Source organism: Lissotriton helveticus, chromosome 2_1, assembly GCF_964261635.1.
Source record: "Lissotriton helveticus chromosome 2_1, aLisHel1.1, whole genome shotgun sequence".
Classification (NCBI taxonomy): Eukaryota; Metazoa; Chordata; class Amphibia; order Caudata; family Salamandridae; genus Lissotriton; species Lissotriton helveticus.
The window spans coordinates 1,146,018,065-1,146,925,701 of NC_136059.1; the positions used below are offsets into that span (position 1 = coordinate 1,146,018,065).

The 907,637-nt window shown below is 46.2% G+C and overlaps 3 protein-coding genes across 6 annotated transcripts in view; all 3 read right to left on the bottom strand.

Annotated features, from left to right (window-relative positions):
• Positions 1 to 123,786: 123,786 nt before the first annotated feature.
• Positions 123,787 to 692,260, bottom strand: RIGI (RNA sensor RIG-I). 3 transcript variants are annotated; one of them, XR_013607126.1, is made up of 20 exons: positions 691,664 to 692,260; positions 654,410 to 654,541; positions 631,517 to 631,698; positions 527,835 to 527,985; positions 487,498 to 487,611; positions 469,367 to 469,417; positions 468,062 to 468,166; positions 444,463 to 444,616; positions 431,989 to 432,247; positions 406,504 to 406,666; positions 387,363 to 387,467; positions 380,066 to 380,223; positions 377,843 to 377,978; positions 355,810 to 355,958; positions 330,981 to 331,071; positions 315,237 to 315,407; positions 272,460 to 272,611; positions 238,555 to 238,701; positions 125,639 to 127,935; positions 123,787 to 125,499 (listed from the first exon to the last, which is right to left on the bottom strand). XR_013607126.1 is itself a non-coding variant. In XM_078675991.1 (19 exons), the coding sequence occupies exons 1-19, from the start codon at positions 691,767 to 691,769 to the stop codon at positions 127,615 to 127,617; spliced, it is 2,847 nt and encodes a 948-aa protein (XP_078532117.1). In that variant the 5' UTR covers positions 691,770 to 692,260; the 3' UTR covers positions 123,787 to 127,614. The 3 variants fall into 3 exon arrangements, 1 of the variants encoding a protein (XP_078532117.1); XR_013607125.1 differs by having other exon boundaries at positions 125,583 to 127,935; XM_078675991.1 differs by having other exon boundaries at positions 123,787 to 127,935.
• LOC144818507 (uncharacterized) lies at positions 488,411 to 509,008 on the bottom strand. Its single transcript, XM_078675992.1, has 6 exons — positions 508,920 to 509,008; positions 500,726 to 500,786; positions 500,012 to 500,045; positions 489,296 to 489,733; positions 488,987 to 489,202; positions 488,411 to 488,889 (listed from the first exon to the last, which is right to left on the bottom strand). Exons 4-6 carry the CDS (start codon positions 489,731 to 489,733, stop codon positions 488,593 to 488,595), a joined length of 951 nt encoding a protein of 316 aa, XP_078532118.1. The 5' UTR covers positions 500,012 to 500,045; positions 500,726 to 500,786; positions 508,920 to 509,008; the 3' UTR covers positions 488,411 to 488,592.
• Positions 692,261 to 897,191: 204,931 nt separating the features above from the next.
• Positions 897,192 to 907,637, bottom strand: part of TOPORS (TOP1 binding arginine/serine rich protein, E3 ubiquitin ligase) — a 53,037-nt gene continuing 42,591 nt past the window's right edge. For both annotated transcript variants that reach the window (XM_078675994.1, XM_078675993.1), the window contains exon 2: positions 897,192 to 901,067. In XM_078675994.1, the coding sequence (XP_078532120.1) occupies positions 897,627 to 901,064 (3,438 nt within the window). In that variant the 5' untranslated portion in view covers positions 901,065 to 901,067 and the 3' untranslated portion in view covers positions 897,192 to 897,626. The remainder of the gene's footprint in view (positions 901,068 to 907,637) is intronic.

Consider the following 907,637-nt stretch of genomic DNA (forward strand, 5'->3'; position numbering starts at 1 on the left):
TCGGAGGGCTTGCCAGTTCAGGATGATCCTTCTCCTGTACACGGGACTTAACCTGTGGCTCTGCCAGTGGATTCGGCTGTTCCGATGTCGGATGCTCCTCGTCTGGAAGCAGACTCGACTCCGTATCCTCAGTTTCCAACTCCAGGTTCAGACCCAACCTATTTTTTAAATGCAACGCATGGCTTGTTTGCCAAGCCAGCCTTCCCCTCCAGAGCACCTCCGGGTTCCGTGGGTCCGCTGGCCTTCAATTTGGACGTGTCTCAGTATTATGCCCAGGCACCCTTCGTGCCTTTCATGCCGACGGTGCGGTCATGGCAGTTTCCGGCTCCGAGATTTTCGACGTCATATATAGAGTCTCTGGTGCCATCTAGTGTGCCCTACTCTGTCTTGTACAGCGAAGGTTCCACCTTCGGATCCTCCTTCGATGCCGGCTCCGGAGCTGTCTGCGCTGCGTGTGGCGCCACCGAAGGTGCAACCGAGGTTTCCCTCGAGGAGAGAGAGAGGCACAGAGACTGCTGGAGGAAGAACAGTATCAGATTGAGGAGGTTAAAGAGGGGTAGATAGAGGATTCTGTGGATTGATTTTTGAGGTATTCAGGAGGCAAGTGGCCTGGACACTCACCAGAGAGGGAGCTTTCTTCAACAGCTTCTCCACCTCAAGAGGTCGCTCCATATCATACTGTTATCAGAAAGGCGGCGGATTATTTAGGTTCGAGGCATGTGGGCTGCTAAATTCATATCTTAGCATTAGATCGCCGCCTAGTGTTGGGTCCGGATGATCGCACATTGTTGTCCTGGAAGAGTCTTCGAAGTATCCTGAGATAGGTGGCTCCTCCCCTGGACTACAGTGCGCATGGGCATCGGCTCCATCCCCAGATTGTTTTTTTCCGCCATTGGGTTCGGATGTGGTCTCGACGTCTTTCTGTCGAAACCGAGAAAAACGAACTCTTAGCGGCCAAAAGGCCTCGCTTTTTTTGCGTCGGTATTGTCTGCGCACGGTCTCGAGTCTTCCGTCTCTTGGAGCCGGAATAGGCGGAGTTTTCTTTCGCTCTTCGGACTTTGAGGCCTTCTCATCGCGACACGACTGCAAAACTTTTCTGAACATGGAGCGGAGCCCATTTAAGTACTGCCCGCTCTGTGGGTCCAAGTACCCACACATCGATCTACACCCCGTCTGTAACAAATGCCTTTCGCCTGACCACGACGACGGCAAGTGCAAGGCCTGTGCACAGTTCCGGTCTAAGAAGACTCTCAAGCTTCGGCGCGCGGTGCGCATGGAAGCTAGACAAGCGGCCCCGGATCCGGAAAACATCTTCGGCGACCAAGATGAAGAGGACCAGGGTCATCATCTTCAAATCTCCCCACCCGAGACGGAGGTCGAGGCGGATCCGGTAGACGACGACGGAGTCGTGGGTCAAGGCCTTGAATACGTCGACGAGGTAGGAGACGACGAAGAGATTTATGGGGCCGCGGCAGATAGCTCAGGGGACGAGCTCTGCCCCGAAGGTTTCGAGGATACCGACCGGGTCACGGGATCGCCTGTAGGCCTTACCCAAGACCCAATGCCGCAAGCCACAGCCCCGCCTTCTGGCCCGGCCACGGACTTACTTGCTGAGCAGGCTGTACCGAAACCGAAAGCATCGGGATCGACTACATCTAAAATGGCCGACCCGAAAACGAAACCGAAACTTAAGGACTCGAGTGTCCCTAAGATGGCTGCCGTGCCGGCGAAAACGACTGTACCCGCTACTCCATCGACTCCGTCGACCTCTGGTCCGCAGAAGTCGAAGAAGTCCGTCGATTCCGCTGCTGCACATTCAAAATCGACGCCAGAGGAGGGGTCCTCTAAGAAAGATGGTCGGCACGGGTCAACATCGGCGCCGCCGTCCAAGCACGCCAAAGCCGGCTCCACGGAGTCTACGCAGGCGCACGGATCGAAGACTGGCACGTCTGCGCACCGGTCCCAGGACTCGGGGTCGGTGACAGCGGGATCCGCGTCGAAAGCCCACAAGGCCCACAAAGACGTCCGATCCGAGGGAAAGGTCAAAACATCCTCGTCGGCGCCAAAACCAACTGAGAGTGAGACGTCCCTCATCGCCGCATCACTACAGAGAATCAGGGAGAAGGCCTCTGCTCCGTCGGCTCCGATATCATCGCCGCAGGCGCAAAAGGACAATCCAGCAAAGCCTTCTGGCAAACTTCTCTTTGTTTTGCCGCCAAAGGAGGCGCCGAAAGCCTTTTCCACCAAATCGGCACCGAAGAAGACGGTTTCTTCAACGGCTGGCCCACTTCCACGTCGGGTACTCGAATCAGAGGATGATTCAGAGCATTTCATCGACGCTGACACAGGCAAATTGACCCTCTATAAGAGAAAAATATCTTCAGAGTCAGTGGACTCATATGTCATCCCACTGAAAAAGAAAAGGGTGCCCCTTGATGCTTCAGGCCTCATGGAACCAATCCAGCCTCCTCCGAGACGGAGCCCTACTCCCTCACCAGAACACTCTGCGGGTGAGGGGTATGATGAGGATGAGCAATACAATTTCCCTATCAATGAACCAGATGCACAACCGGATTCATATGATGACACTGGTGACCAGGGCACCCAAAGTGTGGGGCAGGACCCGCAGCTTTTTAATGCACGTGCATCCCCAACTGAGGATTCAGCAGGTTTTCATGCGCTAATTGAGAGGGCAGCGGCCAATCATGATGTGGACATGCATGCTGACCCGATAGAAGAAGACTTCCTTTTCGACACATTTTCAGTCTCTGAAAGGACAGTAAAGACGCTGCCTATGCTTAAAGGAGTCCTCAAGCATGCTGGGGATATCTTTAAGGAGCCTACCAGAGCACGAGTGGTCAATCCACGCATTGAAAAGAAGTACAGACCTGCACCTGCGGACCCCGCATACATTCGGGGACAGTTGCCACTGGACTCTCTTGTGGTCGCCAATGCCAGGAAACGTGCCAACTCCCAGACAACGGGTGAAGCTCCTCCCCCGGATAAGGAGTCCAAAGTGCTAGAGGCAGGGGGCAAAAGAGTAGCTGCGCAGGCCGCAAACTTTTGGCGCATTGCCAATACACAAGCACTCTTAGCACGTTACGATAGGGCGCATTACGACACCCTAGAACAGGTTATACAACACCTGCCTCCAAAGTTCCAAGAAGGCACCAAACTGCTTATTGAGGAAGGGAAGCTAATCTCAAACGCAGCCATCAAGTGTGCACTTGACGCCGCAGACACAGCTGCTAGAGCTATCAACACTAGCGTTATGCTGAGACGACAGGCGTGGCTCCGCATCTCGGGGTTTAAACCAGATATTCAGACAACCATTCTTAATCAGCCAGTCAATCCTGATAGTCTGTTTGGTCCAGATGTTGACACCACCCTAGAAAAAATAAAAAAAGACACAGAAACTGCAGTCCATGGGGGCCCTACAGTCACAACAGTTTCGTGGCAGCAATTTTCGTCGCTCAGGTGTACGTGGAGTCACCAGAGGACAAATGGGCCAACAATCTCAGTTCTCAAGAGGTGGAGCACAATCCTCGTTCACAAAACAGAACAAGGGAGGTTACAGGAATAACAGCAACAGAGGTCGCGGCAGAGGAAACAACAGCTCCCGCTCCTCTACCCCAAGCAAACAGTGACTCTCTGTCGCTGCCCCCCGACCACTTAACACCTGTCGGGGGGAGACTGCAGCACTTCCTGCCCGTCTGGAGAAACATCACCACGGACAGGTGGGTGCGACAACTAGTCCAGTATGGTTATTGCCTAGAGTTGAAATCCACTCCACCCAACATCCCGCCAAGGCAAAGGCCTATGTCCGCAGAGCACTTGCTCTTATTGCAGCAGGAAGTAGTGGTGATGCTGCAAAAAGGCGCAATCGAGCTCGTGCCGGTGGGAGAGGAGGGCACAGGGGTGTATTCCCTGTACTTCCTTATTCCAAAGAAGGACAAATCTCTCAGACCCATTCTGGATCTACGTCCCCTCAACCTGTACATACTATCAGAACACTTCCATATGCTTACACTGCAACAAATTCTTCCCTTGTTAAACCAAGGGGACTTCTTAGCAACCTTAGATCTCAAGGATGCTTATTTCCACATTCCACTACACCCGTCCCACAGGAAATACCTCAGATTCACTATCCAAGGCAAGCATTATCAGTTCAAGGTCCTACCCTTCGGAGTGACCACAGCACCAAGAGTGTTTACCAAGTGTCTGGAGACAGTAGCAGCGCACCTCCGGAGGCAGAACATTCATGTCTACCCCTACCTAGACGACTGGCTCGTTCAGGCCAAGTCGGAACAACAGTGCGCCGCAGACATGTCAACTACCATTCACCTCCTTCACGATCTGGGCTTCTCGTTGAAATACCCAAAGTCGCATCTTCAGCCGGCACATGTCCGGCAGTTTCTAGGTGCAACGATCAATACCCTGACGGCCATGGCTCAGCCAAACCAAGTCAGGATAGACAGCATGCAGTCTCTGATCCAAAGGTTCAGACCACAACACTCACTCCCAGCGAGAGTGTTCATGCAGTTGATTGGCATGATGGCCTCCTGCATCTTCATAGTCCCGCACGCACGGTTGCATATGCGTCCGCTCCAGGAATGCTTAGCAAATCAGTGGACACAGGCTCAGGGACAATTGACAGACCTAGTGTTGGTTACCAGTCGGGCATACGACTCTCTGCATTGGTGGACTCCACACAACCTTTGCAAGGGCCGACTGTTCCAGGAGCCAGTGCCACAAATTATCCTGACAACGGACGCATCTCTCCAGGGATGGGGAGCTCATCTGCTCACTTACACAGTGCAGGGACTATGGACGACGCAGCAACAGAAGATGCACATCAACTATCTGGAACTGATGGCAATCTTCATGGCGCTCAAGTCCTTCATTGTACATCTGTGCAACAAGGTAGTGTTAGTCCGGACGGACAACATGACCGCGATGTACTACATTCAAAAACAGGGGGGCACCCACTCGCCACAGCTGTCTCATCTGGCTCAGGGCATGTGGAAGTGGGCCATTCAGAGGAACATTTTCCTCATGGCGGAACACCTCCCGGGCAAGGACAATCAGATGGCGGATCTGCTCAGCAGATACAGCCATCAAATGCACGAGTGGGAGTTACACCCATCTGTACTCCACCCGTACTTCCAGCAGTGGGGTCATCCAGAGATAGACCTGTTTGCCACAAAAGAAAACGCAAAATGCCAACACTTTGCCGCCAGGTTCCCTCACCCACAGTCGCAGGGCAATGCGATATGGATGAACTGGTCAGGCAAATTTGCGTACGCTTTTCCACCAGCCCCTCTGATACCGCTGGTCGCGAGAAAGCTAAGGCAGCACGCGATGACTCTCATCCTAGTTGCTCCAACGTGGGCGCGCCAAGCATGGTACACCACGTTCCTCGAACTCTCAGTGGTGCCGCATCAAAGACTACGCCTCACGCCCAGTCTTTTGACGCAGAACCATGGAGAAATTCAGCATCCAGATCCGCAACAGCTCAACCTGGCAATCTGGCTCCTGAAGTCCTAGAGTTTGGCTACCTTAACCTGCCTCCGGAATGCATGGACATCATCAAGGAGGCTAGGAAGCCGACTACCAGAGCATGCTATGCTGCGAAATGGAAGCGTTTTGTCATTTACTGTACAGCCAATGACATCAACCCGCTTGATGCATCTATCCCTAACATCATTTGCTATCTGTTGCATCTTTACAAGTGCAATCTAGCGTACACTTCCATTCGGATACATCTATCCGCCATAGCGGCTTATCTTCAGAACAGGCAGCATCTCTCTGTCTTCAGAGTGCCTGCCATTAAGGCTTTCCTTGAAGGTCTGAAGCGAGTCATTCCCCCAAGAACACCACCAGCTCCGGTGTGGAACCTCAATGTGGTCCTCACCAGACTAATGGGACCACCTTTTGAGCCACTGCACTCGTGTGAACTCCAGTTCCTAACGTGGAAAGTAGCTTTCCTAATCGCTATCACGTCGCTACGGCGTGTTAGTGAGCTGCAAGCGCTCACAATCCAAGAGCCATTCATTCAGATTCATCCAAATAGGGTAGTGCTACGTACTAACCCCAAATTCCTTCCGAAGGTGGTGTCACAGTTTCATCTCAACCAAACTATTGACTTACCGGCATTCTTCCAAAACCCACAAACGGTGGCGGAAAGAATGCTCCATACGTTAGACGTACGGAGGGCGTTGATGTACTACATGGACAGGACACAACCCTTTAGAAAGACAAAACAACTTTTTGTTGCCTTCGCACCACAACACAAAGGCAACCCTATTTCCAAAGCAGGAATAGCCAGGTGGATTGTTAAGTGCATCCAAATATGTTATCAAAAGGCCAAGCGCACTTTAACAATACCCCCAAGGGCGCACTCCACACGCAAACTGGGGGCATCCATGGCTTTCCTGGGAAACATTCCTTTAGAAGATATTTGCAGAGCAGCCACGTGGGTTACACCACATACCTTTACAAAACACTACTGTGTTGACGTACATTCCAAGCAGCAAGCTGCTGTAGGACAGGCTGTTCTCAAGACACTCTTTCAGGTTTCTGCAGCTGGCACGGGCAACCGCCGCTAATGGAGGGACTGCTATGTATTCTATGCTAAGATATGAATTTAGCAGCCCACATGCCTCGAACTGAATATGCTACTTACCAGTATGCATCTGTTCTTGGCATGTAGGGCTGCTAACATTCATATCGCCCACCCTCCTCCCCGGTGCCTGTCGCAGCTGCAGATATACTATTGTATTCACTTATTAGCATGGACATCCTTTACACTTTTCACTCCATCTTCTGCCACAATGGCGAAAAACAATCTGGGGATGGAGCCGATGCCCATGCGCACTGTAGTCTAGGGGAGGAGCCACCTATCTCAGGATACTTCGAAGACTCTTCCAGGACAACAATGTGCGATCATCCGGACCCAACACTAGGCGGCGATCTAATGCTAAGATATGAATGTTAGCAGCCCTACATGCCAAGAACAGATGCATACTGGTAAGTAGCATATTCAATTTGCAACTACCTACAGCCGAATGTAAGCGAATTTGCTCACGTAAGTTTTGCATTAGACTTCTTCTGTAGTTGAGCCATTGTTGCCCTTCAATGAAGTCTTAACTGAACCTATACTGGAAGTGTGGCATAAACCACTATCTGCCCCTGCTGTTTCTAAATCTGTGGCAAGGAGGTAAAGATCTGCTCCAAGAGACCCTCTATTTCTTTCTACACATCCGTCTCCCGAAAGTTTGGTAGTACAGGCTTCCTGTTAAAAAGAATCAACAGGTGCTTTTCCTCAGGCTCCTGCCGACAGGGATGCAAAAAAGTTGGAGCAATCGGCTCAAAAGGCCTTTTCTTCATCTAGCATGGCTCTAAAGTCAACCAATACTACCCGTTTATTGGGACGTTACATTAATGCATTGATGGATTCAGCTAAGCAATTGGCACTAAAGTTGCCTGACGAAGAGCGTGGAAATTTTATGGAGTTTCTGTCGGATGCTCAGGCTGCTGCTAGACAGGTTATACAGTCTGGCCTGGATACAGCTGACTCAGTGGCCAGAGTTATGAGTTCCTCCCTAGTTACCAGGAGACAGGCTTGGCTTAGATTCTCTGGTTTTTCTCCGGACATTCAGGCTACCCTTCTTGATTTGCCCTTTGATGGTTCAAAACTTTTCGGGGGCAAAGCTGATTCTGCTCTTCAAAGGGTCAAGGATAGCAAAGCCACAGCGAAATCTTTAGGATTACAAACCCAGTCAAGGGGGTTTGGATATAAAAAGTATAGAGGATTTTAGAGGTCTTCCTATCATAGCTTGCAACAACCTCAGCAGCAAAATCCTCTTTACAAGTCCTATAGAGGAAGAAGCAGAGGTCACCAACGTGGGTCTGCCCGCAATCTCTCCTCCTCCTCCTCTACCTCCCCTGCTTCCCCATGTAATGCAGGAAAACGGCCCTAGATCCCCCATCCTAGATCATGTGGGTCCTGTAGAGGGCCATCTATCTCACTTTCTAGAAGGTTGGAAATCAGTCACGTCAGACCTTTGGGTTTTAAACCTTGTAGAGAAACCTTCCCTTTCTAGAATTTCCTCCTCCTTAACCTCCTTGCCAAGGTTTTTGTTCGGAGGTCCATTTACTTTTTCTACAGAAGGAGGTCCTGGCTTTATTACAAAAAGGTGCGATAGAGATGGTTCCGGAGCAGGAAAGGGGTCAGGGATGCTACTGATCTTTCCTGATCCCAAAAAAGGATGGCCGGTTACGTCCGATCCTGGACCTCAGGGTCTTGAATTTTTACCTCAAACAGGAGAAATTCAAGATGCTGGCCTTTGCTCAGGTTCTTCTAGCACTGCAGAAAGAGGACTGGATGATGTTGATCGATTTTGCAGGATGCGTATTTTCACAACCCCATCCTGAAGTCGCACAGGAAGTATCTCCTTTTTACGGTAGGGTCACAGCACTACCAGTTTGCGGTCCTTCCGTTTGGACTTACTACTGCACCTCAAGTCTTCAAAAAGGTAATGACAGGGGAGGCAGCTCATCTCAGGAGGTCAGGGATCCCGGTTTTCCCTTACCTGGACGACTGCCTGCTCAAGGCGGAGTCGCTGGAGATGGTGCTTCATCATCTGCAAGTGACAGCTCAACTGTTCAATTTAGGTTTTTCAATAAATGTGCCCAAATCTCACCTGGTGCCTTCCCAGCACAACCTTTTCATGGGGGGGGGTACTGGATACTGTGTCGAGCTGTCCACCTCCTCAGAGGATTCTCGACATTCAGGAAATGATTCCTTTGTTTCACAATGGGTTGGTTGTTCCAGTCTTGAAGGTCCTTCGACTGGTTGGTCTGTTCGCTTACTACTTTCTGTTGGTCAACCATGCATGCTGGCACTCCAGTGGTGCCTCCGCAAGCAGTGGTATCAACACAATGGGGATCTCAGGGAGTCAGTCAGAATCTCCAAAGAAGCTGCTGCGGAGCTGACTGGAGTGTGCAGGGCAACCTGTCTCAAGGAAAGCACTTTTTGCCTCCTCCACTGGTGGCCACAGTGATCACGGACGACCCCACTCTAGGGTGGGGTGCTCATCTGGGGGATCTGGAGGTCAAGGACTTTGCTCTCCAGAGGAAAGGTTGCTTCACATCAACCTTCTGGAATTGAGGGTGATGCATTTGACACTAAAGGCTTTCCTTCCTTCCCTTTGTGGTTAGTCGGTACAGGTCCTGACAGACAACACTACCGCAATGTGGTACATCAACAAACCGGGAGGTGTAGGGTCGTAGAGAGGCTCTGGGGCTCTGGTTCTGGGCTCTGAACCATTAGATTTGTATGTTTGCAAATCATCTAGCTGGCGTGCTGAATGTTCGTGCAGACAGTCTCAGTCGGCATTACTCGGCCGATCACGAGTGGCGGCTTCATCCGGTGGTGGTCAATCACATCTTCCAGATGTGGGGGTCTCCTCGGTTGGACCTATTTGCCACTCACAAGAACACTCACTGCCCGCTGTTCTGCAGTGTCCAGTATCCGATGCAGGGAGCGTTGGGGGATGCGTTTCAAATGAATTGGAGCTTGCATCTCCTTTAAGCGTTTCCTCCCATACCCTTGATTCCTCTGGTTCTGAGGAAGATTCGCCAAGACCGGGCCCAAGTTATATTGATTGCCCCAGATTGGCCTATAAGGGTGTGGTACACAGATTAACTTCACCTCTCATCGCACCCTCCGCTCCGTCACCCTCTCGGGGCAGTTCTCCTCTCGCAGTCACAGGGGCAGGTTCTTCACCTCCAGAGCCTGCACCTTCATGCCTGGAGATTGAACAGGGCAACCTGAGTTCCTTCTCCCTCCCGCCGGATGTGGTGGGTGTTATTTTATTGTCCGGGCGACATTCCACTAAGTCTATTTACTCCTATAGGTGGTCTAAGTTTGTTAAATGGTGTGGAGAGAGATCTGTCGATCCTTTAAAGGCCCACATGTCATGTTCTTCAGTTTTCACTTTTCTTGGCTCAGCAGGGTTGTGCTGTGGCCACTGTTAAGGGCTATTTGTCGGCTTTATCTGTGTTTGTTTGTTTGCCGGATCAGCCGTCTTTGTTTAACTCTCCCATTGTTTTGAGATTTATGAAAGGCCTTACCAATAGGTTTCCGCCTTCCTCCTTTGTTATTCCTCAATGGGATTTAAATCTTGTTTTGACTTTCTTGATGGGTTCCCCATTTGACCCTTTGCATAGTTGTCCTTTGAGACTCCTGTCTTTTAAAACGGTCTTTCTTGTGGCTATTACCTCAGCCAGGATGGTGAGTGAGTTTCAGGCTCTTAGTTCAAAGCCCCCGTTTTTGCCCATACGTGCAGAAAGGATAGTCCTCAGGACCAGGGCTGCTTTTCTGCCTAAGGTGGTACTCCTTTCCATCCCGGACATTCCATTACTCTTCCTGTATTTTATCCTCACCCTTCCAAGAAGGAGGAGAGACTTCACCGCCTAGATCCAAAGAGAGCGGTGAGATTTTATTTGGATAGGACTAAAGACTTGCGATTGGATGATCAGCACTTCGTGGGCTCCATTGGAAGCATGAAGGGCAAGGCTGTGCACAAGCGCACTCTGTCCAGATGGACCATCTTGTGCATCAAGATCTGCAACGCCCTAGCTGGTAAGGAGCCTCCTGAAGGTATTAGAGCTCATTCTACCAGAGCCAAGTCATCAACTTCTGCTTTGGCCAGAGGAGTACCTTTAGTGGACATTGGTAAGGCAGCGACTTGGGCCTCCCTCCACACTTTCGCAAAGCATTATTGCTTGGACCCCGAAATGAGGAGGGAGGGCAACTTTGCTTGCTCTGTACTACAGGACTTTTTGGTATAAAAGGGTGGACACCCTCCTCCGGGAGTGGGACTGCTGTGGGAATGTATTCATAAGGTGAATCCACAAGCAGATTTATCCATCAGAAGAACAAGTTAACTTACCTTTGGTAACGCTTTTTCTGGTGGATACAGTATCTTCCTGTGAATTCCTCACTCACTCACCCACCCTCCTCCCCGATGTCCACCCTTGTACATCTTAAAGTTGGCATTGTTTAACATGTTTGTTTTGCATTTGTTTCTTCTATTTGCAATCGTGTGGTTTATAGGAAATGCTTTTACCCTTTGGTTTTCCTTTTGATTTTACACTATGTGTATTTCTGTGTATGCTTTGAGTCTGTTGTCATTCCACCTGTTTGCCTCGGAGGCACGGACAAAATGGGTGGAACTGACGTCATCACGCCGACGAGGCTCTCTTATGGCTCCAGTGACATCATATGGACTCGCGAGCGGAGCCATGGTATTGTTACAACCTCGTCGGCAAGGAGAGCTAAGTTTCCGCGGAATGTTGGCACAGGGGAGATTCATAAGGTGAGGAATCCACAGGCAGATACTGTATCCACCAGAAAAAGCGTTACCCAATTGGTAATACCTTTAGCACTTCCTGTAAGTCCCTAGTAGGTGGTACCCCTGGTGAAGTGAAAACACAACCTGGCGCACATCCCTGTATGCCATGCCTGCAGACACTGCATGCAGTATAGCTAAGTCAGTCCACAGCAGGCCATACAGTCCTAAGGCAGGGTGCACTATACTACATATGTGGGTATAACTGCATGAACAGCTATGCCCCTGGGCTAATCAGTACAATTGCTGCCAGTACAAGTGATCAAGAAAGCCATTTTATGTACATGTACTGTACACTGGTGAAGACAAGTTCCCCAGCTACATAATAGCTTCACTGGAAACAGATGTTTGGTACATACGTCTTGTATTAATACACCCCCACTGATTCCAGTGTTGAATTTATTAATACCTGCGCCCTGAGGGTACCTTAGTGGAGGTCCCTACAAACCTACCAATTACTGGTGTGCCAGTTGACTCGTTTTCGCCAACATGCCACCAGAAACGAGTTTCTGACCCCCAGGGGTTTAGGGCCTTTGCTCATAGGAGTTCAGGAACAAAGCCTGCTCAGGCAGTGGGTGTTTACACCCCCTCCCACAGGATGACCTGTAAATTTGCATTCCAAGGCAGGGAGCTTCAAAGAGCCCGTCGTCTTTGGTATGCAAATCTGGCTTGCCTTACAGGAGTGAATGATGCTCCCTTTTGTCCAGAACCCCTTTGGCACCTGGACAAATGTGAAACTTAGTAGTTAGGGAGCTGTGCCCACCCTCAGGCTAGTACCACCCCTAAGATGGGCTACCTGAAGTGGATACAGGTTTTCAGTCTGCCATCTTTGTGATGCAAACTTGGTAATTTTGGGACAGGGTTATGCCCACTTCCCACGGGAAGTGGTCATGTAAGGGGGTTTAGGGACCGCAGAGATGGGTAGCCCATTGGCTACTATCCTACACTCCCCTAACACCTCTAACTTTATTAAGGGGAGCCCCTGTCACCAGGAAATCAGATCCTGACGACCTGTTAGAATACAGGTGTGACAGTTCGCAAGAACAGAAACCCCAACAACTGACTTGGTGCCAACCCTGCCAGCCTGCCTGTTGACTGGTACAGTTGTGCCAAAAGACTATGTTCGAGGCATATGAGCTGCAGAGATACACACTGTGCATAGATGGCCACCTAGTGTTTGACCCGGATGTTTGCAGTTTGTTTTGCTGTAGAAAAGTCTTTGGAAGTCACGGGATAGGTGACTCCTCGTTTGGATGATACTTCGCATGGGCATCGGCTCCATCCCCAGATTGTTTATTTCCGCCACCGGGTTCGGATGTGTTTCCAGCGCTCCGTGTTGGAACCAATTTCCTTCGGCGCGCAATCCTCACCAACTTACAATAAATCAGTTTCGAACGCTTTCCCAGTCGACGCTATTCTTCAACACCGAAGATTTCGATTCCGGTCATCGTCGACGGCCTTCGGGCCTAACTAGGCCTCGACTCCAGCTCATGGAAAGGACGCCATTTAAAAAGTGTCCTCAATGTGGGTCGAAGTTTCCCCACACCGACCTTCATGAAGTGTGTAGCCTTTGCCTCTCCCCGGAGCACGAGGCCAGAGACTGTTCCGCTTGTGCCTCTTTCCGCTCCAAAAAGAGTATCTGGGACCGAAGAGCTAGGAGAACAATGGCTCGATCTTCAGCTCCGATTCCGGACAACATCTTTGAAGAAGGCGTTGACGTCCTAGAACAACACGACGTCAACAGCAATTCCGAGGCAGAAGATTCAGACGTCGAGGACATCACTCCAGCACAGCGGGTCGTAAGTAAGACCGTCGACCCGACCCTTCCTCGACACATTTAAAGAAGGCCCCGGTCACACCCTCGCCCTCGGGCTCGGGTGGACACCGACACACTGCTTCTCTTGCCCCACCTTCAGGCCCGGCTAAGAAGCTAACTAAGCCTTCAGGCGACTCAGGCTCGAGTCGGCCTTCCCACGGTGCCAGCACACACCTACCGGCACCGAAAAAGACAACGTCACTGGCCCCGTCGACATCCAGACCTCCGGCGCCGAAGCGTACCGGTACTCCTTCTGCACCGAAACCCAGGTCGGAACCAAGCACACCCGCATCAGATTCAAAAAGACCACCGGAACCGAAAAAACCATTGGATCCAAAAAATATACCGGAGCCGAAAAAATCATCAGCCGAAAAAATCTTCGGAGCCAAAAAAGACTCCTTCTCCGGTTAAGTACATTGCCAAAAAACCAAAAGAGACCGCTTCGGTGCCGAAGCCTCCCTTCGCACCAAAAGATCGACCTCCTGCAGAGGACTTATTTCATCCAGACCCTACACAAAAGACTCTAGCTAAAGACCCAATCACTGGGCAGCTAACTTTAGCTTCAAAAAGCGACCACTGGATACACCAGCGCCAGCTCCTCATTCAAAGAAAAAGGACATGGCTACCTCGCCTTTAAGACTTCCTTCCCCTCCTCCTCCACATATTATTATTATTATTATTATTATTATTATGCGTTCTTATATAGCGCTCGATTACCCGTAGGCATCTCGGCGCTTGCCTTGGGAACCCGTCCTGGCTTCCCCAAGGTGAAAGCCAGGCATCCCGCCGCGGTGGGGCCGTAGTGGAGATTAAGCAGGCTAATGCCCAGAGCTGCAGAGTGTGAACCTGTGATTCGAGTAGGCACCGAAACGAGAATTATCGAGTCCGTGGATATTTGGGCTCAAGACCCTGCCGCGTCGGGAATTGAACCCTGGTCCCGGGTCTGACCTCTGCTTCAGGTCTGCCTCCTCTAACCAGTGAGCCACACTTCTCTCCATATACCATCACCACCTGTTCCCCTACCACAACATTCCCCTGAATCCTCTATCATACCAGACGATGACAATAGGGATGATAGCTCTGATGATATAGGGGCTAACATAGATGATCCATCTATTCCTCCAGGCTCATCTGCCCCGTGGGATGATTATTGAATTGAATTGAATAAAAACTTGTAATGCGCGACTTTGCCAAGAGGCATCAAGGCGCCTATAAAAAAAGATCATGAAAGGCAATCCAGTGACTAAGGATAAGCTTTGACAAAAAGCCAGGTCTTCAAGGCTTTTCTGAAAGACTGCATCGATGGCAAAGTCCTAATGTCACAGGGTACAGAATTCCACAATCTAGGGGCGAGGCTGGAAAAGGCTCTGCCTCCACATTTAGCTCTTCGCACTCGAGGAACCGAAAGAAGACACTTCTTAGAGGAACGAAGGCTTCTGGAAGGAGCATAGGGAATCAGCAGATCTTTTATTCCTCCTGTTACCTTTATGGACAGGGCCCCGTATACCAAACAGAGGACCTTAAAGGAAATCCTGGCTTCAATTGGGAGCCAGTGCAGGGATCTCCTGGCAGCAGTGGCTGACGACCTCCTAGGCAGATCTAAAACAAACTTAGCCGCAGCGTTTTGCACAATTTGTAATCGCTGTAGCAAGCACTTGTTTAATCCCGCATATAGGGCATTACAATAATCAAGCCGAGAGGCTATCAGTGTAACCACAGTTTGCTTACGGGCTTGTGCGGATAGATAATGCTTCATCTTCCGCAAGATCTTAAGGGTGCCCCAACAGGTGGAAATTGTCCTATGGACTTGAGAATCCAATGCAAGGGCCAGGACAATCATGACCCCCAGATTTCGTGCTAGGAGAGTAGGCACAGGGCAAGTCCCCAGGGATGTAGGCCACCATTCCGTCGACAAGATGTCATCTTTCCCGCCGAACACAAGGATCTCCTTCTTCTCGCCATTTAGCCTCAATGAATTGTTGATCATCCATTGAGCAACGGCCTCCATGCAGTGTCTAAAGTTGGAGGCAGAAGAGCTAACAGACTGGGCGAGAGACAGCAAGATCTGGGTGTCATCGGCATAGGAAACTACCTCCATCCCAAATGATCTAACAGGCCTGGCCAGAGGGGTCACATAGATGTTAAACAGGGTCGGACTTAACGCCGACCCCTGTGGGACCCCATACTTGACCGGCAGGGATGGAGATAGAAACTCCCCCAGCTTCACCCTCTGCTCCCTCTGGCCCAGAAAGGAGGCCAAGAGCCTAAGAGCAGGCCCCTCCACCCCTATCTCCCTCAGTCGAGATGTTAACACGAGGGGAGATAGGGTATCAAACGCAGCCGAAAGATCTAACAGGATCAGCAGAGTACTTATGGCCTTGTCAACCGAAGTGCGGATGTTATCAAGCACCACAGTGAGGGCCGACTCAGTGCTGTGTCCCTTCCGAAATCCGTGCTGCGAATGATTCAAGTGACCAGAGGCTTCAAGAAAGGATGCAAGATGCTGGTTAAGATAGATTTCCAGCATCTTTCCTGGGGCAGGGAGCAACGAAATGGGGCGGAAGTTTTAAAAAATCTCCGGGTCCAGGGTTGGCTTTTTCAAGAGGGGTTTGACCACCGCTCTCTTCCATTGAGAAGGAAAAATGCCATCCAGCATTGCCCTATTCATAATCTCCAATAAGGGGGGCAAGAGGGTGTCCCTTACACTGCTTGGGGAGTTTAAGGGGGCAAGGGTCGAGAGGGGAACCCGACCTAGTCTTGGCCAGGAGAGCATCCAGTTCCTGCAAAGAAAGGGGGGGGGGGGGGGGGGGGAGTTAGATAGGCCGATCATAGTAGCGGGTCTACCAGCGTCTTTGATGGCCATAGCCTGTGATGTGGCAGCCTGGGAAATGGGAGAGGATATCGAGGTCTTTTGTAGCTCTAAAACCGAGACAATATCAGCAATTTTGGTGTGAAAATAGAGGGCAATATCATCACACAACTTCCGAGTACAGATGACGGGATCCGGGGTCTGCAAGGTAGTCAGCGAATCCACAATATTGAATAACTCTTTCGGCGAGGTAAGGGCAGCAGTGAGATTCGAGAAATACTCCTGTTTAACTTTTATCACCTCAGCCTTATATTCCCTCAGAAGAGTTTTATGGGTATTCCTATCCTTCGTATTCCAACTAGCCCTCCAAAGTCGTTCTGCAGCCCTGTCTTAGAAGTCTTAATGACTCCGAAAACCATGGGGCCGACGGCCTTTTCCTGGCCGAATAGCGTAGGGAGGCAGGTGCTAATTCATCCATGGCCACTGTGATGGCACTTTCTAGCTTACTGACCGCTAAACCCACATCCTCCTCTGAGGAGATCACCGTAATTGGAATAAGGGGGGGCCAGTAAGTCATTTGTTATCCTCTTCAAGTTTCGTCTTGATTCCATTTTACTAAAGCCCTTCGGGATCTTATCTATAGGAGTAATGTCCAATATCAAGGGAACTGCAGAGTGATCTGACCACGTAAGCGGAAAAGGAGCTTCTGTGGACAACCGACTATCGTTTGAAAAAACCCCATCTAATGTGTGGCCAGCCTGGTGAGTGGGACCCTTAACTAATTGCTGCAGGCCACAGGCCGATAGGGTATCAAGGAGAGAGAGGGTTTCTTTCACCTCTAAATCTTCAAGATGGAAATTCAGATCTCCCAGAACCGTGACATGGTCACAACCAAAATAGGGTTCTAAAAGACTAAGCAAATCTTGTCCAAAAGCTACTCTGGACCCAGGCGGTCTATATATAAGAATGCCCATAAAGGGCACAGCATACGAAGCATTTATAGAAAAATGTAAAGCCTGAAAAGGATCACAAGGAGCCGATAAAGGGGTAATGCAGCAAGAATGAGAGGCCCTATACAGAATGGCCAGCCCCCCTCCTATACGACCCACTCTATCCTGCCTAACTAGGGTATAGCCTTCTGGCACTGCTTCCACTAAGTCAGGACCCGATGATTCCTGGGCCCATGTTTCTGTAATGAAGACCCAGGCGGGTCTTCTATCTAGAACAAAGTCTTTAAAGGAGACATTATTCTTAACCAGAGATCTTGCATTGATCAAGAGACCATAGTCCCTATTTATACTAGTTGAGGGTATGCCTGTAGAGCCTACCTTCCAAGATCCAGGGGATAGCACAGCTCCCGTAAAGGTTGACCTGAAGCACCTACAGACAGGCGAATTTTGAAGGGCCTTGGGGGTGAATGAGTGATGGCACGATAACCGCTGAGGTTTAAGTTTCCGTAGAAACTGATGTGAGTACCTGAGGCGACCACATCCATCGTCCATCAGGCAGGGCGTCCCCTCGTCCAGCCCGTCCTTAGCGCGGACGGGCGCAGACGGGCTGGACTCTGGCGTGACTCTGGCGTGACTCCGGCGTCACTACGGCACACACGCCGTGCGCATGCATATTAGGAATTAAATAGTCCTCTAGCCAGTCAACCTGACTGCTAGAGCGCTAACCGCAATGGCGTTCGACCGCTGTCCTCTTCCGACCCCCCAAGATGGCGAGGAGACTCCGAAGAAGCACGCAGGTGAAGCACTAAAACCACAATGTGGGGCACAAATTATGGTGCAAGTATGTGGAGAATGTTTTAAAACCAGGGGAAACAGTAAAGAATATTTAAATTTAAATTCGACAGAACGGGGCATTAAAAATATCGAGCAGCGCTAAATAGTCCCAGCGTTACGCGCAGTCAAGGGTGCCTTATCAAGACTGACCTCGTGTTATACTGCGCCTTAAATAAGCCTTTAGGTTTCCTCTAGCCAGTCAACCTGACTGCTAGAGCGCTAACCGCAATGGCGTTCGACCGCCGTCCTCTTCCGACCCCCCAAGATGGCGAGAAGACTCCGAGGAAGCGCGCAGGTGAAGCACTAAAACCACAATGTGGGGCACAAATTATGGTGCAAGTATGTGGAGAATGTTATTATAACACCCCAGACGTCCCAAATGTCCCTCAAGATGACATATACCCCTCAAGGCCTTTCCCACCAGAAGACACTATGGGTTTTAATCAGTTGATACACAGAGCCGCGCAATATCATGGAGTAGATATGCATACAGACTCTGTAGATGAAGACTTTCTAATGGATGCCTTTGATAATGCACAAAGGTCCTCATCCATTTTACCAATGCTTAAAGGAGTGATTAAGCTTGCTCCTGAAGTCTTCAAAGACCCAGTCAGAACTCGGGTCATTAACCCTCGAATAGAGAAAAAGTTTAAAGCTGCCCCTTCAGACCCAGCTTATATTAAAGGTCCAGTACCACTAGACTCACTTGTAGTTTCCAACGCATGCAAGAGAGCAAACTCACAAACATCAGGTGAAGCTGCCCCATCAGATAAAGAGTCTAAGCTACTTGATGCATCTGGGAAAAGAACTGCGTTTCAAGCAGCAAACCTGTGGCGTATTGCCAATACACAAGCATTATTGGCCAGATATGACAGGGCACATTATGACGAATTAGAATCACTAATGCAACACCTCCCTGATAAATACAAAGATAGAGCAAATGAACTTATTCAAGAAGGGAAAAATATTGCAAACACCTCTATTCGGTGTGCACTTGATGCAGCGGACACCGCCTCCAGGGCAGTTAACACCAGTGTTTTATTACGTAGACATGCCTGGCTATGCATATCGGGGTTCAAACCTGAAGTCCAAAGTCCTATACTTAATCAACCCTTCGATGAGCAACACTTATTAGAACCCAATGTAGATGTATCACTGGAAAAAATGAAAAAGGATACAGATACAGCCAAATCTATGGGAGCGCTGCAGTTGCAGTCTCTCAGACGTTCATTTCGCCGCTCATCTTATCGAGGCTCCAACCGGGGATACTCCTCAGACACACCTTCTACCTCGTACAAAGCCCCTACACAATCCACATATAGTAAGGGCTACCAAAGGGGAGGTTACAGGGATAATAATAACAAAGGCAGAGGTAAAAACAACAACTCCCGCTCTGCCTCTACCCCTGCCCAATGACTCCCCTTCCCGTCCCATTCCACTCCTGTCGGGGGAAGACTACATCAATACCTACCAGCCTGGGAAAACATCACATCAGACAGGTGGGTGCTTCAAATAATTCAATCAGGTTACTGTCTAGAGCTAACACCCCCCCCCCCCCCCAAACATACCACCCAGGCAGCGTCCAATGTCACAAGAACATTTAACACTACTCAGACAGGAAGTAATATCCCTCCTGCAGAAAAATGCAATTGAAATAGTCCCAAAGCATCAGCAAAACAAAGGAGTATACTCCCTATATATTCTAATCCCAAAGAAGGACGGATCTCGAAGACCTATCCTAGACCTCGGACCTCTAAACATTTACATACAGTCGGATCATTTTCATATGGTCACACTCCAACAAGTCCTTCCACTGCTGTTACAAAACGACTTCCTTGTAACTCTAGATCTCAAGGACGCCTACTTCCACATTCCCATCCACACAGCGCACAGAAAATATCTCTGATTTCTGCTAGACGGGCAGCACTACCAGTTCAAAGTGCTCCCATTCGGGGTCACAACAGCTCCAAGGGTGTTTACCAAATGCCTAGCAGTAGTAGCAGCACACTTAAGAAGACAACAGATTTATGTCTTCCCTTACCTAGACGATTGGCTCATAAAAGCCAGATCATACAGCCAGTGTGTACAACACACTCACGCTACTATTCAACTGCTCCGCGACTTGAAATTCACAGTAAATCACACTAAATCACATCTGTGACCTTCACACATACAACAATATCTCAGCACTACAATAAACACCCAACTAACACTAGCATATCCTTCTCCAAACAGGATAACAAGTGTACAAACTCTCCTAACAAAATTCAAACTGCAACACTCGCTTCCAGCTCGAGTGTTCATGCAGCTCATAGGAATGATGCATCTTGCATATTTATAGTACCTCACGCAAGACTGCAAATGCGTCCACTTCAAGAGTGCCTAGCACGCCAATGGAACCAGGCTTGTGGTCAATTAACAGACCTAGTGTTGGTAGACAGTCGGACTCATCGCTCTCTGCAATGGTGTAGCACCAAAAACCTTTCAAAGGGCCGACCGTTCCTAGAGCCAGTTCCTCAGATAATCCTGACAGCGAACGCATCGCTCTCCGGCTGGGGAGCTCACCTACTGCATCACACCATGCAAGGCAGGTGGACACTGCAACAAAAGTTACTCCACATCAACCACTTGGAGTTACTAGCTGTTTTCCTAGCCCTAAAAGCATTCCAAAAACAAGTATCAGGCAAAGCTGTCATATTCCGCACAGACAATATGACAGCCATGTACTACATAAACAAACAAGGGGGAACACACTCTCTGCAGCTCTCTGTTAGCACAGCAGATATGGAGATGGGCTATACCACTAAAAATCTTCCTCTTAGCCCAACACGTTCCTGGAGCACAAAACACCATGGCAGATCTGCTAAGTCAACAGACACAGCAGATCCACGAGTGGGAACTTCATCCACAAGTTCTTCACCCGTTCTTTCAAATGTGGGGACAACCTCAGATAGACCTCTGCGCAACCCACGAAAACGCAAACTGCCCAAACTTCGCCACCAGATATCCACACCGCTGTCCAAAGGCAATGCGATATGGATGAACTAGCCTGGAAAATTTGCGTGCGCTTTTCCTCCTCTCCCACTACTTCCGTTAGTGATACACAAGCTACAGCAACATTCCCTAACACTCATTCTAGTAGCTCCAACTTGGGCCAGACAACCGTGGTACACCACACTGCTGCAACTATCTGTGGTACCACACCAAAAACTAAGCCTATCTCCACGTCTCTTGACAAAGAACCATGGAGAGATCAGACACCCGGACCCAGCTCAGCTCAACCTAGCGATCTGGCTCCTGAAGTCATAGAGTTCGGTTACCTCAACCTTCCTCAGAATGCATGAACGTCATTAAAGAAGCCAGACGTCCCACTACGAGAGCATGTTTTGCTGCTAAGTGGAAGCGATTTGTAATATACTGTCAAAACAACCACATAAATCCTTTAGATTTGTCTATTCAGCACATCATAGGATACCTATTACACCTTCAAAAGTGTAATTTAGCTTACACGTCCATCAGACTACACCTTGCTGCCATTGCAGAATATTTACAAAATAGACATCTATCTCTGTTTAGAGTACCTGCTATAAAAGCTTTCATGGAAGGACTCAAAAGAATAATCCCTCCCAGATCACCACCGTCACCAGTGTGGAACTTAAACCTTATTCTTACACGGATAATGGGACCTCCCTTTGAACCGTTACATAAATGCGAATTACAATTCCTAACTTGGAAAGTAGCTTTCTTAGTAGCTATTACTTCTCTCAGAAGAGTCGGTGAACTGCAAGCATTCACCAGTCAAGAACCCTTTTTGCAAATGCATCATAACAAAGTGGTTCTACGCACTAATCCTAAATTCCATCCAAAAGTAATTTCACCATTTCATCTAAATCAATCTGTTAAACTGCCCGTTTTTTTTCGCGCAGCCACAAACAGTCGCAGAAAGAGCTCTACACACCTTAGACCTCAAAAGAGCATTACTGTACTACATCGAAAGGACACAAACTTTTCGTAAGACTAAACAACTTTTTGTGTCTTTTTCACCACCACATAAAGGCAACCCCATATCCAAATCAGGGAAAGCTATGTGGATTGTTAAATGCATACAAATATGTTACCAGAAAGCCAAACGTACTTTAACAATTCCTCCAAAAGCCCATTCTACAAGGAAAATAGCGGCTTCAATGGCATTCTTAGGGAACATTCCCCTAGATGATATATTCAAAGCAGCTACATGGTCTACACCGCACACATTCACAAAACACTATTGTGTAGATGTGCAAACTAAACAAGCCACTGTGGGCCAGGCTGTACTAAAAACTCTGTTTCAAACTACTGCAACGGATACTGGTGGTCGCCGCTAGGTGTGGGTACTGCTATACAATCTATGCACAGTGTGTAATCTGCTGCTCATATGCCTCGAACGGAAAATGCTACTTACCAGTATGCATCTGTTCTTGGCATGTAGAGCTGTAGAGTTACACACGCCCACCCGCCTCCCCGGCTACCTGTATCTGTTTCATTGTTATCTTAATTAGATACAAATCACATGGACATCACTACTTCTTGTACAACTCCATCACTTCCCTAATGGCGACAAACAATCTTGGTATGGAGCCGATGCCCATGCGCAATATCATCCAAAGGAGGAGTCACCTATCCTGTGACTTCCAAAGACTTTTCTACAACAAAACAAACTGCAAACATCCGGGCCCAACACTAGGTGGCCATCTATGCACAGTGTGTAACCGCAGCTCTACATGCCAAGAACAGATGCATACTGGTAAGTAGCATTTTCCTTCTCCTGCGGCTGCTGTGTCTCCAAAGCTACTTAGAACTACTAGAGAACTACCAGCACTTTGCCAAAGAACCAGGAACTCCAGTGGAACAAAGGCTGAACTGGGATGCTCCAAGACCATTAAAACCCGCTTCTTAAAAGCACTCCTGTACCAGAGCTGCCTAGCCTGAGCTGAAGTGGACCAGTGGTGCCAGTATGGTGCCCAGACCCTCCAGACTCGAAGCCCACCATTGGTTTCCCCGCTGTGGACTTATCAGCACCACCTGCAGCCTCTGTTTGAAGGCCCCCTCTAACGCTCCCAGTGACAAAAACCCAACACCTCTGCACTCGTCACACATGGAAAAGAGTACAAAAGGCGTCCCTGGGCATCGTGCAGCCTGAGCGCCTTGTTGGTTCAGTCTGACAGGCCTCCCAGTCCATACCTGTAGCCTCTTTTCATGAAGACTGATCCTCCTACACCAGTGGTTCCCAAACTGTGCATCGCGGCACCCTGGTGCGCCACAAAACCAGCCAAGGGCGCCCCACGATCGCTGATACTGATCATAGTTGATTATTAGGTACACCAGCATCTGGAATGCGCAGTGCCTGGCGACCGCTAGGTGGTGCACTTGCTGCCTCGTAGCGTAGTAGGAATTGATCTGAAGAAGCACTTGAGAGAATGGGAGTAGCAGGGCAATCAAGTCGGCCATACATCATCAGCCAAGGTCATCTGCAGGTTAGATCAGAAGCATTTGTTTGTAGTTACCTTTCCTAGATTCATAGAAAACTTTAGGTGTTTTTATCTGGATGGTTAAATTGTTAACACAGGCTAGAGGCTAATAAACAATGCTAAGCAAAACCGACTGTTTTGGAAACACTTACTGCGTTATTACAATTGCAGCATGCCATGTTGAGCAATGACACTGAATGCAAAAATCCTTTATCGTGACAATTTCAATTTACTTATTTTCATTTGAGATCAATAGTCAGTATGTTGGCCATCCTGAAAACCGAATGGATTTAACACTAGGCTGTCTTGATGGATTCAGGCCCAATTACAACTGACCTGTATCAATTCACAGTACTTTGGCACAACTCGAATACCAAAGGCCGATAGATTTCTGCCTGGAAGAATGTCTTTTATAAATCCATATTTATAAATGGTTCAAATAGAAATGGACGTGGGCATCAAAATGTAAAAGTACGTTTTGAAAAACCGGGCAGGTGACTGCGAGAGACAGATTTTTTTAATGCAAACATTTATATACTATTGCTCCCAAAGAACCTTGTCCTAAACTCCGGTCATATGATTCAGCAGACTAAATTAGCATTCCCAAATAGGCCCTCGCCAACTTCATCTTTTCTTAAGCACTTTAACTACCAAGCACCTTGAGTGGGCGCAGGGGTCTAGATTGCATCGACTGACCTGCATAATTCAGCGCCAAACTCTCCTGAATTCACACGTTGCTTAGGCTCATTTGAAATTCAGCACTTACATTTGCAACACCTGACAGCTGCAGTTATGACATTTAAAGTGAATGACGAGTTTGAAAATAACATTTTGCACTGGTTAATCCAAATGTTGGTGCACTATCATTTGGAAATGTTGGTACACGCTTACCCTTTCGCTGGTGCAAGCTAAATAATCTACTCCTTTCTGAATCACCTGGCATTTTTTGCATGAACACACATATGTTCATTCCCATTTGAAAGCACTCATGTAAATCAGGCACATATAAAGTAGATACTATCCGCTTGGGTCTCTTGAAACTGACTTGGAGCGTTTTCACGTTCAGAATTTCAACTCACATTTTGCCTCTGTTTTGCCTTCCAGAAAAGTCCAAATGGCAAAGGGTGCTAGATTAAACCTGTCCGTAAAGTAGGCATAAAAGTAAAAAAAAATCCTAAGAACGTCACATTTGCCATCTCCACATTTATTTCTATGACTAATGTACAGTTATTCGGTGTAGTGTTGGCTTTAGAGACTGGCATGTTGTGTGGTTGATATCTCTAGCGTAAATGTACTACTCAATTTCGCCACTCTATTGACCAATGAGATTCACCATTCACTGACCACATTAACAGACCAGTTATTGCTGACTTCAAATTAACCTAGAAAAAGAACAATCTACACAAAAAGCCTTATCGTATTGTGAAAAGTGGGAGTAGACATATCTTTGCGTTCATGCACTATTCTCCCTACCTTCATCCCAATTATTTACAGGGATTAAAATGTAAGTGCTACCAAGGCCAGGATTACACGCACACACACACAAAAAATTTAATGGGGAGCTGCGGTCAATGATCAAGGGAGCCATAGGTCAAAAAAGTTTGGGAACCACTGTCCTAGACTAATATTGGGCACCCAGAGCTGTTATGCACCACTGCACCCGGTGGCCCTAATGCCCCTGGAAGGTGACCTGCTTGTGCTGCCTTGGACCTTGCCCCATCACCTTAAGTCCTGGAGATTCACGTAAGTCACTGAACTCTACCTCTATGCCCTATATGAATTTCCGCCTATAGTATAACATTGCAGCCACTGAAAAATGCACAAAATGTCGACTTTTGAAAATTCAAGAATTTCTATCTTGAAACGTATTTACCTGATCGTATTGCTTCTGGTGCCTAAAAATATATAAAGGTATGTGTTTTTATAAATTGGTGTGCATCTCCTATTGAGTCATGTGCTTCATTTATTGACTGTGTGTATGTTGCAGATCTCTAACACTCCTTTCTGATAAGCCTAAGGCTGCTCGAATAAACTACCCCCTGGAAGAGCGCCTGGGTATTGCTAGAGCAAGCCCCTGTCCACTAGTAAGGGACTACCTGGACTCTGCACCATTTTTGTTTTCATATATTGATTCAATAAGCTTTATTCGGTTAAAGTGTAGCAACCATAAAAGCAAAAGTACATACACAAATAGTAAGATCCAGTTACAGCTTCATAAAAGTCGGAAAAATGTAATCACAGTTCATAAAACATTAAAACACCATACTTTTCCTTGCATGGATTGATCTTAAAATAAATGTTGCAGCATGAAAACAAATCTCTTGCTCTCTTAGTGTAAACAGTAGACTCATAGCAGCATTGGTGGTTATGACGTGATATTTTTTAAAGAGGTGCTTTGTTTGGTATGCCCATCACATGGACAAGGGGAGACAGGTCGCCGTTCCTACTAGGAAACGCTACTAAATGATGGACAAGGCCTAGTCTCATTCTTGTTAAAACAAAGATGGGAGGGTCTCGGAACCAGTGACAAATAGGTTTGAAAACCATCAAAATCTATGTAGGTCTGATAAAACTGGTATGTTATTTGCTTCCCTGCAGATATGAATCTACACTCCTTATGGAACAGAAAAGTCTTTATCTCCTGGACAGCCCTGTTACTTCATTAGGATTTTCCAGGATCATAAGTTTAAATAGGTCTTTGGAAGCATTAATTATGTATTTGAGCCAGTGGATCTTAAGGCAGTTGTCCAGTTGCAGGCAGTCCTTAATGATGGATTTATTGAATGTTGTTCCTCTTCCGACCATATTGATCTCCAAAGTAGTAATGGTCTGAGCGCAATCAAGTCTGACAGGTAATTAAGCTCCACTTCACAGTGTATTGGTTCAGAGGATGCTGAAGCAGGCAGACATAGAAACTTATTTCAGTAAATAATTTTCCTCTATTTGCAGTTCTTCGCTGGAATGATATCCGCATACGCCTGCGCCATTTAATGCAATAGAGGTGCATCTAGCTTTGTAAATCTGTGTCATGTCTTTTTAAGTCTGCGATCCCATAGTTTAGAAGCGAACCTGAAGACCCCATGCACACTTTTTGACATCTTAGCCCGGACGTTAGACATTTCCTGTGTCCATTTACCATCACCAGTCAAAGATATCTCCAAGTAACAGAAGTTGTCTACGGTTTGCACTTTTTTACCCGTCTATAAAAAAGATTTCACATTTCTGGGTTTCGGACCGCAGACCATAGTGTATATTTTGGCCTTGTTAATCAGCAGCTTCCTCTCATTAATAAAAACTGCGAACCTGCCGATTAACCGCTGTTCTCGATAAGAGTACGGCGTCATCTGCATAAAGCAGAACCGGTACATCCTGGCCCTCGGCTTGGGGGGGCGTCCGACTGGACCAATTTAAGGGCTGCATCTACTTCATTAATGAATAGAGTAAAAAGCAATAGTGCTAAGATACAGCCTTGGCCGATGCTACGTTTTACTTTAAAATTAGGGGTACATTCGTCCCTTTGGCCAAACCATACTCTAGTCGATAATTTTTCATATAGCCTGGCTAAAAAGTAAATGATGGGCTCTGGGGCACCAAGTTTGAGTAGGACAGGCCAGAGTATAACGAGGTTCACTAGGTCAAAGGCGCTGCTAAGATCAGCGAAGCATAAAAAGAGGCACCCTTGCTTAGCACATGTGTATTTTCCGATTAAAAGCTCTAAATTCCATGAGGTAAGCTTATATGTGGAAGACATCATCCTCTCCCTCGCGCAGCCACTTACTTCACTTCCTGCACTGTTGGATGACCTCGGGGCCTTAGGACGAATTTCGGCCTTTAAAGTAAATCTCACCAAATCCCAGGTACTTACCCTGTCCCTACAACAGACACAGATGGAGGCACTCCAACGATCTCTTCCTTTGCAGTGGTCAAATGATCCAGTCCCATATCTGGGCATCCTCCTGACTCCATCGATTCCACGCATGCTTGAAGTGAACTATACGGCACTAGTGGCACAGACGCGAAAAGCCCTAGACGGTTGGGCTAAACACACACTATCGTAGTTCAGTCGCATTGCAGCGGTCAAGAAGACGCTATTGCCTCGTATTTTGTACTTATTCCAGACCCTCCCATTAACCCTGCTGCCTGGTACGGTGCGAACCCTACAGCTGGCTTTAAATAATTTCATCTGGGACAAGAAGAAGGCGCGCCTTTTCTTGGCGCAACTCTCACGCTCCAGGGACCAGGGAGGGTAACGGTTACCTCTCATTCATAGATATTTGCAGGTGGCACATCTGCGCTATGTGCTGGAATTGAACCGCCCAATGTCTGAGAAGCACTGGACCTTCATGGACCAAGCGGTAGCTGGCGAGAACTTTGGCTTCCCCGTCGCATCCGCTCTCGGGGCCTTTATACATCCCCGGTTACTGTGGCCACCCTGAAGGTGTGGGATAAAGTAGCAATCGCGAAAGACCTCACAGCATTTCTCTCCGCTGTGACGCCCTTAGTAGATAACCCAGAATTTCCTCCTGGTGTGAAATCCGCAGTCGCACAGAGGTGGAGAGAAGCGGGCTGTAAGAGATTGGGACACCTTTTCAATCTTCAGGGCATCATTCCGTTTAGCCGTGTGCGCTCCGATCTTGACCTCCCCCGCTCCGACAAATACTATTATTTACAATTGCGACACCGGGCTACCTCTAGAGTTTGCCTTTCGCAGGCCTCACGCAAACTTACTCCTTTCGAACAATGGGTAGCAAAGAAAGAAGATGATGAACACCTCATAACAGAACTTTTCTTGCTCCTCACTCCAGGTCAGTGAGGGACTCGCACTCGCGGACAACTTAGGTTGGAGGCAGAATTGGGCAGGGCTCTCACAGACAAGTAATGGGATAACATACATTATAGAGCGCACCATACAGCATATAATACAGCTGGGACGGAATCGGCATTTAAAGTCGCAACCTATTGGTATCTCACCCCCGCTAGGATTCACCAATGGAACAAAAATCCCACTGAGGAATGCTGGTGTGGTTGTGGGATGTCTGGCTCACTAGCGCACCTCCTCTGGCACTGCCCGCGACTAAAGCAATTTTGGTATTTGGTTCTCAATGATATTGATGCCGCATTTGATATAGAGAGATACCTTGCTTCCCAGCTTATACCCTTTAAGAGCTCTCCAATCCCCTTACCTTTCCTCTGCAGTCACTGCGCGGCAGACAAATGGCATTGGCTCTCCTAGCAGCATGCCAGGCGATCCTACTACACTGGGGCACCACAATGGTACCAGAACACTCTACATGGTTACATAGGCTGTGGATAACCTTGGCAATCGAACGGCTCTCCCTGATTCAGACTCAGAAGAGCGAGAAATACTCTGAACTCTGGGCGCCTTTTATCGCCTTGCTGTCTAAGGATCTCCGGGAGGTCACCTGTCCCAAACTTTTGCAGGTCCTGCACTTGATACCTTGCCCCATCAGCTGAACAGACCACTACAATAACATAAAGGGGAGTGAGTGGAATAGCGGAGCTCGGCTCCTCTATAGCCCCTGTCACCTGGATGCAGAGTCCCCTTTCTTTTCCATTGGCTTCTTGTTATGGGAGGGGGTGGGCGTGGGTTTCTTTTTTTCTTCTTATTATTGTTGTTTCCACCTCTAGTTGACTCTTATTTTGCGCCACACTGATTCTGACGATACAGGCCACATAGTGGGCAAAGCCTTGACTCGACTTGACGTCTTCCTCCGGGATGTTGGCCCAACTACAGCGCCTCTGGTATGCCTTTGATAGCATTGTTGGTAGCCTCCGGCCCTTGTGGTTGTAGATAGAAGGCTGTGCATCACATATGAGTCATCTTTCCAATGTCTAATAACAGATTTGTTCCATAAAAGCTCTAAATTAATGAACGGTTCGAACGTACCCAACGCCTTTCTAAAACCGTATTGGGCCTGAGTCAGTGTCCCATTGTCCTCAGCCCACTCTTCCAATCGTACTAATAAGACCCTGCTCATCACCTTTAATGATGAGTATAATAAAGAAATTGGCGTATAGTTCTTTGCTTTGGATTTGTTCCCCTTTTTATAAATGGGGATAATAACAGATTTGCCCCAAGTGGTGGAGGCTCTCTCAGTCACTACGGCATTAAAAACTCTAATAAATATCGGGCACAGAGAACTGGCACAGTTTTAAAAACATCTATGGGTACACCATCCGGGTCATGGGCTTTTCCTCCTTTGCTGCATCTAATTCCTTGCTCGACCTCCTCAAGGGTGATATTTAGGCGTATAGCGGTCCATATACTGGGTTTGTAGATTTCTCCATATTGTTATCACATGGGTTAAAAATGCTGGAGAAATATGCCACCCACTCCTCACTGCTAAAATGACACAAAAATTCAGGGTAAGATTATTTTTTAAGAATGACAAATTAACAGTTTCCCAAAACAACTTATTAGATGAATCTGCAGCCAGCGCAAGTTTATCCCAAGCCTCCTCTTGGAGTTCCTTCTTCCTTTGTTTTAGGGTTATTTATATTCTAATCTTAGTTTATTAGCTAGCACTTAATCCCTGGGACTGCTGGCGAGTGCCAGTTTTAACTGGTTCAGTGAGGCGGTACAGGAATGGTTGAAGCAGCCCCTACTCTGAATATGTTGCAGTTAGTAACTTGTCATTGGTAGCGCTTATTTTACAAAGATTAGTTAGTATCAAGGCTGGTTCAGCTTCAGTTTCTAAACTGTCATGTATCTCATTACCACAATCTAAAACAATATTTTATTAAAACTTAACAGGGTTAATACCTTTCCATCTGATTCTATTACCGTTGGGTCTATGTGGACGATATTACCTGTGGCCGTTTGATGTACTATAGATCTATTGCCCCACACAGCTATTGGCATGAGAATGTAATTGTGGTCACTAAGTAACAGTTCGTCAATCTACGGGGTTGAACATAGGTGTACAATATTAGCGGATACCAATCCATGATCAATAATGCTGTTAGCATTTCTTCCAGTGAATGTTGGTATCCCCCCCCCCCTCTCATGCCCATCCCTTGCACATTGCATTATATCAAGGTCGTATTTAGCCTAAGCAGTGTTTAAGGTATTCCCATAAGTGTTGTGTGGGAAATGTACACAGTCATCACCTTCGTCGCTCCTAAGCCCATATACTTTAGTCATGGACATAGTACAAATAGTGATGTTAAAATCTCCGACCCATACAGTATCGAAGTTAGTATTTACTTCTTTAACCACCTTATCTACTGCCATCTCTAGTTCGATAACTACATTGTGGCGAGTAGAATAAAATGTTATTGTAGAAATTAAACCGTAAAACTTCCCGTCCTTCTTTGTCATACAGCCACAATAACTGAGTGGAGCCCTACATGCATGGCCCTTTTAACTACTAAGGGCAATTTATTTGACAAAATGATTAACAGCCCGCCCTTCTCTCTGCCAACCGTGGAGGGTGTCCTAATTTTCCATCTGGGTTGAACCCTGGCACCCTATTTGATAGGTTTGGAGCAGGCAGAATTATATCCCCATCAGTGTGGAGTACACTATCTACTGATGACCCTGCACCCGTCTGCCCGATACCTACGGGTCCCACCTTCCCAACGGGTAGATGGGCAGTTCTCGGTCAATCGTTTTCATTGAGTGTGGTTAGTGGGTGAAATCTGTTGGATGTAGGTAATGTGTAATGTGACAGGGGTAACACTGCTAATTTAGTTCTGCATGGCTCCTAGTCAGCTCCCATGTTGGCTGAAGGTCTTAAGTGTCTGTAGAAGAAGCCTAGAGAAAAAAGTGATACTTTAAAATCGTTTTGTGGTAAGGCAGCTGCTCTGTCCAGGGAAGTCCTAGCCCAGTTGGGGTTCCTAAAATGAATAATTACGCACTCACCTTACAATGTTTTCCTTAAGGGTCCAATCCAGTTTACTCTTCTGGTCAAGAGTATCTGGTCTGCATGGTCCACAGGGTAACCACAATTTTGATTTAACCAGTGCACCACCTTATTTTTCAAAATAAGGGGTGTCTCCTTTTGGCCGGGCTCAAGTTGGGGTACATTCACCAAAACTGCCACATTTGGGCAGCATTCAGGGGGTAGATTAATTGTCATGCCAATTCTTCCCTCTAGGCCCTCCTTCTATCTTAGATTTTTAGGGGCCTGGGTCTTCTCTGCGTTTACAGTCCTATCCCCTCTATTTTTGCGGAGATTGTTACTCGTTGTTACTGTCTGTCTAAGGCCCAATGGTGTTGTGTTAGCCCCAGTTTGGGGAGCATGAGAGTTGGTACCTTGCTCCCCCCGGTCCCTTGTGTTCCTATCGGTGGTGGGTATGACGCTAGTTGATGTGTTAGCAGTAGTTGTTTCTGGTTTTTGGTGTTCAAGTGGGCCATTCGCATTCTCACTTGGGTATTCAGTAATACGTTTTATAAGACTACTAAGTTTAGTAACTTCTCCATTAAGTTTATTTATTTCATCGTGTGGTGGTTTAGTAAAAGCTTCTAGTTTTAAGGTTATGAGGACTATGATGTGGTTAACTTGCGCATCGTTCATAGGTCCTATACTAGGGGATTTCTCTAATACCATAGTGGAAAAATTAGGTGGTTGGACTTTTTTGGCTTTACTAGTGGTCCCTACTTTTACTCTACTTTTTCTGCAGCTCCTTTTCCTTTTTGGTGTAGGTGAAACACTAGGTGAGTGCAATCGTGGTACTTCAGAAGATACAGGGAAATCTGGGTTGGGATCCAGGGTCCCGCTATTCACAATGGGGACAATATTTTGCACACTACTTGGGGTAGACTCAACTTCCAATTCAGTAGTTTCTTCAATCACTGAGCCAACACCTAGTGAGAGGCGGCGTTCTGCCCTATCTATTTCAACGTTAATAGCGCTAATCGCCCTCACAAGGTAGGAATCAATGGTGGAGCACGAGGGATCAGCAACAGCTTTGTGGGTTTTTTTTTTTGTGGTTTGCGCTTCGACATCCTGGCAAAAGGTACTATATCACCACGACCTAAAGTAAGAGGGCCAAAAGGACACGTGGCAGGATCAAAAGGAAATCTAATTCGATACCTGCAGTGTGCAAAATTGCAGTATGCACGCCTATAAAGTGCTAAATGCCAATGATCTAGGATGAGAGTAGTACGGGACAAAATGCAAAGATACATGCACTGCTACCCCGGGACAAAAGGTAATAAAAGTGAAAAGGTGGCCGCGTACCAATATCACAGTAGGAGCATGTAGAATAAAAAATTAAAACTAATCAATTTATGCTAGTTATCAAAAATATATAACATGGACAACAATACTAAACACACGACAATAATGGTAACTGGTATGTTAATAACTATTACGCTATACAAACTCTAACTAAGACTTTTATATATCCAGCTTATTGATCATCACAAATAAAAGCAATTAAAATCGCAATAACCCAGTCTCTAAAGGGGAAGGTTCAAAGTGGTGGATTCAGGGGAATTAGTTATTTCAATGATTGTTTCACCCACCTTTAGTTCTTTTAAGGTGGTTATGGATGGTTGCACTATCAGCAATCGGATCACTCCACAAAGATATTCTGGACGTTGTCCAGATCTGGTACCACCCTGGCACTGTTTTTCCAGACCTTAGGTGGGTGGCCCTGCCCTGCCTGGCCGGAGACAAGCGCAGATGGGCCTGTCCTTGGCCCGGGCATGCCCGTTCCCCGCTGCAGGAGTGTTCAGGGCCTTTAAAGTACCTCGCGGCGCAGCGGGAGATCGCCGGCGGCCTTTTCCTGCCGCTAAGGGTGCAAGGCGATGTAGTCCACGGGCCCTCTAGCACCCGGTTGTCATGTCGTGACAGCAATGATGACAGACAAATGTATATATTTGGAAGAGCTTTATTCTATGCTTCTTATCGTGTCCCTGTCCCTACTCTCACTGCCCCTTTCCTGTTGCTGCCCCTCCTCTTCCTCCAACCCCGAAACTCCTCCCATCCCAACTACTAGAACGTATACAATATCACACCTCCCCCTTTGTTAACAAAAAAACTTGAGCTATTCCTAATTCATTTCCTCAATCAGTCTTTTAGGCTTGAGTATGTCTCTTCGTGGTCGGAGGTGTGTTCCAACATCTATAGGCCCGTCTTCCTGTGGCCTGTCAAGTCTCAGGGTTGGACTTGGTTGACTTAGTCCGCCACCATCTCGTTGGGCTGTGTCCCTCTCGTGTTTCTTTCATGCCTGGTGTGCATTTCTGAAAATGAGACACATTTCAGGTAATCCTTCTTTGCTCAGACTCGGCGGTTATCATGGTGCCTTTGTGTTGAGTAAAAATTAGAGGCTCGTCCTTGAACCGACAGTCCGTTTTCTTGGTCTGCTCCTGTTTAACCACTACACAATCTCCGGTCTGAAAGGAAGGACTTTGCGCGCCGTCTGGCGTCCGCATATGTTTTCATCCTGTTCTTCTCCGCTTGGTCGGCCCTTGCTGTTTCTCGGTGAGTGCTTGTTGGGGACACCGGTGCCAGAGCCCCTTCCCGCGTCGGGATCCTTGTCCTGATGGGTCGCCCTAGCATGAGGGTGGCAGGACATTTTCCAGTGGTGGCGTGCGGAGTGGTCCGATACGCTCTTAGTACTTCGTTCAAAGCTATTTGCAAGTCTTTCTTTTCTAATGTGGCCTGTTGAAAAGTCTTTTTCAAAGTGGCCATGAACCTCTCAATGGTGCCATTGGCTTGAGGCCACAACGGTGTAACCTTTTGATGTCGAAAGTTTAGATGCTTCGCAAAGTCACCGAATTCATGGCTATTGAAAGGAGGACCATTGTCTGTTTTGAGTTCCTTGGGAACGCCCCATGCGGCAAATACTTCGTCCAACACAGCAATTGTGCTGGAGGCATTGGTGGAAGGCACAAACTGAGCTATCGGGAATCTTGAATATTCGTCCATGATAGCCACCACATACCGGCCTGATTGGAGGGGGTCCATAGAAGTCCATGGCAAGTTCCTGCCATACCCCTTCCGGCAATGGAGTCATTTGAAGAGGAGCTGGAGGCTCTCCTGATTTCACCAGTTGACATTGGGGACAGTCTTTCAAGGTGAGCTCAACCATTTGATCGAGTTGCGGGAACCATACTCTCTCCCTTAAAGCTCTCTTTGTGGCAACCACTCCTCAATGGCCCTCATGCGCGAGGTTGACTACTCCTTGACGTAGCTGCCTCGGAATGACAATCCGATGGTCCCTCAACAGGAGCCCTTCTGAGGTGGTTGACAGCTCATCACTGACATGTCGGAAAGCCTGTATTTCCTGACGTATTTGGGGGTCACTCGTTTCGTCCTCGCTCTCATGTCTCCAGCGATGTGTGTGCAGTCGGCGCACTACCTTCTGAAGGATATTGTCCTGCGCCGTAGCATCCTTGATTGCTTCTAATGGGACTGCTGGTGGTCGGGCTACACCTACCACAAAGTGTATATATTCCTCAGCCATCGATGGATGTGATTCATGGGAGGCCTGGGGGTGTCTGGACATGTAGTCCGCCGGATTCTCACCTTTCCCAGGTTTGTGAATGATGGTGAATGTGTATTCTTGCAATCTCAGACCCCATCTTTCGATGCGGCATCTTGGCTTTGGGATTGCTGAAAATGGTGACAAGGGCTTGGTGGTCCGTGATCATGGTGGTTGCCGAAGATGAACACATGGAAATGTTCACAAGCCCACACGACCGCTAGGCTCTCTTTCTCGGGCTGAGAATAATAAGCCTTCTCAGTGTCGGAGAGGCTGCGGCTGGCGTATTCCACGATGTGACGCCGCTCAGTGTCATTGTCATATTGAGCTAAAATGGCACCCAGACCCACTGGACTGGCATCCACCGTTATTTCCGTCTTCCTTTTGGTATTGAAATAAGCCAGATTGTTCGCCGATTCCACCGCTTGCTTAATTTCTTGGAAGGCCCGCTCACACAGAGCTCCACACAAACGGTTGTCCTTGCTTCGTGAGGGCACGAAGGGGGTGACTGATATTTGCATAGTCCTTGATATATCTGGAGCAATAGCTGGCCATGCCCAGGAATGATCTTACATCGGTGACATCTTGAGGGCTCTTGGTGGTGTTGAGCGCAGTTACTTTCTCGGGGTCGGGCTTCATTCCAGCCCCTGAAAACACGTGACCGAAGAACTTGAGGGTGGACTGATGGAATTCACACTTGTCCTTGTTCAAAGTTAGGTTCGCTTCCTGGAGAGCATGACACACTCGATCCAGGGCTTTGTCGTGCTCTTGTGTGTTTGATCCATACACCAGTATATCGTCACTGTAGTTTAGGGAATTCGGGATGTGCCTGATGGTTTGGCGTATCACCTCTTGAAATATTTCCGCTGCGGAAGAAATTCCGAAACTCAGTCTTTTGTAACGAAATAGGCCCAGATGAGTTGCAAATGTTGTAATGTATCTTGATTTTTCGTGCAACTCCAGCTGATGGTATCCCTTGTTGAGATCTAGCTTTGAGAATACCCGGGCTCCATTCAGTGCCGCTATCATGTTGCTCAGGTGAGGCCCTGGATGCCGATCTCGTTCTATGGCTGTGTTGGGAAGCCTCATATCCACACACAGCCGTACTTTCTCAGGGGTACCCTTTTTTGGGACAATTTCGACTGGTGACACCCATGGTGTGGGACCGTCCGTCTTTTCGATAATGTCCGCCTGAAGTAGTTCCTGAATCTCGTCCTCTACCGCCTGCTGAAGGTGGAAAGGTACTCGCCTTGGGTGCTGAGCAACAGGGCGCACTTGGTCGTTTATGTGTAGGCGAATCAGGCACTTGTTCATCTTGCCGAGCCCACTGAACAGCTTGGGAAACTTCCGGACAATGTCTGGGTTGTCATGTACCCGATATAGTATTTCAACCAGTCTGAGTCTCTCTGCCGTGGGCAAGCTGAGGAGGCAATCAGCCTCCGGTCCTTCAATGACGTGGATATATGCTGGTACTGCTGTGGACTCATGTTTGAGCGTCGTTACAAATTTGCCTAGACAGGGAAGTGTTTTTTTCGCCATCCAGGTAAACACCCTGCCGTGTACAGGACTCAGTGCAGGCGGCGGTCTCATCTTATTGTATTCGGTCATGGACATGTAGTTTAATGATGCCCCACTATCAAGTACAAATTTTGTGGCATGAGTCCCCACTTCAATATCTAGCGGAAGATACTTTTTTAGTTGATCCGGGTCGGCTACCATACATATATATTCATCCGTGTATGTCGTCTCTTGAGAGTTCGACCTCGACTCCCTCGACGGTGATCTTCTGGTCCATTGAGATCTGTGAGATTCTTTGCTGGAATGTGACGAGCCAGACGACGACAGTGCTCGGTCTTGCACCACTTTCACGTGATGTCGCTTTCCTTCTGGTTGAGATCTGGTTGTCTCGCTCCTTCTCTCCTTGTTGTACACTCCGCACATGACTTCAAAATGGTTCATGCGCCCACATTTCCGGCACTGTTGGCCCATCGCTGGACAGGTGTCTGTGTGTGGAAAGTCATAACCACATCTGTAGCATTTCCGTGAACGTTCTGGCTTTTTGACATAGTTCGATTTCTTTTCTCCTCTTCTTGATTCATAGCGTCAATGACTTCGGTGTGTGTGTCGGGACGCTGGACGGGACCTTCTCTGATGATCACCTGAACTTCTCTGACTGCTGCAGCTTTGAGTCCAATATGCTTGCTCTTTTCTGTCTCCCTTGCCGGTCTCCATGTTTTTTGCGTGTTCTTCCGCCTGGTCATATACCCTCGTCATTTCCTCAATCTCGTCGAGATCATGGCTCTTTCTTAGCAAACGCCTGCGGAGGGTCTCTGAATGACAGCCTTCAATGACTCTCAGTCGGATGGCATCTTCCGTTGAAAATGAGTCAAAATTGCAGTACTGCGACAGTCGGCGCAGTCGTGAGATGAAGGTGCTCATTATTTCATCTTTGTCCTGATGTGCCTGATGAAACGCATACCTCTCATAGTCCACATTTCTTTTGTGCACAAACTTCCTGTTGAGTGCATCACGCACCTTGTCATAAGTCCCTTTGTCATCCGTCAGTAATTCTTTGATTACCTTCCCAATCTCCTTGCCAACAAGATTGCGGAGTGCAATTAGTTTGTCTCTGTCTCCTGTGACTTTCGACCCTTCTAGGTAATCCTCAAAATCCTCCGGCCATTCCTGCCACCGAGGACCCATATTTCCGCCTGCCACCAGGGTCAATGGTTCCGGGGGGCGTAGATGCGAGACGATGGATGCAACCGGGGCAGCCGCAGCCGCTGCTGCACCACCTCCGTTCCGAGCGGGTGAATTCGACATGGCTGGGCTGACGTGTCAACGACGCACTTGTATTCTGACTAGTGCTCGCCTTTGCAGTGTTCAATGCTTGCTTCCGCAACTGTCACTTTTTTTTTCTTGCACTCGCCAGTGCTTGTTTTGCACTTGTCAATGCTTGTTCTGTACACTCGCCAGTGCTTGCTTGGCAATCATCACTACTTGTCTTTGCACTCACCAGTGCTTGTTGCATCTATTAATGCTTGTTTTTGCCTTTTCAATGCTTGATTTTGCCTCACGCTGGAGATGCCTGACTTCAAAATGGCCGCTCATGTACTTCACAGGGGTGTCCTTCCCACCCGCCTGACTCTAAGATGGCCGCCGCACAGGAGTTATCACCCACGAGGTTTCATTCACTTTCTAGCTCACTCGGTCTCACTGGACACTCATCGAGTATCTCTCTTCCAGACAACAGGACTTGCACAGCCCCAGCTCCGACTTCCAGGCCACTTTCACCCTCCGGTAGGCCAGGGACGAGCTCCGGCTTCTTCTTTCCGCCGCGTGCCGTTCCTCACACATCGGGGGTGAGACCCGATGGCGGCAAACTCGGCGCTTTCCTGCTGGCGCCTCCGCGGGCTTCGCCCGCTTCACCACATGCTCCCCACTCTTGCAGGGCACTTCAGGAGGGCTGGGTGGGCTCCCAGTTCCTTCTTTCTCGGCCCATCGTTCAGGACACGCTCCCGATTTACTTTTGGCGCGAAGGACCGCGTCTGGCACCGGAGAGGCAGCGCTTCTATTACGCTGCTCCGGAGGGGCTCTACACGATCTCCTGGTCATGGAGCGAATCATCCACCACTGGCCTTGACTGTAGGCGGCGGCGGCTTCGGGGCACAGACGGCGCGACAGCGACCACGTCTTGCTGGTGCCCGGGACAGGGCAGTTCTCGCTCTTGCTTTTCAGCAGGAATGGCAGGTCACCTGCATCCCACCCTCGTCGCCAATTGTCATGTCGTGACAGCAATGATGACAGACAAATGTATATATTTGGAAGAGCTTTATTCTATGCTTCTTATCGTTTCCCTGTCCCTACTCTCACTGCCCCTTTCCTGTTGCTGCCCCTCCTCTTCCTCCAACCCCGAAACTCCTCCCATCCCAACTACTAGAACGTATACAATATCACACCGGTGTCAGCAAGCGGTTTATATATATATATTTGAGTTTTCATCCATATAACATCTCAGTATTGTATTGATAGCAATTACAAATCATATACGTTCAATCTGTCCCCAATCCACAAACTAAAACAACAGTACACTTCCCGTTAAGAACTGAAGCACACCTAATATCCGGTGCTATCCACCTCATACTAAAATTACTACAATTATCTATGGAAAACAATGTCCAAGAACAAATCTAGATAATTTAAATTTAAACCCCCCAACCTTTCCGGGTCACCTTGGGATACACCTCCCGGCACCATGGAGTATTTAGCACCAGTCTCGGGGGCTCACCAGTGGGCCTACTTAATCAACATTTTTCTGCGCTCATGTTCTCTCCTCCGACCCATGTCCAACCAACTGCGTTTCCCCAGTAGCGTGTGTGAGGGGACTCTCCTCCACCTCTAGAGGGACATCAGAGATCATGCAATCAATTCGTCCTTTAATGTATTGTTCCTACGGTCTCGCTGCTTGCGGATTAGTTACGCTGTGGCCTATTCCCCCAAGTCCGTGGTCCAGTTTGTCATCGTGGGCGGCAGCGCGCTCATCCAGCTATTTGCCTGCACTAGCTGCAGAAATCTTCTTGTAAGCTTCTTGCCCTTAGGCCTTGGAATACGACCCAAAAAGTACTTGCTTAATCGAGTGCGGAATCAACCACCCTGTTATCTGCATTAAGTGGTCTAAAACTGCCTCCAAAAAAAGTTTCAATTTCGGGAAATCCCAGGTCATATGTAAAAACACAGCGTCCTTTGAACCACATTTGGGGCAGTGAGAGGAACGGTCTGGATAAATTCTATGTAATGTATGTGGAGTCAAGTATGTTTGATGCACAATATTAAATTGAGTAAGCTTAAATTGCACATTTGAACTAATGTGTTTGACCTCTACATGTACCTTTCCCCATTCTGCATCTGATCAGGCCTCTTCTAGTAGTCCATCCCATCTGCCTGCACTGGTAGCGGGGCTGTGACAAGGTCCTCCCTTAACGCCCTATAGACATGGGATACCAATCTGCGGCCCCCTGCCATCGCAATGAGGGTGAGCAACGTGGCAGTTATGGGAGGCTCTTCAGGGAATGTTGGCCATATCTCCTGTGCGACCGCCTGGATCTTTGCATACTGAAGATATTGTCACCAGCCCAAATCGAACTTCGATTCGGATTCCTCTCTTGTGAGGAATCGTTGCCCGAGTTAGAAGTCCCCCATATTGGCACAACCTATGTTGGTTTATTCTTTTGAATGTTATCACCGCCCATAGCGGGGCCTCCAGGGCATACGGTGCTCGTTTCACTTCGGTTTTGATTGCATACTCCCATATTGTAGCCACATGCCTAATGATAGAGGGAAAGTGTGCTGGCATCCTTTATCCCATCATGAGGCACTCCGGGAGGGGAGTCTCCCCATAGGTACCCTCCAGCAGCCGTTCCTCCCAATTGTCATTGTCATCCAGCCAATGTATCGCATGCTGGAATTGTCGCCATTTAGTAATATGTAAACCTGGGCACTTCCAGCACCCCCGATCCCACGTTCTCTGTAGAGTATGCAGCTTCACTTTCTAACGTTTGGATCCCCACAAGAGTTCTACCAGCAGTCGATCCAGCCTTTTAAAATGCACCCATGGGATACGATAGAAAGAGTTCTGGAGGACATTTAGGTATAGTGGAAGGACCACCATTTTAATTGGGGCAATCCACCCCATCAGGGATAAGGGGAGGTCTCGCCAGAACCCAATGGAGTTTTGAACACCCTCCATGCATCTCCCCACGTTGGGCTTCAGGTATACTTCCTGCGTGTGTGCCAACCTGACCCCAAGATAGCGGACCATGTCAGTGACCCAACTCATTCCCACTACAGGCAGAGCGGCCATCCCCACATCCCGTAGGTTGCCCATGGGGAAAAGTTTAGTTTCTCCGGGTTAAGGCACAGTCCAGAAATCTTGCTGAAGCTAGTGAGCTCCTGAAGGAGCTCAGGGACAGCCGATTCAGGGTGTCGCAGGTATACCATTGTATCGTCGGCGTACATAGATACGACATGAATTGAAGTCCCCAGCCAAACTCCCCAGCCTTCCATTCGTCGTCTGAGGGCAATCACCAGAGGCTCCATTACGAGGGCAAAAAGGAGCAGCGACGGGCAACCCTGTCTGGTACCTCGTTGGAGTTCCAGTCTGTCCTCTTTGCACGACAGAGGAAGAACCCCTTACTGGGCAGGTGGATGATAGAGTAGATGATGATTCCAGCAGCATTCCCCCTGATGGTAGTGCTGTGAGTACTGACCGTGATGATTCAGAGCTTTCAAAACTAGCCAAGAGGATAGAATTAGAGGCTAAAATCTTGGCTTTGGAAAAGGAAAGAGCTGAAGTGGGCCTAAGACCCATCTATGGAGGCAGCAAAGTTTTAAATAGGGTGAAAGATGAAGCTTTTGACTCTAAAGTCCCCAAAGGGATTGTCCCTAAATATGTAGAGGGTGATGACATCACCAAATGGTTTACACCCTTTGAGAGGCCTTGTATAATGAGGAAACTCAGCCAGAAGTATTTGGGCTCACTTCTCTGGGAGCTGTTCTCAGGAAAGTGTAGGTATAGCCTCCTGACACCGAATGAGACAGATGCGGAGTCCTATGACCTTATGAAGGACACCCTGGTTGAGGGCTTTTGACTCACCACTGAGGAATGCAGGATCCGGTTCAGAGAGCCTCGAAAAACTCAGAGTCCAACCTGGGTAGAATTTGTAGTCTTCTCAGTGAAAACACTAGGTGGTTGGTTGAAAGCTAACAAGGTGAAGACTATGATGGGCCTTTTAATCATATTATCAAAGAGCATATGTTGAGTAACTGTGTTCCTGAACACTGGTAGACCTAGGTCCACTTTATCCTCAAGAGTTTGGGAAGAAGGCAGACTATTTGGTCAAGACTAGGGTAGTCAAGACAACTCATGGTGGGGGTGACCAAAAGAAAGGGATAACTAACCCCCCTCCAAAAGGAAAGATGGTGACCAGTCTAAAGACAAAAAGAAAGTCTTCTCAACACCCACAAAAACCTGTCCTGGAGGGTGGGCCCCACCTAGTAAGCAGTGTAAGGGTGTGTACCAGGGTAAGAACTGGAATTCCAAGAAGGCTTGGTGCTTTAGTTTTAAGGTCAATGGGCACCAAACTGGAGACCCTGGCTGCCCCCCCCCCAACAAAAAAAACCCTGCCCCTGCAGTGGTAAGTCAGCAGATGGAATCCCAGGTGAGCCCTGACCATGTCCGAGAGCTCACTGAAGCAACTTCAGTCTCAGGTGGTGAGGTGGGTATAGATGCCCTGGTTGTCTAGCCTGGAGAAATACAGACAAAAGCCTCATGGGATCAGAGTTGAAGCACTGAGGGATACAAGTGCAAGTGTCACTATGGTGACTAAAAAACTGATATTCCCAGAACAGTATCTGACTGGTGAGACATTCTCAGTCATCAGTGCTAACAACCAAACTAAGGTCCATTCCATGGCAATGGTGTCCTTAAAATGGGGAGGGGTTACTGGCCAAAAGAAGGTGGTGGTATCCTCTGAAATTCCTGTAGCCTGTCTGCTAGGAAATGATCTGGAGCCCTCCGCATGGCCTGAGGTCGAAAGAAAGACGTATGATTTATTCATGTTTCAGATGACCAGAGCAGAGAACAAGCAGTGCATAAAACAGAGAGCCGAGTGGTGAGGAGACGCAGTGAGGCGAAGAAGGCAAAGATGAAGGGGTTTGTTTGTACCACCTGTCCCCCGTTCCGCTCCCGTCGCGTATCTTCTACTGACACCCGATTCCTGGCAGTGGCAGTTCCCGCCCCCGCAAGGAGGCAAGAAGGAAGTGAATTGTTGGTGCGCCTGTCCCCCGGCCGCGGATCTCCAGCTCACTCATGCAGATTCCTGGCAGTGGGAGCCCCTGCCCCCGCAAAGAGGCAAGAAGGAAAGGGGTTGTTTGTGCCCGGCAGTGGACCTCCAGCTGACGTGGGTTTGCCGGGGGTGAGCGGGTAGCTGTGAGCAGGCAGCTGTGGAGCCATTGCTGCCCCTGCTGTGCCCCTTGTCCTTAACCATCTCTCACTGTCTCCACCATCACAACACCCTGGGAGAAATACCAATCCCACCTGACTCTCCTGGCTCGCTTGGAGGAGGTCGCTCCCAAGGCTTGGTGACTTGCTGACTACAGAGCGCCTTGAAGCTGTCTAGCGCATTGTTCTGAGCGCATTGCCAATTTAAATATACTTTTTTGCCCGAGTGTGCCCTGATTGTGCCCCAGTCTCGCCCAGTTTCGCTTTCCATCTGGTGCAGCCATTTTGTTGGTGTTGTGCTTGTTAGCCGTAGCTCCACCCCGCTCCCGCCTCCCAGCTGACCCTCCCTCCCACAGATAGTTGCAGACCACCACCTCCATCCCCGCGCTGTGACTCTCCTGGCTCGCTTGGAGGAGGTCGCTCCCAAGGCTTGGTGACTTGCTGACTACAGAGCGCCTTGAAGCTGTCTAGCGGTATCGTAGCGCCTCCCAGCTGACCTCAAGCACCGCGTCTGCGCTCCGCTCGCTCTGCTGCCATCCCTTAGAGATATTATACCCCCGCATTGCTGCATTGTGTGATTGCCACCTTCAGTGCAATATACTTTAATAAGCGCATTGTTCTGAGCGCATTGCCAATTTAAATATACTTTTTTGCCCGAGTGTGCCCTGATTGTGACCCAGTCTCGCCCAGTTTCGCTTTCCATCTGGTGCAGCCATTTTGTTGGTGTTGTGCTTGTTAGCCGTAGCTCCACCCCGCTCCCGCCTCCCAGCTGACCCTCCCTCTCACAGATAGTTGCAGACCACCACCTCCATCCCCGCGCTGTGACTCTCCTGGCTCGCTTGGAGGAGGTCGCTCCCAAGGCTTGGTGACTTGCTGACTACAGAGCGCCTTGAAGCTGTCTAGCGGTATCGTAGCGCCTCCCAGCTGACCTCAAGCACCGTGTCTGCGCTCCGCTCGCTCTGCTGCCATCCCTTAGAGATATTATACCCCCGCATTGCTGCATTGTGTGATCGCCACCTTCAGTGCAATATACTTTAATTAGCGCATTGTTCTGAGCGCATTGCCAATTTAAATATACTTTTTTGCCCTAGTGTGCCCTGATTGTGCCCCAGTCTCGCCCAGTTTCGCTTTCCATCTGGTGCAGCCATTTTGTTGGTGTTGTGCTTGTTAGCCGTAGCTCCACCCCGCTCCCGCCTCCCAGCTGACCCTCCCTCCCACAGATAGTTGCAGACCACCACCTCCATCCCCGCGCTGTGACTCTCCTGGCTCGCTTGGAGGAGGTCGCTCCCAAGGCTTGGTGACTTGCTGACTACAGAGCGCCTTGAAGCAGTCTAGCGGTATCGTAGCACCTCCCAGCTGACCTCAAGCACCGCGTCTGCGCTCCGCTCACTCTGCTGCCATCCCTTAGAGATATTATACCCCCGCATTGCTGCATTGTGTGATCGCCACCTTCAGTGCAATATACTTTAATTAGCGCATTGTTCTGAGCACATTGCCAATTTAAATATACTTTTTTGCCCGAGTGTGCCCTGATTGTGCCCCAGTCTCGCCCAGTTTCGCTTTCCATCTGGTACAGCCATTTTGTTGGTGTTGTGCTTGTTAGCCGTAGCTCCACCCCGCTCCCGCCTCCCAGCTGACCCTCCCTCACCCCTCCCCTCCCACTATCCATTTATGACAGATGCATTTTCGCGCATCGGTCACGCGCAGCGGTCGCGCCCCATGCGCGCCGAAGGTGCGCCAAAGGTAAGCCCGTCTATGCCCGTCCGCGCCTGGACCGCACCCAGCGCCAGACCCCCTGGTCCTCGCAAATCTCACTCCACCCGCATTTCGTTTGACGCTGCTACCCTCCTTGCCCTTAACCCTGGACGCACACCACAATGCTGCGAAGCCGCCCCGGGACGCACCCATGGACCCTTCACCTGCCTATCCTGCAAATTCGCCTGCATCAGGACCCACACCAAATCCACAACCTCCAAACACAGCTCCGACTCTAACCACCTGAAGTGCATCCTGCTGAATACCCGCTCGGTCCACAGACACGCCACTGAACTCTGGGACCTAATCGACACTGCACCGCCGGACGTCGCATTCCTTACAGAAACCTGGATGAACGCCTCATCAGCCCCCGACATCGCCATAGCCATCCCGGACGCTTACAAGATCACCCGAAAAGACCGCACCAACCAAACAGGAGGAGGAATCGCCATCGTCCATAAGAACACCATCCGAATCACGACCAGCTCCGACGATAACCTTGCGACCGCCGAACACCTTCATTTCCAGATCCACACCGACCCCAGAACCACACTTAGAGGCACCCTCATCTACAGACCACCAGGAACCCGCACACAATTCAACGAAGACATCACTGACTTCATCAGCCCACATGCCCTCAGCTCCGAGAACTACATTCTTCTGGGAGACCTCAACTTCCACCTGGAAAAGAAAAACGACAGCAACACCACCACCCTTCTGGACAACCTGGCCAATCTCGGACTCAAACAACTTGTTGACACCCCCACACACCTTGCCGGACACACGCTCGACCCTATCTTCTCCTCCAGCAAACACATCTCCTTCGATCACACCACAGCTCTCCATTGGACAGACCACAGCTGCGTTCACTTCAGCTACATAAAGACCACGACCCACAACCCCCCACAACCTATTCCACGAAGAAACTGGAACAAAGTCACCACCGACCAACTCTTCACATCGCTTAACCACAACCCGCCTGCCATATCATCGGACCCAAACCATGCTGCCACCAAACTCACACAATGGATCACTCACAGCGCTGACGAATTAGCACCCTTGAAAAACCACCAGATCAAAGTAGGCAACAAAAAGGCCCCCTGGTTCAACGATGACCTTAAGAAATCCAAAAAGTTATGTCGTACTCTCGAGAAAACCTGGAGAAAAAACCCAACCACCGACAACCTGACCACCTTCAAGGATGCCTCCCGCAAACACCACCAATTAATCCGATCCACCAAGAAATCCGCATTCAAGGATCGACTCGACAACAACGCCCACAACAGCAAGGAACTATTCAACATCGTCAAAGAATTTACCAACCCCACCACCGGCACCAACGACATCACTCCTTCTCAAGACTTCTGCGACTCCTTATCCTCTTTCTTCCACAACAAAATCACCGACCTACATAACAGCTTTGAAAACCAATCCGAGGATCAGTCCACTCCACTCACCTCCGAACCAAAACAGCTCTCTCACAACCTTTGCGCCTGGAACCCAATCACCACTGAAGACACCATCCGCCTGATGAACTCCATCCACTCAGGTTCACCAACCGACCCTTGTCCCCACCACGTTTTCAACAAAGCAGACTCCATCATCGCACCCCATCTCTGCGATGTCATCAACTGTTCCTTCAACTCCGCTACCTTCCCGGAAAGCTGGAAACATGCCGAACTCAGCGCCCTTCTAAAAAAAAAACACAGCAGACCCCTCTGAACTTAAGAACTACCGCCCCATCTCACTCCTCCCATTCCCTGCCAAAGTCATCGAGAAAGCCGTCAACAGTCAGCTTGCCACCTTCCTTGAATCCAACAATTCCCTCGACCCATCACAGTCCGGCTTTCGAGCCAAACACAGCACCGAAACCGCCCTCATCGCAGCTACAGACGACATTCGAACGCTTCTAGACAACGGAGAAACAGTCGCCCTCATCTTACTCGACCTCTCCGCCGCCTTCGACACAGTCTGTCATAGCACCCTCATACAACGCCTGAGCAATGTCGGAATACAAGGAAAAGCTTTGGACTGGATCATATCGTTCCTCGCCGGAAGAACCCAGAGAGTCCGCCTCCCCCCTTTCAAATCAGAGGCCACCGAAGTCATCTGCGGCGTACCACAAGGATCTTCACTCAGTCCCACCCTATTCAACGTTTACATGAGTCCCCTCGCATCCATTGCGCGGCAACACAACCTCAACATCATCTCCTACGCAGACGACACCCAACTGATCCTCTCCCTCACCAAAGACCCAAACACCGCCAAAACCAATCTACACGAAGGAAGGAAAGAAGTAGCCGAATGGATGAAGAACAGCCGTTTAGAACTAAACTCGGACAAAACAGAAGTCCTCATCTTAGGACCATCACCCTCTGCCTGGATCGACTCTTGGTGGCCACCGGCCCTGGGTACAGCACCCATACCTACAGATCACGCACTTAACCTGAGCTTCATCCTGGACTCCTCCCTCTCAATGACCAGACAAGTCAACGCCATCTCATCTTCATGCTTCAACATCCTACGCATGCTCAAAAAAATCTTCCGTTGGATCCCCGCCGAAACAAGAAAGACAGTCACACACGCTCTGGTCACCAGCCGACTGGATTATGGAAATACCCTCTACGCCGGAACCACTGCCAAATTACAGAAAAAACTCCAACGCATCCAAAACGCCTCAGCCAGACTCATACTGGACATCCCTCGTCAAGCTCACATTTCCGGTCACCTGTAGGAACTCCACTGGCTCCCCGTCAACAAGAGAATAACGTTCCATCTCCTCACCCACGCTCACAAGGCCCTCTACGACCTAGGACCTCAATGCTTCAACACAAGACTGTCCTTCCACACACCCACCCGCCAACTACGATCATCCAACCAAGCCCTCGCCGCAATTCCACGCATCCACAGATCCACCATGGGAGGAAGATCCTTCTCCTACCTAGCGGCCAAATACTGGAACTCTCTCCCCACGCACCTCCGCCTTACCCAGAACCACCTCTCCTTCAGAAAGCAGCTAAAAATCTGGTTTTTCGAGAAGTAATGCACCCTTCCTCCCTCAAGCGCCTTGAGACCCTCTGGGTGAGTAGTGCGCTATATACATTTTGGAACTTGAACTTGAGTCACGCAGCGCGTGTGGAGGTAGAGCCAGACCGGAGTCAAACTCATAACACAGAGCAATGTAGCACAGCAGCACCGGCAGCACTGTGGTAACGAGCAGGGTGCAAGGTGTGGCCTGGTGGGGAGTGAGTGAGCGCGACCGCCATTAGTGGGTGGTCGCTGAGTGTGAGCCCAGGTGAGGCAGTGGAAGCGGCCCAGCTTGCTGCTTCACCAAGAGTGCCCTGCTTGCAAGGCCCCCTATGCCCATAGGGTCTCTCCCCCCTCCTACCAACAAGCAGTACAAGCACCACCAATGTCCACTGCTGCGTCATTAGAGCAAGCATGTGATCCAGATCAACTCCGGTCGACCTTACGACAGCTCCAGCGTCAAATCCACTGACTCCTCCTCCACCCCAACCAACGCTAGCTGTGTCCCCAGCCGGCGTCGACCCCGGCCTCCATCATGACCTGGACACAGAGCCGGACCGACGTCAACCGACCCTTGATCCGGCGCCGGGCTGTACGTTTGTACCATTGTTCTATCCTGGCGTTCCCTTTTGCCCTGAGTGGCAGCCAGAAGAGGACGAGGAGGACTGGGAGGGGTCTGGTGACCCTTTAGCTGACCAGTTGAGTGAACCGGACTGGAGAGAGGAGTTTGGTGATGCCAGTGGTCTGGATACCGCACCAGACCCTGGCATGCTAGTCAGCCTCATGCGTGTCAGTGGTGTTTGGTAGGCCGGCTGAGGCCTTGAACCTTGAGCTTCCTACGGTGGAGGTCAAGACCAACCTCCTGACCGAGGTGCTTCAACCGGCCGCGGCCTCTTCGGAGCCCCTACTGCCGTTCAATGAGACCCTTACTAACCTCCTTCTGGGCACATGGTCCAAGCCCAGCACAGGGGCTTCTGTAGATAGGATGATTGCCCAACGCCACCTCCCGTCCCCAGGCTACCCACTTTTCCTCTTCCAACACCCTACCCCTGAGAGCTTGGTGGTCCAAGCCTCTACTTCTAAGGGCGCATTCCCTACTGCTCCCCCAGAAAGGGAATACAAGAAGCTGGATCGTTTTCTTCTGCCATGTTGGGACTGCTGTTTGTGAACACTGCATGTCTTTTGGGCCGTTATTCCCACTCAGTGTGGGATATGATTGCACAGGTACTGCCACAGTATCCGGAGGAGACCCGGGCTACTCATTCCCGTGCAGTCGTTGAGGGCAGAGATGCAGCGAAGTTCGCCATTAGGTGTGGGCTGGACACCGCCGACTCGCTAGGCAGAACAATTTCAACGTCGGTAGCCCTGCAACGCTACACCTGGCTGAGGTCCACTGGCTTTCGGGCGATATCTAATTGACTCTTTTGGACATGCCCTTTGATGGCTGTCACTTGTTTGGCGTCAAAGCGAACAACACGTGAGAGCCCTTTCAGGATTATAGGGCTGCGGCCAGATCCTTGGGCCTCGCTACCACTTCTTGCCCGCTCAGTCTGCTTTTCACCCCTTTTGTGGTTACAGAAAGGGGTGCCCCACCACGTTCAGCCCAGAGCCACAGGCCTGCGCAAACAGTTCAGCCTCTGCGCGGTCGGGGACGTGGGACCCAGCGTCGTGGGTCAGGGGGACCTTGGGTGGGCCGGTCCACCAGCGTCCCCTCTGCAGCAGCCTCCAAACCCTCCTAGTCTGTCCTTTCAGGGTCACCAGTTGCCAGTGGGCAGCAGGATCTGCCATCACCTCCCCCACTGGCAAACCGTCATGTTGGACAGGTGGGTTTTGCAGATAGTCCAAAGGTGCTACTCCATCCCCTTCAAGACTACCCCTCCATTCCGGCCACCACAATTTCATTGTATGTCAGAGGATCACTGGGTCCTTCTCCATCAGAAAGTTACAGCTCTCTTGGCCAAGGGGGCTATCGAGTGAGTACCTGCCCCAGAAGTAGGTCGTAGCTGTTATTCCCACTACTTTCTGGTGCCCAAGAAGGACAAAGGCCTGCATCCTATCTTGGATCTCAGGAACGTCAACCGCTTCCTCCGGAAGGAGAAGTTCAAAATGTTGACAATGTCTACAACAACAACAACAAAATAAATAACGATCAGCAGTCGGAAAAGGACGACTCCATATATGAAGACAGCTTGCCCAAATCTGCCAGACTCACAATGGACTGAAATGAACAGAGGCCTTGACCACTATCCAACAATCAACTGAAAGGAATTATGAATCCAATGAACCTGACCTAAAATAGGAACTTCTTTCTTACTACCCTCAGTATGCAGTCTGACAAACTTGATATTCAAATCAATCTGATGAACATCATAGCAGATTACATCTCCGGTATAAGCGCCAAACTAGACTCATTATTGGGGCTAATAATTGCTAAGAACAACATAGCTTCCCCGGATCTGGTAACCAGTTGTGCATGTTGCCAAATAGTGGAAAAACAAAGTGAACTACCAACCATTCTAACAAATATTTTAAAGGAATGCAAGCAGCCAATCCTACTACCAGTACCACACAGGATAATAGCGAATTACTTACCAACTGGGAAAAAAACATCAAAATCATTAGCCTTTCCATAAACTCGTAGTAGCAATCTCTTAGCAACTGATAAACGCAAAACGTCACTGTTAATAGACGACAATGCTCTGTTACAGAACCATTTTCACCTGTTATTCAGGACGACATGCACCAAAGCTTAACGGACCAGCACAAGGCAACATCAAGGCAACAGACCAACTGGTAAATGGAATTTACCCAATTTTCAAATGTAATGAGGAAGAGAACTGGTCACCAGCTGCCGCCGTACCCAGTCGAGGCAATAAAGAGGAATGGGAGAAATGCTGCACTGTTCAATCAGTAGGAGAATCAGCAGGACCAAATGGCTTAAATACAACTACCAAGAGGTCTTTAACTAGAGGGCGCCTGCTAAATATAACTCAAGCAGAAGTAACAAAGCCCTTAGACAGAAGATCGCTGCCTCCCCCTCCCCCATGAATCATATAAAAACAACACAGGACACATTGAACAAATACTGTAATGGCTTAACAAGTCCCCGCGGGACAGTAGTTAACAACACAAAAGAGGCTTGTCGCACCTACAAAAGTCGAGCTGGTCTCAAGGGCCCACTTTGAGACAATCAACACCTGTATACGAGAACGAGAAATCACAGAGGTCACCAACCTGGCAGAGAACCAAGCGACCAGGTATTGATAAAAATAAATCTACAACGTGAAAAAGAGAGAGGCAAAGACCCAAATGGGCAGCCTGGAAATCCAAGTCTTAGTCCAACATCCGCATTTCACCTATTGTTGAATGACCCTATTCAACATTTAAACTACCGGATATTATTAACTCCACATTACATATCACAAGGACCACAAGACTATTTAAACAGAGAAAACGTCCGGAGCCTAATGGCAGCGATTCCAACACTGAAGCACCTATCATCAACAGACCTGTTAGCAATAGAGTTAATCGATCAGGAAGACAACAATGAAAGGGGAAAAACACTCGCAACCTGGAAGACGGAAGACATGGTGTTCGCTATTCTAAACGCTGGCCACAGTTTGAGGCTTGGGGTATATCTATGTCTATTCCTGTGAAATAACATCTGTGCTACTCCAAGTTTAATCATCCCAGCGTAAAGCCAGTTCACTCAGTACTACGAAGTGCAAGAGGTTAAGAGGGCAGTTGGCCCAAACATCAAAACCACAACATACAACACACACAGGACCATGCAGAATAATATCAGATTCACATAGAGAATGACCCGTAACAACACAAAGTACATCAGCGAACCCACCAATAAACATCCTGTCATGCATAGCAGGTGCAAAGCGTGACTTGCAGGACAATACACCTCCTGAGAACTGGAACAACTATGAAATAGTTGCTCTCCAAGAAACATGGCTAACAGCCCCAGTTGAGGTCCCTGGCTGTATCCTTCATCACTTAAATGCCACAAGGACCCAGCGGTATGGCATACCAAAGGGCGGCCTCACCGTTTACATTTCCACAACTTTAAAGATCACATCTGTCCAACTGCCTATCACAACAACAGATTTGCAAAAAAATATAAATGGACTTGGACCACAACTGTACTGCAAGTACCATCTTCTTCATTAACCTCTATGCACACCCAAAACAAAAGGTAAAACGAGAGTTATTCAAAACGCTAATTGCTACCATTGCAGGTTTCCGGTTCGAACAACCAACGTGAGAACTAATACTAACCAGAGGCTTTAACTCAAGTTTAATATACACCCCAGAGGAAGACGATCATATTACTACAACAAATGCAATCTGGGCTGTACAAAGGCAAGTCAATCCTACCTTCAAGCGGCGTGAATTTAGTCGTCATCAATTGGTGACAGATCTTGAACATTTAGGGATGCGAGTACTAAATTGTAGAGCGGCACAGGATAGACCTCAGATCTAAACCCATCACAGTCCCCACTTGAGCTCTTATATACACAATAGTCACTTTACCGCTGTTAGCACAAATAAAGATGTTCTTATGGATACATCTGCCAGTGGATTCCTCACCTTGTGAATATCCCCTGCGCCAGCAGCATTTGGGAATCTTTTGTAGCTCTCCACGCCGACGAGGACGACGTCACAGAAGCATGGCTCTGCATGCGACTCGGCTGACGTCACTGGAACCATAAGAGAGCCTCGTCGGCGTGATGACGTCCGTTCCCTTTTTTCTGCGCCGTCGACACTAACAGTTTTCTTAGGCTCTCCGTGGTTTCACTTGCTACTTTTTTGTTCCTGGATTGTATTTCTGGTCTTCTCTTGTTTCTTTCTCCAAGATGTCGTCGAGGAAGTCGGGTTTCAAGCCCTGTAGGGAGTGCGGAGGACACATGTCCATTACAGATCCTCACGAAGATTGTGTCTGGTGCTTGTTGTTGGATCACAATGTCGAGGGATGTGCCTTCTGTAGTAAGATGAACCCAAAGGCATTAAAGGAAACAGAAGCTAAACTGTTCATGGCGAAGATGAGGAAGGAGAAAAGAGGTCGAAGAAGGTCGAGGTCGCGTTCGAGGTCGGGCTCGAAGTCAACGTCGGGTCATGCTTCTAAATCAAAGAAGCATAAGAAGAAGAAGAGGCATGGATCTCTCCTACTCATCGACATTGTAAAGACTGTGTGTCGCCTTCTCTTTCGAATCAGGGTTTACCTGTTAGATCGACTTTACCAGCACAGTCTCTGACACCATCTCCTACTCCGGCTCATTCTCCGGCTCCAGTGGAAGAAGTTCCAGTGCCTGATGAGTTGACGACTCCATTGGCTCCACCGTCGGGCCTGTTGGCCCAAGTCTGGTAATGCCTGCGCCTTCTCCAGGCGCTTATCCACCTTTCCCGGGGCAAGATCCATCGCTTTATTTAAACGCGATGTATGGAGTCTTTCAAAGGGCTATGTACCCCTCTGGAGCACCTTCGGGTCCCATGGTTCCTATGGCATTTAATCTGGGGGTTCCTCAAGCTTCCGCTCAGGCTCCCTTTATGCCATTTCTTCAAGGGGCGCCGTCTTGGCATTCCCCGGCACGGAGGATGTCGACGCCATTCCCTTCATCTCCGGCGCCGTCAGCCCAACCTCGTTCTTCACAGGCTGTGCCTCCGGATCTGTGTTCGGCGCCGGATCTGTCGGAGATGTGTCTGCCTCCATCGACGGTGGTTCAGAGAATAAGATCGAGGAGAGAGGCTCAAAGGATTTTGGAGGAGCAAAGGCATCGAGCAGAAGAAATGGAGGAAGGTGAGCTTCAAGAGTCAGATGACTTTTTTGAAGATTTGAGGGAGGCAAAGAAGAAGTGCTTGGCTTAAGTGGTCGGAGTTCTCCCCGGATGTACAAGAACACTTTTGGACCTCCCTTTTGATGGTTCTGCGCTGTTTGGAAAGAAAGCAGATGCAGCCTTGGAAAGGTTCAAAGATAGCAAAGCCACAGCCAAGTTACTAGGCCTTCATGCTCAGCCTAGAGGTTCCTCTTACAGGAAATACAGAGGATTTGGGAGGTTGTCCTTTCGGACCAACAGACACCCTCAGCAGCAGCAAAACAACTTGTACAAGTCCTAGAGGGGCCGGAACAGAGGTCGCCCACGAGGTCGTTATCCCTCCTCCTCCTTTACCTCCCCCCTCTTAGCACATCAAAGCAGCCCTATATCGACCATTCTGGGTCATGTTGGTCCAGTGGGGGTCGACTTACTCATTTTCTACAGGATTGGGAATCGGTCACTACAGACCTTTGGGTTCTCAATCTTGTAGAGAATGGGTATGCTCTTCCCTTTTGGGAATTCCCTCCCAATTACCCTCCTTGCCAAGGGGCTTGCTCGGAGGACCAGGAGGAAGTCCTAACTTTTCTGAAAAAAGGTGCGATAGAGGTGATTCCAGAGCAGGAAAGGGGTCAGGGTTTATACTCCCGGTATTTCCTGATTCCCAAGAAGGATGGCAGGTTACGTCCAATCCTGGATCTCAGGATCTTGAAACTTTTTCTGAAGCAGGAGAAGTTCAAGATGCTCACCCTTGCGCAGGTTCTTCAAGCGTAGCAACAGGAGGATTGGATGGTGAAAAACCAAAGGTGATGATGGACGGAGCGTTGACAATACAAACACACACCCCCAATCAACTGATCTGGGTTTAATCAATCACCGTTCTTCTGCTCACTCCGCCACCCCAGTTCAGACATGGCCATATGCAAATCAGTCTGACCCTGTGCCTCATGGGAACAGTCCAGCCCGAACTGCCAAGCCATGTCTTCCCTGGACCAGAATCAAGCTTCCCAGGACCGGTTTCTGGCATTACAGCCGTCTTCAGCCAGGCTTGCTTGACTCCAGTGGTAAAGTGAGCAAGGGACTCACGTCTGAGCATACCCTGCCAACTTAGGGCGAACAAAGAATAACCAAAGGTGATGATGGACGGAGCGTTGACAATACAAACACTCACCCCCAGTCAACTGATGTGAGTTTAATCCAGCACCGTTCTTTAGCTCACTCCGCCACCCCAGTTCAGACATGGCCATATGCAAATCAGTCTGACCCTGTGCCTCATGGGAACAGTCCAGCCCGAACTGCCAAGCCATGTCTTCCCTGGACCGGAATCAAGCTTCCCAGGACCGGTTTCTGGCATTACAGCCGTCTTCAGCCGGGCTTGCTTGACTCCAGTGGTAAAGTGAGCAAGGGACTCCCGTCTGAGCATACCCTGCCAACTTAGGGCGAACAAAGAAAAACCAAAGGTGATGATGGACGGAGCGTTGACAATACAAACACTCACCCCCAGTCAACTGATCTGGGTTTAATCCATCACCGTTCTTTAGCTCACTCCGCCACCCCAGTTCAGACATGGCCATATGCAAATCAGTCTGACCCTGTGCCTCATGGGAACAGTCCAGCCCGAACAGTCGATCGACATGCAGGACACACATTTTCATATCCTGATCCTGAAGTCGCACAGGAAGTGTCTCAGTTTTACGGTAGGGTCGCAACAATATCAGTTTGCAGTTCTCCCGTTTGGACTTACTACTGCACCTTGAGTCTTCACCAAGGTGATGGCAGTGGTGGCAGCCCGTCTCAGGAGGTCGGGGAGTCCAGTTTTCCCCTATCTGGATGACTGGCTGATCAAAGCAGAGTCGCCAGAGAAGGTGCTTCATCATCTGCAGGTTGCAACTCAGCTATTGTACAAATTGGGGTTTTCGATAAATGTGCCCAAGTCTTACCTGGTGCCCTCTCAGCGCAACCTGTTCATAGGGGTGGTACTGGACACTACTGTGTGTCGAGCATTCCCACCTCCACAAAGGATTCTCGACATTCAGGAAATGATTCCCTTGTTTTACAATGGAGCAGTTGTTCCAGTCCTGAAGGTCCTTCGCCTGCTCGGGCTGTTTGCTTCCTGCATTCTGTTGGTCAACCATGCACGCTGGCACATGAGGGTGCTCCAGTGGTGCCTCCGCATGCAGTGGTATCAGCACAACGGAGATCTCAAGGAGTCTGTGGGGATCTCCAGAGAAGCTGCAGCGGATCTGTCTTGGTGGAGCGTAGAGGGCAATCTGTCTCAAGGAAAGCCCTTCCATCTACCTCCATCGGTGGCCACAGTGATAACTGATGCATCCACTCTAGGGTGGGGCGCTCGTATGGGGGACCTGGAGGTCAAGGGTCTTTGGTCTCCAGAGGAAAGGGTGCTTCATATCAACCTTCTAGAATTGCGGGCGATACGTTTGGTGCTCAAGGCCTTCCTCCCTTCCCGGTCAGTCGGTTCAAGTCCTGACGGACAACACTACCTCAATGTGGTATGTCAACAAGCAGGGAGGACTGGGGTCGCATTGTCTCTGCAAAGAGGCTCTGCATCTCTGGTCCTGGGTTCAGGACCATCAGATTTGTCTGATGGCAAATCATCTGGCCGGAGTTCTGAACATGCGTGCGGACTGTCTCAGTCGGCAGTTCTCTGCCGACCACGAGTGGAGGCTTCATTCAGAGGTGGTTCGTCATGTCTTTCGGACATGCGGAACTCCTCAGGTGGACCTGTTTGCCACTCAGGAGAACGCTCACTGCCCATCGTTCTGCAGTCTCCAGTATCCGATGCAGGAAGCTTTGTGGGACGCGTTTCAGTTGAGTTGGGGCTCACAACTACTTTACGCATTTCCTCCCATACCCTTGATTCCTCGGGTTCTGAGGAAGAATCGCCAAGACCGGGCCCAAGTCATATGGATCGCCCCGGATTGGCCAAGAAGGGTGTGGTACACAGATCTTCTCCACCGCTCCCCGTGTCCTCCACTCCGTCTCCCTCTCAGGGCAGACCTCCTCTCGCAGTCGCAGGTTCTACACCCCCACAGCCAGAGCTTACACCTTCATCCATGGAGATTGAACGGGGCAATCTGAATTCTTTCTCTCTTCCTTCTGACGTGGTGGAGGTTATTTTGTCCACCAGACGTCTCTCTACCAAGTCTATCTATTCCTATAGGAGGTCCAAGTTTGTTCATTGGTGTGGGGAGAAGTCTATTGACCCTTTGAGGGCTCACTTATCCAACATCTTTCAATTCGCTCTTTCTCTAGCCCAGCAGGGCTGTGCTGTGGCTACTGTGAAGGGCTATTTATCAGCTTTGTCTGCATTTGTTTGCTTGCCGGACCAGCCGTCTTTGTTTAAATCACCCATTGTGCTAAGGTTCATTAAGGGCCTGACTAATAAATTTCCGCCCCCTCCCTTTATTGTGCCTCAATGGGATTTAAATCTTGTCTTAACTTACTTGATGGGTTCTCCTTTTGAGCCCTTGCATAAGTGTCCCTTGAGACTATTGTCTTTTAAGACTGTATTTCTTGTTGCCATTACCTCGGCAAGGAGGGTAAGTGAGCTTCAAGCTCTTAGTTCAAAGTCCCCATTCTTGACCATTCATTCTGAGAGAATGGTACTCAGGACCAGGGATTCTTTTCTGCCTAAGGTGGTAACTCCCTTCCATCTGGGGCAATCCATTACCCTTCCTACCTTCTATCATCCCCCTCACCCTTCTAAGGATGAGGGGCAGCTTCACCGCTTGGACCCTAAAAGGGGCGGTGAGTTTTTACCTAGATAGGATTAAAGACTATTGTGTGGATGACCAGCTCTTCGTGGGCTTTGCTGGCTGCAGAAAAGGCAGAGCAGTGCACAAGCGCACCCTTTCCAGATGGATTATCTTGTGCATAAAGATCTGTTACTCTTTGGCTGGTAAGGATCCTCCAGAGGGCATAAGGGCTCATTCTACTAGAGCAAAGTCTTCAACATCTGCCTTGTCTAGAGGTGTTCCTATGGAGGACATTTGTAGAGCTGTAACTTGGGCCTCCCTCAACACGTTCCCGAAGCATTACTGCTTAGATTCCGAGGTGAGGAGCGATGGTCACTTTGCGCGTTCCGCCCTATAGGACTTTTTTGGAATAGAAGTGTGGACACCCTCCTCCGGTAGTGGGGACTGCTGTGGGACTCTAATCACAAGGTGAGGAATCCACTGGCAGAGTTATCCATCAGAAGAACAAGTTAGTTACCTTCGGTAACGCTTTTTCTGGTGGGTACAGTATCTGCCTGTGGATTCCTCACTGTACCACCCGCCTCCCCGTTGTCCACACTTGTATACCTACAATGATGTAATTTTATGTCTGTTTCTTCAATGGAAGTGTTTAATTCTTTTTGCTTTACTGAATTGATTTCACACTTTGTGTGTTGGTTTGAATACTGTGTACTGTGTATACAGTATGTATTTGTGTTGGTCCGTCCGTGTGCCTCGAAGGCTTTGAAAAAAAAGGGCGGAACTGACGTCATCACGCCGACGAGGCTCTCTTATGGCTCCATTGACGTCAGCAGAGTCGCGAGCGGAGCCATGCTTCTGTGACATCGTCCTCGTCAGCGTGGAGAGCTACAAAAAAATTCCAAATGCTGCTGGCCCAGGGGACATTCACAAGGTGAGGAATCCACAGGCAGATACTGTATCTACCAGAAAAAGCGTTACCGAAGGTAAGGAACATGTTCTTCTCGATTATATACACCACTGAGAGCGATCATTCACGTCAACATCTTGAACTAGTTACATTGTTTCCAAGGCATAGTAAAGCCTCAGCTGAGGTTGAGTTTACAACAACAATAAACCTTAAACGAATGCGAAGTAGTACACTCCCCCCAAATAGCCTTTAGGGCAAAGAAACTGATAGCAACCCAAGAGTCACAGTTTAATGATTGAATCCTGGGCCACCTTTTTAACAAACCTCTCCTAGGAAGCAGCAACAACAAAATCGCAACACAGTATAAAGATCAATCAACTCTGATTTCTCAGTCAAGCAGCTAGAAACTTAAGGAAAGAATTAAGAAGCTCTATCTGGTGCACAAAGGGACTCAAAACACCTACCGCGACATGGGAAGAAATACAACAACTCAAGAAGCAGTACAAAAAACAAATCTGGGAGGACAAAAGAACACAGCGGGACAACTTTTGAACAAAACTATTATACAATGCTAAACGATCAAACCCTAGAGCTTTTTGGAATTAAGTAAACTCCCTTGCAAGAACGTCAAAAGTAATAAACATGACCTGCGTAACAGAGCTAGCTTAGATGAGACACTTAATTAACACCTTCTCAAAAACACCAGAGCGAGAGAAACGCTAATCCCTCTTTTATCTAAGGTGCAAATCGCAATAACTCAGTCAAGTCCAACCCCGGCAGCCCAAATACCACCAGCAGGATTGCAGAAGCAGACCAACAGATCGCACACAATTTCCATGCATTACTCTGAAGAAGAAATCTCCAAGGTCATAGCTAGGGGCAGACTAGATGGGGCACCAGGCCCGAACGGCATACCCCAAACAATCTACAAGCAAGATTTCAACTTCTGGGCAGCACGGTTGTCCCGTCTGTTCCACATGGTGGGCACGATGAACTGCCTCCCAGAGAGCTGGAGAGGTTCTATAATCAATCCAGTATACAAAGGTGGGGAATTAACTGATCCAGCTAGCTACCGACTGATTGCCTTAATAGATGCCGAAGCAAAATATTATGCTTCGCTGCTCTTGAAAGATTTAATTAGCTGGTCTGTCAGCAACAAAATAATTCCTATTAACCAGCCTGGCTTCCTCCGGGGAACTGGTAGTATCACAAATGTCCTTGCTCTAGGCCTAATGGCAGATAAGTCTACAGCAGCGAAAGAACCTGTACCTATCCTAAAGCTGCATTGGATCTAGTCAGCAGAAGCATTGTATGGCCTTCCGGAAGCAATAGTAAGACCAATAATGGAACTGTTACTCCGACACATGGATGCAAGTTAAAATAGCCGACGGTAAAAGGCTCACCAGAAAACTCTTCACGAGTGATGGTCTAAAGCAAGGCTGTGTCTTAGCACTTCATTTATTCCACCTATTCATGGCGGACCTATCACCAAGGCTAGATGTGATCAACTTGCATACCCCACACCTGGGCACACTGCCAATTACACACCTGTGTTATGCTGACGGCATTGTCACAAGCAAATTGGCCTGCAAAGAGCAATTAACGAACTAGGGAACTCTGCCAAGTCTAATTCGTTAGAGATAATTGTCACAAAAAAAAAAGCCATGATCATAAGCCGTTGCGCCCTCAATCAATCACCTTTTACAATCACTAATGCAAAACTGGAAGTGGTTATTAGTTATGAATATCTAGGTATACACTGGGACAAAACGCTCACCTTTCAACAGCAGAAGGAAGCAATACCAAAAAAAAGGGAAATGCCCTAACATTTGCGTTCTGTACGATGTCAAAGAGTTTAAAAGGACCACTGTTCACTCCATTACTAGCGATCATTAAAGCAAAACTTATACCAACTGTAGCTTATGGAAGTGAAGTACAGCATGGGAAGGATGCTGTAATGTTGGATAGCCTCCCAAGGCAGGTGTACAGAACGGTATTTTCCTCACCACCACAGATCTGGCTGGAATTTGGGCTTCAATAGCAACTAACATACAGAAGATATGTAACCATAAAAACCTGGTACAAAATCTACAGTAACCGAGGAAATTATAATAATAATACACTCTGGAATGCATTACAAAGTGACCTTCAGTCCGCCTATACCAAGTACCTGCAATCATCTTAAAAGCTGACCAATGTGGCAAACCTTTGGCAGCTGAACCTACCATTTACCTCTTTTCAACAAATGCTAAAGATGGAGGCAAAAAAGCACTCACTAAAGGAGGACAAAGCCAGGCTAAGCAAGCGACCCCATGTATGGATGGTACTGCAATCGTATGAAAAATTGGAACCTACCTGGGTCTGTCCTTCTCTCCTTACTTAAAAACGACATTTTTAGCAGTATGACTAGGAATGTTGTCGTCCTATGTGGACCATCCCCGCTGGAAATATCAGGGCCCAAAGTCATGTACTCTTTGTGGATCACCAACACAGGAATTTATTAATCTAATATGCATTTGCCCAGTTCTAAGTCTACACCGTCCTAAATTACAACAACAGGTGCATTCGTTCCTGTAAAACTGCAATATTAAAATGTCTTGATCTAAATGACACACAGCTCAACTGTAATTTGATTTAAAAAAATTATCCATTGCGAGAAAGCATTAAGCATGGCTAGCAGGGGCGTGGCTTGGCCGGCTGCAAGATGGCCGCACTCTAAGTGGGCTCTGCTGGCCAAGCTCATCATCCTACATGATCCTGCAGACATCGGACTGATCGTCTCCTATCTTTGCATCACGGCTACTCACCAGCTTTGGCGGCCCCAACTGAGACTCTCACCACCTTCCGGGGCCGCTGTTTGGCCGAGAATTGCCGCTGTGCGCTGCCCAGACCTGGTCCTGTGGTGCGTACGGACATCTTGATCTCCCGGAGTTTATCACGAGCTCCGGACAAGAATTGAAGATTTTCCAGGAGTCGTCGCCTGCACCCAGTGGACGTCGGAGCCGGTAGGCACGCTGCTGCAGGGGTGTCTAGCAGCAGGGCTGGGGGCATGTACATCGTACCACCTGCTCTGCCCACAGCGTCCCTAGTGCGTTTGCTCCTCCGCCTGCGCTAGGGGACTAGGCCTCTGACATCTGGCCTGGCGAAGGGGGCGGGGCGCCTACCTTGATCCACCCTGCCCGCTGCGTCCTTCGGCTTCCCTTTGATAGCGACAGACTGCTCCTGGTCCAACCCGTGGGACCGCTGGCATCCTCACTGCGGGGCCTTGTAGTGCTTTCCTGCCTGCCGCCTTGCCCTCTGCTGGCTCGCGCAGCACCCTGACTCGCCCTGCTGGGGCCGATACACGCCACCACTGGTGCCCGACTGAGGTACGACCTTGCTGCACGGGATGATTCTTTCCCTGGGCCTGAGATTTACCTCCGCGGTCTGAACTGATGAAGGTCCTCAGCTTGCCTCCCACCTAAGGATCTGACCGCGTTGCCTCGTCCCCTGCTGACACTACTGCCCTTACATCCATGCTGATCGTGGCGATATGCCCTGCTGCTATCCTTGCTCACTGATGGATTGCTGCTGCGGTCAGCCTGCACTTCTGGGGCCCAACGGAGGTCGCGGTGGGCGGCCCCTGACTTGGCCCGGGGCCTCTGACATCCTTGTTTTGGTGACCTTGCGGTGCTTCTCGCCTCTTTCCTCGTCCCCCTGTTGGCTTATATAGACCACAGCCTCACTCCTTGGGGGCATACTAATGCTCTCTTCAGTGCCTGATTGAGAGGAGGCCCCACATGCTACACCTGTGCTCCCAGCTCTGGGCCTGCGCTCCGCCTCCTCCGTTTGGGGCCTGTCTGGGCTGCCCCAATCTCTGCTGGCCTGCCACCTTAACTCTCGCACTATTTACGGCACTACTCATTATAGCTGACTCCGCCTTTTCTGACTGACTGCTGTGGGTGGCTGGCACACCCGGGACCCGACACGTCTGCTGCGCCCCACGTTGACGCCCGCCAAAACCTAGATCATTGGGCCGCTGTATCTCCTTTCTCTTTGCGAGTGGGTCATCAGGTCTTCCACTAGCTGGCTACATATTCTCCATACTGGACAGTCTCCCTTCCTTGCTCCTACCGTTGCCTGCCCGGATCCCCCACAGCGCTGGCCATGGGCAGAACTGACTCCAAGCAGCCGAAGATTGCGTTTGACCAACGCCACTAGACGCGCTAGGAGGGTGCCGGGTCGGACGGTGTGGACCCCCTTGCAACAACAGAAATGGTGCAATCTCGTGAGGATGATCTGAAAGCCATTATGCTGGAAGTCAAGTCCACGTTTACAACCATAGTAACGCAGCTGGACCAACTGTCGGCCCGACTTGACACGGTGAAGACCCGGGTTGACTCCCACGATGCTCGCCTCTTACATGTGGAAACCAGGGTGTCTGATGTGGAGGATGCCACCGTCCAGGACCGCCAAAAACATCTGCACATGGACAAGCTACTTGCTGCCATACGAGATTAGAACGAGGATTTGGAGGCGCGCGTCCGGCGCAGTAATCTTCGCATCACCGGGGTACCCGAGTCCACCAACATTTCTTGTATGGAAGACTTTGTGGAACATTGGTCCGGGAGCTGTTTGCAGATGTGCTCTCGCCGGTTTTCATTGTAGAGCGCGCCCACCGTTCCCTTGACCCCTGGCCGGGTCCCCGATTGCTGGCACGTCCCATCATTGCCAAAATTCGGAACTTCCAGGATCGAAATGCAATCCTCAGGGCGGCCAGCGAGAGGGGGAGACATTCCCCACCAGGGAAACAACCTCTCATTTTCCCTGGACTACACCACCACAGTTCAGGCAGCACGCCGCAAGTTCTTGCCGGCCAAATGGATCCTGCAGAAACACTAGATCCCCTACTCATTAGCATATCCGGCTAAACTATGTGTTAAACAGGGCACCAAAACTCTCACCTTCCCGGATCCCAGTGAGGCACTGGCGTTCGCAAAAAAACTCGACAGATCCCATCGCTCTTCACCTGCGAATCCCCAGGCTGCCGCTGCTGAGAACCTCAGTGACAGAATTTGCATTCTGGTATCCGCAGGTTCTTTATGTCTTATTGGGCGGTACAACCGATTCTTGAAGTGCTATACTATGTCTCACACTTATCACTTTCTCTTCTGAATGATGTCTATCGCTACTTTAGCTTGGCCACCCTACTTTACTGCAGGGGAGTACGCCTAACTCTGCCATGCCCCCACAGGATAATTCCCCATTCTATTGCTATTTTTTCCCTTCCCAGTTGTGGGCTCTTTGGGTGGGGTGGGTTGGAAACTCAGCCTAATTGGGGGTTGGAGTGGGTGCGGGGTCGGGTGTTCTCCTGTTGTTTTTCTTCGGTTGCGGGGGTGGTAATGGGGTTGGGGTTTGAGGTCTGCTTGCGATCTCATTTGATCAACCCTTGCTTAGTCAAATCTCATGTTCTCTACTGCGGTCTCCGTGGGAGGGGAGGTCGGGTTGGGGCGGGGGTATCTTGGGTTTTCTGCATTCCTTTTCGAGTTGGGGTTCTCCTATACCATTGTTTGGTCAATTTACACAGTGTCCAAATGCTCAGATTATGATACTACACTGTGTTCCTGGTTGTTCTTTGAAATGTGCCTGCTGATGACACTCCCCTTTGTACAGATAGGCCTGCCGGTCCCTCCCCCCTCTGATTTGATCAACTCACTTCGTTGTTGCATATTAGGGTTCTCTGCCGTCACTTGGCCCACTTTGTCAATGCGCTTCATATGCGCCAAACCTGGTGTGAATTTAGAGAGAGAACAGCAGGGCTGTGGGTCTTATTAGCAGGCCCACAGCCACATTAAGTCGAAAACCAGTGAAGCAAAAAGCACAAAAATGGGGTGACTATAGAAAGGCAGACCCTACTCTCCTACATAACCCCCCCCCCCAAACGCAGGGACATTAGACTAACCTTGACCAGTTGTGTCTTCATGTTCTAAGTGGAAGTACCTGGAGAGACCATCTGCATTGCCATGGTCAGTCCCTGGTCTGTGCTCCACTGTTAAGTCCATCCCCTGTAGGGAAATGGACAACCTGAGCAGTTTGGGATTCTCACCCTTCATCTGATTTAGCCACAAGAGGGGTTTATGGTCTGTCTGAATTTTGAAGTGAGTGCCAAACAAGTATGGTCTCAACTTCTTCAGGGCCCAAACCACAGCAAAGGCCTCCCTCTCAATAGCTGACCAACGTTTCTCTCTAGGGGTCAGCCTTCTGCTAATAAAAGCAATGGGCTGGTCTTGACCATCTACATTAAGTTGTGAAGGCACAGCTCCCACCCCCAACTCAGAAGCATCTGTTTGGACAATAAACTCTTTGGAGTAGTCAGGACTCTTTAAGATAGGTGCAGAGCACATGGCCTTCTTCAGATCATCAATTGCCTTTAGACAGCTAACTGTCCACTGAACCTTTTTTGGCATCTTCTTTGAAGTCAAGTCATTGAGTGGTGTCACAATGGACCCATAATTCTTGACAAATTTTCTGTAGTAACCAGACCGGCCCAAGAAGGCTCTGACCTGTGTCTGGGTGGTTGGAGGAGCCCAGTCCTTGATGGTCTGGATTTTACTCTCCAGTGGTTGAACCTGACCCCTACCTACAAGGTGGCCCAGGTACACAACCTTACTCTGCCCTATCTGGCACTTGGTGGCCTTGATAGTTAGGCCTGCCTTTTGCAGGGCCTCTAACACCTTCTTCAGCAATATCATCAAGATAAGCTGCTCAAAAGTCATCCAACCCAGTGAGGACTTGGTTCACCAACCTTTGGAAAGTGGCAGGTGCATTCTTCAAGCCAAAGGGCATTACCACAAATTGATAATGACCTCCTGGGGCTGAGAAAGCAGTTTTGACCTTGGCATCCTCAGGTAACCTGATTTGCCAATGGCCAGCTGTCAAATCAAATGTGCTCAGAAACTTGGCAGAAGCCAATCTATCAATGAGCTCATCTGCTCTTGGAATTGGGTGAGCTTCTGTCCTAGTGACAGCATTGAGACCTCTATAGTCCACACAGAACCTCATCTCTCTCTTACCATATTGGGTGTGAGGTTTTGGTACAAGGACTACTGGGCTGGCCCAGGGGCTCTCTGATGCCTCAATTACTCCCAACTCAAGCATTTTCTGCACCTCAGTCTTTATACAGTCCCTGACATGGTCAGGTTACCTGTAGATTTTACTCTTCACAGGCAGACTGTCACCAGTGTCAACCTCATGGGTGCACCAGTTAGTCTTTTTTTTTTTTGCAGAGTTTTATATAGCGCGAACTAGACCCGAACCGAATCAGGTATCAGAGCGCTTTACATAGCACCAGTTACGTTACATGAGTACGGACACACATTCATTTTAGGCACGGGGAGATTACGTGATTTGCCCAGAATCACAGGAGGTGTTTTTTTTGGCGTCATTACCGAGACTCAAACCCAGATCCCCAGGTCCGAGGTCGAGCGCCCTAGCCGTTAGGCCAACTCCTCTCCCCAAGTCTGACTAGGTGTTATTGAAAACATATGTCTATAGGCCTGTAGAACTTGTCTGCAGTCCCATTGCTGCTGGTCAGTGAGGCTGCCAGCTAAGGCCACACCATCAGCTGAACCATCATTAGGGTTCTGAGTCAACAGGTCTGGGAGAGGGTCACTCTCTTCCTCCTGTCCCTCATCTGTAGCCATGAGCAAGCCCATGTCTGCCCTGTCAACATATGCTTTGAGTCTGTTGACATGGAGCACCCTGTGGGGGCTCCTAGGGGTGCCAAGGTCCACCAAGTAGGTGACCTCTCCCTTTTTCTCAACAATGGTGTGGGGTCCAGACCATTGGTCCTGGAGTGCTGCTGGGTCCACTGGCTCCAACACCCACACCTTCTGTCCTGGCTGGTACTCAGTCAGCACAGCCTTTTGGTCATGCCAAGCTTTTTGAAGTTCTTGGCTAGCCTCAAGGTTTTTAAAAGCCTTCTCCATATACTCAGCCATCCTGGAGCAGAGACCAAGTACATAGTCCACTATGTCTTGCTTAGGCTTTTTGAGAGGTAACTCCCATCCTTCCTTCACAAGACACAGGGGTCCCCTTACAGGATGCCCAAACAGAAGCTCAAAAGGGCTGTAGCCAACCCCCTTCTGTGGGACCTCTCTGTAAGCAAACAGAAGGCAGGGTAAAAGGATGTCCCATCTTCGCCTCAGCTTTTCAGGTAACCCTTTTATCATCCCTTTGAGGGACTTGTTGAATCTCTCCACACGCCCATTCCACTGTGGATAGTAGGGGGTGGTGAACTTATAGTTGACACCACACTCCTTCCACATTGCAGTCAAATATCCTGACATGAAGTTTGCACCTCTGTCAGAGACAACCTCCTTTGGAAACCCCACTCTGGAGAAAACTCCAAGTAGGACCCTTGCCATAACAGGAGCTGTTGTGGTCCTCAGGGGAATAGCTTCTGGGTACCTAGTGGCATGATCCACTACCACCAGTATAAATCTGTGCCCAGATGCTGTTTGGGGGTCCATTTGGTCCTACAATGTCTATCCCCACTCTCTCAAAGGGTACCCCCACCACAGGTAGTGGTATGAGGGGGCCTTTGTTGTGCCACCTGATTTGCCACTGGCTTGGCAGGTAACACAGGAGCGACAAAACTCCTTGGTATCTTCTGACATATGGGGCCAGTGAAAGTGAGGGACAAGCCTGTCCCAAGTCTTGTTCTGGCCTAGATGTCCTGCTAGGGGAATATCATGGGCCAAGGTAAGAAGGAAGCTCCTAAATTGCAGAGGTATAACCAACCTCCTGGGAGCACCAGGCTTGGGGTCTCTAGCCTCTGAATAAAGGAGCCCATCATCCCAATACACTTTATGGGTACCTTGAGCATTCCCAGCAGCCTCAGCAGCAGCCTGCTGTCTGAGGAGTTCAAGAGAGGGGCAGTCTAACTGAGCCTGTCTCAAGTCTGCCCTTGAAGGCCCCCCTGTCCCCAGAAACTCAACCTGTTCAGGTTCAAGCTCCTCCAGGACAGTTCCTTCAGGAGTCTCAGAATCCTGAGAAGGCTGATCCTCACTTGAGGTCAGGGGGGAAGGCACTGCCTTAACCCTACTTCCCTTTCTCTTGGGTAGTGTCTGGTCTATAGTTTAAAGATCCAGCACTGGTTCAGGTAAGCACTTTTTGGCCTGTGACCTGGTCACAGCAAGGACATGTGCTGAAATACCTAACATCTCTGCATGAGTCCTATACTCCACTTCTGACCATACTGACATTTTTTTATCATTGCCCAAAAGACATTCAAATGGGAGGTCTGCACTTACCACAACTCTTTTGAGGCCAGTTACCCCTCCCCAGGAGAAATTAACAACTGCCACACTATGTGTAGTAGTGACATTGCTAGCATTGGTCACCAGGTAATTGTCACCCAGTACAATCTGTCCATGGACCACAAAGTTAGGTGTCACCATAGTGACACTGGCACATGTGTCCCTGTAGGCCTGAGCCACTTTATCATTGATCAAAGGTGTCTGTCTGTACTTGCCCAAAGTATTGGGACTCACAGTAGTGGACATAGCCATGTCCACATCACAGATCAAGACAGCCTGGGTTGGAATCCTGACTAGGCCAAGATCCACCTCCGTACCCATGGTTAACCCCACTATAGCCTTGGGTTGGGAACTACCACTGCTGACTGTACTAGCGGGTGCAGTTGCCTTAGGGGCTGCAGTGGTAGGGGCTGTACCTTTCTTGGTACACTCACTAAACCAGTGAGAGGCAGTTTTACAGGAATTACACCAAGGTTTCTTTGGACCTTCTTTCTTCTTCTTCTTGGAAGTTTGGGACCCCCCTTCATTAGAATTTTGGTGGCCTGATGAAGACTTCTGGTCTTTTTGTTTCTGATCCCCCCCCCTTTTGGTCTGCCTTCTTCTGATCACCACCTTGGTTCTGGGGCTTCTGCTTAACCCTGGTTCTGACCCATTTGTCTGCCTTCTTTCCCAATTCTTGGGGAGAGGACAGATCTGAGCCAATCAGGTGTTGGTGCAACAACTGGTTCTGACAATTATTAAGTATTTACTCTCTCATGATCAAATTATACAATCCTGTATAGTCCTTAACTTTGCTTCCGAGTAACCAACCTTCCAGAGCCTTAGTGGCACAATCAACAAAATCAGTCCAGTCCTGAGTCTGTGTCTTCTGGGTATCTCTGAACATCAACCTGTACTGTTCAGTGGTTAAGCCAAACCCATCAATTAGAGCACTCTTCAGGACAGGGTAGTTATTAGGATCCGCATCACTAACTGTGAGGAGCTTATCTCTGCCTTTTTCTTCAAAGGAGAGCCACAAGATAGCTGCCCACTGACTCTGGGGGGCCTGCTGGACTTTGCAGGCCCTTTCCAAAGCAGTTATCTACTTGTGGATGTCATCCCCAACTTTGTAGGGGGACACTATCTTACTCAGGTGCCTAGAATTCTCATGGGACCTGTCTTTATCCTTATGGATATTGCTGCCACCAGTGGGTTGTGACCCACTCAACTTCTGCTCTCTAGCTAAGGCAAGCTTCTCTTTGGCAAGGGCAACTTCTAGTTCTTGCCTCTCAATCCTCAGTTTAGCTTCCCTCATCCTAGCTTGGTGCTCCCTCCTTTCAGGAGAGGACATCCCTCTCTGAGCAAGGGTATTGGATCCCTAGAGGCATTAGAGTGATGGGAGTCACCTGAGTGAGACCTCCTCCTCCCATACCCCTGGTTAAGTCTACTAATGGGTCTGTATGGGGCTTGCCCATGTTCAGCTTAGGTTAGCCTGGCTAAGTCTCCCAACTTGACCCTGGCTATCTTGAAAAACCTCTTCTTCAGATTCTTCTTCTGGCTCATCCTCATTCTCATCTATGATAGTGGGGTCTGTTGCATCATCTGTAGATTGCAAGACCTCTTCTGCATGCACTGAGGGACCTTGTTTAGAGGCCTTCTCAGCATCAGCCCTCTCTAGGACTTCTATCAGATGGGAAATGGCAGGGTTGGAACCTTGTTTCAATCTCCTTGAGGTACACAAGTGTCTCATCTCTTGGAAATTGAGCATTTCCTATCTAGATGGTGCCCTGGGAGGGTCACCTCCCACAGGGAGAGTCACACTTGGATCACCTGTGGTAGACATGATTCTAGTGAGGTGTGGTGTGTGCACCTATATACACTATGTGTTTTCCTACTAGAACCTCTCTAGGAGTTGTAGTCAGGGTGTGCTAAGCCCTTTGGTCTACAACAACTAAGTTCAGTAGAACTTATGTATTCTAAGTCTTTTTATATGTACCTATGGTACCTAATGTGATCTTTCAAATGATATCTCAAAGATTACAATTGGTAAAACAACAGCAAGCTCAAATCCCAACCGCTGCACACCAAAGTGAGAAGTTGGCCTGGTATATGATGTTCACTATTCTAGTGAGCACCTTGCACCAGTCCAAACAACCCTTATGGTGATGGTTGTAAAGTCAACCTTATAGACCAGCTATCCTAGTGGTAGCATGGACAAAAGCAGTCTTAGGCTAAACTCAAGAGGGCATGTGAAGCCAGCTGTTTTACCATATGCAATCCCTTTAATACCAAATGAAAGGACACCACACAGGTTATATATTCAAAATATATATATGTATTTATTTCTAAAACAACCCTCTGTACTCTTTATGAGGACAGAAGCACAAGCGCATTAACAAGTTACTTAATATAGCATACAATAAGTTGCACAAATATGGATAGGCCCTGGTGGCCCGTTAAACCATATACTAAAATAGTGGTATAAGAACCACGTCATGAACAATGGTAAGGCGTAGGGCCTTGGGAATCGCTGGGGCTACACTGTACTAACAATAGTTAGGGAGCAGGAGGCCCACGGGATGCGGGTGAAGTGTCTAAATGAACACGCGTGCACACATAGAAGTCAATAGGTGCGTAAAAGTTAGAAAGTTAAAGGTTTAGGAGTCTTCTGACTGGACTAGAAGCTAATCAATTGAAAATAGGACACTAGGAGAGTTACTCTTTACAGGAGCACCGCAGTACTCGCGTTACCTCACCCACAGGAAGCGGGTGCATAGGTGTCAAAGTGCATCGGGTTTCGTTGTGAAGTTCTATGGAGACTTGGAGAAAAGATGCTGCAGGCGACCAGGAGAGAAGGGTCCGGTTGGATCCAAGGGTGGATCAAGGATGAAGAGTACCTGAAAGCAGAGGGGACAGAGTCTGGGTCACTAGCCAGTGACCAGGAAGGAACCAGGAAGAACCAGGCGATGTCGGGAAGCAATCAGGTGATGTCGTGAAGCTTTTCTCTGCAGCCACGTGAACCAGGAGGTGTGGACGATGACCAGGAGCTGGATACGGACTGTCCCACGAAGGCTCTCGCTGTTGGCGGTGTCGGATCTTGATTCAGAGTCAACAGGCCTTAGCAAATGCAACCCACGCAGGGATCAAAGATGGCTTCTTACTCAGGCCAGCAAGGACTGAGGGGCTTCTCCTTCGCAGGGAAGCAAGAGCCAGTAGGGAGCAACCAGACCAGCAGTGTAGATTTCGGGTTTCGTCGTCACAGAGGCCACTAGCCAACGGGCAAGTGACCGGACAGACGCGTCGAGCAGGAACATGCAAAAGGGCCCCACGCAGCACTCGGTGAGTGTGGAGAGGTGATCTTCGGTGCAGTTGGTGCTCGGGGCTGGGGCTTCTCAATCCCCAATGCACAACTTCGAGGGTGCCTCAGAAGTTGCACGGAAAGCACTTTGCTGGCTTTCCAAGATGGCCAGTCCCACGTCTCCCTTCGCCTTCACGGGTCTCAGCTTTGCTGTGGCTGTGGATTGGGCTGTTGGATGTCTGGAAGTCCAGGTCTTGTCAGGCTCTGCATTCAAGCTCGGGCGGGAGCAACGACAAAGCAAACTGGTGAGCGCTTGATGGTGCCTGCTTGCACAGGGTGGTCACTCCTTGACCACAAGGGAGATTCTTCAGTCTTCTACGTCGAGTAGGATGTCGAAGGTCCAGAGTTTCGTATCAGAGTTTCAGTCAGGATATATCTAAAGTCTAAGGACACAGCTCCTACCTATATGCCAAATCTAGGGGATGGATTACCTGCTAGGTCACTCCTATGGGTGGGACCCAGGAAGGGGGTGGTTACACCCCTTTCCCTTTGTCCAGTTTCACGCCAGAGCTGGGGCTGGAGTGCCCCAGCACCGGTTTGAACTGGCCTATGCATGGGACACCTTGTGTGCCCCAGGCAGTGTCTCCTTTCATTCAGCCCTCCCTGCCCCAATCCACTATCTCCTGTCTGGGGTGGTGCTAGCCTGTGACAGGAAACCTATTGTCCAAGCCCCCCTCGCTGGAAGGACTAAAGCCAAACCGAAGATATCATTTAACCGCGAGGTTCATAATGCACTTAAGAGTATATGGTATGGCATTATCCTAGAACAGCTATAAGGACATGGTTCCGAAAGCTGCCGACAGGCTCAGCTCATGCTAGAGCACCATCTCACATAAAACCAAGCACTCTGCCTTCAAGATTGTTAAGGCCTGCCATAGGAGTGACCTATAGGTGTATATGTGTTCAGATATAAGGTTAGACATAGGAATACTATATCTAAGCAAGGGGTGATTACACGACCTTGCCCAGCCAGTTGTGTCAGTTTGGATGGCCAGCCAGGGGTGGCAAAAGATATGCTGCAGCCCCTGGTAGGCCTTGGGTGCACCTATGCCCTGGGTACCTATAGTACACTGTACAGGGACTCATAAGAGTGACCCAAATCCCAATTGGTGATGTACCTAAAGTACATGGTGTGAATTTAGAGAGAGAACAGCAGGGCTGTGGGTCTGATTAGCAGGCCTACAGCCACATTAAGTCGAAAACCAGTGAAGCAAAAAGCAAAAAAATGGGGTGACCATAGGAAAGCAGGCCCTACTCTCCTACACTGCCCAGCTCTACAACATTGGCCTCATACCCAGTGACGCTTGCATGCGCTGCCCCTGCCGCGGACTCCGCCCATTTAGCATGGCTATGCCCCAAGATGTCCGATTTCTGGCAGGCAGTATGCACCGCCATCTCTGAGATTACCTCTGTGACGGTGCAGCCTGACCCTCACCTGTGTCTGTTGGGTTTTTGTAAAGTTTTGCCCAGATGCCTCTTGCCGCTAATCAAGCTAATCACCCTTAAAAAAAGAAAGGAGAGTTTTCATAGTCCCTCATGAAGTGGAGAAACATCTCCACAAACAGCATTTGAGGTTTTCATTCCTTCCTAGAGAGCAGAGCCAAGAAACTCATCCTTCTCATGGCCACTTTTGACGAGCAACGCTTCTTCTAAAACTTTAAGGAACCACCTACGAGGTGAGCGAAGTGTATCCCTATTTTGGCTTATGTCTGACAAGAGACTAAAACTGAGGAATGCCCTGGCAACAGTGAGGTGATGTTACCCCCCACTAGGGAAAAAGTGCATGCCCCAGATTCTGCACCAGTTCTACTCATGTGCCACAACAAATGGGTTTGATCATGATGGTGGCAACCTGGAGAAGATCAAAAAACACATCTCTATTACCTCCTAATTTTTCAACATGGATTGTAGGTACATAGACGTCCTTGGCTAACGGGGTAGTTCCATGGCTACCACTTCTATAAAGGCAACAAACACACTGGCCATTTCTGATTCCCTTGAAACATGTCCTTTTACTTTTCCATGAATTTGGCATACCTACTCCTCTGTTCATTCAGAGGCCATCAGGAATTGGGGCACAGACGTTTTTGGCCTTGTTCCAAAAGGTACCCCTCAAATGGTCTCATACTTCAAAGTAAATCTCTTTCTAGGGACTGGTCCTCTGTGGGTTGTCTCATAAAAACTACGGAAACACCATTGGAAGGACAAGCCTCTTGTTCCACCACAGAGGGTTTGCAAAGCTGTCCTCCTCTTCCTCCGAGGCATTTATGGTTTTAAATACGTTTCCAGCTCCTATCCTGCCAGTGCTGTCTTTTCCGTATAGGCTTTGTCGGGCATTTTCAGGGTGGCTCCTCCTCCCTTTGGGCAACTTTTGGGGCTCAAGGGTGCACAAGCTGGCAGCTTTGGCTCGATGGTGCGTGAATCTGCACGCCCTGCCCTTGGAATTACTGATGCAGAAGCCACCTCCACCATCGAAGACTTTAGTTTGCACCAGTGCCGATCTCTACACCGTCGTAAATGCCGCTCCTGAAGGCATGTTCGGCACTGCCCGAGTCCTCGAAGACCGAGAAGGGCCTAACTCAATGCAAAATATCAACATTTGCTTGGAATGGTAAAACCCCAGGAATACCCATGGTCAAAATGTAGAAGAAACCACAAAGGGTGTATTGGGCTCCGCTAATATAAAACACTGCATGGTGGCCAGAGACCACCAGTTCGAGATTTGCACCATCTTGCAGCCACTAAACCCTGGGTGGCTTGTGAACAAGACTGTCCAACAATCAGGTGGTACAAGCACTGGTCCTACCGAGTCTAGACTACAGCAACGCTACGCTCTGTGGCCTTCCCAAATACACTTGGGCTCCATTAAGGGCATCACTGAACGCTGCAGCCAGACTGGTCACAGGTACCAAACAAAATGAGCACATATCCCCAATCCTTAAATCTCTTAAATGGTTGCCATAAAGCTCGAATTTAGATAAAGATTGCCATTCTGATGCACAAAGCACTACGTTTCAAAACTCCCAGATATTTAGTGCAAAAGCTTGAATTATCCTGTGGGGGGAGAGCCTCAAGAAGCACCATCACTCTCCTCCTGAAACCACCCATCCTTAGGAAAAAGAGAACCTGTCTCTAAGCCTTCTCTGGCGCTGCCTCAAGGATATGGAACTCTCTCCCAACGGAAGTACGCAGAATCTCTTCAACTACTGATTTCAAACTGGAAGCCAAAAGATTCCTAAAGAACACATTTTTACCTTAATTTGGGCTAGGATCAACTGCTCGAAATCATTGATCCTACATACATTGTGCCTTCATGAGATGCCGCTCTTCTGTACTGCATTGTGTGCCCCCTTGTAGCCTGTTATTTTCCTGCTTATTGTATCTCTCTCCTTGATTCATTTGTCTGGGAATCATGCGATTATTCATGTTATGTATTCCTACTTGTCGATACTGGATCTATGCTCTTCTTTTCCGCATAGTTTATCCCCTTTGGAATGTGCTATATACCTGTTTTTTGCATCACTCTCCCTGATTCTTTTGTCTGGGAATTATGCGATTAGTCCTGCTTTGTATTCCTACTTGATGCTCGATATTGGATTTATGTCCTTCCTTCCATTCGCTCTGATATCCTTCAGGATCTTGTTTGTGCTATATAATACTTTATAAATAAATAAAATAAAAATAAATAAGAGTGGCAGAGAGAAACTATGGCATTTCCTTGAGAACCAGACTCGCTGGGCCCTCTTCCCCATGTTCACCTGTAAGCTAGAACTCTATTGCTCACGTTCAGTCATGCAGGGCTATGCCAAATGTGGATTCCAGTGGATTGGGAAAGATGATTCATATTATACGGATGCTGACCTTTGTTTGGATATTTAAACCACCGTTGGCCTCTACACGTCTCCCAGGGGGGTTATTCCTTATCCCTCAGACCCTAACTCTGAAGACATTTGCTCATTCAGGGCCTGGGTAATAAAGCTAGGCATCTGCTTGAATTGCCCCTTCCAGCTGCGTAAGCTCAATTCAAACATTCTCACAGAATTTCTATTTCTGTCTTCTGTAGCTCCTGAACCTCTTTTACCGTTGCTTTAGCCATTGCTTGCTGCTTGCGAGAAAGCCATGTTGTGTCCAGTAGTCCATAGACCGCTTGCACGCTGCCAAAGACCTGCATCGTCCTATCTGAGGTTTGTTAGCTCGTACTCCCGCTGACAGATTGGTGGTTCAAGTGTCCTTAGCAGAATTGAATGCCGCCTTCTCTCTCCTCCCTCAAAGCAGGGAGTCCATGCATCCATATTCCATGGTATAGAAAATGTATGCACTGAGTAATCGAACCAAAAAAACGGCAAATCCATGTACCCTCTTGGGCAGTGTGTCCATGCCTTGGGGGAAATGGCTAATCTTTCTAACATTAGTCTGTCCCAACAAGCAAAGGGTCTTTTCTCTCAACATGTCAAGGGATGGGCTTGACTCTTCCAAACAAATTCTGAAAACTGCTTTTCTGGTGGCAATTACTTTGCTCTGTAGTGTCCTGAGTTGATTCTGGGGACGTGTCCCGCCTTTCAAAGGTGTTGCCTCTCTCATCTTCTCTCACTCCTCACCCTTCCTAGTAGGAGGCGGGACTGCGCAGTCTGGAGCATAAGTTGCCCGGTGTATACTACATTGACCTGTAACATTGGCTCATGTGGATGATCCGCATTTCCTCAGTTTGGCGGGGGGCAAAAAAAGGGTAAAGCAGTGACCTAGCATTCTATCTTTTGTTGGCGCACTTTGTATTAAGATCTGTCATGACTGTTCAAATGATGGTCTACCTGAATGTATTAAAGCACATTCCACCAAGATCCACTAGATCATACAACCCCTAGCCCCTCGGATGACCCAGACACCGCGGACAGAAAGTTCAGGGAGTGGATCTCCACCTCCCTCGACTCCATCCTCCCCATAAAAACTCGTGAGGACAAAAACGGGAAAACCAGATCAGCCCCATGGTACAGTCCGGAACTAAGAACTCTCCGCAAAGAGTGTAAAAAAGCGGAGCGACTATGGAGAAAGGACTGGCTCCATACTAGCAAGGACGCATACCGTAGCTCGGTGAGATCTTATAAAGCCACCTTGAAGCTCACTAAAGCCGCATACTACGACACCAGAATAAGTAATTCCACCAACTCGGCGAGAGAATCCTACCTCATCGCTAAAGAACTTCTGAAAATACCTGCGCCTCCTTCTTCCAACCCATCTTCGCCAGATAGAAGCTATGAACTGGCAACCTACTTTGACTCCAAAATCGCCCGTATCCTAGTCTCCCTCCCGCCTCCCAGTCTGCCTAACCCTAAGGACTTTGAGGCACTTACCAACCAGACAGGAAACACTTTGCACCCACAATTGACCACCTTTAGGGCAGTCTCACTGGACGAAGTAGGATCAGCCCTGGCCATACTGAAAAGCGGCTCTCCTCTTGACCCCGCACCTATCAGATTCCTGAAAGCAGTTGTCCCCACCATCCTGCCCACCATCACGGAACTGATTAACATCTCGCTATCCCAGGGCTCTGTCCCACCGAGCTGGAAGAGCGCTGTAGTTAAGGCTCTTCTCAAAAAGCCCCAACTGGACTCTTCCGACCTGTCCAACTATCGGCCAATTTCGCTCCTTCCTAGTATCAGCAAAGTAGCCGAGAAACTGGTAAACGCTCAACTGTCCCAATTCTTTGAGTCAAATAATCTTCTACGTCGGTCCCAAACTGGGTTCCGCCCGGGCCACGGCACAGACACCGCCCTCCTCGCTGTCATCGAGGAGGCTAGGTGCATTTTGGATTCAGGAGGATCAGTGGCAGTGATCCTCCTGGACCTCAGTGCAGCCTTTGACACGGTGAATCACCGTGTCCTACTCCACCGGCTGGCCGTGGCGGGACTCGCGGACACGGCACTTGCGTGGATAGAATCTTTTCTATCAGGTCGCTCCTTCCAGGTTTGGGACGGTAATTCCCGATCAGCCCCTCTCCCCCTCACTAGTGGAGTCCCCCAGGGGTCGTCATTAAGCCCTACCTTGTTTAACGCCTACATGGCCCCCCTCGAGGATGTCGTCTCCCCCTTCGGAATCAAGATAGTGAGCTATGCGGACGACACGCAACTGGTCGTCTCACTTTCTCATCTTGACAATCACCCGGACAATCTGTTGAACTGCCTCCAGGAAATCCACCACTGGATGTGCGAGTCATCTCTGAAGCTCAACGGATCGAAAACCGAAGTTATGCTCATGGGCAAGAAATGGACCACCATCCCCCCATCGGTCTGGCCAGACGTTTTCGGTGAGGTGCCCACCCCGAAACCAGAAATCAAGACCTTGGGAATCTGGCTTGAGCCAGAGCTGTCCATGAAGACCCAGGCAGCCAAAACAGCAGGCACCTGCTTCGGACTCATGCGTTCCATCCTCAAAATCCTCCCAATACTTCCGCCCCTATCTAGGAAACTCTTGATTCAAGGTTTGATCCTCGCTCGGCTAGACTATAGCAACGCTGTCTACCTGGGAGCCCCTGAATCCACCCTGGCCAAACTCCAGCGAACTCAAAACGCAGCAGCCCGGCTCCTTATGGGCCTTCCTTCAAGAACCAGCGCTCAAGGCCCTACACTGGCTTCCAGTGCGTCAGAGGGTAGAATTCAAAGCGATGTGTACTGCCCACAAACTCCTCAATGGGCTTGGCCCCTCTATCCTGAGAGACATGGTCACCCCTCACAAGGCCCCTAGACTTCTACGCTCGGACAACGAACGTTTGGCCATCGTTCCGAGATTTAGGAAGGCGCGCACCGGCGGTAGACGGTTCGCAGTAAAAGCTTCCGCAGGATGGAACTCACTCCCCCGCTGCCTGCGACTGGAACCCTGCCACCTCCTCTTCCGTAAAAAATTAAAAACGTTGCTTTTCACCAAATAAGCTCCCTTTTCCCCTCTGGCCTTCACATGTATCATTAGCGCGGGGATGCCTCCGGGTCACCAGGCGCTTTATAAATCGCTAAATAAATAAATAAATAATAAATAAATCTACAGCTATGGTGATTAGCATTGGGTAGCTGATGTTTGCGGGTTGGCTGCTTCCTCGTCTAAGAAAGGATGCCTATTTTGCCAGAACCATTTCGCATGACTAGCTTGTTTGATTAGCACTACCAAGTACAGCCTCCCAGCGTGCACTACCACAGATTTCTCAAGGCCCTCTCTCCTTCCCTTATGTCCTAATACTGTCTCTACTGTTAACCCTGTTCGGATCATTTCCACAGGCCTCTGTTGGACATAAACAAGTGAAGAAACTGATGCCAGGAGGAGAGTTGAGAGACTGGAGTCACTTTTGTGGTAGATGGAGTCACTTTTGTGGTGGATGGAGTAATGGCTGGAGTAGCATGGTGCCACTGGAGAGCTACTGCTAGGAGAAAAAGCTTCAGGGTTGAGTCTGGTGCCTGGCAATAGTCCCATGGTGAGAAATATGTGGGAAGATTACATATCCAACAGAGAGAATTTTACAGAAGGTAGGTAACCTATAAGGCATTATTATTGCCAGATGTGGAATATTTCACCTCATCTCTATGGACAGATGGAATGAGTGAATCAAAGGAAGTGATGGAAGGAGCAAATGCTTCAGCAGCCATAGATGATGTTGCTATGAATGAGTTTAATGCTGATTTCCGCTTAATCAGTAGAGGGAGAAAGAAGCTGAGATCCATTCGGCTTCCAGGCAACAGATAGATAATCAATGGAGAATGGATCACTTGTACTGTATTATAACCAGGATCTGAGGTTTTGACCATCTTAAAAAAAAACTCAATCACGTACAGAGGTGGCGGAGCGGTGTATCATGATTATCTGCTTCTGAGACTACGTGAAAGCATCATCATAGGGTCTTTCATGAAATATGCTTTCCTCCACCTGGAGGGAGACCAACTGGTGATTACAGTAGTGACCAGTAATCGTTTGAGTGCAAGTGAGGTGAGTTTAAAATTACCTACATTTCTCAACAACGATTTATTCAGTTGAAGATGGGGCAAGGTTAAAACAAAAGGCGGTGCATGTTTAGAAGTGTTACTGTTCTATAAAACCTATGAGTACATGTGAATGGTCAACATGTTTCAGCCCTTATGTCGCCTAGCTGGGTCGGGGGGCTTTTTTTCAGGACCAGTGTGAAGATCGTTACTCACTTGATAATGTGCGAGGGTAGGTTAGTCGCTTACCCTTCTTCTCAATTGTAACTGGTCATTAGTACCTGTAACTGAAAAGAGAAAGACCATGATGACAGGGTGTAATGTTAATACAAAACAAAGACAATCTAGATCTATTATGATCTATATTTATCAATGAGGATGCTGATAGTTGGTAGTTATTCGCTACCTGGAAATCAGTGCTAGGGAATAATGGAGAAACACATTCATAGTATAACTGTGAGAAGTTCAGGGAGTATCCAGAGCTCAGTTAAGTAACCTATTGTGTGTCGCAGCCATGTATTGGTATGGTAGGTAGTAGGAATGAATGCAGGTCGGCAGGTGGCGCCTGTGATTGTGGTTGAGTGCGCGCATGGTACCTTCGGGTCTCCAAACAGTCGATCGCGAGCTACCGGTAGCTCGCGCTGCATTGTGCTGAATGTGCCTTGTCATGGTGGCAATTATGCCAAAGCCATTGTAAATGCCCATAAAAATGTATTGTTCATGCACGGGTTGGAAGCAGGCATTTCCACCCGTGAATGTAGTAGGATTTTAATCTTATATTTACACTCGGCTATATTTACCGATGTCTGAGCGTTGCATGTTGTTTAAAACCCCCTCGAACAGTCTCTGCAGTCCACAGCACCCGCCCTCACCCAAACCAGCAGCTATCATTGGCCAAGAGCTTAGCTGGGGCGGGTTGAAGAGGATGACGTTCCTATCGTTCATGATCAGGGTCTCTTGACCATGTGTAAGCACCCCTTGCCTCTCCTTTAAGCATGGGCGTAAAATCCGCTCCGCTCGCGGATTTTTCGGATTTTCGGCAAATTCGCAATCCGCGAATTCGCTCGCGGCAGATTTTTTGCTTGGTGATACAATATTGCGGCGCGCGGCGTGGTGCACAGTGTTCACTTTCTGTCATTCAGCGTTTGCCGAGTTGTTTTTCTCGATCATATTTTGCGAGTGCTGCGCCATTTTGGATCTTGCTGCGGGATCCCGCGGGAGTTTGGCGCCTGCGAATACGTAATCGCGGCTTGCCACCCTGCACAGCACGCCTCGCGAGAGTTCGCAATTGCGAACACGTAGTTGCAGGGGAAAGGAACAATCTCGCACTCGCGAAATAGAGATTTAGCAATTCTGCACAAGAAATCCACCAGCAAACAGGATAAACCTTCAGAAAATGATGATTTTTATCAGAATCACTCCTCAGGTTGACATTTGCATGGCCTTTTTTTTTTTTGCAAGGAGTCCATTTTGGGGGGGGGGAGGGAAGGAAGTGCCCCACAGTCTCCAACTTCCTGTTCCTGTCCAGCAGGCTCCTCCCAGTGCTTTCTTCATGTGCTGGTCACTTTCATTTGGACCTTGACCTGGAAGGATTACTTTTTGTGGGTGCTGCTGGATATTTGGATTTGAGGCCTTTTTGACTTTCTTTGGATCACTTTTGGATTAGAAATCAACTTTCACAAGTAAGTTTGTTTGGGGCATTACAGTTGCTGCAACTACAATTTTGGAATTTTTTCAGAACATTAAATAAAATATATTGTGGGTAGCCTAGCCACAGTATCCAGTAGGACCAGTGTTGGTTATGGGTGCATGATACAACTGTTTTGTTGAATTTAAACACCATTGAGGCCATGGATGGGCTGGGATTGTGCTGATTTTTGTTGTTTTTGTCGTTTTTTTGGGGCTGCTGGTGGGGCCCTTTGCCCAGGGGTGGTGAGTGTTGCATGGGCCTAGTCTTTCTGTGGGGTGTCTTCTTGAATGTAAACACCATTGAGGCCATGGATGGGCTGGGATTGTGCTGATTTTTGTGTTTTTGTCGTTTTTTTGGGGCTGCTGGTGTGGCCGTTTGCCCAGGGGTAGTGGTGCTTGAACTGAGTGTGCCTGTGGTGTGGTCTCACTCTCTTTAATGTAAACATCCTGGATGGCATTGGATTGTGGGGATTTTTGGGTGTTTTTCTGTTTTTTGGGGTGTACTGTTGATGTGGACTGGCCATGTGGGTGGTGGTGGTGGCCATCTTGAGTGCTGGCTGGTACAGGCAACATGTGCTTGGGGTGCAAGGGGCCATTTTGAAGAGAGGCAGTGTCTGAGGCCTGCACTTATTTTGCCTGCTTTTCATCCATTATCCCCTGGGGTAGTGAGTGTTGCATGGGCCTAGTCTTTCTGTGGGGTGTCTTCTTGAATTTAAACACCATTGAGGGCATGGATGGGCTAGGATTGTGCTGAATTTTGTCGTTTTTTGGGGCTGCTGGTGGGGCCCTTTGCCCAGGGGTGGTGAGTGTTGCATGTGCCCAGTCTTTCTGTGGGGTGTCCTCTTGAATTTAAACACCATTGAGGCCATGGATGGGCTGGGATTGTGCTGTTTTTTGTGTTTTTTGTCTTTTTTTGGGGCTGCTGGTGTGGCCTTTTGCCCAGGGGTAGTGGTGCATGGACTGGGTGTGCCTGTGGGGTCTCACTCTCTTTAATGTAAACATCCTGGATGGCATTGGATTGTGGTGATTTTGGGTGTTTTTCAGTTTTTTTGTGGTGTACTGTTGATGTGGACTGGCCATGTGGGTGGTGGCGGTGGCCATCTTGAGTGCTGGCTGGTACAGGCAACATGTGCTTGGGGTGCAAGGGGCCATTTTGAAGAGAGGCAGTGTCTGAGGCCTGCACTTATTTAGCCTACTTTTCATCCATTATCCCCAGGGGTAGTGACTCAGTGTTGCATGGGCCTCGTCTTTCTGTGTGGTGTCTTGAATGTAAACATCATGGATGGCATGGGATTGTGCTTATTTTTCTGTGTTTTTCCATTTTTTGGGGTGTATAACTGAACTGATGTTCCTCTGTCTTCCATTGCTTTTAGGTGCACAAGACTCTAGAGAACCACGAGTGCCAGGAAGAAGTCCTGCAGCGGTGTGTGTGCAGCATAGTATCGACGATATACTAGTTGTTTGGAAGGGTTCAGAAGAAATGTTACGAGCACAACTCCATGAGTTGAATAACTGTCATGCCTTTATTAAATTCACTTACACCATCAGTTCGGCACAGATAAGCTATCTTGACATCTTGATCAAAAAAGAAGGAAATACACTTGTCACAAGCGTATTTAAGAAGCCAACGGATAGAAACAATGCTTTACATTATGATAGCTTCCATTCAGAATCACTAAAAAGACACCTACCACTGTCACAATTTATCAGGGCAAGAAGGATTTGTTCAGATGAAAAACAAGGGTTTGAGACTATCACTACTATGCGCACAGAGTACCGAACAAGGGGGTATCCGGATGCTATCCTTGATGAAGCTGAGAATAGAGTCAAAACCATGCCTAGATCTACTATGCTAGAAAAAAAAGAAAAGAGTAAAAATAAGAGGGAAGTTTATGTACTCAAATTTTCCACAGCCGCAGCGGCTATAAAAAAATGTGTAAAGAAACGTTGGGAAATAATTGAGCAAGAACCTGATTTCAAGCAGGTATTTTTAGACAAACCCTTATTTGCACACTCAAGATCACGGAACATTAAGGAACTCCTAAAGGATCGGAAGCATGAAAACACAGACCTAGGCCAAAAAGGTATGAGGAAGTGTTTAAACTGTGGACATTGTGGTAATGTAATGGTAGGCAATTCCTTTGCTCACCCTCAAACAGGTAAAAATATCACCCTGAGGCACACGTCTGATTGCAACTCGAGTGTTCTAATCTATGCAATTAAATGCCCATGTGGTTTGGTCTATGTTGGCCGTACTACTAGGAAAGTGAAGGTTCGAATGACCGAACATAAAAGTACGATACGTACAAAGAATATGAAATCGTGTCTGGCTGCACATTGGCATGAGAGGGGACACTCAATACCTCAATTAAAATTCACTGTACTAGAAAGACTGGTGGAAAAACCACATGTTGACACAGCCAAAATGTTGGCACAAAGAGAAACATACTGGATCAAGTCCCTTAGGACGCTGACACCCTATGGTCTCAATGATAAAATTGAAATGATTTGCTTTCTGTAATTTGTAATACTGCGCTGTAAAATATATGCTTAGGACTATGATATGTTTTAACTTTTACCCAGGTGGTATTGGTACTCATGCTCATAAACTCTCACCGTTTTTTGAGAAGTGCTTTTATTTAATTTTTTTGGCAATGGTAGTTTGTTATTAGCAGTTTATTATTTTAGTAACTCTTATAATTATGAGCCTAGTTTACTTTCCTATACTCGAAATGGGACTAGTTTACTTGAAGTTTTCACGATTAGGAATCTCACGGGTGCCATTTTGGATGAGGACGTTTCAGCCGCGAGTCCGTTTTTGATTTTCATGCACCATGACGTCAGACGCCATATTCAGGCGGCTCGCTCAGGGTTCGACCTAGCGAGAAAGCGGCATACTAGAGTGAACCAAGGAGTAACGTGGAGCGTTTCGATCTAACAGATAGAGGTAAGAAAACGTGGCAGACAGTTGGCATCATGATACTTGGCAATACAATTTGACCAGACATTAAGGAGTATTCTCCTTTAATATGTTACAGAACGAGAAACAACCTGAGTGAAATAGCGCTACAGTAATTCACTACTGGGGTCGTGAAGACTATGTAAGTACTGGCTTTTCATGCAAGATAACAGCGAGTCGTGTAGTAACGTATTTAGAGCATTAAAGGCATTATTTTGTTTTTTTAGAAAAGAGAATAGCACGGACATTGATGCTGGTCGATTTCTTAGCTTGATTGGTTTGACGAAGGTAGGAGTTGTGTACTTTTAGGTGATGCACATGGAATTTATGTTATGATTAGGCTACTTTTGGATCACAGCAAGCATGAGGTGGTGGTAACACTGGGTTGTGAGCACGTTTCCGGTTTGATTTAGAAGGTTGCAGGTGAACTTTTGTGAGCATGAATTCTTAAATACACACTAGATGTTAGAATTACATCAGGAGATCCTCTGGTTGTTGTTTAATAATAATTTTGAAACTAATGTATGTGCGATTGTAAATAGTGTATGTATTGGATATATACATGATACAATTTTTTGCAATTTTTGTTATTTATAGTGTATTCCCCTGACGAAGGTGCATACCGAAATGCATTGGGATATGTCATCATTTGTTGAATTATGGAGATTTGTTTGAAGAACATAGTTTGTCGTATTCATTGATGGACGATAAGAATAAAATCGTCCTTGAAGAAAGGAAATACGATCATCTTATGTTGAGCATTTAATTTTGAATTTGTTCAGGCTTTCAGTTTGATCGAAAAGACTGTGGACATATGAAGTTCTGAACTTGTGATGAAATAGAGACTGTTTAATTTATGATATTTAAGTTGAATTGAATATATGGATGAATAACAAGAAAAAACAAATCACGTTATTGTGAACAAGTGAACAGTGCTTCCCATAACACAGGCTTCTGTGGTTTTCTAATTATTATCGACTTGACTAGGAGCTAGTCAAGATATGGGTTAGCACCAGATAATATAAATTGTTGATATTGAAGTGAAACTGTTCTAACAAAGGAGTGCATATCGCTAACCATTGTTGTAAACATTGTGTGCAGCATAACGTCACGCGACGTCACGTCTGGACACAGACAACTCTGCAACTCGTGCAACTGCTGCCTGCTGTTCTGAAGAAGATGGCCCCAAAAAAAGTTACCCGTAGCTCCTCTAGCAAGAAAGTTGCCAGTAAGGAGCAGAAGAAGCAAGTTACCAAGGAGACTGGTGTGCCGGCCGCCCCTTTTTTGGGGAGTAAAAAAAAAAAGAATGCCTGCAGCAGCAGCTGGATCTGCTGGGGACCAAGCTGGGAGCAGCACCCCCACTCCATTGGGCTCAGTGCCACCACCACCACCACGCCAACTTAAGTCCAAGCCCTTCAGTGCTGCAGAGGCACTTAGTCTAGTTGTTCAATCACCATCGACCAGTGATGTTGGCTCATCGCAAGAACGTAGCAGCAATGTCCCTCAATCAACACAGGTTGTTGTAACTCATCTGACGAGTGTTGAACAACCACAGCCGCAACAAAAACCACATGTGCAAGTACAAGCCCAAGTACATGTGGAAGGAGAGGCAGCGCAAGGAGATGTGCATGCAGAGGTGCATGGAGGGTCACAAGTGCCCACAATAGTTGTTCCTCCCGAAGTAGGGGCACATCAGGAAATCGACAATCAAGGCGAGGTATCATTTGAGGAAGACACTCCTCCTGATGATCATTCATTGTCTTCCACACCCCTAGCAAGGAAGAGATCAAGGGTGGTGTCTACATCTTCTTCAAGCACACCTCCTTCTGATGATACGGATCAAAATTGGGAACCAGCACCACTGCCGTCTGAGAGTGAGGCACATGATCTGACAAAGGTAGTTAAGCGTAAAAGGAAGCTCGTCCAAAGTCTCAGAGTTATGGAGTGTGATGATGAGGCTCAACAAGAAGTGGCGGATACTGCTGCTGATGAAGACTCTGACAACGACGACCCAGTCATCATAAAGGTCACTGCAGCCCCAGCGGGCATGCAGCAAAGAGACATTTTGACCCTAGCCCGAAAAGCTGCTGAGCGTGATGATGATGATGATGTCGACGAGGAGGCAGTGGAAACATCACAATCATTGGAGTTAAGTACACCAACTCGTACCGCTTCCATATTTCTTTCTCACAAGAAGGGACCTCCATCCACCTCGACCTTAATTAGTGGCGGTGAAAGTGCACAATGTACAAAAGTTGGGCAATCCAGATCCTCCACTTCATCTGGCATTAGCAGCATGACCACCACCACCAGTATCGCCGCCTCCTCCAGGCCCCACAGACACTTCAAGTCCCCAGTTTGGGACTTCTTTACTGTTTGCCCAAAAAGGGAAAAGTTCGCCATTTGTAAGCTTGCAGTTAGTCGTGGTAAGTCAGGTACCAACTATGGTACCGGAGGCCAGAGAGGTCATCTTGAGAGACAGCACACTGTCCAATGGTTTGCGCACCTAGATGCGATCAAGGAAGCCCGAATTGGAAGTCAAGAAAACGTTGATGTTGCATCTGATGATGACGAGGAGGAAGAAGACGTGTCAAACACTTCACTTACACCCAGTACCCCTGTCAGCAGCACACCCCGTGTGAGGCACACTGAGTGTTGGAGCGAGTGAGACACCAACGCGCAAAAATTCACCAGCGAGCATAATTGGGTCAATGAAGTCATTATCATCCCGTAAATGCTTGGTCCAGGGCAACATTAGAACCATGTTTTCTTCAGACGCGCCATATGAACGCAACCACCCACTGACGCGTCTGTATAACACTAAGCTGGCTAAAATGCTAGCTGTGGACCTTCTCCCTTTTTCTTTTGTAGAAGCGGTAGGTTTTCTAGAATTAGTGGCAACGCTCTGCCCTAAATGGAAGGTTCCTAGCCGGTTCTATTTTGCCAGAGTTGCGGTTCCAGCACTACAAGAAGATGTGCTGGAGGCGATTGGGGAAGCTTTGCAGAAGAGTGCTGTTCACACAATACATCTGACAACAGACATGTGGACCAGTGGCGCAGGCGCTGATTACATGTGCATCACTGCACACTGGGTCTCTTTTTCAGGCGTTAAAGCAAAGCTAAACGCAGGTGTTGACCCGGACCAAGTTTTTAAAGCTGCTCGGAAACATGCAACACTAGCCATGTTTGGCTTGGAGAAAAGTCACACATCACAAAACATTTTAGACGAGTTTAACAAAAAGGTCTTTCACTGGCTGTCCCCAAAAAAACGCCAGATTGGTTATGTTTCCACGGATAATGGCGCCAATGTAGTTAAGGTCATGGCGCTGGGTGACTATTTCAGAGTGCCATGTTTGGCGCACTGTATCAACCTGGTAGTTCAAAAATTCTTGAGTGATAAAGACAGTCCAGCGTTCGAGGTAATGGCCACCTGCCGCAAAATGTGCAACCATTTCAGCCATTCTTTTAAGGCCCGGAAGCATCTGAGGAGCCTGCTACTTGAACGTCGAATGCCAGTGAAAGCACTCATCCAGGAGGTGGCAACACGTTGGAACTCAACCTTCTGCATGCTTGAGTGTCTGTATGAGCAGTATACGGTACTCGATCACTATTTCTTAAAAGAGGGTACAGCTCAGAAGGACCTGCGGATGGGTGCAGCGCAATGGGACATAGTTAAAAGCCTGACAGACATGCTTCGTCCTTTTGAGTTCTTCACGCGTGCAGTCAGCCAGGAGGACTGTAATTTGGGAAAAGCTATCCCATTGTTATGCATGCTGGAGCACCAACTGAAGGCGGTGTCTTCTGAGTTAGAAAAAGATGAAAAAAAAAAGACCCTTTTCTTTTGTCGGAGAAATTATTAGAGCGCCTACGTGGTGATGAACGTCTTAAAAAGATCAACTCAGAACAGCATTACATTTGTGCTACTATTCTGGATCCACGCTACAAAAAGGCGCTGGCAGGCCAAGCATTCTTTCCTTTTGCTGATGAAGATGTTAAAAAGTACAAACGTTGGCTAGCCTGGTCAGCCAAGAGGTTTGAAAAAGAACGGCAGGATATTGAAGGAGAAGGCAGTACATCAGCATCAGCATCAGCAGGCCATCCCCAGTCAAAAGAATCCACTTCTGCACCTGTGGCTGTGGCACAAGTGACCTCTCAGCCGTTAAAGACACCGGCAACCGGATCATCTGCACCACACACAAGAGTAACAGTGGCTGCTGAAGAGGATTGGCTAACTTTGCTTGGGTATGGTTCTCGAAAAAAGGTCACAGGCACAGCAAAAAGTAAGCAAAGTGGAGGAACCGTTGAGGACCTTGAGTCGATGGTGCAGGACTATCTGAATGACTCAACAGAGGTCTTTCTTAATGATGAGCCATTGCAGTATTGGCATGGGAAAAAACAATTGTGGCCACAGCTCTCCAACCTGGCTATAAACTATTTGTCTTGCCCACTCGCAAGTGTGTCTTCTGAACGTGTTTTCAGTGCTGCTGGTGGCATTGTAACTCCCAAACGGAGTCGCCTCTCGCCCAAAAATGTGAAGAGGCTAACAATGATCAAGATGAATCAGCACCTCATACCACCAGATTACAAAGTACGAGAAAGCACGCCGCATGAAGACGAGGAGGACGGCAACGTAGATGAGGGGATTTGTTCTCTGTTCGGTGACGCTGACCTCATCCTGTCTGAATTCGCAGAGTATGATGACGAAATCTTCTTCTTATTCCCTGACACCGAGCCCTGAAAATGAGACAATGAATCAATAACTTTCTTTTTCGTCCTTATTCACTTTTATTCCTGTGTGTCTGTCTTTCTTTGTTTTGCACAGTTAATTTAATTCAAACTTTAATCACCTAATCCCAAAAACAAGCCCATCAGCAGAACTGTCTTCACTTGTTTGCTTATTGATTTGAAGGTGCCGCAGTCTACATTCCTCAGGTTCACAAGTTCAGAAGAACATGCTCCTCTATCCTCCTCCTCCTATTTCCCTCAAAGCAGAGGGCTGGATTACACCCAATGAAGAAAGACTCAGCACTTGTGGGGGTGTTCTACTTCTTTGCGGGTGAGTTGACGGCTCTGGGCCCATTGCTGTGAAGCTCTAATAACGGATAAAAGTGTTTTGGACCAAATATGAGGCGGAAATTTCTTGCCGTTTTTGCTGACTTGCTTGCCTTTGAGGTGCTCTTTGGCGGGGTTCCGGGTGTTTGTGGGTGAGTTTTGGGGTCTGGGAGCACTGCTGCGACAGTCTAATCTTGATTGCATTTGCTTTTCAGGAAATCCGTGGTGGAAAACAGGAGTTATGATGATGATGACCTAGCTGCACAGCGCATTTGGACCGAAGGCCGAGAGATATTGTAAGTATGAGATTTTGCTTTTTGGCTGTTTGGGGGTGTTGTCGCGTGCTTTTTTGCGGGTGGGTTGGCGGGTCTCTTGGGGCATTCCTGGGAAGGTCTAATACCGGATAGAAGTGGTTTGGACAAAATCCATAAGGAAAAGCCTTTTTTTTGCTATTTCTTCTGACATCTTGCTCAATGTAGCGTTTTCGGGGGCCTGTTTGGGGGGCTTCCTGGTGTTTCTGGGTGGGTTGCGGGGTCTCTGTCGAAGCACTGCTGCGACAGTCTAATCTTGATTGCATTTGCTTTTCAGGAAATCCGTGGTGGAAAACAGGAGTTATGATGATGACCTAGCTGCACAGCGCGTTTGGACCGAAGGCCGAGAGATATTGTAAGTATGAGATTTTGCTTTTTGGCTGTTTGGGGGTGTTGTCGCGTGCTTTTTTGCGGGTGGGTTGGCGGGAATCTTGGGGCATTCCTGGGAAGGTCTAATACCGGATAGAAGTGGTTTGGACAAAATCCATAAGGAAAAGCCTTTTTTTTGCTATTTCTTCTGACATCTTGCTCAATGTAGCGTTTTCGGGGGCCTGTTTGGGGGGCTTCCTGGTGTTTGTGGGTGGGTTGCGGGGTCTCTGTCGAAGCACTGCTGCGACAGTCTAATCTTGATTGCATTTGCTTTTCAGGAAATCCGTGGTGGAAAACAGGAGTTATGATGATGATGACCTAGCTGCACAGCGCGTTTGGACCGAAGGCCGAGAGATATTGGAAGTATGAGATTTTGCTTTTTGGCTGTTTGGGGGTGTTGTCGCGTGCTTTTTTGCCGGTGGGTTGGCGGGTCTCTTGGGGCATTCCTGGGAAGGTCTAATACTGGATAGAAGTGGTTTGGACAAAATCCATAAGGAAAAGCCTTTTTTTTGCTATTTCTTCTGACATCTTGCTCAATGTAGCGTTTTCGGGGGCCTGTTTGGAGGGCTTCCTGGTGTTTGTGGGTGGGTTGCGGGGTCTCTGTCGAAGCACTGCTGCGACAGTCTAATCTTGATTGCATTTGCTTTTCAGGAAATCCGTGGTGGAAAACAGGAGTTATGATGATGATGACCTAGCTGCACAGCGCGTTTGGACCGAAGGCCGAGAGATATTGTAAGTATGAGATTTAGCTTTTTGGCTGTTTGGGGGTGTTGTCGTGTGCTTTTTTGCGAGTGGGTTGGCGGGTCTCTTGGGGCAATCCTGGGAAGGTCTAATACCGGATAGAAGTGGTTTGGACAAAATCCATAAGGAAAAGCCTTTTGGCACTTTTTGTAACTTAGGGTTCGTTAGGGTTAGCCCTAGCAGCAGGATTGCATGTGTTTCGGGGTGTTCTAGATTTTTGCAACTGAGTTCTGGGGTCTTAGAGCACTCTTGGAGCGATGCTGGCTATGGATACTTTTGCTTGCTTGCAAGTGGTTTGAATACAATCCACGGTGGGTAAGGGTGTATTTGGGCCTACTTTTACTTTCAAAGTACGTTTTGTCACCATTTTTCTGCTAGGCCTCGTTTTTTGAGATCTGATTGGGGGTCTTCTACATTTTTGCGACTGGCTTTAGTAAGGGTCTTGGTGGGAGCATTGCTGGGAAGGTCTAATTTTGTTCTAAAACACAGCTTGAGGGGAAAGATCCGCTAAATTAATTTGGCCATACTTATTTATCCTTAAAAAGGTGACTCAGACAGATTACGCAATTTCAAAAATATTGTACTGTCTATTAGGAAAATCAAAGTGTGACTTTTTGCACCACACAGCGTACATACCTTATATTTATTTATCAGTGGTATTGTAATAGCACTTCCTGTTTTCCGTTCAATAATTACAGGCCGGGTTTCAGTCAACATCCGCCAGGCAGGCAGTGGACAGGGTGTCTTCTGTCAGTGGTCACTGGTCACCAACATTGAGGGACGAAGCGTCAGCTGGAATGGAGGAGTGCCGCTAATAAGATGTATTGTTTGCTGCATGCAACTTACTTACCAAATTCAACAGGACAACTCCAACAACATACAGAATACAGATACAGTATCCATTGTTTTCTTCTATGAGTGTGACTGCATGTGGTTAGCTTTAGTTTGTACCCAAAGATTTCTTTATCTTCAATTATTGTTTGTCCATGCTGTGCTTTTTTTTTCTTCTCTCAACAAAACCTACCCAAAAAGAAACCCCCATTCCCATCCATTTTCCAAACCCTAACCCTCTTCCCCCGGGCTGTGTGGTTTTGCTTGATGTCTGACTAAATGACATCAATAATTCCACACACTTGCTGGGGAGGATAAGGTCATAGCAACAGGCTGGTGAAGGAATACGAGGATATATTCTAGACTTACTCAGCTTCAGTACTATTTCTTGTAGTAGTAGGAGCCAATGTCAAATAAATTCAACGCAAGTACTAGTTATACTTGCAATACTTTACCATTTGTTAGGCTACATTGTGGCACTGTTCTAGTGTACTGTCACCTGCTATATTCTCTATCGTACCGTAACCGTTGTAATGCTACAGTAAGGACAAACCAGGTTTCGTTTTCTTTTTTTCCATAGGCATGCAACTGCCACTGTGTCACACCACTAGTACCACCGCAACAAGGAAATTTCATCCGCCCAGGATTGCCAACCTTAATCCCCATTTCCCGTGGAGCCAGCCCTGGGCCTCGCCCTAATTTCTAACACAAATTACAGGTAAGATAAGCGTTTGGTGGGAGGTAGTATAATGGAGTATTAGGAGTAGACGAGAGATTGACGGTAGTACTACTAAAGTCCTAGGACTCTTCAGGAAAACAAACTTACTGTTAAACCCCCACCCACCAGACTGAAAAGCAGTAAAAAACAGGTATGGTCAGATAAAGTTTAAAAAAGTATATTTATGTAGCCCTAACAAAATAATCTCCCTCAAGACCCTCCCTAACCCCAACGATTGTCTTTGAAAAGTCCCAAAAAGAACCCAACTCCCAAATCCCACCCCCCAAAAGTCTCTAAAAAAGGGCAAGGGACACTCCACTACTGGAGGGTGCTGATGAATTTTGCGGCCAGGGCATCATACTCCTTGCGGAGGGTGGCATGGTCGAAGCGGAGGCCCTCCACCAAGTTCTTGTACCTAAGGACCTCCTGCTCCAGGTAGGACATTCTGACTCCTAGGCGGCGCTGGCGTGCCTTGCAACTCCTGTGGGGGGCAGCTGGTCTTTTTGCTGCTTGGCGGGGGCGGTTGGCTTTGTTAGCCCGGCTCCGTACCGCTGGAGCACTGCGCTGGCTGGCAGCCCGTGGGGGCACGGAGGAGGATGCAGCTGTCCCAGTGGAAGATGTTGTGGTTCCACCGGTTGACTGCGTGTCCTCCTCCTCCAGGGCCACCAGCCGCCGATATTCGGCGACAGTGGCATCCAGCCTCCGTTGCCGGGCCATTCGAGCCTGCTCCCTCCGTGATGTCGATTTGGAAGGAGCAACTATATGAAGAAAGAAAGACATAGTCTGTAACCAATGCTCCTTAACATTAATAACACAAAGTGATTGAGCCGAAAGTTGTGTCACAGTACAACTAGCAAATTGAAAGCACAGTACATAACTATTGAGGACAGTATCTATCTAACCTCCCACTTCTGCATCCTTGCTCTAACATTAGTGGGAGTTTAATGAACAAATTCTACGACCACTATGGACTTCCATTACAGTCGACTATGACAGTACACCAGTCTTATTCTTCTTCTTCTCTCTTGTTTAGGAAAATTGGTACGTTATCTTATGCAAGCCGGCAGAATGCCAGCGGAGTGAACTTGCACCCGAGAAAAACAGACGCACACCATGATGAGTGAGACAGACTTGCGTTACTGTACCGGTCCAGTACATGCAGGTGGTGAAGCTATTACTTTTCTATTAGGGGTGGCACTGAGAATACTCTGTTACAAGGGCTACTGCTTAATTTACCTTTCACCCTACAGTGCAAATGAGTACTAGAAAAGGAAAATGAAGAAGCTAAATAATTTGATTATCTATAACTTCACATGGGATGTATTTGATGACATATGGGATGACTTTAGGTGCTTTGCTTATTATTGAGTGAACAGTGATACACCCACACATGAATGACGTACTACTACTAAACTTAAGTTATTAAGAGAGGTACGGAGTGTCCACCGTAATAACCGGATATATGCTGTGCTTGCAGTTGCAATACAAACTACTGCTACTATTCATGGTAGTATTGGACAAATTTACAATTTATTTTCCTTGCCTTCCCTACACTGGAACGGACGTGCGGGTGCGGTGTTACATGCTCTTCAAGGTAACACTTAGTTCATCCAGTGACCATCTACTCTCTCTAGATACACATGTGCTATCTAAGAGTCAGATAATACCATGCTCCAGGCATCCATCCATTCAAAGTATATGCACACATACATGTTCTGTTTCACCCACCCAGGCTGTTGTCCTTCCACCCATCCTTGCTTCATCATTGACCCAGCCATGCACCATACCATATTCTTTCCTTCCCAGCCACCTCGGGGGCCAAGCAAACACATATCATTCTTCTTTGCCAGCCATCATAAAATTTCTCGTCCTTCCACACTTACTTACACCCTTCTTTCGCTTTTCGTTCATCCCATCCATCAAGTTAATCTAAGATCTTATTGGGATTCTTCTCACCAAAAACTTCACAGCTAAGTCGAAGTACATTTAGAGGAGGCTACTACCTGGTTGATTTATAATACAGCCGTGCAGAAAGCACACTATGCAGTCTTCAATCTCAATAAGTAAGGAATATATAGCTTACCTCTTCCCGCCACCACCGTGCGAACCCTCACAGGAACGTCCGGCACTTGCACCGCCTCCTCCCCAGAGTCCTCGCCCAACACCACCACCTCCGCGCTGGCCCCGCCACCAGATGTTCCACCTACAAAGTACATTTAAGAATGTTAGAATACACCACTCACTACTATATAATATTTGGTCTAGGAGGAATAAACAAATGTTAAAAAAACGAAATACAATGTAATAATTTGTAACTGTCTACTCTAAAGTAAAAATGTCCCTTTTTCCACAAGAAATGTGTCCAATTAATCGTTAGCACTAAGCACTTTTCCATTTTCAGTTAAACGTTTACTTTTATGACAAATTTGATTTTAATAAATGTGTTTACTTTTAATAAAGCTTTTAAACTTAAATAGACTCTGTGGTTTTTGGTCCTCCAGACTAGAGTGGATGAGCTAAAGGTTTTGGAATTTTTGCAAGCATGAGTGCCTCTGGCACTTCTTGACTCTGACTCCGTACTCTTGTCCTGCGTTGGATAATCTAATGATCATTGGGGATCAATCATCGGTGACTTTGGGAGCTAAATGACTCTGCCACACTATCTAGTCATTAAGGAGATTGGGGGGTTCTTCAAAGTCTGATATCACTGAAGTATGTGGAAAGAAAGTCTACCTGCGCCTATTATAATTGATAAACAATGCACTATTTAGTGTTCATAGTTCGGTTTGTGCAGATTTGTCCCTGCAACAGTAGTAGAATGGATTGTCCTCCTATCCAAACCAAAAGTAAAGTAGTATCTTATTCTTTCTTGGTGGTCATTCACCTTTTTATTGTTGGCAATTGTCAAAGCATAAACATTTAGAAGACTTGAAAATACATTATGGACAATCCCAGAGGACTGCACTCAGTGCATAGAGCTATTGCTGACTAGAATGGGAGTCCAATGGAATTGCCAAATGTGCAATCTTAGTTAGCTACACAGACAGACTAATAAGAATAATCTAGTAATACCACAGGGAGTCATAGTCGAGGCAGGATAAGAATTTAGATCCAGTCTACAAGAAGATAAAAGACGATTTAGAAAAAATCGAATGAGGAACGCTAGGAAAAAATAGGTACTCTATATCAAAATTAAAACTTACTGGGGCCAGCAAAGGAGCCCTCGCCTGCCCGATCCTGGCCTGCATCCTCCTGAACAGCACCCTCCTCCTCCTCCTCCTGTGTCCTCTTGCCCTTGGGGGGAGCTGATGTACAACATGAAAGAAAGAAAGACCAGAAAACATGGATGAGATTTGTCAACCAAATCAAACATTTCAAAAGAACAATAACAAAATATTTTGGAGAAATAGCAAATAGATAGACAACTATTCCACGGGATATATTGACCTATCTCATGTGGTATACTACGTTATTCGTATTGCCTGATTTGCGGACCGTTGACTTTGAAAGTTCCTATGTAACTCACTAAACAGAGTACTAAAAAGGTTTGCCTAGGCCTGGCAGGCAGCAGTCCGCAGCACGCGAAGTGACAGACAAAGTCCATCCTGCTTGCAGATCAGTGAATACTCAAACTATCAATCCACCGACCACCACCACTATTTCTTCTTATAGCCATGTGTCTAAAAGGAAGTACTGGACTTCAGTCTGTTGGGGCTGATTTAGAAGTCCCTTGCGGCTCACATTCCTCCATTCCTCCGGTGCAAGGGAGGGCGTTCCTGCGCAGGAACGAATCCTAAAAGTGGCTGAGGGAAATCTACAAGATGTCAATCAGTCACTTTTAGGACAATGAATGCGTGATTGAAACCCTGCGCCTGCTTGAAGCCGACGTACGGCTTGATGCAGCATTGGGGAGATAGGGCACCCCAGAGCATTGCTGGAGCTGCGCCATCGTTGGCACGCAACTCCAGCAATGCGCCGCCTTTACGGCACAGATGCGTAAGGCTTCTGTGACGTTTTGGGCCCATGGGCGGTGGTGGTGGCATGGCGCACAATTACTGCCGCATCCCTGCTACTTTGCAGGGATGCGCCGGTAATTGAAAATATGACCCTTAGTGTCTAGCATTACGCAGTTCTTTACACTACACTCATACATAATTTCTCAGGCCAATGAAATGAACACAAAATACAAAACAAATAAGCATAGTAGCAAGCAAGGCTGAGAAGGAGAGCAGTGCACCTGAAATGCATAGAAGATTTTGAAATATAATTGACCTACAATGTAATCGGCAGCATTATTGCTCTTGGTAAAGAACAAAGATTTGCAAATAACAGAGCCCCATAAAACATTGTAGTGATGAAATAGCTAGAAATAGCTACTACTACTCACCAAGCCCGGGGACCTCTACGCCGAGAGCGTCCAGCAAGTCCCGTTCCCGGTCCATGACATCCGTCCAGCGGTGGGTGGCCTGGTTATAGGTGCGCCGGACCCCAGAGATCTTAAACATGGCCCGGCACACCTTCTCCCACCGCTTCCGGCGCTCCCGGATGCCATAGCCAGTTGCGATCTTGCCGCCTCCCAGGTTGGTCTTGGGGAGGCGGCGCTGGACGTAGAAGATTAGTGCGCCCACCTCCTCCGCGCTAAAGATCTCCCGTGGCATCACTTGCTCCCCCCTCAAACGCCCGCACGGGAGCCGGGCACGCGGTGCGGGACCCTTCCCCTTCTCAGGGTGCTTCCCGGCTCCCTTTACCATGGTCTGGGCAGAAATGAAGTTAAATGATAAAGAAGAAATAGAATAGGGAAGAAGAAAAGAAAAGAGTTAAAAAAAGTAGTTTAAAATTAACTAAAAGTAGCAGAAAACACAACAATATAGAGCTAGAAAAATAGAGGGATAGATAATAAGTAAAATAGATCAAATAAACTTCAAACAAGCAAAGGATGGCAGAGATTCAGAGAGGATACAGAAAGCATGCCCAGAACCATAGCAATGAATGAGAAACAAGATGGCCGCGCCCATTCACGACCGCGTGGGTAAGTTCGCGCGAGATTTTCCTCGCGATCACGCGCGAAATTGTACTAGCGAGCAGCACACTTTGCGAGATTACACATAGCGGCCGGAAACGGAATTACGTCACGCAAACAAGATGGCCGCGCCCGTGTACGACCGCGTGGGTAAGTTCGCAAACGTATCACTACAAGCGCCTTGCGAACACGCAAAAAATCACGCGAACATACACGCCGCAAAAAAAAAAATAGTGTATTTGCACGCATTCGCGGCTTCTGAAATCGATCTCGCACGGATTCGCGCCCCGCAAATTGCGCGAAATTGCAGAAAAACGATTTTTGCTAAACTGAAAGCAATCCCCAGGTGCAAAAGTTCAAACTTAACATTAGTAACCATTCACTCTAGTGCTTCCTGAGGGGCCCCTCCAGAGTTCAGTTGCCTATTTGCAACTATTCTATGACCCTGCTATGACCCAAACAGCAGGCTCATAGAATAGCTACAAGTAGACCATAAAGGTCCTGTGAAAAAAAATTGCACTGCAACAGAAAGCAAATTACAGATAAGGAAGGAAGCAGGTGCCAGCCAGACTGGAAGTTTCAAAATTACTGACAAATTAATCACCCCCAAATTAATTCATGGCAGTTGAAGAAGGGCAGGTGTGCTTGCTTTCACTGCAACAGAAAGCAAATTACAGATAAGGAAGGAAGCAGGTGCCAGCCAGACTGGAAGTTTCTAAATCACTGACACATTAATCAACCCCAAATTAATTCATGGCAGTTGAAGCAGGGCAGGTGTGCTTGCTTTTTTTCACCCCCATAATCTACAGTGATAAACAAACCTAATGGGTGGCAGTGAGGATGTACCAGAGGGTGGCATGGGTGTACCAGAGGGTGGCAGTGGTGAAACAGAGGGTGCTGTGAACCTGTGATGATAAACCAGACGTAGAAACAACATAGTCGCGGCCGTTGTGAGCCGAAAAGTAAGTTCGCAATTGCGAAATGGTCCACAAATCCTCGCGAACGCTCGCCAACACAAAAACCGTAAAAATCCGCAAATCCGCGAGAGTTCGCGTATTTTTGCGGATTGCGAATCCGTAAATTCGCAAATTCGCATACGCGAGATCCGCTAGATCCGCCCATGCTTACTCTCCTTCACAGGCACCGCGCAGCTCAGTCACGAGTAGAAAGTGCGGAGCTGCAGCGGGCGTGGCAGGGCAAAGCAGCAGGTCGCTCAGGCAATTGATTTGAACTGCTGGGACCCGCCCCATCTGCCTTCAGTACAGCCTGCCGCCCTGCCGCCTTCTATCAACCGAGCAGCAGGTAAGGCAGGCAAACTGTGTGAGAGGCCTCTCGGCGGTGTTCACACGGATGTGTTAACAATCCTTGGTAGCGGGTCCGCCGCCCTTGTCTTCGTTTTTTCCTGGCCTGGAAGCTTATGTTGAATCCGTCTTAAAAAGAACCTGGTTGCCCCGAAAATCTTCTGCAAGGAGGATAAAGGGGCTGTCACATTACTGTACCTCGAAAAGAGGTGGTAGCGTAAAGGGAGACCGCTGAAAGTAATATTAAAAGTACTGTACATAATTACGTACATTTGAAAATAAATAATATTGGCATGGAGCCCTATCCCACTTGGAAAGACGGGAAAGGTCAATTCTGCTTCGTGCTAGGGCAGGCCCAGTTCATCATTTGGTTCTCTAGCCCTTGGTTTTCCTATTGTCGACCATCGAGGTGTCTATCCTTGTGACAATGCCTCGGAGCAAGCCTTGCTTCATTTCATTTACTTTCCTAAAATTGTATTTGTTTTTAGCTGCGCATATCTTGTTACCTTTTTTTTTAGAAACGCTGTTTTGCTCAGTGTAGGGTTGCCCTTTTAGATGAATGCAAATGTTAATATGTACAGACATGGGAGGCTGTTTTGTTGTATTTTGTGCTGCCGATGCATATTTACGGTATGCGAATAAAATAAAAATATTTCTGCACTGAACTCTCACACCTGCTCTGTCCCTCATAGAACCACAGTCAGCACTTCGAGGCCCTACGCCAGCCACAAGAGATACTAAGAATGTTGACAACCTTACATACAGATCCTCATAAGGCCCACTGACCATCCCCACAGGCACAGACAATCAACCAACCTACAGCCATTCTCAGACGGCCCACACATGCTCCTACTCTCCCTCGGTATCACTAACCACGATTAACCTGACCAGTTCAGGCTCAGTCTGCCCGCACTTTCTGCGGAACTCTCTGCACAGGGCCTCCTCAGATACACTGGTGCACAACTGACTGGTACCTGTTATAAAGCTTGTAGTACTGATGCTGCTGCCTGAGCATTATGTGCAGTACACGCCTTTAATGTTATGTTTTGAGCAGGGCTTTAAGTGGGATGAAAAAACTGGGGGGTCTCTCAGGCGCGGCCTATGTAATTAAGTAGGGCAAGCGTTAAAAACACCTAATAAAAGCTAAAAAACACCTGTGCTTAGCATAGTGTGCCAAGCGACTGGTATTTAGCTGCTTCCGTCATTGCATCCAGATTTCCAGATATATAACACTGAGTAGTAGACTAGTAACACCACTCGCGGACTCGTCCAGTTGGCTTCTGAGTAGTAGTAGCTGCTGGCTTGGCCAGTGATTAAAGCACTGTGTAATAATTATAATAGCTGTTAGTGGGCAGTCATACTTTTATGTTGGTAAGTGGAGTTTCATTTCTGTACAATGCAGCATGCACTGACACACACACTGCTGCCTAGTGCCAACACAGGCACCCATGTTCCGTGGTGCAAGGGTGCCTGGGTTGCAGACAGAATTTATCTGCGCAGGAAGGGGCACCTTCTTGCACCAAAAAAATCCTCTGAGGCATTTTCCTCTTTCTATGTGTGCTGCAGCACACATTTAAAAAGAGAAAAAAGAGAAGCAATAAAGGTATTTCTCCTTGTTACGCCTCACCTGGGGTGGCAAAGCATTTTTGACACATTCCCAAGTCCACCACTGATAGCGACTTTGAGAATGTGCTCCCCTGCTATTTTAATAAAGAGTAAGGGCCAGATGTAGGTAATCTTAATTTACCTATTCTTAAATACCGAATTTTACCGATTCGGTTTCAGAATAGGTAAATGGGATGTAGATAATTTTTCGGTAAAAATTACAGAATCGGTAAGATTCGGTAATTAAGAATCGGTATTTACCGAATCGGTAAATAAAGATTCAGTAATTCCCATTCATTCCTATAGGCCTGGAGTCCCATAGGGATGAATGGGAATTACCGATTCGGTAAATACCGATTCGGTAAATACCGATTCGGTAAATACCGAATCGGTAATAGGGGGAACCCTTTCATGGGTGGCAGGGTGTCACATTGACACCCTGTTGCACCTCTGAATAGTGCATGGGTGCACATGTGGCAGACATACATGCCCTAAGGGCATGTATGTCTGCCACATGGCACTGAATAAAAAGCAAAAAATTGCTTTTTAAAAGGAATTCGTTATTTACCACCAACTAATAGTTGGTGGTAAATAACAAATCCTTAATTGTAAGAAGCACTCATTTGAGTGCTCCCTACATTACAGATTCGGTAATTTACCGAATCGGTATTTTAAGAATTCGGTAATTTACCGATTTCTTAAATTACCGATTTGGTAAATTACCGAATCCTGAAATTTGGCCTCCTACATCTGAAAAGCCTAATACCGGTCGGTAACGGCCGAAATTCGGTAATTTCGGCCGTTACCGACCGGTGTTAGGCTTCCTACATCTGGCCCTCAGTCATTAACCCCTCCCCTGATGGTGACGGAACCACTCCGTCATCAGCTGCGGTCGCGCTGTGCTGATGACTGAGCGGTTCCGTCACGGCCCGCTCAGCACGCCTGTGCGGCGCGGATTCCGCGCCTGCGCTGAGCGTTCCATTGAGCGGGCGGGGCCTTGACGGAACCGCTCCGTCATGAGCACAGCGCAACCGCGGCTGGTGACGGAGCGGTTACGTCACCAGCATGCACCCACCGCGCGGCCGCCCCACCCCCTTAGCACTGCGGCGGAATAGCCGCTGCAGTGAAGGGGTAAACAATGCAATGCATTGGTGAAAGCATCTGTAACTACTCGGCCGCCTGTGTCAGGAAAATACCTCAAGGAGTCAGATGCATGACTCGTGTTTGCTCCGTCTGTTGTGCCCCAGTGACTGGGCCCGTTGTTAGCATTTTTTTATACTGTTATGACAAGTGATGGGCATGGTAAAGAGACTCAGCCCTGATTCTCTGACAGAGGAGTTTCTGCCTGATAAAGGTCGTATGTTTTCTCAATTGGTGCCTTCAATTGTGTTTTTTTGAATAGTTGGTCCTAAACAGAGAGAGCAGTGTTTAGCGGACCATTGAAATTGAAAATAGGTAGTCGTAATTTCAAGGCTATATCAAGGTATATATAGGAATTGGTGCTTTCACATGTGTTTTTTAAATAGTAGGTCCTAAATAAAGAGAACAGTGTTTAGCGTACCACCCAATTTAAACCCATTGGTGATAATGTTATGTAATTTCTTAGTGGAGCTGTGCCCAGTAAAGTTCGGTCATCCATTTTCACTCTGCCAAGGACCGAAGAGAGAGGAGGTGAAGCCTCAGTGTCTCATTCAATCATGAACACCAATGGTATATGTAGTCATTCATGAACCTCTTCATTGGGGTTAGTCTTTGTGGACTCCTAGGACTACCCAGTTTATCTCATCAATGGTATGGTTGGTGTTGATGAAATGGGTACTCATTTTTGTTGTTGCTTTCTTGCACTTAATGTTGCTTTTGTGTTCACAAATCCGGTGTTTAATCTTGCGACAGGTCATTCTTATATATTTAAAGGTTGCAGGGACAGACAAGTGATCATATAGATCACATGAGTGGTGTTGCAATTAGTGTGATGTCGTAAAGTCTATTCAAGATCCGGTGTAAGTTGTAGAACCTTGGTTATTTTAGTTAGCTTACACACAGAGCAAGACCCCCAGGGATTGTGACCAGTTATAGGCGCCAAATTCCAGGCACTTGTAATTGTTTCCATTTTAGATTTTTCCGTGGTTGGTCTAGTGTGCACAAGTATATCTTTTTTTTTTTATATATATTTTTATTATTATAACGCAAGAGAAATAATACACATATCAGTCGCCACCAAGCGAAACACAGCACAGTCGTGTACGTGGGAACGAAGATATGAAACACCATACAGTCATGAGCAAGAGAAAAATAAATACCAGCGAGGCTGGAGCGTACAGTTAAACGTCAGTGACCGCCGGCATCCCCCACATCATTCACCACCAAAATGACAGGGTATACAATAGGCATATGTGACACCCAGATATGCAGAAGAACAGGAGAATAAGCCACAGCTCTTGCGGAGAGGAAAAGGGGGAATAGGAAGGTCATAGAAATTAACAAAGGAAAAAAAAAAAAAAAAAACGCAACCCACCACCCTACACCCCTGCTTATGGCTACGACCCAACCCCACTCGCAGTGTGTCTGTCGCCCCCTAAACTACACCCCAAGGATAGGGAAAAAGGTGGAGGAGGAGAATAGTAAAGTACGATACGAGCTCCCAGACTCCCGCCCCCCCCCGCCAAAAGCAGACACCCCCTACCGGCAAGACAGCAAATCGCGGCAAATCAAGAAATAGTCCGTAGGGGAGCCGTAACAAAAAGAACATCCCATCCAACCCCGGCTCAGAAGAAAGAGCAAATCCCGTCAAGACACATCAGAAAAACAGTACCCAGGCCCATCAAATGTACAAGCGGTCCCGCTCCCACAGATACCACCCAGCAAAAACAGCGACAGTGCATTGAAGCGTAGCCAAGCTCAGCCCAGACCCTCGCGGTCCATCACGAAAAGTCCCTCCTGCACACAGAGATCGCCATGATTATGCACGTTGAGTAGTTCAATTCGAACCGCCATCATAACAGGAGTGCCAGAAAATCGTAGAACGTCAAAGGCAATGCAAGGAGAGGAGAAGCAGGATAAACGTACACAAAGTTCAAAAGTCAAAGCAAGTCCATGGTCCACCTGAGAGAAAGTAGCAAGGCGGTGACGATCGAGTACAGAAAGAGGCGAAGGTCGAAATTGACAAACGTTGCAGATAAAACATTGTTCCATAATGGCAGTAACATCCAGTTCGGGCGGCTTCAATGTAGGGCGTGACTCACATCCAGTCTTCTCGGCCTCGATAGCCGCCATCTTAGGGTTGCTGGGAGGGTCCAGGTCAATAGTCTGCACGGGGACCTCGGTGGCAAGAAAGACAGTATCCTCGGGTGGAGTATCTAGGCTTTCTAACAGCAAAGGGTCGGAATCCGGTCTGCAGTTACGACCATCCCTTGGAAGGCGGCGGTGAACCGTTCGTGGAGCTGCAAAATGGCGGTCAGCACAGTGCGCAGCGACGGTGTAGTTCCAGTCCGCCCCATCGCCCCTCAATGAGCAACCGGGCGGGTAACCGAACCCCGGAGGTCGACTTCTCCGGGGCTCAGGGCAGAATCGATGTAAAACCACAATTAAGCACGCACACAGCACAGTGGGTGCACCGTCGCCGCTAATGAGGAACCGAGCCCGGAGGACCACCGGGAGCCCAACGGGGTCTCCGGGAAGCGGAACCTCGAGCAAGCAGACAATATTTACAGGCCGCCGTAGTTGCAGGGGAAAGCCATCACCGGGGCATCATCCAATAGGGAGAAACAAAAAAGCCACTTCGAGAGACCGGATCCATCCACTTTTCGCAGCCGTTGTTGTTCGACTCCAACCCGGCCAAGTTGAAACTCGAGGCCCTGGCGTCAGAGCGGAAGCAGGCCAAGAATGGCGCACGGCATAACTTCGCCGTCCGGGCCGCCAGAGATGTCGGGGTAGCACCTTTCAAATCAGATGCTATTCACCAGCACGGGGGTCCGGCGGGATTTCAGGATAAAGTGCAGGATTTATGAGCTTCTGGCGGCGGTCGACGGAGCCGGGAGCTTATGCGGCCATCTTGTTTCAGGGCGTAGCTCCTCCTCCACAAGTATATCTTTGATGTTCTTGGTCCTTCTATTGGCGAATCTGAGTTTTGGCCATTTCAAGGAGCCTGAAGTAAGGATTCGCCAGTTTTTATTCATGATTTTTCCGCCGTGCTCGATGCTATACTGTTGGTTTTCACGCAGGTGAGAACATCTTCAGCCATTTCTTTTGTTATGGTCTCAAGAAGGCTATCCCTGGGTTGATTCCTAGCTCTTTTCTGGCATTTTAGTATTGTTCTTTGTGGATAGTCTCTGACCTCCAGATTTTGTCATAGGGCATTAGCTTGTGTTTTGCAATCTTCTAGTTTACTACATTTATGCCTGATGCGTAGAAATTGGCTGTATGGTAGATTGTCCCTCCAAGGGGGTGGGTGAACGCTCTTGTCTGAGAGCAGGCTGTTTTTTTATGTTGATTTATAGAACGTTTTTGTGTTGATGATGTTGTTCTCTATGTAGAGTGTTATGTCAAGAAAGTCCAATGTTTGATTGTCTGCTGTGTATGTAAATTTCAGGAATTCGTCCCTGGTGTTGATCCATTCATGGAAATCCAGCAGGCTGTCTGGGTTGTCCTTCCAGATCATGATCACATTGTCTATGTATTGCTTCCAGAAGAGTATTTTTGCTCTGTATGGGTTGGAGTCATTGAGGACGTGGGTGCACTAAAAATTACTCACTTACAGCCCTGCTACACTGGGGGCGAATGTGCTGCCCATTGAAGTGCCATGGCATTGTAAGTACAGTGTTCCATTGTGCTCAAAGAAGTTTTCAGTGAGGGCCAGCCGGCAACACTCTAATACAAAATGTCTTGGTGTTTTGGGCGCCTACTGTTGAGAATAGTATGTCCTCAATAGTCTCAAGGGTCTTCTGTTGTGGTAGGCTAGTGTATAAGTCAAGTCCTACTAAGCACACAGTGTCCTCCTGGAATGTCAGTCCCCTTAGTTGGTTGAGCAAATCCCGGTGCATTACAGTCAAAGTCCGAAGCTACCAGTAAGCTCCTCTAAAACTTCTCACGGGTGCCACTGCCTCATCCCTCCAGTCAGGTCTTGGACTGCTCTACTGGTCACAAGTGACGAAGTAGCACTGCCAACTCTGGGAGCCGTAGACAGAGACTGGCAGGAGCTATAGAATAGTTCCCTGAGAGGCAGGAAAATGTAGGCTTCTATTAATGATTCTTTCTGGTCAGAAAGAAGACCAGTGGATGGAAACCGATCTAAAGCATTCCAGAAAGCAACAAATTCCTGAAGAAACAATCCTTCTGGATGGACACCCTCTAGCATGCTCTCCAATTGCTGCAGTAACTTCTTACCACCCTTGTATGCTTCCTTTCGTAGCCAGTGCATTCAGAACATAGACAATATCTGAAAGGTTGGAATAAGGCTATCAATGCAAAGCATTTCAATTCGGACTAAAGTCTGCTTCTTTAATGTTTAGAAAGAGTATTGCTACTGTGGCAGCTTTTCTTCAGTGACAATCATCAGATGTTTCCATGCTAAGACAGCTGTCTTCCAAAGGCTCAATCTGCTTGAAATGTCAATGAACTTATGCAAATGCAATACCATTTCCATCTGAATGTACACATAGTTATCTGATAGAGACTTCTAGCCACAGATTCCTTACTTTAGAATATTCCCCAGGTGTCAGACTGGATCCTGAAACTTTTGATGAGCAGCACCCCTGTGCACCTGTAGGAAGTATCATCCATGCCGAAAGTGACATGCGTAGTGCCTATATATGTGCCACCCCAGCGCACTGATGTTAATTATTTCCTTCTGCGCCAGTCAGCGCAGATCAGGAGAGAGCTACTCCCAGTCACTTTTTGACTGATCTTTTTTCAACCCTTTTGTCAAATACTTTTGTGACTTTGTCCTCTGGGTATGGAGGGTGTCCACCAAGAAGGCAGGGTTTAAGCCGTGCAGCACCAGATGTCAGTGACGGACCCACATTTGGATTGCCTGTGGTGTTTGGAACTCTATCACAACACCAAGACATGCTGTGCCACGCACCCCTAAGGCACTGAGAGAGCAGTCCCTCAAGCGCCTTGCCACACAACATTGACTGATCCTGCGACATTCCAGATCTCGGTCCAGAGATCGTTCTCTGGGTTCCCAGGGATCGTTGTCACACTCCAAGTTGTCCGGAAAGCATATTGTGTACCACAAGAAAAAAAAAAGTTGTCAAAGAGGTCTTTGACTTCGCTGTGCAGGTCTTCGGACTAGTCGCAGGGCAGTTGACACTCTAGGCCTAGCTCTGTGATGGAACCTGCGCCTGGTCCATCTCTGCAGCTCACTGAGTTTCCAGAGCGACCCCCGCCCAACTAAGGGAATTTTATGAGGCAATGCACCTACTTGTTTGGTGACTCCACCCCTCTGGAGTACCCTCAGGCCACATGGCTCTGGTGGGGGCTCCTTCTGGCCTTCCAGCAATGGCTTTGCCCTTTAAGATGGTCGGGCAACAGGGATCCAGTGACTAATCCAGAGTGGCACCAGTCGAGCTACATCGACCTTCCCCAGCACCTGCTCCAGTGCCAACACCCATCGGTTGCTCCGACACCATCATAATTTCCAACTCCAATACAGACCTGGATGGGCTTTGTCTGAGGCAGGCTCCGACAGGGGGGAGACTCCCCATACCGAGCCAGCGCTTTATTCCTATGACAAAGTCTGGATTGGTTGATGATTGGGAGGGGTCTACGGACCCTTATGGTTAAAAGTCCTTAAAAGATCCAGAGGACAGCTGATGTGAGGATTTGGTGGATGCCAGTGGACTGGACACCTCCGCAGACACTACCTGGTCTCTCCCCCCTACCGTGGCTATGAAGGAGGGTACCTTATTTGCAATTGTGGTGTTGAGGACGGCTGAGTACCTGGACATTATGCTACCCCCAGTGGCAGTCAAGACAATTGTCTTGACAAAGGTGCGTCAGCCAGGACTGCCCCTAAGTACCATTACTCCCATTTAAAGAAGCTGTGAGGAAATGCCTCTTTTTGTATGGTCACCCAGAGATTTTTCGACTGAGGCTGCCGGTTTTTCGACTCTGAGAGTGCACTGAGGCCTGCTAACCAGAATGCCAGTGCCCTGACCCCAAAAGTGTAAATTGAATTTACTATACCCAATTGGAAATGGCTAACTTGTGTGTAAGTCACTTATCTGGCAGGCCTACCAAGTCATTAAGGCAGGGTGCAACATATGGCACAGGCAGGTCATATACTTTACATGTTCTGACAGTAAAGCTTGCAAAACTGCTGTTTCACTCTGGAAAGACGTGGTCGCTCAATTGGTGAGTGCAAGGTTACATGCTAACCCCTCAACTTTACTAACTCCTGAATGGTTCAACCAAAGTAAGCATTCCAAGGTATCAAAAAACTCATTACATTAAGCCTGACTTTTATCACAAACCAAAATATTTTTTGCAGAGGGTAGCTTTAGCAAAGCTGCCATTTTATTGCCTTTAAAACTCCCGTTCCTTCCTGTGTACACATGGAGCCTGACCACGTGACAGCTTTCCGCCCTCCTGAAGAGACGTGCTAACAACTCTCAGGAAAGAAAACTATGAGGTATCACAGCCATGGAGGTGTCGGCTCCCTCCTGCAGGATGCCACTTAGATGTTAGACCCAAAAAGTAGGCTTCAAATGTGAGCCTTTGAGGATCAGATGTGGGACACCAGGTGGAGGGCTACCCCATTGCTAAGGTAGACCGGCTAGCATGGGTCACAAAGAGTGGACCATAGTTGCCAAACAGGTTTCTCTAGGGGCTTGCAGCCCTGAGGTAGCCACACCCCGGCGGTGGGCTAGTGAGCTGTGTATACCCAGAGGCGGGTCTCGCCATCTCGGGAGTGGACTGAATTGGTGCATCCTGGGATGGCCACATGCCACACTCTACAAGAAGTGGTCACCATGTGGGGAGGGAACCTAGTAGCCCATTGGCTACCACCCACATCCTTTCCCGAAGGCACATTCCGAGCATAATGAAGGCACCCCTGGCACCCAGACCCCAGATCTGGATCGATTTGGAAGAAGGACCAAAGAAGGACTGTCCTCCTGCACATAGGGAACAGCAAAGAGAGACTGCACTGATTAAGACTTAACTGACGAGGACTGCACCTTCTGGCTAGTGAAGAGAGGGACTATCCCTGCTGCACCCTGCTCAGGGACAAGCTGTCTCCAGAGCCCAGTAAAGCCAAAAGAACTCAAAAGGTCAGCTGACTGGCCTCCAGTTTGCAGCACAGAGACACAACAACTGAAGAAGTCTGCTTGGTCAAGTTGGTAGCCCAAAGTCTTCAAGCTGCTACCATCACTGCCATGCAGCACGGAGGGACGGGACCTGACACACAGAGTTTCCCTCGAGTTTTCTGAGTCTGGGAGTGCTGTCAGAGTTGCTGGGACCCTCTAAAGCTGAGTTATCAACTCAGGAAGGAATGGCCTGTGACAACAGGCAGTCCAGTATCGACTGGACTTCGGCCAGACCAGAGGACCATGTAGGAAGATATCGACCCTGCAACCAGGACCCCCTTACCACCTTTGTGGACCGAGGAAGATGCACCCCCTTGTCAACCACATCTCCTCCACAGCATCTTTGGTGCATCTTCAGCATTCTTCATTCCTCGCATCAGGACCACTCCATAGGAATTCAAAGCAACTTAGATTAAGTGCACTGGCTCTCAGTTGCCAAACGAATTGAATTTAAGGCCTGGTGCATTTTTCATAAGGCACTTCACAACTCAGGCCCAAAGGGAGACAGTTGCTGGTAAACCCTCAGGTGGATTGTTTTTGTTCTAGTGTCTTTATTCTTATAAAAATAGTCTATTTGTATACATTTTTGTTGGATTTATTGACTGTTGTCAAATTTTTTTCAGTTGTTTTGGTTTTGTTTAAGTGCTTAACACTTGTTATTTTATGCAATCCTAGCGGCTCACTGCCACCGCTACCCAGGATTGAGCTCAGGGTATCACAGAAAAAACCAAAGGGTCCTATACGGGTTGATAAGTGTATTACATGGTGAGGTTGCACTACCATACCGTATAATACACCCAATTTCCTCACACAAACCCTTACCAATGTCCTACTCTGGCCTGGTCAAAGCCCTGCACAGGAGACCCTTTGCATAGGAAAATTGCCCGCCACCATTGCCACACACCAGGGCCCCCAGTTTCCTCACCCTGCACCCCACCTCAGAGAGCTTGGTGGTCCAGGCTTCCACCTCCAAAATCAACCCTGGTGCATTCCCTACCACTTCACTAGATATGGTATTCCAAAAGGCTGGATACCTTTTGGAAAGAGGATGTTCTCTTCCGTCTGCCTGACCCTGTGCTCAGTGAAAACGGTTTTCCTCATAGGCCGATACTCCCATACAATCCATGGGTAGTTCAAGTGCTGCCCATGGCATGGTGTAGGAAGAGGCCTGAGCCATAGTCTCTCAAGCAATTACTGATGGGATGGATGCAGCGAAGTTCACTATAAGATGTGGGCTAGGCATGACATCCAAGTTGGCCTTGCATGGCCTCATAAATCAAACTTAAGAGTTGCGTTGCTCTTGTGCCCCGTTACAGCTCTTGTGCCCCGTTACATAACACAATGGTGACGCAGCTTTTATCATACATATGCCCCTCGGTGTATGAAATTTGGGCCTAGGCATGATCTCAGAGTCATAAAAGGTATAGACCAATATATTCACTGGCATCTCAACGCCCTCTGCTTAAAGGTATCATTATGGCCTTAATGAAGAAAACATATTTTCTGATTGTTTTAGAAATGTAAAACTTGGTTTTCTGGCCAGCTGCCACAAGATACCGGTTCTCTACATTTTTTAGAGTAAAAAAGAGAATGGTCGAACCTTTCGAAAGACCTACTTCCAGTTTTAGCAGACTTTTGATGCAGCAAATTACATGTATTGCTCATTAGTGGGAAGCCTGGCAGAATGCACTGTAAACTAAAATAAGCACTTTATGCAAAAAATACAGATGGATATAGCATTGAAGGTATAGAAAAATTTGCTTAGAATCTACACAAAAATATGAATACTAGGGTGCCTTCAGTACGCTTCTAATTGCCCAAAATGTGCACCATCTGATGCCCAAGAAGAGACTCATCAGGATGAAAGAGTTCCTCCCTTCAGCACGTGGTCTGAGGGGTCCTCCCGAGTAAATGGATTCTAATGAAGAGTCCGCATTATGTAACACAACTGCAGCAAATCATGGGTTGTCACAAGGTCAGGAAGTCTCCGGCTGTGCAGATTTCCGAGTTGAGTTGCTACAAGAGCAGGTGGAAGAATGAGGTTTCAGAAGAGATAATTTAATGCCAGTACTACCTGGCAGTATTGTGGAGTGACTGCTCTCCCTTGTGTCCCACTCCCCAGTCTCCCTCTCAGACTCTTCTTTAAGGCTTACCAGAGTAGGATTGTTGACTCTGCATGTTATTTCCTGGGTGAACTCCTGTCCCCCCTGTAGATAATGTTGGTTTGCACTCTTACAGCCTGATTCATCAATCTCCCGTTTTGCGAGCCCCTAATAGCGATTCATAAGGAATCGCTATTAAGGACTTGCAAAACGGGATTCATGTAGGAATTGCTAAATAAATAGCGATTCTTACACAATCCTTATTTGCTAGTAGCAAATTGCTAATCGCAAATAAGGAATAACTCCCCATTCATTCCTATGGGCCAAAAGGCCCATAGGAATGAATGGGGAGTATTCCTTATTTGCGATTAGCAATTAGCTAATCGCAAATAAGATAGCGATTTAAAGGGTGCCAGGGGTGTCCAAAGGACACCCTGTAGCACCCCTTAAATGCAAATTGAAACAGGTGTTGCGCACACAAATGTCCAAAGGACATGTGTGTGTGCAACATGCAACTTAGAAAAATGCTTTTACAAGCATTTTTCTAAGTTTTCGCTATTTACCACGAGGTTTGACCTTGCGGTAAATAGCGGGCCTAAATTGCGAATTCGCAATTTTTAAATGGATGATGAATTGCATTTAAGGAATCTCAAATAGAGATTCCTTAAATGTAATTCCTCGCAAAATAGCGAAATCGCTATTACCGATTTTTGCATTTGGGATGATGAATCCCAAATGCAAAAATAGCGCTCGCAAAGGGCCAGATTCTCAGAATCTGGCCCTTTGCGAGCCGATTTCGGCTTGATGAATCAGGCTGATAATGTTTATCCAGCCAGTAAGGAACTGGATGAGGCCTTTCCTGTCATCTAACCACAGTTCCCTGAATGTGTATCCTTCATACTCTAACCCCCCTAGGCCTATTAGCTCGGAGCATCCTCAGATCCTCATGCGCTTCAATACCCGAGGACCATCTCCACCCACCCACTCTTCAATCACTAGCACAAGCCCCAGCTTCAACCAATTCCCGACAAATGAGGCTTGCCTTGCATACAACCAAACTGGCCAAGGCATACTGGCTCCGGCTTGCAAAAGCCACACTAGCTGTCGAGGAACTCAAGTCATGTAACAAAACATGAGGCCCCCCTCTAAATTTAGACTAATGCTGGTGGACTGAGGTTGTTCGTAGCCTCTAGTAATGGTGGCAAGCATCTTCATAGCTGGAGCTTTCTAGGCCAGAAGTATCTCCTCCCTGTGGTCTAATAAAGAGTCCTACCGTCTCCCAGTGATTGTCTGAGCGAGGCACGTGCCAGGGCTGCTTGAAATGGAAAGCAATAAATCTGGTGGTTGCAGGTAACTGCTAGATCCTAAAAAGCCTTCTGCGGTCTTTAGCGGCGGATTACCGATGAGCCCCCGCTTTACTGATTCCATTAAAGAGTTACTTCTCTGGGAACCGGTCTTATTAGGGGATTTTTGGCTAAGTGCTGCGGGTAAAAGGTTGGGCCCGTGCTTGCAAACTCAGCTCTGAAACAACCCATGTGCAGGAGAGAGGTGTCTGCGGATGAAAGATCGTTTTCTGAATGTGCTTTCTAACAATAACAACTGTAAATTATTTTGTATTTTTGCAGACAAGATTCATACAATTGGTAGATCCAGGCTGGGGAGAGTCTAGTTCAAATTTTACCGCCGCTCTGTCTGTGAAGCGAGCTTCGAAGAGCTTTCCTGGAGGTAACTTTGAAGCAGAGATTAACAGCCATCAACAGGATTTGCAGAAGAATGCACGTGTGTGTGCATGATGGCAAAGGAAGCTATGAGAAATGCCATGCTGGCATGTTTGTTCTTCTAATCATATCATACATTATAGCCTGTCTCTGTGGAAATAAATAGTATAATTATTGCTTGCGAAATCCAAAAATGCTATTTTGTAAACAGGGGTCTAGCGCAGATTGAATTGCATCCAGGAAAATAACAGCATGCTGAAATAAAACATTTTGAGAATGAGACCTTGTTACAGTCCCTAACCACCAAGTCGCCTATGAAAGCGTCATATAACTGGCATTCAAAATCTTTACTTTTTCAAGCTTTGAAACTTTAGCCCAGGTTTATTTACAATCAGCCAGTGCTTAATTTGCCAGGGCCCTCGTCAGGAGGCCACTTCACCCGTTGCCCCTTTCAGCGCCGCCAATCATAGAACCAACACTATTGCTAAACATCACACACAACAAATGTAACAGTTCAGACTATTTAAGGCCCCCAAAACTATAAGAATGCCTTGGGCGGCAAGTATCAGTCAATTTTAATATATATTGATGTAATATAAACAACTGTTGCTGTGTTCATCCCCAAGTTGGACAAACAGCGCCACCATGTGACAGACTGTCATAAGTGATGGTGTTGGCCATTAAGTGCCGGTGCCAGCACCGGAAAACACTGTCTCAAATTAAGCTGCACCAATCGTCAAAAGTCACTGAGAGCCAGCATTGCAAGTGTCACATGTTGATGCTGTCTCTCTGCCGTGCTCAAACTAAAAAAGCTGTTTAAGCGGTGCCTTCTGTGAGACATGTATTTGAGGTAAACACTTCAGCGCGTCAGTCCAAGGAGAACCGCGAAAGAGTAAGCTACGCAAGTTGTGTAAATTAAGTGCAATAAAACGTTTTAAACATAGAAATATCACACACTATTCGGCTTGTCCCTTGTTTGCCTGTAGTTTCCTTCGGCATTAGGATCGCAGACAATGCTGCTTTAAATTCCAACTCCTGACTCTCCTTTTTCTTTCAAACAATTCTCTGCTTCCTTTCCATACTCTTCATGCCTCTGCTCCCTGAGTACAACCTACTCTAAATTCCATGCACGTTTGCCTTAATACTCACTATTGCGTTTCTGCAAATTGTCCACACCTTATTTCAACCATCACGACCTCTCCTTTAAGAGTCATACCGTGCACCCTAACAATACCTAATCTTCTATAGCTCATCTCCTAATACTGCCAACCTGTGCATGAAATTTCCATATCCCTCTCTCCCTCTAAATCGAAACCTACCACACAGAAACTGGAGTAAACGCATGGAATGGTACCATAACACTCAGCAGTCAGTCTTTTTGTAGTTCAACCAGGCTGTTTATTAATTCTCTTTTACTGCTTCTCTTACGTTCACATAAGACAAAACTGCTAAAGGTAATATTCATCACCTACGATACCAATTCACAGCAGTAAGTTACCCATCACCAGCGGTACAAACACTGAATAACTGAAGAGATCTGCCATATGCCTCTGGCGAACGGGGACTCTAATGTAGTTCAACGCTGTAGGTCCCAGCTAGCATCATACTAAGGCCACTTCTTGGTATCTCACAATGGCAATCAGATTTGGGATGATATTACCAAAGGACATCCCAGCAGATATCTACACCACTTCTCCCTTTAAACTATGCCTGCTCAGGACCATAAGCTTAAAACATAATATCTCAGAATGAACAACCCAGTACCGTAACCAGCTAAGTGGACTATTTACATAAGAAATGCTAAATAAGGACCTGCAGAGCTGCTTAAAGCTGCCAGTTTACTGTAAACCATCTGCCTATCTGTCAGACTTCTTCATCCATCACACTGCTAAGCGCTGTGTCCCATAACACGATAACTGCACCTCAGTGGTCCTCACACACATCATAGAAGCACTTCCTATATAGGTTCAAAACAAACACAACACACTTCCAACCAAACACCCTACACAGTGTAGCTTGCTACCCATGTAGGCAAGCTCTTCTGTGCCCCACATAGGTTTAGTAAGCACTATATTAAATGTAGCAATACAATAGATCTGGCTTTGAATGAAACCTGACTCTTTTTGAACTTTTTTCCTCCCCATACAGCCCCTTTGAATAAAGTACAGAAGCGTTGTCACTTCGTGGTGCAAAATAATTTTGCACACAAAAGTTGATTAGTGCAACTGTATGCGCCTTGGATTGGTATCAGTGCTCACATAAAATAACGTATTATGTGCATCTTTTTCACTTGAAATTTTAAAGAATAGCAAGAAAAGAACAAAACGGTGGTGGCCAAGTATTAACTTCTAGCCCCTAAAGTTGGGAAAAAATGACCTGTCAGACTGTGGATTTTGCAACTGAAAAGCACAGGAGGCTGCCATTAGGCAGGCTCATGAGGAGCACATTGAAATAAATAGTTAAACTGCAAATATGGAGACCTTTGGAAGAAATACTGTTCGACCTAAATTCCCACCTTCCAGGATAGCTGCTTTGCTACACACCCAAATGTTTCACCATAGTGAGAGCATTTGAATAAGTACTGCAAAACGAGTATACAAGACTCCAGAGAACAGGGTACACCGAGGCACTAAATGTAGTATTGGGTAACGTAAGCTCCTCCCATTTTCATACTTCGCACACTCATGAACAAGTCTCCTGACACACCCACTTTCTTGTACTTCCTGCTTCAAATACCAATGGGGACCGACCTCATTGAAGTAATGACGCCATAGAAAGAGAAGGTAAGTTAAGTACTTCTGTACCAAGTTCTCATCCGAGATAAAAGATTGCCTCAGCATGAACATTCCATAACTATCAGAATATCCCAGCAGGGAAGGTGTTTGGAGAAGTAAACTCAAGGAGGTTGAGGGATAGGAGGAAATGGTAGAGTTTTGAAGGGACAGCAGGTGAATAAAGCAATATGAGGTAAGTTTACAACACATTTCCTATCGATCGACGAGCCATGGAAAGCAAAACGAGTGGGTCCTATTATACAAGAGACCATTTACCTTCTAGGAGAAGTTCTAAATCTCTTGGGAGACTGGTTACCTTCTTTATCAGAACGAACCATAGGAGATCCTTCTTTTACACCACATTGGTTCTCAATTATTACTGGGTATTTAACCAGTCTATCAGTGCCCCATGTGTCCATTGTTTATTATAGCAATGTTACATTTGAACTCAGCAATACATATTGGTTTGGAGAATTTACATACCCCTAAATCCGATTGCATCGGTCTTTGATCCAGCACTAAATCACCCAGTGCACAATATTGAAATTTCACTCCATGTTTAGGATCATACCAATTTTTATTTTTGTTTTGATGATTTGAGATTTTGTTTTTGCAAACTCCCTTGTCAAAGCCCATACGTACTCTCTTTCCCAAACAACTGGGGCCTAATGTTGTGCAAGGTTTCCTACCCCTGTGGGACAGACATGGGGACATACTTGTGATCAGGTTGGGAGCTGCGTAGTAAGTAACCCATAATATTACTTCAGTGATTTTCTCTACCGTGTGTCCATTTATAGAAACTAGTTGTATACATTTCTTTAACCTCCTAGTGGCCCTCCCTACCAGACAATTGGCTGCGGGCAGTACAGGCCGATTTCTGATGTCAAAAGGGAATTTGGTTAAAACTCTCTCATGGCATTTGAGGTGTACTGCGCCCCATAATTAGTGAATAAAGTGAAGGAATTCCTTAAATGGAAAGTGCATCTCTTAAGAAATCAATCTAACCATTAGTAGTATGGTTTACATTCTTGGACACAATCCATGAATGGTAGTCTATTAATACAAACATGAACTGCTTGGGTACATCTTTCTTATCAATAGGGCCAATAATGTCTAATGCTAGTTTGTCCCCTGGTGTCTCTGGAATGGACACTCAAGCTAAAAGAAGTTTACAGTTTTATTTTGTCTTATCACTAAGTTAACACCTGGTACACTCTTTTAATTTTTGTTCCACTAATGAATCCTTTATGAGGGTCCAATAATTACACCCTAGTCTGGAGCTGATAAGGTTTCTGTTCAAATGATCTTCATGGGCAAGGTTCATAATCTTGTTTTGCAGCTCAATAGGAGGTATGACTTAGGTGTTCCTAACAACTATGCCATCGATTAGGTTCAATTCATTCCTGGCCTCCCAGTCGTCTTTTAGTTCCTCACTAAGTGTGCTGCCCTTAGAAGGCCAACCATTGACAACGTAGGTCTTAAGCTGACCCATAACCCCGTCTTTTTTGTCCATTGCTCTCAGCCATCCTTGGAATTGGCTGAAATTTAAATCTTCAACACAGGGTATTTATTTGTCTCGTAATTATCCTCTACCTCTAATGGGGCCCTTGAAATAAATGAGCTGCTAGGTTGCATTCGCCAGGAGCACACCCACTTTGTAACAAAAACCCTCTAACCTCAAAATTTGGCAACACGTGGAGCTCTACATTTTTCTCTCTTAGATGAAAACATGTATGTAAGGCGTTAATGGTCCATTTCTACCATGAATTGTAGTCCCCATAAGATAAACTGTAAATGTTTGATGGCCTTTTTTCCACCAGCAAATAGTTACATTCAGTTTTAGAATGTGAACGAGAAGCAAATGCCACCATATTCTTTTTACCGCTCCACCATTTCATATAGAGTCGCCCCTATTCCTAACATCTGATGTAAGGACAGTTTTCCTGTTGGAATCAAAATTCCCTGGAGAAGGGGCTGAAAGGCTAGCATTTTTACACAATCAAATAACTCCTGACATCTGTCATCTCAAGTGAATGTATTGCCATTTTTCACTAACTCTTGAAGATTATAAGTAATTTCAGAAAATATTTTGACATACATAGACCTGTATACTACCAATCCCAAGAAGGATTTAAGTTCCTTCTTCTTATTGGGATGCGTAGTCTATTTTACAGAATCCAACAAACTCGTTTTTGGCATAATCCCATCTTTTGAGATATTATGTCCCTGATTGTCCAAGGAACCAACACCAACTTGGCACTTGTCTCATTTTAGTGAGACATGCAACCCTTAACTTGGATAAGACTAAACGCACTCTGTTGTTGTGCTCCATAATGGAAGTCTCATAAGCCAGAATATCATACTTGGAAGATATTGAAGTGTTTAGTTGAGAAGGGTGAGAACCCAACTCAAATAATAATGACAATCCTTTTCAGGGTGATCTACTGAAGTCACTAAATAAGCATAAGTTCAGAACCAGAGATAATTTTAACGTTTGTAATAAAAATAGAGTCAAAAAGCATTAAGTGCCAACCAAGGTCATCTGGTTGCTCTCGACTTCCATTTCTATCGGATGCAGGTGGTGGCAGTGTCCGGTGAAGCCTTCTACGCTCAGCATTATAAACTTTTCTGGAAGTCGGATTTAAATAGCAGGGTAAGGCTGCATGCTGTAGTTGAAGAAGGTTTGACGTCCTCAGATGGCAGTCCTGCTGAAATGGATTGCAGCTGTGGTGAAGAATGTAGCAGGAGCCCCAGCAAGCTTAATCTCAGCCGCCATGTTCACTAAGTGGACCTGCTTGGTAGGTTGGTCCCAGTCCCACACTGGTTCTCATGGCAAAAAGTTGACAAAAAGGTTTTAGGATTAGGCAGGGAGGAGTACACTCTGACACCAGCCAAGGGTCCGGGACCTCAGGGATAGCACATGGGGGTCATGACTTACTCCTGCCAAAACAAGCAGAAGGTGAGTCCGTCTGAATTTTCCACAGGACCAGAAGTGTTCTGAAGAGGGCACAGGGGATTCCACATTTATGCCCAGTGCCAACCTGTGGGTGGGGCCAACTCCTGGCTAACCATTTACCAATGGGGTAAAAGTTCCCAGGGGAGACCATACCTATAAGTGTGGAACTTCCTTTATGTTTTACAGTAAACTATTCCACAGTGACCTTCTCTCCCTAAATCCAGTATGTCAGAACCGTTCTTCCCCTTGTCAGAGCTCCCGCTCCCCACCCAGATGTGTGGCTGTGATAATGGGTATCCCCTCCCCTGTCGTCACTCCAAAACAGTTCTACTTCCCACTCCCCCCACACTGCAGTGAGTAGTGCTAGCCTAACTAGAAGGACAATAGAAGCGGCAGGTCCAGGTCTGAGCTACATCTGCCGGTGACAGGGTAGGACACAGTTGAAATTAATCACGTACCATGGCCCAGCCCAAGGCCATTTTGTCAAAGGAAGGACATCACCACAAGTATGCTTGAATGATTCCTTTTTAAGTGAAATATACCATTATTTGCATCTCTCGCAGCTTTCACAACTTCCATAGACATTCCTTGCAAAATGATGATAATTCCTTGTGTTTCTCCTCATGGAATTCACAGAACTAAGGCCTGAAGTAGAGATATGTGTCAGGTTTGTCCTCTGAGAATTAATCAGTTATGTGTCTAGTTTCAGGGCCCAGACGCCACATAAGGAGCTTGCACTTGCCTTCTACATATTTTAGGTCTATAAAAGGCCACCATAAAAATGTTGATGCAATAGCTCCACCTGGGGCAAGCTTTTTAGATCCGGAGGAGTTGAAATGTAGGGGAGCGCCAAGTACCATATTGTCACTGGATGTAGTGTAATTCACAGCACTGACCCCCTGGCCATTTGCAGCTTTGGTCAGAATACGGCACTTTAGTGCTTTCCAGAAGAAGCTATAGCTTTGCAACTGCATTGCATGAGCAAAGAGAATAACATTCACTGGCTCTTCACACCCTAGACACAATGCCATCAAACGTGAAGACAGCCTTATTGCCAGTGTAGAATCTTCATTAAAATCATGCACCTTAAGGCTCAACAGCAATTGTTTTGGCAATATGTGAAAATAGCTGAGTGAATTTGGCAATAAGCTGTCTGGAGCTCTGTCTGCTTTCTTTCATGCTCAGAATGTCTTACCAAGCACACGCCATGACTTCTCCTCACACACACACACTAAAAGTGGCTAAACAGCAATGATACATTTTCAAACAGGCGGGACAACTATAACTTTGACAGTTGTCCCTGACTCCACCAAAAGGCCTTTGAAATTATTCTCAGAAAATGTGTGCAAGGCCCATTTTTCACTGCTCGGACCAGCTGCCTTTCAATGTTGGACTTGTGGAACAAATCCATATGGTGAATTAATAAAAAGACAAACAGCTTTCTTCTACCTGCAGGTTTCAGGTTTGATAGAAATTCTTAAAAATTCCCCAGATCTTCTCACGAGACCTTCAACATTCCAAAGACAAATGAATAATACAGGGGTAGCATGAAATTACTTGATGACTTGGTTTACCTCAACAATCTGTCTACTGACAATTAAAAGAGTGACAGAGAAGCTATCTTCATCACTGCTTCTAACATTCAGTGTCCCATCAATTGCTGCCCTTCAGCATCGGTTTTGAGAGCCCACGAGCAATGTTAAACCAATGAGAGTGTAGCTCCTCCAGATCTCTCACTCATACCAACTGAAGCATGCCAAAGAGAAGAACTACATGATCTGCTAATTAGAATTGCTTGTCATGAAGTAGTCTGTCCCCAGAATGTGCCATTTGTGCTTTTACAGATCTAGATTCACAATGAGACCAACAGCTACCAGCAAATCTGATCTGAATTCACTTGTTAGGCCGGGTGGATGCAACTTGATATTCGGAGGGTTCCTGCCCTCAGAACAGCTTCCAGTACCACCATTGTGATATCAGGATTAATTGGCCTAAATGTCCTCTTCCAAAAATATTGTGTTGTAAATAGCATTTACAAAAATATTGCCCCATTGCTGCTAATGATAGAATATCTACACTCATTGGAGAGACATATTTGTAAATGAAATTTAGTCAAAGATATTTGTGGTATTTTTCAGTATCGATATTCTGACACCCAACCATCACTGCATGAAGAACATTGATACTGGTGTTCTTACTTGGTGTCTCAACAGCAGCGGACACAAGTCAACATAGGCATGACTGTCACCTGCTGGACTCGAGGTCTTTGCAATGTCAGGTAAGTCCAGCTTGTCCATGTAGTGGTAATCCATCTTTGCTTTGTTTTGGGTATGGGGACCACGGTCGGTCCAATCCACTCCTACTAAAGACTCCAATGTCACCAAATTAGATCTACTGCTTACAACGGCATCCAGAAGATATCAAAACAGTAACGCTGGCACACCCCAGTTTCTGGATGGTCCTGAATGGCAATACATTAGTCACATCCATAACCTGCACTCACCCTGAAACCCATAATACCTTAGAGACTAGGGGCCAGATGTAGGAGCCCTAATACCGGTCGGTAACGGCCGAATTCGGACGTTATCGACCGGTATTTGGGTTTTCTGATGTAGGGGGCCTATATTTTACCGATTCTGTAAATTTACCGAATCGGTAAATTTACAGAATCGGTAAAATACCGAATCGGTATATTTACTGATTCGGTAAATCCATATGTAAATGACACTCCTGAGAGTGCCACAGGCCCTTAAGAGTCGGTATTTTACCACCCAATCCTATTGGGTGGTAAAATACCGAATTCAGATGTGCATGCACATCTGTGCATGCACACCTGTGCAATGTGACACACAGACATGCCCTTAGGGCATGTATGTGTGCCACATGGCACACAAGCCTGTAGTTGGGGTGCTAGAGGGTGTCAAAGTGACACCCCCTGCACCCTTGCAGGATTCGGTATTTACCGATTCTGTAAATACCGAATCTGTATTTCCCATTGATTCCTATGGGCTTCAAGGCCCATAGGAATCAATGGGCCAGATGTAGGTAATTCTATTTTACCACTTCTTAAATACCGAATCATACCGATTCGGTATTTAAAAAGTTGTAAAATAGAGGGGGGGGTGTAGGTAATACAGACTCGGTAAATACCGAATCGTTAAGATTCGGTATTTACCGATTCTGTAAATACCGATTCGGTAATGCCCATTGATTCCTATGGGCATTGAAGCCCATAGGAATCAGTGGGCATTACCAAATCGGTATTTACAGAATCGGTAAATACTGATTTCAGCAAGGGTGCAGGGGGTGTCACTTTGACACCCTCTAGCACCCCAAATACAGGCATGTGTGCCATGTGGCACACAGACATGCCCTAAGGGCATGTCTGTCTGTCACATGGCATAGGTGTGCATGCACACCTGGATTCGGTATTTTACCACCCAATTGGATTGGGTGGTAAAATACCGATTCTGAAAGGCCTTTGGGACTCAGAAGAGTCCCACCTACATCTGGAAATTACCGAATCGGTAAAAATACCGATTCGGTATTTTACAGATTCGGTAAAATTACCGATTCGGTAAATTTACCGAATCTGTAAAATGATGCCCCTACATCTCAATCACCAAATACCGGCCGGTAACGGCCGAATTCGGCCGTTACCGACCGGTATTTGGGCTCCTACATCTGGCCCAATGTGAAATACAGATTCGGTATTTACAGAATCGGTAAATACCGACTCTTACAGAATCGGTAATTGAAATATGTAAATTACCTACATCTGCCTCCTTCCGATTTACCTACTCTTAAATACCGATTCGGTATGAGTCGGTATTTAAGAGTAGGTAAATCTGAATTACCTACATCTGGCCCTTGAACATTTTGAATGTGTGCAGAGGGATCCTATACTGACAAACAGGAAATAATGTACATTTCGAAAGCAGAAAGTCTGGAGTTCACTGGCTTAATGGGCTGACATGATGGCAACCAAAAGACTGTTTTTCAACTATTTGCAAAACCCTCACAGGGCCGGCTTTAAGGCAGTGCGAATTGTGCAGCTGCACTGGGTGCTGACCTGTTTAAGGGGCGCTGACCTCAGAGGGGAGGGGGATGCTCTGTTTAGAAATAACTTATGATTGGTGAGTTGAGGGACATGTTTGCCCAGTGGTAGTGAGAGAATCTGAGGAGGCGGTCATAGGGTGTGGGGGTGCCAAAAATGATTTTCGTGTTGGGCGCCAACAGCACTAAAGCCGGCCCTGCACCCACAGTTCATTGGTTGATGCTTCTGTGACACAGGTTAGTATTGGACAGATCTACAATATGAGGGTAGAGCTGACAGGAGAATATCATAAGGCAATTTTATAGGTAAGCCATCATATATAGACACATTCAAATTCTCAAATTCACACTTCACTACAATGGCATGAAATTAAGTTTAGTAAGCTAATGCATTTTATTTCATATTTTGGAATATTGTGATTAAAAGGGGCACGCTCAACGAGAACAATAGACGATGTATAAATAAAAACATATCTGCTACAGAAAGGTCAGTGGATCGCCAAAGCAAAATAATCTTTCAGGTATAGGTCCTATGCTTGCATTGAATCTAGGTCTTAGTCATAAAAATGGACCATGGTTTTCTGGATAGTCTGGTTGCCTGGATGACGCATGTCTGTGGTCTTTGACCAGCTGCCAACTGGGAAAAGCCCACACCACATAAGACCATTATAACAACTAGCACTATTGACACTCTTTTTGATCGTATCGAGAAGAAGCAGTTGGCATGAGTGAATAGTCTCACCCAACTGAATGCACACTAGCACTAGTAGTCATTGCTTGGAACCTTGAGTGCTCCAACACAGGCACCTTTAATGCTCCAGAAATTCACACTGTAAATTCACCCAAACACATAAAGGCGATTAGGAGTGTAAAGTGTGCTTTGCAAAAACAAACTCATTTATTTACTACCTTATCAGTTTTTTATGACTAGGAAAATATGAAAATTTAATTGGATGGATGGCAAGTTCTGTAAGGCCAATTTCCATCAGGTATTCAGGATTGGCTCAAGGGCAAGTAAAGACTAGGGGGCTGCAAGAGATTGCCTCCAGTAGGAAGCACATGAGTGCCCGTATAAGATTAAAGTGTTGTCCTTATGCCAGATGTGGTGTGGCATAATATGACTTTACCTACGGTAATATAAATCGTTGCCTTGTTCCTGCTGGTTTTGACTTTGGAGACTTTTCTTGACCCATAGCTTTGCTATTGCTTTTTCACTAGTATTGCTCTCTTGTAAGATGCATGAAATCCTATATGACTTGGGTGGTCATTTAAACCCTGGAGGATGGATCACCAGGACACCTGGGGATGGCAGACAGCATGCCTCCACCTGCCTGGCGATCGATCTTTGTCCCTATTTAGAGTTTCATGCCTGCCTTGGAGGGATATCTGTGTTGGGGACAGAGCTGCCACTTCTGCAGCTCAATTCATGCACTAAATTGTTGCCAAGCGGGCGCCATGTTTAAAGTACCTGCTCAGGAAACGTTTTTTATTTAGAGAAATCAATCCCCCGAAACAGGAATTTTTCTCTAAACAAATATATATATATAAAAACAAATGTATGTCTGTCTGTCTGTCTGTTTGCCCTTTATGTATTACTACACCATTCATCCGATCGCCATGAAACTTTGGGAAGTTGTTGAGTACACTCCCGCAAAGGTTTCTGGCATACATTTTCTTTAAAATATCGGCCCCCCAGGGCCCTCATAATCTTTCGAATACTGATGTACGCACAAGACGGAAAAACAAAAAATCGTGTATCCACAAGCACTCGAATAAATAAATAGAATTAAAACAGCATTCATCCGATCGCCATGAAACTTTGGGAAGTTGTTGAGTACACTCCCGCGAAGGTTTCTGGCATACATTTTTTTAAATATCGGCCCCCCAGGGCCCTCATAATCTTTAGAATACTGATGTACGTACCAGACGGAAAAACTAAAAATCGTGTATCCACAAGCACTCGAATAAATAAATAGAATTAAAACGACACTTTGAAATGTTTTCCATATTAAAATGAATAAGTTTCAATAAAAAGGACACAATGTAAATTGAATGTTATCATAATGAGTTTCCTTTCTTCGGAGATCGCAGCAACGCAGGTAAGCTAGCTAGTAAAAAATAAAATGGCAGGAGTGTTTTTTTCTCCGCACGTCGTGGCCAATTTACATTTTGTCTATAAGTGTCCTCCATCACATCCAGGGAAAAACAGCGACAATTGACGTGCCCTAAAAAAAGCGAGAAATTGGTCACTGTGGCCCTAAAGGGGGCAGCCAGGTCAGAGAGTTACACTGGTGGAGCCAGTGGAGACTACATCAGTGTAAACAAAGTTTGTACTGACTCTCAATAGACCTGGGGAACCACGACGTTGGCATGGCAGGGAATCTGCGATTTTATAGTGGTCCTCTAACAGAAGAATAAACAGATAGGAACATATGACAGAAAATCCTATCAGACAATTTTGACTTTACACTTTAGGGTCTGTGTCTCAGTTCTTCTTTTATGCTTACCCTTAAATGTCTATCTGTACCACTTATTGGTGGCCTCGGTCCTTTCGAGTCTCTTATTCCTTCATGCCTCACTGTGTTAAGCTTTATGACAGTTCAACTTTTAGTTATGGGTAATTTAAAAAAAGGCACTAATAGTATTCACATAAAAGACAATTGTGCACATGTTTATGATAAATATTTTTATTATTTTCGAGGCAGGATTTCAATATGTAAGACAATTTATAATACATATGAAAACTATTTCTGCAACTTCCATATACAATTACATGCTTATCTTTCAATATTTACTAATTACTATAATGTTTCCTAAATAAAAAAGTTATACAATTCCTAGACAATCAATAAGAACTTGATCAAAATGAAGCATTGGGTGAAGGGAAGTACAATTTTAAATAATGTATTGATTGCTTCACTCCTATGATGCACGTCTCCTAATATCCTGGTGTACAGCCACCTTTTTTAATACAATCCAATCATGTATTTTACCAATTTTAACTCTTTCATTTTGTATATCTTATTTAAGTATCATTGTTTTAAAAGTATTCCTAATGTACTTCCACAATCAGAAAGGGGACCGTCAATATTCTTATTTTATCTACTGTGAATAAGAGTTTTGACTGAGGCTTAATCTCTTGGTGACAGTCCAGGTCGATTTTCCCCACAAGCAGTATTTGACATACAACAGGACTATATTAGACATGGCAAGTTACACATCCCTTCAATGGGAATGCAACAGACTTTCTTCGGATAATGTTCGTTTATGCATTTTATTCCAAAATGTAATCTCATTTTTTAGGTCTGGTTTGTCAGCCCAGCAGTCTGCAAGAGGTATTGTTACAAATTCTCCAGTAGCCTCCTCTCACCATATGCTATCTGCTAATTGGTTGATTCCCAGCTGTTCTTCCATTAGAAAGCAGAGGGGACTATTATACATCTGAAAAGTACAATCATTACACTGTTTGTTACATTCATTTTATATATGCATTCTGTAGAGAAAGCAATCTTTATTACTCTTCCGCTTAGTAATGGCAAAGCCAACAGGGCAGGCTTTAATGTTATAAAGCATGTAAGCGGATTTTGTGAATGCCTGTGCTCACATGCATTGGTAAGGTAAAGCCACACCAACTGACTTTGCTAATGCTTGTTTTATCAGTTATCATATTTTCAAAACATTGGTGGCATCTGTATTCTGCTATTACTATACCAAGATTTAGTTTACATTCAGGCTCAGTTTATTAGGACTTTTGTAACTTGCTCAATCTGTTGTACATCTTCAGGACCATCAATGTGTTGTCAAAGAGTTCTGGAAAACTGCAAATTGTATGTCCTACCTTTTATGGTTAAAAGGGTAAAAGTCGTTACCAGGGACGCTTAAATCTGTTCCCAAAACTTGCTCAACACAACATTACTATTTATTCACCACAATGGTGTTACAGTTCAAGGAGGCAGTGCAGTCGCCATCTCTCATGTCTTTTCACACCTTCCCAGCGTGTGCATACACCAGGGAGGAGCGATGAAATGACCAATGCTGATCCATCACCCTCCACACCCCTGAGGGAAGCAGTGGGGTACTCTGGCGTTGCATCCCTCGGGTGTACACAGGCAGGAAGGAAGCACAGACTTCTATACTACGTTCTTCAGGTAGTGTAAAGCAAAGAGGGGTGAGGGGGTTGTCAGGAAGCTGGTGATTTAATTCTAAAGGAGGGGGGCAGAGAAAGCATACGGTAGGTGGGATTTTCGAGGTATGGTTGCAGGAGACCAGGGGCCTCATTTATGAGGCTGTGCGTCACTTTTACGCCGCCGGTGCGTCACTTTTTGTGACGCACCAGTGGCGTAAAAAATGCGCCTTGTTGCACCATATTTACAAAGTGACGCATCTACATAGATGCGTCACTTTGTAAACCCCTGCGCCACATTATACCTGCGCCAGGTATAATGTATGCAAGGGGGGCGTATTGACGCAAGGAAGGGTTGTAGAAGTGACGCAGTGAAATCTATGAGATTTCACTGCGTCACTTTTAGGACGCCGTTGCGTCAAAATCTTGCGCCTGCCTCACAGCAGGCGTAAGACTGATGCAGGCCCGTTCACATGGGGCTTGAGAGATTTTAGAGCAGGAATCTCTCCTTTCCAGTGGTTCATGTATAGCCGACTTCAGCATCTCCTGAAGTACTACGAGGAAGCTGCGGATTTAAAAAAGTGATCAGTTTCTGACAAAAGCCAATCCATCTTTATATTTCCCTTGTGGTTTTTAGGATGCTTTTGCTTTGTTTTGTTTGTGTGCTACTGTGGTACAGTATATAAGAGACAGCTCTGTCTTGTTATTGTTCTCTGTTTTAGTGTGCTTTATTGGGGTACCTGCCCACAGAAATATTGCATTCCCTTACTTTAAATTTGAGGCTTATTTAAATGTAAAAACAATACTTTTAAAAATAAAGGCATGTGTGCCTATGATTTAATCTAAAAGTGTTTCCAGATACATTTCACAGTTCTGAGTGAGTTTAACTGTTCCGTGAATAAATAGCACAAACATAATCTCCTAGTACAGTACATGTTTCAAATACTTCTGACACAGGGCACATTGCAGTTGTTTTATTCTCTCAACGGATGGGTCTCTCCTAGGATAATCTCTGATGAAGTGGGATGCCTTATATTCTGCAGGGGCACCCACCTACTCTGCATCACCAGTGCCTGCTTCACCAGTGCCTCCTGGAAGGTCTTCTTATAAAGGATATTTTAGCTAATGATGACAATAGGCAACATACAACTAAAGCAAGAAACAGTAAAGATTGGCTAAAGTGTTATGGCAACAAATACTTCTTAACTCTTTGCGAATGCCTCTGGGCTCTAAGAGAAAGGGAGAGGAGGGCGGGATGAGCGAAGGACGATCACTGCTGACGTCGGCTGTCAGCTGTCTATCACAATCTTGACTACCACAAACTTAACTCAGTGTTCCTTCCTTCCAAAATAGTTAAATCCAACACAATTAATTTTTTTGTAGTCATAATAATAGTAGTACCGGCAATATGCAGTGTTTACAGACATCAAAACTGTGTGAGGAAGAGCTATATAAAACATGCTGTTATTATTATGGTATTATTTTTATGATTATTTTGCAACTTCTCCAAAAATCAGATCGTTAGTAATGATCTCTTGCAGTCCACAAAGTTACAATAAGCCTTTGCTTCACGAAATGGAGCTGAACCTTACACCGTTCAATAGGTCTGGTAACTTATTCCTAGTGGACAACATTTACAGTAAAAAAAAAACGATGTCAAAGAAACAGTTGAGGGACTAAAGCCCACCCATCTGCCATCTTGATCTGTAATGGTCGAGCCATCTATATACACTCTGTGCTTTTTAAACCCAGGCACCAAGCAAAATGTAGTGCACCCAACAAACTGCAAAAAGAGCCCGGAGAAAAAATATAATTTCCTAGAGATTTTTTTCTAAATATATAATTAAATCCAAAAGAGAATATTGTAACAGGATAAAACTCTGGACTGAATAAAAAAATCCCACCAACTCGTACGAGAAAATAAGTAGGTACATTGCTGATGGCAGTTTTTGCAGGAAAAGAATTTAAGGTACAAAGCTGACGAGGGCAGCTTTATTTAAAAAGCCCCAACACAAAGGATCGCAAACTTGAATGCTTTTTCTGAAAGGGCTGTGGAATTCAACATTTTTGAGAAATATTATTTATGCGGTGGAGCTCATCATGAAGAAACCAACAACATAATTATTATAACGGTATGTCTTTTGTAAAAGCATTTAAAGCAAAAAAAAGTAAAATGATGGGAGATCAGTAAGGGGAGATAAGTATTTGCGACCAAAAAGTACATGCGAAAGCTTTGCAGGCAGAAAATAATGTACTAAAATACACAACTTTAACGGGTGCTGAGATGGATGAAGAAGCTCAACTTTTGTTTACTATTCAATGAGTACAGACTTCATAGTGTGCCTTTCAACTGCAATTTGATCAACAACTAATTGATCACTGCAGGCCAGTCGGTGATTTCTTGACCATTTCATCCATATTAAATTCCTTCATTGCAAAATTAACACCAACCCATTTGGTGAACATAATCTGTTCACCTGTCTCAATATCCTCAACCACAAAACTCTCAATCTTTATGATTGGGATGTCCCGAAGAGTGCGATAGTGTGCAGTGATCCCCCAGTCGTGGAGGCATTTCGGATCATTGCACATGAGCTTGTTCCTCTTTTGTAAGCCTTGAAATGATCTCGGTTTTGTGTGAGGCTTTGTGCGGTATCGTTCCTCAAACGTCTTGTCGATAACAGCGTGGTGCGCATTCTGAAACAAAAACGCAAAAATACTCAAATTACAATATGGACATCAAGGCAGATGTACAGCAACACTCAAACTGCATAATTATTTGACTACAGCATGTTAACAGAGGAATCCTAGGAAATAGTCTGACTTTTAGGCAGTGTTTAATTTGTGCTGATGGTTGCAGGCGGGGTGCACCGGCACTCATCTTTAAGGAACAAAACTTATGTTAAATTATAAGATTCTTACAGAGAGAAAGAATAGTGAAATAAATGATCAGATTTTGACTGCGAGAAAGAAAGAGAAGGGATGAAAAGGAGGAAACGGAGAAAGAAGGAAGACAAGTAAGTTATCCATAAAGGCTTAGTCAAGCATAGGCAGCCTAGATATTCAGCAAAGCTAGCATTCACTATTATGCCCCTAAGAAAAACTTTGGACCCCAACACTTATGCTTCTTATTTGTCTATGTATTTATTTATTATTTATTTACACATTTCTCACGGCTTTTATGTTCCTACATTTAGATCTCACCTTTTCCCACATTTTGTGACTTCATTAGCTTCCTCCTTTGCTTTAGAGCAATCTGTATTGAATTTAGTAGTTTTGTGATCCAGAAGAAGGAAAAGAGTACAATTTCAAACTAGGATCATGCTCTAAATATGTGACTATGGCAACTCGGTCTAGGCCAAAATAACAGCAGACCACAGGGTTAGAGCATACGGAGCAGAAGAAACCTGTGACTACATTCTGAGAAGAAATACTAATGATCAGCATATATACAGAGAACATCCTAAACCTCTGAGCGTAGGCGGGCTCTTATTACACGAGACACTCTTCGCTGCAAATGTTCATTATTATTAGTGACTGTTTCCTGTTCATCCTGATTCACTTCTAGCATGGCCCAGGGACAAAGAAAGCTCGCCTATAGGTGGACTAGTACAACAGACCCGCACTCGTAAAGATACTACTTGTAAATCTCTTAGTGAATAGCAAAAAAACATAAACGTACACAGAAGTGTAATTTTACCTTCGTGAAAAAGGCCCTTGGTCTCACCAGTCAAAAGAACGGTAAACGATTCAGGACCTGACCAGATCAGAACTATGCTTTACAAAAGCCATAGTATGCCAGAATATCAAGGATTAGTAATTTTTTTATGCATTAAAAAAGACCTTACATTTTTTGCCATTTTAAGGCTCTATGTTGAAGCTTAAACATGGTGCACAAAAAAAACCCGGCCTCAGGAAGGCAGCACTGAGGAAGGGGGGAAACAAAGAAAGAGAGTACAGGAAAAGAGAGAGTGTGCGAGAATGACAGACAGAATGTCAGAGAAGAGAAGGATGAAAAAGAGAGGAACAGAGAAAATAGAGGAGGTAACGGAGAGACAAATAAAGAATGACAGAGGGAGAGGAACACAGAAAGAGTCTGAAGGAGAGGAACAGACATATATAGGGGAGTGACAGAAAGAGGAAGCCAGACACATACTCAAATTTAGACAGAGACAAAGACCGAGGAACACAAATTAGCCTTTTGAGCTTCTTGGATAATGTTAGGAATTGCTCATCAATAAGAGCAGATGCACATTTTTTTTGATAATCAACTTTATTGGATTTTCAATAACACAAAAATTAATTGGCAGCAGATCATTAATCACGGAGAGAAACATGACATTGTATACAGTTGATAAGACAAGGGCGGCCCATCAGTACGAGGCATGGCAGTCCAGCTAATAAATACAGATGTAGAGAAAATAAAATATAAGACAGATCATCACAGTGATAGCAGATTAAACCATTTACCCCACACTTTACTGAATAAGTCAGGGCAACCCCGGGCTTCAAATAGGGATTATTCCTAAATTCCACACCAGTCCACTCCCCTCTTCCATCTCATTACAGTTGGCGCCTTAGCCTGGGACCAGTTCGCAGCTATATCTCTTTTTGCCACTGCAACAGCGATCCCCAGGAAGCACTTGTCTGCCTTAGAGCCATCTAGGCCGTCGAACACTCCCAGCAGCAAGCGCTTCGGGTCATGGGGAACCTCCCATCCCAGGGCCTGCATGAGTTCGAGTTCCACCCCTCTCCAGAACGGTGCCAAAGCCGGACAACACTATACCATGTGATAGAAATCGGCTGGGGCGGAGTCACAGCGCGCGCATGCTGGGGAGGATCTCATCTGGGCCCGGAATTAACGTTGTGGAGTGAGGTATGCTGCATGAAGGTAGTAAAGTTGGACCAGGCGCAACTTGGAGGATGTGGTCAGGATTTTGTGTGCCATAAGGGCATCTCGCCAGTCCGTCTCATCTAGGGGGCCCAGCCACCCCTCCCATCGAGCCCTGAGCCGATCCAGGGAAGCGGGACCATTGTTGACCAGTGACCGGTATATGTGGGACACTTCCCCCCTCCCCAGGTTCCCCATCATCACCTGGGCCTCCAGCGGGCTGAACTCCGGAAAGGAAACAGAGGGTGAGACATGTGTATGGAGGGCGTGTCTGAGCAGTAGATATTTATAGAATTGGGAGTGGAGAAGAGCGTGTCGCTGCTGCAGGTCAGCAAAGGATCGAATGTGGTCTCCCACCCATACATCTCCAAGCAACGAAAGCCCAATGAGGTCCCAGCGGCAGAACCCCTGCAGGGACGAGACCTCACACATTCAGGACCCATGCCAAAGTGCCGTCTGTCGGGTGAGCCTTCGGTCCCACTGCACGTGACGCAGGGTTGCGCGCCAGGCCACAAGCACCGTCCTAGTGACAGGGGGCAGAGCCTGTGGCACTGGGCTGCCATATTAAAAGGCCTGGATCTGCGTGAAGTCCATTGTTCCGAGTTCCACGCGGTATGCCGGGTCGGACCATCCGCCCGCAAACCAATCGTGGACCACGATGAGTCTCGTGGCCAAGTAGTAGAGGTGGTGATTAGTTACTCCCATTCCCCCATCAAAGGGGGGGGATGCGCCAGTGATAAACGCGGCCTCCCTCCTCCCCAGAGAAACTTGGTAAGAACACCGTCTAGTTCGCGGAACCAACTACCCGGGAGGTGGATGGTAATGTTTTGCAGTATGTAGAGAAAACGGGGAGTACCATCATTTTAAAGAGCGCACTCCTGCCCAGGGGGTTAAGGGGGAGGGTCTGCCATCTCTTAAGGTCCGTCTTCATCCTGACGACCAAAGGTGTGATATTCAAAGCCCATTAGAGCTCTGGCAGAAGGGTAACCCACACGCCTAGATATTTGAAGGATTGTCTCCTAAGGTGGATGTCCACCTGCCAGTCAAAGCAAGCCCGGGAGGGATGCAGAGGGACCAGAGTTGACTTCACCGGATTGAGGCGGAGTCCAGAGACCCGCTCGAAAGCGGAGAGGACCTCCAGGCACCTGGGGCCAGAACTATCTGGGTCCGCCAGATAAAGCAGGACGTCATCCGCATATAGGGCTATCTTATGGACCTGGCTCAAGTCCAAGGCCCAACCCCGGATAAGCGGGTCCTGCCGGATGAGCGCCGCCAGGGGCTCCATCGCTAGTGCGAATAATAGTGGTGAGAGCGGACACCCCTGAAGTGTACCCCTCCGGATTGGGAATGTCTCTGAAAGCTCACCGTTAACCAGAGGCGGTTTCTCCCCGAGGGCGTTGGGGCTCCGCCCTCGTTCCCAAAGCGTTCAATCATATTTTATTTATTTTAAACAAAAAACGTTTTAGTTTCTAATTTTGCCTCTGATGCCATTAGTGTGAACACAGGCACTGTCTGCCCGCAGCAGCAGCCAGCCACTCATCAATACTGCTGCCGTGACTGAAAGCGAAGCATGTCACGTGACGTGACTGACTCCCCTTCCTTCCCAAAGAAGCCTAAGTGTTTGCCGGGCCGACAACCTCACTGCCCTGAAGGCTGTGATGTCATCAGCTCGGCAAAGACATAGCTTCAGGGCCCAGTCTCCACCCCCTGATGGCGTGGAGAGAAAGTTAGCCCCGGGCGTTTTCAGTCAAAGCCCGGGATCGCTTACCCTCCATGTCAATCACGGAGTGGAGACTGTCACCCAGCCCTTTCCCAACTCATTACAGGGTGTGGTGAGACCCACCCTGTGACGAGTTGGAAAAGGGGAGTGGCAGGTGGGAAGCCAAGGGTTCGAGTCTGCGCAGACTCGACCTCACACTTCCTGCGTGTGTCTGCACTGCTGGTGGAACTTTCTGAAAGCAACTGCGTGACATCAACTGTCCGGGCAGCTAGATGTTGGACACGGACTGCAGGGATGACTGACTCGAGTTGAGTGCCCTATGACAGTCCATCGACTCGACTGCAGGTTAGTAGGAAAGTTATTTTCCCCGTTGTCGCTTCCTCCTTGTTGTAAGTGTGACCCAGAGAAGTGTGACCCAGATTGTCCTGTATAAATTGCTGCTGGGCTGTGAATGTTCACCCATGGGAGTGGGGCTTCGGTACATTATCGCCCTGTTCTTGTTCGTGATTTACAAGCACTCCAGCATGAAAAGTGCTGCCTGTATGCCAGGAACGCTGAAACGCGACTTTTCCTTGTTGTGATCGACGGATTTTCACATAGACTCACTGTTACATCTTGCAAACTCTGCGCTCGAGAGGGTGTGCTAGTATAAGTGTGACGGGAAAGAAAAGTGAAAACCACAGGGTGTCTGTGTGTTGCGCTCGGCCTGTGTGTATGCATGGATGTCTGTAGGTGTCCGCATGTGTGAATTTATGTGTGCTGTACTGTACACCTGCATGTGTGCCTGCAACATGCACACCAAATTCGGATTTATAAGGCGTGGGCATATCTGGGGTGCAACACTGATGGGAGAGGCGTAAAAACTGATTTAGGACAATAGTGTCACTACTGTATACTGGCTTGACTTGGCTCGGCTGCCTTGTGATGGGCAGGTGCTGGGCCTTGTTTTTTTTCAGTGTTTTCGGAGCATTGATTTCGGCCAACATTATGGCATCCCGTTTTTAGGCCCCTCCGCCAGCCTGCCGGCAGAGGAGCAATGGATGATTTCATTGTTATGCGTTGATTGTAGTTCGTTGATTGTAGTACTAAGCAAAGCTGGAAACTGCAGTTAAATGCACAGAACAAATAAATGGTACCTGATTGAAAAGGCGCTAGAAGTACATTGAAGGAGTTGCTGCTATCTTGTTATAAACAGGGGGAGTAGGCTCAGGTGTCTCATGGAGTGAATCGGGTTGCCGGGATTAAAGTACTAACTAAATAATTAACCCACGGCTCTGTTCGGTTGCTGGCGATATTAGACCTATGCTTTTATGTTTTTTCAATTAATTTAGTGCTGTTATCTAGACAAGTAAACCAGGAGAAATATATTGAATCGCAAGCTTGTGCCTCATGATTTCGGCCATGCCCCTAATTGTGTTGGCCACGTACAATTAACAGGTTTGCCACATCCTTTTTAGAGACCCCCCAGTTTTTTCATCCCACTTAAAGCACTGCCCCTTCCCTGTTCTCTGAGGACATGGTCAAAAGACACGTCACTGCGCCTCCAGTCCGGCTGCCGGCACTCTGCTTCCCTCGATGCGCCTCAAATGCTGCGACCTGCATGCGCTCACAAAGGCATGAGCACTCAGACTTGCACTGTAAATAGTACTCCGCTTTCTTTGATGCAACAAGACACGCTCGTCAGTGCAAATACCCGCTTGCTGTAAACTATATTTGTCAATATACAATAGAAAATAGTTATGGAGGCAGTGGTCCTTCGGCTCGCTCGCCGAGGTGCCCTCCACCGCCAATTTTACACCTCACCACTTTCAAATGTCACCAGCTGCCACTGCCGTTAACGAGAACACGGGCTCTGGGGTTAGTAGAGACAACGCTGATCAGGTGGCGGAAGGAGAGACCAAAACCCATCCTTTCCAGCACATCTGCAAGATAGCCTCAGTCCACCGTATCAAAGGCCTTTTCAAAGTCGATGAAAAGTAGTGCCAAATACGGGGTTAGGTGACCTCGGTGGGACAAAGCCAGGTGGAGGCGGCGAATGCAGTGACGAGTGCCCCTGGCCGGCATGAATCCACATTGATCGGGGTGGATCGAGTCTTGCAGAAGGGGTCGGAGTCTCTGAGCTATCATAGTAGCGAAGATCTTGATCTCCTTGTTAATCAGCGAGATCGGGCGGTAGTCCGCACAATTCAGGGAGGGCGGCTGCGTCTTTGGAATGACCACTATTGTGGCCACATCGGATTCTGGTGAGAAGGACCCTGTCTCCGCCACATGACGGAATAGTTCCATCAAATGGGGAGCCAAAATATCCTGAAAGGCCGGGTAGTACTCCTGAGGGTAACCATCAGGACTAGTCGTTTTACCGGGGTGTAATAATGAAATAGCCTCCTGGATTTCTTCTAGGGTGAAGAGGCGATCCAGAGCCTCTGTGGTCTCCTGAGGGAGACACAGCAGCTGGGTACCAGTCCTCTCCAGCAAATCCGCCAGAGGAGCGCCCGGTGGGCGAGCGGTATAGAGGGTCGCGTAATAATCTGCAAAAGTTTGTGCGATGGCTGAGGACGTCACTCGGTGGGCCCCGGTATCCGAGCGGATTTCGGGTGGACTTTGGGATATGACACTGGGTTGTGGAGGAGCTTGCCATTCTTATCACCCCACCCATAAATACGGGCCACGCATAAACACCAAAGCATTTGAGTAGATTCCAACGAGATCTGGCGAATCTCCTCGCGAACCGCTGCTAATTGCCGGGAGGAATCTCCGTGACCGTTAGTGAGCTGAGTTTTTTCCAGCTGCGCAGCCCGAGACTCCAGCTGGACAAGTTGGGCGTTTGCTCCGTCCGCTTCCCGTGGACCAATCCCCTGGCCACCCCCGGACAACAGCCTTGCCGGCCTCCCATAGCGTCCCCGGCGAGGGGACCGAGTCCGTATTAGTGGAAAAATAGTGACGAAATTCCTGACCGAGTGACTCCACTAGCTCAGAGTCCTGCAGGAACCAAGCGTTTAGCCGCCAAGTCGCCCTTGGACCCGCCGGGGAGGACCCAAGATGGAGGGAGATGGAAGAATGATCAGAAATCCCCCTGGGCAATATCGTGGCCCCAGATACCAGCTGGCAGTCTGTGGCAGGCATCAGGAGGAGGTCTATAGGGGAGTGAGTGTGGTGGGCTGCCGATGTGTGAGTGTATTGTTCCCTGCGGTGGTTCCAAACCCGCCATACGTCACAAAGGTCCGGGGCCGAAGACCAGCTCGAGAGGATCCTCGCGGAGGCGCCACGGACCTCCGATGGGGTTCCCGTTGTGTCATGCAGGGGTTGCAGGACAGCGTTGAAGTCCCCCCAACCACTGTAAGACCCTGTGGAAAGGAGGAGATTACCTGTGTAAGGTGGCGAAGAGTTGGAGACAGGAGCGCAGGGGGAATGTAAGTGCTTAGGAGGTTCAAAGGGCGCCCTTCAATGGTTCCCGAGACAGCCACGTAGTGGCCCTGTGCATCAGTCTTGGTTTTAGCCAGGGTAAAGGGAAGCCCCTTTCTGAGCAAGATAGCCACCACTCGGGAGCCCCGTGTAAAACCAGAATGCCATACCCTGTCAAATCCGTAGCGGGCTAGGAAGTTGCACTGTGTATCCAGGAGGTGCGCTGGAGGAAGAGAATGTGCGGTGTGTGGCGGTGAGCAGAGCGGAGGACGGCTGTGAGCTTGATTCGGTCCAGGAGGCCATTGACATTCCAGGAGAGGATGTGGGGAGGCCTATTGAGGGTGTACGTCATCTAGAGGAATGGGCTGCGGAGGGACGGATGTCGACTTGGGACCGTGCCCAGCCCAAGGGGAGCACCCACCCAGACCCGGGCGCAGGAAAGGGGGCCTGGGAAGTGGTGATCTGCTTGTCAACTGTTGAAACAATGAGGGTGACACTACTACCAAGGAGAACCTCATACAGCGGCCCGTAGGCGGCCAAAAATGACAAACTGGTGGGAGATGTGATCTGCTTGTCAACTGTGGACCAATCAGGGAATCATGGCTACCAATGAGAACTGCAACCAGCGGCCAGTAGGCAGCTAAAAATAACTGTCGGGAAACAACGGTCCCCCTCTCCTCCCTTGCCCCCCAACTCCCCCCACCCTACACTTCTGAAGTAGAAGCATATGTCGCCCCAAAAACCCCAACCACTAACTACCCCACAAAGAGGTGATTCGCTACTCTAAAACGGTTAGCAACAAACAATCCGGAGCATGGCTGAGTTGGACCCCCCTCCATGTATACAGATGAATGCCCACAGTAAAAAACAGGGAGAGGATAACGTAAGAGTCATAGGTTGGATCAGATCCGGGATTGCAATGAAAAGGTAAACCCTGGCCGGCCACCCAGATGGGCCAGGTAGATCCCTTCTCATGGGGTCGGGAGTAGGCCCGATATACAGGGTCTTGAAGGGTGAAATGAAGTTACACAAACTATAGCGGTGATAACACCCCCTCCTCCCCACCAGAGCCATGGATCACGGGGCTCTCAGACAGGTCAGAGTCCAACATGGCCCTCCGCCGGGTGACGTCTGAGCCTGGGGCACTACCCCTATCGATAAGTGAAGAGGCCAGGGTGGGGGAGGAGGCCCTTTGGTTCGAGGCCTGAGGCAGAGGGTGCCGGGAATGCGCCCCCTGCGAATGAGAGCTCCCTCCCCGGCGGCTGCCTCGTCGTCTAGATCCGGTTCGGCGCCGCTGGGCCTTGGGTACTTCCTGGCTAGGCTGCGTCGTTCTGCGGGCAGCGGAGGGGGCCGCACCAAGTAGGAGTGGCCACTCCTCCGTAAGCCAGGTCCTTGCCGCCTGGGGGGTGTCAAAGAAAAAGGTTTTGTCCTGGAAGAGCACCTTAAGTCGAGCCGGGAAGAGGAGACCGTATCGGAGGCCCATGGCCCTGAGTTTTTGCTTGACATCGTCATAAGACTGGTGTGATGGTGTACTTCTATTTTTATAACTGTACCTTTAATGTATTGGAATATCCTTCTCTGTGTATTCCGATCTTGTGTGAGATTCTGGAATGCATGGAGGTTCCTTTTGTCAGTTGCGAATTAGACCTGTGGCTGGGGTTGTGATTAAAGCTTACTCTTAAAACTAATATGTTCCTGACTGATAAATTCTGGATCCAGACACTACATTATTTGGCGACGATCGGGTGAACCCCACCCCAACACAGGCGGGAAAGAAGAACGACGCTCCTGCTCCTCCAGCGGCTGTTTTTTTTAAAAAAAAGGAAGTGGAGTCTTCCCAGTGGCGGAGAAAAGAAAAGGAAAGAAAGTGCAGTGAGGAGTTTGGTGGGGGGCGTGGATCGGAGCTGGGCCGATCAAGTGTTTATTGAAATAAAAAAGGAAATTAAGGATTGAAGAACGTTAGTTTCTCGCGCAGGGTCTCGTGCGTTGAAAGTAGAACTTGGAAGGAAAGAGACTCGCGTACATCTGACGTTGGGCTGCGCGTCGGAAGCGCTGCGTTCCAGACGTCTTACGTTAGAAGAAACAACGTCTGTTTGCGTTTCAAAGGTGGTAAACGCTGCGTTTCAGGAGTAGAATATAGAATTAAGAAAGTGAACTTTGGGAAGTGAAAAGAGAAGCATTGTACGCTGCGCTCCAAGCGTGTTAAAAAAAAATTGAAATTACATCACAAAGGTTGTAAGCGCTGCCGTTCAAGTGTGGAATGTCGAATTAAGAAGAAAAGCTTTGGGAAGTGTAAAGAGCAGCATTGTGACGTCAGAATAAAAAATAAAAAAAAGAAAGGAAAGAAAAGAAAATAAGAGACATTGTAATGCAATAGGAATCTTGTGGGACTAGCAAAGAAAAAGAATTGGAGAAGAAAAGAGAGGAGAAAGGTTAAAAGGAATACTTGTATAAAAAAAAAAGTATTCTATTTAATAAAAAAAAAGAGGAAGGAACATATATATATATATATATATATAAATTAAAAAAAATGCAGAATGTAACTCAGCCTGCTTTCTTTTTAACGAGTCCAGGAGAACCAAATATTAAATGGAAAAAATGGAAGAAAATATTTGCTAACTATGCGAGGGTGTGCGGAACTATTTTGAGTGCGGAAAGGAAACTTCGTCTTCTTCTTCATTGTTTGGGGGGGGGGAAGGTCAAGACGTTTTGGAACATCTACCTGATTTGTCAGCTGGAGAACAACGGAATTTGAATGAATACGAAATTGCAATTGCACAACTTGATAAACATTATCTGCCAAGGGTCAGTACCATTATGGAACGCTATCACTTTGGATTGAGAGAGCAGAAAAAGGATGAGACTGTTGAAGAATATGTTTCCTCATTGAGAAAGCTGGCCTCTTCATGTAATTATGGTCAGACTTTAGATGAACGGATTAGGGATCAATTTGTACTGAGGTGCGCACATGATGACATCAGAAAGGAATTATGGTTGAAGGATGAACCGCCTCTTGAGGAAGTGTTGGTGATAGCAAAACAAGTAGAACATATGACTAAGTGTGTTGGTGAGTTGAAGAAGGAGAAGGAAAAAGGATCTTTAAATGAGAAAAAAGAAGAAACAAAAGTAGAAGATGTGGTTTGTCAAGTAAAGAAAGATGAGACTTCAAGTAATTTTGAGAAACAAAATGCAGGATCTAATCTTACAAGTCAGAATTTGTATACAGGGCAAAGTAACAAATTTGCGTGTTTTAGGTGTGGACAAATAGGTCATTTGACGAATTCATCAATATGTCCTGCATTGAGGATTGTGTGTATCTCGTGTGGAAAGAAAGGTCACTATGCCAAATTTTGTAGAACCAAAGTGTTTAGGCCTGATATAACAAAGAAGAGATGGAGTCAGCCACAAGTTAGAACGATTACTTTTGAAATAAAATGTGAAGTGGCTGATCATCCAACACATTTAGTGAAAGTGGAAAATGTAATGATAAATTTTAAGTTTGATTCGTGTTCTCGCATAACATTGATTGATGAGGAGTTGTTTAATGCATATTTTGCGGGGAAAGTAAAGCTGATGAAATCTGATTTGAGACCACTTGGATATGGAGATAAACCAATTAAGATGCTTGGATGTTTTATGGCTGAGATAGAACTTGGGAGTAAGATAATAGTTGGTAAGATTTATGTTGCAAAGAAGGGTGATACATTACTGGGCTGGGTGCATCAGGGTAAACTTGGGGTGAGTTTGAATCCGAATGCTAATCCTCAGGTTCTGATTCAAGAAGTAAATGGTAATGAAATGAAAGAGAGTGAAGTGGATCTAGGAGGAGAATTAGCAGGAAAATTCCCAAAGGTTTTCAAGGAAGGTTTAGGGTGTTTGAAAGGGTATAAACATCACATTAGATTGAAGGAGAATGCTGTTCCTGTAATAGCGAAAGTAAGAAGAATACCCCTGATGGAGCATGAGAAAGTGAAGGAGGAAATAGATAAGTTGATGAAGAATGGAGTGATTGAGCAGGTGGAAGCTACTGAATGGTTGGCTCCGGTGGTTGTCGTTAAAAAACCAACTGGTGAGATTAGGCTTTGTATTGACCTGAGATCGTTAAATAAAGAGGTGGTAGTGGATAGATTTCCTCTACCAAATATTGATGAGATGGTGAGTACGTTGGAGGGGGATAAGTTTTTCACTACTCTGGATCTGGCCTCCGCATATCATCAGGTGGAGTTGGATGAGTCTTCTCAGGATCTGACAGCATTTATCACTCCCATGGGCACTTATAGGTATAAAAGGATGCCTTTTGGGCTTGTGTCCGCGGCATCTGTATTTCAAAGGATAATGGCTCGAATTTTGAGAGGGCTGGCTGGAGTGAGGTGCTATCAGGATGACTTACTGATTTATGGGAACAGTGTTCAAGAACATTATAGTCGTGTGTGTGCGGTTCTGAAACGCTTGGAGGATGCGGGCATGGCGCTCAAGAGAAGTAAATGTAAGTTTGGTGTACAGGAAGTAAACTACTTGGGACATAGAATAACTGGGGAAGGAATTTATCCCAAAAAGGAGTTAGTGGACACTATTAACAAGGTAAAGGAACCAGAGAACAAGGAAGAATTAATTTCCTTTCTTGGCATGGTAGAGTTTTATGGTAAATTCATTTGTAACTTTGCAGATAAAACTCAGTGTTTGAGGAGACTGACTTCTAGGAATATTGTGTTTGAATGGACGGATGACTGTAAAAGGGAATTTGATGGTATTAAGTGTGAGTTGAATAAAGCACCCTCTCTTCAGGCGTTTGTACCGGGTTTGCCTACAATTTTATTTACAGATGCGAGTGAGAAAGGACTTGGTGCTGTCCTTGTTCAGAAAAGGAATGGTAAAGACTTCCTGATTTGTTGTTCATCAAGGTGTTTAAGAGGATCAGAATTGAATTATTCTGTGGTAGAAAAAGAGTCTCTTGCTATTTACTGGGCCTTGAGAAAGTTGAAGAATTTGATTTGGGGCACGAAAGTATTTATTTTTTCAGATCATAAACCATTGAAAGAGATTTTTGATAAAAAGGGCTTGGATGCAATTTCGTCAAGGATTTGGAGATGGGTAATTTCTCTACAAGAATTTGACTTTGTTGTTGATTACATTCCGGGTGTGTCAAATAAATCGGCTGATTGTTTATCGAGGATGGTAGGTAAGGAACATTTTGATGATGAGGATGATTTTGATGAGTGTGATGACTGTATAAGTGTATGTGAGATTACGGAGGGGGCAATTGAAGAGAAAGAGTGGAGAGATGAGTTGGAGAAGGACGATGAGATTAAAAAAGTGATGTTGTCACTGAGTAATAATTCACGGTTGGAGAAGCCTTGGATGTTAGTTTCTGATGAGCTTTCAATGAATGGTGGTTTTTTGACTCGTGGTACAAAAATGGTGCCACCTTTGGGTATTAGAAAGAAGTTATTGTCTCACGCACATTCAGGACATCTTGGTATTGTTAAAACAAAGGAGATTCTACGAATGCGGTTTTGGTGGCCTGGGATGGACCTAGAGATTGAGAGATTAGTGAGGGATTGTCCAGAGTGCTGTGCTAGTGATAAGATCTTGAAGACGAAACAGATGCCCATGGTGAAGAGATTGCAACCAAGGCATCCTTGGGATGAATTGGCAATAGATATAGTTGGTCCTTTGTCAGGTGTAAGTGATACGCCTTATCTTTTGGTGTTAATGGATTTGTATTCGAGGTGGATTGAGGTGAGTGCTGTTAGGGAGATTACCTCGGAGGAAGTGATTAAGTTTCTGGATGCACTTTTTAGGAAGGAGAGTTTTCCTAATAGTCTTCTTTCGGATAATGGGCCACAATTTTGTTCGAGGGTGTTTGAGGAGTTCTTGAGGAAGTGTGGTGTGGTACATTAGAGATGTTCGTTGTATCATCCTGAGTCGAATGGAGCAGTTGAGAGAGTCAATAAAACGCTGAAAGAGGCAATACAGTTAGCTAGATCATCAGGGTTGAACTGGAAGTCTATTCTTCAAGAGAGAATTAATGCGTATCGCTTGGCACCACATTCAACAACTGGGAGATCTCCGTTTGAGTTGTTTAAAGGGAGGGCTCCCAACACTTGGTTGTGTCCTGGGTGGATGAAAGTTAACAAGGGTTTGGTGGATAATGGGATTGGTGAGTGGCGTTGTAAGGAAGAAAGAAAACTGGATGAAATGAAGCGGTATTATGATAAAAGAAAATGTGTGGATGTACAGAAGATTTTAGTGGGTGATCTTGTGAGAATAAAAGCTCCGGTTGGTTGTAGATCCTGGTCGAAGTATACTGATGTAAGAGCTGTGGTCAAGGTCTTCAGGAATGCTATTAAAACGGAGGATGGGAGGATATGGAATAGGAGTAGAGTAGTTGTGGTTAGGTCAAGAATTCCTGCACAAGATTTGACGTGCGGAAGAGAGGAATTACATCATCCATCTTTCAGTTCTGTTATTGGTTCTAATTTATCTCCATCTTCTTTCAGGAGTCAAAGGGTTCGTAGACCTCCTGTTTATTTGAGGGATTATTCATTGTGATTCTCTTCTCCCATACGTTTCTTTTTAATTTTATTCACTATGTTTTTTTCTCTTTTTTGATTGTTAAGTTTATTATTAATATGCTTTTGTTTAGAAGGGAGATGTGTGATGGTGTACTTCTATTTTTATAACTGTACCTTTAATGTATTGGAATATCCTTCTCTGTGTATTCCGATCTCGTGTGAGATTCTGGAATGCATGGAGGTTCCTTTTGTCAGTTGCGAATTAGACCTGTGGCTGGGGTTGTGATTAAAGCTTACTCTTAAAACTAATATGTTCCTGACTGCTAAATTCTGGATCCAGACACTACAACCGGCGCTGAGTCTGCACCTCTCTAGAGTAATCCGGGAAGACCATAATTTTGGAGTTCTGGAAGTGCAGCGGACCCCGCTCCCTGGCGGCCTCCAGAATCACATCCCTGTCTCGGAAGTTGAAGATTCGAAGGATAATGGGACGAGCGGGAGCCCCAGGAGGGGGTTTGGGAATGAGGGAGCGGTGAGCCCGCTCCACCGCAAACCAGGGGGAGAGTTTTTCTTTGGTAATCCAGGAGCGGATCCAGGCCTCAATAAAACCCAGGAGGCGCAAGTTGTTCCCCGGCCCTGCGATGTAGCTCCGAGGTCTGTGTCTGAAGGTCGGCCACCTGGGATTTGAGAGTGCCCACGTCATCCTCCACCGTAGAGATACGGGACTCCGCTTCCGTTATGCGTGCCGTGGCATTACGAAGGGCCTGTCCGATAAAGGCCACGTCCACCCTCACCTCACCAATCCTGCTCTCCACCGAGGCTTGGGACGCGCTAATCGCCTGCAGGATGGTGGAGAGATCACCCCCGGCTGCCCCAGGCGCCGCCGTAGATCCGCCAGCTGGGTCTCGATCGGACTTGGTAAATTGGTCCATTTTAGTTTGGGTTGGGGGAATGGTGGCCTGGGTGGCGCCGTTTCTGCCCATGTCCTTGAAAAGTCAGCGTGAGGGGGCCAAGGAGGGGGAAGGGGGAGGGGGGACGCAGAAGCGCCTCGGCCGCAGCCCCCGCCACACAGTATAGTGGCCGATCCCTCACCAACTCCCCGACGTTGAAGGAAGGAGGCCTCTCTCTAGGGGAGCCCAATTCTTAACAACAATGGCGGCCCTCAAGGCAGTTCCGGTGGCCTCAAGACCCCAGGGCCCCCCCAACAGGCCTCAGCAGCAAGGCCCCAGGCATCTAGAGGAAGAAAAAGGGGGGGAGGGGGTGCAGGCACATGCGTGCACCACACGACACAGTAGCCGATCTGCCCCCACACCAAATCACAGCACACCCCGCGGCCCGCAGATAGTGGGGAGAAGCGGACCCTCCAGGCAGCAAGTCCAGGGTAGGTCGGAGAACCTGCAGGGCCCTGGGAGTCGGGCAACCTCCGGCATCGGGACAGTCAATGGAGGCACCACACTCCGCAGCGGCTCAAGCAGCCCGCCCTCGGGGTCACAGGACGATCTGAGACCAGCCACCCCGCTCCTCGTGCGGTTCCAACAGCACACATCTCCCCACTGCACCCCAAGATGGCGGAGGGTGCGAGCAGCTGCAGCAGATCAAAGGGGGGATCAGGGTGCCCAGTGGGAGTAACACATAGGGTTGCATTAAGGCACAGGCCGCTCCAGTAGGAAATACAGCAGTCCCAGGCCCTAAGGGCGATCCATCCGGCCGGGCACCATCACGTCGGCCCACAGTCTCTCCGCCCGTCCGGGAAGCACGTCTGCGTGGTCCCGGTACTCCCACAGGGAAGCTCAGGGGGGGAGACAACACAAAGCCGGTCACTCCTTCTCTTCACACCCCCAGAGGAGCAGCTCAGGCCGCACCCGGCGCCAGGCACCCCCGCATCCAGCCAGGCCGCCGCGTCCCCCAGGCCCCGCCGCCCCTCACCACAATGACGCCCGGGGGCAGGGCCAGCCGAGCTGCGAGGCCTGGATCTGCAGTCCCGGCCTGAGGTTCCGTGAATCCTGAACCCGTTTCATAAAAGTCATAGTTTCGCTACGAATTTGATATTAGCGAACCGTAACCAGTTAGTAAGGCAAGCATGAGTGTTTTCGTCGCGTTACACCGATGGCTTCACTACGTATTTAGGGATTCGTTCTGAACCCTTGGGTTACATTTTGTGTATGGCAGCCATTTTTTGGTTGCCCTCACATAGGCCGATGACTACGGCCGAACGAGTCTTTAGCACACGTACACTTTAGCTGACTTCTGAATGACCTGAGCAAACTGACCCTCTTGCCTGAAGCCAAACTTGTTAGGCCAGTTCCTTTCTCAGTAGCTGATCAAGATTGAGGATCAAGGCACAGGACATCATAAACCTTTATTGGACACAAATATGTCTTATCTTACTCACACCTGTTTCTGCTCCTTTCTTTATGGTCTATTTACGAAGGGGATGTGCCCGTTTTTATTATGGGTTCGTTCGACCTGTCTGATGAAGAATGTTGGGTTCTACCAATAATTGATCATGGGCTGGGCAACTGAAAAGTGGGTTTTACCGTCATGCGAAACCTCTGATCTGGATGCATGTGATTGGACAGTTTGTAAATGTAAGGTATTTATCTGGAATGTGATTTTTGGCATAAAAAGGGATGGCCTGCTTTGTAAAATTGAGCAGTCTCCTGAGAACTCATACCGTGTTGACTTCTAGGACTTCTAGGACTTCTGTTACTGGCTGCAGCCAATAAATTCGATCTTTGACGTCACCAAGAAGATTCCGTGTCTCTGTGTTCTAAGACAGGTGATACCCGAAGACTTTGGGCATGCCCCTGGCGCCGCCGGGTGTTAAATTACCCGGTTCTTCAGTTGGCGCCCAACGTGGGGCGACTTCAGCGGTACTGGTCCAAGCCTGAAGATCGTGAGGAGCTTCGTGTGAAAATTCTGGAGGAAGGCCTACCACTTCATTGACCCCTGTATGTCATCATGGTCCGAAAGTCTTTGCTGCGAGGTTCCCCGCTTTCCGACGGCTACGAAGGACTGCTGCCCTGACTGTCGCCCTGTCTTGGAGCCTTTGATGATTTGTAGAGTGAGACGATAGACGGGTCTTCTGGCGACGTCATCGATACCTCAGTTAAGTATGAGTGGAGCGTCTCCCAGTCCTTAGTTTTTGGGTATCCCTTGGGATCTTTGATTTGGAACTTGCAAGCTCCAAAGCCGAGGGACTTGTGTATTCACGAGACTATTGTATTCGATACTCCCTTGAAGTTTGAAGCTAGACTAGTGAGCGAAGATGCCTGGTCTTAGCAGACTTGGAAGACTATTTTGTTGTGGTCGTAATAGAGATTCCCGATTGGAGGACTCGTGTCCGGTGCCTCTGATTGGAACTCCAACCTATGAGCTCTATGTGAAACATCGCGTGGGCCCCATCACGTATAATGAAGTGTGGATTTGCTACACTAGAAAGGATGGTGTCCTCAAGTGGCCCTAATATGGTAGTTATGACACGGAAATTTTAGATAATCTAGAGGTTAGACTTTTTAAGAAGAAAGCCCGGCCGGCGATGTTTGACTCTTTCCGCCTGTGGCGAAAGGAAGCCAAACAGAAAGAAATTAAATTAGCGAAGAGGAATAAAAGAGAAAAGGGTATTTCGATAATGCAAGCTGCTATACAGTTTAAATATAACGAAGAAGAACAAGCGAGTGAGCAGTTGCACAGGCAACGTAAAATGGAAATTGATAAATGCTACCCAGTTTTGCCACCTCTTCAGCGAGATGCGATGAAGGACCTTGGGAAAGATCCTTTGATGTCACATTTGTTGACTTCGCCACCCCCTTATGCGCAGAGTGCTACAGCACCTCCGCAACCTTTAGTTGCGCAACCTCCGGTTACTTTGCCTCTTGCTATTGCACAGCCGCCAGCTCGTCTTTAATTCCTATGACTTTTCCGCCTGTTCTCGCTGCCTCCTCTGCTACTGCTCCTAAATTAGCTTCCTCTCAGTCCGCTTTATCTCCTGTCCTGTCAACTTCTCCTTCTGTTCGACAGAGAATGACGGATACTGTTACTAGTCTTTTGTCTCCTTTCTTTGGGTCATTGAGCACGACCCCCGTTTCAGAGCGTACGCAATTGCGTAGCCAAATACCTGGTCCCACGGAGAGGACAGTATTAGATCATTTAGCGCGTAAATGGGTTACTGATTCTGCAAGATATGATTTAGCGTCTGTTATGGATGTCTTCCGCCAATGGGAAGCACCGAAGCAGAGATATGTTTTTGACAAGATGTGTGTGTTCCTTTGTGAAGACTGGGAAGATGGTGATCTGGGACAGACTCCGTCTGAGTTGTTCCGTGTACAGTCCGAATTTGCAAAAGGCACGATTGTGGGTCTCGACGTCGAAAGAGCGGTGGCGACACTGCTTTCGTTCAGGAGCGAGTCTCCTTCTCGGTCGTTGTTTGAGCCTGACCCTTCTGTTAGGAGGAAAGTGAGACCATGAGAGAAGTTCCTCCTGTATGGAAGGAAGCAGTTCAGGCTGATGCCGCTCATAACATTGATGCCGTACCGGCTCATTTTCAACGTGTTTGGGTGCATGTTCTGTGGAAACGAGCTGAAGTTTTGGCTCTTAAGCAGACTTTGCCTGACCCTCGTAAAAATCCTGCAGGGTATTATAAGGAATTATCACAGACTGCAGACTCATGTGTTATGAATCTAGCTGATATAGACATGTTGTTTGGAAATGTGGTCCCACAACCTTTATGGGGATTGATTCGTCATACTGATCATACGCCGGAGTTAGGTGATACATGGGTTAATATTGGTGCTGCGGATGGCCGACAAGTTGGTGGTGCTAAACCTGAGCCTTTAGTTGCAGAACTTCCTGGTAGGATCATTACTTACATGAAGACTTTAATGCCTGCTATGCGAGTAAATTGGGACAAATTGTCTGCGTGTAAGCAGAAGAAAGATGAAAGTGTATCTGATTTCTTCACTAGGTTTGAAGAAACGTTCATTGACCATAGTGGTCAAGACATGAGTACCGAGGGAGGTCAATGGTTGTTTGTTGATAAGACTATGATGTTTTACTATTCTATGTTTTAATACTTTTGAAATGAACTATGTATATCTTTTATGGTGATATAATTACCGAAATAAAGATTTTGATGATGATGATGATAAGTTTGTGCATAATTTACTTCCCGAGTTATGTACCAAGTTAAAGGATTCAGAGAGTTCTTGGGCTGTTTCCTCATCGGCACAGATATTGGCTACTGCACAATACTACGAAAATAGGGATAAGGATGAGAAGGATAGAGCAGACAAGAAGACTAAAGATTTGAAGACGAAGGTTCTTTTACAGCAAGCGTACCCGCCTCGTAATAACCAACGTGATTATCAGCAACCTCAGCAGTTTCAGCGGAACTCGCAAAGGTTCGAGCCTTCTCAACCGCGTTTTCCTGTAGGCCCTAATCAATGTGCTTATTGCAAAGAAGAGGGTAATTTTAAAAATAGTTGCTCTGTTTTGTTACAGCGTATGAATGGTGTTTCTGGTGCAAGAGGTCGAGGTGTTCCGCAAGTTTCTAGAGGTAGGGGACGTGGTGCATTCCCCCAGAATGCGCGTTCCTTTTCTCCACAAAATTCAATGAATTGTTTTGATCAGCAGAATAATGCGCCTGGTAGGACGACTCAGTACTATGCTGACGACTACTATGTCGAAGGTGAGAATATGGATGGTAAGGACTGCTAGGACAGCCATGGACAAAGAGAGGGAGTTGTTTCAGTTCCAGTAGATCAGAGTGGACCTTATGTTGAAGTGATTACATCAGGTGTGTCAGAGCCTTTTCTGTTGGATACTGGTGCTGCGAAGAGTTCTATTATGCACTCTAGACTCCCTGGCGCACCTTTGTTTGGCTTAACGAATGTTTCAGTAGGTTTTTCTGGTGCCCCAGTTAGAAACCCGATTTCTAGTCCTTTGTCTCTTTCTGTTGGACCTCGTAAATTCGAAGCACCCCTTATTCCGACGACAGGTTGTGGTGAGAACTTGTTGGGATTGGATCTGTTGAAAAGATTGTATGCAACGTTGTATTGTTCTCCTTCGGGAGTACAACTTACATTGGGTAAGAAAGTGGTCTCTTCGATGTATTTGTCGAAGGATCAACTTCCGACAGAATTGTCTTCTCTTCCTGGTACTATTTGGGCTACTGGTCCTAATGATGTGGGTCTTTTGGAGATACCGCCATATGTTGTGACGCTGAAAGCGATCGTTAAAATGCCACGTATTCCCCAATATAGGATCTCTAGTGATGGTGAAAGGGCGTTGCTAGCGATTATCCATGATCTAATTGACAAAGGCGTGATTGAGGAAACAAGAGGTAATGTGTGCAATAGTCCGGTTTTGCCTGTTCTGAAACGCACCGATGCTTCGCAACTGCCTGTATATAGGTTTGTGATCAATCTTCGCGAGGTGAATAAGATTGTAGTCCCACAATTTCCTGTTGTTCCAGATATCACTGCCTTATTGACCATGATTCCAGCTTTGGCCACTTGGTTTTCGGTAATTGATTTGAAGAATGCTTTCTTCAGCATCCCGATTGCCGAGGAGAGTAGGGATATCTTTGGCTTCTCTTTAGGAGGTCGAAGTTTCCGGTTCAAGCGCGCTCCTCAAGGCTATTGTGAGAGTCCGTCAATATATAGTCAGGCTTTGAAAACACAGCTTGATACGATTGTTTTACCCTGATGGTGCTGCTCTTATTCAGTACGTCGACGATTTGTTAGTCGCTGCCGATACTGAGGAGATTTATAAAGAAGCTACTTTGTCGTTGTTGCGTCATTTGTCTGACTTTCATCATAAGGTGTCTCTTTCGAAGTTACAGTATTATCGACAAGAAGTGACCTACCTAGGTCATCTATTATCGAAGGAGGGAAGAAGACTGACCCCAGAACGAATTCAAGCGATTGCGAGAATGAGTGTGCCAATTACACAGAGAGAAGTGCGTGCTTTTCTGGGTATTACGTCGTACTGCAGACAGTGGATTCCGAATTTTTCGCAGACAAGTTTTTCTGAATTGCGCGATGCATTGTGTTTGGCTCCTGTGTTGGGTAATCCCGACTACAGTAAGCCCTTTACGCTTTATGTCCACGAGAGAGAAGGATGTGCGTTGTCAGTTTTGACACAGCAGTTCGGCGATAAGCAACGTCCATGTGCGTATTTCTCGTCGACCTTGGATCCGGTAGCTAGAGCGTTGCCGAGTTGTTTGAGAGCCACAGCGGCAGCAGCTGTTTCTATTCGACAGTCTGCTGGTTTGGTGATGAATAATACATTGATTGTTATGGTTCCACATGCAGTGGACACTTTGTTAAACAGGACTAAGACACAGCACTTAACTAGTGCTCGATTGTCAGGTTATAAGTTGACACTTTTAGCGAGTCATGTGCACATAAAGAGATGCAATACGTTGAATCCAGCTACGTTGTTGCTGATTTCAGTAGAGACAGATGTTTCTGAACAGCATGATTGTTTTCTCAGGACAGAAGAGGAAACGAAAGGGAGAGTAGTTCTTAGGGACACTTCTCTTGTGAAGTGTGATAGTACCTTATGGGTGGATGGTTCATGCTTCAAGTTTCCAAATGGTGATACGACTTTGCATATGCTGTTACGACTTTGCATACGATTGTTGAAGCTACACGTATCCCACGTAATTCAGCTCAAGCAGCAGAGTTGATTGCACTTACGAGAGCGTGTGTGTTATCGAAGGGAAGAGAGTGACCATCTATACCGACAGCCAGTATGCGTTTGGTGTGGCTATGTACAATCCTGGTAAGGGAACTCCAACTCCAGCTGGTCATTTTGCGCCTCCGACGTATCCGTTTGAGGTTTTACAATTAGATTTTATCCATATGGAGAGATGCAACAACCTGAAATACGTACTCGTGGTGGTTTGTGCCTTTTCGAGATGGGTAGAAGCATATCCCCTAAAAGATAATACTGCCTTGTCCACAGCTAAAGCCCTTGTTAAGGAGTTTTTCCCTAGGTATGGTTTGCCGAGAATGGTCTGGAGTGACAATGGGAGTGAATTTGTGGGTCAAGTGATGAAGAGAGTGTGTGATGGTTTAGGAATCCGACAAAAGTTCCACGCTGCAAATCACCCACAATCAGCTGGTCTAGTGGAGTGCTATAATGGCACTCTTAAGTTAAAACTTCCCAAGATGCAGGCGAGCTCTGGTCTTAAATGGCCTGACGCGTTGCCATTAGCACTCTTGTCAACTAGGATGACTGTACATTCTCGAGTGGGACTTAGTCCCTATGAAATAATTTTTGGTCGCCCGGCAAACATATGGGGAGTGCCGAGGCCGACGAAATTCAGCGAGATTGAACACCCTGTATTGCTTGACTATCTGTATGATTTGACAGCTAAACTGCGTGTGTTACACCAACAGGTTCATGATACATTGCCTCAGGCTTCTGAAGATCCAGGACACGCCATCGATCCTGGCACCTGGGTACTGATAAAGAAGACAAAGAACGATCAGCCCCGTTGGACCGGTCCCTACTTGGTGCTATTATCTACGCGATCTGCAGTGCGAGTGCAAGGAAAGAAGAACTGGATCCACGGCGAACATTGTAAGAGGGTTCCTTTGCCTCTGCCGTACGACCGGTGGGTCCAGGAGGGTATTCCTGATTCAGAAACTGACACTGTGCCTCGTTTTCTGCCCTTTAGCGATGCACGTTTAATTGGGACAAGTTCTGAGCGTGAAAGCAACGATCTTCTGCAAGAAGCTGTGCCACCGTCAGTTCGATTGGACACTACTGAGCCTGAACTTTTATTTCGCGACCAGACATTGCCTGATAAAGGCCGTTATAATTTGCGACCAAGAGTCATGGGACAAATAAAATAAGAAATTTTCCTTTTTGCTATTTTTGAAATTCAGATCTCCCATCTGAGAAACTGTTTTGGCCGATTTTTGTTTTTCGAACCGCCATCCGGGTTCAGCTGTAAGGTCGCGGTGCAAAGACTTGGGAGTGCAAGCCGAAGACACAAGGTCGAGGTTCTGGTTGGTCCTAGGGCGTTCCCTGGACTGACAGACGCATTCCTTAGCACAGGAAGAACCAACAGCCGCGAACAGCACGGTTAGAGGATGGAGTTTTTCAAGATGGAGAGACCTGTTGAAGAAATGAGTTTCAAGAGCAAAATGTTTCGAATTATGAGTAGAAAGTGTTTTTTAATATTATGTCTTTTTATGTTACTTAGCTTGATGATGTTTTTAATGGGATATATTATATTCTCTTTTCAAGTGACGTTTGCACCCACTACACAGCCCATACCTTCTTCTACTGTTTCTTCGCATTCATTTCATCCTCTGCCTGAACATGAATCCATTAGAAGATTGGAATTCATTAATAACTCCTTTGTTCAGCTTCTGCACCAACACCAACTAGTAGTGAACATGACTAACTGTTGGGTGTGTGGTCTCATGCCTCATACTACTGATAAAGGTATTCCTTACATGCTCCTGCCATTCAGCTATAATGGTTCTGTGTGGGCATACAGAACGATGTTTATATATGCTCGTGAAGTCTACCCCCTACGTTCTGTGAAGGACAATCCAAAGAATAGTGCTCTAATTAAGGGTATAGTCGATATGAGTAGAGGAGTTAGTTCCTATGAGACAATCCCGAGAGATGAGACACTGGCGTATATTGGATGGAACGTGACTGGATATGGAGTTAGTCTGAGTGAGAACCAGCGAGCGAAAAGATCTTCTCCGATTTGGATCGTACCCCATCAGGGTTATCCTTGTCTGCAAGGTAATGGCAAGAATCCAAGAGCTCAGTTAGGGAAGAGTATCTGCACTGAGACGTATGTTTTTGCGTCCCAGACTTCCCCACCGTTTCTAGCAGCTAAGGGTACCTATTTTGTCTGTTACGATAGAGCGTACACATCGTTGCCCCCTGATTTCTCGGGCACATGTTTTGTCTCGTTCCTGTTGCCTCCCACCTACACAGCTGCGGCAGATTACCACAAGACGAGAGTTGTTAGAGGTGTCTTCAGTAAGGAAGATACTGCAGGACAAGAATTAGGAGATTTCTTGAAGGGGTTTCTGCCGTTTTGGGGACCGATGGTTAACAGCAGGAACATACGGCAATTGACGAGAGTGGTTGAGTCCACCGTAGTTGAAACTGCCGGTGCCCTTAGTAACTTGACTGCTGAGCTCCAGTCGGATCGTCTTATGACTCTCCAGAACAGAGTTGCGTTAGATGTCATACATCAGTCAGTCAAAATACGCTTTATTCGATTTTTGTTAAAATCATAAAAGGCAATACATACAGCACAATATAAAAATCACATTGCAAATTACATGCAAAATTCAATTCATAGTCATTTTATGTTAAAATTTAATTTACTTAAAACCCTCAAGGCCAACATTTAAAATAAGACATTCCCTGGGGCTTGTTTAATTCTTAATCTAAATGCAGCCGTTAGGTAAGAAGCCACGCGAAAGATGATTTGCGTGTTACCCAACATTTGAAGAAAAATGAATGCTGGCCTAACCTGAAGAAAGCCTGCTTCCTTCAGAATAGGTATTAGGTATTTTTCCCTAGCGGCGGCATAAAACCCACAAAAAAACATAAAATGAAGCGTATCTTGGGTAGAAAAATTGTCGCATTTGCAAGGTAAAGCGTCCTCGGGTTTTGCCCAAGTAGGAAAACAACCAAGTGTATAGGGGATCAAGTTCATCCTAAATTTTATAAGCAAGGCTCTGTGAATGGGATTAGTGACAATTTTTAAATAGGGTTCCAGAGAGGGAGTAGTACTTAGAATCAGGTAAGCTCTTACTGACTGTTTCATTACTTCCCTCTCTTCTCTCTCTAACCGTACCCTTTCAAGGAAATGTTGTTTAATTCACCCAATGTCCTGTTTTCTAATGCTTCTGAATAGATCTCCGGTCTCCCAAGCGCTGCAAATGAGGTTTTAAGATATCTCAACCATGGCATTTTCAAGGCGTGGTCCCTTGATACCACGTCCAGCAGAATGCCATGGTTCAGCGTCAACTCAGGGTTCAGCCATGTTTTAATCCAAAAGAGTAGGGGTGCCAACTTCAATCTGTCAGTAATATATGATAGACCCAATTCCTCATGGATGGATAACGTGGGAGTAGAATTTGGGACAGATAGAAATTGACAAATAAGCCCGTTTTCGACTCTCTGAATGCGATCCTGGTTGACGTAACCCCATAAAGCAGACCCATACGTTTGCAATGGGAACACACTTGCTATTATAAACTTTAACCAGGGCTTCCATTGGTTTGGCCCCCAGTCTTTTCGAAAAGCCCATCAAAGCAGCTGTTGAGCGAGCCAGAGAGACACTCTTTGCCTTTATCTGAGGGGCCCAAGAGCCCCTCTCATCAAAAAGGACCCCCAAGTAAGGGAAGACAGGGACCCTCGAAACCACATCACCCCCACAGGTGAAAGTTAACCGTATGGTCTTACTTCTCTGGTGACCTATGATCATAGTGTGCGATTTTGTTGCATTTACTTTCAGGTCAAGGCTCTCCATGAATGAACCAAAACGGTTGAATAGGATTTGTAAACTATTGCGCAATTAGTACCGCGCCGTCCGCGTATAAGAGGGCCGGTACCTGGGCTCCTCCTACACGCGGAACATCTGCCGCCCCTAGTTCAAGGTGTTTCCCTAAACCATTGATATAAATGGTAAAGAGAAGGGGGGCCAAGATGCACCCCTGTCGTACCCCCTTCTCTGATCTGAAACTATCAGTGCATCTCCCCTCCCTAGTGACCCTTACTTTAGTGAACAGATCTTGGTGTAAGCTGGCCATAAAACCTACCAACAGAGCCTCTATCCCCATCTCTTCTAGCAGGGACCATAACTTGGACCTGTTAACCAGATCGAAGGCCGAAGAGAGGTCCTTAAAGGCCAGATAAACTGACCCCTCTCCGACCACCGTGTATTTAGAGACAAGAAGGTGGAGGTTGGAACATTGGTCCAGGGTACCGCGCTTTTCCCGGAAGCCGTACTGTATGTTATCGAGCCCCCCACAAGCCTCCAAATTAGTCCTCAATTTACCCAATAACACTCTGCCCAGGATTTTAATCGCAGTGTCAAGGAGGGAGATGGGTCTATAGCACCCTGGATCCTCCTGATTGCCTTTCTTAAAAATAGGGACTATGATAGCGGTATCCCATGAATTTGGGAAAATATTATCATTTGCGGCTCTAAATACTCTGGTTAGGACTTGAGACCAAGTTTTCGGGGAATGTCTAAAAAAATCAACTGGTACGCCATCCGGCCCTGGCGCCTTATTGGTAGAGGAGTCCATTATGGCCTTAAAGACCTCGTCTTCCCCAAACGCTACTTCAGGGTGGGCCTGAGCAGTTCTTGTACCAGTCATGGATGTACCACCTTTATTACCATATACCTCTTGAAAATGGTCAATCCATTTCTCATCCGGGATAACACAATCAAGGGGAGTATTGTCAGTACCTGAAAAAAACGGGTTATTTATGATATCCCAGAAGTTTTTGCTATCTCGAAGAACATCTATATTAAGGAGATTATTCCAGGCCTAATTTTTAATGACATTTCTTTAGGGTAAGTTTGTGTTCCCGCCTCAGGCAAGTAATTAAAGCTTTATCTCTCGGCTTGGCCCTTAAGGCATCTTTTAGGGATCTATGTATGTGAGAGCACTGGGAATCAAACCATTTGTAGGGCCTTGGAGGGAACCGTGGTTTAGGTACCGTTAGGTCCCTAGAGACTTGGGCGCAGATAGACTCAAAGGCCTGTATGATTAGTTGGTTTGAAGAGCCTTGGGCCAAACAGGTTACAATTGAATCCTCTATTTTGGGCAGGATGGTGGCCATGAATTCTTCCTCGACTACTCTACCCCACTTAAGCCTTCTATCCTGGTCACTGGGCACCGCAGTGGCGCAAACCTTAGTTTGACCAACTAAGTTGCGCCGTAGGTCACTCCAGTGAATCGCTAATAGCAAGGGGTTATGATCGCTGTGGGGTGAGACAGTTGTCTTATATCCTTTTACCTTTGGGATGATCGAGGCCGAGATAAAAATATAAACTATAATCGTCCCCTGAACTGTCCCTTTGTATGTGGGTACCCTCTCCTGTATACATTGGTTCATATAGATTTATATTGGCAAGCATCATTTCAAGGGCCTCTCCTGATTTGGAATGTTCAAAGTGTGGAATATCTACGGCGCCCATACCCACTTCAGAATCTGTAAGACATGGTAAATTGCATTTGTGAATATTAAAATCGCCCAGTAAAATGAGCTCAAAGTTATTTTGCATGGATTGACTGTAATTAACTAAAAAAGTCTCTAAAAAAACTATATGGTCCACTTCGTTCGCCCTCACCCATGAGTTGTACACATTTATTATTAGGAGGGTGGAACTTGAAGAGACAGTCCATTCAACGGTTAAGAGGTTTTGTGAACCATGCTCTAGTTGCTTAAATGTCCCAGCTAGTTCTAGGGAAAATAGGAGCAGCAGTCCCCCTTTTGCTCTCCCAGTACTACTAGCGACCGCAGGGGTTACAAAACTTGAATATCCATCTAACCAAAACCCAGGCGAGATATCCCAAGTTTCTTGTAAGGCTATTACATTGTGTGCTATAATGTAATTGACCCATGATGGGTCCACACATTTGCCCTTTAAGGCAGCAATGTTCCAACTTGTCAATTTACAAAGTGGGATACCCTCCTCCCTTGTACCAAGACCTGTTACTGACTGCGTTGGAACTGGTTGTCAATCGTTAAGGTTCAGATCAGTGAGTGGGGTGAACCTATTCGCCAGTATAATGTTTGGGCCTGCATCTAAAACAGTTGATCTAATTTGTCGTTGACTATAGTGTACGACTTGCCAATCATTACCCACACGGCCTGCCGTCCAAGGTGTGTTAAAAGGAGTGTAGGTGGGCAAGGTTCTTAACTGTGGGGGGTAAAAAACCCCCAAAGGGACTGCTCTGAGGTGGCCATTTTCTTGTATATCAGAACCATCCCAAAAGAGTCTGTCAGACAAATGGGCCCTATCAAAATTCACAACTACACAATCGCCTTTCACCCGTTTGGGTCTATCACACCCATCCCACCCTTCTGGCTGTGATGATACTCGATGCGATATTTAACCCCCCACTACAGGACTCATCACACCATTTTTTAGCCTTCGCAATTAATGCTGCGTTAGTTTCAACTTCCCCCTCAATCAACCCGGGAACTCCAATAAAAACCGCCACAAAAGGGGCGGCTTCAGGGGGTAGCTTTAGGTGAGCTGCACATTCCACATGTTTTGGGGCCACTGGAGCAGTATGCACCTCCGGGGCCTCAATTCTAGGCTGATTGGTAACCAGGGTATTTGGAGTCTTGTCCTTCTGACCCTCCCCCAAAGACAATACAGGTCTCCCCTGGCTAGTTGATATAGGTATTGGTAACGGTAACAATGGCTGCGTTAGGGCAGAATTAAAAATGGGGTCCTCTATGGCCGGGCTAGCGGCTAGGTTCGGGTAGGGAATGCCCTCAAGTTTTTTAACCAGATTGTCACTAATGACACATTTTTTTAAAAGACCTTCGAGGCATGTACTCATTATGTCAACTATGTCCTTTCCAATCCCTACAAGCAGTGGTTCAATCCGCTCTACAAATAAGTCTTCCATATGGTCCTTCAAAATGTCCATGACCATATGCTTAACAGTGGTGTCTCCCTCGCCTTTTTTCCCCTTTTTGGTTTTGATTTTTGTGGGGGCAAAATGTTCATCTGGGTTACTTGATGGCACAACAGTGGGGGGGTCAGTTTGGTTCTGGGTAGTGGCTATAGATGGCTTAAGCACTATAATATCTGGTTCAAGTGGGACCCCCTGACCCTGTACAGTATGGGTCATATTAGGTGGAGCAACTGCCAGACCCAATTCCTGTTGTGCTGATTCAATTTCTTTTGATAAAGCCCCGACCGCTGTAGTTAGGTATGATATAATAGAATCAGAATGTCTCGCCACCTTGGGTTTTGTTCCCCCTACATCAACGTTGGGTACATGTTTACGCTTACCCATGTTAGTTGTAGGCGTTAGAGGGGGGCCCATCCCTGCCTCCTCCTGCCGACAACTGCCATAGACTGTCCCGCCCTTGTCCCGGGCTTCTCCCGCGTCGCGGGATTGACGTTAAGGTTTTGTAGGTTAGGCGGTGAGGGCGTGGCTTGCTCCCGGTCCAGGTGGTCCTTCAAAGGGTGCTGGCGATATCCCGTGGTCCCGCTGCGTCTCCTCACTGACACAGCCCCCTGCACACCCACACGCTGCGGCTCCCGCGAAGCGGGAGCGGCGAGGTCTTTTTCAATATGAGAGCTGTGGGCGCGGCTTGCTCCCGGTCCAGGTGGTGCTGCTGGAGGATCCTGGGGCTTGGAGTCCGCCTTGCTGGACTTGCGCGACTGCTACAAGCCCGCAACTCTCCTCATACAGGTGCCCGGTCCTTCAAAGGGTGCTGGCGATATCCCGTGGTCCCGCTGCGTCTCCTCACTGACACAGCCCCCCTGCACACCCACACCCCTCCTCTATCTGCGGCGGCAGATAGAGGAGGGGTATGTAAACTGATTCAATTGAGCTGCTGCGTTTTCATTCCAGACAATGCTCCGACAGTATACCAGGCCATTTCCAAGTTACATAAGATCTCTGAATCTATACACGTGGATAAAGGAGATTGGTCGTTGATGGGATGGTTCTGGGAACTGTTATCCACTTGGGGATGGAAGATTCTGATGATCATTGGGATGGCTTTAGCGATTCTTTTCCTGTTCTGTCTTTGTGTGCAGTGCACTCCTGCTATATGTGGCCTTTGTGCTACTGCGTGTGCAAGGAGCCCTGTCCCAAGAGAGGTACTAAGTAATAGGATTATGCTTCGTCAACATCTTGATGATCTGATGAATATAGACCTGGACTCAGATTGACGTGAGTGTAGGTTATTGCCTATGTAAGGGCAAAAGGAGGGTCTGAGGTTCCGTGAATCCTGAACCCGTTTCATAAAAGTCATGGTTTCGCTACGAATTTGATATTAGCGAACCGTAACCAGTTAGTACGGCAAGCATGAGTGTTTTTGTCGCGTTACACCGATGGCTTCACTATGTATTTAGGGATTCGTTCTGAACCCTTGGGTTCCATTTTGTGTATGGCAGCCATTTTGTGGTTGCCCTCACATAGGCCGATGACTATGGCCGAACGAGTCTTTAGCACACGTACACTTTAGCTGACTTCTGAATGACCTGAGCAAACTGACCCTCTTGCCTGAAGCCAAACTTGTTAGGCTAGTTCCTTTCTCAGTAGCTGATCAAGATTGAGGATCAAGGCACAGGACATCATAAACCTTTATTGCACACAAATATGTCTTATCTGACTCACACCTGTTTCTGCTCCTTTCTTTATGGTCTATTTACGATGGGGATGTGCCCGTTTTTATTATGGGTTCGTTCGACCTGTCTGATGAAGAATGTTGGGTTCGACCAATAATTGATCATGGGCTGGGCAACTGAAAAGTGGGTTTTACCGTCATGCGATACCTCTGATCTGGATGCATGTGATTGGACAGTTTGTAAATGTAAGGTATTTATCTGGAATGTGATTTTTGGCATAAAAAGGGATGGCCTGCTTTGTAAAATTGAGCAGTCTCCTGAGAACTCATACCGTGTTGACTTCTAGGACTTCTGTTACTGGCTGCAGCCAATAAATTCGATATTTGACGTCACCAAGAAGATTCCGTGTCTCTGTGTTCTAAGACAGGTGATACCCGAAGACTTTGGGCGTGCCCCTGGCGCCGCCGGGTCTTAAATAACCAGGTTCTTCAGGCCTGTCTCCTCTGCAGCCGAGGCGCGGACAGCGCCGCACCCTACATCGTCCGGCGGGCCGGTCAACAGCCCCTCGCAGTCGCCTCCACCTCCGGGAGATCGCAGGCGCCCCTCCACCCCTCAGAGCGCTTCCAAGATGCTCCGGGACTGGTCCCTTCCAATGCACAGGCACAGGGGCAGAAGTTCAAATGACGACTGTGGGCTCCGCAGCCCAACTGTCAGTCACCGGCACAGGCCGTCCCCGCCCGAAGTGTCCCAGGTGGACAGGGCGGGGAAGGGGAAGCCGGGGCGCCCAGGCCGTGATGTCAGGCCCAGGTTCCGGACGACGTGGGGGGCGCCATCTTGAGGAAGCAGGGCCGCCCGGAGGAGAGGGCCAGCGAAGGCGGCACGGGCACCAGGTAGTCTCTAAGGAGGTTCCAAGCGATGCAGGAGGGGTAGAGGAGTCGCCTCCGGCAACGTGGAACTTAGATGGCAGGTAAAAGCGGGCCGATGCTGGGCGGATGACGGAGGGGGTCCGGAAGACTCTTAGAGTGCGACCGCAATCTTGACGCCTCAAGCCACGCCCCGCAGATGCACATTTTAAGGTGTTTCATTAAGTTCCCCATGGTAGCTTTGCTACCTTTCCCTTAGGCACAGCTGATGATAGTTTAGCTTCATATTCGTTCATCATAAAAGAAAATAAGGTTTCCAGGAATTGGTGACATCTACTATCCATATTAAAGGTCACATGCTAGCTGCCATTTTCTCAAACAACACATATAACACAATTGCTAATATTTATCCTTTTATTTGTTCTCATCATTTCTGGTTCGAATTTCAGATATGGGTCTCGTTAGCCTGTCCTACAAATGTCTATGGTGATCCGAAAGTTAAACAATCCCAAATAAATCTCTGATGCCTTTTTTTATAGGTTTATTTGTATGAGATTTTAACACCATATTACATACCTTCAAGAATTCAGGTAAAAGGACTCATTGTCCACATTTATTGAAATCGCATTTGTCATTACTCAGTTTCTTTCTATTACAGCTGATGGCATTTTATATGTGATGTGCTACACCAGCTTAGGATGTTTGGCTTCCTTTCATCACCATATATTTTCTAAACTCTTTTTTCAATCACAATTCGGTGTTTGCAATCTAGTCTCTTATTATTGTATCAATTGTGTCTTTAGCATTCACGTTGGTCCAGGATCTTGTGTTAATTGTGTTAGCATTTTGGCCCAGCCATCTAAGGGCTTAATTACCATTTTGGCAGTCCTCGAGCTGGCCGGCACTTCAGCGCCCCACTCCAGGACCGCCAAATTCGACTGCCAGGCATCCTGCCAGATTACCAATTATATCATGGTCTGATGGGGTGGTCTTTTGGCGTTCCCACGGTGGTGCCTATTATAAAGGCACTGCAATGGGAACAGCAAAGCCTGTTCCTGCACGGCATGGACTGTAATGTCTGTCGTGCAGGAACAAGAGTGACTGCACACAGGGGGGCCCAACATGTGCCCCCCTGCAGGCACCCCTTGGCCCTGAGACCCAAAATGGTCTGACCGCCGTAGTCATAATACAGAAGTCCGACCACTGGTACGGCAGTCCCCGACCACCACCGCACCTCCACCACAGGTTCGGAACTCATAATCGGGCCCTAAGTCTTCAGTTACTTTCTCATCTTTTCTCATAAGCTTCATATGTTGCTCATATGCTAACACGTATTTCTTGAAATCTTTTTTGCATATATCATTTTTTGGTCTCCCAGTGCTCACCTAGTGAATAGCTATCCATCTCTTCGCCAAGAGAGTGCCCAAAACCACAAAAGTTATATTTCCATTTTGACAAGGAGTATCTCTAGTAGGCACTCTTTCATTTTCTTTTAAGGTATTGTTCATGTTGCTTTACTTATTGCCTCAATCACCTTGTCCCAGAATTCTGAAATCTGCAGGCAAGCCCACACCATGTGTAGGAAATCGGGAGTTCTACATCATCCACATGTTGGTGACCTTACAGAGTATATTTGATTTGCGGAGGTAGTGAAACTGAGGAGCATATTTACAAGCCCCAAATGCCGTGGGAGTGTCCCTTTTTTACGCTCTGGTGGTAGCACCTTTTCCCATATTTCCAAGGTGGTGCTAACCCATTAACGTGGCTTAACACCTCCTTTTAAATATGCACATTTTCACCACAGTCCTCCGCGGCAAAGGGACGTGCAGTGGGTGTTGCTGTGGACGTTCTACCGCAACACCCATTGCTTTTTTACGCTGCCCCAGATTTACAAGGCTGAGGCAGCGCCGAAAACAGCACCCCTCTAACAGCATGGAGTACCAGGTGTTAGAATGGCGATGCGAGGAAAAATTATTTATTTCGCCTACTTTTTTGCTCATTCCATGTGTGCTGCATTCTGCAGCATATATAGAAAGAGCAAATCGCCATGAATTATTGTGTGAAGGAAGGTGTCCCTCCCTGCACATAAAAAAATCGCACCTGCAGTGCAGACACCCCTTCACCATGGTGCCAGGGTGCCTGCCCTGGCACTAGGCAGCTTTTTTTTCCCAGCACTAGGGGAAGCACAAGTATTTGCCGTATTCTTGTAAATACAGCGCAACCCTGCATTTTAAAAATGTCGGAGCGAGTCGCAGCTGATTTTCGTACAGCTCTGAGCTCCGACATTTTTATGCAAATATGACCCACAATCTGTCTCGACCATGTGTTGTCTGGGATTGTTTTCACCTAATACTTGGTTTTTTCCAATCTGTGTCTGTCAGTGGTTCAGGGCAATCTCGTGACAATGTCTTGCATCCGGTTCAGTCTCCTGCTTCCTATCCTGAATCAGTATCATATATATATATTACCTACTGGCGGTCGCCAGTAGGTATATATAGTTAGGATTTTTTCTCTATGGGTTTTTTGAAAATTCTATGTCTAATAACTTTGGCGTTTGTGGACGGAATTGGCTGAAATTTTCAGGAAAATGGCACATTTTGTTTCTGAGCAGCCCTTGAAAATTTGGGGGGGGTTCGACCAGTGGGGGCCGAGAAAAAAGGGGGGTCCCAAAACGTGTTTTTAACATTGAGTTTTCCATAGGGCGGTTGGCCTCACTTTTAGCCCGAACGGCTGAATGGATTTGCACGAAACTTGGCAAAATTGTAGGGACTGGTAGCCCGATGTGCCTTTTGTAGGTCTCAATATATGTGCTCCAGTGGATTTTGAGAAATTAACGTTTAAAAAAAGATATATATCTGTAACAGCGGACCGGGCAGCGCACTGGTTCGCGGACTTTTCGCGCAACGGAGCTTTGTGAAGCGAAGCTGATTGGTTCTCCGGCGTCTGTCAACATTCCAAACAGTCCGTAGCGGCCGCCATCTTGTCTCTCGGTAGGATTGAGAGACAAGAGGAGGTCAAAACAAAGGGGGAAATAACTATAAGGGGGCATAGTAGATCCTCGCTGACCCCCTAGGTTTGATGTGGAGGTTTTAAAAGGGCCCCGCGGGGCAAAAAAAAATAATAATAATAATAATTGAACGGCTGAATGGATTTGCACGAAACTTGGCAAAATATTAGGGACTGGTAGCCCGATGTGCCTTTGCTAGGTCTCAATATATGTGCTCCAGTGGATTTTGAGAAATTAACGTTCAAAAAAAGATATATATCTGTAACAGCGCTCCGCTTCGCGTAACGGAGGTTTGCGAAGCTGATTGGTCATTCTGTCACTGGGCTATAGTTGGGCTACATCTGGCTGATATTTGGGCTACATTTGTTTTTTTGTGTGTCTGGCGGCCATCTTTGGGCTACATTGGGCTACATTGGGCTTCATTGGGCTACATTCGGCTAATTAGCAAATAGCTCATCGCAAACTAGGAATGGTAAAGAATCGCTATTTATTCCTTAAAGTTCGCTATTTAGGAAATGCAAATAACTTTGATGATACATATGGCGGTTCATCTCTAACAAGATAAGAAGCATAGGGATACATTTATGATGACTGGCGCATCACCAGGGATGTGTTAGTCATTCTGTGCCGCTGTTCCGTCACCTATGGTGTGCTGCATTTACAATGCGGCGCATCATGGGGCAAAAACAGCACAGATGCGTGATGTATCTGTGCCGTAAAGGTGGCGCATTGCTGGAGTTGTATCGCAAGTGTGATGAAGCTCCAGCAAGGGTCGGGGGTGCCCCTGTCGCAGGGTTTCTGTTCTCACACAGAACTGTGGACAGAGGATTGGAACCTCGGCGAATGCATTGCTGGAGTTGTATCGCAAGTGTGATGAAGCTCCAGCAAGGGTCGGGGGTGCCCCTGTCGCAGGGTTTCTGTTCTCACACAGAACTGTGGACAGAGGATTGGAACCTCGGCGAATTAGGGTGTCCCAAAACTCACGTTAGTAATCAAAAACTATTTAGCAAGCTAGGTACAGTGTCACATTGGATATAACAAACTCTCAATGTTTAGACAATCCAGAATATGAACTTATAGTACCTCAGGATACGTGGAACTCATGAACAGTCGGTCGTTATAGATTTCTTAGAAACCAGAACATGGAGTTAAGAAGAACAGATGTGTATTTGAAATGTTTATTTACTAATGCCGTCTTCTCAGGCGTAGTACCTTAGATAATAAAAGTACACATATTATCAGTAGCAAAATTACCAGCATAGTTACTAGTACATAAAAAGTGAATGGTGATAGTATGTTAACATGCTGTAAATGAATAAGAGTTAGCAACACTTATAAGCAGTCGCGGGCCGTGGAGGGAGTTACGGTGAGGCAGGGAGGCGGGGAGGGGGAGAAGCAGGGTGGAGAATACAAGTACACATATTATCAGTAGCAAAATTACCAGCATAGTTACTAGTACATAAAAAGCGAATGGTGACAGTATGTTAACATGCTGTAAATGAATAAGAGTTAGCAACACTTATAAGCAGCCGCGGGCCGTGGAGGGAGTTACGGTGGGGCAGGGAGGCGGGGAGGGGGAGGGGCAAGGTAGAGAGGGCTCCACCCTGCTTCTCCCCCTCCCCGCCTCCCTGCCCCATCGTAACTCCCTCCACGGCCCGCGGCTGCTTATATCTCACCCTCCCTAATACACATATTATATTATTTGCTAAGAAGGTCTCTTTGTGTTGGTTTAGGGCGTGCCCATACTTTAGTGTCTTAGATTTGAAGGAATCACATCAGCATACACCAGCTCTCTCTTCATGTGAACCGCATCAACTGTTGTGTATGTGTGTTCGGCAAAGCAATATAAAACCCGCCTCATGCCCAGAATTGGCAGAAGTTGCACTTATGTTATGAGTATGAAGTCGTGGAGATCAGACCTCATAACAATTCTGTATCGTGTTGTTCTTGAAACTTTAGCACTCGCTGTACAGATATAGTTTAACAAGTAAAGCAGATAGTAGACCAATAACATATTATTCTCATGTAAACCACGATGAACTACTAGGTGGAAAGCTAAAGCAACAACTAAGTGTCGTGTGCAGAAGTTGCAAAAAAGGAAAAATGGCGTTTAAACCGGTAATGAGCCCATGCTAACTTAACACGGTGTAAAGATATCCAGGACCTAGATGACACCTCCTCATGATCCGGAAACGAACTGAATAAGATAATAGAAGTGCCATCTCATGAGAGCAGATTGCAAGTTTATATGTGGACGGTCCGCAAGGTAAAGCATTAAAAACTAGGAAAATTTAATGCTAAAGAAAAATAAAACAGCCAAGTACTTTATCGAGTCTTAAGCCAATAGGCAAGGTAAATAATAAAAACTTGACAAATAAGTCAATGAATTGTCAATGAAATGCTAGTACTCAGCATATCAAACATGAAAAAGGTCTATGACATAACTGTGTATGCAAAATAAGCTGCAACAGCCTCCAATAGGAAGTCACCGTCTTCATCCGAAAACAGTTCAGCCATCCAATTTAAAAGCGGAAAAGAACATACGTGCTCTCCCAGCACCGGATCCTCTATCACCATCAGAGGACAGCTCGGTGGGTTTTCAAGAAAGCTCTGTTCCAAGAAAGACTGTGCTGTCGCCAGTAAATTCCAGGGACCAAGTAGTCCATGCATCAATGCCACAGCCATAATCCTTTCGCCAGGACAAACCAACTCGTGAGTAATGATAGGAGTCATCAGCTGATTAAAGTCGACGTCAGGAGAAACCGGTCCGCAGAGACACAAATCAATGGCCCAATCGAAATCACAGGTCAGGCAGTGAAATACAGGCTGGACACAGGTGAAGTAGGAGAACCGAAAAGATAATCCATATGCCGTGCTTAATATCGCCAACGGCATTGTGCCATAATATTCTAGCATGCGATTGCGGAACAGTGTCAGCAGCTGCAGGGTCGGAGGTTGCATAGGAGGGACATCCATATTTAAAAATGTAAAAAAGCACAAGAGCGTCCGCTGGTAATGCAAGTAAAAATGCCAATCCACGAACCAGAGTGCAGAAAATACAATGAAAGGAAGCAGGGATGACTCCAAAGATTTTATCAAATGAAGTCACGAGACCACTGGTAACAACTTTAAAAAAGTGTGCATGGGATTTTGTGGAGGATGCGTTAAAGATAGTCGGAAACATGTTGCTGAAATTGAAAGGCAAACCTGTGTACGGGTGTTCGCTATGTGAAGTACGAAAGTTTCACGGGCCGAACTCAAGGCCACCTCTCTCTGAGACAAAAGAGCTCTTATTCTTGCCATGCCGTTGAAACGTGTCCCAAGGTTGGTATTTGTGGCCAGATTGAAAACTCCCTATGTTCATGTGTGGGAGGAAATAGAACATTTCTGCAGCAAATAACCCGTTCACTTACTGTTACGATAAAAGGAATACTTTTAATTAACTCAGAACAATCTTCATTATTGAGCATCAAATAACTACCATTTTCCAACAACTTGAACGTGGGGATGATAGCAGGAACTGGCGTGCCTTGCAACACGCAAGCCATATTTGGTCGGTGTTTGTTGCATGAATCGTGTAACTGTATGTGCCTACACATTAGTGAATGATCTGGCGTCTCAGTGCATTCCTCTCCATTCAGATAAACTTCTTGATCATCTTTGAAACATCTGTATGTGTATGGAAGCGACCAGACCTCATGAAGAAAAGCACTACCTAAAGGTTCATAACGACCTATTGGTATATATTTCATACAATTTGAAAACTTATATAAAGCAAAAGGCAGCGTTATTAAACCGTGGATAAGGCATGTTGCCAAAAAACCCGCAATCCTCTGCTGATGATGTCACTGAGCATGTCATGAATGATGTAATATGTGACATCATCAGCAGTGGATTACGGGTAATGGTATCTCTAGTTTACTCCCCTATAGCTGTCTTTCTTTTAACATAAGTGTGTGTTTCCTTCCCTTATACTTACTGTTTTTGGTTCGCTTCCAGTTCGCGTACCAGCGAGCGAACTAGGAAGCGAACTAAGAGAAATAGAGGTTGGCACAGTTCCAAATATTGTACCAATTTTTTAATAACGGGGAGGTAGTTCTGAAAAGAACTTTTTTTTTTATTTTTCTGAACATTTTTTTACTGTTTTTGAATTTTTCGGAACAGTTTTATATTTTTTTGGGTTTTTCTTGGAGGGGGCAATGAAAACGATTCATTGTAAAGGGCTCAACAGGAGCAACAAAACAAAAAAAAGAAGTATTTATTATTTTGGGCGTTTCGGACAAACTTGCATATGATAGTCAATAGCTCTGTTGATCAGAGTGATGCTTTTTTCTCCGTAGGAAATGAATCCATCGCAAAATGCGCAGGTGTGTTTTACATCACCAAATCTCATTTGTATATTTGGCACCATCTCCCTGCCCTCTGGTCCCGTTACTTCCGGTACAACAGATCTTCTGGCCATAATAGGGAGATTATCTAGGTCGTTCCGAAACTGTGCAGCACTGTAGTTGTTAGGATGCCACCTAGTCATATGGCGATGCATTGTGTAGTTTCCGAAACTGTATTTTTTGTCGGTCCCTCTGGACAGTCTATCTTGACATATAAGGCAAGTTACGTATCTTGCATTTACTTTTTTCTGACCTTTGGGAATTTTAAAAAATTGCCAAATGAAGTTTTCTTTCCGGTGAGACGTCCTGGGCTGCTCAGGCAAAAACTGCCTCTCTTCGTGCTCGTCCTCCTGTTCCTCTTCTTCTTCTTCTTGTTGAATTACAACTTGAGCAGGTGGTCCACTCTTCCTTGGATGTGGTGGAGGTGGTGGGGAAGCACCAGCTGAAGCTACTAAAGAAGCCATTGCTCAGTGATCACAAAGGGTCTTTCTCTCACAATGATGAAAGTCAGAGTGAGGAAAGAAGGAGGGATTTTCATCATTTGGGAAAAACAAGAGTTCTCAACCAATCAAAAGTGTTCATTTTAGATTATATGACCTAGTCTTACATCATTAGGAAACCAAAAGTGAAATGAACCAATGAAAAGTGTTATTACCAAGTCACATGACTTGCTGTGTTTACGTTAAGCGCTTTGCAGGGCCTCCCGGTTTGCTTCCAGAAACCTGCGCTTTGCGACTCGCTTCGCGTACCAGTTCGCTAACGTAGCACGTCATATGACGTATCACGCGACAACGTGAAACGTCATGCGGACGGGAGGCGTCACGATGTTGTTTTCTAACGCGGCACTTGCGGTAAAGAAACGTTTACCGGCTCGTGGTCTATTTCGCGGCATCAAGGTCAGCTAACGGGAAGCTTCCCGATTCGCGAAGCGGGAACGAAGAAAAAAAAATATTTAAAAAAAAAATTATTCATAAACATATAAAATATATTTTTGGATTTAAAGAAGAATACATTTTACAGCTACAGATATTAGCTGTTAAAAAACCAATGAAATTCACAGAAAAAACCATAGGTTATAGACCATATATAGTTAGGAATTAGCATTTACAAAACCTTGAAAATTCACTGAAAAAACCATAGGTTATAGACCATATATAGTTAGGAATTAGCATTTAGAAAACCTTATTTTACTCACACAAAACCATTGAAATTCCATATATAGTTAGTTGCACTAACTATATATCGCGCACCCGCAATCCACTGCTGATGATGTCACATATTACATCATTCATGACATGGTCAGTGACATCACTGATGACATCACTGATGACATCTCAAATGACATCACTGATGACAACATCCAGTGACTGTATGTTTCTGTAAAGTTAAAATATGTCTTAGATATTGAAGAATGAGTGGATGTATAAGTGTCTGGATGAAGGATTTAGTAGGTGCGTGACTGACTGTATGAGTGAGTGATTAAATGTGTCTCACTGAATGCATGGGTTAGTGACTAAACTGTCTTAATTTGTGCATCATTATGTCTGTTGTGATGTAAACTGCTGCATGTGTTGATCATTAGCTATACGAGAGGCTATATGTGTTATTAATTGGTTGCCCAAGTATTTCTATGGGAGATTGAGTTTGTGTGGGGGTGGCTGGGAGGTGTGTGACTCTGTGCATAGATGTGTGAGCAGTTGATTCACTAGGTGTATGAGTTCAAGAGTGCATGTGGAAAAAGCTACATGGGCGGTTGACTGTGTGCATGAGTGTATTGATGAGTGAATGGATATCTCAATGCTACATGTCATAGTAAGTACATATGTAAAACACAGTACATGTGAGAGTTGGCATATATAAATAACTGTGCATGAGAGCCACTGAATGTGTGAGTGGCTGTATGGATCATTGTGAACTTGTATCAGGGATTGTATAAGAGAGTAAATATGTGTTAGTATATGTTTGAATAAGTAAGGTGTGTATAACTGTATAGTTGAGGAAATGGAGGTGAGATTGTTTCTTTGCATGACTGACTAGGTGTGTGAGTAACTCCATGGATGAGTGACAGTGTGTGAGTGTCTGTATACACTGAGTGTATCTAAGGTTATATTAGAGTCTGAAGAGGTTTATCGTATTAGCACAAGAATGATGTCAAATGAGATGTCATCAGTGATGTCATCAGTGATGTCATTTGAGATGTCATCAGTGATGTCATCAGTGATGTCACTGACCATGTCATGAATGATGTAATATGTGACATCATCAGCAGTGGATTGCGGGTGCGCGATATATAGTTAGTGCAACTAACTATATATGGAATTTCAATGGTTTTGTGTGAGTAAAATAAGGTTTTCTAAATGCTAATTCCTAACTATATATGGTCTATAACCTATGGTTTTTTCAGTGAATATATATATTTATATTTAGTCTTCTGCTGCCCATCAGACATGGTATTATTGTTGTTGTGTTAGTTGCTATCGCTGCCTTCAGGAATGTTATCCAGACCTCTCTTGTTGTGTGTGCCAATTTTGCATATAGAAAAATTGGACTTAGGACCACCACTAATACCTCCTGCACCTCAGTGAAAGTGACAAATGTATTATTTGGATATATGTCCCCTATGGTTTCAAGGCCTCCATCTCTCTATCTAATCCTTGTCATTGATTTTGTTGTGTCTTTAATGGGTTTATGGGACGTAGTGGAATATCAGGGGCAAATAGTGGTCTTTTAAAACACCATTGTTATTACTTTTTCCTCACAGCTGCCACCTATCGGACTACATATGGATAATAACTTGGGATAATGTTTGGTCACTGTAGCTGTGTTCCGAGGAGACCAATCCTTGTTTCTTGAGCTTTTGCTAGTTTTAAATCAAAGGACTTAGGGGCAGATTTATGATGACTGGCGCATCCCCAGGGATGCGCCAGTCATCCTGCGCCGCTGCTCCGCCACCCATGGTGCGCCGCATTTACAATGCGGCGCACCATGGGGCAAAAACGGCACAGATGCGTGACGCATCTGTGCCGAAAATGTGGCGCAGTGCTGGAGCTGTGTCGCAAGCGCGACGCAGCTCCAGCAAGGCTCGGGGGTGCCCCATCTCCACAATGCTGCGTCAAGACCTACGCCTGCTTCAAGCAGGCGCAGGCTTTTGACGCAGCATTGTCCTGAAAGTGACTGAGTGAAATCTTATAGATTTCACTCAGCCACTTTTGCGAGCACACCTGCCCCGGAACGCCCACCCTGCGCCGGAACGCCTCCTGATGGCGCAGGGCTTTACAACGTGACGCATCTCCTAGATGCGTCACGTTGTAAATAGGGCGCATTGTTTGCGCCGCCGTTGCGTCAAATAAAGTGACGCACCGGCGGCGCAAGGCCTTCATAAATCTGCCCCTTAGTATCTGGAATTGGTGGGTACCACGTTGCTCCCCGAGAGGAAAGCGATCAAAGTCCCAAAATTATAACGGTGGATCTAGCAGCTCAATATCAGACAAAGTCAAGAAATATCCAACAAATACTAACCACTTCCTTATCAGGCCAACTTATAATAGGTGGTATTTGCGCAAGTTATATGTTCAAAAGAACACTCTCAACAAAGCAACAAGGAAAATATATAAGCAACCACATTGTGCTTTCAATCTTTCCAAAATGCGCTCACTGAAATGTTTGAGAAGAACGTATAAACAGGAGATTTGGTAGGCAAAAATGGGCCCATCACGAGAAAATATGGTCAAAGCTGCATTACCCTTGAAAAACCAACAATACAAAAGCCTTTTGTGGAACAAAGATTTGGAATATGGTAGCAAGAGGGTGAACAGTGCTAACATTTCCGAATCTGGATGGAACACCTTTATCTCCAAGCTGTATGGGTCTCTGCCTGAAACTCATATAGGAACTAACGTCCAATGGATTAGTCCAGCCACCATAACAATGTATTTACAACAAGGGGTGGTGAGGGACAGAGTCTCTGAATTAAGCAGAATACTCTCACCCAGTCAAAAGATCAGGGCTAGATCCAACACCGTTTTTTAGCTCATTGCACCATCCCAGTTTCAGAACCTGGCTGTATGCAAATTAGTCTGTTCCTGTCCCAGTGCATGATGGGAACAGGGCAAACCAAACTACAAAAGCCAATTCTTACACTGGGAAGGAAACAAGCTTCCGGGGACCGGTTTCTGGCATTACAGCCGTCTTCGGCCCGGCTTGCTTGAATCCTGATGGTGCAATGAGCAAGGGACTCATGTCTGAGTATACCCTTCCACGCTTAGGGTGGACAAAAATATTTACAACAAGGGGTGGTGAGGGACAGAGTCTCTGAATTAAGCAGAATACTCTCACCCAGTCAAAATATCAGGGCTAGATCCAACACCGTTTTTTAGCTCATTGCCCCATCCCAGTTTCAGAACCTGGCTGTATGCAAATTAGTCTGTTCCTGTCCCAGTGCATGATGGGAACAGGGCAAACCAAACTACAAAAGCCAATTCTTACACTGGGAAGGAAACAAACTTCCGGGGACCGGTTTCTGGCATTACAGCCGTCTTCGGCCCGGCTTGCTTGAATCCTGATGGTGCAATGAGCAAGGGACTCATGTCTGAGTATACCCTTCCACACTTAGGGTGGACAAAAATATTTACAACAAGGGGTGGTGAGGGACAGAGTCTCTGAATTAAGCAGAATACTCTCACCCAGTCAAAAGATCAGGGCTAGATCCAACACCGTTTCTTAGCTCATTGCACCATCCCAGTTTCAGAACCTGGCTGTATGCAAATTAGTCTGTTCCTGTCCCAGTGCATGATGGGAACAGGGCAAACCAAACTACAAAAGCCAATTCTTACACTGGGAAGGAAACAAGCTTCCGGGGACCGGTTTCTGGCATTACAGCCGTCTTCGGCCCGGCTTGCTTGAATCCTGATGGTGCAATGAGCAAGGGACTCATGTCTGAGTATACCCTTCCACGCTTAGGGTGGACAAAAATATTTACAACAAGGGGTGGTGAGGGACAGAGTCTCTGAATTAAGCAGAATACTCTCACCCAGTCAAAAGATCAGGGCTAGATCCAACACCGTTTTTTAGCTCATTGCACCATCCCAGTTTCAGAACCTGGCTGTATGCAAATTAGTCTGTTCCTGTCCCAGTGCATGATGGGAACAGGGCAAACCAAACTACAAAAGCCAATTCTTACACTGGGAAGGAAACAAGCTTCCGGGGACCGGTTTCTGGCATTATAGCCGTCTTCGGCCCGGCTTGTTGAATCCTGATGGTGCAATGAGCAAGGGACTCATGTCTGAGTATACCCTTCCACGCTTAGGGTGGACAAAAATATTTACAACAAGGGGTGGTGAGGGACAGAGTCTCTGAATTAAGCAGAATACTCTCACCCAGTCAAAAGATCAGGGCTAGATCCAACACCGTTTTTTAGATCATTGCACCATCCCAGTTTCAGAACCTGGCTGTATGCAAATTAGTCTGTTCCTGTCCCAGTGCATGATGGGAACAGGGCAAACCAAACTACAAAAGCCAATTCTTACACTGGGAAGGAAACAAGCTTCCGGGGACCAGTTTCTGGCATTACAGCCGTCTTCGGCCCGGCTTGCTTGAATCCTGATGGTGCAATGAGCAAGGGACTCATGTCTGAGTATACCCTTCCACGCTTAGGGTGGACACAAATATTTACAACAAGGGGTGGTGAGGGACAGAGTCTCTGAATTAAGCAGAATACTCTCACCCAGTCAAAAGATCAGGGCTAGATCCAACACCGTTTTTTAGCTCATTGCACCATCCCAGTTTCAGAACCTGGCTGTATGCAAATTAGTCTGTTCCTGTCCCAGTGCATGATGGGAACAGGGCAAACCAAACTACAAAAGCCAATTCTTACACTGGGAAGGAAACAAGCTTCCGGGGACCGGTTTCTGGCATTACAGCCGTCTTCGGCCCGGCTTGCTTGAATCCTGATGGTGCAATGAGCAAGGGACTCATGTCTGAGTATACCCTTCCACACTTAGGGTGGACAAAAATATTTACAACAAGGGGTGGTGAGGGACAGAGTCTCTGAATTAAGCAGAATACTCTCACCCAGTCAAAAGATCAGGGCTAGATCCAACACCGTTTCTTAGCTCATTGCACCATCCCAGTTTCAGAACCTGGCTGTATGCAAATTAGTCTGTTCCTGTCCCAGTGCATGATGGGAACAGGGCAAACCAAACTACAAAAGCCAATTCTTACACTGGGAAGGAAACAAGCTTCCGGGGACCGGTTTCTGGCATTACAGCCGTCTTCGGCCCGGCTTGCTTGAATCCTGATGGTGCAATGAGCAAGGGACTCATGTCTGAGTATACCCTTCCACGCTTAGGGTGGACAAAAATATTTACAACAAGGGGTGGTGAGGGACAGAGTCTCTGAATTAAGCAGAATACTCTCACCCAGTCAAAAGATCAGGGCTAGATCCAACACCGTTTTTTAGCTCATTGCACCATCCCAGTTTCAGAACCTGGCTGTATGCAAATTAGTCAGTTCCTGTCCCAGTGCATGATGGGAACAGGGCAAACCAAACTACAAAAGCCAATTCTTACACTGGGAAGGAAACAAGCTTCCGGGGACCGGTTTCTGGCATTACAGCCGTCTTCGGCCCGGCTTGTTGAATCCTGATGGTGCAATGAGCAAGGGACTCATGTCTGAGTATACCCTTCCACGCTTAGGGTGGACAAAAATATTTACAACAAGGGGTGGTGAGGGACAGAGTCTCTGAATTAAGCAGAATACTCTCACCCAGTCAAAAGATCAGGGCTAGATCCAACACCGTTTTTTAGATCATTGCACCATCCCAGTTTCAGAACCTGGCTGTATGCAAATTAGTCTGTTCCTGTCCCAGTGCATGATGGGAACAGGGCAAACCAAACTACAAAAGCCAATTCTTACACTGGGAAGGAAACAAGCTTCCGGGGACCAGTTTCTGGCATTACAGCCGTCTTCGGCCCGGCTTGCTTGAATCCTGATGGTGCAATGAGCAAGGGACTCATGTCTGAGTATACCCTTCCACGCTTAGGGTGGACAAAAATATTTACAACAAGGGGTGGTGAGGGACAGAGTCTCTGAATTAAGCAGAATACTCTCACCCAGTCAAAAGATCAGGGCTAGATCCAACACCGTTTTTTAGCTCATTGCACCATCCCAGTTTCAGAACCTGGCTGTATGCAAATTAGTCTGTTCCTGTCCCAGTGCATGATGGGAACAGGGCAAACCAAACTACAAAAGCCAATTCTTACACTGGGAAGGAAACAAGCTTCCGGGGACCGGTTTCTGGCATTACAGCCGTCTTCGGCCCGGCTTGCTTGAATCCTGATGGTGCAATGAGCAAGGGACTCATGTCTGAGTATACCCTTCCACGCTTAGGGTGGACAAAAATATTTACAACAAGTAACAACTATTTGCTAGTTTTAAATCAAAGGACTTAGTATCTGGAATTGGTGGGTACCACGTTGCTCCCCGAGAGGAAAGCGATCAAAGTCCCAAAATTATAACGGTGGATCTAGCAGCTCAATATCAGACAAAGTCAAGAAATATCCAACAAATACTAACCACTTCCTTATCAGGCCAACTTATAATAGGTGGTATTTGCGCAAGTTATATGTTCAAAAGAACACTCTCAACAAAGCAACAAGGAAAATATATAAGCAACCACATTGTGCTTTCAATCTTTCCAAAATGCGCTCACTGAAATGTTTGAGAAGAACGTATAAACAGGAGATTTGGAAGGCAAAAATGGGCCCATCACGAGAAAATATGGTCAAAGCTGCATTACCCTTGAAAAACCAACAATACAAAAGCCTTTTGTGGAACAAAGATTTGGAATATGGTAGCAAGAGGGTGAACAGTGCTAACATTTCCGAATCTGGATGGAACACCTTTATCTCCAAGCTGTATGGGTCTCTGCCTGAAACTCATATAGGAACTAACGTCCAATGGATTAGTCCAGCCACCATAACAATGTAAGCTGTGGGAGCAATCGATTAATAGCTGAGTCTATAAATGAGGAAATGGTAAACACAGCAATAGGTGGGATCAGATCAAATGGCTCACCGGGCCCCAACGACATTACCAGTGCCGCTTTTAAAGCTAACACAGATCTGTGGCAAGAATCTTAACTCCATTATTTAAAGATGTGGTAACAGCTAAATTGATTATGATATCCCGGCAAAAGAGTATTATGCAACCGTTTTACAGGGGTGGCCCAGCAGATAACCCAGCCAATTATCAGATAATAGATCTAACCGATGTGGAGGCAAATGTTTTTGTAACACGCCCACTTAAGGATCTGACAGAGTGGGACACATCTTCAAATATAATACCAATTTTCCAATCTAGATTCCGAAGAGGACAATCAACAATCACAAATTTACTGCCTCTCACATTGCTAGTGGAGAGGGCAATACAGAAAAGCCAAAAGTTATATATTTGCTCTGTAGATTTGAAAGCAACTTTTGACTCTGTTCCCTGCAGTTTACTCTAGTCAAAGTTGGCATGATGGTGTGTACCAAAACAAAAAGAGGAAGCGTAGAGGTACTGATAGAATCACCCTCCTAGCCGTATCATATAACCAATGAGATTCTATCAATGTGAAGAGGTGTAAAACATTTTTTATTTTTAAAGTGTTTTATGATGATCCAGTGAGTTACTAGGCTCTCTCTTAGATGTGAAAAGACAAGAGCACAATGTGCTTGTTAAAATACCCCTCACACACTAAAAAAATCCTTTAGTGTCATGCTTCATCATAGGGGTCTTCCCGTCCCTATAACGGGGCGGGGCGTGCTACGACCAGACGAACTACGCGGGAGCACTTTAAATGTGACATGGCTATGTGTTGGTGTAGGGGTGTCAGTGAAGTGTAGGGACCTAACTAGTGAGTGCAAAAAATTACAAAAATTAAAAATTCCCTGGCTTAGTAGAAAAATATATTTTATTTGCTTCTCTAGCTGGGAACGTTAAGAAGGGGAATGTGAGGTAGAGCAATAGCTTGCTACCTAGTCAGGTAGGTTTTCTACTAAGCCAGGGAATTTTTAATTTTTGTAATTTTTTGCACTCATAGGGACAGGAAGACCCCTATGATGAAGCATGACACTAAAGGATTTTTTTAGTGTGTGAGGGGTATTTTAACAAGCACATTGTGCTCTTGTCTTTTCACATCTAAGAGAGAGCCTAGTAACTCACTGGATCATCATAAAACACTTTAAAAATAAAAAAAAATTTACACCTCTTCACATTGATAGAATCTCATTGGTTATATGATGGTGTGTACCACAGAAATTATTAGGCATGATTATATTGTTATACACGAATACATGGGTCCAGGTAAAATTGTGGGATGGCAGCCGTACAACTCACAGTTTTGAAACATTTAGTGGATTACAACAAGGCTGTGTATTAAACCCATGTCTCTTTAATCTTTTTATGGCCGATCTACAGCTCCATTTGCAAAAAGTTAATGCTCATTCGCCAAATCTCTCAGGTTCCAATAAAAAATAACTACAGTACGATGATGACATCATATTGCTCAGTCATACATAGAATCATTCAACAACTATATTATAGCCAATTGTTTACAAATGAATATAAAGCAAACTAAAATAATGACAATGGGTCAATTTAAACCTGGTACGGGAGAATGGAAAGTAAATGGGTTAATGATTGAATCTGTTATAAGTATCTAGGAGTTACATTTGATGATAGAGTAGCTTTTACAAATCATTTTACTAATGTAAAGGCCAAAGCCACGACACTCTCATTTGTTTTTAGAACACTGCGAGATAAGCTTTCATGTCTCAGCCATGAGCACTAGGAAAAAATATGAAGGCAAAGCTGATCCCCTCTTTGGCCTATGAGCCAATAATTTTTCTTGACATAGACTCAAAACATTTGACAATCTACAGATTAAAGTTTTTAAGTCTATTTTTAAGATTCCCAAAAATACTGGACATGCTAATATCCGACTGGAGTTTGGTCTGACCAGCCAAATTCTAGTGAGACAATCAGCATTTTTAAAATATTTATATTTCTTGTATTTATCCGACCCTGGGACTCTAGCACATCTGTGTTGGCAAGAACTTTTAAAACATGACTATGCAAGTGCTTGGAGAACCTAGTTATATGAGATCCTGCATACTGTTTAATGTTATGCCTTTTGATCATTTCGATATAAACAAAACCACTTTTAAAAAGATATTAAATCAATTAACACATTTGTTATCCTTATTGCTGGATAAAGAAGCCCTTGCAGTACTGTTATAAGGGATCAATTTCTCAGGTTAAAATTGGGAAGATACCCAAAAAAGGATGGAAAATGGTCTGCGAATATTTACTCAGTTTGTGGTGACCCATATGAAACTTTATTACACATTGTGTGCATCTGCCCCTGCTTACTACAAGAGCGGCAAGCTTAGCTGAAACCTGCTTTTATCAACCAGAGGGTGAGAACATGCAGCCAAGCTATAATATTTTGCCTCCCTGAGAAATCAGCGAGTCTAACCACCCAATTTGTTAAGTTCATTCTTATAGTAGATAACATGTTGAACCTGGATGTAAAACCCCATAGACTGTGTGTAGTGCAGTAATGATGTTTATGCACGTAGGCACTTTATTGTTTATGCATCAGATGATTGAATCAGTGTTTACAGTTTTATCTGATTCATGAAATTTGGTGTTATAGATGCATATATGTGGTACCCATACCCCAGTAGGGTTTGCTAATACACTGTATTCGGCCTCCAAAAAGTCTCATAGACCAAAATGGAGTGCAGTAACAAGATGTAATCATGGAGGAACTTTACTGATTAGGAATCAATATTAACACAGATTTAGGTTGAGTGCAGTAATGATTTGTACCATGGAGGCACTTTATTGAACATCCATATGCTCAGTGAACCACAGTTTTAATAGTTCTATCTGATTCATGAAATGTGAGTTTAATGATGTGTATATGTGGTACCAACGCCCCAATACGGTATGCCAATATGCAGAATTCACATTTAAAATTCTTGCAGACCAATGTGGAGTGCAACAGAGAGATATGAGCATAGAGACACTTTTTTTAATCATCCACCTGTTCATTTAATACATAAGAAATATAGTCTATGATGTTTATACGCTGTATCAATCTCCCAACATGGTACGTTACCTCCAAAGCATCATAATATTTGTAGCAGTATTGCTTTGAGCTCTATGGAACTTTTTTTTCAAAGATATTTTTATTGAATTTCCACTTATTAATCTGAAATAATACCAACAAAAGTTCCCTCACAGGGGAGTAACTTTCCCGAAGGACACACAAATAAATCAACGAGGTACGTTGCCCGTCCCACTTCTGACTCCTTTCTCAGAGAGCAGCAGAAATGGAGTGTACAGTTTCTAGCATGAAAGGAGTCCGGGGCATAGCCTTCCAGGCGTCAAGTCCAAACAGCACTTCTGGACGCGTTCCACGTCCTATTTGCCAATGCGCGTCCCGAGCTTCCCAAGAGGAATTAGTACACATAATGGACGCATAATCCAAGTGCAACAACCCTCCACCCCCCCCCCCCCCCCCCCAAGAGGGAACATAACCAAAGCCAAAAAGAATAGATAACAACCCCTTCCCTGATTCCCACCCCCCACCCCTACCGGGGTGGCGGCAACGTTCCTATAGTGGAATCGATCTACAATACAGGAGTTCTACTTAAAATTGAAATGGGTGAAGGGCCCTAACTGAGGATGGGCACACAGTCGATGGTGACCTAGGGATAAAAAAGAGACCAGGGGACCCCCAGCTGAACTCAAAATTCTTGTAATCATCTCTAAAAATGTCTGACATACGTTCTAGGCTAAGCAATTTCCATAGACGAGAGTACCAAAAAGAAATTGCTGGTGCTTCTCTCCTCTTCCCGGCGGCTGCTAAAGTGATCTAAGCTGCTCCCATACAAAGCCACATAATCATTTTATCTGCTCTAGTCTGGTGTTCTAGGGCAGGATCACGAAGCCCCAGCAGGACCCCTGCCATATTCGTGGGAATAGGGTAACCCAACATGTCCTTTATGTGTGCCAAAATCTCTTCCCAGAAGGGGCGGATAGTTGGGCAGTCCCACCAGATATGCTGAAAGTCCCCAAGTAGACCGCACCCCCTCCAGCATCTGTCAGAGGTATTGGGATTGGGAATGGGAATCATTTTCATAATATGGAAGGTCCGGTCGACCCATATAACCTAACCCAGAGGAACAAATGTAACAGGCCCCCTGTACCCATGAGGAAGACTATTAGCCAGGAACTGTATAACAGGGCAACATTAAAGACAAGCAAACTAATGGCTCTCCCCTTCACTATGAACAAAGGACACAGCAATAACTTCATATATAGAGTCCTCTTAGATTGTGACCAGTCCATATTTCCATGAGAGGGCCAAAACCCCCAAGATAGGAGCCAAGAAGGAGTACAAGTATAAAGATTCAGGATGACTGGAGCAACATCACTGCAGCCATCGGAATCATCTGTGCCACCAATTGCCTTAGCTATTGACCAGAGAGCTGCACAGCCCATCACTGGTACCTCCGGAAGGGCTCACTTCTGTCTCGGAGAACTCAAGAACCATCAATGACGTCCTCTACGTGTAGTCATCGCCCAAGTGGAGAGTGAGTGCTAGGTCTGAGGGCGATCCCCCGGCTTGCCCTGAGTGGGGCCGTCATCCTCGGAGGGGAGGCCCAGGAGCTCCAACCCCTCCCCCAGCTCAGTAATGTGGCGCCATTTGTTCTGGAATTCAAAGCTGAGCCCAAACGGATAGGTCCATCGATATCTAATTTTATCAGCTTGCAGCTTAGCAGTAACCGGCTTGAGCAGCTGCTGTCGCGCTAGGGTAGATGGTGCAATGTCCTGATATATGGTACAGGAATGGTCCTGAAAGTAGACGGAGGTCTTCTATCTGGCCGCCTCTAGGACCGCTTCTTTAACTTTATAAGAGTGGAACTTAGCCAGAATGTCGCGTGGTCTCGTCTTGTCACCGTTCTGTGCTGGACCCTCCCGGTGAACCCTGTCAAGCTTAATCTTGATAGTCTGGGGGCTCAGAATCTCCGCAAAGAGGCCCTCCATAAAAGCCTCCAAGTCTGGCCCTTCTGCCCCTTCCTCTAGGTCCCTGACCCATATGTTCTCCCTCCGTGCTCGGTTCTCCAAATCTTCAGCCTTAAGTTGCGTCAGGTGTAGCTGCTCCTTAAGTACCCGAACCTCGTCTCGAATCTCGGTGGTGCGCCGGCCCTGTTCTTGATATTGCGCCTCCAGGTCCAACACTCTAGTGCCCACAGAGTCCACATCATGTTGGAGAGAGGTTAGACGGTCAGTCGGGTCCGACCGCAGTTGGTCTATGGAAGATTTGATGTCCTGTGGGTAATTCAGATTTAAAGTCTTTGAGCATGGTCAGCAGGTCTGTTTTCGTGATAGCCATGGTTGCCCCTTCCGCGTCACCTCGGAGCGTTGGGCGCTTGTCGATGGTCGTGAAGAAATCTGACATTTTGTTGGTCGTCTTGCTCGTCCCTTTCTTTGGCGGCATAAGGATGAGGCCCCACAGATCTACGCAGCTCCCGCAGTATATTAGAGAGACTCCAGGTCCAGCCACCACCTCGTTGCCAATGGAGAGGTGTCAGCGGATCCCACCACCACCGGGACCCCCCAGCAAAGCCGCTGGCCACTGCAGGTATAGAGGAGGGTGTTGTGGTGTCACCCAGGAATGCCCCGGCCAGCAAAAGGGAGCCACACCGCGATGCAGTGCTGAGAGACCGGAGGAGGTAGCCAGGAGTTGGAATATGCGCCCCCTCGCCCAGTATATTGCCGCCAACCAAAAAGGGGGTTAAAGTGGAGACTTCCGCCTTCACTGTCGGAGGGGTTCTGTGTTCATGCCGTCTAAGAACACCCTCGTGGTGGTGATGAACCCAGGGTCCATCCCCTCACTCTGGTGTAATGGCACTCACCGATCCGCGGTAGAGGAAGAGGAGGTTCCTCCGCCCAACCCTCCAGGTGCGCTCTCCCGACCACACGGACAGTCCTCTATAGGTGCAGGGGGTCAGTGCTCAACAGTCGCCACCATTTGGGAGCAGTGCGGCCGCCATCTTAAAGTCAGGCATGCCGTGGGATGTTTGCCACAAGTCCCTCCGGTCTCAGACACCCCCTCAAGCGATCCCCGAGGCTTACCGCCGCCGCCTTCTGCCGAAGTCCGGGAAATCCACTGGGGGCCAGATCGCGCCGTGCCGCTCATGTGAGCCGTGCCGATCTCCGTTCACTCCGAGCCCCTGCCGCCATCTTAGCAAGCTCCAAGTTCCCTACAGGGGAGATCGCAGCAGGAAAGGGCCGCTGCCAGCACTCCGGGCACATCAGATCCAGCTTCACCAGTGCTGCATACCTTCCGCCGTAGGAGCACCTCTTTCTGAGTGATTCAGCCCGCGGGAGCCGCCAGACCTCCCCGAGATGCCGCGTGGACCAGGAGCCGATGCGGTCTACTTTCGATCAGCCATCTTGCCCGCCACACCCCCCTCTATGGAACTTTTAATGGTTTTATCTAATTAACATTATCTTTTGTAAGTCATTCTATGAATTAATGTGCATATGGTTTTATACTTCTCTTCAATTGTAATTATTTTTATTAATCAGACAATAAGGAAAATGCTGCTTGCTCAGTATGCATCTGTTCTTGGCATGTAGAACTGTATATTCACATGCTTTGAATAGCCTGCCATCTAGTGTTGGGTCCAGATGTTTGCACTTTGTTTTTCTTCGAAGAAGTCTTTTCCAGTCACAAGGTAGGTGATTCCTCCTTTCGGTGATAGTGTGCATGGGCATCAACTCTACTGTTAGATTGTTTTCCGGCAGAGGGTGATAATGGAGTTAGTGAGAGTAGTAGAAAGAGATGTCCATGTATATATGTATCTAAGTAAGATGTCACTGCAACAGGTATAGGTACCCGGGGAGGTGGGGGGGGCACATGTGAATCTACAGCTCTACATGCCAAGAACAGATGCATACTGGGTAAGTAGCATTTTCCGTTCGAGGCATGTGAGCTGTAGATCTCATGCTTTGCATAGACTATATAGCAATTATCTCCCAAAGCGGTGGCTAACCCGTAGCTGTTGCAGTCATCTGAAATAGTGTACGTAAAACTGCTTGGCCCACACTAGCTTGATGTCTTGCCAACACATCTACACAATAGTGTTTTCTGAATGTGTGAGGTGTAGACCATGTTGTAGGTTTACAGATGTCATCTATGGGTATATTTCCTAAGAATGCCATAGAAGGGGGCGTGGCTTGGCGCCGACAGTGATGGCCGCTTGATCCCGCGGCTCCGCCGACCCTATCCCCTTGCCTTGCTACAGCCGTCCATTATCCGTTAGTCCCACGGATCTCTTGGTGTTCGCAGGCTCCCCTGCTTGCGCGGCGCACAGCGGTACGGCTCCGGCCCCTCTACGACCTCCGGTAGCCGAGATACGCTACCTCCCGGAGCGGGCCGAGAGAAGGCCCTGAAGGTGCGAGTCTCGCGGCCGGCGTGCCGCATAACTTTAGTCCCCGGCTTGGGGCCTGGGCTTGGGCCGATCGCGGCAGACGTACCCCGGCCTCCGCCCCACGGAGCGTGCTGGGGGGGGGCCGTGCGGGCCGGAGACCCTGACCTGGAGCTGGTGAGAGCGCGCCGGCGACTGCTGCGGACGGCGGCTGCTTCCTGTCAAGTCAAAGCGCGCTCATTGCTGAAGACGCGAGGCCTGGCCTGTGGAGGGCGACATTGGCCGAGGGCTCGAGTGGGTGCGCCGGCGGACGCTTGGACACAGTGGCACAGGAACCTGGTTGGGGGCGGTGACCCCCTGGAGTGCCTGGAAAGGTGAGATGTGACCATCCGGACCTGAGGCGGTGCTCAGGCCTCGTGGTGCCTGGGTGATTGCCCGGTTACCTCTGCTGCTTGCTCGCCTGGGCCTACGACCTCGCTCGGCGGGAGGGTGTTGCCCTGGGATCTGGGCCGGGCCGGTCGCCTCACATTGCCCGACCCTGGGAGCACTCTCTAGGGCACTGCGCTACGCCCTACATCCTGGCGCCTCTTCTACCTATGCCAGCTTAGGTGAGCACCGACTTGCCCCACAGCTTGCCCCCTCGAATCGGACTTCAACATGAGGCCTAAGCAGGGCCAGGCCTCGCAAGCGAACAGTCTTGACAAATATACGGTGCAAAGGGGTGCGCCACGTGCGGAGCCGCCCGCGAGCGGCCAGCAAGCTCCGCAAGAACCTTATCTGGCTAGTATCATGACGGCGATTCAGGGACTGGGCACCACCCTAGAAACTAAAATCGACAAGATGGCCATAGACGTTAATCTCCTCCGGACGGACCTCAACAAAACGTCGGAAAAGGCCAGAGCCAACGAAACCGACATAGTGGACCTGCGGGCATCCACCAAACGTCTGGAGCAAAGGGTGGACGACCTGGTCCATCAACATCGCCAGATGGCGCTACGGCTGGACGATCAGGGAGGGAGGGCCAGAAGAAGTAACATACGCCTCGTTGGCGTTCCGGAGGATCTTGAGGGGCCCAGCGTGGAGCTGTTCGTGGAGGAACTCATTCTTCACCACCTCAAACCAAAGCGTCTGTCCACCATCTTTACAGTCGAACGCGCGCACCGGGCGCCCATCCCAAAACCTAAACCGGGGGCACCACCACGGACAATTATAGCTAAAATATTGAATTACAGAGACAGGGACGCCGTCCTTCAGGCAGCCAGACAATCTGGGGATCTGCTATATGAGAACGCTGTGATACGATTCTTTCCAGACTTCACCCTCCAGGTTCAGCGTGAAAGGAGGTCATTTTCGGGAGTGAAAGCGGCACTCCGAGAGAGGGGTCTCAGGTATAAGATGTTCTTCCCTGCGAAACTCAAGGTCCTCCGAGGAGGAAAGTCCTTCTTCTTCACGTCGCCGGCGGAGGTGCAGGACTGGATTGACAGAGAGGTGGCCTCGACGGGAGAGGGTGCGGAGGCCCAGAACTGGAGAGACACGCAAACTGCATCTCCGGGCTCTGCGACCGGGAGATCTGATCGAGAGGACCAAAGTCAACGCGCCTGGAGATCCCGCTCCGCGAGTCCAAGCTGAGGGTCGAGAGAGGGGATACGTGAGGACGGCTTCCGAGAACTCGAGAAACTGATAAGTGTCCCTGTATTGTATGGTTATGTTGCCCTACCTATTAGACTTTGCTTTGCTTGGAGGGGTTCGTTTCTAATGAGACATCACTCATGATCGTAGACGCCACACTTCTGGGATACAGGACTTCGGTACTATTGGCGGGGAGGTGGGGGGGGGGGCGGCGGGGGGGGGATGACGGGGCCTGCACACGCTTCCCGTGACAGGTCCTCCTCAAAAGGGGGTGGATTGTTCACTGTTGTAGTTCCTCTTCGGAGGCGTTTCTGGGGCGAAAGGCACTCTGCTAATTGGGATGTGGGTAGTTTTAAACCCGCGGAGCAGGGCGGCAGGGAGGGGGGGGTGCTCGGGGGGAGTTGGGGGGATGAGTGGGGAGGGACGGGGGGAGCCTGGGACAGTTGGGTGCCAGAGGGATACACTCATGCCGTACTGATCAGAAATCGTGTTGACATTGAATGTTGGGGGGGCGGCTGGGGGGACGGGGATGTTGGGGATGTTTTACAGTCATGTGTAGTCAGCAATGTCAGGTTTGTTCTCATCGCCAGTATGCAGAATAGCATCAGGTCACACAGCAATGGTTATGGCTAGCAAATGGGAGAAGAGCCTCAGGGTTTTGAGCTGGAACGTGAACGGATTGGGGGATAAACTGAAGCGCACCATAGTCCTGCGATTTATAAAGCGGCACCAGCCGGACGCAGTCCTGCTGCAGGAAACACACCTCATGGGAAACACTTGCCAGGCCCTCAATAGGTGGGGATACACCCTTGCAGTTCACTCCGGCTTCACTTCTGGATCCAGGGGCGTTGGGGTCCTGCTGCGCCGCGCACTACCCTTCCACATAGATCACACAGAATCGGACCCGCAGGGTCGTTTTGCAGTGGTGTCCGGTAGGTGGGAAGGCTACCGCCTCAACCTACTCTCGATTTATATCCCCCCTGGCTTGCAGAATCAAGCGTACACTGATTTGGGCACACTACTTCTCTCCCTCCCTGAGGGTCAACTGGTAATGGGAGGGGACTACAACGCGGTGGTGTCAGGGACCCTAGACAGACAACCCCCACGGGTCACACCGCAGGGGCAAAAGTGGTTGACTGACTTCCTGGACGCCTTCGGGCTCACGGACGTGTGGCGACTAATGCACCCCGCTGACACTCACTTCATCTTTTTTTCTGGCCCGCACAAATCATTCTCCCGCCTTGATTATATCCTCACAGTGCTGCACCATGATATGGCGATACGAGAAGCTGCACACCTTCCACGCGGCATATCTGACCACTCGCCGGTTAGTACCCACATAACGTTCGGGATTAGACGTGAGGGATGCATTGCACCAATCAGCGCTTGGCATTTGAAAAATGAGGAGCTTAGTGCGAAGTTATCTAAGTCAATAACCAACTACTTTGAGGATAACGTGGGATCGGTTGCCTCCCCTGTAACCCTATGGGAGGCCTTCAAAACCGTGATCAGGGGGAGGCGTTGTCAGCCATAGCGGGTGGGAGAAGGGATAGAGAACGGCAGGTTGCGACAGTGGAGGCGGATCTGGCAGGGTTGGAGAGGGAGGCGCGAGAGGAGGGAGCGGTTAATGTACAACATCGCTTGCAGATGAAGACTCAGGAGTACAGAGATTTAGTCGCACAGGAGGCCAGGACGGCGGCCATGCACAAGATGGGGAGGATATATGACCAGGGAGACAAAGCTGGGAGACTTATAGCGTGGCTCGATAAAAAACAACAGGCCAGTAGAGTGGTGCCGGAAATACGAACGACTGCGGGGACAGTAGTGACTGAACCCCGGAAGATAGTGGCAGAATTCGCCAGGCACTATAAACAAGTATACAGCCGTGAGTCTGACCGGCCGGAGGAGAACTCAGTGGCCCTCCTGGCGGATATCAGACTGCCTTGTCTGTCGGAGGAAGACCGGACTACCCTTGAGAGCCCGCTCGAAGCCTCTGAGCTTCAACGCGCTATAGCCGACCTCCGCCCGGGGAAGGCCATGGGACCTAACGGCCTCCCAATAGAGCTCTACAAGCTGAAACCTGATGCCCTTGGCACGCACCTTAAACGCATGTTCGATGTAAGTAGGGAGGCAGGGAAGCTGCCCAGAGACCAACGCATAGCAACTATAGTGGCGATACCGAAGGAAGGTAGACCTCAAGACATCTGTACCTCGTACAGGCCAATTTCGTTGCTCAACGCGGAGCCAAAGATTCTAGCTAAAACACTGGCCAATCGACTTCAGCCGGTCCTCTCTGCACTGGTCCACCCGGACCAGTCTGGTTTCATGCCCCGCTGCAACACCGCACTGAACATCAGGCGCCTCAACGGCGTACTCGGGCAGCGGCATAGGCTGCGGGAGGATGCAGTGGTGCTCTCCCTTGATGCCACTATGGCATTTGACACCCTTGAGTGGCCATATATGATCGCGGTACTTCGTAAATTGGGCTTTGGGCCTAATTTTATATCCTGGATCCGTCTCCTCTACGCCGAGCCGCTGGCCCAAGTGGTAGTCAACGGTAAGGCGTCCGAAGTCTTTACTCTAGGGAGGGGAACAAGACAGGGCTGCCCTCTCTCTCCCCTCCTATTCGCGCTTTCCCTGGAGCCACTAGCGGCCTGGATACGGCAAGACGTCTACCTCAAAGGGATAGCGTGGACGGAGGGTTGGGAGGACAAGATCTCCCTATACGCCGACGATATCCTCCTCTACCTCACTCGACCGAGTAGATCTATAGTGGCGGCACTTGACATCTTTGAGAGCTTCGGGCGGAACTCCGGGTTCCGGATAAATTGGAGCAAATCCCACTTTTACGTGCTCCGAGGGGACCCTCCGAGGCTCCCCGCTAACTGTCCTATTACAGTGACTGTGGACGGATTTAGATACCTGGGAGTCTTTGTCTCCACGGACAAGACTCTACTATACGAAAAGAATCTTCTACCGCCTCTGCAGAGATTCCAGCGAGATGTCGGGTCCTGGCGACAACTCCCGCTCTCATTGCTGGGCAGAGCAGCCCTCTTTAAAATGATGGCTCTGCCCAGATTTCTATATGCAGTACAAAACTACCCAGATTTAATACCAAACTCGTACTTTGCTGCGATCGAAGCGGCGCAACGTGACCTCCTATGGGCGGGGGTGCCCAGGATAGCGCTGCACAAACTCACGTTGGGATGGTACGACGGTGGAATAGCCCTCCCTGACATCCGCAAATACTACTGGGCTGCCCACCTCTCAGCGATAAACCATGGTACGTACGGTGATGGGAATGATCCCGGGTACGGGATGGACAGGTGGCTACTTCCTGGGGGAAACTACGAAATCGCTCTCTATTCTAGGCCGGGTAAACACCACCTCACGGGTCCGACCAAACACTCAGTACAGATATGGCATGCTGCGCAGCGGAAAATGGGATGGTCGGGTGTCCTGACTATGTTTACCCCACTTTGGGCGTCAGAAACACTGGGTAACTTGGGACGCACTAAGGGGTTCCGTAACTGGGACCTGATAGGGATCTCGCGTATTGGGGACTTATGGGGCCCCAAGGGAATCCACACTTTCGCACACATGCAAGACACGTATGCCTTGGCCCCCACAGAACACTTTAGATACTTACAAGTGAGACATTCCCTGCAAACCAACATCCAGCCGGACACCACACCGCCTCAGGCCTCACCACTTGAGGACAGACTACTTGATGGGTATATCCCAGACCACGCCATCTCTCTAACCTACAAAAAATTAATCAACAACCCCCCCGACATGCTCCTCTCCCTAAAAGAGAAATGGGTTGCAGATGGGCTTGAGATGGACGAGGAGGTGTGGATTTGGGCTCTTGCCTCCCCTAGGGAAGTGGCGATATCGGCCAGATTGCGCTTGATACAATTAAAAATTGTGCATAGAGTATATATTTCCTGCACTAGGCTGCAAGCTATGGGGAGGGGAGGAGAAGGTCTTTGCAGAAGAGGATGTGGAGGACAAGGCACCTTCTTCCACATACTGTGGGATTGTCCGAAGGTACAAAGATACTGGAGAAGGGTGGTGCAATGTATGGGGGAGGTATGGGAGACGGAGATCCGTTTGGAGGCCAAGAGATGTCTCCTGAACATTTGGGAACCCACGGACCTGCCTTCTAAAGGGAAGATATGGTGACACTTGGGCAGATAATGGCAAAAAGGAACATTGCCAGACTTTGGGGGGCCCCTAATCCACCGAAATTTGTGGACTGGCAAAGCGACATGGACTGGTGCATGCTGCAGGAAAAAACTGTGTATATAGCGAGAGGCTGCCCCCGCAAATGGGGAGAGGTCTGGTCCAGCTGGAACGTTTTTAGAGGCAACCTCTGTGAACCACCCCTTGTATCGCGGCCTGGCTCGGAAGACCTGGACTAAACTGTTGGTCTATTGCTGTGAATGCGGAACTGTCTTGATTTGCTTCAAATTGTATTTCTGCTGGGGTAACGGACATGAGCTGACTGTAATTGATTGCTATGTTTAATTTCTTTACTGAATAATGAAAAGAATAAAAAAAAAAAAAAAAGAATGCCATAGAAGCCCCTAGTTTGTGTGTGGAAGCCGCTCTAGGGGGAATTGTTAATGTTCGTTTTGCTTTTGCATAGCATGCTTGAATGCACTTGACTATCCACCGTGCAATACCTGATTTTGGTATGGGATTACCTTTATGCGGTGGAGCAAAAGCCACAAATAGTTGGTTTGTTTTATGGAAAGGTTTTGTCCTTTCTACGTAGTAGAGTAATGCTCTTTTCACATCTAGCCCCATCGCCGCGGGGCTAATTCCCCCGCAATGCGGGGGGAGGGGGGCCGCGTGCGGCACCACGGTGCTGATGGCGAGCTCGTCATGGCCACGCCCGCTCAATGGAACGCCCAGTACAGCGGGGTAATTATCCCCACGTGGGCGTTCCGCGGAGGTCATGACGAGCTCAGCTTGTCATCAGCACAGCGCCACCGTGCTGCATGATGAGCTGATCTCGTCATCAGGACGCAAGAGGCTAAGGTGTGTAATGCACGTTCTGCCACAGAATCTGGTTGAGGGAAGAACACAGGCAACTCAACAGCTTGGTTGATATGAAAGGCATAAATGACCTTAGGTAGGAATTTAGGGTTGGTCCGAAGAACCACTTTATTTTGGTGTACTTATAAAAATGGTTCTTCTATGGTTAGTGCCTGAAGCTCATCTATTACCCTCAGTTATGTGATAGCTATGAGGAAAGCCACCTTCCAAGTGAGAAATTGTAGCTCACTTCTGTGCAATGGCTCAAAAGATGGACCCATCAGGCCGGTGAGGACAATGTTGAGATTCCACACTGGAGCTGTTGGAAGTCTTGGGGGAATGATTCTTTTAAGTCCCTTCATTAATGCCTTAATGACAGGCACTCTGAAGAGAGACAGATGTTGTCTATTCTGGAGGTATGCAGCTATTGCAGCAAGATGTAAGCGTATGGATGTTTACGCTAAATTTGAACGCTGCAGATGTAATACATAGCATATCATGTTTTGAACTGAAGCATCAAATGGGTTGATTTGATTGTTATTACAGCATATCACAAACCACTTTGACTTTGCTGTGCAGCAGGCTCTTGTGGTAGGACCTTTAGCCTCTTTGATGATGTTTATGCAGTCTGGTGGGAGATTAAGGTAGCCAAACTCTAAGATTTCAGGTGCCAGTTTGCAAGGTTGAGATGACTAGGGTCTGCATGTCTTATCTCTCCAGGACTCTGAGTGAGGAGATTGGGTGTGACATATAGTTTTTGGTGAGGAACTACTGAGAGCTCCAACAGGGTTGTGAAGCAGGGTTGACGGGCCTATGTGGGAGCAACTAGGTTTAGTGTCAGGGACCCAGTCTGAGTTTCCAAACCACTCATGGAATGAGTGGGAGAGGCGGAAAAGTGTAGGCAAATATCCCTGAACAATTCATCCACAGTGCATTGCTTCTGGACAATGAGTGTGGATACCTGGATGCGAAGCTTGGGCATTTTGTGTTTAGGTTTTTGGTGAACATATCTATGTATGGAAAGCCCCACATCTGAAAGAATGGGAGAAGAACTGAGGGTGTAGTTCCCATGCGTGGATCTGTTGTCTTTGACGACAGCAGATCTGCAATCTGATTGTTTACTCCTGGAAGGTGTTCTGCAAGGAGATACATTTTGTGACTTATGGCCCATCCAGATGGTCTGTGCTGGTTGTGACAACTGGAGAGAGAGTGTACCCCCTGTTTGTGTATGTAGTACTTGCTGTCATGTTGTCTGTACAAATCAGGACAGCTTTGCCTACTAGATGAACTTGAAATGCTTTGAGCACAAGAAAAACCGCTAGCAGCTCTAGATGATTTATGTGAAGCTGCTTTTGCTGCAAGCTTCACATGCCCTGAATTTAGTACGTCTGGAGATGAGCTCCCCAACCGGTGAGCGATGCGTCTGCTGTCACCACTATCTGTGGAACCGGGTCGATAATAGACCGCCCTTTTGAAAAGTTTTGTGTATTTCACCAGTGCAGAAAGCAATGGGAGCGGCCATGCACCAACACTAGATCTGATAACAGCCCATGAGCCTGGATCCACTGAATTCAAATTCAAATAAGCTTTATTCGATAATCACAAGGATATCATAAAAGCACACATTACATTAATCGAATTGCAATTAAAAACCACATATAGGACTATAAAATGCCAGAAAAACGTAGCTTCACAAGAAACAAAGGAGTTGACATTAACAATAAAAGAGATATTAAAAAGAATATATAGACAATAAATAATTATAAAAATTCATGTATCATATCGACTTCCTGAACCTTAGCAGCAATTTTAAAAACTTTTCCATAATAGGTATCACTTCCCTGTTCTCCAATTGTTGTAAACGAACAAAAGCATCCTTACAAGACTGCAGTCCCCAGGTCTTCAGTAGAGGTTTCAGTAAAGATTTTCTGGGTACTTGATAGTATTTACAGAAAAGTATGCAATGTATATTTGTTTGGGTGCAATATCATCACAAGGGCAAGGGAGCAGGTTTCGGGACCAATCATTGCAAGAGGGGAAAGTAATTAGCCGAAAAAAGAAGCCCAATCTAAATCTGGAGAGGAGCATTCTTGAGAAGCAATTAATGTCAGTTGCCAGGTATAGTTGAAGACCCTGAACCTTAGTAATCCTTTGGAAAGCCAAAACAGTTTTATTGTCTTTTTGGGTAGACCATCTTTTGGCTTCCAAATGGTCCATTAAGAGCCTTCTCAAGGCTTTCCTCGATATTTGCTCCAGACTCGATGGGTCAATAAAAAACTCCGGGCGGCCAATGTCAAGACACATCCTTTCAACGAAAGACATCCATTTTATGTGTTTTGCCCCCTCCAATTTTTGGCAGTCAGCTATTACTTCACGATTAAAGGTCGTTTCTGGGGTGGTCCAAAGCTTATGCCATAAGAGAATGGGCTCAGTCTTAATAGTATCAGAGATAAACGGTAGTCCCAACTCTATGTGCATCAAATAAGTAGACGTTGACTTTGGCAACCCTAGGAGGTATCTGAGGAACTTATTTTCATCCTTCTGGATTGATGTTATTGTATCGATCCCCCAGAGCCCTGTCCCATAGATTGCCGTTGATACGCACTTTGCTTTGTAAATTGTAATGAGCTGCTTGACTGGTCTCCCCCCAATTTTACTAGCAAAATCTCTGAGTGCGCCAATCGCTCTTGAAAAAGCAAGCTGCCTAGCTTTTACAGCGGGTTGCCAGGACACCTTTCTATGAAAGCAAATACCCAAATATGGAAATTGTTCTACAGTGTCTATCTTTTTTCCCTCGATGAATATCGGGCATGGGGTTTTCTTTATTCCCTTGCTACAGGCCAGGGAAAAGGTCTTAGCAATGTTTACCTTCAAACCCTTTTCTTTCATAAAGAGAGTAAATTTAGTGACCGCCCTCTGCAGCCCCAACCTTGTTTGAGACAAAATAGCCGCATCGTCTGCGTATAACAAGATTGGGATGGCATGGCCCTCTACCTTAGGGTAATCACATTCAAAACTCCTCATGAAATCACCAACGGCATTTATGTAGAGCGAGAAAAGCAGGGGGGCTAAAATGCACCCCTGCCTCACACCTCTGCCAATGGTGAATCTTGAGGAGCACTCCCCTCTCTGTCCGTACCGCACCCTGGCCCATGCATCCCTATACAAAGCAATGATAAAATTAAGAATAGATAAGTTCAGTCCCAAGTCCTCCAAAACACCCCATAATTGCTTGTGGTCAACACAGTCGAACGCTGAGCTTAAATCTATAAATGTAACAAAAAGGTTACCATGTTTGGCCTCGACATATTTAGAGATTAAAAAATATAAGTTTAAACTCTGTCCGACCGTACCCCTACCTGTTCGGAAACCATATTGAAATCTAGAGAGGACATCAACCTCCTCTGTCCAATTATGCATACGTTTTAGGATGATGCGTCCCGCAATCGTCATTAGGGCATTAAGTTTTTAAGAAGGCCAGCAGGCTCAATTTTTCCCATTTAAGAGTATAGCCATTTACTGCCCCTATTGAAATTGGATGGTCATACCTTGCCGGATGAGTATGATTACTTATAATGTGGGATGGTAAAGAAATAGAAAAGGCTATGGGGTAATGATCACCATATATCTGATCTAGCGTATCCCATGAGGATATCAAGGAGGTGTGCCTCATAGAAAAGAGAACAAAGTCAATGGTAGAGTTTGAGCCTCTTCCATGAAAAGAGGGTTTAAAGGGTATCGGAGGTGAGCATATCTCATTTACAAAAGCTAAGTTAAAATGTGCTAAAAAACTATTTAGTGCCTCCCCTGTTTTTGAGTGCATGAAATGATTTGAGGTATCATCATTTTCCGGGGAGGAAATAAAGTCACAGAGTCCCCTTGAAGCATACTGGCAGGTGTAACAATTAAAATCGCCCATAAAGGCGATGGCCCATTCCCCCACAAGCAGCTCTTTGACAGAAACAACGGCGTGAAACAATTCATTTAACACCCTCTCCAGACCATGTAATGGCATATTATTATAGAAGTTTATTATTAGCAAATGCAAAGATTTACCTGTTTGAATGGAGATAATTTGATAAGACTCCGTGAAAGAATGTTTCCGTACACTCAAACCCCTAGCAATATTAACATAAACACACAGCCCACCCCTATTTCTTCCTTGCTTGCTCGGTAACGCCGGTGAGTGCAAGGTCTGAAAACCCAGAAGATGAACCGGGGTTTGTACCCACGTCTCCTGGAAGCATAAAACTGAAAAAGAAGTAACTAAATCAAGCCAAGATGATAAGCCTATTTTAGTGGAGATGCCAGCCACATTCCAGCTAAGAATCTGAATTTGGGAAAGTGTGGCACAATTCATAGGATGATTATAAGATGCCTCTGTGTTATTCTCCTGATTTACCCCAGATTGTTTGGTTAAGGGTTCCCAAAGTTCTGAAAGTTCTGTCCGACTTGTTAACCCACTAGCATCTGTCTTGGTACACAGAGAAACACTATTTAAAGGTGCTACGTCAAAGCTCGCAGCAGTTTCATTCCCTCTCTCAGGGCTATCCACCCTTGATAAAACCAATGTGCTACCAGAAACTTTTGTACCGAGCTCTGATTCAACTATAGAAAGGTGTACATTTTTGTATAAATCAAAAGACTCGAAAGCATCGAGAAGAAGACCTTTCTTCGGGCTACTGATTTTACCAAAAGGAGACCTTACACCCTCGCTGCCTTTTTTGCTCCCCGAAAATGTTTTTGTTCCACTGTCGTGCCAAGCATTCCTGCAGGGGACGCATTTGAAGTATTGTGTAAGGGACTATTAGGATGCAAGACTGCATCATCCCTAGTAACTGCATTAACACTTGAGCTGGCAATATGTGTTGAGGCTGAAACTGAGAGAGTAGAGTCTGCATATTGCACTCTGGGCGGATTGGGGTAGGCCAGAGCCTTTTGTGTATCTATAGTGCCTCCCAAAAACACATGTGTGTTGGATGCTTCGAGATGGGACTTGGCAGATTTACTGTGAATCCAAGATCATGGAGCAACTGCACTGTTTTGTGAATGTGACGTAGACAGCTTTGTTGAGAGCTGGCTTTTATAAGCCAGTCGTCTAAGTATGGGAAGACGTGAATGTGTTGTATTCGTAGATGAGCTGCGACTACTGCCAGGTATTTGGTGAAAACCCTGGGTGCAGTAGTTACTCCAAATGGGAGCCCCTTGAATTGATAATGCTGGCCTGCTACCATGAACCTGAGGTATTTGTGGTGAGCAGAGTGTATTGGGATATGGAAATAGGCGTCCTTTAAGTCCAGAGAGGACAGAAAGTCGCCTGGCTGAATGAGCAGGAGCACTTGTTGGAGTGTCACCATATGAAAGTGGTCCGACTAAATGTATAAATTTAGGGGCATATTACCAACGTTAAGCGATATTTATCGCTAACGATGCTTAGCAACGAATTTTTTAACGCTAAGCATCGTCAGAAATTATCGCAGATAAACCTTGCTATTATCAAGGTTTATCGCAAATGAGATAAAAAACGGCCGCAATGCATGAATATCGCTGAAAAGTCAGCGATATTCATGCATTACCGAGCTAATGCTCTTAGCCATGTTATCCACCTCCCATTGGATAACATGGCTAAGTACTGCTCAGGGCAGGTGTTAGTTTTTTGAGATATTCGCGCTTAGCGCGAATATCTCCAAAAGTTGGTAATAGGAGATAGCGATGTTAGCGACTGTTTCCAGTCGCTAACATCTTGGCACACCCACTTTGCATGTCATTAGTGATAAATATCACTGAAATGCAAAGTGGGGCCCAAGATGGTCGCTATCTCCTACTAGCTGTCGCTAACTGGTGTTAGCGACAGCTAGGTAATAGGGAGATAATTTTATCTCCGCTTTCTTGGCTTTTAGAGCCAAAAAAGCGGAGATAAACCCCCTTGATAATATGCCCCCTAGTTCTCTGAGGTCTAGTATAGGCCTTAGAGAGCCGTCTTTCTCTGGAATTAGGAAGTACAAGGAGTACACACCTGCCCCTTGATATGGTAAAGGGACTGGTTGTATAGCTCCTTTCACTAACAGAGAGGGAACCTCTTGCTTGAGAAGGGTGAGATGTTCTTGTGACATTGGGTGTGATCTTGGAAGAATGTTTCGGGGAGCGTCTGTAAGTTCCAGGCAGAAACCATATTGGATCATTTGTAGCTGCCATTTGTCTGGGGTGATTCTATTCCAGACAGGTAGAAATTGGGAAAGACATCCCCTGACAGGAGTCTATTTGCGGGGGAAGTGTGTGTTGAGTTGCCTCTGCCTCTTCCCTTACCGTTATTTACTGTAAACCCACCTCTAAAATAGCCTCTCGATGAGGGTGATTGGTTGTTGCCCATCTTGGAGCCACCCCTGTAAAAGGAGCGATGAAAGGATCCCCTATTGGAAGGTAACTGCAAAGCTCCCATGGGCTTGGCGACCTCAGTGTATTTTTTCATTTTTTACAGCGAAGTGTCAACTGCTGGACCAAAGAGGTGTTCTTTGTCAAATGGTTGGTTGTGAATAGAGACTTTCACTTCAAGTTTGAATCCTGAAATTCTCAAGCAAGCATGCATGCGTAGCAGTACACTGGTGTTTACTGCGCGGGCCGCTGTATCTGCTGCGTCTAATGCGCACCTGATGGAGGTATTTGTGATTAGTTTACCCTCCTGAATAAGGTCATTAGCCTTTGATTTACACTCATCAGGTAGAAATTGCATGAGCTTCTCTAACTCATCATAATGAGCCCTATCATATCGAGCTAACAAAGCTTGAGCATTAGCAATGTGCCAATGATTGGCTGCTTGTGACGCTACCCTTTTGCCCGAATCATCCATTAATTTTGAATTCTTATCAGGAGGAGGGGCCTCACCTGTGGTCTGTGAGTTAGCTCTCTTGCGAGCGTTGTAAACCACAAGACAATCGAAAGGCAGCTGACCCTTGATGTATGCCGGGTCTCTAGGTGCAGCTTTATATTTTGTCTCCACCCTGGGTGTAATGATTCTTGCCCTCACAGGATCTTTAAAGATCTCGGGGCATATTACCAACCAATAGAGATAATTTTTGTCTCTAACTTGTTTAGAGACAAAAATTATCGCCGCACATCGGCGATTTTTATCGCAGATAAACCTTGCTATTAGCAAGGTTTATCGCAAATGCGATAAAAAACGGCCGCAATGCATGAATATCGCTGAAAAGTCAGCGATATTCATGCATTTTCGAGCAAATGCTCTTAGCCATGTTATCCACCTCCCATTGGATAACATGGTGAAGAACTGCTCAGGGCAGGTGTTAGCTTTTGGAGATATTTGCGCTTAGCGCGAATATCTCCAAAAGTTGGTAATAGGAGATAGCGATGTTAGCGACTGTTTCCAGTCGCTAACATCTTGGCACGCCCACTTTGCATGTCATTAGTGATAAATATCACTGACATGCAAAGCGGGGCCCAAGATGGTCGCTATCTCCTATTAGCTGTCACTAACTGGTGTTAGCGACAGCTTGGTAATAGGGAGATAATTTTATCTCCGCTTTCTTGGCTTTTAAAGCCAAAAAAGCGGAGATAACCCCCCTTGATAATATGCCCCTTAGGGTTTCGAATATGAAATCCTCTTCTAAAGGCTCCTTATGCAGCCCAACCCCATGATAATGAGCAGCTCCGTTAAGTAGCTCAATATATCCTACATTGTCATCGGGTGGTGAGGGTCTGGACAGATATAAATCAGGGTCATTATCCGTGTTTGGGTCAGTGTCATAATCTTCCCATGGGTCAGTATCCTGTGGCCTATCCTCATCACCATCCCCTTCATCTTGTGGGTCAGGTGATAGATGTGGTGGTGAATTTATGGGTGTGATGAGTAAGTTTGGATCAGTGGGCTAAGGAGGTGGAATGTAAGGTGGAAAAGGGTTAGTACCCACATTTTTCTTCTTCAGGGGAATGTGGTAATCCTCCCGCAGGACCATTTTCCTTTTTTTCAGGCAATTTAGCACGGATATGTACAGTGTCTGGATTTATTACCAGTTCTTTCTGTTTTGGATCCGAAAGTGGAGCGTCGGAGCGAGGCTCTTTTGGGGGAGTCTTTTTGTCTTTGGTTGCCATTTTCGGCGTGGAAGTTTCGGCTCCGAACCCTTCGACTCCGAAGATTTACTCTTCCATAACAGTGGAATGGTTACCATGACATGCTTCGGTTTCAACACCGAAGGTTACAGCTCGGCACCATCATGGGGCCAACTTGAGCCCGAGCTGGAAGGCTTTTCCTTGTGTTCCGGTGCCAAGCCTGAGGGCGGGCGCCCGAAACTTTTTCTCTGTGCCGACTTTGGCCCGAAGGCAGAGGAAGGACCAGAGCCTGTTTGGACTTGTGGTGCTGGGGCAAGGGGGTTTCTGTACTCATGGTATGCTGACCCGGTGTAACTTGCTCCTCTTCTTCCATGTCGGAGTCTGCCTCGGAAATGGAGACATGTTCTGCTTCTTCGGCTCCTTGAGCATGTAGTTCTTCTCTGTCAGAATCTTCGCCGAAGATGTCTGGTGCGGAGCCGCCCTGAGGTTGCATTTCGTGATGTCGAGCCAGACGATCACGGAGCATCTTCTTCGATCGAAACGATCGGCACACGCCGCATCCTTTTTCATCGTGTTCCGGGGATATGCAGAGGTTGCACACTACGTGCAAGTCTGTGCCTCTGAAACTTAGCGCAACACCCAGGAGAGAGCTTGAATGGAGTCCGGTCCATCGACGGCTAGCCAGCCCGGCGTGTGTAGGTCCAACGGCCCTCCACAAGTTCTCCGATTGAAGTTCTTTGAGTCATAACGATACACAGAGAATGGGAAACAGCATAGAGAACAATACCGTTGAGGGGAGTTGAGTGTGTGTCGAAGGGAACCCGAGAAACGGTGCCGAACCGGAGCACAGCAATTCACATCCGAACCCGATGGCAGAAAAAACAATCTAACAATGGAGCCGATGCCCATGCGCACTATCACCGAAAGGAGGAGTCACCTACCCTGTGACTGGAAAAGACTTCTTCGAAGAAAATCAAAGTCCAAACATCCGGACCCAACACTAGATGACAGGCTATGCAAAGCATGTGATCTACAGCTCACATGCCTCAAACAGATATTTACAGTTTGCTCAGGATAGAACAAACAAAAAAGATGACTGTTAGAGTGTCTGATGAGTAGATTCCCCATAAAAGATCTTTCTCCCAGGTAGTTCTCTCATCAAACCACTGAACTGCATGCTATAATTGCGCTGCTATATTATAAAGGAATAAGTCACAACCCACTATTTGTTCATGGGAGTTTCAAAGTGCTCAGTTTAACTCAGGGGGCATTTGTTCGCCCAAACCAAAGAGCACAACAGAACATAAAATATATATTTTTTTTAAGTGGGATAGGCCAGATAGAGTTTTACAACATGTAATGACAATGTGGAAAGAAAACCATTTCTTCTACTGAGGTCCTCCCAATAATTGAAAAAAATAAAGTGGTTTCTAAAACACCCTACTGAATTTGAGGGGGACCTGCAGAGACCGACAGATTGAATGAGTGGCTTTGCCTGACCGGATGTACAGGCGCATCCTGGAACTCATGGTGGCGTCTGTCCGGGCCTCTGCTGGACCAACCAAAGGCATCCTACCATTGGCCTTCAGTCCCACCTGCCCGACACGATGTGTGCTGCCCGGACTCTGGGGTGTGGCTCCCCTGGGCTGCCTCAGGGTAAATCGCTGGTGCTGCCCATGTGACAAGTGACATTGTGAGTGCAGAGACCGAACAGCCTCCCCCAAACACATCGCCCTTTGGGACAGTGAACTACTGGAACCCCCTCCCCCCCTGCTCCTGAACATGGAGCCAGGTCCTGTGTACTAAATAAGACCCCACCTTAGCAGCTGTTGCAGTGGGAGCAACAGTGAATAACACATAAGGGGTGGGTATCCTGGAGTGCACTCCGGGAGAAGATACAACATCTTTCCGAGATTCCTGGCTGTGTACTGTGGTAGCCCCAGAGGAGCTCTTCACTCTGTACACGGTGGAATGGACCCACTGTGTGCCGGCCGGAGTCCTTCTACCTCATTGGTCCCACGTTCTATGGTTGCTAGACTCAAACTTCAAAGACCGAGATTTACTATTTCAGAGAGCTAGATTGATGTACCCAGTATGGTGGATTCCTCCAGGGTTATGCTTTCTTCCGACATTATCTTAGCGGTTCAAAACCGAATTGCCTCCTTCCTTGGCATCAAGAGGAAGCTATGTAACTCAATACTCAAATATGCCCTACCTTTTCCTTCACTGCTATGAGTGGTGGCTGAAGACCGCACACAATTTTTTGAGGAACCTGCAGAAGTGTGGTCTAGGTTGGATCAACCTCATGGCCCAAGGGGTCCACTGGATGGTCAAATGTCCTCAACCTCCTCTCATCAGGAGCTAAATCAGGCCACAACTGCCATGGATGCCTGTAACGGTTGGGTGCAGGGACTCCCATAATGGACCAAGCATCCAAGAGCTGGAATTGCCCTGAGTCCAGCAGCTGACCTTCGATCCACCATGGCTTCACCCCCTGATAAAGGATTCTTTGAATCATCCTCAGACTCAGGCTTGACAAAATCACTCCGGGAAGACCGCAAGTAACCTCTCAGACAGGGGACAGCCTAATAATACCCATATTGGAACACTTGATACCCTGTGGTCATTCCCTTCAATGTGTCTGTTAGGAGGCCTCAATGGTGGAAGTCCTGCCCCCTCCCACCTGACATGGTCCTTGGGAGACCGCCTTCCCATGAAGGCCCGACCCTCTACCGTTTTCTCTATCCTACCGGGCAGATGGGCCCCATTCACCGATAAGACCTGCTTTCTGTGGCAAATGCTTCTCTTCCCCATGCGATTGCCACCATCTTGTTTGAAGCATCTCTTTTTACAGATTGTGTAATTATAGGGTTTGGTCGGATGGCCCGTTTGCCTCTGTCCTTTCATTTTTGGGGGTTCTGGGATATTACTTTTCTTGAATCACAATGCTCAATCAGTCAATCAGGGCATTGTAAGCGCGCTACTCACCAGTGAGGGTCTCAAGGCGCTGAGGGGAGGGGGGGTGCGCAGGTCCGTTCAGCTAGAGCCAGGTCTTGAGGGTCTTCCTGAAGGTGTTCAGGGAGGGGGTACATCTGATGTCTGCCGGTCGCTCATTTCAGGGCTGGGCTGCAATGTGGAAGAAGGATCTTCCGCCAGCTCTGGTTCTGTGGATGCGCGGGGTTTCTGCCAGTGCGAGGTTTGCAGATCGGAGGTTTATTTGGGGTACGTGGAAATTTATCCTGTCGTTGAGGGATATGGGTCCATTGTTCTGTAGGCATTTGTAGGTCTGAGTGAGAATTTTGAAGGTGACTCTCTTCTCGACGGGGAGCCAGTAGAGTCTCTGCAGGTGTTGGCTGATGTGTTCGTGCAGGGGTGTTCGTGCCGGGGTGTTCTGGCCGTGGTGTTCTGTATTATCTGGAATTTGCTGAGTAGGAACTTGTTGATGCCGGCGTGGAGAGCATTTCCATAGTCTAGCCTGCTGGTGATTAGTGCATGGGTGACTGTCATTATTGACTCAGGGGGGATCCATTTGAAGGTCTTGCGAAGGATGCGAGGGAGTTTAAAGCAGCTGGAGGTGACGGCGGTGAACTGTCGGTTCATGGCGAGTGATGAGTCGAGTACGATGCTGAAGTTTTTGGCGTGGTCTGAGGGGGTGGGCGGGCGGGCTTCCGAGGGCGGTGGGCCACCAGGTGTTGTCCAAAACTGAGGGGGTAGTTCCAAGGATGAAGACTTCGGTCGTCTCGGTGTTGAGTGTAAGGCAGCTGTTGGTCATCCAGTCTGAGACATCTTGCATTCCTCTCTGGAAGTTGAGTTTTGCGGTGGTTGGGTCTCTGGTGAGGGACAAGATGAGCTGGGTGTTGTTGGTGTAGGATACAATGTTGAGGCCGTGTTGTCGGACAATGGCTGCGAGGGGGACCATGTAGATGTTGAAGAGGGTCGGGCTCAGGGATAACCCCTGCTGGACTCTGGAGGTGATTTCCGTGGGGGCAGAGAGGAAGGGCGGTAGTCTGATCCTTTGGCTTCTTCCGTTGAGGAACGATCGGAATCAGTCCAGGGCAGTTTCATTTATGCTGGCGTCATGCAGTCTGGCTACTAGTTTGCGGTGAGAGACGGTGTTGAAGGCTGCAGACAGGTCGAGAAGGATGAGCGCTACGGAGTGGCCTTGGTCCACGAGGGTGCGGATGTCGTCTGTGGCGGCGAGTAGGGCGGTCTCGGTGCTGTGGTTGCTTCAGAATCTGGATTGGGACGGGTCGAGGATGGCATTTTCTTTGATGAATCGTGTCGGTTCCCTGTTGACTGCTTTCTGTGCCACTTTGGCTGCGAAGGGGAGGAGCAAGATGGGCCAGTAGTTCTTGAGGTTGAGGGGTCAGCTGTGGGCTTCTTGAGCAGGGCCCTGACTTCTGCTTGCTTCCAGTCGTCTGGAAAGGTGCCTGTTGTGAAGGTGGTGTTGATGATGCATTGCAGTTCGGGTGCAAAGGTGTCTGTGGCTCTGTGGTAGATGTGCTGGGGGCAGGGGTCTGTGGGGGCTCCCGAGTGGATGTTTTTCATGGTCGTGGCGGTGTCTTTGGTTGTGATTAGTGTCCAGTTGGAGATGGTGGGCTGGCTAGTGTCTCTGGAGGGTCGGCTGTGGTGTCTTGTGGGGGGTTGAAGAAGTTGTCGTAGATTGTTCTGATCTTGAGGTGGAAGTAGGTTCCAAGCAGCAGAGGTCTTGGGATGGGGTGACGTCTGTGGCTTCGTTGCGTGGGTTGGTGAATTCCTGAATGACATTGAAGAGTTCTTTGGAGTTGGTGGAGTTGGCAAGGATTTTGTTGTTGATGAAGTTCCTTTTGGTTGTTCAGATTTGGTTGTGTTAGTCCGTCATGGTGTCCCTATAGGTGGAGTAGTTGTAGGTCATCTTGGTGTTCCTCCACTTCTTCTCTAGGCGTCTGCAGATGTGCCTGGCTTCAGGAGATCGGTGGTGAACCAGGCAGCCTTCCTGGATGCTGTTTGCCGGGGTTGCATAGTGGGGCAGGTTAGTCTGCACATTTGGGGATCCAAGTGTGGAGTCCTCTGGCTACGATATTTGCGTCAGATGCCCACCTGTGGTTGTGTCGGTGAGGGTGGGGTTCAGTTGCTCGTCGGTAACCTTGCTCCATTTTCTTCATGGTGGGGGCAGGCTGGTTTTGGTGCCTTGGGTTTGTTGAAGGTGAAGTGGACGCAGTGGTGGTCAATCCATGGTGGTTGCATTGTGTGGCTGTAGTGGACGCTGTTACCTGCAGCGAAGATGAGATCGAGGGTATGTCCTGCTCTGTGTGTTGGTGTGGTGATGAGTTGGTTGAGTCCGATGTTGGCGAGGTTGTCGCAGAGGATGGTGGAGTTGGGGTCACTGGGGTTGTCTAGGTGGAAGTTAAGGTCTCCAATGAGTATGTAGTTCAGCGATGACGTGAGGTGCGATGAATCAGTGATGGTAGTGGGGAAGGGTGTATGGGGCCTGGGGGTCCTGTAGATGAGGGTTTCTCGGAGTGTGGTGTTCTGGCTGGTCTGGATCTGGAAGTGCAGGTGTTCGGCGGCCGGGAAGTTTTTGCTGGAGGTGGTGAGGCGGAGGCTACTCTTGTGGGCGATGGCGAGGCACCCTCCCGGGCGGTTGGGGCGGTCCTTCCTTTGGATCCTGTATCCATTAGGAAAGGGAATGTTGATGTCGGGGTGGAGGTGGTGATGGTCCAGATCTCCGTGAGGAAGGCGATGTTGGGCGAGAGGGCGTCAAGAAGGTTCCAGAGTTCAATGGTGTGTTTTTGTGCCGAGCGCACGTTGATAAGGATGCATCTGAGGGTGTCGTCTGTGATGGCGTTGGTGGTGTTGAAGGCTGGGGTGGTGGTGAAGGTTCAGCAGCAGTGAAGGCAGGAGAACTGGCCGTAGGTGGGGTTTGGTGAGGCCTGCTGGCAGTCTCTGTGGGGTCCGGGATTGATTGCGTGGAGAGCGGTGGAGTCGTAGTAGAGGAAGGTCAGGTCGCAGGTTCAGGGTTCCTGGCTGCGGTCGGGTCCCGGACGGGCGCATACGGGCTTGCCTCTGGCGCGCCCGCTGTGCGTGTCCGATGTGCGACCGCGCAGCAGCTGCCATTAAGTAGGGAAGGTGGGAGCGGGGGTTTCCGGGGGGAGGGGCCGCAGGGGCAAAGGGCGAAGGAAAATAAATATAACAAATAACAGTGGTGGGGTTGGAGCAAGACGGGCACAATCACAGTACAATTACAATACCGGTGGTACAACAGGAAAAAAAGAAAAGAACGGCTGACAAGTTTACGTGGTTGCAGGCAGTCCCAGATGGAGCGGGCAGCAGGCGTAGGAGCGGACAGCAGCCTCAAACCTCCCAGGGAGGAGGCCTGGGTCTGGAGGCAGGAGACGGCATAGCGGAGCTGGGGTGAGAGAGTGGACCTGGACCGAGGGTCGGAGGTCTTACTCACGCTCCCCCGCAGCAGCTGCCATTAAGTAGAGGAGGTGGGAGGGAGGAGAGGCTGGGAGGTGGGAGCAAGTGGTTCCGGGGGGCAGGGGCCACAAGTGCAGCAGCGGTGAAGGGCAAAGGAAAATTAAAATAACAGTGTGGGGTTAGAGCAAGACGGGCACAATAATGGGCACAATCACAGTACAATTACAATACAAGTGGCACAACGGGAAAAAAGAAAAGAACGGCTAACAAGTTTACGGTGGTTGCAGGCAGTCCTAGATGGAGCAGGCAGCAGGCATAGGAGCGGACAGCAGCCTCGAACCTCCCAGGGAGGATGTACGGGTCTGGAGGCAGGAGACGGCACAATGGAGCTGCGGGGAGAGAGTGGACCTGGACCGAGGGTCAGAGGTCTTACTCGCGCTCCCCCGCAACGGCTGGGCCCTCCGTAGCACGCAATGCCAACATATTGGTAGTGTGGTTACTACACTGGTCCCTGACAGGCATGTGGTGAACTAAACATCCCCACGGAGAGTAATTCTCTTTTTTTACCAGCCCCATGGGCTACACCCTCGATTGGACTGCATGATATGCTCCAACTACCTCATTATCAAAACTACGCTCACGTCCTACCTCAGTAAAACTTTCTCGGACCACAACCTCCTGTATGCAGATGTACAATGGGAGAAAGTACCCACTCCGGTCCCAGCTTGGAAACTGCAGCCATTCTGGCTGGAGAATACCGCATTCAGATCAATATTCCTGGATGCGGTCACTACTTATTTTACTGAAAATACAGGCTCAGCCCCCTTCCCCACTGTAGAGTGAGAAGCCTTCAAAATCATCATACAGGAGAACTGTATTAGCACAGTTGTGGGAGCTGACAGGCTATCAACAACCAAATCGGAGACATTGATGGGTATCTGAGGGGTTGGAGATGAGAGAGGACCTAGACAGGGAGAGGGAGACCCATTTGACACGGATGCTGAGCCTCTGATCTCTCGACTGGACAGCACAGACATTCTGTAAGGCTAGCAAGCTGGGCAGACTCCTAGCCATGCTCATCAAGCCTCTCTGTTCAGTGACCCCTATACATGCAATCAAAGATCAGACTGGAATGATGCATATCTAACAAACAGAAATCAACACCATCTTCTGCTCATAATACACTAGACTGCACCAAGAGAGGACCCCCATGACGAACAACACACAATATCCTTTTCTAGAAAACATACCTTACCACAGATACTGTGTAACTGCCAGTCTGCCATAGATGGCCCAATCAAGGAGCAAGACATCGGCGAGCCGATCAGAACCCTTTCGCGAATCCTATCACCCAGGACCAACTGACTGCCTTTTGAATTTTACGCAGATTATGAGGTCTCCCTCGTGCTTCACCTCTTACAAATGTTCCACCAAGTTAGGGGCCTAGGATCCCTCCAGCCTACTCTCTGCGAAGCCTTGGTGGTACCAATACCGAAGCCCGGCCATAATCAACCCTTCCTCCTATAGAGATTTCCCTCCTCTCCTCAGATTTTTAAATTATTTTGAAAATCATAGCAGATTGTCTCCGTCCCATTCCATCTGAGTTGATCCACCCAGACCAAAATAGGTTCATCCGCCACCACAAAGCCTCTCGGAATATTCAACGCCTTTAAGCGGTCAAAGAACAGGCTCCCTGGCACTGACCGGTGAGGCCTCACTCTTTCTGGACGTGGAAGAGGCTTTTGATTCACTGAACTGGAACTATATCTTCTAGACCCTTTGAGATTTTTGCTTTGCCCTCCGGATCCTGGAATGGATCTGTCTCCTTTACACCCACACTACTGCCAATGTCATAATGAGCCTCCAAATATCTTAGGAATGCCCGGTGTCCAGGGGCACCCGATAAGAATGCCCCTTGTCCCCATTGCTGTTCATTCTGGCACTTGAACAGTTTGTAGTGCAACTCCAGGCTAGAGGTCGAGATTAGGGTGTACACCTAGGACATCAGACACACATTGTCTCCCTATACACTGATGCACAAGTTACTGCTTGTGTAATGATACATTTGTAAGAGACATTAGTTAGTGATAGATTCCTTACATTAAAATATCCCCTGGCGTCAGACTGGATCCAGAAAGCTTTCATCTGCAGTACCCCTGCACGTCGATAGGCATCATCGTACGGCTCCGCGTGCGTCGTTGGCGTCGTATTCGCCAAGATGACGTCACTGGAGCTACTTAGATGCGCCCACGCACACTGACGTCAGTTCTGTACACAACTTTCCGTGACAGGAATGCAGAGCCATGTAAGATACTGACCTCTGGTCAAACTAGGGCCCGTAAGGATGACCTTAACCCCAGTAATCAGTTAGAAGAAAGGGGAAGATGGGTGGGGTGGTGAGGAATCTATCACTAACTAATGTCTCTTACAGATATATCATTACACAAGTAGTAACTTGTGCATTTGAAAGAGACACGTTAGTGATAGATTCCTTACCTTAGAATAGATCCCCTAGCAATACCCACCCCGGTGGTGGGTCTGCGAATAAGATTACACCAGAAAGTCACAGAGAACAGAACGGTCAAAGAAGACCTCCCTCCGGACCTGGCTGACAAGGCAATAATGCTTTGTAAAGGTGTGCAGTGAAGCCCACGTGACAGCCTGACAGATGTCCTGCAGGGGGACACCACGTCCCAATGCCATAGTGGCTGCTGTCGCCATGGTAGAATGGGCATGCAGCCCCACCGGAGGTTCCTTTTTAGCCATAGAATAACAGGCATTGATACACAAGACGACCCAGCGGGAGATAGTCCTCTTGTGAACAGCCCGGTTCTTCTTGGCGCCTGCGTAGCCAACAAATAGCTGGTCATCCACCCGGAATGTTTGTGTGCGATTCAGGTAAAAGGAGAGCGCACGTTTTGGGTCCAGACAGTGGAGCCACTCTTCTTCTCTGGAAGGATGCGGAGGCGGAAAGAAAGTGGGCAAAGTGATAGTCTGCCCGATGTGGAAGGCAGTGACAACCTTTGGCAAGAAGGAAGGACAAGTGCGAAGCACAACCTTGTCCGGATGAACAAACAGAAAAGGAGGCTTACAAGAAAGAGCCTGAAGCTCACTCACTCTCCTGGCCCAGGTGATAGCCACCAGGAAGGCAGTTTTCAAAGTCAGAAGACGTAAGGGACAATTGTGAAGCAGCTCAAAGGGAGCGCACATGAGGTAGGTCAAAACAAGATTCAAGTCCCACTGAAACATTATGAAAGGAACAGGAGGGAACATATGCGTAATGCTTTTTAAGAATCTCTGTACAACAGGGGACTTGAAAAGAGAAGGCTGATCTGGAAGCCTCAGAAAGGCTGAAATGGTTGAAAGGTAGCCCTTGATAGTGCCCAGAGCAGAGCCCTGCCGGGCCAGAGAAAGAAGGAACAAAAGGACCTCAGTAAGAGGGACAGAAGGGGGATCCACAATCTTGGCTGTGCACCATGCCATAAATTTGTTCCACCTGCAGGCGTATACCGATTTAGTGGAGGGATGCCTGGCTGCCAGAATGACATTACAGACATCGGGAGGCAAGTAAAATGGAATCAACTGTCGCTGCTCAATCTCCACGCATGTAGGTGGAGGCTGGTCAGGTTCGGGTGGAGAATCGTCCCCTGCTGCTGTGACAGAAGATCCTCCCACAGAGGCAGTCGGATCGGGGGATCCAGGCTCATACTGTGTAGCTTAGGGATACCAAACTCTTCGAGCCCAGTCGGGAGCCACAAGGATGACTTGGGCCCGGTCGCGTCTGATCTTCAGAACTCTGGGCGGAAGTGGTATACACAGAAAGGCGTACAACAGATCACAACTCCACTCGCGACAAAAAACCTCGCCGATCGAGTGCTGCCTTGGAAATTCCAACGCACAGAACTGATGACATTGCGCGTTCTCTTCGGTGGCGAATACATCTAACCAAGGCTCTCCTTACTGTTGAAAGAGACCTTGTGCCACATCCGAATGAAGACGTCATTCGTGATCCATCAGACACCGGCGGCTGAGTTTGTCCGCCCTGGAGTTCAAAGAACCTGCCAGGTGTTGAACCGTTAAGGAAATGCCATGACGTTCCAGCCATGTCCAGAGGCGCAGAGCCTCCTGATATAGGGTCCACAACCCCACCCCGCCCTGTTTATTGCAATACCACATGGCGGTGGTGTAGCCCGTGAACACCTGTACTACCTTCCCCCTGACAGAGGGGAGGAATGCCTTCAGTGCAAGAAGAATCACCCGAAGCTCCAGAAGGTTGATTTGGAGCCGGGACTCCGCCGGTGACCTCTGATCTCCCCTCTCCCATTTGGCCACCCCAACCCTGGAGGGACGCATCTGTCACCAACGTGTGCTCCGGTTGGGGAAGAGAGAGTGATCTACTGCTGACCCAATGCTGATTCGTGAGCCACTACTGCAATTGTTGTGCAGCGCTCTCCGAGATCTGGACGTAATCGGACAGGTTTCCCTGATGCTGCGCCCACTGGAAGTTCAGGTCCCACTGCAGAGCCTGCATATGCCACCTGGAATGGGTAGTCATCAGGATGGATAAGGCCATGAGTCCCAGCAGTCTCAAGGTCTTCCTGACTGAAACCCAGGACAAGGGCTGAAAGATCGGAATCATAGCCCGAATGTCCTGGACTAGCTGTTCGGGAGAGTAAACCCGAAACTGCGCCGTGTCCAGAACCGCTCCGATGAAAAGGAGCTTCTGAGAAGGAATCAGGTGCGACTTCGGCATGTTGATGGAAAATCCCAACAAATGCAGGAGGTCGGCCGTAGTCTGGAGGTGGGAGATGACTGTCTGAGGCGAGCCCGCCTTAAACAACCAGTCGTTAAGATAGGGGAAGACTGAAACCCCTGATCTGCGTAGATTTATTTATTTATTTAGAAGTTTTCTATAGCGCTAAGAAGACCCAAAGGTAGCAGAGCGCTTTACAGTAAAAGGCGTGACAGGGTAAACAAAAAGACATGTAACAAGTAGAGGCAGTCCTCGAAAGACAATATTGGGGGAGGGAAAGTTCGTAACAGTGAGACTTTTGGTATAAGGATACATAGATAACACATAGTTCAGTGGGAGATCCTAGTTATCTGGGACCTAGGGAGCGGATGAGGAACAAGGATTTGAGTTGGTTCTTGAATCCGCATAGGACGGTAGAGTTCTGATATGCAGAGGGATAGAGTTCCATATTTTGGGGGCATTTCCAGTGAAGGAGCAGTCCGCCGTTTTCTTCTTTCTGGTTTTTGGAAGGATGAGCAGCAGGGAGTTGGAGCTTCTCAAATATCTGCTTTGGCCTGCTTTTTTGAGCTTGGTTGCCAGGTATTCTGGTTTACCGGTGTGGAGGGCCTTGTGGGTTAGGCAGGCCGTTCTGAAGGTGCTACGCATTTCCACCGGAAGCCATTCAAGTTCTTTAAGTGCTGGGGACATGTGGTCGAATTTTTTGCATCCTGTGATCATTCTTGCTGCCGCATGTAGTGTTGTTTTTAGTGGAGCCAAGTGTGATTTGGGGATACCTGTAAGGATTGAATTCCCATAGTCCAGTCTAGATAGAACTAGAGATTGTGTGGCTAGTTTAAGATCCTTGTTTGGAATGAAAGGTTTGATTTTGTTCAGCAGTCTGAGGTTGAAGAAAGCACTTTTTGCCGAGTTCTTAATGTGGTTTGTCAAGGTTAGTTTGGGGTCTAGGGTGAAACCCAGAGATTTGATGGAGTCAGTTGGCGTGAGAGAACCTTTAAGAGCATCGATCGACTTCAGCCACTCAGTGACTTGAGGGTTGTCTTCTTTGTTTGAGATGAGAAGGGTTTCGGTCTTGTCGGGATTGAGTTTCAGGTGGTTTTTTGTCAGCCAATCTTGAACATCTTTTAAGACAGCATTTAGTCTATGGATGTCGTTAGGTGAAGAGGTTTCCAGGTAGATCTGCGTGTCATCCGCGTAGACGTGGAAGAGGATGTTGGCATTCCTGAGTAGTTTGGCGAGCGGTTCCATATAGATGTTGAAGAGCTGAGGAGAAAGTACTGATCCTTGGGGGACACCCTTGTTGACTTGCTGTGTTTCGGAGGTGAAGTTCTTCAGTTTTATTATTTGTGAGCGGTTGTGGAGAAAGGAAGAAAACCAGTCAAGAACTACCTCGCCGAGGCCAGCTCTTACTTGCAGAGTTTTGATGAGGAGCTTATGGTCTACCGTGTCAAAAGCTGCGGATAGATCAAGGAGTATGAGAAGGCAGCATTTGTCAGCGTCAAGAGAACCGTGAATGTCGTCTAAGATGTTCAGCATTGCGGTTTCTGTGCAACGACCTTGTCTGAAGCCAGATTGGAGGGGGTCCAGGAGATTGATGTTATCCAGGTGATGAGTTAGTTGCAGGAGAACGCAGCGTTCCAGTGTTTTGGTGAGTAGAGGGAGGTTAGATATCGGTCTGAAATTGTTCAAGTCAGTAGAGTCGAGGCCGGGTTTTTTCAGCAAAGGGGTGACTTGTCCCATTTTGAGACAGTCGGGGACCACTCCGCTTTGTAGGGAGCTGTTTATGATTTTGCCCCAGATAGGTGCTAAGGTGAGCTTCATTTTTTTGACAAGTGAGGGGGGAATGGGGTCTGAGATGTGAGCTGATGGTTTGGAGGTCGAGATTAGCGAGATTATCTCCGTTTCCTGCACGTGGCGAAAGCTTAGCCAAGGGAGGGGAGGGGGGCCGGAAGGGAGGGCCTGAGGGTTGGTCGTGTTGCTAATGTCTAGAGATAGTTTGATTTTTAGGACCTTGTCGTTGAAGAAGCTGGCGAAGTTGTCGCATAGTTCTTTGGACGCCTGCAGGGGTGAGGGCAGAGGCTTGGATGTTTGATGTCTGATTATGTTGTAGAGTTCCTTAGGTCTGTTTTTGGAGTTGGCAAGTGCCTCTCGGAAGAAGTTGGATTTCTTGTTTTTGATGTGGTTGTTAGACTTCTTTCGGGCTGTTTTTAGTTGTAGGCGAAGGATGGTTGTTGGGTTGTTTCTCCACTTTCTTTCTTTGGCTCTCAATGTTCTTCTTTCTGCGTTGAGGTCCGAATTGAACCAGGTTCTAGACGGGGTGGCACGGCTTCTTTTGAGCTTTGGAGGAGCTAGATTATCGAGAATGGAGACTAGCTCAGAGTTGTACTGGTCAATGAGATCGTTGGTCGAAAGGTGTGGAGAGTTGTCTGGGAGAAGTGAGCTTAGCTGCCCTTCTAGAATGTCTAGGGGGACTTGGGAGAGGTTTCTTGACCATTTGGGTGGGTCTTGGGGAGGTTTAGGCGGGATGATGGGGTGATTAATGTGAAATAGGATCATATGATGATCTGACCAGTCAACGGGGAGTATGTGGTTGATCGTGATTGAATTCTTTTGTGCAATGATGGCGTCCAGTGTGGCGCCTTTGTAGTGTGTCTCCTCGGTGCAATGTTGAGTGAGGTTGTTATCTGCGAGGAGGTTGGATAGCGATCTAATTAGAGGGTTGTGGGTTTCATTCCATCGGAGATTTAGGTCACCAAGAATTAGGTTTTTGGAATCGCCGAGAGCGTCTTGAGCGATCAGGTTGGATAGTTGGTCTCCAAACTCATTGTTTCTGCCCGGGGGGTGATAGAGTAGATGGCAAAATAGAGAATCATTGTCTTTGGTTTTGATGGAAACGGATAGACATTCAAATGAGTTGTATTCAAAGGGGGAGGTTTCTGTGATGTTCCAGCGGTCCTTGTGGATGATAGCAACTCCACCTCCTCGTTGTTCTATCCTGTCTTTGGAGATGAGGGAGAATCAGCATGTCTAGGCAGGGGGGAGATGACTTATTTAGCCAGGTCTCAGTAAGGAACCCAACATCTATGTCGTGTGTAAGGATGGCTTCAGCTATGTCCGTTGCATGTAATGAGGCCGATCTGCAGTTGATTAGGAGGCAGCTGGAGATTCTCTCCTGCATGCTGGTTGTTTTGTCTTTAGCTTCTCTGGGTATGGCGGTGAGGACTGGTAATCTTTGTCGTTTGAGGGTGAGTTGATCTTTCCGGTAACCAGTGATTACTTGGATTTTAGATTTAGGTGAGACTGAGATGGGAGAGTCGTAGGTCGTGGCTAGTAATGTTGCTTCTCTGTCTGACATAGGCGCTTCTGATCTGAGTGGTCTGGTGGTCAGGTGTTTTGAGCATGCTGGGATGTGAGATGAGGTAGTGGTCGGGGGCCTAGTCCATGGGGCTCTGGAGAGTTCAGATTTTTTGGGACTGGAAGCCAGGCTCTTGGGATAGGGATCGATCGGGTGAGCGTTGAGGATACTGTGGGCCCCTGGGTGATGATGTCGTTGGCGAGGAGGGGCGTTTGGGGAGGGGTATTGGGAGGTTTGGAGGGATTATATTGTGCATTGTGGGGTACTGTGGGTCCCTGGGTGATGTTGTCGTTGGCGAGGAGGGGCGTTCGGGGAGGGAGTTTAGGGGGAATACAGGCTATACCGAGGTTGAGGAGGATTTCAATTAGGCCTTGGGTGATGGAGTCGACCTGTTTTTCCAAGGCTGTGAGCCGCTTAGTTGTGGAATCAATGGGGGGGTTGTGGGCAACTGCAGTGGGGCCGAGCGAGTTGTAGTTCGGGGGAGTGGGTTGGGAGATAGGGGTCGGGGTAGAGGGCGGGGGTGGTGTGGGAAGAGGGCTGGGTGAGATATTGGACATGGGCGGGAAGGGGGAGGGTCGGGAGGAGGATAAGACGGGGGAGGTTTGAGAGTAGGAGGGAGATTCGAGGGGAGGCTCGTTGGCTGTGGGCTGCCAGTTGACCGGGGGGTGATTGTCCTCGGGAGTGGGAGGTAGCTATGGGGGGTGAGGTGGTAAGGGAGGGTGGTAGGGGGTGAGAATTGGCTTTCCTGTAGGTTGTGGATGGGTGGGCGTGGGGGTGGGATGTGGCGGGGGGGGGGAGCCTGACGGGCTGTATGTGGATCAAGGGGGGTCGTGTCGCGGTCTTCTCTGTCTGTAGAGGGAGTGGACGGTGAGGGTGTAGATGCGAGGTGCGGCGGGGTAGGGAGGGCTGACTTGAGAGAGGGGAATAAGGAGTCAAAAGCTTCCAGGTTATCATTGTTGGCTTGTATGAGGACTGTAGATGAGCTGCGACCACCGCCATCACCTTTGTGAACACCCGAGGGGCGCTGGTAAGGCCATAGGGAGGCACGGTGAACTGAAAATGCTCCTGGCCCACCGTGAATCGTAGGTAACGCCGATGGGCCGGCAGGACGGGAATATGAAACTAAGCATCCTGCAGGTCCAATGCCACCATCCAGTCTTGTGGGTCGAGAGCAGACAAGACCTGAGCCAGAGTGAGCATCTTGAACTTCTCCTTTCGGAGGAAGCGAGTGACGTTCTGAAGGTCTAAGATGGGACGTAGACCCTTGTCCTTCTTTGGAACCAAGAAGTAGTGGGAGTAACAACCACAACCTACTTCTGGTGTCGGAACGCGCTCGATGGCCCCCTTGGCCAAGAGGGCCGCAACTTCCTGTTAGAGAAGTGCCAAATGATCCCCCAACATGCGGTGGAACTGTGGTGGCATGGCTGGGGGGTAGACTCGAAGGGGAGGGGGTAGCCCCTTCGAACAATCTCCAGAAGCCACCTGTCTGATGTAATGGTATGCCAGTGGGGGAGGTGATGACGAATACTACCTCCCACTGGCGACTGGTGGGCCTGAAACACTGGAATAGGAAGGTGTGGAGGCACTGGCAGCAGGGGTGTTGGTGGACTGATCAGCACGCTGACCCCGTGATCCGCCTCTCTGAGTCCCAGGTCCACAGCTGCCCTGGGACTGTTGCTGCGCAGGTTTATTCTGAAAGGAACGTGTGTGCATGCCTCTTCCGGAGCTTCGAAAGGAACGAAAGTTGGAAGTGGAAGGAGTACGTGCAGCCGAAAGGCTCCAATGTGGAATCCGCCTTATCACCAAAAAGGCGGATGCCATCGAAGGGCATGTCCATGAAAGTATTCTGGACATCTGCAGAAAAGCCAGTCATCCTCAACAAGGCATGACGATGTAACGCCACTGATGTGGAAATCGCCCTACCCAGCTAATCAGCGGTATCAAGACCACAACGTATAGTGAACTTGGCTGCATCTCTCCCCTCCATAAGAGCTCGGGAGAGAACTGTCCGAGCCTCCTCTAGACACTGAGGTAGCACCTGCTCAACCGCATCCCTTAGAGAATGGGAATAGCAGCCCAAGAGACAGGCAGTGTTCACAGACCGCAGTCCAGAACTTGCGGAAGAAAAAATCTTCTTGCCAAACTGCTCCAAATGCTTGGTTTCCTTGTCTGGTGAAGCAGAAGGAAACACATTTGGGGACGCGGAGGCCTGAACCACCAAACTTTCAGGTGTGGGGTGCTGGGTGAGGAAGGCAGGGTCGCCCAGAGCCGGGCGATGACGTCGACCCACACCCTTATCCACAGGAGCCCCTGTGTTGGGCCGGGACCAAGTGCCCAAAAGCACATCAGAAAGTGCCTCATTAAAATGGCTACAGCCGTTCTGTAGAAGAAGCTGGCCAAAGCACTTCAGTCAGTAGGTTGGTCCTGACAGCCACTGTAGGGAGCTCGAGGTCAAGAGCCTCGGCCCCCCTACGCAGCACCGTGGAAAAGGAACCACTCTCCTCCATAGTAGCTGAAGGGGATGGTGAACCAGGCGCCGGAGTGTAATCCGGCCCAGCGGCCTCCGCCTCCTTATCCCAGTCAGGGATAGACTCGCACTGTGCTGCGAGAGGGTCTTCAAACCCTTCTCAATCCTCCTCTTTCTGCATGAGGGGACGAGGACGTGAGTGAATAAAAGGGTAAAAGCCCCCCATTGGCGTTGGGATCGGCGCCGGAAGACATCCCTCGGGCACCGCACCGACGTCTGAAAAGAAGACGATGCCAGTGTCGACCGCCGGCATCAGCGCGGTCAGTGACGCCCATGCCAGTGGGGGCCGTATGGGGTCCACCGCCAAGAACTGGGAGCCATGGCCAGAGCCACGGAGGCCTCTGGGCGTCGATGACGTTGAGGAACGTGGAACAGTGGGGCCCGCGGGGCCCAAAGGCGATCCGACGGGGCCGCACGGGCCGAAGATACGTGCCATTGCAGACACGAATTCCTGCAATTCGGCTGGAGTCGCTAATAGACCAGGGAATGGTGGGTAAGCCAACGGTAACTTCTCAGGCTCCGTCGGAGCCACGGGGGCGGGGCCACCTGCCCCTTCAGCCGCATATCGCGAGGGGATGACGAAGAGCGACAATGTTTCTTCGGCTTTTGTGCTTCGCCTTACCTGACTCCGAGTGCGAAGACTTCGAATGATGGTGCTTGCTCCCCGACCGGGCCCTCAACCTCCCACGAGACCGGGACCTGGAACGACGTAGGGCCGACTCCCGGGCCTCCAGCCACTTTCAGGACTGCTCCCACAATGTTTTCGGGGCCATGGCTCGGCAGTGGGAACACGACTTGGTGTCATGGTCACGCCCCAGGCAGATGAGACACTCAGGGTGTGGGTCCGTCAGCGACATCGTGCGCGGACAGGTCTCGTAAAGCTTGACACCGGGCATCCCTATGCACCAGGAGTAAGATTTACTTACAATTTAATCAAACAAACACTTTAGTCAACAAGTTGACGGGGTACCACTCTCTCCGGATCTGCGCTTGCTGGCGCGGAAAAGGAAAGAACTGACGTCAGCGCGCGTCGGCGCATCTAAGTAGCTCCAGTGATGTCATCCCGGCGAATACGACGCCAACGTCGCATGCGGAGCCATACGACGATGCCTATCGACGTGCAGGGGTACTGCTGACGAAAGCTTTCCGGATCCAGTCTGATGCCTGGGGATATTCTAAGGTAAGTAATCTATCACTAACATGTCTCTTTCAGATATAATACTTTATCTTCTAAATGTTTATGGAACCTGACCCCGCTTCCTTCAATCTTGAACACTTTTTCTGATATCTCTTAGGGTAAACTATGCCAAATTTCTTGTACTTCCAATTACTGAGCATCTCCCTAAAAGGTTTGTACTACTAGGCAGCATAGTACTAACCTGGTCCAAATATACTACAAAGAGGAGGATCTTCTTGAGGGCAACCTTGACAGAGCCATACATTCTCTGAGGTCCCAGTTATCCTTTTGGGCAGTGCTTCCATTATCTGTAGCAGGTTGCGTTGCACTCTCCAAAATGGTGTTGCTTCCCCGGCTCCTTTACTTTTTTACAAACCTCCCGCTTGCCATCTCCGACATACCTCCGTCAACTTGACTCCTAATCCTTGACCTGATTTGGGGAACTGGCAGAAAACAAAGTGGAACTACAGGCGCTGCAACTACCTCCCTCTAGAGGAGGTATGGGTGCCCTGTATTTCTTGCACTACTAACTAGCACTCAAATACAGTAGGTGGCCCTCTAGAGACAGGGCTTCCCCAAATAGAAATTCATGAGGGACACCTCGTCATACTTCCTACTCCTGGGCACTAGATGGGAGGCCCTCACATGCTTTTACTATGAACGGCTCAAGTATACTTACAGCAGAGATTTCTGCACTCCAAAACTAACCGACCCTACTCCCCACTTAAACAACTCCAGGGACCAAACTGGAGGAGGCACCAACAGCCAGCAGACAAAGAGGCCTACTTATGTTCTTAACAAAGTACAAAAGTGTTATTTAGCAGATACATTTGCTGCACTACAATGTCATCCTTTTTAGGTCTTGGTTGACAGCACTGCTTTCAAACAGATATTTTGTTTACAATATACTTAGAGTGAGCTTCTCGTCTACCTCCTTCAAACATTGGCTTTTCCTGACCAGCCTCTTTCAGCCATTGGTTTGATACTTTATCATTTGCAAATTGAGTCAACCCAGAGAAGTGTATCTCTTATAATGTGATGCTACTGGCTATCACCTTCAGTGCAGTGCCTCTATTGAACTGCATGATTGACTACTTTACAAATGTCTGCCTCTCTATCCGCTTCTGCTGACTCCCCCCGGCCGCCTTTCTTTTTCCTGCATGCCACCCTCTCGCATTCCTCCATCACACCATTCACTCTTTTGTATATGTGCTCTTTGTTTCCCCTGCCTGCCACCCCCATTCCTCTCTCCCACCAATGTATGTGCCTCGTTTCCCCACTCACCACCAATTCCTCCTTTCCTTGTGTGCTACTTGTTCTCACCACAAGCCAACACTTCTCGTTCTCCTCACCATCCTTCCTTTCTGGCAATGTCTTGTTAGTGTCACTGTGGCCAAGTATTTATCTTTCTTATTTTGTTTCATAGAACCAAAACTATGTTTTGCGATGCCTTCTAAGCAGTGTTCTCTTTGTCCTACTATCATAAATAAATTCTAGGTAGCCAGGGACCCTTAATTATAACCCTTGCTTTCTTTTTATGCCACAAAAACTAAAAAAAGACTATAATGCGGTCTCCCTTACCATCTGACCTTTACTTGACATAGACATTATTGAAGGCAAGAAAGCCTTATAACATCCTGAGGAGAGGTAGACACTGTCTTGCTATCACTGAAGCCCACAGACACCCCCTATGTTATGGTTCCAGCTTGGCCCATAAACAATATTCACCCTTTACAACCCCTACCATCTGTTCACTTTTTAATTTAAAGTCAACAAGGAGTCACCCCAGACCAGCTAAAACCAGTGTTAGAAATGGGGGTGTGTAGTTGACATAGGTGGGTACCTTTGTCCAAGTAAGAACCCTTATTCCTAGTCAGGGTAAGTGGGATACACTACTAAAATAACTCCTGCGCACCCCCTTAGTAGCTTGGTATGAGCAGCCAGGCTTATCTCAGAGGCAGTGTGTAAAGCATTTGTGAATGCATACAGTAACACAGTGAAAACAAACAAAATGGACACCACACCAGTTTAGACAAATAAGCAAAACGTTATCTAAACCAACAAGACCAAAAACGACATATACATCCAACATACAATACTGTACAAATAGTTACAGTGTAAAATAACTCAAATTGCAGGAATAACATGAAAACACAGTTCCTTCGACTTGGTAGCTCCTTTTGGGGCTACCGTGATACTGAACACGACAGAGTCTACCAATTCCAGCCAACCGTGTCTCTATGGGTTCACTAAAGCGTTGACCGACTCGGATGCAGTACCTTTCTTGTTGCTGCCGACATGATGGCAAGGGCCGGTCAGGGGCAACCATTGCAGTTGTGATGTGAGATGGAAGCGTTGCAGCGTGTGGTGGCTCATGCAGGCAGTGGCTCGTTGGTGGAGTTGGTGAGACCAAGGCTTGTGTTGCAGGGTGAGACAGTGCTCGATGAGGTGCTGGCAGGTCACGATGCGTTGCTGGCAGGTCATGATGTGACGACTGAGCTGGTTGATGTGTGAGTCGGGCATCAAGGAGTCGATGGCGTCGGTTCAGCGTGTAGTGAAGCGGTGCGGAGTGTAGTGCCCTCAGGACGCGGTGCAAGCAGCGGCTCATTGACGGAGTTGGTGAGACCAGGGTTGAGTTGCAAAGAGAGGTGGTGCTCTCTGCGGTGCCTTCAGGATACGGATTCTGCAACGGACTTGTGACGGAGTAGGCTGCTCTTTTCTTCTGCGGTGACTGAAACTAGCAGAACCAGAGACGGTGCCAGAAGGATGGTGAGGCCTTTGCTGTTCCTGAGACCTCTTGAACAGGGGGCAAGCTCCACTTCAAGCCCTTGGAGATACTTCCTCAAGCAGGATACACACACAGTTCCTCTCCTTGTCATAAACAGCCACTGCAGGCCAACCCCAGACAGCACACAGCAAAAGAGCAGTATTCCTCCAGTTTCTCCAGGTCTTCTCCCTGGCAGAGGTTCATCTTGAAGTCCCAAAAGTGATCTAAAGTTCTGGGCCCCAATATTTATACAGCAAAATCCTTTGTTCTCTGGTGGCAGAGAAGCCCTGTGCTCAGTCAAAACCAGTTCTGTCCTCTCTGGTGCAACTTTCTGGCAGGAGGTGGAGAAAGCTCTGTGGAAGGCAGACCAGGCCCATTCATGTGAAAGGACATCTCCTCTCCGTACTCTAAATGCAGCCCAGATCAATTCACCCCAGCCCTGAGCCATCCAGACACTCTAGAGTGCGCTCTAGGAGGAACTGTTAAAGTGCGTTTAGCTTTTTGGTAGCATATTTGTATGCATTTAACAATTCACCTTGCAATTCCTGATTTGGAAATGGGGTTACCTTTATGTGGTGGAGAGGAAGCTACAATTTTGTTCTATCAATGTAATATAGAAGGGCTCTTTTGACATCTAGTGTGTGTAGAGCTCTCTCTGCTGCCGAATCGGGATTGTGAAAAAACACAGGTAATTCTACTGATTGGTTTATATGAAAAGGAGTAATTACTTTAGGAAGGAATTTAGGATTAGTTCTTAGGACCACTTTGTTACGGTGTAATTACAAGAATGGTTCTTGTATAGTAAAAGCTTGAATTTCAATAACTCTTCTAAGAGAGGTAATAGCAATGAGGAAGGCTGTTTTCCATTTGAGAAATTGTAATTCACATCTGTGTAAAGGCTCAAATGGGGGTCCCATGAGCCTAGTAAGAACAATGTTTAGGTTCCACACTGGAGACGGTAACCTAGGAGGAATAATTATTTTGAATCCTTCCATGAAAGCTTTAATAGCTGGTACCCTGAACAATGACATGTTGTCTGTTTTGTAGATATGCTGCAATGGCTGCAAGGTGTAATCGTATAGATGAATAAGCCAGATTACACCTTTGTAAATGAAGCAGGTAACAGATAATATTTTGGATGGAAGCATCCAATGGATCAATTTGATTATTATTACAGTAAATGGCAAATCTCTTCCATTTAGCTGCATAGCAAGCTCCAGTTGTAGGTCTTCTGGCTTCTTTAATAATATGCATACAGTCTGGTGGTAGGTTAAGATATCCAAACTCTAAGACTTCAGGTGTCAGATCGCCAGATTCAGTTGGTTTGGATCTGGATGTCTGATGTCTCCATGGTTCTATGTTAACTTTGATGGTGTTAGAGACAGCTTTTCGTGTGGAACTAGAGAAAGTTCCAACAGCGTGGTGAACCACGGTTGACGTGCCCACGTGGGAGCTACTAGTATTATCTTGAGAGACTGTTGTCTGAGCTTGCGTACTACTAGTGGTATTAGTGGGATTGGCGGAAAAGCATACGCAAATCTGCCTGACCAATTCATCCGTATCGCATTGCCCTTGGACAACGGGTGTGGAAGTCTGGCGGCGAAGGCTGGGCATTTTGCGTTTTCGTTTGTGGCAAACAGATCTATGTCTGGATGAACCCATTTGTGAAAGAATGGTTGAAGAACTTGTGGATGTAGTTCCCATTCATGAATTTGTTGTGTCTGTCAACTTAACAGATCTGCTATCTGATTGTGAACTCCTGGAAGGTGTAGTGCGTGCAGAAGTATGTTTTGTGGAATGGCCCACCTCCAAATATTTTGTGCAAGTTGAGACAGTTACAGGGAATGTGTGCCCCCTTGTTTTTGTATGTAGTACATGGCTGTCATGTTGTCCGTCTGGATTAAGACAGCTTTGTTTTGTATGTGTCCTTGAAAGGACTTTAGTGCTAGGAAAATTGCTAACAATTCTAGGTGATTGATGTGAATCACATTTTGTTGAGTAGTCCACCTTCCCTGAGTTGTGTGGTGGAGCAGATGTGCTCCCCATCCTGTTAGGGATGCGTCTGTTGTCAGTACTATCTGTGGAACTGGCTCTAGGAACGGCCACCCTTTGGAAAGATTTTTGGTGTTCCACCATTGCAGAGAGCGCCAGGTCTGTTAGTTGTCCCTGAGCCTGGTTCCACTGTTGTGCTAGACATTCTTGTAGTGGACGCATCTGCAGTCTTGCATATGGCACAATAAAAATGCAAGATGCCATCATGCATATTAGTCTCATGAACACTCTGGCTGTGAGAGAGTGTTGGTGTTGAAATTTTGTGACTAAGGTTTGAATGCTCTGTATCCTTGCTGGACTGGGATACGCTAGAGCTGTAGACGTGTTTATTGTAGCTCCTAGGTATTGATGTACATGAGAGGCCTGTAGATGCGACTTGGTGTAGTTGATTGTGAATCCCAAGTCGTGCAGTGTTTGAACGGTTTGCGTCGTGTGTTGGACACACTGATTGAATGACCTGGCTTTTATGAGCCAATCGTCTCGATATGGGAAGACATGGATGTGTTGTCTTCTGAGATGTGCTGCTACTACTGCTAGGCACTTTGTGAACACTCTTGGTGCAGTTCTGACCCCGAATGGAAGGACTTTGAACTGATAGTGTTGTCCTTCCAGTACAAACCTGAGATACTTCCTGTGAGAAGGATGTATAGGAATGTGGAAGTAGGCGTCCTTTAGATCTAGTGTTGTAAGGAAATCGCCTTGTTGCAGCAATGGGAGCACTTGTTGCAAAGTGATCATATGAAAATGATCTGAGTGTATATATTGATTGAGGGGCCCGAGGTCGAGAATTGGCCCTAGTGTCCCGTCCTTTTTGGGTATTAGAAAGTACAGTGAGTAAACCCCTGTTCCTTGATGTTGTAAAGGGACTATTTCTATTGCGTTCTTTTGAAGGAGTGATAGTACTTCTTGTTTGAGCAGCGTGAGATGTTCTGTGGACATTGGACGCTGTCTGGGTGGTATGTGTGGAGGGGTAGTTGTAAGTTTGAGGCAATAACCATACAGGATAATTTGTGTTACCCACTTGTCTGTTGTTATAGCGTTCCAGACAGGTAGGAACTGTGTTAGTTTGCCCCACACAGGAGTGGAATGCTGTTGGGGGAGCAGAGGCAAGTCACTTATTTGTGGTGGAAGAGGTTCGATTGTTGTTATTCCCTCAACCTCTTCACTTATTATTGTTGCCTCTATAGCCTCCTCTATAATAACCTTTACTAGAGGATGTTTGTGTGTTGGCTTTGAAGGAAACTGAATTGTCTGCTCCAGCTTGTTTGGAGCCTCCTCTATAAAAGGAGCGACGAAAGGAGCCTCTAGCTTGGGTGGATTGTAAAGCTCCCATAGACTTGGCTGTATCTGTGTCATTTTTCATTTTTTCCAGTGCTGTGTCTACCTCTGGACCAAACAATTGCTGTTGGTTGAATAGTATGATAGACAGGCTCTACTTCAGACTAAAGAACAAAAAGCGAGTGAATTTGAGACAATTACCTGTGTTACCACCTTTGGCACTGAGTCAAACACAATAAGAAAGATAGTGTCAAAAAACTGGCATCTGATACAAAAATAGAACCCCAGTTAAAACATCCACGTTTTGCATTTAAAAGAGCAAGAAATTTGAGGGACCATCTGGTGAGAGCCTATAGGGAACCAGCTCCAACGACGTTACAAAATTTGTGGGGTTTAATGCCTGTAGTGGGACACTATCCGTGTAGCCAATGTGCAGCATGTTCAACTACGTCAGTGGTTAAATCATGTATTTTGAATGACAAAGAATGGATCTTTCGACACCATTCCAACTGCTTGACAAAGAACGTTATATACTGTATACAATGTCCCTGTTCCTTACATTACATAGGGAAAACAACTCAAGAAGTGAAAAAACGGATCATGCAGCACCAATCTCGTATCCGATGTAAAATAATGACTGCTCCACTTGTAGAACATTATTTGGAGAAAGCACATGGACCAATGGATATGAAATGGTTTGTGCTTGAGGTTGTTAAAAATTCAAAACGTAGACAAAATGTGGATCGTCTGCTTACATTAAAAGAAAATGAGTGGATTTGGTCAGCTAGAACAGTGGAAAGGGGACTGAACTGTGGAATGGCAAACCCTAGCCACTTTGTAAGGATCCCTCTTATTCATACTATGTATGGACGAGTCACGTCATTTTTCGTACCTACTGGTTTCATTATAAAGAGGTTTGTGTGACGAATAAGATACGGACTCTGTTTATCCGAAATAAAGTAGAGAATTAGGAGAACTTTTAGCTGTTTGTTCATATGATGAAAGTACATTTCCAATATGGCCGCCAGGTTTTGGGAATAGGATGACGTGTCTACTAGGCATGCGCGCAAGGTTAAAGGTCAAGCTACGATACCGCGGGCTTGCAGATGCCGGAACATTTAATGTCGGACGTTTGATTGAATCATATGCTGCCGGATTCAAGTAAGTTTGTAGGAAGGCGTCTTTGTACAACTGAGATGTTAGACAGCATTACTTAAGAGAGTTAATGCTAATCAGTTTTAAACGTTCGGTGTTGTTTGTTTTTAGAAGCATTGAGGAATACCATTGCTAGTTATTGGAGAGGATATTTTTCTAAATTGGAGGTAAGAATGAGCCTTCTCCCACGGACCAACAATACACGTATTACTCGGCAGCACACAATAGCCTCTCCCGAATCGACTATATCCTCACATTGGCGGTCCCCCCGAGAATGTCACAACGATTAACCACTTAGCCTGGGGAATCTCGGACCACTCCCTAGTACAGCTTACCTACACTGCCCACCGCCCGCGGCTGCAGCGCATGTACCCGTTATACCCAGGCTTTCTTCAGAATCGTAAAATTGCTAAGACCCTAGTCAAAGCCACATACCTTTATTTTGCTGAGAACGAGGGATCTGTGGATTCCCCGTGTGTGCTCTGGGAGGCGTACAAATCGGTAATAAGGGGGCATGCAATCTCCGCTATCACCCAACACAAACGGGACCGACGGCAAGTCATGGGCTCACTTGAGGCCACAGCGCTGCAGGCGGAGAGAACGCACGCACTAGACCCCAATGACATCACGGCGCGTGCATTGGCACTAGCGGGAAAGGAGTTTCAGGCTGCTGCCGAAGCTGAGGCCAAAGCGAGACACATGAACAAAACAGGGAAGATGCTAGCGTGACTGGAACAGAAAGAAAAGGCGAATAGGTGGGTAGCACAACTTACACTCGGAGATGATACACCAACCACTGACCCTCGGCTTATTGTTGAGGAGCTGGCAACGCACTATGAAAAAGTATACACTCCCCTTGCGCATGCGACAGAGGAGGAATGTGCGCACTGGCTGGCCGACATACCACTACCAATACTGCAGGCAGGAGGAGGATATGGAAGCATTGGAAGCCGATCTGTCGGCGGAAGAGCTTAGGAAAGCACTGGGGGCACTAAACACAGGCAAAGCAATGGGGCCCAACGGGCTTCCAGTGGAATTTTATAAAAAGGTGACGAGCAAGGTTACCCCCATCTGGTCCACATGTATAATGACAGCCTACAGCAGGGAATTTTTCCCCGTGACCAGAGGTTGGCGACAATAGTGCCAATACACAAGCCGGGTAAGCCTCCAGAACGCCCATCGTCCTACCGCCCGATATCCTTGATTAATATGGAGGCGAAACTCCTAGCCAAAGCGCTGGCGATGCGTCTGCAGCCGCATCTGGCGACACTGGTCCACCCAGACCAATCGGGCTTTATGCCCGGCCGTAACACCTCCCTCAATCTGCGGCGCCTGCACAGCGTGCTGGCCCGGACCCACCTTCTTCGCCAGGACGCGGGCATCCTTTCCCTAGACGCGACAATTGCTTTTGATCAGGTGGAGTGGCCATTCATGTTTGCCGTGCTGGGACGAATGGGTTTCGGTCCCAAGTTTTGCAGCTGGATCCGGCTTCTTTACACGGCACCTCTAGCACATGTGATCGCAAATGGCCATATCTCAAGAGAAATTGCACTTGGCAGAGGGACGCGGCAGGGCTGCCCGCTCTCGCCGCTCCTCTTTGCCTTGATCTTAGAACCACTGGCAGCCTGGACACGTACAACGCCGTTGTTTCAGGGGATAACCTGGGAGACGGGCTGGGAAGACCGAATTTCCCTATATGCCGACGACATACTGCTCTATATGACATCCCTGACAGAATCCCTGCAGGCCATCCTGGATTTATTTACAAGGTTTGGGGAGCAATCAGGATATACCATTAACTGGTCCAAATCACTGCTCTACCTACTGCGCGGACCGACCCCGCCCCTGCCTCCGGACTGTCCAGTGCAAATAACTACCAGGGGGTTTACATATTTGGTTATCTACGTTACACCTCAGGCCACCACCTTTATGGCGGAAAACCTAATGAAGCCACTGCATATGCTAAAATCTGACGTCTCACACTGGCGGTCTCTCCCGCTCACTCTGCTAGGTAGAGCAGCGCTATTTAAAATGCTGGCGCTCCCCAGATTCCTCTATGCGCTCCAGAACACTCCGTTCCCGGTACCGCTCTCATATTTCCAGTCCATCAATGCCGAAGTGGCTAACTTGCTATGGGATGGACATCCGGCGCGGATAGCACACCCCAAACTGACTCGCAGGTGGTATGATGGCAGTTTAGCGCTCCCAAGCGTCAAGCTGTATTACTGGGCGGCGCAACTAGTGGTGATCAACCAGTGGCTCCATGCACACCACGACGAACCGGCGTACCAACTAGATAGGGAGGTGGTGCCGGCTGACCGACTGATGAGGGCTTTATACACCACCAAGAAACGTCAAGCACTGACTGGCCCCACTGCCCACACCATCAAAATATGGCACACGGATCAGAAAGCGTTGGGATGGGAGGGGGTGCTTACGCTGGCAACTCCACTCTGGGAAACAAGGCGCTTAGGCACATTAGGGAACACTAAAGGGTTCAGACACTGGGACCTCATAGGTATTACAAATATTGGGGACCTATGGGTTAGGGGAGAAATCCTTTCCTTTGCTGCACTCAAAGAAAAGTATGGTATGGCAGACTCGGAGTTGTATCGCTACACCCAAATCCGGCACGCACTTCAAGGTGCTATCACCCCCGACACCACATTGGTAGATGCCTCGCCACTAGAGGACAGGCTCCTCACTGAGCATCTGAGTAAGAAAGCCATCTCACTAACGTACGGCAAACTGTTCAACAACCTCCACGACCCCACGGTGGTACTGCGCAGCAAATGGGAAATAGAACTTGGGGACATAGATGACTCGGACTGGATGGAGGCACTTGCATCGGTTAGAGAAGCGGCGATCCCCTCCCGATTGAAATTGGTGCAACTTAAAATCCTGCATCGACTATAGTACTCCCGTACCTTGGTCCATAAAATAGGGCGCGCGCCTGACCCACTCTGTCTCAGAGGATGCGGGCAAACCGGTACATACTATCATACGCTATGGGCTTGCCCCAAAATTCAATCATACTGGGAAGGCGTGCTGGGGCAAATCTCAGAAGCAAGTGGGGTGGAAGTAATGGCAGATCCCCGATGTTGTATTCTAAACATATGGCAACCCACAGATCTTAATGTGGCACAGAAGACGTGGGCTACACTGGGTCTGGCCCTGACAAAATGGAATATAGCGAGGAATTGGGGGTCCGGGGTGACGCCCTCACAATCACAGTGGGAAGAGGATATGGACATGGCAATGGTAGCCGAGAAGGCGGTTTACACACACAGGGGTTGCCCCAAGAAGGGGACGCGGGTGTGGGGGAAGTGGAATGAAGCCAGAGGGAACCTGTGCGAGCCACCACGCACGGAGCTCACACCTGAGAACAGTCCATGAGAGACGGGGTCTATGTAATAGCCATGACTTTGGGGGGCTGGCGGAAATGGAGGGAGGAGGGGGGGGTGATCCGGGGATATTTACTGTGAATGTGATGTCCAAATGTTATAAATGTGGAGATGCGGAGCCGTTCCTATGGAAGCTGTCACTGGAGAGGACTGCACTTGATTGTTATGTTATCGCTGATTGATTAAATAAAATAAAAATTGTTTAAAAAAAATAAAAAAAAAGAATGAGCCTTCACATAAGGTGTCAATTGGGTTGAAGGATTTTGAGCTACACACAGTTCCAATGTTGATGTTGGATGCTATGTTTTGTTTTAGGATTAAGTGATTAAAAGGTATCCAACATATCGAGTGAGTATTGATAAGAGATAGGGTGTACACGTGTTCTGGTGTTGGTTGAGGATTTAGAGACGCTTTTGGGGTCACTGGTTATAATTTATAGGCTTTATAACTTGGGTTGTGGCTTTTAAGTTATTATACATATTCGAGTTACACTTGTTTTGTTCTGTGTAATGTAAGCAGACGATCGTTTGTCTTTGTTGTTGTTGAACGCGAAGAGGTTTCAAGATGATTATTTGTAACCTTATTGATATTATATGTTTTATGCTAGATTTTGGGTGCAACGTTTATCGTCCTGAGGATGGTCTCGTGGAATTAACTGTTTGAGACCGAAACGTCAACGCTATTACACAATTTGTGTTCTTATGAAGTTATCAATGGAAACAAAATGAATCGTATGAACATTATGAAGTACCAGTAATGTGTGGTGAATTACATTGTCCATACAAGTGAACAAAGGGTGTAAGACACTACTGTAGATACTGTATGAACTGGGACAGTAGTAACCAAGTTGCCTTATATGATATGAGTTAAATGATGTGTGTGTTCCTCACACATAATACCAATGAATTGAATTTTTGATAAAAAGAAATATTTTTGAAAGAAACCTGTCTCGTGTTCAAAAATCGTATGTTCACGTTTGTGACAACATTTAAATAATAAGTGTTAAAGTTAATGATTCCTCAAGGATCATCTTCTATGTTGTTGGTTGAATGGGGCATTCAAGATGGTAGTTTGCACTTCCTCCTTAAATCCTGAGATGCGTAGCCACGCATGACGTTTAAGTAGGACACTAGTGTTTATAGCTCTAGATGCAGTGTGTGCTACACCAAGAGCGCACTTAATTGAGGCATTAGAAATTAATTTGCCTTCTTGTATGAGGTCATTTGCCTGCACTCTGTATTGATCAGGAAGATGTTGTAGCAATGTTTCTAACTGATCATAATGAGCTCTATCATATTATGCAAGGAGGGCTTGTGTATTTGCTATACGCCAGGTATTGCTAGCCTGGGCAGCTATCCTCTTGCCTGAAGCATCTATGACCTTAGACTCTTTATCAGGGGGTGGTGCCTCACCTGATGTCTGCGAGTTAGCTCTTTTCCTAACATTTGACACTACTAGGGAATCTAAAGGTAGCTGTCCTTTAATATAGGCAGGATCTGCAGGAGCAGGTCTGTATTTTTTCTCTATTCTAGGGTTTAAAATCCTAGCATGTACGGGATCTTTAAATACCTCAGGGGCATGTTTAATAACACCTTTGATCATAGGTAGGATCTGAACAGATCGTTGTGATTGTTCAAAGGTATCTAATAAGAAATCCTCTTCTGCCTCATCTGAATGCATTGTGACTTTATGATATGTGGCTGCCCTGTTTAATAGGTGCCCAAAACCAATATTGTCCTCTGGTGGAGAAGGTTTGGATGGGTATGTATGTGGGTCAGGAATATCTGGTACATCTTGCGGGTTTGGGTACTCCCAGTGTGGATCATCACTAGGGTAGGGGAAAGGCTCGTCTGGGTCCACCCTGCCTCCTATGCTGTATTCATCATCATTTTGAGGTGTATGTGAAGAATGATGAGGAGAATTATCTGGAGAATTTATAGGTGAGATATTAAGAGGAATAGGAGATGAAGGAGAGGGAAGTATAGGAGAAGAAGGATGCATAGGGGATGTGGCACTATCCTTCTTCTTGACAGGCACTGCAGGTGTAGGTGCTGTGTCTGACTTCCTCTTACTCTGTGGTGTAGTAGATACATAACCAATCTTTGGATCAATGTAAATTTTCTTTTGTAGAGGATCAGGTTGGAAAAGCTCCTCTTCCTGTCGAACCGTTGCCGGCGCCTATTTATTTGGTTCCGGGCGTGGTTTTTCCTTGTCTTTAGCCTAAGGAGCTGTAATAGGGTCCTTTGGCTTCGGTTTCGGCATCGAAGGTATTGTATTCGGGGCCGAAGGCTGTTTCGAGGGCTTGATGGCGTCGGAAACAGGGTTTGTCGGTATCGATACCGAAGGTATTGGCTTCGAGGTCGAACCTGTTTTGGTCGGCTTCGAGGCTTCCGAAGCGGGCTTCATGTTTTTGTCTTTTGAAGTCGACGGTTTCGGAACTGGGGCTTCTTTCGGTCTCGGTGCCGAGGGGGCTGGTGGGATCGGCACGTGCGGTTTGCTCGGTAAGGAGCTACCGGAAGGCTTAATTATTTTCTTCGGAGCCGGGCTCGATGGCGGAGCTTTCGAAGTGTCTTTCCGGTCGCGACCGGGCCCCATGGGCGGAGTGTTGACCCTTGCCTTCGATTTTGATGGGGATGGGTCAGCGGCAGTAGTACTCACGCGTTGAACCGAAGGTATGGAGTCATCGGAGTCATCTGCCTCGGACACGATTTTTAGATCGTCAGAATCTTCCTCTGGAACGAGCGGAACCTCTTCCTCATCGAAGATATCCACCGGTTCCGGCGCTGATCTTTGCATGTAGTGTCGACGGGCCCTTCGATCTTGGATAGTCTTCTTGGATCGAAAAGATGAACAGGCTGTGCAGCTTGACTCGTCGTGTTCTGGTAATAAGCACAGGTTACAGACCTTGTGGTGGTCACTGTGTGGAAACTTTGCTCCACACTTGGGGCATTTTTTGAATGCCGTCCTTTCCATGAGGTGTAGGCCTCACGGCGTGGATAGGCGCAACGGCCCGCGTTGACGACCGGAATCGAGTAGATGAGTCGAGCCGATGTTGTTGATCTCGAAGTTGTTTATAAAGTTTTTTCGCATCGAACTACCGTTCATGGTAGATTTCGAACCGGTGCGGAAAAGTTACATCCGAACCCAGTGGCAGAAAAAAACAATCTAAGGATTGAGCCGATGCCCATGCGTACTATTATCCAAGGGAGGAGTCACCTATCTCGTGACTACAAAGACTTCTTCCAAGACGACAACAACATGCAATCATCCGAGCCCAACACCAGGTGACAATCTAATGCTAAGTATACAATCTCCAGCTCATGTGCCTCGAACATACAGTTCACCCGGCCACAATGGAAGCCTTTATAGCAGCTATGAGTTGTATGCTGGATGCTTTGTTGAGCCCCATTTAGGACAGGTTAAACTTAATAGAGACAATTTTAGTAGAACAAAATAGGTCTGCACCACCCGCCCAGTTAATTCAACCTGTGTTCTTGGACTCGTCGAGGGATAATATAGCCCCTGGTATTACACCCATGCCAGGGTCAGCTTCAGTCCCTTGCCGGCCAGTGGAGCCCAGCCCTGTGGTAAAAATGTGGCTCCCAAAGACCTAAGGGGGTTGGCTGATGTTTCAAGAGAAAGACAGGTCCCTAATGAGACTCCATCTATTCATCCTCAGGGATTGGTCCCCCAAAGGTCAGGAATACCAACAGAAGAGGCGCAGGGTCATCTAATAAATGCCGCACCAAATCTAGCGGTCATTAATCTCCCACCCCAATCAACACCCCTTTTAATAATCCTGGGAAACGCTCTTCCACTTTCACCAGGGTCCAATGAGGATTTTACTCAACTTAAAAGGAAAATGCTACTTACCAGTATGCATCTGTTCTTGGCATGTAGAGCTGCAGAGTTATATACTTTGCATTAGATCGCCACCTGTTGTTGGGCTTGGATGATTGCATGTTGTTGTCGTCTTGGAAGAAGTCTTTAGTCACGAGATAGGTGACTACTCCCTTGGACGATAGTGCGCATGGGCTTCGGCTCCATCCTTAGATTGTTTTTCGCCATGATGGAGTTAGTAGAAAGAAGAAAGGATGTCCATGCGTGTATATCTAGTTAAGATAAAACTGGAACAGACACAGGTCCTGGGGAGGCGGGAGGGCGTGTACAACTCTGCAGCTCTACATGCCAAGAACAGATGCATACTACCCCGAATGGAAGGACTTTGAATTGATAGTGTTGTCCTTGTAGCACAAACCTGAGATACTTCCTGTGAGAAGGATGTATGGGAATGTGAAAGTAGGCGTCTTTGAGGTCCAGTGTAGTGAGGAAATCGCCTTGTTGCAATAACGGGAGCACTTGTTGTAAAGTGACCATGTGAAAATGATCTGAGTGTATATACAGATTGAGAGGCCTTGAATCTAGAATTGGTCTTAGTGTCCCATCCTTTTTGGGTATCAGGAAGTAGAGTGAGTAGACCCCGTTCCTTGATGTTGCAATGGAACTAGCTCTATTGCATCTTTTTGTAGCAATGAGAGAACCTCTTGTTGGAGCAGCGTTAGATGTTCTGTGGACATTGGACGCTGTCTGGGTGGTATATTTGGAGGGGTAGCTGTAAGCTCCCAGCAGTAACCATACTGGATAATTCCAGAATTCCAGACAGGTAGGAATTGTGTTAATCTCCCTCCTACAGGAGTGGTATGCTGTTGGGGGAGCTGAAGGAAGTCACTGTTTAGTGGTGGAAGAGGATACCAAGAGTGTTCACAAAGTGCCTACCAGTAGTAGCAGCACATCTCAGAAGACAACATATCTATATCTTCCCATACTTAGACGATTGGCTCATAAAGACCAAGTCATTCAACCAGTGTGTTCAACACACATCTCACACAATTGAGACACTGCACAACTTGGAGTTTACGAGTCTATGTATATTGAAGTTGAAGTCTGTTTTTAGAAGGTTTTGCGCGTCAAAGTCTTTGAAAAGTAGATTTTCGAACAGGAGCGGAAAAGTTGCATTCGAACCCAGTGGTGGAAAAAAACGATCTAAGGACGGAGCCAATTCCCATGCGCACAATCGTCCAAGGGAGGAGTCACCTATCTCGTGACTACAAAGACTTCTTCCAAAACGTCAACAACATGCAGTCATCCGAGCCCAACACCAGGTGGTGATCTAATGCTAAGTGTACAATCTGCAGCTCATACGCCTTGAACACAAGGTTACTCATTGGCTGTCGAACAACACCTCTGTGGGTCCAATGGTGGAACGCAATATTATCATGGTGCGTCGTGTGGGTTGGTTAGGGAGCTCGAGGGAACCCGGAGGGGGTGACTGTATTGTCGCGAATTTCAATAGTCCTTTCCTTGAGGATAGAATTTTACAGGATGCTTATTTTGACCGTACACAACGTGTTTCTGGTATCCAGGTTCTCCCCTTGGGTTTTTTCTACAAGGCTGACTACACAAGGCGCTTAAACACAAGTACTTCATGTGATAGGTGGTTTCAAAAACCCCGTGAGGTTATGGGTGGCAGTCAATCACTATCCCAAGGTGTTCAACCCCGAATGATTGGTTATCAGCCTGCTACACGGTTAGAGCTAACGAAGATTTTCAGTTTCATCAAGGTTGGATGGGTGCGACTGACTAAATAAGAACTCAGAGCCCGTTGGAGAGTAACCATACCAACAGGGGTCCCCACGCATTTCCATGGGTAATGTTGTGCCCAGCGCAATGGAGGCATCTAGGATGACTAGTCCACAGCAGCGGGTGTTTTTACCGGCTGCACATTAAGGGATGATTGCAAGTGCAGACACTTATAATGTCCTGTCATGGAACATAGCAGGTTTGATGGGAAAATTTCGGGACCCCATATGGGTGCAGTTCATCAGACAATTCCCTGTGATCTGTTTCCAGGAGACTTGGCTCGTGAACTGTAGCCTGTTTCTGGAGGGTTATAAAGCCTTTTTCGTCCCTGTGTCCCCGTCTCCATGTGACAGAGCTAGGGGCGGTCTGGTGATTTATTTATCGTTGGCTGTGACCTGCATGATCCAGCAACTTCCTACTGCTAAAAAGGATTTGCAAGTTATTGTTCTAAAGAGAGGATATGACAGCATGGGCATTATTAATTTTTATAATGCAACAAGCGCGCAGAAGGAGTGCAAGATTGCCCAGCTGGGTTGTCTTATAAGACAGTCCTGCGGTTCTGTCGCTCATAATCTCATGGTGGAGGGGGATTTCAATATTCACCCCTGTGGAGATCCCAAAATCAGATGCATGGCTGAGCAGGGTTGTGCCAGGATGCGGGGATTCCACTTTGAGCATTCTGCTCAGGGGGACGCACTGAATAATTTGCTTAATGAATTCGACCTGTTATCATCAATGTCTTTATCTGCCACCCTTAGCATACAGTCCGTCCCCTCTTTTAAAGGATGTAGTGATGGTTCTTTTATAGATCATATTCTGATCTCCACTGGCCTCCAGTCTAGAAGGTAGGCTGTTGTTAACACAAGCTAAGGTTACAGTCCCTGGCATGTTGAGACCTGTGGATGGTAGACGCCGCCTAAAATGGTCGCAGATATCCCCAGACTCATTTTATGGTGAGGTACAAGTGTCTTGTGCAATTGAATTAGCTTTTTGTGTGTCATCGGGGGGGTGTCCTTAAGGCTTTTGATGTCATTATTACTAAGGTAGGGGCACTCTTAAGCACTCCCTCACATAGGACGGTGCTATCCGACCTAGATGGTTTGACCCACTATGTTCTATGGCAGCGAGACAATTAAAAGATGCCCTAAAATCTACCCCGAGAAATCAATCTTTGATTTGTGTCCGATGTCATGAGCATAAACGGGTTTGGCCACCCGTAAGTGCGAACTGAAGGAGAAAATGTGGAGAGATCTATTGGAGGCTAGTACCTTGGGGAACAGCGCAAGGTTCTAGGGCATCATTAACCGACCTTTATTTGAAAGGGCTGGGGATGGAGAAGTATGCACTAACATAACTGAGGATGAATGGGTGTCTCATTTTCAATCTATTTTCAGATGCCCCATGGTTCATCTCCAACCCCAAGGCAGAGTTACCATCAACGCTCCAGTAATATTTGAGCAGAAAGAGGTGTGGAGAAGGGCATTTTAGGGCTGACGTGTAACAAGGCCCCAGGCCCAGATGGCATTCCTCCAGACCTTTTTAAATCAAATCCACTTCTCTGGGCTCCGGTACTGATGGCTGTGCTCAACGCGGAGGCCAGGATCGGCTGCCCGGCCTCCTGGGGCACCTCAATCATTGTGCCAGTTTTCAAGAAAGGCGATGGTAATAGCACTTTGTGTTATAGTCGATTTCCCTTCTTGACTCTGTGGTTAAGGTTGTGGGTGGGGTGATACTGGGAAGATTATCCTCCTGGGCGGCAGAGAACAAGATCATCTCTGACATAGAATACGGGTTTCCCCCAGGGCGGTCCACTTAGGCCCAATGCCTTAACTTATATATGATCCTGGGGAAGTATACAATCGCCCGTCAAGGTACAATCTACATGGCCTTCATGGATCTTTCCTCTACTTTTGATTGTGTCAATCAGGGGAAACGGTGGCAATTCATGAGGGCCATGGGGGTGGAGGATAATTTGGTTGACTTCCTGGAGGATCAGCACAGGGACAATATTGCCAACATTAGATATGCCCCTGATCAACGTGTATCTAGGGATTTTAAAATAGAGAGGGGGGTTCAGCAGGGGTGTATCCTGGCCCCCTTTTTATTTAATCTATACATCAATGATCTGGAAAAAACTTTGGTAAAAACAGGGGTTAATTTCCTATACGTGGGGCAACGAGGTCTGCCCGTCCTGCTATATGCGGACGTCGCTAGGACGGCAAGGGGACTTCAGACCCTGCTTGACATATTCCGGAGCTTCATGGAAGACCGCGACCTGGCAATTAACTATTCCAAATCTTATATTATGCACATCGGGACTCGCCCGAAGAAACAGTACCCTTTTAAAGTGGGTAATGAGAAAGTACCAATGACCACGATATTTCCTTACCTGGGTGTTTTATTAGATGACCGCTTGATCTGGGGGGCCCTGATCAAGAGGAAAAAAGGGGAGGTCATAAGGGCTAATGCTGCAATTTTCAACTTTGCCGTGGAGATGGGTAAGCGCCCAGTTGCGGTAATGTTGAAAATATATCAGGCCAAAAGTGTTGCTATAGCCAGCTATGGGAGCAAAATCTGAGGCTATGTAGCAACTGATGATTTGCAGGTGGCAGAGAATGCCTTTTTAAAACGACTCCTAGGAGTGCCCAGTAGAACATCAAACTTGGTGGTACATGAAGAATTGGGGTTGCCATTTATAGGGGATACTTTGGCTATGCGCCCTTTGTTGTTTTGGCTCAACTGCTGGCTAAATAAAGATCTAGCTCTTAACCACCCGATTTTACGAGAAAATATGAGCCTCGACCATATGACACACATTCCATGGTTATAATACTTTAAGGGATGTTTCGAAGAGCTGAGCCGGCCGGACCTTTTTTTAAAGTCTGACTCTATCACTTTGAAGGATGTGGAATTTGTAAAGAAAACTTTCACTACCCTAAAAAAGCTCGGTAGAGACGACTTAGAAATTGGAAAATCTAGCGTCCATAAACATATGTTGCTTAAAACAACCCCATCCATTGAGCCATATCTCCTGTGGCCACTGTCATCTCATGAGCGTTTTTTATTGATTAGGTTCCGATTGGACTATTTTCATCTGTTGCTTGATGTCCCAAAAGGGAGCTGCAGAGGTCAGGTGTTAGCATCCTGTGGTTGCGACGGAGTGTCTCCTCAGGATTTGCTACACTTTATGTTTTTTTGTAAATTTATGAAGTACCTCGCAGATATTTGTTAACACCTCCTTTAAAGAAGTTGAACTTTATTCACGTACGCCCAGCTCTTTTTTATTTACAACTGCTGAACACAGAATGTATACCTTTTACAGTAGGCTTTCTGAAATCCTCATTGAGATCCAGGATCTGTATGGAGAGCTAATAAACCCTCAACGTTGTTAGGCACCCCCCATTGTGTATTTTCTCTATCCGATTATTCCTTGTACTACATGTATATATTGTTGTCTTTTAAGGGATTATTTCCCTATATTTTTACGGCTATGAATTGTATCTTTTAATTGCTACATGGAGTTGTGTATCTTTTATGGTTTTAATTCTAAAGCCAAATAAAGTATTTTGAAATTGAAATTTACCCTGGCCCTCTACTCAAAACCCAAACCTAAAGTAAGAATTAATGGTAACCTTTCAAATTCTGAAACAAGGATGCCTACTTTCTTCACTCTTATTCCTTTCAACAATAGTACCCTTATTGGAAGCAATTCCAAGAACACCAAATGAAATGTTGATTTAAAACCTGTTGAGAAAGAGGAAGACATCAGACTGGCAGAGTGGGGGAAACAGACACAGATTCCAGAGCCAGGAAGGAGAAACACATTAAATAGTGCTAAGTCACAGCAACTGGAAGAGGCAGTACCCAAACAACCATCCTACACAACTGATTTCATGGTAAAACACTGCCATCTCTTTGAGCCCGGTGCTGGGTCTTCACATAAGTGAAGGGATGGGTCGAAATTGGAGGCTTAGAGGGGAGTATTGCTCAAACCAGTGGTGGTCACAGTTATCACAAAGGTAGAGGCCATCCGTGATATTAAGGTGTGATGCAGGAACCAGAAGAGCACCAAACTCTGAGCTTAAGAAGGCATAACAAGGACTGCATGTAACCCTGTTACTCTGGGCAGCAGTGTACAATGAAGCACTGTTGCTGGATGGGTAGAGGTACTAGAGATAATTATTCTTTTCCAACCCTGAGTCTCCCCACCGTGGTGTGAAGAAAGCCTGCCCTACCGAAGGTAATCAAGCTCCACAGAAGAAAGGAAAATGCTACTTACCAGTATGCATCTGTTCTTGGCATGTAGGGCTGCAGAACCACACACTTTTGCATTAGATCACCATCTGGTGGTGGGCCTGGATGATTACACTTTGTTGTTGTCTTGGAAGAGTCTTTGTCTGCTGGGTGACTCCTCCCTTAGACCGTAGTGCGCATGGGCATCAACTCCATCCTCAGATTGTTTTCGCCATTTGGGCAAATGATGGAGTTGTATTATTACAGATAAGGATGACCATGTATTGTGTATCTAAATAAGATAACACTGGAACAGATATAGGTAGCCGGGGAGGCGGGTGGACGTGTGTGGTTCTGCAGCCCTACATGCCAAGAACAGATGCATACTGGTAAGTAGCATTTTCCGTTCGAGGCATATGGGCTGCAGACCACACACTTTTACATAGATTGCACAGCAGTTTCTCCCTTAGCGGCGGTCACCCACATCTGTTGCAGTAGTTTGAAATAATGTCTTTAGTACAGCCTGGCCCACACTTGCTTGTTGTTTTGCCTGCACATCTACACAATAGTGTTTTGTAAATGTGTGAGTAGTAGACCATGTAGCTGCTTTACAGATATCATCTAATGGTATGTTTCCTAAGAAGGCCATAGATGCTCCTATCTTACGGGTAGAATGAGCCCTAGGAGGAATGGTTAAAGTGCGTTTTGCTTTGTGGTAGCAAATTTGAATACACTTAACAATCCACCTGGCAATGCCTGATTTTGAAATCGGATTGCCTTTATGAGGAGGCGAAAAGGACACAAACATTTGTTTAGTTTTACGAAAAGGTTTTGTCCTATTTATGTAGTATAGAACTGCTCTTTTTACATCTAGTGTGTGAAGAGCTCTTTCTGCAACTGTTTGCGGTTGTGGAAAAAATACTGGCAACTCAATGGATTGGTTGAGATGGAATGGTGAAATGACCTTTGGCAGAAACTTTGGATTTGTCTTAAGAACCAGATTATTATGATGAAGTTGTATAAATGGTTCTTGAATTGTTAATGCCTGTATCTCACTCATTCTACGTAGTGATGTAACTGCTACTAAAAAGGCAACTTTCCATGTAAGAAACTGTAACTCACACTTATGCAATGGTTCAAATGGTGGACCCATAAGTCTTGTGAGAACAATATTTAAATTCCAGACTGGAGAAGGAGGTATTCTCGGAGGAATTATTTGTTTAAGTCCTTCCATAAACGCTTTGATTGCAGGTACTCTAAACAATGACAAATGTTGTCTGTTTTGGAGATATGCCGCTATAGCTGCTAGATGTAATCTAATTGAAGAGTATGCTAAATTAGATCTTTGCAGATGTATTAGATAGCATATGATGTTTTGTATTGAAACATCCCAAGGTGGGGGTGGAACTGAAACCTATCCCGGAATGGGGGGTGAACAGGGTCGACGCTCTTACTCACGACCTGTTGACCAGCTGGAAGAAGATCATCATCTTCCGATCAATCCTCAGCTCCGGAAGCTGACTCTCCTGCCTCGGAAGCGACGTCTTCTTGCTGTTTTTCGACGTCTACCTCGATCGGTGCCTCGTCTATGATGAGGTCTGGTGTCGACGACCATGACTGCTCCATAGCTCTTCGAGCTCAACGGTCCCTGATTGTCTTCTTGGACCGGAACGAAGCGCAGGCCTCACAGTCTCGACTCTCGTGCTCTGGAGACAAGCACAAGTTGCAAACCTCATGGAGGTCGTTGTGGGGAAACTTGTGTCCACACTGAGGGCACTTCTTGAATGGTGTTCTTTCCATGAGCCAAAGGCCCAATGGCGCAGTTGGGCCCAACGGCCCCGACGAGCGCTGGAATGGAGAAGTGGATCTTCTCTTCGATGCAGGCACCCGGAATCAGTGTCGAAGATGATCTTGATGTTGTAGATTGATTTATGGATTCGAAAAGAGATCGGTAATGGGACCGAACGATGAACACATCCGAGCCCGATGGCGGAAAAAAACAATCTGAGGATGGAGTCGATGCCCATGCGTACTACGGTCTAAGGGAGCAGTCACCCAGCAGACAAAGACTCTTCCAAGACAACAACAAAGTGTAATCATCCGGGCCCACCACCAGATGGTGATCTAATGCAAACGTGTGTGGTCTGCAGACCACATTTATTTATTTATTTATTTATTTTTTGCACTTGTAATGCGCACAGATACCCACAAAGGGTTTCCCGGCGCCAGGGCTAAGAGATCAGAACACAGAGAGCAACAGTTGTCAATGACCACAATTACTTATTAAACAGCCATGTTTTAACGTTTTTCTTAAAACTGGCGAAGTTGTCGTCTTTGCGTAGGGCTAAGGGGAGGGAGTTCCAAAGAACTGGTCCCATATGGGAGAAAGATTTCCCCCCCATTCGGGCCAGTTTAAATCTAGGGACCACGAAAGTTGCTCCATTGAGAGAACGGAGATTTCGTACAGGAACGTGGGGCCTGACCAATTTTTGCAGATATTTAGGGGCAGTTCCTGCCCTGATCTTAAACATGTAAGTCAAGGCCTTAAACCGGACCCGATTCTCAACCTTCAGCCAATGAAGATCTCTGAGGTGCTTCGAGATCCTCGCTGTCCTAGGGATCTTACATAACAACCTGGCTGCGGAGTTCTGGACAAGCTGTAGCCGCCTGGTTACGGCTAAATTGGAACCCAGGTATAAGATGTTACCGTAGTCAAGCCTAGATGTAATTAGTGCATTGACTACGGTCTTCTGGGTATCCACAGGCAGCATCCAGATAATCTTCCGCAGCCATTTGAGGATCGTGAAGCAAGTACCAGCCACTTTGTTAGCCTGCTGTTTCATCGATAAAGAGCCTCGAACATTACAGTTTACAGTCAAATTGACATGGAGAAAGTTAATTATTCAGGTCTGGTGATTCAGGGGACAAATGTGTCTACTGCAGGGGTGTGTGTTCTACCTTATGGTCAGGTTCAAATCCCAGAGGGTCCACTCAACCTTTCATCCTTCTGAGGTCGATATGAGTACCATTGTGTTGGGTAACCACAAACATCTGTTATTCAGCGCCAAGATACCCATAGTGGTGAAAGTGCGCTTTACAAATACACCTGTTATGTTATGTGTTATCTCAAGCAGGAGATAATAATAAATATCTGGTTCAGTTTCCTTGCTAACCCGTCACTTGAATTATTACAACGTGTACTTGTGAAAATACTAGGTGTATTACCATATGCTGCTTACCTGTATAGTTCTGATGTCTTCTGTGTAACATGCAAATCGTTTACATTTTCCGCAGAGCAGTTTCTTGTTACCGCCCTCTGGAGTTCGTGTTGCACTTAGATTTTTAACATCACGTACTATTTTCTCAAGATGTTGCAAACTAGCAATCTGAAACAGAAACAGAAACATCACCCAACTAATTGAAACTCCTGAACATGTGCATTGCCTTTCATTTGAAGTGAAGATTTCCAAAGGAGTGTCAGCTACTCTGTTCTCAAAGTCGATAAAGCAGCAGAGGAGTGTTAGAAATGGAGGTTCTGGTTGCCAGAGTATGCACCCTCTACAAGCTGGAACCACCACTCTAGTCATGGTAAGTTAGATTCACCCTAAAAGATAATCTGTGCTCACCCTCTTGTAGCTTGGCACAGAGCGTTAGGCTTATTTAAAGAGGCAATGTGTAATGTATTTGTGCAACACCCCCACACAGTAACACAATGAAAATATCACACACATACTCCACACAGAGTTAGACAAATAGATTATATTTTTATTAGTAAAACTAGACCAAACCGACAAAAATCCAATAAGTAGAACCAGAGTTATGAATTTCTAAAGATTCATTCAAATTATAGTGCTTATAGTCATAAAGCACGCACCAGGGACACCTGGTAGCACTAGGTTCCAGTGAGATGGGTCCAGTCCTAGTCATCAGCAGGGCAGAGAGCAGCAGGGCAGCACAACAAAGCAGAATAGCAGTTTTTCCAGAGCAGAAGCTAAGCAGAGTGGTAATCCTTTTAACACAGAAATGCTTACTTCTGGCAGAGTTCCACACAGGTCTAGGTGTGTACTTTCTTGGTAGGGTCAGAGCTTCAGTACTTATACCCAGTTGTGCCTTTGAAGTGGGGATGATTTCAAAGAAGGGTCTTTGAAGTGCCCTGGTTCCAGACTATCAGTAGGGGGTAATCAGCCCTTTGTGTTGGAAACAGGACACTGTCTATTCAGGTGTAAGTGAAAGCTTCCCCTCTTTTCCTGCCCAAGAAGAGCTATCAGAATGCAGATGGGTTCTCTGTAACACCTACCCTTCCTGTGTTTGTGACTGTCTGCAGGAAATACACAGCAAGTAGCTGTCACATGCCCAAGAAGTGTATTGGTGAAAAACTGCAGGCCCACAGAGCAGTAAGAGCAGAGAAATGTCCACTTTCTAAAAGTGGCATTCCTAAAACAATCCAACTTTACCAATAAGGGACATGCTACTTACCACAGAATGCAGCTGTTCCCAGCATGTAGAGCTGTAGATTCACATGCTGTGCATAGCTCGCCATCTAGTGTTGGGTCCGGATGTTTGCACTTTGTTTTTCTTCGAAGAAGTCTTTCCAGTCACGAGGTAGGTGACTCCTCCTTTTGGTGATAGTGCGCATAAGCATCGACTTCATCTTTAGATTGTTTTGCCAGAGGGTGATGATGGAGTTAGTAAGAGTAGTAAAGAGAGATGTACAAGTATATTGTATCTAAGTAAGATAGTACTGCAACAGTAGGTACCCCGGGAGGCGGGTGGGCGCATGTGAATCTACAGCTCTACATGCCGAGAACAGATGCGTACTGGGGTAAGTAGCATTTTCCGTTTGAGGCATGTGAGCTGTAGATCATATGCTGTGCATAGACTATATAGCAGTTATCTCTAAAAGCGGTGGCTAACCTGTAGCTGTTACACCTGTCTGAAATAGTGTACACAAAACTACTTGGCCCACCCTAGCTTGCTCTCTAGCTAAGACATCTACACAATAGTGTTTTGTAAATGTGTGTGGTGAGGCCATGTTGCAACTTTGCAAATGTCATCTATGGGTATATTTCCTAAAAAGGCCATAGAGGCCCCTAGTTTGCGAGTGGAGTGTGCTCTAGGGGGGATTGGTAATGTGTGTTTTGCTTTAATACAGCATGTTTGAATGCACTTGACTATCCATCGTGCAATACCTGATTTTCATATAGGATTGCCTTTATGTGGTGGAGCAAAAGCAACAAATAGTTGCTTGGTATTACGGAAAGGTTTTGTCCATTCAATGTAGTAGAGTAATGCTCTTTTCACATCTAAGGTATGTAGAGCACGTTCTGCCACAGAATCTGGTTGAGGGAAGAACACAGACAACTCAACAGATTGGTTGATATGAAAGGCAGAAATGACTTTAGGTAGGAACTTTGGATTGGTCCGAAGAACCACTTTATATTGGTGTATTTGTAAAAAGGGTTCTTCTATGGTTAGTGCATGAAGCTCACCCACTGTCCTCAGTGATGTGATAGCTATGAGGAAAGCTACCTTCCAAATGAGAAATTGCAGTTCAGATCTATGCAATGGCTCAAAAGATGGACCTATTAGTCTGGTAAGGACAATGATGAGATTCCACACTGGAGCAGGTGGAAGTCTTGGGGGAATGATTCTTTTAAGTTCCTCCAAAAATGCACTCTAAAAAGAGACAGATGTTGTCTGTTCAGTAGATATGCAGCTATTGCAGCAAGATGTAAGCATATGGATGTGTATGCTAAATTGGTACGCTGTAGATTTTTTTGATAGCAAATGATGTTTTGTGTTGAAACATCAAGCGGGATGATTTGATTGTTATTACAGTATATCACAAACCTCTTCCACTTTGCTGCATAGCATGCTCTTGTGGTAGGGCACCTAGCCTCTTTGATGACATTCATGCAGTCTGGCGGAAGATTGAGGTAGCCATACTCTACGATTTCAGGTGCCAGATCGCAAGGTTGAGATGACTGGGATCTGGATGCCTTATCTCTCCATGTCTCTGAGTGAGGAGATTGGGAGTAAGATGTTGTTTTTGGTGAGGAACTACTGATAACTCCAACAGGGTTGTGAACCAGGGTTGACGGGCCCATGTGGGAGCAACTAGGATTAGTGTCAGGGACTGCTGTCTGAGCTTCCGAACTACTAATGGAATGAGTGGGAGAGGTGGACAAGCGTAGGCAAATATCCATGACCAATTCATCCATAGTGCATTGCCTTTGGACAATGGGTGTGGATACCTGGATGCAAAGCTTGGGCATTTTGCGTTTAGGTGTGTGGCAAACAGATCTATCTTTGGGAAGCCCCACGTTTGAAAGAATGGGAGGAGAACCTGAAGGTGGAGGTCCCATTCGTGGATCTGTTGTCGTTGATGACTCAGCAGATCTGCTATCTGGTTGTTTACTCCTGGAAGCTGTTCTGTAAAGAGATACATTTTGTGACTAATAGCCCACCTCCAGAAGGTCTGAGCTAGTTGTGACAGCTGAAGAGAGTGTGTCCCTCCCTGCTTTTGTATGTAGTACACTGCTGTCATGTTGTCTGTATGAATTAGGACCGCTTTGCCTACTAGATGAAGTTGAAACGCTTGAGTGCTAGAAAAATTGCTAGTAGCTCTAGATGGTTTATGTGGAGCTTCTTTTGTTGCAGAGTCCACATGCCCTGAATGGTATGGTTTTTGAGATGAGCTCCCCAGCCAGTGAGCGATGCGGCTGCTGTTAGCACTATCAGTGGAACAGGGTCGATGAAGGGCCGCCCTTTTAAAAGGTTTTGTATATTCCACCACTGCAGGAGCGATGGGTGCTGCTGTCTAAGAACACTAGATCTCACAACCGACCCTGAGCCTTGTTCAACTGACGTGCTAAGCCTTGTTGAAAAGGACGCATTTGAAGTCTTAAGTAAGGTACGATTAGGATGCAAGACGCCATAATTCCTACTAACTGCATGAACACTGGAGCTGGTAATGAGTGTTGGGGCCGAAACTGAGACATTAAAGTCTTCATGTTATGGGTTCTGACTGGGTTGGGACACGCTAGAGCTTTTTGAGTGTTTACTGTGGCTCCTAGATACACCTGTATGTTGGGTGGTTGTTGTGAGACTTGGTCAGGTTTACAGTGAACCCAAGGTCGTGGTGTAGTTGCACAGTTTTTTTAGAGTGACTTAGGCAGCTTTGCTGCAAGCTGGGTTTTATGAGCCAGTCGTCTGGGTATGGGAAGACGTGCATGTGCTGTCTTTGTAGATGAGCTGCAACTACTGCCAAGCTCTTTGCCAAAACCCTGGGTGCAATAGCTACTCTGAATGGGAGGACCTTGAATTGATAATGCTGGCCCTCTACCACAAACCTGAGGTATTTGCGGTGAGCAGGCTGTATGGGAATATGGAAATAGGCATCCTTTTAGTCCAGAGTTGATAGAAAGTCTCCTTGGTGAAGTAGTGGGAGCACTTGCTGGAGTGTGATCATGTGAAAGTGGTCAGACTGAATATGTAGATTTAGTTCTCTGAAGTCTAGTGTGGGCGTGAGAGAACCGTCTTTTTTTGGTAATTAAGAAGCACAGGGAGTATACCCTGGTCCCCTGTAAGGGGACTGGCTCTATTTTGCTTGTTTTACCAAGAGAGAGAACCTCCTGCCCTAGGAGGGTGACATGTTCTTGTGACATTGTATGTGATCTTGGAGGAATATTTGGGGAATATCTGTAAGCTATAGGCAGTAACCATATTGGATAATATTTAGTACCCACTTGTCTGAGGTGATTGAATTCCAGACAGGTAGGAAAGTTTGTGTGGAGTTGCCTCTGCCGCTTCCTTTACCGTTGTTTCCTCGAAACCCCCCTCTAAAATAGCCTCTTGATGAGGGCGATTGGTTGTTACCCTTATAAGAGGAGGAGGGAGTTCTTTGGTGGATACATTTTTGGAGCCACTCCTGTAAAAGGAGCGACGAAAGGAACCTATATGTGTAGATGACTGCAAAGCCCCCATGGACTTTGTGACCTCCATGTCTTTTTTAATTTTCTCCAGTGAAGCATTAACTGCTGGGCCAAAGAGATATTCCATATCAAACGGTTGATTGAAAATGGAGGTTTGCACCTCAGGCTTGAATCCTGAGATTCTCAACCAAGCATGCCTACGTAGTAGTACACTAGTGTTTACTGCATGAGCTACTGTGTCTGCTGCGTCTAGGGCACATCTGATGGAAGTATAGGTAATGAGTTTGCCTTCTTGGATAAGATCATTAGCCCTAGACTTATGCTCATCAGGGAGAAATTGCATGAGTTTTTCCAGCTCATCGTAATAAGCCCTATCATATTGGGCCAACAAAGCTTGAGTATTAGCAATGTGCCAATGATTGGCCACTTGGGAAGCTTCTCTTTTGCCCGAGGCATCAATCAGCTTGGACTCCTTGTCAGGAGGAGGATCCTCGTCAGTGGTCTGTGAATTAGCTCTCTTGTGAGCGTTGGAAACAACAAGAGAGTCTAAGGGCAACTGACCTTTGATGTAAGTGGGGTCAACAGGTGCAGGTTTATACTTTTTCTCCACCCTAGGTGTAATTATTCTTGCCCTCTCAGAATCTTTCAATATTTCATCTGCGTGCTTTAACATCCCTTTAAGCATTGGCTGTGTATGAGTGGCTCTCTGAGTGGATCTTAGGGTCTTAAATAGAAAGTTCTCTTCTAACGCCTCCTTATGGAGCTCCACCCCGTGATATTGAGCCGCCCTGTTAAGTTGCTCAATATAACCAATGTTTTCATCAGGTGGTCAGAGTCTGGACGGATATAGATCAAGGTCAATATCCGTGTTTGGGTCAGTGTGATCAACCTCCAAGGGGTCAGTGCAGCCGCAGACCTTGCAGGTAAAACCGGTAAGGGGGGATATCAAGGGTCGAGGCTGATGGAAAATTAAATAAATAGTTACATTTCCCTCAGCATTATCCCCCGAAATCCCCCCTTACACGGCCTCACTGCTATTACCAGTACAAACAAAGTGGTCCCAGTTTATAGAGAACAAATAAAGACAATCAATAAACAAGGGAATAGAAATGGATGCACAAATGATTATAACAGCATTGTTTTTTAATCACAATGTGTTTCATATAACAATTATTCATTCATTAGATATACAATAAATCACTTTACAAAATGCCCCTATGAGAGTGAAAAGGGAAGGGTAGTGATGGGATGGTGAAAGAATAAGATCTTCAAGGAAGGTCTGCAAAACCACAATATAACCAATTTGTTGTATAAAGAGTTAAATCATCTTCTATTTGAAAACATCATGCCTCAATGGAAAACAATACTAATAAATGATAATAGAGGCTGAACATAGAAGGAAGTGTCGACGTTTCGACCCAGTTGGAATGCAGGCGTGGATAAACCTTGCTAGAGGGTCTTCATCAGGACGGGGGTGGTGGAGGGTGGGGCAATAAATCTGCATAAAAGTTGAATATTAAAACAATTAATTCACGGGTCATATGAGATCCCAGACAATTTTAATAAAAGCTCATCGAGAGGAACTACTGCTAAGTTGGAAAGGGGGAGGAGGAATGCATCGGAGGTGTAATAAATCGACAATCATAGAGTCATGAAGACTGAGACTGGTATTGGTAGGTAAGAGGTACTCTGTGAAGAGGAAGAGACCATCGTCAAAAAACAGCAAATGGGGATCTAATCCAATACCGACCGATGTATAAGGCGGTACTCAAAATCCCATAAGAGATGGTGGGTTCATGAATCCAACGAAGGTATTCACAAAAAACCGAAAGTATCAGATGACAGTAAAGCCAGGATGGAAAAGGTCTCAAAGGTCACCCAGTTAATAATTTCTAACAACAAAGCCAAACTAGGTCATCCTTTCAAGGCAGAAGCACTAATTATATAAATGCCTATGGCAGTGTGCGAAGCAGATCTAAGCAAAACATGTAACAAAGCAACTGTCCTCAGGGCTTCAAGTCTGGCAGAAATTAGGCATTGTACAAATGTAGAGGGACAAAAAGATTCTCATATTCAGAAGTGGTAGTAGAAAACAAATGTGAAACCGCTTCATGTTCCACAAATGGCATACCTGCTTATGGGAAAAACTCGCTCAGTTTTCATTCAAAGGTGGTCATCAACACGCACAGGGGGCCAAATCTATAAAAATGGGTGAGTGTTATACTTCAGTGCTTACGCTACCCCTATAGGTTGGTGACTATTCGAAATAAATAAATGTGTTTTTATAACAATCACTGCTATTACCTGCATTGACTGCGGCTTGGTCAGCGGCCTATCCTTATCCTCACCCCCATTCCCTTCATCCTGTGGGTCAGGTGATAGTGGTGGTGAATTTGTGAGTGTGATGAGTAGGTTGGGGTCAGTGGGGGAAGTTGGTGGCATGTACGGTGGAGAAGGGTTAGTACCCATACTTTTCCTTTTGCGAGGAATGTGGTAATCCTCTGGCTGGTCTAATTTCTGTCTTTTTGGAAGGGTGACATGGATTTGTGCTGTATCTGGGTTTTTCACCAGCTTTTTCTGTTTCGGATCATAAGGCGGGGCATCGCGCCGAGGCTCTTTAGACGGAGTGTCTTTGTCCTTATTCGCCGGTTTTGAGGTCAAAGGTTTCGGGTCCGAACTTTTTGGTGCCGAAGGTGGATTCTTCGGTAATGGTAGAATTGTCACCAAGAGATGTTTGGGTTTGGGTTTCGGTACCGAGGGTGTTGGTTGGGCATCAATATGGGGCCGGCTCGATCACAAGCCAGAGGGCTTATCTTTGAGTTTCAGTGCCGGGCTCTAGGGCAGTGTGCCTGAAACGTTTTGTCGGTGACAACCTTGGCCCAAAGGCAGAGGAGGGATCGGAGCCTTTTTCTTTGTTTGTTGAGGGGACAAGAGGGTATCTTTACTCACGGTACGCTGACCCGGAGTAACCTGCTCCGACTTCGGACAAGGAGATATGTTGTTCTTCTTCCTCGGCTCCCTGAGCGTGATGCTCTTTGTCTGAATCTTCACCAAGGATATCCGGCGCAGAGCCGCTTTGATGTTGCATCTCATGACATCGAGCCAGACGGTCACAAAGCGTGTTCTTCGATCGAAATGATCAGCATGCGGCACAGTCTTTCTTGTCGTGTTGTGGGTACATCAATACCAATGAGGGGAGAGAGCCATTATAGTTTAAACTCCACTACCCCAGGCCCCCAGATACAATCAAATGTTCACACATAAGGGGTGTGTAGAGTACACAAAAGACACAACCAAGGAAAATTTCTCAATTTGGAAAAACTGCCCTCACTCACATACCAAGGTATGTGACATGCTTCATCATAGGGCCTGCTACAAACGCCCTGGTGTAGCCACATCCAGGGCGGAGCATTAGGGAGGGGTTAAAATAATAAATTCCAAACTACAAGACGTACAACCAAATATATCAATACGTACAACGAGTAACACACATAAGATGCAAAACGTGCAGTGAACACCTTGTGGCTGAACTGATAGTGCGACAAAAAAGTGCAGTATAGGGATGTGATTAAAACTGATTAAGGGTGCCAATAGAAAGAATTACTTTATTAGACATAGTTAGGTACCCCTACCAGGATTAAAAATAATAAGTAGAGGATAGGAAATGTCTTGTTGAGAAAATGAGGTTCCTCAAGACTTCCCTCCTACCACTGCTGAAGTCAACATGTTTCGACCGCTTGAACTGTGCCTAAGCAGGTCACCTCGGTCTTCGTCAGGACTGTCGCGATCAGTGCCACTGTCTGCCCTTCCGTAATTCGGTCGCAGGGCCTTCAGATTAGAGTAGGTCTTCAGATCCGTACTCCTCCAAATCTTCTAATTAATCAGTGGAGGCTAGTCCCCATAATGCGGGAAAACATTCACGAGTTTATGTAATTCACAAACTCGAACTGGTGTCCGCCAGGACGGGCTCCCTAAGAACACAATCGTTCTGTGGGTAGATCCCTGCCCAATCTGCCTGTACCTCAAGACACCGCATAGATGTTGTGGGGACAGACAGAGGTTGCACACTTCGCGCAAGTCGGCGCGTGGAAATTTTGAGACGATACGCAAAGAATGGGCAAACTGGGATCAATAACAATACCATTGAGGGTAGTGGATTGCGCATCGAAGGGGTCCTAGAAATGGTACAGGAGTGCAGCAATACACATCCATACCCAATGGCGGAAAAAAACGATCCAAAGATGGAGTCGATACCCATGTGCACTATCACCAAAAGGAGGAGTCCCCTACCTCGTGACTGAAAAGACTACTTTGAAGAAAAGTGCAAACATCAGGACCCAACACTAGACGGTAAGCTATGCACGCATGTGATCTACAGCTCACATGCCTCGCACAGAGGATTTATCATTACCATTTAAAACATGATCCAGCTAATCCTCTCTAATCAGGAATTACAGCTTAAAAGCATATCAAGGAATTTGCAATGATAACCTATGAGAGGAGTAATCCTTATAATAGTGAAAAATGTATGTGTTTGTCACTACTAGGACATGCACAACCTATCAGTATATGTCCTGCCTTTTACTTACACAGCCCCCCTGCCATGTGGCCTACCTTAGGGGTCACTTATGTGTAATTAAAGGGGAGTTTGAGGCTTGGCAAGTAGTTTGCCAAGCCGAAGTGGTAGTAAACTGCACACAAAGGCCCTGCAATGGCAGGTCTAAGACAGGTTTGAAAGGATACCTTTGTGTGCCGCAGGCCCACTAGGAGCATTTAGTTTACAGGGTCTGGGTATAGGGTATACCACTTTACATAGGACTTACAACTAAACTAAATACGCCAATTGTATAAATATCAATTTTACCATGTTCAGGGGAGATGCACATGCACGTTAGCACTGGTCAGCATTGGTAAAGTGCTCAGAGGTCTAAAGCCAACAAAAGGAATCAGCAAAAAACAGAAGAGCACCCTTAGGATGACAAGTCTAATAAGGAGAAAAACATCACCAGAGAACTATGCCAGAAAACGGACACAAAGCCTGTTTTATTGCCCAGGTAAACTGACAGGTGGCATGGGCTTTTACTAAGCAGATTTCTGAATAGGAGAGTTTATTTGGCAAAACCCACATATGTCTATGAATCAAGTTGAATGTTGAAATCTACTGAAAACATTAAGGGAAAATGATAGTTGGTGCTTATACATAGGATGAGATGCGTGCACATCAGCATTTCAACGTTCACTAAACTGCAGGCTATCCAGACCCAGGAAAAAGCTTTTTCTTAATCACAGAGGCACTAATCACAGTTTCAGGTATAAATGCAATTTCCTCGATCATTACAGAGAGGAACATTTCCTATACAAGGCATGTTAAGTGGAATCATCAGTTCTCTTCATGTCCATCCATGATTCAAGTTATGTCTAGAAATGCTAAGTTCACATTGCAACTGAAAATGGAGGGGCAGATTTATCGATCTTTCATGTAGCCCAATGCAGCAAGCCACCTTGCTGTGCTGCATGAAAGCAAAAGTGCAGGAATATGCTGTATTTAACATTAGACTACGCATTCCTAACTTTCCCCAGCACTGCTGCACTTTTGGCTGCCTAGCGCCAACGCAGGCAACGTTGCGTTGTGTTGCAAGGGTGCCTGCAATATAGGTAGGATTGTTTTTGTGTAGGATGGTACTCCTTCCTGCACCAAAACAATCCTGAGAGGAATTTTCCTCTTTCTATGTGTGCTGCAAAATGTAGCACACATAGAAAGAGGAAATAGGAGAAGAAATAGAGATATTTCTCCTTGTTTCGCCTCATCTGGGGAAGCATTGCATTTTGGTGCATTCCCAGGTCTACCACTAATGGTAAATCTGAGAGCGCCCATTTTTGGACAATATTTGTTGATACTGTCTCCTTTGCACTGTTCTGTTTTTTAATTAGGGGATGTGTTCGGCTGAGGAATAAAAGTTTGTGTATTGAGGACACATCATCCTATTTTAAATTCACCACATTTGTTTATGTTGCACTGAGTCTTTTTCACTAATTTCACAACCATCAAAGTTTAGCTATCAAAGGGCGGTTCGTAGACAACTGTGGACCAAATCCAAGACCATCAACTAACTGTGTGGCATCTAGTCTCTATGATCAAGGGACGAGCCTATTTACACTTTGGATAGCCAGATGATATGACTGATCAGTAAGTCTTCTTTTGATGGTAATCCACTTCCGGATGGTTTGTATTTTGTCAACCAGTTTCTGAATAGATTTGGTGTCTGTGCACTGTTTCGTGTTTTTTTTGCCAAATTGGTAGTTGTTCCCTGCCTAGAGGCTGTCCTGCGGTGACCTGGGTACCCTTAGACTTGAAAGTCTTCAATGACAGCCCAGCCAGATTAGCTGGCCCTCAGACCCCCTGTGTTCTTTTGTGTTGTTCAAATCTGAGAACGCGCCAAAATCCATGGGTGGATGTATGTAAACACCCATGCTCCACCCATGGAACGCCTCCTTGGGGCAGAGTGTGTCGAATTTCGCTGCCTGGCATTACCCTAGATTTGTCAAGCCGTGCAGGGCCACGCAAGGTGGTCTTGTGTGACTTGATACATCTCACTTAAGTGTTGCGTCACACTTGTATCTCCTTCTGTGGTGCAAGGATGGCAGAAAACCTTGATAAATATGTCCCATAGTTTGTATCAGTGAAAATTTGTAACCTTAGTTTCCAACCTTGCTTCAGTTATTGACATCATTACTGTTCACATTTGACAAAAGCAACCTCCTTTTGGTATGTTATGTGTTTTGTAAAGCATACTATCACCGGCAAGGGGACACTGGCGCTGAGCAGGTGTGTGAGCCTAGCCTTGCTGAATTCAAGAAATGAGGAGAGGGCGATTCCACACTTTGGGAACAATATAAGAGAACACCCGTCCTGCTAATCTGGTTCCGTGTATGTGTTGGATGTGTGCCAACTGAAGTCCTGCTAAGTGTAGGTGGCTGGGCGGTTGGTGGAGATGCAACTATTAAGGTAGGTGGAGCCTGGGTTGTGTAGTACCTTGAATGTGTGTGTGAGGAGTTTCAATTGAGTGCATTTGTGGATTGGGAGCCAGTGAAGCTGTTGTGGTGTGATATGAGTTCTGTGTGTGAGGTTGAGGATGAGTCTGAATACCGAGTTCTGGATGATTTGTAGTCTTCTAGTGAGTTCCATGGTGATCCCTGCATAGAGTGTTCCCATAGTCCAACTTGCTGGTGACTACGGCATTGGTAAACGTTTTTCTGGAGTTGCTTGGGAGCCATTTGAATACCTTCCTCAGCATTTTCAGGGTGTGGAGGCAGGATGCAGTGGCAGTATTGACTTGGGTGGTCATGTCCACTTTGTTTCCAATGAATATACCTAGTTCCTGGCGTGGGTTATGGGTTTGGGTCCAAGTTCGTCGGGCCACCTGTTGTGAGTCCCATGGTGATGTGTTCTTGCCAAAAATCATTACTTTTGTCTTGTCTGTGTTGAGCTTGAGACAGTTGGCTATCATCCACTTAACGACTCCGTTCGGAGTGTGTGAACTTGTTTCTTGTATGGGGGGCTGTCTTATCGAAGGGGGAGAGTATGAGTTGCATGTTTCTGTGCAGGAGAGCATGTTGATGTTGTGTGCACAGATGATGTTGGCCAGAGGGATCATGTATGCATTGAATAGGGTGGGGCTGAGCGATGAAACTTGAGGAACTCCACAGATGAGTTTGCAGGCCTCTGTGGAGATAGGTGCCAGACTGACAGCTTCTGTTTTATCCGTTAAGAAAGAGAAAATCCAGTGGAGAGCAGGTCCTTGGATGCCAATCCCGTGCAGGTCTGATGAGGATCGGTTGTGAGTTGTGGATGGTGAATGATGAGGATGAGCTGTGAAATTGTGTCAAATGCTGCAGAGTTTTCCAGAAGAATGAGGTCTGCCATGACTCCTTTGTCAAAGATCATTCAGATGGCATCAGTGGAGGCCATCAGTGCTGTTCCTGTACTGTGGTTGGGACTGATCCAGACAGCAAGGTGCAGAGGTAGTCAGTGAGGCATAGGTTGATTAGTGTATCTAAGACCTTTGCAGGGTACTGTAGGAAGGATATGAGTTTGTAGTTGGAAACTGTGGCTGGATCAGTGGATGGCTTCTTGAGCAGGGGCATGATGGTGGCATGATTCCAAGTGTTTGGGAATAAAGCTTAGTCGATGGAGGCATTGAAATTGGATGTTAGTGCTATGCTAATTGGTTAAAAGTCCTTAGGTAAAGGCATGGTGGGGGCAAGGTTCAGAGGGTCTTCATGGCAACAGCAATTTTGATGATGGTGAAAGCTGGCCATGAGGTCAGGGTTCATTCATCTGCAGTGATGGGAAGTTTTTTATGTGTGTGTTTTATAGAGCGCAAACTTGACCCGTTAGGGTGTCAGAGCGCCTTACAGAATCATAGGGAAGTTGAGTTGCAAAGGTGATGAGGTCCAGTTGAGGGTCGAATTTGCTGTGTATGGAGGTGATTTATTTTACAGAAGAATTCAGAGAGCTAGTTGCAAATGTCTTGTGAGGGAGTGATGTTGCTGAAGGAGGTAGGTTGCTTGATGTTGCCTTTTGGCAAACACCAACTTCCCCACAGGACCCTGATCAGTGCATCACATAGATTATAAACATAAGAAGTGATGCTAGATTTGCAAGTGTATGAGTGTATCTCATATGACATTTGTGGCACTAAAAAGTCAAATGGAAAAATAACTACTTCAATGCTATCTCAGCTGGAGATGCCCGGCCTCACAGACTGTTAATAATGTACAACAAAGCACATAATAATGTTTCTTAAAATGCTGTATTTGAAAAATGTAGATTGCAGAAACATGCTATATAACTTGTGTGCGAACTCCTCTGAAGTTGTGTTTTCCTTTTGTAGTTAATTATTTTAAAGGTGTCCTGTTTAACCATTTTGCCACAGGGCTAATTCCCCCGCGGCGCTGGGGGGACGGGGGCCTAGGTGCTTGTGACGAGCTTGGCTCGTCACGCTGCACGGTGGCGCTGTGCTAATGACGAGCTAAGCATGTCATGACCACTCACATTTCCGTGGAATGCTCAGCACAGCAGGGGAATTATTCCCACGTGTGAGCGTCATGGCATGAGCATGGAAGGTGTTAAAGCAATGGGATGGGAATTCGCTTTTGAAGCAATACCATTTGATTACTTCAGTTCTGAATGTTTTGTCACCGTCTCCAGTGTTGATGTCAAAATTACAGACACTGGCAGATTCTGCCCCCCCCCCTGCAAACACCATATTTGCACTTACATTTGGCTGTATGCTGGGGAGATAAATAGACATAGAACTGCAGAGCTCCTGATACAAGAGAAAATCACTGCTCAGGTGTTCTAATTATAAACTAGTAGTAGGAGGTCGGCATGACAGGTGCTCTTCTCTCATCAAACACTCAGGTGAGATCTAGTGCCCAGATTTACAAAGACGTTGCATCTGGTTTGTGTTACTTTTTTTTAAAAACAAACCTGACGCAAAGTATTGGGTTGATATTTACAATCCACCTTAAATCTCGATTTGTTTTGGATTGTGACCAGAAGTAACTCAAGGTAGCATTACTTTGGGTAAAGAGGGAGTTCCATGGACGGTACATGGGTGTTCCTAAGCCCCCACACATGGGTTTTGACACAAATCCCTATCTAGAAAGAACTGTAGACAGGGCTTTGTGCCAAATTCCTGTGCCTCCTTGAGGCAGCCCTAACGAAGAGAGAAGTTTTTTATTTCTCCTTGTTTTGGCCCTCTACAGGTTATTGTATTTCTATCTTGGACCCTAATTCGATATTCCTAATTTATGCCCTTATATGGTTATAATACATAATATCCTTATAAAGGCATAAGAATCACATCCATATTTAGTCGTAGCCTATGTTGTTTAATGTTTAATGTTTACAGATTTATAGAGCACATGGCTGCCCGTGAGCATCCCAGCGCTAGAGAGAGAAGAAGAAGGTGAGAGGGAAGTGAGTTAGGGAAACAGCCATATCTTTAAAAGTTTGCGAAAGGAGAGCAGGTTCGGTTGAGTCCGGATGTCCAGTGGGAGAGTGTTCCACAACCTGGAGGCATTGTAGGAAAAGAGACGACCGCCTGAGCGGACTCTCTTAATTCTAGGTACTGAAGTGAGGTGAAGGTGAGATGATCGAAGAACTCTATTGGTTGTGTGGGGGATAATATGCTCCTTCAATATCGGGGGAGCCTTTTTGTGCAAAATTTTGTGTACAGTGCACAGGGCTTTAAAATGCACTCTTTGTTGAATCAGGAACCAATGGAGGGCTTTGAGAGAAGGTTTAGCTGAACAGTGGTTACGCGTGCCTGTAAGGAGACGGGCTGCTGTGTTTTGTACAACCTGGAGTTGCGAAATCACTTTTTTGGGGGCTCCAAGGTACAAGGCGTTTCCATAGTCCAGGCGGGACAAAATTAGACCTTGAATCAGACGTTTTTGAGATTGAGGGGGCAGCAGTGGTAGAATTTTCCTAGAGGATCGCAGGAGACCAAAGCAAGTGCCCACTGTTTTTCGGGCTTGGGCAGAGAAAGTGAGGCCTTCGTCCAACCAAATCCCCAGACTCTTAATTTCAGTCTTGGGGATTGGAGGGGGGCCCATACAAGGGGGCCATAAGGACTCAGGACGGTAGTGGGAGGGGTTGCCCAGAATCATGATCTCCGTTTTTCCACTGTTTAATTTCAAATGGGATCTATCCATCCATTTGGAGATTTCTCCTAGACAGGTGTAGAGGTCAGGGGAGAGGGGGTTTTGCTGACTAAGAGATACTACCATCTGGGTGTCATCTGCATAGGTAAGGAGTTTGATTCCTGATGCAGTGACAATCTTCTCCCGGGGGGACATATAAACATTAAAAAGGGTTGGGCTCAATGACGAGCCCTGGGGAACCCCGCAGTGTATAGGAATACTTTTGGAAATGAAATTCCCGTCTACCACCTGGAAGGACCGGTCGCTCAGAAAGGAGGTAAGCCAGGACAGAGGGAACCCTGAGATTCCCATATCCTTGAGCCTGTGAATCAGTGTGGAATGGTTCACGGTATCGAAGGCCGCGCTGAGGTCCAGGAGGATCACTGCCACTGACCCTCCTTCGTCCAGAATCTTTCTTGCTTCTTCGACCACAGCAACCATTATGGTCTCTGTACTTTGACCCGGTCTGAAACCCGTCTGGGAAGATTGGAGTAGACGAGGGGTCTCCAAACCGGTCCTGGAGGGCCGGATCCATGGCAGATTTTTTGGATATCCCCATTGAGATACATGTAGTTATTTTAAAAATCTGGCATGGATCCGGCCCTCCAGGACCGGTTTGGAGACCCCTGGAGTAGACCATTGGACTCCAGGTAGTCGGAGATCTGACGATTAATTATCTTTTCAGCAATTTTGCTGACTCCTGGCAACAGAGAAATTGGGCGAAAATTGTTTAAATCTAGTGGGTCAAGATTGGGTTTCTTGATTAGAGCTTTAACAATTGCCTTCTTCCAACTAGGTGGCACCACACCATGTGAGAGGGAGGTGTTGATCAAGTGGGTTAAGTAGGGCAAGATGGTCGGAGTTACCAGTTTTAAAATATTTAAAGGAGCAGGGTCCGTAGGGGATCCGCTTTTGATTGATTGTAATACGGATAGAAGTTTGTCAGGGGTTGCATGAGCAAACTGGTTTAGTATGGGCGTATAAACATGGGAGGGGAGTTCCAGAGGGTCAGAAGGGTCAAGAGTCAAAGTGTCGAAGTGCTGGGGGGGGGGGGAGCTGGGAGACAGATAAGGATTTTTTTTATTTTGGCATCGAAAAAATCAGCTAGTTCGTTACAATGACTAGTCGAGGGGTCCACAGGCGGAGGAGGGTTAGGGAGTTGTAAAAGTTTTTTTACTATTTTAAAAGTCTCCCTGGACGAATTAGCGGATAGCCTGATCTTTTCATCAAAATACGTAGACTGTGCAGTTTTGAAAGTTTTTTTATAAAAAAGCATCGTGCGTTTATAATCTAACTTTTTTAAAGGGTCGAAGTCCTTCCTCCACGCCCTTTCAGATTTTTTACATAGCTTCCTTTGGAGGCGTACTTCTGGGGTGAACCAGGGTGAAGACTTTTTACTTCTAGGTTTGCATGTGGATTTTTTAGGTAGGGTAATGTCCAGAGTTTTCCCTATCCATGAAGTAAACTCAGAATCAGCTGTTATTGGATCAGGGACACACAATGGAAGGGAGCACTCCAGGTTGTGCTTCCATATTTCTGGGTCCAGTTTTGCTATGCAGTCCACATTAAGCAAGGCTACCTCCCCGGACTCCTAGAAAGTACAACGAGTTCTCTAAACAAACCAAACCTCCAGCAACCTGGGAAATCCCCACGGCTTTTGTTTTGATTCGTCCTAGAACTCCTGTGAGCACTGTAAGAACGGCCAGTTCTTAGTGACATCTTTATTGACATCTTTATTGACGTCTTATGTCCAACCTTATGTCAAACCCGGCACCTTTCAGGTATAAATATACCAACGTTGCCTTAAGCAAACACACAGTGGTGGTTTTGGAGCAGAGCGGCTATCTACTTGCCCGAGGGCCCAGCTGATGCGAGAGCCCACGGACGCCGCCCCTCCCTTTTGACGCACTGAGAGAGACGCTGTCTTTTCTCCTGCAGAGAAATCCAGCTCCGGTGTTCTCAGCCGCCCTCGCGGGTTGCTGGGATATTGAGTCCTGAGAGAGAGATACCAGGCCTCCTGCTTTCTATTACCCAGGTACGGAGCTAACTAAACCCTTAAAGAGAATTCTTGATTGATTCAGATTCTTTGCAAAACCAACTTAACTTAAACTGCTACTTACTTACTCCTTCCCACGTATTAGCTTAGGTCAGGTACACCGGGGTAGGCGTATTTAGAAGCACCAGTTGAGTACGTTAGTCAATGTATATATGTATGTATATATTTTATCTATTTTAAAGTATCATATGGCTAAGAAACCATATCAATGCTTTTACAGTATTATTTCATAATACTCCTTTTACTGTACGCACTTTACTTTACTATGAGTATTGCAATTGTGGCAATTCATTTCTCTTGCATAAGAAAGAAGACTGCTCAATAAATAACACCTTTTATTGAAAACGTCCGTCTCTCTATTCTCTGCACTCTGGTGAAACTAAGTACGCACGATTGACTGAGTGAAATAGCTGTCTATTGTTTTCACACGACTCTAGAGATACACTCTTATTCTGAGGGAGCAAAGTTGTCATGTTTTATGGTTGTCAGAAGCTAATCCCTTCTTGTCTATCCAGGGAGGTTACACTCCTCCTCGTTTATTCGAGAAAGTTTCTAGTGACCTCTGAGCTAGCTGGCAAACCTTAAGTCTAATATAGTCAGTAGAGACCTAGATGACCTCAGTCCTACGTCTACACTGCTGCTTATATTATTCCAATGCGCATAGCCTATTGGGAATATAGGAACTACACTACATGGCGCCCAACGTTTGCTAAGGCGATAAATCTAACACAAGACGTTAGAGTAACTCAGTCGTGCTTTTTCACACAGACCCTTTTCCCGGAAAAACTCCAATAGACGTCTGGAGTGGTTAAAAGGTTAAAATCCGCCGGAACGTAGTAGGAAGAGATTCCTATGTATAAGTTTTTGGTTTAGTCAACGTTGAACGATACAGTGTTCCAAAATATTGTGCACCTAATCTTTGTTTCCTTGAAACTTGATCTGCAACAAAAACCTTTCTGTTAGTAAAAATGACGGAAAGTGAAGACGAAAGCGAGGAAGCTAGAATAGCAGCTGAACTCCTAGAGGATGACACAAGTCTCCAACAGAATGACCCGAATGCTATACTCATTCCGGTCAACATAAGAAAAACTAAAACTCTTAAACTTATAGAAAATGGACTGACATCACGAGGTGGTACAGTCATATTCGTAGTAGAGGCCCATGAATATCGCAGACAGAAGTATCCTATTCATGGATAAACTTTCCAGCAGCAAACGCTGTAACACACGAATTCCACTATTACAAAATAGAGGAACCTCCGGATGAATACACTCCTTTCGAGGATGTTGAAATCCCATTAAATTACCAAGAGCACCTGCTCTGGTTTAAAGGCGCCCTAAAACATCAAAATCACATCACCAGGCTCGGTCCACTAGGTAGACCAGGAGCAACGTGGCCGGTTCTAGCCAGCTACACACCACATCCAAACATTGATAAAATGTCAAACAAAGAACTCTTAGTTAAAATAAAAGAATTAACAAAGGCATATAGAGAGTTAGTTCAATTGGCAACGGAGGATATAACTTACCTCCAGAAATTGAAAGAAACAGATATAGCAGAACAACCATTTGAACTTGCCAGAATCATAGAAAAATCCTATGAAGAACTAGGAAGAGATAGTTTGGGTGGGAAACCAATAAAACCCCAACTAACTGAAAATCCTGAAAAAACATTTATTAAAAATAATCTAAACACTCCAAAAAAGAGTTGGGATGGTAATAAACAATCCACTCCCAAAGAAAAAAGATTCCAGTCCAGAGGAAGGTCTCCTCAACGAAGAGAAAGATCTCCTGACCGAGGAAACAAGTCTCCCCAGAGGGAGCCCTCTGAGAAAAGATACAACCTTAGAAATAGGGATAATCTGAAAAAACCTGATAGATATCAAGATATTGATACACGGCCCTCGATCGTTTCAGACTTCCTCGCAGAAATCGGAAAGAAGAGGACGGTCAGAACACAGTGAAGAGCACGTCAAGTCCAAAGACAAGGAACCTGCTCATCAAAGTAAAAAATTACAATTTCCAAGAAAGAAGGTAGCCAGTATTAAAATATTTAAACATGCCGAGGATACTGAGGACACAACTGAAAAACGGAGAGTGGGCCCAGACAATGCTAGACAGCGCAGCAGAAGTGACCATAGCTCGCAAGATCTTGATGAATCTTCTGGAGACAGTGGACACGAATGAATACATTCAGGTGGAAACTGCAGATACCAGAGTTAGCAAACTTCATAAAATATACGAAATACCACTGCGTATCGAGGGGGACAAGACCAGGAAAGTAAGGGGTCTCTCTTGGGATAACCTTTCGAAAGGCTATGACATCCTTTTAGCTGAGAAAGACTGGCCACCAGAGTTTGTCAGGGAGTGCCCTCATGGCGAAGAAATGATTATGCCTGCCTTCTCAAATCATATTGCAATTCATAAAAAATATACACTTGCAAGAAAATGGGCAGTAGCCCGAGCTCCTGCATTATATAAAAATCATGTAGGATGGGATGAGGACTCTCCGCCTCACAAAATCCAGTTAAAATGTTAACCAACTGCACAAAGGCAGTACCCAATTAAACAAGAAGCTAAAAAGCAAGTCAGGGAGATCTTAGATCAACTTGAATACCAGGGGGTGATTGAAACATGCACCTCACAAATGAACAATCCTTTGTTTCCTGTCTCCAAAGCAGACAATTCATATCGTCTAGTATTGGACTACAGACACCTTAACTCATGTTGCAAAACATTTGCAGTGCAAAACTCACACGGTGCAGAACTAATGAATAACATTGTGCGCAAAAAATACAAAACGACATTAGACATCTCTAATGGATTCTTTTGTCAAAACATTGCACCTGAAAGGAGGTATTTGACCGCTTTCTCAATAATGGGGTCACAAAAAATGTTTTGTCGACTCCCACAGGGATTCAAGAATAGCCCAGGATTATTCTCAGCAAGGGTAACAGAGTTCCTACAAATATATGATGATGAAGCATTATCGTATGTCGATGACATCTATCTCACAGATGATGACCTGGATACTCACTTGAAAAGAGTAAACACCATAATACTTGGGTTTGCAGCTGAGGGTTACAAATTCAACTTTAAAAAGTCAAGAATTGCCCATCTAACTGTCCTGTTTTTAGGATATGAATTATCAAGTGAAGGCAAAAGCCTAGCAGACAACTTCTTAGAGAAGTGCGCTGTACTCAAAGCACCAAAAACGCTGAAGAACTTACAATCAATACTAGGTTTCCTGAATTTCGGAAGAACATACATTCTAAATTATGCGGAGAGGGTTAAACCTCTCTATGAATTAATAAAACCTGATTTCAAACCAATCAATTGGACTCAGAAACACACAGAAATTTTGAGATCATTGCAAACAGACATGTTAGCTAAAACAAAATTACAAACTCGCGAAAACGTACGCAACCTTGTAATCCGAGTCATCCCAGGAAGATGCGGATTCACGTAAATGACCTCTAATGAGGGAGAAACTGTACCAATAGCTTACAAATCACATTTGTACACACAAGCTGAAATGAAATTCAGTTCAACTGAAAAAATTCTAACTGCAGTTCAGACTGCTGTAGCAAAAGAAAGAGCCCTAGCACAAGGTAAACGAATAATATTCGTAACACCAGTACCTGCCCTAGAAACGGTAACAAAAGCAAGCATTCCAAATGCTAAAGCACTACATCCCAGATGGATACAATGGGTTCAAGTTTAAAAATTTGTATAGCACACTACTCACCCAGAGGGACTCAAGGTGCTTGTGGGAGGGGGGGTACTTTACTTATCGAATATCCAAGTTTTTAGTTATTTTCTGAAGGAGAGGTGGTTCTGTGTAAGGCGGAGGTGGGGGGGGGGAGGGAATTCCAGGTCTTGGCCGCTAAGTAGGAGAAGGATCTTCCCCCCATGGTGGATCTTTGGATGCGTGGAATTGCGGCGCGGGCTTGATTGGACGATCGAAGTTGGCGGGTGTGGGTGTAGAAGGACAGGCGTGTGTTGAGGTATTCAGGTCCTAGGTTGTAGAGGGCTTTGTGTGCGTGGGTGAGGAGACGGAACGTTATTCTCTTGTTGACGGGGAGCCAGTGGAGGTCTTTCAGGTGACTGGAAATGTGAGCTTGGCGGGGGACGTCTAGGATGAGTCTGGCTGAGGCGTTTTGGATGCGTTGAAGTTTTTTCTGTAGTTTGGCTGTGGTTCCGGCGTAAAGGGTGTTTCCGTAGTCCAGTCGGCTTGTGACCAGTGCATGGGTGACCGTCTTTCTTGTTTTGGTGGGGATCCAACGGAAGATTTTTTTGAGCATACGTAGGATGTTGAAGCATGATGATGATACGGCGTTGACTTGTCTGGTCATCGAGAGGGAGGAGTCCAGGATGAAGCCCAGGTTACGTGCGTGATCCGTTGGTATGGGTGCAGTTCCCAGGGCCGGTGGCCACCATGAGTCATCCCAGGCGGAGGGGGATGATCCTAAAATGAGGACTTCCGTTTTGTCCGAGTTCAGTATTAAACGGCTGTTCTTCATCCACTCAGCTACTTCTTTCATCCCTTCGTGTAGGTTGGTTTTGGCGGTGTTTGGGTCTTTGGTGAGGGAGAGGATCAGCTGGGTGTCGTCTGTGTAGGAGATGATGTTGAGGTTGTGTTGGCGCGCGATGGATGCGAGGGGACTCATGTATACGTTGAAGAGGGTGGGACTGAGAGATGATCCTTGTGGTACGCCGCAGATGACTTCAGTGGCCTCTGATCTAAAAGGGGGAGGCGGACTCTCTGGGTTCTTCCGGCGAGGAACGAGATGATCCAGTCTAGTGCTTTTCCTTGTATTCCGATGTTGCTGAGGCGTTGTATAAGGGTGCTATGACAGACTGTGTCGAAGGCTGCGGAGAGGTCAAGTAGGATGAGGGCAGCTGTTTCTCCGTTGTCCAGTAGGGTTCGAATGTTGTCTGTTGCTGCGATGATGGCGGTCTCGGTGCTGTGTTTGGCTCAGAAGCCAGACTGTGAAGGGTCGAGGGATTTGTTGGATTCGAGGAAGGCGGCGAGCTGACTGTTGACGGCTTTCTCAATGACTTTGGCAGGGAATGGGAGGAGCGAAATGGGGCGGTAGTTCTTAAGTTCAGTGGGGTCTGCTGTGGGTTTCTTCAGGAGGGCGCTGAGTTCAGCATGTTTCCAACTTTCCGGGAAGGTAGCGGAGTTGAGGAAGCAGTTGATGACTTCTCGGAGATGGGGGGCGATAATGGAGTCTGCTTTGTTGAAAATGTGGTGGGGACATGGGTCGGTTGGCGATCCTGAGTGGATGGTGTTCATTAGGCGGATGGTGTCTTCAGTGGTGATTGGGTTCCAGGCGTAAAGGTTGTTGGAGGGGGGTTTTAGTTCGGAGGTGGGTCGGGTGGACTGGTCTCCAAAGCTGTTATGTATGTCAGCGATTTTGTTGTGGAAGAACGAGGCTAGAGAGTCGCATAGGTCTTGGGAGGGAGTGATGTCGTTGGTGCCGGCGGTAGGATTGGTAAACTCTTTGACGATGTTGAATAGTTCCTTGCTGTTGTGGGCGTTGATGTCGAGTCGATCCTTGAATGCTGATTTCTTGGTGGATCGGATCAGTTGGTGGTGTTTGCGGGTGGCGTTCTTGAAGGTGGCCAGGTTGTCAGTGGTAGGGTTTTTACGCCAGGCCTTTTCGAGGGTGCAACAGATCTTCTTGGATTTCTTAAGGTCATCATTGAACCAGGGGGCTTTTTTGCTGCCTTGCTTCATTTGGTGGTTTTTCAAGGGTGCTAATTCGTCCGCGCTGTGGGTGATCCATTGTGTGGGTTAAATCTCTTGCTGCAACAGACGTAGTATACGAATTTGATCCAAATTTAAAAACATAAGAATTTCTCCAATATGAATATGAATGTCCTCTGCCGACCGAAATCCTGCCTCTAGAACATTACGGCTGTATAATATATACAGACGGATCAGCACAACCCGCAGTTGGGGGTAAACAAGCTTACAGTGCTGCATGCGCGATTGTTGAAGGTCGTTGGCACAAAGGAAAATTTAGACCACTGGTCACTAAAACGCAGTCCCTAGGAGATTGTACAGCTCAGCGAGCTGAACTACTAGCATTTAAGATGGCGCTTGAAAATACCGATCGCGAATTCCCCACACTAATAGTGTGCGATTCATATTACTGCGTTCAGTCTTATAATGAATACTTGCAGAACTGGGTTCAAAACGGTTTCAAAGATGCAAAAGGTGGCACAATCAAGCATAAAACGCTTTGGGAACAGGTAGTTCTTTTACAGAAAGAACTACAAAAGACTCATGTGATACATACACTGAGTCATCAACGTGATGGCGTTCACATTACGGGGAATTCATTGGCTGATGAAGCCGCGAAGGGAGCTGTGCGAACGGCTTCCATAGCTGCTATCACCCGGTCAAAAACAAAAATAGACAGCGTCATAATGCAAGCTGTCAGTGCTTCAGTAAAAAATGAAAGAAAAACACTCCCGAAAGGCTTTCCAGTAAAGTACTCATACATAACTGATGCGAATAATGTTCCTTTTGCTCAAATCCCTGGAGTGGGGGATAGGGCAATTCCAAACATGGAACACAGGTTAGGACTAATTACAGCGGCACACGAAGGGATGGCTTCTGCACATGCTGGTGTTTCCGCCACAATATCATTATTAAAACAGAGATATTGGTGGCCGCGCTTGAGAATACAAACTAAGAACTATGTTCTAGAATGCGAAATATGCCAAAGAATGAAAGTATCAACAGTGAAACGACCAGCACAGACGCCCCTTTTAATCTCAGATAAACCATTAGCTTGTGTTTACCTGGACCACTGTGGTCCCTTACAAAGGGATGGCAACTATAAATATATCATGGTCGCAGTGGATTTCTGCACGAGATTCATTTGGATGTGGCCCCAGCGCTCGGCTGACGCCAGAACTGTTATAAAAGATTTGCGAGTCTTTATCGGCACATACGCAATTGGCATGCTACATTCTGCCCAGGGTCCTGCGTTTAGCTCTAGGGCTTACAAGGAGGCCATGACCAGCATGGGCATTGCATTGCGGTACTCTTGTCCCTTCCATCCTGAGGGAAATGCGGTAGTGGAAAGAAAAAACCGGGACATAAAGCAATCTATAACGGCGAGGGTATTAGGTTCGGGTGATGGGTGGGTCCAACATTTAACAAGTGTCCAACGTAGTCTTAATAATCTGTCAAGAAATTCTCTAAAAGGTTTCAGTCCGTACGAACTATTGTTCGGTACTAGAATGCATATTCAGGACCTTGATAGTCAGACTTCAGTGGTAGAAGAAAAATGCTTTGATATCAAAGATCGTTTGGCTGTTTTACAGGACTTAAATGAAACAAGAAAAGGCCTGAGCAACATAAAGTTAAAACAACAGCCAACAGCCACTGAAGATAAACCACCTGTCCCAGCAAGACCTGTCTGGATTCCAAAGATTGGGGATCTGGTCAGAGAGAAGATTGCGGTAAAGAAGGAATTTGGGCTTTCTTACAGAAAAGCAGTACCTGTCTTATCTGTCAGCGGAACAAGATCAGTTGTACTACCGCCCCTTGCTGGTAAAAAGGAGAACCGAGTTGTATCCATCGACCTGGTAAAAGCACAATCATGTGGCCAATAATAAGTAGTAGGCCCAGTGGACCCCCAAGAAATAGCAGAGTACCAAAATTTGCTACAATCCAAGAGGTTCAAACTGAGAGACTAATCACATTTGATAAACCTGCAGTGAATAAAAAAGAACTATGCAACAAAGCCTTGGAACTTATGCCTCTTGAAACCCAAATTGCAACAGTTCGTCAAGAAACACCAGTCTACAACGATGTAGCATCGGACTATACTAATGTCACAAAGAAAAATCCAAAAGCAAATGAAAATTCGGAAGCAATTCCAACAATTTACAGAACTGCATCTTTTCTGAAGATCCAAGCGAGCCTGAAGAAACACCAGCAACAAAAACTTTCAAAGACAAAGTAACTGAACTCTTTCATCAACTCAAAGAAACCTATCTGATTTCTCCATGGATTGAATTTTGGATTGTGTTAGGTGTACTTTTCCTCCTGCTTTGGCTCATCATGGTTCTTTGTTTGGGAAAATTCATTGAAGGAAAATACAATACAATGGACACAGCAAGTCAGAACATCAACTTGGTCCTAAAGACACACAAGTCATCTCACATCGAGAAAAGAGAACTATCATCAGTGAATGTCACAGCCAATCCAATACCCGGTGGGGTAGCATGGGACAAAACGGATTATGAAATCTATGGCCCGATTGAGCTCTTGAAATATCTACATCAGTTCAAGGTTTCATTAAGTGACTTTGTAAAACCAAGTACTTTCGCTGATGATTGGGACTTTGAAAGTATTAATGATATGATGTCAGATTTAGTTATGTCAGCAACATTTACAGAACATGATACTTACAGGGTTCATCAAATTATGAAGAAATGTATTGTTATAATCACTTTGGGCATCACTATTTGCATAAATCTGCTCAACCTAGAAATGTTTTTTAAATATAATCAATGGGAACATTGTGCAACTCCACCTAAAAGCAGCTCGTAAACATTTTGTGAGAAATTCCCATACTTCTCAGGGTTTAACATAAGTGATGCAGAAACGTTTTATTTCAAAATGTTAAATAAGACAGGCATGAAAACAATGCTGACAAATACTAAATTGATCTATTCTGAAACATTTTATAAAAAAATGATTACATTTGGTTTTGAATTCTCGGAAAAACAACATTGAAACAAAAACCATCTGGGGTACAAAAGAATGGCAGGTCCAAGGTCTAGAAGCATTATTTAGAGCCTGCATGATCCCAGAACAATTAATATTTTTGAATGACACCGTTCAGCAAACAACCTGTCTTGGCCTAGCCAAGATTAAAGACTTACACAAACCGTGTATTCCAAAACCCATACCTGATAGTAATAGCACTACAGACATGGAGATAGACGTATCCCATATTTTATACCAAAACAGAACACATCCTGATTGGAAAAAATGGTTGATCTGGTCCACAGACACAAATAACTGTCAAGATAGATTCCCGAACAAAATACAGGGTTCAAAATGACCAGGCCAGACCCAAGATACTCCCAGAGACAACATCCAGGGATAGTTACAACATACAGTGTAGGGAAACTATGCCTCGAATGGCTGCAAAAATCCACACTGGCTGAAATTAAGCAACACTTGACTTTACTTAAAGACGGTGCTGACTTGCGTGATTTCATAATGGGACCACGCAAACAGCGTCAAAAACGTTTCATAGCGGCAGGTATATACGCTGCGTACAACGAAGCTTGGAAAGTAATGCAAATTGAAACAGCAGAAAAAATACGAGAAATTGATGGTATTAATTTGAAAAAATCACTTTCTGTTGTGGACAATGGGTGAATGACTCTGTCCTCCAGAATATATTCACGGGATAGTATTGTATCATCTGCTATTGTTATAATAGAGCAGGACTTACTAATGTTACAACATGGTCAGTCCCAATTGCGTTCTATTGTACAGCTTGGCTGGACGTTGCAAAATCTGCGTTCAGGCTACGTGCCATGGCGTTTAATCAACGTAACGTCATTATTTTCTATCTTTAACCTTACTGATAAACAAATCAGTTTGGCACAAAAAGGAGCAGACTATACGATTCTGAGCATTGAAAAACTTGAGAGATTACCATTGACAATGTCAGAAAGACCAGTCTGTCATTCAATGGATAATACACGGAATAATTACAATTCCGATAACAACTTTCCAATTTAAATACTGCCCAGAGTATATACCAGCAGGCCAGTATGAAAGGTTGGGTAAGGGGTACATCAAGTCATCATGGAAATTACCTTATACACACACATGTTACAGTGAAAAGAAAAATAATGTATTTCTTAGTGGTAAAAATTGTAAACGATCACTAAGCGGTACACTCCTGTGTCATGGCATTAACTTGCATGGGGCCAGCGAGGGGTCTTCGAATAACCTTTCATGTCACCTGCATGGCACTCCTACAACAGAGATAGAGCCATTTTTTAGACGGCTTTCTAACGGGAGCTATATTCTAATAGTGGACCACAGCTGTTGTGGCATGGTGCCAGGAAGAGCCTATCTCGTCAGCGTTAGTTCCATGGTCACTTGCTGTATGCAAGTATTGTATCCAAACAGCACTCCAGATACGGAGGCGACAATTTGACCTTCTTTGAATATCTCTTCTATTCGAATTGATACTTTAAGCAGAATGAAGTCTGTTCTTTTACAGACAACTGTGCCCTTAACGTCATCAAAAGAAACGTATGATCTGCAAGTTGCAAGGACAACGGCAGAGATACATACCCTTTTATCAACAAATTGCCCCGTGTATTTCGCAGAAATGCTACGCCAAATCCTAAATATGTCAGATACCAGTGGCATCGCACATGTATTTAAGACAATTCTTTCGGGACTGTTAACACCCTTCGAAACAGTTCTGGGCATCTTTCCCAATTTTGTCCATTCTGTCTTTGGCTTCCTACCACTACTTTTGGGACTCGTAGCAGGAATTTTATTTTTGATCGTTCTGCTCCGATATGGCAAGCCAAGTCGCAGACAAGACTCCAGCAACGATGGAAGAAACGATCCTAGCTATACGCTATTGGGACCGCATAACTAAAGTCCTCGGATTAGCCCGGCTAAGAGATCTGAATATGACCTGGTTTCTTTCATTCAGACCTATCTGGCAGAATTGCATCTTACCTGTGCTTCGATGTATGCTATGCGGAGAAGAATGCGTGTTGGACGTCTGTCTTACACTACCATCAGCAGTACCAATGGATACAGATACTTTGCTAGGTCCAGTAACGACTCATGCATCGTGTTGTCCCCAGCGGCTACCCATTCTGATGACAGCATTCGTTGAAACTTCACCACTACGAGTATGTGACAGTGAAGTACGAGATGAGAGCAGCATCACCCAGGTATGACTTCTGTGAGCATTGCTGATCCTGAAATCGATGATAGCAATCATTCTCACGACTGCACTGTTGCGGCATTTTCAAACTTGGTCGAACTTTCACCTGATGTCGTAGACCAATTTTTTGCGAGTCTGTCTAAAATGATGTTCTCCACTGAACAGAAAGAATAACTTTTAACAAGCACACAGCGTTCCCTGAACTCTGAATTCGGCCTTCAGCTTTGATAAACAAAAGCTACTGAAAACATTTGGAATTATTTTTTCCCCTAAAAGCGAAATTATTTTTTTTCCACTTCCAAAATATTTACCTTTTTCTGGCACAGAGTACTCTGCTTAAAGTAGAACTATTCTTAGAGAACAGAGCTTCTATTTTAGGGACTCTAGAGACAATATTTTACCCGAGCCTCTAGCACATGTACAGCTTGTATTATTATGTGATGGAATGGTCTCGACCTTCTCTTCTGTATTAAGAGCCATTTCATGTGTAAATTTTCGCAATTCATTCAGCTGATATATATATGCATTTTTAACTGAATGATACCACTGCTTGAAAAGCGTACAGTACTAATACTCATTTTCGTGTATTTACCATATACCATTTCATATGCAAAATATGTATTTTGGGGTGGGTTGGAAAACACATGCACCTTTATATGTTTACTATTGCTTAGTTTTAGTAATGATGGACATTAGATCGTGAAGTGGGTATTGTATTTCTATCTAGGACCCTAATTCGATATTCCTAATGTATGCCCTTATATGGTTATAATACATAATATCCTTATAAAGGCATAAGAATCATATCCATATTTAGTCGTAGCCCATGCAGTCCACATTAAGCAAGGCTACCTCCCCGGACTCCTAGAAAGTACAACGCATTCTCTAAACAAACCAAACCTCCAGCAACCTGGGAAATCCCCATGGTTTTTGTTTTGATTCGTCCTAGAACTCCTCTGAGCACTGTAAGAACGGCCAGTTCTTAGTGACATCTCTATTGACGTCTTATGTCCAACCTTACGTCAAACCCGGCACCTTTCAGGTATAAATATACCAACGTTGCTTTAAGCAAACACACGGTGGTGGTTTTGGAGCAGAGCGGCTATCTACTTGCCCGAGAGCTCAGCTGATGCGAGAGCCCACGGACGCCGCCCCTCCCTTTTGACGCACTGAGAGAGACGCTGTCTTTTTTCCTGACGAGAAATCCAGCTCTGGTGTTCTCAGCCACCCTCGCGGGTTGCTGGGATATCGAGTCCTGAGAGAGAGATACCAGACCTCCTGCTTTCTATCACCCAGGTACGGAGCTAACTAAACCCTTAAAGAGAATTCTTGATTCAGATTCTTGGCAAAACCAACTTAACTTAAACTGCTACTTACTTACTCCTTCCCACGTATTAGGCTTAGGTCAGGTACACCGGGGTAGGCGTATTTAGAAGCACCAGTTGAGTACGTTAGTCAATGTATATATGTATGTATATATTTTATCTATTTTAAAGTATCATATGGCTAAGAAACCATATCAATGCTTTTACAGTATTATTTCATAATACTCCTTTTACTGTACGCACTTTACTTTACTATGAGTATTGCAATTGTGGCAATTCATTTCTCTTGCATAAGAAAGAAGACTGCTCAATAAATAACACCTTTTATTGAAAACGCCCGTCTCTCTATTCTCTGCACTCTGGTGAAACTAAGTACGCACGATTGACTGAGTGAAATAGCTGTCTATTGTTTTCACACGACTCTAGAGATACACTCTTATTCTGAGGGAGCAAAGTTGTCATGTTTTATGGTTGTCAGAAGCTAATCCCTTCTTGTCTATCCAGGGAGGTTAAACTCCTCCTCGTTTATTCGAGAAAGCTTCTTGTGACCTCTGAGCTAGCTGGCAAACCTTAAGTCTAATATAGTCAGTAGAGACCTAGATGACCTCAGTCCTACGTCTACACTGCTGCTTATATTATTCCAATGCGCAGAGCCTATTGGGAATATAGGAACTACACTACAAGGTCCGCTGTACACATACAAATAGGGAATCAATCAATCAGCAAATGTATAGTGCAGCACTGTCACCCCTAAGGGTATCTGGATGCTGAGGGTGTTGTGTCTCCATTTAAAAAGCCAGGTCTTGAGCTTCTTTCTATAGTCTGCCAGGGAGGGTGTAGTTCAGAGGTGGAGGGACAGGTCGTTCCAGATCTTGGCTGTAATGAAGGAGAAGGAGTGGCCCCGCTGCAACGGATGCAGGGGTGTGTGTGCGAGCACGAGTGAGGCCGAGCACAGGTGTCATGCCGGCAGGTGGAAGTTCATCGATGGTTGGCGTTTCTTGATCGTGTACAGCTTTGAAAGCGTGCATGAGGATCTTGAACTGGCATCTCTTCTGGATGGGAGCCAGTGGTTTTCTTAGGTGGGGTGATGCGGGTCCGTTTGGGGCAGTCCAGGAGGAGTCTGGCTGCACTGTAGGGATGTATGACATTACAACGCATGCTTTTACATCGCATGCCTTTACAATCCTGTTTTTACAACGCATGCCTTTACAACGCATAGTGCTTTGGGGCGCTGGATAGTGAATTGTTTAATTTACTATTCCAACTCCAGTCCCCGTGGATAGTAGGGAAGGTGTTGGATAGTACATTAAACCTATTCCCTATCCTAGAGCGCCCCCCAGTGCAATGCGTTGTAATGGTTTGCATTGTAAAAGTTGCGTCGTAAAGGCACTGCGTTGTAAAAGTTTCATTGTAAAGGATGTTTCCCGCACTGTACTGTATAGTCTGGAGTCTTTTGAGGAGCGGGGTGGAGAATCCGGTGTAGAAAGCATTGCCATAGTCAAGGCGGCTGTTGACTATGGCCTGCGTGACGTTCTTTCTGGCGCAAAGGTGTCTGCATTGGTACATGCCAGCCATAAGTGGGTAAGCATAGGGAGAGGGCAGAACAACCCCACATTATTGTAGATATGGTGCTGTTCTGCTCTATCATGTTGACACAACGCAGCATAACAACTTTATTGGCTGAGATGCATTGCATCATTTATTTGTACATTTGACCCTTAATGCCCACAATGCATTTGAGATGTTTATTTTGTTTATTATACCAATTAGTAGAGTGCCATAGAAACATTTTAGAAATCTGTGATGTTTGCAATCTGGCCCTATTTCGTTTAATGTTTATATCGGTTTTAATTGTAGAAGTGAAATGTAATCTGCAACTACAACTAAAATATTTTTGTCCTTAGTTTATAAAGTTTTCAACACCTTACCTTGACAGTAGTGTTTGAGTGTCATTGTGAGTCCATGGCTAATCCAATTTTTGGTGTGTACTGGAGTTAGAGTCAGAATCAGGTTAAGAACTTGTTCAGCATTGTTTCACTTTTTTGCCAGGTAAAATGTATGTGCAGAAAATACCCCCTGCATTCTAAGTTTTGCATCTGGGACGGGCTGCAGGATGCAATGTTAGTGTCCTATCTATCACTCTAAGATGCAAACTTGGAACGATGTGTTACTCCCACACCTAGTAAATAGTTAATTTCATGGTGTAGGTATTTACTGGGTGCAGTGTAGCCGCACCAAATACCAGATAACTCATAATGAGGCCCTGAGTGTTTAATTTCTGGCTAGATATGACAAAATATGTTAGGAGGGTCTTTCCCACAGAAATAGCTGTTTCACCTCAGCAGGCCCAAATCTGTGCAACCATGCTGGTGTGAGGTCATGGTTTCATATTTTCTTTTCACACTTTACAGCATTGATTGGATGCCAAACACATCAGGCATTGCGTCAGAGAGGTAGCATGCATGGTTCACAAATGGTTAACTCTGATCAGCAATATGGGGGAACCACACTTGCATTAGTGCCCTACCTTAGTTCTTTCGCTCACCCATTCCAGGGCCTGATGTAATATTATTCCTTTTTCAAAAATGGTGGCAAATCTCGCTCCACTTTTTGAAACTGGAATAGTATTTTGTGAACCAACCTATGTAGTAATAGGTCAGTCCACAAAAACTGAATAGCAGAAGGTCGCATAAACGACCTGCCCAATTAATATTCATTAGGCTGGTTACAATTTGAAACCCCCTATTGGTGGTGCCATGCAAACGACAGCAGAACACCATTCCTATGACTGCATTCCAAAACGGAAAACTGTTTTTTTTCAAAGCAGCCTGTGCTCCTTTAAGTTACCACTGCTGCTTTAAAAAAAAACAAAAAAACAGTTTGCTATTTTGAAAAGCTTCACAGTGAGCAGACAGTAGTCCCCTGGGCCCCTGCCTCCTCCACCCTGAAGCTGCCAACATGATTCAGAAAGGGGTAGTGGTCATAAGGGGATCATCCCCTTTGCAAATCAGTTACCAACCCAATTCGGGGGTCGGTAACTCATCGATGGTTTGCAACCGCAATTGCTGTCACAAACCATTGATACATTCCTTTCTAAAGGATGGACACCCCATATTTGCGATCAGGAAAAGATCGCAAAAGTTCTTTTACCAGTCAGAAAGCATTTTCCAACTCAGAAAATGACTTTTGTACAAAAAGAAAAGCCATTTTGCTATAGCTAAATTCTGTGATTTTGCAAATTTCAGGAACTGCGATCGCAAAAGGCCACCAGTTTCAAAAAAATGCTGCAGCGAGGTGACAGGACTTTTCCACCTTGGTCTTAATGATGTTATATTCAGATTGCAATTAGCGCTGGTATTGGCTCAACGGAGGTTTGCCATTTGCTGGATGGGTGAGCGGGCCCCCTCTTTTGTAAATTGGATGAGAGACATGGGGGAGTGGTGCTTGGCGGAGGAACTATACATGAAAGCCAGCCGCAGGGATGCAAGATTGGATGAGGACATAGCAACCTGGAGAGAACTATGTAGAGAATTGTTGAATTCAACAGGGACGAACAGTGACCAGACTGCCAAGACTGATGGTGACGATAGTATGTAAATGCTGGTGCCTGTGTCTCCCTAACCGTGTACGATGCTGTGTCTGCTGCTAAGCCATACAAAGTGTAAAGTGTATCTAGCTGTGCTATGGGTTCGGGACTCTAATGTGTGTAACATAAACAAGTCGATGAATATTGTCTCGAAGGATTCTGTATATGACTGCTCAGTTTGAGGTGAAAATGTACAAATAAAGTTTAAATAAATTGATGTTATATTCAGACATTGTCTAAGCCTCAAATCTTTTATGATCAGTCAGGTCAACAATTCTGCCATACGGGTGAATATCAAAGATTCAGAGCTGAGAAATCCCACTCACTTATTCACCCACTCTCATCCCTTTCACGTTTATTAAGTGAGTTTTTGTAGAATATTTCTCAGGGTAGTCTCCATGTTTCGATAATAAATCACTGAAAGAGCACATTAACCTGACCAGGCATGTTATATATACACATTTGTTTGTGAGGAACTCAATTATTTGATTTTGCATTGATGGCAAACCATTCTCATATTTATAATATTTTTACATTATATTTTCTAATTTCGAAAAGTAGTAAAATTACCATGTCTAAAAATTCCTTCTCCTTCATCAGCTGCAGTTCCTCCAGAGCTTTAGTCATCATAGTCTCATGATAAATATTAATTCTCTCCTTCTCCGCTTGATCTGGTTTACTTGTTACTAGGATGCACTTACTGTCTTTTGCGCGCCCACGACCTGCAAAGACAAATTGTACACCTTGTGACGGGAGCACAAAACAAGTACTGTGTACGTCTAGGAGTTCCGGTTGTTTTAGTCCTTCTGGTAAAGTCCAATATCAGATTATATCAAGTGCATGCGATATGTGTGCCACCATCTGAATTAAGTATTCATTTGCCCATCACATATACACAAGTGCATACTTTTCCTCAGTTCCAACTTATATCACCCCAAGATTTTTGGCGTGTTTCACAGAGCTTTATTTCTATGTAGCTGTATTTGTTTTAAGAATATTTCAGGATTCAGACTCAACAACTCACAGAAATATTTTGTAAATTCAGATCTCGTTTTCCAGTGTGCTACCACTCTTCAAGAACAGCATGTTCTTCTCCCTCACCTTTTCTTCCGGTCTAAGAGCTTCACGATACTGCTCCTCCCTGCAAGTGTTTGGTCCACACCTAGCATTTTATTTTTCAAAAATGTGAAACATTTGAGGAATGAGTGATCTGCTACCAAGCAGCTTCTGTGACTGTTTCCTGTGGTGCAGTGCATGGCTTCTAACAGTGCTCCTGATTATTGGCAACTTCATCTTGGAAGACAGAGTGAAGCCTTACTTTCTCCACACTGGTATGTGTGTCGTTTCGGAGTCATCAATCTTTCTTCCTCATTTAGGATGCAATTATCTCCTGCCCTGGTTGTAAGCTCAATCAGCATGTGAGTTAGATGCATGTGTAACAGTAGAAGATGGGGGAAAAGTGAATGTTGTGAGTGGAAGAGCATGTTTGAAGAGTGTGCCATTTTGAAGGGCCATGCCATTATTGTTAGGCCTGATTCATCCACTGCCTTCATCAATGCAGCAACTTTTGCTTCCCAAGTGCTCCCTCAGATTGAGCAGCTAAACCTCATCTCTGCCTGTGAACCCGTTCTTTGAGCATCACTAACACAGATTTTCAAGAACTAAACAGAACAGGGAGAGCCAATATACTCCCTTTCACGTTCTCACCTTGTTTTAGCAAGAAAGGAAGTGAAATCAACAACATTCATAAGGACTCCCCCCCCCCTCAATCCCTACACAAGATGCCGTCACCAATTTACCCTCTTTGGGTAACTTCGCAACAGTTTCCCTGTTGCAAACACAGAAGGCTATCATGACCTGTAGATCGGGAGCCCCCACGGACTCCTGCCCCCCGATTATCCTCCACCACCTCATCGAGGCCGTTAACCCTTCAATCAATACCATTGTCAATGAATCCCTCAGCTCAGGCATTGTCCCCGCTGAATGGAAGAAGGCCACTGTCAAGCCCCTAATGAAAAAACAAAACAAATCCCCGACAGACCTATCCAATATGCGCCCTATCTCCTTACTTCCGGCACTAGGCAAAATTACAGAGCAGCTAGTACACGAGGAGTTAAAAGCCTTTGTAGAAAACAATCATATCCTGCACCCACAGCAATCAGGTTTTCGCCCTGGCCATTCCACTGAAACTGCATTGATTGAGCTATCGGACACCATTAAGTTCCTGCAGGATGAGGGGAGACAAGCTGTACTCATCCTGCTCGACTTAACCGCAGCATTCGACACCATCTCACATGCCATCCTCATTAACAGAATGCGCGAGATCGGTGTAAGGGGTACTGCATTAACATGGATAACATCATTCCTATCCAACAGATCTCAAACCGTTTCACTAGGCCCCTTCCTCTCTGGCGAAAAACCCACTTCATCAGGTGTGCCCCAGGGATCCATACTCAGTCCACTCTTTTTTAATATCTATATGGCCCCCCTGCTCACACTAATTGAATCCCACGGTATCCTCGTAACATCTTATGCTGACGACACCCAGCTTATCGTCACCATAGATAAACAAGCATTAGAAATGCAATCGGGCTCGGATTTATTTGAGTTTGAGCTAATGGCATTGTAAATGCCAATGTCTTTTTGCCATGTGTTATGGAGTGTGTGCATGTGGTGTGTAGTGGAAGTATGTTTGTTGAATTGTAATTTTACCAATGGTGGCATGCTGTGCTTTATATGAATATGTTTAAAAGTAAAGTGTACCATACTGCGATTGCTTGGTGGAAAAGTGCACTGCCGGCTGGAGGTGTGTGTGCCTGGTGGAAGGGTGCACTGACGGCTGGTGGGTGTGTGCTTGGTAAAAGCGTGCACAGATGGATGATGGTTGTTGGTGTTTGTGCATGGTGAAAGCATTCATTGACGGCTGGGGGTGTGTTGTTGTGTGTGTTGTTTTCTGTGTGCTGGTGAGTGTGTGGTGGTGAGTCTGTGGGGGTCAGCCTGGGGAGTGAGTGTGGTGGTGAGTGTGTTGTGTTGAGTGGTGACAAGTGTGTGGTGTTGAGAGACTGAGGTGTGTGGTTTGTGTGTGCGTTATGTGTGTGTGGTGTATGTGTGTGTGGTGTTTTCTGCACACTCACACACTGCCCCGTAACATTCACACACTGCTCACCCGCACACTCCCAATGTCACCCTGCATAGTCACACACTGTTTACCCTGCACACTCATTCTGCACACTCACACAATGTGCACCCTGACACACTGTTTCTGCAGTCACTCTGCACTCACTGTCACTCTGCACTCACTGTCACTCTGCACTCACTGTCACTCTGCACTCACTGTCACTCTGCACTCACTGTCACTCTGCACTCTGCTGTCACTCTGCACTCTACAGTCACTCTGCACTCTACAGTCACTCTGCACTCTACAGTCACTCTGCACTCTACAGTCACTCTGCACTCACTGTCACTCTGCACTCACTGTCACTCTGCTGTCACTCTGCACTCACTGTCACTCTTCTGTCACTCTGCACTCACTGTCACTCTGCTGTCACTCTGCACTCACTGTCACTCTGCTGTCACTCTGCACTCACTGTCACTCTGCACTCACTGTCACTCTGCACTCACTGTCACTCTGCACTCACTGTCACTCTGCACTCACCGCCACTCTGCACCGCCACTCTGCACCGCCACTCTGCACCGCCACTCTGCACCGCCACTCTGCACCGCCACTCTGCACCGCCACTCTGCACTCTGCACCGCCACTCTGCACTCTGCACCGCCACTCTGCACCGCCACTCTGCACTCTGCACCGCCACTCTGCACCGCCACTCTGCACTCTGCACCGCCACTCTGCACCGCCACTCTGCACCGCCACTCTGCACCGCCACTCTGCACTCTGCACCGCCACTCTGCACCGCCACTCTGCACCGCCGCAACGCCACTCTGCACCGCCACTCTGCACCGCCACTCTGCACCACCACTCTGCACTCTGCACCGCCACTCTGCACCGCCACTCTGCACCGCCACTCTGCACCGCCACTGTGCACTCTGCACCGCCACTCTGCACCGCCACTCTGCACCGCCACTCTGCACCGCCGCACCGCCACTCTGCACCGCCACTCTGCACTCTGCACCCCCACTCTGCACCCCCACTCTGCACCGCCACTCTGCACCACCCACTCTGCACCGCCACTCTGCACCGCCACTCTGCACCGCCACTCTGCACCGCCACTCTGCACCGCCACTCTGCACCGCCACTCTGCACTCTGCACCGCCACTCTGCACCGCCACTCTGCACCGCCGCACCGCCAATCTGCACCGCCACTCTGCACCGCCACTCTGCACCGCCACTCTGCACCGCCACTCTGCACTCTGCACCGCCACTCTGCACCGCCACTTTGCACCGCCACTCTGCACCGCCACTCTGCACTCTGCACCGCCACTCTGCACCGCCACTCTGCACTCTGCACCGCCACTCTGCACCGCCACTCTGCACTGCCACTCTGCACCACCACTCTGCACCGCCACTCTGCACCGCCACTCTGCACTCTGCACCGCCACTCTGCACCGCCACTCTGCACCGCCGCACCGCCACTCTTCACCGCCACTCTGCACCGCCACTCTGCACCGCCACTCTGCACCGCCACTCTGCACCGCCACTCTGCACACTGCACCGCCACTCTGCACCGCCACTCTGCACCGCCGCACCGCCACTCTGCACCGCCACTCTGCACCGCCACTCTGCACCGCCACTCTGCACCCCCACTCTGCACCACCACTCTGCACCGCCACTCTGCACCGCCACTCTGCACTCTGCACCGCCACTCTGCACCGCCACTCTGCACTCTGCACCGCCACTCTGCACCACCACTCTGCACCGCCACTCTGCACCGCCACTCTGCACCGCCGCACCGCCACTCTGCACCGCCACTCTGCACCGCCACTCTGCACCGCCACTCTGCACCGCAACTCTGCCACTCTGCACCGCCACTCTGCACCGCCACTCTGCACCCCCACTCTGCACCCCCACTCTGCACTCTGCACCGCCACTCTGCACCGCCACTCTGCACCGCCACTCTGCACTCTGCACCGCCACTCTGCACCGCCACTCTGCACTCTGCACCACCACTCTGCACCGCCACTCTGCACCGCCACTCTGCACCGCCACTCTGCACCGCCACTCTGCACTCTGCACCGCCACTCTGCACCGCCACTCTGCACCGCCACTCTGCACCGCCACTCTGCACCGCCACTCTGCACCGCCACTTTGCACCGCCACTCTGCACCGCCACTCTGCACTCTGCACCGCCACTCTGCACCGCCACTCTGCACTCTGCACCGCCACTCTGCACCGCCACTCTGCACTCTGCACCGCCACTCTGCACCGCCACTCTGCACCGCCACTCTGCACCGCCACTCTGCACCGCCGCAACGCCACTCTGCACCGCCACTCTGCACCGCCGCAACGCCACTCTGCACCGCCACTCTGCACCGCCACTCTGCACTGCCACTCTGCACCGCCACTCTGCACCGCTGCACCGCCACTCTGCACCGCCACTCTGCACCGCCACTCTGCACCGCCACTCTGCACCGCCACTCTGCACTCTGCACCGCCACTCTGCACCGCCACTCTGCACCGCCGCACCGCCACTCTGCACCGCCACTCTGCACCGCCACTCTGCACCGCCACTCTGCGCCGCCACTCTGCACCGCCACTCTGCACCGCCACTCTGCACCGCCACTCTGCACCGCCACTCTGCACCGCCACTCTGCACCACCACTCTGCACCGCCACTCTGCACCGCCACTCTGCACTCTGCACCGCCACTCTGCACCGCCACTCTGCACCGCCACTCTGCACTCTGCACTCTGCACCGCCACTCTGCACCGCCACTCTGCACTCTGCACCGCCACTCTGCACCGCCACTCTGCACCGCCGCACCGCCACTCTGCACCGCCACTCTGCACCGCCACTCTGCACCGCCACTCTGCACCGCCACTCTGCACTCTGCACCGCCACTCTGCACCCCCACTCTGCACCCCCACTCTGCACCCCCACTCTGCACCGCCACTCTGCACCGCCACTCTGCACCGCCACTCTGCACTCTGCACTGCCACTCCGCACTCTGCACCGCCACTCTGCACCGCCACTCTGCACTCTGCACCGCCACTCTGCACTCTCAAACTGCACTCTCAAACTGCACTCTCAACTCTCAATCTCCACTCTGCACTCTCAAACACCACTCTCAATCTGCACTCTCATACTGCACTCTCATACTGCACTCTCATACTGCACTCTCAAACTGCACTCTCAAACTACACTCTCAAACTGCACTCTCAAACTGCACTCTCAATCTGCACTCTCAATCTGCACTCTCAAACTGCACTCTCAACTCTCAATCTGCACTCTCAACTCTCAAACTGCACTCTCACAATTGTCATATACACGTATGTGAGTGTGACAGGAGCAAGGCGGTCATGTTTTCTGCCCCCAAGACCACTGTAATCAGATGCTTTACTGTCTGCTAGAATAGTGCAACTACTCCATATAAACAGTCCTGAAGAATTCCAGTTAGACTTCTGAAAGCGGAAACCTGTTGACAGACAGCCTTTAGAGCGAAAGACAGTTCCCCCCAGCTTATCCCAGATTTGCTGCTTTTATGAACACTACACATAAACTTTGAGAATGCTATTAGGCTTTCAACGTCTTGCCCCTTATTAAAAAAATATTATAGTATGCCACTTGTAGTATGTCATTGCTCTGCATTGTGCTGCTTTGGCATTTCATCTTGAAAAAATACTTTTAGATTGTCTTAAGATATGTAAAAAAAAAATACACAAACCTTGAACACCTAAAGAGTGATATTTAAAGAGGAATGAAAGTGAATCTCTGAACTATATGAAACCAGTCAAAAGGTTCCTATCTCCCACTTCCGATAGATGCTTGCTTTTAGAAAAAAGATTTTGTAAAACATTGTCAGGAGTCTCAAACAGAAAGCAAACAGTTCTAAAAGGCGCTGCCTGCCAGCTTGCTATTCATTACCTCAGCTCCGAAAACAAAAGCTGCTGCAAAGAAACACATAATAAACTCGAGAGAACAATTCCATTCACACCGGCCACGGACCATTCCAGAAAAAAAATGAAACTGAGATTAAAAGAACAGCCCATGACAGAACGTCAGACTCTTGTTCTTGAACTAATGAAGCCCTTTCCCGGCCTGGCATGGAGCAGCTGCGCGCTGACCGCTGCTGAATGGTGAACGCGCCCGGCCATCTGGATTCACTTATGGAGGCACCCTGACAGCTCCTAATTATAATTAATGTACTTCTTTGCGCGCACACGAACGAAAAATGCTACACATGCCCGACGAAAAAGACATTTAGCCTATCACTTCAAGGCTATTAAAACGACACCACAACGAAGACGAATCACTGGCCAGATGACATAACACACTAAAGAATGTGTGGAATTTGTCTCGCCAAAGCCCTAGGAGATACTTTTTTTTTCTCTTCTTTAACATTAGGATCTCGAAACTCCTCCCACTTTCAGTGGGCGGAGGCCGAGCCCTAAAAACACCCTGATGCCGCCCTCAGATTCCAGAACTGCCTCTCCCAAGTCTTTTCTTGGCTTAACAATAACCACCTCAAGTGCAATAGTGCCAAAACTGAAATTATACCCCTAGGTAAAGACATCCTCTTTTCCCCAAAAGATTGGTGGCCCCAAAACTCGGAAGCTCCACCGAGTGCGGTTTCCTCGGCCCGCAATCTGGGTGTCCAATTTGATTCGTCTCTTAGTTTTGACGATCATGTGCGCATCACTGCGGGGTGCTGTTTCAGTCTCATCAGACAGCTGAAGAAATTCTTTGACTTTCTCCCTATCTCAGCCAGGAAATCAGTCGCGGTGGCTCTAATCCTTTCCCGGCTGGATTATTGTAATGGCCTCTTGGCAGGAACAAAGAAGTCTACCCTCAAGAAACTACAAAGCGTTCAACACGCGGCGGCCAGGCTCGTACTTAAACTTCCCAGAAGGTCCTCGGCCTCTGCAGCCCTTAACACTCTTCATTGGCTGCCCCTCCACAAAAGAATCCTCTTCAAACTCCTTGTCACGGTTTTCAAAGCCACCAGGAATACTGGCCCTTTTTACCTGGCTAAGTGCTTTTTGCGCTACACTCCATCGCGCGACTTGAGGTCATCAGGAGCCAATCTGATTAGTGTTCCCAGAATCAAGCTAAAAACGAAAGGTGGAAAAACCTTTTCATTCCTGGCAGCTAAGGCATGGAACGGCCTCCCCTTTAACCTCAGGCACGCCCCCACAGAAAGCCTTTTCAGGAAACTCCTGAAGACCTGGATATTCCCACTGTCCGATCTATCGGTTCTCGCAGCCATCTGATCTATGCTTTACCAAGCTGGTTCTTCTGTATGCTCAGCGCCAAGATGCTCCTTCCGGAGCGATAGCTGCGCTATACAAATCCCAATAAATATCAAATATCAAATGTAAAGCCTTCACTTGTAAGATTTCACAAATGCTCAGGGTAGGCGGGCATCCATCTGCACAGTCAACAACTGTGGCTATGAGGCCAGGTTTAAATAACCTCTGTTGAACCAGGCCTTCCACATGTGCCAGGATTTTAGTCTCTACCCTTGTTACATGTCTCGATCATTTTCTGCATCTTCTTCTCCGAGTGTTTCATTTTGGTCTACGTTTCTTGCAGCGTAATACAGTGGTGAATGTAGGCTGTATGCCCTTCTGGATTTTCGACAGATCACAGAGGATCTCCAATATCACAGGATCTTTTGTTGCAAATGCGGGGGCACTGCATTTTCCATTATTTAACTCCTAATTTTGCTCCTTTGGAGACGTCTTTCTCTTATTCTCTCTTCGAGGCAAAAGAGCCAGCCAGATGGCAATATATTCACTGAATTTTTCCAAGTTTTGCACAAGCTAAGTGTGTGGGGATATCATAGCTGCTTGCTTGCATTCATGTGTTGGAGTAACGCATCCGGTAAGTTTTCCTATAGTGCATCCCACTGCAGTCCTCCTATGGCATGAGTTTTCCACTCATTCTTAGTAGAATAGCTGTAGACTGCACAAGACCCTCCTTTCGGCAGTTTTCTTTCACTGTGGACCTCAATCAGCTCCATTCATCCCTTGACACGGATATACTGGACCATTGGTTTAAGATGGAAACTTTGCACTAACGATACAAGAGGGCGAAACTCCCTCAGACTCTCTTGAACCAAAGATTGCTGCCATGTTAGAGAAAATCACAGTAGAGGTAGGTGGGACACAGGCTCCATGTTTGTAGGTCCTGAGAGTAGCCAGAAACTGTACCTCAAAGCAAGACGTAGGTACGCCATCAATTCCATTATTCCAGGCTTGCTCTCTTCACAATTCTTAAAGCAGAAGGGAAGGACATCGCCCTGAGAATCATTTGCTTGATTATCACATACCAATCCATTATGATTTTAGAATTGCAGAACTGTAGACTAATGTGTGTATTGACTGTTTGGACACTCTGCATTTATACACTGATGCCGGATAGCAGGGCTCATTAGACACAAATGTTAGTGCTTCCTTTTGCAACAGGCTTTTGCCACCTTCTTTCATGTACTCTTTTCTGATGGTACAGAATTCCATAAAGAAATGCTGGCATCAAATGTTCTTCAGAATCTTCCATTTTATTTATGGACCTTCTCGTTATGTGCAGATCCAATAGTTATCACATCTCTTTCCACGACTGTCTTTCAAACTGAATAGAAACCTATTTGAACTCATCATCGCCTACCAACCAATTGATTCATTGTTGATCTTCCCTCTCAAACCTAATATATCTAATAGCCATTCCTTTCAAACTTACACCTGTTCTTCTTCAACCCAAGTTAGATGAAGCTTCTGAAAATAGGCAAACACTCTTTTAAAGATATCCATTTCCATCTATGCCCTCAAGATCGAGATCAACATCCCGGTATCCATCAAAACCTCACCAACACTGCTCCAATTTAGGAATATTGAAAAATCACTGATCATAGATTTACAGAATGCCAGTGGGCTGGATACATCTCCTGAGACAGAGCTAAACTCGCCACCCGGGTCACCAAAGTAAACTTGTTGGCCATCCCGGGAGACCTAAGAGCCTTGCTGGCTCAAACAATACATGATGGCCAGGATGTGGCAAAGTATGCCTTAAGTGGTGTTGTGGACACCACAGACGGTGTTGGCAAAGCTAATGGCACCAACATAGGGTATGTCTAGGCAACCTTTATGGAAATGCCCTTTTATGGCTCTATGTTTGGGGAGGAGGGGGATTCAGTGCTCGAATTAGGATTGTTTAGCCACAACACAATAATTGGGACTCTTGTCTCCCACCAAGCAGTTCCACCAACAGTACAGGAAATTTAGGGGTTATTCAAGGGGACTAGCTTACTGAAATCAGCCATCCCAATCTGTGCCCAGCAGCAGGCTCAGTCTTTTCGAGCAGAGGCTGTGGCAGCAGGCTGAGACCGATTGTACAAGGAGGGACAGTTCTCTTATGAGTCTTCCTCCTTTGCTGCAGAGGCTGCCCAGCTGCTTTAACTTGTACTTGTGAGAAGTTGGCCTGATATATGATGCTCACTAGTTCTAGTGATCACCTTGTATCAGCCCAAACAACCCTTACGGTGATTGGTTGTAAGTCAACCTTATAGACCAGCTATCCTAATGGTAGCATGGACAAAGCAGTCTTAGGCTAAACTCTTTTGGCATGTGAAGCCAGCTGTTTTACCACATATAACCCCTTGAATACCAGATGAAAGGACACCACACAGGTTGTTATGAAAATAAACAATATATTCATTAATAACAAACACCTCTGAACTCTTTATGAGATCAGAGGGCTAAGCACATGACAATCTCTTAGGAAAAATACGATAAGTTGCACAAAATTACAATGGTGCCCTAGGGGCATGGCAAACCATATACTAAGTAAATGGTATAAGGAAATCGATAGAAGAAATGGAGCTGCCCAGAGGCTGTAGGTTCGCTGGGACTACACTATCCTAACCACAGGTAAGTAATAGGAGGCCCACGGAGCACGCGTGCAGAGTGTGAACTCACACGCGAGATGCGGAACAAAGTCAATGGACAGTACAGTTTACGAAAATGGTAAGTACGGACAGTCTTTACTATCTAGGACTAAAACGACTGGAAATCTGGACACTAGGAGAGTTAATCTACCCTTGAGCACCGAAATGCTCTTGTTACCTCACCCACGGGCTGCAGGTGCATAGGTGTCAAAGTGTGTTGGGTTTCCGCGTCGAAGTCAATGGAGCCTTGAAGAAAGATGCTGCAGGCGACCAAGTGGAAGATGTCCGGTGCGACCCACGAGTGGATCGAGGAAGAAGAGGACCTGAAAGCAGAGGGGACAGTGTTCAAAGTCATTAGCCAGTGACCGGAGTGGAACCAGGAGGGAACCAGATGCTGTCGTCGCGATCAGGTGAAGAGTGGACGCTTGTCTCTGCAGCCACGTGGACCAGGAGGTGTCTTCGACGACCAGGATGGAGGCACGAGCTGTCCCACGCAGGCTCTCGCTGTCGGCGGTGTCGGATCCAGATTTGGAATCAACAGGTCTTGGCAAAGGCAACCCACGCGGTGAGTGGAAACGGCGTCTGGAGTGGACCAGGAGGGTCCGGGGTGCTCCTCTTTTGGAAGGGAGCAAGGGCCAGTCTGGAGCAACCAGACCAGCAGTGAAGATTTCAAGGATCGTCGTCTAGGAGGCCACTAGCCAGCCGGCAAGTGACCAGACAACGCGTCGCGCAGCAACCAAGCAAAAGGGCCCCACGCAGATCTCGTGGATGCTGGAGGGCTGGTCTTCAGTGCAGGGGCTGCTCGGGGCTGGGGCTTCTCAATCCCCAAAGCACTTGGTCGAGTTTACCTCGGGAGTCGTGCTGGAAGCGAAGTGCAGGTTCTTTCAAGATGGCCGGTCCCACGTGTCTCGTCGCACCCACGGATCTCAGCTGTGCTGCAGATGGGAGTTGAGGTCGGAGAGGTCTGGGAATCCGGGTCTCGTCGGGCTCTGAAGTCTGGATCCTCGAGGGAAGACGACAAAGTGAAGCCGCTGGACGCTTGATGGTGCCTGCAGTTGCAGGGTGGACACTCCTTGCCCACAAGGGAGATTCTTCAGTCTTCTGTGGAGCAGAACGTCGAAGTCCAGATTTTTTTCTTGTAAAAGTTGTTCCGGATAATCTAATTTGGAATGGGACCAGCTCCTACCTTTATTCTCCTAAAGGGGGGCTGCACTACGACTAGGTCCCTCCCATGGGTGGGACCAGGAAGGGGGGTGGTTACACCCCCTATCCTTTGTCCGGCTTCGCGCCAGAACTGGGGCAGGGGTGCCCCAGCAACTGGTTTGAACCGGTGTATGCACAGGGCACCTTGTGTGCCCCAGGCATGTCTCATTCCTTTCAGGCCGGTCCTACCCAATACACAAAATCCTGTCTGGGGTGGTGCTAGCACCTCCCAAGGCAGGAAACCCTTTGTCCAAACCTCCCTCGCTGGAAGGACTCCCAGCAGCAGGAGGTCAGACTTGTGTCTGTGGTGGCAGTATCCATTTTGTGATGCTAAGGCTTGTGTTAACTTTAACCGGGGTTCACAGTTACATACATGTCGTGACCCTCTAGAAGGGTGGAATGCTACCCCCGTCGCCAGAACTGGCGAGGGGGTAGTATTCCAATTCGTATGACACCTTACTCGACATGTTTTGATAATGCTATACCAAAGTTAGCATTCAACCGCGAGGATTATAATGCACTTAAGAGTATATGGTATAGCGTTATCATGGAACAGCTATAAGGACTTGGTTCCGCAAGCTGCAGACAGGCTCAGCTCATGCTAGAGCACCATCTCACATAATTCCAAGCACTCTGCCTTCAGGATTGATAAGGCCTGCCATAGGAGTGACTGATAGGAGTATATGTGTCAATTTTGGGGTTAGATATAGGTATACTATATCTACAGCAAAGGGTGATTACACCACCTTGCCCCAGCTGTCTTACCAGACAGTTGTGTCTGTTTAGAGGGCCAGCCAGGGGTGGCATAATACATGCTTCAGCCCCTGGTAGGCCTTGGGTTCACCTATGCCCTGGGTACCTACGGTACACTGTACAGGGGCTGATAAGGTGTCCCAATACCAATTGGTAAATGCACCTAAAGTACATGGATGTCAATTTAGAGAGAGAACAGCAAGGCTGTGGGTCTGATTAGCAGGCCCACAGCCAGGGAAAGTCATAAACCAGTGAAGCAAAAAGCAAAAATCTGGGGTGACCATAGGATTGCAGACCCTACTCTCCTACATAACCCCCCCCAAACTTAGGGACATTAAACTAACCTTGACCAGGTGAGTCTTCCTGTTCTAAGTGGAAATACCTGGAGAGGCCATCTGCATTGCCATGGTCAGTCCCTGGTCTGTGCTCCACTGTAAAGTCCATCCCCTGTAGGGAAATGGACCACCTAAGAAGTTTGGGGTTTTCACCCTTCATTTGATTTAGCCATAAGAGGGGCTTATGGTCGGTCTGAATCTTGAAGTGAGTTCCAAACAAGTATGGCCTCAACTTTATCAGGGCCCAAACCACAGCAAAGGCCTCCCTCTCTATAGCTGACCAACGTTTCTCTCTAGGGGTCAGCCTTCTACTTATAAAAGCAATGGGCTGGTCATGACCATCAATATTCAGTTGAGATAGAACAGCTCCCACACCCAACTCAGATGCATCTGTTTGGACAATGAAGGTTTTGGAGTAGTCAGGACTCTTGAGAATAGGTGCAGTACACATGGCCTGCTTTAGGTCATCGAATGCCTTCTGACAGCTAGCTGTCCACTGAACTTTCTTTGGCATTTTCTTGCTTGTCAAGTCATTAAGTGGTGTCACAATGGACCCATAATTTGTGACAAACTTCCTATACTAACCAGACAGGCCCAAGAAAGCTCTGACCTGTGTCTGGGTGGTTGGAGGAGCCCAGTCCTTTATGGCCTGTATCTTGCTCTCCAAGGGTTGAACCTGGCCTCCACCCACAAGGTGGCCCAGGTACACAACCTGACTCTGCCATATCTGGCACTTGGTAGCCTTGATAGTGAGGCCTGCTTTCTGCAGGGCCTCCAAAACTTTCCTCAGGTGGATCAGGTGATCCTCCCAGGTGGAGCTAAAGACAGCGATATCATCTAGATATGCTGCACAGAAGTCATCCAGCCCAGTGAGGACTTGGTTCACCAACCTTTGAAAAGTGGCAGGTGCATTCTTCAAACCAAAGGGCATCACCACAAACTGGTAATGACCTCCTGGGGTAGAAAATGCTGTGTTGGCCTTGGCATCCTCAGCTAACCTGATCTGCCAATAACCAGCTGTTATGTCAAATGTACTCAAGAAGGTGGCTGAAGCCAACTTGTCTATGAGTTCATCTGCCCTAGGTATTGGATGGGCATCTGTCTTAGTGACAGCATTGAGACCCCTGTAGTCTACACAAAACCTCATCTCTCTCTTACCATCCTGGGTGTGAGGTTTTGGCACTAGAACTACAGGACTAGCCCAAGGGCTCTCTGAGGGTTCAATGACTCCCAATTCCAACATCGTTTGTACTTCTTTCTTTATGCAGTCCCTGACGTGGTCAGGTTGCCTGTAGATTTTACTCTTGACAGGCAGACTGTCACCAGTGTCCACCTCATGGGTGCACCAGTTTGTCTGACTGGGTGTCAGTGAGAACATTTGTCTAAAGGATTGAAGAACCTGTTTGTAATCCTTTTGTTGATGCTCAGAGAGGCTGTCAGAAAAGACCACACCATCTACTGACCCATCATCAGGGTTCTGAGTGAGCAGGTCTGGGAGAGGGTCACTCTCTTCCTCCTGTCCCTCATCTGTGGCCATGAGCAAGCCCATGTCCTCCCTGTCGACAAATGCCTTGAGCCTGTTCACATGGAGCACCCTGTGGGGGCTCCTGGGAGTGCCAAGGTCCACCAGGTAGGTGACCTCTCCCTTTTGCTCAATGATAGTATGGGGTCCAGACCATTTGTCTTGGAGAGCTGCTGGGGCCACTGGCTCCAACACCCACACCTTCTGTCCTGCATGAGAAACAGTTAGGACAGCCTTTTAGTCATGCCAAGCTTTTTGAAGTTCTTGGCTGGCCTCAAGGTTTTTGGATGCCTTCTCCATGTACTCTGCCATCCTGGAGCGGAGACCAAGTACATAGTCCACAATGTCAGGCTTAGGCTTTTTGAGAGGTAACTCCCATCCTTCCTTCACAAGACATAGGGGTCCTCTTACAGGATGCCCAAACAGAAGCTCAAAAGGGCTGTAGCCAACCCCCTTCTGTGGGACCTCTCTGTAAGCAAACAGGAGGCAGGGTAAAAGGATGTCCCATCTTCGCCTAAGCTTCTCAGGTAACCCTTTTATCATCCCTTTTAGGGTATTGTTGAATCTCTCAACAAGCCCATTGCCCTGTGGGTGATAGGGTGTGGTAAATTTATAATTTACATCACATTCCTTCCACATGGCAGTCAAGTATCCTGACATGAAGTTTGCACCTCTGTCAGAGACAACCTCCTTAGGAAACCCCACTCTGGAGAAAACTCCAAGTAGGGCCCTGGCCACAACAGGAGCTGTAGTGGTCCTAAGGGGAATAGCTTCTGGATACCTGGTGGTATGATCCACTACCACCAGTATAAATCTGTGCCCAGATGCTGTTGGGGGGTCCATTGGTCTAACAATGTCTATCCCCACTCTTTCAAAGGATACCCTCACCACAGGTAGTGGTATAAGGGGGGCCTTTGTGGTGCCACCTGATTTGCCACTGGCTTGGCAGGTGACACATGAGCGACAAAACTCTTTAGTGTCTTCAGACATGTGAGGCCAGTGAAAGTGTGGGGCAAGCCTGTCCCAATTCTTGTTCTGGCCTAAGTGACCTGCAAGGGGAATCTCATGGGCTAAGGTGAGAAGGAAACCTCTGAGAGACAAGGGGATGACCAGCCTCCTGGTAGCACCAGGCTTGGGGTCTCTTGCCTCAGAGTATAGGAGTCCTTCATCCCAATATACTTTGTGGGCCCCTGTAGCATTCCCTGCAGCCTCAGCAGCAGCTTGATGTCTGAGGGTTTCAAGAGAGGAACAGTCTAATTGTGCCTGTCTCAAGTCTGCCCTGGAAGGTCCCCCTGTCCCAAGAAACTCAGCCTGTTCAGGTTCAAGCTCTTCTAGGACAGTTCCTTCTGGGGTCTTTGGGTCAGCCTCCTGAGAGGGCTGATCCTCAACCTGAGGCAGGGGGGAAGGCTCTGCCCTAACCCTACCATTCCTTCTCTTGTGTAGTGTCTGCATGGGGCCCTTTTGTGTAGTGTCTGGTCCATTCTTCCAGGATCCAGCACTTGTTCAGCTGGGCATTTCTTGGCCTGTGACCTGGTCACAGCAAGGACATGTGAGGAGAGACCTAACATTTCTACATGAGTCCTGTACTCCACATCTGACCACATGGAGGATTCCAAATCATTGCCCAAAAGACAATCCACTGGGAGGTCTGAACTAACTACAACCCTTTTGAGGCCAGTTACCCCTCCCCAGGAGAAGTTAACAACTGCCATACTGTGATTGGTAGTGACGTTGCTAGCATTGGTCACTAGGTAGTCTGAACCTAGCATGATCTGATCAGGGTCCACAAATGTTGGTGTCACCATAGAGACACTGGCACATGTGTCCCTGTAGGCCTGAGCCATCTTTCCATTAATTAAAGGCGTTTGCCTGTACTTGCCCAGACTACTGGGACTTACAGTAGGGGTCATATCCATGTCCCCAGTACAAATAAGAACAGCCTGAGTAGGTGTTCTGACTAAGTCAGAACCCACCTCAGTTCCCAGGGTTAACCCAACTATAGCCGTGGGAGGTACACTACCACTACTAACTGTACTAGGGGGTGCAGGTGTCTTAGGGACAGTAGTGGTAGGAGCTTGGCCTTTCTTGGTGCACTCACTAAACCAGTGAGTCTTAATTTTACAGTATTGGCACCATGGGTTCTTAGGACCATCATTCTTCTTCTTTTGGGAATTTTGGGACTCACCCTCCTTAGGTTGGTGGGGCCCTGTTGAAGACTTCTGGTCATTTTGCTTATTCTCATTATTACCCTTCTGGTCTGCTTTCTTTTGGCCACCACCCTGGTTCTGGTTCTGCTGCTTGACCCTGGTTCTGACCCATCAGTCTGCCTTCTTTCCCAATTCTGATGCAACAACTGGTTCTGACAATTATTTAAGATTTGCTCTCTCATAATTAGATTATACAATCCTGTGTAATCAGTAACTTTACTTCCCAGTAACCAGCCTTCCAAAGCCTTAGTGGCACAATCAACAAAGTCAGTCCAATCCTGAGCCTGAGTTTTCTGGGTATCTCTGAACATTAACCTGTACTGTTCAGTTGTTAAGCCAAACCCATCAATCAGTGCAGTTTTCAGGACTTGGTAATCATTTGCTTCCTCATCTCTAACAGTGAGGAGCTTATCTCTACCTTTACCTTCAAAGGAGAGCCACAATATAGCTGCCCACTGACTCTGGGGTACCTGCTGTACTTTGCAGGCCCTCTCCAGAGCAGTTATCCTTTGTGGATATTATCTCCTGTCTTATAGGAGGGCACTATTTTACTCAGGTGTCTATTATCAAAACTCCTGTCTTTATCCCTGGGGATATTGCTGCCACCAGTGGGGACTACCCCACTCAACTGTTGCTCTCTGGCAAAGGCAAGTTTCTCTTTGGCAAGGGCAAGTTCTTCCCTTTCAATCCTCAGATTCACTTCCCTCATCTTTGCTTCATGCTCTCTTCTCTGAGGGGATGTCATCCCTCTCTGAGAAGATGCCTGAGAGACATGGGTGTGAACAGATCTGTTAGAGCCTCTGGAGTGAGATCTAACTCGTCTATTCCCAAGGTTAGGCATGCTTGAGGATGGTTTTGGGGCTCCCCCAATACCACCTTCATGTAGGCTTAAATTGGCCCTGGTGAGTCTGCTGACTACTACTGGACCTTTGTCTGCCTCATCCCCAGATGACTCTTCCTCCTCAGCTACATTTTCTGTTTCAGGGAGGTTAGAATCTGGATCACCAGGAGCGCCTTCTAAGGGGGGCATGCTCCCATCTGGATTAGAGGGGCCTGTGTTAGAAGCCCTTATAGCATCATATGTCTCTAAGAGACCTAACAGAAAAGGAGAGGTAGGGTTAGAACCCTGTTTCAATTTCCTGGAGGTACACAATTGTCTCAACTCCTGGAAACTGAGTGCTGCATATCTGGAAAGGACCTGTGGAGGGTCACTAACCACTAGGGGAGTCTCTGAAGTCTCTCCATGGGTAGACATGCTTTCTAGTGAGGTGTAAGTGATGCACCTACCTACACTATGGGTTTTCCTACTGATCCCTTGCTAAGAGTTGTAGTCAGGGTGTGCTAGGCCCTTTCTACTACAACAGCTGGTTCAGTAGAACTCAGAGTATTTCTAAGCTTGTTATATGTACCTATGGTACCTTGTGTGATCTTTCAAATGATATTTCAAGATTATATTTGGTAAAAACAACAGCAAGCTCAAATCCCAACCGCTGCACACCAATGTGAGAAGTTGGCCTGATATATGATGCTCACTAGTTCTAGTGATCACCTTGTATCAGTCCAAACAACCCTTATGGCGATTGGTTGTAAGTCAACCTTATAGACGAGCTAACCTAATGGTAGCATGGACAAAGCAGTCTTAGGCTAAACTCTTTTGGCATGTGAAGCCAGCTGTTTTACCACATATAACCCCTTGAATACCAGATGAAAGGACACCACACAGGTTGTTATGAAAATAAACAATATATTTATTAATAACAAACACCTCTGAACTCTTTATGAGATCAGAGGGCTAAGCACATGACAATCTCTTAGGAAAAATACGATAAGTTGCACAAAATTACAATGATGCCCTAGGGGCACGGCAAACCATATACTAGGTAAATGGTATAAGGAAATCGATAGAAGAAATGGAGCTGCCCAGAGACTGTAGGTTGGCTGGGACTACACTATCCTAACCACAGGTAAGTAATAGGAGGCCCCACGGAGCGCGTGTGCAGAGTGTGAACTCACACGCGAGATGCGGAACAAAGTCAATGGACAGTACAGTTTACGAAAAAGGTAAGTACGGACAGTCTTTACTATCTAGGACTAAAACGACTGGAAATCTGGACACTAGGAGAGTTAATCTACCCCTGAGCACCGAAATGCTCTTGTTACCTCACCCACGGGCTGCGGGTGCATAGGTGTCAAAGTGTGTCGGGTTTCCGCGTCGAAGTCAATGGAGCCTTGAAGAAAGATGCTGCAGGCGACCAAGTGGAAGATGTCCGGTGCGACCCACGAGTGGATCGAGGAAGAAGAGGACCTGAAAGCAGAGGGGAAAGTGTTCAAAGTCACTAGCCAGTGACCGGAGTGGAACCAGGAGGGAACCAGATGCTGTCGTCGCGATCAGGTGAAGAGTGGACACTTGTCTCTGCAGCCACGTGGACCAGGAGGTGTCTTCGACGACCAGGATGGAGGCACGAGCTGTCCCACGCAGGCTCTCGCTGTCGGCGGTGTCGGATCCGGATTTGGAATCAACAGGCCTTGGCAAAGGCAACCCACGCAGTGAGTGGAAACGGCGTCTGGAGTGGACCAGGAGGGTCCGGGGTGCTCCTCTTTTGGAAGGGAGCAAGGGCCAGTCTGGAGCAACCAGACCAGCAGTGAAGATTTCAAGGATCGTCGTCTAGGAGGCCACTAGCCAGCCGGCAAGTGACCAGACAACGTGTCGAGCAGCAACCAAGCAAAAGGGCCCCATGCAGATCTCGTGGATGCTGGAGGGCTGGTTTTCGGTGCAGGGGCTGGTCTTCGGTGCAGGGGCTGCTCAATCCCCAAAGCACTTGGTCGAGTTTACCTCAGGAGTCGTGCTGGAAGCGAAGTGCAGGCTCTTTCAAGATGGCTGGTCCCACGTGTCTCGTCGCACCCACGGATCTCAGCTGTGCTGCAGATGGGAGTTGAGGTCGGAGAGGTCTGGGAATCCGGGTCTCGTCGGGCTCTGAAGTCTGGATCCTCGAGAGAAGACGATAAAGTGAAGCCGCTGGACGCTTGATGGTGCCTGCAGTTGCAGGGTGGACACTCCTTGCCCACAAGGGAGATTCTTCAGTCTTCTGTGGAGCAGAACGTCGAAGTCCAGAGTTTCTTCTTGTAAAAGTTGTTCAGGATAATCTAATTTGGAATGGGACCAGCTCCTACCTTTATTCTCCTAAAGGGGGGCTGCACTACGACTAGGTCCCTCCCATGGGTGGGACCAGGAAGGGGGGTGGTTACACCCCCTATCCTTTGTCCGGCTTCGCGCCAGAACTGGGGCAGGGGTGCCCCAGCAACTGGTTTGAACCGGTGTATGCACAGGGCACCTTGTGTGCCCCAGGCATGTCTCATTCCTTTCAGGCCGGTCCTACCCAATAAACAAAAACCTGTCTGGGGTGGTGCTAGCACCTCCCAAGGCAGGAAACCCTTTGTCCAAACCTCCCTCGCTGGAAGGACTCCCAGCAGCAGGAGGTCAGACTTGTGTCTGTGGTGGCAGCATCCATTTTGTGATGCTAAGGCTCGTGTTAACTTTAACCGGGGTTCACAGTTACATACATGTCGTGTCCCTCTAGAAGGGTGGAATGCTACCCCCGTCGCCAGAACTGGCGAGGGGGTATTATTCCAATTTGTATGACACCTTACTCGACATGTTTTGATAATGCTATACCAAAGTTAGCATTCAACCGCGAGGATTATAATGCACTTAAGAGTATATGGTATAGTGTTATCATGGAACAGCTATATGGACTTGGTTCCGCAAGCTGCAGACAGGCTCAGCTCATGCTAGAGCACCATCTCACATAATTCCAAGCACTCTGCCTTCAGGATTGATAAGGCCTGCCATAGGAGTGACTGATAGGAGTATATGTGTCCATTTTGGGGTTAGATATAGGTATACTATATCTACAGCAAAGGGTGATTACACCACCTTGCCCCAGCTGTCTTACCAGCCAGTTGTGTCTGTTTAGAGGGCCAGCCAGGGGTGGCATAATACATGCTTCAGCCCCTGGTAGGCCTTGGGTTCACCTATGCCCTGGGTACCTAAGGTACACTGTACAGGGGCTGATAAAGTGTCCCAATACCAATTGGTAAATGCACCTAAAGTACATGGATGTCAATTTAGAGAGAGAACAGCGAGGCTGTGGGTCTGATTAGCAGGCCCACAGCCAGGGAAAGTCATAAACCAGTGAAGCAAAAAGCAAAAATCTGGGGTGACCATAGGATTGCAGACCCTTCTCTCCTACAGTAATCACTGGCCCATACTCATCCAGTAGGAGGCAGGATATTATATTTTCCCACCAGCTGGAGATCCATCATGTTGGACAGATGGGTCTTGCAAATTATTCAAAGGAGCCAGGTACAGCCTTTCATCTGCTACCCACCCCATTTTCCCCACATGTCAAGCCACTATCAATGAATCATTCCACCATTTTGCGGCAAGAAGTCAACCTTCTGATGGCCCAGTGTGCCACTGAGCATTTGTCAGCTCTGGAGAGGGTTGCCATTTGCACTACTTCCCCATATTGAAGATAGACAAAGGCCTCAAGCCTTATGCTGGAAGTCTGTCTCTGCAGAAACACAAATTCAAAATGCTCACCATGTCTCAGATTCTGGGTGCCCTAAACCCGGTAGACTGGATGGTGTGCCTGGACTTGCAGGACACCTATTTTCATATGTCAGTCCTACAGTCCCACAGGTGTTATCTCTGGTTTGCTGTCGGTCGGAACACTTCCAATTTGCCATGCTCCCCATCAGTCTCACCTCTGCCTCCCAGTGGCTCATGAAAGTGATCACAGAGGTTGCTGGCCACTTTCTGGGTTGAGGACATAAGTATTTGCATACCTCGACAACTGGTTGCTCAAAGCATGCTCTCCTCAGTCAGTCGTAAACCACCTTCGGGCCGAACTCCTCTCATATTTGGGGGTTTTACTCAATGAGCCGAAGACCCACTGGGCCCCAGGCAGAGTAATCCCTTTACTGGAACTGTTCTAGATACAAGGCGTTCAAGGCCTATCCACCACCACAGCAGGGCTGTGACATTCAGGATATGAGCTTGATGTTTCAGGCTCAAGTCTAGGTCTGGATAAGGATGACTCTGAGGGTTCTTGGAATAACCCATTCCCCACCCAGACATTTTGGTTATATTAGAAGCATCCCTACTGGGTGGGTGAGGGGCCTCTCACTGGGGGGAGGTGGAGATCAGAGGCCTCTGGATTCTGGTAAATAGCTGGCTCCAGATTAATCTTCTGGAGCATTGGGCAATCCATCTGTCCCTGAAAGATTTACTGCCAACCATCAAGGGAAACCTGTTGTCGGTCCTCACAGACAACATGACCACCATATGGTACTGTAACAAGAAGGATGCAGTGGGGTCCTGGATACTGTGCTAGGTGACCCACCATCTCTGGGGGTTGCTGAACCTGGAGAACATCTTTCTTGAAGGTAACCATCTAGCAGGGTCTATGAAGGCCAGAACAGACAAGCTGAGCAGATGATGGCTGGTGGATCAGGAATGCTGTCTGTATCCCAAGGTAGCAAGGGGTATCTTTGATCAGTGGTGCGTGCTGGTTAGATCTGTTCACCACCATCGAGAATGTGCAGTGTCAAAACTATTGCACACTGACTCTCCACAAACTACACCTTCATGCATGGAGGTTGAGTGGTGGCAGTTAAATGCATTCAGTCTGCCAGATGCAGTAGTCAATTTTATCTTTACAGCCAAGCCTCTATGACATATATGCTGTGCGCTGGGAAAACGTTGTTGCCTGGTGTGGTGCTCATCATATCCACTCTTTACAGGCCAAGCTTTTGGATGTATAATTGTTTGTTCTATAGTTGGCCCTGACGGACCTTGCAGTAGGCAGTTATGAGTTATCTGCTGGCCCTTTCAGCCTTTTTGTGTTCACCTGATAACCCTCTCTATTGAAATCACCTATAGTGATAAGCTTTATCAAAGGCTTGACTCGCACATTGCCTTGAAGCCGCTCATCATGCTACAATGGAAATTGAATTTAGTGGTGACACTTCCTATGTGCATGCCCCTTGAGCCAATGCATAACAGCTCACTGCGTCTATTGGTGCTCTAAACAGTTTTCCTAATTGCTGTCACTTTGTGGGCTGCATGAGTGAATGGCAGGTGTTCTCAGTGCCATCACCCTATACCCCTTTTTTCCCAGACAAATTGGGGCAGCCTTCCTACCCAAAGTTATGACATGCACCACTGGAATTATTGCTGTCATGTTTTTAGTAATTTTGTATCCGCTTGAGCTAGAAACATTTTGTGTTATATGTTGCAGATTATGCAGCAGATGATGAATTATTTGGCAAAGCCCTAATTGTGCGGAAAACGCAGCAGATGCAAAATTGACTATTGCAGTGGCCTTGGTTATGCCACCTTTCACATCAGCCAATCTATTCCACTGCCAACATTTTTTGAACCACCTCATCCTTCGAAAGAGAAGACTCTCCATCTGATCGACCGTAAAATTTTCAAAGTTTATTTTATTTGCATGGTTAATTAAAACCTTTGAATCATTAAAACCATGAAGATATTTGAGCATCTAACACAGTACAATAATCTAGAAGACGGACAAAACAAGTGCCATTCTATTTCCAAAATTAGGAATATTAAAACGAGTTAAAAAATGTTTACAAAAAGTGTTGTGGATTAGGATATCCTATGTGAAAAATAGCAAGTTATTAAAAAAATTACTTTTTCCTGGACTGGCTACATCAATCAGGGGGTTTACTCACTCGTGAGGGTCTCAAGCCGCTGGTGGGGGGGAAAGGAGGGGCATCTCCCGCTCAGTTGAAGAGCAAGGTCTTGAGGTCCTTCCTGAAGGCATGCAGGTTTGGGGAGCTTCTGATGCTGACTGGGAGCTCGTTCCAGATCTTTGCTGCGATGTAGGAGAAGGCCCTTCCTCCTGCTCTGCTTCTGCGGATGCAGGGGGTCTCTGCTAGGGCGAGGTCCACGGATCGGAGATTTCTTTTGGGTATGTGGAAGTAGACTCTCTCGTTGAGGTATTTGGGTCCGATGTTGTAGAGGGATTTGTAGGTGTGGGTGAGAAGCTTGAAGGTTATTCTCTTCTCAACGGGGAGCCAGTGTAGGTCTTGAAGGTGTTGAGTCATGTGTTCATGTCAAGGTGTCCATAGAACGAGTTTGGCCATGGCATTCTGGATGGTTTGGAGCTTGTGTAGAAGGGTCCTGTTGACACCGGCATAGAGGGCGTTTGCTAGTCCAGTCTGCTGGTTATGAGTGGTGGGTGACGGTTTTTCTATGTTCGGGGGAGATCCAGTTGAAGGTTTTTCGGAGGATGCAGAGGCAGTTGAAGCTAGTGGAGGCGACGGCATTGATCTGGTGGGTCATGGTGAGGGAGGAGTCGAGGATGATACAGAGGTTCCCAGCGTGGTCTGTCTGGTGGGAGGACTCTCGAGGGTGGAGGGCCAGCATGTGTCGTTCCAGGCGGAGGTCGAGGGTCCCAGGATGAGGACCTCTGTTTTCTCTGTGTTGAGCTACAGGCAGCTGTGCTTCACCCAGGCTGCAACATCCTTCATTCCTTCATGGAAGCTGAGGCTTGTGTCTTCGCGATCCTTCGTGAGGGAGAGGATGAGCTGGGTGGTATCGGCGTAGGATACTATGTTGAGCCCATGCTGTCTGACGATGGCGGCGAGAGGCACCATGTAGATGTTGAAGAGCGTGGGGCTGAGAGATGATCCCTATGGTACTCTGCATTTGATCCCTGAGGGTTCAGAGATGAAAGGGGGAGTCTGATCCTCTGGGTTCTGCCGGAGAGAAAGGATCAGATCCAGTTGAGGGCAGTAACTTGTATCCTGGTGTCATGCAATCTGGCTGCGAGGGTGTGGTGTGAGACGGTGTCGAAAGCCGCGGAGAAGTCTAGTAGGATGAGGGTTGCGGTGCGTCTCTGGTCGAGTAGCATGCAGATGTCGTCAGTGGTGGCAAGGAGGGCAGTCTCGTTGCTCTGGTTGCTGCGCAATCCGGACTGGGAGGCATCTAGGATGTAGTTCTCTTCGATGAATGCGGTCAGCTGGGCATTTACGAGTCTTTTGGTGACTTTGGCGGTGAAGGGGAGCAGAGAGATGGGCCGGTAGTTCTTCAGGTCCATTGGGTCATCCTTGGGCTTCTTAAGGAGGGGCTGGACATCTGCCCGCTTCCAGTCATCAGGGAAGATGCCGGATTGAAGGGAGGTGTTGATGATCCGTCCTAGTTCGGAGGCGATGGCGGCCCTCTGGTAGATGCGCGGAGGGCAGAGGTCCAAGGGGGCTCCAGACCGGGTTTTCATCATGGTAGTGGTGATGAGTTCCACTGTGGCGGGAGTCCAGGTGGTGATGGTCGGCTGGAGGTCGGCGGAGAGGAAAAGGGTGGTGAGCGGTGTCTGGTCGCTGAAGTAGTTGTAGAGGGCCTTAATCTTCCGATGGAAGTAGGAGCTGAGCTTGTTGCAGAGTTCCTGGGAAGGTGTGACGTCCGTGGCCTCGCTGGGGGGTTTGGTGAATTGCTGTATGACGTTGAAGAGTTCTTTGGCGTTGGTTACCTGTCTTAGTTATTTGCATTACAATATATGAGAAGCTAGCCAGCATGCTAGGCCACTTCTACATTCATGAAGAGCATATTTTCTAAAAGAAGACCAATAAAATTACAATGTATCACTGTCCTCTGTGCAAATTTGCAAGATAATAAAAAAGGGAAAATTTTTCCCGACCTGGCTGCCAGTCTTGGTTGTTTACTTTGCAATATATAAGCAACTAGTCAGCATACAGAGTGACTGCAGCATCCATGAGGAGCATATTTCTGATTATGTTCAATTGAATGAGAGTTCCGTTCAGGCCAATACTTGTTTGTTTAACATGTGCAGAGGCGTAGTCATACCGTCTGAATACGTACTATCGGATCAAAAGGGTATTTTTTCTTTACTGTTCCCTGTATGCAGACATTGTCCTCCTTCTGACTTCCATTTGTGCAGATGCACAGCAGATTCTTCATTATGTACGCATATCACCAGTAAAAGGGATTTGTGGGTCTATATCAACCACATGAAAGAACATTGTGTGGATGTTCATCTCTAAATGGGAGTCTCTAGTGCAAAGAAAGGTACGGTGGTGCAGAAAAGACCATGTCAAGATGAACAGTCCTCGTCATCAAAATCTGCTACATGCTGGCTAAGAAGCATCCCCCCACCCGGTCAAAAGGCCTGCGGTTCACGCCACTAGGGCCAAGGCTCCAACTGCGGTACTGGCAAAGCGGAAATACTGGTTTTGAAATCTGCCAGGCTGTGACATAGGCGTTAATACTCATGTTCAATAGACACTACTACCTTAACAATGAGGTCCAAAGGGAGGGCCATTTTAATGACCTAGTCCTGCAAGACTGAGAAATCTGAATCCTCTCCTCAAGCCCTCCACCTTGGGGAGGTACTGCAGTGGTATCCACTTTAAAGGTAAGAAATCTGTGTAGAAGAACAGGTTACTTATCCTCAGTAACTCTCTTTCTGGTGAATACTCTAACTGCAGATTCTTCTCTGACCTCCCACCTCTCCATTCTCTGGAGTAGACTCCAGAAATCATAATAAGGTACCAAGTTAGATTTTGACACACTCTCACCTGCAATTTGTTTGAAGTCCTCCACATCTGAGGGCAGAGAAGGACGATTAACAAGCTGATGTCAGCATGCAGGTATGGCAGATATATGGAGCTCTGTACAGTAATTTCTGGGGTGGACCAGAGGCGCCAAGGAGCTACACAGCACCAGCTGGTGACATGTCGGATCTCTACTGTAAAGTTCTCTGGATCCAGTCTGGCACTTGGGGATACTCTACCGGTAAGGAATCTGCAGTTGGATAGAGTATCTACCAGAAACAGCATTACCAAAGACAAGCAACTTGTTCGTCACCTCAAACTCTCCTGAGATCTCTAGTGGAATTTCGCCTCTACGTCTTGTAGACATTTGTGATAACAAGTCAAACTGATGAGTTAGCATTACATCAATATTACCATTATTGTTATAATTATTAATATTAATAACAGAAATACCATTAGCAAATACATATGGAATGTCATAAGCTATGTCGGATATAGTTAACCTTACCATACATTATAAGGATATTGGAGGTCACCAAGTAGCTTTGTGACCATGTAGCGTATGGGTACTTGCAAACATTTCCCTAGGGGCTACAAACTATGGTCTGTTGTGTGTCAAAGGGCCGCATTAATGGAAGCACGGTAGGAGTGGGGGGTTTGTGGGGGGTTAAGGTGTGCGTAGAGGAAGCGATTCACATGCATGGTGTGGTCAGTGAGTCATGGAGTTATTTTGAGGGTTCCTTTCCATACTGCCCTCTAAAGTAAACCCCTAGTCTCTGAAGAGTCATAGATTTGACAATACATATTATGCTGTATCTAAATAGCTACATTTCTACCGCACCTTGAGGTAAGCATTCTCTGCATGCTATTGCTACCTTGGGAGAAGCAAGTGTAAAAAGGAAATAACTTGATTATTGAATTGAATTCAAATGAAATAGAATTGCACAACAAGAATCCAGAAAACCTAGGATCAATCCAGACTTTTCCACTTGATCCAATGGTTTGATCTTAGGCATTTTTAATTTCAATGTGTCTCCTATTTCTTCATTATGACATATAAGATCACCTTGAAATACATGGAGTACAGAATGTACACTGTACAAACCTTGTGTTTAATTTAATAAACTATAATGTTGTCCATGTATAAAAACAAACCCTGACCACACATAGGGTTCCACGTGGTAACTGCATTGCCTCTTAGTTCACTATTGGCATTCTTGTCAGGGTGTGAGGAGACATGAATATTTCTACACTCTTTTTTTTCTTTAAAGTAATCAGTTTTAAATAAAATAATTCTGAATGCACTTATCTATTCTCATGTGCTAAGGGTTAACGCTTCTGAATGTTAATGAAATACACTTTTTGAATTTTGAAGAGACTTTATCATATTTTTACACATTTGTTGCAAGATGTATTAAAAAATGAATGTATTCCTAAATTAGGTTTGCATGACACCTTATTTGCTTCTTTTTGTTTGATTCAGTTAGCCTGTAAATAAACACTTTCCCATTTATTTAACATGTTTTTGAATATTTAGTGCTTTCTGAAGTAAACAGCAGCCCGTGGAGTCATTCAGCTGGGGGCCGCATGTGGCGGTCAGGAGGGCGCATGTACTCCACGAGCCGTACTTTGAGTACAACAGATGTAGAGGAACAAGGCCAGAGGCAACTTACAACGTCACACTACTTTGAGGTGAAAAACAACATCTTCATATCATTAGTAAGTTGTATTTTAGTCCTTATGATACTGGGTCCCTTAATCTTTCCCTCAACCCTCATAAATACTTGGGTTCCTGTTGCTTCTTATGAAAGATATTTTCTGTTTGCAGATACATAGAATTCATGTTGAGTATTGTTTCAAAGTCATCCTGTGCCCTGGGACCCCCTTTGCTGACAGGTACTGATGGTAACTGCCTCTGACTGCCCCTGGGTTCAGCTTAACCAGGCCCAGGGCCAGTGCAATGCTGAACACACTTACAATACAGCGAACACACCTAAACACACTAGGGTAGACTTTGGGTGAGGATACCACTATGATTAGCATGATCTCCCCTTTAAGGCCATAGTACATAATAGGGCAGGGGGATTAAAACTACCTATAAGTCCCTTGTATATAATAGGGCATGGCAGTTTAGAAGCCAGCAGCCCTTTCTGCACTTGCATGTGTGCACTGCTGAGAGCCTGGGGTCGTTTCAAAAGCAGCCCTGTGTTGCAGAACTGCTTTTAAATGTAAATTGTACACAAATTCGACTTTGGTGTTAGGGGCACTTACAAATGTATAAACTACAATATTTTGGCATATTAGGTACCCCCAGGGTCTTCCCTAGGTATCCCAGTGGTGGAGGTCAGGTACTTATAAGGAGGACACTTATAAAGGAGTTTTATATGCCCTGCGGGTAGAGAAATTGCATATTTCACACCCCTTATTGTAGTAAAGTGCATCCCAAAATCGAATTTTGTGCTAGGAGCACTGTGGAGTGAGGATCTACATTATTATTGTATATTCAGGACCCCTTAAGTCTCCCCTAGGTGTACCAGGGGTGAGCAGGAAGGGGAGGGGTCACGTAGCTATAAGCAGGGTCCTTATAAAAGCAGTTTTATTAGCTCTGGTGTTGGAGAAATTGAACATTTCATTTTCCCCATTGTAGATCTCCTGCCACATAAATTAACATTGCAATAGTTTATGAATTCATAACTACCGCAAGGGACAACCAAAAAATATTCAAGAACTTGGGAGACTGGTATTGATAAATCCAACAATATGCTGTTGTTGAATTTATCCTAAAATGACAGAAAATACGTTATAAGACATTCTTGTCTGTAATCCAAAATTAAGCCTTCCAGTGATCTGCCCTGATTAGTCAGAGTTAAGTGGATTAGCCAGGTAGCTTTGATTAAGTGATGTGACACCCAGGGAGGAAAGGCTATCTCTTGTAAGAGGACCCTGATCTGCAGGAATGCCAGAGCAGTGGAGAGAGGTAGTAAAGCCTCAGCTTTAAAGGTAGAAAGAGACAGCTGGGTCCATCTACCCCCTACCACTGTAACCTCAGCCAGATGCCAGGCTCAAGGAAGGAGTTTGCAGATGTAGGAGGCAGAGGAGCTATGGAATTGAGCCATCCTGGAGGTTAGTTTAGCAAGCCCATGCTTCTCTGCTGAGACTTCAGTCATATTGAATTTTGGAAGAATAGGGCTTTCTGGGAGACCATTGTGCCACACTTTGGAGGAAATGGTCATGCTCCAGGATTTTGCCCTGCACCTCATTAGACAGGAGTGCCCTCCTGCTTGACCCCAGAGTACACTGAATAGGTATCTGGAAGGGGCGGAGCCTCTCAGCTCTGCTGCTTGAAACTGAGAGAAGAAGAAGAATTGCCAAGCTGGAAACTTGATTTGCACGACTAGGCCCTGCATTGTGACTGACTGCGACTGCTGAATTATATGGAACTGCAGCCCTTTTGTTGCACCTTACTTCACAAGGAGTAAAGAGTGGACCCCCTGCAAGCTACAGGTTAATTGATCTCACCTGCATCAACACAACGAAGAGTCCACTGCCTGGAGTGTATACAGTTGACTTTTAAGGGTGTTGTCCAGGTGCATTGTGGGAAATGTGGTCCCAACCTTTCAGGAGCATCTTGGCGATTCCAGACCCTTGGATTGTGTTGTGGACTTTTTGGACCCTCAATAGGAAGGAACTTCTGGAAGAAGTTCCAGAAGTTTGGTGAACTTTTGTGAAAAAGCTCCAGAGGATGACTGAACCCTCACAGTAAGGCAATCCGGCAAACCCTCACAGAATCCGGCCAGCTAGAGGAGGCTACATGACGTCTGAAATCCTACAGAATAGTTTCTAAGTGTGAAGGTAAAATCTTGCCCGGGCCTCTCCTGCTTAATGTATCCGACGAGGGCTCCATCGTGGTCAGCCTTAAACTTTGACTTTATCCCAGTCAGAGGTAAACAAATGTCCAGAAGTGGCACTATTGTTTTCTAGCGGGGGAAGAGAGAAGGCTTGGGTCCTGTCACTGACTGGCCTGGACCACTCAAATTCAATAAACAACAACAATGGCTAGACAGGTTTGATTTCGTACGTTCCCACACCTAGTATACAAATTGCTAGATTGGACGACTCTTTGATTTAGTCATTTGTACTTTATAAAAAGCTTTTGAAGAGTTATTTTGTAGGTCAAAGAGAAAACACACAATTATTGACACATACAGGCATTCAAAAAATATTCAAAACAGTGTGATACATAATGTACAAAATACATGTGACAAATTACTGTACATATCAAATAGACAACTAAACAATGCCTCAAATTACTTAATTGTGAGGCACCAGTCCTTCATATTATATATATACACAGACAAGCGGACATTGAATTTATTGCGAGAGCCTGCTTGTCTGAAAGAGCCAGAGACTATTCTAATCAATGGGGTCTATTTCTAGGGGAAGTGGACATGGTAGATTTTTTGTTGTTGCCCTAGATGCGCCCCTTCTTTTTTTGTCTCGGGCTCAGAGTCAACGCGTTTCGAACCCCTGTGTTGTTTATGGGTTCTCCTGAGGACACGGAATGGGGGTGGCTGTCACTATTGAAAACTTCGCCAGCCACCGAGATCAAGAATGTTGTCAAAACCACAGTAGAAATTCTACCATGTCCACTTCCCCTAGAAATAGACCCCATTGATTAGAACAGTCTCTGGCTCTTTCAGACAAGCAGGCTCTCGCAATAAATTCAATGTCCGCTTGTCTGTGTATATATATAATATGAAGGACTGGTGACTCACAATTAAGTAATTTGAGGCATTGTTTGATGTGCACTGGGTCCCAGTCAACCAGGTTCCCAGGGCCTGTGTTCTTTCCCAAAACTGTACCTTGTACCTCCAATTGGCCTCTCTCTGGCCTCATGTCAGTCCCTTGCAAAAGGTACCATGGGTACCAAGGGCACTCTGGCCAGGGAAGGCCTCTAACGGCTTCAGTACTTATTGTGCCACTCTTAGAGGCCCTGTACCTTTACACACACTGCCATTGCAAGCTGCATGTTTTGGTGCAGAACAAAGTGAAGAGTCGACATGGAACACATCCCTGTGTGCCTTGCCTTCAACCCACTACCCTGGCATAGGTCAGACACCCCTCTAGCTGGGTGCACTATACCAGTGGTGAGGGTACAGGTGTAAGAGCCCTGTACCCCTACAGTGTCTAATCCAATTCTTAGACATTGTAAGTGCAGAAATGCCATTAAGAGTATATGGTGCTGGGCGTTTGTCATAACGATCTCCACAGCACCATAATGGCTTTAGTGAAAACTGGGGAATTTGGTATCAAACTTCTCAGCACATTAAACCCACACTGATGCCAGTGTAGCATTTAATGAAAAATGCACTCAGAGAGCATCTTAGAGATACCCCCTGAAAAACGAGCAGCCTCTGGTGGGTTCCCTGACTGGCACACACCAGACTGCCACCATGAGACATGTTTCCGGACCCCTGGGATGGGAGCCTTTACTCCCTGACCCAGAAACAAAGCATTTCCAGGGCAGAGGTGGTCACGCCTCCCAACGCCAGGAAGAGCCATATGTGGTAGGAGAGCCTCAAAGGCATTGCCACCTATGTAATGCAACCCCCAGTCTCTCCTGCTATCAGGAGTAGGTCCCCTTCCTGTCTCCCCTCCTTTTCAGCGAGGAGACAGGCAGGAATAATTAGCACAGCCCAGAAGGTGTGCCCACCTCTGCCAACCCTACCCCTCAGGTGTGGGAGGCGAGGCGAAGCCCACTCTTCAGTCCCGCCATATTGCAGATGGCAGGCACGCTCCAATCAGGATTAGGGATTGTGCCCACTTCCCACGTGGGGTGAGAACACAAAGGGTGTAGTCACTCTATGGTCAGAAGCCCATTGATTACTGACCTCGAGACCCCTAAAACGCCCCTTAAATACAGTATTTAGGGGGCAGCCCTGAACCAAGACGGCAGATTCCCGCAACCCACGAAGAAAGACGAAATAAAAGAAGACACACAGCAGAGGACACTGCAGAGAGAACTGACTTGGCCCCAGCCCTACAAGCCCGTCTGCAGTATCCAGAGATTCTGCGCCAAAAGTCACCTTGTCCTGCAGACAGCGACCTCCAGAACCCCTGGGATGACTGACTGCCTTCAACAAAGACTGGATCTCCTGTGAACAGCAGCTCTGTTCAAAAGAAACAGCCAAGAAAGACTCAGAGCCTGCTGAGAACAAAGAAACCTGACGCCTGGAACCACCATTGCACCCGACACCTACGGCCCGAGTGGCCCACTGGTCGAAGCGAGGTCCACCAGTACTACAGAGTCCGAGTCCATTGTGGGTTGACCCCCCAGGACTCCCTGACGTCGCCTGCAGGCTCTGCACGGAGACCTCCCAAACGCGAGAGGCCCGGTAAGGTGAAATCCAACCTCAAAAGACACCCCTGCATCCAGCCGCCCTGCGTCCTGGAGAAGAGAACCCGAGGTGCACCTACGTCCCCGAGCCCTCCAACTTACCTGCCCAGCTGTTGGTTTCTCCCGGAAGTTGTCCTGGGCCGAGACTCCAGCTGAAAACCAAAACCAGCTATCCCCATTGAACACAACATGGCACCTGACTCCAAAACAGCACCCTGCACCCAGCCGCCCCTGCGCCGCTGCGGGAGCACTTTGTGTGCTAAACCGGATCCCTCTTTGCCCTGAGCCTAACACCAGGAGCTTAACGTGATGCTAATTTAGTCCAATTTTGAATTGAGAACTCTGTTGCATTTGGTTCCTTTTATGCTAAATTGTAAAGGTTTTATGTAACTACACAATAAAAATAAATGATAATAATCAATTATTGCAAGTTGTTGTTTAGCTAGACCAGACATGGCAAACAAGCTTTACTTGGGGGCTTTTGAGACTCCCAAGGAATCTGGCCCTCACATTAGAAAATACTCTAACCTTCACATTTTCTTTAAAATGTCAAACTGTACACATTGGATGCTGCGTAAGGCCTCTCCGGAGCAAGAGTTTTCCAAGCCACAGTGCAAAGGAATATGCTACTTACCAGTATGCATCTGTTCTTGGCATGTAGAGCTGCAAAGTCGTATACTGTGCATTAGATCGCCACCTGGTGTTGGGCTCGGATGATTGCAGGTTGTTGTCTTCTTGGAAGAAGTCTTTGTAGTCACGAGATAGGTGACTCCTCCCATGGACAATACTGCGCATGGTTATCGACTCCATCCTCAGATTGTTTTTCGCCATGATGGGAAATGATGGAGTTAGTAGGAGTAAAGATAAAGAAAGGATGTCCATGCGAGTGCATCTAAATAAGATGATAACTGGAACGGATACAAGTCCCGGGAAGGCGGGCGGGCGGGCGTATACGACTCTGCAGCTCTACATGCCAAGAACAGATGCATACTGGTAAGTAGCATATTCCGTTCGAGGCATATGAGCTGCATATCGTATACTGTGCATTGATTGTGCAGCAGTGTCTCCCCTAGCGGTGGTCGCCTCTATCCGTTGCAGTATTTTGAAACAGTGTTCTAAGGACAGCTTGGCCTACTGCAGCTTGCTGCTTGGCTTGCACATCAACACAGTAGTGTTTAGTGAAGGAGTGTATTGTAGACCATGTGGCTGCCTTGCATATGTCCTCTAGTGGTATATTTCCTAAGAAAGCCATAGAGGCTCCCAGTTTGCGAGTAGAGTGTGCTCTAGGAGGAACTGCTAGTGTACGTTTAGCCTTTTGATAGCATATTTGTATACACTTTACAATCCACCTGGCAATTCCCCCCTTAGAGATGGGGTTGCCTTTGTGTGGAGAAGAGAAAGATATGAATAATTGTTTTGTCTTTCTGAAGGTTTTATTTCTATCTGTGTAGTATAATAGGGCTCTTCTAAAATCTAAGGTGTGTAAAGCCCTTTCTACGACAGAGTCCGGGTTTTGTAAAAACACAGGTAACTCTACTGATTGGTTTAGGTGAAAAGGAGTAATAACCTTTGGCAGAAATTTTGGATTAGGCCTAAGAACCACTTTGTTAGTGTGTATCTGAAAAAAATGGTTCTTGTATTGTAAATGCTTGTATTTCGCTAACTCTCCTGAGAGAGGTGATGGCCACAAGGAAAGCAGTTTTCCATGTTAGGAACTGAAATTCACACTTATGTAAAGGTTCGAAAGGGGGTCCCATAAGTCTTGTAAGGACCACGTTTAGGTTCCATACTGGAGCAGGTGGTAACCTAGGTGGGATTATACGTTTTAATCCTTCCATAAAAGCTTTGATAGCAGGTACTCTGAATAGAGATAGATGTTGTCTATTCTGTAAATAGGCTGCTATTGCTGCCAGATGCAGTCTTATGGAAGAATAAGCTAAATTGGACCTTTTTAGGTGTAGAAGGTAGCAAATGATATTCTGGATGGAAACATCCAGCGGATCAATGTGATTATTGTTGCAATATATCGCAAATCTTTTCCACTTAGCGGCATAACACGCTCTGGTAGTGGGTTTTGTAGCCTCTTTGATTATATTCATACAGTCTGGTGGTAGGTTTAAGTAACCAAACTTCAAGACTTCAGGAGCCAGATTGCCAAATTCAGTTGGCTTGGTTCTGGGTGTCTTATTTCTCCATGATTCTGTGTTAACAGGAAGGGTGTAAGCTTTAATTTTTGATGTGGAACTAGTGAGAGATCCAGTAGTGTGGTGAACCACGGCTGGCGTGCCCATGTGGGCGCTTCTAGTATCAGTTTGAGAGACTGTTGTCTGAGTTTACGCACTACTAGTGGAATGAGTGGGTGAGGCGGAAAAGCGTACGCAAATCTGCCTGACCAGTTCATCCATATTGCATTCCCCTCCGACCTTGGGTGTGGAAACCTGGCGGCGAAGGTTGGGCATTTTGTGTTCTCGTGGGTGGCAAACAGATCTATATGTGGGTGCCCCCACCTTTGGAAGAATGGCTGAAGAACTTGTGGATGTATCTCTCATTCGTGAATCTGTTGTGACTGTCGACTCAAAAGATCTGCTATCTGATTGTGAATTCCTGGAAGGTGCTTTACTGTCAGATGTATGTTTTGAGGAATGGCCCATCTCCAAATGTTCTGTGCAAGCTGGGACAGTTGCAGAGAGTGTGTCCCCCCCCTGTTTTTGTATATAGTACATGGCTGTCATATTGTCCATCCGGATCAAGACAGCTTTGTTTTGTACTTGTACTTGAAATGTCTTGAGTGCTAGGAAGATTGCTAGCAGCTCTAGATGGTTGATATGGAACAGTTTTTGTTGGTTGTTCCATTGGCATTGTGTGGTATAATGTAGGAGATGGGCTCCCCATCCTGTGAGGGATGCGTCTGTCGTGAGCACTATCTGTGGAACAGGCTCTAGGAACGGCCGTCTATTTGTCAAATTTTTGGTGTTCCACCATTGCAGAGAGCGATATGGACGGCTGTCCACCAACACCAGGTCTGTGAGCTGACCTTGAGCCTGATTCCATTGATGTGCTAGACATTCTTGAAATGGTCGCATTTGTAAGTCTTGCATTTAGCACTATAAAGATGTAAGATGCCATCATTCCTATTAGTCTCATGAACACCTTGGCTTGGAGAGACTGCTGGTGTTGAAAAATTGAGACTAATGTCTGAATGCTCTGTATCCTGGCTCGACTGGGATACGCTTGAGCTGTAGATGTGTCTATGGTGCTCCTAGATACTGATGAACGTGCGAAGGCTCCAGGTGCGACTTGGTGTAGTTTATGGTAAACCCTAATTCATGCAGTGTCTGAATTGTTTGCTTTGTGTGACGGGCACATTGACTGTATGATTTTGCTTTTATGAGCCAATCGTCTAGGTAAGGGAAGACGTGTATCTGCTGTCTTCTGAGATGTGCCGCTACTACTGCTAAGCACTTTGTGAACACTCGTGGTGCTGTCGTGACCCCGAATGGAAGGACTTTGAATTGATAGTGCTGTCCTTGTATTACAAACCTTAGGTACTTCCTGTGAGCAGGATGTATAGGAATGTGAAAGTAGGCGTCCTTTAGGTCTAGTGTCGAAAGAAAATCGCCTTGTTGTAGTAGTGGGAGTACTTGCTGCAGGGTGATCATGTGGAAATGATCTGACTGTATGTAATGGTTGAGGGGCCTGAGGTCGAGGATTGGCCTTAGTGTCCCGTCCTTTTTGGGAATTAGGAAGTACAGGGAGTAAACTCCTGTTCCTTGTTCCTCTAAAGGAACTACTTGTATAGCATCCTTTTGTAGAAGTGCTAGAACCTCTTGTTGAAGTAAGGTAATATGGTCTGTGGACATTGGACGCTGCCTGGGTGGTATGTTTGGGGGGGTTGCTGTGAGTTCTAGGCAGTAACCATGTTGGATAATTTGTCTTACTCACCTGTCTGTTGTAATGGAATTCCAGACAGTTAGGAACTGTGATAATCTGCCCCCCACAGGGGTGGAATGCTGTGGGGGAGTCAGAAGGCAGTCACTGTTTGGGAGTGGAAGAGGAGCGGTTGTTGTTATTACCTCTACCTCTTCCCTTGTTATTATTTCCCCTGTATCCTCCTCTGAAGTAGCTCTTGTTAGAGGAGGTCTGTGTATTTGTTTTAAAAGATGACATTGTGTCTGCGCCGGTTTGCTTTGAGCCTCCTCTATAGAAGGAGCGGCGAAAAGAACTTCTAGTCTGTGTGGATTGTAACGCACCCATAGACTTAGCTGTGTCTGTGTCCTTTTTCATTTTTTCTAGTGTGTTGTCTACCTCTGGCCCGAACAATTGGTTTTAATTGAAGGGCTGGTTCAAAATGGTAGTCTGTACCTCGGTTTTAAAACCTGAAATGCGTAGCCACGCATGTCATCTGAGTATGACACTGGTATTGACTGCCCTGGATGCTGTGTCAGCTCCATCTAGTGCACATTTGATTGAGGCATTGGATATTAACTTGCCTTCTTGTATGAGCTCTGTTGCCTGATCTTTGTACTGATCTGGGAGGTGCTCCATTAGTTTTCCTAGTTGGTCGTAGTGCGCCCTATCATAGCGTGAGAGCAGTGCTTGTGTGTTTGCTATGCGCCATATGTTTGTTGCTTGCGCAGCAATCCTTTTCCCTGACGCATCAATAACTTTAGATTCTTTGTCAGGCGCAGGCGTGTTGCCAGAAGTCTGAGAATTGGCTCTTTTTCGTGCAATAGACACCTCAATCAAAAGTATTTTATTCGGTTTTCTTAAGTAAAACCATAAAAGTTCATAAACACATAAAAAAAACTCAGTAGTTTTCAGTAAAATACATAACACAAGATACAAGAGTTAAACGGCAAATTAATTCATTACATTAGGGTCCGATTATTGCACGGTAAGGATAACATCGTTAAAAAGGGTACCAATTCAAGACTATGTGTCCAGACATTTCCTATACTTCATTGCACTTTTTAAAAACCAGCCACTTGAGGTATACATTCAGGTTTTAACAGTTGCAAATAAAACAATGCAGGGCGAATTAGAACGAAGTTCAGCCTTTTTAAAACTGGTTTTAGATAAAAAGCCCTTGGGAATTCATAATATTTACATAAAAACATGAAGTGCAGCAAATCCTGTGGAGACAAGTTGTCGCAGCCACAGGCTGCCAACACCTCCCCTTTATGACACCCCCTAGGAACTGCTAATAACAAATGAAACATGTTAAACCTGAGCCTGGTTAGTAAAAAACGCTCATGGGCAGGTAAAGGCCAAAGTAAATAGGGTTCCACGGCGGGCGAGGTTTTGAGCATCAGGTGAAGACGCACATTAGGCTTCAACAGCTCCCTTTCCTCCCTTTCTGATATTTTGCGCATGGTAAAGGATTGTTTTATAAGCGCCACATCTTTGCTGGTGATACCATCTGGGTTTAAAAACCGATCATCGCGCCCCTCCCTGCTAAAACTAGTTTTGAGGTATTTCATCCAAGGAATTTTGGACATACAATCTAGGCTTAATGTCTCTTTAAGGAGAATATGTGTAAGACCTAGATGCTTGTTAAGCCAGCACTGTAGCCAAAAAATGAGGGGTCGCAGGGACAGGGTATCGCTGATAAAAGGAGTGCCCATCTCTTCATGCACACTCATGTTTGGGGTCCCCCGGGGTACACACAAAAGCTGCTTCAGGAATTTGTTTTCAACTACCTGGAGATACTCTAAATTGCAGTGTCCCCATAGTTCACTCCCATAGCTAGCTATTGCAATGCTCTTTGCACGATAGATCTTCAGCATAGCCGCTATCGGTCTATTGCCCATTCTTGTGGCAAATCCAAAAAGTGCAGCGTTAGCCCTGGTAACTTCTCCTTTTTTCTTGTTCAGGAGTGGGGCCCAATTTAGCTGATGATCTAAGAGAACACCCAGGTAAGAAAAGGTTGTACATGTGGGTACGTTGATACCGCCGAACTTAAATGGATACTGCTTTTTTGCTTTTTGCCCGGTCTGCATTATGTAGGATTTTGAGTTGTTTATGGTCAGGTCTCGCCTGGCCATAAACCCATGGAAGGCGTCAAGCAAGGTTTGAAGCCCTTTCGGTGTGCGAGCTAGGAGGACTGCGTCGTCCGCATATAGTAGGACGGGCAGTTCTCGTCGCCCCACATAGGGATAGTCCGCCCCTGTCTTTACCAATACACTTTCAAGATCATTTACATAGAGATTAAAAAGAAAGGGGGCCAGAATACACCCCTGCCTGACCCCCCGGCTAGTTCTATAGTTTCTTGTCACCTTGAGGTCTGTTGTATAGCTTACATTAGCCTTAGTATCTTTATGTAGATCTTTCAGGAAATTCACCAGGTATTTCTCAAGCCCCATGGCCTCCATGGACTGCCACAGCTTTCCTCTGTTGATACAGTCAAAAGCCGAGGAAAGGTCCATGAAGGCCATGTAGATGGTCCCTGGCCGTGATAGTGTATATTTACCCAAAATCAAGTACAGGTTTAGGCATTGAGCCATAGTTGAATGCCCCATACGGAACCCATACTGAATATCAGCTATAATGTTTTTCTCCTCCGCCCAGGTGGTCAACCTCTTCAGGATGAAACTCCCTATAACTTTAACAATAGAATCAATCAGGGAGATGGGCCTATAATTGATTGTGCAGGTTCTGTCGCCCTTCTTGAATACGGGTACTATAGTTCATACTCCCCAAAATGGGGGGCAACCCTTTTTCGCTGCAGCATTTCCCACCGCTACTAAGATAGGAGCCCAGAACAGAGGGTTAGATTTAAGTAAATCGGGGGAATACCATCAGGCCCTGGTGCTTTCTTGTTTGTGAGATTGTTAATTCCCTCCGTCATTTCCAGTTCTGAGAACACAATGACGTCTAGTCCCGTCGTCTCTATTGGTTGGACTGGATGGGAAGCTGTATCTTGAAAAGTTTGCGAAAAATGGGAAACCCCTTCTTCCTCCGTAATATTGGACCCTACTTCCTTCACTGCTGGTGTTAACAGAGGCGAACAATTAATTGTAGACCAAAATCTGGAGCTGTTTGTTAAGGTCGAGGAGTCTAAAAGCTCCCTCCAGAGTGCATTTTTCAGCTCCATTTTCCTTTTAGCCAGGGTGTTCTTATAGTTTAACCTTAATACATTAATCAGGAGTCTATCCCGAGGGGTAATTCTAAGATCCTTTTTCAAGTCTCTAGCTGCTTTAGAGCAGTTATGGCAAAACCATTTAGGATCTCCAGATAAGGTTTTTCCCCCCGGGGCATACAACATTGATCCTACCTTGAATGCGATACACATACACTCAAAAGCTTTAAGGACTCCCACATCCGAGGATTCATCACTAAGACAGCTTTTGAGATCAGCTTCGTACTCTTTTTTGAGTCTGTCAAGGAAGAGGGGTGGGATGACCTGATTCCATTTGATACGCCGACCCCCATTGGTAGGTTGCATCATGTTGCCTCCGGTGATTCTATCCTTTTTTTGAGGAAATTCCCTTCCAGTGATACACAAACTGGGTTGTGGTCACTGTGTGCACTTGGAATTACACGGAAACCCGTGACTAGGGACATAATAGGTCTAGAGACTAAGATAAAATCTATGAAGGTTCCATGATTCCGACCCTTAAACGTGGGTTCCGTTTGCGTTTTTAATGGTGGTGCTATACTCATTGTAAATATCAGGTCATGCTCATCAAGCATGAGAGTCAGTGCATTTCCCTGTTTTGTGAGCTCGAAATGTAGACCCGCTATTAGTGGGCAACCCATGGTCGCCAGGGTGTTTAGCATGGGATCGCCACAGGGGTGCACATTAAAATCACCTGCGAGAATCAAGTTCTTTCTGTTTGGACCACGGCACCGATGAATAAGGTTTTGCAATTCGGGAATCCTACATCCCCCACTCTTATTGCTTGAATTGTAGAAATTTACCACACGCATTAGACACTACTAAAGAGTCTAGTGGCAGATGTCCCTTAATATAGACTGGATCAGATGGTGCTGGTCTGTATTTCTTTTCAATTCTTGGATTTAGCACTCTACAGCGTACCGGGTCTTTAAATATTTCTGGAGCATGTTTAATGACTCCTTTGATCATAGGAAATATTTGTGTAGACCTTTGTGACTGCTCAAATGTATCCAGTAAAAAATCCTCATCAATGACATCAGAGTGCATTGAAACCCCGTGGTAAAGGGCTGCCCTCTTCAACAAATGATTAAACCCAATACTATCCTCTGGAGGTGAAGGTTTTGTTGGGAAGACTGAGGATCAGGAATGTCCGGCACATTGTGTGGTGTGAAGTCATACATGTCATCGTCCTTAGGATATTCAGGATTGACATCCTCATCTAAGGGGTCTTCTTGTGGTATGTCATCCCCCCACCTACATCAGTGTGGTGTGATGATGCAGGAGATTGCACAGGAGAACCTGTAGGTTCAATGTAAGGAGGGATAGGAGAGGAAGAAGGTGAAGGAGGGGAAGGGTGCATTGGAGAAGTTGCACAGTCCTTCTTTTTGGCAGGAACCACAGGTCGAAGTGGTGTTTCTGCTGGTCTCTTTTTATAAGGAATAGCCTCTACATGTCCAGTCTTTGGATTGATATGGACTTTCCTCTGTTTAGGATCTGGCTTAAACAGTTGTTCCTCCTCTACAACCTTCTTTGGCGTCGATTTTTTCAGTGCCGATAGAGGTTGTTTTGTGTGTTTTGCTTTAGGAGGCGTTATTGAGTCCTTTGGCAAAGTTTTCGGTGCCGAAGGTGGTTTCGGCTTGGTAGGAGTTTTTGGTACAGAGGTTGGAGATTTGGGAGTTGAGACAGGTCCCGTTGGCCTTGTGGCGTCGGACTCTGGTTTCCCATGCTTATCTCTAGAGCCGGAAGGCTTCGGAGTCGGAGCTTTTTTCGGATCCGGTACAGTCTTAGGCTTCGGCACCGACGCGTCCTTTGGTTTGGGTGCCGAAGGATGTTTGTCTTTGGGCACCGAAGGGCGTTTTGGCTTTGGTGTCGAGGAATCCTTCGGTGCCGAAGGATGTGTGTTCTTCGGTGCCAATGGGAGAGGTGGAATTGGCACGTGTGGTCTTGTCGGTGCCGAGGCACCGGAAGGCGTAGTTGTTTTCCTCGGAGCCGAGCCCGAAGGCGGGGCGTCAGAGGGGGTATTTCGGTCTTAACTGGGCCCCATGGGCGGAGTGCTGACCGTTGCCTTTTGTTTGGGTAGTGTCTGTTGTGCAGGGGCAGAGGTACTCACGGGTTGTCGAGATGGAATCGAATCGTCCGAGTCCTCTGCCCCCGATATGATCTGGAGATCAGGCGAGTCTTCCTCGGCGACGAGTGGAGACTCGTCCTCGGTCCTCGGAGATATCTTCGAGTGGGTCCTCGTCCTCGGAGACGTCTTCTTCGACGATCTCCTCCACAAAGATGGCCTCCGGTGCTGGTGCTGATCTCCTCATCTCGTGTCGACGCGCTCTCCGATCCCGAATTGTCTTCTTCGATCGGAAGGACGCACAGGCTGTGCAGGTCGACTCGTCATGTTCCGGCGATAGACAGAGGTTGCAGACCTCGTGATGGTCGCTATGAGGGAACTTTGCTCGACATACCGGGCATCTCTTAAATGGAGTTCTGTCCATGAGGCGTAGGCCGTACGGCGCAGATAGGCCCAGCGGCCCGCATCGACGCACCGGGATGTAGTTGATGTCGAAAGTTGTTTATTTGATGTCGATAATGTTTGTTATAAAGTTGTTCACTTCGAAGTTGCAGAAAAAGTATTTTCTAGCCGGAGCGGAAAACTTTTATCCGAACCCAGTGGCGGAAAAAAACAATCTGAGGATGGAGTCGATGACCATGCGCAGTATTGTCCAAGGGAGGAGTCACCTATCTCGTGACTACAAAGACTTCTTCCAAGAAGACAACAACCTTCCGAGCCCAACACCAGGTGCCGATCTAATGCACAGTATACGATCTGCAGCTCATATGCCTCGAACCTTCTGTTTCGCCATTTGAGAGCTCCCTATCTCGAAGCAGCAAGCCTTTTTGAAATATGATAGCCTCTTGTGACCATGTGCGGTGGTTTCATAAGGCAGTTGATTACAGTGACCTTCATACATCAACAGCTGTGGGTGCTTGCTTTGGGGGCCATGCACGTTTTGCTGAAGGAAACGCACAAAAATGACAACATCAAAGCAACTAAAACTGTAAACAATGAAATGTAAGGAGACACTCAAACCGCCGTTCTTGCCATAAAAAGTCTGGTGAGAAATCACTACCAGCTCTGACTGCTGAGGTCAATTTAGCCTCTTACCTCGGACCTGGATCATTTTGATGACGTTGCCCACGTACTCGTACAGAAGAACCAGGTTGCACTGGGCAATGTCGATGCCTTCATCAGCCACTGACGTCGCTATAAGCATCTTGCTGTTGTCGCTGCTTTTAAATGAATCGAGCACGCCTTTCTGACTTGGCAGGGTCATGCCTAAAATATTGAAGATTGAAAAAGGATATCAATTTCAGGAGTTTGCCTAGTTCCCAGCAAAAATACCAAAATCGTAAACAATTTGAAATTGAGGAGCAGATTTACAAGCCCCTTGCGCCACTTTTCCGTCACTTCTCCCATGTTTAAAGTGACGCAAAAGTGGCGCAAGGGGCTTGTAAATCTGCCCCTGAGTATTTAAATCCAGCGCTACGAGGCGTTTAAACCTGGCGCTATAAGGCCATGCTGTCACTGCCACACAGCTGAATGGTATTTATTGATTCTTTTGATTCATCCCTGAAAACAGATGCATGTCTTCAATATTTGAACTTTTCAGTGGTATTGACGGATCAAGTAAACAGAGGTATATTTGCGGGATCTGAATTGGTAGTAAAAGCTGTTGGTGTTATTTCAATTTGATTTGCAAAATGTTTTTATTGAAATACCACCGTCAACAATGAAACCACATTATATAGTGTAATAGGATGCTAAAATTAAATATAAAACAAGTTATTTTTTGTCAGATTTAGGGACAGCTAACAACTTTTACTGCCGACGCAAATCTGTTGATGCGAAATGGATATTTGCGTGATACTGTCAACAAATTCAAATGCAGTGGATATAAAACATGCACGATACACGTCAAACACATTATAAATACTCACATGCCTATATCAAAGCTGGTTCACGGAATTTAGCTAGAACAAATGTTTCAATCTGTGAGCTATTTTGCTTACTGTTATCAAAGGTTTGGATCGTAATTCAGATTCTGGAATCTTTGTTTTTGATGTTAGAGGTAAAACCCCTGAACTCTTGTTTGCACGGGTGTCAGAATTATAAATCTGTCGTTAAAATAGGACAGCGGGATTTTTTACCCCCTTTAAACACCAGGACATGCAGGTTATGGTTTAATGCCCTCCAACGTTCACACTCGTTGGAATGTGGCTGTCCTTTAAACAGTTTACTGAGCTATTTTCATGAAGTCTCACTACTAAACATGTTCCTGGTTTAAATTTCCGGGTTCAAGACACATTCTGTTATTTAAACAAATGCTTAACTTTAAAACTTCCAGGGTAATTTATTATACATTAAATGTGCAAGTAATTTTTGTAGTTGTAAAAGGGATGTCTGAGTCTGAATACTTGTGGCCACAATCTACCTTTGTATGGTCGAACGTCCTTTCATGGAATGATAAAGGGCCCGATTCACAGAATGAACTTAAGACTCAATCCTAAACTTACTACTATTTTGGTATTCACAGAATGCACTTACTACTTTTGGCATTCACAGATTGAATTTACTACTTTTGGTATTCACAGAAGTTAGGATTTTGTCTCAGGTCTGTCTTAAGACAGACTTAAGACAGACTTAAGACAAAATCCTAACTTCTGTGAATACCAAAAGTAGTAAGTTCATTCTGTGAATGCAAAAAGTAGTAAGTGCATTCTGTGAATACCAAAAAAGTAGTAAGTTTAGGATTGAGTCTTAAGTTCATTCTGTGAATCGGGCCCATTGAACTTATATTACCTTAGAGTAGCAACATAGGTCTATTTATTAATGCATTCTTATTTAATGTACTACCTCTTCTGTCAGTAGACATAGACTACTACTGAAAATACGCTTAGTCCTTTGTCCTTCTCAAACTGAGCCTATTTTCTGATTATATCTCTGATAAATAGGATGCCTTGTAAATGTAGGCTGGCAATAGAATCTGTTCTGGAGTCTAACAATCCAAGCAATGTTACTGAGATGTATAATAGAAGAATAGAAGTGTTTCTACACTTGGTTGATTATTAAGATCTTTTGTCTGTCAAGTGTGCGCCAAACATGTGGCCATGTGGTCACTTCAAGGCACGTTTGCCCAATGAGGCAGATACACAATGGGTTAGTTGACCAAGGTGTGTGAGCAGGAAACTTTGTAATCTTGGGTTCGTTTCAGACACACAAGCCCCAAGCAATGAGATCGCAAAATACAAGGGGTGCCACGCAACATGGTGCAAGAGCGACGCAACCCTTAAGATGCGCTTTATCAAGTCACGCAAGGCCCTCTTTCATTGCCCTGAGTGGCTTGATAAATCAAGAGTAGCGCAGCGCTAATCACTGAGCTGTGTTACTCTGCTCCAGTGAGGTGTTCCATAGGTGTTGCCTGGGTGTGCCCACGCAACACCCATAGATTTTGGTGAATTCCCAGATTTACCATAAGTGATAGACCTGGAAATGCGTGAAAACTGCTTCACGTACTCAGGGGAGGCACAACAAGGAGAAATATGTTTATTTCTCCTCGTTTTTTTCCTCTTTCTCTGTGTGCTGCAGAATGCAGTACACATAGAAAGAGCAAAATGCCTCAGGGGTTTGTATTTGTGCAGGAATGTGTCCCTTTCTGCACACAAACAATCCTGCTTACAATACAGGCACTGTTGCGCCATGAGTGCCTGCGTTGGCACTAGGCAGCACATGGTGCCCCAGCACTGGAAAAGGCAAGAAGGTGCCATATTATGTTACATATGGCACACTATGGCCCGTTTAAGGTGGTTTGCTACACTGTGTGACGAATCCTGGCCCGGAAGACGTTCATAGCTAGTAGGGAGGCCTCAGTACTTTTATCAGATTTCATTTACTATGTTGCAATAACCAGTCTTATTTTGTCAAATATAACAAAAGACGTTGTGATACAAGTTACAGGCATGATCATGGCTCACCTGTATTGTTCATAAAACAACACTGGTTTTCAATGACCATCAATTAATATTTCCTACAACATCGGTGACTCCTATGAACGCAATTGTGAAGGAATAGTACCACATAAAGAGGACATTCCTGACTTTTTTGACTCAGAAAAAAGTTAGTCTTCCCAATTGAATAAGGGATTGATGACTTTTCTGTCTCTTGTATTTTAATAGAAAACTCTGTCCTGAAGAAGGTGGTTGATCAATGTCTCACCGAAACGCAGAGTCGACTGCCCTGTAGTTTTCTTTGTTTTTATCAACACTTCTGTGTTACATATAATGACAATGTTTTTTATTAGTTTTTTAATTGTGCAAGATCTTTTGTGTTTAATTTTAATAATTATGAATAAAAACTGAATTGTAATATGTTACATGTGGTTCTTTTGCCTTCCTGTTCTAAATGTACTTATTTACTATTGTAATTCCCTTGCAACTGGTGTTTGAATAACTGTTGTATAATTATTAACACTGTGATACTGGAACACTGCATAACACAACACATGATCCATATAAATGTTTAGCTAGGGACTTGTTCAGTTTTTCTCTTACTGCGCTGTGTGACACATTGACAAATATGCCTCTCTTGATCATTGTTTTGTTGGACGAGGATACAACTTGGATGCTTGAAGGTGTCTTCATCAGTAGTTGGACAGTTTATGCCCGGCCAGTAGAGGAGTTGGTTCCCCTTCTCGGGTTGTACCAATACATTTTCACCGCCTCCCACTCAAAGGCCAGCGTGACTACTGAGTAATCTGAAGAGCATCAAGATGGACAGAAGGCAATCCAGAACCTAGAGCCTTGTGCCGAAAGCGACCTGCCCCCCTTTTGACCACTTCAACTTAGATTTTGGATTAAAAGACTGTTGCTTGATTTAAGGTTTCTGCTTTGTAAGCATGCCCTCAAGGGCAAAACACAACAAAGGGTGCTCACCCCCTACGGTTTCTCCCAGCCTCTTGGTCAGGGGTTGGGCGGGCTGAGGGAGCTCCAAAGCTATCTGTCATCATCGCTCTGGAAGTCCGGTTAAGTGTTGGGGGGGGGGCAGCCCTTACTTAACAAAGGGGCAGATTTTAGGTCGAGCCTAGCGGCATTGAGCATGCACTGCTCGTTCTGCGAGGCATGCTGTATTAAAGTATGCTGTGGAAGCTTCGCACACTCTACTCCCAAATTTGTAATTGGCTTCTGTCATTGTCCTTTGTAAAAGCTGGCTTCCGATTCATTATGAGCCTTGTCAGTCCCGCCTTGGTACCACCCTGTCTCCATTTGGTACCGCCCATGGCATGCTTTATCTAGTGGGTGAGCATTATTTACTTTATTGACAATGGCGGCTGCTTTTTTTGTTGTATGTGCATTGTGAATGCTTATCTTTTACCTGTTTTGGGAGCTCGAGGGAGTGGGGCTGAGACTCCTCCGAACTGAACTGAACAAGCGGCTGTGGAGACTATGGTTTTTTTCTGCTTTTGTTGGACTTGTAGCTGGAGTTTTGTCAGGAAGCTCGTGCGAGAGGTAGTGGGGTGAGGCTTTTGTGGGTTTTGGAGATGTTTCTCAGTCTCGCCGAGGATTTGCTGCATTATTAATTGCGCGGACGGGCGAGTCAGCAAGTCCTTGTGTGTTTTCTTTTTAATTGGTGGAAATGGATATGAATACAAAGACCATAGTATCAGTGGTGGCTGGTGACATTTCAAAGTGGTGAGGCGTAAAAGTTGAGAAGGTGTTCCCTTACCAGCGAGCAACCCTAACTGACATAAGAGTGGTTTGAGGTGGGTTTCTCCCCCAAAAATAGCGGGCAAATTGTGTATTTCAAAACAAATTTGAAAAAGCATGACGGTTTCTAAAGCTATTGTCCACATGTAGTCATTACATTTTTAAATACATTCAAAACTGCCCCATATCTTACTGTATTAAATGTGTTCAACGGGCCAGAATGGAAGCTGCACACCTGCTAATCCCATGGACACAAGAGCCATATGCCCAAAGTCTAGGCTGGGATCTCCAAAGTTTACTACCGGAGGGGAGCCTATATGTCATGCCATCATTACCATCACCCACCCCATCAAATGCAGCCATCAGTTACATGGCTTTGTCCTGACAAATGGTTTGAATTGAAACTGCTTGCATTTTGAAAGAGGTGAACAAAGCTTCAATCAGAAGCAGAACTCAGAAGTACCAGCCTTCTGCAAACAACAGTTTTATCCAGGCCACAAGTAATTTGACACTGAGACACACATGTTGTTGGTTCATGCTGCAAGATGTGCACACAAAAATCATAAAGGGACTTCAAAGTACAAGACTGTGTTTGCGCAGTGCCATTACCTGTAACCCCAAGGTAACCCCAGTGCCCCTCGTGGGAGGTGTCAACACGGCGCGCACACATTTGTGTAGAGTTAATTTTAGATTGGTGATAAATCTCGAAACCGAAAGCCCGTGCTCAGTGGGCTGTCGTCCTGCAACTGACGGCTAAACACTTCTTACGTGATGCTGCACAGGCTACCCAGAAACCAAGCCAAATTCTATTCTATTCTGCTATGTTCTATTTTATTCTATTCTTTCCATAGCACAACTCTCATCCTACCCAGAGGGTCTTGTGGCACTGTATAGAAACCAGCCTCAATCAGAAGAACAAAGCACATTAAAATAGTAGGCATGGAGCGGGTCAGTTTCCAAACGGCTGTGAAATATCGTTACTTTTCTTAGTTAAGATGGGAGCAAATTCCATATAGTGGTACAGTGAAAGGAAAAAGCTATTTTGCCACATCTGTCTTGTAACGTGGGAAAACAAAGCGAAAATGAAAAGCACAGAGCACAAGTTGGCTCTAGGGTTCTACTTCCGTAATTTGCGGGCGAGAAAGTAAGAGCAGTTAAGTAAAAAAATGTGATGTACGGAGTCCAGACAGATTACTCAACTTTTTAGGAGACCAGCACGCACGCACCTCAATACTTCTGTGACGTGACTCTGTTGTCTGTGGACAGTGGACCGTCGGACGTCTGCTGGCTGCTGCTGCACGTGGCAACAACGACTCGAGACGGCCCTCGCCTACACTACGAAGAAACTACTAGAAACAGAAACTAGTGAAAGGAACGTCACAGCGCGCGCGTCCCGAATGGCCAATCACTGCATGACTTCATGCTGAAGTCACACAGTGATTGGCCATGATATGCAGTGCTGAGCAGTGTGCCCCCCCCCCCAATTGCGGCATCCAATAATGGATTTTGCGCGGTGGACCAGCCAATCCTGGCGTTGCATGCAGCACCAGGATTGGCTAGGGGGGCACACTGACTACTCGCCCTGGCGCCTTTAGAAACCCCGGGGCCCGGCTAAAGCAGCACCCCCGGCCCCTTCGGACCCTAAGGGGAACTTCATAACGCGCATGCTCGGGCTTGTCACAGCCCAAAAATCCTCATGCACACTACTGCTGCTGGCCTGCTGCAGACTGTCACTCAAGCTGCAGCAGACCAGCAGCCCCGCCCCCCCCTGCGCACTCCGCATTCCATCGCCGTGTCCCTGATTGAAGCGCTGCGCTGCGGCGCTTTATTATTGTGAATTCTTCAAGTAATTTACTTATACTCAGTGTGCTTGCCACGGTGCATCTAAGGCTTAGTGGGGCTACGCCCCTATGCCCCAATGGACGCACCGTGCCTGCATAGTATGACAAAAAAACGGCCTGCCAACCCTCTTAAACGCTATGGGCAGTACACACATCTGTATAGAATGGCACAACACTGATATGGCAATTTGTGGGGACTACAGATGTGATGCAAATTGGCATTGTCTGCTCTCATCCCCCACTCCAGTACCAACCTGGATCTAGTATTTCTATTTCCTGAAATAGATTGTCACACTGGCAGGACGGCCTTGATTATTAGTTTACGCAGGCAGGTGCATACCAGCACTGTTTGGTGCAAACGGAACTACAGGGTGGGGAAAATGGGCACACAGACGTTGGCCATTGTTGCAGATTTTGCCCAGTTGTGGGGCTTTTTTATTAACTTTGTGCAGAGACTGTTAATTTAAATGTCATTTGCACATTTGTGAAGTGTGAACGTTTCTCATTGTTATGTGTGGCTGACTCTCCCATAACTTAAATGATCTGTTTACAGAAGGTGCTTACTTTTGGCCCCACAGATATTACCTGTTGCTATCTGTCCTTAGCTGTTGATGGACCTCAATAGGTGGTGCCTCTACTCTAGCTGCACGACCGTCTTTGGATGTTCACAATGTGCCCAACCGTCCTTGGATGTTCATAGTCAACACCTATAGCTTTGAGTCTGCTCTTCCCTGTTTCTAGACTGTGATTGTGTAGGTGTGTGTCACTGCTTGTCTGCAACTAGGCACTGTCTCTCTGCACATCAGTCTTTGCCTCTTGATGGTCTGTTGCTAGTTTGCCCCGCGGGCTGTGCTTGGCCTAACAGAGGCAGCACATCTCTGCGCATCTGTCCATAACTGGTGGTGGTTTGTGCGTCTTCGTAGGTGCTGGTTGTGGCTTTGGTTCTGTCTTTGGCTATTTACAAGTTGCACCTTTTCTGTGCATCTGAGTTTCTGTTTGTAGCTGATGCCATTGCCTGTGCAGCTGTCTATCTGGAGTGTGTCTGTCGGGTTGTGTCTGTCCTTGCATACACAGGTGTGCCTCTGTCCACCTTGCCCTGGGTGTTTCTTACGTGTTTAAACACATAACAGGCATTAACATTTACAGCACCAATTGCTAAAGATCTCTAAATTGCGAGACCTATTGCATTACAAATGCTTGTTCTTACAGCCCTCAGATGCCTGATTCTCTAGATAATTTCGATCCTTCTATTGTAACACCTTGGGCATTATGCAAGATCATTGAAATTGACCCAGTACTGCATACTGCACAAGGAGCTAGAGCAGTGCGTTTAAGACTGGTGACAATCACATTAACTCTCAGGCCCCTCACCGCGTCTAATTGTGTGTCAAAAAGCAGAGCCATATTTGTCTTCCAAAACAATAGACTTGAAGGTACAATAACAATTGTGTATATCAATTAGTATGCTGATAATTTTAAAGAATTGATGGCATAAGCGACAGCTATGGCTCTGCAAATTATTTGTACTGCAAAAAGTTATACAGATTTAAATTATATGCAAGGCATTTATGTTTTAGGACACCTGGGAATCATTCTCAAATAGCTATAGCGAAATGAAGGTCCTTTATTTTGACAGCTAAGGGAAGCATTTAGTACTTAATGGAAGAATGTCACATGGTTTGGAGATCTTGGAAGGAAATAGATCAATTAGATTGACTGGGTGTCTGTTAGGGATCGTCAGAATCATGGACGGCATTCAGGGGTCTCTAGGGGTCCCATCTGCGACCCCTGGCTTGCCCTTTGCGAACCCTGGCACTGCCTTTGCGACCCCTGGCGTCAGACGTGGCAAAGTCAGTGCCAGGAACACTAGGCCAGTGCTTCCTTGTGGATGTTGGTTGAGGCATCACTTTCCTTGTTTTCAGTCAGTTATTTTTTATTACATTAATAGTGAATAATATCATATTATTCAATATTAGTGTTGTAAAAACAATGGAGTGCAGTTAGATGGAGTATGACCCTATCTGGCATCTGAGGTAAGTAAAAAATGCTTTTAAATGTGTTTTGTGTGTGTGCTTGCGGGTGAGAGTGAGCTGATGTAAAAGAAAGTGTGTATGCGTAAATGTGTGTTTATGTGTAAGCATGTGTGTTTGAGCGAAAGTAAAGGTCAAATGGCGAGTGCTGTCACTTCCAATACCCCTGAGATTTTGGTGAATTGATGGTCATGGTCAGAAGTTTTTTCCTCAAAGTCTTTATAGGAGACTTGAAGTAAAGTTCCCTGTTAGGCTGGCATACAGAGGGAGCACATTGTTCAGAGTACCATGTGCCAGAACGTGGCATAGGTGTATAAAGTGTTCAGAGTGCTGTGCATCACAGTGTATTTTATATGTGTTGAGCTGTCAGATATCCTTCCTTCAGATGCACTTGGGGCACTATCAGTTTCTCAAGTATGTTACAGTTTCCTGTTTTACGTATCAGGTATTTTGTGCTGTTTGTTTCGTTGTCCAGTGTGCTTGCATGGAGCCTTGCTTGGCGCTGTATTGTTTCCTTGTGGAGGATTGGAGAGGCGCTGTGTTTTGCGTTGCTTCCAGTCAGATTTATGTTTTCAGTTTATGTCTGCGGGTCTCCCTGATCCAACACAGTGTTTATTTATTGAGAAATGTATGTATTATTTTAGAGTTTTATAAACACCTACAAGACATTCTGCAGACTGCCATGGAAAAGTTATCGGATGCTTGACAAGCCTCGCAAGGGCTGGAAGACTCCAACTGAATGTGAGGCCGTCACTCTATCCATTATTTCTCTGTCACTGCTCCTGTTTTCAACTTTTATAGCAGAAAGACTGAATGAAAAGTTAGGTAATTATAATATATCTGATTCGGAAACGATGGATTCTGCACTCAGACTCGAATCCTCCGCATACATTCTGGGGCCCTGGACGCTCAAATATTTCACCCTCTATTTATTTTATTGGAAGGTTTGTTTTTCACTGATGTGCAATCTGAATGAGAGGAGGGTCCCAGCTGTGTGAGATGCAGTGAGAAGGCTGATTCAGTCACAGGCCTTCTGGCTGGTGCACAGCCGTTTAAGGGCCTCGTGTACAAAGAGTTTTCACGGTTGCCTTAGATCAGGGGCAGCTCTAGGCTCATGGAGGCCCTGGGCAGGGAGCATAGGTAGGGGGCCCCGGAAGAGGGGGTCTGGGCGGGGCAGAGCGCGGAGGCCAGTGAAGAGGGGGGGGGGGGGGGCCGGGGGAGGGGGTCAGGGTGTTTGGAAGTGGAACAGAGCCGGAGGCCGCTCCCTGCCAGGGGCCGCCACGCAAATATGTGGAGAAGTGTGGCTCACTGGTTAGAGCAGGCAGACCCTGGAGCAGAGGTCAGACCCGGGACCAGGGTTCAATTCCCGATGCGGCAGGGTCTTGAGCTCAAATGTCCACGGACTCGATAATTCTCGCTTCGGTGCCTGCCCTAATCATGGGTTCTCACTCTGCAACTCTGGGCATTAAGCTTGCTTAATCTCCACAACGGCCCCCCGCGGCGGGATGCCTGGCTTTCACCTTGGGGATGCCCTGTAGGGGCTATCTCACAGGGAAAAGCCAGGACGGGTTCCCAAGGCAAGCGCCGAGATGCCTCCGGGTGATTCGAGCGCTATATAAGAACATACAAAAAAAAAAAAAAATGTATCCATCCTCAGAGGATTATTATATTAAGGATGTATATTGGCGTGGTGGCCCCTGGGGGTTGGCGGCCCTGTGCAGATGCACAGCTTGCACATGCCTAAGGCCGCCCCTGCTTAGATTCAATAAGTATGAAGGTCTGCGGCCATTCAAGCGCATTTAAAAAAAATGTAATAAACCCAATTAATGATTTGGAAAAGTTTTTTTTTAAATAGTTTAACGAGTTTAGGTAACACTAAGAAATCAGGGCCTCATTTACAAACGTTTGGGATTGGACAGCGCCGCAAGCCTTCTGTCGGCGCTGCTCTAAGTTAAAAAAAAGAGCAGGAATGCGCTGTATCAATGAAATACAGCACATCCCTGTCCTCTTCCCCAGTGCTAGTGCGCAATTAGCTGCCTCGTGGCAATGACCGCAGCCTCGCACCATGGTGCAAGGGTGTTTGCCATGTTGGAATGATTGTTTTCGTGTAGGAAGGGACATCTTCCTGCACAAAAGCAATCAATGGAGGCCATTTCCTCCTTCTGTGTGTGCCGCTGAATGAGGCACACATAGAAAGAGGAAAAAACGAGGAAAAATAAAGTTCTTTCTACTCGTTGCGCCTCCCCTGGGGAGGCGTAAACTTTTGATGCATTCTCAGATTTACAGCTTGTTGTAAATCTGGGAATGAGTAAAATGCCATGGGTGTTACGTGGGAACATCCACCATAATGCCCATGGAACACCTGCCCATCGCAGTGTGAGGCAACGCAGCGACTTGCGCTGCATTTCCTCACACCATATCTACAAGGCCAGGAAAAGTCACGCAGGGTGGCTTTAAGTGGCCTTGTAGATTTGGCACTGCACTGAGTGCCACTGGAACATCTATAAAAGTGACAGTCTGGCACAGGGGTTTGTAAATAAGCGCCTCAGTATTTTGAAGAGTGTGTTTATGCTCAGTACAAGTCGGTGCAGTTTGCGACCACTTTTACAGAATCATTTCTTTGTACATGAGGTCCGAAATGTCTTACTTGATTCCCCTATGTACCAGTGGAAACCTGGAGAGCTTTCAGTGCTGGCTTCACAATGTCATATTTCTAGTGATTCAGGCAAAAACAGACTGTTCTCTGTTCCTACAGGTCACATGAGGAATATACTTTACCACCCTCGTGGACTATAGCCAGCCATATTTATATATCTCTACTTGCCTGGTGGACTACAGCCTTCCATATTTACAGATCTCTGCCTGCCTGGCAGAGATCTGTGTGCTTTCAGAGGAGCTACTGCCAAGGCAGCTCCTCCGAAGGCGATGAAGCTTTGCTGTGGGGGCACTATGTTCAATACATCTGTACCATAACGTGTTTTGTTTTTCAAAAACATACTTCTAAAGCGGAAGTGGTTTTTTATATACAAAACTAATACCCTGTGAGTTTTCTACCAGCGAGTAAGGGTAATTAAATTGTTTTTCCTGTTTGGACCTGTATCGGAGAAAATTATGTCAAAATGTACACTGTCAATACAATGGACAGTCTGACATCCAAGACTTATGGTCATAAGTCAAATTGGCCATCGATCAATGGTTTCCACTGGTGGAGCCATCGGAGATTCTACCTGCAGAAACATGGAAGTTTGCGCGTTTCAAAACAGAGCAGGCAGACTGAGAGTTTTGGTGAGAGGGTACTCCATCACATTTATGGTGCAGTACCCTGACCACCAATTCTTAAGAAGGCAATGGGCCTGATTTGGATGTCGGTCGGTAAGCTTCTGATCGCTCATCGGAGGCTTGCCGACTGACATCCTTGGTTTGAAGTCCGACCGCTGTATTTCAATCACGACAGTCGGAGTCCAAAACAGCTGGTCAATCCAACTGGCTTCCGGTGGGCTCAAGGAGGCCGTCGGCCAGTCGGGACTGCAAAATAACCCCTTACAGACAGCATTCATCCCATCTGGATTATGATGTCGGTTTCCGAAAGGCTATCCACATCGGGCTTTCCGACCGCTGCACAAGCTCCCCAAGGGAAATGGAAGTTCGGAATTGCGGTTTAGGACTGCCGACCCAAGGTTGGTCAGTTCCAAAACCACAGAGATGTCGGTCGGAGGCAACTCCGACCGCCATCATAATATAGCCCCTGTATGTTAGAATAGTCCAGCTGCACCATCCTTGGTGCACTTGAAAACCTCCTTTTTTTGGTTGGTGAAAGGTACCTTTTGAGGGGCGTGCATGAAAGAAAACGGTGGACCTTAAGTACATCCGATACCAGGAACCCTGCCCAATCAACAAGGGTTTATGCCAGAAGTACCGACCATAGTATTTCGACTTTGTAGTTCAGAAAATCACACTTTTCTCATCATCACTGCAAGAGAGAAGAATGGTCAACAATGTGCATTACCTGTTTGTAAAGCTTTGATTGTTTTGATACCCAGCTATGCTTTTGAGTTCAGAGGCATCTATCTTGATTTGGCCTCAGACTCTGGATCTAAATTGTTAGTAGGCACTTTGCCTTTTATTCAAATGCTTCTCCATGAAGTAGCGGTTAAGTAGCCTATTGTCTGCTTTCCTTGTGATTGTAGGCCTGGTGCTATTCACAACTCTCCTTACCCCCTCTGTCCAGTGTGTCCAGTCATACATCCAGGCGGAGGACAGCAAGGTAATGGCATTCTCCTGTAGCATCCTTCCTATTTGGACCTATTTGGGCTAGTGATGGCTATGGGACTTCATCACTCCCCATACCTAATAATCATATTCCCTTCACACCTTTACGCTCCTTCTGACACTATAACTCCATGTTGCTCCAGGTGTCAACTGTCTTGCTTCTATCATGTTGCCACTGGGTGAACTGTATAAAGCATACGCTATGACTTTCTGTCAACAGTACATTCCTATGGGTTACCTCTTTGTTTCTCCGGTGTGGATTCTACAGATCATTACCTGTGGCTGCCTGTAACCTGTGCATGTGTATGATTTGCTCGACCAGTTGACTTTATAGGCCATATACCAGGTGCCTTACACCAATGCATTTTTATAGGCTGCTCCTCTTCTCTTATTTGTGCACTTTGAAGATGGAATCCACTGGCTACCTGAAACCAGTGTATTGCCAAGAGCGGCTTTTCTATCACGTCTGAGAGCATTCTATGGAGCATCTACTCTGGTCACATGCTCTCAGTGCATTTCTATGGGTTGTTCCTCTATCTCTCCTTGATGCACTCTGTAGAACACATACCATGGCAGCCTGTAACATCGCCTTACTAAAGGTTGTGTCACACATGGACTGTACACAGCATGTGCCCTGGTTGCATGCACCTAGTTCTTTCCTATTGATTTCCCCGCTATTGCTTCTGGATGGAATCTATGGAGCATAAACCTTGGCTACATGTAACTAGTGCATTCCTGTGGGTTGCGCTCCTGGGTGAAGTTTATGGTTCAAACACCATGGCTGTCTATAACCAGCACTTTATTATGGGTTGCAACTCTACCACTCCTGAGGGGACTTGGGAGACCACATATCCTCGCTTATTGTTCACATAAGAGGAGGGCTGTTCCATCAGTGGACTCTACAGAGCATATACTCTGCATGCCTGTAACTGGTGGATTCAAAGGTGCTGCTCTACCACTGTCCCTTGGTGGACTTTTTAGGGTGGACTCTATAATATTCCGGCTGCCTCTGGCCAGTACATTCCTTTGGGTTGCTACTCTGTCACTCCTAGCTGAACTCTATTAAAAATATACTCTGGTTGCCAGTACTCAGTGCATTCTTTGTTGACTCTACAGTGCATATATGTTGGTTACCTGTAGCAGTGCATTCTACTGGGCTGTCCTTCATCTTTCATGGATGGACCCGATAGACCATCACTCTGTATCCTATCATTTACAAGAAGATGTTTCACTGTCACTACAAAATGCATTTTGCAATCCCTTTCCATCAACTACTACTGATAGGTAATTTAAAATTATGCAAAGTCTCTTATGTAAAGGGCTTACTCGTGTGTTTAACATAGATTCGTTTTCGTTACATCCACACATTGACAAAAACAATATATTTTATCTTGTACTAGTAAAAAATTGATTGCTAGCCAATAGGTCTTGGCTTTAAATAACTGATCTTTTGGCTTTGAAATGCTTGCTTGGACCAGCATGAGGGGAAACAGCCTTTACAATGAGGTATTTACCTCGTTGTGCCTTTGCTACCCATATTTTTACCACGAATATGCATTTACAACGCATGCCAATACCACGCATTTAAGGTAAGTTGGGGGGTCTTCCCGACAAATACATTGTTTTTAAACCTAAAAACAATGGGTGGTATTGGCATGCGTTGTAAATGCATATTCACACTAAAAACATGAGTGCAGAAAAAGGCTTGGCAAAGGCACACAATGTATTTACATGCGGTGTACCGTTGTACAACCGACAAGAGAACAGATGTGCATGCATGTCTAGCAATCTTGGGATGGGTTTTCTATTAAAAGAAACGCATTCGAAGATGGCCACCATGATTCACAAAGCATGAGCATGCACCCGTCATGACACCCACATTGTGACACCTGCATGTTGATATGTGCACATGCATGAGCTGTGATGCATGCAAGCATGACGATGCATGCACATGCATGATAACTTATGTGTGCATCTGTCACGATGCTGCTGCCAGTTTTTCATTTATCACCGTTCCAAGATGGTGGATGCCAATCTTGAAGCAGTACATTTTAAAAATTAAAAGTGCATGAAATATTTTTTTTAAAAAGGAGTGGCTTGGCAGCAAATTGTAGCTGCAGTGTCCTCCAAAATTAAAAATTATAAAAAATGTTTTTAACTAAATGGATGCGATAGGGAGGGGCAGAGGAGGAAGAGTACAATGGGCATAGGTTGGGGAAAGTGAATGCAGCAGAGTGGCAATAGGAGTCGGGCTGCAACAGAGGAGTTAGGTAAGGTCTAATGCTTAAAAAATGGGTTGGGAACAGGAGATGCGTCAAAGAAAGGAAGGGGAATTGAAAGGGGAAGGAGCTTATCAGAGAGAGAGCAATAAAACACATTTGCTTGGAAAATAAAACAGTTGCTACTTGAATGCACGCAAATTCAGCAGTGGAAGGATACAAGTCTACCAATTAGAGTAGCGTGAGGCTGAAATGCTCCTGGGTAAGTCTAACACAAGAATAGGAAAGAAAGCCATCGTATTAGGAGGAGACAACTGAGACAGACAGCAAAGCCATCATATCATGAGCAAGAGGTTGTCCCACAGCTAGCTCACTCTACTTATATTGAAAACAATAGATCTGGCCCAACAGACCACTAGAGCTACTAGACAAGACCTAAAAAGGTATATAACCAAAATCCTAAAAAACACACTGAAAAGAAAAATGCTACCACCCAACTTTAGTGTAATTTACTTGTAGTCTATGGTGGAGATTCATATTTCAGAACATTCATGTTGCCGAAGGGGCTGAGCAAGCAACTGCAGCTCTCCTCTAATACCAAAGTGCCTTGGGGGTGCAAGCATTGGACGCATAAGCCCAGGTCACTTTGTATAAAACGGCCCATATGGTCCAATGAATTTATATTGGTATCGTACATGTTGGTTGACAAACAAGAAAATTAGATTGGAAATTACTATTTGGTAGCTCAATGAGGCCAGCCTCAGGCAACTGTTCTTTGTGGTTTTCTCACCTGTACTCTCGTCTCTTTTACGACGCCCGATAAGTACATCTGGCTTTAGGTAACTGAGGATCTCACTTTCTTCAATCCAGTTCTTCAAAGCCTGGAAAAAGCAAATGTAATTTGTTGATTCACAATATGCACCCAACAGCACCATACGCCTCGCCCAGCACCTCTTTAAAACAAAAACAAAAAAAATCTCTCTAAATTTATATTGAACAGAAATAAAAAATTTTGTAGAAGCAGAAAGCTATAAATTGAAAGACCAATCTCTATTAAAAGCTCACCGAGTCTAAGTATATTAAGGTTGGCCATAAAACGGACATGCTCCATGCATTAAATATCCATTTTAAGAATTTCGTTCTTCACTTGGTACCCTCTTCATGCAACTTCACAAAATACCTTAAAACTCAACTCTTCGCACTATGTCTACACCTAAATTAACCCCCCTGCCCTGGCAGAAACTGTATTGAAACCCAAGAAAAATCCAGTAAATTTTATACAGTTTTTATGCTGTGTAAAACTATCTTCTAACTGTTGAAAAATGGGGCCCAGTAAATTAAGGTTTTAATATTGCTCAACCACCGCATAGTGAACTGCCCAGCCTTAATTTTTTGCAAATGTTCATCCATGTCTCTATCATACATTCTTAACCCCTTTGCTGCGTGGCTAATTCCCCTGCTGTGCTGGGGCGCGGGGGGCGCGCACAGCGGCCCGCTACTCGTGACGAGTTCCGCTCGTCATGAGCCACGGTGGCCGTGTGCTCATGATGAGCTGAGCTCGTCACGGCCACACCCGTTTCTTTAGAACGCTCAGCACAGCGGAGAAATTAGCCCCGCGTGCGAGCGTTGTGGCCGTTCTGACGAGCTCAGCTCGTCATGAGCACACGCCCCCGTGGCTCATGACGAGCTGAGCTCGTCATGAGCATGGGAGGAGTTAAAATGGTGCATTTAACCAGTGGCAGCAGTCTGCTTGGGTCAACTGAAACAGAGCTTGGTGAACGGACAGCTTCTATAATGAGCAGGGAGGATAGAACCAAATTGTGACAGTTTCAGTAGAGCATGGCTAGGGATCTAACCAAGTTAAGATTGGGATGACTAGATTGTAGGTCAATACAACCAACGGTGACAGGCTGAAACAAAAACTCCAAGTGGAGATCTTTTCTTGAAAATAGAATGCTTATGAATCAACAGACATTTTTCCAGAATGTTTAGTTGGTTCTTAATTGCTTACCTCCAAATAACGTGTACCAAGAGTTTGCAGTTGTACAAAGTTGTAAAAAACCTTCTAACACAGTTTTCCAAAAGATTATGCCTTTAGGGATGTGGATCGCTACCCCCAAATAGTTTTTCTTTTGATAAAGAAACACTTTATTGTCACAGATGTGTATTTTTAAAAGTAATCTGGCCCAGTTAAGATAGTCCAAATAAGAGAAATGTAAGCGAAATACCAACAAAGGAAAGGAGGGCATTGAGATATTTTTTCCTGGCAAAGTTTTTGTTTCAAATTAGCACCATGACACTTTTCAAGCAATTCTAAACCCGTTTTTGTGTGTATTATTTTCGAGTTATTAAATTATGGCTGTGTGAAGAGTGTGCATGTGGGAATGGTGATCATGAATGTGATATGTGATCGACCAGTGTTTGAGAGTGAATGGTGTGTGTATGTAAATGGTGTGCACAGGTCTATGTTCGAGTATGTATTTGTGGAGTTACCCCTTCTTGCCATCAGCCCGTGACCTGATTCAGAAGTGTCTATATGATTCCTGCTATATGATCGACCCTATTACCAGCAATGCCACATCAGAGTTTGTAGTGTAGTTCCTATATTCCCAATAGGCTCTGCGCATTGGAATAATATATCCTATAGTTTAGACGTAGGACTGAGGTCGACTAGGTCTCTAACGAATATATTAAACTTAGTAGTGAGTGCCAGCTAGCTCAGAGGTCACTAGAAACTTTCTCGAATTCACAAAAAGGGATTTGTTTCTGACAACCCCATAAACATGACAACTTTGTTACCCAAGAATAAGAAATAGATCTCTAGAGTCGCGGAAACAATAGATAAGTATTTCACTCAGTCACACGTGCATGCTTCGTTTCTACAGAGGTGCAGAGAAATAGAAAGACGGGGGTTTTCAATAAAAGGTTTTATTGAACAGTCTTCTTTCTCATGCAAGAAAAGTGAATTGCTACAATCGTAATGCAGACTGCAAAGTATGATGCGTACAGCGAGAACAATATTATAAAATAATACTGTAAGAGCATTGTATGGTCTAAACCATATATATATAAATACATACATAAATAACAATGGCTAAAAGTACTCAACTGGTGCTTCTAAAATACACCTACCCCAATGTACCTAACCTAAGTCTAGTACGCAGGAAGAAGTAGCTGTGGTGTAGCAGAGGTTTAGTTTTTCTTTGCCAAGAATCTATCCAAGATTTCTCTAGGTTCTAATCAGCTCCATACCTTAGTTTAGAATGAAGGAGGTCTGGTATCTCAGTCTCGGGACTCAATTTCCCAACACCCCGCAAGGGGAGCTTGGAAACACTGGAGCTGGATTCTTGCTGAGAGAAATGCAGCCTCTCGATCAATGCGTCAGCTGGATGGTCGGCTTCCTTCGGCACTTGCAGTAGCGAGCTGCGTCGGGCAAGTAGATAGTCGAACTGCTCCGAACCACCGTGTCTTGCTAGAGCAAGTGGAGGCATATTTATACCTTGAAGGTGTCTAGTTTGACATAAAGTCGGCCATAATAATGTCAGGAAAGAACCCCAAGGGAATAGTACATGAGTTCTTGGACAAATCAATATTCAAGCAAGGGAAGGTCCCTGACTACTTAAGACGATTTTCCAAGAAATCGTTGTGACGTTTTTTGTACGGGTGGAAGTAGCCATGCCTGTATTTGGTCTGCATGGGCTATGTCTAAATAAGGGAATGATTTCTATGCATATATTAGGGCAATGTGTATTGTACCTATATAAGGGTATGAATCGGGAAAATTCACTTGGATCCTAAAATGCTATACAACAAGTTAAACACTCCATCCTATGAGATTTTCACAGCAATGTACAGTGATGTTGGTCACAGCACTGACATGTTCCCAGCAGCAGTGAAAACTCACTCCAGTGACCTGCCAAAGATAAAGAACCAGAGCATAGTCAGGTGCCTAGTCAGTGACTCAAGACTGCAGAATTGATGTTTTCCACAATCTCGGTCACAGCACTCTGCAAAATCTTTCATTAATCTCACCAAAAATGTAAGTCATCAGCAGTGAATGCTTTCTACCAGCAGTGACCTTGCAATGCCATAGGGCTGCCACAGTGTGACCTTACTCTCTGCAGTCTTGAAGAATACTAGTGTTATTGTTTCCTTCACCGTTGGGCACTTTATTGATTATGTTTTAGTTTGAGAACCTTGATGGAATGCAAGGCCTTGCTCTCTTCTGCTTTCACTTCCTTTCTATGTACAAGTGAATGCACATGCACGTGTGCTCCCAGACACACACACCAAATATGAATGTGAAAACAAAGAGAATCAGTGAAGGAGAACCAAACCGTAGAATGTTATGTTGGCTTGCAAACCCCATTTAAACAAATATTTCATATAGTTACCCACAAGTAAGTATCAATACATAAAGCTCAGACAAGAGGAGATGTTGGTTTATGCTTTGCCATTTCACATGGTAGCAGGTCTGTCTCTTTCTCCTTGTATGAATGTATGCATGTATTTGACTGACTTTCCGGCTGTTTATGTATATGTGACTGCAGTGCAAGGAGAAAAATGGCAGTAGATGTGATGTTCTGCAGAGCCCTGGTAAGTCGGAGCTCAACAATGTATCTCTACTCTTGATGGAAAAAGGACAAATGGATTTGGCTAGAGATTGAATCCCAGACGATTGACAGGGAAGTTTCTTATTTCAATAGTGTGTTTTGATTGAATGTAAAGCCGCCAGGCTGCCAGAGAATTCGTTTTAGCATGGTTCCAGATAGTGGTAAGTTGCTTGCAGAATGCTGCCAGCGGGTTAGATCTCCTGGACTTTGGCCCTGTGAAGTCCAAGATGGGTGGGAGTAGCATAGAAAATCTCTCATCTGGAGCACCCCAGACCAAAGCGAGCACCCTGGTGGAGGATGGACCTGTCCCTACTAGACCCAGATATTAGTAGACCGATTCCTTTGGGGTCGTCCATTTCACAGACCTTCATTAATACTTTGAGTCAAAAGAGTATACAGATGACTCTCTGAACTCTGCAATTCATGTGTGTCGGCAGTACTAGAAAGAGTCTTACCTTCAAGTAACCATTGAAGGGTTACCGATCCAGATGGGCAAGCTTGGAACCTATTTCGTTGCCCAAGAGCTCATGACACCGGTCCTTACACATTGATACAAGTCTCACACTTTCTGAAAGTGAATTCAAGATGTTGTCTGTTAATTGCCCCCCCCCAAGAGAGAGATATATGATACTTGTGTGTAATCACCGCCAGTGAAGGAGAAGGTGCCCCTGATGAGGTGGAGGAGAGAAGGTCTACTTCATCATGAGTGTCCGTAAGCCACAAAGGCTTGAGATTTAGAGTTACTCCTAGGCACTGAATCAGAGTATGTTGGTAGGTTTTCCAGAGAGGCGTCGGTTGGGACTAGTTGTATTTTGGCCAAGAGGTGACACGTAAATAAGTCTGAGCAATAAATCAGGGAGCAGGCTTCATTTGTCTGTACTCTGACACTCACATTTTTCAACGTATGTCTCGCTAAAAGATACTGACTTGCAACTATCTCCCCATACTATGGAGTAGCAAATGCAAGATAGCAACAGGAGCACTTTGAGACACTTTGAACGGTTGAGTGCAGTGGTACTTTAATAAATCATTTAAGCAGTAACGTACTTATTTATTTATCATTTTATATAGTATACAATACCCAAAAGGGTATCTGAGCATTCTGCATAGGATTGGTTACTACCATGTTCAAGCACAATAAAAAGGAGCAGTTACATTGTTAAAGATACACAGAACACTTTACACAGATACATAGGTTTAAAACATAGTTTTAAAACAACAGTCACACTCAAGAACAAATACCTGCAGAAAACGAGTTACGTATGCCAACAAGATATGTGATGATTCTAAAGAGAACGCAAGACTAAAGAGTTGGAAAGCAAGCTGGGGCCACTTGTTCTACCAACATGGCTGCAAACTTATTGTTCTAGTGGATGACCATAGAACTTACCTGCCACGCCGATACTGCCAGGGGCACCAAGGACGACAAGCCGCCACCGGCAAGAGTCACTCTGCCCTCAAGCATCGCGCCGCCGCCCCGGGAACCACAACACCCTGCAGGCCTCGCGGCGGCGCGGAATTGACGCGGAGGGAGAGCGCCGCAGGCGCCATAAAACAGCAGACACCCCGGCAGAGCGGGGGAGACCATAGAACTTACCTGCCACGCCGATACTGCCAGGGGCACCAAGGACGACAAGCCGCCACCGCCGAGAGTCACTCTGCCCTCAAGCATCGCGCCGCCGCCCCGTGAACCACACCACCCGGCAGGCCTCGCGGCGGCGCGGAATTGACGCGGAGGGAGAGCGCCGCAGGCGCCATAAAACACCAGAGACCCCGGCAGAGCGGGGGAGACCATAGAACTTACCTGCCACCCCGATACTGCCAGGGGCACCAAGGACGTCAAGCCGCCACCGCCGAGAGTCACTCTGCCCTCAAGCATCGCGCCGCCGCCCCGGGAACCACAACACCCGGCAGGCCTCGCGGCGGCGCGGAATTGACGCGGAGGGAGAGCGCCGCAGGCACCATAAAACACCAGACACCCCGGCAGAGCGGGGGAGACCATAGAACTTACCTGCCACGCCGATACTGCCAGGGGCACCAAGGACGACAAGCCGCCACCGCCGAGAGTCACTCTGCCCTCAAGCATCGCGCCGCCGCCCCGGGAACCACAACACCCGGCAGGCCTCGCGGCGGCGCAGAATTGACGCGGAGGGAGAGCGCCGCAGGCGCCATAAAACACCAGACACCCCGGCAGAGCGGGGGAGACCATAGAACTTACCTGCCACGCCGATACTGCCAGGGGCACCAAGGACGACAAGCCGCCACCGCCGAGAGTCACTCTGCCCTCAAGCATCGCGCCGCCGCCCCGGGAACCACAACACCCGGCAGGCCTCGCGGCGGCGCGGAATTGACGCGGAGGGAGAGCGCCGCAGGCGCCATAAAACACCAGACACCCCGGCAGAGCGGGGGAGACCATAGAACTTACCTGCCACGCCGATACTGCCAGGGGCACCAAGGGCGACAAGCCGCCACCGCCGAGAGTCACTCTGCCCTCAAGCATCGCGCCGCCGCCCCGGGAACCACAACACCCGGCAGGCCTCGCGGCGGCGCGGAATTGACGCGGAGGGAGAGCGCCGCAGGCGCCATAAAACACCAGACACCCTGGCAGAGCGGGGGAGACCATAGAACTTACCTGCCACGCCGATACTGCCAGGGGCACCAAGGACGACAAGCCGCCACCGCCGAGGGTCACTCTGCCCTCAAGCATCGCGCCGCCGCCCCGGGAACCACAACACCCGGCAGGCCTCGCGGCGGCGCGGAATTGACGCGGAGGGAGAGCGCCACAAAACACCAGACACCCCGGCAGAGCGGGGGAGACCATAGAACTTACCTGCCACGCCGATACTGCCAGGGGCACCAAGGACGACAAGCCGCCACCGCCGAGAGTCACTCTGACCTCAAGCATCGCGCCGCCGCCCCGGGAACCACAACACCCGGCAGGCCTCGCGGCGGCGCAGAATTGACGCGGAGGGAGAGCGCCGCAGGCGCCATAAAACACCAGACACCCCGGCAGAGCGGGGGAGACCATAGAACTTACCTGCCACGCCGATACTGCCAGGGGCACCAAGGACGACAAGCCGCCACCGCCGAGAGTCACTCTGCCCTCAAGCATCGCGCCGCCGCCCCGGGAACCACAACACCCGGCAGGCCTCGCGGCGGCGCGGAATTGACGTGGAGGGAGAGCGCCGCAGGCGCCATAAAACACCAGACACCCCCGCGTCGCGGGACGCCCAGGGCTAAGCCCGGGCAAAGGGCGGGCCCTCTACGGCCCTCAGCGGCAGGAGGCGACAGGACCAGGGCCAGAAACGCTGTTGGACGTTTGAGGTAAAACAGGACCACCGACCAAGTAAGGCAACTTTGTGGCTTTATTCTCACATCACATAGTGGAGACTGTTCACTGGCCAAGCTGCAGGATGTCAAAACGAGGTGCGGTCATCGCTACAAATACCATGGAAAATTATTTGGTTCAAACAGTGAAAAAAATAAATGTTCAGAGAAGAGAATCTTTGGGGTTGAGTCAGTCACCAGACCTACAATGTTTGACCCCTAGTACACTTCTTCCCACTGATGATATTATATCCCTGGAAACTGATCCGGAGGCTCGTCCAGTTCTTATTGTTAACCAGGGTAGCTGCAATCAAACTGAGAACATAGTGCCAGCCCCCGAGGTACTTTTTGCGGACCCAGTGAACAATATAGCCAGTGACTTGGAACTGGAGGCACAGTTTTGTCCCTCAGATGAGGACCAGTCTCTATCTGACCACGCCCCCCCGGCCAGAACGTTTTAGTGCTAAAGCTCAGCCAAAACGAACAGGGCTAAGGTCGGGAGCAAGGAGGAAGAGGGCAAATACCCCAAAGGATAAAACAAAGGAGAATGGAGAGGGGAGAGTCAAATACAATGTTGAAGATGATTTGTTTGTAAAAATTGCTGAGCTGATTGAAAGTAAAATTAAAGCTATTGTTAAACCTCTAGTAGCTAAGATAGACAAACTACAAACAGAGGTTAAAAAGCTAGGAGGGCAGCAGTATAAGTTAGTGGAGGGAGTTCAAAATATTACCACGCTGGTTGCAAATATGGGCAATAACATTGGAGAGCACTCAGACGATGATGGTGATGGTGAAGGAATAGAGGATCTGCTACTTAATAATCCCCCTACACAGTCATCGCTACCAAACACCAACAAATCAGCTGGTAATGGGGATGGTCCTTTAACAGTTGAAATCCCCTTAGTGCAAGCCCAGACAACTGACCCTTTACAATTTATAGTTGAAGCTTCACCTGTTGTTCTAGTACTTGCAAATGTTCCCCCCTTAGAACCAGGCATAGTAGAATCTTCCGCATCTCTGTCAAATAAGGCATTACAATGGTTTACAACTAATGTGAGACTAGCCCGGGGGGGGGGGGCAGCAATTGGCTCAAGAGATTAAGACCGCAAAAAGGGTTACCTGGCTGGGAAATCGCCCCAAAAAATTTAAAGGGGATTGTGTGGCAGTGAGCTTTTCACACGCAGGCGTCCTACCCAATATCCTCTCTAACTTACTCCCGCCCCAGCGCAGGCAGGGTAGTGTTGTCCCATTAACTTTAAAGTTTTTCTATGGAGAACAACAGAATGTCACCTACCCCAGGACCCCTGCATTTGGGTGGGATAGTAATAGGGACATGAATAATAGATGGGGCCAAGATCACTTTCGAAATACTGAATATCACCCACCTCACCCAGTTTATCAAAATACTTTTGCTCAACCCTTATTGCTGTCTAATCGTTATGCTCCCCTATCCTTTTTGGACCAAAATGATTGACTTTCGCCTGCATATAGAAACCAGGAAGAGAAACAAGTAGAAACATTTAGCATGTTTACCTGGAATATCGCAGGAATTAAGTCTAAAGTAGGTAACGTGGCATGTATAGATTTTATGACTAGGTTTGACGTAATTGCTTTGCAGGAAACTTGGGATATAAATAACAGTTTCTTTTTAGATGGCTATAGTCATTTTTTTATCCCTGCAGTAGCTAGCGTTTCTGGAAGAGCCAAGGGAGGCTTGTTAAGCCTATTTAAATTAGACATAAATGGTCGATTAAAGAAATGTGATTCGGGCTCCGAACAATGTTTAATAGTTGAACTTACGTCACCAGAAACTTCCAACATTTTATTTATAAATTTTTATAATTCCAATGCATCTGACTGTACTTTATATAGTTTAGATAGATTGGATCACTTTTTGTCAGTCTATAGTGAAAATGTTTATTCTTTTGAAATTATTTTCTTGGGTGATTTCAACATACACCCGTGTTTATTAATGTGTGTTTGCGATGAAGCAGAATCCCCCCCGAACTGTACACCTATCCATCTTGAACATAACAAACAGGGGGAATGTTTAGAGAACTTTTTGGCAAGATGGAATCTATATGAGTCTGGGAGTGGGGAAGGGGGGGCTAGACTCCCTACAAAACAGACAATGGCTCAATTATTGATTACATATTTATTTCACCGCGCTTTTTAGATCAGGTTTTAATGTATAAAACTGTGGTTTCTGCCTTCAGTGATCATAATCCTGTCTCCTTGGACTTGGTAATCACTGGTCTCATAAGGCGCAAATATGGCCCCTGTATTAGTACCCAAGCACTTAAACTGAAAGATCAGGGACGTAGATTAAAATGGGATAGCATTATCCCTGAACCCTTTGTACAAGAGGTACTCGCTGATGCTGAGCACGAGATTGGGGTGTGTCTCTCTAGCGAGGCTGAAAACAGGGAAGTAATACTTGCCTTTGGTAGTATTTGTAGTAAGATTAACCACCGACTGTCTATCGGTCCTAAACCTAAGACTGTGTCTACTATAAGATGGTTTGATCATAAATGCTCAAAAGCACATTCTGCACTACTAAATGCTTTAAAGGCGGTCCCAAAAGACCGAGAATCTATCACTATTTGCAGAGCCAGGTACAAAAAAGCCATAGCAGACAGGAAAAAAGAGCTCAAAGATGAAGCCTGGAACCAGCTCCAAGATCCAGCAATATTGAAAAATAGTGGAGAATTCTGGAAGATTGTCAACCAACCCCTATTTACAGGGGAGGAGAATTCCCCCCTTGAAACAAATATAACTGACGAAGGCTGGATTAAACATTTTAGTGACATATATTCCAGCTACACCAGTGGAGATCATGGGGCTCCGGAGAATGACATTAAAGCCACTGGGACCCAATTGCACTTTGAGGTATCGGAAGTTTTACATGCAATAGACTGCACTATAAAGAAAAAGGCCCCAGGTCCCGACGGGATACCTGCGGACGCCTTTAAATGCTTCCCTAACTTCTGGTCTAGACTACTTTGCAGGGTATTTAATGCTTTAGGCCATGATAATATACCTAAATCATGGAAAACATCTATAATTATCCCAGTGTTCAAAAAGGGAAACAGGCAGGATCCTGCATGTTACAGACCAATCTCATTGATTGACTCCTCAGTCAAGATCTTAGGAAGAGTCATCCTAGTAAAATTAAATGAGTGGGCCACTGAGAACAGTATTCTCACAAATGTGCAATATGGTTTTAGACCAAAAAGAAGCACCCAGGACCAATGTCTTCATCTCCACCTGCTGATTGAGAAATATACCAGGGCTAAGGAGGGGTCCATGTACCTTGGTTTCATGGACCTCTCCTCTGCTTTTGACTTGGTCAATAGATCAAAGCTCTGGGTAAAATTACTGGATATGGGTCTGGATAGGTCCATAGTTAATCTTTTGGCTGATTTGCATTCGGGCCTTACTGCAAAAATTAGAGTTACCACGAGAGGTAGGTGCACTGAAGCCTTTGCTTCTGAGAAAGGTGTAAGACAAGGGTGCATCTTAGCTCCCCTTTTGTTCACTTTATATGTAAATGCCTTGGAGCCGGCCCTTAGGGACGTGACCCCAGACATCCCGCGGGCAGGAGAACAGGGGATCCCTGTCCTCCTCTACGCGGATGACGCGGTCCTTCTTGCGCGTACTGGGGTGGGTCTCCAGCGCCTCCTGAATGCCTTTGAAATTTTCATGGCCTCATTAGATCTGAAAATAAATACAAACAAATCTCAAGTTATGCTCATGGGAAGTGTAGCAAGGAAAAAATGCCATAAAACTTTTCTTTGTGGGCAGGAGAAGCTTGCTCGAGTTACTGCCTTCCCCTACTTGGGAATCACATTTGATGAGAGGGGTAATTGGGGTCCCCAGGTCAAGAACAGAGTCATAGCCCTAGCAAGAACTTCTGCAGCCCTTCGGGGGTTCTCCAAAAAACTTGGGGCTAGGCCAATTATAGCAATATTGAAAATTTATAAGGCCAAATGCATCTCGGTGGCAACCTATGGTAGCTCTATTTGGGGATATAGGGGGCTGGATCCCTTACAAATCATGGAAAATACATTTTTTAGATCTCTCCTTGGTGTTCCACAATCTACCCCGTCCTACACTGTTCATATGGAATTAGGGGAAGGCTACATCACAGACCTGATAAAAACTGCACCTTTAGTAGCATGGCTGAGGTTGTGGCTTAATAAGGAAATCCCCTTAAACCATATTATTATGAAAGATTGTTTGTGTCTGGACAAAGCCAACAATATCAAGTGGCTGACTTACATCAAGGAAAATTTTTCCAGGTTGGGGAGGCCTGAGCTTTATTTTGATACAGATTCTATAACATCTAAAGACATTGCACTCACAAAATGCGCTATGAGAGAGCTTCTATCTCTGGAGAGAGAAGAGTGTGAGCTAAAAAAAAACAGCGTTAGGGCGAGCCTAATATTATCCATACCTGACGGCCCAGAAAATGATTTGAACGTTGTGACTCACCCTTACCACAGGTTTATTTTAACTCACTTTCGTTTTAACATGATCGATTTTTACCTTGGTTTTTATCCTGTTTGGTGTACCCCAGACAAGGCGTTACCATGCTCCTGTGACCATTTCTCCGAACAAAATACAATGCACTTTGTAATGTTTTGTAGTCACTACATTGTTGCTAGGAGAAAGTTTTTAGTGCCAATTCTTAAGAAGGAGGGATTTATTCAAGTAAAACCTGCTCTTATTTTCTTACAGCTTCTACAGACTCCCAGGATTATGTTTTATGTGGCTAGTTTCCTGGTGAGTGCTATTAGGAGCAGGAACATTAGATTAAAAAGCGTGGCTACCTCCTTAAGTAACATAGACTATGTATCTTAATATGGCACTTGGTAATCATATCGTGGTTTAGATTCAGGGCACACTTGGTCCCTGTTATGTTTGTCCTACTGGGGTTTTTCCTTTTTAATAGCTGTTTTTAACCTTGAGCACTTTGCATTTCACACTGATTCGAATTGTAAAATGTATTGTGGTTTTTATCTTTCATTGTATTTTAATGGTTTTTAGCATGAATTTTTCGTATATGTATTTTGTCTAACATGTATTTTGCCATTGTCTTTATATGATATTAAGTTATCGCAATAAAGTATTTTGACTGACTGACTAGTGGATGTCACAATGGACACAGCGCAGCATGGCCTTTCAGGTGACCGTCTCTGAACTTCCCCACCTGTGTCTTTTGGCGGATGTGCTTAATGGTCATGTCATCAATGGTAATATTGGTTATGTCATCAGTGTTGTCTCCAATAATGTCATCAGTGATTTTAGCCAAATAGTCTCACTTATAATGTCTTCTGTGAGGTTACATGCAAAACTTGAGGCAGTACATCTTGCGACGGCCTAAAAGTTTTTTTTTAATGAATTTGTTTTACATAGTGAGTTAACAACAGCATACATTATATTGCTGCATTTGTGTTCACAATTCGTCATACAATGGAAAAACAAGGGAGTGGCTTAAAGTTGGTTTTTACTTTTTGTAACCATAATTCCCCCTCAGCAGAAACCTTCTAATTTTCCGAGAACTTTATGTTGCCGTGTGAGCTTCCCAGGAGACAATCCTGGCCGCGCGCATCGCCTTGGAGGCGATTCGAAACTGACACGCGCACACGAACGAGGGCTGCAGCCAGGCGCTGTCTCCTAGGAAGCTCTGCAGCGTCTGCGATCAAAATCACACAAACTGAGGCACCGCAGCAACAAAAAACTACTTGAGGGATGGGGCCCTCGGTATCACGATGCCCCGGGCCCATAGCGACGCTCTTTTAACTTTCTTCGTGCCTTGTTTGTTTCTTTGCTCCAGCGGAGGAGCCGAGGCGGCCGGAGCACCACACACCCAGCCCCGGCTCAAGTCCCGAGGTGAGGGGGAAGCAGAGACTCGAGAACGGGGAGACACACGGAGCCCACACACAGAGCCCCTTGCCGGTCCTTCACTCTCCCCCGGAGTAGCGCCATCATGCCGGCTAAGACCTTTTCAAAAGTCTTGTGCCCCGTATGTGGGCCAGGACGTGTGTACAATGAACGGTACGAGGAGTCAATAAAGGCGGGGACTTACCGTGCGTGTCCCGGTGTGGCGTATCCCCCTCCAGCCGCCGTTCTCCGGTGCCCGCTCCTCCAATGCTAGCTCCCCTCTCCTCCCCACACACACACATGCAGGCGCTCCGAGTCCCTCCTCCTCTCTGGATTGATCTGGTCTGGCTGGCTGGCGTCAGGGAGTCGGGGCCGCCCAGCCTCCAACACCACAACCTCCTCCTCCTCCTGGCAGTGCACGGCAGCGCCTCGCGCCGCAGGGATCCTCTGCAGGTTCCCTCGCTTTTCCCTGCGACTCGTTCCTCCTTTCTCCCGAGAAGGGACGCTCCTGTGGGTTACCAGACCACTCAGGGTCATCAGAACTAGCTAAACAAAACAAACATTTTTGGAAGGTGTATGGCTGGCAATGCTGACATTAAATGTATATATACATAAATGGCCGTGTCGAGCTGCCTTTCAGGACCAATAGATACGATTTCCAATGTTACCGTCCCAGGAAAACTGAAAAAGGTTTATAGAAACAACTACCTATCGGTTCAGCTGGTTATTTCTGTCAGTCTAGACCTGTGTTTATTGCTTTCGCACTTCAGTAACACCATTGGCACTTCAGGACAAGCCTGCTTTTGTGCAGATCAGCTGCTCTCCTATCCAAACACAACCTGCTAGTTTAGCTAGATCACACTTATCGTTCTCCGCCATAGTCCCAGGTACCTGTTCTGAGTCACAAGTAGCCTGAGACAATAACACGACCACAAGGGTCGTGCTGCGTGCAACTTCATACATACACAAAACAACACGAAAGATGAGATAAGCCACAAGCCAATCTGGAGCTACGTTATTTGTCAAGATGGGGTCTGAATGAGCGCTCGTTTATGAACTTTATCAGTGACCTTTAAATGTGGTAATCAGCTTGTTTTGATGACCACAGTAAAACTTTCTCCAAAAACTTAATATAATAACATTTTTCTGCTGTCCTTGTGTAAACAATGAAACATTTATTTTAGTTAAGTCCGGATAGCAATTTAACATGTGAACATCGGGTAGGAAAAACCATTTGAAATAAAATGTGTAAAAAATATAGGCTTGTAAATTACACTTGCCCATTTAAACTCTCCGGATTTCTCACCAGCTTCCTTTCCCCTCCTTCAAAAATCTGAGTCTGAAACGAGTCTTAATTGCATGCCAAATTACAGATGCCCCATTGATTTAATCTCCATGTTTTTTAATATAGTACGACCCAGATCCACGAAAAAAGAGGCATTTAACAGAGAATTTTAAAGAAGCATTGGCGTAGCCAATAGGTCTCGCCTTTGGGACCTTATAAGCGGTTATCCATGCAACAGTTGATGTTGCACCAAGGATATTGTGCTGCAAAACTAAATACTTATAAGGTCCCAAAGGCGAGACCTATTGGCTATGCCAATGCTTTTTTTTAACTGTCACCTGCCCAAGATCAGGAAGCAGGCCCACCGAACCGGCACCTCCTCACCACTTCTTGTCAGCCAATAGCAACCCCCATGCCCAGCATACACAGAGAACTACACTGCTATGCCACAGCACTACCAACTGCCTGCCTTCCTGCCCCTACACTGTTACCCCGCGGTGCAGCCACAGGACAGTGGCTACTTTGCCCGTGTCTGCCCCGCAACACGTTGTTCCTGTCATGGAGGTTTCCCACAGCCGGGTGCAGTTAATAAATACAGGGACCCAAAAATATGTGGCATCAAAGAATAAGAACGGACGTGGTACAGGTAGGCTTTTTTAAATTTATTTATTAGTTTTCACTTTTATATAGCGCAAACTTTACCCGCAGGTATCAGAGGCATTTAAATCAGCATGCTTATTACAAGCAAGACTAGCACTCTATATTACTGCCAACTTTGCTTAGCATAAGCAACAGCTAACCATTCACAAACAATGTTTATATACCAATTTCAAATTAAAAAAAGAATTGATGCAAAGCATTGTCATTTACAATGCCAGTAACTCAAATTTTAATGCTGCGAGACCTATTGCATTGTAAATGCTTGTTTAATATGTCATCTGTGCGTGTGCACCGATATTGTCTCGTGTTAGTTCTGTTACAGAATGTTGTGGTTTGAATGGTCAGTTACACCTAAACATTCTCTCTGGAGGCTGAGGGGGACGTACGAATAAACCAGTGTCTTTGAACTAACCTGTGTCCGAGTGATCACTACAAATTTGGCGACGATTTTGTACATCCCCACCCATGTGTGTATCCTCTCTGCTAAGGTGCGAGCGGACATTTGGGCGGTCCTTCTTCAATCGATTTTTGGCAGCATACAGCGTCAACTCTTCACTTTGAGGAGGACCATCACTACGTGCTGCTGGCTGTTCCTGGATTTTGCTATCGTGCTGTGGATCCACTGTTAGCCTGTGGAGGGCTACTCCGTTTCTGACTCCACTCTGGTCTTGTTGAGGCAGAGGAAGTCTTCACCCTGCGTATACCGACACCCAAGTGATGAGGTGGTTGGGAGTTGTCATCACGTAGTGGAGGTTACCCTGTACATTCTCTGCAGGACGTATCTCGTCTGGTGACCGTCGTCTCTTCACCCACAGGAAGCGTTTGATCTCACCATTCATTGGAGACTCTTCCCCCGTGGGCCCCGCCATCTTGGGTGAGGAGGCGGCCGAGCAGACTAGTTCTCCGCTCCTCCCGCCCCTTCCGACATAAAACCCGAGTGTTGACGCATCCCGCTGATTGCGAGCGTGTGTGATGTGTGGATCGTCCTGAGGCGGAAGCCGGGACCTTGCCAGTGACTTTTTTGAGTGTTGACCAATTGTTGCTGTGTTTTTAAAACTATCGTCCTTGCTGCCCATTATTTTAAATGTATTGCTCTTTGCTCTTTTGCACTTGGTCTCACCATTCATTGGAGACTCTTCCCCCGTGGGCCCCGCCATCTTGGCTGAGGAGGCGGCCGAGCAGACTAGTGCTCCGCTCCTCCCGCCCCATCCGACATAAAATGTCACCCCCACCTAGGAAGCGCAGCGGACGAGCGCAGCGGGCGCGCCGAAGGCTCGCCAAAGGCGAGCCCGTCTGCGCCCGTCCGCGGCCGGCCGGGGACAGGGGCCACGACCCCTGGCCAAAATGGCCCAATGATATGCTGGAGCGCACAACAACTCCGCGCCCTCTGTCCTGATTATGCCAAAGCCTGCCTTCACAGTCTTAACGCAGAAAATACCAACAACTGCAAAGTGTGTCAGTATAATTGGCACAACAGATCTCTGACTAGGGCTGAGAACATTAGGCTTACATGTGGTCTGCCTAACACCAGATCCATGAGGAAACATAGTCTTGATATATTTGACCTACTCACAGACATGAAACTTGATCTTCTGTTTCTCACTGAGACCTGGCTTGATTCCAACTCAGAGCCGGACATAGTTGCTTCTCTTCCTGCTGGCTACACCTTGGTACGCCTAAATAGATCTGAAGGCAGAGGTAGGGGGATAGCTATAATATCTAAACAGCCATTGTGTTGCCAACTTGAACCTCTCGCTATCGTTGATAGTGAGACAGGGGCCTTCTCCATTAAAGTTAACGCTGGGAACACGCTGAAGGGCTTATTGATTTATCGTGCACCTGGTCCTTCTACCCATTTTACCACCAGCCTGACCGAAGGCCTAACGGAAGCTGCTCTGCGTAGGGACACGTTTTTGCTCTTGGGTGATCTGAACATCCATCTGGACGATTTAACAGACAAAGGAGTTACTGATTTCTATCTGCAATTACAGTCCCTCCAATTATATATTGGATCTAAGGCCCCAACCCATCAAAAAGACCACTTGTTGGATCCCATCTTTGCCAACTGGGAAGGTATAGAAGTTAAGTCCCCTGTCCCTGTCCCTTGGTCAGACCACTTTTTAGTACCTTTTATAATAACTATCCCTGCTAGTAATTCCCAAAAGTATTCCAATACTAAATACCTGAGTCGCAAATGGACTGCGTTCTCCAAAACTAAGTTCGATACTGCCCTGACCAAAGCCGGCAGACCAGGAGGTGAGGATGCTGTCATGGCATCAGATAGATTAGATGGTCGTATTACTAATGCCTTGGATGACATAGCCCCTCTTTGTAAAAAAAAACCTTGTAGTAGACCCCATAAATCCGCCCCCTGGTTTAGCGAAGAACTTCGCCTAGCTAAAGCTGAATGTAAACAACTAGAAAGACGGTGGAGGGTGGCCTACCTGGATCAAGCTAAACTGAGATATATAGGCAAACGCAGGGAATATCATAGCTTGATCAGGCGTGCTAAAACTAACTATTTTTCAGGTAGGATAGGAGAAGCTCATAACTCTACCAAGGAGCTATTTAAAATTTATAAGGAAATCTCTTTATGCGGCTCATCCGTTGACCCTTCTTCGGTTTCAGAGGAATCCTATAACCGCATTGCCACCTTCTTCTTTTTCAGGGGGAAAGGAAAAGGCAACAGAGTTCAGGGAAAATATATCGATAGATGTAGGTGCTAATAGGCTAGGCAACTTTTTCACCCCACCCTCTGATGAGCTTCAGCAGATTTGCCGTTCCATCAAGTCAGGATCCCCCCGTGATCCGGCATCTCCGAAACGTCTTGGAGAGAGTATTGAAATCCTGGAACCATATATCAGGGATGTTCTGGATCTTTCTTTTGAGTCCGGGACCGTACCCAAAAGGTGGAAGCAAGCGATTGTGCTCCTGCGTAAAAAAAAAAACGAATCTCAGTTGGGACAGGCTGGATAATCTCCGGCCCATCTCCCTCCTCCCCTACATGGCCAAAGTGGCAGAAAAGGTGGTAAATCTCCAACTTATGGCATTTGTGGAGAAAGCCAACCTCCTCCATCCTACTCAGTTTGGCTTTCGCTCATGCCACTCCACGGAGTCCGCGCTGCTCATGGCCACTGAGACCATCAGGCAAGGGGTAGATGAGGGACATACTATGGCTCTCATCTTACTCGACCTGAGTGCCGCCTTTGACACTGTAGCACACGTCACCCTGCTACAGTGTCTTAATAAAGGCGGAGTAAATGGGGTAGCGCTGAGATGGATCCAATCCTTCCTGACGGATAGGGGCTTTCAGGTCAGACAGGGAGAACACTACTCCCGTGTGTTCAATCTCGACCAAGGGGTTCCCCAGGGGTCTGCCCTGAGCCCCACCCTGTTCAATCTCTACGCTTCCCCTGTAGCCACCATTGTGGAAAGTCATGGCATCCAACTAATATCATACGCCGACGACACACAGCTGGTCATCTCACTGTCACGGGCACCCGAAGTTGCGGCATTAAGATTCAGTGCTTGCATGCAGGAGCTTGCTTCCTGGATGTCTAACAACTGCCTGAAGTTGAATGGGTCCAAAACTGAAGTGCTCGTGGTGGGAGGTGGTCCGACTGTGTGGTCCTCGGCATGGTGGCCAGACTGCCTGGGCTCCACTCCAGTGCCTTGTCAACAGGCCAAAAATGTCGGGGTACTATTTGACTCCGAGCTGTCTTTCGCTCCCCAGGTTAATCGGGTGGTTGGAATGTGCTTCGGTATACTCAAGAGCTTACGTAAGGTCCTTGACCTACTTCCTGTTGGTGCCAGGCAGACTCTTGTGCATGCCTTGGTCACATCGAGACTCGATTATGCCAATCTTTTATATCTGGGAATTACGGCTAGAAGCCTTAGCCGTCTCCAGGTACTTCAAAATGCCACAGCCCGGCTGGTGCTGAGGCTTCCTAGGAGAACGTCCTCTAAAGCCGCTCTGAAGTCCCTTCACTGGCTTCCGATCAGAGAAAGGATTATCTTCAAAGCTTTATGCATGTGCCATCGCATCTTTGGAAGCAGGGCGCCCGCCCCCCTAAACAGCCTCATCACCCCTTACAGACCAGAGCAGATGCTTAGATCTTCTGGCACTGGTCTGGCAGCTGTCCCCAAAATCCGCAAAGCTCGAATGGGGGGCAGATCTTTCAGGCTCCTCGCAGCCAAGAACTGAAACTTGCTTCCAACTGAACTCCGCCTCGAATCTTCTGAGGCCAAGTTCCGCAGAGCTCTAAAAACCTACCTCTTCCGCCTAGCACTGCTGTAACCTCTTGATCCCATTCTTCCACTTGTTTGCTTTCAGCGCGGGGACACGCCGGGGCGCGTAACCAATCGCTTTATAAAATTCTATAATAATAAATAAATAAAACAGCTTCCGGGTAGAAGCTGGTTGGAAACGTCTCGTCTGGTGACCCTCGTCTCTTCACCCACCGGAAGTGTGTCTGTGAAAAACTTCTGGGTAGTCCTCGGCAGTGTCTTTTCCAGCTCTTTCACTACTGCACCTTCTTCTGCACCTACTGCTGTGTCAGTGGTGCCAGAGGACCAGCGTTGCTATGTAACCCAGCACAACAACACAGCAGGTGATTCAGCAGGCATTCCGGTGATATTTTAACACTAGGTTCTTACCTGCTCGAGCAGAGGTACATTTTGGCATTCAGTGACATTTCTGTGACAAATGTATGCACGTTTTTGACAGGAATTATATTTGCTTCAACAACGCTTACGGATCCAGCGTGAAGGGCTTTTAGCTATCCTCTTATCTTTGACTGTGTCGTAAACATAAGTTTGGGTCTTAATTTTTAGCAACTGTAATTTTTTTTTGTGTGGCTAATTGGACTCCCAGCTGCAACTATTGAGTTGCTAGTATTGCTCTGTTTTTTTCTTTTTTTTGTTGAATTCGTTTTTTATTAGTGTGTGGTTATGAGGCACTGTTACTTGTCAATTGTATTTGTTGACAATATGCAGAGTGTGGAACTTCCACCCCCATTTTGGCAGCTTCCAGGAGACCCACCAGTTAGGTGGAAAGTATGGTTTAGAGCATTTACAAAATATTTAGGTGCAGTGGGAGACAGAACGGAAAAGATTTATTCTTAGACACAACTTGGGATTTGAGGGTCAACCTGTTCTGGAACATTTACCTCTCTTGGAATATCATGAAGGTGATGAGGTGCTTGATGAATTTGAGGAGGCCGTAGCCAGACTAGAAAAACTTTTTAATGTTGAAGGGAGTTGAGTGGCGGCTAGGCACAAGTTTTTCACAAGAGAACAAGAAGCTGATAAGAGTATTGTTTCATTGTTGCAGCATTAAGTATTCTTGCGTCGGAATGCGCATTCGAAATCGTTACTCAATTAATACGAGACCAAATATTGGTAGGGTGTAGCAACAAAAAAGTCCAGGTGAAACTACTTACATTAACAAACCCATCATTACAGGAAAACATCAGTATAGTAAAAAGCATAGAGCTTTCTCAAAAAGCATCTAGGGAGTTAGTGAAGTCTGACAAGGTGGGTATAGCTGTTGTTACGGAACAAAAAGAACAAAGTGAGGAACGAGGCAGTGATTACAAGTACAGTAAAACTCCTGTTGTTGTTAGAGCTGACAGGAAAAGTACACTTCACAAAAATTTATATGTACAATGTGGTTTTCCCTCTCACTTACCCAACAGCCATTTTTGAGCGGGCAGGAATGCAGCTTGTCGCAAATGTGGCAAGCAAAGTCACTTTGCTAAGGTGTGTTTGTCCAAAGATAAAGTAAATTTGGTGATGTTGACGATGCAAAAAGTGACACATTAGTGGAAGTTGTGAGCTCTGTGAGCGAACTGATTCTAGTGGTTAAAGATGGTTCTTATGAATGTGTGGACCCTTATGTGGATATCGTTGTAGATGGCAAATCATTTAAGCTTTTAGTGGATTTTGGAGCATGCATGACAATGATCACTGAAGAATTATTTGAGCAAAAATGGAGAAAAAAAAACGTGAGACCCCCTGATAGAAGCCCTGTTTCCTATGAAGGCAAAAGAATAGAACTCAAAGGTTTCTTTGAAACAAGTTTGTTGTTTAAAACCCGTTGCATTCAGGGGAAAGTCTATGTGGCAAAGAAAGGGCTCAACATATTAGGGTGGTACCATCAGGGTCTTTTATGGTATGACCCTTAGACCGGGAACTAGAGAGCAAGTGTGTTTGGTGGGAGACAGTGATTATAGCATGCAAGTGTGGGCTAACAAGCATAAGGAAGTGTTTGCTGACAAATTGAGTTGTATCAAACGATTCAAGCATCTCATTAAAGTAAAGGAAAATGCTAGTCCCATTAAACACAACTTTCGTAATGTGCCTTAAGTGTCAGAGATGATATGGCGGACGAGCTTAGGAAAATGTGTGAGTCTGGTGTTATAGAGCCAATTGAGTCTTCACTGGGGCTTTCACCTTTGGTGGTTGCCCGTAAAAAAAATGGGAATCTTAGGGTATACATTGATTTGCATAGACTAAACATGGAGATTTGGGTGGATTCCCATTAGTTACCCAGGATTGATGACAATGTGTCAAGGTTTGCAGGTGTCAAGATGTTTTCCAAAAACGAGTTGTCTTCGGCCTATCACCAAGTGGAGTTAGCAAGTACCTCCAAACATCTTACCACATTAAGTCTCCTGTAGGGAGTTTTCAATACAGAAGGATGCCTTTCGGTCTAGCTTTGGCAGCCTCTGTGTTTCAGCGTATTATGGAGAAGGTTTTGGAGGGGGTGGAGGACACTGTAGTGTTTCAAGATGATATCTTGGTTCTGGGGGATAAAACCAAGGAACTACATGACAAACACTTAACTGAGGTTTTGACAAGATTGCAAGATAAGGGTATTATTGCAAACAAACAAAAGTGTGTTTTGGTGTGGAGTCCATCGAGTATTTAGGACATGTTATTTCAGGTGAGGGTGTTCAACCACGTGTTGGGTTAGTGGCGATTGTCAAATCAACTTCTCCCACATCTACGGAGCAAGTGTCATATTCCTAGGTGTGTGTCAATTCTATACAAAATGTATCCCCAATTTGAGAGGTAAGACAATACGTATGAGAGAATTGTTGAAAAAAAAGACTGCTTTAGTTTGGAGTGATGATTGTCAGGAGGAGTTTGATCACATAAAGGAGGAAATGCTTAAGCGGAACATTCTCACGCCGGTTGATTTTTCAAAAGAATGTACCGTTTTTTTGCCTCACATTCATTATGCCCAAGCAAAAATAACTACTACGTAATTGAGAGGGAGGTACTGGCTTGTTCTTCGGCGGTAGAAAGTTTAAATGCTTTTTATGGGGTAGATACTTAAATTGACTGATCATTAGCCCTTAATTCCCATTTTGAATGGTCATATAGTTTGAGATCACACGCCACGAATCGCTAGGCTCAGTTCCAAACTGCTACAACGCAGTTTTGTGGCAGAGCATATTCCCGGTGGGAAAAACGCTAGAGCAGATTTCTCTCCAGCTCCCCTCTTCCTTTGACTATGGAGTATCTTACTCTGCATGATGATGTTGAAGATTGTTTGATTGCTGCAGTGGATGTGTGCAATGTCAGTGGCTTCTCCGAAATCGAATGGTTTGAGAATTTACGATCAGACAGGGTGCTTAATGCTGTCAAAGAGCACATCATTCAAGGGTGGGAGAGAGAGAAATTTGAGTCCTGAACTTCAACCTTTTGCTAAAAGATCTGATGAATTATCTCTTGAAGGGGGAGAAATTGATACCTCCTGAAAGGTTGAGGTCTCGCATTATTGAATTAGGACATGATGGCATCTTGGACAGACAAGCACCAAAAGGAGAATCTGCAACATATACTGGTGGCCTTCTATTTTTCATAATTTTGATGAAATCTTCAAAGGGTTGTGACATGTTGTACAAGTGACAAGACCATTAAAGTTTGTGCTCCACCTTGTCAGGTGATTGAGTTACTCATGGGACCATGGATGAAGCTGGCGGTGGACTTTATAGGCCCATTTCATTTTCTTCCCAACCAGTATAAAGATGCTGTGGTGGTCACTGATTACTACAGTAAGTGGTGGGAGGTTCAATTCATGACTGATCCCAACAAGGCTGGTGTAATTAATTATTTTCAAGCGTTATTTCCAAAGGAGGGTTTCTCCAAAGAAATAGTTTCGGACAATGGTGTTCAATTTACTTCAAAGGAGAGGATGGCGTTTTTGCAACAATCCTATATTCTACATGGTAGGGTGGCCCTTTATCACCCCCAGGCCAATGGGTTTGTTGAGCGTGTGAACCAGGTGTTGGTTGAATGTATACAATGGACGGTGAGCAACAGATTAAAGGCTTAGGAGGCTGTACAAAGCATGTTGTGAGCACATCGCACCACCTCCAACCAAATGACTAACAAGAGTCCTTTTTTAAACTTTTGAGAGGCAGAGTTGCCTGTTTTGACATGTGTCCTGCATGGATGAAAAAGTGGTGTTTGCAAACTTTACCCAAGGGTGTTGGTGATCAAAAGAAGGAGGGAATTGTTTTTTCCACTATAAGAATAGGGCTTATTGATGTGCGGTTAAACAAAAAGACAATATTTCCAAAGTATGTGTGGGAGATTTGGTTAGAATCAAACTTCCTCATAAAGTGCCAAAAGGTTTGTCTAAGTTTGGTCCTCCTATAAAAGTGGACGTGGTCCTCCTATAAAAGTGGACGTGGTCTCTTGTTTTGTAAGAGTTGATGGACAGAGTTGGTGGAACATTTATAGAGTTTATAAAATCCCTAAACATATTGTAGACAAGATCAATTTATCTTGTGAGTCTAAATCCGACAAGGGTCGTTCGGTATGTGATTACTCTCTTGAAATCCGTGTCCCATGAAGTGGTCTGCAATTAAACACGACCTCAGATCAAGTGAGATTGAGGTGTTGGTCAGGATACCTTCGGAACTAAAGAGAGAGCCACGCAAAAGTGGTAGGAGAGTTAATCCGCCCAACCGTTATGGTTGGTAGTTCTCTTGATTTCTTTCCATTTTCTTTGTGCCTTATACAGGAACTGTGTTTTTTCTTTTCCTTATTCTGTTTCTCTGTTCTATTTCTTTGCTTTCATTTAGATATTCTTATGTGTTCTGAGTGCATTATATACCTTCCCAGGTTTTTCTTTGTCCATTATAAAAGGAAGAAAATGTTGTAGTATGTCATCTGTGCATGAGCACAGCATTGTCTTGTGTTAGTTCTGATACAAAATGTTGTGGTTTAAATGGTCAGTTACTCCTGACCTTTCACTCTGGAAGCTGCGCGGGATGTACATTGAATAAACGGTAGTGTCTTTCCAATCACCCGTGTCCGAGTGATCACTACAAATTTTCTATTACATATGCTTGGTACGGGACCTTAGTTCTACTTAACTTTTTTAATGAATGTCATACATTTAGTAAAGATATTCTATAATAATTTATGATTGCACTTTCAAAGAAATGTTTTAGCACACATGTGGCACACCATGTGCATACACACAGAAAATCCCAACCTCTGCCTGAATCCTTTGCTGTGGAATGTGCCTATTCCTAATGCATTGTGCACTCACACACTGCCCCAGTATTCTAAAAAAGTACACACAGGCCGACTTCCGCACATGCGCGTTCGCACACACACTGCACTGCAAAAATTGACTAGTTTGTTTTTTAGAACACTTGAAATCAGTCAATTCTAGTTTTCCATTCTGCAGTTTGCATGTAACTTGTAACTTTTTTTTAAAACAAGAGGTAAGACAATTTCCACTTTTGTAACTCTCTATCCACATTCTGCTACCTTTTGCCTGTACGCTGATGAGTAACTCAAAAGTTAGTAGAGTTATTTCTTACTGTAACCAACGCTCTTGTCTTGACAAAGAGTAGCGTTCTCGTCTGTGGGTTCTGGCGGTACTCATCATCCAAAATGCAGATGAGGTCATCCAGCTTGGGATTTTCATTCAAGTCATCTTCGGAAACCTCACACAGCTTCTGCTTTTTAGCTACAAAGCAAAATCAAAAAACATTTACTGCATCCGCCCTTAGGGTTGTCACCAAAAACAATTCATTAGCCTGTGCTCACCCTCTGGATGCTTGGGACAGAGCATTCAGCCTTAACTTAGAGGCAGTGTGTAAAGTATTTGTGCAACACTTCAAACAGTAAAACAATGGAAACACCACAATACTGGTCAAAATGGCCACCGGAGCAGGAGCCTGCTAAGAGCTCCTGGTGCTTGGGATCCCTCTTGTTGGATTTATCCCTGCCAGCGCCCACCGCTCCGGGGAACCGAACGCATGAGAGTAACAGGATTGCAACCAGCATCTTTTAGTTCTTCCTACCTTATCCGGTGGATGGTTGGAGCCACCCGTCTCAGCCCGGGTCACCTGGAGACATCTCCACTCTCAACGGACGCCTGCAGACCACTGGTTCGGAAGTCTCGAGTCTGCGGAGGGTCGGCGCTCTGAAGCTCACCCCCTCCGGCACCGGATTGTGGATCCCGTGAAGGGCTCTAGCCCCCGACGAGTCTCGTGCCCACGGGGGGTTGTTGTGCGATCTGAAGCTCACCCCCTCCCCCACCCCTGCAGCGGAGCTGTGGATCGGTTGAAGGGCTCCTGCACCAACGAGCCTTGAGCCTTCGGAGGGTCGGCGATCTGAAGCTCACCCCCTCCCCCCTGTACCGGTCCCCCTTCACCGGACCGGACTGTGATACCTTGGGAGCAAGCGGATACCCGCAGTTGGTGACAATCGCCTGGTATTTGACCAACAAAGAAGAAAATCAGCAGCCACGGCGTGCGTTCCAACGAACCACGTAAAAACAAAAATGGCCGCCGCAGTGGAACGCAAACGTTCGGAGCTTGGAAACAACCTCCAATGACCCCGCGAGGAGTGCTTTTTTACCGTGTAAGCTCGGCGTTGTAAACCCTATGCGGTAAGCGGCTATCGGCGCACTGTTGAAAACATAGAGGTTACTTTGCTGAGAATAACTGTAGTATCAGACAGTGCAGGTTCTACAGCGAGCGTCCTCTCCTAGTGGACTGGAGTTTTTCTGTGCCGTTTGTGACATCGTCTACCAAGCGGGGGTACTGCCACCAGCAAGCCTCATCCTATCGTTTGGTTTACAGCTTTTACAACATTAAATGCACGGCAGGGAAAGGGCTCTTATTTAAAAACACAGGTCACGTGGTGGGTGATCCCCTCGGCTACTTTATGTCCATGATTCAGCTCTGGAGTGCCTGAACTGCGGCGTGGGGATGCCTGCCTGCTGCACAGATCTATAGCCTGGCTCGTCATTATAGGGCTGGTACATCGTGTTGGTTATCGACCTCAATGTCTCCTGAGATTATAAGGTACGCACTTTCAAACAGTAACCGCTGACTCTCATTACATTCTTGTCCTCTTTACCGCCCAAAATGGCCGTGGCCTTAAACCTGGAGCAATTAATCACCTTCATGGCCCCCAGATTTCCACGAAGCCGCGCAACATCTCGGCTAGGGTTCTCCAATAACAGATAAGACTTTCTCCGCCCCTCTTAGCAGCTGGATTAACTCGACCTGCCTCAGATTAGAAAGGGAAACTAAACGTAACTACAACAGACAGAGGACTTCCATTCTTGTCTCCCCCTCTCCTTCATGGAAGCCATCTTAGACTAGCTAGTCTTCCACTCTGCTGATACTATTTTTACTAGTCTATCTTATCCCCACAGCACAGCACTACACCCACCCCCTACTTCCAACATGGAACCCATGGGAAAACACACTTATAAAATAAATTACCCCACCGGGCTCACCAAAAAAAACGCAAAACAGTTTAAGCACAACTTCTTGAAGTCCCACCCTGAAACCCCCTTTGTAGACACCTACTTCTCCCTCAACAACGGAACGAGGAGCACAGATATCATCCTATACACTACACGCCGAGCACAATGGAGAAAAGCTCTCCTTACCCTACTCACCGTCTCGACCACTAGGAAAACTGCCTATGGTGTAACACTCTCAATCACACCTTCACAACGCTACCCTGCTAGAGCAACCATCACCATCTACAACAACGGCACCATCTTAATTCAATCCACAGACAGAAACCTAGACCTATTTGACATCCTGTTCCCCACCTTCAAAGAATACCTCTCTAAACCTCAGAGCCCACGCCCTCCAGCCTTCACTCCCAACACCCTGGACTCATCAGCATCTCCTAACACTAACACTCACCCACTCCCTCCCCCCATTACTCTACTCTATCACCCTCCGTCCACAGACACCGCACACCCTTCAACATTAAAAGCCGAACCCGCCTCTTCTTGCGTCCCACACACCGTCACAGCCTCGCCCCCTCCCCTACATATCCCGCCAATCACACCTCCGACTAGCCTCTCAGAACACCCCCCCTAACTGCACCCAACGCAACATGATTCGCGCTCTTCCCATATCCCCCCCTACACTTTGCACTCCCGTCCCGCCCCGCACACCAATCTTCTCAGAACACTCCTCCTCCCCCAACTGCACCCCACACAACATGTCGCTCTCTCCTCCTATCTCCCCCCCCCACACTTGGCCCTCCCGCCACGCCTAGCCTTCACCCCTCCCTCAACCTCCCACCCCCCATTCTCACTCCCTACTATCCCACCTCCACCCCCACAACGCCCAGCCTCCTCACCTCCCCCACTTTCCCTTCCCCTCTCAGCACTGTTGCCCTGCCCAATAACGCCAACACCCACCCTAACACCAACCCTCTCTCTAACACCAACCCTCTCTCTAACTTTTCCAACCCCTTCCCCAGCACCGCCTCTCCACCCAGTCTCCCCCCCCTCTCCAGTAACCTATACTCCTGTTCACCGCCAATACCCTTCCCCAACTCCGTACCCAACACCAAGCTGGACATGATTATGTCCACCCTCCTCCAAATGAAAGAAGAACTACACACCGTCAAAGAGTTGCTCATCACACACCTCAGACACCCCCTCCCCATCACCACCAGGAGCATAACTAAAAACACTCTCCCCTCACTTCCCACTCGCCTTACCACACAACAACGTACTAACAACTCTCTCCCCTCACTTCCTACTCGCCTTACCACACAACACGCCCCACTCCGGACCTCTATCCCCTCCCGCAATACCACCAATCGCCCAGACGCACTACCAATACGCTCTCAGACCATGACTTACACACCCTTCTCCACTCTTACGCCGCGGCTCCCCAAAATCGCTTAGCCTCCAACCACCTGTCCATCCCAACGATTCTCTCTAACCCCCTCAGGCACCACACGCATAACACCAGAGGCTCCGTCCCCAACAACCTCACAAATGTACCCCTCACTATAAAACCTTCCTCCACCCTCTGCGCCCCCAGACTCAAATGCATACTTCTCAATTGCAGATCGGCCCAAAGGCATTCCGCGGGGGTCGCCGATCTCATCATGTCTCTGGAACCGGATCTAGCCATTCTGACTGAAACTTGGTTGTCTGATTCTTCTACACCTATCATGGATATCCTAGTCCCTCCCAACTACAGTATCAGTAGACTTGACAGGTCCAAAAAGACAGGCGGTGGAATTGCATGTATTTATAGAAGCAACCTCTCAGTTATTAAAGCGTCCGTACCCTCTCTTACCTCTTGTGAATACCTCTGCCTGGATGTCATCAGCGAAAACAAACTGGTATGCTCACTGCACATCATATACCACCCACCTGGAGACAAGCTCTCCTTCTCCCAACAACTCATGGACTTAATCTCAACCAACTCAGGACGGCAACACACCCAAATTTTCCTTGGCGACTACAATCTCCATTGGAATGATCGCTGTGACACAGTGGTGAATAGCCTCAAAAATTTCCTCGATGCCCTTGATCTCACCCAAATATGCAATAGCCCGACCCATGAGAAAGGCTCTATCCTTGACCTCATCATTTCCAAAGAGGACTCTATTCAACTTGAATCAATCCAACCTTGTGACTGGTCAGATCATCATATTGTCTCCTTCGTCATCAATGAAAAAGTAAAATTTAACCCAGCTCAACCCTCAAAGCCCAAAGTTTGGAAAAGAGACATGAAGAAAATCAACCCAAATTCCTTACCGCCTAACAGCTGTAATCTCTTACTTCCTCCGTCCGGTGTTACGGACGTTCAACTACTGACTGATCACTATTTCAATGCTATGACCACAATAATCGATGAGGCTGCACCCATGCAACTGAAAAGAGTCGCGTCCAAGATCTCCAACCCATGGTATGACGGGAGCCTCAATGAAGATAGACGTGCCATGCGAATGGCAGAGCGCACCTGGAGATCAGCCCCCTCTGCACTGCACCTAAAAACTCTGAAAAAACACAGAAACGCCTACTTCAGGAAAATAAAACGCTCAAAGAGAGACTTCTTCAGCCTCCAGCTCGCCCAAGCAAAAAACCGCCCAAGAAAACTGTTTGAGCTAATCAAAACACAATCCAAAGAACAACCCCAGACACTCAGCACCAGGGGCGCTACACCTTCCTGTGAAGACTTTTCTGCTTTCTTTAACCAAAAAACAGACAACATAAGAAGCGATCTCCTCAATGACGCTATCCTATACTCCAACCCTCAACACACAGCACCGTCTGAACCAAAGAACAATGCTACATGGTCATCCTTTGGCACCTACTCCGAAGAAGAAATTGGCAGACTGCTCAGCACCCTGAAACCATCCAATCACCTCTCTGACCCCCTTCCGGCTAACGCTTTAAAAGTCTTTACTCCGTTGCTCCTCCCACTCTGGACGAAGATCATCAATAGCTCTCTTCAACAAGGATCCATCCCTAACGCCCTCAAAGTCGGACAAGTCACACCGTTACTAAAAAAAACAACAGCAGACCCCACTGATCTAAACAATTACCGTCCTATTACAAATATTCCCACGCTCGCTAAACTGTTGGAAAAATGTGTACAGCTACAACTGGCTAATCACATAAATAATTTTGATCTCCTCAACCCTCATCAATCAGGCTTCCGAGCAGGGCACAGTACCGAAACTGCTATGACTCACATAGTTGATGACGCCCTCCAAATCCTAGACCAAAATGATACCTGCCTCCTCATCCTTCTTGACCTCTCTTCAGCATTCGACACAGTTAAACATGAGAACCTACTCGAACTATTAAACACAAGAATGGGTATATCTGGGACGGTTCTCAAGTGGTTCACTTCCTTTCTACACAACCGGTCTCAGCGATTCAAAAGTAACAACCTGATGTCCTCCTCGGTACCTGTATCGTTAGGTGTCCCTCAAGGTTCCTCGCTCTCCCCTACATTGTTCAACTTAGTCCATGGAACCTCTCACTACTCTGTTACAAGCATCCAAGGTGCACTTTCACATGTATGCCGACGACACCCAACTTTATCTCAAAATTCAATCCCCCAAGGACATCTTGCTTCTGGACTCCACGATCAGAAGCACCCAATCCTGGCTGGCAGAGAATCACCTCAAACTCAATGCGATGAATACTGAGTTCCTCCTGATCTCACCGCCGGCAAAAATCTCTACCGCTCAAACTTGGCTCAAGCACCTAACGGCTCTCAATGTACAACCTACCATCGTTGACTCAGCAAAATCTTTAGGCATAACACTTGACGCCAATCTCAACATGCAGCAGCACATCAGCAAGGCAACCAAAGGAGCGAACTTCCAAATCAATACCTTGAGAAAACTCAAACCCTTCCTTCGAGCCAAAGACTTTCAAACTGCAGTACAATCTATAGTCATCCCGCACATAGAATACGGCAGCATCGCCCTCTGTGGGCTCCCCCTAACCACAACGGCACCCCTAAGAGCGTCCCTTAACGCTGCAGCACGACTCATCACTGGCTCAAAAAAACACTCGCATATCTCCCCTGACTTTAAATCCCTGAACTGGGTGCCTTTTGAAGCCAGAATACATCTGAAAATCGCCTGCATGACACACAAGGCTATACACACAAACTCACCCGCCTACCTCTCTCAAAAGCTGACAATTTCGGGCGGCTCTAGAACTACTAGAAGCACAAACAATCTTCTGCTGAAGCCTCGAAGATTTCGGAAGGTAAAAACCTATAAACGCTCCTTCTCAGGAATGGCGCCCAGGATCTGGAACTCACTGCCCCCTGAAACAAGGCTCATCTCCTCCAACAAACTTTTTAAGAAAGAAGTAAAAGCGATCTTCATGGCGAAATACACATGAACTATTATTCTGTACCTCCAGGACTCCGCGTTGTACTACCTTCCTGGCCCCTTGGTCTATTTGTATTACTTGTATTATCGTCTCACTTGACTGTATACGTTCCCTCTCTGCATATCTTATCTTATATTATTGTCGTGCCTATCTGACTTTGCACCCTTCACCTACACCACCTCAAATATTACCTACTGTTATAATATTGATTCTCCGGCGTGACTATGCACCCTGTACTCTACTACCTCAACTATGCCTACCTCTATGCTATTTACAAAAGTAGTTTAAGCACGCTTAAACAAGTATTTGCTCCCTCTTTATGTATTTTTATATTATTGGCGCACCTGTTTGACTATGCACCGTGTACCTCTATGCTATTTACAAAAGTAGTTTAAGCACGCTTAAACAAGTATATGCACCCTCTTTATGTACTTTCTTATTATTGGTTTACCTGTTTGACTATGCACCGTGTACCTATACTACCTCAACTATGACCTACCTCTTATTTTGACCTACCTATGTAATTTTGCATATCGTACCTAACTACCTCAACTATTACCTACTATTATGCTATCACCCCATGTCCTTGTAAAGCGCTCTGATATCTGCAAAGATCTTGTTCGCGCTATATAAAACTTTGAAATAAATAAATAAATACAAAAATGATTCCACACAAATTTAGAACAATAGCTCTTATTTTAATAAATAAAACAAGACCAAAACAACAAAAATCCAAGCAGTAGAACCAGGGAAATCAAATTTTAAAGCTTACAGTGAAAAATAGCACCAAAAAGCACAAAACGCTATTGGAGGGTATCTGGTAGTGCCGCACTGGGGCAAAGTCAGAAGTTCAGGCCGACTGAGATGGTGTGCGACTAGCTACAAGGGCCCAGTTGGGCCTGCTGAATAGAGTACCGCAAATCCTTTTTGCAATGCGTGGATTCGCGTCGAGGATGTGTTGCACAACCTAGGCGATGCATGTCTTCCGAGATGCGGCGAGGCTGCGGTGCGAGGTCCCATTGCATCGACGTTGAGGATCCCGTAGACGGGGTTTGTGATGCGTAGTCCAGTGTCGGGGCTATGATTCTCAGTTGTAGCAATGCGTTGGTTCAGATGAGCGATGAAGCTGCGATGCACAGATTCATCATCGAGGCTGCTGTCAATGAGAGACGTGAGAAGTTGCGAAAGGAAAAGCGTTGTGCAGTGTTGGTTTCAAAGGCAATGCTTCAAACCCAAGATGTGGGATGCAGCAGCGATGGGAGTCTTTTGTGATGGGTCCAATCCACGCAGCAGTAGCGATGCATTGGTTCTGCTCAGGGATGGGCCGCTCAGCCGAGGAGATGAGTTGGTTCTGCTCACGGATGCATCGCTCAGCCGAGAAGATGCATTGGTTCTGCAGGAAAGCACATTATGCCCACTTTGTCCAGGTCCAGGACTGGGGTGGTACCACTTGGCAGGTTAGACACACAGATGGCAGAGTTCAGGTGCAGATGCAAGTAAGTTGGAAGCCGGATAAATAAGGAGGACCTTCTTAATAAACTGAGCAATTATTTCTGCCTCCCTTACTTGGATGTTAACTCATTCTATGATGATTTTTCAAACTGGCTTTCGGCGGCCTTGGACTCTCTTGCCCCTCTTAAGGAGCACTATGTGGCCAGAAAACATCCGTAGGCCCATGGTTCTCTGAAAGGCTGAGAATGCTTAGACAGGTATGCCGACACCAGGAAAGAAAATGGCACCACGATCTTACCTCAGTTGAAAGGGATCTGCACAAACTTAGATTGAAGGAATATAAGCAAGCCATTAATGAGGAAAAGGTCACTTATTATTCCAAGATGAGAGAATCCATAAAATCCCCTAGGGAACTTTTCATTGTGATCAATTCCCTCCTAGCTCCTACGGCCACTGCTAACACCGAGGTTTCCCAGGAGTTCTGTGATAAAATGGCATGTTTCTTTTATGCCAAAATTAGGGACATATGCTCCTCCTTGGAGATGTCCAACGCTGGAGGATCAAAGTCAGATCTCCCATCGGATTCTCTGGCAGCTCCTCTGCAGGATTGCCGCTTGTACTCCTTTCCTCTCCTACTTCAAGAGGACACTGAGCAGATGTTAAGTGGAATTAGGTCTTGTTCCCTCCTGGAGCCCTGCACCCTGAAGATCCTGAAATTAGGAATGGAGGCTATTGCCCCACCTTTGACATGAATCCTTAATACTGTCATTACCTCTGGCCAATATCCCACCGCATGGAAAACGGCGGTGGTTAAACCTCTCTTCAAGAAGCCCTCCCCGGACCCTGCAGACCTAAAGAACTACCGTCCAATTTCCCTGTCGCCTGTGTCAGCCAAAATCTTGGAGAAACACCTGAACCTCCATCTTAGTACTTATTTGGAGGAACATCAGTTGCTCGATGGCTCGCAGCATGGGTTCAGAAGTGAGCACAGTACCGAGACGGCGTTAACCGTTGCTTTGAACAACATTCGACAACAGGTTGAAGCTGGTCATACCACCTTACTGATCCTTCTGGACTTGACGGCAGCCATCTCTCCCCTTAGACTGGCTGGGAGGCTTCGAGAAATCGGGATTGTGGGCCTTGCCCTTAATCTGCGTACATCCTTTCTTATGGAACGGTCACAAAGAGTCAAGATGGGCCAATTCTTCTCTGCTCCTCAACAGTTGTTTTGTGGAGTTCCCCGGGGATCCTCATTGAGTCCTACTCTTTTTAATATTTATGTAGCCCCGCTCGCCCGGGTGGCAATATCTTCCGGCCTAGAAGTGTTATCCTATGCTGACGACACTCAAATCATGATTACCATCACTGAGAGTGTCGAAGCATCAGCAGCAAATTTTATAAACTGCATGCAGGTGGTGGCTTAATGGATGGTAGAGAACTATCTAAGACTCAATGGGGATAAAACAGATCTTAATTTTCGGAGACAAAAAGAATATTTGATCTGAGGCCTGGTGGCCTGACATGCTTGGATCCTGTCCTCGCCCTGGCCCTAGTGCCAAAAATCTAGGCATCATAGTGGACACCTCCCTCTCCCTGGGCCCCCAAATAAATAGAACAGTTTCTACTTGCTATGGGATGATAAGGACTCTCAATTTCTCTCCCTCCCCTCAAGGAAACAGGCAGTGGTGGCCCTTGTGCTGCCTAGATTAGATTACTGTAATGCCCTTTATGTAGGGATAAATAAAGGGCTCCTACATTGACTTCAACTTGTGCAGAATGCCGCTGCCAGGCTGGTGATGGGCCTTCCTAAATTCCACTCTGTATCGGCTACCAACAGAAGCCTGCAATGGCTACCTTTGGGATGGTGAATTGTGTTTAAAGCCCTGTACACTGGTGCACAAGGCCTTTTACAATATGGGGTCAGAAGGCATTAAATACCTGTTTCGGAGATATGTTCCCGGCAAGCAGTTAAGTTCTGCCAGCAAGAATCTGATGACAGTTCCCAGGGTTAGGGAATCCAGATGGGGCGGGGGGGGGGGGGGGCTTTTTGCTGGTTGCAGCCAATTTGTGGAATTCCCTCCCTCCCTCAATTTCTACTCTGGAAACCCATTCCTTGTTCCTTGCTTGAATCTGTAAGCCCTTTTGCCTATGGACATCTCCGATTCCTGATCCCTCTCCGCAGCGCCTTGATGCCCCCGGGCTAAGTACGCGCTTTATAAAGCCTGTAATTCATTCATTCATTCAAGCCTGTTATGTCCCTGAGGCATCAGATCAGGACGCCAGCGAACTAGCCCTTGGAGTCACTCTGGGTTCTGGTTCAAGAGATGCATGTCTAGTCCTTTTTACCCAGGCAAGACAGCAGCAGGCAACAGATCAGCACAGCAAAGCAGGAGTCCATCAGGGTGCAGTCCAGCATAGCAGTTCTTCTTCCTAGCAGAGTTTCCACAGGTCCAGAAGTGTACTAAAGTGGTGGTGTCTGAGTCCAGTACCCAGTAGTACTTTAAAGTGTGAAGGGGACTGCAAAGACATGCCTTTGAAGTGCACCGATGTCCTCCCTGCCTGAACCTGGCTACAGCCTTTTGTATGTGAACAGGACACAGCCTATTTAAGTGGTAGTGAGGCTGTACCCAGGTCCTCCTTTCCATCCTGCCAGAGATGGCTCATTGAGACATACCTAAGCTCCCATTGTGTGTGGCTGTATAGTCAGAACACACACAGCTCAACTGTCAACTACAGCCCGTCATGTGATCAGAGACAGGCTATAGGCACCAAATGGCTAAAGAAAAAAATGCCAACTTTCCAAAAGTGGTATTTTCAGAAATGCAATTTAAAATCCAAATTCACCCTAAGGTTTAATTTTTTATTGTGATTACAGAGACGCTGGGCGTGAAGGGTTTATCTCTTCTCAATTGGAAATTAACCTCATAACATGTAGTAAGGTAATCCCAATGTCATTCTAGGAGAGAGATAGGCCATGCACAAGAGAAAAACGACGATGTGAGTTTTTCACTACCAGGATATGTAAAACTTAAAAATATATGTCATTGCATTTTAATTACATTTCACCCTGCTCTTTAAGTTGTCCAGAGCCTACCTTAGGGGTGACCTGAATGTATTAAAAGGGAAGGTTTAAGCCTGGAAAAAGGTTTGTTTCGCCATGTCGACATAGCATTGTAAACTTCACACACGGGTGTAATGGCAGGCCTGAGACATGATTTGAGGGTTACTTAAATGGATGGCACAATTAGTGCTGCAGGCTCACTAGTAGCATTACATTTACAGGCCCTGGGTGCATGTATTACCACTTTACCAGGGTCTTATAAGTAATTTAAATATGTCAACTAGGGACTAACCAATATTACTATGTTTAGTGGAGAGAGTACAAGCACTTTAGCACTGGTTAGCATTGGTAAACTGCGCAGAGTCCTAATACCAGGAAAAACAATGCCAGAAAAGTGGAGGAACAAGGCAAAAAGTATGGGGGGAAGACCATGGCTGAAATATCTAACAATATGGAATCAACCAATATTTGCCCATTATGTTTGGCTATCCATGTTATCAAGACAAAGTTGAAACTGTGCCCAATCCTTCACCACTACACAAATGGTGTAAAGGGGAGGCGCAAGACAAAAAGTTTGAGGAGAAGACCACCCCACGGCAGGCATATCTAACAAAACGGCATCAACCAATATTTGCCCATTATGTTTGGCTATCCATGACATCAAGAAAAAGTTGAAACTGTGCCCAATCCTCCACCACTACACAAATGGTGTATAATGCAGACCAAATTGTGGCAGAGGAAGAATCTCTCTTTCTGCAGATTGCTAGGAATTAAGTGGAACTGCTTTGAAGTTCAGGTCTACAAGACTCAAGCAGCAAGCTTGACTGCCAAGGGGACGCCATTAATTTTGATTCGCGCCTGTACCTGGCGTGTGTTTGGGATTTCGGTACTGCCTGCTGCCTGAAGCTTGCCGCACCCGCTCCGCGGGTGCCGCTTCGCCTTCCTTGCTGGGGGCTGGACTCTGGTACCTGGCGCTGCTGAGGACTCGGGCTTGGGTGAGAGGCACAGCGGGGCTGCGAGCGTGAGCAGGGACTCCATTGCCCAGGAGTCCCTGCGTGACCCTGAGAGACCTTCCGGTCCGCTCTCCCCGTTGGCCCGCCCACCGCCCACAGGAGGGTATTTTATCTCCTGCTTCGGACTTTTCCCTGGGACGCCATTAATTTTGATTCGCGCCTGTACCTGGCGTGTGTTTGGGATTTCGGTACTGCCTGCTGCCTGAAGCTTGCCGCACCCGCTCCGCGGGTGCCGCTTCGCCTTCCTTGCTGGGGGCTGGACTCTGGTACCTGGCGCTGCTGAGGACTCGGGCTTGGGTGAGAGGCACAGCGGGGCTGCGAGCGTGAGCAGGGACTCCATTGCCCAGGAGTCCCTGCGTGACCCTGAGAGACCTTCCGGTCCGCTCTCCCCGTTGGCCCGCCCACCGCCCATCACGGTCCCTACATCTAGGTACAGCACTCCCGCAGCGCGGGACGCAGCTCGGGGCGAAGACCGGGCTAAGAGCGGGCCGTTTGAGGCCGTTAGAGGCTGGGAAAGACTGGACTGGGCCACTCTCCCTGGCCTTAACCTTTCGGTTCACTTGCTTTATCCATTATGTCATCCCGTGAGTATAAAGAGAGGGCAGCCAAGTCCAGACTAAAAAATGGCACCCTAGATGATTTCATCACCAGGACCCACACAGCCATTGATACAGAGATTGCCAAAATGCAGCACCGAGTTTCTATTGAATTAGATGCCGCAAGGAGATTATCACAGGAGTTAGTAGCAGCCAAAAAATCTTCATTGGGGTCAATAGCCTTCGCCAAAACTCCTGACCGTCTCACTGGAGCACCTCTCATTGTGATTGAAACTAAGGCAGATATTCATCAGCCATTAGCACCGACCACATTTACATCTACATCACAGGGGGGCTCACCAACATTAGTATTATCCACTAATTCCCTAACTTCTTCCATGGTCGGGATAGACGGGGAAGAGAAGGAAGGTGAGGGTGGTCCCCTGGAAATGGCACTAAGCCCTAAACCCATGGAACTGGGCACGGGAAATTCTTGTTTTAAACAACGAGGGCCACAAAATAAAAGGAAGCGTAATCACTTGACAGCATACGCAAAAAAAAGGCAAAGATTGCAAAGGCGCAGTTACCTACGAAGGCTCTATTTCCGCTACCCCAACAATTGCCCCCAATGAATATACAGCCACCTGATTTAGCACCAGAGATCGATACAGATTTGCTGGTGGTAACTCATGAAAATAAGAATCTCGTTATCGAGAATGAAACTAATGGGGTGCCATACTGCGTCATAAAAGGGAAAGACGTAGATTTTCTGACTGTGGTATGGGAAACGCTTAACAAGCTCCTAAATCCCTTTGAGGAGAGACTCTCACAGATAGGATCCCAGCTCTTGGACATGGAAAATAGTATTTCAAACTTAAATAAAAAACCAACCCATAGTCAAGATAAGGACCTTATGGCCAGCCTTGAGAAGTTGATAAAAAGCCTGCTGAACCCTTTGATGGAAAAAACCCAAATTGTTAATCTAAAATTAGACCAATTGGAGTTTTTAACATCTAAAAATACCGCCTTATTGGAGAGTATTGTGGGGAATAGCAAACAACCTGTTGCTGCTGGGGGTAATAAGACTAGTAATACGAGTTTACCTAAACAGTGTGCTAAGAATAATCAGACACAAGCACAGCAATTTAAAACTGCAGCATCCGTAAATTCTAGTGGTGTTATCCCCTGTACAGCACCATCTATCTTGTCTAAAACTAAGCCGGTGACTACCGCAGGATACAACCCAAATAACTCTATGGTGGTGGCTACACCAACAAACACAGCTGCGCCAACCTTGTCAAATACTGAAGGGAAAGAAACTCCAGTTTGTAAACCCCTAGTCCCTAGCAAAACTCCCCTACAGGGTAAACAGATCTATGTAAATATACCCCCTGAGTCTGCCCCGTTTATGGCAATTTTGATAGGTGTTCCATTAATCGCAGAGAACAAATATGAGAAAATGGAGGACCTTTTAAATAAAACAAAATTTTGGTTAAATAATAACAGGCCCCTAACCGAAAGTACAGCCACAAGAATACTAAGTGTGCGGAGAGTTCCCTGGGTTGGTCCAAGTAAAAAAGATCTTGAGGGAGATTGCATTCTGATTAACTTTAGAGACATCTGGGTAAAAGATATAATCTGTAGTAAAGCGAGGTTTGGTAGGATGGGGGATATCCAGTGAGTGGGTCTGGAATATTTTTATCCCAGACTCTATCATACTGCCCCAAACCTTAACCACTACGGCCGAAGAACAAATGGTAAAAATTACGCAGGCTGGGCAAATAATTTGAACATGAATCAAGGCCCCCAAAACCATTATGCCCCTTGGCAAGAGATAAATGGCCCCTTTATGGGACCACCAAGTATGGGTCCTTTTACTCAAGTCCCGTTCAACCCACGAAGACCAAGGTTTCAGGGAGCAGAATACCCAGGATGGACCTCAATTAACAATAATATCCCATTGATGAATCGTTTTGATCCATTAATGGGTTTGGACGGGGTAGACTGACCACCAACTGGGTTTGAGGGCAATGCGTCTATCGTCCTAGCTTCAGGAAAGAGGGAAGATTTAGGGATACCTTTCAATGATGACTTAGTGTTGGTGAATGTTGATCGCGATATCGTGAGCATTGGCCCCCCGAATGAAGAGAATATCGCCACTTCTGGGGGAAATATCCCTTTGTGTTGCGAGAAACATATATTACTAGCAGGACAAGATCCTTCAGGTACTGAAGATGTTTTGGGAGACAACCACGGGATACAGGGATCGTCTTTAATATCCCTAATGTCTTGGAACATTGCCGGTCTAACAGCCAGATTGGAAGATGAGGCATGGCTGGACTTTGTGGGAGCCCATGGAATCCTGTGCTTACAAGAGACCTGGACTAGGAATACCTGTGACATTGAGGGTTTTCAATCATTTACTGTCTTGGCCGCTCCCTCAAATTCTGGGAGGGCAAAGGGTGGTATAACGACAGCATTGTCTATAAAATTACAGAAGTTGAAAACTTCAAAACTGATGGACACAAATTGGTATCAACTGCTGTTATTAGAACATCTTTTCCCAGAACCTGTGTTGTTAATCAATTGGTATTATAACATCTTCAATGCATATGATATATCGATAATCCAAAGTTTGGAGGAGGCGGTGGGTAAAGTACGTAGCAGACATCCTCTATCGTCTGTCATCTGGGTTGGCGATTTCAACTGCACGTTGTGCAGTTTTGGAGGCTCGAACGTGTGTGGTCTGGAGGACGTAAATGCTCAGCCCCTGACCCATTTCAAACACACACCTCAGGGGGATGCTCTGAATAATATTATCATCATGAATGACTTGTGTGTGGTAGATCCTGGGTCTGCCCCCGACACACCGCATATACCAACTTTTCAGGGTACAAGGGGGGAGATGAGTACAATTGATTTTGTCCTGGTATCCAGCAGCTTCCTCAAATATGTTGAGAAATTGGAGGTGGTGGCTAATCCTGCAAGTGACCATAACCCCCTAATATTGTCATTGTGCGTGCCAGCACAAGAATCACCAAAGATCTGGGAACAATCAATTAAGTACAGCAAGAATCAAGGCGTTACCATGAAATGGGGGAAGGTAAACGCAACAAAACTGGAGGAAGATATTGATGTTAATTGTAAAATGGAAATAGAATCCTGTTTAGTTCCTGTATCTGACCCCCATGTGGTTATCGACAGTTTTGAGAAACTGTGTGGCCATGCAGCAAAGCACCTTAGGAAACCCAAGGGGAAGGGTGGTCACAGGGCGCATAGATGGTTTGATTCCGTGTGTTCTGTCACACACCGATCGCTAAAACTAGCCCTGCGTCAAAAACCAAGAAACAAAGAGCTTGTAAGAACTAGCAGAAAGGCTTATAGGGAGGCAATTGTAAAAAGAAAGCAGGATTTAAAAAACATTGCCTGGGAAGACCTTGAAAAGGCAGCAGAATTAAAAGATAGCAGACTCTTTTGGGAGGTTCTAAATCGCCCTCTTTTCAAGAGCGATAATAAAGAGTCTATAGTTATGCAGGTCACCGCTGAACAATGGGTTCAACACTTTACCAAGATTTTTAATCCCAATTCTATTCCAATAATGGCAAGTATGGAAAGGACAGGGGAATGGGTGGCACCTCCCTCGGCTTTGACCCTCATCTCCTCACTTACACTGATAGAGATTGAGGAAGCCTTAGGGAAGGGATTATCACTAAAAGCCCCGGGCCCAGATGCTGTCCCTCTGGACCTTTTTAAATCTAATGTTAGTTTGTGGGCACCCATATTACTGAATGTTTTTAAGGCTGTTGTGGTCGGGCGCATCCCAGGTACATGGGAGGAGGCAATTGTAGTGCCGATTTTTAAGAAGGGTGATAGGGGCGACCCACGTTGCTATCGCCCGATTTCTTTAATAGATGCGTCATGCAAGATTCTGGGTAGGGTAATCCTTGCGAGATTAGAAAGCTGGGCAGATTCTACAGGATTTATAGTTGACTCCCAATATGGTTTTAGGCGTGGAATGGGGACTAATGAGCAGTGTCTCAACCTGGCGCTAATTCTGGGCAAATACACGAAGGCAAAAAAATCCTCATTACATCTTGCCTTCATGGATTTGACAAGTGCATTCGACACAGTTTGTAGACATAGGTTGTGGCGAATGATGGACGACATGGGTTTTGAGGAACCTTTGGTCACATTGCTTCGTCGGTTACATGCAGTAACAACTGTATCAGTTAGATTTGGCCCTGGGGGTGAGATGACAAAAACAATTGCCTCCACTGAAGGTGTGCGTCAAGGATGCATTTTGGCACCTTTTCTTTTTCTGGTTTATACAAATGGGCTAGAAAAGTTCCTACTAAACCAGGGTTGTGACTTTCCAAAAATAAAAGGTAAAAGTATTCCCATGCTTTCTTATGCAGACGATACTGTCCTAATGACATTAACTGGAAACAGCATGCAAGTATGTCTAGATGCTTTTAATACTTTCATGCTTGATCTTGACTTAAAAGTGAATTTTGATAAATCATTTGTAATGTCTTGTGGCCCCAAAGGGTCAAACATTAGGAAGTTTGTGGTCAATAATCGCATAATTGGAAAAGTGGAAAACTTTAACTACCTTGGTAACTTGTTTAATAGCAAATTAAGTTGGATACCAGTTATGAAGGTTCGAGCCCAGAGTGCGACTCGGGCTATAGAGGGTATTTTTCGTTTCTGTAGCAAACTGGGGCAAAAACATGTTACGCACCTTAAAACCCTCTATACATCAAAATGTATATCGGTGGCCACCTATGGGGCAGGGGTGTGGGGAACTGAAACACCATCTGTGATACAGGTGGTGGAAAATAATTTCATAAAAAGGGTTTTGTCAGTTCCCAAAAGCTGCTCAAACATCTTCTGCCACAAGGAAATTGGAATGGTCAGTGTTTCAGATACGATTCGACTGGCCCCTTTATTGTTATGGGGCAAAATATGGAAATCAGAAAACCTGCAACTTACCAAAGATATTATCATTGATTGCATGGCTCTAGAAAACTCAAAACAGATCCCCTGGTTGTCTTATGTTTGTAACATGTTTAATAAAATTGGATTAGGTTCCTATTATGACAACCCCGAAAAAATAGAGGGAAACCCTAAGGTGGACATAAAGGCAATGTATTGGAAATCACTGAATCCACTACCCACGGACAATGTTAATGTTCATGCTCGTAAGCCCCAACCTCAGTTTTACCTAACATTCACCCTTAATGTGCAATGGCGATTCCTACTAACAAGGTTCAGACTGGACCTCTTGCATTTTTTGCTTGCCTTCCCGAAACAAGGGGGTTGGTGTGAGAGGCTGCCCCCATGTCCATGTAACAACAGGGATAGTCAAAGCACTATACATGTGGTCCTTTTTTGTTCCTTATACCAAGATCCAAGACTTCGGTTTCTTAAACCAATCTTGAAAGGGAGGCAACCCTGTACTTACAAGGAAGGGTACGATTATTTGTCAGCTTTATCCTCCGTAGAAATCTGCTGTGCCATGCTAAATTTTATCAGAGTTTCACTAAAGATCAGGAAGGTCTATGGTTAGCATCACATTGTACATAATATCCTGGTGAAAATCATGTATTATATATCTGTTTTTATTATTATGCCTTTTTAAATTTAGAAAAAATGTGTATTTAAACAAAACTTTTTTGTAATGGTGTATGAAATATTGTATGTTCAGTACTTTTATGATCCATTTTATGAATCGAATAAAGTTTTTTTGAATACGACTGCCAAGTTGGAGGCCAGGAAATATCCGAACAAAGTAGTCCAGAAAGCCACGAAGAGAGCCCGGAACAATGCCAGGGATGCTCTCTTAGATCACATTCCACAGAAAAAGACAGAGGAGCGCTTGATCTGTGATACAACATTCAATATTGCACATTAAAAGGGCAGCAAAATAATCAACAAAAACTGGAGGATTTTGAACAGCGGCCCACTTAACCTACCCAAACCAATGTTTTCACACAAAAGAGGCAGTAATCTAAGGGACTCACTAGTCCACACACGATCACACAAACAAACTGTAGGGAGTAGAAAAACACCAGGGACACTCCCTAGAGTCGTGGGCCACTACCCATGTGGAAGATAGAGTATCTGTCACCTGATTATGAATTGGAGACAGCTTTGTGATCGGAAGAAAACTTCTTGGAACAAAAACAACTTGTTATATAATATCATCTGGTATAGACCTTTTGTTGCACTGTTGGTGGATTAAAAAATAAAAATAAAAAGGACTACTTGCAACCTGCTGAGCCTGGCTGTGCTGCTTTTCCTCTACACCCTGGAGTGAGGGGACCGTTGTAGGAAGAATTCTGGAATATATATATATTTCTCCGGGGTACCGGAACTTGCAGAGTCCACCACGCAGCGAAGAAAGAAGTATGACAGTGAGGATGACATTATGCATCACGTTGGGCCGGTCGGATTTCCTAGACTTGCCCCCGCCAGAAAGGATTCCTGAGCTGCGGTGGTTGAAGCGGTATGGGGACTGGAGGAAGCGCAGCTGCGCACATGTACTTTTGGACATTGAATTTCAAACACAGTCTAAGCAGCAAATTCCCCCTTCCACTCTACTCCTGCGCTACCTTCCATTGCACTGATGTGGCATGCTGGACCTTGTAGGCGCCGAACATCAAGCGGACTACAAGTGGTGTATGCAGTATGAGGTTAACATAGTGGGAGGAGCTGCGGTCTGTTGGTGAGAAGGCAGGACATATCTTCCTCACTCACATTCGTCCACACAAGCACACGCACCTGGCGCTGAAGAGGCGAAGAACGCCGAAATGCATCCGCCATAAGAAGAGAACATTCTCTCTGTGTTTTTGTGCAGCCTAATAAAGCGCTTCCAATCCGTTCCCCAGCTGCGGCCTTACTCGTTCTTTGAAGGAGTGGAGTAGGATATTTCCAGCGCAGTTTCCAGTCATGCGCTTCTAAGGCTCCCGCTTTGTCAAGCGACTCTGTGATTACTGGAACACTGCTTGCAGTTTGGATTTCTCCGGGGTACCGGAACTTGCAGAGTCCACCACGCAGCGAAGAAAGAAGTATGACGGTGAGGATGACATTATGCATCACGTTGGGCCGGTCGGATTTCCTAGACTTGCCCCCGCCAGAAAGGATTCCTGAGCTGCGGTGGTTGAAGCGGTATGGGGACTGGAGGAAGCGCAGCTGCGCACATGTACTTTTGGACATTGAATTTCAAACACAGTCTATGCAGCAAATTCCCCCTTCCACTCTACTCCTGCGCTACCTTCCATTGCACTGATGTGGCATGCTGGACCTTGTAGGCGCCGAACATCAAGCGGACTACAAGTGGTGTATGCAGTATGAGGTTAACATAGTGGGAGGAGCTGCGGTCTGTTGGTGAGAAGGCAGGACATATCTTCCTCACTCACATTCGTCCACACAAGCACACGCACCTGGCGCTGAAGAGGCGAAGAACGCCGAAATGCATCCGCCATAAGAAGAGAACATTCTCTCTGTGTTTTTGTGCAGCCTAATAAAGCGCTTCCAAACCGTTCCCCAGCTGTGGCCTTACTCGTTCTTTGAAGGAGTGGAGTAGGATATATATATATATATATATATATATATATATATATATATTCCAGAATTCTTACAACAACGGCCCCCTCACTTCGTAATCAAATCCACTTGTAAATTACCGGTAAATCAATCTGCATCTGGGTTAACATCACTGAGTTAAAGAGGTTTTAAGCTCAATGTGAAGTCGGTTTGAACAGCACGATTTCAAAGACAGATCATTGTATTTACATGTTTTTGTTTTTTACAATGAGGGCTTTATTCTCCTGAGAGATTGGCGCTGTTAAAATCTGTAACTAGCTGGCGATGTATTCCTCCCATGATGTGCACATTCAGACACAAATTATTACCAGAGCAGGCTGAGGAAGCATTATGTCGAGATTTGCTTGGGTGCAATTCGCAGTTTATTTACAACCTAATGTGCTTTAACGAATAATCATTTGTACCAGCCGCACTCTTCAGATATTCTGTCTGGGTAATGTTTGAATAACTCAATTAGAGCTGCACTCCGTTGAAGGTGAGAAAACATTTCTTTGTTATAAACCAGGGAGCTTCCTTTCCCTAATTATTTCCTTTGTCCGACGCGTTTCGAGTAACTCACTTCATCTTCTTCATGGGTCATAGAGAGCAAGTAGAATAATCACATGCTTAACCAGCAGCCCCTGCATGCTTCTTTAATTAACATCCCTGGGCTCCGGTGTGCCTTTAATTTGATATATATTTCGTATTGCATGCTGGACCCTGTAGTTACCAATCTGCACATGTCCGCCCTCAAGTGGGTTCCAATGCTCACTATCAATGAAAAGGGACAATTCTTGCAGCCCCCATTGAGCCTCTGGAAAAGACTCGGCCTGGTTAGCTTACAGGACCTCCTTCTCGTCTAAAAGGTTTTTAGGCCCCTTACGTAGTTTACATGTTAAATGCAAACTGAAACACGACTCTATGATTGCATTATCCTCTCGTAGGTTGGGTTAACTTTAAATTACCTTCTATAGCACCGGATAAGTGTTCAGTTTAGACGAAGTAGCAAAGAAAAATGCCACTAGAATGCAGTATAAATAGGCGACTGAATGAGTTATTGTTATTCTGTTTATCAAACTACAAAATGCTAATTGTATTGTGCAACTGATAATGTAGAAATCTAAATGTTCATATGGGTTGATGTCCAGCAAGAACAATGATGTATATTGTTGATTAAAATCATTAAAAAAATGTAAATACTGCTATATCTGTAAAACTAACCATCAAAAGACCCTTTCAGAATAACATGAAAAAAGGTGGCTATGGCATTATTTTGAAGCCTTGCTTGAAATCATTGAAGGTAGAATCTACTGTCCAGTGTTAATGAATATATACAATGCAAGTAAATCTGTTGCTCCATTCGGTCTTCAGTGGGGGTGTGATAAAGAGCAGAAACTGATTTTGCTTCTTGGTATATTTCCCTGCATATTGTATGTTGCACATTGAAAGGATGCCATTTTCTCTTTATCATTCTATTGGGCTTGTTATTGTTGAAGCTGGAATATTAGGAACGATAGTACTTAAGTTAACTTTATTTGGAGAGAACGTTTTAAAACTTTAATCTTACAACTGTTGAAGTATTTCCTTTTGTTTGGAAGTCTAAATACATCTCTGTCTAAAGGCTTGGGAGGCAATAACTTGGGAAAGAGATTTGCTAGCCAGGAGGCTCACTATTTATATTTTCTTAAATTCTGAGGGCAAAATGGAAGGCAGAGGAGTCAAAGGTATTTGCAGAAGAGGGTCTCCAGGAAGTGATAAAGGGAAACAACTGTAAGTCCAACGATCACCCCATTATATTCAAAGAGATTTATATTTCGGCAGACAGGATATCCATCACCGTTGTGACAGAGTAACCCGTCCGGCAAGTTCTAAATCAAGCCCTAAAACTGGAAGTTATATATTTATCACACTGATGTCTATGGTCTTTTTGCCTTTCTGGGTTATATTTCTGAAGGTTTGTCTCTTTTTCAGTGGTTACAAAATGTCCAATAAAGGGTTAATACAAACCCCCTATGCAATTGTCATTTTCTAGATCTTACACTGTTGCACTAATGTACTTACCTTCAAAGTTCTCGGTCAGCTTCTTCTCTGTCTCATCATACCCTCCATTCTTCACATTCTTGAAAAATTCTTCCAAGTAATTAAGAGCATCTTTAGTCCGTGCATCCTCGTTGATCATGAGAGCATCGTTGTATTTCTGAAATATAAAAAAAGTCTCGCTTTTATGTCATTTTCGCCATATATATCCTTTCCTTCTCGGCTCATTTCTGTGAGCTTGGGGACAGATACAGCAGTTGGTTTTAATGTCTAATCCTTTTTGCTGCTTGCTTAAATTTGTTTGATGCTGACGGTAAATGGTACTATTACTTTGGCTCTGTGATATGATGCTACAGCATTTGAACTGAAGTGATATCTACATTATGCTAAAACAGATGATGTGATAAATGTGCACTAATCCGATAACTGCACATTTTTACATTTTTGAAGCACTGTAAATTAGACAGTGTGGGGTAAGCTGAAAACAACCTATAAAATCAAAAACAGATTAATTAACCTGGCATTTTATGAGTAACATATTTAGTGTCCCAAGTTAAGATAATGCTATACTGTGAAATAGAAGAAACAAAATAACTTTTTTTCATTCCACAAAAGTCTGGCATAAGACTTAACAATAGTGGCTTGAATTCTTATGTCAGGTATAAACTGCAGGCTGGCTCTGTTGCTATACTCCGATGGGAGCATCCTTTAGGTCTAGAAAGCATTTAAACTGTGCTGAACCACCCTACATAGAGGTTTTCCCTATATAATGCTGTGTTGACTTCACACATTTTGTCTAGGGTGCAAGATCTTGTGTCTGGTGCGGATCTGTACTGTTGTCTACTATTATCAATTACCACACTTCTACTGACCAGTGGCACTCGGCCGTCTCTGTTTGCTTGGTGGTAGAGGACCCACACAATGGACATGAAGCAGCAGACTGCAACCCTGCACCCAGGGGTCCCATGGAGCTCTCCAAACACTGAAGCTGCTTCTAAAGTCATCACCCCACTCAAATTTCCAATATGAGCTAAAACGTATGTAAGGTCTACGTGTTAAAAGATACATTAGAATGTTGGCAAAATGAGAAAAAAAATCATAGATTGCAACTCATTGCAAATCTCAAGTATTTTCAAGCAATTGGTGGCAAATGCCTTTAAATAGATTACTTAAGGGGAGAGACAGTGAGCTTACATTGAAAGTAGAGATGGGGTTAATTGTGTACGTCAGCGAAATCATATCATGTCAACCTATATACTGAGTCATATAGTGGGGAATATATCAAATATATCAAGATTCACTGAAATACAAGGTAGCAATGTCTTTTTTATCCACACATGTTCTCTGTATATATTTAACCTTCTACTGTTAACATTAAGGTAGTAATGCTATTTCCACATGTTCCTACTGCTTCCCTAAGTAAACCATGTTGAATTCTTTCTTTCCGGATGACCTATAATTCAGGTGGGGCAATACATGTTGAATTAGAAATAATGCAGACGATTGCAGGATATCTGGGTGTTAATAAAACAATCAACAACTGAGGTGCCCTGGAATTCACCATTGCAACATGCAGTCTTGATTAAGAAACACATTACATATTATTAAGTAAAATTCTGACACAAACTGATAACCTGTTGAAGGTTTCACTGCAACCCTATATTAGGGAGAACAAAAGGCAATTTGGTATGAGAGGAAACACACATTTCACAGTTCCAGAAATATAGAGCAGAGCATTATGTGCTTTGGTTGCTTCAGAGTCACAATACAATATGAACCTGAGATTGCAGCACTTTCCTAGTCTTTCTTTGGGAAGTAATCCACCCAGCAGCAGTCTCCTACCTCTTCAATTATGACACATTCCTATATTTTTGGGTGTAAGACTCTAGTTTCATGTTAGTCTGTATCATTAATATACTGAGATACTGAAGTAATTTGTGCCAGTGGTTGCAGGTGTGGGCACTGGCACACATTTTTTGGAACATATTTTTATCATCCGACAAACAGGCGAGAGAAGAACAACTGTGAAAAAGGAGAAGGCATGCTAAAAAAAGAACCTATAGGAGTGAATTAAAGAGATGGAAATGATGGGTGGAAGACAGAGGCATGAGCTGGAGTCCAGGACTGGCAGCCAACGCGTACCACAAGCCCACCATTTGGAAGCACGGGCAGCGAGCTCAGAAGAAAAACTTTGCATGCACTTATTAACATTTTTCTACAAATAAGCATTGTGTGTAGGCCAATTACCCGTAAGTGTTCAGTGTAGGTAAAGAGAGTTCTGCATATCAGGCTCTCTTCATCCTTGTCTTCCATCTTCAACAGCCGGCACTTCTTCTGTGTGTCAACAATCCACTGCTCATATTTCTGTGTTCCATATGATCGGTTCTGGATGTTGGACAACGAATCTAGAAAACATGAACTCATATTCCTGGGACTTTTTTTAAGCAAAGCAACAAAAATTAACATTTTCAGAAAAAAAATCAAACACAATTGTGTAGACTTTGGCAACACTTTGCGCCAATTTATGGGCAATTTACCAGTGGTGTGGCGAGGCTGTCATGGGCCATGGTGCAGGCAAAGGAAAATGGCCCACATGACTGCTGTTGGGGGTTGTAAAATTCAGAAGTTATCAAAGTTCAAAGGGTCCCTCAGGGTTCTGGGCCCTGGTGCATGAACCTGCTGCACAAATGGTAGCAACGCCCCTGCAGGTTAATGCATAGTTGTTAATGTACCACCAACTTCTTCGCTTTTATGTTTTTTTTCTTGCAATTGACCTAAAAAGGCACAATGAACTGCTTTATATAGCAGTTTTTTTCATAAGAAAGCAAGAATGAAAGCCTACATTCCCTGTGAAAATGAGTCTTCCACCAAATAACTTTGTATATTGGAACCTTAGAAACACGCGAGGTCATACAAACAATAGAAGTATTTAACGTCAGACACCCAGAAACAATGCCAGAGGAAATACCTGATTCATCACCTCTGAAACAGCACTGGGACTCTTTTAATACTCCGGACATTATGTATACATTATGTGCCAAAAATATTGTGGCCTCTCCATACTAGCAAAGATTATTGTGTTACCTTAAGGCTCTTATTCCACATACAACAGTACATTTCACACACAATTTGCTCACACTCCCGAGCATTTTACACAAATTGGTGTTCTTATAAAAAGAACGCAATACCTGATAAACTGTAGCTGTGGCAATTTATTACTTCAGCACACTTTATTTTCAAAAATAGAAACTCTTTAAAAGCTAAGTACTGTGGAAAAGTAACACATATGGGATATAATTTGGTTCTTGTCTTCTCCCGAAGCATTACCTTTTGTGATTACAAGATGTCTCCTAGCATTAGTAATTGTACTTCTTCAGATCTACCACTGTCAAAGCATGTGCTGACGATGTCCATGTCTTAGGCTTTGAGGCTGATAGCACTGATAGGAACGATCGTTTAATGTGGTTTACATTGTAGGTTTGACTACAGAAAAGGAGGCATATTTACAATATTTTGTCGTAGAGCAGCGCCGCAAGCCTTCTAGCTGCACTGCCCTACGACAAAAGAAAAGGGCTGGAATGCGCCATATCAACACGATACGGTGCATTCCTGTCCTTTCTTCCAGCGCCGGCGAACAAACTGCAGCCAAGCACCAACACAGGCATTGCTTGCATGAGTGTTTCTTTCCTGCACGAAAACAATCATAAGAGGCGTTTTTCCCATTGTGTGTGTGCTGCAGAATGTAGAACACTTGGAAAGAGAAAAAAACGAGGAGAAATATAAACATTTCTCCTTGTTTCGCCTGCTTTCGGAGCACGTTAGTTTTGGTGCTGCCCCAGATTTACACGATATTGTAAATCTGGGCAGAGTCAAAAACCATGGGTGTTGCATGGGAACACCCACAGCAACACTCATGGCATGCCCTTTCCACGCTGAGTAAGACATTGCCTTACTCCATATTTACAAGACCATGAAAAGCCATGGAGGGTGGCTTTGTGTAGCCTTGTAAATATGGGCCTGCACATTGCACCTCTGGAGCGTCACTTGAGTAAAGAGTGCTGCAGGGGCATTATCAATATCCCCCAATGAGAGTAACTCGATTTGTGGCAGCTCAGATGTTCGACACTGAAGAACTCCTTACAGGAGTCGTGAAAAGCATCTTGACTTCAGGAAAGGGTGGGTGTCTGGCAGTGCATGCGCAGGCAACATCCCTTCCATCTTCAAGAAGAAAACTTCGCTTTAGAAGAAACAATTAGAAGAAACCAAACAGCTTCCCTCCCTTCCAAGCTATTTAACTACCCTCAATAGACTGGGACACCAAGGGCCTTATTTATGAAGGCCTTGCGCCACCGGTGCGTCACTTTTAACATAGGAAAAAGTGACGCACCGGCGACGCAAGGCCTTCATAAATAAGGCCCCAAGTCTCCAGACTTTACAAATTACTGCGCCCACAGCAGTCCAATCTCAACAAAGATCTCCGGCAGTTCTGGGAATCATATTCTTCGGTACCAATCACAGACGTGGAATGGTCCAAAACATGGGAATCTACCACAAGACACAAAATAAGCCCTACTCTTTCCCAGGCTAAGTTTTGGCTCCTCCACAAAGCTTTTTTGACTCCGGCACGACTCTTTTCACATAATATTAGAGACAATGTCACCTGCTGGAACTGCAACGAGAAAGAGGGTGACCTCGAACACCTATTACTAAAATGTGTGTGTATTACAACCTTTTGGGACAAAATATTTGCATTCATCGGTAAAGTATTCTACCTCTCCCCCACAAGAGAGCTCTCTACTCTGGTTTTGGGCTTTACTAAGGCTACCTCGCTATCTGAGGATGACAAGGCCCTACTTGATCTTCTGTTCACAGCGGCTGTGAAAATAATCTTGAACAATTGGAAAGACACCCGAAAAGCATCCTTTAAACATTGGCTTAACTGGATCTCCAACTTGAGAGGGGCTGACAATATTTCACTCCAAACAATGTGGTCTTCACTAGACAACTACTTCAGCGTACATAAACCTCCGTGACGCTCCCCTCCACACTCCCTGATCCTAGTGCCCAGAGACAAGTTACACACTGGCTTCTGAACCCACTTCATAATCGACCCACCTATTTCCGAAACTTTTTCCCTGCGAAGGTTGCCGTCTATATACCAACATTCGCCAATTCTGTGTAACTACCATGAGTGCTGTTTATGATTGTTGTGATACTACTTCCAAGCATTGCATAGCTTTAGTTCTTGCCTTAATTTGTTATGATTCTATATAATTCCCAACACCAATGTATTTACTTTCTCTTTTTATTTATTTGATTCTTTTCATCGATTTAATGTACTCACAACCATTCTTTCTGCTCACATCATGGTTACTTATGCTTTGTTTTCCTATTTTTATTTTTGTATAATGCTTTTTATTATGTTTTTTGAATCTCCCAATAAAAAATTGTGAAATAAAAAAAATATTAAAAAAGAAGAAACAATTGTTTTACTTCCTCCTCGAACCACTAGATGGCGGCATAAGCCCTGCTTGCAAAACTATTATATGAGCCGTGCCGCAAAATATTGGAGCACTCGATCTATTTCTAGGCAACCAAACGGCAGCGGAGCTGACCTGATGTATTGCTACCATTTGTTTTTATAGGGTCGGGTTTTGAGTCCATCCAAATGAATATTTCTCAATCACCCCTTACTACTGGCCGTTTTTGGTGTATTATTCCACCTCCTATGGAGTCCTTGCATTGGAATGCATGAGAAGCTATCGTACACCTCAAAAGAACACTGAATCATTTACTCGTTAAATTCGTGATATGAGTGGTGAACTGTATACAGAAAGCAATGGTTTCGGTTTGTTTTTTCACTGCCGAAGACTTTTCTTTAACGTTCTAGTCCAGACTCAAAGTGCAAACCAGACATGTTGGCTTATCGATGCTAGTTTTGTTATAGTCTATCGATGAAATAAATGTAGGCATGGGGTAACAGCGCGTTCTACAGCTCTCTGTGCTGTTACTGTGCAAACAGTACCTACGCTTATTGCGAATGCTAGATTCTATCCTCTTCCTTGAACACCTTTTGCAAAACACTATGGAGCTTATTTACAAGCCCCTTGCGTCGCAGGTACGTCACTTTTGATATGAGAAAAAGTGACGCCCCGGCTGCGCAAGGGGCTTGTAAATAAGACCCTATTGTCTTTTCCTCCATGTTGGTCAAACCCCGAAGTAACCCCAGATGGCAAGGGCGTAATACCACATTTTATGTATGGTTTATGGTCTGATGATCTAAGGCTTTAGAAGAAGTCACCAAGGTCAAATTACAGACGATGTTTACTACCAGAAGCGAGCAGATGTTAAAATAACTATTATGGATCTAACCACAAGGGGACAGAATAATCAAATGAGAGACTAGACATGAATCATCCGCGAAATAAACATACCTTTAACACTATAATGCTCTTTACCAAAAGCGTCACAGTGAATCAGGTGCTATAATGTCCTCCAGCCGGACAACTAAGGGGCATATTATCAAGGGGGTTTATCTCTGCTTTTTTGGCTTTAAAAGCCAAGAAAGCGGAGATAAAATTATCTCCCTATTACCAAGCTGTCGCTAACACCAGTTAGTGACAGCTAATAGGAGATAGCGACCATCTTGGGCCCCGCTTTGCATGTCAGTGATATTTATCACTAATGACATGCAAAGTGGGCGTGCCAAGATGTTAGCGACTGGAAACAGTCGCTAACATCGCTATCTCCTATTACCAACTTTTGGAGATATTCGCGCTAAGCGCGAATATCTCCAAAAGCTAACACCTGCCCTGAGCAGTTCTTCACCATGTTATCCAATGGGAGGTGGATAACATGGCTAAGAGCATTTGCTCGATAATGCATGAATATCGCTGACTTTTCAGCGATATTCATGCATTGCGGCCGTTTTTTATCGCATTTGCGATAAACCTTGCTAATAGCAAGGTTTATCTGCAATAAAAATCGCCAATGTGCGGCGATAATTTTTGTCTCTAAACAAGTTAGAGACAAAAATTATCGCTAGTTGTTGGTAATATGCCCCTAAATTACTCCTATATACTGCTGAATCCCCAAGCAGCCAAGACTTAATCTAGGAGATGGCACTGGGTTTGGTGCTCAGACTCATTAACATTTTACTCAAGGGCCAAACAAAGCTATATATTTTGAAAAGAAAAGCTATTTAAAAGTTGGCAAAGTCTAAACTTTTCCGAATCTGTTAAAATATTTAAAAGCAATCTCAAAACCCACCACCCAACGTGAATTCGGATTCCAACCCACAAAAAGGGAGTTTTCTAGTTTTCAAAATAAGCTTGTCCCAACATAAAAATCACAGTATGCTATTAATGGGCGTCCTGAGGATTTGACGGTCGGTGAAGAGAGTCCTGGGCACAGTTCAAGAGGGACCAGTTATATCTATCACTGGCCCAGATCGTATTGCTCAATAGCAGGAGCTACTATCTGCAGGAAGAGGAGAGCATCAAAGGATAGTTCTTCCGGGTTACTGAACACCAGAGGACGAACTCGCGAATGACTGGGTATGGGTTGGGCATCTCTGGGGCATTCACTGGACCCACCCATTTAAACTGGAAACTGGGAACACTGCGGTTTAGGATCCCAATTTTAAGGATGCCCCTTAAAATCGAGATATATCTCAAACTACAGCTGAATCGTTCAAAGTGTCCCAGGCTGAGACAACCAGTCTCAGACAACTCAGCATCCCAAGTACCTAGAGGGAAACATAAAACCACGTGTCATTCTCAGGCTGCAAATGGGGATACGGCATTGTACACGTTCTAAGGGTGTCCAGGGACACTGCAAGCTTGTTACGAGGGGCAGTCCTTCAATGGGACTTTAGTGAAGCGGATGTCCAGAGTCTGGTAATACCGGGTGCGCAGCACACTCTCATGACTTCATGGCAAACACAGGGGGCATATTTACAAGGCAATGACAGAGCACGGAGGTGCGGCAAATTTTACAGCGCCATGCTCCGCCAGTTCCAAAATGCAGGGATGCTGCATATTTACAACAATACAGTGAACCCCCTGTGCTTTCCCTAGCGCTGGTGCTAAAGATAGAAGCCTAGCGCCAACGCAGACACCCTTGCGCCATAGTACACAGGTGTCATTGTCGCAGGGAATGATTGTTTATATCTAGGAAGGTGTCCCTTCCTGCACATAAACAATCAAAATGACTATATGTTACTTCTATATATGCTGCATTTTGCACTTCACCATTTAATGATTGTGTATGTGCAGGAATTTATACCTTCCTGCACATAAACAATCATTAATGGCATTTTGCTCTTTCTACGTGTGCTGCAGAATACAGCACATATAGAAAAAGCAAAAAAGGAGAGATACAAGTATTTCACCTTGTTGCGCCGTTCTAACGCCTGCTATTGAATGACATTAGGTTTTTGGCGTTGCCTCAGATTAATACATCCTTGTAAATCTGGGGCAGCGTAAAAAAACAATGAGTGTTGTGGTGGACCACCGAAAGCAACACCCATTACACACCCCTTTCACAGAGACAAGGGTGTGAAAGGGTACCATATTTACAAAGCTTCCTTAAACCACAAAATGCGGCCTTAAGCCACAAATGTGGCTTAATGCCAATGTGTAACTATGGTGCAGGGCATTGCGCCACCGGAACGTTCCAGTGGTGCAATCCCCTTGTAAACATGCTCGCCCAGTTCCTTAAATCGCATTGTACTGCTGGAACTTGACCTTCTCTTTCAGGGTCAGCGTGCTTCAGTGCTCTCCAGGGCAATAAAGAACAATCTTCCCAAACGACCAGAGAAGCAAAGCTTCTCCAGTGGTCTAGGCCTGGTCCCACTTATTGGAGGAAAAAACCAATTTCCAACTTCCAAAATCCTAATACTTGTCGCCCAGCCGATAATAAAGAGGTCCAGAGGAAGACAGTTCCTGATGTGGCACTGGTGAGAAGTAAAGGCCATTCAAAGGCTGCATCACACTCAAAATCCACAACCCTGGTCAATCATGGTAAGAGGCCTAAGGTGGCATTCAACACGAGAGGAGGGAAATATAATTTTGGATTCATTCAGTCCTGGTGTCTTGTTTGGTTGTTTTTTCCTTACCACAATGATGTTTTAATATACATAGGGATACCAGATGACTCACTGACGACTAGAACACAATGCTCAACCCCTTTGCTTTTAGTTTAGCTTTGCTTTTAGTTAACAACCCAATGCATTCTGGTAACTGTAGTTATGATTCCATCAACTGAAGCAACCGGACTAAACTATGGGGTTAACATGGTTTGTGAAAGTTAAGCCCAGGCCACTGTATTGCCTCTTAGTTCTCATTGGTTATAATTTGACTTTACAGAAACTGAACAGCTCACCAGGAAGGAAAATATAACTAAACACAGGCAGACAACATAACATGGCCTCCTTATTCAGCTTAGGTCTTTCATATCACTAAGTGTACATTTGTGAAACAAACCACTCCTTTGAAATCATTTTATTAGTCATATAAACAAAAGAAACTCCACGACAGCTTACCTAAAGAGGGGAACACTTTCTTTGCCATTTCTTCTGTTTTAGCCATCATTGAGCAAATTATCTCCGAAAAGCGGTCCTCCTGTCGTTTTCCCACTTCTCGAATGACTAGAAACAAGAAAAAGGAAATGTGAAGACTAAGTGTTGTGCCCATTGTTTATTATCCATCCATTATCACTGGAGACAGACGATAGATGTTGGTTTTTACTATGGTGAAGTTTTAGCTTCAGATCTCTTCTATGGCGAACACAGCCTATTCCACAGAGCAGCCAACATGCAGGTCTGTGTATGTGGGATGCTACATCCATGTCTGTGCTGCAGATCAGGTAAGATGTAGGTCCATTTTCGTGTTTTTGGAAAGAACAAATCCGTAAGAAAGAAAATGTGCATGGGAACAAATTTGCACAGGAAAGAAAATCTGCATGGGAAAGAAAATATGCATGGGAAAGAAAATCTACATATGCATGGGAAAGAAAATCTGCATGGGAAAACCTGATGGGAAAGAAAAACTGCAAGAGAATAAATATGCATGGAAAAGAATATCTGCATGAGAATAAATATGAATGGAAAAGAAAATCTGCAAGAGAAAAAATATACAGGGAAAAAAATCGGCATGGGAATCTGATTTTTCATTTACTGAACAGGAAAAAAACTGTTCAATCACTTCTGCCGCGAATCTCATCGCAATATAATTAAATGTGCTATAATTAGAACCCCCATGCACTGCCGATGCATCACTTTTAATATGAGAAAAAGTGACGTACCTGCGGCGCAAGGGACTTGTAAATAGGACCAAAAATGTGGTTACTTAGAAAAAAGGGCTAGTTTCTACAGTGCATTCCTAATGCCAGGAATGATTCAAAAACGGGGTGGTGATGGACAGAGTATCTGAATTAAGCAGAACACTCCTACCCAGTCAAAAGATCAGGGCTTGATCCATCACTGTTTTTTAGCTCACTGCACCATCCCAGTTCAGAACCTGGCTACATGCAAATTAGTCTGACCCTGGCCCAGTGCATCATGGGAACAGGGCAGATCAAACTACCAAGCCAATTCTTTACTGGAAAGGAAACAAGCTTCCGGGGACCGGTTTCTGGCATTGCAGCCGTCTTCGGCCCAGCTTGCTTGAATCCTGATGGTGCAGTGAGCAAGGGACTCATGTCTGAGCATACCCTTCCACACTTGTGGTGGCTAAAACGATTCAAAAAGGGGGTGGTGATGGACAGAGTATCCGAATTAAGCAGAACACTCCTACCCAGTCAAAAGAGCAGGGCTTGATCCATCACCGTTTTGTCCATCACCACCCCCTTTTTGAAATTAATGCCAGGAATGGTATTTTTTTTTTGGGGGGGGCAACTTTTGAACAAGTTCTGGAAATATCTGGAGTTTTCTTGAAGATGGAAGGAGTTTGAGTGGAGCCATCTGAGAGGTAATTATTTCCTTCAAGAAAACCAGGATGTTTTACTTAGAATGCCCCCTTTTGAAGTACATTATCTAAATATTCATTGCGCCGTTCCTAACCCCCTTTTGTATGTTTTGTATTTTGCACGATCTTTAAACAACACTAGCCTGCGTTGAGAGACAACATTTACTGCTAATGTTTCACAAGTGTTGTGGAATAAGTCCCTGGTGAAAAAAATGCATGTACAGAAGTCCTAAAGTCCTGTAATGTAACATGACTCCAGACTCATGCTTTGAGTAATGTTTGAGACCTAATGTGCTTAAAAACGGACAATTTACCACTACATTTTCCAAACACTCCCCGGGGAAAAAGCTTTAAACCCCTTGCAAGTCAATGTTTAAATCACACCAAGGCTGGGTAGGGCAGCGGTGATGGACACAGTGGAATATATTGTCTGTGGATGGCGTTTGGCAAATGAACGGAAGGAACTAAAGCGTTTGGGGAGCCGTTTGCATGAAATATAGGTTTTATTTGCTCTTTTGTACCCACAATCAATTAATACTTTGATACATAAACCATACAAAGTTATGACCCATTTTTCCGCCCTAATGTGTTTGCAAATGCACCATGTGGCACTACATTTGCCCCCGGCACCCACTGCCCACAGCTGCCAGGCGCCATTACTCGTGACCTTGAAACCGTAGAGGTCAGTTACAAAGCACCATTGCCTTGTTCCACATGCAAATGCTTGGAGCCGATGCAGTTTGGTGTTTCAGGTGAAAAAATGTAAGACATCAGCTGACTGGGACGCTGACAGAGCTGCAGCAAATCAATGCATATGTACCATGTTTAAGCAACCAGCGGAGTCTGCTGCAGCCAACTATAATTTGCACATGATTCCTTTTCCAGCATATAGACAATGCGCCATCAAAACTAAGATACACACCACGCTATGGATTATATGTTTCACCTGTGGTGGTGCCAAATGTAAACAACGTGGTGACTAGTGCCAAGAGGCGGAAGCAGTGACAGACGCTACACTTGATACCACCAACTAATAATAACAATAGGGGGGGAGGAGCTACGCTAGCAACCAAGATGGCCGCGTAAGCTCCCGGCTCCGTCAACCTCCGCCAGCAGCTCGTATATCCTGCTACTCATCCTGAATTCGCACCAGACTCCCGGGTTCATGAAGTATTTCGGCTTCTAAAGGTGTAATCCCGAGGTTTTTATCTTATCGGATGCCGAAGATATGCCGTGTTCCCATTCTCGGCCTAACATCGTGTGGAAGCCGGGGCCTCAATTTCTATCTCATCCGGGCTGGAGTTGATCAACAACGGCCGCTGGACCTGGACTGAGCCCGGTCCCCACGAGTGTCTCGTAACCAGTTTGTTTTCGGATGGTGGCATCGTGAACGGTCTACACCGTGAACACATCAGCGTATCGCGCCGTCTGCCGTATCCGGGGGTCTGACGCCCGGAGACCCCGCTGGCTCCCCGGGGTTGGCGGGCCGGGGCCCTCGCTATCGGCGACGGTGTCGATCTTCCACGACGGAGAGCGCCCACTGTGATCCCTGGATCTGCGTGACCTGCTGCCCCGGAGAAGCCGGCCTCCGGGGTGCGAATCCAGCTCTGCCTCTTCGTGAGAGGGGATGGGGCGGACGGAAGGTACGCCATCGCTGCAGGCTGTTATGGCCGCCATTGAGGCGCTCCATTCACAGTTCGCCGCTGTATTCCGGACACTGAGCGTGCAAGTGGACGGTATCTTGGGACCGGTCTATGATTCTCCGCTTAACTCTCATCTATCTGTGGTACCAGCGGTGCAATGTATGCCTGAGATCGAGGTCCCCGGACATAACCCGAATTTACTGTGCCTTGTCGACTCCCAACTCACAGCCGGCGAGCCCGTTTTTGTCACCAGCGCTCCCTGCTCTATCCTGCTGCCGCCTCATTCAGATATGGAAAGTCTTCTGTGCCGCTACGAGTTCCTCAGTGACTGTTGGAAAGACTTTACATCTCTAGACACTTTCCTTTGCTCGTTTTGTGGAAATCGTGAACTTCTTTCCGACTGCCGATCCTGCAACACCAACGTGAACTTTGACGATTGTTCTGCATTTTCAATTGTGATTGTGGTTCGAGTGGTAAAGACTCTCATCAAGTACCGTACGGGCCAGGGTTGAATTGAGGGCTTGGGTTCGATAAAATAGCTTGATTCAATGCCGGGATTGTACCTATAACGTGACGGGAGTTGGGCGGTGTTTTGCTACACTCCCCTGATTGGTTTGTACATTTGCTATATGTTGGTTTGACTATATTTCGGGGTGATTGCTTCTGGCGGGGGGTACGGGAGACTGAGGGTGTATTTGCCTTTCACGATTCTCCTCCTCCATCTTTTCCCTTCCTTGGGGTTAGTTTAGTGGGCGATAGGCACGCTGCTAGTGGGGTTAGGTCGTAGCCATCTGCAGGGGTGCAGGGTGGGGGGTTGAGGGTGGGGTTTTTTATTTTTCCTTTATTTTGTTCTATGACCTTTCTGTGTCCCTTTTCCCTTCTTCGCAAGAGATGTGGCATATTCTCCTGATCGTTTACTCCTCATATTCGGGTGTCGAGTGTTGGATTCTTGTATTCTGTATTCTGGGTGGGCGGTATCCGATGACGTTCGCTCAAGGCACTCTGTACTGTATTGTTTCATCTCGGTTCTATTTTGATATTGATGTCTCTCAGATGCCTATAACTGATGTGTATTCTCTTATTTGATCTGCCCATTCACTGTTATGATATGTTCCATCGAATGATGCCCGATATGTATATTTCTACTCTTGTGTTATAATTAATAAAAATATATATAAAAAAAATAATAACAATAGGTGTGAGGAAGCATGAGAAGATGAGAATTTGTATTGATTCAAAGTTCGTGACCAGCACAAAAAGATCATAATTCCACAATTTGAAGATGCTGCCTTGGGCATGGATGGTTAACCTTGACGGCGCTTGGGGTGCATTTCCACAACGCGAGTCAGAGTAACAAGCTCTTAGCAATAAAGAATGATTGCGGAAAAGTGCAGGTGATGCTTAGCATAAAAATCGATTCTACTACATAGAAGAAAACTTCCATGGATGTGCCTTAATTCCCACAAAGAATGAAAGTAAATACAAACAGATTTAGAATTCTAAATAAAAGCCATGACCGAATAATGTGACCTCCCAATAACTAATCATTGGGTGTGTTACCAACACCAGACCAATCATGCCACAGGCGTCGGAGGACAGGGAGTCGCTAAAAAAACTTCAGGACAAGATTACACTCTGACTCTGGCTTCCACTGCACGAGCAAGCATGCCAGTAAGAAGTGCAAGATCACAGATGCACCTAGGGTGGAGAACATGAGGACACAACACCCATCATGGTACAGCTAAAATGGCTACAGTCGGGAACTGGGAGTGATGCAAGGCGCCTTTCCACTGAAATAACAGTACCATAAACTTGAAAATGCAATCCTGCAAAGGTGGCCTAAACGAAGACAGTGTTTGAGCTGAATTAGTTAGTGGCAGGGGTGGCTACTCCACAGGGCACAAGTCCTAAAACAAGAAGTGGGCGGACTAACCTAGTTAATCAGCATGCAAGTGGCATCGCAGCATGTGACATCACGGCGCGTGACATCACAGGAACTGGCATCACAAGAAGTGATACCAGATCTTAAGCCCTCACATATATGTTTAGCAGGTGTATTATGAGTACATTTGAGCGCATTTCGAGTATACTTGCAAACCCTCCTGATTTAGGCAGAAGATTCACACTTTTGTACGCTACATATAAAACAATGTTACCTTTTGTCAGCGTTAAGCTTTCTATAGCCATAGTGCTTTAAAAGAAATAGTGATATTTAAATTATTACAATGCCTCCTCAAGGGTAATAAGCGTATATGTTGGACTTGAGTGCAGTGAGGAGGAAGAAAATGACACTGCCTGGACGCCAGTAGATAGTAAAGACCCCACAGATAGGGAGTACCTTGCTGGGTCCAGTGTCAGGAGCAGGGCCCCATCCCGTTCCCTGTCCCAGAGGAGTGGGAAGATAGGAGGGAAGAAAGGGAGCACCAGCTGGCTTTGGAACAGCTCAGGTTAGAGCTGGGTGTGGAGGAGAAAAAGCTAGAAACTGAGAGGGTCTTAGCTCTGGAGAGGATAGAGGAGGCTGAGAGGGCCTTCACCAGAGAGAAATTAGCTCTGGAGGGAAGATTATCCCCTGCGCGCAGTTATAATTTTCTGGATTCCCCAGGGAGGGTGGAGTCCAGTGGTGGCAGCGATATAGACTTCAGTGCAGGAAGTCCCATTCTCAGTTCCCAGAGTATGGTACCCGTTTCCCAAGAAGAGGAGTATAGGTTGAAATTCAGGGACAGTAGGAAACTGTCTCACCAGTCTTGGGAGGACTTTACGGGGACTGACAGGCGGCACTGGTTGAGTGGTTAGAGGTTCCCACGGGACCTGATTTTGACAAACTGTTTGATCTAGTTCTCAAAGAGCAGTTGTTCAGTCGTTGTAGGCCGGAGTTACGCCTGCACCTGTCAAAGTATGGAAAGTTTGATCCTTGGGAGCTTGCTGAGGAAGCAGACCACTGGGAAAGTGCCAGAGATTCTGAAGAGTTATTAGTGAGTGATTCAAAAAGTAGTGGTTCAGGTATCTTCCAGCCCAGCGTGGTGGAAAAGGTTCAGAGTGGCCCAGCTAGGTCCCAGAGTAGCAAGAGGGGTGTAGGGGCTTACGACCTGTCTCAGTGGAGTAGGAGTGAGTGTGTGACCGAGAGTCCCCAGACGCCCGAAGCCCTGTCTCAGAGCCTGGATGGTTTCTTTAGGGAACACAAGGTTGGGGACCCAAGCTGTCCTGTTAGTCCATTTGAAGAGGATCTCCTAGTGTATAGAGGACCTGGAGCGTCTGTAAATAGAGCTCCAGTGGTTCTAGTGTCCGGCAGTGTCACTCCAGTTGGGATGGCACAGGAGTCCGAAGTGAGGAGTGATTGGGAGATGAGTTCCCCAGTGGAAGAACCAGTGGACCAGGGACTAGCCAGTTGGGCTAGATTCCCTTGGGGGGACCCGGGTGACGCCACTTCTGTTCTGGGGGGTTTTCGCGCACTGTCAGATGGACAGGGGACGGGCGATCTGCGCCACACAGACAGTCACACAACATATGAGTCATTTGTTAGCCTCAGGGGGATGGTGTGTAAGTCCCCAGAAGTCCTGGAGTTCCAGGCAAGTCTTCCAACAAAGGTTTTAGACCAGGTTCAGGATCAGCCTGACCTGAAGGGTAGGACGTCTGTAACCAGCGTCCTGACCGGTTCATCTTCCAGGGGTACCACTCCAGTTGGGAGGGTGCAGAACTCTGGAAGGGGGTGCAGAGGGTGGGAGAGCCCGCCTCTGACCCAGGTGCAACCTGAGGGGTTAAACTCTAGGTTGGGAAATTGGTGTTCTAAGGGTGCCTCTCAAAGGAGGAGGAACCCTAGCAGGAGAGGTAGGGGGAGGAGAGCCTCCCCGATGACTCCTGGTCCGTCTAAGGGTGTAAACCCTAGGCTGGAGAACCAGTGGCAGTCTAGCCCTGTCGTAAGGAGAGGAAGAGTGGAGAATGGCTAATATATACCAGGGGTTACTACCTCCCACTCTTTGCATAGGCAAGGACCAGTGGCACCTGGGTGGCCTAGGGCCTGGTCCTGGCCTAGAACAGCTTGGGAGTACCAGTGGGGTAGACCAGTTGTTCCAGACAGTGTTTTTAGAAGGAACCCATGGGTTCACCGTGGCATAGAACAGAAGGGTGTCCCTGCAGTTGCGGGCCCTCGTCCGTGTTCTATAGCCCTAAGCAGGGAAGCCCATCACTGTGGTGATTGGTCTACCCTGCGTTTTGGCTGGAAGGGGGTTGTGTTGGACTTGGCCTTTCTGGCAGGTTCACCCCTAAACATTTTGCCTTTAATTGTGACTTGGTGTTAGTGATTTTTGGCTTCTGCGCACTTTACCACTGTGTCCCAGTGTAAAGTGCGTACGTGTGGTGAGATTGGCCTGCCCTCCCATAGGAATGCATGGGGAATGTATGTGTCCATGGTAGTTCCTGATGTGTGGGGAGTGCAGGCTCGAGTTTGGTATATGCGGACTCGTGTGATTAAATGCTGCGCGCTGATGTGTGCGGCTTTAATGTGCCTAGTGTGGAAGTGCCACGTCTAGAAGTTGGCATGTCTGTGTAGTAAAGGTAAAATTACTGTCAGGCTTGGGATTGGCTGGAGCTGGCTGGTGAGCCTGGCTCCAGTAGTCAGGATGGGTCTGCCCCGGTGGTGCGACTGATGACCCTAGCCTGCCCTCTGAATGGGGAGAGTGGCTGAGCACAACAGAGTGCTTAAAAAAAAAATGATGATATCATTTATTTATTACCATTGTATTTATCAGCAACCCGTCCCGAACTAAGTGTCAGGATGGGGCGGGGCCAGTGCAGCCGCATGGTAGCAGCAGGTAGCTGTGCGCTTTAAAATGCACATGTTTCCTTGGCCAGCCGTCTTGGGACGGCCAGCCAGCCAGACATGACATGCAGCCAGCCAGACATGCACATTTTAAAGTTCTCTAACCTAGCTGTCCTAGACAGCTCGGCTAGAGAAAGTGCAGGCCTCCAGTGCTCTGTGAGTGCTGAGAGAGCCTGCTCTTTCTAATCCTGGTTCTTCCCTCATGCTGTGAGAGAAGCACCACGATTGAGTAGTGCATTTTTCTGAGTCCCGTGCTTCCAGAAGACACCAAAGGGAGGAGGAACTTGCGCTGCCCCCCTCCGCCTTACCACCCTTGGTAAAAGCCAGCCGCCACTAGTAAGTGGCATGTCAGGCAGAGGGGAAAGCCTACTTTTCATGCCCTACTGAAATGATGAACTCTCAAGCTTTCCATACGGGCCAGAGTGGAGCAGCAATCTTTTAATGACATTCCAGAGAAGAGGAGAGCCAAGATGGCCACCGGACAGGAGATTTGCTTACTAGCTCCGGGTACTGGGATCGCCCTCGGGTGAATATTCCCGGTGATACCCACCCATCGCCTGCTACATCATGGGGCATTAGAACAGTCTCACCTTCTTGTGCTCTGCACGTTGTTGGAATACTTCACAGAGCTCTTTTGATAGCACTTTTTGTCCTTTTTATGTTGAAGTAATGTGAGAGGAAAATGGCCACCGGACAAGAGCGTTGCAAGCGAGCTCGGAGTGCTGTGTTCTTCCTCGGGTGCACTTACCAGTGATTTGCGGCTATCACTAGCTACATTGTGGAGCACTGAAACGGTCTCACCTTTCTTGTGAGGAGTTCTTTGAGGAGCCTCCTTCAGGACCTGGTGGCGCTGACATCGCCTGACCGAGTTGGGCGCAACCTACAGGCTGGTGCGGGGAGTCACGGCTACAGAACCGTGAGGACACAGCATCCTGGAAGCTGCTGATCGCAGCGGGAGCCCACCATCTTGGCATAGATCTGCGGCTGGAACAGTGGGGATTTGAGTTGTCCTGATGTCCCCGATCTGCTTCAGAACAACACCGACATCGGCGCGGATCGGCGCTGACCGGCAAGCAGTGCGGTGAGCCTGAGCTTGTTCCTCGGTGGCACCAATCTGGTGTGACTGGCGGGCCCCAGAGGGAGAGGGAAGAGAGCACAGCAACCCACTGCTGTGGCCTGCCTGACCTCAAAATGGCAGCCAAGCAGTCCAGTTCCAGATCAGAGTAACCTAACAAATAGTCACTAGGTCTGCCTGACCTTACAATGGCGGCCAAGCTGCCCGATTCCAGGCCAGTAACTTAAAGAATAGTTATCAGGTCACATCTGCCACTGGGATACGGACCTCAGTTCGAACCACTGAACCTAAGGAAGCATGGAAAGCTAACTTCCTGCTGGGTATCATACAATGAAGAGCTCCTTGAACTCCGGAGGTGTGGCCTGAACTGCAAATGGCTAAACACCAATGAAGCATATCAACTCTTCTGTTACACAGACAGATCATTCTCCTTTAAGGTCCTGTCTTTAATTTTTCCAACATTCAGAGGCAACTCTCAGGCCTATTACCAGCTCCACGTTGGTAGTGCAGCTCACAGGGAAGTTTGGGGTCAGACAGTGCACTCGACCGAGTGGTGTAGACCAATTCAACGGTTCACACAACATCTACTTCGGATCCTTTGGGGCAGCATCCTCACAAAACTGGCCCCGGCAATTAATTGATACTCCACTCATGTTCTGGCTATCTGACATTGGGTTCCAGGCACGCCAGTTGGCTACATTGCCCCAAATACCCATGCCCTCACCTCCTTTTTGTCTTCCTTGAATCTGCACAACACACTCCCCCATACCTGACCTCAAGGTGCATAGCAAAAAAGAAAGGACAAGCCCCCCCTGGGATAGCGTCCTGTTCAGCCCTCAACTTTCAGCGCTTCCTCACCACTCTTAGGTTAAAAAGAAAATATATATATCTTTTATTCTAACTATATTCCCCCCTACCAAATCGCTCAACACTGCACTCGAGAGATATGGCCCCAACTCATGGAGTACCGATATCCAAAAAATCTCTCTTATAACGCAAAAAAGAAGTTCAAACACAACCTTCTTAAACAACTACTGGAAAAACTAGTAGCGAATACCGTCTTCAGCGCATCCAATAGAAATAAGAAAACTGACTTCCTCTTCTACTCAAAACGCCCTTCTAAGTAGAGAAATATCTTCCTTCTTCACCTACAGATTTCCAAATAAATCCCCTATGGAACCAAACTCACCACCTCCCCCTCACGAACCATTGGAGGGGAAATCTCTGTTTCCATTTTCAGGACAGCGAACATACTTATACAAGCCATTGACCACAACTTCTCCATCTTTGACCAACACTATCCATCACTTCTCACTACACTAACACAACCTGACCTTGCAGCACAATCTCCCCTCTTCCCTGTACCTCCTTCAGCCAAACCTGGACCTTTGCACCCAGATGACCACACAGACCTGGTGCTCACCTTTGTTGAACCCTCCGTATCATTTAACACCCTTGCTGCCCCCCCTACCCCGGAATCACGCTTGAAAACAAGGCACACTGACGTACTCCTTAGCGCAATAATGTACACCTACAACATAACCGCACCAGCCCCGAAACAAGACCAAACGTCACTGAGCCCCATACAGATGCAACACTCCTAAGTAATACAGTCCCTCCAAAGCTCTGACTAAATGTAGACCCTCCTCTGCCCACTCAAAATATACACCTCCATACCCTCAATAGCACTGGACCTCCCTATATTGAAGCTCACTCACCCCACTTAACCACAAGTCCTGACACGTTTACATCCTCCCTTAGAGCTGGAATCCTCACTGGCAGACTGTCCTAGCTCCTGAATCAAATAGAACAAAATATTGAGTCAATAGCTAAAGACATCTCACATGTAAAAAAGGACCTTCTGATCCAGGTCAAATTAACCTCCAACCACACCCCTAGAAGGGAGAAGCTGCCTTCATGGATAGGTCCCCCAATTCTCAGCCAAAATTCCTATGGGACCCCCATCCCTTTGAGTTGTGCGGCCTTCAGACCCCACTGAGCTCACAGCCTTATATCCGATCAGGAAGCGGAACAGCTCTTAGAATATTACATCACTATGACCCAGAATATGGTCATCAAAACTTTGTCCACTATCCCAGTAATTGTGGGCTCTAGTAGAGTACCTAAAAATGCTCACCTCTCCCAGACCACCTGCACAATACACAACTATTCAGAGACTTTGCACCACAAACATGCCCAGCCATCTAACATGCATGCTCCTCAACTGCAGATCAGCAGGAAAACACGCCACTGATATCGCAGAAGCTATAATGGAGAACGAAAAAGATATTGCATTCCTCACTGAAACCTGGCTTAAAGACCACTCAACACCCATTCTTGACTTGCCCATCCCTCCCGGCTATACCATCTTGAGACAGGACAGAGCACAGAAACTAGGTAGTGGGCTGGCAATCATTCACAAAGATGATATCATCTCACTCCTTTAAAGGCCTCAAAATATTCTCCTGTCGATTACCTCAGAGCTGAACTTTTAGCTAAAGGCGCCTTCCCCATCAAACTCTACAACATCTACCACCCTCTGGGTGATCACACCCTCTTCTCAAAGGAACTTACTGATCTGATAACACAGTTATATATAACAGACTCTAATGACATTTTTTGGGAGACTTCAATACTCATTGGAATAACCCAGAAGACACCTTGGTTCGTTTCCTTACTAACCTTCTTGAAATTAATGACCTCAAACAATTCTGCAATGTACCAACCCATTGCAAAGGATCCACCTAGATGCCATAATCAGCAAAAATTAGCGGATCTCACTTCAATCCATCACACCTATCGACTGGTCTGACCACCATCTCATACTGTTTAAGATCAAGACCCACCTCAGATCTCTCACAGCCCCCTTCAAAAAACCTACACATTGAGCCAAGAATATCAAACAAATCCCTATAATGGAATTGGAATCCAGGGTCAAGACCCAATTAAAATTATCAACCTCACCACCCAAAAACAATTCAGCCACGACTGACGTGCTTGATCAAATTGCACCGCCTAAAATGACACAATGTAGAAAATTACCATTGAATTACGGGTTCAGCACTGACCTTAATAGTGAGATGACATCTCAGTCAGAAAGAATATGGAGACAGCACCCTCTACAATGCACCTCACACTCCTAAGATCAGCACAGCTTATAAGAAACACATTTTTAGAGAAAAAGCCACCTTCTTTCGTAACCAACTTGAGCTTGCAAAAAAACAACCTAGGGAGCTCTTCAACATGATCAAACGACAAACTACCCCTACCTCCCCTCACAAATCAATAGCCACTAATGAACGTTGAGAAGAAATTGCCAAATTCTTTACTGACAAAATAGCAAATATTGAGCAATCCATCAGCCAAGTCGAAAATCCGTCTTCCATACCAACCCTCCCTGCTGACTCACTTGCCCCAATGGTTGCTCCCTCCGCAGACTTAACTATTGACCAAATGGCCCAAAGAAAAACTATTGTCTACTAAGATTTCCATCAACTGAAAAATAATGCTAATTGGTCGGACGTCAAACCCATGACTGAGAGTGAAGTCTACAGTATAATTGCAAACTTGAAGCCCACTTCCCTCTCCAATGATCCCCTCCCTTCCACATTAGTACAAAACCTCAACCATATCATTGCCCCATTCTGGAAAAAAATCCTTAACACCTCTTTCTCCTCAGGACTTGTACCTGACTCCCTCCAACTAGGCCAAAACACTCCCATACTTAAAAAACCAGGGGCTGGCCCCAATGAATTCAACAACCTCAGACGTTTCTCTAACCTCCCATTCCTAGCCAAAACAATGGAGAAATGTGTCCTCCTACAACTCAATCATCAGATAGAGCAATTCCGTCTCCTTGACACCTTCCAATCAGGATTCGTAAAAGGCTAATGCACAGAAACTGCCATGCTCAATATCGTGGACGACATTCCCAGATACTAGGATTAAGGAGACATATGCCTCCTAATCCTAATTGAACTATCTGCTGCTTTTGATCCTGTTAATCACCCATCTCTGATTTAGACACTCAAGAACCACAGTGGTATCAATGGCACGGTCCTCAGCTGGTTAACCTCGTACCTACAACATTGCTTGCAACAAATAAAATCAACAAATGTTTATCTAAACCAACACTAAATCCCCATGGTGTACCCCAAGGCTCAATTCTCTCCCTTTCTCTTTTCAATCTCTTCATGGAACCCCTTAATTAATCTTAAATCAAGCAGCGGTAAAATACCACCTTTATGCCGATGACATCCAACTTTACTCAATATTAAGTCACCGAGTGACATAATTCATCTGAATGATACACCAATCAAGGTACAATCTTGGCTTAACACCAACCACATGAAGTTGAACCTCAACAAAACCTTAATTACTACTTTTAACCCCGAATAACAACCCTGTCCCAATCCAAGGTTGGCTCACTTACTTGGTTGCCCTTAACTGTTCTCTTACACTATCCAACTCCGTAAAGTCCTTGGGCATCACTCTGGACAAAACTCTGTCAATGAAAGACCACATCAACAACTCAGCCAAAGGAGCACTGTTCACTCTTAAAAATATCAAGAAAATCAAAACTTTTATTCTACCTGATGATTTGAGGATGGTAGTGCAGTCTCTTGTCCTCTCAAAACTGGATTATGGAAACGCCATCATCCCAGGAAGTCCAAAAACCCACCTTGCCCCCCTTACAACAGTTCTCAACATGGCTGCACGGCTACTAACATTTGAGCACATTTCACCGGCCCTCAAGAACCTCAAATGGCTTCCCATCAAAGGAAGATGTATTTACTAGAAGGCCTGCAGCACCCACAAAGCCCTTCACGCCTGGAACCCCAACTACCTAGGTTCAAAACTTTCCAATGCAGGAACACCCAGAACTCTGGGAAGCTCCATTTCACTTCTTCATATCCCTCCCAAACTGAAAAAGAAATCCTCTCAGACTCACTCATTCTCTGAAAATGCTCCTAGGATCTGGAACGCACTCCCTAGAGATCTCCAATGTAACCCATCTTTGACATGCCTCAAACAGGACCTTAAATACCTTCTGATCAACAAATACTTTAATACTCAAACAAACTAAACCACGCTCACAATGAGTCACACAACCCATTTAGACCCTTAGGCGGGCATTTGATTTGATTCACACCTTCCTGCTTGGTACGCACGCCTTAATCTTGTTTTGTTACAATATCCTCTACCTACCTTGACAGCTTAATGATTGCCTAGATATGTTTATCTGGATGCACCTCTGTTTGATCTGTATACTTATATGTACTTCTACAGAACGACCCTGCATTATATCTAAAGTGCTCTGATAGCTTCGGGTCTAGCTAGTGCTGTATAAAACCTATTATAAATAAAAAAAATAATAATAATAAAGAAGTATGTATCTCTTCTGTAGTGTCTGGAATAGGTCAAAGGATCAACGCAAAGTACTCCATAAATGTGAAAAGAAATACACTTGCCAAAAAAAGTGGGAATTAATCTGCATTCGGGTATCAAGAAGGGATGGGTTACAGCGCTTCATTGAGTGGTTTGAAGGGAATGGTGAGAGACAGGAAAAAAGCACACAAAGTTCATAAGTATGACAGGACTGGGTTCTTACAGTCGCATTTTTTAAATGTGGAAAAAAATGACATCCTGATTTTTCTTTGGGTTTTATAAGCAATGACAATCAGGATGGGATGTGAGAGTGGAGGGGTCCAGGAAAAGGATTGGGAGTGAGATAATTTGAATGGGGGGGTAAGATTTTATACTGGACAGAAAAGTGGATAGTATTGTGTTGGCAGCATAAACTCCTTTGCTAATACATTGGTTTCTCTACGTCAAGCAAAACTGAGGGCGTGGTGCCTATAAATACTAGTGGCTTACTTGTAAGCTTTTCCATGTTATATTTCTATCTGTCTTCAATGGGTAGATTTGTCAAAAATGGCACACAAGATATGCAGCTATTTTAAAGACCTGGGCCCATATTTATCAAGGATTGTGTCACCCTTGCACTATGCAATGAGGCCACCTTCTGTAGCCCTGCATGGCTTGATAAATCCAGAGTAACGCCAAGCAGCCAAAATCACTGCATTGCGTTATTCTGTGGCAGGGAGGCGTTCCATTGGTGGAGCATGAGTGTTCCCATGGATTTTTGTGCATTCCCAGATTTGACATTAGTTGCAGATCTGGGAATGCATCAAAATGCTACGCCTTCCCAGGTGAGGCATAACAAGGAGAAATAGCTTTATTTCTCCTTGTTTTTTCCTCGCTGTGGGTGCTGCATTCAGCAGCACAGGCACAAGCAGAATTGTTTTTTGGCAGGAAAGTGTCCCTTCCTGCACAAAAGGAATATGCTACTTACCAGTATGCATCTGTTCTTGGCATGTAGAGCTGCAGAGTTGTACACTTAGCAATAGATCGCCACCTGGTGTTGGGCTCTGATGATTGCAGGTTGTTGTCTTCTTGGAAGAAGTCTTTGTAGTCACGAGATAGGTGACTCCTCCCTTGGACAATACTGCGCATGGTCATCGACTCCATCCTCAGATTGTTTTTCGCCATGATCGGAAATGATGGAGTTAGTAAAAGTAAAGAGAAAGGATGTTCTTGCATGTGCATCTAAGTAAGATGAGTACAGGAACGGATACAAGTTCCGGGGAGGCGGGAGGGCGTGTACAACTCTGCAGCTCTACATGCCAAGAACAGATGCATACTGGTAAGTAGAATATTCCGTTCGAGGCATATGAGCTGCAGATTGTACACTTAGCAACGATTGTGCAGCAGTGTCTCCCCTAGCGGTGGTCGCTTGTATCCATTGCAGCATACTGAAATAGTGTTTTAAGGACAGCTTGGCCTACTGCAGCTTGCTGCTTGGCTTGCACGTCCACACCAATAGGGTTTAGTGAAGGTGTGAATGGTAGACCAAGTTGCTGCCTTGCATATGTCCTCTAGGGGTATGTTTCCTAAGAAAGCCATAGAGGCTCCTAGTTTGCGAGTGGAGTGAGCTCTAGGAGGAACTGTTAGTGTACGTTTAGCTTTTTGATAGCATATTTGAATACACTTTACAATCCATCTGGCAATTCCTCCTTTAGAGATGGGATTGCCTTTGTGTGGGGAAGAGAAAGATACAAATAGTTGTTTTGTCTTTCTGAAGGATTTAGTCCTGTATGTGTGTCCCGTCCTTTTTGGGTATTAGGAAATACAGGGAGTAGACTCCTGTTCCTTGTTCCTGTAAAGGGACCTTTTGAATAGCATCTTTTTGTAGAAGTGCTATAACTTCCTGTTGAAGCAGAGTTATGTGTTCTGTGGACATTGGACGCTGCCTGGGTGGTATGTTTGGGGGGGTTGCTGTGAGTTCTAGGCAGAAACCATGTTGGATAATTTGTCTTACCCACCTGTCTTTTGTGATTGAATTCCAGACAGGTAGGAACTGTGATAATCTGCCCCCCACAGGAGTGGAATGCTGTAGGGGAGGCAGAGGGAAGTCACGGTTTGGGAGTGGAAGAGGAGCGGTTGTTATTACCTCTACCTCTTCCCTTATTGTTGTTGCCTCTGTTGGTAGGTGTTCCATTAATTTTTCTAGTTGGTTGTAGTGAGCCCTATTGTAGCGTGAGAGTAAGGCTTGTGTGTTTGCTATGCGCCATATGTTTGTTGCCTGTGCAGCAATCCGTTTCCCTGATGCATCAATGATTTTTGATTCCTTGTCAGGCGGGGGGTGTCAACAGAAGTCTGGGAATTGGCTCTTTTACGTGCATTTGACACCACTAAAGAGTCCAATGGCTGATGTCCCTTAATGTAGACTGGATCAGCTGGTGCTGGTCTATACTTTTTCTCTATTCTGGGATTTAGTACCCTACACCTTACTGGATCTTTAAAAATCTCTGGAGCATGTTTAAAGACCCCTTTGATCATAGGTAGTATTTGAGTAGATCTTTGTGACTGCTCAAAAGTGTCTAATAAGAAATCCTCCTCAATGGCATCAGAGTGCATTGGAACTCCGTGGTAAAGTGCAGCTCTGTTTGATAGATGATTGAACCCAATACTATCTTCTGGAGGGGAAGGTTTTGTTGGGTAGTATTGAGGGTCAGGGATGTCTGGTGCATTATTTGGTTGGAAATTATATGCATCATCCTCTTTGGGATATTCTGGGTTAACATACTCATCCTCATCTAAAGGGTATGTATGTGTGTCTGGTACATCATCCCCCCCACCTAGGTCATACTCTTCGTCAGTGTGGTGTGATGATGCAGGAGATTGAGCAGGAGAAGTTATAGGCTCAATATATGGAGTGATAGGAGAGGAAGAAGGTGAAGGAGAGGAAGGGTGCATTGGAGAAGTTGCACAATCCTTTTTGGCAGGAACCACAGTTGGAAGTGGTGTGTCTGCTGGTCTCTTTTTGTGAGGAATTGCTTCCACATGTCCAGTTTTTGGATTGATATAGACCTTTTTCTGTTTTGGATCTGGTCTAAATAGATCTTCCTCTTGTATAATCCTCTTTGGCGACGATTATTTAGGTGCCGATAGTGGTTGTTTAGTGTCTTTTGCCTTATGAGGAGTGATTGAGTCCTGTGGCAATTTCTTCGGTGCCGAAGGTGGTTTAGGCTTGTCTGTATCAGGCTTTGTGGTCTATGGTACCGCTATTGAAGATTTCGACGTGGAGACAGGTTTTGTTGGGCCTGCAGCGCCGGAGTCTATCTTCCCGTCTTTGTTTTTGGAACCGGATGGTTTCGGAGTCGAAGCTTTCGGGTCCGTTACTGTTTATGGGTTCGGCACCGATGTCTGTTTAGGTTTGGGTGCTGAAGAGTCTTTGGGCACCGAAGGGCGTGTTGGCTTCGGTGCAGAAGAGTCCTTCGGTGTCGAAGGATGTTTCGGTGCCAATGGAGGAGGTGGAATTGGCACATGTGGTTTTTTCGGTGCCGAGGCACCGGAAGGCGTAGTCTTTTTCCTCAGAGCCGAGCCCAAGGCGGGGCGTCGGAGGGTAAATTTCGGTCTCGACTGGGCTGACCGTTGCCTTTGGTTTGGGCAGTGTCTGTTGTGCAGGGGCAGAGGTACTCATGGGTTGTCGAGATGGAATCGAATCATCCAAGTCCTCTGCTCCCGATATGATCTGGAGATCAGGCGAGTCTTCCTCAGCGACAAGTGGAGCCTCGTCCTCGGAGATATCTTCGAGTGGGTTCTCGTCCTCGGAGACGTCTTCTTCGACGATCTCCTCCACAAAGATGGCCGCCGGTGCTGGCGCTGATCTCATCATCTCGTGTCGACGGGCCCTCCGATCCCGAATGGTCTTTTTCGATCGGAAGGAGGCACAGGCTGTGCAGGTCGACTTGTCGTGTTCTGGCGAGAGACAGAGGTTGCAAACCTCATGATGGTCGCTATGAGGGAATTTTGCTCGACATACCAGGTATCTCTTGAATGGAGTTCTGTCCATGAGGCGTAGGCCGTACGGCGCCGATAGGCCCAACGGCCCGCTAGACGCACCGGGATGTAGCTGTGATGTCGAAAGGTTTTTTCGATGTCGAAAGTTGGTTATTTATAGTTTTCGCTTCGAAAATGTCGAAAAGTGTCTTTTCTAGCCGGAGCGGAAAACTTTCATCCGAACCCAGTGGCAGGAAAAAACAATCTGAGGATGGAGTCGATGACCATGCGCAGTATTGTCCAAGGGAGGAGTCACCTAGCTCGTGACTACAAAGACTTCTTCCAAGAAGACAACAACCTGCAATCATCCGAGCCCAACACCAGGTGGGGATCTATTGCTAAGTGTACAATATGCAGCTCATATGCCTCGAACATAATCCTTCCTACAACAAAGGCATCATTGCAATAAGATGCAAAGGTGCTTGCGCTGACGCTAGGCAGCCAAAAGTGTGCTAGCGCTAGGAAAGGACAGGAATGCAATGTAAATGTGGCGCATTCCAGCACTTTGCCTTTCATACAGTGCAGCCCAGCAAGGTGGCTTGCTGCATTGCACTACTTGAATGATAAATCAGAGCCCTAGTTTTGTAAGAACGAGGGACATTTGCTCCATATTTTTTCTTAATTTATTTTAACACACAAACGGTTCAAGAAATCAATCCCCACCTTAAGACAAAGCAAAACTAGTAATTTTGAATGAAGTCCCAAATTTGCTTGTATTAGAGAATCGAAATGTGGTAGCCACAAATGTTCAGAAACCTACAAAAGTCTATTACACTTACTTTTTTCTGGCTTAAACACAATCCTCTCCAAGTCCTCTTGGTTTTCTCTGACTGTAGATATGACATGCGCATCCAAGATGGCGCAGAGCTTACAGATGTATTCCTTTGTTTCCTTGATGTTCTTGGATTTACCAACCCCTACTGATGCAGTAAGTCCGACGATCTGAAGGATGGAAAAAATGAGAAGTCAATGAATGAAAGACATAAAAAAAAAACTTTAGATGTTAAACTATGCCTATTTTGTTTTGAGTTACTTGCATTTAGGGTGGTGTAAAATTGCCATCTCATTGTACACAGCTCCCCAGAAGACAATTTGAAAACACCTTTGCATATCTGTACAAATCGTTCATACAATGAAAGATTGTTTGTGTACAGGAGGGGGACCTTCCTGTACATAAACAATATTTCCTCTGCATGCAGACACCCTTGCACTATGATGCAAGGGTGCCTGCGTTGGCGCTAGGCAGCTGAACTCAGCGCCAGCGCTAGGGGCAACGGAGGGGTGCGCCACATTCTTGTGGATACGGCACATCTCTGAGTTTTCAGAATGGAGAAGCGTGGAGTTAGCAATGTTTGCTTAATGCCACGCTTCTCCATTCTGTTGTTTAATATGACACTTCATTTTCATTGTGCTGAAGTATATGTGGAACATAGGTGCATGGTAACATATATATATTTTTCCTCTTTTCTTAAGTGAGTATTCGATATAGATGGTAGAATACACAGGAATACAACAAAGAAGAACTAAGCCCGCAGAAAAGTGTGGACCCCAGCGCAGCATTCCATTTAAGATAAGAGGGGTGTTCTCCTGGCACCCTCTCCCGCAGTAAAGCATTATATAGCTTAGTAATCAGACCTCTTCGCTCTGTCCCTGCCAGCACCGCCTGCAATGTTTTAGGTTCCGTCGGATAGTTCGGGTAGATAGCACTAACTGGCCTGCGGTACTCTTACATAGGTAAACCCTAACATGAAGCTATGGTTCTGACCCCCTTGTACATCCTGTAACAAGCGGAACTGACCTTGTTTATACAGGTCCCCCATCTGTGTAATTCCGCCTGCCCCCAACGCCCGCAGCGCGGACTGCTCCTGCACTGCGGAAATATCAGGGTGTGCAGCCAGCGATAGGTAAGCTGTGACCTTTTAGCTAGAGCCCTCCAGGCCCATACAGTGCAGTGTACAGGGTTGATTTCGGTCCTGGGGCCACCCACTCCCCCCGAAATGGTCGCCGCCTCCAGTAGCATTGGGAGAACAGCATCAGACTATATAGCAGTGTGGGGCAGAAACCGCTGTGGAAAGTGCCAATAGTGCGTAACTGTGCCTGCACGCATAGGTAGTATAACCTTATGTCAGGGGCCTCAAATCCACCCCAGTCAAATGGCTGCACAAGAACGTCCCAACTGCATCTGGGCTTCTTACCACCCCATACAAATGAAAGTAAAGCCGAATGGATCATCTTAAACAGTGAGATGTTCAACCTAATAGGAATATTTACAAAGAGATAGAGAAGTTTGGGCAAGATAGACATTTTGATAACTGCAATACGATCAGCTAGCGAAAGAGGCAACCTAGCCCACCGCTTCGCCTGCTCAGTGATCTGTGGGATATCTCGGCTATAGTTTACAGAGATGACCTGATCCGGATCTCTATGTAACCATATCCCAAGTACTTCACCGGATCCCGAGTCCACGTCAGCAGGAAGTCCAGCTTGACCTCCCGCATACCAGCCATCAGCTGGACCACCGTCGACTTCGCCCAATTAATCCCTAAGCCGGAGTATCTCTGAAATTTTATATACTCCTGAAGCAATTTCGGTAAGAAAGTGTCAGGCTCACGCACATCCAGTAGCATGTCATCGGCGTACAGTGAGACCACAAGTAATCTCTGCCGAAAGAGCAATGCAGCCGCCCCATGCCGCTGTCGCAGCTTACAGGCAAGAGGCCCCAGCACCAATGCGGAAAGCATCGGAGACAAGGGGCACCCCTGCTGTGTGCCTCTTTCAATGGGAAAAGCCGATGGCACCCAGCCATTGACGCATACTCGTGCTACAGGCTCCGTGTACAGCACCTTAATCAACTAAAGGAAGATCTGGGGGAAGGCCCATCCTAGTTAAAACAATAAACATGTAGTCCAATTGAACGGAATCGAAAGCCTGTGATGGGTCAAGCAGCACTGCCACTATTTGAAAATCTGGGTCAAAGTAGTGTAGAGTAGAGAAAGTGTGGTGTTGATCTAGCAGTTACGAAACCCGACAGGTTTGGGAGGACCAGGAGAGGAACAAGCGGCAGAAGCCTGTTGGCAATCATCTTTACCAATATCTTGGCATCTATATTAATAATCAAAAGAGGCCTGTAGGAATCGCATCGTTTGGCAGTCTTGCCAGGCTTCAGAAATGTCACCAGAAGGGCTTCTTTGAGGGTGGGCGGGAGACGCCCCTCCTCATATGCCTCCGCATAAACCTCTAGGTATCTAGGGGCCAGGTCGTCCACATATGCATTATAAAACTCGCTGGGGAGCCCGTTGAGTCCCGCAGCCTTACATGTGGGAAGAGACATTATGGCAAGTTTTACGTCCTCAACATCAAATGGTTGTGTAATGTATTCCCTATGCTCCTGAGAAAGCCACCCAAGTGCAACGTCATCAAGATAGAAGTGTATATCCGCTGTCGGCACTGTAGCCCCAGTTGCCTAGAGGTTGGCATAAAAGCTGAGGACTATCTCACTAATCTCGGGAGTGGTGTAATGCCCAACCCCATCGTCATCCAGCAGCTCAGTGATGCATTCCTGACTGCGTGGCGCTGCTAACTTTTGAGCCAGAGAATAGCCCGGTCGACCCCCCTCCCCATAGTAGCGAGCTGTACAACGTTTGGATCTGTGCAGTAACTCTTGATCAACTGTGTCATTATGCTCTGTAACAAGGTCTCGTATCGCAGATAACGTTGCTGGAGAAGGGTTCTTCTCATACTCACGCTCGAGTGTGGAGATTTCAGCAGCTTATTTATGTATTCTGCGCCTTAGGTCCCGCAAGACTACAGCCTGTGCACCTATGCAGATTGCCCTGATGGTCACTTTAAATGCTTCCCACAGCACTCCAGCCCGCTCGACAGGTCCTATGTTCTCCCTAAAACAATTACGAATCGCCTCCCCAATAGTATGTTTAAAAACCGGTCAGTTTGAGAAAGCTGCTGTAAACGCCAATTAAAGGGCGGCCTCTCACATGTCGGCACATGTAGCTCAAGGACCACCGGGGAGTGATCTGAGAGCGTCCTGGCCATATGACTGATTTTCACGTCCAAGTGCAGATAACCTCAGTAACAAGCCAGAAATCTATGCGTGACCACGTACCATGTACAGATGATATAAAGGTGCTTTCCCTCACCCCAGGGTGTTGCATACGCCAGACATCATGCAGGTTCCCCGCATCCAATCTACCTAGCAGAGCCTCAGATGCCTGCTTGAGCTGCACTGCACCACTACTTAACCGGTCCAGGGCCACATCCAGACAAACATTAAAGTCACCTCCCCAGAGTATCTCAACGGGAGGAAACCCTGAGATGAGGCACCATACGTCCGCAAAAAAAGACGGATCATCAATGTTCGGTCCATAGACATTGACCAATAATACACTCATACCACCCAATTGGCCATGAACCATCGACATTCAACCAAGCCCATCTGTTTCAGCCCGAATAACAGTAAATGGGATGCCTTTCTTCACGAGGATCATCATCCCCATGAGTAAGTAGAGTAAGAGGATGCAATTCTGACACCTGCCCAGCGTGCACCCACGTTTTGTTCCGAGACTTTAGTGAGGTGCGTCTCTTGAAGAAAGGCTACTTGCACATCCATCCTATCCAAATACGCCAATACAGATCAGATTTTCTTGGCGGTGTTCAGTCCCCGAACATTCCAGGTCAAGAACTTTACCTTACCACTCATTCATTCAGTACCATGGTAACCGAACACATATACAATAGAACCTACCCCGTATGCCCATACTTGCATGATATAACTCAGATGCAGATTCACTATAGAAGAATAGTGCCGGTATACCCCCTCAGTCACAACCCCCCAACTCCCCACCCACTTCAGCATCCCCAACTCGCCAAAGCCAACCCATCGTAGTGTAAATAGGAATTTGCATATGGGGTTCTCCCATTTGGGGGGCGTCAGAGTGCTACTAGCCGCCCATCAAGTAGGAGGTGGCTGAGCAGATCTATTACTTGTGCCGACATTTATACACACGGCCGCACTGGGAGCAAAAAAGGTCCAACCTATAGGAAAGCATATAGATAACCTAACATTAGATAGTGCTGAAAAAGACCATGTATAATGGGGTGAAGTGGTAATTCAACAGAGGGGTGTCCACCCCCCTACTGCTCCTCATAGTCCGGTGCAGCGCTGGACTCGTGCCGTTTCAGCTTCAATTGTTTGGCGTGCACCAGGGCCGCCTTGGGATTGGAAACAATTCTTGAGTCTCCATCAGGGCCAATCTGCAAACGAGCAGGATACAACATTGCATAAGGGACCCCCCTCTGTCTGCAAAAACTTTTTCGTAGCACCAAATTCCCTTCTGGCGGCCCACACAGCAACTGTAAAGTCATGGAAGAAAGCAAGTGTGTTATCTTGGTGTACAATATTATCCTTATCCCTGGCCATCCCCAAAATAGTGTTGCGTTTCCTGTAATATAACAGCCTCGCTATTTTTGGGCGGGGTGGGGCGCACGTGACAGGTCTCGCTGTGAGAGAGCGGTGGGCACGCTCGATAATAAACTTGTTAGACAGGTGCTCTGTGCCAAAAATGTCTTTGATTAAGTTTTCCACGAAGGTCTCCGGCAGCCCCGTGATTCTAATGTTATTGCACCGGGACCGCACTTTTAAGTCCTCATTCTTGGCCTGAATGAGAGCCAGGACCTTTTCCATATTGAGTGTCTTCCCAACGACCTCACTCAGGCCATCCTCTGTCGCAGATACCCGTTGTTCAATCTCCCCCATGCAGGTGTTTTGTTTTTCCAACTGCGCAGACATGTGGTTCAAGCCGTGGTTCACTGCCGCCTTTGTGCCCTCAATGAATAAAAGGCTGCGCTGCATTGCCAACAGCGTGGTTTCAAGTGTGGGAGGGGCATCACTTTGGGCATCAGCCTCCGAGTCCGAAGCTGCTTTCTGTCACGTTTTCGTAGTTTTACGTGCCTCAAACGTGAGGCAAGATTGTGATTTGTCAGTTCTCCCCATATCCACCACCCTTGTGGGCCAAACCTATCACGCTGGTGAGAGAGGAAAAGGGAGCATGGTAAGGTGCGCACAGCACAGTCCTTTACCAAATATGAAGCAGTTGTAAGAGGAGATCCAGGCAGTGGACCCCCGGACCCACGAGCCCAGAGGCACCACTCACACAGGTGCCGCTAGAAGGGGAAATCACAGCACAGGCCAGGGAGACTCAAAGGCCCACAGGAGAACAAGGCCGAGGCGGCAGGATCGCCTCAGGGCCCTCCGTGCAATGCACAGCCGTGCACGCTTAGTGCAGCGAGTAGACAATGGGAACACAGTCCCGCTGTTCACCAGATTGGGGCACCAGGCATATTAGTCAACAAAGTGCTTTGAATTGGGTTGGCGCAGCGCCCAAAGCACAAGGCCCATCAGCCACAGTAGGCCATACGTAGTGCTCTCCACACAAGCAAGTATTAGAGGCTAGCAGTAGCTGTAATGCAGGGTTGGCCAGTCCATGCAGCAAGTGGTATCCATACATCAGACTGAGCAATAGGCAGGGGAGAATCACAGGCAATCCCGCGCGGTGGCAGGCCCTGCACCCTTCGGGTCCCTCAGCCGGCAGCAGCTAGAAACGTGATGGCCAATCCCCTGTGTGGTGACCGGCACCAGCAGCCCCTGCTAACTGCACGCTCCCCTGGTGCCCGCCCCAGCTCGCAGGTCCCGACAACCGCCAAAGGCCCACACCCACCGCCGTAGCAGTGGGCCCATACAGACCACGCCCCACTTACCACAGCCAGCACCAGGAGCGTTGCAATCGTTTGCAGGCACCCTTCAATGCAGCCCGGGGCTTAGGGAGTCTCAGTTGGGCCCCCGCACCACTCCACACTTAATCCAGGGCTCCGAACCCGCACAGCAGGCACCCGGTGTACTCGCGTAAGTCACTGCTGCAGGAGGGTCACAACGGCTCAGGTGGCCTTGCACCAGTCAATCGCTCTCTGCCCAGGATCAGCCCGCAGCTTTTCTTGCCACCACACTGCGCAGACGACGGGAGCCTCGGTGGTTGAGCTCCGCCTCAAGGCCACACGGCAGTCGCCATTTTGCGTGCACTAGCCCGGACCACAGCAGGAAGGATTCCAAATGCTGTGGCGGTCCAAGGCACTCAGCAATACCCCCAAGAGAAGCAGGGGAGTAACAAAATGCAGACCGTGCACAGTAAGGGTGCAGATGTAGCGTTTTGAAGAAAGATTCTTGACGGATAGTGGTTCAGCCGGGCAGAGCTACACTAGGGGGCGGCCATCTTGCCGTGTGCCCTCTAGCGCCCCTCAATGGTAACATAATTACTGTGGGTGTAAATGGTTAGGATCCAGCCAGTGTAACCCTAATCCACAAAGTCCTGTATTGCTCCTCAGTACATATGTACCCAGGCATGTTAGCAAGCTCCTATTAAGATACTCACAGGTCAGTGGCAACTCATATCAAATGCACTTATCACACCATGGTTAGAGTCTGCATTGGCGGTAGAAAGAGGTTATACATACAGTCAATATGTTAAAAATGTTTTGGTTTGTCTACTTTACTAGACTGTGCTTTAAATCTGTTTAATTACCTTTAAAACTGATAAAAACAGATGCGGATTTTCTATCATATATATATATATATATATATATATATATATATATATATATGCAAAACTGAATCCTGACCGCCAAACGTGGCGGAAACAGCAGGCGTGGACCTCTTCAACACACAGCAGTGTTTAAACGCGAACCAAAGCCACAGCAGACAAAAGGTGTTTTCAACAATCCATTTATTTGCAGAAAAATGTAAGAGCCAGTGCCCTCCCTATATAAATATAATCGCTCAAAATCCTTCACTTATTCGTAAAAGACCAGACCGCACTTTTAGGTTGAAACAAATGCGGCTTTATTTACCCCACAACAAAGTTAGGACGCGTTTCGGCGTAGCGCCTTCTTCGAGCTGTTACCATATAGTCAATTTGTTCAACTTATAAATAAAGTTACAAAAGAAACATGGTTCGTCTGATTGCGTCATTTCCTCTCAATTCATAAACATAAATGATGCACTCAACTTAATTCAGTATCGTGGCGGCCATCTTAACATTTCATTCTTGTGGGTAAAGATGCACTCAATTCTACATTTTTCATTCAAAATGCATGAACTTTGAACAGAAATTGAGCCCTGAATGGGCAAACACACACTTTTGATTATCAGACGGTTACATTACTAATGATTTCATTGTAGTACAGGTAAGAAGATGAAATGAAATTAGAAGAATAATGAGAAAGTTATATACATATATACATTATTTCCCAATATATATATATAATTCACTGAAAAAACCATAGGTTATAGACCATATATAGTTAGGAATTAGCATTTAAAAAACCTTATTTTACTCACACAAAACCATTGAAATTCCATATATAGTTAGTTGCACTAACTATATATCGCGCACCCGCAATCCACTGCTGATGATGTCACATATTACATCATTCATGACATGGTCAGTGACATCACTGATGACATCACTGATGACATCTCAAATGACATCACTGATGACATCACTGATGACAACATCCAGTGACTGTATGTTTCTGTAAAGTTAAAATATGTCTTACATATTGAAGAATGAGTGGATGTACAAGTGTCTGGACGAAGGATTTAGTAGGTGCATGACTGAATGTATGAGTGAGTGATTAAATGTGTCTCACTGAGTGCATGGGTTAGTGACTAAACTGTCTTAATTTGTGCATCATTATGTCTGTTGTTCTGTAAACTGCTGCATGTGTTGATCAGTAGCTATATGAGTAACTATATGGGTTATTGATTGATTGCCCAAGTATTTGCATGGGAGACTGAGTGTGTGTGTGGCTGGCTGGGAGGTGTGTGACTCTGTACAGATCAATGTGTACTTGTATCAATGATTGTATAAGAGAGTAAGTATGTGTTAGTATATGGTTGAAAACGTAAGGTGCTCTATGTTTAACTGTATAGAGTAGAAAATGGAAGTGTGATTGATTCTTTACAGGACTGACTAGGTGTGTGAGTAACTCCATGGATGAGTGGCAGAGTGTGAGTGTCTGTATAGGTGTATGAGTGCATATGATAGTGTTGTAAAGATGAGTGATTGTATGTATGAATGATTGTATGGGTGAATGAGTGAATGTGTGTGTAGACGTAGGAATCAGTGAGTACGTATGTAGTAACTAGTATTGGTGTGTCAATGGTTTCAAAAATTATACTCTGTTTTTAACACTGGGTGAAACAGAGGTTATATTAAAATGTGAGGAGATGCATTGTATTGTCACATGAATGATATCATCAGTGATGTGGTCATTGATGTCAAATGAGATGTCATCAGTGATGTCATCAGTGATGTCATTTGAGATGTCATCAGTGATGTCATCAGTGATGTCACTGACCATGTCATGAATGATGTAATATGTGACATCATCAGCAGTGGATTGCGGGTGCGCGATATATAGTTAGTGCAACTAACTATATATGGAATTTCAATGGTTTTGTGTGAGTAAAATAAGGTTTTTTAAATGCTAATTCCTAACTATATATGGTCTATAACCTATGGTTTTTTCAGTGAATTTTCAAGGTTTTGTAAATGCTAATTCCTAACTATATATGGTCTATAACCTATGGTTTTTTCAGTGAATTTCAATGGTTTTTTAATAGCAAATATCATAAGCTGTCGAATGTCAAGTACGTGGTAAGTGAAAACATTTCCGTGTTTATGCACACTGATCTGCTTTGAATGGTGCCCCCCCCCCCTCATTTCTATTAGGAGTACTCTCTCTTTGCAGATAGTGAAAGGTAGTTAACGCAGGCCTTTGCCCCCGTTGTAATCCGTCGTGCCTGCTTCTCTCTCCATTTGATTGATTGTTATCCAAGTATTTACTGTTTTAGAATTAGTTCTCTTTGGTTCATTCTCTATTTACAAACAAACACAGAGTCGCAATACTCTGTTTAGTCTTTGCAGATAACGAAAAATCGTGTAAAAAAAAAGAAAAGGAATCGAGTAAAATCAGTAGGCCACTAATGGGATCTCTTTTTGACCTCGCTAAAATAGAAACATTAGGAACAACCCCTCATGACAAATACAAAACTAGTGAGATGAACTGAACTCCACACAATGATGGCTGCAAAACAGCTCGGCTCCGCCACCCACCCCGCCCAAAATAACGATAAAGAGCGGCTGCCATGATTGGTTGCGGAATGGCCACAACGGAGCTACGAAATGGTGGTGCTCTCATGCTAACCCCAGCTTCAGTCTGAAACATCCAGAAACACTGTAGACTACCAATTCGATCAGTTCCGGTAGCGCCCCAATGTAACCCGGTAGAGAAGAACTAGCCCTCCCCTCTTTGACTGATGGTTCTTGTTGCCTGTCCCTTCTGTTGTCATTTAACAGAACTATTTAGCCTGCTGAAAGGGGTTGTGTTCCGACCGCTGGTTGGTGGAGACATTTTGACTATATTCTGGACCTGCGTTGTCGCGTAATGCGTCATATGACGCGCCGCGTTAGCGCATCCGGAAGTCATCCGGGGCGCGACGCGCAGCGCGTAACGTAAGCATAACAAGTCATGTGACTTGTTAATAAAACTTTTCATTGGTTCATTTTACTTTTCTTATTCTAATGATGAAAGCCTTGGTCATATCACCTAAAAATTACGCTTTTAATTACTTCCGAACATTATTTTTTCTTAAATATATGTTATAATGTTCCAGGCTAATGTACTTTCCCGGAAATTTTACAACTGTCCTGCAAGTAAAATATATTCTTTTTTCGAGAAAAAGAGCGTTTCTTCGTCCCATGACGGAGCCGTTGAGCAAAAGAGGGTCGACCTGCTGTCTTAGTCGCCGATACGCCTGAATATGAGATTCTTATCGATCACTTTATGTTGCAGGAATAGAAAACACAACAGCCCTTGACCATTTATCTTTACTGCGTTCCTTCGTATTATACCTTTTACCCTTCATGTAATTGGTCTGCTTTATTTCACTTGCCTTTTAATGATTCTAAAATGAAATGAAATGAAATGAAATGAAAATTAGGCTTATATAGCGCTGCAGTTGCCCTGAGGCGTCCAGGCGCTGGAGCTAAACCTAACAAACCTGACCACTAAGGTGGTTAGTTGTTGAACAGGAGGGTTTTGAGCTGTTTCCTGAAGCTGGTGAGATTTGTGTTGTTTCGCATCTGCAGCGGGAGAGTATTCCACAGTTTGGCAATGTTATATGAGAATGAGCGTCCTCCTGCTCTGGCTCTAAATATTCGAGGGATTATGGCAAGAGTAGCTGTTGAGGAGCGTAGAGTTTTATTAGGTTGGTATGGGGAAATCAGGGAGGAGTTGATTTCTGGGCCCATTCTCCAGAAAGTCTGGTGGGCAATGCAGAGAGCCTTAAACTTTACTCTATCCCTGACAGGCAGCCAGTGTAGAGTTTTTAGGCCGGATTTTATTGAGGTCCTCCGAGGGATTCCCAGGAGCACCCGAGCAGCACAGTTTTGAGTGCGCTGGAGTTTTTGTAGAGTATAGTCCGGGGCTCCAAGATAAAGGGCATTGTTGAAATCCAGCCGTGATTGGATCAGGCCCTGTATGACAATTTGTCTGGCCTCGAAAGGAAGGAGGGGAAGAATTTTTTTGATTACCCTAAGAAGGCCAATACAAGTGGCTGACACCTTGGTGGCTTGAGTGTTTAGGCTCAGCGACTTGTCGAGCCATACTCCCAGGCTTTTGATATTATCTTTGGGGAGGGGGGGGGAACCCATACTTGAAGGCCAAATTAGCTCCATAGTGGGAGGAGTTACTGGGCCAAGGAGCATAAGCTCCGTTTTATCATCATTGAGCTTCAAGCATGAGCTCGACATCCACCTTTTTACATCCTCCAGGCAGGCCGCCAGGTCAGGTGGAGTCTGGAGACCGCTCTTCTGTGCAAGGGAGACCACCAGCTGGGTGTCGTCCGCATAGGAGATGATATTGACACCATGCGGACGAACAATCCCAGCCAGCGGCCTCATGTACACATTGAAGAGCGTAGGGCTTAGGGAAGAGCCCTGCGGCACTCCGCACCCCAATGGCCTACTGAAGGATACAGATGTACCGTCGAAGACCTGGAAGGTTCTGTCTGACAGGAAGGATTCCAGCCAGGACAGGGCATCTCCGGATATTCCCAGGTCGGCAAGACGGTTCAACAGGATCTTGTGGTGTACCGTGTCGAACGCGGCGCTTAGATCGAGGAGGATCACTGCCACTGATCCCCCTCGATCCAAGATCCGCCTTGCATCCTCGGTTACAGCTAGTAGGGCAGTCTCCGTCCCATGTTTGGGGCGAAATCCCGTCTGGGAAGCATCAAGGAGGTGGTTGTCCTCGAGAAATGTCGTCAGAATGGTGTTGACGTGCTTCTCCAGGATTTTTGACGCCCATGGGAGCAAAGAGATAGGACGGTAGTTACCCGCATTAGCTGGGTCCAGGGAGGGTTTCTTTAGGAGGGCCCGCACCATTGCATGCTTCCAGGTTACGGGTACTGTCTTGCTCAATATAGAGGAGTTCAGCAGTTCCAGCAGTGACTAAAACAGTGACTATTATTAAAAACTTTACCAATGTATATACTACTACCATGTTTTCTTTTAAAAACCTTTATTGTGAAAATTTCATTATACAAATACGAGCCTATAACCACGTGGGCCGGCCACGGAGCAAACTGTAATCGTATATGATGAGTAGACATTTACACTGTAGAGGAACGTAACGGGCGGGCCATTAGGTTGCAAGAACTAAGGTGTCTAACAGTTACGGAATCGGTGGACGTACATTTTATAATTAAAATACGACAGGGCCAGTTACAATAAAATTATCTAGATATACATTTGCGGGCAAGTACCATGGGTGACGTTAATTCGAACTTTCAATAGTACAGTAATCAATAACACATCAGAACTTAATATCAATAGGGATGTCGAAATATTCAATCAATTCTCGTCCCCGCCCGCCATGTGCTTCAAAACTGCATACGTATCTCGTGATTTCAAGGTTCTGCAACCAGTACACAACAAGGAGTTACGAGTCCCATTTATTCCAGCGCCATTTTGGGCGAAGACGGGCAGGTCCAGGATATAGTCAAAATGTCTCTACCAACCATCGACTATGATGATGTTCATATGCTGTATTTATTAGAGTAACACTCATCTGTCCACATGAAATTAATTTGCCACAATCTAAACATGTCATTTTAATCTTTCCAAAGTTCTTCTAAATATTTGGGACCGTTTCCCTTGCCTCTGATGCTGTCAGTGCCACTTCTTTGATGAATGTACTAGCAGGTCAGGGGTTCTCCTCCAAATCTCTCTTTTATGCAGCACTATAATTAATTGGTGCCACCTCTCCATATGACGATGCATGGTATAGTTACCATAACTATATTTTTTTTCGGTTCCTCTGGAGAGTTCATCGTGGCAGATGAAGCGTGTAACGTACCGGGCATTTACCTTTTTTTGCATGTACAGGAAAGGAAAAAAAAATCGAGCGTCCGAGTTCTAAGGTGTCCCAGGGCCATTTTAGTGGACCAGGCCCAAATCCAAAGAACAGGCCGCCATTTTGAGAGTCCTCTTGCAGCCGCCTGTCGCTGTAGCATCAAGAGCAGCCGAAACTCAGCTGAATGGCAACTGAAACGGTAAATGGGCGCCCCACTACATTTCAGCATTGTAGGATGACCACACCAGTACAGCAACTTGCTAGACATCACCTCGGTGCCATCCGGATCTCGGCGCCCCACTGCAGATGAAGTGCCTCTCAACTATGAAACCACCACGGTGACATCCGGATCTTGGCGCGTTGTGCTGCCTTCGGCCTTTTCGCACATCGGTCCGCTACTGACGCCATCTCACAGGCTAATGGGGTGACCCACGCCGAGTTTCAGCATTGTAGGATGACCACACCAACTTGCTAGACATCACCTCGGTGCCATCCGAATCTTGGCATCTCAACGCCTAGTGGTATCTTCCATACAGAAAATATTGTTACGCTGCCTTTGGCCCCATTCGCACATCAGTCCGCAACTTAGACATCACCTCGGTGCCATCCGGATCTTGGCATCTCAGCGCCTTGTGGTGTCAGTCAGAAAATATTGTTGCGCTGCCTTTGGCCCCATTCGCACATCAGTCCGCTACTGACACCATCTCACAGGCCAATAGGGCGCCCCACGCCGACTTTTACCATTGTACGATGGCCACACCAGTGGCACAACTTGCTAGACATCACCTCGGTGCCATCCGAATCTTGGCATCTCAACGCCTAGTGGTATCTTCCATACAGAAAATCTTGTTACGCTACCTTTGGCCCCATTCGCACATCGGTCCGCAACTTAGACATCACCTCGGTGCCATCCGGATCTTGGCATCTCAGTGCCTTGTGGTGTCTTCTACTCCGAAAATATTGTAGAAAATATTGTTGCGCTGCCTTTGGCCCCATTCACACATCAGTCCGCTACTGACACCATCTCACAGGCCAACAGGGCGCCCCACGCCGACTTTTACCATTGTACGATGGCCACACCAGTGCCACAACTTGCTAGACACCACCTCGGTGCCATCCGGATCTTGGCATCTCAGCGCCTTGTGGTGTCTTCAAATCAGAAAATATTGTTGCGCTGCCTTTGGCCCCATTCGCACATCGGTCCGCTACTGACGCCATCTCACAGGCCAACGGGGCGCCCCACGCCGACTTTCAACATTGTAGGATGGCCACAGAAGTGCGACAACTTACTAGACACCACCTCGGTGCCATCCGGATCTTGGCGCGTTGTGCTGCCTTCGGCCTATTCGCACATCGGTCCGCTACTGACGCAAACTCACAGGCCAACGGGGCGCCCCACGCCGACTTTCAGCATTGTAGGATGGCCACACCAGTGCGGCAACTTGCTACACACCACCTCGGTGCCATCCGGATCTTGGCATCTCAGCGCCTAGTGGTGTCTTCTATTCCGAAAATATTGTTGCGCTGCCTTCGGCCCCATTCACACATCGGTCCGCTACTGACGCCATCTCACAGGCCAACGGGGCGCCCCACGCCGACTTTCAGCATTGTAGGATGGCCACACCAGTGCGGCAACTTACTAGACACCACCTTGGTGCCATCCGGATCTTGGCGCGTTGTGCTGCCTTCGGCCTATTCGCACATCGGTCCGCTACTGACGCAAACTCACAGGCCAACGGGGCGCCCCACGCCGACTTTCAGCATTGTTGGATGGCCACACCAGTGCGGCAACTTACTAGACACCACCTCGGTGCCATCCGGATCTTGGCGCGTTGTGCTGCCTTCGGCCTATTCGCACATCGGTCCGCTACTGACGCAAACTCACAGGCCAACGGGGCGCCCCACGCCGACTTTCAGCATTGTAGGATGGCCACACCAGTGCTGCAACTTGCTGGACACCACCTCGGTGCCATCCGGATCTTGGCGCGTTGTATTGCCTTCGGCCTATTCGCACATCGGTCCGCTACTGACGCCGCCTCACGTGCCAACGTATTTTCTCCGCATTTTACACCCTATGCCGCATAACAGGTCATGTGACTTGTTTATAAAACTTTTCATTGGTTCATTTTACTTTTGGTTGGATGAAAACTTTTTTTTTTCCCCAAACGATGAAAGCCGCACCTTGTTTCTGGATGTTTCAGACTGAAGCTGGCGTCAGCATGAGAGCACCACCATCTCGTAGCTCAGTCGTGGTCATTCCGCGAGCAATCATGGCAGCCGCTCCCCACCAGAAGCCTGCAGGAGTCGGAGCCCCCAAAACTTTTGATGAATTCTCAAGGCGGAGGGGACGCTTTCGAGAATGGGGTCCAAGACCTAGCAGACAAGCGTCCGATTTCCAAGGTGTCCCAGGACCATTTCAGTGGACCAGGCCCAAAAAGGAAACAGCCTGCCGCCATTTTGAGACTCCTGTGACAGCCGCCTATCGCTGCACCGCAAGAGTAGGCGCAACTCAGCTGAATTGCGGCATTTGACACAGTGGACCAAAAACGGACGGAATGGCAACTGAAACGGTAAAGGGGCGCCCCACTACAACAGATGACACTCCACCTGGAGAGGCCCGTTCACGCCGCCTCCCCCGGGGCGCCCCACGCCGTTATTCGGAGCAGCATTGTAGGATACCAAAACCAGTGCGGCAACTTACTGGACATCACCTTGGTGCCATCGTTCTGCTACCTTGGAACTATTCGCGCAACAGTTTGCTACTGATGACCCACCCCCCGCGACGCCCCATGCCGTTATTTGCTGGGTGGCAACTTACTAGACATCACTTTCGTGTCATCTAGATTTCGGCGCGTTCTGCTGCCTTGGAACTATTCGCACAACAGTTTGCTACTGATGACCCACCCCCCGCGACGCCCCACGCCGGAAATCTGGACATTGTGCTGCGTTGGGACTATTCGCACAGCCGACCGCTACTTTGTTGTTTTTCCCTAAAAATGTTTATATGTTATTACTATTTTTGTTTTCTTGTATATATTTATAAATTATTAAAGTTTTATAATCTTACTACTTTGTCGGAGTGCTATATATATTTAATGTGACACATAATTGTAAAAACTTTGATGTACAAAGAGTCATCCCTGGAATCTTCCGCTTCAGGCTCGGTCCCCTCCCCAATCACAATACAGGATGGTTTTCAGATAATAGCAACGCTTCTGCTGTGACGGATCTCATCGAGTGTGGGCCTTGATCTACTATAACTCCTTTGAAGAGGGGTGATTCTTTACAGCTGTGGCCATAAACTACATCTGCAGGGCTAGCTGATACCCTAGGACCAGCCTGGACAATCGGACACAGAGGAAAAGGAGTGTCAGAGGGTGCGGTAGTGAATAGGGCGAAAGGGAGGTGTCGGGCGGGCACAGGGTGTGATTCTCAGGGAAGAGCAGCGCAGATGGGGGGAGGTTTATTACCCATGCATAAGACAGAGATCGGGGGTGACCACTGCCTGGGGGAGATGCTTGCGAGGGTGGGGAGCCATGCTAAGGATCGACAGCGTGCACAGAGTGGGTCTGGTCAAGGCATCTAAAATGGCTGCCGTGCACGACAAAAGTGTGGCATTTGAAAAAAGACAAGATGGCGCAGACAATGTTTTTCAACACTTCCTGATTTCCTTCGAATCGAACGTTAACAGACGTTGGGGCATATTACCAAAGTTAAGCGATATTTATCCCTAACGATGCTTAGCAACGATTTTTTTACCGTCAGAAATTATCGCAGATAAACCTTGCTATTATCAAGGTTTATCGGAAATACGATAAAAAACGACCGCAATGCATTAATATCGCTGAAAACTCAGCGATATTCATGCATTACCGAGCTAATGCTCTTAGCCATGTTATCCACCTCCCATTGGATAACATGGCTAAGAACTGCTCAGGGCAGGTGGTAGCTTTTGGAGATATTCGCGCTTATCTCGAATATTTCCAAAAGTTGATAATAGGAGATAGCGATGTTAGCGACTGTTTCCAGTCGCTAACATCTTGGCATGCCCACTTTGCATGTCATTAGTGATAAATATCACTCACATGCAAAGTGGGGCCCAAGATGGTCGCTATCTTCTACTAGCCGTCGCTAACTGGTGTTAGCAACAGCTAGGTAATACACATATAATTTTATCTCCGCGAAGCGGAGCGCTGTTACAGATATATATCTTGTTTTTGAACGTTAATTTCTCAAAATGCACTGAAGCACATATATTGAGACCTAGCAAAGGCACATCGGGCTACCAGTCCCTACAATTTTGCCAAGTTTCGTGCAAATCCATTCAGCTGTTCGATCCTACCGAGAGACAAGATGGCGGCCGCTACGGACTGTTTGGAATGTTTACAGACACCGGAGAGCCAATCAGCTTCGCTTCGCAAAGCTCCGTAACGCGAAAAGTACGCGAAGCGGTGCGGTGTTACAGATATATATCTTTTTTTGAACGTTAATTTCTCAAAATCCACTGGAGCACATATATTGAGATCTAGCAAAGGCACATCGGGCTACCAGTCCCTACAATTTTGCCAAGTTTCGTGCAAATCCATTCAGCTGTTCGATTATTATTATTTTTATTTTTTTTTGCCCCGCGGGGCCCTTTTAAAACCTCCACATCAAACCTAGGGGGTCAGCGACAATGTACTATGCCCCCTTATGGTCATTTGCCCCTTCGCTTTGGCCTCCTCTTGTCTCTCGATCCTACCGAGAGACAAGATGGCGGCCGCTACGGACTGTTTGGAATGTTGACAGACGCCGGAGAACCAATCAGCTTCGCTTCACAAAGCTCCGTTGCGCGAAAAGTACGCGTCCTGGGCCGCTGCCCAGTCCGCTGTTACAGATATATATCTTTTTTTAAACGTTAATTTCTCAAAATCCACTGGAGCACATATATTGAGACCTACAAAAGGCACATCGGGCTACCAGTCCCTACAATTTTGCCAAGTTTCGTGCAAATCCATTCAGCCGTTCGCGCTAAAAGTGAGGCCAACCGCCCTATGGAAATTAACATGGGAAAAACGCGTTTTGGGACCCCCCTTTTTTCTCGGCCCCCCCTTGACGAACCCCCCCAAAATTTTCAGGGGCTGCTCAGAAACAAAATGTGCCATTTTCCTGAAAATTTCAGCCAATTCCGTCCACAAACGCCAAAGTTATTAGACATAGAATTTTCAAAAATCCCATAGGGAAAAAATCCTAACTATATATACCTACTGGCGACCGCCAGTAGGTAATATATATATATGTTATGTTATGTTATGTAATGTTATTAAAATTTCTAGAGCGCACAGCTGCCCCAGCAAAGGGGCGTCCTGGCGCTTTGACAGATGCTATAACATAACACACTAAAAAGATTAGCCAGAAACTGGAAAGAGGAAAGTTTTAATGGCCTGCCTGAAGGCAAACATATCCTCAAGAGCACGAATGTGGACTGGTAGCGAGTTCCATAGGCCAGCCGCTAGAACCCTAAAAGAACGGCCACCCATCCTGCTCAACCTGAAGCGTGGGCAGACAGCCAAATGGAGACCCTCCGATCTTAAAGATCTCGATGGCACATAGGGTGTAAGCAGAGTAACAAGTGCCGGTGGCGAAGAAGTTTTCAAAATTTTGAAGGCCAGACACAGCGCCTTGAACTTGATTCGCTGTCTGACCGGGAGCCAATGCAAGGCCATGATGGTGCCCGACACCGAACAGTGTCTGGGAAGGCCCACAATGGCTCGTGCCGCGGCATTTTGTACTCTTTGGAGCCTAGAGGCCTCCGCTTGATTCACCCCTAACAACAGTGAGCTACCGTAGTCCAGCCTAGATAGTATTGAGGCCTGAACTACGAGCTGTCTGGTAGGGGGATCAAAGTACTTCAAGACTGGCCTAATACCACGCAGTATTCCATAACATGTGGCAGCCACCTTCATGGTGTGGTCCTTGAAGGAAAGTGCAGAGTCTACCCAGACTCCTAGATTTCTCACTCCAGCCACTGGAATAGGTGTGACACCAAGCTCTGACGGCCACCACTGATTACCCCATAGCTCAGCTTGCTTCCCAAGAACCAATACCTCAGTTTTGGTGGCATTCAACTGGAGGCAGTTGGTGCGAAGCCAGCTTGCTACTGCCAAGAGACCCGCACGGAATCTCGAAGCTGCTACCTCGGGGTCTCCGCTAAGTGTCACCGCTAGCTGTGTGTCGTCCGCATATGAGGCCATCGTAAGGCCCCACTGTTTGTGTATATGGATCATGCTACTTTCCCAGTAAGCATCTCTTCTTGGCATGTAGAGCTGTAGATTCACATGCTTTGCATACTCCTGCCATCTAGTGTTGGGTCCGGATGTTTGCAAGTTGTTTTTCTTCGAAGAAGTCTTTCCCAGCCATGAGGTAAGGTGACTCCTCCTTTCGGTAATGGTGCGCATGGGCATCAACTCCATTGTTAGATTGTTTTTCCGCATGATGGTGAGAATGGAGTAAGTGAGTGTAGTACAGAGATGTCCATGCGTATGTAATATACATAATGAAATCTGCAACTACAGGTGCTCCGGGAGGTGGGAGGGCGCATGAGAATCTACAGCTCTACATGCCAAGAACAGAGGCTTAATGGGTAAGTAGGTTAATCCGTTTGAAGCATATGTGCTGTAGACACACATGCTTTGCATAGACTATATAACAGTATTCTCCCAAAGCGGTGGCTAACCGGTAAATGTTGCAGCTGTTTGAAAAAGTCTCTTTACCCCTTCTTGACCTACATTGGCTTGTTGACGTGCTAACACATCCACACAGTAGTGTTTGGTAAATGTGTGTGGTGTGGCCCATGTTGCTGCCGTACAAATGTCAGGTATAGGGATGTTACGTAAAAAGGCCATAATGCTTCTATTTAATGAGTGGAACGTGCTCTAGGAGGTATAGATAAAGTTCTTTTAGCTTTAGCGTAGCAGGTTTGAATGCATTTAACAATCCATCTTACAATACCAGATTAAGAGGTAGGATTGTCTTTGTGAGGTGTAGCAAATGCAACAAACAGTTACTTTGTCTTACGAAAATCTTTTGTCCTTTGAATATAATACAATAACGCTCTTTTGACATAGGTTGAATCATACCGCTCAATCCTGCTCACGCCAACCCACACATAGGTTCTCATTCAAACAAGCTTGTGGCATGTAATATGCTTGCTTAACAAATCTCTTCCTCGTCTCACCTCTGTACAACTTCTTGCTCCTTATCGGGCTCTCAGATATGCAGGCCATCCTTTGCTTGCCTTGAATTGATTTACTTTACTTCTTTGTTAGCTTCTATATTGAGTTGTTCTGTTATGTAATGATTTGTACTATAATTTGACGTCTGTTTGTAAACGTTCCCCTAAAATGTAAGTGCGAGCATTGGACCACCACCAGATTCTCTATTACTGATTTACAAAGTCACCTTTTTACAAACAGTCAAGTACTATATTTTGTTTTATTTCCAAAAATTATCAATAAAAACCATTAGAAATGTAAGAGTATGAAGAGCTCTTTCTGCTACCGAATCAGGTTGAGGAAAGAACACAGGTAACTTAACTGATTGGTTGATATGAAAAGCAAAAACCACTCTGGGCAGGAATTTTGGGTAGTTGCGAAGAACTACTCTACCTTTATGAATCTGAAAGAAGGGTTCTTCTAAGGTTAATGTTTTTTGCTCACCAACTCTACTCAATAAAGTGATCGCAACAAGGAAGGCAACTTTACATTAAAGAAACAGTTGTATATTTGCTCAAAAGGAGAACCCATGAGCTGTGTAAGCACAATGTTGAGATTCCAAACTGGTGGAGGAGGTACCCCGGGCGGTATTAGTCTTTTAAGGCCCTCCATAAGGCTTTAATTATTGGAACTGTAAACAAAGATAGTTGTTGCCTGTTTTGCAAATATGTGGCTACTACTGCAAGATACAATGGAATGGAAGTGTAGGCTAGACCAGCATGCTGTAGATGCAAAAGGTAACAAATTATATTTTAAATAGAGGCATTGAGAGGAACAATGTTGTTGGTACAATATATAACAAATCGTTTCCATTTTTGCTGCATAACATGCTCTGGTAGTAGGATTTCTTGCTTCCTTAAGAATAGTCATACACTCTGGTGAAAAGTTTAGATAACTCTATGACTTCAGGACCCAAATCGGTAGGTTGAGCTCCTTGGGGTTTAGGTGTCTGACTTCTCCATGGTTTTGCGAGAGAATGCTGGAATTAAGATGCAGCTTTTGAAGTGGAACTACTGTTCCAAGAGTGTTGTGAACCGCGGTTGATGGGCCCAAGTAGGAGCTACTAGAATCAGTGTGAGGGATGTTTGCCTGAGCTTCCGAACCGGAAACGGAAAAAGAGGGAGAGGCTGAAAAGCGTTGGCAAATATCCCTGACCAATTCATCCATAGGGCATTGACTTTGGATAGAGGGTGTGGGAATATGGAGGAGAAGTTTGGGCACTTTGAGTTGTCCACTGTGGCCAACAGATCTATTTGTGGGATTCCCCATTGTTGAAAGTATGGAAGGAGAACTTGGGGATGAAGTTCCCACTCGTGTTTTTGTTGTCACTTTCGACTGAGGCGGTCGGCAATTTGATTGTTCACCCCTGGGAGGTGCTCTGCCAGAAGATGAACTCTGTGATGAATTGCCCAATGCCAAATGGTCTGAGAGAAGCGTGATAGTTGCAGAGAATGTGCCCCCCTATTTTTGTACATAGTACATAGCTGTCATATTGTCCGAGTGGACTAGGGCAACTTTCCCTATGAGGTGAGATTGATAAGCTTTCAGTGCTAGATACACAGCTAGAAGCTCTACAGAGTTGATGTGAAGACTTTTGTACTTATTGTCCCGTAGACCTTGAATTGTCAAATTGTGAAGCTGGGCACCCCAACCTGTGAGAGATGCGTATGCTGTTAGCATGATCTGTCCAACAGGCTCGATGAAGGGCCACCCTTTTGTGTGTTCCACCACTGCAGAGAGAGGTGGGTGCGGCTTTCTACCAATGCTAGATCTGATAATTGGCATGAGACTGCTTCCACTGATGTGCTAAACAATCTTCCAGAGGATGCATGTGTAACCTTACTTGAGGCACTATTGCAATGCATGAAGCCATAATTCCTAACAGTTGCATGAAAGTCCTGACTAATAAGTATTAATTGGTCTGAAACAGTAGTAGCAGAGTTTGAATATTTTGAATTCTGGCTGCGGTGGGAGAGGCCAGAGCTGTGCAAGTGTTTAGAGTCACACCCAGATAGGACTGCATTTGTCTTCTGTGGATTGACCGTGAAACCCAATTGGTGGAGTAGGTCTAATGTAGTCTGAGTGTGTTGTAAACACTTTTGGTGTGTGCTGGCTTTGATGAGCTAGTCGTCTAGGCATGGGAATATATGAATTTGTTGTCTTCTGAGATGTGCTGCCAGAACTGCTAGACATATTGTGAACACTCAGGGAGCAGTAGTTACTCCGAATGGAAGTACTTTGAACTGATAGTTCCTGCTATCACAAATCTGAGATATTTGCGATGTGCTGGGTGAACCAGAATGTGAAGGTAAGCGTCTTTTAAGTCCAGTGTGGATAAAAAATAGCCTGGCTGTAGAATTGGAAGCACTTGTTGAAGCGTGACCATGTGGAAATGTTCTGACAGTATGTACAGATTTAATGTCCTTAGATCCAAAATTGGTCTTTAGGAGCTGTCCTTTTTGGGGATTAGAAAGTACAGAGAGTAAACCCCTGAACCATGATACTGTAGCGGTACTGGTTCTATGGCTCCTTTTGTTAAAAGAGCTTGTACCTCTTGTATGAGGAGCTGCAGATGCTCTGACGCGAGTTTGTGAGTGTGAGGTGGAATATTGGGAGGACTGCTGGTGAGCTCCAGGCAATAACCATGTTGTATAATGTCTAGCACCCATTTATATGATATCATGAATTGCCAAATGGGGAGAAATTGTTGAAGTCTTCCCCCGACAGGTGTGAAATGATCGGGGGAAGTGTAGTCAAGTCACTATTTATTGGGGGAAGGGGAGTTACACATCGGTGTCCACTTACCCCACACTATGAAATTGTTTCCTCTGTACCCTCCTATGTACAAGCCTCTAGAGGAAGAGGGTTGCATGTTCGATTTATATGAGGAAGCGTTAGGGTCTGAGGATCTAGTTTTGGACAATCCCCTATAAAATGAGCAGCAAAAGGAGCCTCTGCTTGATGGAGACTGAAGAGCTACCATGGATTTCACCATGTCCATGTCTTTTTTCATCTTTTCCAAAACCTCATCAACTTGAGGCCTGAAAATATGTTGCTTGTCAAAACAGATATTTAAAATAGATTGCTGGACTTCTGGTTTAAAACCTGAAATTCGAAGCCAGGCATGTCGACGTGAAAGAAAGCTGGTGTTAACTTCTCTTGCTGCAGTGTCAGCAGCATCTAGAGCACATCGCATAGAAGAATATAGATATAAGTTTTCCTTCTTGGACTAACTCTTGTGCCTTTTTCTTGTGCTCTTCTGGGAGGTATTGAAGTAGGCCTTCCATCTCGCCCCAGTGTGCCCTGTCATACCTAGCCAGTAGGCACTGAGTGTAGGCAATGCACCAGTGATTTGCAGCTTGAGCAGCCACCCTTTTACCGGACGCGTCAATCAATTTAGACTCTTTATCCCGTGGAAGTGCATCCCCCGAGGTCTGTGAGTTTGCTCCCTTATGAGCATTAGTAACTACCAGTGAGTATAAAGGTAGCTGTCTTTTAATGAAGACAGGATCAGATCGTGATGGTTTGTATTTCTTGTCAGCCCTGAGTGTTAAAATACGGGCATGAACAGGGTCTTTAAAAATCTTATCTGCATGCCTCACCATGCCTTTCAACATGGGTAGACACTGACTAGTCCTATGTGAAGACCCTAGTGTCTCAAATAAAAAGTAATTATCTAAAGCCTCTTTGTGCAGTGTAACTCCATGATAAGCTACTGCCCTTGAAATTAGCTTGTGATAAGATACATTATCATCTGGAAGTGATGGTTTTGCAGGGTATACATCTGGATCATTATCCATGGGTGGGTCATTATTATAGTCATCCCATGGATCTGTTGGTAAATGAGCATTCTTATCATCATCATCATCTCCTAAATCAGGCTGTGTATGAGGAGAACAATGTGGTATTATGCAAAGTGGATCTGAACTTGGCAGTTGTGGTAATGGTGAAGATGGTGGAGGTGGAGGTGGAGAGGATGGCAAAAAGGGTAGATAGGACTTGTAGCAATGTTTTTCTTCTTCTTAAGAGAAATCTTATACCCAGTGTCCTCTGAACTGACTTTCTTTTAGGAAGGAGTGTTAGATAAAATGTGTCCAGTATCTGGGTTTATGTATAGTTTTTTTCTGTTTCGGGTCTAGTCTCTCCTTCATAACATCTAAGATAGGTTCCGGGGACTTTGGAAGATCTTCTTTTGATTTCGGCAGCAAAGGTTTCGGTGCGGAACCGGACTTGCTCTTTTTGTCCTTTGAAGCGGAAGGTTTCGGCTCGGAACCGGACTTGGGTTTTGAAGTGGAAAATTTCAGCTCCGAACCAGACTTGTCTTTCGGAGTGGAATGTTAAAGATCCGTAGACAATCTGTCTCGACTCGATCCTGAGCAGGAAGGTTTGACTATTTGTTTTGGTGCCAGGCCCAAAGGCGGGGTGTCAAAAACATTGTCTCAGTGCCGACCAGGGCCCAAAGGCAGAGGTGGTGCCGAAGCCTTATGTTTAGTAGAAGAGAGTTTGTGGGGTAAAGGGGCTTTAATACCCATGGCACCTGTCCGGCTCGAACGTCCTGGGACTCCAATTCGATTTCTAGGTCGGAATCTGATTCCGGGACCGAGAAGGCCTCCTCTCCTTCCACAGCTGTCGCTTCGTGTTCGGATTCTTCTCAGAAGGTATCTGGAGTATGTTGAGTGCTTTGGGGCTGCATTTCTCGTCGACGAGCTCGACGATCCCGAGAGTCTTTTTCGATCGGAACGACTGACAAGCCTCACAATCTTCCTCCTTGCGCTCCGGTGAGCAGCACCAGTTGCAGACTTGGTGTGTTTCAGTGCGAAGGTACTTGGAGTGGCACTGAGTCTGTTCCATTGGCAGAAGGCTGGAGCAACGGGGCTAGGCCCGAAGGTTGCCCACAATGTTTTCGACCGAAGGTGGAGACTTTCCCGATCTCATCGATACGCGCAGAACTGACTAACTTGTATGCTAACAATACAGTTGAGGGTACAGTGGATTGCGCACGAGGGAATGGTTTAGAACTGGAGCGCAGCAATACATGTCCAAACCCGTTGGCGGAAAGAAAACAATCTAACAATGGAGTCGATGCCCATGCCCACTATCACCGAAAGGAGTCACCTTACCGTGTGACTGGGGCAGACTTCTTGGAAGATAAACAACTTGAAAACATTCGGACCCAACACTAGATGGCAGGAGAATGCAAAGTATGTGTATCTATAGCATACATGCATTGAACACACACACACACACACATATATATATATATATATATATATATATATATATATATATATATATATATATATATATATATATATATATATATATATATATATATATATACACACACACAGAGTAAAATCATCACAGGTGCGTCCAAGGTTTCTTGCATGTGAAGGTTAACAAGCTCTGTTGAGGTTCAGGAGCAATGAGGGAACGAGCGAGTCTTGAGTCTCATAAATTGACTGTTTCTGGACCCACATTGTGGCTAATATTATTTTACAGATCATGTGCACCAGAGTTATTTACCTGAGGTAGTCTTGCTGCACTAGAGCCCAGTTTCATGCTCAGATAGTTGTGCATGAGTACACTGTATGGGTGATTTCCAGTTGTGTTGTGGCACTCATCAAAAATTAGCAGGGTAAACATTGAAAGAGAAGGAATAACTCCATCGTTGAGATTGTTCACTAGGATTTGCGGGGTCAACACAATAATATCATGCTTTTCAAAAATCATGCCACACGGGGCTGACTCATGTGTTTCTCCAGAAATACCCGCAACAGTGTACCTGGAAAATAAAGGGATTACATAGTGTTATCAACAAAGTAAGCAAATTCCCTACACAGTTGATATGCTTTCTCCAGTAAGTGTCTTAAGGTACATTATTCCTAATCGCATAAAATAAATTGCCAGGTCACATAAAAAGACCCTTTATAAGGTGGCAGAGATCATAACAGAGCCTATGCGAAGCACCAAGGAAATCCTTTGAGAGCTCTATGCATCAGCAAATAAGCAGTTTCCACACTGATCTCTAGACATAGTCCACAGAGAACATCATTTCATGCTTCCCTCCCACAAAATGCAGAGAGACCAATGCTCCCATATTAGTACAGGAGTCAAAGCTGCAGTAGAATGGCGCATCTCCTACTGCTCTTTAGCGGTTGGGTATTTTGTATAAATAGCAATAAATTCTTTTGGGATGGGAGAATGTTTAAAGATATCCAAGATTTCCTTAGCAATATAATGCAACAGAAAGATTAGGGAAAGACACAAACAAGTGAGACTGGCAATCAAAAATACAGGGTGGCAGGCTAGGCGATGCCATGAACAGCAAGCACTATCCACAATATATTCGACAAATTACCAACCTTACACCGAGAGTAGGCGAGAGTGCCTATAATGTGGCAAGAATTAATGTCATTATGCCAATGCGTGTATTACTCATGAGTGAGGAGTGGGCATCATTGAATCAGCAATGCCCAACAACTGTCACAAATTAGCACCATTTTGCAAGTTAAATTTTGCACATTCATGCAGTAAACCTTACTGCAGGCTCAGAGTTGCACAATCACTCCTTTATCTGGAATTCTTCTTCAGATTTGTTCTAAAAAGAATTAAGTATCAGCATAGATTTGAGTCATTAATTATAAGATTTGGCTACACCCATTTGCTGATATTATAGTGAACTATTTCCATATGTAAATGACATAGTGTTGATGAAGATAATACACCATACCAACTATCACCAACAGTTATTTCTTCATCTGTACCTTCCTCCTTATGCTGCCAGCTGGAGAGAAGCGCAGTACCACAGGTCGTTGCTAGATGTCTTTCTTTAGGGACCAAAAAAGGGTGCAGCCCTCAGGTTGGTAGTAGTGGCACCACTGAAGTCTGAAGATTGGGTGCAGTACCTCAGGTCATTATTAGTGCTACCTCTAAAGTGGATAAAAAGGGTGCAATACATCTGGTCATTACTAGAAGTCCCTTTGAAGTCAGCAGAAGTGATGCAGTATCTCAGTTCATTAATAGAGGCTCCTCTGAATTCAGTATAAAGATTTCAGGCCCTAAGGTTCTAAGTAGAGGTCCTTCTGAGATCGTCAAAAATTGTGTGGTAACTCAGATTACAACTAGAAGTCTCTCTAAAGTCAACAGAAGAATGTACTACTATAACTGGGCACATGATGCCCACTGCAGTCTGAAGCCTTAAATCCCGCAACCGCACCCCAAAACAGGAAAAGTAGCAGTGAGCTTTATTTTTGCATCTTATGTAAAATTTTAAAGGCAGTCCTGCGCCTAAAAACACATTATAGCAAGGGAAGCGATGTGCTCTGTGTTCTATGGCCAATTCCCTGCTAAAACATTTAATAAAAGATCAGGCAGTATTCTCACATAACTAACAAGATGCAGAGCTAGCCCGACCAAGAGAGACTGCAAATAGGAGCATATGAGAGTTCCTGGAGCAGGTACAATGAAGAACGTGTACCTGATGGCTCGACAGATACAGTATTCACGTCCTTTGACTGTGCTACATCTCACTTTCATTAACATGCACTCTTGCACTCTTTACAGTATACCTATGTGCATGAAAGAGCAGATACATTCTCTCATATTCACTACACAGGTATTTGCACAGGTGCAATAATAGAATCTTTATCTGCAAAAACACTAGCCCAGTCACAGTAGGCAAGGCTTAGATGTATAATAATACCGCCTAAGGAAGTCTTCAGTTACAACAGAGCATGGGAAACCTAATAGTAAATAGGATATGAGTTGTATATAGGAGGGAGTACGAGTGTAAGCAGGATTGGTCATGCGCATGCACCAATCTTTTGCATAAAACTTGCATACTTACAGTCCTTTTGCACAGTCATGAATCTTTTGAGTTCCTTTTTGTTAGAAGAAAGAAAAACCTTTAGGGCTTGTGGTTCTAGGTGGTTGTGTAAAGAGTTATTTGCTTTAACATATGTGGTTATAGTGTACAGGTTTAATACACTATACCACTCTAAGAGCCTTACTATTTGCACAACAGTTCAATGTGTGAGCCAGCATTAGGAGGGGGAAGTTATATGTTTTATTGTTCCTGGATGTGCTTATGCTTTGTTTGGCTGTAATGAAGGGAGTAAGAGTTATTGGAGAGTTTCTGAATATACAGGGATCGAGAATCCAGAGGCTTCCCTGCAACTGCCCAGCTGACCTGCTTCAACTGGAGCTGCCTGGACCTGCCGGAGCCCTGCTAGCCTCTCCTAGAGTGAGCCCTTGATCCCCAAGAGGCCCCTCCCAGGGTCTGGGATCTTGGTTGTCATCAGAACGCCCATCTTGGAATAGGAAAGAGAAATCCCGACATTTTGGGCACTTAACAACCTCAAACTGGCCCATTTGTGCCGAGATCTTGCTGTCCGTGTAGACCACCAACACGAAGCTCAGGTGGACTTGACTCTTTGTGCTACAGTGGCCACTAGAGATCACTGTCAACTTGAGATCTGCACTTCAGGCTACAGCATCGACAGCCTGCAAGGACCGCCAATGCAAAGCTCCAGTAACGTCGTCTGTGACACTCGACAGGATCTTCATTCTACAGCGATAGCCATCCGAGACGCCTGGCCTGGTCTTCTCACTACAGCAATGACCATCACCATGCTCTCCATGCTCCTTATAGCCTCCTCCAGTGTGTACTGAACACTTGCCGCTGCATTTTGAGAAGGCAACTTTTTCAGTAGGACTAACTTGGTCCCTGTATCCGGCCCATGCTCCATCGCAGTCAGCCTGAACTTGTGACTTTTCCCTGGTCTTACATGATCAGATAATTGCGTATGGCTTTTGGGTGCTTTGGTGTCAAATAATTTATTACATTCTACTCTGTTCCTTTAAATTCAAATTTAAGTGCTGCATAAACACACACCTCAACCACTAACCCAATTTCTCACAATCACAATGCACAGACGTTTACTGTACGTAGTTGGGACTGGCTGCAGACCCTGTACACAACCTGCAGCAGGTAAATTACCACTACAGCAAAGTAGGGGGTGGCTCTGCGCCCAAACTTCTGCAGATGGGAAACCACTGCTGTGTACAGCCTTCAGTCATGTGCTGCGGCAAATGAGCCACCAGGCATGGCCTTCGCCCAGGCCCCGAAACCCACTCTCCATGGGTAGACAGCCCTCTTCTGTGGGCTGTGTGCGGTGGAAAGGGGAGGTGAGCCAAAAGGCCTTACCTTCAGCCTTGTCCTGTCAACCACCCTCGACGGAGGGGGCAACCCCGCTGCCTGCTTCGGGCATGAGTAGCAGAGGTGGTTGCTGAGGCCAGCTTGCAGCCAACTCCTGCAAAAAAATCAGCTATGGACAGCTAATAGATTGCACCTTTTTTGTTTTAAATAATCCTCAGTGGCTTTTTAAGTCATTTTGTAGAGACAGTACATAGAACTGGGAAGGCGGCTCCAAGGCATAACCTTAGTGCCGCAGAGAATCCACAATTTTTTGAAGCCCACTCAAAATAAGGAATTGTTTTCAGTGAACGTATAGCTCCACTTTCAAAAATGTGTTGACCTTTTGCTCAAACGCTCCGTCCATCATCCCCTTTGGTATCCCTTTGTTCGCCCTAAGTTGGGAGGGTATGCCCAGACGTGGGTCTCTTGCTCACTTTGCCACTGGATTCAGGATAGCCTGGCTGATGAGGGTTACAAACCCGAAACCGGTCCCAGGATGCTTGTTTCCGGTCCAGGGAAGACATGGCTTGGCAGTTCGGGCTGGACTGTTCCCATGAAGCACAGGGTAAGACTAATTTGCATATGGCCATGTCTGAACTGGGGTGGTGGAGTGAGCTAAAGAATGATGATGGATTAAACCCAGATCAGTTGACTGGGGGTGAGTGTTTGATTTGCTCAAACGCTCCGTCCATCTCCCCTTTAGTATACCTTTTTACACACAGCATTACACTTCTCGGCATAGGTATTTTTTGCTGTCTCTTCGTTTTTGGGGAAGCAACATTTTTTTACTGCACCACAATGGCGTCTGGACAAGAAGAGAAGAAAAGAAACCTATTTGTGTATGATGAGGAAGAAGGGGCAGAACAACTTGGAGACAGATCGCCACCTCAATGGATTGTGTGGTAATATTCAATATGCCAACAGTAGAGAAAAAATTTACATTGAAGTGTGTGATTTACACTTTGTACAATAAAACACTGAGCTGGGGCAACCGAGTCAAATGTAGCTTCGTCATGTCATTCATGTACAAACACCTCAATGCAGAGCATGAGTGGCAATAAAATGTCAAAAAGAGAATGAGGGATGCTGAAGAAGCAACCACAGCTCCTGCTGCTTTGCAGACACAATCCAGTCTGGTGGACAGTTACTGGATGATAATGCGTTCCAGGAACAGGATAAAATTGATACCTGCCACGTCACTGTGGGCTTACACTGTTTAACATGTCACACTGTGATCTTGCATGCAGAACGACGTGCAGCAAAATAATCTGGTGGTGCTGAATAAGAAGACGTTTTTTTAATTTTATATCCCAGGTTTTCCAACCCACAGCATGTAGTAGTTTCATTTTGTTTTAATGGCTTAAACAAATGTGTTTGTTTTGGTATTTCCATAGAACAACAAGCATTTACAATGCAATGGCTTCGCCTTTGGAAAAGTTAAAGCTATTGGCATTGTAAATGACAAAATTTGTATTTATGTGTTGGTTTTGAAAACAGATAAATGGCATTGTCATTTACATTGCCATTAGCTTAATCTCTCGCAAATCCGAGACCTATTGTACCCTACGGACGACAGCAGACAGCAATTACTACCACACACACACACACCCAGAGCCAGCCACACACACCCAGAGCCAGCCACACACACCCACACCCACACACACACACACACACACACAGAGCCACACACACACACACACACCCAGAGCCACACACACACACCCAGAGCCACACCCAGAGCCAAACACACACACACACACCCAGAGCCACACACACACACACCCAGAGCCACATACACCCACCCAGAGCCACAAACAACCACCCAGAACCACACACACCCACCCAGAGCCACATACACACTCAGGAGAGCAAGCACAGCGAGGGGGCAGGGAAGCAAGCACATCGAGGGGGCAGGAAACTAAAAGTAAAATACTAAAAATAAAATATTCCATGTCGCATCACCCAGTCACTGGTTAATGACTGTAAAAACATCATCATCGCCTATGTACCGAAGGGAGGAGTAAAGAACCTCAGGATGCCCTTCAGTGTAAAAGTCTTCATTGGCTTAGGGTGCAGGTGGGCCTTACTTTTGTTTGAGCAAATGATTTGAGCAGGCCCTGTCCCGTCCTGATGCTCTGTTCATTAGGTAAAGACAGGCACCAAGAAACAAGTTAAAACAATACAATAAGATGCACATATGCCACATCAAAATGTTGCTATGATATTTTTCATCTTGGGGTACATGATTCATACGCTGGACTTTAGTGCACCCAATAAGTTATTAAGTACCATAAAGAAAGAGATAAGGGGCCTAAGATAGAACGTCATCAAAGGCTTCATTAAACTGGAAGGTTTAAAAAATGTTGCTAAAATGTATGTGTTCTTGCTGTTTTCTGCAATCCTGTGGTAGGCATGCCACAGATCAACTGTTGTACTAAAACTGTTTTGCCCCCAAAGCTGCAACGTGCTCTGCCAGAGTCCTTAGATTTGGAGTGTGCATATCTTTTCATCCCTTTGTTGTCCAAAATATACTGGGGTGCGGGGGGTTGCAAAGATTGTGTATAAGGGAACAGCGAGCAAGGAAAGAGGACTTTCTCTCGGAGATAAATAACAGGGCAAGTCTTATGAAAAGCTTCCTGTTTATGGCAAAGTTTGAAGTTCATCACAATTCCAATGTTCTTCACCTTGGAGGCCATATAAAATCCCCAAGAGGTACACACCATGTAAATAGTAATAACTGGGAAAGTTCTGAGGAGTTTGTATGCCGCTGGCAGCATTCTTGTATCCACCATAAAGGAGTCATGGATGGTCAGAGACTCAAACAGTTGCATAAGCACCTGTTGGCTCATCAGCCTCAAATTCCAGACAACATGAACTAAATGTTAAGTTGCTCTGAGAACCAGAACATTTAACAGACCCTGATATCAAACAAAACAACCTAGGTCTGGACTATAGTCTCTATTAACATTAGGAAATTCCTTCCTGGATTGCAACTAGTAGCAACCTGCATGAGTCTCAATCTGAGACCTTAGCTCTCAAATCTCCTAAAAAGGCATCAGTACTTGCATGAGCATTGAAATGATTCTCTACAATTAACATATTTTGGGGCTGAGCAGCATGCAGGGGCATAAAAATTCACTTTCATCTTAGCTGACGGACAGCACCACCACAGTAGAAATATTTCCTACAAAGTTTAGAATGGACTCCAACCGTCATCAACAACTGATAGAATGCAAAAGCGCACAGCAGAATGCACACAACATACGAATCCTCAAGGCAGCCATTGCCAGGCTCACACGTTCACCAGATGAACATCCAGGGTGAATTAAGAGATCACAATAAAGAGTACAAAGAAACAGCACAATGACTTCAAGAACAGTTCGCTGTGGTCCTGCAATGAGCGGTTTCCACTGCCAGCTGGCAGAAATAAGACCTGGGCAAGGGGGGGGGGATGTGACTTCCAGCTTTCAGGACTCTCTCCAATAGGAGAAGGCATTTAAATACACAAGTAGGGCTTTCCTCAACTACACAAAGCTGAGCTTCTCCCACTCCACCATCAGTACCGCCAGCGTATGCAGCTGCCAGACTCATTCCTCCAATTAATGTTACTTTTTATGTCAAACTTAAACACTGTAAACACATCTTTCTCTGTACTTTAACAGACATGCACGAAGCCCGGGGTCAAGCATCTGAAAGTAGTTGTGCAGACATCTGCACTCGACTGGCACAAAGCCAAGTCCTACTTCTGGACTGAAGGATTATTAAGGCAGGTTTGTGTTGTTGGATCTGTAATCTAACAGGCTGCGACAGGGGTCTACAGTGGAAGTCTGGACTGTCCCGATATAGCAAGATGTACATGGACTGTGAGCATCTATACCTGTCTGGTCAAATACAGACTCTCTTACATGTCCGTACAATTGCACCATCACTATGCACACGTACACAACACTTTTTAGACCAGGCAGAATAACAAAACGGACAACTGACTTGTGTACTAGCAATTCTGCCACTGACTCAAAAACAGAACCCGAGCCCACGAGCGTCCGCCCAACTAGATCCGAAACCCTATGGTCTAGTATAATAAAGAGTAGTTTCGGGGTAACAGGCTTTTTTAGGATTATTGAAGGAGTAAAGCTCAATTACATGTTCCTCTGCCCACAGAGGCACGCCAATGAAACAATGAAACTCACAAGAAAACCTCACAGACTTCTAATGATTGCAACTTATTTACACTTAAGGGATAAAAATCAAATACATGCTGGAGCGTCAACAAAGCCGGTAAAAAGGGAAGAGGTTTGAAACTTTATTTCACTCTGCACTGCTTTGTTTCTAGACTGTCAAACGTAGGGCTCGGCGCCACATAACCAGCAAGGAAGGTTTGGGGTCGAAATGGCTTTTTTTCTGAAGGCACGTTAAGCACTTCGTGCGTCTTGATTTGGCTTAATCAGTTAGACTTTTTTTGACAAACGTAAAAAAAGTATGTAAAACTTCCAACGAGACGACATGACACGAGAAATGCTTAAAAAAAACAAGTAACTGATTTAATTTGATGATTTTAAAGCTTCTGCATTTACAGAACGTTGTTACTGGTTCGAGACCCATATGAGCAAATTCAAAAGATTGAACTTAACAGTTCACTCGCTTCATTCACTCCCCTAACTTTTCGGCTGAACAAAACACAGAACTGGAAACGGGCAAACCAGTGCCCCCACGGTAGATTCCCATGGTAGATTCCTGATCTCCCCTGCCTGCCTCAAGCCTTTGTTCACTGAAAGCAGTGCCTGGAAACCTGAAAGAAACTTAAGTAGACAAAAACAGCAGTCAAACAAAAAAAAAAGTGCAAAACAGCATCTTGCCATCCAGGCTTATTATAGCAGGCTGTGGCTTCATTTAGGCTCTCGCTTATAAGCCTTACATTTGTGTGTGTTTGAATGGCAATAGTTTTCCTCATGCAGTGAGCGTGTAAGCCTTGGATGCGGCTAGCACACCGGCGTGCAGACGGAGTTTAGCCAGCCACGCAGCTCAATAGAGTGAAACGCAAAGAGCAGAAACTTACAGGATGGTAGTCTGAGGCGAGACGACAGGCAGGGTTTCCAGCATGAGATGCATGCAGCGCACCGTGGTGCGGAAGCACAGGCAGCGGCTGGGGCAGGAGGCTGCTTGCTGCAGGAGGGCGAGCAGCACCGCGGCAAAGAGTTGCCAAAGGACAAACCGCCCTGCCATGGCGAGCGGAGCTGGGGGCGGGAGGGTCCGGAACCAGTGGCTGAAGTCTGCAGAGCGGTGGGATGGGGGCAGCAGCAGCACCTCCGCTCGCGCCCCTCGCTGCTCCTCTGGTCGCTCCAACTGCAGAGGCTTTCCCAGCCTCGGGGCAGGGGCCGTGACGTGCAGGACTGCGGCGGGATGGCCGGGCCAGTCAGAGTGCAACGTTGGGATTCCAGGGTGGGTCACGCGCTGGCCTGCAAACTGCCAATGCCGCTGGTGGTGGATGCATGGGGATTCCGCTGCCGAGGAGTTTCAAATACATTTCCAACAATGGATCGCCCCGTGCCTCTCTCTCCCCAACTGGCTAACACAATGGTACAAACACAGTATAAGGGAACACTTAGCTTTTAGGTTATTCATGTTTCCCTCCTTCAAAATCTATTAGGGAAAGTGTTTTAATATTCATACAAACTCAAGCCCCCCTCCCCCCACCCCATGCACACACGCCAAATCTATCATATCTCTGAACTATTTAACGTTGACTAAATAATATATTGAGGAGATTTTATCAGTCCTTTTTCATGTGCGACTTCTCACGTAAGTGGTCTCAAAATAAAACAAGCACTCGATTCTGCCCCACAACGGCGAAGGCACGGACAACGGGAGGGAGGGCGGGGGATAAAGAAGGCACAACAACTCCTTGTGGGCGTGTTTTTTGCCCTCTCCCCTTCCCATTGGCTGGAAGGTAAAATTCCAGCCAATGGGAAGAGGAGAGGGCGGGACTTAAAAAACACACGGAAACGCCCCCGAATCGCGTTTTCACGGGGAAAGCGTGATTGACAGCCAATCTCTTCCAATGGCTAGCCTCCATTTATGGAGCTAGCCAATGGAAGCAGAGGCGGGACTAAGCCCCACACTGTAGGAACATAAGATTTCTCCTGGGCGGAGCTAGGAGCTCCGGCCCAGGCGAAACCTAAAAAGCAGCGGGAACTGTAGAGGTTCAAAGACAAGCATAAAGTCAACAACTGATAGGAGAGGTAACTGTTTTTTGGACAATTAATGCCTTGTAATGTAGTATTGTTTAAAGAGGTGCATCTTTAACTCTTTCCTAATTGGAGCAGTTTGGAGCAGTCCTGATTTATTCAAAGATACTGGTGCATAAATGAAAAAGGCCAGCTGCCATGTTTTTTCTCTTTTTTTACTCTTCTTAGTCTGGAGTCTGATGGTGTCCTACCTGAGGGCATGCCGAGAACCACCATAGATGGTCAGCTTCAATGCAAAGGTAAGCAGGGTGGGAAAAAAATACATGTTGTTTATTTTTTTGTGAGTAAGTCAGTGAGAGTGATGGACCACAGGAATGATGGGTCAATGAAACAGTTGGCAAGTGAGTGAAAGAGAGCACGAATGTAAAGAGGTGAGTGACAGAGAGTGTGTATTGGCTGCAAGCCACTTCAGCCAGGCCTTGTGACCCACCCTCTGAAGGTGGCAGACTCTGGCAGTGCACAGTCTTTGACCATTATCTGCTGGTATTGCCACAGGCAAACGGGTAGATTAAGGATAAGGCAAGAACAGATCAAGGCAAGGGTAGATTAAGAAATTAGCACAGATGCAGGAATGACTGTAAATCAAGAGTTGAAGGCAAAGCCTCCCTGTGATTTGAGGGAAGGACTATGACTGGCCTTCTGCAATCACTATGTCATCATAAGCACAGCACAAGTCATCAGTAAAGTGTAGATCTGGGGTGCACAAAAATAAAATTAACCCCACTTTTTGCAAGTGAGAGGCCAAGAACTGGCATGTACAGAGTAAGGAAGCATCTCAATAATGTTTGTTATTACTTGCCGGTTGTTAGAAGTAAAGGGAAACCATTATCTCGCATAGTTGTGATCCCATCAACCAGTGGTTCCACTCTTCCAAAAAGCTTATTACAAGACGTCGATTTTCTTGAGCCTATAGAATAGTCTCTTTAGTTCAGCTTCCAGAGTTAGGTTGAGAGAGTTGCCCTTTGATAGACGGGCTTGGTCTTTGCATTCTACAGGAAGTGAATGAACTTATTTGAGAATAACTATGCAGGTTGCGTTCTCCTTCCTTGTACCATAATTCTTCACATAATTTCCTTATTCGCTTGTCTATTTTGTTAGCCTGATGCTTGTTGCATTGGGGGCATTTCACAGCACGGTCCTTATGTGAGACCTCCGATCATGACTTGGCCGGGTAGTCTATCCTGAAGTGTCCTCGGCCTGTATCTGGTACTCATAAGAATGATGCTGGCAGTGAAAACTTTTTTTATGGAAGGCAGGCAGGCATGGTTGGCTCCTCAAATGTCGGCTCAAGGCATTCCATGGTTTCTGGCCCAGAAGTCTGAAGGGTCTAGGGCAGACGCGGCCAATGCAGGTAAGAGCTGTGGGGCCGGGTGAGGGGGGATTTCAAAGGACGATGATGAGGGAAAATTAATGATTTATTTAATTTTCCCTCGTCATCGTCCGTCAAAATCCCACCTTACCTGGTCCCACCACTCTTACCTGCACAGGCCACGGCTGGCCTAGCACCACCCCTCCTTGTTTTAAGCTTATGTTGTTCATTGGGGAGGGGGGGCGGCAGTCTCTGCAGGCAACTTGAGGTTTCTAGCAGTAGAGCGCATTCTAAATACAATCATTTGCTCCATTGGGGGCCAATGGACATCTTTCTAAACTTGAGTGATATGGGATGACTTGTATAAGTTCTAAAGGAGCATAGTGACTCGATTCTGTAAACTTTGGATCTGCTGAATTTCCTTCTCCATGCTCCGCATTAGAATGTAGAACAGGAGGCAGCAGTAGATCACCATCAGAGAAACCCTTTTCTGGCTGGTTCGTCTCATCACCCTTCACTTTATAAGTGGGCTACAAATTATCTAAGGGTTCTTTCAGAATTGTTGTTCCTACTACACACACAGAAAATCCTCCAAATCTCTTCTAATGGTTTGGCTAATTAATGGGGTGGTCTGTGTTTAACTTATTAAAGACATTTGGGTTGCAGATGCTCAATCACGTCACAAGTTTCCCGGTGAACTTTCAATTTTCTGGTGCAATATGGGACAGATGGATCCAGCTAGCTTAGTAAGAGTCAGTACATGTGGTATATTTATCTCTCACATTTTAAAGATAGTACGATCCCACTATTTATCTTTACAATAGACAATCTGATGGGTCAATTATTAGTGGATTATAATTCCAATGGTCAACATATTACTCAACAATATTCATTAAAATTGCAAGGTACATTTATATAGTAATATAAAATTCTATTTTTTAAACAGTGCTGCTCTTTCCCTGAGTGAGTGTGATCGAAGATAGCTGTATTGCAGTCTATGCCTAATTTATGCTATCGTTGCGTCAGGAAAATGCTAAAATTTTATAAAATTGAGCACTGTGTTTTGTATGGAGAATGTATAACATTTTTCATGTGTGGCTTTTCCCAGTTCCAATCTTCCCAATTTTATTTTATTTGATTAAGTGAGCACAAAACTACGTTTCTGCGTATGTCAATGTGTAAAATGTGTCTTGCCTAAGCCCATAAATGCTGAGAAGGGTATTGCAGGCAGCACAATGTCCACATACCCACTGTTGTCGAAGTACTGTTTGAAGACGTTCTTCTGCTGTTCGTACACTGGCACTTTCGTAGCCAGGAAGAGGACCTTTCCCTTTTGTCCCTGGGGTTGGGTTTTGAGATGATGGTCACAAATTTCCAGGGCTACAAGGGTTTTCCCAGAACCTGTTGAATTTGAGAGAGAGACCAAAGATATATCAACCAAAATTAAAGATTTACCAACAACATCTAAATTTATTTAGCACAAAATATAAGAATACTCATGTTAATAGGTACGAATCTGACTGTGAACACTATCATCTTACATAAATGTCATCTTTAACCTATGACACGACTGCAGTATTTAATTTGAGCCGGTGGTTGCCCATGGGTTCAACCGGCACTCATATTTTGGGTCTGCCACTTGCTCTCCTTATCAGATTTTGACTGAGAATAAGAGAGGGAAAACAAACTAAGAAAAAAAGGAGGAAGAGAAACATGGAAAAAAGTCAAAAAGGGAGAAGGTAGGAACCTGCAGGAGAGACATAAAGGGGCAGGGTGTGTATGGTAGTGGATTAGAGATGCATGAGGTTGATTCATGTCTGGTAGTGAATTAAAGAGGCATTAGGTTGATTCAAGTCTGATAGTGGTTTAAAGATGTAATCCAACTATCAACGCACTGGATGCACTTAACCCATTGACAGTGGAGAGGCTTCTTAGGAAGCCTCCACTCACTGGCACCTTTTATTCTTCTTCTGGAAAATGTTTATGTGGGGATGTCACCTTAGCGTTAAGAGTAGGGATACATTTAATGCTTTCACTCACCATCCTTTGATGCAGGGAAATTTGGACTCATGTTTCCTGATTTTCTGTATTCTACTTCTTGAATTTAGAATTGTGTCCATGCTGGACCGTCTAAATAGGTAACGCAGATTTGGCTTCATGCTGATTCCTTTGTATTTTCATACCCTCGTGTTGAGGTGTCTCTATGTCCAGTTATTTTTGGCTTTGCAATAAACTAACTAACCCTAAAGTAGTTGTCCGTGGGTTATTATGTATCAAGGAGGACTGTTGGCTAATTGACTGTCTGTTAATGACTTTTCTCCCCTTTATACCTTCATGCTACAAACAATAACCATCAAATTGTGTTTCTAGAAAGGTCTAGATCTAATGAGCCTGGCCCTTTCAATAGTTTGTATGTTGTTTCAATGACTGAGGTGATGCATTGCTATCTTTGGTGTGTAGTCGTACTATTATAGCAAAGGTTGACGAAGAGCTTTAATTGATATTTGCTATTTTCTTTTCATGTTGGTAGTAACTCCTATTTTGTGTGACTTGACCTTCCTTCCCTTTTTGACCAACAACTCCTATGGAAAGCCCATTCTTTTTTTTTTTTACTCCTTTTATCAGTAACAGTGACTAAGAGCTGTCACAGTCATCCTTTGTAAATGCATTTTGAAAAGGATTTCCAGGAATTCACAACTGTTTTATGTATTTGACTGGTTGGTTGTCCTTTTGGAATTTGCCACTTAAGACCACTAGCAGTGCATATGGAATAGGACTTCTAGGGAGCTGCAGTGCTAGGCCTTCCACGTGTAAGATTGAGATCTGAGACAAGCATAGGCTGCACTCTAAAAGCATATCAGTATCATGGTAAAAAGGGTGATGCATATACGCAGTAATTCTCAGCCTCAACAGGCCATAGTTCAGTGGAAACTCCTGTTGTGGCAGACACCCATGGGAGAAGAAGATAAAGGCAGAGAAGGTTTGGAGAAGATAGTACGAATGCCAAGATGAAGATGAAGTTTGGGAAAAGTGATTCAGAGTTAGGAAAATGTAGGGGGATCAAAGGGAGGAGTAAAATAGATTTGAGAGAAGATTAGCTACATGATTCTAGGAAGGATCTGCTAGGGTGAAGATATATACTAAGGGGCAAAGTTATCATTATTATTTTATGCAGCACAGTAAGCCAACTTGCTTTGCTGCGCTGGGTGAAAGGGCAGGAATGTGCTGTATTTAACATTATACCCGCATTCCTGTCCTTTCCTTGCCCAGGCGCATAATGTGCTGCCTAGTGCCAATGCAGGCACCCTTGTGCCGTGTTGCAATTGTGCCTGCGTTGCAAGCAGGTGTTTTTTTTGTGCAGAAAGGGGCACCTTCAATCATGTTCTAGAATATTTTTCCTTAGAGTTTAATGGCCAGTTAACTCCTGGAACTACGCCTCATATTTGGCTACATTCTATATACATTTGCAGCAATGCTTTAATTGAGCCAGTGGTTTCCGCTGCTCAGCACCGGCACTTAATCATAAACACTGGCACTTATAATGAGCACCAGTTAAGGTCACATTCATCTATGGTAGGCACAGTTTCAGTTTCAGTTTCTTTTTATTTTGCAGAGTTACTTAAAACCATTGCAATACCTGTGTGAAGTAAAACCATGTATAAAATATTAATTCGCAATAATAAAATTTCAGCACAATTAGCATATAAAACATTTCTGTTGCTTACAAGTTAAAAGACACAGATTTAAACATGCAAGAGCAGCCAATATAAGTTGACCAGTCAGTGCAGCGATTGTTACTCCCCCTGTGAAAATTGATAATCCAAAGACTTCTTTGCCCCAAAAAAGCTTTAGGGACAGTTTGGCATTTTTGCTCTGGTCGCTTCAAGAAATCTGACTAGTCTGGAGGAGTTCAATTGAGGTGATGTTGGGTCGAAGCAAGCCAAAACTGCTTGCCTCCTTGTTTGAATTCCCCTTTGATTAAAGGGTCATTTTAGCAGTTGCCTCCTTTCTTGATGCATCTCTGTGCAAGAGCAAATGGTGTGGATGATGTCACCCTGGCCGTTTTTGCACAAACTGCATACTGTAAAAGTCTGCACCCTCTTCCATGGTGGATGATGCTGCGTGCACAGTATCACTCCAAGTCGTAGCTTTAGGAATTTTAATTTCTGTGCTTTTGGATAGCCCAGGTTAAAATATTGTTGCGGGGCTAGAATCTGGTAAGAATTCAGCATCATCCAGGCATGTGCTCTGGATGAAAAAGCAGCTTTATCCTCCACCAGTGACTGTTTTTTCAGCGACGTCCAGACTAATTTCTTCATAGTTGAATAATGGCACTGTGAATTCCATAGGGGCAATAAACCTATATTTGCAAGTGCCTCCTGAAGATACAATCTTGCGGGTGAATTTTCCCTCTGTTGGAGATCTTGCCACAGGAGGTAGTTTAATGAGTTAGGGCTTTGTGAGAAAGTGCCATCTTTCTTGCCTTGGTATGCCCCCACTTTTTTCTGATCTGCTGGTGTGCTTTGACTGAGTGTGCCCTGGGTTCCTGCCAACCAGGTACCCAGGGCCTGTGTTCCTTCCCTAAAACTGTGCTGAAACTAAAACCCCATTGGCATCTCTGGCCACCTGTCATCCCCTAGTAAATGGTACCCTAGGTACCCAGGGCATGCTGACCAGAGAAGACCCCTGAGGGTTGCAGCACTTATTGTGCCACCCTCAGGGGCCCTGTACCCTGGCACCCACACACTGCCTTTGCAGGCTAAGTGCCTAAGTACAGAACTAAACCAAGAGTCGACATGGCACCCATCCCTGTGTGCCATTCCCACAGAACCCACTGCCCTGGCATACTTCAGTCACCCCTCTAGCTGGGTGCCCTATGCCAGAGGTGTGGGCACAGGTGCATGAGCCCTGTGCCCCTACAGTACCCAGGGCCATACCTGGGCACTGTAAGTGCAGTGATGCCATTCAGAGTATATGGTGCTGGGAGGTTGTCATTACGAACTCCACAGCACCATAATGGCTACACTGAAGACTGACAAGTTTGGTACCAAACCTTTCAGCACATTAAACCCGCACTGAGAGCCAGTGTGAGATTTAATGTAAAATGTACCAGAGGGCATCTTAGAGAGGCCCTCTGAAACCCTAACATACAATCCACGTCTGGGCTGAGTGGCTGCAGAGGCTGCCACACAGCAGGCATGTTGCTGGACCCCTTGGTGGAGAGCGACCCGATCTCCTGGGTCTGCAACAATGCACATCCTGGGCGAGGTGCTAGGTCTCCTCCCCCAGGATGAGCAGGGGGAAGCTTCAAAGGCATGCTGCCTCTGTGAGCTTCTCCAGACCAATTGCTGTACCCAGCAACTGGCCCCCACCAGTTCTAACCCCCACTCCGGTGGGAAGAACTACGTCAGGAAGGGGTGTGTGCCAGCCTGTGCCAACCACACCCCTAAGGTGGGGGAGACGAGGTGAAGCACGACCCCGGGCTCTGGCTATCTTGTAGATGGGGAGCCCTGCCCAATCCCAGCTAGGCTCCTGCCCCCCTCCCACAGGAGAGGAGCAGGCTAGGGGGTGTCCTCACCCCAGGACAGGGACCCATTGGTCCCTGTCCTTGCCCTACCTGTAACGCCCCTAAATTTAGTATTTAGGGGCTTCCTGAACCTTCCTTCCTTAGATCCCAAAAGAAAAAAGAAGAAAGAAGATCAAGAGGAAGAAGACCCGCCGTGCAGCTGCTAACAACAGGACGACAACAACTGACTTGGCCCCAGCCCTACCGGCCTGTCGATCCTGGAACCTACTCCTGCCTAACTTCCCGGTGATTCCTGTGGACAGCACCCTTGGGACACCCAGAGGACCTGCCTGCCTTGACCCTCCTAAAGACTGGGACTCCCATCAGCAGAGGCTCTGCTGCAACAACCCACCTGGTGCCAACCAGGAAGCTCCGGACCAGCCCACTCTGCACCCGCTGAGCCCGGGCCGGGCCCACCCGAACCAAGACCACGAGGACGTCCCCCCAGCGACTGGAACCCAAAGTCCAGTGCCCAAAGACCCTTCTCGACGAACCAGACGATGCCTGCAGACTCAGAACCAGGGGCCACCCGAACCGCGACCAGCCGAGGGTAAGCTTTTCCGACACCCAAAGACACCCCTGCACCCGGCGCCCTACAGCCCCCTGTGCCTCCCTTTGGGGTACCCACCTGTGCTCCAAGATCCCAACTTACCTCTCGAAGTGCTGGTCGCCCCTGGAGAGTCTCCGTCCCCGAGCCTGCAGCCTTTGTTCCTTTTTGGCCTTTCCCATTGGATAACATTGAACGCCCGACGGCTCAAGAGCACCCTGCACCCAGCCGCCCGAGTGCTGCTGGCTGTGCCACCTTTTTCCTATCCTACTTCCCCCCTTGCCCTGAGCAAGCGACCAGGAGCCCAGCTCCCACAGCCGTGTTGCCTGCTAGCCAGCAGCCACCAACCGAAGGCCCCCTTTCCCTCATTGGATATCATTGGGCTTAACTACCTCTGCACCCGGCCGGACCTGCGCTGCTGGGGCTGATCCGACTGTACTTACCTGACCCTGGGGGACCCCTGAGTCTATGCCCGGAACCTTAACTTCACCAGCCAAGTATTCACCTGGAAACCGGTAATTCACTTACCTGCCATTGGATAACATTGACCCATTTTGACTAGAAAATTTTCTTAGTGTGAAGTTTTGAAAACTGCAATTATTCATATAAATTCAGTCGAAATCCGAAGTACTCACCTGTGAGCAGGGGAGAAGCCAGTACTGTACCTTGTAGCCCAGTACTGAGCCTCAAAAGTAATCCTTACCGGGTTTACTAGTAATCTGTATTTTCTCCATAGGAACCCATTGTCTGCTTTTCTATGAAATTTCTTCGAAGTGTCTACTTTTGAAAACTTTAAATATTCTTTAAAAATCATACGAAATACTGAAACGCAATTACCTACCTGTTTTAAATTCAGACCCCAGTGCTGGCCCTAGAAGCCCAGTACTGGATTACAAAAGTTACGCAATCATACTTTACCTGCAACCTGAATTTTCTCCCATTGAATAACATTGCCAGATTTCCCTTGAAAAGTTTCTAAGTGTCAACTTCTATAACAGCTTTATATTCATGAAAATTCACTACAGAAACTAAAACGTGTTTGCTAATCTGGTTCCAGCTTAGACCCCAGGACTGAATCTAGGATCTAGTCCTGGAACTACTAAAGTAATCTGTACTGTAATCAACTGTACTTTTATGGTACCAATCCATTAAGCTCAATGCTAAAGTGTGTCTAAACTTGTACCTATTGTGTTCACAAACTTTATTGCTCCCTTGGAAAGTAATTACATGAGTGTACTCATATCTAGCAAAGTATATTTTTATGCCTGTTGGTTCTAAAAATAAAATACTTATATCTTTGGATATAAAAACCATTGGCCTGGAGTTCAGTCTTTGAGTGTGTGAAATCCTTTGCTGGCTGAGTGTGTACAACAAATGCTTTGCACTGCCCTCTGGTACTGCCTTACTGCTCGACCAAGCTACCACTTTTGAGAGTAAGGTCTGTCCTGACTTTAACCTCTGTTATACCTTTGGGGTTTGTGGACTCTATACACACTGTACTTCATTATTGTCCAGTAGATATAAAGCCACTTTCTCACAGGGTTGATGTTCTAATTTAATTCCAACAGTTGATGTATGCTCGATATCTGGCCCAGGTTTGCTTTAACAGGCCAAACTCCAGTCTAAGTTGCGCCGGGGAGGTATAGTTCAGGAGGCTGAACATAGTTCTGTATGCTGTTATAAGTGTTTTATCCAAAAGATTGGTATCTCTTCCTCGCAGAGCTTCACTACCATAGGTGATTGTAGGTAAAATTTTAGCCTGTGCTACCGTTAGAAGAGGGCTCAGCGTAGGGTCCAGCAGTTTGGCAGATACACTTTTCATGGTTAAGGCAAGGATCATCCCTTTCCTTTTGATCTCTTCTTGTTGGAGGGTAAATGATCCTTCTTTATCTAAGTGGTCACCCAGATAAGTCTCCGCTGGTTCAATATGTATGCCGCCCAGGTGCTATAGGTACCTCTTTTTGTTTGCTGTTAATTGTCATGGTCCTGGTTTTGTTTAAGTTTATTGTCAGGCTGTTTTCTTCTGCGTAGACCTGCAGTCCGTTAAGAAAATGTTGCAAGCCAACTACTGTATGACTATGCAGGACTACGTCGTCCCCGTATAGTAAGTTGGACAAAGTAGTACCCCCCAGTCTGGGCACGTGGGAGTTACATGTGTTAAGTGTATGTGGTAAGTCTGCCATAAATAAGTTGAATAAAATAGGTGCCAGCACACAGCCCTGTTTAAGTCCTTTCATTGTTTTAACTTTTCTTGAGAGATGAGACCCTGATCCTAATTTCACCTGTACCCAGGTATCAGTATGTTAAAGCATTATCATTGATAAAAGTGTGTTTGGGATGCCCCATCTGGCTAGCTTATTCCACAGTTTAGGCCTCTCCACGTTGTCGAATGCGGCGCTGAAGTCGATACAACAGACATGCAGCTGTGTTTTCCTCGATTTTGTTGTGTCCATTATCAGTGAGATTGCCAGGATGTTAGAAATCGTGCTAGAGTTTTTTCGGAAGCCTGTCTGATTTAGCAGGATTATTTTATTATTTTCTGCCGAGGTTGTTAGTTCGTCCAGCAGTTTCCGTAAAATATTTGGCCTCTTTATCGATCAGTGCAATTAGCCGATAATTGGCTGGCAAGGCCTTACTGCAGCTTTTGTGGTTCGGAATGATCGTTGAACCTTTCCATGATTCTGGAATGGTGCCCAGTCGTCTTACATCCAGAAATAGTGGATGGAGTATGTTTGCCCATTCTTCCGGCCTTTTTTTAGAGACTGCAGGCGGGATTCCATTTGGGCCAAACACTCCTTCCTTTCTTCCCTTCCTGATCTGTTTCTTGATTGTTAAATGCTCAGTGCCGTTTGACCTTTCCTCCTGATGATGGATTATAACAGGAGATTTGGATGTGTCACTTGACATTGGTCGGGTAGCAGCGGAGCAGTCAGGGAAATTGTTGATGCCTCTTTCCCTTCTTCCAGGGTTGGTATAATGTTTGTCCGAGTCTGCTCTGCTCTGCTCCAGTTTGGGCAGACTATTGCTTTGACTTTTAAATTAAGGGGTTTATGTAGCTTGCCCAGGTTTCCTCCAGGACGTAGGAAGTAGTCCCCCATGATGCGGGTAAATAATTGTATTTATTGATTTCCAAAAGCAATGAATGGCGTTATGCTTTAAATTGTGCAAGAGTTTTGCCCAGAAGTCCTGTTCATGGTTATTGTTGATGTTCCATTTCAGCTTCTTTAGTTGAGTTCTTTTTTGCCGCAGGGATGAAAGGAGTAGAATATTCTCTGGATCGTGACGCAGAGATCTTATGGAGCCATTTATCATTCTCTTAAGGGCTTTTATTTGCATTTTTTCGGCCTTGGTATCTTTTTCTCTTGTGCAGGCACCGGAGAACTCCTCATTTTTATGTCCGTAGTTTTTACGTTTCTGAGGTTAATGGTTTGTATCAGGTTCTTTTCAAGCGGTTGTGCGAGTAAAAGATTGATTGCTGTATCTGTTAAGGACTCTATGCTTTCTGCTGTATACTTGACCCTCTTATAATTTATCGTAAAGTTGGAGCCTAAATGTGGAGCAGGTTGAATGCTAGACGGGGCAATTGCCGCTAAAATAATCTCTTGTGGACGGTGATCGCTGTCCCATTTGTGACCCATTCTGAAGCCTGTTACATGTGTAAACAGCGAGAGACTAACAAACGTATGGTCTAAAAGCAAGCTTGTTAGTTCAGTGTAATAGCTTGCCACTGGAGGAGTATCGCCGGCTGTTCTTCCGTTAAGGGCCCTAAGATTTAGATGTTCTAATTCTTCCCAAAGGAATCTGTTTCCTTGTTATGCTTCCCATGCGTAAAGGTTCCTTGTGTTGGTATGTTGTAATTTGAGAATTGGAGGCAAACTTCCTTTGCTTTGGATGATCCCATTAGATATTGATTCAGGTTCCCCGATAATATAAGAAGTTAATTGATCGGTTAACTTTGCTGAGTCACTTGCTGTCCATTTTGGGTGAATGTATGCGTTAAAAAGAGTTACTTCGTTTTGTGCCCCTGCCATGGAGAGAGTAAGTTTAACTGCTAAAACTACCTCTGTCTCCAGGCCGGTTACCGGTTATGGTAGGCACAGGGAGATTAAGTGATTTGCACAGAATCACAGGACGTTGAGTCAACGGCTCCTCAGCTCCGAAGTAGGAAGCTCTGGCTATTACACCACATCCTCTCCCCATTTTCATGGTTAGTAGTTTGTTCTGTTTTTACAAATTAACCACTGATTTGCAGTCATTCTGGACATTGCTACACCTGATGAAGGTCCACCAGTCCTGGTTTGGAGATCTACCATGGATGGGGCATCCCCTTCAGCAAGGGTGTGTACCCTTGTGATTTATGGTGAACTCAGGATGGACTTTGAGTTACCTTCACTGACCAATATCGTTAGGCACATTTGAATCATCATATGTCGCAGTACTTAGCTGATTGCAGAGGCAAATGTGCTTTGGTTCATGTTCACAGACTGTGCTAGCATGTGACTGTTCACGAAAGTAGCACACAGGCAGCAGTGCCTGGGTCTACTGTATGGTGTGCAGGACATATGCAAGTAGGTGGTTCACCAGCATACAGGATGAACATTTTCAAGTGGGTCTACTCTACACAGTCCTGCAAGATAGTGTCTCATGTCACATGATCTGAATTCCTGTGTGACATAGTTAACTTACATGGATTTATTGGTAACTACAACACCACTGTAGGCGTTTTAACACTTTATGCAGTGCTGGGAGGAGTGAAAGAATGTACTGACAAACGTTTGGTGCTTCATTTCTGCAAGATAAGCGTAGTACAAGTTCTTTGGGAGTTGAGGACTTTCTTCTTAGGGTCGATTACGATGTTAGGAAAGGCTGAGACAGTTCGATTTGGTCGAATCTGATTCGGAACCCGCCATTCGAACCGACTCTGACATGTTTCCCAACAAGTGATTATGATGGCTGGGAAGCATTCGAACTGTCCGGGAAACATCCTTTAACAACGCAACTTTTACCACGCAGTGCTATTACAACGCAGGTTTTACAACGAAAACCATTACAACGCATTGCGCTGGGGGGCGCTCTAGGATAGGGAATAGATTTAATTTACTATCCAACACCTTCCCTAGTGTCCACGGGGACTGGAGTTGGAATAGTAAATTAAACTATTCACTATCCAGCACCCCTAAGCGCTATGCGTTGTAAAGGTTTGCGTTGTAATACTTGCGTTGTAAAAGCATGCGTTGTAAAAGTATGCGTTGTTATGTCATACATCCGAACGGTCCGCCTTGGTTTCGAAAGGCATTGGGAGTAACCAAGTCGATTGGAGCTGAATCGCAGCGGTCTACGGAGCGCGTTTCCAGACGAGCTATAAGGATGTCAGATTCAGACAGTCTTTCCAAATCGGTTGTTCCAAAATGAATCGGCTGTCGGAATCTAACTTTGGGGGCCCGTGGCAGGCACCTATTCACCCAGGGCCCTCCGAATGCGGTTTGTGGGATACCCATGCGTCCCTCATTCAGACCATGCACAGTGTGGCATGGACCATGGGGTGTCCGCCACAGGGTGCACGATTTTTCTCAACCACTCCTTTCTTCAATTCGGAGCCTGTGTATTCAGTCAGAACACAGGTTCCCATTGAAGTCAATGAGAGTCCAAATTAATTGTATCTGGAAGCATCCGGATGCATCCATATCACTCGGTCAGACTCCCCCGATCCGAGTCGTTCAGAAAGCATTCCGGAACTGATTTTGGCAGAATGCCTTCCTGATGACATCATATCAGACCCCTCAGTGTGTTGATACCTGGGCCCCTATTTATGGGGAGCTGCACAAAAAGTCATCCTCCTGTGCTTCCCTATGTCAAAGTGAAAGGAATGCACTGTATTTATGCAATACAGTGCACTCCTGTCTTTTCACCCTGTGCTGGTGCTGTTTCGGCCGCCTAGCGCTAACACAGGCACCCTTGCACCATGGTGCAAGGGTGCTTGAGTTGTATGCAGGATTGTTTTTTTGAAGGAAGGGCAGCTGCACAAAATCAATCCTGAGAGGTGTATTTCTTTTATTGTGTATGCTGCAGATTGCAGCACACTTGGAAAGAGGAAATAACGAGGAGAAAAAAAGAAATTTCTTATTACGCCTCACCTCGATAGGTGTAAGAATTTGGAACTTTCCCAGGTTTACAAGAACGAGTGCAGAGTAAGGCAACGCAGCACTTTGCGTTGCCTTGTCTTACTCCATGTCTATGCGGCCACCCAAAACCACACATAGTGGCTTTGCGTGGACTCACAGATATGATTTTGTAATCTATGCTGTCACAAGAAGTGACACTCTGGCGGCACAGGGGGCTCGTAAATAAGCCCCGAGTGTATGTTCCTTTACCACTGTGGCAGCTGCAAGCATGTCACAACCTCCACTGTGTCTGTACTAAGTTGGGGAACCATTCCTGTCAAGGAAACAATGACGCAAACAGTTTTTTCACTAATTGCAATCCTGTGGAAACATTTTCTCCATCATAGAAACAAGGGGTGCTCTTGCTCAGTTTGTTAGCTGAAAGTAGACATATTTATGACAGCATTCCTGATATAAGTGTGGGAGAGGGAGAGATTGATGCTATAGATATCTTCCACATGTTGTTGTCAATGCTAGAGAGGCAACTTTCACGACTGGTGAACACAGTGTTACAAAGGCATGAATTGTTTTCCGGGCTGCAAAGAAAGAAAGAGAAGGTGGGGAACTAAATTGCAGCACCAAGAAGGTCATTCTGTGAATCAAGGCTGCTGACCAAAAGAAAACAAGTATGAGATCAGTTGGTAAGGTACATCCATAATTCTCATATTTATACTATTTAGGAGAAGATAATTACTGAAAATGTCTGTGCAGAAGTAGAGCATACATTAGTACGTGTGAAGGACAGAAAAGGGTGTGGCTAGGAGGGGATCTGTGATAAAATGGGGAAGAGTGTGGACGTTGTGTGGGTGTGAAAAAAGCTGACCAGAGCAAACATTGGTCAGGGAGAAGCAAGGAGTAGATGTTATAGGTGTGGCAACCAGTGCTTAATTTGTAAAAAGAACAAGAGCCAATGCCCAAGTCAGGAGACCACTGCAGTTTACGCCACCTATTGCCTTTCTCAGCACTGCTAATGGCAGTACCAACACAAATACTAATAATCAAACATGTGTGACAATTCAGCCTACGCTAGGCCCCCAAAGCTATAAGATAGCCTTGATTGGCACTCAATAGTCATTTTAGTAGTGCCACCATGGAGTTGACATTTAACTGCTGGAGCAGAGCACAGGAAACCACCGGCTCAAATTAAGCACTTGTGGCAACCCAGGATGTGCATCAACTAGCCTAGATTGTTATAGGGGAATTCAGTGCCTTTAGTGTGGAAAGAGGAAACATTACACTTTCACTTAACAAACTATAAACTTCCCTGGCAATGTGCTTCTTCTTCCTTACACAAACATATTTGTACTTGGACTCTGCACTGTAAGCCACACAGAACTTGCTGAAGTTGTGCTGTATTTCTTATGTTGTCTTTATAATCTATCATAAACTAGCGATCTAGATGCTGGCACTTTATAAACTGGACCGACTAGAAAAATAACACTGTAGCACTATAACAAAAATGGCAACTAAAGACGCATGTAAATACTTTTATTTTTAAAAAAACATTATTTTTTAAATTTTAGGCTGCACAAATTGCAGTGGACTCATTTTTTTTTTTTTGGGGGGGTTTTAGAAGACCTTTATTGTGCAGAAGGTTGACATCATACAGTTTACATTTTACGGCTCACAGGGGACAGCCGAGCAGAGAACAATCAGGTAAATTTTTAACTGGATGACACAGCCATTTAGCCGGCAACCCGGGGGTCCGGCGGCGAACCTTATGAAATTGCATTTGCAGCCATCTGGTATCTAGCTATATAAGTGACATATCTTATGATTTTGTCTTTCTTCGTCAAAATTAGCTTTGCAGTTTTCACCCAGCATTAGTGCCATGATAGTAATCTCCCAAGTCCCCACAGATAGCCTGAGAGACAGCTGTGGTTAGTCGATAGTGGGGGGGGATCAGCAATAGGTGTTTCACCAATTCTGTATCCGTAATGCACAAATTGCAGTGGACTCATGATAAATATGATAATAGTAATAATAATAATAATAGTAAAAACAATAATGGTACTGACACTAAGAATGATAAAAATAGCTCAAATACAATTAATTTTATATTTTTCTTATTATCGCTGTTGCAGCCATTTCTAAAAGCTCCATGTGTTACGTGTTATTACTGTAAGAAGCTGGCTCTGTATGTACTATACCAAAATGCGGTACAGTGCGCACAGAGTCCAGTAGAACGCCAAAGGTAGGCAGAGGTAAAAGTAGATAGCACCTTACTCTCTATTTGTGGTAGTGTAGGCGAGCAGTAAGGCTTTATCAGAGGGTGGTGTTAAGCATTTGTTATACACACTCATTCCGCAAATTCAATCAATCAATCACTGCATTTATAAAGCGCGCTACATACCCGTGAGGGTCTCAAGGCGCTGGGGGGAGGGGGGGGGGCGCTACTGATCGAAGAGCCAGGTCTTGAGAAGTCTTCTGAAGGCCAGCAGGTCCTGAGTCTGTCGTAGGCTGGTAGGGACAGCGTTCCAGGTCTTGGCGGCGAGTTAGGAGAAGGATCTGGCGCCGGCAGTGGTTTTCCGAATACGAGGAACTGTGGCGAGGGCGAGGTTGGCTGAGCGGAGGCTTCGGGTGGGCGTGTGGAAGCTGAGTCGGTTGTTGAGGTATGTAGGTCTGGTGTTATGTAGTGCTTTGTTTGCGTGGATGAGGAGTTTGAAGGTGATCCTCTTGTTGACGGGGAGCCAGTGCAGGCCTCTCAGGTGGGGTGTGATGTGGCTGCGTCGAGGGACGTTGAGGATCAGTCGTGCCGAGGCGTTCTGGATTTGTTGTAGTCGTCTCAGGAGCTTGGTTGTTGTTCCTGAGTAGAGGGCGTTACCGTAGTCAAGTCTGCTGGTGATGAGGGCCTGGGTGACGGTTTTTCTCGTGTCGGGAGGGATCCATTTGAAGATCCTGCGGAGCATTCGGAGGGTGTTGAAGCAGGACACGGAGACGGCGTTGACTTGCCTGGTCATGGAGAGGGTGGAGTCGAGGATGACTGCCAGGTTGCGTGCGTGGTCTGTGGGTTCCGGGGCTGTGCCTAGCGATGTGGGCCACCAAGAGTCATCCCAGGCTCATGGGATGGGTCCGAGAATGAGGACCTCCGTCTTGTCTGAATTCAGCTTCAGTCTGCTGTCCTTCATCCAGTCAGCTACGGCCTTCATTCCTCTGTGGAGGTTGGCTTTGGTGGTGTGGAGGTCTTCGGTGAGGGATATGATCAGCTGGGTGTCGTCGGCGTAGGAGATGATGTTGAAGTTATGTTGTCGTGCGACGTGGGCGAGCGGTGCCATGTAGATATTAAACAGCGTCGGGCTGAGGGAGGATCCCTGTGGGACGCCGAAGATGATCTCGGTGGTTTTTGAGCGGAAGGGTGGGAGGCGGACACTCTGGGTACTGCCAGAGGAAGGACGTGGTCCAGGCCAGGGCCTTCTCTTGAATTACGTCACGGCGTCACGGAGGCGTGCTGCTAGGGTGCGGTGGCAGACTGTGTCAAAGGCTGCTGATAGGTCCAGGAGGATGAGGACGGCCGTTTCTCCTTTGTCCATCAGGGTCCTGATGTCATCAGTGGCAGCGATGAGGGCGGTCTTGGTGCTGTGGTTGCTGCGAAAACCGGATTGGGAAGGGTCCAGGATGTTGTTGTCTTCGAGGTAGCGGGTTAGCTGTTTGTTGACAATTTTCTCTGTCACTTTTGCTGGGAACGGGAGCAGGGAGATGGGCCGGAAGTTCTTTAGGTCCTTGGGGTCCGAATTGGGCTTCTTCAGAAGGGCGTCGATCTCGGCGTGCTTCCAGCTTTCCGGGAAGGTTGCATTCTCGAAGGCACTGTTGATTGTTTTCCAGAGGTGGGGCGCGATGGTTGTGCTGGCTTTGTTGAAGACGTGGTGAGGGCAGGGGTCAGATGGGGATCCGGAGTGGATGGAGTTCATGGTTTTGATGGTGTCTTCGTCACTGACGTAGGACCAGGCGGTCAGGCGACTGGTGCGGGTGGTGGTTGCAGGGGTGGTGGGCTCAGTGGTGGGTGCGGGGGTGTCGGAGTTGAAGCTGTCATGGATGTCGGTGATCTTGCGGTGAAAGAAGGTGGCCAGGGAGTCGCACAGGTCTTGTGATGGTGGGATGTCGTTGGTGTTGGAGCTGGGGTTGGAGAGCTCTTTCACGATGCTGAAGAGCTCTTTGGTGTTGTGTGCGCTGTTGTCTAAGCGGTCCTTGAAGGCGGTCCTCTTGGCGGTCCTGATGAGTTGGTGGTGTCTGCGGGTGGAGCTCTTGTAGGCTGTGTTGCTGTCTGGTGTTCGGTCGTGGAGCCATTTCTTCTCCAGCTTCCAACAGGTGCGCTTGGAGATCCGGAGGTCTTTGGTGAACCAGGCGGCTTTCTTGTTGGTGTGGTTGGTTGTGGAGGTCTTGAGAGGGGCGAGGGTATTGGCGCAGTCGTTGATCCACTGCTTGAGGTTGGTCGCGGCGGTGTCTGGGTCGGTGGGGTCGGCAGGTGGTCTCCGGGCGAGGGTGGTGGTCAGTTGGTCCTTGGTTAACTTGCCCCAGCAGCGGTGTGGTAGCTGTTGGGTGCGATGGTGTGTGGTGGGTTTCCTGAAGGTGAAGTGGACACATCTGTGGTCGGTCCAGTGGGGTTTGGTGGTGTGGTTGAAGGAGACGTGGGGGCTTGTGGAGAAGATGGGGTCCAGCGTGTGTCCAGCGGCGTGGGTGGGTGTCGTCACGAGTTGTTTGAGTCCAAGGTTGGCGAGGTTGTCGATCAGGGCGGTGGAGTTGGCGTCGTTGTTGTTCTCGAGGTGGAAGTTCAGGTCCCCGAGGAGGATGTAGTCCGTGGAGGCGAGGGCGTGGGTGCTGACGAGGTCAGCGATGGTGTCGCTGAACTGTGGTCGTGGTCTTGGAGGTCTGTAGACGAGTGTTCCTCTGAGGGTGGTGTTGGGGTCGGTGTGGATCTGGAAGTGCATGTGCTCGGCGGTGGTGAGGGTGTCGTCGGTGTTGGTCGAGACTCTGAGGGTGTCCTTGTGGATGATGGCGATTCCCCCTCCAACTCCGTTGGTGCGGTCTCTGCGGGAGATCTTGTAGCCCTGTGGGATGGCTATGGCAATGTCTGGTGCTGAGGTGGCGTTCAGCCAGGTCTCCGTCAGGAAGGCGACGTCGGGGGCGGTGGAGTCTAGGAGGTCCCAGAGTTCGATGGCGTGTTTGCGAGCGGAGCGAGTGTTGAGGAGGATGCAGCGGAGGTTGTTGGGTTCTCTGGTTGGTGGTTTGGTGGGCTGGATGCTGGTGAATCTGCAGTTCCGGCAGGCGAAAGGCCCTTGGGTGCGCTTTGGGGTGGCCCGGTGGCAAGGGTGGTCTTGTCCGGTGTTGAGTGCGTGGTGGGTGCTGGAGTCGTAGCGCAGTCTGGTGTTGCGGGGGGCGCGGGGGCCAGGGGTCCTGGCGCTGGGCGCGGACGGGCTTGCCTTTGGCGTGCCTTTGGGGCGCCAGCGGCACGCCCGCTGCGTGCGTCCGCTGCGCTTCTGCGCGGCGACCTCCATAAGAGGCGAAGTGGGAGGGAGGAGCAGCTGGGAGGCGGGAGCGGGGCGGCCAATGGGCGAGGGACACAAAAGGCAAAAAGGGGGCGGGCCCGCTGGGTGCAGAGTGCTGAGGCCCAATGTTATCCAATGCGGGATAGGGGGCCTCCAGTTGGAGGCTGCTCGCGAGCAGGCCACAAAGTTATCGGAGCAAAGCTCCTGAGGTTTAGCTCAGTGCAAAAGGGATGCGAGTTAGCACCCAAAGTACACCTGCAGTGGTGCAGGGTGCTGTATTGGCGTCGGGTACCCTGTTGGTGACAAAGACTGCAGGCTCGGGGATGAAGATCGTCTGGAGGTGACCACCGGTTGGATGCTGGGACACCGAGGGTTAGGCCACCCACAGCCGTGGGAATTCGGGTGCAGGGGCATCTTTAGGCGTCAAGTTTTTTTACCAGCTCAGGTCACGGTCGGGGGGGGATCACCAGAAAGAGACTGCAGGTGTTGTGGAGAGGGTCGAGGCAGGTCAGAGATCACCACATCTCAGGATCGCGTGGGAGACCTCCTTGTGGTGTTGGGCCACTCGGACCGTCGGCGCCGGGTGTAGAGTGGTGCAGACTCACGAATTTAGCTGGAGCCAGGGGCCATAGTCTGTGGGTGAGCAAGTCCAGTGTTGATGGGAGACAGAGTCTTTTCTGTGGAAAGCAGGGCAGGTCCTCGGGGTCTTGAGGTTGCTGGCTGCAGGACACACCAGGATTTCACTTCTGCAAGTTTGAGATGAGGACAGGCCGGTAGGGCTGGGGCCAAGTCAGTGGGCGTGCTCCTTTTCTTAGCTTTAGTATGGCTCTTCGGTCCTTCTTCTTCTTTTCTTTTTCATCGGTTCTTGTCTAGGGAGGTAAGGTTCAGGGGTGCCCCTAAATACTAGATTTAGAGTGTTCCAGGTAAGTAAAGGTTGGAACCAATGGGTCCTTTCCTTAGGGTGGATACACCCCCATTATGCCACCCTCCAAATGGGCATCGAAACACCAGTGTCACATTAAGGATTTTGGAGGCCTCGGGCAAGAAATATTTTGGGGCCTCTGTTTGAAACAACTTTGAATTTTATTACCCATTTTCTACAAATTCAAGCCTTATGTTCCCAAACAAAATGTATTCATACATTAAAGTGTGAGATGCAGAAATGCAGATCAGAGAGTAAAAGAGAACCTTCACTTTACAATCGGGCCCCTGGAAAGTTTAGGCCAAGGGCAATTGCCCCCACCTTGCCCATTCCCTAAAACAGAGCACTTTACAATTTCGTAGGGAAACAAGTGAGCATTTACAAGACATAATAGAATTTTTTTGTGGAGGTTCGATAAAATGTGAGCACAGTATGAGTAAGCACAGATTTGGGATTAGGCCAGGTGAAGTAGAGTACTTTGCTAAGTGACTGGAGTTCTGAGTTTCTTAAAATTCCCAACCCTCTCACCTTGCCCCACAACTGTCATCAAAACACAAACTGTGCCAGACCTGGTGGAGCCGCTTGGTTCGGCTATAGAGGAGTCTGGCTTGGGATTCTCCCGCAGCCGTCACCTACCGAGCCGGTCATTGTGGCATGGCACTCCTCGTTCCATCTGCTCCTATCCTTTTTCCTCCTGTCTCCCTCGGATAGAATCACATTAGATCGTCGACACCGGGACAAGCCTTGGCGCGGCTAAGGCTAAATCGGATATCGCCAGATGGCAGCTGAGTGTGCAGGGGCGAGTTTTCATCCTTCCGGACAGTCCCCTTGCCCTTCGGGCTGGGAGTTGCGGTCCGCACCGATGCCCGATCCCTGCAGCGATGAGTTATATCGGCGGTGAGGGTCTCAATGCTGCCGTTCCGACACACCCAATTCCTGCCTGCTGTCTTCCAACGAAGGGGAGGGCTCGTTCTCCCAGTCCCCGCTGTTGCCTGTCTGCCTCTCTCCATCCTGGCTGTCTGCTTCTCTCCATTCTAGCCGTCTGCTTGGGTGTGCTTCGCTTTGGATCTATCATCTGGACCAGTGAGTCCTTCCCAGGTACGGGGGTACAGCGGCGGGTATTCTGCTCGGCACGGTGGTGTTGCGCTCCTGGGTTTTGCCGTTGCTTCCTGTGCCTGTTGGACGCGCCCGCCCTGGACTTCGCTGATGCCTCCCTTTTTCCCGGGACTGCTCCCCAGCCCCCAGGTTGAATCACCGGATCTTCGCCTAGCGGATCGTTAACTCTGATGCCCCCGTGGTCCTGCGCCTGTGCGCGCCCTGTGCAGACTTCCGTCCAACTTGAATTTGTTGGCTTCGCCTCTCCCTGTGACTCAACCAAATTCAGTCCTGCTCCCTGGTCTTTCTCTCGGGATTTTCGACTTTTGTGCACCCCGCCATTTCGGTGCTGGTCTCCGTAGTTTTCCCGCGACCCTGACCTGCCATCTTGTTTGACCTCAGTCCTTCCCTTCTGACTCCCTCCAATGACCCCTGAACGTTTTTCTCTTTTCTTGCTGGACCGCCCTAACCTCCACTCATGTTCCCTTCTCTCCTCTCACAATTCTTCTCTTGTCCCCCTTTGACTTTTCCCCCCTATGATTTGCCTCTTTCTTTGTAATGACTGTGCAACAATTGTTTAATTTATTGTAACTTGTAATTCGTATTTGTACTCGCAACTCCTGTTGTTCCTGTTGTAAAGCGCTCTGATACCTCCGGGTCTAGCCAGCGCTATATAAAACTCTAGATAAATAAAAATAAATAAATAAAATAAAAAATACACATTAATCTGAGAAACCAGCCTACATGGAGAAGGGCAGAATGTGCATGACTGGTTTGGGCAGCCCCAGAGGGCCTACCAAATGGTCTTTGTGTACTCAGGAGTGGGCAAACCACTCCTCTCCTGCTCTGGTCACAGAGCAGCCCTGCCCCCGCACCTGGCCGCAACCATACATAAAATGGTAATAACTGAAAGTTATTAACATTTTATGGTTCTGCTTCTCGCACTGCCAGCTCTCCTGCCTCCACTGCCACCAGACACTCACCGCCACCCTGACCTCCAACACCGCCGACGCCAGCATGGCGACACCGTAAAATGCATCCTCCTTAACGTATGCTCTGTACACAAACACACCATGGAAATTTGGAACCTACTCGACTCTCTCTCGCCCGACATCACCTTCTTCACAGAGACACGGACTTCATCCTCCGCCCGTGACATCAGCACACCATCCCAGACGGATACAAGATCCAGAGGAAAGACCGCCCCAACCACCCAGTAGGGGTCCTCGCCATTGCCCACAAGAGCACCCTCCACTTCACCACCTCCAGCGAAACTTTCCCCTCCGCCGAACACCTGCACTTCCAGATCCAGACCATCCCCCAAAGCCATACTCCGAGGAAGCATCGTCAACAGACCCACTGACCCCAGAACACCCTTCGCCACCACCATCACCAACTTCATCGCACCCCACACCATTGCCTCAACAAACTACATACTCAATGGAGACCTGAATTTCCACCTCGACAACCCCAGTGACTCCAACTCCACTATTCTTTGTGACAACCTCACCAGCATCAGACTTAAACAACGCGTCAACACACTGACCCACAGAGCAGGACACACCCTCGACCCCATCTTCGCGGTAGGAAACAGCGTCCAATTCAGCCACACAACGCTGCCGCCATGGACCGACCACCACTGCGTACACTTCGCCATCAACAAACCCAAGGCACCCAAACCAGCCCCACCCCCCCACGAAAGAACTGGAGCAAGGTTACCGATGAGCAACTTAACTCCACCCTCACCCGAGACAACCACATCTGGTCACCTGACGCAAACGACGCAGCCAGAGAACACCACACCTGGATCTCCGACCGCGCAGACGAGCTTGCCCTGTTGCGCAACCCCGACAGACAACGTCCCAGGAAAGCAGCCTGGTTCACCACCGCTCTCCAAGATGCCAGATACACCTGCAGACACCTGGAGAAGAACTGGAGAAACACCAAGACAAACGAAAACCACACCACCTACAAGTACGCCATGACGGACTACCACAACCAGATCAGAGCCACCAAGAGGAACTTAATCCACAACAAAATCCTGGCCAACTCCAAGGAACTTTTCAGTGTCATTCAAGAATTCACCAACCCAGGCAGCGAAGCCACAGACATCACCCCAAGACTTCTGTAACAAGCTTGGAACCTATTTCCACCTTAAAATCAAAAACCTCAAAAACGCCACAGACAGGCCCCCACCTCCCAGAAACACCAGCCAGCCCACCATCGCCAACTGGACACCGATTATGGCCGAAGACACCACCTCGACCATGAAAAGCATCCACTCGGGGGCCCCCACCGACCCCTGCCCTCCTCACATCTGCCCCCAACGCACCCGAACTACAACACAGCATCAACACCACCTTCAAAACAGGCACCTTCCCAGATGACTGGAAGCGTGCAAAAGTCAGACCTCTGCTCAAGAAGCCCACAGCTGACCCCACTGACCTCAAGACCTATTGGCCCATCTAGCTCCTCCCCTACGCAGCCAAAGTTGCAGAGAAAACAGTCAACAGGAAACTGACACGATTCATTGAAGAGAACGTCAGCCTCGACCCGTCCCATTCCGGATTCCGAAGCAACCACAGCACAGAGACCACCCTAATCGCCGCAACAGACGACATCCGCACCCTCCTGGACCAAGGTCACTCTGCAGCCCTCATCCTACTCGACCTATCAGCAGCCTTCGACACCGTCTCCCACCACACACTAGTCGCCAGACTACACGGCGCAGGCATACAAGGAACAGCCCTGGACTGGATCCGATCATTCCTTACTGGAAGAAAGCCTAAGGATCAGACTCCCACCCTTCCTCTCCGACCTCACGAAAATCACCTGCGGAGTCCCACAGGGTTCATCCCTGAGCCTCACCCTCTTCAACATCTTCATGGCCCCCCTCGCAGCCATCGTCTGATAACACAGCCTCAACATCGTATCCTACACCGATGACACCCAGCTCATCCTCTCCCTCACCAAAGACCCCACCACTGCCAAACTCAACTTCCAGAAAGGAATGCAAGACATCGCCGTCTGGATGACCAACAGCTGCCAGAAGCTCAACGCTGAGAAGACAAAAGCCCTCATCCTCTGTACCACCCCTTCTGCATGGGACAGCACCTGATGGCTGACCACCCTCGGAAGCCCACCTACACCCTCAGACCACGTCAAGAACCTTGGCATCGTACTCAACTCATCACTCACCATGAACAGATAGCTCAACGCCGTCACCTCCAGCTGCTTCAACACCCTCTGCATCCTCCGCAAATCCTTCAAGTGAATCCCCCCTGAGTCAAGGAAGACAGTCACCCACGCACTCATCACCAGCAGACTGGACTATGGAAACACACTCTATTCCGCCATCAACAAGTCCCTACTCCGCAAACTCTAGACAATACATTACACCGCCACCAGACTCGTCCTCAGCATCCCCCGACACGAACACATCAGTCAACACCTACGAAGCCTCCACTGGCTCCCCATGGAGAAAAGAGTCACTTTCAAAATCCTCACTCATGCCTACAAATGCATACACAACAACGGACCCAAATACCTCAACGACTGAATCAACTTCCACGTACCCAAAAGAAACCTCCGATCTTCCAACCTCGTACTGGATGAAACCCCGCGCATCCACAGAGCCAGAGCAGGCGGAAGATCCTTCTCTCACATTGCAGCCAAGACCTTGAACGAGCTACCGGCAGACATCAGATGCACCCCCTCCCGGAACACCTTCCGGATGACCCTCAAGACCTGGCTCTTAGCTAAACAGATCTGCGGACCCCCCTCCCTCAGCGCCTTAAGACCCTCACGGGTGAGTAGCGCAATTACAGTTCCCTGATTGATTGACTGACTGTCACAAAGCAGTGGGGCGATGCTCCTCCACCCTATTGGAGGAGACGCCCCTGGTCACATGCTTTCCCTTCACAGGATAAAGTTTGTGTCTGCATTTTATCTTTTTCCTTTGGGTGGAATAGCCTCCATATTTTGCCAAAGGAACATTTTCTGAGATTCTATGAGATTTACAGCGGTATTCGACACTATTCGGGACTTTGATGATGTCAAAGCAAGGGAGGATTAATTTCTTGCAGCAGAAGGTACACACTTCTGCTGGTATAAAGAGCAATTGGGGGTATGTAAATTAATTGGCTTTAATGTAAAGAACGCCAGTCATAACAAGACACATTGTCCCACCTCAAACAAAAGTGCTGTGAGCATGTCTGGAGGCAAACAAGCTACCACTGGGTCGCGCAGAACTCTCATTAATGTGACTGTGGGAAGTAGAGGGCACAAATGTGCAATAAATTGCTTTGTTTTGCACGTAAGCATTAGGAGCTCTATTTACGAGCGGTTTGCATCTCGTTTGTACCATAAAACATGGTTCATAGGAGGCACACACCTTAAGTTAGCTTTATGAAGACACGCAAGGCCACTTTGCGTGGCCCTGAGTAACCGTAATCTGGAATAAAGCAACACAGCACAAATCGCTTTGTTGCCATACTCTGCACAAAAGAGGTGTTCCATGGGTGCTGCGTGGGTGTTCTCATGCAACTCCAATCCGTTTTGGACGCATTCCCAGATTTACTAGAACAGGTAAACCTGGGAATTAACCAAAAAGACACCCCATACCAGAGAGGCGTAACAAGGAGAAATATCTTTATTTGTGCAGAAAACATTCCTGCATACAAAGCAGGAACCCTTGCACCACGGTGCAAGGGTGTCTTCCTTGGCACCTGGCTGCCAAAAGGGCGCCTGCACAGGTGAATAGGCAGGTATGTGCCACATTGCCTTAAATACAGTGCATTCCTGCCCTTTCCCTGTCACGCAGTGCAGCGTAGCAAGGTGACTAGCTGTGCTGCACAGCATAACTTTCTTAAATCTGGCCCTAGACGTATTTTTGTTGCCAACAATGTTGCACGCAACCCTGAGCCTCTTTGTAACAAACCAAATTGTACCCTCTCTCAGGGGACCAGCAATGATCTTACTTCTTCCTTTTTGTGAATTATAGTTCTTCATAGATGTTACAGTGGCTCAAATATATTCTTTTCAAGACATCATTTAAATTGTAATTGTCTTACCTGTAGGGGCACATATAATTGTATTTTTTCCACTTAAAGCTGGCCGGGCAAGCTCTTTCTGATAAGTCCTCAGTTTAACATCTTTCGTCATAGCAAATGCAACTTCTAAACAATAAAAATGTGTTAAAAACATATATTTATGAAGCACCATTGGTTAGAAATAAATTAAAATGTCAATATCTATGAACCATAGTGTCAATGAGGAGTGACGTTGGATCATGCACTCGGACACCACTCAGGTGGAAGGATGGGGCAAAGCAGTGGCAGGATAAGGGCTACTCCTGTAGGCAGAGAGCAGTGGTAACAAAAAGGATCCATACATTCATAATCCCATAATCAATATGCTGTTATAAATCTGACAGTTTTTATTCCATTGTATTGTTACCTCTCAGTATATAAGATCACATGCTGCATTTTGTTCTTTGGGAAACAGAACACAATAACAAATGTTTTAGTTAAAACAAAAGGGAATTCATGCAGGAACAACTCATACATGGATTGTGCAAGGATGAAGAGTGTCACGCAGAGCAGACTGTGAACTTCACACAGGGGTTTATATCTGCAAAGAAGTGATGAGGGGATTCATATGATACTCTGCTGAGCACAAAGCAGTGCTGACCAAGGGCCTCATGCAAGGCACATCCAGCAAGCACAGAGAAATAATGAAACACTTTAAGCCCGCAGGTGCAGGGAATCTTCGCGGTTATTAACCCTAATGACGCAGAGACATGACGATGGTTTCCCAGTAGCGGCTCCTGGAGGGAGTGCTGTGGGCGGTGAGGCGGGGGAGGAGCAGGGTGGGGGGGTAGCAAACTATGGCATACGGCTAAACAGAGGTAAGTAAACAAATAAATAAATAAAATGAATGTTGTTGCGCCGCTGCATCCAGAAGCCGCTACTGTGGTTTCGTTACGAAGGCCACCCGAGCAGGCACAGAGATGTGGCACTGCACTTCTGCAACCACAGTTCTAAATAGCGTCTATGCCAGAGGCACTCTGCTGCGGCTGCAAGAGGTGCATACTGCTCAGTTCTGACTGAGGGGCTTTACCCAGATATCGCACAAAGCAGAAGCTGGGCAGCAGGGCTAAGCCACGTGAGAGGCAACCGCTTCAACCTTTGGCTCATGGAGTATTGAGGTAAGGGGGACAACACTTACACATGTCAAAAAGCACCTCGCATTCATACACCGAGCCAGCTCATCACCTTTCCAATGTAGGTGGATTTTATGCTTCGTAATGTGATTCAGGTGTGGATACTAGTTCCTGGGAGAACCTTTGGTCAGGAGAACAGGCACATGGGACTTACCTGGAATTTCTGATGAAGATGACTTGTTTCCCTGTGACAGAACTGTAGAACCTGAAGACCAAAGAAAACACAGGCCAGGTTAAGATAAAAACATTCCGCACTTCGAAAGAAAATGTATAAACGTTGGGAAGCTTGCAAGTGGGATGTTACCAATCAATATCTGTTTGCTCAACTGATTCTGACCCACTCACCCACCAAACCAAATTCAACACCCAATCGCACAATGGCATCATCATACTCATGAAAAGTATCATACCTTCAAATCCATACTACCCCTAATCAACTCCTCCATCAACAGCCTATTAGGACATTACACTACAGAAGCCTACAAGGGGGCAATTCACCACGCCATAGATCAACCAAATCAAAGAATGCCACATCCTTTCCTCCGGTAAAGAGCCACTTTACACTCAGACAGATGCATGATGTGAACATCAAAAAAGGTGCATGAAAAAGAGTAAAAACACGGCTAAATCTACCTCCAAAACCAGGAAATCCTATGACCCAAGAGCCGTTTTGAAAGCTTTTCCATATCTTAAAAAAAGAAACTACGAGAACACACTACTATTGCACACTTTCTCCCATTGGGACTCGAGAATCAATTTCGCTTTGATGACCATTCACTGATGGGGGCGAATGAGGAAATTGTGACCACCTAACTCTGATACTAGAATCATGAGCAACCCCCTCAATCACACTCTGGAGACTTCCATGGGAGAAATATGTCAAGGATGGCCTAAATGACTCATTCCCGAGCTGAAAGACACCAGAAAGAGAGTGAAATAAAATGGGTGAATGTTTTAATCAGTGGACCAATCTAGAAAAATGGCTCACTGTGGAAAATATGGTATTCATGTTAGCACACCGTACTGATAAGACATCTGGTTTGAGAGAGCCTCATTTTGATATCAACAGCCCGAACAGGAGAGAAGAAATCACGCAATGTACAATCTTCTAGCTCCAGCTGAGACCATGCCCAGGGAGGCGGACAGGCCTTTGAACCTGTGCAAATCCATGCGTTTTAATAATGAGTCACAGTCACAAAATATTTTGCAGTGACGTTACTTACTCCCCATAAAATAAATAACTCGTACATGCATTGTTTACGTTTATTCACAAAGAATGAACCAGGCGTCAATGCATGCAATATGCAAATCTGCTTAGTCATGCAGTGTCAGCTTACCCCAGTGGGCGAATCAAGGTGCTTGTCAGAGGAGTGGGCAGAGAAATTCTATCCAGTCGTGGTGAAGGTTCATTCAGTCTTAACTAACTGTCTCCTTAGAATGCGGTCCCTGCAAAATCTGCCTGCAATCCACTTTTTATATAGGAGGGGCACAGCAAATCCAAGGGGGCTTTTTTGGCACTAAAGCAATGGGGTCCTGAGTGTTCACTTAGAAATTAAGTATTATTGGGAAAAACGGTAATTCATCTTCCAATTCCCCTCGAATTGGTAATATCTCAATAGTATTGAACCAGGAGACTGCACCAAGATCCACAGAATTTCGGCAGATGGGGCTAGTAACTACTGCTTCAAAGTGGCTAGGGGATTACCCAATTCTTTCACGCAGGGGGTTATGCCTCCCGTAACGCCCAGCCTATCAGGAGACTTTGCTAAACAGTGTCGTCATCCAAATAAGCTCTGCTCCCAAGGTTCTGTTTATTGACTGTTCTGCATTACTGCTTAACTTGGATCTCCATAGCCAGCACAATACCAAATGTCATCACAAGCAAGAAGTGTACTTTGCATCTCTTCATTTGTTCAACCATGGAACAAGTCATTTTATGGAATTCCAAGAACTGCGTCCCACAAATCAAGTTCATCAGACAGTTGTCTATCCCTAAATCCTGTCGAGGGGAGACTTAGTTATTTAAGCAGCACATTCATGTACCAAAACTAAATAGCTAAGAACGGTTATAGAGTGTGATGCTGCACTTTAAGTTGTTCCAAGGTATAGGCGCTTTGCTCCTTGGGTTACCCATTCATGGAAGACCCAAAAACATAAACTCAAGTACATGGATATGGAAGTACCACTCTGTGAGCAGTAAGAAAGAACCATAGTAATCAAAAGTATTTTCAAACTATCTTTCAGAATAAAATAGGTGAATTATGTGTTTCGTCCTGTAAGCACTTTCGGGATGTGGTTCTATCACACAATGTCACACTTACATAAATGTATAGTTATAATTCACTTAAATGATTACAGTCACTTTTGTGCAATGTTTAGGGCACTTCAGATTGCAAATATTTAATAAAAACATAAGCGGAATATGGTCTTTTGCAAATGAAGGAATAATACTTTGCGTTTAGTAGATCCAACAATTGCACTGCAGGATTTTAACTCCAATACACATTTTCATTCACACAAGAATGGATGGAAATTTTACATCGTTTATGGAGAGATATAATTAGGTGAGAAATTACATTATTCATAAAATGTTGCTGACTTTATTGTGAGATGTCAGCTAAACCTATCAGGGTATTTCCTTATTAATAGCATACATTTTATGAATTTAAAGTTTATGATGTTGGTTTTAATCACTTTTATATGGGATTTATAACATTATGAAATTGGGAGTGCCGACGAAAGAGGAAATTGGGATCAGGGTGCCGTATAAATGTCTAGTTAGGGTAAAAGGAAAAAATCTTTTTTAAAAACTATTGTATTTATGGAATCTAGAATTATTCAAAATGTTAATTTTTCCTTTTGGTGAAACTCTTCAACCGTCAAGTTAACAGTATGATCAAATATTCAAGAAATGTACTTTATTGTGTGGTTAAGAGTAGAAAGGCGCCATCGGAAGTACATGAATATGAAATATAAATTGAATCCTTTACTAACCTATTATATAATGGAATTATACATGGTGCTTATCTGGGTTACAATTAGGGTCACAAAAAAAGAAATATATCTGGTTGATGAAATCTGTGTCCCTAAAAATGGACTGTACATTTTTGTAAGCATAGGTTTTAAAGTTTGTGTGTCAAATTTTAGTTTTGTCTTCTGTAGTGTTTACAGTTACTCTGTTATATTTTATGTATTTTTATCAGCCCTGAAGAAGTCCCAGTGCCTATGGGACGAAACACGTAGGTTGTGTTCACCTTAGTTTCCACAAGAGAAAAATAAAGAATAATGCTTTGTCTGCGAATAAGAATTCTTCTGTTTTATTTTGGAAGATAGTTTGAAAATACTTTTGGTTACTATGGTTTTATTCTTACTGCTCACATAGTGCTCCTTCTATATGAGTGTACATTTATGTACTAACTAGCTTACCCGTCGCGCGTTGCTGCGATCTCCGAAGAAAGGAAATTCAAGGAAACTCGTTATGATAACATTCAATTTAAATTGTGTCATTTTTATTGAAACATTCATTCTAATATGGAAAACATTGCAAAGTGTCGTTTTAATTCTATTTATTTATTCGAGTGCTTGTGGATAGACGACTTTTTGTTTTTCCGTCTGGTGCGTACATCAGTATTCGAAAGATTATGAGGGCCCTGGGGGGCCGATATTTCTAAAACCTTTATGCCAGAAACCTTCGCGGGAGTGTACTCAACAACTTCCCAAAGTTTCCTGCCGATCGGATGAATGCTGTTTTAATTCTATTTATTTATTCGAGTGCTTGTGGATACACGATTTTTTGTTTTTCCGTTTGGTGCGTACATCAGTATTCGAAAGATTATGAGGGCCCTGGGCGGGGCCGATATTTAAAAACAATTAATGCCAGAAACCTTCGCGGGAGTGTACTCAACAACTTCCCAAAGTTTCATGGCGATCGGATGAATGGTGTTTTAATTCTATTTATTTATTTGAGTGCTTGTGGATACACGATTTGTTGTTTTTCCGCCTCGTGCGTACATCAGTATTTGAAAGATTATAAGGGCCCTGGGGGGCCGATATTTAAAAAACAATTATGACAAAAACCTTCGCGGGAGTGTACTCAACAACTTCCTAAAGTTTCATGGCGATCGGATGAATGGTGTAGTAATGCATGAAGGACAAACCGACAGACAGACAGACATACATTCGTTTTTAGGTTTCGCCTGGAGCACGGAGCTTTAGCTCCGGCTCCAGGAGAAATCTCTAGTTTTCAGTAAGGGACACTTGAATCCGCCCTCTGTTCCATTGGCTAGCTCCATAAATGGAGGCTAGCCATTGGAACAGAGATCTGTCCGTCAAGGCCGGACCAGATTCGGGGGCGTTCCCGAGATTTTTTCCCTCTCCACCCACTTCTGTTCGTCATCACGGTGATGGGTGTGTGTTATTTTTTTTTTTCGAGTGGGCCTGTTTTGTTCCTTTTCAGAGTGTCTGTTGTTGGAGTTGGCTGCAAGATTCGAGTTCCCACGAGGCAATCAGGTAAGGAGCATTTTGTTTATAAATGTGCTGCGCCGTTCCCGCCACCCCCCTCCCGCTGTTCTTGCGCCTTTCCCGCCCCCCCCCCCCCCTCGGTGTCCTGTGCCCGTTCGCGCCCCCCTCCCGCTGTCCGTGTCCGTTCCGCCCCCCTCCCCGTGTGCCCGTTCCCGCCCCCTCCCCTTTCACTCTCCGTTGCCTGTTTTAATGGCCACTGCAAGTTTCACGGCTCCGCATTAGCTTGTGATATGAAGCCACTAAAAAATGTCTGTTCATTAACTGAAGAAGAGAGAGCGGTGGCTCGAGACTCATTAACGGGATCCGGCACCGATATGAGTGGAACTAGGCTGCCCTAATGACAGGATCGCCGGGTGCCCTTTGCGGAATGCAAGAGGGACGCGGCGGAGAGGGAAATATTGTAAAGAAGTGCTTGAATTAACTGATATTGCCCTTCCCGGGAGAAACGAGGAGCGAGTCGCAGGGAAAAGCAAGGGAACTTGCAGAGGATCCCTGCGGCGTGAGGCACTGCCGTGCTCTGCCAGGAGGAGAAGGAGGAGGAGGCTGTGGTGTTGGAGGCTGGGCGGCCCCGACTCCCTGACGCCAGCCAGACCAGATCAATCCAGAGAGGAGGAGGGACTCGGATCGCCTGCATGTGTGTGTGTGGGGAGGAGAGGGGAGCTAGCATTGGAGGAGCGGGCACCGGAGAGCGGCGGCTGGAGGGGGGTACGCCACACCGGGACACGCACGGTAAGCCCCCGCCTTTATTCACTCTTCGTACTGCTCATTATACACCCGTCCTGGCCCACACAATGGGGCACAAGACTTTTGGGACGGTCTTAGCCGGCATGATGGCGCCACTTCTGGGGAGAGTGAAAGACCGGCAAGGGGGTCCGTATGTCTCCCCATTCTCGAGTCTCTGCTTCCCCTCACCCCGGGGCTTGAGCCGGGGCGGGGTGTGCGGTGCTCCGGCGGCCTCGGCTCCTCTGCTGGAGCAAAGAAACAAACAAGGCACGAAGAAAGTTACAAGTTTTCACAGAGCGTCGCTATGGGCCCGGGGCATCGTGATACCGATGGCCCCATTCCTCAAGTAGTTTTGTTTTCATTCTGCGGCTCTACCAGGTGATCAGCTCCCGTTCGCTGCGGTGCCTCAGTTTGTGTGATTTTTATCGCAGACGCTGCAGAGGTTTTACAGCAACAAAGAGTGGGCCATTGACTTAAACGGAGCCAATCACTGTATGAAGCAGCCAAGAGGTGTAGTACTTCCCAACACTTTATGAGGCCTATTCGCTGTTTTCAGATATCTAAAGTGCTTTAAGGACCAGCGCAGGCCTTAGTTTTGAAAGCAGTAACCATGCACGTTACTTGCAGTGAATTAAAAGAACAAGGAAAGTGGCTAGGACAGCGTCTCTTTAAAGGTAGAGTTTTGTCTCTTTCTCCCATCGCTCCGCAACGAGATGGTTTAAAGCGCTATATGCTTGTTTCCCCTTGTGTGCAGCAGTTTTAGTGCTGGGCTGGATCCTGCGTGGAGGGAGGGAGCCGGGGAGCACGTTAGCAGCAGGAAGTGCCCTTCTTGGAGCACGCCTTTGAATGAATGGCAGTTGTTTCTTGCGTCCGCCAAGTTCTTTAAATTTGTATGACTGACCGTGGATCCGGTTTGTATCTAGGGGGTGCAGGAACCAGACCACATTTGTTTGACACCTCTCAATCTGTGCATTCAAAAAAGCGCATGGGTTTCCACTTGTACTGCCTTGAGCCAGTATCGTTTTTTTAATTAAGACGTTTAATGAACAGCAAAGCAAAAAGGGCTAATGCAATTGACTGATAATGAACATTGACACTACAAAAAAATGAGGCTGCAGTGCATCTGTCAGATCCCTTTAAAACCCAAAGCATCTCCTGCCCTCTCCCCTCCTTCCCACTGCGTCGGCAATAAAACGATAAACCGTATTGACACAAGGACGAGCGTATCGCTCTCGGTGTTATTGGAGGAAAGGGTGAAAGTGCCACCCGGCAGCCGTTGTGTTGACACCTACCGCTTTTTTTCCGTAGATATTTTTGTTTCCCCTTGCCGGTGGAGTGTGTTGGAGGAGGGTCTGCCCTGACAGCTCGCGTGGACCGCCGGTGCCTCGACAGGGCCCTGCGCGCATCCTTCTCGTTATCCCGCAGCCCCAAGAGGATCACTTCCAGGCGGGATTAGGTTACCCCGGAGGCAGGGATTTGCCCTTGTACTGCCTGTTGACCCCTCCAGCCCTCTCGTGTGTAATACTCGTTTTAGTAGACTTTCGCTCTTGCCTGGCATCATTAATCGTTCTGCCTATTACATTTACATCGTTCTGTGCATTTAAGCTTCAGGGAGTCGGCTCCCCAAATCCAAAAAGTGAATGCTTTGGAGTTCCACTGACAGGGGCAGAAGATAACGTCCGGGTGCATTTCTGTAGCGTTTAAATTAAATAACCGGAACATAGCGCTTTTGCACGGTGACATTCTAGCACCGTATACTGCTTATACCTTCTGGAGCGATCCTTGTTTAAGGAGAAATCCTAGTCACTCCCTTAATTCCCCGTTTTCATTGGTGACAGATCCATCATACTGATTTGCTCCTAGTTGCTCATTTGGTCGTTCTTGGCTTTCTTACTCTTACTCAGTGCCCTGTAATTAGTAGCATAAAAAAGTGCTCCTATCTCTTTGTTTCACTTTCTCCCCTTTTAGACGTTTGATAATAGTTGACACCTGTCCCACATAATCTGTTATTGGCATGGCATTGCACCTCTTCTCACGATTTTCAAACCTCTTTGGATTTTCTTTGCTGGAAGTTGATTTTACGTATGTAAAATAAAGATGCCTCCACTTCAGTGAGTTGTAGGCAGGGAATTATGCAGCAGGGAGCACCAAATTACATATCAGGGTTGATTAATTTATGCTGCAAGAAAAGGGAAGTTATAGGGCATAAATGCTAAAACTTACAAGAGCAGGCGGCACAGATAACTTATCAGCAGTAATAATAAAAACAGCTATTCCTTGGTGGAACAACTTGCTCCACCTGCTTTTTCAAACAAATTCTCCTGAAAAAAGCTTCCTAGATTGCTGGAAGGGGCAGTCCCTCGAGTCTGGGGTACACCTCCTCCACCTCTGGCCAAGTTCGAACCCCCGCCCCACGTACGCAGCTCTCCCTTCATTGTTTACCTCCTCTCTTTCATCACTTCTCCCTTACCCTCCCTCTATTTCATGCTAGAGGCTTCATGCGAGCCTCAGCTGGTGAAACTCTGCTTCTGTGCCACCCCTGACCTCTGTGTGGGGCTCTTTGCGTGTGTGTGGGGCTCTTTGCGTGTGTGTGGGGCTCTTTGCGTGTGTGTGTGTGGGGGGCTCTTGCGTGTGTGTGTGGGTGGCTCTTGTGTGGTGTGTGTGGGGGGCTCTTGTGTGTGTGTGTGTGGGGCTCTTGTGTGGGTGTGTGTGTGCAAATGCAATACGTCTTGCATTTGCGACAGAGTAAGCTATTGGCATTGTAAATGACAATGCCATTTATTTATCTGTTTTCAAAACCAACACATAAATAAAAAGTTTGTCATTTACAATGCCAATAGCTCAAACTTTTCCGAAGGCGAAACCGTTGCATTGTAAATGCTTGTTATATATATAGAAAAGGACGTTTAAAGTCTCAGCATTCAGGAATGGGCGGCCATTCACATTCTAAAGTTCACCTGTTATAAAATAGAATTTCTGTCCCTAACTGCACAAGTCATCTGCTGCACTGGTAAACTTTCTGTACAAAGAAAACCGTCAGGTCAACATCTCTAAAGATCAACGATTCCAAAGCACTTGGCCTAATTTGTTTAGCCCTCCTACACACTGCCAAACACATTTGGGAGAGTCTCTCCCCTATAAAACATAAACGTATTCATCTGAGATGACACGTTATACATCAAAAGCTGTGCACTAGTCGCATCGAAACATAAATTAACAAAATTTCCTCCTCATAGCTCCACCAAAATATGTGTATATGACTATAGAAACAGTTTAAGCAACTCGAATTTCTAGTGACCAAAGACAGTTGTTTGCACATAAGCATCCTGATTTGATCTGCCCCTCATTACAAGCCACAAGACGCTTTAAAATGGATTGTGTGATAGACACCGGCATGAGTTGTGTTGCTTCACATTACCTAGAAGGCCATAACAAATGTTAGACTTAGTAGCAACCCAGATGCATTGACTCCACTCCTTGCCAACAAATGACAAGAAGATTTAGAGAGAGACTACACACCTCTTGCAAGTTTTCATGCTCCACAAATGCCTGTTGCTCTGCAATCATCCTGTATCATTGTCTTGTATGACTATTCTGTTAGCCACCTCTAACCCTAACTGACAGCTAGCTCTCCGGAGGGTTAACTATATGTATTAGAGAGGGGGATGTGGCCAGCAGCATGACTGGCTAGGACGTGACTCTCCGGAGCTCCGGCAAGCTGCCTCAACATCCGTCTAAATACCGAACCACGAACCACCAAAATAACGTAGGAGCAGCCCCAGAGCAATCGGACCCCGTGGAGACGACTTTGCCGAAGTGCCCACGACCATATGCACAACAGCACCGACTTTGAGCCCAGACATCGGGAACTCCGGCGACGGCAAGATGGCGGCCACTGAGACGGAGGTCCGGGATCGGCGTTGAAACAGGGCGACCCGGTCCGCAGGAGGTCCGCTGGTGGGCGGCGGCACTGTCTGGTCCGAGGGCAGGTGCCCCATAGAGACTACGAGCTGACCAGAGGTGCCGGTGAGGTGCTTGGAGGCCCCGTCGGGTCCGGTGCACTTAACCAACATGGCGGCTGGTGCGGCGCTGCGTGGCTGAGACCGTCTTGAAGATCGTTCCCCATCGGTCCAGCCGACCGCAGGACGAGGCGGTGAGGAGCAGTTGGAGGGCCTTGTGGGGTACAGAGATTGCGGGGAAGGCCCTCGGGACCCCCTAGACCACCGGGGACTTTACCAATATGGCGGCCGTTGCCGCGATATAGTGCCTGTGTGCGCCGCGACCTGGCTCCTAGCCTCCCTCCCATGCCTGGGATACGAGTCCTGCCGAGCACTGTACTACCTCAGGCCTGGGCCTGAATTCGGACCCCCGGCCCGGTGCTGCCCCTGACGAGGCTGGGGCCGCTCGAGGGGATATTTGAGGCCACGTATCCTGCAGGGGAGCCGCTACCGCCCTTGGAGGGTCCCTCGGAGGCATCCGGGGGCGAGAAGACGCGGAGGGAGCCATAACCAGCGACCGCGGACCTCGAGGGGAAAGAACACCTAGGATTGCCGAAGAGGCCAGCCGGGACGGCACGCACTCCTGAACCGCGACGGCTAGAGTGAGGCCTGAGACTGCTGTAGATCCACTCCTGACTCCGGGCCGTACTTGCGTCCTGCGGCTTGCTGCGCCCACCACGGCCTCCTGCCTAGTGCAGCAGCCTGACGACCCTGGCCCCGCCTCACCCCTGCCAGCGTGTGGATCTCCTGGTGGTGTCCCTTCAGCCCAGGCTTTGCGAGGGGACCCTCGTCCCCCACTGAGAGGGACAATCCAAACCGTCGGAGAGCAAGGTAGATGAGGAGGTGCGGCACCCTACGGGACGGCGGAATCTGATGATAGCCGAGACGGTCGGCACGATGCATACCCCGGCATTGAGGAGAATATAGGACCGTTGTCCGAGACGGGCACATCGCCGAGCACGGGAACTGAGGCACCCTTGGGAGTGGGTGAGCGGCGCAGTTGACCCACGGCGACCGCGACAGGGAGAGACGGAATCGCCCAACCTTGCTGCGGACTACGAAGGTGGCTGGTCCCTGGCGGCGGCCAGATAGCCCGAAGCGGGGTGCACCTCGAGAGGCCCGGAGAGCTGCATACCACAGACACGTCAGCCATGGGGAAGTAGGACCCTCTTTCTAAACCTGCAAAGCAGGGGCCTATGGATAACTTCGCTGCCCCTAGACAGTTGACAGACGCCCTCCCGCCGGCCTCTGGCACGCGTTTGGACACTGAGCGGCTGCTGGGAGCCATTCAGGCGTCACGGGCCGATATCCAGGAATCCAGGGCGGCTCTAGAAACCAAGATAGGCGAGGTTGGATCGGAGGTGACACTACTAAGGCAGGACATCCGCAATCTGTCGGATAGAGTGACCACCGCTGAAACGCGTATTGGAGAAGCCGAAGATTCGATCTACACCTTGAGAAAGGACATGGCGGAACTTAAAGCCTCTCATCGAAAACTACTGTGGAAGGTGGATGATGCCGAGAATAGGGCGCGCCGCAACAGTCTACGCTTTGTGGGTTTTAGAGAGGGAATCGAAGGGGCGGACATGGCAGCATTTCTCCACGCCTGGCTTACTAAAACCTTCCCAGCGGTGCAGTTCTCAACTTGTTTTATCATCGAAAGGGCGCATAGGGCACTCTTGGCGAAGCCCCCGGAGGGGGCGAGACCCAGACCGGTTATTGCACGTTTCCTCAACTTTGCCGACCGAGACTTGATCCTACGTGAAGCGAGAAAACTGGGAGAGATCCGGCTTGAAAATACGAACATTATGATATTCCCAGACTACAGCCAGGAGGTGCAAAAGCAACGTCGATCCTTCGATGCAGTCAAAGCAAAATTGAGGGACCTACATATCTCCTACATGCTCCTCTTTCCCGCGAAACTTAAGGTCATCTACAAAGACAAGTCAATTTTCTTTACCCATCCAGACGACGCCTGGCAATGGCTAGAGGGACGCCCTATACTCAATAGCAGAGAGACAGCTGGCCGCAGGGCAATGGACAGGTCACCGTCACACGGACCCCTGTGGGAACAGCCGAAAGCACAGAGACTGAAGTCCCGACGGATAAAGAGACAAACTCCGGCTAACCCTACCAAGGACATGGCTCGGGGGGCACGAGACGGGGACGTTCGACTTCGCCTGGGGGTGGCGCCGCGACGGGCTCGAGGTACAGCAGTCTCCGAAGCCATGTACGATCGGAGGGAGATGACGACGACGAGGTGGGGAACCGTACTTCCGGAGGTGAAGAAGAAGAGGGGGGGTCGCGCTCAGTACACCCGTTGGTAGAGGCAATCCGGACTTTGGAACATGACATGCCGGGGAGCAGTAGTGTCCCTGACACTGCCACCCAAGACTCCCACTCATGAACATTGGTGGACCTGGTTACGGCTATTGCAGCTCGCCGCTGAGGAGCGCGCAAGTTGACACGCCCCTTTATGTTATGTTTTACACTTCTTGTTTCCACTGGTTCTGTGCCCAACCACACGACTTCTGGGATTGTTAATAGCAGTGTCAGTTTTGGGAAAGTGGCGCTGCATGTTTTGAGAAACAGTGGTTAGAGAAGACTAAAAGGGAGGGGTACAAGGGAGGGCGACAGACCTTCTCCTATGACCAGTTCTGTCTTGTAAAGGGATGAGGCTGGAAGGGGAGGGAGTTGGGGTGGGGGGGAAGGGGAGTTCTGTTTTGTTTTTGCTCATTCAGGTTGGGGAGCGGATGGGGAGAGTTGGGGAGGGGACGGCAGTTGGGAGAATACAGCAGGGCACTTTAAACCTCCACACTACATATGTAAGCCAGAGACCAATCACGTACAGCTACCACATCTTTGAATGGCGTGTACCTTAGGCACTCCACATGGGGGAGATAGGGGAATAAGCATCCTGACGTGGAATGTTAACGGAGTAGGCTCTAGAGTCAAGAGAGGTCTAGTGAACGCCTACATCAAAAGGGTGGACCCGGATGTTACTTTCCTACAGGAAACGCACCTCAAGGGTACACAATGCACCTTCATCGCTAGGGGCCGACATAGAGTTCTGGCTCATGCGGGCTACACATCAGGTTCCAGAGGGGTAGCGGTACTCATTAAAAAGTCCTCGCCATTCTGCATCACACACACTTGGATAGATCCACAAGGGACATACGCTGGAGTACAGGGTACCTGGAACAGAAACACGTACACGCTAATTTCGGTGTATGCACCGCCCAGATTACAGACCCGTACACTTACAGCGCTGGCGAACATCCTTCTAGACACGGCAGACACTATATAAGTGGTGGGAGGTGATTTCAATGACGTTATGAATACAGAACAAGACCGGTCCGGGGAATCAGTGAGGGGGGGTCACCAGACCACACTGTCCAGTCAGATGTCCACCATGGGACTTACGGATATCTGGAGATGGCTACACCCAACACAACAGGCCTACTCGTACTACTCTGGGGCCCACAGGGTATTCTCGCGATTGGATTATGTTTTCATGTCCCGACAGTACTTGAGGGTGAGTGACACTGCAGAATATAAGGCTAGAGGTATATCGGATCACTCGCCATTGCTCGTAAGGGTGGGATACAACCAGGACAGGGGCACCGGCTCCTGGCGCTTAGCGGCCTGGGACCTCCAAAACGTGGACATACTGAGAGGCATTCGAGCGGACATTAAGGTCTATATAGCAGAAAATGAGGGTACAGTAGAATCGGGTGTCACCTTCTGGGAAGCCCTAAAGCCGGTGCTGCGAGACAGGATACAAAGTAGACTGCGGGAGGAAAGACGTAAACTCCAGGCTGAGGTTGCGGCCCTGGAACGGGCTATATTGGGATGGGAGAGGGAGTACCAGACCCATAAAAATGGCGAGACTCTTAGAAGGCTACTTGACACCCAGCGACAATACAGAGAATTGGTTACTAATGAGGCGAAGACCCAATTCCTCGCCACCCTTCACCGCCTATACGACGTAGGTGACAAGTCGGGCAAACTCTTAGCGTGGCTCAGTAAAAAGGAACGGGCAGCTAGATGGGTAGATAGCATTTCTGCAACGGACGGAACTAGTATTAACACTGACATCGAGATAGCTGAAGCCTTTGCTACGCATTATGAACAGTTCTACGCAGCCCGAGATCTCGTAACCTGCGAGGAAGCACTACGGTACATGGAACGGACGGACCTCCCGGTGCTGCCTCCTGAGGCCCTGGTGGGCTTAGAGGCGGACATAACGACTGATGGCATCACAGAAGCCATTGCTAAGCTGAGACCGGGCAAAACCCCGGGCCCGAATGTTTTCCCGGCCTAGCTCTTTAAGCGCTCGGCGGATCTACTGACACGCCATCTTAAAGGCCTCTTTGCTGGTGTCTACCAGGAGGGGGAGCTCCCTCCAGATCTCGCTATGGCGACGATTGTACCAATCTACAAGGAGGGCAAGCCACGGGACGACTGTGCCTCCTACCGCCCCATATCATTACTTAATACGGAAGTAAAACTACTGGCAACCATCTTGGTGGCTCGCTTACGAGCGGTCATTCCAGGCCTTATACATTTAGACTAATCGGGTTTTTTACCAGATAGGGCGACTAAACTGAACCTTAGAAGAACTCACAACTGGCTACAGGAAGTGCGAGGGCGGAGCGAACCTCACTGGTTCCTCTCCTTATACGCTGAGAAAGCGTTTGACGTGGTACACTGGCCATTTCTCTATGCAGTGCTCCACAAGTTTGGCTTCGGACCAAACTTCGTAAAATTGGTCCGACTTCTCTACACCTCCCCGAGAGCCAGGGTGAGGGTGAACGGGACGATGTCGCGTGAGTTCCAGATCCAGAGAGGTACCCGACAGGGTTGTCCCCTGTCTCCCCTCCTCTTTACACTCACTATCGAAGTACTCGCAGACAGGATCCGGCAAAACAAGGACATCTCTGGCTTTACAAGCAATGACATGGACCCGACACAAGAAAAGCTCTCGCTCTATGCGGACGATGTCCTGCTGTATATTACTAAACAAGAGACCACCGTTCCGGAGTTATTCCGGGAATTGGAGCAATATGGCGGGCAGGCGGGACATAAAATAAATTGGAACAAGTCGATTCTCTATGACCCTGGGGGACGTGACAGGTGGGGGAGGTTACCAGAGGACCTACTGACGACGACCGAAGGCTTCCAATACCTCGGGATCTATATAACCCCGAGTGAGACCCTCTCGTTCCAAAGAAACCTGGAACGGATCATATTGAACGCGGAGGCGGATATGGATCGCTGGAGACAGCTCCCACTCACGCTCTTGGGCCGAGCGGCCATGTACAAAATTATCACTCTACCCAAATTCCTCTATGCCTTACAAAACGAATATTATCCATTACTAACTGCGGTCATTGCTAAGATCCATGCTGACCTGCGATCTTTTCTCTGGCTCGGCAAACATGCTAGAGTGGCTCTGTCAACGCTCCAGAGACACCAGTACAGTGGGGGGATATCGCTACCTAACCTGGAGGCCTACTACTGGGCGGAACATCTGACACCAATCAATGATTGGCTCCATGCCCCGGCGAATCACCCGACTTATGCTTTGGAGAGAGTTAAAATGTCGTCCAAAAACCTATTGTGTTATCTCTATAGGGGTGCTGGCAAGGCACCGCTCTTACCGGCAACGTCTCTCACACTCAATGCGTGGACTAAGGCCACAAGACGCATGGGCTTGGAAAAGAAGCCTACACGGCAGACACCGCTGTGGCACTGCCGATGGTTGACAGAACTCTACAAGCTGCGAGGTTTCCAAAGGTGGGATGATATCGGCATCTCCACTATAGGAGACGTGATAGCCAAAGGGGAGCTGAAATCTTTTCAGGTGCTTAGTTCGGCTTACATAACACACAGCAGGTCAAATACATCCAATTACGACATGCATGGCGAGCCCAAAATGTCACACTCGCTGATATCCCAGAATACACACCGCTAGAGGGGCGGCTCCTCCAAGAGCAGATAACGGGAAAGGCGGTCTCCTTAACCTATAAAACCTTAACTAATAATATGCTGGGGGACCTAGCAAAACTCAGATGTACGTGGGAGGCAGAGGTAGGAGAGATGGAAGACCTAGATTGGGAGATAGTGTTGATGCATCCCCGGGAAGTGGCAATCAAATCAAGACTGAGACTCATTCAATTCAAGGTGCTACATAGGACCTATTCCGACAGGGTACGGCTCAGTAAAATGGGAAAAGTAGACGACTCACGGTGCCTTAGATGCCACCAATGTGATGGGGACTTCTATCATACCATCTGGGCATGCGACATAATACAAGAATACTGGACACAGGTGTTTAGGGAACTAGAGGAGGTCCTGGGGGTTCCAATCCAATGCGAGCCCAAGCTGGCACTGTTGGGCATGACCAATGAGGTAGACCTGACTCGCCCACTCCTTACATTCCTGGTTCTTGCACTGGTTGTGGTGAAAAGGGACATCGCAAAATACTGGGGGGCACCGGAGCCTCCGGGACTGGAAGAGTGGAGGAGGGAGCTGGATCTCTATATGGCAGCCGAGAGAGTTACTTATCAGGCATGGGGTTGCCCCAAGAAATTCCGGAGAGTTTGGTCCAAGTGGCGCCACTATCACGGGCTAGATGGAGGGATATGAGGGATATAGATGTTAGGAATAGGTCAACACACGGAGAACGCTTTACATTGCTAATACGGATGGGATGAGCCGAGATGAACTCGGGGGGAGCCATGGGACACTGGACATTTGAGGCTTCGAATGGTGACAGACTCTACTGGCATTGGGGGGTGGGGGGGTGGAACTGGAAGTGAACCTGCTGTTATTTGCGTGACTGCATTTTTTATGTAAATTTCTTTCACGTACTGTTTGGTTGGTTTTATTGGGGGGAGGGAAGGGGTAAATAAGAAAAAGCAGATACTCGAAACGCCCATTGGATGCTCACATTTGTTTATACACTTGTATTTCCAGTGCCCTAACGATATTTGCCGCCCGACCTCCGGGATGTGGGCTAAATGGCCGTGTGTTGCTCTACCGACTATGCGGTGTACTATTACCGGTGACAGGACTGGAATACTGATTGATTACGGGTATCCTTCTGTGTGTCTGCAATAAAAATAAATAAAAATTTTAAAAACTATATGTATTAGAAGGTATTGATATTTGTTCATTACCATCTCTCTTTTTAAAATTGGATGCCCGCTCTCCAAGGCATGGTGTGGGTAAGAACAGAAACCTTCCATACTATAGGTATCTTGGGGGACTACGTTTCAAGAACAGGTTTTTTAGTCACTTGCTCAGGTGTGATTTAGGCAGATATGACAGTAACAGAAGGTTGGTCATTTGCCTTTTCAGTCTTGACTTGGCCAATACCGCAATCCAGTTAATACTGTCATAATGGTGTTATTTTTCTGGTCAATAGCTCTAGAGGTTCGTGAATTAGGAACGCATTTGCCATTTACAATCCTGGCATATAATGGAGTTATGAGATTCCCTAGCTAGTTTATCTGTAACAGGGATATGGACCATCAACATTACGGCTACCACAGGAGGTTATACTTCCTTTAAGATGCAAGAGACATGCATTGCTTATATGTCTGGCTACTAAGACCTGCAAATAAGTCACTTTCTGTTGGGTAACAATAAAATGGAGACACTAATATTGACTGTTGTCTTTGCAGCAAATACCTTTGGTTTTCTCAAGTTCTCAGAATTGTCATGTGTAAGACAGTGTGAGGTGCCAGCTTCTCGATTAAGCACCCAGATATATCACAAGGAGATGCCCTCTGTAAGAGAGCCCACTAGACTACATATGTTGTCACTTTGCATTTTGGGGATATGGTGAAATGTTTGCTAGCCATTTAACTAGCTTGAGTTTCTTCATTATGTAGGATAACATAATAATTGAAAAGAGGAGGCAGGAAGTAGTCGCCACAAAATAAAAACTGGTGGCAAAGGGCCCGATTACTAAACCCTTCCTTGCCCTTTTATCACCCAAGGAGAAGCAAGGCAACACAAGAGCTTAAGTGAGATTTGCTAAGCCACGTAAAGCCACCTTGCACTTAGTAAATCCAGAGTAACACAAGGTAGCACAAATTGCCGCCTTGCATTACTCTGACTTGGGAAGGCGTTCCATGGATGGGGCATGAGTTTCTGCATATAAAAGATAGGACAGTCCTATTTTATTATGTGCAGAGACTCTACATTTGTAAAGATACTGCTAGCAAAATACTTTTGTGCATAGCCATCGTAAACTTATACAAAAGAGTACGTTTATCTTTGTGAAATGGGCCCACAGTTCTCAGGATCTGTCTATTGTGACATTAAACGATTGCAGAAGTAAGACACCCAGAAAAATAAGCATTAAAAGGATGGAAACATTGTCCTTTTGCTCACAATTTAAGCGGATTGTCCCAGTTGTGACAGTGATTAGAAGGTAGCCTGATAAACTCATTGCATGTCAAATAACAATTCATGTTCCAAAAAATGAGAACAGTAATTTAAACATATATCTGCCAAGGCCCTCAGAGGGGTAGATCATGTTTATTACAACTGTTAAAAACAATGCACAGTATTTCGTAATTTAACAGGTGTGATAAATAGCAGCTATGACACATTTAGCCCTCAAAATTGGAGCATTCCCTAAGCACTGCATGACGTGCTGCCAGGCATTTTTGACATCTTAGTTTTTGACAGGTTTGACCTGACAAAATCTATCAGGGGAAACATTCTACGGTGGTCTTCATCTCACCTAGTAACTATCATGTGCAATACGTATCACACTGCTTCCAATTGTTATCCATACGCAAACAGGCAAATGCACAATGGACTTCAGTTTCAGATTTTTACTGTATACTGTATAATGCACCAATGTGTGACCTTAAACATTTAAGAAAAGACAAAAAAGAGGGAGAAAAACAAAACAGTAAAGGAATAAAGTATCAGAGAGATTGAGAAAAGTGAAATAGAGTATAACTTAAATCATTTTTTGCTAGAATGCAATTTTTTATTTATAGCTTTTATTGTCACAAACCTGAAGACAAACATTCTTTTTCTGGTTCCTCTGAGAATTGCAACATGCTGAAAGCACTTGTGTTTTCATCCATTTCACTTTCAGTATCCTCTCCGCTGGAATGCTCTCCATTGCCTATGTCAGTAAAACATATTGTCAACATTTTTAATAACTCTTGAGTCCAAACTTTCAAACTATTTTCTTTACAGAAAATGGCCTTTTTTCAGGAATCTTAAATAGTACTAAGCCAGCTGTTTTTTAGGTGGTCCGGGTACCTTCTCGACAGGTGACACACAGTGTAACAAGAACTCTTTTAAGTGGGGTCATTGATGGACTTAACTACCTTCAAATAACCAGTGAGAGTATCTGAGTAGCACGTGTGCTTACTATGCAAGTAATGGTGCAGTTACTTAAAAATAGTTGCAGGATAAGGTTGTGGGACACAGATTCAACTGTGGGTCTATGCAAATTACATGAACACAGGTCCATACTCATAGACTTATTCTGACTTTATAAGTAGTGATCAAATGTATCAAGTTATAAACACCATATTGATTAACTTTCCTCTATCTTCTCAAGTCAAAGCGTTCCATAATGATTTGTGCTTGTCACATGGGCTGTCAACCAGACTATTCACCTCTATGGCCATGTTGGAAATGGCAAACATTTTAAATACTGAACACATTATGGAACAAGCATTGGCAATACAAATCATGTTGGCTCTCGTGTACTGGAAATTGAGTCAAAGTGTGGTAGCTTTACAGTGACCTATGGATCGGCCCTGGATAGGGGGAATGCTGAGAGGGGAGGGTGGACTACGCTAAAGAACTGTGTAATTATGTACATTACACCGGTCCGCACACAAGGATATTAATATGTGCAACTGCTATATGATGTATTGGTATACCATACAGAGACTACTTTCAACTGGCACTGTGGTATGTTTGTTGTTTATTGTCTGAAAATGATAAATAACGTTTTTTTTTAAAAGCTAGATTATAAAAGTTTTTATTTAAAAAAATAAAATAATTGACTGTAGCTTTTTTATGAACAATGTAGACAAATGGTAGACAATGCGTGCAGTATTTTCTGTAAAGCTACATTTGCAGAAATAGCTCATGAAGAGGATGTTCTGAAATATTTGAAGTTGGGTGGGACTTTGGATATTTCTTGGATTTTTCCATTGCAGAAAACAATTTCACATTCTACAGGTAATTTATTTACAAGTAAGTCTTCGAATTTTTCTGTATTTGGTTCAATTAGCAAGAAGTTTAGTAAAATATCCGTATTGATGTCCATTGATTGTAAGGTGTCGCTTTCAAGTTGTCTCGTTGTAATTGTTAAGCTTGTTGCTTGTCTGTTTTCTAGGCCTACAATTTCGATGTGCAGAGTTTCTGGTGGTGCCGCTGTCACCTGTTGATTACAATGAAAAATAAATGTAAGAAAGTGTTACTATGTAAATTGTGGTCATGGTAGGTGCACAGTATACACAGTATTTGTGGTTGGATACCTTTAGACGACTGATTCTTGTAGTATTTAATATGTTTTCTCCATTAAATTGGGAGACTTTAACATTTGACATTAGCAAATAATCTCCTTGTGAGACATCTGCATGGGCAGCTTCTCTCCATAATGAAACTTTAATGGAATCTGTTGCGTCTTGTATTTTAATTGTTTTGACTTCTGTTGGTTGTCCATTGATATGTATCACACGTGTGGGGCGGATCTGAAAGGAAACAAACTATTAATTACATGTTGACTTTTGGTAATTAGGGCCATATGCAAATGTATTGAATAGTGTTGTATGAGTTACATTTACCTCCTGAACTGTTCCAGCAACACTTAGAAGAGTTTTGATGGTTGAAATCTTTGCTGTTTTCAGTGGTGACATTGGTAGGGGTGGAGGGCCTAATAGTTGCTCAGCTTGGTATTGCATATTAGGTGGTATTCTTAGTGGCGTTACTCTGCTTACCTTAGTTCTTTTTGTGATAACCATGGTGTTTAAGTTTAGAATAAAATTCGAAATGAGAAGGCCATAGGATGGTTTAGTGTGACTGTATATTTCTTCATTGTAGCACGTCGCTTTTATTGCAGCTGTTGTGTCTGCAAGTGCCAAATGATAGAGTACTTTACTTTCACCTTTAGCATTGTTGTAATTTGTTTTTCTTGAGCATTTTACGACGTTGACTTTAACTTGCACTTGATTTGGATTATTTTGACTTTCTGTAGCATCAAGCAGGCTCAGCAAGGACAGCATCTGTAAGTGACAAAAGTAGCATTATTTTGGGCAATATTTTGTTTTTAGAATTAGTGCTGTAAGAAGTTTTTTGTATGTGTTGTAAATTTGGACTGCATGTAGATAATTAAAGAATGTATTGTTTATTGCGCAGTTTTGGTTTTGAAGACTGGAATGTGTTAATGTTAGGTTACTGGTATCCACAATGGTTCAGGCTACAGTATTATGATTCACGTATGACAAAGTGTGGAAGTGATGTGTGTATGGACCTTGGTCTAATATGGGTTGGCAGCCAGTAAGATATTACTGTATAATTTGTGTATCTAAATAATATCACACAGAGGATTGTGATTTCATTGCTTCAGGTGTTTGTTTCCTAATTTCAATGTTAAAGTCACCAATGAAGGTATATTAGGTAATTGTGTGCTGAAAAGCTACATGTTGGAAGGTTGCTAGTAATGTTTGGACAGGTATTTTTTGTGGGGGATATAGAGGTATGTTTAAAGGGTTTTGTGTTGGTGGTTGAAGATAAAATATGTTAATGCTGTTCTGTAATGGGTTTAAATATGAAATTATAGTAAGAGATATTCATTGGATACTGTTTTGTTGTTGGATTGTGTCAATAAAATAGTGTTGCGTGTTGATATTTGGCAGGTAGTTGTCATGGTTGCAATCTTGGAACATTAATAGTAAGAGTGCATTGAGCAAGCATATTTTGAGGACAATTAGTAATGCATTTGTTTTATATTGCCTCTAGAGGATTGGACTAAATTGTGTAAAGAAGCAGACTTAGTTATTATAGTTGATTTTCTCTCATTCATGCCATTTAAATAATACCATTTGGGTGAATCAGAAAAGCGTGTACATGGACATTTTAATGTCCATTTGCTATATTCTGTATACAACATAGTCTAAATGGTGACATTTTGTACTGCTAAAGTACTGTTTCTAAGGTACTGCTATGCTTCCCACAACACAGACACCCTTGCACTTTGGCGGAAGATTGTCTGCTTTGGTGCATGGCAGCCAAAATAGCGCCAGAGCAGGGGAGAACATAAAAGTGCCACACCTTAGTAGATATGGTGCTGTTCTGCTCTCACCCTTATACACAGTACAGCAACTTTATTTGCGTCGTTTTATGAGTTCTACATAAACCTGGGCCTATATGTGGCAGTGACTATATTTTGCTGGTTGAATGGTGGCTGTCTGATAATGGGAGATTTTTATAAATAATGGACAGGAAATTATTTGAAAATGTTTGAACGCAGTCTCACTTGCATGGTGGGCAATTTCTGCTGTACACCAGAGTGTTTCAAGTGGACACTCTTATATAGAAGATAGACCGCAGGACCTAGCTATTCCCTGAGTGCATTTTATTGCGGAATCTTGGGCATCCACTGATCTCACTGTATAGGGAGATCTGTACAATATGTCCAACTGTAGCATTAACAATAGAATGACAATGGTACCATGATGGAAGTACTGAGCTGAGTGATAGTGAGTGGGATAAGGACCTCGTGAACACTAAAATGGTCTCCAGTAAGCCCAAATTTTGCCTTGAACCATTTACATTTCTGCACGGACTGCACTTCAGGTAAGTGTTTCTTCATGAGTTATTCCTGTCCTGTTTAGGCGTATGCCCCTCAATGGGCATATGACAAAGCTGATTTTATCCATTTGATCTCTTAAAGTAGTAGAGTTATTTGGGGAATAAGTGGTGACCCAGTTAAAAAGAGTGGTGGGAAAGTTAATTGCCTCAACCTTAAAACACTATATTCTAGTATTGTACCCAAAGAAAATATACTATAAATTTGCAACATTTGCCTTGGAGTCAGCAAATCAGAGAGTGGTAAACACTTGTTTTGTGAGAAGGGACCAAGCATCGATACCTCAAAAGGGTTTTGGGTGATAGGACAATTGCTGTAGAGAACCGTATGCTTGGAGTTTGTACTGTTGAGAAGCTTGATGAGGATTTGGGAAGCCGGAAAGAGTTTGTAAGAAAGGTGTTGAATTATGAATCCAAGATCAGTTTATATTAGTGTACATGCTGTTTTATCTGCATGGGCCAGATTCACAGAACTAACTGAAGACAAAATCCTAAACTTACTACCATTTTGGTATTCACAGAAGGCACTTACTCATTTTGGTATTCACAGAAGGCACTTACTCATTTTGGTATTCACAGAAGGCACTTACTCATTTTGGTATTCACAGACGTTAGGAGTCCTAATTTTAGCAGTCCTAAATTCCTTCTGTGAATACCGAAAGTCTTAAAGTTAGGATTTTTCTCAGTTTAGGAGTAGTAAAGTTAGGACTCCTAACTTTAGGACTCCTGAATGCCTTCTGTGAATACCGAAAGTCTTAAAGTTAGGATTGTTCTCAGTTTAGGAGTCCTAAAGATAGGAGTTCTAACTTTACTACTCCTAAACTGAGAAAAATCCTAACTTTAAGACTTTCGGTATTCACAGAAGGCATTTAGGAGTCCTAAAGTTAGGACTCCTAACTTTAGGACTCTTAAAATGTGAAAAATCCTAACTTTAAGACTTTCGGTATTCACAGAAGGCATTTAGCAGTCCTAAAGTTAGGAGTCCTAACTTCTGTGAATACCGAAATGAGTAAGTGCCTTCTGTGAATACCAAAATGGTACTAAGTTTAGTATTTTGTCTTAAGTTAGTTCTGTGAATCGCGCCCCATGTGTTTTAGGGATATGTTCAACATGAAAACCTTATTGTGGCACTGCAGAAATTGTGAGATAATTCTGTGCCCTGCTGGGAAACATCGTGATGAAAAGATATGCTTCCATTGGTATTTTTTTACCTACATATTTATTTTATATTATTATGCATGTATTCTACTCATAAAGCACATGAATACTGAAAGGCGTCTTGGCACTGAATCTTACATCACTCCTTCAGAGCTTAAACTATAATGTTTTGAGTTTTCTCGAAAGTTCTAGCTGAAGTTCTAGCTGAGTAGAAAGTCATCAAAGTTCCAGTGGTAGAGTATTTCATGCAGTAGCCACTAAGTCAAAAGCCCTACTACCCTGATGGTATTTCCAAATCTCTGGTACCTTAAAAAGTTTTCCATAAGAGCACTAAGTCCTTGTAGGCATGTACCTGGAAAAAACCTGTTTGATGAACAAGAACCTCTATCATGGAGGATTTTTAAACAAATGCACAGGCATTCAATTGTGTGCACATAGGCACAGGTTGCCAGCTACTGCTAGGACGATAAGATACAGAGGTTTTTCGTGAAGAAAAGATAAGATATTCCTTAAAATGCCAAGGTGGTAAAATCAGGCAGCAAACACCTTAACAACCTGTGTTCTGAAGGGCAGCTAAACATTCAACACTGCCTCCAGATTTCTGACTGCCATAGTAAGGTCAGGACCTTGGGTTATCTTTTTGGCAACCAACCCAAACACTACATGAAGGGAGGACGGCCCAGTACCATTACCTTTTTTCTTCTGAGTTTAGCTTCAGGCACTTTCTAGACATCCAGCCAGCAGCTAAGGCACAGTTGAATATTTTTTGGGCCATATTAGTGTTTTCATTCAACCTGAGAATCAACAAATTACCGTAGGCATAACACATACAGGAAAGATGGAACATTCTAATGAGGTTAAAAAGTGAAGCCATATACAGGTTAAATAAAATAGAAATCGATGAGGGGCACAGAGAAACGACACAAATACTTTAGTTGCAGATGACATGAATCTGGTAACAGTCCATTAAAAAGGGACACATCCATCCCAGTTCTTGTTCTCAGGCTCCAACCTCCTGTAATCCCCCTAGCAACGTGCAACGAAACAGTGGCAGAAGCCCATAGAGAGATCCAGGAGAATCAGAGCAGCCACACTTCCTTGATTAAAACTCACCTGTAGCTCAAATTGTGGGCGACCAATACCATTTCCAGCTGTACTATGCCTATAACCCTATTTGAACTGAGGCAAGGATGGAGTTGTCAGCAATAAGCTTTGACATCTGGAGGTTCACTTCTTTTTCAGCATGACTGGTAGAAGAGCAACAAGAGATGGGATGATAACTACTAAAACTGGGGCATCAAAATAAGGCTTCCTCAAGAAAGGAACAGTGCAAGATCTTATCAAATCAGAGAAAGGGCAACAGTGTTAAAGGGAAGTTCACCAAGTTACACAGAACTGGTGCCACCGCAGCTGTTATCATATGTAAATTATGAGTAGGGCAAGGATCTTCTGCATAGCCCAATATTTTATTAATTTCATAGTAAAATATTTGAATTCCAGTGAAGAGGGAGTATTATCTAAACTCAAAGCATTGAGATCAAAAATGGATACTTGGGAAAGAATGTATGGGTAAATGTAAATTATTTTGTCCCTAAAGAAAGCAAAAAGAGATTTGCAGAGTCTGAGAGAAGGGAAGACAAACTGTTGTGTACTAACTGGTTTGGGAAGTTTTTTAACTAATCTAAACATTTTACCAGTGGCATTGCTAATAGTTAGCAGCCGAGTAGCATAGTGTTGAGAGCGTGCCAGCCTGATTTTCTTTTCAAATCATTACAAAACGGCTGAATATTGAGCTTTAGTCTCCGGCTGATAGCCATGGTGCATTGAGCTTTGAAGACATTTTCATGCAGGTTTAGATGCAGCTAATTCAAGGTTATATACCACAGGGCAGAAGGTGATTTGTGCAGGAGTCCAGAAATTAAATTGTTTATTATCAGTTGGAACATTGTAAGTGTGTTCTTTGTTGAGAAGGATGTGAGTCCTCTTCAAGTAATACGCCTGCAACTCTGGTCTACTGGGAACCATTATCAAGGGGGTTTATCTCCGCTTTTTTGGCTTTAAAAGCCAAGAAAGCGGAGATAAAATGATCTCTCTATTACCAAGCTGTCGCTAACACCAGTTAGCGACAGCTAATAGGAGATAGCGACCATCTTGGGCCCCGCTTTGCATGTCAGTGATATTTATCACTAATGACATGCAAAGTGGGCGTGCCAAGATGTTAGCGACTGGAAACAGTCGCTAACATCGCTATCTCCTATTACCAACTTTTGGAGATATTCGCGCTAAGCGCGAATATCTCCAAAAGCTAACACCTGCCCTGAGCAGTTCTTAGCCATGTTAACCAATGGGAGGTGGATAACATGGCTAAGAGCATTTGCTCGATAATGCATGAATATCGCTGACTTTTCAGCGATATTCATGCATTCCGGCCGTTTTTTATCGCATTTGCGATAAACCTTGCTAATAGCAAGGTTTATCTGCGATAAAAATCGCCGATGTGCGGCGATAATTTTTGTCTCTAAACAAGTTAGAGACAAAAATTATCTCTATTGGTTGGTAATATGCCCCCAAGTACCTATTGTAGGCTTTGACTCTCTCGAGGTAATGAGGCAGATCAGTCAAGTCATAATCAGAGGAGGGGGTAAGGGCTAGTACCTCAGACAAGACAATTTAACACCTAATCAATCACTGTCCAGTCAATGTTTTACTTATAAAAAGTAAAATACTTTATTATGCACACACCACTCAATACTAAGCACTAATTTACAAATATTTACATGATGACATGTGGAAATACCTACGCTGACACTCTCCTAGCAATTAACACCCCTTGGGAACCCAGGCATCTAAACCACAATACCCTACACATTTACTAGCCTCAAAATAGTGGGGCACATTTATCAAAAAGCAGGCTCCTACTGGTTAGTCGGGGTGTCAACACATCAATAAAATCTGAAATATATCATAAAAAATACTGCAACACCACTAAAACCCCACTAAGGCTGGCACTCTCTTACAGTGAGATTTAGTAAGGCATTTACTGATTCATTCTTAACTTTGTCATTGTCAATAAAACATTCAAATTACCTAAATTAATACATGTAAGGATTCAGTGTTAACTTTGTGATAGTCAATAAACCCATCAACAGGAGGACCCCTGTACGCAGGAGCCTTGGGGCTAGGGCCCAATCTCCAGCAGAGCTTCGAGTTGTATTAACAGCCTCCATAGTTCACTATTGCTCAAACCTGAGACTTAGTGCAACGTTTTTTTAATGGTCACCGGTTGAGGGCTATGCACTCCTAGCAGCTCCAAGAGCACTTTAAAATAAGTTGGTAGTGCCCCTGCCCTTCCTGGGGAACACACGTCTGGGGTTACTGGGTTCTGTCTGGCAACCACTGGTCTGAACATAGTATTCTTTGATGCAGCCACAAGCTTTTTTTTTCTTTTACATTATGCTTCACGCCACAGCTTTCTTCGTTTTCAGGAATGGGTGCCTCTGTACCTCCTAAGTGGCTGAATGGGAGCCCAAACTTGTGCACCCCAACATGGCTCTTCACCTAGCAGACACTGCTTAGATGCCGGTGCTCAAGCCGACAATTCTCTTTTTTCCAGAGTGGGGGATACAGCTGATTCAGCTCTCCTGCAAAAGAGCGTCGGTATGTGCATCACCCTAGAGGAGCCTCACGGGACACCCATTTTTGGCCCTGTGACTCCCTAGGCCTAATGTCAATGCTCCCAGGTCTCTGTCCCTCTCTGGAAACTTGTGGAATTAGAGCAAGAAGGTGCTCTTTTTTGTTTCTGTTCGTCTTCTAGTGTTCCTGCTCAGCCCCTGAGGAGATGGGGCTTCTGGGGACAATTCTTAATCCAAAGGGAAGAAGTGAACATGAGCTCCTCCAAGCCATTCTTTTGCTGCTTTGATATCCCGGAAGATGGGGCTACGAGGGACAGTAGAAGCCAAATAATGTGGAACGCCACATGTGTCTGAGTCCACTTGGCCCACGGTAGACCAAACTTCTCTTTTGGTTTTCATGAGCTATGTTACACTGTTTTAAATAGGGGAGAGTTTGTTTTGCTTCAGGGGGGCAGACTCTAGCTTTAGTTTGCAGCGCTCTGGTCCCTAAAATGTTATATTTCTTTGGGAGATTGCTTTTTCTGCATTTTAGTTCTGTTAGCTTCAGTTTGGGGGTTGTTTCATGTGGCACCCTACAGCCCTCAAGGCAGACTATCCCACCCGGCACTTTTCCATCCCTTAACATGCTTCACCTCTTGCTGGGAATTAATGTGAAAGCAGATGTTGTGGACAGCGTCTGATGATGTCTTTCCTGTCCCTCAGAAAGTCTAAGGGGGCCAGCTCCACTTGACCTGGAGAGATAAATCCACAGAGTCCAATCCAATCTAAGTTCAGGGAGCTCCAACACCCCAGACAGGTGATCGGTCTTTTTCAGGGTCAGGAGAAATCGCTTTTATCCCTTCGGCTCTCATTTTCTCTCTCGTTCCAGATGGTAGGCACTTCTACCCAACGCAGGGTTAACACATCATCATACCACCTCTGTCTCAACCCTCCTACACAGCATTTTGGACATTTGAAGATTCAACGTGATCTGCGGAAAGATCTATCGGACAGCAAGGATCTCTTTGACAGCCTTAAACCATGCCCCTAACTACCACAGCTGCCTGCCCGTTTACCTCCAAAGGAGAGGCCCTCCTGTGATTCAATCCCGAGGCCACGTCTTTTCCTATCTCTTCACCTTGGGATGAGCCTTCCCAAGCCTCACGTTTTAGCACATGCAGATTTAATGCCCATCCTTTCCTTCTATAGGAGCAATTCAAATCATTGGCAAATGACACTATACTTTTGGAAGGCCGCTGATCATCTGGCTGGCCAGCAGAGTGATAAACTTGGCCCTGCAGGAAGAACAAAAACGTGCAATCTAATTAAGAGCAAAATTAAAAATCTTCAAATGCCAGGGAAAATGCAGATTTGGCAAAAGCAACATAGAATCTGCACCCACATGATCCTTGGTTACTTTAACACTGGTATGTCATCTGAGTCTATAGACCTAATTATGACAAAACTACATTTTGGTGCATATTTCGTCCATCATGTATAATTTTCAGTGAAGCACAAGAGACTTACACTGAGCTCTCAATAAGGCCTACATTAGGCTTACATTGGGTCAGTACCAATCTCTGAATGGCCCCTCCTCTTACAAGCTACCTGGGTGCAGATACTGGGCTGAGTAGAAGATGGACTGACTTGCGTAACTCACACACGTTTACACACCTGTGATCACATATTCATGTGAAGTTAACCGACAGACCTTGTTAGAAAAGGCCAACACTGGTGGCTAGCACTGCCAATTCATTTTAATAGAATTTACAGTAAAAGTCCAAAAACCGAGCAGTCCAAAAACAAAAATTCCACTTGGTTAAATAGATTAGAACCCATTTTCCTATAAACGTCATCATATCAAAGCTCACAATGAGAACCTTTGGTTACAGCATTAAGATTGGCAAAGTTATTCTTGAGTGCAGGAAGAAAAGGGGAGAGTTCAGACTCAGGTAAAGATTCCGACTAGATCAAATGGCAAACTAGTGCTAAGTGGTCCAAGCAAGTAACTGGCAGTTAACATAGATCGGATACGAATTCATCAAAAACAAATAACAAATCCAAACAGTGGCCTGCAGAATGAGTGTGCTCATTAACCAAATATATTAGGGGCAAGGTAGTACATGATGATAATGAATTGTTAGGGGCAATCAAGGTGGATAAATCACCCCAGTTTCTTAAATCACCTAAATCAAAGAACTTAGAAGCATTTAATACCAAGCGAGTGATTAAACTGGCAGCATTGATGCCAAGGTCTGAGGCACTGCTGGGAGAGCAATGCACAAGAATGCCAGGGAATGTAGTTGCCACATTAGAGGGAATATTTGAAGCCAAGTATTTTGCCCTGAACTGACTACTCAGCAAAGTGGCTCTAACCCTTTGTCGTTCTTCAGAAATGTTAGCCAGGCCCCACACTTTTGCCAATAGGGCCTACATTCAATATGTTATGCTTTGGAATACTACCAGGTTGATATTAGGGGAGAAGAAATCCCTAATTCCGGTGTCTATTATAAAAAATAAATCCAATTTCAAATTAGTTATACATTTGGCAATAAAATCAGTGTTTTATCTTCTAACATTTAAAAGCAATGCATGCAATTGGCTGGACCTTGCAATATCTGCTAGTGCAAAAAGATCAGAGCAGCACATACTGAGGCTGCAGAAAAAGACAGTGCTAAATTAGAGATAAAGTCTCTTGAGTAAGGTTTAATGCCGAAAGCCACAGGTCCAGTACTACTGGCTGGCATGCGAGTGGTCACTCATGAGCTTCCCTTTGGCGCACCATTGGTGTGGTCATGCAGGTATTCATTAAGTACCCACCTGCTGCCTCACATATTCTCATAAGAGTCTACCAACAAGTACAGCACAATGTAACCACTCTCTTCAACATAGCCACCACAACTGTAATCAGCCACTAAAGTCATAAAATTGAACACAAATAAACAGAATAAAACACACACTTCTCCTGTCGTTCATGGACTAGAAAAGAGGTTCCCTACACATGCTCTTAAATAAAGCATAAGCTAGGGTAAAATGTAATTGTGCAAAGTGTGATAATTAAATCAGTGTACCTACATGTACAGGATATGTTGATTCAATTTTTTCTCTCTCTTCTGTTTATGAAAAATGTATTAAAACAGTTACTAAATAGTAGCAGCAATGTAGTGACTTATGAAAACCAACCCTATTGTTGTGATTTATGAAAACCAATCCTTCAGAGTTCTGCATAATGATGACTGAGCTGTACCTGTTTTTTCTGCTGTGTAGTTATTTTGAGTTATGTTTGGTTGCAGCAGTTTCAATATAATATATAAAATGAGTCTTGAAAGTTAATATTTTAGTGTATTTTGTGCTGTAGGTGCAGTATTTGTCATTATTGTTTTGTTGATGATCCAGGTTAATGTATATGTTCCATATGAAAGGTGGGTGTTTTACAGAGTAAATGGTAATTCTGTGATGTACTCATTTCGTGAAAGAATGAAAATACTGGAAGAACAGCAGTGCCGCAAAGATTATGTAAATCGTTTTTAACATCTCTACTACACAAGCCAAAGAATAATACGTTTGCTGTAGGTGTAATGTTAAATAATTATATTGACTGTTTTGTTGATTAACAGTGAAATTCTAATATTTGTAGAGGTCATCTCCAGGGTTCATTATGATAGGTACATCATGTTTACTCCAAGTATATGCGGGTTTGAAAAGTAGAGTTAGAATTGAAAATATAAAATGTGGTACATATACTTTTTCATTTGATTTTGTTGAAAATGTTCTTTCCTGCAAGATAGCCGCTATAATTAATGATTTTTATTGAGTGCACACTAGTTTCCCTAGATCTATTAAATGATATTTTATAGAAGGAGATATACACAATTAAAAAAGAACATTTATGAATTGTTAACTATGATATGACTCACTACAAACCTTTGTTGTTGATGTGTACTTTGTATCAATTGCTCTGTAAAAAATAGATAAGAGGTATTAAGATTACTATTGTAAAACTATTTTTAATATTTAGTAATAGCTATAAAGATACTCTACATGGTATTACCATAATATTACTTATTTGTAGTATATTAAATGCCAGAATATTGGATTTGGGATGATATGGTACTTTAATGATGCATGTAACTGTTGAAATTAGTGAACAATGAAATGAAGGCAAAACAGCATCAATCCAAAAAGTAATATATGCAATGTTACTGAAGTTGGTAAACGTATTTGACATAAATACTCATTATGAGTGGCCTGGAACATTCTGTTATTCCCACATCCCGGAATTACTGTGAACAAGGGGCCTAGTAAATCAGGATTCGGAGAAACAGAGAGTACATAAGTTTGGGGAATAACATGTGGAAATCAGTGTCTCCACGCCAATTTCTGCATGTTTCCTCCCCTTTATCTCACATGGATATTTCAGCTGCTATTTCACACTGAGATTTTGAATCATTTAGCAGCTAAAATGTCTTTGTGGAGCACCACAGCTGATAATATCAATGGGCTTGGTAACTCACATTACCGGGGCCCATTAGATTTATTGGACTAATTCTATAAGATTCTTTGTGTATTGGGAGTGCTATGCTTTTACTAACATGACTGAACATTAATTGTGGTTTAAATAGATGGATTTTCATTCACCCTTTGTTGCTGTGAAAACTGTTGCTTTGAGAAGTTCCATCAGCATTAATTGCACTTGAATCTGTAAGAAAAGCAGAAAATGGGACGGAGTTAATATAAAAATATATTTTTTAAAGTAGTTCTGTGACATATTACTAATTAGAAATGCTATCTTCTATCGGCATTGTTTGGTTAGCTTCATTGTTTAGTATGTTAAGTGCTTGCATATACTTTTATTGCATGAAGGAATAATTGCATTAGTTCTAAGGATTGTATAAAAGTTACACAGTGTTCTTTTTCTTGCTGGATATTACCATTGTATTAAACACATCAAGATGATGGACGGATTGCTGAAACATGTTAAACACTCACCCCCGAAACCGGTGTCAGGAAAGGATGCTTGTTTCAGGTCCAGGGAAGACCTGGCTTGGCAGTTCGGGCTGGACTGTTCTCATGGGGAGAAGAGTCAAGACTGATTTGCATATGGCTGGGTCTAAACAGGGGTAGCATGGTAGAGCAAAAAAATACAGATTTAACCCAGATCTGTGACGGGGGTGAATGTTTGACAATTTCAGCATTCCGTCCATCATCTTTTTCTGTTGATATATTACCATCGTATAACATTCTTTTTTATATAGAAAACAGGAAAAGGAAAAACGGGAAAAAGAGTGGAAGTACATAATCAAAAACAAATCAGGAACAGATAATTCTGGAACAAAAAATTACGCTGTGGTAAAGTAATCATGTATTTGCCCAACATTTGATAAGGGTGTGTGTTCCTAGATCTCAAAGTTATTTCTAGTTTTGGTTAAAAGGCACACATGGCTTGTTATAACTATTAATTTCCCTTATTTCGGTATCTTCACATATCTTTCTGCTTAATGGGGATCATATGTGTCATCTCATCCAATAAAGCAGATTGACAGATTGATGATCATATTTAAGGAGGACTTACGGGTGATACAGCAACTTTGTTCCTGCTGTATCTGAGTACGGCGTTCAACACCGTAACCCACGGACACTTACTGGTTGTGCAATTACGGGATCGGTTACATGGCCTTGGGAAGGCTCCCTTCTTTTCTACAAGGCAGCACCTTTAAGTCTTGCTGTAGCCTTTCCACACTCAGACTCTTCCACTGGCCCAAGGGGGTGCCACAGGGCACATAATTGAGCCTGCCCTTTTCATTCTGTAATTGCGCCCCATGGCTGATATCGTCATGCATCATGGTTTTCTGATTCTTTCATACGCCTACAATACACAGCTGATTGTCACCCTGTCACAAAATTCTGTGATGCTATTGCGTCATTGAGGGCCTGCCTTTCTGAGGCAGCGCAATGGATGGACCTTAATTGATTGCAATTAAACGCAGGCAATACAAAGGTCCTCATTCTCAGAAGGCGGCCCTCAATTTGGTCTCCTGATTGGTGGCCTAAATCACTTGATTCCTTCCCTTCCCCAAAGCCTAAAATTACAAATTGAGGCATTTGGTTTGACGAACATCTCAACTATGATAGCCAAATTATGACTTTAGCAGGTAAATGTTTTGGCATCCTGACGTCTCTTAATAACATCATCCATCAGCTCCCTGCATTTGCCCAGAATACAGTGGTAAAAGTGGCAGTGATACCACAGCTGGATTACTGCTACATTCTTTAGGTTGGGGTCTCTCAGTTCAGGCTCAGGAGGCTTCAACAGGTCCAGAATTCTACAGCCCAGCCCTTGTTAAAACTTCCTAGATGGGCATCAATGGGTTCTACACTTTCTACACTTCATTGGCTCCCGGTGAAGAAACTGTTTGTTTTAAAGCCCTGGTCTTTTGTTTCAGGATTTTTAGGAAGACAGGCACAGCTTACTTGCATTCTCTTATTTCTCCCTATTCTCCTTCTAGGCGTCTTAGGTCCCCTGATGCTTTATTAGTGGAGGTTCTCCGCGTGAAAAGAGTTTGGATCAGGGGGAGCTCTTTTGGCTTCCTCGCACCGAAGCTGTGCCACTCTTTTCCGCATCAGTTGAAACTAGTCAATTCAGAACCTTTGTTCTGGAAGGAAACTTGGTTTTTTAGATCAGTTGGCCTTGGTTCTGTGTCACTGTGACGTTTTGGGTGTTTTATGGACTGATTTGCACTTGGACTCTCCTGTTGGAGTAGCCATGCACTTTATAAATATCTTTCATTCATTTATTCACTTCTGTCCTAATATCTTTTGATGTGGTGTACGAAAGAGAGAAGAGCCATTAGAATAGAGTCAAACATTATTGTATAAGGAATATCAGGACTAACCTTGACATTTGCTGCTTGTGAAATATATTATGACAGACGTTTTATACAAAATGCATATATAAATCTTTTCTGAAAGGAGTCATTACAAATTGTAAGAGATTAAAGCAAAACAATATGAAAAAACATCTGACAGTACAGAAGATTCAGGACTTATAAACTAAAGTACAGAAGTAGGATCTTGCACAAGAAAGACTGATGCTAGGTTAAAGAACTAGAAATGGTCAACACATTCAGTATGGTTAAATCAGAACTGTAAAGGGCACTGGGAGTTAGTAGGTTACCACATTTTTAATATGGAAAGAGATGCTGAAAGATGTTAGGCTGTAAAACTAAAGTAGAGAAGACCAAAAAGTACATCAAGTGCATACAGACTATGAGCCAGGAAAGGCACTAATTAGTAATTTAGGTATCAAACAATGTTTTGATTTCTTTCAAGATTTGTATCGCGAGGAGATAGAAGCGGATCTGACCACATTCAATAGGTTGTTGCAAGATAAGCAATTACCCAGCATGGATACAGATCAGTAAAAAACGTTTAATTTGGATATTTCAGAAGTGAGGTTTCAAAGTACTGTTATGAGACTCGAAAATGGCACAGCAGCAGGCCTTGATGATATTCTAGAAGTTTATGAAAATATTTTAAAACACAAGAGGTCATAATCCACTATGGAAACGATTATTTCACGGAATCCTATGAAAGGGAGATCAGATACTAATGCGTTTGAAGAAGCCACTATAACCTATAATCATAAAGCTGGCAAAAACCCCAAGATGTGGGAATTCTACATACGTATTTCACTTTTAAACACAAGTTTTCTCAGATACATTTGCTAAAATTCTTGTTGTGGTAATAACAATAATTGATATACAATGATAAACAGAAAAGTTTATTCTGGGACATACCTACGCGGTCTCAAGTATTTCATTTTCATCTCAGTTGACCTGATAGAAACAAATATGACACATTCAGCAATAATTATGCTGAATGCAGCTAAGGCTTTTGAAAGATTTGCCTGCCCTGATATATCTATTGGAAGGTTTAAGCTACCTTCGGATTTGGCAGAGATTTCATTAAGGCAATATAAGCTCTCTATAAAGCACATAGTATAAAGTTATTAGTCCACAGAATCCTGACAGCAGAAAAAGGTTTAACAAAGGGGGAGTGAGACAGGGTTGCCGCTTATCACCTCTCCTTTACATAGAACATCTGGCACAAATAATTAGGCAAGATCCCAATATTGTATCTTTTATATGCCAGGAATATCAAAAGAAATTGCTGTATATGCTGATGATTTATTTTAAGGAGAATACCCACAAGTTTTGAATCTTTTCAGGTTACCAATTAAATTATAAACAAAGACAGAGGTTACAACATGCGGCTCATATTTGGTGGGTAGAAATAATTGTGTGGGGATCAGAGGGCATAATAATCACCTAGAACACTAATAATATTTAAACTCGAATTCAAATCAAAACTGTTAAAAAATAGATATTATTTTTTAAAAAGTGACAACAATACATGGGCCAGGGACCCGGTCAAGATGCATCTGCTACGCAAACTATTCTTTTTATTAATTATTCCTATGAGTAAAAAAGGATACAAAAACAAGAGAAAGGGAGTGTGCAACTACCAGAGCTTGTCTGTTGGGTATTTCAGTTAACAAACTGTAGGATGCTTATGATCCAATCGGGTCTAGTTTTAACATTCAAGCTATCCTGGAAAGCATCAATGAGGCAAATGTATTTCTGTATACATTTAGAGCTCCAAAATACATTACAAAATGTTGACAAAATCCTGTCTGCAAGTGCCACTGTACAGTGTGATATTAGAGAAATATGGAGAAACCCAAGTTATAGTACAAGGCTCCGACTGGGAATCACCAGTGCATCCAGGTGTATGAAGGATAAATTAAAAATCCCATTAAAGGAGTCATAAATAGTATGTTGGAGATAAATGCTAGATATTGATGGATTGTAAAATACCTTCTTGGAGAAGATAGCCAATAAAATCTTGAGGTTTAAATACCTTCAGCTATCATCCTGGTTTGCCACACAAAATTGGAGACAATAAGACATTAAGACTGTAGAGTCAGAGATACAGGAACTTAATACTAAGAAGAACAATGTATTGAAATGGTATGGACACTTTCCATTGCGGAAGATAACGAGATCAAACCATTGTTTCAGAACTGGGAAGGATGTTTCCAGGAGCATGAGCTGGAGAACATATAGCAAGTATCTTTAAGCTTCTTGCATGCTGTTATTTCTGTCACACTAACAAAGACCCCCTTTTTCACTCTGCATAGGATTTACTTAACTCTGCAAAACCTATCCAAATTGAAGAAGCTGCTTGTGGTACTCAGCAAGAGATACAACATTCCCAAAGTTGACAATCTTCATGTGTTTGTGAGTTGTTCTGTTCTGATATCTTTTGTGGAGGGAAGTAAGTAGAGAGCTAACTCTGATATATCGTCAGCCCATTTAGGGAAGTCCAGCTCTTATAGTTTATGGGATTGGCCTGCTGGAATTGAAACTGATGTTCTGTTTAAAGTTACTTGCAAGATATGAGATTTGTAAAAGATGGGTGCTCCCTAACTCCCCAATGATTATGGATTGGCTGAAGGAAGTTTACTTCACCTACATGCTAGATAGAAAGTGCTTTTCATTCAAGAAAGTCAGTTTCTGGTACTGCCTAGAGACTTGGTCTGAAGCAAAGGAGATGGCAAGTTAAGAAAAGTCATTCGATTACACCTAACCAGATGCTGGATTGTATGGGCATAGAAGATCATAAAAGACATCTGACAATTTATTTCAGATGTATTTAATATCAATCTGGACTGTTACAGGACCTCACTGATGTAGGTAAAACACCCCTGAATATAATAGCAATGCCAGTGGGCATCCCTGTCTGGTACCCCATTCAAACTTGTTTTAACCCGGGTGAACTGAGGTGATAGATTTTTTTTCTATAAATCTGCCATCAGATATTTGCAGTTCCGCATTTCAAAGAATTTCTCACCATCCAAGAACCAGACGGCTAAGGGTTAGTTCTCTTCTTATTGAAATCCACATCCTCCTTTAGATAGGAAATACTGGAAGCGAGAAGGTGTCCAGGTACAAAAATCATGTAACTTGGCTCAATAAGTCTGAGGATAATGCCTGCCTAGCTCATTGACTAGACTTTCATAACTTGGAATAGAAGTTTGAAAAGGTGATTGGCTGATGTGATTCATAGACCTGTGGATAGTTTAAGGTTTGGAATTTAAGGAATATGATCAGCTTCCTTTTCCAGAACAATGGAGCGGGCTCAGTGAGAAACATATGAACATTAAATAGGTTTTCAAAATAAAGCAATGTAATCAGAATGCTATATATTTTGACAAGGAGTCTATCTTCACCAAGAGTTACCCCAGATAGAAGAGACATATTAGCACTCCTTAGTTCTTCCTCCTGAATAAGATTAAATAAGAAAATCAAGATCGCTCTTCAGTTGTCAATCTATCAAGGCCTCCGTTACACATAAAAACACATTCAATACAAAAAGGTTCTAATTTCTCCTTACAAAAGTCTTGGTAATATTTCAGGAAAACATCAGTCATCATAGCATGCGCCTCATCTAACATGAGGTTCTCTGTATTCTTTATTCTCTTACGTAAATATAATTCTAGCTTTTCATTTCAAGGCTAAGAATCTACCTGTTTTGGTGTCCTCTGCAAATGACTTTTCGAAGAGTGCCTTCTGATCAAGGGGCTGATTTAGATTATGGCAGTCGAAGGCTACTCTTTCAGGATGGAGGAGGATATTACTCCCTGTGGACACCTCTAAACATTAGCAGGAACGGGGTCACAGCAGTTCCTGACAATGCTGTAAAGTTTGACGGATGGCTCTATCAAACAGGAAGGCAATGCATAAAACTTTTCCAAAGATTTTCTTTTTTCCAAAAACAAACTCCCAAAGTGGGGTTTGTTTTTGGAAAAAGTAAAATTAATCACCCCCACGCCATGGGAGTTTCGTCCCATCTTATGGGCTCCTTATTTGTATTTTTTTTGCTGTCCTTCACCCCTGAAAATGTCATCTGACTGCCCACTCTTAATAGGGCCAGTGGGCTGATGACTATCCTCCATGCACTGGCTCCGTCGTCTAAATACTTTGGGTTGTCTGCCTCTAAATTAGGTAGGTAGACTGACAGTTTGGTAGAGAGGGTACTTTGTCACAGTTGCAACGGAATAATCTCTCCACCAAACTTTAAATCACACTTTAGTATTTCACTTTAACTCCTTATTCTTAATATGTCTTATAAAGTCTTCCTCAGACAGCGTAATATATTTATATTTTCTACAGTCTGGGATATAGGTATTTGTTTGTGAAACAACTAATTAGTTCTCATTTTCCTGCATTTCAGAATCCTTTAAGGTACACTGTATCGCTTCCTAGATCATAATTTCACTAACAATTTGAGCGTGAAACTCATAAAATTATTTATTCAGGTTTTTACACTCACTTTGCTGTGTTTCCTCTGCTAAATTTGACATATCTCACTTCTAGTGATTGTGATTATCAAAAAACACTGCTGTCTAATGGAGAATCAAGTAAATAGGTACGTGATCTTAAAGGATAATTTCAGCTTTTAATATTTACAGGCGAAATAACTAGGGCCTAGATGTAGGTAATTTTATTTTACCACTTCTTAAATACCGAATTTTACCGATTCGGTATTTAAGAAGTGGTAAAATAGAGGGGGGGGGGATGTAGGTATTACAGAATCGGTAAATACCGAATCGTTAAGATTCGGTATTTACCTATTCTGTAAATACCGATTCGGTAATGCCCATTGATTCCTATGGGCTTACCGAATCGGTATTTACAGATTCGGTAAATACCGATTCCAGAAAGGGTGCAGGGGGTGTCACTTTGACACCCTCTAGCACCCCAAATACAGGCATGTGTGCCATGTGGCACACAGACATGCCCTAAGGGCATGTCTGTCTGTCACATGGCATAGGTGTGCATGCACACATGTGCATGCACACCTGTATTCGGTATTTTACCACCCAAATGGATTGGGTGGTAAAATACCGAATCTGAAAGGCCTTTGGGACTCAGAAGAGTCCCACCTACATCTAGAAGTTACCGAATCGGTAAAAATACCGATTCTGTATTTTACCCAATCGGTAAATTTACCGAATCGGTAAAATTGGCCCCCTACATCCAAATACCCATTTACCGGTCGGTAACGGCCGAAATCGGCCGTTACCGGCCGGTAAATGGCCACCTACATCTGGCCCCTAGTTCATTAGGACCTAACTGTGGTATTCCTGACTTGAAAATGGAAAACCTAGGGTATATGGATGAAGCAATCGCCAGCTATCCACCAGGTCATAGTTGTTTGTGCAACAAGGATCTAGTACTCCTAACACATGAACCTCATCTGTTTGTCCCCACCCTTTCTAAGGATATGCTATCTAACTGCTTTGGAGACTTTACTCAAAAAAAGTGATGGTGGGAAGTCTCTCAGTTTCATTAGTAAATATTCTAATTGGTGTGAAGTATCTGTGATCAGGGTAATTAGGCTGTAAAAGATTCCACCTGCACTTTTACCCTATCCTTGTGCAGCAGTAAAAGATGTCATCTTTTTTTTGGCCTTGCTTCACCCTCTGTACCCGCCAGAATTCATTTTTCTCACAATTATTGCAAACCAGCTCCCTATTGCCCTAGCATTGGAATGTTGGCCCTTGTTTACCCAGGAATTCTTTGTTATTTACAATAGTAAGGTAACTCCTATGTAACAAAATAATCTTGGCTGTGCCATCACTAAGGGAGCCTGAGTGAAACTTCAAGACGAAGCCTGGGAATATATGAACGTGGGCTGTAGTGGAGCCCACGTTAAGGATGGAGGGAGAAAAAGATAAGGAAATGAAGACATGACAAGGTATACTTACACTTATGTGTTCACTTATAAGAGAAATGTGAATGTCATGGGAGTCCTTGCCTGGCCATCCTCTCCAACAGAATGCTGGGGACCACATTGCCAGTAGAAGAGAGTTAGGTGGGAGAGAGAGACACAGGAATAAACACTAAAAGAAATGGAAAGTTTGGGGAAAAAAAGAAAAGATACGCGTGTGTTTATTTAAATTATGAATGGGCAATGTAAAGATTGAAGGAAGTGGCATACATTAAGGAGCATCTTGGAGTAAAACAGCTGAGAATATTCTGTTACAGGAGACTCGTCTTACCATTGAAACTAAAGGATAGTACTGTTTTTTTTAGCAATACTTGTAAAGAAATGCTCTATGTTGAATGAGAAATATGCCATAGTATTGATGTAGTTGTTAACTGTCCTAGTTACGTGATAAAATTAAGTAGCCAAATAAAATCCTAAAAAATTAGAATGCAGATTGACTATCTTTAGCACACTTTTGTACCATTTGGTGAGTAGACCGAATCTGTAGTTACCACTGTGTGCTTTTGAAATAGTGTGCATTACTTTCAAAATGCAAATGTGCTACCTTTTGTTCTTAAGCTAAGTTATCTATTTTTATTTAGGAAGTAACAAATTGGCATGTGTTTATTATTTCATTTAGGAATGTAATACGTGAAATAGATTGTTCCTTGTATATCAGGTAAGTTGCATTACATTTGTCATGTAGAGCACAAATTATCCTTTTCTGGTGCTATGACTAACCCCGTCCGCTCACATCCGCTCGTCATCAGAACACTTGCCTATTCTTTTTCCCATGGAGAAACTCCTTTCTCTACAATCGCACATATTTTATGGGTGTTTTCTTTCCCTTCCCGTAATTGACAAGAGAAAATCCCCTGAGTCAAAATGGATTGCAAACAACTACAATTGTGTACATTTGCGGGAATTCATTAAAAAAAACATGGTATTCCTGCTCTGGAATGCCCACTCCCTTTCCATGAAAGGAAATTTACTCACATGATACCCTTGTGTTTGTAAATGCTTTTTAAGGATGCAAAAACAACTTACATGAACTGCAAAAGTCATTGTGCACTATTAGAAGAAGCTATTTACGTGCTTATGACAAATTAACATGCACAAATAGCATTGCAGAGTATGTGCTTGCTTTGTTTATTATATTTTCAGTGTTTTTGGACTACTACAAGGAATACTGATGTGCATGTTGAATAAAAGTACTATAATAAAAAAACAATAGTCAGACACCCAACCTTGTCGTACCTGCAGAATTTAATGAAGTGCTACAACAACAACTGCTTTGCAATAAAAATTGCGTCACTATTCTTTAAAAACATAGTCTTAGTAGAGCAACTTGAGTGGCTCACTGTGATGTATCTTTTGCAGCTTTGTTTACGGAAACATTGATTGTTTTTTTTCTCATTTAGCAAGCTACATTTTATACGTTCAGGAGGAAAAATAGGAATGGGAAATTTAGCTGAAAAATAAACAGCGCACATTTATATAATTATATTTATTTGGTTGTATTATAGGTAATTGTCCAATTCTGTTGTATATGTATGCATATGTGTTAGAGTTAAATTAGCACTGTAGTATTAGTATACTGCCAGAAATATCAACAACAAAGTAGTTCAGGTAATTGAATAAATGTATTAGTACAGGTGTGATGGAAACAAAGTGATGAGTTAGGAAGGAACAAAAATGTAGGAAGATCAGAAATGCCTACAGAATTTTCATGTCGTTAAAAGTGGGAATTTTATAATGTTGTATGAAATAAAATGTAATACGATAGCTTTGCACTCACCTGTATTTGTACAAAGAGTGTTTCTGTCCAAACAAAACAGCCAATTTGTGTTAACTGCAGTAGTACCTGTGAGAAAGAACATAAAGTTATTAATGAGTTAATGTAAGAATAAAACTGAAAAATGTATTTTGTGGAGTATTATTAATGTGACTCAGGTCTAGTAAAGATAGCATTTTAAGTGCTGATGAATACTTAAAATACAGAGAAGTACTTTGAAGATGATGTAACAAATTGGCATATATTTATTATTTAATTTAGTTAACTACATGAAAAAAAGTGTTCCTTTTACATCTTGTAATTAATATACATTTAGGGGTCGATTCCGATTCGGGAAACAAATCCGTACGACGAATCGTATTCGTAGCCGTTTCCGTACGAATCGTACAAATCCATCCGAATTGCGTAGTACGATCCGTAGGAAAAGAATACGTACAAATGTGTGCGAACCGTACGAAAAGCAAGGGAAAATCTGTATGATACAGGACCCTCACGGTGAACCGTACGAATCGTAAACATGCTGTATGACCCGACAAGTATGATCCGGACTGGGGAACGAGAACGCGATTCGTACGGAAAACGTCGCATGAGCAATTCGTACGGAGACCCACACATTCACATACACACCGTACCCCAGCAATCATGGGGGTACGCAACGTACCCCTATGCTCTATACCTCTACGCACCGTACCCCGATGCACTGTACACCTACACACCGTACACCCATGCACCATACACCCATGCACCATACACCCATGCATCGTACCCCTATGCACCGTACCCCTACGCACCGTACCCCTGCAATCATGGGGTGCACTCTCGTACCCGGGGGGGTCCGTGTCGTACGCGGTTCGAGGCGAAATATGCTTTTACGGACGTTTTAAACTCCCGTAGGAAAAGAGTTGTATGAAGTGTTGTCGTAACGAATTGTACTTGCTGGTTCGTGAAAAGCTGCTTCAATCCGTACGGACGTCGCGTGCTGCGTGTTCCGAATGCGATTTGTACGTATTTTTAAGCCGCATGGTCTTTCGTACGATTCGTATGGAGATCTGCTATGGGTTCGGATCGTACTTCATCATATTTACGGGGATGTTGATGGTGTACAATTCGTACGGGAAAAATGCTCCACACGGCGATTCGTCGGGGATTTTACCAAATCGGAATCGACCCCTTAATGTACAGTATTAGGTAACTTGTTTGTATGTACCAGCATGATTGTAAATTGTGGTACTTAGATATTCTTCAGTTATATATTGTGATGTGTTTATTATTTGATATTGGAAATAACAGATGGGGCACATTAGAATGTAGAAATTGTTTTTAATGTATGGCAACGCAATTGAAAAAAAGGTATTGTAGCACTTACCTCTTACATAAGACATAAAGTAGAATAGTAGTCAAATCATTAATGTAGTATTCTAGTTTAAACTAATTCTCTAGTGTAGTGTAACGCAAAGAAAAGAAATATTAATACAATAGATTTAACACAAAAAGAATTGCTTTGCTAAAAGCATAACTTAACTTGTGACACAACTGTAGTTAGCTATTTTGTTGTGAATAAGAACAGATGAAATATAAAAATGTATTTGCATTCTCAATATTACTTTGGGACTGCAGAGGAGTTTTGATGATACGATGTTTAGCATAGCTTTGTAGCATATGGTGAGTAGATAAAAACCTGCTAATTTAAAAGAATCCTGGAACATTTACAATTGAAAAATGATGTCCCAAAAAGTTGAAAAGCTTAAACATTTGGAGTACACAGTTTCTATAAAAGTTACTAAGTGATGAGAAAGCATTTCATTGTTTGGCCCTCATTACGAGCGGCCAGGTTAATTGCGATATATGAGGGTAAATGCTGTTACTGTACATATCACAATTTTTGTTTCTGTGATACATATTTGAAGGTCAAACCTGTTGAACTTTATTGGGGAAAATGCCTGCTATTAACCAGAACATGTGGATTTCGGTGTGGTAAACAACAACATCAGCATTTCCAAAAAACTTGTAATTGGGTGATATTTATCACGCATAATAAACTCCATCTCAGCGTAATCTGATTTTATAAGGTAAGATAAATATCACATCATCTACAGGACTGCAAAAGTATGTTTGTAGTAACTTTAGAACAGCTCCTCTGCTTTATCTCCAATTATAACATGCATTAAACCTCTTCAGGTTTGAGCTGGAAGTTTACAGTCTGTAGCCTTTGACCTAGCAACTTCATTAGCAGTTCTAGTAAGCAGCTACACAGTGCTACTATATTTTACAGATATCACACGATATTCCACAAATAAAAAGAAGTAAGTGTTTAGAATATATACATTATTTAAAAAGGCACAGGTAATAACAAAGTAACTCACTGTAACTGTATTGGTAAGGAAACTCAGAGAATCTTCTTCCATTTCTCTCCTTGTATTATATACAATTCTCTTCAAAAGTTCAGTTGAAGACATTAATTGCTTTGCAGGGCCTCCCTTTTTACTAAGTGTTGGTTGTTTAATGGCCTAAAACCTTGAGGGTTAATTTTTTGCTGGTTTAAGTCTGTAATACATCAGTATTTATATTTTCCTTTTGATCATCATTACTTGTAAATCAGATTCTAAAGCTGTATGGTGCCTTATTCCTTTAGTGCTTAATCTCCTACCTTGGAGAAGTCTTGTAAACACATGATGCTACATTACAAACACTTAGGGCCTCATTACAAGTATGGCGGTCCTGGGACTACTGTACTTGCAGCAGCGGTGCAACAGCCACCACCTCGGTGGTCCAACTGCACTATAACAATGGTGGCGGTCGGACCTCCACAAGACCGCCACCTCAGCCAGGATCCAGGATAACGCTGCGGCAGTCGTCTGAAAAGGGGCTGAATATGCTGGTGGTGCTGATGCCGGTAATGCTGAGCATATTGCGAGCTGCAATTTTACTGTATATTTCATGGCAGGGACCCGCTATGATAAGGGGGGCGTAAATGCAAGTAAGGGGGATCTAAAAGGGCCCCTGGGTGAATCTGACCACAGGGATGCATGCGGCGGGCACATGTTGTGCCCACCTACAATTGCACCTTTGTGGGTGACTGTGTGGCACACCGTGAACGTACGTGCTGCAGGCACTCTCACGGCTGAGGTAGGCTGTTCAGGCTCTCCTAGGAGCCAAACATACCCGCCGCCATGACACTGTTGCCAGACCGCACGCCCACCCTGGATTTAACTCATAATGCAGCGGGCGGGTTCACCATGGGATTGGTGATGCTCCTGAGACCGCCGTGGTGGCGGTCCAAGAGGAAGACTACTCAACTCGTAATAAGGCCCTTATTATTTTCCAGCTTGTGATCGATTCATTACATTTACAAACATTAATAAAATGGGGACCACTGAAGGAAAATGTGGTGCAGATGTCTCATGCCATTGGTAAGATAAATATCATTTACAGGAGTGATCCTGTTCTGGACCTAGGGTTATGGTGTATAAAGGTACCCCCTATACCATGATCATAAATACTTTCAAAAGAAGCGTCCCTCATTCACGCCTCAAATTTGTTAATCTATGACCTTTGTGCATCTTTCTTAACTTGAATGCTGATATCTATTATTAGTATAAGTCATACCAACAGAACATAAAATGACAAAAAATGTATTTGTAACTGAATGTCATTATTTTTTCCCTTTTTTAAAAATACCACCCATAATACATTCACTGATATACAAGCATGTATTATGTACCATTTGGAAAAATCCTTATACACACATCAACATAAAGGACATGTACATACAAAATCTTGCGACATTACATAAACATATCACATTTGTCATTTCCTTGATGTGCAAAACACGGTAAATGCATACTGTGACGAGTGTCCTATGGTGTAACACTAGAAGACTTACATGTTTGTAGGCTTTGGGTCCATGTTTTGACCCTCAGTGGAGTAGTCCAAACAATATTACGTAGCCTTTTTTGTGGTCGGAGATCATTGGCTTGGTCCTGGAGGTATCAATACTCTCCTTGTCATTATAATAAATTAATTATTTCCTTCTTGGTTAAGGATTGACTCCTGGCCACCTAGATTGGTGGCCAGGAGTCAATGCCTAACCATTTGAATTATGAAAATGTCATGTAGGCATCATGAGTTATGTACAATAAAGCAATAAATAAAAGAATGATTAAATCCATATCTGGTTATTTGCATTATACGTAGCTTGCAGCCAAGAGTGTGTGGTTTAAATTAACCTGTGAATCTACATCCCATAAACATATTTTAGGAGAGTCGGATTTACTATAGCGCTTAGTATTGCAAGCACTATTTGTAATTAGGCTGCATGCTCACAATTAGCCTTGTTGTTATTTGCATGGGTGATCGCAGGTGGATTAACCATTAGCCCAAGCATATTGGTAAGACTGGGGCTCACTTCTTTATCGCAAATACCACTTTATTATTAACTCCTCTGTAACCTTTAGAAAATTTCGCACTGAGCTGTGTGTTTGCGAAGTGGGAGAATCATATATGTATTGGTATGGTGCCCATTTTTGTCTCTGTATGTACATGTTTGGTGCAATATTGATGCAGGCAACTTACATGTTTGGTGCATTATTGATGCAGGCAACTCTTCAGAATAAGCGCTTCACATCAATATGCCAAATTGGTTTCCTGATCCCCATTCTCCTGTCGGATTCCGGTTAGCCAGTGACATTGGGCCTCCGATTTGTGTGAGTTCCGAGAAGGGAAGAGGAGGCGTGGGGCCTGATGTCATTTACATGTTAGCAGGCTCGGTAGTCAGGCTCTTGGAGGCAAGGTAGTCAAGCTCTTAGAGGAGTGGCCACTCTTGGCCTTATCTGCAGCGCTATCGATCTAGAGTGATGTCTACAAGGGGAGGGGCACCACTTCCTAATGGGGTGGGAAGCTGCCATTGTATGGATCCTTTCGCACCAGTGCTGAGTTGCAGAATGGAAAATTCTAATTTATCAACAATGAATGGAATTTCAATGAAACTGCATTGTCTGTCAACGCAACTGAGTGGCAAGTTCTTCTCTATTTTCTTAGTCCTCACCACCACATCCCCAAGGAAAGCTATGCTTCTTGGTCTTGGTCTCCAAAACCTTCCTCACCTCCATGGGAAATTCCCAATTCATGGTCCCAGAAGAAAGCCCTGGTTGAATTTGAAGCTTTCAGTAAAAATATGGTGGGAAAAAGGTAGACTGAAAACAATTGTAAAACATGTTATCTTCTACAAAAATGGAATATAAAAATTAAAAAGTTGTGGTTCCCCCCCAAAAAATATTGAGTAATGTTGAGCGTAAAAGGAGAAAATTAAGTGTATTAGGGGTAATGGGGAATCTTCCTACTAAAGTAGAGAGAAGCATTTACAGTAGGGTGGAGAAGGTACTGGGTATTAGTAAGGGGCTATTAGGATTCAGGGAAGGGTAGCATTAAGGCATAGTAAGGGATGTGTATTGTTTAGGGACTGGCAGGTTTAAGAGGTAGTTAGGGGATTTTAGGGTTCAGTGAAAGGTAGTACTAAGGATTAGTAAGGGTTTTGTAGGTTTGAGGGAAGGGAAGCTTTAAGGGGTGGTTTGGGGTTTTACGGACTGAGGAATAGGAAGTGTGACGGAGTACTAAAGGGTTATTAGGGTACAATTATATAAATTAAAGAATGCATTTAACAAAAACGTTTAAAAATCAACATTTTTGGAATTGCCATAGCTAATAATGAAGGACAGGACATTATTACATCAACAATTCCAACTCCACTTTAATGTAGTCAACATTTTTAGAAGCCATCTTTATTACACACAAGCCAGCCTTCATAAAGTTTACATTTTAAAGCAGAACTGCATCAGCAGCCACTGTCACAGGAATAACCTGTTACCACTACTGCAACATGTCATTCACAGCACTTTGATGCTGCCTACTTTTTGAGGACCTGGACTGGCAGTTTGGGCTGGACTGTTCCCATTGGGCGCATATGGCTGGGTTCAAACTGGAATGGCACGGGAAGCAAAAGAAAGATGGATTTAGGCCCAGATCTCTGTCCTGGGGCGAATATAGGACATTGTTCTGCATTCTGTTGATCAATTGTTCTTTTTGCATTTGTCACCCCGAGTGAGACAGGTTTGCCCAGACGTGGGTCCAGTGCTCTCCATGCCACTGGAATCAAGCTATCCTGGCTGATGAGGGGTAAAACCCCCAAACCAGTCCTAGGTTGATTGTTTCCAGTCCAGGGAAGACCTGGCCTGGCAGTACGGGCTGGACTGTTCCCAATAGGTGTTGGGTCAAGACTGATTTGCAAATGGCTGGATTCAAACTGGAAAGGCACAAGGAGCAAAAAAATGATGGATTTAGGCCCAGATCTCTGTACTGGGGAGAATGTATGACATTGTTCTGCATTCTGTTCATCAATTGTTTTTTTTTGCCTACCTTTCACCACCAAAAAAGACACATTTTGCGGGACACCAATGTTCTGTGAATGGAAAGTCTCACTGTCTCATCTTTAAAACCATCTCCCCACTACCTCCAAGGTACAGTCCTGCTTCTAGGCTGATGACAATTAGCCCCTGCATCAATGTTTGAAAAATGACAATAAAACACCTGCATCGATGTTTGAAAACAGCAGTCTGGCCAGTTCCCAACCAAGCCAGCTGCAAGGCTGGGGAAGAGGGCAGTGCCGGCAATGCTCAGTGCACCCGCCGGAACCCCTATGCATAGATGGAGGGCCTTAAGGCAGAGCAGAACTGTCACGCAACTGGGAAGGTATCAGTAGATGGACAGGCACGGGCGCCATTTCCAAATAGCTGGGGAGAGTTGCTGAAGCCTTATTGCCCCTGTGAAGAGCTACAGAAAGGAAATTGGAATTTCATTAAAATCAAGGGTATCTTCAACAAAGTTGCAGTTTGTAGCTCTTCTGCATGCATCAAAAGTTGATTTTATTCATATGCTCCTCTAACCATTTGGACCCATGTCAAGAGCCACAGTTGGATTGGGATTAAAACTAGGCACGGGCACCCCAAAAAGGTGGCCCACGTTTGTGGATTGCAACTTTTCGCAAAACACTGCTTCAGTAGTATAAGATGGAGAGGGTGGGGGTTCTCTAAAAGATGCATGTTTTCTTAACTTCACTGAGATACAGAAAACTGCAACCGTTGACAGGACTTTTTGTGCATGGATTAGTATACACTGGTGAACCACGCCTGAATATATATGTGAGGCAACTTCTGCTCAGTTCCCCTGCTCAATCTCCATACATTAATGTGTCTGTAGCCAGCCCAAGTCAGTTTTTTATATCAATGGGCCAACCCACTGGGGGACTGGCAATGACAACTCCGCCCCTTGGTGAAAAATGGGTAACAGTGGCCCATCTGCCTTCAGTTCAGGTCTCTAAAAGCCGCTCAGGCCCCGCTGGGCTGCTGGCGGCATCTAAACAGCACTGACAGATCCCAATACGGCCACTACGCTGCCCAATAACACCGGCCCGCGGCTGCAACTTGGATACCGGTCCATTATCGCCCATGGCCAAGTGTCCACTTTACCAATCTGACCCTGTCAAGAGCAGCCCACCCAAGCCTTCACTGTCGAACCACTCAATGCAGCAACCTTCGGGTGATGCTGACCTTTGCGCATTCTGATGCCCGGTCCTGCCCACACCTTCAACCTATGGCTAAGTACCACTGCTTGATCCCGGACACCACCCAGGGCCTCATTTACAAGGACCCTGTGCCACCGGAACGTCACTTTTAGTGATGTCCGACAGCTAACACTGCAGAGCCATATCTGCAAAGCCATGTGATGCCACACTTTGCAGCTTTTTATGGTCTTGTGTATATGGACTGAGGCAAAGCAGCACAAGTCGCTACGTTGCCTTACCCTGCAATACGGAGGGGTGCCATGGGCGACACAGTGGGTGTTCCCATGTAACAACCATGGATTTTGACACATTTCCAGATTTACGAGTTATCGTAAACCAGGGAATGTGCCAAAGCCTTCGCCTCCCCAAGGGTGGCGTAGAGGATTCGCAACGAGGAGAAATAACATTATTTCTCCTCGTTTTTTCCTTTCTATGTGTGCTGCGTTTTCTGCAGCATACACAGAAAGCGGAAATCCTAAAAACAATCATCCCTACAAAGCAAACACCCTCGCAACATCGTGCAAGGTTGGCGCACGACAGCCATTTGTCCGTCAGCACTGGGGAAGAAGACAGGAATGTGCCATATCTGATCGATACAGCGCATTCCTGCCCTTTTCATTTGGCGTAGGGCAGCGCAGCAGGAAGGCTTATGGCGCTGCCCAACAGAAAAAGCTTGTAAATGAGGACCCCAGTTTCTAAGGAAAGTTTTGCTACCTCATCACAGTCAGGGCTAGCTTTAGTGTTGGCGGCACCCGGTGCGACAATCACTTTTGGCGGCCCCACGTCCCATGACCACCTCCTCGGATTCTCTCACTACCACATGCAAAAGTGCCCCTCATCTCTCCTGTCATAAGATATTGCTAAATACAGCTCCCCCATGAGGTCACAGCGCCCCCTCCACAGGTCAGCGCCCAGTGCGGCCCTGATCACAGTTCCCGACACCTCTCTCAAGGCAATATATTAACATTAAAAGTTTTTTGTTTTTTTTAGGAATGATTAGAGCATTGGAGGGGTAGGATTAAGGCTGAAGCAAGGTCTAAAGTTAAGGATAGCGTTAGTAAATGGAAGCATTAGGAGTGTAGTTAGGGTAAGAAATGGAGCTGGGGTTTTATGAGGTTGTAGGAGGGCATAAGGTTAAAAACATCTTATCATTTAACCTTCGACATGGGGGGTCAATAGATATTATTTGGGTTGGGGTGTGGTTTAGGGCAGAGGTTAGAGAAGCGGCTAAGATATGGACTAGAGTTGGGGTTTCTCGACGTAACCACATCAATGGCACATTACTGTGCTCATGCTGCCCTCTAACGGTGCGTTTTAATTTGAAAAAATGAGTTTCAGTCTTTAAATTAGGCAACATTCGTGTGTAATCCTCTGCTCCCCTCCAGTGCTTAAGAGCTGTAATCATGCACACAAGTCGTGAAGAAGAGTTTAAATTGCTTCATGCAGTAAAAACACAATGAAAACGAAAGCTCTCTACATGCACTACCTAAAGAATTGAATGTGACAAAAAGGGTGATGTTAATTGTACTTGTTTACATGTAAAATAGTATCTCACGTATTCCAGTGGCGGAAAAAGCAAAGAAAGATGGTGACTTCAAAGCTGACTGGCAATGTCTCAAGTCGAGTCCTGACCCAAGATTCAATGGCTGAAGCACAAGAGTCAGTTTCTCTCTCTCTCTTTCTCTCTGTATATATACACACACACATGAAAATGTATCTGACTTGGCGAGTGTTTGTGAAGATGAAGAAGCATTCAAGCATGGTAACAAAGCACCGATTTCTATTTCAAGAGAAATAGGTGAGCCGCACTATTGATGGTGAAAAGACGAAGGGCCTTATCTACAAGAAGGTGACTCAGCGTTGCACCGCGAGCCATTTGGCTGCGCCGCACTGAGTCACTTTCAAAGCACAGAGATGCGACATATTTACAATAATATGTCGCATCCCTGTGCTTTCTCCTGAGCTGGTGCACAATTGACAGACATGCACCAACGCAGGCACCATTGCACCATGGTGCAAGGGTGTCTACTTTTCAGGATACATTGTTTTTGTGCAGGAAGGGACAAAAACAATCATGGGAGGTGATTTCCTCTTACTATGTGTGTTGCAGAATGCAGCACGCATAGAAAGAGGAACAAGCATTTGCAATGCAATAGGTCTTGCATTTACGCAAGTTTGAGCTATTGGCATTGTACATGAGAATGCCTTTTATTTTTGTTTGGTTTTTAAAACATAAATAAAAGGCATTGTCATTTACAATGCTAAAAGCTTAAACTCTCACAAATGCGAGATCTATTGCATTGCAAATGCTTGTTAAATTACTCTGGCTTCCCCTAGAAGACCTCTTTTTTTTCCCATTTTGTTTTAAATTGGATACTTATGGGGGTGTGGCCAAGCAGCGAATCGTATTGGCCGTTGGCTAGAGGAGCTCCGGCGCCCGTGACTTTCTCCTAACTATCTGTTACACCAATCCAGCTCCACCTGCGTTAGGGAAACGCATATACCTCGCTGCCACCACCCCGCTGTGCGACAAATGCTTGGGCGGCCGTAGTGCCGACAAATGCGTGGTAGGTCGTAGTGCAGCCAATGGAAGACTAAGGCCCGATCTACCTTCCCCTGCTGAGCGCTGCAGCACAAGTGACTGGGCGTGGTGACTTGAGTTGGAGACCCGCCACCCACTCAAAGCTGTGGTTGCGGCCTGCGCCAGGCCCGGAATGAAGTGAGGCCCATGATCTGCGGAGGACATCAATACCTCTATAGTGGCGGAGCTGGGGAGGTGCTAGTGGCCTCGGGCGGCCATTGCACACACCTGCGCAGAAACAAGGTAAGCGCCTCGGGTCGCGCTGCAGACGGGGCTCTATATCTTTAGACCCTGCGGGGCTGGGTGCGGCGACCGGGTGTGCCTTGACTCTCCTCCCACCCTTGACCTCCGCAGCCACCTCCAGCAGAGACTCTTCCAAGACGCATGACTGCAAAGCCGGGGGGGGGAGGAGGGCATGATCCCACTGGCACCAGCCATGAGGATCCTTGATTGTGCCCGACCAGGGGTTGCCTAGCATGGCCATGTTGGGCAGATGGGTAGTGACGGGGGCAGGCATCCACCAAAGCCTGCCTCCTTGAGTCCCAGACAACAGTGAATGCCCGGGGCGGGCCTCCTCTCCCTGCTCATACACTACATCGCCTAACCACCTGCTGGGAACGTGCCCAGGACAGTGCAGCAACAACAGGGCACTCACCACTCGCTCTACATAGCGCGTACTCTGATTATGCCCTGACACAGCCTGCCGCCTACCTGAGTTGCCCCCTGGGCCCGAGGATAGGCATCCTGTGACGTGGGCCCTCGCAACTTGGTCTGCAGCGGAACAGCCAATTTCCCAGTGGCCTCCACACCTCAACTCACCTCCTCCTGTTGCAGCCTGTAGCCAAGCCCGGGATTCACAGGTGTCCATAGTGGTTGTGGATCCTGCAGGGCTGATGTATTGCTGCGAATATGTTAGGGTCCAGGGTACAGAAAGGTATACAAACCAACAAACTTTACAAGTACACTGGCCCAAAATCGATGCTCCCAGACCCCCAGAAGGTGGCCACCACCTCAAAGAATACAGAAGGGGCATCCGCAGACTTGACGCTCCAGGACGTCCTTGACGTCATATCCAGAGTCAGGGTGTCCCTTGGTCAGAGGATGGACACTGTCGCCATGGACGTCATGCTCCTCAGAGCAGACCTCACGAAAAACGGGGAGACGGTCAAGTAACTGGAACTCACCACCTCCAGTCGGATAGAGGACATGTCCCAGCTGTAACGCGAAGCTAACGAACTGCAAACCTTCCGGAATCACGAGGAGGAGATGCTGGACGACTATGAAGGGCGCACCCGTCGCAACATTGTGCGCATCATCAGGGTCCCGGAGAAAGTGGAAGGGCAGGCCGCGGATCTTTTTGTGGAAGACCTTATCCTTACGCACCTCCAGCCCAAGGGACTGTCACAGTTCTTTGTGGTCGAAAGGGCGCACAGAGTCCCGGGTGGGATGCCAAAGCTTGGAGCACTGCCCCGGACGATCTTGGCCAGATTACTAAACTTCTGTGATCGAGATATAATCCTATGTAATGTATCAAGGACCCCCTGGTTAGGATATGGCTCCTGGGTCAGGGAAACAGTTTTTTGTGCAAAGGTATATACCCAGGCAGACTAAACAAACAAGGTCTGGCTTTTCTTTAAAACATATTATACATTATACAAAAAACACACACAAAACCATAGAAATGGCGCAAAGAACTGTAATGATATCAAAATTAATCTTTAATTTTGCTAAACAAATGAATAAATACATATAGATAAGTATACATGATATACCCAGTAAAAGCTAAAAAATTATTGATATACTCCTTTTTTATAAGAATCACAAGATTTCATCAACAATTATCAGTAAAAAATACATATTCCTGATTCAGGCGGACTTGGCTGTATCTGTCTACGCGTTTCGACAATCTATTCTGTCTTCCTCAGGACAAATGAATATTCAGCCATTGTTCTAAAAGTCTTTATGTTTTCGACATACTAAAAAACTCTATTGGAGGGAGTGAGGCACCTTTCTTCAATTTTTGGAGTAGGTATGTGAAATCTGTTCAGATGTAATTCACTGCTCCCATCTCACTTCTACATCCTACTTTCAATGATCCTCCTGGTAGTTTTCTTTAAAATTCTTTAAAAAGCAGTCCAATCTTCAATATAGATATCGAGTGATCCTGTGCTTTTTTTATATGCGTACTGTTTAAGTTCCTCGCAAATGACGGACCGTAGGAGTTGTTAGGGGGCACACCTGCGTGATGGGCGTAGTTTTTAGATCGCCTTGACAGATCTTTGAGATTTTAGTAAGATGATTACAATTTACTACGTTTTTTTTCTCCTTTTCAGTGGTTCGTGCAGGAAAGAAGGAAATCCTTTTGCTTTTTAAAGAATTTTAAAGAAAACTACCAGGAGGATCATTGAAAGTAGGATGTAGAAGTGAGATGGGAGCAGTGAATTACATCTGAACAGATTTCACATACCTACTCCAAAAATTGAAGAAAGGTGCCCCACTCCCTCCAATAGAGTTTTTTAGTATGTCGAAAACATAAAGACTTTTAGAACAATGGCTGAATATTCATTTGTCCTGAGGAAGACAGAATAGATTGTCGAAACGCGTAGACAGATACAGCCAAGTCCGCCTGAATCAGGAATATGTATTTTTTACTGATAATTGTTGATGAAATCTTGTGATTCTTATAAAAAAGGAGAATATCAATAATTTTTTAGCTTTTACTGGGTATATCATGTATACTTATCTATATGTATTTATTCATTTTTTTAGCAAAATTAAAGATTAATTTTGATATCATTACAGTTCTTTGCGCCATTTCTATGGTTTTGTGTGTGTTTTTTGTATAATGTATAATATGTTTTAAAGAAAAGCCAGACCTTGTTTGTTTAGTCTGCCTGGGTATATACCTTTGCACAAAAAAAAAAAAAAAATCGAGATATAATCCTTCAGGCCGCCAGGAATGCCCCGCCACTCCACTATGAGAACTCGGATAGCTCCTTCTTCCCGGATTTTACCCTCAATGTGCAGAAACAGAGATGATCATTTTTGGCAGTCAAGAAGAAGCTCTGGGATAGGGCCAGTTAAATCTGAGATGTTGGTCCGAGCTCGCCTCAGGGTTCAGACGGATGGTAGAGCTTGCTTCTTTGATTGTCTGGAAGATGCTGCGGACTGGCTTGAGGGCTGGAGAGGGGCGGAGGAGTATAACGCCCACAGATGAGTGCCCGCAAGCTGCTCTTGGGCTCTAAGACTGTCTCTGAACTGTAAGATGCATGTACTGAGAATCTTGAAGGGATGGTTGGGCCTCTGCTGGGAGGTTCTGGGCCTGGAGGGGCCCGGTGGGGGCTCGTTCTTACTAAATGGGGAACTGTATTGAAAATGCGTAGTTCTATCAGTTTGCAAATTTAAAATAGGAGCCTAATTGTTCTTGTTCTCCAGGGGAGGGTTCACGTGGTAACTGCCTCCACCCCCAAGTTAAACTACAGTCAGATTCCAGTTCGGGCGACAGGCACTCTGCATAGTGTTTGATGGGCAGTTTTAGGCCCAGAGTGCAGGGGAGCAGGGTGAGGGGATGTTGGGTTGGAATGGGGGATTTTAGTTTGTTTTTCTTTGTTCTTTATCTACACACATTGACTGGTCAATTCTTCGAGCTGGAGCAAATAGGTAGGAACTCTTGCCATAATCCTGGGGACCCACCGTGGCGGACACTTTAGACTGTTAAGCTGGAAAGTTAATGGTATGTGGGACAAGCTCAAACGCAGCATAGTCCTGCAACATGTCAAATGACCTTCCCCTGAGGTGGTGATCCTCCAGGAGACACACCTAGTTGGCAACTCCTGTAAAGCGCTGTACAGATAGGACTATAGACTGGTGACACACTCTGGGTTCACTCCTGGGTCTCAGGTAGTAGGTATTATGATCAAAGATCCTTTCCACTCGATGTGCAGCACACATGGGTTGATGATATGGGGTGATATGCGGCGGTGCCCAGACGTTGGGTGGGTTCATCCCTTACTCTATTGTCGGTGTATGTCTCCCCGGGACTTCAGAGTCTGACGTTCAAAGATCTGGGTGTGCTCTTACTCTCATTCCCTGGAGGCCGTTTGGTAATGGATGGAGACTTTAACTCTGTGGTCTCGGGGCTTCTGGACCGCCACCCCCCACGGGAGACTACATCTTCGCAGAGGTGGCTCCTCTACTTTCGGGATGCATTGGGATTGGTGGATGTGTGGTGCACATTCCACCCGGACGCCCACCAGCATACCTTTTATTCTGGGGCACATGGAAGCCTCTCCTGTATTGGCTATCTATTGACCCCTGCGTCCCAGATCGTAGAAGTGCAGGAGGCTAGATACATGGCAAGGGGTATATTGGATCACTATCCGCTCTGGGCACATCTGATCATGGTGGAGGGGCAGGTTGGAAGGGTCGCGCCCATCAACCCCTGGGACCTCTGTAATCCAGCTGTTAAGAAAACACACCTCCAGACTATTGTTAGCTACTTTCGCAACAAAAAGGGCATGGTGCAGTCCGCAAAGGTCCTGTGGGAAGCGTTTTAGACAGTGCTTAGAGGGCAGGCCCTGCCCGCGATTGCTGGGGCTTGGAAGGATAAGCAGAAAGAACTAGTGCAGGTGGAGAGTAGAGATTCTCCTCCTTGAGGAAACTGAGGCGGAGGACTTTGCACCGGAGACGCTCCGCATCCTGAAGCTCAAATGAGATGAGTATAGAAGCTTTGCCACAGACGTGGCCAAAATGCTAGGAAGTGAGAAAGCCGGTAGGCTGTATGACCTTGGGGACAAGGCCGGGAAACTGTTGGACTGGTTGGATAAAAAAGAAGTGGCCAACGGCTGGTCCCTGAATTGACAGACGAGAAGGGGCTGACAGTGACCGTCCCGCAAGCAATCTCACATTTGTTTGCCGCCTACTACGGCTCTGTGTACAGCTCGACCTCTGCTCTACGTTGCTGATTCTGAGGGGCTCCTCAGGGATATTCAGATGCCGACTGTATATATAGACAAGGGGATGAACCGGCATATAGAATGGACAAGTGGTTGTTACCAGGAGGCACTTACTACAGAGCTCTCTACTCCAGGCCCCAGAGATTTCACCTTACGGGACCATGGGGTGGGACAAAAAATTAAATCTGGCTACCCCTCTATGGGACTCAGAACGATTGGGCACACTCAGCACCACAAAAGGGTTTGACAAGTGGGACCCAATCGGAATCTCCACTATTGAAGATCTTTGGAAAAATGGTGCAATGATACTGTTCTCCGCCCTGCAGCAGAGCCACAAGCTCGCAGACTCGGAGCTCTTCCAATATCTGCAAATTAGGCATTCACTACAGTCTAACCTATCCAAATACAGCCCCCTCCCTGACACTTCGCCTTTAGAGGACAGACTCTTAGACGGTTACCTGCCAGATGGGGTTATATCATTGACGTATAAAAAACTGATTAACAACACTCCAGATCCTCTGAAGCTCTTGAGGAGCCGCTGGGAGGAAGACGGACCAAAGATAGATGATGAGGAGTGGCAGGAGGCCCTGGCCTCCCCAAGGGAGGTTGCAATTTCTGCCAGACTGTGCCTGGTCCAGCTAAAGATCCTCCATCGAGTCTATGTCTCAGGCCCAACCCTAATTAAAATGGGAAAGGTAGAAGAGGGCGTCTGCAGACAAGGATGTGCGCAGCTCGGCTCATTCATGCACATTCTTTGGGAATGCCCCCTTATCCAGTCCTACTGGTCATGAGTGCACAAGTGTATGAGTCATGTATCTGGGGTAACCAAACAGTCAGAGGCAAAAAGGTGTCTTTTGAATATCTGGGAACCCACTGACCTCAATAGCAGGGACAAACTCTGGGTTACGCTAGGACAGGTGATAGCCAAACGAAACATTGCGCAGCTGTGAGGTGTGGGAACCCACCCAGGGTGGACTCCTGGAAAAATGACAGGGACTGATGTATGTTCAGGGAAAAGACGGTCTATATCTCCCGAGGATGTCCCAAGAAATGGTCCCCTATATAGAACAAATGGAACGAATACCGTGGGAGTATCTGTGCTCCCCCCTTGATCCTGTATCAGATGACCAACTTACACCATAGTCATCGTTGTTAGCCACATTCACCTGTATATGTATGCTTATGATGGCTCTAGACTCCAATTATGTGTACTTTTTCAATGCTTGTCAAGTCAACTCTGATGGTGAATAAAAAGATTTATAAAAAAAATATTTGGTTACTTATTTGCAGTTTATAATTGGTATCAGCTTGTGGTGCCCCGGTTCAAAAGTGAAAGTTGAGCGGAGTTATGTGGGATGTCTGCTGTTGCATCGCTTGTGCCACTCCTGAGTTGTAAAAGATACCAAAGCTAGTTGTAATGTGTTTTCTTATTTGACTAAGAGGTGCGAGATACGAAAGTGAGCGTCGGGCCGGAAAGATACACAATACCGGATGGAACATGAGGCACTCAAATGTAAATACAATTCCAGAGGTTTGCATTCATGTGTGTACTGTTTAAGTGTCTATGCCATATCACTGAAAGTAATGTACGCTTCTTCAACAGCTCTCGCAACAAGCAGCATCCCACCAATAGTGCAAACAAAGTGGCGCAGTTGCAGGAAAGCATGTTGTGCCTCCCCCTTATAACTCCCCTGGCGAGGCGTACGTTTTTAGCACTGCCTCAGTCTTACGATTTCTCATAAATCTGGGGTAGTGTCAAAAAGCCATGGATGTTGCTGGGAACGCCCCCAGCAACACCCATTGCATGGCCCTTTAACGCAGAAAACTGCGTTAAAGGGAACAATATTTATGAGGCAGCATTAAGCCAAAAAAGTGTCTGATGCTACTTTTTTCAATAGTACTTACTATGAGATATAGATATATAAAATACATGTTCAGCAAATCAGTCAGCATTTAGGTTCACCTACCTGCTTTTAAGTCCCATAGTTCAAGAACATTATAGTACCTCTCGTTCTCCAACGCAATAGAAAATGTTTTAGGCCACTCTTCCTTGTCTGAGCGGAGGAGGCAGTCAATAAGTTTCTCAGCCCCAGCCATTAGACCTTTTACTTCTGCCATCTGCATTAACATAAAATATGGCTTAAAACCCTTTTGCTCTATTTATTACATACTAAAGCAACATAGAAATCATCCTCTCAGCAGATAGAAACATTCTGTGACAACAACTATTTTTAAACATGGTTTAATGAACATTCAGATACCGAATTTAATTTACCAATTGCAATGTTGTGCAGATGAAAAGCTCATTGTCTGTAACATGTAGTAGAGAAATAGTTTCTTGATGGCCATCCACAAACTGCATGTTCCCCGCATCTCATTATCAAGGATGTCATGAAGACTCTTACGAAAAGGCCATCAGGGTTCAGGAATGCTCAAACAATCACACAATTTAACATAGAATAATGGCCTTTATTTTTAAAAAAAAAGTGTGTTTGGAATTACACCTGCAGCAGCAATTTAGTACCACAAGTGGTAAATTCTGATCATTCTAAATGGAAGAAATACCACCTTACAGTAAAAACCAGTCTGCAAAGTTACAGCTACTTGTAAAGGTACCACCAACGGTAATTCTCATTACAGAAAGGAATATGCTACTTACCAGTATGTATCTGTTCTTGGCATGTTGGGCTGCTGACATTCATATCTGTGCATAGATCGCCGCCTAGTGTTGGGTCCGGATGATTGCACTTTGTTGTCTTAGAAGAGTCTTCGAAGTATTACGAGATAGGTGACTCCTCCCCTGGACTACAGTGCGCATGGGCATCTTCTCCATCCTCAGATTGTTTTTCGCCATTGTGGCAGAGATGGAGATAGTAAAGTAAGAGATGGCCATGCCAGAGATAATGCTGCAGCTGCGACAGGCACGGGGGAGGAGGGCGGGCGATATGAATGTCAGCAGCCCTACATGCCAAGAACGGGAAACAACCTTTACAACGCAACTTTTACAACGAACTACCATTACAACGAAAGTTTTACAACGCAAAAACTTTTACAACGCATACCATTACAACGCAGGATTTTACAACGCAAGTACCTTTACAACGCATACCATTACAACATAAGTATTGGTAAGTATATAAATATTTTTAAAATATTATATGTTTGGGTTTTTTGGAAAAGGGGTATTTTTAGGGTTCAGGGTCAGTTTTCAGTTTTTGGGTAAAGGGGTATTTTTAGGGTTCAGGGTCAGTTTTCAGTTTTTGAGTAAAGGGGTATTTTTAGGGTTCAGGGTCAGTTTTCAGTTTTTGGGTAAAGGGGTATTTTTGGGGTTCAGGGTCAGTTTTCAGTTTTTGAGTAAAGGGGTATTTTTAGGGTTCAGGGTCAGTTTTCAGTTTTTGGGTAAAGGGGTATTTTTAGGGTTCAGGGTCAGTTTTCAGTTTTTGGGTAAAGGGGTATTTTTAGGGTTCAGGGTCAGTTTTCAGTTTTTGGGTAAAGGGGTATTTTTAGGGTTCAGGGTCAGTTTTGGGTTTTTGGGCAAAGGGGTATTTTTAGGGTTCAGGGACAGTTTTGGGTTTTTGGGGTACAGGGTTAATTTGTAAAAATAAAATAAAATTATATTTAAATTAAATTAATTAAATGTAATTAAATAAAAATTAATTATATTTTAATAATTTAAATTAATTTAAATTAAAAAAAATATTTTTAGGGTTCAGGGTCAGTTTTGGGTTTTTGGGGTACAGGGTTAATTTGTAAAAATAAATTAAAATTATATTTAAATTAAATTAATTAAATAAAATTAAATAAAATTTAATTATATTTTAATAATTTAAAATAATTTATATTAAAAAAAATATGATATACTTACCAATATTTACGTTGTAATGGTATGCGTTGTAAAGGTACTTGCGTTTTAAAATCCTGCGTTGTAATGGTATGCGCTGTAAAAGTTTTTGCGTTGTAAAATATTCGTTGTAATGGTAGTCGTTGTAAAAGTATGCGTTGTAACGTCATACATCCGCCAAGAACAGATGCATACTGGTAAGTAGCATATTCCGTTCGAGGCATGTGGGCTGCTGAATTCATATCTGTGCATAGACTGTATAGCAGTATCTCCTCTAGCGGTGGTTACCTGTGCCAGCTGCAGCAGTTTGAAAAAGAGTTTTGAGGACAGCCTGGCCTACAGCAGCTTGCTGTTTTGCTTGCAGGTCTACACAGTAGTGTTTTGTGAACGTGTGTATGGTGGTCCATGTGGCTGCCTTACAAATGTCTTCAATAGGAATATTCCCTAGGAAAGCCATGGATGCCCCCATTTTTCTTGTAGAGTGTGCTCTTGGGGGGACGGTTAAAGTGCGTTTTGCCTTTTGATAGCATATTTGAATGCAATTAACTATCCATCTGGCTATTCCTGACTTTGATATAGTATTTCCCTTGTGTTGTGGTGCAAAAGCAACAAATAGTTGCTTTGTTTTTCTAAATGATTTAGTTCTGTCCACATAATAAAGTAGAGCTCTTTTTACATCCAATGTGTGTAGGGCTCTCTCAGCTACTGACTGTGGATTTTGAAAGAATACTGGCAGTTCTATTGATTGATTAATATGGAAATTGGATACAACTTTTGGCATGAACTTAGGGTTTGTTCTAAGAACTACCCTGTTGGAATGTATTTGCATGAAAGGTTCTTGGATTGTTAGTGCTTATAATTCGCTTACTCTTCTGAGTGAGGTAATGGCAACCAAGAATGCTACCTTCCACGTTAAGAATTGTAGTTCGCATGAGTGTAGCAGTTCGAAAGGAGGTCCCATAAGTCTGGTAAGCACTATATTTAGATTCCAGACAGGGGAAGGGGGGTGCCTTGGAGGGATCACCCTTTTTAGACCCTTCATGAAGGCTTTGATTGCTGGTACTCTAAACAGTGAAAGGTGTTGCCTGTTTTGAAGGTATGCTGCAATAGCAGCGAGGTGTAGTCGTATCGAAGAGTATGCTAACTTGCATCTTTGTAGATGCAGCAGGTAACATATGATGTTTTGTATGGAAGCGTCTAATGGGTTGATTTGGTTATTGTTGCAGTAAATAACAAATCTCTTCCATTTAGCTGCATAGCACGCTCGTGTGGTTGGCCGTCTTGCCTCCCTAATGATGTTCATGCAGTCTGGGGGCAAGTTAAGGTATCCAAACTCTAAGACCTCAGGAGCCAGATCGCTAGGTTCATCTGATTGGGATCTGGGTGTCTGATTTCTCCATGGTTCTGAGTTAGAAGATGGGGTGCAAGGCACAGTCTTTGATGAGGAACTACTGAAAGTTCTAGGAACGTTGTGTACCACGGTTGTCTCGCCCATGTTGGGGCAACTAGGATTAGCGTAAGTGAGTGTTGCCGCAGTTTGCGTGCCAACAACGGGATCAGTGGTGCTGGGGGAAAAGCGTACGCAAATCTGCCTGACCAGTTCATCCATATCGCATTGCCCTGTGACAACGGATGTGGGAACCTGGCGGCAAAGTACTGGCATTTGGAGTTTTCTTTTGTGGCAAACAGGTCTTTCTCTTGGTGACCCCACTCTTTGAAGAATGGCTGGAGAACTTGGGGGTGAATCTCTCATTTGTGTAGTTGTTGGCTGTGCCTGCTGAGCAGGTCGGCAATCTGATTGTCCTTCCCTGGAAGGTGTTCTGCTAGGAGAAAAATGTTTTTGGGAATCGCCCACTTCCATATGCTTTGTGCCAGAAGGGACAACTGTGGAGAGTGCGTTCCTCCCTGTTTCTGGATATAGTACATTGCGGTCATGTTGTCCGTCCGGATCAACACCGTCTTGCTGTACAAGTATTTCTGAAATGCTTTCAGGGCTAGGAATATCGCTAGCAACTCTAGTTGGTTGATATGCCGCTTTTTCTGTTTGTTTGTCCAGAGCCCTTGTACTGTGTATTGAAGGAGATGGGCTCCCCAGCATGTCAGTGATGCGTCCGCTGTTAGTACTAGTTGTGGAACCGGCTCTTGGAACAGTCGCCCTTTGGACAGGTTTTGTGGGTTCCACCACTGCAGAGAGTTGTGAGCGCGACTGTCTACCAACACTAGGTCTTTTAGTTGTCCTTGAGCCTGGTTCCATTGCCGTGCTAGGCATCCTTGTAATGGGCGCATTTGGAGTCTGGCATGGGGGACAATGAATATGCAGGAGGCCATCATGCCTATGAGCAGCATAAAGACTCGAGCTGGCAGAGAGTGTTGTGGCAGGAATTTGCGAATGAGTATCTGCATGCTGGCTATCCTTGCTGAGTTTGGATATGCCTTTGCTACTGAGGTATTTATAGTGGCTCCCAGGTATTGCTGTGTGTGGGATGGTTGCAGATGCAATTTTGGGTAGTTGATTGAAAACCCTAGGCTGTGTAGCAACTGAAGTGTTTGAGACGTGTGTGTTGCACACTGCTGGTACGATTTTGCTTGTATTAGCCAATCGTCCAGATAAGGGTACACATGGATGTGTTGCCTTCTGAGATGTGCTGCTACTGCCGCTAAGCATTTTGTAAACACTCTTGGAGCCGTGGTAACCCCGAAGGGCAAAACCTTGAATTGGTAGTGTTGACCTTGTATTGTGAACCTGAGATATTTTCTGTGGGCTGGATGGATGGGTATGTGAAAATACGCATCTTTGAGGTCCAGTGTTGCTAGGAAATCTCCTTGTTGTAGCAACGGGAGCATTTGCTGTAGTGTGATCATATGGAAGTGCTCTGATAGTATATATTGATTTAGGGGTCTGAGGTCCAATATTGGTCTGAGGGAACCGTCCTTTTTGAGAATAAGGAAGTATAGGGAGTATACTCCTGTCACTTGCTGGTGGAAAGGGACTTGCTCTATGGCCCCCTTTTCCAGCATGCATTTCACCTCTTGTTGGAGCAGGGTGATGTGTTCCGTGGACATAGGACGGTGTTTGGGTGGTATGTTTGGTGGTGTAGAAGTCAGTTCTAGGCAATAACCAAACTGGATAATTTCTCTCACCCACCTGTCCGTGGTAATTGCGTGCCAGACAGGTAGGAACTGTTGGAGTCTGCCTCCAACTGGTGTTCGGTGGTCTGGAGGCAGCGTGATGAAGTCACTGTTTTGTGGCAGTAGAGGCTCTGTTGTTATTGCCTCCACATCCTCTTCCCTTATTATTGTTGCCCCTATAACCTCCTCTGTTTGTGTTCTTGTTGAAGGAACTTTGTGTGTTACCTGTATGAGGCAGATGTTTGCGAGGTATTTCCTCATGTAGTTGCTCTGTATGAGGAGCGTCGAAAGGAGCCTCTATGTTGCTGAAATTGCAATGCCCCCATTGATTTTGCGGTTTATGTGTCTTTTTTCATTTTATCCAAAATGGTGTCGACAGCAGGCCCAAATAGAAAGTCCTGATTGACTGGTTGGTAAGGAATGGTGGACTACACCTCATTCTTAAAACCGGAATACTTTATTATGTGGACAGAACTAAATCATTTAGAAAAACAAAGCAACTATTTGTTGCTTTTGCACCACAACACAAGGGAAATCCTATATCAAAGTCAGGAATAGCCAGATGGATAGTTAATTGCATTCAAATATGCTATCAAAAGGCAAAACGCACTTTAACCGTCCCCCCAAGAGCACACTCTACAAGAAAAATGGGGGCATCCATGGCTTTCCTAGGGAATATTCCTCTTGAAGACATATGTAAGGCAGCCACATGGACACCATACACACTTTCACAAAACACTACTGTGTAGACGTGCAAGCAAAACAGCAAGCTGCTGTAGGCCAGGCTGTCCTCAAAACTCTTTTTCAAACTGCTGCAGCTGGCACAGGTAACCACCTCTAGAGGAGATACTGCTATACAGTCTATGCACAGATATGAATTCAGCAGCCCACATGCCTCGAACGGAATATGCTACTTACCAGTATGCATCTGTTCTTGGCATGTAGGGCTGCTGACATTCATATCGCCCGCCCTCCTCCCCGGTGCCTGTCGCAGCTGCAGCATTATCTCTGGCATGGCCATCTCTTACTTTACTATCTCCATCTCTGCCACAATGGCGAAAAACAATCTGGGGATGGAGAAGATGCCCATGTGCACTGTAGTCCAGGGGAGGGGTCACCTATCTCGTAATACTTCGAAGAGACTTCCAAGACAACAAAGTGCAATCATCCGGACCCAACACTAGGCGGCGATCTATGCACAGATATGAATTCAGCAGCCCACATGCCTCGAACATAAATATTACCCGGAACTGAAGGGATTTAGTGCCTAAAAGCCAATGCACTCTGTACTTGAAATGTGTAAAACCTAGAACCAGCTTCCACTAATTGAAGATGTGGTGTGTGCCATCACCAGACACCCAGGCAATGAAGCAGGAGTATTTTGTCCTGTAAGGGCTCTATTCCTTCACCTGCAATGTCAAAATATTTTAGGAGTAAATCTGATCTACAGCACTATTTGTTCAGTTTCAACAGGCATGCAAATGTGTGTTATCCTGGGTGTATTTTTACTCATTCATGGACATGACACCTGTAATTAGTTATCCTTGTCTGTATTTCCATATTGGGGGAGGTAATTCCTATTTGCAATACTTCAGGATAACTGTGAGCAAGGACATCATTTTTGTAGCTGTTTCCACACTTGTTCCTGTCTAACGAGGCTAACTTTAGAATTGTGTTCTCTATGCCACTGCTAAACAGTGGTAGAGTGCCTCTGCTTTGCTGCTACAACAGGTATTTTGCATTTAGTTCATCTAATTGGCACAGGAGTTAAACATCATATGTGCTGGAGTGTGTATTTACACCACCCACATATATGACAAAAATATACAGCTTCGGCTAGCACCATTGTGCTCTGATTAGGCTGAAGTTTAAAAGCACTGCAATGGTACGTGGTTGGTAAAAGTGTATTTGCCATGTAGGACATCCAATGTTTATATATTAGATAAGTCACCACTAAAATGTATGTTGTAAGCTTAATATATAAAAAATGTGACATATAACGTGTAGGGAATAGAAGGCCCTCAAAATGAAGAATTAGCCAAAATCTCTACATGGTGCAATTAAAGCTACATTTTATGTGAATTCGTCTAGATATCAATACAATCAGTATTATCTATCAACTCAGGGTTAATACAAGAGAAATGATTCAAAGTTATTTTTCACTTAGTTTCAAAAATGTACTTCAAAAGTGAAAGTTGATTTTTGATAAATTTAGAGGGAAAAACCTGAAAGAAAAGTAAGTTGTAGCAAATTTACTTTTTGTTGCCTACTAGAAAACTGGTTTAGATCTAGTTTGCTTATAAGCCCTGCTCTAAAGGTTCAAAACACATTCCTGGCTGTCAGCATCAATCATGCTCCCAAAAGAGGTTTGGCCTTTGGGTCCAGGAAGGCAGGGGTATTGTCAACAACTGGTCACTTACAGGTACTGGACATCTGGGAAGGGACAAGAACAACTGATAGAACAAAGGAAAGCCTTACTTGGCAATGCCATGTGTGGCTGATGGGGACTGCTCCCATTCATTACCAGGGCCATTCTACACTTCTTGGCTCTCACTTCAGCAGGAGGGAAACCTGTTTGAACCCAGTTAAGGGGCAGGCACCTCATCTAAATAGGGGAGTGCTACAAAAGGATCAAAACTCCTTCAGGCAGAGATTGGCTACACCCATTTTAGTTTTAAGGGCTTCTGGGAATGTTTGCCTTAAACAAAACAGGAAGCACTGGAAGAGGAGGTGGCACTAGTGTGAGAGTGTAATCAGGCTGTAGGAAAGTCTCCATTTAGTGCACAGGTTAAGACTGACACCTCACCCACCACCTCTCCAAAGCATTCCTGGACCTGGCAAGAAAACATCTTGATAGAAAAGGATTCTACCTGAAAGTCTGAAGAAAGAAGACCCAAGTGCTCCTAAATCCTGTTGGTATCCAGGAACTCAAACTGCTCTCCAATGGTCAAGTGATTGGTCTTCTGTTTACCTGCTTCAGAGACACAAAAAAGCTGAAGGACTTCTAACTGCAAGAAAACCCTGCCGATCCCTGAGGACTTGGCCCTTCGGTACCCTGGTTGGAGAGAGACCTGGTTCCTAGAAGGGTGCACTAAGGACCCGAGGGCTGAAAGAGTGACCAGGAAAAAAATGTTCCCAGCTGTTGGAGAAAAGTGATACTTACTTTTTCTACCTCCATAGGACCGGATAAAAGTGCTGAGACTTCCCCAGAGTGGTCACTCTATTAGCAGGCAAGAATAACAGGTTCATCCCACTCTGAGCTCCTTGCTGTGCAGAAAACTGGTTCAGCAGGACTTCACAGTATAAGGTACCAAGCATCATAGAACCCTTCCTGTCTACAGCTTTGCCATGCTGATGGATTTTGAGAACCAAAAATATGACTGATTACGATACCTAATGGATTTTTGTCTGACCGGCACCATGGCGGAAGCAGGACCGCCTGACTAGAAGTTGGCGGTGCCGCAGCCCGCATTACGATGTGACTGCCTTCACATTGTTTGCAAAGTGTATACTTGGCAATGCGGCATGTGTTGCGGGCTGCAGCACCACCGCAGTACAAAATATACACATTGCACCATGTGTCATGCGGTGCCTGGCACATGGTGCAGGGATGTTTTGAGGGAACCATAGGTGTCCCCCAGGTCCCATAGCGGAGGGCCAGGGGAAAAGGGGGCCCTGCCAGGGGACCCCAAAATCACTTTCCGCCAGTCTTTGTTATGGTGGGTTAACCACCACGGATGGGCCGACGGAAAGGGACATCCTAATCCATACACGTTGCTTAGACAGGCACCACCCTATTGTAGGGAATAGGAGTCCACCCACGCACTGACGGGATCCTTGATCCTGTTGGACACAGCTGTGTTTCCCCCGCCATCCGAGATTCGACCACCTGCATCCTAATGCAGCGGTCGGATCCAATGGGCTGGATGGCGGTGGAACAGCCACTGACTGCCTGACAGTGGCGGTCCGACCACCATCGTAATCAGAACCTAAGTGCCTGATTTATACTTTGACCACCAAACTGACTGACCAAATGCTCTATTGCAGGACTGGCTGACGGTCTTGATTTTGACAGCAGCGCCTCCGCTGGTTCTACAGTTGGGAACCCTACTCTGAAGGCCCAGCTAAAAAGGGGTCATCAGCAGAAGAGTAGCAAGGATATCCCTTTGACTGCTGTTGGCATAGTAAAATAAACACTGTCAGCATTCAGTGGGCCCTTGAGAGAACTAGGGTACGTTGTCACTGCACCTGCTGCAACAATGATAGCTATGCCCCTGGCTGTCGGTGTAGGTGCATCAAACTGTCAACTTTGTCTCCAGTGGGCGGTATCATTTTTTTTCCAGTTTAAGACGGGCCATTCCATGACCCCACACTCTAGGGAAAAAATACTAGGGTCATTTACATTTGTTTTTCAAAAACAAACTCCCAAAAATTCCTCTTTGGGAGTATGTTTTTAGAAAACAAAAAAAGTTTGATGAATGGCTGCATGAAACATAGGAGCCCTCCCGAAACTTTCAGTACCTTCACTGAGACGGCTGCTCCTCTCAATTCGCAAAGATCTCAACAATGCTGGCAGAGCTCACCAACTATGGCGGGTGGTAGAACAGTCAGGGATGAGGATGAAATGGCCTCTTCCACCCCAACGAATAGCAAGCTTACTGACAAACTTTAAAATCAGGCCCTACGTCAGAATGTAGGTAAAACATGTCTGCTGCTTGTGTCACAGTTATCAGGGGTAGAGCAACGTTTCACTACAAACTGTGCTGCAACCTAACCAGGGTGAATGTATTAAGTTGGTAGGGTACCCCTTTCTCAAAATAATATCCAAAATTGTGACAAAAACAATGCCAGAAAAAAATGCAACATACGTGGAGCAGTAATTTAAGACTGGCAGTGTAAGTGTCAAAAAAGTATATTGTCTACAATACAAAATAATGCTGTATTTTATATATTGAGAGGGCTTAAAGCCAGTACAGACTACTGTGTTGGTGATCAAGAGGGGAAGGTACCTGCACATTGAAAGTTGAGACTCATACTGGACTTTCATAGCTTATGTGGGCCAATTATACATGCCTCACAATGTGGAACACTGATGTAGAGTTAATCTGCCTGTCTTATTCTTTTCAGTAAATATATTTCAGTGTTATTTAGACTTGAGTGCTTGTGGTAAAAAGGAGGAACAGGCGAATCCTGCTTGTATAATACTGGCAAGAAGTACAAGCTTGACACAAATTATGATAATTTCTGTGTTTGCACAGGCCCTTACCATCAGGTCATGCCTGTGGGCATTGCTTATTTAAACCAGTGACCTGGAGATAGTTATACATTAAAAATGGGCATCCATACCATTTCTGAAAATTGGGTATGAAAAATCCCAAGCATCCCCATATTTGAGGGTGTAAAGGAAGGGATTTCATCACATGAGAAAATATTTTCCATGTGCAGAGAATAGGGCAATATTTGAGTTTCCAACCTTGACCCCAATGTAAGATGCCAGATTGCCTGCCAGTGAACAATCCGCCGATATTGGGATTAAAACCATGATTTATGTAGATTTCTATGAACACAGAATGGTATTTAACTTACTTTAAACATGGAACTATTATAAAAAGCATAGCCAAAAGCCTTTTTCTTAGAAATTTACTTTGAGTATTGGCCCCACATTTTCCAAGCTGGTTGAACCCTAAAAAAAACAGAAGGACAGACCATGTATCCTGCTACAGTTACAGGTACCATGCACATAATATATTGAAGTAGAGTCAAATGGAGCAAAAGGTTACAGGAGACAGAAGACCATATGTTTTGTTCAAATCTTTTTTATTAGCATTTTTCTGGTACAAAAACATACAACATGAACAGTGCACTGGCACCATGTTTCACGCCTTCAAGGCCAAGCAGTATGGGGTCGCCCCATGTAATACCAAGCATGCCAGCAATCAGGTTACTAAAAGCAAATAATTAAGTGGGAAAATGCTACTACCAAGGGATAAGGCAATGCTAAGAAGTCTGATGGTAGAATAGTCTTTAGGCCTTCCAAACATGGTGTAATGCAGATCAGAACTCTGGACATAGGATGTAACAAAATGAGGACAACGCAACCAAAGGAAGGATAAGGTAGTCGCCTTAGACCTATCGCCGCGTGCATTGAAAAGGGAGCCAGTCTTGACAGAGCTCAGTAATAACTACTTGAATTGGGGTTCTTCTCTGAGCAGTTGGGGCCGGCTCCATATATGTGCGATGTGAAATGCAGGTGTTGAGCTTCAATCTCGATTATCATCTTGAAGCTCCCCTGTAGGAGTGACCATGCCCTGTAGGACCGACACCATAGCATCATAGTGTGTCGCTAAAGGGACCTTACGGTTGCCCCGCAAATCTTCAAGCGGAGTGCCACCCCCTCTGCCCTAGCCTAATTAAGTAGGGAACAGCACCAGGCTATAAAGTGAGGTGCCAGCAGGGATTTCCATCGCTCGGTGATCAAGCGTTGTGCTACTACAAGCCCTAGATCAAGAAAATGGGTAGTGGCCCTGTTCTTCTTGTTCCTATTGAACAAATGTAATATGTGTACCTTCCACTGAGAGGGGACATCACAGGATGTACAGGCAGCCAATGTGGCGTCACACTGTCCCAATAGTCACTTAAGGCTGGTATGGTGCCACAACATGTGGAGGATATCCACGTCTACCAGGCGGCACCTAGGGCAGACTGCATCTGATCTGAGGAAATACTTATTAATTTGGGCTGTAGCTAGATATGTCCGATGCAATACAAAAATTGAATTTGTATGAACCGCTGATTGAGCGGAATGTGTTCAGACACTCTGAATGGTCCCCCACTCCTTGTCTGTGAATGCCCATCCCAGGGCTTCCTCCCAGTGTTGTTTCAGGGGGTCAGGTCCATCTCCGTATGTGAACGGAGCGAGGATGCAAACCACTGAGTCAAGTGCCCCCCAGTGCCCATCACATGTAGATACTATATTGTATGATGTATGGGTGGTTTGTGAGTGAGCGTGCCCCATTTAGATGTCAACGAGGCTATAAGGGCACAGTGTAGTAAGAACTGTCCTGGAAGCGGGTTCTCTTCAGGCATGAGCTCTTAGTATGGGATGAGTGAGCCATCGCGAAAGAAGTCTCCTAAGTCCTGAATGCCTTCCATGTCCCAGTGATGCAGTTCAGCTATCATGGTGTATGTGTCCTCCCGTGCTGTTCCTAGTAGCAGGATGGCAGGGGCATATGGGGTAATAGTTCTGGTGAGGAAAATGTCATGATCTGACTCAGGGCGCCTACTCAACTACATCTCCCAGAATGCAATCCTAGTGGGAGGAGTTTAGAGTATATACCACAGTAGACCACTCGGGCACGCTGTATGTGATTTTGCATTCTGAACCTGGTTTGTGTTAGTATTAGTTCCGTAGTGAGGAGCTGCTAGTCTTCGGAATTCAAGAGTTTTGGGAACAAGAGTTGTGTTTAAATATGCAGTGAACTTTGTGCCGTTTCTTTCCTCTGGCGGCTGCTGCGAGCATGGAGTGAAAGTGTTCTCGGCTGAGACACTTGGTTACAGAGGAGAGGAAGCGAAAGAAAACTCTTCTGCATTTTCGCTCTCAAATCCTTAATCGCGGGGGAGCCCCGCGATTCAGAAACGCAAAGGATTTATTGACTGCCTCTGCGCTCTTGACCCTGGTTGCCTGTGGGAGCCGCGGAGAGGAATTGAGTGCGTGTTACCGGCTGGGACACGATTTTGAAATTGGAATTAGTTTAGTTTCAAGCTGCTTCTCCAGGTTTCTGTTCACCGTCTTTATCGCTTGCGGCTGCAGCGAATAAAGGGCGGTCTTTTGGGATCGTGAACTGTAATGCTCTGAATATTTTACAAGCAGTACCTATTTCTTAGTGCTGTTGTGTTGGCAACTTCTGGATAAACAGCACAATCGAAATGGAGAAGTTCTGGAGGGCATTTACCCTGGACATATCAAAAGCCAGTAGGTTGTTACTAAAAGAGAGTCCAGTCATCACGCTGGTAAACCTCGGATGAGGTTGGACTTGTTCCTGTTCATATTATTTTTTATGTATTCCATTTAGTTGGGTCCAGCTAGGGATACTTTCTTGATAAACTTTGTATTGCGTTTATTTTTGGATGAACTGGTGTCGTGTTACAGACTATACCGAATCCTTCTACTCCAGAGCCATGGAATGACATTTGCTAACTGCCAGCTTCTGGGTTACTGGAGAGAGTCATCTTATAATTTCAAGGGAAAGGAAATAAGGGTGCGTAGCCTATGGTTGTGGTGGTGTTGATACTTCTCAGAATGAATGGGAACAAACAGTAATGTTTGTTTTGTTTTTAGGAAGCACCTATATCTGTAGAGAAGGAACAAAGAAAAGAGGAAGGGCTCACCTCCTGATTCTTGTGGTAGGTAGAGGTTCATTAGCGAGAATGAAATGAGAGTAGCTAGGATACATGTGTTAATATTTTTCCTTTTGTCATTTCAGCTATCCCTTCCGTTCCTGTTCCTTTCCCTTACCTTTCCCTCGCTTGATTACCTTTATGCTCTGTGAATTATATTAGCCAGAGTTTGGGGAAATCAGGAGGTGGACCCCTTTCAGCATCACCCTGATCCCAAGGAGGAAACAACCGTCACAGAAAAAGCATCGACGGTAGCATTTATAGGCTACGGTGAGTAAAAACGGGTCTAAAGATCTGGGTTTCGTACAATGGTGGAATATATGCAGTAGGGCATAATATGGTGTCAGGGATTGCAGTGAGGCCATGTCTACCAGATGTCGAGATGACAGCCATCTGGCAATCCAGTGGAGCTGAAAGGCAAGGTAGTAGTGCTCGAAACTGGGCACCGCCAACCCCCCCAGCTCCGCTGGTAGATATAGCTTCCCCATAGAGACCCGGTGTCTTGACGTCCCCCATATAAAGTCTCTGTTAATCTTTTCCCATTTGTGGAAGAATACAGGGGAAATGTAAATAGGCAGCGTGGTGAAGTAGTAAAGGAGAAGTGGAAGGGCCACCATTTTAACAAGAGCAATCCTCCCTGAGATCGCCAGTGGAAGAGTCTTCCAGAAGCACATTTGTGATTGAATGGCTGTGGTGGCTCTGATTATGTTCCAGTCGAAAAGGTTCTCCTTAGTACGGTAAACACGTACCCCCAGATACCTAAAAGGGTCCTTGCACCATGTCACTAGAACTTCCCCAAGGAAGTATCCAGGATCTTGGGTTTCCTGTAGTAATGGTGAGAGAATAGATTTTGCTGCGTTAACCCTCAGTCCTGAAGCCATGGCAAAGTGTATGAGAGCCTGATCCAAGGAAGGTAGAATGTTATGAAGGTCACGCACATACAGCAGCAGATCGTCAGCGTATATCGTGATGACTTGCGTTCCATCCCCTAAAGCGATGCCCATTTCAACATGCACTTGGATATGCGCCGCAAACGGCTAAACCACCAGCGCAAAAAAAAGAGTGGACAACATACCTGTATGGGATCCGACATATAGGGGCCTGTCTGAACCGGGATAGTTGGGCGTCTATATAGCAGTTGGATCATAGTAAGAAAGTAAGGTCCCATGCCATATCAGGCCAGGGCGGCAAAGAGGAAATCCAGGCTAGCGAATCAAAGGCCTTCTCGAGGTCCAGTACCATGCAGCCCGAGCGGGGCCAATTGAAAGGGGCGTACTCTGCTACCGGAAAGTAGCGGCGGATGTTCAGTGCAAGGGAAAAACCTATTCTGGTCAGGGTGAACCAGGTTGGGAACGAGCGGTATCAGCCGATTAGGTAAAATATTAGCTAAGATTTTATAGTCTGTATTTAGTACTGCTATCGGTCAATATGATCCAGGGGAGGTGGGATCCTTTCCTGTTTTCAGCAGCGAGACCACATTAGCTGTACACATTGAGGGAGGTAGGGTCATGTCATTAATTGCATTAGTATAGAGCAAGTACAGGCGGGGTACCAGCATCTCTGCGTATGTCTTGAAGAATCCAGTTGTGAGCCCATTGGGCCCTCATGTCTTACCGGATGCCAGTGACCGCAGCGCCTCCCGGATTTTGTCCTCTGTCAGTGAGGATTCCAGATCAAGGAATTGATCCGTCGTCAGTGGTGGCAGCTCTACTGTAGCGAGAAATGATTCAACATGTTGGGCATTCTCAAACGGTGAAGACGCATACAACCTGGCGTAGTGGTTTGTCATTACCGTATGAATGTCTTTCTGCGTGCACTGCCTATGTCCCAAGTTATCAACCAGCATATGTATAGGGCACTGATGGTGTTCCTGTCTTATTAAGTAGGCCAATAGCTTACCCGCCTTGTCTGCCGTGGAATGCGAACGGGCCGAGTGCGCCAGTTAATTATGACAGCGCAATCTTTCTAGTAACGTGGCCCTCTCTGGATCTAGATGTTTTTGTTCTTCAGGTCGGGAAATGGTCCGCGTTTCTAGTCGGAGCAATTGTTCCTCGATTTCAGACAATGATGTATCCAGTTATTTTGAATGCTCCACGTCTGCCCCAGACAATGCCCCCTAATCACCACTTTAAAGGTTTCCCATTCCGTCAACACCAATTCGGCAGAGCCCGCATTTAGCTCAAAATAGCTGCTCACCGCAGACTCCAGCTAGCTCCGGAACGCCGGGTCTTCCAGCATCGCTGTTTGCAGGCGCCAAACTGGAGTCGGGGGCGCTCCCATTTCCCAGGCCACGTGCATTATTTGTGGCTTGTGGTCGGAATATGTCAGACCTAGATAGTCAGTGGACTGTCGTTAAAATGCAGTCCAGACGTACGTGTAAATTGTGTACCGCAGAATAAAAGGAGTAAATTCTGGTGTGAGGGTGGCTCTTGCGCCAGACATCAGTCAGTGACCAATGCCCCATCCAGGTATGTAAAAGTAGCACATTTGAAGAAGCTGTGGTACGATTCAGAGGAGGGAAGGACTGATCAAGAGAAACATCTAACACTGCGTTAAAATCACCCTCTAGTAGCCATGGAACATCCTTCCATCGAGGCAACACCGCTGACAGACCACGGAGGAAGGCACCCTGATTAGTGTTCGGGACGTAGATGGAGCCCAACAGGATAGTCTGGCCATTTAGTCTACCCCCAAGTAGCACATACTGTCCATCAGGAACCACCACCACCTCCTCCTCCACCCATGGAACCCCAGCCTTCACCCAAATTAGAGTCCCTTTAGCCATGGAAGAATAGTTAGTGTTATAGATCTGACCTCGCCAGCGACGGCATAAATGGGCAGTTTCAGAGTTCGTCAGGTGTGTTTCATTTTGCATTTGAGGACCACCCTCCGATGCCCCGGCGTCACCCAGCTACCAGCCCGCAGAGTCACCTCGCACCAGGAAGGGGAACTCGAGGTCTGACCGACCCCCGGATCCCCCGCCGTTGTCTGCCTCACGAATCAGCCCGGAGCCGGGTGGGTGGGGGGAGAGTAGGCCGACTCTTCCCTAGCCGTACCGGCAACTCCTATAGTTAGCAGAGGTCTCAGGGGCAGCCCAGTCACCAGTCTGCAGAATCACCTCATGTCAGGAGGGGGAGGCCTAGGCCCGATCGACCCCACCCGTTATCTGCCTCGACTCACTCACCTGGTGTGTCTTGGGTCTCGGAGGCGTGTGTTGCCCAGGATGGCTCTCCCTGCTGTCGTCACCACCCTCTTTGTCTGTTGCAGTTATGTTGCGCCTAGGCTCCAGTCTCATGCTTGCCGCTCAAGCCAAACTGCATTACAAGGCCTGCTGCGTCACTCCACCAAACGCCCCTAGTCGGGGCGGAGAGAGAGAAAGGAGGACTCCCTCAGCAAGGCAGTGGGAGTTCCCCACTTCAGTAGTTGGGTGGGTGCAGGCAGCCAGGTACCTCCTCCCATTACGGCCAGAACGAAGGCATAAGGCCTGTTACGCTACTCTGCTCCTAGGATTTTGGCTGTGTACAGGCTGCCCTCAGGCGGGATACACATTCCAGCTTCCCCCGCTCCTCACTGACGAAAGTCTCGTGAGGGAGCGGGTATCTTGTTGCCACCTCTGACGAGGTGCCCCCCACCGACCAAGAGGGACCCCACAGCTGGAAAACTCCACAGCACCACGCCGTCTCACGCGCCCAGGGGAGCCGCTCTCCTCAGCCCCAGCACGGTCATGGCCCGTCTGCGGTCTCACTTGTGATGCCGTCGAACTAGTCAGCTGCGCGGTCCAGGAGCCCGGCGCCATGTCCTGCTCAGTTGGGCGAGGGCCTCCCTTTTCTGAGCCTGTGCAAAGTCCTGTGTCCGCGGCGAGGCCACAGACCCGATCTCCACCTCCACAGTGCCCACAGCTTCAGGGGACCCCTCGTCTGGGTCAGCACGAATTCCCCAGCACTGTCCAGGCCAGCAAGGTGAGGACCTCGTACTTCAGGATAACCCCGGGATGGGACCTGGAGCGGTACTAAAGAGCGCCCGCCATCTTAGGCACCTGGCCACGCCCCCTACAGAAGACCATATGTTGAGTCTACTTTCTAAATCTCCATGGTCAGCTGACTGACAATCCACATTACAGTCTCACTGCTTAAATGACCTGAGACTGTCAGGTGCTAGCATTTGGTCTCTTTGGTTAGAACCAGAGACAAGGCAACGGTTGGTGGCTCTCTTGTCACCATTTTGCCCACTTCCCCCACAGTGAGTGAGTGAAGCACTTGTGTGGCCTTCTGAGAAACTACTGGTCATCCTGAGGAAAGCACTCTTAAGCTGCCAGCTGGATACGCTTGAAATAATCACTGAACAAGACATAGCATACCAGGGTTATAATGTTTGTACAAAATTAGATAGAACTGCTTTTCTCAAAGAAGATCAACTTTTGTGGACACCCCTTTCTTAAAGATAGACAACGATCTAGGGCAATGGAGCTAGAAATAGCACAGGTCTTTACTCTCAGCACAAAAAATTGTTCTAATCGAAAGCATATATTTTACAATTAATTCCTAGGTTATTTGAATACTAATATCCTAAACAGTACAAGTCTGAACAGCATGTTTACTAATGGTTGGTAGCAAAGTACTACTGTCTTAAATGATCATACTACTTCTGGCAGGAACACTTAAATCAGTTCTACAGGATTGTCCTAGGAGAATTCAGGCATAGTAATTTCCACTAATAAACCCATAGAAGCGCATCACAAAGCAGCTAAGAATGACTACAGAAAAACATAAAGCATGCTAATTCGAATTTGCCTTATGCTACACCTTCGTAAATGTTAGTGCATTTGATTTTGTGTCTGTGCGTTATTGTGGGGGCACCTACAGTGTGTGAATATGCATATATATATATATATATATATATATCAATTCAAATCAGGAAGTCATTTGGAAGGAAGCCACACGAGTGAAATCAGCTCCACTTATTTATTTAACATCTTGCAAGCAGGCTTCAAAACCACAATATCTACTTCTGTGATGTAACGGCAGACGCGTTTCGAGAATTCTTCCTCTCTTCTTCAGTGGCGTGTTTTTTAAAAAGGAAAGGCAGCACTGTGCAAAGCGCAGGTTTTATTTTCAATTAGTTCCTGCCCCCATTGGCGTGGCCCCTTCGTGGGCCTTCTGGGATCTGTAGTCCTGGCTTGTTCAAAAAAACGCCACTGAAGAAGAGAGGAAGAATTCTCGAAACGCGTCTGGCGTTACATCACAGAAGTAGACATTGTGGTTTTGAAGCCTGCTTGCAAGATGTTAAATAGATAAGTGGAGCTGATTTCACTCGTGTGGCTTCCTTCCAAATGAGTTCCTGATTTGAATTGATATATATGTATGTGTGTATATATATATATATATATATATATATATATATATATATATATATATATATATATATATATATATATATATATATATATATATATATATATTTTGCCAACCAGTCCTGAATCACAGCACGAAAGTCACCGCTTTCTCAGGTACAGACCACCAATTGTTGATATTAAGTGATTTATTCCTCCATAGTCTCCAGCATGACACGTTTCGGCTGCGTCACTGCAGCCTTGTTCACATGACCATACGAAACCAATGAATGTGTTTAAATAGTGTAATTGTCTGACTGAGCAGGTCACCAGGCGCATAGAGCTAAAAGACATACTTAATATGTAACCGGCATTATAGCAGTACTATGTCAGTGCAAAATACATTTGTATATAAATAATTATAATTCTTATAAATACATTTCCAACCTATTTGATCAAAATAGCAGCAATAAATGACATTATTTAAAACCCATTTCTATTCTTCATAGGTAAAAAAATTATACTCATGTCAATCCTACTGTCAGATGGTAAAGCAAAGTACTGACGGGATGTTACATTAAGTCCTCTTTTCTCATATTGCGCCAAAAGAAAACCTTGCTCACAAAATTCAAGTGCTAGTGCAAAAAAATTGGGTTATGTGCAAAATAGAGCAAAGTGCAAAAACCATGGCATAAATGGTATTAAAATGACATATCAATTCTCAGGGGATGCAAATAAGGCCGAGTTATGTATAGACTGATGCGGTTGGTTCACTGAACACCTGATGACATTGCAATATTAATAAGATTATTGTTTAACCACACGTATTTGATACTGTTGTTACATAAGGTTTGAGGATGCATATGGCTGATATTGGTGAAAACAGTTCGATAATTGTGTCATTTTTATTGTTATTTACAGTGACCCCCGAAGAAGGGCGTGAAGCCCGAAATGCATTGGGTTATATGATTTGAATCAATAAATACTGCTTGGAACTGAACTCACGACTTACTCATGTTCTTGGTAAATGTCCAGGGTGACTCCATATGAACAGCAGAAACTTGAAAATTTCGTGCATAAAATGTGCGTGGTCCCGTTTTTTCGAAAGTAGGAGGATTGACAACAAAAGGTTACGGATTACTTGGATCAAAGTTGAATAAATAAGATTGAAAAATGATAGCCAAAAGGTGGCATCTCGCTGTGCTTTTCTGGGGACTGGACACAGTCCCACATCTTTTTGACGTTAGTACTTTAGTGCGTTTGGGCACTGCACTACAGAAAACAGCACGCATGTAAAAACAAATATGGACAAAACATGGTTTATAAAAAAAAATGGATGAAAGGAAGGTGTGCATCCTGTTCTCATGAGAAAATAAATGGTATTAAAATCACATATCAATTCTGCAGGCTAAAATTCATATAAACATATAAAAATTATATAAATTGATATCAATTGTAGCATGAGCGGATAAAACGCTGACATTCATTACATTATTGTTCAATTTCCAAAGATTGAAGATGATGTGCAACTAGTCTAAAGTGCGAGCGCATGACTGAAAAAGCAACCCTAGTCGAGTATGTATTCATGTTCTACTTTAGTCCGATCTTAATACGAGACACATACCCTTGTTGTAATTGAGTTGTACTTGCCAGACCTGAATAGCTAATAATAACTTGTGGTTAAAATCATGTGTAGTTAAAATCATTCAGTATCCCTCTTATTGGTCTCCATTATTTAACCTATATGTAATGGTTCCACTCAGTGCCGTACCATTCAAAAACTCCATCCAATAAACATATTCAGGAGAGTTCAGTGATTAATGCAATAGGGTAGCTGTAAATCTAATGACTCGGGGGTACAGACAGCCGAACAGATAGAAGGACCAAAAAGAAACGGTGTCAAAAAGATTTGAACACACTTAGAGTTCACAGAAATCAAATATGAATACACAGGGAGTTAACTGTAAGATGTTTGCATGGTTAAAGAAATCTAACCATTCCTGCTTAAAAATTACAAGAAATTATGTAGATCCTCCCCTGTGTTCATCCCATTTGGGATCCTTGTATCCAATAGCAGGATGTACTTGCACTCCAGCTGCCTGAGTTGTCTCTCTCTATTTCTTCCCCTTATGTTCTTTGGTATGGCATCAATAATGTAGTAACTGAGATCATTTAGATTTTTATCATGTACCAGTTTAAAATTTCGGGCTACAGGGTAGCTTTCATCCAAATTCACAATTGCCCTAAGATGCTGGAGAATGCGATTAAAGGCTTGCAATTTAGTGCTGCCGATGTACTTTAGCCCACAGGTACATTGTAATACATACACTGCAAATTCTGTGCGGCATGTGTATAATCATTTGATCTTAATTGGATTCAGATCAAATGCAGAGCAGTATTCGCTAGTATTTACACCGAATTTACATGCTCTGCATGATATACATTTATGGAACCCTGTCTTATTTGACAACCAGTTCTTAGAGTTGATTACCTCAGGACTAGATTTCACCAGGGCATCCCTCATAGAGGGCGCCCTTCTAAAGGTAATAGATGGTTCCTCTGGTAACAGTTGGGCTAGACTAATGTCAGTTCTTAGTAGCGGGCAATGCTTTTTCATAGTCCCCCTCACTTTCCTTTCCTCCGTATTAAAAGTGGTAATGAGGCTGATTCGTTCCTTGTTGTAAATAGGGACTGGATTATCCTTCAAATGACTTTTAATGCCAGCTCCAGCCAAACATTCATCTCTGCTGTGGCTATTGGCCTTAACCCTTGAATGCTCTAACTCCCTTGGGCAGTATCCACGTGCAAGAAATCTCTTATATGCTTCCGTTTGACACGCCTCTAGATCTAAATCAGAGCTGCATATATATATATATATATATATATACCCAAACCCCTCCGTTGCAGAGAAGCAAGAGGCCACACGGGGGAATCCTGTTGGAAGCCTTTATTAGAACAATGGGCATAATGCATTTCGGCGCTCCACCACCTTCCTCAGATGCCACTGCAAACACGGCACAGTTCCACCCACACCTTTAAACGTCCGGCTGCGCTCCCATTGGATGGGAAGCTCCACCCCACGATCATCTGATAGCACGCCCACTGTTGTTTTGGGACATAAACTATAGATCCCAGAGTTCACCATGTCGGAATGGGCTGTGCTAGGAGGAAAGACCCAAATAGCCCTAATTACCAGGGCAAGGTGTGCAATGTCGAGATGGATGGCCCTGTAGTGTAAAACTGTCCGCGGGCTTCCTTGGGTCCCCACTGACGTTCCAGCCCCTCATGCAGATGGCAGGCAGGCCATGGGACGGGATACAATGATTCCCGCCACCTCGTGGAGTCACGAGCTGCTCCCGGCAGAAGCCCTTTCCCTTGTCTGCACTTCGAGGCGGGCCGGAGCTACCAATCCCTTGGTGAAAGCATAAATAGCAAAAGCTGAACCAGCAATGCACCGGCCTGTTGATACAAACGGGCCTCTTCAGCACGCCACTGGCCAGCGTGCAAATATCCAAACCAAACCCCTCTGGTGCAGAGAAGCAAGAGGCCACACGGGGGAATCCTATTGGAAGCCTTTATTAGGACACTGGGCATAATACATTTCGGCGCTCCATCGCCATCCTCAGATGCCACTGCAAACACGGCACAGTTCCACCCACTCTTTTAAACCTCCGGCTGCGCTCCCATTGGATGGGGAGCTCCACCCCACGATCACCTGATAGCACGCCCACTGTAGTTTTGAGACATCAGTGCATGTAATTTTGTGTCTGTGTGTGTGTTATTGTGAGGCCACCTACAGTGTGTGTGTGTGTGTATGTATATATATATTTGGACGCGAGTTATGGATATATATATATATATATGTGTATATATATATATATATATATATATATCTCATACATATATCTCAGCATTTCAGGAATCCCATTAAAACGCCCAACGCGTTTCGAAGCCACATTGCTTCTTGTCCACGGGCTGGCACACAAATGAGGCAGGGATCACGAGCAGGAGCAGTCAGTTAATTTGAATTACCTTTTCCCGCCCCCTGGTGGGCTTGCTCAGGTGCATTCTGGAAAGGCATGCTGGAACTTCGAGTTCCCACTCGTTTATTTTTTCCCTCCAGTGGGTTCTGCCTTATTTGTATTCATTTCATTTTGTTGCTTCTTTCCCTTCAGTGGGTTTTGGGAGAAAAACGGACCTCATTAGGCTGTTCGTGCTTGTCATTCTGCCATCTATGAGCACCCTTTTTATATATATATATATATATATTCACTGAAAAAACCATAGGTTATAGACCATATATAGTTAGGAATTAGCATTTAGAAAACCTTATTTTACTCACACAAAACCATTGAAATTCCATATATAGTTAGTTGCACTAACTATATATCGCGCACCCGCAATCCACTGCTGATGATGTCACATATTACATCATTCATGACATGGTCAGTGACATCACTGATGACATCACTGATGACATTAAAAAATTGGTACAATATTTGGAACTGTGCCAACCTCTATTTCTCTTAGTTCGCTTCCCAGTTCGCTCGCCGGTACGCGAACCGGAAGCGAACCAAAAACAGTAAGTATAAGGGAAGGAAACAGACACTTATGTTAAAAGAAAGACAGCTATAGGGGAGTAAACTAGAGATACTATTACCCGTAATCCACTGCTGATGATGTCACATATTACATCATTCATGACATGCTCAGTGACATCATCAGCAGAGGATTGCGGGTTTTTTGGCAACGTGCCTTATCCACGGTTTAATAACGCTGCCTTTTGCTTTATATAAGTTTTCAAATTGTATGAAATATATACCAATAGGTCGTTATGAACCTTTAGGTAGTGCTTTTCTTCATGAGGTCTGGTCGCTTCCATACACATACAGATGTTTCAAAGATGATCAAGAAGTTTATCTGAATGGAGAGGAATGCACTGAGACGCCAGATCATTCACTAATGTGTAGGCACATACAGTTACACGGTTCATGCAACAAACACCGACCAAATATGGCTTGCGTGTTGCAAGGCACGCCAGTTCCTGCTATCATCCCCACGTTCAAGTTGTTGGAAAATGGTAGTTATTTGATGCTCAATAATGAAGATTGTTCTGAGTTAATTAAAAGTATTCCTTTTATCGTAACAGTAAGTGAACGGGTTATTTGCTGCAGAAATGTTCTATTTCCTCCCACACATGAACATAGGGAGTTTTCAATCTGGCCACAAATACCAACCTTGGGACAGATTTCAACGGCATGGCAAGAATAAGAGCTCTTTTGTCTCAGAGAGAGTTGGCCTTGAGTTCGGCCCGTGAAACTTTCGTGCTTCACATAGCGAACACCCGTACAGAGGTGCAGACCCTTTTCAATTCAGATTTGCCTTTCAATTTCAGCAAGATGGTTCCGACTATCTTTAACGCATCCTCCACAAAGGCCCTGGCGCACTTTTTTAAAGTTGTTACCAGTGGTCTCGTGACTTCATTTGAGAAAATCTTTGGAGTCATCCCTGCTTCCTTTCATTCTATTTTCTCCACTCTGGTTCGTGGATTGGCATTTTTACTTGCATTACCAGCGGACGCTCTTGTGCTTTTTTACATTTTTAAATATGGATGTCCCTCCTATGCAACCTCCCACCCTGCAGCTGCTGACACTGTTCCGCAATCGCATGCTAGAATATTATGGCACAATGCCGTTGGCGATATTAAGCACGGCATATGGATTATCTTTTCGATTCTCCTACTTCACCTGTGTCCAGCCTGTATTTCACTGCCTGACCTGTGATTTCGATTGGGCCATTGATTTGTGTCTCTGCGGACCGGTTTCTCCTGACGTCGACTTTAATCAGCTGATGACTCCTATCATTACTCACGAGTTGGTTTGTCCTGGCGAAAGGATTATGGCTGTGGCATTGATGCATGGACTACTTGGTCCCTGGAATTTACTGGCGGCAGCACAGTCTTTCTTGGAACAGAGCTTTCTTGAAAACCCACCGAGCTGTCCTCTGATGGTGATAGAGGATCCGGTGCTGGGAGAGCACGTATGTTCTTTTCCGCTTTTAAATTGGATGGCTGAACTGTTTTCGGATGAAGACGGTGACTTCCTATTGGAGGCTGTTGCAGCTTATTTTGCATACACAGTTATGTCATAGACCTTTTTCATGTTTGATATGCTGAGTACTAGCATTTCATTGACAATTCATTGACTTATTTGTCAAGTTTTTATTATTTACCTTGCCTATTGGCTTAAGACTCGATAAAGTACTTGGCTGTTTTATTTTTCTTTAGCATTAAATTTTCCTACTTTTTAATGCTTTACCTTGCGGACCGTCCACATATAAACTTGCAATCTGCTCTCATGAGATGGCACTTCTATTATCTTATTCAGTTCGTTTCCGGATCATGGGGAGGTGTCATCTAGGTCCTGGATATCTTTACACCGTGTTAAGTTAGCATGGGCTCATTACCGGTTTAAACGCCATTTTTCCTTTTTTGCAACTTCTGCACACGACACTTAGTTGTTGCTTTAGCTTTCCACCTAGTAGTTCATCGTGGTTTACATGAGAATAATATGTTATTGCTCTACTATCTGCTTTGCTTGTTAAACTATATCTGTACAGCGAGTGCTAAAGTTTCAAGAACAACACGATACAGAATTGTTATGAGGTCTGATCTCCACGACTTCATACTCATAACATAAGTGCAACTTCTGCCAATTCTGGGCATGAGGCGGGTTTTATATTGCTTTGCCGAACACACATACACAACAGTTGATGCGGTTCACATGAAGAGAGAGCTGGTGTATGCTGATGTGATTCCTTCAAATCTAAGACACTAAAGTATGGGCACGCCCTAAACCAACACAAAGAGACCTTCTTAGCAAATAATATAATATGTGTATTAGGGAGGGTGAGATATAAGCAGCCGCGGGCCGTGGAGGGAGTTACGGTGAGGCAGGGAGGCGGGGAGGGGGAGAAGCAGGGTGGAGCCCTCTCTACCTTGCCCCTCCCCCTCCCCGCCTCCCTGCCCCACCGTAACTCCCTCCACGGCCCGCGGCTGCTTATAAGTGTTGCTAACTCTTATTCATTTACAGCATGTTAACATACTGTCACCATTCGCTTTTTATGTACTAGTAACTATGCTGGTAATTTTGCTACTGATAATATGTGTACTTGTATTCTCCACCCTGCTTCTCCCCCTCCCCGCCTCCCTGCCTCACCGTAACTCCCTCCACGGCCCGCGGCTGCTTATAAGTGTTGCTAACTCTTATTCATTTACAGCATGTTAACATACTATCACCATTCGCTTTTTATGTACTAGTAACTATGCTGGTAATTTTGCTACTGATAATATGTGTACTTGTATTATCTAAGATACTACGCCTGAGAAGACGGCATTAGTAAATAAACATTTCAAATACACATGTGTTCTTCTTAACTCCATGTTCTGGTTTCTAAGAAATATATAACGACCGACTGTTCATGAGTTCCACGTATCCTGAGGTACTATAAGTTCATATTCTGGATTGTCTAAACATTGAGAGTTTGTTATATCCAATGTGACACTGTACCTAGCTTACTAAGGAGTTTTTGATTACTAACGTGAGTTTTGGGACACCCTAATTCGCCGAGGTTCCAATCCTCTGTCCACAGTTCTGTGTGAGAACAGAAACCCTGCGACAGGGGCACCCCCGACCCTTGCTGGAGCTTCATCACACTTGCGATACAACTCCAGCAATGTGCCACCTTTACGGCACAGATACATCACGCATCTGTGCTGTTTTTGCCCCATGATGCGCCGCATTGTAAATGCAGCACACCATAGGTGACGGAACAGCGGCACAGAATGACTAACACATCCCTGGTGATGCGCCAGTCATCATAAATGTATCCCTATGCTTCTTATCTTGTTAGAGATGAACCGCCATATGTATCATCAAAGTTTTTTGCATTTCCTAAATAGCGAACTTTAAGGAATAAATAGCGATTCTTTACCATTCCTAGTTTGCGATTAGCTATTTGCTAATTACAAATTACCCATTCATTTCCTTCATTTCCATAGGGCGGTTGGACTCACTTTTAGCTCGAACGGCTGAATGGATTTCCACAAAACTTGGCAAAATTGTAGGGACTGGTAGCCCGATGTGCCTTTGCTATGTCTCAAGATATATGCTCCAGTGGTTTTTACGAAAATTAACTTTGAAAAATATATATTGGGCTACATTGGCCTATATATATGTTGGAGCCCAAATGTAGCCCAATGAAGCCCAATGTAGCCCAATGTAGCCCAAAGATGGCCGCCAGACACACAAAAAAACAAATGTAGCCCAACTATCAGCCAGATGTAGCCCAACTATAGCCCAGTGACAGAATGACCAATCAGCTTCGCAAACCTCCGTTACGCGAAGCGGAGCGCTGTTACAGATATATATCTTTTTTTGAACGTTAATTTCTCAAAATCCACTGGAGCACATATATTGAGACCTAGCAAAGGCACATCGGGCTACCAGTCCCTAATATTTTGCCAAGTTTCGTGCAAATCCATTCAGCCGTTCGATTATTATTATTATTATTATTATTTTTTTTTGCCCCGCGGGGCCCTTTTAAAACCTCCACATCAAACCTAGGGGGTCAGCGAGGATCTACTATGCCCCCTTATAGTTATTTCCCCCTTTGTTTTGACCTCCTCTTGTCTCTCGATCCTACCGAGAGACAAGATGGCGGCCGCTACGGACTTTTTGGAATGTTGACAGACGCCGGAGAACCAATCAGCTTCGCTTCACAAAGCTCCGTTGCGCGAAAAGTACGCGTCCTGGGACGCTGCCAGGTCCGCTGTTACAGATATATATCTTTTTTTAAACGTTAATTTCTCAAAATCCACTGGAGCACATATATTGAGACCTACAAAAGGCACATCGGGCTACCAGTCCCTACAATTTTGCCAAGTTTCGTGCAAATCCATTCAGCCGTTCGGGCTAAAAGTGAGGCCAACCGCCCTATGGAAAACTCAATGTTAAAAACACGTTTTGGGACCCCCCTTTTTTCTCGGCCCCCCCTTGACGAACCCCCCCCAAATGTTCAAGGGCTGCTCAGAAACAAAATGTGCCATTTTCCTGAAAATTTCAGCCAATTCCATCCACAAACGCCAAAGTTATTAGACATAGAATTTTCAAAAATCCCATAGAGAAAAAATCCTAACTATATATACCTACTGGCGACCGCCAGTAGGTAATATATATATAGATATATAGATATATATATATATGTATATTTTCCGCCGTTATAGTTAGTTCAGCTAATTATAACTTGCGCCTCTGCAATCCACTGCTGATGATGTTACATATTACATCATTCATGACATGGTCAGTGACATCACTCATGACATCACTGATGACATCTCAAAATTTAGTAGGTGGAGGATTTAGTAGGTGCGTGACTGACTGTTTAAGGGAGTGATTACATGTGTCTTACTGACTGTCTGTTTGTTGTATAAGGTGCTGCATGGGTTGGTCAGTAGCTACATGAGTGTCTATATAGGACCTGTATACCTGTCTGTCTTGATGAATATGGGAGGAAGAGGTGTGGCGCCACGGCCAGGGCGACTGACGCTGGAATCTGGGGACCACGGTTCGATCCCCGGCTCCGGCGGCAGGTTAGCCCAGCACCATGTGACTCTGGGCAATAGCTCGCTTAATCTTCCCGATGGCCCTCAGCGCCTAGAGACCCTTACGGGTGATTGTGCGCTTTACAAATGTGGACTTTACTTTACTTTAATATGATGAAGAGTTATATTAGGAGAACCTGCACATAAGACCATGAATTGATTGTTTTTAAAATATTTTTCCTATTACAGCAGTGGTGGTTATTAAGATACATGTAAACATAGGATCTGTGTCATTAAGTTGGGATGGGTAGCTCATTCCATGTTGGATTATTATGCACTTGCACTTTTTGAGATTATTGCACTGTATTCAAATAGGCTTAAAAATTGAGACGAGTGAAATGTTTACATGAAGAAATTTTATTCGGTTTACATATGCACTTGTACTTTTTCTATATCATTGTACTGTATTGAAGTATGTTTACATTGAGGAAAGCGATGTGTTTACATGGAGAAGTTATCTCTAGTTTACATAAGCACCAGCACTTTAAAGGTGCTAGGTAACATTATAAGTTAATGGCCAAAATTGACAATGTTTTTGGTCTCTGCAAACATACTTTTAGATGGATGTAAATAATGACCTGTTTTTAAATTGTATATAGGTCATGAAGAATTATATCATTTTGCGTTTAGACTTTATAGTGTATTAACTTATAGTCTAAAGAGTAATGATTGAATAATGCTTATTTGTACTATTGCACTTTATAAATGTTGGAATTTGCACCCAATATCATAGGCACTGGCCATACTTTGGAAAAAGCTGAAATTTCCTATAGCTTAATGCACTTGCACTTTTGAAATTATGTAAGGCGCAGTTTGAAATTCAAATAGTTTGTGTTTCAATATAAATGTGCAATAGATTTTAAAAATTGAGGAATCAATATTCCGAAATAATAGTTATGAAATATAGCTATAAATATCCATGAATTCTAATTTAAAATTGAATAATTGAAAGCAAGAGGAAAGAAAGCTGAACTGATATATCTCTGGATACTAAGAGAAAACATATTGCAATATGGCCGCCTCATTAAGTTAGGCAGAGTCCTGGGGCATGGCTTGGCTGGCTGCAAGATGGCCGCACCTTGAGTGGGCTCTGCCGGCCGAGCTTTATATCCGCCACGATCCTGCAGCCTGCACTATCCTAACTGCCCCTCTACTCCGAATCCTTTCCCGTGAGGGTGCGGGGAGCTGCCTGCTGCTTTTTTCGACGGACTCCGACGCTGCCGGACAGCAGATTGGGTCCCGGGCTGGCGCCGGGCCCACACCGCGTTTCCCACGGAGCTCCAGTGGCATCATCACTCCTGCTCTGTGGTGCTCGTGGGGCGCTGCGGCGGGGCGCTGAATACCTGGAGGTGAGTGGGGTCCCGTGGGGGGGCTGCTGTTGGTGGGCTGGGGCTCCCGGGCTGTCCGGCCTTCAATGGTGTGCTGCGCCCTGGTCGGGGCCTGGCTACTGCCTCGGCTGTGGCCTGGGTTCTGGGCCGTGTCCCGGCTGGTGTGGCGGCCTGCTGGGGTTTGGCGCGGCGGCGCGGGGGCTCTAGTCGGGCCTCCCTGGTTGCGCCCTCTTACCCTTGGGCCGCGGGCTCCTGCTTCGTTCAGGCCTTGGCCGGAGTATTCTCCGCCGCGTCCTTCTGGCGGCGTGGGACCCGGCTTGGCGGCAGCTGAGGGTGCGTCGCGTTGCACTGCTGCTGGGGCCGCCCTTCCTTCGCTGAGCACCCACCTCACCTCTGTGCTGTCCGGCTGGCTGCTTCTGTGCAGCGTCTCCTTCCGCTGCTGCCTACATCCTGAGACGTTCTCCACCTGCCTGCTGCTAGCTACAGCCCGTGCTTGTTGTCTCCTTCCCCCGCCTCCTGCCTTCTGCTACCCCGTGGCCGGCTTCCGCGGCTGGGGTGAGTTGCGGCCTGCTACGCCCGACCTTGGTGCCGGTCTCCCCACAGGCTACTGCTGACTCCCCATCCACGCCGGTGCTTCATTCGTGGGCGGCTGTTCTCACATTCCTTGGACTTCTCCTCACCTGAGAGTGCCCCCGCCTGATAGGCCAGGTGTTGGGCTGCCTGCGATCACTCGCCCCGGGGCCTTCGGGGATCGCTGCCTGCTCTGCCGCCCCCCTGCGGGACCTCTGCTGGGCTCTGAGGACCGGGGGCCTATTCTTTGAATTGCCCGAGGCCGGTGGGCTTGCTTTTTGGGCCATCCAGCACGGCCCCTGGCATCTGACTATATCTATTCCTCGCCACGGAGGGGGCTTGAGGAGTGGCTGGCCTGCATGGTCGCGCCGTGTGGCGTGTTTCTGCGGCCTGTTGCTGTGCTCTTCTCCTATTTAACAACAAGGGGTGGTGATGAACAGAGTTTCTGAATTAAGCAGAATACTCTCACCCAGTCAAGAGATCAGGGCTAGATCCAACACCGTTTTTTAGCTCACTGCACCATCCCAGTTCAGAACCTGGCTATATGCAAATTAGTCTGTTCCTGTCCCAGTGCATGATGGGAACAGGGCAAAACAAACTACCAAGCCAATTCTTACACTGGGAAGGAAACAAGCTTCCGGGGACCGGTTTCTGGCATTTCAGCCGTCGTCGGCCCGGCTTGCTTGAATCCTGATGGTGCAATGAGCAAGGGACTCACATCTGAGTATACCCTTCCACGCTTAGGGTGGACAAAATATTTAACAAGGGGTGGTGATGGACAGAGTTTCTGAATTAAGCAGAATACTCTCACCCAGTCAAGAGATCAGGGCTAGATCCAACACCGTTTTTTAGCTCACTGCACCATCCCAGTTCAGAACCTGGCTATATGCAAATTAGTCTGTTCCTGTCCCAGTGCATGATGGGAACAGGGCAAACCAAACTACCAAGCCAATTCTTACACTGGGAGGAAACAAGCTTCCGGCGACCGGTTTCTGGCATTTCAGCCGTCGTCGGCCCGGCTTGCTTGAATCCTGATGGTGCAATGAGCAAGGGACTCACATCTGAGTATACCCTTCCACGCTTAGGGTGGACAAAATATTTAACAACAAGGGGTGGTGATGGACAGAGTTTCTGAATTAAGCAGAATACTCTCACCCAGTCAAGAGATCAGGGCTAGATCCAACACCGTTTTTTAGCTCACTGCACCATCCCAGTTCAGAACCTGGCTATATGCAAATTAGTCTGTTCCTGTCCCAGTGCATGAAGGGAACAGGGCAAACCAAACTACCAAGCCAATTCTTACACTGGGAAGGAAACAAGCTTCCGGGGACCGGTTTCTGGCATTTCAGCCGTCGTCGGCCCGGCTTGCTTGAATCCTGATGGTGCAATGAGCAAGGGACTCACATCTGAGTATACCCTTCCACGCTTAGGGTGGACAAAATATTTAACAACAAGGGGTGGTGATGGACAGAGTTTCTGAATTAAGCAGAATACTCTCACCCAGTCAAGAGATCAGGGCTAGATCCAACACCGTTTTTTAGCTCACTGCACCATCCCAGTTCAGAACCTGGCTATATGCAAATTAGTCTGTTCCTGTCCCAGTGCATGATGGGAACAGGGCAAACCAAACTACCAAGCCAATTCTTACACTGGGAAGGAAACAAGCTACCGGGGACCGGTTTCTGGCATTTCAGCCGTCGTCGGCCCGGCTTGCTTGAATCCTGATGGTGCAATGAGCAAGGGACTCACCTCTGAGTATACCCTTCCACGCTTAGGGTGGACAAAATATTTAAGAACAAGGGGTGGTGATGGACAGAGTTTCTGAATTAAGCAGAATACTCTCACCCAGTCAAGAGATCAGGGCTAGATCCAACACCGTTTTTTAGCTCACTGCACCATCCCAGTTCAGAACCTGGCTATATGCAAATTAGTCTGTTCCTGTCCCAGTGCATGATGGGAACAGGGCAAACCAAACTACCAAGCCAATTCTTACACTGGGAAGGAAACAAGCTACCGGGGACCGGTTTCTGGCATTTCAGCCGCCGTCGGCCCGGCTTGCTTGAATCCTGATGGTGCAATGAGCAAGGGACTCACATCTGAGTATACCCTTCCACGCTTAGGGTGGACAAAATATTTAACAACAAGGGGTGGTGATGGACAGAGTTTCTGAATTAAGCAGAATACTCTCACCCAGTCAAGAGATCAGGGCTAGATCCAACACCGTTTTTTAGCTCACTGCACCATCCCAGTTCAGAACCTGGCTATATGCAAATTAGTCTGTTCCTGTCCCAGTGCATGATGGGAACAGGGCAAACCAAACTACCAAGCCAATTCTTACACTGGGAAGGAAACAAGCTTCCGGGGACCGGTTTCTGGCATTTCAGCCGTCGTCGGCCCGGCTTGCTTGAATCCTGATGGTGCAATGAGCAAGGGACTCACATCTGAGTATACCCTTCCACGCTTAGGGTGGACAAAATATTTAACAACAAGGGGTGGTGATGGACAGAGTTTCTGAATTAAGCAGAATACTCTCACCCAGTCAAGAGATCAGGGCTAGATCCAACACCGTTTTTTAGCTCACTGCACCATCCCAGTTCAGAACCTGGCTATATGCAAATTAGTCTGTTCCTGTCCCAGTGCATGATGGGAACAGGGCAAACCAAACTACCAAGCCAATTCTTACACTGGGAAGGAAACAAGCTACCGGGGACCGGTTTCTGGCATTTCAGCCGTCCTCGGCCCGGCTTGCTTGAATCCTGATGGTGCAATGAGCAAGGGACTCACCTCTGAGTATACCCTTCCACGCTTAGGGTGGACAAAATATTTAAGAACAAGGGGTGGTGATGGACAGAGTTTCTGAATTAAGCAGAATACTCTCACCCAGTCAAGAGATCAGGGCTAGATCCAACACCGTTTTTTAGCTCACTGCACCATCCCAGTTCAGAACCTGGCTATATGCAAATTAGTCTGTTCCTGTCCCAGTGCATGATGGGAACAGGGCAAACCAAACTACCAAGCCAATTCTTACACTGGGAAGGAAACAAGCTACCGGGGACCGGTTTCTGGCATTTCAGCCGCCGTCGGCCCGGCTTGCTTGAATCCTGATGGTGCAATGAGCAAGGGACTCACATCTGAGTATACCCTTCCACGCTTAGGGTGGACAAAATATTTAACAACAAGGGGTGGTGATGGACAGAGTTTCTGAATTAAGCAGAATACTCTCACCCAGTCAAGAGATCAGGGCTAGATCCAACACCGTTTTTTAGCTCACTGCACCATCCCAGTTCAGAACCTGGCTATATGCAAATTAGTCTGTTCCTGTCCCAGTGCATGATGGGAACAGGGCAAACCAAACTACCAAGCCAATTCTTACACTGGGAAGGAAACAAGCTTCCGGGGACCGGTTTCTGGCATTTCAGCCGTCGTCGGCCCGGCTTGCTTGAATCCTGATGGTGCAATGAGCAAGGGACTCACATCTGAGTATACCCTTCCACGCTTAGGGTGGACAAAATATTTAACAACAAGGGGTGGTGATGGACAGAGTTTCTGAATTAAGCAGAATACTCTCACCCAGTCAAGAGATCAGGGCTAGATCCAACACCGTTTTTTAGCTCACTGCACCATCCCAGTTCAGAACCTGGCTATATGCAAATTAGTCTGTTCCTGTCCCAGTGCATGATGGGAACAGGGCAAACCAAACTACCAAGCCAATTCTTACACTGGGAAGGAAACAAGCTTCCGGGGACCGGTTTCTGGCATTTCAGCCGTCGTCGGCCCGGCTTGCTTGAATCCTGATGGTGCAATGAGCAAGGGACTCACATCTGAGTATACCCTTCCACGCTTAGGGTGGACAAAATATTTAACAACAAGGGGTGGTGATGGACAGAGTTTCTGAATTAAGCAGAATACTCTCACCCAGTCAAGAGATCAGGGCTAGATCCAACACCGTTTTTTAGCTCACTGCACCATCCCAGTTCAGAACCTGGCTATATGCAAATTAGTCTGTTCCTGTCCCAGTGCATGATGGGAACAGGGCAAACCAAACTACCAAGCCAATTCTTACACTGGGAAGGAAACAAGCTTCCGGGGACCGGTTTCTGGCATTTCAGCCGTCGTCGGCCCGGCTTGCTTGAATCCTGATGGTGCAATGAGCAAGGGACTCACATCTGAGTATACCCTTCCACGCTTAGGGTGGACAAAATATTTAACAACAAGGGGTGGTGATGGACAGAGTTTCTGAATTAAGCAGAATACTCTCACCCAGTCAAGAGATCAGGGCTAGATCCAACACCGTTTTTTAGCTCACTGCACCATTCCAGTTCAGAACCTGGCTATATGCAAATATAAATAAAAATGGTGAAGAATTGGCTTGGTAGTTTGGTCTGCCCTGTTCCCATGATGCACTGGGCCAGGGATAGACTAATTTGCATATAGCCCGGTTCTGAGCTGGGATGGGGCAGTGAGCTAAATAACGGTGATGGATCAAGCCCTGATCTTTGGACTGGGTAAGAGTGGTCTGCTTAATTCAGACACTCTGTTCATCCCCACCCCCTTTTCTGAATCGTGCTCTTCTCCTAGACACCTGGACAACCGGTGGGCTCCTGCTGCACTCCTCTTCCACCGCTTGGGTCTCTCCCCCGCCCGCCGGCCCTGCTGCAGGTGGCGTCATCATGGGGAAGTCGGACCCCAGGCAACCCAAGATAGCTTTTGAGCTCCGCGGGTCTTCCCGCTGAGATGGTGCGGGCTCGGAGGTGGCGGGCTCCGCCAGGGCTCCAGACGCCCTTCCTTGCCGTGACGACGATCTCAAAACCATAATGCTGGAGGTGAAATCAGCGGTAACTGGGATCGCCTCACAACTGGAGCAGCTTTCGGCTCGCCTCGACTCGGTGAAGGCCCGGGTGGACTCCCACGACAACAGGCTCCTTCACGTCGAAACTAGGGTCTCTGATGCCGAGGACGTGGCCACTCAAGATCGGCAGAAGATGCTTCAGATGGACAAAATCCTGGCGGTCATTCATGTAAACAACGAGGACTTGGAGGCGCGCTCTCGTCGGAGCAATCTCCACCTCACGGGCCTTCCTGAGTCCACCAACATCTCCAAAATGGAGAACTTCTTGGAGACCCTCCTCAAGGAACTTTTCGGGGATGTCCTCTCGTCCTTCTTTGTGGTGGAGCGTGCGCATCGTTCCCTGGGTCCCCGTCCTCATCCTGGAATGCCACCTCGACCCATCGTCGCCAAGATATTGAATTTTCGAGACCGGGATGCCATCCTCCAGGCCGCCAGGGGCAGGGGCACCATCATGCACCAGGGCAATACCCTCTCCTTCTACCCAGACTACACCATGTCTGTGCAGGCCGCGCGGAGAGAATTTGTGCCTGCCAAGCGAATCCTCCAGAAGCATGATGTATCATACTCCCTGGCTTACCCGGCGAAACTGCGAGTCCGCCAGGGCACCAAGACGCTGATCTTCCCCGACCCGAGGGAGGCGCTCGCTTTTGCCAAACGCCTGGACAAAGACTCCAGAAAGTCCCCCTCAGGGTCACCCTCTGAAGACACCAATCAGCTAAGTGACAATGACTGACTGTCTGAGCTGGGCACCATTTGTTTGTTTTTTCTACTGTTGATGATGGATGTTGTTGTAAATAGAGGGGTTCGACCCATATGGTCAGTGGGACCTGGGTATTAAGTTGAAGTATATGAAGGGGTCCCAGACCAAAAACACAACAATTACTTAATTTTCACATAATTTAGATAGAATCAAAGCAAAAGTAATGGTGGACAGTGTTTTTATTTTCACTGCACCCAAAAACCATACAATGGTTATGCATTCGCTAGTATAGTATACAAAATTCAAGTGCGCCCACACAGAAAGGGGGAAGGGAGTGCAAGGGGAGGGGGTGTATTTCAATTAGTTAACATCACTAATCAAAAACAATCATTAAGCACAAAATCACAAGTGAAACCATCATTATCATTGACCCATAAATAAGAGATCAAGAAAAGACACATGTTAGACAGAACATTTTACATGAGACAGAGACTCCCGTAATGATTATTATTATCAATCTTGGGTTAAGGAGTTCGTGTGAGTAGATGATGGTCTACGTTTCGACCCAAAGGTGTAGGACAATATATCCTTACTCGCGGGTCTTCATCAGGACGTGAGGGGGGGTGAAGGAAAAGGTGGGGCTGAGTCCTAGGTGTAAAAGTGGAAAAATGCGCTCATTATTTTAAACGGTCTCAAAAGAGTCCCAACACAGTTAGATTAAAAAGGGCCCGGAGGCCAGTTACATCAAGTTATTAAAGTATCACAAAAGAGTTAAAAAGGAGGGTAGGTAAACTAAGGACAGAACAATAATGGATTGAGTTACCTGACAAGGCAGGTAGGAAAACGGCCGCAAGCCCGCTGGGCGTGTTGCGTCTCCAGGTAGGGCCCAGTCCGGATTACTATTGGGGGTATCTGAAAAAGCATAATGAAAGGAATTCGGTACTGTAGTACCAAACATAAAAGGTAAACCGTTGAAGAGTTGGTGAAGGGCGTGACAAGCCTACCTTATAATAAATAGGTCACCCGGTCTCGATGTCAAGGCAAGATATATCCATTAGGTCCGTTATTTTCAGAAAGGCCCCAGGCGTTCGTCTGAAAAACACCGAGTGGAAAAACCAAGTATAAAGCAACGGAGTGCTGAATACGGTTATGAAAGCTGTCTAAGCACGCATTGCCAGAGAGCTTTAACTCACCCGAAGGGGATTGGGAAATACTCTCATAGGAAGGAGCAGGCACAGCGCGTCTCCTTGAAGGTAGCAGAAACCTCCGTAGCCTGAGCATCCCAAAAGTGGATCAGGAACATCCGACCACCATCTGGGAAAATGAATTCCAGAAAAAATGTGTAAGGGGACGATCCGGCTCTAATCAGAAAGGGTACATACGCGGCTGCTTACAAAGGACTCACCCGTGGTGGGTCAGAGCGGAGCCAGCGTCAGCGCCTGTCTGCCTGGAACCAGGAAGTGTTACCATGGCAACCCGGATCGATTTTTGTAAACTCCTAAAAGAAAGACTCAGACGCGTTGCTGGGTTACAGGGTGCGTCCTTTTGGAGGAAAGACTGACACAGAAGGAGTGTTGAAAAAATAGAAAACCCATCACAGATTACCAGAATCGCTTGTATGAAACAATATAACAAGTTGATGCGGGATGATTCGCCCTGCAGGCATTGCGGTCACAAAAACTTCCATGGGAGCCCCCAATTAGAAACAGTTGAGAGGGGTGAATTTCATTCAAAAGGCAAAACAGCGCGAACCTGCCAAACATGGCGGTCTGGCGCACGTTTATCCCAAACAAAAAGATAGTGGTCATATAAACATTTTGACAAGGCCAACATTACAGAATTCCTCAGTATGGCCATTAGTATGTATTGAATGTCGTACCTAAACGCGGACCAACCCAAAACGGTAGTCTAAAACATATGGGTCGCTAGGAAAAACAATCAGACCTGAAGGCAAACATTACATAATTCCTCAATATGGCCATTGGTATACATCGTATGTGCTACATAGGCGTGGACCAACCAAACAAGGTAGTCAAACGCCTATGGGTCCAACACTTTCCAACTATGTCTTGAAGGCAAACAAATACATGATTCCCCAAAGGGGCCATTGGTGTGCATTGCATGTACTACAAAGGCGCGGACCAACCAAACAAGGTAATCAAACGCCTATTGGTCATTGGAAAACACTCAAACTAGATTACAGAGAGAAACGAGTTAGAGAGTCTACAGATTAGTATAGTATAGACACCCAAAAGTGTGGAAACTGGGACCTAATTCACAAGGTGGCCATTTGCGCAAAACTACTTTCAGATTCATTCTACCCCCTGGATACTGAGTCAAAGAAACGAATCCATTTTATCTCCCTTACATTGAGGACGGGTTCGATGCTGCCACCCCTTGGGCCCAGTCGGACCTGTTCCAAAATTGTCCACTTCAGGCTTTCAGGGAGGTGATTGTTTGTATTACAGTGATCAACCAGCGGGGCACCTACGACCTTACATCTCACGCGGCTGCAATGCTGCAGAAAACGTACTTTCGCACGTTGTTGTGTCTGCCCCACATATATCTGGTCGCAGGGGCATATTATGCAATACACCACATTGGTGGAGTTACAATTGGTGTGTGACTTGAGTGGAACTTGATGTTGTTTGTGGGTGAAGATCTTCGTCTGAATTGTCGATGGACAGGCTTTGCAGGACCCACATCGATAATGTCCCACAATAGGAGGCAGGTTCCACATGGTTGTGATCGATGGTTCGGCTGGGCTCAAGAGGAAGGAGCGCACCACATGGTCTCGGATGTTCCTGGCCTTTTTGAATGCGTGAAGAGGCGGGGACTCGATATTAAGATCCTCGGATATCAAGTTCCAATATTTGTTGATGGTTTGTTTTATCCTGTTACTTTTTGTGGAAAAAGTTGTTACACAGATAATGCGATCCTCATTCTTATTCTGTTTGTCTCCTGGTTCTAGTAAGGTCTCTCTGGGGTTGAACCATGCTCTCTTCATGGCTTTCTTTACCAACCGCCTGGGGTATCCACGTTCAAGTAGTCTGCCCATTAGTATTGAGGATTGATCCATGTAATCCTCCTTCCTGCTGCAGTTGCGGCGAATCCGCAAAAACTGGCCGAAGGGGAGGTTGTCACGAAGGCCCCTAGGATGGTGGCTGGAGTACAAAAGAAGGGAATTCCTCTCCGTGGGTTTCCTGAAAAGGTTAGTTTGAAGAATCTCATTGTCCACAAAAATTGTTAGGTCCAAAAAATCGATTGATTTCTTATCAAATTTAGTCGTGAATTTAATATCAGGAGATCTATCATTGAGCCAGTTGAAGAAGTTGGTGATATCATCCTCGGTTCCTGACCAGATACAGACAACGTCGTCTATATATCTCATCCACAGGTGTATTTGAGATCTGAACGGATTGGCGTTAGTGAGTACAAAAGTGTCTTCATACATTGCCATGAAGATTATGGCCAGATCAGGAGCAAAGGCCGCCCCCATCGCCACACCCTTGGTCTGGAGGTAAAAACAATTCCGGAAGATGAAGAAGTTCCTCATCATTGCAATCTTGAGCAATAGGATGATAAATGATGTTGGTACCTGGACGGGTGCCTCCCGCTTGTTAAGTGCAATCGACATTGCCACCAGGGCCTCCTCCTGGGGTATGCTAGTGTACAATGACACAATGTCGCACGTTACCAGGAGGTCTCGTGTAGAATCGAAAGGGTGTCCATCGATCAGATTGATGGTTTGAGTGGTGTCCCTTAGGTATGTGGTCGTGGCCTCGGCCAGTGGTTTTAGGAAGAAATCTATATACCTACACAGAGGTTCCAGCAGGGAGCCACATCCAGATACAATAGGGCGTCCCGGGGGCTTATGGAGATCCTTGTGGACTTTGGGTAAAGTATAGATGGTGGGAAGGCGGGGGTGCTTCTGATTCAAGTACTGGAATTCGTGTTCCGATAGGAACCCTTGTTGGAGGCCATCTTGGGTGACCCTCAGAATCTCAGCCATTATACTTTGTGATGGATCACCACCCAATTGTCTGTAACTGATCCCGTCATTTAGCTGTCGTAGAATTTCATTCGTGTAGTTGTCCTGGTCCTGTATTACAATTGCACCGCCCTTGTCCGCGGGTTTGACAACTATTCCGGTGTTGTCCCTTAGTGATTTGAGTGCAACCTTCTCAGCTCTACTAGTGTTGTATTTGGCAAAGTTATTGTCTTCCAAGATGGTCTGCACATCGCGTAGTTCTAGACTCTCATACGCCAAGATGCGTTGGGTCATGGCATACGTAGATGGTACAAAAGTAGACGGTGGCCTCAGGTTAGTTGTTGAGGAGGCTTGCTGGTAGGGCTTATCCTTGAAAAAATATCTCAGTCTTATCTTCCTAAAGAACTTATGGAGTTCGACCACAGTGTTGAAGGCATCCGGTGTGGAAGTGGGAACAAAAGATAAACCACGGCTTAATACTTTCGTTTCATCCTCATTGAGGGTATAGTTCGAGATGTTAATCACAGGGGAAGTCTCCTTTACCACCTGTAGTTCTTCCTGCGTGTGGATCTTTCCCCGTGTTCCTCCTGGGGGAAACTCACTTGCTTCGTGCCTCTCCCTCTCCCGGAATCCCACTCCTGGCCCGCATTGAATTGGCCTCTGCCAGTACCCCTGTCCCAATTGCTCCCTCTGCCCCGCGGGGGTCTCCATCCTCCCTGTCCTAAAAAAGGGGGGGTTGGTAAGATGGTCCGTAGGAGTCCTGGTATCCGTATGCACCACTGGGGCCGGCTCGTTCTGAGTCCTCACCCGAACTGTACGAGGAATCTGAGAAGGTTGTGAAGTTGCGCCTGCCCCTGTAGGATCCCCGGCCGCGGTTGGTAAATCTCCCTTGATTGTCTTGTCTGTAATATTCGTCCTGCAGGTAGGGATATGTTCTTTTTTTGTCGTACGACCTCACGTCGCGGGCTAATTTTTCAAGTTTCTTTTTGATTGTGGTCGTTTCAAAGTCCTGGAGGGTCGCCACAAGTTTGGTCAATGCCTCTTTGGAGTTGGTAAGAGTGGAATCCCCACTTATCTCGGCTTTTAGGTCCGAATAGTCTCGGCTTAGTTAGAATAGCAATTTGTTCACTAGCTGTTTCATTGCCGAGGACCATCCAATGTCGCGAACAATTGTTCGCGACAAAGCTGAAACCTTCTCGGAACTTGGGAACGTCGATAAAGATAGCAGGTTCAACTTTGACCTGTAAGCCCACAGGGATAATGTTGGATTGCAGACACTGCGCTAGGAAATGCCCATGAAGTTTGGTTCTAATGAGTTTCTTCTCTAGACGCTCCAGCTGATTGACTTTGTCGTTGAGAGAAAAATCAATCACAGGTGTAGTGGAGGACAAAAAAGTATTCGCAGAGTCTGAGAGAAATTGTTTGATGTAGTCCTCAGTATAGGAAAGAACCTCCTTATCAACCATGATGGTTGAAAATAATATTTAAGAAAAAGAGATGAAAAGAGGATAGAAAAATAAGAGAGAGAACCTCGCAGACCAGCGTCTGCTCGAAGTATGTTGTAAATAGAGGGGTTCGACCCATATGGTCAGTGGGACCTGGGTATTAAGTTGAAGTATATGAAGGGGTCCCAGACCAAAAACACAACAATTACTTAATTTTCACATAATTTAGATAGAATCAAAGCAAAAGTAATGGTGGACAGTGTTTTTATTTTCACTGCACCCAAAAACCATACAATGGTTATGCATTCGCTAGTATAGTATACAAAATTCAAGTGCGCCCACACAGAAAGGGGGAAGGGAGTGCAAGGGGAGGGGGTGTATTTCAATTAGTTAACATCACTAATCAAAAACAATCATTAAGCACAAAATCACAAGTGAAACCATCATTATCATTGACCCATAAATAAGAGATCAAGAAAAGACACATGTTAGACAGAACATTTTACATGAGACAGAGACTCCCGTAATGATTATTATTATCAATCTTGGGTTAAGGAGTTCGTGTGAGTAGATGATGGTCTACGTTTCGACCCAAAGGTGTAGGACAATATATCCTTACTCGCGGGTCTTCATCAGGACGTGAGGGGGGGGGTGAAGGAAAAGGTGGGGCTGAGTCCTAGGTGTAAAAGTGGAAAAATGCGCTCATTATTTTAAACGGTCTCAAAAGAGTCCCAACACAGTTAGATTAAAAAGGGCCCGGAGGCCAGTTACATCAAGTTATTAAAGTATCACAAAAGAGTTAAAAAGGAGGGTAGGTAAACTAAGGACAGAACAATAATGGATTGAGTTACCTGACAAGGCAGGTAGGAAAACGGCCGCAAGCCCGCTGGGCGTGTTGCGTCTCCAGGTAGGGCCCAGTCCGGATTACTATTGGGGGTATCTGAAAAAGCATAATGAAAGGAATTCGGTACTGTAGTACCAAACATAAAAGGTAAACCGTTGAAGAGTTGGTGAAGGGCGTGACAAGCCTACCTTATAATAAATAGGTCACCCGGTCTCGATGTCAAGGCAAGATATATCCATTAGGTCCGTTATTTTCAGAAAGGCCCCAGGCGTTCGTCTGAAAAACACCGAGTGGAAAAACCAAGTATAAAGCAACGGAGTGCTGAATACGGTTATGAAAGCTGTCTAAGCACGCATTGCCAGAGAGCTTTAACTCACCCGAAGGGGATTGGGAAATACTCTCATAGGAAGGAGCAGGCACAGCGCGTCTCCTTGAAGGTAGCAGAAACCTCCGTAGCCTGAGCATCCCAAAAGTGGATCAGGAACATCCGACCACCATCTGGGAAAATGAATTCCAGAAAAAATGTGTAAGGGGACGATCCGGCTCTAATCAGAAAGGGTACATACGCGGCTGCTTACAAAGGACTCACCCGTGGTGGGTCAGAGCGGAGCCAGCGTCAGCGCGTGTCTGCCTGGAACCAGGAAGTGTTACCATGGCAACCCGGATCGATTTTTGTAAACTCCTAAAAGAAAGACTCAGACGCGTTGCTGGGTTACAGGGTGCGTCCTTTTGGAGGAAAGACTGACACAGAAGGAGTGTTGAAAAAATAGAAAACCCATCACAGATTACCAGAATCGCTTGTATGAAACAATATAACAAGTTGATGCGGGATGATTCGCCCTGCAGGCATTGCGGTCACAAAAACTTCCATGGGAGCCCCCAATTAGAAACAGTTGAGAGGGGTGAATTTCATTCAAAAGGCAAAACAGCGCGAACCTGCCAAACATGGCGGTCTGGCGCACGTTTATCCCAAACAAAAAGATAGTGGTCATATAAACATTTTGACAAGGCCAACATTACAGAATTCCTCAGTATGGCCATTAGTATGTATTGAATGTCGTACCTAAACGCGGACCAACCCAAAACGGTAGTCTAAAACATATGGGTCGCTAGGAAAAACAATCAGACCTGAAGGCAAACATTACATAATTCCTCAATATGGCCATTGGTATACATCGTATGTGCTACATAGGCGTGGACCAACCAAACAAGGTAGTCAAACGCCTATGGGTCCAACACTTTCCAACTATGTCTTGAAGGCAAACAAATACATGATTCCCCAAAGGGGCCATTGGTGTGCATTGCATGTACTACAAAGGCGCGGACCAACCAAACAAGGTAATCAAACGCCTATTGGTCATTGGAAAACACTCAAACTAGATTACAGAGAGAAACGAGTTAGAGAGTCTACAGATTAGTATAGTATAGACACCCAAAAGTGTGGAAACTGGGACCTAATTCACAAGGTGGCCATTTGCGCAAAACTACTTTCAGATTCATTCTACCCCCTGGATACTGAGTCAAAGAAACGAATCCATTTTATCTCCCTTACATTGAGGACGGGTTCGATGCTGCCACCCCTTGGGCCCAGTCGGACCTGTTCCAAAATTGTCCACTTCAGGCTTTCAGGGAGGTGATTGTTTGTATTACAGTGATCAACCAGCGGGGCACCTACGACCTTACATCTCACGCGGCTGCAATGCTGCAGAAAACGTACTTTCGCACGTTGTTGTGTCTGCCCCACATATATCTGGTCGCAGGGGCATATTATGCAATACACCACATTGGTGGAGTTACAATTGGTGTGTGACTTGAGTGGAACTTGATGTTGTTTGTGGGTGAAGATCTTCGTCTGAATTGTCGATGGACAGGCTTTGCAGGACCCACATCGATAATGTCCCACAATAGGAGGCAGGTTCCACATGGTTGTGATCGATGGTTCGGCTGGGCTCAAGAGGAAGGAGCGCACCACATGGTCTCGGATGTTCCTGGCCTTTTTGAATGCGTGAAGAGGCGGGGACTCGATATTAAGATCCTCGGATATCAAGTTCCAATATTTGTTGATGGTTTGTTTTATCCTGTTACTTTTTGTGGAAAAAGTTGTTACACAGATAATGCGATCCTCATTCTTATTCTGTTTGTCTCCTGGTTCTAGTAAGGTCTCTCTGGGGTTGAACCATGCTCTCTTCATGGCTTTCTTTACCAACCGCCTGGGGTATCCACGTTCAAGTAGTCTGCCCATTAGTATTGAGGATTGATCCATGTAATCCTCCTTCCTGCTGCAGTTGCGGCGAATCCGCAAAAACTGGCCGAAGGGGAGGTTGTCACGAAGGCCCCTAGGATGGTGGCTGGAGTACAAAAGAAGGGAATTCCTCTCCGTGGGTTTCCTGAAAAGGTTAGTTTGAAGAATCTCATTGTCCACAAAAATTGTTAGGTCCAAAAAATCGATTGATTTCTTATCAAATTTAGTCGTGAATTTAATATCAGGAGATCTATCATTGAGCCAGTTGAAGAAGTTGGTGATATCATCCTCGGTTCCTGACCAGATACAGACAACGTCGTCTATATATCTCATCCACAGGTGTATTTGAGATCTGAACGGATTGGCGTTAGTGAGTACAAAAGTGTCTTCATACATTGCCATGAAGATTATGGCCAGATCAGGAGCAAAGGCCGCCCCCATCGCCACACCCTTGGTCTGGAGGTAAAAACAATTCCGGAAGATGAAGAAGTTCCTCATCATTGCAATCTTGAGCAATAGGATGATAAATGATGTTGGTACCTGGACGGGTGCCTCCCGCTTGTTAAGTGCAATCGACATTGCCACCAGGGCCTCCTCCTGGGGTATGCTAGTGTACAATGACACAATGTCGCACGTTACCAGGAGGTCTCGTGTAGAATCGAAAGGGTGTCCATCGATCAGATTGATGGTTTGAGTGGTGTCCCTTAGGTATGTGGTCGTGGCCTCGGCCAGTGGTTTTAGGAAGAAATCTATATACCTACACAGAGGTTCCAGCAGGGAGCCACATCCAGATACAATAGGGCGTCCCGGGGGCTTATGGAGATCCTTGTGGACTTTGGGTAAAGTATAGATGGTGGGAAGGCGGGGGTGCTTCTGATTCAAGTACTGGAATTCGTGTTCCGATAGGAACCCTTGTTGGAGGCCATCTTGGGTGACCCTCAGAATCTCAGCCATTATACTTTGTGATGGATCACCACCCAATTGTCTGTAACTGATCCCGTCATTTAGCTGTCGTAGAATTTCATTCGTGTAGTTGTCCTGGTCCTGTATTACAATTGCACCGCCCTTGTCCGCGGGTTTGACAACTATTCCGGTGTTGTCCCTTAGTGATTTGAGTGCAACCTTCTCAGCTCTACTAGTGTTGTATTTGGCAAAGTTATTGTCTTCCAAGATGGTCTGCACATCGCGTAGTTCTAGACTCTCATACGCCAAGATGCGTTGGGTCATGGCATACGTAGATGGTACAAAAGTAGACGGTGGCCTCAGGTTAGTTGTTGAGGAGGCTTGCTGGTAGGGCTTATCCTTGAAAAAATATCTCAGTCTTATCTTCCTAAAGAACTTATGGAGTTCGACCACAGTGTTGAAGGCATCCGGTGTGGAAGTGGGAACAAAAGATAAACCACGGCTTAATACTTTCGTTTCATCCTCATTGAGGGTATAGTTCGAGATGTTAATCACAGGGGAAGTCTCCTTTACCACCTGTAGTTCTTCCTGCGTGTGGATCTTTCCCCGTGTTCCTCCTGGGGGAAACTCACTTGCTTCGTGCCTCTCCCTCTCCCGGAATCCCACTCCTGGCCCGCATTGAATTGGCCTCTGCCAGTACCCCTGTCCCAATTGCTCCCTCTGCCCCGCGGGGGTCTCCATCCTCCCTGTCCTAAAAAAGGGGGGGTTGGTAAGATGGTCCGTAGGAGTCCTGGTATCCGTATGCACCACTGGGGCCGGCTCGTTCTGAGTCCTCACCCGAACTGTACGAGGAATCTGAGAAGGTTGTGAAGTTGCGCCTGCCCCTGTAGGATCCCCGGCCGCGGTTGGTAAATCTCCCTTGATTGTCTTGTCTGTAATATTCGTCCTGCAGGTAGGGATATGTTCTTTTTTTGTCGTACGACCTCACGTCGCGGGCTAATTTTTCAAGTTTCTTTTTGATTGTGGTCGTTTCAAAGTCCTGGAGGGTCGCCACAAGTTTGGTCAATGCCTCTTTGGAGTTGGTAAGAGTGGAATCCCCACTTATCTCGGCTTTTAGGTCCGAATAGTCTCGGCTTAGTTAGAATAGCAATTTGTTCACTAGCTGTTTCATTGCCGAGGACCATCCAATGTCGCGAACAATTGTTCGCGACAAAGCTGAAACCTTCTCGGAACTTGGGAACGTCGATAAAGATAGCAGGTTCAACTTTGACCTGTAAGCCCACAGGGATAATGTTGGATTGCAGACACTGCGCTAGGAAATGCCCATGAAGTTTGGTTCTAATGAGTTTCTTCTCTAGACGCTCCAGCTGATTGACTTTGTCGTTGAGAGAAAAATCAATCACAGGTGTAGTGGAGGACAAAAAAGTATTCGCAGAGTCTGAGAGAAATTGTTTGATGTAGTCCTCAGTATAGGAAAGAACCTCCTTATCAACCATGATGGTTGAAAATAATATTTAAGAAAAAGAGATGAAAAGAGGATAGAAAAATAAGAGAGAGAACCTCGCAGACCAGCGTCTGCTCGAAGTATGTTGTAAATAGAGGGGTTCGACCCATATGGTCAGTGGGACCTGGGTATTAAGTTGAAGTATATGAAGGGGTCCCAGACCAAAAACACAACAATTACTTAATTTTCACATAATTTAGATAGAATCAAAGCAAAAGTAATGGTGGACAGTGTTTTTATTTTCACTGCACCCAAAAACCATACAATGGTTATGCATTCGCTAGTATAGTATACAAAATTCAAGTGCGCCCACACAGAAAGGGGGAAGGGAGTGCAAGGGGAGGGGGTGTATTTCAATTAGTTAACATCACTAATCAAAAACAATCATTAAGCACAAAATCACAAGTGAAACCATCATTATCATTGACCCATAAATAAGAGATCAAGAAAAGACACATGTTAGACAGAACATTTTACATGAGACAGAGACTCCCGTAATGATTATTATTATCAATCTTGGGTTAAGGAGTTCGTGTGAGTAGATGATGGTCTACGTTTCGACCCAAAGGTGTAGGACAATATATCCTTACTCGCGGGTCTTCATCAGGACGTGAGGGGGGGGGTGAAGGAAAAGGTGGGGCTGAGTCCTAGGTGTAAAAGTGGAAAAATGCGCTCATTATTTTAAACGGTCTCAAAAGAGTCCCAACACAGTTAGATTAAAAAGGGCCCGGAGGCCAGTTACATCAAGTTATTAAAGTATCACAAAAGAGTTAAAAAGGAGGGTAGGTAAACTAAGGACAGAACAATAATGGATTGAGTTACCTGACAAGGCAGGTAGGAAAACGGCCGCAAGCCCGCTGGGCGTGTTGCGTCTCCAGGTAGGGCCCAGTCCGGATTACTATTGGGGGTATCTGAAAAAGCATAATGAAAGGAATTCGGTACTGTAGTACCAAACATAAAAGGTAAACCGTTGAAGAGTTGGTGAAGGGCGTGACAAGCCTACCTTATAATAAATAGGTCACCCGGTCTCGATGTCAAGGCAAGATATATCCATTAGGTCCGTTATTTTCAGAAAGGCCCCAGGCGTTCGTCTGAAAAACACCGAGTGGAAAAACCAAGTATAAAGCAACGGAGTGCTGAATACGGTTATGAAAGCTGTCTAAGCACGCATTGCCAGAGAGCTTTAACTCACCCGAAGGGGATTGGGAAATACTCTCATAGGAAGGAGCAGGCACAGCGCGTCTCCTTGAAGGTAGCAGAAACCTCCGTAGCCTGAGCATCCCAAAAGTGGATCAGGAACATCCGACCACCATCTGGGAAAATGAATTCCAGAAAAAATGTGTAAGGGGACGATCCGGCTCTAATCAGAAAGGGTACATACGCGGCTGCTTACAAAGGACTCACCCGTGGTGGGTCAGAGCGGAGCCAGCGTCAGCGCGTGTCTGCCTGGAACCAGGAAGTGTTACCATGGCAACCCGGATCGATTTTTGTAAACTCCTAAAAGAAAGACTCAGACGCGTTGCTGGGTTACAGGGTGCGTCCTTTTGGAGGAAAGACTGACACAGAAGGAGTGTTGAAAAAATAGAAAACCCATCACAGATTACCAGAATCGCTTGTATGAAACAATATAACAAGTTGATGCGGGATGATTCGCCCTGCAGGCATTGCGGTCACAAAAACTTCCATGGGAGCCCCCAATTAGAAACAGTTGAGAGGGGTGAATTTCATTCAAAAGGCAAAACAGCGCGAACCTGCCAAACATGGCGGTCTGGCGCACGTTTATCCCAAACAAAAAGATAGTGGTCATATAAACATTTTGACAAGGCCAACATTACAGAATTCCTCAGTATGGCCATTAGTATGTATTGAATGTCGTACCTAAACGCGGACCAACCCAAAACGGTAGTCTAAAACATATGGGTCGCTAGGAAAAACAATCAGACCTGAAGGCAAACATTACATAATTCCTCAATATGGCCATTGGTATACATCGTATGTGCTACATAGGCGTGGACCAACCAAACAAGGTAGTCAAACGCCTATGGGTCCAACACTTTCCAACTATGTCTTGAAGGCAAACAAATACATGATTCCCTAAGGGGGCCATTGGTGTGCATTGCATGTACTACAAAGGCGCGGACCAACCAAACAAGGTAATCAAACGCCTATTGGTCATTGGAAAACACTCAAACTAGATTACAGAGAGAAACGAGTTAGAGAGTCTACAGATTAGTATAGTATAGACACCCAAAAGTGTGGAAACTGGGACCTAATTCACAAGGTGGCCATTTGCGCAAAACTACTTTCAGATTCATTCAACCCCCTGGATACTGAGTCAAAGAAACGAATCCATTTTATCTCCCTTACATTGAGGACGGGTTCGATGCTGCCACCCCTTGGGCCCAGTCGGACCTGTTCCAAAATTGTCCACTTCAGGCTTTCAGGGAGGTGATTGTTTGTATTACAGTGATCAACCAGCGGGGCACCTACGACCTTACATCTCACGCGGCTGCAATGCTGCAGAAAACGTACTTTCGCACGTTGTTGTGTCTGCCCCACATATATCTGGTCGCAGGGGCATATTATGCAATACACCACATTGGTGGAGTTACAATTGGTGTGTGACTTGAGTGGAACTTGATGTTGTTTGTGGGTGAAGATCTTCGTCTGAATTGTCGATGGACAGGCTTTGCAGGACCCACATCGATAATGTCCCACAATAGGAGGCAGGTTCCACATGGTTGTGATCGATGGTTCGGCTGGGCTCAAGAGGAAGGAGCGCACCACATGGTCTCGGATGTTCCTGGCCTTTTTGAATGCGTGAAGAGGCGGGGACTCGATATTAAGATCCTCGGATATCAAGTTCCAATATTTGTTGATGGTTTGTTTTATCCTGTTACTTTTTGTGGAAAAAGTTGTTACACAGATAATGCGATCCTCATTCTTATTCTGTTTGTCTCCTGGTTCTAGTAAGGTCTCTCTGGGGTTGAACCATGCTCTCTTCATGGCTTTCTTTACCAACCGCCTGGGGTATCCACGTTCAAGTAGTCTGCCCATTAGTATTGAGGATTGATCCATGTAATCCTCCTTCCTGCTGCAGTTGCGGCGAATCCGCAAAAACTGGCCGAAGGGGAGGTTGTCACGAAGGCCCCTAGGATGGTGGCTGGAGTACAAAAGAAGGGAATTCCTCTCCGTGGGTTTCCTGAAAAGGTTAGTTTGAAGAATCTCATTGTCCACAAAAATTGTTAGGTCCAAAAAATCGATTGATTTCTTATCAAATTTAGTCGTGAATTTAATATCAGGAGATCTATCATTGAGCCAGTTGAAGAAGTTGGTGATATCATCCTCGGTTCCTGACCAGATACAGACAACGTCGTCTATATATCTCATCCACAGGTGTATTTGAGATCTGAACGGATTGGCGTTAGTGAGTACAAAAGTGTCTTCATACATTGCCATGAAGATTATGGCCAGATCAGGAGCAAAGGCCGCCCCCATCGCCACACCCTTGGTCTGGAGGTAAAAACAATTCCGGAAGATGAAGAAGTTCCTCATCATTGCAATCTTGAGCAATAGGATGATAAATGATGTTGGTACCTGGACGGGTGCCTCCCGCTTGTTAAGTGCAATCGACATTGCCACCAGGGCCTCCTCCTGGGGTATGCTAGTGTACAATGACACAATGTCGCACGTTACCAGGAGGTCTCGTGTAGAATCGAAAGGGTGTCCATCGATCAGATTGATGGTTTGAGTGGTGTCCCTTAGGTATGTGGTCGTGGCCTCGGCCAGTGGTTTTAGGAAGAAATCTATATACCTACACAGAGGTTCCAGCAGGGAGCCACATCCAGATACAATAGGGCGTCCCGGGGGCTTATGGAGATCCTTGTGGACTTTGGGTAAAGTATAGATGGTGGGAAGGCGGGGGTGCTTCTGATTCAAGTACTGGAATTCGTGTTCCGATAGGAACCCTTGTTGGAGGCCATCTTGGGTAACCCTCAGAATCTCAGCCATTATACTTTGTGATGGATCACCACCCAATTGTCTGTAACTGATCCCGTCATTTAGCTGTCGTAGAATTTCATTCGTGTAGTTGTCCTGGTCCTGTATTACAATTGCACCGCCCTTGTCCGCGGGTTTGACAACTATTCCGGTGTTGTCCCTTAGTGATTTGAGTGCAACCTTCTCAGCTCTACTAGTGTTGTATTTGGCAAAGTTATTGTCTTCCAAGATGGTCTGCACATCGCGTAGTACTAGACTCTCATACGCCAAGATGCGTTGGGTCATGGCATACGTAGATGGTACAAAAGTAGACGGTGGCCTCAGGTTAGTTGTTGAGGAGGCTTGCTGGTAGGGCTTATCCTTGAAAAAATATCTCAGTCTTATCTTCCTAAAGAACTTATGGAGTTCGACCACAGTGTTGAAGGCATCCGGTGTGGAAGTGGGAACAAAAGATAAACCACGGCTTAATACTTTCGTTTCATCCTCATTGAGGGTATAGTTCGAGATGTTAATCACAGGGGAAGTCTCCTTTACCACCTGTAGTTCTTCCCACCATCTATACTTTACCCAAAGTCCACAAGGATCTCCATAAGCCCCCGGGACGCCCTATTGTATCTGGATGTGGCTCCCTGCTGGAACCTCTGTGTAGGTATATAGATTTCTTCCTAAAACCACTGGCCGAGGCCACGACCACATACCTAAGGGACACCACTCAAACCATCAATCTGATCGATGGACACCCTTTCGATTCTACACGAGACCTCCTGGTAACGTGCGACATTGTGTCATTGTACACTAGCATACCCCAGGAGGAGGCCCTGGTGGCAATGTCGATTGCACTTAACAAGCGGGAGGCACCCGTCCAGGTACCAACATCATTTATCATCCTATTGCTCAAGATTGCAATGATGAGGAACTTCTTCATCTTCCGGAATTGTTTTTACCTCCAGACCAAGGGTGTGGCGATGGGGGCGGCCTTTGCTCCTGATCTGGCCATAATCTTCATGGCAATGTATGAAGACACTTTTGTACTCACTAACGCCAATCCGTTCAGATCTCAAATACACCTGTGGATGAGATATATAGACGACGTTGTCTGTATCTGGTCAGGAACCGAGGATGATATCACCAACTTCTTCAACTGGCTCAATGATAGATCTCCTGATATTAAATTCACGACTAAATTTGATAAGAAATCAATCGATTTTTTGGACCTAACAATTTTTGTGGACAATGAGATTCTTCAAACTAACCTTTTCAGGAAACCCACGGAGAGGAATTCCCTTCTTTTGTACTCCAGCCACCATCCTAGGGGCCTTCGTGACAACCTCCCCTTCGGCCAGTTTTTGCGGATTCGCCTTCCCACCATCTATACTTTACCCAAAGTCCACAAGGATCTCCATAAGCCCCCGGGACGCCCTATTGTATCTGGATGTGGCTCCCTGCTGGAACCTCTGTGTAGGTATATAGATTTCTTCCTAAAACCACTGGCCGAGGCCACGACCACATACCTAAGGGACACCACTCAAACCATCAATCTGATCGATGGACACCCTTTCGATTCTACACGAGACCTCCTGGTAACGTGCGACATTGTGTCATTGTACACTAGCATACCCCAGGAGGAGGCCCTGGTGGCAATGTCGATTGCACTTAACAAGCGGGAGGCACCCGTCCAGGTACCAACATCATTTATCATCCTATTGCTCAAGATTGCAATGATGAGGAACTTCTTCATCTTCCGGAATTGTTTTTACCTCCAGACCAAGGGTGTGGCGATGGGGGCGGCCTTTGCTCCTGATCTGGCCATAATCTTCATGGCAATGTATGAAGACACTTTTGTACTCACTAACGCCAATCCGTTCAGATCTCAAATACACCTGTGGATGAGATATATAGACGACGTTGTCTGTATCTGGTCAGGAACCGAGGATGATATCACCAACTTCTTCAACTGGCTCAATGATAGATCTCCTGATATTAAATTCACGACTAAATTTGATAAGAAATCAATCGATTTTTTGGACCTAACAATTTTTGTGGACAATGAGATTCTTCAAACTAACCTTTTCAGGAAACCCACGGAGAGGAATTCCCTTCTTTTGTACTCCAGCCACCATCCTAGGGGCCTTCGTGACAACCTCCCCTTCGGCCAGTTTTTGCGGATTCGCCGCAACTGCAGCAGGAAGGAGGATTACATGGATCAATCCTCAATACTAATGGGCAGACTACTTGAACGTGGATACCCCAGGCGGTTGGTAAAGAAAGCCATGAAGAGAGCATGGTTCAACCCCAGAGAGACCTTACTAGAACCAGGAGACAAACAGAATAAGAATGAGGATCGCATTATCTGTGTAACAACTTTTTCCACAAAAAGTAACAGGATAAAACAAACCATCAACAAATATTGGAACTTGATATCCGAGGATCTTAATATCGAGTCCCCGCCTCTTCACGCATTCAAAAAGGCCAGGAACATCCGAGACCATGTGGTGCGCTCCTTCCTCTTGAGCCCAGCCGAACCATCGATCACAACCATGTGGAACCTGCCTCCTATTGTGGGACATTATCGATGTGGGTCCTGCAAAGCCTGTCCATCGACAATTCAGACGAAGATCTTCACCCACAAACAACATCAAGTTCCACTCAAGTCACACACCAATTGTAACTCCACCAATGTGGTGTATTGCATAATATGCCCCTGCGACCAGATATATGTGGGGCAGACACAACAACGTGCGAAAGTACGTTTTCTGCAGCATTGCAGCCGCGTGAGATGTAAGGTCGTAGGTGCCCCGCTGGTTGATCACTGTAATACAAACAATCACCTCCCTGAAAGCCTGAAGTGGACAATTTTGGAACAGGTCCGACTGGGCCCAAGGGGTGGCAGCATCGAACCCGTCCTCAATGTAAGGGAGATAAAATGGATTCGTTTCTTTGACTCAGTATCCAGGGGGTTGAATGAATCTGAAAGTAGTTTTGCGCAAATGGCCACCTTGTGAATTAGGTCCCAGTTTCCACACTTTTGGGTGTCTATACTATACTAATCTGTAGACTCTCTAACTCGTTTCTCTCTGTAATCTAGTTTGAGTGTTTTCCAATGACCAATAGGCGTTTGATTACCTTGTTTGGTTGGTCCGCGCCTTTGTAGTACATGCAATGCACACCAATGGCCCCTTTGGGGAATCATGTATTTGTTTGCCTTCAAGACATAGTTGGAAAGTGTTGGACCCATAGGCGTTTGACTACCTTGTTTGGTTGGTCCACGCCTATGTAGCACATACGATGTATACCAATGGCCATATTGAGGAATTATGTAATGTTTGCCTTCAGGTCTGATTGTTTTTCCTAGCGACCCATATGTTTTAGACTACCGTTTTGGGTTGGTCCGCGTTTAGGTACGACATTCAATACATACTAATGGCCATACTGAGGAATTCTGTAATGTTGGCCTTGTCAAAATGTTTATATGACCACTATCTTTTTGTTTGGGATAAACGTGCGCCAGACCGCCATGTTTGGCAGGTTCGCGCTGTTTTGCCTTTTGAATGAAATTCACCCCTCTCAACTGTTTCTAATTGGGGGCTCCCATGGAAGTTTTTGTGACCGCAATGCCTGCAGGGCGAATCATCCCGCATCAACTTGTTATATTGTTTCATACAAGCGATTCTGGTAATCTGTGATGGGTTTTCTATTTTTTCAACACTCCTTCTGTGTCAGTCTTTCCTCCAAAAGGACGCACCCTGTAACCCAGCAACGCGTCTGAGTCTTTCTTTTAGGAGTTTACAAAAATCGATCCGGGTTGCCATGGTAACACTTCCTGGTTCCAGGCAGACGCGCTGACGCTGGCTCCGCTCTGACCCACCACGGGTGAGTCCTTTGTAAGCAGCCGCGTATGTACCCTTTCTGATTAGAGCCGGATCGTCCCCTTACACATTTTTTCTGGAATTCATTTTCCCAGATGGTGGTCGGATGTTCCTGATCCACTTTTGGGATGCTCAGGCTACGGAGGTTTCTGCTACCTTCAAGGAGACGCGCTGTGCCTGCTCCTTCCTATGAGAGTATTTCCCAATCCCCTTCAGGTGACTTAAAGCTCTCTGGCAATGCGTGCTTAGACAGCTTTCATAACCGTATTCAGCACTCCGTTGCTTTATACTTGGTTTTTCCACTCGGTGTTTTTCAGACGAACGCCTGGGGCCTTTCTGAAAATAACGGACCTAATGGATATATCTTGCCTTGACATCGAGACCGGGTGACCTATTTATTATAAGGTAGGCTTGTCACGCCCTTCACCAACTCTTCAACGGTTTACCTTTTATGTTTGGTACTACAGTACCGAATTCCTTTCATTATGCTTTTTCAGATACCCCCAATAGTAATCCGGACTGGGCCCTACCTGGAGACGCAACACGCCCAGCGGGCTTGCGGCCGTTTTCCTACCTGCCTTGTCAGGTAACTCAATCCATTATTGTTTTGTCCTTAGTTTACCTACCCTCCTTTTTAACTCTTTTGTGATACTTTAATAACTTGATGTAACTGGCCTCCGGGCCCTTTTTAATCTAACTGTGTTGGGACTCTTTTGAGACCGTTTAAAATAATGAGCGTATTTTTCTATTTTTACACCTAGGACTCAGCCCCACCTTTTCCTTCACCCCCCCCCTCACGTCCTGATGAAGACCCGCGAGTAAGGATATATTGTCCTACACCTTTGGGTCGAAACGTAGACCATCATCTACTCACACGAACTCCTTAACCCAAGATTGATAATAATAATCATTACGGGAGTCTCTGTCTCATGTAAAATGTTCTGTCTAACATGTGTCTTTTCTTGATCTCTTATTTATGGGTCAATGATAATGATGGTTTCACTTGTGATTTTGTGCTTAATGATTGTTTTTGATTAGTGATGTTAACTAATTGAAATACACCCCCTCCCCTTGCACTCCCTTCCCCCTTTCTGTGTGGGCGCACTTGAATTTTGTATACTATACTAGCGAATGCATAACCATTGTATGGTTTTTGGGTGCAGTGAAAATAAAAACACTGTCCACCATTACTTTTGCTTTGATTCTATCTAAATTATGTGAAAATTAAGTAATTGTTGTGTTTTTGGTCTGGGACCCCTTCATATACTTCAACTTAATACCCAGGTCCCACTGACCATATGGGTCGAACCCCTCTATTTACAACATACTTCGAGCAGACGCTGGTCTGCGAGGTTCTCTCTCTTATTTTTCTATCCTCTTTTCATCTCTTTTTCTTAAATATTATTTTCAACCATCATGGTTGATAAGGAGGTTCTTTCCTATACTGAGGACTACATCAAACAATTTCTCTCAGACTCTGCGAATACTTTTTTGTCCTCCACTACACCTGTGATTGATTTTTCTCTCAACGACAAAGTCAATCAGCTGGAGCGTCTAGAGAAGAAACTCATTAGAACCAAACTTCATGGGCATTTCCTAGCGCAGTGTCTGCAATCCAACATTATCCCTGTGGGCTTACAGGTCAAAGTTGAACCTGCTATCTTTATCGACGTTCCCAAGTTCCGAGAAGGTTTCAGCTTTGTCGCGAACAATTGTTCGCGACATTGGATGGTCCTCGGCATTGAAACAGCTAGTGAACAAATTGCTATTCTAACTAAGCAGATAGCGGACCTAAAAGCCGAGATAAGTGGGGATTCCACTCTTACCAACTCCAAAGAGGCATTGACCAAACTTGTGGCGACCCTCCAGGACTTTGAAACGACCACAATCAAAAAGAAACTTGAAAAATTAGCCCGCGACGTGAGGTCGTACGACAAAAAAAGAACATATCCCTACCTGCAGGACGAATATTACAGACAAGACAATCAAGGGAGATTTACCAACCGCGGCCGGGGATCCTACAGGGGCAGGCGCAACTTCACAACCTTCTCAGATTCCTCGTACAGTTCGGGTGAGGACTCAGAACGAGCCGGCCCCAGTGGTGCATACGGATACCAGGACTCCTACGGACCATCTTACCAACCCCCCCCTTTTTTAGGACAGGGAGGATGGAGACCCCCGCGGGGCAGAGGGAGTAATTGAGACAGGGGTACTGGCAGAGGCCAATTCAATGCGGGCCAGGAGTGGGATTCCGGGAGAGGGAGAGGCACGAAGCAAGTGAGTTTCCCCCAGGAGGAACACGGGGAAAGATCCACACGCAGGAAGAACTACAGGTGGTAAAGGAGACTTCCCCTGTGATTAACATCTCGAACTATACCCTCAATGAGGATGAAACGAAAGTATTAAGCCGTGGTTTATCTTTTGTTCCCACTTCCACACCGGATGCCTTCAACACTGTGGTCGAACTCCATAAGTTCTTTAGGAAGATAAGACTGAGATATTTTTTCAAGGATAAGCCCTACCAGCAAGCCTCCTCAACAACTAACCTGAGGCCACCGTCTACTTTTGTACCATCTACGTATGCCATGACCCAACGCATCTTGGCGTATGAGAGTCTAGTACTACACGATGTGCAGACCATCTTGGAAGACAATAACTTTGCCAAATACAACACTAGTAGAGCTGAGAAGGTTGCACTCAAATCACTAAGGGACAACACCGGAATAGTTGTCAAACCCGCGGACAAGGGCGGTGCAATTGTAATACAGGACCAGGACAACTACACGAATGAAATTCTACGACAGCTAAATGACGGGATCAGTTACAGACAATTGGGTGGTGATCCATCACAAAGTATAATGGCTGAGATTCTGAGGGTCACCCAAGATGGCCTCCAACAAGGGTTCCTATCGGAACACGAATTCCAGTACTTGAATCAGAAGCACCCCCGCCTTCCCACCATCTATACTTTACCCAAAGTCCACAAGGATCTCCATAAGCCCCTGGGACGCCCTATTGTATCTGGATGTGGCTCCCTGCTGGAACCTCTGTGTAGGTATATAGATTTCTTCCTAAAACCACTGGCCGAGGCCACGACCACATACCTAAGGGACACCACTCAAACCATCAATCTGATCGATGGACACCCTTTCGATTCTACACGAGACTTCCTGGTAACGTGCGACATTGTGTCATTGTACACTAGCATACCCCAGGAGGAGGCCCTGGTGGCAATGTCGATTGCACTTAACAAGCGGGAGGCACCCGTCCAGGTACCAACATCATTTATCATCCTATTGCTCAAGATTGCAATGATGAGGAACTTCTTCATCTTCCGGAATTGTTTTTACCTCCAGACCAAGGGTGTGGCGATGGGGGCGGCCTTTGCTCCTGATCTGGCCATAATCTTCATGGCAATGTATGAAGACACTTTTGTACTCACTAACGCCAATCCGTTCAGATCTCAAATACACCTGTGGGTGAGATATATAGACGACGTTGTCTGTATCTGGTCAGGAACCGAGGATGATATCACCAACTTCTTCAACTGGCTCAATGATAGATCTCCTGATATTAAATTCACGACTAAATTTGATAAGAAATCAATCGATTTTTTGGACCTAACAATTTTTGTGGACAATGAGATTCTTCAAACTAACCTTTTCAGGAAACCCACGGAGAGGAATTCCCTTCTTTTGTACTCCAGCCACCATCCTAGGGGCCTTCGTGACAACCTCCCCTTCGGCCAGTTTTTGCGGATTCGCCGCAACTGCAGCAGGAAGGAGGATTACATGGATCAATCCTCAATACTAATGGGCAGACTACTTGAACGTGGATACCCCAGGCGGTTGGTAAAGAAAGCCATGAAGAGAGCATGGTTCAACCCCAGAGAGACCTTACTAGAACCAGGAGACAAACAGAATAAGAATGAGGATCGCATTATCTGTGTAACAACTTTTTCCACAAAAAGTAACAGGATAAAACAAACCATCAACAAATATTGGAACTTGATATCCGAGGATCTTAATATCGAGTCCCCGCCTCTTCACGCATTCAAAAAGGCCAGGAACATCCGAGACCATGTGGTGCGCTCCTTCCTCTTGAGCCCAGCCGAACCATCGATCACAACCATGTGGAACCTGCCTCCTATTGTGGGACATTATCGATGTGGGTCCTGCAAAGCCTGTCCATCGACAATTCAGACGAAGATCTTCACCCACAAACAACATCAAGTTCCACTCAAGTCACACACCAATTGTAACTCCACCAATGTGGTGTATTGCATAATATGCCCCTGCGACCAGATATATGTGGGGCAGACACAACAACGTGCGAAAGTACGTTTTCTGCAGCATTGCAGCCGCGTGAGATGTAAGGTCGTAGGTGCCCCGCTGGTTGATCACTGTAATACAAACAATCACCTCCCTGAAAGCCTGAAGTGGACAATTTTGGAACAGGTCCGACTGGGCCCAAGGGGTGGCAGCATCGAACCCGTCCTCAATGTAAGGGAGATAAAATGGATTCGTTTCTTTGACTCAGTATCCAGGGGGTTGAATGAATCTGAAAGTAGTTTTGCGCAAATGGCCACCTTGTGAATTAGGTCCCAGTTTCCACACTTTTGGGTGTCTATACTATACTAATCTGTAGACTCTCTAACTTGTTTCTCTCTGTAATCTAGTTTGAGTGTTTTCCAATGACCAATAGGCGTTTGATTACCTTGTTTGGTTGGTCCGCGCCTTTGTAGTACATGCAATGCACACCAATGGCCCCTTTGGGGAATCATGTATTTGTTTGCCTTCAAGACATAGTTGGAAAGTGTTGGACCCATAGGCGTTTGACTACCTTGTTTGGTTGGTCCACGCCTATGTAGCACATACGATGTATACCAATGGCCATATTGAGGAATTATGTAATGTTTGCCTTCAGGTCTGATTGTTTTTCCTAGCGACCCATATGTTTTAGACTACCGTTTTGGGTTGGTCCGCGTTTAGGTACGACATTCAATACATACTAATGGCCATACTGAGGAATTCTGTAATGTTGGCCTTGTCAAAATGTTTATATGACCACTATCTTTTTGTTTGGGATAAACGTGCGCCAGACCGCCATGTTTGGCAGGTTCGCGCTGTTTTGCCTTTTGAATGAAATTCACCCCTCTCAACTGTTTCTAATTGGGGGCTCCCATGGAAGTTTTTGTGACCGCAATGCCTGCAGGGCGAATCATCCCGCATCAACTTGTTATATTGTTTCATACAAGCGATTCTGGTAATCTGTGATGGGTTTTCTATTTTTTCAACACTCCTTCTGTGTCAGTCTTTCCTCCAAAAGGACGCACCCTGTAACCCAGCAACGCGTCTGAGTCTTTCTTTTAGGAGTTTACAAAAATCGATCCGGGTTGCCATGGTAACACTTCCTGGTTCCAGGCAGACGCGCTGACGCTGGCTCCGCTCTGACCCACCACGGGTGAGTCCTTTGTAAGCAGCCGCGTATGTACCCTTTCTGATTAGAGCCGGATCGTCCCCTTACACATTTTTTCTGGAATTCATTTTCCCAGATGGTGGTCGGATGTTCCTGATCCACTTTTGGGATGCTCAGGCTACGGAGGTTTCTGCTACCTTCAAGGAGACGCGCTGTGCCTGCTCCTTCCTATGAGAGTATTTCCCAATCCCCTTCAGGTGACTTAAAGCTCTCTGGCAATGCGTGCTTAGACAGCTTTCATAACCGTATTCAGCACTCCGTTGCTTTATACTTGGTTTTTCCACTCGGTGTTTTTCAGACGAACGCCTGGGGCCTTTCTGAAAATAACGGACCTAATGGATATATCTTGCCTTGACATCGAGACCGGGTGACCTATTTATTATAAGGTAGGCTTGTCACGCCCTTCACCAACTCTTCAACGGTTTACCTTTTATGTTTGGTACTACAGTACCGAATTCCTTTCATTATGCTTTTTCAGATACCCCCAATAGTAATCCGGACTGGGCCCTACCTGGAGACGCAACACGCCCAGCGGGCTTGCGGCCGTTTTCCTACCTGCCTTGTCAGGTAACTCAATCCATTATTGTTCTGTCCTTAGTTTACCTACCCTCCTTTTTAACTCTTTTGTGATACTTTAATAACTTGATGTAACTGGCCTCCGGGCCCTTTTTAATCTAACTGTGTTGGGACTCTTTTGAGACCGTTTAAAATAATGAGCGTATTTTTCTATTTTTACACCTAGGACTCAGCCCCACCTTTTCCTTCACCCCCCCCCCTCACGTCCTGATGAAGACCCGCGAGTAAGGATATATTGTCCTACACCTTTGGGTCGAAACGTAGACCATCATCTACTCACACGAACTCCTTAACCCAAGATTGATAATAATAATCATTACGGGAGTCTCTGTCTCATGTAAAATGTTCTGTCTAACATGTGTCTTTTCTTGATCTCTTATTTATGGGTCAATGATAATGATGGTTTCACTTGTGATTTTGTGCTTAATGATTGTTTTTGATTAGTGATGTTAACTAATTGAAATACACCCCCTCCCCTTGCACTCCCTTCCCCCTTTCTGTGTGGGCGCACTTGAATTTTGTATACTATACTAGCGAATGCATAACCATTGTATGGTTTTTGGGTGCAGTGAAAATAAAAACACTGTCCACCATTACTTTTGCTTTGATTCTATCTAAATTATGTGAAAATTAAGTAATTGTTGTGTTTTTGGTCTGGGACCCCTTCATATACTTCAACTTAATACCCAGGTCCCACTGACCATATGGGTCGAACCCCTCTATTTACAACATACTTCGAGCAGACGCTGGTCTGCGAGGTTCTCTCTCTTATTTTTCTATCCTCTTTTCATCTCTTTTTCTTAAATATTATTTTCAACCATCATGGTTGATAAGGAGGTTCTTTCCTATACTGAGGACTACATCAAACAATTTCTCTCAGACTCTGCGAATACTTTTTTGTCCTCCACTACACCTGTGATTGATTTTTCTCTCAACGACAAAGTCAATCAGCTGGAGCGTCTAGAGAAGAAACTCATTAGAACCAAACTTCATGGGCATTTCCTAGCGCAGTGTCTGCAATCCAACATTATCCCTGTGGGCTTACAGGTCAAAGTTGAACCTGCTATCTTTATCGACGTTCCCAAGTTCCGAGAAGGTTTCAGCTTTGTCGCGAACAATTGTTCGCGACATTGGATGGTCCTCGGCATTGAAACAGCTAGTGAACAAATTGCTATTCTAACTAAGCAGATAGCGGACCTAAAAGCCGAGATAAGTGGGGATTCCACTCTTACCAACTCCAAAGAGGCATTGACCAAACTTGTGGCGACCCTCCAGGACTTTGAAACGACCACAATCAAAAAGAAACTTGAAAAATTAGCCCGCGACGTGAGGTCGTACGACAAAAAAAGAACATATCCCTACCTGCAGGACGAATATTACAGACAAGACAATCAAGGGAGATTTACCAACCGCGGCCGGGGATCCTACAGGGGCAGGCGCAACTTCACAACCTTCTCAGATTCCTCGTACAGTTCGGGTGAGGACTCAGAACGAGCCGGCCCCAGTGGTGCATACGGATACCAGGACTCCTACGGACCATCTTACCAACCCCCCCCTTTTTTAGGACAGGGAGGATGGAGACCCCCGCGGGGCAGAGGGAGTAATTGAGACAGGGGTACTGGCAGAGGCCAATTCAATGCGGGCCAGGAGTGGGATTCCGGGAGAGGGAGAGGCACGAAGCAAGTGAGTTTCCCCCAGGAGGAACACGGGGAAAGATCCACACGCAGGAAGAACTACAGGTGGTAAAGGAGACTTCCCCTGTGATTAACATCTCGAACTATACCCTCAATGAGGATGAAACGAAAGTATTAAGCCGTGGTTTATCTTTTGTTCCCACTTCCACACCGGATGCCTTCAACACTGTGGTCGAACTCCATAAGTTCTTTAGGAAGATAAGACTGAGATATTTTTTCAAGGATAAGCCCTACCAGCAAGCCTCCTCAACAACTAACCTGAGGCCACCGTCTACTTTTGTACCATCTACGTATGCCATGACCCAACGCATCTTGGCGTATGAGAGTCTAGTACTACACGATGTGCAGACCATCTTGGAAGACAATAACTTTGCCAAATACAACACTAGTAGAGCTGAGAAGGTTGCACTCAAATCACTAAGGGACAACACCGGAATAGTTGTCAAACCCGCGGACAAGGGCGGTGCAATTGTAATACAGGACCAGGACAACTACACGAATGAAATTCTACGACAGCTAAATGACGGGATCAGTTACAGACAATTGGGTGGTGATCCATCACAAAGTATAATGGCTGAGATTCTGAGGGTCACCCAAGATGGCCTCCAACAAGGGTTCCTATCGGAACACGAATTCCAGTACTTGAATCAGAAGCACCCCCGCCTTCCCACCATCTATACTTTACCCAAAGTCCACAAGGATCTCCATAAGCCCCTGGGACGCCCTATTGTATCTGGATGTGGCTCCCTGCTGGAACCTCTGTGTAGGTATATAGATTTCTTCCTAAAACCACTGGCCGAGGCCACGACCACATACCTAAGGGACACCACTCAAACCATCAATCTGATCGATGGACACCCTTTCGATTCTACACGAGACTTCCTGGTAACGTGCGACATTGTGTCATTGTACACTAGCATACCCCAGGAGGAGGCCCTGGTGGCAATGTCGATTGCACTTAACAAGCGGGAGGCACCCGTCCAGGTACCAACATCATTTATCATCCTATTGCTCAAGATTGCAATGATGAGGAACTTCTTCATCTTCCGGAATTGTTTTTACCTCCAGACCAAGGGTGTGGCGATGGGGGCGGCCTTTGCTCCTGATCTGGCCATAATCTTCATGGCAATGTATGAAGACACTTTTGTACTCACTAACGCCAATCCGTTCAGATCTCAAATACACCTGTGGGTGAGATATATAGACGACGTTGTCTGTATCTGGTCAGGAACCGAGGATGATATCACCAACTTCTTCAACTGGCTCAATGATAGATCTCCTGATATTAAATTCACGACTAAATTTGATAAGAAATCAATCGATTTTTTGGACCTAACAATTTTTGTGGACAATGAGATTCTTCAAACTAACCTTTTCAGGAAACCCACGGAGAGGAATTCCCTTCTTTTGTACTCCAGCCACCATCCTAGGGGCCTTCGTGACAACCTCCCCTTCGGCCAGTTTTTGCGGATTCGCCGCAACTGCAGCAGGAAGGAGGATTACATGGATCAATCCTCAATACTAATGGGCAGACTACTTGAACGTGGATACCCCAGGCGGTTGGTAAAGAAAGCCATGAAGAGAGCATGGTTCAACCCCAGAGAGACCTTACTAGAACCAGGAGACAAACAGAATAAGAATGAGGATCGCATTATCTGTGTAACAACTTTTTCCACAAAAAGTAACAGGATAAAACAAACCATCAACAAATATTGGAACTTGATATCCGAGGATCTTAATATCGAGTCCCCGCCTCTTCACGCATTCAAAAAGGCCAGGAACATCCGAGACCATGTGGTGCGCTCCTTCCTCTTGAGCCCAGCCGAACCATCGATCACAACCATGTGGAACCTGCCTCCTATTGTGGGACATTATCGATGTGGGTCCTGCAAAGCCTGTCCATCGACAATTCAGACGAAGATCTTCACCCACAAACAACATCAAGTTCCACTCAAGTCACACACCAATTGTAACTCCACCAATGTGGTGTATTGCATAATATGCCCCTGCGACCAGATATATGTGGGGCAGACACAACAACGTGCGAAAGTACGTTTTCTGCAGCATTGCAGCCGCGTGAGATGTAAGGTCGTAGGTGCCCCGCTGGTTGATCACTGTAATACAAACAATCACCTCCCTGAAAGCCTGAAGTGGACAATTTTGGAACAGGTCCGACTGGGCCCAAGGGGTGGCAGCATCGAACCCGTCCTCAATGTAAGGGAGATAAAATGGATTTGTTTCTTTGACTCAGTATCCAGGGGGTTGAATGAATCTGAAAGTAGTTTTGCGCAAATGGCCACCTTGTGAATTAGGTCCCAGTTTCCACACTTTTGGGTGTCTATACTATACTAATCTGTAGACTCTCTAACTTGTTTCTCTCTGTAATCTAGTTTGAGTGTTTTCCAATGACCAATAGGCGTTTGATTACCTTGTTTGGTTGGTCCGCGCCTTTGTAGTACATGCAATGCACACCAATGGCCCCTTTGGGGAATCATGTATTTGTTTGCCTTCAAGACATAGTTGGAAAGTGTTGGACCCATAGGCGTTTGACTACCTTGTTTGGTTGGTCCACGCCTATGTAGCACATACGATGTATACCAATGGCCATATTGAGGAATTATGTAATGTTTGCCTTCAGGTCTGATTGTTTTTCCTAGCGACCCATATGTTTTAGACTACCGTTTTGGGTTGGTCCGCGTTTAGGTACGACATTCAATACATACTAATGGCCATACTGAGGAATTCTGTAATGTTGGCCTTGTCAAAATGTTTATATGACCACTATCTTTTTGTTTGGGATAAACGTGCGCCAGACCGCCATGTTTGGCAGGTTCGCGCTGTTTTGCCTTTTGAATGAAATTCACCCCTCTCAACTGTTTCTAATTGGGGGCTCCCATGGAAGTTTTTGTGACCGCAATGCCTGCAGGGCGAATCATCCCGCATCAACTTGTTATATTGTTTCATACAAGCGATTCTGGTAATCTGTGATGGGTTTTCTATTTTTTCAACACTCCTTCTGTGTCAGTCTTTCCTCCAAAAGGACGCACCCTGTAACCCAGCAACGCGTCTGAGTCTTTCTTTTAGGAGTTTACAAAAATCGATCCGGGTTGCCATGGTAACACTTCCTGGTTCCAGGCAGACGCGCTGACGCTGGCTCCGCTCTGACCCACCACGGGTGAGTCCTTTGTAAGCAGCCGCGTATGTACCCTTTCTGATTAGAGCCGGATCGTCCCCTTACACATTTTTTCTGGAATTCATTTTCCCAGATGGTGGTCGGATGTTCCTGATCCACTTTTGGGATGCTCAGGCTACGGAGGTTTCTGCTACCTTCAAGGAGACGCGCTGTGCCTGCTCCTTCCTATGAGAGTATTTCCCAATCCCCTTCAGGTGACTTAAAGCTCTCTGGCAATGCGTGCTTAGACAGCTTTCATAACCGTATTCAGCACTCCGTTGCTTTATACTTGGTTTTTCCACTCGGTGTTTTTCAGACGAACGCCTGGGGCCTTTCTGAAAATAACGGACCTAATGGATATATCTTGCCTTGACATCGAGACCGGGTGACCTATTTATTATAAGGTAGGCTTGTCACGCCCTTCACCAACTCTTCAACGGTTTACCTTTTATGTTTGGTACTACAGTACCGAATTCCTTTCATTATGCTTTTTCAGATACCCCCAATAGTAATCCGGACTGGGCCCTACCTGGAGACGCAACACGCCCAGCGGGCTTGCGGCCGTTTTCCTACCTGCCTTGTCAGGTAACTCAATCCATTATTGTTCTGTCCTTAGTTTACCTACCCTCCTTTTTAACTCTTTTGTGATACTTTAATAACTTGATGTAACTGGCCTCCGGGCCCTTTTTAATCTAACTGTGTTGGGACTCTTTTGAGACCGTTTAAAATAATGAGCGTATTTTTCTATTTTTACACCTAGGACTCAGCCCCACCTTTTCCTTCACCCCCCCCCTCACGTCCTGATGAAGACCCGCGAGTAAGGATATATTGTCCTACACCTTTGGGTCGAAACGTAGACCATCATCTACTCACACGAACTCCTTAACCCAAGATTGATAATAATAATCATTACGGGAGTCTCTGTCTCATGTAAAATGTTCTGTCTAACATGTGTCTTTTCTTGATCTCTTATTTATGGGTCAATGATAATGATGGTTTCACTTGTGATTTTGTGCTTAATGATTGTTTTTGATTAGTGATGTTAACTAATTGAAATACACCCCCTCCCCTTGCACTCCCTTCCCCCTTTCTGTGTGGGCGCACTTGAATTTTGTATACTATACTAGCGAATGCATAACCATTGTATGGTTTTTGGGTGCAGTGAAAATAAAAACACTGTCCACCATTACTTTTGCTTTGATTCTATCTAAATTATGTGAAAATTAAGTAATTGTTGTGTTTTTGGTCTGGGACCCCTTCATATACTTCAACTTAATACCCAGGTCCCACTGACCATATGGGTCGAACCCCTCTATTTACAACATACTTCGAGCAGACGCTGGTCTGCGAGGTTCTCTCTCTTATTTTTCTATCCTCTTTTCATCTCTTTTTCTTAAATATTATTTTCAACCATCATGGTTGATAAGGAGGTTCTTTCCTATACTGAGGACTACATCAAACAATTTCTCTCAGACTCTGCGAATACTTTTTTGTCCTCCACTACACCTGTGATTGATTTTTCTCTCAACGACAAAGTCAATCAGCTGGAGCGTCTAGAGAAGAAACTCATTAGAACCAAACTTCATGGGCATTTCCTAGCGCAGTGTCTGCAATCCAACATTATCCCTGTGGGCTTACAGGTCAAAGTTGAACCTGCTATCTTTATCGACGTTCCCAAGTTCCGAGAAGGTTTCAGCTTTGTCGCGAACAATTGTTCGCGACATTGGATGGTCCTCGGCATTGAAACAGCTAGTGAACAAATTGCTATTCTAACTAAGCAGATAGCGGACCTAAAAGCCGAGATAAGTGGGGATTCCACTCTTACCAACTCCAAAGAGGCATTGACCAAACTTGTGGCGACCCTCCAGGACTTTGAAACGACCACAATCAAAAAGAAACTTGAAAAATTAGCCCGCGACGTGAGGTCGTACGACAAAAAAAGAACATATCCCTACCTGCAGGACGAATATTACAGACAAGACAATCAAGGGAGATTTACCAACCGCGGCCGGGGATCCTACAGGGGCAGGCGCAACTTCACAACCTTCTCAGATTCCTCGTACAGTTCGGGTGAGGACTCAGAACGAGCCGGCCCCAGTGGTGCATACGGATACCAGGACTCCTACGGACCATCTTACCAACCCCCCCCTTTTTTAGGACAGGGAGGATGGAGACCCCCGCGGGGCAGAGGGAGCAATTGGGACAGGGGTACTGGCAGAGGCCAATTCAATGCGGGCCAGGAGTGGGATTCCGGGAGAGGGAGAGGCACGAAGCAAGTGAGTTTCCCCCAGGAGGAACACGGGGAAAGATCCACACGCAGGAAGAACTACAGGTGGTAAAGGAGACTTCCCCTGTGATTAACATCTCGAACTATACCCTCAATGAGGATGAAACGAAAGTATTAAGCCGTGGTTTATCTTTTGTTCCCACTTCCACACCGGATGCCTTCAACACTGTGGTCGAACTCCATAAGTTCTTTAGGAAGATAAGACTGAGATATTTTTTCAAGGATAAGCCCTACCAGCAAGCCTCCTCAACAACTAACCTGAGGCCACCGTCTACTTTTGTACCATCTACGTATGCCATGACCCAACGCATCTTGGCGTATGAGAGTCTAGTACTACGCGATGTGCAGACCATCTTGGAAGACAATAACTTTGCCAAATACAACACTAGTAGAGCTGAGAAGGTTGCACTCAAATCACTAAGGGACAACACCGGAATAGTTGTCAAACCCGCGGACAAGGGCGGTGCAATTGTAATACAGGACCAGGACAACTACACGAATGAAATTCTACGACAGCTAAATGACGGGATCAGTTACAGACAATTGGGTGGTGATCCATCACAAAGTATAATGGCTGAGATTCTGAGGGTCACCCAAGATGGCCTCCAACAAGGGTTCCTATCGGAACACGAATTCCAGTACTTGAATCAGAAGCACCCCCGCCTTCCCACCATCTATACTTTACCCAAAGTCCACAAGGATCTCCATAAGCCCCTGGGACGCCCTATTGTATCTGGATGTGGCTCCCTGCTGGAACCTCTGTGTAGGTATATAGATTTCTTCCTAAAACCACTGGCCGAGGCCACGACCACATACCTAAGGGACACCACTCAAACCATCAATCTGATCGATGGACACCCTTTCGATTCTACACGAGACTTCCTGGTAACGTGCGACATTGTGTCATTGTACACTAGCATACCCCAGGAGGAGGCCCTGGTGGCAATGTCGATTGCACTTAACAAGCGGGAGGCACCCGTCCAGGTACCAACATCATTTATCATCCTATTGCTCAAGATTGCAATGATGAGGAACTTCTTCATCTTCCGGAATTGTTTTTACCTCCAGACCAAGGGTGTGGCGATGGGGGCGGCCTTTGCTCCTGATCTGGCCATAATCTTCATGGCAATGTATGAAGACACTTTTGTACTCACTAACGCCAATCCGTTCAGATCTCAAATACACCTGTGGGTGAGATATATAGACGACGTTGTCTGTATCTGGTCAGGAACCGAGGATGATATCACCAACTTCTTCAACTGGCTCAATGATAGATCTCCTGATATTAAATTCACGACTAAATTTGATAAGAAATCAATCGATTTTTTGGACCTAACAATTTTTGTGGACAATGAGATTCTTCAAACTAACCTTTTCAGGAAACCCACGGAGAGGAATTCCCTTCTTTTGTACTCCAGCCACCATCCTAGGGGCCTTCGTGACAACCTCCCCTTCGGCCAGTTTTTGCGGATTCGCCGCAACTGCAGCAGGAAGGAGGATTACATGGATCAATCCTCAATACTAATGGGCAGACTACTTGAACGTGGATACCCCAGGCGGTTGGTAAAGAAAGCCATGAAGAGAGCATGGTTCAACCCCAGAGAGACCTTACTAGAACCAGGAGACAAACAGAATAAGAATGAGGATCGCATTATCTGTGTAACAACTTTTTCCACAAAAAGTAACAGGATAAAACAAACCATCAACAAATATTGGAACTTGATATCCGAGGATCTTAATATCGAGTCCCCGCCTCTTCACGCATTCAAAAAGGCCAGGAACATCCGAGACCATGTGGTGCGCTCCTTCCTCTTGAGCCCAGCCGAACCATCGATCACAACCATGTGGAACCTGCCTCCTATTGTGGGACATTATCGATGTGGGTCCTGCAAAGCCTGTCCATCGACAATTCAGACGAAGATCTTCACCCACAAACAACATCAAGTTCCACTCAAGTCACACACCAATTGTAACTCCACCAATGTGGTGTATTGCATAATATGCCCCTGCGACCAGATATATGTGGGGCAGACACAACAACGTGCGAAAGTACGTTTTCTGCAGCATTGCAGCCGCGTGAGATGTAAGGTCGTAGGTGCCCCGCTGGTTGATCACTGTAATACAAACAATCACCTCCCTGAAAGCCTGAAGTGGACAATTTTGGAACAGGTCCGACTGGGCCCAAGGGGTGGCAGCATCGAACCCGTCCTCAATGTAAGGGAGATAAAATGGATTCGTTTCTTTGACTCAGTATCCAGGGGGTTGAATGAATCTGAAAGTAGTTTTGCGCAAATGGCCACCTTGTGAATTAGGTCCCAGTTTCCACACTTTTGGGTGTCTATACTATACTAATCTGTAGACTCTCTAACTCGTTTCTCTCTGTAATCTAGTTTGAGTGTTTTCCAATGACCAATAGGCGTTTGATTACCTTGTTTGGTTGGTCCGTGCCTTTGTAGTACATGCAATGCACACCAATGGCCCCTTTGGGGAATCATGTATTTGTTTGCCTTCAAGACATAGTTGGAAAGTGTTGGACCCATAGGCGTTTGACTACCTTGTTTGGTTGGTCCACGCCTATGTAGCACATACGATGTATACCAATGGCCATATTGAGGAATTATGTAATGTTTGCCTTCAGGTCTGATTGTTTTTCCTAGCGACCCATATGTTTTAGACCAGCGTTTCCCAAAGTGTGGTCCGCGCACCCCCAGGGGTCCGTGACACATTCCCAGGGGGTCCGCAGGACTTGAGTGCCTAACGACGGTAAAAAAACAAAAGGCTTATGAGGTGTGAATGTACTTGACGCCAGGCAGCAAGATTGCAATACAATCTGGCCCCCAGGCGCACAGTACAGTAGAGAGGTGTGAATGTTGCTGGCGCCTGGGGCCTGGGCAGCAAGACAGCAGTGAAATCTGGCCAATCACCCTTCAGCTATAGGTGCAAGCTGAAGGGTGATTGCCCTTATATTGTGTTATTTACTTCTGCCCGACGTCGAGCTCGCACAGGAGTGCGTGCGTTTCCTGTTCTGTTATCTGTCCCCATATGCCCTGAAAGCAGCTGCGTGGCTAGATAGAAGAGCATTGGAGGCTGGAACTGCATGTAAGTGTTTAATTTGTGTGTGCGTGTTTGTGTGGGTATATTTGAAAGCAGTCCAAACTCTGTGAGAGTAATTATATAATTATATTTGTAAATAAGTGCGCTTGTCACAACTGCCCTGAAGTTAAAATGATTCATGCATTTTATTCTTTTCCTTTCCTTTCGCTGACTGCAAAAGCTTCTTAAACCATACCCAGTAGTGACTGTATATTTCCAGGTACAATCTTCTTTACTGATGACCCTTCCCCTTTACTTCTTGTCTTTTCATCTGCTGCACACTTGACTATAAATTAATATAACGAAGGCCTAGGATTTCATGGCTTCAGGATTGATGCGCTGTAGCAGTTTCCACAGACAACCACTTTCTTCACATTCCTCAGTTTGATCCAGCTGAGAGTCAGAGTCAGAGGTTAAGAATAGCACTTTCGTAAACGTTGTGGTGGGGACTTCCCTGTGCCCTAATTTAATTTTAATTTTAAAAGTGTTATATATCGCTAGCTTTAGCAGTAGGTATCACAGCGCTTTACATACCTTCTCTCTCTTTAAAAAGTGCAACAGTCATTAATAGGACTGAGAGCAAGCCTGTGGAACAAGATGCTCACACCACACGTGGGAAAGCATGACATCTCCCAAGTGTCCCTGGTGCTGTACCCGGGAGCGACACTAAACGTGCCCACAGAAAATGAGTTAATGATCATTATTGCACATTTACACGTGAGTTTATCATGAAGAAAATACACGAGCGCGGTAAGAAGCATCAAGTCTGTAATTAGGAGTGACATTCAAAAACTATGAGCACGGTTCTGTCTCTCTATCTGCGGGTTTCCCTACAGGCCAGTCTGACACACGCAGCATAAGAATCATTTAAACAAGCATTTACAATGCAATAGGTCTCGCATTAGGAAATTGTGAGCTATTGGTATTGTAAATGACACATTTTTTAAATATGTGTTGGCTTTGAAAATATATAAATTAATAGCATTGTTATTCACAAAGCCAATAGCTTACACTTTCCTAATGTGAGTCCTATTGGCTATGGCAATGCTTGGTGGTAGCAAGAAAGGACAGTGCTGTTGTGGTGCTGAGTGATGATGTGGTTGGGCTGAGTGATGTGGTGGTGTCCCCCAGAGTGATGTGGTGGTGTCCCAGAGTGATGTGGTGGTGTCCCCCAGTGATGTGGTGGTGTCCCCCAGTGATGTGGTGGTGTCCCTGAGTGATGTGGTGGTGGCCCAGAGTGATGTGGCGGTGTCCCCCAGTGATGTGGTGGTGTCCCCCAGTGATGTGGTGGTGTCCCTGAGTGATGTGGTGGTGTCCCAAGAGTGATGTGGTGATGTCCCAGAGTGATGTGGTGGTGCCCCTGAGTGATGTGGTAGTGTCCCTGAGTGATGAGGTGGTGTCCCTGAGTGATGTGGTGGTGCCCCTGAGTGATGTGGTGGTGTTCCCGAGTGATGTGGTGTTGTCACCGAGTGATGTGTTGGTGTCCCCGAGTGATGTGGTGGTGTCCCCGAGTGGTGTGGTGGTGTCCCCGAGTGATGTGGTGGTGTCCCCGAGTGATGTGGTGGTGTTCCCGAGTGATGTGGTGGTGTCCCCGAGTGATGTGGTGGTGTCCCTGAGTGATATGGTGGTGTCCCAGAGTGATGTGGTGGTGTCCCCGAGTGATGTGGTGGTGTCCCCCAGTGCCACACATTTTTTTAAAACAAATACATTGGCAGTCAGTTTATATGCATGAACTTGCGGATTATCTTGCCCAAAGTGCACTGAAGAGAGTGCAAAACCAATGTGGCGATGGTCAGATCTTCGCATTACCAAATTAACACACTCTGTAAATAATAAAAGCTTTAGTAATGCAAGTATTTGTTTGGTGCGTACTTGTTTGTGTATTTTTTACGAATTACTGTTTTAATTTTTTTTATTGAAATTGTACAAATTGCTTGGGGGTCCCCGGCTTCCAGTAGTGATTCAGTGGGGGTCCTCAGGAGTCAAAAGTTTGGGAACCACTGTTTTAGACTACCGTTTTGGGTTGGTCCGCGTTTAGGTACGACATTCAATACATACTAATGGCCATACTGAGGAATTCTGTAATGTTGGCCTTGTCAAAATGTTTATATGACCACTATCTTTTTGTTTGGGATAAACGTGCGCCAGACCGCCATGTTTGGCAGGTTCGCGCTGTTTTGCCTTTTGAATGAAATTCACCCCTCTCAACTGTTTCTAATTGGGGGCTCCCATGGAAGTTTTTGTGACCGCAATGCCTGCAGGGCGAATCATCCCGCATCAACTTGTTATATTGTTTCATACAAGCGATTCTGGTAATCTGTGATGGGTTTTCTATTTTTTCAACACTCCTTCTGTGTCAGTCTTTCCTCCAAAAGGACGCACCCTGTAACCCAGCAACGCGTCTGAGTCTTTCTTTTAGGAGTTTACAAAAATCGATCCGGGTTGCCATGGTAACACTTCCTGGTTCCAGGCAGACACGCGCTGACGCTGGCTCCGCTCTGACCCACCACGGGTGAGTCCTTTGTAAGCAGCCGCGTATGTACCCTTTCTGATTAGAGCCGGATCGTCCCCTTACACATTTTTTCTGGAATTCATTTTCCCAGATGGTGGTCGGATGTTCCTGATCCACTTTTGGGATGCTCAGGCTACGGAGGTTTCTGCTACCTTCAAGGAGACGCGCTGTGCCTGCTCCTTCCTATGAGAGTATTTCCCAATCCCCTTCGGGTGAGTTAAAGCTCTCTGGCAATGCGTGCTTAGACAGCTTTCATAACCGTATTCAGCACTCCGTTGCTTTATACTTGGTTTTTCCACTCTGTGTTTTTCAGACGAACGCCTGGGGCCTTTCTGAAAATAACGGACCTAATGGATCTATCTTGCCTTGACATCGAGACCGGGTGACCTATTTATTATAAGGTAGGCTTGTCACGCCCTTCACCAACTCTTCAACGGTTTACCTTTTATGTTTGGTACTACAGTACCGAATTCCTTTCATTATGCTTTTTCAGATACCCCCAATAGTAATCCGGACTGGGCCCTACCTGGAGACGCAACACGCCCAGCGGGCTTGCGGCCGTTTTCCTACCTGCCTTGTCAGGTAACTCAATCCATTATTGTTCTGTCCTTAGTTTACCTACCCTCCTTTTTAACTCTTTTGTGATACTTTAATAACTTGATGTAACTGGCCTCCGGGCCCTTTTTAATCTAACTGTGTTGGGACTCTTTTGAGACCGTTTAAAATAATGAGCGCATTTTTCCACTTTTACACCTAGGACTCAGCCCCACCTTTTCCTTCACCCCCCCCCCCTCACGTCCTGATGAAGACCCGCGAGTAAGGATATATTGTCCTACACCTTTGGGTCGAAACGTAGACCATCATCTACCCACACGAACTCCTTAACCCAAGATTGATAATAATAATCATTACGGGAGTCTCTGTCTCATGTAAAATGTTCTGTCTAACATGTGTCTTTTCTTGATCTCTTATTTATGGGTCAATGATAATGATGGTTTCACTTGTGATTTTGTGCTTAATGATTGTTTTTGATTAGTGATGTTAACTAATTGAAATACACCCCCTCCCCTTGCACTCCCTTCCCCCTTTCTGTGTGGGCGCACTCGAATTTTGTATACTATACTAGCGAATGCATAACCATTGTATGGTTTTTGGGTGCAGTGAAAATAAAAACACTGTCCACCATTACTTTTGCTTTGATTCTATCTAAATTATGTGAAAATTAAGTAATTGTTGTGTTTTTGGTCTGGGACCCCTTCATATACTTCGATGATGGATGTTGGGCCTCCATGATTCATGCACATCTCCTAATCTTATTTCTTACCTCTGTATTGCCCGCAGATGCTCCATGCACTGCGTACTGTGGCCTGCTCATTGGTGTTGTCTGCATGATTCCTGCAGCTTTGGCTGTGTCTTTTCTTCTCCTTCCCCCTACCGGGGTGGTGATTCACGGATGGCCCCCATGTGTTGTTTTTACTGACCCCCACAGCTGATATTATGCCATCTATCCTCCTGTCCGCTTCTTGGCTCTTATGGGGCTCCGCTTCAGACTAGTTGGGCATGTGATATGATTTGCTCTTGTTTCTCTTTTCAGGAGGCTGCTTTTTGCTCTTAACTTGGCCACCCTGCTGTCTCGCAGGGGTGTTCGCCGGGCCCTGCCATGCCCTACCTGGGATGATTCCCGCCTCTTTGTTTTTGGTTCCTGATCCAAGTTTTGGGTTCCCGGGGTGGGGTGGGTGGTATACTCAGCCTGATTGGGGGGTTGGTGTGGGGGGTGGGGTGCGGGGGGGCTTTGAGTCAGGTCCACTGGGTGCGGACCTAGGTTTTCTGGTGGGGTGGGGGGTGGGGGGTTCTCCACATGATGTTGGGGTTTTATTGTACTGCTGTTTTCGTGATTTTTTCATTCTGTGTATGCTCCAATGCTCATGCTGTGGCATGTCTGTTTTTTTGCCTGGCGCCTTACTAGCTGCTCTTCTGTACCCAGCTGGCCATGCCTCTTCCATTACACGCTCCACATTCTTTTTGCGGCCCTGTAATGTCGCCCTAGTGGCGGAGTACACTACTGCTGTCCTGGCGTTCATCTTCTCCTGCCACTGTATGACCTTCCCACCCCTCAGCGATGTCAAGGCGGCGCGTTTTTTATACCACCGACCCCCCTGCTCCCTGGCGCTTGCGTCTGCCCTCCCCGGCCTGGACTCAGCGACCTATGGGCCACCGCCTGCTCTCCTCACCCCGCGGTGCTTCTGCTTCCTCCTGCTGGGTTGGGGGTTGCACCACGATGAGTTTTCTGGTGGGTTCCCCCGCGCTATGCTGCTTCTGTCCCCTCCCTATATGGCTAACATCACTTGCTGGACTTGGAACGTCCGTGGTCTTAATGACTTCCGTAAAGCTCGCCTGACTCATGCTCACCTGCGGCGCCACTTTGTAGACATCTGCCTATTGCAGGAAACTCACTTGCTTCCCAGCTCGCTGTCCAGGCTGCATGCGCGTTACTGGGGGGAGGCGTATTCCTCTACTTATTCCGCCTACGCTAAGGGGGTCTCCATTTTGCTGCGCCGCGGTCTCCCCTAGCGGACCTCTAATGCCCTATTCGATCCGGAGTGCAGATACGTTGTTTTGCACAGCCTTTTGTATGCCCAGCCCGTTACCATCGCTGCGGTCTATGGCCTGAACGACCCCAATTTTTTCCACCACGTGTGGCATCGGATTTCCTCCTGTGGCCGTGATATGGGGTGGGGATTTTAATGTGGCTCTCTCCACGACAATGGACGGCTCGGGGGCCCACCGGTCCCACCCGAGAGCCGTCAGCGCTCTGTCCTCTATCCTGGGCGACAATTTATTCTTTGATGTCTGGCGTCATCTCCGCCCGGAGGCCTGCGAGCCGACTTGTGTAACGGGTACGCGCGGCTGCTGGTCGAGAATTGACATCTGGATAACCTCACCTGACGTTTTGTCTTGGACGGTCGATGCTGCCCACATGGCTCGCACCCTATCTGATCACACGCCAGTTCAACTTATCATTAAACCCCCCTTCTCTCAGCGTCAGGCCTTCTCCTGGCGACTCTCCCCCGGTGCACTCAGGGACACCGTTTTCTGTGATGAAATTCAATCCTCCATCACTACCTTTTTTTTACCTTAACGCGGGGTCAGTGGACTCGGCCTCCGTCCTCTGGGAGAATTTCACGGCGTACATTCGAGGGGAGTGCATTTCTAAGCAGTCAGGCGTTCTTCGCTCTATTCGGTCCGTGCTGGCCGGGTTGAAGGGAGAGATTTGTGACCTGGATGCCACTCTGCTTTCGAATCCTGGTCCTGATCTGCTGGCGCTTCTGCGCCAGAAGCACACTGAATTTTCCGACGAGGCTGGCCTCTAGCTCTCTTTCTTGGGCAGGGAGGGCTCGTTGCTTCCGGGAGGGGGACCGCCCGGGGCGTACCCTTGCTAACCTACTGCGTCCTCCTCGGGCTGCTTCCTATATTACCGCCCTGTGTGACGGGGATCCAGATCGCACCACGTCCACTGGGGAGATATGCCCCCGGTTCGCTGCATTCTACTCTAATCTTTACTCCGCCGGCTCTCCTCCCCCTTCGGTGGAGTTTGACCAGTATTTTGAGCCTATAGCCCTAGTCGGGTTAGCGGATCATCAACGTAAATTCCTAGACAAACCTTTTTCAAGGGAGGAAATACTGGCGGCGATAAACAGCCTTCCGAGTGATAAGGCGCCGGGCCTCGACGGCCTACCAGCCTCCTTTTATAAAACGTTTGCCGCTTCTCTCGTTCCGTACTTAGCCGCCATGTACAATGAATCCTTCGAGACAGGCTCTTTTCCACCATCCCTTCGTGACGCCTTGCTGACCCTCCTTCTCAAGCCTGATAAACCAGCGGAACGATGCGATTCCTACCGCCCCCTCTCCCTTATTAACACAGACAACAAGATCTTCGCCAAGTTAATCGCCTCTCGTCTCTTACTATTAATGCCCACCATTGCCCTCCCGGATCAATCTGGCTTTATCCCCCGCAGGGCCACCTCCCACAATCTCCGAACCTTTTTCTCTGTTTTACACCGAATTAACCCTGCGCTCCCAGCCGTAGCAGCACTGCTTGATGCCACGAAGGTGTTTGATACCCTGGAGTGGCCTTTCGTATTCCAAGTTCTGTCGCGCATGGGCTTTGGCGACCATTGTCTGCAGAATATTCGACTTTTATATACTAATCCCACGGCCCGGCTCCGCATTAATGGACTTGTGTCTGATCCCATTGCCATATCCCGCGGCACCAGGCAGGGGTGTCCTTTGTCGCCCATGCTTTTCACGATTGCTACGGAGCCCCGTAGCTGCTCGTTTGCGGCAGCACCACACCCATAGAGGCATCGTTTTTTCCTCGTGCTCGCTCCTGGTATCCATGTATGCGGACGACGTTACTCTTTATGTTTGCCACCCCCAGGACATCCTCAGCCCCCTGGTGCGTGAGGTCATTCGATTTGGCGGCCTCTCGGGAGTCCAAATTAATTGGAATAAATCTGTGCTCTTTCCTTTAACGGACGCCACTCGCCCATTCGCGTCTGATTATCCCTTTGAGTGGGCTTCGGGCCCCATGCGTTATCTAGGGATTTGGTTAAGCAGGGACCCGGATGAGCTCTGGCGCTCCAACTTTGGCTGTGCGGTGGACTGGTTCGAGACCAGAATTCCTCAATGGAGCCGGCTACCGCTCTCCTTGGCGGGCCGGATCGCTATCGTTAAGATGGTAGTTCTCCCCAAATTTCTCTATTTATTTTCCCATATACCCATTCCCCTGACGGCTAATTTTTTTCGTCGGCTACGCTCCTTGGCGGTGTCGCTGGTGTGGGCCGGGCGGCAGCCCCGCATTGCTTATGAAATTCTAACGCTTCCCATGTTCATGGGTGGTCTGGGTGCCCCAGTATTCAGAACATATGCCATTTGCGCTCAAGCCAGCTTCCTACATTTCTGGTTGCATCCCACCCCTTTCCAGCCCCATGTCGCGGTGGAATCGGATGTTGCCACCCCCTGGCCCATGTCCACGGCCATATTTGCGCCCGCTGTCCGGCCCCGGGCGGAAGTGAACACTGTGGAGACACTGCACTGGGCATGGTTGCAGCTGAGTCGCCTCGCCGGTCTCCCTCTCCTATTCGCCAACGCCGCACCCATTGTCGATGACCCGGATTTTCCTCCCCTGCAGTCCTCTGCTATGTGTCGCCATGCTGCGTCCTTAGGCCTAAGGACCGTAGCGGATCTGTCCCTGGGCGACTCCTTCTATTCCCTTCCAGAGTCCCCGTCCCTGATGGACACGCTCCTGTTCTATCAGCTACGCGCCACCTGCCGGAAGCTGCACCCAACTTTCCCGTGCTCTCCACCTACTTCTCCAGCATTAGATTATGTATACACTTCGGCTTCCCCACGTAAACTAGTTACCAGATTGTACGCCCTCACACTGCTGGCCTCCACCGCTTCCTCCTCGTGCGCGCGACGCTTGGAGCGCGGACTTCAGCGTGGAGATCTCGGACGCCGACTGGCTTTACTGCTGTAACCAGACTACCAAGCTGTCCCCGAATTACCGGCTCCGCTTGATCCATTTTAAATTTTTACATAGGTTCTACCGCACGCCTGTACATCTTCACTGTTTGGGGCTCTGCCCGGAGGACTCCTGTAGGCGCTGCTCAGCGCCGACTGCGGACTTTGCTCACCTGTCCTGGCTCTGTCCTAAGGTACAGGAGTTTTGGATAGAGGTCTGTTCCACTATTTCTGCCATTACCAGCGCGGACGTACGCCCAGATCCTACCATCTGTCTTCTCGGCTTTGTGAAATTTTGTCCCGATGTCTCCCGCCGGCTAATCGCCATGCTCCTGGTGCTGGCTAGGCGAAGACTGGCTATGTGCTGGGGCCTTTGCCCCACTCTTGTAGTCGCGGCCTGGCTAGAGGACGCCTCCCGTTGTCAAACGCTCTTATCTGAATTCTGGGACCTAATGCCGGCCAGATCACGCCCGGTTGATATCTAGGGCCCTCTGGTTGCCTATCTCCTCTCCCGATCCCCCTCTGGCAGAGCTGCCTCCCCTGCACTTCCCACTGGGCCCGGGCCCATGGTGGCCACTGCTGACGATTGCGCCTAACTGCCCTCTCCTTCCCGTCCCTTATCGCACTGCCTGCTGATTCCTACTCGGACTGCCTCTCCCGTGCTCCCCGCCGGCCCTGGGTCCGCGGCGGTCGCCGGTGCTGGTTCCCGTGCACCCCTGTCTAGCCATGGCCTTGATTGTTCCGTTTCCTTCACCCTGGGGTTCCTGTCCAGCGCAGCATCAAACCAGGCAATCCATTTTTATCTCTCGCACCTACCTGTAGCAAAGCACTGTTGAGCTATTGTTTTCATGTTTGCTTGCTGAATTTTCGCTATCCATTGCAGTAGACGTGGACTCGTCATTATGTAACTGGCCGCCTTGTATTATGTATAGACATGGAGCTTTTCTTTTATGTATTGCATTGTTGCACTATGTATGCATTATAAAAATGATAAATAAAAGGTTAAAAAAAAAAAAGTTAGGCAGAGTCCTACTGGCAGAATGTTGTGTCCTTTGTTAGGTTTTATCACCACTGCTGTGTGTATTTTAATCTGGAAAAAATGGTGGCTCGACATCTTGAACAAGGAAGCAGGAGACTTCCGAAACGGGTAGATGTAATTCGTCTAAAAAAGCAAATAGACTGAGTGTCTTTTAAACCCTACCTTGGAGTGCCGGATGATTATCTACTTTACACTTTGGATGGTCCTATATATATATATATGGAAGAAGTTTTCCGTGCAGACCCTCAGCAATAACCACCAAGTCCCAGAGGGTCACAGAAAGGCAGCACACCAAACAGCAAATCCAGGTACGTTCAAGTTGCTCACTTCATGTTTATTTGCTACTTGGGTTGGTCAGTAGCTACATGAGTGTCTATATGGGTTATTGATTGGTTGCCTGAGTATTTGTATGGGTGCCTGAGTGTGTGTGTGGGTGGGTGGGAGGTATGTGACTCTGTGCATAGATGTTTGAGTGGTTGATTCACTGGGTGTATGGGTTCAAGAGTGCATGTGGAAACAGCTGTATGGGTGGGTGAGTGTGTGTATGGGTGTGTTGGTGAGTGAATGGATGTCTCAGTGGTACATGTCCAAGTAACTACTTATGTAAGGCAGTGTATGTGAGAGCTGGAGTATATAAATGAGTCAGTGATTGTGAGAGTGCCTGTATGGATGAGTGTGTACTTGTATCAGTGATTATATAAGAGAGTAAGTATGCATTTGTTTCTGTTTAAATAAGTGATGTGGTGTGGGTATAACTGTATAGGTCAGTAAATGGAAGTCTGATTGATTCTTTGCATGACTGACTAGGTGTGCGAGTAACTCTGGATGATTGGTGGCGTGAGAGTGTCTGTATAGGTATATGAGTGCATATATATGATAGTGGTGTATTGATGAGTGACTGCATGCATGAGTGATTGTATGGGTGAATGAGTGGATGTGCGTGTAGACCTAGGAATCAGTGAGTGCGTATGTAGTAACTGGTATTGGTGTGTCGATGGTTTCGAAAATGGTAGTCTGTATTTTACAGAGGGTGTATCAAAGGTTATATTAGAGTGTGAGGAGGTGCATCAGATTTTCATGTGGATGATGGCATTAGTGATGACATTTGAGATGTCATCAGTGATGTCATCAGTGATATCACTGACTTTCATGAATGATGTAATATGTGAAGTCATCAGCAGTGCATTGCGGGGACATGAGTTATAGTTAGCTGAGCTAACTATAACAGAGAAATTTCTATGGTTTTGTACGAGTGAAATGTCCAACTAACTATAACGCCTTTGAAACCTATGGTTTTTTCAGTGAATTTCTAAAGTTTTAAATGCTAATTTCTAACTATAACGTCCCTGAAACCTATGGTTTTTTCAGTGAATTTGAATGTTATTTTAAATGCTAATTTCTAACTATAACATTCCTGTAACTTATGTTTTTTTCAGTGAATTTCAAAGGTATTTGAAATGGTAATTTCTAACTATAACATGGCAGTTGAGTTTGCAGAGTGGTGGAGAAAGGTGAGTGTGGCCTCCGAAACACCTCTTAGTAATTCCACTGTGTGGGATTTACTGGAGGTAACAGGAGGAGTAGTTGGCCCCTCAACATCAACCTTGGGGGCCAACTATCCCTTTTATTACTACAAGTCCCACACAGCAGGATTGCTAACTTCTTATATCAGGCCCCGCCCCCTCCCTGCACCACTGTGCAAACGTGCCCCCTAGCATGTTGTAAGTTGTGGGATTAAGTCCCCTTGAATCCTGAGGGTCCCTGGGGGCCAACAAGCCCACCGTTAAGCGACACAGAGCTGCTTTGCTGAGAGGTGGTCTGAGGCCACACCCCTTTTTACACCTCTCTGCAACGCAGCTCTGTGGCGCTTACTTGAGATAACTGGTGGGCTAGGCAGACTCGAGGGTCCCTCAGGATTCCAGGGAACTTAATCTCCCAACTTAAAATGCATCTCGGGACACTGCAGGAGCCGGCCCTTGGGGGTGGCGGTCCCCAGGCCCATCAAGGGCTCCAGGAGGGGGGCTGCGCGGCCCCCCTCCCTTTGTCAACATAGCCCTGGGGAGGTGGTGGTCCCTGGGCTGGGGGTCTGCTACGGACCCCCACATTTAAATATAGATTGCCCTGGGGAGGTGGTGGTCCCCAGGGAGTAGGCTCGAGCCCCCCACACGTCTTTTAAATATTTAAAACTGAGCCCCAGAGAGGTGGCAGTCCCCGGGGCAGTGTGGGGGGGAATGGGACCCCCCCCACGCATTTGTTTTACAGCCCCGGGGAGGTGGCGTCCTAAAGGCTGTGGGGGGCCGCAGTGCCCCACATACAATAAAATAAGCCACGGGGAGGTGGCGGTCCCCGGGGCTGCAGGGGCCCCCGCTAATTAATTTGTGAGTGCCCCCGGGACCTGGCCCACCCGGGGGCTTTTTCAAAACAAAGCGCAGGAGCCCACGCTTTTTTAAAAATAATTTCGTCGAGATTCGCGACCCCAACGCGATTTCCGCCTTAATTATAAAAAGAAAATGCTTTATTTGGCCCTGGGGGTCCTTGTGGGACCCTGAGAAGGCCTAAGGGTCAGGGTGTTTCTACCCTGCCCCCTTTTCTTGTTTTTTTAACCTTTTTTTACTGTTTTCTTGTAACTCGGTTCTACTGAGTCACAAGATGGCGGCCAACACTTCCTGGTTTAGAGTGTTGGCAGCCAATCAGAATGAAGCTTGTGCTCGAGAGGGTTCGCGAATCCACCACGGCCATAGATATCAAATCATTTTTCTTTTTCTAATTTCTCAGCAACTACTGAACGGATTTACACCATTTTAAAACAAGCATTGGAAATGCAATAGGTCTCGGATTTATTTGAGTTAGAGCTAATGGCATTGTAAATGGCAATGTCTTTTAGCCATGTGTTATAGAGTGTATGCATGTGGTGTGTAATGGAATTATGTGGTTTGGATTGGAATTGTTCACCCTGCACACTCACAAACTGTTCACCCTGCACACTCACACACTGTTCACCCTGCACGCTCACACAATGTTCACCCTGCACCTCACACACTGCTCACCCTACACGCTCACACACTGCTCACCCTACACGCTCACACAATGTTCACCCTGCACGCTCACACACTGCTCACCCTACACACTCACACACTTCACACTCTGCACTCACACTGTGCACTCACAACTCTGCACTCTGCACTCTGCCCACTCACTCTGCCCACTCACTCTGCACACTCACTCTGCACACTCACTCTGCACACTCACACTCTGCACACTCACACTCTGCACACTCACTCTGCACACTCACTCTGCACACTCACTCTGCACACTCACTCTGCACACTCACTCTGCATTCTGCACTCAATACTCTGCACCCTGCACTCACACTCTGCACTCACTACTCTGCACTCACTACTCTGCACTCACTACTCACTACTCTGCACTCACTACTCACTACTCTGCACTCACTATTGACTACTCTGCACTCACTACTCTGCACTCACTACTCTGCACTCACTACACTGCACTCACTACTCTGCACTCACTACTCTGCACTCTGCACTCACTACTCTGCACTCACTACTCTGCACCCACTACTCTGCACTCACTACTCTGCACCCACTACTCTGCACTCACTACTCTGCACCCACTACTCACTACTCTGCACTCACTACTTACTACTCTGCACTCACTACTCTGCACTCACTACTCTGCACTCACTACTCTGCACTCACTACTCTGCCCTCACTACTCTGCCCTCACTACTCTGCCCTCACTACTCAGCACTCACTACTCTGCACTCACTACTCTGCACTCTGCACTCACTCCTCTGCACTCACTACTCTGCACTCCTTACTCTGCACTCACTACTCACTACTCACTACTCTGCACTCACTACTCACTACTCACCACTCTGCACTCACCGCTCTGCACTCACTGCTCTGCACTCACTACTCTGCACTCACTACTCTGCACTCACTACTCTGCACCCACTACTCACCACTCTGCACTCACTACTCTGCACTCACTACTCTGCACTCACTACTCTGCACTCACTACTCTGCACTCACTACTCTGCACTCTGCACTCACTACTCTGCACTCACTACTCTGCACTCTGCACTCACTACTCTGCACTCAGTACTCTGCACTCACTACTCTGCACTCACTACTCACTACTCTGCACTCACTACTCTGCACTCACTACTCTGCACTCACTACTCTGCACTCTGCACTCTCTGCACTCACTACTCTGCACTCTGCACTCACTACTCTGCACTCACTGCTCTGCACTCACTACTCTGCACTCACTACTCTGCACTCACTACTCTGCACTCACTACTCTGCACTCACTACTCACCACTCACTACTCACCATTCTGCACTCACTACTCTGCACTCACTACTCTGCACTCACTACTCTGCACTCACTACTCTGCACTCACTACTCTGCACTCTACACTCACTACTCTGCACTCTACACTCACTACTCTGCACTCACTACTCACTACTCACTACTCTGCACTCACTACTCTGCACTCTGCACTCACTACTCTGCACTCACTACTCTGCACTCTGCACTCACTACTCTGCACTCACTACTCTGCACTCACTACTCTGCACTCACTACTCTGCACTCACTGCTCTGCACTCACTACTCTGCACTCACTACTCTGCACTCACTACTCTGCACTCACTACTCTGCACTCACTACTCACCATTCTGCACTCACCATTCTGCACTCACTACTCTGCACTCACTACTCTGCACTCACTACTCTGCACTCACTACTCTGCACTCTACACTCACTACTCTGCACTCTACACTCACTACTCTGCACTCTACACTCACTACTCTGCACTCACTACTCACTACTCTGCACTCACTACTCTGCACTCTGCACTCACTACTCTGCACTCACTACTCTGCACTCACTACTCTGCACTTTACACTCACTACTCTGCACTCACTACTCTGCACTCACTACTCTGCACTCACCACTCTGCACTCACCACTCTGCACTCACCACTCTGCACTCACCACTCTGCACTCACCACTCTGCACTCACTACTCTGCACTCACTACTCTGCACTCACTACTCTGCACTCACTACTCACTACTCTGCACTCACTACTCTGCACTCACTACTCACTACTTTGCACTCACTACTCTGCACTCACTACTCACTACTCTGCACTCACTACTCACTACTCTGCACTCACTACTCTGCACTCACTACTCTGCACTCACTACTCTGCACTCACTACTCTGCACTCGCTACTCTGCACTCACTACTCTGCACTTACTACTCACTACTCTGCACACACTACTCACTACTCTGCACTCACTACTCACTACTCTGCACTCACTACTCACTACTCTGCACTCACTACTCTGTACTCTGCACTCACTACTCTGCACTCTGCACTCACTACTCTGCACTCACTACTCTGCACTCACTACTCTGCACTCACTACTCTGCACCCACTACTCTGCACTCACTACTCTGCACCCACTACTCACTACTCACTACTCTGCACTCACTACTCTGCACTCACTACTTACTACTCTGCACTCACTACTCTGCACTCACTACTCTGCACTCACTACTCTGCCCTCACTACTCTGCCCTCACTACTCAGTACTTACTACTCTGCACTCACTACTCTGCACTCTGCACTCACTCCTCTGCACTCACTACTCTGCACTCCTTACTCTGCACTCACTACTCACTACTCACTACTCACTACTCACTACTCTGCACTCACCACTCTGCACTCACCACTCTGCACTCACCACTCTGCACTCACCACTCTGCACTCACTACTCTGCCCCCGCTACTCTGCACTCACTACTCTGCACTCACTACTCACTACTCTGCACTCACTACTCACTACTCACTACTGACTACTCTGCACTCACACTGTGCACTCTGCACTCACTACTCTGCACTCACTACTCTGCACTCACTACTCTGCACTCACTACTCTGCACTCACAACTCTGCACTCACAACTCTGAACTCACAACTCTGCACTCACTACTCACTACTCTGCACTCACTACTCTGCACTCACTACTCTGCACTCACTCCTCTGCACTCACTACTCTGCACTCACTACTCTGCGCTCACTACTCTGCACTCACTACTCTGCACTCACTACTCTGCACTCACTACTCTGCACTCACTACTCTGCACTCACACTCTGCACTCTGCACTCACAACTCTGCACTCACTACTCTGCACTCACTACTCTGCACTCACTACTCTGCACTCACTACTCTGCACTCACTACTCTGCACTCACTACTCACTACTCTGCTCTCAACTCTGCACGCACAACTCTGCACTCACAACTCTGCACTCACAACTCTGCACTCACAACTCTGCACTCACAACTCTGCACTCACTACTCTGCACTCACTACTCTGCACTCTTCACTCACAACTCTGCACTAACAACTCTGCACTCACTACTCTGCACTCACTACTCTGCACTCACTACTCTGCACTCACTACTCTGCACTCACTACTCACTACTCTGCACTCACTACTCTGCTTTCACTACTCTGCTCTCACTACTCTGCTCTCACTACTCTGCTCTCACTACTCTGCTCTCACTACTCTGCACTCACTACTCTGCACTCACTACTCTGCACTCTGCACTCACTACTCTGCACTCACAACTCTGCACTCACAACTCTGCACTCTGCACTCACAACTCTGCACTCACTACTCTGCACTCACTACTCTGCACTCACTACTCTGCTCTCACTACTCTGCACTCACTACTCTACACTCACTACTCTGCACTCACACTCTGCACTCACAACTCTGCACTCACAACTCTGCACTCACACTCTGCACTCGCACTCACAACTCTGCACTCACAACTCTGCACTCACAACTCTGCACTCACAAGTCTGCACTCACAACTCTGCACTCACAACTCTGCACTCACTACTCTGCACTCACTACTCTGCACTCTGCACTCACTACTCTGCACTCACTACTCTGCACTCACATTCTGCACTCACACTCTGCACTCACACTCACTACTCTGCACTCACTACTCTGCACTCACTACTCTGCACTCTGCACTCACTAGTCTTCACTCACTAGTCTGCACTCACTAGTCTGCACTCACTACTCTGCACTCACTAGTCTTCACTCACTACTCTGCACTCACTACTCTGCACTCACTACTCTGCACTCACTACTCTGCACTCACTACTCTGCACTCTGCACTCACTAGTCTTCACTCACTAGTCTGCACTCACTAGTCTGCACTCACTAGTCTGCACTCACTACTCTGCACTCACTACTCTGCACTCACACTCTGCACTCTGCACTCTGCATTCACTACTCTGCACTCTGCACTCACTACTCTGCACTCACTACTCTGCACTCACTACTCTGCACTCACTACTCTGCACTACTCACTACTCTGCACTCACTACTCTGCACTCACTACTCTGCACTCACGCACGCCTCCTTAATCAATCCCCTATTTCTTATCTAAATTTTATATAGTGCAATCAGGAGCCTAGAGGCCATCAAGGCGCTGTGCAATTGTTAACGCCAGGCTAATATAAGACGTAACATAGCACAACTAAGTGACATTTGACAATGAAACCCTCTCACAAATGTTTATTGGCGCCTATTAGTTTCAGTTGATATATTGGCACCGTAGAAAGCGCAGTGCTGCTCGTGCGAGGAATGGTGTTTACTCTGTGGGGCTAACGTGAGCACGCGCGCCCACCATCTGCCTTGCTCGCCCAGCATCTGTCTTCAATTACCGCCAGCCATGACAGCTGGTAATTGAAGATTTATGACCTTCTCTTGCTCGTGTCCGCACGGAATATGCAGGAAGTGGAGAAAATCTACACACTATGGCCTATTGCGTACCTGACTTCTAAAAAGACAGGCATGCAAGGGCCAATTCCCATGCAGATGGCAAAAAACGAACACGAAAAATCACGAGCATTCAGGAATGTTTGGGTTGCTTCTCGGAGACCCTGATTATAGGACTCTTGGCTCCGCCCACACTGCTTCGCAGTGTGTGACGTAGGCCCGAGCCCTAAAAAGGTCTCTTTCTGAACCAAGACCTATCTTTTTGCCAAATGTGGTGTAATTCTGTTCAGCAGTTCGGGCTTTAGCTTTGTCTAAATTTTCCTATAGAAATTAACATGGGGAAAACGTGTTTGGGACCCCCATTTTTTCTCGGTCCCCGCTTGACGAATCACCCCAAAATGTTTAAGACAGGAGCAGACCGGAGCGCCCCACTAGTTTTGAAAATGTTGTGATGATTCGTCAAACAGCGGCAACATTTTTGGCAAATCAAAAAAACGCTTTTCCTATGAAAACTAGGTCCTAACTATAACTACCTACTGGCGACTGCCAGTAGGATACATATATATATATATATATATATATATATATATATATATATATATATATATATATATATATATATATATATATGTGTGTGTGTGTGTGTGTGTGTTAATGACTGTGTGAGTGGCTGTATTGGTGATTGAGGGTGATTGGTTGTATGACTTACTGAGAGGCTGCCTTAGTGGCTATATAGGAGTCAGTCACCAAAACACGGAGTGCTTTGGTGACTGAGTAGCTGCGTGAGTGGCTCTCTGGATGGGTGAGTAGGTCTGTTAGTGGCTGTATGGGAAAGTTAGTGGCTGTTTGAATGCATGTATGGATAAATGAGTGTTTGTTAGTGGCTGTTTTGCACAGTAAGTGTCTGTGTAACTGGCTGTACAGGGGAGTGAGTGGGTGTGTGACATTGTATGAACTTGTGAATGGGTATGTAAGTGGTTAACTGGATTAGTGAATGGATGTGTGAGTAGCTGTATGGGTAAGTGGGTGGCTGTGTGGGTAGCGGTATGAGTGAGTGGGTGCTGGGGTGAGTGGCTGGGTGTGTGATTGAGTGGTTGTCTGATTGGCTGTATTAGTGGCTCTGTGAGTGGCTGTATGGGTGAGTGAATGCTAGTGTGAGTGGCCGTGTAGGTGAGTGAGTGGGTATGTAAGTGGCTGTATGGGTGGGTGATTTGGCTGTGTTAGTGGTTTTATGAGTGAACGTGTGTCTGTGAGTTGCCTCATGGGCTTATGAATGGGTATGTGAGTGGTTGTGTGAGTTGGTGCTTGAGGTTGTTTGGGGGTATGAATGGGTGTGTGACTGGGCCTGTGGATCTCGTCATCAGTGATGTCATTTTAGATGTCATCAGTGATGTAGGATAGATTTCTCTGACCAGGGGAGAAGGGAGTATAATGAGGCACTGAAAAACTATCATAGGCTCATCAGAAGGGCAAAAGCTGCATATTATCTGGAGAGAATCGGTTCGGCTAGTAACTCTACTCGTGAACTGTTTAGGGTCTATAAGGAGATATCCTTCTTAACAACTTTAACTGCACCGGCTGTGGGCTCAGAGGAGCCATGTAATTGGGTAGCCGACTTTTTCTCTGACAAAGTGGTGAAAATATACTCTACCTTCCTTGACTCAGCCAGAGTAGGAGAGGAGGGGACGGAGGAGATAGAGTATGCCGAGGAGGGAGAGGGGCTGAAGAATTTTTTGATGCCCCCCTCCCCGAACAGCTAATTAAAATCTGCAGCGGCATAAAGTCAGGATCTCCCAGAGACCCGGCACCCCCTAAAAGGTTGAGAGGGAGTTTGGAGATCCTGGAGCCTTACATAAGACATCTGGTGGAGACATCTTTTAGGACATGTACAGTACCTGGCTGCTGGAAGGAAGCTGTGGTCCTACCGCTCCCTAAGAAACCGCATATTGGCCCAGACCAACTGGACAATCTGCGCCCCATCTCACTTTTGTCGTACTTTGCCAAGGTGGTGGAAAAAGTGGTGAATTAACAGCTGACAGCACATATTGGAAAATTCAATCTCCTACATTCCACCCAGTCCGGATTCCGAGCGTGATATTAAACGGAATCAGCTCTGCTCTTTGCCACGGAAACCATCAGGCAAGATGTGGATGCAGGTCAAACGGCAGCCTTGATCCTGCTGGATTTAAGCGCCGCCTTTGACACTGTGGCCCACCACACGCTGGTGCAATGTCTGAGGAATGGAGGGGTGTCGGGCAGTGCCCTGAGCAGGCTAACATCTTTTTTGTCTGGGCGCAGCTTCCAGGTGAGACAGGGCGATCATTATTCAAAAGTCATCAAGCTTAGACAGGGGGTACCGCAGGGATCGACCCTGAGCCCGACCCTGTTTAATCTCTACGTGGCTCCCGTAGTGGACATTGCTGATGGGTTTGGGATCAGGGTCGTGTCCTATGCTGATGACACGCAGTTGGTGGTTTCCCTAACTCAGGCGCCGGAGACAGCTGCCTCCAACATCACTGCATGCCTGCAAGAACTGGCTGCATGGATGGCAAAGAACTGCCTGAAGTTGAATGGCAACAAGACGGAGGTGCTTGTGGTGGGGAGGGCCCCGACGGTATGGTCCTCTGCTTGGTGGCCCCAGAATCTGGGGACTACGCCCACTCCATGTGCGCAGGCAAAGAATCTGGGAGTGTGGTTAGACACCAACCTTTCCTTTGACTACCAAACCAGGCGGGTGGCAGACGCCTGTTTTGGAGTCTTGAAGGTCCTTCGGAAAACATTGGATATGCTGCCTACGGCGGCCAGGAAGACTATGGTCCATGCCCTGGTGATGTCGCGCCTGGATTATGGCAACATTCTTTATCTGGGTACGACGACTAAGTGTATGCTCCGACTCCAGGGAGTGCAGAACGCGGCAACACGCTTGATTTTAATGCGCCCGAGAAGGTGTTCGGCGAAGGCAGCACAGGCTGCGCTACATTGGCTACCTATAAGGGAAAGAGTCCTATTTAAGGCACTGTGTGTATGTCATCGGATCATGCAGGGGACTGCTCCATCGTACTTGTCTGATCTACTTACCCCCTAAGTCCCAACACGCCAGCTGAGATCAGGCGGGGTGGGCCTGGTGTGTGTACCCGCTGTCAAGAGAGCGAGGATGGGTGGACGGTCTTTTCGCCTACTGGCTGCCCAGCAATGGAACGCTCTCCCTGTGGGTCTACGGCTGGAGGTCCAGGAGAGCTGCTTTAGGAAACATTTTAAACCCTATCTTTTCCCCCGGGATAGTTAGGGTGGGAGGTGACTGTAGTAGAATTCTGGACAACTTACCGCAGGGCGGGGACACACTGGCCGAGTGTAACCACGCGCTATACAAATGTGCCTAATATTATGTCACTGACCATGTCATGAGTAATGCACTATGAGAGGTCATAAGCAGTGCATTGCGGGGACATAAGTCATAGTTAGCTAAGGTAACTATAACTGCTAAATTTCAATGGTTTTGTACGAGTGAAATCTGAGCCTAACTTTAATGTCCTTGCAACCTTTGCTTTTTTCAGTGAATATATATATGCATACACTAGGTGATCATCCTCCACGACCCGTTACGCAGTGGCACAAACTCCTCAGACACCATTCTTCGTAAGTTGCATGTTTCTTTATTTCATCACCATTCCATGTGTTTCCAACGGGTAATGATAATTTAAAGTGCAATAAAAACAGCAAATCGCGTTTTGGCTCCCTCCTTCTACAGGGGCTAAAGTTACACCACAGTGACTTCCGGACACCCCTTATCTACAGTCCTTCTACTATTACCATGCCCAGTTAAGCACTGGTGAGCGAACTCTACGTCTCTTGTGTTCCATTCCCCCCTCCATTTTGCATAATGGTATAGTCTTTTCATTCCATTTTACCCCCATGTTTGTCAAATCCCATTGTTACTCAAATCCCTAAACATTATAATGTATCAACAATGAAAGGTTCTAGTCTGCCTCACAATTATAACATCCTGCACTTGATTACTGTTATTCTCTTGTTATCATACACCAATCCTCCTTTACTTATTATCGGGTACTTAGCAACCAGTCACTGCATGGGTGACTGCCCCATAGACTTCCATTATCATAACTGGTTATTTCACTCAGGCTCTAAAACATAGGGCTTTTTAGTTTGTCCCCCTCCTCTCATCAAGAAAGTGACTTGTGTTGCAATGCTCATACTTGTCCTTTCTTCTTAGACTTTTACTACGTGCTGGATAATTATCCTCTTTCTGTTTTTGTACTATTCCCCACTGTACACCATGCAAATCCCAATATTGCACATACTGTATGATAAAGTGCCCTTACTAAAGTGCTAGAGCATACGTTAGGTTGAAGCAGTCTTAAAATATGGAAATTCTCGAGTTGGTATTCCTAAAGTGACTCCTGCTAAAGTGCTCGTAAATGCTTTGTTCTCTAATTGTACTAATACCATACAATTGTTTTCTCTCTCTTTTTCCAATTGTCTGACTATTCTTCTTACCAAATCGGCCTATTGCACAGATAATAATAGAATGGCCTTCAATAAAATGCAAAGTACATACAAAGGTCATAATTAGGTCCATTAATTAATCACTGAAAAAAGTCTGATTTGGAAACCCCTCAAGACATTAAAACCATTTCTAAAAGTCAAATTACATCTCCTGCTTTAGACAGTCTGAAAGTGCAAGTTAAAATCTGAAAATATGTATTCCTTCAAAGATTCATATACTAGAGGATGGAACTAATGATATTCATAGGTATCAATATTGAAAACATTTCACATCTTGTTTCTTAGCATGTGGTCCATTGTGTGGTCTTGACTTTTACTTGTTGCTAGACTTCCTTGGAGTGGTGAAAATCATTCAACACTGAGAAAGGAGTCACTCTTCGTGGAGATACAGTGATTCCCTAAAGATGAACATGTAATTCAGCATCAAGGTTGTGCCCCATTGTGATCTCCGTGTCCATCGAGATAATCAGTTTTGATTCCTCCTTTCTCAGCTCCCTCTCCATGTTACCTCCTCTTGGGTGCTTAGGTATATGCTTCAGACCAAAGAAACCAAATCCTGTCAGAGAGCGATTGTGTTCTCTTTCAAAGTGATTGGCCATAGGGTAACCTTTATCTCCATTTCTGATGTCTCGAACGTGTTGCAAAATTTATAGTTTTAGTTTCATAATGGTACTACCTACATAGTACTTATTGCAACCACATTTTCGTGTATACACCACAAACTCAGTCTTTCATGTATGGCCCTTTGCTGTCCGTCCAGTATTGGAAATGTTTTCTGGTTCTTTCCATACTGACATGCTCTACATGGTACGCACTTCATAAAACCTTTTGTGATGTTCGTCCGCTAATTACTTTCCCTAATGGGCTCCAAATGGCTCCTCATTAAACTTTCTCCCAAACATTTGTTTTTTTACATGTTATCTTGGGACTTTGATCCACCACCTCCTTTAGTAGATCAGCTTTCCATAAAACATGCCAATTCTTTCGTAAGATCTTCTTTATAGCTTGCTCTGCTGAGTTGTACTCTAAAAAGAGTCCCTTGGTCTTTTCCGTCTCTTGTTGCTCATAAGTTGGGTAGAGTACTTGTTCTCTTGTTTTCCTTCTGACTCTCTCTTTGGTACCATTTAACAAACTTGTGGGGTACCCTCATTGGACGAACTGTTCTTTCATGTTACTTAATTCCCTTTCAAGTTGTTCCTCAGTTGAGCAGATCCTTTTAGTTCATAGCATCTGGCTGTACAGGATACTCCGTTTCGGGGCCATGGAGTGCCCACTGTTAGCGTATAATAAGGAATTAGTTGCGGTCAGCTTCCTACGAATGATGGAGACCAACTCATTCCCCTCAACATCCAAATTGAAATCCAAGAATTCACAATGTGTTCTACTAGCCGATGCCGTGAACTGAATATTTACCTCCTTATTATTTGACTTCTGGATAAAATCCTCCAGCATTGACATTTCTCCATCCCACAGGATGAAAAAGTCATCTATATATCAGCACCAGATTAAGACCTTCTCCATGGAGATGTTGTTGTCTTCAGCCCAAGCCTCCTCATTTCTCCCACTACCCCATGAATACATTTGCATAGGTGGGAGCAAAGGAGGTGCCCATGGTCATGCCAGTAGTTGCATGTAAAACTGCCCGTTGAAGGTAAACATATTGTGCTTTAGAAGATATTCCAACATCTCAATCACCATTTGGGTATGCTCCAGAAACTCAACTGGTCTATCTCTCAGGAAGTGTTAACATGCAGATATACCATCTGTGGAAGAGGTGTGGCGCAACGGCCAGGGTGCCTAACTCCAGACCACAGGGTTCACGGTTCAATCCCCGGCTCAGGCGGCAGGTTAGCCCACCACCATGTGACTCTGGGCAATAGCTTGCTTAATCTTCCCAACGGCCCCCAGCACCGGGACACCTCTCCGGAAGTAGCTGTGTGCTTTACAAATGATGGTATTTCATTTCATTTCATTTCATTAAATGAGGTATACAGTAAGATCACTTCGAGGATCAGCATGATGTACTCGGTTTTCCATGATACTCAATTCAATTTTTGTAAAAAGTCTGTTGAGTCCTTTAGGTAAGAAGGTAATCTTGTTACATACGGTTCAAGAACAGGTCAAGGAAACATGAACAGTTCTCCAACAGTGAGCCTACAGAGCTCAATATGGGTCTGCCTGGTGGAATTCCAAGTTCTTATGGACTTTTGGTAAAAAATAAAACATTGCTACCCTGGCATGTCTGATATATATCCACAATCCTGAATCTGACCAATCAATGCCTCGATCATCCCACAGGTACGGACCACAAACGTCGAGTATATTTCTAGATCTTCGTTATTTGATGCAGTTCATATATATATATATGCCATGATACTTCCCAATGTACATTCACTTTCCTTGGACAAATGGGCACGGACTCCGACAGAATATGTGTATATATATAACAGGGAAAAATGTTTACGTCAACTGGAGTCAAGTCAATTTAGACTGTAAGGGTTGAATCTAGGGGAAGACCTTTACAATTTTCTGTGAATGGAGACCTTATGATGAGTGCATTTCATGCGTTTTTGCTTAGTTGTAGTACATTATATAGTATAAACTGAATTGTTTCTGAATCCTGGCCTTGATTTTCCATGATGGAACCCACTAGATTATGTACTTTTGAGGATGCTCATTGTCTTCCACCAAGGGTTGATATCCTCGACTGTTTATGGTTGTATGTATATACCATTTATGAATCTTCAGCCCTTTTAGTTCTATTTGAAAAGATTGCTCGTATAGTTCCTAGTCACATATAACATGTACATCATGTACCAGCAACTTTAATCTGAAAGTCAAGCATATACATTATACTTGTGATTAGAATAGGCATATCTACACAACATTGTGAACTAGTGGTTTCGCTGTCTTTTCTCTATTTTTATATTTTGTATTTAGTATTTTTTAGTATTCACCCACTTTTTTGCACATCATTTTTTGCATTCATGATAAAGTTGTCCCATATACTATATATAAAAGTCTTTTCCTTTTTAGGTTTATTTTAATCTATATTCCTCTGCGTATTTGTACAGTTATTATTACCTGTTTGTGACGATCCAACTCAAGCGTAATTGCACATATTAATTTTTGCATACTAGTGATCACGATTATCCAGATAGGCAGGTCGCTGGAGGAATTAGTTATTCGAGTATTTTCATCGTATTGGTACGATTAATGTCGCACTGGCACTTGTGTCAATTTCTGCTTTTTTTGCACATGAAATACTTTGCACAAATATATTATGATCAATCCAGGTTTGCCCATCGTTCATAGAGCATGGCTCTTATTATCTTCCCTTTATTAGTATTTTAATAGCATACACTGGCCTTACTAACATCATTTATGCAAGATAAATCAAATATATTTGTATAGTTATATATGGTTTTAAATTGCCTTTGTGATACATCCAATTGTTTTTATTTAGGCACTTTGCACTTTTTGTATATATCAACAATCAATGCAATGGTCATTTTGTTATGCGACATTTGAAAGGGAATAAGGAAATTATTTATTGTGTGGCGAAAGTCGAACTTTTGTTTGAAACCTGGACAGTTTTACAGTATATTTTATGCAATGCCCATATTTGCATTTAAGAAATGATTTTGGACTATATTGTAAGATGGTCCTCTCTGTTTCGCAATAGAGTACAACCAAATGAGTCTGTTCTCCAAGTCTATACCTTGTACTCTGTTGGCGCCAAATGGGTGTTTAAATTCAATGATTATGCCTCCCCGTTCGTTGAGTGAGCAAGGACACAGCCCCGTGTCCGAAACGCGTCGGAGGCATGCACCGTTCCACTATTATATTGCAAAATAAAATAGAATCTGACACCAGCGTATTTTTGAGTCCGTGTTCCTGTTTGTGCGACGAGACACTTGGGAAGCGTGGAGTCGAGATATATATATATATGAAAATCCAACTTGCTTCCAAAGTGCCTGGTAGCACCGACAGGTACGCAAACTGTAAAAATATCGCCGGAGCCAGTCTTATTGAAATTCAAAGTTTTTTATTTCATTCGTGGTACAGGCCTCAGACGCGTTTCAGACGTGAAGTCCTTGCTCACTGAATATATGTGTGTGTATGTGGTACTCATCTATCAAGAGGGGACCAAGAAAAAAAGGGGGAAGGGAATCTCAAAACCTTGATTTCCCATGTTCATTTCCAGAGGAAAATTTGCTCTTGATACCGAAAAATGTCACAGAGGAATTACACCAAATGTGGTAGAAAGTTAGAACTTTACTCAGAAAGTATGCTTTTTTGGGATTCGGTGTAAATCCGTTCAGCCGTTTTTGAGATAATTGAGTTTAAAGAAGTTCTTGATGCATTCATTAAGGTGTTAAAAAGTTAGGTATATCAGGACAGTTGGTCCTGTACTACTGGCATTTTTAAAAATACGGGACTCGATCAGTTTGAGCGGGTGGTTTTTGGTGCTCAGAACCGGCATTTAATGGGAAACACCGCCACGTGGTGGTGCTGTTTGTCTAATTTAGCTATGAGCACAACAGTTGTGGTTTTATTCAGCCTGCATTAAAAATGACTAATACTTTCTACTATGGGAGGGCAGACCCCGTATTGCCCTAAATAAGCTGACACTTCCCTGGTACGATGAGGGCATCACCCTACCTGATATCAAAAGATATTATTGGGCTTCCCAGCTGGCTGCGATCAATCATGGCACATATGGTCCAGTTGACAACCCTGGATATGCCATGGATAAATGGCTTCTTCCCGGGGGTAGGTATAGCAGGGCCCTGTACTCAAGATCGACTAAATTGGACTTGACGGGGCCGACCAAGTATACTGTCCGTATCTGGCATGATGCCACGAGTTACCAGGGTTGGAGAGATAAATTGACCATGGCCACCCTGCTCTGGGACTCAGAGAAGCTCGGTAAGCTGTGGAGGACAAAGGGGTTCGATAAGTGGGATCTGATTGGGATCTCCACCATTAAAGATATCTGGGGTAAGGGGAGGATTAACCGCATGCGCGCTAGCGGTTTTCCCGCTGCGCACTGCGATTCGCAAAAACCCTCGTTACGTGACAAGGTCAGCTCGTCACACGCGCAGCGCAGGTAACGCCCATGACGAGCTGACCTTGTCACGCGCGTCGAAAGGGTTAAATCATTTGAAGAAATGCAGGCGGAATATGCATTATCAAATGCCAAATATTTCTGTTATGCACAAGTCCGGCATTCGCTTCATGCATCACTGCCTGGGGATGCGGATCCCCCGGAGGCCTCACCTCTGGAGGATAGAATTCTTGACGGCCACCTCCCCGAAAAAACGATCTCCTTCATTTACAAGAAGCTCATTAAACACAGGGCTGATCCCCTTGAGATGCTGAGGGACAGGTGGGTGCAAGATGGGATATTAGATGACGAGGACTGGCAGACAGCCGTATCTTCCCCAAGGGAGGTCGCCATTCCATCTCGACTAAGGCTGGTTCAGCTTAAGATACTGCACAAGGTCTACATCACGGGACACCGACTTGTACACATGGGACTGTCTGATAACGGACTGTGTAGACGGCAGTGTGGCCTTACAGGTACATTTCTACACATCATCTGGGAATGTGAACACATTACCACATACTGGCGCAAAATACATGACACTATGCGCAAGGTGTTGGGGGTCTCTTTGATGCCAGAGGCGAGGAGATGCCTCCTAAACATATGGGAGCCCACTGACCTCAATACCGCACAGACGCAATGGTCTCCCTTGGGCTTCTTGTTAGCGACAATAAATATAGCCCAGCTATGGGGAGCCAAACAGCCTCCCACCCTGGAAGTGTGGGAAAACAACTTAGATTGGTGTATGTTTAGGGAAAAAACTACATACCTTGCAAGGGTATGCCCTCGAAAGTGGTCACTGGTGTGGGGACCCTGGAATCGTGACAGAGGAGAAATCTGTACGCCACCTAGACAAGCTGTTTTAGATGACCCCCTCTCCCCGTGAAGTTCCCTTTCATTTGTGATTTCATTCATCCTGGTACCCCTGATATATTATTTGCAACATGACAGTGACCTCTGTAATGTGATTCTTGCTGATGCTTTTGTTTAATAAAAAGAATTATTAATTTAAAAAAAATGACTAATACTTGCCGCCCACTCCGTTCTTTAAGTTTTGGGGGGCTGGAATAGCCTGAATTGCCACACTTGTAGGAGTGTGATGGTGAGTAGTTCTGTTGATACTGACTGTCATTGTGAGTTCTGCAGGGGCAATGAGTAGTGCGAGCTGCAACATCCTCTGGATGAAGGCCCTGGCACTTATTTAGTTTTTTTTACAAATGAAGCACTGTCTCTGATTTCTAGAGGGAGATTTAACTCCTGTCGTCCCTTTCGATACTGAGAGACGCAGTCCCCATGGACTGAACTTGTAACAAAAAGAATAAAAACATATAAGGGGTAGGGTAGGGACACCTTGACCGTGGCATTAGTGGGGGTGGGGTGGACCCAGATGATTTCATGTGTCATGAGTGACATTATCAATGATGTTATTTAACATCCCATGTGTGATGGAATATGTGAGTTCATAAGCAGTGCAAGATATAACTAGTTCAGTAAATTATAACTGGTGTATTCATTGTTTTTTGATGTTTAAACGTTAGTTTTCTATCTTATTTCAACAACTAACTATAACAACATCTCTTTAAGAGTTGTTTTTTTCAGTGAATTATTAGGGGGTTTTTTAACATAAGGGAAGATTTTATTACCATGCCTAACTATAAAACCACTGTAACCTTTGTTTTTTCAGTGAATACACAGTCACGCACGCACACACATTTACTTTAAATATCTGACTTTGAATGCATGTGTTGGAGCGAGGTGGCAAACGCAAAATTTTGTGTACCCCTCGTAAAGTTAATGTCCCATAACGTTAATATTTACTGATTGCATGTTTTGCGAAATTAACCAACCATAGAGTAAGATGCACACTTTATTTTATTATTACACACAGGGGGAACTAACTTGCTTGCATGATGCAAATAAAACCCAGCTAATATGTACTGTTATTGTGTTGTGAATTAATGTACAGCTTGGAAAATAATCAAAACGCAATTTAAATGTGCTTATTGTGTTCAATAATTAACATAAATCTGTGTTTGTTTTTACGATAGTTCCAAAATGGCTTCTGAGGCCTATGCAAAGATGGTCGCTTGGGTAAACTGTGAGAAAGAGCTGAACTGCGCAGGCGTGCCAAAAACCTGCAAGTCAGAGTGAACTGCCTGTGCTCGAGGAGGTTCAAGGCTACCATGGCCCGGAACCTAGGATGGGTGCCAAGCATGGAAGATGTAATGCTTAGAGCCTGGGAGAGTTTATGCATGTTTCAAAATGCAAGGAAGCGCCTAGGCCATGGACTGATTTAAACAAAGACCCATTATTTCTTGCTGACACATTGTGAAAATGATGCTGTAATGGTGAAGAGATGTTCACCCACCCTGATTTTGTCCAATCACAGCCCAAATAAGTGGTGTTAGTTACATTTTAGATAGATTAAGTTAGGGATTTAGGGTATAAAAACCCCTGGTTTTGTCTAGTTGGGGTCGCCTTTTCAATTTCTATCGGAGATGCTGCCCGATTGCTGACCGATTCCTGGATGTAAGAATCTAATGACTTTTTACTTGTTTGCTTTACAGGATTGAAGGATAAGATGAGGGTGCTAGTTAGGGATGTTAGTAGAGAATGATTTTGGAACTATCTGTTCTTTGATAATCTTTAACTGAATTCTAAAATAAAGCGATTTTCTTGAGCTCTAAATAAAATTATCATTTTGAAATAAAGTTTAAGATTTTACTGAATAAAGATTTACTAATGCCTAAATGTCAGACATGATAAAGTTTTGCTTTGAATAAAAATTAGATAAATGAAGAAGTAAGAGCTGGTCTTTGAATTCTTCCTACGCCTAATTTTCATTCTAGTAGATCCAGTGCCACTATGGTGGTGTTTAACAACAAGGGGTGGTGATGGACAGAGTTTCTGAATTAAGCAGAATACTCTCACCCAGTCAAGAGATCAGGGCTAGATCCAACACCGTTTTTTAGCTCACTGCACCATCCCAGTTCAGAACCTGGCTATATGCAAATTAGTCTGTTCCTGTCCCAGTGCATGATGGGAACAGGGCAAACCAAAATACCAAGCCAATTCTTACACTGGGAAGGAAACAAGCTTCCGGGGACCGGTTTCTGGCATTTCAGCCGTCGTCGGCCCGGCTTGCTTGAATCCTGATGGTGCAATGAGCAAGGGACTCACATCTGAGTATACCCTTCCACGCGTAGGGTGGACAAAATATTTAACAACAAGGGGTGGTGATGGACAGAGTTTCTGAATTAAGCAGAATACTCTCACCCAGTCAAGAGATCAGGGCTAGATCCAACACCGTTTTTTAGCTCACTGCACCATCCCAGTTCAGAACCTGGCTATATGCAAATTAGTCTGTTCCTGTCCCAGTGCATGATGGGAACAGGGCAAACTAAACTACCAAGCCAATTCTTACACTGGGAAGGAAACAAGCTTCCGGGGACCGGTTTCTGGCATTTCAGCCGTCGTCGTCCCGGCTTGCTTGAATCCTGATGGTGCAATGAGCAAGGGACTCACATCTGAGTATACCCTTCCACGCTTAGGGTGGATAAAATATTTAACAACAAGGGGTGGTGATGGACAGAGTTTCTGAATTAAGCAGAATACTCTCACCCAGTCAAGAGATCAGGGCTAGATCCAACACCGTTTTTTAGCTCACTGCACCATCCCAGTTCAGAACCTGGCTATATGCAAATTAGTCTGTTCCTGTCCCAGTGCATGATGGGAACAGGGCAAACCAAACTACCAACCCAATTCTTACACTGGGAAGGAAACAAGCTTCCGGGGACCGGTTTCTGGCATTTCAGCCGTCGTCGGCCCAGCTTGCTTGAATCCTGATGGTGCAATGAGCAAGGGACTCACATCTGAGTATACCCTTCCACGCTTAGGGTGGACAAAATATTTAACAACAAGGGGTGGTGATGGACAGAGTTTCTGAATTAAGCAGAATACTCTCACCCAGTCAAGAGATCAGGGCTAGATCCAACACCGTTTTTTAGCTCACTGCACCATCCCAGTTCAGAACCTGGCTATATGCAAATTAGTCTGTTCCTGTCCCAGTGCATGATGGGAACAGGGCAAACCAAACTACCAAGCCAATTCTTACACTGGGAAGGAAACAAGCTTCCGGGGACCGGTTTCTGGCATTTCAGCCGTCGTCGGCCCGGCTTGCTTGAATCCTGATGGTGCAATGAGCAAGGGACTCGCATCTGAGTATACACTTCCACGCTTAGGGTGGACAAAATATTTAACAACAAGGGGTGGTGATGGACAGAGTTTCTGAATTAAGCAGAATACTCTCACCCAGTCAAGAGATCAGGGCTAGATCCAACACCGTTTTTTAGCTCACTGCACCATCCCAGTTCAGAACCTGGCTATATGCAAATTAGTCTGTTCCTCTCCCAGTGCATGATGGGAACAGGGCAAACCAAACTACCAAGCCAATTCTTACACTGGGAAGGAAACAAGCTTCCGGGGACCGGTTTCTGGCATTTCAGCCGTCGTTGGCCCGGCTTGCTTGAATCCTGATGGTGCAATGAGCAAGGGACTCACATCTGAGTATACCCTTCCACGCTTAGGGTGGACAAAATATTTAACAACAAGGGGTGGTGATGGACAGAGTTTCTGAATTAAGCAGAATACTCTCACCCAGTCAAGAAATCAGGGCTAGATCCAACACCGTTTTTTAGCTCACTGCACCATCCCAGTTCAGAACCTAGCTATATGCAAATTAGTCTGTTCCTGTCCCAGTGCATGATGGGAACAGGGCAAACCAAACTACCAAGCCAATTCTTACACTGGGAAGGAAACAAGCTTCCGGGGACCGGTTTCTGGCATTTCAGCCGTCGTCGGCCCGGCTTGCTTGAATCCTGATGGTGCAATGAGCAAGGGACTCACATCTGAGTATACCCTTCCACGCTTAGGGTGGACAAAAAATGTAACAACAAGGGGTGGTGATGGACAGAGTTTCTGAATTAAGCAGAATACTCTCACCCAGTCAAGAGATCAGGGCTAGATCCAACACCGTTTTTTAGCTCACTGCACCATCCCAGTTCAGAACCTGGCTATATGCAAATTAGTCTGTTCCTGTCCCAGTGCATGATGGGAACAGGGCAAACCAAACTACCAAGCCAATTCTTACACTGGGAAGGAAACAAGCTTCCGGGGACCGGTTTCTGGCATTTCAGCCGTCGTCGGCCCGGCTTGCTTGAATCCTGATGGTGCAATGAGCAAGGGACTCACATCTGAGTATACCCTTCCACGCTTAGGGTGGACAAAATATTTAACAACAAGGGGTGGTGATGGACAGAGTTTCTGAATTAAGCAGAATACTCTCACCCAGTCAAGAGATCAGGGCTAGATCCAACACCGTTTTTTGGTGGTGTGTCTGAATAATTTAAGTCTGAATAAAACCATGGAAAATGTTTAAATCTGCAGGTGTAAATAACAAATAGTTAAATAGGTTTAGACGCTCCACCAAAATGTTACAGCGTTTCTCCTTTACGATTCACCAGAGCCTTGAAGCCAAGTGTAAGTGAACAGGGTAAATGCACAGTGTTATGGGCCCCACTGATGCATGATTTGTCTGTTTTTAAGGTTTCGGGGTAATGGTGAGTGTTGATTAGAAATGATTTCTGGAGCCGCGCTGTAGCACATGTATATAAATCTATATATTTATACCTAGCTAGAGCTATGTAAACACAACCATATTAAGTCAGATGTTAAAATTTTAAGCAAACAACACTGCTTTGCAATGAGAGACAGTTAGACAAATTAATGTAAAGGTTGTGGTGGTGGGGTACAACGGGGGTTAGATAAATAGAGCTGGGCCATCTGGCCCTCTCTAGAGATGCCAGTGTGTGTGTGCGTGGCCACTGGCACTGTGTATATGTTTGTGTGTGTTGGAGGGGGGGGGGTTTGGGGCAAATGTCTACCCACCTACACATGGAAGCACATGCTCTATGACATCAGCACTTGTACCTACCAAGCAAGTATAAACAGCATTCAGTTGCTTCAAATACTTTAAGCACAGGGCACCTTGTCACACATACATGCATTCACTCTACTGCTAAACAGTGTACTCCCTCTTTCGGTCCGTAACATATTAAAATACAACTGAGAATTAGAACAGAACATTTTCAACTACAATAATTTCTTACGAAAAGGTCACAATTGTGCGGTAGACTACGTGGAAAACATACCTGGCGAATTTCTTGAATGTCTCTTTCTATAATGCAGCTGTTGAGATGGGTGATAATGTTAAGAGGGTTAATTTCATTTTTGACTCTTGGTTGAATGGTACGCAAAAGATTCCTAAATGCTTCTAAACTTTCAATTTTCTCAAAATTCCACTCTTCGATTGCTTGAGAAAGGCCTGTGTAACCTGAAACAACAATAATTAAACAATGATGTTTCTGTCTTAATCAGCTACCTTTCCACTTTGTCCCTGATTCACAAGGCCAAGACTCCACATCTGTAACACAATGCCAAGACTTTTTCAACACATAAGGGACTGTGGGTAATTGTCATCAAGTTTTATCCACTGGGTCATGGTAACGAGACTGTCCACGTGCACGTTTAACTTTTAGAGGACACGCTATTGGGTATATTGCTTTACCTTTGTCAACTGCCCATCAATAGACAGCCTCAGCTTTTCTCGATGAGAATAACAAATATGGGTGAAATACCTGAATGAACTACTGCAAACACTTCCCACTAGCAAGCATTCGAAGGCAGTCATAGGTGGTTTTGAGGGCCTAAGACTGATTTCATACAGCGGGCATAATGACTAGAGTGGCGTTGTGGGTGAAATGAAAAATTATGAACTGGAAAGTGTCCCAAGTATTCACCATGTGGCTGAGATTAATGCAAAAACTGTTTTCTGTTGCTGTCACTGCCCTATGCGCCCAATTATAAGCTTGACGGCGTGGCGGCGGAACCCGTGTGAGGACCGCCCGCCCTGTGATAACTTTTTTTTGTCATTGGCGGGCATTTCCTTTGCCGTTCCCAAGGCGGTGCCTATAAAATAGACACCTCAATGGGAACTTCAAAGGAAGTTCCAGCATAGCATGGACTTTTCAAAGTCCATGCCATGCTGGAAATTCTGTGCATGCACACAGGGGGGCGCATGTTGTGCCCTACTGTTTGCATCCACGAGGAAAAAAAACCAAGAAATCAGTGGCGGGGATGAAAGTTGTAATATGCTTGGCGGGACTGTGACGGTCTGCCAAGCATATTAATGCCTCTAGGCCACCGTGCCACCGCCAGGTAACGGCGGTTCTGTGGGGAAGACAGTGATCCCAGGGCGGCACGACCACTAGGGTCATAATGTGGCGGTTCCTCAGACTACAAACTTCACTAGGGAGGGTCAGAGGGAAAGTTTAATGACCGAGAGTGCTACGTCCCTCGTAAGTACTAGACACCAACTAATAAGTAACACTCAGTCAAAAACCTGCTCAAAAATGAGGGTTGGAAAATTATGTGTGCTGCTTGCAAAATCAATAACAGGACACCCTTGCGATAGTTACAGTGTTCCCATCAGGGTTCCAACCTGTACCGCCCTTCATCATTTGGGAAGGCCACCATAAGTACACAGGGAGACCCCATATACGATCAGGCACAGCATGGTGGAAACCAATGCCCAATGAAGTTATGACAGGTCGGTGGCAGGATGTAACCAATAAGCAGTGCTAAATAATGAAAATAAGAATTTTTCAAAAAAGTGGTGATGTTAAAAAGGGGTAGGAGAAGGAAAATAGATTTATTAGCAACCTTCAACTCCCACTCTCTAAAAACAGTGCAAAAAGGTAGTGTGAGCAAATTACTACCTCGACGGTTTATAAAGTCACGGTCGACATGTTTCTGCAGCTTTTACCTGTGCCCCGGGGTCACTTGCTGCTTCTTCAGGACCTATCCTGCTACTGCTTAATTAGTGCAAAATAAGGAAACTTAAATAAAATAAATTTCACCTTAGATTCTCCTCAGCTTTTCCCCATGTTATGGAGAATGCTGCCCCACCTCACCCGGCATTAGCTCAGGTACTGCGGAGCCCCGCTCTCTCCGTCGGTACTCCAGACGTCCAACTGGGCTGTCTGTGGGAGGTTCCTCAGACTGCCAGACTCGTAATCGGGCCCTAAGTGTGCAGAGTATGCCGAGATGGAGGCCCCCTGTTCACTGTGTAATCGGACTCAAGCTATACCTCAAGGGCACGGCCTAAGCAGTTTGAAACCGATTCGATGTTGCATGTCTTCCTGTCCGGCAGAGACATGGCTGGCAGTTAGGGCTGGACTGTCCCTATTGGAGGATAACCAAGACAGATTTGCATATGGTTGGTCTCCGTCTAGAGTGACATAGTTGGGGAAAATGATGCCCTGGGATGTGGCCCCTTCAATTACCAGTGGCTGAGATTCATTCAAGCATTCTTTCCGTCACCTTGTTGTTGGCTGCACTGAGTTAAACATGGCATGCAGTGATCTGCAGTTCACAAGTTGAATCCCGGCAGCAAGGCCAACTCACCCTTTCACTCTTCGGAGGTTGTAGAATGAGTAGTACTAAACTGAGTAACAATGATACCTTTTGATTCATAATACTTCTAAACAGCAAAAGTACTGTATAGTGAGAACACTATATAAAAATAGTTAGTAAAAATGCCCCTTGCGCTCCTGCTTGCCGTCGAGCCTGCCCTATGATTCCTGGACAGAGCTACATGGTCCACCAAAGCTTGGAACCTGGCCCTGCTCACATGTTTCGGCATGGCTTGCTCAACAGCACTTCCAAACCCCTGGTGTGTGATGAAGAGCTGAGGAAGACCTGCTTTAGTGACAACCGGTTCTCGTGACAGCCTTCACATTAGCAAATACCAAGGACACAAAAACTTTTGGCATACCTCACATTGTTTTTACACATATCATTCAGATTCTACACAGATCTGGAGATACATATTTTAAAGTGTAGAGCTAACGCTTCTATGTTAAACTACTGAACCTATAAGAGAATCCAAGTCTGTTAGTCCTAAAATAAGTGACTGGACAATTTATTTATTTGTGCCATTCATCTATCACCTCTGTCTGATATTTTAACCTGGCAGCACCAAAAAGTAAGCTTTATTCTTTGTCCTTGCTAGCCCTTGAGAGTCAATCCTACCAAGAACTGTCAAAGCCAATAAATCTGCCTTAAAAGCACAAATCTTGCAGACTGAGGGCCCCAATCACCATCTGCACCCGGTAAGTTTGGGAGGAGAAAAGGAGAAGCGGAATGAGGTGGGCGGTCATTTGGCTGCAAGACACATCACTGTGCAGGGTGGGTAGGGAAACAACTTTTTCCTGTGTCGCTGCACAAAGAGGATGCAGACCTCTGTGGCTCCATTTCACGTGGATGTAGAGAAGGCGTTGGTTGTCCTGAGGGTGGTGGGCAGCTTCCTACATCCAAAGTCGGAACCCTCTGCTGGCGTGGGGAACAGTTAAGAAAATGGGGTATAACCCAGAAAAAGTCAAAGGACCTGGGTATTCGATAATATAGCAAACAAAATGGTCCTGGACATAATTCATTTAACACATTTCAATGTAATACATAATTTGGATCTGAGTTATTTCATAGGACTTAATCCTGAAAAATACAAAGGCAAAGAAAAAACATACAAAAAGCCAAATGCGTATCCAGTCTTGTTGGTAATACCCAAAATAAATTTAAACACAGAATTGTATTCGGCAATATAAATTTGCATTTTATTCCACATTTATATATACATATTTAAAAAGAGGAATAGAAGGGATACTGCCAGGTGCAATAGAAAGTGAAAGTGAAAGAGAGAAGAAGGAATATAAAAAACAATCCAATGTTTTAAACATAAGACTAAGGTTCTATTTCCTTAATGCGACCCTGCCCCACGTATTTAATCATACGATTTGAACAAAGTTTTTAAGAAGGGGGACCGGGGTACAGGCTTCAAAAAATGGGGAACAGGGTACGCCTGCAACACACAGCAACTCTGCAGAGATCAGTCCCAGTGGCTGTTTGCCTTGTGGATCTCCCCCCCCCCCCCGAGGTGTGGGGCGGGAGCACTGGGGGAGGATGTGCATCTGATGCCCCTTGGAGCGGGGCAGCAGGAAACTCTTTATATGTGAGTCCTTCTATCACCACAGGAGAAGGCAGTATACCCAACACAAGGCCCGACCACTATAGAAGTGTCACAGATCAGCGAGAGGCGAATTCAATAAGCGCATTCACCTAGCATGCGGAGAGGAAGAAGCACAGGTGAGCCATGCCCTGTTGCGGGGGGGCAGGCAGGAAGATGTACTAGATCACTTGTGGGGAGGACCACGTATGCAGAGTGTGCAGCACATCCCAAAAAATGTGTTGCAGATAAGTTGGCGATACCCAGGAGGGAACAGTTTCAGGTCGATCCTCTTTATGTCCCTCTCAAGGAGACGTTGCGGGATCAAGGATATAGGGGGACCACGAAGCAGCACCGCAGCAGAGGTACCAGGGCAGGGTAACCACATGCAGGTGGTAGCTGCAGGATTTGTGCTGGATCTGGCAGCAGCTCACACAAGAGATGGAAGTGGTAAGGGGCACGTGTAGTGAAGGAGAGCATCAGCTGAGCTGGTCCCGCTCTAGGATCTAGGGGCAGGAGGACTTGAGCAACCACCCAACATGAGCTGGAATGCAGATTGGTGATGATCAGTGTGGTGGGAGCCTCTCAGGGCTGTGGTGGAGACACCAGGCATTTTTGAGGATAGCTGGTGAGACGGTGCAAGATTTGCAGCAGAGATTCCCTTAGACTAGGTAAGCTACAGACTATGTACTACTCTTATTGTGGCTCTTCATGCTATGCAATCTTTTGTTTAGAGAACTTCTACTGAAGTTCTCCTATGCTGACACCTTTCTTCTTAACCTTATGGATCTAATGGGGATTTAGTTTGTATTCTTTAGCATAGTTACATTTTAGAGTTAGAACCTTCCAATGCATTTCTCATAAAAATGCTTTTAGTTTCCTAGTTTGACATTAGCAATGTACTGGATTTCATTTGATTTGTTTGTTTTATACTCTTCTTTGCTGGTGTCATTTGTTATCATTTATTATTCTCAATATAGCTTTTCAAACACAAAAAAAGAACCTTCCAATGCATCAGACAGGAAGATCAGAACTTTCAATATTCTCATCATGCTTTATTTCTTTTAATATGCACAATTGCTACAGAGATTCTCATTGATTATTTACTTTTAAAAGTAATTTTTTTTTGCAGATTCGGATATCCTTTAATGATTTTGCATTGTTACACAATGTTTTTGAGATTGATTTATTTTAATATGGTTTTGAATTTGTAATGAACCCATACTTAATCGGACTTATTGAGTCCGAGCCTCACTGTATGATGGAATGGGTTGCACTGTAAATATGAATCTGAATTGAACTTAACTCCTTTATCCGGCAAGCACCCTAAAAAGATCAGTTTCGTGGTGACAAGACAGGGCCTTCTTCTCTGCGTCCACTGCATCATACATTCAGTGTTAAGTCAGTTTAAGTGCTGGTGATAATAATATTGTATTCATTTTATAGGTTCCGAGTAATCACAGCAAGTCTGTGCTATGTTTTTTTTGTTTTTCTCCTTTCCTTCCTTCATTTCCTCCGTTTCCTGAGAGCTTCACTAGTGGCTTCTGCTATGAATTCTCAACCTAGACGTCCAAGGCTTCATATGGATGCACTGGAACTGATTGCTCGGTTTGGTCTGCATACTCAGAACCCGACAATGTAATATTCAAATGTTTACTTTTCTAGATTAAAGTGTCACCCTTTGCTTTGAACTAACATCAATCAAACCTTACCATCCACAAACAAAATAAGGGCATGCAATCCTGGGAGAAAGCCCTGTCCTCCACCAAGCTGCCATATCTGAGGCCTCCATAGCAGAGGAAGATGAGAAGGTAAATATTTCCAATCACTGAAAATCTCTACAAAAACACCTGAAGGCTGGTCAGTAATTGCCCTTTTACAGAACTCCTACAAGTCACAAGTCCCCAGGCAACAGATAGAAAGCCACAGATGCCCACTGGGGCTACGCAAGACTCTCAGCCTACTCGAGTCCCCTGCTTTACCTACCAACGCATGGGCAACATTGGTCTTCTCTCAATCTTCTGAAGAAGAAACATCGAATGAGGAGGACTTCTAAACTAAAACATCTATCTCTCACAACCTCCCAGAGTTCAACCCACTACGTAATAGGCAACCTGCTGGCATTGTTAGACAGAAACACATGTGAAGGGTTTGGTATAGGAAAATCCAGCACTCTATGATGATCTGTTCTTACAACCTAAATCCTCAATGCGGGGAGACACTTGTCAAGTGGTCAAGGTCCTAAGCACCATTGAAACCCACCAGGAACAGGTTCCAAGGTTCATTGAGGGAGAGACCCCTTTCTTAAAGGACCTTACAAAATGGTTTCAAGGCATGGTGAAGTTGCTTCAGGTTCATATCCGGATCACTGACAGAATATTGAAAACACAAATACTGTGTGGACAGAATGTTGTGTTAAAATATTGAGGGCCAAATATCGAGTAGGTAAGTGCAGATAGGTAAGTATACATTTTCTATTTTTAACTCAACATCTACGTACCTTGAAGATGTATAATTCGTCAAGGTACATACATGTGGAATTATACATAGTAAAACTTTGCGAACCTGTAGCATTTGTCTTATGGCAAGTCATCACTGCAAGTATGGGAGTTCAAGAATAAACAGTAAACTCACAAACAGTATAAGGCCTACTTTTGATTTGCATTCACATTTACGTTGATGTATGGATTACTATGTGCCTGCCCTATCAGGATCAACACGGTCTTTACCCAGGGATGAGTATGTGGGTGTACGCGTAATGGTGATGATTACAAGTCGGGTCGAGGTCTCGCAATTCCTCTCTTTGCAATACAGCCACCTCCGTCGTGGCCCATAGCAACTCTGCCAATTGCCATGGTGTAGGCCCGGGGAAAGGTGTGGTGTTCCACCTCATTGTGATTGTGTGTTAGGCCAGCACGAGTGCCAAATGAATAAAGTGTGCCACCGCTCCCCGTGCCCTCAGACGACCATGTAGTCCAAGGAGGCATAACTCTAGCCTACATATATCTGAATGACCGGTAATTCTGTGAAGTATTGCACAGACTTCCTCCCAGAAAAGATGCGCTATATGGCATCGCCAGAGCAAGAGCTAAATATCCGTGATAGCTTGTCTGCACCTAGGTCACTCTGGAGATGATGCTGGATAAATTCTACACAGTTTAGCTGGGGTCTGATAAGCACAATGTAAAATGTTACATTGAATGTATTGGAAACAAACTTTTTGGGAGACTTTCCGAAGGCATTTGAGTATCTATTGCCATTCCTTAGGAGCCAGTGAGCGATGTAAGGCGTTTTCTCACATATCTTTCAATCTGGCCAGTAGGTCAGCCCTCGATCAGGATTGGCTATCACAATCAACAAGACTAGGCTTGTATGATCGGCTTGGTGGCCACTGCACCCCAGGGCACTCCATCTCAGCAGCTAGTCGCTGGTGCAGCAAGAACGGACCCACCGGAAGTGTAGTCTGGTCTGCCAGCATGTAAAATGCGACGAAAGTGTGGTCTTGGTACAGGTCCCCCAGGGTGCACACCCCCAGAGACTCCCAAGTCACCAGCCCCTCCCTGCCTGCAGCCACACAAAATCCAGTGAGAGTTCTCATTGGGATGTCAGGTGTATACGTCAGGGTGCCCAGTGAGCACCTCAAGGCTCTGCGGTAGCAGTCATAGGCTAAGCAGAGAAGGCAATTGGAATATGGGGGCAGTGATGACTGTGGAAAAAAAGTTCCACCCCATGTATACCTCCCTACCCAATATGGTCAATATCTTCTCCAGGTTAAGCCCCCCGAGCAAACGACTTGGTCATTGGAGTTGCGCCACTAGGTATAGTGCTCACAATTCTGAGCCTGAAGACTCCTAAAGCTATTGGCAATTGAAGCTTGCCCACAGCAACTCTGTGCTCGCTTAATTCCAGAGCAAGTCACCCAGCGTGACATCCAACATGCGGAATGTTTCAATCACAACGCGGTTGTTACAACGACCACGTTGTAACCACGCAATGCCATTACTACGCAAGTCATTACATCAACTTGCAGTAGATGGCGCAGCAACTTTAGAAATTTATAATTTACTATTCCAACTCCAGCCTACGTAACAGTAGGGAAGGTGTTGGAATAGTGAACTATACTATTCCTTATGTTAGAGCGCAATCTACTGCAAGTCGGTGTAATGACTTGCATAGTAATAGCACTGCGTGTTTACAACGTGGTCGTTGCAACAACCGCATTGTGACTGTAATGCAGAGTAAAATCCGCGATCTAAAGGTTGTTTCCCGAAAATAATAGGCAGGTTAATTCAACAAAAAAGGAGTCTAGGTAGCATCACCATTTTGGACAATGCAATGCTACCCTGCAACGTGAGCACCAAACAGTAATTTGGGATGAAGGGATGCCACTGTTCTCATGAGGTTGCCCTCCAATATATCCACGGAGGAATGATATTTATGAAAGATATTTATTGATGCCCAAGTACCAGAATGTGCAGACTGCCCACTTTATGTGGTGAGATTTCTCAAGCACTGTTCCTGGGTACAGTTTGGGTGCGAGGAAATAAGCGCGTCTTCGCCCAAATCACTCCTAGACACAAAACTGCCTTAAATACAGTCAGATCTCACAATATTGAATCTACACCACCTTGTATAGCTTTCAGATAGACCAGAACATCATCTGTGTATAGTGAAACTGCATGCATCTGACCACAGAGTGCTAAACTTCATTCCCATGCAGACTGGCACAATCTCTGCTCTAGGGACTACATCGCCAGGGCAAAAAACAGTGGCAGCAATGGGCATCCCTGCCACATTCTACACTGCACAAGGATCGGAGCAGAAATCAGCTGTCCTATTTTGACTCTGGCCTTTGGCTCTCTGTAAAGTAACTTGAACCACCAAATCATTCCCTCCCACATCCCCATCTTCCTCAGTATAGCGGAAATATGTTCCCTTATGGCTAGAGCAGTTGACTTCGATGCTGGGGAACCGGGTTTGAGTCTCGGCAGGGACGCCCAACATCCTGTGATACTCGGCAAATCATTTGGGGCCATATGTACGACCGAAAATTGAATGTACCTACACAACCATACCCCAAAAAGCGACTCGCATGTGACTCACAACGCAAAATTGCGACTGGCAAATTGTGATACGTTAAACGGTTGCAGATAGCGTTCGCGGTTGAAAACATGCATTTTGCGTGCACAATTAGCGTACGCGGTTGAAAGCATGCATTTTGCATGCACAAGTAGCGAGTGTGAATAAATATTGGGGAAAAATGACATCCTGGAATATCTGAAGGACCCCAAACCAGGAAGTGGTGTCCATGGAGATTCCTGATCAAAATTACAAGCACTTGGCAATGTGCAGCAACTCGTTAATACGCTGATGCAGCAACTAAGTAGAACACTGATACACAGAGAGAACAGCACAGCAAGATGGCCAGCCAGACATCTGAGAAAGAAGGGAAGAAGAGGCTGCGTAAACATAAATTTTCTGAGAAAGAAATTGACATAATCATCGAGGAGTGCTGCAACAACCACGTGCAGCTGTTTGGTCGGACTTCTCATACCGTGCCAGAGTCTGGCAGGCAAAAAATATGGCATGACATGCAGCTGCGCATGAATGCTCTCGGTGTTGCTGACAGGTCAATTGGTGACATAAAAAAGATATGGTATGACCTCCGTTCCAGGGCAAAGGAGAGGGTGGCTGAACAGCTGAGTGTTGTCCAACAAACAGGAGGTGGCCCATCCAGCCTCTTGGAAGCCTCCACAGCAGAGGCAATGGTAGAAGCCACCCTAGAGCCTGAGTCAGTAGTGGGAATTGGAAGCTTGGACACATCCAAACCTCCACCACTCATAGGTAAGTGAGAAATGAATGCCATATTATGTCACACTCAAGCCAGCACCCCACATGCATGCACCACACACAGGCTAAACTGCATCTACATGCTCCGTCTACACGATAAAAAAGTCACAGTTGGTGCATCTTGGACATGTAGTACATGACACAAACATTGCTTTTAGGGACTGACATGAGTTGTGAACATAGTACCACCACAGAGATAGTGACTAAAAACATTTTCTTTATTTCTCCTTTTGCAACATAGATACATCTTTGGAAAGAGAACCAGAGGAGGAAGACACTGATTCAGAGCAGGAGCAGGGCCAGATGGACCAAGGGCTGGATGATCCCGGTTGTTCATTATTATTGTGGAGTGCACAAGGGCTTGATACAACAGCCCCACAACAGCAGCCAACCACACATCACACTCAGGGCACAAGGGGCAGGGTACCACGTTTGACCCAGCAATCCCAAAGGCTGCTCCAAAGCCGCAGGCACGCTCCTGCCAACCCCATGGCAGTTATCAATGTTCTTTTGCTGGCCTTGAGGAATCAATGCTTAAAATTCAGCACTTGCAACAGAAGCAAATGAGGTTTATGAATATGAAGCTGAGCAGGGGATTTGACAGAATCACCAGACAACTGTCTGAGAATCAGGCCAGTATGGAGTGGAAATTTGATGCCATGGCTGATGCAATTGTGCAACTGGGCACAGAGCTTAAAGTGGACAGAGCACAAAACAGGATGATGGAGAGCAGCAGGTCTCATGAAATCAATCCATGACGAGGGCAATCAGTCGTCTGGCTACTGCAACAAGCCTGCAAAGTAATCGCACCCTAGCACTGCAGGTTGAAATGGGGCACTACAGTGGCGATGTAGCAAGGGGCCTACAACAGATCACAGCTGCTGTTGAGGTTATGCAAACTAGCATGGTAGCTACAGGAGGAGGCACAGACACTGCTGACAGTGAAGTGTCCAGCCACAGCAGTGTTTCCACTGCTGATGCCCCAATCCAGCGGAGAAGCAACAGTCGGGACTGTATGCTCCAAAGTGCCAGATCCAGATATGCAGGACAGAGGAGCAAAAGATAATTTTCTTTTTTGTTTGTCTTTTCACTTTTTGTTGTGGTGAAGTAACCACTTTGCATTTATAATTTGTGTAGTAAAAGTTATCTGAGATGGGCAGGTTGTCCCATTGACTCAGTCAATATGACCTTGAATAAACGGCATATAGTAATACACAGTTTGACTCTCTCTTGTGTAGTTTCTTGTGCAAATTTGTGAATGACATTGACGTACCTTGAAAAGTAATGTCGGGCTATGTGGTCCCTGAACCGTCTCCCTTTTGCTGCTGAGCTTCCCTTACTTGGTTGGTGGAATGCATGTCCAGGCTCTTCATCCCCCGAGTCTGTATCTGACAACTCCAAGGGCAGGCCACGCCTGCATGCAATGTTGTGGAGTATTGCGCACCTTGCCACAATTTTTCAGGCTGTCTCCGGCATATATTGCAAGGCACTGCCACTCTTGTGTAGACACCTGAATCTTGATTTTAGTATGCCAAATGCTTGCTCAATGACTGACCTGGTGCGTCTATGTGCTCTGTTGTATCGCCTTTCATGTGTAATGGAGGGAGACATGTATGGTGTGAGGGCATATGCACTGTCACCTGCGAGGAAATGTAAGAAGTTGAGACAACATGCAGACATACATTTATGTGCAAATACATCTCACTGTGTGGATTAATTACCTAGTAGGTATCCTTCATAAAAATCACCTCTTTTTAGGGCTGGTATATGCCACTGTGTCTGAAGATGTATGAGTCATGTGTGCTTCCTGGAGATTTGGCTACAATGTCTGTGATGATATTGTTTGCGTCACAGATAACTTGGATGTTGAGTGACTGTGTGCTTTTCCTATTACGGAATATATATTCTATGCATGATGGTGGACATATGGGCACATGGGTCCCATCTATGCACCCTATGACCTGTGAGACATTTGCTATTCTATAGAATTGTAATTTGGTATTTTCAAGTTCCTCATCATTCCTTGGCAGATAGATGTGTTGATGTATGTGGTGTAGCAGGGCATCTAGGAAATTGCGGAAGAAATGCGAAAGCGCACTCTGTGACACACCTCCAGCCACTGCAATTACATCTTGGTAGCTACTAGTGGCCAATAGGTGGAGGGAGCACAACACCTGCACATGTGTTGGGATTAAATAGCTGCGCTGGGTTCTGCTTTCCAAATGTGGCTTCAGGGTGTCTATGAGGTCTAGGATGACCGTGCTACTCAGCCTGTACTGTTCATATATCTCTTCCTCACTCTTCCCAAACAACGTCAGCCTGACTCTGAAAATCCTCTCCAGTCTCCACCTCCTCTGTAGAGCAGCAAGTATCTGCATCCTCCTCGCTATCACATACAGGGTTGCCATTTTGGAAATGTTCTGGTGCATTCTGGGTATGTTTTTATAGTTTGGGACTGGTTACCACCTGCTTCAGGTTAGTGGCAAATTGCATGCGGAAATGGCCCGTTTTGCGCATAGTCGCAATTTGCGTGTACTCCATACATTTGCTTTTGAGATCCGCTATTTGCGAGTCGCAATTTGGTAGACGCTAATGTGTGGCTTCTGAGTGTTGACGGGCTCCTTGAGCCAGTTGAAAGCCAGTCGGAATAACCAACCGACATCCAAGGTTTCAACTCTGACCGCCTCGTTACAAAGGCGGCGGTTGGTGTTTAAACCTCTGATGTTGGTCGGAAAGTCTCAGTCTTGAGGTTGGAGGCTTTACGACCAACATCCAAATCAGGCCCCCTGTTAACAGTTCAATTGTATTTGCATGCCCCTCCTAAATTTTCCCTTTACTCCACCCATTTAGTAGCAGTTATTACCCATTTTGCAGCCCCTCCCCCTTTCCCTCACAGATTTATACTAAAAACATACACCTCAGTGTGCGTAGTTCTCCAAAATATGGCAGCTTAGAAGGAGATCTCTGGTTGTAGATTAGTAAATTGCGTTTATGAGTATGTAAAATAGTACAACAGGAGTACTACTTTACATACTTACAATGCTTTGGTGACTAGGAGTCATCCAACCTTATACCTCTTTTGTGTAAATTAGCCTCTATAGTTAATGAAATATGTATAGTATGAGAGGGTATCAAAATCTTTGTTTTAGACCTAGGCTTAAATCAATACTGAATAAAGTAGTGGTTTTTAGCTGATGTATGTGAATTCATAGAAAAATGAAAACTGAGAAGCCACACTGGAGGAAACGGAATCAAAGAAAAACAATTTTAAGTTAAGATCATTTTAAGGAAACAAAAAAAATGAAAATGATAGGAAACATTTTATAGGAAAGAGGATTTTAAGGAACAATCTAAAATGACATTAGAATTGGGTGGAGTTAAGGGTAGTGAGAGTTTTTGAGTGCATGGATGTGTGATGTTTGAGGCGATGAGAGTATTTAACGGTCAGGGATGAGTGGAGCTAATGGGTGGTGAGGGTTTTTAGGGATCACGAATGGGTGGAATTTAGGGGTGATGAGGGGTTTCTAGGGTTCACAGATTAGCAGAGTGTAGGGCTGAGTGGGGTTTTTAAGTTTAAGTGGTGGATAGGTGGGCTTAAGGGTTTTTAGGGTTCAGGAAGGGGTGGATGTTAGGCTGGTTAGGTGTTTTAAGGGTTTAGCGATGGGTGGAGTTTAGATTTAAAAGGGGGTTTTTAGGGATTAGTGGAGTTTAGGGGTGATGGAGAGTTTTTAGAGGACTGGGATGGGTAGTGTTTAGGAATGGTGAGGGTTTTTTAGGATTTGGGGATGGGTGGAGTTTAGATGTGGTGAAGGGCTTTAAGGTTTCAGAAATTAGGTGAGGTTTAAACATAGAAAGACATTTTAGGGTTCAGAAATGGGTGTAGTTTAGGGGTTAGGGGTGGATGTAGTTTAGGTGTGGTGAAAAATTCTTAGGGTTAAGGGTGAGTGGAGTTTAGGAGTAGAAAATGCTTTCAGGGTCAAGAATGGGTGGAATTTATGGGTCAGAGATGGGTGGAATTTTGCTTTGGCATGGTGAAGCACTTTTAGAGATTCAGGTGTTCAGGGGTTTCTGTGGGGTCAGGAATCAATGGTGTTTGGGGTCTGGTAAGGGATCCGTAAATTAAAAGAATCAGAAGTAATTGTTTGACAATGTAAAAGATATAAATCTGAAGTAATGTCCCCTAAAGTAAAGTGCAGAAATCAATACCTCTGACAAAAATGTAAGTAAGATCAGCAACCATTGCAATCATACCGTAAAATGATTGGAAAATTCAATTTGTGTAAAAAGACATTCTATGAATTGGTTTCTATAGTAAATTCCATTCATTCTGGGAATTTCCATTAGACAGTTTAGGTGAAATGGTTTCTGAGTAATGGTATGCCATGAAATCGTTCTTCTATGAAATCACATACAACCTTTTTAGCAGTTAAAAGAAACAAGCAAACAAAATAATTCAGTACAGTATTTAAAAAAGCTTTTACAAATGTTAAGAAATACAATAGCAGACTTGCTCATTCATAAGACATGTCATAAAAATTAAAGCCTCACCTAAAGATTTCACATTATATTTCAAAGATAATGATAATGGACATTAAAATGCTCTGTCCTATGTGCTTAATACCTGACAAATGAAAACCCCTTAGTTGGGAGTAGCTGCTGTTACAGAGGGGGGGGGGAATTTGTTTTATACGTTTGTGTTGTAACTTGTTTGTCTTCTTTCTTGTTCCTTATTTCCTCCCTCCCCACTGCTCAGCCAGGATTAGTGTTTGGAATGTGTGATGATGTAACGGAATGCTTGGTTGCTTGGTTACGTGTGGAGTGCACATTGGTGGATGCAGGCTGAGCAGCAGGGAGGCTGCTCCTAGTGGGGCTATGGTACATCTGCTATACATCGTACTTACCATCTATCTTCAACGGTAACCTGATCTAATAAACTACCTTCTTGGAACCTACCACATGGCTACATTCTGGACTTCTTTTACCCACAACAGTTTGCTTACTCACCCACACCCTGTTAACGGCTCTTAATCAAAGATCAATAAATCTTAACAAAATAATTATTTCCCGGACCCTATATTCCACGGATAATTCTGGCTGGGTTTGGATTCTGGCGATCATGGGCTGTTCCAGTGTTAATCCATACTTTTGTAGTGTTCTCTACCAAAATCAAAGCTCATAAAGGGCACTTCATCTTTTAGGGCCTTTTTAGGGCTCGGGCTTACGTCACCACGAAGTGGGGGCGGAGCTTCCGAGCTCTTATGTATTAAAAAAAAAAAGAATTCTGAAAGGGGTCCGGGCTGCCACATTCCTTAGTGCGCGCCGCGTTTTTTATGGCATCTGCCTAGTGATTCGTCTTCGCTGTGCTGTCTATTTAGTAGCCTTGACGTGATAGGCTATATTTACTTTTCGTCCGTCATTGATGTTAGTTTCATGGCATATTCTCTGCGGTTACGTGCACGGTAGACTTATTAATCTTAATTAGGAGCTGTCAGAGTGGCCGTGTAATGCATTCCAGATGGTGGGAGCGCGTTCACCATTCAGCATTGCATTGCATGTATCAGGCGCGCGACTCTATGCCACAGTGAAGATCCTGACTTTAAAGCCAAGCTCCACCGCCAGTGAGACAAAAGGTAAGGTGGAGCTGACTTTTAGAAAAATATTTATTGTGTGACTGCATTGTGGCTTGATTCATTTTGCTCTGTGCAGTGTATGCTTCAGCCTTGAGTCGGCTGTGGCTTTTTGCTAGCATGGTGTTGTACCCGTTTCACAAAGGTGTGGTAAAAATGTGTGTCAATTAAGTGAAGCACGAGTTGAGCGTAGCCATGAATACACTTTACAAGTATTGTCACATTTCGGGACGTTTCTACGCTGTTCCGGTAAAATGTACGCATGACATAATTTAAATGTGTATATGTGGGGTAATGAAAAAATTCTGACTTTTGAAAATATTACAGCAGTTCTTTCTGCACAATGCACACACCTGTAGCTTTTGGTCCGTTGTAGAATTGAGAAGTGTTCTTCCCTTCACAACTCCCACACGCAGAATATTTTTTCACTGAGAAGACATATCTTGCAAATCAGGGAGCGATTTGTGTCATTGTGGGCACTTTCTGCATATCTTACTCTAAGTTCCTTCTGGTGTTAATTGAGTTCTGAGATAAGTGTTGCAAGTGCATTTTTAAATTCACGTGACTACTACAAATGTTACTTCCACTGGACCGATAACGAGGAGGTGTGTAGATACCGGATGGCATGAATTTATGACTTTGGTTGATATCTCATCATCTTAATCCACCTATTATGATTTACTTCCCTTGGGGGTCCGTTTTTGGGTCTTGTCTAAAACAGCATGCAGTTGCTCTTGCGTGAACGTTTCTTACTTTTTGGGGGCTTAGAGGCCTCCCAATGCATACCCTTGATTGGCTTCATTGTCACATTCATTTGCTTGCTTCTTATGTGTCAGCTTCCGTATGCTTCTTTCCTTTACTTGTGTTTGTCCCTCCCTTAGATGGATGCATTACCGTCCGCCGATTGCTTTTTCAGGTCCTCTTTTTTTTTCTTTTTGGTTAAGCACTGAACAAGAGTGCATGTGTTTTTTAGCTGTCTCATTCTGATAATTCTACCCCCTCCATGTTTCTCCCTTAGTCCTTCCCACTCATCCCCCGTTACCATGTGTTTTCCACAGTCCAAACCTCCATTGTCTTTGTGCTTCCCCCAGCCCCTCCTTGCCCACCCTCCATTGTCCCTTTGTTAGTCAATTTGTTTACTCTAGTCACTCCCGGTATTCCTCTGTTGTCAATGTACCATCTTCCAGCAACATCCACCCACCTTCCATTGTCCGTGTGCTTGCCCTAACCCTCCCGCCTACCCTCTGTTATCTCTCCGCTCCTGCTTACTCTCCATTGTCCGAGTGCTTGCCCCTAGCCCCCACCCACTCTCAAATGTCTGTGTGCTTGCCCCAGTCTTTTCTGCCCACCCTCCATTGTCTGTGTGCTCCCCCATCCACTCTTGCCTGTCCTCTCTCCCATCCACGCCCTTCTCTCCTGCCCTGCACCGCTCCCTCCATGTTGCTTCGTCCCCCAACCCACTTCCTCATTGTTGAAAAAACCACAAACGGAGAAGTGGGTTTGGGGAACGAAGCCGCAACATTACCAATACCTCTCATCATGGTGGATGAAATTCTACCTTTTGTCCCTTTTTCCGCGGGGCTCCATGCTATCATTTACAACTGCTCAGAGCAGATGGTGAATGGAGCGGGTGGTGTGGATGGGGTGGGTGGCAGATGGGTGCGGACCGCCAGTGGGGCGCATTGCATACTCTCCCATGCCTTAGAAGGAGATCAGGAGAGGACTAGAGACTGGGACCAGAGTGCACGTGCAGCCCAATCTCCAAAGCAATTTTACTGGGTGGAAAATCCACCCAGTAAAATAGGGCCCGGTATTCCCGCACAAAGCAAATTTTCATGAAAAAGCACAAGGCCAGTTACAATTAGTTAGAGCACTCGTGTAGGTACACTGCATATACTCTGTTTCATATCTGTAGTAGTGAGTAGTGAGTGCAGAGTAGTGAGTGCAGAGTAGTGAGTAGAGTAGTGAGTAGTGAGTAGAGTAGTGAGGTGAGTAGTGAGTGCAGAGTAGTGAGTAGTGAGTAGAGTAGTGAGTAGTGAGTAGAGTAGTGAGGTGAGTAGAGTAGAGTAGTGAGGTGAGTAGAATAGAGTAGTGAGTAAAGTAGTGAGTAGAGTAGTGAGTAGTGAGTAGAGTAGTGAGTAGTGAGTAGAGTAATGAGTAGTGAGTAGAGTAGTGAGTGCAGAGTAGTGAGTAGTGAGTGCAGAGTAGTGAGTAGTGAGTGCAGAGTAGTGAGTAGTGAGTAGAGTAGTGAGGTGAGTAGTGAGTAGTGAGTGCAGAGTAGTGAGTAGTGAGTAGAGTAGTGAGTAGTGAGTAGAGTAGTGAGGTGAGTAGAGTAGTGAGTAGTAAGTAGAGTAGTGATTAGTGAGTAGAGTAGTGAGTAGAAAGTAGTGAGTAGAGTAGTGAGTAGTGAGTAGAGTAGTGAGTGGAGAGTAGTGAGTAGAGTAGTGAGTAGTCAGCAGAGTAGGGAGTAGTAAGTGCAGAGTAGTGAGAAGTGAGTAGAGTAGTGAGTAGTGAGTATAGTAGTGAGTAGTGAGTAGAGTAGTGAGTAGAGTAGTGAGTAGAGTAGTGAGTAGAGTAGTGAGTAGAGTAGTGAGTAGTGAGTGCAGAGTAGTGAGTAGAGTAGTGAGTAGCGAGTGCAGAGTAGTGAATACAGTAGTGAGTACAGTAGTGAGTAGAGTAGAGTAGTGAGTAGGACATCACAGGCAGCAGCTGTGCAAGCTTCTTACACTCACAAGGAGACCACAGGCAGCTGAGGTGCAAGCTTCTCCCACTCACAAGAAGGAGATCACAAGCAGCAGCGGTGCAAGCTTCTCACACTCACAAGAACGACATCACAGGCAGCAGCAGTGCAAGCTTCTCACACTCACAAGAAGGGCATGACAGGCAGCAGGTGTGCAAGCTTCTTACACTCACAATGAGACCACAGGCAGCTGAGGTGCAAGCTTCTCCCACTCACAAGAAGGACATCACCAACTGTAGTGCTGTAAGCTTCTCACACTCACAAGAAGGACATCACAGGCAGCAGTTGTTCAAGCTTCTTACACTCACAAGGAGACCACAGGCAGCTGTGGTGCAATCTTCTCCCACTCACAAGAAGCCCATCACAAGCAGCAGTGGTGCAAGCTTCTCACACTCACAAGAACGACATCACAGGCAGCAGCAGTGCAAGCTTCTCACACTCACAAGAAGGACATCGCAGGCAGCAGCTGTGCAATCTTCTTACACTCACAAGGAGACCACAGGCATCTGAGGTGTAAGCTTCTCCCACTCACAAGAAGGGCATGACAGGCAGCAGGTGTGCAAGCTTCTTACACTCACAATGAGACCACAGGCAGCTGAGGTGCAAGCATCTCCCACTCACAAGAAGGACATCACCAACTGTAGTGGTGCAAGCTTCTCACACTCACAAGAAGGACATCACAGCCAGCAGCTGTGCAAGCTTCTTATACTGAGAAGGAGACCACAGGCAGCTGAGGTGCAAGCTTCTGCCATTCACAAGTAGGACATCACAAGCAGCAGTGGTGCAATCTTCTCACACTCACAAGAACGACATCACAGGCAGCAGCAGTGCAAGCTTCTCACACCCACTAGGAGACCACAGGCAGCTGAGGTGGCATCTTCTCCCACTCACAAGAAGCACATCACAAGCAGCAGTGGTGCAAGCTTGTCACACTCACAAGAACGACATCACAGGCAGCAGCAGTGCAAGCTTCTCACACTCACAACAAGGACATCACAGGCAGCAGCTGTGCAAGATTCTTACACTCACAAGGAGACCACAGGCAGCTGAGGTGTAAGCTTCTCCCACTCACAAGAAGGGCATGACAGGCAGCAGGTGTGCAAGCTTCTTACACTCACAATGAGACCACAGGCAGCTGAGGTGCAAGCTTCTCCCACTCACAAGAAGGACATCACCAACTGTAGTGGTGCAAGCTTCTCACACTCACAAGAAGGACATCACAGGCAGCAGCTGTGCAAGCTTCTTACACTCACAATGAGACCACAGGCAGCTGAGGTGCAAGCTTCTCCCACTCACAAGAAGGACATCACCAACTGTAGTGCTGTAAGCTTCTCACACTCACAAGAAGGACATCACAGGCAGCAGTTGTGCAAGCTTCTTACACTCACAAGGAGACCACAGGCAGCATAGGTGCAACCTTCTCCCACTCACAAGAACGACATTACAGGCAGCAGCAGTGCAATCTTTTCACAATCACAAGGAGACCACAGCCAGCTGAGGTGCAAGCTTCTCCCAGTCACAAAAAGGACATCACAAACAGCAGTGGTGCAAGCTTCTCACACTCACAATGAGACCACAGGCAGCTGAGGTGCAAGCTTCTCCCACTCACAAGAAGGACATCACCAACTGTAGTGGTGCAAGCTTCTCACACTCACAAGAAGGACATCACAGGCAGCAGCTGTGCAAGCTTCTTACACTCACAATGAGACCACAGGCAGCTGAGGTACAAGCTTCTCCCACTCACAAGAAGGACATTACCAACTGTAGTGGTGCAAGCTTCTCACACTCACAAGAAGGACATCACAGCCAGCAGCTGTGCAAGCTTCTTATACTGACAAGGAGACCACAGGCAGCTGTGGTGCAAGCTTTTCCCATTCACAAGAAGGACATCACAAGCAGCAGTGGTGCAAGCTTCTCACACTCACAAGAACGACATCACAGGCAGCAGCAGTGCAAGCTTCTCACACCCACTAGGAGACCACAGGCAGCTGAGGTGGCATTTTCTCCCACTCACAAGAAACACATCACAAGCAGCGGTGGTGCAAGCTTGTCACACTCACAAGAACGACATCACAGGCAGCAGCAGTGCAAGCTTCTCACACTCACAACAAGGACATCACAGGCAGCAGCTGTGCAAGATTCTTACACTCACAAGGAGACCACAGGCAGCTGAGGTGTAAGCTTCTCCCACTCACAAGAAGGGCATGACAGGCAGCAGGTGTGCAAGCTTCTTACACTCACAATGAGACCACAGGCAGCTGAGGTGCAAGCTTCTCCCACTCACAAGAAGGACATCACCAACTGTAGTGGTGCATGCTTCTCACACTCACAAGAAGGACATCACAGGCAGCAGCTGTGCAAGCTTCTTACACTCACAAGGAGACCACAGGCAGCTGAGGTGCAAGCTTCTCCCACTCACAAGAAGGACATCACAAGCAGCAGCGGTGCAAGCTTCTCACACTCACAAGAACGATATCACAGGCAGCAGCAGTGCAACATTCTTACACTCACAAGGAGACGACAGGCAGCAGAGGTGCAAGCTTCTCACACTCGCAAGAACGACATCACAAGCAGCAGTGGTGCAAGCTTCCCTTACACACTCACAGCAGGTACTGTGCCAAGGCAGCAGCAGCAACAGAGCAAGAGTCCCTTACAAAGAACAGGCACAGCACAGAGATGCACAATGCAATCTTCTCATACTCAGAGGCAGCAGCGGTGCAAGCTTCTCACACTCACACGAAGGACATCACAGGTAGCAGCTGTGCAAGCTTCTTACACTCACAAGAACGACATCACAGGCAGCAGCAGTGCAAGCTTCTTACACTCACAAGGAGACCACAGGCAGCAGAGGTGCAAGCTTCTCACACTCACAAGAAGGACATCACAGGCAGCAGCAGTGCAAGCTTCTTACACTCACAAGGAGACCACAGGCAGCAGAGGTGCAAGCTTCTCACACTCACAAGAAGGACATCACAGGCAGTAACGGTGCAATATTGTCACACTCACAAGGAGATCACTGGCAGTACACACCACATGAACACACTCCATAACACATAGCAACAATACATTGGCATTTACAATGCCATTAGCTCAAACTCAAATAAATCCGAGCCCGATTGCATTTCTAATGCTTGTTCAACTGGCTATAGGACTAGTCTGACAAAAAGTTTTGAGATAGACCCAAGATTTGTAGTGCATCAGCAGGATTTGTAAGACAGGGACTGTAGGTCCTCTTCATACAAAATGGCCTTGCTTTAAAAGCTCCAGGAGGGAGCCTACTGACAGTGGTGCTTGGAATCACTGCAGCTATTGCACTTGTCTAACCTATGTCGACCCTCAGTACCAATTTTTACACTGCGCAACTTATGTAAAATTTTCCCTTCTGCTTTATTTAGGTAAGACCGTGAAACGTAAGTGTGGGTGATATCTTTGCCTTATAAATGGTAATTATGTGTTTGAAATGTCTACAATCCAAAGATTTATAGAGGGAACCTAGGTCCCACTGTCTGCAAAAGCCTTCCCCTCCTGATCCCATCTTCTTATATTTACCCCTAAACACAACTACCTCACACATTTATTCTTAAGGAATGAGTGGCTGCATATATTTGCTTTTCATCCAGACATCTTTGAAGGCTCTTTTAGTGTGAGATCAACCAACATCACCGTCATCGGCATATGTTAAAGTTTGAAGGGGTCGTGACCCTAGTTTTGGTGGAAAATCTAGCAGATTGGCAACTGTTCTGGGGAAATCATGCATATACAGCGAGAAAAGAATAGGAGCAGGGGGAGATGCCTTTGTCTTCTTCCATGAGTATCTTCCACAAGGTCGAAGAATGTAGAAAAATAATCAATTTAAGGAGACCTGAGGAATCTCCAGAGCTGGTTCTACTGACTACCAAACAGTTTTGTGTAATCAATAAATACAGCACATAGTGGTTGTTTCCTAACTGACATATCCTTTCAGTATAGATTGTACCACAGCTATCCAACGATGGAGAAGCCTGATTGTTCACATGAAATTATTGTAAAATCAGTAGTTCAATTTGATGGTGCTCAAGGAAAATTTTACCAAAGATCATTCCCATTGAATCCAGAAGAGATAGTTGATAATATCAACTAGGGGAAATTCAGGACCCTTCTTGTATAAGGGGAGTATTCTACTACCAATCCATGGTTTTGGTGTAGAACAGTTGTGGGATAGTGCTACAAGAACGTGTCCCATAAATCGGGGTACTTTTTCGTCACTTCTATAGAATTCTGGTCAGGACCCATTACATCCGAGTATCTCACCCCTCTGATAAAACTACCTATCTCCTTTCTTGAGGGGAAGCGTTTGGGTGACAAGAAGCACAACCTGAAACCCTAAAGAGCAAACTAATACATGGCTCTCTAAATAGAAGACAGGTCCAAAAGCTAGGCAGTCCATTATTGATAAGTGATGGCAATCGCTTAAGTTTTTCACTCGATCCACAATTCAGGACTATTAGGGACCAGTAACGCCTTGAATTCTTCATCGGTTCAGCTTTGTGCAGGCATAACACAATATAGCAGTCTACTTCTTTCTTCAGGCTGCAAATAACTGGACTACCTCTTCTGCCAAAAAACAATTTTTAGAGACTGTGCAACTGGCAGTATATTCCACATTACCTATCACATACATCATCAGAAAATGATGCTAATTTTACAAGGTAGCACAAATGTAATTGTCAAATGAATACACAACTTATGTAGACAATAGTGTTTTATTACTGTAATACAGACAAACCTGCTGCAGTGAGCCCGTCTAAAAATCCACGAAACCATCCCTCTGCTTCCAGTTGCAGTAAATACTTGAGCAACATGGCTGTGGCTGCTGTGGCTCCCTTCAGTTCTTCAGCTTGTATACGTTCAACAGCCTCTGATAGGACACAAATGAGAATAGGATAAGTATGGGCCAAACTGAAACAATGCAGTCTCCCTACCTGGAATCCATTACATTGAAGGCACGAATCTGAAATTAAAAAGAAAGGAAAAAGAAATTGCAACGTCCACTCTAAAGAGGACGGACGGTGTAACGTCTTTCCTCAGACTGTCAGCAGAAGTATTCAGTCGACATAGCCAATAAGGGCTCCAGTTCAGGTAAGGATGTTTTATTCCTAAGCTTTTGTAGAAGGTCGGTGGAGTGTTAGGTTACTTTGTGCAAGTTAGTATAGTTTTGGTGTTTAAATTAGTTAGGGTTAAAAAATGGAATTAGGGCTGGATTAAATGTTTGGCTGACAGAGTACATTTTGTCCGGTTAGCAGAAGACATTACCTCCTCCAACCAGATTGAGTACTATACCTGCCAAATTTAGAGATGACCACTGGCCCAGTGGTCATCTCTGCACATCAAAAGGAACTGCCATCACAACAGTTTCTTTCAATGCACTAAGGGCATACTTACAAGGAAGTGGCGGAGCGCGGAGCTAGCCTCCTTAGCATAATGCCGTGTTTCGCCACTTCTGAAACGCAGGGCTGCACCGTATTTACAAGAATATGGTGCAGTCTTGTGTTTCCTTTTGCACTGGCACTAATTTATCTGCCTAGCGCCAATGCAGGCACCCTTGCACCATAGTGCAAAGGTGCCTGCTTTGAGGGGAATGATTGTTTATGTGCAGGAAGGTGTCCCTTTCAGCACATAAACAATCTGAAATGGCACTTTGAAACTTCTATGTGTGCTGCTTAATGCAAAACTTATTTTTTCTTTAATGACTGTTTATGTGCAGAAAGGGGCACTTTCCTGCACATAAACAATCAATGGCGTTTTGCTGTTTCTATATGTGCTGCATAACGCAGCACAGATGGAAACAGCAAAAACGAGGCAAAATTAGACTTCTTAATTTTGGCACTGTCCCGTATTTACGCCACCCTTGTAAATATGGGGCAGCGTCAAAATCAATGGGTGAATGGGTGTTGCGGTGGAACGCCCACTACAACAACCATTGCCCGCCCCTTTCACACTAAGTATAGCGCCAAAGGATGCCTTATTCACAAGGCAGCGTTAAGCCACATTAAGTGGCTAAATGCTGCCGCGAATAAGGCAAAGCCCCAATCGTCTATTAAAGTGACGCTGTGGTGGCGATAGGGGCTTGTAAATATGCCCCAAAAAGTTTATGGACAGCTACCATCGGTTTTGAGGCCCATTCACCAAACCTTAACTATTTTTGTATTTTTGCACTCCCTAAGCGGGAATTTATTTATGAAAAATGAAAAACTAATGACCCTGGTGCTGACTGACAGGGAAAAAAACACATACGCCATCCATCCTAAACGAAGCAGACGGTATAATATCCTTTTTTCAATGGCGATTATTCTGCCAGGCTGTCAGAGGATGTTTTCTATCGGCAGAGCAAGCAGGGGCACCATCGACTTTAAACTTAAGGTGCGCCAGTCTCCAAATGAAGCTGGCGAACCTAGGACTTGTGCATTTCCGACAGAGTACCCTCTCTGCCAAACTCTAACCCTTAGTATTTGTTTAATGGAAAAAGTTCAGACTTGAGTTAGATGTAGGGTTAAGATACATTTATGGGTATAGTTTTAGGCAACAGATTAATACAATTACTTTTGGCTTTACCAAATTCGATGTGGTGGCATCCTCTGCACTGGTATTCTGAGTAGTGGTAATTCGGATGTCATGTCTCCAATATCAATAGAGTGACATACTAGGCACTGATATGCAACCATTGAATTTTCTTCAGTTTTTGCCCATTGGGCAAGATAGGAACATTTTGCTTTTGTTCATTACACAAGGTATAGTCCTTTGTGAGTGTGACTTGGCTACTTGCTTCTCCGTGTACATAGATGACATTGCTTAGCACAGGGACCAAAATGTAATAACTGTGGGCCCACTTTAGAATACTCGGCCTATCAAAGCCTTGATCCTACTCTACTATAACCATCATCTTTCTGAAGGCATTGTCACTGTGGCTCTGCTGTCGGAAAGCTTACTCAGAAGGTCCGACAGAGTAGGGGCTGTTGGAGTAAAGACACTATTTACAGCATACGGACTGATGTATTTTTTTTCTTTCCATAAAAAAAGAAAAATTACCCCCTTATTGTGGGAGAAAACTCCTACATGTTTTGCTTATATGCATAAAAGTTGATTTTACACCTCTAAATGGATTTATTTGAAGATTGTTTTTGTAACAATCCTACTTGCAGGCTGGAAGCAGGCAAGACGTGTGATTTCAAGTCTGGAATGCTCAGTGCATTTGTGCATACCCACAAACTTAAAATGATTATTAGTATTCACCAACCCCTTCTCACTTTGGAAAAAGTCAGAAATATACTCCTGACAAAGACAGGAGTAAGATATTTGTAGATGAAGGAGTTTCTTCAAGGTGGGAAACAGTTTTCCTCAAGAGAAAAAAAGAAAACATGTATTAAACAAGCATTAACAAAGCAATAGGTCTCGCCTATGCAAGAGCTATTGGCTTAACCAATATGTTTTAGCAATGTTGTACACCAGAGTGATTGCTGTTCAGCATCGCTAAAAGTTAGTAGGGTAAAGGAGAGTGGTGTGGAGTGGAGTGTCATAAAGTGGAGCAGAGTGGAGTGTTATAGAGTAGCGTGGAGTGGTGCACAGTAGTGTTGAGTGGCATGGAGAGGAGTGAAGTGGAGTGTCATGGAGTAGTGTACAGTATTGTGGAGAGTCATGGAGGGAGTAGAGTGTTGTAGAGTCAAAGGGCGTAGAGCTGAGTGGCGTAGAGTGGAGCACGGTGTCTGAGTTGAGTAGAGTGTCATAGAGTGGAGTGGCATAGAGTGTCATGGAGTGGGGTAAAGTAGGGTGGAGTGGCATAGAGGGTGTTGCGTAGAGTGGAGTAGAGTGGTGTACAGCAGAGCAGATTGTCATACAATGGAGTGGAGTAGTGTGTCATAGAATAGAGTGAAGTAAAGTGGAATGGATTGGCATAGAGGGAATTGCATAGAGCGCCATAGAGTGGAGTAGTGTCGTAGAATGGCATAGAGTGGAGTGGCATAGGGTGGAGTAGAGTGTCATTGGAGCAGAGTTTGAATGAGTAGAGCATCATAGAGTGGAGTATCGTGGAGTGGAGTGTTGTAGAGTGTAGTGTAGTCGAGTTGAGTAGAGTGGCCTAGATTGAAGTGGTGTAACTTACAATGATGCAGAGTAGATTGGCATAGAATGCAGTGGAGTAGAGTGCATTGGTTTTGAGTAAAGTGGTGTAGAGTGTATTGGCATAGAGTGCTGTGGTGTAGTGTGTTGTAGGGTGCAGTGGCATAGAGTGCAGTGGATAGAGGACAATGTTGTAGAGTATAGTGGTGTGAAGTGCGGTGCTGCAAGTAGTTGGCGTAGGTGCAGTGGCGTATGGTGCACTGATATGGAGTAAAGTGAAGTAGTGTGCACTGGTTTAGAGTACAGTGGCATAGCGTAGACTTCAGTGGCATAGAGTGGAGTAGACTGGTGTAGAGTGCAGTAGCATAGCATGTAGTGGCCTAGAATAGACAGCTTCAGAGTAGAGCGAAGTGGTGTAGAATGGAGTGGTGCAGGTTGAGTGGAGAGGTGTGGAGTGGTATAGAGTAGGTCCATGGAGTGCGCTGGCATAGAGTGCAGTGCTCCAGAGTGGAGTGGTGTAGCCTCGACTGGATTGGTGTAGAGTCCAGTGTTATAGAGTGCAGTGGTGCACAGTCGATTAGAGTGGTGTGAAGTGCATTGATGTAAAGTGCAGAAGTGTGGCGCAGAGTACAGTGCAGTGATATAGAGTAAAGTTGCGCAGATAAGAGTGACGTAGAGTAGAGTGGCATAGAGTTCAAAGGCAGAAAGCGCAGTGCTGCAGAGTAGAGCGTTGTAGAGTGAAGTGTTGTAGTGTAGAGTGGTGCAGAGTGCATTGGTGTAGAGTGCATTGGCGTAAAGTGGTGCAGAGTAAAGTGACATAATGCAATGCTGTAGAGTGGCATAGAGCGGTACAAAAGGGGGTAGAGTGCAGTGGCGCAGAGTATAGTATAGTGGCGCATCATGCAGTGGTGCAGAGTAGATTGATATAGTGTGCCGTGGCGTAGAGTGCATTGGTTTTGAGTAAAGTGATGTAGAGATCATTGGTGTAGAGTGCAGTGGCGAAGAGTGCAGCAGTATAAAATTGAGCGGCCTAGTGTGCAGTGGCATACAGTGGATTGACACAGAGTGGAAAAGAGTGGCGCAGGATGTAGTGGAGTAGAGTAGAGTGTTGCAGAGTACAGTGGTGCAGAGTGGCTTAGAATGGAATGGCGTAGAGTACTGTGAAATGGAGTGGAGCGATGAAGAGTAGAGCAGCGTATAGTTCAGTGGCAGAGAGAGCAGTATTGCAGAGTGAAGTGACATAGAGTGGAGTGGTGCAGAGTAGAGTGGTGTAGAATGCATTGGCATACAATAGAGTGGTGCAGTGGCGCAGAGTGCAGTGGCATAGAGTTCTGTGGCTTAGCATTCAGTGGTATAGTGTTCAGCAGCGTAGAATTCAGTGGCAGAGAGTGCAGTGTATATTGTCAAAGAGTGCAGTGGTGTAACATTACATAACATGTGTATTTGTAAAGCGTATGTTCACCCTTAGGCATCTTGGTGCTGAATAACAGATGTTTATTGTTACCCAACTCAATGGTACTCATTTTATCGACCTCAGATGGATGAAAGGCTGAGTGGACCCACCGGGATTTGAACCTGTGACCATGAGGTCGAACACAGGCCCCTGTAGTGGATGCATTAGTCCACTGAGCCACCAGACCCAACTGTATACTAGAGTGTTGTGGAGTGCAGTGACACAGAGTAGAGTGGAGTAGAGAGCAGTGAAGTAAAGTACAGTGGTGCAGAGTAGAAAAGAATGGCGAAGAGTGCAGTGATGCAGAGTAGGATAGAGTGGTGTAGTGTGCAGTAGCATAGATAACAGTGGCGTAGAGTGATTTGGCGCAGAGTAGATTGGCGTAGAATGCACTAGTTTTAAGTAAAGTCGTGTACAGTGCATTGGTGTAGAGTGCAGTGGCATACAGTGCAGTTTTGCCGAGTAGGGTGGCATAGAGTGGAGTGGTGCAGAGTGGTGTAGAATGCAGTGGTGAATAGTAGAGTAGTGTGGGGTAGAGTGCATTGACATAGAGTAGAGCAGAGTGGTGTGCAGTTGAGAGGCCTGGAGTGGTGCAGAGAAGAGTGCAGTGACGCGGAGTGGAGTGGATAGAATGGAGTGGTGCAGAGCAGAGTGCAGTGGAGTGGTACAGTGTAGAGTGGAGTGGGGTAACATGGAGTAAGAATGGTATGGTACTGCCATTACAGACAACACATCTTCAATTGAAATGGCCATTACATCCCCCCTAGTGTGAAATACATTACATTGGCACTCATATACAGTTTAACTGAAAAAAGTCCACAGCACACAAATGATAATGTGTGGAAATGTCATCACCCAATGTATTGATTTGATCATTAGCATAGTTAATTTACAGACATTTACATTTTATTACATGCCAGAAAAAAATAGCATCTGTAGAGCCTTCCTCAAACAGCTCCCACTAGATCAACATGATTGTCACATAAATCCCCTCACTTTGAAGTCAGAGAAAGAAAAAAAAAACAAGCTCCCTGGAAGACACAGCCTGACATTTGGCCTCTATCTTTTGATGCACATCAAATGTGACAAAATAAAAACAAGATTTAAAGGCCTGTTTACAGTGAACGAGTTTGTGAAGGAATACAGTAAACAAGGTTTGGGCAATGGGAGGGACGAACTCGAGCTGGACAGCCTCAAGCAAATAAAGCCAGCAAATATAAAACCAGAAAATGTGAGTTACAAACCATAATGCCAATATTAAGCAACAGGCAAAATGCATTCCTGGGTCAATTTTCTGAATGTGCCCAAGATGTCTTTAGCAAAAGAGGCAGCTGTGATGTCTTGTAGGCTGAGACCTAAAAAGGAATCTACTCTTGTTCAGTAGGTTTTTATATACCGCAAATATGCGGTATATGTTTAGGTATTGGCATCTGGTTGCATGTCTAGGCATCATAGTGCCTTGCGAGGAGTAGAGTAGCATGGCAGTCTCCAGACATGGTCTTGTGGTGAAGATTAATGCATCTTGTTAAAATGACTATTCAATTGCTAGCTAGGATGAAGGTTTTTTGTTGGGTAACAGTAGTTTTGGCACTGCACAGATTTTCAGTGAAACCATACGACACACTGCTATGTATCACTTTTTAAACATCAAATCAAGTGACATCAGTAATAATGAAAGTCTCAAGTCCGTACTATTTGAAACAAACATCAAATCAAGTGACATCAGCATAATTGAACAGAAAATTATAAGCAATGAAACTTTTTTTGACGCACCAGCGGAGCAATGGGCTTGCCCATATTTACAAGGCCACATAAAGGTAACCTGCGCACTTTTCATGGGCTTATGAATATGGGCCCCTTTCATGCACTGCTCTGCATGAAAGGAGCGCTCCATGGGTGTTGCTGTGGGTGTTCCTATGCAACATTCATGGATCTTGACACATTCCCAGATTTTTCAACATTTTGTAAAACTGGAAATGAGTCAGAATGGGGAGGCATAGGAATGGCGCAACAGGCAGAAATACATTTATTTCTCCTTGTTTTTTCCTTTCTATGCGCGCTGAATTCTGCAGCTCGCGTAGAAAGAGAAAAATGCCATTAATTGTTGGTTTTGTGCATGAAATTGTCTCTTCCTGCACCAAAACAATCATACACGCAGCGCAGGCACCCTTGCAAAGTGACTCAAGGGTGACTGCGCTGACGCATGGCAGACAATTTTGGGCCAGCGTAAGGGCAAGCACTGGAATGCAACGTATTGTTGTTAATACGACGCATCCCTGTGCTTTAAAAATTACGCAGCACGTGGCAGCTAAATGGCTAGCAGCGCTGTGCCATTTTCTTGCAGATAAGGCCCACATTCTATAAGGTGATACCCACCCCGTAATAACAGGCTCCACTCTCATGTCAATTGCAAGTAATCCTCGTATAACACCTAACATAAGATGTCTGCTCTCAAGACAATATTGGCCTGTGGGGAGGCCATGCAGGATCCCATTTTGATCTGGTTGGTTGGGGCGCAGATTGACTGTTCAATTAGAGCTTGACTGAACCCGGCATAGCTGCCTTTGGTTGGTGGGCGCGCTGGGTAACATTTTTAAATAGGCTTTGGGCTTGCCACTAAAGGTGCCTGATTCTTATCTTGGCTGAGTGATCAGTGCACAGTTTTTTAGTGCTGTGTGGTTCCCTTCTGCTGCAGTGTTTTCCTGAGGAGTTAGCTGCTAGCTAAAGCACCAGGTTGTTATTGTTTGCTATGCTTTGTTCAAAGTGCTGGTGCATACCTCCCTGAGTACTGTAACACATTTATGGTTGCCTACTTTGCCCGCTTGCGGAACTCTGCGGAACTTGTTGGAGATTTCCTGTAACTCAGAGAAATTTAGAGGAGTGAAACTTCACAAGCTCAGCCCATGCCTAGTTATCAGGTTCCCCCCAGACTCTACTACAGTTCCATACTGAAACCATGACTTCGGGATGACGTGATTGTTGTGGACGAGACAAGAATAAATTGCATGTTAACGGCATGTTATCCAAGGATGTCAATGTGGGGCTGCACCTACTGAATCCTGATTAGCCCCTGAGGGAGGCATCTACCGAATCCTGATTGACCCATGTGGGGCTGCATCTACCAAATCTGTAACTGGCCCATAAGTGTCGAAGGCCCTGTCAGGTGCTATACCTGTGTCCCAGTCGGACCTAGACTATAGACTGCAAACACCAAGAGTGATGGCACTTACCAGTGGTCCGGGCAGGGCACCAACATGTCAGCATTGCTGTTCAACGCAATGATGAAGAAGGAACAAGAAGGCATTATGCCAAATGTGGGCCAGCCCATGTGACAAAGGTACATAAGGGCTCCCTAGTGACATACCACAGCACCTTTGAATTTGGAGGAATGCACTACGAGTAACTGAGCGGCCTGCAACTGACCCTGAAGTAACTGATTCACTTGCGAAGATGTAGGATACTAGAGACTGAACAGACATACTTATTGAGGGTTATTGAAGTACACCCATGTTAAAATCATGTTAACCAATTGACCTCTTGAGATAGAGAGGGGCCAGCAAGGCCTAAGAGAGCCTAGGAACCGTGGGGATAGTGCTCTAAGCAGCACCTGCCAATGTAGGGCACCGAGATAGTGACTTGTTTCTGTTCATAGTAGTGGGTATTACTTAGTACCATTGTTTGATTAAAGTACTTTCTTTCTTCATAGATAAGCACTGGACTGAACATTCACTTTATTGGGTCCACTGCTGATTGTTGAGCTCTGTTGTTGAGCAATCCCACACTACCTCCCTGAGAAGTCTGTGACTGCTCATCCTTGCTACGCTGAAAGTCAAGTGCAGAAAGGGTTGTCCTTAACCCAGATTGCAGAGTCGTAGCAGGACAGGATTGGGACATCAGAGGCCAATGACTTCAATCCGCACAGTTGAGGCCAGTAATCCCCTGCCTGCCTGTGCCCCCCGAATGGGGTTCGGCAGTAGTGCAGTAGTGCTCAAAACAGTACGTTCCACTATGGAGATCTCAGGCATCAGCTCGCTCATAGGACCCACTGTTCAATGGCTGCTATGTTGTTAAACACACTCAAGACTGTCTAATTGTCTGTGACAAATGTCGCTTACATTGTACTCAGTTATTTACTGCTTATTATCAAAGCCAGAGCTACTGGAAAGAAATCCAGAAACGCAATGCCATCCTTGTGTCTTCTCCAGTCCTCCGGCTACTAGTCTGCCCACCAATGTCCTTCCAGGATAGACTGAATCCTTTCTGCTTGCCCTGCAGTGGACAAACCAGAAAATGTTTCCACCATCCTAGTAACAGGGGTCTGAATGCAACCGCGTCGTGAATGAATTGTAATCATCTAGGAGTCAAATCCAAGTCAGCGAGTCCTGTTTGGGATGCTAATCCTGGGGTGAGGTTTTGAAGCTCCTCTCATTGCAAACCTCTGCCTGTCATGATCACCTTATGAGCTAAGTTCATGTGGGCAAAAACCTGTTGTGCTTTCTTCAGCTCACTTTTCCACCTCCTCATCTCCTTCTGCAAATGGTATTCTAGTGCTTGCACTTTGCCAGGTGATGGCCATGACTCCAAGACCACTGTATTTAATTCAAGGGCCAGGAACGTGATGGTCACTGGGACCCAAGATGTCTCTGGGATCAACACACCACTAAGGGCCTAGCCACCCCTTAGAATGTTCTCATTAATCAGTCACAAACTCCAAGCCCACTCTTTCTGCCTACAAATAGAAAATCATCCTAATAGTGCAGCGACTGCTCTACCCTGCTTCTGTCCTCACCTCCACATCACAAAATGGTCTGAATGTTTTGAGAATCGAACAGAGCAGCAAAACATTTTCATCACTCTCGACTCCCCTGGCGACCCCTAATGCCCTGGTTTACCTCCATCAAGCTCCAACCTAAACCCTGGTCTCCCTTGATTCTGTCAGCGCTTGGCATAAAAGAGCGGGCAAGTTCTGCCCACCTCTATCCTTTCTGCACTCTGCCTCGCTTCAGTTCTCTCTATGCAGGCAGATGCCCAAGTGGCCCATAGCCTTCATACTGATCCCGGACATGAACTTTAAGCACTCTCGTAGCCCCAGCATTCTCATTACCTGCCTCTGTACTCAGAACCTTCTCGAAATCCTCATCAGCAGGTCATAATTAGTTGTGCTCTTGCTAGCATTGGCATGCTCTCTCTCTTATTGTTTTGGGCCCTCTCCCTTGGTCCTCTTCTGTCTGTTTGCCTCAGCTAGTTGTACCTGCCCTTGAGATCTACTGTCACTTTTATTTTGAGAGTGAGGGGGTCTATCTCATCATAGGAGGCAGCCTTCCAACAACCTATAACACCATTAAAGCTGCTTCCACCTACATGGAAGACAGACCTCCATTAGAGGCCGCCATCCTTCTTCAAACGCGCTGAGGGATTCAATGGTCCCTCAAGCACTTGTGCAGTGCTGTGATGATGCAGTGGCCCTATAGATGCCAACATCATGCACAAACGTGCGTCCTCTCTGCCTTCTTAAAAGTCCCTGCACAGGCCTGCCTCCACAGTAGAATGCATTGACCAACATCAATGTGCGCATGCTGCCTTAAAACACAAAGAACCAATACCACTCACTACCAAGCAGCACCAAATATTAATAGTCTCCAAAACCAACAGTACCCAGAACCATAAACTGCCAGTGCAGACTGGACCATAAACTGACAGCACCCACAATTGAGAGAATATAAAGCAGGCAACATCTAGAACCGACAGAATCCAGTAACAAGAGTACCAAAACTAACAGCAATCAATAACATCAGCACCCAGAACAAGTACCACCCAGTATCAACAAGTCATAATGCCAGCAATGACTTCCACTGAAAGCATACAATACAAATGTGTTCTCACCCAATACCTATACCACTCAGGGAGAACAGTACGCAGAATATATGGGGCAAGATTTTGCAACACTTTGTCGCCAAAAGTTATGTCAACCATTGGAAAGTGTCGATTTGTTATTTACTTTCCACCACAAAACTTTATTTGTAATTGAAAATTAATTGCCTCAAAGTAATGCAAGGTAGTACTATGCACTACGTTGCCTTACTTTGCGGCAAGGGGGCATTCCATGGGTGACGCATGTGTCCCTATAAGGGTTGAAACTAGATCCAGACTTTGGGGGGTGGGGGACTTTAAAGTAAGGGAGGAGACTTTGTAATAGCCAGTATTCAGAATTATTTGTGGATGCTTACTTCACTGTTCTGATGCAATGCGTAATAAGGGGTGTCAATAGTCTGGACCATATGTAACGTTTATTGAATACAGTGTACCGGTAACATTGTTCTCAACATAAAAGCACAACAGCATTACTTGCATGTACTTTAAGTTTAGGGATCTTGCTCGTTATTTTAGTAGAACAAATTACAATTGTCGCTCTTTAAGAGACATTGTTCATATGGACCTGGTAGGATGTGGGTTTTGGGGTGTTCGTTTCTATGGCAAGCAGTGCCAAATGATGCATTCTAATACAGACATAAACAGTGCACAGGTCTCAGCCCGATATTGCATGATAAAAACAACTTTTAGAAGATGTTTGGGTGCAATGCTCCCAGATAAGGTTTTAGGAAAATTGGTGTCAAATGGAGCTAGTTATGAACATTTCTTTAGCTTATCTACTCATACGTTTACCAGCACACAAAAACGTTCAGCATTTCATTATTATTCACACAAAAAATCAGATTGAAAATCCATAAAGCATGCAAACAATAAAAATAAAACGTATGCTAAAAGAATCACATTAAGTCGGCCGGTTAATTAGTTTCACTAAAAATTATTTTAAAAACAGTTGCTATTCGAACATCTCTTGTGCAACTTAGCAGGTGCAATTGCTTGTCCTAAAGAGGACCATTAAAACACAATTACAAGGAACGATTAAAATAAGAGAAATTAACCCCATAATTAGAAATTAGGCGGTAAATTACATTTTCATACAGGGCAGGGTACTAGTTTAAAGTGTATACTATTGTGGCAACGAAGTTAGACAAACCCGACGTCGCGATTATGTGTGATTCATGGTTCTCTAAAGCAATGCTGTCTAAAAGCCAGGCGGTTTAGGCAAGGTTGTAGAAGAGATGGCTATGTTCTGTTTTCGCATAAGCCAGGCGACATGCAAACATTTTGGCACAATAATAACTATTAGGATTCTTAACGCTACTTCAAACTTCCTGACTCCCAAAAGGCGGCACAGGGACATGATACACTTTTTACGAGGCGCCCTATAAGCACTACAGGAGAGAACAAGCATTTGCAATGCAATAGGTCTCGCATTAGGAAATTTTGAGTTATTTGTCCTGTACATGGCAAATTTGTTATTTGTGTTATTTTTGAAAATTGTGAAATTAATAGCTTTGTTATTTACAATGGTAATACTTTTATCTTTTGACAATGTGACACCTATAGCATTTTTAATGCAACATGTTTTGTATTTATGTGACTTAGAAGTATTGATTTTACAAATAACAATGTTTTTTTTTTAAATAATTCATACTGAGTTGGAGGGTGGATTTGGAGTTGGAGGGTGGAGTTGGATTTGGAGGGTGGTGTTGGAGTTGGAGGGTGGAGTTGGAGTTGGAGGGTGGAGTTGGAGGGTGGATTTTGAGGGTGGATTTGGATTTGGAGGGTGGAGTTGGATTTGGAGTGTGGAGTTGGATTTGGTGTGTGGAGTTGGATTTGGAGTATGGAGTTGGATTTGGAGGGTGGAGTTGGATTTGGAGGGTGGAGTGGATTTGGAGGATGGATTTGGTGGGTGGATTTGGAGGGTGGAGTTAGAGGGTGGATTTGGAGTTATTCCTCACCTCACCTCCCTCTTGCTACCATGCATCTGTTCTGCGTGGAAGACAGAGTATCGAAAAAGTTACCAAACATAAGTATTTTTTATGTTTCCGGCACCTACACGTCGGACACCGAGGACCAATAATCCTAGCCACCACAGCAAATCAGAGCTTTCAGCATCCCTAAATATGTTTCCCAACCTAGTCTAAAATCTAAGCCAGAACCCGACCTGATACTTGATGCAATGCAGACGCCCAAACTGTGTGCAAAGCTGGGGTGAGAGAAGGACCCACGGACACCCGCTGCTGACCTGAGATCTTTATCCCTGTGGTCACCGCTGCTCCCGTTACTGCTCGCAGCACCCGCTTCGCGGGTGCCGCTTCGCGGGTTCCAGCGAGGGGCAAGGTCCGAGGGTTGACGTCAGAGCCAGGAGGCGGAAACGACGAGGGCGCAACAACACACGGACTCCACAGACCAGGAGTCCCTGCATCCGCCCAGGTGCGCACGGCCGCGCCCCCTGGGAGACACGCCCCCCGCCCAACCAAGCACTAAAAGGCGGAAGCTCTCTGTAGCCTGTGGGACGCCCAAACTGTGTGCAAAGCTGGGGTGAGAGAAGGACCCACGGACACCCGCTGCTGACCTGAGACCTTTATCCCTGTGGTCACCGCTGCTCCCGTTACTGCTCGCAGCACCCGCTTCGCGGGTGCCGCTTCGCGGGTTCCAGCGAGGGGCAAGGTCCGAGGGTTGACGTCAGAGCCAGGAGGCGGAAACGACGAGGGCGCAACAACACACGGACTCCACAGACCAGGAGTCCCTGCATCCGCCCAGGTGCGCACGGCCGCGCCCCCTGGGAGACACGCCCCCCGCCCAACCAAGCACTAAAAGGCGGAAGCTCTCTGTAGCCTGTGGGACGCCCAAACTGTGTGCAAAGCTGAGGTGAGAGAAGGACCCACGGACACCCGCTGCTGACCTGAGACCTTTATCCCTGTGGTCACCGCTGCTCCCGTTACTGCTCGCAGCACCCGCTTCGCGGGTGCCGCTTCGCGGGTTCCAGCGAGGGGCAAGGTCCGAGGGTTGACGTCAGAGCCAGGAGGCGGAAACGACGAGGGCGCAACAACACACGGACTCCACAGACCAGGAGTCCCTGCATCCGCCCAGGTGCGCACGGCCGCGCCCCCTGGGAGACACGCCCCCCGCCCAACCAAGCACTAAAAGGCGGAAGCTCTCTGTAGCCTGTGGGACGCCCAAACTGTGTGCAAAGCTGGGGTGAGAGAAGGACCCACGGACACCCGCTGCTGACCTGAGACCTTTATCCCTGTGGTCACCGCTGCTCCCGTTACTGCTCGCAGCACCCGCTTCGCAAGTGCCGCTTCGCGGGTTCCAGCGAGGGGCAAAGTCCGAGGGTTGACGTCAGAGCCAGGAGGCGGAAACGACGAGGGCGCAACAACACACGGACTCCACAGACCAGGAGTCCCTGCATCCGCCCAGGTGCGCACGGCCGCGCCCCCTGGGAGACACGCCCCCCGCCCACAACTACCCCTTTTAACATATCACGCGACGCTCAGCGGGACGCGTGCGGGACGCCGAGCGAAGCCCGAGCAAAGGGCGGGCAGTCTGTGGCAGTCAGGGGCTGACAGAGGCTGGGCTGGGCCAGGTCTCCAACATTATCTACACCGTCGAAGTAAGGTACTGTGTTACTGCTAGAGGGCCAAACTTGAACTATGTCAACCCGCTCTGGAAAATTGCTTAGAGGTGGGAGTGAAGCAATTGGACCTAATCCCGTGATAGGAACTATGGATAGGTTTATACCAGAGTAGCGGCAGTAATAGAAAAGGAGATCGCTATGACGGAGCGTCACCTTTCTGGGGACCTCCTACCACCCAGACGATCTTCGCTTGGTTCTGTGGCCAAAGCGCTGTCACCTATTCCGACTATAGCTCCATCCCCACTTAGTATAGAAATGACTGAGCCCCCTCGGATATCTGAAATAGGAGACAGTATAGATAGGCTGGAGAACCTAGCAGCGCAGCTAACTTCAGATAACCTCAGTGTTGAGCGTGTAGAAGCGTGTGTTTCATCTCAGGTTTCCCCTGTTAACATTCAAAAGTACCCGTCGCCACACCCTGCCCCACCTGTGGCTTCGACGTTGCCTTGTGCTCCCTCCGTGCTTCAGGGTGTTCCCAATAAAGCTAAGAGGAAAAGGATTCTGAGCGTACGTAAAGGTAGCCACTCCATATTTTGTAAACGCTCTAGGAAGCAAGGGTCTAGGACTAAGGGCGTGATAATAGACAATGCTCAGAGTATAGAGAGCCCGGGTGGATTGGGAGAGTCTCCCTCCCAAGATAGAGGACTCGATACCAACACCAAGCCATCTGCTACCTTACTCTCAGCTTGTGTGGAGCAAATTTTGGATGCTCTTAACCGCTCCCTGACACCGCTAATAGAGCAATTTAAGAGGGTGGAGGCAAGGGTAAATAGTCTTGAGCAATCGACTCTGGATAACTTCTTCTCACTCAAAACCTTGATTAAACACCAGAACAAGAGTAGTGAGGATCCTTTATGTGGTAGATTGGGGAAGGGAGCCGAGGCAGCTCTTGCATCGGTTCAGATTCCAGCTCTGCCAATAGTGGCCACTCAAACAACAACAATTACTGCCCCAACTCCTATCTCTACTGCTCCTTCTACCCCCAAAATATGCTCTGTTATCACTGTCCCGCTCATTTCTAAATCAGGTGCTGCTTCAAATTCTACTATAACACAAGGGAAGGCCTCCAAGGTTGATAAAGTCCAGAGCATAGCAACCAAACCTAAGGACTTTGTGGGTGGGTCAAATTCCAAACCTAAACAAATACCTCCAATTAGTGTAAAACCAAAAGGAGATAGGGCAGCCTTGTCAGCTAAACCTGCTAAAATGCTTGTGGCGGAATCTGCTTTAGCTCTACCCACCCAGAAGAACTCTCCTCGGAGACCAAATACTGATCTCCCCCCGGAGTGCCATCCTTATGTCACTGTATTTAGGTCAAGGTTCCACCCTTGAAAGACGACCAAATAGAAACCCACCAAGCCCTTAAAAACAAATGTCTCCATTGGCTCAAAACTAACAAACCGCTTCCTGCGGGCGTAGATGGATTAATCCTTGGCGTCCGCAGGGTGGCCTGGGTTGGGCGGGGTAAAAAGAACTTGGAGGGAGACTGCGTCATTATTAATTTCCAGGACAGCAGAGTAGTTAGATCAATCTGCACTCAAGACCAAATGGTGGGAGGTCCCGGAATTAGTATAGTTGATCTGACTTATTTCTACCCACGGCCCGATAATTACATCATTTTCAGGCCCAATATGGGGGATATGAGCAATAGCGTAAGTGGTGGAATAAGTAGCCTGCCTGTCCCTCCTTTCTGCCCTCAAAGCGGGTGGCTGGGTCATAACTATGGCCCTATGAACTATTGACTTAATTCAATGGGTGACCTAGATAGGGGGGAACCGGGCGAGTCTCCGCAAGGTAGTGTAATCTTACCAATTTCTTCCTCCCCCGGAGACACCCAACAAATCCCTCTTGCCATTTCTGACTCTGTGGGGGACTTAGGTTCTATTGACGTAGGGGGACCATTGTCATGTGTGGACGCCCTGTCTCCAGAGTTAGAAATAGGTTCCGTATGCGTTCCAGCTGTGACGGACCAGCTCTTGAAGGTCTTCAGCTGGAACGTTGCTGGAATTGCCAGAAAGCTGGCATTGCCTGATTGGAATGCATTAGTGGAAGAGTATTCCATATGCATTTTCCAAGAGACATGGAGCAGGGAACCTGTGCATAGGGTGGGGTATTCTGCCCACGCCATTCCAGCTGTCTCCCCAGATTCAGGTAGGGGGCGACCCTCTGGGGGTCTCCTCATATGGGTAGCCTCAACCCTGAATTGCACGGTAGTGGAATTGAAGACTAACAGCCCAGATCTCCTTAACATCATACTGAAGGATGCCAGGGGATGTGTCGTCTTGAACATATTTAATGTTTACGCTAGAGGCACTAAGGGAGGGAGGCAATCCCCCACAATTGCATTGCTGGAGGATTTGTTGGGGGCAACTCGATACAAAGCCAACACCTTAATTGCAGGTGATGTTAATTGTACTTTCGAGCCTTTGGGCTCGGATGTTACTCTGGAACAAGACGAGGAGGATGGTAGGAGGGGGATACCAGTCCTAGAACTTCCCCCGATTAAAAAGTGGTCTGAGGTGGCATTGCAGTTGAATGCCCTCTGCATGGAATATGGATTAAGGGCTCTTAACGGAAGGACTGGCTCGGATAGAGGGGGTTCACACACTTATAACAGACCTAACCACACATCAAGAATCGATTATATCCTACTTGATGTGTGCATATGGAATTCAGTTAAGGACATGGAAATACTCCCCACAGTCGAAAGCGACCACAATCTGCTGTCCCTCACCCTAACCGCCTGGTGGTCTGTTAATGGTGGGGGTCCCATACCTAGACCCATAGTCGACCTTGGTGACTCGGAGGTAACTCCTTGCGGTAGGCGCCTGAAGTGGTCGAAACTTCTTTTGTCTTCCGAAAAACTTGAGGCCGTGTCCAAATTGCTGGTCTTAGCCCAACACAACTTAGGCATAGTTGAAGGGGGCCGGGGGGAGGTATGCGATGTATTTTGCGACCTAACCGGGGCACTGACAAATCTGTTCACTGTGCAGCAAAGAAATTCGGGACCAAAAGAAAGGCCCACCAAAAAAGACGGGTGGTACACCATTAATTGCAGGAAGGCGAAAAATAACCTTGTTGAGGCAGTAAAAGCAAAATCCCCAGTTGGAATAAGGGAAGCGAGGAAGGCCTACTCCAAGGCAATCCAGACAGCAAAGAAGGAATGGGAGGAGAAATTCTGGGCAGACTTGTTGGCTGCTAGTAAAGGTAAAGATGCCAGGGAGTTTTGGAAATTGATTGGCTCCCGTAGAAGCCCTGAGGATACCCTGAGGACTTGTACTATTCCACCCCAGAGCTGGACCCATCACTTTGGGGTTCTATATTCAGCAATTGAAGGTCCCCTAAATGACCCAGCTGTCTTCCCCTTTTCTATGGAACCAAATGCCCTTACCCTATTTACACCACGGGAGGTTGAGAAGGCCATTAAGACTGTGGTCCCTTTGAAGGCTGCTGGCCCGGATGGGCTTCCAGGAGACTTACTAAGGGCCTATCCATTTGACTGGGGTCTTATGATCTCGGCCCTCTTGAATGCCATCCTGGAGGGCGGCCCGATCCCAGAGTCATGGAGGGGGGCAGTGGTGGTTCCCATTTATAAAAAGGGCAGTAGAGTCATACCAGGAAATTATAGGCCAATAAGCCTGATTGACTCCTCACAAAAAGTAGCAGGAAAAGTGATCTTGGGGAGAATTTTACATTGGGTGGATGAGAATCAGGTCCTATCAAACTTTCAAGCAGGCTTTCGCTCAGGTACAGGGACTATTGAGCAAGTCTTTCGCCTAACACTTTTGCATTGGAAGATCGTGGAACTGGGCAAGGGCAGTCTTTATTTGGCCTTTATTGATCTAAAGACTGCCTTTGACCTAGTTCCTAGGGAGGAACTTTGGAGGGTTCTGCATGGTCTGGGCTTGCCCCCGTATATCCTCCACCTCCTCATCAAACTCCATACCAACAACTTTGCCCAGGTGCGTTGGGGGAGAAATGGGGAAACAACAGACAGAATCCCGGTTTGTAGGGGTGTTAGGCAGGGTTGCGTGCTAGCTCCCACACTCTTTTCTCTATATCTAAATGGTGTGGTGGAGCATCTGCTTCAGGAACCTGCGGATGCACCCTGTCTGGGGGGCGATCGCACCCCAACATTGTTGTTTGCGGACGACACCCTCCTAATTTCTGAAAACCCCACAGGGGCTTCAGAAACTGCTGACCCGTTTTCAGGACTTCTGTGTTGCTAGAGGGTTGGTGATAAATGTAGAAAAAACAAAATATTTGACACTACGCCCACCTAAGAAATTGGGTCGCCCACCAACTTTGAACTCGATCCCCCTGGAGAAAGTATCTGAATTCGATTACCTGGGCTTACGATTGAATGACAAGATGAACTGGTCTTCCCACATCCACAAGATGGTCCTTTGCCATAAAAGGGTGGGGGGTGCCCTCTTAAAGGAATATTATACATCTTCCAGATCCTCAGTGGCGCCCGCAGTTGAGATCTACAGGGCAAAGGGGGTTACCTCTGCCCTGTATGGTGCGGAGCTATGGGGGTATTCAAATGTGGACTTACTATCCAAGGCGGAAAATAAACTCCTAAAGGACCTTTTAGCCCTCCCTATGAGCACTCCTACAGTTCCGGTGCTTTTGGACTTGGGCTGTAAAAGCATTAAAAACCAGGCTCGTCTTCGCCCGTTGCTCCTATGGTGCCGCATATGGAGGGTTTCGGAACTAAAATCCTATGCCAAATGTCTATCAGAAGTAATGGACATGGGGGGCTGGAACAAAATTAAGTGGCTAAGGGATACAAAAAATCTTTTGGGGGAATTGGGCCTGGGCCACTGTTGGTCTACAAAATCTGCTCCCCCAAAGGAGGTCCTCAAAAAACTTTACTGGGATTGGGTTTTTTTCCAGCAGAGTACGAACCCCAATTACTGTAATTCTACAACGGCGTTCCTTAGAATAAAGGATGTGGCACTATACGAACCTTATATGGACTTTATATCACCATGCCACTGGACAGGACACTATATTTTAAGTTCAGAGTTGGCACTCTTCCGGTAGGAGCAACTGTATCAAAGTGGAGGTCTCACGCCCATCTGTCCCCCTTTTGTGCGAGTTGCCCAGCCAGGTTAGAGACAATGGCCCATCTGTTGTTCGAGTGTCCGGACTATGCATGCCCAAGGAGGTTCTGGTTGAAACCCCTTTTTTTACGCCTTGGAACACGTTTACATTCGGTGGCCTTTCGGATTTTACAGACTGACACTTCCCCCCTTATAATTTGTGGCGTCTCCAAATTTCTAAAATGTTGTTGGTTGATCCGTTCCAAAAGATTGTCCATATCTGTTTAATTGCTTTTTAGCTAATTTAACTTAGGGGTTCCCCTAAAGTTTTATCTTTTTAAATGTATGACATATTTCTACTTTTGAAACGTTGTTTTTTTATATGATTGTGATGCTGTAAGATATCTTGTATATCGAATAAAGCTTTCAACAACAACAGCAATGCAGACATCTTTGCATTTCCTGCCAGGTACCTTGGAAACTTAACTGTAAAGGTCCTCATCACAAGCCAGGCAGCCTGCTTTCTTATGCTTGCTACTCCACCAGCCACTATGCATTGATCCCTTAGGTACGCACACCTACCTTCTCAATCCTCTGCTTCCCAAACATCCACAAGGTAATTCCCCTTTCTACGTTCCCAACCGCTGATGCCAACTAATTTTGTCATAAAAAAAGCCCAACATGCTCATGCCAACTAATTTGTCATATAAAAAAAGCACAACACGCTCATAACACAGTCCTTTCTGCATGCCCAAAACCCCAGACCTCTACTCCTTTGATCAACAAAGTTTCTATCTACATTTTAACAGCAAAACAGCAAGACAATGCGAAGAGCAGTGGTCATCACTGCCCCCCCCCCCCCAACCTGTATCATTACACAGCACCACCTTACTGGACTACTTCTGAGATAACAGTCGGGGAAACACAATGGCTGCCACAGGAACACAGCAGTGGCAGCTTAGTTTGGCTTTTATGGTGCTCCTGACTCAAATGCAACATGAAGTTGTATGCTTGATGAAGCAGCAATTGCTTCTCTATAATCCATCCGTTTAGGCATTGCAAGAGCCTCGAGTAATGAGCATAGACTAAAAACTGAAGTTCTGCTGTGCCAAGAGGGATGCAATGCCATCTACTTGTCAAAATTGAAACGGACTAGCAGATAACTCATTTGACCATTTCTCTAGTCTAGTGCATTTCTTCAACTTCTGTTTTTTCACTTTGTGACCTGGATACCCTTAGCCAAAGCTGCGTCCAACACTCCGCTTTAGAGCAGTGGCAGCACAAGTGTATCAGTTACCTCTGTGCCGCTTCTTAGTGCAGGATTTAGTGTTACTCGAGGAGTCAGTAGCCAGAAGACGGTTCACTAGCTCAACAAAGGAGCCGCGTCCAAACAGACAGAATTGCTTATAGTATTGCACCAGCTGCCGCACTTCCGTATAAGATTAAATCCCACGTTCACACTTCACTTCACACAGGGGTGTGTTCAGGGTCAGGGTCTGCGTTTTGTCTGATGGATGAGACACGCTCGCCTCGCTCCCAAACAAAAAGCAGTGTTAGTTGGTTTGGCCTGGGCGCCACGCACGCCACCCACTGCACGGGTGGCATATTCGTGGTGGCCTGGCGACTACATTACTTAAACTAATTTAACTCCTTCAAAAAATCAGTACGGTGTTACTGTTTTGTTTAGTAAAACTTAAATTACTTACTGGGTTGCTTCGTTCTTGGTGGGCTGGGCGGCCGTCCCGGCCGGGACATACTGTAGTGCACTGCCTGAGGCTGCTGCAAAGCAGTTTAACTGAGTTGCCGCAGTCATCCAGCCGGGTCGCGTCACTCAGTACTAGGTGCAGCTGTGGGGGTATGCTGGGGAGTGGCAATAAGGAGAATGCGTGCACACTGCGCAATACACAACCTGAAACAATCTGCGCACGCTAGCACACACCGCCCCAACCCCCACCCAGAGAACCAATATCCGGTCCTGCTCAACTCAGTGTCCCGCCCACTGGGCCGACGGCGACACTGCATCAACATTTTACATATCATTATCAACTTAGAGGTGAGCCGCGAGCAGTCAGTGAGATCAGAATTTGATCATAGACAACTTGAAGAAGTCATACTGGCAGAGTCTCCAGAGGAGAGAAGTAGTTATTAAACACTGTATTGAACACAACAAAGTACAACAGTAACACTTTGCCCCTGCCAAGTCCCGTAGTGATAGCGAAGCAAAATAAATTAATATAAATTAATTACGTGCACCAGCATGTGTAGACCCGGCCCTCATAATTAGCACTGGCACAAATTAAGCACTGGATGCATTCCTTCTTGCCTTTACCACGCCATTCCGACTTCCGATGTAAAACCACACTACAACTAGCGGAAGTCAGGCAGCCTTCGTTGGGACGTGGGCGGGGCCTGCAAACAAACAGGAAGGAACTGCCGGGAGAACGTCCTGGAACCCTGCACGCTGAATGCTGGCTGCCGAGGGACACGCAGAAACAGCCCGGTAAGTGGAGGGGCGGGGAGGGAGGGAGTGTACACGCGTGTGTCTGTGTGTGTTCGAGTGTGTCTGTGCGTGTGTCTGTTTAAGGGGGGTGCGTGTGTGTATGCAGTGTGTGTGTGCCTGTGTATGCGTGTGGCTGTGTATGTGCGCATGCATGAGTGTGGCTGTGTGAGTGTGTTTGCGCATGGGAATATGAGGCACGAGAGGGGCACGGCGCCTTGCGCGCCCACGAGATGAAATCTGCGCTCGTGCCCCTCTCGTGTCTACATTCCCAGATACAGGCAGCAATAGGTCTCGAGCAGACTACTCTGCTCGACCTAAAATACGTGATGCAAGAGATTCAGGGACGAGGGTGCATACAGGACTTAAGAAGATCGACCCAGGGGTTTTTCTCCCATCTCGATGTGCACCTTTGGATCGGAAGGGTCCCATACCTGAATTTTAAGTACAGCTGTCTAGGTGTAGGGCCTGTGATGGTGTAGAGAAAGGTTTCATACATTGGGATGTTTTTGTGATCTAGAAATGTGTCGGTTAGGCTATCAGATTTACATTTCCTGATCTCTTCTGCCCAGAAGTATTCCCTGCACCTACATTTGATTGACTGCTTTGGAATGAGAGCAGGTGATGAAGCCGATAAACTGCTGAATCCCTTTTGCTATAATGAGAAAAATGTTTGCCTATGCCTCCAGCTTTTAAATCAAACACCATTTAGTTGAGGATAAACCACACTTTATTAGTTTATCCTGACATTGATTTATGTCGTTGATTTGTACACAGTTTGAAAAAAGTTATATTCATTCCATCAAAACAGACATCAGATAACTATCAACTTCATGTCTGGCCATATACAAAAAAGGCAATTTTTGTGCATATATACAAATGTGCAATAGGAAATCAATAAAGAATTTTTAACAAAACCACATTTACCCGTGAATGCATAATCATGACATGGACAAGTGTATTATAAAAAAACATTGCATGGAAAAAGGATCACAAACATAGTGAGAGAAAATAAAGAAAGACATTTTTTTTTCTTTTCTTTTCAAATAATTTTTTGCAAAGTCAACTCCCTACTCCTGAACCAATATACACGTTAAAATTCAGGAACCAATGCCCATTTGTGCATCAAGCATATAAGTCTAAGTGTCAAAAAATGATGTCGAAGATGCCGACGCGTTTCGAGTCCTGTTACACAATTTACAGGAATCTCATCAGGGCGGTGTAATTCTAGTCCATGGGAACTGTTTGGGAAAGTAAAAAACAACTATTTACTACAGGGTCCTCAAGCCATTTGTATAAGTGACTGAGAGGCGCATATTTACATGCGACGTACCTTCCAGTGTTCAAGTGTAGCCCAAAGTTGCTCTTATTTTTGTGGAAGATCGTCTATGCCGAATGGTCTGAACTGCAACAGATTAGGGGTTGGGTCAGTGCCAAAAAGGGGGTTGATTCGTGCCCCCCAGGGACATGTAAAATGAAAATTACCTGCGAGGTTGCTGACCGATCGGCAATTGTGCCGGCGTCAGAGGGTCAATCAAATTTTATGATTCATTGTGTTTCTGTGAGGAGGGAAATTAACAGCGAGTTTTAGTGGGTGCGTGCTTATTATATCTTGCACTAGAACAAAGCGCCGCAGGGTGGAAACTTACTTCTAAATGGCTTCAGAAAAGCGGGAAAAATTTCTTCTCCGTAAACAACTGATCCTTCGTTTTGTCGTTTTTCCGTTTTCTCACTGCTGGGACAAGGAGGGCGGGAGATGTCAGTGCGCTAGTGTCTAGCTTATGGCGCTTTGGCGAATCACATAGTTTTGCAATGACAAGGGTGTCAATAGCGTTGGGTCCTGTTCTTACCTCAAAGGCGAGCGTTGAACGCTGCTCCTCAGTCTGTCTGCTAACCGGCACGCACAGAAAGTGGGTGTCCGGCGCGGTGCCTGTTCCCTCATTAATGAAACATGTGGTTCGTTTTTGGCCAATCAGAACCGCAATCTGATGCATTCTGGGACTTGATGTTTACATCAAAATGCGTCTGATTTACGCCCTATTAATTTCGCTCAGACTGTTCAGGCCCTTGTTGACACTGTCAAATTTAAGTATAAGATACGCCTCCTTGCGCAATAACATGGACTCAACATCGGAATGACGTTTAGGATCAATCCAGGCCAATGTTGTCCACTTAAAATCATTTTCAGTATGACTGTTGTTAGAAAAATGTTCCACCATTGGTGCGGTCAACACTTTTTTCTTTATGCGCGAACGATGTTGAGTTATTCGCGCATTGATAGGCTGATTGGTTTTGCCGATGTAAATTCTGTTGCATGGACATACCACTGCATAGACGATGTTCCGAGTTTTACAGTTTGTAAATGAATCATGTTTCCACTTAATGCCATTGTGAATAAACGTGTCTCCTTCCAGTGTTGTGGAACAAGACACACAATTGCCACATTTGTGGTGCCCGCGTAAAGGTTTCAAATTCCACTGAGCTATAAGGTCACTTTTCGGTGGTGGAATGTAACTGTCTGCTTTGACAAGTTGTTGCCCAATGCTTAGATTTTTACGCATGGCAAAAATAGGTTTGGGAAGAGGGTGCTCGAGTGTTTTTCAAAAGATGCCAATTTTTCCGGATGATATTTTTGAATTGGTTTGTGTGTTGGCCAAATGTTGTCACACACACCAATTGCTCTAAGTCTCTTTTAACCTTTTTTTGGAGTAATGTTTCACGTGGGGTGAATTTGGCCCTATTTCTGGAGTGTTTCAATAATTTCTTGGGATACCCCCTCTCCACCATTTCACTACAAAATCTTGTTGCGTGTGTCTCAAACTCACTAAGATTTGTGCAATTACGTCTAATCCTTAATAGTTGACCATAAGGTAGATTGTCTTTTAAGCATTGTGGATGCGAGCTGGCGTAGTAAAGGATTGTATTCCTATCGGTTTCCTTCTTGTGTAAGGAGGTTGTCAACTTTGCTTCCCTTTTGCTGACACATAAAACCGATATTGACACTTCTGAGAGGAAAAATTAAAAAAACGTGCCCCATCTGTGCTAACTATACATTGAAAAATTATGTGAGACAAATACATGAAAAGATTTTGCTACTGCATCCTAAACGTATGCAGATAAAGAGTAAATAACATAGGTTCATAGTAACTTGTTTCAGTTGCTGACCCAATGTGTAACAATCCAAAAGGTAAATCAGATACATTTTGATGTTACAGGATTTCAAACTATTCTTCTCAAATTATTGATGTGTGTGATGAATTTAAAGACGTTTAACATATTTTAGACATTTACGTGTGATATTGACAGGTTTCATTCTAAAACTCCATATTTTGCATTTGTGAAATTGTGCACCAAGTGGAAAAACAGAAAAGGGTGCTGCATGCTTATACTAAAACTAAGTGATGTGGTAGTGCCTCTGAGTGATGTGGTGGTGCCCCAGAGTGATGTGGTGGTGTTTCTGAGTGATGTGGTGGTGTCCCATAGTGATGTGGTAGTGTTCCTGAGTGATGTGGTGGTGTCCCGAAGTGATGTGGTGGTGTCTTTGAGTGATGTGGTGGTGTCCGTGAGTGATGTGGTGGTGTCTCTGCGTGATGTGGTGGTGCCCCTGAGTGATGTGGTGGTGCCCCAGAGTGATGTGGTGGTGTCCCAGAGTGATGTGGTGGTGTCCCAGAGTGATGTGGTGGTGTCCCTGAGTGATGTGGTGGTGTCCCTGAGTGATGTGGTGGTGTCCCTGAGTGATGTGGTGGTGTCCCTGAGTGATGTGGTGGTGTCCCTGAGTGATGTGGTGGTGTCCCTGAGTGATGTGGTGGTGCCCCCGAGTGATGTGGTGGTGTCCCCGAGTGATGTGGTGGTGTCCCCGAGTGATGTGGTGGTGTCCCCAAGTGATGTGGTGGTGTCCCTAAGTGATGTGGTGGTGCCCCTGAGTGGTGTGGTGGTGCCCCTGAGTGGTGTGGTGGTGCCCCTGAGTGATGTGGTGGTGTCCCTGAGTGATGTGGTGGTGTCCCTGAGTGATGTGGTGGTTCCCCTGAGTGATGTGGTGGTGTCCCCGAGTGATGTGGTGGTGTCCCCGAGTGATGTGGTGGTGTCCCCGAGTGATGTGGTGGTTATGTGGTGGTGTCCCTGAGTGTTGTGGTGGTGCCCCTGAGTGATGTGGTGGTGTCCCTGAGTGATGTGGTGGTGTTCCCGAGTTATGTGGTGGTGTTCCCGAGTGATGTGGTGGTGCCCATGAGTGATGTGGTGGTGCCCATGAGTGATGTGGTGGTGTTCCCGAGTGATGTGGTGGTGTTCCCGAGTGATGTGGTGGTGTCCCTGAGTGATGTGGTGGTGCCCCTGAGTGATGTGGTGGTGCCCCTGAGTGATGTGGTGGTGTTCCTGAGTGATGTGGTGTTGTCCCGAGTGATGTGCTGGTGTCCCTGAGTGATGTGGTGGTGTCCCTGCGTGATGTGGTGGTGTCCCTGAGTGATGTGGTGGTGTCCCTGAGTGATGTGGTGGTGCCCCTGAGTGATGTGGTGGTGTTCCTGAGTGATGTGGTTGTGTCCAAGAGTGATGTGTGGTGTCCCTGAGTGATGTGGTGGTTCCCCTGAGTGATGTGGTGGTGTTCCCGAGTGATGTGGTGGTGTTCCCGAGTGATGTGGTGGTGTCCCTGAGTGATGTGGTGGTGCCCCTGAGTGATGTGGTGGTGCCCCTGAGTGATGTGGTGGTGTCCCTGAGTGATGTGGTGGTGCCCTTGAGTGATGTGGTGGTGCCCTTGAGTGATGTGGTGGTGTTCCTGAGAGGTGTGGTGGTGTCCCTGAGTGATGTGGTGGTGTCGTTGAGTGATGTGGTGGTGCCCCTGAGTGATGTGGTGGTGTCCTTGAGTGATGTGGTGGTGCCCTTGAGTGATGTGGTGGTGTTCCTGAGTGATGTGGTGGTGTCCCTGAGTGATGAGGTGGTGTTCCCGAGTGATGTGGTGGTGTTCCTGAGTGATGTGGTGGTGCCCCTGAGTGATGTGGTGGTGTCTCTGTGTGATGTGGTGGTGTCCCTGAGTGATGTGGTGGTGTTCCCGAGTGATGTGGTGGTGTCCCCGAGTGATGTGATGGTGTCCCTGAGTGATGTGGTGACCATAGAAAGAACACCTCCCTCACCCCCGTTAAGCAAGAGAATAAACTCCAATCGTTCTCAATTTGATAAATGTAAGTTAGCCCAGCAATGTGATATTTGTGGTGTTCCCAAATTTAATTTTATAAAGCATTGTACTAGTCTAAAAGACAAAAAAAAAAAAAAAAAAAAAACTAAACGCGGAACTGCGTTTTTTATGGGGGATGAAAAGTTAAGGCTTGGTCACCATGTGACTGCCCAATACTAGTTTCATCATTGGCTGGAAGCTCTGAAAAAGGGGGACTAGGTGGTATAGGGTGCGATTGTACAGTAATCATGGAAGACTCAGCAAATAATTTATACATTCTTTTCTATACGTCCTGCAAGAATGCATGTATAAAGGGTACACAGCGTAGAACTAACCTAAATGCCTCTAAACTCATAATGATCGGGCTATTTTACGAGCAACTGAGGAGGCCGGTCAGCATAATGAACTATAATGTGATAACATTTACTTACTACCCGGCCCTGTAGTTTGTCATCTCAATTACAGCGTCACATTGACGCACACAGAAATACACTGCAGTATTGATGGGATAGATGAAAAGGGCATGGGTGGGGCAAGGATGCAGACCTTAGTTGGCCACCAAATAAGTTACATTTAAGTACACGTGTATGCAGCTACCCTGTGCAAACACCCATGTATCCTTTCGAATAACGTCTCAATCAGATTATCACAGTAAAGAAAGTTTTGCTGGTAAACAGTGCTTAGTGTAGCTTGGGAACATAGAACAGAATAACCCAGTAGAGATCTTAACATATTCCTACTCCTTCCCTGTGGAAGGCTGTGTCCTAAAATATGCATGCTTTGTTCTTTACCGAAATAGCAGAAGCACCAGGCGCTAGTGGCACTAATATCACAACTACCTGGGGAGGGGCGGCAACCTTCCCTTGTGCCCAACCCAGCTAAAGAGATGCAGATGTAGGGTTGGGTTCGGGCGGGATAGGCTCGCTTCCTTGGAGAGAAATCACTCCACACCGAGCTTCGGGACAGGAGCTCGTGAGGTACAGACAAGGGAATGGGGTGGGTGAAGTCAGCTCCTTTCTGGGGTGGAACCCCATCACGTGGCCAGCGGTGCGACTCTCTGAAGTCTCCCTCCTCCCCCAATCATGCATACGTCACTAAGCGCCACACAGCACAGGAGCTATGCGAGGCACAGATTCATTGCTTGAAGGGTTAAATCTTACATGAGCTAGAGACTTGTCACCTCTATGGAGAGGGCTTACATAAGACCCAGCGCTTTACAGTGCGTTACAATAGGAATTATATAAAAGATGGAAATTGTCTCTTCATTAAACAAGCACTGGCGTTGCCAATAGGTCTCGCAGTAGGAAAGTTTGAGCTATTTGTTTTCTAAATGAAATTTTATTTTTTTGTGTTGTGATTTACAATGCCCATACTTTTAACTTTTCGCATTAGGAAAGTTTGAGCGATTGGTATTGTAAATGACACTTTTTTAATTTATGTGTTGGTTTTGAAAATAGCAAAATTAATAGCTTTGTCAGTTACAATGTCAATAGTTTTAACTTTTGCAAATGTGACACCTATAGCATTTGTAATGCAATGTGTGTTGTATTTACGTGACTTAGATGTATTGATATTACAAATAACAATGGCTTTTATTTTGTAAATAATTAATACTTAAATAAAAGTTATTGTAATTTATAATGGCAATAGCTTAAACGTTTGTAAATAAAGTTTGTGAAGATTATGTTCAGTGTATTTTATTGTGACGAAAATCCAAGAACATTGCATTTGCACCTACACACACATATGTGTTGTAGCACTGAGTGGTGTGAGGGTGAGGGTGTGTGAGGGTGAGGGTGAGTGGGTGTGTGAGTGTGTGAGGGTGAGTGAGGGGGTGTGAGGGTGAGAGTGTGTGAGGGTGAGGGTGTGAGGCTGAGTGGGGGTGAGAGGGTTGTGAGGGGTGAGGATGAGGGGGTGAGTGACGGGGTGAGGGGGTGTGAGAGTGGGTGAGGGTGTGACGGTGGGTGAGGGTTTGTGAGGGTGAGAGGATGTGAGGGTGTGTGATGAATAAAAAAATATATAAAATAAAATACATTTGTATGCGCTTGCACAATGGCAATACAAAAATGCTCAATGCATAATGGCACGTTTGCATAAAGCAGAAAGTAAAGTCAGACATCAGCGAAGTAGCCATCTTTAAAGCAATGGCGTCCTTCCACCTTCACCACAGCGTTCGTGTGCTGAGTCGGCTTGCAATAGTCTACCGCAGCCTGGCCTCCTTTGATGTGGGCTGGAGCAATGAACCCGCATTAACAGCAAAGGGTGCAGAGTGCCTGTGTTCCTTCTGTGAGGCCAACGGATCATAGATTGATGTTTTCCCTGCACGTGATATATGTCAATAGTTCACTTGTGCCAGTCATGAAGAGCACAAGTGCACTCCTGCATGTGTGACATTTCCGACTATTTTAGGACCCTAAAGCTAAACGAATGGCTTGGGCAGCAGTTATTGGTCTTTTTTTTAAATGTTTTTCGAATTAATAGACGGGGTGCATGGGGAGTGGGAAAATGGGCACGGAAAGGGAATAAGGAGGGGGAACACACGCAGGTGAGGAGGAACACGCGCATGGGAGGGGTAGAAGGGGTGCATGTGAGCGCGACACGTGCATGGGAGGGGAACACACACTTGGGTGGGGAGCATGTCTCGGGAGGGGTAGACGAGGTGCACACGAGGGTCATATACGCCGATAGCACAAGTACATCCGGAACATCAGCAGTGCAAGCTTGTCCGTGAAATATACTTGAGCAGAGCAGAGGCAACAGGAAGGGTAGTGCACATTTGATTTCCCACAGAAAACTACAGCAGAACGCGATGCCGCAGTGTATCTATCCATATAACATATAACGTTACGTTCCTGCTTATAAAAGTTTGCCTTAGTAGGGGAATAATGACAGCCTAGCTTTAAACATCCACACAGGGCAGTCTCCTACGAATGCGTCTTTGTAAAAGGAGAAACACAGAAAGGGAATGCGGAGAATGAAGGGAGGTGGGTGGGAGCATTGTGAACATCAACAGCGGGTGGGGGGTGGGAGGAAAGCAACAGAAATGTAAACAAGCGCAGCATGTGAAAGTGAAAGCGACCGCGTTTGTAGCAACAATACACACAATTTAATCAAATATGTATTGACGCAGGACAGTCTCCTAGGAATGCATGTTTTAACAAGCTAAAACCGGGAAAGCAAGAAAAAAAAAAGCAGAGGGGACAAGGAAAGCCGTAGGGGGGGGTCGGGGGGAGGGGGGGGGGGTCGGGAATGCGAACGAGGGGAGAAGTGTGGCAGGCAGATGGCTGCGCGGAGGGAAGCCGGATGGGGGCGGGAGAGCCTGGTGGGGGGCGCAAAGAGGAGAAAAGAAATGCGACAAGGCGGGCAGGGGAGGGGGCGGAGCGGGTAAAAAAAAAAACAAGACGGAGGGAAAGGCAGATAAGGGGAGGGGGGAGGAGAAATGCGACACGGCGGGCAGGGGAGGGGGCGGAGCGGGGAGAGGGTGTGAAAACAGCAGGGGCCTGGAGTGCGGCTGAGGGAACTGATGTGCACGCGCTTTTAAGCTCAATGCACATGCGCATTGAGCTTAAAAGTCACGGGCACTGCAAGGAATCGCCACGATTCCTTGCAAGTTAGTTAAAGAGTGGTTAAGCCCCAATAGTCTCGCAAGCTCGATGCGCATGCGCATCGACAGGCGAGACCTAAAAACCAGTTACACTTTCGCCCCTCCTTTGTGCTGTTTTGAGAGTAGAGAGCAGCAAAGTCTAACGCCTCCCTCCCCAACCCTCGGCCATCTCACCTCTTCCTGTGCGGAGGTTTCGTCGAGCGACTCTCTTCCTTCCTGTCAGGTTGTGCTGCTGTCAGACCCTGAGTCGGGGAGGTCTGAGGCCTGTGGAGAAGCTACAGGTGAAACCCGCGTCCTAACATCTCTGTTCTGTGGTGTTTGTAGGTCGTGAAAGTCACTAGCTTAGCACTGAGATCACTGAGATGCGGGTATGCGACCTTGGACAGCATTTTACAGTCGGCGTTCTATAGTATAGTAAACGAGCGTGCGCAGCCCGAAAACGGAAGTTCGGGAGCGTCACGCCTGTCGTGGGGCGGGACTTCCGTTTTCCGCGAAGCCAGCGCCCACGGAGTTGATGACCCGCAATGGCTGCAGAAGACAGGACGGAGTGGCGGCGATGCGGTGAGTAAGGCTTAATTGTAAGGGGGATGGTGTGGGGGGGGAAGAGGGGGCGGCGGGGGCGGAAGAGGGGGCGGCAGGGGGGGGGGGTGGAGGGCGCCGGCGTGTGTATGCGTGCAGAGGGGTGGGGGCTGGCTGTGTCTGTGTTGCATGCGAGGGGCTTGGAGTTCGTCTGCGCAAGCGCGGCTAAGACGCGCGCTCACGCGGTAAAAACTGCAAAGGGAAAGCGCGTGTCAGATTGGTGTCCCCAAAACGACATACGGGCAGCATTAGGTCTGAAGCAGACACCTCAATGCTCACGCATTGAGCGTAGGTCTGCTCGACCTAAAAATAGCTAGAAGAAAAAAAGCAGTTTCTCTAGTGGTACCTCAATTTTTTATATATATATATTTATTTAGGTATCCCAAATCTAGGTAGTGTGGTACCAAGAATCAGCACGTGTTTTAACCCCTCAATCGCCTACCTCTAGTTGTGCGCAACTTTCCACCAGTAGGTATTCAAACCATGCAAGTACATGGAGAACAACGACGATGCCAAGCACCCATTGCAACACACGTGCACGTGACATCAAGCTCACCACGAGAGAGCACGAGCCATCTAAGACCTTGAAGTCCATAGGTGACTTTTTACAGGCCGACTGTGTAGACACTGCCGATAATGCAATCTGAATCAAAGCAATGGATTTCAAAATGCAATCTGTGAGTCAGACCAAAGGGCCACCTTATGACAAGCACTCGCGGTATCTAGATATATTATGATAGATAGAGACAGACATATATTATATATTTCTTTGTTTCCAAAACTCCGCGTCTGTGTCCCATTTTAATTTTAAACCTCACCTACCTGCAACATAAAGAGCTCCTACCGTTGGCAGAATTCCTGATTTCTGACAAACGAGTCCTTTAATTGTGCAATAAATGCACATAAAATGTATTCAAACCACCACCTGCAGGACTCTGAGATGTACTATTTAAAAAAAAAAAAAGAAATACACTAACTATTGTTGTAAATCATCGGTTTGAGCTGGGATTTCTCCTCGCACCCGACACTGAGGGAAATTAGTTTTACTGGAATATCGGTACTTCCCCATAACCAGTCTCGCGCAAAGGGAACAGGGTCCTGCCCTCAAGGAGCAGAGGGACCAAAATCGGAGTCGTGGAGCGCGTACATTCTGACCACCCCACAGAAGAGCCGACACCGCCCGCCCTGCACCGGAGCAGAGAAGCGCGGATCCGAAAGGAAGCTCACACCTTTGCTGAGCCAACGATGACACAGATCACCATCACAGATCGCACTTTTGGGCAGTATGCATATGGGGTCACAGAGTCCAGGATCAGCTTGACATCCAGCATTATATGGTCACAGGGCCAAAAGGAACTCTTATAAAGGGCCCGACAGCTCACATCTTTGGCCAGCACCACCTCTGGGACGTAGGATCACCCTATCAGCTGACACTAAGTTGATACATCACCCCAAGCAGAGAGACAGTGTCACACGTTCTCACCTAGGCCAGGACTTTAAGTGGGCCTAGTCCTGCCGGTACTCAACACCGGTAGTTCTAAAAAGCAGGTGCTGAGGCGGGTCACTTTTGGGCTCTCCATTATTACCTCACCCTCGGGGTGAAAAAAAAAATGTTAACTTGGCAGGAGTACCACCCTACACTGCCTTTCATGTATCTTTTAAGGGTCTCGTTACAGTTCTTTCAGTCTCATTACAGACCTGAAGCATTTTAACTTTTTATATAAAATGCCATTGTTGTTGCTTATTTATCTTTTGCAACAACCATTGACAAAGCCAGTAGTACTGGCTTGATGCAGGTGGCATGTTGCTTGTTGTATTATATACTAGCAGCCCGTCCCGACCTTGTCCGGGAGCAATCAGGCTTACCCGAGCCCCACCTGCCCCGACATTGTCCAGCAGCCCGTGCCCCCGCCCACCCCATCCCCCGCCTGCCACGTCCCCCGCCTGCCCCGACCCCCGCCTGCCCCGACATTGTCCGTGGGTCCCCCGGAGCCTTACCTCAGCCGCCGCTCCTCCCCCGCGCTCCTCAGTTCACCGCCCTGCCGCTCCTCGCCGCTCGTCACCGCTCCTCCCGCCTGTCCGCCGGTCCTCACCGCCTGTCCGCTGCTCGTCACCGCTCCTCCCCCACGCCATGTCCGCCGCTCCTGGACGCCGCTCCTCCCCGCGCTCCTGATGTCAGCACGCAGGTCGCGGCCGGCGCTACTTCGAAGGGACTACTTTTTTTTTAAGGTACATTTTTTAAATAACGCATATTTTTATAGTTTATATAGCCTATGTCCATCTGCACACCCTGACGATTACAATGAGGTATTGGCGCTGTGGTTCCCGAGTTTACCCGCCTCAAAGGTTCAAAGTTCTTGCTTTATAATAGTAGTATAGATCTGGATGCAAAGACAGAAAATGCAGCAAAATACCAGTCGGAGGGCACATAAAGCTACGCAGAGATTTCTAATATACGTATTTTAAGCCACGCCCTTAATTATATCGGTCAAGACCCTATGAGAGACCCCCAGTTTTTCATCCCAATTAACGGCCTGAGCTAGGTGATTCTGGAGCAGGGAGGCTTGAACAAGAGCGGCCAGAGTAACCATGTCTTAACATGGCACCAGGCCATGCATGTGTAAAACATAAGTCTTCCGGCTGAGCAATCTCGTGAATCTTGGGCAGAATCATTTACATTGTTTATTGAGCTGATAAGGTAAATGTAGTGTATTCACATTTGCAAGTAAAGCTCAACACAGTACAAAACAAGCACAATGCGGTCTGCAGAGGCAGGCATGAATGAAGGCATGCACATGAGCTGCCGCTGGGGCGTGACAGAAGCAACGGCGCCCCAGTACCACTCCGGTACCCTCTGCACGCGAGCGGCCACACTCTGCAGGTCACCGGGGCCTGTCATGTGAACAGTGACGAGCGCTCAAGGAAACCCTCTTCCTCCTCCCACCCAGACCTCCATGCACCCACCTCCCCGCCCCGCGTTCCCACCACTAATAACATAGCCGTATTACCTGCCCCACCTCACTCAGCATCCCAGCCCCATGTCCTCAGTCGTCACGACAAGAATGCGGCAGCTGCAGCCTGGAAATTTCCATTGTCAGCTCACTGAAGCCATCCGCACAAAAAAATAAACATTGGCCATGCGACCCGGCCGGGAGTTGGGTGTGTGCGCACGTACGCGCAAAAAAAAAAGCCGGAGGAGGCCGGCGTGAGCTGTGACGCGGGGCTCCCATGCTTGAGGGAGAGCCCGGCAGTGGCGGCCGGATGGAGGAGAGCCCCGGTTTCCAGGAGGGGGCCCGGGTGAATGAAGGAAGGCGACCGAGGCCGCCAACGGCAGTGCGGGGCTCCCAGGAGTCCAGGGAAACCCCGCAGGAGAAGTGTTGCCGCCACAGAGGGAGTCCCCAGAGAGCAGCCCGGTAAGGTCAGAAGGGCTGGTGGGCTCCATAGGCGCTTAGTTAGTGTCAACCGCGGCCCTGTAAGGGTAGCGGTGCAGAGTGGTCCCGCCAGAGCCAGTGAGTGAGAGCTTGGCTGGGTGCATTGTGGGCGCCGTGAAATGTGCACGCGTCACGGACATCCCGAGTTGAGCGCGCATGCGCCTAAAAACAAAAGTGAAACCAGCTGTACATCTTCAACAATGAAAGTTAATTAACGGTGACGGCTCGCAGAGCATGCTAGCGCATGTTCACACTTCCAGTCCGGCATGCGCGTGCCACTGTCATGTCTCCCTTCGAAGCAAGTCAGTAGCAATAGATCTCGCTGGCGACAGCGCTTCGCGCTGCGGTCGCCAGGCAAGACCTAAAAATAGAAATGGAGCACCCTGTATTTTGTTGTAGATGAAGGCTGTTTTTTTGCGAATGGCAAGCGAAAGCAGCAGTTTTTACATTGTATCCTAGTCGCTTAATATAAGCAATTGCTGGTTTGCATTAAGAGAGAATATGGGGAAGGTGGGAGGAATCAGCAATTGAAAAAGTAAATGCATATATTAAAATGTAGATGCATGTAGTGGTAAACGGACTGTATAGAATAATTGAGATGCTATATGATCCACTGAACAATCCATTTTGCTGCCTCAAATAAGTCTTCCCAGCGGAAGCCTGGGATGGGGACGATGGAAACACTTTCTGCCCAATGTGAGTTGCAGCAGTCAATTATGTTCTTGTCGTAAAGCCCTCTGTACTAAAAATGGTAGCCAAGTCTTTGAGCCAAAGAATTACACCACCTCGTAGGAGGCATAAATGTATAGTAAAATGTCAATTTCTTTGAACTTTTCCAACTTCAAATCTCTACTGTATCGTACAGCAAGCATGGAAATGTTTTAAATAGTGCACAGTATTTTATAATGGGAGGGTAACCTTCCAGCACAAAATCTATGTTAGATAAAAATCCACACCTTTGCACTATGGTGCAATCGTCTGTGTGTGGCACCGGGCAGCCAATTTGTGTGCAAGGCATGGCAGCAGCACCAATATCTTTTTTCTTTAATTTATTTGATTAAGATTACATCCAACAATCTGTTACAAACTGTAAACTGAGGTCCGGTATCAGAACTATGGGCCTCATTTTCTATATTTTGATGCATGTCAGCGCAGCAAGCCTTCCTGCTTTGCTACAGTGCATCAAATTGAAAGGGCCGGAATGCGCTGTAACTACAAGATACAGTGCATTTCTATCCTTCTCACCTGCGTCAAGGCAGACACCTTTGCACCATAGTGCAAGGCGGCCTGTGTTGCAAGGATGATTGTTGTTGTGCAGGAAAGGACACACAATCATTAATGGTGTTTTGCTCCTTTAATGTGTGCTGCGTTCTGCAGCACACATATAAAGAGCAAAAACAGAGGAGAAATAAAAGTATTTCTCCTCGTTGCGCCACTTCTACGTTGTAGGATTCTGACAAATTCCCAGGTTTACGACACTTTCTAAATTTGGGAAAGTGTCAGGTTCCATGGATGTTGCGTGGCAACACCCACAGCAACACCTATGGAACGCCCCTTTCACTTAGTGTAATGCATGGAAGGAGCCCATATTTAAAAGGCCATGAAAAGAAGTGGCCTCGTAAATATGAGCATGCATACTGCGCCGCAGGTGTGTCTAAAAAAGTGACGCACCGGCAGCCCAATTGGCTTGTAATGAGGCCCACAAATATTTACCCAAATACCTTTGTCCGTCCCCCATTGCTTCTGTTAGGCCCACAGGTCCACATGACACTGCCCTCTTGTTCTTCCTCCCCTGGCTTTACCTGGCTGTGGTTGCTTCGGTGACCCCAATTTATCAATTTATCTGTTGTTCTACCCTTCAGCACCTTGACTTGCTCTCACTCCAGTACTTCTTTCACATTCCTCCAGGGGCGCTACACTGTGTCATTTCGCAAAACCATATCTTACTAGTAATGATGCTTTACCTCTCGGTTTCTCTCAAGTAACAGCAGAGCAGCAACTTTGAATGCTACTTTTAGTAATTCTGCCCCAACATCAAGGTACAAACACTATACAGTGCAATCAGTGGCAACATCATGTATACCAACACAGCACTCAGTTGTACAGTACCAACGGCATCCAACAGATTAACTCTAAGGGTCATATTTATAAATTCTTCACGCAACACAGCAAGATACCCAAGGCACAAGTCCTATAAAAAGAAGTGGGGGGACTGAAAATATGCAAATGACCTCATGAGTCACGTGCTGAGCGTGTCCTGGTGTCTGAAAATTACACGGGACACGTTCAGCATATTTCTGTGGGACCCAGCTTCTTGGCAGGGGGGACGGCGTCCACCCTGTGAAAAGAGTGGGGTGACGCCGTGTACCTGCGTGTACCCCCGACTCGAGCCCTGAAGATACCTTGCTGCGCTGTGCTCCGTGAAAGGGCAGGAATGCGCCATATCTAGCAAAATATGGCGTATTCCCACTCTGCCCTTGCACTGGTGCACTTTTGGCTGCCTAGCGCCAATGCAAGCAAAGAGTGCTGCCTTGCAGGCATTATATTATTGTTTATGTGCAGGAAGGAACACAAATCCTTTAAGGCTTTTTCCTAATTCTAAGTTTGCAGCAGAATGCACCCACTAACAGTAGCAACTCACCTGGCGGCAGCCACGGTGTGAGGAAGCCTAGAACATGCCTCGGTATGACGATCTTTTCTATGTAGCTGCTGACCCTCTCCAGGTTGCGTTTCTGCTCCTCCGACATTGCAAAGGTGGCGCGGACGGGAGACTTCTCACGACTGTCACTGTTCTTGAGCAGACGGTGCAAGACCACGATGGGCAGAGCGGGTCTAACAGGACATGGGCGCGAGGTCTGTGGAGAACGGGTCAGGCAGGAGATGGGCACGAGCTCTGTGAAGAGCGGCACGAGCTCTGTGGAAAGCGGGTCAGACAGGAGATGGAGGCGAGCTCTGTGGAGAGCGGGTCAGGCAGGACATGGGCTCGAGCTCACCTCTGGAGCAGGGGCAGTGGCTGCGGTCCTCACACCCTCCCTCCGCACACTGTATAGAATCGAAAGTGAGCCCTCGTTCTTATAGATATGTCCGCCCCTTCGCCCTCGGGCTAGTTTAAGTTCATCTGATGTTTCCGTCGAGACTTCGACAGCGCCCCCACAGCCCCCGATACTACTGGAGCTGTCACCAGGGCGCTTGTACTGCTGAAGGCATCTAATCAGGCTCCTCCTTTCCAGCAGTTTCTGTACAGCTGGTTGGCAGGAAACCGGAGTCTAGGAGCGAGAAAGGAAACCGAAACTTTAACACACGAGTCCGTTACAGTGCAATGTTTAGACGTACGAGGGCAGTGTTGAATGAAATGACTCCGATGCAATGCAACCGCTAAACCAAAAGGCTATTCTATATTTGTGAATATGCATAATAGAAAACGTACCCCACCTATACATCATGCCAATGTAGACGAGCTTCATTCTGATTGTCCGACGCCTGAAATTGCCTTCAATAGGTCAATGGGAGAAATACATTCTCCGGATTATTTTTTTTTTTTTAAATCTCTCACTTTGCTCCTCCAGGATGTGCCATCTATGCCCATTTTCCATTACGTTAAGTGGAACGACGTCATAATGAAGTGTGCCAATCATAGGTTACAGCTGCTGCGCGTGATTGGGCTTTGGCATGGTTCGGAACTCACTCTTATTTGGAGGTTGTCACCCTCTTTGGGCTCATCTTCACCCCTCAGATAAAAACTCTGCCCATTGACTTCAATGGGACCACCTGCCCTAAAAGTATTCCGTACAATGCCAGTGGCAAAGCATGAAGTTTTCACAGAAAAGCACTCGGTTGTATGACTATTGTGTAGGGGCACTGCAGAATATGCTTCTTTTATTGTATTCCATTGAAAATTAGAGTTTAAAATAAGGTTTGGCCTTCCACCCACATGAAGGCCACTTTAGAGCAGTGAAAATGCTCGCAAACTATCTCAGTGAATTGACGCTCACTGGTATCTGCAGCGACCTTAAGGTCACAGTTACGATTTCACTCATGGCAGGCTACGCCTTCCATCCTTGCGAGGTGGGTAACACAACTTACAATTATTGGGTAATAGCTGTTATTTACAGGGGTGTGAAGCAACAGAGTTATTGTGCTGCTTTATAAACTCACACTTTTCACATTCATAACATGCAAGCTGATCCGCCAAAATACCTGGGAAGCGCAAGTGGTATCCTTCCCTCTCCCCCCCACCACCTCGTGACATCGTAGAGTTGACCACTTATAAATCCCTTAGCTCCTCAGCTAACTGTTAACTGCTGCTGAAAGGCATGAGTATGTGAAGAAAATCACAGTTGTGAGCATCTGTGAGAGTCTTGCTTACTTACTGTGCCACCTGCTGCCTTCAAGTTCAAAATCTCGAGACCAGGGTATGCCAGGACATTCACAGAGTTTCCAAATTCATACCTCTTGAGAGAGCGCAAATCTGAAAAATGTATAAGTGTACCATATTTACAAGCACGTAGTATTAGTTTAAATATAGATTGCACCAGAGTGTTATATTCATAGAGTGGAAATGGTAAAAGTGTTTTAGTTAGAATAGAAATATATATATATATCTGTGTGACAACTAATGTAGAAGTTTATAGAAACGCAAGGATAATGTGAAACTCCATGTTCTTCATGTTAAGTGACTATGTGTAGGAGAAACGAAACTCTGCAAACCATTGAAAATGTGTAGGCCCATGGCAATTCACCGTAAATGTATAAGTGCTGCTACACTGACATGAGACGTGGACATAACATTTTTCCAAAGTATTATTAATCATAGAATTGAAATATATGTGTTATATAGATGTGTTACATTATAGTAATGTGTGTTAGTTAGAATACTGTTTAAACCAAGAAATTAAATGTTTTCAGAGTGCAGAGGCCTGTTTCATGTGATTTAGTAGGCCTGAATAGATAAAGTTGCTTCTTTGATCTGCATGTGCTCGTTAAGGAGAGATCGCACAGAGTACAAACGAAGACATAGTTTATGACTTTCAGATATGGTAGAGGCTGGAATTTGGGGCCCACAGTAGAACGGTTTGTTTGCAGGTGCGAGGAGCCCTAATCAGTCTGGTGATGAATGGGCTTTGTTCAGAGACGCCTGGCACAGGCATGGAGGAGGTTTCAGGAATTTCCTGGGGGGTACCGACCAGCGGAGAAGAAGTCTGGGAAGCAAGGTCAACTTTAACGAAGGGTCCAGAGGAGCACCAGTGTGGAATTTACCGCCAGAATCGATACCACGTGAGGGGCGTCTCTAGGGGCGTTCCTATGGGAAATGTGATTTCGTATTAGGGACAGCACCCCGGGGAGAAGGCAGAGCAGATGATCTGGGGAGCCTAAGAAAGCGGATGGGTAGGCAGATAGACTGAACTTAAGAGATCGATTCACCAAGAAGACTAAGAGAAGTGCGTGATCTTCTTTGGAAGTCACCACGGCTGACACCTTTTTAGGTAAAGATCTTGTTAAGTAGGGATGTCACTTAGTCTAGTGTAGGGACAGAATAATCTGAATTTTCCTTTCTGTAAATGACTCTTAAGTTGCAACTTATAGCGATACTTGCAAATCTCATGGTATTTGAGATATTTTTGATCATTTCTTTTTGCCGATTAAGAGCATTCCGAGAGTTCCTTTTCATATTGATACCTGTATACCTTTTGAATCTTATTCTGAGATGTTTGTATCTTCAGATACTTTTGGCTTTATAATAAACTTTTAAACTCATTTGGTAGTCAGTGGTTCTTTAGAGTGGTTTAAGTTCTTAATTGATTAACCTAGTAGTGGATTGCCTTTTACTCAATGACAGGTACCAACGATCTAGTCGACCTGAAATGGGATCTGGAATAATAACGTTAGACCAGAAATCCCGCGTTAACAGTTGGTAGCAGAGTAGGATGGTTATCTTCTTGAGGAAGGTAATCTAGACTAGGTTAGTTTACCCCAAGGCCCCTAGACATCGAGAGATGAGCAGCGGAAGAATCGAGTACCGGAGAAGGTGCTGACGGTGCGAGAGAAGCAGCAGTGTCGGAGGAGAGTGAGTATAACAAGGGTCATGCGTGAACAGATTGCGGTGTTTTGTGTTGTATCTGTATTGTAATGTCTTGCGGAGTTGAATGCCTGTAGTGTGATTGAGAGAAGGTTGTGAGCGCGCGCAACCTGGTACTAGTAAACCTGGTAAACGGGTGAACTGGTGAAAAATCTTAAGTTCGAGGTAGAGCTTAAGTGGTTCGGGTGTATCGAACACCCAGGGTAGTTGTCGACCAGAGTAGAGGGGATCATGAGGTACCATTGACCCCACAGGACCGAGATAGGGGGAGTGTAAGAGTGAGTGTGTGAGTAACAGACGCTGGTCGAAAGTTACTGTGTGCAAGTAACCTATCAGAGTAGGCGATTGTCTGGACGTAATCGGAAAGACATTTCGTCAGTTAAGGTGACAACTATAGTTAGGCTGTGGACGTACAGTCGAGGAAAGTGATCGCTTGGACGGAAGTAATCATTTTTCATAGTATGAATGAGACGCATGCATGACCGAGGAGACGAGCTAAGAAAGGAGGGGAACTGCTGCAAAGGGGGACGAGAGACGTCAGCGAGAGCCGCGCTGTGATTGAGCGGTTGGTGTGACGTCGGCTAGAGCCGCGCTCTGATTGGGCGGATAATGTGACGTTGGCGAGAAACCGCGCTCTGATAGGCCAGTTAGCGAGAACAGCGCTGAGATTGGTGGATTGTCACCAGGAAGTAAACGAACGCGGAGAAAAGTAGAAATTGTAGATTTTGATCATGAAGTGCTTTAAATGTTTGAGAGGGATTTTTAAAAGAAAAAGAAGTGACTCCTTTTACGGGGTAGAGGCACCGCCAGAGGGTACACCGGCTCACTATATGGCAACGAATGTCGGTTTGCACACTATAATGTGGATTAGGGATTGGAACAAGCTTACGGAAAAGAATGAGGAACTGCCATTCCCAAAGTATGGGACGTTTAAGTTAGAGGCGTTACGTCGGCTAAAAGCAACCATGTCCTCATCGAAACCTCCGCCTAGACCGACCCAGTTTGAGGCCCTTAACGCGTGGATTAGGGCGGCACACGATAGAAATCTAAATAGGCGTCAAGGCAGGTTGACGCGATCGGTAAGAGCAGTGCGAGATTCCAAATGGGATGAGGACGCCAAGAGATGGAGGGTACAGGCCATTGAGGTAGATAAGTTGTACCCAGTGAGAGAGGTGGTAGGAGGACAGAACCTTATGGAAGAAGATGAGGAGAGCGATTCGGAGGACAATTTAATAAATAGATTGCTGATGGATAGACCGCCTCCGAGAGTTGGGGAGATAGAAAGTAGAGGACTAGCAAGGGAAGAGGGGGCTGCCATAGAGGGGTATGTACCGCTTCCTATATCGGAATGGACACCTATCAAAGGCGCGGAGACACCTCAACATGGTACAGCACAGAGTGTGGTTGGAAGGTTTGTGGTACAGAAGACACCAACCTCTGAGAAGGTTGAGTCTTATGGATTGCCAGATGCCCTCCAAGTACCCGTTACCATAGGACCTATAGTATCGATTTACAACCCCGAGAGAGACAGTGAGGAAGAACAGATACGGTTAGACAGAGAGAGAGTTGAAATGGAAAGGAGAAATAACACGACAAATGCCTGGAGGCAATTGCCAAGACCAGTAACGTGGACACCCCATTCGATTCAGCAGTGGGTCCCACATCAGGACAGGAGGGTCAGAGAGGACCGATGGACCTAAGGGGACCACGGCCGAAAACTTTTAAAGAGTTGAGAGCTGACTTGAGGGAATGGGATGGGTCCGCAGAAGCACAGAGCAACAGGTCAAGAGCAGAGGCAGAATGGGGAAGTCGAGGCAACGGGACAGTATCTCACTGCGGGGCTAGCGAAAGCAGTCAGGAGCGTGAGGGTCAAAGTCAGGAGAACAGAGGAGTTACACGTCCTATGGATGATAGGGAACAGCAGGAGCGGAACGGTAGAGGTATCGAGTGTGAAGAGATGTCTCGTCTCTGGAAAAGGGTGGAGACCAAATGGTACTAGCATACAGAGATAGGTTTAGGTGCGCTCATCACGCACTTGGAGAAGATGTACAACACTGGAATAGAGGGAACAGTGAAAGATCTCGCCATACATCGAGTAGTCAGAGATCACAGGCAAACTGTGAGGAAAGGGGGAGTAATGGGATGTCTAGCCATGCACCCAGAGAAACCAGGCAGGATGGGGAATGTAGGACCATGAGGCCCAATGGAGTGTTTCATCATCCGCCCCGAGAGGACGGAACTGCATGGGACCTGGAGGGGTGGGAGCATGGGAGGACTCCTCGTAACTCGCCTGAGCCCAGACGTAGAACCCGGAGTTGGGATGGGAGAGATGTGAATGGACCCCCTAGAGCTAGCATACTGAAAGCTGCAGTGAAGGCCAAAAGACTTGATGTTACCAGCTTAAAATCAGATGTGGATGAGATCATAGATGGTACGTTGGCCTTAGAAAGAATTGATTCGTACGAACAAGATGAGTTGCTGTTTATAGCAAAGGACATTACCCGGAAGGCAAGAGCAATTCATGAAAAACTGTCTGAACTGGCAGACAAGTATATGGTAGATTTGTCCAGAACAAAGACCCTACAGAGTAACCATAGGTTGCAGTATACAGACCAAGATTTAGATGAGAAGAGAACTACAGGATTAAAAACACACATAAGGGAACTGATAACAGGAATAAGAGTGTGGAGGGATCTGGACAAATGGGAAGAGAGGTGGGCAAAAAGGGGCACTGTCAGACGGAGCACGAGTGTGATGTCTCCGGAAGGAAGAGTAATGCAGATGGAGGCATTTCCTCTGAGAGAAATATCGAATGGAAATTACGTACATGTGCCCTGGAGTAGAGGAGATTTAGCTGCATTTACCAACTCATTTCCGAAGTTAAGGGACAATCCGGTTGAGTGGTACAAGCAGGCAGAAAGGTTTGTGAAGATCTCAAAAGTATTGTGGATTGATTTGAACACCTTGTTTAACATTGTGGTCCCAGGAGATTTGTGGACAGCATGCAAGACTAGTGTCGAATGGCCAGCTGCAGAGCCAGAAAGGGATGCTGCTACAAATGGACCGGCTGAAATTGTGATGCAAAAGTATGAAAGGGTAATAACTTGGCTGAAAGATAAGGTGCCACCTCAAGACATAGATTGGGTAAAAATAGACCAAACAAGACAGGAACCCAAGGAGACAGTTCATGAGTTTTATGAGAGATTGCTGAAAACATTCAAACAATACAGTGGACTCGATGTAATGGACCCCAAAGATATAGGACAGTTTGTATCGAAGTTCGTTTTGGGGTTGAGACCTGATATTTGTTTAATGATTCAGCAACATTTAATTTGCGGGCAGAACAGACCACTGGATGAGATTTTGAGGTATGCAAGGTACTGCAGCGATGAAATAGATTCCAAAGCAAAGAAGCTGAAAGAAAAGCTAATGGTAGTGCAGATGCAGTCAGCTGGAAAGGGCGGACAGCAGGGAACAGGGACGATGGGACGGAAATCAAGTAATCAGAATAAGGACAGTGAGGATAACTCGAGACCTAGAATAGACTTTGCCACATTAAAGAAGACGACAAAGTGCCATCAGTGTCACCAGGTGGGACATTGGAGACGCGAGTGTCCCTTTAACCCTGAAAACGGAGAAATAGAGGTAGAGGAGGAAGTTCAAGAGGTTCCAGTTCAAGGGGTGACAGTGTCAAAGAACAAGGTGGTCAAAGGGGGGACGTCAGCTCCACGAGCTCAGTTTCCGCAGCCACCTAAGATTGCAACAGGGGGAAAGGTCTTTAGACAAATGCCTCTTTTCATAGATGAAGAAAAGTGTTACTACATTGACCCTTTGACGGGACAACGTGTAAGCAAAGAAGAGGACTGTACCCTCGGGGCAGTTCTAGAAGTGGATCAGAGAGGACCATTTGTTGAGGCAGAGGTAGCAGGGTGTCCCACGACATTCTTGGTGGATACTGGAGCTACTCGATCAACTTTGAGATCTGCAGTGGTTCCTGATCTACCAATGTCGGGGGAAACAATTCAGGTGGTTGGAGTCGCAAATAAAAGAATGACTAGCCCTTTGACAGAACCAGTGTCAGTGAGAATAGGAAACTACATGAATGAACATCAGTTTGTAGTATGTGATTCAAGTCCTGTGTGTCTGTTAGGAAGGGACTTGTTATGCAAGTTGAATTGCACCATATATTGCACACCTCAGGGAGTGGAGGTACAGACTACAGACGATGATGCGACTTTTAAAGTTGTTAATTCAAGAACATGCATAGAACTGTATCCTACTCTGACTGTGGAGGAACTTCCTTGGGACTTACGCGAGGCAGTATCATCAGAAGTATGGGATTTTACCGGAGAAGAGATAGGATTGATCAAAGGGGTAGAGCCAGTGAAGATCATGGTGACACCAAATGCCGTATATCCAAGAACGCCTCAATACAAACTGTCCCAAGAGACGATTGCAGGAATAAAGCCTGTGATCGATTCTATGATTCAACAGGGAATTCTGAAGGAAATAGTGGGTAGTCCATGTAACTCCCCGATTATGGGATTGCAGAAACCTAGTGGGAAGTTCAGAATAGTTCAAGATCTTCGAAAAATCAATGAGATAGTTGTTTCATGTTGTCCAGTGGTACCGAATCCATCAGTGATACTGTTTCAGATACCATTCCAAGCTGAGTGGTTCACAGTGATAGATCTTTGTCAGGCCTTCTTTTCAATCCCATTAGATGAAGAAAGCCAGTACCTTTTTGCTTTTAATATGGAAGATCGCATTTTAACATGGTGTAGAATCCCACAAGGATTCACAGATAGTCCTTCAATCTTCAACCAGCTGTTGAAGAAGAATCTTGAAAGTCTAGTACTGCCACAGAACTCAGTTCTGGTCCAGTACATAGACGACCTACTTGTTGCGTCAGAAACAGAGGAAGCTTGTAAGACAGATTCCATCGCCCTACTGAATCATTTAGCTGAAAATGGGCATAAGGTATCTCCGAACAAATTGCAGTACTGTCTGACAGAAGTACAGTACTTGGGTCACATGTTGGAAAAAGGAAAGCGCAAGGTGTCACCAGACAGAATAGAAGCGATAATGAAAATGAGTGCACCTACAACACAGAGAGAAGTCAGGATGTTTCTAGGAATGGTTGGTTATTGTCGACAGTGGATAGCTAACTTTTCACTGAAAGCAAAACCCTTACAGAAACTGACGCACAAGGAGGTGAGTGATCCGGTACCATGGGACAATGAGTGCTTGATGGCGTTCCTACAGTTGAGAGATGACTTATGTCGTGCTCCGGCTCTAGGGATGCCTGACTACGACAAATCTTTTTCACTTTACTGCTGCGAGAGAGAGGGATGTGCTTTGTCAGTTCTTGTCCAAGTCCATGGAAATGGCCGTAGACCAGTTGCATATTTTTCGGCTACATTAGATCCGGTAGCCGCAGCGTTGCCCGGATGTCTCAAATCCGTTGCTGCAACGGGTGTCAGCATTGAGCGTTGTGAAAGCATTGTCATGGGACACCAGTTAGTGGTGTATGTACCTCATTCTGTGGAATTGTTAATGACCCGGACCAAGACACAGCACTTGACCAATAGTAGGCTCACGCGCTATGAGCAAGTTATTCTTGCTGCTGAGAACGTGACCCTTAAGAGGTGCTCTGTCTTGAATCCTGCTACGTTGATGCCACTTCCCAATGATATAGGAGGCGAAGAATGTGAAGATCACGATTGCCTTGATGTGACTGAACTATGCACGAAGCCCAGACCAGATATTGTGGATGAGCCATTGATCGACCCTGATGAAATTTACTTTGTTGATGGCTCATGTTTAAGAGACGATACTGGTCGGTTGAGAGCAGCTTATGCTGTTTGCACCATTACTGGAGTTGTGGAAGCCGCTTGCCTGGAAGGAGTACACTCCGCGCAGGTAGCAGAAATCATTGCATTAACCCGTGCCTGTATAGCAGGTAATAAAAATAGAGTCACCATTTATACTGATAGCCAATATGGTTTCGGTGTTGTTCATGATTTCGGGCAATTGTGGTCTCAGAGAGGTTACATGACCTCCTCTGGTTCGCCAATTCGAAATGGAGAATTTGTGCGGCTGTTGTTGGAAGCATTACAGGGTCCAGCCGAAATAGCTATTGTAAAATGCGTAGCTCATACAAAAAATACTGATTTTGTGTCACAAGGAAACAGATATGCCGATGAGGTTGCCCGCTATTGTGCGGAGCATGGATATTCTTTCACAAAAGTGGAAATAGATGGGGCTCAGGAGAAAACAGAATTGAATATGATGTTAGAAACTGTGGACACTTGGGAGGATTTACGAGTAATGCAAGAGAATGCACCGGAACCAGAGAAACGGGCATGGGAAACAGCAGGTTGTGTAAGAAGCGAAATGGATTTTTGGGTTTCAGCAGATGGAAGAGCAGTGCTACCTGAGGAGTTAGCGAGTCCAATGGCACGACAGATACATGGTCCAGTACACTTGGGAAGGGATGCCATGCTGAGGGTATTCAGGCAAACTTGGTACTGCCCTAAGTTTAGGATTGCAGCAGAAGCAGTGTGTAAACGATGCGTTACATGTCAACAGTTGAACGTAGGGAAAAGAACCCCAGTTACACTGAGTCACATTGGGAGGTCTGGGGGGCCTTTCAACAGGATGCAATTGGATTTTATTGAGATGCCAAAAGTCAACCGTCTTAGGTATGTTCTGGTGATTGTTTGCTTATTTTCCAGATGGGTTGAAGCATACCCTACACGTAGGTGCGATACACTCACAGTAGCAAAGCTGTTGCTTAGAGAGTTGATACCGCGCTTCGGGGTGCCTGCCTCTCTGGAATCGGACAGAGGAACTCATTTTAACAGCGAAATTGTGAAGATGCTTTGCTCTGCATTGAACATTGATCAGAAATTGCATTGTAGCTATCGACCAGAGGCCTCAGGTGTTGTGGAGCAGATAAATGGGACACTGAAATGTCGATTAGCTAAAGTATGCTCATCAACTTCCTTGAGTTGGCCTGATGCTCTTCCTTTAGTACTTATGAGCATGCGCAGCACACCCGACAGGAGGACAGGTCTCTCTCCACACGAGGTGCTGATGGGGAGGGCAATGAGACTTCCTTCTGTCCCAACTGCCGCATTATTGAACATTACAGATGACCTGATCCTGGATTATTGCAAAGGGTTGTCTGACGCCATTCATTCTGTGTCTCTTCAGGTACAGGCTGCAGAGGTTCCGTCTTCAAGAAATTTGTGCCACGACCTGTGCCCAGGAGATTGGGTCCTGGTGAAGAAGCACGTCCGGAAGAATTGTTTAGACGTGCGTTGGAAGGGACCCTATCAGGTGATCTTGGTGACGAACACTGCTGTAAAATGCGGAGGACTGCCTAATTGGATCCACGCATCCCATACTCGAAAGGTTCCAGCACCCCTGGAAGAAACAGCTCCTCTCACAGACGAAAATCCAATTGTGGAAGAAGAATCACAGGAGGGGATCAGTCAAGCTGTGGGGGTGTCTGAAGAAGTTGGGAGTGCAACAGATCTAGAAGAAGAAAGGCAGGACGGCAGTGAAACTGAAGTGGCCACAGAAGGGGAAAGTTGTTGCGACTACGACTCAGACACAGACCAGTACCAGAGTGATCAAGAACAGAGTGTGAGGACAAGAAGTAGGAGAACAAGACGTGGAGAAGTTAGTTGGCCCGAAAGAAAACAAAGGCCGAACTTAAAGCTGACTTCAGGAAGAACTCTTGCTCCTATATCCGAAGACTCAGATCCAGAAGAAAGTGCACAAGAACAGGAACAGGAAGGTCCGAGAAGATCAGGGAGAGTGCGAGTGCCTTGCAGAAGATACGCTACTCCTGAGTGGACCTACCTCGCTACAGATGTCCTCAGCGGGACGCAGAACTGGGAGGGTGAGAGAAGTGACCCTGACCAGAACTGACCCAATCATCACAGTGGAAGTAAGGTTCCTGGTACCAGGATTAGAGGTTGAAAGACTGCTGACACTCAACATCGTCTATCCTCCTCTCCTGAGCGGAATAAGAAAATTGATCTTTGAGACAGTTGAATTTCCGTGTTGCTGTTCAAGGTGTCCAATACTGGAGGGAATCCTTCTTCGTATGGAAATATTTGAACTAGTGGTAAAAGTTCTGGGAACACTCATAGTCTCGGACTATTAAAGACTTTTGTAAAGAACTTTGTAAATACAGATTGAAAGATAACCTAGCGCCGAGTGGAAGAAGAAAGAATTAGGGACTTCCCTTTTAGTGGATGGAGAAGGGCTAGGGTTGTCTATTGCTACAGAACTCAGAGACTGTTCTTGCGGAGAGGATTGTCAACTTCCAGGTGTGGTTCAAAAGAGAGACATTGTGCAGAGAAAAGAAACACTGGAGTCTAGCAAGAGACTTTGGCTGAGAACGAAAAAAAAAAAGGAGTTGCACTGTTTTGAGATCATGGAGGCTGGCAACCCGAACCGCAGGGCAAAATGCATAGTAGGCACACTTTTAGTGATAGTGATTTTTCTTATAGTTTTAGTAGTTACTATATCATATGTAGTGGGACATGAAAATGAAGCAAAGGCTAGAGAAGAAGCTAAAAGAGTATCGACACAGAGGCCTACTACTGCTACACAAACTAGAGCTAACGCAGAGAAGGAGAAGGCTTTGTTAGATGCTGAGGTTAAGAGATTACACACTGACGAATCCCAGGGGAATTTTAAGTCAAATGCTTATGCTAAACTGCTGTACGAATACATTGATGTCATGGAGGCGAAAAATTGCTACGTCTGCATGAAATTGCCAGCATCAGTAGATGAGGGTATTAGATACCACCATCTTCCATTGACTTATGGGATTACATGTAGTTTGCTGCTGAGCATATTCTATGAACGGGATGGGTTCGAGTATTACTTCTCGAACTTCGATTCCGTGTTGCCAGAGGTGCCAAATTATAAACATCTTAATAAGTGGGATTATTACAAGAGTGAAGACAGGTTACAGAAATTTTTCTTACCATGGAGAACATTAGACACTTCACATGCCCGAAGGAATAATTTGACTTGTTCTGTGTCAGAAATAGAGAAAAAGTTTATAGGGCAGGTGGATACTCGATACAGGAGACAAAAGATTCTAAAGACTTCAGGTCAATGGGAAACAGATTGGACTGAAGAAGAAAGAGCACACAAGAGCAAGGGTAGCAGTGGTCCAATAGCATTAGATCGAGAAAAGAAAGGGAAACTATGTATACATAGGGGTCAAACCTATTACGAGAATGTGTTCGTGGGAGAAGTCAGTTGTGAACATGCTTTCCAGTTGGAGTATTACTCCAAAGACTTCTTGAAGGAGATGCAGGTGATCCCTAATGTATATTTTGTTTGTGGAAGAAATGCATATGTGAAACTACCAGATAATTGGTATGGATCATGCTATTTGGCGATTGTCTTCCCGAAAATATATCATGTTGAAGAATTAGAGTCCAAAAAGGGAGGAGCTAAAGCAAGAGGAAGGAGAGATGCAAGCTCTGAAGTAATTGGAGACATATTTGGAGCTGCATTTCCTCTTTTAGGGTTAATACTGAATGACATCAAAATTAGAAGGTTGGCAACAGTTGTAGATTATCTGCCAGCACTGCTAGATCTTTAATGCTGGTGGAGGGAGAGATGCAATCGATAAGGGCAATGGTTCTTCAGAATCGACTTGCTCTAGACGTTCTGTTAGCCAAAGAGGGCGGAGTCTGTAAGGCTTTGAAGGTCCAGGAATGTTGCACTTACATTCCAGACAATTCAAAACCTCTAGAGAAATACATACGAAATATTACTTCGATTCACCGTGAGATTGAGGATTTGGCGCAGGTAAATGTGTGGGAAAAAGTAGGACAAGGAATGGGAAAGGTTGGAGGTTGGTTTGCAAACCTGGGAAAGGGTTTCGTTTGGTACATACTGAAACCTATCATCATAATAGTGATTTGTGTAATCACTTTGTGGGGATTGGTGCGGTTGTACAAATGGTATAGAGCGAATAGGTTGCAGAGATCCATGCGAGAGCAGGGGAGAAGATTAGCTGCGATGCAGGAGAATCAGTACAGGAGTCTGAGGGCTCTAGAAGAGATGAAACGAGGGAATAATGCAACGACTTTGGTTTGATAATCTATATCTAAAATGAGGGTGTTGCGAGGATGATGACTACTGGAAGTCATCAAAGGGGGGATTGAGAGAGCGCAAATCTGAAAAATGTATAAGTGCACCATATTTACAAGCACGTAGTATTAGTTTAAATATAGATTGCACCAGAGTGTTATATTCATAGAGTGGAAATGGTAAAAGTGTTTTAGTTAGAATAGAAATATATATATATCTGTGTGACAACTAATGTAGAAGTTTATAGAAACGCAAGGATAATGTGAAACTCCATGTTCTTCATGTTAAGTGACTATGTGTAGGAGAAACGAAACTCTGCAAACCATTGAAAATGTGTAGGCCCATGGCAATTCACCGTAAATGTATAAGTGCTGCTACACTGACATGAGACGTGGACATAACATTTTTCCAAAGTATTATTAATCATAGAATTGAAATATATGTGTTATATAGATGTGTTACATTATAGTAATGTGTGTTAGTTAGAATACTGTTTAAACCAAGAAATTAAATGTTTTCAGAGTGCAGAGGCCTGTTTCATGTGATTTAGTAGGCCTGAATAGATAAAGTTGCTTCTTTGATCTGCATGTGCTCGTTAAGGAGAGATCGCACAGAGTACAAACGAAGACATAGTTTATGACTTTCAGATATGGTAGAGGCTGGAATTTGGGGCCCACAGTAGAACGGTTTGTTTGCAGGTGCGAGGAGCCCTAATCAGTCTGGTGATGAATGGGCTTTGTTCAGAGACGCCTGGCACAGGCCTGGAGGAGGTTTCAGGAATTTCCTGGGGGGTACCGACCAGCGGAGAAGAAGCCTGGGAAGCAAGGTCAACTTTAACGAAGGGTCCAGAGGAGCACCAGTGTGGAATTTACCGCCAGAATCGATACCACGTGAGGGGCGTCTCTAGGGGCGTTCCTATGGGAAATGTGATTTCGTATTAGGGACAGCACCCCGGGGAGAAGGCAGAGCAGATGATCTGGGGAGCCTAAGAAAGCGGATGGGTAGGCAGATAGACTGAACTTAAGAGATCGATTCACCAAGAAGACTAAGAGAAGTGCGTGATCTTCTTTGGAAGTCACCACGGCTGACACCTTTTTAGGTAAAGATCTTGTTAAGTAGGGATGTCACTTAGTCTAGTGTAGGGACAGAATAATCTGAATTTTCCTTTCTGTAAATGACTCTTAAGTTGCAACTTATAGCGATACTTGCAAATCTCATGGTATTTGAGATATTTTTGATCATTTCTTTTTGCCGATTAAGAGCATTCCGAGAGTTCCTTTTCATATTGATACCTGTATACCTTTTGAATCTTATTCTGAGATGTTTGTATCTTCAGATACTTTTGGCTTTATAATAAACTTTTAAACTCATTTGGTAGTCAGTGGTTCTTTAGAGTGGTTTAAGTTCTTAATTGATTAACCTAGTAGTGGATTGCCTTTTACTCAATGACAGGTACCAACGATCTAGTCGACCTGAAATGGGATCTGGAATAATAACGTTAGACCAGAAATCCCGCGTTAACACTCTCAACATTTTAAACCTCCTAGGAGCAGCAACATCTTAAAGATTTTGGGGGCCCTGGGCCACACATAGGGGCATATGTACAAACCCCTATCGCCACCTTAACGTCACTTTCAGCGACGTTGTGGTGGCGATAGGGGCTAAGTCTTATGTACAAGGCAGCGTTAAGCTACTTAACGTGGCTTAATGATGTCTTGTACATAAGGCCCCCTTTCACGCTATGGTTGGCGTGAAAGGGGTGGGCAGTGGGTGTTGCGGTGGGATTTCCACCTCAACACCCATTCATTTTGACGCTGCCCCCTATGTACAAGGATGGAATACATAGGAGGCAGTGCTAAAATTAAGACCAGGTAAAAACTGGTCTTAAAATGGAGAAATGCATTTTATTTCTCCTCCTTTTTGCATTTTCCATGTGTGCTGCCTTGTGCAGCAGACATGGAAAAAGCAAAATGCCAATGTTTGTTTATGGTGTTTTACAAATTCTGGAATACCAGAATAAAAACCAAATCATGGGGAAGAACAGGGTCTTCACTGGACATGTTTGAAAATCCTCTTTCGAGAGAGAATTTTTTTTTTCTAGAGTCCCCTCACCCACCAGGGTTTCCCCTAGGTGGCATGCTTCATCATTGGGATCCCCTCAATCCGCTGTGGATTGAGGCGTGCTGCGACTTGCGGAACTACGTAGGAGCACTAAGTTGTGGAAAATGTGTAGTGCAGTGAAAGTGGAATGGAAAAAACAAAAAGTAAAAAATACCTAATTAGTGAGCTAATATTTTATTCCTGCCCCTAGTTGGTATGACTAAAATCAAGGGTTAATAATAGGGAAAATCTAACTATAATGAGTATAGAGTCCCCAGTAATGGGGCGACATGTTTCGAGCTGTCCCCTCAAAGCTCTTCTTCAGGACCACATGAGGACCAGGCCCTTGGGTGCCACTACTAGCAAACTTATACTGTGGAATGAATGAGGTGCACACCTACTGTGTATACACCTAACATGTAATACATTCAGTTAATGACTGACACATAGTATTTTAGTTTAGGCAGAATTTTATCTCATGATCTGCAGGGATACTGTGTATACACCTAACACGTAATACATACGGTTAATCACTGACACGTAGTATTTTAATTTAGGCAGAATTTTGCCTCATGATCTGCAGGGTTAGAGGTGCTTGTAGTCACACCTTCGTCAAAGCGCACCTCTGGCAAATCACCTAAAGGCACCCCCGGAGACTGCATCTTATGTAAGATGCGGTCTCCGGGGGTGCCATTAGGTGATTTGCCAGAGGTGCGCTTTGACAAAGGTTTGACTACAAGCCATTCTACCCCTGCAGATCATTAAGCAAAATTCTGCCTAAACTAAAATACTACGTGTCAGTGATTAACCGAATGTATTACATGTTAGGTGTATACACAGCAGGTGTGCACCTAATTATTTATTAATTGTAGGTTTGCTTAGGAGTGGCACGCATGGGGCTGGTCCTCGTGTGGTCCTGAAGAAGAGCTTTGAGGGTACAGCTCGAAACATGTCAACCCAATACTAGGGACTCTATACTCATTATAGTTAGACTTTCCCTATTATTAACCCCTGATTTTAGTCATACCAACTAGGGGCAGGAATAACATTAGCCCACTAATTAGGTGTTTTTAACTTTTTGTTTTTCCACTCCACTTTCACTTCACCACACATTTTCCACAACTTAGTGCTTCTACGTAGTTCCGCAAGTCGCAGCACGCCTCAATCCACAGCGGATTGAGAGGACCCCAATGATGAAGCTTGCCACCTAGGGGAAACCCTGGTGGGTGAGGGGACTCTGGAAAATATTTTTTCTTTCTGGGAAGAGGATTTGCATGCATGTTCAGTGAAAACCCTGTTCTTCCCCACGGTTAGGTTTTTATTTTGGTATTCCAGATTTTGTGAAACTTCATTCAGTTAGGAGGGTGAACCTAACCTCAACCTCTATCTCCCCCCATCTTTTGATTGCAATGTTTGTTTAAAGAAACTTAAAAAACAAATTCCATTTTGTCACTTTCATGTGTGCTGCATGAAGCAGTGATGGAGCAAGGATTCGCACGTTACGCGACTTGCTTGAACTCATGAAACTCAAATAACTATAACAGAGTAACCCAACATGTCTTGTCTTACTAACTTCCCTTTATTTTGACATTTGGGGTGTCCTAGCGATGCTTGCCTATGTGTTTACTAAAAGTTAATAACGCTTGTCACTAAAAATAGCCGCTGCTTGGCGGGGTTTCTTCTGCGCATGCATTAGTCACACTCACGTGACGTGACGTACTTGCAGTTCTGGTGGGAATCTTTGCGCTTGCGCATTAGCATTAAGATGGCCGCTTTGTGTCCTCACATGGTGAAGCTTGCGCTGATGCTTTCGTGTTGTCGTTAATTTGCACTAAAACTTAATGCCATAGTTTATATAAAGTAAGGGGTATAGAGTAGCTATTCATGGTATACAGTGTATTCATTTATTTCTGTGTTTTAATTTGTTTTCGCTTACTTTTCATGTACCGCGTTCTTGAGGGTCTGAGAGACACTCGTGAATCCATCTTGAACAACCTTTCTGCGCATGACAGTCTTCTGCCGGTGGCATTGAATCCCTGCCAACCAGAGGTCCCAGCCAAAATGTGCCTGGGAAGATGCACCCTCACCTAGCAGAAGAAGATGAACTGTCCTGCAAATGCTACAATTGTATTTTATTCATTGTATTCCGTGAAGTATGTCATGGGAACCCCAAATTCAATAGGCGGTCCCAGAATATGTTAATATAGGCTTGTAGAATTGAAATGTGATTGGTGTGTTGACCTATCCTACTTGGGGACCAATCGAAATTGGAGATTCTGACAATTGCAACATTTGGGGGGTGGTGCACTGACCCGAAAACAGTATAACTAGCCTAGGTTTAGCTAGAGAAATTGTCCGACTTGTCCGAATAGCTGACCTGTCACTGACCCAACGCACTCAATAGGTGACCGATACAGAGGGCTGCGGAGCACTCTGTCCGAAATTTCCATAGACTCAAGGGGTTTTGCTGAAAACCTTAAAGTGCTGGCGGAGCACTTTGCTGGTGAAATCGATAACCCAATCGAGGTTCCGGCTGATAGCTGCAGAGAGGGTGGAGCGCAGGCGTTTCTTCCAAACTGCGGGTGCTGGTCGTGCCTTGGTGGTCCTGTCCTAATCCTAATCTGGGTTTCCTGTCCTGTCCTGGGGTGTCCATTCTGCACCTGCTGTCCTACTGATGACGGTCTTTCCTTAGGGTCCCTCCCGTCCTTAACTGACCTGTGGCCAGGGTTGGTCTTCACACCATTCTAGGTAAATATAGTGCTGAAACTCTATACTGCACCTTTCTATTTTCCTGTCTTTTGCTTTAATAAAGACATATTTGCACATATTGATTTTCCATGCTTTCCGCACTACTAAAGGATTTTATCATATTCCATTGTCTTACCCATTCTTCAAGTACATTCTTTTTTAGTTCGTGATATATAGATGTTCCTTTTCTTTACCCATCCTTTAGTAAATTCAAGTAATTGCACTGTTTTATTAGTATGGTTTACTCTTACTTTACCTATGGTTCCTCTTCATGGGAAAATATTTCACTGTGAAATTCTAGTATGTTCCTTATTTTTCCCGTCCTTTAGACAACATACTGAGTCTAAACTCTGAAACCTATGTTAGTATTGTTTTCTGTTCTTACCTTCCTTTAGACTCGTAAATGGTTGGCTTGATTTATTTTCTTTATGGATATGTGCTCTTTGTAATTTTAGTTATTGACAGTTTAATTGCTGTGAACCTAATGCTTTCAGAACTTGACGAAATTTAGATAAAGGTTCTTAAACTTCTTGAGTTTGTGTTTATTACCTGAGTGCAAATATAGAAAGTATTTTGGTATCTGCCTTTCTTTTACAGCTAGCTCCCTGATCCGTTGTGGTCATAGTTACCCGTAACGGAGGATTGGTAAGTCGGGTACAGTAGGAATAAATAGGAAGGAACAGGGTTACTGGTAGTAGAGTGTAAGGTTGCCTGATCAATAAAATATGGTACATTGAAATTATATGGGCCCGATACGTGTATGGTAAAATTGTTGGTCGGGTGACCTGCACGCTCTATCAGCAGCACGTATGAAAGTGACAGAATGGCATTTTAGGATTGTTTATGTTCAGGAAGGGACACCTTCCAACATATAAACAACCCTCCCCTGCACTCAGACATCCTTGCACTCTGGTGCAAGGGTGCCATCGCAGAGGGAAACACAAGGCTGCACCACATTATTGTAAATATGTTGCAGCCTTGCGTTTCAGAAGTGGAGGAGAGATGCGTTAAGCTAGGAAGGCTAAAGCCTATCTCCTCCACTTCCTAGAACATATCCCCCATAGTATGGGCCCCCTGCTGGGAACAACTTGCATTTAGTATCAATTTTCAGCTCATTAACACCTTCAGCAACTTTGGCTGGACCACTGACAACCCTTTTTGTTGGCCAGTCTACATCTCGGCCTAACCTGAAACAAACAGTCTCTCTGCCTGGCTGGCACCAGGAAAGCAGAAAAACGAGCTGCCTGAAAATTCCATTGCATGTGCATCGCTGCCAAGGTTTCAGTTTGCTTATGTGTGACATTTTCATAGTTTCAGTGTACTTATAAGTGATATTTAACGACTAAAAATATGTGACACTTTCTACGATCAAACTCATGCAATGAAGTCCAGGGAAAAATACAAACAGCAGAAGTTACACCATTTGAGCAATTTGAAACTCGAACTCTGCAGCAGGTGCTTTTAAACCTATTATTTCTAATTAATCAGCAACCTCCATCCACACCTCAGCCAGTGGCGTAGCTAGGCACTCTGCTGCCCGTGGCGGTCCCTACCTTTCCCGCCGGTGTTGAAGAGCGGGGGGAGGGTGTGCTGGCGATGAATTATGCGTTTGCTGGCCCTGCGGCAAATGCATGTAAGAGGGGGGGCTCAACTGCCGCCCCCAAAACTCGTGCCGCCCGAGTGGACCCCCCCTCTTGCTACTCCACTGACCTTAGCGCCAGGTGTAGCTGAACCACAAGTAACAATACATAAAATGCAGTTCTGTAATATACAGATAGAATTTCTTTGCAGCAGGCATATTAACCATCCGTGCTACTTTATGGTGAGAGTCAAACAAACAGCAGATACAATTCAGACCTCTCTCCAGCTGGAACATTAATCACCAGCCTTATCTTTGACTTATCAAGCTTTACAGTGCTGGGAAAATAAAGCCTGCTGTTTCGTACTGTGACTGACGCTGTAGCTGAACTGTCTGTGGAGTCTCACTCACTGGCTGCAGACAGCTTCTAAGACAGTGTTTTTGTGATGTGGAGACAGGTGTCAGTTGCGGTTCGAAGAGGGTAGGCTGGCACAATGACAGATGATGCTCCATTCTGCAGACTGTACGGTACAGCACTAAGTTGCATCCAGTGGTGGTTGCTAGGAAAAAGTAGTGGTGGGGTGGGGAAATAATTTCTTTTTTTTAAAATAAATGAAAGTTCACTTACCTGAGTACGGCCACTGCCTCCCTTCCGTTCTCCCTCTGTTCCTGGCTCCCGGCAGCACACATGCTCCAAGACTCCCCAAAGCCAATCACAACATTGCTATCGCCAGCATGATAGCAGCGTCATGATTGGTCTGAGCGGCCTGGTTCGATGTTCATGCCCCATAATGGGAATGCCAAAAACAGTTCCTGCATGGCATGGACTGTTAAGTCCATGCTGTGCAGGAACTGGGGTGCATGCATACAGGGGGGCACATGTTGTGCCCCCTTACATGCATATCAATGTGGCAGAGGCACAGGGGGGCCCCCTTTGTTTCCTCTCCACCACATTGTTCCTGGAGTATTGTATTGTAGAGGCTCTTCTATAGCGCATGGCTACTCGGGAGCATCCCAGCGCTTAGGACTGACCAAAGGAAAGTGGATTGCAAGGAATGCGGAAGCCCAGACTCTAGATCCTGGGAAACAGAACAGTTTTCAGCTTCTTTCGAAATGCAAGTAAGTTAGGCTCTTGTCGGAGGGATGGAGGAAGGGCATTCCATAACTTAGCCGCATTATACGAAAAAAGATGGCCCCCTGTGCGGGCCCTATTAATCCTGGGAATTGCTAATAGATTTTGCTGATTGGAACGAAGGTTCCTAGATGGTTTATAAGGCCTAATCATGTCATCCAGGATGGGGGGACCTCTCCCATAGAGTGTTTTGTGGACCGTACAGAGGGTCTTGAAGTGAACCCGCTCCCTCACCGGAAGCCAATGCAGAACACTCAACGCGGGTCTAGCTGAGGAGCGATAGCTAGCACCCGTAAGTAGCCTCGCTGCAGAGTTCGGGGCAACCTGAAGTTGCCGAATAACCGAGACATGGGCTCCTAAATAAAGTGCGTTGCCATAGTCCAGCCTAGATAGAATGAGGAACTGGACTAGGGTTTTCTTGGCTTTTTCAGGTAGCTGAGGAAGGATTTTGCGGATTGTCTTCAGCAACCCAAAGCAAGTAGCTACTGTCTTCCTTGCCTGGGTTTTGAATGACAGCTCCGCATTCAGCCAAAATCCGAGGCTCCTAATCTCGGTCTTTGGAGTGGGCCCGGGCCCCATGCAGGAAGGCCAGAGTGTCAGGTTGTTAAATGTGGCTCGTTTCCCCAGTAGCATCAGCTCAGTTTTTCCCCCGTTCAACTTAAGATGGGATAGGTCCATCCATTTTGCAACTGCTTCCAGGCAGTTGCAAAGGTTGGTCGGAAGGGGCTCTACCTGATTCAAAGAGACAACTAGCTGGGTGTCATCAGCGTAGCTTACTAATTGAATTCCAAAGGAGGCCACTACTTCCGCCAGAGGCGCCATGTACACATTAAACCGTGTGGGGCTGAGGGAGGAGCCCTGTGGCACCCCACACTGTAATGGTACTGGAAGGGAACAACTGTTCTCCGAGAAGACCATAAAAGATCTATCTCTAAGAAAAGACTCGAGCCATATAAGGGCCTTGCCCGTGACCCAGATACTTCCAAGGCGAGATAGGAGGACACGGTGGTTGACCGTGTCAAAGGCGGCACTGAGGTCCAGGAGGATAATGGCCGCGCTGCCACCAGCGTGCAGAATCCTCCTGGAGTCCTCGACCACACTCAACAGTGCTGTTTTGGTCCCCTGCCCTCTCCGGAACCCTGTTTGAGTTGGGTGGAGCAAGTTGTGGGTCTCTAAAAAAGACACCAACTGTTTGTTCACCCATTTTTCGGTCAGCTTACTAATGCCAGGGAGAAGGGAGATGGGGCGATAGTTAGAAAAATCGTCAGGGTTTTTTTTTTTTAACAAAGCCCTGACCATAGCCAACTTCCAGTCTCGTGGCACAGTGCCTGACTCAATCGAAGTGTTGACTAAGTTGATGATGGGCGTACTAATGTGGGACAAAGCCGAGTTTAAAATGGTCATAGGGGCAGGATCGAGCGGAGAACCACTCTTTATGGAATTGATGAGAGGGGCAGAAGTTCTACACTGAGGGGGGAGAAAATAAAAAGCTGAGGCAAGATAGAGTCCATCCCACCTACCAGAGGGGGAATTAGTTCACCCATAGGTAGAGGGGGAAAGGAGAGAAGGATCTTTTGAATTTTGGTGGCAAAAAAATTTGCTAATTCGTCACAACGAACACCAGATTCATCAGAAGATGATGGCGGGTCCGGGGATTTCAGCAGAGATTTGACTATCTTAAACATCTCTCTCAGGGCGTTTGCGGAAGTCTCAATTTTTCCTGCATAAAAAGTGGATTTGGCCATGTTAAGGGCAGATTTATATTTTTTTATGGTGGATCTGTATTTATTTTTCTTCTCCTCATCAAAATGTTTCCGCCACTGCCTCTCCTCCCGTTTACATTCCTGTTTAAGGGACCTTAGGTCCGAATTAAACCAGGGTTGTTTAGTAGAGCCTTTCTTGTTTGTAATACGTTTTTTTGGGAGCACGGTATCCAACGACTGTTCAATCCATTGATTGAAGTCTTTGTTTGCCCTATCTATGTCCTGATTACCCAGAGGCTCGTTCTTCTTCAATATTTCTAGCCATTCATTTAGCTCTAGTTTCGTCCAGCGCCTACTTAAGGCTTTGTGAGAAGGTATAGTTGGACTGGGTCTATATGCCTTCCATATGAAAGGAATAACCATATGGTCTGACCAAGGGATCGGATATGGCTCAGCTGAAGTTAACTCCGCTATGTTTGAAAATATGGGATCTAAAATGGTCCCTTTGGAGTGAGTGAGATGTGAGACTATTAAACTCAGTTCACAGGAGGCTAAATCCTTAGTCAGTTCCATTGCGATGAGATCTGAGAAATTATTAAAGTAGAGATTCAGGTCTCCCAGCACTATAAAATTAGAAACCGTACTAGCTAAATCTAGAATAGTTTCGATTAGTCCTTCCTGAAAAAGACCTGAGAATGACAGTTCTGGAGATAATGCAATAGAAAACTGCGCACTCTCACAATCTGGAATAGAGCTACCAGTCATACGGCAAATTAAATGATCCCTATAAAGGATGGCAATCCCTCCTCCAACCTTGGACACTCTGTCCCTATGTTGGATCAGGTATCCAGGCGGGAGTGCCTGGATGATATCTGGGCCAGAATTGGATCCAAGCCACGTTTCTGTTATAAAAAGAATATCAAGGTCCAGGTCTTGAATTAAAAGGGAGATTTCGATGGCATGTTTCAGTAATGAACGGCAGTTTATCAATGCCATTTTCAGATCTAGCTCTATTTTCCTTTTATTTTCGACCACCTCCGTCGCCCTAAAAGGACAGTGCTGACATGAAAAGCGGTGGAGCGCAAGGTCCATAGAATGGCTGCATGAGGGTGGAATTACCCCCTTTAGGGCAAGGAGTGTCGAGCAGGAGTATGTTTGTGGGGGGGCAATTGGTAGGACAGAGGTCCTGGTCCCTGGGCCCGACCGTGCGCGAACGGGCGCAAACGGGCTTACCTCTGGCGCACCTCCGGCGCGCCATCGGTGCGCCCGCTGCGCGCTGTCGAGGCGCCAGCAAGGCCAATTAAATACATAGGAGGTGGAAATCCGGCCCAAAGACTAGAGCGCCTCCCAGCCTATGGCGGCCACTGTTGTAAGGCCTGCCTCACCAGCCAAGATGGAGCTGCTGTGTGGGGGGAGTGAGTGTTCCCGCTCAAGCGGCGTGTGCCCAGATCAAATTTTAAAGTGCAGGTAAGTGGGGGATGTGAGCCTGATAAAAAACGGCGATTTTAAAATATGCAGGATTTTTTTTTAAAAATGATCAAAGTCACAGATTAATGCTGCCTGCGTCCTTGTAATGAATTCCAGCAGGACAAGCAAAGGCTCCCGCTCAGCGCGTTACACAGAGGTCGTAATCACCTCTGGAGTCCTTACAAGCGCGCGAGCAGGTCTCACCTTTATAGCGCCTGCTGCAAACCCGGCCCAAAGACTAGAGCGCCTCCCAGCCTATTGCGGCCACTGTTGTAAGGCCTGCCTCACCAGCCAAGATGGAGCTGCTGTGTGGGGGGAGTGAGTGTTCCCGCTCAAGCGGCGGGTGCCCAGATCAAATTTTAAAGTGCAGGTAAGTGGGGGATGTGAGCCTGATAAAAAACGGCGATTTTTTTGGAAGGGAGGAGCTACGCCAGCAACCAAGATGGCCGCGTAAGCTCCCGGCTCCGCCGACCGCCGCCAGCAGCTCGAATATCCTGCCTTAAATCCTGAACTCACGCCAGACTCCCGTGTTCATGAAGTTTTTCTGCTTCTAAAGGTGCAATCCCGAGTTTTCTACCTTATCGGCTGACGACGATACACTGTGTTTCCATTCTCGGCCTAACAGCGTGTGGAAGCCGGGGACTCGATTTCTAGCCTACCCGGGTCGGAATTGATGAACACGAGACCTGGACTGAGCCCGGTCTCCCGAAGTGTGCCGTGAATTGTTTTTTTGGTGACGACCCTGTCAACGGACTACACCGTGGACACACCAGCGTGCCACACCGCCTGCCGTGGTCGGGGTCTGGTGCCCGGAGACCTTGCTACCCTCTCGGGGTCGACGGGCTGGGGCCCTCGCCAACGGCGAAGGTGTATACTGCACGACGAGGAGCGCCCACTGCTCGACATCGGATTTGAGTGGCCTGCTACCCCGGAGTAGCCGGCCTCCGGGGTTCAAGTCCGGCTCTATCGCCTACTGAGAGGGGATGGGGCGGACGGAAGGCACACCATCACTGCAGGCCGTCATGGCCGCCATTGGGGCGCTCCATTCGCACACGATCGCTGTGTTCCGGACACTGATTGTGAAAGTGGACGGTATCCTGGGACCGGAGGATGATTCTTCGTTCAGTTCCCAGCTAGCTACGGTACCAGCGGTGCATTGCACGCCTGAGATCGAGGTCCCCGTGCAGATCCCGGATTTAATGAGCCTTGGCGGTTCCCAATTGACACCAAGCCAGCCCGTGCTTATCACCAGCGCACCCTGCCCGATTCTGCAGCCGCCTACTACGTCTATAGACAGTCTTTTGTGTGGTGACAAGTTCCTCAGTGACTGTTGGGGATACTCGCTGTTCTTTGACACCTTTCCTCATTCGATTGGTGGACTTTGTGAACTTTTATCCTGTTTTCGATCCTGCAGCACCGACATGAACTTTTGTGAACGCTTTGCCTTTTCCATCAAGATGGCGGCTCGAGTGAGAAAGACTCTTATGAAAGACCGTACTGGCCAGGGCTGAACTTGATCGCTTGGGCTTGATATAGTAGCTTTATGCAAGACTGGCGTTGTGCCTATACTGTGACGGGAGTTGGGTGGTTTTTGACTAAACTCCCCCGACTTGTTTGTATATTTCACTGCATATTGGTTTTACTATGTCTCAGGGTGGTCGCTATTGGCGGGGGGTATGGGAGACCGGGAGTGTGTTTGCTTTCTCCTCCTCCACTTCATCTTTTTCCCTTCCTTTAGGGTAGTTCTTGGGCGACAGGCACGCTGTTAGTGGGGTTAGGCCGTAGCCATTGCAGGGGTGCAGGGTGGGGGGTTAGGGGAGTTTTTTTTTATTTTGCCTTTGTTTTTTTCTATGGCCCCTTTGCTTTCTCCTTTTTCCTTTCTACGAGAGGTGGGCTGTTTATTCTCCACGGATCCTTTATTGTCCGGGTGTCCAAACTGGTCTTAATTATCCTGTACCATTTAGGACGGGGTCTCCCGGGCGGGGTGGTTTTGGTTTGTACGATAGACTGTCTATTCCCCTATCTCCAATATCCGTAATCGTGATATGCTCTGTATTCCTTATATTGATGTTTTATCTGTATTACTCCCCCGCCTGTCCCTGCTCCGCATTTTATTGTCTGACACCTGATATTTGTACTGCCTCCTCTTGTCTTACTGTTAAATAAAAAAATATACAAAAAAACCGGCGATTTTAAAATATGCGGCGATTTTAAAAAAAAATGATCAAAGTCACAGATTAATGCTGCCTGCGTCCTTGTAATGAATTCCAGCAAGACAAGCAAAGGCTCCCGCTCAGCGCGTTACACAGAGGTCGTAATCACCTCTGGAGTCCTTACAAGCGCGCGAGCAGGTCTCACCTTTATAGCGCCTGCTGCAAACCCGGCCCAAAGACTAGAGCGCCTCCAGCCTATGGCGGCCACTGTTGTAAGGCCTGCCTCACCAGCCAAGATGGAGCTGGTGTGTGGGGGGAGTGAGTGTTCCCGCTCAAGCGGCGGGTGCCCAGATCAAATTTTAAAGTGCAGGTAAGTGGGGGATGTGAGCCTGATAAAAAAACGGCGATTTTAAAATATGCGTCGATTTTTTAAAAAAATGATCAAAGTCACAGATTAATGCTGCCTGCGTCCTTGTAATGAATTCCAGCAGGACAAGCAAAGGCTCCCGCTCAGCGCGTTACACAGAGGTCGTAATCACCTCTGGAGTTCTTACAAGCGCGTGAGCAGGTCTCACCTTTATAGCGCCTGCTGCAAACCCGGCCCAAAGACTAGAGTGCCTCCCAGCCTATGGCGGCCACTGTTGTAAGGCCTGCCTCACCAGCCAAGATGGGGCTGCTGTGTGGGGGGAGTGAGTGTTCCCGCTCAAGCGGCGGGTGCCCAGATCAAATTTTAAAGTGGGGGATGTGAGCCTGGTAAAAAACGGCGATTTTAAAATATGCGGCGATTTAAAAAAAAAAATGATCAAAGTCACAGATTAATGCTGCCTGCGTCCTTGTAATGAATTCCAGCAGGACAAGCAAAGGCTCCCGCTCAGCGCGTTACACAGAGGTCGTAATCACCTCTGGAGTCTGAAGTAGGAACCTTCATGGCACCGCCGGGGGAGAGGAAACTCGTAATATGCTTGGCAGGACCGTGGCAGTTCCACCAAGCATATTGTGGCATCCTGTCTGCCGGAGCACCGCCAGGGAATGGCGGTGCCCTGGCGGCTGTGGTTGGGCAATGGCAGTCCAACCGCCCTAGTTGTAATAGGGCGGTTGGGAGAACGCCACTCCCCATGAGTCTGGGGGTCTGTTTACCACCAGACTCGGCCCCTTAGTGTAATTCTGATAATTATGTGTATGCTGTGATAAAATCTATAAGTAGCAAATTCATAACTAATTTCCCCAGCTCAAATTAACCCAATCCTTTTCAGTGAAGTAAAATAAAGTTGCTAACTCCATTCTCTCCCGAGAGGAAAATATCCTCAATAATAGCACAAGAAAACTTTAGGTAACAGGGATCAAAGTCATACCATCTCATTTGGGTGATGATTTTGATGTGTGTTAACATGGAGAAAAATACATTTTTGGTGGTTGAAGTATTTCCTTCAGAATCTGTATTTGTTTTTTTATTTTTTTATTAGCGACACAGGACACAACAGTATACAAAATGAGTCAAACTAAAAGAGATGATCTAAGCGTCTACAGAGTTGACGTTAGGTTGGCATTAAATCATTTGACAAAATTCTTATTGGATCCAGACAAAGTATATCCATATATCTTAGCACATATATAACAAAAAACAATAATGATCTAGATAATACATAATTTTTCAACTAAAATATGAGAGACCCCCAAATCTTATTGAATTTAGCTAGAGATTTAGTACCCCTGAGCCTAGCCAGCGCTAATTCCATACTATGAATTTCATTAAGAAGAGACCACCATTCCATTATGTGTGGGGGATTAGGGGAGATCCAAGCACGAGCAATTATAAGTTTAGCGCAGGTTACCATAATAGTAAATAAGGGTTTTTGTGGGATGTTCCTAACATTAGTGTTTAGAATAACTAACGCAGAATCTAAGGGAGATATATTCCCTAATTTCAGTGTCATTATATTCTGGAGAGATGTCCAAAATTCTAATAGTTTAGGGCAAGTATAAAATATGTGCACCAAATCTGCTGCAACCAACGCGCACTTGGGACATTTAGTTCGTTCACTATTTATGCTATTCGAGGCCCATTTAGTTATTCTTTCTGGGGTATGGTAAAGCATACAGGTTATTTTAAATTGCAGCAATCTTAGACTTGATGAAGATACCAGATTATTGATATTAGGTAAAGATAAACTTATTACAGCCGGAGTAATATTGGTCCCGAACATCCTGCTCCACTTCTCTGATATTATACTGCAGTCCATGTTTCTATAGGTATTGAAAGATTTATAACAGCCACTAATTAATGATTTAGTTTCCTGTGAATAGAAATTATCCCATATGCTCGAATCGGAAATATTCTTTAGTTTCATTTTTCGAGTAAAAAAGTCGAATATCTGCAGGTACTTGAACTTCATGGAGTCAGGGATATTATGTAATATTTTAAGTGTTTCAAAGCTCAGGAACCCTTGTGCTCCATAAAGATCCCCTAACTTTTTTATTCCATGCGCTCCCCATATGTTAGTTAATCCATCGCTGAATATTTCCCCACAGAATCAAATTAGGATGGAAAAAATTCACATTACAGAAGGCCTGGATATTACGCCAAATTTTAACTAGATCCCTCGCTATCTTAAAATGCACTCTTCTGTAGTAGTTGGGGTCATTAACTCTCCATAAAAACATTTTCCCATCTAGATCGAACATAAATGTAAGAAAGTAAGGTTGTTTGTCTGTACCTTCAGAGTTAATTAAATATCGTAAGCGTCCAACAAATGCTGCCCAAAAGTACAACTTAAAGTCCGGGAAATTCAGCCCTCCCATATCGAGAGCCCCTTTTAATAGTGTAATTGATCTGCGGGCTTTACGATATCCCCAAATGAAACTGCTGAACACCCCATCTAGTTTTTAAAAAAAAGAATTACATAATGCCAAAGGAATAGAGCGAAAAAAGTACAGAAATTTAGGTAAGATTATCATACCAATCAAATTAATTCTACCAATAATATTTAAAGAAAGTTTATGCCATTTTTTTAGCAGAATTGTAGTATTTTTAACTAGGTCATCGTAATTTAGTTTAATTAAATCCTTAATATTTGCAGATAGTTTAACCCCTAAGTAAGTAGCTGCCGAGCACAGTCCGATAGTTAGTCCTTCAGGTTTGTAATTAGCAATTATTTGGGTTTTGTTTAAATGTAATTTATAACCAGAGACGTCCCCAAATCTATTGGCTTCTAGTATGATGCCCTGCATCGCCTTTCTGATATCAGTTGAATATATGGCGACGTCATCAGCGTAAGCTGTAAGATTCAATAAGTGAGGACCAAACTTAAAAGGGTTAATAAGTGATTGTATTTGTAGGGCGTAAAGAAATGGTTCTATTGATAAGGCGAATAGAAGAGGTGATAGGGGACACCCCTGGCGGGTTCCCCGAGCAATGGTAAACGAAGCTGATAATAGACCAGCATAGCTGATCTTGGCCATGGGATTATCATAAAGTGACTGTATCCTGTTAAAAAATGTGCCCCCAAAACCTAGACCAGTCATAACTAGCCACAAGTAATCCCACCCCACTCGGTCAAAAGCCTTTTCTGCGTCAAGCATAATCATGCCGAGTGGGTTGGATTCCTTTTCAGCTATATCAAAGGCTGTCACAGCCAGATTAATATGTGCGGTAGTATCCCTACCGATCACGAACACATGCAGGTTTGGGCTTACTATTTTCGGTATTATAGGGGCTAGTCGAGTAGCTAGCACTTTAGCAAATATTTTAGCATCCGCGGTAATTAGCGAAATGGGGCGGTACGAACCGCACTGATCTGGTGATTTTCCCCTTTTTTTTAAAAAAAAGACCAGTTTTACCTTATTCCAGGATTTCGGGGCTACCTTATTTTCCCCAATATAATTAATGACTTGGGAGAGGAGAGGTATAAGTTCCTCGACACACCCTTTATAAATTTCTAATGGGATCGTATCTTCTCCCGATGCCTTTCCAGCTGGTAAGGAAGAGATGGCCTTTCTTATTTCACATAAGCTAATGGGATTAGATAGTTGTTCCAGCTCAAGAGAGTCGGGTTTCTCCAGAAAATCATCCAGATATTTCTGAATATCCACATCTGTCGGTTGATTTTCTGGAGTATATAGTTTTTTATAAAATGCAGCAAAGTGTTCTAAAATTTGATTAGGTTGGCCAATTATATTATTATTAGAGCCCTTTAAATTCTTAATCAGGGTATTAGCTCGTTCGTCAGCTATTTTATAGGCTAATAGCTTTCCGACTTAATCGCCGCTCTCATACTGTGTCACTTGAAATTTATGTAGTTTAATGCTGCTCTTATCCCAGAAAATAGTTTTTAGGGCAGACTTCAGTCGTCCTAATTGTAGTTCCAATTCTGTTATAATCGTGGCGTGTCGGCGGAGAGCCTCCGCTAGTAACAGTTCAGTGGAAAGTATGTCATTAACCAACGCTCTATGCTTTTTAAACAGCTCAGAATTTTTATGAAATAGAAATTGCTGGGTAAAGCCCCGGATACTCGCCTTGCAAGAGTCCCATACCATTAGACATGTCGTAGAGTTAAGATTGATCTTAATAAAGTCTACAATATGCAGCTTGAGTTGTGAGATAAATAAGGTGTTAGTGAGTAAGTGCCTAGGGAATGAAAATGTTCGGGGTGCTATATAGCTCTTTTCAGTATCAAAAGTAAATAAAATAGGATTATGATCTGAGTTGATTCTGGATCAAAGTTCGATGGTACTAGTACTCATTACTCTATCTGATGCCCAGACCATGTCAATGCGTGAGCAGAGCTTGTGAGGGGCAGAGTAGTATGTATACCCAGGTGCAGTAGGAAAGGCAGCTCGCCAAACATCTTTAATGTTATGAATGCGCCCTAATTCAAGGATAGCAGCTTGTGTTTTCCGCATTCTATAATTTACATTGCCCCTCGTAGTATCAATCTTGTAGTCCATTATGCAGTTAAATTCACCCATGATAATTAGTTCGCCTGCCCACTGCAATAATTCCATATTCAACTGATCGAAAATGTAAGCGTCATCAAAATTTGACCCATAAACTATACAAAAAACATATTTAATTTTTTCCACCATTAATTGTACGATAGCCCACCTCCCTTTTTTATCACTGACACTCTTCCCAACTTCTAGCTTAACACGTTTATCTTTCAAAATAGTAACCCTACTTATAGATGCATGGAATTTCGAACAAATTATCACCCCAAGCCCCAGATATCCCAAAAGTTTCCTATCAACATAAGCGACATGTGTCTCAGATAAAAAAAACAAATTAGGCTTATACAAAGCTATTTCTTCCCGAACCAAACGCTTTTCCTTTTACTATTTAGGCCAGCAACGTTCCAGGCCAAACATTTTATTCGAAGCATTTAGAAAAGAAAAAAATTATAACATGTATTTTGCCAATCCTAACATTCCATGACATTGCCGTGCTTAATGCATAACTCCTTAAGTGCTCTAAAATTTCAGTTTCATTTTCTTGTGTTGCTTTTTTCCCCCCTATAAGCCCCCCACCCCTCCACAACCCCCCCTCACCAGCCCAACCCATCCCATCCCTCCTGCCCTCCCCTTCTCCGAAGAGAGGACACCCCCCCCCAAATACAGCATTCTGCCGCTGTAGTGGCAGCTAACCTTGAGAGGCAGCCGGTGGCTTCAACCCCCTCCATGCCCAACCGAAAGCAAATAGCAGCTAACTTAATTATGAAATGAGGCCAATACGTCCTCAGCTTCTCTGACATCTGTGAAAAAATATGTGTGCCCTCCCTTAAGTACTTTTAGCCTTGCAGGTTCCTGCAAATATGCTTGACCCCCTAGAGCCTTAAATGGATCAATTATTTTGCGTAGTTGCCATCGTCTGTCCATTGTAGCCTTACTCAGATCTGATTTGACAAAGAAGGATATCTCGCCTACTGTTACAGGTAAGTTGGGTCTTGCTTTTAAGGATACTGCCTGCCTTAATAGATGGTTCCCAAAATTAATTAGAAATGGGCGAGGACATTTATTTTGTTTGTTTCTCTGGGTTACTGGTAATCTATGGACTCTCTGTAACCTAGAATCCCAATCCCAGTATGAGAGATCTATAAAAGCCTGCTGGAATAGCCTTACCATAAATGCTCTTGGGTCCCCCCCCCCCTCTGCCCCCTCTGGGATACCAAAAATCCTAAGGTTGGACCGTCTTTGTCGGTTTTCGAGGTCCTCAACTTTTAAATGTAATGCTAGCAACTTATCATCGTGTTGGCTAACTACCACACTCATTCCTGCTGCCCCTTCCTCTATCTTAACCACCCGTTGTTGTATATCCCCTATTTCCTGCGACATTCCGCCCATCTTTTTGTCTATATCCTGTAAAGAGTTCTGTAATTTGGAATTGTCCTCTCTCAATTGTAAGAAGTGCCCTTGCGCCTCCTTTTTGTTATCAGTTAGGGTTTGTAATATCATGTCCAATGATGAAGTCGTTTTTTTCATCCTATCTTCCGATACTCTAGCAGTGTTAGTATTGTCCGCTCCTTTGGATGGATCATCAGTCAGCAGAGCAGGTAGGACTTGAGGCCCCATTAATTGCCCCGAACCATCAGAAGGTACACCATCATCGACATCATCCAGCACCACCAAGTCACTAGGGGATAGTTTTTTGACTGGTACATCTATCTGAATGCCATCATTCTCTAGCGTTTCCAATATTTTCAGAGTATTAGCCAATTGGTCTGATCCCACAGGGTTTTGTAGTTCTACGGTTTTCATATCAAGTACATCAGAAGCATCAGGTACAGACACCCGGAGGGAATTGGTTACAGACAGAGTATCTTCTATCGGCATGGCAGATGTTTGAGTAATGTCCTGTTCGGGCGAGCTTACACCAGAGAGCCGGAGCGTCATGGTGTTTACCAGGCCCTTGACTTGCATCCACTTCCTGAGAGGACTTTTCTCAGCAAGATCTAATCTCTTTACTGCTGGCACCGAGGTTGATGTGGATGTGCTTAATAAGCCCAATGTTTTCCCTTTCATTCTGTTCTTAGATTTCGTTTTGGTCTACGCCTTCTTTCTCTCTTGCCAGAGAAATGTTCAGCATTATCAGAGAGAGAGGCAGTTTCAATTTCAGTCATTTCCTCGTACTCCTCATTTGAAACTTCACCCTCTATTTCCCCAATTTCTACTACTTGTGTGTTCTCTTTAGCGGGGTTAGTTCCGTGTGTAACAGAAATTAGAGGGTCTGTGGAGATCTCCGAGGCGGGAGGAGGAATATCCGCTATACCGATAGAAATAGTCTCAGGAGCGTTGCTCCCTCCTTTCATTCTTTCCCTGTCCTCATCTCCCAATGTAGCCGTCCCCTCCAAGACAATAGAGGGTATATCTACAGCCTCTTCCCCCTTTTTAGCATTGACATTGTTTGTAGAGTAAATGTTAGTAAGAACATCTCCTTCCTCACCAGTACAATCATCCGCAGCTCCAGAGACCGGTAAAACCAGAACAGGGGGTCGAAGTACTTCTTTGCACAGCATTGGTGGGGTTGTTACCTTGTTACCCTCTACTGACCCAGCCCCTGTTACAGAGGTAGCAGAGGTGGTTTTAGCTGTTTTAGAAATCGAAGTCACCATGTTTAACCTCGGAGTATTCAGTGTCTCTGCTGCCCCCAGTGACTCAGCTCCCTCCGTAGCATTAATTTTGTTGGCTCGAGTCTCCCTACGATACACCTTAGGAGCCATTTTCAAACACTTACTTGGTGTTAGTACCAGGTTCTCTTGGGCGTTGTAAATACGGTCCTCCGTCCAGTGACCCAGACCCGACCAGCCAAGTATAGATCCTCTAGCCAGCCGCGGTATGAAACGGCGTGCGAGGAGAAGATATGCTCGGAACAGCCGCTGCATGTATTCTGTAGCAGTCGTCCTCAAACCGGCCGAAAATCGCGGAGTAGAGTCAACTGTGAGCACGGAGTAAAGCAACACCGTAGCAGCATCCACACCCGAGATACGCGTGAGCCTCCGGTTTCACCTCCAGCTCCGGTACGGGTTTTCACTAGAGAGCAAGTTCACAGTTCCTCGTTGCTCTCATCGGTTATTAAGCCGTTTGCACATTTCGTATTTCTTTTCTTAGAGGGCATGTTTAATATTCACAATAGCCTCACAAAACCATTCTGAAAGTTCAGTTAGCCGCGTTAGCGTTTGCCTTTTCCAAGTAGGCTTCATGAATCATATCGAGTCGGTTGAGCACGGAGTCGGGAGCACCTCTCAGCTGCGTCTACACGGCGGCGTCCTCAGTCCGCCATCTTCCGGTCTGTTGAGAATGACCACCCCTTCCCAGAATCTGTATTTGTATGCTATTTTGTTCCTTAAAAAAATTCTTTATACTGCCCATTACTCCAAAAATATTAGAGGTAATTACATTTCCTTCACCTACAGTTTATCTCCAAAAATCTGGAGAGCCTTCCATGGTTACACTCTCTGTTGGTTTTCACTCGAATGAGTTATTATGAGAAGCTAATTTTGATCTCACCTACTTAACGTTTTCTAGTGCTACTTTTGGAGGTATTTTCCTCCAGGGTGAAGCTGCAGTTAGCAACTTCATTTTACTTAACTCACAAGGTAGTCATTTCATCTGGAGAAACTGGTTATATCCTTCTTATTTATGGATTATATAATAGAATACACATGTTTATCAAAATTGCAGCAATAGGAGCAGCTTTGCGTAACAACATTTTACATTATTTTATTATATTTTATTTTGAAAGTTTTATAGAGCGCGAACAAGATCCTTGCGGATAACAGAGCGCTTTACATGAAGAAAGGTTTGTTATACATCAATTCAATGCAAGTTAAACACATGTACATTCCATCATATAACAGTAAAGTAGTACGGTAAAGCATCGAAAACAGTCCAGTTGAGGCAGGTAAGTGGTAGATATAATGACTTATATGTCTAAATGGACAAATGTCATAGTAAGGACTATTAGCGCGGGTAATATTGATCACGAGATTTGTTTAGATTATGCTCTGGAGCATTTTGCCATGAGAATAGATTTTACTTCCTTTTTGAAAAAAGCAATAGAAGCGTTACGTCTGGTTTCTGGGGGTAAGGCATTCCAAATCATGGGTGCCATCCCTGAGAAGGATTGTTTAAAGGTTTTCTTCCTGTTGAATCTTTGGGGTTTCAGTAGTAGGTTGACTGCACTTCTTGAAGATCTTATCCCACCAGAAATCGTCAGTTTCTGTGCCAGATAGCTGGGCGCCTTGTGATGCAGGGCTTTATGCATCATACATGCTATTTTCAGATGAATTCTGGCTTCCAGTGGTAACCAATTCAAGGATTTTAGGTCTGGGGAGATGTGGGCTCTTCTTTTAGACCCAGTGATGAGTCTCTCTGCAGCATTTATTGAAGCTCTTAGAGGTGCCGCTGTAGTTTTCGGAAGGCCACACAGAGAGACACATCCATACTCTACTCTGGGGATAACTAAAGCTTGAACTGCCTGCTTGAAATCGTTGGCAGGAAGGAATATCTTCAGCCTCCTCAGTGTGTTTATCTGGGAGTTTGCTCCCTTTGTAGCATTGCTAATATGTTTTTGCATATTGAGATTACTGTCAAGAGTTATTTCCAAAGATTTTGCAGACTCCACAATGGTTGGTTGAACATTGAGTGCCGTAAGATGTTTGATCCATTTTTGCATAATGGGGACTTTGACCGGTGGAGCTATTAGAACGAATTCGGTTTTAGGGCATTCAATTTGAGATGGTTTTCTGCCAGCCATGTCTGAGTATTCCCAAGTGTTGAGTTAAACAGTCTGATGTCTTCTAGGGTATGGATCTTAAGGCATAGTTGTGTGTAGTCAGTGTACATGTGATATTGCATGTTAGATATGTGTAGCATTTCGGTGAGAGGTTCCATGAAGAGATTAAATAGTGTTGGGAAAAGTGAGGATCCTTGAGGGACTCCCAACGTTACTGGGACAGGTTTGGACAAGGTGTTGTTGACCTTGAATTTCTATGACCGGTTTTGGAGAAATTAGGTAAACCAGCTTAGCACTGACCCAGATAGACCCATACTGTATTTTAGAAGATCTATCAAGTTCTCATGTTTGACGGTGTCGAAGGATGATGAGAGGTCAAGTAGGATGAGTAGGCAAATTCTGTTCTGATCAAGGATTTGTAGCGCATCGTCAAATGTGTGTGTCATGGCAGATTCGGTGCTATGCCCAGCTCGGAAGCCTGGTTGGTGTTTGTCAAGAAGGTTAAAGTGATCAATATGCCTTGTCAGTTGGTGGTGTACACACTTTTCCAATAATTTGGCCAAGGTAGGAATATTGGAAATAGGGCGATAGTTGTTTAAGTTTGAAGGGTCCGCCTTGGGTTTCTTAAGAATGGGTGATACCTGTCCATCTTTGAGGGTGTCCAGGATGCAGCCTTGTTGAAGTGAACTGTTAATTATCTTGGTCCAGAGAGGTAGAATCAGAGGCGTACAGGCTTTACCAGCATTTGCGGGGAGAGGATCGGTGAAATGATTAGTAGGCTTCAGGGCACTAAGAATCTTATATATATCTTCTTCAGTGTAAGTAGCAGAGGATGACCAAGCTGCGTCATTTTTAGGTCAAAGTTTGATGAGATTTGGTGTTGCGCCGTAGGAAGTGCAGGCGAGGTTTTCGTATAAGATAAGATCATTGAGGAGGTCTTTCTTGATGTTGTCAGTCTTCTGAGCAAAGAAGGCAGAGAATTCTTCACAATTGAGTTGCGGGCAAGCTAAATCTTGGAGACGTTGAGTTGCATCCTTAGCTTGGGTTTTGATTAGTTCAAAAAGTTTTTTGGGACGGTGTTTTGCTTGCTTTAGTTGGCGGCTGAAGAAGTCAGCTTTAGCGCGCTTGATCTTTCTGAAATATGCATTCCTCTTTTTCCTTAGTATCTTGAGGTGATTGGCAGATGGGACTGATCTCCAGTTACGTTCAGAGGTTCTAAGAGCCCTTCTATCGTCGTTGAGTAGACCATTGTACCAAGGCTTAGAGTCTTTTATGGATACTCTCTTTAGTTGAAGGGGGCTACCTCGTTTATTAAGGAGGTCATGGCATTGAGGTAGTGATTGGTGAGATCCTGGTCTTCGGAAGAACCTGCAGGGGGCAAAAGTGGGTTGCGGCTGGGAGATGGAAAAAGGTTAGGGTTGAGATTTTTAGGTCTCTTTTCCATACTTTTGGTCTTGTGGATTGAGCGGAGTTAAGTTTCACTGTTTCCTTGATCAGGAAGGTGATGATACGATGGTCTGACCAGTCACAGGGTTGGATCGATTCAAGCTGAGTGGAGTCCCTTTTGGAGATTATTATATCCAGGATTGAGCCTTTATTGGGTGTAGCAGTACAAAAGGGGGTGGTGATGTACAGAGCATCTGAATCAATCAAACACTCACACCCAGTCAAAGGATCTGGGTTTGATCCATCACCGTTCTTTAGCCCACTCGGCCACCCCAGTTAAGACATGGCTATATGCAAATCAGTCTGACCCTGTTCCTCATGGGAACAGTCCAGCCCGAACTGCCAAGCCATGTCTTCCCTGGACCGGAAACAAGCTTCCGAGGACCGGTTTCTGGCATTCCAGCCGTCTTCAGCCCGGCTTGCTTGAATCCAGTGGCAAAGTGAGCAAGGGACTCACGTCTGAGCATACCTTGCCACACTTATGGTGGCCAAAAGCGGTACAAAAGGGGGTGGTGATGAACGGAGCATCTGAATCAATCAAACACTCACACCCAGTCAAAGGATCTGGGTTTGATCCATCACCGTTCTTTAGCCCACTCTGCCACCCCAGTTCAGACATGGCTATATGCAAATCAGTCTGACCCTGTGCCTCATGGAAACAGTCCAGTCCGAACTGCCAAGCCATGTCTTCCCTGGACCGGAAACAAGCTTCCAAGGACCGGTTTCAGGCATTCCAGCCATCTTCAGCCCGGCTTGCTTGAATCCAGTGGCAAAGTGAGCAAGGGACTCACGTCTGAGCATACCCTGCCACACTTATGGTGGCCAAAAGCAGTACAAAAGGGGGTGGTGATGGACGGAGCATCTGAATCAATCACACACTCACACCCAGTCAAAGGATCTGGGTTTGATCCATCACCGTTCTTTAGCCCACTCTGCCACCCCAGTTCAGACATGGCTATATGCAAATCAGTCTGACCCTGTGCCTCATGGGAACAGTCCAGCCCGAACTGCCAAGCCATGTCTTCCCTGGACCGGAAACAAGCTTCCGAGGACTGGTTTCTGGCATTCCAGCCGTCTTCAGCCTGGCTTGCTTGAATCCAGTGGCAAAGTGAGCAAGGGACTCACGTCTGAGCATACCCTGCCACACTTATGGTGGCCAAAAGCGGTACAAAAGGGGGTGGTGATGGACGGAGCATCTGAATCAATCAAACACTCACACCCAGTCAAAGGATCTGGGTTTGATCCATCACCGTTCTTTAGCCCACTCTGCCACCCCAGTTCAGACATGGCTATATGCAAATCAGTCTGACCCTGTGCCTCATGGGAACAGTCCAGCCCGAACTGCCAAGCCATGTCTTCCCTGGACCGGAAACAAGCTTCCGAGGACCGGTTTCTGGCATTCCAGCCATCTTCAGCCCGGCTTGCTTGAATCCAGTGGCAAGGTGAGCAAGGGACTCACGTCTGAGCATACCCTGCCACACTTATGTTGGCCAAAAGCGGTACAAAAGGGGGTGGTGATGGATGGAGCATCTGAATCAATCAAACACTCACACCCAGTCAAAGGATCTGGTTTCATCCATCACCGTTCTTTAGCTCACTCTGCCACCCCAGTTCAGACATGGCTATATGCAAATCAGTCTGACCCTGTGCCTCATGGGAACAGTCCAGCCCGAACTGCCAAGCCATGTCTTCCCTGGACTGGAAACAAGCTTCTGAGGACCGGTTTCTGGCATTCCAGCCGTCTTCAGCCCGGCTTGCTTGAATCCAGTGGCAAAGTGAGCAAGGGACTCACGTCTGAGCATACCCTGCCACACTTATGGTGGCCAAAACCGGTACAAAAGGGGGTGGTGATGATCGGAGCATCTGAATCAATCAAACACTCACACCCAGTCAAAGGATCTGGGTTTGATCCATCACCGTTCTTTAGCCCACTCTGCCACCCCAGTTCAGACATGGCTATATGCAAATCAGTCTGACCCTGTGCCTCATGGGAACAGTCCAGCCCGAACTGCCAAGCCATGTCTTCCCTGGACCGGAAACAAGCTTCCGAGGACCGGTTTCTGGCATTCCAGCCGTCTTCAGCCCGGCTTGCTTGAATCCAGTGGCAAAGTGAGCAAGGGACTCACGTCTGAGCATACCCTGCCACACTTATGGTGGCCAAAAGCGGTACAAAAGGGGGTGGTGATGGACGGAGCATCTGAATCAATCAAACACTCACACCCAGTCAAAGGATCTGGGTTTGATCCATCACCGTTATTTAGCCCACTCTGCCACCCCAGTTCAGACATGGCTATATGCAAATCAGTCTGACCCTGTGCCTCATGGAAACAGTCCAGTCCGAACTGCCAAGCCATGTCTTCCCTGGACCGGAAACAAGCTTCCAAGGACCGGTTTCAGGCATTCCAGCCATCTTCAGCCCGGCTTGCTTGAATCCAGTGGCAAAGTGAGCAAGGGACTCACGTCTGAGCATACCCTGCCACACTTATGGTGGCCAAAAGCAGTACAAAAGGGGGTGGTGATGGACGGAGCATCTGAATCAATCACACACTCACACCCAGTCAAAGGATCTGGGTTTGATCCATCACCGTTCTTTAGCCCACTCTGCCACCCCAGTTCAGACATGGCTATATGCAAATCAGTCTGACCCTGTGCCTCATGGGAACAGTCCAGCCCGAACTGCCAAGCCATGTCTTCCCTGGACCGGAAACAAGCTTCCGAGGACCGGTTTCTGGCATTCCAGCCGTCTTCAGCCCGGCTTGCTTGAATCCAGTGGCAAGGTGAGCAAGGGACTCACGTCTGAGCATACCCTGCCACACTTATGTTGGCCAAAACCGGTACAAAAGGGGGTGGTGATGATCAGAGCACCTGAATCAATCAAACACTCACACCCAGTCAAAGGATCTGGGTTTGATCCATCACCGTTCTTTAGCCCACTCTGCCACCCCAGTTCAGACATGGCTATATGCAAATCAGTCTGACCCTGTGCCTCATGGGAACAGTCCAGCCCGAACTGCCAAGCCATGTCTTCCCTGGACCGGAAACAAGCTTCCGAGGACCGGTTTCTGGCATTCCAGCCGTCTTCAGCCCGGCTTGCTTGAATCCAGTGGCAAAGTGAGCAAGGGACTCACGTCTGAGCATACCCTGCCACACTTATGGTGGCCAAAAGCGGTACAAAAGGGGGTGGTGATGGACGGAGCATCTGAATCAATCAAACACTCACACCCAGTCAAAGGATCTGGGTTTGATCCATCACCATTCTTTAGCCCACTCTGCCACCCCAGTTCAGACATGGCTATATGCAAATCAGTCTGACCCTGTGCCTCATGGGAACAGTCCAGCCCGAACTGCCAAGCCATGTCTTCCCTAGACCGGAAACAAGCTTCCGAGGACCGGTTTCTGGCATTCCAGCCGTCTTCAGCCCGGCTTGCTTGAATCCAGTGGCAAGGTGAGCAAGGGACTCACGTCTGAGCATACCCTGCCACACTTATGGTGGCCAAAAGCGGTACAAAAGGGGGTGGTGATGATCGGAGCATCTGAATCAATCAAACACTCACACCCAGTCAAAGGATCTGGGTTTGATCCATCACCGTTCTTTAGCCCACTCTGCCACCCCAGTTCAGACATGGCTATATGCAAATCAGTCTGACCCTGTGCCTCATGGGAACAGTCCAGCCCGAACTGCCAAGCCATGTCTTCCCTGGACCGGAAACAAGCTTCCGAGGACCGGTTTCTGGCATTCCAGCCGTCTTCAGCCCGGCTTGCTTGAATCCAGTGGCAAAGTGAGCAAGGGACTCACGTCTGAGCATACCCTGCCACACTTATGGTGGCCAAAAGCGGTACAAAAGGGGGTGGTGATGGACGGAGCATCTGAATCAATCAAACACTCACACCCAGTCAAAGGATCTGGGTTTGATCCATCACCGTTCTTTAGCCCACTCTGCCACCCCAGTTCAGACATGGCTATATGCAAATCAGTCTGACCCTGTGCCTCATGGGAACAGTCCAGCCCGAACTGCCAAGCCATGTCTTCCCTAGACCGGAAACAAGCTTCCGAGGACCGGTTTCTGGCATTCCAGCCGTCTTCAGCCCGGCTTGCTTGAATCCAGTGGCAAGGTGAGCAAGGGACTCACGTCTGAGCATACCCTGCCACACTTATGGTGGCCAAAAGCGGTACAAAAGGGGGTGGTGATGGATGGAGCATCTGAATCAATCAAACACTCACACCCAGTCAAAGGATCTGGGTTTCATCCATCACCGTTCTTTAGCCCACTCTGCCACCCCAGTTCAGACATGGCTATATGCAAATCAGTCTGACCCTGTGCCTCATGGGAACAGTCCAGCCCGAACTGCCAAGCCATGTCTTCCCTGGACCGGAAACAAGCTTCCGAGGACCGGTTTCTGGCATTCCAGCCGTCTTCAGCCCGGCTTGCTTGAATCCAGTGGCAAAGTGAGCAAGGGACTCACGTCTGAGCATACCCTGCCACACTTATGGTGGCCAAAAGCGGTACAAAAGGGGGTGGTGATGATCGGAGCATCTGAATCAATCAAACACTCACACCCAGTCAAAGGGTCTGGGTTTCATCCATCACCGTTCTTTAGCCCACTCTGCCACCCCAGTTCAGACATGGCTATATGCAAATCAGTCTGACCCTGTGCCTCATGGGAACAGTCCAGCCCGAACTGCCAAGCCATGTCTTCCCTGGACCGGAAACAAGCTTCCGAGGACCAGTTTCTGGCATTACAGCCGTCTTCAGCCCGGCTTGCTTGAATCCAGTGGCAAAGTGAGCAAGGGACTCACGTCTGAGCATACCCTGCCACACTTATGGTGGCCAAAAGCGGTACAAAAGGGGGTGGTGATGGACGGAGCATCTGAATCAATCAAACACTCACACCCAGTCAAAGGATCTGGGTTTCATCCATCACCGTTCTTTAGCCCACTCTGCCACCCCAGTTCAGACATGGCAATATGCAAATCAGTCTGACCCTGTGCCTCATGGGAACAGTCCAGCCCGAACTGCCAAGCCATGTCTTCCCTGGACCGGAAACAAGCTTCCGAGGACCGGTTTCTGGCATTCCAGCCGTCTTCAGCCCGGCTTGCTTGAATCCAGTGGCAAAGTGAGCAAGGGACTCACGTCTGAGCATACCCTGCCACACTTATGGTGGCAAAAAGCGGTACAAAAGGGGGTGGTGATGGACAGAGCATCTGAATCAATCAAACACTCACACCCAGTCAAAGGATCTGGGTTTGATCCATCAGAGTTCTTTAGCCCACTCTGCCACCCCAGTTCAGACATGGCTATATGCAAATCAGTCTGACCCTGTGCCTCATGGGAACAGTCCAGCCAGAACTGCCAAGCCATGTCTTCCCTGGACCGGAAACAAGCTTCCGAGGACCGGTTTCTGGCATTCCAGCCGTCTTCAGCCCGGCTTGCTTGAATCCAGTGGCAAGGTGAGCAAGGGACTCACGTCTGAGCGTACCCTGCCACACTTATGGTGGCCAAAAGCGGTACAAAAGGGGGTGGTGATGGATGGAGCATCTGAATCAATCAAACACTCACACCCAGTCAAAGGATCTGGGTTTCATCCATCACCGTTCTTTAGCCCACTCTACCACCCCAGTTCAGACATGGCTATGATAGAGCGCGCGAGGTCACCCAACCAATAATTTCGCCGTTTCCGGCTTCGGGCCCATATATTTCAATTCACCATATACATTGACCGGGTGACTTCACGGGCTGCTACCAATTTGTGTGAATTCCCTACTGTTATTACTCAGCGTACCCGACTTACCATCCACCGACACGGGTACCTATGACCACAACGGATCAGGGAGTTAGCTGTAAAAGGAAAGGCAGCAAAATACAAACTCAAAATGACATTCAATACTGTTGTAAATGACCACGGACAACTGGAAGTTTTAAAATCTTTATCTAAAGTTCGTTTTCTTCTAGCATGAGATTTACAAGAATAAGGCAATCAATAATCAAGATAACGAAAAGTACATAACTATAGAGAAATAAAGTCAGGGTAATCATGGAAATGCTAATATGAGATGCAACAGAAAACGCTATGCATTTAGGGCAAAAGTTCTTTAGACAGTTTAAGTAAGGCCGTTCTAGACCATATCAGGAAATGACAAACTGCAATGCAAAATATGATTTCTAAAAGGTAGGGTAACATGGGAACACGTTATGAAAATATGCAAATGACTCTACGTTTCAATAGTTGCGGCAAAAAAAGCATGGAAAAATCAACATATGCAAAGGTTTCTCTTTATTGAAGCAAAAGACAGAAAAATAGAAAGGTGCAAGTTTAAAGAATCTAGAGCAATATTTACCTAGACTGGTGTGAAAACCAAACCCTGGCCACGGGTCAGTTAAGAACAGGAAACCCTCAAGGAAGGATACCCCTCAATGGACAGCAGGTGCAGAATGGACACCCAGGACAAGACAGGAAACCCTCAGATTAGGAATCAGGACAGGACCTCAGGACAGGAACCCCTCAGGACAGGACCGCACCCGCAGTTTGAAAGCAAGGCCTGCGCTCCACCCTCTCTGCAGCTATCGATCAAGACCCCGATTGGGTCAGCGAACTCCCAGCAAAGTGCTTCGCCAGCACTTTAAGGTTCAGTAGAACCTTAGTCTATGGTCAATTTCGGACAGAGTGCTCCGCAGCTCTCTGTATCTTCAGTCACCTATTGAGTGCGATGGGTCAGTGACAGGTCAGCTAAACCAGACAAGTCGGACGATTTCCCTAGGCGAACCCAGGGTAGATATACAGTTTGGGGACGGTGTACCACCCCCCAATGTTGCAAAGTGTCAGAAACCCTCAATTTGGATTGGTCCTAAGATAGGATTTGGGTAACACACCAATCAGAACACACTATTTGGAGGCCTTATTTACATCTCAGGGCACCGCCTAGCAAGATTGGGGTTCCCATGAGAAAATTGCGCAGAATACAGGGAAAGAATACATTTTAGCAACATAATAGAACAATATCGTGATGCTGCGGGGCGAAGGTGCTGCTTCCCAGGGTGGCTTCTGGTATCAACCTTCTTTGGCAGCAATTCAATGCCAAGATGGCTCCTGGCGAGTCTGCGCACAAGTGCCCTCCAAGATGGACTTCCCAGCCCAGCACCCCTCCGAATGGAGAATACATGAAAAGTAAGCGAAAACAAATTAATACATAGAAATAACGATATGAAAACACATCATTGGGTTTGTACTTTCAACTTATCACGAAAAATATACTTATGCAGTCTAAATGTTAGCTACATATATACGGGCACAAAAGCAGTGGCACGAGCAGTACCACGTTACTGGCAAAGCTAGGTATTACGCATGCGCAACTATTTCCCTCCAAACCTGCAAACACATCAGGACACGTGAGTGTGACTGACGCATGCGCAGACACTTATTTCAAAGCAGCGGCCATTTTATTGACTCAATTTAATCGTATTAGTAATACACATAGGCAAGCTTCGTGGACCTCGTTTAAACATGAAATAAACGTTAGTAAGACGTACAAATTATTATTTTGTTACACATGAACGAGGTTCATGAATTCGGCAAGTCGCAAATGCGAAGCTTTGCTTCATCAATCCCCTCTTTGATGATATTTACTATCATCACAAAATAAATGGAACCAGATGCCAACTTCTCACACCTTATACAGCTCTATCTCTTCCAACAATCTGCTCAACTTCTCTTTCTCATTTTTGGTAGGGTGAGAATTCTTCACCCTTTTGTAGATCTGATTATTTATCTCCTCCAATTCAAGCTCATCCACACTTCGTTTCACCCCTCTCGCATTCACTTGATGCTTTCTGGTGTGCTTACGGCATTTGCAACAGACAAATATGAAGAATAGGATGAGACCTATAATTTCAATTGGCATCAGTACCTTGAACAATAAGCTTTTACCTAAACTAGCAAGCCAATGACCTACATTTGAGAGACCATCTACCAGTCTCTTCCAGGCACTGTCAACCTCGAGTGGTTTGAGTTCCCTTTCCAAATTAGTAATGTTTTTCACGTATCTTTTGAGCTGTACACTTTTGTCCGGAATATAAGTGCAACAATGTTGCGCCTTCAACATCCGGCAGACTCCGCCCTCTTTCGCTAATAAGGTGTCAAGAGCAAGCCTGTTCTGTAAAACCATTGATCTGATCGCAACCATTTCGGTATTGACCAGCAGAAATCCATGAGCTGTGTCAGTAGACAACACATCCACTATAGTGGACAATTGGCAAATTCTGTGAGTGTTCAGAACCACTCCCACTCCAGGTATCAGTGCACTGAAAATACTACCCATTATTTCACCTACACTTTCTCTTTTACTACGCACTAAGCCATTAGTATTTTCACTGCTTCCAGCAACTCCATTCACATGGTATATTTTCGGGAAGACAATGCCAAAATAGCAGCTTCCATACCAGTGATCCGGCAATTTGAAATAAGCCTTGTCCCCACAAATATAATAAATTCCAGGAAACACAGGCTCTGACCCATTTTTGAAACCCCAACCTCCAATTACCTTGTAATTATGTTCGCATTCACTGGAACCAATGAAAATGTTATTATAATAGCTAGTCTTCTCGCGGTGAAGACATAGCTTGCCTTTCTTTTCAAAATCCAGCAACAGAGCAGGACCCGCCCCACCAGTTGAGGTGCCTTCCATGTTCTCTGCCCATCTTGGTCTTTTCTGTCTTTCATCATCTGCCTTTCTTTGTATTTTAATTCTCCTTTTCTCTGCCATGTTCAGGAACATCTTTTCCTGCTCACGCAAAGAACACGTCAAGTTATCTCTGTGTGCGTCACCTATGTCGATATTACCTATAGTCAGAAAGTATTCGCCCATATAGCGAGTAACGTCACTTTTGGTATGTACAGGATTCAAGTTCCCACGTATAGGAAGTTCAGAAAAGATCACGTCATTGTTAGAGTAATAGTACTGTAACGGTCCTCTTTTGTAAAATAAACTGGCTAAAATGCTGCAAGAGATTCCATATGTCAGGGGCAAGTGATGGTATGTCACGCCTTCAGCTACAGAGGTAGGTAGCTTCATGCAGACATAGCAAACTTCAATTTCCATAGTCTCTACATAGTGTATTAACAAGTTTGCGAAAACATTTAAATGTGTCTTGTTCTTAACTCCGTGATAATGTAGTCCTCCCTCATCTGATGCTTCTAAGTCTTGTTTTGTTTGTCTCAGTGCTCTCTCATGTCTTGCTACACTCTGTGTTGTCAGCTCTTCACTGTCAGTATTTACAATTTCAGTAGGGTAAATATTAGTATTTTTGCTCACTGCAAAGGGAATGAACACTGTTAGTCCTATCCAAACTAATATCAGTATAACTATACTACATACACATACTTTGCAGCATGTTTTGCAACAGCTGCGACTAGGTCTACCATTCACGCTTGAATCAGACATTTTGGCTCAGAAGAAGTTTCTCGACCCCTCTTTGTGACTTTACACGAGTAGCTTACTTTGTGCAAATTCACGGCCGCTCGTCTTCTTCTTCGGCAGAGTACTCAGGGACGGGTTCTCCGTCGCTCTTGTCAGTTAGATCAAGATCTTCAAATTCTTCCAAAACAAGTGTCCATTCAGGTGACTTGTACTTTTTGTTTTGTCTCTTTATTCGATCACTCCTACTTTTGGAGGTACCTTCTTGTTGCTCAGCTATGCGAGCACTTCTCCTTTCTTCTGCACGTTTTTCTTCCACCGTTTTTATCCTCAGCCTCAATTTCTTGACAAATCCAGGCTCAATGTGCTTTCTTTTCTTAAGTCTTTTTGTTGGTACTTGGACTTCGTTTTCTTCTCTTGCCCTCTTGTTCTCCTTAGTTTGTGGCAATTCTGTTTCAGTTTCTTCCCCTTCTATCTGACTAGTTCCAGGGCTAGCATCTATTTCTTCTGCCTGGTTGCTAATCTGGCCTTGTTCAGGACAGTTTTGTGTTTGTTTTTCAAATGTCTCTGTTTCTGTTTCCTGAACACGTTCTTCTAATCCTATCTGATCCTGTTCAAGCACTTCGATCTCTGGACTTTCTTCTGCTCGAACTATTACGCTATGTCTAGTCTGTCCCTTCCCAACATCCGGAGTCAGTGGAGGAGTATCAATCACTTGCTCTGTATCAATCACTTGTTCTGTATCAATCACTTGTTCTGTCCCTGTCTGACCTTCTCCTTCCTCAGTTTTGATGTGAATCTCAAGATTCTGAGGTTCTTCGCCTGTGCCTTGCTTTTCCTCTCTAGTCCACTCTCTACCTTCCCAAAGTCGCTCACTTGTTCGAATGGGGTCTTCAGTGAGATCAATCAATGGTATCCACTCCTCTGGCCATATGCTCGGCTGCTCGTCTTCAGCTACTTCTGGCTCAGCTTCTTGGACCCCTTCAGCAGGCTGGGCTCTTGGTAGTTCGTTATCAACTATTCCTGGGCCACCATCTGCTGATCTTGCAGCTTGACTGGTACTGGGCTGTACGTCGTCAGCTACTTCTGGTCTGGCTCCTGCAGAGTCCTCTGCCGGACGCCCTTCTTCTTCGGGCTCTTCGTCTGGTAATACCTTCTGGGTGTGGCTGGCGTGTACCCAATGTGGAACCCCTGCACACTTTACTGCTGTGGTTGTTACCAGGATCACCTGACGCTTTTCTCCCCACCTGGGCTCCAGGCAGCTCTTCCGAGTATGCTTCTTTATCTTGACCCAGTCCCCCGGGACCAGTTTGTGGAGAGGAGTCGTTGGATTGAGGATGGCGTCTTCCCCGATCTGGCGAGAGATAGAACGCACTTGGTCACCTAATCTCTTGCAGTATTCAAGCACCAAATCATCAGTAATACTCAACAGTTTGCTTCCTGGTACCCATGCTTGTCTCATCACTCTTCCCATCAGGATTTCATGGGGGCTCAGGCCTGTCTTGCGGTCAGGAACACTTCGGAGTCCCATCAGGACCAAGGGCAGGGCCTTCACCCAGGTCATGCCAGATGCATCACACAGTTTTGCTAGTCTGTTTTTGATAGTTCCATTTACTTGTTCCACTATTCCAGATGCCTCTGGACGGTATGCACAGTGAAGCTTTTGTGAGATTCCAAAGGCCTTACAGAGTTCGTCGATCACATCATTCTGAAAATGTCGGCCTCTATCTGATTCAATAGTGACTGGAACCCCGAACCTAGGTATCAGTTCTTTTAGTAAACACTTAGCTACTGTCATTGCGTCATTTTGGGGAGTAGGGAAGGCTTCCACCCACTTCGAAAACAGGCAGACCATGACAAGGACATATCGTTTCCCTTCACAACGGGGCATGGTGATGAAATCAACCTGTATTCTCACAAAGGGACCCCCTGACCTCCCAATTTTTCCCAGTTCCACCGCAGTTTTCTTGCCTGCGTTCATCCTTTGACATGGCAGGCACCTCTGGCAGAGGGACTCTGCTACTTTCCTGAACTTTTTGCTGTACCAAGTCTGTTGGAACACTAGGATCATGGCATCCCTACCAATGTGTGATCCTTCATGTATCAATCTCGCCATTGTGCTAAGTAAGTGTCTAGGTAACACAGGCATACCAGTTGGGCCCAAGATGACACCATCCACACGTCTTGGTCTACACCCATCTTCCTTCCACTTCTCTCTCTCTTGCCAAGGTGCCGTCTGCTGCCACTCTTTCACTTCATCCCATGTAGGCACTTCTTCAAACACCTGAAGTTGGCAGCTGGTTCCTGGCCCCCCTCGTTTTGGATTTATGATATACCGATCTCTGGCGCACCATTGGGCCACTCGATCAGCAAAATCATTTCCCAGTGATACAGTGTCCGTGCCCTTCTTATGAGCAACACACTTTACCACTGCCAGTTCCTTTGGTAACTGGATTGCCTCTAAAAGGTCTTGAACAACGTTTCCATTTCGAATAGGGGTACCTGATGAAGTCAGGAACTCCCTCTGCAGCCATAGCTGGCCAAAGTCATGCACAACCCCATAACAGTACTGACTGTCAGTATACACTGTTATGCGTAGGTTTTTCCCAATTTTGCAAGCTTTTATCATAGCGATCAATTCGGCTACTTGTGCAGACTTTACGTCCAATAGATAACCTGCTTCTTCAATTTTGGTTAAGGAGACTACCGCATAGGCAGCACTCAGGCCTCCTTGTTCATGTCTTAGACATGAACCATCCACAAATAATTCCTTGTCATGCTCAGGCAATTGTGTTTCTTTAATGTCTGGGCGTGGCTTGGTATTGAATTCTGTTAAATCAATGCAATCATGCTCATCATCCACCCCACCTTCCATATCCATTGGGTCGGGGAGCAAAGTGGCGGGGTTCAGAATACTGCACCTAACAATGTTTACATTTGCAGCACCCACAAGAATCCTCTCGTATTTAGTCAGCCGACTAGGGGTGAGATACTGAGCCTTTGTCCTGGTCAGTAAAATTACCACTCCATGTGGGACATACACAGTTACCGGATGTCCCATGACAATGGACTCACTCTGCTCTAAACTTGCGCAGGTAGCAGCTACTGCTTTCAGACAACCTGGTAATCCAGCAGCCACTGGATCCAGGGTGGCAGAGAAATATGCCACAGGCCTTCTGGTTGTGCCATGTTCTTGTGTCAGGACTGACAACGCGCAATTATTGCGAGTGTCACAGAATAGGGCAAACTCCTTAGTATAGTCTGGCATTCCCAAAGCAGGTGCTGTACACAGACAATCTCGCAGTTTGGTGAAGGCTGTTAAGCTTTCATCATCCCATTCTACAATATCTGGTGTTCCTCTCTTGGTCATTTTTATCAAGGGCCTAGCTAGGACTGCAAATCCCAGAATCCACTGCCTGCAGTATCCTATCACTCCCAGGAACATTCTGATCTCTTTCTGAGTACAGGGTAACTGCATCTTTTGAATTATTCTCACTCTTTCTGATGTCACTTTCCTGACACCTTTCTCTATCTGGTGCCCCAGATATTTCACCAATTTTGCACAGAACTGTAATTTGTCAGGGGCCACTTTATGTCCCTTCTCACTCAAGTGATTCAGTAGGGCAATGGTGTCAATCACACAATCCCTATGACTCTTAGACGCCACCAAGAGGTCGTCTATGTATTGCACTAGGACAGAGTTCCCAGGTAAGACCAAAGTTTCCAAACATTTTTTCAAGATCTGATTAAAGATAGAGGGGCTTTCTGTGTACCCTTGAGGGACCCGGTTCCAGACATACACGTGACCATTGAAGGCAAATGAGAAAAGAAATTTGCTATCTGGATGCAAGGGAATGGAAAAGAATGCATGACATAGGTCTATCACAGTGAACCACTCAGCATCCCAGGGAATCTGATACAGAATCACTGCTGGGTTCGGGACAATAGGGCAGCAGGGGACCACTATCTTGTTGACTTTTCGTAGGTCCTGCACTACTCGGTACTTGCCACTAGGCTTCTTGATGCCCATAATCGGTGAGTTACATGGGCTACTCATTACTTCCTGTATGATGTTTCCTTCTAGCAATTTCTGTATTTCCAGAGTGACACCTGCTCTCACTTCTGCATTCATTCTGTAGGGTTTAGTATTGGGGTATACTGCATTGTCCTTGATTGCTATCTGTATGGGGTCCACGTTTTTCATTAACCCTACATCTTTCCCAGTAAAGTCCCATACTTCTGGCTTCACTGCTTCTTGGAGTTCTTTGGGCAAATCCTGCATAGTCATTCGTTTAATCTCTGAGTCAGGTCTGATTAACATTAATTTATAAATGCCATCTTCATCTGGGGTCTGAATTTCAACTCCCTTTGGTGTGCAAAAGATGGTACAGTTCATTTTGCACAGCAAATCACGTCCCAGTAGGTTCACTGGACTGGTGTCACAAACGACAAATCTATGCATTTCCTTAAAGTTTCCAATTGAGATCTCCATGGGCTTGGTAACAGGAGTACTAATCAATTGATTAGATACACCCACTACTTGGATGGCTTCTCCCGAGAGGGGTAGGTTTGGAACGTCCACTGTTCTCACAGTAGAACGGGTAGCGCCAGTGTCCAACAGAAAAGTGACATCATTTCCGTCAACCTTTCCTTCAATGTATGGTCCGGACTGGTCTACCGGCAAGGAGGCGCCAAGTACGCACTCCTCGTCCTCCCCTCTCAGGCCCCGTCAGTACTGGTCATCACAAAGGAAGGTATCGTTTAACAAATACTGCGAAGCTGCTGCATTTCTGTTCTCATTGCTTTCCCAGACTTCTATCTCATCACCCTCTGTGCCTTTTCCCTTATGTACTTGCTTTGGAGCTCGGGGCACCTGAATCGTTTTTACCTGTGGTTGAGTCTTTCTTGGTCTTTCTTTCTGCGTCTGTGGAGTTAAATCAGGTGTTTTGGGGTTATCGTCAGGCAAATAAGGACACTCGTTACGCCAGTGTCCAATTTCTCCGCACTGGTGACAGGGAAATTTCTTCATAGCCTCTTCCCTGCTCATTTTGGGCCGGGGCTTACCTCCTCCCCCACCCCCAGGACCCTGGTTCTGAGTGCCTTTGACCATATTACTCAACTGCTTTTCCTGCTGTTCTGCGAGCTTCACTTGAGCCCACATGACCTTCTCCTTGAGAGCCTTTTTCTTTTCTGCCATCTCGTCCTCGCAGTACTTTGCGTACCGCAGGACCTCGTCTATCTTTTTGGACTGCCAACAGATTTTGTTATCTTTTATCCACTGACAAATGTCAGGCCTTAAACCGTTTACAAACCTGTAAATGAAATGCGTCATATCCTTCATCTCGATGTTATCTATACCACTGTATGTTTTAAACACCTGCAACAGCCTTTCATAATAGGAGTGCACTGTCTTGTCTCTCTCCTGCGTGGTTCTATCTATCCTGGTCCAATCAGTTTCCTTTGCGGGCACCTTATTTTTCAAATGCAGAATTACTTGTTCGTATTTTTTCATCACTTCAATCGACGGCTCCCCTGTGTTAGAGTCCCTCGGGTACTCCTCACTAGGCCAGGCTATTGCTATTTTACATTCGGTCCATAGATCTACCGGGACCACAATGTCGAAAAATCCATCCAGGTCTTTCCACAGGCATTTTTGCACCTTTACGAACCTTTCCACCTGCCGGTACCAGTCAACTGGCTTTTCGCGCAGTTTCGGGAAATCGTTAGTAAAGGACACAATATCCTGTCTGGACCATGGAACGTGCACATACCTCCCCCCTGGTACTTCACGCATGGGGCATAACGTTTCGGGCTTGTCTACTTCTCTCAAAGGGAACTCAGGGGTCGCTTGTCTAGATCGAGCCTCATCTTTCTTTCGTGCCCACCTGCTTTTCCATTTTTCCAAGTCTCCCCATTTTTGCAAAATTGCAAGCAACTCTTTAATCTGCAACTTTTTCCCTGACACATTCAAGTTCTCTATATCTTTGTCTGAGAATTCAGCTCTGTAAGGCTTTTGCAAGGGCTTGGATCTTGAAATATCTACCCCCATACTAGCTGCAGTGTCTGTCAGTTTTTCGTGGAGCACTCTGGTACTTCTGGTAAGGCTTTTACACATAAACAGCAACTCTTCTTCAGAGTAGGTATTCAATCTGTCTAATCCCACATTTCCTGCCATTAATTCCTCTATTTCTACCCTCAGTTTGTAGAGGTCTAAAGGTTTCGTTTGCGGAGTCTGTTTTTCTAATTCACGACTCCAATTTTCAATTTCTTCCGGAGTTACCAAAGAAACACTCCTAGTACCTGACGTTGATTCTAATTTAATTTCTTTCGCATTAAAAGGATTATGCCTCTTCTGCACTCCCTTCCCGGTCTGTTTGTTTGGCAAGTCCAAGAACACAACTTCGGACTCGCACTCACTGGACTGATCGTCTATCAGTAGGGGCTCCTGCCTCGGCGGGGCCATGATTGGGTTCATAACTGGAGGGTTTGGACTTCCCTGATTATTCCCATACAACGGAACCACTGGTCCGATTGTTACCGGAATAGTCAAAGCCTCGGGACTGGCATTTAACTGGGAGATTTTCAGAATTATTTCTGTCCTCTGTCTAGCTATGGCCTCTTGCTCCCTTTCATCTAGTACTCTTCCTAAGGTTCGGTCAGGTATTATCTGTTGGGTCAGGTGAGGGGTAAAACTCGGGGCAGTAGGATGCGTTTCACTTGGTCCTCCACCATAATTTGGTTTAGGGAACAAAGTTCCTGTGCCAAATGACCTGCGCTCTTCCCCATATGGAGGCTGTAAAAAGGGCATTCCTGAACTTAATGGTTTTTCTTCGTTTTCATAAAGAGGTCTGGGGAAAAAGACTCCTTTGCTGGAATATTTTTCCTCCGGGCTCACGGGCACTCTCGGATATATATCTCGTACCTCCGCGGGTCCGGGATTCTCGAAATAGGGCAGTACCTGACCACCTCCCCCCCTACTTAGGGATCTGTCCTCCTCCTTAATAGATGGACGTCGGGGATTTTCTCCTGCACTGGAAGGTCGGGCTCCCTCATTATAAGGGGGCGGGCTTCGCGTAAAACTGTCATCTAATAATTCATCGTCTGACTCCCCAAGAGCTCCCCAATGCTTACTCTTTTCTGTCCTTTTCTCTCCCGCAGAAGGGTTACCTGCTGGCATCATGGGAAACAGACCCTCAACAATCATGCTCTGTCTCCACTGTTTCATCCTTTTATCCCTGGTCTCTTGTTTCAGCCTTGGGTACCACTTGGTCAGACCTTTGTCCATCCGGGGTTTCTCTCTTTCAAAAGCCTCAATCTCCCATTCCTCTAATGCCTCATACTGCGTTAGTCTCGGTCTGGGATGCAATTCATTCATTCGGGTTCTCAAATTAAATAAAATCCTACCATTGAAAGTACCGTCTAACGGAAAAGCCAATATCCCGTCATCTTTTGTGTACTTCACCCAATTTTCCAACCACACACAGGTATTGTACCCTCGGTCAAACATCATGAACGAGGCGGGAGTATTCGGTGGCGGGACAATAACGCCCTCTCTGGACTTAATCGGTTTGTCCGTTTTGAAGTAATTCTTTACCCTATTTACAAGGGACATTTTTCTCTTAGTTCCGTACATAATATCGTATCTCTTGGCTTTCCACTGATCCCTTTCAAACCCTTGGCTTCTTGGATCAGGTCTAGTCTCTGGACAATACGAATGCCACATACGATTTCTACGCTTAACTCTGTTTACAAAGTTACCTCCAATCAGAACGCGTCTTGCAATTCCGTGCGACCAATGGGGTGCACGCGTTCAAATAATTTCGGCCAATGGGTGCGCGGCCCCTTCGTGAGACTGTCCTCACGCTCCGGCGCTTCACCCCTCCTTTACAATTCCAGCCCCGCTACCCGCCCGCTGCTTCTACCAATCCCAGCGCGGCACGGAGTGACGTCAGAGACGCTTCGCGGCTGACTCCCTCCCTTCACAAGGTAACGGAAACTTTCTTTCTTTCTAAAGTGCTTAGTGCTTGGTTATTTTACAACGAATACACATTCGCCACAGTGCTCAAGTGTCTAGACAGAGAAAGAGTTATTTTACTGCAAGTAAACTACTTCCATTTACTTTTCACGCGCTGCGGGTAGATCTCTTCCGCCTACCCTTCACTCTAGCATCGGTGAACCTGTTATTCCCCTAAACTCATCCACTTCTCCGGGATATATCCGAGTCTAAGGTTTCCCAGCGGACCCCTCTGCTTTCACCCAAGCTCCGATGAACCTGCTACTCTTCCGATGTGACCCTCACTAGGTTACGCCACTATGGGAATTTTGCCAATGAACCTCGTTACTGACATTTATTCACACACGTATTCAGAAAAACCCTAGTTAGTGCTTCCTGGTTATCCTAACCTGCACCTAACTTTCCTTAAGCCTGCGACCTCAAGGCAATGGATTCTATTCACCACTTGCCTTTTCAATTCCCCGGGGAGTTCGGACAACAATGAACGAGACGGTTTACAAACGCATGGATTAATACATATAACAATATAAGAACAAGAATAACAATGATAAAACAATTCATGAATTTCAAAGCAGCGTATTCACAAGAGAATGATCAGGTCCCTCGGAACGGCCGCTCTTATAGCAGCATAAATATACTAGCAGCTACCGACTTAACTAGTCTAACTAATCCTGCTTAACCTTTAGCTAGTCCCTAACCATCCTCTGCTAGCCAGAAAAACTGATAGAGCGCGCGAGGTCACCCAACCAATAATTTCGCCGTTTCCGGCTTCGGGCCCATATATTTCAATTCACCATATACATTGACCGGGTGACTTCACGGGCTGCTACCAATTTGTGTGAATTCCCTACTGTTATTACTCAGCGTACCCGACTTACCATCCACCGACACGGGTACCTATGACCACAACGGATCAGGGAGTTAGCTGTAAAAGGAAAGGCAGCAAAATACAAACTCAAAATGACATTCAATACTGTTGTAAATGACCACGGACAACTGGAAGTTTTAAAATCTTTATCTAAAGTTCGTTTTCTTCTAGCATGAGATTTACAAGAATAAGGCAATCAATAATCAAGATAACGAAAAGTACATAACTATAGAGAAATAAAGTCAGGGTAATCATGGAAATGCTAATATGAGATGCAACAGAAAACGCTATGCATTTAGGGCAAAAGTTCTTTAGACAGTTTAAGTAAGGCTGTTCTAGACCATATCAGGAAATGACAAACTGCAATGCAAAATATGATTTCTAAAAGGTAGGGTAACATGGGAACACGTTATGAAAATATGCAAATGACTCTACGTTTCAATAGTTGCGGCAAAAAAAGCATGGAAAAATCAACATATGCAAAGGTGTCTCTTTATTGAAGCAAAAGACAGAAAAATAGAAAGGTGCAAGTTTAAAGAATCTAGAGCAATATTTACCTAGACTGGTGTGAAAACCAAACCCTGGCCACGGGTCAGTTAAGAACAGGAAACCCTCAAGGAAGGATACCCCTCAATGGACAGCAGGTGCAGAATGGACACCCAGGACAAGACAGGAAACCCTCAGATTAGGAATCAGGACAGGACCTCAGGACAGGAACCCCTCAGGACAGGACCGCACCCGCAGTTTGGAAGCAACGCCGGCGCTCCACCCTCTCTGCAGCTATCGATCAAGACCCCGATTGGGTCAGCGAACTCCCAGCAAAGTGCTTCGCCAGCACTTTAAGGTTCAGTAGAACCTTAGTCTATGGTCAATTTCGGACAGAGTGCTCCGCAGCTCTCTGTATCTTCAGTCACCTATTGAGTGCGATGGGTCAGTGACAGGTCAGCTAAACCAGACAAGTCGGACGATTTCCCTAGGCGAACCCAGGGTAGATATACAGTTTGGGGACGGTGTACCACCCCCCAATGTTGCAAAGTGTCAGAATCCCTCAATTTGGATTGGTCCTAAGATAGGATTTGGGTAACACACCAATCAGAACACACTATTTGGAGGCCTTATTTACATCTCAGGGCACCGCCTAGCAAGATTGGGGTTCCCATGAGAAAATTGCGCAGAATACAGGGAAAGAATAAATTTTAGCAACATAATAGAACAATATCGTGATGCTGCGGGGCGAAGGTGCTGCTTCCCAGGGTGGCTTCTGGTATCAACCTTCTTTGGCAGCAATTCAATGCCAAGATGGCTCCTGGCGGGTCTGCGCACAAGTGCCCTCCAAGATGGACTTCCCAGCCCAGCACCCCTCCGAATGGAGAATACATGAAAAGTAAGCGAAAACAAATTAATACATAGAAATAACGATATGAAAACACATCATTGGGTTTGTACTTTCAACTTATCACGAAAAATATACTTATGCAGTCTAAATGTTAGCTACATATATACGGGCACAAAAGCAGTGGCACGAGCAGTACCACGTTACTGGCAAAGCTAGGTATTACGCATGCGCAACTATTTCCCTCCAAACCTGCAAACACATCAGGACACGTGAGTGTGACTGACGCATGCGCAGACACTTATTTCAAAGCAGCGGCCATTTTATTGACTCAATTTAATCGTATTAGTAATACACATAGGCAAGCTTCGTGGACCTCGTTTAAACATGAAATAAACGTTAGTAAGACGTACAAATTATTATTTTGTTACACATGAACGAGGTTCATGAATTCGGCAAATCGCAAATGCGAAGCTTTGCTTCATCAGCTATATGCAAATCAGTCTGACCCTGTGCCTCATGGGAACAGTCCAGCCCGAACTGCCAAGCCATGTCTTCCCTGGACCGGAAACAAGCTTCCGAGGACCGGTTTCTGGCATTCCAGCCGTCTTCAGCCCGGCTTGCTTGAATCCAGTGGCAAAGTGAGCAAGGGACTCACGTCTGAGCATACCCTGCCACACTTATGGTGGCCAAAAGCGGTACAAAAGGGGGTGGTGATGGACGGAGCATCTGAATCAATCAAACACTCACACCCAGTCAAAGGATCTGGGTTTGATCCATCACCGTTCTTGAGGCCACTCTGCTACCCCAGTTCAGACATGGCTATATGCAAATCAGTCTGACCCTGTACCTCATGGGAACAGTCTAGCCCGAACTGCCAAGCCATGTCTTCCCTGGACCGGAAACAAGCTTCCGAGCGGGCTGGGTATGCTCAGACGTGAGTCCCAGGTTCTCCACACCACTGGAGTCAAGCTATCCAGGCTGATGAAGGCTGATAGCCAGAAACCGGTCCTTGGATGCTTGGTTCCGGTCTGGGAAAGACATGGCTTGGTAGTTCGGACTGGACTGTTCCCATGAGGCACAGGGTCAGAGCTGATTTGCATATAGCCAGTGTCTAACCCAGGGTGGTGTGGAGTGCACAAAAACGATGGATTTAGGCCCAGATCATTGTACTGGGGTGAATGTATGACATTGTTCTACATTCTGTCCATCAACTGTGTTTTTTGCAATTTTCACCCCGAGCGGGCTGGGTATGCTCAGACGTGAGTCCCAGGCTCTCCACACCACTGGAGTCAAGCTATCCAGGCTGATGAAGGTTGATAGCCAGAAACTGGTCCTTGGATGCTTGATTCCGGTCTGGGAAAGACATGGCTTGGTAGTTCGGACTGGACTGTTCCCATGAGGCACAGGGTCAGAGCTGATTTGCATATAGCCAGTGTCTAACCCAGGGTGGTGTGGAGTGCAAAAAAACGATGGATTTAGGCCCAGATCATTGTACTGGGGTGAATGTATGACATTGTTCTACATTCTGTCCATCAACTGTGTTTTTTGCAATTTTCACCCCGAGCGGGCTGGGTATGCTCAGACGTGAGTTCCAGGCTCTCCACACCACTGGAGTCAAGCTATCCAGGCTGATGAAGGCTGATAGCCAGAAACCGGTCCTTGGATGCTTGATTCCGGTCTGGGAAAGACATGGCTTGGTAGTTCGGACTGGACTGTTCCCATGAGGCACAGGGTCAGAGCTGATTTGCATATAGCCAGTGTCTAACCCAGGGTGGCGTGGAGTGCAAAAAAACGATGGATTTAGGCCCAGTTCATTGTACTGGGGTGAATGTATGACATTGTTCTACATTCTGTCCATCAACTGTGTTTTTTGCAATTTTCACCCCGAGCGGGCTGGGTATGCTCAGACGTGAGTCCCAGGCTCTCCACACCACTGGAGTCAAGCTATCCAGGCTGATGAAGGCTGATGTCCAGAAACCGGTCCTTGGATGCTTGATTCCGGTCTGGGAAAGACATGGCTTGGTAGTTTGGACTGGACTGTTCCCATGAGGCACAGGGTCAGAGCTGATTTGCATATAGCCAGTGTCTAACCCAGGGTGGTGTTGAGTGCAAAAAAACGATGGATTTAGGCCCAGATCATTGTACTGGGGTGAATGTATGACATTGTTGTACATTCTGTCCATCAACTGTGTTTTTAGCAATTTTCACCCCCAGCGGGCTGGGTATGCTCAGATGTGAGTCCCAGGCTCTCCACACCACTGGAGTCAAGCTATCCAGGCTGATGAAGGCTCATAGCCAGAAACCGGTCCTTGGATGCTTGATTCCGGTCTGGGAAAGACATGGCTTGGTAGTTCGGACTGGACTGTTCCCATGAGGCACCGGGTCAGAGCTGATTTGCATATAGCCAGTGTCTAACCCAGGGTGGTGTGGAGTGCAAAAAAACGATGGATTTAGGCTCAGATCATTGTACTGGGGTGAATGTATGACATTGTTCTACATTCTGTCCATCAACTGTGTTTTTTGCAATTTTCACCCCGAGCGGGCTGGGTATGCTCAGACGTGAGTCCCAGGCTCTCCACACCACTGGAGTCAAGCTATCCAGGCTGATGAAGGCTGATAGCCAGAAACCGGTCCTTGGATGCTTGATTCCGGTCTGGGAAAGACATGGCTTGGTAGTTCGGACTGGACTGTTCCCATGAGGCACAGGGTCAGAGCTGATTTGCATATAGCCAGTGTCTAACCCAGGGTGGTGTGGAGTGCAAAAAAATGATGGATTTAGGCCCAGATCATTGTACTGGGGTGAATGTATGACATTGTTCTACATTCTGTCCATCAACTGTGTTTTTTGCAATTTTCACCCCGAGCGGGCTGGGTATGCTCAGACGTGAGTCCCAGGCTCTCCACACCACTGGAGTCAAGCTATCCAGGCTGATGAAGGCTGATAGCCAGAAACCGGTCCTTGGATGCTTGATTCCGGTCTGGGAAAGACATGGCTTGGTAGTTTGGACTGGACTGTTCCCATGAGGCATAGGGTCAGAGCTGATTTGCATATAGCCAGTGTCTAACCCAGGGTGGTGTTGAGTGCAAAAAAACGATGGATTTAGGCCCAGATCATTGTACTGGGGTGTATGTATGACATTGTTCTACATTCTGTCCATCAACTGTGTTTTTTGCAATTTTCACCCCGAGCGGGCTGGGTATGCTCAGACGTGAGTCCCAGGCTCTCCACACCACTGGAGTCAAGCTATCCAGGCTGATGAAGGCTGATAGCCAGAAACCGGTCCTTGGATGCTTGATTCCGGTCTGGGAAAGACATGGCTTGGTAGTTCGGACTGGACTGTTCCCATGAGGCACAGGGTCAGAGCTGATTTGCATATAGCCAGTGTCTAACCCAGGGTGGTGTGGAGTGCAAAAAAACGATGGATGTAGGCTCAGATCATTGTACTGGGGTGAATGTATGACATTGTTCTACATTCTGTCCATCAACTGTGTTTTTTGCAATTTTCACCCCGAGCGGGCTGGGTATGCTCAGACGTGAGTCCCAGGCTCTCCACACCACTGGAGTCAAGCTATCCAGGCTGATGAAGGCTGATAGCCAGAAACCGGTCCTTGGATGCTTGATTCCGGTCTGGGAAAGACATGGCTTGGTAGTTCGGACAGGACTGTTCCCATGAGGCACAGGGTCAGAGCTGATTTGCATATAGCCAGTGTCTAACCCAGGGTGGTGTGGAGTGCAAAAAAACGATGGATTTAGGCCCAGATCATTGTACTGGGGTGAATGTATGACATTGTTCTACATTCTGTCCATCAACTGTGTTTTTTGCAATTTTCACCCCGAGCGGGCTGGGTATGCTCAGACGTGAGTCCCAGGCTCTCCACACCACTAGAGTCAAGCTATCCAGGCTGATGAAGGCTGATAGCCAGAAACCGGTCCTTGGATGCTTGATTCCGGTCTGGGAAAGACATGGCTTGGTAGTTCGGACTGGACTGTTCCCATGAGGCACAGGGTCAGAGCTGATTTGCATATAGCCAGTGTCTAACCCAGGGTGGTGTGGAGTGCAAAAAAACGATGGATTTAGGCCCAGAATATTGTACCGGGGTGAATGTATGACATTGTTCTACATTCTGTCCATCAACTGTGTTTTTTGCAATTTTCACCCCGAGTGGGCTGGGTATGCTCAGACGTGAGTCCCAGGCTCTCCACACCACTGGAGTCAAGCTATCCAGGCTGTTGAAGGCTGATAGCCAGAAACCGGTCCTTGGATGCTTCATTCCGGTCTGGGAAAGACATGGCTTGGTACTTCGGACTGGACTGTTCCCATGAGGCACAGGGTCAGAGCTGATTTGCATATAGCCAGTGTCTAAACCAGGGTGGTGTGGAGTGCAAAAAAAACGATGGATTTAGGCCCAGATCATTGTACTGGGGTGAATGTATGACATTGTTCTACATTCTGTCCAACAACTGTGTTTTTTGCAATTTTCACCCTGAGTGGGCTGGGTATGCTCAGACGTGAGTCCCAGGCTCTCCACACCACTGGAGTCAAGCTATCCAGGCTGATGAAGGCTGATAGCCAGAAACCGGTCCTTGGATGCTTGATTCCGGTCTGGGAAAGACATGGCTTGGTAGTTCGGACTGGACTGTTCCCAAGAGGCACAGGGTCAGAGCTGATTTGCATATAGCCAGTGTCTAACCCAGGGTGGTGTGGAGTGCAAAAAAACGATGGATTTAGGCCCAGATCATTGTACTGGGGTAAATGTATGACATTGTTCTACATTCTGTCCATCAACTGTGTTTTTTGCAATTTTCACCCCGAGCGGGCTGGGTATGCTCAGACGTGAGTCCCAGGCTCTCCAGACCACTGGAGTCAAGCTATCCAGGCTGATGAAGGCTGATAGCCAGAAACCGGTCCTTGGATGCTTGATTCCGGTCTGGGAAAGACATGGCTTGGTAGTTCGGACTGGACTGTTCCTATGAGGCACAGGGTCAGAGCTGATTTGCATATAGCCAGTGTCTAACCCAGGGTGGTGTGGAGTGCAAAAAAACGATGGATTTAGGCCCAGATCATTGTACTGGGGTGAATGTATGACATTGTTCTACATTCTGTCCATCAACTGTGTTTTTTGCAATTTTCACCCCGAGCGGGCTGGGTATGCTCAGACGAGAGTCCCAGGCTCTCCACACCACTGGAGTCAAGCTATCCAGGCTGTTGAAGGCTGATAGCCAGAAACCGGTCCTTGGATGCTTCATTCCGGTCTGGGAAAGACATGGCTTGGTACTTCGGACTGGACTGTTCCCATGAGGCACAGGGTCAGAGCTGATTTGCATATAGCCAGTGTCTAAACCAGGGTGGTGTGGAGTGCAAAAAAACGATGGATTTAGGCCCAGATCATTGTACTGGGGTGAATGTATGACATTGTTCTACATTCTGTCCATCAACTGTGTTTTTTGCAATTTTCAACCTGAGCGGGCTGGGTATGCTCAGACGTGAGTCCCAGGCTCTCCACACCACTGGAGTCAAGCTATCCAGGCTGATGAAGGCTGATAGCCAGAAACCGGTCCTTGGATGCTTGATTCCGGTCTGGGAAAGACATGGCTTGGTAGTTCGGACTGGACTGTTCCCAAGAGGCACAGGGTCAGAGCTGATTTGCATATAGCCAGTGTCTAACCCAGGGTGGTGTGGAGTGCAAAAAACGATGGATTTAGGCCCAGATCATTGTACTGGGGTGAATGTATGACATTGTTCTACATTCTGTCCATCAACTGTGTTTTTTGCAATTTTCACCCCGAGCGGGCTGGGTATGCTCAGACGTGAGTCCCAGGCTCTCCACACCACTGGAGTCAAGCTATCCAGGCTGATGAAGGCTGATAGCCAGAAACCGGTCCTTGGATGCTTGATTCCGGTCTGGGAAAGACATGGCTTGGTAGTTCGGACTGGACTGTTCCCATGTGGCACAGGGTCAGAGCTGATTTGCATATAGCCAGTGTCTAACCCAGGGTGGTGTGGAGTGCAAAAAACGATGGATTTAGGCCCAGATCATTGTACTGGGGTGAATGTATGACATTGTTCTACATTCTGTCCATCAACTGTGTTTTTTGCAATTTTCACCCCGAGCAGGCTGGGTATGCTCAGACGTGAGTCCCAGGCTCTCCACACCACTGGAGTCAAGCTATCCAGGCTGTTGAAGGCTGATAGCCAGAACCCGGTCCTTGGATGCTTGATTCCGGTCTGGGAAAGACATGGCTTGGTAGTTCGGACTGGACTGTTCCCATGAGGCACAGGGTCAGAGCTGATTTGCATATAGCCAGTGTCTAACCCAGGGTGGTTCCATAATAACGTGTGCAAAAAAACGATGGATTTAGGCCCAGATCATTCTACTGGGGTGAATGTATGACATTGTTCTACATTCTTTCCATCAACTGTGTTTTTTGCTTGTTTTTTATTGTGTGTAGGGTTGTTGCAAATTTGGGTGAAGTCTAGATCATTGAAGACATTTTTGAGACTGTTGACCACTGCATCTCTGTGGTCGTTCCAATGGAGATTGAAGTCGCCAAGGAATATTTGGGTATTTTGACGCCCATTGTTCGTAGAGACCATATCCATGAAGTGTTCGATGAGGTTGTCCCCTGGGGGGTGGTAGATATTGTATAAAGTGCATAGTGATTTGCCGTTGCTGGAGATGTTGAGGCACTTGTATTCGCAGGAAGGGAATACCGGGGATATAGCTTTGTTTACAGAGATCTTGCTACGATGTATACAGGCGATCCCTCCCCCTGTCTTATCCATTCTATCCAGTCTGATGATGTCATAGTCTGGGGTACTAGAATGTCAATGAATGGTGTGGAAGATTCCGTAAGCCAGGTTTCAATAACAAAATCAAGTCCAGGTCTTGTGAGATAATGAGGTCAGCTATGTCTGCTGCGTGTCTGGAGGCAGATCTACAATTTAGGAGTATGCATTTAAGCCGGGGTGAGACGAGGGATGAAGTAGGGTCCTGAATGAGTAGGACTCTTCTTAGGTTGTTGTTGATGATTCCTCTAGTGTTTTGTTTAGTAGTCCTGTGGGGGTTGGGGGGATGGTAGGGATAGAAAATGCAGTGTTAGTGAGGGGGTTTGCAAGGGAGGGTTCGTAAGAGTGTGGAAGAGAAAGTAGATCGCTCTCCGTCAACGGATTGGTGCTTCGGATGGGGCGGGTTGAGTTATTATGGGAGGGCACTGATTTCCAGCTGGGTGGAGTGAGTTTCGAGGGGAGTGTTAGGTGTTTCGGGGGCTTGCTCGTGTAGGACGGTCTTGTAGCTCTGACGCCCCATGATTGTCTCGCCATCACCTCTTTAAAAGCTTGGAGTTCTTCTTTGATTTGGTGAAGTGCGCTCATGATCTCATCCAATCTGGTATCTGGAGCACTTATTAATGTGGTAGGTGGCTGTGTTATGAGTGTGGATGGCTGCCTAGTGGTCTGGACCAGACTGTGGCCCGGTGTCTGTATGAGTATAGTGTAGGGAGTAGATGTAGATGGCTGAATTGTGGGTGTGGCTGGCTGGGGTGAGTGTGTGGATGGGTGAGTTATGGATGTAGATGGCTGAGTTGTGGGTGTGGCAGGCTGAGGTGTGGGTATGGGGAATGTATTAGGGTGCGATGAGTGGACTGAAAGCGGCGAGTTATCTAAGTGGTAATGGGTTGTCCAATTATGTATCAGCAACTGACCAGGGGGTGGTGGGCGGGAATGGAGGGAGTACGTGCTAAGAGACCCATTGTGCAACAAGGATGAGGTAGCGGTCGAGTTGGTTATGGAGGGGATGACGTTAGTGGGGTGGGAAAAGTGATCGAACATGGAGGAGAATCAATATCTATTGAGGGTGCATATGCTGCCTCAATCGTGCTTGGAGGAATTAAAATATGTAGGTTGGTCGGTGTGGGAGTGGCACGAGTCTCCCGTGTGAGAAGTGGTCAGTGTAATAGAGGAGCGTAGCTGGGGGCGGGTTTGGTCAAGTGACGTACAGTGTGCTGGGGGGTGGTCTGTAAGGATGTGGTACCGAAGCAAGTAATGGGCATTGAAGAGGTGGGGTATAGCTGTCAGACGAGATTGGGGATGTGATATTTTGGGTACTGGTGGTGTAATTAGCTTGGGTGAAAGTTTGGGGCTTAGCTACCTGTTCTTTAATAATGGGGAAGATGTTATCAAGGAGTTTTAAACTACGATCCGTGGATTACATGAGGATGGTTCCGTTGTTGTAGATGGTGATGGTTGCAGTCCCTTGGAAGGGCTGGGATGGGGAAATATAAATAACTCGACCATGCGCATTTTTCCTAGAGGATGAGATCGTAAATAAGGCTAGGAATGCTCTCCTCCATTGCGCTCTTCATTTAGTGTGGAAAATGATATCAGAGGTAGTGTTTCCGTTGTGTATAGAGAAATAGGGGTCAGTGATGAGTGTTTCAGGGTGAAGTTTTATCAAATTGTGCTTGAATCGTTTGGCTGATTTTCTTGAGAGGTCGGGGGTAGATGATGGTGTAGGTATGTGTGCCTGTGAGCTCCATATTATGAACAGCACAGTTGGTGAGAAGCTATGTGGCAGAGAGCGAGAATGGGGCTCTTAGAGGGGTTAGTGCTATGCGGTGTGATGGGCTAGGGGATGTAGATGGGTATGGGAGGGGGCTATAGCAACTGAGGAGAAGGCTGGATTTTGGGCAGCGGGGAAAACGGGTTGGATCTAATAACCTACTGAAGGTATTATGGTTGCCAGGAGTAGCGTCTGATGTGGAGTGAGCTAGGTGGGAGAAGAGACAGGGGGCAAAAAGAAAGATTAAAATAAAATGAGGGAGGAGTGCAATGAGGTGAGAAGAAATTAGGGAGGAATACAATGAAATGAAATTCTGACCTGGGATGAGTATGGAGAGAAGATGTAAGCCGTAGATCTATGGGCTGTAATCCAGTGGTAATGTCAGTCTAAAATGGCCGACTACTTAGGCGAGACCCTCATAGACCTCTATGCAGTCCTCTTTCTTTTTCCATAGACCAAGTGAGACCCTGAGTAGTCCTGTTTCAAGGACCATCAACCCATATAGGAATGTGGTCCTACCTCAGTTGTTATGAATTGGGTCCAAAGGTTGTTATTTATTTCTTTTTCCATTGACCAGGTGAGACCCAACGTAGTTCTGTTTCAATGACCATCAAACTATATGGGATTGTGGTCCTACTTCAGTTGTAATAATTTGGGTCCAAAGTTTTTTATTTATCACTCTACAGACGCCCAATGGCTGGAGATGGCCTCCTTGTCTTTGTTATTCAAGCGAGCAGCCATTTTATGTGGAAATTAACCAAAAGCCACTGCTCTACGAATAAGCGCAGAGTACAACAGTGCAAAAGCACAAACTGAAAATAGCCAATAAGTAAAAATAGAAATGAACAAATAGGTACCAACAAAGCAACCATGCTGTTGTCCCTGTCGTCGTAACTAGCACAGACCAATCGTGCCGCAGGCTACCTCCAGGCCACCCCCTGGTGACTAAGGGCCATGTTCCCAAAGTGCTGTGGACACTGTAGGCATATACTTATGAGGCAAAACTTTCGAAATACGGATTAAATTCAACGCGCTATCAGCGTTGTTGTGGCTGCGGGGCAGAGATGCGACTTACCTCATCTTGCCACAGAGAGTCCCAGCCTGGCCCCTAGATCTTCAATCGGCTGGCGATCCAGCGCATGATGGCCCCGCTGTTGTGGGCAATCCTGATGTGTAGGCACTGGAGGATCCCACCGCCTCACCGAGCTCCCAACGTCTTTTCCTCTGGTCTCCGGGGCTTGCTGCAGTTGCGGTAAAGAAATCAGACACCCTCCCCGCACTTAAGCCGCCTCTTCATCGGGTCTACGTTGTCTGCTGATGTGGGGGAACTGGGGGATCCTGCTGCCTCCACGAGTTCCTGCCGCCTCTTCCTTGAGGCTACAGTGCTTGCTGCTGCTGCGGGAGAGAAACCAAGCAGTCTCCACGAACTCCGCCACAGCGAGATCCTTCGGCCACGTCCCCCGGTCTCCGGAGCTTGCTGCTGCTGCGGGGGAGTAACCAAGCAGCCTCCACGTACTTCACCACAGCGAGATCCTGCGGCCACGTCCCCCGGTCTCCAGAGCTTGCTGCTGCTGCGGGGGCGAAACCAAGCAGCCTCCATGGACTCCGCCACAGTGAGATCCTGCAACACGTCCTCAGGTCTCCAGTGATAACTTCAGTGGCATTGAAAGCATAAGGCTATGTGGACGAGGATGGGCTGCGACGGGATCAGGCAGACTCTGTCAACTCCACAGTGTATCGACCGCCGACGGCGACCAGATGCTTGTCCAGTCAGAGGTCCAAGCCCAGGTAAGCGATGTTATTTTGTCAGGTCCTTGCGCAAAAAGCTCCTCATGAAGCGTGAGGCAATCCTGTTACTCTTGAGTGTAGAAATCCGTTCCGTGACTGCCGGTGACAGGGATATTCCAAAAAAAGGGATCCCAAGCGCTGGGAGCTCCTACAGAGAGCTCCTACCAGTCGGCCATCTTAGTGTGAAGAGACAAGTGCCTGTCCAATCTGCTGTTGGCCCTCGGCTGGAGGTGGAATACCATGATGCAATACACACTAGTAGAAGGTTTTCCAGGACAGAGTCAACAAGCAGTTCCAAAGATTTTTTGGAAGATTTGACCTTTCTTTTTCTATATACATTTGCAGTGGCCATGGTTGTGAGCCGGGTAGAATTTTTCTGATAACTGGTCTGCCAACCAATCCTCTGAACAGAAAAATGTTTCTGTTATCTTCTTTCCCAACTGGGCTTTTCCAGCAGTAACTAAATTTAGAATGTTTATTGGCTTCAAAGTCCACAGGCCTGATTATCTGTCAGTATACAAAAATGTAAACACCAGTGACACGTTTTGCTTTTAACACCGCAAATCCAACTCTGACACATTTGTGACTATTTCTAATGGTTGCTAGGCACATTGGAGTAACAATAGTCCCGCAGCCCTTCAGTGTGGGGTCCCGAACCTCAGAGGGCCCTGTGCAATGTGGCAGCTGAGAGCTCCTGACTGGGTCAAGAAAGTGAGCGAGCCCCTCAATGTACTTTGCAGGGGAGCCCCCTCAAGTTTCGTTATACCACTGCCTAGGCAAGCCCTTCTAAATTATCGACAGAACAGCAGCTCCTTACCAAGGACTTTAATTGGAACCTTTAAAATAGGTTCATAAATAACATTACACTTCAAATGCTAAACTGTCAAATGAGAAATGGAGATAATTAATTGCACTTCAGATTGAACAAAATCAGCACCTTGGGATAAAAATCAAGAATGGAGGGAACCGTGGAAGGATCTCTAAATATTTGGAGGTAAACTGTTGGCGGAGGAGATGTAATAATTTCCAATAATTTTGTGGTAATGGTCAGTCAAACAAGTTTCCTAAAGGAACAAAATATCATGCAAATACCGATTCTGGAGAATGATTTCAGCCTCCAAAAATGGATTTTACTTCAAAATAACTTGACTTTAAAATGAAAAACAGATATAATGACCTGGATGGAGACAAAGCATCTTAAATTGTGTAAGCTGTGTATTATTACTTCTATTGTCACTGCTTCTCTTGCACCTTCCCATTCTTCGAGCAATATTGGTTGCACAGCAGTAAATCGAGACAGATAATATAGGTCGATGTAGTGATTGGGGCGGCTCTACCTCAAGGGCGGAGGAGCGTTGCCCCAATGGCTCAGAGCCAGCACCAGAATTTTTCAGTTGTTGGCTGAGCCAGCGTGCAGTAGGGAGGGATGGGACTGGCCTTGGAAGGGGGGTGGAGGAGTGCTATGTGCACTTATAGGTGCACATGTGTGTTTGGCCGGCTGTCTCCGGCCGGCCAAACACACATGCACACTTAGGTTTCTTTAACCCGGCTGCATTGAACAGCCAGGCTGGAGAGACCCCCCAGATTCCCTGACGTGAGCGGAGTGTCTATTCAGCCCGCTCAGGCCAATCCCTGCGCTGCTCTCATATTATGAGAGCGGTGCATGGATTGCACAGGGAGTCTGTGACATAGTCACAGTGTTTGCTGGGTCCAGGAAGACCGAGGAGCGATGCAAGAGGTGGCTGGCCCCTGCAGGTAAGTTTTCCTTTTTTTAAAATTATTATTCTTAAACTCCCTCCCCCTGCACTCCCTCCTCCCCCACTCCCCCTGCACCTCCGTCTCACCACTTTTTCTTTGTGGCGGCCGCCACTGTGTAGTCAATCCACTAGCTTTGTCATGCTGTATTACACACATAATGTAGTGTTTGAATACTCCTCTATTGTTGTGGGAATATGGGGTCACATTAAAGCGTGAGAAATGGGGTTCTGATACCCATGGGTCACACATAATGTAGCAATGTATATGCAGGACCATTTGCAACTAGTAGTGTTAAAACAAGTGCAAAAAGCTATTTCACCCATTTGAGTACTTGCCCTCAGTCGGAGCTGAGCAAAAATTTCAGCTGCTTCAGTTTTTACACAACCCATCGCCATTAGCTTATTGCTGCTGGTAATTGTTAATGCATAACTGTGTCCAACAGGTCATATTAAGTGCAAAATAGGTTGCGCTCATTGTTCCTCCATTCATAGTAGTAGGTCATAATCGGGTGCAAAGCCACACTTGATACAAAATGCTAATACTATTTGCTCCAGTGTCTTTTTCTACCAGCTATTGGTTTAAGGGTTTAGATGACTACCCATGGTCTCTCCTACCCCTCATAACCTTCTCAGTCCATGGCCCATCCACTCTCTTAGTGGAAGTGCACCTGTTTGCACAGTCATTCTCTCTTTCTAGTGCATGTCCATTTGCACATTCATACTTGTATCAAATGAGATAAATGTGGCTACAAATTTTTGCCTGCCATAGTATCTTGCTGCTGAATATTTGCGGACAACTTCACTGACAGCTGGCCCGCGGGCCGCCTTCTTGGCCCCTTCTTTGATTCACCGTTCTCAAATCACAACAGGACATAGGAAGGCATACCTGTCAACTCACCTGTATTTAGGAAGCGCCACCCTTTTTTACTTGTATTCCTCCCCCCCCCCCCCCGTCAAACAACACACTTACATAGACTTTATCGGGTTCACTTCCTTTTCAAACCTATAGCACTGCCCAAAATAGTATTCATTCTCCATTCACCTTAATGGGATCACCATCTTAAACGCCTGACTTCACCTGGATTTTTGATTGAAGAGTTTGACAAGTGTGGGAAGGGAAGAAGGCTGTGAGGGAGAGGGGTCCACAGGGAACTCCTATTTTACTACAAATGTCACTTTTAAACTTACACAAGGGGAAAGGAAAGCAGCAAATGTTTATGATGTGCCTTTTAATTGAAATAATTAAATGAATATGATGTCATTATGTAAATAAATTATGCGTTCTTATAGCAGCTACCCCCTCAGATTAAGCATATTGGTTGCCTCCTCGGCAGACCGGTGGATTGCAAACAAACACTCTTGAAATGCATTTCTTCGTGTATCCCTCACTTAACCCTGACACCCGCTAGTATTTTGCTGAGTGACGTGTTCTGCCTTTCAAAGTCCTGTTTACGCCATCATATTCGACAAAAACAAATACTATTAAAATTCGAAAGACTGGATTGAGCTGCTCTCACTCCAATTAGATTTATAAAAGCAAAATGCAGCAGGCCAGGCAGAAGATTGTTACACTTGCAAATGTTTTCACCCACCAGATGTATTTCATAAGTGAGAAAACAAACTCAAGGACATTTTTGCAGAGCTACATATAATCTTCATTGGGTATTCCTCCTGCCACAATTGCCCACCAATTGTCGCAAGTTTCGTTTCCTTCTCACAGGAAGATATTGCTGTCATCTGGGAAGTCCCCTTCAATAAAGGCACTAATTGCACGGAAAGCCCGTTAATTCCTTTTCGCTTTCACTAGGTTACATACAGTGTACACGACTTCTTGGAATTTGACATTAAAAGTCATCGTTGATATAATCAAATGCCTAAAATGATATTTTTTTTGCGAGCTTCGTTATACACTGTTGAGTTGCAGGATCTGGGGCTACGGAAGGTTCTGCAGCGCTCATAACACCAGGCGCTTAGGAATCTTGACAAACCTGTGTCCAGGCGTTGTATGCCTGATGGTATGTGGGAACCGACCTGCTCACCTCACCCAGCCCCACAGGTATGTTGCATGCGTTGTGTTACTTAAACAATAGTCTATTACAGACAAAACTGCTTTTTCATAACATAGGACTAGAAGTCACTTAAGGACGAAAGGCCCCCACCCCCAAAATGGTGGCACGCGTCATCATAGGACCCCTCCTCGCACGCAAGAAATCGATACATCACGAAGGCTCACCCTTGTGTAGGGGAGCTGTTGCGCCTAAATCTTTTTGTATGGAGACGAGGCCACACGCTCTTGAGGCGTGTTGAGTTTTTGTTGTAGATAAATAGAAAAAGAAAATGGGGGTGGGGGGTTGGTGGTTGGAGTGTGTAAGGGGAGTTATGCAGGGTAAAAGTGACTGCTTTTATTTATGCTTTAAAGCACAGAATCTCCATCCAATGCATCTTGGGTCTAAAAGGTCGACATGACAGCCAGTAAGGACATTCATGCAAGCACTACTCAAAAAATCAAGCATTTGCAATGCAATCGGTCTCGCCTTTGGGACCTTATATGTATTTAGCTATGGAGCACATTAGCCGGGGTGCTGAAACATCTACTGTTCTTTAACATGGAGGGAAAGTAAGCACCAAACTGCGTGACACGCGAGGTATGGGGGCACATGGAGAGAAATATTGCCTTTCAGCAGGAAATGGTTTTAGTTCAAAGCTCTGTTTTTAATATAAAATCAGGGTCTTCAGTGGTCATATCACTGAAAATACAAGATTTGAAGAAAAAAATGTCTACAGGTGCTCGTGGAAGACAGATTCTAAGGACTGTCAACAAGCAACTGGCCGCCTTCCTCGAGACGAACGGCTCCCTCGACCTCTCGCAGTCTGGCTTCCGGGCCAACCACAGCACCGAGACCGCCCTGATCGCAGCTACCGATGACATCCGAGCCCTGCTCGACAACGGAGAAACGGCGGCCCTCATCCTCCTGGACCTCTACGCGGCCTTCGACACCGTCTGCCACCGTACCCTAGTACAGCGCCTCAGCAATGTCGGAATCCAGGAGAAGGCACTGGAGTGGATCATCTCCTCCCTCGCCGGAAGGACACAGAGAGTCCGCCTCTCCCCGTTCAGATCGGAGGCCACCGAAGTCATCTGCGGCGTTCCTCAAGGCTCCTCGCTCAGCCCAACACTCTTCAACGTCTACATGAGCCCCCTCGCAGCCATCGCACGCCAGCACAACCTCAACATCATCTCCTACGCCGACGACACCCAGCTGATCCTCTCCCTCACCAACGACCCCACCACCGCCAGAGCCAACCTGCACGAAGGGATGACAGACGTGGCCAAATGGATGACGAACAGCCGCCTGAAACTGAACTCAGACAAGACGGAAGTCCTCATCCTAGGATCCTCACCCTCCGCCTGGGACGACTCCTGGTGGCCCCCCGCCCTGGGCAGCGCACCCAAACCAACTGACCACGCACGCAACCTGGGCTTCATCCTGGACTCCTCCCTCTCCATGACCAGACAAGTCAACGCCGTCTCCTCGTCGTGCTTCAACATCCTGCGCATGCTACGCAAGATCTTCCGATGGATCCCCTCCGAGACCAGGAAGACGGTCACCCAGGCCCTCGTCACCAGCCGTCTGGACTACGGCAACTCCCTCTACGCCGGAACCACCGCCAAACTCCAGAAGAGACTCCAGCGGATCCAGAACACCTCAGCACGACTCATCCTGGACATCCCCCGCCGCAGCCACATCTCCGGACACCTGAGAGACCTGCACTGGCTCCCGGTCAACAAGAGAATCACCTTCCGGCTCCTCACCCACGCACACAAAGCCCTACACAACCAAGGCCCAGGATACCTCAACAGCCGCCTCAACTTCTACGCTCCCAAACGCCAGCTTCGATCGACCAGCCACGCCCTCGCCGCCGCCCCCCGCATCCGAAGAGCCACCACAGGAGGAAGGTCCTTTTCCTACCTGGCCGCCAAGGCTTGGAACTCCCTTCCGACCCGCCTCCGCCTGACCCAAGACCACCTCGCCTTCAGGAAGCAGCTCAAGACCTGGCTGTTCGAGCAGTAGCGGACCCCCCCCCCCAGCGCCTTGAGACCCTCCGGGTGAGTAGCGCGCTATATAAATGCTTTGATTGATTGATTGATTGATTGGAATCTAGAGAATGCTAAAGTGATACTGGGATCTTAGGGCCATATGTATCAACATCCTGATTTGCGATTCTCAAATAACGATTTTTTAAAAATCGCTATTTGAGAATTGCAAATAGGGATGTACGCAAAAAAATCAGATTTTTTTTGCGATTTCTTAATATTACTTAATTGCGATTGGCAAATTGTGAATCGCAATTAAGGAAAGCTTTCGCATTAATTTCTATGGGCCAGGAGGCCCATAGGAATGAATGGGAAGTTATTCTCAATTTGCCATTCACAATTTGAGATCGCAAAATGAGAATAATTTCAAGGGTGCAGGGGTGTCAAAAGGACACCCTGATGCACCCCTGAAATAAGCATGGGCGCACATGTACAGTTAAATAGAGGCAGTTGAACAGAAAAAAAGTCCCTAAGCGGGAGCAGACAAGTCCTAGGGCTGATCTCCAGAGGCCACAAAGTACATGCACATATAAATATATACTAAAGTATATACAAGAGGTTTTGAATGCTCGACCTAAACAGAAGCTAAGAAATTATTAGTAGCCAGGTCACTATAGACCTGGCATCCGTGGCATGGTTTCCCCTGAATTTTTTGCCCTCGGACCTCCTGCTTTGCTGGCTTCATTTTTGTTGGCATTGGTATTCTGGGCACTTTAACACTCCTAACCAGTGCTAAAGTGCTTGTGCTCTTTCCATAAAACATGGCAACATTGGCATATCCACAATTTGCATATTTAATTTACTTATATCTTCCTAGTAAAGTGCACTTTATGTTCCCAGGGCCTGTAAATAAAATGCTACTAGTTGGCCAACAGCACTGATTGTACCATCCACTGTAGTAGCCCCTGAAGCATGTCTATGGCATGCCATTGCAGAACCTGTGTGTGCAGTTTAAATTTCCATGTTGACCTGGCAAGTTATCTCTTTCCAGGGCCAAACCTTCCTTTTTAATACATATAAGTCACCCGTAAGGTAGAACCCTGAACAGCCCCAAGGGCAGGATGCAATGTATTTAAAAAGTTGGGCTGGCACTTTTAAGTTTTACATGTCCAGGTAATGAAAAACTCTCACATTTGTTATTTACTACTGCAATGCCTATCTCTCCTATAGGATAACATTGGGATTACCTTATTACATTTTATTAGTGTAATTTCCAATTGGGAAAGATAGATATTTCAAATTCAATGTCTTTGGGCTCACATTTTAAAATCAGAACTTATGGTGAAGTTGGATTTTAAGGTGCAAGGCTGAAAATGGCACTTTAAGAAAGTTGGCATTGTCTTACTTTAACCATAACCATTCTGTGCCTCTACCTCTCTCTGAACACACATCTGTGGTGGGTGACATCTGGGCTTTGTGTATTCCTTCTAGACAATCACACACAAAGAGAGCTTAGGTGTGACTGATGGGTTATTCAAATCCTGATGGGCCATCACCAGGCTGATCGGCCATCCTGGGCAAATTGGGAGGGAGGAGCGGATACCTGCACTTGAATAGGGCTGTGTCTGTTCCCACACAAAGAGCTGCATATCCCCCTGTAGTGAGTCTGGAGCCAGGGCAGGAACAGTAGGGACCTTGTGCACTTCAGAAACCTTTCTTTAAACTTTCCCCCACTTCAAAGACACAACTGGGTATAAGTACTGGATCCCTGACACCATCAACTCAGTACACTTCTGGACCTGAGGATATTCTGCTAGGAAGCAGGACTGCTGTGCTGCTGAAAGGACTGTCACTCTGCTGGACTCTGCTGGACTTTGCTGTACTCCTGCTTTGATGTGCCTGCCCTGTTGCTCTCCTTGTCTGGGAGTGAGAAGGACTAGACCTGCATCTCTACATCCCCTGAGCCAAAGTAACACCAAGGACTTTCTGGTTAGCCTCCTGTTCTGAAGTCTCAGGGACATTAAAGACTTCCAACAATCCAGCAACAGTCTCTGGACTCTGCTAACTGTGAATCCTGCCCTGCCAAGTAGCCACTCCAGTCCTGGGCCTTGGAAGTGGTTTTTTGGCTGTCCTTTGCTAAAATTCACGCATTGCCATTGTTGCACTGGTCAGAACAGACGCATCTGCCCTCGACGCCGAGCTTCACAGCTGTCGCTGAGAATGAAGATATCGCATTGCTGGCTGCACGGGTTTATGGCACTGCATCGCCTCCATCAGAAAAGGTTCACTGATGACGTATCTTGGACTGAGCAGATTGGAACTGACGCATTGCCTACATCCAGCTAGCTCGATGATGCTTCGCCGCCTCTGCTCCTCGCATCGGGTCTTCGACGACTACACATTCTCCATCCATGGATACTTTTGGCAGCAGGCCAAGGCTGGTCCCTCTATCCGACTATGCTCCATCACTTCGGCCTGAACTTTTGGATTCACCCCGATCAAGTGCAACCAGATTTCCCTTGCTGATGCTTCATGTTTCTGAGCACTATATTTCAAGATAGTCTTTAAAATTCATAACTTCGGTTCTACTTATTGGAGTTTTTTATTTTGGTCTTGTTTTGTTAATTAAATTAAGCTCTATGTTTTTAACCTAGTGTGGATTATTTTTGTGTTTTGATTTTACTGTTTTACTCTATTAAGTGCTGCACATATACTTTACACATTGCCTTTTAAGTTAAGCCTGCCTGCTCTGTGTCAAGCTACCAGAAGATAAGCACAGGTTAATTTAGGGTGTTTATCTGACTTACCCGTACTAGGATGGTGGACCCTACTTGGACAGGGTGCATACCTCTGCCAACTAAAGGCCCAGGGGCATATTTAAAAGCCCCTATCGCCACAGGAGCGTCACTTTTAACTATGTTCCTGTGGCGATAAAGACTTCGCATGATTTACAAAGCAGCGTTGAGTCACTTAACGTGACTAAATGCCACCTTGTAAATAAGGCACCCTTTCTCGCTATACTTAGCGTGAAAGGGGTGGTCAATGGGTGTTATGGTGGGCGTTCCGATGCAACACCCATTGATTTTGATGCTGCCCCCAATTTACAAGGAGGCAGCGCAAAATTGAGACCAGGTAAACCCTGGTCTTAATATGGTGAAACAAGCCGAAATCTTCTTGGTTTTGCTGTTTCTATGTGTACTGCATTGTGTAGCATACATAGAAACTGCAAAATGCTATGAATGATTGTTTATGTGCAGGAAGGTGTCACTTCCTGAACATAAACAATCATTAATTAAAACGACGATTTGCAACTTCTATATGTGCCGCACAATACAGCACACTGAGAAGAATCAAATCACCAATTGTGATTGTTTATGCAGAGGAAGGTGTTCCTTTCTGTACATAAACAATAATTTCCACAACAAAGGCACCCTTGCACTATGGTGCAAGGGTGCCTGCGTGGCGCCAAGCAGCTTAATTTAGCACCAGCACTAGGGAAACCGCAGGGATGTGGCGTATCTTTGTAAATACAGCTATCCCTGCGTTTTCGGAATGACGGAGCTTGGCATAAGCATTTTGTGCTCAACGCCATGATCCGCCAGTCCCTTGTAAATATGCCCCCCAACTTCACCAATCACATGTGCATTGAAAAAGCATTCCTTACAAAAACGAAAATGGGACAATATCTCCACACCATTGGCTGTCAGATCTCTACCCCCTTCATGCCACATAGTCTTTTGGTTTGACATATGTGTGGTATTGACACTGCAGATGGTATTGAGACTCTACAGCTTGCTGAGATTTTGGCTCATTCATCATGGCTCCTCTAATGATCTATCTTGTTGTAAGGAAAGAGTGAGGTTTGCTATCTGGATGTATGACCGTAAGGAGAATCTAGCATACTTTTTTTTAGACTTTCTTTGTTTCTATCTGAAGGCTATGTGTTAGAATCTGGTACTCCTTTTTCACTGGGATCTGGTTTCTAAATTGTTTCTTCATCCTAGAACAATGTCAACATCGTATCTTGTTGGGTGATTGTTTGGGGTTGAGGGCTGAATGACAGTTGGAATTTATTAGTAAACTGCAACCTTTCACTAGCATTAGGTGACCTAGTTGGATCTCTGATGGTCCAGCTTTGTTTCACGTAATAATTGAGATATTGTTCTACAACCTTCTATCCTCCACCTTTAATGTGTCAGGAAATATAGGAGCTCGCATGCTACAGCAGGGAATTGCTCCAACTGTAGACTGTTCCACTGCATAGTTGCTGGGGTATAGTCAATTAAAGAGAATGGTGTGTCCCTGCATTGCCCTAAAAAAATCTAAAAGTTCCAATTACAGGTCGCCATTTGTTTCCTCAACTATTTGAAATGTCCTCTTCAGAAAATGCTTAAAATTTTCCAGAGCTTCCATGGCCAGAATCCAGCAAGGTGTGATCCTACATAAGCAACATCCCAAATTCTGCAGGAATCACTGAAATTCACTCTCTTGTAAAAGTTACATGTTGTCAACCTCATTTCTTTTGGGAAACGATGGGTGACCAACATTTTAGACATCTTTGGAAGAACTGCTTCTGTTGGAATGAACGGAACTACATCCACTTTCAGATACTGAAAAAATACTTCCTCCATGACCTTGAAAAGTGACACACCTGAGGCACTGTAGAATTCATTTCTGACGTTGTCCTAGAGCTTGTGCTGTCTTTTGGATTCAAGCAAGCCGGGCCGACGAGGCTGAAATGCCAGAAACCGGTCCCCGGTAGCTTGTCTCCTTTCTGGTGAAGAATTGGCTTGGTAGTTTGGTCTGCCCTGTTCCCATGATGCACTGGGCCAGGGACAGACTAATTTGCATATAGCCAGGTTCTGAGCTGGGATGGGGCAGTGAGCTAAATAACGGTGATGGATCAATCCCTGATCTTTGGACTGGGTAAGAGTGGTCTGCTTAATTCAGACACTCTGTTCATCACCACCCCCTTTTCTGAATCATTTTGTCCATCATAAGCGTGGAAGGGTATACTCAGACATGAGTCCCTTGCTCACTGCTCCATCAGGATTCAAGCAAGCCGGGCCGTCAAGGCTGAAATGCCAGAAACCGGTCCCCGGTAGCTTGTCTCCTTTCTGGTGAAGAATTGGCTTGGTAGTTTGGTCTGCCCTGTTCCCATGATGCACTGGGCCAGGGACAGACTAATTTGCATATAACCAGGTTCTGAGCTGGGATGGGGCAGTGAGCTAAATAACGGTGATGGATCAAGCCCTGATCTTTGGACTGGGTAAGAGTGGTCTGCTTAATTCAGACACTCTGTTCATCACCACCCCCTTTTCTGAATCATTTTGTCCACCATAAGCGTGGAAGGGTATACTCAGACATGAGTCCCTTGCTCACTGCTCCATCAGGATTCAAGCAAGCCGGGCCGACGAGGCTGAAATGCCAGAAACCGGTCCCCGGTAGCTTGTCTCCTTTCTGGTGAAGAATTGGCTTGGTAGTTTGGTCTGCCCTGTTCCCATGATGCACTGGGCCAGGGACAGACTAATTTGCATATAGCCAGGTTCTGAGCTGGGATGGGGCAGTGAGCTAAATAACGGTGATGGATCAAGCCCTGATCTTTGGACTGGGTAAGAGTGGTCTGCTTAATTCAGACACTCTGTTCATCACCACCCCCTTTTCTGAGTCTTTTGAGAAGAGGGACGCTGGTCTTCTTGCTAATCTGAATGACTGACAAGCTAGAAACCAGGGTTTCATACATTGTACAACAGTATCCACCTCTTAGCTTTCATGACCTCTTGATGGTTAACATATTAAAGTTGCACAATCATCTATGTGTGTATTTTGACTTCACTAACCTTCAACCTCTTAGCAGGGGTTCTTCTGTGGATGTGACTACAGAGATCCTGTTGAATGTTCCTGAGGGATTACAGTTTGCACTTGCTCTTGGATCTGAGATGCTGACTATGCTCCAAGAGGTTTGTCCACCTAATTTCCTTATGAACAGCCACCACAGTTAGGCGGTATACATCTTGAGCGGTGGCCTGAATTAGTTCATCCAAAGTTAGGGCATTTGGCTTGGCTTCTTCAGTCACCACCCTCACACATGTTTCCATCTCTCTAGCTTAAATCTGCTCTGTCATCACTGCCAAGAGAGATTGTTTTGACAGGCAGTAAGCAGGTTTATGCAGAACCTTTTAACTGCAGAAGTGTAAGACAAGTGAGAAAAATGAAGACTTGGCCAAGAATCTGATTTTTGCTTTAAAAGACAATCTTGTATCAAGTAGATGTCTCAGAAAATATACCTGTTAGTTACCACACAAACATGGAACATGGTGAGCCTTGAAAGACTAAGAATTGCCCAAGAAGTAGCGCCCCTTTTACTGAACAATCCAACACCAATCGTTCAGTGGAATTATATATTCTGAACAGAAATCAGCACAGCTAATGTTGACTCCAGTTCCTTGGAAGATTGTTCCTCAAAATCAAAACCTTTACAATTGAAAATACAGAGTCAAATTTACATACACACCTCTGTTTCCTCCTCATTTTCGTAGAGATTCTTGATAAAGGGTGGCAGTGATGGAGAGCAAAGACACGTCACCTGTAAATCAGTGAGGATTCGAAAATGCTTTACCTTTATAGTAACTTTTTTAGCACAACAGGTCTTTACCAAAAATTATTTTGATTTGCCAGTCGCACCAGGACATCAGCCTCCACATGCGAGTTGAGGGAAGTTCTTATTTTCCATTATCTTTGCCCAACACTGTAGCCAACCATAACCCAGTGCTGTTGCTTTTTCAGCCTTAGATCATGTAATGTGAGTATTGAAACAAGCAGGTAAGAACTACTTGCCTTAAAATAGAATGACATTTTATGAGATGATTTTGAAGTGGAAAGACCTGCTTTGAATCGGTGCTCATGATGGAGCGAATCCCTTCCTTTTGTAAACAAAAACGAAATTTAAATAGAAAGTACAACATTCTATGGAAAATAACACAGGTATATCAAATGTAATTTTTGCAGTGGGTGATCATACTTAGGCATTGCAAGCATGCAAATTAAGTAACATAATGAACTGACCTAAGTTATCCTAACTACTGATTCCATTTTAACAGTGATTTATACATAAGCATTAAAAGGCCTGTTTTTCGTATTTAGCTGTTGTTTTTGTACAAGAGGATTGCTCCTTTTAATTTCTCAGTGGTGGAAAACTAAGTGCCATACAACCAGTGGCAGGGGTTGTTTAATAATTACACCCAAAGATTGAGATACAAAGATCCCTGCACCGTCAAGTGGTAGCAGAGTGTCACTGTCACTGTCAAATCAATGTTTATTTAGACCTCAGTCAAATCAAATTACACAGATTATAACATCACAGTTTGTACATTCTGAACGTTAAGAAAGTTAATACGTATTCAGTGAGTGGTCCAAAATTCGATGCTCATACTGCAGATAACTTTATGAAAAAGACAAAGGAACCCACACTTCATTACATTTCACACCGTTCAATTTGGGATGAAAAGGATAAACAAAGCTTAATATGTTTATCTTGGCGATTAGTTGCGCCGTTTTATTCATCAATTTTATCAAAAACAGATATCACTTGAGTCAAGAAAAACTACATAACAGAGAATTGCAGCAAAAAATTGGTTCTCCTCTTACCTTACATCCAGGTATGAGCATATTGGCTTTGTTTACCGTTCATTTAAATTACAAAACAAATGTTTACAACCGGCACTTCATAAAAAATCCCCGTTTTTTTTAGAAAAACGCACAGACTCGACAAATCAATACAAGTGGTTTGGATGAACCGAATTTACCTCAAGTCCCCAGAGGTACGTGTCATTTTAAAGTTGTACATAGGAGAAGGTTTGAGCAGGTTGAGGGGAGCAATTTGTAACGAGTATCCACAATTTGTTTGTGTCTTTATTAATAGGTTTAACAAACGGGGAAAGGAATTCATTTGGCCCTGAAGAGAGTTTGAGAAGAAACCTCCCAAACTCGAAACGCGTAGGCGGACAGGATCAAGTCCTAAGTTTTGATAAATAGATAAAACTGTTAGGAACTTTAAGCCTACTAACATTTCTACCGAGAGGTCGTTTTGTTCTTTTGGAGACTCATTGAAAGGCTTCATTTTGGTCAAATATTTCCAAATATTGTTTGTGATTAAGTATTCATAATAATGTTACGAAAAAATACGTTGACAATTTCCCCTTTCTTGTGAAATGATACCACACGTTTTTTGTATATTATTTATTGGTTACATGTCTTCACAATTTATATGTATGTTGCGTTAAGTCGTTGTGTAATCACGCATTTTTGATTTAAGTTTTTTGTTGTAAATATTGGGCATCAAGACGTTCATGGTCAGTACGTTTAAGACATTGGTATTTCTCTTGACTCAAGTGATATCTGTTTTTGATAAAATTGATGAATAAAACGGCGCAACTAATCGCCAAGATAAACATATTAAGCTTTGTTTATCCTTTTCATCCCAAATTGAACGGTGTGAAATGTAATGAAGTGTGGGTTCCTTTTGTCTTTTTCATAAAGTATTTGGGCCCTTACCCCACTTCTGTCTGCATGGGCCAAACTCCTTTTTGAAAAAACATACTGCAGATAACAGCACATTATAAAATTATATAATAAAATATTCTTTAAAATAACCTAATACAAAGTTAAATTATTTAAAATCACTACACATTTCAACTAATTTTCTCTAAGGTAACTTTTGATTTCTTTCATATAGTTCCCCACTGCAATTGCTATGTCAAGATTTGGCATTTCTGTTAATAGTTCTACTGCATTCATCCAGTGCCTTATATCATATTTTAAAAATAACCGGCAGAGATAACGTTTACGCTGCTCTAATAATATTACACAATCTAGCAGAATGTGCAATACATCTCCTTTAGTACCCAAACTACATTTACAATATCCATCACAGTGTAACATTTTTCTTTTTAGTTCTTCATTTACTAGCCAGGGTTTTATACCTATTCTCAGAGTGATGGTTAATGTCACATGAGAAAAGGGGCTAGAATCAAATACATTTAAAATTGCCCACGTCCCTTAAGTCCAAAGTACGAACTTGAAGACTGAAGCAGTTTGCACTTCCAATAGCGGTTGCAGTGGTGGAGTTGTGAGTATCAATAGGGTTGTGCGTAGCAATTGTCTTTGATGAGCTTACGTTCTTGTACTGAAGGTATGGGTCTTGTGTTTGGGCAAAGTTTATGGTTTAGTTGTGCCTATACGTTTGATATTGAGCAGTTGTAGTTGTTATCGGATTTGAAGTAGTCTAAGATCCCGGGATAAGATAAATTAAGAGAAAATAGATTTCTAAGAAATTGTGGTACTGTTTGTTTGCTGAGGTTTTGTGGTGTCGGTTCGCAAGGTGTCATTGCCTGTACAATTTAAATAGGGACTAAAAAAATTGTTGTTGTTGTACTAATAGTGACTGGTGTTAGTGAAACCTGTTGCGCAAAGGGAAAACTATATCTGTCAGGGTGGTTTTCCACTGGTCGAGACTTCATCTGTGTGTGTATGTGGGGAAATCGGAAGGAGTTATTTCCGATTGTTTCTTCTGTGAATTAACTATTTTGAATTCTTTAGCCGAGTAGACAAGAGTTATTTGTTTATTGTGCTCGTTTAAAAGCAGGGAAATTTTGTATGAAGGAAAATTATAAAGGAGGGTGAACTGCTGTGTAGGAAGCTGGCTCTCTTATTACTATACCATAAAAAAAGGTATAGCATGCAGAGAGTCCAAGAGATCTCCAGAGGCTTTACAGAGGCTAAAGTAGATAGTACAAATGCTCTCATTTGTGGTAGTGTGGGCGAGCAATTAGGCTTCTCAGACCGCAGTGTTACGCATTTGTTGTACACACAGTGGCAATAAATGAGACACACACTCAATGAATAAATCTGAGACCAATTTATAAAAATAATACTCAGTTATATTTATTTTGTAGAACCACAGAACTTCATCTTAGGTAAATGTTTTTCAATAGAAAAGCTTTCCAGTTAAAATTGTCACAATGCAATTTTCAGACCTTGCACTGTTAACCTTTGGGAAGAAGAAAACATTGCATATATGATAACATCGACTTACAAGACCAGTCTGCAGAAGGTAAGGTTAGGATTGGATAAGGTTCAGTTCAACACCAACAGTGCACCACCAGCAGCACAGGGGCTGCCAGGTGCAGGGAGCAAGTTTGAGGTCAGGTCCCCAATACAAATGTATTGGTGATTGGGGACAATCGGTCAGAGGCTGCTTACAGGTGAGTAGCAGTGGCTTGGGGGGGGCATTCCCAGGTGTTGAGGCAAGTACTGGATGGGGCGATAGGCAGCACCAACACTACACCACCAGCGGCACAGGGGTGGCCGGATGAGGGTGCCAACACAGCATCGGGGGCCCAATGCAAGTCAGCGGAGAAAGCAAAAACTCAGAAACAGGCTGCAGGCTCAGACGAGGAGACAGGTCGAAGGAAACCAACAGCAGGGCACATAAGTTACGATGCTTTGGGACATAGGGACACCTTTGGTCCTCTTCACCAAGGCCCAGGACGGACGCATGCAGGGATGCTTTCTAGTGTTGGAGTTGTACAAAAGAGGGTGGTGATGGACGGAGCATCTGAACCAGTCAAACACTCACACCCAGTCAACAGATCTGGGTTTAATCCATCACCGTTCTTTAGCCCACGAACTGCCAAGCCATGCCTTCCCTGGACCGGAAACAAGCTTCCGAGGACCGGTTTCTGGCATTTCAGCCGTCTTCAGCCCGGCTTGCTTGAATCCAGAGGCAAAGTGAGCAAGGGACTCACGTCTGAGCATACCCTGCCAACTTATGGCGAACAAAGTGGTACAAAAGAGGGTGGTGATAGACGGAGCATCTGAACCAATCAAACACTCACACCCAGTCAACAGATCTGGGTTTAATCCATCACCCCCCTTTTGTACCTTCTAGTGTTGGAAACGGCTTACTGGAGCAGGTTGCGGTTGTGGAGGGGTCTCCTTGCAGAGGCCGCAGGAGACATCGAGAAGTCCAGGAGAGGTAAGCTCACAGTGAACTTGGGCTCTGTAGTGCTGAGGAACCTTGCCAGAACCGGTGGGTCATTTGGGCTCAGACCGGAGGCGTCGGATGCAGAAGTGGAACTGGGGGCAGGCTTCGTTGTACTTCAGGTCACACAGTCTTTTCTTTTGAGATGGTTGCTTGGTGAACAGGTCCGCTGTTCTTGGAAGTCCTGATCTTTGTTGAAGGCAGGCAGTCCTTCCAAGGATTTGGAGGTCGCTGGTCTGCAGAATGGGTCAGCTTTTGGCGCAGGATCGCTGATGGCTGCAGACAGGCCGGTAGGGCTGGTGATAAGTCAGTTGGTGTCTGCAGTCTTTTCTGCTTGTGCGACTCTGTAGTGTCCAGCTCTTCTTAGGTTGTCAGGAACTGAAGTTCAGGGTCTGCAGATGCCACCTAAATTTTAGATTTAGGAGTGTTATAAGGGAGTGACAGGTAGTGGCCAATGAGCCTGTTATCTGGTGTGTCTACACCCTCTATTATACCCATCTCCTGATTGGATACTTTCCACCATCTTCAAGATGGCGGCCACTAAAAGTGTACTTGACCTCGCCTCCAGCACCTGAGGGGTGGAGTTGGCAAGGGGGGGGGGGGCACACATCCTACTCTTTCTAAGTTTTCCCGTTTGTGAGGGGTCCCTTAGGGTGGCATAATTTGTTCTGCAGCCCTTAGGGACACTCTTTAACTGCAAGGCCCTTGGTACCAGGGGTACCTTTTACTGGGGACTTATATGTGAGTTAAAGGGATGTCAATTGTGAAAACAAAAGGTACAGTTTAGGGAAGGAGATCTGGCACAGGTGACATGATTGGCAGGGACCCTGTGCACTTCCAATCAAAGATTCATCGTTTTGCAGGCAAAAAGTGGGGGCTAGCCATGTCCAAAAGAGGCACTTCCCTGCACACTGCGAGGAGTGAGAATTACCTCAGTGTGCCATGCTGGGATAGGTCAATTGGTGTGAGATGTTGTGCTGAGATTGGTTAGTGAATCATCAAGTGTTGAATTGTGATAGGCTCATGAAGAAAGGATTGTGTGAGAATTGGAAGCGAACAGTGATTTGTATGGAACTGTGATCTGAACAAAAACAATGAATTTAATTAGATCACTTTTGCCCATTATTTGTCTAATTGCTATTATCACGAAATGCTTTAAAACTCTTAGAGATTTAATGAGAGGTTGTGAGAGGCTGGTTCAGTATATGATGTACACTTATGTAAGTGGACACCTTGCACGTATCCAGACAACCCTTTTGGTGATTTTAGCGGTCTTAGATACCTTAGAGACCTCTCTAAGTGGTAGCTGTGGAGAGCAGCCTTCAGGCTTAGTTCAGAAGGGAGTGTAATGCAGCTTGTTTACCAGAACATAATCATATAGGTATAGATTAAGTGAAAAATAACCACACAGTGTATTTATGAAAATATGTATTTATTATAAGACACTCACTAACACATACAGCTATCTCCTAGCCGGAGATATACACAATGCTCACGATACTTTGCAATAGAAACAGGTACCAAATGCCCCCAAATTTTGCCTTCAGAGCAAATACTAAAATACATGTGGTAGAATATTTCATGGAAATTTGGGGCGAAATTTTTATTTTTACAATAGAGCACATAAGCAAGGAGTCCTGGAGAGGCGCCCTTCTCTACAGATCCCCTGAAAACAAAGCCCACTTCTCTAGCAATCTAACTGAGACGATTGCGCCAAACGTCTTGGCCGCGGATAACTTACTCCTACGAGGGGATTTTAATGATCACGCAGAACTCCTTTCGGATCCTCACACAAATAATCTCACCACTAGCTTAAACACATTGGGCTTAAAGCAACTGGTGATAGCTCCCACCCACATCGCTGGTCACACCTTAGACCTACTATTCACAAACTCCCCCAATGTAGAGATCGACCAACTACTCCCAGTTTTATTGTCTAATCACTATGTAATAAGGTTCCACATATGTGGAATATCAACGCAACCTCAACCCATGAAAGAACCTAAACTAAGTAGACCTTGGAATGAGATAAACTTAGAGTCCTTTTCCACACACTTTATCCCCCTCTCCCCTTCGGAGATAACCCACCCAAACAAGGCAGCCAAATGTCTTGAACTAGCTATCAGCCGACCCTAGACACAATTGCTCCTAAGAAAAAAACTAGATGCCCTAATAAACTCTCCCCCTGGTTCACCCCAGACCTAAAAATGTATAAACTTACCGCCAGGAAGGCTGAATGCAAATTGAGACGTACAAAAAAAGCAATAGACAGACACCACCACAAAATAACACATCGGCTATACATGGATCATATAGCCACAGCAAAAAAGTTTACCTAGGACATAGAATAAATCAGGCCTCCAACTCCCATAAAGAGCTGTACAAGATAGTGAAGGATTTCACCAATCCCCCTTCATGCCAGCAATCGCATATTGCTTCCCAGGAGTGGGTCGATTCCCTTTCATCCTTTATTGTAAATAAGAGAAACGACATTCATAAACTTTTTCCCCAGCCAACCGACACACCACCTAAACTGATACACACTGAGATCGCTCGTTTGCACACAAACTCCCTCAGAGAATTTCACACCATCACAGAGGAAGAAGTATCCCTCACTCTAAACAGGATTAAATCCGGCTCACCGACCGACCCTGCTACCTCTCAGATTCTATCCAAAATTGGACCTGCCCTTCGGTTCTATGACATTACAACGCATGCTAATACATCGCATGCCATTACATCGCGGTTTTTACAACGCAAGTCGTTACAACGACTTGCGTTGGAGGGCGCTGGACTTAGGAGTAGTATAATTTACTATTCCAACTCCAGTCTACATACAGTAGGGAAGGTGTTGGATAGTAAATTATACTATTCCTTGTCCTAGAGCGCCATCCAGCGCAAGTCGTTGTAACGACTCGCGTTCTAAAAACCGCGATGTAATGGCATCGCGATGTAACGACCGCGTTGTAAACGACGTTTCCCTGCCCTTCTCCCCAATTTGACTAGAATCTTCAATCTCTCACTTTCGCAATCCACCGTACCTTCACACTGGAAGGAGGCCATAATCAGACCAATCCTAAAAAAGCAGACAGTCGACCCTACACAGCTTGCTAATTACCGACCAATCTCTCTCCTACCCCTGTTTGGTAAAATCATGGATTCGTTGGTCAACAATCAACTATCTAAATATCTAGAAAGCTATAATCTGCTGGACCCATCTCAATCGGGGTTTCGGGCCTTTCACAGCACCGAAACTGCCTTACTAGAGATGGTTGACAACATCAGGCTTTCTCTTGACGCAAGACAATCCGCCATCCTGATTTTACTTGACTTGTGGGCTGCCTTCGACACCATCTCACATGACATCCTTCTGGAGCATCTATCAGAGCTTGGTGTTGAGGGCTCCGCACTGAACTGGCTCAAGAGCTACTTGACGGATCAGTCCTCCAAGGTGCAAATAGGAGATTTTTCATCCAAGAGCCAGATAATCGATAAGGGAGTCCCTCAGGGATCCATACTAAGTCCTACCCTCTTTAACCTATATGTGTCCCCATTGGCAAAAATAATCAGAGCAAATGAGTTTGAAACAGTGTCATACGCTGATGACACACAGTTACTAATCACCCTTGGACCTGATCCCACTGGCACTAAACACAGATTCAAACATTGCATGATGAACATAAATGACTGGATGACAAACAACCACCTATTACTCAACGCAAGCAAAACTGAAATCATGCTCTTCGGTGATGCAAAGAAACTATGGACGGATGACTGGTGGCCGCCCTCTTTGGGACCCTGCCCCCACCTAAGACAGCAGCCCGCAATCTTGGCATAATAATAGACAACAAACTCTCCATGACGGACCACATAAACAATGTAGTACGTACCAGCTACGGTCTAATGCGTAATCTTAGGAAAATCTTCAAATGGATTCTGCTCTCTTCTCGCATGCCCCTAGTACAGGGACTAATCATTAGCCGTTTGGACTACAGAAATGCACTACTTGCACCCATTAATGAAGAGCATCTGACTAAACTCCAGATCCTGCAGAACACTGCACCCAGGCTAGTCCTAAATCTCCCTCCACGTCACCCTCCACGCCCAGTTTGAAGACCCATCACTGGCTCCCCATCAGAAACTCTGCTGTCTGGTCCACAAAACCCTTAACAGCAAAGGGCCACAATATCTAGCTAAGAAACTGATAAGACACCAAACAGCCAGAACTCTTTGCTCCACCAGTAAACAATTCCTAAAGTTACCTAAAGTCTGCATAGTAAGGAACGGGGGCAGATCCTTTTCCAGAACAACTCCTGATATATGGAATACCTTGCCTTAACATCTCCGATTGGAACCCGATCACAAGAGTTTCTGCAAAGCCCTTAAAACCTGGCTATTTTAGCTGTGCCGTCCCACCCCTTCTGGTTTTCTGACTATCAGCTAGCGCTATGAGACCTACGGGTGATATATGCACTTAACAAATACCAAATACATACATACATACATACATATCAGGAGAATAAGCTGATATACCTGAGTAAGAAAATCACAAGACGTGCAGCTTCCACACACAATAAATTACCAGGAAAATGCAAGGTACACCTCACTAAAAGAGTATTCCTTTACAGAAACGCTTTCAGGCACACTTAGAAGATGAAGCAATTGTGACCATGCAATCCTCAGGAATGAGATTGCACATTGCTGGATTATGAAGTGCATTTGGAAAGGGAGCTATTTAGACAGTTTAGAGAGGAAATGCCTGAAGAAAAAGGGAAGAAAATAATAATAAGATAGTACCAAAGTAATTGGTACGCCACAACCAGTACCTCCAGATGAAGATGAGGCTTTAACTTTCCCTATAAGGGTGAAACCAGGTGGAGGGTATGTTCATGTATCGTGAAGCAGAGGTGATCCTGTAACATTCACCAAAAACTTTCCAAAATTGAGAGAGAATCCTGCCCAGTGGTATGCACAACTTGACAGGTTTGTGGAGATTCCGATGGTTCTATGGACAGATTTGAATACTTTCTTCGAAATTGTGGTACCGATTGATGTAAGGCTGAACGTAAGATAGCTGTTCAATGGCCATGTACAAAGCCCCCAAAGATGCGCCTACCCATGCACCCTCAACTATAGTGATGACAAAGTACGATTCGATGATCATTTTTTTTAAGGGAAAAGTTTCAGCGAGGGACAGTGATTGGTTAAAAATCAATAGAACTACTCAGGAAGCTAAAGAGTCAGTGCATGATTATTATGAATGATTGTTAAAGGTGTTCAAACAGCACAGTGGACAAGAAAATACCAAAAAGTGAGATATGGGGAGATTTGTGTCACAATTTGTCTTTGGGTTACCATCAGAAATCAGTATGCACAGATAACAGAATGTGATTTGTTGGCAGACAAAACCTCAAGATGAGATCCTGAGGTATGCAAAATTCTGTAGTGATGATCAAGAGATGAAGCAGAAGAAACATAAAGAAAAAATCATGCTGGTGCAAACAAAGCTGGTTTAGAAAGGGTTTCAAAATCAGCTGTATGTAGGAAATGTTGGTGGAATGTAAGGGATTGGTTTTCAGAATGGAGTTCAGATGGCACATAGTGTAGTTGGCGTCACAAGGAAGAGGCCCTAGTGTTCCGATTGATTCAAATTCATTGATAGATATAGCAACGTTGAAAAAGTTGACTCCTTGTCACTATTGTAATAAGCTAGAGCATTTGAAGAGGGAGTTTAGACGGAATCCTAATTGAGTAAGTGGTGAGGGTCAAATGTAAACTGTGAATCTAATGAAGATGCAAAATATTCCAGTTTAGGTCCTAGTTCAGCTAATGCAGACACTAAATCAGTGACAAGTTTCTATGATGTAGGTCCCACAAGCTCTAATGGCCCCACAGAATTTGGGCAGCCCCAAAGTTAATATGACTCAAGCACCAAGAGCAAACTCAAATCGGTTACAAAATCAGTACCCAATTCAACAGTTTCCTATATTTGGCAGCAGATCACTATTTGGAAGCGACTCACTGTTTATTAGATTCCTATTTGGAAGTGGCTCACTATTTGGTAGTGGCTCACTGTTCGGCAATGGCTCACTATTTGGTAGCAGCTCACTATTTGCTGGTTCACTATTTGGCAGCAGCTCACTATTTATTGGATCACTATTTAGAACTGGCTCACTGTTTGGCAATGGCTCACTATTTGGCAATGGCTCAATATTTAGTAGCAGCTCATTATTTGGCTTTGGCTCAATTTGGCATTGGCTCACTATTTGGTGGCTCACTATGTGGCAGCAGCTGACTATTTGGCAGTGGTTCACTATTTAGCGGCTCACTGTTTACCGGCTCACTATTTGGCAGTGGCTGACTATTGAGCAGCTCACTATTTGGCAGTGTACTCACTATTTAGCAGAGATCCACTATTTGGCAGAGGCTAACTATTTGACGGCCCACTATTTAGCAGCGGATAACTATTTGGCAGTGGCTCACTATTTGGCAGCATCTCACTATTTGGCAGCGGCTCACAATTTGGCAGTGGCTCACTATTTGGCATCAGCTCACTATTTAGCATTGACTCACAATTTGGCAACAGCTCACTATTTGGCACTCACTATTTGGCAAAGGCTGACTATTTGGCAGTTGCTCGCTATTTGGCAGCGGCTCAGTATTTGGCAAAGGCTCACTATTTGGTGTTGCTCTGTATTTGGCAGCAGCTCAGTATTTGGCAGCACCTCACTATTTGGCGATGACTCACAATTTGGTATTGGATCACTATTTGACAGCTCACTATTTGGCAAAGGCTCACTATTTGTTGACTGCTCACTATTTGGCAGCAGCTCACTATTTATTGGATCACAATTTGTAACTGGATCACTATTCGGCAAGGCTATTTTGCAATGGCTCAGTTTTTGGCATTGGCTCACAATTTGATTGTGGATCACTATTTGGCAGCAGCTACCTATTTGGCAGTGGCTAATTATTTGGCGACTAACTATTTGGCAGCAGCTCACTATTTATTCGGTCATTATTTGGCAGCAGCTCATCTATTTAGTGAATCACTATTTGGCTGCAGCTCACTATTTGGCAGTATTACATATAAGGGTTAACCCAATAAGTACGGGGACCTTGGTATTAAATGTTGCAAGGAAGAGGGTCCTAGTACATGTATATTTAGAAGAAAAACCTTACTTAGTATTGTTCTACAAGAAAATTATTACACAGTTTATGTTTATTCACATCCTCATGTATGCATAAATATGTACAAAACGTATGCAAAAATAAATAAACAATGTGCCCCGAGAAGGTTAGGAAGGGAGTGGGGTGGGTAAGTGGTTTTGTGAGGGTTTGAGGTTAAGTGAATAGTTTCAAAGAACAATGTGGTCACAAAAGTAAATAGTTGATATCACATAAGCATGTTTGAGCCACATATATAATATTTGGTAGCCTATCCCATCAAATCTGACTCAGTAATCAATAAGCTGTTGTTCATGGGTAGGTGATGGCGTAAAAAGTCGACGTTTCGACCCCGAGATCATGTAGGTATTGTTCCACCTTACAATGGGGTCTACCTCAGGACTAGAGCGTGTAGTGGGGTGGGGAGGGCACCTAGGATTAATAAGAAAAATGAGTAAACTAACATACTAGACTCTAATTGGTAGTAGATTATAAGTGGAGCAAATAATTACCAAGGGTGCCTCCAAGAGTCTGGGGCTGAATGAATTGGAAAGGTGTTGGGCCCGTAGGCTCCTGTAGCAAGAGAGCGTATTAACACCTAGAAGGAAAGGTGTCACCATGAGTGGCCTCATACTCCAAAATACAAAAATCAGGGCCACATTAAAGAACTAAACAGGACAGAAATACTCAAAACCGGCATACTGCAGTTATTCCCATCTATCGGTCCTAATTAAATTAAAAAGGCAACACGGGTATTGTATTCTAAAAACCGCTTGACATATACAATGTTAATAAGTAGAGGGACCAATCAAAAATGTCGACTTGGAGAACACCATATATGAGGCCAGAGTATGACAAAAAGGATTTGACAATTTACCAGTAGGCAAGGCTGCACAACCGGTTAAAGCCTAATGTGTACAAATGATGACGATATTAAAAACGTGGATACTAAACAAGCGCATTGCGCTGAATGCAACTGTGCAGAGGTTCCAATGAGATAAATACCTGGTTGAAAATGAAGACAGAGGTCTCAATTAATCGCTCCATAGTGTGTAATATGATCCAGGCAAAATCGCTAGAAACCTTGGATTAAATATGTTGATGGTAAATAAAACGCCATCACAATGACGCAGGGCAGGGTCACACACACTCTATGTCATTAATAATACCAATGGCCAGAGGGTTTACCGCTAGGAAAAACGTCCGACCTCATGCATGGATCGAGGAGAGTAAGAACGGCCAGCAGTGTTGTTTGCTTTATACGCATGTGCGTTGAATGCATATGCAGCTGCTGGATGCTGACTCCCGCGGCATCACTGTATCCCGGTGTACTAAGAGGGAAACAAGACTACACCTGGGAGGAACCTAACCTGGCTGGGACCATGTTAAAGGAGTCTCAAAAAATAATATTCTATCGGTGCTAGGGCGAAATAAGAGAGCAGTAAATACAAGGTGAATCCATTGCATAGGGGGACTATGTCTAAAAGTGCCATGTCAGAAAAAACGTATGGTGTAAGGTCCAGGTGTCAGGGAAGAGGCCTCAGTCATGGTAACTATAATGCCCCATCAACGTGAAAATACATAAATGACAAAGAGAAACAATACTCTCAATTGGCGGCAGATCAAGTGTGATTAGTCTCACGTAATTAGCAAATTTAGGCGAATGCAATTAAATGACATAGAGAGCCATTGCTCATAATAGTAGCTAAAGTTGGAGATATATGACTTGACAACACAGCTAGTGGCGATTATATGATATTGTTCTAAAATGCCACTATCAAAGTCTATAGGAGCCGCTGGGTGCAGTAGTAATTTATTGTGTCAAATCAAAAGAAACGTTAATTAAATGATGTAATAATGTAACACATTATTCTGGCCATGAAATTGATTAGGAGGCTTGGAATCTGTACAATATATACAAAATTTACATTCTCGAGGGAGAGCAGATCTAACATCGGTTCATGAGGAGACAATGCGAAATTATCATTCATAATAATATATACATTAAGGCAATGACATTGTCAGTGTTGGATGCTTCATCGGTTGGTACCTGTAGAAAAGGGGCGACAGTGTACAGACAAAGTAGTAGAAGCAGTATGAACATGATATAAGTCTCCATCTAATTAAGACATGCTATCTGGGCATAGGTAGTATCCTGTTCGTTCAAACCGTTTTGAAAAGAATCAAAACGAGTCATCCACTTGCTTTCCCTGGTATTTAAAATGGATCCCAAGTTACCTCCCATTGGGCCTAGGGAAACTTTCTCAAGGGTGACCCACTGTAATTCATCCGGTGCATGATTGGCAGCTTTGAAGTGTTCAACGAGTGGTGCATCCTGAACCTCACACCTGATGCTACTACAGTGTTGTAGGATTCTTGCCTTAATCTTTTGCTGAGTTTGTCCTACGTAAATGAGCCCACAAGGACATGTAATGCAATAAATTACGTTCATGGTGTTGCAATTGGTAAATGATTTGAGATCAATGTTGTGTTGTCTGTATGTAAATCGTTTAGTCTGTACAGTCATTCCACATGCCTTACATTGTCCGCATCTAAAATGTCCTATTGTCACAGGCAAATTCCACAAACTTTGCAATGTCGGAGATTCAGGACTGTCCATAAAAGAGCTTACAACATGGTCTCTAATACTCTTGGCTTTTTTTAAAGAATGCATAGGTGGAGACCGTTGGTCTATGTCATCAGCAATCAAAGCCCAATGTTAGTTAACAATCTTGCGGGTTTAATGACAATGGCTTTGTTGTTTTTGAGTGTTGTCAGGGCTTCCTTTTCTTCTTTAGTCACATTTAGCCTGGTGTGTTTGTATACTTCTAAGGTCTTCAATACATCTTTCAATACTGTATGCTCTGTATCGGAAACCAGCAGAGCGGAACTCTCTATTACAATAGAACAGTCACCATCCCCGCTGCCTAAGGGATAATTTATCGGTAGGCCAATTCCTGCGAATTCACCGTAACTGCACTAGAAGACTATGCAAGACTTTTGGAGAGGGGTTACCAACGATGACTCATCAAAAAAGCGCAAAAGAGGGCATGGTACAGTCCCCGGGAAGCACTGCTAACGACCCAGGAGAAAAACGATGGAACCATGAACAGAATGATCTGTGTACCACATATTGCATACAGAGTAATGCCATTCGCAAGATTGTTAACAAACCTTGGGCTTTGATTGCTGATGACATAGATCAACGGTCTCCACCTATGCATTCTTTTAAAATAGCCAAGAGTATTAGAGACCATGTTGTAAGCTCTTTTATGGGCAGTCCTGAATCTCCTACATTGCAAAGTTTGTGGAATTTGCCTGTGACAAAAGGACATTTTAGATGCGGACAATGTAAGGCATGTGGAATGACTGTACAGACTAAACGACTTACATACAGACAACACAACATTAATCTCAAATCATTTACCAATTGCAACACCATGAACGTAATTTATTTCATCACATGTCCTTGTGGGCTCATTTACGTAGGGCAAACTCAGCAAAAGATTAAGGCAAGAATCCTACAACACTGTAGTAGAATTAGGTGTGAGGGTCGGGGTGCACCACTCGTTGAACACTTCAAAGCTGCCAATCATGCACTGGATGAATTACAGTGGGTCATCCTTGAGAAAGTTTCCTTAGGCCCAAGGGGAGGTAACTTGGAATCCATTTTGAATATCAGGGAAAGCAAGTGGATGACTCGTTTTGTTTCTATTCAAAACGGTTTGAACGAACAGGATACTAGCTATGCCCAGATAGCATGTCTTAATTAGATGGAGACTTATATTATGTTCATACTGCTTCTACTACTTTGTTTGTACACTGTCGCACCTTTTCTACAGGTACCAACTGATGAAGCAACCAACACTGACAATGTCATTGCCTTTATGTATATATTATGAATGATAATTTCATATTGTGTCTCCTCATGAACCGATGTTAGATCTGCTCTCCCTCGAGATTGTAAATTTTGTATATATTGTACAGATTCCATGCCTCCTAATCTATTTCATGGCCAGAATAATGTGTTACATTATTCCATCATTTAAATACCCTTTGTTTTGATTTGACACAATAAATTACTACTGCACTCAGCGGCTCCTATAGACTTTGATAGTGGCATTTCAGAACAATATCATATAATCGCCACTAGCTGTGTTGTCAAGCCATATATCTCCAACTTTAGCTACTATTATGAGCAATGGCTCTCTATGTCATTTAATTGCATTAGCCTAAATGTGCCAATTACGTGAGTCTAATCACACTTGATCTGCCGCCAATTGAGAGTATTGTTTCTATTTGTCATTTATGTATTTTCGCGTTGATGGGGCATTATAGTTACAATGACTGAGGCTTCTTCCCTGACACCTGGACCTTACACCATATGTTTTTTCCGACATGGCACTTTTAGACATAGTCCCCCTATGCAATGGATTTACCTTGCATTTACTCTCTCTTATTTCGTCCTAGCGCCGATAGAATATTATTTTTTGAGACTCCTTTAACATGGTCCCAGCCAGATTAGGTTCCTCCCGGGTGTAGTCTTGTTTCCCTCTTACTACACCGGGATACAGTGATGCCACGGGAGTCAGCATCCAGCGGCTGCATATGCATTCAACCCACATGCGTATAAAGCAAACAACACTGCTGGCCGTTCTTACTCTCCTCGATCCATGCATGAGGTCGGACGTTTTTCCTAGCGGTAAGCCCTCTGGCCATTGGTATTATTAATGACAGAGAATGTGTTTGACCCTGCCCTGCGTCATTGTGATGGCGTTTTATTTTGATTTACCTTCGACAGATTTAATCCAAGGTTTCGAGCGATTTTGCCTGGATCATATTACACACAAGGAACGATCATTGAGACCTCTGTCTTCATTTTCAACCATCTCTCTATTTGGCAGCAGCTCATCTATTTATTGGATTACTATTTGGAAGCTGCTCACTATTTGGCAATGACTCAGTATTTGGTGACCGTTCACTATATAACAGCAGCTCACAATTTGCTGGTTCACTATTTAAAAGCAGCTCACTATTTATTGGATTACTATTTGACAGCAGCTCACTATTTATTGGATCACTATTTGGAACTGGCTCACTATTCGGCAAAGGCTCACTATTTGGCAACGGCTCACTATTTGGTATTGGCTCACAATTTGAATGTGACTCACTATTTGGCAGCAGCTCACTATTTATTGGCTCACTATTTGGCAGTGAGTAATTATTTGGCGACTCACTATTTGGCAGCAGCTCAATATTTATTGTCTCACCATTTGGCAGAAGCTCACCTATTTAGTGCATCACTATCTGGCAGCAGCTATTATTTGTCAGCTTACTATTTGGCAATGGCTCACTATTTGGCAGGGGCTCACTATTTGGTATTGTTGATGTGCTCTGCATGTTATGTGTGTGTGCTGCATGTTGGGAGAGTCGCCGCAGCAGCTCTGATTTTGCTGCCCCTTATCTCTTTCATGCGGTGTGCCTTTGACTTCTGTGCTTATACAGTGCTGAGATGTTGCCGACTTGGGTATATTGGGCTGTTGGTGGAAGTTGGGAGTCTGGGGCATGGTTTGTCCACAGATGTGTTGTTGATGTCACGGGTTGTTTATGCACGTGGATGTGTCAGAGTGTGACCTGCTCCTTTACAGATGTGGTCCACAGTCAGCCACCTCAGTGTCGTGGCGTGCAACATTTCATGATATATTGACTGCAGCAATGCTATTCGTCATGCAGTGTCACTTGATTGTCAGTGTTGCTCACAGACACGCCGCTTTGCTGGGTTTAACACATGTGCATGGGTTGGTTGTGAGATTGCTGGTGTGTGGGAAGGGCCCCCTCTGGGCACATAGTCGACGGGTGCCTACTTGCTGTTTCTAGGTGTGCTGCAGTGTGCCAAGGGGATCAGAGACATGCTCCAGAGTCATTGAAGGTGTGCACTGTGCTATACTTAATTGTGCTTGTGTGCCATTGTGCCCCTCTCCCCGTCTCCCCAGTCCCTGGTCGTTACTCACCCTGTTGTTGTTGTGTCAGGTCATGTTGAGCAGTGTCCGGTCCCCCAACTCCTGCCACCGTCTCCACACTGATGACTGTGGACACCATTTCTTCCATCTGATCCAGCTCCTCCTGTGGTGCTGGCCCACCTCCAGTCTGCATTGCTGCCTTCTGGTTGTGGCGAGTTTCAGCTTGGTTTTGCGCTTCACATCATTCTAGCGCCTCGTGACCTCTTCCATTGACCTCCTCAGCCCTCCAACTGCATTCACCTTGTCCACGATGGACAGCTTATGCTATTTTTTGTTGCCAATGACACAGTGGAGGTGACAAACAGTAGTTGATGGTGTTCTATCACCTCCGTTATCAGGATCCTGTTTTCCTGCGGAGTGAACCGAGTTTTCCCCTTCTTCTTGTTCTTCCCCTTCTCTGACCCCGAGGTCCCAGGCTGGTCCTCCGTGGGCCTTGTGGGGTTCTGGTTGTCCTCTGTACTTGCTCCGGCTACCTTCATTGTGCTTCGCAGTTGTTTTGCTTTTGTTTGTATTTTTTTTCTACTTTTATAGTGATTTTTTCCCGCCTGACGTATTTGAATTGCAGGCCTGGCGAAGATTATCGCCGATTTGTTTATCGTGGTAGGGCTTTTTCACGTTGGGGTTTACATTTTTATCGCCGTCCTGGTGTCTTTATCTCAGACATTTGATGTGTTATCGGGATAATATCGCATGTTACCACCGTGTTGTGGATAGGACGTTAACACAGAGTTATTTTCCCGCGATAGACGACGATATGAAACATTGCGTTAACCGATTTTGGCGAAGATTATCGCACGTTCTTGAGAATATCCCCCATAGCAGTTCAGAAAGACAAAGAGGGTTGTTATGGTCGATCACTTTATATGTTTTGCTGAAAAATAATTTCAATTCTCTACTTGCATTTAGAGGCAGCCAGTAGAGTTCATGGAAGATGGGGTGATGTGGCTTAACAGATGATCAGGTTGACCAGAGATGAGAACTGCTATGAACGATACAGGAGCTGACTGTGAGACACCTACTAGGATTGGATCCCCAAACCAATATTTAGTCTTTAAATAATGGAGGTAGGCACAAGTATTTTCAGATGGTCTCTACACGTAAGGTTTTTGAATTTCTTGAGCGCGGAGGAACAAGTTGTCAATCTGTTGATGTGTGGAAATAGAATTGGTGTGGGATCAAGCACTAAACGTAGATAGAGACATTTGACCATATGAGAGATAGGGAGAAAGAAGATTAGGAATTTCAGCAAGTTTAATATAGAAACATTTTTTGTATTTGTGAGGTGAAGAAAAAGAGGAGTGCAGCTTTTTGAGGGTTAAACAGAAAGAAATTAAACACGCAGTTCTGACTTCCCAGCAAGTATCAGAGGATGATGCCATTAATTGTAAATGTTTTAAGATATATTTGTATTTTATCGCCGTATGCTCAAAGCACGTACCTGTGTTCTCAAGAACCAGTTTCGATAGCTCCACTCCAGATAAAGACTGAATGAAGCATCTGCTATATTAGAGCCATGACTTGCACCACAAGGCATTTGTTTAGCTCTTGAGATGACGACCCCCCCCCATTCTTACTACTTGATACATGTTTGTAAGAAGAGCACCAGCTCCGGACCAGATATTTAAAGCCACTATTACGATCAACGGTATGAACTAGCCTTCAATGGTCAACTGTATCAAAAGCTGCAGAGGCGCAAGGAGTAAAGGGAGGCAAAAGCCATCCAGGATCTTCGAAGTTGCAGTTTTAATGCTAAAAGATTGCTGCTCTGCCAATACACGATCTCTGGCGATGAAGGGAATGAATTGCTTTGCAACACCTCTCCACGGCTGTCCCTAGCCAAGATGAATTTTAAACTAGGTGTCTCGTTAATACAAAGTATGGAGTAAGAGGAGGGTTTAAAGAACGGGAGTTTTTTTTCCAATCATTTTAAAGAGTCAAGAAATGTGCCTTGGAAAAGGGAGGCATGTATTAAACCATTTTGTAAAAATCTGCAGCAAATATTAAAGCTGTTTTTGATAACGTTGTCAGACAGGAGACCTGCTTGATGTTTTGTCAGTTCGAGTTCCTCATCATATTTGATAGTTCTTCATTTCAGATGGAGAGGGTGGTATCCAAGGTGGCTATTTTCACTGCAGGGGGTTTGGACTTGGTGAGAGTCAGATTTTATTTTATTTCTTTTAATGGAGATTCCGTCAGCCAAAAACGGGGGAATTTGTCGCAGTTGCCCAGGAGGTTATCAATTAACGGGTATTTTTACAAGAACTGGATGCTAAGCCGTTTTCACGTTGTTTAGCAGCAATTCTTTTACAGCTGCCGATCACCAAATTCTAGCGTTATGTTTGCGATGTATTTACAACACGTTGGGATCAGTTAGCGGCCACGAATAATAAAGCTACCGCTAGCGTCGAGGCAATAAAAAAAATCACGTTAGCATGAAAAAAGTGACAGCTGACCAAATAGCAGTAATAAAGTTCCCGCTAGTCAGTCTAACGTCACTAGGAAGAGATAAAATTAAAACATTGTAATGCTGAATGGAGCAGCCAGGACCAATTTCAGCACAGGTCAACAACCCCCACCAACAGCCAGGATGACCAGCCAGAGTCCCAGGGGAAGAGGAAATGCAGATTCAAGGCCTTATTTACGAACCGTGGAAGAACAGTGATTTGTCAGTTTCATTGCGCCACCCTTGCAACACCATGAATGCGCCATTACAATACAGTGCAGCCCTGCATTTCTCCCTGCGCTGGCACTAATTTCAGCAGCCTAGCACCAACACAGGCACCCTTGCACCATAGTGCAAGGGTGCTTGCGCAATGGAGAATGATTGCTTATGTGCAGGAAGGTGTCCCTTCCTCATCTACAGGCCCCCCGCCACCGGCCACCCTTCACTGACGCCATCATAGACCTCATCATGCCGCAGGCTCTCGCATTCACCAATTACATCCCACTCGGGGACCTCAATTTCCACCTGGACAACCCTAGTGACCAGAACACCTCATCCCTACAGGAGAACCTCAACATCGGACTCAAGCAGCTAGTCACCGCCCACACAGCCGGACACACGCTCGACCCCGTTTTCTAAGCCAGTGGGAACTTCACCTTCAGCCACACCACTGAACTCCTCTGGACCTACCACCACTGTGTACATCTTGCCTTCGCCACACCCACAGCACCCCACCGCTGGGGCTGGAACAAGACCACTGAAGAATGTCTCATCGACTTCCTAAACATGACTACTCCACCAACACCAACAGACGCCAACACTGCAGCGTGCAACCTACCGATGGATCTCCAACTGCGCTGACACTCTGGCACTTCTCAAGAAGACATCAAGCAAGCACCACCTACCCACCTACCATGTTTTGATTTGAACATCAGATTCTACCAAGAACTTGCAGAATATTTTCTATAACAACAAAAAAGCAACAAACTGCTCCAAATAACTTATTAAGGGCACAATATGTCAACGATATTAGGACACCATAATTCAGATCAGTTCATTTAATAGTTTGTCATCCGTAAAAACATTTTTTATCAATCACGAAAAGAAGCTATTGAGTGCTAATAATAATTTTAGGCCATACCTTAGCCCTGGTTTTCCAACCATGATAAGCCGTCAGTGGGTGACCCACTTCCTGTTCCTTGTCTGATCACTTTTTAATTCCCATCTCCTTGAAATCGTCATCTCAACCCACTACTACTGATCCCATTAAGAAGAGGGAATGTCCGTGGTCCAAGCTTTCTGTAGAATCCTGGATCGCTGCTCTTGAAAACTCCAAGCCTGCATCAGATCCCAGCCCCGTTGCAGCCATGGACAACTTAACTCACTTGGCACAGTCCTCCCTGTTACTCCTAGCTATAAAAAGGTGAGAGAGAAAATTTCACCATGGTATTCGCCTAAACTCTGCTCACTAAAACAAAGCTGAGAAAGACTGGAAAGGAAATGGAGGATAGATACCAATGAACTAAGCCAATTAAAATAGAGAGACTCTATAACATTGTACCAGTTGGAAATAAAGAAAGTACAAGCACTATATTATGAAGGAAAAATCAACTCAGTTGTTAACGATTCCCGGGAAATCTTCGGCATTGCGAAGAACCTCTTAGAGCTCCCACCCTCAGATACAACAACAAAGTGTCTCATCTGCCCGATGCAATGAACTTGCAGAATTCCTCTGCGGAAAAATTCAAGACATCTATAATGCATTTTCTGACCCCACATGCCCCACTGATCCTCTATTCAAGAAGAAACCCCCTCTCTCCACTGAGTACTCACTGGAAGAATTCCCCGCCATGAATTTGGATATTTTATCAGAATTTTTCCCCAAATAAAATCCGTCTCGCCTCTCGACCCAGCACCCCCACACTTCCTACGCAAAGTCAAAGAAGTAGTGCTTCCTGTTATACTAGAGGTGCTAAATCTATCTATTTCTTCTGGCCTAGTCCCAGTCCCCTGGAAGCATGCCATGGTGAAGGATCTGCCAAAATAATCTAGCCTAAACCCTGATGTCCTGAGTATCTATCGCCCCATCTCCTTACTCTCTGGAATCTGTAAGATCCTAGAGAAGTATGTCAACACGATTCTCTCCAATTTCCTAGAAACCCCCAAACTTCTGCACTATTTAAAGGCTGGGTTTCGCCCTCAACATGGAACTGAAACTGCTCTACTGGCCGTGTTTGAAGAATCCAAGAGAATTCTTGATCGGGGAGGAGCAGTAGCCATCATCCTCCTTGATCTAAGCCCTGCATTTAACACAGTTAATTTTGATATTTTCTTGGATTGACTTAGCATGGTCGGAGTCTCTGGTTTCGCTATTACCTGGATCAGGTCCTATTTAGATGGCAGATCATTCCAGGTATTTGTAGGAGATTCTGTTTGGAAGAGCTTATCACTGAGCTGTGGAGTACCTCAGGGCTCATCCCTGAGCCCCACATTATTTAATGTTTATATGAAACCGCTCGCAGACATTATTTTGCCATACAGGATTAAAGTTGTCACATATGCTGATGATACACAGCTGGTGGTTGCGCTTAACCATCACGAGAGTACCCCCATCCGACCTGGAAGCTTGCTTAGTGAAAGTGGAGACCTGGATGGATCACTCCTGTCTAAAACTTAACAGAGGAAAAACAGAACTAATGCTCCTCTGCAATTCAATGAGTATGGGCCCTGAATTGGCTTGTCCAACTTGTTTTGTCCCTGCCCTTACTCCCAGTACTAAAATCAAATGCCTAGGTGTTTGGCTAGACAAATCCTTGAAATTAGATCACCAAGCATGACGGCTGGGGCCTGTTAAGTCACTCTGAGACTCCTGCGGATAGTCTTACCCCTCTTTCCCAATGGAGAAGGAAGAATCATGGTCCAGGCCTTGGTCCTCTCTCGTTTGGACTAGGGGAACTCCCTTTATTTAGGAGCTCCCAATTCAACGATAAGGAAACTCCAAGTCGTTCAGAACTGTGCAGCTCGGCTAATGCTTGGTGCCCTGAAAACTCAGTTGGCTAAGCCAGCTTGAAAGACCTTACACTTGCTTCCAGTCTCAGATAGAATAAAGTTCAAGTCCCTTTGCATAGCCTAAAAAACCTTATGGGGGGAAGGGCCCATCAATCAATGATTGCCTTATCACCTTCTGTAACCCCATGAAATTTCTACGTTTAGCTATTCTAAATTTGCCCACTATCCACAAAGTCAAAAGGGTGAGATCTGGAGGAAGGTCCTTCACGTATAACGTAGCCAGACTCTGGAACACTCTTCCTATTCATCTTCAATCTGAGTCTTGTCACCTTCCTTTCCAAAAGCTCCTTAAAATATAGCTATTCCAAAATGTCTCTCTTTAAACTACCTTTCTCCTCTCTGTCTTGCTCCTAGCGCTGGGATGCCTTCGGGTAGCTTCACGCTTAACAAATGTTTAATAATAATAATAATATTATGTACATAAGTTTTGTTATCTCCACAATAGAGATGAAGAACATACCTAACATGAAATAACTTGTACAACACACAAGTGAAAAAACAATAAAAACATTCACACCCATACATACTTCTCAGAAGAAAGTGCATCACAAGACAAAAACATAATAATGACAGAAACAGATCAATACAAATCTCAAATATTAAAGTTAAAGTATTTCCAGAGATTTCCAAAACAATATTACTCAGTATATTTTATATAAACAGAGAATGCACTGATGCACATTTCAGTATTCACAATCCAGTTGTAGACATGAAGAACAACCTTCATCATTGCGCTATCTGTTATCAAATGTCCGTGGCAACAACCTCTAGTATGTAATGATTTACAAATTGTAAGTCACAAGGGTCTCACAACGATATTCAGCTACTGATCACTTATCAATTTGAACTCAGAATGAACACAACTCGGATAGTGTTAAAATTTCTTAAAGACAATTTCATTGAAGCAGGAACTGGGACCCAGAGTGGGGAATATAATGACCCTCAGGGGATCGGGTACCTCACGGTCAATCCCAGAAAGAGAAGTAATAATGGTAAAAAACAAGATGAAGAAGATGGGGGAACACCCACTAAATCAGAAACGCAGACCAGTATTGGGGTTGAATATTTGTAATGAAATAAATCCAGTAGAGAGTACCATAGAAGTCCGTCCTGCTCCGTCTTTCTAAAGAGTGTCGATCTATTTTCTAGAAATGCAAGTAAGGTGGTTTATTGTCCTGGGCACAGCCATTCACATATTCTCAGCAACTTGCTTCCACATTAGGAACTGGCTGCAGCTTTCCTGGTAGTATATAGAATCTGGAAGATCTGAAGAAAGGTGTAGATAAATTGATTTCAACTCCTCAAAAAACAAACAGAGTATCTGGAAGGGGGGGGGGGTTGGAGAACTTCCTTTATCTCAGGTCAAACGATTTAGGTTGAACAAGAGTGGGGAGGCCTTTTTCCAACTGAACATGATGCAATGGCGTTGGCTGGAACTACAAAGATATGAGAAAGAAGAGAGGTGGCTCAAATGTCCTAGGGGACCGAGCACTAATTCACAGAGAAAAAACACAACTACCCTAGGGTTTTTATAACAAGTACTATATCCCTTCCATACATCAGATAAGCACCTCACATCCACTCTCATACCAGACTATAGCAGTTATAGTTCTACTTAAGGACGGCCCATTTAAAATTCAAAGGTAGTCAGACAAAAAAGAATTTCCTTCGGATTCAGATATAGCTCATACAAAGCAACAGTTTTATTACAAATATCAAATGTCAGTGTTTAAAAACAAGAAGAATAATTTTTTATAAAAAAAAACAAGAAGAATAATTTTCCGACTCATAGAGTCAAGATTAATTCAGTTGCTTGTCATAGATTGATAAAAAAACTTCCAACAGAAGTATTCAATACACAAACAGACGATACTAAAATACACAACATAAAAATACAACAAAAAGAGCATAGAACATTCGAGAACGATGACGACGCACAGCTTTTATTTAAAGTGCACCTTCTGATTTGTCCTTCATTAGGCGGACGAATTCCGCTGGAAGAACAGATAAAAGAGGGTCTCCGAAAAACGGTATACTATTTCCACCTTTCTGAATCAACCTCACACGATCAGTCAATGGAGGTCTTTGGTGTTACATCCTAAGAGCGCATCAAAATTATACGTTGGTCTTTGGAGAAGGGAGTGGAAATACACCGACCTTATAGTTAGAAGAAATAGGAAGGTGTAGATTTAAACTTTGAGGCGCCAATATCGAAGGGCGCGTTCCTGGGGAAACAGCACAGTGCTAAATTTATTATATCCCAAATGTTTTTTATAGAAGTTGTGAGGGAAAACAGAGAGCTGGTGTCAAGAATGCTGTACCTGAACCTCCTGAAGTCTGTGGGGGCGATCTGATGAGGGCCTTTACGATGAGAATTTCCCAATTCCCAAACACCCCTGGTCCCAGAGAACTCTGAGCTCAGGAATGAGGGAGAAAGGTGAAGTGGATAACAAACAGAGAGACTGCCACACCCTGGTGTCTTCAGCTTTCTGGCACCTAGAAGAGTAACACAAAATTAATACATTCCCACAAAACTTGACATTCAATTTCAGTCTATTCCAAGGTCCGGGAGAAGGTTCTTGTATACCTGTGTTTGGTGTGGAATGCGCCTCTCTCTTGCTTAGGTGAAGATTGAAAGAATAACCAAAAGTAGATTCTGCTTCACCCTTTGGTGGAAGAGTATAAAAGTTCTTGCCGCTACTATGTTCAAGCTAAAGGTGCGAGTAAGAGAATATAACTACATGCGCATATAGATATCCCCCTAAACACTACCTAGACAGCAATGTTCTTTTGAAGCAAATTCGTAGTTTCTCTGTCACTGTACATATCCTCCAGTAACTTTCATCAGGTCTGGATGCACTAAGAACTTGAACTACTGGACAAGTTTATATAGTCTTAGTTTTTCTCTTTGAAGCTGCTGAGTATTGTCAAAATATATTTCCTGAAATGTCTCGTAGAAATTAAATATTCAAGAACCTCTTTAGCGGGAAATAGCACTAGACTTCCTCAGGGTAGGAGACTAGCTCACGAAAACCGCTACTCAGAAAATGATTATTGCCTCTGACTTAGAAATATCCGAAAGTCAAAATAGTTCTGAGGCTTACCGTTTACTCTCGAACCAAACTGCACGGCATTACGAGAGAGTGAGAGACAAACGGCAACTATGACCTTCAAACGCTGAGACTTAGCTGCGGTGTCAGGAATGCTCACGAAGGCTGCTTCATACTCCGGTTCTTCTCTAAACTCTGGGACTCTTCTTATGACGAGCCACGAGGAAAAATTGAGACGCCTCAGGAGAGGCTCTCAAGGACGCGACCGGCTCCGTCAATACTTCAGATGAAGTGCGCAGCGCTAAAGCAGCGCGCACGAAATGGCGGAACTGCTGCAAGAAACTAGAACGCTAACCTGAGGGCTAGCGTTCCAACTTTAAGCGGAAGGACTGGATACTCTCCGCCTAAACTGAGCCACCAATTGACTCCAGCTGGGAGTGGATCGTAAATGGAATAAACGGTCTCTCCGCATAGGTAAAGGCAAGGGACCAGAATGCTTTGACACCAGAGCGGGCTTGACAGTACCCCCCACCAAAGACCCCTCCCCAGGCCTCTGTGGGTAAATCTTATGAAATGCGGTCACCAACCTGGGAGCGTGAACATTACAGCTAGGCTCCCAAGATCTCTCCTCTGGACCGAAACCTTTCCAGTCCACTAAGTAAAACAATTTCCCTCTCTTAATCTTAGAATCTAGGATTCTTTTTACCTCAAACTCTTCCGAGGATTGGACTTGAATGGAAGTTGGAGGAGTCTCCTGTCTAAGATGGGGGGGACTTCTTCTGACCAAAGGGACGTGAAAGGTTGGATGTATCTTCATGGTCTTAGGAAGGATGACTAACACTAACAGGATTGATCATCTTATCTACATGAAAAGGACCCACAAATCTTGGTTGAAACTTGCGGTTACCGCACAAGCGCATATGCTTGGTGGAAACCCAAACCAGATCCCCAGATTCAAAAATGGGACTTTCCCTACGCTTACGATCTGCCTGTTCCTTGTAAGTGATCTTGGCCTTGGAAAGATGGGATGATGCTGACTGATAGGATTGTTGCAATTTTAATAGTACCTCCTGGGCTGCTGGAACTTCAACCTCAACCTTACCAACCCACATATTTGGATGCCTGCCAGAATTCAAAAAGAATGGGGAGAAACCAGTAGCCGAATGAACAGCATTATTGTAAGCAAACTCCACAGTACTAAGCACGGATGGCCACTCGCCCTCATGATCCATTAAATACATACAAAGATATTGCTCAAGATCCTGGTTCACGCGTTCCGTCTGTCCATCCGTTTCTGGATGGAAACTGGTGGACAAACGGGAATCTACCCCAATTCCTTTCAGAAAAGACCTCTAGAAACGGGACACAAATTGTGGATCTCGATCTGACTTGTGGCGTCCCCCAGGGCTCAGCACTATCCCCACTCCTGTTTAACATTTATCTACAGCCCCTGATTAACACACTAGCGGGAATGGGCTGCCAGGTATTTAATTATGCCGACGACACACAGCTGCTGCTGGGCATAGATGATACAACACATGCCCAGTTGCACGCGCAAGATATACTCAGATACACGGTCCACTGGATGTCCATCAACCAGCTCAAAATCAACCCGGAAAAGACAGAGGTGCTGATAATACCATCCAAGTGCTCCTCCTGGAGCGATATGTACTGGCCCCAGGAGCTGGGCCCAACCCCACAGCCAGCAGCCACGGTCAAAAGTCTGGGTATTAAATTGGACAGCGGCCTCTCAATGACCAACCAGGTTTCCACCGTGGTTGGCACTTGTACAGGTCTTCTAAGACAGTTGCGTAAACTAGTCCCTCTTCTCTCCCAGTCGATGCTACGCACAGTGGTCTCGGCCACCATAGTGTCAAGGCTCGATTATGGCAATGCGCTCTACCTAGGCCTGCCAAAAATATTAACAAACAGACTTCAGGTAGTCTTAAACGACGCCGCGAGACTTATCTTCAATCTCCCGCGGAGAACGCATGCTTCTCCACTATTAAAAAGTCTACATTGGCTACCAACCGGACAGAGGTCTGTTTTCAAAGGCCTCTGCATAGCCCACAAAGCCATTTACGGGAAGGCCCCGACCTACATCAAGGAACGGATCGAGATATATAGACCGGAAAGAAATCTCAGGTCCTCTGATGCCAAATTCCTTGTATGTCCTCGTTTTAAGCTGGCCACAATGGGAGGGAGATCTTTTTCGGTTCTATTACCGAAGCTTTGGAATGCCCTGCCTGAAACACTCCGGAAGGAGGAGAATCTACTCCGCTTCAGGAAAGCCTTGAAGACCAATTTGTTCCGAACAGCACTCAGTCCAGCTTAGGCACTCCACCCTTTCTTTTTCTCGGATGTTATGTTCTATGGTCAAAGCGCCCTGAGACCTGTAGGTGACCCGGCGCTATATAAACCCATATTAACAATAACAATAACAATAACAAATCACGACCTTAGGAATTCCATGAAGCTTTAATATGTGCTGAACAAATAATGTGGCCAACTGGGGAGCTGTGGGAAGGGCTTTCAAAGGAATGAAATGACTCATTTTGGTAAATTGATCCACCACCACCCAGATGACTGAAGTACCCTGACTAGATGGCAGATCCACAATAAAATCCATAGATATGGTATGCCAAGGGGACGGGGCTACAGGCAATGGCTGAAGTAGACCCTGCGGAGACTGCCTTACACTTTTCCCCTTAAGGCATTGTTCGCATGTGGCAGCGTACTGTCTCACCTGAGTGTCCATGCTAGGCCAGATAAAGTTTCTCTTCACCAATTCCAAAGTCTTAGCAAAACCCTTGTGTCCGGCCAACATATGATCATGAGATAATTGAATAATTTCATTTTGCAAATCCTTATTAGGAACAAATATCTTTCCGTGAAGATAGGGTTTCCCATCCTTGACCTCCCGATCAGGACCCTCATTCTTCCAATCTTGAAACTCCTCCTTAGCAAATTCTTCTCGAATCCTATTGCCCAAATCATCTTCTACAGAAGTGGCTATAATTTTTTCTTCCGGAATGACAAAATGCTTCATCTGATGTTCCGCTTCACTCCCCGTTTCCAGCCGTGATAGGGCATCAGCTTTGGCATTTGCTGCACCTGGTTTGTAAGTCAAAACAAAATCATAGTCTGCAAAAAATAGAGACCATCTCAATTGTCGAGGAGTGAGCGTGCGAGCAGACTTTAAAAATTGCAAATTTCTATGATCAGTAAAAACAGTTATGACATGTCTGGCTCCCAATAAATAATGTCGCCACACCTTGAAGGCATCCTTAACTGCCAACAGTTCCTTATCGGCGATTGAATAATTTATCTCTGCTGGAGACAATTTCCGAGAATGATAAGCAACTGGGTGGAGCTGTCCAGTATTCTTCTGTCGCTGCGACAAAATTCCCCCAATAGCCAAGTTTGAAGCGTCAGCCTCCACAAAGAATGGTTCATTCAAATCTGGATGTTGCGGGAGGAGCCTAGCCCGAGAGCGTGATGGTCGCCTTTTAGCTCGGCTCCGTCGGCCCTCCGGCCAACCTCGAATATCCTGTACTTTATCCTGTACCGCGGCGATACTTCACTACAGCTATTGGAACTTGACGATCTACTCCTACTCACCGTCTGGTCCGGAAGCTCCTGCGTGCTGTGGGTCCGCAGTTCTATCCTCGAGAAGATTGGGGCCTCCGGGTGTTTGAGACCGGGACCTCGCCTGTGGGACCCGACCGGCGGTGCTGAGATTGCCGGCCCCGGCCGAGAGAGAGAGCCACTGGTGGGAGCCGTTGTGTGTATACCCCGGAGTTCCTGGATCGGCCCCGATTTGCGGACCGTGCGGCTGGAGGGGGACGAGATGTGTTGGGGCTGACTGTGTGGAGGGGTCCCTTCGCCTTTGTTCTGTCCGGCGGCCCTGGACCCCGCGCTTGGCTCTCGCTTGTGGGGCCCGCCGCTGTTCGTACGGGGCCCCCCCCCATCGAGCGTCTACCCTTTCTGTGCCAGTGAGACCGTTGTTGGGAACCTCCGGAGTTTTGTAAAGTCCTACATTTGGGAACCGTTTGGAGGCCCACGGTGGAGTGCGGGGCGGCGAAACTCACAAGATGGCTACCGGCACCGTGGGGGGTGCTCCGCCTTGCACCGAAGAACTTTGCTGGCCGGACTGCACGGGGGCCTGGGCGTGTGCTCGTGAGCCCACACTCAGAGATGTCCTAGACGCCTTGATGTCCTTATACGCTGTCTTGGCTCCCGGTGCTTCTACCGACTCCATACGGCCCGCCGCCATTTTGGGTCGACGCTCTTTCATGCACCCCTATCGGCCTGCTGCCTCCATTGCTTTGCCCCCTCTGGCTGCGCCGAGAGTTGATGCCGCTGTTCTTCGGCCGCTTGATGGCCCGGTGGCTTTTGAACCTCCAGTTTTTCACCGCCCGGAATTCGATGACTTGCACATGACGCGGAGACCTGCTCCTTCCCGGGTAGTTGGGAACTGTGGTGGACTGCTGTTTGCTCCCGCTTCGATGGATTCATGTCTTTGTCCTGGAGGGGTGCCTTTACATTGTCGAATTGCGAGACTGGACACCTGCTTATTTTTGCCTGCCCTGTTGTTGCTGCAACAATTGACTTGTTTTATTGATTTTTTGTATCCCATTGGCTTGGTGGCTCTCCCTACTCTACGTCACTGCCGTAACCCTAGTCAACATTACGATTATTCGTAGTTGGATGGTCTGCTCCATGTTGTCCTTTATTGGGTTGGTTTCGTGGTTAGGAAGGGCTGGGGGTAAGTTGCACAACATTGATAGACTGCTGGTTTACCTGTCCGTCGCATTGTCGCTTGTACTCTCGATATTGTGAGACTTTACAACACAAAATTCCCCCTCCCCCCCCTGCGGGTTATTGATGTATGTGAAGGTGTAATGTTGATCTGGTAGTTCTTCATTTGATGGTCGGGGGAGGTCCGCAGCCGAGTGTATTTGTTTGTATCCTCTGGCTCCTCCCTCCCATATTATTTTTGTTTCATGTTCCTTCCTTTCCTTTCTTTTTGTCTCCTTCTTCTTCTCTCTTTCTCTACTATATTTCGGGTTTCGGATTAGGGCGACAGGCACGCTGTTTGGAGGGTAGGCCGTAGCCATCTGCAGGGGTGCGGGGTGGGACGGGTGGGCGGGGTCTTTCAGATGTTTAATTTCTTGGTTCTATGGCCCTTTTCTATCCCTTTATAGGGGTGCCGCCTCTGTCCTCGCTTCTCTGGCATGAGTGGGTTGGAGTCTGTCGCTATGCCACTTTTATCAGTTTTGATATTTTCCGTCGCGACTTCCATACCCTTCTTCTCGCCAGCTTTTTACTTTCTTCTGTGTTATTAGCCGCGGGTTGCTTGGCCCGGAGTGGCACCCTTCTTGCACGCTGTGTTTCTCCTTTTATTTTCTTTCTTTTTATTCCTCCTTTTTCCCTTCTTCCCAGTTCTTGTCCTTATTGGATCCTTTCCCTCAGTGTCCCCCCTATTTTTCCCCCTCTTCCCCCTCCCTTCCCCCCCCTTCCCACCCCCCCTTTTTTTTCCCCAGGCTAGTATGGCGGGTTGGTTGAGTTTGTGCAATTTATCCGCTCCCCTAGCGTTTGTCAGCGTATCATTGGGTGGGGGACATGAGATGCTGGTAGTGCTTGTATGCTTTTCGTATATTTTGCATTTGTTCTGTATTACGATGACCTCGTGTCTTCACTTCCTCCCCCCCCCCATCTTTTCATTCTGGCGAGGGTGTATTCCTGTACACCGGGCTTTCCTGTATTCTACACGAACCTGCCATGAGCCTTGTCCCCTTATTATAAAATGGACCTTCATTGTTCCTGAGACTGGGCCGTTAAAGTCGCGTGTCCTTTTCTTAGCAATGTTTTAAATATGTTTGCTTGCCTGCCGACTGGTCTTGTGTTGCTTATTACGACTTTTGATCGCTTTTTGACCTGTAGCCGGCCAAATTGGTTGTAGGCCCACGACTGTATATCCTATTGATGCAAATAAAGGTTTTTAAAAAAAAAAAAAAAAAATCTGGATGTTGCAACACTGGAGCAGTCGTGAAAGCCTCCTTTAACTGCTCAAATGCCTCCTCAGTGGCGGGTCCCCAAACAAACTTCTCATTCTTCTTTAACAATCGAGTTATAGGGCTCACCTTGTTAGAAAAATTTAGAATGAACCGCCTGTAGAAATTGGCAAAGCCAAGGAAACTCTGTATCTCTTTGACTGATCGAGGAGCAGGCCAATTCTTAATGGCTTGAAGTTTAGAATCGTCCATAGACACTCCTTCTGGAGAAAGTATGAAACCTAGAAATTCCACCTTGGAAGAATGAAAGACACATTTCTCCAATTTCACAAAGAGTTGATGTTCTAGTAGCCGCTCCAAAATGGCACGCACATGAATCACATGTTCTTCCAGACTGTTTGAGAAAATCAAAATATCGTCAATGTAGACGACTGCAAAACGATCTAAATACTCACGAAGGATGTCATTCACGAAGTGCTGGAAGGCTGCCGGGGCATTACACAACCCAAAGGGCATCACCTGATATTCAAATAATCCCAGCCGGGTGCGAAATGCAGTCTTCCACTCCTCCCCTTCAGCCATGCGAACCAAATGATACACCCCACGCAGATCCAACTTGGTGTAAATATGAGCCTCTTTTACTTGATCCAACAACTCAGATATGAGTGGCAAAGGGTAGCGATTCTTTCTTGTGACCAAATGCAGCGCCCTATAATCAATACAGGTCCTCAAGGTTCCATCCTTCTTCGGAATAAAGAAAAGAGGGGAAGACACAGGAGACTTGGACGGCCGTATGAAACCACTGGCAAGGTGTTGATCAATATATTCTTTCAAATGCAAATTCTCCGGTTCCGATAAAGCATAGATGCGACTGCAAGGTAATGCAGCACCAGGTTCCAACTCGATTCTGCAATCATATGGCCTATGTGGAGGAAGTTTCCTAGCTTCTTTTTCATTGAATACTTCCTTCAAATCTAAGTATTCGTTTGGAATCTCTGGACCTTCAAGAGCACAAATGGTTTGAGTCTGATTGGCTACACTGGAGGACATCGTCTGCATAGGAACTCCAGAGGATGTTTTGAAACAATGTTCATGACAGAATTCAGAATTAATTTCCAGAGTGCGTGTTGCCCAATCTATCCTTGGATTATGCTCGGTGAGCCAAGGCAACCCCAGAATAAGCTGAAACTGAGGGGCATCAATCAGGTTGAAGCGTACAAAACTTCTATGATCTCCTGGACCGTACACAGTGATAACTTCTGTATCTGCAACTATGGGGCCTGATGACAAATTGGTGCCGTCCACTGCACAAACAGGCTCAGGTCTCTAATTCTTTTCAAAACGGATCCCCATAGACTTAGCAAACTGGATGTTACAGAAATTTCCAGTTGCTCCAGAATCAATCATTATGGAGATGTCATCATTCTCAGTTTCTCCAAAACTAATCCGACTGGATAGGATTAAATGAGGAGCAGAAGACTGAAGCGTATTAGCCAAGGATTGTAATGCAGGAGTTGATTCAGGTTCAGCTCCCACCAGAGCAACTCCGTCTACTGGTGGAGCCGATCTTTTACCCAAGCAGATGATTTGGGCTTCCTTGGACATTCTCGAACAAAGTGACCCGATTGGCCACAATACATACAAAGCTTGCCAGCACGTCTTTTTTCTCTCTCCTCTTTACTCAGAGGGCCTCAAACGGTTCCAATTTGCATCGGTTCTTCACTAGAGCTCCCTTCTGAACTCTTACTCACTTCCAAACGAGCTCGATCAAACCTGGGTGGAAGTATTCTAGAATCCTTTCGACGTTCACTACGTCTTTCAGATTGACGTTGATCAATTTGCAAGACCAAATCAATCAGCTCAGATAAATCTGTAGGCCTCTTCGGAATCTGGGCTAACCCATCCTTAAGTTCATCCTTAAGCCCACGATAGAAGATGGCTGCTCTCTTTGCCGCTGGCCAACTAGTCTCAACAATCAACTTATTAAATTGAGCTGGGTACGCCACCAATTCCTTATTTCCTTGCTTCAAATCTAGTAACTCATTGTCTGTTGTCTGAGATATGGTTCTTCTGTCAAAGATTCGTAAACATTCTGTCTTGAAATCCTCAAACTTGTACAACACTGGATCATTTGTAGATACCAAAGGCATCGACCATGCCGCTGCATCTCCACTCAGGTAAGACAGAACAAAAGCCACTTTAGATTGATCCTCCTTAAACAAAATTGGTTTGCATAAAAAATGCAAGGCACACTGCGTAAGGAAAATCTGAGCCTTATGAGGATCTCCCTGGAATCTTTCCGGGGGGGCCAAAGGTATAGTGGGAGACATAGCATGCACCACTTGTGTTGTTAACTCAGACGAGGAAGGGGATGGAGCAAAACCTTGAAACTTAACTTTTTCAAAACTGGGACTGGGAGTTGCTGCAATCTCATCAATTCTCTGACACAGATAACTAGTCTCTAAATTAGACTTCTTAACCTCCTCCCTGGTTTCACTCAACTGCTTCTGCATACTTTCAAGGATTGAGGTCAAAGCCTTAACGTCCCAACCCTCAGCCATCTCCCCCAGACAGAAGGCAACCTTTTGGCACTTTAATCTGTCAAGAATGCTGTACCTGAACCTCCTGAAGTCTGTGGGGGCGATCTGATGAGGGCCTTTACGATGAGAATTTCCCAATTCCCAAACACCCCTGGTCCCAGAGAACTCTGAGCTCAGGAATGAGGGGGAAAGGGGAAGTGGATAACAAACAGAGAGACTGCCACACCCTGGTGTCTTCAGCTTTCTGGCACCTAGAAGAGTAACACAAAATTAATACATTCCCACAAAACTTGACATTCAATTTCAGTCTATTCCAAGGTCCGGGAGAAGGTTCTTGTATACCTGTGTTTGGTGTGGAATGCGCCTCTCTCTTGCTTAGGTGAAGATTGAAAGAATAACCAAAAGTAGATTCTGCTTCACCCTTTGGTGGAAGAGTATAAAAGTTCTTGCCGCTACTATGTTCAAGCTAAAGGTGCGAGTAAGAGAATATAACTACATGCGCATATAGATATCCCCCTAAACACTACCTAGACAGCAATGTTCTTTTGAAGCAAATTCGTAGTTTCTCTGTCACTGTACATATCCTCCAGTAACTTTCATCAGGTCTGGATGCACTAAGAACTTGAACTACTGGACAAGTTTATATAGTCTTAGTAATTTCTCTTTGAAGCTGCTGAGTATTGTCAAAATATATTTCCTGAAATGTCTCGTAGAAATTAAATATTCAAGAACCTCTTTAGCGGGAAATAGCACTAGACTTCCTCAGGGTAGGAGACTAGCTCACGAAAACCGCTACTCAGAAAATGATTATTGCCTCTGACTTAGAAATATTCGAAAGTCAAAATAGGTCTGAGGCTTACCGTTTACTCTTGAACCAAACTGCACGGCATTACGAGAGAGTGAGAGACAAACGGCAACTACGACCTTCAAACGCTGAGACTTAGCTGCGGTCTCAGGAATGCTCACGAAGACTGCTTCATACTCCGGTTCTTCTCTAAACTCCGGGACTCTTCTTATGACGAGCCGCGAGGAAAAATTGAGACGCCTCAGGAGAGGCTCTCAAGGACGCGACCGGCTCCGTCAATACTTCAGATGAAGTGCGCAGCACTAAAGCAGCGCGCGCACGAAATGGCGGAACTGCTGCAAGAAACTAGAACGCTAACCTGAGGGCTAGCGTTCCAACATTAAGCGGAAGGACTGGATACACTCCGCCTAAACTGAGCCACCAATTGACTCCAGCTGGGAGTGGATCGTAAATGGAATAAACTGTCTCTCCGCATAGGTAAAGGCAAGGGACCAGAATGCTTTGACACCAGAGCGGGCTTGACAGCTGGTTGTTGGTCATTTAGACCACTTGATGGAGGAGTAAAACCCTGTCATTTGTCAAGTCCTGAAGAAGGTGGTCATATATTTTCTTCTTGTACCACCGAAACGCGTCGACGCTAAATTATATAAGGAATCCAACTAGGAGTAACCATAACGATAAGAGCAGGGCTTTCACCTGGTTGACACCCCTTAACAATATTGTTGGACCTTCAGAGACAACAGAATTTCTATTTGTGTCAATAGGGTTTCCTCGTGTATTTTAAATTCTATGCTCTTTTTAGTGTATTTTTCTGTTGTGTATTTTAGTATTGTCTATTTGTGTTTTGAATACTTCTGTTGGACGTTTTTTTTTTAATCAATGTATGACAAGCAACTGAATTATTCTTGACTCTATGCGTCAGATAAGTATTCTTCTTGTTTTTAAACACTGACATTTAATATTTTTAAGAAAACTGTAGCTTTGTGTGCGCTATATCTGAATCCGAAGGAAATTCTTTTTTGTCTGACTACCTTCGAAATTTAAATGGGCAGTCCTTAAGTAGAACTATAACTGCTATAGTCTGGTATGAGAGTAGATGTGAGGTGCTTATCTATTTATGGAAGGGATATAGTACTTGTGTATAAAAACCCTAGGGGAGTTGTCTTTTTTCACTGGAACTACAAAGATCACAGCGCTTATTTAGCTGTCCTTTTAATGTTTGGAAAACTTTGTTAATTAGCCAAGTGGAAGGAAGCCAAAGATGAACTTCCTCCATGAGCCAATAAAGAGATCAAACATCAAGGAAGTAGGACTTTTTGCCCTGCTATAATTTGCACTTAAGTGTGCCATTAAGCTGTCCATCTCTCAGAGAGCACGCCTTGAAGATAAAGTCAAAGACTGTCTGGTTGAGTTCCCACTCTTAAGGGAGAAAGGGTATAGGTAGGCTTTCCTGTTTTCAGTTTCTATTTTTGGTAAATTCTGGTGGGGTTTTTTCAGTGTTTTCCAGTGATTTCAATACCTCAAAAAAACAGTGGTTACACATTTATGTGCCATTAAAAACAGCAGAAACAGTGTTTTTCCTGTGTTTACTACAGTGTACATGATATCTAAGGACATTTTTACAAATCAAACTTATTGTAGTACATCATACAATACTTCAGTAAGTCTGGTCATACGCGCTCACATTTTCCTTCCCATGTAAACTTTTATCTGTGAAAAGGTCCTCTCAACATAGACCGATGCATGGACGTTTTACAGGAAGGAGCATGGTCTGCAAACCATCAAAACAAAGGGCACAGCAGGCTGTGGCTGGATCATGGCTGCGCTCAGACCAGGGCACGTGGAAAGGGGGTTCACCCACAACAGAGGCAAGCAGAGGCCCTTGGTGCAACAGCTGTTCTGTATATTTTACTAAATGTATTTCCTCCTGAATTTTCAATTGACCTCTCAATTGCAGTAACATTATCACTGCATGGGGGCCCTACCCTATAAAGATAACACCCAACTGTAGAGTAGGGCCTCCGTGGGGTCTGCCTACAGCAGGCACCTCTACCACCTTGCAGTCATACACAACAGAGTAGCTTGACCAACCAGAAAGCACCTTGGGGCCGCTACAAGAGGTGACATGTGACATACCAAATTTGTAACAGCAATATTGGCATATGCCACTTAATATTCAGTGGAAATTGCGATTTTGTGCTCACGTTGTGACTGCATAAACCTTGTAGAGCTGCTGGCAGACTAGTGAGATCACAGCTTAGTGCTACCTGACTGAATACCAGTCCTGGGTACCACAGGCAGAGCAGCAAACAAAAAACACAGATCAGCACCATATGCCTGATGGTGCTGATAGAGTAGCTACACCACAAAAGGCTTGGTCACATCACTAGTCTGTCTACTTTTCTGACACATTCCAGCTTGAGACCCCTACGCCAATGTAGAGCCCAAAGGCAGGCCAAGTGTCAAAGGGGTGTGCAGAGCGACATGATATGCTCTCTCCATGACTGGGTTGGTACGATCACGGTCTAGTACCACCTGACTTAGAATCCCTCTTCCTCATAGAGCTGAGACAGGAGTGCAGTCAGCATAGAAAATGCCCTCTCTATGCACAGGTCCACAAGTGACGCACCAGCTATCTTGTTCATACATCTAGTCTTCTGGCTTTTTTGTTGCAGGCCAGAGCGGCTGTTTGTTCCAGGAATGGGCCCAGATGGCGGTTGGCCAAGGCAGAGGGTTCACAATGATCCAACCATAGTTGCTGGGGCTTGAATGAGCTTAACATGGATATAAATTCAGAGTTGTTTAGTGCAGTGGGCCCCAAATAGATTCAAGGTGCTGTGTCAATAAATATGAAGTGCAACAGATGCAAGGTACAGCATTAACAGATATAAGGCACTGTGCCAACAGATAAAAAGTGTAGCAGCATATTAAAGGTGCACCGCTAACAGATACAAGGGCTTCTTATGGTGCCTCATTTGTTGATGACAGATGATGGAGTGGTTTGACATTGGTAGCAGCCACCACGTACTTTCAAGAAGCAGGTCAAGTATTGTCAGCTCTTAGACACCCCCACCCATCTGCAGTCTTGGCGCTAAATGCCGGGGGTGGACAGCCTCACTAAGACACTTTGGACCAGAAGCAGTCAAGTGCTCTTTTGAGAAACTAGCCCACTTTGCCTATTACCAGCCCACCCACAGAGCCTTCCTAGTTCCCCTCTTCTATGTCTGCAGCTTGCTGGAGATATTTGCCTTTGGTAATTATCAAGTGCAGTTAAAGGAAAAGCAGATGTGTGGGGATGGGGGCTGTGGCAGCAGCTAGGCTGTTAATTTGAACATTGTTAGAAGGCACACACTCAACTCTCTGTTAAAGGAAGAGGGTAGGTTTGTGCTCCCCTGCCCCCACGCAGGGATAGCATAGGAGGTAGAATTTTAAAACCAAACCATGTACGTAAAGGCAAAATGTGTGTGCGAAATGCACCCACTCTCGTGACTTGACAGCCACCCACCCCTTAACGCCTGTAAGCAATGCATTGAGCGTTTTGTGACTTTCCCTATATTCAATTGTACCCCTTTTCTGCGTCCCTATATACAATGTGCTTCTTTTGTGGTTTTCTCTTGAGCTATAAAGCAGCTCGTTTTTGTGCTTGCCAGCATTATGAAGCTCTTCTTTTGGGGTTCCTAGCATATTGTTTAGCACTTCTCTTATGACCTGCCCATATTTCAAAAACGAACCCCCCACTTGTTACTTGCATGTATATTTTGAGGTACCCCTTTTGCGACGCAAGTCGATGATGCAATGCTCTCATAGTGACTTGCTTATATACTGCACTGCATCTCTATTTTCTGACTTACTTGTATATTATTTTCTTGTAATAGGGATTCGCTTCTCTGCTGTGTTTGTACAAATATATCCCTGGCTTGTGTGTATATTCTAAGACCAATGTGGCTACCTGTTTAATGTGGCCTTGAGGTCGCCTCAAGGCGCTGTATATTTTACAGATGTCACCTTAAGGTTGCTGTGAGAAGTTGGCCTGGTATATGATGCTCACTAGTTCTAGTGATCACCTTGTACCATGCCAAGCAACCCTTATGGTGGAGGTTGTAAAGTCAACCTTATAGACAAGCTATCCTAGGGGTAGCATGGACTAAGCAGTCTTAGGCTAAACTCTGTAAAGGCATGTGAAGCAAGCTGTTTTACCATACACAATCCCCTTGAATACCAAATGAAAGGACACCACACAGATATATATTGAAAATATATATAGATTTATTTCTACAATTATCCCCTATACTCTTTATGAGCACAGAAGCAATAGCGTTAAAACAAAACACAGTTTAAATATACAAAAGTTGCAAGAATATGGATGAGCCCTAGGGGCCACCTAAACCATATACTAAATTAGTGGTATAAGGACCACCAATGGGAAAGGAAAGAGACCTAGGGCCTGGGGGAATCGCTGGAGCTGTTCGGGACTAGCAGTGATGAAGTCGGGAAAGGCCCGCGGGACTCGGGTGCAGTGCGGAAAGCGCACGCATGCACCAATGCAATGTCAATGGTGCGTAAAAGTTACAATGTTAGTGTTTAAGGGATCTTCTGATAGACCTACAGAGCTAAAACTTTAGACACAGGCACTAGAGGTGTACAACAGTGTGGGAACACCGGCGTTGCTGAGTTACCTCACCCACAGGAAGCGGGTGCACAGGTGCGAAGTAGTGTCTGGTTTCGTCACGCAGGTCGATGGTGCTTGGAGCTGAAGATGCTGCAGGCGGGTCGTCGAGGAGAGTTCCGGTGGATCCAAGGGTGGATCTGAAGAGGTGAACACCTGAAAGCAGAGGGGACAGTGTTCAATGTCACTAGCCAGTGACTACCGTGGAACCAGGATGGAACCAGGCGATGTCGGGTGCAAACAGGTGATGAAGTGAAGATTGTCTCTGCAGCCACGTGGACACGAAGAGGTCGAGGACGTCCAGGAGTCGATCACGAGCTGTCCCACGCAGGCTCGCGCTGATGGCGGTGTCGGCAACTTGATTGGAGCAAACAGGCCTCAGGAATCGATGCAAGCTTCTCACTCGGACCAGCAAGGTCAGAGCGGGTGCTCCTTTTCAGGGGAGCAAGGACCAGTCTGGAGCAACCAGACCAGCAGTGTAAATTGTAGTTTTCGTCGCCAAGATGGCCGCTAGCCACGTGGCAAGTGGCCAGGATGGCGCGTCGAGTGGCAAAGTGCAAAAGGGCCCCACGCAGATCATGGAGATGCTGAGGGGCTGATCTTCGGTGCAAATGCTGCTCGGTGTTAGGGCTTCTCAAACCCCAAAGCACAGCGTCGAGGGTGCCTCTGGTGCTGCGCAGTCAGCTTCTCGGGGGTCTTTCAAGAGGTCCGGTCCCACGTCTCTCGGTGCCTCCACGGGTCTCTTCTTTACAGGGACTGTGGATCGGGCTCTGAGATGTCTGGGAGTCTGGGTCTTGTCAGGCTTTGGGCTCGGGCTCCGGCCGGAGGCGGTGGCAAAGCAGACGTCGAGTTGCTGGTTGGTGCCTGTATTCACAGGGTGGTCACTCCTTGGCCACAAGGGGATCCTCTTCCGTCTTCTGTGCAGCAGAATGTCGAAGTCCAGTCTTCTTCTTATTTTAAGTCGAGTTCAGGATGATCTGAAGTCTGAGGACACAGCTCCTACTCTTATTCCAATTCTAGGGGCCGGATCACCTACTAGGTCCCTCCTCTGGGTGGGACCAGGAAGGGGGGTGGTTACACCCCCTTTTCTTTGTCCAGCTTCGCACCAAGGCTGGGGCTGGAAAGCCCCAGCACCGGTTTGAACTGGCAAATGCATGAGGACACCTTGTGTGCCCCGGGCATGTCTGATCCTATTCAGCCCTGTCCTACCCAATACACAAAATCCTGTCTGGGGTGGTGCTAGCACCTCCCAAGGCAGGAAACCCGTTGTCCAAGCTGCCCTCGCTGGAAGGACTCCCAGCAGCAGGAGGTCAGACTTGTGTCTGTGGTGGCAGCATCCATTTTGTGATGCTGAGGCTCTGTTTAACTTTAACCGGGGTTCAGGTTATGTACATGTCGTATCCCTCTAGAAGGGTGGAATGCTACCCCCGTCGCCAGAACTGGCGAGGGGTAGTATTCCAATTCGTATGACATCTTACTCGACATGTTTTGATAAAGCCAAACCAAAGATAGCATTTAACCGCGAGGATTATAATGCACTTAAGAGTATATGGTATGGCAGTATCATGAAATAGCTAAAGGACATGGTTCCGAAAGCTGCAGACAGGCTCAGCTCATGCCAGAGCACCATCTCATATATTTCCAAGCACTCTGCCTCCAGGATTGATGAGGCCTTCCATAGGGGTGGCTGATAGGAACATATGTGTCCATTTTAGGTTAGGTATAGGCATACTACACCTAAGTAAGGGGTGATTACACCGACTTACCCCAGCTGAGTGATCAGCCAGTTGTGTCAAATATGGAGGCCAGGCCAGGGGTGGCACAATACGTGCTGCAGCCCCTGGTAGGCCTTGGAAGCACCTATGCCCTGGGTACCTGGGTACACTGTTACAGGGGCCAATAAGGTGAACCAGTTCCAATTTCGTAATGCACCTAAAGTGCATAGGCATTAATTTAGAGAGAGAACAGCAGGCTGTGGGTCTGATTAGCAGGCCCACAGCCACAATAATATTGGTCAAGAACCCTCCGGGAACAGTCACAGTCACCATCTGTCTCCTTGGAATATTAATTCAGAACTCTGACCGCCAAAATATTTCCCCTTGCCCATTTTCCCATGTATAATTTTGTATATATTTGTAAATAAGTGTCACTGAAATTGTTGCACTATTCACTTTGTTCACCAATAGTCACTTCTTCACTTATAATTGGAATTGAAATGGAATGAAGTAATTCCGGTATTTTAATGTGACTCTTTCATAAAAATACTTTGAATTTTATTTGTTGTCAGAGAGGTTTTCTCTTAAAAATTTGTTTGTTCTTATAATTTGTTTTTTCTTAAAAATTTGTTACCTTCTGTTATGAGCTAACCTAGCCTTCACGTAAAAGCAATTGATTGACCCGACGGAACCACTTTTGTCTTTAACCAAAAAAAAAACACAGCCACATTAAGTCATAAACCAGTGAAGCAAAAAGCAAAAATTTGGGGTGACCATAGGATAGCAGACCCTACTCTCCTACACAACCCCCCCCCCCCCAAACGCAGGGACATTAGACTAACCTTGACCAGTTGTGTCTTCATGTTCTAAGTGGAAGTACCTGGAGAGACCATCTGCATTACCATGGTCAGTCCCTGGGCGGTACTCCACTGTAAAGTCCATCCCCTGTAGGGAAATGGACCACCTGAGCAGTTTGGGGTTTTCACCCTTCATCTGATTAAGCCATAAGAGGGGCTTATGGTCGGTCTGAATCTTGAAGTGAGTGCCAAACAAGTATGGTCTCAACTTCTTCAGGGCCCACACCACAGCAAAGGCCTCCCTCTCAATGGCTGACCAACGTTTCTCTCTGGGGGTCAGCCTTCTGCTAATAAAAGCAATGGGCTGGTCTTGACCATCTACATTAAGTTGTGAAAGCACAGCTCCCACTCCCAACTCAGAAGCATCTGTTTGGACAATGAACTCTCTTGAGTAGTCAGGACTCTTCAGGATAGGTGCAGAGCACATGGCCTTCTTCAGGTCATCAAATGCCTTTTGACAGTTTACTGTCCACTGAACCTTTTTGGGCATCTTCTTGGATGTCAGATCATTAAGAGGAGTCACAATGGACCCATAGTTCTTAACAAACTTCCTGTAGTACCCAGTCAGGCCCAAGAAAGCTCTGACCTGAGTCTGGGTAGTTGGAGGGGGCCAGTCCTTTATGGTCTGGATCTTACTCTCCAGTGGCTGAACTTGGCCTCCACCTACAAGGTGGCCCAAGTATACAACCTTACTCTGCCCTATCTGGCACTTGGTTGCCTTGATAGTGAGGCCTGCCTTTTGCAGAGCCTCTAGCACTTCCTTCAGGTGGACCAGGTGATCCTCCCAGGTGGAGCTGAAGACAGCAATATCATCCAGATATGCTGCGCAAAAGTCATCCAACCCAGTAAGGACTTGATTCACCAACCTTTGGAAGGTGGCAGGTGCATTTTTCAAACCAAAGGGCATCACCACAAACTGATAATGCCCACTGGGGGTAGAAAATGCTGTCTTGGCTTTAGACTCCTCAGCTAACCTGATTTGCCAGTAGCCAGCTGTCAAGTCAAATGTGCTCAAATACTTGGCAGAAGCCAATTTGTCTATGAGCTCATCTGCCCTTGGAATAGGGTGTGCATCTGTCCTGGTGACAGCATTGAGTCCTCTGTAATCCACACAGAACCTCATCTCTCTCTTTCCATCTTTGGTGTGAGGTTTGGGGACCAGAACCACTGGGCTAGCCCAGGGGTTCTCTGAAGGCTCAATGACACCTAATTCCAGCATCTTTTGCACCTCAGCCTTGATACAATCTCTGACATGATCAGGTTGCCTGTAAATTTTGTTCTTTACAGGAAGACTGTCACCAGTGTCCACCACATGGGTACACCAGTTAGTCTGACTGGGTGTCAGGGAGAACATATGTCGATATGAATGCAAAACCTGTCTACAGTCATGTTGCTGATGTTCAGTGAGGCTGCCATCTAAGGCCACACCATCAACTGAGCCATCCTCAGGGTTCTGAGTCAGCAGGTCTGGGAGAGGGTCACTCTCTTCCTCCTGCCCCTCATCTGTAGCCATGAGCAAGCCCATGTCTGCCCTGTCAACATATGCTTTCAGCCTGTTAACATGGAGCACCCTGTGGGGGCTCCTGGGAGTTCCTAGGTCCACCAAGTAGGTAACATCTCCCTTCTTTTCAATGATAGTATGGGGTCCAGACCATTTGTCTTGGAGTGCTGCTGGGGCCACTGGCTCCAACACCCATACTTTCTGTCCAGGCTGATACTCAGTCAAGCAGGCCTTTTGGTCATGCCAGGCTTTCTGTAATTCCTGGCTAGCCTCAAGGTTTTTGGATGCCTTCTCCATATAGTCAGCCATCCTCGAGCGGAGACCAAGTACATAGTCCACTATGTCTTGCTTGGGCTTTTTTGAGAGGTAACTCCCATCCTTCCCTCACCAAACACAGGGGTCCTCTTACAGGGTGCCCAAACAACAATTCAAAGGGGCTGAAGCCAACCCCCTTTTGTGGGACCTCTCTGTAAGCTAACAGAAGGCAGGGTAGAAGGATGTCCCATTTTCGCCTGAGCTTTTCTGGTAATCCTTTGATCATACCCTTTAGGGTCTTGTTAAATCTTTCAACAAGCCCATTGCATTGTGGATGATAGGGAGTGGTGAACTTGTAGTTAACACCACATTCCTTCCACATAGCTGTTAAGTATCCTGACATGAAGTTGGTACCTCTATCAGATACTAGCTCCTTAGGAAACCCCACTCTGGAGAAAACTCCAAGTAAGGCCCTGGCCACAACAGGAGCTGTTGTGGTCCTAAGTGGAATTGCCTCTGGGTACCTGGTGGCATGGTCCACCACCACCAGTATGAATCTGTGCCCAGATGCTGTAGGGGGATCCATTGGACCAACAATGTGAATCCCCACTCTTTCAAAGGGCACCCCCACCACAGGTAGTGGTATTAGGGGGGCCTTTGTGGTACCACCTGCTTTGCCACTTGCTTGGCAGGTTACAGAGGAGCGACAAAACTCCTTGGTATCTTCTGACATGTGAGGCCAGTGAAAGTGACAGACAAGTCTGTCCCAAGTTTTGTTCTGGCCTAGGTGTCCTGCTAAAGGAATATCATGTGCCAGGGTAAGAAGGAAGCCCCTAAATTGCAGAGCTTTGACCAACCTCCTGGTTGTACCAGCCTAGGGGTCTCGGCCCTCTGAATAAAGGAGCCCATCATCCCAATAAACTTTATGGGTACCATGAGCATTCCCAGCAGCCTCAGCAGCAGCTTGCTGTCTGAGGGGTTCAAGAGAAGGACAGGTTAACTGAGCCTGCCCCAAGTCTGCCCTAGAAGGTCCCCCTGTCCCCAGAAACTCAACCTGATCAGGTTCAAGCTCTTCAGCAGGGACAGTTCCTTCAGGGGTCTCAAGATCATCTTCCTGTGAAGGCTGATCCTCACTTGTAGGCATTTGGGAAGGCACAGCCTTTACCCTCCTGTTCCTTGTCTTGGAAGGTACTTGGTCCATTGTTCCAGGATCCAAGACCTGAGGTTCAGAGAGGCACTTTTTGGCCTGTGACCTGGTCACAGCAAGGACATGTGATGATATCCCTAACATCTCTGCATGAGTCCTGTACTCAACTTCTGACCATAGAGAGCTCTCCAGGTCATTGCCCAACAAACATTCTACTGGTAGATCAGCACTAACCACAACTCTTTTTAGGCCAGTTACCCCTCCCCAGGAAAAGTTAACAATTGCCACACTATGTGTAGTAGAGACATTGCTGGCATTGGTCACCAGGTAATTATCACCTGGTATGTACTGTCCAGGGTCCACAAAGCTAGGCGTCACCATAGTGACACTGGCACATGTGTCCCTGTATGCTTGAGCCACTTTTTCATTTATTAAAGGTGTCTGTCTGTACTTGCACAGGTTACTGGGACTGACAGTAGGGGACAAATCAATTTCCCCATCACAAATCAGAACAGCCTGTGTAGGGGTTCTGACTAGGCCAGAATCTCCCTCAGTTCCCAAAGTGATACCCACTACCCCCTTGGTTTGTGGACCAACACTGCTAACTGTACTAGTGGGTGCAGGTGCCTTAGGGGCTGCAGTGTTGGGGGCTCCACCCTTTTTACAATCACTTGTCCAGTGAGATGTGTTTTTACAAAAACTACACCAGGGTTTTCTTTGACCTTCTTTTTTCTTCTTCTTGGAAGTTTGGGACCCACCCTCAGTATTAGTTTGGGGCCCTGTTGAAGACTTCTGGTCTTTAGCTTTCTGCTCCCCACCCTTCTGGTCTGTTTTCTTCTGGTCACCACCCTGGTTCTGGTTCTGGTTCTTTTGCTTAACTCTGGTTCTAACCCATTTGTCTGCCCTCTTTCCCAATTCTTGGGGAGAGGTCAGATCTGAGTCAACCAAATGTTGACGCAACTGCTGCTTCTGACAGTTATTTAAAATCTGTTCTCTCATAAGCAAATTGTACAATCCTTCATAGTCTGTAACCTTACTTCCCAGCAACCAGCCCTCCAGAGCCTTAGTGGCACATTCAACAAATTCAGACCAGTCCTGAGTCTGTGTCTTCTGGGTATCTCTGAACATTAACCTGTACTGTTCAGTGGTTAAGCCTAACCCATCAATCAGAGCACTCTTCAGGACCAGGTAGTTTCTAGACTCCCCATCACTAACTGAGAGGAGTCTGTCTCGGCCTCTACCTTCAAAGGAGAGCCACAAGATTGCTGCCCACTGATCCTGAGGGACCTGCTGTATTTTGCAGTCTCTCTCAAGTGCAGTCATCCATTTGTGGATATCATCCCCAGCTTTGTAAGGGGGCACAATCTTACTCAGGTTTCTAGTATCATAGGACCTGTCTTTATCCTTAGGGATAGTGCTGCCACCAGTGGATCCTAATCCACCCTCTCTAGGCTGCCTGGCTCTAGCAAGTTTCTCTTTGGCCAGGGCAACTTCTAATTCTTGCTTCTGGATCCTAAGTTCAGCCTCTCTCATTTTGGCCTCATGTTCCCTTCTCTGAGGGCTAGTCAACCCCCTTCTGGAGTGACCATGAGAACCTCTAGAAGCTTGGGAGTTATTGGATTCACCTGAGTGATTCCTCCTCCTCCTTTGCTCCTGGTTAAGTCCACTTGGGGGTCTGAATGGGTTGGACCCACCTTCAGTCCCAAATAAGCTTAAGTTAGCCTGGTTAAGCCTGCTGACTAACACCTGGCTATTTCTCTCATCATCAGACCCACTTTCCTCCTCCTCTTCCTCCTCATCCTCAGGCTGAGTATCCCCAGAGGTCTGGTTATCCTCATCTATCTGGATGACAGGGACAGGGGCATCAGTGCTATCATCTTCAGTGGGAGAGCCTCCATCTCCAGTCCCTGAGGGGCCTGGTTTAGAGGTCTTTAGAGCTTCAGACTTTTCTAAAAGCTCTCTGAGGTGATCTGCTGTAGGGGTAGGACCCGTTTTGATTTCTCTTAAGGAACACAGCTGCCTCAATTCTTTAAAATTAAAGATAGCAAATTTGGATGGTGCCCTTGGATGGTCACTCTCAACAGAGATAGGTCTAGTGGATCCCTCTGCTCCAGACATTGCTCTAGTGTGGGTGGATATGTTGCAATCTACCTACACTTGTGTTTACCTACTAAACCTCTCTAGTAGTTGTAGTCAGGGTGTGCTACTCCCTATCCTCTACAACAACTAAGTTCAGTAGAACTTAAGTATATTAGTCTTGTTTTAGTGTACCTATCAGGTACCTGTATGATCTTTCAAATGATACTCTCAAAGATTGTAATGGTAAAACAACAGCAAGCTCAAATCCCAATCCGCTGCTCACCAATGTGAGAAGTTGGCCTGGTATATGATGCTCACTAGTTCTAGTGATCACCTTGTACCATGCCAAGCAACCCTTATGGTGGAGGTTGTAAAGTCAACCTTATAGACAAGCTATCCTAGGGGTAGCATGGACTAAGCAGTCTTAGGCTAAACTCTGTAAAGGCATGTGAAGCAAGCTGTTTTACCATACACAATCCCCTTGAATACCAAATGAAAGGACACCACACAGATATATATTGAAAATATATATAGATTTATTTCTACAATTATCCCCTATACTCTTTATGAGCACAGAAGCAATAGCGTTAAAACAAAACACAGTTTAAATATACAAAAGTTGCACGAATATGGATGAGCCCTAGGGGCCACCTAAACCATATACTAAATTAGTGGTATAAGGACCACCAATGGGAAAGGAAAGAGGCCTAGGGCCTGGGGAATCGCTGGAGCTGTTCGGGACTAGCAGTGATGAAGTCAGGAAAGGCCCGCGGGACTCAGGTGCAGTGCGGAAAGCGCACGCATGCACCAATGCAATGTCAATGGTGCGTAAAAGTTACAATGTTAGTGTTTAAGGAACCTTCCGATGGACCTACAAGGCTAAAACTTTAGACACAGGCACTAGAGGTGTACACCAGTGTGGGAACACCGGCGTTGCTGAGTTACCACACCCACAGGAAGCGGGTGCACAGGTGCAAAGTAGTGTCGGGTTTCGTCACGCAGGTCGATGGTGCTTGGAGCTGAAGATGCTGCAGGCAGGTCGTCGAGGAGAGTTCCGGTGGATCCAAGGGTGGATCTGAAGAGGTGAAGACCTGAAAGCATAGGGGACAATGTTCAAAGTCACTAGCCAGTGACTACCGTGGAACCAGGATGGAACCAGGCGATGTTGGGTACAAACAGGTGATGAAGTGAAGATTGTCTCTGCAGCCACGTGGACACGAAGAGGTCGAGGACGTCCAGGAGTCGATCACGAGCTGTCCCACGCAGGCTCTCGCTGATGGCGGTGTCGGCAACTTGATTGGAGCAAACAGGCCTTGGCTAAAGCAAGCCACGCAGGAATCGATGCAAGCTTCTCACTCGGACCAGCAAGGTCAGAGCGGGTGCTCCTTTTCAGGGGAGCAAGGACCAGTCTGGAGAAACCAGACCAGCAGTGTAAATCGTAGTTTTCGTCGCCAAGATGGCCGCTAGCCACGTGGCAAGTGGCCGGGATGGCGTGTCGAGTGGCAAAGTGCAAAAGGGCCCCACGCAGATCGTGGAGATGCTGGGGGCTGATCTTCGGTGCAAATGCTGCTCGGTGTTGGGGCTTCTCAAACCCTAAAGCACAGCGTCGAGGGGGCCTCGGGTGCTGCGCAGTCAGCTTCTCGGGGGTCTTTCAAGAGGTCCAGTCCCATGTCTCTCGGTGCCTCCACGGGTCTCTTCTTTTCAGGGACTGTGGATCGGGCTCTGAGATGTCTGGGAGTCTGGGTCTTGTCAGGCTCTGGGCTCGGGCTCCGGCGGGAGGCGGCGGCAAAGCAGACGTTGAGTTGCTGGTTGGTGCCTGTATTCACAGGGTGGTCACTCCTTGGCCACAAGGGAGATTCTCTTCCGTCTTCTGTGCAGCAGAATGTCGAAGTCCAGTCTTCTTCTTATTTTAAGTCGAGTTCAGGATGATCTGAAGTCTCAGGACACAGCTCCTACTCTTATTCCAATTCTAGGGGCCGGATCACCTACTAGGTCCCTCCTCTTGGTGGGACCAGGAAGGGGGGTGGTTACACTCCCTTTCCTTTGTCCAGCTTCGCGCCAAGGCTGGGGCTGGAAAGCCCCAGCACCGGTTTGAACTGGCAAATGCACGAGGACACCTTGTGTGCCCCAGGCATGTCTGATTCTATTCAGCCCTGTCCTACCCAATACACAAAATCCTGTCTGGGGTGGTCCTAGCACCTCCCAAGGCAGGAAACCCTTTGTCCAAGCTGCCCTCGCTGGAAGGACTCCCAGCAGCAGGAGGTCAGACTTGTGTCTGTGGTGGCAGCATCCATTTTGTGATGCTGAGGCTCTGTTTAACTTTAACCGGGGTTCAGGTTATGTACATGTCGTATCCCTCTAGAAGGGTGGAATGCTACCCCCGTCGCCAGAACTGGCCAGGGGGTAGTATTCCAATTCGTATGACATCTTACTCGACATGTTTTGATAAAGCCAAACCAAAGATAGCATTTAACTGCGAGGATTATAATGCACTTAAGAGTATATGGTATGGCAGTATCATGAAAGAGCTAAAGGACATGGTTCCGAAAGCTGCAGACAGGCTCAGCTCATGCCAGAGCACCATCTCACATATTTCCAAGCACTCTGCCTCCAGGATTGATGAGTCCTTCCATAGGAGTGGCTGATAGGAACATATGTGTCCATTTTAGGTTAGGTATAGGCATACTACACCTAAGTAAGGGGTGATTACACTGACTTACCCCAGCTGAGTGATCAGCCAGTTGTGTCAAATATGGAGGCCAGGCCAGGGGTGGCACAATACGTGCTGCAGCCCCTGGTAGGCCTTGGAGGCACCTATGCCCTGGGTACCTGGGACACTGTTACAGGGGCCAATAAGGTGAACCAGTTCCAATTTTGTAATGCACCTAAAGTGCATTGGCATTAATTTAGAGAGAGAACAGCAGGCTGTGGGTCTGATTAGCAGGCCCACAGCCACATTAAGTCATAAACCAGTGAAGCAAAAAGCAAAAATTTGGGGTGACCATAGGATAGCAGACCCTACTCTCCTACAGTTGCGTTCCTCTAACCTCGCTTTGTTGGTGTAAAATGATTCCCGATTTCAATAAATGACCAGAGTGATCAACAGGGTACATTCCCTTTTCTAACACTGACTGAGCCATCAACAGCGATTCCAAATTAACAGCAATAATTTGAGACACAACCTATGTGATGAAATGCTGTGCAAAGAAAAAACTGAGTAGTGAATATGATTGCTGCATCAACAAAAACTAGATTTGTTTTAATTTTGTAACTGAGCAATCAGTCGAGGGTTAGATCAGCACTGAGGGTACCTTTGATTCTCAGATTTTGACATTGAGGACTCTACTCCCAGCAGAGACTGGATCCCAGGGAGGGCCAAGTGCGCCCTCATAAAAGAAACTGTGGGAAGGTGACGTAGGGAGTCAACAGCACATCTAGCAGCATTCTAATTAGCCTACCACAAAGCAGAGCTGATTTGTGATAAAGGCGCCAGCTGCAGTGATCTGTGTCCAGCCAATGGGCCCAATCTGGGAAGGGAAAGCATATCTTTTCATTTTCAAAAGCTCAACAATCAGCACAGAAGGGGGAGCGGGATGGCGGGAACAAAGCCACAGACACTGGGAGGAGGGCAGGATGAGCAACTAAGGCCAAGGATGGCAGGAGGAGGAGGAAGGGAGCAAACAACACCATGAACAGCTGGAGTAGGTTGGACAGTTCATTGGCATTACTGATGCATAGTTTGAATGCCGTTTTGTACCACTTTGGCCCCTTCAAGTGGCCATGTGGTGCAACAAATATGAAAAATCTGCGAAATTCGATTTAAACTGGGTCAGCTGATTTGCAGCCAGGAGGGTACTGAGGGCACAATCAGGTTTGACCGATTTCCGGACAGCCTATTTATGGCTGATGTACTTTTGGTTGAGATTGTTAAGCAGACTAACTTGTATGCTGAACAGTTTTTGAGGGACATCAGTGCCAGACTTAGGCCGCGCTCTAGAGCTACCCGGTGGACTCCCACAAATCTGGATGAGAGGAAGAAATTTTTGGATTTACATTTTTTTATGGGCTTGATAAGGAAGCCATCCCTGTCTTCATATTGGTCTACCAGTCACTTGATAGCAACTGCCATATTTCCTGTAATTATGAGTCGTGAACGGTATTTACTTTTGCTTTGGATGCTTCATTTTGTTGATAATGCTTCAGCGTTGCCACAAGATCACCATGACTGTGACCGTCTTTTTAAGATTCGGCCTATCTTTGATCACTTTGTAGATCGGTTTTCAGAGATCTACACTTCGGGGAAAGGAATAGCTGTTGATGAGTCTTTGGTCCTGTTCAAGGGCAGTTTGGCTTTTAGGCTGTACATTCCTAGCAAGAGGGCACATTATGGAATTAAGATTATAGGTTGTCTCAGAGTAGGATAGGATATGTCTATAATGTTTGGATGTGCACTGGTAGGGATTGCTCTATTGATCCCCCCCACCCCTCTTTGTTTGTCCACTTTAGGGTTTTCTGAAAAAATTGTGTGGGAACTTGCTAGAGGACTTTTTAACAAAGGTCACCATTTGTATCTAGATAACTTCTACACTGCTGTGCAATTGTTTAAGGGATTGTTCAAAGTGGACCCTCTTGCACGTGGCACAATCCGCTCTAACCTTCTGTGACTCACTCAATACCTATTTTATTGAGAAGATAGTAGACATAAAAGCCAGCATTGCTCAACCACTGAGTGCGGTGGCGCCACTAACATCAGTCGCCCCAACAACTCTGACAACTTTAGCACCCTTAGCAGGTTCCCTCCGATCGACCCGGAACAGTTCCAGCAACTTCTAGGAAGAATTAAATCCGGAGCTCCGTCAGACAAATGTCCCCCTTATATCTTAAAAGAATGCCTTTCTGTATTTCCCACCCCTGCCCTTACTCTCCTTAACCACTCATTATCATCCGGCTCGGTGCCCCTTGCCTTTAAGGAAGCCACGGTGATTCCACTCCTCAAAAAACCTGGGGCTGACCCTACTTGTAAGGCAAACTACCGCCCGATCTCCTTACTTCCTTTTCTGGCAAAGGTAATGGAGGCACATGTGGCTAAATGCTTGTCTAACTTCTTGGAGGAATCCAACCGCCTCGACTCTCATCAGGCGGGGTTTCTCCCCGCCCATTCAACGGAGGCGGTTGTGACGGCAGTATTGGACACCCTCCGAGATGGCATAGAGTCTTCCCCAGGTCCTGGTACTCCTGGATTTGGCGGCCGCTTTTGACACGGTCGACCATTCCATCCTGATCGACCGTGTCACACAGGCCGGCATCCAAGGTTCTGCAGCCAGCTGTCTGAAATCCTTCCTGGAAAACCGCTCACAGGCAGTCCGACTTGGAGAATTAGTTGGCACCAAACAAACTATCACATGTGGGGTCCCACAGGGATCTTCCCTGTCACCACACTTGTTTAACATCTACATATTCCCCCTGATCCAGGCACTGAGAAACCAACAAATAACGGTGTTCAACTATGCAGATGATTTGCAGTTGATTTTCTCTATCGACAATTCTGAAGCATCAATCTCCACCTTCCAATCTACGATGAGATTCATCCAAACATGGATGGACCAGAATCATCTAAAACTGAATCCAGGAAAAACCGAGCTGGTTCTCACTGGAGACAGTACTAGGCACTGGGGCCCACACTACTGGCCGCCTGACCTAGGTCAAGCCCCTATCCCCTCATCCTCGGCAAAGACACTTGGAGTCACCCTGAATAGTGATCTCTCACTAAGAACACAAGTAGGCCAGGTGGTCTCCGAGTGTTTTTTCCAATTGCGGAAAATCCGGAAAGTGCGACGTCTTTTAACATCAGAAGCCATTACTCAGGTAGTAATCGCGACCGTGATCTCCCATCTAGATTACGCAAACTCTATCTATCTGGGCCTCCCGCTTTTTCTTCTGAAACGTCTTCAGATGGTACAGAATTATGCGGCGAGACTGATTTTAAATCGTCCAAGTTGGATATCTGCCTCCCCTCTATTGAGGCAACTCCACTGGCTCCCTGTGGCTCAGCGATGCACTTTCAAGACGGGGTGCCTAATTTTCAAATCTCTACACTGTAAGAGCCCAAGGTTTATAGACAATCTAATCATCAAGTATGTCCCATCGCGGAATTTGCGTTCTGCCCACCTGGGCCTCTTACAGATACCATCGTTCAGCCGTAAACGTTCTGGTGGCTGCAGATTTGGCACTCTGGCTCCCCGTCTGTGGAACACCCTTCCCTTGGAAATTCGGTCCTGTCAGGACCTGCTTACATTCAGGAAAGCATTAAAAACATGGCTCTTCATTCAAGCCTTTCAATAGATTTCCGTCTACTCCTTGCTCAAGTATTTTTCCTTTCTTCTGTCTGTTAGCGCCAAGAAACCAATCGGTGTTAGCGCGCTTTATAAATCATTTGTTAACATAACATAACATAACATAACCATAAAGGTTACCCCTAAGAGCTTGTATACAAAAAGCTTGAGGAGACAGTGCACTGCCTTGCGTAGTGATGAACTGCTAGCTGTGAAATTTGTGGACAGAAGGGGTGTGTACACTACCATCCATGAAGAAAGTACATCACTGTGACTTTTTGGGGTCAGGTTGTTGAAGTGTACAAACCTGTGTGCATTGTAACCTACAATAAGCACATGGGAGGTGTTGATAGAGTAAATCAGAGGCTGGAACCTTATTCTGCTGTTCGTAAGGCTTACATTTGATAAATAAAGTTGCCATCCATCTCTTCAATTCAGCAACTTTTAATGCTTTTGTTGTGTTCAAGGAGTGTTCTCAAGGATGACTTTTGTTCAATTTCAGGAATTTGTGATAGGCAGCCTTGTTGTAGTGGAGCAAGGGAGTGTTCCTAGAGTTGGAGTGGTGGAGGATGTGGCTTGATTCAAAGATCACCGATTTCATTTCTACCATGCCCAAAAAGACCCAATCCATGTAAGAGATGCAGAGCCAGTTTGCACAACAGGTATGCAGAAGGAGAGTTGTATGCACTGTGCTGATTGTCCTTCTAGTCCTGGGCTGTGTGTGCCAACATATTTCTGATTGTATCACACTCAAAAGAGTGTTTGGGAGCAGCCGTGAGTGTAATAGTGTACTGCCTGGTCTGTATGGTTTTATATTTGTTGTTCAGTTTCAGGGTTGGCATTGGAATGATGTACTTAGTTACCGCTGTTGTGTTTGTAGTTATAGTTTTATATCTAGATCCAATTGGTTTGTGTTTTCTTTCTTTCTTGTTTAAAAATTTTAAAAAAATTATGACGGAGTGCGTGGACTGGCTTTTGGCATGGCAGTGTGCATAGACTGACGCTTGGATGGTGATGTGTGTGGAATGACGCTTGGCTGGCGGTGTGCGTAGACTGGCGGTGTGGGTGGACAGGCGTTTGGCTGGCGGTGTGCGTGGGCTGGCGCTTCATTAGCAGTGTGTGCGTAGTGACTTGCTGCTGGTCATTACAAACACTGCTAACGAAACGCCACTGCACACACGTCAACTGCCAGCCGGTGTCATACTATGTCAGTCATGTGGGTGTATGAAAGTGATGGCACCTTAAATAGCGCTGTCTGTTGATGTGAATGTTGTAATGTGCTTGGCCCGCAGCCTGTGGTGTGAACGGTCTTGTGTGTGTCAAGTATGAAATGTGTGTGAATGGTCTGTAAAGCGGTTGGTGCCCTGACGTGGCTTCACAGATCACAAGCTGTGAGTCATTGGTTCGGGGTTTAACCTTTTAATTACTAACAGTGCATTTCCTTTTTGTGAAATCTCTTGTTAATAAAATATACATTTTGAACCTATCACTCACCTCGTGCCAAATCCAACTATGTGTGTGTACTTGAGGAACAGATTGACAGGCAGTCATATTTGCAGAAAACGCAGGTGCTCCCCTTGCAAAACAAGGTTGTTTTGTTATGGTTAACTTTGATGTCTTAACAATAAGTTTTGGGCCCTTGCCTGTCGTGGGTACTTGGTCAACCCACACAAGTGAGGTATAATTTTACTTGAGAGACTAAGGGGAACACTGTGTTGAAGGACATTTGTGCTGGCACGCTGATCCCACACAGAAATGTGAGGAAAATGTTTATTTTTCAGCTACATTTGAGGTTTGCAGGGAATTCTGGGTAGGTAAACGTTGGGGGAATCCATGCAAGCAATACCTCCCTGAACTCCCCCAGGTGTCTAGCTTTCAAAAATGTGTGGGTTTGGTAGGTTTCCCTAGATGTCTTCCAAGCCCGGGGCCAAAAACCCAGGTGACCCCCTCCCTTGCAAAACCAAATCATTTTGTGATAGGTGATTTTGATGTCACCACAATATGTTTTGGTGCCTTGTCTGTTGCGGGTACTTGGCCCACCCACACGAGTGAGGTACCGTTTTTATCGGGAGACCTGGGAGAATGCTGAATGGGTGGAAGTTTGTGGATCCACACAGATTCCAGAGCTTTCTATCACAGAAATGTGAGAAAAATGTTTTTGTTTTACAAAGTTGGAGGTTTGCAAGGGATTCTGGGTAACAGAGCCTGGTGAGAACCACACAAGTCACCCCATTCTGAATTCACCTGGGTATTTAGTTTAGAAAAATGTATAGATTTGCTAGGTTTCCCTAGGTGCCAGCTAAGCTAGGGTTCCAAATCCACAGCCAGGCACTTTGCATAAAAAGGGTTCGTTTTCACTGAAATATTTGATGTCTCCACGTTGAGTTTTGGGCCATTTCCTGTTGAGGGCACAAGGCCTACCCACACAAGTGAGGAAGCATTTTTATCTGGAGACTTAGGGGAACAGAGAATAGTAGAACAAGTGCTATTAGCAATTGGCTTGCTTTGCATTTCTGCTTCCAAATGTAAGACAATTTGTAAAAAAATAAGTCATTTTAAACAATAACCTAATTCACATGCTTGTATGGGTACCCGCAATTTTGGAGATATGCAAATAACCGCTGCATGTAAACTCAATATTTAGTTCCCATTTTGGAAATAAAGGTTTCCTTGGTACCTATTTTTCACTCTTTATATTTTACCAAATGAATTGCTAAATACCCGGAACACAATGAAAAACTATTGCAAGACGCAGCTCAGTTACTGGCTCTGGGTTCCTTGGTGAATCTACAAGTCCTAAATATCCCCACAACCAGAAGGGTCCAGCGGATGTAACGGCATATTGCTTTTAAAAAATCTGTCATGCATAGAAGAAGTTACAAGTGAAAACGTTGGCACAAATGGCTGTTTTTTTCAACTCAATTTCAATATTTTCTATTTTTAACTGTTAGTTTCTATAATAAAAAAACCTTGAAGAATCTACACAAACGACCCCTTGCAGACTTTTGCCTACTTTTCAGATATGTATAGCTTACTGGGATCCATTATTGCTTTCACACCCATCTCTACCACTAACTGGAAGAAGTTTAAAAGCACAAAAAAATAGTAAAAATAGGCTATGTCCCAGTAAAATGCCAAAACTGTGTAAAAAAAATGTGGTTTTCTGACAAATGTCTGCTTGTACCTGAAAGCTGGAAAGATGGTGATTTCAGCACCACAACCCCTTTTATGATACCATTTGCAGGGGAAAAAAACAGACGCTTTCTTCTGTATCCCTTTTTTCCCATTCCCCCTCCCCCAAAAAATGTACCTGTATTTTGGCTAATTTCTGGGTCCCCTCCAGGGGAATCCACAAACCCCGTGTACCTTTAGAATCCCCATGATGTGGCAAAAAAAGGACGCAAATTTGGCGTGGATGCCTTGTGTGGGCAAAAAGTTACAGGGGCCTAAGGGCGAACTACGCCAAATAGCCTAAAAAAGGCTTAGCACAGGGGGGGGGGAAGTCCTAGCAACGAAGGGGTTACAAATGGACCCATAGGTTCTGACGGAGTTTTGTTATATATTTTATAAACAGGGCCTGACCTTTTTTAACCTGATCGAATCTATTTTACGACCTTTAAACAATTTTTTTTTACATTTTGTGCTGTATATGCCGTTTTTACATTTTTCTATTCTATACACCGTTGCATGCTGCTACGGGACGGCCATTATGACAGCATTATGAACCCCGGTACTGGATTATTGTAAAGTCCTTTGTGCTGCTCATGAATTTTACATCCACTTTATTGAATACGGTCTAATAACAATGTACAGGCCATTATGCTGCTCACGTATTGCATACCCACCTTACTGAATTCTAAGATTTATAGGTTAATTTCTGGTCCTTTGAGGCAGACCTATGTGAAAGCTGAATAAAACAGGATTACTATAATGGCCTTCTTGCTGCTTACGTATTTCACACACACTTTACTAAACCCGATTCACAAACAATGTAAAAGCCATTATGCTGCTCATGCATTGCACACACACTTTATTGAATCCTATATGTGTAGCCAAGTGATAATGGATTACTTTAAGGGCCTTCTTGCTGCTTATGTATTGCATTCGCACTTTATTAAACCCGATGTTTTGAACAATGTAAAGGTCATATGCTGCTCATGTACTGCACTCGCACTTTATTGAATTCCATACTTACAGGTTAGTTTCTGGTTCGTCGAGGCAGGTTTGTGGGACAGCCAAGTTTTTTATGTAATATCACTGTAAGTTTACATCAATTATGTGTAATTCGGGCAGGCGGGCGGGGCTTGCCTGAGTCTAAGATGGCCGCCTAAACCGGGGGCCCCATCAAGCCGTCTAAATATTCATCAGGAATCCTGCATTTGGAAGCATATCATTGCTTGCATTACACAGCCCCGTGTTCCGGAAAGCTTGCCCACATGACGTGTAACTTGAAGTCAGCTGAAGGTGCTTGCAACGGCGGAAAACAGAGTGTGAGGCGGGGCCGGGAGCTGCGTTGTGGGCCTTCGACAGACGCTGTGAGACAGCCCCCGCTCGGAGACATCCCGCTCGGAGCTGTAGACGCATTGCAGCCGCAAGCTATCGGTTGACTGGGTACGGCTTTTATCGCGGGGCGGCCCGAAGGGAATTGGCTGAAGGCGCAGGGAAGAGCCTACTGCACACGCTCTCCGGACCCCCTGGTAGGGCAGAACCGGCACCTGGGGAAAACTGTCACTTAGCTGAGCTCCGAGTGCTACCGATCGTGGCGACCACTGCTCATGAGCCGGCGCTGCGATCTGCCTGCTGCGTATTCCAGTTTTGCCTCGAGCCGGAGGCACACAAGCGAAGTGACTGTGGGGGTGCCTTTGAGACCCGCACTTCCACGTGTGATAAATCGGACCCTATATTGACAGCCCGGACTGGAGAAAATGGGCCGGCGGCCCCCAGGCGCACACGGACACGGTAAGGTGCGCTGTGCGCTGGAATCCCGATGGAGTTGCAAGCCCATGTATTTTCATAAGCGGCTTAAGAAACCACCACACAGTGAGGCAGGAGATAGACTGGCCGACAGACTTGGTTAGAGCAAGAGCACTGACTCCAGCGCCTGCAGTTACTTGGCTCTCTCTGGGAGAAGAGGCTGTGTTGTGGATACCGGGGGCCATACTGGTGCGCAACATGGGATTGCACTTACGGGATCAGCCTGAGGCACAACTGAGGAGGGGTGCGCTTACCTGCCGGAGAAGCTGTAATAAAGTGCAGAGGCGCCACCCTTACATCGTGAAATTACACACCATAACCAACGTAGTGCAGAGGGCCTTCGAAGAACACGCCAACGGCTGCATGGTCACGAATTAGGCGCTGATCCTGTGTGGCAGGAAACCCCCTCAGACACTCACTCTCTCAGACGCTTGGGGTGTAATGCGACTGGACATCCTGGCACAATGGTTGGGGGGGCGACAAGCACTGCCCTTACTGACCTGCAATAGGCAAAGTAGATAAAGCACAACCAAAGCTCAATTTCGAGCAGCACAAGCCCAGGACAAGAGAGGCTACCCTGAAGGGGAGTTGTGGCTCGCTGGAGGAGGCGTCTGAGCAGGTTTAGGGCGACATTCACACAATGTTAGTAGCTATGCAGGACAGCCTGACAGCCATAGATTCAGAGCTGGATTAATTGTAATATATAGGATGGATAGAATGTCTGAAAGAGTGGATAAACAGGCAGAAAGGATGGACATGGCTGAATGCAGGGTTACCGAAGTTGAGGAGGCCCAGGCGGAAATGGACACCACGCAAAAACAGCTGAGCAGAGTGTGCAAACCCTGCAGGACAAAGCTGGAGATCTTAAAGCCTGTTCTCGCAGATGTAACATACCAATTACTGCCATACCAGAATCCACAAAGGTCTGCAACATGGAGCTCTTTGGAGAAGATGCTGGTTACCTTGCTAGGTGCAGTGACATTTTCTGCGATGTTTGTGGTAGAGCTCACCACTTGCTGGGTCCGAAGCCTGCCCCACCAAGCCCAATTATTGCAAAACTCCTGAACTATAGGGACTGTGATGCAGCCTTGAGATTCGCACGGGAAAAGCAGTCGTTACAGTTCGAGGGATAAGCCAGTTCAGTCTACCCGGACTTCACGTTCCGAGTTCAGGAGGCTCGTAGACAATTTGCACCACTTAAACGACAGATGCGTGAACAGAACATGGACTACACCATGCTGTACTCTGCAAGGTTACGCGTTAACCAGCAAGGTAAATCCAGGATCCCAATGCTCTGCAGAAAGCTTTGAAGGAGTGGTCGAAAGAGTGTCGTAGAGGTCCGGAACAGTGCAGACTGGGAGGCGCGACCGGAGGAAGCCTGGATAACCAGGACTAGAATTTGTTTTACACAGATTGGCAGATAAGAGGGGACCTGGAGGGGGTGGGTCTTGTGTGTGCTTTTATAGAGGTCTGCATGCATTGCTGTGGAACAAACAGCAGGGGGTAACATGTTGTCAACGGAAGGTTGTAGATACCTTATGGAGAGAACTATCTGTTGAGGGGGAAATGCCACTACGGGGACACGCGGGCATGGACTAAGAAACTCCGGACCAGATTAGGTCCGTTTACTTTATTCCTAATGCACCAGATAGGCCAGATGACAGACGGTGATGAGCAGTTAGCCTAATAGTACTAAGTTACAACACGGTCAGGCAACATCTGCCCACGGATGTGCTCCACAACCTGGGTTTAAACTTACTTTTTTCAGATGTAATGTTTGTAGATGTGAATTTGTTATGATTTTCGGGGGATTTGATGGGGGAATTAGCCATGGTAAAGTTGGGGATGGCCTGACGTGGGTGGAGGGAGGTAAGTGGGAAGGGGGATTCTGAGACAAGTGGTAAGTCTTAACTACAGTGAAATGAACACAGCACAGTCCAAGGTTAGAGTGGCATGGTACACAGCAACGCAAGGAAACGCACAAACATAAGCAGTTCAAGATAGATGGGTTTTACACCTGAATACATGACACAGACACAACCTAATATGCTTAATTTTCTGACCAGGAATGTCCGAGGCCTGAATGATAACAGAAAGTTATGAAAAGTCCTGGCATATCTCATCAGACACAATATCGATATTGCATTGCTGCAAGAATACCACCTCCCGCTCAACAGTAAAATGCTAAATTGCAAGGGGCAAAAACAACAATTGATGGACAGAATGCAGAACAATGTCATACATTCACCCCAGTACAGAGATCTGGGCCTAAATCCATCGTTTTTTTGCACTCCACACCACCCCAGTTCTGACATGGCCATATGCAAATCAGCCTTGACCCTGTGCCTCATGGGAACAGTCCAGCCCGAACTGCCAAGCCATGTCTTTCCTGGACCGGAATCAAGCATCCTCGGACCGGTTTCTGGCCATCAGCCGTCTTCAGCCTGGATAGCTTGACTCCAGTGGTGTGGAGAGCATGGGACTCACGTCTGAGAATACCCATCCCACTCGGGGTGACAAATGCAAAAACAACAATTGATGGACAGAATGCAGAACAATGTCATACATTCACCCCAGTACAGAGATCTGGGCCTAAATTCATCGTTTTTTTGCACTCCACACCGCCCTAGTTCAGACATGGCCATATACAAATCAGCCTTGACCCTGTGCCTCATGGGAACAGTCAGCCCGAACTGCCAGGCCATGTCTTTCCTGGACCGGAATCAAGCATCCTAGGACCGGTTTCTGGCTATCAGCCGTCTTCAGGCAAAATAGCTTGACTCCAGTGGTGTGGAGAGCATGGGACTCATGTCTGAGCATACCCATCCCACTCGGGGTGACAAATGCAAAAACAAAAATTGATGGACAGAATGCAGAACAATGTCATACATTCACCCCAGTACAGAGATCTGGGCCTAAATCCATCGTTTTTTTTTGCACTCCACACCACCCCAGTTCAGACATGGCCATATGCAAATCAGCCTTGACCCTGTGCCTCATGGGAACAGTCCAGCCCGAACTGCCAAGCCATGTCTTTCCTGGACCCGAATCAAGCATCCTAGGACCGGTTTCTGGCTATCAGCCATGTTCAGCCAGGATAGCTTGACTCCAGTGGTGTGGAGAGCATGGGACTCACGTCTGAGCATACCCATCCCACTCGGGGTGACAAATGCAAAAACAACAATTGATGGACAGAATGCAGAACAATGACATACATTCACCCCAGTACAGAGATCTGGGCCTAAATCCATCGTTTTTTTGCACTCCACACCACCCCAGTTCAGACATGGCCATATGCAAACCAGCCTTGACCCTGTGCCTCATGGGAACTGTCCAGCCCGAACTGCCAAGCCATGTCTTTCCTGGACCGGAATCAAGCATCCTAGGACCGGTTTCTGGCTATCAGCCGTCTTCAGCCAGGATAGCTTGACTCCAGTGGTGTGGAGAGCATGGGACTCACGTCTGAGCATACCCATCCCACTCGGGCGGGATGCATTCTGTCCATCAACTGTTGTTTTGCATTTGTCACAATTTGTCACGTAGTGTGCCGTCTTAAGCGTGGGGTTAGTCTAACAGAACCCCACGCTTAAGACGGCACGCTACGTGAGAGCAGACTGCAGGCGGTCTAGCGTTCTGGGTGGAAGCTTCATCGGAAAAGAGAAGCTCCGTGATTTAACGCCATCTCATGTCGGTCTATAAATATTTTAAGATTGTATTACTGATCAAGCCTGAGAGACGAAGTCCATACTAAAGTCCTCATGGATTTTCCTTATATTGTGGGAATGTTAAAAATGTTATCCTGATGAAGGTGTTGGCCTGGAATTTAATTTGCCAAAACCGAAACGCGTCGATGCCCTTGTGTATTGGGATACATTAAATCTGTGGACTATACAACGTTTCCAATTTGAAAGATATATTTACAAAAAAATTACAAAATTGGAACATGATTCACTGAAACTGGACCACAGTATCCCTTCCTATTTGTAACCAGTGTGTTGTTTTGTTCCCACTATGTGATTATTACCTGCATGTATTGTATCAGGATATATTGTTATCCCTTCTTTTTTAATGTGGAAATAATTTTTAGTAAAATAAATTGTGTACTTTTTTATGATTTCTGACTGTTTTTCGCATCATCTTTAGTGTTGCTCAAAGTTGTATGAATGTATCAAGTAGTATGATGATATATGTAAATTTGCTTGATTGCTTATAATTGGTCCAAAGGGGACTCTACTTTTTGACATGCCGCTGTAGCTGACGCATTGCACCACATCAGGAGAGCATCTCGCAACAAGGAAGAAGCGTGAGATAAGCCTGTCTGCACGTGCCAAGCTACAAAGGGGGTGAGCAGGGGTTAAATTAGGAGTGTACCCCCTTACCCTGACTAGAGAAAAGGGTCCCTATTTGTCACAAGTGCCTACCTGTGCCTAATAGAGACCTCCAAGTCTAACAATATGTATCTATGACAACACATGCTATGAATGGCATATGTTACCCTGTAAGCATCTATTTGCAGCATGTAGTGCCGTAGATTCATATGCAACCACTCTCCTCCCTGATAGCTATTGGTTGACTGGCTTTTCTGATCTATCTGCTATACTAATATTCAATCACATGGTTATCTTTTCTGTCACTGCATTGTTCCTATCCTAATGTTCACCTGATAAGCCCAAAACAATCTAACAAAGCAGCTGAGGAACATGTGCAATACAGACTAGAGGAGGAGTCACTATACTTCGTGATTCGAAGACTTCTTCAAAGAAAAGAAACTTGCAAACATCCAAGCTGAACTCTAGATGGCAGGATATGTTATTAAGTTATGGCATTAGGTTTGCTAAAGCACAGCGAAAACTCGGCGGTGTCTTGGTGCTAGCTAAAAGGCAAAGGAGAGCATGGGGAGGGGGAGACTAAGAGGTGTTAAAAAGCTAGGTCTTCAGCAGTTTCCTGAAAGCCAGTAAATTGGGGGCATCCTTGATGTATAGCGGAAGTGTATTCCAGGCTTTTGTGGCTCCCACAACAAAACTTCTGCCTCCCCAGGTGGCTCGCTTGAACCTAGGGACTACTGCAAGCTTGGCAGTGGTTGAGTGTAAGGTGTACCAGGTGAAACTCTTTTGGAGAAATTCAGGGCCAATGCCATGCCATGGAGAGCCTTGTAAGCAATGTAGAGCGAATTAAAGGTAAACCTCTGTATAATGGGGAGCCAGTGCAGTATCCTGAGTGCACTAGACACAGGACGTGTTAGAGGGTGGGGCAGCTTAGTGATTGTACATAGAGCTGATTTTGTAGTCAATTGCAAACCCGTAGCTGCACACCACTGTGAAGTAATTTCATTTAAAACATTAAAGGCTTTGTCGTTTATCGTTCCACACGTCCCAGAGATGCTTTTGTACAGATCAGGCATCTCCTTGAGGAACGCCTACGGTCCACTAAGGCTACGGTTTTAAGTGATTTTAACTTGCACTTAGAAGCCCAAAGACCCTCATACCTAAGCTCTCCTTCAGACTATCTAGGCTTGGCCTCTCTTAAATTGTAGTGTTAAAAGCAAAACGACAATCCTGAACATTATCTGCGCTGTCTTGTTCGGTGGAAGTTCCTACGTGCACATAAGCTGCAGTCATTCTGACCGACCGCAGCCATTTTGTATTCTGTTGCTCCTTTGTTTCACCCTGCCCTTACTAGCATCTATCTGACCCTCTGACCAAACCTGATATGTGTGCTGGGGGCTATAATCTCCATTTGCCACGACAAACCTCAAGCACCACTTGCTGCCACAAACTCGTTTTTCCTCTCATCTGTGTTTACAGGCAAACCCTTGGACACTCTTACACAAACAGGTTCCAAATACCAAACAGTCTCTTGCAAACAGTGTTTATTGCACTGCAAACAGCAAGACCTGTTTTTGCCAACAATGGGACCTGTTTTTATCAACAGAACAGACTCTTAGATCTGGCCGGTCTCACATGTTTTAGACCCTGAAGCAAGGTCCAGCTGCAAGATAAAATTGTCTGTTTGACCTGGGTGGGAGGAGAATTACTGTTGGGCCTGTGTGACAACCTGCCCGGGGCAGAGACTCCAAACTTGTGTAACCATGATAATGAAACAAATGCATTGTGTCAAACCTGTATAAAAGGAAGAGCCTAAGGAGTTGCCAGCAGAACACCTCCCTCAGACATCCCGGTGTCTGCAGTTGATGTGGCCTCCTCATGAGAAATAAACCTTTTTCTGGTCTTCCAGTTTCCAGCGCTTGCCTCATTATTTTGGTAACGAACCCAAGGTGAATGAGAGGTGGGACCCTGCCACCGGGCAGCATTGGGGGTCTTAGAAGATTCGCTGCCTTTCGCAAATTGGCGACCCAACGTTGGGGCCCATCAGAGACACGTGGGTCCGGTAGAGAGGTCCGAACGACAGAGTGAACGACTACAACGATTGGAGTGCACCTGCCTGAAAAAGACCCTCGTCTGGCTGCCGATCGACTGAACTTCAACGGTTCCGAATGGACCTCTCTCGAGTGACCTGCGGTCCTGACTGGGACCTTACAGGAACGCCGCATTGATTGTTGGAGTAAGAGGACAACCAGGCGCTGGAAGGGGAAGATGAAGAACTGTCCATACGGTCCGGGTAAGGTCGTGAAAAGAGACTTAAATTGATTGATTGATAGAAATACTAGTATTCCTTTTTTGAATTATTTGAGACATTCCCTGCTTGCAAACAACGTAGAATAGGAATATTCTCTCTTTGCAGACAGCGAAGGACAGGTAGTGCAGACTTTTTGTCTAAAATTGATTGAGATATTCATTTTGACCGCTTTCTCTAGATTGCTTTTTTGTTTTGGACCAGACCGTTTGTTAGAGGTCAGTCATCCGGCACCGCCGGAAGGCACCCCTAACAAGGACATGTACGTAAAATATGGATTAGCCACCGTAGCTTATAGCAAACTATGGCATAAGTACACTAGGAAGGACCGGGTAAATCGGTGGCCACTGACAGGATCTTTCAATCCCGCTAAAATTGAAAAGTTAGAATTAGCTCTCCACAAAAAGAAAGCTAGAACCAGCCATGTTTGACAGTTTTGATTTATGGCGAAAAGAAAAGAGACGAAGCTAGACAAGATAAAGAAACACGAAAATCAGCTTACCAAGCCTGTAAAAAGTTAGAAGAAGAACTAAAAGAAAAGGAAATCGATAAAAAGGAACAGGAATCAAAAATATCAGGTCAATGCCCTGTTAGAACGCCCTCAACTCTTTACCCTGAGTTACCAGCAAAACAGAAGGTAGATGATGATTTGCTAGGTCCCCCAATGATATACATGCCACCCTCTTATGCCCCTACTCATCACGTAGTACAACGCCAGGACCCCCAAAGTATAGCTGGAGATGGCACGATCGCCTCAGTCTCAACGCCTCTGCTCCCACCGAGTCACCCACACCAAATGCCTCATCAAAGGATGAAGTAGTAGAGGTAGGAACAAAAGAAATAGGAGCGCCCAGGGTCCCGCGATTAAGTAAAAATGAGCGAGCAGGCATTGATAAAATAGTTAAAACCCTCATAGATAGGAAGGAAACAGAAGAATATGTAACTGACATATGCGACTCCTATGTTGAAAACCACAAACAATACTTTATTGTACATCTCCGTTACCACACCCTTACTGCATATGAAGAGAAGTTCCAAGATGTAGGGCCAGAGCGACTAGTGGCTCTTTATAGCAAGGTAGACATCAGAGATGAAGGCGACAACGATGTTGCAGAACTATTTTCATCGACACTAGAAGTATTGCGTCACCTCATAGAACAAGGACAGATAGATAGGGTCAGGACAACTAAGATAGCAGGACCCCCGGTGGAAAAAACAGATAGCATGATGCCAATAAAAGAAGCTGCCCCTTACTGTGTACCTCCTAGAGGACAAGGGACTCATGACTATATGAACCATCAAGACGCTAGAGGAAGGGTGGTCTACAATTGGGTGTACCAGCCATGGGACAGACAGGACATTTTGACGTTCCGTAAATCTTTACCGGATTTACGAAAGAACCACACCGCCTTTAACACCGAGCTAGGTACCGCTCTGGGATCAACAATAATGACACTTGCCGACATAGACTTGTTCTTCGGGTTGTGTTTGCCAGCAGATGTGTGGAAACAGATTAGGAAAGTAGACCATACCGAACTGTTTGGTCATACCTGAGAACAACTCGACACACTAGATAAACAGCGGAACCCTGGTCAAAAAACAGTTAAAGCAATATTAGACCTCCCTGACAAAATAGTGCAGAAAGTGAAAACGCTGATCCCAGAGAAAAAGATAGACTGGTCCATAGTAATCGCGTGCCGCCAGAAACCACAAGAGGATGTCTCAGAGTATTTATCCAGATTTGAAACTGTGTTCTCCGATTACAGTGGACAAGAAATGTCCACCGCAACCGGACACCACTTATTTGTGCAGAACTACGTCAAAGGACTACTGCCAGATGTATCCCAGAAACTACAAGCCAGCAAAAGTAGTTGGGCAGCATCTAAACCGACGGCCATTCTCCAAATGGCCCAGTACTACGAGCATTAGAGAAACCAAAATGACAGGGCTACAGAAAGGAAAAAGAAGGACTTAAAGGAAAGGGTAATGATAGCACAACTCCAGGGGGCGAATACAGGAAGGGAGCAATATAGGGGAGGAAACCAGCAGAATACCCATAGAGTACAGCCACCTAGGAACAATCAATCGACATCATATGTAGGACGCCAAGACCTAGGACAGGATCAATGTGCATTTCGCAAAGAATATGGACACTGGAAATCCCAATCCCGGCTTTGTTAGGAGCTGGTAGGGGCAGAGGGGCGAGGGAAATAGCAAGTGGACAGAGAGGAAGAGGACGTGGGAGAGGGTATGCGAGTGAAGCAAGCGAGGAAAGGCCAGGAAGAGTGAACACCTTTGACCACCCCAGACAGAATCAGTACCAACAGACAGATTACGACAACACGTACGACTTTGCATAGGACAGCCAAGGGCAAGGGAGGGATCCAGTCAAGCTCTATGTTGATCAGCAAGTCCCTTATGTTACCGCTGAGGTCCTGGGCACAAAGTCACCACTTTTGGTAGACACGGGAGCAACACGTAGTGCACTATCCAAATGACTGATTCCAAGGGCATCCTTGTCAGGCTCACATGTGACCTCAATAGGATTTAACGACACACCCTCCACCAACCCTTTGTCCCGACCGGCCGGAAACCGAGCACGGGACAAGCACACCAGGAGGCGCATAAATAACAGCTCCACCCCCAGAGGAGCGTGGAACTTGAAAAACACTTGCTGGAGGTTCGTGAGCCCCTACCTGCTGCCACAGACTCTCGGGCTTCTTCTTGCTTGGGCTCTCGTGCACGCCTGCCTCCCGCCGCCGCACACTCTTCCAACTTGAGTGCGGCCGCCGTGTGGAGAGCAGCTCTGGGGACTACAGCTCCCAACAGCATGTGCAGCCGGAAGCCGAGCACGGGACAAGCGCGCCAGGAGGCGCATAAATAACAGCCCCACCCCCCGCGTCGCGGGAGCGCGCGGGCAGCGCCGGGCTAAGCCTGGGCAAAGGGCGGGCCCTCTGTGGCCCTCAGAGGCCAGAAGAGGCTGGGCTGGGCCACCCCCCTTGGCAGTCTCTCCTCCCTGGGACCTACACCAGGTCAGTGATTAAGTATATTCTATCACTTCATCGTTCAAATAACAGTTTTGAATCATGGGGAAAAGGACACCGGCAGTACTCAGGCCAAAAGATGCGCATAAACAAGCCCAGCCTACAACTACCACCACCCCGCGGCCAACATTGACCGATATTGACAAAATGCTCCAGAAGACAATTGATGTTGTTGCTACTGCCATTCAGAACACTGAAAGGCGTTTTTCACTTCCCTCAAGCCTGCCCCCTCTTCTTTTGATTCAAGATAACTCAGTGGACTCTTCACTCGTTGCTTCCTTCGCTGGACTTCCAGGTACAGACTCCAATGAGAACTGTATAATTGTGGACACGGCCCCATCGGTACAATTCACCCCAGGTAGTAGGTTATCATCAACACCCACCTTGCTCAGGCCTGACATGAACATCAGTCAAAATTCCTGCGCACCATTGATAAATGATCACCTACACTTAGATGGTAACGATTCTTATGTGGATTCCGATATATCAAACACTGAGGGAGATAAAAGCGATAGCATCCCTGCGTTAACCCGGGGCCAAAAAGCTAAAAGAAAACTGAAGCACCTAGACACTGAGTCACCATCAAAAACACATAGATCTAAGGGAGGGCGCAAGCGAAATCGAAGGGCTCCCGCCCCCGTAGAGCGGAAAAGGGACAAGGGAGAAGATGAAGTTATGGCAACCAAAACTCCTCCCGTAGAAGTTAGCGCAGCATCGGGGAATGAAGTAGTCTGGGGGAGGATGGAGACACTATTGTCCACCCTCTTAGGACCAATTAACCAACAAATCCTAAATTTGTATAAGAGGGTGAGAGCGTTGGATGATCATATATCAAAACTGGGCATAGGGCAGACCTTAATAAGCAAACCTAAAGTTGGGACACTAGGTGACACTAAGGCTAATAACAGCGGTGCCAATACTATTCCAAAAACAGCTGGTCATAATAAACCAACTTCAACTACGTCTGCACCTAGCACAAGTAAAACCCAACCCTTAGCTAAACACGCTCCGAATTTAAACACGATTAAGGTAGCCAATGTGGCAAGGACGGATCCTAACGCTGATAAAAGCAAAAGGGCCCGGATTAATCAATCTAAAAACGATCCTCAAAATCGCCCTATAGTTCAATCCGAACTTAACATGGCAACCTATACGAGGAAGATCCCCTCCCGCATTAACCTGCCGCCTGAATGCGGGGCATATGTGCTGGTTTTGGTCAATGCGCCTAAATTAAAGGATGACCAAGAGGAAAATCACATAACTCTCAAAAATAGGATTCTTCACTGGCTATCCACAAATTGTAATTTCCCAATGGAAGGAGAAAGGGAGATCATTCGAACACAAAGAGTTGGGTGGGTGGGCCCACTGAGAAAAAAGTTTGAGGGAGACTGCGTAGTCATAAACTTCAGGTCCCCTCAATGGGCTCAAAAAACCCTTGCTAATGCGCCATTACCCTCACCATGGGAATTTAACACGACTTTGCTTCCCCTGGGTTACTTTTATAGACATCTAGCCCCAACCCCTAATTTCATGTCTAACCCGGCCGCGCGTCATCAGGAGCAAAATCTTGGAATCAGGGACTTATATCCATCTCACCAATTGAACCAAGATTTTGATCTCATGAACGGCCCAGTCCAGCGCCATCAGGCTAAATTCATGGGACACCCTACGCCATACCCATTTTTCCCCATTATGCCCTCGCATAATTACAATGAAAGGCCATATTTCAGTCCTAATTCAAACTTAAATTTTGGTCATAATGAGTTGAGGCCTATATATAACATCCCAACCTATAATCGGTTTGAATACGCCCTCTCAAATTTAGAAGATCAGGACTGACTGGGGATAAAGAGAAGTAGCGGTGAATGCCGAGACGAAAGCATTGATAATGAGGAACCTTTACCCTCTGTATCAATTATTTCACCCCAGGAGACATCAGCACAACGCCATAATATTACACCTGCAACTACACATGAGGTTGAATTTTCTACACCAATTAACCTCACGCAGAGCACAGTTAAGAATGTTAGAAGTAAACCAATTAGACATAGAAATCACTGTGAACTATCCATTCTTAGCTGGAATGTGGCAGGGTTGGAGTCAAGATTGTCGAACCCAGAATGGGCTCAGTTATTGGATGTTTCAGGAGACATGGGCCGTGGAGAATCTATATATCAAGGGCTACCACTGTTTCAGCGTGCCAGCACCCAAGCCTGACTCAGGACGTGCAGTGGGAGGCTTGTTTACTGGCATTAAGACACTGGCCGGCGGCACAATCACAGACCTCTCAAGAGGGAACCCGAATATACAGATTTTAGAGTTCAAGCGAAAGACCAGGATTTATTTAATACATTTTTATAATAATGACTTTTGTTCTGTACCCAACAAAAACTTTGAGGCACTCTCTAAGACTCTACGGAACCTGGAAACCAGTTCTGAAATTGGGGAGGAAATAGGGATTCTAATTGGGGGGGATTTTAATGCTAAAATTCCTAAGAACCGTAGAACCGAGGATAGAAACCACCCAGATCAAGCTGAACGAAGGGGTATTGAACTTGCTAATATACTAACTGAGCACACTCTCAGTAACGTCATGGACACAAGCCACATCTCCAGTGTACCTCATGCCCCTACGTTCAGAGGGCGGGATTGTTCCTCCACAATTGATTTTATTTTTATGTCTCCCCACCTATCAGACTGTGTGATAAAATCTACAGTGGTAGAAACCACGTTTGGCGATCATAACCCCCTCTCTGTGATGTTAAAATTAGGCCCTAATAAGATATATGCCAACTTAAACGGGGCAAGAGATATCACACCCACAGGTGACGGCTTGCGCCTGAAATAGAGGGGAGTCGACAGTGGGGCCATACTAGAAAGTGTAAATAGGGAACATCCTAAGCTATTTATTTCTTGTCTAACTATGGATGGGAATTGTCACAGGATAATTGATGATTTTGGCAAACTGTGCTCAGCAATAAAAACCTCTCTGTCAGTTCCATTACCAAAAGAGCGGAAAGAACCTAGGTGGTTTGACTCTGCCTGTTCACTATCAAATAGGGACCTGCGCAGGGCATTAACCAGTAAACCAAGGTGCTTAGTAGAGGTTCAGGCAGCCAGGAAACTCTACAAATTTAAGATAGCCAAAAGGAAGGCTGTACTACTAACATAACAATGGGAGTCGCTGGTCGGGAGTGCCAATTTGAAAAACAGCGGCCTTTTCTGGTCAGCTGTCAGAAAAACGTGCGAAATGGGCAAACAACTAACCCCAATCAGCTGCAACATAACCAGCAACTCTTGGGAGGCCCATTTCTCCAAAATAATTGTAGCCCCGCATGATGAATCATTTATCCTTCCCCGTGGTCAGCTTCAAGGCCTAGAAATAGATCTGTATGAGGTGGAGATAGCCATCAAAGAGAGCCTTGGAAACAAGGCTCCTGGCCCCGACAACCTACCTATAGATATAATTAAGCATAGCCCGGACTTATGGGCACCAATCCTCCTTAATGTTTTTAACAGCCTCCCCACAGTTCCCATGCCCACTACCTGGGCTACCAGCACCATAGTCCCAATTTTTAAAAAGGGTGAGAGATCGGACCCAGTGAACTATCGTCCGATTTCTCTTTTGGATAATACCCTAAAAATCCTGGGGCGAATAATCTATAATAGGGTGGTAGAGTGCATTGAAGATACGGGTATATTGGACCCGTGCCAGATGGGATTCAGAAGTAGGGTGGGGACGGTCGAGCAATGCTTGAATCTGAAATTGATCATTGACAAGTACAGCATCGCCCGATCGTCCCCCATCTACCTTGCGTTTATGGATCTTTCATCCGCTTTCGACCTAGTGAACAGATCTAAATTGTGGGCAATTCTTTTGAATTACGGACTGGATGAGGCTCTTGTTAACTTCCTGGCATACCTCCACACTGACCTCAAAGCACAAGTTAGGATCGGGGCCGGTGGAGAAGTATCTGGACCCATTAACATCGGCAGAGGGGTAAGACAGGGGTGCGTTTTAGCACCCCTGCTGTTTATTATCTACATCAATGGCTTGGCCAAAGCCCTAAAACAAGTGACTAGTGACGTTCCAACTATCCAGGGGCAACCATTGCCAGTTTTACTATACGCTGACGATGCGGTCTTGATGGGACGAACACCAAATGCCCTTCGCCTACTTGTTAAAGGTTTTGTCCAACTCATGGAGGGCTTAGACCTGCGCGTCAATTTAAAAAAATCTTTTATTATGCCGTGTGGCCCTGGGAAACGCAAGCTCAATACTATAAACATAGGGACAGATAAATTAGAATCTGTAACCACATTCCCGTATCTTGGTTTGGTTTTCGCTGCGAACGGCTCATGGAGTGGGCATATGGCCCACGCCATGGGCAAGTCCCCGAAAGCCAATAATTCCATTTTGAGTTTGCCCCGACCAAAGAAAATCGGTGCCACCAGAGCCATTTTAAATTTTTTTAACCTACAGTGCCTACCAGTAGCCACATACGGGGCTGAGGTCTGGGGATTGAGAAAAAGCCCCAGTATCCAGCGAGAAGAAGGTCGATTCTGCAGGAGAATACTGGGTGCTCCAATCTCATCCTCCGAATTGATTTGTCATGAGGAACTTAACCTCCCCTACGTATGTGATTTTATTAGATCTAGACCAGCTCTCTTCTGGATTAGGAACTGGAGGAATAATTCAGCCGCTCTAACGCAAAACATTATAGAAGACTGTCTTAAATGTGATCATGGCATGTCGATCCCCTGGCTCGCGGGAGTTTTTAAAACACTGAGTAACGTGAACAGGGAAGACCTTTTCTCTGAACCCAGTAAGATTGAACTTAAAGATAAAACTAAGGTCAAACAAGCACTGTATGCACTTTATAGTTCAGAACGAATGGAAAGGGAAACTCTCAAATCAACTGTTGTGACTTATCAGAGAAATGATCTAAGTAGGAGAAATCTCGCACAATACCTCACCCTACCCATGACCAACTGGGAGAGATCTTTGCTGTTTCGGCTAAGGGCGGGCTCAATAAAATTTTTGTTGGGCTTTCCCCTGGGCTATCAGCACACAACAGATTATAACCCATGCCCGTGCGATGGTATTAGTAAACAGAATGATTTGCACTTTCTATTTTTCTGTAAATTTTATTTAAAATATATTAACTGGTTTTTAACTCCGTATTTTAGGAAACACAGACCCCTCTCGTTAGGGGAGTCCTACACAATGTTACTTTCCCTGGATACAGATGAATTAATTTACCGAACTAGCACTTTTTTTGAGACTCATAATACGTGTACGCAAAACGATGGAAAACCCCTGAAAACAGTCTTATGAGAAATGTTTTAGATTTTTATAATTCATGAATTTTGAACACTTGACTTTTGTTGTGTGAATGTATGTTTTTTATTGTGGTACTTTTATGAATTTTATGAAATTCGAATAAAGGTCTTTTGAACTTGAACTAATCTTGACAGCAATGGTGTCGAAACGACATTCCTCCTCTCATCTAACACCCCAGATGCCATTAAGTGTCTCGACCTTTTGAAACACTTCCATGCGACTAGCAGATGCTCACCAGACTGAGTGCGTGTCATCTTGTATGACAACCCCCATCGCCATGGAGAGAACCCTTTTCAGCACATGTTTTCCATCTCCGAGACTGACGCATCCCTACTAGACACTTTGCCATCACACTTATGGGCTAGGGCTGATTCAGACATAGGACGAATGAGGATAGACCCAGTACACGTAACAATACGACAGGACGCAACCCTACCGAAGGTACCACAGTACAAAATATCATCAGAGGGTGAGAAAGCACTGACAGAGATCATACACTCTTTGGTAGACGCAGGGGTGGTAGAGGAAGTAGGAGCAACATTTGTAACAGTCCCATACTACCAATTGTAAAGAGACAGGGAGAGGGAGACGGGAAAGCCTACCGCTTCATCATTGACCTGCGGGAGGTAAACAAAATCGTAGTGCCACAATACCCAGTAGTTTCCGACATCACGACAAATTTGACTTTAATCGCCTCCACTGCCACCACCTTCACTGTGATCGACCTCAAGAACGCCTTCTTTTCCATACCTATACACGAGGACAGCCGCTATCTTTTTGGACTTACCCTAAATTCCCATTCGTATAGATTTTGTAGAGCACCTCAGGGGTACACTGAGAGCCCAAGCATCTATAGCCAGGCGCTTAAAAGACAGTTGGACGCCATACAATTGCCAGATGGAGTGGCACTAATACAATATGTAGACAACATCCTTCTAGCAGCAGCCACCATACCAATAGCCGTCACAGCCACTATCAAACTACTCCATTTCCTTGATGAGAATGGTCACAAGGTCTCCCGAAAGAAATTGCAGTTCTGTAAATCACAAGTGATCTATTTGGGTCACCTTTTATCAAAAGCAGGGCGAAAACTCGCACCTGACAGGATCCAGACAATTCTAGACACCCCTGTCTCCGAAGATCACAAGCAACTCCGCTCATTGATAGGTCTCACCTCATTTTGCCGACAGTGGTTACCGAACTTTAGCCTCATTATCAAACCCCTTCTCTCCCTCCTAGGTAAAGACATCCCCTCACCTCTCCCTTGGACCCCTGAATGCCAGATAGCCTTTAAAGAACTTCGCAATGCCCTTTCTTCAGCGCCAGTACGAGGAACCCCAGATTACTCCAAACCATTCTTCCTCTACACACACGAAAGGGAGGGATGTGCATTGTCTGTCCTAACACAATCAATTGATCACAAACAACACCCTTGTGCATATTTTTCTGCCACCCTTGATCCAGTAGCCATAGCGCTGCCAGCGTGCCTGCGCGCTGTGGCAGCTGCAGCAGTATCGATACGCCAGAGCGAAGGAACAGTGCTCTCCAATCCAGTCACTGTTTTAGTACACCATGCAGTCGACACACTACTGAACCAGACCAAAACCCAACACTTGACTAGCGCCCGACTGACTGGATATGAGTTGACCCTGCTAGCACCGCACATTACCCTAAAGCGATGGACCACCCTCAATCCAGCTACACTATTACCCCTACCCGAAAATGATCCTAACGTGACTCCACTACACGACTGTGTGACACTAACCGATGAACAAACAAAGAGTAGAATAGATCTCAGAGACACCGCCTTTCTAGAACCAGATGGAGAACTATGGGTGGATGGTTTGTGCATCAAACTCCCAGACGGCACCACCTCAGCTGCATACGCTGTCACCACAGCCCGAACCGTTCTGGAAACAGCCTGTATTCCCCAACGTTCAGCCCAGGCTGCAGAACTCATTGTCCTCACACAAGCATGCATCTTAGCGACTGGCAAGACAGTTAACATATACACTGACAGCCAGTATGCCTTCAGGGTGGTTCACCATTTTGGGATCTTATGGAAAGAAAGAGGGTTCCCGACTTCACACGGTACACCCATCCTGCATGGAGATTTAGTCTCTGCCTTGACGCAAGCAGTCCTCCTCCCCCAAAAGTTAGCAGTGATAAAATGCCAAGCACATAGGAAAGTGACTGATCTCATTGGACAGGGAAATGCACTAGCAGACGTTACTGCCCGAGCCACGGCAGGAGACAGAACTACGACACGAATCTATGTGACCAGGTCACAAGCTGAACAATGGACTGACGCTAGGACCACTGTAAGGGACATATAGATTACAGGCACACAAGACGAATTGACCGAGTGGGAAAAGGTGGAACTAAAAGACGAGGAAGATAGCTGGAGAACTAAAGACGGAAATAAATAGCTGTTACCCAATGCCTACCTCATCCCATATTGACCATGGCACATTTACCAGCACACATAGGCTCCACCCCCATGATTGAACTAATCCCCAGAGTATGGCTTAATGTCAAGATAGCAGAATCTGCAAAACGCCTAGTAAAACAATGTATAGTCTGCCTACAACACAACCCAGGGAAGGGGACAGTAGTACCACGGGGAGGGTTTGGAGTCCCTGACCACCCCTTTGAAGTCCTTCAAACGGATTACATCCAACTAGAGAGATGCCATGGTCTAAAATATGTCCTGGTGGTTGTGTGCGCTTTTAGCAAATGGGTGGAGGCATATCCCACCCGCGACAATGCTGCCATCGCCACTGCAAAAGTATTGTTGAAAGAATTCTTCCCCCGATACGGCCTTTGCAGAATTTTATGGAGCGACAACGGCCCACACTTCGTAGCCGAAGTGATACAGAACATACTGAGAGGGTTGGGGGTAAAACAAAAGTTCCATGCCGTCTTTCACCCCCAATCAGCGGGCCTGGTAGAGAGACACAATGCAACATTGAAACTAAAGCTAGCCAAAATAGTTGCCACGACCGGGTTGAATTGGCCCGACACCCTTCCATTGGCATTGCTATCAATGCGCTCCACCCCAAACAAACACAGACTGACCCCATATGAAGTGGTCTTCGGCAGGCCTATGAGCATTTGATCGGCACCAAGACCCACCTCCATTAACGATGTACCGAACATATTCATGTCGGATTATTTGCATAAAGTGACAAACGAGCTAACAATTATCCACCAACAGGTGCAGCAAGCCTTGCCTGATGCATCCAGGGGCCCGGGACATGAAATCAAACCTGGGGAGTTTGTCCTGATCCGCAACTTCCAAAGAATGAAGAATCTGGAGCCCAGGTGGACGGGCCCCTGGCAAATCCTGATCACCAGTCGAACTGCCCTCCAAGTGGAAGGAAATCGAAACTGGCTGCACGTCCATCATTACAAGAAAGTCCCTCCAATGCTGGCAACCTGTGAAGAGGTGGAGGTGCAAGAGGAAGTACTCGCGAAGGACCGACCAGCTATCCGCAAGAAGACACCCTCCAACTGTCTGAATTTCCCGACCCCACAGTGCCATCCAAAAAAGGGTACAACCTAAGATCGACGAAAGGAGGGTGCTCCAACGACCAGGCCACTGAGTCAAGGTCTCAGATCGGTAGCACAGTCAACCAACACTACCGGGAAAAGCGCTAGACAAAAGTCTGTGGTCCTGCCAGTCGTTGAGCCCCTTGAAGATGATGGAAGAAACTGAGCACCTGAGGAGCAACCGCAAAGACACCAAGACTGCCACCCTGCACAGCACAAAGACAATTGCACTTGTAGCAGCATTTCTCACCTGTCTCCTGCTAATGGTCACCTTCTGCATCATTGAAGAAAATGCTACTGCATACAGAACAATGTCACCCACCATGCAACCAACCACCAAGAAAGAACATTATCTGGTATCACTGTCGCCACATCTCCGAGAACGACGCAAAGTTCTGGAATTATTTTGGGCTGATGCTGCACCAGCACAATCTTGCCACAAATGCCACCAACTGTTGGGTCTGTGGGCTGCTACCACATGCCACTGAACATTCCATCCCTTCACTCTTTTATGTTCACGGATCTTGCCTTGCCTGGATGATGCTCCTACAAGAAAGTTACAAAGACAATGCCACTTCCGATGGGAAAATCGCTCAGTTCTACGAGTTCTGGCTAAACAAAACAGGAAGAACAGCCGCTCCCTTTTGCCCTCACACCTCCAATGCGACATTCCCAATGAATGTCCCCTCCAAAGAACGAGTGGAAATACAAGTGTTCAATAATCCTGTCAGACCCACATTTTCCTACCTGAAGAAAAGAACTGCTGCAACACTGACTGTGGCCCTATCTGTGGTGAATGTCTCTGGCCTATGCATTGAAGGCCGTGGGACTAAGAATGTGGGTCACAGCACCTGTAGCATTGTAAGGGCCTTGAACACTGCCAACCCTCCAGCGCTTGTTGCATCACCCAATATGTACTTTGTCTGTGGAACCAAAACCTACACCTGGCTCCCAAGAAACTGGAGGGGCACGTGCTACATCGCCTTTGTTTTGCCACCAACCTACACAGCCCATGCAGAGCATCATCGAGAAAAGCGTTCAAAAGACACTGATCAAGCAGACTCTGCCTCATCACAGGTCCTCGACGCAGCAAAAGGGCTTGTCCCACTATGGGGTCCGATGGCAAACAGCAGAGCCAGCAGACATCTGTCCCAGGCAGTAGAGACCACCCTGAACGTCACTGCTGGCATCCTCACCAACAACACTGCTGAGCTCCAAGCAGTCCGTCTGGTTGCTCTTCAGAATCATATGGTCCTAGACGTGGTACTCGCGGACCGTGGAGGAGCATGCCGCATCATCGGTGCCAGCTGCTGTGTATACATGCCTGATAATTCACCTTCTGTCTATGAAGCAATCGAACATCTCCATAGACTGTCTTCGGAAATTCATCAAGGATCAGAGACTTGGACAATTGGAAGTTGGCTTTGGGGCATCTTGAAGGACTGGGGTTGGAAAATATCAATGTTTCTCTTGGTCCCAGTATTGGCAATATGTGGTTGTTGTTTGGGTGTACACTGTATACCATTTTTGTGTTCTCTTTGCAGAAGTACCTTGCGCCCTAAGACTATGGACACTCAGCTGACAAAAATGAGATTAATGTATGAGCTTGTCTGGTGGAAGTTCCTACGTGCACATAAGCTGCAGTCATTCTGACCAACCGCAGCCATTTTGTATTCTGTCACCTTTGTTTCACCCTGCCCTTACTAGCATCTATCTGACCCTCTGACCAAACCTGATGTGTGTGCTGGGGGCTATAATCTCCATTTGCCACAACAAACCTCAAGCACCACTTGCTGCCACAAACTCGTTTTTCCTCTCATCTCTGTTTACAGGCAATCCCTTGGACACTCTTACACAAACAGGTTCCAAATACCAAACAGACTCTTGCAAACATGGTTTATTGCACTGCAAACAGCAAGACTTGTTTTTGCCAACAATGGGACCTGTTTTTATCAACAGAACACTCTTAGATCTGGCCGGTCTCACATGTTTTAGACCCTGAAGCAAGGTCCAGCTGCAAGATAAAATTGTCTGTTTGACCTGGGTGGGAGTAGAATTACTGTTGGGCTTGTGTGACAACCTGCCCGGGGCGGAGACTTCAAACTCGTGTAACCATGTTGATGAAACAATGTTGGGCTTGTGTGACAACCTGCCCGGGGCGGAGACTCCAAGCTTGTGTAACCATGATAATGAAACAAATGCATTGTGTCAAACCTGTATAAAAGGAAGAGCCCAAGGAGTTGCCAGCAGAACACCTCCCTCAGACATCCTGGTGTCTGCAGTGGACGTGGTCTCCTCATGAGAAATAAACCTTTTTCTTGTCTTCCAGTGTCCAGCGCTTGCCTCATTATTTTGGTAACGAACCCAAGGTGAATTAGAGGTGGGACCCTGCCACCGGGCAGCATTGGGGGTCTCGCTGCCTTTCACAGTAGCCAACAGGCTGGCAATACCTAGGATGGAATTTTCACAAACAATGCCTCTCTCTGCAATGTTAAAATTCTTCCTTTATTCTGGTCAGACCACTGTGCAGTCTTCTCTGACCTCACCTTCAAACTTCCAACTCCCAACACCTAAGCTAAATCCACCACCACTACCTCTCGTGCCTGGCACAACATCCAACCAGATCTTTCCAAAACCCTGAACAACTCGATACCCACGTTCTCTCTTGATCTAGACACAGCTGTCTCTCACTACAATGCATGGATTGAAACTGCGACTAACCTTCTAGCCCCAGTGAAATCACGTAGGTCAAAACACAAAAACATCTCAGCCCCATGGTTCTCTGCCGAGCGCAGGGAGCACAAACAAAAGTGTTGAAGACAGGAAAAGAGATGGATGGCTAACTAGAACATTGAGGAAAAAGCTAAAAATAAGCTCAACGTAGCTAGCTATAAGACTTATCGCCAAGGAAAAAGCCAACTATTTTAGTAGTAAGATTGAAGAAGCCAAACATTCTACCAGAGTACTGTTCCAGAAAGTCACTGTGCTCACCAAGAACTTGTCCAAGAGTCTCTGCCCAACAAGCCAATCATTCGTTAACTCTGCGGCCAACTTTTTTCTGCGTAAGGGGGAAATATATAATAGGTGCACCTCCTCCATCTCCCCTACCTCCAGTGACAGACCTCCCATTGTGCAGAAAATTCTTAAGGAGTTTACCATCCTTAGAGGAGGGCCCTAATCTAGTGAGCTCCTCAGGCTCCCTCCAGTACCCTTGTTTTCCAAGGGTGGCTAAGCTAGTGGCAGAGAACATCACCCCTTCGCTCTTAGCCATTTTTCATCGCATGTTCCGGTCTGGTTATTTCCTTTCTTTTTAGAAGAAAGCCTCCGTGCTCCTGTTAAATAAAACATGTGTTAAATGCTTCCTTGGACTCTAAGGATCCAATCAGCTACTGCCTCATTTCACACCTTCCTCTGCCCGCATAAATTGTCCAGGAAATCATGAACATCCTGGATGTCACCCAGTTTAGATTCCACAGAAGCCATAGTACAGAGACTGCTCTGCTCAAGGCGACTGAGGAGCCCAGGCAGGCACTCTATCAGGGTGGTGTTGCTGCTCTCCTCCTGCTTGATCTCTCGGCAGCCTTTGACACGGTCAATCACAGAGGGTTGCTGGATCATCCAGCCTAATTTCAGCTGGGTTCCTCAGGAGTCCTCGCTTAGTCCAACACTTTTTAAACTTTACATCACCCCTTTGGCCGACCTTATACATTCCTTCAGTTTCTGTTGAAGTTCATTCACATACACCCAAATTGTTGTCTCCCTAGCTCACCATGACCTAGGCTCAGAATCCAGATTTTGTGAATGTATGCAGGCAATCAACAGTTGGATGGACAGAAATTGTTTAAAGTTGAATTCAGACAAAACTGAAGTGATGCTTTTAGTGCCCAATCTTCTTTCTGGACCCAGTCATGCCTGTCACAAGACACGGGCCCTCTACCTACACCGTTCAGAAAGACCCACAATCTAGGAGTCCTCATTGATGATAAACTAAGCTACACTGACCAAGTCAACACAGCAACATCCTCATGCATAGAACTTCAAACAAAACCTCCCCTACATTCCTGCTCATCTTCAGAAAACTCATCACTTCACTGGTGATGCCTAAGTTGGACAATTGTACCAGCCTTTTTCTCAATGCTTACCAATACATTCTGAATAAACTGCAAATATTTCAGAACGCGGCAGCCAAACTACTTTTGAAAATCCCGAAATACTAGTCTCTTTCTAATGCACTCATGAAACTGCACTGGCTCCCCATTAGACAGAAGATTACATTCAAGTCGCTCTGCATTGCTTACAAGGCTCTTCATGGCATTGGCCCAGGATTTCTCCAAAAGAGTTTTACCAGGTACTCTCCAGGCAGGACATTACCCTGTCATATAGTTACTGCTTGCCTATATACCGTGTTAAGTTAGCATGAGCTTATTAAATGTTTTAACGCCATTTTACCTTTGGCTGCTTCTGCACACGACACATAATTGTTGTTTTAGCTTTCAGCCTAGGAGAGCATTGTGATTTACACGAGAATAATATGTTATTGCTCTGATATCAGCTTTGCTTAGTAAACTGTGTCTGTACAGTGAGTGCTGAAGCCTTCAAGGATAACTCGACAGTGTTGTTGTGAGGTCTGATCTTCGCACCTTCCTAGACATAACATAAATGCAGCTGCTGCCAAAATCTGGCTTTAGTCGCGTTTTATATTGCTTTGCATAGAACACACGAGACACACTTGATGGTGCTTCGCATGAAGAGAGCTGGTGCAAGATGATGTGATCCTTTGCCACTAGGATCTTGAGGTATGGGGCCGCCCTGCTAAAACCCAAAGAGACCTTCTTAGATATAATATAATATACTAGATAGGGAGGGTGAGAATTAGGTGTTGTTTAACCCTATTCATTTCAGCATTTTAGCATGTTGTCACCTTTTGCATTCTATGGACTAGTAACTATGCTGATAACTTTGCTTCTTATAATATGTTTGCTTGTATTATCTAAGATACTGCGTTTGAGAACACTGCATTAGTAAATAAACATTTCAAATGTGCATGCTTCCTCGTTTACTCCAAGTTCTGGTTTGAAATGATTGTATAACGAAACAGTGTTCATGTGTTCCACGTGACCTGAGGTATTCTAAGTTCATGTTCTGGTTTGTCTAAACATTGGGAGTTTGTAATGACCAATGAGACACTGTAGCTAGCTCGGTAAAGGGATTTGGGGTACTAAGGTGAGTTTTGGCACACCCTAATTCACTGAGGTTCCAAGTCTCTATGCACAGTTCTGTAGGAGAACGGAATCCCTGCTACATGGCGCCCATACGTTGGTGGTCTTATATCATGACACTTGAGTAGTACATCATTCAATCCTTAACCCCTTCACTGTCGTTTCCGGAAAACGGTGTCGGGAAAAACCTACCTATTTATGAAATAGGTCTTTTCAAGCTTGAATCTTTCTAAACGGTTTCCTTGAATTACTACCCAGTTGTGCTACAAAGTTTACTGCGTCCTTTTACCTCTCTGATACGTCATGGCCGCTGCCGTGGATATTCCGCAGCATAGTCGCATTGCGGTGCGCAATCATTTGCAGAATTACAATGTCCCCGTGGGTGGCATGGCCGTGATAATGGTGGTGAGTGCGGAAACTGCTTACCCATACGAAATCTTTTATTCGTGGGTGACTTTCACGGCTGTGGACGCAAATTCTGGTGTGTTCCACACGTACACTCCCACGCCTGTGCCGAATGAATATTCTCCGTATAGGGCACAGGAGGTACCTATAGATACTTGGCAGCATCGAGTTTGGTTTGGTGGCGCCCTCCCCCATTCTTTAACCGCTCAGAGGTTGGGTCCTTTGTCCATTCCAGGCGCAAATTGGCCGGTTTTGGCTGGATTTACTCCTCATCCTCAACACGGCAATTGTACCGTTGTTGAACTTCGTAGACTACATGTAGTCTCAATTGCCGTTATTCGAGCTTTAGTGCAATACATAACCCGTAATCTTCCGGGTGGGGCACCGGGTGGTGCGGTGCTTCCTGGGGGCCGGGCGGTATGAAGCTCAGTCCCGTGATGGTCAATGCTGTGATGGGCAGGCGTCCCCAGGATAAGGATGACTTTCCTTTCTAGGTTGCCGAGAAATTTGACCAGCTGGAAGCTGTATTTCCTAACACGACTCCTGGAGAAAAACACAGGATTCTGACAATTAGTTTACCCAAAGACTTGGCCCCTGAAATCGGTGACTGTGAGACCTGGGGTAGAACATTTGCGGCGGTCTATGCGAGGTGTTACGGCACTCCGTCTATGGCTGTCCTGCCTACGGTCCTTAAGCGTGTTCAGGACGAGCACGGACCTGAGACTGCGGTTGAATTGGGTATGTGCCTGTGTGGCACCTTTGATGTGGTTTGCGATCTCATTCTTGCTAGGGGGATGCAGTGAACTTTCAGGTGGCTAATGCTTTGGCGGTGCTTCCCGATGCCGAGAAACCCCGACAGTTACCGAGGATTATTGTGGCGGCTTATAAAACCGTGGGTCGCAATAGTAGGGGTCTCAAACCTTTTTCTACTAAAGAGAAAACGCAACCCCAAGGGCAGAAGTCTGAAACGGACGTTCAGCCCAAGTCCAAAAAACAGAATTGGCCTAAAAAACAAAAACAGGGAAAGCAACAGCAAAAGAAACAGGAGTCTCGTCCTGCGTCTCCATTGCCTGCGCCCCCAGAAAGTATTTATGACTTGCGCGATCGCGCGAAGATTAAATCACTGATCGATTTAAGATTTCTGATCAACCCTCTCCTCGTTCTTTTCAGGAGTCATCGGCCTCGTCAACCGGTGGTGGTGGAAACGGAAGGAGTTGGGGTGGCCAGCAAGGACGTAACCAGCCCCGCCCAAAAGACGGTGCAGGAAAGCAGGACGGATCTACACCGAAAATACCCCAGTTTCAAAAGAAGAAAGACGCCGCTTTAACAGCGAGATATGCCACAGATAGGGGGAACGCGGCTTCGGAATCTGACATGGGCTCGGACCTTGCTGTACAGCGCGGCGGAGATTACCATAGTGCGAGAGGCCCTGCGTCCACTACTGAAGGTGACAGCGACTGACCGTTATGTTGTAGTAGAAACAGCTGACACTAGAGTTGCTCCCCCTGACAGACTTTATGAAATTGTCCTGTTAATCGAAGGTGACATACAGCGTACCATAAAAGGGATATTTTGGGAAAATCTTTCGTCTACGTATGACATTTTGCTTTCGGAGGCTGACTGGCCCCCACCTTTTGTTCTCGCTGCTCCGCGAGGGGAGGAGGTGATCCTCACCAGTTTTGCACACACAGTCTCCAAGGAGCATCCGCTGAATTTTGCAGAAGAGTGGGCTAAGGCTCTAGCGCCGGCTCTGCACCGTACACACTGTGGTTGGGATAAATTTTCCCCACACCATGAGATCCCATTGCGGTCTCAGCCACAGCCTCAACATCCCATACGACGTGAAGCTAAGGCTTCCATTGCGGAAATCCTTGACCAATTAGAGTATCAGGGAGTGATTGAAACGTGTGTGTCTCCAATGAATAACCCACTTTTTACTGTGACCAAGCCAGACGGTTCGTATCGTTTGGGATTGGATTACCGCCATTTAAACTGTAAAAGTACAGAATACTCACGGCTCTGCCTTAGTGGATAGTCTTGTGCGTAAGCAGTTCAAGACCACGTTTGACATATCCAACGGTTTTTATGCCCACCATTTGGATGGTCTGAGTTCCCAATGGACCTCCTTTACTTGCGGCTGTGTGCAAAAACAATTTCGGCATTTGCCTATAGGCTATAAGAATAGTCCTGGGATTTTTACTGCCCGCATAGTCTCTCTTTTGGAGAGAGTCGACCCAGATGCATGCACGTATGTGGATGACATTTATCTCACAGACGACGAACTTTGGGAGCATCTGTGTCGCGTTGACCGCCTAATTTGTAGCTTTGCAGACATGGGTTACAAATTCAACTTTGCAAAATCGCACATTGCAGAGTATACAGTGTTGTTCCTGGGCTACAAGCTCAACAATGAAGGTAGAGGTTTGGCTTCTCACTTCCTGGAGAAATGCGCACAACTGCGCGCTCCGACAACTTTGAAAAAATTACAGTCTTTATTGGGTTTTTTGAATTTCGGGAGAACATACATTCCGGAATATGCCCAGCGTATCAAGCCTTTGTATGCTTTGATACAACCAACTTTTACCAAATCATGCTGGCTGCCTGAGCACTCTGCTATTCTGCAATCTTTGCAGGCTGATCTGCTTGCTATTAAATTCTTACTGACTCGTGACAACCACACCAACCTGGTGATAAGAATCATCCCTGGGATGGTGGGTTTCACTTACCTGACTTTTAACGAAGGAGACACAGTACCTGTTGCTTACAAGTCACATTTATAAACTTCGGCTGAAATGCGATTTTCCACTGTGGAGAAAGTTTTGACGGCTGTACAGATGGCGATTCTTAAGGAACGTGCTCTGTCACAGGAAAAACGCATGCTGGTTGTTACCCCGTGTCCTGCTTTGGAGGCAGTCACGAAAGCCAGTGTACCGAATTCTAAAGCTTTGCACCCTCGGTGGATACAATGGGCTGCGTCATTGACGTCTCCGGATGTCATGTTTATTTTTGACGCCTCCTTACGATCGCAGGAGTACTTACAGTATGAATTCGTTCATCCAGCTCCTTTAGCTATGCGGCCTTTGGAGGATTTCCATTGCATCATTTACACTGATGGGTCGGCGCAGGTGGTGCATGGCTCTAAACACACCTACATTTCCGCATGCGCCATTGTGGTCGGTGCCATGGTGAACGATGAGTTCAAGTCCAGAGTCGTGCGCACGCAGACTCTAGGGGACTGCACCGCACAATTGGCAGAGCTTCGTGCTCTGATGCTTGCATTGGAGTACGCTGATCCTAGTGTGACGACTCTTATTGTGAGTGATTCCTATTACTGTGTCCAGTCTTACAATGAAAACTTGTTCTTTTGGAATCAAAATGACTTTCGTGATTCCAAGGGTAGCACGATAAAACATAAAATGATCTGGGTTCGAGTGGCTGAGCTTAAAGAACAGTTGCCACTTGTGTTTATAATTCATACTCTCGGCCATCAGCGTGTTGGAGTTCACGCTGTGGGTAACTCGCTTGCTGATGAGGCAGCGTAATCAGCGGTATCGACATATTTAGTTGCAGCAGTTACACGGTCCAAAAGTAAGATTGATGATGATATCTTGGCGGCTGTCGCTGCCACTGAGAAGGGAGGTAAACATCCTATGGGGTTCCCTTCGAAGTACACATACCACTTAAGTCCCGATAAGGTTCTTTATGTGAAAATTCCTGAAGTTGGGGAGAGGTTGATTCCCAACTCGGACCGCAGGAGTACATTGATTATAGCGGCGCATGAAGGTGTGGCGTCTGCTCATGCGGGCGTCTCGGCCACTGTATCTCAGTTACAACAGCGTTTCTGGTGGCGGAGACTGTACAAACAGACGCGCGATTATGTCCTTCAATGTGACATTTGCCAGCAGATTAAGCCTTCGACTGCTGCGCGTCCGCCACAGACACAGTTGTACATATCTAATAAACCACTAGGATGAGTTTATTTAGTTCACTGCGGTCCCTTTTCTTCTGATACTGCATATAAGTATATCTTAGTCGCAGTTGATTCATGCACACGCTTTGTCTGGGTCTGGCCCCACCGTAGCGCTGATTCACGTACTGTCATAAGAGATTTGCGCGTCTTTGTAGGGATTTTTGCCTGTGGTACCTTCCATTCGGATCAGAGTCCTGCTTTCGCCTCTAAGGCGTATAAGGATGCTATGATGTCGTTGGGGGTCCAAGTCAAGATTTCGTCTCCATACAGACCTGAGGGTAATAGTGTAGTGGAACGAATGAACCGTGACTTAAAGCAATCTTTGACAGCATGAGGTATAGGAACTGGCTGGCCCATCTCAATGGCGTGCAGCGTGCTCTTAATAATCTCCCTAGAAGGTCTCTGGGTGGGCGGACCCCATACGAAATGCTCTTCGGTATCAAGATATATGTCCCGGACCTTGACGGTCTAGACGTAGATGAACATTGCAATGTTTTACAGGATCTACAAAAGACCAGAAATAATCTTGCAAAGGAACATTTGCCCTCCACATCAACATTTGCCCTCCACATCGGATGATGCGTTGCAGATCCCGGTAGTTGGCTGGCTACCCCAAGTTGGAGAACTGGTTCGAGAGAAGATCGATAAGAAAGAATTTGGTCCTTCCTATCGAGCTCCGGTTCCTGTGCTTGGCGTGAAGGGCACAAGAACAGTCATTTTACCACCACTTCCAGGTCGTAAGGAAAACAGGTTTATCTCAATTGACAATGTCAAGATACACAGAGTGGCCGATTCTTCTTAGTATGACACCGGCTGTCTCCTATCCTTCGATTGTGCGAAATTCTGTTTTGGCCATTGCTTCCAATCCTGAGCCAGAGGTGGCCATCGAGATGCCTACAATTTCCAGTCCTTTATTAAGTACTTTGCCTGGTACTAAGGTTGATGAAATTGATTACACTTACCCGACTGACTTATCGATGCCTGATTTGCAAACACGTTTGGCCACAGAATCCAGATTTTCTTTTGACACGGTTTCTCATAACTCGAAAAAGCCCTCACGTTTTGCAAAATATGCCAGTTTATTTAAAAAACACTTTTTTTGATTCCCCCTTGGACATATATTTGGTTGGTACTTTTTTCAATTTACCTTTTTATGTCAATTGGTTTTGTGTTTTATTTTTTTCGACATCTAAATGGAACTTTGGCCCCCCTTTCCTCATCGCATTCAGCACACAGACTGAAAAGAGACTTGACTTTTGTTATTATCACTACTTGGCCTGTCCTTGATGGGATTGTATGGGATGCCGTTAAATTTTAAATCCATGGCCCTACTGAGGTTGTTAATGTCCCTAATGTGCTCAGGGTAAACATGGGGGATGTGGTAAAACAAAACATACGTTCTGATGATTGGGATATTCAGGCCGTAGAGGCGTTGTTTTCTGATTTGAAATATTATGCTGCCTTTGATGCTGAAGATTTATACTTAGAATCTTCTAATTATGGTGAATTATTTTGCTTCCAACATTTTGGCAACCATTATCTACATAAAACTAATTCCAGAAGGAGTGCTGTAAATTATACACAGTGGGAGCATTGCCCGGCTCCTTTACAAGGCAGTTCGAGTACTTTTTTGAAAAAATTAACTTATTTTACTGACTTTAATCAGTCCAATCCCGCATCTTTTTATTTTAAAATGACAGAGAAGTCCATGTCCAAGGTTAGACTTACCGATACTAAGTTGTTGTACTCGAAGTCCTTTCTAGACAAGTTGGCTGTAGAAGGCTACGAGTTATGTAAAGTAAATGCTTTATTGTACAGTTAATAAAAACCATTACAAATAGCTATTTGCAGTCAAATAAAATGGTCAGTTAAAGGAAAACGGTTAAAAAGGTCGGTCTAAGACCATTAAAAAAATGGGACAATGATCATCCAGCATTAAGTACAGATACATTTCTGTTTTAGGTAAAAAATTGTGTATATGTCCACGCGCTTGCTTTCGGCAAGTGGGTTATTCTATCTCCTCCGCTCCCCTTCAGACCGGCATCTCCCAGAGTGTTCGTGCTTCTTGGGGAAAATACTTTAATGTCCTTACTCACAGGGGGGCTTTGGAATCCCGGATTTTGAGCTGTATTACCGCGCGGCCCAGGCCCATTTCGCTTATTTCTGGATAAGACAGCCTAGATACATGCCTCAATTGGCGGCTGAGCATTGGCTGGCACATCCCATTCCCATTGAGGGGGCGCTTTACTCCGCTGTAGAGGGCAGAGATAAAACCCCTAACACCGTGTTGAGCACTGTTACTGCATGGCAGCATATCAGCTCAAAACTAGACCTGAAGCTGTTATACGCCCCCCTGTTGCCATTGGTCTATCACCCACAAATGCCGCTTTTACAAGAGCCAGGCTTTCAGAAACTGCTAAAGAAAATACGTGTTAGTACATGGGGAGATCTGTACCGTGATGGCGAATTTCGCTCAAGGGACCAGCTCTATGATGGTCACCATCCCACACCGTTAGATGTCTTTTATTATCTCAGACTCCGGCGCGGTTTGCAGGCGGTAACACCTGACTTTCCACACGAACCACCTGTCCTTGTCCCGCTACAACACATTCTCCTAGCTGATAATCCCAGCAAATTGGTGTCCACACTTTATAGCTCGATCCGTGCTAACGTAGAATATACAGACTTGCCAGCCAGGGAGAAGTGGGATCAGGAGTTGGGCATGACCCTCACAGACAGGCAGTGGACTTTCTGTTTGCAGCAGACGGAGCGCATATCGTCTAGTAGTCGATACAGGATCATTCACTACAAATTTATACACAGACTTTATTACACACCTGCACAGCTACACAGATTTCAATTGCGAGCTACTGCTGCTTGTGATAGGTGTGGGGCTCCGGACGCAGATTTCTTACACCTTGCATGGGGGTGTGACCAGGTTCACCGTTATTGGTTACAGGTCTTTACAGCCATTTCCAAAATGATACATACACTGGTGGATCCATCTCCGGTGCTGGCACTGCTGGGTTATGTGGAACCGCTTCAGGCAGCTCACCGCAAATATGTAGCGCTAGCTATGTTGTTGGCCAAGAGAAGGGTGGCATGCAGGTGGGAGAGAGGGAGAGCCCCCAAGTTCAAAGATTGGGTGAATGATTTGGTTTATTGCCAGGAACAACTGCATACCTACTCGGAGCTGTTGCCTGTCACATCCAGACCCACCGATATATGGGCTCCACTGCAATGTTATCTGTTAGCGATGTCCACTGAGGAGTCCTGAGACTGTCGCTGCTGTTGTGCTACTGCAAGTTGTTATGCCCGCGGGCTGTGGCCTCGACTGCTGGTATTGATGTCCTCCTTTTGCCCCTATGCAGGCCAAACTGGCCATCAAGGTGTGACGCAGTGGTATTGCAGAGGCAATATGTGGCCATCTCTTGAAGACTGAGCATTGCTGTAATAGACTGTTCTCCTTTTCATACACTGGGGCTTGTTCTGGACCACCTAGACGGCTCGGCAGTGTTTGCTGTATAGCGCACCAGGTTTGATGTAGGCTCAGCAATGATAAATGGAAGAATACCCCCCTTTATAGTTTAGATACTGCACGAGCTGAAGTTAACACAGTTTAAAAAAAAAAAAAAAAAAAAAAAAGATTTACACAAAATAAGACGAATAGATTTGATAACTGATTAAGCGTACTGTCATGATCTTATCCTTCACAGCTGTGTCTTTTGCGTGTATATTGCTGAATTTAATGTCATGTGATTGCCTGATGAAGTATTCAAATAGCGGCCTGCCTCCGGGTTGTTGGCGTGACGCAGTGTATTTCTGTCAGTACTCAATAAACGTCTTTCCAAAAAAAAAAAAAAGAAAATACTTTAATGTTCTTGGTCAGTATGGGTCTCTTGCCCGGTCTGAGGGCTGGAGGTGGATGATATTGTATAGGTGATGTCAGTGTCCGCTTATGCTCTCGTCGTTTTGAGCCTGGATTCTGCCAATCCGAGATATTTTACCAGTCGGCAGGCCATTTGCACGTCGTCTCCTCTAAAGCAGCTCAAAACTGCTTCTCTGCAGGACCTGATTCCTTTGTTTAGAAATGAGGGTCTCGGTAGGTTCTTCCGGTCTTGCTGCAACTCTTTGCAGATGGTTATGAGGTGTATGATATTTTCCTCGTGCATTCCACACAGGCGGCATTTTGCTGGTTTCGATGGTCGCAGCCACGGGGCCATGTGGCCCGCTGCTGGTAGCACTCCAAGTCGTAGTTTTAAAAACGATTCTTTTGTTGTTTTGGAGAAACTGTTCACCAGGTATGCCTGTGGAGTAAGTTTGTTGTATGTTTGCACAGTCAGCCAGCCATGTGCTCTCTTAGCTAATGAGGCTTTGTCTTGTGGGAGGGATTCTTTCTTGACGATTTTGTTTATAGTTTTTTTGAAACCTGACGGGCTCCCTTGGAGATCCCATAACTGCCTTGCCCCAAGGTGATTGATGGCATCCTCCAAGAAGAGTCTTGCTGGACAGTCACTTTTGCTTTGTAGATCTTTCCAGAGGAGCGCGTTAAGGGTGTTTTCTTCTCCTCTGCTTATTTTGTGCCAGGTCTTAAGGTAAGTTCCCTTTCGTGCAAGTTCTTCTTTGGCCAACCCAAATTCTAGGCGGATCTGCGCCGGTGAGATGTATTTCGGAAGACCAAACATGATCCGCATTGCTTTTGAGACTACCCTATTCAGGGTTCCCGTGTCCCTCCCTCTCATTGCTTCACTTCCATATGTGATAGATGGAATCAGCTTGGCTTGGATCACTTGTAGGAGCGGAGCGAGGTTTAGGCCAACGATTTTGTTTTTGAGGTTCCTAAGTGATGCTGCTATCATTAGGCCTCTCCTCTTAGTCTCCTCCAGTTGTGGTTTAAAGCTACCCCTTTTGTCTATAATCACTCCCAGGTAACAATATTTGTTTGTGGTTTCCAGTTTGTTCGAGTCCAAGTACCATCTAAATGGTAGTTTTTGCTTGCGATAATTAAGGGGCATGATTTTTGTTTTACTGTAGTTGATACAGAGTTTATTAGATTTGGAGTATTCCGCAGTGATGTTGAGGAGCTGCTGTAGCCCAATCTGGGTCCGACTAATCAGCACCAGGTCATCGGCGTAGAATAGGCAGGAAAGCTGTTTGCCCCCTAGTTTTGGAGCATGCGAGTTGTTAGCGTTAAGTTTTATGGAAAGGTCGGCCATAAAGAGGTTGAATAGGGTTGGCGCTAACACACAGCCTTGTTTTACTCCTGTGTAGGTTTGAATTTTCTTAGTTAGGAACTCTCCAGGGCCTAGTTTGACCTGGACCCACGTGTCGCTGTGCAGGAGAGTTAGCTGATTCAGTAGATCGTCTGGGATGTTCATTCTTTTCAGTTTTTTCCACAACAGGTTTCTGTCTACCCGGTCGAATGCAGCGCTATAGTCTATGAAACACAGGTACAAGGGATAGTTTCCCTCTTGGGCTGAGTCGATCAGTAGTGACAGGGCTAGGATGTTGGTAGATGTCCCCATGTTTTTCCTGAAGCCGGTTTGGTTAAACGGGATTGTTGAAGTTTCTTCTACCCATAGAGTTAGTTCCTGAAGTAGGAGGCCTGCATAGTACTTTGCCTCGTTGTCTAGAAGGGCTATTAGCCGATGACTTTTGGGATCTTTTCTATCTCCTTTTTTATAGATTGGGGATATTATTGCCCCCCTCCATGATTGTGGGATTGTAGATGATTGCCAGATTTTTTCGAACATTGGTTTGAGGTTAGTTGCCCAGTATTTTGGGTCCTGCTTAAATATTATTGGTGGTATTCCATTTGGACCAGGGGCTCCGTCTCTTCTACCTTTTGCGATCCTTTTAATTATTTGTTCCGTCGTGATTATTACAGCTTCATTCGTTCTCAAGTGTTCTTGGTGTAGGGGCGGATGTTCGTCTATCTTTCCATTGTCGGTGCCTGTTTCTTTCCCCCGTTCTTTAGTCTCACTAAAGTGAGTGCTGAAGTGGATTATCCAGTCGTCTTCTGTCACCTGGGAATCAATCCCTCGGTTTTTCCCATTGATCTGAGCATTGATCTTTTGCCAGAACTGAGCACTGCGATTTGTTTTGACGTCATGTAGGAGTTTTCCCCAAAATGCCTATTCCTCTTCCCTTTTTTGCTGCCATATTAGTTTCTTGCGCTCTCCTTTTAGCTGTCTGATTTCTTGGAGGAAGGACGGATCTGTTTTTACTCTTCGTAGAGTCCGGTTAATCGTTGTCTTCAGTGTTTGTAGCCTACTGGTGTTTCGGAAGTAATTGCATCTTTTCTGTTTCGTGTTACAGCTATTTCTTGTTCGTGTTACAGGCTCTTTTCTCAGCGCGTTATCTCTCATTTGTTTTACAAACGCTTCCCAGCTTGTTATCGGGTTATGCGTGATACGTTGAGCTTCGTTGAGGGAGCGTATCGCTTGCTCTAGTAATTTTTCTGGGTTGGAGACTTTGCATTGTACCCGTCTTTCATTTGATGTAAAGTCTGTGCCTACGTTGTTCGTGCTGGGAGGCTTTAGTATCGCTGATGTGTTCATTACTGTTTCCTGAGGCAGGTGATCGCTGCAGTCAGTGAGGCCAATTCTAAAGTCTACAACTCGATGGTATAGACTGTGAGATACAAAGGTAAAGTCAATGGTGGAACTTGCCTTGGTACTGTGAAATGTTGCTGACTGCGGTTGATCCCCTGGAAATCTTCCATTACGTGCCTTAAGTCCTAGGTCCTCTAGTGTAGCCAGCAGGGTCCTTGTGGTTTTTGTGCTTCTGCCCCCCGAGGTGCGGTCTTGGCGATTAGGTTCCCAGGCGAATGAGTCCTCGTCGTATTTGGTGCCCGTGACTGCTTCACTCAGCAAATTTAGATTAAAGTCCCCTGAGATAATGATGTTGTTCGTGAGCTCGGCCTTCACCAGTTTCACAAGTTCTTCCTTCAGTTGTCGAGCTCCCTTCTTTTTCTCCCTGGGGTGCAGATAGAGGTTTATAAAGAATATATTCTCATTTGGATCTTGCACACGGGGTGACAGTCGTAGAGCTAACATTGCGTTTGGGGCAGGTAAGTTGTAGTCTAGCTGGTCTACTTTTAGTATCGTTGTTAATGCGGTATAAGTGGCAAGGCCTCCTTTCTTGTGGCCGAAAAGCGAGCTCTGGGTAGGCGGTAGGAGGTTCAGTGTGTACCCTGACAGAGTTGGAGGCGATTCAGTCCAAGTTTCTTGTAAGGCGATGATGTCAAATTTTGTCAGGTGATTGCCTAGGTCAGTGTCTGAAAACTTATCGCCTGTACCATTGATGTTCCAAGAACATATGCTTAGGGTATTAAGTTTGGTGACTTTTTTTGTTTTTGTTTGTCATTGGCTTGTCTCTTTCGCATTTAGGGACTTTGCGAGCCAGCTCCAATTGGGTGAAGCCCTCTTGTCATTAGTCAGTGATCTTGTTTCTTCCAGACTCAAGTGAGATTGTCTCTCTGGCGTTTTGCTTCGAGCTCCTCTTACGACTGTTCTTTTGAGAGTCGTCTCCTTGGGCTTCTTTTGGAGACTGTCATGTAAGAGTGGCTCCGGGTATCTTGTAGGCGAGAGAGTTTGAAGTTCTATACCCCAAGGGTCTAATCTTTCCTTTTCTTTTAGTATTCTCTCCGGGAATTGTCCTGTGGTCCATATGGTTTTTGTCGACTCTACCCCGGGGTGACTCCGAGTTTCAATAAATTCGACGGATTCCAGGTCTGCCGATGTTATAGTTTTAAGGCTCGCTACTGTTTTTAATAGCCGCAAGATGTTTCCCCTGTTTAAAAAGTCCATTGAACCTCTAGAGTGGTATTCAGGATGGAATATTACGGTCGTTGTTGAACCGTCTAGCCCACTCTCTCTTGACGTAGTATTTTCTTTGTCAGCGGGTTTGGATTCCCCTTGAGTGGGAGTTGCCTTTGGTACAGTTTTTTTGGGTTGGTCAGTTTTTACGGTGCTTTCTCACAGGTTGCGGCCTGAGAGGTTTAGCCTTGTTGTTATGATCAACTTGGGGGTTCCTTGGGTTTTCGTTTCAGCCCTGTTTTCAGGGCAATTTTTGGTGAGATGTACCATACTTTGTTTTGTTCTTTCTTGTGTGTCACTGTCAGGTGAGTCTGAAGTTTTTTGTAGGTTGTGTCCCTTGTCGTTCTCCGCGGGCCCTATATTTTGTTCCCCTTTTGGCGTGCTCAACATGTCTTTCTGGGTTTTGGGCGCGGGGCAAGTGGTTGAACTACTGGGTGGGGCTGGGCCGGATCCAGGTTTGTCCTCTGGGCCAGTTTTTTCACAGTTGGTGGTCGTGGGGTTTATTTCCATCTCCCTTGTTGCACTTGCTTGTGAGGGGTTGATTACTACTTGATCACTGTTGCGGGCCTTACCCCAGGCTATGCACCCTGTCAGTTTCCTTTGATTTCTTCCCTTTCTTTTCTGTTTTCTTCCCACTTTTCCTTGCGATGGTTGGTGGGAGATTGCTCCCCCTTTTGGGTTACTTTTATCTGAGTCTGGTGTGGATGCTGTGGAGTTTTGCCCTCGACCGGTTTGATGACTACTGATGATCGGTGTCTTCATTTGAGTTATTTTGTCCATTGTCGGGTATGAATTGGTAGGCGTCTTTGGGGGCTCTTGCTGTGTTGATTGTGGATCATCTTGCCCGGTAGTTGTGTTTAATTACTTAACCTCAGGTTGCTTGAGGGTATGGTTGTTTTTAACTACCGTCCTGAAATCAGATAGGTTTCCTAGTGCTGTTGGTAGCATTGCTAGTTTGTCCACTATGGTGATGCAGGAGCAGTTAGATGCTATCAGCTGTGTCTCTGCTTGCGCCCTTTTTATCAAGTCATTCAGGTCTGCTAGCTTGCCGTCAATGTTTGCCACGTAAGTGGCCAGAGCGTTGAGGACAGAAAGTTGCAGATCCATCTTGTCGGATTGGTACTGGATGGCGTTTACTGAAGATTGCATTGTCTGCAGGAGTGATGCCCAGATGTTTGTATTCTTCTTAGTTCTTTCTTTTTTCGTACTGTCACAGGAGCCGTTTCTTTGCTTTCCCTGTTCCGGTTCCTCTGGGTATGATGCTACCAGATCTTCCCACTCTTCCGAAGTGAGGTACGAGGTGTTCAGGTCAAGCGACGTGGGAATTATGGGTCCTGTACTAGGCGGTGAAGACATATCTGGTTGAGTCCGGGTTTTTATGTCTGAAAGTTGTGGTGCTGGCTCTCCCCCCGCCTTTTTTGGGTTGATTTCTTCGAGTTGTTACGGGTAAGTGATGTGGGGGAGGCTGCAGCCATAGTCCCGTTGCTCCTGAGTAGTTTTGTTCTTTGCTTGCCAAGCCTTGTCGGCAGCGTCTGCTACACTTGGGCCATGCTTGTTGCCAGGGGCGGTGATCGCTTGTGCCCCCGTTTCCATTTTCCATATGTACTTGGGGGGTGATGATTCTATTTGTCCCTCTTGTGCTTTTGTCGTTTGGGCTTTGTTTGTCCTGGCCCGGAGGGGTTCATCCGTGAGCCCCCTTTTTGTTGCTTGGTCTGCCATCGTGTCTGGACCGCGACGAGCCTCGCGAATTCCTTTTAGGTCCTGGGAATCCAACTGGAGTGCTGGAGGGTCACGTTTCTCTCCCTCCTTCCCATTATGGTTATCTCTTGATCTTACTCGACTCCCCCCTTTTGCGTCCTGGGAGTTCAACTGGAGTGCTGGAGGGTCGCGTTTCTCTCCCTCCTTCCCGTTATGGATTTCTCTTGGTCTTGCTGGACTTCAGGGGGTTGTGTGGGTTATGTTGTAGCACTCCTTGGTTCCTGTTGCTTCGTGGTTTGCAGTTCGATTCCCCCCCCCCGATTCTCCGGGTTCTCCATTGGGACCCCCGTTGGGTCCTCCTTGTCTTCGTTTTTTTGATTAATATTCACGTCTTCCGTTATGGTGGCTTCTTGGTTCCCCCTCTCTGGTTTTCTTCTGTTCTCTAATGCTGGTTCTAGTTCCGCTTGACTTTCCTGGGATCCCGGGGTTGGTTCTAGAGATCTAGAGGTCCCGGTGTGGCCCCCTTTTTGTGAATTCTGGGTATGACTCGCCTCTAATACTGCGCTTTGTGTTTTGGTTGGGTTGAGTGGGCTTGGTAGATTGGTTTTATTAGCATTGTTGTTCAGATAGAGGAGCGTGCTGGGATCTTTAATAAAAGCGAATTTTGTGTAGATTTTGGGTTGTACAGACGGTTTGCTACTAATTTGGCTGTGTCGGTGTCCTTGCGCCTCCGAACCTCCCGGACTGACGAGTCCAGGGAGCAGAGGAGACAACTGAGAGGGTTCTTCCTCTCCTTTATTCTCTTCCCTGCCCTCCCAGCTTGCGTCGCTCGTGTCCATCAGGTCCTTCTTTAGCTTCTTTTTTGTATGCCTGGGCTTTCTCGTGAGATTCTGGGGTGCAGTATGGTCCGTGTTGTCCCTTTGCCTCCCCGACCTCATCCTGTCTCCCCTTTGCTTTCTTTTTGTTTCCTTGAGTTTCCTTGGGTCCTCTGAACTTGATGTCTTGTTTTTGTCACGACTTGGCCTTCCCTGTTTTCCACTTATTGCCTTTGGCTGCCTCGTTGCCTCGTGGTGCGTCGCTTGATGGCCCTCTGCTCGCCTTTTGCTAGCCTTTAGTTATCACCACCTTAGTCCCTGTGTTCTGTCTCTTTACCCTTCACACTTTGCCCTTTTATCCCCTTTATGCCTTGTGGGTAGGGTTGGGGCGAGTGGAGAGTTTGTGACACCAGTGGCAACGGTGGCGGTGGTTAGTGGTCAGTATAAGCCCCCTGTCAGTGTCTGTGGCAGGCTTCGGTAGACACTGAGCCAGACCTTTTAACTTAGGCTTAGGGTTACGGTCTCGCCTGAGGTCTGTGAGTCAGGGGGCGAGCTGCTAGTGCAAGCGCTGGGCTGCAGATGCTGTGATATATTCTGTATTATATTCTGTGGGGCTGCAGCTCTGTATATGGGGCTGTAACCAGAGCGGGGTGGTGTGGAGGTCGCCAGGCCACGTGCAGCAGCAGACCACGTGCTGCTGGCTCCTCGCCCCCCCTGCCCCCGCCTTCTGCCTCCTACCTCACCTACGCTCCTCTGCTACTCTCTGTCTCTCTGCCGCCGTCCTCTTGAGCGCTACCCGCTGGTGCCTGGAGCCGGTGCTGGTAGGGCAGTCTGGCTTGGGGCTGTTGAAGTTTGGGGCTTATGGGTTCGGGGTTTAACTCGGCTCGGCCGGTTAATGAGTTTGCGGTTCAGTCCAGCTGGCTCGGCCGGCTGTCAGGCTCCGTCGGGCTCCGTCAGCTCCACTTACGGCTGCTCAGCCCTCACGGCTCCACCGCTGCCGCTGCTCGCGTCCCGCTTGTAGCCTGCAGCCTGCAGCTCGGCGCCCTGCTTTGATGCTTGGGCCGCTTGGGCCGTGCAGGGTCTGCTGGTGCCGTGGGTCAATTGTCCCCACTCCTGTCCTGCCTCCGTGAGTGGCGAGTGGTGAACTGTGGAGCGGTGAAAATGGCCGGTAGTGAGCCCGACTCTTGCCTGCTGGCGTGCTCTCTGGCGTGCTCACTGCTGTCTGCTGTCTGATGCGGTGTGGACTGGCTTCTCCGTAGCTCTCTGGCGCCTCTGCAGGACTTTGCTCCACTCGTGGATTCACACGTGGGTCGTGAACCTCTCTCGTTGTCCTCTGCCTCCTCTAGGTAACTCACGTCCAGCGACTTGATACCGCCGCTGCCGCCGTCTTCGCTCGCCGTCAGTAACCACACGGTTCCTTTCCTGATGTATCACGCCACTCCTGCCTCTTCAGCTTCCCCACCTCGCCTCGTTTCGCCTGTTTCGCCCGCCCGCCCGCCTCAGCCTTTCTACAGCCGCGATCGGCTTCGCCAATGGCAAAGGCAAAGACAAAGGCAGGCAGGCAGGCACACACGAGTGCACACGGAGCAACCGGCAGCGCAGGCTACACCCCAGGCGGCGGTACGGGGGCCGGGGCAGACACGGGCAGCTTCGCAGCGAAAAAGATCCGAATCCGGAGATCTCCCGGGTGCTTCAGGAGAGCAGCGCCGGAGCCGCCAGCCACCAGCCGCAGCTCAGCAGGAAAGCAGAGCAGAACAAGGGCGGCAACAGCAAAACCACGGAGCCCGGATCAGTGAAATTGAGGCTACGAGTTATGGAAGGAAACTGTTGACCTTAAATCTGTTAGGGGTTCTAAAAGCTGGCAGGTACAAGGCACTGAGGCTTTGCACCGAGCATGTCTCATCCCAAATCATATGTTGTTTTTTAATTCTACCATTTCGCAAACAACATGCTTTGGATTGGCTACTTCTAAAAAATTAAATACACCTACCGTCCCTGATTTAGAAGAATATTCTGGTTGGAGTAATATTACACAGTTTTCCATTAGGGAATTGCAAACTCTACTGCATAATTCGTCCTTTCACATATCCAGTGTGGATCCAAAGGGTTGGCTGATGTGGCACAGAAGTTCTGATTCATACCAACGTTGTTTTCTGGGTTTAGCTGAAGGATTTACACAAGTCAGGCCTGATCCCCGTTCTGAAACTGACCATTCTGTCACCACTTATTCAGTAGGCAAATTATGTCAGAATTGGCTGAAACATTCTACCTTGGCTGCGGTTAAACTGCATCTATCCAAGCTGACTGATGATGTGGATTTAATGATTTCATAAAAGGCCCGGCTAGTGGTAGATCTAAAAGATGGATATATGCGATTTACAATGAAATCTGGAAGACATCACAGATTGAGGCGGCTACACGCCTTAGAGCTATTGATCAAGCTAATTGAGAAAAAGTGCTTGCAGTTGTAGATAATAGTATTAACATGCTTTCTTCCCGCATTTACACATTAGATATAGTGTCTTCTGTTGTTGATATTGTGCAAGATGAAGTGTCTGTGTTGTACCATGGTCAGAATCAATTGCGTTCCATTATGCAATTTGCGTGGACCCTGCAGACACTTAAATCTGGAAAAGTGCCTTGGAATTACATGAACGTGTCCTCCCTCTTTGCCCCTTTTAATTTGACTGACAAGCAGCACTTGCGTTCAATGCGAGATGCATCTTTTTCCATGTTACACGTTGAAAGGTTGGAATCTTTACCGTTCTCTGTGGCAGAAGCCACTGCTGCAACATGGCTTATCCACTGGTTAATCACATTACCATTTGCTTTGTTTAAATTTACAAATTGTATGCGATATATTGCGATAGGGCGATATGAACCACTGGGTAGTTTGTTTCACCATGAAGCCTGGTCGCTTCCATTTACTTACAGATGCCTAAAAGATGGACAAGAAGTGTATCTTAAAGGTGAAGAGTGCACAGAGACACCGGATCACTCATTAATGTGTAGACTTATTCAATTACATGGTTCTTGTAACCAAGAACGGCCGAATTTAGCCTGTGTTTTGAAAGGTACTCCTGTTCCCGCAATCGTCCCCACTTTCACATTACTGGCAAACGGCAGTTATTTACTTTTAAATAATGAAGATTGTTGTGGGTTAATTAGAGGTATTGCTTATGTGGTTACAGTGTCTGAACGAGTGGTTTGCTGCAAAAATGTTTTGTACACACCCCCGCATGGGAACTCGGATGTTTCCATCTGGCCGCGAATCCTAACCAGCAGAGTTCAATGGAATGAGTAGAATAAGAGCCCTTTTGTCCCAAAAACAATTGGCCCGGAGTTCGGCTCGTGAAACATTTGTCCTTCACGTAGCTAACACCCGCACAGAGGTGCAGGCACTATTAAATACTGACTTGCCATTGCATTTCAGTAAACTGATTCATTCAATCTTTAACACGTCCTCCACTTCTGGCCTCGCACACTTTTTTAAGATAGTTAGCAGCGGTCTGATGACTTCATTTGAAAAGATATTTGGAGTCATTCCTGCTTTTTTTCATTCTATATTTTCAAGCCTATTTGGTGGATATCCTGTTTTGCTGCCGCTGGCTGCAGGCGTTCTAGTGATATTTTGATGGATGCCCATCCTGTGTTACACGCCGCACAGCCCCACCTGGCACTGTTTCGCAACAGGATGCTTGAGTACTATGGCACGCTGCCGCTTGCGACCTTAAGCGCGGCATATGGATTATTGTTTCGATTTTCCTATTTCACGTGTCCAGCCTGTGTTTCATTGCCTGAGCTGCGATTTCGAGTGGGCCCTTGATTTGTATCTCTGCAGGACGGTGTCTCCTGATGTTGATTTTAATCATCTGATGAGTCCCTTAGTTGCTCATGAGTTGTTTTGTTCATGGTGAAAGGATTATGGCCTTAGCAGCGATGCATGGACTAATGGGCCGTTGGAACATACTCGCAGCAGCGCAAGATTTCTTGGCACAGTTTTATTGAGAACCCACCGAGTTGTCCTCTGATGTTGCTAGAGGCTTCGGTACTGGATGAGCACGTATGTTCTTTCCCACTATTAAATTGGATGGCTGAACTGTTTTCGGATGATGACAGTGACTTCCTGCTGGAGGCTGTTGCCGCATATTTTGCATATTCAGTCCTGTCCTAAAGGCTTTCAAAGCTTTTGATGACAAACCGTTCTTACTTACATTTTTTTTTTACAAATTATGCGTACATTTTTCCCCACTCAGACCTATTGACTTGAATAAAAGTGAACAATGGATTGGCAAGTTGGAATTTTTTTAATTGACTTATGAAAACTTTTTTTCCCACCATTTTTAAATTTGCCCTGGCTCATCGTTCTTGAACTCTGCTTTCATGATGTGCCCCTTGCCTTATCTTATCCGTGGTCGGATCATGGGGGGATGTCATATAGTTACTGCTTGCCTATATACCGTGTTAAGTTGGCATGAGCTTATTAAATGTTTAAACGCCATTTTACCTTTGGCTGCTTCTGCACACGACACATAATTGTTGTTTTAGCTTTCAGCCTAGAAGAGCTTTGTGATTTACATGAGAATAATATGTTATTGCTCTATCAGCTTTGCTTAGTAAACTGTGTCTGTACAGTGAGTGCTGAAGCCTTCAAGGATAACTCAACACAGTGTTGTTGTGAGGTCTGATCTTCGCACCTTCCTAGACATAACATAAATGCAACTGCTGCCAAAATCTGGCTTTAGGCGCGTTTTATATTGCTTTGCATAGAACACACAAGACACACTTGATGGTGCTTCGCATGAAGAGAGCTGGTGCAAGATGATGTGATCCTTTGCCACTAGGATCTTGAGGTAGGGGGCCGCCCTGCTAAAACCCAAAGAGACCTTCTTAGATATAATATAATATACTAGATAGGGAGGGTGAGAATTAGGTGTTGTTTAACCCTATTCATTTCAGCATTTTAGCATGTTGTCACCTTTTGCATTCTATGGACTAGTAACTATGCTGATAACTTTGCTTCTTATAATATGTTTGCTTGTATTATCTAAGATACTGCGTTTGAGAACACTGCATTAGTAAATAAACATTTCAAATGTGCATGCTTCCTCGTTTACTCCAAGTTCTGGTTTGAAATGATTGTATAACGAAAGAGTGTTCATGTGTTCCACGTGACCTGAGGTATTCTAAGTTCATGTTCTGGTTTGTCTAAACATTGGGAGTTTGTAATGACCAATGAGACACTGTAGCTAGCTCGGTAAGGGGATTTTGGGTACTAAGGTGAGTTTTGGCACACCCTAATTCACTGAGGTTCCAAGTCTCTATGCACAGTTCTGTAGGAGAACGGAATCCCTGCTACAACCCTCAACCACTGCCAAGCTTGCAGTAGTCCCTAGGTTCAAGCAAGCCACCTGGGGAAGCAGAAGTTTAGTGATGGAGCCATGAAAGCCTGGAATACACTCCCACCAAACATCAAGGATGCCTTCAATGTACTGGCTTTCAGGAAACTGTTGAAGACCTGGCTTTTTAACTCCTCTTAGTCTCCCAGTCTTTTGTTCCCCCCTCTGTGCTCTCCTTTGCTTTTTAGCTAGTACCAAGACACCTTTGGGTATTTGCTGCGCTTTAGAAAACCTAATACCATAAGTTAATAACATAACAAAACCTGCCACTTAGACGTGCGCTCGGATGTTTGCAAGTTTCTTTTCTTTGAAGAAGTCTTCGAGTCACAAGGTATAGTGACTCCTCCTCTAGTGAGTATTGCGCATGTTCCTCAGCTCCTTTGTTCAACTGTTTCGGGCTCATCAGGTGAACTTTAAGATAGGAGTAATGCAGAGACAGAAAAGACAATCATGTGAAACACGTTAACCAATAGCTACCAGGGAGGAGGGTGGGTGCATATGAATCTACGGCACTACACTCTACAAATAGATGCTAACAGGGTAACATATTCCATTCGCATTATGTGTTGTCAAAGGTACATATGCTTAGCATCGAATGTAAAGCAGTTCTCCCCTAAGCGGTGGCCAGCCATTGGTTGAAGTAGATGTTTGATAAAGTGTTCTTAATATGGCTTGACCCACTCTAGTTTGTTGATTAGCTAAGACATCAACACGTTTTGTGAATGCATGTGGGTTATTCCATATAGCTGTTTACAGATATCTGCTAATGAGATGTACTGTCAGCACCCTTTTTGCTTTGCGGTAACAGGTCTGAATATATATATATATATAACAATACATCTGGCTATCCCTGCTTTGCATATGGGAGAACCTCTGATTTTGCAAATACAATTTTTTTTGTATTTTCCCAACTTGGTTCTCTCCATGTAGAACATTAATGCCCTTTTAACACCTAGTTTATGTAGGGCTGTTTCTGCAACTGAATCTGGTTTAGGAAACAAAATAGGAAGCTCTATTGTTTTATATGTGCAAAAATCTGGCAGTACCTTTGGTAGGAAATTTGGTTTACTATGAAGTACAAATTTTTCTGCAATATTTGGAAGAATGGTTCATTGAATGGAAGTGCCTGGATTTCACTTATTCTTCTTAAAGTGATACCTACTTAAAAAAAAGAAGCCACTTTTCATGTAAGGAATTAAAGTTTACAGGAGTGAAGTGGCTCAAAGTGTTGGCCCATGAGTCTAGTGAAAACAATGTTAAAGTTCCAGATTGGTGCTGTCGGGGCAGAGTAACTGGTTTTAGCCCTTTCATAAAGGCTGTAGCTGAAAGATATAACCAATAAGGTCCTGCACTGTTAGTTATAGAGGTTGGATTTGTTTATTTAGACAGTAATGTACAAATCTTTTCCATTTTGCTGCATAGGACATTTGTGTAGTTGGTGTACGGGCTTGTTTGAGAATATGCATACATCCCAGTGGTAGATGAAGGTGTCCAAATTCTAGTATCTCAGGAGCCAAATCTCTAGATTGAGCTGTTTGGGATATGGGTGCATTAACCTCCCTTCACCTGGATTTAGAAAATGTGGTCAAAGAGGTAACTTCTGGTGTGGCACTACTGATAGTTGTAGTAGTGTTGGGAACCGTGCTTGACATGCCATGTTGGGGCTATTAGGATTAGTGGGAAGGATGTCTGTGTTAGCTTTTTTTAACCACATATTGAATTAGTGGCAGAGGGAGGAAAAGCATAAGCAAATATCCTTGACCAATTCATCCATAGGCCATTGCCTTTGGATTGGGGGTGAGGGAACCTAAAGTTGAAGTTTCAGAATTTTGCATTGTGCTGTTACAGATAGGTCTACCTCCAGGGTCCCCACCGTTTGAAGTATGAGTGTTCTATTGATTTCCCACTCATGCGGTGTTCTGCTGAGCATATCTGCGAAGTCTTTGTCCACCCCTGGAAGGTATTGTGCTAGGCGGTGGCTCTTGTGATATCAGTGCCAGATGCACTCTACTAGGAGGGAAAGTTGCAATGAGTGTGCTGCTTACCCCCAGTTTTTTAATATAATGCATTTGAGTCATGTCTGTACGCATCAGGACTACCTTGTGGTAAGGATAAAGCTTTCCGAGCTAGTTGCATTGCTAGAAGATTCTCAAGATTGATGTGAAATGTTGACCATAGACCGTTTACTTGGACATTCTGCATATGTGCTCCCCAACCTTGAAGGGATAAATCTGTGGTGATGGTGATCTGCGCAATTTAGGCTTTGAAGGGACGGCCCTACAACAGATTGGTGGTGCTGCTCCACCATTGCAGGGAGCGATGAGTCGCAGGCCCTACCAACACTAGATCTTGCAGATGCTTCTCCGCTTGAGACCACTTGGACTGAAGAGTCCGCTGTAGTCACGCATTTGGTACTATGGCTATACATGATGCCATAATTCCTAGGAATATGCATGAATGTATGAATGTATTTACAGTGACACAAAATGTGGTCGAAACCAAGGTAATGCTAGCTTAAGCTTTTGTACCCTTACTGGACTCGGGTAGGCTTTCCTGTGACGGAGTTTAGTGTTGTGTCTATAAAAGTTGCACCTGCAAAAGTTGGAGGTGAGACTTTGCAACATTGAGCATAAACCCTAACTTGTGTAAAAGGTGGATTACCTGTTTGACCCGTTGACCTTGGCTCATCAAAAGTCTATTGAAATGACAATCGTCTAGATAGGGGAAAACAGGATTGCCCCTCCCTCCTACTCAAATGAGCTGCTACTGCTGTGAGGCATTTTGTGAATCTCCTTGGAGATTAAGTTAATCCGAATGGTAACATCTTAAACTGGTAGTGCGGTCTATTGATTTGGAAACTTGGATAGCAACGTTGCTCTGGAATATGGAAATAGGCGTCTTTGAGGTCTAATACGATCAGTACATCTCCTTGCTGTAGCAATGGACGCAAAGTCTTGAGGGGGCATGGCCAACTGCCAATGAAGATGGCCACTTGTTAGAGCAGGTCCGACACCAGACTGCACAATCCTCCATCATCCACTCACTTATCCGTCCCCTAGCCACACTCTGATATCATCCTGTTGATTGCAGGTCTATGGGGTATCCAGTGAGCCCACCAAATCGACGCTCACACACTTGAGGCCTGAGCAGTGAGGAGAAACCCTGGCCTCGAGTTTGGAATACGACACCGCAGGGCCACAGACACAGCTGAACTCCAGCGGACGAAATCTCCCTAACGTACATGACAAGGGGCCAATTTGATCTCTGTGCGCCTAAACAAAGGGAAGGGTACTCCTCCTGACAGCAACACAACATTGGTGAGAGCGGCGCTGGGGAACAAGCAAGAGGAGCTAGTCAACCTGGAGACTACATGGGCGGTCAGCCAACACTACCCAAAGCAGAGTGGTTCACAGAGTGAGAGTAGGCCTGTTGTGTCCTCTTCCAGAAAATAGTGGTGACAACCCTGCAGAGTGCATAGCAGCCCAAGGGTGGGCCGCTGCGAACGACTGGAACACAGCCACTCCTCTCTCTGCACGACGAACGGCGGAGAAACAGATTGCCAGTGAAGGAGCAGGCCTGAGCGGCGAGTGAAAAAACTACCAGGGAGGAACCCCATAACTGTGAGGAGCAATAGCGATGCTGCCATTCTCAAATAATTTTGGCCCTGAATATACATCACTCATGTGAAATTAAGTGCCATTAATGAACACTCGCCTATGCAATATAGCCTGTGACTATTGCCAACATCAAAACTTTTTCTGTGGCCCTACTCCCCATATGTTCCTTCATGAACAGGACCCCTGGGGACTGCTGACCCATCTTCTCTACGCTACTGCCGGCTGATCCAGAGAGACTATCTGAACCTCCATTTGCAGCTTGCTCCCCATCTGGCAGTGGAGCTCTTGGTGGATGTACAGTTGGGATTGGGGAGCGGCGCGTACTTGGTGAGAAACCCTACAGGCCACGTGGAGTGGTAGTGTGCACCCACAGGCAGGCAGTGAGTATCCCCGGGGACCCGGTGTCTCCCCCTTTGTCCTACGCCCATTCGTGCACTATGACATGGGCAAAGGTATGTGGAACTCCCATCAGACGAAATTAGACAAGTACACACTTCTGAAGGGACCAGAAGCTTTGGATGTGTCCCAGAAACAAACCCACCACACCATCAACAATCTAGGACATCATGGCGAGCTGCACTAGAAGAACGAATCGACCACGACTGCGGTGTCACTGATAAGAGCAGATCTCTGTAACATAAACACTAAAGTCAATGAGATGAAGGATCCAACAGTTGCTCTACACCATGACACGGAGGATCTCAAGACCCAGGTCAGTGAGTTGCAGATTACAGGTAAAATAATGAAGGCTCGACTGGAAGATTATGAAGGCTGGTCACAACGCAATAATTTGCGTATATAAGTGGTCCCGGAATGGGTAGAGGGGCCAGCAGTGGACTTATTTATTGAAGATCTTATTCTTAAGGAACTACAACCTCTCCAAATATTTTTCAGTGGAGCAAGCCCACCGCGTTCCAGGCGGACACCTTATACCGGGGGCCCCCCTTACCCCATTATTGCCCACATTTAACATTAAGAGTGAGGCAATACTCCAGAAATTCATAGCGCTCCTCCAGTGACCTATGAAAACGTGACTATAACTTTCTTCCCTGACTTCATACTTAAAGTCCAGACAGCGCGGCAGTTGTCTGTAGACATAGCAGTAAAATATTTTTTCACTTTTCCTGCAAAGCTGCGAGTGGAGCCTGAGGCAAAGAACTGGCTCTTCTCAACCTCGGAGAAAGCCTGGGAATGGCACTAGGGATGGCGGAAAGTAGGGGGCAATGGCTCTAAAGAACTGATGGAGAAGTCAGCCAGGCTTGGACCGGAAAGGTAAGGAATAACTGCAACAAGTTCCCGCTCCCACTTAGCAGATTCCTTTCAGCCTGAGGAATAGGGGACGTTTGGTGGGCACATTACCCCACCGCACAATTTTATACTTTCCACTCAGGGACTCATGGGAGCCTTTCCCGTATTGATTTTATTTTAACATTGGCCTACTGTATCCATCCCTTTCGTGATGTACACCACTTGGTGAGGGGGATTTCCGATCACTCTGCAGTATGGCAGTCTCCAGCCTAGATAAGCTACAAAATGGAAGTGCCAATACACTGAATCCCTGGTATCTTAAGATCTCAGGCGTACGAGAGGGACTGATAAAAGCCACGGAGCAATATTTCAAAGAAAATGTGAATTCTGTGAAATCTCAAATACTTCGAGAGGCTTATAACACCGTTCTCAAGGGACAGGCATTCTCCCAAATGATTGGGCACCAAAAAGAAAAAAAGGGCCATAGTAGAGAAGCCTGAAAATCACATTTTAGTCCTTGAGGCTAAACTGGTAGTGGGGCTAGTCCCAGGACACCAGATAGAGTAGGAGTGTCAAGCATCAGAGGCAGCCACAGGCCAGACATCGTGCGATGCACCATTGCATGTATGAAATAGGAGACAAAACAGGGAAATTCCTTGCATGGTTAGACGCAAAAGTACAAGCTGCTGGGTAGTCGACATTTACTCTGAAGATACGGAAACATCAGAGATATGCACGATTTTGCAGCGCTTTCTTGACCTACTATATCTATCTTTACTCTCCCGTAGGTACAACCACCACGGAAAACTTTCACAAACTCTTAGATGATTTACACCTTCCATCTCTCTTCCCAGAGGACAGAACTCTCATGGACTGCGATTCCATAGAGGAGGAAGTCGCGCTGGCAATTCGCAATATCCAAATTGGGCAAGACGAAGTGACCCAACATTCTCCCAATAGAGATTTATAAAAACACCACATCTGCTATTGCATCTCACGTGCTGGAGATGTATATGGCAAGCCAAATCAAGGTACTGTCCCCATGGACCAACAATTGGTCTCAATAGTAGTAATACACAAACATGGTGGGCAACAGAAAAGTGCACCTCCTACAGACCTATCGCTTCTGAATGCAGAAGTAAAAATCCTAGCCAATCTTCTGGCATCAAGATTTATTTAAAAAATAACTACATTGAGGCATCCTGATCAGTCAGGCTTTATGCCTGGCAGAAACACAGCCCTTCTTTTGTGGCGACTCCATGGAGTGCTGGATTGAGTAGGCAGGATTCGAGAAGATGTGGTGGCCCTGTTGCTTGATGTGCGTATGGTCTCCGATACGAGTGAATGGCGATACCTATTTGCCACACTAGAGCAAACTGGCTTCGGTCCCAAGTTTCTGAGCTGGCTGCAGTGACTATTCTAAACCCCTGGCTCAGGTTGTTGTAAATGGATGGACTTCCTGTGTATTCCCCCCACCCTCTCCCTCCAATGCGGTACTAGGCAGGGATGCCCTTCTCGCCACTTATTTTTGTACGGATCCTTGAACCTTTAGCAGCCTGGGTTCAGATGGACCTGTTGATTTGCAGAGAAGTGGGAGGATAGGATATCTCTCTACGAAGATGATATCCTGTTGTACATCGCTTCTGAGCAAACCTCCATCTACAGAATATTAAAAATCGTCACCAACTTTGGTAAATATCGTGGATACACTATTAAGTGGTCCAAATCCAGGGTGTATGTTCTCCGTGCTAAGACATCAAGCCTACTTCTCAACTGTAGGGCTTGTATGGTGACAGATGGATTCCGCTACCTGGACATTTAGGTTACCGCTGTTCCACGCTAATAACCTCCAAGGCCCCCCTGATGAATCTTAAAAGTGATGTCCAACTCTGGAGCTCACCCCCACTGCTTGGAAGAGCAACCTTGTTAAAGTGATGGCATTGCCACCGTTCCTGTACATGCTGCAAAATACACTGTTCCTGCAAACTGTTTTAAAACTGTAGAGGGCGAGGTTGGAATCTTGCCAAGGGATGGATGGAAGGATCCCTCGTATAGACCTACCTAAACTGACACAAGATTGATATGTTGGGGGAATAGCCCTACCCGATGTTCAAAAACATTAATGGGCGGCACAACTGGTGGTAATTAATCAGTGGGTTCATCAAGCCACAGACGACCCAGCATATCATATGAACCGTTTCGGTGCTAGTGGGTGGAGTTCAAAGTTATTCTTGCTGTGTGCACTACTGCATGCTGCAGGGTGCACAGCAAGGGGTGTGGGACGGCCCTAGTTTTTAATGTTTTAATTCCGCCTATCTTTATAACTGGACTCTGCACTCTAGGACATTTTTGCAGGTTTTAAACTTACCCCCACTGAGACAGACCTGATTGCGGGTGCTCCTTTGGAGCGCCATTTTTCCTTTGCTCCATTAGGACATACTCAGATACCATTTAGGGAGGGGTTAGCAGTCCAGTCACCCTCCTGGCTGCTATAACTAGACCATGACGACGCAGACGTGCGCTGAAGGCAAACCTGTCTGCGCCTGTCCACATCGCAACCAGCACCAGTCATGCTGCCCAAAAAGATAGCTGCAGGACTCAAAGATGGGGGCACGATGAGTTGATGGTTCTAAGAAGGGAAACATGTACAGGTATGCCTCTCGCCGACGTTGGGGGGAGGGGACCTGGAGTTGTTGCCTGACCTGACTTTACACTTGACTCTAGGCCAGAGCTTAAGGCAACTGAGGTAGCACATGGCTCTTTCCAGACGTATGCGAGATAAAAGAATGCCTTATCAACTGCAGATCCCTACCTAAGCATGCAAACAGTGTCTGCCAATCCCTAGAGGATAACGATTGGGATATCATGTTCCTCACTGAGACTTGGTTATGGGATGAAACGAACCTAGATGTGGCCCTGGTTACTCCCTCAAGCTATCGTATAGTGTGTGCCAACAGATGTGGGGATAGGTATGGGGTGGGGTGGCCATTGTCTGCCAGTATTCTTGGGAAATTGCCCTCTCCAACCTGGGCCAAATAGGCAACATCAAAGGACTTTTCCTTTGTATCAAAATATCCTCCACCTTCCCCTTTTCGGGGCTGCTGGTCTACAGGCCACAAGACTGTCCCCATAGTCACCCGCCAAAATTGGCAGATTGCATTGCCCAGATATCCACACGCTATGAAAAATTCATGCTACTGGGGGGATCTTAACCTCCATGTTGACGACCAAAAATCCCTCCATAGTGCGCATTATATAACAGCACTTACAGGCTGTAACTTAGTCCAGCTGGTGACATCTCCTACCCATAAAGCAGGCCACATACTGGACGTCATAGCTCTAATATGCAGGAGCCGAGGGCCGATAAGCCACTGCGCATGACCTGGACGAACCATTTTTTGGTCCCTTTCCGGTTTTGTTTTAGGTCCAAAGAGGTGGCCAATATAATATCTAGTTAAGTCAAAAGGAACTGGAGCAAGGTAACCATTGACACCCTGGGCCCAGCTCTTGACGGATCAAAGTCCACAATTAACTGACAACCCCGACCAAGACGCTGTTTGTTTTAATGTGAGGCTGACGTTGGCACTTGCCAAAATTGCCCCTCTGAGATCTGTCATCTCATTCAGACCAGCCCCGTCCGCCCCTCGGTTTTTGGAGGAAGTTAGACTGGAAAAAGCTGGAACACAAGTGGAGTGAATTGTACTCGCCGGACGTAAAAAGTGCGAACAAAAAGCCCTGAAGAAATCCCCATAAATTACTAAATTCCAAGAGGAGGGAATACCTGGCTGACCATATCACTAGCTCAGAAAACTCCTGAAAGAAAGTTTTTAGGATCGTGAAATCCTTTACAAAACCCATACCAAAAGCATTAGAACGCAGTTTCTGCCCCTCACAGGCCCTATGCGCTAGCCGATTTGATTTTTTCGTAGAGAAGATAATGTAGCTGTACTCCTCTCTTAATCCTGTAACACAGTCCAGAGTAACTGAAGACTCCCATGCACCCCCCCTCCCACCCCCCCAACAATTCACATGTTTTTGCAGCATTTACCCCGATCTCAGCAGCGGTGATTCTGGTTGAACTTAGGAAATGTAAATCACGTTCTCCAGGAGATCTATGCCTGGCGCAGTGTTTCAGATTATTAGCCAAGTGGCTTCATCCCATCCTTCACCATATCAGGATTGCTTAGCTCAGGACTGGAATCTTCCCAGCCACTTGGAAACAAGCTAATCTGCTACCACTTTTTAAGAAATCCAATGCCGACCCGGAAGTACTCAGCAACTTTAGACCTATGTCCCTTCTATCAGCACCGGCCAAAGTGCTAGAGAAACTGGCTCATCAACAATTACCAACTATGTGAAACCAACGATCTTGTACACAACTCTCAATCTGCTTCCACACAGGATACAGCACTGAGTCTGCGTTGATAGAAGTAGCAGACTCAGTTTGAATGTCAGTGGATGGCGGTTCACCAGCCATGCTGGTGTTATTAGGCCTTTCGGCAGCATTCGACAGTGTCACACGCAATCTTGCTGGAAACACTAGAACATATAGGAGTATAGGGGGTGGCACTTGAGTGGATTTCTTCTCATCTTAAAGACACCATCGCCAGCAAGTTTTTCTCTGCCCTTTCACCTCCTCAGTTAGCAACTTAGATGTGGAGTGCTGCAAAGCTCTGCCTTAAGCCAGTTGCTCTTTAATGTCTACCTGCCTCTGCTGGTGGCCCTCATTTCTAGGAGAGGGGTCAAGGGGGTCACTTGCGTGGATGACACCCTGCTGTTCTCCTTCAAAGAACATTTTAAAGGCAGCCTTTGACTCCTAATGACTGCCTGAAAGACAACGCAGGATGAATAAAAACCGCTTGAAACTGAATGCCGATAAGACTGAGGTCTTATTCTTTAATCAAGCATCACACCCCCTCCCCCCCACTTCTTGCCTTTGGTGGCCTGGGCTCCCTACCCTCCCCTAAGGACTCCGTTAAAAACCTTGGAGTCAGATGGGATAATGACCTGGCCCTCTCAGCACAACTCCGGCATATTTTGGCAGCTTGCTTCAGAATAATGAGTTCTATCAGAAAATGTCTTGTTTTTCTGCCAGGCGAGAGCCCCAGGATCACGATTCTTGCCTTAGTGATATCCCACCTTGACTATGCCAACTGTCTTTATATGGGGATTCCAGGGTACTTGATCAAAAGGCTGCAAACAGTTCAGAATGCTGCAGCAAGGCTCATCCGCAAGGACCATATGCGCCTGCACATTTCCCCCCACCTTAAACAGCTCCAGTAGCCAGGGGGATCAAATTCAAGGACCTCACCCTCGCTTTTTGAGCCATCCAGTGTTAATGGCCCTGGCTACCTTAGGCAGCGGCTTTGCCTGTCCCGCCAGGAGCGGACATTAAGATCTAACCATCAGCGTTACCTTAATATCCCTTGCTTTTCTAAAATAAGACCGGGGGGTATGCCTTTCACGGTTAGCACCGCCAAACTTTTAGCATGCCCTACCTCACCCACTTACGTACGCTGAACTCAGAGCAGGATTTCAGAAAGGAGCTGAAAACCTGGCCCTTTAAGCAAGGGGAATAGCTGCGCGAGCCCTTCATATCTTTAGTCTGATGTGTTATCGCCGGGACTCCTCACCGGAGGTAGCCGTGCGCTTTATAATTGTTCCCTGATTGATACCTTATACCCGGGAGGGTTCTACAAGGACTTTACACTTGCCGAAACCAATGACCCTCATGGGATAGGCAATCCTTACGGTCCAAAGTTGGCACTCAACACTCAAAGCATTGGGCTGGGGAAGATCACCCAGGTCTCACCTCCATGGGACCCTGAGAGGTTGGGTATGCTGGGGAAAAGACCAGGCTTTGATATCTAGGACCTTATAGGTATCTCCAAGGTAGGAGATGTCTGGGATCAGAATTAGAGCAAGAGAATGCCCTGAAGACTGCGGAGACCTTACGTTATCTACAAGTTCGACATGCTCTTCGGGCAGCGATCCTCCAGAGGTCCTTACAGAATCATCACCGCTAGAGGATCGATTGCTAGACGATCACACGAGCACACAGAGATTTCCCTCACACATAAAAAGTTAATAATTCCCCAAATACGCTCCTTCCCTTGCAGACTGGCCAGGATGCAGATCTAGGTGGCCTGGCTGATGAAGACTGGCCATAGGCCTTTGCCTCCCCCAGAGAGGCGGCAGTTCGAGCACGGTTTCAAGTAGTGCAGCTTAAAATACTACACAGATGTTATTTATTATTCAACATATAATCAAGGGGTGGGGGGGAGAAGAAGCTGCGATCCATTCAGCTTCCTTAGTCTATATCAACAAAATCAAGTGGGGAATGGATCACTTGTCCTGCATAACCAGGGTTTGTAATGTTTCGTTCAGTGTACCAATAAAAAACCCTCATTCACGTACAGAGGATGGAACTGGCGGTATATCTTGATTCTCCGCCCAACTCTTAAAAACGTGACAGCATCATCATGGGGTTAGTTCTCATGCGTCCTCCACCCAGAGGTGTAACCCTGGTTAGTGCAGTAGTGATCAGTAATACAGGGGTCATAAGTTGGAATGAAAGTGAGTTAAAAATACTCGTACAGCCAGGAACAGGTTTAATAGGTCTGGATTCGAGATATTGATTAAAAGGTAGATATAGTGCGTGTTGAGATATAGTTAGGGATCTCCGGCACTTTAACCGTCCTTTAAAAAGGTCGACATGTTTCAGCCCTAGTTTTAACCCTGGCGGTCAAGAGGGCTTTCTTCAGGACCTAGAGCGTGAATGGTGATATGAGACTGTGGGTGTCTCTGTGTGTATAGACCTCAAAATATTATTTTAAGGAGTAGTGGGAAAAAGATTCTTTAATCAGTTTCCGTCAAGGTCCAGCGGTACCTTGTATTTATCTCATTGGGGCTTCAACGGGCGGCCTCGTACTCTTCCACCAGGCCCCCAGTGGAAGAGTCAGCAGAAGTCGTGCGAAAGCAGAGCCGAAGTAGGACAAAGACTCCGTGGCCGCCCATTGAAGCCCCAATGAGATAAATACAAGGTACCGCTGGACCTTCTTGTAGGAATGTAAGATATTCTAGTGACCTATTTTGTGTCTTTGGTGGTATTGTCGGAGCGGTGTGTAAGTTCTTAAATAATACTCATCCTTGAAGATAGAAAGATTTTTGCTGATTGTTGGTGAAACTGTTGTAGCCAACCCCATGCTGGTGTGATATGTTAGGGGGTGTGGGGGGCCCTTAGGTGGTCTCTCTTTTGTGGGTGTGGTAGCTTACGAAGTGGAACCACAGCCCCTTCTTCTATTGCTTTTGTAGTTGGACCTATAGTATGCACCTATGGAGTAGTGTTCCCAATATGAATTTTGATGTTTTCAGGCTTTACCTGAATCGGTGGAACCCCTAAATTGAAAAGTTTGAAGGGCCGCCATGGCTTTAGCATATCCTTTTTTTAAAGCTTTTCAAGCATTTCATCCACATGTGGCACAAATGGATTTTGGCCATCAAAGGATAGGTTCAAGATATATTGCTGTACATCTGGCTCAGAGCCAGAAACTCTAAGCCATACATGGAGCTGAATAAGGGTACGAGTATTTACTTCTCTTGCACTGGTATCCGCGGCATTCCAATGTAAATGGTCTAGTCACATTGTATATCGTCCTGCCTTACTCAGAGTCCCCTTTTGGCAGAATTGCTCTGGTAGGTGTTGCACTAGCTCTTGCATCTCATTACATTGGGCTCGGTTGCAACGGGAGAGTAAACCCACAAAAGTTGCAATGCATAGGTTATTTAGCTGCTTGTGCAGCAACACTTTTACCTACTGCAGAAGGTAGCTTTGGATCCAATGGTGGCTGCTTCCGCTCCGACACCTCGTGTTGTTTTGGAGGTGTTGAGGTCTTTTTTGGTGCCGGCACCGAGGACGCATTTAGGGCTTTAAACTTCTCAATGCCTGTAGTTTTTTGCAGGCGGAGTGACATGGGTGTGCTACTGAGCCTGGTTTTAGAGACCATCAGGGCTGTGGGTAGAGGAGTTCTAGGTGTTGCCTTAGCAGGTTTGGTCAGGGTATGGGACGCTTTTGCTGATCTACTCACATGCCCTTGCGTGGCTAGATCAGAGTCAGAGCTATTACCAATGCTAGCCAGCAGTATGGTGTTGTCCACGGGCACAATCTGTGCCTCAGTGTCTTAGGCTTCTTGATCTACCTGCTGACTGTCCCGGAAAATGCCAAGCATATCTTCTGTACACCTCTGCATTGTGAGGTGGGCCCAACAATATTCTCTTTGTTACCAAAGTGTCTTCTTGGAGCAGAACACCAGACGCCCCTTTGCCATGTTCAAAGGATAAGCAGAGATTACACACCCTGTGCTGATCCTTCCTGGAGTATTTGGCGCAACACTTATACCAGAAGCTGAAGGGTGCCTTTTCCATCCCTAGTCGTCAAGTGCATGGAGTTCGTCACTGTTCGATTCAATGCCTAGAAAAGGATGATATGGTGTAGGCGGTGCTCGAGCAGGCAGATTCAAAGAGGAGGTAACACTAACCAGTGTATTTGATTGTCTAAGTCGTCGACTGTTGAAAAGAATAGGGTGCTGTAAGGGCCTCTATGCAGGAATCCAGCTTTGATCATGGACCACCGAGATCGACGTCCGGGCTCGATGGCAGATAAAAACAATCTAACAAAGGAGCAGAGGAACATGGGCAGAACACACTAGAGAAGTCATCATATCTCATGACTCCGACTTATTACAAGGAACAACACTTTCAAATGTCTAAGCTGAAAACTAGCAGGATATGCTCAGCATATGGATCTACACATGCACCTAATACACCATTCAACTGGCTTGGGTAGCTTCGTTCTTTAAAGTCGGTATAAACACAGATAACCTCTTAAAATGGGGTGGGAGTGAACAAAACAAACCTCTTCAGTACTGTCACGAAGATCAAAAAATTTTTTTTTTAAAAAAGTGCGACTGCAGCTCAAATATACACTGTCAAATATTAACTTACACAATTCCACTTCTAGCACAATTTACTCTGTGTTAAGCTTTTACCAGATTTTGGATAGGAGAGGGAGGAGTTTTAAAGCTTCTTTATCAAGTCTTAAAAAAATCACTTGGTATTATGCAGCTTTTATAGTATTTTGCTGAAATTAACTAATGTGTGAATCGAAATTTGCCTAGCATTTGTAACGGTAAGTTTCAATTCTATTAAGGACACAGAGGCGAGGATTATGCTTTTCTTTCTTCGCATTTATTACAAACTTGAAAACACAGCAGCCTTAGAAAAGCTCATAATGCAGAGAAATGCTTCAAAAACAACAATAAAGCATTTTTTGTCATATAACTCAAGGAAAAACAATGTCTCTGGGACTACAACTCCCATTGCGATAACATAACAGTCCAAAACGGAGTCCTTCCTCTATGTCCACAATCCATAGATAGGCAGTCCTTTCTCCCTGTTCCTCCTCTTTCTTCGCGCGAGTTACGCCATCAGTTCATTGGTCTGGCTTGGAACCATCATTTCCTAACAGAAGAAACAGAACTGCGTCAGCGCCGTAACGGACAATTCAGGATTTCACAGTCGAATCAACTATGCAAAGCTCAGATTTAACCATGATGAAAAACTTCAAAACCTGGTTACTTACTGCCATACGGGGGGGTGTCGCTTGACGATATACCGGGTGGGATAATCCTCGCCTCCGTGTCCTTAATAGAATTGAAACTTCCCGTTACAAATGCTAGGCAAATTTCGATTCTATGGCAGGACCGGAGGCTCAGATTATGCTAGTTCAAAGCTTACTTACCACCAAACTTGCAATATCCACCACCGGCTTAAAATAAAACCTCTTAAAGGTGGAATCGGAGGACCAGTCCGCGGCCCGCATCAAATCCTCTAAACGAGCTCCTGCAGAGAAAGCCTTAGAGGCCATGGCCCCTCTGGCAGAGTGAGCTCCGAAACGTTTAGTATCAACACCTGCTTCTTGCATGACCCAACGCACCCACCTGGCTATGGTGGGGGAAGAGACCGCATGGTGTGGTTTACGCAAGGCAATTAACAATTGTCTCTCGCCCGGAGGGCGAATGTCCCAAGTCATATCTTCATAAGCTTTCAGACACTGAACAACACATAGCTTCGGGACATCCATGAAAGCCGGATAAGAAATCGTTCTAGAAGCCGACTTTGTGCGGCGACCAATTGTGAATGTGACACCATCTGGTGAAAACACGCGTGCTGAGACATCCAGAGCACGCACATCCGATACTCTCCGGCAGGACACCAAGCATAGCAACATAGCCAGTTTCGCCGAGAGTTCCTTGATCGATAGGTACCTGTTAGGTTGCCAGGACAGAAAAAGATTCAAAACCAAATTGACGTCCCAAAGGACTGAGTACCGGGGTTCCGGTGGCAACGCTAATCGGACGCCCCGCAAAAGTCGGCATACAAAAGGGTGTACTCCGATCGGAGCACCGTCAACTGGGTGATGCGCCGCCGATATAGCTGAACGCACAGCATTAATCGTGCGGTAGGCAAAACCACCCACGGCCAATTCCGCCAAATAATTCAGCACGGGTACGAGCCCTGCGACCAAGGGATCCAAACTCCGTCGAAGACACCAACGCACCCACTTAGACCAAGCGGATTTGTAGCGCTTCGACGTACTGGCAGCCCAGGCCTTGGATAACAGACCTTCAGCTGATCTCGAAAGGCCCGGGAGCGACCAACGTCTCCTGAAAGCCTCCATGCCATGAGGCGGAGAGAGCCCTGAACGATGAGAGGATGAGGATCTCGATCCGGGTTGAGGAGCAGGTGAGGAAACCGGGGGAGTAGGATTGGAGAATCCCAGGAAAGTTCCAGAAGAACTGGAAACCAGACTTGGTACCTCCAGAGCGGCGTCACCAACACCAGCTCCACTTCCTGCCGGCGAACCTGCGCCGCTGTCCGCATCACCATCGAAAAAGGTGGAAACGCAAAGGGCTTCTCCTTGCTCCAGTCCTGGAGAAACGCATCCGTGGCCTCTGCCAGCGGATCCGGCCTCCAACTGAAGAATCTCGGGAGTTGATGATCCAAGCGGGACGCAAACAGGTCCAGTGAGAAAGGACCCCACAGCCCGTTGAGCCAGCGAAAGACCTGGACATCCAACATCCACAGACTGGAATCTCGAAGGTACCTGGAGTGCCAGTCTGCCACCTGGTTGGCCTGACCCGGCAGGTACTCCGCCGTCACCGATACGTGATGTCCTAGACAGTAATCCCAGAACTGCTTTGCCAAATTCGCCAGTGCACGGGACCTCGCTCCCCCCAGGTGGTTCACATACCGCACTGCTGAAACATTGTCCATTTTCAACAGTACGCACGACTTCACTGAGTCCCTGGTCCAGCAGCGTACTGCAAAGGAGCCCGCCAGAAGCTCTAGACAGTTGATATGCAACTTCTGTTCCTCCAAGGACCAAGTGCCGCCTGTCGAAAAATCCCCACAGCGCGCTCCCCAACCGACTCTGCTGGCATCGGATTCGATGACGAGGTCCGGGGAAGATCCGAAAATTGCCCGACCATTCCAGGCTTCCATGTGGGTAAGCCACCACAACATTTCTTCCTTGACCTCTTCCGATAGAGGAACCATTTGGTCGTAGGACACGCCCCTGCGTAAGTGATAAGCTTTGAGGCGCTGGAGAGCCCTGTAGTGTAGAGGGCCCGGAAAGATGGCCTGAATCGAGGACGATAGCAGGCCCACCACTCTGGCAACTTGACGCAACGATGTGTGAGACCTCGTAATTGACTGTCGCAAGACGTGCTTGATCTTGGACATCTTCCGGGACTGAAGACTCAGGGAAGCATCGACGGAGTCTACGACAAACCCCAAAAATTCTACCTTCTGAGAGGGTACGAGGACCGACTTGTCTCCATTGATGACGAAACCGAGCTCTTGGAGCAGGTCGACCGTCCGGTCCAGCTGAGAAAGCAAACTGCGTGGACATTGTGCCATCAGTAAAATGTCGTCTAGATAGACGATTAGGCGAATTCCCTGCGCTCGCAAAAACTCCACCACGGGATGTAACACTTTGGTGAAACACCACGGGGCCGAGGATAGACCGAACGGAAGAGCCGTGAATTCGAACACCTGTTCCCGCCAAAGGAACTGGAGGAAGCGACGATGAGGAGGGTAGATTGGAACCACAAGATAAGCATCCTTGAGATCCAACCGTACAAACCAATCCCGTGGAAGGAGGATATCTCGAAGGAGATGAATTCCCTCCATTTTGAAATGGTGATAGACCAACCACCCATTGAATTCTTTGAGATTGATCACCAGACGACGACCTCCGCCTGGCTTGTCCACTAGGAAAAGATTGCTGAGGAAACCAGACGGGTGCCGAGTTGATTGGCGAACGGCCCTTTTGCGGAGAAGCTCCGCGACCTCTTCGTCTATCAACTGGGCATCGGCCACTGAAAAGGTTATAGGGCGCGGGGCGCATTCCTGAAAAGGTTGATCGTAGAATTCGATATGAAACCCGCGGATAGTTTGCAGTACCCAAGCATCCGCCGTAAGTTCTACCCACGCCCTCCAAAAGGCCGCTAGCCGGCCGCCAATCTGAACCTGCTCTGCGGGGATAACACTCACCGTGTGTGTTGGAAGCGTTGGAGTTCCTTCTGAAGCCTCGACCTCCGAAACGCTGCCCTCTTGTAGGATAGAAGGAGTTGAAGTTGGCTGAGGTGTTGTACTGACCTCGCCCGGAGCCTTGCCCTCTGTTGCCGGCATTCTGCCCGCCACGGCCGGTCCCGCGGCCCCTACCGCGACCGGCCCCTTGAGAGAAACGCTGCTGGAACACGCGTTTGATACTGGACTGAGCTCTGTCAAGGGACGTGAAGGTAGACACGAACTTCCCTAACTCTTTAATGAACGGTTCTCCGAAGAGACCACCTTGGGCAACCGCTCCTGCCTCCGAAGAGGCTAAGTCTCCTAACTTAGGATCTAGCTTAATTAGGAACGACCTCCGCCGTTCGGTGGAAAGGGCGCAGTTGGCATTGCCCAAGAAAACAATTACCCTCTGCGCCCAATTTGACAAGACGTCGGGGTCGATGGCGGAGCCAGTAACTTTAGCCTCCTCCGCCATGTCAAGGATCTTAGTAATGGGCCCTACTGCGTCAAGCATCTTGTCTTGGCACGACCGCCAGGATCTGTCAATGCCCCTACGCGGATCCTTCATAAACTTTGCCAGAAACGTTGCCATCTTTGCATCTAAATCCGGTGTCATGGCAACTTTCCCTTCCAAGGTGGGCCTAGGACATTCCCCACGGAGACATCCCCTGGCTTCCTGCTCCAGAGGCTTGCGCAACCGACTAGCCACGAACTTTGCCACCTTGTCACCCGGGGCCCAGGCCGCGGACCGCGGATGCATGATTTCATCCGGGTCCAGCATACCTGAGCTGTCCCGCGGTAACTCAGCGGCCGAGCCCGAAGGTCGCCAGGAACGCACCGATTCCTCGTCCCCGTCCGAATCCTGGGAGTCTCTCGGGGACGAAGGGGCAGTCCCAGTAGCCACCACCGAGGCGGGGGCCGCAGGCTGGTCAGGTGGGGACTCGGTCGCCTTAGCCAAAAATGCATCACGCAGACGCTCAAAGGCACCCTTGTCCACCCCCTGAGCACCCTCCGACAACCCCCCTTTGCAGGGTTTCTTAGGCGCAGGGGGGCCCTCACCTGATGAACCTGGGAGGGCATAAGGAATTTCCGACTGCGCCTGAGCTAACTTGGCGCATTCCTCAACTATGCGCGCCGAAAGACGCTCCTCCATAGGGGCTACCACCTCTGTCACGCAGCGGTAGATGGAGCTGTCTACTGCGTGGTAGAAGTCCTCATCCTGCAGATAGGACTCAGAATCACCCCCATAATAGTCGTCCTCCATGCTGCACACAGGAAGCTTTAGGGGTTTTACACTCTACCCAATAGCTTGGGTGTCACTGAGAATTTAGGGCAGACCGGAGGACTGCAACAGTTTTGGTTGCCAGGGACTGGCAAAATTAGGGTGCACTCACAACCCCCAGTGCGCAGACCCACCCCAGGGGGACCAGGTCAACTGCCTCACCGCGCACTGCCACACCAAACAAAACGAGTGCAAAACCTGCCAATCCGGCGTTAACGCGGTAGAACACCGCAATACAGACCCCCACCGGGGCGTTCAGATATGGGGCAAGACGGTACAGACCCGGTATACGGGCGTTTCATGAGGCAGAGGAGAGGGCTCGGCTCCGCGGCGGTTGGTCTCCTCAGCGCGGCTCCTCTGTGAGGAGAAACCCGCGCTGGAGACCAACGAGACGCGGCCGCGCCCCCTAGCGGCTGACTGCGCACCGCAACACACAAACCGGGAAACAGTCGCGAAGGAAGCGAAACGGCGCTTCCGCGACCAGAATGGGGCTCTGAAATACAAAGTATTAGCAACAGAGACCCTTTTTGCCCCAAAATCAACATCCACAAATACTGTACAAATCCCCTAACCCACAACTGAGAGAGGGAAAGAGAAAACACTTAACTGGCTGCGGAAGCAGCGAAGAAAGAGGAGGAACAGGGAGAAAGGACTGCCTATCTATGGATTGTGGACATAGAGGAAGGACTCCGTTTTGGACTGTTATGTTATCGCAATGGGAGTTGTAGTCCCAGAGACATTGTTTTTCCTTGAGTTATATGACAAAAAATGCTTTATTGTTGTTTTTGAAGCATTTCTCTGCATTATGAGCTTTTCTAAGGCTGCTGTGTTTTCAAGTTTGTAATAAATGCGAAGAAAGAAAAGCATAATCTGAGCCTCCGGTCCTGCCATAGAATTAATGGCAAACTGACCAGTCAGTTGTATATCAGGCAGAGACAGGAACGTGACTGGCTGTTCAGCTCCACCTGCCTTTCAGAGTCACTGTCCAATTTTAAAATATCTACATTTCTCTAATGCCCAGTCTGCTTAAGTAATCTTCTATGTATTTATTTGAATGTGGCAGCATCTAATGGTCTGAAGCAGTCAACTTTTCTGCGCCAAGTGGCTGCTCCTATCAGACGGAACAAGACGATACCCCCATTGAGAATTTTGAGCTCGCAAGAAAGCCAAACAGTAAAATAAGAAAGAAAGAAAAATTAAACCAAGCACCAAATTATAAAAGAAAATTCTGGGTGCATCAATTTGCAAGCGGGGATGGAGAGGAGATTATTTTGGGGCAAAGAAAGATATGTCAAGATCGTTTGTTGAGTGTTGTTGAGGGGGTTGGAAAATCTGAATTTATAAGATAGACAAAGTGAATTTCTAATGTTTGACACCAAGCACTAGAGAAAGGACCAGCATGGTGACCTAGGGTCTGGGATTTTACAACTTGTGTGCACTACGCCCAAGCCAACTTTGATGAGTCTTTACTGGACATAGCCATGTGGTTAAGAGTTAAGTTACAGAGAACAGTTGATTTTGGTTAAGAATATCAATATCAGGGTATCATCAAGGGATGAGGCTGGTGCATTGGTATTGAGGAGGTGTGCAGAGTTTGGGGAGTGTGGCCACAGTTGGGCCAAATCAAGAGTAAAGGCAGACTTCTTTTCCTGAACAGTAAGGTGACTCCCCAACTGTCCAAGACACAATTCTTTTCTTTTTTTGCAAATCTGTGGATTACACAACTATCTAGATCAAAGTCTTTGTGAGATCTGTAATCCGTAACGAGAAATGGGAGAATTTCAACAGATCCCAAATACTCCGGAAAAAGTTCAGCATCACTGAGTGTAACCAGCTTAATTGAGGATGTGCTGTGACTAGTTTTAATACATTCAGCAACCTAAGGGCTCCTTCAAATTACTAAGTATGTACGTTTTAGACTGCCTTTAGACTTCCTGCCCCTTGATTTGAATATTGGCTTGTCAACAGAATAAGAGTAAATTTCCCCATGTCACTGGAGCTTTTTTTTATTAAAAAAAAAAACAGTGGCAGCAAATCAACATTCATGCTTATCCAAGTGGATATTCACTTATGGTCCAACACATACAGAGTAGAGTAATATCCACTCACTGAAAGTGCTTCAGCACCTCATCAGGGTGGATGAAACAGCTGCCAAATAGCATTTGCTTCTATTTAATTTGCCATTGATATGTTCCTACAGCCCTTCTGCTTTACCCAGCAACCTAGTTAGGCTCAGGAGACCGTGTTAACGGCAAAGGCTGTGAGAACCTGCTTATGTTACTTGTGTGTGAAAAGAGCCTAAAGAAGTGTTACATACCTGTTGCTTTTCCAAGATGGCCAACATATTAGAATAAATTGTATGCTCCTTTTTGCCTTTTCAAGGGGAATAGCAGGGGGTGAGTGGGGGGAGCAGCGCTAGGGGCTTGGCTATGATGCCTACCCCCCACCCCAGACAAATGATCAGTACTGTTGTGGTATGAGTTTAGCCTGTGACCCATAGAAAGGTTTTAACATGCCTGAATACTGGTGTCATCCGATCTTTTGCACACATGAAAAAAAAGTGTTATTTTGCTGGCATCAACAGAAATCTGAATGCCCCAAACAGGATACAATGCATAGGAGATCGAATACTAGCATGTTAAGGGCAAAGGCAGAACTTTCACTCCTGGCTGGTGGTTCTGAAATCACAGAAGCCAGTACATGGATAATCTATTATGCATGTTGATTATGGTTATATACGTAGAAAGATGCCACGGAGGAGATGAGAATACACAAGAACATGGGAAGTTCACACTAAAATCGGTCCTATTCAAAGAACTTCAAAAAGATACTCACAGTGTCATAATCTTACGTTACAATTCAGCTATGAACAACTGCCAAAAGAAAATGCTTACAAATATCTTCAGCTGGTGTACTGATGATTCATATCTTAAAGAACAAGATTAGAGGGAATGGGTATTTCCTAGTTTAGGCAAATACAAATCTAAAGTAGGTGCCCATCATTGGCTCCTATTAAAAGTCCATACTGGAGCATTAGTATATACATGAAGGAGTTCAATAGTGCCTGTTACAATGGTAAATTCATTTGATTTTATCTGGGATTCCAATTGTGAAATAGGTTGCATGAGCAGTAGCAATTTTTCAGATATATATTTTTAATACTGTTCTTATATTTTTTAAATCAAATTCCAGAAGTATACTTTTAGTGGACCCAAATGCACATAAAAAGTTGGTTGAGGGGGAGGGTTAATAGGGTACTGAATACCCATTAATTTAAGTTGATATTATTCATACCAGTACTGTTTCGCATGTCTGCTTTCTCCAATTGTCCTACCTTTACTCTCGGCTACAACTCCCAGAACTGCGTTCTCAACGACTGCATCGGAGCTCAATCAACAATAGTGCAACTCTATTTGTGCCCTTGGTTTAGTACCAATGGCATGCAAACTAAACACAGCTGTTTCCAGTCTACTCAAACCTACTGTAAAACAGAAAGTAAATTAGAAAACAGTGAACACCCCCCCCCCCCACCACACCAAATTTGGGTTGCCTGTATCTTCTTTTCCAATAAATCCAACATTAAAATTCCATTTAGCCACACATACGGCCTGCATTCTAGCAAACACTTTCAGAACTGAATGACAAATACCATCCATAACGGGCTGGGAAAGGGGGAGGAGGGGGTTTGAATCAGCACATACCTCTGTTGGTAAAACATCACAGCAAATGCCAACATGTGGTAAGAGTATACACAATATTTTTAGAGAAGCTACCTGTTCGAAGTTGACATATTTAAAGGGTTTAATACTTGGACATTAAAATAGCCTCCCCAAAATATAATTAAAGTGTCTTCAAAATTCCTGGTACAACAGTGTGTAAAATTCAATTATATGAATATGTACATTAAAAAACTATAAAATAAAGTAAAATAAATAAACTTGCTAGAAATATTTTAAGTAATTATCGCAATCAAACAGTTTAGTCTTAATGACTAATACACCTGGGAGAAGGCACTGCTTTGGAAGAAAAGTCCATCTTATAAATCTGCCTAACCCTTTCTACAAGTGGGCAAGTAGGACTGCACACACCCTTTCACAAACACAAAACACCAGACGTTTTTCTTTTTTTTTTATAGGGAACAAGGGAGTTGGAAGTGAAAAATGTCTTCATTCCAAAGAATTCTGAATATAGCAAGACATTGGACGGAGGTAAAAAGTGCTACGTCTTCTCATGAGAATGATCAAACAAACAGGTTGTGTCCATGAGTCTCTTTGGAAAGGTAAGTATAAGTGGAGGTCTCTCAGCAGGATTCCCTTCATATGCATCAATTGATGGTGCAGTCAATGGCGATGATGAGGCCGACAGGTGGGGCGATGCTGAGGCCGACAGGTGGGGCGATGCTAAGGCCGACAGGTGGGGCGATGCTGAGGCCGACAGGTGGGGCGATGCTGAGGCCGACAGGTGGGGCGATGCTGAGGCCGACAGGTGGGGCGATGCTGAGGCCGACAGGTGGGGCGATGCAGAGGCCGACAGGTGAGGCGATGCAGAGGCCGACAGGTGGGGCGATGCAGAGGCAGACAGGTGAGGCGATGCCGAGGCCGACAGGTGGGGCGATGCAGAGGCCAAAAAGAGGGCTGACTGAAAGTTTGAGACTGTGGCTCCTTGTAATATTGGGGATCTTGGAGAGTTTGACACAGGTGTTACTGGGGAGGTTGGAAAGGGTAGCCTTGGTGAGACTGAGGTGGGAGCTCTTGGTGAGTCAAAGGGTCCTGCTTGTAATGTCTCTGCACTGCGTGCAAAAGCAGCCAAAACAGACTCATTACTCTGACTGCTGTCACTTTCTTCCATTGCACCCAAGGGCTGATCATTTGAGCTTTCATCAAAATGGAAATCATCCAATATCCCTGTTGCTGCATCCAAATGCCCACTACTAGTAGTATTATCACAGTCCTTGTCTATAGCATCATCATCAGTGCCTGCTAGATCTATTTCATCCAAAGAATCATAAATGTCCTGAGACTTCCCCATGATCAATGAGGTGGCTGTGCTGCTTTCTCCTTTTTTGGGGGTAGAAGTGGTACAAGCATTCTCACGGTTACATTCTTTCTCCACTTTTGGCCCATGATCGCCATCACTGTCAATGGTAATCACAACTGGAGAACTGTTGGTTGATCGAGCCACATGGTGCCGTCTACGTTTCTTCTTGTGCTTCTTTTTCTTCTTCTTACGGTGCTTGTCTGTGTCAGTGGCTTTGCCTTCATATACAATCTCTATGCTGGGGCTCCGTGTTTTTTTCCTTCTCTTATGTTTGGTCTCATTGTTGTGTTTTTCCAAGTCCTCTTCATTGCTATACTCGTTGTTGTACCTGGATGGAGGCATCTTCTGGGGAGAGTTTTCTTTCCCATGGACCTGCAGTACATCCTGCGGCTCTGCCTCACCACCTTGATTTTCCAAGTGTCGTGTTTTGTATTTTCTCTTGCCACCAGGCTTTTCGGACCGCGACCAGTCCATTCCAGATGTCATAGTACGAGATCGGCTGCTGGAGCGGCTCCTGGAACGGTGCCTTTCACTTTGATGCCGGCCACTTTGACTGTGACTTTTATGGCCCCAGGTGTTTTTCCTTTCAGTGTAGGACTTCAGCATGTAATCTGGACTTATGTGATACTGTCCTCTGCTACTTCTATAGGACTCTTCATATCCACCCCTATCTCTGTTTCTGCTGTAATACGTGTACTCCCACTGATAAGAGCTTCTGTAGTTTTCTTGTGGATAACGGTAATCATGATCTCTGCTCCTAGACCTCTGTCGATCACGGCTTCTTGACCTCGAACTGCCCCCATTTCTTGATATAGAGCTTCCACTAGTTATAGATACAGTCTGACTTCTCATTGATAAACTTCTGTCCCTGCTTTTTAGACGGTTTTTGCTGCTGTCCTTTTTCTTTATCCTCTCCCTGCTTCTTGAACTTCTGCTTCTCAGTCTCTCTTTGCTGTGGTGTTTACTCCGGTGTCTGTGCCCCCTACCATGTGAAGAGTGTGAAAGAGACTCTGAACTCCTTGAACTTGCCAGATTTCTTTGTGACTCATGGTTGCCTGGGGAACGCCTTTTGTCCCTAGAGAAAGAACTTAAAAAATCATCTGACCTCTTGCTATCACTTTTCTTCTTCTTTAAACTGCTGTTAGTCAAAGGCAACAACTTCCCCTTATGTTTAATCTTTTTATCAGCTTTATTTCTAGGAGAAACTGAACTCTGTGAGGAGGAAAGGCTAGTATCACTGTCATCACTAAAGAGAAACTGTGGGTGCTCTGGCTTTTTAGTAGCCTCGCTTTTCATTTCATAAAGTGATGCGTCAGAATCGGAGGACAACTCCACCAATTCTGGTGTTCTCTCTGCAAGTGGTTTGAGATAGCCAACAATGAGGCAGTCCTCTACAACAGCAAGACTACTTTCCTTAGCAGTTAGACTAGGATCCGCTTTCACATCTTCCTGGTTAGCAGCAACATCTGCAGTTGTTTCCTCATCAGAGCTTACTGAACTAATAGACAGAGAAGACACCGTGGTTGGACCAAGCTCAATTGTGGAATAAGAGGGCCCAGGAGTTTCATCATCCCAAGGAGCCTGCCCAACACTCAAATCGGAAGGATTAACATCTGGTTCTGCTGCTTCTGCCTCATCTGGTGATATGGTGATAACTGTAGAGTCAGAGTGACTTCCTTCTTCATATGAGGGAGCAGGGCAATCATAATTGGAATGCTGATCATAGGCTTCCATGTTATAAGGGCAACGGGCAAAGCTTATCAACTCATGCAAAAAGTGATCTGTACGGTGAAGCAGGAAAGGTCTTACATCTTCAGCAAAAGCTTGACTCTCCAAGTCATATCGTGTAACATTACTCATGATGATATGTTGCACAATGTTAACTAGAGAGCCATGAACACCAAATAGAACAGTTAGTTCACGTTTCAACCATGGGATTAACCTATGTAGGCAAGCAGGGTTCCTGCGATAGAATTCAGATGAAATGTCCCTGAAGCGACCACCATCCTGAATGCTACGGACGCGTACTCCAGAGCGATAGAGTGCCCGCCTAAAGTGTATTATGTCCTGCTCCTGAATTTGCCGCATGGATCTACCTTCTGCACTGGCTTGTCGCCTTGATGCAAGCCTTCGAATCATTACATGGATGCTATCATTTCTCTGCACCGGAGGCTGTCCAGCCAGACCTTCAAATAATATCCCATTATCTGGGGGTGAGACTGTCCGTGAAACACTTCTGCGAGAGTTTAACAGATTACGCCGCTCCCGTGTCAAAGTACTCCTGTATCGAAAGCGACGTCCATCTGGACTACCAAAGGAGCCATTTTCAGATGGCCGCAGAACAAACTCCTGGAAATCATCTTCAGCCTTCACACTGTGGAAGATAGAATAGAATGGTTGCTTGCAAAGAGGGCACTCTGCCTTGTTCTTAGACCATTCCTGAATGCAGCGGAAACAGAACCTATGGAGGCAGCGGTCCAAGTATGAAACATTTTCAAATCTGTCCAAGCAAATGGGGCACTTCGAGTCTGGTGATGCATCCGCTGGAACATTCTTGCGAGAACCAGCTTTAGATGAAAAGCTGCTACCCACTGCCAATTCCTCTGCTGCTGCTAACATTACCTGTAATCAAAGACAGAAAAGAGGGATTAGAAAAAGAGGCGAATACAAAACATTTGTTGTAGTTTGTTTTTTACATTTATCCATCTGTAACTCTCGCCTTAATGTGAGGCTACCTTATTTTAAAAAGTCAAGATGACGTGAAGGTGTGGAGCTCTCTCAACAGGTTTTAAACCAGCAAGCAATAAAAATGTGCGTTTAGCTCACCTTCACCAAACTGTAATCTCTGCCACTATTTGTTATTTTTAGGTATGGAGTAGCTGCTTATATAAAAAAAAAAGACCCCTCAAGGCCTGAAGAGTACTATTAAATTGTTGATTCAGACCATTCTGTATATGTTCTACTAGACCCATACTATCAACCTAATATGTTTTCCATAGTCTTTTTTAAGTAATCCAGCTACATATGAGGCAAACTTTTTGTGTAAATGCCTTTTATTGATTTTAAACATAAAACAAAGTACAGCAATATACTGCAGTATATCAAAAACATTTCCAAAAGACATTTGCTTTACACAATCATGAGCTACATCCGGTCAGCACACAGCTTTCCACCATTGTTTTCATACTTGGTAATATTTATGGGTACAACCTTTAGTTGTATAGGCCTGTTCTTCCACTTTTAAAAAGTAATCCATCCCTTTTATCCATTCTTTAAATGGTAGGTGCCCTACCTAGCCGCCAGTGACGGACGATACTGCATTTACCTACTAGAACCCTATTGCCACAAACAGTTTTGTGGGAATACTACCACCCCAATCATCCATGAAGCAGGTGTGAGTTAATCTATTATATACCCCGGTCCAATACTGTGGCATGACCGGACAGCTCCACAAAGTATAGGAGAAGGTGCCTGGGGTCACTTTGCATCACAGGCAATTGAGACTTGAGCACGGTTACATTCTACTCAGTCTTGTCGGACTAAAAGACACAGTGCAAGTCTCAGTCGCATGGAGATTGGAAGAGTTTTGAGGGCCATCTTTGCCTCAACCCAGTGAGCTTTGTCCATCATATCGCTAATTGTTGAAGGGGGTCTGGGACATGTTAACCAATGTGTGATAGAAGCTATTACCTAACTGCGCGATGGGGAGTGTGGATTAAAGTTAGTTACACTCTGACAAGGCCAGGTCCATCGGCCTCACCAGCGTGTAGTAGTTGTAATTAACTGAAACATTGTATATTGCGAAGATTATAAGTGTTGGACAAGGATGTAAAGGAGAATATGGTCACATGTCCAGACATCTCCAAGTATACATCCCTATGAGATCCCATTGGCAACCCCCCCCAGCAGGTTTGCCATATTCTTAAGCAAGGTGCCACACCAGAGTAAAGTTTTTGGCAGTCAGTACATGGCTCCACTGAATCCAACAGAGTGCAGCACGCCAACAGGACAGGTTTGCTTGACAGCAGGAAAGTTGCAGCATATAGTTGATGTATTTAACGGAGTGCGCCCTCCCAGCTTGGGAGTGGGGTTCCTACCCTAGACAGGGATAGGTGATTTACTCTCATCCCTCCTTTCTTTAGGATGGTTCCTTGTTAAAGTAAACACGCTTCAACAGTGGCTATGATCATTCAAAGCTTTAATTCGTCACTAGAATATATTGAATTTCATTATGGTTGGGACTTGCAAACATCCCATAACTTTAGAATGGTATCTCCATCATAATCTACAGACTTAGTGGTACCAATGCATTTCGAGAAGTGGCCTTCTTCAGGGGATAAGTCATCCTGGAAAGAAAAAAATAATAACCAAAACAAACACAAGCGGAGTACATGGCTTATAAGCAAAAAGTTCAAGCCTGTTTAAACAACGAAAATGCCTAACATCCACTGTAGAAGATCTAGTTGTTTACTGTAGGTGGGAAGTGGAGAATCCCTGATTGATATCCAAGTGCAAGCCTTTTAACAATTTGCTACAAAATATACAGAAAACGTGAACACAGTGGCTGTAATGGAATCCAGGAAACATTTAGAATCAAGTGCCTCCGAACACCACTGTGAATCACAGCTCATAAAAGAGCTGAAAGTCTCCCCTGCTTGTGAACAGTCAAAAACAAACGAACCACCCAATCATGGAAACCTGCCCAGTCACGATTATGTGCCAATTAACGGTCACTTGTGAATAATCACGTTTCAAGAAAACTCACTGCAAACTAAGAGCTCAAGACATCTCGGTTGGCGTTTGGAACAAGCCACTGTGTACTCAATGAAATGAGTGGAACTGAACATAAAGAATGGACTATCAACCCTGGTCAAATACGAAATACAAAAACAGTACCATCATGGGCGGAAGTCAAATGGTGACCATTCAAGTTAAAAGTGATACCAGCCAACAGGAGGTCCAGATAATAAAATAAAAATGTATTTTTTTATTTATTTAAATCGTAGGGACTACTATTATAGGCCTGCCAAAAAATTGTTTTTGAAAAAAGTCATGTACTGAATGTGGGGAGTTTTCCAAATGGCTAAAAGTGAAATATACATGCCACTCATCCCATTAGGGTTGATAAGCAATGCAGTCCTGCATGACTTCAAACTGGAAAACAACTGAGGAACATAATGAACGCGACGCTACTAAAAAAGTGTAAAAACGTGAACAAAAAGGTTAAATGATAAAGCTAAAGTACTTGCAGCGTATCTACTGAAGGGTGGGTGACCACGTGACAAAGTAGAGAGGTGCGTAGAATGGGGATTCGGATGTATGAGTAATGTGATATTTGTACATAAACATTATCTACTCAAGCATTATTCAAATATCTACACTTGAGCCATTTCAAGTCCCGATTAAAAGTAACAACTAAATTTCATGCGATTATTCAATCCTTTATGTACCAAGGTATGAGTCTTTTTCCAATTAAATCAACTGTGTCTTAATTGTGGGAACTAACATCAAAGGAGCTATGTAGGCAAGGCCCAATTCAAAATCACAATAAATGAAAATAACTCCTGTGTCTTCACATTATCATACTTATGGACACAATGTCAGCCAGCTGAAATGTACTGCACTGGAAGTGGTACAAATAAGAAATGGTATGGATAACAATAAGAACCTGCTACAGAGGGAGATTCATTGGATCAAGAGATTTGATACATTAGTTCCAGGAATTGCTGGAAGAGGGGGCAGATCCTATTCAGTCCTGGCTTCAAAAGCTCAGAATAAGCTTCCACTCACCTAAAGTTAGGAAAAGAATGGCCTTCAGAAAGCAACTCAAAACCCGACTGTCATGATAATCTTTCCATTTTTTTTTACTTTTCTAAGTAAGGCACTGATTTGTCATACTTATCTTACACCAGGGCCAGGATGCCCCTCAGCGCAGCAGATGTGCTGAACAAAATACCAGATTCAATCATTTCCATTTATTTGTTCACATCTGGAAGGCATGGTCGGGCAAAAAAACCCAAAAAACTGCCTGAATCCAGAATTTTGTCTACTTTAGAAATTGACTAATTAAACTGCAAAGAGGTCCATGTCGAAAAAGACAGATCTGAGGCATTCTGGCGTAGTGTTTCTAATTTCACAACTGCCCAATGCATCTGCAAAGTAATCAAATTGTATATACCACAGCAAAATGATCTATACATCCTTGCAAGTAATCCTATGCTCCCATCGTAATGATTAAAGAGGGTGAGGACATGTAGACTTAGCCAAAGTTAAGTGGAGCAGCTATAGCACAATCTTGCGCCCAAGAGGAGAATTGAAGTAGAGTTTAAAAGGCAAATATCATTGTTGAGAGCCATGGAATGGCACGGTGAGAAACAAAACTATGGATTTAGGCCCAGGTCTCTGTACTGTATGACATTGTTCTGCATTCTGTCCATCAATTGTTCTTTTTGCATTTCTCACCCCAGGTGCTCTCCATGCCACTGGAGTCAAGCTATCCTGGCTGATGCGGACTGAAAGCCCGAAACCGGTCCTAGGATGCTTGTTTCCAGTCCAGTGAGGACCTGGCTTGGCAGTTCGGGCTGGACTGTTACCATTGGGCGTAGGGTCAAGACTGATTTGCATATGGCTGGGTAAAAACTGGAATGGCATGGTGAGCAAAAAAACGATGGATTTAGGCCCAGATCTCTGTACTGGGGTGAATGTATGACATTGTTCTGCATTCTTTCCATCAATTGTTCTTTCTGGATTTGTCACCCCAGGTGGGACGGGAATGCCCAGACGTGGGTCCTATGCTCTCCATGCCACTGGAGTCAAGCTATCCTGGCTGATGAGGGCTGTATGACATTGTTGTGCATTCTGCCCATCAATTGTTCTTTTTGCAAGAGCCATCATGAGGCAGCTGATTTCTCCACAAGAAACTGCAGACTATAACCCAAAGATTGAAGACGTCTCCACCACAAGAACAAGGCAGCACAAAAACATACATTTATACCTGTGGGGTTTGGGGGCTCTTGCACTCCAGCCACTATACAACACTATGCTCACACAATCCAGAATCCCACACTCCTAGATGGTCTTCTATACCCTCTCAAAAACTGGTCGCTGGCACCTATTGTTATGAATGACTAATCTCACTTTCCCTCAGGGCTTAAAAATTTAAAGCCCAAACACTTGCCTCTCTAAACTATAAAATGGTGTGTTGACATACAACAAGAGGCACACAAAGCATCCATCTGTAACGGACATGCCATAAAGATAGTATAATTGATACAAGACTATTTTATGATGACGACCAACTAGTATTAAACAAACTTAAATGGATATGTTTGTGGTCTTGAACAACCTAGCCTAGTTTGAATTGCAAGCATGTGAGACGCCGAGCAGAAATGACAGGATTGACAGGAGGTGTGCAGCTCGGCACTTGAGGTGAGCCGAGGCAGGCACGGTGGCAGGCACGGACACCCCCCACCCCACCCCACTGCAGCAAGCACACCGTGCGTGGCGACCAACTCTCAACTGGTCCCGGTCCTGAGAGAAACATAACTTCCATCTTCCAGTTTGGTCCCGGTCCTGAGGGAAACCGTAATCGTACGGGCGCCATTAGTAGCGGCCGCTGAGTGTGTGCCCAGTGAGTCTGCAGAGGCGGCCCAACTATGTTGTTTGCGTCTTGATGTACTCCAGGGCGCCCTGCTCTCTGATGTCCATGGTTTTATGTTTTCCGAGCCTGCAGCCGCATTTCAGCATCTAGCCAGGGGGGCTGCACCACATTTGCCTTCATAGAGGGGGGTCTAATCCCCAGGAAGTGCTGTGTGCCTGGTGCCTAAGCCCAATTTGAGGCGCAGGAGCACATACAGCATCCAGCTAGGTTACTACAGCCTTTTTAGGTCTCGGCCTGCAAAAGACTGCGCACATGCGTAGTCGAGCTGGCGAGACTTAATAAGATAGAGGATTGTTCACTAGTGAGGTTAAGCCCCGTCCCTCTTCTCCATTGGCTGGCGTCCTAAAAGGTGGCTAGCCATTGGAGAAGAGTTCCTAGTGATGTTCTTCTTTCTCTGTAAGCCCCGTCCTTTTCAGACTGGCTTACTTGACTTACTGCTGGCGTAAAAGGTGTCTTATCTTCTTTATGGGGCGACAGATGGCCCCATAAAGAAGATAAGAAAACATTTACGCCAGCAGCAAGTCAACCCGAGGTCATCCGAGCGGGACGGCTCTGAAAGAGAAAATGTTCTTAAAAACTATATTTGCATGCAGTGCCCTTTGAAGCCATATAAATAAATTGATACAGTCCTCCTTTGTCCCGTGATTACGACAGTGATGACAAACGGGATCAAAACTACACCAGGACTCTCAGCCAATCAAGGAGATGCAACCGTGAACTATTTAGAGTTTAGATGCAACAGTGAACTATTTAGAGTTGGGAAACTCGGGTGACGTACAATTGTTTATTGAAATACTTGTCTTTCGATTGGCTGAGGGAGTTCAGCTCATGTGTTCATTTGCTTTTTGGCCCTCGCGTACCCATCATTGTCTAAGAGTAACTGTGTGAGCTCTTTCTAATTGTTTGATTGGCTGTCAGGCCTCGGAAGCAGAACTGTGAGCTAGGATTGGGCGAGAGAACGTAAGCTCGCCGTTCATTGGATGTGAGAATGTATCTGCCCCTGGCATCTGAGTGCAGAGATGTTGAGTTTGTTACTGAGCGACTCAGAGTTCCACTAACTTATGGCCCAGTGTATCTGTAAGAGGGGCCTCGGAGCCCAGGTCGGAAGCCAGCTGTAATTTCTCCGAATGGGACCCGAGCTGGTGAGTAAGGTAATGTGGGCGGGCTTTGGCTTGGTGGAGCTCAACCGCGATAGATCTTCTGGTGCACCACCCGGGCTGTACCTTCGTCAAGTACACATCATGTGCTTACCTCCCTAAAGTTGTTCCGTCCTCCGCCCGGTCCCAGGCTCTCTCCCGCTTGGAGACCCGCAGCACCCTGCAGCCGCCTATGGGAGCCATGTTTACAAAATCACTGGTGCGGCCCAGGTCATACGAGTAGCTTCAATGACCCCAATCCGTGTACAGCCCTTGCTTCGATACTGCAAGGGACTGAGTGCAAGAAACAACCCCCTGAAATTGAGTGTGTATATGTTTCCATGGGTGTACCAGTAGTGCAAAACTCACTAAGTGCCATGGTAGATTGTTTGCGCA

What these genes read in the sequence shown, in the direction of transcription:
- LOC144818507 (XM_078675992.1), bottom strand. Translation starts at nt 489,733, where the DNA reads ATGCTGTCCTTGCTGAGCCTGCTTGATGCTACAGAAAGTCAAAATAAT. An exon ending in TTGCTGGAACAGTTCAGGAG is followed by an intron (nt 489,203 to 489,295) that starts GTAAATGTAACT and finishes GTTTCCTTTCAG; the next exon opens with ATCCGCCCCACACGTGTGAT. An exon ending in CAAGAATCAGTCGTCTAAAG is followed by an intron (nt 488,890 to 488,986) that starts GTATCCAACCAC and finishes TGTAATCAACAG; the next exon opens with GTGACAGCGGCACCACCAGA.
- RIGI (XM_078675991.1), bottom strand. Translation starts at nt 691,769, where the DNA reads ATGTCGGAGGAGCAGAAACGCAACCTGGAGAGGGTCAGCAGCTACATA. An exon ending in AAAAGAATGTTTGTCTTCAG is followed by an intron (nt 469,418 to 487,497) that starts GTTTGTGACAAT and finishes TTTGGTCTTCAG; the next exon opens with GTTCTACAGTTCTGTCACAG. An exon ending in ATCTTCATCAGAAATTCCAG is followed by an intron (nt 468,167 to 469,366) that starts GTAAGTCCCATG and finishes TTTATTGTTTAG; the next exon opens with AAGTTGCATTTGCTATGACG.